This window comes from Phalacrocorax carbo, chromosome 5 (assembly GCF_963921805.1).
Source record: "Phalacrocorax carbo chromosome 5, bPhaCar2.1, whole genome shotgun sequence".
Classification (NCBI taxonomy): Eukaryota; Metazoa; Chordata; class Aves; order Suliformes; family Phalacrocoracidae; genus Phalacrocorax; species Phalacrocorax carbo.
In genome coordinates, this window is record NC_087517.1 from 5,691,525 (window position 1) to 6,844,957 (window position 1,153,433).

Below are 1,153,433 nucleotides of genomic sequence, written 5' to 3' on the forward strand. Positions count from 1 at the left end.
CGGAAATGCAAATACATGTTGCTAACCAGCCACAAGTTCCTTAAGCCCACAATTAAAAATGGTGAGAAATAGCAGAACCCAAGGCTCTAGGTGACAGGAACTTGGACTAAAAGTTGAATGCCTTGGAATTATGAACCAGAAAAACCAATGCACCGAACTGAGGTGCGCTCTGATCTGCAACAAGAAATACCAGTGGCAGAGGAGAGCCTAAAATCGCATTGCTGCCCTGAGCTCAGCTGCCCGGGCTGAGGCTGAGAGCACAGTACCTGTGTTGCCTGGAATGAAGCCTAGAGGCATATTGTAAAGGTAGCTGCCCATTGCTGCCCTTCCAGGTAGGGCCTTCTCCTTTTATAGCCCAGCTGGATGATGAGGCACCACTGACCCATACACAATGTGAGAGCTTCTGTCCAAAAGACCCATTTCTAGACCCACCGTAAGGAGAAGTGATCTCCTCTTCCCTTGTGACAGAGGGTGCCTGGCTGGAGGGACACCCTCTGGGTCTCCTATTTCAACTTGCCAGAGGGTCAGAAGTGGAGAAGAACATGAGTTTAACATTTAGGGCACTCGGGTTGTAGAAAGGAGCTCTGGCTCCGTGTCTTGCCCCCATACATCTTATTCTTCATACTATAAATAGTTACCAGATATACATGGAAATAACTCTGATTAACAGAGCATTATAACAGCGAAGAACACAGCCATGTAGGAAAAAAACCCCAAAACTGAAAGATGGCATTCTGAGACGCCCAAGAGGCTTCTCTTCATGACTCTTTGGGTACTGCAAGGTAAGTCAATTACTTCTTGGTGAACTGGATAACTGACACCTGAGGATATTCTACAGCACAGAATACACTGGATATATTTGCAAGGAATTCAGATTTGAACTAACAGGATTTTTTTCTCTCCTCTCAATATTTTTTTTGCAGGGACAGGGAGGTGTTTTGGGCAGGGGAGAGACAGGGCTGTGGTGACTCTAGTTTTTCACCTGGCATTCCTCAGGTGAGGGACAGGTGCTGGGAATTAATCAGAGATCCTGTGTCAAGGTTGCCATTTTTCTTCAAATAAAGCTGCTTTTGCCAACATGCTCCTAATTCACAATGTTTACCTTGACCACAACCCAGTTTTAGGTCAAATCATCACCTCTTGGCTCATCAGGTCCTAAGAAACCTAGCAAACCAGTTTTGACATACACACAGATGCGCCCCAATGCTGGGGTTTGGATTACAGCCTTATTTGCAGGATCGAAGCTTTGACTGTAGAAGCTGTGAATGGGATGTTCTTGGCATTTCTGGTGGGCAGAGTAGAAACGAGTATTTATGTATAGGTGCTTCCTGACTGTGTTCTCCCACCCAGAGCCTCTTACATAGTTTATTGCTTTTACTGGTATGGGAGTGGAGCAATACGATGCTGGGTTGCTGCCAAGCTGAGGATGCTATTAAAACTGCATTTTAAGGTTTATATTTTGAGTGCTTTTTTATGCAACTTTAGATTTTGGCTGAAAAGTTGTAATGCTGGAGAAATGTCTAAAAATAATACTTTATAACTGCAACGTGTAAATCTTACATAATGCTGCCTTTCAGCTGAGACAGGTACATTTGCTAGGGGAAACTGAAGCACTTGGTGCTTCTGGATACAGCAGAGGTTCAAATGACGAGGTGAAAAAGAAGAAGCCTTGTTCTTTCCTGTAGACTTGTTCATTATTACTTTCAGTATTCGCGTCTATTACTAGGGGCATCTCAAGACCTGAACAAGATGCTAACCGTGGCACAAATGCGGAGTACCTGAATTTACACAAGGACGTGGCAGACAGGGCTGAGTAAGACGGCAGCAAATCTGATAGGGCTGCGACCTTTTTTTCTCCAGGCTTGAGTAAGGCTTGATCTAAGTGAGTAATGGGGGCAGGCTGGGGCAGCGATGGGGAAGTATGAAAATAGGTGCCAAGGTGAAGAGGCTGAAGGAAGTTGGCAGGATCCTTTGGCAGGAGGACAGGATCAACAGAAATTTTGCACGTCTGAACTGTAAGCAATCAGGGCAAAGCATTTAGCAAGCGGCAGGCTCAAATTTGGGACTCGGGACTTCCTTTTTCTCATCCTTCTGTACATACCTTATAGTAATTTCTCTGAAATTTAAAATATGGTTGAAGTAAGGGAATTCTCAGTTAACTTATAATCACTATACCCAAAGTAAATAAGTTTTGTCTGTAAGAAGCACAAAAATAAACCAAGTAGATCTCTGATTATAAAAGAAATTTAAAAACAGAGTATTATTTAAGCATCTTTAGACTTTAAGCAGAGACAAGACTTGTCCTGTTTAATTCGAGTGAGGCGTGAGATCAGTTGTTACTCTTCTGGATCCACTTTTTAGCATAGTTAAGTTTTTGGTTTGGTAAAGAAAAAGCATATAATTGCCATAGCTATGGCTACATTTTTGCAATTTAAGGATCAGAACATGCAAATTCTATCTTGAAATTACTGGATATTTTAATCTTCTCATCTATGGCCTTCCGTATATGATTGTACAGGTGTGTACTGACTGCCTAACAAGGTCCAAGATGCAAATCCCTCTCAGTAAGCCGTTTTGTATTCAGCAAAGAAGTAAAACTAATAATTAAATGAAACTTTTTCTCACCATCGTTAGGTGGGAGACGATAGAATACTGGGCAAGAATAAGACACCTGCTTATTATATTGTATGATATTTTCATATTCCCCTGTTGAGCATGTTATGAATAACGGCTTTTGATAAATTTCTCCAGCCTTATTCAAGGAAAAATTATTGTCTTCATCAGCAGAGGCAAAAGAAATCTTTTTCTCTTTTTCGTTTTGCCCAGATCTCATATTTCTATGATTGCTATAGAAAGCTATTACTGGAACTCATAGTTATTAAGTTTTCTTCTCTGTCACCAAATAACGCTTTAATACTCTCTAATGTTTGTTTTAGATATTGTTCTCCATGATCTTTCTTTTTCTTTTTTTAACATGTAAAAGGGTCAAGGTTTTCTTTTCTCTCCAGACACCTTCTAACTTCAAAATTTCTCAATTTTATGTAATTCCTCCTTTGTCAAACAACAGCCACCGATACATGTAGCAAACCACTCTTACTTCTTTTGCTTTTGCTCTGTTGTGAAGATAGAGTTTCAGTCGGATGCTGAATCTTCATGGGTCCTGCTGTAGCTGACAAGGACCAGCTTTAGTTGCCTGACATTTTCAGGTGGACTGATTTAAGCAGGGTGACGGGTCTTTGCATCTCTCTTCTATAGTAGCAGGGATGCTGTTAGCCTCTGCTGGGCCAGCAGGAGCCCGGATGGGAATGGGAAGTGGGGTGGGCAGGAAGAGGTCTTTAAAAAAAAAAAAAAAAAAAAAAAAAGAAAGAAAGAAAGAAAGAAAAAAGTGGCAAAGCACAGAACTACTGTTTTTTCCATTTTCAGACAAAATAGCCATGGCAGCAGCCTTGCTTCAGAAAAGCAGATGTAACGTGGGTGACAGGAAAAGGGTGAACTTAAAAGTCTTGAGCGTAGTTCTTGCAAAACACCCGGCACCCATTTGTACGGGTGACTGGTGAAGATGGGGTTTTGCCTAGGGCGGCAGAGCCCCTCCAGCCTGACCGTGCGAAGGGATGATTCAGGAACGCTGCTGCTCAGTCAGTGTCAGGTACGTGCAGCAGATGATGCATAACTTGGCGATGCATCATTTATGCTATTGTCCTATGAGGGTTATGAATTCCAAAATGTAAAAAGCACTGTATGACACACATCTGCTTTTTCCACTCCCTTTAATGAAATACAGGAGTAAAGACGTACCAAAAAGAGAAACATTAGATGATCTATACCCCATCACAAGAGTTTTATATATCAAACAAAAAAGATTCGTACTTTTAATTATGCAGAGTGAAATGCAATAGTAAACTCAAAGACTTTTTTTTATCTTAATGCTTAAATGTTAAGCTAGATATAAAAAGGATGCATAAATAAATGATAAATTGTTGATTACTTTGAAAGCTTATTTGGAATTTGTGTGCTGTGTTGCTGACAGTGAGTGTCCTGAATTGGCCCAACGGATGCAACTTAAGGTAGAAAAAACCACAACGGCACGTATATTCACCTGATAACGAGATGGGGGTTGGGATGGGGTTCAAAGTACTAAAGCAATTCTGTCCACATGAAAATAAAGCCATTACATAATCTGCTACACCAAGTTTGTGAGATTTCTAACAGAGGAACAGTGAGGGGAAGAAATAACTCTAAATTCAGCCATTAAATCTGGCCTGGACTTGAAGTATGTACACAAAATATATGACCTTGATTTCCCATGCTGAGTATTTCAGTGTGGCATAAATCTATGTTTAGCTAGTTCCCCACTTGCTGCCTTCATTTCCACTAAACGTTGCATTTGTACAGATGCATGCTCACACTCCACCATATGTACACTCATTCCACAACATCTTTTAAGGTGCTTGAAGTTGGTATAACAAGTGGCAGAGCATGGGTTTAATGGTCTGACTTATATACTTCTTTTTATGCCTTTTCTTCATGCACTGTGCATTCACCCACTTCAAAAAGGGAGCTACTACCCGTAATCAGTCCTTTTCTTCAGGTTGTCATCGTATCGTCTTCAATCTGTCCTGGTGTTCTTGCTCAGGTGCTATCATTTATAGGCTCCTGGCAATTTCACAGATCCTCTCTCTGCCACCCAGCAGGATGAGCGTTGTCTTCATCAGCTGAGGGCAAGGCAGACAGGCAGGCAAACAAGCAAGCAACAGCATGGTCCTTCTTTCTGCAGCCTGTGGACAGATCAGGTGTTACTGAGCGTTAACACACCAAGGAGTGGGATGTGAGGTTGGCATATGAATCTCTGCTTTTACAACTCTCTCTGCTGTTCAATTAGAAAATCAGGGTTAGTCACTTCCCTTGGGAAATGCCACTCCCCTCCAAGGAAATCTCTGTGATCTGGAAGTCTACATGGACATTCTGGGGATATAGATATTTGGTAAAGTGGAAAAGGCTTTTCATGGAAAAGCCGGAGGAACATACTCTCACAGCCCTTTCCCTCCACAGACACTTTATAGAGCCATGCAGGGACTGAAATCAGCTGCTGTTTGAAAAAGCTCAGACAAATGGAGAATATTTAACCCAGCGATGCATACTTTTCACTAGATTAATTTCATATTTAGACCGCTCCTGGAGGAACTGGTAAAGGAGGGGGGCAACCAAAGGCAATGCCTGACAATTTTAGCACAAGGCCAGCATCCAGTGGAAGAGCAGGACCTTGCCCCATAGGTATTGCCCCATCTGCATTTCCCCTTGAATGACCTTATCGCTGGCAGTTCGGCTCCATCTGTGCTACAGCCTTAGCGAGTTGTGTGTTTCCTATCAGAGCTCTGCAAAATTAGGAAGGCAGTTTTCCTTCTGTCTTGCATTGCCATAATTAAGATGCTTTTTGCATCTGATGCCTCTCTGCATGCTGAACACAGATCACGTTTCCTGGATCGTTCCCCTGCTTCTTCCCGTGCCATCCACCACCCACCTCTGCTTGCGCTGGCTGCCTTCTGCACTGCGCAGGGAAGGGCAACATATGCTCCATAATCAGGAGCATCTCCCCTCCAAAATTTGGGATGGATGGGTGGCCAGCCACAGTATGACAGGCAACAGACAGAATGCAGCTCATGCGTAGGACCTAAGGGTAGGGAGAAAAATGCATGCCAAAATCTCCGAGGTCTGGGTGTGCTCCTGGAGGTTTTTGATGCTGGGCCAGACCTGCTGCCCCAGTCCTTGGCTGCTCTGCACGCTCACTCCCTCAGAGGAAAATGTGGTAGGGCTGCATCTTTAGGAAACTCAGATGAGCCCTGAAGCTGGCGATTTCACCTTGCATTGCCTACCTCCTTGGAGAGGAGCACACGCTTCTTCCTGAGGTGGTAATGAGGAGCGCAGGTCCCAGGAAGTGGGCTCACGGTGCCGGATGCCAGGGCTAACATCCCACAGCCCTGGGAAGGAGGCCAGAGCATCTCTTGAATCTGTATTTAAGACCTTGGGCTGCCAGGATTTTGTTAAATAGATCTCATTCTCTATGTGACCGACCAGATCTTGCACTTTGAACGTATCACTCAAGCTGCTGACAAGAGGGTTCAGCGAGCTGAACCTGCAGGATCAGACTCTGCCCAGTATGTAAGGTCTGAGCTCAGGCTGCAGGCTGGGCTTTAAAGGAAGAAAATCTCATATTTATTCATGATTTAATTAAGAGAGATCAGGCTTTTCAGCCTGTTTTGAATATACATGAAAACAAATACATAGATAAGGCTATCATTCCTCATAACAGCCCTATGCTTCTAAACAAAACGTAGAGGTTCCAAATATTCTTGATAGAGTGATTTAATCCATCACTGGGGTCTGACCCTTCTTTTCCCATATAGGGATTTAGAGCATGGTATTACAGGTCTGAATCCTGAACACCAAACAAAAGACACATGAAAAGCAAAAATCCCTCACTGAATTTTGTTCAAGCCTTGTTTGAACACAAACCTCCCTGTGTTCTGGGCTTTATTCATTAAAATAAAGCACACAAAATAACTCTCACCTACTATTATTAATCATAAGGATTTGCTCAGGAAAACAAATATACTTGGGCTTTCAGAACAAATCGATTCAGAGGAAGGGAATATTTTGGCTGCCATGGCAGCTCAGAAGAGGGTAAAAACAAACACCTTTGCCGCTGCTAGTTTGCAGCTGACTCCGAGATGGACTGTTGGTGATGTGTGATGCTATTTTTAAACAGCAATTGTTTAATCACTTCTGTTCCCCTGGGCTGAGACTAAAAATGATGCCTCCAGAGCACTTTGTCTACAAGCAGGTAGAAATAATTTGATCACATCCTTTATGGCTGCAGAGGAGATGGAGCTGTATGAAGTATTGGCAACACGTTTCACCAAGAATCTAAATATTGAGCAGAAGTGAGAGTGTGTTGATCATGACATCTAAGTAGTGTAATGTCACCAAGTGATCTGCTATGAAACATACCATCATCTCCAACAGGAAAGGGAAGAGCTCGCTTAGAGCTGTATATTCTTTTCCGGCTTTCTTTTTTTTTTTGCTGCAGAGTTAACTCTTGGGGCTCACTTACCCACTTTCCATGAAAAGCATAGATTATTCTGAAGGACATATGTAATTGTATGTAAGCATTCAAGCGTGGGTATTTCTGAATTGTTTATTGGACTTGCTGTTTGTTTGTAATAGTTGACAGCTCTATTGCGAACTTCTACCAGGGGAAGCATAATTAAATACGGATGGACTTGCCTGTAAGACAGTGCGACAGGGTCTCACCAACAAGATCTGAACTGTAGACTCCTCGCCATTCTTTAAAAGAAAAAAGTGTTTCTCTATCTGGGCTTTTATAGCATACCTGGATCTTACTTGTAATACAAAACCAATTCCTATTATTAATGTTAGAAGCAGTGACTCCTGCAAAAAAGCATTCATTTCAGCAAACTGGAGATACTTCCTCGGTCAAACTGTGATGTAACTGTGTAAATCAGCAGCGTTATGCAAGTGAGAAACTTGACCTTATAGATAGAAGCACACACTTAAACCTCCAGCACAAAGTAATAGCCCGACTTCACAGATGTCAATGGGAATTTTACTATTGACTTCCATAGGGCCAGGATCTCACCCATATCTGCATAGATGATTAATAGCTCCCCTGCCTTTCAATATCCTCTCTGGCTAACAATAAATTATCTCTGCCAGTGATTACTTTTAAGATGTAGCTCATAAAAATGCTTGCGAAAAGCAAATAGTTTTGCCTTTGGGACAGACTATATTAACGTAAGTGTTGGATATTTTTGAAATCTTTCCCCGATGGATTGCCATAGGGCACTACGAGATCTTCCTGCCTTCATTTCAAATAATCCCAGCCCCTTGTCCTGCTATAGCATTATCCTTGTAGAGTTTTTCAGACAGAAGGAATTAAGCTTTCTAGCAAAGTGCATTTAATATGTTTGTTAAATGGTTTTGCCTCCTTCCTTGTTTATGGGTTTGCAGAGATACTTTTGTTTACTTTGAGAAAAGTCATAAAAACAGTCCCTGGCATCTGGTTTGGTGGTTTGGTTTGTTGTTTGGGTGTTTTTGGTTTGTTTTTGGTTTTTTTTTTTTTGCATGCACACGTACCCCTAAGAAATAGTGCTCAGTACAAACTGATGAGGGCAATCTGTTATTGTAATTTTATTTTCATTGTCTTCAAGTATTGGCCAAGTGCCAGCTTCAGGATATACGTCGCTAGAAAGAAAAAAGCCTTACTGCTAAAGAAGTAAATAAGCTCTGATTCTGAAAGCTGCAGGACCCCTTCATTCAAGAACCTTCCTGTGGGTCACTGGTTATTTAACACCTCTTTCTGTCAGACAATTAATTCCAATTCCTGCCTCTCCTTCCCTTTTTTCTGGATTTGAGTAAGCTTTTAAGATCAGCTGGAGAAGGCTTCCACCAGGACCACTATTCCAAACTGGTCCAGCCGCCAGCGAGTTTCTCTTTACAGTTCATTTCTTGGGTTACCCTTTCTGTCTTTTCTTGCTCCTTGTATCACTGACGCACTCTTCAATTCTTATTCAGAGGAAGGGCACCGAGTGTACACAGAGCTTCTGCATGTATACTGGTATACACAAGGCTTCCGCAACGTAAGTGATGTCTTCTTCGCGTGTATGCGATAGTGCAGAAATATTCAGTCTCCCTGGGGACTTCCACTTCCATCACTGAGAAAATAATAACTTACTGCTACCTATGTTTCTTATCTGTTAGTTATTTACCTATGAAAGAACTTTCTCTCTCATCCTGCTGCGATTTTCTTTTAAGACTTTTTTGATAGTAATCCCCAAAAGCCCTTTGAAAATGAACACGCAGATGCTGAACTGTGTCCCTCCTGCATGGAGAAGAGCAGCTAAGTCCCATTTTTTGACACGTGGGGAGAAGAGTTGTCATGTTGTCATCAAGGAAAAAGAGCCAGAGAAAAATGGGTCCATGTTCATACCCTTGTGATTAGACGTGAAAGTCTCAGTAGCTCAGGCCGGGTCTGTCACAGCCACAGCCACACATGTATGTTTTCATATCACCTGCCCTCTTTTGCTGCTGTTCCAGTGTTGAACAAAACTTTTGAAGCCCTTGAGGTTATTTTGCACACATAACTGGCATGGGATTTTACCTAATATTGAGTGCCCTTTTATTTCTGTATGAGCGCACAGCCTGCTGCTGCTTTCTTTTTAGGTGGGCACGTAGACCATGGCCATGAAAGAGCTTCTCAGGCTGCTGAAGTGAATACCCACCTGTATGAGCCAGGATCACCGGAACAAGGGATCAGTTTATCCCAAAGGTCTTTCGTCTCTCCACTCTTTTTCTTTTCCTCCAGTACCACTGCCTGTATCCTTGTCCCAGGTAAAGAATGAGACAGAATTTGTACTGCCTGAAGGAGGATGATACCTATCCTTTAGATGGGGGACGGAGAAGGGAAGAGGAGCAAATCAGCATTTTGAATTATAATCACCTTTTTTAAGAGGAATCTATCTAAAGCCCTGAGCAGTGCTTGCGAAACTATTAGTAATGAAGACCTACATAGCAGCTTGCTTAAGGAACCTTCCTCCAGATCTGTTTAGGGTTCACTGTAGAGCTTGAGAAGGAAAACAGGCTTCCAAGTGTCCCACTAGATCAGCCATGTGCAAGGGAGCAAAAGTCCTCCCTGTGAGGGAAGGCCAACAGCAAATGAGCTGGACTTCAAACCCAAAAGGGTCAAAGTAATTCTATGGGAAGAGTCATGCTGCAGTTTTAGGGTAGGTTTTACATTTAACGTACAGGGCCATGCTATTCTCATTTGAGTGCTCACACAGAGAGCAGATCTACCTCCTGCTGCTATAAGAAAGAAGGGTTATATCATGATGAATGTGATCTTTGTTTAGAACTGGAATTTGAATTTTCAATACCTTGTTGTTTCACTCAGCATCATTCACTGTATTTTCTCATTTCTAGTTCTCTTTCTCCTCCATGTAGCAATTTCTGAGTTTCATTGTTATTCCATCTACTGACATGAAAGAGTAAATGCTGTGATTCCCTAACAGCATTAGCCGAGCAAGCCCGGGGGTGTTAACCCCTCCGAGCATTTCTGTTCCATTGCAAAGCACGCTGTAACATGTCTCACAATGACTGCACCTCTTGAACTCTTTGTTTTTATGTCACAGTTGAATTTTTTTTCCCCCAGTACTTTCCTTTGCCCCTCCTGCCACCTTTCTTCCTCATGCTCCATCGGTGCATTTGCGCAGACATAAGATGCTCCAAAGGTAGGCAGGTATTTGACAAGGTGTTTGACACCCCCAAGGTCATGTGTGTGACGTTTCAGTAGCTACAAGGTGCAATGTTTACTTTAATATCAACCAGCAGATAAAAGGACAATATATTTTAATGTCCTGCCAAAGATAAGTGGAAGGCAGTTATAAAAAGAAAGAAAATTGACAAAACTTTAATATTCCTACTTTTTAAGTATACATCATAATTAACTCTTTTTTTTTTTTTTTGTCTAATAGGGTATATGATTTTATGTCAATTCTTTTAACTGTATCACTGCAAGTTATAATATCGTTTTGCAGTTTCTGTTCCTATAAACCTTGAATTCTTTGTTAATTCTGTTTGAGAAGTAACTATGCTGCTTTTTAAAATACATTATAACTATGAAGGAAGATAATTTATCAATTTAAATGGCCAGACTTAAGTAAGTTATATTGAGAGTTAACTGAAACCTTCCTTAACCCCCTTCTATGCACACAGTTACCAAAAAATAAAATACAATGTAAAAAGTGATTGGCATTAGTTATGTCAGCCACTGTAATCGTCCTTTGTCGGCAATATCTTGACGGGGGGTGGGTGGTGGGTGTGTTTTGTTTTGTTGGTTTGTTTTTTTTTTAAGGTTTTAGGCTCCTTTTCCCCAAGATTGAAAGATTTTCGGTTTTATGCCTAGTTTAAAACAATTATTTGAGCAGTAGCCTATGGGGGGCACTCAAGTACCGCAAACAGATCCTACTCCTCCCAAACCAGTCAGATTATTCCGCGATGGAATGGGGCAGACCCTGGGGCACATTTTCACATTACCTTTTATAAAGAGAACCAAAGTGAGTAAAATAAACTAAGACTTTTTTTTGTCGCAGCCTTACTATTCCCCGATGAAAGACAAAGTGATATTAAAAGGTGCATTTAAATGACACTCAGAGCCTGATTATGCTAAAAGCGTAAAAGCGTCGCGTAGACTGTGGAGCTTGTCTGCAGTTTTTAAATGCTAAACAAGGTACCTTGTACATTATGTTTCAATGGTAGATACAATTATTATTCGTCTACTGAGTTTTTGGGATTGTTTTAAACTTTAACGACAGTCACATGCTCTGTTCTTGATTTTATGGAGTGAAACAATTATTTATTCAACTTATTTTTGAAAATATATTTTTTTTTTTCCCATGAAGGAAAATTTTGCCGACTGTTGTAGTCGTGGCTGTTTGCCACAGCTGTGATTTGGACTGCTACTGTGAAGCCTTTATCCGATGGCAAAAACCTTGTACCAGATGTTCCTTTATTTGCCCTGTTTGATGATTAATCAGATTTAGCCCAAAACCAGAATGAAAATCCTGCTATGGCACCTGGCTGCCATCACACAATAATTTGCTTTGAAGCGGGGATGGGGGGGAAGGCTCATTTAATCTTTAAAAAGCTGTGGTGCAGACCCGTACATTTGCGTTCCGATAGATTTTGGAGGAAGACTCGGTAAAAGTAAATATAATAGCTGTCGGCAGCATAATTTTACAAACGTCACAAACTGGTAAACACTACTAATTTCTCCTAAAGGAAACATTACCGGAAGTTCGGATAGTAAACAAGGTACACACGCAAGCTTTTGCGCCTGTCAGGCGGCACTAATGCTGCCGCGACGCAACAGGGCTGGGACGGAGGTTGGTACTGGGATGGAGACTGGAACTGGGATGGAGGCTGGTACTGGGAGGGAGGCTGGAAGTGGGATGGAGACTGGTAGCAGGACAGAGGATGGCACGCTGCACCGGTAGCCATAGGGCTAAACCCCGGCTCAGTAATAAAATGCAGTTTCTCTGTAGAGTAAAAAGTTGTGGCAGAAGGAAAGCGTTTGCACCGGCTTCTTCAGTAATGCAGGCGTCCAGCAGTTATCAAGAAAAGTAAATTTTTTGAGTTTGTAACACCGACGACTCAAGCAATGCAGAGGTACGTTTGGGATGGAACGGGAGCACTTCCCTTGGGAAAAGCACCTGTAATATAACCCCACAAAACCAGGAAATGTGAAGTGATATCACTGCTTTGCTCCAAACTGAGATTTTTTTTGTGTGCGGAGCCGATATACAACACATGGTGGCAACTTTACTTTTTAAATTATAAATAAACTTGCTGCAGTTGATTTCATTGTCCTAAGGAGAAGAGATTTATGTATTTCCAGGGCATGTTAGAAAACCAGGAGCTTCCCAGGTTTGTCAGTTTAGGCGCACCTACTTGTGTGGTATACCAGCTTTTCCTTTGCGATAAGCTGCACGATTGTGAATACGTGACTAATATATGTCATAACGGGATCCATTTACAACACTCATTAGGTGGCATGAATCCTCTCTGATTTCAGTACTGCCAGGTGTAAGCCTTAAAAAAATACTTGGTTTTTTTTTTTAACTATTACTTCTAGTTTCTGCACTTCTGGCAAACGGCAAATACATGATCCTGGAGAGCAGTAAAATATGGAAACCTAATAGAAGACTGTGGAAATGGATAACGACTTCTGTCAAATGACATTATGCATTATGTATTATTATTATTTTAATCATTTGCTATCACTGAGAAAGATCCCACTAGGTTATTCCCGATGCCGTGTTTAGCAAATAAAAGAGGTAGACAAAGCTGCACACTTTACTTCACAACACTTACATGATAAAATTGAAAATTTCATAAATTAGTTGCATTGAGATCTAATAAAAAAAAGATGAGTTCTCTCCTTAGGCAATTCTGCTGTAGATTTCTGAACAGGTCCTGCGCGAATGTCATAGACTATGGAATTAATCCAAAGTTACTCTTGGTAGGACTGGTTACCTGTGCTGCCCCTTGGTAGTACTGCAGGGGAGCTTAGGTGTCCAAATCAATTGTTTGAGTAACTGGACCTTCAGGACTAATGATGTAGAATATTTACGTTTGTGTTTAACTTAAAGCATCTGCTCGCGGGTATTTGTGAGATGACCTCACAGAGTCCACTGTCTTGGAAAATTACATTTTGTTAAACAAAGGTAATTTTATTATGGTGCTCGGAGCCGCGGAGTGTATTTCTTTGGGGATAAACTGGAGAAAGAAGTACTCTGAACTGGTTAATACACCACACGGTCTTGACGCAAATTTTACCATGGGAGTTTGTAACATATTTATGCAGATATTTTTCTCTTTTTTTTTCTACTTTTCATATTTTATCTCAGCATCATCCATAAACATTATTTTTTTTTGGACAAGAAGTTTCTAGTCCACTTATTGGAAATAAATTCGATCTCTCCCTGCACGTTGGTGCAGCACCTGTGAGGGCAGCAGGATGCCAGAGAGAGAAAGTTGGCCTGGTTTATGTAAGCTGCTTAATTTATTGAGTAATAAACTAATTTGAAAGTTTCTTTCAAAAGAGATTATTCTTTTTTTTCTTCTCAAAATTGTCCTTTAAAAAGTCTTGAAAAGGTGATGAATTCTCTTCTGTTCTAATAGCTGTTATGAGCCTATTTTTACAAGAAACGAACATTGCAATCAGCATTAAGATCTCACATTTATGTGTTCTTTAAAGCATATCCAGTTAACTGTAAAATGTCCCTTCCCTTGCCCCAGGCAGATGCCTGGGCACCATCAGCTGGTGTTAGGCTGCCTTGTCTTTAGCAGACTTGCAGCAGTTCATTGCATTTCCCCTCAACTGGCGTATGGTCCGGCATCCCTCTCAAACATTTGCGAGGAAAATGATATAACAGAATTTCTTTATGCTAGTCAGAAGACGGAGATTAGGAATAGCTCAGGATCATGGTTTCCAGGTCTAGGGCTTTGGGTTTTTCTCGCCCCATTTATTGTTGCACTTGTGAGGCAGATCTTCAAGCTGATCCATTTTCATGTGTTTTTTAATACCTCCCAATTTCTGTATTAAAGCCATGCCAAAACATCTCGGATGTCAGGCAGCAATTCCCACCCATGGCACTTGGTATGCAAATATACACATTACAGCTCACACATGAAGAACTCTTCCAGCAGCTGTTGAAGATGCACATTCAGAAAGTCTTTAATAATGAAACCACTGTTGCACTGCAGTAATGAAAAATTCCTTTAGGGATGTTTTCTCCAGTAGGGACAGCTTGTAACGAAAAACCTGAATTCAGATAGGGTGGGTTTTTTGTTCTTTTTTTAATCTTTGGTCTTTCTTCCCTTCTCGCTCCCCTCAAATACTTTCTTCCTTCTTTCTGCTCCTGTGTCAGCTGCTGCCTGGCAACTTTTCTCTGGCTGGTGGGACAGGGCAGGGCACCCGACCGCCTTCGGACTGGCTGCCAGCACCATCCCCTAGCAACCCGGCCAGGCGCCCGCGATGCTCTCCAAAGGGCCGCACACATCGCCAGCAACCTTCGGACCTACTGCCCCGCATCCGCAGCATCCTTTAATGCACCCCCTGTCCCACCCGGCAGCAGGGGAATCGTCGATGTCACCGTCCCTACCCACCTATGCACTTACTCGGAGGCCACGGCTGATATGTAATAAATAAGTAATGCCGAAACCCAATTTTTAGCGATGCAATTGAGGTAGTTTCGTTGCAACTGATGTCAGAATTACCTTTGGCTGATAATTAATATTCTTGTGTTGTATTATACAGCGAGGACGAATGATTGGTTCTACTTTGTTTAATTTATCTCAATAAGAGATTTCATAATATTCTATAGCTTGATGAATTCATTTATTTAACCTGTCAGTGTTAATAACTCTGATTAGGAGGAAGAAGTTATAAAGCACACAGGAGCAACCAGATCTCTAACAGCATTTTTAACTTTGAATTTTCTGTCCAGCAGTATTCACTCTAGTCTCCTATATAATCACCTTTTTTTTGCTTTAGCAATGAAAAGGCATTTCTATACGCACAATTCCTTTTTCCCTTTCTCCTTCTTGTCCGCTCTTAGTTCACCTCCCTGGTGCTTCTGGTTCGGTGCTTTCAGATGGGAGTGGCTGGAGGCTTCAGTAAGTATTTGACAAACACATCTGGTTCCTGATCTGTGTTTCTGCCACCAGTCCCGTGTCTCCATGTTCACCCACCGCGCAGAAATCTGAATGAAGTTGCATGCATACAAACAACGGCACAGAGGCTGGAAGCACAGAAACAGTATCCAGCTAAAATCTCCATTTCCTTTCTTTTTTCTCAGGTCTGAGGTAGAGGAAAAGCATGTTATACAGCAGGTGATTGCTTAAAGCATTTGAATTATATTATACATGTAGATAAGGGCTTGGATTCTGTCTCTGGTAGCTTCAGCAAACATTTGTAGGTGTTTCACAGAAGATGTACATTAAAACTTTCACACAGCTCTTGGTGCTGCTTTGTTTTGAGGTGGAAAGGAGATCTGAGAACGCTGGTTACCCATACACATTTCTACTGTGTCGTTGGAGTTGTCCCATCATATAGGGACATCCCATTGCCCCATCACTTCATAATGAGTGATGTTTAATGGAAATGAAGCTAAGGAGAATGATTTATCAAAGGTCAACTTGTATTTGTTCAACAGCCTGTATTTTAAAACCCGGCTTCTATGATAATTATCGCCTCATAGTGCTATGTTAAAGCAAGCTACATTTTTAGGCAGTAATTTGACAAATGATTACTTACAGGTAATTGCATTTTTAATCATAATTCTGACTGCATACTCTGTATTGACACTTTATGTCCTGTAAACAAGGAGGCCATTGACTTTTATTATATACACTATTTAAATATTTTAATAAGTTTATGTGCATATGTGAGCTGCAGTATTGAAAGCAAGATCAATTAATTCTTCAAAGACGCTCATAAATGTTAATGTTTAAAATGGGCAGTAAATTGCACTGTATCATTAAAGGAAATTATTCAAGACGAGTAGTGAGGACTGTTGTTAAATAAGTATGGAGTAAGAATGAAAAGGACCAAATTAGAAATAAAGTATCAGATGGTTGAAAAGAAGGATTTTAGTCAAGGTGTTTCGGTGAGAAGGCACTAAAGGGCAGGACACCAATTAATGGCTAGCGTTTGGGGGAAAATCATGACCACTTGTAACCTTCCAGACCTTGAGACTTTTGCAGAAGGTGCAAGAAGTCAAGATGAAAGGAGAGTGTTCTGTAAAGATAGCTCTGGATCCCGAGAACGCAGGGACAGCATGTTCACTTGCAAATATGTGTTTCTTTATACCATGTGACAACCCTGGCATGTGGGAAATGTCACTGATTTAAGCAGGAGTTCCTCACAACTTGGAATTCCGTGGTTTTTCTTCACACATTTTCTCATTTGGCTCTAGCATCTATATATTTTCATATTTGAGATGTAAAAGGTTGCTCAAATAAAATCATAATTAATGCATAAGAGCCATATAGGTGGCTCTGGTGGTTTACAGAAGGATGCAAGGCAATCTCATCTGTAAATGCGGTAGAATAATGTTTCAGTGTGACATTCAGCATGACTTCATTTTGGTTATAAAAGCAACTGATTTCCAAGACCATGGACACTGCCAGATTTTTTCACTTTAATTCAGATCTGCTCGTTTCTGTATTAGCAAAGGTTTTCTACACTGGGATCTATAATTCTGCTCAGTTATGGCTGTATAAATACTAATTGACTGTAGGGGAATTACATAGGCTTTAAAGACAGTAGATAAATGCAGACTTTGATCCAACTGGATTTTTCCCCTCAGTTGTAAATTATTTGCAGTAATAGTGCTACCCCCGTGAGTCCTGCCAGTCCCTGACCTCACAGGAGTCCCTGGGACCAGGACTGGGCTTTTCCGTTCTTGGGCCACTGTGTTGCAGGGTTCTTCCCTCATTTTGACAGAAATAATGAAATATTTCATACTTCTCCTAGTTTTGCTTTATTCTGTCCTTCAGCATCGCCTGGTCTTTCTGCCCCTAGAAGCCTCTCAGCTGTACCGCTTCATATAAGAGGTGTTTAGGTTCTGTGTTGGGGAACATAAACAAGAAGTTAAAGGACTGAGGCTTTACCCTTGAAATGTAAAGGTCTCAGCAGTCAATTTCAGCACCTTGCTGTCTTTGGAGAAGACTCACATCTGAGGATGAGGTAGAAGCTTTATCACCTTTTCGCCTGTTAAAGAGCCTGTTTTTAAAAAAAAACTGTGAAAATGTGATACACAAACCACATTTGGGTGACAATTTCAAGGTAATACGTTTATGTAACGTGTAAGTTATGATTCAGCCGCACAAAGCGGGGAGCATATACTAAACGTGAGCTCACCGCCTGCTTAGATGTACTTCAAGAACCATCATTAACTCAAGCCAAGTTTGCGAGAGCCGCTTTGGATGTCAACTTTTTGTTTACAGAAAGAAGAAACACGCAGACTTCTCAGGGTGCTTCCATCCCCGCGGCTTAATAATGCACGAGGGTTTGTGGGGTTTTAATGTATTTTTTCTTTTTTTTCCTTTTGCTGACTCACCCACCGTGCCACCCAAGCCTTCCCGAGGTTTGTCTTTGCGATTTTTTAAAAAAATTACATCAAATTTGAAAGGGAAAAAACCCAACCCAAAGCCCAAGGGTGAGGGGGGAGCGCCGGGGAGGCGAGGCGCTTCCCGCCTTCCCCCGCGCGTGCGGCGCGGCTTCGCGCCTGGCGCTCGGCGGGGCGGGGCGGGCCGGGGGGCGGACGGAGGGCGGGCGGGAGGAGGGAAGGAGGGAGCGCGGCGCTGCCGCCGCCGGCGCCCGGCGGTGCCCGATCGCTGCGTGAGGCGAGACCAGCCGCGCTCCGCGTTGAAAAGTGACGGCGAGACGGCGGCGGCAGCTCCCGCAGAGGCTCCGCGCAGACGGCGGCGCTGCCGCTCCGCACCGCCGGCCGGTCGGTCGGTTAGTCAGTCAGCCGGCCGGCTGCCTCCCGCGGCGCGGCTCGCCGCGATGTCCGCGCTCCTCCTGGCCCTGGCGACGCTCTGGGGATTACCGCCCGTCGCCGAGGCGCTGGCAGCCGCAGCCCGCGGAGGTAAGGCGCGTCCGCGGCGGAACGCGGAGCCTGGCGGCTCGCCCCCTTCGACCGCCCAACTTTCCGCCGGTGCCGGCTTCTCCCCGGGAAGTTTATTTTCGCGGCGCGGTGTGCGCGCCTCGCTGCCCCTCCGCCCTGCCCGGAGCCGGCGGGCGCGGCCGCCCAGCGCTCCCCGCCAGCGGGGCCGGGCGAGCCCTGCGCAGGGGAGGGGGGCGGCGGGGCAGGGATGCACGGCTCCGGCCCCAAACCCCCGCACTGATATGGCTTAAACTGCCGCCTCGCCCTAAGCACGCAAGGCGGGAGCTCGTTGCGGGGGCCCGGTGCCCCCCCACCCCTCCCCGGCACTGGAAGTACCTGCGCCGGTGCCTCGGGTAGCTCCTGGGGAGCGGCGCCGGCCGAGGGGCTCCCCGAGCAAGCCCCGGGGCTGGGCGGCCGTGCACCGCCGAAACGGCGAATGCCCTCCGCTTTCCCGAGTATTGCCAAAGTTCCTGCCTTTCATTCTGCTCTGAACTTCTGGCTGCTGAGCTGGGTAGAGGCGGGGAGGCAGAAGGAGCTCAGGACCTCGTAGCCGAGGTGCGGAAAATTTCAGAAGTTGCAACTCTTTTTCTTCTCAGAAGTGTCTGATCAAAGAAGGTAGCGGTCCTCCTGCCGGAGCCAGCCTCAGGGTTTCTTGTCGCATTTTGTACTGTTAGCAGACCTCTCTTATTTTCCTGGGGGATGTTTGAATGAAATATTTTCTAAGTACGGACTGAGCCCCCCTCCTGTTCCGCTCCGGTGCAGGAATGGCAGTGTGCTGCTCTGACTCAGGTTTTCTTACCGCCGTAGAAAACAGTGCCGATCAGAAAATAGTCTGTCGGCTTGTTTGTACAAGCCCTTTAGCTTCAAAACTGCGTGGTCTCATGAAGGAGGCTGCTCTGAATGTTGTTGTACACGGTCTGCGAGGATTCAGCTAGATTTCAGTAGAAATATAACTCTAAACAGCATTGAATTCCCACTGCTAGGCAGCCGGCTCCTCTCCATCACGTACGCACTACCTACTAAATTGTTTACTAACTGCTCACAACTCGTTTGGGTGAGCGCGGATGCCTCTAGATAGTCTGGGGTATAGGTTTCTGCTTCAGTCGAACTACCAGACCTCTCTGGTCCCTTTCCCACCTAGCTATCAAAATTACATGGGTGATTCATGCTGTAAAAATGAGAAATAACTACCTATCAAAGAGAAAAGTATTGCTGCAGCATCACAAACTTGCATGTTTAAAACACTGCATCGTACGGTACAAGGATATTGCAAAGCAATGAGGGTAGCATTCAATATAATGGCACCTGAACAGCCAGATAGGAAAGGTTCTTAGAAAATCTTTCGGTTTTATGAAGGGTACATATGCTTTTACTTTGATACATGAAGATTCCCGGTTGTGATAGTGCTTGTTTGATGAAAAATATTTCAAGAACTTTCCATGGTATTCACAAAATGGTCAGATTACATTTCAGCAGCTGTAGCGTGCGTCTGATCTTGTGAATAAAAATCAAACTTTCAAACATTTTGTGGAATTGTTCTGGAAACTGATTTGTCACTCTGTCTTCCGTGATGGAGATAAGCAGGTGCCAATTATTGATGAATATTAATTTCTGGTGTTTAAATTTTGCTTCATTTTCCCTTTGTTTTCATACCTACCTTGCTCTGATTTACTGTTTCACACACAAAAAAAGTGCTGTCAGCTTACATTAAAATCAATCCCATCTTAAAAGGCAACATCCTTGTAAATCATACCAGCCCGAAAAGTGGGATAAATCAAATTTACTTAGAATCAACTAACTCATCGTATCATAATGTCATGTCTTATCAAAACAGAGTGGAGTACAAATTAGGACTTAAAAGGCATTTTGTTTAAAAAATGTCAAGTGGTCTCAACCTAAAAGGGATTCAGGATGAGGCATCGAGATAGAGAATTACATTTGCACATCAGATAAACTTTATGATACACTGGAAAAATTATTGACCGTACCAAGCTGATTTTCCTTTACAGGAGGAAATTCTGAGTCACTGGAGCATGCTAAGCTTAATGTATGTGAAAGGCACTGAAATCTGGAATGCACTGAGGCTCGCCATTGGTAATAAGAGAATTGGGAAAATGTCATGGGTTGTGTTAATAGCAGTGTTGTGGTAGCCATGGTAATATAAGATATTACTGAGGTGCTGTAGGGAGAGGTAACACCTTCTATTAGAGCAGTGGGTAACAACCCCAGGGAAAAAGAGGTGTGTGGGGGGGAACCCCACTGAAGTTTGAATTATCTAAACCTTTTCTCTGGGTTTGAAATACAGTGAAACTCTTCCAGTCTGTCGGGTCTGTCAGCCAGGTTGCAACTCCTCTAGTTATGTATGTATATAAAAAATTGGGAAGAGAAAAAGATATGGAGAAGGGGAGATGGAAATGAGATGGAAAAAGGAAGTGAGGAGAGAAGGGAATCGAGCCAGGAGGGTGACAGGATAAGGGAGAAGTCCAGCAGTTGAGACTCTGCCATTTAAGCCGCGAAGAAGAGGTCTGATTTCCTTTTCTTACGCTTCAGTTGGTCTCTTCCTGAGGAAGCTCATGGACCTAGATTCCCTTGCAGCTATCTGTGAAGGAGTTGCAACTGTTGCAATAAATGAATTTCAGAAGCCTGAGAAGAACCTTGCTAACAGTTTATGAAGCTGCGAAGACTACATTTGTTACCTGCTCTCCCTAAAGACATGCAAGGGAACTTCACAGGTCCCATCTCCACCTCCTGAGCACTTGAGCTGAAGGTGCTCTGCAGCTCTGGTGCGCATATTTCCTTCCCACAGCTCTCTCCTGCCTTGGAGCTTCACCTTGGCTTCATGCCTAGGTTCCTACACCCCTTTTTTTGGTCATACTTTTTTGGTTTTTGTGTCTCTGCTGTTCTGGAATGGCATTACATGAATTGACTGTACTAATTGGCATGATTACCTCGAGGTTATCCAAATCACATAGATACCCTGGATAACAGGAGCTCGATTTGGATAATCTTCACAAATGTGTGGTGCTGTCAGTGAAATGTGTATCCACGGTACTAATGAGTGCATGGCTTGTTATTAATTGACTTACCCTCTGTGGTGAAGCTGCCGGTTCGTTTGTGTTTGGTTTTGGTGGCAGATCACTTCTGCCGGCAGTGCTGAAGTGGTGTCTTGCTACAGACTTTCATGTGCTATTTCAGTGTTTCAGATCTGCCCTTCAAGCGCTGGTGTGATGAAACAGCTCCTCACCAGAGTCTTGCCAGGGGTCTCCTGTGAAGGTAGACTTTATACTGAATGGGAAAATGCCGTCAGGTAACTTAAAGCTCTAAGTTCCCCGAGCAACGGCATGTCACACATTCAGTTTTTTCTTCTTCTTTGTGATTTTTAAGCTGTTTTAAAGAAGGACAATTTTTTTGAACATTACTCCTCTCTGAAGTCACAAATGCTTCCAGAACTTCTGTCTTTATTCCACTTAGCAGGGAATTTATTGTTTTCACAGTGTCCTTTGACCATATGTAAGTGAAGGCTGGAAACAAATTACTTTGAAATGGAATCTTTGGGTTTAAGGTTCAGCTGATGAGAGTTTGGATTACTCACCCCGTAGCAGAAACACAAACCAGGTGAAATAAATCTGTCTCCTTGTGATGACTGCTGATGGCCCTCATTCCCTGGTAAGGTGTCACAGCAGGCAACAGCGAGTACATCAGGAGGCTTTACAACTATCTCGTTATTAGTAGCTTAATGTTTGAAACCGGGTGTACCAAGCGCTGCTGTACTTCACCAGACTGAGCTCCAGCTTGGCCATCTGTTGGAAAGTATTCTCTCAAAAAAAAAAAAAAAAGGCAAAAGCTGTTTCTGTGCTGTACTACAGAGGTGTATGTTCCCATACTTAAGTTTGTTATGTTTTGAACCTAGATGATAGGTATTAGAAACTTACATGCGAAAGAGATGCTTTCCAAGGTTACAGTGTCATTGCCATTTATTTATTTATTTATTTATTCCAAAGAACAATATTGCTTCAGAACCTGCCTGTCATTGGAGAGGCAAAATTACAGAGAAGGGTGAAAATATATTGAGTAGTTTAGGAGAGCAGTTAGAAGCATTTGTGGTAAGAGGTAATTAAAGACACATTGTGGGAGATGTCCACAAGTGCAATTTCAGTGACTGGTTTTATAGGCAGTCAGTGAAGTATGTATGTCCTCAGTTGAGTCTGTGGCTGCATGCACAAAAACCTGACAATTCTGGAGACTGAGCAAACTGTGTGTGGTTTTCTGTGAACTGACATGCACGTTCTTGCTTACCCGGATTGTTAATGTCAGTGGTTTTGGAGAGCTTTAGTATAATAAAAGGAAGAAGCACAAACTATTTAAAAGGGTAAAATGCATTTTAAAATTCAAAACTCGGTGTTGGATGTGAAAAGGCTGTAAGTAAACTTGATTTGTAGCAAACCTACTAATTTACCATAGTTTCTGCTGATACTCCTGCAGGTTGAAGTAGCTGTCCTTCAGAGACTTAGAGAAAAGCTCTTACTTCACACAGTGGCTCTCTGAAGTGTTATGTGACTGCCTCTATGTAAATTTGAGCATATATCATACCTGTAAGGTTCATATGGACCCCAATCTTTCTCCATTTGAAGAAAGCCCCAAAACTCACATTGACTTCAGCCCGCAGCTTGGAAGTGTGTGTTCCTCCAGCACCTTGTTACAGGTCCTTCCATCTGTTGTTTACAGTTGAAGAAGATAGGGTTCTCTTTTTTTGTATTGACTCTAAAGGACATATGTAACTTTAATTTGTGAATTTAGAATGGTGGCTATCTATAGAAATGCTAGTAATTTAGACAGTAGAACATTGCTTTTGTTACAGTAGTATATTTTGAATCCCAGTATGTTGTTGCTTTTTCCTAGCTTTTATGTATTAATCTGCTCTTTAACAGTCTTGTTACTTCAAATGCAATTAAAAAAATTTTGCTTGGAGAACTCACTTTAATTGCACTTACCCAAAACATTCTTAATGATGAACGCTGAAGACAAAAATACCAGAACTTGGCTATTTTTATGCAAGTCATGCAGACTATTGAGTCTGTATTTAGTGTGAGTTTGGGCTAAGTGTAGACATTGCAGAACTAGGTCCTAAATTTGTAAGTGCAATTAGGAACTAATTGGATTTTTTTAATATAACTACTCAAATAATGACTGTGCACCTTCTGTCCAACCCACTAGTTTGTTTTTTAATTAAACAAGTTGATTTTTTTGCCCTTAAAGTCTATCTATTGAAAAGACAAAAATATTTGTAAATGCAGTTATATTCCAGCTAGCTAGTCAGTTGTTGACCATAATGTGAAAAATTCCCAAGATACAGCAAAACTTCCTAAAGCAGAATCTTCTTTTTCAGGTAGGTGGTAAAGTGAAATAACCAGGACTTGTTACTGTAAAATCAGCCACCTGACCCAGCCGTGATCCCACTGACAGGGTGCCTTTGCTTTGTGCATGAGAGGATGCTCCAGAGCCTCTGCGGGCTGGGGAAGGGCCGTTTCCCGTAGGTGCTGGGCTGTGTGTGAGCAGGATTGGACCTCGGTAATGGAATTCCAATAAAACTCAGTCAGTGCCTTTTAATTCGATTTAATGGGAACTGGGAAGGATCATTAGAGAGACAAACACATGCTTTTGCCAGTAATATGTTCAGTATTTTATTAATCTGATTTAATTTGTAAGATCCTCATAGCAGGAATAAGGTCTTTCTATGTACCTGGAAAGTGTTTTGTGGGTCTGTTACGTATTGTTATTATATGCCATTGCTTCTCAAGCAGTATGTAAACACAGAATCGGAATTGGGCTCTGTGTATGGCGTTTATGAAGCCCACCAGTCTGAGGTTAGAACTGGATGCTGGAGAGAAGGTTGTAGGTCTCTTGAGCAGCTACATGACCATTTTGTAGTAAATTGCAGTTGTGCATTAATAACAAACTACTGCCATATGTAAGTGTGCTACTAAGTAAATAGGGCTTTTTTTAAAGATGAGGTAATGTCAGTCTGGAAGTGAGGCATGCTTTGAGATTTTTATTTCTATTCAGTTAGAAATACAGTGTAATTCTCTGAGGTGGAAAAATAGATATTACGGTATTACAAGTTCTAGATATGGTATGTTGAAGCCTGAAATGAGCTTTCAACACTTGCTGGATGTTCCCAAACATCTCATGTGCTGCTTCCTGCTGAATGGTGTGGCCTTCCAGAAGAGCCAAACTGTTGAAACTCAGCTTTGCTTCAGAAGTAAGAATATACCTTTTTCCTTTTCTTGATAATATCAATGTATTTTGGACTATCTATTGCGTTAGTGCCAGTAGGACATCCCTTGGTAACTCTTGTGCATGACACTATTGAGTGACTTATGCTTCAAGTGTAATAGGATAAGTGCTGTAAGATAAATGTTAAGCTTTGAGAAGAAGAATAATATCTATAATTCCTCAAGGTTTTCACCGCCATGGAGCTCTTTTTTTTAATGGCAGTTCCTAAGCTTCACTGTTGTTTTTCCTTGAATGAACAAAGAAAACAGAATGAAAAGGTGCGGTTCTGTTGTCCATGATATAGACCGTATTTCCATGAAATAGACGACATGCAAGACGAATGCTGATGCAATGCTTTGCAAATGCGGTACTTTCCATGTAGGATGTTCTGTCAAGGAGAAGGACTGTGCTCTTAACATATGCACATGCTCCAACAGAACAAAAAGATACCCGCCCATCTTCCATATAATATTTTGATTTTAATTTACCTACCTGCAAACTAGCAAAAATACTCTTGTCAACAGTTTTTAAAATAAAATTCTGATATTGTCAAATAGATTGTGCTGCTGCTTATTCTCAGAGTCTGTGATATGGTGGACAGCACTTGTGTTCCTACCTGTATGTCCCTTAACATGCAGAGAAGTATTTTTCCTCAAACAGAGCTCTCCTGAGTAGTTCTAAAGCATAGTGCTACCGTTCCTGATCCTTGCCCAAGTGTACCTTTCTGGAGGAGTGCTGTAGTGTGTAGCCATAAGAATACTAATTGAAAAAAGTTAGGTTAATTCAAGATGATGATGAAAAACCACCATAATTTTGTACATGATAGATAGGCTTCCCCAAAACACCTGCCTCTCTGCTTGCAGATACTCTGAAGATAAGAGGAGAGAGCAAAGTAAGATTGTAGCTAGTTGGATGCTCTTTTGCATATGCACCAAACATTATATATACCAAATGTATATTGGTGTTTGTGTAAAACTGTGTTTATGAAATGAAAGTATGTCATTTGCCAATGAAACTCTTCTCTGGAGAAGAACAGTTTGTATTTATGTTTTACTGTGCTAACAACTAGATTACAGACCTGAATCTACACTGAAGTCAATGGATTCTTTGCTTTGTCCTTTGTGGTTATGGGGTCAGGCTGCATAAGTGTAAGGGAACTTTGGACCATTTTAATAAAAGTAAGCCTTAATTAGAAGACAGTTAATTAAATTATAGTCTGTATTGGCCTATGGCTTTTTTTGCAAGAAACGGATATTTCTTGCAATATTTTTATTCCAAACTTTGGTTCGGTTTTGCCAGGGCTCCCTATATTGAACGCAGTTTTATATTTCCCACATGTAATTTTTAAATATATGGATCAAAGTCTTAATTGGCTTTCATTTCTCAGCTTGTAATAATCCTCTAGAAGATGAGTTATTACATAATTTATTTTTAATAAATGATAAATTGATAATTTCACATTTAAAAAACAATATTTTTGTGCAGAGACCACCTTATGAGGTCAGAAAACGAGAGGAAGTTCAAGACAGCTCAATATGCTAAGATGTGTGTGGTCTGCTACCAGGAAGTAATTAGGTTAGTTAAACCTAGTTCTGTGTAATACAGCTGAAGCTGCAGTTCTGTTTAGATTAAGCACTGCACTTCTCATTGTGGAAAATTTGTCTTGCTTTTGGTGAGTTTTTGTTCAGTTCCAAAATGCTGATCTGGGAGGAACGTAAAGGTGGTACCTTCTCATGCAGCATGTCAGTTCTCTAGGAATCTTTGCAGACTTATCTAGGGATGAGCACACTTGACTTTCTTTTGAGTCCTGTCTTAACATAGCTATTTTTTCCAGCAGTATTTCATGAAGCGTAACTAGGGATGGGTCAAGCCTGTGTGTTCTCCAGTACTGACACTCGTGTATTACCCGGAGGGAAACTGGCCTGACTTACAAGTTCATCAGAAATACTTGGTTTAAAATATGCTTATTTTGTGTAACCATATTGAAGTTGTTTTTTGAGGGGTGTTTACAGGCTGTGGGAGTTAAGGACTGGAAGCAAGGCAAGAAGACTGCCAGACTGAACTCACTCCTCGTGGGTCCCATGTTCTAAGCCAAGTGGTTTATTCTTGTATTCGGATTACAGAAGAAATTGCCAACAGCAAATGGTTTCTTCACAGTAGTGTCTTACTATGGTAGTCTGAGATAGAACTCGGGCTGCAGTATTAAATCATATACAAGGGAGATCAAGCAAGGCAAGACTAGAGAAGTGTGTAAACTAAGGCACTATCCCATGCTTACAGCTTGTTGGGTTAAATTGCCTTTATGCTTTTGATAGAAAAAAAGCAAGGCTACATTGGAGCAGGAAGGTATTTTGCAGACATTGTCTTGGAGGCTGACTTGAGCTGCAGCAGCTAACCGGATAGGGCTGCTATAAGCCACTTCAGTGAGAATATATTGCCTGTGTATACATGTGTATATAAAACCTTGGATATACAGGGAGAGCCATGAAAGGTGGTATTGCTAAGCACAGCAAAGTCAGGAGTGCTAGGGGTTTGTGAGCAGACAGAATCTTATGCCCTGACCCAAGTGGCCCATTATCACATTTCTTCAAATTGGAGCAAGCTATTCAGGTCAGCGTGTATGTACAAACCCATCTGAATGAATTCCTTGGCTTGCACTTGCTGTGTTACATTTCTTTCTCTGGGTTTCGAATGGCTGTGACTTGAACAGAGTTGACAGTACACAATATTACCCATTTACTCTGTAGATTATACTCCTCTGGAGAATTGGTGTCAGCTAATCTGCCACTTCTATGTTTTCAGAGACCTGCGAACTGCATCTCCAGTAATATCACAGGAGAGTGTCAGATCTAGGCTTCTATAATTTTCTTATTTATTTCCCCCAGATTTCTAGGCAGGTATGTCCAGGTCTCCAGCCTTTGTCATGTATTTTTTGTCCTGTGAATAGTTCCCTTTCTGTGTAGAAATTCTGTCTGTCAATACCCAATTTAGGCCACTTTTAGGGCTCTAAGAAGTTTGAAGCAGATGGTTGTCAACAGATGATGACGACATTCTGAAATACTGCTCAAATGCAAACTGCGAGGCTCAGTATTTAAAGCACATTCAAGCATACAAAACTTGCTTATATTTCTAATGTCGTTACTACCTTTGCTGTGGAATATTCTGGGTACAATTCATAGGTTTCTGTGATTAAAAAATTGTTTCTTTTACTGAAAACAGCAGAAGTCCCCGTACCAATTAGTGGTATTCAGTAATGAGTAAAACACTATGAACCCTGTTATGATTTTGTGTCAGTTTGAATCGTTAAACGCTCCTCAGTGAAACTGCACTGATTTACATTAATTGGTGGCCTGTCTTCTCACAACAGGATCGCACTGTGTCAAAAATGCCTTGCAAGAAGTTGTAATACAGTTAAACTTGCAGTGATTGCCTGTGATTGCCATTCTGTTGTTGACTGGCGCTCTGAAGGTGACCAGTGAAAGATTCAAAATTCCCGAGAACTTATTATGTCCTTGTGAATCTTAGGAGCATAACTAAAAGCTTTTGCATAAAATAAGTGCTAAAAAGCTAGTAGGTATGGCACAACTTGGATTCTGCATTGCGTTTGCAAATCCAACAACTCAAAGAAATTTAAGTGCATTATAAAAGGCTGTTTATGCGTCTATGAAAAGCATGATGCTTTTCATAGAGAGTGCCTTCTACAAGTTTATATATCTTAATGAAAAATGTCAGAGTGTAATAGATCAACAGCCTGTTTAGCCCCACAGTAGCCAGTTTTTTCTAAAGATAGCACAGCATGTCCTTGGAGGTCCTGGGAGTAAGTTAACACTGTGGCGAGCTTTCTCTTGAAGCCAGCTAATGACTCTTTCTCTGACTCAGGTCTTTCCCCGCCAGTCTGTTGAGGATGGTCGTCTTGAAGTGGTCACCACTGCCTAATTGTGCATGCATACATACAAGTAATTTGCAGTTACTAGTTTTAAAAAATCTCTTAATGTTTTATTCCATTTGCTGTCCTGTTTTATGTTGAGTGGAAAAGTTGTCCCACCTAAGTGAAAATCTTCCCATATTTGTATTTCATGTGACACTTGAAGCATATGCTGGCCTTGGGCTTTGTGCTCGCACCATGGGCAGGCAGAGTGGTAATTCTACTTGTTTGCTTCTCATTTCACATCGGCACCTTGAGTAGGATACCTAATTTTTTTTCTTTTCCTATCAAATTTACAAAATCTCATGCCTGGGAAAATCTCTTAAAACTTCAGGTGACCAGCTGCTGCAGAGCTTATCGGAGAGTAACAGCTTTTGACAATACAGATGCCTGTTGAATGCTGCTTTCATTTGGGATTGTAGCCTCAGGGAAACAGACTAGAAGTAGATAATGGAAACAAAGAGAGGCAGGGAAGGTTACTGGTTAAATTACAGGATTATTTTATTTGGTAAGGAGCAAGAAAAGCCTGTCCAGTACAAAAAACCCCAAACAAACCCAAAAACCAACAACAAAAAACCCCACCCTGACCCAACAGCTTCCACAGTGCTTCTGAACCAAAAAGAGCCTGTGTTTCTGAATAGGTGAGGAGATAAGCAGCAATCTTTGGCACATGCAAGTATTGTCTTTTATAAGCCATAGGGAAATCAAGCTTCCTTCTTTCTTTTCTGAAAATACAGGAGCCTCCTTGAAGCACTTGCTTTTGGGAATGAATGTATTAGTGAAGAAATCGTGGATGATCCAGATATAATTTTATAGAAATGAATGATAATACACTGTGGGACTTCAGGTCTGCATGGGTGTATTTTACATTCACCTGAGTTATTCTAGACTTGAAGATTTTTTTTTTGTGACTGATAAATAACTGAAGGTTTAAAGCAGCTTATTCCAACAGAAATTGCTACCACTGTAAAGACAAAAAAAAGTCAGCAGTAGTGCAGTGATATTTTAATAACACAAAGTAATCCCCCCATTCTTCAATAATAAAGTTGCATGGGTTACAGTTAGATGCTGACAAGAGAGCTTTCTATTGACACCTTTCTGTCAAAAAGATGAAAAGTAGAACCTAACTCTGTTTTCTCTTATGTTAAATGTATTCTGCAAAGCTTTTGCGAAATACAAAGCATATGGACTTTGCAGATAGTGTTTGCATTTGGGACTTGTGGGGAAATTTATGTGAACTTTGTGCTGTGGAAATCATTGCCCTTTAAAGCAACTGGCTGTATTAAAAATGAGCAAATCCCTCAAAACTGTATTTTGTAGGGTAGTCTAATCTTTAGAGCTCTTTTGTTTTTTAGGAGCAGGAGTACATAATTATTGGTATAAACTGAGTTTTCAAATTCGGCCACTTTGAATGCGTAAGTAGACCTACCATTTTTTCCGGAGAAATCTGTTAGTGCTTAAAACCAACAGATAAAACCCAAACCCTGGAAACTAAGCCAGGGTAGTCTGCAGCTGTGGGCTGAAACTGTGTAATAACAGTCCAAAAGCTCATTAATATTGATCATCTTAATTCTTCCAATAACCGGGACATTGTTTCTAATTACAAGAGGACTAAAAAGCAGACTAATATGTTCTTGGATGTCAAAGGCCAATCAACCTCAAAACATCCAAAAGGATATCCTGCAAAAGCGGTAGGGGGTATGTGTATGAATTTCATTAGCTGGTAACAATATGCGTACCCATACTTGGGGGAAAATCACCACTTAAAATATGTACTTTCTGCTAGACCGGTGGGGCTCATATACTTCCCAAGGTTAGACTTCCTGCCTCCCCTTTGCAGGTTTTTCTGTGGAAGTGGCTGGGGCAGGCTCTTGCAAAACTGTTAAATACAATTTTTAAAGGAAAGTACCTAAACATTCGGGACTGGGTAAATCATGGCAGGCAAGATTGGAGTTGGGCTTCAGCCTTGCCCATGCCGGCGGTGGAGCAGGGTTGCTTATGGGCACGTTCTTCAAGTTTATTGTCTGAGTGAGGCAGGCATCTGGAATGGGGCTAGTTGTTTGACCAAAGATAAGTTTGGATTTAAATGCATGCTCCTTAAGAAAAAAAAGGAAGCATTTGCATTTTTCAGGGCAGTAATAAGTGTTATAGAAGGGGAAGAAAGCATCTCTTTTTTTCCTTCCATCTTTGACCTTAGTAACTGTTTGATGGGAGATAATCTCTGGCACGGTCTCTGTGACCTGCCCAACTGGGATCTATCCTGGCTTTTGCCCAGAGGACAGTGCCCATTCCTCAGACTTCTTTCTCTGCCAGGGCTGGGCAACCAACTTCTATTTATGTTGGATTTGAATCAAATAATGAGTAAAACGGGGAGGGGAAACATGAGCAGACCTTGGGCATGGCAGTATTGCCCTTGGGGCTGGGATTGCTGCTCTTTCCACACTCTCATTGGGTGGGTGATGCTAAAGCTTCAGAGTGGCAGAGATTTGGAGAGGACTGGCTAGTAATAGCCTGGGGAGGAGAATCTGTGTCCCAGAAAAGGTAAAGATATTGCTGAAGAAGGAAACCCCGAGGGATTTCCTCCCTGAGCACTTGCAGCTGGGCTCTGCCCCATATGGAAGAACAAAAGGAAGAAGGTTCCATCAATCTCCCTCTTATTAAATTGGCACGGCTAATATATTTTGCTAAAATGTGTTCATCATGCTGTTTAAAACAACCCGGTTAGAAATCTACTGCCAATAAATGAAGATTTATTGGTTTTGTTGTCACTGGGGCACCTAATGCAGGTTTGGAATACTAACTGGAATTTGTGAAAGGGGGGGAGAATGTCCCAGTACCATTTAATTAACTATCTGGCCAGTATTTCTCCCTTTTTATTGAAAAATCTCTAAGTTGCAAGTGGCTTCAAGCACACTCTTGTACAGCTCTGCCAACAGTTAGCAAATAAACACATTAAAGTAGAGAAAGCCTTGTACAGCTCCACGTGTACCAGATTAAATCATACCTTGAACTGTGGAGATGGTTTGTTAGAACAAACCAGAATATAAAAATTACATTTTCTAACTAAAAGAAAGTTGTTAGAGGAAAATCGGTATTTCTTTTATAAGCATAGCAGGAATATCTCTTGGTAAGCGTCTTTGTGGGATAACTAAGAGATCAGTGCAAATGTGAGCAGTGCTTTCTTTTTAACTTAAAACCCAATGTTAAAAACCTGTTTTATGGAAGTAACACTGCACAGGCATTTTTATTCTCTATATTATATTGTTATTCTAAGTGATGCTGCAAGCTTTGATCGAAATGCAGGAGATTCAAGTCTTAAAATTTCTGTAAGAGTTTGAATTAAGTTTGCGGTTAATGCCTTACAGGATTTAATGAAAAAAAGAGTATATTGTCTTTTTGGGGAGCTGATTTAGATGAACTTTCATATAGTTTTTCCAAGCAGCCTTGAGAGGGAGAGAGACCAGTATGAACTGGGAGTCCTGACTCACTCTGGGATGCCCCAGAAGCTTAAACTGTAAGTTCCTGTGCTTTGCTGGTAGTGGTGCTGCCTCTTGACTCATGTCCTGGGCTGGGGGCTTCCCTGGTGAGTGCTGCCCTGTGGTGCCGCTGCAGCTCCCTGACCCTTGTGGAGGTTGCACCCGATGTTGGGGGAACTGCTAGTATAAAAGAAAAATTCAGGATTTGTTACTCAAGGTTAAAGCACTGGCATCAACTGAGTAGTTCAGTTTTTAGCTTAAAATGCTGCAGACAGCATTTTTTGGGCACAGAAGATGTAAAGCTCAGCTTTTCTGTAAAACCTACCAAAGGCGAAAAACTCTAAACCTGTCTGGTGGCACGTTAATGCCACATCAAGTGACTGTTTTGGGGAGGTGGAGACTAGGTTTGGAATAGTGTAAAAGAGAACTAAAAGAAATCTAAAACTACTGAATTAACTTCATTGCATCTCTCACAGCCACTGGAGCTCTTGTAGTCCCTCTGGTCAGGCTTCCAGTGGTAGCTCTCGGGTTGAAAGGTTAACGACTCATTTACTGAGCGGTGTAGTTTTCTTTCATTTCTCATTTACAATTATCTCTACTCATTAAAAATGGAAAGGCCCTTACAAAATCTATTGTACTTATGTGTTATTGCTGTCAATTAGTTATTAAATCATAGGACCTTAAGTGAAACCCAAATATGTATTAACGTATTCAGTCTTTGCATAGACACTCCATTATAGAAGTGACAAGTATCATATTGAGGCAGCTCTGGACGTTGGCACATGTTTCTTTGGAAGGACTGAAATATTAATCTGAGTATTCATTTTGTGGCATTTCTGGGGGAAGGACAGACGCAGAAGGAAGGGCCTTAAGGGTGGCAGAACAGGGGAGCGGAGCAGATCCAGCTGCAGTATTGGCTGTGGGTTTTGTGTTGCTGGGGAGGAGCTCAGCGTGAGAGCTGGCGGAAAATTAGGGTGAGCAGATGAGACGGTGATCCCTTGTATGTAAGGATTATAAAAGATAAGAAAAGAGCCACATACTGAGCCCTGGTCAGAGGGGTGATGAGGAGGAAAGAGGAATTGCCACTAACTTGCAAATCATAGGCCTGAAATACTGGTGGTGGTTTCAGGGAATTGAAGACGATGGGGCAAAAGCCAAATTTTTCACAGCTGTTTCATACGGTATTTGTGTTCATGCTCCTTTGTGAATTCCTTAAATTAGCAATTTCACTTTTCTGCAAGTCTACAGTACTTTGACTCTTAACTGAATTAAGTCCCATTATAAATGACATCTTTCGAACAGTCGGAATACAGGTTCATGCTCCCAAGAGGGGTGCTTTAATGAGGTTGTTGCTATGACAGCTCAGCTTCAGGCAGCACACGTGCCACTTCGAAATACCCTCTCTCCCCTCGAATGTTACAGGAACTTCTGTGAGTGCCTTTTTAAAACTTCCCTTTTAGTGGAATTTATGACGAGCACTTTGTATTTCTATTCTCCCAATAACACAACTGAGGTTTTGACAGTCTGTGTTGTTTATTTCTGAAACATTAATAGCAATGCATGGTCTGACAAGTTAAAGAAACAACAAGGTGTAAACTCTGACAATTTCAAAGGATGGTCTAAGGACTAAGTCAAAAGATTTACGGAAAGAACGAGCACACACACTACAGTGTTTACAGCTGAAATGTGTGGGGCCTGTAGTTCTTAAATTCATGTCTGAGAGCTTCTCAATGGATGGAAATTGTTTATTATATACTATGGCAACTGGTAAGAATACAAGTGTTCCCGTTACAATGCAGCCATGTGGGTGGGTGCAACGTTGTGCCTCTTCAGAGGAGCTGGCTGTGGTCTATGGCCGTGCCATGTGTAACGTCTCTCGATATCTCAAAGATGTTAAATCATGCAGTTATTTTCCTGAAAGACTTTCAGTGTGAGTCTGAGAGGTAAATACTGAGGCAAATGCCAGCAGTCAGGGGCTGCTTCTGCTGCCCACACGCAAAAGAGGCGGGCTGTCAGGATGCCTGGAGAGGCACTGAGGTGGTATTGGCTTTGCTGCTGCTGCCTGCCTGAGTTGTGTTGGCTCCCCGGGTGGGAGAGAAAGAAGCCTGTCCTCTTTGAAATCAGTTCATCCCATCTCTACCATGTTCCACTGGCTCTGTTCTTGTCCATAATCCACTTTTACACAGTTAAATGTGGATAAGGCAGTTCCAAGCCCAAGGCTTTCAACCTCAATATGGTCCAGAATAACACTGATACTAGTATCTTTTTTTTGGGGTGGGGGGTGGGGGGATGGCAAGTAGCAATAGTCTGAACCACTACTGAACAATGTTATTCCATGAAAATGTTGGGCTGGCCTTCAGGAAGGATGGCGGCAGAGTAAGCAGTCAGTATGGTGAATATTTCTCTGTTGTTGCTCACGTATGAAATAGCAAAATGTCACTTTTAAACTCAAATGAGCAGCTCTAAAATGTATTTCTGCTGCCTCAGTGTTTTGCAGTTGCTTTGTAGGCATGGGTAACTTTGTTGTTCTGTCTTCTCTTTCTTCCAAGCTCTGAAAGTGAGTTTTTAAATGTATGACTTTGACATACAGAAAGGAGTCATACTCAAATCTGGCATGACCTATATACATATTGCCTTAAACATTGGCCTGGATGAAAAGGCTTATTCCCTTTCCAGAGGTGCTCAGTTTATTTGTCTGCTTAGCTGTGAATTTTTGCAATTGCTTCTCACCTGACATGTTCCTCTGCCCACTGGTGGGTGCTCTGCCACCTTGCTACCTGTTGGAAACGAACTTCTTTATCACCACTCATCTCGGTGAAATTAAACCCAGGGAGTTGCTCGGGAACTATGTATTCAAAAGGCAAAGCTTTCTGGGGTTGAAGTTAATCAGCTTAAAAGTTCTTTTTTTTTTTTTTTGTTTGCTGCTGCTTTAGAAAAAGTGCACCATAAAGATCTGGATTTATATTTTTTTAGTATTTTATTGTAAGCTAAAATACCTTGGTACTAAAGAATAAAAAGGCTGGCTATATAAATCAATGTTTCATTGTATTTATTATGCTATTTACTAGGCCTCCAAGTATACTAAATTTTTATAAATGCAAAGTCATTCAGCTGTATCCAAATTGGTTCAAAAGATGTGGATGAGAACATTTAAGGTTTTGCAGGTTCTGATAATACTGTTTACCGTAAGTGTGCTTGTCCCAGTTTCTTTCTAGGACTGAACTGAAAGTGCAATTTCTGTATAACTTTAATGACCAGTAAGTAGGTTCAAATTTGTCACACGTTACGTTCTTTTTCCTATTTGCTGTTTGGGCATTAGTGCCACTTATTCCCTGATCATAATTTTGTCCTCTTTGGAAAGAAGGTGGGGTGGAGATTAGCAGGTGTCCCCCCCAAAAAAACCGACAGGAAAAGCAACCCAGCACCCAGGATGCCTCGACAAAAGGAGACCAGATGCAGAGTGAAAGGCACATGGTACAGATTCTGGCTTCTCCCTACAAAGATTGCTACAAGAACAGAAAGCACGCTGTGATTTATTCTCGTGGCAAAAAACTGCAAACGGAACAAGAAGTACAGAAATCTCAATATGTTGTTGGTAATACAATTTACATTTAGAACAGTGTGTCCTCCTTTGCCATTATGCTCTATTTAAACATAGCTAAGTTAAACTAGTCTATAGGCAGAGCTTCTTGAACTGCACTCAGAACTTTCACTAAATGAACATCTAACACTTAATGGTAATTATACAGCTTCTCAAAAAAAAAAAGAATTCCCATGTATTATATTTGTTCAGTAGTTATCTCCATGTATAATAATATCAAATTATTAAGCTGTCTCTCAAAGTTGTAAATCATATCATTTTTACACAGACCAGAAAATGACTTGCGCTTAGTTATGTTTATCTGTATATGTATGTGGTGGATTTCAAATTGAACAGTTCCACACATAATTTTCCCTAATATTGGTTAATCCATCTTTAATTAAAATGTTAATTGCTAATCCAGATACTACATGTAGAAAAATCAGCCTACAGTAAACTGTGCCTTATTTGCACAAGGACGAAAAACGTGCAATTACATGGCAATCTGCTCTGCGGAATTGCAACGCAGCCATCTTTCATCCGCGATAACCAACTGAAAACGTATTTGATTGATTGTACTAATTGTTTACCCCCCCAAAAAAAGGGGGTGGGGGGAGGTTAATTTAGTGCTAGTTAAAAATTCCCACTTGGGTACAAGTATGGACTGAAATAGTCTTTCAGGGGAGTTGTTGCACGAAATGGGTTATGCTGCTGCTACTGCGGCCGAAGTTGCCTCTGACAGTTCCTCAGCTAGCAAACACTGCTGAAATCATGTCTCCTACATAGTCCAGAACAAAACTCCCTCTGTGTCTGAGCAGTGTATTTCAGAGGTCAGACCCAGTCAATCTTGTTTTCCAGCCAAGGGTTACGGAAGGTAAAGTTAGCTAGGTGAAGGTTGTGCTTGTCATGTAAAAAGTCCATTAAGGCTGCTAACTTGCTTTGGAGGGTGGCAGTGGGGAAGATTCACTTTTGTTAAGATACAGTCTGTGTGCAGCTGAGTTTACTGATATTTTTTTTTGTAATACTCCCTACAGAGAGTTAAGCAAGTGGAGTTACAGCATTTCACACTTAGCCAGTAATAATCCTGTGATTCCCTGTGCAAAGTCTCACACATAACTGTTGCCAGTAAGTCTTTGGGGAGGGGCTTGGATTAAATGATCTTGTTAAACAGAAGATAATTACAATCTTAGTGGCTGAAAATTTGTTATTCATGTAAAATATTAGGAAATACTTAATTGCTGAATGGAATGGCATACACTGCTTTGTGTATCTGAAATCAGTGCGTTCAGATCTTTTGGCCTGTACGTATGTTTTGCATCTGTTGTTGACGGCGTTGTTAGGGACAATACAGTGCAGACGTGTTTCACACAACTTTTTTAGGGTAGTCATGTTCAAACTGCAAACTCTTCAAATCACACAAGATTATTTTCAGTCAAAGCCATATATTAAATGAGGAAAATAGAGACTTGCCTATAGAGTGCCATCTGTTGATTTTTATTTAATTAGAAAATCGTTTTCATAAATCTGTCTCACTTATACAAATTGTGTACTAATAGATAGGCTTTTAAAAATATCCTCCTTTTTTTTGTCTAAAATCTGAAAGGAAAAACATTCCCCTAAAATACATGTAAAATATTAACTACCACTAAAGATTATTTAACAAAAATCATGTCTCTTAACTCTAAAAATCTTAACAACATGTTCCTGCTTGGGGTTTGTCTGAATACCATTGGAAAGGCTTGAGCTTTTGGTTTTTGGATGTGCTTTTTTTAATATTTTTTTTAACCTGTTCATTTTTTCATCAAAGGAGGTCACCTCTTCACCTTTCTTTTAATCTTTCCTCCCTTTTATTCCCCTTATTCTAGTGTTCTTTCCAACTTGTGAAAGTCACTTAATCTCTGTTTGAAACTGTACCTGATTTGCTCCAGCAGCGCAGCTTCTCTTAGCAAGTTCATCCAAATGGATAGAGAGGAAGATGCCTTTGACATTTCTGCTGTACCAGGAGGATGCAGCTGCTCCTTGTGAAGTGCTACAAAAGAGAGGTTATTTTAGGAATGGTATGGATTTGTATGTATTGCTTTGGCTTGGTTTACAGTCACTCTGTCTTTGAGACGTGTTTCAGTATCTGCTATTGATGCATGAATAATACTACTATTTATAACTTGTTTTCAGGCAAGAAAACTGGCCGCTGCCACCAGGAGAGGCAGTATGACTGCCTACATGGAAATTGCCTTCGTTTCAGTTCCTTACACGGCCATAATCTAAAAAAGTCCAAGCTCCACCACTTTTCAAAGTGAGGTGGTGTTTTTGACCTGTGTGACATGGCCAGGCAGAGCCCTCTCCGGAATACCTTATGCCAGCTGACCCATCCAGGCAAGCCCAAAGCCAGGCTCTTGGGGGAGCTCTCGTCTTTCCCTTTGAGTCCTTAAACTGTCTCTAGTAGTAAGCGTGAAGTTGTGCTAATGCTGAAAACGTGCCATCCTACCACCTGGTATCCTTATTTCTGCAACGTGCTTGAAAACCAATCTTCTTCCCCATGGTCTCCTGATGCCTAGTCTACTTAACGCAGGTGGGTAGCTGGGGCTCTGGAGCAAGCTCGCTTGTGCCTCAGTTGTGTTATTTCCTTTTCTTCTTAGCTAGACAGAGCGGATTAAGAATGACTTCCTTTTCCTCTGGTGATGTAGGCCGGGACTTGCAAAATCTAAAGGCAAACCTGCTATTACAGCAATTGTCTGCAGAGAACAGATTGAGTGATAAGGTTCAGGATTGGTGAGGCTGTAGAAACTAATAGACACGTAAAACTGATCTTCACAGATATTCCCACAGTCATTATTCAGTGAATAATCTTATAAATGAGAGGTTATATAACAATTGCTTTCTCAGGAATAATACATTTTTCACTTAATTTGCCTTTGCAAGCTGATTTTTCTTGAACTTGTAAAATTCCTAAGTGGAGGATCAGTTGCAAAAATTGAAATGCTTGTTGGTTGTATGTTGAATCAGGGGTTACCTGATGTAGGAAAAGGGATGGGTTTAGGAAGAGAGCATGCAGATAAATCAAAGTTTCTCTTCAAAAAGAGATCAGGACGCCTGCTCCATGAGTCTGAGGAACTGCCAGGCTTCAAATGCTGCCTGTTAACTGGTGATGAAGTGTAAGGGGGATGCAAAGGTGAGCTGACTGGAAAACAGTTTGAAGAGATGTTTTAAAAAAACAAAAGCAAAACAAACAAACCAACAAACACAAATGAAAATCAACAGAGGCTTTGGTTAGTGTGATAAAAGGGAAGGATGGGAGGTCTGACTCGGGTGCTTTTAGAGGATTGGGTGGCCAGAAAAGTCCTTAAGTTTTGAAGCGCAAAAAAAAAAAAAAAAAAGGGTGTGTGTGTGTGAGGTAGGCAGTAAAGTGGAAGAAAAGGACAAGTGAAAAGTAGATGTCCTTAACTTCTCCAGAATGTTTTCGTTTTCCTTCCTTGTTCTACATAAGCAGATTCACTCTGGGTCTATAAAGCTCTCACATTTATCTTGCAATAACTGTCCCCAGAGCTTCAACCTTTTTACTAAACTACCTTTAAAAAAAAGCTCTAAGTGAAAGTTTAACAACCCCTCTCCTCCAATAAAGATTGTTCAATAAAATCATAACTGTGTATTTCTTGGCCCAAATCCATGTATCTGATTCTGTGTAGATGCAGGGCAAAACTAGCTGAAAGACTAGGAGAACATCCACCAGATTTACTCTCCTGGTTTTTAATTTGCTTATTTTTATCTCTGCCTGCACCCTCCCCCTACCCCTGCTTTTCCTTTATTTGCTTTTGGTGCAGCAGAAGTTTCTGAGGCAGTGTTGGTGTGTCTGGTGTAGGAGCCCTAGCTTCACATCTTCTTGCCATATGTATTTTAAACCAGCTTTAAAAAGGATCCCTTTCTAATACGACACCCACAGTTTTATGATTGAAAAGCTCTGTGTGAACAAAGTCCCATTACTTATTTACTGTTGTGCAGTTGCTCCTGGACCGGTCTGCCGTCGGGCTGGGTTAATGCACTTCTATCCCATGTGGTTCTCTTTGTGGTTAGCTGTTTATTTCCCATTATAGCCTTTAAAATCCTACTAGCTTAGTATTTAATATGCTATGCTTGTTGTCATTGATTTAGAATTTCCTTGCAAAGTAAGCACAACCCTTCTTTTGCTCAGGCAACACCTTAAGTCCTAGAACTGTGAGTGCAGTTGTAGAAAATCATATAGGAAAAGTCTCCCTTTAAAAATACATCTAATAACCATGTTCGTATTTCTTCAGTGGTATAGCAATAACTTCGAAGCGCCTTCCCACTGTGGTGATTTCTAGTTCACTTTCAAAAATCCAGCTTATTGAACAATGTCACTATTAATAGCCTTCTGCTAGTACAATAAAAGATAATTCAATAGGATATCCCAGTTAAGCAGGGTACCTTGTTTACATTGGGTTTCTGCCCAGCAGCTGCTTTTGCTAAAGTTCTACGAATAATACAGGAATTAATCAAGGTGTAACCATGGGGACAAGTTTGTATTGATATTCACCCCATGCAAGTGTAGTCGCCATAATGTGACCTGTAAAGATAAATTACATAATTCATCTGCCATTTGGTATGATCATAGGTAATAAGCTACCGATTTCTTGACTGCCTTGGGGATATGGTAATGCTGTTGTTGCTGATGCTTCCCAGAAGAGTTGAAGAAAATGTAAAAACAGTATTTATTGAATTACGGCTCCGTTTTTCTTAAAGGTCTGCCCATAAGTTGTTAAATTAGGTTCCAAATATGTGTATATATACAGTAGCATAACCATGTTTCTGGGTGCAAATTCCATGATAACTCGTGTATGTTTTCTGAGTAAAAAGTGCAAGGAAAACCAACTGGTTGGTATTTGTGAGGAAAAAAGTAATTTAATTGGATTTTTTGTATTTATTTTTAGCTTGTAAGATAACCGCCTCATTATGGGCGGTAGATTCTGATTTTATTACATCAATGTTTATCAGAACTACGTGCAGTTCCCGGAAAGCTGTAGCCAGTCACAAAAACCCTTTGGATGCTCAGAAATGGCTATTAAGAGAAGAATAGTTCAAATAAAGATGGGCTATCTAGTGAAACAGCCCTTTTGCTGGGGGGGCAAGGATGATTATGTTGTTATGTTAAATTAATAGTACTATTTCAGTTAACTTGGTCCTATGTTTAGAGCTCATCAGGACACCCATGAGGATATATGAATTAGTTTGTTTTAATTGCATTATTTAATTTGATTTCTTTAAATTGCTTTTCTATTTTTATATGCAACCATTTTTTAGTTGAAAACACTTTCTGATTTGGATTTGCATGTGTGCTTGTCGTCTATGCTCACTACTTTCGTTTTCCTCCAAAGATCTTTTCTTTTTCCTCAGAAAAATAGTGAGAATTAATGTGTTGACAAAATCTAGCCCTGACTTCAGAGAGAGTTGTGAATAATGAATGCAGGATCTTTCTCTTTCACTGTGATGGCAGTAAAACATTAGCCAGCTTTTTATTAAAAATGCTGCATTTCTAATTATGCCCCAGAAAAGAACAATTCAAGTGCAGAAAACTCTTCGACTCTGATCTGCCAATATATTCTGTGCAAGTGGGCAGACAGGGCCTGATTTGATGTAAACAGAATTTTGCCCTGGTTCAAATAGCTCTATGTACATGCTGCTGGATCTGGGTTTAAATGTTCCTGGAGAAGACACAAAGTTAGCTTTCAGCCAGGGCAAGACTGGTTTGCACAGCTAAGGGAATCCTCCTAAACCATCCTCTTGAAGTCAATGGCAGCTTTGTCATTGACTTAAAGATTAAAGGGTTCAGTAAGGTGAATTGACCTAAATCAAAGTGATATAGTTCTGATTTAAACCAACAAGCAGAAAACTATGATTTAAATAATTGATTTTAATCTTATTGTAAATTTACAGTGTTGGCTGTTTTCTTAGAGACAAATTACTTGGCTGGTCTATCAGTTTAAATGTACTGATTTGTGACCAAAGAGAAATTTAGCAGATGTATTTTTGGCCAATCAGTGAAACATTCCTCTCTCCCCAGTTACATGGGTCTTTTCCTGACCAGGGCTGTGTTCAACTATAACTCTTCATAAATTTTTAGCTTCTGTTTGAAATGTGAATGGATGAGATTGAATCCAGAGTGTATTAATTCTCAAGCCATGTATTAGTATTTATATGCCTTTATTTTAAAACTGGATATGATTTAGCTCCGATTCCTTGTACTTCATCCGCCATTTGGAGTGGATTTTTGTGGACACTAGAGGGAGCACATATCGTTTCAGGAACTTAAAATTTTAGTCCCGTCAAACCAGGATGATCTAATCAGGCAGCTCTATATGATATTAGCAGTCAAGTTTGTATGTCTTAGGTCACTTGTAAAGGGGTAAACGTGCAACAGATAAAGGATGGTTTTTTTTTTTTTTGAAAAACCTCTAAAAAAAGAAGTATTTCTTACATGTTCTAGGATGCAAGAGTGGCACCTTGTGCTCTCAGGCGTAGTTTGGAATACAGATCAGGCACAAAGTAGCAGGGCAATGTAGGCAGATTTTGGGTACATATTGTTTTTCAGTCAATACTATTGCATGGTTGGATGTGAGAGGGAGGTACTGGCAACATCTGCCTGCTCTTCTGCTGAGCCATTGTTTCCCACAGGGCTCGGTGTTTTCCTTGTCCCATCACAGGGAACCCCAAAAAACTATAACATGTGGGCAATACAGACACGAATTAAAAGATTTTAAATGCAATGCCTAAAATAAGTAGGTAAATAAAAAGATAATTAAAAAAAATAGTAGTGCAATGCTTTTCAGACTTCATCCTTTCTGTGTTAAGGAAATGTTGTCTGCCTGAAGTGAGATTGCTACAATCTAAAATACCTTTTGGGCAGGGACATAAAGTTGTTGATACTGCATTGAATTGTACAAGATGAGTTGAGGTCAGAGTTTAGTGATGATGAAATAAAATTTTCATGTTTCTGACAAATAGTGAGGAATTTGGGGTTTTTTTGTCTTTTTTTTTTTCTCCTTCTCTTTAGCCTTTTAACCATTTTTAACTTGGAGTTCCAATGACTCTGGGTTGGTTTCAGTAATGTTACATCCATTCCAGGGGAGATGGATTGGTTATAATAAGAATATTTCATCTCAGACGTAATTTTATTGGCTTGTGTTAAAATGCATGATTTTTTTTCTTTGGCTGAAGTATTTGGGCTTTGGGGTAGATGCATTTTTTCTGCTTAGGAGTGCATTGGAGTCAGTAGAGCTCTTGTGTTTCAGCAACATTTCCATTTAAAAGCAAATGTAACATTTGAAAAGATTAAATGGACATTCATCGTTCAGGCATCGTATTTTCAAACATGCCATTCTTCCCAACATGTAAAACGTTATGACACCTGAAAGAATGCTTTTAAATCTTACTCTATTAATCTTACTTCTAACATAGGTAATTGTAAATCTACTGTGTAATGCAGTGTTTGCCCTACTAAAATATGCTTGTATTGGTGATTTCTGTCCTTCTGTCTTAACTCAGAGATAATAAGGTTGGCTGACTAATGCCTATTTAATTTCTCTTACCTCTGCAATGTAATTGAAGTGAGATGTGAAGGCAAATGTCTTTAACCTATCATCAAACAAGAGCCTTCAAGTTTCTGGTCTGAAGCAGTGCTATCAACATCATCCTTGATAGCAGGTAATCAGTTGCACCTATTGATTTGACACGGATTTCCATCACTTCTGCCAAGTGTGCTGTAACCCCTCCAGAGCCTCTGCTACTCGAAAGTTACTGTCTTCTCTTCTGTGTCTCCTCTTTCTGCACTTATAATGGTGATACTTTCCTATCTTGCATGGTGAAGAAAAAAATAGCAGTATTTTAAAGGCTTTATAAAGTTCTAGAGCCTTCTGGCACTATCAGTAGTCCACAGAGTGAAGTTCACTGGTGCCAGTACTGGAAACAAATACACTTTGCATAAGAGACTACCCACTTTGAACCAGAATTGAGACCTAATATTGAAATTCAAACCAGTGACTGTATGGCGCTTTTCCAGCAAATAACAACTGTACACAAGGAAGAGTAATGCAAGCTGTTTGCTGTGGTCCTGGGCAAAAAAATATATATACATATGCACACCTGTGTATAAAAAAAATGTGTTAAACACATACATAGATCCATATTTTCCCTTCCCATGTTGAAATCCATGGGAAAGGCTTTGACAGAGGTTTAGGGGGAGCCTCTCCCTCCCATTTCTTTTCTTGTAATTCTCCTCCAGTCATGTCCTGTTGGGCACACTGCTCTTGCTCCCTTTTCCACGGTTTGTCACTAGCTCAGATTTTTGACAGGTCTCTGCTAGAGATGAAAAGATGAAAGATCTGTGGAAAGTACGGATGTGATAATTCCAGGATAGCTTTGGCCAAGTTTGTCCATGTCAGCAGATGGAGCTCCGATGGACCCTCAGCTCTGTTGCCAACACTGAAATTGCCTCACTGGCTGGGCAGCGCACTTGTTGCGTGGTGACTGGCAGTCTGGTCCCGGGTGCATAAATGAAATGCATTTGTGGTGTTTTGTGGTGTTCTTTTCCACAAGCAGACAATGGTGGAAGCAGATTATAAAGCCATTACTTCTGTAAAAGGAATACACCAGTGATGTGGCTGCAGGCTGCTGCGGTCTGTGCTGTTTGGCCATGTTAGGGAGGGCAGAGAAGCCCTCCTCTTGCTCTCTTCCTCCTGCCAAGCACCCTTCCCCCTGATAAATGTGTGCCTAGAGTATGAGAAGAATGACATGAGATTCAAAGATTGCTTAAAATCCCCTTGCTTTCTAAACTTCTTTCAGAGAGAATTCTAGGTGCGACTAGGTCCAATTGTAGTCTCAGACTTGGTCAATGATTTATGTGAAGGGGGGTAATATATCTATATACAGTCAAATGGCACACGCACACCCCCACCCCCCAAGGTTAACCTGTGAATACAATTTCCCTTTTCATGAGTTTCATAAATTACTCACTTTTGTGTGCTGGCATTCTTCAGCGCACGGCCAGTGAACTTTGTGAAATCAGGCCTTTCAGTCCTCGCGAAATAGTCAGCAGATGATCCTTCAGTCCTCGCCAAATCTCCCCTGAGAGGTGTCCCAGCCCAGGGGGAGATACGGGGTCACACAGCCCCCTGCGGTCCCGGAGAGCTCAAAGGGTCTCCCTCTTGCATCGCTGGTTGTAGGATTGAGATGCTCGGCTTTGGTCAATTCCGGCCGCAATCCTGGAGCACAGCTCGGGGAGCAGATGGCCCAGGGGTGGACAGAGATTGCCCGTGCCCAAGTTGTTATGGCCAAGGTAACAGCGAGATAGGGCTTATTCTGGGATCCTGGAGTGGCCCAGGGGGCTGCCCCAGCACAGATGTGCAATAAGTACTTGTTAAGGAAATGTTGTTTTACATAGGTGTGTCTTCTTGTGAACTTAACTATTTTTTCCACGTTTGGCTGTTCGGCTATCCCCTAATCTCATGCAATTAGTAGGTTAATATTCAAATTCTGTTAGGGCTGCCTATAGTTCATGTAAGCAGAAGAACATTTTTTTTAAGTACTGAAAGAGTTTAGCTACATACAGAAGTCCTATCAACTTATGGTTGTTATTCGAAGTTAAACAAAGGCAAATACTTTTGTGTTTAAATCCAACTAGTATGGCTATCAACAAATTAATGACTTACAAAACCAAAAGCAATTCTGCTACATTTAATATTCTGCAACTGCGAGCCAAAGTATTATATACGTTAATCAATTTGTCATAAATGAACCCCTGTTTTGTATACAAGCAAATAAAATAGACATGCCACAAATTATTTTATTAATAAACCAATATGTAACAAATGGCCATAGATTTAATCCTAACTTTTTGAATAAAATATGCTTACATCAATCTGCTTGTTATACAAATTTATATAGCCTATATGAATCAATATGTGATATATAAAACCTACTTTTAACTCTGACATGTTTGGTACTTCATAATTACTTCAATTTAATGAAAAGTTCCTAGTTTCAAGACAGTCCTAGAAGCAACTTGGATTTTAATTAAAAGTTTTACCTTGGTTTTAAAAAGGCTATTTTAGCCAAGGGGAGATAATGTTCTCCTATGGTAGCACATCTTGCTTCTGTTCCTAATTGATGTTATTTGCTGGCTGCTGAAGAATAATTTATGCTGCTGTTAAGGAGAGGGGGGAGAAAAAAAAATCAGTAGGGTTGTTATAATTTTTTTTTAGAATAACATTTTTCAGTATCAGAATGTTCATGCTTTTTCTTTGTCCTAGTAGGTAAATAGTGTTTAAAACAGAAATGCATTACAGCGTTTTTGATTAGTGGAAAAATGTGATATTTTACTAACAAAGTGAAAGTGACTGCCAGGATGTGTTTACTGATGAGATGTCAGTGTGTGCTGTGGCCCACTGGAAAATTATATCTTGAAGCATGTACCTGTCCTTTAGCTTCCAACCCAGGCCTGGCATTTCTTACTTCTTTTCATTTTGGTTGGGAAAATATACTGCCTGTGATGTTCACTGTGGAGTATTTGTTCCAGCACTGAGGATGTATGGTTGCAGAAAAAGGCTGCTAGGTACCTTTAAAAAACTGCAGATTATTAAATGTAAAAAGAAACAAAAAACCAACAACAAATAAACCCCCAAAACAATGTAACGTTTCAAAGACAATATGTAAAGCAAGAGCTGAACATCATTCAAAAATCAAAGTAGCCAGTCTTTAAATCCAACAAAATTTTTCTGAAAAAATGTCCCTTCTCTTGCAAATTATTTTCTTTAGAAGACTCAAAGCTATGTGATGGGAGGCGAGTCAAATAAAGGGACGTCAAATAGATTGACAAAGGCAGTCAAGGGAACAGTAAGCAAAATGAGAAAAATAAGGGGAGTATTTAGGCATTTTGATCTTAAGGAAATCTCTTCCTAGTCTTACTCTTGCCTGTAAGAGTGGTCCTGCAATCGTGGTGTGGTGCCTGTTTAACTCAAGGGAGACCCAGGGTAGTGGGTACTTGAAGGCAAAAGCTGATCCTGCTGATACACATCTCCACTAGCCAGATCGTAGCCTAGGAGGGCAAAAAGGAGAACTTTTTGAGAGGTTATTTTTCCTTTGCCATGTGCATGGTAATATGATACCCAGCTCAAAGACACTGAGGAATGTTTCAGTATAATTGAAGAAACTCAAGCATATGGCTGAATTTATTTAATTTATTGCATCCATCATTGCTTAGTTATAAATAACCCTTGTGTTTCAGCCACTTCTTGGACCTAAAATGATACAAAGAAAATTCTTTTCATATTTATCGAAGAAATTGGGTGACTACCTAGCTGTTATTTTCATAAAATTGTAATCGTAAGGATTGATCACTACAGTGGCAGATGTACATGTAACTTTGTTAAATATTCAAAAGATAAATTTGCTAAAAAACAGCTCAGGCACCTTTTGTTAAGGCACTTACAATTTAAGAGACAGATTTACAAATACTTGCTGTCGGCTTGCTCTGAGAATCAAGGATCCTGCTGAGCACTAAGAGTTATTGAAAATCAATGGATTCTTAGTATGCAGAAGGTCAGATGTGTTTCTAAAATACAGAGATGTATAATTAAAGTATTACAGTGCATATGTGCCTTGTTTAAAAGATCTCTTTACGACAGATTGTTATTCCCCTCAATCTATCAAGTAGTTAATTTTAAATCCTAAGGAAACACATATCCATATGTATGTTACTGTGGAAAGCTGTTATGTTGCTTTGAGCATAACAATGCGTATTTGTAATGTTTGTGCTTCTGTTTTCATGTCAAATGGCTTTCAGAGCCATTGTTATCTTTTATGCTAATTGCAGAGGTATCCCCTTTGTTCTATAGTACATCTCATGGAGTTTTATATTTCAACCTTTGTTTCCTCTTTTTTACCCTCTAAGTGCTCTGTCTTTACACCCCGAGCCAGCCTGACTGTTCCTGCATTAACCTAGATTACTTGATCTACTACCTGATCCACTTGGTCTGTAGCCTGGATTTTTAGAAATCTACTCTGAAGCTTACTATAGGAATTCATACTTAGGTACCAGAGTAAGTAATTTTGTCATCAAAGCTGCAAAGTTCCCTTCACTTCCCACAAAATCAGACAATATCTGCTCGTTATTAAGGGGGGGGTTGAATTTCACAGAATCACACAATCACAGGTTGGAAGGGACCTCAGGGATCATCTAGTCCAACCTTTCTAGGAAGAGCCCGCTCTAGACAAGACGGCCCAGCACCCTGTCCAGACGACTCTTGAAGGTGTCCAACATGGCCGAGTCAGCTCCTTCCCTGGGGAGATTATTCCAATGGTGACTGTCCTCACTGTGAAAAATTTCCCTCTCGTGTCCAGTCGGAATCTCCCCAAGAGCAACTTGTGTCCATTCCCCCTTGTTCTCTCCATGGGACTCCTTCTAAAAAAGGAGTCTCCATCTTCATTGTAGCTACCCCTTAAGTACTGGTACATGGTGATGAGATCCCCTCTGAGCCTCCTTTTCTCAAGGCTGAACAAACCCATCTCTCCTAGCCTGTCCTCATATGGCAGCTTCCCAGTCCTCTGATCATCCTGGTGGCCCTTCTGTGGACCCCTTCCAGCCTGTCCACATCCTTTTTGTATAGTGGGGACCAGAACTGTACACAGTTCTCCAGGTGTGGCCTGACAAGCGCTGAGTAGAACGGGATGATGACTTCTTTCTCTCTGCTGGTGATGCTCTTTTTGATGCAACCCAGCATCCTGTTGGCCTTCTTGGCCACAGCAGCCACTGTTCGCTCATGTTGAGCTTCCTGTCCACTAGGACCCCCAGGTCCCTTTCCACAGAGCTGCTCTCCAGCCAGGTGGATCCCAGTCTGTGCTGCACTCCTGGATTATGTTTTCCCAGGTGCATGACCGTACACTTCTCCTTGTTGAACTTCATAAACTTCTTGCTGGCCCACTCCTCCAGCCTATCCAGATCTCCCTGCAGAGCGGCTCTCCCTTCTGGAGTGTCTACTTCCCCGCTTAATTTGGTGCCATCTGCATTTAGCAGGCTGTGCAGGGAAGTTCTAGTTTTAAAATCTTGGTCCAGGTTCTCACTTTTACCAGGCCCATAGAGTCAGGCAGGCAGTCTGTCTGCTTGTCTCAGAAGGTACCTGCAGCATTGGATGATGTTGCAGTGTTTGATTGTGAATTTTCAATGTATGGTGGAACTGACTGCTGGCACTATGTACAAGAAATCCTGCAGTCTGTTCTTATTTTGTGTTGGCAGTATTAACAGTCATTGTACCACTGCGTGTCAGCATCCATTCCGAAGGTCTGAATAATCAGTGTAACAATCAGCAAAAAGCTCATTTAAAAAAGAATTATTAATTGAGCTAAGGGCTTTCCCAGTCTCCCTCACAGGTAGCAGCAGAGCAGATATGGTTCGTCCCAAAGCTGGTATCACCACAGTGTGGTTAGTAACCTGTGCCTGGTTTCCTCAAAAAAACCCAACCCAACCACTAACCAAAAAACCCAACAAAAGGCAATAAGCCTGAGTTAATTCCCCTATATGTGGCGTTCATGTTGATCTGAAAAATGAAGTTGAATGGTTTGAACGCTGCCCCTGAGCAGTTAGGGGCTGGGTAGAGGGAAATAGTGTTGCTATCCAGTGGGTGGGAGAAAGCTTTCTCTGGTTTTGGCGGTGCACAGCAAAATGCCGTTAGGAAATGGTCATGCACTGCAGCAACTAGAGAGGTCAAAATTTTCACGAGATGATGTTTAGCGGTGGTACTGGTGCCCAGAGGGGCTGTGATATCTCCATCCGTAGAAATGCTCAGCAGTATACTTGATGAGCTCCAGCGCAAGCTGATATAGTTCTGAATTTAACTCCCCTTTGAGCAAGGGAGCTGGACAAGAACCTTCAGAGGTCTGTTCCAGCTTACAGTAGTGTGTGAGTTCCACAACAGGAGGGTCCAAACAGTATTACAATCTTAAAAGATTTTGAACCACCTTCCCAGTTAAGTACTTAAAAAAATAAAAGACATAGTTGTCAGCCACTGAGAAATGCAGGGGCTGTGAAAGAAGCCTTTAAAACTTAGTTGAAAATTACACCAAAATAGTAGGCTTCTTGGAGAGGCAGTCCCATAGTTGAGGCCAGATATACACATATTTCCAGTTAACTTAAATCAATGGTTTATTTCAAAAAGATTTGTGAAAGATATGGTATTTGAGCAAACTATTACTGTCAGCACAAAATATTGAAAGTTCAAGAAGGAGCCACTATGTAAATTTGCAAAGGAAATTTTCAGAATATAAAATGCTTTCCTTTAGAAAAGCTGTTTGTCTGTGAAAGTGATTCTAACCAGTGCAGTAACTGCTACGAAGACATACATAGGGTAGCTGATAATACACTGGTGGCATTGTAATGTAATGTCAACCTCAGAGGTGGGTTGTCACTGAAAACCAACTTTTGGGTTGCAAAACCACTTAAGATAGATATGATGAGCAGCTTGATAAAGTGGAGAAATCACGTTTTGCTTTGCACAGTGATATTGATCATACTTGGAAATTTTGCAAAGAACTCTGAGCCTTGCTGACACAAAACAGCTGGGGAAAAAAAAAAAGACTGGCAGTGAAGGTTCAGCTTCAGAAAGTTAGCTTCAACCTGGGCTAGTCAAAAGTGGTGGTGTTCCTCAGGTTTACCTGAGGTAGCCTGACTTTGACTTGTGAAGACTATGAATGTGAAGTGGAGGACATGATGTGCTGGCTATATATTAAAGGCTGTATCGCATAGTTTATCTTGTTGCACTTGGACAACTGTGTAATAGTTGAGCCAACGCAATGGAAATGTTATTTGGACAAGGCACCTAGAGCTTTTTGTCCATAAGGGACCTTCTGAGTTGAAGATAGAGGTCTTTTGACTAATGCTAGCTTGTGCTGGAAAACCATCCTTCAGTGTAAACTGCAAACAGCCACCGCACATATTCAGAAACCGTGCAATGATTTGAAAGTCACTGTTGAATTTGGTGGAGCAGAGCCAGTCCCAGAGGCTTCCCCCACACCAGTGGTCATTCTTTTATGTGTTTGTCTTGCTCTGTGAGGTGCAAACGTTTTGGGGAGAAACCTTTTGAAGTGGTAGTGTGTGTTCATGGAGCTAGCTGGGGCAAAAACAACTTCACTGGTTGTACTGCAGACCATATGTGTCAACAAACTGGTAAAATGGCAAATCTAGAAGTTAGCCATAAGCAGAGCTGAGAGGTATCGTGAGTCTAGATTGACTTTGAGGACTGAAATCTGCAAAAGATGATGTGGTGAGATGGAGAAATTACTGTGCAGATGCACTGAAGAGACTGTGATAAGCCAAGCTACTCATGGCTTACTTCCTACTTTAATTATCAGCCACAGCAACATGGTGGGACAGAGGTAGACTGTGAGGAGGTAAGAGTCCCAGTGACCCCAGAATTAAAGTCCAGTCTCAGAGACACTGAGCTTTTGCAGTGACTAGGAGTGATGGAAGATTGAAAGGAATGAATTATGGCGGTTTAACACAGCGATGAGGCCAAGAGCCATGCGGGGTCGAAAAGGTGCCCTGACCACATCCAAATGACTTGTTACAAAGGGTACTGACAAATTCTGCCTGTTCAGGAGGAAATCTGTTTTACAGGTAAAGGACAAGGCTGTTCTGGTTACTATAGCAGTAATCCGAAATTGGTCAATGTTTTAGAGCTGTACAAGTACACCCAGTCTATATTGCTGGCAGAGCAAATTACAGGAGTAGCATGGAAAAATGCAGAAGAAAGTGAATTGTATATTGAGAAGGTAGGAGTAGGAGGGAAAATTAAAAGGTCTCTCCAACTTTCTAGTTGTACCAGTGGTATTAATTAACTTGAGGTTTCATTGGGGGGAAAAATAGAAAGAAAAATTAAAGAATAAAACCAAACTATTGTGAAACAGCGCTTGGCAGGGTCAACAAATTGCTGTAAGATACTCAAAAGCTGATTGATGATGATTCTGCTTAATTGCAGGGGGTGCTGTAGGGACCACAGGGTTTGAGAGGATGAAATTCTTGTCTGTCAATGGACAGTAATGTGGAAGAATGATAACACTCCTTCCATGGCAAGAGAGCTACTGAGAGGGGCAAATTTTAATATATGTTTCTCTGAAAGTCTGTAGAGGTTAAGAAATACCAGTTTTATGTTCTTCTGGAATAGTCTGGCTTTAGCAGTGACCTTGTTTTCACTTCTTGCTTTCTTCTTATTTTATGTTAAAAAGAAGTGGGAAGTTCATTTATCTCATAATATGTCTAGTTACAGAACTTATCTGTTTGAAAGTGTTTTTCCTCTTATTTAGACATTCCTATCATAGTTCATTATTCTAATAGCCATGGAAAAATATTAAAATATAACCAGAAAAATACGTCTCGGTAATGTCTCCGACGATTCAAAATAATTGTATAAAATGGTGCTGTTTAATGAGCGATGGCCTTATCCCACCCGCATGGAAACTATTGCCTTCCTCAGTTTTCCTTACTTTGGACCTGTAATTTCCTATGAACAGGTTTTATTTTCTTTTTGGCTGCAAATGCAATACAGAAGTTCAGAAGAATGCCACTTCTCATTAAATTGGTGTGTTCATCTAAAAGATTAAAGAAGTTCAGGTTTTAAGCTTTTGACAGCACTTTGGGTCAGTTCCTGTTTTTAGCTAAATTGGTTCAGTCTTCCCAAGCTACACTAATACAAATTCCTGCACGTATAAAAACACTTTGTGAAGCATAACATGTCTATGGACTTGTCTGATTTTCCTTGCTACATTTATAGAAAAGATGGGTACATCAAGGGACAAATCCTGGCTAAGCAGTCAACTAGCAACAAAAATAAGAAAAGTAAAGGCTGTGTAAATTAATTCTGAAGTAGTGCAGTATCCTTTTTGAAGGTGTAGAGAAGTGTGAAGGACAAGAGTGTCTCAGCTGAGATTTTAAAAATCGCAAACTTTAGGCATTCTGTTTCTTTTCAGATTCTGACATATATACTAATCCCAGCCAAACCGCTGTTTGTTCGATACCCATAAATGAAAAGCCATTTTGTTCTTAAGTCTGCTTCAAAGAAAGCATTTGCAGTATTGAGATCGGTCTTTGGAAGTTGAAAATTTTGGATGAAGAGGTGAGTTTTGAGAGAAGGTAAAATAATAGAAAAATGAATAAATGTCAACCCCGAACATAACTGAAGCTGTTTCCATGGGAACACAGATGTGTGGCTCCTGTGCATGACATACTTAGCAATTTGATATCATGTTTGTTCTGACCTTACAGTTGAAAAAGGCCATTCAAGAATTCTAGCGTTTGAGGACCCTAACAAGGGATCGTTATGCTAATGGCTCCTGAATAGGTTGCCATTAGGGTAAATTTACCCTAGTGCTGGTTTTGTGGTAGCCCACCAGCAGCCGCACAAAGCCCTTCTGGGGGTCTGTCTGCAACCTCTCCTGTCTCTGATACTCCTGTCTTTACTGCACTATACATTTTTAAAAAAAGTCTCCCAAGGCAAAAGCTACATTTGTAGAGTTATGTAAGTCCATAGAGACCTTTGGAAATATAATTGATTACCGATAACTTCTTGGTTAGTGTGAAACATTTCGAAGTGTCTGATAATTTAGGTGTTCAGGCTGAGCTTTGTAGAGCTTGCAAAATGAGCCGAGTCTACATGAAACTTTCTAATCTGTGTAAATTTTAGCTTCTACTGATTTGAACATATAGCAATGTGAAAAGCTTTCTGTGCTAACTCATGTGGCTTAGTGTTTTCTTTTTCTGATGTGCAGATTCAAAGTCACAACCTGAGCAGCGGCCCCTCTGTTGTGGCACTGTGCCCCAGCAGGTGCCAGGGACGCTTAATCACCTCAAAGGCACCGTGCCATGACTTACTCTCCGTGAAATTCTCTTATTTCTCCTGTAGTTATAAGGGATATTTAAATTGCAACATAAATTCTCTGGTTAATTATTCCGTTAAATGAGCAATGTGGACCGCTAAGCATTATTATGCCCATTTTACAATTGAAGAAACGAAGTTAGCGATGTCTTAGTGATACGGATGTGAGTATTCAGTTGCATATTTGGACTCTCATGAGTATCATAAATAAGACCAAAATCTGGCATGTTTCAACTGTTCTGGTCATTGAAAACAGACTGATAATGAAGATAAATTTGTGCATGTGCTGTACTTGTTTGGAATGTACAATCGCTACTCATCTCTGCAAGAATCAAATGCGAGGTCTGATCTCTGACTACTGAATGCTCCAGGATAATTAGCAAGCCCCAAAAATTAATCCCAAAATGGGATATAGTAACGCTACTGATCTCGTCGTTGTAGGAAGCTCAGGTACTCTAACAGAGATCTCTACATTTAGATCCTCTCTTTCTTCTGACACGTGATTTTTCTGGAGATAAGGATACACATTACAATCTGGTGGTATTCAAGGAGTTTTGTATGACTTTTTTTCTTTTACCTGCAAAAAAGTGGTTTCGTTGCAAATAATTTCTTTTAGCAAGCTGTACATTATCTTTCAGAGCAGTGGGAGTACGTGACCTGACTGGGTGCTCGTATGGATTTCCTTACATTCCCAGGCATTTTCTTGTTAAGTCTTGAGAATATATGGGTTTTAGCACTTATTGCAGTTATTGCAGTTAATCAGAGATATCTGAATGGAGCATCAAGGACACTTAGCTCTCAGGTGGGTGCTCTTGGAGTACTTGAGTTGTGAAAGAAAGAAATAGATTTCACTGGCTTTAACTTTCATGAGAAGACTTATTAAAATACTTTATTTTGGCTCATCAAATCACCTTGCAGTGCAAAAACAGAATGTAAATCGCCAGTGCAAAATAAGACTGGTATCAGCATTTTTTTTTTCCTCCAGTATGCAATGTTTTTCCAGATTCAGATTTTCCTTTAGGCATGCCAGCCTTAGGTGGAGTGGCAGTGCCAAAATACCTACCTGGGGTCTGCTTATCGTTTCCTCCTCTAGTATGGATAGAGCGAACACAGGGTGTCATAAAGATTAAATCGGCTATTTTCTCTTAAGGGTCGTTGTCCACATAACGTGATATTATTATTCATTGCAACAGATTATTATGTTATTAAAATATTCAAGGAGTAGAGTATTTGCATAGAGCTTTTAGGCACACACATGCTTCAGTGCTGTAATTAGATAGTTGAGGGTTTCTTCTTTGTGTGACCTACCACCGGCGCTGGGGCACTTGGAGGACCTCATAGGCAAATGTAAACGCTGTCGATCTGTGGGGAGCCAAGTTCCTCGGGGAGGTGTATTTGTGAGATCCTGCGGGAGCTGGGGAAATCTGTGTTTCAAATACACTGTGCCCTGCAGAGAGAGCTTTCAATAGGCACTCGCTGCAGATCTCGGAGAAAACGCTGAACTTCTAAGTGCTCACCAGTGTGTGTCTCATCCAGCCCAAGGGAAATAATTGGAAAGTGTTTATAAAATATAGCCTTGCATCAGCAACGGGAGAGGATGGGAGAAAATGGGATCCTGTGTCGCAGCAGCTGTACTTGTTATTGTAATAAAACAAGTAAAGAAAGAGGATTTGTTGTAATTAGAGAGATCAGGAGCTGCCACATCTTCAGGCTTGTTGTGGAATGAATGAAGAATATTTTTATTTCTTATTTTACTATCATTATGCCAGTCCTTTAAAAACATTCCTGAAGGAGGGTGGCTCACCGTTAGGAAGACTTACAACTTTTCTGCAGTCAATTTAATATGAATCTAGATGTTTATTTCACACTGTTGAAATGTTTGTCATTCTGCCTTCAAATCAGACCCACCATGTATACATCTGCATATTAACATATGACTTACAAAATGGCATGTAAAAATGAGATGATTATTTTTAACAGCGAGGGTCACATTTAGTTACAAAAATCTGCCAGTACTTTCTGACCAGCTTTAGATGTTTTTGCTTTAGGGCAGTTGTGTTGCATGGGGCTGATATAAATGAAAGCTCTCATTTAACTGTTATTTCCACACACAGAATAAAGATGCAAGCTCTAACTTTTAGCCTGGAAAGCAGAAGCAGGTAGCTGGAGGGTGTGCAGGGTTTGACCAATGCTGTTTTGTGGGGTGGGCTGTTAGTGCCGGGGGTACTTTGCCTCAGATGTGAGAGCCAAGAAAATTTCTAGAGTCCCTGTGAATCCTGCTTCTTCCTTCAGTTCCCCATATGTAAAGTAGGGGTAGCTCAAGGAAGCTGCAGGGTTTCACTGATGCAGAACAAGTGCTGCTTTCCCTGAAATCTTCAGAGTTCACAACTTTACTAAAATTTTTCATGTAGCAATTTTCACTCCTTTTCACATTCCTGAAATAGAAATGATCACAGTTGGGTGCTCTTAGACCAGCTCTGCTGACCATGCTGAGGGTGGTTGTGTTAATCACCATGGAGGGGTGCATTTCACGAGAGAACAGAAAACATTTTTTTTTTCTAACCATTTTTAGAAAGACTTTCAAGAAAGACTTCTTCCTTTCAGGTGCTTTTCCCATGTAATCTTGGATATTGTTGAATATCAGATGGATGCAAAAAAGGATGCCGGGTGATAGCAAGAGTAGCTGCACCCTCTGAACATCTGGGAGACTTCTGTATCTGAAATGTGTGAATCCCCACCCTGCCAGCCAAGTCTGTTTTGTAGAAGCACATTTTTTAATGTAAAATAAAGCAAACTCGGGAAAAAAAAGAAGTTACACAGCTTTCTTCCTTGCATCATGTTTTTAGCCTAAATAAGACAGCTGTGATTAAGCATATGCAGGTGAATGGTGGGATTTTATACTTCGGGCATTTTCTTAATCTACAGCCTCTGTGGCCCAAGCAAAAAATGCTTGACAATAAAAACGTCCAACTGTGCTAATGCTGCCTCCCACGTATTGAGTTTAGAGGCCGGTTTGGCTAAACCCCATTACCAAAACAGCAGTGGCTTAAGGCAAAGCAAATTAGATGGGAAAAATGCAATTTCTAAATAAATATTTTTCACATCCTCATGCATTTGGAGTTTGCTATACTGACGAAAATTATTTTTTCAAGGAAGCTGATCCTCTTCTCGGCCATGGGACAGTAGGCAGAGGGAGGTGGTGTGGCTGGTTCAGATGACATGAAGCATCTTTGGATTTGCCAAGGCCACAGAGGCTGTCTTGCTTCTTCTTCAGACCTGTTTGCTTCACTGTCAAGCTCTGAGTGAATAATGTTTCAAAGTATTGACATCTAAAGAGAAAGGGTTGTGATGTATAAAAGGCAGCATTTTACAAGCTCAAGAAGATACATCTTCCATGTTACTGTCTAGAAGGGGTGAGGGAATCTTTGGCAGCAGACTGGCCAGCTTGGTGAGGCAGCTTTAAACTGAAGGACTTAGGGGGTGGGGTCCAAAGTGGCAACGCTAATGCCATCATATCCACTGGGGGAATAAGCCAGGCCAAGCAGAGCAGCGGCAAAGGTGCCTTAACTGCCTCATGAGATGACAGTCAGAAGACCAACCACCTCAAGAGTGTGCATGGCTGTAGTGGGTCCTTGTGCGCCCCTCCAGGGACACCTGCGTGCTCAAGTACCTCTCTGAAATGCCTGTACACCAACGCACGCAGTGTGGGGAATGAACAGGAGGAACTAGAGATCTGCGTGCGGCCGCAGGCCCACGATCCGATGGCAATTACAGAGACATGGCATGGGATAGCTCGCATCACTGGGATGCAGCCATGGATGGCTACAGGCTTTTTATGAAAGACAGACCAGCAAGGTGAGGTGGGGGAGTTATTCTTTTTGTGAGGGAGCAACTGGAATGTACCGAGCTCTGCCGAGGGGTGGAGGAAGAATGAGTTGAGAGCATATGGGTAAAAATTAAGGGGTGGGAAAATATGGGTGACACTGTTGTGGGCCTTTGCTACAGGCCACCTGATGAGGAAGAGGAACTTGACGAGGCCTTCTGTAGTCAGCTGGAGGTATCCCCACAATCACAGGCCCTGGTTCTCATGGGGGACTTCAGCCACGCTGGTATGTGCTGGAAAAGCAACACAGCGAGGTGTGCACAATCCAGGAGGGTCCTGCAGAGCATCAAGGACAACTTTTTGACACAGGTGTTTGGAGGAACCAATGAGGCGAGATGTGCTGCTGGGCTTATACTGACAATCAAAGGTCTGGTTGAGGCTGTGAGGGCTGGGGTAGCCTTGGCTGCAGTGACCGTGAGATGGTGGAGTTCAGGATCCTGTCTGGTAGAAGCAGGGCAACAAGTAGGATTACAGCCCTGGACTGCAGGAGAGCCAACTTTGGCCTCTTCAGAGACCTGCTTGGAGGAATCCCATGGGTTAGGGTCCTGAAAGGTAGGGGCGTCCAAGGGAGCTTGACAATATTCAAGTACCACTTCCCCCAAGCTCAGGGTGCATCCCTGTGAGGAAGAAGTCAAGCAAAAGACCCAGGAGACCCGCATGCATGAGCTTCTAGAGCTTCTAGAAAAACTCAAATAGAAAAAGGAGGTTCAAAGTATGTGGAAAAAAGGGACTGGCCACTTGGGAGGAACATAGGAACACTGTCAGGGTATGCAGAGATGCAACGAAGGCAGCCAAGGCCCACTTGGGACTAGATCTGGTGAGGGATGTCAAGGTCACCAAGAAGGGCTTCTACAAATCCATCAGCAGTAAAAGAAAGCCTGGTGAAGCTGTGGGCCCACTGCTGAGTGAGGTGGGTGCCCTGGTGGCACAGGATGCAGAGAAGGCAGAGTTACTTAGTGCCTTCTTCACATCAGTCTTTACTGCTAGGGCTTGGCCCTCAGGCATCCCAGCCCCAGAGCTGAGAGAGAATCCAGAGGAAGGAAGACTTTCCCTTGGTTGAGGACGACTGGGTTAGAGATCATTTAGGCAAACTAGATCGTCACAAATCCATGGGCCCTGATGGGATGCACCCACAAGTGCTGAGGGAGCTGGTGGGTGCTCTTGCTAAGCCACTCTCCATCATGTTTGAAAGGTCATGGAGGACAGGAGAGGTGCCTGAGGACTGGAGGGCAGTCACTGTCAGTCCAGTCTTCAAAAAGGGCAAGAAGGAGGACCTTGGAAACTATCGGCCAGTCAGTTTCACCTCCATCCCCAGAAAGGTGATGGAGCAGTTGATCCTGGAGGTCATCTGTAGACATGTAGAGGACAAGAACATTTTCAGAAGTAGTCAGCATGGATTCACCAAGCGGAGATCCTGCTTGACCAACCTGACAGCCTTCTATGGTGGTGTGACTGGCTGGGTTGATGAAGGGAGAGCAGTGGGTGTTGTTTACCACGACTTCAGCAAGGCTTTTGACACTGTCTCCCATCACATCCTCACAGACAAGCTTAGGAAGAGTGGGTTAGGTGAGAGGACAGTGAGGTGGATTGAGAACTGGCTGAACGGCAGAGCTCAGAGGCTTCTGATCAACGGGGCAGAGTCTGGTTGGAGGCCTATAACTAGTGGTGTTCCCCAGGGTGGCGTCTCTTCTCTGGAAATATTCAAAACCCATCTGGATGTGGTCATGTTCCCCCTGCTCTGGGTGTCCCTGCTTAAGCAGGGGGGTTGGATGAGATGTTCTCCAGAGGTCCTTTCCAACCCCTACCATGCTGTGATTTAATTATAACCTCAAAATCACAGATATAAAAATGTTTATGTTTTTTTTCCTCTTTGCATACAATTATGATAAAACAGAATTTCTTCACAAAGTATTGTATGAATTCCTGAATAGGAGGCAAAGGGGATTGTTCTGTGGCTCCGTCAAAGTGTTCAAAGAACACAAATTTGACTTTGAGGATATTATAAATCATATGCTTATTTTGGAGTTTTTTCCTGTCTTCCAAGTCTAGGTTTGAAGATGAAATCAGAAGGTCAAGATTTCACAGGCAATTCTCTCCATGGAGCTCATCTGTGCATATGGGTTTTTGATTCAAAGATAAATGGCTGGATTTTGAAAACTGTTTAGTACATAGCAACTGCAAATGATGCAAAAGGGAAGATTTTCAAAGCCCCAAATGGGCACAGAGCAGCTATACCCTTTAGCAACTTTAGAAGTTCATTAAGCGAATGGGAATGACTCCACTCAGATAACCTGCTACCCTGGTGAGGTTCCTGGCCGTCAGCTAATGTGTTTTTTAGAGTTGTGGCCAGAATAATACTTTTGAAGTTCATGAGACTCTGCTTTGCGCCTATTTGAAATTACAAGCGTATGATCATTGTAAACATTTACTTGTATAATAGAAAGAAAATTCCACCCTTTTCAAAGAGAGACCAGGGCACGGATTAAAAAAAAACCAACCCTTCTTTTCTCTGACACCTCTTATAGTGCATTGTCATGGTGCTACTCTTTATCCAATGCAGCATTCAGTTAAAAGGAATCTATTTTAGTGGTTTCATTATATTTTATTCTTAATTTTTTTTTAGAATGTCTTTTAGACTATTCATACTTTTGTTACTTCTTCAAGCTCTTGGTAAATGCAGTAGCAGTATTTTTTAAATTAATAGCGTGGCATTAAGTTGGCCTAGTATAAACCAATGCCAAATTACGTACTCTCCTCTTATGCAATATACTGCTTATTCCCAGAGGCTTGGTTTGTACATGTCTTAAAAAAAAGGGGATGTTATGCTACCGCATCAACTGATATTTGGCTTGAAAGTGCGTTCTTTTTGTCTCAAATGATATATCTTCCCTTTTGCAGTACAAAAGGATGATGATCCTTTCCTGCAGTCCCTTCCCATAACACTGGAATGTAAAACTTGCTACCAGCTAACAGAGAAAGCAGCTGGCACTCAACAGAACCGACACAAAAGATTGACCAGAATTCAAGCTACCACAAAATGAAATGAAAATAATCTATCAGAAGCATCTCAGAAGTATAGTTTCCTTTGAACAGTGAACACTGGCATTTAAATTACATAACGGACCTGGACAGAACCACAGAGCATAAGAAGGAAATATATAACACTTAGGTCAGAAGAGCTCCTCTGAGCTTTTCTTGTCTAAAAGCAAAGGCAGTGCCAGATGAATGCACTGAAATATTGTAAAAAATAATAATTCTTTCTGGTATTTAATGCCTTTCGCTGGAGAAGCTCCAGGTCTTTTTCTTTAGATAATAATTATGCATTGCAGCTAATTTTAATATCCCGTTAAGGGAAGCTTGATTATATCCCTTTAGAAGTACTAGAAGCAGGGTTCTGTCCTCATTTATCCCAGGTTAGAAATATGGTGAATGGTAAATCTAGGAATAAAATCAAGGTGTCGTAAGCAAAGCAGTTGAACATTTTCACTCTGGTATGTCAAAACAGGAGAAATTAATTTTCTTTCCCTTTAAGTTCAAACACCACAAATATCACAGGCTGTCTGATCTGAGATTTATCTTGTCGTTTCCCAAAAGGGCTGTTTCCCTTCCTGGTAGGTGAGTGCTTGCAGTGGGCTGCTCTTCTGCCCTTTCCTGCCTGGGAGTGGTCTTCATTTTGTAGAAGCCTAATCTCCCAAAAGAAAAGTCATACTTAAATTCACCTGAATGTATAAATCAATGAGTTTGAAAAATAGCTGTAATTTGGGTATCTGGTACTTTTTAAAATCATTAAACCATATAATAGGCAAAAGGAAATTAGAGCAAAATGAATTAGAAGTGAGGAAACTAGGTATTTTCTTCACCTCTGATTTTTAACAGGTGAATTTTATGGAAGATCAATAGTGCTGGCTAGGGTCTTCTTTGCTTTAGGAAGGTAATATATGCAGTTCTCAACGTGGTCTTCTACAGCATGTCAGCCATGACCATCAATACCCTTTGATTCCAGTAGTGCATCAGTTTGAAGCAAAAGATGCCAATCATGCTGTGCTGTGTACTGATGTATGAGGAAATCAATAATAATGGAACGTAGGCATCAAGTCATGTTACAAGGTAGTGTACAAACATTAATTAACCTTTAAGAATAGGTACGAAAAAAGTAGTATTGTTCCTGTTTCAGGGCTTGTGGTAACTGGAATATACGAATATAACCATGACTCGTTTTTTCAAAAATTGTATGGGTCTTATTGAAGGCGAAGGAAGGGCAAGTCTTCAAATCCTGGGGTGCATTTTTTCATGTAAGACATCACCAGAAAATATCAAATTATCACTCAAATCATCTAGCTTTCCCACCCTCACCTAACACAGTAGTTGCTGTGGAGTAGCACAAGTCGCAGGTGGATGCAGAACCTTTGCAGAACCTGCAGCGCTTTGGCTTTCCCACGTTGATGCAAGACCAGATCTTAGCTAGTGGGCTGTACTTAAGGCAATGCCCTTTGAAGGAGGTTTTGCTGGTGACGAGAGTGGGTTTTAGGTTAATTTATATATGTGTTAACCAGTTAACACTGGCTAGTGCCCAGTGTGAAAACATGGTGACATAAATCCTGCAGTAGAAGCTTTGCATGCCCCATTACAGGGTATTTCTTTAACTTGTGGGTGTGGGTTCCTCTCCGTACCCCTGTGGCAGTGCCTGCTTGGGAACTGTGTGAACTCTTTGCCGTTTTCCTAGTGTATAAAGTAATATGTCCTTGTGACATATTATAGGCTCTTTCATTAGATTTAATTTCTTCTCTTGTTTATTTTATTGCAGTGACTTAAGAAAAATATGATACCATGCTTGTCACTGCCTTAGGGTTTTTTTCGATAGAAATATTATCTTTTTGATGATTCTGAAAATTCTGAGAAAAAAAATATTGATTTCTTTATGTCAAAAGGCTGTTCTGTATCTCATAAATATTCTTTTTGTCAAGATTTAATAATTCGTTGTCCAAGCGGTGCTTAAGTGGAATAGATTTATGTTAATACAAACTTTCTTTGGTATCAAGATGATCAATTTTTCAAGTGAGGAAAAAAGGGAAGGTGTCAGGAACAAGAAACGATCATATGTGCTATGGTTTACTTGTAACCTCAGGTTCAGATCAGATGATTTTGAGGAAGAGTTCATTGGGTATATGTTAAAACACGTACAGGTAAAGAGAGGTACTCTCTGCATAGCTACCTGTAGGAGAAATACTAATGCTTATAGAATTCAACAGGTGTCAAATTAAAATATTTGCAGGATGGTATTCCCCACTCGTCTTGGGTAGCATCCGGGAACATGAAAATTAGAGTCAACATTCAGATTTCAGTTAAGCCTGAAAACCCCAATCCAGTGAGCTTAAAAAGCAGTGGGGCGGTTTTCCATGTTGTTCGCTGGGCTCTTAGCCAGCCTGCAGCCACGCTCCCGCAGAGCAGGGAGAGGCTTTCCGTGGCCTTGGATAGGAGTCCCCGTAACGAGGCCAAAGCATCCCTGCTCCTTACTAGAGGTAAGAGTAATTAGATTTTAAAGTACTTCATGTATCAATGAAACCACAGTGATTCCAGTTACAGTAGATGAAAATGAGACTAGATAGTCGATACACCTCAGTGTGATAAAAGCCAGTTTGGGACTGAGGAGGTAAAGATGACTGTTACAGTATGAATCTATTTGGGCTGTTTGTGCCTATTAAAGAAAAACACTTCATAAATGATGACTGTAAGCCTATTACAGTCAAGATGAACCCTACAACTTGTATAGGATCACCTGTGGTTGAGAAAGTTAACAAAAACAGAAAGCTTGGTCTTCTGCCTGCTTCAACTGACCTGCTTTATTAATGTGTTTTTTCTTATGGGGATTCTCTCTAAATGTAGGCTGAGTTTTGTTGCTGACTTTCTAACCATGAGGAATACAATTTAGAAATAAATCAGTTCTTAATTTAATTTACCTGGGCTTTATTTTTAATTACATGCTTCTACTAATCGAACAACAAATTATGTAAAATTGAGAATGGAAAAATAAATTTGCAGGATATTTTCCTCTGCAGTTCTGGTGAGTCATTATGTTGTGAAATCACACCTCATCCATGAACTGTGGGAACGTAAACTAGAATGTAGGTATTTTGTTACATGTGTATTGACGTTTTGTATTTCAACATGACTAAAAGTTTGACTTGCTGCCTGACAGAAATAAGAGTCATATTTTTTTCTGCAGCAAAGTTTCAGACCGATGAGCCTTCTGGCAGGATGATCACAGCTGAATTTCAGTGATGGCTGTACAGATTGCCAGATTATTTTGTATATAATTAGCATATGTTGTTCAAAATTCTTCTTGGTTATACCAGTGAGAAGCCAGAAGTACTCTCCTGAGATCAATGCATTTTCTCTGCTATTTACACTGCTGAAATCACAGTTCAGCTCTTTGTGTGTTTTTATAATATGTTGTGCACAACTGTGAATACGTATTTGATTATAATAGAAATGTGATTAAATTTCAGCTTTGTTCACTTCACCTGCTTTTGCTCACTATCTCTCTACTGAGATTTATTCCATCGTTCAAAACTCTTCAACTGCTTCAGATGGCTGCCAGAAAAATGAAAACAGCAAACAACAAACAAACAAAATCTCTTCTGCCAAGACCTTGATTCCTTTTCCTCCTACAAACACAGGTTTCATCTCCGCCACTGTAGCAAATTTATACATCTGATATTTCCATTCTGTAACAACAGAAATAAAGGCTCGCAGCCAAACTATAAGAAATGAATAGGCCTTCAAATACTAACTTTAAAAGAGTGGTCATTTTGTGTAACAGATAAGTATGATTTCCTGTATTTCCTGCCCAGTGGCTTGTTTTCCAAGAGGAAAACTTAAAATTATTCTGATAACTTTAACAACATTGCAGTCTCTCAAAAGAGGCTTTCTGTAGCAAATGTAGCGGTGCTGGAGCGCTTTATCGACATGCATGTGGGCTGCCCGGCGTGAGTCTCAGCTTTGTCATTGATGAGGACTTCTGCAATCCCAAACAACAAGTAGGTCTAAACCGATGAATAAAAAAACACTTTGCTGGCGTTATTGGCCTGTCTATATGTGTGAGAGTCAAGCTCTTGGGCTAAATCAGCTCTGTTGCTTTAATGCCTGGCAACAAAAGTCAAACTTTTCTTGCTGCAATTTTTCCTGTAGTATTGCATCCAGTTTCATGAAGTAAGCGTGTGTTTATATAGTCTCTCCCTGTTTGAAGCAGAAAAAATACAAGATATCTTTTCTGAAAAAGAGGGCCAGATGCGGTCATGGAACTTGCTTCTCTGTAGTGCCCTGAATGTGCCTGACACAGTTTTTCTTTTTGTTGGAAACAATGTGCCAGCCACTGACTGGATCAATAAAAATTGATTTTTGAATAGTGAGTAGAAGCAAACAATTGCATAAATGGGGAAATAATCTTATGCTGAAAGCAATTGGATAATACACATTTTACCAGTAACTGATTGGTGCGAGGAGATAAACAATAAAGCAGGGCATTTATGGCCTGGGGAAAGGAGGTTTTAATTCTGATTTGTGATATTTTTTATGACTGATACAGAACAAGGTATCTAATTTTTTTCTAAGCAGGGTGGTTTGGGTTTGTTTTTTTTTTTTTTTTTTAAATCTTTGCTGGCTTATTTCTGTTTAGTTGTGAGAGAAGTGTGCTAAGTAGCCCCAGAAGGGCTTTCAAAGGATAGATTGCTTTTGCTTTTGGTTGTACAAAAAGGTTAATTATGGAGGTTGGGAAAATGTTGCTGCTTTAATGATAAGGGACTACTATACAGAAATGACTAACTGAGCTAGTTTTCACGGTCATCTTAATTTTAAAATAAATGACAAAACATCAGGCACCTTGATCATTCTGAGCATTAAAAATGAAAGGTCTGACATGCATGAGAAACGCCTAATGACCAGAAAATCTGGAATAGGTAACAGAGGAGGAGATCAACCAAAAAATAATTCATTAGAATTTTTATGTAATGCAGTCTTTCTAAAAACTAATTAAAAAATGTGCAAAACCAAAGTTGTAGAATTTTTGCCAGAGTTTATAGACTGTTAAATAAAACAGAATTTGTAATAAATTAAACTGTAATTTAAACTCCTATTTTTATGCTTCTTTTCATGCATCTTATTCTGTGATTCAAGTCAGTTAGGTACTAGAGGATTTCAAAGGAGAACAGAATGTGGATTTTATTGTTGACATACTAAAGGTGACATTATCACCATTTTTGCTTTAGTGCTGGTCCTGTAATACAAGTTTTCAAATACAAAATATATATTTCCCCCCATTTTTGCACTAAGTGACTGAAAAAGGAAAAGGTCTAGTAAAGGTTTGTGCAACAGTTCTTTGCCAGGAATATGAAGACCTGTAAATTGTGGTGTTTATTGGAAAATACAAGACCATATCTGCCAAATTAAAGAATGATTGCTTAAGAGCGCCATCCTTGAAAAGCATTGAGACCAATGGTGGGTAAACCTCCATAGGTACCAGAAATTCACATTCTGCTTAAATAAGTGTTCTTACGTGAATTCATTGAGTCTAGTGAGAGTTGCTCTGGGGTGGCAGACCTCTAAGAAATCTCTCAATAACCAGCTGTCTTCTGAGATTGTCTCAGCCAGGTGCCCTTGAGGATCACCTCTGTGAGCAGCACTAAATATGGCTTGTTGGGATCGGGGGCTCTTCTGTTTTAGCAGTGGTTGGTGCTCTGCTGCCAAGTCAGACCTGGCAGAATTTCACAGCAGAGGCGAATCCTCTAGGGCTTATGTACAATTTATTTTTTAATACCTTCTGTATCTATTGCCTTATGGCTCTTGACTACCGTCATTCTTTTAAGTCATCTGTTACTCTCCAAGTTATGTTTCAGGACCAAGATAATGCAGCCCAGGCATTATTAGGAGTTTGAGTTTGTGTGTTCTGCTCTGCCTTTGGAGTTGCAGGAATTTGCATTGAATTTTGCAAATAGACACGTTTTAGTCCTATTTCACCCTACACTTCACTGACTTGAATTGGAAAGCATCCTCCACCTGCCTACTACGCAAACAGTGTATCTGTAGGAAGTGACCAAGCAACAGTTTCATCAATATTCCTAAGATACTTCATTTGGTTTTAATTCTTCAAAATCCATTACCCCAGTATTTAAAAAATTTATAATCCCAGCCTGTTGCTGTTGCAGGCAATGAAAAATACATTCAAGTAATGCAGAACTGCTAAATACACTAGTAATTAGCAAAGGTAGATGTTCGAGAGTCATTGCATTAATTTATAATTCATGAAATTAATGAGTTTTGTATAAAAGTTAATATCTAGAGATACTTAGGATGAAAACAGTTATTAGAAACATTATTAACATTGAAATGAGGAAATATTTTGCTCATGTATTCTGCAGTTCCGAAATGTGTTTGTCTTCCAAATTGTGACGACCCAGGAAAAATAGTTGTGGAAGTTTAGTAGGATTGGGACGGTGGTGAAATACGGGATCTCAGCAAAGTGTTATCTGTGTGAATTATTAATATTTGCATATTTTACTTCTGTTTGCTCCTTTATTAGCTCTTAAACGTAAGTGAGAAAGAAAGTATTTTTCCAGTGTTTGAGCACAGGACTGGCCCTCTCTTGGGGTGTGTCGGTGGTAGGTTTTAGTTCAGGTCAGAGTGGCACTTGCCCCGTGGCATCACCCTACTTCCCAGTGCAGGCACAGAGTGAGCCTTAAACTATAGCAGATATCAGGAGGTTGTATCTATTCATCAAAATTTCATGTGTATTAAAAAAATAGGTATGTTTGTGAGCTTTTGTGCTTTGGTGGTGTCTTTTCCTGTCTCGTTGGTAAGAGTTACAAGACTTATTCCCAAAATTACATAGAACAGTGGCTATCATAATCTACAACTAACGACCAAAACTGTTGCTTGTTCCAAAGACTCATTGCCGAGATCTTGGCAGAGACAAAATGTTGAGAAGATGTGGAGTTAAAGAAAATGCTGCTGATGAAATAATGTGGGAAGGTTGGTCATAGAAGTGGCTTGCTGTGATGAGAGCAGGAGCCGTAGCTGCAGGAAGGCCATCGCAAACTAAAATAGGTGTCATTGCAAGCTAAGATGGGCAACTGAAAGCAAGCCAGAGACCTGGAGGAGGAAAGCATTTAGTCGGAAAACACTGTGCTGAGCAATGGTTTTAGTAGCTTGTGAGTTTGTAGTTTATCCAAAAGAATCTTGGACGCTGAGAGCAATAAAAATTATAAAGCATAGAAAATTAAAATTGCGAGTGTTGAGAGTCTAGAAAATTATGGGGATGAAAAAACTGAAAGGAGGGACTGGGAGGAGAGGCGGTTTGATGTGACTGTGTGTGCAGCGAACAGATCAACCCATTGGTGGAGACTCCCCAGTGCTTGAGGGTTGCTTGGGGGAGTAAATACAGAATACCTCTGTGCTCCAGAGATCTCTGGGGCATCGGAGACCCCTGGCCCAGACTGGCACTTAGCTCCTTTCTGGTAGACTATAATTTTCTTAATTTTTAAGTTTTTGCACATGTAAAAATGTAGTGTATATATAGTAAGTATATAAAAGCAGCGTGTCTTTTATTGAAATACCTACCCCAGTAAATCTGAAATATAAGCAGTTGGCTCTGTTTATTCTGAAACCTGTAGTTTTGTTATGACAAATAGCTCCATTTGCTTTTGTTTCACATAAATACAGGAAATAAATACTTCTATTTACTGTAGTTATTCCTGACTAGCATATGTTAGTTTGCAGCATAAGCAGCGTATATAGATTTAAGAGTTAAGCAGGACTTAAGCGTAATTCCTTTTGAGCATTTAGCTATTAACTTCATGCGAGTAAAACCATTGAGTTGCTTATTTAATGACTTATTTGTTTATATGGAAAATCAATTAGCACAGCCCCTGTGGTTTCCTTACCTTTTCTCTTCAGGGATTCTCACCAGGAGAGGTACTGACACAGCGTACTCTTGGCACCCACGAGGTCCCATGGTTTGCAGGGGGGCTCCCATGGTGCGGGGACGTGCCAAGACAGTGCGTCAGAGCCAGGTAGGGGCTGGGGAGTGAGACTTCACGGCCTTTAAACTTACTCTTACAACTAGCATTAATAAATACCAGTCTCAGGGGTCGATGGGGAAGATAATGTTAATGCAAAGGGAAACATCATTGCTTTGTTCGAATAACTGGTGGCTCAGAAAGGCTCGGTTCCAGCCTGAGCTTTCTGAGCACTTGAAACTGGTTTTTATAGCTGCTTTTTTTTTTTTTTTTTAATTTCTCCTTTTGTTGAGAGATGGATGTCCTTTAGGACATGAAGTCCTGCATGTGTTGGCAAGGAATGTGCTGGAATAGCACTGTAAACGCACAGGGATGGAGGCAAGAGGCACTGGGCACATCTCTCTTATTTGCTGCCAATTCAGCTGGTTCTGGGCCATGGTGGTTCCAGGTCTGGGTCTCCGTGGAGCAGGAACAGCCAAGAGCCAGTGCTTCCAAGCTGTTTGCTGGGCCTTTCTGTCAATGCTTTGAAGCAGGCGTGTAGCCCCTCAGGAGTCTCTCTTGAAGCCTCCAGCATTTTTTGCACTGACGACTATGCCTAAATTGACCCAGATTTACAAAGAGGTCCGTATATGCTTGTTACACTGAGATAAATCAGTTTGGTGTTGTGTGGTTTTTTTTTTTTTTTAATCGAAAGTCAATTGTATTCCCATTTATCTGCCTGCATATGGTTATTGATAGGAACCTTTCCAGTCCAGGAAGGCACAAAGCAAAAAGCAGGTGATGGGCAGTGAACCCCACACCTTTCTTCTGGCGTTAAGATATTGAATCGGCACCGGCGTGCACCAGGATAGCATTGGAGAATGGGGCTGTTGACAGCAACAATCCGTACTTGTAGCTACTGAATCCCAAATTAAAACAAATGACAGTGACAGCGCGAGCAGGACATGTGCTATTAATAATATTATTTTGATACAGCATGCAAAGGAGTGGCAGCGGAGTTGGGTGGGTAAAACACAGCCAAAGCGCACGCAAGGGCAGCCTTCAGTTGGCACAACGAGCCCTCTCGGCCACATCACTCTATTTATAGTAGACATTCAAGAATACTTGATTTTTATTTCCAGACTTCCCTAAACAATCCCTGCAATTAATAAAGGAAACTCTGGAAATAAACAGCAATACCCGATCTTCTGAATTCTTTTTTATTCATTGGCAACGCAGAGCTTCCTAAAGACCAGGAGATATTTTGATGGTTCTATTTAGCTTATCTGGAGTCTATATCTTAAATTTTTGTATTGTAGAAATGGAGAGAGAGCATTAATTTTTAAGAAGGCAGCTGTTGAAATAGTCTGCTTTAGATAGTTTCTAATAAGTTTGGTGACTTAGAAGGACAGTGAAAAATAAGGAATATTTTAACCTGGTTGTAAATACTACACCTGCAAGTGAATATTGATTTATTTAAATAATTGTGCTCAAATTTGAAACCAAAAATTTTAGAAAGCAAGGAGATTATTATTCATATAAAGGATGCAATGAGTCATTTCACAGTTTATTAACCCATGCTGCTCAGCAGAGGAAAGGCGGAGGAAATATCAGATCCCCGCTGAATAAGATTTGATCATTGTGTTGGGTGTTGATGAACTGAAACAGTGACATTCAGCAAACAGCTTTTAAGGCTTTTGTGGCAGATATGAAATGGAGAGTAAATATTCCTAGTGGACTGTATAAGCTTATACCATCAGAGTTTCCGATTGCCTCAGTCAATCATAACCCCCCCGAGATAGCGCTGGAATTGGCCTTGTGTTACGCAGGCTCATTGACTTTTATTGTGTAATGTATTTCATCCTGTGCAGGAGGAAGACAGAGGGGCAAACGTAGTCTTTGCATTCAAGTTGTTCTTAAATGCAAGGAAGGGAGTTTGTTGGGAAGGAAATTGGCACAGCCACTTGCTCTTGACAGAGGAGGAGATGCTCTATTTTAGGAGACATCATCAACCTGAAATCCAGTTAATTAATTATATTTTCACAATAATCCACACATACTTTCAGGTGTTACATCTGTGCTCGGGGTGTCAGCAATGTCGTTTTTTCTCCTTCTCTCAATTTTCACCTCTACATCTCCCTGAGAGCCTGACACGTACAAAAAGCAGCCAGACTGAGACTTTATTCTGCCGTCTGCCCCAGATGGGAATATGTGCATAGTACCCAGTAGAGTGAAGGGATTTCAGCACAGGAACTGTGTTCTGCTTGGACACAGCTGGAAAAACTGGAGCTTAAAAATATTATTTCAGAACAGCAGCTGTGAAGTTGGTGAGTCACTGCAAAAACTGCTGATAGTATCTTACTATGAACGTATTTTTAACATACACAGTAATACATGTATAAAATGCAGTTAAAAATATAGACTATTGTATTACCATTAAAAGAAGGTGCCATAATAACAGAGCACAGAATTTCTCTAGGAAAGATCAGGTTCTCAGAAGTCCCAGAAGACAAATTAAATAGGCTACATGACTAATTCTTGTGTAAGCTGTGGAGATCTTGGGGCTGGAGATAGCTGCAAAAAGGTGCAAAAATGAGGAATTTTGAATGTACTTGAAAGGGAGAGATTGGAATAAGTGCTCAGATTCAGAACAGACCGTCATTTTGAGTGCGAGTCCGAGTTAATCTGGTGGGTTGGGGTAGGGGAAAATAATTTGAGGGGAAGCCCTTTTTTAAGTGTTCTCTAAGAGTATACTTTCTTTGTTGTGTTTACTACAGAAGAGAGAGGTTATGCTCCTAAATGAGTATGTATCACAATGAAAATACCCAATTCTGTGTTACAAGCCTCTGTGCCGAACAGGAGATGGACCTACGATGCCTGCTGGCAAAAGGATAACACATTTCCCTTTAATGGAAATTAAATGATGTCACATGTAAGAACTTGGGTGCAGTTGGCCAAGAAAGGTAGAAGGAGTAAAAGATTATTTATCATTAAAGGCCATAAATCACCGTGGCCAGATCTCTTTAGCGGGGAATAGTGCCGCAGGTGGTTGGATGTCATCCCTGGTGAGCAATAACAGAGTAATGGCCTTCCTGTTAGGGCAAATTGAACCCAAGGAGAGTTTTGTAAATGTTCCCAGTTAATTAAGATATTACCAATTCAGCAAAAATAATAAAAACATTTAAAATTTGAATGTATGTAGATAAAATTAGCATGTTTTAATGGATTTGTTCTTTGATCGTTTCTCTCCTGGTCAGCATTACTTTTAAATACAGTAAAAACAGAAGATATGTGGAGCGTAACTGGAGTTAGTGTGGTTGTGAACTCCTCTAGGAGTGGTACAGCGCTGATGTGCTTGATCACCACTCACACCTACACGCTGACACTTTAACTGAAAGCATTTGCAATTAAAAAATGAATCCAGGTGTCTGTTGGCATTGAGGAAAAGAGAGCGCGATATTTTCAAAATATCTGTAAAATTTAGTATGACACATCTGGCAGCAGGTGGGAAGACTTGCTACTTGCATTGTGGGAAGAAAATCGTATTTATATTAGCTCTCTTACCTTTTCAGATGCTTTCAGAAAGGCTGAAATGTATAGCTCAAAGGAAAAATATTCTGCCTGAAGATAGTGGAAAAAAAAAGTTGGGCCTGTTCCTCTTTCATCTTGCTACAATTAGAATACAACTGTAAACCGTGTATTTCAAAAATTGTTTATGAACTCACAGATCTGAACTGAATAACCATCTGTAAAATTTTAAAAATTAAAATCCCTTTAGGAAATAGTGACCTTGCAGAGCTTAAATTGCTTATAAAATTCTGAAGGCTGAATTAGTTAGGAATAGAGATGAACTAGATAAAAACTAAGTAAAAAAAAAAAAGTACAAGCTGTTCCTCTCCATCTATCCAAAGGGCTTGATGAAAAACTTGACTTTTCATGAACTGTGTGTACTGTTTCTTCCAGTTTGCTCTTGTATTTATGATCAGACCCCAGCAGCTTTAGCAAACGACTTGCGCAGTAGCTCAGCTTGGAGTGATGAACTAAGTATCTCCTGCGACTGGGATTGATGCTGTCAGCGGGATGGACCGGCACGTGCCAGTGGGGAAGGACGAATGTGAAACAGCGCTTACACAACAGAAGCATTTCTGGCAAACCGTAGGTCGGAGCTGGGTTACAGAGGTGGACCCAACCTGTTGAGCACTAGAGAGATGTTTGTGTTGGGGCTCGTTGGTGTTTCATTGTTTTCTGTGTAGAATTCCAGTCTAGACAAAAGGGGGGATGCTGAATGCCAAGTCTTGCAAACTCGCCTGGGCTCAGGTAGTGTTATACCTACTCATCTGTGCGTTGCAGACCCTATGCTGTTAGTGGTCGTAGAGTGGTTGTCTTGTCTCGGGTGGTGGTGGTCTGCTTCAGTGAGAAATGTCTTGCTCTGCTCTTTCTTCTCCACCTTTGTGTGAAAGGTGATGCTCCTGAGGAAATTTTTGATGAGAGTAGAAAAGTTCCCAGTGGCCTCTGGTTGTCAAACATTATAGACATTTTATTAAATGGTAAATAAAAGATGTTATGGAAGGAAAGCCATAAAGAGAGAGATCTTGGCCAAAATACCATGCTGCAAAATGGTCTATAAATTAACATGCTAGTTAACTCAAACACCAGCAGGAGCAAAGAAACTTATATTGGCCATTATGGGGCACTTAGGGGTTTTTACAGCAGGCTGAACTTTCTGCCAGTTAATTTTTATGCTGTTTTTAAACTTGATCATCTTCACTACTGTTGTCCAAATGCCATTAATTTCAAGAACTGTCAGTCAAAGCTGATTATTAGTATGCAGGGGTTGTGGTGTGCTGCGCGTATAGCAGAATTCATTGAAGGCTGAAATGCTTTAGTCCATTTCGCTTGTGTACAGGATGGAGATCAAATATGACAGTGGCTGTTAACAAAATGATGAAGAATCTCACAAAGCGCACAATGTATTTTGAAGAGTACTTTGAAGTTGGAGTTTTAAAATTCCATTATTTAATGTTTAACTATAAAAAAAGTACTTTCTAAAGACTAGGTAGCAGTGACACGATGTAGTCAGCTTTTAAGAGTTTTTCTTTCAGACACAAACCAGAAGTTGCCAAATTAAGAGTTTAAATCTGGAATGGACAGAATTGTTGTTCCAGTGGTGCAAAAATAACAACTAAATACCTGTAAGAGTGAGCATTACTGTAAATAGGGAATAAAATGCTCTGTAGAAAAGCTCAAGTATAATATTATTCTACTAGTTGAAAACTTTTACTTGCTTTATCAGAGATCTGATAAATGGCTGAGCCATGTTGGTTACAAGTTAGGTCTGTTGACTTTCTGTTCTTCGTTATAGGTAGTGTCAGATTTGTACCTAAAACACAGCAAGAAACAGTAATAAAACTTTGATATAACCAGCACAAAATCTTAATAGTGTACAAAATGTCACTTAGGAAGCTCTTTGATGTTTGTGGAAACAGGGTATTAACATTATTTGTCAGTTCTTTCCATTTGCGTTTCTGTGCTCTTTGCTTCCTGTGGAAACCTTTTTCCATTTAATTAGGAAGAAAAGCTAGGATGCATACTTGTTAACAGGCTTAATTTGCAGTGCTATGCCAAAGATTCTTTGCAAGTCTTTGTAGAGAGTGTGGAAAGGGAAGAGCGTTTCATATTGTTCCCGCTAAGCCCAAACCATAGTGGTTATTGCTGCTTTCGTACCACTGCCTCCATTATATCTGCTGTTGAGTTCCACGCTTCTTTGCTCTCAATCAAATTTTAAAAAGAGCCGATCTCACCTGCCTCACCACCTCATGCACCCGCAGACCTGTATGCAACAACGCCAATTCTAGGTGGTGTTAAGCCTGTTACTTTCAAAATCTCATAACTTTAGTCAGGTACATGTGTTATCAAAGTTTGGGATATTAGCTCATGAAAACAATGCTTTTCAAAATTTTCTAAACTTTTAATTTTGCTTAGGATTATGGTCATCTCTTGCCTTTTGTTGATTTTTAGAACCATGTAATAACCAAGAAGGGTGAAATATTATGACATTAATTTCTCTCGTACACAGAAATACATACCTGTGCAGTTTCACAAACTTTCCTTTGTGTGTGGAGTTCCTGTACCAAATCATACCGTGTTTGCAGCATGATTTTTTTATGCAAAGTAACTTTTTTTTGACAGTTCAGATGTCTTGTTAAAAGGGACTGTCTCTCTTTTTTTATACAGAGAGGTTGCTTACCAATATTTTGTAAATAATGTTTAAAAAAATCATTCCATCCATCAAGAAGGATTAGGGAAGCTAGAGATTAACAATGACAGAGACAAAATTACATTGTCCTTTAAAAAAGAATTTATTACCCAAACTGAGTTCTGGACTTTGATCAGCTTGTTGATTAGTACTCAAAAAGATACCAAATCATTGACTGATGTAGTCTGTTAACACCCACACAGAAATTGCCATCTCGCAATATTTGTGCAGAATGTCTCAGCTTGAGAAAGCTGCCCCGTGTAATTTACAATATTCCACCTAACGAAGGACTAACTCTCAAAACCCCACAAATCCCCACTCTCAGAAACGTGATGGCCTGCAGTAGTTACTCGTAATGCCAAACACTTGCTGCCAAGCACATTCGTTACTTTAAACTAATCACCGTACTAAAACAACAGCCCTGCAATCCCAAAAGGTAACTTCCAAATCATACAGATTTCCAGGTGCCGGCAAAATGCAGCTGGGAATTTACTCGCTTTGGGTGTTCAGTGTTAGCAGGAGACGACCGATTTGTCAGAATGGAAACTTTTAGCAGCAATAATTTGATTTCAACAGAATGGTGATGAAATCGAGGCAGAATTGATTGTCTTCTGCCGGCCTGCTCACAGATTTCCTTGCAGATCAGCGGCAGAGCTGCTGGATAGAGGAGCCTGGGCAGTCCCCCAGCACCACCCTTGCTCTCTCTGGCTGCGTTCTCCTCTGGAGGTGCTATGGGGAGGGAATAATTCTTCAGATTTAGACAACAGGGTGATTAAATGTCATAGTTTGTCTTCCAGCAAAAAATTAATGACTTGCCAACCTGTCTGTGAGTTTTCCTAAAACTTCTTTGTAATTGCCTCACTGAAGGTTTGCAGAACAGCCCCTTACAAGTTTAAGGACCGAGGCAGGCAGCCTGCGGGTGGTTCGCTGTAGCAGCACCCACCCTGGCTCCTCCATACAGCACTTTTAGGTAGAATTAGTGGGCAGATATGAATTAAGATTAACACATTTCTATTTTCTGTAATCCCTGGCATTTTCAACACAGTGGATACATGGCCTGTTTAGACTATATGTACAAGCTTGGAAGCAATTTAACTCTTTAATGACACTTTTTGTGTACTAGCAAGTTACTAGAGTAGACATTAGTAATTTACACATTGAGCAGTATGTGGCCCTCATCCTCTCTTGTTTTTAATTCCCTTCTTAAAAACAACATCTCTGCAAGTAACTTTTTATACGAAAACTCCTCATGTTTTGCAGGTTTTGTTGCAAAATAAAATGTCAGTATTTTCTTCCATTCCTTTAGTTGTTTACCATCTTTTCAAACTCTTAATATAGTGAAGTATACTGTAGTGCTTGAGACTTATTTCACAGCGGTCCACTGTACCCACGTTCTCACTGAAATTCCTTGTGTTTGGTGCTGCTAAGGGGATCTCTGCCCCTGGAAACAGCTGCAAGACAGGGGGTCTGGATTTTCAGTTTCTTTAAAACACCAGATAATGGTTTGTATTTTAAAGCACAATGTTCATTTATAGTACTGTTTGCACGGTAAAGAACTTGGATTATGGAATGTGTTAAATGAGAAAAACTAGTAAGGTGTAAAAAAAATTAAACTCGTATCCCAAATAAATCATATAATTAATTCTATTTAATTTCACTCCACTGCCGAAAGCTACTCCAAAAGCCGGTTTTATAGATACTAGGAATGGAATAGTTGAATTTATTTCTGTAGTGATCCTTGCACTGCGCACTGAAGCAGTTCAGGCTCACATTTTGGAGGCCGGCGATTCAGGCTCGATCCTTGGTCTTCTGCCTGTGCAGCAGCTTGGGTTCAGTATCTCTCCGACTAAACCTGAACACCTGCAAACTTCAACGATTTCACAAGCAAAGTCTGGGAGTTCAGTTCCATGATTGCAGTTTTTTTCCTTGGTTGGTTTTGAATGAAAACCTGTTACTCGTAGGTGCGATTGGCAGACGGCCGTGTGAGGTATTATTAGTTAGATCTGCGGAGACTCGTGATGCTCGATTTGGTCCTCTTGGGTTGCCTCAGCAAGACTTTAGGAAAGATGCTTGCACATCGTTAACACGCTGGTAGCTACAGAGAGAGGTTTAGAAGGCTATTTTGCAGCCTGGAGGAGTTGTCATGTGTTCCACATAAAAAGCTAATGTAGCCTTCTTTTAGAAATAACAGCTGGAAATGACACTGCAGCAGGTAGGACGACAAGCTATACTTGAACTGGTTTTGCAATGCCCAAGGGAAAATAAACAGAGCGTCTGCTGAGACCTGGGGCTACAGCTCCAGGCCAGGCGATTGATGACAGGGCTTGAGTTCATGCGATCCCAAACTGCACAGGGAGAAGCAGAAGTGCCAAGGGACACCCATGGCCCAGTGCACCGGGGACATTGCAGGGAAGCCATGAAATAACCTTCGCTGCATACAATCACCACCATCTCTTTTGGCTCAGTTCGGCTCTGTGAAGTTATCGCATGTTGGGAGACTATCTCAGAGGGAAGTCCTGGCAAGTTTTTCTATGAGGCAATGCTGAATCACCCTGCTTGATAATTTCTTAAAAATATTTCTGGATCTCAATTTTAAATTGTTCTTCTTAAGTGGTTTATTTTGCATTTGCAAGATGATATCATACAACAAAGACAGGCCTGATTTAAAATAAATTAATGGGGCCCAATATTTTTTTTTTTTAATGTTCATTTATGCACATTTTGAAAATTTAGGGCTTATCTAGAATTGGAACAAAAATAAGACTTCAAGTATCGAGGTTATATAGGGTATTAGTTATGTGCTTAATAGCTGATTTGACTAAAATTATACTATGCTGAATCCAAATGGTGCCTCTCCCACCCTGAATTAAGTTAATAAAACACTTTCATTATTATATTTTTGTAACATTGTACTGAATATGCTGTGCAGATTGAGTTCTGATCAAGAAGAAAAAAAATCATTGCTCATGTCTGACTTATATCTACACTTACTGTAGCATTTAGTACTAGGACTGAATTACCACTCAGTTGAAGAAACAGAACTATAAGAGATTGTACATCTGACAACATTTCAGAACCTTCCTGTATTTTAAGTAAGAATCCGTTGTCTGCTTTATCAGGCAATATAGGATCTTAGTTCATACTACCCTTTCAACCTGTACCGTCACAAATTAGTCATGATTTATATGTGAAGCTGCACACGATGAGTCATTAACAGTGGCCATAAATCCTATTATGTGTCATAGGTACACACTGTACATATAAAACACATAAACCGCACTGCATACGTATGTATACAAATGCACCGTTACAATGATGTATACATAAGGAGATACCGAATCCCCTCCATCTGGAAAAGGATGACCTTCTGCAGTACCAAGTGAATTACGAAATCTTTTCTAGCTACTACAGGTGTATAGATCATATTCTTCAAGCACCCATAAAAGTCATAGTTACTGTCAATTTGAGAAATTTTAGCTCAGTGCTCCTGTTTCTCTTTTGCTGTCACGGGAGAACAGAAGTCCTTCTTATTAGAAGGACAAGATGTACTGCTGGATCGTACCTCAACAAATGCCCTTTTCCTGGCTTTAATAGCTCCAGGAAGGGTAGCCTTGAAAGCAAGCGGGTGTTTACATTTGCCATTTGAATGGGGGAGCGTTGCATGTTTTGCTTGGCCTCTTTGGGTAACGTGGGTGAAAACTGCCTTTTGACGTACTTGTCCTGTATGTTTCTCATGTGCTAAGGAGCAGCCTGAAATTTCTCATGCTGCTTTTGTTTTACTAAACTCTTCAGTTTCATAAAAATAGATACTATCTTGAGGAAACAGATCTGCGTGGTATTGCTTGGTGTAATATTGCATTGCTGCATTAAGTGGAAAAAAGGCATTATTGCAACTTTTCACTTGGGAAGGACAAAATACATCCTTCCTTATTCATTAGAGCCTTTCAGGCTGTGACCGTTCTGTCACAGCTGAGATGACAGGAGGCCATCCTTCACAGCGATGAACATGTCAGCCCATCCTCTTCTCAGCTGTCACCGTACCATTATGCATATGGCAGAGGAAAAAAAAAGGTGCAATTTGATCGAAACACGGATTTGTGCAGACATAAGGATCGTGGCTCAACAGATGTGATCCTTACGTTTGAAATAGGAATGAAAATATGAATCAGCCTTTATTAAAGTTTGCACAGCTGCTCCTTATTACTGATGTGCGGGGTGAGAGGGGTTCTTTCTTCAACTTTCTTGCACGAAACGCTTTCTGGTGACATTTACTATTTGGTCACCCACAAAAGAAGCTCCCTTATTTTTAATAAGACTACAGCTATGTCTTGCAGTGTTTGAATAACAGATACAGCTCGTAGTCCTAACCTTCACAAATTAAAGTTGGAATACCTAGTGAAGACTTAACTGAGTAGCTTGTTGCCTGTCTGAACCTTTAGAAAGAAAATCTTTAAGTCAGTAATAGTTGGAGGAAGAGTTGGTCTCTAAGGGGGAAGGCTGTGCTGGAGCTGAACGTACAGCTTATAGCAGGACCTTGAGTATATGGCTGAATCTTAAGAATCTTTTAATAAGCACAGCTCAGATAATGCAATATTTTTTTGTGTGTGTGTAAATAATACAAAGCAGCTATACAAATATCTTAAACTAAAATCACTATTGCAGTTAGAAATCTGTGTTATTCTTACAATTCACTACATACCTCTTTGACCCAGACTATTTATGTAGCTTCTTAGCTTATTAACTCTACAGCTGTCTAGAGGGAATTAAAACATCCCATGCAGATTTCACAACTGCCTGGTGTCAGAAGAAGTGATATTGAAAGCCATTATATGTGAAGTCTGTTTTAGAATGTGTTTTTGATGCAGCAAAATCATACATTGAATATACTGTCATTAAGTTATTTGAAAACATGATGATAATGTGACAGAAGAAATAAACGTGAAAACGTTGACCTGTGTAGAAAATAAACTGTTGAAGGGAAGTAAATCAGTTGTAATGCCTGTGATGACCACATCAAAGTGTTTGACAACGTGATGGGTGAAGAGGAAACAATATCTAGAGGTAGGGCAGAAGAAAGGAAGACCTGGAAGGATTTTAGGAAATACTTATAATTCTGACTTTATGCTTTTATATTAGACTGATTAAGAAAAAACCAAAGCCAAATCCAGACTCATGACTCCTGAAATTCATATAATGCATTTAGTCTGTTTTGAGATTTGTTAGTGATAAAAAAGCCTGCTGGAGGATCCAGGGGCTACCTGAGAAGAAGAAAAAAAAAAGTGGTTCAGTATCCTGGCCTAAACTTGATCTCATTTACTGTAGTTACTGCAAATTAGTGGAAACTAATTTAAGCCTACCTTGCTGCAGAGGTGCTATTCTGATCTACAGAGTCAGGAGGGAAACGTGAATTCCAGTATCAGCCATCTGTAGAGTGCTTTTTGTTCAGGCCCTGAAAAAAACCCGTACTCGGTACTTTTTACACTTACATAATATGTTTCAGTCCCAATTGCTCTATCTATCTATTAACCTATATACATCTATACTGGGAAAAAAGAGTGCAAAACTAAGATGCCATTTGCTATTTCAGTCTGTCCTTGAAACTTTGAATAAATCAGACAGAGTAAGACCACTCTGATTTCCACCAGCGCCACACATAGTAGGGTGTCACAGGGAGTAAGAGCAGGGCTCCCACTGCAGTAACTAGTGCAGCTGCAGTGTTATTTACAGAGGGGTTTTTTATTATTTTCAGGTTAAAATGCAGCATCAGTGATAGCGCACTTCCTTGCAACCACGCTCTAGGCAATAACATCTTTTGAAGTATGATCAGTGCTGTATGCAAAGCTCCTCTTATTTTTTTAAGGCATAGGAACGCTGAATATTTTTAACTATGACATGTTTTTAAAATACTACCGTCTACTGTCACTAGGCTTTAATAAGGGCAAACATCACACAATAAAATAAAAGGTCATTTATGACAAGAATGTAAATATATGGTAAATCCTTAGCAAACATAAACCTCAAAGTTTGTTGGGAGAGTTCATTCCAGTCTAGCTTTTGTAAGGGTGGAGTATCTTAAGCTATTTGTTTATCAACAAATACTACTCTTCATAAATTTCATACTATGCTTAAGTCTTTCTTTGCTGTTTACTTTGTCTGTAGAAACATACACTCTCTGTGGCTTCTTGAAGCTGATCCTGTGCAATCCCTGGCACAAGGGGAGCTGATCCAGCTGGGTGGTGTTTTTTTGGGGGGGGAGGCTGGAGATTTAAAATTTTTAAAATTTTTTTCAGGAGCATGTATTTCACTCAGTGGGCAGTATGAGCTATATTTGGAAAAAAAAGAAAAAATGAATAGAAAAACTAGGATAACTTAAACTGATATTTAGATGCTTTGCTAGCTGAGCTGCCCCACCGTAATTGCTGCTGACAAGACTCCGCAGTGCAAAGCTGGCCCAGCACATTGTAAACCCCTGAAAACTTGCCTGTCATCCCTGCCACCCACCCTGGTCTCAGTTACTCAGTTGTACCCCAGGGATTAATTACATGGATTGACAATTAGCAGGACGAACCGGATTCAGCTGCACTATTCCAGGTTTAAGAATTCCTACCATTACCTTAAAATGATGTATTTCCTCAAAGGCTTGTAAATTGATCTGAGTCTGAGCTAAACAAGAGATGGGACTAAGAAAAGCATAAATCAGAAGCAAGAAAATCCTTGGCCTAAATCTGACCATTCAAAGATTTACTTTGGGCTTGATTTCATTCACTTCCCATGTCCCCCAATAGAGGACTTTGCTTTCTTTCTGCATATTAATAACATCATGCAGGGAGACTAGTAAGATGCAGTGAATGTTTGGGGGAGCAGGCAGTGTTATTCTTTTAATTCATTTCTACAGGAGTTACTGTTTCTCTGCGGTTTTGGTTCTATTCTAGGATCTTCTTTTTTTTAGAAGTACTTACATCCAGGTCTCATTTTTAACTTTTCTGTCTTTCTCTTTAAATGGAGCTGTTTGTTTAAGAACAACTAAGAGGTGCTGGGAGGGGCAGGCATCATGATTGAACTGTAGGTTCCAAATTGAAAAGACTTTTAAAGTTGGGTGTTATTAAGAGCGCATTTAATCAGGGGAAGTGACAAACAATTTGTTGTAAGACACATAAATACTAGTGAGAAACTAATTTCAGTGGCATAAAAAACAATCAACTCTTGCATATAAAGTAAATGGAAAAAGGGTACCCCTGCACGTTGTTGCTTCTGCTGCGTACCACGTTAATTTACAGCTATTATTCTCTTCTCTTGACCAAAACGGCCTTTTTTTTATTCACAGAGTAAAACAAGGACAGAAGACTATTCAGAAAACACAGTAATATGCAAAACCAGCCATGGGATTTTCCTTTTTTTCTTCGTAGTTGGTCATATTTAATAATCATAAACTGCCTTGTTGCTTAAGAGCCTGACCTTCTCTGCTAGCAAGGCTCGCACCTAAAAATCCGCAAAGTTTCAATTTCTAAATGTCACAAAATATCAAATGGGTGCAGAAGACAAGGAGCAAGTCAATAAATGTTTGTATTCTTCTCTTGATACTCCTTTGTATTTCATTTTGTATGGAAGAAAAATTAACCCAAAGTTTAATCTCTCCTCCAAATAAAAGAAAGAGAGCGGAGCCCGGGGTAACAGTCAGTTAAAATATTGATTACAGTGCATAGCAATTTGCTGAAAAATAAATAAATAAACCCAAAATGCCTTCGAACTATTCAGGAGAAAGCATACTGTTTCCTGTGGTGGGAAGAAGTATAATTAAAAAGCTATCAACAGTCTGGGATTGTCAAAAGTACTTTGTCACCTGAAGCACATTCCTTGTAATTATCTTTTGGGCTTTAAGCTAGATCACCATTAACCTCCAAAGAAGAAGGGTTACTATGCTTTCTGGTGTGAGAAATTGTATCGTCATGTAAATTAAACCCTGTTAGGTAGTCAAATTGGATTTGGGAAACGATTGAGTATTAAACCTAGTCATGTATATTATCAAATGACACAAAGCATGAAATGTTAAGAGGGAAAGAAACAGAAAAATATTTCTTCCGTCCTTAAAAATGTCAATGTTCTGCTACACAAGATATTTTTTTTGGTGAAGGTAAAAATAAGGAAAGGAAGAAATATGTATATACATTTTGATTACAGGAATTTTTTTTTTTTTAATTTCCAGAGAATAGAAAATGAGACTACCCGGTGCTGGCTGATAATAATATAGCAGTACTTGAAATCGCACTTATCTGTTACTCAGGATCTCATACCCTGACACGTAATTACCAGGACCGGTAGGCAACAGCTCCTTCTACCCATGGGAATCCAGTTACCCAAATTTCCTGCTGATGCATCTGCAGCAACAGGGGCTGGATAGAAGGCAGCTTTCTTAATCTCTGCAACTTAATGTAACTGGTATTATGGAACACGTGAGAAAGATTTAACGAAATGCTGAAAAATTAATAATATTCTTTAGGACATAGATGGTATTATTTAGGAAAAAAGGAGAGGGAAAAAAATGTCTGAGTTTTCTTTTTACGGTAGTCAGCATATGCCTGAAGAATTCGTGGTTTGAATGCAAGGAGCCTTTAAATATAGATCCTTTTGCTTGTTAGCCTTTCCAGCAGTGTTTACAAAGGTGTGGTATTTCAATGACCAGCATGAATTAAAGGGTGGGTTAACTCTGCTTGATAACAAGTTAGTACTTGGCAGCGCTAGAGGTGAGGCTGCAAAGAAGCCAAGTCTGTGGATGCGGATAGGTTTAATGATTGCATGTTTCTGCAGGTGGTTTAGATGGGCCAAGTTGAGGTGTATTATCAAAGTTTCAGGATATGAAAATCACTTGCAGTGGCAAACTTGTTTGTTGTCCTGTTTCGTGCCATCCCCTGTGTCTGCTGCGTGAAATACCAGAGGCTCTTCCCGAAATCTCAAGCTCATAATAGATGTCTCTGTATTCCAAGCCCAAATGTGGCGATACGGGCTCAACGAGTCCCTCAGCCCTCCCAGCTGACGCTGGTGAGCGGCCGTGCTCGGCTCTGTGGCCAGTGGGATGTTTGCACCCAAGACCCATTCGGCCGTGCTTAACAAGGCTCCGGCTTGACGTAGGCTTTTGAACATGTAAGAGAAAAACCTTTTCCCTTTTGCAAAAAATGGTGTGCAGAAAGGAGAATGCTGAACTTCAGGTAATGGTGAGGGAAGAGCAGGGAATGTATTTTTCTCAGAAACAGGAGTGAAACCCGGAGCTTTGCAAATTGCTAAAACAGTTCCATTATTAAGGAGCACATGCCTCTTTGTAGTTACTAAACATAAAAATAATTTTACAGTAACCTCCAAAGCTTTCCAAGAGTTTAAATATTTTTTTTTTTATTTTGAAGGGAACTTTAAAAAAAATTTTTCTTCCAAATTACCGCATGTTGACAATGGGCCGTATCCACCATTTATAGTCTTTCTGCTTTCAACTTGTGGAAAGTGGGTAATTGAAGTGGTGTGCACAATAAATGAGAACATCCATTGGTTCCATATAAACCTTTTAAAAGCCTCGGAACGGAAAGTAAGGCAGGCTGATATGAATTGCAAAAGGACACAATTAATTTGTACATGAAAGAAGATTTTTAGTATGCCATTAGCCTCTGTAACAGCCAAAAATAAAAAGGCAATCATGTCTAACCTTGCCAAAAGTATGACAAACTGCTTGTCATGAAAAGTTTTGTATTTTAAGCAAATGCATAATGTTTTTATAAAAATTATTCTGTTAACTCTTAGTTGCTGCCAGTGAAATTAGGTTTCAAAAATGGTATTAAAAGGCACAGTCATTTCTGAGTAGTAAAAAACAATCGAGCATCTGCTAAAGCAAGCGTAAGTGCTGTTGCTGTTTGGAAGACTCTCGAGTTTTCAGCAAACCAGTCCTGTTGCATTTCCTCTGGGTCCCCACTCCTTTTCATAAACCTTATTAATGGAAACATCAGTTAAAAAAAAAAAGTCATGAGGAAGTTGGGAATCTCAGTTCTACCTCCCATATTTTAAGAAGCTAGTTTTTCCCATCTTTTTATTTTAAATGAAAATCTCTTCTGTTCCCCTTTCTTCTCCCTAAGTTACTTAATCTTTTTCAGCATATATTATCTACATATTATATAGCATATATTGTATTTTTAGAAAAAGTATGTAAATTCTAACAAATTACTAAGCGGTTTTATTTCTAGATGTAGCTAGCCAAGGTCATAAACTGCTTTTGAAGATTCCTGCTAACAGTGAAAGGTAAATCTCGCTACAGATATTAAAAAGACAAGATTGTGTGACTGATAAATTATTTTCTGCATACTGTGAAAAAAATGCATCATGGGATTTCAGTAGCCTGATTCAATCAATAACTCCATAACTCCTGGTCAATCATAGCTTGCTTTTATCCATCATTACAAGGGTGCCATAATTATTAGCCCTCTGTGGAAGTATCTGACATCATTAAATAATATAGATGGAATAGGAGCACTCTTAGGAAACAACAGGGAGCTGGTGTCTTGTCAGTGATTGTGAGCAGCCATCATTTCTGTTAATAGCACTTAAAATACCACAGTAGCTGGAAGAGAGACCCCTGAATCTTACAGCAATAACAGGGATTACAAATTGTATCTACTGGAAATAAGGTGAGGGATATTTGCTGGAAAAATGTATTTCTCACTACATCGTTTGCAATGTTTAGTATATATTTATTTGAAAAAAATCATTATGATAATTTATGGTACAATAAACTGCAGTATGAGTGAATTTTATAAGCCTTTCTTGTGTGCCTTCTAAGGAAGGGCCTTATCGATTATCAGTCTGATTTTTTCATCGGTGCAGCTCATTTGTAACCTCATTCAAAATCATTTGGTAGAAGGAGAAGGGACAGTTTCTCAATGCCTATGGCAATTGAGACAATTTATCTCCAGACAGAAATCTCCTCTCTGAGTTGCAGTGCGGCAGTGGCAGCTCAGCAGCTTCTGTGCAAAGTCCTGACCGATCCGAATCCAGTTTCCTCCTTGCTATTTACTCACCTTCATATTCTTCCTGTGCAGAGGTTTTCATGTTTCTTTTGATATCTGTTTGGTTGTACATGTCTGCACAAATGACTTCACAAAAAGATACAGTTGTGTCTCTTTGTGTTGGGTAGATTTATGATTGCCTGTGATAGCACTTTAGTCTGGCATGTTTTGCCATATGCATATGTATATTTAGGTTAATCATAGTAATTTTGTCCTGGGCTTCCCTCTGTCTCTTTTCTTCTTTGATGCTGTAAATATGTAGGAAACAGGACTGATGAGAAACTTGTAGTCAGTGCATCTTGTGTAGCAGACAGTCTGTTTCTCACCATTACACCCAGGTTTTTCTTCTTCCTCTGTGATCCTTCTTTGCCATTTCTGACAAATTTCTCCACTCTGCTGTGTTTTATTCTCTCATTTTTCCTTCTTCCTCTGGATAAATTCTGCCTTCTTCAGCCTCTCATATTTTCTGCAGTTGTGTACCATTCAAGGCTGTATTTGGCCCCGGGCAGTATTTCTTCTCTCCTGCTCTCCACGACAGTCCGTTCTCATCACAGCCATGGCACAGACTTCGCGTTTCAGCGTTGCAATAACTCACATTTCCTGCCACTTTTCCAGCTGTGGAAAATACTCCTCTTGATGAGCCAGACGTTGCTATAAAGCGAGTAATGGCAATTACAACCCCATTAAGGATTCCTTCTGTACGTTGGCTATCTATAGTGATAACCCCAGGATGGGATTGAATGGCAGCGACAAAGATCTACAACCTGATCTAACACTGAAGTCAGCCCTTGTATGGGCAGGGCGTTGGGCCTCCTGAGGTCTTTGCAATCTAAATTATTGTATGGTTCCAAATATAGCCCGTTTTCCAAAGAATTATTTAAAAAGACATGTAAGACTCCCAAAGGATCCATGAAGCATCTCCTCTTCTTCCCCATCTGGATTTCTGCGCTTCATTTTGTCTCCCAAAGATTCCACACTTGAAAGCACAGCTGGAGTGTTAGGCTTCTTTCCAAAAGAGTTAAAGAAATACCAAGTTCCAATTGGTCTTAGATTTCTTGAATTTTTTCTGCTTTATATCCTGAGACAGGGGAAATTAATAATGACTGCTCCATGTAGAAAACTGGGAATCATATACAAAAGGATAAGAATAATAATCCTGGGTTTTACTTGAATGATTCCCTCCAGGTCACTTCAATTTTCTTGGCTTATTTATTTAGAAAAGAAAAAAAAACTGGTGAAGGATTGCACCATTTGCACTGTAACTTTTGAGAAGAAATGTGGCAAGGCTAAAAGTCAGACTCACCCTGGCATAATTTGATCAGTTTCGTTGAAGTTACACCAGGGACTAATTTGGCCTGAGAAGTTGGTAATCATGTACCACAGATGTTACAGTATTTGAAGGCAATGGTCCATAATAGCAGAAGCAACAATATTATGCCCCAAAGGACCTATCAAGTGAATGAGATGTTCGAGAGGTTTTTTACACAAACGCTGAATCCATACTGGTTGCAAGATCCAAGTATGCCTAAGAAAATGAAACTTTACTTGATCGTAACGTTTTAGATTAAACCTGCTGATGTCTGCTTTAGAGGGACTAGAGGGCATTTTAGTATCGTCCCCTAACTGCCTCTATAGAAATGGACAGTTCATTATGGAAATGGCATTTCTATTTCTTTACCAACAGTCTTAAAAATTTTGAAGTAATGTCTTCATGTATAGCTCAGAGTCTTGCTAAATTTTTGTCTTAAGAGAAATGTTTAATGCAGGTTCTTAAAATATGTTTTTCAAATATTTGTTGTAAGTAAATGTATGCAAAAGTCTACAGACATTTATGTATTTTGAAAAGCAGTTACATAGTTTATCATCTGGAGGATAGAGGTCAGAGACATATTAGAAGTAGAACAATTATGGTTTGTACTCTGTGATTAAATATCAGAAGCATTAACCAGCCACAGCGTTACAGTCATAATATTAGAATAAAAATGACAGTTACTCTTGTAAAAGGCTAATGAGGTTGTATGTGTATATAGTTCTTCTGTAATTTAAAATCTGGTACAGACCTGCACATACCGAATCATTCCTCCCACTCAAAAAAAGAGGAGACTTCCCAAATCTTCCATATGCCCCAAGGTAAATATTGAGTCCTTTGTTATAACCCAGCCAAACTCTGAATCGCTGGTGGGTCATTGCCAGCCAACCGGCTGGTTAAAACAGGGAGCTCAGTAGCTCGGTCCCTTTGGGTTTCCCTCACCAGGCAAGTCATAAGGGACGAGGATGAGGAACCTCAAAAGAAGCTTTGGTTTCCTCACCAGCTGAAGTGTCTGGTAGAGTCCCTTTACTTCTCCTCGTGACTAAATAACAAGATGCTCTATATTCTGAGAAAATGTCTTACTGCAGTTTCTTGTTTCTTAGCAGTTTGGGTTATTTTGCTGGTTTGCTTGTTTTTCCAGAATTGCTCCTGACAGGTCACGTGAGTCTCAAATTCTGCCTGTCTTGGCATCCGCTGTGGACTTCTCCATTGTTGCTGGTTTGCTATGCATGTATTTTATTTAGATTAAAAGGCAAAGTACATTCATTGAAGGCTTAGGCAGTTTAGCATAATTAATTGTACAATACAAATAATTTAATTAAGTTTAAACATTGCTAAACTAAAGTCCTCAGAAACCACATTTACTGTTTTTATACTGCCAGACATACACTCTCCACCTTCACTGGAGATTATTTTTTCCAGTGCACTCAGCACAAGGAAATGCCAGGGAATAGGAAGGGTCCAAAATAATCCCCAACCCCCAGTGAGGGCCCCTTGCACTTGTAGAAAGAGGGTTGAGTGCTCTTACTGCAAGAGAAGTGATTCCCCTTAGCTGTTGGATGGCCGTTGCATTCAAAAGGCTGAAATGAGTCATGTCTCTCTGTGCCCCTTGAATCCCTCTCCTGGAAATGTTGCCCTTGCCCTCTATAAGAATGTATATTGTAATACTGCGTTGCGTTTGGCGTGTCTCTCCTACAGAAAATGGCTCAAATGTGTCTGTCAGCCCCATGCGGTCTCCAGACAACTGTGATTTCTTCATTACTCTTCCCATGATTGGATGTCAATTAGTGACTTAAAGTCTTCATCAAGTTAGCAATCCCTTGGGCTCATGAGTCTCCCAACACCTCAACTGTTTTATCTAATTTATTATATGTATAGAAGTGAAGTCAGGCTGCACGGGGGAAAGGAAGCAAAGGAGCTCCTGTGTGCTGTGAGGTCTCGGAGATCCAACCTTCGACCAGAGGGACCATGGCGCGTCCTCTGAGAGGCTCAGCCTTAAGCCAGCTCACTCCTTTCGGCTCAGTGACTGTTTCCACATGCATTATACAAATGCTTCTAGATATGCCTAGCACTGCATATTTCTGCCTTTTTGCTACTCAAGGAAAAGGTTAAGAATGAAAATATCTGCCAACTAAGGTCTTTTCAACTGCTTTTTCAAGACACAGTCCAGCCGAAAGATTTTGTATTGACAGCTGGTGAAACGTTCATAGAAATGACATCTGCCCATTAAAAATATCCCTCTTACTTTTCCTTGTCCTTGGGGATTTCAAGACTGCAAATCATTTTCATGAGAGATGTAACCTTAGATCAAGTTAAGTAAAAATATATTACTTCCATCAAGTGAAATAATCACGGGCTGATACAGGAATATTAAACCACTGCCTTCCTGCATGGTATGCACAAGAATTTTTTGAGTTTTCCTCTAAGTGTCTTCAACTGTTATTTCGTATTGTGACACCTGTAATTGTATATAGCAATCTAGATTTTGAAATCCTGACAAGGCTTCTGTGGGTTCCGCAGCATACATAAATACATCACAGCGTACGACATAGATTTTAAATTGATGGTAGCACACCAAGCACTGAAATAAAAGCACTAGCAGCACTTATCCTTGTAGACTAATAGCTGCAAATGATTTTATGAATCATTAGTTCAGATCCTATAGTCCTACCCATTTTAAACCATTTCTAGATTAATGCTTCTTTGTCTGTGATACAATATTAATAGTCTACTCAAAAGCATGTAGTTTCTAGCAGTGTGTCACAGCAGCATTTTAGTGATGGAAAGGAGTTTGTAGTATTGCAATAACTGATTAATTGCTCTGATTCGGGTAGACGGTGCTTTTTCAAGAGACGGTCTCCCAAGAGCTAGTATCCTCTGAACAGATCCAACTTCTGAGCACAGATTACCTGCTACTGAGTCATTTTGTTTGGGTGAAAGCATGGAACAAAAAACCCCTCGGGTTTTATACCCGGAAAGTGCAATCTGGGTGACGTCGCAGAGCAGCAAGCAAACTCGAGCGTCAGTTGTTGCAGTGTGTTTTTCCTCCTCTCCATCCCTAACTTCAGGGCAACACCGACAGCTCACGGAAAACACAGCACCAGCAGAACCGGATTTTCCCTGTAGCTGATGGGTGGGAGCTGGAGAGGAATGGGACACAGGGATGGGTGTCGCTGCCGCAGGTCCCTGTGTTTTGCTCCTGCGCCCTCTCCAGAATGGAGACTTTCCCTTGCTGATCACAATCAGGACTTTCTGTGCGTGCCTCAAGAATGAGAGATGTTTTCTTCTAGAGCAAGTAAAGAAGACAATGACTTCTCGGTTTTGTGGAGGAAGTGTCATCTCAGGCCTCTGCTCTTAAGTATGCAAAAAAGTTCCCATTATATGAAGGTGGATATTTTTTCTGTGTAGTAACTATGCATTTAACCAGTCATTTTCTTGTTCAATTAGTTTTTTTCTCATATTTCTCTAAACACCATGTGGTAAATGTCATCAGCAGTTTGCAGCAGTTAGCTGTGTAGCTCTCGCTAACACGAGCTGTATTGTATTGATTAATCCTGACCCTGCTTTAAGTATTTAGCTGCTATATTCTACAAATTCATCTCTCAAAATGTGGTGAAACGTGCTTACTCTGAGTAGGTTTTTTCACAACTCGTGTTTTCTACTGATGACATAGACACGATCCCTACATGATGCGTAGGGATGTGCTTTAAGGATAAAGTCAGCACGAGGAGGGCTTTGCATTTGGATGCCGGATGTTCGTTGCCCAGCTTTGGAAACTGTGGGTGTGTTTCCTTCTAGGGTGTTAGTTGCAAAATAAAGGGCGGCGATTTAGAAAATCAATCTTTATCACGCTTGTGCTTTGCTTTTTCCTGCAGCTGAAGAGCATGGCTGGGTGCCTTCCAGTACCCCTTCCACTCTCCATATGAATGTCCTTTCCTTGATGAGCGGCTGCGCCTTGGAAATGACTGTCCTGTCCAGAGCTGTATGGATTTATCTGCCTCCCATTATCAGGGACCATGACCACAGGCCTTTAACTTATGGAGTATAGAAAGGCCATGCATCTTGCTGCATGCCTAGGGCTTTGTGTGAGCTTGATAATCACAACAGTTTCAAGTACAACTCCGTAAGAGTAATTAATAATTACCTAGAATGAGCAAAACTATTTAAGAAGTTATTTTAGAGTGAATCAGTCTCAACTCCTACCTTTTGGTTTAATAGGTATCTAATGTTAATGATACTGAAAAGGTGAAATAGAATTGGGTAGAAAAATAAAACCCATTGTCTTTGCTCCTACTCAGGCAGGCAGAACAGGGCTTGTATTTTCCATGTCCCTGTCATCCTCCCTGGAGAAGTTGGGGCAACTGGCCTTTGGAGGAACCTCTCTGCTCTCCATTAAGTGTACAGAGCCGAGGAGATTAGGCTCTTTGTCTTACATATTTAGACAATGACAGTATGATGTCACGTCTTTAACACAATGGCAGAAAATAATCTTTGGATCCGTTGTTACTTAATTGGTTTTCTTTATTGTGCTGTGGAATCCAGGAGGATCAGGGGTTAGTAATAACAGTGTGATATAAGGACCTAGAGTGCTAGAGGGCTGACACTTAAAAGGGATGCACTTTCTGTAATGATAAGTTCTTGGAAACTGTTGCAGTTTTAATGTTATTACTGCTGCATTTAATTTCCTTCTCCTTCTACAGTGGGTAGTAAATGATGTTGAATATATTTTCTCCTCTATCCCAGATGAGAGACTGACATCCATCTATACCCCATTTGAAGTGAAAGTTAGAACCATAACTTTTCTTTTTCCTTTTCTTCTACTCTACTCTAAATTCATAGGCTAAAGAATCTGGTTTACAGTATTAAAAATAATAGAAGTCTCTGCATTTTCCAGTCGTCTGTAAATAAAACATGCAGGCATGCCTACATTGTTAAGATGCAGCTTCTAATGTTATCGTATATTAATAGGTGCAAAAGTCAGATTCTGCTATCGACATGTTAACACTTAACTTTTTAGGTAGATGGATAATAGATAGATAATTTAATATTTAGATCATGTTACCAGACACATTATTCAATCACTGCACCGCAGACCTTGAACGCATACAGGCTGACATTGATAGCTACCGAACGTGCTGCGGAGGTTACAGGAGAGTTATCTCCATCATTACGTGCCTCTGTGTTTTTAAAATAAGCTGAAGGAATAAAAGAGGGAAGAAATATAAGAACAAGATTTCTAGAGGGTGACTGTGTAAACCTGGGAAGGTGGATGGGTGTTACATCCACCACGCACGCTCGTGTAGGAGGCTCCTTCAGACCAAGGTGACCCGCATTCTTGCTGGACGAGAGAACGGCACAAAGTCAGTGTTGCTCCCCCTCTTCCTGAGGTTTTTTGGGTTTTTTCCTATTCAAGGTTACTCACTGAGGGACCACATGCCATATAAATTAGAATAACCCATTAACTTCAGTAGCGCTACTGGGATTTCTACCAGCTGAGGATCAGCCCTCAAGCCCTTCAGAGGTTAGCAGGGGGTATCGCGTACCTGAGTCAGCCTTCTCTGTCTAGTTGCCTTAATCAATTCCTGAACGCTCTGCTCAAACATATCATGATATTCATCAATTCCGCTCTCCAAATAAGCAGGAAAAATTCCAGGAAGGTTTTTCTGTCATTACTGATGTTGATAATGTAGTGAGATTGATGGATTGCACTAAAATCCTCGCTGTGGCAATGGCGCATTTTGAAATGCGTTGGAAAAGAAAACGGCTTTAGTGCAGAGGTATGCAAGAATATTTAAAGGTGTTTTGGTCAAATGTGCTGGATTTCGAAGGGGTATTATTGTATATACACAATATAATATATATACACTAGGAAGACGCGTAAGATTAAACAAATGTGTAAATCATGAGATCAAAGCTTGTTACTGAGCTTTAAAAAGACTGCATTTTTGCAAATGCATCCCTTTTATAGTTTATTTTTTAAATTTATAATAAAAAATGTAGTGTGTTTTGGGCAGTCTTGGAGAAACCCTTAGTGTCTAATGTGCAAAAGCCTTTACAGGAGGTAGTTAAAGGGCTTGTCAGTAAATTTAAAAAATGGGGTTGCTTAGAAGTACTTACAGTGAACGTCGTACATGCAGACATTTTTGTAGAAGAAAAATCAGTTTTCATATATTTGTATCCAAAAATGAGAAAGGAACAAAGCACAGGATCAAAGTAAATGAGCTTTTAGATCATATAATATGTTGGTGGCAAATGTACCGTTCACCAATATTATTTGACCCTGTATATTAATTAACATATTTGTGGAAAATGTGCATGTAACCATAAAAAAATAAAATCCACAAATGACCACTACACAACTGTCCATTTTGCCTTTATTTATCCCTAAAAGCAGGAGAATTTCTTATACAGTAGAGAAAATCGTGTCTTTACAAAGATAGAAGGCACAGATACTAAATCCCAGCAAACACCACTACCAAAACTAAACTGCCACTTTCATCGAGAAACAGCATTTTACCTTGAAAACTATTTCTTGCTCTTGAGCATTTCACACTCACTCCAGCTATCTTGTATGGTCAACAAGATCAAACTAGCAGGGGCTTCCATGCAAAAGGTCACACGAGGTTTTCAAGTCTGCTTTAGCCAAATCTGAACAATCACAGCAAATCAAACTCCTGAATCCTGCATGGAAATCTTTAATTTCTGCCTCCAAGATCACATCTGCTCTACTGTATTTTTTTCCAAGAATGTATCAAGCTTCCTTTCAAATCAATTTGTCTATACCAGCTTCTTTGGGAGGTCTGCAAATTCTCTGAAATCTCCTAAATTCCAGTATAAATTTATTCATGAACAATTTATAGCCCTCGGTCTTGTATGAGTATCAGCCTTTAAAGTTAAATAACTCTTCTCCCTCCCTGCTGTTTACTTTCAAATGTACCTATAAAGAATAGTTGTATCCCCTCTCAGACTTCATTTTGCTAGGCTAAACAGACCAAGCTCTTTTTAATTTCCTCCTCCTTAATCATCGTTCCAGGACTTAGCTGTACTTTTTCAAACCAAAGTATGTAGAATGTTTCACAGTATTCTGCTTTGCATCCTGCTAATGCTTTGTGTGGTGGTCTTGCCTCTGCTTAAAACTTACCTTCATGAGTTAGTACTAAATTCTGCAAATAAGAGAATGTACTCGCAAGTTAGTTTAAAAAACCTTATTTCTTATTGGAGTCAGGAGTTATCCATTTGATGGCAATGCCTGTTACTGCCTAATTGCTTGGGTTGGACTCAAGCCTTTGCATTCCAACACGCAAAAGCTTCTGAGAACTCTGATTTCTCTAACTAGTTTTGTTATTGTTTATTGTTTATTGTTTATTGTTATGTGTTCGAGAAAGAGACATCTTCACTTTAGAATTGCAGTTTTTAAGTTGAATCGTAACTGCTCTAAAGCCATCCTAAGCAAACTTCCACTTGCTATAAACAGAATGAAAACTCTTGTGCTGTCCTCCCTAATTTCATCAGTCGTGGCATAGGACAAGTTCTTCAGCATGTGCTAAGATCCGTAAGCTTCCAGGTTCACCTATATGGTGCTCATTTTGCACTTTAGGCTCCTTTTGACACCTCTCCTCCTTCATCAAGTTAATTTAAATACTGTTTTTCACTAATTGGTTGATTAGCCAACGTTCACTGTAGTCCTCCTTTTCTTCTCTGGCAGTTTGCACCCAGTGCAAGGAAACCCATCGTTTATGTTGTTCCAGATTGTGTAAGTATTTGTGAAGAGTATTAAAATCTCAGCTGTCAAGTACAGTGCATAGTATCAGAAATGCAAAAAACCAGACTCATAAATCTTCCGTGATCTCATTTTGGGATCATTAGGTGACCTGCCAGCCAGCCAGCCATTCAGTGATCTTATAATTTTCTGTCTGCTCCTGAAAGACCAAACGGATAAGAGGCGAGTCTGTCTAACAGCAGCGTGGACTCCCTTCCCAGGTCTGCCTGCCACAACCTGCCCAACCTCTCCGTCACCGTGCCTATACACTTGGTAAATTACAGTTATCTGTCCCCTGGCAGGGACTGGGGACCGTGGTTATTAAGAATTATAAAGAGCAGAGAAATATTACAGGCAGTCAGTAGGAGAGCTGAGACGATAACTCATGGTCTTTTCACCCAAACCTTGGTGCTCCTTGTGCCAAAGCTGAGGTATTGTGGCAAGCGGCTCTTGAGGCAAATGCGTGGCATTTTATCAGTTTCTGCAGGAGTACACTGGAGTGCTACAAAATTCATGACACTACCCCAAGACATGGCAGGTCTATATATAAGTGTCTCTAGAATTCCAGCCCTGCGCTTTAACCTCTGGCCGTGCATCTTCTCAGGTCTCCGTTCTGGCTAAGACAGGGGTTTAAACAAGTGACCTCTGGGACGAAAAGAGTTGGTGCCTCCTGTGTGCCAGGTCAGGTTCAGCGGTGGGGAGGCGTGATTGACTGCCTGCCCCTGTGTGCGGGGCTGGGGTGATGTCGGAGCATGGGGTAGGAGCGAACCTGACTGTGGAGAGCCTCTAGGTCACCCATGGGATGGTGACAATAGGTGGCTGAGTAAAGGGGTGGTACAGAGACACAGCATCGTCCTGCAGAATGCGTGAGATGATTCTTCTTTGTTCAAGATGGACAGAGTTTTTGATAAATGAAGCACTCCTTTGTATTCACGCTCTTACAGATAGAAAAGATTTGTGAAATTGTATTTATTTTTTCAAAGGCTAAATGTTGCTTTGCCAGAAATAAAGTCTAAGCCCATAGCATTTCGTATTGGACCAATACATCTCAATGTCAGTACGTTATTGTACCAGTGGGCACCCACAGAGGATTGTGCTCCCAAACCATCCCCTCTTCAGAGCAGAGACATTTTCATCATCAGTTCAGTGTTCCCCTTCTGCCTGGCTTGGCCACCAGTGGCCACTTCTGTGTCTTCCTCTGTCCTCTCTGCTGTGCCCAGGAGTTCTGCTCTTGAGATGTTCCTTCTGCTCTTAATGACGTGCTGCTGGAGAGGCTGTGGATGGCTGTGGATGTCGACATGGTTTTCCCACCTCTCATCAAACTGCATGTTGGACTTCTTCCCCAGGGTTTGTGAGCAGTTACCTATGCAGGGGTACCTACTTTTCCATAATACACAGAAGACTTTGCATTTGAAGACATTAGATGTCATCCCATTTGATAGAAGTGCAGAGCAGAAGGGTGTTAGAGAAACATGCAGGTGTTGGTTGAGCAAAGGCAGTTAGAAGGTTCCCTGTAAGAACACATACATGAAGTTGAGGTATGTAAGAGATGGAAATCACCACCTTCCAAACTAGCCCAAGAGGCTACCCAACTCGATTGACTTGATGGGTGGTTCTGTTTTCTGCAGTATATGTGACGTCTTTATGTGTGCAGAATAAGAGAATGGCTATTATAGGTAAAGATTATGTAACTTATTTAAAAGCAGCAACATGTAGATTCCACACACACACACCCCCACCCCCACCCACCCAATCATAATTGCAGTCCCTTGCAAAAGGCAAGCTGGAATCATCCCCCCCACAGATGCGTGTAGATAATCGTGTGGTTTATACCTCCGAAGGCTGCATTGTGGAACTACGATTGGAAAAAAATCTACAGAAAAGCATACATGTGTTAAGTGCCAAAGCCTTCAGTCTGAAAGCAGCCTTTGGAAATACTTTTTTGAAAGGCCATATTGACAGCCTGAGTTCTAAGCGCAGTTACACTAATTACACAGAAGTGTAGTCTCCTTTGGTCTAAAATGTGTTGCTATTAGATGGATTTTCAGTCAGGTGTTATGCAAGTCTCAAAGAAGGACAACCAATATTCTGGAGCAGTTAGGTTTTCTTTTCTATTATTAGTGGCAACTTTCTCCTGAATGTTGAAGGAAGCGTGCATTTTCCACTGAAAACCTCATGGATAAAAGACATGAGCTGGCAGGGGCTGGTGTGTCTGGAAGAAGATATCTCAACAGCAGAGGAAAATGGGGTCACCAAATACCAATTAATCATCTTTAAGGGCTTCTCATACTACTCATACGCTGTCATTGTGTGTCTTTTGCCACCACCTATCTCTTTAGTTTATATATCACTTCCTTCAAGGCTTAATTTTTCTTTAAGAAACTCTCCAATTTTTTCTGGGCTGGTCTGTTAGAGCTCCTCTACAGTCAGACCTTCACGCTCAGGTCCTTCCCCCACCTTGCCTCTGGTGTGGTATTTACAGCATCCTCAATAACAGCCATGCATTTGTGTGCTGTAGATGCTGACTGTGGCACTCATCATCATCATTTCGCTGTCATGGTGTGTGGCGTTAACCTTTTGTTGTACCCATCTGTTGCCTCTGCCTCACCTTATGTCTTGGTTATGAAATCGTTGTTCTGGGGATTGTCTGTCTGGGATTGCTGTATGTACAGCACTTAGCGTACTCCAGTCCAAATCCCAAATCAGAGCCTTTAATTGTTGCTGCAACACAAACACATTGACAAGGTCAGGCCAGCTGCTATAAAAATTAAAGCTACCTTTTGACTGTCTTCCTCTATGCCAGTGCCCTTCACTTACAGAGAGGAACACTAGTTATGTGCCCTCCATTGCCCTCGATGTATCTCTGGTGCTTCAGCACCGTGGGCTTTTACCCACTTCTCTCTCCCACTGAGGTTATTCCTGTAGTTTATTTCTGGTACCATGCAGTGTGCAATGATGTCTCCAAGCCAGGGAGCATGGCCGAGATGTGGGGTCGTTCCTGCGTGGCTCCGGAGACTCCTCCGGTACCACTTTGGGGTCCGTGTCCTAACTCTTCCACACCTTTGGGAAGCCCCATGGAGATGTTGTGGACAGCCACAGCTCTGATGATGGATAGTCCTCATGCCAGCGATCGTTAGTAAAGGATTCCTTTCCCTTTGTGCATCTGTGAGTGCCTGGCAACTCCTTTCCCCTGGGTTTTGAAGCATTCTTTGCAGGCCACCATAATGTAAAACGTTAGGTGAAATGGCTGGTGAATTTAAAACTGATAGCATTGTCTCATGTAATTTCTTTATGCTTGTTAATAAGCCTTCATCTCCTTCGGTTCGTATTAGGGTGGTAAAACCAGTAGTGGAAGTTGAAATAGAAAGGCTTTGACAAAAACCAGTCTTCCGTTAAATAGAATCTCAACTTTAAGGAAAAAATGACCCACTAATAAATTACATTCCAAAATGTGTCTTCAAATAATGCATGAGGTCTGATTTACATAAAAACATGTCTGGGAGCCCTTGAGCTCTTGTTGTTCTGCAGCAAGCCAGGATCTCTTTCAGAAAGACAAACGAGAAGTGTCCCCACTTGCAATCTTAGTGTAGAAAACGTATCATTTTCCTGTGTCCTCTGTTCTGATGAAATTGTTTTCCTAAGCTTAGTCTGTTGACAGACCGATGTAGAGGATGCTTGGGAATATTGGAGTCCAGATACACTGTATACATCCCCCAGGACCCTAGCAAATCCCATGCACCTTTTGAGGTGTGTGGTCACTGGTGCAGACCACACAGGCAGGTTTGAGCCCTGAGGGAAAAAACAGGAGACTTTTCCCCAGAGGAATATTGTAGATAGCAGAAGTACGTAATTATGCTGTCTGATGCCAGGTGTGATTAGGGTTTGTAGAAGAGCACCTGTTATGGGATTAATCACCCTTCTCCTCTGTGCTGCAAAGGACTCTGCCTACCTTAAACCTGATGGGTTTTCTTTCAGCATGTGCCTGGGTTTGGGCACACAGGTTAGCTCTGGGGGAGCTCATCAGGCTTCCTACGGGCAAAATAGCTAATTTTTAGAAAAATGTTAGTTTTGAGGACCTACAGGTGATTCTGCTGAAGAGCAGCCTAGCACACAGCATTACAGATGCGGTGAAAGGTCGCCGTGTCCCACTTTCAGAGGGGCTCCTGTTGGGCTCTGTGTTGAGCAGGATTTCTCCCCATGGGCTCTGTAATGTGTAAATGGCACTGATTTGCTCAAAGCTCTTCTCCTAGCCAGGTTTCCATCAAGTGTGTATTTGTTGATGAGGCTCATTCTCTAGAAAACAGCAGTTATGGAAATACTGCACGCTCATCATGTAAGTTAGTTGTGGAAAGATTAAGTAAAGAAATCAACAAAAAGAAATTATTTCCTTTTTTTCCTTCATTATTGTGCTTTGTGGGGGTAAGATGCTTTCAGAAAGAGGAGGGACAGCAGGTGGGAAATTCAGATGAAACCTCATATGAATTAGTATTCAGTCTTGGTATCAGGGATTTTTTAATCCTTCCTTAGCCTCACATCTCCCCAAAACAGTCTTATGAGAAAAGCAGACCAGGAAAAAAGGAGCTTATAACAGCAACTTACAGGTTTTTTCGAAGGTTAATTAATTGCAATTAATTGTGAAGTACTATAGCAATGAACAGTAGCATCGAATTTGATAATAAAAACAAAACAAAACAAAAAAAAACACAAAAGGAAGAAACAAGTAAAAACCCATATGGAACAATCCTGAGCTTGCAGATGTGTTTTTCCCCCCCAGCTCGGTAGGTTTGGTTTGCAGCCCTAACTCAGACAATTTACAAATATAATTACAGCAGAGAATTAATTTAGGGGGTGTGCGGTGTGGTGGAAAGAAGAAAATGTTTTCATTAGGAAAGCTGAGACCAGCAATTCTGTGAAAGGCTTGGTGAGCAAGACCATACCCGTGTGCTTCACAAAAAAAGTGCGATTTTAGGTAAGCTTGTCCCCTGATTTTGGGTTATTTTTGTTTAAATTAAAATAGATATTGAATCAGTGGTAAAATGAATGGAAGGCTCTTTTTTTGCCTTCAGTTACTTTAGGGGAAGAATCTTCTTGGAAAATGAGCTGGCTAGTGTGGGTGGTTCCCCAGAAGGGTGTGCGCTGGGGAGTGCAGAAACAGGCCTGGGATAGTCACTGGGAGGGACTGGGGTCACTGTTTCCATCTTCTCCTTCTCTTTCCCGTTTGGTGCTCTGAGGACACTTGTTTATTAGCATTAAAGGTAGCTCCAAGGAGCTACAACCAAAACTCTCGTGGGCAAAGAGATGGTTTCTAACCCAGACAGCTCACCAGTATACAGGGTAGGGGTTGGAGGTGGTAGAAGATGAAGCGATTTGTTCAAGGCCAATGTCAGTGACAGAACTAAAAACAAACCCAGAACCCACTACCTCCATATTGGTGTGCCATTCCCTGTCTCATCTCTCTCTCTGCCTCTTGCCTACCATGACTGACCGCAGTGTCTGAGCCGGTGGTTCAGCTGAAAGCACCTACCTGGTAGCTTGAAAACGCTTGGCCAGGAGCACCGCGTTGCTGTCACACCTCCGGGGATGCTGCGGAGCCCGCCGTGAGCAAGCTCTGGAGCTGATGAGTGGGAGGAATTCACAGCACAGCCTCCCCACTTACCTTGGCCCGAAACAAGAGTCTCACCGTGCAGGGGAATTAATTTCACTTGCTTTCTCATCTGCTGAACTAATAGGGTCAGATCAGTGGGGAAAGCAAAAATTACTTTGAAGTTTCCCAACTCCCTAAGAAGGCTGCTCTCTGTATGTGATGTGGTTACGGCTCCCAAACCGATATATTTATTTTACAGCTGTAGCTCTGAGTGCACAGAGCAGGGTTACACAACGAAAAAGTTTACGAAAACACATACTTGCCTAGAAAACCTAAAGCTAAAATAACAGGGTGCAGGTACACTTGGAGATAGGTGAGATATCGCTGGTAATGTTTGTTCATAACAGACTCATTCTGTCATAATAAAGGATCCCTTGAGCCATCTCAAAGTCTTATTTCAAAATTTATTATACTATTTAGCATATACAAGGTTAAGAAAATCAGCATCACAGCCAGATGGCTGGGGAGTTGTATCATCCTGTTGCTCTCTTCCCCACTGCCAATAAATTTGGTGGCCAAGGCAGGGCACCAGATGCAGGATGCTGCCAATGGGGCCAGTCGTGGGAGTGAGCGCCTGGAGCTCCTCCGGCCTGCTGCCGGTCCCTGGGCACTGCCCCTGTGGTTTGGCTGGAGAGTCTCAATCGCATACGAAGTTACTGCTGCGAGAGGAGAGCGCAACAGGGGTGGGAGCAGAGGAGTCGACACTTTATCCACCCGTGAAAGAGGAGAAATATTACCAGTGCCACAAGGTTGTTATGAAATGAATTAGATAAAGAAGAAAAGTCATAGTCAATTAAATCATGCCCTTTTTCTCTTCTAGACAATGTGACACTGGGGCTATGCTTCACAGTTTATAGATTTGTATAGGAATTGGTGCTAATAGTTCAATTTTGTGTAATTATCGTGCTAGTAACATTGAAAATGAAGAATCTGGCTAGAGGGAGGAGGAGACAATACTTCTATAAATAGTTCATATCCAGAAGAGGTAGATGGGGTAAAAATATATTTAGGGATGAAACTGTCAGCAAAACCCCTCCATGATCTAATTCCAGCTCCAACCTGGAGTGTCTGTCCATCATGAGATGTCACTAAAGCTCTCTGGTTTGGGTTATTTTTTTAAAAAACCCTTTACATGAAGATAATACCTTGCTGTCTCAGTGGGTCTTTGTGAGAATTCATGTCTGTATAATGCTTTGAAGCAGAGCTTGTAAAGTGCTAAGTATTATTAAGATGAGATGAGGAGAATCTCTTATCTCAAACATCAAGTTCTTCAGGGATGGGGAAGGAGGCAGTGATCTATTATCCATAATTCTTCTCTTCAGACTCAGTTTGATCAGCCTTAGTGTGATTCAACAAAACCCTGTTCAACTGTGGACAAATGGACATCTCTATTATAAGTGATGAAATGGAAACCTGTATAAAGGGAGAAATCGCCTGACGCTGTCTTTGATCATAATCTATCTGTGCCTCAAAGGAGAACATAATAATACAAACATATTTGCAGGAGAAAGCCAAGAATAACTCTTACTGTTGTTCTGCCCGCAGAAAGGCATCAGGAATGTGCACAGACAGTTGTTGTTGTCAGCGTTGTGCGGTGTTGCAGTCCCAGTGAAGAGGCTGCCAAGTAGCTCGCTGTTGGGGCTGTATTCCGGTGATGTGATCCCTCCTTGTGAAGTTTGTAAAGCACTTAAGCGTCTTTCGAAAAGGAAGTGAAGAATTATGGTAATCTGTCACTTGGTAATGATAAACACCCTCTAGACAGTCTCTAGGTTAATTTAAAAAAACAAAGTCATGTTTTCAGGCAAAAGCTTATTGCGGAGAAGACAGGACGGAAGCGGCTGTGCAGCAGGTGGCAGCAGGATGGATGTAGATAAGTTTTAAGCAGTAATACAGATTCCCATCAAGTCTTTGAGGAAGAACAGGAAGGAGCAATTTTGTATGTAAAAATGCTCTTATCTGTCAATAAGCGTGCTATGAAGCAGCCCAGAGACACTCTCTAACATTCAGAGGCTATGCTTTGCTCTTTCAGCAATTTGAGCTTTCTGGACATTATGTCAAGGTCACACATCACTGTCGCCCCTGTTGTCGGTCAAATAAGCAGCATCTCGCTCACTCTTTCTGCCTGATGCTCCATTCTGCATCCTTGTGCACAGGGTCAGCTCTTGCAGCCTTAATGCTTTTTACTTAAAGGATACGTTTTACTTAAAGGACGCAGTGGTTCAAAAAATAAAGAAGACGTTGAATTCTTCTGATTGGCAAATCTTTGAGTATTATGCTTTGCTTTTTAGAAGGAGTTTCCTTTGAGTAAAAGACTGGGGAATAAACGCAGATTCCTAAACTATCTGTTTTTCATTTGTTTTCCTTGTGGATCTGCAGCACCTTTCTGTGAGACATCACACTTGATGAATATTGACACGCAAATAATGATTGCTCATTGCTACAGTGCTGCTTGCGTTATCTGTTGGAGCCTGTGCCTTCATTACTTAATAAAAATAAACCAATAAAATCTATTATATCCATTTGCAAGGTGACCTATAAATTGTACCATAAATTCTTATCTTAAATAATAATGTACTTCAAAGAATGAGTGTGCTGATTGGAATAGAGTTTTTAGACTGTTTGTACTCCCCAAAGGACATATTTCAACCAATTTTCATTAATAATTAATCGTGACATACTGGTTCTAGAAGGTTAACAAGAACACAACAAGCATAATACTCCCAGAATTACAAGCTTTGGGTGAACGTGGCATGATACGTTGGCATCTTCTGCCACTTTGGTCTGCTGTGGCCACTGCTTGGGGTGGGGATGAATAATGGGCAAGTGTTTGTTCTCTGTCCTTTCCTGCTCTGTTTTGTTTTCTTCCCAAAGACATTTTTCCATGTCAGTAATGATGGACTCTGTGATTCTGTGACTTATGTATATGTTCACTTGTGAATCTCTCTATGTAGAAATATATATATGGGAAGTATATATGGGCAGTGCCTGTAGGAACATCTTTATTTGCATTTTTACCTTTAAAGGTTTCATCTACTCTCTTCAGAACCATCCATCTCTATGAGGGATGGCATTTTCGTATTTCCTAACAGCACAATATTCCAGGAGTGTCCTAATTGCATGTGTCAGGTTTTGCCGTGCAGCCAGCGAGCTCCTCCATACGCACTCAGTAATCCTTTCAGGATAGCTAGGATGTTCCGTGTTATTGATGTATTGTTTTTTCACTGTGCACTTTGGAAATTTCAACATACCAGAAGGTAAAATTGCGTACTGTAGAAGCTCTTAAAAGTCAGATTTTGCCAACCACAGACTTGTCAAAGGCAAGTATATAAGGCTAATGAAGGAAGAGTAATGGTATCTCAAATCTCATAGTGCTTTATATTAATTGCTCGCAAATGCTGACTGCTGGCAACTGTTCCACAGTCAAGGCATAATGGACTTGAGAGGCCAAACTTGCATTCCTGCAATGTAGCAATTTTTTATAATGCAGTCAAAATAATTGCAGAGGACATTTAAGTGCCTCTGTCTGCCTGGTGTGGTTTGGGAGGTCTGCTGGAAGAGCAGCCTTCATCCAAAGGCAAGAGAGGAGGAGCAGGGGAGGCGTAGCAGTCACTCTGCAGGTGCCTGTCGGTGGTCTTGAAAACCATCAGTGGGTTACTTGCAGCTGGCGAAGTGACTGGTTCTGTACGAGGTGAAAGGCTTCATTTTTTCCTACTCCTCACCTCGTGGCGGGTATTTTTCAGACCCGTGCAGGGGCATAACACCACCACACCAGGCGTCTCTCTCGTTTGGTACCCAGCAGTCATTAACACCTACATGTGCAGATTTTGAGGGTGTGAATTCCCATGTTGGTGCGTGGTAGGGTGCAAAAGCGCTAAATTATTGGGAAGGTTCTAGTATTTGAAATACCGAGCTGCCAGAGTTCAGGTGAAGGAGAAGAAGATGAACTGGTGCTTTTTGCCAGACAGATAGGCTGGGGAAAACCAGGTCCAGCTGTTACAGTATTGGCTTGCTATTTTGAGGCTTCGAACTGAGTGTTCATACTTATTTTTATACAGCAACTTAAAATAGTTCCAGTGGGTAAAACAAAAATAGTCCGTGTTTTGCATTTTTTGGGGTGGTAAGAGGGTTCATATTAAGAACACTTCTATTAACAATAAAGCCTGTGTTACACATCTACAAACATGAAATCATATAAATGATATATTATCAAATCTAAAAACCAATAAAAACCAAATGCTTTTAACAGTAGTAATAAAATAATTGTATAAAATGTAAATACAACTTACCTAACATGTTATATACACTTAAATTAACTCTTACCAAATTTTCAGATGCACTCTGCAGAGACGCAGGATATGGGAAAAAAGGTCCAATATCCCAGCCCTTCTGTTGGCTGCTAAAATAATTTGTCTCAATTTACCAGCATAGTTTTAGGCGATACTCACACAAAATGCATTAGTTCAAAAACTGGGGCAGAAGAATGGAGTTAAAATTCTAGACTTGAGCTGCTCAAAAAATATTGTCTGTCTTTTTCAGAAGAAAAAGATATATTAAGGACAGGGAAGCATTCCTTATCTAGTCTGATAGATTAAAAAATGTTGGGAGATGAGGCAGGGAAAAGCGTACCTAGCACAAGGAGTCTGTGCGAGCAACAGTTTGGCTTCATTTGCCTCCTTTTTCTAAGATAGTTTCCAAATTTTTGACAGTCTTCATTAAACTGAGGTGTTTTATCTTGCTATGTGCATCACGACCTACTTTTTATTCTTTCTTGCTCTTTCCTTTTACCCTGAAACATATATTGTCCTGCCTATAGAAACAAAGTGAATATACAGAAATGGAAAGGATAAGATGGCACATTATAACATGTCTCTTTTTCCATCTGAAAATGTTTTAACATTTTGTCTGTAGATGCATGTTTGAAGGGGTTTTTTGCTTATGAAGCCTCAGGAGTTTTTAAGAGCTGCTAATGGACAAGGTAAAAATAAAACAGCAACCATTAAGACTTCGGGGAGTATTCTGTTTATGAAACATGTTTCCAGCATTTCCCTTTTTCACTGGGAAGCGTTAGGATATTGCACGTATGTGTGATCCAAAAAGTTGATGTTTACTTGTAGCCCTGTGCTGCGGAAATGATAATGAATGAGCAATCGTCGCTTCTAATTAAAAGACATGGGGAAAAGTATCAGGAACAATGAGGTTTTAAGAAACAAAACTCCATTTTAATGCATGTGTCATTAGCAATGGAAAACAAAGGAGAAATTAATAATTACGATACATTACATCAAAACCTTGTTTCTCCCTTAGGTGTCAGCTCCCCATAACTGGGCCGGTTAGTTCCTAAAATGACTTGCCGCGTGTTTGTGTGCCAGCAGCGGGAGGCTGAGGTGGTCGCCACGGACCCACTGCGAGTTGTCGGGGGATGGGCTGTGGTGTCCTCAGCACAACTCAGTGAAAGTTTTCCAGTTTGACAGGCGACTCATTTGGCTGAAGCCGATCCCCCTTTGACAAATGACCTCTGCTTCCAAATTGCTCTTGTGCAATGTGAGCATTTAATAACACTGCACCAAGACTTTGGGAAGATGTACAGGCTTGGAGGGCGCTTGTGCAGCATTGCTCATGGCAGGCTTTCACCCATAAACATTGCTCTGTTGACATCAGAAGAGGCGTCCGTGTTAATCAGCTTGTGCTCATCTTTATGAACAAGCTCGACACAGCTGCAGGCTCAAGATTCAAGGCATGGTTTCAATCCAAATACAGACCACAGTCATTTTTGTGGCCAGATCTGCTCTCTGTGCTGTGACAGAGGAGCTGTCTCTACCTGTGGCGTGGAACATTCATAAAAGACCTTAAAAACATCCTGCAGACCAAGGCAGGCTGAATTGTGGCTCCTGCAGAACTCGCCAAAAGATGGATTGAGACAGTCTTGTGCTTTTCCCGTGCCCTGTGTACCCAGACCATCGCCCGTAAACAAGCTGGGCGGGGGCCCCACGCTTACCTGAAATTTAAGTGTCCCCATAAATAACAGAAGCCTATTACAATAGTTATTTTTTTAAACATTGGAGATTTGGGGTTTTTTCTCCAAAAACACTTACAGGTTTTCTTAAAAGTTGCTAGAAAATGTATGTAAAGTTATCTTTGCTTATACTAACAGTAAATAAGCTCATACACAAATTAACTTTGAAAAGATCTAAGCGTTCTTATTTTACTAAAATATGTACACAAAACCAAGAGTAAATGTTCCTTCCTTTTGTATTTAGGCAGAAACCAGGTAGGTTTCCATATTAGGCAGCAAAAATTATAACTCTAGCAGAGCGATGGAGATAAGCTCATTCAACCAACTAAAATGTTGTCATTTTCAATGACTTTTCGTATTCTGCATGAAGAAAATTATGTTGAAGTCTCAAAAAATTAAGTGAAATTACAGTTGCATAATGAAGCTAAGCTCTTTATGGCTGGTAATAGAAGAGCAAGAGTTTAGAGTTTAGTAAATTCATAGTAGTTCGGAAATGTTATGACAGAAAGAGGGCAATGCAGATACAATAACAGAAGAACTTTCCATCCTATGACTTCATGCTTCCTATGAGCAGATTGCAAGTTCTGGCACAATCTGTAGCAGAAAACATATCTATTTTTCATTTTGCAATTATCAGAAAGATCAGGGGTTCCTATTTTTGTAGATTTTGCTGGGGGAATTTGGCTAAGTTGTTCAGAAGCTAGTCCCTAAATGTTTTCATAAATCGTGTGCACATACACGCACCTAGTCGTGGCAGCCCTTTGCTCAGTGCGCAGCCTCATCCAGTTTCACAGTGGCGGGAGGACCTTCCCCACCAAGAAGGACGAGCAAAGTGTAGCTCACAGCATGTCCATGGCTCACCCCAAGTTCCTTCGCAAGTCCTGGACTCCTCCCCGCCTCTGCCATCTCACTTGCCTCCTACACGTGCTGCAGCCTAATCCAGCTGCAGGCTGAGGTGCTGTGCAGTGGGACTCATGCAGTCATTTCATCCTTTCTGGTTCAAAATTGGGCTGGAAGGCATAAGGAAAGAGAATACAGTTAACGGAGCTTTTCTGAACAACAGGATATACGTAAGTTTGATTCTGGCAAAGAGCCATGGGCTGTGAGGTACAATTTGCTACGTTCATTTATTTGTTTTGATTTGCTTATGCATAATCTTGTCAAAGTGATTTTTTCCCTCTGTGAGGCTGTTATATGGATGGGAGCTTCAAAGTCACCAGTATAGAAAGTCAAACATGACTTGGTGTTTGCCATCTACAAACAGTAGCTCTTTCACGCACAAAGGAGAAAATAAAAACAAATGAAAACATCCTTCAAAGACGGTGTTTCTTCTGTGTTGAGATCACTGGCTTTGTGTGATGCAGGGGATGATTTCTGAGATATATTCACAGGGAGCAGCGAGAGCTTTGATACCAAATGTACACAGGCTATGGTGATTTTAACCCTGCAAGTGTGAAGGAAACCATGCACTTGGATCGTTCTCTGTTTTTTTCAAATTAAGCATTCGTTATACTAATAAGCAAAAGAGATGCACGGGTAAAGTGTCCTGTAGTGAATGTAGAAGGCTCTGTTATACATAACTTGGCTGTGCATTTGAAATGCTCTTTGACTTCCCTTTGTGGATGCTCAGCTGCTTAACGTCAGGCGTTTTTATACTCACAAAACAAAGCGAGCTCTTCTGTAGTGCCTCCTGCCTTGGCGTTTAAGAGACGTGTAGCATGACGGAAGGCTTCATATTTCTTACTTTTGTCTTAGCCTGTTCCTAGATGAACTGTGATTATCACAACTTGGGGACCACTCTGATTTGCAATTGAGTCCCATCAGTCCCCACTGCTTCTGCTGAGCGGGCACCAGCTACTCCATCCATCACCATCCTTTTTCCAGAAGCTCTACAGACATCAGACAGCAGCTCCTGTATCCTCCCTCCGAGCAGAGAGAACAATGGGTTGCTGTAAGCATAAATAGCACAGACGGTTTAGTTCTTAACATCTCGAGAACTTTTAATTTCATTTAGGTTAATGACAGAAAAAACAGTTAACCTTTCATCATGAAAAGAGTTTCCCGAAATAACTGCAGTACAGATAAAGTTCAGGACAGTAGGAAGAGAAAATCTGCTTCACCTCTTTCAGGCCGAAAAGCATGCACATTTGTGCTGAACACAATTGCAGTGTCTTTTCATGTGCTCAGGCCTCTAGATGGACGTAAGTTGTGGGAAAATGGTGGGGTTTGTAATTATTGCAAGGCACAGAGCATCTGCGTGCAGCCTCTGGTAAGCAGGCGATACCTCCTTCAGTTATGTATCACCCATCCTTGGACTGAAATACCGAAGTGCAACGTCGCTGATAGTCGTTTCTCTTTTACTTCTTTCTTTGTGCAGGTTCAAGCAGTATTTACGGCTTCTCTAAAACAAGGTGCTTGTAGGAAATCAAAACCTCTGCTATGTTTTCTGCAGAGCATAAAACAATATCTGCAACAAACTTCTTCAACGTTACCTGCCTGAAAGCCTGGAAACAAGTTGGCCCTGGGGCTAACAATACAATCTCTCACTGTTCCTCCTGCCTGAAAATTTCTCTGTATCTCTTCCTTCTGACTGGTCCGTGGCAGAGCTGTTCTCAAGGATTGCTTTTTCAGGTTAATTTTCGGCTCATGTTAGCTGGCGGCTCCATAAGAAACAGCGCAGGTGTTCAGGGAACGAAGACTTAACCCCAGACAGGCAGGTAACCAGACAGAGGAAGACAGGAGAAGACAGCACAGCACAAGATTGTATTCTTCACCCAAAGCGTTCAATCACACCACGTCTGACAGTCCTTTGCCTAATTTGCCCCGTCCCAAAGCCAGTGCCTTGTGTTTTGGCATGCAGGACCCGTGGAGCCCTCTGCTCCCGCCCCTGCTGTGGCATGGCGGTGGTACCAACCTCTCTGTTGCCCACCAAAACTAGGTGATACTTAAGCATATGGAAGGGAAAAAGTGGGAATGCTGTTAGAAAGATGAATGCCAAATATGGCGAGATATTTAAGAAATACAATACTTGTGAGTTGACCGTGGTACAGCCCTGCGTGATGCAGAGAACTGGTACTAGTGCCGAGCCCAACTCAGAGCTTGTGACTTGTGAAAAAGTTTTGTCTAATGGGGAAAAAAGCTGAAGTAATCAGTGCTGCAGAGTGCTGACTGGAAGAATAAACATTAAAGAGATAAAGCAGACCAGAAGGCAAAAGCAATCAGATTTGTAAAAGAGAGCAGATTCTGATTTTATCTTATGGAAATAAATGCAATAAAAGCTTTCTAACTGGAGTTGTATAGAGTTGCAAATTTTTTTTATGCAATAGGAGAAAAATTGATGCTGGTGGTTTTTTTAATATTTTATGGAAATGATTCAGCAAATAAATTGAAGTGTTTTTTATTTGCAAACAGAAGGTAAATGGGAGGACCGAAGCTTTTTGCTAAATGTATTTTTTCTGTTAGACAACTTCACCCTACGGTTGGGTAGATTTTGCAAATAGTTTTTAGATACCATTTAAACATCATGAGCCAAGCCATCTCTGAACATCCAGGAGTGGAAGTGTTAGAACTAGAAATGCTCAACTCCATTTTACTGCAGCGTTGGACTTCGTAGCCGTGAAAACCCACACCAGAGGTTCCCAAGAAGAGCAGTGCCGGACAGATGAGGTATTCATTTTGGTGTTCGCTGCCCTGAAGCCACGTTGGCACCCTGGTGATTTCAGAGCCTCTCTGAGCGCGCCGAGCGTGGACCATCAATCTGACCTAATGGCCAGCATTCAGATCCTGTCTTGATGTTGCTAATGTAAAGCCTGTAGTATAATAAAACTGACGGCAAAACTGCAGCACATATAGACATATATGGCTTTTCCTTTGAAAAGTAAGGGAGCCAGCACAATGCATTAAAGCAGTCATTTCCTTTTATCTGATAGGGGGGGAAAAAAATAACCCAACTAAAAATAGTCAGGGCATTTTGCCCTATGATCTTTCTTCATCCTATGGATCAATATGTCCTGAGCTTGCATCCCATACATAAATAGCTTTCATGGGTGAGATGACCTTGCTATGGAATAGATGGATCTTTAATCAACAGACTGGTGGTACAGTAGTGTGAGTAGGGTGGAGGCTAACGGAGTTTATAAATAACTGAATTCAATTAAATTCAAACGAAGATAAATCAGAAAATATTCCCCTAAAACTTCAAGATTTAATGGTCATGGAGAGTCTTAGTGCCATGGGAAAACCTTCTTGATAGTAGCAGCACGTTACCAAAACCTGGCAGTTCTTCTATTTAGTGACTATGGGGGTTTTTGGAGGGGGGGCATAAAAATACACCCTCCTTCCCTGATTTACCTCTGACAGGTGGAAACTGGAGGGGCAGGAGACATGCAGAGCGTGCAGGGTTGGTGATGAAATAGGAAACTTGGGGCTGGCTGTGAAATGAGTCATCATGCTAAATACCTTTGTTATTTTAATGTGCAAGGAAGGTTTGGTTCTCACAGGTTTTATCCCTAAAATTAATAATAATTGATGACATCTCTGTTGTTTTGGAAAGTTGTGGTTCTTTCATCAGTAAAGTGCTGGGCACGGTGTCCCTGATGAGTCATCAGAAGAACATTGAGACTTACCTGCATGATTTTGTACTTTGGTCATTTGGCTGTATGCTAGGAGAATCGTGTTTTTCTTTAAAGTGAAGAATGACTTATTTATTTTGAGATCTTGTTACTAAAATGCAGGCTAGGCCCTCAACAGAAAGAATAACCATTAATTTATTTCATTTGTACTATTTCCTTGTTGTTTTTTCTTCTTCTTACTTCGGAAATAATTTTCTTCAGCAAAGAATATTCAAGAAGTTCATAGGAGCTGTAAAGTTCTCTGTTTAGGAAACACAGAGGGCAGATGGGACCATTGTGCTTGTGCGTGTGTGCAACGTGCGAGGGTACACGTGGGGTACCTGCAGGAAAAAAACACTTTATGCATTTTCCCTTCCTCTCTGCAAGACTGCACCGAGTTAACGCAGCCAGCAGCAAGGCAAGTAAAAAGCATTTGGAGTGGGGGGAACCTGAGTGTAATAAATAAAAAAACTCTGCAGCGAGTAACGTCAGACACGTTCAGTTCTAAATTGCGTCTGGAGGATGCCAGGGCTGCTTTGTGAGAAAATACAACTGGTTGAAAGAGGATAATATACTTCACGCATTCATACTGCACCGAAGTATGCTACAGAAATGGTCCAGGAGTCCGCAATTACATTGGGTCTCTGGCATTCAGCACTGCGTTGGATTTTTATGATTTCCGTGCTGTTTGTGAGTCTCAGGCTCTTTGCGATTCACGGTGCGTGAGTCAGCCTGCCTGGGGAAAGGGGGACCGATAATTAACCCAGGCCATTAGGACAGCCAAATTCAGTCCAGTCTGACGGGTGTGCTGTCACACTTGATTTATTTAATATCTGCCTCGATTAATATAAACTTTTATTAAAACTTCAATTTACAATGTTCATATCAGTTTTAAGCAAAGCTCAAGTAATAGATGTAAAGAATTAGAATCAGGTGAAATGCTTCATGTCCTGATTCAATTTCTGCCAACAGGAGAGTTGCAAAGGGAAGGAAACATGCATGGAAGTACGGAATGCCAATCGTTCAGCATGCAGCAAGTCCTGACACAAGCTGGGTGTTAATTTATTTAAAGCTCATGATATTGTAATGAATTCAGGGTTTGCTTGTCTTTGAGGGAGAAGTTGTGCATGTATCAGTTAGCAGTAGGATATAACGTTTGACCGGTTGGTCTGGCCTCTGCTATTGTGGATAAAGCCCATGCTGCTTCCTCCTTCACTCTTTGAAGGCAGCGGCACAGCTTCTGGGGATTAGGAACAAATCCTTATAAAACTTTGCTCTGGAAGGAAGGAAAGAAGGAGAGAAGTCCTTTATGTTGGTGGAAAAACGTCCTTTCAATATCGGCCATACCGTGTCTTTTTGTTTAGGTGAATCGCAAACTTGGAGGAGGAAAGGCTGAGCGATTTATATTTTATAACCAGATAAATTATAGATAGAAATCACTTCTGGAATAGGGTGAATTACAATTGCCATGTTCAAACTGACCGTTCAAATGGCAGCTGATGGTTGAGTTTTGCGAGATGGTGATTACTAGTGAGATAGTTGCTAGTAATAATTTTATTTAAATTTCAGCAATGTTAAGAGACTTCAGCTGAGCCCTGAGCCACTGTGGAAGTCTTTGCACCTACACCTGACAAGAGACTCTCACGACATTTGAGAGCAGGTGATAAGAATTGTTCTTATATTCTCATTTTAGAGATTTAGAGAGATCAAGCAATTTGGGACACGGCTCCTGGGAAGTCGAAGGCAGAGCATTGCACTGCTGTTGGTGAGCAGAGAAATCCAGTCAATACTTCATTGGCTGCAATTTAAGTGTTGTGCTTTTATAAGCCGTGCCTTTTCTGCGTTTGCTTTTTGGAAATATTTGTTTTTACAGTTCAGCTAATGAAAATTTTCTGTTTAAGTCCCTTGACAATTTTCTTGTGGTTACAAAGTTCCATATATATTAGCCCATAACCACTCTTGAAAGACAACTTTCTCTTGCTTAATATGCCTGCATTACGGCTGTTGCTCTAGCATTGTCTTTCAGCTCAGTACATAAAGTTTGAAGTTTTCCACCCCAAGTCCATATAAGCAGAACAGGAGAATAATAAATATAACATTAATTTATGCCTGGCACAACAGCGTGTTAACCACTTTCATGTTCACCAAGGAAAATGGAGAAAAGCAATTTGTGTCTAAACAAGGGCAACGTTTTTACGTTGTGGAGGTCACTGGAACACATTGTACTCATTAGATACACAGCAACCTCCGTAAGAAGTTGAATCCTAGATAAGCACAAGCAAACCTCTAATGGATAGTCTGAATATATCAGCTGATTTGTAAAATGTAAATGTTTTATGACTAATAGGGTTTTAAAGCTGATTTTGGTTAATGAAATGCAATCTACTTATTCCTTCATCAGTCAGCCTACAAGCATCTAACCAACTAATTAGTCTGTTTAGGTAAAGTATTAAATCTGCCTTTTGTTTAAAAATAGGAAGAAGAAAAACAGCTCAGACTGCTCTGGAAGGTAGGCGCAGTAAGGAAGAAACGTCAGTGGTGTGAATGACCTAATTAGAAAAGTACAATAATGTTATAAAACTTTTCAAGGCTTTGTAGTTCTAAACATAATGACTATTTCAATCTCAGAAGTGAAATTATTAAGTGGAAAAAAAATGGGGTGGAAACAAAAAAATGCGTCCTTATCTTTTGCAGACTCTGCAGACTAAGGCAAAGATGGTTTTGTGAAGTCAGGTGAGGTCACGAATCTTACCATGGGTTTAGTGGTCATTAAGATGGACATGTTCTGAAAGTCTGTGGTGGCATTTCTCATCTATTTTAATCCACATCCACACCCCGGGTGCCTTAGTGCAATCAGTTATGAGTGTTGCAAACTGTGCATTTGTGAATCATGAATTTGTGATCCCTTAGGTGGTGTGCTGGAGAAGATGCTTCCAACGAGAACTTGCTGAAAGCCATTGACACAGTTGTTATCCGTGTGGTACCACTGGTTTTGATGCTCACGATATCCTCAATGGGAAGCATCAAAATGGATTTGGCGGGGTTTTGTTCTGGTCTTACCGTTCTGCCTAGATTTGTTTTAACTTGACTATCCCATTGAAACAAGAAGACTAATTCCAAATAGCTTCAGTTCCAGCATATTCCTCTCACCAGGATAGTCACAAGGCTGAAAATGGCGGGTGATCAGCACTGATGCCTGAATCAACGATCCACCCTGGGGTTATATTGTTTACATGCCCTGATTAATAAAAAAACAGTCCAAGGCAGAAAGGTAATACCATACCTTCATCCTACACCAGTGTCCATCAGATACGGTGCCTGGAGAGCAAAGACGCTTCAAAAGGCAGCGAGATGACACACTCGCAGGGATTAAGGAAGAGAGAGCGGCAGGGACAGTCTGGAGAAGACAAATGGAAGCTCATTCCCAAGAACTCTTTAGTTTTCTGAATCAATATGCTGGTTGGGCTATTCCATTGCAATTCATGACAATGTCCTCTTGACCAGGGCTTGTAATGAAGCCTGACATTAGAGGAGGCCAGATACCTGCACGTTGCTGTTGATATGATCGTTCCCCCCCACTCAAGCAATGTTGGAGCTGTTAAAACACTTCAGAAAGATTTTATTTCATCTCATAGATGTTTGGCCACTGATGATAAGTAATCATTCTCCTACTTCACTCCAGTATCAGTCTTTGCATATTTCTTTTACATTTGTTTACTTACTATACAGACAGCTGCTAGGGAGAGATGGTGGTTTTCACAGGACAGGATCTGGAGTGATAGCAATATTTTGCTAAACCTCAATGAAATTGTGCCTTCCCAACTAACTAAAGTCTTCTTTAGGTACAGCTTGAACCAATGTAAAAGCTCTGGTTTCTCTTTAGTCCGATAAGATCGTGTGTCTGAGTGACAGCTCCACTGCTGCAGAAGGAAGGTTCAGTCCTTCATCAGTGGTAAGGACTTTGCCGAGAAATTTCTCAGATTCCATTTCACATAGTCTTAAAAATAATATATTTTTTAAAGAATATCTAGTTTCTTTGTTAATATTTCCTTTCTTTCAAATATGTTTCAGATACATCTCTTTTCCTCTGCCTTCCTGTTTCTCACAATGGCATGCGTTGATTGTTCTTTACTGGTAGTGCCAAGATCACCCTGGCAGTACATCAGCTATTTCCCTTAGGAAATGCCTTACTTCTTCTTGGAAGAGAGCAAAGTAGGGGAAAAATTTATATTTCCATGATATTTCTAAAATAATCTAAATTATCTGTTTCAGTACATGTGTAGACAGTAGAGCAGAACAGTCAGGGTCAAACTTGTTTTCTCTTGTTTCAGAAATTTTCCTTTGCACTCACTGATCATTTCTTTAAGTGAAGAAACTTCTGCAAAAAAGGTCACATAAAATCCCTCTATTTCTCCATTTTGTGTGATCGGAAAGATTGGATACATAAACACCATTTCATCCTGAAACTGCACTAATCCACATATTATTAATTTCAGTGTTTCCTCAATCCTACTTAGGATGACTTTGGTAAAGATCCTCTGGCTGTTATTCAACACGCTTATCCTGCTAATATTTTCATGATTATCCCATTCTCTCTCTCTTGGATGAGAATTAGGATTTATTCTTCCACTACTCTGGAACCTTCTCACCCTTTCAAATATCCCAAGGGGATCTTTCATAATTCAGTTACTGTTATTCTGCAGCTCTGGCTGTGAACGCTCAGACAAAGCTGCTTAGCAAATAAGTGAGCTCACTTTAGAAAAAAATTGCTGGATTCACCAGGCTTTTATGTTTGACATGTCAGTACCACACGTCATTTTACTGGGTTATCCACTCCTTCGCTTCCTCGTAGCATCTGCGTGAGCAAAAAACGGGTTATCAACCAAAAAGTGACATAAGCTATGTATCTTGCCCTTTGCTTTCTATTGATATATTTGGAAAGTCCTTTAGCGTGTTTCTGTTCTATTTCCTGCGAGATGCTTTTAGCGCTTACCCTGTTTAATACGCTCTAAGCATTCAGAACACAACAACTTTACATCAGAAGAGGTTTATAACTAAGTCCAAGAAGTTAAATGTTGCCATCTTTCCACAGCAGCGTGGCCAATCCTTGGACCAGGAGACAGCCTGGAAGTCATTAGTGAGGATGGAAGTGGGAAAACTGCTGCTTTTATTCCGAGCTTTCTGGCTCAGTGACATTATAAAGCCTCTGACCTTGCCCCAACAACCTACAGCATCTTGGCACTCTCTTTACATTTGAACAGTGCAGCTGATGCCGCCCGCAGAAGCAGTATCCTCCCTTGCAGATGCAGAAGTGAAGGAATCCCAAGTATGTCCATGGAAACACAGAACAATTAAGGTCCATATGAAAACTGAATCCTAGCCAGCGCGCCTGGCTTGGTGGCGAGCCCATCTGAAACGCAGGGATGAAAAAGCACTGAAAGGCCATAGCTAGTTCATGTTGCTGGTTCATCACAGAAATTACTAAACACATTCGTCATCGGGATACATTTATTTTAAAAAATGGACAAATGCTTTTTGCTGCGATGCCGTTAGACCATTTACAAACGTCAGAATGGTTGTACATTCTGCTAATGTGTTACTGGAATAAAATCATGCTGCACATTTAGCGCTGGATTATGTGGAGAGCAGCCAATACTTGTAGCATTGATTACAAGGTCTATGCCTAAGTAGTTCTCTTCCTGATTTATGAGCAATGCATTATCATTCATTGAGTGACAGAGTAAGCTACTAGATTTGTTAATTGGACAGTAAACCACACTTCCATTCTCATGTTACAGCGTTTTTCATTAAAAAAGAGACATATCTAACATTTAATGAAATGCTTAAATAAATAAATGGATACAGAAGTGTTGAATATAGACCCTTAGCTTGTTTCAGCAGAAGGGAGTTGTGTACAGTGTATTTATTAATTAGTCTGGCAAAACGTAATTAAGGGGCTGTAAACTCTGTGAGGAAGTTAACCAGCCTTGTAATAAATACCAATTTATAGATACAGTAGGTCAGCTTGTATTAAGTAAAGAGGTAACCTGCACAGAAGCTAATTTTTAGCATGGAGACAATATAAATAAGTTATCGTCATGAAAAATAGAGCTGACCTTGCAGAATCAAAGGCAGCAGATTGCAATATTTTCACAAGTTCATGTAGTTTTTTATCTCTTAGCAACTGTATGTCATTTACATATTTTACCAGATTGAACATCTTAAAGAGATTTTCTGATGACTGTTGTCGGAAAAAAGTCATTGTAGTGTAGTTCCTGGAACACTTGTTTTTATAACTGTGCTTAATGTCTTTATGGGAAGCTCTGAAGCTACATCAAAGATTTTGGTGTAGGAATTTGATACTACAAGCACTTCCAGTTATTTTGTGGTGTTTACAAAACCACTGGGGTCTGAGTCCAAGAACTGGCGCGGCTCCTGCTCACATCAGTCAGAGATGCACCAGTATAGACTGTACATATATATATAAATATAGTTATGTATACACTTTTAAAATATATATATATGAAGTAGAAGAATTTTCTTAATTAGGGTTTTTCTTCACTAGTTTTTCAGCAGAGGTCTGCTCATTAATTATCTTATGGCTTCTGCAATAGCAGGGCTTCAATGAACACATAGGGCTCCCAGCAATGGCAAGGGAAGGAGGCTGGGGCCATGGTCTGGCACACGCAGTAGTGTTTCTGTCTGAAAGGTTAGACATGAATTAGGCTGTACATTTTTATTTGTGTAGGAAATCTTTTGTTCTTGTACCACAAATGGTAATAGATGGTGAGATTTCACAAGACCACGTAAAAATCTTGTTCTTTTCCACACCGATGCCAGGAAGATACTGGATCTAGATGCAGACTTCATCCAAAATGCATGAGGAGAACTGAAAGTTTGTTGCTATATCATCTGCTCGGTCTCCTCTTTCCTGTAGCTGAGAAGCAGAAAGACTTGAGCTGCTCTGGTGAAATAAGGGCAGGACAGACCCTCTCTTGCTGCAGCATATGGAAACTCATTTGAGCTCATTTGAGCCTCTTCGCCTGAGCTCATGAAATCACAAGCACTCTGCTCAGTTAGAGATAAATCTGACAAGAGCTGAACTCAATGGCTAAAAACCTCATTCGCTCACAGAGAGAAATGTTAGGGAATTTAAAAGCAGATCTTGCGTCTGCAGAGTTTGTCCGATGGCTGAGGGCTGTACCTCCTGAACGAAGTGAACAGGGCAGTAAAGATGCCCATAGCAAAGCTGGTATTGGGCTGGCATCGCTTGCAGAGAGCCAGGGAAGCAACTCGGGATTCAGCTTCACAGAATGAAACACAGGCATCTAAATGCCGAGCTCGGGCTTTTCCCTGCGATACGCACTGGAAAGCTGTGCTGTCCCACTGGAAATTACCCCAGTCCGATCCACTGACACAGTCTACGCAGGATCACTTCTTATGTGATCTGTAACTTGACAGCGAGCTTAAAACGTGAGTGTTGTACCTGTCCCTGCATTAGGAGTTTAGTTGTGGTTGCTATAAATCGTTCTTCAGTCTCACCAATTTTCTATCAATGTAATTGATAGTGTGCTCGTTTCTCTATCCCAGCAATTTCGTGTAATCAATTATAGCACCCCAGTCAGAGCAGTTGCTTTGCTAAATTTGTGCGATGACACAGACCTCATGCAAGCTGTACAAAATTACCAATTATGGAACTACAAAATCTTTTCTAGGATGCCATAAAATGTTGTTATTTACCCTAGAAAGAGAATGTCTAAACAGATCGGTTTCTCATCAGATGCCATTGCTCAGGGATCTAAAGAATATGGAAATGCCTGAGTTTAAATCATCCGTATGCCTGAAACAGCATAAGAAATTAGTTTCTTGAGCTATTTTTATGTTTTTCTAGCTTATAGCTAAATCATGTATTATGGTGAATCATTAACTACTGACTTTTATAGCTAATCCGTACATAGCCCATTTTTAGCTTCGATGATATTTTTGAAATACAAGCTTTTATAGACTACAATTATGCATCAGACAATGTCTTCAAGTTTAGTCTTTCTCTGGAGAAAATACAGAGAGAGGCTGACCTTTATTTATAGTGTGCTTTGTACTGTACTTCGATTCCTTCTACAGCCTCACCTTCATGGGGAGTGATTTTCCCATCGTTTGGGAGAGATGCACAATTCAATTCCTGCTACACATAAAATCCCCACCGATTTGCCGCACGGACCGAAATAGCCTACATCTGCAATACCGAGTGCTCTGCATTCACTCCCTGTCACAAGGGAGAGGACAAATCAGTTCAAACTGATTCCTGTCAGGATAAGATTTGGGGACATGTGTGTTTGCTTGCTACATTTCAATTGAGAACAAGTCAGGCCTTTAAACCTGAATGCAAGTTCTCCTGTAATTTCTTTGTACGGAAACGCAGATAATCAAATCTTTTTCTTGCCAGAGACAATGTAATTTTATGCTTTGATTTATTCTGAAGCATTCGATTTGTAGTTGTCTCTAGTCTCGAAGAGTCCTGCTGGAATTGAATAAAGCAGTGGATGACATCCCAATGAGGGTTTTCTGGAGGGAAATAAATAAAGGAAACTCCACCAGAAAGAGATCCTTGATGAAACCTGGGGTTTGTAGGTGTTTTAGCACACGTAACTCTTGGTGACAGTGACAAAATACAGAAAAAACCGAGGCTGTAAATAGACAAGTAGGTGGGTTAACTCCGTCTGTGTATAAACTCAAATTATGGAGAGGGGCAGGAGCCTCAGCTGGGTCCACATGAGGTCCACGGGGTGTGGGATTTCCCTATGCTGCCAACAGAAAATGCCCGGCATGGCCAAATGTTGAAGGCTGGGTCTCCTGCTGAGAGATGTTCTTTTGCATACCATGCTGAAACAGTAAAATAAAAAAGGAAAGGAGTGAGGCTAACGGTGCAGGTGTCATCTTCATCGCTGGGTGTGTGGAGCAAAGACAGCTGCGGAGCTGCCGGGTCTTGTGCTCCCAGAGCTCAGAGTGCACTGGGACCTGTCTGAGCTGCACGAGACACTTGATAAAATAAGAAAAATAATAAGAAGGTCCTCTGGGGAAAGAGGTTCACACTAGCAATGGACAACATAGCTTGCAGCAGGGCAGGGTAGCAACGAGTCAAGGAGCAAAAGCTGGCAGGGCTACTGGGACTTTGTGGGATACAGACATCAGAGCATCCAAGGGGATTTTATCCAAATCCTGCTTAAATTTCTTTTTTGAATCTACATTCCAGGTAGAAGGGTAAAGGACCAATAAAAGTATGCTGAAAAATACATCTGTGTTTTTGATTGCTCCCTTATCAAGAACCTTTCAGCATTACTCACACCTTACTTCTTTCTCTCCATTATATTTTGAATGCTTCACAATATTTTGTTTTTTAAGGAAAATGAAAAGACCCCTTGGCGGTTCAGACAGCTATACATTAATAGTGAATGATTTAATTTAGATTGACAATGAGATGCTTTGTTTAAGCTTTGGCTATCTGAAATGGAATTATTTGTTTCCATTTCCAAGGACTCGGGGTGGGGTCCCAAGTGGCAACGCTAATGCCATCGTATCCAACGGGGGAATAAGCCAGGCCAAGCAGAGCAGCGGCAAAGGTGCCTTAACTGCCTCATGAGATGACAGTCAGAAGACCAACCACCTCAAGAGTGTGCATGGCTGTAGTGGGTCCTTGTGCGCCCCTCCAGGGACACCTGCGTGCTCAAGTACCTCTCTGAAATGCCTGTACACCAACGCACGCAGTGTGGGGAATGAACAGGAAGAACTAGAGATCTGCGTGCGGCCGCAGGCCCACGATCCGATGGCAATTACAGAGACATGGTCAGACAGCCTTCTACGATGGCATGACTGGCTGGGTCAATGAAGGGAGAGCAGTGGGTGTTGTTTACCACGACTTCAGCAAGGCTTTTGACACTGTCTCCCATCACATCCTCACAGACAAGCTTAGGAAGAGTGGGTTAGGTGAGAGGACAGTGAGGTGGATTGAGAACTGGCTGAACGGCAGAGCTCAGAGGCTTCTGATCAATGGGGCAGAGTCTGGTTGAAGGCCCGTGACTCATGGTGTTCCCAGGGGTCTGTGCTGGCTCCAGTCCTGTTCAACATAGTCATCAATGACCTGGATGAAGGGACAGAACGTCCCCTCAGCAAGTTCGCTGATGATACCAAGCTGGGAGGAGCAGCTGATACACCAGAAGGCTGTGCTGCCATCCAGCGAGAGCTGGCCAGGCTGGAGAGCTGGGCCGAGGGGAACCTCATGAAATTCAGCAGGAGCAAGTGCAGGGTCCTGCCCCTGGGGAGGAACAACCCCACGCACCAGCACAGGCTGGGGGTGACCTGCTGGAAAGCAGCTCTGCTGAGAAGGCCCTGGGGGTGCTGGGGGGCAGCGAGGTGACCCTGAGCCAGCACCGGGCCCTTGTGGCCAAGAAGGCCAACAGTATCCTGGGTTGCATTAAAAGCAGTGGGGCCAGCAGGATGAGGGAGGTTATCATCTCCCTCTGCTCTGCCCTGGTGAGGCCACATCTGGAGTGCTGCGTCTAGTTTTGGGCTCCCCAGTTCAAGAAAGACAGGGAACTGCTGGAGGGAGTCCAGCGGAGAGCTACCAAGCTGTTCCAGGGTATCTCCCATATGAGGAAAGGCTGAGAGACCTGGGTTTGTTCAGCCTGGAGAAGGGAAGACTGAGGGGGGATCTCACCAATGCTTATAAATATTAGAAGGGTGGGTGTCAAGATGGTGGGACTGGACTCTTTTTAGTGGTGCCCAACGACAGGACAAGGGGCGATGGGCACAAGCTGGAACACGGGAAGTTCCCCCTGAACATGAGGACAAACCCCTTCCCTGTGCGGGTGCCAGAGCAGGGGCACAGGCTGCCCAGGGAGGCTGTGGGGTCCCTTCCCTGGAGACATTCACCCCCCGCCTGGACGCGGCCCTGTGCCCCTGCTCTGGGTGTGCCTGCTCAAGCAGGGGGGTTGGACGGGATGATCTCCAGAGGTCCCTTCCAACCCCCACCATTCTGTGATTCTGTGATTTTTCAAGGAAACGATGGCAAAAATTAAACTTTATGTAAACTTCATTTACCTGGAAATTTCACAAGTAGCTCTGCTTTCAGCTGAGGTTCTGGGGTTCACGTCTATGGTTTGTCCAGGATTAATCTAATTCTGTGCATAGATTATAGCTTTGTACCTCATTCTCTGTGCCAACACCACTATGGACTCCTGCGTGGCAATCAGGGAACCAAGGAATTGATCTGTTTGAATCCATAAAAAAAAAAAAAAAAAAAAGGAAAAAAATAAAAAAAAAAGATTTTAGCTGGTAGAGCTGCAGGTTGTGGCTGGTTGCTGGGTGGGAGTCTCCAGCTGGAGGCAGGGTCATGGCAGGATCTCTGCAGCAGCTGCAGGGTTCCAAGTTGATGTGGGATGAAGGTTAAACTGTGTCCTCAGACTGGGAATGGGATGGAGGGCAGAGGGTTGGGCAAGAGGTGCTGGGTTCACATCACTTGGAACATGTGATGGTACGGAGATGCCAGCTTACCTGTGCCAGTTCTGAAAAAGGTGATCAATGGGCCCAGAAAGGAGAAAAATAAAAATTGACTGATGCTGAAGATGAGGTTTTAATCTTTTTCAGGTGGCAGATGTAAAACTAATAAAAAAGGAGAGGTTTGAGCTTAATTTAAAGATAAGCCTTATAATGACCACTTGTCTTGCCTCGTAAAGGTAAGGCAGGCAATTCGTTCTCATATGCAGATGTACCTGCAAGTCTAGAAGTATAATACAGTAGTCGGTGGGTACTGATGCTTTAAGGGAGAGAATATATTTTTGAATTTTTTCACATCTCTCCTTTTTATTTTTTGTGGATAGGAAAACAATTAGACCTACAAAGCTCTCTGATGAGGCACGAGGATGGGCAGCGACATATCAAATGCCTTTTCTCAAGGGGAGGTTAAAGCATTGTGGGTAAAGTTTTAAATAAACAGAAGATTTATTCACAGTAGTTGGGTGCCTTTCTTCCAAACTGAAGGCATCCTTTTAATAAAAATTATCCAGTTCCCCCTTCCCCTGCGGCCTCTGAGGGTGTGCGTCCGCAGGAGCGAGCGCAGGGAGCACGTTCCCGCTGGCTTTGGATGCCTCACAAGTCTTTCTGTGTGTGCCTTAATAGCCTTCTGAGGGAACTGAAGTCTCATTTTGTGCGACTGTGAATTTAAATCCAGGTCACAGAGATGTTAAATAGCAAATGACACATTTACTGTGCCACCCAGCTGCCTTCTGTAATGCAGCAGGAATGCTTTCTGAGCAGGGACAGTATGCCAATATTAACTTACATACAGGTTGTTTTGTTGTGGATGCTAATGTTAAGAAATAAGGGAAAAAAAGAAAGAGATGCTGCTTACATTTAAATAGCTACTTATTCCCTTTGCGCCTCCTCTCCTGAAGTACTAATACTCTTTCCTGTCTGAAGAATTCCTAAAACATTGGTTCTTTTTGGTTCATACCTTTACATTTACGTTTATTATATTAAAAAAAAAATGATTCCAGTTTCCAGGTCACCAGAAATCACGATGATACTGTCAATATGCTATTCTAACTCCTGTGCTTAGTTAAAAACCTGAATTACCTCTTCGGTTTATGACACTGTCTGTAATATTCTCCTTTTGTGAAGACACATACTTTATTTCTCAGGAAGGAAAGTGGTTTGTCAGAGGCTGCTGCTTTATTGCAGCCTTATGAGCAAATAATGAAGTTGGACACCTGCATTCTGTACAAAAAGGCTTTTATCAGGCAGATGGAGAATGTGCTCTGGGGCATCAAAAAGGCTCATCACAAGACAGAAAAGATGGGGATATTGGGGTATTCGCTACACAGATGTCCTTTCTGGAATAGTATTGCAAAATACATACCCAAACAGCAGCTAAATTGACTATTGACCAATAGATGGAGACAAAAAGTGTTTTTCTTCATTAACCTCTCTGGGTCATTCCTACTGAGCGGGTCAATTTACCTGCAGTTCCCTCTCTGGCGGCAAGTCTGTTCAAAGCAGGGGGATTTGTCTCTTTTTTTTCCCAATAAATATTATCAGATGAGGGATTTAGCTCTGCTGAGTGCTTTCTCAGCGCCACTGTTTGTTTCTCTAAGTTCATGATGCTGTGGAACAGCTTTTCAGGTTCAAGGTTTCAGGTTTGCTTCAGTCTTTTTAACCTCATACAGACATTTGCTGAGCTTCAAGTATGGCAGTCTCTATCTTGCTGATGTTAGGAAATTTTCTTTGCAAACCCCAGGACCCAAAGCAACATATCTTGTAGGGAGAGGGGAACCCTTCAGCCCCTGGGACTTGCAGCTGGCCTCCAGAAATGCTCTGGAGTAAACCAGAGTCACCGTCACCCACCCTGGTGGCATGTCCAAGCCTCTGAGCTTGGGGCTCAGGACATGCAGAGAAAGCCATAATGACCTGGTGTGGGCTGCTGGAGCACCTGCCTTCGTCTTTCATCTTGTTAAGTATGTCTGGTTTATAGTGCCACATATTTGCTCTGAATTTCACAGGTGTTTATACTTCTAAATTCAGGCATTGGAACAGGCTGCCCAGAGAGGCGGTGGAGTCACCATCCCTGGAGGTATTTAAAAGACGTGTAGATGTGGCACTTTGGGACATGGTTTAGGAGACATGGAAATGTTGGGTTGGCGGTTGGACTTGATGATCCTAGGGGTCTTTTCCAACCTTAATGATTCTGTGATTCTTTGAAATATGGAACAACCCAGCCAGCAAATCCAAGAATGTGCTTTACTTTATGGCTTAAGGCATTTCCGTTGAGCACAGTGGTATGCTTCGTACGGGCAGCTGAAAGCACAGACGTGTGTATGTGTATGGGTGTGTGCATGTGTATGGGTATGTACTTGGGAGATTTTAGCCAGCTATTTGATGTGACAGGGTTGAAGGTAGAAAACGTACTAGGTGCTAATCCAGCAGTATCATGTGAGAAATGTCGCTTCACAGAGTGGACTGGAGAAGTACTCCCAAGTACACCGGGGAGAGGCATTAGCTGTAGTCTCAGTGTAGAGAGTTCTCTTCCAAAGATCCTTCTGTCATACGCTTCTGCTGTATTTCCCTGGATTAGGGAAATGTGGACAATAATTAGGCTTGGCTTCAGGTTTTTCTCTGGTCATTTGCCAGTGTTTTTAATTGCAAAGTCAATCTCGTATTGCAGCTTAACCTCTTCTGAATCTCTCTGCCTTCTAGGGCTGAGTTACTGCAATATCTAACGTAGAAGTTTCTTCTTCCAGACACCAGGTGCATGGGTTAACCTCTTTCTTCTTTCTTATGTGTTCTAATTGACACTTTTTAAAAACACACATTTATTCCTTCATTCTCATTAAGCTCTGACACTGTTGTCTTATAAATCTAATGTAGGTAAATGTGTGCTAAGAAAAAAAAAACACAAAAAAACCCCAAACCCCAGTAGTGTTCTGCCATCTGTTGATTCTGTTTTGATATGCCGTAGTGAATCAGTATGTATTTCTGATCCATGAATCTAAACATAATATCAGTTTAGCTCTGATTTCCTCCAACCACAAACTACTGTGTTTAATTTATAAATCACTTCTTATATATTCTGCTCACGGCTGGTGAATGTAATTAACATTTTCTTGGGAAAAACCTGTACCTATAAATATCAAGGCCACGACACACATTATTAATAAAAAAAAATGATGGGGGTTGTTGGATTTGCAAGTATATAAATAGCTTTCAAAAAGGTGTTATAAATGCTCACAACCCCTTTCTAATAAGTATAAATATTTTTTATTTTATGTTTATTAGAAAGGCGATGTGAGAATACCGTAGTAGTATTTTAAGTATCACAGCAGGATCAAATTAGTGAGTCCTGGAATCACTGCTCAGTACTGAACACCCTTTCCCACGCATACAGCTGGTTTCGGTCCTGAAGGAGACGTGTAAGAAGTCTGCATTAAAATATAACTCCTATCCTAGCATCAAGGCAGCCTGACATCTGTACCCTTTCACTGTTATTTACTTCTCCTCTGCAAAAAAATACTCCATTGCCCTTGAAATAATGTTTTGGTTTTGGTGCTATTAGAAGGTTAATCAGTTAAAAATTTGTTGGGGGTTTTGAATCTTCAATGACAGTAAAGTGTAAATCCTCAGCGCTGGTCTGTCTTAAACCATCAGAAGATGGACTTTGAATTTCAGTGCAATCTTCTGTCTGTTCAAAGGTTGGAAAATAAACCAACTCACTTTAATAAATGGGAGAAAGTTAAGCCGTAAATCATCTGTCCAAAATGGGTTATAATCGGGACCCTCTGAGTGAATTTGTGAAAAACTCTCTGTGGCTGTGGTGCAAACCACTCGTTAGCGCTGCTCCTGGAGCTGCTCCTGGTTTCCTTTGGTTTTTTTTAGGATTGTCTTCTTGCCCTTTTTTCCCAGAGTTTGGTCCCAATATCTACAGGAATTCCCTGGGCATGTGGTATGGGAAGTTTAGCTCTTACTGCTCTTCTTTTCATAATTAAACAAACACAGGAGATTTAAACAGAGAGACCCAATTTTGACAACTTACATACAAACAAGAAGTCCTTTAAACACAACTATGTTTTTAATTACCCTCTTACTGTTGATCTTCTCAGGCTTTGGTGGTGGTGCAGCAGCAGCAGCGCACTCTTCCGCCAGCTGAGGATGTAAGTTTGGGAGGATGAAGCAGTTTCAGGTGCCTGACTTTTGCTCCTGGGACTGCATTTTCCGCTTTTCCCCCTGGCGAGGAGTTCTGATAGATTTTCTTCTTTTCTTCGCTAGATGGCAGATCCTTGAGACCTTTATTTTCTGGCATGCACAAACACGCCTTTTGTTCAATATGAAATACTCATAGAATAAAGCACTTACAAAGATGTTGAAGGACAAATAGCATTTAGTCCTGGTCCCAACCCTTCTACCAATTCATTTAACCCCATAAAGGTGACATTCTGCTGGGAGTTAACATAGAGCTGTGACTCAGAAATAAGGTAATGAGCTTCAAACCAGGTTGGAATAAGCATGCTGAGCGTGAAGTTACTCATAATTTAGCCCTAAGTACTTAAGGGGTTTATTTAAAAACACATTTTACTGCAGGTAAACGTGATAGGCTGGGCTTGAGCAATGCAAAGTTTTATCTAATTTTCTAATGTACCCTGCACCCAGTTTTCTGCGCATTATTGTGCCAAATGATATTTGGCCATGAACAGGCCCAGATCGACTGGGGATTTGATTAGGACAAGAAAATTAATTTTTACTGGGATTTAGGGTTTATTTGAACCCACTAAAGAGAGCGTAGCCCTATATTTCACCTTGATTAAAGGAAAAAAAAAAAGCCTGGTATTATACAATTACACCAAAAGTGACATTATGATTTATTGTGTCAAACCTTTCCTTCTTCTTACAGCACCACAAAGGTCAGTGACAAAACAAGTCTGCTGCATAAGATCGAGAAGGAGACTGGTAGTGTGAATAAAAGCCAGGAATGTCATTTTTAATTTTCAATGTCCCTGCTTTTGTGGCAGGGAGCCAGACCATAACATTTCACGTGTTTTTAAAAAAGTTATATGCAATGCTTTTGTCAAAGGAGTCCAGTTGAGCTCTCTGGAGCATTGGGGTCAGGGCTAGAAGTGTGGTTAAGGGGATGTTAGAAAAAATGTTTGCAAACATTTTTGGTGACATAACCTGCCCCGATGGGATTCCTAGTGATGAATTTTGTTTTTATGCAGCTTTGTGGGAAGAGGGGGAAGGAGGTTGCTTAGAAAAACTTGCGGTGGTACATGTTGGCTCTGCCCCGTTATGTCATGGAAGTTTTTTCTAATTCTTCCAACTTGTAATGCAATTAGAAAGTAGAAAGGACACCAGCCACCTGAGCTCATAAATTATGTAAATCACAATATTATCTACAAATTAAGAGTATAAATAGCAGAGGAAACAAACAGCAGACATCCAGAGGTCTAAGATATTTGTGCATGCAGTGTATGTTGTTGAGTTTCTTCTGAAGTGAATTGCTCGGCTGTTCTTAAGACTATTAGTAGGATGATTGTAATACAATCTTAGTGACGCTTTACAAAGAATTACAGAAGACCTTCGATAATTAAATAAGTAACTCACTTTGATTACTTTTTTCCGCCTCTAACAGTAAATATGATTATCTTTAATGTGAAGATGCTGTCTTTGGGAAGGAGAGCAGCTCCATTCTCATGCCTCTTTCTTCTAATCTTCCAAAGTGTTTTATAAAGTGACGTCTTTACATGCTGGACTTTGGAGTGCAGTAAGCACATACGCAAGGATCACTGAGGTTAATAGTGATTTTTCAGCTGACTGCAGTGATCTTTGATGTGGTTGGCAATATTTAACTAAGTTTTCAAATGCTGTTGTTCCTGCAGGTTAGGTTCAGAAGCCGCAGTGCAGAAAGACTGAAACTAGTCAAATAAACCGATTGTTCTATAAAAACAAGCAATCAGCAAAGGGCTAGAAAATCCCATTTTGGCAAGAAAACACTCCAGCTTTGTTCTTCTGGTGTTATGATGTTTTGAAGAGCCCTCAACAGAGCTATAAATTTGTGTTACATGCATGTTTATCTCGTGACGTCCATGCACGAAGTGTATAATTTGGAACACTGTCCCTGCTCTTGCGCATTCGTTGCTTCGCCACTGCCGGTCTCTTTTTACAGCAGGTCTCAATTCCATTCAAGCTTGGGTGCTGCAGATACATTAAAACAAGCGCCTCTACAGACAGTGTTATTTCAGTTTATATGACATATTCCACTTTACCGCAGATTGCCTGTGGTGCAGAAATCTGTTACATTAACGAGTTCCTGTGTCCAAGACTTTAATCTGGGTTTTTTGTTTCTCTTTTTTTTATTAAATTGATTTAAACCATGGTAAAAATGGTTTATACAAAGTCTTTTCACTAGTTTAGCTGGATTAATTTAAAATCATGCTAAGTCAAATAACAACTTGGGGTAGATAAGTCCTTATTCTTTTCCTATCTTTCTCTTTCACATGTCCCTTGTTCTCATAATCTCTTATGACTATGTAGATTATGGGACACGTTTTGGTATAATTTAACAAGAACTTTTGAGCCCTTTCCCCAGCAGCTGCGGGAGATGGCCAGGTTTTTGAAAGAAGATATTTGCAGCTTGCTGTTGTAAAAATAGTACTTATTATAGTACCTAAATATCATGGAAACTAACCACATGCCCAGAAGCTGAATGGCTAGGAAACATCTCAGCCTTTAAAACCCAAATCACAGTGCTTTTGTGGTGGGCTGACCCTGTCTGGATGCCGGGTGCCCACCAAAGCCTCTCCATCACTCCCCGCCTCAGCTGGACGGGGAAGAGAAAATATAATGAAAGGCTCCTGGGTAGAGATAGGGACAGGGAGAGATCACTCACCAAATAGACTCGACTTGGGGAAATTAGCTTAATTTATTACCAAGGAAATCAGAGTAGGGTAATGAGAAATAAAACCTTAAGGTCTCTTAAGAGACCTTCCCCGGACCCCTCCCTTCTTCCTGGGCTAAACTTCATTCCCAACTTCCGTATCTCCTCCTCCAAGCAGCGCAGGGGCACGGGGAATGGGGGTTGTCGTCAGTCCATCACACGTCGTCTATGCCGCTGTTTCCTCCTTAGAAGGAGGACTCCTCGCACTCTTCCCCCACTCTAGTGTGGGCTCCCCTCTCCAGGGGCTGCAGGTGGGGAGCAGAGGCTCCAGGGGAGCATTCCATCTGCTCCACCGCTAACCTCTCCTGCGCTGCAGGGGCGCAGCCTGCCTCACCATGGTCTTCTCCATGGGCTTCAGGGGAATCTCTGCTCTGGCATCCAGAGCACCTCCTGCCCCTCCTTCTTTACTGACCTTGGTGTCTGTATGGTTGTTCCTCTCATGTATTCTCACTCCTCTCTTCTGACCACTGCTGCTGTTGCACGGGTTTTTTTTTACCCCCTTTCTTAAATACGCTATCCCAGAGGCGCTACCACCCTCGCTGATGGGCTCGGCCTTGGCCAGCGGCAGGTCCGCCTTGGAGCCGGCTGGCGTTGGCTCTGTCGGACACAGGGGAGCTTCTGGCAGCTTCTCACAGAAGCCACCCCTGTAGCCCCCCGCCACCAAAACCTTGCCATGCAAACCCAATACAGCTCTAAATTTTGTTCTTGTTTTGATAACTGGATGTAACTGGATTGACTTCAGTAAAGCCACATTTGGGAATTAAAATAGGTTGGCTCCATAATAATATTGCTGCACAACTCCATGATCTGTGGACAAAAACTTGACGGACAAGGTTCACATTTCTAGGGTATTTGCACATATATTTTATCAAGTCAGTGCATGTGTGATGGGAAGAATGTGGCTGTGCTACAGATAATTATTGAATTGCTCATGGAGGGAAAATAGACGGAGGGATATGAAATCGTCAATTTGACCTAGCCAGTTTCTAGTTAAGTGTATTAAAAAGAGGCAATTTTGGAAGAAATTTTAAGCTCGGAGGTTTCCATATAGTGGTACCAGTGCTGAAGAGAGCTGATGACACTGTGCTTTCATGTAGCTCGGCCAGAAGTGCCAAGGCGGGGGTCTGCCTCTCAGCTGCACACGAATCCAGCCTGCAGCGCTGCCGTGATGCCCGCCAGCTGGGTTCACATTGCAGGGCATACCCGAGAGGTGCTTCCTGGGTTTGAGATAGGTACTGTGCAGTGTGTGAGAACGGTGGAGTGAAAGTAGGCAATAGCACGGCTTACGTAGGGAAAATTGTCATGGGAGGCTGGATAGGTAAGACTGGTAACCCTGTGTTACATTAATTGTGTGGTACAGGTGAGCAGGATGGATTAGCACGCCCATCTTAGCATCCCTGTCTTCTTCCTTTTGAGCTTCTACAACCAGGCTGTGGTGCCTTTTACAAAAATGAATACAATGGTATTACCCAAACCCTCCTCCTGGATCCAAATACTATTCAAGTTAATATTGAGCAAGTTAATATTGAGCAGAAAGCGTTCAGAAGGATTCAGTGAAATGAGTAGACTCTTTTCCAAGGAAAAAAAACACAAACAAAAACAACACAAAAACCCAACCCAAAAAGCTTCTCAAAACTTCTTAAGTAGTGACTCAACTTGGGCTCTTTTGGTGGCATTCAGTTCGAGGCTAACGTAAATGTCAGTATCTACATGCAGCCAGTGTGTCTCATCTGCTGTGCCAGCGGAGACCTGATCGATAACGCCAATGAACCCTGGGGGGGAGTGGCTGGGCTCTGGTTCCCCATCCCGTTGCTCTGCAAATTCCTCTGCCTGCATGTGCTGGATCTCCAGTGGCGGTGGGGGTTTAGGCATCTGGCTGATATACAGGCATATGCATACTGGCATGGAAATTTAATCTTCTTGTACTGCGGCTTTCTTGCCATGACCTCAGACAGTCATGCTATTTTTGAGCTTATAAACTTTTAACTCCGTCTTAATGAAGTTGAGCTAGTAGAAGGTCCCATATAAATAATTTAATAATATGTCTGAATGAAATGACTGCTATCTAACTAGTAGAAATAACAGAAGTGATTAAATTAAATTCAATATACACATTAGCCACTGAACTACACAGCCATAAAAGAAAGAAGAGTGTGGTCTAAAGAGTTGTCTCTTTTCCTCCCACAGCTTTATAATTATATCTTCAGGGAAATGCCACAGCTCAGCATTTAACGATCTGCCATCAGAGACATTTATAAGGAGATTTTCAGGGAAGGAGAGAGTTGACAGTATCTATTTCACAAAAAAAGCAGTCATTGAATAGTCTGGCAATTGTCTGCTGAGAGGATCATTGATCTATGTATTTACATATCATGTGAAGTTAATAATTCTAAGTTTTTCCCTGAAGAAAATCCACAACAAGGTCATGATCTTCCAGGACGTATTTGGAAAATAGAGCATAAATCTTGGACAGTGTCAGTCTGTCACTGCCCTACAGCAGATTTGTATGGTTCGAAAGAGCACAGCTGGTCAATTCAGTGATTCTGAATGTTTTCCGTGAGGGATGGCTATGGCAAACCCAGCCCCTTTGCAACACTAAACCATGGGGTACTGGAAAAGGGGGAGACATTTGCGATGTAGGAAGCAGTGGAATGAAGTATTCATGCAGAATTAACAGATGGCACACAGTAAACAAATGGAAAAATTAGCAAAATACTTCTCCTATTGCCAGACTGTAAATCAAACTGAAATATCCTTTGTAGCTGTAGCTGGTACATATATGGAGATATTATTGTTACTTTTGAGGTGAAAACTAAAAGCCCGCATGAAGGCTACTTTATTAAATGCTTAGCATGAGTAATTTCCAACTTAATGGAAGTATGTGATTTCCCAAATGGAGAAGAAAAAGTCGAGGTTGTGGCCGTCACGTGTTTCTTAGACATTTTAAATCATGGCTTTCGTAACTGCTCATCTCTCTGAGCAAATCGGATTGTCCAAACAGATTCTGAGATGCAGGAAAAGATCAAGTACCCGTAAGAAGTCGAAGACAAACTTAAACAGATCCTCGAGTGCATTTATTTGACTGATGGAAGCACTCAATAAGAGTTGAAAAAGTCTCTTTAATTAAGTTACACGTGCTCCTAATCTAGTGAGACAGGAATTTCCAAGACGATATTGTCAGATTCCAAGTGAGGTGGTAAAAACATCTACTGCTTTGTCATTTATAATGATGGTTTATCAGTTGCATTTGTCCCAGTGTAGGTGGTCAAATAGGTAAATCACAATCGTTTCTGCTTAAAGCAAAATTCAAAATACTTTATTACGTTTTATCCATTTTTAAAGTGGTACCTCCTACTGACGTCATTCATGGGCTTAATTAAGTGAACCTGGCCGAGCAGCACTGCCATACGTGTGAGACCGACAGGAGTATGGTTTGTTCTTTTGGGCATCCTCTGCTGCAGCCCGTGAACAGGAGAGCCCATCATCACTGCTGGGATTTTGCAAAGCAGGAAGTAACCAAAAAAGCTGGTTTAATTTCAAGCTCCATTAGACTCAGTGTTTGCCAAATGGAAGAAGACCAAATTGGTTGGAAATCTTGTCCTGAGTGCTCTATGTTGGTATTAAAAATCAGAAAGAGTAGGTAGTAATAAACAGAAATCATGTAATACATCATCTGAATCATTTACTTTGAAATCACTTTGAGTCTTTTAATTTTTTTTTTTCTTGTGGAAGTGTAATTATTCTGGGAATATTGATTACAGAACTATAGTATCAACCTGGGTTTTCCAGTACCAGGTTGTTGAGATCAGTATTTGAACGACTGAAAGATAATTAGACCATATATATATATATACACACACACATATATATATGCACACCATAAACACACACATAAACTTTCTTTTACTTTTCTTTATCCTTCTTTTAAAACGTTGCAAATGCATGCATAGCACTATGTGATTAGAACGCTGTAATTAGAGGAAGAAAACAGTATAATGAATAAAGAGTAATGCTGATTTTAATCCAACCTATTATTTTTACCATGACGATTAGTTTGAGTGGCAAGATTTATCCCTCACTCTGCATACTGAAGTGCTTGTTTTCATGTAGAACCTCTCCCCCAGGAAGCTGTATGTTCAAGTCTCATTAGATGCGCTGCAGTTGTGATGTTGACGTGTTATTCCTCCTGCGAATGTTGCGTTATCACAGGTGCTGGGGGTGGTGGGCTCCTGCCCGCGAATTGAGAGCCGGGTCCTGTTGAGTAGGCTGAATGATAATATTTTACAATTTCACATTTATGTTTAAATGGGGAAGTCACACTCCAGTTTTTAGGTCAGAAGGAGTCACCAGAGTACTCTGAAATGACATCCAGGAAAACGCGAGCCACAGAAAGACATCTGCTCATTTTGCGTCCAGCTTAAGTATTTGTAGGGGAAGTTCAGTAATTAATATAAGAAATATCTCACTGACTCTAATAAGTGGGTCGGGCCTCTGCTCTGATGTATCGGTTCAATTGATTTAGCAGCCAGAATGATTGATACGAAGGTATTCAAACCCGGTCCTGCAATTTGGGCTGATAGTCATTAGCTGCGTGCTGGGGCCCTGGCGTGTCATTTGTAGGTCTGCCAAGCCCGGGAGTAGCTGTCGGGCATCTGAACTGTATGGCTCTATTCTCCATTTCTAAAATTTTCCCCTCGAGAGCTATTACCAGAGTTGCCAGCAGAAGGTAGGTAGTGTGAAATATTAAAACTGCCCTTAGTTTGGAAAATAGGGACCCTCGAAAGGTGATAGTGATGCAGAGTCTCAAGTCATGACCCCATGAGGGAGAGGGGGCTCCTGCTGGTGGTGTTGCCACAGGTAAAGCCGAAGAGCCGAGCGGCAGAATTAAATTGATTCGACGGAACTGATTTAAGCTGAATCAAATTTAAAATGGATATATGTTTTTGTGCTTGTTTGTTAGGAAAGATGGAATCAGTTCTCAAAGCCACCCTTGGGGGCTGCGCCTGCCGCCCACGCGCAGTGTTGATATGCAGTGCCAGCAGCAGGCTTCTGCATCCCAGAGTGCTGGAGAGTGAATGTCAGCTCATTTAATCTTTGTCAGTGTGGTCCTCCCTCACTTCATCCTCTGAAAAGAAAGTTTAAAAGGATGCATTTAAAGAAATGTTTTCAAGATTCGCTCGAGGAACTGTGCTTCTCTCTATCTTCTGGCTTTAGTTTAACCCATTCCTTTCCAGGCAAGTGATTTCAGAGTCACGTCCCAATGCCAGAGCTGGAGTATTTAGTTCTTACTGAAGCTCGTAATACAGTTACTGTTCTGTAACTCTAGCGGGAAATAGCCACGTGTGTGCTGGGCGCTGTTTAAAAAGTCAGTGTTCACCAGGAGGTGGGAAATCCTAGGGCTTGCGGTGGTTGGAGCCAGACCCACCCTTGTCCCTCGCTCTGTTTTGTATATATATGTTTGCGTGCATGTATGTGTATATATGTATGCCAGTATCTCTGCCTCTCCATCCCTCTCCATCCCCCCGCCCCCCAGTATATCAAGGGTGGTACTGATATGGTGTCGTATAAAGGACTTTAAAATAAATATAGTCACATCCAAGTTTAGCATGAAACAAGTGGTTCTCAACACTTTAATGCTTAAAATTTTTAAGATCTGACCGGTTGTTTTGAGAACGCGTTGAATATATTGGTGTGTTTGCGGTCATGAAATCCTTTGCATGCTCTTTGTTGCTGTGGGAGGACAGGAGACTTTTACAGCCGGGGAAAAAGCAGCTTGTATAGTCTTTCCTACAGAAGCCTCCTCTCCCATCCCAGAGATTTCTACTTCCCAGGGAGCGGAAGACGGCAGACACTGCTCGGCTTTATTGCAAGGCACTGCACCAGCTGAAGAAATGGATCCACTCATTCAGGACAAGTAAGCAAATTCAGCTGGCTGATGAAAGGAAGCCTAGACAACGGTGTTCAAACACTCTCTCCCATTTCCTCCCCCTGCCCCCCCCAGATGTCTGGTTTCAGTTTTAAAACATAATAACATTTCATTAAGGAGCCATAGCAACCCTTCACTAATTTGTGAAGAGTACATCGTGAGCTACATTCTGTACTTATCAACGTTTGAGCACTTTGGATCTTGTTTCATCTCATTAGTGGATGTTTATGGGACCTGAGGGTTTCAGCACACTCTGACTCATTAGTCGGCCTGTGGTGGTGCAGGTTATATACTACAAGAAACGATTTCCCCAGCCTTTCAATGCTCACACAGCCTTCAAGAGAAGTTCAGCCAGAAATGTTTTCTCACATTAAATCGTCAGTCAAAAAGGAATGTGCAAAGGTGTGTTGGTTTTCTTTAAAGACGTGACTTAGTAGAGCATCGCGTATATCGAAGTCATGTTGTGCTCAGTCGCAGACAGCTGCACCACTGAAGAGATGTAATTTCAAAGGGATGGATATTTAAATTGCTGGCTCTGGAAAATTTAGCCACGGGATGGCATTTACAGGAAACAGCAAATCAGAAGAATGTGTCATGTTGGAAGTTGCTTGCTGTTAACATCGGAAAGAGTAGGAATCCTGTTTTCCTGCTCATTTAGTGGAACGAAGCCTTTTTTTTCCCCAAACGCTACAGTTAACGTAGGTTCATGCATGATCTAATTTGTATGAAAATGAATGTTCTTTGTCCTCTACTAAATTTATTAAGCGGTGCACCATTTAGTAAACTGTCAGTAGCATCTGTTGGAGAAAGGCAAATAAAATACTGACGCAGGAAGAGGTAGTTTGTCCAGATTACCGGCATGTAGTTCCACGTACTGCGAAAAAATTCCCTGGGTCCATCATTTAATAGGAAATAATCCACCAATCTGCTTTTTGTGGCTTTGTTTCTAATATAGCTTTTCTTCCCTATCATGATTTACAGTTTTCTCTCAAATGCACTGACAAATAGGAAAAACTAATACAAGTGTGAATTAACAGTGTGATGTAAATGATGGAGCAGGAACTGGCGTCTTAAATTTGTTTACAATATGCTGCAAGTCAAAGCATAGGAAACTGCTTTATTAATAAGCAGTTGATAGTCATATTAATTAGGAAATCGCAGAAAATAATGTGCCGCTTGCGTGATAATTGCCTTATTAACACTGCATAGACTGTATCCATTTTTTCAAGGATTGATGTGGAAGTCAGATTCACATGTTGTGCTTTTGCAAAGATAGTAGGGATTGGATTCGTTGTAGGTGGAGCTCTGGTACTGTAATTGGGAGAAGATAACTCGTAAGGACCTTAAAAATCTCTGCCAAAATGGAAATGCAATGAAGATCGGTATCAGATCTTATCTGAATAAATATTACTGATTTTACAGTTGCTACATGGCAAACTGTGCTTACGGAATAATAACTTTACAAATTGGAAATCTCTAGCCTCGCTCATCAAGTGTACCTACACAAGCATTGCATGAGTTTGCTACCAATCTTTTATGCATGAGTCAATGTGCACATTGTGGTTTTGATGGGAAATGAAAAACTGAGGGCTCATTGAGGGGACTGGGATTTGAACCAAAAAATTGCAATATTTTATTTCAAAAGGCTGAAGTGCGGATAGAAGCAACACCAATGCTTTTCTTTAATTCTAACGACGCGGCCGAACAGTTTGTAGAACAGCAAGCTATTAAGTTCCAGCACATTGTGCACCGAGAGCCTTGTGCTGCTGAAGTTGCCAGAGGACAGAGCAGCTCGGCCACAAAACCCGCTCATGTGAGGCAGAGGCTGTCAGGGATGCTGCAGGAGGACGTGCTGCAGCTCCGGCATCGGGGCAGGGCGCCGGGGCAGCACCGGCACTCGCCGCACCTGTGGCTTTCCCCTCACGCGTGTGAATCCAAAGTAATTTGCAGGCACTGGATGGTTTACAAGAGGGGGAGGCTGCTGCACTTAGTCCACGTTATACCGTTTTCAGCAATTAGTTCAAGATGATGCTGGTAATTGTGCTGTGAGGACCCTGCTACTTGAAAACAGCCCAATTCAGTACCTGTGCGCCTGCTGGAGTGGCTGTGCTTAAGAACCAGACGGCACTTGAGAACATCTTCAAGCTCTAGTGCTTGCTCCATTTTATCCATATCTCTTGATTCATTTCTTCAGCTGTGGAAGTTTCTGTACTTACACGGAAGGTAAAAGCTGTCTTCGTAGAGCTGTCTGGCAGCACAGCTTTCCAAGGTTTTTGGTTTTTTTTTTTTTAATGTTACTTGAAGCACGGTGTGTGCTTTTCTGCCGTGCAGAACTGATGCCTCTGTAGCAGGATGGCAGCATCTGCACACACCTGGGCTCGTGCTGTTGCTGTGGTGGGCTTCAGAAGAGTTTGAAAGATCCACGAGGATCCTTCTGAAATGGTAGCTGAAGGCAGGAGTCCTCTGTCAGGATTTGGGATAAATGTGATTTTTTTCATGGTCAAGATGTAAGCTTGATAGAAACAATTGTAGCTCTGCCTGGAAGCAAAACGTCCTCTTTCCGTGGTGGACTTGCAGCTCGATGGAGGGTCATGAGGCAAATGAGTCGAGGAAATAATGAGGGAAAGGGCTGTCAGGTGAGGGGAGGTTTTGAACACTGTTCTATCTTTAGACGTTTGCCCAGGGTTGCCACAGATTGTCCTGTAGCATTTTCTTCCGGAACAGGACAATTCTGTCACTCCAACTTCACAGCCTGACGTAAATCTTGCTTAGGTGATCAGCCTTGAAAAACCAAGGCAAGGTGCTCTTCTCTCAAGCATTGAGCAAGAGTGTTTGCTGCAAGAGCGTGGAGGACTTAAAGGGACTAAACATTAAATGCTGTCTTAAACTTGTGCATCTCTTGTTAAGCGGCCTTCTCAGGGTCCTGGTGACACAGTCCTGGCTGTTTGTCAGGTATTTCCAGTAGTCCAGGACAAGTCAATAGAGTTACTTAAGCTCTTTGCTTTCTCTAACTTCTGGGCGACTTGAACAGCTTTAAGGACTGTTTGGAGGACTTTTCTTTGGCCAATACCCTGTGTGAGTGGAATGTTTAGTCCTGGGCAGCAGCCACTGATTTCTGCTCTTCATGTTGATAAGCTCTGTCTCTTGATGACTCAGTGGGGATCTTCCCTCTTCTGCTGGCTTCCTTCTCGCCTCAAAACCATACCTGTCTTCCCCACCATCCCTTTCCTGTGTTGCTCTTCTAGCTCTGTCCCTGGTGTGCACCGTGTGGAGGTCGGGGTGGGTCTGCAGTGCTCTCCAGGGGCCAAGGAGATGTTGCCATCAGATACCTGGAGGATTATGGCAAGAATGTGCAGGGTGTGCTCCAGATCTGTCATGCTGGTGGCTGTTGGGAGGACAGGGGCTATCTTGTCACCTTGAGGTGTGTAGGTGGGAGAAGCCAATGGGCTGTGCTGGGCCATGCAGGTAGTCAGCACCATCTGCCCTCCACAGAGAATCCTGCTGCCGGACTTCTTCTGGGAAAGATTCATAACTCCTTCAAAAATGCTACTAAAAAATATCTTTGTAGGTCAATTTGCCATAGATTTCCACAATGAAAGCATGCCTTCTTATCTAAAATCAAATGTAAATGTGTTTTTGCAAAGCCTACCTTCTTATGAAGCATTTGTCCTTGGCCATGGTCCATCCAATGTAGCATCCTCTCTGTGCCGTCAGATTTGATGAAGGAGATTACTTACATCTTCTTCACTCTATGGCGATACACCTGGACCACAGCTCAGAGACACCGAAGCGTTTTATTAAAGTCAGTGGCATGTAAAAATGTATTGCTGAACTACCGTAGACAGAGTTCTTTGGTGGACTGAGAAGAAGGAGTTGCCGCAGGGGTCTGATTCACCACTCCACTATGATTCAGTTGAAATTACTGGAGTCACAGAGATGTCAGACTGGGGTGGCACAGCGCTGAAACTGGTCCCTTGCCTCGCACTCAGAAACACAGGCTCTGCATTTTCCAGTTGCTTTATGATTTTACCACGTCAATGCTGAGCAAGGGGAACAGGTGCAGATCTCATTTCCTGTTGTTATCAATAACAGTGACAGTTCATAACTCCCCGGTGAGTTAGATAATATTTTTGTTCGTTTTTTACTTTTATATAAATGAACAAAAAGAACTAGCAATAAGCACACAGTAGTCAAGAGCATCCTGAAGCTCACCACGTACAAAATTTATACAGTGATCGCAGTAATAAAAATAAGTGAATATTCCAGTTTAAATCCACTTTTTACTTTGTTCCAGCCCACCTACGTAGCAAAAAATACTTCTCCTAGCTATGAGATAGATGGAACTTTTTAGAAAGATACAGGGAAAACCAGTAATTGTCCCGGTCAACGATGACATTCGTCATATCCTGTTTAGTGAACTCAGTCTCTTTACTGGTTCAAAATGTTGTTTGTGAAGCCCTTGATGTCTGATACATTGATTTGTCCATGTAAAAAGCAGAAATACCTATCATTTACCAAAGAGCAAAGTTTCCCAGCAGGTATCCAAGCTGGAGGTCCTTCTGGGCCACGTGGTGACAGTGCCTTTAGCTGCAACCCAGAGGACGCATGGAGAGGGACAGGGGAGGCTGCATTTTGGCCTCATCCTGCCACAAATCCATCCAAGGGACTGGGAACGGCCACCAGGTTCCCACATCTAAGCAAAACCTTAGAGATTATGCTTGCTTCCTTCAACGTCAGCTCCTGTAGTCCCTTACTTATGGAGAGCATTGTTTATATAAGGAGCTGTCTCTCAGGTTAAAAAAATAGCTTATCTATAAATGTTGTGATTTTGATTTAATAACATAACTGACACATTCGCTGTTTAATATCTTATTCCACACTGAACAAAGTCCCTAGACTCATCATGCGCTGGTTATCTAAAGTAATAGCAAAATACATTATTTTCTGTTTTAAAGGTCTATAAAGCAGATATCAGCTGATTTTAAAGTAAAGAAATCATGGTCTTCCCAGTTCTGTTCGATGGCAATTCTACAGAAAAATTTTTCTCTCTCTCAGATGAATTTTTTTTCCCTGAGAATGTTTATTGTGGGGATGGGGTTTGACTTCTTTCTCTGTTTAGGGCGCTAGTACAAGTCATGCTGTGCAATGTACATTTTGCGTGCTATTCTGCTTTCACAAAAAGCTAATGAACGTGAGCATTTGGGATTCATTGGAAATGGCCTGCTTAATGTGATGCTTCTGTAGCAGATACAGTACTTTCCAAAAGTTACTGCTTCTCCAGTCCTTGCAGCTATTCCTATCGTATACACGGGGGAGCACTGGCAAGGACATGTAGTACACTAGCTTTTTTAGTGCCAAAATGACTATAATTGATCTTAATTCTAATTTATTCTCTGCACTAACATTCAACAGAAAGACAAGCTCCAAATTCTGACTTGTGGCAGCATCTTCATTAAGACATGAGTGAGGAATTTGGAGAACTTCAGTGCTTGGGACACTTCTTAACAGACATTTCTGAGTATTTCCATGTCAGCAGGAATCTAACCTGATCTTACTCTTTCTGAAGCCTACAATGATTTTCGTATTAAATGCACTGGCTCAACATTGGCTGGTAATAAAGGAAAGGGCGATTGTCCTTAACGCTAAACCTTTCAGCCCAGATCATAGTAAAAGTGGTGTTAGCGTGATTAAGAAGAACGAGGCCAAGACTATTTATCTGCTTAATCTTAGAAATGAGATAGCACAGATCGCAGTGCAAATGCTGGGGCTGCAAGATCAGCACAGACATGCTTTTAAAAAAATGTATGTTAAATTGTCTTGTTGTCCGTGAAGAACACTGCATGAATGTATTTGTCCCATCTCTGCTGTGAAGGCAGTGAGAATGAGGGAAGCTCCGCCATCATACCATGCGGAGAGAGACCCAGCCATCCTCGGCTGGGAAGTTTTCTGGGCCCCTCTCAGAGGGGATTTGGGGGACAGAGGTGAAACTCAGCAATTATATCGCTGCTGTGCTTTACAAAGGGAGCAGACCATCGCTATTCCTCTGCCCTCTTGAACCCATCATTTGTGGAACCAGTTCAGTTTTAGGTCGGCAGCTTCATTCACCCGGTCCCAATTTTCATCCACTTCAGATACCAAAGCTGTGTGCTGCCAGCTCCCTGATGAATCCCTCATTCTTTAATGTATCAATCTTGATAATTCCTCTGTGAAGTTAGGAAGAGCACAGAAATTTTAATTGTGGCATTAAAAGCCACCTAGATCCTTGTACTGAAACCCAAAGGTACCTGTGAGATTTCTAAAAAATCTTGTATCGGGAAATCTGACAGGGAACTGAATCGGCATCCTTTTCATTACAGACTATTGCTATAATGATTAAAGCATCTTTTCCTCATTAGGGACAGCATATTTACCGTGCTATCCATTAGGGAGATAATTGCTCCTGGAAGATATGCCAAAATACCACTTTTTTGATGTGTGAATGTTCACAGTCACCTGTATAAATAGCAGTGGGCTGCTAGAGAAAACTGTTTTGATGCTTTTGCCTTTACTTCTGGGATTTAGTTGATTTGCCTTTCATGATCAGTGAGAATTTTGCAGAACTGCTTCCCCAGAGCAGTAGGGCCTGCGAGGAGCAGGGGGACAGTGGGCGAGCGCTGCGGTCCTGGGGAACCGAGCTGTCAGTTGGAGCTGATACCTGTCTGAAACCGTGAGCTTAGATAAAAAATTCTTCAGTGTCTGCAACAGGTTTTATTTCTAGACCCATACTTTGAGGTGGAAGAGGGGCAAGGATCTGAGAAGAGTTATCTGTTATTGTTGCCCCGTATACTGCTGCCCAAAGTAGCGATAGATGCCAATAGGTTTCCAGTAGATAATTCAATGGTAACTTTCTTCTGAGCACTGCAGCGTGGAAGCCTTTGAAAGAAAGAGGTTAAGAGATAAGTAAGTAGGACTGGAGTTGCTATTATTACAGCTATTTTTCTTTACTTCTAATACATGTCATCCTCTTTTATTAGGAGCTGGCTGTTGAACCGGGAAAACTGGTGCCACAGAGTAAAAATGATACATAGGCAAGGAAGTATCATTGATAAGTGATCTGAATGGTACTGACCTTTCAGAAAAATTGGATAAAAATATACATGTCTTGAGTCTTTCAAAAGTAAAAGATCACCTGCATCCTCTCATTATGCACAGAGAGCACAAGTACTTCTAGCAGTGACAAGGAAAACAAAGCTGCTGCGATCCCCACCTTAACCTCCCAGCCATGGAACTGGTACATCAGGCCTTGTGTATCACTAAAATCACAGCTCTCACTGCACCAGGGAGCTGAAAAGAGAACAGAGAATACCAGAGATGTCAAATTTGAGTGAATGCTCCCCAAATCCCACTTGTATCACTGTTATGCTCTCAGTATGCTATTCAAATATCAACTAATTAATGTTTGCTATTGTGTGTGATTTAACCATATATTCAGGGCTTCTTTGTTCACTTAGCAGCAATAAGTTGTCACTGCAAGATCTACTGAGAGGAAAAGTCAATTTTTAAGTGCAGCCTTGTGAGCTTTCTGTGATTTCCTATAAATTTGCACTGGTGCTCTCCCAAATTCACACTCCCATCTTTCCTGGTTCTCCATACCGATTGGCACCCATCCTTCCTGTTTCACATATGAGAACACAGTATTTGTCTTAAACATTATTTTTTTCATATGTTAGATTTTGTAAATACATTGTTTTATCTACCAGTCTGTTTATATGCATTTGGTGTGAAACTTGCCTACTTCCCTTTTCATCTCCGTAAACAAGGTCTGTGCATCCTGCTCTGCAGAGGCTGTTACTCTCAGCCTTCCAGGACTTTGAACAGGGAGTGTTTGGCTGAGATGTCTTTTTGTAAGCTTCTGCTTGGCTGCAGCAAAGAAGTCTGGGGAAAAGACATTAGGCAGCTAATAGCAGCTTGCTACGCCTCAGCTTTCTGGTACCTTAGGAAAGAATTCTGTTTAAACTAGAATTTTCAGCAGTAGATGCATCCTCTATCAGCTGAATATAGGTTGAACAGAGAAGGTTTTAGTCATATGCATCCCATTCTCTAATGTACCCTAAACATGTATCTACAGAAAGAAAATGTAGGCGATGAGGCTGGGGATGAGTACAGCAAAGCTTCTTAAACTTCTTTGTGTGGACATTATGTAAGTAGTGTATACAGGCACATATAGATGCATCTATATACACTTAGATAAGCTTTGTATTAAGGAGTATAGCTAGGGAGATTGGTCAAATATGGCCCTTTAAATGCCCTGTTTGAAGATGACTGGTTGCTTTCTGCCTGCACGCTGGCACAGGGATACCTGCGCACCTGTTCACAGGAGGCACAGAGGAGCCTGTGGCTGGCTGAATGCTGGAGTGGGGCTCCCCGAGGCATGGGAGAAGACTGCTGGTGGAGAAAAATAATTTACACAGGAAATAACATTCCTCAAGAGACATACAGAAATACCAAAAAGATAAAGATCTCTAAATCATCCAAACATGGAGTTTCTTCTTCTAATAGAATCATAGAAACATAGAATCATTTAGGTTGGAAAAGACCTCTAGGATCATCAAGTCCAACCACTAACCTAGCACTGCCAAGTCCACTACAAAACCATGTCCCTAAGCGCTGCATCAACATGTCTTTTAAATACCTCTAGGGATGGTGACTCAACCATTTCCCTGGGCAGCCTGTTCCAATGCTTGACAACTCTTTCAGTGAAGAATTTTTTCCTAATATCCAATGTAAACCTCCCCTGATGCAGCCTGAGACCATTTCCTCTCATCCTATCACTTGTTACTTGGGAGAAGAGACCAACACCCACCTCACTACAGCCTCCTGTCAGGCAGTTGTAGAGAGCGATAAGGTCTCCCCTCAGCCTCCTCTTCTCCAGGCTAAACCCCCCCAGCTCCCCCAGCCGCCCCCCAGCACACTTGTGCTCCAGACCCTGCCCCAGCCCCGCTGCCCTTCTCTGGACACGCTCCAGCACCTCCATGTCCTTCTTGTCCCGAGGGGCCCAAACCTGAGCCCAGCATTCGAGGTGTGGCCTCACCAGTGCCGAGCACAGGGGCCCCATCCCTGCCCGGCTCCTGCTGGCCGCACCAGCGCTGACACAAGCCCGGGGGCTGGTGGCCTCCTTGGCCACCTGGGCACTGCTGGCTCATGCCCAGCCGGCTGTCAGCCAGCATCCCCAGGGCCTTCTCCGCCGGACACTTCCCAGCCCCTCTGCCCCAGGCCTGGAGCGTTGCCTGGGGTTGGTGTGATCCAAGGGCAGGACCTGGCACTCGGCCTTGTTAAACCTCATGCAATTGGCCTCGGCCCATCGATCCAGCCTGTCCAGCTCGAGGCCTCCGCAGAGCCTTCCTTCCCCCAAGCAGATCAATGCTCTTGCCCAGCTTGCTATTCCCTGTGAACTTACCGAGGGTGCACTCGATCCCCTCATCCAGATCGTTCATAAAGACATTAAAGAGAACTGGCCCCACTGCTGAGCCCAGGGGAGCACCACTTGTGACCGGCAGCCAACTGGATTTAGCTCCACTCACCACAACTCTGGGCCTGGCCTTCCAGCCGGATTTTTACCACACAAAGGGTACGCCTGTCCAAACCATGAGCAGCCAGTTTCTCCAGGAGAATGCTGTGGGAGACGGTGTCAAAGGCTTTACTAGAGGCCAGGTAGACAACATCCACAGCCTTTCCCTCATCCACTAAGTGGGCACCTTCCCACAGAGGAGATCAGGTTGGCCAAGCAGGACCTGCCTTTCATGAACCCCTGCAGAGTGGGCCTGATCGCCGGGTTGTCCTGAACGTGCCATGTGATGGCACTCGGGATGATCTGCTCCATAGCCTTCCCCAGCATCAAGGTCAGGCTGACAGACCTGTAGTTCCCCGGATCCTGCTTCTGGCCCTTCTTGTAGATGGGTCGTCACATTTGCTAACCTCCAGTCAACTGGGATGTCCCTGATTAGGCAGGACTAATACTCAGTAACTTTGGAGAACTTAAGAAGAGCTTATTTCCAGAGAGTGCACAGTGTAGTGTTCTGCCAGGTAACTCAGAGCTGTCTAATTTCCCTTTGCTGTTTTGTTCATTTCTTTTTTACACACGTATCCAAACAAATACTGAGAAACTTGGAATGGGGAGAGAATTTGGCTATGCTCTGGGCTTTCCGTTATGCTAATAAAAAAATCAACGAACTGAGGCATTAAAAGATGGATTTTCTTTTAAATGAATTAGGTTGGATTTATGCGAAGTTCCACATCACAGAACTGCCAGGGTTTCTTCTGTGAACCTGGAACCTGTTGTTCATATGGAAGTGAAAGCCATGTGTACGTGAAGGTGGTGGAAATTTTTCCTTTTGGCCTTCAGCAGTTGTCCTCTGGATAGCACAGAACTGCTGAGGTCTTGGGGTTGGCCAAGGTCTTTGTCTCTATTCTATGATTCTGTGATCCTATGATTCTGTATTTCTAATACAGGGAATGGAATGCCAGTTTAGGGGCCTGTCTTTCGCTAAGCAGGGGAGGAATGCTAGCAAGGAGACTGGGAGGTTAAGGGGAGCAGATAAGAGTTAGGGAATGAAAGGACAGCCAAGAGGGCTGCCGTCAGCTGACGCTGGCTGTAGTGTTGGTTTGGGTTGTTGGAGATGGTATGTGAGTCGTGGTCTAGGAATGGCTGGAGATTGCGTTGGAAGTCTGACTTGATGTTTTGGGCTGATGTGTACAGGCCATTCTGTCATTTTCTTGGGGAAAAAAATTCCTCCGCTTCCAGATTGTTAGTGAAAAGAAAAACATTTATTTTCCTACTCAAACCCTCCCTATCAGGATGTTGGGTTGGTGAAAATTAGCAGAGGCAGCAGAGGTCTGGTGTAATGACATTTCGTAAAGGATTGGCTCCTTAATAAAGTGGAATTAAAAGCTGATTTAGGGAATCATCTCCTAAAGAAGCAGCAGCAGGAGGGATTGACACCTACACATGTGATATAAAACGATCCTTTCCCCAGCTCCTCATACAGAGGTCTGAGAGCACCTGAGCAATCACCTTACTCCAGGTGCGAATGCAGGTGTTTCAACAGCACACTAAAAAGTAGAGAGAGAAATAGCAAAAAGCAATTGTGTTTCTGGGAACAGGTGGTATTTTCAGGAAGAGAAAAGTAAGTAAAAATGTACCAGTTCTGTTGGTAAAGGGAAGACTGTGGCAGTTGTGACTGTTGCTCCAAGGCAGTTCAAGGTCTGAGCATCAGGGTTCTCACCTCTCCTCCTGAGTAGGCCACACAAAAATGGAGCCTGTTAATTTACATTAGAGACTATAATGTAAAATGAAGGTACAAATCCAAACTGTTAGGCCAAGTTTTTTAATCTTCAGGTTCAATTTAACTTAAACTACCTACTGAAATAGTGTTATGTGAGTAATTAGCAAATTAATAGTTCAGCGTGTTGTGCAGAAATGTCAGCCCCTAGAAATGTCACTGCTAATTCTTTACTAGCCTAACTTTTCATTTTTAGACCAATAATTTTGTCTCCACTGAGAATGTGCTGTCTTGATGCTGAATAATGGAACAATATTTATAAGAATGCTAGAATTTCAGCATTTTGAAGACAGTTTAATTGTCATTAATTGACATTTCACGTACAAACTTACATTTTTTAGCCAAGGTGATGTTATTCAGCCTGCTGGAGGCAAGGGAGAGGTTTGCATCCCACCTTCAACTGCCACAGCTCCCAGATTAAACAGCAGAGAGGTTTTGATGCTTCAGCCATCCTGAGGATCTGAAGCATCCAGAGACGTGACCAGCACCTTGTGGAACAACCCACTGTTGGCCGTCAGCCACGTCTGGGGCTGCATCAAGAGCAGGCAGCTTGCAGCCGTGGCCCTTATTCAGAGAGCTCACTGATGGCGTGTTCCCCAAGGTGACGAGGGTCCACCCATTCGTTACACGCTGGCAATATTTTTTTTTTCCCTTTAGCCATTCTCAGACAGCCCCTTTAAAAATAAGGCTCAGGACGCGGGAGCACAAATCCGGTGGCATCCGTGAGTAATGCGGCACTTACTTAGTGCTTTAAGTGCCCCAGCGCTGCCAGTCAAGCGGCGCTGGTACGGCCCCGTGGATGGTACGTGATGTATGTGCTGCTGTTCCTGCCGCTCCCGAGGAAGTAATTAGATCACCCGAAGGGCACGTCGCTGGGTGTGTTGACTGCACCGCTTGAAGAAGGAACAAGACATCTTATTCTCCTTTAGGCCATAGTAATGCATGCTACGGTTTGTGCTTTATTGTTACGTACTGCGCTCTGGGATGAAAAAATCAGCTTTGGTTTGCTGTAGGAACCCAGTTGCAGAGCTGGAACAAACTGGTGAGGGGTGAGAGCGTGGATCGTGTCTTCAGTTTCTGTAGAAATCTGTTTTACCCTGATTGCAAAAGACATACCGGGATCTGGTAACTCGGCAAGGAGTTCAATTCTGTTGCAAAGCGTGCAGTGTTATAAAAAAGCAAATGGATAATGAAAATACTGTATTACATTGCATTATACCTACCAGAAAAAAATGCAAAATGAGGCATGCTTTTCCATCCTGGTACCTGCCATTTAAAATTAGTTACTCCCCAGTTAGCATTCCTTTTTGTTTGGCTGGATAATTACTTGGCTATTTTGTCTTGTTAGAGCAAGTACGAACAAATTGATCACATTATTTTCAAAATGCTTTGCTTTCTTAAAAATAATTGAAAAGCTAGGCCCACAAAACCACCATCAATACCCATATTTGTCTAATTTAAAGTTTTATAGGAACTTTTCAGGAGCGGAAATGTATATTAAGATGACTTTTTGATGCTGATGAAAGTAAAACTGGAGTTTTCTTTCGTGTATTTTTTCAAGCTAAGCCTCTTTGTTGCATACTCTCCTGTGAGAAGTATCTGAAGGTTACTATGAGATAAACACAAATGGCTGGTAACTCCTTTTTCAGCTGTTTTATCCTAATTAAAATCCTGAATGTCGTTTACTGCATAGTATTTACTTAACTGAGGTTTGCCAACCCAGAGTAACAATTTCCTTCAACTGTTTCAGCAATTCAGCTTAGTTTCCTTTTGATCACAGAGGAGCTACCCAGTACACAGTTCATCTGCATACCACAGATTATTTTTTTTCTTAACTGGTGGGAACTTCTCCTGGTGGATCGACTCTTTCAATAGCGATTTGGACATTATTGTAATTACACCTCATATATAACCTATCACATCAGTAGGAGGAAAAATTAAGAGAAACAGCCGTTAATTTTGTTCATCCAAATTGTGTTTGCTCGCAAGGAGACAGGCTATTATTTCTTCTTACAAAAGCCATAATGAGAAATTTTCTGAGCTGATTGTTCGGATCAAGCAAAGGGCAACGTGCATTTGATTAAAGTCCACCTGAAGCCTTGATCCCAGGCGTATCAAATGGGAAAACAAACTCTCTTTCTAAATCCTAGAACATTTAGGTAGACACTGAGCCAATGTCAGCTGGGATTTTTTATCAGAAAAAAAAAAATTGTAGGGCTAGATTGGCTGGAAAGGTTAAAGCTAAGTGAGAGAAAAATCCCTCAAACCCAAGAAGATCTGTTGTGAGGACTTCATACCTTGAAAAGCACCACTGAAAAGACCCAGAAAATCTTTTCTTGCCTAGGGTAAATGCCACTTAGTTTTTCTAAGTTCGTTTTATATTCACTTTTTAGAGATTATTTCCCTCCTGCATTGTTAGTAGCTTTGTTTCCCCACACGCAGCACCAGGAAAATAACAAGCAATATGAAATTTGTAAAAATATTAGCCAGTCAGCTGCCCCTTACTTGATTATATCCATAACGTCCCTGGGTAGGCAAGCCATTTCACAGGATCCGATCGCTGAGGTAGCAGCAGCAGTCTGCGAGCTCTGGCAGCGTGTTAATAAATCCCACTTTTCCGGTGAGTTATATATGAGCTCACGTTGAAGTCACTTGGAGTTTTGTGAGCTGATCAATGGCAAGATTGGACTCAAAAGCCGAACGAAGAGGGGAAAAAAATATTCTGCTGCTTCCAGTATCATTGCCATGAGGAATAAGAGAAATTTTATATTGTGTTGTATGACTTGCCGCACGGAGTAAATTATTCTAGTATCAACAGCGGAGTTTTGCTGATGCTGAAGACTGTGTGAAAGTTACAGAGAATACGTGAAGGTGACGTACATCAATCCCAAATATTTACTGCCAGTAACATTTGCAAAGAAAGAGGCAAAATATTTCACGTCACAATGCACTCAGCGGAACTGCTCACCCCCGTTGGGCTGCTGCCCTTTGTCCCTCAGAGATGTTCTCATGTGGATTTTTTCCCCAGGAAGAAGCTATCCACAGAAGTTGAGGGAAAAGGTGAACAAAAAAAGGATTGCTCTTCAAGCCTAACTTAGCAAGCACTCGTGCGGTCTTGCAGTGCTGCAGTTGTGCCCTTGCCTGGTGTTACCCTCCCTGCTCATCGAACGGGGCTGGCGGATAAGATCTGTGACAAGATCTCAAGAGATAAATTGGTGCAACTCTAACAGTGGGATCATGAGCACCATTAGCCATCCTGGTACCCTTTTATTTAATTTACTTTGCTATCTTTACTTTGTCTAATCTACCTAATTAAGTCTATAAAAATCAGCTGATCTCTTGTGAAAAAAACCCGCTGTTGGGGTCAGAGTGTGTTCTATGTGTTTTCTAAAGAAAAAAAAGAAGATAAAAGTAGCAAGCAAGCTGAAGTATCAGGTAAAGGACTGGTAAGATTGCTGTCTCTTGAGTTAGAAACTTTCCCATCTATGAAACGGCTAAGGGGACGGTCCACAATTTGGGTGTCGTAGCTTAAAAGGACTTGACTTCGCCATTCAGTACAGAAGTGGGTCAGTAGAAAAAAGCAGCTACTGCAGCATCTACTTCACCAGAGAGATCTGGTCTACTTCACCAGAGTACTTTTGATATTTCTTGCCCCGGTTCTAGTCGGTGCAGCCTGCGCAGTGGATCTGCATCGGAGCTCTGATGGCGGGGCAGGGTTGTGCAAGGATGCACGCGAGCCCCGTTAGAGGCAAATCAGGAACGTCACCGTATTTTCTCTAATAACCCCTGTTATTAGATCATGCAGTGTTGCAAAGGCTCGGGACTGAGCTACTGTCTTTGAAAAGCAGAGATGGAAATGCTTCCTCTGCAGGACTCCTGTTGCAGAAAGAGATGGGGGTGGAGAAGGGCTCAGCTTGGCGGGCTTGCTTTGCGCTAAGAGCTACGCAACATGATACATCTTGTTTTCTGGCTAGTCTGTATTCTGGCGGAAATGTCTATGCTTTTCAACCTCATCTGCCTGCGACTGTGAGAATTTGCTTGTGGTTAAATGAATGTGGTTTTTTTTTTTTTAAGCTGATACTTTATTTGGTGAAACCCACAGTTTTTACAGATACAAAAATATTTGTGAAGCCAGCTGGATTCTTCCCTTACTTCCATCTATTTCAGCATAAACAATTTTGTGTGCATGAAAGGACGTTTGGGAAATATTAATTAAAAATTGAAAAAGTCAGGTTTCCTGAAAATGTCTCTGGCTCGATAACGAAAAAAGGGGAAGGACACAGTGTGTTGTGTATAGTGTGTGTGTCTCAAAGCTGTTACAGCATTTGTTACTGACTTGGATATTTCCTCGTACACTTACAGGAAAATGAGAATATACATGTGTAACTGCATCATCTTTAATTTCTACCCTTGAGTTTAGTTGTTAGCGTTCATTGCTCTGTAGTCTTTTCCCAGGGATTTTTTGCAAAGGACAGTTAGTGTGTGAGAAATGTTGAGTGTTTTTGTAGTTTGATATTTGAAGTACAAGCGGCTTTACTTGGATGCACTGGATCATGGAGTGTGTTTTGTTCTCTGGTGAGGTGTCTGCTCCCATGCCCAGTGAAGTCTTTGCAAGAACTTCTATTGATCTGACAGACTTTATTATTAGGATGAGATTATGATCAGGAGGACGATGAGTGAAAAATAATATTTTTTTTTTCATAAACATGATTATAAATTTAAAATTCATGTCCCAATGATATTCTATTCATAGTCTGAGATATTAATTTTAAATTCACTGCTTCAGTGATTAATCTTGCCTTAAACAGATTTGCTAGAATATTGAAACCCAGGGAAAACAAAGGGTCAAGAATGGACTCAAAAGAAATTCTTTTAGGAATCTGGATATTTCTAAAATAGTTACTGTTCTGGTTCTTAGCACTATGTTTTTTCTTTCTAAGTGTTTGTTTTGCCTTGTTTTTAAACTTGCTGGTTGATTTGTAAGTGAAGGCAATGGGAGTTTCTCCATTAACTTCACTGAACTATGAAACAGGCACCGCCTGTCGTTGCATACATCAACCCCTCACTTTAGTTGTAGTGTCGTTATTTTTTTGAATGAAACAAAATAATAGCTCTGCAGGGCAGCTGATCACCTTATTATTTTCCATAAATCTACATTACTGTCACACACAAGAACTGCCTTTCTGCCAGAGAAGAGATTCGATTAAGAGGCTGCCAGAACAAATGTACCTACCCTGCATCCGAAAGTCAGACACATTTGGTTCCAGCAAAATACAAGAGCAGCTTTCTCAGATGAAGGCCCTAGGCTTGTTGCCATTTCTACAGAGTTTGCTTCAGGAATCAACAGCTGAAGTGACTTTTTACTGCCCTGATGGATCATAGGTCACTTCTTCTGTGTGTAGACAGGGATCATATTGTCATAGGATAGAGCTTCTCACAACAGATGATAATGTAGTTTTGCTTTGCCGGCTATTTACAAAAAACTATCTAAATGTGTTACCTCTTGTTTGGTGTAAAGGTTTCCTGGTCCCTCATTACAAGATATCTTAGTCCGAGATGGGATCATGGTAGATGATAACCCCAAAAATACGGGAAGTGAGGTATTTTTTTGGGAGCCACATCTGAATAGGGAGGATTTGTTCAGGTGCCCTGTGCTTCCCACAAGGGTCCATTTCAGATGCTTTTCTGTGGTCTTCCTTGGAAATAAAACCAAACAGAACGTCTAAACCAAGAATTCTCCTTAAGAGTTTCCCATATTGGTGACAGGGGAATTATGTTTAAAGAACCCTATACATTGTAATTAGTTACCAGCAGTATATTAAAACTCTATTAGAATCACATCTTTAAAAGTTTGTATTTAAAAAGAATTTCAGCTTTCTATTTATTTATGCATATGAGAGTTATGTTCTCGCACCTAAAGTCAAAACTTAAAAGACTGATCCAGGATCTGATTTTTTCTTATTTATTACTACTTCTACTTGTCAACAAGGTGGGTTCTCCAGGGTAGCAGACATCAGTCACCTCTTTCAGTAGCCTTTTGTTTCTTATGTGCAATGTCTAAAGGCAGCATAAAGGCTCCTTGGAATCTAATACTTAGGTTATCACTTTGGTGTATTTAGTAGGCTTTTCAGAGCTTAACTTTTTTTGTCCCACAGCAGCAAAAATTGGTGCCGTCTGCCATTGACTTTTTCGACACTAAAAGGTCTCGTACTTTTTGAGTCTGTAGCTCTGTAGGTACGTGCATATGCATTTTCTGCTAACATCTCTGTGACACTGTTAGTGACCAGCTTCACTCAGGTGTCACATTGTTCTTCTCTTATTATTTCTTCTGGTGTTAGTTTATTATTGATTCAAGTTTGCTCATTTTGCTCATTTTTAAAGTTGTTTGTGACATTGTCGAAGTAGTCTAGTTACCTTCTGATAAAATTACTTGTATTTCTCATGCTTTCCTGACTTTTTTGGGGGAGGAGAGCCATCGCCTTTTTCCTGTGTGCTGGAAGGTGTGGTTGGTAGGGAAATTAGCCGTGTGCTGCTGTACCCTCAAGGTCATCAAATAAAGCTGCTGTTTAATAAGAAAATCAGCCTTTGCAGGTTCATAGCAGATTCATATCAGTACAGAGCTCATTCTGCACCCATTATTGGTGCAAGTGTCTGAGTGCAAAAAATGACAGGGGTTGGGAGTGGTTGTATAACTGAAATGTAAATAAAAGATGCGGGTAGGTGTAAAAAAAATAATACTTGCATCAGATGTATTAGAATTAGGGTATTTAAAGGGAAAGTGTTCTGTAATGCCCTACCTTAAGGAAAAATTAAGGAAATCCTTCTGCAGCAGTGCGCATCAGCATACAACGGAGTTTAACGGCAGCAGATGCCAGTAATTGTAACATTACCTGCGTGGCGTGACAGGCAATTTAAGGCTAAGCCCAGATATTGATGGTCTTTGCATGTGAGCTTCCCTTCCCTGACTACCCTGGGGAGCGATGAAGATGTGAGAAATACCCTAGCCTCTTCCCCGAAACACTCTCCCTCTTGGGAGTAATTAAGCACAGGGAGGCTTGGGGAAGCGTACGGACCTGTCCATCCCCCTGTCCACCCTGGTGCATCTCTTGCACCAGCCATTTCCCATGCAGAGCATGTATGCACAGTGTAAGAATGATTTTGTGCTAATCAAAATACAGTACCTGAGGAAGCCTTTGAGGGCTGGGGTTTCTAGCAGCGAAGGCGGCTTCAAGCCTTCCAGAAAGCCTTTGGGCACAGCAGGTATTTTATAATGTTTGTCAGCTATCTCATCTCCAAAGCTCCAGCAGAATTGGAGACACAGTTTGGGGAAAATCAGTTTGGTCCCAACAAGCCAATTTAAAATAATTTTAAGGGTAAAAAGCAGCGAAGAGCCTGTGTTGATCTTGTTGTAAAAGGCATATATGTCATACCTGCCACGAGCTCAGCTAAGCTTTCATTTCTCAGAACCTTTGGAAGTAATTGTTATTACAGGTATGGTAGAAGAGCAGAAGAGCTCCCCTCAAGCAATATGTAGATTTTTTTTTGTCCCAGCAAATGCCTATATGAGGTTTTCTTTGGTGAGATGGAAGATTTATTTAAAACTGACTTCTCCTCTGGTAGCTCGTCTAAAGAAAACGATACTGGTAGAGGTAAACCAGTACAGGAGGATACATTTGAAGTATTTTCTTTTGCCTCCTAAAATGCCATTGCAGGGTGTGGGCATGAAGCTGTAGTGCTGCAACGTGGTGTATGTGCTGGACCTCAGTTACACGTAAAGCAGAGGAGGTGGTAGCAACTGGCGTGTACTCCAGGAGTAAGTACTCCAGGTTCTCGACTGTTTTTTGCACCTTCCTAAAACAATACAGAAAAAGGGACAATATTATTTCAGAGTAACAGCACATGGCAAACCTGCAAGAGTGAGTACGCTAGGGCCTCTTTGGAGGATGATCCCCATAACCCCTCTTTCTACAAGAAGATCTTTGTGGAAAAGAAGAGTTCTGCGTGAGCTTTGCCTCCATCTGAAATCTCATCTCCTGCTCTGGGGTTTCTCTGCCAGCGAGCTGAGAATCTGCCAACTGTTACAGAAACAAAAACTCTTTCCAGTTCACTTCACCCAGAAATAGCCTGCTGTCTAAATGCCTTCCTAGCCCAGCTTTTGCCTCTGTAGTTTAATATCCCCCCCCAAATTCTGTGGGGAGGGTCCTGAACCTGCAAGGTATTTTCTCCTGTAGGTCTGGCCTCGAGCACCCCGCTGGGTGGGCTGCAGGATGCTGTGACACGGCCTCCTTTCAAGGCACAGGGCACAGAGGCTGCTGCAGAGAGAGGTCAGAGCACGTCGTGGCAAGAGATCCAAGGGAAATGCAGCTTCATACGCTCTCAAAGACAAAATCTTGCAAAGGCTATCAAGGAAACGGATATGTAATATCTCAATTCTATTTTAAAGCTCTCAGACAATAAAATAACACTGAATCCCTGGCCTGATAATCACATTTCAACCAGAGGGAGACAGAGGAAAAATACTTTGTTTCTCAGGAAAAATTCTGATTATGCTGCTGATATGCTGACATCCAGAAATCCTCAAAAAGCAGGCAATAGACACTAGAGGGCAAAATGTTGGGTTGCCCGTTTAGTTTACAGAAAGCTGGATTTAAAACAAGTAGTTACATGAACTTTTACACGCGGATGTATGCACAATGCAATGTACTGACAGGCTTCCCAAAGTGGATTCTGCAACACATAATTTGTGTGTATTATCTCTGTGTTGAGGACAGAACGGGGTGTCCGGATCATGTGTCACTGCTGGATCTGGCTCAGGGAAATAGGTGCAAGGATTTTATTTGATCAGGCCCAAATTACTGGTGTGATTGCTGTTATCTGCTTAAATGAGAGCTTGCGTAGCAGCTAACGGATTATTGAACGGAAACATAGATGAATGGGTGAAAGTTACTTGAAAGTTTGAAACATTATTGTATTTCAACCTCCTCTGATAAGAAACAGAGCTTTTAGGGGATTTTTAATGCATTTTCAAATACAACTTTAAGTCTTTCCCATTTAGTTTTAGCAACTAAATACATTAGTTCCACCAGAACAGAACATATCTACTAGATATGCTGAACCCCTGAGCTCCCCTCCTCGTACATCACTGGGAAACTTTGTGTTGGGAGCTCAGGGATCACATATGACACTATTCCAGCTACCCACATCAAAATTTCTTGATTGCTTTACAGACTTGGCTTACTTTGCAAATCCTGCAAGTACATTTCAATCAAGCTTGAATTTGACTTAAAAATAAAAATATTTCATCCAAGAAATTGGATTTTTCAATTTATTATAACTTTAAAAAAGATTCAAGCTAGTGTGGATGACCCAATATAGTATGACTATGATGTTTTAAAAATCATCAAAGCAATTCTTTCTTATCATGTGAATTTACTTGCAAGTTTGACCTTACTTGCTACATTTTCTACACGTACTGCACTGCTTTAACCACGTGATTTCCAGTAATCTTTCATGGCTATAGCTCTGCTTAGAAAGTCAGATGGATAATTGCATTTCAGTGATGTCACTTTTCTTTGTATCAACTTAATCTGAAAATGAAACACGTTGAAATTACAGGGAAATTGAGGGTGAAGCAGAAGCTCTTTTTTTCTATGGAAAGTATTTAAGATTTTTATATACATCTCACAAGCCTGTTAAGAGCTGCAGTAGACAGAATGGTGTTTCCCTCTTCATCTGTGAAGTTCAGAAAACTGTAAATGATAGTTCTTATTTGTGTAACCTTAGCGTTGTAAGGAAATGATTACTGTATGTGCTGTGCATGTTACCGCTCTGGCATCCCCATGGCTGATAAATCAAAATATGGCTTTAATCCACATTCAAGTGAGTCTCGGGAAAAGAGATGACTGAACTTATTAAGACTGTGAATGAAGTTAGAAGGACCTGTGATTCCACCACCACATGGAGAAGTGGTTTCTGAGGTTTCTAGGAAGGATTTCTACTTCTTGATCAAAGCTCCAAAAGCAAAGTAGAAAAAAATAATCTCTTCCTTTTTGCAAGTGTTATGACTCTGTCCTGAAATTACTCTTCTTAAGCTCCAGTCGTTGTGTAGGACCCCAACACTAGTGGTGAAAGTCCTCCGCTAATCAAGGATCTTGCTTTTCAAAGCCGTAATAAAGAATGGTAAGGAGTGTGGTATCAGAAATTCAGATAAATACAGCCTTGATCATCTCCTCAGATTCTCTTCACTCTTTTCCTGTGTGTTTCTGGCACCAAGACAGAAAAAAATACCAGTTTTTTTAACAGAAAAAGTCAGATGCAAAGTACAGTGATTAAGTGCTGAATTTTATGTATTAGGAAGCTTAAAACCATAAGCTCTAGCAAACAACCTACTCTCCATACAGATTTTGTACTTGCAGTTTTCACTTACTGCATGGTTTTGGTCCTCTGAATAGTTTTAAGTGTTATAATTACAACTCTGCTAAGTGCATGTGTTTAAAGCCACAGCCCTTGAGCCATGGTACCCATGAACCTGATGTTTGCAGAGGTCTCGACCCCATTAGTTGGGCAAACCTGAGTGCATTTGAGTCACAGCCATGCTTTGGGGAAATCTTGATCTTATTCCAATATAATTAAGGAAATCCAGGCCACAGTGGTTCAATGTAAAGTGATTTATGCTCACTGAAGCAGCATTTCAGGGGCCTGTTGATGAGGTGTATTAAAATCTCTAGGTTTGTAATCTGTGACTTCGATTGCTGAGCAGAACACTGAGAGTGTTGGGGTTGTTCAGCCTGGAGAAGAGAAGGCTCCAGGAAACCTTACTGCGGCCTTTCAGAACCTAAAGAGGGACTATAGAAAGGATGGGGACACTCTCTTTAGCAAGGCCTCTTGTGACAGGACAAGGGGTGATGGTTTTAAACTAGAGGAGAGTAGATTTAGACTGGATATAAGGAAAAATTTTTTACAATGAGGGTGATGAAAGACCGGCACCGGTTGCCCAGAGAGGTGTCTGATTCCCCATCCCTGGAAACATTCAAGGCCAGGCTGGATGGGGCTCTGAGCAACCTGATCTAGTTGGGGATGTCCCTGCTCACTGCAGGGGGGTTGGACTGGATGGCCTGTAACGGTCCCTTCCAACCTTAACCATTCTGTGATTCTAGGATTCTATTCTATTTGTGAAAGTTGCTTTTTTTCCACTTGTAAAGACTATATTGTCAAACCAGATAACGTGTACTTCTTCAAAAACAAGTTCTGCAAATACAGGTTGGATATAATATCTATTTAATGATTCACATCTTCCTATACTGCATTTTCTTGGCAGTGCAGCTGGCGCTGCAGGGACAGGCCAGCCGTGACCCTGCGATGTGACAGGGCAGCCTGTGCATCATGACCAGGAGCACACGTTGGTCACACAGTCCAACTCATGAGCTGGAGCTTTACTCTTTGGATCTTTGTCCAGCAACAGAAGAGTGAAATTTTGCATCATTTGCATGGCTCAAAGGACAGAATTGAAATTCCCACTAGAGCAAGGTCAGAATGATAAAAGTGACATGAAAGAGGGTCTTTTTAGAAGGATGTCATTGAAAAATTTGTGCTTTAGAAGGAAAAAATTTCTCAGGGAGTTGGTAATGGGGCACGGATTGTATTTCCTATAGGTCACTGTCTCTGTTCCTATATAGATCAGTAGTGGTGGCTGAACATCATAACAAGCTAATAGCGGAGTTAGGCAGGCGATGTGAATGTACTGACTGTTTCGGTCTATTTTCTTGTGTGATTATTCACATCTCAAAAATGCCATCTTGCCTCTGAGTAACTGCTGTCCCCATTAGCACTGTAAACAAGGAGGTCAAGGACCGAACTGGAACAAAGGCTGAGCTATTGCCTCTTCTCAAGCTAGATTGAGCCTGGAAGCTCCCAGGGAAGATACAGTCACTCTGTAGTGAGATTTCCATCTGCAGGAGGCTTTTTTTAAAGGGCTAATGATCCAGCTATGTTTATACCCTGACATAAGGACTGATTAGAAATTAAAATAATGTGATGAATTGTTTAGAAAAGAGTAGTTCAAGCTAACAGAGAGAAAAAGCTAGGTAACTTTTTACCTAAGACAGAAAAATTGTGATATTATTTTGAAGGTGATTTTCTGCCTCTGTCTTGTAAGTAGCCTTTAAAAATTGTAATCGTATTTCTAACTTTATACATTTCTAATCCCATACATTTCAGTTAACATTATGCACCGAAACACGTTTAATCCTATTCTCCCCTTCCCAAACACAATCTTGGCTTCAGGGCCTAATGTTTCCCCGATGGAGAACTGACCGGCACTTTTTAAAGTGAGAACATCAAAAACCCACCATGAATCTTCCAGTCTCTAAAGCTGTATTTTATTAGAACACAAACCTAATAATCCAGGCAAAGGCAAACTCTGGTTTCCTGGATGACACAAATTGCATGTTAAAATTAACAACAACAGAAAAAAAAAAAAAAGAAAAAAAAGAAAAAAAGAAGGGAACACCAATTTATTAACACCATTTATTTCCAGCCCAGTGACACTCGTAACCCTCCAGGTTGCTCCAACAGCACATTGTGAGTAAAAAGAATGAGTAAGAAGCAACACATCCTTTCTGACCCCAGTTGTACCCTATTACTGAAACACAGAACAAGTGCTGCTTATCCACTCAGCTCCCTGCAAGCAAATTAAATGCTTCTACCGCCCATCCTCGATGGTAATATTGTTTATCTCACAGGGATGCCGATGAAGACATTGAGCACTGCACAGGACTGACCATTAGGTCTTTGGGAAAGACCTGAGTGCTGTACAGCTCAGCGTGGTGGTAGCAAAGCCCCCCTCCATCTTTTAGCATCCGCAGTCCCAGGGAAGTGCTTGCCGTCCTTATTGATTGCCCGAGGAGAGTTAAGTGCTGGAAATAGAGTCAGCAGCGCTCCCGCCTGCAGCAAGGGGCCATGCTGCTCTCTTGGCCGAGGAATAAATTGGTACATGAAGGCAAAGGTGTCAGCAGGACACTGCCACTTTGCAGATGTTATACAGTTAAACAGGGCTCGGGGACTGAGTGCAGGGATCCCCACCTTGGTCCGTAAAAAACTCGGTGATCACAATTAGCATTTTGTCTTCTTTATTGCAGACAGCACTTCTTTTCTCTGTAGGTTCCAGATGTGCTCTGAAAAGGCATGTCAGGTCTACCTCTGGAGGGAAGAATACCCATGTTTTCAATGCATGTAGCTATTTCTCATGGTTTCTGTACCTGCGCAGCAGTAGATATTTTGGGCAGTTTCATATGGGAACCCTCAAATGTGGTTTTAGGATTTGTTTGGACCTGTTTGTGGATCTCCTTCACAGATGATGTGGTGATGGATGAAGCTGAGGGGTACGTGGGACATGGGAGATCTTCCTGGATCATGGCATGACCACAAAATCACTTTTATTAAATAATCAAACTCAATTTTAAGGTGTTTGGGTTTATGGTGTACTTTCATTTTGCCTCTGCAGTCCTTCCTGGGAGGCTGTCCCAGAAGATGGTATCTTATAAGGAGCTGTCAACTTCTTAACCTTTGCTATTTCTAGACAAAATAGATAGTAGCATACTCCTTGGCAATGTCATCCTTAAACCTGAATACTTCTTTCCTCCTGATGTCTCCTCCGTTTTCTCCCTGTCCCATCTAGCCTTACCTCGGTGTTTAAAGGTCTATGACATAAACCTGATTTTTTGGTTTCAGGTTAATTAGTAATATATTGGACCTATTTTTTTTTTAAAAAGGAAACCTCAGGTAAGAAATGTAACATCAACCTAAAGTCTAATTTTTATGTCAGTGTTATTTTGGAGTGATTCAGTACATGTGTCTGCAATGTGACTAGAAGGTTGATAAAGTAATTACCGTTTTTATGAATCTTGGAGTTATTATTCCCTTAGTACGAGCCCTTGTAACTTGTCAGCTTCAGGGGGAACATTCATCACAATTTTTTTTTATGGTGACATGATATGAAAATGGCTTATGCAAGAAAATTCAGCTTACAGGTTCTAATAACTGCTTTCAATTTGTTCTTCCCATCAGCACCATTAATACGCAAATACGATACAAAATTATGATGTCACATTATAGACCAATTCACTATATTCTACTTTGCATATGATATTTGCTATTTTTCTGGGAAAATACAAAGCATATGGCAAAAAGTAATGATGACCCTAATTATTGTTCATCATAACTATGACAAAAAAAGGTAGAAAAGGAAAAATGAATATTGGAGAAAAGAATTTGGCCTCTGGGTCAGCCACGGGCAGGCGTCCTTTTTAGACAACAGAAAAGTATCAATAATGCCCCTGAAAAGCATTAGTTTATTATGTATTGGTTTTCTGTTACATGAGTCTGAAGATCATATTGACACTCAGATTTTTGATTTTGTCTGATTTGCTCTGCTGTACTATTTTGCAATATATTTACATAAAATTATTTTTTAAAATAATATTCCCCATTTGCCTGCAGCAGTAATACATAAATAGAGTGTTATGATATTTGTATTTGTGTGTAAACTTCAACTTCTCAGTAAGTAAGTACAAAACTTTTAAAGTATTCAGATAAATGCTAATTTAGAATCCATCTTTAATCAGTTAGAAGAAAGTTCAAGGCAGCTGTGCAGGATATGCAGAGTGAGTGCAGCCGGCACAGAATTAGCATTTGAAAAAAAATTAGGAAAATATAAAACAAAGACAAGAGCGTTTCTGACTGCTAATCTGAGATGTCCATCCCTGCTCTCTGTGAACGCGCAGACTGTGCTGTAAAAATAATTTGTTGGAAATATTAATAAGCAGTAAGAAAAAGTGATGTCAAAAACAATTCTGGAAACCCAGTCTGTAACCAGGGGTTCTAGCGACCTGCTGCTTTTTACATTTTCAGAACCACGATACCCCATCCTGGTGAGTTATAACCTTGACATGTTACTTAAAGATGTTTTTCTTGGGATAAGAGGAACAATGCAAGAAAGGCAGTGCAATGGGAAAGTTGCGGGAACTTAGAATCAATTTTGTTTTAAAACCATATATTAATATAATTTCCAGTTCTGTTTGTTTTGTTCTTTAATAGCCCCACTGGCAGGTGAACCGGAACGTATCTATCACCCTCTTCTAAGCTTCATCTGATGGCAGTGATTATAACTTTATAAACTCCATCACTGGATCCTCCCTGCAAGAGCTAGACACTAATGTGAGATTTATGAAGTATTTAAGTACTTGGTCTGGAACTGAGATCCAACAACCACCCTTCATCTGCTGAGTTTTTGGCTAAAGGTTACCCAGACACCTATAGATCTGCAGTAGCTTCGTGTTCTTCTGGAAAGAGGTACCTGCTCAAAGTGGATGTAAGCTTCCCTCAGCATTATGAAACATGCAGGTACTGGGATCACACCATTATAAAACACACAGATACTGGAGTCATACTGGCAACTGGTTTATTTACCCTTTCTCCTGCCAGGAAACCCCAAGGGCTGCTCCTGGCTGGGGTGAGGGAGCAGGGCCAGGAGGCACCGCAGATTGCGAGCAAAGCACTGCAGAAAATAGCGATTTCTTCTAACAGTCCCACAGTCTAGAAACAGGTGCAATTGCAACAGAGCAGCTAGTGTTTTTTTTGTTTTTTTTTTTTTTTTTTAATTTCATGTGTAGTTCTCTTCTCTTATACAGTTTTTAAAAGACCACAGATAAAGTTACATGGCATCTTCCAAGATTTCATATTTTTTTGAGGTGGTAAAAGTTCAGGTCAGGTGCAATTAAAAAGAAGAGTTCAGGTCAGCTGTGATTAATCTGTTGCCTCCTTGTTGGACTTGGTGGAAAACACCTGGACCCTTTGAAGATTCAGGAGGCAAGGATGGCAAAAGAAAAGCAGCAGCTTTTATGGTGCTGTAAGGGCTTCTGGGATTTAATGTGGGAAGAATGAATAATCAGAAATACAGAGCTGCACAGAATGAACAGGGTGAGTGGTGGAAGCTTAATGATACCTGGATAAAAATATACAGTTTTGGGGGTGAAAGGAGAGAGCCATCTTAACTACAGGTAGCTTAGGGTCAGGAAGAAGTGTTGGTTTTTATGCTGAGCGAGGGTGAGGCTGGTAAGGGTCTAGGAAGTGAAATTGGAAAGGACACTTCTTTACAGAAGCCTTGAGGCAGTGATTACACTAAAAGAATAGCAAATTTTGTGAAAGTAAGAAAGGTAAGGCAGGAGAGATGGTCTCTGGGGGAGGTCTCCAGCATTTATGCCCTAGGGCCAAAGCCCAAGGGGGCTCCAGTGATCTCAGGTGCGAGAGCTGTTCTGCTGAGAATTTAATGCACTGATACTGTCCACATTATAAATTATTCTTGAAAATAGGTCACAGGTTGAACTTGGGAGAAGAGGCAAGATTATTTTCAGTGTTCAGGAAAAGTAACTTGGTCAGGTCTATTGGTGCAATAAATTTCCTATTTGCTTACTTGGGGTCTGGGGGAGACAAAGTGGATGTGGGCGGTGAGATGGGATGAGGATACAAAGGGATGATTTATTTTTATGGAAAACCTGTGCAAGCAAGTTTAAATATGAAACAGAAATATTCAAATTGTGTATTATTAGCCGTAATTGAATGGTGACTTCTGAGTGCAGTACAGAAGCAGCAGCGTAACAGCACCGTAACAACTGGAGATGCTGAAGTATGCAAAAGGAAAAAGAAAAAGCTTGCCCAGGTGTCACTGGGGAAACTTGGACTAGAGCTGGTGTTGACCCTGGCTTATGTAAGTGGCTTACAAAGCCTTGCAGAGCTGATTAGGTTTGCATCCTCAGAAATGCTTCTTGGTAGTTTCTTTGAAGTCAGCTGTTAAAGCACAGTGGATTTTGTATGACATGGAACTGGCTCTGAAGTTTACTTGTTTATTGATAAGGCTGCTTATGAAGAAAAATACTGTCTTGCTATCATTTGGAACAAACCGTATCAAACATACATAACTCTTAGAGCAACTTGGATTGAAAAATACCCATGTATGTTGTTCTGCTGTGTCAGAGAGCTTTTGCCAAATCAGCCTGTGTTCCTGGTCAAAGCAGAGGAGAATCATTTAGGTTCTTGGATATAAATGGATAGAGAAATGGAATTGACTGTCTACTTGAAAGTGATTTGTGTGTCTGGGTTATATCAATTCTCTGTTTCCTGAGGTTTGATGCAGCCGCTTTGAAAAGAAAAGAAAAGATAGCGTATTTCTTAGCTTCAGGCACAGTACACTGTATCCATACACCTAGATAATAACTGTACACGTTTCCAGCAAAGATCTTTCTTGTATTTCCTTGTGTTTTGGAGAAGAGGAAAAGGTGGAAGGCAAAGAGGATGCTGAAATCAATAATTCAGTCAATCTGGAACATATATGGGGCCCAATCCTAAATTTGGTTAGATAATGGTAAATCACCTTGACTCCCACGGCTGAATATTTTGGTTAACAGGTTCATTTCCCTGTACTTCTGTCTGTATATGTGGATACTCAGTCTGTCTGTTATGTAATATTTTTCAAGGTCAACCTTATATTTGCCTCGGCTACTTACTCCATTATATTAAAATAGATGTTTCTGGCGATGTCAGCAAAATGCCTCAGTCTAATCAGCATCACATAGTGCGTCTCTTCTTAATATGAATCGAGAAGCACTATCTGGTGTGGGAGGCTGACTGGCAGCTGCAGTGCTACTGTGCAATTTAAAGTCCCAGGGTTACGTCTCGGAGTGTTGTAGTGTTCCCTCGAGGCCCAGAACAATCTAAGTTGCTCTTCTCTTTTTCCTACCTGTGCTATTCAGCACTGAGCTTTGTAGGCTGGGCTAATCAAAAATACGTTTGCCCAAGGGATAAGGTGAGTTTTGTATCAAGCACTTCCTTCCATTTAAAGAAGTTCAACCGACTGAGATATATATGTATATATTCAATATATATACACTATATATAATATAATGTAGTGTATATATTATATATATATAAATTAAAACAGAAGTAATGGGAGAATTTCTTCACCAAAATATCTGAAAACTTCTAAGAGGTTCCCATTCCATGCACTGTTGACAAAGGAACAACCTGCAAATGTAGTCATATCTTTATTTATTTAAAAAACCCTGGAAGTTTATAAAACTTTCAAAACCTGCTTTTCAGTAAATGGAAGCATAAATAGTATTTAATTTTTAGGAAAAAACCCCAACCTTTTCAATATACTTTATTTTGAATTAACTTGATTTTTTTGAGGCCATTTCTGACCTTACTTATCTGTTGCAATTAATGCAAGCGGTATACTCACAAAAGTCAAGGCGGAACATTAAAAGTGCAGGAAGATCACTCCAATTTGGGCAAAACAGTTCTTGTAAAGGACATAACAACATCAGAGGTATCTAGATACTATTGGGAGTCTCCAGGAGAAGGCCTGTGTCTCTAATTAGCTGTTGATGAAAAACCTGATTTATCTGGTCTGTATCCAGTGGCATTTCCACGCAACATGGTAACATATTGTCTGTGTAATTCTGTTAGTTAGAAAACTTTAACTTGGTTTCCTACTAGCCATTGTCACGTAGCTTAACTGCTAAAACCATTTTTAAAATTTTCTAAAAGATAGATATGAAAAGGCCAGGTGGAATATGTTTTAAAAGACCCAAACTGAATGGATGAAATGGGCCCAGATCATTGTAGTGATGGAACTGGTTTCCCCTTGTCTCTGCTTCTCTTGGAGTTGTTTCTTCCTTGCAGGTAGCTCACATTTGAGTCAGGTGAGAGTGAGACATACCAAGAGTTCACATGCAAAATGCCGAGGCTTCAGCTGCAGAGTTAATGTAACGAGGCTGGCAACAGGGAACAGTCCGGACCTCCCTATATATTGGGCTTTGCGATTACACTCTGTTTTAAGATTCCATTTCCCACCTCAAAACCTTTGCCCCTCGGTTGCGGAGCTAATGTAAAGGCTGCTTTAATGCAGCTTGTATAATTCATTGAGCTTTTCTCCTTTCAGCAGCTGCCAGCATCGTTCATTGTCTAGTCCTTGGAGAACATAACATCGTGCGAGGTACTGTGTTTCCGTTTGCTGATTACAGCAGTCCTGATGTTACTACATAATCTGGACGTTGTTCTGAAGTGTTACGTGTTGCACGTGGTTCTCTGTGATCGTAAGCTTTAGGAGACAGGTCAGCAGCGTGCTACCGTAATGCGTGGGAAGATTATTTGCTTACAAAACTTGTTTCCTGAGGGGTTAATTATAAAGGAAAGTGACTTTTAGTAATGAGCAGAATAACTTCATAGAATCGTAGACTCAGTGCTGAGTTACCACCAGCTATTTTTAAGCCTAGGTGATTTGTTGGTGTTTTCAACTTCAGTTTTCTTTATAAAAACTGCCATGAGTGAAAGATTTTTTTTTTAAGAGATCATGCGTGTGCTATATTTGTTGAGTTTTATTTCATTACTGTTAGCTATTGCTTGTGCTTTACTCTTTTTAATGACTGAAAGGGCTAATCAAGTATCTCTTTATGCAAAAAGTCCATTGACGCCATGCCCAAGTGATTTGTTCCCTTTCACCTTCAACAGAAGGTGATTTTCTTTGGAAATTAATTCATGTTGATTTCTCAAGATAGAGGTCACAGGTTTATTAAACTTTTCCACTAACTTTTCTCAGGGAGGTTTGAGCAACCCCCTGGAAAGATGATAAAGAGGCATAATCCAAAAAGAAGTTACACTTTTCAATGTAATCGTTGGGTTGTTTTTATTGTTATTCAGCAGTTGTTCAATGCGAAATTGCCTGAGCCCTCCAAGAAGCAGAGGACAGAGCCCAGTCCTGACTGGTCTGATGGGCTCCTTTGGTGCAAATGCTCTCTGTCATCCAGAGACGCTTGTGTTACCAGCCATGTGGTGATATGGTTTCAGAGGAAGAGCGTAGCCAAAGGCCCTAGTCTGGTTGTTCCCCTGGGAGATGGAAATTTTGGGTGCAGTGTCTTCCTTAGCTGAGATGTTTGAGATATAGGTCAACTGCTTTGATATACACAGCCTAACAGTTTGACTGCTATAGACATGGCCCTCCGGCATGTTTGGAAAGGAAAAAAGTAAGGCATTTTCGGCATTTATCTGACGGATGTTGATACCATCCTCCAGGAGGAGGCTCCAGTCTGTGACTCTTGTGCGGAAGGAGGCATATACCAATGTATTCAGTCAGAAGTACCTGCTCCAGAGGAGCAAGGCTTCAAGCCCATATGGGTAGAATTTTTCATTAACTTTAATCCTAGGCCAATCTTTCTACAGCATGCCTCCCTTTTTAGCACTGGCATTGGAGTTATTCAAGTGTCCCTGTATGCTATGCAGAGACCCGCTCCCTTAGCTGGGGATTTCTGTCTCCACTGCTCTGGACCCTTTCTGCAGCATCCCCGATATCAGTAGAAGAGACTGTAGAGCAGCACCTCATGGCTGTGGGCACGGCGTTGTTACCGGATCACTATGGGTTTGTTTCTCCACAAGAGCGTGAGCAGTTCCGGCAGCATGAATCAGAAGCTAATACACTCGACTGCATGTTCACCCTGCTCGCATTCTTGGTTTCATAAAGCTTATAGTAAATAGTCTGAGTGGGCAGATTATTTTATTTTTTTTTCTTCCCCTTCTGGTGACTGATTTGCCTGAACATTCAAGTACTGTTAATCATCTTAGTCTAGTTTGGAAAGCATGAGGCATTTACTTTTCATCTATTCTCCCTTTTCAAACTTTTCTTTAAAAAAAAAAACCCTTCTAAAATGAAATTAGAGAGTCAGTTTGCTTTTTCACCTAGCTGTAATGATAAAATGTCGTTCCAGTAATGAAGACAGGTGATGTCAGGAGCTCGGCAAGCATAGATGGCAAGGGCCAGATCCATTTGCTCTGTTCTCCGTGGTTTTCTCAGTCACGTTCTAATGCACCTTTACAAATAAACCCACTGGAACACTGCTGTTCTTGTACTGAAAGCTGGCAAGTGTTAATGTCGTCTTGAGCAAAGCTCTGTGCTTATTTTATGCTGATCTTATGAAAGTTTTATAAAAATGACAACTCCATGGTTCTTTTGTGTGTAATTTTGCTAAGGGGAAGATCCCAACCCTTTTGAAGTTGGTGGCAAAATGCCATTGACTCATTCAGCCTTTAAAGCTTCCATGTATCGAGAAGACTGTACAAGTAAATAACCTTTTTCTGGGACTTTGACTAAACCTCACTACACACACACAAGTCCTGCAGAATATTAAAACCAGGCAAAATGCAGCACATGTACGATTTATACGTTGAAGAATTCCAATTTTCTTCAAAGCCAGATCTTCTGCAGTATCATACAATTACTTTCACCTGCATATATGCCATTACTTCCAGGACTTGCCTTAAATGTGTTTAAAAGATAGGAAGGAATTTCTACCAGGAGATAGCATGAAAGATCAAATGTTTTTCCTGTCTTCATTTTCTTTATCTCTCTAGAAAGCTTAGAGACAGCAGCAGGTAATTTGGGGTCTACATTTTTTAAGAACTTCGGCCCCTAGCTGTTCCCATTACCAAAACAGGCCTTCAGAAAACCGTGGTCACTTCACAAGGATGTCTAACAAGACCTGTCTTCTTCTGGGGAGAGAAAAAAGAAAAGCTGTTAATCCTTAGCTTCTATTTAAATAAAAATTGAAATAACCTTAAAAGAAGAAAAGCAAAAAGGGAGTAATATTCAGCAAACATGGAATATATATGATAAGGGCAGTAGTGCCTCCAACAGGATTATAAAAGAGAGAGGAAAACATGGTTTTGCCTGGCTTCGTCCTTGTGTGCACGAGTAATTAAAAGGGGCAGCAGGCTTGGGTTTGGTGACTGGAGGAGTGAGCGCTAGCAGCACTGAGGGGGGCTAATCCTATTTTTGGAGTTGATAAAAGTACTTTCCTGAGTCTAGTTTGAGAAAACTTTACACCATCCCTTTGGTGGCTCTTGATGGATAGCTGCAATCACAAACAGGTCGCTGGCTGTGTAAAAACAAGGCATGAAATTTGTGTGGGGCAAAAATAGTGAGTTTCTGCTGGGTTTTGAAAGTTGGATTTGGAGGAAAGTGAGGTTTTTCACTCTGAATGTGTTCTCACACTGAATGTATCACATACCACGTTCCTCCTCTTCATCCTCCTCTTCATCTTTTCTCTCAATGATACTAAACAAAACACCATCAACATTTCTCGGAACTAAAAATGTTTGCTACCATTCTAGCATTTTACTTAAACAAGAAATATGGTTGTTTCCTTAGATGGTGGACTCATTTCCTTGCATGTGGCTCCTTAAATTTTCCTGTATTATCAAAAACCTTTTAAAAGTTAAGTAGGTCTTTTAAAAAGGCAATCTAGTGTTTCATGGCTCTGTTCCCCAAATTCATCCTCTTTGCTCAGCAGCTCCCAGCCATGCGCTGATGGCATCGGTCACTGCTCAGTGCTGGTGACCCTGACCGCCTGGCTGCCTTGGGAGCCGAGGGATGGGTCAAATGACTCCGCAACTCCCGGGCTGTGTGACTCTGTAAACTCAGAAAAGCAGGATACTAAACAGATTTAATTCTGTGTCTGTTTGTTTGAGCTTCATTTGTGTCCATGTTATTTTCCTATGTTGCTTTGCATAGTATTTGCCCTGTGAAATGTAGTCAATAAAGACATTAAATACACTTATATTCACCACAGGTATTAAACGTGTAAGTTTGAAGCTGGCGGGAGGAAAAGTGAGTGAGGTTGAACTGTTCTCTTTCTGTAATGGCAATGCTCAAAATTTCCAGAAGGCTTAAGGAAGAAGCTAATGGAAGAAGCTAATATTTTAATTGCCTTATATTTCCCCAGCTGAGATGAATAGCACTGTCAGCACATGAGATGACACGAACCTGAAATACACGCAGGAAAATGTGTGGCAGGAAATACAGGGGCTCACTGATCCGCTCCGAAGGGCCAAATCCGGTTCCTTTGGGTATGTCAGTGGCTGGGCGTTGCAGAGATTTGAGGCCAGCTGGTCGTGGCTATGTTATACTGCAGTTGGCCTAGGTGGTGGAGGTAGCTCCCTCCCAGCTGAACTGTTCTGTTCCATGTCGCCTACCCTCAGCTGTAATAGAAATGTGCGTATATACATAAATATAAGAACTTGCTCAGTAATTCCTAGTGGGAAATCCATAAGTTCTGTGGAAGGAAAACAGATTTATAACAGAGTCCCTGTGCCTGAGTCATCTGCTGGGGCACTGAGGAAGGGGGGAACCACTGCTGGAGCTGAGTAGCAGGTGCCTTCTACTCTATGGAGGGGGTTTCAGGCAGGGTTGAAGCGATCTGCTGGTTTCACTTGTAACACTGCTTCTAAATCTGGTGCCTCCATTTCTTATATTGAATGGCTCCCCTGTCTAATTACTGGTCTGCTAGCATGTATATGCATCATTGCTTACATTATAAACCTGAAGGGCATCACAGTTAAGTGGGAAGATGTGTTGCTCTTAGATTTGTGGTTTTTTTTTTCCCCTTCTATTATGGGTACAAATTCTTCATGTTGACTCTTCAGCGTACACTGGGAATAATAATAATAAAAAATTCCTATTTTAAGGGAAGAAATATTAATAACAGAGAAAGCAAACATCACAATTTGCTATTTGGTGTTTGCTCCTCTGAGTGATTTTAAGGTTGTCAGCTGGCAGGGGGTGTTCAGCCCAAACAGATGTCCCTTTTCTCAACTGAGACCTAAAGCAGAGGGACAAACTGGATTTTTCTTTGCTCATATTTCTCATGAGAGAGAAAGTGATGGGAAACTAAGTCCTCTACATTACCAGAGAGAAAACAGCTGTTTCTGCTAGCTTCGGCTACAGATTTCCAGTCCTCCTCCTGCTTAGCACTGCATCTAAGCCTCGCTGCCAGCGAATGCCGGCGGTTGGAACGATGCGTGGTACGTGCAGAAGGACACAGCAGCAGGTGGGGAGAGCTGGCATTTGTGACTGCCTCATAGCCTCGGAACAGGGTGTTGGATTGATTTGTGTAACTAACGGATTTTGTAAATTGAACTTACGCTTGAGGTAATGCTCATCTCAAAGTCTCTAGCAAGTATGTGTAAGAAGGTTGGGGTTTTTAATAATACGTGCAACTAATTTACATCTTTTATCCAGAGGACTAAGTAGGCAAAAGATGTTTTGCAAACATTTCCTGTACTTGCTCTTGGAAATAGAAGTTGTCAAAGATCTCTTGGAACAAAGGAGGAAAAGATAGGCTACTTAGAAACAATAAAATATATCAATGTTTATGTTTTATTTGTCATTTTAGGAGAAGAAGGGATAAATCTGCGGAATAATGCACATTATCATGAAGAAGTCCTAGTTGTAGTCTCCTGTTTTTCTGCAGTAGGAGAGATGGATGTGAGCTTAGTCTCCTGGTTTTATTTACCCTGGTGAATTCCAGTCGTGATTCATTCTCACTAATGAGATCAAAGCACAGAGTTCCTTTTGCACTAACATGCTACCTCTAAGACATTAATTGCTTCACCAGAATGAATGTATGTTGGCAAACACACAGAACTTCATTTTGTTTTTGCAGGTGCTTAACCAACCTTTAGCTTGAAAAAAAAAAAAAATAAAAATATTTATTTCATTTCATGCCAAAGGAATCGATGAGAGGTTACTCTCCAGCTTAGCTGATGTGAAAGCAAACCCTGGCAGGTGGCAGCTCTCCACGAGCGTAGCCAAAGGTCCGTTCTAGGCTGGGCGTGGGAGCTGATGTAGGACATGCTGATAGAGATAAGGGTGAGGAACTCTTATTTTCTTGCCTGACAAATTGATAAGGCAGCAGAACCGATAGGATAGTACTGTAACGCTTTTCTAAATGGGCTTAAATAGGATTGGCACCGAAAAGGTGTTGGCAAATCATGGCATATTCACTTCTACCTTTGTGAAATGTATTCCCATTCATCTAAATTGAGTTTGACTGTTACTGTGAGCCAAAATGGTTGACCTATAAGGCAATTATTTTCTTTAACTTAAACAGTTCAGATTGTGGACAATGTTATGCTTAAAATATTCTTTTTTTTTTTTTTTTCTTAAAAAAAAAAAGGGTAGGCTGGTCAGGTTGTTTCATAATGTGAGTTAAATTCTAGCAGATGTGTATTGCAGGTGTAGATGATCAACACTTTATGACAATCCTGTTTCTAATTTTCCTCTAATTTCCTTGATTGCTTATGAGTTAATTGTGTGTGTAGTGATAGAAAGACTTCAGAATGCTGCTTCATCAGTTAATTAAGAATAAATGAACACATTTTAAAAGGTGGTAAAATAGTTCTAGACCTTTATTTGTGTTTTGTTGAGTGGTAAGTGCTTTTTAAAATTCCTTTTTCTTCTTCTGAACTTAGTGCCCGGCAAACCTGACGTGTAATTGGCGATTGGCTACTGAATTGGAAGTTAACTGATTAAACAACTGATGGCAGGCTAATTAAGAGATACTTTTATATTTCTGAATTTCCTAAACACCTTTGCACTGCTTGTGTAAAGAATGCTGAGGGCAAGTGATGCTTTGGTTTTAGTTCAGTAAGGAGTTTACACGAGTATAAATATAATTGCACCTTTTTTTTGCCAATCGATTTTATTATAGTGCTTAATGGTTTATTGAATAGTTTATAGGATAACGAATGCCATTTCCTTGTATTATACTATAAATAACTTGGCAAATTTTTAATTAGGGTAATCATGGTAGCTTTCTCTACTGCTGTAATCAAGCTTTGCTTTTTGCGTCCAAGAACTAATGTACATCTATATCAACTTAGACCAATTATGTTTTTCTAGGGAGTACAAGTTTTTGTTGATTGTATGTTTGTGTGTTTGGTTTTTTTTTTTTTTTTTTTTTTTTTTAAAAATGGCATTTCCCTTCCTGAATCTTGGCCCTGCTTCTGTTGAAATGATAATTAGCTCCACTGGATGAGTTTTAATTACTTTAATATTCTGATTAGAAGGATGCAGAGGATGGAATTTTTGTTCCATGAAAGATTTTGAAGTTTGGCTTTCTGTAGTGTTTGAAGAAAATCAAGCATTTCCTCATTTAGTGTGTAAAGAACTTTTTAAAAAAAACACTAGTAAAGTTGAATTCTTACTTTGGTTTCAGTTGCGGTCTTATAGCTTAGTACCACGTGGGGTGACCTCCTGTTTGGGGGAACCTGATGTGCGAGCCCATAGCTCCAGCACAGCTCGGAGATGGCCAAGCGTCCCCAGCTCCTAAGGGCTGGCAGGACGGCATGCCGTGCCCACAGACCCACCTGATGCTGCTATTCTGACTTTGGAAAGCATTTCCATGGCCACAGCACTGTATATTGTGAGGGAATAGTTTCCTCTTGCTTCCCTGACGTCCTCCACTTTATTTGTTTGTTGCCTGCATAACGTTTGCTCCTCATGTGGTTAATTATTGTGTGACTGGCCTTTACGAAAAAGGTTTGGTACCAAGGTAGTGCTGTGGATCTTACACTGACAAAAGAGTTGCCCGGATGGGAGTTTTGGCCAAGTAAGTACTTCAAATTTATACAAACACTTCATTTTTCTGTGGAATTGTTCACTGTTAGTTCAGTGGGATTCTTCTTTACGGCCAGGATTTCACCAGTGCGGCACAGGGCGGATCTGAACCATGCTGCTATAGAGGCAGGTGGGCGAAGCGTTGAAGTCTGTGGGAAGCAATGTGCAGGTGCAGTCGAGGTGTTCAGTTGTTATCTCAGTTTCAGTTACTTTCTTCTGCTTTCATAGTTTGGAGATCAACCTGAAAAGGGCAAAATTGTTCAGGGCTTCTTCAGTGCCTTGAAAAGAAAACCTACATTTACATCCTCACCTAAGATTGTCAGTAGCTGAAAGCCTCAGAAAGCTGTGTTGTGATTCAAAGTGAAATATTGTCCTGCATTTGATTTGTTGTTTTTCTGGAGGGATGATCTAATGAGTGGCACATGAGAGACCAGGACTGATACTTGCAGTTATGGTTAAATCCCCCCTGCCCCGTGCCCCTCTCGTGCTGCTGTACCGTGAGCGTGTTCTCCATGGAGTGTTTCAGAAGTTGCTGTTTGGAAATTTTTTCAATTATGTAGACTTAATCAGAAGAAAGCATGTTTGTCAAAAAGTGAAACATCTTGCGTGTACGTGGAAAGCATATCGCTTCTAGTGAAACTTTTAATTAAGAAGAGGGTCCTTGGGTTCCTGAAGGAATTCCTGATGAGAAAAAGATTCTAACTCTAATTTTGCTCTTTTGAGCAAGAAGCAGTTTTCTGCCACCTACAACTTCATAAAACATTCATGAAGTTTCTGTCTTGCCATATTGCTGTATTGTAAATGATGCTAGATTACAGAAAGGCCAACTCCTCTTCTCCACAGAAACTAGCAGCTTGGACAGATTCAAATTTACCGTTTCCTGTATTACTTTTGTACAAGTAACAGAGGGGCCTAGTTCATATTAAGGGTTGCCTGGTTTCATGCTTCTACTATAGACACGTTTTCTTGCTAAGATTTGGGAGTTGCTAATGTGGCTTTCGCTGCACTGCAGAAGGTTTCCTCAGCTCTGCGGCCACAACACAGCTCACATGCAGATCTCTAGCTGCTTGCTCGCTGCCGTTTTGCAATTATGCCGTCAAATACAAATCTCAACATATGGTCATTTCTATAAAATACGGAGCCTGAGAAAACTGGAGAGAGCAATGATGAGTTGGAAAAAAAATCCAGTGGAAATACAGAGTTAAATGTCAATGTCTGCATTGTGCCTAGTTAATATTTCACAGGAACGCCGTCAACTTGTTATAGAGCCCAAAGGATTTATACATTTTTCTGACAGATGATCATGATTCCCATCAGTACACTTAATGCCAACATCTGTAGGGTTCCACCTAATTTGGGAAACAAATATATTCTGTCCTCGTCAAAAACTACTACTTTGTATGTTTCAGGAAATGCTTATTACTTTAGGGTCATTGCAATTAAGTGGAGGACAGAGATTTTTAAAGGGGTATGGCATGGTAACATTATGGTTTTTCCCTTTTGGTTGCTGTTTTTAGATGCAGGTTGGCTGATGCCAGCTTCTGGTCTTCGGAGCGCAGTGGAAAAATGCTATAGATAATAGCTCTGAGTAAACACATTGAAGTCAAAAAATGCTCATTAGTAGAGACTATGGAAAGTTTTGGTCATGCTGGCTGTGCTTTATGGATCAAGAATGTTGGGAATGTATTATATATAACAGCTTTATATCCCATTCATGTCCACTGCAATTTATCTATTTTTATGCCCTTTTCGTTCCTTTGGGAAAGTCTCTCAAACTCTAGCTTTTTTAACCTTCTTAACGTTAAATCATGGCCAGTTTAGATACTAATGCAGAAGGACACCTGGATAAACATTTCTTTTTCCTGTGTCTCTTCTAACATCCTCATATTGGTGAGGATATTCCCGTCAGCCTTTCTTTTGTTCTGCTAAATAAATAAGTTTCACTTGATCTCTCGTCTTGGTGATTTTCATTCCCCAGATCGCATTTCAGCAAGCTGGATTTCTTAATTATTTATGTCAGTGTACTAATACTGAAAGAAAAGTTATACTTCACGTTGTGCATGAATTAGTTTGGTATATACAAGTAGAGTTGTGTGATATCAGTGTAGCTTTACTGCTGGTAGAAATAGAGCTTAGTGCTCTTACGTCGTTCTGTGGAAAGTACACCAGAAAACTGAGGGGAAGACATGTCTGTCTGCATTAACAATGTAATTACATGCCTTGAGGAGGTAAAGCATCACCAAAAATTCTGAAAAATGGTAACAGGATTTCTCATGAACTATTTGAAAAATAATAGAAAGTGGGAAATGTGAACCTGTGTCTGGAAAACCAAAAGAAATGCAACTTGAGTTTATTCAGAGAGGTTGTTAATTTCAGAACACTCATAAAATTACTTTCATGTAATCTGTGTAGTTCTGCAGATTCTTCTGTTACTCATCACTTCTAAGTTATATAAAGTAACTATCTAGGTTAAATTCAGTGTTGCTGAATTTTAATGTAAGCAGTGCTTAAAGCAGTTGCCTTCAGGGTTGGGGGAAAAATAGGAATTTTTCATGAAGTGATCTCTTATATGTTGGTGGTTTTTGACAAAATCACGATAGAAAAACTTGGGAGGATTTTTACCTGCCACAGGATGCTAGTTGGGATATTTTTTAAATAGAATGTTTCCTTTTGAATGATAAATGTACTATTATGTACAGAAGTGTCATCCTTGTGATTGTCTTGGTCATGTGTTCTTTCGACAAGACAAGGAAGCACAACGGTGTCTATCAGTGAATCTGATCAGAATAAAAATGAACTTGTAAGCCAATAAAGCGAGTCTAAACCACTTTATTAGAAGCAGCATTGAGTTAAACAGGAGCGATACTGCATTTCATTTTGAATGATGAATAGGACTTCAGTTTCAAAGGTTATTTTGTCTGTCTACTTGATGCAAACTTAGTGTAGCACTGATAAAAGATTCCTTCTGCCTCACCTGATTCCTCTGTGGATTTTGGCTGTGAAGTGGTCCAGTTTCTAAGTGTATAAAAGAAGTTTCATACAAGCTAGTAACTCCTTGGGCTGCTCTTTCTTTTGCCTCCATCCTGGTAATTTTTCATATTTTTTAGTTTTCTCTCTTTTAATCTCTGTTGACTGTCTTATCTCCAACATAATTTCATCTTGGTTTTGCTTCCTTAACACAGTCATATGGTACTGTGGGCTTTTCCCCTCATCAAATTAAAGATTACTTTCCTCCTTGTGTCTTTTCTGGAGCATCATTATGTAATGTTACATGGTGGAAATGAGAGGGGAGATGGTGTCCAGTGACGTGTTTAGGCCAGCGCAGAAAACCATGAGGACCAAACAATGTCTTTGTTGTCCTTGCTGAGGTCAGGCACGTTACAGGAGTGAAATAATGAAACGCAGTTCCCACAGAAATATCCAATAAAAGTCTTAAAGACTCCATTTTTCTGGCGTAGAATTAGTGGAGTTTGGAAGAATTCTGTGGAAACATGGATTTGTGGCTCGTTCATCTTTGTGAAGCCTGGGAGGTTTTACTTGTCCTCCCTAGTGCTCACAAATACACAAGTATTTCTGCTGCAGAAGGTAAAATTCATTTGGAATGGCAGATAAACCTCCATGGGAGGTTAAACCGGTCACACGTCTGCCCAAAGAAGGAAACTATGGACCTGGCTCTACCTCCTCGCTCCTCAGACTGCATTGTGCCGTGCCCCTATTAGCTAAAATGGGTTCACAGTGTGATATTTCTGATTGAACAAAGGCAAGGGAAAGTGCTGCCTGAGGTCTGGGCTGGGGTAAAGTGCTGCTCTGACGTGGATCTCCATCAACACAGCAGGAGATGGAAAGAGAAAAAGTGATCCGGCTGGCAAATGTAAGCCAATGGCCAAGATGGTTTAAAAATTATTTCCTTTGTTGAAGCGTAACATAGATAGTTTGCATGTTTATGCCTCAGTCCGTGGGGATGACAGGAACAGTGTGCAGAGCTCCGAACAGAGCCGTCAACGTGAAGCTACTCCAGCCATCACATACAACTGACCTGGTGTGTCCTCAGGAGGCCTCCTGTGCCCTTTCCACTGACTGCTTAAAACATGTCAGTGTTCCTGCCTGGAGATTTTGGGAGTGTCATGACCACCTATATTTGACTTGCCATCTTCGCCATCATATTCCGATAATAATGATAAAAAAAGTCCTCAGTCCATTTAGCAAAGCAGTGAACAAAATATTGTGTGACTAGGGCATCTTACCCTATTTTTACTGAGTTGTGTCTTGGGCTTCAAAATCATGAGTGTTTTGATTAACTGTTTGCAATATTACAAAGTTATCTTCCTTCTATTTCCTCCAAAGGCCAGTTTTCAAAATACTTTCAAGTATTCAGTCATTTTAATGCATGTCTCAAGGGATCTTCAAAATATCATTATACAGGTGGTGTGAGTTTAAAAAAAGTCTTCCCATGTGTATTCAGCTGCATTCATCACCTTAGGTCTTCTTCAATATTCATGTCTTTTTACCTGGAATACTATTTTTGTTCTCAGTGATAAGATGTGATTTTCTTCAAAATGAAACATATGGCTTATTTTTCTTGTCAAATTGCCCTTAAAATCTCCTGGATGTTTTTTCCTGGTATTTGTAGCTTCCAGGATTTGAGCACTTGTTGTTGCTTAAACTTTCTTTATATTTATGATAGTGATCATTACTAGGTAGCAAATAACAGAAAAATTATTTTCTTTGTGCAGATGCACAAAGCAGCTTTAAAAACATCCCGTGTATGTTGCTGGATCTTACCTGATGTTTCTGCCTAACTCATCATAAATTACTTCAGTCTCACAAGGTGGTCTTTGGAAACACATCCGGAACCATTGCTGCTTTTTTTTCTTCAATGCCACTGCAGAGAATGAATCTAAAAAAATGTTTTAAAAATTTGTCCTTGAAACATAGAGTGGGATTGGATGGGGAAAAAATGTCCTGTACTGTTATCAGTCAAGTAGAAGGTAAATCATGAAAAATTATTAATTTCTAAGCCTCAGTTTAGTTAGACTTGGTTCAATCAATATCAGTCTTCTGGTATCTGAACTTGTTTGCTTATAGTTTATCACCTGGCACTGAGTTTCTTTAGTTGTTCTTTATACTAATCAGCCCATAATGGCTTCAAGAGAAACATATTTGAATAACTTAAAATAGTCATTGGAACAAACGTCAAAAGCTGTGTGTGGGAATACATGGTTATGGTGAAAAGATTAATTTCTCTGCTGATCTTACAGTTTAGGTAGATGAAGCGCATGGCTGAGATGGCAAGGGAGGAGTTCCTTCCAGCTGTGGTAGTCTGTAAGTGCACTTCATGTTGAGGTCATACAATGTGCTTAATACCAGTTTGACACAACTTCACAGGCTGATTTAATTGCAGTCCGTAAGTGATTGTGTAATAGTATCTCCAATCCAATTAAGGAACAAGGTTTTTACCACACTTCTTAAGGGGAAGTAAATACCCAGGTCTTTGGAGCTATCTTAGGAATTAGTGAGCTTTAGTTACTGGTGCCTGAAAACATTTCAGTGAGCCATATCTATGTGTTTTTAAACTCTTTTTTTTTTTTTTTTTTTTTAGATAAAAAAGAATAGGTGCCACTGTTCTGCTACAGGTGTGCTTTCTGTGAAATGCCACTTAAAATCTACTTGAGCATCATTATTGAAGAGACTCAAAGAGTTTAGATCTTAATTGATACTAATAGGAATAACCCTCAATGACGTGAACTTGGCAAGCCAGGAATTGCAGCTGTTCTCAGCAGTAGTGGCAGTAACAAAGATAATTAATTGTTTTTCCCTGGAAGATATACTTAGACTGTACAATCTAAATATTCTGTTCCCTGAGCCCTAATTCAGGCTTGTATATGTTGTGCAAATACAGTAAGTGAAACTAAAGATAATACTTTTTGACTCTCACACCATAATATAAGCTATTGCAATTATTTTTAAGAAATAAAATATTTTTAATATTTTTTACACAAGCCTTCAAATGATGATTTAATACTGTACATGATTTTATTAGCATAAAATAAGTACTAAATTGATCTGGGAGGGGAGCTTTGTAGACGTTGGCTTATAAAAGCCAGTACTTCATCTGGCCCCAGCAGTAATGTACAAAGGGTATCATACTGAATGTAGCAAAGCATGTGTTCCTGGCGGAGTTTCAGACAAAAAATATTCTTAAGTGAGCACATCTTCATTTGTGAAGAACTTGCAGTCAGCATTATAATCCTCCTGGATTATTCCGTGAATCTTGATGTATTCTTTAATCACAGAATGGCAGGGGTTGGAAGGGCCCTCTGGAGATCATCCCGTCCAACCCCCAGCTTGAGCAGACACACCCAGAGCAGGGGCACAGGGCCGCGTCCAGGCGGGGGGTGAATGTCTCCAGGGAAGGGACCCCACAGCCTCCCTGGGCAGCCTGTGCCCCTGCTCTGGCACCCGCACAGGGAAGGGTTTTTTTCTCATATTGAGGGTGGAACTTCCTGTGTTCTGATTTCTGTCCTCTCACTGAGCACCACTAAAAAGAGTCCAGTCCCATCTTCTTGACACCCACCCTTCTAATATTTATTAGCATTGGTGAGATTCCCCCCTCAGTCTTCCCTTCTCCAGGCTGAACAAACCCAGGTCTCTCAGCCTTTCCTCATATGGGAGATGCTCCAGTCCCCTGAGCATCTTGGTAGCTCTCTGGTGGACTTGCTTCAGCAGTTCCCTGTCTTTCTTGAACTGGGGAGCCCAAAACTAGACGCAGCACTCCAGATGTGGCCTCATCAGGGCAGAGCAGAGGGAGATGATAACCTCCCTCATCCTGCTGATCCCACTGCTTTTAATGCAACCCAGGATACTGTTGGCCGTCTTGGCCACAAGGGCCCGGTGCTGGCTCAGGGTCACCTCACTGCCCCCCAGCACCCCCAGGGCCTTCTCAGCAGAGCTGCTTTCCAGCAGGTCCCCCCCAGCCTGTGCTGGTGCGTGGGGTTGTTCCTCCCCAGGGGCAGGACCCTGCACTTGCTCCTGCTGAATTTCATGAGGTTCCCCTCGGCCCAGCTCTCCAGCCTGGCCAGCTCTCGCTGGATGGCAGCACAGCCTTCTGGTGTATCAGCCGCTCCTCCCAGCTTGGTATCATCAGCGAACTTGCTGAGGGGACACTCTGTCCCTTCATCCAGGTCATTGATGACTATGTTGAACAGGACTGGAGCCAGCAGAGTCACCTGGGGAACACCATGAGTCACGGGCCTTCAACCAGACTCTACCCCGTTGATCAGAAGCCTCTGAGCTCTGCCGTTCAGCCAGTTCTCAATCCACCTCACTGTCCTCTCACCTAACCCACTCTTCCTAAGCTTGTCTGTGAGGATGTGATGGGAGACAGTGTCAAAAGCCTTGCTGAAGTCGTGGTAAACAACACCCACTGCTCTCCTTTCATTGACCCAGCCAGTCACACCACCATAGAAGGCTGTCAGGTTGGTCAAGCAGGATCTCCGCTTGGTGAATCCATGCTGACTACTTCTGATAATGTTCTTGTCCTCTACATGTCTACAGATGACCTCCAGGATCAACTGCTCCATCACCTTTCTGGGGATGGAGGTGAAGCTGACCGGCTGATAGTTTCCAAGGTCCTCCTTCTTGCCCTTTTTGAAGACTGGACTGACAGTGGCTGCCCTCCAGTCCTCAGGCACCTCTCCTGTCCTCCATGACCTTTCAAACATGATGGAGAGTGGCTTAGCAAGAGCACCCATCAGCTCCCTCAGCACTTGTGGGTGCATCCCATCAGGGTCCATGGATTTGTGAGGATCTAGTTTGCCTAAATGATCTCTAACCCTGTCATCCTCAACCAAGGGAAAGTCTTCCTTCCTCTGGATTCTCTCTCAGCTCTGGGGCTGGGATGCCTGAGGGCCAAGCCCTAGCAGTAAAGACTGATGTGAAGAAGGCACTAAGTAACTCTGCCTTCTCTGCATCCTGTGCCACCAGGGCACCCACCTCACTCAGCAGTGGGCCCACAGCTTCACCAGGCTTTCTTTTCCTGCTGATGGATTTGTAGAAGCCCTTCTTGGTGACCTTGACGTCCCTCACCAGATCTAGTCCCAAGTGGGCCTTGGCTGCCTTCGTTGCATCTCTGCATACCCTGACAGTGTTCCTATGTTCCTCCCAAGTGGCCAGTCCCTTTTTTCCACATACTTTGAACCTCCTTTTTCTATTTGAGTTTTTCTAGAAGCTCTAGAAGCTCATGCATGCGGGTCTCCTGGGTCTTCTGCTTGACTTCTTTCTCACAGGATGTCTTGAATTGTTGAAGTGCGCAATGATGCGCTAATGGCACTGTAAAATGTTAAAACCTGTCGTGTGAGAGTCGTCTGATGTGGTTTGCCATTTAAATTCTTTATGTTTCAGTTAAAACTTTGTTCTGAGTGGTAAGGAATCTTCTTGGCTACTTCCCTCAGAGGTAACCCCAAATTGCAGAGATTGTTAAAGTGCTCGGGACCTTGCACACCGCGGCACCTGGGAGGGAGCGCCATAGCAAAGCTGCGCTGCAGCAAACGCCGCCTGCATCCCCTTCTTCATGGGTGTTATATTGTAAGTGGGCTGTGTACTTGGCGAGTATTTACTTCTGGTCGTGGTTCTTGAAGCTGTAATAGGTACACCTACAGGAGCATATATTCATATGCTTTAAGTGGTTTTTATTTACACCTATTTTAATAGGGGTTGTAAAACTCGTGCATTTAAATACTGTTCTATAAAGTGACATCATTCTCGGTGAGGGTTTCTTTCACGAGTTATTTATTTCCATAATATGATGTCGCTAGTGTAGGTATAATTTGCCAATAACATCCACCCTGTAACTGCAACATGCACGGGATGCTCTATTGCTTGCTACAGTAATAATTTCCTATTACAGGTCTACAATCTGTGTATGTTAAAATCCAGATAGCAGCCCTGGGTGGGAGGTGGTGCTAGCTGGGCTGGGCTGGCGATGGAGGCGGCGGTGTGGGCTCTTACTGAGGCAAAGCTGGTGCCCTCCAGCAGCTCTATGACACGTCCCCTCATAGTCAACACACGAGGCTTTATTTCCCTCTAAACTAATATGGCACTAAAGCACCAAACTAAACGTTTACCTTTGTGATGTAAATATTTGCTAAGCTGAGCTTCTATCAAATCATGTGTCTATTTGTGCTGCTTGGTGAGGGACACAGACTTTGCAGCAGGAAAATCTGTCATTTATGAATGGGATGAAGCTCTTTTTTTCACTTGCATCTTAAATGAAATCTAGATTATACATCATGCCTTGCATATAGCGAAAGTAATAGGTATAATGAAAAAATGATTGCATGTGATCAGTAATAGTAGTGATTTGAATGTTTGGTCCTATGTCTTTCCTTCAGCCTACTGCCCAGAAAAACTACTTTGGTAGTGTATTGAAAGAAGTTACTTGAGTTCATCAGCTGAGATATTTCAAAACTCCATTTCTCTGGATCTCCCCATGTTATTTTGACCATGAAATGGCTGGAATATCAGTTGCTGAGGATGCATATTAAAAATGTTGCACAATCTACATTGGCATTTAGGTCTGCATCTTTTCAACAAGAGTGGATTTGAGCAGTAAAACTGCTTTTGCTGGTGTCCTAAAGTACCATGGACTGCTCTTAATGAATCCCCAGCTGGGGGAAACTTAGAAATGTGGTGCCATAAATAAAAATATGTATAAGCACTGAAATGTATTGTTATCACTGTGATTATAGATAAGGCCAAACCAGCCCTTTCTGGAGTGTGTGTACATATGCATATGTTTCCAAGGAATCATAAGGATTGTGTCTGCTTCAGTGGTTTAGCCCAGTTGCTGAGGTTCTGTAGAACAGCTGCAAAGAATAAGTAACGCAGCATCAAAGAAACAGCCTTCTCAGTAATTCCCTGACTCGAAATCACTCGCAAGTGAAATCGTTCTGCTGCGGAGCTCCAAAACTGCGTCTGTCTTTTGGGGAGAATTGGCTGGTCGTCTGGTTCTGCATCTCTTTCTTTCCTGCTGCTAGAATATAATTAAAGTTGCTAAATATACATGCTTCCTAATATTGTTTTTTCTGTGTAGGCATCTGCTACTATTCTGTTCTCAAGGGAGAAGATAGTATAAGGGTGAATGCTACTTAACTCTATTAAGTGGGCCATGCTACGTAGAAATTTGAAACCTCCTTATTTGTGGCCTGATCCAAAGTCCCCTGAAGTCTTTAAATTATGAAAATAATAATTAAAAAAAATACAAACGAACCTCCTGGCTTTGTTAGTTTTACAGATGTATTTTCACCCATCAGATGAGAGGAGACTTCTGAACTGTGAACTACCAGTTTCATGCTAGCCTGTGAGAATTCACGTTGTTAGTGCTAAGGAAATTAGTAGAATTAGTAGGGGGCATAATTACCGCGCTTTTACAATACTGACATCATACCTAATTATGGTTTAATCTACAGAACATACTGTTTGTTTAATAAGTCCCAGCAGAGGTAGTTCAAGCATATGTTTTCACATCACCTGGAGGTAGCTGGGAATGACTGTGGTAACACTGTCAAGAAAGTGATAGTTTACAAGATTTTATGTATTTTACAGTATATGGTATGGCTCACCTTCAATATGCATGAAATCGCTTCAAGATAAGCAGTAATAAGCATTTAGAGCCAAAGTAGCTGAATTCAAAGAGAGTCTTTGTTCCCCTTTATATGTGGTAAAACCAAGGCATTATTTTTTTAGCACAGTCTCGGCAGCTAGCAAAGCTGGTAATGAAATCCTCAGCACCCCTCCTGCTGAAGTGAGATCTGGTTGTTGCTAACAGAGGTTAAACATCGATCATCCTTTTGACCTGCTAAAATGATGATGTCTGCACGTTTTATCCTGAGCTTACTACCCAAGGGTGGCTTTTCTTGATTTTTATTTAAAGCTGGCCAATTTTTTCCGAATATGAAGCTCTTGGTTTCCTCTCCTGTCTCCTCAGCCGTCACTTGAATTTTAATTATTGTTCCCCACATGTGGAAAATCTCGAAAGTAATTTAAAGATTTTTGGAGAGAGGAGAGTGTGGACCTGCGTGTGTATTTGTGGTGGTTGTCCTCCAGGCGGTTTTGTTGCAAGGTGGCACCTTCCTCTGCAAAAGCTGTGGTATGTCATATTTATTCAGGTGCCCACTAACTCCTCACTCAGCACATCAGAGTTATGAGTCTAATTTCCTTGATTGCAGTGGAAACTTTTGAAAGTTAGGATTGCCTTGGCCGGTTTTCAATCCTCAGATACCAGGATAGCTGCAAGAAAGCAGCTACATTAAAAACGAAATGATTTTGTCCTTAGATTCTCTACAGCTAAAGCCTTTAGCACACGTGTGTGGATTCATGCATACCATCATATTGATTCTGGTCTTGAGACTGTCTTTCATTTTCTAATTGACTGTTTCCTTCCTCTTGACCATCCTGTGTGACACAAATAGCCCCAGGGATGGCAGGGGACTGAAAAAGCAATAGCTGATGTAAGCCTTCCCGCAGCAGCACTGCCTTCGAATCCTCCATAAGGGCATGGGTCTCTCTTTGTTTATCTCGTCTCCACCTGTGTTGGCAATAAACTCTTTTTATGATTTCGACAAGGTTGCTTGAATACATTGTACCAGAAGTTGTCTTTATTTTCCCTTATATCTGTCTTGGTATCTGTCTTTTTCCAGTATTTTTGAAAAGTCAAGTTAAGATTCATGAAGGATAATAGAATTTCACCTTAATAAGCCAAAGAAATAATTATCTAAACTGATAATTATTTGGTTTTGATTTGCCTTTGAATCAATCACTACTTAATTTATAAACATGATTTTTAAAAAATATGTTAATGTTTCAAAACATTTAATAAATACACTTTTATAATAATTTTTTGTATAATATTAAATAATTCAGAGCGATAGCAATTGGTTTTCCTTGCATGATGAACCAACGAGGATCCTAGAATGCAACCTAAGACAAGAGCTCTTCCCTGCAAGAAAGCTCTCATCAGAGATGGGTGATTCTTAGCTTGCTTGAAAAAGAAAAGATTTTGTTATCAGTCCATACCTGAGGCCTGTGATGCTCTTCTCATCCTTTTATCAACTCAACTCTTCTCCCTAGTGTCACAGCTTTGACTGTTTCCTTCTTGTTTCCAAGGAGCAAATGGGCATATGTGCTCATTAATCCTGCGCGCCGTTACTCAAGGCTCACATAACTCACCCAGTGCTATTCCCACTGTGCTGTGTGGGATAATAAATCCGAGCAGGGGTAGTTTCAAAACTTGTTTGTAGGTAGCTGGGTGACACTGTGCTGTTCTAGGCGATGCAATGTGCATGTGCAGTGGCTATATTTTTACAAAGCAGAAAGGTAATTCAGATATGAATTCCATCCATTATTTTGACATGATCCATTGTAACGTTGCCTTTTTAGACAGTATACAGGCTGTCCTTGTAAATGCCATTTAAAATTTCCCAGTAGTAACTTTTTACTAAATACTACATATTCTGGCCTCTAAATAATAATTTTTCCTACTCAGATATTCACATTCAAGACATACTGACAGCAGGAGCCAACATCACAATATATTGTTCTCTAGTGGTGTGAAAGTTATTATTCAATGAATATGTTTCTAAATTACATCTTAAATTATCAGTCTTGGATCAGTTTTGGATCACTCTATCAAAAAAGTCAGACCTGAACTTCAGAAGGTCACAGATTTACCTACTTTCCCAACTGTTAAATTGCAGTTAAGCCTATATAAGGTGACCCTTTGGTGTGCCATTGATTTAATTCTTGCAGTTTAACTTAGAACTGTTGATTGGAGTTATTTAAGATAATGGATACGACTTCAGTAGAGCCCAGCATAAATATGAAGCCATTTGTAGGATTGGAGTAAATTTTAAAATGATTTATATGAAAATTAGATATTTTTTTGGTTGTTGTTGTGGCAAGTTTCTAAAGTTGCTACCACATCTTTAATATTTGTTCTGAGCTTTTTTTTTGGGGGGGGAATTAAAGTTATGCAGCATCCAGTTGGAGTGGAATACTTAACCCTGGTAATAAAACTTTCCTTTTAGCTGTGTATGTAGGCTGTATTTAGAAAACAATTTAAAGTTGGTTTTCTGCTAGTTCTTTCATCCTTTTAATCATTGAGTTTAGTATAAGGATATCTTATAGTCTAACTCCATTTCCCTGTGGATTAATTATTCCAAAATAAAACGAACATGTATTAAACATATGTAGTTGCTTACGGTGGCATATTTGGCTGTTTTGTTTCATATAAATGTCTTGCTGCACAACCCCCCCCCCCTTCATATTTAAGACTTCTCTGGTCATTAAAATTGAATTATGTGATAGGCTTCCATCTGCTGTCAAAACCTGTTCATCATTATTTCATGTCATTTTTAAGTGGGATAATTCCGAGCTATGTTTAGTGACAGCAGGCTTGCCACTCCTGGCTATGAGAGTATGGTAGGACTGGGTTCCTTCCTAGCTGCAAATATATCTTAACATTTATTGTCTTCTGGTAAGGTTTTCTCCACGAGTTTGGTTCTCACTTCTCGTACTTTGCCACCCTCCGTGTCATTACGTACTATATTTGTGTACTTCAGTTGTGTGCCAGTCGCAAGATCTTCCATACATCACCTCCAGGCCGTTACATTAATCGCTGCGGGATAAAAACCGGCTTTGCTATCCATCAAACTCGGCCACTATCTCCGTGACACTGATCATGGTTAGCAGAGCAGTTAGTATTAAATGATTGGCAATGGAACGACAAAAGAGCGGGTGGAGAAGATGGATAGCCCCGCGTTACTGCGCTGAAGTGTGAGCTGTAAGTGGCAGTTCAGACCTGGGTAAATATTATCTGATTGCTGTAATGACAGCAAGGCTGCCTGTTATGGCAAATGTTCTCTCTGTAAGAGTAGCCGAGTACTGGAATAGATGAGCTAAGGAGGACAGAAATTTCACTGAGGGATTTAAGAACTGCATTGTTAACGGTGTGCTAGGTAGGTCTTAGGAAACGAGACTGTGCTTTACATTGAAGGAGCTGGACTGGGTAACTTCATGAGGTCACTGTGAGTTCTGCCTCTTCTGAGATTCTCTGAAGTCGCTGATGACCCCCTGTTGCTCCTGAGGCCCAGGGGAGGTTGGGAAGGGAGGAGGTGGGGTGGGAGGGAAGGGAGGAGGTGGGGTGGGAGGGAAGGGAGGAGGGCCCACTGAGTCCAAAAGAAGTAACAGACTATATGAGCTCTTGGGATTTTTCTTGAACAAACCACTTAGTTGCTGGAAAACTGTACAATATCAGGATTAAAGTGTCTGGTACAATATTGAAAATGTAATTTTTGGCAAAAGGAATAAAATTAGTCCTTGAGTCCTAAAGCAAAGCAAACAAGCAAATCAACCACCAGTGATGATAAAGCCTCAACATCCTTCTCTAGGGAAATAAAAGAGAAAGCAAAAAAAAATAGTTCAGTTCAGTTCAGTTACCATACAGGTTCTCTCATACCGCTTTAGGGTTTTGTCTTCCTTTACGATAACTTGCTGGTTATACTTCTTTTATTCGTTTTTTTTAAGTATAACTTTGTTTTCCCATTATACAGTCATCTGAATTACCTACATCTTACCTAGCTGTATCTTTTCTTCATGAAGTTATCTATACTTTAAAAGAAGACTTAAAACTTTACTTTTATTCAAAGTGTTGATAAACAAAGCAGAATTTTTTTTTAAATTCCTACAGTGTTCCTGGTATCTTCAAATATTGCAACAGTTTAGATGTGTTTTATCTTCCTTGCTTGGGCAGATGTCTTTCTGAAAAATTCAAAGGAAATGGTGCTGTTATGTTTTACATAGTAATAAAACTACTGAATTAAAACAATGACATCATTGATTACCTTTTGGTATATAAAATTTATCTAAATTAATTATCTTCCAATATTTGCTAAATGTGTTAGTATGTGAAAATTCACAATGATAGAACATCTGTTCAACAGAAGACTTATCAAAGGTACTGTAATAAGCTATGTAATGAATGTTTTCAGCTTTCAAAAGAGAAAATATTGTGTATGGCATTTATTTAAATAATTTGTCTCAGGTTGGGATGTCCATCTTACTTTATGAAAAAGTAGCCATTTTGCCATGAAAGCATTACAACTAAATTTGGAAACTTTGCAACTCGCAAAGTTAAAAGTGTAACTTGGATATTTCCAAGTGAAAACAGCTACCGCAGATAGCAGATAAAAGGATTCATTTGAAGTCCTGCTGAGAGGCACAGCAAGTGGCGCGCTGCGACAAATTGGGTTTGAAATCGGCTCTGGGTGACTTGTTCTCAGTCCCAATCCTTCTGCTCATTTCTTCTGCTTTTCAGGAGTTTGTCTGTCAGACCTTTTTGAGATTTGATCCTGGGAGTAGCTGAAAGCCTTAGTCTTTTCTCCTCTGAGCTTCCTGAAGAAGCAGCAAGCATGTATGTGTACAAAAAATGTGTTAAGCAAGGCATCTCTCCTAGAATTTCATTTGCATGAGAAAGTTTTTGTTGCTTATCAAGGTATGTACTTGGACTAGGAAGCACATACTGTCCTCATATATGAGCTCTTGGCTGTCCTGTGAGGTGCCTGCCAAGATCCTCACATTTCCTTATAAAGACTAGTTTTTTACTTATGCAAATTTTTAGTTTAAGACTTCTGTTGCAACCGTTTCCTCCTGACAAGGAGGCTCATACCAGAGCAAATGAAATGATAGCAGCATGAACACTTTGTGCTAACAAAGACCAAGATGGAGAGGCTCAGAGGTTTTCACTTTCCATAAAAATGGTTTCTTCAAAGACATTTTTTTCTGGACCATGGGAGAGAAGGCTTGTTTCAGTGGAAACCTTTGAGGCCTTTCCACAAATGAGAGCATTTTTGCTCACGTTCACCCTGGCACTGTCTAGCTGTCAGCACCCGAACGGGCACGTTGTTGACTCTGTTGTGGGGCTTGTCATTCCGCATGGATAGCGGGATAAGTGATGGTCACTTTGACCCTCCATCCTGACAGTAACATCCAGGCTAAGGCTGGCTGGAAAGAAGGACAGCTTCACCCTGAGGAGTGTGTTTGCGTGTTTCCTCTGGTTTTCAAGGAGGTAAAAGGTAACTGTGAACTTGTTGGGACTTCACCTTCGTGTCGATATAGGGCTACTTGGAGTAGGGATTGGCAAATGACAAGATTACAGGTAATGTTTTTCTATTAGTATATCTCTATTGTATTAAAGAAGGCATCGGGCTATTCTGTAGTATTTTTGTGTCATTAGAGAACATCACTATCGTGTCATTTTGTAGTTTGCTGAAATACATATTTTCGTGTGACCCTTTGCTGATTAGGTAAAAATTGTCTCAGGAATATTTGGGTCTTTCTCATTATCTGAATATTTCTTAGATTTCTCTATCTGTAAAGTGTGCCAGATCAAGGCTGAATAATAACCTCCTCTGGTTCAAATCCACGGGAGGGGACTTGGGGTCAACCCCCTTAATGGAAACATGTTTTTGTCAAAGGAAGAGCAAAAATGAGAGGACCAAGGCTTCCCCTTGACTTATCACCTGCCCACCTCCAAAAATACTTCAGGTTTTGTATGAAACAGTGGATATTTCCAGTTGTCTTGTTAATACTGATCTCTAACAGTAGTTCAGACTGATCCGTAAGTTATAGTAGCACTGAGCAAGTCTGAAAAGTACAAAGAATTATTGTAGCTGTGTGATGTAAATAAGGAATTCAAGCATGAGTATTTATGGCCTAGGTTTTGGGCTGAGAAGCTGGATGTCTGATGTCAGTCAAAAGACTGACCAGACTCTAAAGATGTCTGTGACCTTGCTGGGGGGGGAAGATGTGCAGACTGAGAAAAGCTCGCATGTGGCATTTCCAGATATGTAGCATAAACTGAATATATGGTGCTTTTAGTGGCTGGTACCTGTGCATGTGTTTGCTTATGGATAAAGCAATTAGTTGATGGGTGAAGGCTGAGTAAGTGATAACTAATACGCCAGGTACTGAATAAACACATTCCTGTTTAGGAATGCTATATACATATGACCATACCCACAACTGGTTAAGCCCCTTTCCACCACAGAAGCACGAATCAGGGTCTGGTAGATCTTGAGAGAGATTTTTGGAACCAGTGAATAAAATGATACACTCTGACTTTGAACCCAGCATTGTACTGAACTGGGTAGGACAGAAATAAATAACTTCTTTTTATATACTCTGAATGTAAAACTCTGTTTACTGTTTTGCAACACTCAGTACAGGGATTTTGTCTGAAGTTTAGCACAGCCACAACATTAATGTTTTACTGTATGCTGGGCTCTAAAAATGTAGATTTAACTCAAAAGGTATAAAAGGTTGGAAAAATATTGTATAAAAGTCTGTAAAGTCATAAGTAGGAAGTGCTGTGCATGCTCTTTCTTCCCATCTCCCTTTCAGTTACAGTAATTTAGGTTTTAGCATATGATGAATTCCATCATAAATTACTACTGGAATATACTTTTCAACTTTTGAGTAAATTTTGCAGAAATTAATCTGCAAACCCTTCCATGTTTCAGTGAGAGATCAAAGAAAATCCCAAATGGAAAACATGCTTTTGAGAGGGGGAAAAAAAGTTCTGCGTTCTTAAGCTCTTGTAATGAAGATAACTTAATTAAAATCAAAGCAAAACTAATTAAGAACTTAAAAGTGCAAGTTTTTGGTTGCATAATATCCCTGAAACATGGCAGAATGGATTTATTATCATCGGTAGAAGTTCCTGGTCATGCGGACGGGTGATGCAGTCATCAGTGGATCTGAATGAAAATGTACAGCTGGATCACACTTTTCTGATCCCTCTTATTGGCCTTTCCACTGTTTCTCAGTCTTCCTACTCTTTTGCTTCTGAAAAAAAAAATAATGCTGTTTTGGTAGGCAATTCCCGTCTTTCCTGGGAGTTTTTTCTGGGAACGCAGTTGGGGACAAACCAGCTGAGCACTTGTAGGTGTTTACCTTTTTTATTTGTGGTTTTCATGGTTCTTTCCTTGATCTTTCCATTCCCATACTGAAAAGGAAAGCATGTTTACACACACATCCCCCTATTCTGTGTGTGCCTGTCTTGCCCTTTTCCTTTCTTGAAAAAGGAGAGGAAACTGGAAATTCCAAAGTTTTTTGTTTCACTTGAACCATGGTAAAAATATATCTGAGTGCAAAATTTAATTGTATTAATGAAACTGTCTTACTTCAAATTAATCTTAAGCTATTTTTATTAAAGCTCTTAAAGTTCATGTTATGATGATCTCTCATCCCGAAACAATCACTCATATAGTGCTATATCATTCAAAAACTTCTATTTGAGCGTGTTTTTTTGGATTAGTGTGCACATGTGGTTTTTATGAATATTTAGTGAAAGCCTAATGAGCAGACTCCCTGCTATAACAGATCAAGACTTTATTAGGCTGAGTTTTGTTCTTGTTGAAGTGCATTGCCATGTGGGAGATTTGTTTTTTCAGGCTGTCCGGTGCTTTTAGCAGATGGAGACTGAAGTGCTCTGAAGACAGCACACCAAGCAGCAGCCGTCTAAGCGGGGTGGTGGGGTCACCTAGACCATAGCAGAAGCCTGGCAGATCTGTAGAGCCCAAGCGATGGACTTCTGACAGTCGAGACAGTGCTGATGGCTGCAGAGGAAAATGATTCTAGAAATCAACAGCCTCTCTGCGCATCTGGTTCCCTGAGGAGGGCAGATATTAATTAGATTCACAGCAAATCATTTACATTCTCATGATAGAACTGAAGAAACAATTATATACATGTTATCTCCTGTAGAGTTCCTTTCAAGCACCCTGTTGACCTGCTTTTCATTGCTGCATTCCCTCCAATAAGATCCAGATACAGTTGACCTCTTCCACTCAACCTGATCACGGGCAGGGATCTTTATCCCTCATCGTTTGGGAGCTGAATGCATGTTTATGGAGGCAACTGCCTCATTAAAATAGGAGCATTCCTGTTGTAGGCAGACATTGGCCACTGTCTTGTGCTCTGGTTTTCCCCCCGCCTTGTCTATTAACCACATAATGGAAATCTGTTTTTCCAAGTTTAGTGTAATTGCATAAATCATAATTGTAATTGCCTTTCTAATGGAGATTTTAGGCTTTGTCCTCTTGAAAATATGCCCATCCTGGAAAAAAAAAAACCACCACAAAACAAAACATCAACAAAAAAACCCTCCCCAAACCAAACAACTCCTTTCCCCCCAAAAAAAACCCTAAACCCCACATTTTTGGCTCTAGAAACATTGACTTTAAAACTAAGGCATTGGCTTTTTTTACTTTTTGTTTTGTTTTTATTTTTGAACCTTCCCTTCTAAGAGGCCCTGCCAGGTGTTTGCAACATTGGGTAGGAGTACTGTCCTTAGGGAGGCAAAGCTTTCATTTACCCACAGAGAGATGATCTCTAACCATCTGCTCTGTATCTCAAAGAATTGGTATGTTAAAAATGTGAATTTTCTCATCCGCTGGGAGCCTGCCTGCGCAGCTCACATAATACAGAAGGAAACAGTGTGCGGAGAGGTGTCACTGAAAAGAACTGTTTTCTTCACTTATAAGGCCTTCTTAGATGACCAATTTTTAGGAAGTGCTTTTTTTTAAAAAAAGCACCCACTAATTAGTGCTTGTTTACAATTAACTGGTCCAATTAATTTTGTAAAGATAACAGCTGAAAATAAAGATACATCTATAGATATGCAAAAGAAAACAGTTTGAAAAAGCGGTTTCAGAGCCAGTAGAACCCTGAGCTAATATTAGGCTGCTTTATTCTAAACAAGATCTATTTTTCAGTGTTTATAATTTAGTGGATTTTTCACTCTGCTCGTTTTTTCCCAAGGTAGAGAATATAAAAAGCTTAGATCTCCATAATTTTGGTACCGTTGAATAAAATTCAAGCAAGAGTTTAGTTGTATTGAAATAGCAAAATTATTTCAATTTTTTAAAAAATGTAGAAAATAAACCTTTTTTTTTCCAATTACACACTCTCAAAAGTGAGTTATGTAAGAAATAGCTTTTTAAAACTTGTTTGTGTCCAGTTAGGCCTTTTTTTGTAAGCTTTGCCCACAGTAAACGAAAAAGTAAGATTTATTTGTGTAGACATATGTGACCATCTGCAGCTTTAGAAGAACCTGGTGTGTTAAGAGGGAAGGGATTATCACCAACAACAGTGCTTACTGAGTGCTGCATACATGTTCCTCCTCCTCCAAAAAAAAAGCTTAATATCTTATTTCCCATCAACAACCTCCCAGTTTTTTGTGTCAGACTCGAGCATGGTGACAGGATATTTCCCCGTTCCATACAGCTCCTCGTCTGAATGCCATTACTCAGGCGTTTTTGGTGTCATTCAGAGGTTTCTGTCGGATTCCTGTTCATTACAGTTGGCAGTTGCGTGGTTTGGGTGCCTCTCGACTGGCCATTGCCATTGAGTAGTGAAAAGGGGTTTTATTACAGATAAAAGTATAAAACATAAGGACATGTTGCAGAGGAGAATGGTCTTTAAATTAATGGTAGTGTGGCTTTACTGGTTGTCTTTCTCCCTTAAATGTTACATTTCCAAGGGAGTGATATTAAGGACTATGTAGAATGGGGATCTGTTCCTTTCATACCGGCTTCCTCCCTTACTGCTGGGCTTTCCTCGGTGACAGCCACAGGACTTACGGACAGGGTTTGATATAGATATTGCACCAAAAAGCTCCAAAAAAGCGGTTCTGCACATTTCACCATGATTTCATTGGCATCACTGTAAGGTTTGTTTACAAACTGGATTGAAATTCTTCATTGGCTTCAAATGTGGGTTTCTTAACACTGGGCTCTGCTTGCTGCAGTATGTAATTAGACTTGGAGTATTGCATTGGGGTATAAATGACAGCATTGATTTCTCCTTTTAGCCAGTTAGGGAAGAAACAAGATTTCTTTTTCTGTAGGTATTTTGCATGTAGGTAATTGGTTAGGTTCATGGAGAACCAGTCACTTGAGTAAACTTAACCAGTTATATGAGTAAAGTTGACTGTATAAATGTTTTCACAACTTTACATTCTTACAGTTATTAATTAAATTTTTTTTTCACTTAGCTATTAGTTCAGAAATATATAAAAAAATTACATTTAGAAAAATCTAATTTGAAACAATTTGATCATATGATTCTTAATTAATGAAGTTAGCCATTACAACTATTTTTTGCTCTGAGAAATGATTGTTCTTGAGTGGTATAAATAAGTGGACATGGTGGTAGATAACTGGTTTTGTGCTAGTTTTAATATTCCCAGGTTCGTAACAAAGATATATGATTTACACAGAAAATTACAGTTCATGCTGTAGTGCAACGTTTCCATAAAGAAACAGATCTCTATTGCAGATTTCAATATGATAAAAAAAACCCCAAACACTTCTTCATATGGATTTTGCTCATACTTCTGTATATCTTTGACATGCTGAAACATGCCAAACTCTCTCCCTCTTCCTGATTTCCAAGATGGTTTGTCAAGAAGCGCTATCAAAGCAGGACCTTTAATCGTCTCCCTGAAAGATTTAAGAAAGCCACTTCACGTGCATGTAAACTTAAACTTCTAATTACCCAGTCACTCATTTTTTACAGAGATACACAACTGAAATGACTGAGCACTGTTTGCTGTTGTAGTAAATGCAAGGAATTAAAATGAAACGAAAATGCTTTGATTCCTACACCGCTATAGAAGCCGTGTTGTAGCTAGGTTAAGCAATATGAAGCTTATCTACATTAACAGTTGCAACTTTGACTCATTTGAAACTGTAGCCGTCAATAGTTTGAGAGACACCTTGGAAACGAGGTGTGCACGTGTGAAATGACAGGTTAATTTCAACAAATTGTTCCCATTCTTATTTCCTAGAATAATAAAACATAAACATCCCAAAACTTGTGCCGTAAGAGTCTTCCTCTGAAGCTGAGCCAGCTTTAAAAGCGTGTTTAGAAACACATCTTCCAGCGGCTAGACAGCACACTATGATGTATATGGTGTCTGCGTAATAGATGTTTTGTTCAGAGGGCCAGCGGAGATGTTCTGAGGAGCAGTGGTTTCTTGTTATCGTGCTAATTGCTGGTTGACATATCGGACTAAGAAATGAATTATGTAACACTTCTGGAAAAGTCGAGGCACTTACTCACAAGTGGCAGCAATGAAGGTCTTTCAGGAGAGCAGCCCGGTTCAGCAGGCACTGACACTCGCGGTGCTCGGGGCACGGACCTACAGCGGGCTGGAAAAAAGTAACAGTATCCGTTGGGTTCTGGTATGAACTAAACCGATGGATAGATCTACAAGTGGAATGGGGTTAATTGTCTCCTTATTTATACCTGGTTTTATATCTTCCTAACAGGATTGACTCCAGTGAAGTTATTTCTCGCTTGTATCAGTGTAAGAATAATCAAGAAGCCTTTTCCCAGCGATCTGCAATGTAGCCTTGTGGAAGGCACTACTGCAATTTATGTATTGATGAAATGAATATAATATATTGCACAGAGACTTTGTGAGCTTTAATTAATGTTAGAATAGGTTTACATTAATTAATGATGCAGTAGTCTTGAGTTAATTAACTCTAGATCTCAAGGACATCAGACTTTAGTAGTTGAATCCAACAGGTAGTTTGGGTGCACCAGGCTTCCAGAATTGCCCTCTTTTTAAGGCTGTTGTTTTCAAGGTGCCTCAGTGTTGACTGTAAATAACTAAATCCTTTGTCTGTAACTTTGTCGCATGAAATGTAAAATCATTTTTATATAAACCTGAGATAGGATTTGGTCATTAAAATAGGTACCTAAAGAGATATTTTCTAAAAAAAAAAATATTTAAAAGGACCTTTGCCTACAAAAGTACATCCTTGAAAGTATGATTACTTGAAACAACAATTTGAAAATATTTTTGGGACAGGAGAGGAGAATGGGGTACTTCCCTGCTGATAATAGGAAATTAAAGCTTATTGACTTCTTTATAGGGAACAAATCTACTTCATGGTGAAATAGAGAAAAATAGGATTTCTTAAAATTCTATTTCATAGAGGTAGTTCATGCTAATGCTGTTCGTGTCTGGTTGGAATGGTTCTAGGATGCTCCTACTGAAACGGGATGTTAAGGCAGCCTAAGTAGGGGCATTGGATAGCTCATTGAGTTATTACTTCACATTGTTTCTATTGTTTGCTTTGATTTCTGATTTCAGAATCGCTTTATTTTCACTTTTCATTTTCATTGTGCCACTTTATTTTCCTTCATTTTTAATCAGTGCATTCTAAAACATTCTTGTTTTCAGAAGAACATCAGTTATGTGACGTAGGAGAATTTCTGTGTCATGATCGTGTGACTTGTGTCTCCGAGCACTGGCTGTGTGATGGAGAGCCTGATTGTCCTGATGATTCAGATGAGTCTTTAGACACATGTAAGTAAAGAAGGAGTCACTCTTATTTTATCTTCCTTTTAATGGTAACATTTATAGTTGCACTAACTATACAACTGAAAGGACAGGTTCAATTTTTTTTTTTAATAAATCCTGAATAAATCTTCATATCAAGGGCAACAGGTTACATTCACTGTGTAGGTGAGAGACAAAAGAAATGGAAGAGATGGAAGGTGTTTTGTTCACGTGCCGCTTTGTAATGAACACTGTCACCAGAGCATATGTTCCCTGTGCTCTCGGTGAGCTGTAAATGAGCTGTGGAGGGCAGAGGCAAAGTCAGACACAGGAAAAATGTATTCCACTAAAACAGGGGGAGGTGGGGTGGAAATGAATAGTGCAAAATATTTTCAACAAAACTATGAAAAGCATGCAAACATCAAAGGGAGGAATGAAAGAAGATGTAAAAACTGTGAGGGAGAAAAGCAAAGAAAGGAAAATGAGGGAAACCTTAATAGAACATGTTTCATTATGGTAAGAGACCTTGTTCTTTTTAACGTGGCTAAGAGCTTCTGAAGGCCGGAGTAGCAACCTTACAAACTTTTTTTTTTTCTTATCAGCCTTGTAGAATACTGATGAGGTGATATTAAATCTTAATGTTCCCTTGTTTCCTGCGTTCTGAGGAAAACGAGGGAGTTTCCTGATTTTATCCCCAGGATAATCACTTAATGCAAGAGAAGAACCGTGCATTTTGTATCAAAGCAATACCGACAATCAGGAAGGCTAGAAACGTGGCTTAGTGCTAAAAGAAAAGAGAACCTCAAACATCAGACAGTATTGAGGAGTCTAATCTTTAAAACGATGGACAGAAATTCAAGATGTCTGGAAACCATTTCTGTCTGGGCAAACACTGCAGTGATGATTGCAACCTTCCTGCTCTGGCACTTGTTCTCCAGAACAGATAGGAAAATTGCCTCCGGGGCTGTGGTGAGGGTGCTCTGATTAGCCACCTTTGAAACACTTTGGGATTCTCAAAAACCAAATGCTGTAGTTGTAAGCATCAGGTACAGTTAAGGTTTTATTACTGCACTGATGATTGATTACTGTCCTTTATAATATAATATTTTCAAGCATAGTGTTAAAATCTGCAGTTAAATTTTTTTCTGCTAACTAATGCATATTGTGATAAGAGCACAAAAATGGTCACACACACAGTTTTTAATTTACCTCCTGATACTTAACTCATAGTTCCAAATCCAGCAGCCTGCTGGATGCCGTGATATTTTCCTCTCAAGAACTTTGCATCTTTATTATACTGGACCATATGATCTGTGTTCAGTAATGTCATTCAAAGTCATGGCTATTAAAAACTTAACCTTTGAAAGTTATTGATGGCTTGAAGAAAGGGGGATGTGGTGGGAAAGCAAGGCCACACTCTTCCTGTCATCAGCCAGCCTGGTCCTCTTGGAAGCACTTTCCCCTTTGCAAATGCTAGCAGTTTCTGTAGGATGCATTACTTAGGACAGCCTAAGTCAAAGGTAGAAGTTAGCATCATTGCTTTTCTGGTTGTAGAGAAGGAAGGTGTTTGAATCCTTGTGCACATACAGCTTATGTAGCCCTTTGCTGACGAGCTGCTGGTTAATGAGGTGCCTGGGCATCACTTGACTGTACGGGCTGGGATGGCAGTCGTGTCAGCTCTGCTGCCCTGTTTCATCCTTTCTGTTCAACTCGGCCCAGGCCACTGCGGGGAAAAACAAGCGACAGTGCGGGGATGCCAGGTGAAACTTTCCTACCTATCTGCTCACCGTTATATTTTGGTCTCGATGGTTCTGTACTCGTTTAGGCAGCGTAATTTAATGTCAAATGTAGTATTTCTTGAAATATGTTTATGTACTTTAACTTCATCAAGTTGTTTCTCAATAGAGATGAATATAATGTTCCTGAAATTTCGTGCTGGTGCTTTGCACAAAACCAGGTGCTTTGTGTCCCTATGGTATCTGTAAGGAGTTTTAAACCACCTTAAAAATGTTCTTATGAAATATTTGAGGACTGTGTGGTGTTAATGCCAGGGACACGGCACCTTCCAGCTTTAGCGCATCGAGTCATGTGTCTGTTTATAGATGAATGCAGCCTCTATTTGTCAGCTCTTCACTGACTTACATATGATGAATTATTTGGTGTAGCCTGATAGATATTGCTAGTTGTTCCTATAGCCATAAACTGATGGAGTTTGATTGATTTTTTCTGTGGATTTGTGCCTAGTAATAACGTTTTCTGGGTTCTAATAACATGCAAACATTGATCAAAGCTTTTCCTGCAAGTGGAAGTTCTTAACTTCTCTCCCATGGGATTTAAAGGTGTCTAAAAGCAGAGAAATTCTCATACTGCAGCTTTTCCTGTGGTGAGAATATGAAAAGTCGTGCTAGTCTCATCACTCAACCATCTGCTTGCAGAAAACTAGGAAGTAAATGTCTTTGTGGCTTCTCTCCTGGTGGCATTTTAGCCAGGTTTTGCAATAGAACCTGGAAGTTATTAGGCTTTACAAACACATATGGTATGACTGTATCAAGTAATTTCCTCAGGAGTCCACCTGAAATCGTACAATCTAGTCCCTTTATTAGCGTTAGTAAAGAGATCTAGGATTGGATAGAAAGGAGAAAAAGGTAGCATTCTTAGTTGTCGCTGAATTTCAGTCTCTGTGTTGGCAGAGGTTGGGGCAGGGCTTTAGGCAGGCGCAGCTTCCTTGGGCTTTCAGCCAGTGTGCTGGAGGTGTCCTGTCACTGCCCATGCTCTTCTGAGTTGACAGACAGCTTCCGTCACCAGTCTGTTCCTTCTGGTTCCCATCTTCCACTAAATGGTCTCACAAATAGCTCTGTAAAATCAGAAGTGAATTCCTATGGCACCTGTACTTGTGTTCTCTTTCTTAGCAGCTGTAATTCTTTCTGCTCTCAGTGGAGCTGCTGCTTTTTGTACTGCCACAGAACCTGGTTCAGGAATGAATAATTGTAATGAATAATTTAGTGAACGACTTTTGTTGCTTTTCTTTTAGTGAGTTGTTTGTGAGAAAATCAATTTTTTTTTTAAAAAAAGTATTAGCAAAACTCTTGACCAAGTAATTTCTAGCATTTCTTGGGTGGTAAGTCTCTAGCTTGTTCATAAGGTTTTTGCAAATAGTCAGGATTCAAAAATCAATTTACTTAACCTCATCGGATGATGCTAGGTTCTTCAGTAGACTAAATTATCAAGCTCACTTGAAATCAATAGAACTCCATCAGATGCCTCAGAATCTGGCCAGACGTGTTTAACTTTTACAGATAGCTGTTGGTCTGGAGGTTGATGCAAATGTTTAGAGGACTTCCGTACTGTAAAAGTCCAAAAAAAAGCTGTCCATAGACTCATCTGCCAAACTACTTTGGTGGGACAATTACAAGAGTCAAATGTACTGCTGAAAAGCATAGAGTTTAAAACAAGAAAAATAGTGACAATCTTTTGTATCACCTAGTGTCTGTTCACTACTGCCTGCTTTAGGCACTCAGTAGTTGGAAACATCTGTTTAATACTGTTTTTCTTGGAGGTTTTTGTGTGTTTTGTTTTGGTTTTTTTTTCTTTCTTTCTAATTTTACTGTTCTTGTGTCTAGTATTAGGCAAATGCTTACAGTTTAAGATCATCTCAGCAGCTTTTATAGTGGCTTCAGTAGAGAAGGTCACTAATTCTATCTAAAAGATCTAATTTAAAACATTGCCTTTTTAGGGTACCAGTGTGTGTTGCATTCCATAGGGTTGAGATCAACCTCTCTGAATAATATATTCATCTCTAAGTAAGCCATGCAGTTGCCCAAGGAACACCAGTGGCTTCTGAAATCTAGACATTTGAGTTGATGTACTATTACCTGGTTTCCTCTTCAACCTCCCACTCAACTGGGTTGAGATCTAAAAGGTATATTGGCAAATGACTCCATCCATTTAGTACTTAAGGATTTTTTTTTTTAATCTTTGCAGCTTCAGGATGTGTCTTGCTTGCGTATTGTTTTCTAATCTCAGTTCGCAGACTCCTCTGTCAGAATGCATTGTGCTAAGGTAAGGTGAAACAAAGGAGCAGGAAAAGAAATTGCTTCTTCTCTGTAGCTTCTTTCTGGAACCGTATACATTGGTTCAGTTTGGGTTTTGCAGTGCTTGGTGCAGCAGCAGTTCCTTGCTGGTGCACTGGAACTGGTTTATTGTCTCTTAGCCACAAAGTAGAGGAAGGGGCTATAACGATGCCTGGTACTTGCCCTGTGAGGAGAGACTTGAGGTCTGGCACAAGGATAATACCCTCTTTTCATATCAACCTGTGGCACGTTGCAGGCAGCAGTGTTTTGCTATGGCACAGTTACCCATTAGAGCCGTCTGTGACCCTAGGTATTGCTTGAATATCATGTATATCTTATGAGAGGGGAAAAAAACCCCACAGTACAATGTGAGATCTCCAACTGCGAAGACAGGAAAGTACTTGACACTCAGTTATATTAACAGCATCAAAATTCCGAAAACAATTCACTCTGCACCGCCAGACTGCAAATCTGTCTCTCGGGTTGCCCGCAACAGCATTTTCTTTGTTATCCTGGCCCTGTTGTTCTTGTATTTGAGCTTTCTTAAATGGTATCCGAGTGACTGTTTGAATACGTGCCACACACAATTTATTTGTAGCTGACTGGTTCTGAACTGAAAGAACCCCAGTTTCCACTAACGAATCATCAATTTTGAATGGTCCCTGTTTCTAGAATGTTGGGTAGATGTAGGATTATCATAACATGTTGAAATGAACTCTAATAGTAATCTTTCTCTGGGATTTTGAGGGAATATCATCTTCTGTGATTGTGATTAAACTGAAGTTGGAGGTGCAAAAGAAAGGCAGCAACCAGAAATACCTTGTTTAAAAGCTTGAGTCTCACTTTGGTAAATAGCTTCTTTCATTCTTTGGATGCTAATTACATAAGACTAGTTTCACAAGCTTAAATATTGTTAATTGGGTACCTCAGCTGTAGTTCTTTTACCAGCAAAGGGTAAGATAATTGGATGTCATGTTGCTCCTGTGGTATGAAATAATAAAGATAAAATTTCTTAAAGCTCCTAATTCTTTTATGAGTAGATTCATTGAAATTGAATAGAAGCGAGGTTCCCAAATCACTCTTAAGTAGCTTTCAAAAATCCCAGATCAATAAATAATTTGCGTTCATTGAAGATGGGTTGCCATGAAGCTTCTGAAGGGAAATGAAGACGACACTGGACATGAGGGAAAAACGTGGTCTTGTGTTTTCACTCTTTATAATTTTGCTGTTTGCAGTTACTATGGAACAAGGAATCTGCTGCATAAAACAGCTGCTTACATCTATTCTTGAGCAAAATACTTGACCATGTTACTGGTCAAATTAATTTAAACTGCTTTGAGGTGATGAACGTCTACTCTCTTTTTCTCTCTGAATCAGGATCTTGCATATCAGTAGCATAAAACTTAACTTCTAAAGCTTTTCTAAGAAATGAATCACAACAAAATGACAAACGTCAAATTTTATGAAACTGCTGCTAGTTTACATAAAATTAAGTTAAATGCTTAATGCAGCAATACAGTATTGCCATGTTGTATATTATAAACATAAACATTTTATGTTAGCTGGTGAAAGAAGTCCTTCTGACAGAACAAGATGAATGTTTTGAAGTAGGATTAACTTTCCTGTTACCATTTTTACAGACCTGAAAGAGAACACACTTCCCACTGAGGGTCTCTTTGCGGTTTACCCTGGCAAAGCTACCATTGTTGGTAACCACTGGTGAAGGAAAGAGGTATAAAGTTGTATTTATTACGGCTGGTGTTTTTGCCATCCTATTTTCTGGCATATAGCCTCGCAGGTCTGCTGTGCTTGATCCCGTTCAGCTAGTTGTGTACTGCCGTTACCCCATGGTGAACATCTGCGTGGCTGCCACCTGGGCTTCAGCTTCTGACCTCTGCTTTCTCCTTACTCTGTCATTTGGGAAAACTGCCGTTCTCGGCCCCTCCAGGAAAGGTCGTTTTGCTGGTGTGATGGGATTGAGATGTTCTGGTAGTTAACAGATTATTAGAGCAAACAGTCTGGAAAGGACGAATGTCGGTGGGGCTCATACCCTCTAAGCCTTTTGGAAAGGTTATAGAGAAGCACCCCATGGAGACAAATCCTGCATTGCAGTCGGTCTGGAGGCATTCGGGTTGTTCCACTGTGGTGTTGGGGACTGGTGTTGATGAGGCCCAGTTGTCTTCCTGAGGGGATTCCTACTTTGGGGATGTTCTTTCATTTATCACCACTAACCGTGCTCCTTTTCCCTCTGGGCTGCCCTACCTTTGGGCGAGGAGGAGCACTGGTCTTGGGCCAGGGAATAACCTTTATGTTTTTGCACTTACTTTCTGTGACATCCAGCATATGAGCAATGGTATTGAGGCCCTAGAGAACATTTAGAGGCAATTCCTTTTTATAATTTCCCAACAGACGGTAATACTACTTCTGAGACATAAGCACAGTGACAGATTACTGAATACGTGCGTTATCCTTCTCTGAATAAACCGGTTTATTCATTTTCTGTGAGTGTGAGTGACTTTGAATACTTAATGCCATTAAAAACCTGGCTGTGGCCCCCAATATATGAAGCTTCTTCCTAATATCACTGAGGCGCATACCAGGCGTGTGTGTCGGGGTGGTGCCAAAATCACAGAACCTCCAGTCTGTGTGGAAGACAAGAACAACATGGGGAACCACAGTGTCGTTATTGCACAGAAACTCAGCATCCCTGGCAAGGGGTCTGGGTTCAAATAGGTGTAATTTCTGTAGCTTTCTGGCTGCATATATTCTTTTGGAATAAAGTATGCAACAAGAAGTTCAGGACTGAAGGACTTAAAAGTCATTGTATCTTTCAGTGACATGGTCATTAGAAATACTGGGGTGGTTTTTTTCCCCCTTTTTTTTTTTTGTTTTGGTCTATGGCTGATCATCTTGTGCATGGTTTTCCAAAAGTGGTTCATGGGGAATTCAGTTAAATGATTGCTGACAAAATGAGCCTATTTTAAAGTCTGTAGAAACTTGTAGGTATAATACAAGGCCAGGATAGAGCCTTTGAAGGATGATGCCCAATACCTAAAACTCTGAAACAGCTCATTTATGGATTAATTGCTTGCTAAAATTGCACTTCCTACATAGAAGCAGATCTAATGGGATATATACTCATAAGACATGAAAATGAAAAGATCAATCTTTTGAAAAACCTATAAAAGTAATTTATACTTTGACCAAGACTTTGTTTTCAAATTTTTAACCCAAAGCAATTTTACACTCATAGCTAAACTATAAAGTACACCCAGAAAAAGTGCACACGGGGGGAGAGAGAGAAGAGATGGAAAGACTTGGCACAGTTTCTCTTTCATAAGGTTGTGCTGGCTGTTAAGCCTAACCTAATGACGAGGAGTTTTTTTTCAGCACTGACCTTCTTGACAGTATTTGGCCACAAATAATAGATGTTTCAGTTTTAATTACGGTTTGGGCGTGGGCTGCCTTTCAGGTACAGACGCAGTCCTCTCTGGCTTCGCAGCAGGGCTGTGCCTCCTGCACTGTCAGTGCAGGAGACCCCAGACAGGAGCTACACAGTAGCACTGTGGTTGAAAGTGGCTGCACCAGTGAGTCTCTAAGCTACACTGGGGCAAAAAAAGCCCGTCTATCTGAAAAAGTGGGTCAGTAAGTGCTCGTATAGACAAGTGCCGAAGGGGAGAGATGTGCAATTGCTGCATGGTTTTTTGTTTGGTTTTTTTTTTTTCCAGAAGCTCTTTATTTAATTTGATATGTACCTTATTCAGTTTTATGTGTACTGATTTGAACTTTTTTGTCCCTATTTCCATGCATATTTATTTGGAACCCACCTAATTTGCATTCACTTTTACAACTTAAAAATGTTATTACTGTTTTCTGTTCTCCTCTTTTCCTTCATATTTATGTCCTTGCAACTCTTTCAGGGCCTTCTCTACTTGAGTTACCCACTCACTCTGCCTCTTCCCAGAATTTGTTTGTGTAACCCTAATCCTCACTGTTGCTTTATTCACTATTTTCCCACTTTTCTTGCATTTTTTTAGTTCTGCTGACAAAACTAATAAAATTACTGTGAAAAATATTTTTCATCCTCCGTGTTTTCTTTTTCCCCTGTCATCATCCTAAACAGATTCCCTTTCCCCTCTCATAGATCCCATCCTTTGCTCTCCGCTGATGTCCTAATTCTTATTCCTTCATTTTCTGTCTCAGTTTTTATCTTCCCGTTAACAGTCCTTTGTCTCTTGCTGTCTTGTCATGCTGTTCAACAGTCAGCATCAGGAAAAGAGAGTATTTTGGGAAATGAGGAATGCACCTTCAGCAGGATAATTCAGCCAAATATCAAGATGATTGTCAGAGCGCTGATTGTTGGGCTGCCATTGCACCCTCTGCCAGGAATAGCTTTGGTAAAAGGGAGGTAGAAAAATTACTGTATCACAGCATTGTCTATTGATTAGGCATTGATAAAATTTAAAAACACATTTAGAAGAAAACGAAAGTAAGTAGCATCATCAAAAGCCTTTTTGGCTTTGCTGGTATAAAGAAGGTAATTTTTTGGTAATGCAGGGATTTATAAATTACAGCAATCTTATGTATAAAATACCTTGTTGAAAGATTTCTATCTGAGGTGACACTACTTCGCTGTGGGCCCCAGTTGCACCGAGACTCATTACAAATGTTTATAATTACGATGATACATCTGGCCTGGAGATCCTGTACTGGGAGAAATGTAGTATATTTAAATAGTGGGCTGGATGGTATTCTTTATTTGTCACTTAAAAAGTGCTAAAGTGTAATAACCATTTTTCTTCTCAAAATTACTGATGAAAACAACTCTCATTAGCAAGCAGATGGCTTTCTGGAAGAAAAGTAAAATTGCTCTCTTTGAAAATAGGGCTGTGATTTAAAATAAGAGTTTAGATGTATTATTAGTGATGAAATGCACAGTAGTTTTAGTCAGCAAAGAGGGCACTTTGCTATGGACGAAGAAATGATGCAAGACAAAAACCTCTGCTCACAAAGAATAATGCATAAAGGAGTATAACTCATGGTAGCCAGCGGTCTGGGTTCAGCTGTGCTACATTTTAGCCTTTTAATAAAGCAGAAAAGGAAATGATGAAAAAGATTTAATTTTAAAAAGTCTCCTTCAGGATTTAGTGTTACCTTACCGATGTACAGATTTAATCCAGAAAGTTAATGTTTCAGCAGCTCTTACTCATGCCCTAGCACTTCTGGGTGAAACTTCACTGTGCCAAATGAAACATTTTGAAGTGTGCATTGCTTAATGCCTTCATCTTACATTATTCAAAGATGCATCAACATCCATGTGCATCTACTTTGTAGGACTGTGAGCTGTGCCCTCAGAAATAGGTCTCAAATTATGTGTAAGACTTGGATGTGCCCAATATGGAATAATTTTGGGTTAGTTCTACTCATGAGAACAGGTGTTTATGGGATTGGACCCAAGTTTGTGTAAATACTTCCTCACAGAGAATGCTAAATTAATTTTTACCATCTGCCATTTATAACCTCACTAAAGGCACAGCTTCTTAGAAGGGTATAGCTGTTAATGGTGTAATTGCAATAACATGAGTTACTCCAAAGTAAAGATGTGGCAAGCTTAGTTTTCATTATTTAAGTGTTGAAACAAAATCTAGATGGAAAAATAGATTGATTTTTTTTTTCTTTTTAAATTTTCAACTTGTAATAAAATTACCTCTAAAGTGTTTCTTTTCTTTGTTCCACTTCCTAAGCATTCATAAGTTTGCCCAGGCTACAAAGAGCATCTCTTGCTACTTTTATGCTCAGGCTATAGAGAATATTGAGATGGCATTTTCTAACTCATTTTGACTTTTTCTGCTCTACCTCTAAACTAGGCTATTTGATATTTTAGGTATTTTTGTAAACTATTTAAAGTTGTCTAAGGTTGATCTCTAACATGCTGCCAACTTTGGCTTTCTAGCTTCTTGTTGCGAGATGTAATTTAGTTAACAAGCATGCTCCGTAACCTAAAGCCAGGGGTAAGTTCAAGTACAAAAAAAGAGGTAGTAATAATGGATAGTAAAAATAATAGGTATCTGCTCTACTATTAAAAGAGACGTTATGTAGTATAGTACTTGTTCGGTGCAATAATAAAATGAAGATATGTTATTCTTACTGAAATCTGTCTTCTCTGACTGTATTTCCAGTAAAACAAATTGCACCGGTTGTTGCCTTTCAATGACTTTGTCTCCATCTTCCTCACCCCTTCAGTCCAGAGTGGTGGTGGTGGCCAGAGCTGTGCTTTCAGTCCCAGGGAAGTCACGCACAGGAGACCACATGGTGAGCTGGAATTGTAGGGGCAGTGTGCTCTTTGTCCGGCGTATAAAATTAATAAGGGAACTTGCCCAGACGTTGGATTTTCCACAATAACAAATGCTTCATTTCATTGATCTGTAATTCCCTGTTGAAAACAAGACAATTCAGTTTAATAGCAGATGACTTCTCACAGCTGGGTTTTTATTCAGAACTAAGTAGTAAGTTCTCTACCCAAGACGGAGAACAGGCTTCTCTCTCTCCACCTTACCCAAAGCTGGGTTTTCAGTTTTTTCTTTATTCCTGTGACCTGCATGCAGATGTAAGCGTACTGAAGGCGACGGTTTTACTCATTAGGCTGCTGTAACGCCAAATCTCTTTGGCTGCACTGGAGACGTCTCTGAGGTTGGCCAGGTCAGAGACACAGTTGCTGCAAGCAACCGTATAATTTCTTTCCCGCTAACCATCCTGGGCATTTGAATGCGTCTGATGAATAAGGTCAGTTGAACTGAACTATTTTTGTATTTACAAAATTGTTTAATTTGCCTTGTTCTTATCTTCCTTCGTGGTGACTTTGGCCTGGCCTTCCACCCTGGTCACTTCTCAATACGTAGTGGATTTCAGGCATATCCTGACTATGCGACTTCATAGCAGGAGGAGGAAATTACAAGAAGATCATTAAAGTGTGAAATTAAATTCTTAAAGATGAAACATCTGAAATAGCTAAAACATTACCCCAAAAACAAACAGTGCAATTGATCCTACTTAATTACATGCTTAATAATTTTATACCAATGTAAAGCACATTGATGATGTACTAATCCATTTAATATTCACTGCCACCACAGATTTCCTCCTTCTTATTTGCTTTGAATCTCATCATTATCATGCACATAAAACTAGTATTCTTAGAATTTTTATAGTATTATTTCCATATAAAATGAGGGAAAGTAATATATGAATACTAAATAGCTCATTAACATGGCTTGTAATATATCTATTCATGATAAAAGCAGCTGAGAAATGCTGATAGAAAATAGTATTTTGGTCTCAGAGTATAGCTAAGATTAGAAGAATCACGCCTTGGGTAGTAAATACTTCGGGGAAAACAGGAAAGCTTAAGTACAAATAACATCAAATAAAGAGCTTTGTATACTTCATTAAACATATTAACAGATGCATTTATTTCAGTTAAATAATTAATATATTACCAGTACCGGCAGCAAGAAATTTTTTGTGATTAAAAAAAAGAAAACCAAAACCGTGAAAGCATTTTAATTTCAGTAGAAGAAATGCTGCCTTTAAAAGACATCGAGGGCATTTTTATCTGGAACCGGCACAAAGCTTGTTAATGACTGAATTACACAGCAAGCAGAATGCGTGGGAGAAGAGCCTAATCTACCATGTCAAGAACCCTGATCTTTAAATTTGCTCTGTATGGGCAAGGCACTGCCTCCAGCCTAAGAAACAAGATTGGCTTTGAAAGAGTTTAGGTGCTGAACGGTTCATTCTCTACACGTATGTTAAGGTTTGGCCCTTTCAGTTGTCTCTGGCCTTATGGCTGTGCTTCCCGGGTCCAGGCCGTAGGAATGGGCTGCTGTGAATTACCTGTCGAGAGCTGTCGTCGGTGGTGTGACAGAGGAAAATCCTGCGTTCACAGCGAGCGTTTGGTAGAGGTTGGAGCTCAGATTTAGGAACCTATACTGCAGGATGAAATGATGTATTTGGGGTTTATGTTATCATCAGTCTGTACTGGCCTAAACCAGGCTAGCTTCGCTACTCTTTAGTTGCAGTTGTGTCATAACAATTCAGCATAAGTTTCGTATGCACATGCTGACAGCTTTATAAAGAGGTCAGGTGTGGTCCTTAACCTTTGCTCAGATGGCAAATTATACAAAATAAAAATAAGATCAACATATAACAATGTTTGGTCATCTGACATATCAATAAATATTCTGCAAAGCATTTATATTGGAAAAGCATCTGGAATTGTTGACAGAAAATATTGCACAATGCAGTTCCTATACTTCTGAATATTGAGCCCCAAGTGGTAAAACTCCCACTGAGGTTGTTTGGGTTTTGGTTTTTTTGGTGTGTGTTTGTGGTTTGTTTGTTTGTTAATTTTTGTTTTTTAAATGAATGAGAATTTCTCCTGCAGTTTTCAGCTTGGTTTATCAGGGCCAAGTTACTAGAGCAGGAAAAATGGGAGAATGAATTAATGTATAAGCAAAGTCAAATGCATACCTGTGCAGAAGATCAGTACTAGGGCCTTCCGTAATGTCCCTTTTCCCTTGTGAAGGAGAAAGCTCCTTCCTGATGCTGGGCTTGGGCATAGGGCTGCCCTCCAAGCGTCCCTTTCATCATTCATAAGCATTGTTCACAATAATGGTACAGAGAAGAAGAATATTAAAAGAAGCCGTTTCATAGCACTATTCTTTAATCTGCCACAGAAAAGGATGCTGGAAGAAGGGGCTTGGCTAATTTACCATTACAATGAAGTATGGTGATATTTGCTTCAAGTAGGTATATGGATTTAAACATTTTATTTAACATTCCCGTTTCCCTAGAACTACTGGAAAATGTTAAATAGGTAAATGTTGCTTGATAAGCTAGAACAAGGTTAACTTTGACTAAGCTAAACTTGAAGAAAAAGAGGATTTGTGGTTGGGTTTTTTGAGCTGATGATAGGTTGAAATGATGCATATAATATTCCTTAACCTTTAAGACCTGGTCTCTTTGTTTTTTGGCTTGCTGCTGTCAGGAGTTGTACCCAGAAAGATGAGAGCACACAGTACGTAGAGTCAGCACCTATAAAGCAGCCACAGCTTAGTAATGTAGGAAGGCCCAGCTAATGCTGGTGCAATGATCTGCTGCAGCTGCCCATTTGAAAAGCCTCGAAAGGCTGTGCAGGACGAATGGCTGAGGAAGAGCCCTTGGCCTCGCGGGGGAAAGCTGTAGATGGAAGAGCAACAGGATCTAATCAGTTGCCAAGTCTTCCAGCAGCCTACACAGGTCAATGCAAACTGTGCAACCTTTACACCTCAGCCCAGATTACGAACGGCTGCTGCTGAACAGTGACACATGAAGTCTCACATTCATGATTCACCTGCTCCTGCCCGATCTGCCAGACACTTAGTCACAGACTATTGCTGAGTGCTTTTCATCTCATTTTCTTAGAGTCAAACAGCTTTATCTTGTGGCCCTGTCTGCAGTGTACAGTTGTTTTTTGTTTTTTTTTTTTAAAGGAATTCGTTTTCAAAGTAATTGAAATATTGTGCTCTAATTGAGAATGATCCAAGCCTGGGAAGGAAGAGAAAATCGCAGTGATCCAGACAGCTCAGATGCTTTCCTGTGGTAAATTATAAAACTATAAATCATGGTATGTTTATTCAGTTTTTCTATGACTCAGCTGTATTTGTGGCACTATTTTAGCTGCCAGCAGGCATACAATTTTGAAAGCATAAAAAATACTGTGCAATTTTTTTAAAGGGAATTTGACTTTTTTCATTCTGATCTTTCTATGATAATAAGTAGCTGAAAAACTTCATGCACAGTCAAGGGGAATGTTCCTTTTCCATTGCGAGTGGAATGCTGAGGGGTATAAAATTGCAACTGAGGAGCCAATCGTGTAGAAAAGGTTGTGATGCAGCACCCACAATTACCTCAAACTTTCTTTTTTTTTTTAAAATCCAGATTTGAACTCCTTGCATATCTGACCCTCATTGGCAGGGGTTGCTGTCTTCCTAAAAAAACTCTTAGTGCTTGGAAAAGTGATGTGAGAAGTTACTTAAAGCAGAAGGAGGTGTTGGATTTAAGGTGCTTCTCTATGGCTGTCTCTGCTGGGCAGCTGTTTTGTGGCTGAGCTCTGTATGTTTCTGGCTGTGCAGGGGAGCACTACATCAGGTGCACTTTTGTTTATATTTGCATTTAAAGATTTCTTTCTATTCTCAGAGAAGTGCAAAAGAACCTTCTCATAAATGTGTGTCTGTGTATGTTTCTATGACAATCCTACTTTTAACTGTATATTGCGTGAAGGAGCTCTGTACTTGTAAATGCACGGATAAGAGCACGGATTCATTGTAAACCTGAAAGCAGATCACAGAATCACAGAATCATTAAGGCTGGAAAAGACCTCTAGGATCATCAAGTCCAACCAGCAACCCAACACCCCCAGGCCTCCTAAACCGTGCCCTGAAGTGCCACGTCTACATGTCTGTTAAATACGCCCAGGGATGGTGACTCCCCCACCTCTCTGGGCAGCCTGTGCCAGTGCCTGACCACTCCTTCAGTAAAGACATTTTTCCTAATGTCCTGTCTAAACCTCCCCTGGCACAGGTTGAGGCCATTGCCTCTTGTCCTGTCACTTTTAATTGGGAGAAAAGACCGACACCCACCTTGCTACAACCTCCTTTCAGGTAGTTGTAGAGAGTTGTAGAGGTCTTGTGCAATGCTGGACTGAGACTAAATCCCATCTCTCAGGAAGGGTATCTTACTATCTTGATTACAGCTATATATGTGCACGAAGAGTCTGTAGCACCGCAGGTCAGTAGAGTCGTACTAACCTGGTATTACTCTGGTATGGTACTATATATGCTTTTAAAGGCTGAGGTCAGAGGGTTTGCCCAGGGTGACGATCTTTCAGTGCACAGGGGTTGGCAGGACTCCTCAGGCACAGCCTTGTTAGTAGTACAATTTAATGATATTGGGATCTTTGAAGGGATTTTGTCTTGTACCAAATATGTGCATCAAGTTGACAGTAAGATCTCTTTTAGCAACTGAAATTGCCAGAATAAAAAATATATGCAAAAACCTTAACTGTTTTCAGCTTAGAAACATGCCAAGTACCAAAGCTAATTCATACCGCCATGTGATGGCCTTGGTAAATGTATTACACTGTGTGCCCACTTTATTGTCACTTATTTATGACAGATTCATTTTAGCGAGATGCTTTTAGCTTGTTAAAGCTGCATTAGTTAGTCTGCAGCTAGCAGTAATGTTTGGACAGTGATCCCCGCCCGCCCCAATGAACTGCTGCCGAGGCAGCAGTCTTTGGTGTAGGCCTCGGCACGGTTGTGCTGAGCTCATTAAGACGTCTTAGCCTCGTAGAAGGTATCAGCTGTGTTAAGTATGGAGTTCTTGCAATAAAAACAAATGCAGCATGGCATGGAAATACATTAACCACCCCTGGTTCACTGTAGCGTTGTGTTTTCAGGGAAACAAACAAAGGCGATGTAATAAACTCAGCTGGCATCAGCCCAGTTACTCTCAGCAAACTGTAACGGGTGTCACAGGGTTCAGGGTTGGGTCTTCTGTGTCATTACTGTTCCTCTAAAGGCATGCAGGATCTTTGTTGTTGAAATAAGGAGTGAATAAAATGAAATTAGCGATCCTCGAAGGCTGCACAGGATTTTACGCTGCTTTACTACTGAGAGATGTTTAACAAAACAAAAAGCTCGGAAGCAGTGTCGATGTTTCTTTTGGTAGCTGTTAGTGCCTCTTCCAGCCACCCACAGCACAGCCTGTCACTGATGCCACTGCAGTGCTTACCGTGCTGCCACTACTTGTTATTATGGACTATTCAGGCACTAATTAAAACCAGTCTCTTCTTGCGTGTCTGCTTTGTTCAGTGTCTAAGCTCTGAGTGCCCGGTGTGGCTCCCTAATAAATTCTGTAACAGCAGTTGTACGTGGTCAAAACATCTCAAAATAATAGTTCTGTCTCCTATTTTGCCAGACAAATGCAATGGTGTATGGACAAATCAGGAGGATTGTGGCTTGTGCAAACTAATGATTTCTCATTAATCTCAGTGGCACCCTCCATTGTCACCTGGATAGCGGATTTCATCCTCCGCAGCAGCTTTGGCAGTTGTTGGCTGCATTGTAGCTGGTGTTGGAAAAGGTTTTACATGTATGTAGAGTCTGCTTCCAGTTTGGGCTTCATGAATCCTTTGTCTACTGAGCTCAAGTGCTCAGTCAATGTTTTTGAAGTTCAGTTTGTAAGTCCTCTGCTCGTAACTTTTTTTTTTCTTGGGTTTTTTTTTTTTTTTTTTTTCCCCTTCTCTCCTCCTCCAGAGAGGTTTTTGCAAGGCTGCTTTAGCAAGGATGGTATGAGGCTGATTGTGAAGTGCAGCTAAATCTGGCATCTGGTAAATATCAAAACAACACATTTTGTTTTTACAGTAATGTGCTAAGGTCAAAATTGCCTTTCTATTTGAATAGATAAGCATTTCATCTATGTTCATATCTACAACTTAAAAGCTGAAGGACGAAAGCAGATTTTTTAATACTGATATGTTGATGTTTCAGCTTACTCCTCTGAGGGAATCTTCTAAATACAAATGTAAAACGACAGGATAGCATTCTGGTGTATGCCAGCTCATTCTGAATACTACAGATGGAGGGATGTGTGCTGCTTTCAAGCCATGGTACTGTAAAAGAACTGGCCAGTGCTTTTCTTGGAGGTATTCTTAGCTCTGTACTTACTCTCGCATCAGGATTTTTCTCTCCAAACTGTCTATTGAGATTGGAGTCTAATATCCGTTGGACATTTCTGACCAGTAGTTTTTTCATATTGCTGACTCAGTTGGCAGTATTCCCCCAGTATCACTGTATTTTATTTACTTTATGTGTGCATCTGTTTAGATCTCATACTCCCTCAGGGCATACAAGATCACTAATCTAAGTCCTCAGTTTTAGCTCACTACTTTCTTACTCTCGCAGTTTGATGTGCAATATAAATATAATCGTTGCTTAAGCACTAATGTACAATTTAAAAACAATAAATACCCCATTTGCTGAAGGCTAATAGTCTATTCATTTTGTGCTGTAATATCACCTGTTACTTCCATGAAGGATTTGTCTTCTGAAGAGGTGATTCTGTGATCTTTGCTTTGCCTTGCAAAGGGATGTAATTTCAATTCTTTCATCTCTCTTTTGGCCAATGCCAGACACAGCATCACCGGTCTGCCTGTTGGTGGATTTAGTCTGAGCGCCAGAGTGCCCCTGCATGCCAGCGCAACCACTCGCCCCAGGGCAATGCTTTGAGTGGTGGGAAACATGGTAAAAGCAGACTCTGGCTCTGGAGGAATTGGCGCTAGTGCTGCCTGAGTCCCCATTCAAATGGAGGTTGTCTCGAGATGAAGGGCATCTGTATCCCTTGGTTGTAGCCGCAGGTATAAGGCTGGGGTGTGCAGGCTTTTGCCTTTTACTCAGCATAGCTTTATTTAATGTTCTGTTACCTCTAACATGTTAATCAGTGCTGTTCATCTGTTTGAACTGTAGTCCTTAAGTTTGGCTTTTTTGCTTTATGTTTATTTGTTTATTTATTATTTAAGGTCTAATTCGCTCATGAGGAGTGTGGTTCCTCATTTCAGTCTTGCATTACCGTGAATCTCTTCTATGTTTCTACTTTGGTTTTGTACCCTGGAGAAATATAACTCATTATTTTTTCATATTTAAGTGGAATGCAGTGGTCCTTGAGTTTCGTAGTTTACTTTCCTAATGTGAGTCAACTGGAAACTTTTTGCTGTTTTAACGGAATTTTCACCCCATATTTTGAGAGACAGTATAGCCTGTAACGGGCTCTATTTCAGCCATGTCATTAAAAAGAAGTTATACAGTTACAAATGTTATTCTTTAATCACTCAGCCAGGAAGGGGCTGAAGAAAAGTTGGTTGGGTATAACCATAAAATTGTGACCAGAATATTGCAATATTAGCTTTGGCAGAAAATAACAACCACTTTCGTACTCTTCCCAGAGACTTTTAAATACACTGATTCTCACATGCTAAGGCTCCTCTGAGAAGTTCCAGGAATTGTGAGAGAATAAAGAATGGTTTAACCCTATCTTTAAAAAAGATTTTCAGCTTCAGTCTGTGAAGCATGTTGTAACATGAGTAGAAAATAAGAACCGTAAATAGGTGTAATAAAATAACCTTTGCTTGATTTTTAAAATGCAAAGTGGCACATAAAGAATATAGGTCTATCTAGAAGGGAAGTTTTTGAAAGAGAAGTACTTGATATTTTATTACTTCCAGGATTTTCTCCACTCAATAATGAGGAAAAAAGTTTGTGGTTTGTTTTTTTTTTTTTAAAGACAGTACGATGAAATAAAGAATATAATCATCTTTTTTGTGGTGAGTGGTGGTTTATCAGCCTATCAGCACTTGATAAATAACTCTTGGAGAAGATCTACGTATATAAAAAGGACCTTATATTAAATAAAAACTATAGCTGTGTAACCTCTGTGGAGTTCTGTCTGGTAATAGATGTCACATGGTAAATGTTGTAGCTAAAAGGTAAAGCATTTTAGCTTCTTAAAAAGGTAATAGATAAAGATCAACACACACACGCACAGTCATACATGCATGCCTACATACGTACAAAAATATCTCTTGCAGTGGTAGGTTATTCTGAAGGCGGCTTACATTGGTACCACGAGTGAAGTACATAGTGAACATTGGGGGTAGAGGAAGAACAGATGCTTTGAATGGTGTGTTAGCGTAATTCTAACAGAACACCAACAAGACAGCATGGTGTGAAACCTGGGATGTTGCTGTATGGGGGAGTTGGAGAAGCAGAGCTGCCACTGAGCTTAAATCGGGTTCTGAGCTTGGATCAGCAGACTAATTGCTTTGAGAGTGGCTATATCTCTTGGTGATCAGTTATTTTGCAAGTAACTCACAATCACTTAATTGTTTGAACAAATTCAGTAGTTGGGAATTTTTAAAAAAGGCAATCTCTTGTTGCCCTTACCCATAGCCTGAGTCAGCAGCGTAAGTATCCAGAGAGCACTGAAGTCTGTGAACCGAGACAGGGAAGAGCAGCAGTGGGAAAGCGCACTCGGCTAGGCAAGGGGGGGGACTGTTTCCATTCCTTGCGCTGGGTCCCTGTACAAAGGTACTTTGCTCTCATACTGTTGCTGGAAGCAGTACTATTCTTTAAGGCAGGGTTTGGGGTTTTTTGTCTCCCTGAAAACTTAATAAATGGAATTGGTTGGCCAGAGTTTTTCCAGTGAGTATTTTTATTTCACACTTTAATTTAAAAGGTTACAGTGAAACCTTATCAAATGGCCTATAAAACAGCATCCAAAATGTTCTAAACACATATAGGACAAAGACAAAGTATATTGAATGTCAGAAGTAGTGGGCAGAAGTAAAATTTATGGTGACTTCATATTTGGCAGCTATCTATGCCATCTATATTTGTTTATAGATTTACATAAACATGTTGGGTTTCTTTGGATTTCAAATCTGTGTTGATTCTGGTTCAGCAGTTTGTTAGATGATGGCTTTGCAACAACTGCCAGGCTTCTGTCATGTTGATGACAGAACGATATGATAATTAAACTATTGATCATTCTAGGAATTCAGTCACAATTTAGTGAACTTTATTCACTAATATTCCAGTCAACATATTTCTTTCTCCCTTGTAGTCGTTATGTACTTCAAGATTCATGTGACGGTTTTGGGGGTGTGGGGTTGTCAAAACTGTCAGCTAAGGACCGCTGCTTTAATGAGATGGTTGGGAAACAGCTGCAGTTCGTAACAGGTAAGAAGTAAATTTATCTGCGTAGTATCGTGGCCAACTCCTTACTCAGACAAAAGGTGCTTCACGAGGTGACATACGTGATATATTGTGCAAAATATATTGAAAGAGTTGGAAAAACTTTTTTATTTCATGACACTTGGGTGGTTAACACGGCACAGAGGTTGAAGATAAGGACCACTTAATGATAATGATTGATGTAATGATAATGGTTATTACTAGTACACATAAATTGCTAATGAACCAGGAGGCATGCTCATGAGTTTTCCTAAGCATTTGAGAAATTTTACTTACAGGTTAGCAATTATAGGTCCAAGCATTTCTTTCGCTGGTCACTGCAGTGCAAAATTATTAAAAGAAACTGTTGCAATATATGTGGTGGCCTGAAAACTGAAAAGGATGCCAGGCTCACGCTACAGTGATTTGCCAAAAGAGAAAAATCTGAAGATAAATTCTCATTTTGACACCTACACAGGACAAGTACGTGATGGATTTGCGCTTAGGAATGGAAAGAGAAGAGGAAACTGAAGCTTTGATGGTGTCCCTTTAATCTGGCTGTGGGAGTCTCTGTGTTTGAGCATTAGCCGTGTTAGAGCAGTGTTGTGCAGAGCATACTGAATTGGCTTATTGGTACAGTTGTATATTTATCTTAATTTCCTCTTACATATGACAGCAAAGTACTTCTTTCCTCAGCACACCTGACTGAGACAGTACTGTACTTACACATGTGTTTCTCAGGTAGACAGAAACTATAAAAACATATTTCAGAGAGAAAGCAAGATCGCAGTTACTTGTGGCATTGCTCAGTGATCATAACAACATTAAGCTTTCTTTAAAGGCTTTTTTAAAAGCGTAGCTATTTTCAATGTAAAATATAGTTCTGCTGTTTGTTTACTTTTTTAACTGTATTGTTCACATTAAACCTCTTAAGTGCCGTTTTCAGCTTTGTTCAGCAAAGTATCACAAGTTGAAGACTTAATCTACAAATCCTTTTGTCATGTTCTATAATAAAAAGATGAGCAGAAGGTAGTTGAAGCTATTTATCACAGCATACTTGGCAAGTCTGGGATGTGTAAAGTTAGATAAATTGGCAACTACCTGTTCCCCATTCTTTATCTTATAAGACAGAACTAAAACCAAATGGAGCATAGAGCCTTCTTGCTTTGGGAAGATACTGGAGGTTACTACTCTATTTTTGATTTGTTAAACTCAGAAACTGTTAAAGAGAACTTAAGACACTATGCCTTTGATTCTATTAAAAATTATCTTCTGTATAGTATCTTTATTTAACAAGTAAAATTTGCCTTTCAGAGGGATTTTTTTTTTTTAGACTATGTCTGTCAGGAAATTATTACGTATACCTGGTCGTTTCAACCACTTACAGTGCAAGCTAAATACACTCAATAAGCATTTCATTTAGCATTAATGGGGTAATTATTGTATGTGAAATACTGATTTATGATAAAAGACACATTTACTAGGATCTGACACTTGTTCAATTCATTACTCATGTTAGATAGCAATTAAACTTTACAAGGTTATTTTAAATTGATCGGTACAGAATTTCTGTAACAATAGTTACTATAATGCATGTGCAGTGATACATCATCTACAGCTACAGTGCCATGTTAACCAAACATTAATTTTAAGCCATATCTAGACTTTCAACTGCTAATTATAGCTACTCATTGTTTACAATACCTGGAAGCATAGAAGGCAGAGTATTGTTAGTAGGTATAATGGGTATTTCGTCCAAGAATGGTTTTGAACTAAAGTCTATTGAAACCAGTGACATGGTGCTTTTGGATCTCTTAATTATGTAGCAAATTGCACACAAAAGCTATGTAGCAGAATGGAAAATACATCAGAAATTTTGTTTCTCTGAACAACTGTGCAGATGGACATAAAGCCTGCTGGTTTTTGTGAAAGGCACATTTAGCATCTCCAGCTTTAGTGTCCTGTTTCCTTAATCTCCTGTACTTTTCGGAAGAGCCTTCGGGAGTTCCTATTGCATTCTAAAATTCCTCTTAAATAATGTATGAAGTCCCTGCCTGTCCCATGAAAAGTCAGAGAAAGTGAACACTAAGTTTCATTTTAAGAATAAGGGTGTATTAGACAAGAAGCTGACCTTCGTGTCGATCACTGCCTTTGAACAGTGAAAGTTCTCAGCATTCCCGTAGAGAAGGGTAATACTGCACTGGGAGAGGGATATTGAGCTCAGACAAGAGAGGCAAATGAGCAATTGTGCAGTTTGTATGGGACTCCCGAGCTGCCTCTGTAGCTTCTGCCAAGATTTCATGTCGGTGAGGCTCCCTGTGGCTGTTGAACATGTCGAAGGGAACGGGCAGCTTCGGGCTCCCTATCACCACTGACTGCCCCAGCAAATTCTTGCTCTTCCAACCAACAGCGACAGCAGTTGGTTCTGAGAAGCTGGGGAGCCAAATGCTAAAACTCTTTCACTTTTGGCTTGTTGCTTGCTATTTCTTTTCTTTCATGTGCTTAGTAGCTGTTGAAATTCCACTGCTGCATGGCTTTTTTTTTCCTTTCATTTATTTTCTCCAAAAAATAAAAGGGAGGTATAAAAAGAACAGGATGCTGAAATGGGAGTATACTCCAGAGGCTAGAAAAGAGAAAAAAGGGTCCTGGCTTTGGGAGGGAGTTGAAAGAAAAAAATCTTCTGTCCAGCATTAAGTTAGGGCTGTGAATTCAGAAAACTGATAATTTCCAAGCCTTTTAGGTCTGTTTCCTACCAAAGATGCTTCCCTTCTACCAAGATAATGGCTTTTCATTAGAGAGAAAGCACAAGCAGCATTTGCAGTATTTGGTTGAGGAATCAAAAATATGTATTTGTGGGAAATAGTGTGGATAGCATTTAGTTAACTGGCAGCCCTCGGATCTAAAGGAAATCACTTTTACCTACAGATTTTTAAGTTGGTATTATACTGATTAACAGCAATGGTATGAGGCTACAAATTCTTAATAACTGGTGGAAAACATTTAGGAAAGTAATACCAGATACTTAACTAACATTGGCAAGTTTTTTAATGTGTTTTGATTTAAAAAAGGGGGAAAACCCCAAACTTTTTTTTGACTATAAATTGGAGGAAGATGCTCACACATCAGCCCGAAGTATACAGAGAAGAAGAGGAAAGCGCAGCGTATTTCTAAGAAGTGGGTATGGTAGAGCATCTTTCTGTAAAGCACCCAAATTAATTCTGCATGTGAAAAGGGAGGACTGGGAGGGAGAACGGTTGTCATCAGAAAACTTGGACACGTTGCATTTTCAGTTGTCCTATTAGAATAATTTAAAAAAAGTATATGGGGCTAGATTCTTAGGTATGGTATGAACTCTTTACAAGTACTGTGGCGGAGCCTTCACGTTGCTGCAGTGTTTTAGTTACATTTGCCATAACGCTTGATTGTAACTTTGTTGTAATCAGGATGATATCTACTAGATTGATACAAAAACAAACCACAAAAAGGCAAATGTGCTTTTAACTCTATGCACTATACTTACAATGATACTTACAGTGCAAATATTCACAAATTCCAAGCATTTGAAGTTTTGTTTTTTTTAAAAAAATGATCGTGTTCCTGATGCTATGAAAGACTGTATGCCCATGGCTTAGTGTGCTGTGGTATGCTTTCTTACATTAGCAGTTATTTGTCTTCTAAAATCTCCCAGGATTCAAAAAAGAAATAAAATCTTTTGTCAAAGTCAGATGGTTTCTCACAGGTTTATGTATTAGAAAACTCCATCTTTTCAAGCCCTTGCAAATTAGAAAAAATTCTTATAGAGAACAACTCTAATCTCTTACCCTGATTTATGTAACATACAAAATGTTTCCATTCTTTTTAAATTTCCAGTTAAATAGATTCTTATTCATTGTAACACTGTTCCAAGGAGGAAAAAATTGAAATCCTATGGGAAAAGACGACGACCTTTTTTCAGAGAGTCGTCCTAGTGCTGTTAGAATTGGCAAGTTGGACTTTATGTAACAGCCAGTGACTGAAACACAGGTTCAGAAATTAAAACCCCTCTGTAGTTTTGAAATATGTTATCAACTTCCCCATCACTCCGCTTTAATATTCTTGTGATTCCAGAAATAAAATAAAAATCTATCACAAGAACAGCACTGTAAATACTATTGTTTTTCTCTCTTATGCAGACAAGCTAAATTGTGTTGATTAAGGGGGGGAAAAAAACCCCACACACAAATAAAAAAACCCTGAAACCCACTGTCAGCTTTTTTTTTTTAAATATATTTAATGCAGAAAAATGCTTAATGTTACTTGAAAGTAAAAGGACAGAATACTTTGGATACAGCAATATGAAACATCTCAGGTTTTTGGAGTTTTTAGGGGGGCTGCCCGCCTTGAACTTGTGCATCAGATTCTACCTGGTGTTAACTCCAGCCTGTGAGTCGTCTTTTTTCCAAATATTTTTTTTTTTTTTGTCTGAAACTCTTTTCAGTAATCAGAATAGAACTTGTTCTCAGCATTATTTTTATCCCACCAATATGCTTCGCAGAAGACCAAATATTTGCAGGGTTTGTGCTGCTTAAGATTGAAACTAGGTGCCTGCCCTATGCCATAAAAACTAAAAATGAGTGTGTATATGGTCAGTGTCCTTAGGCCGTGTGCTGTTATGGGAGTAAATATTCTTAATATAAAGCCAAAACTAATTTTGACCAGGTTTGATAAAGTAAAATGGAAAAACAGAGCTGAGAAAACAGATTAAAAAATGAACAGGGATGTGCTTTTGCAGTTTTTTCAGGATTCATACCTTGAGTAATATATACAGATATAGCATTTTCAGTGGAATTAAAAGCATCGTTTCCTCCCTTATTTTCATATTTTTAGCTTTCAAATTTTAGCTCATATTTCTGCAGAATATAGTAGCATGAATTTTTGTAGCTATAGCATACTTGATTGCATAGATACTTCTGGAATAATTAGACTCTTTAAGCAATTAAAAAAATTAAGCATTAGTTAAATTAAAAAAGAAGAGCATAATTCTGATTTTTCTATTAGTCAATTCATTTGTTTAACGAAGTGGAGAGAAATAAAATGCCCCAAAGTATGTCTTTTACAGAGGATTACTCCCACAGTGTTATTTAATTTTCTCTGTCTGTATGTATCCTGCTGAAACTGCCTGTGTTCTTTCTTTCTTTAGTCCTGTTAATACATGCTCACCAAGCTGCTTTACATCCTTTATCAGCAGTCCTGGCTAAGTGGTGGGGTGCCCGTTGACTGGAGGTTAGCAAATGTGATGACCCATCTACAAGAAGGGCCAGAAGCAGGATCCGGGGAACTACAGGTCTGTCAGCCTGACCTTGATGCTGGGGAAGGCTATGGAGCAGATCATCCTGAGTGCCATCACATGGCACGTTCAGGACAACCCGGCGATCAGGCCCACTCTGCAGGGGTTCATGAAAGGCAGGTCCTGCTTGGCCAACCTGATCTCCTCTGTGGCAAGGTGCCCACTTAGTGGATGAGGGAAAGGCTGTGGATGTTGTCTACCTGGCCTCTAGTAAAGCCTTTGACACCGTCTCCCACAGCATTCTCCTGGAGAAACTGGCTGCTCATGGTTTGGACAGGCGTACCCTTTGTGCAGTAAAAATCCGGCTGGAAGGCCAGGCCCAGAGTTGTGGTGAGTGGAGCTAAATCCAGTTGGCTGCCGGTCACAAGTGGTGCTCCCCTGGGCTCAGCAGTGGGGCCAGTTCTCTTTAATGTCTTTATGAACGATCTGGATGAGGGGATCGAGTGCACCCTCGGTAAGTTCACCCTCGGCAAGAGCATTGATCTGCTTGGGGGAAGGAAGGCTCTGCGGAGGCCTCGAGCTGGACAGGCTGGATCAATGGGCCGAGGCCAATTGCATGAGGTTTAACAAGGCCAAGTGCCAGGTCCTGCCCTTGGGTCACACCAACCCCAGGCAACGCTCCAGGCCTGGGGCAGAGGGGCTGGGAAGTGCCCGGCGGAGAAGGCCCTGGGGGTGCTGGCTGACAGCCGGCTGGGCATGAGCCAGCAGTGCCCAGGTGGCCAAGGAGGCCACCAGCCCCCGGGCTTGTGTCAGCGCTGGTGTGGCCAGCAGGAGCCGGGCAGGGATGGGGCCCCTGTGCTCGGCACTGGTGAGGCCCCACCTCGAATGCTGGGCTTAAGTTTGGGCCGCCTGGGACAAGAAGGACCTTGAGGTGCTGGAGCGTGTCCAGAGAAGGGCAGCGGTGCTGGGGCAGGGTCTGGAGCACAAGTGTGCTGGGGAGCGGCTGAGGGAGCTGGGGGGGTTTAGCCTGGAGAAGAGGGGGCTGAGGGGAGCCCTTCTCGCTCTCTGCAACTGCCTGACAGGAGGCTGTAGTGAGGTGGGTGTTGGTCTCTTCTCCCGAGAAACAAGTGATAGGATGAGAGGAAATGGTCTCAGGCTGCATCAGGGGAGGTTTACATTGGATATTAGGAAAAAATTCTTCACTGAAAGAGTTGTCAAGCATTGGAACAGGCTGCCCAGGGAAGTGGTGGAGTCACCATCCCTGGAGGTATTTGAAAGATGTATAGGTGTTGGCACTTAGGGACATCGTTTAGTGGTGGAGTTGATCTGAAATGTCTTTTCAAATGTAAATTATGCCATGATTCTGTAAGGAATCTTATTAGCACATCAGTAATTTGCAATCAAAATTCTCTAAATCTCTAAAGAAATTCTCCTTTTCCTGCACTTCTTGTGCAATTCTCCCAGGTGTCAGTGGTCAAAGTACAATGAAGAAACCTCATGTTCACAAAAGAAATTCTCCTCTGTCATCAAGGCACTCATTCTTCTGATATTGAAGAAATGCAAAAGCTAATGTAATTGAAAGGAAAGGTATTGCAGAAATTGCTTTCTCTCTCAAATGGGCACCCTAGCTCCAGAAGTAATAGCCGATCGAAATGGGAAAAGCAAAGTTTTGCTTGCAGCACTAGGCCATAATGTGTCATAGGATCGAAGTGTTTTTATGGGCTTTCATTCTGTGACTTTACCTTCACTTTTTTAGCACCTGTCTTTCTTACGCTGTGTTAAGAAGTTCCTTATCTCTCTGGTTATAAAAGCGGAGCTGTTTGCTTTTTCTTCTACCAGAATTATAACTTGATCCATTCCTCTGCTTCTAGCAGAGACTATCCTGCCTCCTGAGGCAAGGCACTTGCTCACATATCTAGGATTCACTTTTTATGTTGTATACAGGTTAACAATTCAAACTGGCAGTTAAGTTCTCTGACTATTTCATGCTTGGCATGCTGTGCATCACAATGTCATCCATAGCACAGACTCTTCATGTACAGCTTGGTGTTTGTTGGGATTACGCTGTGGTTGAGCAGGACATCTACGTGGCCATTTTCTTGTCCGCTTGGGCTGCCAGACACCGGAACAATTAAAGGCTACATCCACAGAGTTAAGACAGATGCCTGTCACTTAAGAAGTGTAAGTCCAGGCTTTAGATCTTCAACAAGCAGCTCAGCTGCCACTCCGACTGGCAGTTTCCTCCAGCTTCTTATGCTTTCCAAAGAATCATGCTCTGCTATGCAGAGTGTGCATGATCATTGTGTTATGTAGGAACTCCCGGTAGTAGCTGTAGGTTAAGTATTTGGTGTTCATTGGAGCGAGACTGCGAGTGAGGCAGTTGTCATTAGCTGAATGTCCTGACCGGCTGGTCCTTGAATGTGATTTTTGAGTCAGAATGCTCTTTGATGCTGACCCAATGAATATTGTATATGTGAAATGGAGCAGTGTCAGTAAGCAGAATGAGGTTGCCTGCTGCACCTTGCTCAAAGATGCTGTGTAGGGCAGCGGATGGAGTAGGAGAAATGCGAAATGCACGTTTAGACCCTTCTGATGTGGTCTGGGACAGCTGTTTTAAAGACAAGCTACCATGGAGGTGTGGTGTTAGGGCACTGAATTGTCAATTAAAGCACTAACATGCTTTCATCATAATCCCACAAAGTAACGGCCTATATTTAATGCCTAGGGTTTTTTTTGTGTTTTAATTAAAGTTATGGAAAGATGAAAAATACAAGATCTTATTAATCATAAATGGCCTTTCACCTGCTTCAGCACCTCAGTTCACCTCCTGCTATTCTTCTTTTAGGCTACGACAGACTTAGCGTCTTTTAACTTAAACTGAGGTATCTCTTGATCCTGCCTTCCCCATCATCATGCCCTCCCAGGGTAAGGGGATGAGAATGGACGAAAGGGAGATTTGGAAATCAGTTTCCCGAGAATAGCTTGGGCAGTCAAGCTGCTGCTTGGGCCGGCGAGGCAGAGCCCCATGGAGGCTTCTGTGCCACTGCAGACCGAGGCAGCTTCTCTGCTGGCGGCTGTTACTGATGGTCACCATTTCCCAGCAGCTGCCGTGCCTGCAGCCGCTGAGATGGAAAGCCCAAGCCCCGCTCTTCTAATGACTGTGGGTGCTGCAATTTGGTTTTAGGGGGTGGGGGGAAAAAGCAGGTTCCTTGGTGGTTTGGTAAAAAACAGCTTTTTTCAATGTAATATGGGACCAAAAAAAGTTAGGTTGAAAACTGCAAGCTTAATTGTAGTGTTTTCAACCTCTGGCTTTTCTCTTCATGTATCTTTTTAGTGTATTTGCTTCCTGTAATATAGTATCTGTGTCACAGAGATTAAATCATTCAATAGCAATTGTACCTACTAAATGAAAAAATATTAAGATTCCTAGTACACTTCTTAATACTATAGGGTCTCTGTAGTAAAATGTCTTTGTTAAAATCAATAATTACGTTATAATTTTTTGTAGCTATATGAAGGTTAATGGAGTAGGAATGTGGTTTATGGAGGGATTCCTTTCTACAGAATTGCTTTAAAATTTTTTTTGAGTAGAATAATACTCAACTATGTTTTTCTCAGTTCAGGAAGTCTGTTTCAGCGGGAATTGTACTAGATTCAGAGAAAACTTACTATTCCAGTGCAATGAATGTCTTTCATTTTTAAAGTCATGGTTTGAATACCTCATCTGTGGGATAACTATACTCTTAGTGGCTTTGCTATACTCATATCACTTACAGCTGTCATTTAGTAAAAGGGAATGGACATTGATTTAGAATAAGAAAACCCTGCCTGGGAGTTTGTTGATCCTATAGTTTGTTCTAAAACAATAAAAGCCTAATGTCTTTATTCAAGACAGTAGCTTTTCCAAAACAAACCGGTCCTATTTATGTATTACTGTTGCTTGTGGGGAAGAAAACAAAAAGAGCTTTAAAGTTACCCACCAAAATAGAAGTGGCACCCAATAATTTCCTTTAACTAATGGGGTCTGAACAGAGACACTGTTGTGCAAAAGAAATTATAAACTCATGCAGAAGCAAGTTTTGAGAGTCCATCTGGCGTATAAAATCGAAAGAGCTTACCCTCGGGTGAAGAACAGGATGGAGATAAAGTATAGCAGGTTCCACTCCCAGTTCTTTCTTAGCTGCTGTCCACAGAGGCCTGGGAAAGCTTTAGCGCTGCTTGAAAATATAGGCTGCTAAAAGGCAAAGTAAACCAGGGGAAGCTGTGGAATAGCAGTAGGAAGGTTGAGGCTTCTCTCAAATGCATAGATTTGGTACACTGCACATTAGGAACAGCCACGCTAATGAAACATATTCAGTATTTGTGAGGCACTGGGGAGGAAGACCTCGGAGACAGTGGTGGAAATATGAAGAAGGGGGTGAAATCTTAAGCTTTTTCTGGAAACAACAAAATCACTTATGTTTGCGCCTTTGCATGGGGGGTGGGGAAGGGAGATTGGAGTGTACCACCTTAGTGAGGGCTCGTGACGTGCGGGTTTGCTCAAGAGTCTTCCCAACGTGGTGCCAGTTGGCGAACTGGGCTTGCGTTCAAGCATCAGTCAAGAGTTTACAGGATGAAATTGTTTTGCAAACAGTGCCTCTCCGTGTGATTTTAATGATAAGTCTACAACAACTGGCTGTGGTTTTGAAATCAGAGCTCATGCATTTGCATGCTCGGGTCCCTCCAGAAGTGATTACGCTCTTGGAGGGTGAACAGTGGAGTCTGTATAAACACTACATCCCTGATTTGTAACATTGCCGCTTTTGATTGATTCTTAGCAGCCCAGAAAAGATATTTCAAAATCGCTTAGGAACATGTTATTTTTAAGAGTTTGCTGGAAATTTCTTTATTTAAATGTGCCTGAGGTTGGTTATTTTGCTCTTGTTCTTTTCCGACTCCTTCGTAAGTTTCTTACTGTTGTTTCAACCAGTTCTGTTCCACCAGGCATCTCGGGTTTGCCAAGGACAGTCCTATATAGAGCTGACCTCAAACATGGTCACAGAAGTTTGCATCTGCTATATACTGAGCTCCAGAAATACCGATTCTGATGGAATTGGGAGGTTTCTGTCAAAATGACTTAGAATATATATTATCATTTTCGTGTTTAATTAGTAGTGAAATTTGACTTTTTTTTTTAATTGTTACATTTTGGAGGTGATTCCATTATCTCAGTGTCACCATTAAGGTTAATATCTGGAAGATGGGAGTAGAAGTAGTATTAATTTTCCAAAAATAAACAGAGACAGAAAAAAGGAAGCAAATAAAGAAATAAACCGTAGTTTTAGAACCTGAGTAAGCAGCAGTGATACTGAATGCACTCAATGAAATAACTGAAATTTATATGTAGCGTGGGTGCATGTAGTATTTTATTTAGAGGATATTTAAAAATATTTGTGAAGATGTTAAGCTTTTGAAGTTGATGTGGTTAAAGGAATAAAATATGCAGGATCTGCCTTAGGTAATTGATTTGGGATACATTTATACTTACCAACAAAATACTTTTATGTGGACTCCCTTTAACTTTCAGTTATGGTTCTGAGATGTGGATTCCATGTTTCCATGGAAAACCGCAATGCTGTTGCTGATACCTAATGAAATGCAGGGAAACACTACTCTTTGTGCTGGAGCTTTGTTATTAATAGCACATTAGTTTGTGTGGGAATGTAGCATGGGATATCAGAGCCTGCGACTGCTTACCTTCGCTGCTGTCCCGTCCTGCTGCTCCTCTTCTTACCAGGACACTGGCTGTCCAGCCACCAATTATTCTGAACTCATTCCAGTGCCTAACAAACTGCTCCATGAGCAAATTTACCTTGCTGAAATGGGTGTTGGCTGTTGTGCAGTGCTGGGATTTTGTTGGTTGGTTGGTTTTGTTTTGGTTTTTTTTCTCTCTTGAAATTGCATTTTTTCCAGTTCTGAATTTGGATTTGAATAATCTTCATTGCAACTTCTTTTTTGCAGTGACGTTAAATTAGAAACAGTTAAAACACAATTATATAGTAAAAATAATCCCCATCGATAGATGGAGACTAATAGACATAGAACACTCCTTTTACAACCAAAGTGCTTCCAGTGTCACTGTATGCAATGTGAAATTCATTTCTTGTCTAACGCAGTGTTAACTTTATTGTCTGTGGGCAGTTCCTAAAAGTCTGTGCTCAGTTTGTTTCCCTTTGGAGTTTGAAAGCCGGAGGCATTCTTCCTTAGAAGTGTAATGGCTGACAGTCCCGCGGTGACGGCTCAATACACCTCCAGCTGCCCTGCAAATTGTCACCAGGAATGAAGTAAGAGAATAAAGTGGACTCGCTGAGAGAGGCAACAAAAGCAACAAACTCATCCGTACAATGTGACTTCATTTCAGTGGCAACCATGTGTTTAGAAATTTGAGTACTGTCAGATCAACACTTGTTAAAGGAGGAGCAAGAGATGGATCATAGAGTAATTATCCTGGGGAAAGAAGTGTAACAGTTCTGGTAATAGGGATAGGAGTGACTAATGGTTTCTTTGTGAGCATTCCTAAAATAAGTCTTTCAAGAGCATGCCAATGTATGGGAGATCCAGAATAAAAATATATCATTTCAAAGGCACTTCTTGTAATGGCCCATCTTGCATCAAAGATAAGGCTTCTGCATTTTGTGTGTGTATCAGACCAATGGATTGTTCTTTATTTACTGTATCACCTCATTTTCTTTTTGTTTATGGTAACACATATAGTTGGTTGTTTTGTTTATTTATATTCTGTAGATTCTTCATTGAAAACTCCAACATGAATGCCATATCCCAGATTTGACAGGAAGTTTGCAGCTCACAGTTCTGTGAGTTCTACTAAGTCAAACTACCAAGCGTAGAGGGCTACATAGTGAGGTACACGATGAGCGTGTTATTTATGCGTGGCTTCCTGCCACTGCCATCTCTCGCTGCTTCAGCTGTAAGAAGCAACCGTTGCAGGCCTGTGAGGTTTGGTGTGTCCCCGAGAACAGAAGCTACAATGGATGCGTTCTGCAGTTTGCTGTCACTGAAGTCAATGGTAGTCTTCATTGATTCCAGCGGACCGGGATCATTTAATCTTCAATTAGAACATGACCTTCATACTCATTCTCTAATCAGCATTCCCCTATTACGTGAGTGCTGCTTGGCACTGTCCTACATCCAGTCTGAGTAATTTTTATTCTATGGATCTACGTTACTGCTTTTAGATTGAAATAAAGTAAATGGAAGTGAATTTCTTCCTTTGCTTTATGCCTGTACCAACGCGAATCTTTTACTTAATGCAACCCATTAGTTGTCTTTCCCTCTCATCTGTTACCCATAACATTTTTTTCTTTTAGAAGCTATAGATTTGGTTCATTAATCTTTTAGTTTTCCTATAGATCCTATAAAAAAAAAAAAAAAGAAAAAAAAAGGAAAGCGATCATATAAAATGTACACAGGCAAATACACCAGTTGTTAATCACATGAAATTTATTTATTACCTTTTAAGAAACAGAACTGCACATTTCCATAAACTCTTTAAATATGCTAGTTAATTGGTATGTGATCTTTCCTAAATGTGCCAAATCACTTCAGCCTGAGTGCCATTCAGTGCTGTAAATTTTGTTTTCTGACTTTTAATCGTTAGTGGTTATTCCCCTGATGATCTTATTAGCTTTGAGTACAAATACTTCATATATCCCACTGAATAACTGAAAGTCTGTGGAATTCCTTAAATATGCATGGATATCCAAAGGTATTTTTAGTCTTTTTTTTTTTTCCCTTCACGAGGGTAAAATTAAGTGATGCTTTCACTATGTTACATCTTCACTAATTCTACTGTTACAAGACTGAAGACTGTCATATTTTACGGGGATAGGCAATGGCTCTCGTTTGACTGATATAGATGGAAAATACAAACAAGCTATTTGAAAAAGCTCTATATCTTATTTGTTTATTGGGGTTTTTCTCCCCAAACTAGATTAACTAGTCCAGTAAAAGTTGCTGCATTTCTGTACAAATTTTGTCTCTTTCACGTTTTTAGGCTGTAACACGTACTGTACTTTGTCAGTGCTGTTTTAGCAAGGGTCAAGTGTGGTCCAGGGACACTGTCTCTGTTGATCTATGATGACAGATAATAATACATAACTATGTGTTATATAAAAATGACAAATTAGAATGTACAAGTGTTATTTTGATGATGATGCTTCTATATGGAGACTGTCACTCGAAAACCGAGGGGTCTAGCTGAAGTTTTGATAGCACTTTTCCATATTTTTTCTATTTACTCTCAAATATTCATCACTTCTTGACTTGTTGTGTAGTCTGTATGCCAAAGTGGTTTCATCCTCTTCAGTGATGTTTCTCGGCAGGTTTTTAATCCTGGTGTGCTAGACTCTGCATTGACGGGCTCTGTGAATCGCTGGTATCGTGGTGATAATTACAAATGTTACTTCTCCTTAGGGTTTGAGAGGGAGGTTGGAATTTCTTTGGCATTATGTCTTTTTCCTCCTCTGGAGTTAGGATTGTATTACAAGGTGCTTATAAACTTCAGAGGAGCTGCTGACTCTGACTGCTTGCATCATCCTATACAGATTGAATGCTTTTCTGCCTTTGGTTTGGTGGTGTTGATGGTGTGTGTTTTTTGTCTGTCTTTTTTGTCTTTTTTCATGTGGAGTGGTTTTGTGTTTTTTGTTGTGGGGCTTTTTTAGTGTGGGGTTTTTTTTTGTTTTTTTTCCCTTGGTCCCCCAGCCCCAGTTAGACACCCTGGTGTTCTGCCTCACAAGTAAGGGTAAGGTTGGCTTCAGCATAACAAAGTACAATGGCAAATATTCCAGTCACAGACAAGATTATCCTGAGTTTTCACAGGCTAAATATCATTTTGTTTTTTATTGCTCTATAATGGAGCAGAAAAATCACTAAATCTATGACCAATTTGAGCCAGTGTGCTTCTAATGGGACATGGGACAGAACAGAGTTGCTGGGACCTGAGACGAGAAAATAGCAGTAGGGATTTTATTAAAAGATTTAAGTGTAAGGTCACATCAAGGAAGGTGCCGTTTCTTGAGCTGTTTGTTAACTGCCAACCAGTTGCTCTTTCTCTAGGTTTCTGAGGATTTCTAGACACTGAAGTCTTCCAGCATGCTGCAAAGTTTTGTAAACACTTACTATCCTTGCTTTTTTCAGGTGATACACTGAGGCACAAAGGGGTTTCGCTGGTGAAAATTATAATAATGGAACATTGGAATCCTGTTTCTTAGCACTAAATACATGTTCTCCGTGTGTGTATTTATATAGTGCTTACATATATATATGTAGTACTAAAAATATGGATTTTATATCTATTATTTTTCCCAACTGTCTTGTTTTGATTGTGATAGGTTGAAGTAGATTTTTTTTTCTTTAACCTACTTAAAACTTAGCCTTTCCTCAAATATTGCCAAATACTATGAAACATTTGTAGCTGTCCTAATTCTGGCTCATAAGCCATGCTAAAAATTCCTCCTTCAATTGACAGCTTGCTTTGCCAGATTATAATAGTCCCGGCTGATCAGTTATCTTAACCGCAGGGTTTTTTACTGAAAAGTACAGTTAGCAGAATTTTTTTCAAGCTACTACTAGCAGTTTGCCATAGAATGTAATTTCTTTAATGTTTTCTGAGCGATGAATGTTCTTTATGTATTTTTGAAAAATCTGTTGCTAAGAGTATATTTTCCTCCCCTTTCCTCCTCCCCCAATGCCAAAAAATAAGAGTTAAAGTAATGAGTAAATCTGGAACCAAAATCAGCCCTGCCATTTAACTGGGTGGGATTCTGGATATGCAGCAGTGGTTATTGTTAAAATATAATTATTTATGAAAATAGGGCCACGTAGAAAGGTAGCTGGGGGAAAGCAGGAGGATTCGGAGCTTTCAGGAGTGCAGGGTTGGGGGTTTCTGTACCTCTGAGCTGGGCCGATGCGAAAGAGGTTTCACCTCATAGTTGAGACTAGGGAGAGTCAGAAATGAAGGTCGTGCCCTTCGCCAGCATGGCCATTTCACTTTCATTCATTAGGACATTCAGAGACTATAACCTATAAAGCAGAAAGCCATTTTATACTTCTTTATTTATCAGCACTGATTGAAAAGGCAGACAGCAATCTTCATGTAGCTTTTATAGAACTTTATAAAGATAAAAACCCTATAATACATCCTTCACTTCTAATATGGCAGCTGCCGTTTACTGCATGTCTGCTAAAGTGTGATTAAATTCTTGGGGAAAAAAAAAAAAGAAAAGTTACTGCAAGGAGCTGTTAAGAAATGTTAGAGATAAATGCTGAAGACTGGATGTGTCTGGTTTCTGTCGTGGGCACAACAGTGTGGTGGGAGGTAACGCAGCAGATCTGTGTGGACGAGGGAGGATGAAAGAAGAGAAAAGAGCTAGTCCCAGATTTCACACTGTCATGGTCTGACTGTTCTGCAAGGGTTTTCTGGAAGTTGAGCAAAAATTTGAAGACGTGATATAACAAAACCCCTGTCAATTCAATATGTCAATATGTTCAATATGTGTTTATAAATTGGAGCCATGGACTAACTGTGGTGAGAGAGATGTGGATGGGCTTTCTGTGGCTCAGAATTAGGAAGGCATTAACTCTGTCTACTTCTGTTTATACTTAATTGTTCTGACTTCATATTTCATTCAAACAGTGAGAAGGCTGAAATGATACTCAGGTACTTTGGAAAATGCCATAGATTTCTCTGTCAGCTGCATAGAAAATCTAGTGTGGTTTTATTTTTTTTTAATAATTAGTAATAATATTAAAGGATCTGAATCTACTATTATTGTGAACTTTCCATTTTACAAATCTCTTCCGCAGATTTGCTGAATTTAAAGGTACTGCATTAGACATTGCAGAAGACATTAAATGAGAAGCTGGACTGAGTATTTACAAGACATGAGTAAAATTTTCATAGAATAAGGAAATGTCAGTTGTGCACATTAGACCATTAATGATCATTTTCACGTCTGCCAATTAGTGGAAGGCAATATAGCTGTTTAAGCTCAGGATAATATTTATTTTGAGTTGAATGGTTATTCTCAAACTGAAGTCATAGGTGATTGCAGCCCACTTCTCTGTTTCTTTCTTTCTTTTCTTCCTTTTTGTTTGCTTTTAAAAAGAAATGAGAGACTAAAGGGATTTACATTGACCAGAGTTTAATTTGTATTGACATTTATATCTTACCTCTGGGGTTTAGGAAGAAAAAAGAATCAAATTAGGTCAGACACATACAAATGAGAAGATATTGCTTAGAGGTGCGTGAACACTGAAACACCTAAATCCAACTTAAACAAAAGTGAGCTGGAAACTCAGCCCAGTATGTGAGACATGGTCTGAGGGCTGCAGAAATCTGTTTGTTTTGCTGAGTGTTTCTTGAAGGCATGAAACTCTGGGTTGAGGGAAAGAGTTCAGAATACCAAATTTGTTTTAATAATAATCTCATCAGCAGTATTTGTATGGGAGAAAAATATCAGTTTATTTGCCATCCTATAGATGATAAAGAACGTACAAACTGGTGTAGTTTGCAGTAGTAATGCTGCAGGTCTTGGTCATCCCGCACAATTTAGTGCAGCATGTGATCACAGGCTTTTCATATTACAAAATAAACTTGGTTTTAGGGGATTATAGCTTGTATATAGGACAAACATACCATATAAAGAAGTTGCAAGACCATACGTTGCATTGTTTTCCTGTTCTAAATTAGGATTGATTTTTCTTCTCTACGCAATTATTTATATTTTATGAAAAATTAATTGTAATGATTGGTTGTTATTGTGATACATTTTGTAACGCTGCCTTACCTGGTGTTTTGAACAGACCTTTGTGAAACAATTTTTAAGGGAAAAGCAAGATGAATTCTCACTTTGCTTGTTTGTTTCTTTTTTTGGTAAAGTAGATGCATAAATATCCCAAGGTTTCCTTCACTCTCACCATACCATCTACCAGTTTGTGGTTCATGTTCAGTGTTCTCAAAAGCTTTTTTATAAACTTGCTTTGTGATTGCTGTTGTGTATCAAGTACAGAAACTTTTTTTTCCACAACGCGTGCTTAAAGTGGACCAAAAGAAATATCAGTTGAACTTTTAGTTATCGGGTGAAATTTTGGGACTCAGCTTTCTGTTAACTTTACATTTCTACCCAGTGTCTTTTATTCTCAAGAATTTTGTGTTCATATGAAGTGGAATAAATGCTTTGCTATTTACGTTATACTTGGTGTTAAATAACAAAAGCTGCATCTTACGTATCCTATCACAGCGATGCTGCTGATCACGTAATTCTTACTGTTATTTTTGATCAGCCAGCTATTGCAGGGGTGCTGCACGGCGCGGGGAAGTTGTCTGTGGCCGAAGAAGCGCAAGACATTGGTCAGAGGAGGTATTGTTGAAATCACCCTGTACATCCTGTCAATGAAATGGATACTCTGAACATTATCTGCTGACCCTGATGGCTGATGATATTTTAAAAATCTCTAATAAAAAGCTGGTTGTGATGATAGGAGTTCTTGGCCAATGGGGAATTACCTGACCCTTTTAAAGCAAGCTGAGCTGCCTCCATATATCAGGTATCTGTAAAATGCACTGCTGCAAAATCATGAAGTTAGGTATGTTGTCGTGGAGATTTTTGTGAGATGAAAGGGGTGCTTAAAGTCCCTTTAAAGAACTTAGATTTCTTTAATAGGAAGTAGCTTGAATCAAATTCCTTACATTTCACTATTAATGACCCTGAAAGTAAAATAATTTTCTTTTTATGAGCATTTATATAAATATAATTGAGAGCTTATTCAGAACCGCACAGCTGTACCGTTTCCTGCATAACCAGGGAAACAACCTCGATGTAAGGCATCATCATGTGCAAGGATTCGTCTTCTCCCTTCTCTTGCTGATGTTTGAGCATAATAAAACGTGGCAGTATGACAGATACCTTTTGGGAGCACTTAGCGCTTGAAATGGACTCTCTGTATTGCAATACTAAATTGTAGAGTTACTAGCGTAAAACACCCCAAATAGATTTACATTTAAATTGTAACAGAACGAGGGAGATAATGTTACAACAAGGCAACAAAATGGGAAAGCAAATCCCAATATACCTCAGCTCCTTATTTCAGTCTCCAGTTAGTCGGGAAGTTCAGAACTTAGCTTTGAGTCACGCCTTGCCAAGAAATGAATACATTAAATTGTTCCTCTGAAGCTCTTCAGCCTCATGGATGAACCCCTTCCAGTGACAGCATGGGCTGAGGTGAGGGGTGGGACAGATCCTGGTGGCTCACTGCAGCAACAGTCACTGTCCCCAGAGCTCTTTGTTCTCGTGTGTTTTTCTCTCCCCATTGTTTAGAATCTAGTTTTTGTAGTTTTCCATTATACAATTTAAACCTTCTTTTATTTTGTTTTTAATCCTTGGTTGTATGTGTGTCTATATATATTATTTTTCCCCTCTACCTGTTACGTAGACTTTTTCACCTATGGCCTTCACACAATCTCTCTCTCTTGTTCTCTATCCCAGATGTTACTTCATCAGGTTTTAGGAATAATCTAAGTGCAGCCTGACTTCCTTGGTACTGTGGGTGTATTAGCATAAAAGTGGTGTGTAAACAACTGATTCTTGAGACAATGGGGTAGAATATACCTAATTTTTCCTCTGGTCCGTACAACCACAGTATTAAGTCAACTCTTAATAGTGAATGGAGTCACAGTGATTTTTCTGCAGCCTGTCATTGTGACATGGAATAAATATTCAGAAATATCAGTGGAGCTTTATTTTTTGAGTTAACCTCTGCTTAGACAGTTAACACCATAAGTGGGGTGGGGTTTGATCTCGGAAGGTGCTTTGTGGGAATGGGTCTGCTCTTGATCTTTAAACAACTTGTCTGTTAGTCAAACTTGTGCAGATAAATTCTGCTTTAGTGAAAACCCATGGCTTTCCTGCACTCCAAAAATTGACTTTTCCATTGCCTGAATCTGTGGGTTTTCCCAAAGTCTAGTTAGTTCACTTAGAAAGCTTTCCAGGTAGCTTGTGATTTATGAAGGGACTGAATTGTACTTGTAATATAAGGGCTTTTTTAATACTAAGAAAACAAAACACACATTTAAAAAGGTACTAGCCTGGATTAGTATTTTCTGTGACTTACATAAAATATATTTGTCTTAATAATAGCGTTGATTTTTATAGCTCTTATAACTACAAAAATAATTAAGAGCATGTCACTGAATTGAAGAGGGATGTTTCCTATTCACTTGAGAGTCCATTTAAATTACAAATGAAATAAGGAAAAAATGCCCTAAAAACTGATGTGTACATATTCGTACCACAGTGAACAGATAGCAATTAGTGATAAGTGATTTGCCTCCAAGTTGCTTTGAATAACACATGACGCAAAGCTCAATACATAGCAAAGAAGCTTAGACTGGCTGGAGAGAAGACAGAGAAGTTAATCTTTCCTCCAGGGCAATAATGTTCCAGGTGATGTATTCAAAATGGATTTTGTCACATTAGCTTTTAGTGCTCCCAAACAATGGGATTCCACTTCTTTTTACCTTAGGAGATTCTTTCACAAATGATCTATTTAGCAAGGCTCAGACTTCCCTTGGAAGCTTGTGTCTTTTCTTTTCACATGAATCAATAGCATCACTTAGGATTGATTAGTAAGGTCAAACTTGGGATTGCACCGGAAAGAGACGTAACCAGAGAAGGTCATGGCGTGAGCATCCAGTATTGACTCATTACGCTGCCTTAGTGGAGCGTGAGAATTCAAAGCAATCCTGCATCTGGAGCCAACTAAAATACACATTACACAGAAAAGGTGTAAAAAAGCCAGTAACTGACCCAAAATTCAGTCCAACTGAATTGGAGATTCATAAGGAAGAGTGGACTCTTGCCAACTGATTATTGATGAAATAATTTTCTAATTGATGGTTGAAGAACATTGCAATGGCTGTAACGAAGTCTCAGCTTTTTTGCTTCTACCAATATGCACAAATAATTATTCACTGATTATAGACTTTTAAAAATATTGTTCTGTCAAATTCACCACCCTTAATGATGACAACTTTGAAATCATTTAGGGATTCATATAAATGCCTAAACTTACACTGTATTTTACTGAGCAACCTGTCTCAAATGTATTTCATGGCAGAAAATTATTTCATATATAAATTTTTTTATTGATCGGTATAGAATCGATTGTGTTTTATACTCTTCAGCTGTTTCTGAGTCTTGTTTTTGGGTTTGATTATTTGCTTTGCTTCCTGAGAACTGTATTGTATAGTTTGACGTTACCCAGCACAAATATGTTTGAAGGCAGGTTGGTTTTTTTTCCTATTTTGGCAGAAGCAGGAATACTGCATGTCAGTATTTGCCAGAATATGTTTATTCTCCTGATGAACATCTTTTCCGGCTGAACTGGAAAACTTCAGACCAGACGTCCTGTAGTGTTGTCGTAGCTAGAGCTTTGGCTAGACTGGAAAAATCCTGGTCTGCTCTTGAATCACAGCGGGTCAACAGATCAGTTCTTGTGCTCCACAGGAAGCCCAAACAAATAAGATACTCTGAATATGACATATGCAGGGGTGTGTGTGTATTTCTGTCTAGGAAATCCAGGACAGGAATATGTGAGTCTTAATGATACGGTAAAAATAAAAATAGCTGGAGCCTTAAAGGATTGTTTTGCTGTCGCTCCTCAGAAGCAACTTTTATTCACCACATTATTTATATGGCTGATTTCTTTGATGTATCTCTTTCAAGGAGAAGAAGGTAGGGTGGTGGAGACTCTTGGCAAGTCAATTAAAATGTTGTGGGAAATCTGGGTGACTCTGGTGTGTACCCTTAAATTGCTGGATGCCTCCCCGGGAGCAGAGGCTTCCCTGCCCTCCCCTGGCATGGCACCGGCTCAGCAGTCAGCCCTCTGTATTCCAGTCGGCAGCCCACTTTATCGATCCACCTGAGATCAATGGGGAAGCGCTGTGCAAAAAAGTAATGGCAAGGTTAAGCCTTCACACTGAACGGCAAATGTGAAAGAAGCTTAAAAAAGGTGGAAACCCAGAGTTTGGCTTGTTTCCAGCGTACATCTTATTACAGAAGGTCTTACAGGAAGCCGAAGTAGTCACTTATGCGGCCGGCGCCAGCTTACTTGCAAATCAGCATGGCAAGTTTGAGCAACGTATAAGGCCCTTCACCCCCTTCAGAGCCTACCAAGGGTATTTGCTGAATGCCGCGTATGGACTGCCTCATTAAAACAGAAATGGCTGGCGTTGATTGGGATGATGTTGGGCTTCATTTCAAAAGCTGGAGATGTTGCTCTAGCATGGAAGTTGAATAAAAGGGCTTCAAAATTAAAAAATAAAATCCCTGTAAAACTCCAGGAGTAAGCTGGCAATCAGAAGAGTACTGGCACCTTTCCATGATCTGTAGCCTTATTGGAATAAATGCAAATCGTCTTTGGGCTGAAAGTTGCACATGCGAAATCTTTTAATTTTGTTAAAATGAATTACCTATAATTATCTTGTTGTTAATGTGTAGAAGTAGACTACTAAAAGACATTGAATATTCACAGTAATTTGCCATTAATCAAGGAAAAAAAAACTTGAAAGACAGGTTAAAATCACATTAGTGCAAAAACAGCTTCCATCTTACATTGGTAATTCACTGTGTAAAATTCAAACCAGAAATAACAGCAGTGTGAGACTGTTTATTGACAGAGTTTGTATGCAGGTGTTTCTTCAGCAGTAAGAGGTCAGACAGGAACTTCTTAAGCAAAAATGAAGGTAAAAGGAATAGTTGTCCCAAAATGTCTGTAAACCAACAGGTATATGTGAGAAATTGTTTTGCTAAGAGTTGTGCCCCCTTTCTGGGCTGTTCACCGTTCCCAAGGGGTGTGCAGGCTGTCCTTGCAGTAAGTTGATATCAAGTACTTAGAGGTGCTGTGGTAGAAAGTGGGGCCAACCATCCATCTTCTCTCATTTTGATGCCTTTCTTCCAAAGAAAAGGAGAGAAAACATAAATCACTGGTGCACAGCTTAGAGCCAGCACAGACTGTACCTCTCTGTGTGGTCATGCAAAAGCAAAGGAGTGGTAGGTCTTTAGCACGTGTTGCAGTATCGTGGCCGCACTGATCTTTCACTACACATTTAGTTCACGCGTTGTTTTTATTTACATTTCCTCCTTCCTTTACCAACGGATAGTCTGGACTTGGTCCGTACTCTGCCTGGAGCTGCCTACTGGGAGTAATGTGGTGCTGGTACTTAAAATGTTGTGTTTGTCGTACTGTGTATAATCACGTTACCCTTGGGTTTTGAGCTATAATTATTACACAGAAGGGTGAAATTCTGCAAGGAAGGGTGACTATTTTAATGAGCACACCTCTGTAAATATTCTCGCTGTGTTTATTCTCATTCTTGTGATTTATTAACAAACAAGGCAAAGAGCAACCCTAGTAACTCCTAGAGCTAAAATTACAGCAGACTTACCTTAAGTTTCCTTGAAAAGCCAAAACTCAAATTTTCTGTTTCCAAACTGGAAACCTTTCCAATGGATTTCTTGACGATACTCTGTCTGTACCTGCCTCTTTACATCTCTCTTACTACAAATGTTGGTTGATACTTATCATAACAGTAATCCCTTGGGAGTTACTTAGTGAATCCAGATGTGCTTAAAGTTTGTCATGTGCTGAATTTTTAAATTTTTTTTCTGTTTTTTTTTTAATCAGGTTGCAAGTGAGAAAGAGGTGCAAACTCTTTAAAATCTGGTAAGCAGATTTAAACAACATTATGATTATAGTGCCACTGCAAGAATACGAGTGCTTACCATTGAGGGAAGGTGTTCCAAAAGTACCTCCGCATTGAAGACTTAACCACTTGCATCATGGAAGAGCAAAGGTGTAGGCTCCTAAATCATTCTGGTGTGCCTATAGGCATTGCGGGATAAGCTGCTCTAACTTTAGATACCCCCTAAACATTTTTCTCAACTTTATGTGTTGCTGTGAAGCTTTGATCTTGGTACAAAGCTGACAAGGGATGAGAAGGTTTCTGGAGTCATGGTCTGTTACAGTATGGTTTATGTTGTCAAGTTAGCAGCAAAAGAGCAAATACTCAACACGGTCAGATGGATTTTGCAGGTAGGATTTGGTTACTGTAGCAAATGCAGTTCTGTGATTTCGCCTTTGCAGTTCCTCAAGCCCTTCAGTGTTTCCCATTGTAGTGTTTTAAAAAGAAAAGCAGAAACACTTTTTAAAATCTGATAATGTGCAGGAATATTTCATAAATGATATATGAATATCAGTGATATATGAAAGTGCATGCTAAATTGATGGAAGATCTTGAAATACGCTACATGTTAGTGTATATCATTATTCAGGTCTCCTTTTTAGAGTTTCAGATTAGGCAATAACTTAAAATAGTACTTCAAAAATTATTTCAAACTATTGGCTTTAAGGTAACTTATGGTTTTATTCACTGTTAGTATAGGGGAACTGCCATGTACCGTACCCTCATACACATGGGATTTCAGAGGCTGGCCTGCTGCTCTTTCATCTGAAGACTGTAATAAATTCTCTTGTCAAGGTCAGTTAGGTCAACGCTGTGAGTGTATAAAAAAATCCTTAGCTTTTGCTGTGTAACTAAAGGTAGACCATTGAAAAATTAATTGATGGCAGCTCTTTGCAAAGTGTTTTATCACTACTACATGCCACTGAATTAGGGAGGGGCATTATATACCAATTCACATACAGGCAAACGTAGAGGTTACATCTTGAGCGCATGTGTCAAAAAAGCATGGTGATGGAAAGCTTCTTGTTAACTCAATATCGTGCTCAAATTTCTTCTCTCATGCAGCTTTATGTGTTATCTTTTCTGTCCATCAAAATGAAATTGTTTTGAGGCTTGAGGATTTTATATATCAAGTAAGCTCATCCACATTAATTTAATTTACTTGAAAAGCTCTGTCAAGACACATGAATCCATGTGATCTCACTGGTTTTAACCACGAAGGAGAATCTACATGAAAATAAAAACTGCAACTCCTACGACTTGCTAATCCTCTTCTTAAAGATCTTCTTAAAGATCAGAACAGAAACAGTGGCCACTGAAAGGTCTGAAGCCAAAGAGGTAACATGCTTCACAGTCAGAGGACCAGAAGCTTTTTGGTTATTTCTGCTTATTTTCCTTCTGCTTTCACCCTTCCTGATGTAAATTTTTCCCCCAGCTTGGCATATTTCTCTTTATAAAAACAGACTTACTTAGAACATACAGGTTCCTTCTACCACGCACCATGGCCTAGGAAAATTCAAAGGGACATAATTAATTGGCATGCTTGGAAACAGCATTTTCCTGGACAACAGTAAAATTCAAGGTAATAATTTTATCCTAATTTGTTTCAACTGTTTTGAAAGATAAAGTTGATTATGAATGAGAGCAGCTGGACCTTGAACTTTTGTCCTTTAGACATTTTTGAGTATTTATTGTGGAAAATGAAGGAATGAAGATATAAATCAGTTATATAGTTTGGTCTGTAGGAAATATATACGTCAAGACTGAAAGCATTCATGGGTATTGCACTTTATATTCTGACTGCTTTATTGGCAGGCATTGACTTGTCTTGCTTATGCAGCTGACCATTCTAAACAAACACACAGATCAAAATCACTTTAAACAACTTTATAATTATTTTATTATTTATTGGGCCACACGGATGTCTCATTTAAAATTTATGCTCCAATTAGGCTTTATATTTAGCTGGAGGAGAGGCCATACCTGCACGGTAAAGTTTTGTTATAGGTTTTAATATGGATTAGCATGGTGGTATCGGTTTTATGCTAGCATTAAATGTTTAGGGGTATCAGTTCTGTGTATAATTTTGACTTCTTTTGAAGCATTTTCATTTTCTTTTCACAAATACAGTTGATGTTAAACTACTTATTACCTTCTGTTGGACTTTAATAAAGGTGTTTATGTGAATCAGTGAATCAGTTCTACCATTTTATGTACTGTTACTAGACAATAAAAAAACCCAAACAAACCCAAAACCAACAAAACCCAGAAGAAAAAAATCCATGTTTTTAAGAGACTTCTTCCAGGAAAGAATTTCAATCAAACTCCCCATTTTCAGAATGCCTGGAATAATTCCTCCAATATCAGTCCAAATGAGATATACCATAGTAGGGTAGATTTTCCTTTCCCTCAAATACTGTTTTTTTCTCTTGTTTACTGTCCCATCTTCAGTGCCACAATTATCTGATTTAAGGTATGGCCATAAGGGTGGTTTTTTTTTTTTCTTTCTTTCTTTTGACTATTCTTTTTGGTTTTGTTCTTTATTGTTGATGCTGATAAAATTGTATCATTTTGTCCAAGTTACTCTCTTCAAAGCACTGTACCTGCAGATTTGCTTTATTGAAAGGCGTTTTTAGATGTGGACTGTAAAACTTAACAATTCTTTTGTTAGGTTTTTATACGGAATACCATTAAAAAGAAAAGAAAAACAACAACAGAGAGTAAGAAAAGGAGCACAGGAAGAGGTTTTTTTCATAGGCTCTATCCTGCTCTAAAAGACTGACCTGTGTTAAAAGCAGAAAGACACCACATTCTAGATCTTGTACTCTACTTATCACAACATTTTGTTCACAACATTTGATAGCTTGCAGCAAATGGAAAGGAAATCTTTAAAAGGGAGAGTGTTTTAAGTATCAGGAGTGCGTTCCCTGATCACATAGGAATGTATTCAGTATGGGAATGTTTTTGCGTGGTATAAAATAAATTCCTACACCATTCTCACCAAATCTAATGGGAATACAGTTGAATTTCACATTGGATTATGGTGATTCACACAAATTCTTTACTACAGTGGGTCTTCAGCCTTCAGTAACATCAACACTGACTAAATAAAGGGCTGAAGTAAGCTCATACCACTCCTTTATTTCTGTTTTAACTTTTTTTTTCTCAGTTGCAAGCAATGTCAGAAATTTTAAGTGATGTAATATCCATGAGCCATGAACTCTTTCTACCATGCTAATGGTGACTCAGCGAGTTCTTAAAGTTGAGCTCTTAAAAGTGACCTTTAAGTCAGGAACCAGCTAGGATGAGAAAACGTGGCCCTGGGGTGACCAGCTACCAATATTATGGAACTTCAGCTGTCATAACTATATTTATAGTTATTGGTAACTTAATATAGGAAATGATTCAGCTATTAAATCTATTAGGTAATTTCTTTGTGAGCTACTGGCTAGCAAGGTTGTTGGCAGGAAAAAGTGTCTGTTCCCTTTCCTTAGTAATGTAAGTAAAAAGGAGTTTGCCAAAACTCAATTTCTTTCTCTGTCGTTTGTCAGCATCTTTCTTGGGAGCCTTTTTGCATTCCCGGAGTAGATCTTTCCGTAGAACCCTGAGCCCTTCGAGGGCAAAGTCTGTCCCTCTCTCTGATCCTTAGAGCCTTGGGTAGTTTAGGCCTTACGTGTGGTGCAGCGAAATGCACCAAGGAATATTCAGGAGTTTTTGAGTTTTGTAGACACTTTTTTCCACAGGACTGGTTTCTTAACTTTGGCCATGACTCTGCCAAATGGCTTCAGAAATGGTGTTTATCGTGTCAGTAAGTTTTCTATCTCAGTTCAGCACAAATGCTGCCTTTATTGCCTGGGAGGAGCCATGCTATTGAGTAACCACGTGCCTACCTTTCAGAGCTATACAGGACATACCCTTTACTCTGCAGCTCCATAAGCTCCATGTAACTTCACCAGACAGCAGCATTTATTCAAATCCAGACTCTGCTCTGATTCCTTGGGACCAAAAGTCCTTTCTCAAAGCAAAGATTGGCCTACCCAGGATCATTTCTACCTTACCTGTTGTTCCCAGTTCCTACGTTTTCAGTAAAGCTCTGGGATGTAATGACTCAAAGTAGCTGCAGAGACTGCATCTTTTCTTGGAAAAACAACTCTCATCTCTGTTCATTAAAGAGAAGAGTTTGCTGAAAAGAAGGATCATAAAATAAAATGCTTATGCCTGGTACTTTTTATGGTACTCTTTATGAGGCAGTTAGGCATGAGCAAAGGAGAGATGTGTGGGAAAAAAAAAAATCATAGAATCGTTTAGGTTGGAAAAGACCTTTAAGGTCATCAAGTCCAACTGTTAACCTAGCACTGCCAAGTCCACCACTATACCAGCCATTTTTTCACCCTGCGAAGGGTACGCCTGTTGAATCCACGAGCAGCCAGTTTCTCCAGGAGAATGCTGTGGGAGACGGTGTCAAAGGCTTTCCTAGAGGCCAGGTAGACAACATCCACAGCCTTTCCCTCTTCCACTAAGTGGGCACCTTGTCACAGAAGGAGATCAGGTTGGCCAAGCAGGACCTGCCTTTCAGAGTGGGCCTGATCGCCTGGTTGTCCTGTACGTGCCATGTGATGGCACTCGGGTTGATCTGCTCCATAGCCTTCCCCAGCATCAAGGTCAGGCTGACAGACCTGTAGTTCCCCGGATCCTGCTTCTGGCCCTTCTTGTAGATGGGTCATCACATTTGCTAACCTCCAGTCAACGGGGACCTCACCAGTTAGCCGGGACTGCTGATAAAGGATGGAAAGTAGCTTGGTGACCACATCCACCAGCTCCCTCAGTACCCTCAGGTGGATCCCATCCAGTCCCATAGACTTGTACGTGTTTAAGTGGTGAAGCAGGTCGCTAACCATTTCTCTTTGGATTAAGGGGGGTTCATTCTGCTCCCTGTCCCCTTCTACCCAGCCCAGTGGGCTGGGTACCTGGAGAACAACTGGCCTTACTTGTTGGGTAAGTAAAGCAAAGTAAATCACCAGGCATCTCAATTGGTTTTACCTGGACCTTGTCTTCTGGCTATAGGCAGAAGGATGCTGGTTTGTTGGGTTGTTGTAGCCTCCTCTTACAGACTGCCTCCCCCTACTGTTATTCCCCTGAGGAGCTACCCTTGTCTCTGTGATCCACCCCACTGCTGTGTGATTGTGGCTTGGTGTGTGAGGTAGAGTTATCTCGCTTGTTGCCGTACGCTTCTGTGGGAGAACTTATCTTGGGCCGCATATCTCTGGGACACAGGGCTCTACCCACCCTGGGGAGAGTGATGCACAGACATCAATATGATGGATACAAAATGTCCGTTTATTTAGCTGCGTCACACGCTTATATAGCTCTTGCGCTTCCTGTTCCTGCCACTCCTATGGGGAGGAGTCTATCTTTCCGTCACATCCCGTGATCTTCTGGTTGCCGATCCCTGTCTATTCCCCTACACTCGCTGTCCTCAATTAAATAGTTGCTGCAGTCCAGCCTCCTGTTGCTCGTTTGTTGACACTACTTGTAGTCAGCTACAGTGAGGTGGAAGATACAGAACAGATACTGTTTTCTTTTCTCTCCCTGCCTCCTCCAGAGTCAAATGTAAGTAAAGGACTAAGGGGCATTGTCCCTTCATCACCTGATCTGTGATATATGTTTGGGAAGGGTTTGGGATATGCCACCAAATAAAAATCCTGCTCTGGTACCTGCATAACACTTCTTAAAGCAGCACAGTTAGGAATAAATATCAAGGCTTTCTGTATAGATATGATATTTTTCGTAAGGTATGTATTATGACCTGTTAAGTAACAACTGTTGCTGGTAGCTGAGAATTTCAGTTACAGACGCAGTTATTGACTGAGGCACAATACTGGGCTTTGGCAGAAATGAGTGAACCTCCCACTCAAATTTTGTTATACCCATTTGAAATTAAAGGAGAGAGATTCTAATTACCAACACAGATCCAAGGTTAGGAAAATGTCTACCTTTCTGTTAGAGCCTGTGAAGCAGGTTTTTGTAACCATGAACTCTAGATATTATTGATGATTAAGGAGAAGTCTTAGCTGGGTTATGCAAGTGTGAGGTATCTTTCTGGTAATGGCTGACAAGCAGTAGAGGGTTGCGGGGTGAAGGAGGGCTCTGTACATTTAACTTCATGCCAGGGTGCTTAATCATCGGGTTAAGGGCTTAAAGATCATGCCAGGCCCCTTCCAAGGCTGACTGATCTCACTTGGCAGCGGCTTTTCCTGCTTTTTTCTCCTTTCTGCAGAGCACAGGATGTGCAGAAGGTCTTCTGATCTGCTGCTTTATCCATGGAGAGACCTGCTGGTGAAGCGGGTCTGGGGAGCTCAGAGATGTCGGAGTGCTACTGCTTGCTTGCGACTCCTCTCCGCATTTTACTTTTGATGAGTGGGTGTACAAGACTCTGTGAAATAGCTTGTATATGCAAATGAACAATTAGAATTGAGAATTTAAGAGAATTATCAAGAACTATCTGTTGAGGAGGAAAAAAAGTCAAGTGTTTTATCTTTTCTGGTGACATATGCTACCACCAGATAAGCAGTTCATCTTCCCAGGTATGTTCCATTAAGTATATTATCGAATCAGCTAGGATATATAAGACATATTGCAACTCTAATCTCCTCAGGCAAGTAGTATTCAATTATCCTTACCATTTTAAAAAGAGAAATATCCTAAGCATTTAGAGTGCTTGCATTTTTGGCACTCCATCTTGTTATGTGAAGGCTAATAATGTACATTCCAACTAAGAGGGCATAGGACAGGCAGATGAAATATTGAAAAAATAATATTATATAAGTCCTGAAGTGGAAGTGTTCACCATCCCTCAAAATGGTTTCCTGACATCTTATCTAATGTTTTGAAATTAGGTCAAGGATGGAGAATGAGAGAGAATTGCTCTCCATTTCTATGCCTACAGTGTATGTTTTGTATATATAGTTATAATTAAAATAGACATGCTGCTGAATACTCTGTTTGCAAGTGCCCTTTCTGTTTTAAAAGTGCATTCAATGATGTACTTTGTTTTGTTATGTAAATTGCTTTTTGGATTGAATACTGTTCAGACAGACCAATTCTCCTGTTACTATTCTAAGCAAATATTAGAGATGTCAGAAGTCTATCTGTTCCAGTTCCTGCAAGCTCTCTTGAAGAGACGCCTGCTTTACCGCATAAGATGTAGCAAATAAGCAGATAAGTTCAGTCACAGACAGGTTCATAATTGGTAGGAGACTACTACTGCTATTGGTTTGACTTGAAAAGAATCTAACATAATATCTTTGGAGGTTTATGGGAAAAACTCTGCTTCATATCTGTTACTGGAAGAACTTGCAGCAGGTGTTACAGCTGTTCATAGCCTTATCAAACCCTGTTTTCAGTTGTTTGTCTTCTGCTAAGCTTTAAATATATTGGCAGAAATTTCAATGTCTGTTACATGAACTAAGATAAATACTAGGATATTTTAGTCTACAAAATATGCCCAGTATTTAAGAGAAAGAGAAATGGTACAGCCTTTCACTGAGATGCTCTGCAGACTCAATGAAGCAAGGAAGCATTTCCCAAATTCCTTTATCCCTCCACACCTTTCAGAAGTGACCCACAACCTTCTTTATTCAAACTGCACCTAAAAATGTTGACAGTATATTCTATTCTTGCTCTTTCCCATGAAATACCCCAATATCTTTGTTCTTCATATCCATATTTGGCCAAGGTATAAATGTCTAAAGTAATGCATATCTACTAGATATTTTCGTGCATTTTAGCATCTGCTTTCTTTAAAGGTCCTTTGCTATTTGAACAGAGCAGGTTCCATACACCCGTACAAATGACTACATATGCAATGTTATCTTCCCCGCTCTTTCCTTTTTTTGTTCCCCATTGTTCCACCAGCACTGATCAGACATCATCTCTGGACTGTAAAGAATGAGCCAACCCGGCTCTCCTTGTTTCTCCTCTTGCGTGTAGGTGCAGCTCAAAAGGTGAAGCTGCTTGTGGCCAGAGGGATTCTCCCATATGTCCCCTCCTCTAAAGCCTTCCTGTTGTTCCTTTCTGGTGATCTGAGCCAGGGAAAATAGTTGTTTCCTCGTTCACTAGCAGAGATATAAGATCCAATGCAGGCAAGGGAATGGTTAGAAATAAAAGCAATGTCTTATGTGTCGTCCCAGCGATGGTCACCTGGCAGAATGGGATTCTTGATCAAAATTGCTATGCTTTCATCTGCTCATTAGATAGGCAGATTCTGCCTGTAGATATGTAGTCTTCACATATGCCTTTCAGTGTGACTAGTTAGAGCTGAAACCTTGCAAAAGTTAACCAATCTTTAATTAGCCCTATGTGATCTGGAAGCGAGCAATGCACAATATACAGAAAGTTAATTACACAAGAATTTCAATGTTTGCAAGCACAGAGGGAAACTGAGATCTGTGGATATGCTCCAGAGGATGTGTTTGGCCAAATTTATTCTTATATACTCTTTAAGTACCCGGTATCACATCCATTTACAGAAAAACTAAATTTGTTCAGGTAATCAGACAACTTAGTAAAGATATGTACTTATTAATGGGAAGACATATATGTACTTGAGCTGAAGTTGGAAACTGACATCAGAGGAGTGATATCCCCTCCCTACACCTCTCCATACCCTGTAGTTGTTTTTTACTCCATTATTCTCAGAGCAGTTCTAACCTAATCAAGCAGAATACATCTTCCCCTCCACTGTCCCCTGGCTAGAGCACAAGGCTATTTATAAATTAAGGATTTTGGAGACTGGCCTTTTCACTCACTTACAGTTTTTCAACACAAAACCAAAATGAAAGAAAAGCCCTAATGTGGTAAATAGGGCTTATTACTTAGCGACGTTGCCTTCTATTTCCAACCTCAGGTTCCCCGTGGGTCCACACACTTACCTCGCTAGCTAACTTTGCAATGAACTGTTCATCTCTTTCAAAGAGAAATGGCTTTTCAGAAGATAAGCAGTTAAGACAGCATTAATAAAAACCTTCTTTGCAACACTTACCTTCTGGTGGCCACTTGGGAAATGCTGCCTTCTTTTACATTACTTCTTTCCTGTATTATGCAGGGAAGAAAGGTATTTGTCTGGTTGTCCCCGTAGCTCTTGCAGTCTAAATCAGGCCAGTCACAGATACTTAGGTCATGCTACATGTTTCCTCCTGAATTCCAATTTTTCGAAAAGTTCAAGACTCCCAGCAGATCAAACTAATTGGGGAGTGAGCTCTGAATCCTGACCTTCCTTCTCCCTTAGTCTTTGCTTCTGTGGTCCTCATTGAATAAATAGTTTGCAGCAATCCAAATGTCAGGAATTTCAAATCGCCAGTTTATAAATAAGCACCCTACTTGACCAAGAAATATAACACAAAGATTGTTTCACTTTTTGTAGTAGTACGTTAGACTGAGAAAAGTGGCATTCGTGTTAAAATGTCTGATCTCTCTCTGAAGGAGTTTAAGTGGAAGAGTCTCTTGCATTACTTACGACGTGGCTGCTGCTATTCAAACATGAGAACTATGGAAGGACCAGTGAGATTATCTGAAGTGAACAGATCTGAACTGGTTCTGTCGCAAAGGCAAAACTTTAATTAAACTTTCAAAACTAGATTTCATTCTTTGTTCACAGAGTAATAGCTGTAATGATGGATCTGTAAGGTGGAAGCATTATGGAAAATAAAGGAACTTTTCTCACTTTTTCTCCCTACATTTCTATTATATCTTCCGCGTAAATATAGTAGAATAAATACTGTATTGTTTGCCCTATGGCTTTATTGACCAGAAAACATTTCAGATGAACTATATATAGTATCTCCTGCCTAAGTGGCAATTCTTACATTTGGTAAGCAATTCCTGGTACTGAACTAGAAGTCCAGGTATTAATAAGATATTTAAACTTGACAGAATTCACACTTCCTACTAAAATCCGTGTATTCAACAGTTCAGTACATAGTATTGTGGAAGGAATACTACTGTCAGGAAGAGTAAGCCAGAAATAGCTAATAACTGGAGTCCAGTACAAGCTTGCAGCTGAAGCAAACCATACCCTCTGCTGTGAGACCTACTCACTCTATTAAGAATATGTACCTGCCACTGTCTTGGCTAATTACCATTGTCACAACTGAATAAGTGGCTATTTTGCAAATAATAACATCCCTTGATCACCTGCACTACAGGTCTGGGCTTATCTTTTACGGCCTGTGTAAAACCTCAGTGTAATTGGTTGTGACTAAATCTCCATTGACAAAATTTTGAAATGATTTTTCACCTTGGCATGTCAGATGCGTACTGTGTGTGCCAAATTTGCAAGCATTAGTTTAAAAATTGTCTGAAGATAGCTTATAGGGTCACTAATGTCCCTGAATGGCATTATTAGGAATTTCATGAAAGATGAAGAAATATCTGGGCCTAATGAATATTTAACCAGACATACATGAATTCTTTTTATTGTTTATCAGTGATTATTGTTCATCATCAAAGTAGTTTGTAAGATTAAATTTTATGTAAAATGTAGTATGCTAAACTATAGAGGCTTCTTATTTATTTTGGTTGATCATAGAGTTTAGGAAGTATTCACAGGTACTTCTGTAGGAGATTTACTGAGCTTTGTTATCTGTTACTTTAGACCTAAACCTCTGGGCTCTGAGTGTAAGGAAAAGGGGGGATGAATATTTTTCTTAGTTTCCATATTGCCTTAGCTAACTATCATTGATGTATGCCCTCAGCCTACCACGCAGTATTTTAAGGTCATGGAGGAAAATAAAGCATGGTATGGTTTGATTTCACCAGAAGCTGCTTCCTCTGGAAACAAGGTGCTGCTGTTGATAGGTGATACCATGCTTCTGCCAAGCAAACCAGCCTGTAGCACCTTCTTAGGTGTGAAAATGGTGATCGGTTCAAAACAGCAGTTCCCTACAAGTTTCTGCCGCTATTCAGAAGGCAGGTATTTGCCTAATTAAAGTTAATGATAATGAGGATGTGTTACTGCTCAGTATTTTAAAAATAAAGTCATAGTAGAGATAGTCTCATGATGATCACCGCTACCAGCATTTCTGTCATCTTAATGAAATCACCTTTTCAAGGACGGTCGCTCATTTTTATATTCATATCTTACAGACTCCTGAGATGAAGGGAACGATGCTGTAGTTTCTTGCTCTGTATAACTTCATACCAATAGCTTTCTTTTTCAGTTTTTATTGCATAAAAATCAGGTGAATCTAATCCAGAATAAATACATTTAACAGAAAAGGAAGAAAAAGACAGAGATGTCAAAAGTGTAACATATGCAAAGGCATTTAATCTATGTGGATTCTGCATAGATGCTCAGGAATTGGAGGCTTTTTAACTTTCTGATGAGGTTCCTTAGGTTCATGAAATAAATGCTGTTTTAAGAAGTAATGAAGAATAGTGAGGAACAAAATTTGTTCTTGTCTCCTTTCCTCTTTCAACAGCAGTTTTAATGATATATAAAGTCAGCAAGCCTTTATAAAATCTCTTTTTCTTTTTAGAGAAATAGAAAATCTTAACCTAAAAATTCTGTGGAAATATTGCCTGGGGATATCAAATTTATTCTGCATTTTAATGAAATCACAAATGAGTCAATTTAAAACTAGTATACCATAAACTGTGCTTCCTTCCTACATCTGTTCATAAACATGGGAGGATGTATACCTGGGGGAAACTTGGCTCCTCTTACATGCAAAGAGGAAAAGTTCTAACTAGGAATACATATTTTCCGCATTCCCTGTGGGTAAACATCACAGAAGAAAGCCTAGTTAAGTTGCATTTCCAAGACACAGAGCTTCCTGTCAATTATCGTTGTTAGTACGGTTTGGTGGAGTCAGAAGTGTGTCACTATGTATATCCGCGTAGTGTTGCAGTTTGCGTTGAGTCAGTCGAGCGTAACGCTTGCCTAGCAAACCATACAAACCATAATATCCAAACATAATACTAAGGAAAGTCTTATTTACTAACAGATTGTTTTGCAAAAAGTTTCCTGGATTTTTTACTGACCAGCAAATTTCTCTTTAAAGAAATCTTAAAAAGACCAAAACGAATTAAACTTTGAGGACATGCTCAGTAATCCTATATAAATAGATGAAATTTCTACGTCTTCTAAATGGACATTTTTATAAGTTAGAACTGAAATTTGCCGGGGGATTATAAATGAACCCTTGTGTAATTATTGCCTGCTTTTTGTCAAAACTGGATCCCCAAACTGCTGAATTGCATTGTGTAAGTATTTCTAAAATACTATTTATGCTAGTTGATGTAATTAGCCATCAGTGGTTACACCTGACATCTTGGCTGTCATCCGTTAAGTCACACAATGATATACTGCTTAGGTTGACTGTTCATTTTGTTTAAAATGAGTGGAACATGAATAGGGTAATTGTCATTTGCCAAAACTTGGGTCCCAATTCCGTGTCTCTCTTGCTAGCATTGATGGTCATAGCCGTATTTGGTGAATGGAAAGCGTGTTTTGGCCGTTGTTAACACCGTTAACTTTTTTTTTTTTTTGCGACTCTCTAAGTACTATTATTCTTATATTTCTCCAAAATTAACCATTCATATGACTTCAGAGAAGCAGAACTTAAGGCAAGAACTGCAGGTTTTGCATTCAGGTAAGGCAGTCCCACCAGGAGCTCTGTCAGGTGAAATAGAATTGTAGGTGTGCTTCATAGACACATACGGTATTACTGGTGCTCAAAATAGAATTATGCTTTGTAAAATGTTAACATTTATTCTAATTGATTCAAAACTGTTGCCTCATTGTATCATTAGGGGATTTCCTCGCTTTTTGTGCAGTGCAGGTCAGCATAGCTTGTAGTTTATGGATTTCATATGCTCAAATTACATAAAGACCATGAACCCAGTCACAAATAAAATATACAACGGGGTTTACATTGCAATTGCAATCTTGAGTACTTCTTCAATTGGGTAATCAATCTTGAGAAATCCTGAGTAATTCTTGAATTAATTTTTGTTCCCCAAATGCTCGAAGGAGTATAACTGTCTGAAGTGTATAAGGAAGATTCAAACTTAAGAGTACGAAGGTGGGCTTCACTGCTTACCGCATTAATTGTGAAGTTTCTTGTCCCTAACAGTATATATGGGCTTAACTGGCCCCTGAAGATTCTACTGTTTCTCATTGCCATAAGTAGCAGTAAGGAACTCAAGAGATCTGCCCCCTGAAGTGCTGATCCGCCATCGTCACAATATGATCTCCAGAAGGTGTTTTACAAACATTACCGTATAGTGGGGATGCTACAGTGATACATACTCTCCTTAATTCCTGTAATTTGATATTTTCTTAGCAGCACTTAGTTTCTGTACTGAATCAGTTAGAAATGGTCACGATATTTTAACAGCTTCTCTTCTTCTAATATGACAGTTCTGTCTGAGGTGAAAGTTGTGCTCTCCTCCATCTCTAATTAATTGTGCCAGCAGCCATAACATTTTATTATGTGATTCATACAGCTTTTATTTGGCATGAAATAGAAGTGAGCTAGCTTTGGGGTATGAGCTGTTCCAAAGGCAGAGCCTTTTATTTAATTCTCTTTAACATCACCTTAGAAGATATTTAAAGATTCCTTTTAGTCTTGCTCAGGTATTTTTAGGGACCTTGGTTGTTGTTCTCTGCAAAGTTGTTAGCTGACAGTTAAGATCAGCCATCCTGGTGATGTCCCTTTTCTTCGGCATACGCTGTGTGTATCCAGCCCTGCAGTATGGTTTTGCCAGTTGGTATCTGATCTCTGCTCACCACTGCGTGATGACGGCGCCTGCCAAAAGTTAGGGTGAAAGTAAGCTTAATCCGTAAACCAGCCAGTTGTCATTCACTGTTTCTCTTTTCTCAGCTCTAGGTGTATTAACGTGTTGCAGTGACATCGATTGTGGTCAAAATGCTTATCAAGGAAAATAAACAGTGGAATGAGAATAGCAGAACGGGCTCTGTAGATCAGCTCCTTTCTCTCTAGCTTTTGTACAGGGTATTGACTCAAAGCACAGTGTCAGTGGATATACCTCTGCCAGGGCATCAGGGGAGAGGATACGTTCCAATTGCAGAGAGATAAAGGACTTAAGGTTACAGTCTGCTTTCTGTGTATTGGTAGTAGAGTCATCATTACTCATACATTATTGCACAACACCTTAAATATTGGTTTTAATTACAATTCAGTTCATCGTGTTTTGTAATAATCTCATATCTAAGATATCTCTGTCCAAGATTAGAATTAATTTAGTAGAATATTTTCCATGGTAGCAGCCTTTACCTCATCAAGGCAGCTATATTAGATAAACAGGGTGAGGACTTTTTGGTGCTAGTGGTTGATAAGCAAAGGCTGGATCTATTTTGTTTAAACATTATATGAAGCAAGATGAAGGGAAGAAAAAAGATTATTTAATGATGGAATCATTTGACATAGCTTCCTTAAATCTCTGCCTTCTACCTAAGGTCATGTTAGTTCAATATTAAAAAATTAAAAAGGTTCAAAAAGTAGATGGCGTTAGGTCACTGTAGTTGCTGAAACAAATGGACAAAAGTGGAATAGCAGTCCAGCATCTTAACATCCAGTAAAGCTGAGATCTTATTTGTGGTTCATGGCAGGACAATACAAACAATTAGGCAAAACCTGGGAGCCTGTGATGACAGTTTTAAGAACGCATCTACCCTATCCGTGCGCTTCTGTAGCAACCAAAGGGAAAGATTAATCTTTGGCTCCTGTGACATTGACACCTACATACAAAAAATAATTTTATTGGAGAATAGTTACTATTCAACCCTGTGGCCATTACATGAATATTTAGCGTAAGATCAAAATTCTATAACGGTGTTCTTGCCTTAGATTCAAAACACACCATCAGGAGTGATTTGCTGTTAATATCAGAGAGCCTTTAAGTGACAACTGCCTCTCGGAATTCAGCCTTCATAAAATGGCATTCAAATGCTGTCTGATTTGCAAATGCATAATTCTCCAGGGCTTTCTGTACAATAACCGCGGATACTAAGTACAGTCTTGTCTTCCCAGAGGTGGCTTTGGGAGGTTCTGTGCTTGAAGTTAGTTTTATTCGTGTTTTGTAACTTACTGATATAATTCTTCAAAGCAAATTACTTAGACCTTTTTCATTTTTAAGATCTATTGGTTTACCAAGAAACAAGTTCAGAAAAAAAACCCCAAACGAACAGTCCAAAGTATTAAAAACTGGCTGGGGATGGAAGTACAAGTTTGGTCAGCATACTTGGTATTACAGTAACACTTGTAAACTTGAGAGCTTTGAGCCAAGCATAATCTAATTTATGTCTATACAATCAGTTTCTGATTCTTTTCTTTCTAGAAAATTATGTAAAAGAAAACCCCAAACCGAAGTACAGACTTCTCAGAAATCTCTGTCCTTCAGCAGATTCCAAAAGGTCAAAACTGTCATTCTGATATTTACGGGGTACCATTCAAAACTATAAGCTGGGTCTTGTACCCGTTTTCCTCTCCTGTGTATTTTCTCTTAAAGGTTGGTACTTACTGGGAGAATTAAGACTAATAGGATAACATTACATCGATGTCAGTGTCTTTGGTGGAGGGCAGCAAATCTTTTCTTCCAGTCCAAACTAATTACCTCTCTACCGCACACACGAACACCGAAGTAGAGTGCATCGTACAAGTTGCCTATCTATTTCACTCCAGGTTTTGCAGAGCCAAGAGGGTGAGGGGCAAATGCATTTAACCATGTAGCCATTAAATGTTTAACCATATTCCAGGGAGGACTGTGTTGTGGAATGGACTGTAGACAGAGAGGAAAATTGCAACATTCACTGTCAGTACAGAATATCTCATACTTTCTTCTGTGCACTTCCCTATCCGTATAGGTTTGAATATAGCAAAACTATTAACTCCTGAGAGAAGAGTTTATAACATTGAACAGGAAGAAGGATATTTTACAAGCATGGCAATGATTTAAGTATTTTGCAGGCAATTTCCTTGCTTTTAAGCAAAACTGATGGTAATACACATTGCAGTTTCTCAAACGAGTGTGTGCTTTCAGGTTTATGCAGAAATTCCTAAGTGCTTTGCTGAATGGGGGGTCAGTGGCCTGTGCTGAGTAGAGAGGGACTTGGGCACATCATTAAATGTAAGCACACACTTATGTGCTTTGCTGATTTGCCCTAAATACACTACATCGCTAAATATTACTTATTACTAAGGAAAGATTGCTAGGATAATGAACCGTAAATGGTGCCTTTCCCACGGGTATAATGCCCTTTATAAGATCTTTTAATGCATCTGTGTAAAGATATATAGCTTTTTGCTTATTACAGTACACTTACCTTTGCCTCTGACTTGAATGGAACATGTGTCATGCAGTATATTTACACAGAGGTAAAATGGGGGAGAAAGTCTTGTCAAGAAGTACTGTAGACTGTTAGATGAAGAAAAATTGAATGCTAAAGTTTGTGGCGTGTATAGAGGGGCATGTAAACTCAAAAATTATTTAAGTTATCCCATGTCACAAAGTATGAGTTTTTTTATTCCAAATGAATTATTAGATGGTAGAAAAAACTCACGCTAACAGACAGTTTATAAGAAGGTCAAAGAACTAGTTAGAAATGTTGAAGAATATTTACAAAACCTTCAGTTTGGGTTGTCAATCAGGTTCGGTTCAAGCCTTACACTGAATTCTCTTTTCATACTATTATTTTCTCATTTGTAAAAAAAAAATAATGTTTCTAACCACAATAAAAGTGAGGTTCTTCAACTGCCTTTGATAGAAACAAAGTGTTTTTTTTAAAAAAAAGCTAATTCAAAGGTAGAGCAGTCTTCATCAGCTTATTAAACTGGTTACAAAACTTGGCCTCGAGCAGGGACTGGCCACATGACAGAGATTTCCCTTGAAGTTTTGAGTACCTATGTGAGAGCTATTTTGAGACAAATCACCATTTCAAATGTTCTAGAACTTTTCCATGTCCAGCTGTGACACGCAGTCGGCATTACTAGGCTGATGTTTTACCAATAGTCTGAGCAAAGCTTGTCCAGTTCCCCTGTCCTCCGTGCCACCTGGCACCGAGAGCAGCAGAGATGCTCTCTGTTCTCTTCCCGCAGCTGCTTTATGATTTATCTGAAATTCAGAAATATCTTGGCCTTAAAGGTTTCTGGATTCTGCCCGCTTTTGTGTCCTGCTTGCGCCTTCAGAGTGAAGCCCTTGATAGTCCTTTTCTATCCCATTGTAGAAAGTCTCCTAACTATGGGTTTTCTTAGGAACAAAATTCCGAATAATTTAAATCAACTGAGACCGAAACTGCTTTGCCAAATCAGCTCCTGAGCTTTACCATCCCGCCTTGCTACTTCTTTACCCTTTTAAGAACACAAGCAGAGGAGAGGTTGCATCCTCCCCTAACACCCTCCAGCTAGCAGGAACTGTAGAGACTGGGAGCACCAGTATTGGTCTTGCACCTGGATACCAGGAAGGCCGCGCTGTGTATCCTTACACTATGGTCATGCCTCACTTCTCATTCTTATTTCTTAGTAAAAGAAATTCACGATTGAACTTAGTACTTCTCTCCAGAGTGCGATCTCTCATTGTTCTCTCACAGTAGCTGTTGAAATGGAAAAACTGGGTTTGTTTTACAGTTACCATGGAATGCCATTATTTTTGTTATGAAATGATTTTAGAGCTAAATGTGTTAATATTTTAGCTTAATCTTGACCTCTATTCGTAAAGAAAGGGAAAAAGAGAAGACTGGAGTCAAATAATCCTTTTACTTCTAAAAAACCCTCCATTATCTCTGTCCCTGCTTAGTTCTTTTGCTATCACAGTATATGCATACACACATGTAAATATAGATAAAAATATATGATAAATTTTACTAACCTGTGCATGCAGAAGAAAAACAACCCCAAATTTCGGTACTGTTTGCTGTATTGAACCTGCCGTTTTGTTTTGGAACAGAAGGGAAGTTCCAACCACGGGTGTGCAAAGGCAGGATCTAGCATCTCATACCTGATGAGAAACAGGTATGGGAGGCTGTTACCAGTATTGGCTTGCTGAGTTGGCTTAACAGCATTGTTCTTTACTAATACTTGCACTTGTTTAAGGTCATCATGTTCTCATCAAAGCAAATATTCTTCAATACTTCTATTGTAAAACTGAAACCAAGATTTGGGCCTCCATTTTTGTCTCCTTTTTTTCCCTCAATACGAAATATCTCTGTATTTGCTTTTTCTGGGTATCAAGGCCCTTTATGATATATACATGGGCAGATGACCCACAAAAAATGTAACTTAATGTTTTATTGAGAGGGTTTTTTTTTGTTGTTCTAAGCAATAAGTAAATTATATGTAATTAATGTTTTAGTAAGAACACATATTTCTTACTGGCAATTGGAAATAAGATTATTTTCTACTTGTACCTAGTAAATTAATTTTGCTATAATATCCTTTAGTTTTCAAAACAGAACTTGATTACTTCCTCTGGAGAAAATAAAAGGAGGAAGAAGGTTACTCTTTCTTAATTTATTTTGATTAGAAAAGCCAACCCATTTTCATATATATTCATGTACATCTAGGTCCTCCTTAAGCAAAATAGCTTAAAATAGTCCACTATATGTACATTAGGATAGTTTTCAATACTATATTTGTTTTAAATGTGCTTTGAATTCAGCGTGTTTACACGTTAGACTGCATACATGAAATCTCAAAGTAGTATATCATTAAAGCAATTTGCAAATGATGACTAAAAGATTCCTATGGCCATGTGAAGTATGATCAGCTCTAGTAATATTCTTGGCAGGACCTGGATTGTAAGTGAAGCCAGCATAGTGCTAGCACTAGTACGGTGGGACACTTAGGGGTTCGCAGTCAAAATTATGTGTTGAAACATTTTACTAGCAAAAAAAAACAGAACTAGAATTTCAGTGAAATACGAATTTAGGAGTCATATAATAAATATACATGTCAGTATAGGCAAGCTTTATTTATGTACTGGTTCTGGAAATGAGTTCTAACAGAAAATTAACCTTTTTTTCTAGCTAGATTTGAAAGTAAAAATGAGAGGACGCTGGCTTGCGATAGAGCACATTCAGAGGTTGGACCCTTGTCACCTCTGTGTTACACCAACAATTACACTTACCTATTGCCGCTTCATCTCTTATTTTTCAGCAATTCCTGACTAAACAGCAATTACCTTCAGTGCAAGGGGTGTACAGGGAAAGAAGGAGCATTTTATACTTGTGTATTCTATGGATTTGCCTTTTATTTCACTTGACAGAAAGAAGCATAGGAGATAAAACAGACAGCATTAGGTTTTGATTTGGGTTTTTCCTTTTAAATGTCCTGAGCCACTTACATTGTTCAGGCTGTGAGATTCAGATTTTGAACACTTTTATGTCAAGTGTCATAGCTTATCATTATGATAAAAAGACATTGCATCTGAGAGAAGGAAGATAGCCGTCTGTGTATATTTTCAGACCCTCTTTACAGTGGTTATTTTCAAACACAGATCCTGTTGAATTTGAAGTTCAGGGAGGTTGATTGATGCTGTAATTGATTTAAAGCTGATTTCTCTTAGGACTGTTATTGGAAGACCAGAGGTGATAACACAGCTTTCATGATGAGCACTGCATATGCTTTACTGATAAGGACATTGGAGAGGAAATACTATATTTAAAAACTTTCAGGATGGAAGGAAGAGAAGGAGGGAGGAAGGAGATAGCTCTGACAGTGTTATAGTTTCTGCTGGATCCAAACCAGCATCATCCTGCATCAGGGCCAAAAGAATTCAAAACTGAAGAGCTGGAACCCAGATCAAAGCAAAGCAAAAGACGTTTTCAAAACAGCAGCACCTATTTAAGAAAAAAATGCATATTAAAAAAAACAAACCATAGTGGTAAATTAGTGTGACTTGGATATTCCTCAAAATAGTGTGACGAATTCCTCTAATGTTACTGTCTAATTTGCCGTCTGCACTCAGTTTAGCCCAGCTGACTTGAGACCGAGACATACAGATTTATATATACTTGTATGTGATTTTGCATTTTAAAAAGGCATATTATTTTAGACTTTGCTTTCTAGTTTTGATAGCTCTTCAGGTGCCTGAAAATGGCTCTTTTCTCTAATTTTTTAATTCTCATGGTTTTGGAAGTTGCTCAAGTTCATTCACACCTTGAGAACAGCTTGAAAAATTCTTACCAGTCTGTTCCTGAAATGTTTCTGTTACCCAAAATGGGAAAATGAGGTAATAATGGCAGGTACTTTTAGAAATCTTAAGCTGAAAAATCATTCTATGATTTAAGAGCAAACAGTAAACAATTTATACACTGTAATTTGTCAATTTAATTTTATGATCTTTATGTGGAAGATGAATAAACCTCACGAGTTTTGTGCCTTGATTCACGTACGTGTGTTAAAAACTGGGATTTTAGTTGTGACATCTCTCACCAAAGTGCAGTTGGACATGTGTAGTACCAGCAGGGGCTATTCTGCCTCCAGGGTTTTGATTCTTTATAGGTCTGCCAACACTTCGGAACCCATATATAGGAATAGGTGAGGTAAGCAGATGTTATTTATAGTGTTTAATATGTGTGAGGTTTTTTATTACTTTTTTTTCAGTGGTGTTATCTCTTGAACCGTCTTTGGCTTTAAAATGAAAGAACAGTGACGATTAAGTAAATTTTATGCAAATGTAGGTAATGATCCATTAACCCATGATATCAAAGCTATTTTCACATTCATCATTTAGTGACCTTCTAATATGGGGAAAATAAATACAATTCCAGCCTGTTCTGTTGAACTAATTCATTTCTAACAGTGTAATATGCTTGTAGTAAAATAATCAAATTTTGAATTATAGGTGAGAAATGAGGAGCTTAGTGTTGGACACCCATCCCCCACCCCTCAGTTAAAAAAGGAAACAAACCACCAAACCACAGACTTTCAAAGTGCAGTGTTTTGGTTTTGGTTTTGGCACTTGGATGTCAGAGTGTAAAGAGCAACAGTGAATAACAAATAACTGTACCAGTGAGAAGAGAAAAACTGTTGTAACCATAGTACATAGTATTAACAGACAATGAAATCAGGGTCTCTTTTTTTAACATTTTTCTACCCATATGCGTATCTTTGGACTACTTGTGACTGGAAAAGGTACCTGTGTCTTCTGTTTTATCCATATGGTCACATAGTAACAGATGCCTGAAATGGCTTAGGAAAGGTGTGACTCATACTATCTGCTGGATTTTTCCTGGCATTTTTTCCCTTGATTTGTCAAAATATTGCACAAAAGAATGTTCATTTATAGGATTACAGATTAAAACCTACATTTAGAAATGCTGTCATAAATGCCTGCATGCAGTCTGGCTGCCTTTCCTGCCAAGGACTGTTAATGCTTAAATTAGCCATCTGATGGACTGGTGCCTTGTTGTTCACAAATGTCAACTGCTCATGAAAGAAATAACAGGTTTTTTCCATCAATTCACAGAATACCATTCTGAGTGCGCTCATAAACCCTGCTAATTGCTCGCTAAAATTTGCGTGTACTTTCTTTTGCATTGCTTAGTGCTCCATTGTAGGTTAAATGGCAGCACATGGAGCTGCCGCCAGGACAGCGAGTAGGACTCTTCAAACTTTGTCTTTTTGCAAGAAAAAGTGGCTGAGACAAGAAAGCAGAAAACTTGATCTCGCTCTTATTTCTTGTTTCTGGTTATAATTTTATATAATTATTGGGTAAAGAATTCAAATTACAAGCTTTTCCTCTATATTAGGGTTTTTTTTCCAGATAAAAAGCATATTAATTCTCTGTGGTTTTCTTCCACTGAAGTGTACTTAGTGTTTCAGATGATTCATTTCTTTTTTGTCTTCTCCATGTCCTCTTTGCCCTCTCCCCTCCAGCTCTGAATTCTCCAAAATCCAGAGCCTGTATCAAAGTCCAAATGAATTTTAAAAAAGCGCCAAACAACCAAGCAGACAAAAACCTGTTTCTGATTTGTGAAGCAGTATTTAAGAAATTTCATCTTCTAAAATCTTTTTTCCTGTGTTGTGAAAAAAACCCAAAACCAAACTCTGACAGTTCTTATAATGCTATTTAATTTCTAAAATCCTGTTGCCAAAATAGCTATTTAATTTGTACTTTTCAGCAATTTTAGACTAGTCCTCTACCATACTCTTAGGAACTGCTCCTTCAACCATATTTTACTTCAGACATACAGCTAACCCTTGAAGCTCAGGCATCCTCAGTCTGATTGAAAATGTGATTTTTTACAGCTCTCTACCAAACTAATCTGAGAACTAGTTAATCAGTTTGGGTAGCTACAAATATCTGGCATTCCCTTACCTCACTAGAAGCTTATTTGACTGTTAGCAAATAGAAGTATTTTCAAAGGAATAGAGGCTTCAGTGGACAGACTGGGAAAACAGAGTGCCGATTTGGAATATTTTCACCATCAATGTGTTTTTATCAAGCATGAAGATCGGGTTTGCCTGTGTAGGTCTCTAGCAGCACAGCCTCCAGAGATGTTCTTTACATCTCTGCCGCCTCTTGACCTGTTCCAGGAAGACTAGTCAGGATATGAAAAAAATTAATGTTCTTAATATTAATTTAACAGTTTCATATATCCAAATTTTCAAATAATCAGAACGTGGTGAGGATATAGACCTAAAAAAGAGGCAGCTGACTGAGATGGTAGTGCGAGGGGCAGGGTCACCTTGGAGGTCGGAGATGACAGCAATCCTTTGAGACTTGCTTTGTCTGCAGTGAGATTATGTTTCTCAGAGCACCCTGTCACAGGGGAGATAAAAGGGAAATTTTTCTTAAGTATCTACCCTCTTGAACGTTTTTGTTTCCAAAATTCACAGCAAGTAAGACAAGTCGTCTTTCTGCTCCCTCCTCTCATAGCACCGTTCGTAGGCTTGGTTTAGTCCTGTTTTATTTCAAGAAGGATGGGTCACCAGAGAAGGGGAAATGACCAAGTGTGGCTATTCCCAAGGTGCATGATGTACCTGGGACAGGCCGTGAGGATATTTGAATACAGTATGCTATATGAGACAGAAGATACTTCTTTTTCCTAACTGACAGCGAAGGAACGTTTAAAGCAGTTATTTTACTCACCCAAATGAATTTGATGAAAATGGGCCACACTTTTTAAGAAAGCGTAGGGGACCGGTTAGCCCAAGTCAGCGATTAACTATTCCGTTTTATTTCCTGCGTGTTATCTGCACGTGGGATGGTAAAGTATCTTGCTTTCAGAATGTGAGTGTATGTGAGCCAGGATGTCAAAATGAAGACGAGGGCACAAAGAGATCTGGTATTCACAGCAGGAACTTCAAACCTCGCGTCTGGCACGCGCTACTTGCTTTTAATAGCTTGTGCTCTGAAAATCTGTTACAAACTCCTTATGCTAGTTAAAAGCAGGCAATAATGAATCCACAAGTGACTGTTTGCTTTGGACCATAATGGAATATGGCAGTTTCCTGACTAGACTCAAGCTGATGAAAATGTTCAAATATAGATGTTGCGAACACGGTAGGGTAACAGCTAAGGGTTGGCTGAATATAAACTCCTCACCTGATACGAACAGCGTACAAAATGGCTGTATCAAAACATAACTGATTGGTGAGTTTTTCAGCATATTTAATCTGTGTTCAAACTTTTTTTCTTAAGCCATATTGATTCCCTAAGCTTGTTAAATTTGTAACTGATTGTAATTAGCAGTAGGCTTCTAGGCGACTGTTGTAATAACAGAGTACTTTCTTTTTAAAGGGCTACAGGACCTTGTATATAAATTATATATAAGATTAGGATAAGTAGGCTTGGTTGGCTTAAGCTACACCAATGGTTCTAAGAAATGTCTTATACCTTCTTTGTTTTTATATGGATTCGATAAGAGGTTCCCAAGGCGTTTTGGAATAAGTAATTTTCTTCTTTTTTCTCCATCTTTCCTTGCCTGTATTTCTTTGTGGCTTAAAATCAATTGACTAGATGAGTCCTTTTGTTTCATTTATTGCTGTTGTGTTTGGTTGTTTTTTTTTTTTGGTTTTGTTTTTTTTTAAACTCCAGCCCTACTTTGTAATCCACTTAAATGATGTAATTTATTTTTTATAATGATATGAGAGAGGAGTGTGGTCTAGACATGGCTTCAGCTGGTATTTTGGTTTGGCACAAGGGTTGAGGTTTTTTTATGTTTAAAAAGTATTTGTCTGTGGTTTGGTATCACACAAAAAGTAGCTAGTCATCTCCTGTTGGCTTGTGAAAATTGTCCTGCTTCTGCTACAGGACATCACTTTCACTTTATTTAGATGAGCTGCTCTGCTCCAGCAAAGTACTCTGTGAGAAACGAGCCATTTCATTGTACATTAAGAATTAATAGAAAAAACTAGTTAACATGGGCTTTCCGTGGAGATTCTTGATATTGTGATCTTTTGCTATGCATTATTTATGTATATTTCTTATAGTGGTGAGAGAAATGGATAGGCATTTGGCATTTTAACACTGCATGGAGCACACTAATGTAGAAAAGAATTCACGCGTGTTCGGATTGCTTCTGTGCCACATAGTCACTTAAATGCAAACAGCTCATTGTCGTTGTTACATGGGGTGATTGAAAGGGTTGGAGACATGTAAAATTTTCCTTTTCTATAGACTGCAGAAATATTTTAGAAAGCAAACAAAGTTCTCTTACTTTGAGAGACGCATCAGAGAGACGAAATTTCAACTCACCTTATGTTTCTTTGAGATTTTCTGAGGCAGAGTTGGAAAACAAGTACAAGTTTCAAAGAATATTGTATCAGTGCAGTGTATTTGATGTGGTTGAGGGTTATTATACAGTTTTGCTGCTGTTTTCAGTGAACATTCAATAAAGTAAACAATAAAAAATTTAGGCACAGTTTAGCAGTAACTAAGAATATGGTTACTTTTAGTGGTGAAGTTAGAAAGGCAGTGAACACAAACTGCTCCTATGGGTATTGTGTACTCTGGTTTACTAGTATTGCTGCTTCAAAAGCTTTGTAAAGAGAAAATAAGGAAATCTGCTGGGCACTATATAGTAGAATTTCATAAGCATGTGCTATTACATATCTTGAAAAATTAGCTGATAAAGAAAAGATTGTAATTGTGTCACTGATACTAACATTGTAGGGAAAAAGTTGAATAATTTGCACTGATTTGAAATACGGTATTGTTTGTGGAAGATGATTTACCTCTCAGAAAGAAGTGTTTTTTAAAAATTTGTATTAAAAACGATACACAAATAGTGAAGCAGTTAAACCAATTTTCTATGCCATGCTCTCAACCAGAGTATGAACTTTTCTCAAGGTCTAAAACTTTCATTAGCTCCCATCTGTATCACTGCTGTCCTCAGTTACAGCAGGTTTACATAAGCTCCTCATTTTGTTTTGATAGTGTCAAAAGCTTTCATCTTGACATCTGCAACATTTCATTTCTGCTTCATAATTTAGATTCATTTCTCTAGATGTATAAACTATGCTAAATCTATACTGTAACAATATCTTTTTTTTTTTTTTTAGTAAGATATAAGGGTGCTTATTCTACATAACACAGTTATCCAGAAATAGAAGGAAAATAAAATGACATTTTATTTGTTTCAGAACTTGCAATGCAATTCATGTTCTATAGGGATGTCAATATTTATTTCACTGCAGTCTTTATTTTTAAATATATAAATATGTGTGTGTGTATGAATATAGGAATACATGAATATATATATATGTATATATATATGCAAGCATAGTTTAAGGAATTTTAGGAAGAATTTCCTTCTGGATGTTTTCAGTCAGTACCTATCTGTTACTCTCTGCCCTGCAATAATTTTTGGCAATATCTGACACCGTGTTCTTCAGTCAGTTAGCTACATTGTTCCTTAAAAGCCTCTTCTCAACCACTAGCTCACTGGCTAGAGCACCAATATACTGGTGGCAGGAGCAGGGCCCAGAGATGTAGCTCTTCCCTCCACCCACACTGCAGAGTCAGGTTTACTTTCTCCCTCTTTTTAGCTCAGTGACTATGTGCGTAATCCACATACCATGTGATAGCAGAAGCAGATGGAGTTGCATAATACCCGACAGCATAACAGTTGGGAACCCTCCGAGGAGGTGTGAAATAGGGATTAAAGTCTCCTCAGCTGGAGGAGGATATGGACCGGGATCTCTCCTGGGGAATATTTTGTCAGCAGGGTAGGCAGTAGTAGGCAGGGGGGTACTTTTTTCCCGCCTCTTTTTCCTGAAATAATCAGAGCTTATCTACGTGATGAGCCTGACAAGTGAGAGAACTGACTGTAGTCTTGCCCTGATGGGTCTTGACCATAAACTTGAACATTTTCAGACCTCGTTTTTGTGCCTGCTCTGTAATGGGACCTCTGGGTACTCATAAGCGCTAGAAAGTTGGATGTAAGCTCTTAATGTTTATGGATTTAGATGCCTAAGGCTTCTTGAAAATGTATTCTAGAGTTTTATACCAAAAATGTCAAATTAAAGTTACTTCAGCAATGGCATTTTTGTCGTTTGTAGAGAATCGTTCTTTGTAATAACCAAAATAACTCATCTGGGGAAGGTACAGATGCCAGACAGAAGGATAACATTGTGCCAATATTTGAAAGAGTAAAAGCAACGGTGGTGGTGATTGCTGGCCTGCTAGCCTGATATTGATCCGGAGCAAAATAATGCGGTGGTTAATACAAGGCTTGCTTTATGAAAAATTAAGGAAGGTAATGTAATTAATGCCTAACAGCATTGGCTGAGGGAAAATAGATCCTACCAAGCTTCCTTGATATTAGTTTTGATGAGATTACAGGCTTGATTGATAAAACAAAATGTTGACATTAGTCATATGCCTTGGAAAAAGTATCTGTAGCACATGATACCTTAGGAAGAACAGAAAAACAACATGGTGCAGTACATTAGATTAAAAACAAGCAAGTAGTATATTTTAAACCAATTTTGTTTAAAAGAATTTTGGCATCACTGAGTAGATATGTTTTGAGGTTCTTTATTCTGTACTATTTAACACTTCTTATCACACCTAATAAATATAACATGAGTATTGATCAAATTTTCAGATTACACAGGGATTGGGAATGCGGTTAATGACGATGGTAACAGATCAGGTTCTGAGTGGCCAGAATTTCTTGTGTGCAAGCAAGCAGCATGCGAAAAAGCTCATGCCTTTATTAATGTCACAGTTTTGGAATGGAAGGTCTTACCTAGGAAGTCATTACTCTTGCAGGCTGCTATTTTGATGGAAATGAATTAAATATGAGTTCTTAGTGCTCTGTGTGTGTATACAAGATGTACCAGGTAGGAATGGAGAAACCATACCTCTAAATTTTGTTCGTTTATAAACAGTCAGAAAGGCACCTACCTCTGTCCACAGCTCAAGGCATGTGTTGACAATTTAAACAATATTCATAAATGATTTCCTTCCAAGAAAGATGAAAAGTCTGTATGCTTTCCCCGTAATGGAGAGCTGGAAGAAACGGAAAGGTCTTAATTTGTCCACATAGTAAAAGTGAAAGTTAAGGCCTGAATTTGTTTCTGGATGGGAAAGCAGTAATTTGATAGATAATTGAAAGGAAGGGGTACTTTCCCGTCAAACAAATAATTGCTAATGGCTGAAACAATAGGTGTATGGTTTTGGCTGAATTTCTAAGTAATGGAGAATTCAAACCATTTTTTAGCCTTAGTTACAGAGCTGGCTGAGCTGTCTCAGTGCCGTAATCATGAAGGATTATTGCTATTATGGTGATCGTGGTGTGTTTGTGAGGCCAGCTGAGCCACTGTCCAGCAAAACATTCCAAACTTAGGGAACCTGGAGCTTTGCTCGGTGAGGGCATCAACACTTGTTCCAGCGGAAAAATTCCAAGCACTGTTGTATGGGTGAATATGCAACTCTGTCTTATAACATTTCAGTCACAATAGCAATGTAGTAGAAATTGCTGATAGCTAAAGACATAATGAAAAATTCCATGCACGAATTCAAGAACGGGTAAATGCTGGCTGTGCGAGTGCTGTCTGTAAGAGCAGGGAAAACCTCTATGAAGCTAAGGAATCAGCAATTGTCAAGAAAAAGCAATATATACCTTACTGGTATATATTATTTTGAGAAGCTTCAAGACAGAAATGACAGTAAGTGGATTTTTGGAAGGTGAGAAAGAATAGAAGACAGACAGAACAAGCCCCATACCCGAGTTATGCAAGACAAATTCCCAATTTTATTTTTAGCAAGATAGAACAGTCATAGAGACTAAAGCAATATGCTATAAATGAAGAGTGCTGACAAAGCACGTGTTGTTAAAAACTGAGGAAGGATAATTAAATCGGACAGAGAAGGCTGACATTTTGTCAGCATTCCATAATACAATTGAAAAGAAGCCATTGCAGTTGATCTTTCTTGAGGAAGTGGTCTACATATATTAATTTCTTAAACTGAAAAAGAGATTAAATGCTTCAATAGAAAATCTGAATTTTCTACTTCAGTTTATTGTAAATATCCTGACAGAACCAGAGTTCTACAAGTAGAAGAGATGAAATGGAGAATGTTTCTCAAATTGTTTTTAGTTCGTATTATTAGCTTGTGTTAAGTTTTGGTGTAGAATTAAAAGAGGTCCTTTTTGGGAAAGGGAGGAACTATCAGCTGATCATGTAGGGAGAAGAGGAGAAACTGGCATTCGGAGGGTAAGTGCTAATTCTGAATATAGGATTCATTTAGAATTTCTATGCCAAATTAATTTTTGTTTTAAGGGCTTAATTCACTAAAATATGTCTCTGAAAGGATCCTAGACAATGCTCTAAGTAGTTTTTCAGCAAACTTCAAATTGCTTTTCTTCTCTGCTGCTACCTTTGTGAGCACATAAAAATGAGTAGAGTTCACTCACTGTTCGTATGCTTACATAATAAGCGTTGTAAATCTGCGTGCAGGTACGTGCCCCCATGTATAGCGTGCAGCCGCGAGATAGTCATGCTTCTGATATATATGTTTTTAATTATCTTATTGTTTAGTGCACATTACTCTATCAAGCTAGATAAATTCCAATTGTCTCGAGGGCAGACAGGATAATAAAACAAGAACAGCAGTAAACCCCAGACTACAGTTTCAGGTAAGCCTGAAGCGAGTATGGTTAAATGTTCCTAAATACCCACGTGCTTAACATAGTGATAATATATTTTGTTTTTAGAGACCTATGTACTTTTGGTGTGTGACCTGGTTTTGGGGTGAGGGAGAAATTGCTGAAAATAATCTAAGGCAAGATTTTCCTTGTGCTATGTTAGAAGTAAAAGGAATGCTATGAATCTTTCATTGGAGGCAGCCTTCTGAGTTTCCAAATCTTCTGCCTTAATAGGAGATTCTGTCGAACACCTGAAACACCAAGGACCTCCTCATGACTAAGCCTCAGGCTCGGTTAGCTCCATCTCTTACTGGTATTGAACAAGTATTTTGTTGAAAGCAAAGGTATTTTTCAATTTGCCACCGTTCTTACTAAAAGAGATTAAAGAAAGTATGGAAAGTACCTGGTGATATCATATGGTCCCTATGTTAATCTGTTTTTTCCATCCCTGTGGTGTAATTCATCATCATCCATACAGTTTAAAGACAAATGCTTACTCATCCTGCCTGGGCCTGGGATCCCTGTAATCTCCTGACCCAGGCTGGCTAGCTGAACAAAAGGAAGCCCTAATTAAATTATTGCATAAATTCCCTTTGGAGAAGCTGAATAAAATTCACTAGATGTCGGATATCCAGCTCCGAGCAGATGTGAAAGGAAATCTGGAAGCCTAGTGAACTGGCAAAAAAATCCCAAATGTAAGCTATTGAAATGCGATGCTTTGAGAGCTGATTATTTTTGAAAGAATTGCATTCCCTTTTGAAGCATTCTTGTTTTTTCTCAACCTAGTTGGTGTCTGGGAGGTTTGTTTGGATTTGATTAAATACATTGTACTTATGACTGACAGTCTAGCTGGTGCAAAAGAGGGGAGCATCTAGGCTTGCTGCCTCACTGCTGTGCAGTGTACAAACTTGTCAGAAGAGAAGCAGAGAACATATCTGGTTCTCTGCTATGACAGGGTGCTGGAGAACTGCAAATGTTATGTGGAGAGCTTGTTGGTTTTGTGAAGCCAGCAGGGATCTGTCAGTTTGATATTTTGGGTGAAAATGGGAAGGGGAAGAAGGACTTCCCAAAATACTGCGTTAGTGAGAACTGTGCTGAAAGCAGCTAAAATGACTGGCTTTGAGTGCCCTGAACCTGGTGCTGGGAGAGATGGAGAGCAGAACCTTGCGCAGGGTCTGTGATGGGCTGTGCACTCCTCCCAGATACCATCTTATACACAGGTACGGTGCCTGAAACCAAGGAGTACACATGTAAGTTTGAAAGGACATTTCAGCTGCCAGCACTGGGTAACCATTCAGGACTCTTTGTATTTTTCTCCATTTAGAACAACCGTAGATTTTGAAATACTAAGACTGCCACAATAGAGTATTGCCACAGCCTTGCAAGGCTTTAATTGCCTGCCTGTGTTTGTGGCTTTCGGTGTAACAATAACCTTTAAGTGAATGGATTTAGAATGTTATTAACAGTGGTACCCCATGGCTTGTCGAGAGTTTTGATGGAAGAGTTGTCTTTTCCATTTCAGAATGGAGCTCTATAACTCAAACTCCAATTGCTGTCTGCGTCTGAACCCCAGCCCACACAAATGTACCTAAGATGACACGCCTGAGGACCAGCAGTGTTACATATTGTATTACATTTAGCTGCCTGACAGCTGGGATGGTCCTTAACAAGAGGTGGTCTGGTAATAATGCTAACAGTACAAAACCTGACGTGATACCTTAAGAAATACCATGCTCTTTCAGTTCTCCTATGCTCTCTTAATGCCCCTGCACAAGAAGCAGAGACAATTGCTCATTGACCAATTCAATTATTTTTATGTAGTTGGACATGTTGCTAACGCTAATCAATTAGGATCTCCTTGTACTACTGGGAAGTCTTTATTTATCCATGGGACTGAAAGCATTTTAAATCTCTTCAGAAAAATATATTTCTAGATAGAAGTGAATAATTATCTGAAAAGATGAGGAAATCTCCCACTCTTCTTTCCCCTTTAATAAGGACTCTTTTTAAGGGAAATAAGATGTTATGGAAGTTTAGGCTCTTGTTTTACACTGAACAATAATAATAATGATGATGAAAAATACAGTGAATCAGGTAATTTGTATATGGTTCTTCTAGCACCAGTGTTTCTGTTGTTTCCTTCTATGCAGTCACTTAAAATCTGTTCATCTGTACAGTGAGCCATGTCAGGAGCTGATCTGTCTGCAGACTAGTCACTTTTCTGATCAGTAGGGTTAGCTTTTGTACGTTCAAGCTTTCTAAGCAGTCTTGGCTTGTGCGAATGCTGGTGTTGGCACACGGGAGGGGGGCAGCCAAGCCTGGGTTGTAGAGAAGGATCAGGAGCAGAAGATAGTTTAAGCTGCCGTGGGACTGTAATCCTGGTGTATTGTCTGACCAATGCGTGTCCTGGATGGGAGGAATTTAGCAATTTGTTGGGTAAGTTGTTGTTTCAGAGAAAAATACTGGATAATGCTGTCCAATGGCTCAGGCAGAATCTCTTTCTGTTGATTTTAGTTCTTGACCTTTGTCATTAAGTTGTCTTTCACTTTTTGCAGTACTGCAAATTTTTAGCAGATTTTCAGCTCTCAGCTAATAGTTCAGCATGAGTAGGTTCACGTGGGTTTAAATGTTGTCTCACTGCTGACCTTGTGCAGGGTGTTCTCAATCCTCCCTTCCCACAGATAAATATTTTTGAGAGTGGGGCAAGGAAAACATTCCTTCTGTCACATCATGTAAAATGGGTTTTAAATAACTTTTGTTTTTGAAAACTAGGGGAATGCAAAATTGAAAAATAAAGAAAAAGGAAGGAGAGAAAATTATATTGGGAAGTAGCTTTATAATGAACTCTTGCCTCCTAACTATTTCAACTAGATAAGATAACTCTTATCCAATAACAAATAAAATAAAATAGTAGCTAAATCAAAGTTCAGTTGGATCAGCTATAGAGTAATAACAAATAAGCTCGAGGATTCAGAGGCATAAAAACAGCTAAGCTGGGGATACCACGACTCTAACCAATTCAATAAAGTCTTCTGGAAAGTGGCCACTAGGGAAACATAAAAGATACAGGACAAATGGAGACTTACCCAACCTTGGGACACCTCACAGGTTTTAACTGATGACTTAAGGAGAAGAGAAAGGCACTTCTTAGCTGGAATTTGTATCTGTGCCATCTTAACTGATAGGCAATGACAGACTCTGCCCCTGACCTGTTTTTGAACCCATTGACTTCCATCAAATCCTACAGCAGTGTGTTACAAAGCCGTGGCTTTAAATGGTGGCTTTACAACATTCTTTCTTTTTAAATTTATCTGTTTTCTTTTTTTTTTTAACTTCATCATATGATTCATTATTTTATACACTCTGGTCTTGTTCCTGTTTCTTTATCAGGCTAAAATTTTGCTCTAGTTGTGGTTTGTTTGTGGGTTTTTTGTTTATTTGTTTGTTTGTTTTAATTTAGAAACCTCCATACAATGTATCTGGATGTTTTTGTACTTTTCCATAGTTCTGCTCTAAATCCTTCATGAGGTACGACGTCTAGGATTGCATGGAAAATTCCGGACATGGAATCATGAACATACACAATGGTATAATGATGTTTTTGAGATATTCTTAACAGTTTTCTATTTGCCTTTTTGAGTGCTACTGAGCATTAAGCTGACACTTTTAGGGAACTGTCTGACACGACACCAGATGTTCTGTATGTGTGACCGTGTATTATCTAGGGCCTATTATTGTGCTACGTAGGGTTATTTTTGCTTGTGTGCAGCTCATTGCCATTGAGCTATATCTACCGTTTTATCACCAGCCATTCTGTATTGTATGTGCCTTTTCAATCAAACTTATGTACAAACACTCAGACTTGCCACGTGATTTACTTAAATGTAGAATATCACAGATCTGAGCACTGATCCTTGAAATAACCTACAGCTCCTATTATGGAAAAAAAAAGTAATTCTACCATATCCTTTTTATCTTTAATTCCCAAGATGACCCTCTCTTATATCATGACGATATAGCTATTTTAAGATTTTTAGGTAAGGGACACTAGCAAAAAAGGTTATCATATAGACATAGCTTATATTAATTATTCTTTTCAAGAAGCTTCTTGCATTTTCAGTGGGCTGGTATAGACTTGAGAGGCACATAAACACTATTTTAACTCTTTCACTATGTAGCCTATTAATTCTCTTACCTTATAGGTATGTTAGTTCTCTTTTTTTTTTTTATACAATTTCCACCTGTTTTCTAAGATTAGAACTTTCATTTTGTGTCTACCTCTGTTTTATGTGGACAGTAATAACATACTGATTGCAGTAATACTGCACCTACTAGTAATCCTTCAAGGGATGTGATTATGATCTGTCACATGTAGGTTGTTGATCAGACCTAAAAAGGAAAAGAAATGGAGTGAAATACTCTGTTTTCTTGCAGTGTGTTGATTTTGCTTTGGGGGATGGAATTTCTCAGAAGGGATGGAGTAGTTTTAATGTGTGTTTACACAGGCACAGGGCTATACGTTTCTGCTGGAGAGAGCCAAGGCCAACCAAACTACGATACCTCAATGTTTTACAGCCCTTCGTTCTGCTGAAAGGGGCACGGAGATTCCTCTTACCTTAAAGACCCTCCCCACAATTTCTCATCTGGCTTAGACTCAATCTTGCTGTTGAAGATACAAAATGCCAAAAATGGAGGCCACCGGGGATTTTGGAATACAGGCACAGAGGTTTATTAAATGACATTTAAGGGCAGATTAATAGTTGTATAGAATGGGAATATCTGAACAGTTTTATTTGCTCTTTGTCTTTTTCTTTTTTAAGCCATAATGACCATAGTGATAACTCCTTTTAAGCAGGAAACTAAGACAGTTGTCTGTGCCTGATCTGATACTGTAAAATCTATGTACAAACCTCAATTTTTTTTTTTATGATTGTGGTCATTTATTTACATGAAGCGGGGGGGGGGATAATGTTCCCCTAGCAATTTCTTTAATCTGGATTTTTACTAAGCTCACAATTGTGAAAATGACTTCCCTCTGAAGAATTGTTCTATATAAGTTTAGCCTTCATGATTAAATTTAGCAATATAGTGAAACAGAATTTTAATTCAATTTGAAAATCTCAGTCAATCTCTTAATGAAATTTCTATAATCAATTTATATGGGGGGCAAGAAAATTAAGAAAATTCAATATTTAACAGTTAAAATGTGACTCTGTCAGATCCCAAGACACTAGGAAAAAGAAAGTTCTGCTAGGCTTTCCTTTAAAGAACATTTTCCATTGAAGTCTAGGAGCACTAATTTTCAAAGTTCATTTTCATCAATGGAGCAGTACTGTGTTTTGAATGGCAAAATTTTATGTTTTCTTTTATTACTGCTATAAAACACACTCAGTTTAAGCTAAAAAAGATGTTTTGATACATTGTCTTTCTCATAGAAGTTCCCAGCAGTGAGAAATTACAGATTAGTGTCAAATGGTGATTCTCTGTCACTGAAATATGTTCTAAAACAGCAGCTCTCACGACATGGAGCTGTCTGGAATGGTTCTACGTACCGCCTCAAAGGCAGTGCGTATTCTTGAGTTGTTCCTGGGCAGATGTGAGGCGGGGGAATTAATAACCTACACTGCTCTTGAAAAGATGTACTTTTTTCCTCCTCACCCGCCTTATTTTTCCCTGTGTAAGTTCTGCAATAAAGCCAAAAAAAGAGATTTGGTATTAGTAATGTTTCTAACCTTCTGAATGATTAATATTTAGATGATGACTTAGTACAAATAAGATTATTCACTCTTTCTGATTATAAAACTTAATAGTGATAATGACCTCAAGGTTAAATAACGCTTATATGGCACCTTTCAGTGGGGGAGTTCAAATGTTATATACACATAATTAATTATGCTTTAGAAGAGTACTGTTATAAGCATGTAAGTAATATTAAGGGAAAGAAAAAGTTAGCAAAACCAGTATTTTGTCCCAAGTTCACCTTGTGAGCCAGGAAGACAGAGATAAGGGCAGAACCAAGCAATCCTGAGTTTCAGGCCCTCTCAATCACTGGACACAAAAAATTTATTCAAACCAAACCAAACCACATTAAAAACAGAGAAATAGCTAATTCTGCACTCAAATTGCTAGTCTGTTAGCTTTGATTAGCTAAATGTGGCGGACGAGTGAGTAAACATGAGTAAAACCTTGGGGGAGGCAAATTTTCTTTATCAGAATGTCACTTGGGTGGCACTGTGTTGAGGTATGTGTGACGGACACAAAGAGACTCAGCAGCAGAGCACGCCTAAGTGCCAACGGAAGGTGAGGTTACCCCTCAAACAGAAAAGGAGAGCTGTCGAGGAGACAGAACTGGCTGCAACTTGGCTGTTCCAGTACATGAACAGGTCTGTTTGGCTCAGGTTTCCCTGCTGCCTTTGCCATCAGCCAGCCTTTAGATGTGAACAAAGAGGTAGGGTTTGGGTTCTTTATTTTATTTTATTTTATTTTATTTTATTTTATTTTATTTTATTTTATTTTATTTTATTTTATTTTATTTTATTTTATTTTATTTTATTTTATTTTATTTTATTTTATTTTATTTTATTTATTTATTTTATTTTATTTTTTATTCTTATTTTTATTTTATTATTTTTTATTTGGTTTTTATTTGATTTCTTCAGAGCTTTATTTGTGAATAGAATTTTATTTAGTCAAAACTGAAAAAACATAGATGTGCTGTTCACAGCACGGGTGCTTCTTCCCAAAAGCAAAATTAAATCAGAATTATAAAATATTTTTAATTCCTTCACGTCTTTTAGTAGATGTAGAACATTTTGATTTGAAAGTACACAATTGTTTTGTTACGAGAAGTGGAGGGGAGAAGGGGCAGGCATGGAAGCCATTTGTCACTTGGAAGGAGAGTTGTGGCACTGCCCAAAATAACGGAGAATCCAGTCCCTCTAAAGCTGTTTTTTATGAGAGTCAATGCCACAAAACGTTGCTTTTTACCGTGTCCCCCCAGACCAAGCTGTGAGGTGCGAAGTCAGCCAGTGCCCTCCCCGTCCTGTGGCGGGGATCGGGGAGTCCAGCGGGCTGCGCGTTTGACACCTCCGAGCCAGGGGGGCCCCTTGCTCACGTCGCCACGACCGCTGGATCTCGGGGCTGTCCCTGCCAGCGCAGGCCCGAGGGGTGCGGCGTGCCCGTGCGCGCGGGCGCGCCAGGGTGCCTCTGCCGCTGGAGTCCGGAGCCCGTCGGCTCTGGCCCTCGCCTCCCGTGTGTCTCGTGGGTGAAGGAAGGTCTTCTGCCCTCCTTAGTTAGCTGAGGAGCAGAACACATTCAGCTCTGGCAATTCAAAATGAGTGCAAATTAAGGTAAATTAGAAAATCATGAACTATTTAATACTCCTATTTCCACATTATTTATTCAGAAGGAATTTCTATTAACAGTGCATTGGACTCACAGAGCAATTAACTCCGTCCCTTTCACAGATCCCTCTACAGATACACTGACACGCTCCTCAGAACAAAGGATTTGCTCTTTCAGGACTAAGATGCTATTCTTTTTTTCATTTGCTGGTGACTGTGTTAGTGTGAGGGGAGATGGTTAGTTATGGTGCTGCATTTTGTAAAGATGTCGAAGGTCAGGAAGACGTATCTAGATCCACATCCACTTCGGAAATGTTTTTCATTGCTAATATTCAGAGCACCCAAAATGACTGTCTCTTCTTTCCTTCTAGTCTGCTTTGCCCTTGTCTCCCTGAGAAGTAACACTGGGTACGCAGCCCCTGATTTCTACATCTAGTTTGGTGCCTGACGGAGATACAAAGCACAGATAATGGTTCCTCTCGAGGAGCACAAGTGCTGTTAGGTAAACTAAGTATTTCACTGACAGAAAGGTGCATCCTTTCTCAGTTCCATGGGGTTCAGGAGTCAGTTCTGGGATGGTGGATGCCTTTGTGCAATATGGTTTGTTTGCTACATAGCTCTAATAAATACTGTAATGCTGAAGTAAATGCACACTTTAATTATTCTAAAACATAATTTATACATTAGTTTCCATAGTAACTTGTCATTGCTGTGGCATGGTTGAAGCTAGTGACATTTGTGAGTGTAGAAAGTCAATTTATGCGATGATTTACAATGTAGCATTTGATTTTTCAAGTAAATATTTTTTTTGTTGGTTATGGCCAGCTGCATTAGTACTGAAATTGTTATACATTCTATAGGTATAAGCTAGATGGGAAAAGAAGTCAATGAGGTCACAGTATTTTAAGCATTAAGAGCTGTAATTGAAATCTGTTTGTGCGGAAGGCTGTAGTTTCAAAAATATACTGCTTCGACACGTGGGGATATTGTTTCTTCAGGGCTTGCTCCACTGTTAAATAAAGATTTAAGTGTTTAGCTCTGAAGGCATCATCACTTTCAACCAGGGACAATTCACTGTGCCAATAAAAGGGTTGTGTACAATTTGGAAAGAAAAAGAAAACAATGTTCTGGGCTCTAATTAGTTTTCTTGATATATAAGGTAATATATTTCTCAGAAGGATATAAATGATACTAACACTTTTATTTTGACATAATAAGCCTTCTAAAGGATTACCGAGTTTAAATGAAAAATGCATACAGTACTGGCAACCCTGCTTTCCACTGTTGTGCTTGCAACTATTGCTGCATGTATCTCTGCATGGAAGCAACTCTCCCGAGTCAAACAATGAGCTATTGCTGCTGCAAACTTCTTAGTTTTTTAAACAGGCATCTTTAATAGATTATGAAAATCTGCAGCAGTAGAACATCTTGGACAAGAGCGAATTCATCCCAGAATGGGTTTGCTGGTGTGTAAGAGAAGTGACACAAATCTTGTCTTGACTACAGAGTCTGATAGCTGCAAAACCAAAATTTACTTCAGAATGGTTTGAGAAAGACCCCACAGTCGATGCAGATAGAGTCAGAATGCCAAATACCCGTGATTTGGTGCCGATTTATCTGTGATTAGTTGACATTATTGAGAACATACCTTGAGCGTCTCAAGTTGTGGTTAACGAGTTTAATGTTTCAAAGCTTTAAAGGTTTCTTTTAGTAATACGTTCACTAGATTATCTGCTAGTCCAGGGGATAAAACTTGGATATATTGGAACAGTAGTTTTCTGTATGATTTTTTTGTTATAATGTCAGTTTTTAGAGTAGGTGACTAGTTATTCAGTTTGAGGAGGAATTACAGAACAAAGAATAAAGGCAAATCCAACTTACAAATATTTAAGCAAAGATAATACAAGCTAAGGAGGAGGGCAGTACTTGTACTGTGCAGGTACCCTGGTGAAATGGCCTCTGTGGAGTTACCAGCGTCCTGACAGTAATACAGACAGCGATGCCGACATGGACAAACCAGAGATTTTGTGTGGTCCCATAGGTGCCTTCATTGCTGTGTAGCTACAGGCCTTGCGTTTGCAGTTCCCCAGCCTGCCTTCCACTTTTAGCTGCCTAACCTCGGCCGTTACCTCTAGCTGCTGAAGCAATAGCTGTGCACCGTTCTGTTGTTATGCTGTGCGTTCGTGCCATCGCCGCCGTGCAAACCTCATGGGAACCAACTGCTGCTGGGGAGGGAATTGCCCGCTCCTCCCCTCCCTTCACAACTGTTTCCTGCCCCTTATTTTGTGCTTTCTGTTTTTCATTAGGGAAAAACAAAACTTTACACATAATGAAGCAGATCGCGGTCATTTAAATGCCTGGTAAGCGTCACCCAGTAATACCTGTGCACAGAAGTGTGGTCCCTAATCACACCACCACGGTTGTGCCTGATCAGGCACTCTCCAGTCAGCACTAACAGCATCACAACCAGTCGCTGCTGTTTGGGAGCTCAAGCCAGTCCAGTGGAAAGTGTATCATACCGGGGGAAAGCGTAGCAAAAAGTCACTGCTGGCATCACCACCTGCTGCATTGCAGAAGCCTGTCTCAGCATCCTCTCTGCAACAACTTAATGCTTAAACCATCTCATCAGTAAATTACTACCTGAATTACAGATCATAAATACTGGAATTGTAACTGTGCCCAGTTCACAAACAGGTGTTGCATTGTAAACGGACAGGGTGGGAGGTGTGGATGGAGCAGAGCAGATTAACAGAAAACATTCTCCTCTCCAGGAGGAGGAAACATTTCTCTGCTGCCTGCCTGAGAAATGTTCATCATCCGTTGCGTCTATTGTTTTCATTCTCCTTTTCATTCTCATTTGATGATGGAGGAATAAGAAATAGATTTGTTCCTAGGAGGTCAGTCAGAACGCTGATGGAGAAACAGATTGACATTGTGTTTTGGAGGAAATTTTCTAAGATGTTTGAATGTGGGTTTTCTTTTTCGTTCTTTCCTCCCCTGCACCCCCCCACCCCGATTGCCAGAAACAACTGGCCAATGGAAATTATGGCGAGACTGCTGGACTTCCAGCAGCTACAAATTCATTTGTATTTTTATATTTACCATTCTGTGTGTTTCCAGCTCCTGATGGAGATAGTAAAAAGCTGAGCGTAGAATTACAAAAATCTGCCCTGGAAAAGAATTGGGGTTGGGAGGGGTAAAATATATGAATAAGATTGGAAAGCATTAAAAAGTCATATCAGTGAAGCTTCTCTAGTACCTGGAGTGCTTTATTTTAGTAAAGTTTCTTAATAATTTTATTTCCTACAAAAGATCTATGCATACATATATTGCAATTATTGTAATAGTAAAAAGATCGTAAAAATTAACTTGAAAAAGGCGAAGTATGGGAGACTACTGAAGACTGGCTATATTTTGAAGATAGTGTGGAAACAGCAAGGACACATTAGAAATGAAGACTCAGAAGTTTATCTGTCACCATTTTGCTATTTTACTATAATGCCTCAGTTCTTTCATCTGTAAAACGAGGGTAATTGGATGCCTGTTGGGTGGACTGGTCAGAATACAGTCACGCAGACAAATTGCAGTAGTTCAGGAAGTTACTGCTTGTCAGATGAGCAGCAATAAATGCATCAATATTCCATCCTGCTTCAAAGTAAAGTCAGATAGCTTAACCCACGGGCATTGTACTTGGGAAGTGGAGTATATTTTACATACACGCACATATTCACACACCCAGAGTTAATGACTGTGACTTGACAGATAAACTAGAATTTAACTGTCATCACGTGAACGTGACCAGTGATTCCCACGCAGAACCGTAACACTCCTCAGCAGCTTTGTAATTCATGTTTTCTAACCATACAGGCATACAGCATATGCGGATGGTGTTATGCCAGAGGAGAACGTTTCGGCTGGAGTACACAGACGCCGTTGCTAGTTAGGAGGTTTTACGCACATGCTTTTTGGCAGCCTTAGTAATGCTGCTGTTGTAATTGCAGACATTTATCTGAGTAAAATGTGGCTGGTTGCTTTAGATGTTCTGCTCCTTCGCTCCGCTTTTGTTAACAGTGACCCTAAAAGAATCCAAGTATTTTCCTCGCGTTCTATCAGTATTGCGAAAATATTTTGGTGAACGGGTGCAATGTACTTATCCATACAGTGAATTCATACCTGTGGGCCATAACTTTGGGTGGCATGTATCAAAAGTACTAGGAGAAAAATTGCCTTTGTCTGAACAAAAGAGCGGTTCATCATTCCACCAGTAGCTTACCGCTGAGTGTGATCCCGTCGGCCCCCATTCAGCGGCTGGCTGAAGGTGGAGGGTCTTGAAACGTGGTGGATGGTTCTCTTTTTAATAGGAAGGTGCTTTGCTTTTCTGTGCATTCAGAACCTACCTTAGCTAGAAAAATTAGGGATAAACTCTTATCTAAGCTTGGCAGATGTAGTGTATAAGTAAGACACGGTGATAACTAAAACTTCGGGGACACTTTTATTAACTTAGTGCCTGAGGTACAAGGGCTGGGGGCGATCCTGCTGTCCCACTCGGCTTTAATGGCTTAGCAGTCAGAGCGCTCCTGTTCCCTTTTCTTTCTGAAGGATTCATATCCGTGCCTACCCCGCAGGCTATGGATGGGAGGATTCAGGTTTGTTTCACTCTTAGTTTCCAATTAAAAGATGCTTAATATGTAGCCAGTGTTTCCCTGTGCCTCTTTGCTCCATGTGCATGTGTTCAGAAGATGCTTTGTCTCTTTTTGTATGATGGAGAGACTGAAGTGCTTAATCCTTGGTTGTGGATTCCACACTGCTGTTAGATCTAATCATAGAATCATTAGAATCATAAAATCAGTAGTACTGGAATAGGCCTCTAAGATCATCAAGTCCAACCGTTGATTTGGTAGAAGATATATTAGAAGGAAAAAGAAACTAGGGAAAAACCTGAAGCAGTGGTTAAGCACAAGGACTAAGTGCTTTAATGAGGGAGTAACAGCCGGCGTGAGCTGACTGTCAGGGTATTGTCTCCTCTTCATCTCGGGATCAGCAGGGAGAAGGACAATGAGAATTTCTTCTCCAGTTTCTCATCATTTCATATCCACAGTCGCAATATTTTCACTCAGTTCAGGGTTGGATTCTGAATTGTTTAGATTTGGACTTCTGAAACTCTGGGTTAGATTTTCTTTTCCGTGAACTGCGTTGACATCGGTTTCCATTGCTGTACAACTCTGCTCTATACTTTGTCCCCATTCCTGTATAAGCAATATTTTCTTCAATTAATACCTGAAGGGAGTATCAAAAGCATCCATTTGGTGACTGAAAAACTTCTATATTTTAGACTTATTTCTAGAAATTAATGAAATACAGCATGTAAAATGCTTCACTATATAACACTCTGGGCTCACTGGACACGATGCCAAAGTTTGTTAAATATCGCTATTTCAGTTAATTATAGTGTTGTGAGGCTACATAGTTATCTGAAAAAAGATTCAAAACAATGAAAGGATTTTAGTTTAGCAAAGTATTTATTGCACTGTGATCAATAAGATGAAAAAATTTCAATGCATGTTTGGATTTCCATTGCAAAATCGGTGCAGCTTTCGAATGCACGCACAACAGAAATGAGTCGGTCTTCATTCCTTTATGTGGTGTGTATACACATTAAAAACATATGTAGTCATGAAAATATATCAATTTTCAACACATATATCTTTATACCGCCATGCTCTGGTAGTTGCTGCATCTTTTTTTCCCTACAAAAAATGGCATATGTAATTATAGGGGAAGGCACAATTACAAATTGCATGCAATTACATCCAAACAAGTAAACAAAATAAAACTGCATTCAGCAAGCTAAGGAATGGCTGAAAGCCTTTTAATGGAGATGCGAAAGATGAGCTTTTGGAGCTCTACAATTTGCCAGTCAAATTGTTGTCATTTAGGAGAACTTGCCCACAGAAGCTCAGAGTAGAGCAAACGATTGGCAAATTGTCTTTCTAAATTATTATATACCATTCTGATTGGTTTCCCCTATTATTCTTTGACAAGATCTTAATATTTTCAGAGCTGAGAACTTGTGTGCTTTTTTCCAAAACTGAACTTTCCTGTTCTGCATGTCTCATGAAGTGAGACATATTCACTGGGTGAGGAACATCTCAGGAAGTAAATAACATTTTGAAGCTGTGATTGTAATAAAAAAAGCTATATAAGATTTTAAAAAGATCTCACAAAAGAGGATAAACACTGTGTCTACATTGTTCAGAAGTTTACCACTGAAAGACGTTCTATCTTCTGGATCTAAATCAATGGGAGAAGTAAACAAAGCTGCAGAGATAAGGTCATGTTCTCAGGTATAGACAGGTCCTGTTCTAAAGAAATTAAATTTTGTTTGTAAAGGGCTGCTGAGAATTTCTTTGTTGTCTTGTGTACTGTTACTACAGCTGCAGTACAATTAACGGTGGTTCGCGCTGGGGGACAGACACATCAAACGGATGTTTTCTCTTACCTTTTCCACTGTGCTATGCGGCTGCCTTTCACATGGAGCTACAACCGCCCTAATGGAGTATCTGATGCTTTCTCGTGAAAAGGGAGAGATTCCCACGCAGGGCACGTTTTGGTTTATCATTTTTTGAATGATTAAAAGTTATTGAGGGTTTTGGAGAAAAGGGAAAGCTGGCACAGGGATTCTTCCATATCCCTTTAACAAAAAATAGAATAATTAAAAGAAATGATCCTCAGCCTATCCAGACACAGTCAGATTCTCTTACGAACCCATGGAATGCGTTCTGCAGCTGCATCCTCTTGACAAATAATCCTCCCTCTCCACCAACAGCGTACTTCAAGATAATTGGCTGAAATTTTCTTAGCAAATAATTATGTGACCAATTAAAGCTGTTAGTCTGCCGAGTAATGAACTGTGAATAGATTTTTAATTCCTGTGAAATCCTGCGTTTTTACAAATGGTGGGAAGATAAAGAACATCTTAAAGTTGTTGAACCAATAATTTCTTTTGAAAACACTGAAAAGATGAAAAGTTTTTCTTTCTGCAAACGCCTATGGAAACCAAATGCTATTCAGATTGATGCTTAAGGGGAAAAAGCAGTAAAATGAGAAGTGAATACTGACATATCAAATTTATGGAATTTCTTTTAGACAGGGTTTTTGCATCCTTTTTAAGTTTATTCACCCAGAATCATATGGTAAAAGATTATCTGTAAAAGTCAAGACCTGCATATAAGGGCCTTCCCTGTTCTGAGAAGAATTTTTCATTTAACTCTTACTATGTTCAAGCTACTTTGAAACACCATTAAATTAAATTATACATCAAATAGAAACTACTTATGGCATATTTCTCCTGCACCTGTGTAACAAATAATCAAGCAATTTATATCAATATCAGATTAACAGTCTGTGTTCAAGCTATGGAGCCTGTCACCAACTCAGTGCTCAGAAAAAAACAGCAATGGAGGTTCTTTGAGATCTTTCAAAGGACCTTGTAATTGGGCAGTAATAGTCTCATACCTGAAATATTTTCCTTTATGACATTTAAGCTGAGTGAGCAAGCTACTGCAATGACTTGGATTAAAAATGCTGTTAGAAGCTCAGAGAAAAAAATTAAGAAGCAACCAGGAGCTATGGGGACACGCTTATATATTAAAGAGGAAAGCACATAACTAATAAATGTAGGTGGAAAAAACCATCAAATTTAAGAGTAGACGACCAAACCAGGAAATCCTGAAAAATAAATATGACAGTGAGCAAAAAGGGTATTAGCAAAAGCAGCGGGAGCTAAAGATTAAAGCCAAAGTATTTTAAGTGCAAGAGTGGAAAAAGTAGCTGAAAGCACAGCATTTATCAGACTGAAACAATGGCACGTTTGCACCATCATGAAGTAATTTACCTGTAGGACAGAAAAATATCTTGTTTTGAAATCAGACGGAAATTAAAATGCAGCATTGTGTCCCAGGTTCTTGTTTTAGGTAAGTTTTTTGACAGCTACCTATGTCAGGAAAAGCTTCCTACCTTAGTGTCTGTATTTTGGTTAAGAAAAATGAACAAGAAGTAAGACTTTGATGAATCTCGTGTCAGCGTGTACATGGATATAGATTTATCTATTACTTTCTGGATAGTCTGCAGAGGAGTTGCTTAGATTTCAGTAGATGAACTTAATTAAAACTAAAGGTGGTTAAATATTTAAATGTGTGAAAATACAGATTTAAAATCAACATGCAATTTAAAATACCGTCAAAAAATCTCACCTCTCTACCTTTACTCAGTGCCACATTGAACAACTGGGCTTAAAATTTTAAGAAATGGAAAAAACAAGGTTTTGTATTTGATTTCTGTGCAACTTGCTGATGCCTCAAATTGGAAGTGTTGCCCAAATTGTCCCCAAAGACCGTCCAGCTGAATCCCAGCATTAATTCTCCCAGGCTTCAGATTTGCACACTTCTAAAATATTCTGCAGCATTTGCTCTGACTGCCACTGAAATTGTGAAGAAGTGTCACATGGCACATGCGCAAGTTCAGTCAGGATTCCAGCTTATCAGATGTGTTACTGATGTGATTCCTCCCTAAATGCCCCACCATCTCCATCCTTATGCTGGCATCAGCTCTCCCTTGAGCTCTCGGGGAGCTGCCACATCCCGCTGTGGTTAGGAAAGAATTAATATTTACAAATTTTGTTTTCCCTGTATTAGTTTTCTGCCCACTTTGCTCAACAGAGAGAGCAATAGTTCTGCCTCGCTACCAGGCTGTCTCTACAGTCATGTCTTAGTCCAGCTCAGGCCTGTGAACTTCTTAAGTGAATGAAGGAGGTCTTCTAGTCCTCGGAACAAACTTAATTGACTAAATATTAGCAATTTCTCAAGACTAGTTCTTTCTATTCTGGCAAATTATTATCCTTCTCATGTGCATTTGTTTACGTAGAGAGAGACCATGTTGAAACAGTGCAAGTCACCTTAGTTCTTCAAGTTAATGATATTTTGTGATTATCATATGTAACATGTTTTACAAAATTTAGGAAGGAATGGAAGCAGGGATGCAAGGAGGATAGTTTTGGGTTTTTTTTTTTTTTCTTCTTTCATCTGCCCTTGTTAATCTGACCAATAGCATACAGAATCACTCTTCAATCTCACACTCAAGGCTGATGTTGGACTGCTTAACCCTGTTGTGGAACGGCAGGATGAATAACAGCACAGGGAGGTTTGAAAGCCAATTCATCCAGCAGTACAGTCTTTCTTTTGCCCAGTTGGTACTTAGAGGCTGCAGCTTTAATCAGAACTGCCAGTAATCTTGGTTTGATCTTTAGTTTAAGTAAAAATGTCATTATATATCAGCAATTAGACCAAAGCAAATATTGCAAAGTGTTATTTGCCAGTCCTAGTTGCAAGAAAATTCATAAATAGTTTTTTAATTCCTACAGCCTTTTACTTTTCCTTTGCAACATTAATAAAAACATACTTTTATTCACAAAACTGTGCAAAGGAAATGATACATATACATCTGTGACATTATGTTCATATCTGGCTTGGTGGAAGAGAGATCAAAGCAGGGTAGGAATGTCACTGGAATTAAGAAACTAATTGTATAACATCATGAGATACCTAAATAGTCAAATGGTTAGTAAGAAACTTCTGCTGGCAAGCGTATTGCATAAATGAGTAGTCTGATTGTGAATAATGACTAAATATGATCATTCCTATCAGGTTAAGGGTTCTATATCTCTTGGATACTTTGTTCATGGGAAATAGTCCCTCCTCTGGTCAATCAGTTCTTCCTACTTGAAAAGCAGCCATAATGAACCTTCATTCTAATGGGGAAGGTCATCTTATCCTGCATCTATTTTATAGCACTATAATTGCCTTGCTTTCTGTGAACTTACTCTTGATTTATGATGCTATAAATAAATAAAAAATATTAATTAATACAGCCACACAATCTCCATGTAATTACATAGATGTTAGCTATATTAGCCTCTTAGCATCATACTTGAAAGTTTGGAATGAAGAACATCAGGTGCCTTACAGAAGGTTAGGGAATATTAATGGCTCCAAATAGAAGAAAAATTTCAATTACGGGTCTATTAAAGAAATTGCTCGAGAATGTATTGTGCATACACTTGGTATGTAGCCAATTCTGCATGATCTTGCATGCAGTTTTTTGCTTTCCTTGTACATTCAGTTACTTGACTTTAACAATTTACATACTGTCTCTCCATCAACATACCCCTGAGACCCTCATGTGATGTTTTTCAAATTTAAGCTGCATTGGTTATGTTAAATGGAGCTAAATATATAGATCAGAAAAATGAGGAGGACGTATCAATATTGACATCTCTTCCTGGAATTCAGGGACTGGAATAAAAATAATCTTGAAATTTTGATCTGAACATTGTTTGAAGATTTTATTTAAATGAAGCTTTCACATTTTTCCATTAATATTTCTTGATGATTTCTATAAGTATATGCATTTCTGGGGAATTACAGGGTCCCATCGTACAATAACCTTTTTTTATTTAAAGCCAATGGTGACTGTGAAGATCATAATAGTATTAAACCACGTGAATAGTTCTTACTTCATGTGTGAGGTTAGTACAGAGGGGTTACATTACATAAAGATTAAGGCAGATTACCTGTTAGTTGCACTTACATACCATATAATTAGTAACGATATATAATTTAAAGGTAACTGAGCTGTGTTTCTGCTAGTGTTCAGCTCTTGTCTGTGTGTTCCACGTCTGTATGTGAACAATTTGTCCGGTATTTATGTATGTTGCTTCAAACTGGGAATTTGTTATTTTAAAATGTTTTTAAGTAGTCCTGAATAAATAGAATAATTGATGAGACCATCGCACAGGTGGCATGTGCAAGATTCCCAGCCTGGACGTTGCTTTCTGTTGGCCATCTGGTCTTTCTCCCTATATTATGCCTGAGCTTATATATGAAAGCATTTATTTGGTGTGAATATTCAGTGTCATACCTAATACATGTCATGTGCTCTTCTTAACATAGTGGTATTACTGAGAACTGCATGTGAAGCTTCATGCTTCTGCATTTTAGTGAAATAATTGCCTGTCTTGGAAATAGTGTTATCAACATGTACATCATCATCTAGTTTGTGATACCCTAGATACTTGCATCAGACCTGCACCAGATCCTTGTGCAGTTTTTTGCTGTATCTCCTGTGTCTTCTACTTCCTATGACTATGGCTTTTTTTGATGTTTCATCTGATTTTTATTTTTATTGTTGTTTTTGCCATTTGATTACATTATCTGCTTGCTCAGATTAAAGACACCAAATACCCAGATCACAGGTGTCTATATGAAAGGATGAAAAAAATCAGTTACGAATACATGAGGAGTGCCTTTTACTTGTGACTTTAGTAACTGTTTTCTGAAAAGATTTCTCTGACTGGAGGTCGGTAGCACTTCATTCAGGGGTCAGCAACATAAAAGCAATCTTGCTCTTGAAGACGTATCCACTGAAAGACATACCAAACACACTGCTCTCAAAGCTTTTTTCTGTTATAAATGTAATTACTGTTCTTCATCCTTCCTGTTCTTGCTGTTCATCACCCTCTTAAAATGATTTAACGTATATTATTTTGTATCTTTTTACTGACATTTGCCTTTTTCTTTTTGAAGTTTCTGTCACTGTAAAATGGTGTTTCCACCTGTCTTCTGCGTGCCTCATCTAATGCGGAAAGAGACAAACCAACGATGGCTATACTCCTCTATTCAATCCGTGCTCTCCCTTCCTTTCATAAAGTCAGTCCTTCTGATATAAATTCAGATAATGTAACAAATAAGCAAAATAACAAATCTGTCTACCTGTTTGCCTACTGCTCTGCCCACCTATTTATCTGCCTACAAACCAGAGTGGACAAGATTCATTCCATGTCCTGAAGACCAATGCGACATCCTGGCCTTCACTTACACCGTGTAGTTTGCCAGGTTTGACATTTGGCTTCCTCATTTCATAGGGGATGGAGACAGATGTTAACAAAATTATTATAACAAGTCAACCAGAATCAAATCTTGTAGTTCTGGTGAACTGGGGAGAATTTTGACTTACTAAGAAGTTTGATAAAATCCATCTTATCTATAGACTTAAATTGCTGGCTTTTTAGTTTACTTTTATTTGTTTGTTGTTTGGTTGTTTGTTTGTTTGTTCATTGGTGAAAGTGTAGAGAGGAGTACTTTTGTCCCCTTTGCCTTTTCTTTTAAGATTGTTTTTGTATTAAGCACCAAAACAGGGTCAAAGCCTGGTTGTTACGCTGGCCTAAAGAATAAATGTCAGTGAGCTCGTGTGCACTTCGGAACTTGTTCTCCTGAGATGGTATCTTTGTTTGGCAGCTCACTGAAGCTCTACAAAAGACTGTTTACCATCAGATCTGACAGTCATTTGAATCTCTGTGCATGTCAACAACTGTCCACAGATCAGGGGTGATGGAGAGATCTCTAGCTGTATGGAAACAGATGTCAAGTCACTCAAGCAGTCTTCCCTGTTGTTGAACATAGATAAGTTGTAAATCACTTTAGGTCAAGGGAAAAAACACTTGCGAGAAGGCACAGGGAGAGCTAGGTGAAAAAGTGAGATAACAGCTGGAAAAGCAGCTTGAAAAAGCTTCAATTCCTTCAAAGCGTCAATAACTATAAAAGCATTTGGATTTTATACTTTAATTAATGCAGTGCTTGCGACAATGCAGCCTTCAAACAAGCCGACTGGCTTTAGAAATTTTCATCGAAGAGATTGAACTAGTGGTTACAGCATTGCCACCAGAAAAAAGGTATGGGTTTGAAGGATGGCATGCTTGGCTGAATAGGAGACACGAGAATCAAAAGTGATAATCCGTTTCTATAACATGCAGTGCACTGTTGCGTTCCAGGATGAACATGATCAAACTTTGCCACACTCAAGGGATGTCTGAGGCTACGCTGACTTCCCAGCATCCCCACACTACTGGATTTTGGTCCTATCAAGTTTCTGTAAAATAAAACAGAACAGTAGCCATAGTGCCTGTAAAAGTGCATACAGGAGGGAGAAGGGGTTTAATTACCTACAGCTTTCTACTGGGAAGCTCTTCGAAGACCTAACGAGAATTAAGGTATTCGGTTGCCAGCTCCGTGAGTGCATACACGTGACTGTGCCTCTAACTTTCAAAGAGTCTTTGATAGGGAGAACTATCCTTCCATAAAACCTGGAGGGAGATAGCACAGAAAAAAATATGTTTTAAGTCATTTTCAAAACTTGGAAGAAAAAAAAAAAACCCTTTTCTTTATGAGGCAGTTTTGCCAAGTTCAGTGCAGGCATAAAATCAATTTATCCCCATTGAAAGCTGCTTTTCATTTTACTGAATTGTAACACATGCATGACGGGCCGGGAGGTGGAGGTGTCTGTCAAGGCTGAAAAAACTCCTGCTGCATCACTTGTTTTTGGTCGAAAAGTTGCCTACCTGATGACACTACCCACAGTTCATATGAGAAGTGACGGGAGGTAGCAGAAGGTTCCAAGCCCTTATGAAAATTGATTATTTGTTTTCTTCAATCCACAAGCATGCTGTATTTAAAGCAACATCTAAAGTAGTCTGTTAAAGGAGGATGATTTCCTGCAAATGAAGGTAAATATGGCTATAAACCAGGAAAGACTTGCAGTGTAAAAAAAAAAACAGAGCCAAAAGATGAATGTGGCAATAACAACCAAGTTTCCTTCTGTATTTTTCTCTCTATGGCACGTGTCCAGCACAAACCAGATGGTGTTTGAAATGCTGAACAATTTAAACTACAGGCTGAAGAAGTCTCAGCTTGCCCATTACAAACAAAGCACACCGAAATTATTTTACTTACTGATCTTACTGAGGTTGCCTAAGAGCTACAGTAGTGGGCAATGCAGACACTGAGGCTATAGTCTCTAAAACATGAACTGGTGCAAGACAGAGAGTTACGTTGTTATGTTAAGAATTATGTGGTTATCTTGGAATATACGGACTTGGTTGGTGAACAGGAGATGCTGAATGTTGAAGTAGCCACGCTGCATGGACAGTATCAGTTTTAATTAAATGTTATTGAGAAAGTTATGATATCAGAGAGCACAGAATAATCCAGTGGCTAGAGTATCCATCAAAGATGTAGAAAATTTAAGTTCACATGTTTCTTCTGAGAAACCTCAACCAGATTACGACATTCTGGTGACCATATTGCAAAAAACAGAAACGATTTTCTTCTTCCTATTCCATTTTTATTTGGACAGGAAAAAGTAAGCTGTAGCAATACAGCTAATGAAGATTAGCAATAGAAAAATTAGGAAAATTCTCAATAAAAAAAGACAAATTAAGAAAAACATAAACCTCTATAAATGATGAAAGGGGTCATTCAAAAGTCTGCCTGCATTTTGTTACAAAAATCTGCTTTGCTTCTACTGAGATTTGTTAGGAAATCTATAGAAGATGAGAGAAAGTTGGTAGAATGTGCAGTCTCCATGGAATTGCTATGGCACAGGGACTAACTGAGGCTGATGAAAACAAAGATGCAAAGGTGTGCAGATAAATGAAATCTTGGTGGTATATAGAGTTATAGAAGTGAAATGAAATGGGAAGTCTGAAGGAAAAAAAAAATCTCTTAATAGCGTGTGGTTGGTGGACTAAGAAGACTGAGACGCCATTGTGAATACACATGGAGAGGGAAAAAATGTATTTAGTTAACATTTAGATTCCTCTCTTCAGATATAAAGGGACATTAATTGTATAATTTGCAGTTTGAGTTTAGAAAGGGAAGATATTTGCTGTGAACTAAAAGTCGTGCTATGAAATAGCTGTGCAGTAGCGAAATTGGCAGTTCTGCACAACAGGCCAAGCTTGAATTCCATTACGTGTATGGTACGGCTGCTCTGAAAGCAAAGCTCGCTGTGCACTACCCAAATCCTGTGTAAAAGTCAAACTGTGTAACAGGAGAGAGGATGTTCAGTACAGCAATTAGTCATCAAATAATGTAACGCCTCTGAAAAAGAAGCTGAATGATGAACAAAATGGTGTGCCTTTCTCAAAATCCACTTGTTAAAGCAGTTAAAATCCCAGCAGTGGAAGTACAGAATTTCAATAGTCTGATAAACTGATTTTGTGGATGTAAAATTGAAACTTTGGATAATTACTGAGAACAAAGGGTTTTTGGAAACTCACAATGTCCCAGACTTTAAGTATCTAAAAAATAGGTTTCTGCTTTTAGGTACCTAAGTCGATGAACTTTGTTCAGAAACCATGGCAATTTCTCTGAGAGCTTAACTGGGAACCAAGGGAGCTAACTTAAACCTCTGACTGAAAATCTTTCAGGTAGTAGCTGTTCGTGTCTGCACACCAAAATATACAGGGAAACAATGCAAGTACTGACAAGGTTCTGGAACTTTTATGGAGCTCTACAAATCTCCCTCTTGTTTGTCTTTCTATGTATAAATATGCCTCCATTGCAGTGAATAAAGTATCTATCTATCTATTTGTAGATGTTCAAATATACTTACTGAAAATATAAAGAGATAAGTAAGAACTTATTTTTTCAACTCATTTAAATTAAGGAAGAAACAATTTTCTTACTCATCAATCAAAGTATTTCAGCAAACATTCTAGGTCTTTAAGAAAAGAAGTGTGCAAAAACGTTACAGCAAATGTAGATCTTGAGGTGGTTTTTTTTCTTCTTCCATTTGCTGCGTGCATCTGTTACCTATTTTATTGTCTTTCATTCTGGGTTATATTTCCAGTGTTACATTGACTATGCAGATACGTTTGTATTAATGCATTTTATTTTTATTTTATCTCTGATATCTATATTTACTGATAGATTTTGTAGTTACTCTGTAGGCAGTGTGAGGGGGAGGAACTTTTGAAATTGATGTTCACATGGGCCACTGCCTGGAGCAAGGAGCCTCACAACTCGTGTTTTATGAAAGTAAATGGGGAAGAACATTCCTGCTTTAACTGTAGAGTCCTTGAAATTTTTTTGATTTTTGGATACTGGTTCATAGGCTGTGAGGTTTACTTGTTACTGTTCTTCTGAGAAAGAGAATTACCTAGAAGCTAACCTGATAGAAGCAAAGTTGAGGAATAAGATTCCAAAAACGAGATCTGAAAATCAGGCGATATATTTGCAAGGGAAATGGGGCCAATATTTTTACATTGTGATCTTCAATACCTTTCTTTGAATGTGTAGAGTAAATGCACCAGGGTAGAACCAGTGACTGTCAGAGAAAGGAATGTGAACAGCAGAAAATGAGTCAGGACTAAAGAAGCACTTTAAAGTGGTATTTTTTAAAAAATAAAAACTCAAAAAACAAAGACCACCAGGAGGCAGAGATAACAAAAGACGGGAGAAACGTCCCCCAAACAGCATATTGATTTTTTTTTCCCCACCATAAAAGCATCCACAGGACAATAGCAGAGAGAAAGGGAAACATCACTCTTCAAGTATTCGTTGTAGTTAGGAGGTCCAGAGGCTAAGACCGTTCTTCATGGTGTGGGCTTCTCTTTTTTAATCATCTCTAGCATGGGAAAAAGCAAAAAAGCTTCTGTGAGAAAAAGCAAGAATAAAACTTACATTTAAAATACTTCCCTCCAACTCCATTGTTTACTTATACTCTTTATAATTGAGATGTGTAGGTCAAAGATCAGGAAAAAAGAAGTTTCCAACATTCTTTTAAAACTGAAACAAATTTCAATAGCACAAGAATGAAATATCATTTTTGAAACAGCAAAATGGGGATAAAAAGTCATCCCAGCTACTGATCTTCTTAACTGATCTTCTTGGATTTAGAAGGGTATCAAAACGGGCAAGTCAACTGCAACAAATTGTCAGTAAGCCAAACACCCCTGGTTTTGGTCTCTGTTTTCAGTCAAAGAACAAATGCGGGTTTCACTAGGGAGAGGTTCCGATGTTTTTTCTTTTTTACGCAAGAATAAAAAGGCAAAAAAGGGTAGTTTGGCACCACATTGGATCCCTCCAGGCTTTGTACTAAAATATTATGCGTGTTCAAACAGCATACCACTGCGGAGTGTTTGTGCAGCAAACCGACAGCGCTCAGAAAGAAGACTGCAGTAATGTACCTCCCTCCATCTTTTTCCAGTAAAGCACAAAAAAGACAGTACAAATTTTAGAGCTATTAGCAACTGCCATCCTTCTTAACCTGCAATTCAGTTCTCTGGCTAGGAAATAAAAAACAATATTCAGTTTTCTCTTTGCCTTGGGGCTAAAAGAACCAGCATTTGTATAGTTGCAGCAGTGAAAGCCCAGGTTGATCCCAGCTGGAGTTAATGATCAAGGTAAATTAATTTAAATTAATTTAAAGTTTGTCTGTGGCAGCTGAGCTAGCATCTCTACTACAGCGGTTCAGTGTGCTATGCAAACACCTCTGTTGTGAGCTATTTCAGGTGTTTCTACATAGTGCCACTTCGCATTGAAAATGGATGTCACTCACCGAGCTTAGCAGACTTTTCAATCTCAGTATTGAATTTAGTTGTCCAAATTTCACCTATTTTCACTCCATATGCCTTACATGCTTTGGATCTAGACCCAGAGTACATGAAGGTATGGGAGGTAGTGAACAGACACAAAATTAAATGTTTGCAAAATGTTTTTAAAGCGAAATATCTGTGGACACCATTGATTGCTTTACTTTGCAAGGAAATGAGAGACATTGATGTGTAAGAAACTAAATATAAAAAAAAATACGAATGTGTGATAACTAAAATCACATCCTGCTCTTGTGGAAGTTGCTTTAAGGTTAATAGGAGTTGAACATGGATGAAAGCTAAGCAGTGCTAAGAAAAGGAACGCAATTATGGTACTTTTTAGGCCCTAACCCAGAAATATACAGCACAAAGGCAAACTATTGAGATTAATAGGATAACATTGTCAATGCGGCAGTCTGTAAATGAAATCCTTTAAATATATGTCCTAAAAGTCCGTAGGAATGTATTCAGGTAAAATACGAATATTACGATCTTTTCTTTTTGAGCTGCTTTCATCAGAATAAAGTGACTTTTGTGCTTCACCAAATGCCAAAGCAAAGCAGATAGGTTCAGTAACCACAAAAGGAATTTCTTGAAATTATATTCAAGTAAATGAACTACTTCTCCTATAATCTGACTGTAAAGAGTGTGAATAATTCTGACTGCATTCAAACTCACCCATGCATCTTCTATAGTTATCAGATAGATACTTTCTGTCATTATTTAGTCAACCATTGTAGACTGTAAAAAAAAAACCCACCAGTACCCCAACGGTATCTGTCGTGTACTGTCACTTTCCTGGAAAATTTCCACTTTTTGTTTAAAGTGAACAACAAATGCCCCTACTCCAAAGATACTAAAATTGCAGCACTTATTCAGAGCTGCAGCAAGCCTGTCCATCTTATAGGTACTGCTCATTCTCAGCAGGAATTACTGAACTAGTAGTATTTAGGAACCATGTCTTAAAGTTTTGGTGGTAGGGTTTTTTCAATATAACAGAAAGATAATCAGTTTGACATCATTAGTGTCACCACTTCTCTTGAAGGGCAGGATTCTGTACCCATAGATGTACAGCTCAGTACAGAATTGGAGTTGAAAATGTCAAGTTCATACCAGAAAAATAATGCATACCAAAATGGCCTGGGTGTATATTGCTACAGGTAGATCAATGGGAAGGATAATATTTCTCTACTCAGCATTTGGTAAAGGATTTTCTCTTTTTTTTTTTAATCACCATGAAATTACAGGGACAACGGTATGCATTTCCTGTCTAAATCTGAAAATATTTCTTTATAGATCTGTACAAGAACTTAAGATTGCTTGCTAAATATAGATCCACTGATAAATAATGTTTCTTCTATATTGAATTTTCCTCTAGCTGTTGAGTGAAAATGTATTAGGACAAGACGGTAAAAAATTTCTAGACAGAAACTCCACTTCTGTTTTGACAGATTAGCATGTTCTAAAGTTTAGAATATTATATATAAAACCAATATAATGTACATCTTATTTATAAACCATTTTGACACTTTCTTGGGTTTGATGTTTGAAAACATTACAACTATTCACCTGAATATATTTTTAAATCTTGATTCTTGACAGTTAGAGCCCAGTACTGGGGCAAATGGTCATAACAGCTACCATAAGTCCAGCTCAGCACACTCTGTTGTGATTAACTGGAAATCTCTTCACTACTATTGTGAAAGAGATGAAATACTTCCAGTAAACTGTTTTTATGACTGTTAAAAATAGAAACATATCTTCATTTCTCTCTTCAACACACTAATTTTACCTCATCAGTTTATCACCATAAACTTTAGTACAAATACATAAAACCTTTCTACAAATAGTATGCGCAGATGATAAGACAAATTATGTTCTCTGTCCATTTTTCTCTGTAATTTTTTACCATTTCATACAGATTTCTGTGGAACAGGTTAGATTTTATTTCATCATTTCATAGCAAGAAGTTAGTTTGAGGTTTTTTCCCATTCAGAATAGATTGTAAACCTGGGATTTTGATAATGGCTTGGATCCATTTAAATATATTGTTATTTAAAACAACAACAAAAATTCTCATTGTGGAGTATAATTTTTAAAGACTTTCCCATGACACACCACCTCTGCTAGACCTAGATGAGTACCAATAAAGGTTTGATTATTTAGTAAACACTGTCTCAAGCTCCCTTTGAAGGAAGTGATTTTCCTAGTCACCAGTGACAAATCTCATGGCTTCACATCACTACTTTATTGAGGAGAGAAGAGAAAGAAGATTGAGATCATAGAATCGTTTGGGCTGGAAGGGACCTTTAGAGGCCATCCAGTCCAAACCCCTGCAGGGAGCAGGGACATCTCCAACTAGATCAGGTTGCTCAGAGCCCCGTCCAACCTGGCCTTGAAGGTTTCCAGGGGGGATGGGGCATTGACCATTATGAAGTACAAGATTAAGTACAAAACCCAACTACTTCTCTTTCCTCATTTAAGCTCCTTCTTGGGAATAAGTGACTTTCGTCTCTTTCTACAATACCTCCTCACAGCATGCCTTGACAGGTAGGAAAGCCTTGGGCAAGTTGCACCTGACACTTTCACGAGTTGCTCTTACTCATGTTGTGGTGATTCACATTTAGGCACAGCAGGTTTTGGTCAGACTTTTCATGTTGCAACTGTATCATTTCCTCAGTTTCATGGCATTCTTGCTTTTAGAAGTGATGCTGCCAGATATGGTGAAAGATGAAAAGTTGAACATGTTTTGGGTTATTGTCTTCCAGCGTTCAGTAGCTATTGGCATTCAGGGTTTACCAGTCACTTCCCTTTGCCTATACCTGAGTCCTGGGCTTCTGGGCTTTCTTTCCTCTTGAGTCCTCTGAAGCATTCAGCTCTTCTAGGACATGGTGGAAAGCTTAAAAATATATCATAGGCAATGAAAAGTCTAAATGTTCTGCTCTGAAAAACTGTGTTATTGGCTGATGAGGGAGAAAAAGTCTCTGTGGCTCTTCTCGGGGACCAGAACTCAGCATGCAAATAATATTCCCCCACCCCACTGCCCGCTTTTTTCCCCTATATTTCATGTGGCATTGTTCTTGCTTCTTCAGACTGACCAAACTTTAATGCCTCTGTCCCCTTCTCTTGGTGAGGATTCTTTTGCAAGCCAGGCACAGGCTCCTAGAAATCCCAGTGTGCTGGACTATTATTTTAGTGGTGAACTACCAATTTTTCTTTCAAACAACTTTATTATACAGAATTACACTGAAACTGATATTTTAAAGCATTATGTCGGATAAACCATGAGCCCTTCAGCTCTTTGCATTCTTGCCTGTGTGCCAGCGGAAGCCTCCAGGAGTTGCTGAGCAGGTGGATAAGGAGCATATATCCAGGTGTTTGTATTCAGTCACAGCTGAGGGGGCTCAGCTTTGAGTTCAGCAAAATCTTGTTTCGAGGGGAATGGAGCTGAATGAGCTGGAACTTTCCCATGAATTTCATTAGTATATGTCCAATAATGGGGAAGGATCTGGCTTGAAAAGGCTAGAGTGTGTTGGCTTGTTCGCTAAGATTTACTGCATTTGGGTCTAATATGGATTCTTTGTCTGCTTTCACTGTGCTGTTATCTGAAGGCACTCTGGGGTTTGTAATGTGAAAAAGATACAGCCGTGGCTGAATCATGTTAAATAATGCCTAGAATTATTCTAGGAGTACAAAAATGGGGAGGTAGGGTTATTTTATTTGTAGCTGGGAAACATATGAAACTGGTTTTCTCTCTGAATCGTAGTTCCTATCGCACTGCAAAGCCTTTTAGAAGTCTGAGAGGTGCTAATTTAACATTTTCTATAAATAATACAGGACTTTTTACCAGCTGTTCTAATTTTCTGTCCACATGAGTTTTGATTCACCTGTATTTGTTTCCAAGGAAGTAAGGACGTGGATATGTTGTGAGAGATGGAAACTTTACTTTGATATACAGTACAACTTCTGTTACTTTCTGTTTGAAATTAAAGGCATTTTAGGTCAGTTATACTGATAGGCCAATACTAAATCAGGTAGGACCCTTGGTGTCTGTACAATACAAAGCCCTGTGATTTTTACCTTTCTGACATAGCATATACCCCAACCAACCTGATTAAATCTTTTATAGTTTTAAATTTTGTACTTAGAACAATTAAAATAGTTTCTCATCATTTCAGTGTGTGACTGCATAAGAAGAAACAAGTCACACAATTTATTTTAATTAGATGTAATTTACATTTATGTCTGTGTACAAAATAAAAATGAATAACTTCATGATTGCAAACTACCTAGCTCAGTTTAAAAATGCATGAGATGTATTTCTAAGTTACTGCAGTAGAGCTGAATTAAACATATAAGATAATCTTTAAAATGAATAAGTAATGCAGATTTAATAACATATTTTTTTTAAAAAAAGTAGCTCAAATAGGTAGAAAATGTTGGCCCTTTAAGCTAAGTTTTCATGTGGTTATAGAACATGGTTATGCATTTTAATGGTAAATTTCTACCCCAGAATCATAAATAAAACATACATGTTGATAGTAACAGCATCTACTAAAAAGTCGCAGCATATTGCAAACAAGATGGAAACTTCATTTTTTGCTGTTTAAAATAAGAAGTTAAGGTATCAGTGTATGTTCTAGTCCTTTCTTGTTTTCAAAATGCCTGTGTCTTATGTTATAAATGTCACCAACCCCTGTGAAATTTCACATTATTTGGGACTTGAGAACTATTTCTGGGTTTGAATTCCAGTTCCGCTAATGCAAATGTAAACTTAGTCAATTCTGTCTCAATCCAGAGACATTTCTGAGGTTGTGGGTGTGTACGTGTACGTAAATGTCTGTAAGATGTGGGCCATAGAATGGTTTCCATCAGAATTTCCAGAGCTTGTTACAAATATGATCCAGTAAATAACTCCTTTTATTCCTTTATTTTAATAGAATTTCTGCAGTCTAATGAAGAGCTGAGCTGGAACACAATAGAATAGAATATATATAGTTGGATGATGTATGTAAATGTAGTCAAGCACATTTTAATATGTCTAATAGCACTAGTATGCTGCACAGATTCAGCCCTTCTATTACATCACTGTATTGTTCTATAAAGAACATCTGCACACATTTTTCTACTGACATTTATACACATTGGATATGTAAATATCTATAAGTGTTGATGTGTTACAGTGTTGCTGGTATTAGGTACTATAATTGTGTAAGTAATTAACACTTCTTTTGTTCACCTCATTAGAATTTTTCTCAAACTGTGACTCTATTAGCAGCCCATTCTGTATTGCGCAGAGACAGCAAGTCTTTACAATGGTTGACACAAGACAGCCTCGAGATGTGTGACACTAATTAAGTAAAAATCTCCAAATTAAAAATAGGTTCCTTATGACTAATGAAGAATGACCATGTACATGAGACAATATTCATTTTTTACTTCATCGATCATAAAGTATTGCTTTAGTGTGTTGTAGTAAATCACCAAAAATATCCATTAACAAAGCTTTTCTGTCTCTGCAAGTACAAAGAATATTAATTATTTTTGCTTCCTGAAAACTGAGAGCACTTTTTTTTTCTCCTCTTCCTACAGTCTTCCTTGAAAAATGTTTGTGAATCCATTCTCCAAAAATAACCAGGGAATATAAATTTGCAATGGTTTTGCTTATGTATAGGTACATATAAGGATCTTCCTTCATATTCTGATCTCTCCTACATGCAAGAGCTAAAACTGTGTTTTAGCTTTTTAATTTTTAGAGACTGTAGCAAAGAACATAAATTCTCGCTGTCGTCTGTATGGTAAGTTTTACTGCACAAGTTGAAGCTGCGGTCATTGTGCAAGTATATAAAACCACTAAAACTCGTTGCTGTGTGACTATTATTTGGGGCAGTTGTGATGGATGATTATGATGCTGAGAGTTGTTTTACTGTTGTTTTTAATCAAACACTGCTGGCACACTGAATTTTGCAAGACAAAAGACAGACTTGATTTTTAAGAAAAGTTCACGATACATATGTCCCCTTGGGGGTTCTTCATTCTTCTTGCTTCCAAACACCAACATCTTTTCTCTACAGCTATATAATTTTATTAGTATTTTCTGTCTGCAAAGAGGCACTTTTTTTGATACTTTGTGTGAGATAATGCATCCATACTACGTAATTTTGCATGGTTACATTTTTTCATTTATGACAAATTCAAATGAAAAGTTTATGGGTGAAATTCAGTAATAGTTAAGAAAAATCAAAGGTTTAAGAACTATGTGAGACTCACTTCCAATATTTATATTCACAACTCCAGTATAATATAAAATGGGGAATGGGAAAATGTGATTTACTCTATTAATACACTAGTAGGTCATATATGCTCTTTTTAAGGCGGTGTATATATATATGTACATATGCATGTATTTATAGAGTCCATAAAAATGATATTTGTTGCTCTGGGACAATGAAAGTCAGATAATATGTACAGAAAAGATGAGATGCCAACTTCTAATGAAGCAGTGAGAGAACAGAAGGTTTTGATTTAAGCAGTAGGCAAAATTTAAGATATTTACCTTAACTTTAGTAAAGACCAGATTTTTAAAATCTGTCTTAGAAATGTGTGATATGCAACGTATACTCTATTCCCTTATTTTATAAACATACAGCCTTGCTTGTGATATCAATAGAGACATTTTCACTTACACGCAAAGAAATGCAAGTGCAACGAAAAAAGAAATACATTAAAACATACTCTTCTTTTGGACTTTAGGTCCTTTTCAGTTCCTCTGTAAAGTACAGTTACACATCTGCATTACCCTCTCTTCTAAAGTAATTGTCAGTCTGACACAGTGTGGCAGTCTTTAAGCACTATATATTTATTAACTGATTTATTACATTAATCTTCTGACACATTGTGTGAACTCTTTGGAGTGAATACTGGAACACTCCGGGCGACTCCAGTCTCGTTTCCTCTCCCCTTCTCTTTGCCTCTGCCATTGCTTATTCTTTGCTTTCTTTCTATAACTAGAGAGGCTGCAGAAAAGTTGATGGGCAGGTAAGGTTTGGTGGTCCCTTTGTGGCCATTGACTCATTGGGCCACCTTTAACCTTGTTTTAAATAAATAAAAATACAATAAAGCAATCATGTTGTCATGCTATTCAATCCAGAAACGGTTAAATTTAGAGCTGTTCAGTGAAAAATTACTCCACTCTTGTAGAACTGTTATCTTTTAGATGGGTTTTGGCTGAGGGGGTGGTCTTTCTCCCTTTGGCTGGGCAAATTTTCTAGTTGAATAATTTTTGGATGCAAAATGTCCAACTGCATTCAGGAATCTAGGTGGATTTTGCTGTTTTGAGCTGATTTTACTATTTTCAGTCCAATCACCTCCATGGCTTTTACAGCTTTGGTTGGTAGATTTACAGTAGGCAAACCCCATTTTTAGTTCAGGTCCTGATTCTGGTGGCTGCTCTTGACCTGATCACCCAAAGTGCTCTGTTCTGACTCCAGCCTGGCCCGGCCCATATGTGTCCAGAGGGATTTCTGGATAATGATCCAAAGCTGAGCTGTTTTAGAGAGATTTCTTCTACCTCTTTTTCCTTTTCGTCAGCCTTTGTGCAACTTTCAACATAGTTTTTCTACTTCTCTCCAGTGGCTATCAGCTACATTACAGTAGAAAAGATGAGTCCTGTGGCTCCATTAATTATTTACATCTGTGTAGCGAAGACGAGCAAGTGCCTGACACACAGAAAGCAGTGATCAGGAAAAAGATAGCCAAAGGGAAAGTGTTTGCTAGAGATCCATTTCAAATAGAACTCCTGACAGAATCATTATAGTGGCAGTATGCAAACACTGTTCATGTTTTGAAACTAAAAAAAAATATTTAAACCATTAGAGTTATTCTATAATATTAGATTTTGACTGTCTGGTGTTTGGTTTTTTCTGGTACTTTGGAAAAAACACAGACAAAGAGGAAAAACAAGCAACTGTAGAGCATCACAAACCTGATATGCATATGCTGTGAGTTCATTTTTATATATAACCTGTGAGTTCATTTGTATATAATACTAGTGCTAATGCCTGTCAAAGGTATATAGAAATTGGAGTTTTGTGTGCCCTTATGAGGTTTCTTAAACATTACAGATAGATAACCTTTTGAACTATTTTTTCTACACTAAAACAAAATTGGAAACCATTCTTTGGAATTGAGTTTCAATATGGGGTTTTTTTTTGTTATTATATGTTTTTCACTGAATTATATTTCATAGAATCGTAGAATCGTTTAGGTTGGAAAAGACCTTTAAATCATCAAGTCCAACTGCTAACCTAGTACTAACAAATCCACCACTATACCATCCCCCTAAGTGCCACACCTATACATCTTTCAAATACCCCCAGGGATGGTGACTCCACCATTTCCCTGGGCAGCCTGTTCCAATGCCTGACAACCCTTTTGGTGAAGAATTTTTTCCTAATATCCAACCTAAACCTCCCCTGACGCAGCCTGAGACCATTTCCTCTCATCCTATCACTTGTTACTTTGGAGAAGAGACCAACACCCACCTCACTACAGCCTCCTGTCAGGCAGTTGCAGAGAGCGAGAAGGGCTCCCCTCAGCCCCCTCTTCTCCAGGCTAAACCCCCCCAGCTCCCTCAGCCGCTCCCCAGCACACTTGTGCTCCAGACCCTGCCCCAGCCCCGCTGCCCTTCTCTGGACACGCTCCAGCCCCTCCAGGCCCTTCTTGTCCCGAGGGGCCCAAACCTGAGCCCAGCATTCGAGGTGTGGCCTCACCAGTGCCGAGCACAGGGGCCCCATCCCTGCCCGGCTCCTGCTGGCCACACCAGTGCTGACACAAGCCTGGGGGCTGGTGGCCTCCTTGGCCACCTGGGCACTGCTGGCTCATGCCCAGCCGGCTGTCAGCCAGCACCCCCAGGGCCTTCTGTGCCAGGCACTTCCCAGCCCCTCTGCCCCAGGGCTGGAGCGTTGCCTGGGGTTGGTGTGACCCAAGGGCAGGACCTGGCACTTGGCCTTGTTAAACTTCATGCAATTGACCTCGGCCCCTCGATCCAGCCGTTCCAGGTCCCTCTGCAGAGCCTTCCTGCCCTCAAGCAAATCAATGCTCCCGCCCAGCTCGGTGTCATCTGCAGACTTACTGAAGGTGCAACATTCTAAGCACAGGCCTAGATCAACACAAATCCTTGACTGGGTTTGGAAAACTTTGCCTTGGATAGCTGTATTTCTTCTCCCTCTTCACAGTACAATGAGCCAAAGGCTGTTCTTGAAAAGGGAGGTAAATAGAGAGCTCATAGTATCCACATTCTTTTGTTTATAAAGGGAGAGAAGAAATGAGACACTTGGCGCTAGATGCGTGAGGGCTGTGAATCAGCACAGAAGACTGATTTTCAGACTGATTACTCAAAGCCATCTCTTGATTTCCAAAGGTCTTCATTTTCTTTTTTGTTTCTGGTTGTTTCAGTATTGCTTCCTACAGTTTTTAGCTCACGTCTTACGTTTGGTCATAGGTTATGAGGCCGTACTATAAGTATATACATTAATTTGCACGCTCACAAACCTACTGGCTGCCACTGGTTTTATTAGTTCTTGTGAAATATCATTTTGGAAACAATATGCTGTGTCTGTGAGGCCAGAGATTACAGCTATTGTTCTGCTGTAAACAGCACAGTACTTCACCTGCTGTCCTCTCTTTTTCAGTTGTCCACATCCTACCGTAAGTGTTTATTATTCTCATTTTTTCATGGGCAGCTGAATACCTGAATTAATTGAAGGTGACTTCAAATTTATATTAATTATCAGTCCACATGTTGAATAAAGCATATGGATAAAAGTAGAGATGAGTAAGGCGTTACTTATGATACATAAATCCTTATTAAATATTAAATCCTTTCTTTGCATATATATAAGGTACCAATGAGTAAAGATTTCAGGTAATTTCCATAGTTTTATCACAGTGTTTCAAATTCCTGATATTAGAAGTGTGCATCTAGTCTGTGTGAAAAATTACTTTTTTAAGCAATTCTGATACTATCAGATAGCATGTGTGTTTAGTTTACATTTTACACATTAACCTGTGACTACAGAAATTAATACATAGCATTTAACCTCTTGGAAGTTTTCAAACATTTAACATGAAAAGAATGAATCATGGAAGTATAGTCTTCCCATTAAACTCTAATTTTTCTGGAAAAGGCACCTTTTCTAATGGCCATAATTTAGCCATAAACCTTAAACATCGTTTAGTACAGTATGTCTTGTCTTGGCAGGGTCAGAAACATTACTTTGAGATGTTGTGATTTTGAGTTTTAGAAAAGATAAGCACTTATAAAATCCCTGGTTATTGATGATGAACTAGACAAAAAATAAGTTTAAAAAAACATCTGAGAGGATGACTTCTCACACTTTTAATATTATATCCGATATTTTATGTTACTTTGGCTGCATGTGGCAGGTTGTTTCTTGATGCCAAGAGCTATGTTAGAGAATAAATATTAAGTTCTTTAATCAATTCTGCAATCTTAAATGTCCTATACTGCACTCTGAGTCCACAGTAGAAATGAAGTACCAGCGATGCTATGGAGGCCAGTTAACAGGGAGAAACCCATCTCACAACCTTATATGTATATTTGATAAGCCATATACTGTATTGTACCATAGCGGAGTATTTTCATTGAAGCCTTTGTTTATCCAGAGAGATCAAAAAAATTTTGTGGGTTGTCCGTTCTTAAACTTTGGGCTCTTTTTGTTTAAGTACAGGCATTAATCAACTTCATTCGACAGTACCACAGAGAAGACCTGGGTAGTTGCTATACCAAAACTCTAGAGGAATGCAGTCAGAACAGTAAAAGTCATTTTTGAGTACTCTGTTGTTTGCATCAAAATTATCAATTTTGTCTTTGGGTCAGATTCTATCCACTGCTGTGTGGGTGCTTTTGTACCTGGAAGGGTACAAAATAACCTTTCCAGGCTTCCCACCCACATGTGCAAACAGAATTGAATTCAAAGGCCATTGAACCAGTGGGGTAAGGTTTTGTTCAGGATAACTGCTCACTGCTGAGAAGGTTGACTCCATAAAGATGCTTAGGAGAGCAGGATGGATCTGTAAGTCCCTGATGCACAACACAAATGGGAATTTTGAAGGCACCCCACACTTTGGTATAATTGTTTCTTGTGGTTGAGGACAGCCCAGGATTAGAGCTGCTAGAAAATTGCTAGTCTTAAAGTAAATCGGATGCAGTGATGTAAAAGGATATGCCACATTTGGCTGCCTAGTCAAATGCAAGCAAGTCAAAGTGCAAGCTACTCCCTGACTACTTACCTGAAATGCTGAAAGAAAAAACACTTAGTAAAAACAGCTTAACAAGATAAAGGTGAAAAAATAAACTCAGAAGTAGCAGCTTTGATCCTTTCATTGTCAACAGTTGTCAAATATGAGCACCTCTAAATGAATTTGCAAGAAGCTGGGGCATGTGTTTTACTGTAATTTAATAACTTTTTGTGGACCTTGAATTTGTGCTGGGCACCAGAGTATGTCTCTGGCTGTCTGTCTGTCTGTCTCCACAGTCTTTGCAAATACCTTTTATTCATACTTTGCAACTCCTTAGTAAACTTTGCACACAAAATTGTACCTTAATTTACATTAAATTAAGAGGAGTGTTCCTAGAAGGAAACATACATAATGAAATAATGTTCATCCATGATTTTTGCTAATAAACACTTGTATATTACTTATGATAAGAAAAGCTAGTGGAAATAATCAGCTTGTAGATTCTCAGTTGCATTCTCTGGTCAGAAATTTAATATAGTGCAGGCCTGAAGACAGGTACAGTTTTGGTTAAGCACAAACGCAGGACAGATACCGTGCCAAAAGTGCATGGTAAAATATTTCTGACAATTCTGACAGCGGCCTTTAATACTTTCTCATGATGGGTCTTTAGTGGGAAACCAGAGGTTGTGTGTGATTGATCCCATTGTATCCTGCTGGAGGATATCACAAGGACTCTCTTACCCCTTCTCAGCCCCCACTGAAGCAGAGGCACTTCCATTGAAGGGCGTGCAGCTAGATCCGTTTTACACTGCACAGGTATTGCCAAAACATGGTGCGGTTTTCTTCTGTGCTTTCTCACAAGCCTTGACACAGTGTGACCAAATGAGAAATGGCTGTCACAGTCAATTCAAGAGCCAAAGAAATCTGGATCTGAAATGAATCATTGCCCTTCTGCTTTCAGGCTGTCTGCCCCTGGGCACAGCCTGCCTTGTGGAGGATTTGGGGAAGGGAGCAGTAATCAGTCCACTTGGCCCCGCCTGGCCGTCCCAGGGCTGCGTCTAACCTTGGTACCCTCACCAGGCCTTACCTTGACCCCACCCGTGAGTGGACATAGTGGCTTGTCCCTGTGATGGTGCCCAGAACGCCAGGCTGGGGCTGCCCCAGCCACCCGCCAGTTGGGGTGGGATGGCCCCGGCTGACAGTCCCGGGGGGATCCCTGGTGGCTCTGGCTCAGCTTTCTGCAGCTCACCTTTTTACCATTTCTCATTAGCCAGTTGTTAAGAGACAGTTACACCGAGGAGGCAGTTAAATATTCGGCTTCCTGAGCCAGAGTCTCTTGAGCTGCACAGCATTACATGAGCAAAGCTACTTCCATTCTCTTCGCCCTCCAAGCAGTGTCCCGGTACGAGTGTTTGAAACATCGAGATGGTGTATTACCATAATTACAGCCAGTACTTTTGACTATTCTTCCACTAACTGGCAAGGCTAGGAATTATTGTGTCTTGTGAAGGGAAGAAAAGACACCATCCGTCTTTTATATTCTCAGCATTCTTGCACTGATGTAAAATACACTGAGATTATTTTGAAGAGGAACACTTTTAAATTCCTTTTCCCAAAGTTCACTTGATAAGACTGCCAGAAGTGGCTGTCTGTTAAAGGAAGAGGGAAGAGGAGTAAACAAGATAAAAAGCTACTCATCTTTATTTGCATTAGACATTTCAGAAAGTGCAGCAGCTGGGTGAGATTCAGTGGGAAAAGCATGTGCTGCTTCAAAGGCACCGCAACATTCAGCTTTGTTGGGTTTTTGATTCAATGAAGGTGGTCGGAATGGTGGGCAGGGAGGCCCTGGGACATGCTGCTTTGATTGGGACCTGTTACCTTTTAGAGCCATTTTGCAGAGAAATTAGGTCACAAGTCTCCTCTAAAATAGGGCTTTTTTGGACTGACGTTCATCTTCAGTTCTAAGTCAAGTTGCCTTCCATAGCATCATGCTGGTAACGAAACATAAAGTGCATATGACTTTGTCTTAATTGCATGCATAAGTTAATCACTTCTAATACTAACTTTTTTGTTTTCACAAGTGGTGCACAAAATTTCTCTTGAAAACAAAACATTGTGAGTAATACTTCTTGGAGTTAATTTCTGTTTCCCCCCCATATATTGTTTCGCCTCTGAAAAGCCTAATTTGGGAAGCCCCCCTACTACTGATTTCAAGATAAATAATGTATCTGAAATTGCAGTATATTTGTCTCCTGAAGGAACCTTGTATTTTACAAGCAAGAAGCATCAAATCAAAATGAAATCCCAAAATCTTTAGACAGGAGCATATTAGACTAGTCCTACTGATATTTTAAATGTTAATTAAGAGATTCATTCTTTTCACTCATTAAATTTAAAAGATGAATATTTATGCTTATATATTTTTGGTCAGCGATCTCAGATGAAGGCCTAAAGCCCTCTAGCAATCTTGGGGTTTGTATGTAAGTAACGCAAGTACCATGGTTTACATGCTTCACAGATCTAAGTGTTTTTAGTGAATGTTCCCTATTTTAGAAAGGAAGATCTTTTTTAACCCTCACACTCTATTCACAGTTGCTCTAATGCAAGGAATAAGCAAACTATAAATGGCAAATCAGGAAATTAATTTGGTTTTGTTAAATGTTGGGTGGAATCAAATTACACCTTTCAGTTTTATATGACCTACCTGACATTGAGCGCTTGGCTATCCTAAGCTGCTTTTTTAACGTTCTTTGAATGCTCTGCAGAGTGAAACCAGTCCTGGAGGAATGCTGGGCACTGCAGAGGTTGTAGGTACTGTATTGAGTTTTGCATGCATGTGTGCATGGGATGCTTCATGGGTGAAGTGTCCTACCTCCAGTTAACAAAAGAAGAAAGAGTAAAATGCCCCCCAAAACCCCAGTCCCCCTCCCTGAGGCTGTGCCACCCGGGAAAGGTGTGGAGCCGCATTGCCCCCACATCTCATTTTCTTGGAGGGTGCAGGGGTCTCTGCCAGTACCAGGAGGTCACACCTCTCTGAGTCTTTTTACTGCGGTCTTCAAGGCCTGACAACTAGGATAAGTTTTAATCATCTCTTGACTTCTTGTTGTTAATTTCCTCCTATATTTTGCTGGGAAATATAGGAAAAATACATTCTTTGTGAAGTGTTTTAATACCTCTACATTTGCTAAGCACTTATTTAACCTAGAGCACAGTGAGAATAGTTTCATTTCTTTGAGTTCAAAAGGTATTTTGACCCCTTATATGTAGCTTAGGAATGCAGTTTTCTTGAAAAACTGTATGTAGCATGTGGTCATAATAAAAAATATAGGGTTTTTTTCATGCTGGATGCACACAAATTGCTCGAGACGGAGTACCTTCATCCCCATATACATTTCCTTTTTACCCCCAGTACCAGTGTGCTCTGTTTCTGCTGGTCAGTGATACATCAAGGATGTAACTGGTGACGCGCCATCAGTGCAAGGTGTGAAGCTGGGAAGGTCAGAGGAGGAAGCAGGATGCTGTACATCTTGCCCTCCTGCACAGCCCACGTGTGTGTTTTAGGGACGTTTGCTCTGCTTGGGGAAGAGGAGCACCTGCCCTGTGCCGGTGGGAGTTGTGTGAAAGAATATAGTCAAAAGCATTGTAAAGCACTGAAAATTGCTATTTGTTGTGCCTACTCTAAATGGTGGACAGCTTCCTGACATGTAGCATGGCAGTGGGAATTTTTAATTGAAGTTTTCTAAGGGGGACAAGTTTTTTAAGTTAGGATTTTTATTTAATGGGCTGTGCTAAGAGCTGTCTGTTATAGAAATCATAGATTCCCCCCAGAGCTCTCCTTTGCTTTCTCCTGCTGACTTCAAGAGACCAGATATGCGAAAGCCGAGATTTTCCCACTTACAAGGGAGTTTTCAGCTACTGCCTGTGATTTCTGTCCTTCGTCTTGGAGTTAGTGCCTCAAAGAAGGTGAAAGCATATTGCACTTGAGCACAGTGCATCCTAGGGTATATTTCCCTTGAGGACTGTTAGAAGTTGTCAGAGTTTAGCTCAGACCCAAGGCTCCAACACAAGCAATCAAGGAGCTCGATGTTATTTCCTGAAAAATCTCCACACCTTCAGTCTCTCTGTAGCTAATTGTATACTGTGTGCGAATTATGATTCATTCTTGAAGTGGGCTAAACCCTTCAGACTTCTAAATGCTCTTTGCAGTGGTTTAAAAATCGTAAAGTCTTCATCATGTGAAATTACGTTTGTGGGTTTTTTTGTCAGTCAGAACCATCTCTAAGAGATAAACAAAAGAAATCCTGGAAAGTTCCTGAACTTCCTCAAAAATCCCTGTATTTAACAATTCAGAGATGAGGGGACACAGGGTGGTTTCAGCCGGGATGGTATCCCTAAGGGAGCAATCCCAGCATCCTTATCCTCTCCCCTCTGTCCTGCACTATGCAGTTTCAGAGGCAGACCCCAAGCTGGAGGAACGGTTTCTCTGATGTGATGCAGCCATAAATGTTGAACATTTATATGTAATTTCATAAATATCTACAATTATCTGTACAGCACAACAGTGAATGTCAATACGAGTTCCTATGACTCTTGATGTGACTCTTGATACGATATGACGTTCAGAAGGCAATTGAAAATCTTATTATACTTGTAATGTTTGCAAAACTTAGTTTTAACATCTGTAAAACACCTGTATTTTGAGAAATAATATTCTATGACCCATTGATTTCTTTTTAATTGCATTGATAATTTCTTTATGATTTTAAATCTCCTAAAAACAGCAAGATAATGCACTAAAAATCTGCAAAATGGAACAGTACATGGAGCATTGCCCTTAGCTTTAAAATGGAAACGTAATATAGAACTTTCTTTGCCTTGTTGTAGATATAAAAATATGTATAAGAAATTTTCTGTATATTTTTTAGGTCCTGAGGAAGCAGATGCCAAGTGCACCGCGAATTATGTTAGCTGCATCGGTACGAACAAATGCATTCACTTGTCCCAGCTCTGCAATGGTGTTTATGACTGTTCTGATGGGTATGACGAAGGAGTACATTGCCGGGGTAAGTAAATTTGCTAAGGAAAAAATGCTTTAAGTCTTCTGCTATATTTTCTTTTTGAGAACCAGAACTTTCTTCTTCTTGGGAATACATATAAAACAGAAGTGGATTGGTAGAGGCACATTTTAATGCATGTTTCAAGGTCATTTTACAAATACTTTGTTGTGTGAAGCGAATACATGTAAAAAGCACATACAGCTTTTCAGGCTTTTTCTTTAATGATTACTAACCTTGTATGATGGAAATGGTTATACCAAAAGAAGGGTGGGGAAGCCCTTTCTTAGGGAGCGAAGGTTGGGCAGCACACCATTTGCCAGAATATTTTTTTTCCTTATAACTTTTGTTTCCACAAAAAAGCCAAAGAAAGGCACTGAAGAATGCATCAGATTTGCTATGAGCTTTATTTTGCATTGAGGACTTGCTTTTGGGGGGATATTTTATTCTGACAATCTACTGTTTAAGAGCGTAGGTACCAAATTCTGGCAATGAGAAATCTTAAGGAGGTATTGATGGAGGTCAACTTTTTAATATCTCAGCTTTACTACTCGGAAGACTTATTAAGGTCTGCCTTGGGGATAGTTATAAGGCTGCCGTATTAAGCCCAAATCTTGGATACCACGAGTCATTAACATGTCAGTTATTCTCAGGCAGTAGACTTTACTGCTAGGCAAATGGCTGTTGATGATCCTCAACAGATCTCATCTTCAAAACCAGAAACTCAGGAACAGGACCTGGGACTTCTGCTACAATCCAATGTGACAATATACAGTAAAACATGCAATTAATGGCATAGTTCGGAAAGTTAAATTAGAATATAAAAGTTCGTGTGGACAGATTTCCGGAGCTGTCATGGTAAAATCTAAGCCCGCACCAGAAGTGAGCCGTATGGGGGGGAGGGGAAGAAATGCCAGCTGGAATTAATCAATGTAATACTGCTGACTTCACAAAACTGCAAGTAGTTATTTTTATATGACCAGGTGAGGGTACAGGCTGTCATAAAATATATGACAATTCTTATTCACAGTGATAGGAATAATTTCTTTTCATGAATGCTTTCCTTTTATATAGTCCTTGGTCAATAAGCATTGCACAAGTTTGTGTCAGCGTATTGATTTTGGTCCCAGCATCCAAAACCCCCCAAAAATCAAACTGGTCAAAGCAGTGCTTGGCACATACTGAAGCTTCTGAATTCACAGATGAGTGTGTTTCAGAGAACAGAATTGGTCCATGAAGCACTGTTTAAATGTGTATTCCTCAGTAATTCATATATTTGGATAAATAGCTCTGGATTAAATGGCAGAGGATTGAAAATTTGCAGTGCTGAATAATTATTGTACTATAACTTTTGTATTTTTATTGTATTTTAACTCTTTAAATTACGAGATTAATGGAATCAGAAAAAATAAATAAAAATAAAATACTACGTTAGTTTAAATGAAATATGTTTGGTTTTCATAGGTAGCATTTTGTACATGTAGCCTGTACTTTGGAAGGTGATAGCACATAAAATACCTCATCTTTATTCATGCCCTTTTAATTTATGCGCAAATACACCTTGTAAGGTTCATGTTGATTCCCACTCCTTTTTTTATTATCATATATGAATATGAAAATTTCCCAATGCTAAAATTAATGTCTGCTCCAATAAATTACCGTATAATTTAGTAAAATATACTAAACAAACCTTTGGTCTAAACCACACAGACTACATAGATAATGAAGTTCTTTTATATTTCAATTAAGAATTTGAAGCTGTCTCCCAGTACCTCATCTAGTAAATGGTTAACAACTCGTTAATATTGATTTTTGTAGCAATTACATCTTCCAACTTGCTTCTTAGAGGCAGTTGTTGAAATTATTAGTGGACATATTTCTGTCAGCAAAGCCAAAGAATATAGAAAACAATAACTGTACATCATGATCCTGTAGTTTGATACTAACAACGGCAACTAATGTGTCATTAGCATACGTTCCTGTGTATTAGATATTTGGTATCAATGCAGTATAGCTGTAATTATTCTCTCTGTATATCTATACATCAGAACAATGCATGGGTGAACGCTGAGTCATTCTGTTGCAGTACTTTCTGAGTTCTGAATATCCAAGTCCTGTGTTTAGAGCATCTGTGTGGCCAAAAGCTGCAAGGCTGCTTCAGAAACCGATCCAAATAGCTAGCTTTTTCCTGTTACTAGTCACAGAAATGGCATTCTAACTATGTTCCTCTTTAATTAACATTGTTCGTATGAAATTTTTAAATCATCAAGAAGATAATTGCAGTTTTAAATATTTAATTGCAAACAACTCAGTTGGTCACAGAGCCGACTATGTTGAAATAATCTATTGCTCCCAGCACTGACAGTGCTGTGTAAATAAGTCATGGTGTGTGCGCTAGGAAAATAAGTTATGATGTGAAGGAGGGGGTTGTGACCATGGCAAAGACCATTTCAGCGTACAGGTCACAACCCCACAGGGGTGAAAGCTTCTAATAATGCTTAAGAACTAATGGAGTGTAAGCATTCAGTAACTGGAACTATTCTAATTTCTTTCTCTAAATTTAACATTCTTATGTTAATTCTTTATATTATGATCTTTGAGAGGTATATTCAGTCCTGCACCTTTTCCTGGCAAGTAAAAATACGATCATATCTGCAGAGTGAAATGGTAATATATGTGAAATTTCAAGGAAATAGTAGTAAATACAATGACATTCCTGTCTCATCATCTTTTATTTCAGCCACATATGCATTTTTGCTGGTGAATGTAATGCATAAATTCAAGAGGGGTTGTGGCAATATGAAATAAAAAATGTTTTATTATGTATGGTTGTTTCACATTATGTGTTTCAATGTCCTTCAGAGGAGAGGGGGTGCGTAGTTCACTGAAACTGAAACTCACAGCATATAATAGTGATAAGACATCTGTATTTGATAATTTTGGATTCTTTGCTATTTTTTTGATTTAAAAATGCCTTAGAGAGGCTGAATAAGCAGGGGGTCAGGGTATATACTGGCCCGTCCTATAAAACGTAGGCTGGGGCTGAGGCTGGTCAGCTTTCTGAGATTCATCAGATGATTGCACCACAGCCCAGTCCTGCTGAATGGGGCAGTTGGTGCCTGTAGGCTCTTTGGACGCTTGATAAGGCTCAGATAAAATTTACCAATGCCCAAACTATACGCAACCTTGAGTAGTTTTGGCAGAAGACTGATGTGGAGCTGCCCTGGACAATTAAGCTTCTTTCTGTAACGCAGTTCTTCAGGTTTATTTTGAGAGCCAGGTCTTTGTTTCAGTTGGATTTTCAGCCACTTTTAAAGCTCAGCCATGCGATGAGCTGAGAAGTCTTCTGCCACAGGGGACTCGCCGAATTATTCCAGGCTGAACTATTTAGCTCTAAGTCTTTCCTTCCCGCAGTTCATCCCAGCCCCGTATCGGTGAGCCCCAATAAGCTTGCCGGGGGCATTGCCAGTGTGGGACTGGAACTGCCTGTGGTCAGTTAAAGGAGGTGTCATGTGGCTACAGCTTGCTCCAGTCTCTGATTTTGCAGTCTTTTGAAGGTTAAAATACCTCCTTTTTTTTTTTTTTTTTTTTTTTCCCCCCTAAGGTTTTAGGAACAGCTTAGGCAAATACCCATCACGGAATAGATAGAGTAACCTGGCCTTGAGTAGGTAAAGGATTAGATATATCCTCAAGATAATTTCTAAAGAATTACAATCACATTCCCATGAATCTTAGAAAAGCTTTTTTATAGGGCTGCAGAGGCGATCTGCACTCTTTTATAAATCTGTACTTTATATATATACATGGCAAAAAATTGAAGTGGATATGCCAAAGTTAGTTTTAGTTCTGTCTCTGAGTTAGAGCTACAGAAAACTAGAACTTTTACAGAATATAGAAATGTCCTTTTTCACTTAACTAACTCAAGGAATAAGTTTTTATTAATAGCTGCAGGAATAGTTATGATAAAATTCAGGGTATTCCAGCCAGAAAATACTAAAAGAATACTGAAAAAAATTGCTAGTGCAAATACTCTGCATATCTTTGGCTTATGTCAATTTATCATAAAATTGAACATTTTTGGAACAATTACTGAGAAGCAAAACAGACACGGAATTAAAAGAGGCCCAGGCAGGAGCCCAGCGAAGGCACTAATTACACGCTGATGCTCTGGCTTTAAAGTTGAAGTATACTTTGCAGTATACTGCAATGTCTGTTGCATTTCTATGGGCCGTGTTGTATTATGCAGAGGGAATACTGCAGCAAGTTTATCCATCCTAGCTGACAAAACAAAATAATAACAGCATTAATAGTCTGCATGTACTCTTCTCCAGTGGGCACATTAATGATAGAGTACATTGGGATCTCATTAAATAGTCTTCTGTCACAGTGTTGACATGGATTATGTTCCGTACTTCGGTTTGAGGATATAGAAACGCAGTGCTCTGGGAAGGGGAACGCAGGAATGCTGTAGGGATTCCCTGGCAGTCTGTACCCACACTAAACCCCTGAAGTGCAAAGGAGCGAGCAGGCTTCTGAGGACACTTTCTCTCATTCCGGTCACCACTACCATCAGTAGTATCTGGCCAGAATCCCGTCTCTGCGACATGCAGGAGGCGCTGGACCGGGGCTCAGGGGAGCTCAGGACATTGCTCTTCCTGGCTCTCAATCACAGCAGCTCCCCACTGAGGTCAGAGTTGCATGAAAAATGTGACTGTATCTTTTCCCATCTGAAATACTGATTATTCAGATTGTTTATACCATCTCATATTGAAATTAATCATAATAGCAAGACTGCAACATCCATTAAAGTCCCATGCTATTTGGCGAGTCACTGTACATGAGGTAATTGCCTGCATGTCTACCTGTCTGCCTTCCTAGCACCGCCGACGAGAAGTCTGGGTGTACAGGACAATGTGCATTCCCTTCAGAAAACTAAGTATCTTATGGATGTGACCTTAAATTTTTGTTTGATATATTAACTACATGTAACCCAAAATATTTTTAGGTTAATTAAGACTGAAAAAAAATCTAGGAGAGATCACAGAGTTTATTTATACTTTTTTAAAATTAAATTTAATTTTTTAAATTAAGACTGAAAGTTTTACTGAACTTAACAGAACTCATAGAAACTTGCCACGTCTTCAGGTTATTTGGATCTTTGTGAACCATGATCTGAGCCATAATCTCTACTCAGTAAAACATATAAAGGCAAACACACATACAGAAGATTTGGCCGAATAGTTGTTATGTTTGTAGCAGCCGATAATCAGAGTATTATTTTTCTGTTCAGGCTTTTTGAATGAATTGTTATCATAAGATGAAGATAAATGCTGCTATTACTGAATCATGTTTTTGTTCTGGCACTTCTGCAGATGGAACACTGGGAAATTTTAAGTAGTGTTTACCAGAGGGGAAAATATAAATTTCAGAATTATATGGAAACTCCAGGCCTTTCAAGAAAGGCAAAATTATAAAAGTGAAAGTTACGGAGCTGCATTTACATCCTAGTCCTTGTAACACAGTCGTGTAACGCAGTAACAAAGGAAAACTAAAATAGTGTAGGATTATAAATGTTCCCACCTTTTTTGACATGAGGCTGTTTCTGGAAGTAGTGCACACCTGCAAAAGAAATCCTGTAAACTCATTTGGTTTATTGTGACAAGCTTTATTTAAATCAGTCATCCTTTAAGACTGCGATGTACAAAGTGTCACAACAGGTTAGTGAAACCTTGAACCCGCAAGAGTTGTCACAGTTCTCCTGACGTACCAGTGGGGCTGCTGAAACCATCAGGTAACACTGAAAATTATTGCCTGATACGTTCTCCATCAAGCTTTTTACTTGTGGTTATAAGACAGAAAAGAGAAAAAAGTATAGACACTAAAATAAGACTATTGTAGGTATTTTTGCTTTGGAACAGAACTGCTAGTAAATAACTACATTTGTCTGGGCGAAGGCTTATTTTGCTATTTTTTGCTTTTATTGGATCTCTGTCTCATTCCACCATCCAAATATCCAATTTCTTGTATATTACTCTCCTTCCCATCTTTTTACCTTAATAGAGCATGATGTGCCTCATTGAAATTAGCCAAGGTCATTTAGTCTATTCTGCTGTCAAGACAAAGAAGTCGTGGGCTTGGTGATTTAATAACTTTCTATCACAAAATCCTATTGCAGCAAAGCAAATTGAAGGTGGCTGGCAGGGGCAGAAAGCAGTGGAAGACATTGGAGTGATGTGATTTCATCCCACCTTTTCTGGGCTGTTGCTAAGGAGTTTTTTTTAGCCCAGAATACACAAAGAAACACCACTGTTAAGGTATCAGCATTGTCTGTGTGGCAAAATAAGTGTTGAATTCAACTATTTGACCGTATATGATAGTAATATATGGTAACAGATCATTCTGTCATACATAGCTTGTATAGAGTCTTGTGATCCTGTCCAATGAGGGAGCAATGTATGTCTTGTCTGCTCCCAGTCAATATTTCCATTTCAAGTTGCAGTATTAATATTCCAGGCACAAAATGTTGGATACTGTTCCTTACTGGAAAAATCAAGTGTTGGTCAGTTATGGCCTCCCTGAATACAAATACTGATTAGTTTTCCTGTTTAACACACATGTTTTAACTACATATACTTTCTTCAAGGTCATGAAAACCATGTTACCAATAGGAAATGCAGTGCTGAATGGTTACGCCATGGAGTTCTTTTTAATCTTCCTTATGAGAGAGAGGAGTAAAAACATAACTCCAATATTTTAGTTTTTCTATGATCCTGTTGCGTAATAAAACGCACAAAGCGTAGTAGATGTTAATATGTCATATTTTAAACAAGATCACGGTAGTTAAGAGGACCGGTTAGTCGTGGTGGTAGTTAAATGGCTCATGTTCAGGGGTACACAAACCTGATGAAACAGCTACAGTCTGTGTCGTAGGCGGATGCAATGGAATGATCTGAGAAAGCTTTGTTCTACTTTCAAGGATTTAGGTTAAATGGTATTTATTGTTGCCTGCTGTTGTTGTTACTTGCTGTTACTGTTTTGAGGCTGCCCTCTACTGAGGAAAGAAAACAAACATCGAAGCTCTTACTATGGGCTTCCCTTTTTCAGTGTTATTCAACAACTTTTATTATCTTTCTGTTGATTACTGTGTATAGTTACTTGATTATTTTTTCCTGTTATCGCTAATAAAACTCTTTAAGGAATTTTCTTAGGGAAGAAATTAAGATAAATGTTCTGGGCATGTTCTCTGTGCCAGGAGTTCTGATTATATCCATGTGGCAAAAAACCTGACATTCATAAACTCACCCCATAAGCAGGACTTGTAGCTGCTGCCTGGCTCCCATTAGTTCACATCGCAGAGTATATCTTACCTGTATTTTCAATATATAGGTGTTGGAGGCAGCTTTTCAGTGAGGAGAGACTAGGGCCGGACACCAAATGCTTACGAAACGCTAGTAACCTTGAGACAGAGGGAGAATGATAGCACAAGGTTTATCTTCAGCTATTGTCACCAATATTCAGGGGGTGGGGGATAGCTTAGATTTACTGAAATCGTTTTTAGAAGGACTAATGCTTTTTTCAGTTCCATTTTGAGCATTTTTTCCCTTTTCAGACTATACAGGAACTTTTAAATTTAGACCTATAGGGTAGGAATTAAATTAATATTTCTTACATTAATTCATTTTAAAATAGTAAAATTACATCTGATGAGGAAAAATGCATGAGGCACTTGTCTGTCAATAGGACGTGATTGTTTGCTTTCCATGACCTCTTCTGCGAGTGACATTATTTGCATATTCATTGCTCATATCAATAGAGTTTTAAAAGAATTGGGCAACCTGGTTTTGAAGTGAGGAAGAAAATTAAGTGAAGGGCACATATGCTGAAAAACATGGTTTTGGTCGTCCTAAAGCTATTCATGAAGTTGACCTAAATTTACAGGATGGTATGAAATTGAAGACAGAAAAGAAGAAAGAAAAGAGCAAATTCCGGGGCTAGCATCACATAATTTGTCAGAAGTGCAGTTGTCAGTTTGCTGCCCCGGGAGTCCTCAGCCAAGCTAAATTATGAGACTCAGTTTCAAGTTCTTTCACTCCCTGCCTGGAGGGATTTGTCTTCCCGCTCCTTATCTTCCCAAGGTGAATAAACAAACGAGCAAGCTACAACATGTTCTGTGTGGGGGGTGCTTTTGCTCCTGGTGGCCCTCTTCTCTGTGGAGTAAACAGTTAAACGTTTATTAGAGCAAATACTTGAAGCTCCAGGAGTGTTCATTGTAATTCTATGGCAGAGAGTCAATTTGGGTTTCTCACTTGTTCCCCTCTCAACAATTATTGTGTATTTTTAACTAAAGTAGGTAAATTCTGGGAGCTGGGGTAGGTGTAGTGCCACCTGGAATACATATGCCTCTCCACAACATCCACCTGCCTGGCCGTGTATATACAGCATGCTCTCTATTCTTCTTTTTCACACAGTACAATTTATAACTGAAAAAAAGAGAACTCATAAATTTTTCTTCTAGACAGGACGTTAATTTCTTACCGCCTCCCACTTCTTGCATTTTGCAATTTTAAGCTCGTAAAACTGCATGATCAAAAAGTCTAAGTCATTTTCAAATTGTGTAATATAGTTTAAAAATTAAAAGTTACCATCATTTCTTAGACTATGATAAACAAGTCACGAATGTCACCAGCAGTCTTAAGTGAGATTGATAATATTCAGCGGTGTGAAGAAGTTCACTTTGACACTTTGAGAAATAACTCTTGGTCTTCCACTCAGAAGCAAGAACATGCACAGAGCATACAGAAACTGATTTCTAGAATTCATTATATCCTCTCAGGAAGATTTCAGTCGTCTTTTCTCCACAAAAATCTGTGTCAAGAAAGCATAACTTAGTCTTTAAGTCACAGGATTAATGCCTATAATTTGAGTTATCTGTGAAATGAACAGATTAAAATACTGTGAGATGACATGGAAAGAGTTAAAAGTTGTGGGAGAAAGAAAAGAAAAAGATGTAGTACCATGGGAATGCACGGACAATAAATGGCAAGTAAGAAGAATCACTGGAAGCTATCAAGTAAGAATAAAAACTGGGAAAATACAGAGACCAGTCAATAAAAAGGTTCAGTATACTCCGTTATATGAGGGCTAGTAAAGCAGACCTGTTTTAACTCAGTGCTCTCTGTTTGGAAATATCTGTGTCAAAAAGCAGGAACATGTTCCCACTGCTCTGACTCATATAGGAAAACAAGAGTTTGTCAGGAGACTCCATAATCTAAGAGTATTTTCTCTTTTGTGGAAATGGGTGTATTGAAAGCATCATTGCTGCTCATCAGCGTTTCTTTGGGGTAGTTACACCCTCAGCCCTTTGTGTCTCTGACTGGTGGTACTGGTCCTTTAGAACATCACAGATTTTGCTGTAGTTGCTCCACGTATCGCTTGTCTTACCAGTATGCAAGATAATACACAACATATTCTTTAAAGGGTCAAAAGTTATGATTTGAAATCATATTCTTAGAGATTTTGAATTGAAGAGACTGCATCCATCCATACTACATACTACAAACTTCCATTTGCTGAAATTTGAAGGGAGTGAGCCAAAATTCACCTGAAACTGTGAAGTTCAGAAAATTTCCAGATGATATAAAATGATACTGATACATGCTTTGGTACTGTTAGCTGAATAAATGTAATAGAATTGTAATGCATGTGAATCACATATATACTCTTGACATAGAGAAGAACAGACACATTAATAACTTCTACTAATATTGTTTTTTAAACCCAACACATTATGCCAAGGAAATATAGACCTAATTTACTGTTGTCTGTGCAGATAATGCCCTCTCAAGTTAAATTCATTAACAACTTCTTCAAGCGTGAAGACACTTGTTAAAAAAAATTAAAATAAGCAGTGTGCAAGAATAAAATAAAATTAAAAAAAGGTTAGGATGAGACCTGAATCCCACTGGAATTAATGGCAACATTCCTATGACTTCAGGGTTCTGGACAGGGCCTATGCAAACACAAAAATATGCCTAATTTTTTTGAAACACGTGTATTCATGTTCTGTTTAAGCATTTACATATGCAAAAGGACTTGAGTTTTGTTGTTTGTTTTTAAAAGAAACTCTAGGAAAATGCTACATGTAGAGAAGGATAAACCATATTTAAAGTGTAGGATGTGACCATGATCCACTCTGCACAAAACACCAATGTTTTATAGCATGCAACTGTTGGATAAGGCTCTATAGTTGTACTGGCTGCTCTCCGAGCGGCTCTTTTTAGTGGTGGGATATCACGTGGTAGAACATACTTTATGAAAGCAAACTTTCTGAGACTATATTTAGAATCTTTCTAAAATAACTTTTGTCTATCCAGTCATTTTTAAAATCCATTTACCTGTGGCAAAGTATTAAAAATGCTGTTTGGAAGATAAGATATCTTATATGTGGGATGGATTAATGGGACAATGGACCATTGTCAGCCTTCCCATTTTCTCAAAGGAAGCGATGACCATTAAGATTAAAAAAGAGGAGGAATTAGCAGCAGACCAGATTATGATTCCAAAAATAGGTTTATCCGATGCACGGTGACACATTTCTGACCCCTTCATGGTACAGCTTGGTTTCCACACTCGTGTACGGTTCCAGAGAGCTGTCATGTTCCCAGAGCCAGATCAGCCAGAGAGAAAATGTCTGCATTTTAAAACAAAAGGCCCATTTATAGTAATTTAAGCCCCAAACACATCTCTTTGCCCTGCTATAGAAGGTCAGAAACCTCGCTTGTTAAAGACTATATATGGTCTTTTAAACAAATGCACTTTTTAATTGCCAGCAGGCGATTCAGCAATTTGTTGCTGTCTAAGGTACTTTTTATTTTCTAATGGTCTCACATATTTGATAGCCTCTTTCAAAATCATGCATCAGATGTACGATCTACCGCTTGTTTAATTGACTTTTTCATGCTTTTAATGATGTGCATCTCCTAGAATTTTAGCAAATGTGAATCCAGCATATGGGAAAGGCAGCTCCGTGTATTAAGTACGCTTGTAACACAGCTATAAAGGTGATGGGGTCCCAGCCAAAGCCTGCTGACTTCCAGAAGATCTTTTTTTTTTGGAGCAGGAACACTGGAGCTGTGACCTATGCGCTTTTCTCGTAGGGGATATATAAGAGAGAAAATGGCGTCTGCTGATGGGCAGAGCTGTGAGTTGCTTTGCCCCCTTTTTCTAGGAATTGGGAACACACTCCACTTACTCAGAGACTGCTCCTTCCAGGGCTTTTTTTCCTGCCTTTAGGGTAAAGCTCTGGTACTTGAAGGAACAATCTCAACCTGTCTATAAATTTCAAACATGATAATACGGTACTGCCACAGCATGCTGCCTCAGTGATATTCTAAGATGATTCCAGCAGCTGTCCCAAAATAATAGCTTGTGCCCTGGACTGGCTGTGTTATCATTTTCTTCATCATTGGTTTAGTTGCATTGTTTGTTATTGACTCTTATAATTTATTTATTAGAAACAAACATCTTCATTTAATGAGCACTCAGATCTTGATTTGCTTGCTAAACAAAATTATTGAACAAAAAGAAAAGTGATGTGAAGTCACATTTTGTGTTCTCTGTTAAAATATTTATGGCAGAACAGTTCCATCTGGGATCAAGGCAGAAAGTGACATAGACTTAAAGATTATAATGAGATTAGTTCACAATTCTGAAGTAGCAAAACATTTAGTTGTCTTTTAGCAAATCTGAGCTTTTTTACTTCATTGAAAGACACTGAAGTGGTAGAAGAATAGCACAGAACATTTATGTGCAGGTAATTTTTAAGTATAAGAGTCGATTTCTACAGGAAAGCCATTAACGTAGTTTTAAATTCTCAAACTAATGGCACATAGTGGCATCAGGAGGGTAAAACAGTATGGGAGTAAGTTCTGTTCTGCAAATTGTTACATAAAATGTGCACAGTTACACAAAAAAAAGCTGACATCCTGAGTACTCCCATTTAAGGTACATGTAATTAAAAATACGTTTGCGAAGTGCAGCTGTTCTGCTTTCTGCCATGAACGGACACTAATATTTCATGTTAAAACATAATCAGAGAATTACTCACAAATTTAAGTGGGCATAGTGTGGGGCCCATACTTCTGCTTTCTGCTGAACCTGAATGTCTTTGATGCATAAAAATGTAAAGTGCTGTTCTAGCCCTTCAGGAAAAGCTGCGCTCGCCTCCTGCCCTTAACATGGGAGCTGGTTGTTTTCATGTCTAGAGAAGGGAAGAAAACATAAACCCAACCCAAACCTCATATTGGTCATAATGTCTGATATTAGAGGAAATGATAGAACAGTGATCTTCAAACTGTAATTTCCCCCTCTTGAGCTTAATGGAAAAATGCTTTACATAGCAACATACCTTTCAGTGGCGTGTTGTGGATTACTGTTCAGGTGAAGTGAAAAGCGGAGCATGGATGCTTCCTCTTGCCAACAAGGTTACTGGTTTCTACATATGTGTCCTATTTGGGTTTGCAAAGGAGAGCTAGACAAAGGGCAATAAAAAGCTCATATCTGATCCCCACAGAAAATCAAGCTTTCTACTATTGGAAAACTTTTTGTTTTGAAGTCCACCAATATGTGCCAGGTTTTTTTGATATTGTCTTGAAACTGATTTATAGACATGAATCATTCCAGTGCTAAAATGATTACATTTGCGGGATGTAAGAACTAACAAACATTTCCTGTTAAATGCAGAAATTTGCAATCTTATGTTTTACGTGCCTTAAGAAGTCCATACATCACATTTAACAAAAAAGTCATTCTGCCAGTCCAGGAAATTTTTCCTACCTGATGTCAAAGGGGTCTGTAGCTGGGAGGAGCCATCTGCAAAACACCTCAGCTTTTAAGGCTCATCACAAAGTCAGAAAGAACCCTTGCTGCATACCTAAGGATATTCATAGTACGTATGTTACATACCTAAGGATGTACATAAATCACGCACAGGTTCCCAGCATGCAGCAGGAGAGAGAAGCTGGGTCTGATGTAGATTCACATAGAACCGCCCAGTAACTGGCCTGGTTTGCAGCCCAGCTCTATAGATGTCCTGTGTCTACCCCAACATGCTTATAAAAGGAAGCATAGTGCTTTCGAAGTATTGAGCCCTGCAGTACTTGCATAAGGAAGGTCAGTCTGTTGGTCTTAATAAAGCTGCTCTCGGTGCTCACCAAAGGATCCAGGAAGCTCTCTTCAATACATGGACTGTAAATGAAAGTAGAAATTGCTGTTGGCTCATGTTGGCACAAGCTATAAGCATCTTCCAAGTAAAAAGTAATGTGAATGAAATACAATTCTTGTTAACGGATGCATCTGCAGGCCTTTGCTTCTGACTTCAGCTGTGAAAGTGCTTCTCACATCTTTCTTTTTCCCCTAATGAAGGCACAGCTGTGCATTTAGGGACTTGACAAAGAGTGTGATTAGGAGTTCTAGACTTCCAAAATAATTTATCTGCTTTCAAAAACAGTTGTTATTAGCAACAAAATCTTGGTGAGATTTATTATTGTCTCATGTTATGGGCATTTTTGGTGGTAGAGGCATGGGAAAGCTGTAGCAGTTTAGTCAATCTTTGCATCTTCCACAAATTATATGGTGTTTCAATTTGATTCTGAGGTCTGGATGGACACGTCACAGAGACTGTAAAATCTGGAAAAAATTTTAATTAAAATATAAATTACTGTAATTTGCTGCCAGTTTTACTTCTTTGGGATTGCCATTACTGCCTCCTGCGGGACACATTTCTGGGGCTAGCTGGGTGGTTACTGCAAGTGAGACATCTAAACAAGAGAACAAGAGCAGCTTTTAACTACTCTCGTTCTCTCCCACCTTGTACACATTCCAGCTGGAGTTTTCTCATAGTCATACCCTATTCCTGAACATGGGGAAAGGTGAGTAGGCAGCCACAGACCTACTAACGTTCCCTCCCCAGCTCTCATCCTTGGCAGTGGTGTTTCCTGACAGAGAGGTGGACTCTACTCATTCACCCCATGCTGATTATGTGCAGAGAAGGTACTGTGCTGTGATCTTCTTCAGCTGTAATACATGTTCTGTTCTGAATTTCCGTTCAAGAGCTTGTCTCCCTGTGTGAAAGGATTATTAAAGTAGATGAGAAGCCTGTTTGGGCTGTGTAGAATATGTCAGAGGCTTCCAAGGAGCTGACAGTGCTGTGAGTTCTGCTGGCAAGTAGCTTGGAAATGTTGATTGTAGTGCTACACTTACATCAGGAATGTATTTCGTACATTAGGTGTAGCAGAGACTGTTTTCTATTCTAAACTGACCTGTCCTGTAGAAAAAGTAGTTTTAATTTTAAAAAGCTGCTAATTGTTGCTGCTCACTCTGGGAAGCCCTGTCATACCTGAAAGTGTGACTGTAACTAAAGCTTGCGTGTTTGTAATTCCAGTATTTGGGAAACTATAATCAGAACAAACTTCAGCATTAGTAGTAAGGTGAAAATTAGGATTGTGTATATTCTACTGCAGTTATACTAGATGTGTTTCTAAAGAGCTGACCATTTACATGTGTAGTGCAAGTAGATGCTGGGATTCAGCTGTCTGTCTGCGGCACAGCAAGTACTTACTCAGTTTGTACTTAGATTTTTCTCAGGTGAGCTACCAGTGAGCAAGACTCTTACATGCGTAGTTTTGGCACAATAAGTGGCTATTTCTTGAGCATAGCCAAGATGGACATTTTTTATTTGCGGCATTTCATTGCTAACTTTGTGGAGGAAGGTACTTACATCTGAATGTTTGTTTGTTTGTTTGTTTGTTTGTTTGTTCGTTTTTTGCAGGGGTGTGTGTGTGTGGAATAAAACACGTGTGGGAAAACAATAACATGATAATTGATTTTGTTCCATCTTAATGGACATTAGCCAACAACCTGGAGTTTTTAATAAAAACTAATCTAAATGGTTTTAGATTTTGCTGTATACAGAAGACTAAAGTATTTATAAATTAAAAAGTAAAACATTAATTTTTAAAACAAATTTATATGAGTTTTTTAGTAGAACATCACAGATACTCTGCACTTTTAAATACAAAGAATATAGGCTTTGGGTTTTTTTTTTTCCCCATGCTGATGCATTTTAAGAAGAGAGTTGCAGAAACCTCCAATAAATAATAAATCCATGCTCTACATAGAGAGGTTTACTTTAGAGAAAGGTCAGGCATATTATAGAATTAGAATCTAGAATTTTTGAAAAAGAGATTTTATTCCTTGTGATGAAGTTTTAAAATAATCACTGGAAATTGAGATCTCACAAAACATGAAGTACTTTAGAGAATTTGAAGGTTCCCTGCATTCAGATCAGAGGTGACTTGTCTCTGTGGTATTATCATGGTAACCTTTCTGTGCAACTAGGAAAGCCCAGTTAGTTGCTGAAGTTGGGAAAACAAGCCAGTTGATCAGGTACATTCTGGCTGTGGAGGGAGCGGAGGTGGTGCTGAGATGCAGGAGACCTGCGGGTCCAGGCTGGAAAACGCCGAGGGAGGAGGAGAGCACTGTGCTACCTGAAATCAGAGTGTTCAAATGGGGAGTCTTCTTCCCGGTGCCTCGCTATTCTTCCTGGGGCGTCCTCCCCTCGTTTGCTCTGAGCAGACTGTTCCATGGGCAGGAAATAACCACTGATGCTGATATATGAATGTGACTGGGAGGGACCTTTGAAAGCACATCTAATGTTACCTGGAATAAATGGCCTTGCCGTTGTAAAGAAGCTTACTAATTCTTTTTACCTCAATCCATATATGCTATTTTTAGAGAGATGTGTGTCACCAGCTGCAGTGTAATTTACTTTTAGAATATGGTGCTAAAATTTCTCTTCTCTCCTCAGAGAGTCATCTAAAGATGGATGTTTTCAGGGAAAAAAGAGATACATAATATAAAACACTGCAGGATAAAGCTTTTAGCACTGCTTTGAAGTTAATTTGAATTCATAATATTCATTCATATTTCTTGTCAAAAAGGTTTTAAAAAATAAAGTTTGTGTTAAAAATTGTGGGTACTTAATATCTTTAAGAAAACCAAGAGATACATTGACGTTCTGGAAAGGCACAAAAAGGTCTAATTAGTCTGTATGAAATGGAGTCCTTGGCACATTATGCAATTGCCTCTCATACTGGCCATCGTATTTGCTGTTGTTCATTATTTCCCTGCATAGCTGGTTTGTCAAGGACTGGAAGTTTTCTGTCACAGAGAAACCTCTGATGTGATAGAGGGAATCTGGTCTGTGGCTTGAGCTCCTGGGTACTAAGGTAATAATTATTACCTTATAATAATTATAACTAGTCACTCCAGAGACAATTATCACATGCATATGTATGCATAGAAGGGAAAACCAGTTGGTTATTACACGGAGTCAGGATCAATGAGCCTGTAGGGTACTATAGTATAAAATACAAACAACATGACTGCTATATTCAGAACACTCAACAGGCCCTCCGAATTGAAAAAAATACACTAACAAGAGTAGAGAAAACGTTGCCTGCTGTGCTTCAATGAAAAAACAAAGGAGTTTATATCGAATTTGATTGATTTGCAAACTAAAATAAAGTTTGAGGGGAAAAACATAGCATAGACTCCACAAAATCGCTAGCAGTTCTTATCATTTAAGTAAGAAGAATCGGAAGTTAAGGAAGAGATTTAAAGGAATAGTTTAAATGTTTGCTTTTCTCCTTTCTTTAACAGTTTGTGTAATAAGAATCAATGGCTATTTGCCTTTTAAGTTCCTGTAATCTCTTCATGGAATGAGAATTTCAGAATATGTTTCCCTGGTGCAGTCCAATGCTTTGTGGATTTATATTGATGAAGATCTGTAGCCTATTTGCAGCGGTGATATGTGCTTCTTTTAATCCATCCGTCTTCCAACAGTGACAAAAGGTGGCTGTTCTCTTTTTAGTCATAAAGTTACCTTCAAAAAGGAGATGTCAGTAAGCAAGAGAAAGTGATTTTCGTCTTTTAATATCACCACAAACCCATTTTTTATTGATAGGTGCCAAAACAAGTTGCAATCATTTTGCGTGGCTTTAAAGCAGTGATAGCTTTACTTTGAGCACATTAAATCTGCAATGGCAACTTGAAGAAGACAGCAATTACCCCATGGCTGATGTTACAGAGAGAAAATGATGAAGTTTTTAAGTACAAGAGTTAGGTATTTTAATCATTGACAAGAATACTTAAACCTATTAGTCATTTTGTTGTTGTTTGACTAATGTTCTATTGTTGGGCTTGATTTGCCAATGCATTCATTTGCTGCTTGATATTTTGTCACTGAATTATAATTTAATTATTCTCTGACCTTGTTTGTCCTTTGCTCATGCAATTGCAACGTAAGGGTGTTGAAACCCTTTGGTTAACATAAAAACCAATCCAGACTTCTGTTTTTCAGTGAAACTACGTGGAACATAAATCTTAGTGAGGTTCAGCTGATTTTTTTGCTGTGGTTGCAGCCATGACTGCTGGCAAAGGACCAAACCAAGTGAGACAGTCCAAGTGGGAGAGCTGCCCGGGAAGGTCAGGAGCATGGTGAACTAGACATCTCCAAAATGTCTGATGGGCCATGGGCTGTAAACTGCAGTTTGTTTTAAAACTAATAAGCCAAATAGATTGTATGTATATACTTTCTTACATTTCTATTATTGCTTCAGTAGTTATTTAAAGCAAAATTAATTGGCTTTTTGTTTAACTGCAAAATATCTGTAGCACCTTCCCTCTTCTAACTTGGTGCTATAGATAGAAAGTACAAGACTATTTTTATTTTATTTTAGAGTATTCCATGCACTAAAAAACTAATATAGTGGAGTAGTTATTCATGGCGGGAGGGGAACATTTTTATGTCCTAGTTTCCAGTACCTAGGTAAAAGCTGATGTAACATATTGAAACCAAGAATTTGGTGGGCTCCAGAATCTTTGAATTCTAACCTTCCCCAGAGTTCAAGGTTACTCTGGTGCATTGATATAATTTTCACCCTCTGTTAGTATTTTACACTCGTGTGGAGCCAGAAGCACTGGAAAGCCTGCCTCAGAGGGCTTCATCTGAAGTTGGAAATTAAATTTCCTAAGCATTCATATATTAGCATGTGCATCTAAACCCAGACCAAATTAATCAATCTTTCTAACCGTTACTATGATAATGATAATTAATAAGATAATGGATCTAACATTTGTGTGATAGATTTTTCTTTGAGATATTGGGACTGTGTAGAAAAAAGAAATAACAAAACCTTTCACTTCCGAGGGATTTAGTGTCATTTAAATTTGCATCACCTGAGAAATTAGGAGAGGAGAGAGACTTTCCTTCCCTACTCTGACAGCCTCCAAGATAACACATTTTTATGATTACAAAATTCATGTGTTCACCAAGTCTGATAGCTGTTTAAAACAGTGGCTTTTCTTTGGTTTGTGTCCTGTACTGCAGCAGGCATGTTAATAAATGGTTCTGTCTGGTTCCTCTATCTAGGCTTAAAGGCTTAAACAGAAGAGTCCAGCCCCAACTGAAACAGCGAGTTTGTGCCTTTCTTACACTGCGTGCTAGTGTTCTCGCTAGCCATCAGCGCACTGACTCCATGCCTTAACATCTCCCAGTGCTCCTCACCTTAGATTTGGATTCAGCTTTAAGCCTGTCATGGAGGATGATTATTATTGTTGCTAGCTAACTGCCTTCTCCATCTGTGCATCAATTGAGGGGATATCCTCCCAAACGAAAACAAATCTGGCGGCTGCCTGGGAATTTCAAGCAGCTGTGCCCTACATAGGTACGGTTTTATGTGTGCTTCTGCTGAGAGATCTGCAAAATACACCACCATGGAGGCTGTTGCCTTGCTGAGGGTGGGATGCGAATGTGATCTGTTAAAGAGAAAATTAACAGCACAATGAAAGAAGAATGTTTGCTTTTAACAACACTTCTTTTATCTTCTTTTCAGAGTTTGTAGTGTCTTATCTCCTTCATGTTACGGCAGAAGTTATGAATGTTGATTAGCCAATGCAGATCCTTAAGTACTTAGTCTAGGAACCATTTACCTATTCACACAGTGGAAGCTTGAGTCAGATTCAGTCCATTTTTTACACAATTTATTTCCTAAAAGCTGCCTACAGAGTGTTTTGTGTAGCACAGAGGACAATTTGGATTGAACGGGATCATGCGTATTCCAGTTTTAGCCTACGCATAACTCCTGTCAATCTCCTTGGGTGTAGAAAAGGCAACAGAACATACATGTTCCTAAATAGCAATGGGCTAAAGGTAAAAATGCAATACCCTGGGTAGGTGCATAAAAATGGAGAAGAATGGTTATGGCCAAAGGCCTCAAGAGTAACCAAGTGGTGGGCCTGGCACTGCTCCACCTGCCCTGCAAGTACTCTGCATGCATCAAAAACAGAACTAGACCTCCCTGTCTCAGGTTAGGAAAGCATTTGCTTCTTGAGGTATTTCATTCCAAAATCAGGTGTGCTGCGTTCATTGACTTGACTATATTTGTTCTGAGAGGTCCATAGGCGCGGCCTCACCTCGAGTGCTGGGTGCAGTTTTGGGCGCCATAGTACGTTAAGGGTACAGAGCTACTAAAGAGTATCCAGAGGAGGGCCATGAAGTTGGTGAAGGGTTTAAAGGGGAAGCCATATGAAGAGTAGCTAAAGTCACTTGGTTTGTTCAGCCTGGAGAAGAGGAGACTGAGGGCAGCCCTCATGGCGCTCTGCAGCTCCCTCCCAAGGGGAGGAGGAGGGGCAGGCACTGGTCTCTTCTCTCTGGTGACCAACAACAGGACCCGAGGGAATGGCAGGAAGATGTGCCAGGGGAGGGTTAGGTGGGTTATTAGGAAAAGGTTTTTCCCCCAGAGGGTGGTGGAGCACTGGAACAGGCTTCCCAGGGCACCAAGCCTGACGATATTTAAGAAGCACTTGGACAAGGCCCCCAGAGATATGGTGTGAATTTGGGGTTGTCCTGTGCAGGGTCAGGAGTTGGACTCAATGATCCTCGTGGGTCCCTTCCAGCTCAGGACATTCTGTGATTCTATGATATAGAAGTAACTTTCATTAGATGCTGTGTTTTCTTTTATCCTGAGTTATCACTATTAGAAGGGCTAGGGCTGCTGTAACAAATTCCTTGCCTTCCATCCCAGACATAGATGCATTTCAGTCTGAGGATGACTCTTAGGTAGCTTGCAATTACTTTATGATCCTTTTGCATGGAAGATTATTACTGTTCAGCACTGACCTGAATATTTTTCTTATGTGTTGCTAGAAGTGCTTGGCACTTTGAAGCAAAACAGAGGAATAAAAGCATAACCTCCCACACCAAAGATCTGTGGCATGAAGTGGTTATAAGAAACAGTTATGATATCCTAATGTCCTGCCCATACTTTTGTTTTCTGGGAGGCTGATGCATTGCTGCTGTGCCCAGCTGGAGGATTTGTGCAGCATGGAAGCTGCTGTTCTCTGGCAGCCCTTGCATGTGTGGTAGGGGCAAAGGCACAGCATGCAGGTCTCTGAGGTTGCTGCACCTTTCCCTCAATGGCTTTTCAACTTCAATGCTTTTTCCCAAAACGCATTTAAATCTTCTGCATGGAAATCAAATAGAAAAGAAATTACTTTCATTATGTTGGTTTTATTTGTTTTCTGACTTAGTCTAATGCACAGGATTGTTATCACCAAACTAAATTACACATCAGAAGCAGTACAACAAAGGTATGTACTGTTTCAGCGGTAGAAAGTTGACATTGGCAAAAGTGTATAAATATTAGAGAGGTCCAACTGTGCATGTTTAGAAGACAATAAATGAAAGTAGGCTGTTTCTACACAATTTTTAAACAAAATGATTACTCATTACTGCACTGTCTGCTTTCATCCCTTTTTCTGCATTCTCCACCTCCTCCTTGGTATTTACTTCTGGAAGAATAATAATATTCTATGGAAGAGGGGTTCATAATTTGTGATTACAATTCCCATGCTTCCCTAAGAACACCGCGCCCTGCTAGGGTTATGCCGCCCTGGCCTAGAGGTGGAAGCAGACTTTCTTGATCTTGCACCCCACTGAGCTGAGTAATGAAGGTAATGGAAAGCAGCCAAGGCATCAAAAGCAGCCACCATCCACTCTGCTGTCACATTTCTTGATTTTTTTTATTCCTTTTTTAACGCAATACTCAGAAATAATCAAGTGTATTGTTGAAAATATCAGCATGTTATAGCCGTAGATAAGTTGTACTGAAAAATCTATATTTCATGGAGTCTAAATTGTGCTGAATATCCAGAGGTATTCACTAGCTACTTCTACTGTTCCTGCTGGTTTTTTATGCACTTCAGGGAAGTCATTTATGATGCTTGAGTCACCAAAATTTAAGGTGACATGACAACCCGTAAAAGCATTTCAGTCTCCCAGAGCCGCTCAGGTGCCATAAGAAAAGCAGTTAAACAACTGAGAATCTTGATGTTGATTTTGTCAATCTTCCTTACTGTCTACTTTCAGAAAAGGGATTTGCAATTCAATACTTCCCACTGACTAACCCCCCTTTGCCCCTCAATGACCAACACAATTCTGCAGTTCACTCTGGCGCGGTGGAACCAGCAGGCAGCCACCGTCTGTCCTGCGCGGGAGTGTTAACCTTGTGAGTGACCCCTGTAGCACGAAGGCAAGAACAAATGGGGAATGTGCTGCTCTAATATTCCATACTGCACAAAATTAGAATCTATTTTAATGATGTTCCATTTTTCTTGTGTCCACCCCAACACTTACTCATATCAGACGTACTTTCTTTAAGGACAAGCTGCAGGGTCTTTTCTATTGCAAATTCTAAAATTTTTTTTCTACAAAGCTGGAACTCTAGAAGGGAAATTAAAACTGTTTCGCTACTGATTTTCCTTCTACATGGGAAGAATTGCAATCTGCTACTCATGCTAAGGGAGACTCAGGGGGACAAGGGTACAGGATAAAGTACACTATCAGGAGCACTCACTGGAGTATGCCTGTCATCTTGAAGAGAGAACTATTTCATTACTAGGGCATATATGCTGGGTTTATTTAAAAAAAAAAAAAAAAGGGAAAAAGGGTTTTTTCCTGTCCATGATCTCTAGTGTTAAACTGGATGTGATGCTTTCACATTTCCAGGCAGAGCCCGGGTGGCACTTCCAGGCAGGGTGCTAACTGTCCAGCAATTCTGATTTGAAGTGTATTGGCCATCCTGCCAAAGCACGGTGAATAATACATTTCCTCACGGTGAAAACCACATTGTAATACATGGTGTTTTAATTTTTCCAGTTAGTTACAAAGCAGCTTTGTGTACTGAAGTTACAAGCAAATGCCAGTGCCTCTCCTAGCCGTTCCTTTAATCTGTGCATTCTTGTCGTGTTCGGAAGTGACTTGCTTTAACCGGGTAGGGTATATGTGTGGAGAAATACATACAACAACCGACAAAGGGGGCTAGTTTTAACTGGAGGTTTTAGTCATTTCCACAGCACTACCCAGCACCACTTAAGCATGTACACTGCTCTGAAACAGACGACTACTTTCCGGCTAGCTTTAGTGCATAATTTTTATTGTCAGTTAAATCGAAGTCTGCATAACAGACTCCTGATATGCCCCTCAAGCTCTTCAACCATTGAACTCCAAAGTGGATTTGACTAAACAGAGCCCATTTATATATACTCTCACTTAGTCTTGACTGCATCGTAGATAGACAGTCTGCCCTGTCCTCTTTAACATCATCTTCATTGCACTTCTAGACACTCGAAGCATACTTCAGTGCTATAGTCATTGTGCTATAGTCACTTGTTTTGCTGTTAGTCACTATCCTCTTGCTATTATTCCTTTAATATCTCCTTTATCTCCTGGGAGAGTTCCAGTTTCTAAGTTTTCTTTCTATTTTCTAACCCCTTACTCCAGTGCCCTAACTCCTTGAGCGTTTCTTTTGACCTCTCCCAATTACATACATAGGATGGATCAGTTCCTTTATCCAGCGTATTACCTGTGCAATTACTGCTTCTTTAATAAGTCCCATCACAAGTACTTCACCTCACCTTGTTTTTTCTAGTGGTACTCTTTCTATGTATCTTAAGAAAAGTATGTCCCTCTCAGTGTGGTCAAACTAGTACTGAAATTGCATGAGTTCGTGTTTTCTAGTGAATGTCACCAACTGAAATAACCTCAAACCTGGTTTATTTACTCTCCTGTCCTTCAAGTGGATCACCCTCTTCCCTTACCACATTTCAGGTTCTTCTGCCTCTTTCCTGATGGGCTCTCATTTTTCATGGCTCAGAAGCCTCCAAACATTACTCCACTGAAGGCTCTTTAATATACATCTCTCCCTGTTCATTCATCCTTGGAATCTTCCTCCTCCTTAGATCTTTCCCAGTAGTCTCTCATTAGAAACCACCGGTTCCTCTTCTTAGTCTGTGAACTTGAAAAAGTTGTGAAAAGAGCAGAATTCTTCCTTTCAGCTGCCCTTTTCACTTCATGGGAATTTCTAAACCTTTTGCCTTTGTCTTCTCTACCCCGGTCTCTAAAATTGCAAGTGATTATAAGCAGACCTCCGGTCGGGTGAGACTTGCTGAGTGATAGAATAAAGGTGGCACTGAGAGTCTTCTCATGTTTTCTGTCTTTCCTCCAGGTTCTAGCCATTGGTCTCTTTGCAAACAGCTTTTCATTCTAATTAAAACCGAGTTGAGTGAGCTAGGGGGTTGTATACAGATAATCATCAGAGAAGTTCCTGGCAACTGTGTGTTTCTCCTGTTTTTGCCACACACATGACAAGAGGACACCGTGTTAGTTTGTTGTGATAAACATAAACAGAAGGACACATACATGTAGATGCACAGACATAAACCACTCCTCAGCTCTCAAGCTTGTCTCAACCAGTGGGATGTCTGCCGGCTTATGTGAGCACCCATTTTCTGTAGTTCCTCATATCTGTTCAAATAAATTAGTCTTTCTGTTGGGTAGATCAGATGGACCTGAGCAAAAGGCTTTGGCATCTGCTGGGGGGGCGTGTTGTGTCATACAAAAATCGTCAGTCTAATGAAGTTACTGAGTTATTGCTACTGTTATCTCTGGAGCTGGGGGTAGGGGACAGGCATGGTGCTCACTTTCCCACTTGAAATGTGTTACAGTTTCAAACTTGGCATAAAATTTTAAAAGTGTAAGTTATTTTTGCTAATGTTCTTATGTGTGTATATAAAGTCCTGTGTAATGATGCCTTGATTAATAATCACCACGTGGGAGACTTTTTCTGCTGTTATTTTAAATGAAAATTTTTAACGTGAAAAAATGTTTTAAACTTTTCTCTTGAATATTTACCTTTTCCCATACATCATAATACTATTTAATTCCTCTCTGTTTTCCTCCTGATACACGTAGGGTTTTATTTTCGTCAGCTTTGTTTCATTTTCCACATTTTTTTTGGGTCCATAATAATTAATTTCTGACACTGGAAGCTGATGAGAGCCAACAGTAGCAGTAAATTCATTTAAGGGAGGCAGCAAAGATGTGTTTAATATAAATGTTAATGTTAAAAATTGGATTAAGTTTATATACTTTGGTTGTGGAACCAAGGCTGAGACACCTACAAAAGTCTCCATTTAAATTCTGTTTTCATTCCCGTTAGTGTGTAATAAATACCACACGTGACAGTAGGGAAACTCACTGGATAAGGGGAAAAAAAATTACTGCTTAGAAATTTTCTATTTTAGCATCTCAGGTTTTGGGTTGTGTGGGTTGTGGGTTTTTTTGATTTTTCTTGGGGTGGTGATGGTGGTGTAGGTTTTTTTGTCTTCCCTGCCCCCCCCCCCCCCCCCCCCCAAAAATGCTACTTACAGGTATCTAAATTAAATTTAGTTCATTTCCACAGCTTTAACAGATGTTACACTTTTGACAAGTATTCCCCAGCAAAAAGTCTGTGCATTTTAGTTACTTTGATGTCATTTAAGTGACTGAAGACTAAACCCCTTCCCTGTGCGGGTGCCAGAGCAGGGGCACAGGCTGCCCAGGGAGGCTGTGGGGTCCCTTCCCTGGAGACATTCACCCCCCGCCTGGACGCGGCCCTGTGCCCCTGCTCTGGGTGAGCCTGCTCAAGCAGGGGGGTTGGACGGGATGATCTCTAGAGGTCCCTTCCAGCCCCTGCCAGTCTGTGATTCTGTGATTCTGTGGAAGAAATAAAGGAAAATAATAGACACGGTCTTTGAATCAATAGTTTATAAAAGCATTCTGTCTTCCCAAGCTCCTGCTTCTTCCCTTTCCTTAGGTTTTATAGTTCAGCCAGGCATTGATTAAAAGAAATTATACATAGGAAGACTCCAAGGGATAAAAATTAAATCTGTAACGGACTCTGAGATTCTTAAATTTTGTCAGAATTTAAATTCAAATTATTGGAAACTTTGAATCAGTGTAATTCAGTTGTTTTCAGGGAGATTATTTGAATTATCATTGTCAGAACTGGCTTGTGAACCTAATGAAACAAGCCTTTCTTAGATGAGTTTCTGAGTAAAATGCAATCAAATATACAAGACTGTGTCCTTCTTCATGCGAAGAGAGAGAGATGGACAGCCTTTACCATAGGTTCTACAGTATGAAAGATAATAGGTCTAAGTATGTGGAAAATAAATGTATAAAGGTTTCAGCCTGACAGAAGAGCCTCTGAGCAACTGGAATTTTAGTTGGAAGAAGTGGACTTACGTATTCGTCTTTCTGAACGGATTTCTGGAGTTTTATTGCATGGTCAGATGTGCTGTAATATTCAGTTGATTGTATTTGCCATTTTTCTTTAAATTCTTTATAGAATTGCAAATATAGGTTTGTTGTAGCAAATTAAGTTGACTGTCGTGGTTCAGCCCCAGTCGGCAACTAAACACCCCGCAGCCGCTCGCTCACCCCCCCCACCCATGTGGGACGGGGGAGAGAATTGGAGAGCAAAACAAAAAAAAACAAACCAAACTTGTGCGTTGAGATAAGAATAATTTAATAATTAAAATAAAATATTAACAATAATAATATTAATAATAATATTAATAATATAACAAAAAGGGAAAGGGAAAAGGGAAAAAAAACCAGAAACACAAATGATACAACCGCTCACCACCCACTGACCAACGCTGCCCGTCCCCGAGCCGCGATTGCTGCCTCCCTCCCCCGGCCAGCTCCTCCCAGTTAATATACTGGGCATGTCGTTACATGATATGGACTATCCCTTTGGCCAGTTGGGGTCAGCTGTCCTGGCTGTGCCCCCTCCCCTCCCGGCTTCTTGTGCCCCTGGCAGAGCATGGGAAGCTGCAGAAGCCCTGGACTAGAACAAGCACTGCCCAGCAACAACCAAAACATCGGTGTGTTATCAACATTGTTTTCATTCTAAGTCCAAAGCACAGCACTAGGCCAGCTGCAGTGAAGAAAGTTAACTCTATCCCAGCTAAAACCATGACAATGATGAAGGAAATACACTTTTTTCCCCAAAGCACATCTGCATTTAATATGAAAGGAGACAGCAAGTTCCAGAGCACGGAAGGCATTAAGATGTTATTTATTTACTATATGTATAGTCTAGAGAAAAAGGTCTTTACAAAAGGTCATGCAAATATTCTGATGGCACTTTCTGAGATTTTAGAAAGGTTTCTGCTTTATGTTAGAATGGATTAAACACACTCAATTTTTCCTCCCCACAAAGCACAGAAAAATTGTGATACCCTAAAACACCCAAATGCCTGAATTAATCATTCTCACCAGTATTGCCATTGGTTAGAGTGAGATTATAGTCAGACCATAGTTTCAAAAGACAGCTAAAAAGGTGTCAGACAATATAGTTATTTCTATTTTATAGATAAGGAGGAAAACCAGAAGAGTTTCAGTGGCTTCTCAGGAAGTCTGTTGCCTCACCAGGAAATAAAATGAAACTTCAAAGCACCTAAAACATGTGGATATAGGTCATCTCTGTATTATTGTGGCGCTGTAAAAGTAGTGGATTTGCTGATTTTCTTTTCAATTGGTGCCAATGAAATGGATCACTGGGTTAATTCTAAATACAGTTTTGCTGACTTGCCCAAGCTATGCTGTCATATATTACTAGAACAATGTATACATGGTGATGGTTTTATACTCTTGAGGCTGATGTTCAAAAAATACAGTACTATTTATACTAACATGTTAAGTGACAAGAAAATTCACTAAATATAAAATCATGGTCTAAAATTCCTCAGAGCTTTCCCTGCCTGTGTGATCAGCCAGTGAGATTTTGTGTATCATTTCAGGTCCAGATAGAGAACTTGTCTTCATAAATCTTCTCAGCATCTATCCAGGTGATAAAATTCATGTCAAACATGACTGTGCTGTTTATCTTTTTATGTGCAAGTTTGTACACATTTCCACTCCTTCCACTACTATTAGATCTAAGTAGACAAATATGATATATATGTCCTGTGAAAAGGTGCTGATCAATATATCTTCCAGTGCTTGAAAATAAAGATTTCAAGTTAAAAAATTGACAGAACTCTGCTGATCTTTGGGAAGAAGAAATTTTCATTCTTGGGTGGATTGGGAATTTCCCATGAGAACAGATTAATACTGAGAGATTATCAGTATGTTTTTTCCTAGACCATAAAGTACCAATTAGTATAAAGCATTGCCAAGAAGTTTCTATCAAAGTATGTTCTCCTGTTATTACAGAAGATTCCCTGAACACTCCAGAAAAAATATGGAGAGAAATAGAAGGAAATATTTATTAAGGAATGTTGGGAGGACTCTCCCCACCTCCCCTTTCCAAGGTAAATAATAATTTTTCCCTTTTTGACAAGTGATACCAAATATGAAAATTTTGTGGCTTGCTTCCAAATGAAATAAAGGGGAGCACTACACAGTGGAGCTTTACACTCTTTATGTGATGAGTATATTTTACACTACATGTGTTGATCTTCGAAACAAAGAAGCCAGAAGCAGCCCACATGGGCAATTGCCTTTCAATGGAGAACCTAAGGCAGCGATCTCAGGAGGTCACTCCTCCTCTGGTACTGATTCCGGTACAGAGAAATAAAAATGGACGGAAAACTTCCTAATTAATTGTCAGAGCTTCATCAAAGAATCTCTATCCAAAAAGCAACACAACAACATTTTCTTTTAAAGACTAAAACCTTGCTCATTCAAAAAAATAAATCTTTATCAGTTAAATCTTTAAATGTTTAACAGTGCCATCTGGTGACCTTTGTCTTAACAACAGCAGAGTATTTCAGAGCTCTTTCTTTTGAGGATCTGAAAGGACTGCTCAAACACCTGTGTATTGCCAATTGAAAACCCTACTTAGGGAAAACCTGAGACATTTGTTATTTCTCTTGATCTTCATTTACCCTACGGCTTCCAGAACCGAGATAAGATGATTCATAAACTCATATTTTCTTCCTAATTATAACACAATTGAAATAATATCTATGTAGTATTTTATAGCTGTAAAGCTACCTGTAGAAAGACACATGCCATTATTGCTGGGTAACCAGACATCGTCACAACTAATAGTCCGTTATTGAAAGATTGCTATGAACTATGGTGTGATTGCCAGCAGTGTCTAAAGACGAATCACCTAAATCACTGATGAGGACCCCACATCCAGTGATGAATCCTAACTGTGACAGTTTCCCTTCCTTTCTCATCCAAACTGATGTTTTTAATGTTATGTTTGATTGCAAAACTCTAAAACTTTCAATGCATTGTTTCCCCCAGTGTCAAGATAGAGGCAATGTATATTCTTCATCCTTGCTGATTTCATGCATTGAAATTTGAAACATTGCAGGACAAGGACTGTCTAAATATGAGTTGTGGGGATCTCGCTAATGGCCTGTGGAGACTACTAGCAGTAAAACAGGCTGCTAGAAATATATTCTTTTTAATTTAAAAATTAAATTTGCACTTGCATTTACATTTTGAAAATGGTTTAGGAAGAGCAGTAATTTAAAATGCCATTGAATGTTGTTCTTCCTGCATGGTTACAAAACTAGTGCAAGAATACTCCCGCCTTCAGAAGGGGAAAGAAGAAAATTAAGTAGTTTAAATGGGTTAGAGAGTTGTCCTCAAGCATCTGCTAAGCATGACATAAGGAAGCAGTTCATTGACTGTGGAGACGGTGGGAACACCTTTCTCAGACAATCATGGAACACCTGCTGAGCTCTGAGACTTTCAGTATTCATTTGCACGCAGCATGCTTTGACATGTACGATAGATACAGGTAAATGAACAGAAATAGAAAACCTACAAACACCATAAAAGCGATATACATGTCTTCTACCTCATAAAGATGCACTTGTCAGTTTGCTGTTAACCTCATTAGAGGAGTAGTGAAAAATTGAGAACCAGACCCATGCAATGGGAGACATCGCACTGCATGTTCGCCTCGATGCAAACCCGTTTTTTCACATCTCTTTTACGGATAATATTTCTTCATTTTCTTATTTCAATTGACGTGTCACTAAGTAATTATTGCCTATCCTGCTCACTCCATCCATCAGTTCTTTGTCACATATTATTCGAAGCTCAACTTTGACATTTTGTTCCCTTTCTGAATTTCAGATTTAATGTGTTGTTCAGGTCTAGAGATTGTGGGAGTGTGTTTGTTTGCATACTACACTTGGCTGCTGCCTTGCAAAATACATTGTGTGAAAACTTAATGTTCCTGCGCATTAAGAGAAATTCTGCATGTTTCTGAGTTTTGTAAAGTTCTAAAGCAGTGCAGGGAATAAATCTACTGGGTTGATTTCAACAAAGTTTGGTAAGAGGCTAGGACTCCATGAATATTTTCTAATTGAAATTTCAGGTTTTACTGAACAATATGAAAGTGGTGGTGAATTTTAATCACATTTTCATTACACATGATCCTGAGACGCACAGAATTTTGGGGGAAGGACCCTTGCTTTAACTAAAATGTCTGTGCTTAAATCATTTCATCAGGAAGCAAAGGATGATGTTTCAAACCCTGTCTGTTGACCCTGCTTGGGTCAACATGAACGTCTGTCTCCCTGTCTCACTTAACACGGTTCACTAGATCACTGTGCTGCAAAGTATTTTGGATGGGCAGCTCTCAACCTCTGCTGACACTGATTTCTCATTGAATTACTGAGATGACCTTTTGTGAAAAGAAGGAGCCTAGGCATATATTTCTGGAGGATGAGTTCTGAGTTCTAGAGTAATTATCTTTTTATCTTTTTGTTAAAATATATTTTTAACTTCTTAAAGTGGAACATCCTAACCAAGATATTTCCTGGGAAGACAGAATTTCAAATCAGGCAAGTGGGATCTCCATTTCAGTCTCCTATAAACTGGGTATCAATAAGCGTAGTTAGGGAATGAAAGACAGCTTCTTCCTGTCCATTTTGATAATAAATGTCTAAATTTGTCCTTAAGTTTTATTGGCTAACTTTATTAAAAATGCCCAAGAGAGAAATAAAACACTTTGTAGAACTGGGGAGAAATTAGTGAAGGGCAATGCGTTTTGTTAAACAAGGATGACGGAGTAACTTTTTTATTAGGATTATTGGATCAGTATAAGACTCTTCATCCTCAAAAATGACTGTCCATGTTGGAATATTTTAGATGTCTATAAAAGCATGAACGATATGGAGAGGGATTGCTGTTCAGTATCTCTTCTATAATAAAAATTACAGGAAATCAGACAAAACCAATGGGTGGCAGGTTCCAGAACAAGCAGTAGAAGATATTTCTTCAACATGTTCAATAAGAAGCCTATGAAATTCTTCACAAAAGAATGTTGTAAATGGGTTTACGTGGGTGCAAGGGCAAACAGAATAAGTGTATGGAAGAAAATCCAGAGGGTTGTTGAATATATAGCAAATACAGCTTCCTTAGAAAATCACTGACCCGACAGACTGCTAAGGGGGAAGTGTCACATACGTAACCTGTTCTTACTCTTCTGTGGGCAGCAGGTATGGTTGTTGTTAGTAACTGAGCTGGATCCACCACTGGCCAAATGCTTTATTACTTCCGAATTAGAAAATCTCTGGGGGAAAGTTGGTTCTGCCAAAAATAAATAAATCAGTACTTGTGAATGTAGATTTTTGGCTGATTAGACATTTTTTAATTCCTGTTTTTCAGTTTACTCAAGGGATTTGGTGAAGGAAATGGAATTAAAATAACATAGTTGCCTCATTTGAACTTCTATACAGTCTTATTGGTTCCACATGCAGATGTGTATTCATGAATAAATTAGATCTATTGATCATAAGAAAGATACATGATGTGATATCTATTTCCTTTTAAGAGTGGTCAAATCTAGGCCTTATTCCAATTACTATATCTCTGTTTAGTTGTGGGGTTTTTTTTGGTATAATTTTTTCCTTGGATTAGCAACAGATCTCATTTCTAGAAAGAAAATAGAGTATTCTCTACCATATATCATTTCTAAACCTCAAAGTGAAAAGGTCTCTCATCTTTGAAACTCGTAAACCCATGCAGCAGAGGCAGAGTTTGATACGTACCAGTAGGAGCAATTATCTGTGTCCCAGAGGATCCTTCAGTTTGTGCTAACACTGATACCTTATTTTGTACACAGGTCATGAATGCTCTAATGACCACGATTCATGTTGCCCTTTAGAGACCAGGAGAGCACGCTGTGCCCTGCCTTGCTTTTACAAGACTGACACAAGCGATCAGGGCAAAATGACAGGATATATGAAGTTGCTTTTATCATATCAGCACAAGTAACAATGCCACAATTAAACATGTGTAAGCATTTCCATTAGAAATACAATACTTGGCCTTTCAGATCTCATCTGTTAAAAATCCCAGTAAATAAAACACAGTGTTTTATAGCTTGTTTAAAAATAAATAAATAAAAATCAACACCTATTAAAATAAAATACTTCACGTTTGTCAAACTTTCTTTTAAATGGGATAATGAAAAATTTTAAGTGTCCTAGGCCACCTGAGCAATGATTTTAAATGGTGACACTGCTTTATATTGTGTAGTAAGTTACATTCAAACATAAAAGCAAGCCTCAGGAATCAGTTCAGCTGAAGCCGGGAAGGATTAGCAAAGTCCATTGCACATTGTTTTGCCTCCAGAGTTGGTCTGCAAGTGCGTGAATGAAAAGAGGGTGCAAAGGGCAGGATCCTCCTGGAGTGCCTTTCAAGGGCCACTCCACTACCTTGTTGAGGACAGGCTTATTTTGCACACAAGCATGTATCCTCCTTAACAGGAGTGCTTGGGAAATGTAATTTAGAACCAGCTGAGGTGGGCTCATGTCTGCGTGGGCATGTCCAGTCCCACCTGGGCAGCAGCACAGCGTCGCTGGTTGTCTCATCATTCTGGTTCCCGTTCATGGAAGCTCTAAGACATGTATCGAACATGATACTTGGTAGTAGTTTTATGCATCAATCTATGCCTTACTCTCTTCTCTTTTCCATATTTCCTGCAATTACAATGTTATTTACAAAATTAGTGCTGAACGTGATAGTTGTTTTAAATCTTCACTTTATAATATTGTGTATTTTAACCCAAACTAGAACACTCTGACCGTAGTTTTAGCAACTATAGGTTCTTCCTTCTTATTCAGTTAAGCAGGAGCCTATCTTTGCTGAGTGCGTAGCTACGTTAATTGCCAAGTGGATTACATGGAACTCTTGTTAACAAGTTAGAAGACATCAGATATGAAAGAGCCATATGAGCTGGTCATCGTAAAGTGTGTTTTCCAGGCAGTAACGTTGATGTAAATGTAGTTGCCCGATCTTAGCTTTGGAAAGCTTTGATAAAGTATAATGCAAAACACTAATTGGTGAATGTATCAAGAGTAGATCTGGGAGGAGCTTCAGTGGAGAAAGATATTGATGACAGATGGGTCTTCTGAAGAGAGACAATGACTGAAGGAGTGTCTTCAGATAATGCAGTTTTCTTTTCTGCATTGTATTTCTAAAGAGAACAATGCAGTGAGATGCTGGAGTTTGCTAATGACATTAAACAGTTGGGACAAGTCAGTTCAAAGGAAATTATGTTCCAAATTACACAGTGAGATTAAGGGAATACACAGAGATGTAATCAAGACACAGAAGAAAATTAATTCTGAAAAGAAAACAATAGTCAATCTATAGGAAGGGTGTAAAGTCATCCGCTATATAACTACATTCTGTAGCATCAAATCTGTGAGCTTGAGTGACTAGTTGGCCTTGTTCTTCTTCCCCACACTCCTTTAGAAACCTAACAATCTTAGATATTTAAAATACTCGGACAGAGAGAGCAAAGACTGAGGCCTTGCAACTGCTTCTGCAGCTCTGAGAGGTTTACTGTAAAAACGTTCCTTTGAGCCAAGAGTGTTGGGTCTGTTGCTCTTCTGAGCTACTGCTGACGTGTATCAGCCTCAGCCTGAGTATCATCCCCAGGTTAGGTATCAACCTTGCTGGTGGAAATGACAGTGTAGGAACTGGGTCATCAGTGCTAAGGAAACAAAATAAAAATACAAGCTCTGTGGCAAAGCACAAGCCAGGAAGGAGCTGAGATCACATTTTTTCTTCTTTTTAGCTAGTTCTTTATCTCTATGGATGACTTCGGGAATTCTAGAATAGGGTTTTTAAAGCATTAGGAAAAATGGTGAGGAATGCTCAGTTTATAGTACACAGAGAGCTGATGAGACATCTTTCATTTTTTATTTCCTTTGCTTTTGATCATGAAAGGTCTTTAGCAGATATCACGTAATTATTAAATTAAGTCAGATATATTTATTTTTTTATTTTATGGAAATTCAGATATCAGATTAAAACCAGTTCCACTCAAATGCTGTGCCTGTTGCTTTGTCTAAATTGCAATGAAAAACAGTTACTGTTTTTGCATTGTAGATTTGCATCTATGAGGTTGCCTATTTAATAAAGTTATGCAAGACTGGAATTTTAGACCGCTTTATTAATTGCAAAACTCTATATCATTTTATGTGTACACACTCTATACATTCTGTAGGCTGCCAGAGAATCCATACACCATTAAGAGAGAGGTTCAAGGGCTAAACATAAGTGTCTGATAGTTTTTACATACTGTAGGATACCCAGGCTTGAGCTGTTATACCACATAGGCATAAGTGTCCCACAGATCCTTTGTCAGGTGTGCCCGCCCTATGCAAGGGCTGTAATTTGTTCTGGAGATACGTTGTCATTACAGGAATCATTTACCGTAAGGACCTGAAGTGCTTTATCTCTGTTGATCTGGAACAAGTCTCTGTGAGATACTGATGTTCCTTCATCCACAGATTAGTGTGAGTAGCTCATTTATTTGACAAAATACTTTTATATATCTGGTATTACATGATTTATATAAGATTAAACATCCCCATTTAAATACATACATTCTATTTCTTTTCCTAAGAAGGAATGAACCTAAAAAAGTTGAATACCAGGTGCTGGTACAAGCTGTTTGAATGACTGGAACATGTATGCCTAGGCTGGCATCTGGTTTTGGCAGATAAAGATGATTTCTTGTATTGGTAGTCCTTCTTGCTCCACCCTGAAAAATGCAAAAGGTGTAAAACAAAGGAAGCCACACCTAAATATGTCACATCAAGAAAGTTAATTGAGAACAAGTTTTCCTGTATATCTTTTTCCCACATGTTCAATTATTTTTTTGTAAATATTAAAATATGTGAAATATTTTGCTCTGTGGTCTTCCTTGAAACATTTAACAAAAAAATTGGTCTGTTGTGACTGCACCTATTAGTTTTATTGTTCCATCAGTTTTTTGCCACAATACATGACGCACATGCATCATAGATCACACAATTGATATACGCTCCCATTCATCTGATGTGCCACATAAATCACTTCAGATGGTGATATAATATTTTAAAGAATTGACAGAACTGGTTTAGCCAGAATTGTTTGTCTTTTCTGTTGCTGAGATGATTCTGTGGAAAGAAAAGAGTGGAAAGGTTCTTGGTAGGTCAAAATTTTATGGTTCTTAAGAGAAGAAAAAGGTGCAAGTAATCAGTGACCCTACCCATAATTGTCATTGACATTAAAATCATTGTACGTAGATAATCTGTCAATAGAAGCAATACAGAAAGACATGTTCATAGTGCTGGAACAGAGAAACTGTGCTTAACCTAAAACTTATCATGGCAAACAAAATAAGAATGAAATAGATTGCATTCTAGAGAGCATTGTCTGATTATGTTGAACAGTACGTATTACCAGTCTGAAGATATCTGAGATAACCTATGAAATACCCAGCCAAACTTTTGAGGAGACATTGAAAAAGAACGCTTCCGACAGCTCTTCTCTTTAACTCTGAATGCAGAAATTTTCCAGGCTAATGATTTGACCTTTATGTTGTGTAAGAGATGCACATAATTTTTCAGCAGTGCACAATATAAATGAAATGTGATCTTCTTTACAAAGCAGTATTTAGTCACCAGAACTCTTCTTGAGAGCATTGCTACGTTAAATACATATTATAGTCCAGATATAGCTAAATTTTGGGAGGGGGTGTGTATGAGGTTGAACATTTTGTTTCCTTTATGTCAATGGAACATACAACATCTGAGCTTAATGCTTTCAACAGTTAGGACTTTACCTGCTGAATTCAAGATGAATCACAAGTGTTCACTGACCTCCAGTATTAACAGGGTCCACTGTGTCCCCCGAGGGAAAAAAAGTATTGCTTTTGCTAGGAGAAAATTTCCCTCAGCTTTATTTTGAATTAATTTTTCAGTTCTCCTTTTGTTTGTCTTTCAAACATACTACACATCTGCCTATTTTATTTTAAGATCCTAGCCATTCTTAATTGACCTTTTCATTGTGTTTCAATTTGGCAGGTAAGATACTGCTCATCGTCCTTGTAGTGCTGGGAATTTCAGTGCATTCAGCCGTTGCTGTATACTTCTTAAAATTGTCAAATTTGGCCTGTTTGGAAGAAAAAGTTGGCAATTTATAACTTTGCCAAATAACTCATGAAAATAGTTGTAATAAGCACTGCGTATTACTAAGCACATATAAAACGCGTGAAGATGAGCTTTCCTAGCGTTAGGAATCTATACAGCCCTTACAGCTTCTGTACCTGCATTCTCAGCTGGTCCCTACAAAATATTTTGATGTGTCCCAGGATCTCAGCAGAGTTTCCTGACCTGTGCAGGAGCCGCACCGCCCTGCCCGCACCCCCTCAGCAGGTGAGTGGCTCATGACCAGGTCAGAGAACAGCACTGATTCTCAATGCAAGTTTATAACAGATGTTCAAACGGGTGAGATCTACGAGGTGGTAATCAGATCTTAGCTAAAAGTTGTAGTTCAGCTGACTTCATCTTTCCCTTATGGAGGTCCATGGAAGCTGTCTTAACTGTGCAGTTTTAAATATTTTCACTACCATTGTGTTTTACTCCATTGGGAGTTATGATTCTGACAAAAGCTTTGCATATTTTTATGGCAGATTTTATTACAAAGCCAAAGCTTTGCAAATTTTCAAATATAATTAATAGAATTACTTTCAGGACTCATATATTTTATCTTAACCAAGAAAGCAGTAAATTGACAACATTTTCCGTTTTTTTTTTTTAAAGAATGGAGTCCTTAACACTCTGTACATCAGTGTCTGGCCACAGACAGTTCTACAGTGTCTTCTTCTTCATTTAATTATAGGAAATTCTCATTCACGTCTTATGTTCACAGAGTCGGTTAGCTCTCTGCAAAATTATTCACACATCTTTCATACATTTGAAAGGTTTCCGCATGCAACAGAAAATTATCTATTGCCTTAAATAACAAACAAACTGATGAGGCAGGTCATGCACTGTCACCGCCATTAGCCTTTTAAATATGGCCAGGTTCAAAGGCCATGACTTTAAATTAAAACAGGCCTTGGCTTGCTCTGCAAGCAATCTCTCCCTCTCCTTCAGATCCACTTCCAGTTGCCAATACCTTCCTTTTATGTGATGTGGAAAAAACGATTGAACTTTCTGTTGCATCGAGGATGTTAATGAATAAGAATCCTTGAAAATGATTTTATTGAGATTTTTAACTTTGTAGAAATTCGAGCAGAGCAATTTAGGTACTTGAGAAACACGGTTAATTAGAAGTTTTCCTGCCTGCCTGAAGTGGATCGAACTGTGGGAATGCTGATATAAACAAGTTACTGTATAACCCAGGAAGGTGATTTAAATTGTTGGTTGGGAAATAAAACATATGTAAGAAATTATGCATGTAAGTTTATAATACAAGAAACATTGATACTGATTAACGTATATAGAAATGAATCACTCATATACCCAGGAAGAATTAGACAGCATAATACATCAGTAAGTATAGGTAAGAAGTATTTGGATAGATACAATTATTAAGATCAATATGCAATGCGTGCTCCCTTGGGTGTATCCTGAGTGAAATTTGGGGTTTTTTGGAACTGGCTAAAAACTTACAAAATGGCCCAAGGCTCAGTTATACCTTTCACAAATGACCAAATGGCCTGGAAAGATTCTTCCTTCTTTACTTAATTCCTAACTAGAGCCTCATGGAAATATTTCTTTCAGTTCTTTCCAATCTCAGTCCTTGGCTGGACCCGTTAAGTTTGTCTTTATTGAACTGTGCAAGTGCTGTCCAAACTGGAAAGTGTCCTAAAAATGGGCTTGCCCATTTGAAGGGAAGCACCACCTTCTTGTGATTTCTTCTATCCACTACTTACTAAGTAGTTTTCTTCTTTACACCAGTGTTTTCTTCTTTACCATTTCTGCCAGTGAAAACGTTCAGCAGGCAATGGTAGGTGCGGCATTTCTCCTCCAGATCCACAAGGACTTTAGCAGCTAATATTCCCCATGGCTGTCTCAGTGTGTCTGATCTGATAACTATTAAGTTTCAGCAAATATCTACTATTCCTGTATATAATTACATTACTAACATTATTATTCCTTTTCAGTAAGCAAAGAAAAACAGAGATCCAGAGGTAAACCACACTTACAGACCCGTGTCTCCAAGTTGTGTTGCCTCTTTTTCTCACAACAGGAAAGTGACTTTCAACTAATGTTTGTTTTCTGTTTGTTACTTGGTCTGCAGTATAACGGGACTTCTTAATGGTGATGGTGCACTGGGTGTTGCGGCCATTCCCTTCGCAACTTTTTTTTACTCAGGACATAGTTAAATTATCCCTACAATTAAAAAAAAAATGTAGGTGCAGGAAATGGATTAGTCACCTTCCTGGTGGTAATATTGATCAGTAGCTGGTATACCTGATACAACGATCAATTTGAGACGTTCGCTGGCCACTGGCTGTCAGTACTGGGGAAGATAAACCAGAGGAAAGATGACTCTGCACATGTCTTGCTGGTAGTATATTTCCCTAAGCGTTTGCTTCTGGCAATTTTCAGAAACAGGACGCTGAGCTGATGGATTTTGTGACTGAGCCAATACAGTATTACATATCTCTCCCTGAGCTACTCTCCTCAGCTTTTTCACTACTTTTTGTTTTTCTTATTTTACAAACTGATCATATTTGTTCAGGAATGTCGTGGAGCAGATGAGAACCCTCTGTCCCATGGACATCTTAGACATCAGGATGTATTGGGGACTATTGCAAACAGCTTGCTTTTCCTGCCCTGGTAGATGCTTCCTCTCCTGGTTATCACTGCAAGTTCCATGACAAATTTCATAGGAGTCATAAAATGGGTCATTTCTGGTTTATCCTAGAAGCAATTAATCTGTTATGCCAAGAAGGCAAGTCTCCCAGGGTCCTCTGTCATCTTGCATAGAGTTTCTTCTTTATATCTCCTTTTAGCTTTCAGCTGTGCCTTACCCACCTCCGACAAATGGCTGGAATGAAAGTCTGTAAAAAGACCAGGCACTAAACTGGGATGGCCGAGCCACAGTACTGATATAAGTTCTAAGTTCTTTAGCACCTTTGCTTTGCTGCTGGAAAGAGGGTCAGGCTTGTTTTTGTCAATATTCCAAATATTACCAAATAAGCCCTCTGGAGCCTTTCCAGTCCTCTCTCAAGTGCTTAAGTCCTTGCTGTGGTTCTTTTCTATTAAGAAATTGAAAGTTTCCTTTAACTTCTTTACCCTTTTACCATGAAAAATATTTTTGTCAGTAGCAATTGCATTACTAGTCACTTCATCCTGATTTGTCTTACCATTGCAAGACAAATGAATTTCATAATCTGTCTAGACGGTCTGGTTGTTACTTTAACAGATGTTTGATCTCCAAAAGCAAGACATCCCTCAGCTGTTTTCTAGAAACCTTTCAGACACTGCTTTAATTCATTTTTATGTGTCCAACCCTTGTTCTAAATAATATTTTTCATTTTCTGAGACATCAATGAGCTATGAAAGTACCTACGCTCTTTGTTCCATCATGGATCATCAGGAGGACCCATTCCTAGCTACTGCCCTTGGAAACTGAATTCCATATGGAATATTTACATTGCACCTTTCTCTTTAAGCAGTTAAGCAAATTCAGGCTCTTGGAGTTCTTTTCAGGTAGGAAGGAAAAAAAAAAATGATTCTCTAAGTATTTTTTTTTTTTTTTATATATAATCCTATTTACTCACAAAGAAATATCCAAAACTCTTTTCCCTCTGCCAGGAATTGCGACACAGATGATGGCCCTGGCTCTCTGACATTCAGCCCAGGAGCTTTCCTTATTTTTTTTCTTTTCTTAAGGACAGAGCTTACAGAACCTCCTTGGCTGTGCCCCAGGCTTATTTGCAGCTTTTTTCTCTGCTTCACTGGTCTTTCTACTTCTCACTCAATAATAGAAAAACAGGCATAAAATAATACTCAGTGAAAACTCTGGTTCCCAGATGTCCCATGCATCTCCTATCAAGCCGAATAGTGACAAAGGAAGTCTCAAATTGTTTCAGCTACCTGGTTCCACAAAGGAGCTTACCGGCTTCTTACCAGCATCTTTAATGAATTCACACAGAAAGCTATTTCGAAGACCTATCATCCACTCAAGAAGCAGAACATAGCAAGCTTATAATCAAAGCAGCTCGCTTGTGGATTATTGAGTATTTAACTCCACTATAAATAGGCTGCAGACAAAGAATTGTTCAAAGAAATTAGAGAATGATTTTAAACAAGAGATGGTTATTTTTGAATGTTAAGAAGCCAAAAGAATTTTTGAGTTTTATTCTGAATATATATTTACCACAGATTTTTTTCCCCTCTAATTTTAGCTGTAGAAATAGGGGTAAAAAAACTTGTCTTAAAAAAAAAAATATACTTTTTTCCCAAGGCTTCTTTTGATAACACTGTTCATTCTCCAAAAGCATTTAACTGGTTTTTTCTTCCATGTGTTTGTATATCTTTTTATTTCTGGGAATTTTTCCCCTATGAAAAATAAGTATGCCTCTACATTTCTTTAACCGGAGCTGTGCACGTGAGAATTTTTCTAATTCTTTTGATAAATGAATAGTTTTGCACACTTTTAGTTATCCAGAAATATTCATAACATGTTCTGATAGATAAATATTTTTTTAGTAGTATTGGGATAAGTTCAATATTGTGGAATTTTTAATTACACAGTTTGGAAGGAAGCATAGTCTCCATCTCCACTCAGCTATTTTTTATACTGCTATAGCTGTGGTGTTTTAATAATTAAATACAGAGTTAATTAAGTATGGGTTAAATCCAGTCATCGGTAGTTCTGACTTTCCGAGTTGAAAGCTCTCTGAATTTATACATGTGCATATTTCCTAACCTGTACATATCTGCATATCCATACCTTTCTTTCTCTCTTATTTTTCTTGGTTTCTGGACAGATTAAACGCTTGTGAAAAATATTAAAACCAGGAAGAATAATGTCTGAAACAGAGAGGTGCATGTTTTATTCATGTAGAGAGCTGTTTAGGTCCTGGAACAAAACCATTAAATATTCTATACATTGTTAGCAGAGGATGCTTGTTTTCATTCCATGTCAGTTCCACATCTTCTGTTCTTAACATAGTTCCTTGCTCCTCCCTACCGATCCCGGCTCTGGTTACTTGTGTATTGAGATTTTCCCCTTTTTACTTTCATTCAGACTCCAGATCTGAGACTGGTGTTTGACTCTCTTGCCCCTGAGGCTGGAAAAGTACCAGAAGAGAAGCAACTCTCAGCGAATGCAATGAAATATCTATTTCATCTCTTACTCTCCAATGACATTGCAGAAAGATTGCAAACCATTGTTACACACACGATTTTATTAGTTCAAATGAACATGGCTTTTGGTGTATTCATACCGCCTGGTGGTTTTAGTGGCAAAAATGCTTATAGAAACTTAGATTTTAAAATAATATTGCAGGATATCTTGCTCTAGATGCCAAGATTTAATATTCACATCAGAAAATAATTATAGTTATTGCAGCCGTCCCAATACATGACAGACACGTGATCTATGGTTTCAGACAACTATTTCAGCCTGTAAGTACTGAATAACAAATGCCCAAGGGGCTCCCTTATAAAACTAGAAACTACAGACCAAAAATTATTTACAGAAATAGTTCACAGTGTATTTCCAAAGGCAACAGGAAAAATATTTGCAAAAAAAAGGTCAATCTTCTTACGAGTAAAAATTGGATCTTAAATCATCTAGTAAATTGTTAATTATTTATCTGTCTCTGCTTGAAAGTTCAAGTAAGTGTAATTGGTTGGTCCCTAATGAGATGCAGTGAAGATTCACATTTTCCCTGTTGAGTTGATAAAAATCAAATTAGAAGAACCTCTGAATATGTCTGTCAGTGTTGTGTATGCAGATAGGGTAATTTCAGCTGTGCTCGGGAAAGGTCCATAAGGGCAGCGGGAGAGGAAAAGAAGGTTGGGAGCAGGAGGAGGCACTAAATTGGTGGCAGTGTTCTTGTCTTTTTCTGTTTTGATAGAAATGCAAATTGCATACTAACTATCTGAATTAATGGCTGGTCTCCAAACAGACAAAGTGCCGTTGATGTGTGCTATCCAGTTTTCCAAAGTATCATAAGGAAATGAAAAAAAAATAATTAAAAAATCCAACCCCAAACTAGATATAATCATTTGTGGAACTGAGAATTCAAAAGTGCATTTCTACAGAAAAATAAAATGCGACCCTAGATGGGAGCTGTAGTCCAAAGTAATGCATAAGAATTCAGTGTGGTATGAAGGCATACTTTTCCTTAGGTGGCTGTGCTTTGAGGCAGTGCAAATTATCTGCATGCTGTGCTATAGGAAAAAAAAAAAAACAACCCAAACAACCAACAACTAGGATTAGAAGTGCCTCAGATAAATTTGCTTTCTTACTGTGTCTGTATGATTTTCATTGTAATGAAATAGTGCTGTTTTAATGAATTTCAAAAACCTAAACTTGAAGGGTCTCCTGTCATTAACGTTTTGCACTGTGTGCCTCACAAGTGCTATGCAACAGGGGAATGTTACCTGTATATTTTCTTTACTGTCTTTCATTGCTTTCCTCATCTTTAGCTCTTACAGCTCATGCTTCGATGGGCACTACAGCCACAGTGACTACATAGTCTTTAGCGATACTTTCCTATTTCACGTTTGTACAATAAACACGTCTTTATTTCAAATAGGGATTACATTAAGATATTCACGTAACCCAACAAAATTCAGATGCACAGTTCTAAAAAGGCATTGCTGAAATGGATGGTATTCCGGTTGTGCTGTGTCAGATTAATCCCACAGACTGAAGTGAGGAGCAAGGGCTGAACATGCCCTTAAAATGACTTAAAAAAAGACCTTCACAAAACCCAACAGGTGTGATTAATGACTTGTGGTGAACCAAGAGGTGACGTCTTTCTGCTGTTTGGTCCACTTGCTGATTATACAGAGCTGCCCTCCATGCCCTGGCCATCTACCAATAGCCTGGGGTTACCTTCCCACTGACCTGCCCATCTGCTGCCTCTTCACTGCTGACTTTTTAAAACCACCTTTTAAAAGTCCTGGTCTTGGAACAGAGAGTAGTGGCTTCCTGCCCCTTGAACCACGTTGAAAGTAAAGTCAATGGGAGCAGCATGTCTCCTCTTCTGTCCCTCGGCTATAGCTGTCTTCAGCAAATTTTAAAAATACTGATAGCAATAATAATAAAAGCCATCTCTACATTTTTAATGCGATGGTTTAAATTTTAGTGCAAAGAGCATGTTCTAGTGCAGATTCCCTGGTCGAAACACCCAGACACGGCATTTCAAGGGTGCGTACAAATCTCACTCGAGAGGTTTAGATTTCACTTGCCATGGGAGCTGCCAGATGGAAGAAATTAAAAGACTTTTTATGACACAGCCAAGAATCAGACTGTTCCCTATGGAAGGCTTCTGCCCTGAATGCTGCCTGCTTGTGTGTCTCAACACACCTGGTGAACATCTGATGAGGAGAGCTCTGGCAGAGGGTTGAACAATGCCAGATTGTTACAAGCACATTCAGCTAAAAATCTGAGTGTTGCACACAATTGCATAAGGTATTTTTGTTACAGATCCACAAGCTGTACTTAACAATTCCTTTTTCTAAAGACATTTTGAAGCATTGAACGACAAACAACGAGGACCTTGATTTCCTTATTGTGTCATGAAATGTTTTGTTTTGGAGATGTCTGTGGAAATGCTTAGTTTTGTATTAAAAATTATAAATAACACGTAGAAGACTGACATGTACAATGGAGTCCAAATAACTTCATTCAAGAAGCACAGCATCAAAATATGCAGTATAAAACCAAAATCTTTTAATTTTTAATTGTGGTATAAAGTAAAAGAATTAATCTTGATTTATATCAATGTAAATTAATAGAATATGACCCAAAGTCACTGTCTTATTACAGTATTTGTTATTTTGTCCTTGGTAAATATATTAGAAGATATTTATCACTATGAAAGCTCTACTATAATTAGTGTCAAATCCAAGTAAATAAAAGATTATAGTTAACTGACAATAATAAGATTTATTTAGTTTGCTGTGGCCTTAAATTAAAGCTGTATTAGCTACATGGCCTTGTAGAAACACAGCGATCACATCTGCTGCCTCTGAGAAAGATCACAGTCTACCTCACGTTTCTTTTCCCAAATACATAAAAAACATTCCTCAGAGAATCAAATGATTGGTTACGTATGTATGGAGCACTTGTCACTAAATTTTATTCTTTAACACAGATAGTTGTCTACTGAAGGTAAGAACAGAGAGAACAAATGATTGTATTCCCTACTACAGCTTCTCCTATAAGAAGCAATTTTTGTTACCTATTTGTTGAACATAAAAATTACTATCAGTTCCTACTGCTTTGTGCAATTAGGGTAACTATGCTTTTGGCTTGAAAAAAAGGTTATACTTAGGAGTTTGTTAACACATTCAACTCAAATCTGGATATTTATTCAGTGGATCAAAATCCCAATGCAAGTAAGTTTGGTGGGTTGGTTTTTCTTTGCACTTCATGTTTTATAGCATCTTTTCATAAAGTTGTCTGCTGTTGCTCTATTTATTGTAGCGTCAAAACTGATGGAAGTTGAGGCTTCAGAAGCTTTTAGGGAGAAACGTATGGTATTTTCCCCAAGTGTTGCAAGTCAGAGTGGGTCAAATCCTGCACAACGGTAGTGTTAACTTCCAGTGAAAGCAACTGGAAGGGCAAAGGAGAACTTTGATGAATTGTAAGGGGGTGCAGCCAAGGCTTTTCAGAGGATAGAGTAAAGCCATCTGGATGAGGTGATCTTAAATAAGAAAAGGAAATAGTTAGAACATAGATATTTCTCTTCTGGTAGAGTTAGCAGAGGTCCACTTTTTCTCCTTACATTCAAGAGAAAACACTTCATTCTACCAACCAATGAACAGAAGTATATCTACCAAGTCTTTCGATCTGTAACTGCTAACAGTCTAATAAAGTTGGATGGAGGATACCTCTTACTTAGAATTTCCTTTAATTTTTGTAAAACTTTTACCTAACTGTGAAAATGTGGGTTTTTTTGCAAGATGACTGTGCAGTTTTAATAGTCAGTATGTAAGATACCCATTTTTAAATTACTAGTGACAGTATTCAGCTATGTCCAATCTCACCCTGTGACTGCAAGATCCAACTGACCATAACCTTTTTCTTCTTTGTTAGAACCAATCACACATTGATATCTTTATGTCCTACTTTACTTTGGCAGTAAGGCATTTTCATCAGCTACTTTAAAGAGTACCAATAGTAGAGTCAAACTAATTTTCATCGAAATATGGGATTTTGGAAACATTGCTCAATAGTTCCTTCAATAATAGTTCATCCATATGAAAAAAAGAATCTTGACCCTGCTCTGTACCAGAGGTAGTAGATACTTAATGCTCGCATTGTGTAACGGAGAGCTACAGATGGGAACATTATTTCCTCTCTCCTTTAACCCCCAATTAGACGTTCACATATAACCCTTTCAGCTTCAAGAGATACCAGACTACTGTCCATCTGTCAAGGCAGAGATTTATTTAACTAAAAATGTGTAAGATCTGAGCAACCATATCATAATTACCCAAATGACTTCCCTATCAATTAGCTGTTCCTTTGATCAGCTGGCCGCTGCAGACTTGGGTGATCAGCGCTTCCCTCCCTGCAGCAGCCTTTCTACTGCAATGCAGACAAACGCAAAGACCCCGCCTTCATCTTCATGCATAAACCTTCGTGCCTCGTTGGATGCATGGGATGATCTCTTTCAGCTACTTGATTGCTAACTTTGTTTGCTAATTTTGCTAAATATATGCTCATACATAAGCTGTAGCAGTCTGATTGCTAAATTCAAACAAAACAAAAACCTTATTATCCCATTCCTTGATTAACATACTAATGGACATAAGCAGCACCTTGACTGCTTTCCTATTTCCCTTTTTTCTATAAGCTTTTTCAGCCAGAGTTTCCATGGCTAAGATATAAGCCTGCACGTCGGTTAGATAAAGATTCGGGCCTATGTTCAGTGTCTACGTAACATCTCTCGTGTGAATAAAATTCACTCTTTCTTGATTCAGTTCAGCAAGCCTCTGCCGATCTGCATTCTGATATATGGTATGCAGTGAGGCTGAAATCTGTAATTGTTCTATGTGCACCAGAGGGAGATTTATCTTGGTTTTCAGTTGTTTATGAAATATCAGAGATGCATGGAATTGGAGAAGGGAGATTTTGCTGGGCGGTGCCTGTAGTATGTATGTAATATTTTGCTATAGGGAGTTGATTACTCTGCTGTGACATCTTCTTACTCTATGGTTTTTAAACCATCATGAAGATGATACAATTCACACAGACAAATTGAGCAAAATGCTATATTGTGTAGTTTTAGCTGTCATGGCAGGAATTCACTACATTTAAGGCTCTGTAAGTTAATTAAAAATTACTTACCAAATGGGAAAAACACGGCAGAGGCACAACATTAAAACTAAGTGTGACATTGCTAAAGCCTCTGAAATGCCACCATTTAAGCAAGAGTTGGACTAATAATAAACACACTGGTTTAAGAGGTAGGGCGTGGGGATGGTTCTGTTTAGCGATGTCTTTCCATAATGTGGTTTTAGATGCTCAGGATTGATCAGAAATTGTCAGCTCTGAGGAAGAGGTGCTGCATTATGAAAAGCTCCTTGGAGATGAAAGATACTCTTTCTTATGGATGGCAATGCTGAAGCTAGATGGCCACCGAGACAGGTTTTATATATTATCACAGCTAAGTTTAGGAGGTGATGGTACTTTGTCTTAATACATCAGCATTCTAACAAGACCTCACCATACGAAACAACAATGTTCATAGCGCGCTATAAATCATTCTTAGCGGTGCAATAAGTTTTCATAGGGCATCCTGATGGGTGTCAGATCTCAGCAGAACACTTCATACATCTGAGAGAGAGACTTGACTACCAGACTTCTTCTTGTCTGTTTATGTGAAGTGATAAATGAAATGTAATATTGTTTTTGACCAGCTTATGTCACACAGAATTCATGTACTGAGTTTCAGTTTAAAGGCCTAGAATTTACATTTTAATTGTAAACATTATTTGTACTTTGTAGTCATTTCTGTCTTTTTTTCCTTGAAAAATTGATAATGATCTGTTAGCTTTTTTTCTTTTAATTGGGTTTGGATTTGTGCAATACAACATACAAGAGAGATAAGAATTCATATTTTTAAATAGGGAAAACCTGAGCCCTTTACTAACAAGATTTTGTTAAAAAGGAACTGGTAAATGGATAATAGGCTATCACAGACAAGAAGCAGTTGTAACTCTTGTTTAAAAGAGGATCTGTGGGAGAAATTGTGGATAGCTGAAAATAGGGTTTTGGCATAATTCCCGCTGATTTTCGTGATAGCAAGGTTACTTCTTAGCATTCCATTTTCAACCCTTTTACAAATATTAATCGAGCTTCATAACATCCTGTTGCGTATCCGCAAGTTAATAGTTTGTGTGAGCAGATATCGCAGGACTGCAGTTAAATCTCCAACATTCCTGAGCTCATCTTGGACTTGGAAAACAGACTTTCCCCTTCACAGCCTGTATCTTCCTCAGAAGCACAGAGCCATTACCCTTCTACAAACTTTTCCTCACCTGTGCAGTTCGTTCAGTTTGATTTGCAGTTAATCTTTCCGCTCTGCTTCTCATGCTCATCGTAGGCATGGCACACTACTAGAGGCAATCGTGTAAGGTCTGTACAATCCTGAAACCTGACAGTTGTAATGGAAACACAACAAACTGTCACTCTTTAATAGCACCAGGTCTATTACTACAGTTGCAGCAGAGCCTGTTCATAAAACAAGCTGATTTTCTTTATATACTCATAGTTAATACTGAGATACATGTGCTGTCAGTTGAAATACGGCTAATATTTATAATGCTTCTTAGGTTTTTATCATGCCACAACTGTCTACAAGCAGAGACATACAGATCCCTGAACAAAGACAGCCATCAGAGACATCAAATCCACGTTTGCTTTTTGGTATAGAAGAGAAATAACTGATTCCAAGCCATTCAGGGTGAGGGAAATTGTATCACTTTAGCACCCTAAGACATTTGTAAAAGCAGTTGAAAAACAGCTGCAGGCTATTCAATAATTTTGGTGACCGGCAAAGTCCTCGAGGTGGCTATAAACTGTCACCTCTACAAAGAGACTGGGGGCACCACATTGGTCCTGTCTTTCCTTTCATTCTACAGAAAGAAAAATAAGACAGAAGGGAAGAGACAGGAAAACTGGATGTCTGCACGTTGCAGGAGATAGGAATAGGGGTAGGTATTGTAGGAGGGTGTGGGGCTAGGACTCCAAAAACCAGAGAGGAATATGATGTGAATCAAAGCACTGTAGGAGGATCACGGGGATTAAAGGCAGGAGGCAGTGAGAAGAGCTGCTGCTGTTGAGTTCTCAAAGTAAGGCAAGAATGCAGCATGCTCCTGGAAAGGGGGAAACGCAGGGTTCAGCTATTGGAAACGGCGCAAAGACCAAGAAGGTAGTGAGCCAGAAAGGGAAAAGATCCTTTTTCACCAAGGACCAAGAGAAAAAGTTGTTTCATAAGCATAAATTATATTAAAAAATGGAATAGTATATTGCATCTTCATCCCCCAAAAACACGAGGGTGCTGTAATCTTCCCTGAAACCCACAAGCGTACCTTTCCCGGTCCTGTGCTAACCAAGCTTTCCTTGCAGACCTGCCCCTGCTGCCGTCCTTCCCCCAGCCTGCGTTTCCCCACATCCGCTCCCCAGCTCCCTGCCTCCCTCCCTGCACTGCTCCCAAGCCCCGGCTCATCCCCTCGCTGTCGCCCCGCGGGGCAGCCCTCTGTGCCGTGCCTCCTCCGTGCGCTGCCAAGGCAGAGCGTGCCAGGTGATTGCCCAGCTCCCTGGGACAAACCAGGGAGGGAGGTTTTTTCACAGCTTCCCTGTTAGCGGAGGCAGGGAAATAAGTTTCTCACCTGCCAAGCTATTGATTTTCACAAATCTTGTCAGGATTTAATACCTTTAAAACTCCTAACTTTCAGTTTGGTTGAAATAGGCCAACAGCTTCAAAAAATGCAAACTGACTGTTCAAGTAGAAAACGACTTGAAAAATGTAGCTATGTTTTGGAGAGGAATGTTCTTTTTTAAACATTATTCTTAAATTCTTCATTATTGTGAGTACGTAACTGCACATACAATGTGTTCCTTTCAGGTTGAATTCCCACTCTGAATTATGCATGAACAAAAATAGGTGTCCGATGGCTTTGCCGTGAAAAGTTGTCATGTCAAGTCCCAGTTTTTCTCTTCTGTATTTTTCTCTATGCCTTCTGATTTTGAAGATCATGAGACACACAACATTTGCTCTGATAGCTGTGTTATTAGAAGGGACGAGAGCTCCTCTGCGGGACTCAGGGACAGGAGTTTGGCCTGAACACACGGGTGCAGACAAAGCTGACTTTACATCCAGTAGCGATGAGTGCAAGAAATATAGCATGGTTTTATATAATACCTATGTGCACGCACACGTGTATATGAATATAAATTAGTTCAGTACCACATAAAAGCCTGCCCAGCTGAACAGTGCAACCAGAGCAGATAAGCAAATTGAAGTCTGCATAGACTTTCTGTCTATTGACAGATTATTTTTAAACCACCCCTTGTATTCCCACAGTGCAGTTTAGTTTCACGGATACTTGCTGCACCTGCTAACAGACACAGAGGAGCTGGATGCCAGTTGTTTTGCTGCTTCTCCTCTTAAGCACCACATGTAATTATCTGTGTGGCTCCCGCATCCTCTATGAGTGCTGCTGCTGCTTTCTCCAATGTGTCAGTGCCACCTGGTCCCATGGCGAGGTGATAGACAGTAACAGCCTGCCTAAGAGGAAAGGCAGAAGAGAGAAGGTGAATGTGAAAAGATGTGGGGATAAACGCATAGAGAGAGAGAGTGGCTCATATATTTACACTGTTATGGAGCATATTTGCATTACAGCCCAAAAGGATAGGATAACCACTTCCTCTCCTCTGTCACTACTTACTTCTCATGCCATTTCTCCCACGTCTTTCAAACCTGCTAAGAAGGACAAAGAACAAGGTCACTCTTTCCTTGGCCGGGAGAAAAGCTGATGCATGGAGCTTCTGGCTGGCTCTCGCCTGCAGACAGAATACTCTAAATCTGCAGTGCAGGCACTTTCCCTAGGGATGGGAAACTTAACAACTCTTTTGCATTTGCAAACTATGATACAAGGCTTTAGGGAGATACACTGCATGTGACAGTTCCCGAGCCCAGAATTATAGAAAGGGATCTCAAGTCTACGTTCAGATGTATGTGTAAATAGAACTATATACTGAATTATTGCTGCCTACCTGTTTCCTAACAGAATCACAACGAAAAGAAAAAAAAAAAAAAGGTGCTGGAGTACTGCTGCTTTATCTCAGAAAACATTTTAAAACCTATTACTTTAAGTAGTCATTCCCATTCAGCTATTACAGAAAATGGATGGGCCTGGGGTTTCCTACTGAAGGTATTGTTCCCCTGGGTGGAGGTGTTGATACTGTACTCTTTATTTTGTTTGTACTAGAAGAAAATAACCTCCAGCACCCAGATCAATTCTAAATTGTAAATATGCAGAAGAAAAATATTAAATTCTGAATAATCATTGTACTCAAAACGTAAACCTTGTGCTAATAATATCCTTGGGACCCTTCTGATCAGAGAGGCTCAGAGTGGTAAAGGCTTCAGCCGAGGTTCGGGCTGTTTCTTTACTTTTGAAGAGCGTTATCGTTAGTACTCACACAGGACCAAAGCTGAGCAGGAAACTGGAGACTTACGGTGATGTTACTACTCTGGGATGTTTTGGGATGTTTGTATTTCCAGTATCCTTGACACTCTTGTGTTACATTAAAAAAAAAAAAAAAAAAAAAAAGGCACTACTGAAAGGCAAAATGGTTTTAAATGTATGGAACTGGATCTTTCACTGAAGACAGCATAGGTGGTATTTGCTGCACTTGAGCATCTTGGAATAAACAGTAGAAGAGGCTTTTTTTCTCAACTATGCAGTTGTGCAGTTCACGTTACTCTCTCCTATTGCTACACAACTTGGTTTTGTTTATTAAGAATCAAGTGACATGGCTGTTAGGTGCCTACTAATTTCAACCCACAGCTATTTATGTGTTTATGTCCTTTTTGCTTTTATTCAGTCTTTCTAAGAACAAGCTTAATTATTCCTACAAGAGGATAAACATAAAAAGCAGTTTGCAAATACCAAACACATACCTATAGTAATTATTGTCATTCTGTTTTAATCCTCAGCACTGTGAATTTCCAGCAGCACAGTCTGCAGTGCTTTTGCTGCTCTGTTACTCCCTGGATTATTAGCAAAATAGAGTTAGATTAGGCCCATTGAGCTCTACATAGTATAATCTGTGGTAGAATTTAAGAAACCAAAGTTAGGATAATTTTGGCTGGGTGATAAAATAGTTTAAGGGATGATGGTAACACAGTTCAGGTTAGCGTGTTTGTTAGAATCCAAATTGCAGCTTGCTGATGACTTTTTCAGATCTTCAATAAAATAGTGCACTTTCTCTCTGCTTCTCTGTCACACAAATATAAGTTATCTTGGTCTTTATAAGCCGCCTGGGAGAATTGCTTTTAGATGAAAGAATTAAAATATACCTCATTTGTTAAGGTTTATAAGCCACAGTGCTCCTGTTATAAAACATGCTACCATGCAGTGGTAGTTGTATAGCCCTGTGCAGAAAGAACTACTTTTTCAAATCAGGCTGTAAACTTGCACGGAGAGCAGGAGAGGTAACTATTTGCCATTCTTGTGTCATTCCCTTGTCTTCCCCATCGTTTGAATTCAGCCTAAATTCTTCTCGCACATACATTGCAAGGGCACATTAGGGAATTGCATGCACTAACCTGGCCTACTAATGCAAATTATTTGGAGCAGAATAACTATTTTCATATATAGATTGTGACATCTGAAGCTCATTTAGCAGCTTCAATGTAAGAAATATAATAGAAGAATAAGAGGACGATATATTTATTGATAAAGCTAGAGAAGCCTTCCATGTTCGTGATACTCTGAAGAGTCCTGTGCAAATGAGTCAGTGATTTTAGGAGGTTGTTTGTTTGTTGTTGTGTTTTTTTTTTTTTTCACAAATAATTTGATTTTCTTATGAATAAATGCATTTCTTAAGTTGAAAATTTCAGAAGCATTTTAGTACCATGTTCACATATCACAAGTATCCATTTTTGCTGAATGAAGTATTACTCTCACTTTTTTTTAAGCTGGTATGGTTGGCTTCTTTTCATCTAGCTACATCTGTTACTTTTTATAAATAAACCTTTTCTCCCCTAAGAATCAAGCAGAACTTCTTCCAAGCCTTCTATTCTCAAGTGTAACTTCAGAAGTGCAAAAATAATAGCTTTAATACTTGGCCTTTATTGGCTAATTCAATAGCTTTATGTACTGTAACTGAGAAAGGTAAATGTAAGGGGGATTATAAGGTAAAAGGAGAATCTTTTCCTTGTAATTCTGACCTCAAAAGAACTTCTCTGCAAAGGTCCATCTGGCCAAGGATCTGCCCTCTGCCAGGAGCTGGGAGGCTGTGCTTGCGAAAAATATAACAAATAAAGCTGATGCAGAGCCTAGGTGTGTGTGCCCTGTGTTTTGGGAAGATGAGCATCTTCTGGAGTCACGCTGCATCTGGACCACCCTTTTCTGCTTAGTTCTATCAATTTCTTCCATCCATTTTGAAATATTTTATACTTTTTCCTCCATAACTCTATGAGCATGATCTTGTTTATTAGCTGTTAGTGCCTAGTAATGCAACTGGTGCTTCTAACAAGGACAGGTATAGAGGAGATCCGTGTTAAATGTCTTAAACTTCTTCACAGCTCAAGAATCTACAACCTCCATCAGACTTTGTGTGTTAAGACATGAGGCTGCTCAACCTGATAGATGGATTTTGATGAGCAGGATCAAGGCACTGGTGTCATCCCTGAGGTCAGGGAGGATTTGTGGAAGGCCCCAGAGGAGCTGGCAGCAGCTCGCTCTGAGCCAGCGTGAGAATCCTCCTCCTCCTCCATTTGCCTTATTGTTACTTGGTGTCACTTGTGAAGGAGTGGATTTTAGCGGCTCTCGGAAGGATTGGTATCGTAACTTATTACCGCTGTCTAATTCAGGGACTGACACAGGGTAGATCTGATTCTTTCCAATAAAGTAAGCAATAGCTGACAGCTGTTTTGACAAACAGTCATATATTTTGCTATATTCGTTGAGATTGTTAGCAATAATGAAAGTCTTCCTACGGTTAGCTGTAGTTTATCATATGGAAAAGTACATAGTTTATTAATTTTAATTTTCCACTCGCTAATTACTCCTGAAGGCTGTAAATCTCAGCTTATTTAGTGGCGCACATCTGGAGTGTATAATAGATAGCAATGTAAGTTCACTGGGGTTACATGAAAAAAAATTCCTTCAGGAATAAATGGTGGTTATTATCAGTGACCTGAATTCTATTATGATTTCAAAAATTGAAAGTGTAATCTAAGAAACAATGATGTACTGATAAATGCCAATGTATCCACATTAGTTCCTTTCTTCAGCAAGCACAGTTACTCTTGCTGAGGGCTGTTTATGACATCTCCGTAATGTAAAAGGTTTACGGTGAGGTCAGCGAAATTTGTCCATCACATTTAAATCTTAGTAACACAACGTTCTGAAACATGCAAGTTTTATTATTGGTTGTCAAAGCCGTTTTTCTCTGGCTTCAGATAAAGTAGTTTATTGAATTAAAAGAAAAGTAGTTTATTGAATTAAATGGCCTAAGTCAGTTTTGAAAACCTCTCTTTGTTTATGGGGCTGCAGTGCTTACAATCTTTTTTTTGGATTTCAAATTGCATAGAAAATATCTTGCTTTTGAAATATAAAGATATTTCAAAGAAGAGAATATGCTAAGGAAAAGTCAATCTCCTTCTCCCTACAACTCTTCTTCCTCAGCTGCTGTCAAATGTGTCAACCACTCATGTGAGTAATGTAATCTTGGATTTGGGATATGCTGGTGGTTGGACATATGTACGGCACCAGTGGGAGTCCTGCACTGCTCTGACCCCAAGAGTTCATTGTCTCTATCTGGTCTTTGTTATTTTACTTTCCTTTAAGATGGTGTGAGATGGTGCTCGTATCGAATAAGCATGAGTTTTTAGAAGAATAAATGTTTTATTTTTACCCAGTAGAAACTTGTGCTGTCAGGTCTATGAAAGTGGCTGCAAAATGAGAGTGACTGTGACAATTATAGCAAGACAGATACGGCCCTCTTCACTGAACTCTTGTGTCCATAAGAAGCCTCGTATCAATAAAGAAAAATGTAATTCTAACACCTGTGCATGCATTCTAAGGACAAATGCACAGATTGGGAGGATTTTCCGAATCGCACGGTATACAAAGTTAGAGTAAAAATCACATAGGAACAGACTTCAGAGTGCAAATTCACACAATGTTTTGATTTTAGTTAGATCAACCCAAAGATCATCCATCATTAACTGCTAGTGAAAACTGTGCATTATATTTTCTTGTGAATTACTTAGGGGAAGGAAACTGTAAAGTGATATTGCACATTAAAACAGATCTGTAAAGCTTTTACTTTATGATGATATGTATAGTGATCTGAGAAATTTCAAGTACCTATCTATCCTAAGTAAACCACTACTCTGATCTTTATAAGTTCAGAAAAGTCTGGCTTTTTTGAGGTTGTCTTTCATATTCCAAGTGAGTTCAAAAGGTGTCTTTTTTATTAGAAGTAGTAAGTTCTGTGCTTTGAAACTCCGGATGTATACTGAGCAACAGAGATGGTATATATGTTTCGGTTTGTGTTCTTTCTGAGTTGAAGCTTGATGGAATTTCAGAGTGCCAAAATAAAAATAGAGAATTAATATGCATGGAAGTTGTAAATTCAATTAGCTGGTATTATCAATTAGGCACACTCAGTAGAACTCCAGTATGAACTTCGATTTAGTATCTCTGCTGAAGAGTTGGACAAAATGCGAAATGAATATTCAATTAAAAAATGAAATTGATCAAGTATTCATTTTTTTTCTCCAGTAATCTACTGGAACCAGTACAGAGGTAAATATTTATTCAGTGGAACACTCAAAGTGGTAATGACCAGTTTTGAACAAGTAGGATGTGATCCTGTAGTTCTCCCCACTAATTGCTATTAAGCATAAACCAATTTCTAGGTTTTGATCTACAGGTGGGGAATTTTGACTACTATATTATGGGTACAGTGCTGCTGAGCAGTCTATTTCTCATTTATAAAGCACTCTTAACAATTTCTATGATCAACTCACAGACTTATTTATCAATGAATCTAAGAAATTAAAGATGAAATATTTATGTTATATCTCCTGGTCATCCCTCTTTTAGTTCAGAATTGCTCCCTGGAGTATAATTTTGATGAGCCTTCCACCATTTCCCTTTGAAAATTAAGTAACCATTAATGATATATTAAAAAAAGCACTTTTCTTTTAGATTGTAAAATATGGGCAGGAAGTGTAGCAGTTGGGAAAGTGAGCTTGCTGGAGTGGTTTCAGTCTAAAGCCTGATTTCTTCAGCCCACTGCTTATTATAGACCAAAGGAAAAAACAAGATGATAGATACATTTCTATAATCTTTAGCAAGGGTGTTTTTTGGGTTAGTTTGGTTTGGTTTGGTTTTAATATAGGACCCTCCTAAAGAGTGTCATTAGACAGCCCTCTTCCAGTACAATGAGATGAAATTGAAATGCAGTACATTTGCTCATTTGTCCCAACTCTAGATAGTCTCGTTACTCAGAAGTAATGAATACCCTTTTCTTTGTTGGTGTTATTTCTTTTTATGTCACAGTGGGTTTTTGTGTGAATGGGAAGAAAGAAGAAAAGAGGCAAATTATGCACCTTGTCTCCTTTCTTACTAGGTTTTTTTCTGGTTGTTTTTTCTCCCTGTCCTACACATTCATCTTTAGCCCTAACCGTTTGGGGCTTTGGCCAAAGTTCTCAGTTTCCAGGGTCCAAACGCCAAACTAGAAAGGAACTTTTAATGTAAGTAATATTTCAAAGAATATAAGTAGAAGAGGATAAGAAATTACATTTTCTCACTGGACGTAAGCTACTAATTAAGCCAGTATCAGACATCTAGGCAAGTGGAAGGGAAATTTAAAAGTTTAGCTCTAGTCTATGTAGCACTGTCAAGCATAAGCCAAAAGTGATCTGAAAGTAATTTTCTTTATCACTAAGTCACTAGAATATTTATATTTCATTAACATCACCTCTGTTAATTAACACTTGGATACTTTTGGTAGATCCAATATGCATCATCAGGTAGTACCAACTTAAAAAGAGGGTTTGTTTTGAAATCCAAGTCTGTAAAGGTAGAATCTGATTACATGTTAAATCTGCCCCCTACCTGCATCAATACAGTCAAGAAAGAATACCTGCTGCTTTTTTTAATAGAGGCACATCTCTACTCTTTTTTCAGTGTGAGCCAGTGAGAGAAATTGAGCTATTCAGGCATCACCGAGAAAACAGGTAAATTACAGTTTTAGGGAATTCTGCCCCCAGTTACTGGCAAAAAATAATAATTTGTATAATAAGGTTATATTTATGTTGAGTAATCACAGGGTAGCAGACATTACACATTTTAAAATATTTACTCTACAGAATTAATTTTTGAAAGTGTTCATTGGTGTCCAAGTGCAAACTAAAATTTAGAGAATTGTAGGTAACGAGTTATAATAGCCTTTTGTAGGAAAATAAATTTTGTGCAGGTGAGGTTCCAACACTAACCAGCACAGCATCTGATACCTTAATGCGAGGGCCTTTAACTATCTGACCAGCATATCTCAAATTTTATTAATTATTTATTGAATCTCAAAACAAAATACCATCTTTTAATAAAAGGTAGTTGTTTCATTAGAAGATAATCATTCTAGTGACACTAGCAGGGAAAATATTTTACCACAAGGAAGAATGTAGGCAAAATATTTTATAGTAAAATGAGTTCTAACATAATGTAGTCATGTTTTAAAGTATATTTCTGTGGGGTTTTTTTTAAGCTCAAATACTAATTAAACACAGGGCTGTACAATAAAGCTATCAAAATCAAATATAAAATAATAATTAAAGTATCATTAATAGTGTTTAGTGATTTACCCTTTTTGGTTTGGAATCCACTGAGAAGAGCACACTGTAGAGACAGCAGCTTTTCCTGGTAAAAGCCAGGTTCACCACCCATCTCGGCTGCCTGCACTTGAGCTGGTTGTACCTTGTTGTAGCAACTGTGCAGTGAGCAAGCAAATATTGCCTGACCAGGCTGAGCTTTAACGTACCTTGTTATTATTGAGGCTTTTCTGTGTTAATTATAACATTTGGACTAGTGGACTTTTATTCTATCAGCAAGAGTGGATTAGCACTAAATTTTTTGTTCCATGCATATGGCGTGGTCCCTTTTGCTCAGAACACGACTTTGAGTGTGACCTTGCAAGCCCTTACGTCTGATTCCTTCAGAGAAGTCCACAGCACATCTCGGTCCCCTCTCCCAAGGACTCCCGGTAGAAGTAATTTTTGGCTATAATGTTAACAACTGTGTGGCAGACAACATTTTGATTTACTGCTCTTAAATCCGACAAACTTATTTACAGATCCTTGAAATTGTAGAAACAGAGTTAAATAATCTGGGAATATATTTCCCAGTTTTATTCTTCTCAAAATTAGGCTTGAAAGGAACTGTTTTCCCTCTTCCCTGGATCAAAACATACATTTTGAACAACTTAGAAATAGTAGATGGGGTCAACGTACCTGCTGCTTCATGGGTAGGGCAGGTATTTTCATTTGTTCCAGGGTTCCATGTATAAAGTGTGAAATACGAATGTTCATATTTAAAGAAATCTTACTCTGCATAAAAGGCACCTAATGAAAACTAAGCAAGTTGTTAGAGAAACATGGCACGAGTCTAGGCTAGAGCCAAATGCATAAATGAAAAAACAATGAAATGGGCAGAAAAACATAAAGTTAGGATAAGATCCTTAGAACAGTAGCTGCGCAGTAAAAGAGTTGGCATTCAGCATGCCTGAAATACACAGGGAAAAAACAATAACAGCTTGCAACGAGGAGCATAACAGTTCTCATCAAGATGAGTGACAGTCATCACCAAGATACAGAAAAGAGCCACTCTGCAGGAAATGTGGGGTTTAGTTTAATTTGCATTATGCAACTTCTGTAGCTTTGCAGGTGGGCTCAGCACCAGCTTCTGTCCGTGCCAATTTGCTGCTCTCTCAAGGTTTTCCTTTTGCACAGCTCCCAGAGGAACAAAGCTGTCATACCGAACATTTCCACTGACCCAAACCTGAAAATCCTAAGAATGGAGGTTCCTATGAGGATTCTGGATGTTCTTTATGATATGCTTGTGTCATCAAGAGGCCCTCGGGCAGGTGTCAGTACACCGTAGCGTACACAGCCATTGCATGTATGTATAAAACGCATCCTTTGCCAGCTGCATTTTTTCTGAGTATTCAAGTTGTCCTTTCTATCCTCTAAATCTCTTCTCCTTCCAGTCCTAAGCCACCTGTACCTCCACCTCTTACTTCCACACATTTTCCACAGGCTTGTCCACCTTCTCTTTTTTTTTACTAGGGTTCTGACAATATTCCAGCAGACACCTGAAGCTAGGTTGTTGATGCCATTTTCCCATTCCAGCCACGAAGGGTGGGGTGTTCTGAGAGAGAACAAAAAGCATGTTGCAGTCTCAATCTTAACCTCAAAATGTACTATTGAAATTACAGCTGTTTTGGAAAATACATGAGCTGTCTGTCTTGCCTCATGAGACAGTTTGCAATGCAGAACCTTCAAAATCTCTGGTGTTACAGTAACAGCTCAGGAGCCCGCAAACTTCCTAACAGCTGCTGGCTGTGAAATCATATATACTTCTGATTTAAAAACTCAGTTGTACCGAGCTGTAGAGGAGATTTATAGCAATAATAAACACTGATTTAACAATAAATTTGCATGGTAAATGGCTGAAGAGTCCCGAAACAGTAGTTTTTACACTGGAACTCAAATTGTGTACTAGATCTCCCCAGAGAAGAGTCTCTTTATTTCTTCATTTCTATTACTGTGCCAGGACAACTCTTATATCATCAAAAATAATGATTATTCCATGGAATTGGGTAGCTCTTATAATGTGATATTAGATAGATTTCCGTAAATTATGTTTAAACAAGCAAAGGACGATCTAATGAAAAATTTGGAAGATCAAAAAGTGTGAAAGCGGGTGAGCACATGAAGCAGCGTACACACACAGATTGGTATATATGCAGGGAGTGATATTACTTCTAACAGAACAGTTATTCAGTACTTGGCCACAGGCAGAGACGCGGGGGTGAAACAGCTCTGACAGGGTAAGATGCCGTCGCTCAGTACCGGCTGGCTTTGCGCTGAAGTGGAGGAGCGGTGCTGGTGCATGTGATTGACTCCACAGAGAACAGTAATAAATAAGTGAACTAATGATAGCCATCCATTATTTTCTGTGCTAGCTATTTGCTGTGTGAATGTCCCTCACATTCCAGAGAATTTGGAGTTCTCCTCCTGCAGAGTCTTACATATTTAACTGGAGGGCAGTTGGTCAATATTGGCCCTAGTTTCACTTTAATAAGTGAGCTGACAAAATATATTCCATTTACTTAGAAATTTTCTCTGATTTAGGAGCTTTTTTATGAGATTCTCCATCTTTAAAAAGTGTATTCAAACCTAGATATCAGAATTTACATTTTTTTCTGCGAATACTGTTGTTCTGCACATTGGTTTTATGTATATTTTTTACCTTATTTTCTTTCCTACTGTCACAAAATTGTATGTGTATTTTTTGCAGCATGATTCAGATGTAAGAGAATAAAAATTCTTAAGAAGTTAAATATATCATTATGTGCAGAGAGTTTCTTAGAGTTATCCAGTACTCTTAAAGGTTTTTACCAGATATTATATCTAATTTTTAAAAAGAAATTTTAATCTTGCAGCCTGATAGTATATGGTTTTTGGGTTTTTTCTTACACCACCACCACCACCACCACCACCACCACCCCCCACCCCCCGGGTTAAGGAATAAGTTCTTGCAACTACTTTAGACTTGTCAATTAAATATTGAAGCAAAGCATGGAAGAGGTGAGGGGTTTGGGGTTTATTTCTTTAAGGATGAAATACAGATCATGGTGGTTCTGCTATCACAGTGTTGGATGTAGGCAGCAGGTGTCAGCACCTTACCCACGGCCAGGTACCATAACCCCTTTTTAAACATTTCAGCACCAAAGACTCAGGGATTCAATCTAATCATACCATTTTAATATAAAACATTGCTTTTATCAAGAAGAAATATTTTCCAGATAGAGTTTGTGCAATCAGGTAGAAATAGCCATAAAGTAATATCCAACATTCAGTAGATGAAGCAGTAGCTATCAGTGAACTGCAGGACTCCATCAGCCTGGTAATTCAATGGTCTGAGGGCTCTGTTCATTTGGATGCCCTGGAGACTGAAGAATATATTTTAGAAGTATCACCATTTACATAAAAGCAAAGATTTTGAAATAGATGAAAACTGGGTTGGAGCTGAAATAAAATCATATAGATTGCTGCCCACAAAAATTTGTCATGAAAAAGCAGAAGATGTTAAAGGAAAGGGTGTGCACATGGACAGTAGAATATAATTCATGATACTGGAAAGAATAGTAGAGCGTAAAGCCACGTTTGTCCATGTTTTTCTATTGTGAGTCCATAATTTAGAAAGCCTCTAGGCTTTTCCAGCTCTTCATGTGCTCTCTTATGTCTTACTAAGTCTGATATAATTCATTCTTGTTTGTTATCTCTGCTTGCTTTTCTTTTTATAGATATTCAGCGGTGTTTTCCACTCAGTTTCTCATTCTGTTCTAATATCTCGTTTCGTTATTCCTTGGTCTTACTTAAGTGGATTTTATTCATGTAACTCTTTTGTGGAATTCTTTACAACATTAATTCCTCCTTGGTTAAGTTCATATCAAAACTAAAAGTAGATTAATTAAGTAATTATTACAGCTCTTATTTGTTTGGCATGTTGTTTTTTGGCAGCGTTTGCTTTGGGATGCACAAAACACTGAACTGTATATTTGTCAAGTGTAGCATATTCCGTTTAAAAAAAGATTTATGAAAAAGCATAATAGAAATTCTTTAAAAACTCAACTTGAAGAAGTTGAGCAGCCGAAGAAGAGCAGGATATCAAGAGACAAGGCAGAAGATGTTCAGAGCTAGAAAAAAGTACCGCAGAGGGCAGTGAGTGGGAGACGTACTGGCAAGAGATAAAGACTCTGAGATCTGAGACAGAACTTTCCTTGGTGACATTGAAAACACTCTGTTAGGCGTTTGGAAGTAATTCGCTGTATTGATTCTGTGCTCAGTGTGGAAATGATTATTGTGTTTGTGCACCAGCTACTAAACATGCTAAGCTTTTTTGTCAGCATCTTTTACTTTTAATATTCTGAACGATAGCCTTTTGCCACTGTAGTCCCATACAGAGGATGGAATTCTAATCCCCCCCTTGTAACCAATTTGATTTTATTAACACATTTCCCCTCTGACTGACAGGCTCCATTCATTAAATTATGAAATCCAAATTAACCCCGGGCTCTGTGTTCTGTGTCATCCCTTGTCAGGGTCAAGGGAAACTAGTCCAACTTGTGCCATTGGCTTTTTTTTTTTTCCCTCCTTTGGAGAGCTTCTTATTTAAAATGTGGATTGAACTGTATCTCTCATCTGTTCTGAAATACTTCGATGGTTCATTACAAACAGCTTTAAACAGATCAAAATACAGATTTATTAATACTCGCTGTAGAATTAGGAATACTGGCCAGTTTGCGAAGAGTCCATGGATACCCACATGTGTTTGTTTCCCGCAGAAGAGGTATCGAGTTCTCCTCCTTTTGCACAATAACCCCGATATGGCTGCGAAGAGCTTCGGCAGCATTAGCCAGCCAATTTTGCAGCCTTTTCTATTCACGAGGGGGCGAAAAAAAGCATCCAACTTCTCAATTCTCTAAATGAGGTCTACCTCCCTTTCTTTGAAAGAAAATAGAAAGCTTGTTGCCTGGTAGAGCTCAGCTGGGGCCTGTTACCTGAGAGTGATTAGGAGAACATGCTTTCTGCCCACTCTTTTCTCAGTCAGGGAGCACTTCTCTCCTTTGGAAGAAAAGATGGGACAAGCTATTGTTGCTGACCAGCATTTTTCAATCAGGTCATCTTCTCTCTTTTTACAAATCTAAAGAAGAATATTGCAGCTGCTTCCAGTTGTTCTTCTTGAAGGGCTTTTTGAATGTCATTTCATTAAAGAAAAAAAAAAAGATTTTATCTAGAGATATAGTCATTCTTGTAAGAGATGGGAGATCATGAAAATACATTAGCTTTTTATTTTTCAGCCCTAATTGTCATCTTACCAGGTCTTTTGGCTTGGGATTTTTGGTGTTCTACTATTCATATTTTCCCAGTTTTCAGTTTTTATCAATATCCACCTTTTATATTTGCTGTCTCCATATTTCCAGAATGAAATTAAATAATTTCACCTGAACTTAAATTAAATCAGTTAAATATGGAATTAAATGGTAAATGTGGCAAATAAATACTTGGTTATCAATGTACACAGCACATGTCCATGTAATTGTGGAAAGTACAACCAGAGGTGAAGTGCTTGCCAAAATTCTGGGAGACATCGGTATCTTAAATAGGGACTTAATACATTTCTGTGTGTTTTTTTTTCAGTTTTGAATTATGTTTTGGTTATAAATAGCCATATTTTTTTAGTCCATATGGTCTAATAGTCCATTATATTAGTCCATTGACCTGCCTGACCCAGCAATACTTGGAGTGTTGTGCCTCCTGTCTTATTCTTTCTATGGAAACAAGAATATTGGGTTCAGTATAGCGTTTCCCGTGTGATTATGCTTCCTTTGGTTAATTCACTTTGTCCATGCTCTTCACGAGTTAAGTCAGTCATTTGCTGTTTCTGGGAGTCCTGCTTTCTGACACTGAGCACTAATGTGCTAGTGCCACTGAGGAGAAATTTTTTATGTGAGCTGTTTTATATAGAAAGTTGATAGTGAGTTCCTTCAATTTTTCAGAAACGTTTTCAAGAGTGACTATAAATTTTTCATATGTAAAAGATAAAATACACAGCAGACAACCATCCTGTAACAAATGGTATCATCTGAAAATGTGAAGTTATGATTGTCATATTTTAAAGTGCATGATTTTATGCTGAGCTGGAGGCCGCACAAATCGTGTGGATGTGTGCGCGTGCCATATCTCAGGTTGCTCACGGAACGCGGTGACATGCTGCTCTGAAAGCTCCTTTAAGTCATCCTCCCATTACATTGCAATGGCTGTGGGAAGCTGTAATATACTGCAGCTGCAGCTACCTGGATGGAGCACGGGAGCGTGCGGGGTTTTCAACAGCAGCAGTCTCCTATGCTGGAGAAATATTCTGCTAATGAAAAGGACAGGGCATTTGCATACTCACTATTTTCTAAACAATCTTTCTTCTTCTGACCTTGCCAATGTGCCGAACACTACATAGACTTCGTGACCTTCCCGCACTGCCTTCTTGATGTTTGACAATGCAGATCCGAGTTCATCAGACTGCCTGAATTGTGGAGCAGCAGTAGCAAAAGAGCAACTCGACGCAGCGGTATCAGCCTCATTAGCAGCAATAATGGGCTCTTAGTGCAGTCTTGATTCTCGTATGATTTTAATGGCACAGCTTTCTCTCTCATTTTTTTTGTATGGAGAAAGCATGAAGTCAGAGAACTTTTGTAGCCAATAAAATATGGAGGGTTGCAGATACACATTTCTTATTCTCAAGGTGTAGCTCTCTTTGTTCTGAAGAGCAGACCATTGTCAATAAAAAAGTGTTTGATGGGAGATTTTCATTAGGAAACTCTGATTTTGAAATATTCAGGTCAGGAAGAGCACACTGTGATAGTCAGCATTTGGTTTGAACTTCTGAATGTTGGAAGGGTTTTTGGAGGTACTGCTTGAAAGAAAGTAAATCTCTGATCCTGGATGGTCTCTCAATTTATCAAAACTCTGAATGAACTAATAAAGGCACTTCAGAGAGGATTATACATTGTAAAAAAGTCAGTAAAAATAATACTGGTCCATTAAAAGTTCTCCATACAAATTTTTGGAAATAGTTTTGGATGTAGTTGTATTTTTCTGATAGTTAAGCCTGGTAGGCAGCCGGGGTCTGCAGAACAATCGGATTTCTTACTGGTTGACACGTTGCTGGATTTTGCTGGTATAATTTTAATTGGGAATCTTGTTAGTAGTCCTTACATCAGAGTACAAGCCCAGTTTTGTTCTCATTTTTATTGAAAGAAAGATCTGGTTTTGCCGTTAAGAGATGAAGTCTGAATTTTGGCACTGCTCAGCTTGATCCTGTGCCGCATTCTCACAAGGGAATCGCCTTTCCTTTCCATTTTATCCTTACCCCAAGGAGGCAATCTTATTGTAATGGTGAGCAATTTGTTTAAATATATTATAATGAATCCTAGAGACCTGCCAAGGTCTGTTCCCTTATCAACTGTAGTGGGTCAGAATAGCAACAAATAGTACTAGGGGTGAAATTCTTCACAACCCCAGTTCTCATGCCTGTGTAGCGATCATACAACTTGCTATGCTTATTAGAGACAAGAAGAGCTCTACAAAGAGAGAAGAACTCTAGCAATATGTGCCTTTGCACTAAAAATGGTGGGAGCCCTAACCTTACATGTCCTTTACCTATCCTTCAGTAAAGTGATAAAGTGATGTTCCTGTATGTATTTTGGGTCAGAGGGTAAAAAACAACATCGCATCCCCAGGGATACAAAGCACATAAACTGTTGCAATCTAACGTCAGAGGAGGAGACATAATTTTAATACAGTAGCATATCAGCAGAGTATAAAGATATATTCATTTGCTCAGTCAGTGGGATGCTTGTCCCTTCGTCGCTGCGGTGCTTGGGTCCCCTCAGAACAACTCATGCATTTCGGTTTTACACCAAACATGCCAAAAACAAGGAACTTGAGTATCTGTGATTTTAATCAACTTTAACATCAGAGTCAAGAGGATATGTATGAACCCTGCTTCAGTCTGAGGTTGTGAGGTGATTATGTTTTTTGCAAAAGGTAGCCATTATGAACTTCACTATACTTGAATTTGAGCGAACAGTGGCTGCTGCGGCCAAGAAGGCCAACAGGATGCTGGGTTACATCAAAAAGAGCATCACCAGCAGAGAGAAAGAAGTCATTATCCCGCTCTACTCAGCACTTGTCAGGCCACACCTGGAGTGCTGTGTACAGTTCTGGTCCCGGCTATACAAAAAGGATGTGGACAGGCTGGAAGGGTCCAGAGAAGGGCCACCAAGATGATCAAAGGACTGGGAAGCTGCCATATGAGGATAGGCTGGGAGAGCTGGGTTTGTTCAGCCTTGAGAAAAGGAGGCTCAGAGGGGATCTAATCACCATGTACCAGTACTTAAGGGGCAGCTACAAATAAGATGGAGACTTCCATTTTACAAGGAGTCCCATGGAGAGGACAAGGGGGAAGGGACACAAGTTGCTCTTGGGGAGATTCCGACTGGACACAAGAGGAAAACTTGTGAGGACAGTCACCACTGGGATAATCTCCCCAGGGAAGGGGTTGACTCGGCCACGTTGGACACCTTCAAGAGTCATCTGGACAGGGTGCTGGGCCATCTTGTCTAGGCTGGGCTCCACCTAGAAAGGTTGGACTAGATGATCCCTGAGGTCCCTTCCCACCTGGGATTCTGAGATTCTGTGATTCTGTGAAATCAGTGTAGAACAAAAAACCTGCTACATCATACCTTGTATACCTGTCAATACCTTGAGATTTTTATTAAACATCCCCATTATCTAAAAAAAAAAAAAAAGAGACCTTTTTATTTGGGGGATTTCTAGGAGGATCATAGTTGTGTTTTATTGATGCAGCAGATTGTGTTTGAAGGAAAGCTAGAATTTCTGTTTCTTCCGTATTTTCATCAAGCTTCTTTTTAAAATGTAGTTTATCTTTGCTTGTACTAAAAGCTATTAAAAATCGTATTTCCCTCCCTGCATAAAGAGTAGGGGGTGGGATATGCTGATACTACTTAATTTACACAACTTCTTCCTTATTAATTTAACAATTCAGGGTTATTTCATTCCCCATTTTTTATAGTAATGGTCGTGTATGCGAAATGAATCCGAGACATCATACTGAAACCTTGGAAATATTTCTTATACCAATAGCTAACATCCTGCAGCTCATCTGCATCCTGTAGCTGAATTACCTACTGCAGAGACAAGTAGTGATGGCAGTGAAATAAAATATAAAATAAAAGGAGCTCTTCACTACAGTTCAGAATACGACCTAAAATAAGCATTGCTTCTAGGTCCCACAACAACCTTTATGTCACCTGAATAGAAATTGTTATTTTCTATGTAAATATTCCATAGGATTTTTTGTTTTTCACTGATAGCCAGATATGATACACTAAAATCTAAATCAAGAGTGTAGTCCCAGGTGTACTGAGAAATGTACAGGTCAGTGCAGCAACAAATGGTCTTTCTACTGAAAAGCCTGTTTTCAGGAAATGCTACAAAAAAGTCTTGTGGTAGGGTTGAGAGTTTAAAAAATGTTTCTAGGCTGGCGTCAGATTACCTCACTCATATACTGGTGTTTGTGTTCCTGGACCAGAAGAAAGCCTCAGAAGCTGGGACCCGTCACAGCCATGTTTTTCTGGGCAGGTTTTGGTGTCGTCATGAGCTGGCACACCCCACACAGTTGGACGAGCTGCGTTGAGATGAGTGTTGCCTGTGCCAAAATAACCAGCCCAGGCTGAGCACGCTCAGCCTCCAGGGCATTTTTGAACGGATTTGTTCTAGTCTGCCCTCACTGTCTCCCATGTTTCAGTTGGTGCATGAATAGTTTGGGGGAAGGCAGGCAACTGGTGAGAAATCATTTCTACACTGATCATCCAAAGACATATGTGCATAAGGATATGTGCAAATAGTTCTACCTGCTGTTGACTTGTAAAATGTACAGAGGGGAAAGCCTGTGCATCAGTAGATGTGCTAACGTCTGTTTATTACCGGCTTCGTATGACACTAGTGTGAAATGCTTATATTTTTGTTTCTTTTATTAAATTATATTTTCGGTTAGAATATTTGCTTTCCTTGTCTTGTAAATTTTTTTTCTCATAGAATAACAGTGTGGCATACAACACTGGTCTCTTGCTCTTTGATTTTCGGGTTCCTTTTTTGGATCAAAACCACTGTTTTGTAGATATATTTCACATTCCCATAATAATGAGGTTTTTCAAGCAAGCCCCATGCATAACTGCATGTGTTTAAAGATGTTCTCCAAACCAAAAACTTCGTGTAAAAGAGGAAAAGGAACATCAACTAGGAAAAGGAACGCATGAAATAAATGTGCAAATTTTAGTAGCGCTGTAAATATGGCTTATACACTTATGTGGTTTTTGCTGCAACTTGTGACATCTTTCATAGCAGTGTCACCTTTAGGAGGCTATTTTTGGCAATGATGTTTCAGCATGGGATTTTAAGGGAAACAGTGGGTATTGGGTATATTCTCGAGAGATCACCTTCACATTGCCTCAAATATTTCTAGGCGTATTAAAAAAGTAAGCAGTGTATATTGCTGAATAGCTATGCACACTTGTTTTATTCTTTCTCATAAAACCAGATTCAGTAAAATGTTCGCCAATATTATGGTGTATTTTTCAACAGGATTCAAAGCCATTACTTTCTATGGATAAACAGCAGTTAGTACAAATCTTAAATATGCATGTAGAAAAATATTCAGGCTCCATAACATTTGTCACTTACAGAACAGCTAGAGCAACAGAGATGCACAGCCTGAGACAGAAAATGTTAATGTAAACCTTTATTCTCAGAGAGTTGGAATTTACCACCTTTCACTTTGGCCGTGAACAGGAAGAAGAAGAGACATTTATGAAACTTAACTGACTCTTAGATTTTCTTCTTTCTTCAAAGAGTATGAAACTGTTACGTGCTTTAGGAACCTGCAGGTTCCTAAGGGCTTGCTGTGTATGAGCTGTTAACGGAGCTCTGCAACTCTGCTAGCAAAGGCTTTGACATTTTCATGGCTTGTAGAGAAGTCAGTCATTACAGAGAGGCTGCTAAATTATGGAAGCAATTTTTATCTTCCACTTCTTTACTACTATCGCTTCCTATAAACTTCGAGGACATTTGAGGAAAAAGTATTGGCATACTTGGTTGGCTGAGTGGCTCTCTGAGTTGCTCACAGCCTTTCATTTCCAGGCTGGTCACAGATTTCTTGCGTTGGTCTGCACCCTTTTTGGCCACGCTAGCAGGTAGGCTGCTCTCCAGCTCACTTTACTGCCAGTTCTAGGAGGCTGCAGTGAAAAGTAACTTTATTTTGCTTTTCCTCACACCAAAAGCATTCTGAGGATTCCTTACAGAGCTCTGCTTCTGTCATTGCAGTGCCCTCTGTGCACAGCCTCCAGTCATGGAGCAGATGAAAAAAGGTGGAGAGACAGAAATTTTAAAAAGGGGAAGCAAATACTGTGACTTTCTGCTTTGCTGCTTCCTTGGTATGTTCCCTGTCAGAATTTGACTTAGTAAACAACTCTTTGAATCTATATTTAGAATGGGAAGTATTTTAGCAAGAAATAAGACTCAGCACAACCAAATCTATTTAAATGCAGCATAATTGAAATGTCAAAGTAGTCATGAAATGCCTCAAGGTGTTTCTTCGGTGAAGGCTGCGTATGACACAAAGTAGATGTCTGAATGCTGCGGTACAGAATAAAGCCTTTGTGTACTCCTCAAGCCTCATCTCGCAGTCACCTTACTGAACGTTTGAAAATGCTTGGCTGAAGCCTCACTGCTGCCATGGTCCCTGCTTTTCCCTTCTTTCTGGGAATCTGACAGTTTAGAGAAGGTTTTGATCTTGGAGGAGAGGGAAGTTCGACAGCTCTCCATGCTCGCCAGCGGGGAGCCTTTCCTGCAGGGAGACCTGGCGTTTGCTTGGAGCTCCTGCCCTGCTTGGCAGCACACGTCACCTTCTCAGGGAGTGGTATACTTAACTCAGGCACACTTAACTCAGGAAAGGTGTTGGGAGTCTTGTTTTTCTCAAAGTGATGGTTGATTCTTCATTCACCTGCTGATGGAATGGCTTAAAAGAAGACAGCATGGTTTTTACACAAGCTGCTATCATCCCCTTTTGGGAAGGGCCAGTAGTCCACTAAGAATGGAGAGTAGAAAGTACCATTAAAGCATCTTCTCATCTTTCCTACTTTTGAAAATTAAGCAGTTACTGTGCATTACTTTTTTCTCAGGAAAGCCCTCTACTTGGTGACCTCTAACCTTGACGTATGTTGCCCTGTTGGACTTCCAGTGGAAATTAAACCTCCATGATAAATGGTAGTCACTAGGGAAAGTGCTGCCCTTGCCATTCGCCCCCAGCCTCCTGGCTGGTGCTGCAGGAGGAGGATGGGCCACGGTCATGGGGCCTATTGGGGATATAATTATACCTTGTTTCATTTGTACATCTATCCTAGCCAGTGCTCTGGCTCTAGATTTCTGTCTGCCTGTGCGACACATCTTTTTTTAGCAGTTGATAGGCAGAGAAGACTAATCCGTCTGACTCTTCCTTTATAAGGCAATGCAGGTTGTTTTTTTTTTGAAGAGGTTAAGTTCAGCTAGATCTTTATCAGCAAACTGTGATTTCAGAAGGAAAATGAACTTGACAACTGTTTTAACAACCTGAATGTTTATTTATGTCTTTGGTTAATGCCTAAAGTCAATATTTGTTAAGTCTGATTGATAAAAATATGTGCCTTTCATCAAGGTCAAATTCATTTGTGGAGATTTGCTTTTGCTTACCAGGCTGCCTTTGCAGAGAATCCCTGTCAGACTTTGCTAAAACTATGCAGGCATTTTCTCATTTAAATTATGATTATCTTCCCTGTGAACACTACCTCATTTGAATGTGTCTTTCTTTAAAGGGTGCCTCAGATTGGATTCCAATTCAGTCAGGTGATTAACTACCTGACTTGACCTATTTCATTAATTTTAATGGTATTTGAAGTCTTCATTTCATTCAGGGCTCCCCTGATAGACCTATCCTATACATATCTTTACAATAATGCCCATTCATCAGCAACTTAAAGGACATAACTTGAAACTGGTTGTGACTGCGAAGATGCATGCTGTCCACTTGTTTGGGTTGTGTCCTGGCTTAGGTTTTCAATGGACGTTGCAGGTTACATCAGGCAAATATAAGGCTGCCTTTGCATTAGATAGTAAGGCTTGGAAAGGAGTTCTGAAACTGTGTGTGTTAAATATGTATGGCTAAATTTATGTATATTGAAATGTTCATATAATTAAACCGTGTTTAAACTGATGATTTCACACAGTACAACCACACCATGTGTTGTACCATAGTTCTTAAGTTACTCTATGTAGTGTAGAATAGGACTAAGTAAATGGCATAATTTTGTAACTGAGGTCATTAGAAGAGCTTTATGGTATACAGAGCTGGGGGGAATTTTTCCTGGTATTTTAAGTATTGTTACAAATATAAAAGCCATGCTATGCAATAATGAAGTTAATTCTGGAAATAAAAAAACAACCAAAGAGCCTTCTGTTGCTGTCTTCTTAATGCAGGGTCATCTTGCAATCCACTGTATTCTCCTAATGCCTGTGTCTGTGATCAGTTGGTTCCTATCATCTGTTTCTGAAAATGGTACATGCCCGGATTATAAGATACAACTTTATATGTTTTTATACATAACTGACTGTGGGGAAAAAAAACAGGAAGGAAGGATCGGATTAGGGAAGGGGAACACGACAAAGCTGAAAAAGCAAGTTAGCACCAGAACTGGAGCAGGAAACTGGCAGGTTTTTGTTGCCATCCACAGAATAAATTTTCTCATATTAAAAGGAAGGGACATACAACAAATAGTAATTCTACACCAAAGAAATCATCAAAGCTGCTTATGAACTGAAGTTTAACCACTGAAGGCTGCTGGAGTTGCCTTCTCCTTTTGAGTTTGGTTAGAGTTATGGAGAGATGCGTGGATGGACTGTGAAAGAGCTGCCGCAGGAGATGCTCCTCCTCGCTCTGAAATGTTGCTGTTGCTTCCATACAGAAAAATTCTGATAAAATTAATGAAAACTCTGTGCATGTGAATTGCTTCAGATGATGGCAGGATGGAACCGTTTGGTGCTAACCTGCCTTGAGATGGTGTCCGTAGCTGCTAGAGGGAGGCTGGCAGCAGGTACGGTTGGAGGAGGGGAAGTTCACTCACAGTAGTCACTAAGGCATGAAACAAAAAGATACATTATAGACTTAATGTATATTAAATAGCTTCAATTAATAGTACAGTTGTACTCACATAACAGTGAGGAGCTTTCAATAATGAATTTTCTATGCTGACTTGCCCTGCAACCTCATTAACAGAAGCGAGAAAGGAAAAAAGCTGTAAAACAACACATTTTTGCCTTCTGAAACCTCTCTTCTTTTAAATGTGATAGTTGAATTATTTTCCACAATTGTGTAATTATTACATATTATTTTTTAGCTGGAGAGACTGTGTCTGTTAGAGGCATTTGGAAAGAAAAGTGTTTTGTCTCTAGTGTCCTTTGTTCTGTATGCGGAGCTGAGGGCAGTTACGCAGTTTGGGAGAAGTAGAAGATGGTGCTTTTTGGTAAACTATGGAATATGTTCAGGTTGGAGAATTTTTGGTGGAGCACTGGCAAGACAGAAAATGGGGAGCATGCAGCAAAATTGAAAACTTGGGAGAGATCGTAAAGTGAACAAGACTTGCTCACTGCAAGGACTAGACCCAGAAACCTGGAAGAAAAAGGAAAAACTTCCCTTAGAGTGAAATGTCAGAATTTGTTCAACTCAAATGCCATTGCAAGTTGATGGGGCTGCAAAAGAACCCTGAATAAACATGCACTTTGTTTTCCTGTTTCATCAGACCTTATTTTTTTTTTCTTTGTTTGTGGAGACGGCAGTCTAATTAATCACTTAAATTCAGATTTAGATGCACAAATTAAATGTTTTACTGAGATATGGTGAACAGCTATAGCTCCCATTGAGTCAATTCCTTGTAGCAGCTGGAGTTGAAAAATGCTCAGTGCTTCTGAAATTCAACTACTTAATTTAGGAACTAGATCAAATGAAGGAGTTAGTTATAAAAGAAGAAATATTTTCTTTAAAAAAATTCAAACCCGTCAGGCTTATACGTGTGGTTTTGTTACTTGTTCGGCAACTAAAGAATGTTGCTGAAAATAAGTAATAGCTGACTCTGTATTAAAAGTTTTAGATTATAAGTCTATAAGTAATAAGCATTTAGATTCTTATCTCCAATCCTGGAATGAAAACAAGGCCTGTCTATTGAAACATGCAGAAAAAGAGAGGTCCAGGTAATGTTCTCAAAGATTAATATAGAAATAGATAATATGTAACAGGTTACATGCATAATATATAATATTATAATTGTAATATAATATTGTATTATCACATTATATAATGTAAACATATTAATATAATCAAGCCATAATAAATCAGTTACTAGTATGTCTTCAGCAGCTGCCATGGATAGGTGAAGGAAAATCTGATCCTCAGTCATAGGAAACTGTATTATAGAGTTAAGTTGCCCAGAAATAATAAACATCACTTTATCCAAAGAAACTTGTGTGTGTTTTGGGCTTATTTGCTAAGAAAGAAGGCAAGCACAGAAATGCCACTTTGCTATTGACACAGACCATCCCCTTCAGTTACCTGCCAGCAATGATGGACTGATCAATTCTAATACTTTCTATATGGTATCAAGGTGGCCCAGCACTTTGGAACAGGAAAAAAAAAACAATATTTGTTTGTGCTGATAGGCTTTGCAAAGTAAAGCAAGGCTTTTTCTAAATTTAAATAGAATTATTATATCCTGGGTGTTAGAAAAAGTGAAGGTGAACTGTACACACTTAAATTTAGCTACTGCTGAAAATGCTTTACCAATTTAATTTTCAATTTCTGTTTTCTTCATGAAAAATTTAACTATAGTGCAACTATTTTATATCATTCCCCCTTAAACTGCCTTTTTATTTTCACAGTAATTATCTATTTAGATTTTCTACTGCACAGATTGTACTGAAATTCATGTATTTAATGGCTTTTATTAGAAGTTACTAAATAAATACTTTTTTTTTCTTGCTCAGGTACTCTAATCTTATGTTTAACTTTGGGTATACCTAAGCTTTTGCAGTAGGCCTGGTAACAGGGATAGCAAGAAGATAATTAAAAACCAAGTATTAAGTGTGTTTCATGGATGTGTTATAAATACATTTGTACATGTCTCTTCCCATGAATGCATAAGGAAGATGCGTGTATCTTGTTTTCATTTTAATATTAGTTTTCAAGGAAAAAGAAAAGTGATTCCATAACTGTCACTTTCTTGTAATTCCTGCTCAAACTCCTAGCATGATTGAATTCAACAAGAGCAAGTGCCGGGTCCTGCCCCTGGGGAGGAACAACCCCACGCACCAGCACAGGCTGGGGGGGACCTGCTGGAAAGCAGCTCCCCTGAGAAGGCCCTGGGAGAGCTGGGGGGCAGCGAGGTGACCCTGAGCCAGCACCGGGCCCTTGGGGCCAAGAAGGGCAACAGTGTCCTGGGATGCATTAAAATGAATGTGGCCAGCAGGTCGAGGGAGGTTCTCCTCCCCCTCTGCTCTGCCCTGGTGAGGCCACATCTGGAGTGCTGCGTCCAGTTCTGGGCTCCCCAGTTCAGAAAGACAGGGCACTGCTTGAGCAAGCCCAGCAGAGAGCTACCAAGATGATCAGGGGACTGGAGCATCTCCCATATGAGGAAAGGCTGAGAGACCTGGGTTTGTTCAGCCTGGAGAAGAGAAGACTGAGGGGGGATCTCATCAGTGCTTATAAATATCTGAAGGGTGGGTGTCAAGAGGACGGGACTAGGCTCTTTTCAGTGGTGCCCAACGCCAGGACAAGGGGCAACGGGTACAAGTATGAACACGGGAAGTTCCACCTGATTATGAGGACAAACCCCTTCCCTGTGCGGGTGCCAGAGCAGGGGCACAGGCTGCCCAGGGAGGCTGTGGGGTCCCTTCCCTGGAGACATTCACCCCCCGCCTGGACGCGGCCCTGTGCCCCTGCTCTGGGTGTGCCTGCTCCAGCAGGGGTGGGACGGGATGATCTCTAGAGGTCCCTTCCAGCCCCTGCCAGTCTGTGATTCTGGGATTCTGTGGAGAAAAAGTCTCTTTGAAGTCCAAGCATCCTCTAAGAAGTTCTGCTACTAAGGCAAGTGAAAAGGACATCTTATCCCAACTAAAAATGCTTCACAGTTGGAAAAGGCTTCCTGCTTCAGAGTCTTCAGCTAAAAAGTTTGTTGTTATTCTTGACAGTAATAAAAGCTGTTATAGATTTCTTTGACTGCATAACTAGCAACCTATCGACAAACGTACATGGTTCAGGAGACAGGTTTGCTTCTTGCTATTCGATCTGGTGAAGATTACAGAAAATAAATTAACAATGACACTTTTTGTCCAGTTTCAAAACCATGTTTTATGAGGGCAAAACTCAGCTCTTCAAATGACACACAAAATTTACAGGATACTGGAAATAGTGTCCTGTAAGAAGCATTTGCAGAGAAATAAATGAATCTGTTCTTCATTTTTCCAAATGATAAGTACGTTATCTTCTGATGTGTGTAACTCCTGATGATATTACTAGATAGGAGAGTCTTGTAAGTTAGGTCTTCAAAAAATAGTGTTAACTATATATTATACAGTATCTATTCTGTATTTCATATATAATTAGGATGTATACAGAATCATATTTTAACAATATATTTACATTAATAATTTGTTATAGTTACTTAGAACTATTAACTACAAATCTCACTTTTACTTATACACAGTATAAAGGTAACAGTATTGCAGTAATGTTGTTATACTGTTATATTGAATAATTTTCTTCCTGAATAATCTAATCTTGCAAAAATCCAGTCTTGTGATGCTGAGATGCAAAAAAAAGAAGCTACAAATATAAACTAAGGTGATGTGTTTATTTATTAACTTCCTAATTTGGATGGAGGTGGCTCTGCTTACTGAGTTTGATATAGCTGGAACATAATGAGAAAACAGTTCTTTAATGAGAAAATAGTCAGGTTCTCTGCCAAACTTGGAATGAGCTAAGAACAACTAGAATTACATCCATCTCCTGTGTTTCTGCTCAAAGAAGCTGTGAAATGCTATACTTTGTGGAGAGAAAATATTAAAACAGAGTTCAAGAGAAGCAGTGATCCCCACCAAACCTGCACAATAGTAATTGTCTTAAGCCAAGCACATGGCACCGTTAGACTGTTCTCTAAATAAATCAGAAGCTTTAGAAAAGGTAACTGGAGAAAAAAAAAGAGAGATGCTTTTTTTCCGCCTTCTGCTTTTTTCTCCCTTCAGAAGCCAGGGAAGAGCCAGGTTAACTTCTAATATGCCGTAGTGTAGTAGCCAATTATTGAAGTAATAGATGAAACCCTTGAGTAAATACCATGGCAAGTCCTTATTTATTCTCTGTAGCTAGAAATAGGGCTGATCTTTGTGGTACAGTTTAACCTCTAAAGCATATCACCTGAGTCGCTCATTTTTGGTGTTATCCTTTGCAGCTGTGTCTCTAATAATCGCAGGCTCTGGCATGCTGAATTTGGCACTCAGTATTTTTACATCATGTTTTATTAACATACTCATCAGCCTTTTCTGCTTACACCCTGGAGAATGAAGCTAAAGGGGCGGGATATGAGGATGACATTTTTTTACACTTTCCCAACTAATAAAATGTGACAATGACATCTCCTGTGAAAAACTGCATTTTTATTTCCCTTTATATGCAAAGGTACATACAGCTACACAAAAATATAGCCGTTACCTAACCACAAAAACTATACATGGCTAAAAAGATTCGTCACTGGAGTATGCTGCTTACCAGTTTTTTGATTTATAGGATGGGCTAAGGGATGGGTTTTATTTTGTCCTCTAGAGGCTTGGAGTGCTTTGAAAGAAAGTACTGAAAGAACACCTGGGGAACTCATAATGAAAAATAGCAAATGCCATTGTCCTGTGGAAAATACTCAGTAGAAATTAAGCTTTCCTGTGCCCTATTTGTGCCTACAACAACAGCATGTCTGGGCAATAACGCTGCACAGTTCTGAGAGCCGTGGAGCTGCTGCGCTGGGTAGGTCACTGACTGAGAACTAACGGAAGCAATGAATGAAAAGGAATTCTTGTGCTTCTGTTGCTTTCAAAGTCAGCAACACTGAATCAATTACACATTGCCAAAGGCTAAAGTCTTGTTAGTTGGGTGAAATATAAGAATTGCAATGAGGAAAGATGAGTCATGGAAATGTTACCATACTTTACAGTGTTTTGCTGATTTCATGTTTTCAGCTGGTGCTCTAAGTATATTTAGTTCTTCCAGAGAAGTTACCCTTAAACAATCCTCGCTGGATGCAAGGTGGGATGACGACAAACCACCAAACATTAAATAGCCCGTCTCCTCCCAGATATCAGGAAAGTAGGTTTGAATCACAGTGATTTTATAGGCTTTGGGCTTTGAAGGTTCATGTTTTCTAGCTTCTCTGAACATCTGCATTCTGCACACTAATACACACACGAGACGAGACTCAGATCTGTAACACTCTGATAAGTGAGCTGTTAAGAAAACCGCTTGCAACAGTATTTTGAGAATTGGCAGTTGTGAGTCTTTCCAGACACCAGGAGCAATATACAACTCAAGTGGAATTTGTCATGAATTGTGCACCTCCAGTGGGGCAAACACTCTCCAGAAGCCAACTTGCAATTCAACCCTGCTTGCTGCAGAGCAAAATTTGAACGTTCAGTCTCTTTAGCTGGGAGACACTGTAAATGCTGCTTGTGAAAAAATGTATCACTTATTCCAGCCCCTGCCACAGTTCAGAATTATGTACGTCTGTCTCCCAAGAAAAAAAATTAACACTTGAGTAAGAATTTTATTTCTCCAGGATAATTTTTCCTTGCTGCCAGTTTTTAATTCTCTTCTAGCTTAAAGTCCTTTCTCTTATCCTCTGCCGGGTTTAGCTGTGCATGTAAGAAAAGTTCAGTTACTGAATCGCACGTTTGGTTCTCTGGGATCGTTGTTATTCAATCCTTTATGTAATTGATTCCAAGTCCTTGGCTGAGCTTCCAGGAAGGCACTGCCTCGTGAGCCTGAGGTTTCTGCTTGGCAATTTTTTGAGGATTTTATCTGTCAAGTGAAGTTGTATTCATGAAGAGAAGCAATTTCTGAGGTACTACTTCCATGAAGAGGCATGAAATTGGACGTTGGAAAAAGCTATTATAGGTGTCTTTTATGATTGGAAAATGATTTAATTATGTTTTTCCACATAACTGAGAACTGAGCAACGTAAATAAAGATGCTAGCAAATAAAGATGCTAGCTTTTCTTTTTTTCTTTCTTCCCCCATCCCCTGCCCAGTATCAGGAAAAGAAAAGCAATAATCTTTTGTTTTAAAACTCCCACACCCTTCCCAGCCCTATCACACCATTATACCTGCAGCACTATTTGAGGCAACAGAGCAAAGATGGAGGCTAAACTTGCCATTTGTCTCTGCAAATTGTCATTCCAAAAGAGGACCGAGACATCTTGGTGTGCCACGTAAGGGGAAAATGGCATTGATGGCATTGCAACTGCCAGGCTGTATCTGCTTGAGGCACAAAGGAGATTATCAGCTGAACGTACTGGGTCATTGGACTGGACACTTGACATGTATCAGCATATGAAAATACACAAATTCCTTGCTTTACATTGTCAGATGGCCCAGGGGCTTCTACACATGACAGCTCCTACACTGCACAGAACACTTGTGACCATGCACAATCCTCCCCAGCATTATTAAAGCGTGTGTGAAATGTCCTTTGGATCCTCCTTTGCTCATGTAAGAGTCAGTCTGGCGACACTGCCATCCCATTTTCTTGCAGCAGTGAATTAAAGTGCCAGTTAGTAGTCCTCTACCCTTTGCATCCCAAATCTGGGACTCTCAGTGAGCGGCAGCGCTTATAAATACCACCATTTCACAGCAATCTGTGTTCTGTGACAGTCTCACTGATTTTATTTTTAATAGAGGCTTGATATTTTAAAACATTTTGATTCTGATTCATAATGTAATGGCTTAGCAGCAATTTACTATGAAGGCAGAACAGAGATGTAGGAGCCAGGAGCAGAATGTCTCCTCTTATCTGGCTGGATGTAGTGCATGATAAAAAGTGAACTGGACATGTGTTTGTGATACCTGATCCCAGAGCTCTTGGGCTCCACTGTTCAAAGGTACATGTATGCAGAATAACTTGGGTTATCAATCCTGAACAATATTATTTTTTGCATTTCTGAATTATCTTTGAAAAACAACTACGCTGAAGTTTTTTCTAACCTATGCTACTGACTTGCAGGACATCTCATTTCCACAAAGTTTATTTATTAATGAGAGTTGGTCACTTAGAAGCCAGTACACTGTAGTTAGATAATTGGAAAAGTAATTCTTCTTAAAATGTGTTGCTTAATGGATCTTTTCTTAAGCTGAGTGCCCAGCTGAGCAAGCAAACTAAGTGCTCCAGAGCATAAATATATAATAGAGTCTTCAAGACACATCACTGTCATCCATATAGATTACACTGTTGTAAATTGTGTCCCTGCAAAATAATATATGAACTATTTCCACTACTGTCTGCCGGCATCTCACCACAGATGGTGAAAAAGCCATCAGTGACTGCCGAAAAGCTAAAAACATGCCGAGGAGTATCAGGCAATTAACTTTGCCCGATTTGAGGGAATCTGTAGGCATTCATGACTATTAATGATGTTGTTTTTATAATGTGGGCAAAGGTGAGCCAACTGAAAGCTAAGAAGATTTATGTGACTTATAGTGACCTCGAATGTGGCTCCCAAGTTATAGAAAAAATCAAAAATATAACTTTATTTGAACCTGCTGAGTGGTCAATATGTTAATCCTGTAGAGATGGTGTAAGGTCCAAGTCTAGCAGCCAAGAGAACTGGAAGAAACACCTTCTATTGTTTTCATTTGATATAGATAAAGGTACTGAAAATTGAGTGTTAAGAATTTCAGTGGAAGCATTTTTTACAAGAAAATTGACTGAGGTTGGTTAACTGAGAACTCTTGTGATGATCTGGATCTGCAGCTGTAGCACTTAGTATCAGTTGCTGTTATTCAAGTATAGGAGAGGGATTCCTGCTTTCTAGTGTCTTCCCTTGGTCACTGGATCTGAATCAGTGCAAGTGCTGCTCTTTACACAAAGTTGTTGAGAGCTGCTGAGAGGTCACTCCTTTCTGAGACATGTAGCGGCTGCTTTAGGTTCACAAAGCAGGGAGAAAGGTTACTGGCATGGAGGGCCTCCCATTATTTCATTGTAATTAAAACATCAGTTAAAAGCTTTCAGAGTCATATTCTGCTTAATTTTATGGTAAAAATCTGATTAGCGTAAAATGGCAACAGACATTAATTTGGCAACAACGGTGTCAGTCATGAGTCTTCATTGATGAGATATTGGAATGCTTTAGTTTAGAGCATTAACAAAAACATTTTGATCCTATTCTGTGTCTTCTCAATCAATAATAACAAATCAAAACATAAATATTTCCTTTAAGTTTATAGGAAACTCATCATAATTCCTTTCTAGACTATAAAAAGTGTTATGATATGTGGCATGATTTTGGTACTGTCGTACATTTTAACAAAGGAGATTTTCCTTAATTCATATGCTATATGATGCTACACAATAAATTCATATGAGCTTTGTATTGCTTAGTGTAGATGGATTTTAATACAATTGTTTTTGAATGAGAAGATCCGCATGAGGAAGTTAGATGTTTCAGTCATCTAAAAGAGGCTGGTTTAGGAGAGACATTGAACAGTGATGATGACATACTGGGAGGTGGCTTCCCGTTAAATAGAGCTGGGAAACATGTATAAAACTACAGTAACAGTCACACTTCTTCCGCTTAGAAGTCCTTGTTATCCAGTGACTAGATGAGCTAATTGGAATTGTGTACAGGAGTGTGCATCACTGGTGAACTTACACTAATAATGTACTGGTAACTATCACAACAGAACATTGTGGGGCTTTAATTAATAATTAATGATTCCAGAGGACTCTGAGACTCACTCAGTACTTTTTAGTTGGAGGTTGTTTTATTAAAAAACTGCTTAAAATTATTATTTCTGAGATGACTTCTTAAAATGCATTCAGTAAATGTTTGAAATTACCAACGTGTAGGTATGTGTGCTCATGTGTATATATTTTTACAAACGAAAAAGCCAAAAGTATAAAGCATTATTTAAAAATGAATGCTGCAAAGATTCCACAGGGGTATGTTTGAGCACATTAAAAAATATGATCAGCAGCATGTGAAATAAGGCTGAGTATGCTAATATGAGAGTGAAGGAGGTCGTTGAAATACTTGATTGTCAAAGTAAGTGATATTTAAGAAGCTGAAGTGGAAGATGTTGTTTCATCAGAGAGAAAGCTTAGGTATTACCTCTTCTAAAATGTATAACTTCACTTTTTCAGACAGAAGTCTCTGTAACTTATTTTGGTTCATCTCACACCAAAGCACAAGGAACACTTGTACAGCCCATTACGATGTCCAGACTTTCCTATTGCTTTCCATTTTAAAAAATAACCAATGCAAGTACTATATGAGTACACCATGTCAGTCCTCAGTGTCTTATTTCTCCTCCACACCTGCTTGCTGCTTTTCACATCCAAAGGTTAACTGTACAGAGTCTTAGAACAGCACTTGTACGATACCGTAAAACAGCATCATGTGGGAGTTTACATTTGAGTGTCTGTCAATTATGACATTTAAATTCCTTTTTTTTCTTCATTTGGTGACTATAGCATGCATTTCCTATTCCCTACCGTTTGACTTTGCTTTCTGTTGAATTAAGATACAAGAGCTGGCTCTATTTATTGCCTAGGTAGATAGCTGACTAGTGCAAAAGTCTCGAAGGTGACATGCTGTATGCTTTGCCTGTAGAAATGGAGATTTACTGTGCAATGATGAACAGCCTCCTGCGTCCTGCCAACTCTGCGCAGCTGTCACTGCTGGAGGGAAGTCAGGGGTTAGAAAAGATGTTGGAGAAGGTGGCTATAGCAGCTTCCACAGCGAGCAATCACTGCCCGATCTGCCTTCCCACCACCGTCATGCCTGCAGGAGAAGGGAGAGGAAGAGAAAGCTCTTCCCCAGCTCTCTGTCTTGACCTTATTCTCTTCCCATTGCCACCTGCCCTCTGCAGATGAGATTTAATTGTACCCCCTCCTTGTTGCACACTTCAGGCTCCTGCAGGTTGAGGTGATGGCAGCAGGTCTTTGCAAGGAAGGGACAGCCTGTAGGATCCACAGATTCCATGAGGTTGTTAGGGACCTTCAGAGACCATCTAGCTGATTAACTCTCTGCTGAAATCAGGGTCATCTAGATAAAGTTGCCCAGCACCGTTCCAGTCAGGCTTTGAATATCACCAAGGATGGAGGCTCCACAACCTCTCTGGGCAACCTGTTCCTGTGTTCAGCCACCCTCATACTGAAAAAGTGTTTTCTTACGTTCAGATGGAAACCCCAGCAAGGCTTTTGGTGGGAGGGGCATAGGGTTCATACCTCTGGATTGTGAATAATTAAAAGCAGGCCTTAGTGAAAAGATGGCCTAGGAGAAGGGGACCTGCCTCATCAGGGACAGATTCCTCAAATGTATTTGGATTTCCAGAGCTCCCTTGAGAAGCTTTCTAACATCCCTTGCCTCCCCAAAACATGACTGAGTTTTTTTTTAACACCAGACCCTGCTCTGCCCTGCCACCAAGTTACATTTTTTTCTCTGCAAGCCTTCCTCAGGCACTGAAATCAATTTACTTATAAGGCTGAGAAATTGTGAGCCGACTCTGTAAATGCATTTTATATGACTAGGCCCAGCCCAGGTGGGGTGCTCTTGTTGACTGCCAGTCGTCTCTGTAGTTTATCCATTCTGCCAGTCTTTGTCAGCATTCACGAACTTCATTAGTTACTCCTTTCACTTCTGGAACATGGTCAGTATTGCCAGTCTTCATATCTAACTAGACACAGTTTAATGATGATTCTCTGTAACTCAGTGAACCTTCTTCAGTATGTATTCAATACTGTGAAAATATCGAAAACTTTAAACTCATTCATACAAAATTAAACAAATATGTGTGTTCTTCTTGTATGAAGGATATCTATTCTTCTAAATCTATGTCTTTTATTAAGATTAATAACTAGATAAATGTCTCTCTTTAGTTACGGAATCACTCACCGAGTTTAAATTTTCCCATGTGAGCTTCTCTTTAGCTTATGTTTGTGTATGGCAGCCAAGGTTTAACTAAGACAGCAAAAGGTCAAAATAATGAGCCATTTCCACTGGTGAAGCCAATATTTTACTACATGCCTACTGCCTGCTGATCTCATCTTTTCAAGTGTTTTGTGATGCTATGGTTGAAGAACACCACATAAAACAAATTGTTTTGAAGCTCAGCCAAATATTGTAGGTCAAGATTTAAGCAGGAAGAAATTTCAGTGCTGCATCCTTGAAAAATAAATTTATCCATGAATGTGGTAGAGAGATACTGTGTAGGTAATATTTTGAAGATGGATATACTCACATCTGAAAAGGAGTGCTGGCTGGGGTATGGACTTGGAAGACTTGATTTGCTTATTTAAAGTTTCTTGCAACATTCCTTCTTCCTTCTGTCTTCATTAGGTTGCAAATGGGGAGGGGGGGAAGAAAAAGATCTGACTTTTTAAAAATAATATCTTGTTTATCACAACCAGCCTGAACTTAGTCAGCAAGACATGCCCATTTTCACTGAACAGTAGTCATAGTAAGACACTTCTGGATTTGAGCAGACTGACAAGTGCATTAAACAAGATGTGTAATTTTCTTGTAATAATAAAATAGGCAACTACATTGTAATGTCCCTCTAAAATAATATATTAAGTTGTTTAGGAACTGATTGCCAACACATAGACAGTGATGTGTAGAAAGATCCAGTAGAGGGTTGAGATACATCGGGTAGAATTTATGACGTACAATCTGTGTGCCATTGTGCTTACCTTGAGCAGACACCTTCCCTATTTCAAGTAAAACTTTCTGCATCACTTGGTATTACAGACCAAGGTTTCCCAATGCGGTGACACCTTCTCATGGGGATGAGCTCTGATACAGTATTGTTGAGACAACTTTTTCGTATAAATGACAACTAATGTGACAGAAGCTGTGCTCAGCTTTTACACAACAGCTTTGTCTTTGTAACACTTGCTTAGGAGGTGGGACCCAGGATTACCCAGGTGTGCCTTCAGCCTCGGGTATCCACACCTCACACCCCATCAACCATTCCCCCATAGGATGCACCAGTCACTACATCTTGTGCAGTGTAAGCTGTTCTCATTTTGAATCAATATTGTTAGGAGAAAGGGTATTTTGTGGGCAGAGAATGCACATTAGAGTGTGACTCTTTAGCCTGATGATTGTGGTAACGGCAAAGGGTGGAAATACAACAGTCTCTTAACATGTTTTATTCAGTAGCTATTTTATGGAAGAAAATTCAGGAGCAGCCTGGTACCCAGGGCAAAACACCATTCTCAAGCATCAATTCTCTGCTTATGTCCTAGAAATATTGCTGTAACACTCTAGCCTTAGGAAAAGATTCTGCACTCTGGAGTTTAAGCAAATGGAGTTACCTACCAGCAGTCCAGGCTTATACATTTATGCTCTGTGAAGGAGAAGGATTGCAGTTATACCCAGGACTTACAATTTGGTTTAACTTGCTACAGGCAGTTCAGGATACAGGGTTTTTCAGTTCTCATTCTGGGTTATTGTTACCCTGTCTGTGCATTATACAGAAATCCTGCACTGCCTAACAGATCTCTGCAGCTAGGCAGCTGGAGCTGCCTTGCAGACCCTAACCGTAAATGTCTCAGTCTTTGCCACATCTAACTGTTAGCTAATTTTTCTAAACGGATGGTTTATTTTAGTGACTATTAAAAACCAACTGTGGTCCTGGGTTTTCCCAAGCCTCTTAACCCTGAGTGAGGAAGCAGCAGTGACTCAGCTGATGCCCAGATGCAGAAGCTGCAGCTTGACCTGGGCCGGCCATGGGAAACACCAGATAGGTGGAGGAAATGTTCATCTAAGCACTTGTTTAAGGGCAAATAGGAACCTTTTTTCTAGCCTAAGGTGCTGTTTCCCTTCTCTTCCCCCCATTTGAGTGTAATGGGGCGTATATTTTATGCTAGATATTGCATGTCTTTTCTTTTTTTAAATTTGACCCCTTCTGCTTCTCTGCTGAACTTTGACTGAGGTCACCCATAGTGGGAGTATAAGGCTATGAATCTGATCTCTGATTTCCATATCTCTCTTTCAGTGGTATATCTACCATAACACAGTTTGGGCCGAGGTGTGTGACGAAGATCATTACATTTTTGTCATTTCCTTTTACGGTACGATAGTCAAAACTAATAAAATGACCAACAAATGTAAGATAAAAAACATCCTGCGTCATTTCAGTCCAGCAATTGAATTCTATCAATCAAGCTACCCTTTTCTGTCAGAGAAGCAAACCGTAGGGCTTTATATTGCACATATAACATCAACAATAACAAACAAAAAACTTAGGCTAGATTACATTAGAGTGTCTAATCTGTAGAAGAATTGTACTTCATAAACTTGGAAAATTAACTAGAAAAGAAAAATAAGGCTTACAGCATATGTGTGATAGGAATAGTCTAGACATCAGTGTATGAATATTGAATCACAATACCCGAATACATAGCACAGTGATAAGATCAAGTAAATTCATGAAACACAAAGCTGCCAAAAAGAATATGAATATTGAAGAGAAATAAGAATATGTATGGAGTACAATTGGAATACTAGTTCAGTAACAAGCTCCCCGAAGTTTTCCTTTGGGTATGTTCCAGAGACAAAGAAAAAAGGATTAATCTTAGTTCCATAATGAAAAATTATGTTTTAACATAAGATAGTGTTGCTTGAAGAATATAGGAGTAGAAGGAACCTCCTGGGTCGTGAACATAGTTTCTGCTATTTCAGGGGCCTTTCCTTATGCTGTATTTTGTGGATCTATCATGATCCATGTCAAAAGCATTTATTTATTTTCTGTCCTTGCTGTTTCCATTCAAAGAGGAGTTCCAGAACCTGATTATGGTAATAGCTAAGAACCTTCTAATTTTCAGCCAGAATTTATTAATGGGCAATTTATACCCATTTGTACTTCTGCCAATAGCCCTTTAGCTTAAATTATCCCTTTCCTCGCTGTTGTTCCTGTGATATATTCATATACAGTCATAATTCCTCTTCGTTTTTTGTCTCCTGGCACTAATCAACACAGAAACTTGCAGTCTCCCCTCAGATGGCAGCACTCCATTCCCCTGCTCATCCCTGAGGCCATTCTCTGATCCTGCTCAAATGTGAGTTGATCCTCCAGGTATCCACTGGGGTGGGCAGTGCCACAAACCAGCTGCGTCCTGGACAAAAAGGACTCACGAGCATCCTGGCCCTTGATATCAGCACTTTCCCTGTGGGAAATGCTTATCCCAGTGCTCCCAGTGATGCATTTCCCTTTTTCCCAGCAACATTGCGCTGGTTGCCCTTAGTCATTCTCTGATGAACTATTTGACAAGGATCTCTTCTTGTTTTAAATTGTGAAATCCCGAACTGACAGCAGAAGCTTTGCTATTACTCCCTAAGCATATTATCTTGCACTGTGAACTATTAAACTTCAGCCAATTTCTTTTATTTACTTCAACTCTGTATCACTGATTATTATCAGCTTTATGTAATTGGTAATTTTTATTTTACAGAGTACTTAAAAGTTGTCTATATGCTGTAGCATATATTTTAATTACAAAAAAAAGCAGTGCAAGGTTTATCTATTACAGATGCACTTATGAAACATAATTGGGAACCCACTGCAGCCAAAAGGCCTTATTATTGTCCAAGTGGCTCAGAAATAATGGCATCTAAATGCATTTTGTTGGGTGGGAATCTAGTCCTTTCATCCTTTCAGGAAAGGCAAAGCTAACTGAGGTATCTTCATAAAACAACTCCTACTCGACATCCCCAAGAGCCAAAAAAGTTTCCAGTATAAAGAAAACGCAAGCTGAACTACTTTTCTTGTTAATAGAAACAGCCAAAACATCTGAGCTTGAGAACCTGGTGTGAATCTATTGTGAGCCTCATGTCAGCTCAGGAGGAAGTGACAGAAAGGATAGTCAGACCAATTGGTTAATCCTTTCATTAAAGAGCCATTCAAGAGATGATAGTTCCTTATATCATTTGTCTTGGATGAACTATGATAAGCAGTGTATTTCCTTGAACACAGAAGGAAAAAAATGAAGCCAGGATTTTATTAGTATGAAGTCCTGTGGGAGCAGTTTGTCCAAGGAGCTTACAGCTCCTCTGAGTCATTGCCAAAGGTATAGCACTTTAGGAGAGATGAGATCAGCCACATCTTTGCCTGACTGACTGCTCTCCTATGGGACCAGATACCTGGGAGTTTGAGGAATATGAAAGTCAGGAAGTGTAAGATTGACATGGGTGTCTTTGAGAAAGCAGGGGGGCTGTTGTAGAGCTGGAGCACAACTTTAGAGAGGCTCATTCATGGGGATGTAGGGAAGAAAAAAATGCTGCCCTTCATGTCTCCTGTGGGAGAAAGAAAACACTGAACAAAATGACCTAAATCAGAGCTGGATGAATTGTCAGTACTCCCTGAGCTTGGAGAAAATAGATCAACCTAAAGGCACTCACAGCTACTTCTGCTACCCTGTATTTCTGCAAATCTCATGCCTTGCTCTGCAGCTCCAAGTCTTGAATTGTGGGTCTCCTTGCAAGCTATAAAGCTCTGTCCTTTTGCTTTCCCTCAGTGCAGCTTATTCTTTTAAATCTTGCAGCAGAAATACCATGCTTTGACAAATTCCAAGCTTTCTGTAGCTGTGATAAAAGTGGAAAGCTCAGTGATGCTCATTCTTCACGGCCTATGTACTTTGTAAACCAATTCACACTGAGAAAGGGAGACCAAAGTGGGTGCAGAACTTTACACTGATCCGAAAGCAAGGTATGAAAGAACAAGAAATGAGGGTCCCTGGCTCTTATCTCTTTAAATTTCCTACCTGGAGCATTAAATATATCACTGTTCACTGCTTTATAATTTTTTTTTTTGCCTCTCACCTCTTCCCAAGAAGCCTGTTACAAATCTAACCAAACCATACACGTATACACCGTCTTCCATAGCATGTCCTTCAGTACCTCAAACATTGTCAGAGGCAAGCCGACTCAGTTTTCTTCCAAAGGTTTTTGGGATTGGTTACTTAAAATTAAGAAAGCAAAAGAACTATTAAAATAGAAGCTATATTTGCTTACCCTTGATGTTGTTATTCTTTTTTTGGCTTTTCCATTTGTGGATTCCGCTGGCCAGTTTAGCAGATCAGCAACAGAGCAAAAATGTTCCGGTGCACAAAGGTGTCTCTCACACAGGCAATAAGAAAGCTCTTCCCTGGAGCTGCGAATGGAGGCAAATTACTGCTGCAATAATCTGATGGATAATTTAGTGGGGGCAAAATGTTGGTTTGAAGTCAGAAACACATGGTGGTCAACAGTGCTTCTTATATGGATTTGTGGGGAAGTGTGGTGTGTTTGAGGAATTCCCAGCTGCCTGCCTGGCCAGCATCGCCCTCCAGGGAAACCGGTCAAAGTAGTTTCAGTGTAAGATTTGAGGCAAGTGGTAGGTTGCTTCTTTCCCCAGCTGGCTAAAATGAGAGAAGGTATTTTGTTTTTCTCACTGGTCCAGTTTTAACGGTCTCAAACCATTATTGTCAGTGGACCATGAAACATGTCTTTTGAGAAAACGTATTTGAAATTAATTCCTTAACTGATCAATAGCATCAGACAGTATTCACAATGAAGTGAATGTAAGGGCTGGCAGAAGAGAAGGAAGTGTAAGTAGAATACCTCCTCAGAGAAGCCTTTTCTAAAACGTAGCAGGTGGGATGAGGACACCGACAGGGTTGTGAGAGACAGCATGAAAAATAAAAAAGTGCAGAAAGAACGAGGGTTGAGATGTATGACAGAACTTATTTTTGGCAGAAATGGTCTATCCGCAGCACTTCAGTTATGCTTACTGTAAGGAAAATGCAACCTTTTTGTTGTTAAAAGCCACCCACATGATACTACAGTGATTTCAAATCAATGAAATGCAACAGCTTTTTTAAAAAATATGGCCAAATAGTCTGTTTTTATTAATTGTGCCTTCATGGTAAAGGTACTTGCGAATTTGTCGTTGCTGTCCCCCAGCAGCCTTAACTGGCTACGTGCAGGTCCCACTATTCTGGTTTAAGCTGCTGTCTGTCTGCATCCATTATGGAAAGAATGCAAACAAGCCAGGTCCCCTTTGTGCTCAGTTATCATCCGGTGAAAGCTCCTGGCTGTATAGCATAAGGCAAATATTTGAGGAAGAAAATTATAGGTTGTAAAGGATAGTTGATCCATGTTTGCTTAGAAAATGAAATGTATGTGTCGATTTGTTCAGATAGAAATATTAAATAAACAGATAGCACCTAATCAGCCTTGGTTCCAGCTCTGCACCTTGGCGTGCTGTCCCACTTCAGGTTACCTTTAGGGAAGTTTCCTGGTTTGCATTCTGCATGGGAATTGTTCTTGGAAAGGTGTAATAGATTTCAGGACTGGATTAGGGACAAGAAACCAACAAAGCAAGCTATGACCAAAGTATGTATTGTCTTCCTATTCACGAGGGCCCAAAAGGCAGAGAAATAACACACAAAACATTTGGAAAGTGGGCAGATTTAGGCAGTGGATGGTTTATCAGCGTCTAGTCAGTCTGTAGATTATGTGGATTACAGAATTTGAGGGAATGCCCTGTGATAATTGTGTGAAACCTCTTTGTTTTTAGAAGAGCTGCATTACAGTAAGTAGCAGCTTAGGGTGCCAGCCACATCCACTTTTCTCCCAAAATTTCAGCTTTATTTTGACACTGGCAGACGTTCCCGAATTGAAGCTCCAGGGCTCAGATGCTGATGCAGACTCTTCATCGTTTTCATTCTCCTCCCAAGTAGAATCTGATGAATGATCAGATGGATTAAAACTGCCCAAATATTGAACTACAGATTTTGCTTTTTCTTTAGAACATACCCAGTTACTTAAATCCAACCCTGTAATGGAACCTTTCTCTGTCCATTTGCAGGTTATTTTCTGATCCATCTACATATAGGTTTGAAAAATATCTTCAGATCAACTCCTGAAGCTGTTTTCCTCAATCCTTTTCTTATTTTCCTGGAGGGAAACCTGTTGTTGCTCATTAAAATACTAAGGTTTTGATCAGTAAAATTATTGATACATGTCATACAGCTTAGGCCTGGGAAGTGTTTGAGTTTTTTCAGTTTGTTTTTCTGCAGTTTCGTGCCAGAAATCGTTACAGCATATATTTCTACAATATTTCCTCTTGTTGTTAGGATCATGCCTTATGCTGATGGTATGTATTTAAGCAATAGATTCTTTGATGGACCTCAGTAGTAATGATATGCATTATGTCCACTGTTTGTCCAACATTATGTGTCCAATATTAAAATATTGAGCCAGAATGTGTTGCCATTGATTGCTGTGAAGGTTATGTGTGTATCAGTAAATCAAAACAAGCTTTAAAAAGATAGAAAATCAATTGATATGAGGAATAGAAAAGGCATAGACGTTGACACCTGTCTCATAACCTTGGCTGGTTTTTTTAACTACAGCCTAACTCTTTGAGCTTTGGTGGGTTTTCTTCCAAATCATTGCTTTGACTGAAAATGACTGATGTGCAAAAATTGGATGTCTAAGCAGAGCAACAGTACACCTCGATAATAAACTTGTGAGCAACTTTTGATAGAAATAAAATGCTGATTTCTGTTTATTAACATGCTGAAATGCAATTTGCAAAGCAAGCATTTTGCAATGTATTATGTGTCATATTTCCAAAAACAGCTAATATAAATGGTGGTGGTGTTTCCTTCCTGAGACATGCACTTACATATATATATATATATATACGCACACACACACATATATATATGTAAAAGTTTATAAAGTTTGCAGTTTAGGATTTATAAAAATATTTAATAACATTTTGCTCTAAATAATATTATTACAGAATTGCTACCCAAATGCCAGCAGAGGAACTGCCAGTACAAATGTGCCATTACCAGGAATGGCACCAGGTGTTACTGCGGAGATGGATATGAAACAAGCAGTGATGGAAGAAGCTGCACAGGTAAACAAGAAATATGCTGTGAGATTAACACCCAGGTTTCCTAATGGTTCCCTGGAGGCTGTCAGGGGCAGAGAGCCGGCGGTGGGCTGCCAGCTCTGGCCAACGGCAGGCTGGCCAGCGCAGCCGCTTCCTCGCCCGCCTTCAGAGGTGTTCGTCAGGAAGGAGCATGGGCTTGTGGGGCAGGCAGGGGGAAAGAATCCCCCTCCGAAATGAGAGTCAGGGCCTCCCTGCCGAGTCTTTGGTGCTTCCATGCCCCAGCAGTAGCTGTTGTTATGTTACTGGGAGGGAAGCATCCTCAGCCAGGCTGGAGGAGGCGGGGAGTGCTTCCCACTGCTCAGACAAGCTTACAGCTCCTCTGTGCGAGCAGAGCTCCAGACCTCACTACCAGGAGACCCTGTAGAAACTTGTAGCGTTTTGCCTTGTGCCCATAAAATCACACCAAGATTAGAATTTGATAAATGAACACTCCCAGATCATGCAGCTTATCTGGGAATGTTATTTCAGTGTAATTAATTGTAGACTGAAATTGGTGTTCTTTTCCATTTTTTAAATATATGACTTCTTAATTCTCTTATCAAGGTATTTGTTTCTTGTTTTATTTTTTCTCTTTCTATAAGCAGATTGGAGCTCTGTTGCCTTATGTGTGTGCTCATTACTAGTCACTCCTCTCTCCAAGTAATAGTGCTAAGCCAGATTCTTCATAAATAAAATTTATTTTAAGTTCTTTTGCTCTCTGGTTGCCATGTTTTGTGATTGAAAATATATCTGAGGAAATAATTTCAACAGCAGTTTTTTAAAATGTCGATCTATTACTTAAACCCTCAGCCACTGTTAAATAGCATACCTTGATTTTATGGTATTATGCCTATATATGCTAGTTGAGAAAATTGTTCTTTATATCTATTAGAGAAATATATAGTTTTTGATGTAGTGGATGCTGGTTTAATGTAGAAGTCATGACAGTTCATTTAAGGAACTATAAGACATTGCCAGCATAAATAGGTTGAGAAGGATAATCAACTGTTTCCTCTCTTGAAATGTTGCTTCATTCATCGACCCTGATAACTAGTGGTCTTTAGTATGAACAGGAACCCAAATGCCTCCCTAACGTGATGCAGCCTCTCTGTACTACTTGAACAAATGTAGGTTTCATCTTTTAAAAAGTAAAATCTATTAAACTTAAAACTCCTGGCCTTCTCTTTGGTTACTGGAATAATTTCAACATCCAACATCCATGATAAGGTCATGGCTTGAGAAGGGAGAAAACATAAACCATCATACCAAAATGACTTCACGACTTAAATTTTTCTCTATGAATTCTGATTTTTTGTCTGTATTAGTGTTTTTTTTTTTCTAATCATTTAACAAGATCTCATTAATGTCCCATTAGATTTGAATGAATGTAATACGTATGGAAGCTGTAGCCAATTGTGTATAAATACAGATGGATCATACACTTGCAGCTGTGCGGAGGGTTATGTCCTTCAGCCAGATGACAAATCCTGCAAGGCCAAAAATGGTAAGTTTTAACATCTTTTTATCTTAATGAAAATACTCTGTGTTTCGGTCCTATCTAGAGGATACATATGAAAAGATAGACAGATGAACACCGAAGAGATGGGCTTTCTTTCACTCTACTACAAAGAGCCACACAACAGCCCTAGAAAAAGTTCTCGCATATCACAAGAGTACTCCAAGGGAGATGTTAGAACTTATTATATAGTTATTATTAACTAAAGTGAAATACTCAATTCAGCCAAGATGAAAACAGGTCACAGTTTTCCTGTTAATAAATAAATCAAAGGTTTTCCTCACACAAACAAAATAGGGTGTTTACTCTGGGAAGACTAGGGAGATATTGAGAAGACAGAGGAAATGATCATGAGGTAATTGTACCCTTAGGATAAAAAAAATATATGAGATTGCTTTGTCCTTACAATATCCCAAGAGGTGAATTTTGGGATATACATATTCACACTTGGCTTTTCGTTGCTTAGTGCATGTTTTGATTAGTAATAGCCAGTTGGGTATTTGAGGAAATAAGTGAATTGTGTTTAATGAAGAGGGATTGTACACGGTATTTTCTTATTCAGCATATTGAATTAACAATGCTTGTATATAAAAAACCCAGAATGTTCCTTCAGCAATTATTCAACATCCACAATGGTTCAATGCCCAAGTATAAACCCATGTTTGTTACATATTTTTTGAGTCTTCCTTTTTGTAGTTATTTTGCCATCAGAAATAAGGAAGTTCTACTGGGTTTTTTGAGGCTTGCTTACGTAAAAAGCATTGCTAAATATGATGTGACTTAAGCACCAGTATGAGTTACCGAGTTTCTTTTTGCTTGGACTAAGTTTTGTATTGATCCAGACAACATAGATGAGCAACTGTTTTAAACTCCACAGCGAAGTATTGTGAGACAACAAGGTCCAAACAAAGTAAAAGTATTTTAATATTCTTCTTCCTCCACTACATGACAATCAATAACGCAGTTCTAGATCAGGAAATCCTCATGGTGCCACTACTGGGCTTGAGATGAGCCTTTGAGTTTCCCGTCTTAGATCCAGCAGACCGTGTAACAACTGAGCATTGCAGTTAGCTGTCAGTGCCTTGGAGGTCTTGATGCAATAGATGAGATTAACAGAGAAGAACTACTCCTCTGTCTTTCTTAATACTTCATCATGTTTAGTTTATGGTAGTTTTCATCTTTTCTGTTATTTTCAGAAGGGAATCACTGGTCATTACTCCGAGGAGTCACTGCAGAACAGGACAAAACAAGGTCATGGTGCTGCAAAGAAATAAGTGTTGCTCATTACATTGGTTTTTGGTTTTGTGCGTAAACACAACTTTCCCTTGAATTAACACTGTATGAAATTATCAATACGATGGATATTTGGGTCAAATACTTCATAGGGCACAGAGGTCAAAAAGACACCTGGCACAGTAATGAAGGTAGGGTTATTGCAGAGCTCCCCAGAGCTGCAATGACTTGGAATAGCTTATGTTGCTTTACTGCGCCTGACTTATAGTGTGGAAAATAGTGAAGTGGCAGGTTGCTTTCCTACACCCTTACCATTACATTCTTAGCTTCACTGATCATACAAGCTGCGTATCACAGGTTTCTGCCTTGTAGGATGAGGTTTGAGCAGGGGGAAAAGCAAAGTGTGGCCTTGCACAAATAGCCTGGTGAAAAGTGTCTAAAATGTGTAATGGATCACAAGTCAAAAATAGGTTCCTCTCTTCTCACTGGGCAGGGGAAGAGGCACTACCCTGGTATGTATATAAGTAGAATTATTACTTCTGAGACGTATGAAGTAATCCTGGCACTTATGCAGTGCTGGGAAGTCTTCAGCTGGGGTATGACACCCAGGGAGGGGCATCCGACAAGGCAGCTGTGGATCAGTAGAACAAAATCCATGAAAAAAAAATGTCTAAAGAAAAAGAAAAAAGAGCACTTTGAAAAATAGTCAACCTTTTTTTATTTTCACAGAATAGTGGGGGTTGGAAGGGACCTCTGGAGATCATCTTGTCCAACCCCCCTGCTTGAGCAGGCACACCCAGAGCAGGGGCACAGGGCCGCGTCCAGGCGGGGGGTGAATATCTCCAGGGAAGGGACCCCACAGCCTCCCTGGGCAGCCTGTGCCCCTGCTCTGGCACCCGCACAGGGAAGGGGTTTGTCCTCATAATCAGGTGGAACTTCCCATGTTCAAACTTGTGCCCATCGCCCCTTGTCCTGTCGTTGGGCACCACTGAAAAGAGTCCAGTCCCGTCCTCGTGACACCCACCCTTCACATATTTATAAGCACTGATGAGATCCCCCCTCAGTCTTCTCTTCTCCAGGCTGAACAAACCCAGGTCTCTCAGCCTTTCCTCATATGGGAGACGCTCCAGTCCCCTGAGCGTCTTGGTAGCTCTCTGCTGGACTCCCTCCAGTAATTCCCTGTCTTTCTTGAACTGGGGAGCCCAAAACTAGACGCAGCACTCCAGATGTGGCCTCACCAGGGCAGAGCAGAGGGTGATGATAACCTCCCTCGACCTGCTGATCCCACTGCTTTTAATGCTACCCAGGATACTGTTGGCCTTCTTGGCCACAAGGGCCCGGTGCTGGCTCAGGGTCACCTCGCTGCCCCCCAGCTCTCCCAGGGCCTTCTCAGGGGAGCTGCTTTCCAGCAGGTCACCCCCAGCCTGTGCTGGTGCGTGGGGTTGTTCCTCCCCAGGGGCAGGACCCTGCACTTGCTCCTGCTGAATTTCATGAGGTTCCCCTGGGCCCAGCTCTCCAGCCTGTCCAGGTCTTGCTGAATGGCAGCACAGCCTTCTGGTGTATCAGCTGCTCCTCCCAGCTTGGTATCATCAGCGAACTTGCTGAGGGTACTCTCTGTCCCTTCATCCAGGTCATTGATGTCTATGTTGAACAGGACTGGAGCCAGCAGAGTCACCTGGGGAACACCATGAGTTACAGGCCTCCAACCAGAGGATGCTTTTTAAAAGCCTAAAGAAAATAAGAATGGAAAGAGCAAGCTATCCACTTTGTCTATGTTTGACAAAAGTAGCTGTCAAATAGATAAAAGAAAATGAGCTAAGTAATATTCTGCTCTGTGTGTAAAAGCTAGGAAAGCTAAGAAGCAGCAGTAAACATTTAGGTTAGGTTAGGCATTATGTAAAGCTTTCAATGGTTGTAACAGCAGATCTTCTAAGAATATGAATTGCCATCCACGTCGAGATCCACGGCACAATACACAACGCCAAACTATCGGCCCTTTGACACATCTTCTTTGCCTCTCTTAATTGTGTGGGAGGTTTCTGAGTATGTATGAGTAGAGGAGTGGCAGTCGTGGTGGAGGCCACAGTCACCGAGGATGCTGAGCAGGTGACGTGTTTGTGAGCACAGGTCTGGAGGAGCCCTCCCTCGCTGTGGGGGACGTGTGGGGTGGCCACTGGAGGTCACCTGCAGCTCTTGCACAGCCTTGGAGCCCATCCCCGCACAACCTGGCTTCCATATGTGGTATGGTACAATTAGCAAAGAAGTTCACAAAAGCTACTTTTTTATTACCCTTCAGGCAGCCAAATGCTTGGCTGTTAAGGTGCTAAGGTTTATCCCTCATTAAATTCTGCATTTTCTTCCTCAGCTCATTTAAATAACTTTGGAGCTGGAAACTTCTAGCTGCACAGTACCTTTGGGGAGGATGTTAAAATAGGTATCAAAACAGCTAGGGGCACACTGTGGTTTTTTCCAGACTTTTTAACCACACTTTCTTTTATGAATAAAGTAGCAGTTAATGACTTCTTCCGAGGTGAAAATGAAACAAAATATAGCTTTGCTGAACAAAGTTTTAGAACTTCTTTGTTTACCAAGTTTGTATACCTATATCGCAAGGCCTGCATTCGATGAAAAGAATATTTAACGAAACAAAATGACAGAATTGGAAATCTTTAGCTGAGGGAAAAAAGCTCATCTTTCTTCCAAAAGTTCCTGGTATGTTTTATATCTCCATAGTCTACATAGAGAGAAATGCCATGTGATAAGAAACATTTGTCGTTTAAATAAAGCAGGATGAACTGGTAATGATTAAAGCAAAAACACTTTTTATCTGATACGTAGTAAACATTCAGCATTCTTAAATTCCTTTCACAACACAATTTTCTTGTAAAATATCGCATAACTCAGTTTTGAGGTTTTAGATATAAAGCGGCCCATTTGTGGGGCATATTGTGGATAAACATTGAAAATTAATTTCAAAACAAAATTGGACTGCGTTTTATTCAGCACTACTAAGTATGTTTCAGACTTTTATACAATACATGTATTGCTAAGAGCAAAGTACTTATAATTGACAATGCATACCTCAGGAGAAGGGTTTTTAAGCTGCTTGTAAACATTGAATTCTGGTTTTTATCCTTTTCATATGGTTGTAGTGAATTAAAAAAAATTGCTTCCATTTCTGAAGCCTTTTTTCCAGAGGAGAAGTAGGACTGTTGGCAGAGCAAAACACCTGAGTTTCTGATTTGTTGTGACATCACTTATTGATCTGTATTTTAGACAAGATCAGGGAGGGGGGAAATGCAAGTCTTTCATCTTTTCCACCACTCTATCTTAAACATAATTCAAAGGAAGATGCTTTCATTTTAGTCAAGAGGGATGAATCATAAAACTTTCCTGGATTAGAGAGCTGTTCACTTCTTATCTTACCTATAAAATGAAGAAAAAAAAAACAACCTCCTGAAAAAATAACACACATGATGTCCAGTTATTTGAAAAGCTGCTGTCAGCCTACTGTAACTCATCCTAGATCTGTCCACTAAAGTTTCAAGCTTTGTAGATTCTGTTCTTGAGAAACAGACAGGCAGGTTTGGGGAGGGAGAAGGCATGTGCTTTGGTTGTTTTTTCTCTTTTCTGTTTTTCATCTGCATTACACAATACAGTAAGATGCTTTAATATTTTTTTTTTTGGTAGGAACTTTTAATATTTGTTGTATAGTTTTATCATTAAAATAATTTTACCCTTTTTTTAATAAACAGTTATAAAATGAGCCTTTAACTGAGCAATACTGAAATAAGCAGGTTACCTACCCTACTGTGAAGAAACATGATTAACTGACTCAATTCATTTAATTATTTCATGTATGGGCTGCTTGAAAAATATAATGTCAAGCTCAGTAATCTGGTTTCTGGATAAGTTCTGCCAGAACGCAGATGTATTTTTAATGTTTAATAGTGCCTGCTGAGCAGAACCTCTTAGCAGTGCCACAAGTCCTTACCATTCCTTTGTCTGCAGCCAGGTTTGATTAGAACTGTTGCTCAGGAGGTTTGACGCTAATTCTCTTTCAGAATTCCCTTATGTCTTAGACATTTATACAAAAATACAACCTTTCTCCGGAGTTTAGCGAGGTATTAAATCCTCCTTATAGGTTTCAATAGGTCAGTTCAAAACAGTGCAAGAAAGGATACAGTTCCCTATTGCAACCGCAGACAATTGAAGAACCATCCTGGCTGCAAACAGCTCCTGGGTAGCTGCCTCCTCCTGAAGGCTTTATAGATTGCAGAGAGAGGAAATATCTTACTTACCACAAAGTGTAAGAGCAAAAATAATACTAAAAGATTTGTCACGCTGCTGCTGGTTGGGAAAGGAGTGACTGAATCCAGAATTAGTTAGTGGTGTTTTTTTGTGGGAAGGGAGAAGGGGAGCACAGAGCTGTTAGATGGAAAAAGAATCCTGAAACTTAGCAGGATGGAGATGGAAACACACCTTTTGTACCAGTCTGGAAACAATCAGGGGTGAGCGGGTGATAGAGAGAGACGCTCTTAAGCCTGGCTCTCTTCTTTTGATGAGTAGCAGAAGGTTATAAGAAAGGGGAGGAAGAGAGGTTTACAGCCACCTGTTGACTGCAAATGGACCTACCTGGCAGATATCAAATAAAATTGCTTACTAAGAAGACAACTGCCTTCTCTTTTAGAAAAAGACAGACTAGGGAGCCTCACTCGTGGCTTACATCACAAGACGCTGTTTCACAAATAAGTTCAATCCCTTCAGTTGTTAGAGACCTTCTGAAATTTTTAAAAAATTCACATGTGTGGATATGACTGACACATTGGTGGAAGCCAGTTTGAGGCAGAGGAGGACAGTCAGTAAGCTCAGAAAGTAAGCTCCAGAAGTGTGGTTTTGCAGATGTCAGTGTGGGATGTACTGGGTAGGGAAAAAGTATGTTACAAGGGAGAGTATACATTATGGAATGAGAAACAATAGGAAAAGAATACATGAAATCCACCTTAGAAAATAAAAGAAGATAGTTCCAGAGAACAGAACTTAATGCCTACTTCTGTGGATTTGAGTGAGACCACTGAGTACTGCATTCACTGTAGCATTTTTTCCTCTTTAATCAGACTTGCTGATGAAGTATTATTTGTCAAATCCTTTTATTTATGCAATTTTTTTCTCCATTTAGACAGCTGAAATTGCTTAGAAAAATTTTGAAAACTTTATTAAGTAGAATGTTGATTGAAAGTACTCGATTTCAATACAGCATTTAAACATTGATTTATTCCTTTGAATACAAGCAGATTACACCGGGGTGAGAGCTCTTGACTTGGCAACACAAATATTTTTCACATACGCTTGCAACTGCAGTGTGAGTTTCTTCATTTTATGGTAATTTTTTACAAAATACAACATCCAAAAGTTTGCCCACTTGACAACACTATTTAATTTAACAACTGAACGGGACAAGTAGATGTTGTAGTGGTGTTGACCACGTTGCAAAGGACAACTCGCGGTTAAGTAATCACATGAACATACCTCATGCCAAAATTAGGCATCACTGTTATTCCAGTTAAACCTGAAGCAGTTTTTAGGGTCACCATATCTTCCTCTCTCAGAGAAGCTTCTCACAAGGTCCTGCATCAGCTCAGGCTCGGATGGAGCAGGACTCTGAATGCCGAACAACATGTACTAGAAAGGGAATTTTTCAGGAAGTGGTTTCTCTATCCTCTGCCCTAAACATACATCTGCCTGATTTTTTTTTCAAGCCAATTCACATAATATTTTATGTCAACAGCAGTTCTTCATTATAAATTGAATAGAGGCAACGTTACCCTACTGTTTCTAATGAAGGAGTTCTTCCCAGGAAAAATAAAAAAAAACCAAACAAAACCAAACCCTAAACCCAGAAACTGCTGGCGTATGGTATTGATATAGATGTTCCCTGACAGTTCTGGATTAACTGGGACCTTATTTCAGTTTAAAGTACTAGTCTAGATCTAGAACAAGATGTCACTCAATTTCAGCAGTGTATGAAATACGCCACATATAACAGACCCCTCATTATAGGGAGACTAATATTCATTTGCCGTTGACTAAGTCAGATGCATAATCTCAAACCAGCCCTGGATGTTCGAGACACTAATGCAATTACAGATACATCTCAAGCAAGAACAGCTGCTTTTGTGCCCAATAGCACCCATCAAAATGCTAAAAATGTTTTGTCTCAATGACAGGTGTTTGTTCCTCTGTGTGGATAACTTCACTTTTTAAAGTTTTACCTTAAACTGAAACATTCCGTATTTTAAGATACATATTCTTACTATGGGGGTATTATTGTTTCCTTCATTATTCGCACAGTGCTCAAGTATTTCTATAAATTACTAGCAGGACTTCTAGGTGAAATGGTTGCAACTTGAAGTGACAACACTTTAAATTCCATATAGTGCCTTAATATGAATTGCTTCTTCATATTTTTTGTTTGTTTCTTTATGGTGACACTAATGATAGCCCAATGGAAACCAGACATTCTCTGTTCCCTTCTCATTGTCAGGAAACTCCTTTGCATGACGCTTTCTCCTTTATAATGAATGGCATTAAGCCTGTCATCTGTATGACGTAGCCAGGTTTCATTGCTTTGGGTTTTTGTTAGGTTATTTTTTGTGTTGGTTTGTTGTTTTGGTTTTTTTTTTAGCAGCATCTGCTCCTCAGTTTTTGTCTTATTTTACAGACTCTAATATGAAAACTACCCTACTATTTCATGTGTACTCATAAGTTCTACAGATTTTCCTGGCCTTGATCCCTGAGTTCCCTTCCAACCTGTGATTCTGTGATTCATTCTTTTAGAAATGCCAGTAATCTGGATAGAAATAATTTGCATAACTTGTATTTCATTTTATGACTTAGGCATGAAAAATGTTGCAATAATGATACTTGGAATTAAACAGAAGCTGTGGGGCTAGGTTAATTAATTTTCTTTAATGATGTGAACCATTAGAACAGCAGGATAAAATAGACTAATAATTTGGAATATATGATAGTTACGAAAATAAAAACAAAACCAATTTATTATATCTTTTAAAACATGCAGGTAAGAACATTAAAAACTACATTAAAACAGAATAGATAAATATGTTATACGCAGTCTGTTAACTCTTTTAATTCACTTTACTTTGTTTACAGAGCCTGCTGATAGACCTCCTCTTCTTCTGATTGCAAGCTCTGAAACAATTGAGGTATTATATCTTAATGGAAGCAAAGTGTCTGCCCAAACTCCTGTAAAAGGATCTGCAATTTTAACACTAGACTATAGCTACAAAGAGGACAGAATTTGTTGGATTGAATCAAGAGATCTTTCAAGTCAGCTGAAGTGTACCAAAATAACAAAAGCTGGGAAGCTAACAGATGAGTGGATAATCAACATTGCTCAGTATCTTCACAGTAAGTATTTGAAAGTGTTTTAGCAAAACAGTGGTGTCTGTCTTGGCAAACTGTTGCAGGAGCCTTCAAAAGTATTTTGGGGCTCTGTTGAAAACAGTCTTAAGGCATTAAATATTGCAACTCAGACTGAAACACTTTTATGCTTCTCACTCATATATTATTTTTTCAGTATGAGTTGCAATGTTTATATGTATGCGAAGTTTTTAAAGGTGTGCATTTTTATAGACTAAATATAATACGTGGAAGTTACAAAAATAGCAGTGCAGCAGAAAAAATGTAAAATGCTTCCTTTATCTGGCAACGTAGTGCTACATAAACTTTGAAAATGATTCTTTGCTACTGGGGCAATATTAACAATGAATTAGAGAGGCACATGCTTGTCACATTTGCTGTCAACTATCATAGATATGTTAGTTCTTGAAAATAACAAAATATTTCCTGACTTACTGGAAATAAATTGCTGCCCTTTTTTGCAATTAAGAAAAATAGATTTAAAATACCTAAGCTCATCATACTGAATTAGTCTTTGGCATTACAGCCTTATTTCTCAATCAGCTTTTCAACTTGTGGAAACCTGTTATCTTCTGAGGGTGGTGTTCATCTACTTACACATTCTCATGTGAACAGACCGTAAAATAGCATGCAGTCAAAAAAAAAAAAGCAATTTTCTTCATCTTTCACAGAAGGGATGTCCACAGATCAGCTTATAAACCACAGTGCTGAGGAGTGCAATGGTGGCGCTAATAACAGGCTTCTAAAAACTCTAAACGCCTGCAGCGTTGCCTGGGGTTGGTGTGACCCAAGGGCAGGTGACCTGGCAAAGATGTGGTCATTTCTGCAGAATAAGGGGTTGGTTTTTTATGTTTTTAAATCTATTTTACTAATTATATATTTACTAGAATAGAAAATTAAAATAAAAAAAAATAGTGTTTGGCATTTGTTTTTTTTATTCACCACTTATCGTGACTATTGTACTTTCAGAGGACTCTCTTATCCCAAATATAAATTATAGTTTTTTTCTTTGCCTTCTGCCGATTTTATTCAGGGTTTCCTTTAATGTTGTATATTAGAGTGCTTTTCTTACTTTATCTATCTAGAGGTCTAAAAACCTTGGTGATGGTATTTGATTATGTTTTTTTAATCCAGTCTGTTATTGATATTTTATTTTCTTTTCCATTTAGTAAGTACAATCACATTAACTATGGCGCTTATCAAAAATTGTTTTGTATCAAACTGTATGTGTGTCTGTTCTGTCACTTATCTTCATCAGAGTGGACCTTAGTGCTACATTTTGTAGTTCTACACCAGTTCTCTCCTGCGTTCCTCTCTCCCTGTCTCTGCATGTGAAGAGAATTGCTAATGTCAGTGGTGTTCAGATCTGCATTAGTGCATCTGTTTGCAAAATTAAGGCTGTATGATGGGTTTGAAATTAACACAGTGCCTGGAATTAATGAGCTAATCATTTTTCATAGTGCTGGTACACATCAGCCTGTGGTCTCTAATGTTTTTCTGAAACTTCACTGTAATCATTCAGTCTTGTTTAAATGAAGAATAGAAATTCCCACGGACTTGTTCCAACTTGTTTAATTTTGATTCAGAAAATAGAGTTTGGAGACTCAGAGGAACATTGCTTGGAGTCAGGTTTGAAGCTCTGGGTGTCAAAATCTAGCACGTTTAGCTGCGGTGGTGTTTTTCCCAGGCACACACATCCACAGATGCTCTTCTTGGGTTGCTGCAGTGGAGCAGCTTCAGGCCCCGTGGTCAGGGCATGCCTTCTCAGAGGGACAAGCACTGTGAAAGCTGCTTTCATCCCGCTCGTGCTCACAGCTTGCAGTGACCAGTCTCAACTGACTGGGGCACCTGAGGCATAAGACAGCACAGACAACATGCTGCTCCGTATGGGAATAATAACTTCCAGGGATTCAGTCAGAACTCATCTGTTGCAGATTTGTTGGTTGGTTTTGTTCTTTGTTGTTTGTTTTTTTTTTTAACCCAGTACTCAGTGCAGGAATTATCCACCTGTTTAATATCTTCTCTTCCTGATATCTCTGGAGTTATTTCTGCAAGGACATGGCAGGACGCTAGTGTTACTCTATCTGTTATATATGCCTGCAAACATGTATAGGTCATTTTGTGGCTCCTGCAAAACTGAGTTTTAATTTTAAATTCTTCCTTTTCTTCCCTCCACCATCTGTTACCCATCAGGTGACTTCTGCTGTTTCTCTTCATTACATAGCACTAATCTGATGAGGCAAATTAATGTATTTTAACTCTTTGTCAAGAATTTCAGCCTGAGCATTTTCAAGTGAAATTGCATTCTCTGGCAGCTCAGGCCGAATAAATGGTCATGCTCATGGAGTTACTAGCATAGAAATGGAAGGTCTGTTCTTCATAGAAAACTTTTTTGGTTTTTTTTGTGGTTGTGTGTAAATGGAAAGAGGATATTCCTAGAAGTATTAGGGGGGAAGAAAAAAAAGAAAAAGTGTCCTTAGCAGTGTTTGTGGAATTTTATTTTTTTTTTTATCATCCCACTATTCTAATCTGTTCCTTTTGTTACTGGAATAAAAGACTTTATCTATATATGGCACAAAAAGGGGTAGAAAAGTGAGTTATACAAAGTGATTGGGACTGCTTGAAGTGGACTTATTCAAAGTGTGTGTTTTAGTGGAGGCAAGTAAGTAAGTTTTGTAGTTAGGAACTAAGAAAGTAGATCATAGTTTAAGATGAAAGACTACATTTAGGAAAGCAGAGTCTCTGAAAATTACTTCCTTTTCGCAGTAGGTGATACAGAACCAGCTGTAGGTAGTGACCATATGATTTGGATTCACAGAAAAAAATATATTACAGTCCCATAGTATCTAGCACTCTGCCTCAAAAGACAGTCTAATATGACTTCATTTTGGTATGCACCTGTCCCAGGTGGATACAACCACACTCCTTTGAAAAGCTGTGTTATCTTGGTCTGCATCTCTACCTTCTTCTGCATAAGGGTAAAGAAGGTGGAGAGGCTGATCCTGCACGCAGGTGGCACGTGCCGTGGAAGAACAGGGTGCACTGCAGTGATGGCATTCCTTGTGCTTAGCTATTAAGCTGGTTTCAGGCTTTTAAGATTTATTACACCATGGATAGGTTTTGTTAGGTAGGTTTATCCTTTTAAATAAGGATAGGTTTCTATAGGCATGGTAATGTCAGCACAGACATTCTTGTCTTAGCCAAGCCCAGGCATAGGCATATTGTTTCATCTTTGTCTTTTTAAGACCTAGAAGTTTTTGGAAAAGAAGGTGGAAAACTTCCTTTTGGAAAGATTTAGGCAGACAGTGTGGGAGCCAAACAGGCTTTCAGGGAAGATTCTCATGTAAGGCAGGCTTGTGCAACCACTGCCCATAATTACAGGCATGCTCCTTGACACTTTATACTAGCTCACAGTCCACTTCCAGTTAGCAGAGCAAGAATTCCAGGAACAATCACTTATGTAAAATGCTACCACTAGGACCAAACTAGCAAAAATTCTTTTTAATGGCACGAAGGTGGAAAATCTCTCACAGTTTTCTGTCCTTCCAAACTGTGATGTGCAATCCTATACTAATGCTCTTGTGCATTGGAGACAGGGAGCAGCAAGAGCAGCATCTTCTGGATAACAGAGGCATTTTGTGTCTTATTCATTACAAATACCAAGCACTTTACATGCTCTCCAAACAAGCACCAAACAGCAGAGCCTGGGGTTTAGCCACCGTTCTTCTGCAGAATATAACAAAATCTCTTCTGGGATGATGCTTCAGAGCCTGATATTTTCTGCTTGGTTGATATTTGATTCAGGTTTTCTTGCCATTCAGTTATCACAGTACACCAGCACAAATCCTGCAATGCTTGTGTTCAGTTTTGCCACCTTGTGGTGTTTAATCCCTCCAGACAGTTGATCCTACCTTGCCTTGGAAGGCACTCAGGCTTTTCTTTTTGGCAGATGCGCTTGTACAGGACCGATCTGGATGAAAAGAAAGATCTTGTTTCTTCTGTACTCATTCAGTTTTAACCTAGCTGCCTTCCCTAGCCTGCCCCACCACAGCACGTGGGAAGGGTCGCTCCAAGGTTGGAAGCAGGTGATGGCCATGGAGGGTTGGTAGTCTCCGGTGGGGAGAAGTATTTCCCTCTCTGCTTGTGGAACCCAGCACCTTCTCCTTGCCCTCACAAGCACAAGCAAAAGCTGACTTTTTGTCTCTCCCACTTTTTGGGTGTGGTTGTTGTGAAGACCATCAGAGAGCCCAGAGGATTTGACCAGGATCTAACAGTGTCTGGTTATATTCCCGTTTTCTTCCTTGGTTTTGGTCCCCCTAATTGGACCACCCCACCCCCTGATCTAAAACACTTCCTAGCAGTGATAAACTACAACTGCTAGTGCTGTGTTCAGAATAGCTATAATCATTTATCTTGGCATTGATGAGGCTCGATCACTGAAGGAAACACTAAGTGCCAGGGATGGGGCTTTTGTCAGCAACCTTCCTGCGAAGTTCCTGTGAATATTCATGAGAAGTCAAATCAAACTTTGGCTTACTCAGAAGGAGAGCAACTGTGAGGATCTGGGGGAAGGTGTTTATTCCTACATAAAGTCTGCCCTGAGTTTGTCTCCAAGCAGGCGTTATAAGCTGTCATGAAGTTGTAGAATGTGATTTTTCTCTTTCTTCTGTGATAGACAGCCCTTGCTTACAGACTTCCTAGAAGATGAACAGGAAGATTAACAGAGAAGATAAACAGAGAAGGCTTCATGTCAAAGGTCATTTATACATGAAAAGGCACTTTAGTAGTGTTCACAGCATCTGATAGAGTAATGGGGGCCAGAATGGGGTGGGAGAAGAGTATCCTAAAGAAATATCACAGCATTCTTGTCCTGTATATGGCATCCCCTTGGCACTCCTCGAGCCCTGGCATTTCTGTGAGGACTGGACATTTGTCCAGTCATAAGTGGCTCTAGACAGAGCCACCACTGAATATACAAAACTAGGATACTTTTCTCATTAATTCCATGTTTATTCAGCTTGATTTTCCCATCTCCTTTTACTGCCCAGTCAGTCAGTCACCTGAGGTCCTGCAGTTCTTCGGATCTGACCCTCCTTTTTATTATTCTGGAAACCTTATTTTTATTATTGGACTTTATCACCTTGTTATCCATGTCTTCTTCCAGGTGACTTGTGAACGTTATCTCACACAGGTTCCAGCACAGACCACTGCTGCAGAACTCGCTGATGCTTAACAGGGAACCAGGTTTGGCCCCCATCTTAGGTAGTTACATGGGTCCATCACTGTCGTATGTGTACGTTTATAACTTTCCTGAGTCTTCCTTCATGGCTTCTTGAATGTCTCTTGGGATTTTCATATGTTTCCATGTTTACATTTTGTTTTATTTTCCGTATGCTTTTACCTGTTCCCCTTCAGAGCAGTCACAAGTCCAAATCTTTAGCTGGATGTCCATACTCCATGGGCTGATGTGGGAAATATTTTCTTTGCATCATCTTTGCATCTGTCCATACATTCATTCCTTATTCTGGTGTACCTGGATTTACAGAATTGATCCTGTATTTGATACAGCCTTGGTAAGGTGCACTGTGGACTTTTATTTAGTGTAGGAAACAATGCTGAGAGTTGTCCTTTCGTGTACAGTTTTGCTGCCCCTTTGGAGACTCAGGCTTTTACAGAAACTTCCTTTTATCAGTATGCTCATATCTTTAGCTCCTGGCTAGTCTTTTCTGATTATTGGTTATACATTGCCTTTTTGATGATCTTCAGGTTTACTGGAAGAAAAAGGGTAGTTCATATCTTTTCATTCAACCTTTCGATTCCAACAATCACGATCAGTTGGATCTCATCCTTTGGACGTGGTGGGTATTGCAAATGCATTACATTTTTTTATAAATAATATTATTATATTTGTGCGTGTATTTCAATGCTTGATGGTGTATGCACAAAAGTTAAGATATAATCTGTATATTGGAGATCTTAAGAGGGCCTTGCATATATCAGGAACCACTAAATGTTAGCTGTGAAGGATCTATCTGCTTTTCATGCATCTTTTGGATACAGTCCGTTCAATTTGATTTGAGGATTGTGCTACCACCTTGAACACTTCCCTGTAATGTTGCACTATGCCATTTTGAGGCACAAGTTTCCATGGTAGATGCTCTGAATTGGTGGCATTTCCCTCCAAAGTTATGCTACCTGCACATAATCCTTATTGGCACAAGAACTATTTTCAACTGCTTGTTAATTGCCAAGAGTGGATCTTCCAGTCATTCAAAGATATAATACTACTATTTTTTTAAGCTTTGTTACATATCCAGCTTCCGAGATTGATCTTTCATTGCCATCAGTCAAAATCCTTCTTCTGTTCTTAGCAAAGCTGGCATGCTCTCTGTTACCTTTTTACATTCTTTTCAGTAGTCATACCCTGGACAGTTAATTCTCAGACTGAGTACTGAAGATAAAATGTCTTATCTATATGGCATTTCTTAGTGCAAATTTGCGATTGCTTCCCACCCCCCCACCCCCCCCCCGCCCCAAACTCCTAGGCTCTGCCTGGGACAGTCTCCTGAATGCTGTCTCTGCAAAGCCTTGTCTATTCATGTCCTTATTCTCAGAGCTGCATTGTCAGATTCCCTTTTCCCCTGTTTGTCAGCTTCCTAGCTGACCATTTTTGGACTTCCATCTTAATTAGCTTCAGCATTGTCCTATCAGTGGGACATGACTGTATCTTTTGTGCGTCTTCCTTACATCCCAACTCCTCCTTGATAGAAAAGCTCTTGCACCAGGGAGGAATTCCAAGAGCAAGCAGGCTATGTCCCACAGTAGCAATAGGATTTTGTAAATAAAAAATGGACACTTTGTCATAGTATCAGTAACCAGGTAAATTTATCTTTATCAGGCATAATGCTAAGGGACCCTTCTGCTCTATTAACTTGAATTATTAAACTACTTGTGGAACCATAACATTTGTATTTTGTTAACAAGGTTTTGAAGATTGAATAAAATAATGGGGGGCTGTAAAGATATAATGTATCAATAACTATGTTGCAGCAAATATAAAATGCACATTTTTGTAGTGAATATCTTACAAATGCATTTATATTCCCAGATACAAGAATAATGAAATGGCAGGATAATAAAAAAGAAATCAAAACAAAAAAAAAAAACCAAAACCAGATCACAAGTTTTTTTTTTCTGAAATGTGGAATTGAGTAATGTCTATTTTATGGGATTAGACACATTTTCCCAAATGTGTTTGACGTCTGTATGCACTATGTTGGCTTTGTTTTGGTTTTTACTTGGCAGCCACTGGAACTGTTCTTTGTAAGATGATTTTCACCAAAACTGGACTTGTTCTGCTTCTGTAAATTCAGCATGGACTTCAGTAACAGGCAACTGCCCAGGGAGACAGATGTTTGCGTAGCACAGCCTTCTCAGAGATTAGGAAAGATGCTCCTCTCTTCCTGTCATTCCAGTGCTAGTTCAATAGTTTCTGTGCTGTCTGCTGAACCCAATAAGTCCCTTATTTTTTTTTGTAACATGCTGCAAATGAAACAAGAACAGAATGGTGTTGCCTTTTAGAACCACAACTGGTACCCCCTTCCGATCCTATGCAGGATCTGAGCAACTAGCTAGAGCCTAGCTACAGTAACTGTTCAAAGTCCTCTGATCTTTATGCTACAGCTTTCAGGCTCTTGGGATGTCCTCAGCATTCACAGAGGCTTGTCTTCTGCCTTTCTTCTAAGATCTTCTTTCTGTACATAGGAGATACAAAGGAAACATATAGGTGTAACCTGCCCATTTCGGTAAGGTTGGTTATGAACTCAAGGCTTCAGGCACACACTCTTATAAACTGTCTTCACTGGTGATAAAATATTTGACTAATATTTTAGTATTAGATGCCATCAACTAATTATATATGCATAAACTGTTTTGCATTTTCTACTGGTACTTTATTATTTTATTTATAAATTTCACATTTTTAGTCATATAGCTAAGTGGAGATATTTCAGATATTTCTTTTAAATTCATGTCACATGCATTGCTAATCAAGTTTCCCTCAATTAGACTAATTGACAGTGTATTTGCCACTTACTTCCACATATTAATTTATTAATGCAAATATTGCGTTCAGACTTCATCCAGAAAACCCCTCTGAAGTCAACTGAAGAAGGCAAGAAACCTTTCTTTTTACACAACGTACTTTGGATCATGGCATTAAGTTTAGTTCTTCTGCCTCCTGAAGACTTTTCTCTGAGACACAGAGCATAGACCACAAGTGACACCAACAGTGCAATAAAATTAAAAAAGAAAAGTCTGTGGCTTCTTCAAAAGTACCTGTCTCTTTATAGGAAAGAAGGCAACAGAAAAACTATAAACCCAAAGTACTGTTTGCTTATATCCAACATCATTGTAATGATGTTAAACGGTAGTATATTTTCATACTAAAATATGCTACCAGTTATGAAGCTGAGCAACTAAAGAACCAAGTCCATCCCAGACAGAGATTTAGCCAATAGTGAAGCCCATTAGGAAACAGTATGTTTTCAGCAAAAAGCCTGAGAAGTTTTAGGAATGCACTGTGCTGTATCTGTGATATAAAGACTTGAGTCTACAGGACATCAGTGAAGTGAGCGATAGTGAATTGGCAGAACCCCTGTTGGTCAGGGACTTCGTCACATGTACTATGACTTTGCCCTTCTATATCAGATGCATAGCAATGCAAAAATCCTGCCTGCTGCATGTTTTTGGGGAAGCAGCAGGAAAAAAAATTCTGCTTATATATCTTATGCAATGAAAAGAGTATTACAATAAAAACACAAGTATTATGAGTTGTGATATAGCTGGTGGCCTCTACTAATTGTTGTGTTTTGCAACTCATGTTTTGATCTAATGCTTTGTATTGCTACAGGGAAAATTGTAAAGATCATGCTTTTCATAAATGAATATAAAATTGCATTGATCCAAGTGAAGCTGAAATCAGAGACTACGTATCTGATAAAATAAAATACAGTTGCAGCATCTTTGTCATTGCTTTTTGGGAAATTATATAAGCTATATGACTTCATGCTCTGGGTAGCCTGCTTTCAGTACTCCCTACCCTGGGTATTTCTGTGCCGTACTGTAGTTGGTGACGAGGTACTCCAAAGGGCTTGCGCGGGGCAGAATAAAATAAAGGGCTCACTCTTTACTTAGTACTTTATCAGGAGCTCCTACAGAAAGAGGAGCTGGATGTTTGCAAAAGTTGATAAAACTGTGATTATTATTTGCACTGTGGTGGACATGGCAAATTACAACTGCCAGCTGATTTGGGGGTTTAATATATTACTTCTTTTTTCGGTTGTTAACTTCTTTCAACAACAGAAGCAATGGCTAGCTCAAAAAGCATTACCTCCAGTTCACAGAAATATTTTTGTCTTCTGAATCCAGAAAACTTACTTTGTGGATTTCTACTTAGTATGAAAAAAATGTGATTTAAAACTTTCTTTTGAATTCAGCTTTGGAGTAGAACCTGAAATGCTGAAACCTTATGGATCATGCCATTTTTATAAAATAAATAAAATGGAAGAACAAATCATATCTTCCTCACAATTTGTCAGTTAGGTTGAATAAAATAAAATCTTTGGTTGGCTTTACAATTTTTAATGGTGGTTTTACCAAAGCACTTACTCTGAAATTGAAAAATTACATGTAGAAAATATTCTAAGCATCGTAAAGCACTTTTGCTAAAGCCAATCTTAAGCTATATAATTCCTTAGTTCTGGAAAAAAAGTGTTTTAATCATTGTAAGTCATTAAATGAGAAGGACAGAATATGCAAAAGGGTTGGTCTGTTTGCACAAAGCCCGAGCGCTGCATTTTATCAACATGTCACAGAACAGCTGCAGTTTGATGTGTTGGGTTAGGCATTCACCATGACAGTTCTCGAGCTGGTGATAAAGTTTGGATAGTCTTGCATGTGTAATTGCGTAAAATCTCTGTCACACTGTGTAAGCAAAAATAATGAGCTGATTGAGGAGTGTGTGGGATACTTGCCACAATTTGCACTTCCAGAGACTCTCCCTCTTTTTGGCATTTTTGGATTTGCTTGCATGACGTATGTTGCTACTTCACTTAAGTATACGATTCCATTTTTTATTATGGGGAATTATTTTTATATTTATATATTGTGTTTAAAAAGACCAGCGCTGTTTCTCTTCCAGTTATGAATGTACTGAAAATGTGTATTTTCATTTCAAGACTCTGTGGCAGCTGTATTGGTTAGTCACTGAGTCCATTCAGCTGGTTGGAAAATTCAGACTTGTTTTAAATAATCATAACCACTGCATTTGCTTCAGAAACGGACCCATTGGGAAAAGGCGACTTAAGTATGATGAAGTAGTAGAAAAACGTATTGTATAACAGTCTGTGAATGCACCATAATCCATGTTCTGCATCTTCCAAAATAAATGGTCACAGTTTGACTTTGGGGGTGGGGTGGGAGGTGTGTCCTTTTTGCAAACATATACTTGGACAGACAATTATTCTTTCATAAAGTAGACTGAGGAAAAAAATAATATTTGAAGGTAGCTGCTCTGAAAAGAATTGAAATACTCTTCTGCATGAACTGTCAAATTGTCTGGAGAGCCTCGCGCAAGGCAGAGCCGACTGCTGGCCGGAAGGGTGCTGGGTAAGGTGAAGGCAGAGCCTGGGTAGCACCCGCTGCCGTCCTCCTGCTTTGACAGCGTTAACGCTGTGTATCTTGCTGCCAGCGGCATCACTGACCGCACAAGTAATTTGACATTAGGCTAGGCACAAAAAATTACTGCAAGGAAGACGAGGGTGTACGTTGCAGAGGGGGCGTGGAGGAGGGATGCAAGGCGCATTCATTTCCTTGCCAGTGTTGGGACAAATTCTTTTTACTGTTTACATGAAAGGAGCAGTGATTTAGAAAGAAAGGCAATATGGTGGTAGTCAGGAGACCACTGTTTTTCCCAAGACTTACCGGATGACATTTAGCAAGTAATCTTGTCTTTTCCCCTCTAAATGTAAAATGAGAATAACAGTATTTCCATACGGCATAGGGATGCTGTGAGGTTTAAGAACTGAAATGCTAAAATGATAGGGGATACACAAGGTGGAAGGAGTTAGCACAAAGTACACAAGGCTTCTGTAGTGCAGAAGAGGTGGGATTATGGCCTCATATCTTTCTGAAGTGGCTAGTTTTGGAAAGGGCTGGAAGCTTTCTGAAAGCAAAGTTCAAGTTCCGCAAATATAAGAGCATTGAGTTTGAGCCATATTACTGGAAGCAACAGCTATTTAAGTGGTTTAATGGAATCTGTGGTGATATTCCATTTTAAGATAGTACTCAGGTAGACCAATACTTGGGTCCCACCGTTATAGTAATGATAGAAATAAGTAATTTCAAAAAGAAAAAGAATAAAAAAACAGTGCCCTGATGCCTGGTTGAAAATGGATAGAAAACTAATTCACGCATAACTCTTAAACCCATGTCTTGTTCATATTTCTTGCATTATTGGAAATAAGTTAGCAAGGAAAAAAGACCTTTTTTTTCTTTTTTATTTTTTAAGTGCATCAATGATGCCTGTATTTTAAGCCTGGGCCGTTGTCTGCTTTGTTGGTCAGGTCACATATAATAAATAATAGTCGTTTTCTCACGGGTTACCGTGTGAGCCGGCACAGGCAGCACGCAGGAACAACCACAAAACCATGGGTGAAATGCAAAGAGTAAATTTATTTTCATTACCTGGCAAACCGGGGGATCCCCGAAACAGGACCCAGGCAGACACACGCAGGCGGAGGGATGTAGGCACCATGAGCTCGGTCCTGGCTAAAGCATGTTTACAATCCTCCTCGCCAATCTTCCGTTATTTTCCCACAGATACTGTTTTGATATTGAAAAGATGTAATAAATGGATGGGGAAAAAACAAAGGAGAGATAGGAAGCAAGGGAGAATGAGGTGATGATTACCTGAGCATGCATTCGGTATAGTCAGTTGGCAGTCAGGGTTCATAGACATGAAGGGTTTTATTTGTCTTGCCCAAACTCTGATACGAGGCAAGTGACGTTAGTGGGTGCTGTACAGAGGTTTTGAGTGTTTTGTAGGAGTACAAGCACACTGATGGCATCAGCTGGTGACAGTGATTCCTCTTGGAGGGAGGGGAAAGAAGAAGAAAACAGTTTAATGTCCTTTAATATAAGAAGCAAATTCTTTTTCTTTCCTCAGGAACCCTAAAAAAAGAGGCTATCTCATCTGGTAAGGTACCTGCTGTGGTTTTGTTTCAGAGGTATTATGTGGAACAATGAGATATATTTGCTAGCTGTGCAGGTTATATTTTTTTATAATTGAAGATATTTTTAAATTTTCTAGTACTAAGTCATAATTCTCAAGATGGATTTAAATTGGACTCCTTATGCAGATCTTAATTATATTGCAAACAAGTTCTGCAATAAAATTTGTTTTAGCAAAAATTTTTTCAAAACTGTGATGTCTTTTCCTTTTCCCCTAATATGTTTGAGATGAAGATAAAGAATTCTGTGCCCAGTATGAATATATCAATATATCAGAATGAAAGAGTCTATGGTCAGTATTACCTTCTGATTAAAATTGCACGTAATGATCCCCTTTGGGGAAAAGAAACAGAATGATTTATAGCACTAGGTTATGTCATATACTGCATATTCATATTGTCCAGGGCATATATTGCTAATAGAATCATAGAATCATAGAATCGTTAAGGTTGGAAAAGACCCTTAAGATCATTGAGTCCAACCACTAACCTATTACTGCCAAGTATAGGAACTATATCGGGCTCAAATGAAATTATCCTCCAAAATTATGACCTGCATTTTACCTTCAAGTAACCACAGCATACTGCAGGTCCTGTGAACCAATGTTGTCTGACAAATGTTACCTTCTACAAAAAATGTGCATTGTGAGTTTCCTTCGTTCCCATAGCCATTCTTTAAGAGCTGACGAAGGTAATTTACTTCTACATTATCCCCCCAAAAGCATTCCTTAAAGCACCACTGCCTACCTCTGGTACTGAACTGTTCAAACTTTCTCTGGAAGTCGTTTTCCTTAAATACTTTGTATTGCAAAAGTAACTCTATATTTTCTTAACATAACTGTAAAATTGTAATAATGTATTGCGTAGTGTCTTTCTGGGAAGACGTCTAAGTGACCTTATTTTTCTTTGACAATGGCTTATGGAGTTTATAATACGTGCAGCAGGCAGTCCTAGGAAGGTGGAAGGTTGTAGACTTTTGCCTTTGATGGAAGGTGGTTAAACGAAGCAAATGATACAGCCTAATGTAGCCACGCCGTTTTCCCCGCAGCAGTTCTCTTAGTCCACATGCTTGATGGGATGCCTATTGCGGCTGAATTATGCTTTAATTTTAACAGTGGATGACTTACCTGCTTTGAAGTAAATAACTGGGTTTGATTTACAGTCTCAGTAGATTTATAAGAAGCTTTTGAATGTGCAGTAAAAAAAAAAAAAAGAGACTGTTATAGCTATGTACCTCTATAAATCTGTCTTTGTTGTTCAGCATGTATGCAGGCTACTGGGACCCCATTACAAGTTTACAATCACAAGGCAATGTGTTTGAAACTCAGTCATGCAGAAATTAGAAACGTTATGGTTTTCGACTATTCTTACTTGTTTCTGTCATGACATTGATGTTAGAAAATTCACCCCTTATAGGAATCATAATACTCAGAATTAAAAGGTAAGGCCATTCGTAAGTTATTTCACACATTTTCCTTGCTCATTTAGTCTGCTGCATCACAGCCAACTCTGTGACCCAAGACCCAATATCAGAAAAATTCACTCATTTTACTCATTCCAGAAAGTTGATGAATTGTGTGGTAGAATCATTGTATAAACCAAGTAAAAGAAGAAATATATTAAAAAATATAGGACCAGATTTTGCTACCCTGCTTTAAAATTCCTGGCAAAGGCACAGACCCAAGCATACCTGGGTCTGCCATAATCACATTTCCTCTGAATGCTCTGTAACGGGGAGTTTTTAGAAGAGGAAGAGGTGATTTGTTGTTGTTATTGTTCTGTAGGTCCCTGGGCTCCCAATGGGAGGAAGAAGTTTATTGTTAAACCTGCATTTCCCTCAGTACCAACTTAATGTCCAGCTTCAGCCAATGTAGTATAGCATGTCTTAATGACACCCTGTTGCTTGACTTCCATCTGTAGTGACATGCCTTATAGAAGCCTAAGAAACAAAGCCATAAAGAAAACCTGAAAATGTCTAGCTTCTGTAGAACTAGAAGTGTACAACAGGACTATTGCAAGACAAGCTGTAGGTAGGACAGGGCCACCGGGTGGGCTAAGACTATATTTTGAGCTGAGCAGCAAATGTACACAGCTATCTTCTGTATTGCTTCTGAAGCCCCAAAACTGGCTTGTATGACCAATTCTTATCATCAGTGTTCACAAATTAATTTGCAAATATAAGGACTGACAGGGATCTTGTAGGCCAGACCGTGTCACAGTCTTCATAGCATCCTTTGAAAGGTACGGAACTGCTAATTTTAGAAACTCCTAAATCGCTTGAAGTTTCAGGCGTTGGATCTTCTCTTCTTGATAAGTGGGCTGCGTCCAGTAGAAGGATGAAAGTCCGATTTTACACAGAAAGAGAAATGCCCATACGGAATACGTGCCTGAACGTGTTCTCTTCCATACATGGTTGGAAGATGAATGCTTAAATCTCTGAGTGACTGGATAAACTATGTCTCTGAGGGACTAGGTGTCTTCGTGAGCTACCAGGATGCTTTCATTAAGTATTCATAATACTTAGATTAGGCTCATATTTTAAAAAACTCTTCAGCTCAGGAAAACTGCTGTTGTCTAAATGTTTACATTTATAGGCTTTTAAAGCAGTATCTTCTAATATCCTGTAGGGTTGGCAGAAAACCGACTCTATTTTCTACAATAACCCAATTTATTGAAATTTAAATTATGTTACTCAGCAAACAAGAGGAAAAGCTTTCTTTTCTTTGAGGAACTTGAAGTCTGGATGGTTTAAAGTGCTTATTTAAATTTAGTATGTTCTAGGTTTTGCATTATACTCTTTGCAAACAGTATCTCAGAAGGCTGATTTAATTAAAAGGAATTAGATATTTGGGGATGAGTCATTTGAAAAAGATAGATGGATATTTTTCATTTGATTTTTCATTCTTAAACATAGGCAATAATCACTCAGGACATGGCTATTATAAGTTTAGACACCAGTGTGTCTAACTTATTGAATGGTGACATTTTTAATAAAAATCTTATTTTTTAAATGGCATTGCAGACATAATTACAGCAAATTGCTGTCAGTGGAAGGGGCACAGAAAAATCTATGCCAGCTTAACTTTCCGAAGCCACAGTGTCAGTATAAGGTTGTCTGGCCTGCTAATTAGGAACGTTGCTCTCAGAAGAGAAGCGCAGCAAAGGCAGTGTTTCTGCAAGATTTCACAGTCTGTCATTTAACATTTTAACTATTTACCTGGTCTCACCAATACTGGCTATTTTAGAAAAAGAAAGGCTTGCTACTGTTTGTCTTGTTATTCAAAACTTGTCTTTTTACTCAGGTGGAGGCAAAGAACCTATCCTCAAACTGCTGTTTGTCTTTGGAATAAAATTTGTTGGTTCCTTTGCAAATATATAATTTTGTCTGGCTTTTTCTAAATAGATAGTAAATTAAACTAAATGGGTTCGTCCATGCCTGGCACTTTTATAATTCACCTACCTTACACAATTCACAAAGCCTCACCTGCTAAAATCTCAGCTTTCAGTCAAAAAATCAAAGCATCTTTCTAGTGGTGGTGAAGTAAATGCATATATGTGGAAAAAATACACCCTGAAGACTGAGAAATTATAGGTAAAGGCAAAATGTCTCAAATGTGTTGTCCCATTTTTGCTTATTTTTTGTGTTATCTCCTTTTTCATGGTTTTGCCTCCAGATTTTTTTTTAAACCTTTGTTTTTGTCTCACCACTTTTGACTCAGCAGGAAGCAGGAGATGCTGCCTTAGTCAAAATACAATGAAGCAAACTCTTATTTACTTATTTACAAGCTGGTTTATGAAAGCGAGCCCCAGAGGCAAACAGTTACTGACATAACAAGTTGTCGAGTAAGCGGGTGTGAACATGCCCAGGAGATCTGCAGATGTGCCTTTGGGGAAAGAGGGACCAGAAGGTGACTCCTCCTGGCATGAAGCACTTGAGCAGTACCACCCTTGCACTCCTATATTGCACTGCCGTTAGGGACTATGCTGACATCTTCCATGTGTTAGGATGCTCATCACAGAAATGTTAAGCTCTTGAAAGTTTTCTTGCAGCAATCCTCTCTTGCTTCTCCAAAGCGTTTATTCCCCTACAATGTGGCCAACCGTCCAAACAACTGTTGCACTATCCTCATAGAATAAATAAATAGAATAAATTAAGCAAGTGACTCTTAGCAGGCCTGACTACCTGTGACAACGCTCAGCTGCTCTCTGCAGAGGGGAAAGGTTTCTGTAAAATACACACTTGATGTTTTGGTGCGGTGGGAGTAGCAAACACTTCCCTCCCCACAGCTGTGGTTTCGAGGCTGCAATCGTGGGGAGTCAGGGTACCTGCCCACCCATGCTCTTTTATTGTTAAAGACACAACCACCCCTTCCCCTGCTCTCACCTCCCCCAGGCAAGCCCAGAATACTTTGTGTATGGAAGTCTGGATGTTATATTCATTCAGAAGAGATGTATATGGGTTATGGGAGACAAAGTAGTACCTTCATTTTTTAGCTTTTTGGGTAAGTCAGAATAATTCTTCCTTTAAGAACAATTTCTGCAAGATAAAAAAAAAAAAACCAACACCAAAACCCCCAACATTTTGTGTCAAAAAATAAAGAAATAAAGATTATTTTAAAACATTTTCAAATATATACATTAATTTTGGGAAAATGCAAGCAAAAAACAATACTGAATTGCTATATATAGAGAGATAAAGGTCCAAAACCATGCCCAAAGAGAAAAAACAAATCATGGTTCTAATTTCACATAGCAGCTGTCAATGAAATTGTTGCACCTTCAGTCCTGAGTAGACTTCCAAGTCCTTTCAGGCTGTCTTTATTGCAGTGTTGTTCAGAGCAAGTAAAATTTTAAGTATATAAGTTGATAGAAGCCATGTTCTTTCCCTTAAAGTTGAGAGAGGTGGTCCATCTTGAATACAATGCGTTCAACTTGTGTGATAACTGGAGAGCAATTCCAAGCAGCTTAATGCGTAGCTAAACAACCACAGAGAGTAAAAGTTTGGTTCATAAAAACTGTTATCTGCTAGCTAAGTGGATTCTTCATGTAGAATATAATTTTATGGGGAAGTAGACTAGCAGAATTCTTTATAACCTCCTTCTGTTGTGAGAAACTGGATGTGTCCAATTCATGCAAAGCACATGCTACAAAAAAGACAAAACCCAAACCAGATCAATGGTATCTACAATGCACAACATGTTTGTAACTGTTAAATTTGCATAATGCTACTGTGCGTTGAATGTCCAGGTTAATTACTGGATTACAGTGATGTACTGCCCCAGAAGGTCTATTTTTGAGGAAAGTGTTCTTGGCATAGAGGGAGATCTCTCCTCCATTTCATGCAGTAGACTTCTGAAGAAAAAACGTGAATTAATGTGCAGCTTTTTCCGGAAACTCTATGATTAAGTCCTTAAGCATAGCATGCTTTGTAATGAACAGCTTCTCGGGGAATGCAGTTGTAATGAGCCTAAGCCTCTGAAATAGCCTGTTCTGCTGGTACCTCTATGCCCTTCCCAAAGACAACCTGCTGGGGAAGGGAAAACAGGTAAATTGGTGTTAGGAGCTGCCAATGCTTTTTGAAGCCTTTGACACAAAGGTTATGGTGTGACATTTCTTCTGGATGTCTCACTTTTCCCGGATTGCTGAGCCATCTCAGTTTTAACTATTCGATGCAAATGGTCATCCCTAATACAACCTGTAATTAATTATCCTTGTTTTTAATATAAAGAACCTGTTTTATGCCGTTTCTTGAGATATGTTAATGAATAACTAAGGAAAAAATACAGCCAACGTATTTTATAAATGTAGTATTGTTATGTTAACAGATCTAATAATCTGTGTGTGACATGCCTTTCAGGTATATATCATATTTATCTAAAAATAGGTACGTTTCCCACACGTTAAGAAGAAAACAGTACCCTCCTCCAGCGGGCTGCTACTTAAGCGTGTTCCTTTTCATCCACTTCCCAATGTATAGCGATCTTCCAGAGCTCTCACTGCAGGAATTTAATTACTAGTTTTATTTCTACAAATATTTAAAATTGAATCCCTTTTGTAACTTTCATCCTTTATAAATAATGTTTTCAGAATTGCTTCTATTACATGGAAGCCTATGTTCAATTTTCAAAAGTCTCATTGAATCGGTGAGCCATAAACCTTTAATTCCGTGAATTCGACTTCAGAAAATGGAAAGCAGACACATTGAAAATGCTTAAATAATTGCTGATTTCCAGAGGGACGAGAGTTTTTCTGATATTTTAAAAAATGTGTCCTATATTTTGTTTGGACAAGGCAAAAAAAAAAAAAAAAAAAAGCTTTTGCTCCCCATTGTCTACAATATATTAGTGCTCGCATATGCCTCATAGCGCACCTGACATTGGCCGCCTCTGGAGGTTGGATACTGGGCTAAATGGAGCATTTCTTTATTCTGGCGCAGCATATCTTTGTAATAGGAGCTATCAGAAGGGAAGAGTCATAATATTCGCTTTGAATTAAAACGAAAATGAATAGCAGAAGGGAAGAAATCTGAGATAGAAGAGTCAGCAGTGAACTGTGTAATGGGATGCCTGAGATGGAATACAGCTGGAAACTGTTCCTGATGTTTTATTGAGTAAATCTTGTTTACGTTACCTGTACTTTGAAGGACAACACATGAGTCTCCATGTCTACTTTAAGTATTTAGCAAATGCATGACTCATAAGCCCTGCTACTGTCAAAACTTTAATGACTACAATTTCTTTCTGAATCAAGTTTATTTATATTCTCCAGTGCAGCATGTATGTGACAGTAGCAGCAGGTTCTTGCTGGAGTGGGGGAAAACCCCTAAAAATTCAACTTCTGAAGGGCGTTAGAGAAAAACCGAAAGTAACAACAACGAAAAAAGCTACTGTGTGAAGTGATATTTTATAACATCTGGCTTCTGTCGTAATGGAAGACTTGCAACCTCTGTTAGCAGTATTTCAAAACTATTGTAATATTATGAATATACATTTTAAACATAAAAACTATTTAATATTTAACATTGAAAATATTTAAGAGGGAATATTGTTATTGAGTTATTCATTTAAGAATAACAAATTCAGTCTTACAGGGTGGTTTCGGTACAGTACCGTCAATGAGAATAGGAACTAAAGAATTCTTAACGTTATGTTCTTTGTGCTTCTTTTTATGTTTGCTAAGTGTAACAGTAAGATTATGTAGGGACAGGTAGATTGACTTGGAAGAAAGATGCAGGATTTAGAAGACATTTACAGAAAGTGGTTCCAGGACCCCCCAAGAAAAAGAACTGACTGTTTTAAACCACTTGTGTGAGGTAGTTGTGAAGCTGCCCTGGTGTCCTGAGAAGGCAAGCTCCTGGCATCATCGCTAAGAAACTTCTCTGTGTTAAGTATCATGCAGACGGTTACTTTGATGCTGCTTAATGTGGTGGTTGAATCAGACGTCTGGCAGCATCCAGATTTCTCAGAACTACAAAAAAAAAAAAAATTAAATGAAAATGAACGCATGCACATGCATGCCTGCTACTACATACAGTGGGTTTAGGCATGCATATCTGCCTCAGTTTTCTGGAAGTTTTGTGAATTATTTATCATCTGGTTTTAGTTTCCTTTGAACGTAACTAATAAACTTTTCTCAGCTTTGTCGGTGTAGCATCCCCATGGCGTAACAGACATCCTAGAACCGTAACTTCAGAACTTGAGTGGCCTCAGAGGCTGCCTCCCCACTGCGATCTGCTACCGTCGGCATTTCGGACCCCTGTTTCACAGATGCACCATCATTCGGTGATGTTGCTTCTGAACAAACCATAAAAATTTCACAATGACAAAATTTAAAATATTTAAGAGAGCTCTAAAATGTGTACCTTTCATGTCCTTGAAGCTGCAATCAGACTTTTGTACTTAAAAAGGAAAAATTTTCTCTACCAATATTTGTGTATTGAGAATTGGACTTCGTATGAGTTACCGTATAATAAATGTAAAAACAGCTTGAGCTCTTTAATGGAGCAGAGCATCTGCTTGGTGAAGCAGCTAGCAGGTCAGTTATTTGTATTGCAGTTCCACTTCTGAGCTTTTTACCCTTTTTTTTTGTTTCACAGATGTGCAGCAAATAGCAATCGACTGGATCACTGGAAATTTTTACTTTGTGGATCACGTCAGTGACAGGATCTTTGTTTGCAGCCAGAACGGATCAGTGTGCATTACCCTCATCGAGCTGGATCTTAACAACCCTAAGGCCATAGCTGTTGATCCAACATCAGGGTAAGATGATTTATCTTATATGATGTGTGCTCATCTGTGACTGCATATAGTATATCTGTTTCATTCATCAGTTTTAAAAACTATTTTTTCATTACTGTATCGAGCTGCTTGCATAGTTGCCATAACAGAATAGTAACGCATGATGAACCCGTAGCGAAGATTTAACTATATTAATTGCAACGTGTGCCTTGTAACTTCTCAAAATGGAATAGAAAATGCAAAAACAATTTTATCTCCACTTGTCATAAGATTTTTTTTGCCTCTGGTTTTTGGTAAATTGTGCTTCTAGCTACAGTTTGTGGAAAAGGAATTTTTGAGTTTTTTTTTTTAATACTGTATCCCCTCAGTTACAGGAATGTTGGAAATGGCTTTAACAAGTTTACTTACAAACAAAAGTGGAAGAATTTTTACTCTGCTTTAGAGGGTCAGCTGTAACGGTAAAATTACATTGTATTTACTTTTTCTCTTCCTGAAAGTGATGCTTTCCGCATGACTTGGGAGTCAAGCCTTGCTTAAAACACAGAGTACTAAGTGTCTTCCATTCTATAACAGCCACCAGCTGGGAAAAGTTTTCAAGTAAATGACGAAGTAAAAGCATAACTAAATAGGAGTAGGAACAGGATCAAGTTAATTTAAAACCTGAAATTTTGGTGAGGATTTTAGAACAAGGGTTTTATCTTGCTGTTATTAGTCTATAAGTAGTTTAGACTGAAATGCCTGATAGAATATGTCCTAAACTGCCATAAGCCCCTTCTCAATAAATACAAAAATATTTACTGTAGAACAGCTTGTCACCCATATGTGGACTTTTGTCACTCTTTATTTAAAGCCTGATTGAATACTAAGGTACATTATCACAATGACTTTAATTCTGACAAGAACAGCTTGCATGTAAAGTTTACGAAGAAGTTTTATAATGTAATTCTTGAATATAGCTGTATCTCTATCTGCAGCAGATGGCAAGCTTGACTCGATCTGACTGCAGAGTTGTTTTAAAAGAAAAGTAAAAATTCATGTATAAATTGATTTTCTGCAAGTTCTGATCTGAAAGAACTTGAAGCTTTCAAATTTGCCAACACCAGCCTTTTTTCTATACTTTTGCTTGTATATTCATTGCTGGATTTACTAGATGAACCCAGAGCTTGTCATTAGCTAATCTTATCTGTCAGGGACGTAAGAATTGTATCCAACCCTTTGATTCTTTGGGGAGGGGTAAAGAAGGATTATTTTTCCTTTGTTTGTTATCTGCTAGCTACAAACCATTCTTATTCAGCTAGTTGCCTTTTTCAGTGCCATATACCAGAGTAATAGTGTCTATTTTAGTGTAGATGTAAGTGCTGGCCTGTAGGAAGGACCAGAATTGATTATGATATTTCACTGTGTGATTCTTCATGCAGCAATACCAATTTATTTCATGATGGAAACAGTGAGTGAATTTTTTTCTCAGAATACATGTTTTTCATTTCAGCAGTTATTTCTTTCCTGGTTTTATTGGCAATTTTATTAATTATCTGACATACGTTGTTCTGCTAATCGGATGTCTAACATACATTTTAACTGATAAACCCCAGCTTATATATTCGTTCTACTTGTCAGTGACTGGGTTTTGGTGCAGAATAGAAACAGAAAATCAAAGAACATTCTGGCTACTTAAAAATGTTTTTTCCCTTTTTTTTTTGGTCATTTTTGCTTCTTTTTTTTTTGCTTCATTTTTTCTCTTTCATGCTTATAGTTGAGACATATTTCTGTGTCAAAGCATTAGCATGATATTGTTGTCTAGGTAACTTGATGGTTTTATGGGTTTTGTGGTTTGGTTTTTGGTTTTGTGGTTTTTGTTTGGGGTTTTTTGTTGTTTTGTTTTTTGTTTGTTTGTTTTTTAATTTGAATATGAAACCCAGGCAGTTCTGGGAGGTTTTATCTCCTGTAAGCATTACATATTAAGGTATTAAATGTAATTAAATTGTAAAGTATTTGCCCCTGTAACATGTATTGCTGTCGTAGTATGTTCACGCTCCAGCGTTCTACAAGCTGAAGGTACACTCCCACAGAGGAGACCATTTCCTGTGCTAAGGAATTCAGAGCTTGATCACAAGCCTTTATGTCTATGATAAACTTCTTGTAGTAGTACAGGGTCAAGCCCTGCTATTCGTACACGTTCATGTCTCTGCTGTTACGCATTTAGTTGTTTCGTGAACCAGAAATCCTGCATTTATCAATAGGACAACTGAAGCACCAGTGGAAGATTTCTTAATTCCAAATGGTTCCCCTCGTTGCACTCAAGAATATATTTTACGTGTGATTAATTTTGTATCTCTGCCTGCGAGTTTTGTTAGATGTTTAATGGTGATGGCTTTATATAAACTTCTATCAGTTTACAATAGAACTTGAGCTACTAAGCTTATTTCATCGAAGGGCATTCTGGCTACTTAAAAAAGTTTTGTTCCCTTTTTTTGGTAACTTTTTGCTTTATTTTTACTCTTTTATGCTGCTAGTAGTTGAGACGTATTTCTGTTTCAAAGCATTAGCATGATATTGCTGTCTAGGTAGCTTGATGGTTTTATTTTATTTAAAGAATCACAAAAGCATCCACACTAAAAAAAGTTGCAAGTGGAACACTGAATGAGTGAATTGAATGAAAGAACTTATTTTATTTTTCTAAAACTGGACTTTAAACTGAGAGAAGAAAGATTCTGCTATTCAAATACCTCTTGAACAAGCATGTTATGTTTCTAATTGAAGCATGTTCCTTTGGTTTACGATTTCAGTGCTTTCATCAGTGTGAACTCTGTTTCATCTTTTGGTTATTCCAGACTATGCCTAATGGAAGACCACTTTAAAAATTCAGGAAAAAAATGAAACCTCCTCCCCCCCAAACAACTCACTAATAATTTACCTAGTTAGAGGTTTTGCAGTACTAATGCTCATCTGTTACGTCAACTAATTTTCACTTAAGAGTAGCACAGTGTAAGTATCAGGCCTGTGTTAGGGAGGCCATTACCAGAGGGAACGGTTCTGCCTCTGCTGATCCCTGTGAGTACTTCGGAGTCCAGACTTGGCAGTGAAGCATGTATTGAAGGAAAAGCTAGAACAATGCTTTTATATAATAAAGTGGCAAACAGAAAGAGAGAGGGAGGAAAAATTGTTTTGCACTAATGTGTTATCTATCAAATGTCTTTGAAGTGAGATGTTTGGCTCCTTATGCCTACAGTTCATGGTTTTGATAAATTTTAATATGGGACTTCTTTTCTTCAGTGGTCAAGAAGCAGAAGCTATTACTCCTACCGGTCCTTGAAAATGGTGTAAAATTGATGACGGTGCTGAGGACTGTCACATGAAACAAATATGAGCTGAGATAGAAAGATTTTATCTCTAGATGAAGTCTTCAGTATAGGCCTGCTGTACTCATGGGGAATGACTTTTTCAGGGATTCCAGCTAGCTTGGCGATCAGCTTGCATATTCATGAGGCTTTGATCACCCTACATATATGATAGGGAAGGTAATACGTTTAAAACTCACCAGAGGATAGATTAGGTTTAGGTTCTCTCCCAACTCTGCCACCAACCACCTAAATGTCTATAAAAAAGGCGCTTTTTTTTTTTTTTTTTAATGTCTCAGTATCTCCTTGTATTTAATAAGGAGTATAAAGTACATGTTAAGTTATCTGGTATCTGGATGCATTCAGGAGCACTAGGGATGAATATTGTGGAATGCACTGCTAACTGTGTACATCTGTCCATTTATACTGTAAATAAGTATACTTAATTACTGCCAGTGTTTAAGTTATAGTGTTGACTTCCACTGCACCACAATGGCACCAGAGAATGTATAGCGACATTTTACAAAGGCGAGATGCCCTGGAGTAGGAACACGCTGCGGTTCCCTCCCAACGAGAGCACTTAAAATGTTCAGTCCCGATCGTACTGCTTGGACATCTACCATACATGCAGTAATACAAATATCAGAGTGTCTCAATTTATGCTCGGACCCATTTTCTGGTTTCTTTGGGAATGCCAGGAAATGGGGAAAGGCAGGGCTAGCAGATCGGGCTGGTGGCTCAGGGCTACTCCTGGTTCCAATAATGTGTGACTTGTAATGACAGCTCTGATCCTATTTGGGATGCCAATCATCATTTTCTACTATATTTCATGGGCTAATGGAAAATGATGAGTTTTAAGGAGAACGTTTGAAATGCAGAGGGTATTGGTCTAGCACCCTCTTACAAAACTGTTCCAAATGTAAGGAGATGGGCAAAGAAAGGGCGCGTAGGGTGAGATGACAAAGAGGATGTGCAGAGCAACGCTGGCGTGCGGGAGGGTGTGCGGGGCAAAGTCTAGAGAAGCACTGGGAGCGAGGACATGGGTTAGGCACCTTCTGTGTGAATCGCTCTAAGGCAAGGTGAGAAGAGGAGGAGGGAGAGAAGAATCAGAGAGGATGCCCAATTAGAGGCTCAAGTGATCGCAACTTGTAACTGCCATTTAAAAGCTGTATTAGTAACAATGGGGAGAAAAGACTTACTGCTCAAGAGATTTGTAAAAGGAGCAAGCTCACACTTTAATACTGCAACAGTGTGTCATGTAAATATTTGAATAAATCTTTTAATCAGCTTTTCCTTCTGCTATGTTGTAGAAATAATAAAAAAAAAAAACAAAAACCACAAGCTTTGCTTATTTCTTTCACACAGCATTTGTAAATGCATACAGGAAGAGATTGTGATATGAGGATGTTAGAAGAACAGCATCTATTAATGTGTTATGGTGCTATGTACCATTTCTTGGTCATGTTAATAAGTCAGGGAAGAAAAAAACCAACAAGTGCACAACAGGGAGGAAAAAAAAAAAAGTCTGTTGCATTTTAATGGCAATCAGGTGATATCTTTCTGATCCACAAAGGTGAACAAGGCAAACAAGGGAAGAATTAACAGCTTAAGCTTTCCCCTTCCTCACCTCAGAAGTCTGTTCTGAGGAAAAAATATAAAAACATTATTCCATTGACTTCCTCTTTAATTCTAAGGACTCTGAGCACAGATTTTTCTGTGGCTAAAATCAAAGCCACATTATGAAAATAGCAACAACAACAACTACATAATGATATTTTTGAAACATATTAGGGACATTCACCTCAGCCTAACATTCCAGAAAATAGGAGAAAGCAAGGGGTAAGATGACATTTTGAAATGGAGCCTTCTGTGTAAGGACAGGGTTGAGCAGAATCTTTAAAATACTGTATTTGAGAGAAGATCTAGAAAATCATAAGAAACAGTTGTTTCTGCTTTTTAATCTTTTTCTTTTTACTTGTATAGTTATTCTACTTCTGAAACAATTCTGGTAGGCGTAAGAGGAAGAAGCTGGAGGTTGGTCACGAGGACCCTGTTCTCATCCAGAATGATTAGCTGCTGTTGTGTGTATTCTTACTCAAGCTGTGTATGATTATTCTCCGGGGATGTGTGCGTTTATTGGACAGACTGAAATGTAACGTAAGGTCCACTGAGCAGTTCACAATGAAAAGCCAAGGGAATGGGAAAGGTTTTACACATTATGGGATCAAATGTTTTCCTTGCTAGAGAGCTATGTGCAGGAGATAGTGCCTGGGGTACGGAAAAGCCATGCCAGAGGATGGAAAACAACCCTTAAGAGGACAAAGAGGATTTTCTTTTCCTCTTCTTCTTTTGTTTCTCTTTTTGTTTCCATTTTTCTTTTTCTTCCTTTTCTTTTTCTCCCTTTCCTTTTCTCTTTTCTCTTTATTCTTCTTTTCCCCCTGTGAAGATATAAATAGAATGAGTTTGGGCTAAGAATTCAACCTGTTTGGCAGCGTGGGAAGACTTGTAAGCCAGTAAGAGCTATCCTACTTGGTGGGATCTTAGAAAAAAGCTAAGAGGAACTTTTTCATGGGTAAAGTCTTGATGGAGCGTCTGACTAGACAAAGCCTGAGGCCAGCCCTGAAATCCTGTATTGCAAAAACTGTGATAGCCAGAAAAGAGCAAGTCAGCCGATGAGGAGGTGGAGAGAGACCTTTCCGAATCAACTTTACTGGAAGTAATTTCACTTTTCTTCTTTTTTCTTCTTTTCTGTGCTTCTTTCAAAAAAGCCAAATCCTAAATGTGCTTTTAGACACAATTAATAGAGTTTGCATTTACATGTTATTTGCCATGCGTGAGTTAAGCATAATATAAGGTAAATGGATGGGTAACAAAACACACCAGCAGAGTAAAGTGGGGTCCTGGGCTGCACAAGGGGGCACTTCCGCTTCCCCGCAGATCCCCCTCCCCATTCAGGGGAGCAAACTGGGCTGAGCGCTTCAAGGTTTTGGACATTAGAGAAAGTATTACAAATATCTATTTTAAACCTCTACTTTTTGGGGTTCTTTCTTTTCTTTCTTTCTTTCTTTTCTTTCTTTCTTTCTTTTCTTTCTTTCTTTCTTTCTTTCTTTCTTTCTTTCTTTCTTTCTTTCTTTCTTTCTTTCTTTCTTTCTTTCTTTCTTTCTTTCTTTCTTTCTTTCTTTCTTTCTTTCTTTCTTTCTTTCTTTCTTTCTTTCTTTCTTTCTTTCTTTCTTTCTTTCTTTCTTTCTTTCTTTCTTTCTTTCTTTCTTTCTTTCTTTCTTTCTTTCTTTCTTTCTTTCTTTCTCTTTCTCTCTTTCTCTTTCTCTCTTTCTCTCTTTCTCTCTTTCTCTCTTTCTCTCTTTCTCTCTCTCTTTCTTTCTTTCTCTCTTTCTTTTCTTTCTTCTCTTTCTTTCTTTCTTTCTTTGAGTTGAATTATTTCTCCTGTATAGCTGGTCTATTGAAGGGGGTCCCCGTGGCCGGGCTGCAGAGGGGCACGGCCTTTTGCTTCTTGCCTGTTCTTAGACAGTAGCTGGCGACGGTGTGGTACCCAAGGGGTTGTTTAGGTGGGCAGAGAGAAAGAAAAGAGTCATCAGCCTGACCTGGCAGAATGCCCTGACAGGGCAATAAATGGCAATTGGATTTTGAGTGATTTCTTGGAGAAGGAAAAGGGAGAAAGTTGAGGGATTTTTTAGCAATGAGGAGATCATGTTCCTTACAGGGGATGAAGAGAGAAGACATTCAAAAAGCAAGGGAGGTCAAACCAGTATATATTTTTCTTTATTTGCTTCATTGTTATTTAGGCAGGAGAGTCTTTCAGGGCAAAAATAAAACATCTACACTTACTGTCTGCTGCCTTTTTTATTCTCTTTTTACTCTCTTTTCTCTGAGCTTTTATAGCAGTCACATGGTTTGGGAGAGATCTCCAAGACTTAAGACTGTTTTTTCCCCCTCTCAGATTTGTCACCATTTTCTGCTGATCAAAGAGGAGTGTAAAAATCATTAAAGCACACTTCTAAACAGCAAAATCATTAGTATTTTAATAACATGCCATTATTAAAGGAGCTCAGTTCCTTTTCTAGTCACAAAGCAGTTTCAAAGAGCTGTAAGATACATATAACACACACTAACTTCTACAAAGTTTTAAAGGTGACCTGAAAAAGAATCTTTTTCATTAAAAAAGCACCAAAAAAACACCCCCCAAACTGTATAATAACTAATGATAATGTGAAAGTTTTCATTAAAAATACAGATTTTGTTGCTTATCCTCCCCCTCCACAACCCCTGGCAGGCTGCGAACAGTTGGAAATGGTATACTAGTGCTGCTAAAATAACTGAGAGGAGAAGAGATACCTAATCAGACAAAAAAAAAACCACTTTTAAAATTATGTTTGCCTTTGTTGCCAGCTGTTTAGCTCAAATGTTTGCTAAACATTTAGGAAAAAAGTTTGGTTTTTTTTTTGGTCTGTTCTCAGGTTTTCAGAAAATTGCCTCCAGTTCTGTGGTATACTATCTTTTAATTGCTGCTAACTAACTAAACCGAGAGACATAAAACTCTGTCACCTTTACAGTTCCCTCTGGACCTAATGTCCTTTGAAACTGTTCCTTGTGCAGCAGCACAGATCTGCTCACTAGGAGACCGTGCTGCGGCTGCTGCTCTTAATGACAAGAAGGAACTAGGGGTAACTTCTTCTCTTTCCCAAAATAACATACGAGTTTGCATGCATGTGCAACCGGGAAATGGAAGAAATAATGTTTTTTTCTTCAATAAAAAAAAAAAAATTAATGGATTTTTGAACAGAGAAAGAGACAAGCTTGTATGAAAAAGTCAGCTAATAGAGCTGAAAAGTATTCTCAGTCACTGAGGAAACTGAAGGAATCAAATATCAAGCACATTTCTTAACCGCATTAAAAGGGAACTCATTAACAACATCAGGTTATAGAGTTGGGTCAAACTGACTGAGTGACTACTATAACCAAGACAATAACAATAGAATAAGCTTGAACAAGTTTGATTCATGCATGTTTTCAAGTAATTATGTGAGTACATTTGCTATTGTGCATACCCTTTTATTAATCAAATATTACTGAAATTAATGATTGCTGACTGCAGTTAATGTCCACTCTTTTGTATGTATTTGAAGATGTACCGTACTGGGTGCCCAAAACAAGTAGTATTCAAAGAAAAAAAAAAAACAGGTACTAATAGCAATGACAATCTGTGAGTGATAAAAAAGATAGTTTTCCAGTGATCATACGACTTTGTGAAAGAGTTAGCAAAGTGAACCCTGGCAGTGTTGGTAGAACAGCTTACCGATGTTCTGTGCGATGGTATTCTCTAATAATCACTACTACTGGCCGGAGAATAAAAAGCTAGCTGATATAGCACTGATGAAGCATCCATTGCAACATGACCTTGAGTAAGCTTTTTTCTTATGCGCCCTGTGCCTGGTAATGGATTTCGTAGCTACTAGTTGTTGCTACTAGTAGGACCAATATTTGAGTAGTGTCAATAATAATGGAAAGAAATCAGTGGTAATATCAAAACATCAGTGAAATTACAAAATAGCTGTTGTTTGTAAAAAAATGGAAAAAAAATGAGATAGCTTATAAGTCAGGAAAAGTTTTTTTCACTTATCAAAAGTCGCCTTTCGGCTAGTTGGTCCAGAGGACCTTGGATGCGGCATCACACCTCCCTCACCTGGGTCAGGTTGTCCTGAACCCGCCTGAAGAACTCAGCTGTCATCTGAGTACAGCATCTTTGTCAACCAAACCTGCTTTTTTATGGGGTGTCCCTGGTGCTTTTGGTTACTAACGACTGGAACTGTCTCAACAAACCAAGCTGAATACACGAACTGCAACAACGCTAATAAAGCTCCATGAGTTAGTTTGCTTCGGGCATTTCACAGCTGATGCAACACATGTCCTCTCGCTTCTGTTTTAAACTGTCTCTGTGTAATTAGTGTAGTTTCTCTGACGCCTGTCCTCAGATCCCTGTCCTTCAGTCCTCAGCTAATTAAGCTTCTGATCAAAACACTCATCTTTTACTGAAATAGCTATGAATCTATGAATTACAATTTGTTATTTGTGAAGGAGGTGGAAAATGGGCATGTTATTCTGCCTAGTATGGAAATCTTGAAGTACTAATTTATTTATTTTTTTTAATAACTGAAATGTCCAGGCAAAGGCTACATGATTCAAATCACCCTATCAATGATTTTCTTCAAGATGAAAGCAATTAAGCTGGAGAGAATTGAGGCCACTTTTTTTCTGAACAAGAATATAAATGGAAGTTTAAGGCTCTATAATGCATACACATTATGTTCATGTCCATCTGAATTCTCCCTTTATATTTTTTATTAGCTAATTGTCTTATTATCTAACCAGCTTCTGTAAGGTCATTTATTGTGAAGACAGGTTCTGATATGAATTAAAGCACTGCATGAGTAGAAACACAGAAGAAATATCTTTGAAAATAACTGGTTAGGACCCATCTTGTTTTTAAGTTGTACTTGCGTTATTGTGGACTTAGTGAGCGTGTGTGTAAGTGTGTGTCTATATATTTAGAGAGAGAAAGGCTTTTATTTTTTTTTCTACAACATGAAGAAAATTAAATTAATTCAAAAAGTTCATGTGTTTAACACAGCTAATGTATTATGTTATAAAGTTCCCCAAATCTTTTTTTCCTAGTGATGACCACACATTTCTTAGTGTTGTTTTTACACCAGTCTTTGTATTGTAGCAGTTCAAAATTGTGTACAGCAGAGGTTTTCTGATGCGCCATTGTCATGCCATTCATTTCCCTCCTCACTGACAATAAACCACAATACATGCAAGGTTTTGAAGTATAAAACCATTGTCATTTCTCCTCTTCTTTCACCCCAACTTGCAAAAATTATGAAGCCCATTCATTTAATTCATCAGCTGTACGACAATATCGTCCTGATGGAAACTGCTGATCTCTTGGGCTGCTTACAGTTAGTTCCTTGTATTGTTTTTCCAAGTTATTTTCCATGAGGTTTCTTGCATGGCAGCGCCCTCATTGTTATGCTCAGCCGTGTGAACATGCCTCGCTGGAGCTCAGCTGAAATGTGACCAATTTCCTTTTGGTGGAAGATATAGAAAAGCCAGAGGAAATCTGGAGATAATAATAAGAAATAAAAGATGTGGAAAACCATGGCCTGTGCAAAACTTGCAGGAACTGTGGTAGTCTAATCTAGAAAAGAGAAGGTTGAAAAAAACCCATAACTTCTATAAAAGATTGGTTAAATAGAAAGGTGGTTTATTATTCTCCTTGTTAAAGAAAGGACATGAAAAAGATCATTTTAATTAGCAGAGACTTTGATAGATAACAGAGAAATTTACAAGGCTCAGGAGACATTAGCATATGATCCATGTAAAAATTGTAATCTCCATCTTTAGGGGCATTTAGGATGATATCTGTCTGGCAGGGATATCCTTGCCCTATGTTACCCTTCCTCAGTCCAGGAGGCTGAATATGTGCATGTTCCTATGAGCTCATAATGTCAAAGAATGGGATAATGGAAGAATAAATGTGAATAAATATATTTACTGAAATTTCAATGTTGCTATTTTAAAAGTACGGCTGATACTTAACCAGAGCAACACTTTGCTTTGCTTCCCCACTTGAAGGGATTGGAGAGATTTTAAGCACAAAGGGTCAAAAATAAAATTTTAGGGTTTTGCTCTGGTTTTTTTTTTCCTTTTCTTTTAGAGGTGGTAGGATTTACTGCAAGAGAAACTGAAAACTGAGCACGAAAGGATTTTAATTCCAAAATTAAAAATGCACAGTGGAACATCTCTAAAAGTTCCTGTCCACAAGCAGCATCCTTGCCTTGTAAGAATTGCCTTGATTTTAACAAAGACTGCAATTGAATTCTAGGTTTAAAAGTCCCATTTAGTTTTGCATCCATAAAGCTGTATGAGCAGCTTTCTCCTATTGTGGTTGAGAAGGCTAATTACTGCGCTGGGCAGAAGGCTATGAACGCTGTGGGTGAGGAGCAGCTTTTCTGTGAAGTTGAGTCCTTATGAGTTACTGACAAAATTTCTTTTTCTCCTGTTTGATTACATAGTTGTTAAATAAGTCGTTTAAAGGGCCTTCACCTATCATAATACCCAACTATGTCAGCCTTGCCTTGGAAGCAGAGTCAATTACTGCTTTATCGTATTGAAAAATATAGCAAAATAACTGAAAGTGGGGGGGCACTTGCTTTCTTTAGTTTTTTTTAATGAATATGTTCTACTGCAAGAAACGTTATTTTGGCTTTCGGTTTGCTCATTACCAGGTACCTTGAGCAGATTGATTCATTTGCAGCGATAACAAACACACATACACGCACACGCACACAAACACGTGCACACACGCAAAATATTTGGTCCAAGATTGCAGTTGGCCTCAGGCTTAGTGTTTCTAAGCTACAGAATTTGAGTTTGGGAAGTGTCCAGGTGGGCACTTGAAAACACATTTACCTTGAATCAATTGGCAATTAGCTCACTGAAGATGCAAACCTTTGGTGTAGACAAGCCTAGAAGGCGATGAAGAAAAAAGTGGTTTCACTCACTCTGCTTCAGCTTAAAATAATTTTTATTCATTAGTATTTGACAGCAAACCTACAAACCCCAAACCAAAATACTCAGGGATTTATCTTTAACAGATCTAAAATGAAAACATATATATTAGTAGTAGGATATTTGAAACTCACTGGTTTTTTTACCTGCTGAAAAATAACCACTTATAATCTTCAGTTTTGTAAGTTTTATAAATGTACACTTCAGCTTATAGACTTCTTATAGACACAAACATTTTACAGCACCACCTCTTGGCTGATCGTACCCAGCAGAATGGTAATATATGGTACTTTCTGCTGGCATGGCTCATTTTTCTGAGCATAAGGAGAGGAGAATAAGCAAACTGGTTCTCCAACAGGGATTACACTGACTTCAACAGAAAATGAGACCTCTAACCAAAATATTTAAATTGGAACAGAAATTGGTTGACTGCACCAAGCCAAGCTGTTGTTTATATTCCTGAGTGTTTGACATGGTTTACTGATGTGAAAGTGTTACATCTTCTGAAAGTTCAAGGTTGGTTGGTTTGTTTGTCTGGATGTTTTTTTATGTGTTAGGCACCCTGTTAAATGACTGTTTTGTTATTTATCATGTAGACTGTTTTCTGAATGTAGTAATATTTTAGTGTATCATAACGCTTTCATATCAGCAGTTCACATTTCAAAAATTGATGTATATTCTAACATTTTCAAAACTGAAATTTTAATATTGGCACTTAAACACATGTTTAAACATTCGATATACTGGCAGCTTTATTTTGAAAGACATGAATGCCTACAGGTCATAAACAATTCAGTTAACAGCTGAGACTGTTCAGAATTGTTTAAGTTTGACTGCATATATAGTATGAGTGCGTGTCTGTGTATGAGATACACATAAAACACATATGCACGGACCTTCATTTCTCTTCCCACAGCTGGCTTGCACATTGTAGATCATAGTGACCCTCAGAATTAATGACGCTTTCCTCATTTGCTATCTCCATTTGGTAGGAAGGACATGAATGAGGTAGGGTTAGTGTGAAGAGTAAATATTTTTTTTTCTTGTTAAAGAAAACTGAATTCCTCTTAGGATTTTGTCCAAGATTGTAGGAGAGGATTCCTGTCTGTTGCTGGTGAATTATTTTAGCCAAATGTCTACAAGACACTACTGCTTATGTATTTTATATGATTTGAATCGCAAGCATGAGCCACCTGTGTGCTTGGTATGTGATGTTTTGACTGTGTTCAACTGTCTGTGATTTGGAATAAGGTTTTGAAAAGATAATGTCTCAGTGTCAAAGACAAAAGCGGGCCGTGCAATATCAGACTTAACATATTCTAAGTTGAGCAGCCATAATTAGTGGGTAGGTTTGAAATTCTGGGTTTACGTTCTGTGGGAGATTACTTCATTTAGGCTTGGGAGGATTTTGTGAAGAAGAATTCATTAATACATAGGAAGCAGTAGGAGGCAGCGGTGCCAACACTGGTAAAATGCCTGTTTGGAAATGAACAGTTTTGTATTCAGAGCAGGATTTGAACAAAATGCATTTCTGTCAAAGGGCACGAGGCTACACATAATGTAAGAAAGCAATAGTCACTCTTCAGGGCATGAGGTGGAGTTTTCTGAAATAATAATAAGCATGGATGCAATCAAAGAATTCTGATTGATCATATAATGGGATAATTGGAATGGTAGTATTTGCTAACAATTGAATGATTAAATTTGCACTTGTAACATTTTTTATGCAAGATTTTATTTTGTTCGTACTTATCTCTTGGTGTGGAGATAAGTTACAGAAATCCACACCTGCTCTACCTTTTCCTGTTTATATGGAAAAGAGTAGAGATTGCAGTTAGAGGTTGAGAGGGCACCTATTTTATCACCTTGTTTGAAGGCAGAACAAACTGGCCTGCAACGTGCCTCAAGGAAGTTTTGTATAACTGTTTCACGATATTCAGAGAAGAGATTCCATGAACCTGTACATTCCTTGCCTCTTACAACTTAAGATTATTGCCTTTAATTATGCTGCGAGCTGACATAAAGAATAGTTATTTCCCTCCTCTTGTAGTGATTTCTTTTTATACTTCAGGGCAACTCACAGACCTTTTAATCTAGACTAAGAAAACTTACTTCTTGCAACATTTTTCCATATATATTTCACACCACCAGGACTTCCTTCATCCAAACTTCTGATTATTTAGTAGCTGTGCTTCACATAGTCTCTGTTTGGTCTCCATTTTCCCAGGAAGCTAAGGGAAGTAGGAAAGTTTGTTTCCTGTTATAAACACTTCAGTATAATACTTGCTAGTTTTCTGGAGTTTTCCCTTAGCACTGTGATAAACCTGTTTGGGGCTGGATTCTGGGTTAGGTGCTACCTTGGTAAAGGTGCTTCTGATTTCCCTCTTCCAGTTCCATTTTTCTGCTCTTGTTCTTTCTGTGCTCTCACTGAGGGAAGTCAACAGAGGGCAGTTTGTGTTGCCACGCACTGAATCAGACCTGTAAAAGAATCCAAATTAAGCAAAAAACAGTTTTAAAACTGCTTGAACATGGTTGCAGCCGGAAGTGGCTTAGGAAAACAGAGTGAGGAACCATCTGCCAGAGACAATGCCATGGACTCAGCACGAGAGCAAGACCAACTCAAATGGCATCTGCTGCTACCAGGACTGGGACCATTATGTTTCCTTTGGGCTCCTCCCAGCCCTTAGATCCTTTCCTGAAGACTTACTGCTGAGCCAGGTGTTCCCTATCTTGTACCTGTGTAGAAGATTCACTAACCAGTGAAGAGTAGGGTCAGGGGGATTTTGCACAGGGGTGAGCAATTGGGTTGGTTCAACTTCTGTTGAAATCAAAGTGAACACACAGCTTTTCCTGTGCATCCTTACCCAATTATATCCTGTTTCAGTTCAAACGGTATGATGTCTAATTTTCTTCTCCCAATTGCTTGTCATCCCTTATGTTTTGGTGGTTTTTCAAAGCAAGATGTGTTCTATATTCTGTTATCCTTCGTTCATTACTCTTAAAGAGTTTTCTTCTGCCCAGCAGAACTTCAGAAGATTATTTCTACAGTCTTTCCGCTTCCATTTTTGTGAGTAACATTGGAAGGTATGGAGAGGCACAGCTGCCAGAGGGCGGGAAGTGCAAACTCCTGCTTGTCATCTCCTTAATGTTACACTGCTTACAGGAGAGTGAAGTTGGCGGTGGTTGTATGACAGTGTGTGAGCTGGCGTTTGACCCTCCTATAAAAAGGGCAAAAACAAACACATACAGGACAGTGCTGGCTTTAGTGGAGTACAGATGCTGAGAAATGCAATGCAAAGGATTTTTGACAAGAGATTTATTACTGTGAATATCGACACACAAACCATGACACTGGATAAGGGTATTCATATCTTTCACCTAATGTACTCCTTAGAGATATGGCAGTATTATCTGTTTCCCTGTTGCCAGTTAGTAACAGGAAATATTACTCGACTGAATTCTGTTAATAGTTTTCAGAAACATTAACTTCAGAAATATTTCCATTTAGTCTGTAGCTAGTTAATCAAGTCTATGCTCGTCTGTCCATACAAGCTATAAAGTTCTGCAATGAACATCTAATTGTAATTAACATCATTGACCAGCTACAAGGCGTAAGGAGTAACGTAGACACGAGTGAGTGCTCTGTGCTTGCTGACAATACAAGTTACACCAGATGAGGCCCTTTGGTGCCTCCTGTGCCCCACGGCGCTTTCTGGGCTGTCTGCATCAGATGGTGCTTTTGCTTTCTGCGAGATCATTATTACAAAATGTTTTGCGTTTTTTTATTGTCCAAAGACCAACTAGCTATATCACCTTGAAGGCATCAGCTCTACAGATGAAGGCGGCAGGTGATAGTGCATGTGAAATGTTAATATTTTAATATAAAGTTTTGCTTGCATTCTCGGGTAGCAAGAATACAATGAAAAATGGCAGTAACAAAGTGACTGCGTACTCACTGCAGGCATTCAGAGGCAGGCTCCAGTCATCTCCCACAACATACTGCTCTTAAATATGGTCTTCTGTTCATTTCATTTGTAATATGCACAGTTTTTAACATCGCTTTAAACGTGGAGTGCATACATGTTGTGGTATTTGGTGTACGACATATTGTTTAGCCCTAACAAACTCGCTAGTGAACAGGGTTGCAGGAGAGTGAAAGGCCTGAAGGCAGGGGCTAAAGTACCACAGCTGTATTCAAATCACTGATGTCAAGGCAGTGGTCTTGTGGGGCAAACATTGTCATGGAGACCACCAATGTGTCTTGTGGACAAAACAGCGTTGTGTTTCGGCTGCCTGAATTTACACATACATCATACCCCGATAAGCAGTATGACTTCTGCTCCATTTTTGCAGCAGTTGGTCTGACCTTTAGGCTCCTGCAAAGCAGAGCTCTGAATTCCACAAAGTTTAGGTACCCTTAGCACAGGCAAGGTCAAACCAGGATTTCAATAAGCTGACAGTTTTCTTTCTTTCTTGTTAGAGAAATGCAAAACTGATGTGTATATTGACACTTCTTTTCCTTTTGCCTCAGCTGGCTCCAACATCAGCTAGTTAAAAAATTGCACACAAACAAGTTTGGGCATTTGCATTCAAGTAAACGTATGGATAAAGAGGCTGGAGTACTGACTGTAATGCATAATAAGCTACATAAAGCAAAACAGAGAAACAGCTGCAGTCAAAATGTCCAGAAATTTCTGCTCTCAGCTTCTGCAACTGATTGAGAACATTGCAGAATAAACGTTCCTGGATTTCAATGTTCCGAGTAGCACGACTAAACAAACACAACGCAGATTATCCTCTAATACATTAAACGGCAAACGTTGTCGAGCAGAAAGTTTGGGTATCCTACAGAGAAGGATTGGAATCCCAGGCAGAAATACAAACTTACTTGCTTACACATACAGAAGATAATAGAACTGTGCAGCTGTTCAACATCTGTCCCCTGAAGATAATGTTATAAACATATGACAAACAACATGTAAATATCTGGCAATTAATATACCCAGAGGCACAGGTGGTGGTGGTGGAACAGATCTGAAGTCGAGGTACTGGAGCTGGGCCACAGATATCTGACAGTATAAAACTCAAAAAATTACTCCAAAAATGTAAGTATGGTACAACCACAGGTTTATTCTGAGCTGGTACCTGATCTGTGGGTTTTCTCTTTGCTGCACTGGCTTTCAAGCAGCGACCCGCAGAAATTTTTGGGTTGCGTCTGAGGGTTTGTAAAAGGTGGATGAGAAAAGCAGGCTCATACTTAGATTATTGTACCATACATACGTGGGATTTCATAACACAGCTGCCTTAGAGGTCCAGTTTCCCAGTGGGAGAAAAAAAAATGCACCTACAAATAAAATCCTAGAGGTTTCACTATTCGTATCATCCTTGACAATACCCCCCCACCCCCACTATTCTCTTTGTGTTAGGTCTCATTTTAATAATTCCTAGGCCTAGAATAGCAAACAGTTTTATTGCAGTTTGTATAATTCCTTTCCATTTATCATTTGCACATTTAAAGGCACCTTCAATACTCAAATGAATAAACACAATGCAGATTACTACTTAATACATTAAATGCCAAATAGTATCTTGCCAAAAGCCAAATAAGCTATCAATTTCTGTTTTGGCTTACCTCCCTGTTCACACGAACTGGGGCTTAATGATGGGTACTTTATTCTATCATGTTATTTCTTTGCAGAGATGTTTCAGGGGAAAAGAGACTGTAATAAAGATGTGAACTTCACAATTACGGAGTCTTGTCTGTGATCAAGCTTAAATGTATGGTTTTTAGTGTCTCTAGGCCATTGCTTCTTTGGTTTTGAAACAGCACTTTAGAAAGCTCCAATTCCTTTCTCTTATCATGTATTGTAGAAAAGAAAGTACAATTTAGTGCTTAAAATAGTATGGACAGATGTAGAAAAGACAATACGAAATGCTAGGTCGTAGACGGTGCAGTAAAAACTGAGATCAGACAAGCAGATACAAGTGAAAACGCAAAAGGAGCAGATTGGGTGAGATGGGACAAAATTATGTGAGGAAAATGTGGAGAACCCCATTTAGAGAAGAAAATAAGGAGAACGGTCAAGGGGAAGAAGGATGAAAGGGACGAAAACTTAAGGTTGAAGACTTACTACTAGGAAGTTGCAGATGGAGATGACGTGGGTAGAGATTAGGAAAAAGACAAGACGTGATCGCACACATTCATAAAAACTTGTGCAATTTGTGGATTGTTCCCAGGGCAAGTTTGAAGCCAGACTGTCTGCTCTCAGGATAGCCAGCCAGCCGCCTCCCAGGGCATACAATTTCATTTCTCTGTGCTTTTTTTACTTGGATTTTACTTGTTATCAGTAAAGTACCACTATAAATTCAGATAATGAAGTCTTACAGACATCTTAGAATAAAAAAATATGACAGCTAGTAATAACAAGGGGCACCTGGGCTGTATTTTCTCCTCAGCATGTGGTGGGTTTGAGAGCTCGTATTAACAGTTTGCCATGGATGAGAAAGGTAATTTAGCCATTTTCTATCTGCTGAAAGAGAATATGGTAGATAGAAAAGCTCTGACAGTAGCTTTTGTATGTTTATGAAGTTGTTAGCCCTGTCCTAATATCATGTAAATAATTAAATGAAGTTATAAAATGTGCATGAATTAAATAATTCTTGGTAACGTTTTCAGTCTTCCAAGCAGCTAGAAAGCAACTGTGATCTTATGGAAACAACATGTTTACTCAATGTCTTCTTAGATATAGTCACACAGACAGTATGTCTGTTCCTAAATGCATGATTATCCGAACACCCAAAGGAAAATGAAGGGAATATATTTCTTTGGTGGGAAAATATCTTCTCCAGTGCTGTGACACTATTCTCCATTTGTTAATTGTCTTTTGTTGAACTGCAGAACAACGTAAGTAACCTACCTACCTTTTGTTAGGTAGCAAAAGTTCCCTAAACTTTTGTTTAGGTAAAGAGAAAATAAGAGCAATGAATGGGCCACTTCATATAAAACAGAATTTAAAAAACTGTAGAAGCTTTGATTTTCCCTTACCGTTGGATGGGACCCAGAACTTTCTTGATGAGCCAAATCCTACCTTTTTCACATCTGATGTCCTGCTGGTATTTTATTTTGCTGGTATGATGCTGCAGAGAAATGGAGTCCCTAATTTGCAATATGACATCCACAGGTGTCGCTTTTTGCCACTGCAATGTAGTATAGATTTCTAAAAATGGTAAGAAAGCCTCAAGATGAAGATTGCAGAGGTTTCCTTTTCTACACAGAGATCTTAGTAGCTTTGGAGACGATACTGTACTTCAGTATTAAGAGTAATGACTGTCACTGTCAGTGCCAGATGTCTGGGGAACGATGTTTCTATTTGGGCTAGGAAAGATCGGGGAGAAAAGAAAGCGTACATATCACTTCTCAGTCACTACTTGTTTGCAATATTTATTGTAGTCAGTGATGTAAGAATTGATGGGTGGGAGAACCCATGGGGAGTATGTGCATCTTTTTGTTTCATCAAGTGCATGTGTTTGAAAACTGAACTCTGAATCCAGCATGCAAAGAGCAACTGGATCTCAGCAAAAATTAATCTAGGGACCTGGAAGTGTAACACAGCTTAGCTGCAAAATCTCAGTCCCTTGAAATGAATCCTCTGCACAGAAACTTGTCTGGGAAGTGTATCAGAGAAACAAGGGCATTGGAAGAATGTAGGTGCACTGCGTTGATAAGTTTAAGCATCTTGTCTTAATTTCAGCAGCTGCCATTGAGGCTATGCAGCATTGCCTGTGGCACAGGCCTAAAGTCTTTATCAAAAAGGTAGAGAAGGTCTTAATCAACCCTTACCAAAACTGATTTGTGACCACGTTTTGTAGCTGTGTGTTCAGGAGAAGGCAGAACTGAGCACTTAGTTTGTGTTTGTAAATTTTTGGTGTGTGCCACGGCTATGTAGAGTCCTCCTCTTCTTCTGTAGCACATCAAATTAATTTTGCATGAGCCAAATTATACAATTTTGAGGTTTTATACTTAATAGATTTGTAAATTATTTTACGTCAATGCAGGGCTTGGGAAATGAAAGCAAATATTTGCTATACCTAGCAAACAAAGTAGCCAGAATACATCTCTGTCACTTGATGATGTATTTAAGCTTTAGGCATGCTGCCTGACTGGTGTTCAGTAAAGACCCAACTATACACAGATGGATAAAGCACAGGTGTAAGAGCTTAAAAAAAAAAAAAAGGGTTTTTTTCCTGTTTTAATACTTGTCAATTGTGTGAGCTCAGTGCTCTACACCTCAACTTCACCACCTCTAAAAATACCTTACTTCTGCTGAGTGCTTTGAGAATGATGAAAATTAATGAGTATTTGTTATGAATGACTGATTAGTGACAGTATTTTTATTAGGAAAACTTGAAAAGAGGCTTAATAAATATCATCCTTTTCAGTCTTTTTCCCCTGTAATTTTCTTAGCTTTCTTGGATCACTGACTTCATTATGTGGTATGAGAGAATGCATTCTAAAAACAACTGCTAATAAAATACATGTGTGTTCTGCTTTTTCTGCTTCTATTTCTGTACTTCAAACAGAATGCATTCCCATTCAAACTGCAACAATGATTAATGAATATCTCACTAATGTCCAGTGATCTGTTATGAGCATTGAACAGCTTTATGTCCAATTATTTTTTTCTATAAATAGCTAGTGTTTTCATAAATATGTGATGGCGGTGTGCAGTTTAAAAAATACTGAGCAGTGATTTGAAACAGCTTATCTGTTCCTGAATGTGAGAAGAGCTGGATATCCTTAACAGATTAGGGAAAGCACAAAGTATGTCAAACGGCACACCTCACACCTACTGTCCTCCTGAGCTGCTTCCTTCAGCTTAGGCTATATGTACGTGTGATTCAAGGAGAATATTTCTGAATAAAGAATAGCTTAATATCTAGGTTTCCTAGCATCAAAATAGGTTGGACATTTTTTTTTGTTTGTCTGTAAAGAAATAATTTTATATTTTAGTGTTTCAAAAGTAGCGCTGCTGGGGAAAACTTTTTCTGTCCTGCAAAAGACTGTGTGCTCTGTATTGAGGTGAACCTGGGAACTTTCAAAGTTACCATAAAAGAGGAAACATGTTGGGAAAGCCAAGGCCACAGAGGATCCTTGTATAATGTCTGGGACTTTCAGGTTCAGGTATCTCCATTCCTCCGATACACCAGACAAGTGTTTAGCCACCAGATAATCTCTCACTGAAGCTTTTCAGCAATATAAAAATACTTTTAATCAGAGCAGAGATTTTTTTGTCTCTCATGCATGATCTTATTGCTTTGTTCTGTACATTTAATTAGCAACAGAAAGCACAAAAGCTTCAAAAGGAAATGTTAGGTCAGGTTCTCTGATATTGGAGTAGGTGCATACAGGTTTGAAAATCCATCTGGTCAGCAACAGGTTTAACCACCCAGTGGGGGATCTGTTACACTATGCTGCCCTTTTAACAGGAAATTTCATGGGTTGCCAAAATCACTGCTTGATAAAATATTCAACCAAATTTTCTAATGAGGAATAATGTAACCAATAAATGAAGGAAATGCCCTGCCCTCCCCAGTCTACACTTTTGATATATTTTTTCCTCACCTTTGGAATTTTCCTATATTTTCAACTGATACATGGATAGTGAGATGAGTGCTACCTTTCCCAAGACATATTTCGTAGCATGATGCTCAGATGGTAATTTATTTCCTGTTTACAGCTGTCTGATGCTTGCAGATTAGATGCTCCAGCCTGGACTTTGAGGGGCAGAGTTTTGAGAGCATGTTTTGAACATACCCTGACATATTTAATTGAGTTCAGCACATAGGACAGCCTCAATTACTAGTTTAATTAAAAAAAAAAAAAATAACCTACAACAACAGGAAACCCCCCAGTAACAGGAAGGATTTAGTTTTGCATTATAATTGAATAGTGCTGCTGTGAATCCTAGTTCAAAGTGCTTCACTCCCTCTAGTTGCTGTGCAGGGACTCGAGGTTCATAACTTGTGTTGTGAATTCTTGTTTGAATCTGAATTTCCAGGGATGAAGACTAGATTTCAAAGATGTTTAGACATGGGAAGAAAGCAATCAGGATTTTCAGAGGCATCTGCACAACTAATTCCTGGGGGTTTATCCTTTATATTGCCATGGGTTTCACTGGGATTTGGGCACCATATGATCTGCTGTGCTGATTGTCACCGCCGTTCTCTCTCCATTATGCTTTGACAAGTAAGCACATCCCTTGCCAGGTACCATCAAGAAGGCAGCTATATCAAGTAATTACTGGTTGCTGAACACAGGAACACCTTTAAAGAATATAAAGTAGTATCCTTACTGCTCTTTTCCTTCTTTTGGAATAAAAAGTGAAAAGACCATGAACACATCTTTTTATAAGGTACAAAAGGAAATAGCTGTTCTGCAGCAGATGGTATCTTGTATGTCCCAGCCCAGGCTATCTTCCGCCTTGTCATAGAGAGCAGCAAGGAATCTAGTGATTAAAATAGTGCTGGAGATTGTAAGATTATTCACTGGGGTTACATCGGAGGAGGACAATTATGTTGAAAGAACGTGCCGGGGGGGGGGAAGCCTCACGTTAATTTGTGCTCCCTTCACCTCAGGCTGATTACATTAAATTAACATCTATTGCAATTAATATGCAAAGTAGATATTCATTATTTTTCTGATGACAAATAAAATAATGTATAACAAAAGTAGTCTTGAAATATATTTTGTTAATTATGCCTGTAGACAGTTGCTTTCATTTTGTAAAGTAAACAAACAGCCTGCTGTTCCCCCTCTCCAAAACCCACAAGGCTGTATTCTGATCCACTCTCCACTCATGTCAGCATGTATCAATTTTGTTCTAAAATAAAGAAGTTAAACCTTCCTGACACGTAGACACACCATAATATGCTTGCAGACTTGAAGGGTTGTCTGCTGGACAGGGAATCTTATCCTCAAACTGTATCAGTTGCTTTAATAAAAGGTATCTCCATCGATAAGTCTTGGTCTGGTACGTGCAGCTCCCTTCCCTGCACCATGTTGGAAGAAGAGGTGTTCATGTCCTTTTCTGCTCTCTCTGCAGCACATGTGATATTATAACGTCCTCAGCATTACTCTTGGGTTTTATATTGTTCCTTCTTTTCTTAAAATTAAATAATTAGTTAATTAGCTCTGAAATGCAACTGTATGCATCACTGTGTGCCCAGTGACCTGGAGGCTGAGGGGAGCAATAATATTGGAGCAGGGGAGGAGGGAGTCAGTGAGCACTTACACAGGTTCGGTATATGAAAACCTGTGAGGCGAGGTACAGTGCATCACAAATATGCTGGTATCCCGTTTTTCATATATTTCTAATTACATGAGCTATAGCTGTCACTTCTTTGAGTGTGAAAATGGTCTTAGAATTGGTATTAAATTTTGTGAGGTAGCTTGGAGAGCTCAGCTGCCAATGCATCAGTTCATGCTGTCATAATCCAATTACTTGGCACATGAGTATAATCCTATACTTGGTCAGAATTTATTTTTATTTTATTTTTCTCCAATTCTTTCTTCACTTTTTCCAGTTTAGTAATTTTCAGAAATTGTCTTCCTCTCTAATTCCACATAGGGTAGGTTGGTATGTGAAAGATTTATTAGACAAAGGTGTATGTAGGTATCACCAGGGTGTCCCAGCTTCCCGCTCCCATCCAAACCTGCTACCTTCCTCCTCGTTGTGCTCAGGAGCCAGTGCTGCTGATACATCGCTGCATTGTCTGTGTTTCAGAAGAGTAATCAGGAAGTAGATTTGTGCCCTTGCTTCAAAATTGCTTGTGAAATCTCTTACTTGAGTTGCTGATCCAGGAACTGGACCCATTGCAGGTGATGAAGTGAAATGTGGGGTGAGGAGGTGCGGCATGGCCCCGTTCCTCGGTAAGGTGGCAGGATGGTGCAGACCCACTCAGGTGGGTGATTCAGCCAGCGGCTGCATGTCAGAGCCGCTCTGCAGACGGAGCTTTCCTTCCCTGGGGCAGGTCCTCCCTTCTCCACCAGCTGTTCTGGGTGTGGGCAGGCACCGGGCCCATGAACGGACCTAGGCAGGAGGGGAAGGAAAACGCTAAAATGGCCTCTAGTTTTCTGTTTTATTAATTCAGTAATGGTTTGTGCCTTTCTGGAGTTCCTTCTGTGCTGAATGTGCTGTCATGCTTATCCCCCGGAGAACATGCAGGTGTGGAGCAGGAGCTGCAGGCTCATAGTTGAAGGTGTCTGCCAGATATGGATAGAGATAGATAGATAGATAGATAGATAGATAGATAGATAGATAGATAGATAGATAGATAGATAGATAGATAGATAGATAGATAGATAGATAGATGCATACATACATACATACATACATACGTACGTACATACATACATACGTACATACGTACATACGTACATTCATTCATAGGCTTGCCCGGTATTTCCCTGAAATAGTCGTCTTTGTTATTTTTATGTAACTTGGTGGTAGATTCCCATGGCTGGTTGTTTTGTGGGTTCTTTGGGGGACAGAGGGAGGGCTGGGGTTTTTTTTGCTTTGTTTCAGCCAAATCCCTTCAATCATTTCTGTAACTAAAGTAATATATAATTTTGTGCTAATACATTTTACCAACATCTTAAAAAAAACCCAAAAAAAGGTGTGTTTGGAGCAGAAGTGGATGCTGTGCCTCTGGATCGGCTGACAGCCTCTTTAATCCCGCGATTCCCAGGTTGCTTCCTGCAGTCTCTTGTTTAATTCATTACTTATGTTCAAAATTCTGTAACAAGTACGGCAAGTGTATTACAGATACAGCTTTTCTATAAAGTACTTTGTCATGCCAGCACAGGTTTTTCACTGTTCTTGAAATGAGACAAGCTTCATGTGGAAAATAGCGGCAGATGGTTCAGTAAATAAGGATTAGAATGATCCACTCAAATGAAATGGGAAATTTCAAGCCAATAATTCATTTAAATAAATAAATATATATAAGCAAAATTTCAGACATCTTTCAGATCTTTCAAATTTCAAATATGCCATGCACTCAAGCCAATTAACAGCTTCCAAAAAATCTCAAACCAAATTCATTAATTTTCAGTACTAACAGTTTCTTGAGCAAAATTTAGAAGAACAAAGCTAACATTTGTAATCCTTAGGAGAGGTGAGAGAACACAGGATTAGCAGTTGTCTATGAATACTATGTGAATAAAAGTCACCAATTTGCATTGCTGATATTGTAAAATCACAGCATGTATTTCTTAGCAACATCTCAAGGTCGTATGGTTTTGGTTGAGGATAATTTGCAAAATGTATTTTGGAGTGACCGCTAACACTGTATATTGCAAGACTATTTAAACAGGAAATAGTTGCAGCCATTTGTAAAGCTCTCAGCTTTGGAATAGTTGCAAATGTTTTTTAATAAACGGGAGAGAGGAAAGGTGACTAAAAGATGTAAAATCACAGGGTTAGTCCCTCTTTGTCATGAAGAGTAACAATTCTTTATCAGTTTTTAAATTGTTCTAAGAGTACAGTTTGATTGTCTACCTGCCATTGATTAAATAGCTGTGAACACCAACAAAAATTTTTAAAAAATAAGTTTAGGGTGACTGTCAGTTTCTATGCCTGCAGCTTGTAGGTATTGGGTGTTAATCAGTATTGTACTAAGAAAAAATCAGATTTTGTTTTCTTCCAGAGGGAAAATTGCCGTATTAATCTCCTCATATTTTCAGTTGATTATCTAAGTTAATGAAATTTAGCTCTGGCTAGTTGACATTAATACCAGTTCTGTTATAAGGTGTAATTTTGGATAAGGGTTTAATAGCCACTGACCATATTTTATTTATAAATAAATAACATCTTTATAAATGGAGGATAATGAATGTTTGACATTTTTCCTATTAATAAGAATTCCTCAGGACTGAAAGCCATTATACTTTTCCAACACTGAAGTAGCACCATAGCTTAGCGTTTACAAATACGAGACGGAAATGTGAATATTCTGATCTTTGCGTACCAAATCATTGCTGACACATAAAGAACAAAGAGCAGAGCCCCCCGTATGCCCCATTCAGGTAAGGGCTCTGTAGGGAATGAGCCTTGCCCTAGAGTCATTCAATAACTAGTATCAGAATGTAGTTCATCTAATTGGTACCAATATGTTCTCCAAATATGAGGCAACAAATATTAATCAAGAATCAATTAATCTCCACTAAAAATTGTCAGGGAAGACAAGAACGTAAGCTGTTGAAAGCAAACTGTATGTGAATGTAGGCTGTCAGGAAAAAATATTTTTATGGTCATTGTCACAGGCAATAAAGCTGATTTTAATGAGAGGATAATGCAGCTTTCAGAAGTTATGTCTGTTTAGCCATTGCAATGAATTCAAAAGTATCAAAAAGCCTTAGGACCAAAAGATAACCTCTTAAAAATAACCTCTTATCATAGCTTGGCTGAGCAAAAGAAAAGTGACAATACTGCAAATTCCAAGCAGCTGCATGAACTGCTGAGTTATGCCTTAAAATTATGATTATATGATGGTAAGTGTTAGTGAAACAGAAAGAAGGATGTGGAAATGTGCCTGAATTCCTCCTTAGATGTCCTGTAACTGCTCACTTTCTGATCTCCTGAGCAGGGGAATCCACCTTCTTGTCAATGCTCAGCTGGGGGAAGCTATTCTCACCTTGGTAAGAGGCATGAATGTGTTTTGGAAGTACTCCCGAGAAATGAGGGGCTATTTGGTTGGACCATAGGTTGTGGCTTCCAGAAGCGTTTGTTGCCTCTCGTTTTCCTGTTCTGGTGATCTGGAACAGCTCCGACTTGTTCCTGCCTCAGTATCTGAGCTTTTTATCATCTGTATTTCTCAGTGCAAAACAGTGGACAACAGACTGACTCCATATGCAACATTCTTTATTACAGAATGTTTTAAATCTTTTTTCATATCTTGTCACTTGCCATAAAATATCAGAGTAACATGACTGTTCCATCCCTCCACTAATGTAGGTGCCTGAGTTCACCATGTGTGATGTTTCCATGCTCCAGCTCAATTAAAATACACAGCCTCCATTACCTTACCGTTACACTCCCATCAGTATCTGCTATTATTAGATACCAGCATGTAGAGGAACTTTGCGGTCCTTGCATTCTTCACAGCATTCAGCAAAACTTTGAGGAAAAGTTTATGAAAACTCTTGCTAACTAGAGCAGCACACATGAACATTTTTGGATTATTATTCTTATTAGTAGTATTAGTATTAGTATTTGTGTAACTTCTCCGCCACAGTTGAATTATAACAAGTAATGTCACAGGTCATGAGTGGGGTCTCAGTTATGGCAACCTTTCAAAGCTGAAATGGAAATCCTTCTGTTGTTTAGATATTTGTGTTTCAAATCTGCATTCATTGGCTTTACATCCTGCCTATGTACACCAGTCACTTTTCTAGCAGTTTCATATTAGTTCTAGTAATTAGGCACTAATTATTAGTAATATTAGGAATAATTCTGCTTTCCCAATAGGATTAGCTGCTGCAAATTAAAGGTTAAGAAATTGAGAATGGAGTAACAGCAAAACCACTAGAGCCTTCTCCATAGTAAAATACAACCATTTTCATTGCCACTTAACCAAAATTGAGTACTCTTTTGTAACACCTTAAGAAAAAATATCAAGAAGATTTAAAGAATCTGTGATCTCAGAAAAGATAACATAATACGAATAGAATACTTCTAATTTCAAATGTGATTCTGTATAAATCATGCTTTGATTTTTTCTATGAACTTGATAATTCATTGTCTATGATCTTTGTTTCAGACCAGACATTGTGTTTGGTTTTGGTTTTTTGGTTAGGGTTTTTTTCTTTGCAAATTAACTTGCAAATACAGATTGGGGGAGAAAATTGCCTGTTTAGTTGGCAGTTAATGGGGAAGCAGAACTGCCTATTTTCTTTACTTGCTGTCGTATGTGAAGGTAAGGCATGGCATCAAATAATTTGGTTGTTGCTGACATTAAATGATGCTCCAGCTAGGAATCCGAGTGGGAGATTGCAGGCTCTGCACACCCGCATAAAGATGTGCCGTTAACAAACCGTGCATATACTGGCAGTGTCCGAACCAAGCTCTCCGGCAGAAGATATTTGATCAGAAACTCGGGATGTAGGGCAAGTTCTAATATTCACTTCAGAATTTGCTACCTTACAAAAAACACTAAAGGAAGGGGATTTCTAAACAGGAACATGGAAGTGTTGGATGAGAATCTTGTTTTTATTTAATTTCAAACAGCTGTTATAGTTTGGGTAGATTCTTTTTTCCTTGGTGAGCCCTGAGTACCTCCTCGTTGCTGTTCACAACTGGAATCATCAATTAGACTGGAGTAATTCACTAACCTGCAAAGTTTACTGCTTCATCCCAAAGGAGAGCTGCATGTTGAGATAAAGATTAGCTCTGTCCCTTGCTGTCAAATACAGGCTGTCTATTTTCTATTCTACACTGAACTGAATAGCCATATGCACAATTTAAACTAGCTCAAGGATTCATTGTTTTAGCAGCATTTGCTTGTATAGATCAAATACGAAATGTATTTGCTCCCCATTGGCATACGGTGAAATTATTAGCATGTGTAAAGATTGCTTTGAAGTATATTTTTATATAAATTACAACTTTATATGTATATTTAAAATATAAATTTAAGGTGTAATTTTACTCAAATTAGTTATTCTAAAATATAGCCTATGTCTTCATCCAAGATCATCTTCAACATTGAGGTCACTGATTATATTTATCAATTTAAGCTTTGAAAACAGTGCTATTGCAGAACGTACTAACACAGGCCTTAGCACAGCATCCAAGATGGGACTTTTCGTAAGTGTAGCAAAACGACATGTTAGATGAGACAGTAAGAATAAAACAAGCATACAGTAGTAGTCCCCCCAGCAAACCTCTCAGCTTCCAGCAGTGTACAACGTTGTGATTTAGAAACGTCATTGCATTTAACAGCCACTGATGTATTCTTCTTCCATGAATTTGTTGGAAAGAAGAAATCCCCATCCTTGCTGTTGGCTGCAAATTCACCATGACTTTAAATCATCAGTTTTCAAAACCTGGAGGTGAAGCATTTGGGATCTAGAGAGTACACCTCTAAATGGAATCCTAGCCTTTCTTCAGGTCTGCCTGTGAAGCAGGAGCCCTGAGAGTCCTAAAGCTTGCAAACTGTGGATTTTTTATTAATTTAATATAATCCTATATAATGATGATTATTGTAGCATTTTCTGTATAAGATGGATGAGACAGGTTCTCAAATGCCAGCTATTACTGACATTTAATCTGGTATAGGTCATAAAATACCAAGGCGGAAGAACAGTTGTAATTTATTTTCCACATTAATAATATATTTTAAATAAAGTAATATTGCAAAAATCCTGCATTTTTCATTCTCTGTAACTCTAAATAGAAAAAGTTCATTGACAAATCACAAATTTGAAGACAAAGCATTCTTAAAGTAGATGTCTGTATTGTGATAGATGTAGGTGATGTAGAAAACACGATTTTAAAACCGCGACAAACTGAATGGGTACATTTTTTGCATTTCGTAGCGCCAATCGCTATAACTCACGTTTCTCAAACTGGGTAGAAAGGGCTATGTCTCAAATTCTGGGAAAGAAAAGCCACTGGAGAAGTGGAATTGTGTTTGGGAAATAATAGCCTCCCGTGTCTAGACAGTCATTTTGAAAAAGCCAGTTACTGCTAGTGCTGTCCTGATTTGCTCCGTAGCTGAACTTCGCTCTAGGACAAAAGTTAAACCCACCGCGCTCCAGACAGCTTTCCTGTTAGCCTGTGTTTCATCAGGCTGCAAGCCAGACACACTTTCAGGGGTCTTCTTTTTTCCCTACAAGTACTGAACAATTAATAAAAACTTCTTTTCCTCAAAAAAGAATTCCTATTTTTAAAAAGTAATTTTAAAAATTGTCTCCTTTCAACTAAAGGAAAAGGTTGTTTATTAAATGGAAGAAAATACAGGGTCTGACTGCATATAATAACGTATTGTGAAAATTAAATAGCTTCAGGAAAAGTACTGTGTTTATTTCTTCTGTGAAAGAGCTTCAGTACAATTCTAATTAAATCTTTGAAAATAAGTCTTTGGGTATGTGTATTCTGCTGTGTACTTGGGTTCGTGTAAATAGTATGAAAGGTCAAGTGGCACCATTTGCTTGCTCCAGAAATCATTCAGAGCAGAGTAATAAAAAATATGACATTAAAAATACGTATCTCTAGTTGAGTTTGAACGATAGCATATATGTCTGACCCTGAGTTTCCAATGAAGAAACGGAATTTCAATTTTCAATGGCAAAATTATTTCACTATATCTTGTATATCTGATAAAATATACAGCAGATGAAATTAACCATCTAATCCTCAGAAATAATTACTCAGGAGAATCCAAGAACTATATTCATCATCACGTTCTCTCCAGGCTCAGAGTTACAGAATTAAGTATATCTTACAGCACTGTGTGCATGATTTGGATGTAAACACGCATTTTATGAAGATATAAAAGTCTGTTTGTGAAATAGTTTTGGTTTTATATATATTAATTTTAAAATATTCTAAAGACTTGGTACTATTTGTCTGTCACATTAAAAGTCTACTTAAGTGATGATATACAATTATGTTACATGACAGTTTGAGTGTCTTTATAAAATGAATTTTCTCAGGGGAGCAACACAGCAATTTGGCACAGCTGGTTTGTGATAAACTGGGAATAATCAATGTTTCTTCATTCTTATTCTAATTGATGAGCTTGTAGTAACACATGGACAAGTACACGTACAGTCTGAGAGGACTCTGCTTCCATATTTCTGTATCTGATTTAAATCCGAATGCATACATTTTCTGATTAATGGCGATAACTGGACAAATTAAATACTGATGTTCAGGACCCTTAATGAATCCGTGAATACATCTGAAACGTGTCTTTCAATTAAAAAGAACAGTTATTTAACAGTTATTAATAATTTGCATATATTTAGGGTAAAAAAGTGACATAAAAGGTAAAACGTGATTGACTTCCTCTAATTTAATGTTGGGAATAAATTTTCAAAATTCAGACAACATCCTTTTGTTAAGAAGAAAAAGAATGAAAATGCACCATTGCTGCACAAAATTACTCAAGGTAATTACATGGCTTTAATGAAAAGATATTGAACTGTATTTAGACAGAAAGCATATTAAGCGGGTATAAAGTTGATATATGCTAAGGGATGCAGGTTTTCAAGAGTCCGCCTTACAGCTTTAATCTTGTTGATGGGGAAAAAAATAAACCTGGACTTAACTGTTTTGACAAGAATGAGTGTAAGACAAACTTCCTTTTCATTTTTATCCTCTAGCAGAACCTATGAATTGAATTTCATTTCCGTGGGTGTTTGCCTTTGATCTATTGGTATTATATTCCAGGTCTGCATTTTTGTAGCATGTAGAGAAACTCACACCTATTCACAAGTGGAGCAAGAAAGAGAACACCGTATGGTTATTATGGGTTTGCTACATATTTATGCGGAGTGTGAAGAAGTATAAATTGTGAGAGAAATTTGAAACTGTGAAAAGATATCATGAGATAGAAAGTTAGCTGTACAGCCTACTGTCATATCTTATTGCTGCTGCACCCAGAGGTGGTAGATAGGTCCTGCACTGGAGTGCCCTTTGCAGTTACCTTCCTGCAGAGAAAGCATATTTGAGTGGAAAAGGGAGGGGACACAACTTTTCAATGCTCATTACGACCTTTAAAAAAAACGTTTATTTTCTGTCTATTTGGTTGCCATTCTGAAGACAAAAGAAAGTGAAGCCTTTTATCCCCTCAAAAGTGGAAAGGATCAAACTTGAAAAAATCTGTTTAGGATTTTATTTTGATAAGGTAAAACAATAGTAGAGCATAGTTGCAGCAATGTAACAAATGTCAGTCCTGAATTATCGTATTACATTCACTTTATAACATCTCTGAAAATGCATATTTGTGTGTGTCAAAGGAAATTTTATTGGGGGGGTTCCTGGTGGTGGCAAACTAATTCAGCTTTATACTAGGCATATTTCTGTAGGTGGACAGTTTTAGTAGAAAAAAAAAAAAAGAAAAATAGTTGCAGGATTTTTTCTCTTTTCTCCCACATTGTGCTACTCTGTTCAATAAGAACTCCACAGATTATGAAAATTTGTAGCTACTTTAGCAGTGAACTGGATTTGCTCTTTTATTAATCCGTCCCCAAATTCACAGCTATTGACCCTGTGCTGCTCAGATTGCCATCCCTGGTGCTGCAAATAAGAAAACCTTTGTTTGAACTGGTGATTTCTGTGTAAAGAGAAAGGTATTTTATTACAAACGTGCCCCCTAAGGCATTTGGGTTGAGCTTTTGCTGATTTTGCACATGTTCTGTTCTGCAACAAGCGGCGATTCGAGCTTGGCTCTGTGCGGTGAGGACGAGCTGTCCAACTGGGTTTTACTTTTATCTGCATCTCAGCTCTGTGCTGCTTCCTGCGTGGCACTAAATCTGCAGCTCTCTGTGAGAAGACACCATTATTATTTTACTCTTACTCACTCATTGCCAGGATTGCTAAATATTAGGAACATTTGGAATGTATGGCCCCCTTTACATTGCAGAAATCACGGAGGACCTTTAACAGAATTTCGCTCCTCTGTAGCCCAAAATATATCCCCAATATTTCCTTCCAAAACTAGTTGCAGAAACTAAGGCATGTTGCTAGACAGCCTGCTGGTTTCTAACCCCCCTAAAATAGTGTGGATATGCAAGGAGAAATTATGGGTGTCTCACTGGGCTGGAAAGCAGCAGGGCAATGAGGGACCCAAATGCCCAAATTCAATGGCATTTATGTTCCTGCCCTGGGGTAAAAATTGCCTTTGCCCCAAACCTGGCAATTTTTTAAATTGTGGGTACGTAAGTACATGTAAGCACTCTTCAGGTACATGAGATTGGTCTGGTACACTAAGGGCCATGGCTCATTCACTACCAAAAATGGGCTAAATCTGAGTTTGCCTAATTTCTCTTGCTTTAGACACAGATGAAAAAGAAAGCTACTGAATCCAGAAATCAACTGAAATATCAAGAGGGGAAAATGTTCCTGGAACGTGGTACAAAGCATGCTCTTAATTAAATGCAATGTAAATTAAATCCCATTAATTTTTATTAAATGCACTAGAAATCAGATACAGGACTGCATGGCAGTCCCCCTTCTGAGAATCCAGTAAGTAGATCCATTAGTAGATCCATAAGTAAATCCATAAGTAATAAGCAGATCCTGATACCTTAAGCTTTCATTTACAAGCAGAGCATCCCACAGGTGTTTTCACACAGTCTCTTTAAATAGGTGTTTTGGTAACCTTCCCTGAGGAATGTTCCCTGTCCACCACAGTCCCCATCATTTTAGTTATCCTACAGTGTGCCTTTCTGTGTTTACAATTTGTCCTACAGAATATCTGGCTGGTGCCACTCAATGCCGATGGTCTTGTCATTAGGTTTTAAACCGATTAAATTGCAACCCATTTCTGTTACTTGAACTCAGAGTTTTTCCCACACTGTAATCCCTCTTCTAAATTAGAAAAAGGCCTCCAACTTGTTGTCACTTATTCATTTTCCCAAGATCAATGGAATACCTTTAGTAGTTTTCTGTCTTGGTAATGATACCTTCAGTGTAATTTCTGGAAACTAAATACCGCTCTTTTTACTCTTGGCTCCTGTGAGGTATGCTATCAACTGTTTTACTTTAATCTAGATGGGTCTGGTCCATGGCAGTGACTTTGTCTCAGAAAGCAGCCTTCTTTCTGTATCTGCTATGTTAATTTACCTCTGAGATAAATTTGCATTTTAGTTGACTCTTCCCTGTGAACTGCCAAGCTGTCTGTCATTCTTCCCTTCAAAATCTGCCCCAGCAATTCCCACCTTCTTGAGATTAAGCTAATGGACCTGTAATTACTTCAGAACAACATCCTTTCTGGTTCTTCAGCTTAAGTAGAAGGTGCCTTTAAATGCATGTGTATTTGTAATCTCTAGCCTTTTCCTACCAAGTAGTGCTTATGCTAACAATTCTTTATCTCTCATAAGAGAAGACCAGAGGAAGAGGGAGACAGACAGAGAGGCAAAAGATGGTACGTTCCCTGGGATTGCCATCTGACTGCTGTGTGGCAGCTGGCACGCTTGGGTCTCATTGACAGCAGTCTTAACATGAGCTTTAGGTAAATCTAAGGGATACCATGTCTTCCCTCCTGTAGAACAGGGAAGGTGTGTAATGTGGATACATCTGTGAATACAGTGTTTTGGTACGTGACTCCATTTAGCCTCCACTCTTGCATTTGGTCTTAAACTATACCATACTATCAGATGGATGATGGTTTATCTTCTGACCAGAAGTGTTTTGCTTCCTCTCGTGAGGGATTGAGGTTACCACACAATAACATTCCTCTTCCATAGGTCCACTTGAAGGAGCACTTGAGGTTTACAAGCCAGCCTGGGAATTAAAGAAGTGATAAGAGGTGGGAATAGGCTGGCTTGTGAGTCTAAAGGGAACAGTTTATAGTCTGAGGCCCGGCAGCTGAACAGATGAGCTTCTGGACATGGTGACAAGTGTACCTCTTCCCTGTTACAAAGAGTAATGAGAAATTGAGGAGGGAAATAAAGAATAAAAAATAATGGCACATGAATACAGCCAACTATGAAGCACAGTCATAAGCGTCAGGAAAAAATTGAAAATTACTTCATGACACCTGATAATATTGTTCCATATATGGGTGGTGTGGTTCTTTTTCCCCCAAGAATTGCAGAATTGTGAAATTTTGCCCCCAAAACGTCTGATTGTGCTATACAGTATTTGGCTTCTTAGGTGCACCAGAAATAAAGAGTTTTCAGTCATCCAAATGTAGCTTTACAAGAAAACCGTATTTCTTTCTCAGTTAATTAAATGGGTGGATTATGAATGTGGGGACTGATACTTGAAAGACAAAAGGAAGTGACAAGAGAGAAGCTGCTGGACAGAACCAGTGGTGATAAGGGAGGCGTATGATGTTGGCAGCTGAACTAAGACAGTAACTATCTGAGTCTGAAAGGACGCTTCTGTCGAGGACAGATGTCTTCTGTCAGGAAAGAACAACAGGCCTTTTGAGGCCCTTCTTATGTGTTTTCTGGGCCTGATAATGAAGTCAAGATGAATATGTGACCACTGGTATGAGAACAGGGACTGGGAGGTTCACAGCCACTTTTGTCTCATCATGGCATTCTTCTCCTCTGGTACTAGTTTTATTTGGTAACATTACTTTATTGCTATTTGTACTTGGTGTGTTTGTCAGTTGAGTGTATTTTAAAATGTTATAGAGGTTTTGTTGCTTAGATGTGGAGGGAATATTCCCTGTGTTTTCCCAGTTGAAACCAAACTCTTGTTGGAAAACCTCCAACCATAACTTTTTAAGACTAAGTCGTTAGGTTATGAAACGGGTTGTATTTCATAGACTGGAGAAAGTCAGCTAAACCCTGGGAAATCAGCAGAGGAAGGAGGATGTATGTAATAGCTGGTGAGAGGATGACTGTAAATCAGCAGTGTAATAGAGCTGTGAAAATAGCAAATGTCATCCAGTGACGGCTGAATCTCCAGCTGATTCAGAGAAGTTACAGTGCCATTGTACAGGCACCAGTGAACTCCTGTCTGGAACAGCACATCCAGTGCTGACCACGCTTGTTCAATAACATGACCTAAAATTGGAATAACTGCACAGGAGGGCAACATAGACAGTCTTATGAGATGGGAATGATTGACTTCCTTTGGTTATCTCTAGCTGCTAGGTAGAGAGTGAGAGTTTGATCACCTTCTAGAAAAACCTTTAGAGGGGAAGACAGGTGAGAAGGACTGTTTAAGCCAAATAAGCATGCTGCAGAAATCAGTAGGTATAATTTCGCCTTGGAGATACCGTCATTAGTTATTAGATGTAGATTCCTAACTGTTGGAACAAACATAAAACCATTCTGGAGGAGCTTCTGGATGGAACGTTGGTTCAAAGCCACTAAGTACTTTTATGAGTTTAAGAAGTTTGAGAAAAGAGTAGTATAGGATGCCTGCAAAGCACCTGGACTTGATTAAGAAAATGGCCCTTTTTGTTCTTGACTAACAATGGGCAGAACGTGGGGTTTGTACTGTTTCAAAGAGCTAGGAGAATATGCAGAATGTCTATGCATGAAGAAGTCTGTAACTTTCAAAAGATAACATGCTTTAATAAAATTCAATTTAGTGCCAAATTTTTTCACTATTTTATAGCAGCTTCAATTAACGTCCTCATTGGTAGTCTCAAGAAATAAAGGCTGTAATGAACAGAGCTCTCCCTGTCCCTGTTAGACCTGGTGCCTCAAGGTAAGTACTAATGCATAGTGCGTGGGCTGAACGGGGAATGCACATGGTCAGTATTCTTGTTGAAATTGCTCTGCAAATTGATAAAAGATTTCACCACCCCCTGCTGAAAATGGATAGGCAAATCCAGCACCGTTTGTGAGCAGGAAAATTAGTCTTGAGCTGAAATAAATACTACTACAGTGTATCCTTGAGAACCAAGGCGAAGGAAATACAGTATAATTGTGGGTCAGCTTCATGTGGTATAAATGCAATTCTGATTTAACCTTGTTCTAAAATTCTGCATTAGTCTTTAAATACAGAATTGCATTTCAAGATTGTGTGGAAAAACATTTAATTTTCTTAATTTAATTTTCAGTACGCTTTGATCATATGGCAGCAGTTAGGCAACTACTTTCTTGCCCTGTCTTTTGCTTCTACATTAAAAGATAAAGTTTTATTATTGTCAGTCTCCAGGTGAAGAGTAATTATTTTAAAAATGAAAAGTATGTAATTTGCACATGAAGTCATGCTAGCTCCCTTGGCACAAATGGTGTTAATATAAAACTGATATTTAGAAAATAAAAAAAGATCCCACATACCTGCAAGCTGGAGGATCATCTTAGATTAGATAGTCTTTACTGTGTCTGTCGGTTATTGATATACAAACATTTTATTTCTTGTCTGATCTGAGAAGAGATTGTGGTTGTAAAAGCCAAGTAATTATTATTTCTAACTTGTGCATTAGTCTGTTTTGCGGTATCCCGTAGAAATGCTAAGTCTTGTTTAAGAACTCTGTGCACTAAGCAATCAAGTAGAGTCAGGCTGAAGTCAGTCCAGGCCTGTGGCTGCTGCGAGTATGTGTGTGCGTTCATCGGCACGGAGGGGCGGGCGGGCGGGCGCCTGGTCGCAGCACAACCCGTTTTGTTCTGAGAGTGCGAAATGAGCTTTAGTTCGGATTTTGAATCTTGAGATACAAAGTTCCATTAAGAACCTAAATCAAATCCAGAAGCAGAGATTGTAGACTGATCGCATGTAACGTTTTAACAACTTATTTTAAATGTAATAGGTGTTGGCCTTGTTATTGCTGATGAAATACATATACATATATATATGTCCGTGAATGCACATATATACACACACAGAGTTCTTTGGCTGTTTTCATTCCAAGTTAAACATTTGCTTTGCAGACATAATTTTTAATTTGCACATCGTCTGTAGTATGCACAGTTTGATTTCTATGGACCTGAATGTTAAGTATGTGTTTCTTAAAGTGTTCTTAAAGTACAGCTGGGATACAGAATTGCAATGGAGGACAAGACAGGAATTCAAAATTATTTTGATAAATAGCAGTCCCTGTCAGGAATGGAGCTATCCCTCAGGAACGCTATAGGTAAAGTTTATTCTGCCTTATGGCCTGGTGATGGACTACATGACCTTTCAAATTCTCCTCAAGCCCTATTTTATGATTCTGTCATCAATTCATTCTGGCATTTGACAGCTGCTATACAGATACTATAGATAATTCTACCGCCTCCAATACTTGTAATGGTATTTTAATTTACATATTTTGCACATGAAACATTTTAACTACATTTTAACCGTATTCTTATTTATTTGAATATGGTAAATATAAAGGGTATGGGTCTAATTTGGCTATTTAGCAAATGTGTATTCTTTCTAGCCTAAAACATACTATAACGCTGCATTTCTATAAATTACTGCTCTTTAACATAAAGATACCTCAAGGTTTATATGCTGTTGATCCAGTGTAATTCCCATTAGTGGTAATAACAGGGAGATAATTCACTTCATTTGGAAAATGAAATCCTGATTCTCAAAGTAGTTTTAGTAACACTCAGTCTGGAATCAGATTATTCTTTATAGTGTGTTAAAGTCATGGCAAGATGGTCTTCAGATTGCAAGTGTAATTTAGTATCACAAATAGGTAATCTTGTTAAAATATTGTCAGTTTAATCAAAATTGATTTGTGTGTACTAAACCCACTGAATGCTAACCAAGTATCGGGTTAGGAAGCTTTAGCAGCAATTTTTAGTCTTTGATAGTTTCCCATTATTCTTGGATGGAACGACTCTTTGGATTTGTGGAAACATTTTAAAGCTTGAACATCCTTCCAAGACTAGATACAAATCCACTACAGACTAAAGCATCTTCTTTAGAAATATATTGTAAAAAACCTGACAGTGTGCATCGCTGTATTTATTATGCCTTACATGCAATTAATTTTTCTCCAAACCCTGTGTTTTTGCCACTCGTTGTTTTTTGTAAGTATCTTGCCTTTTTTTTATAAATAATGCTAAAGAGATATTTAAGATTGTAATGTAGTCTCTGTACATATGAATGCCACCCATTTAAGACAAGTCTCACATGGTTTATCAGGGGCGTAAAGGAATGCATTTAGAAATTCTGTACATTCCGTTTGAAAGAAAATTCTGTGAAATTGTGAATTTGTTAGAAGGCATGGTGATCTTTTTTTGGTAATTATATGATTATCAGTATGGTTTATATGGGTTATTGATAGATGAACTCCATGAAATGATGAAGAGAGCCGCCGTCAGCAGCTTTGCACTCTGCTGACACCCTTTGAAACTTACAACATCTTATTTTCTTTCAACAGAAAGCTTTTCTTTACAGACTACGGGAATGCTGCCAAGGTTGAGAGATGTGACATGGATGGGATGAACAGGACGTGGATAGTAGACACTAAAATTGAACAGCCAACTGCTCTTGCACTAGACCTCATCAATAAATATGTGTACTGGGTTGACATATATCTGGATAGCGTGGAAGTTGTTGACTATCAAGGGAGAAAGAGGCATACAATAATTAAAGGCAGACAAGTAGGTATTTATTTGCAAATTTGTAAAAAGAAATGTCAATAAATAAACTTACATAATACTAACAGTTACAGTAATTTCAGGTGTTTTTTCTCTTTTTAGTTCAAATGCATTAGGCAGTAAAAGATCCATCTGCATGTTTTGTTTTATTTACAATTTAACCTGTTTTGCAACCTATGGACAAACTTCCATGCAGTGGCTCATTAATAATGCACCATGTAAGTCACACACCTCATTGTAAAGGACTTCAGGAGGGAAAATATGGGGCAATGGAAAGATGCTAAGGGTTAAATTATTAATGACGGGAAGATAAACTTGTCAGTTCAGGAAGGAGAGACTAACAGGCACAAGAATGTGAAAGAAACAGTACAGCGAAAACTATTCACCTGTTCGGACCAATCTGGATGCCTTTAAATCATATTTCGTTGATGGCAATGATGCTTTTCCCAGTTGATCCAGATGTTCAGAGTCATAAATACAAATGCCAAGACTGTATGAGTCTTTCAGCGGGAGTATATCAATCTGTAATTGTTGCTTCAGTCTGGCAAGCAGGGTAGTAGGTAGCTGGGAAAGGAAGGGTTCCCTGGCAGTTGTGAGGCTTATGTAAATCAAGGGAAATTATCAAAGACCAAACTGTTCCTCGTTGCTACTTGGACTCCCAGAGCTGGTGTGGGTACCATGGGTACATCTGCTTCTGCCAGAGGTTAAACAGAGTGTGTAAAAATGTGCAGACAGAATAAGCATTTTACCTGTTCTGCTGTCATTCTTTGCTTGCTTCCAAGTCATCACTGTCTACCAAGAGACAACTGGTTAGCTAACTACCATTTAAAAACAGGCAGAAAATGTGACAAAAACCAGTCTAGGTCACCTGCCTAAATAGGAAACACCTTCCTATTTTCTACCGAATTACTCCCAGTCTTTAGCCAGCTTTTCTGGAATAAAATATCTTGTAATTTTCTTATTTTTTTTTCTTCCCAGGTAACATTTTGGAATAGGTACATAAAAAAAAGAAAGCCATTTTCAGAAACAACCAACAAACACTTTCACAGGCTTGTAACTGAGTTGTACTGGTGTCATAGGAGAGATGCTTTTTCTTTCTCTTCTTTCTGCAATTTAGATGCAGAAGAGGATTCTTTATGAAGTTCAGAGGGATTCTTTCTTCTCTAAACTGTCTAGGAGAGGAGAAGGATGTCTGTTTCTTTCAATATGGGTGAAGGGTATTAAAATCTTTGGTCTTTTAGTTGGTCACTGCTATCACAGAAGGAGAAGCATATTGGTTGTCTTTCCACTCAAATGAAAAATTGTTGATTTCACTACTGTGCTTGTCATTTGCCAGGATTTAGAATGATGGTTACTCCAAGTTACTCCTCATTAGTGCAAGAAAAGAGCAGACCAGAAAATTATTCTCAAGTAATTTTAGGGATTAAACTTCATATTATAAGTAAAAGCTATCAAAAGACATGCTTTCCAAGTGATACGGGCTTTTATGATTGATGGTCTGTGTGGCTTTCAAAAGACTATTCTTTGTAGCAAGGAATATTTCCATTCATGCATAGGATAACTGGAAAGCTTAATGGGAGGTAAAAACCAACAAGTGCATAAATTAGATATATATAATTGAGTCATTATAAAATATATTGTATAAAAACTCACATAGTTTCAATAATGTATAGGAAAGCTCTCATGGGAGTTCAATAAAAAAGCTTTAAACTGAGTGCAAATGGAAATAGGGAAGAAAGGATTCTAATGCACAAGATAATTCAACAATTTGGTACAGATGCATCATTATTTTCAAGGCTATTTTCTTTTCCATCTTACTATAATTAGATTGAATTTCTTTTGGGTCTTAATCAAACATTTCCATTGATCTCAATTATTTCTTCTTTTTTTCTGGGTAAGGGTAGAATACAATAGCAAGATTTGGCAACTGGGGGGCAATTTCCAGAAAGGACTGAAATATTTGATGCACAACAGGGTTTTTTGTTTGGGTTTGGTTTTGGGTTTTTATTGGTGATGTATGTCTGAATTTGTGAGTAAATGAGCTAATAAAGGAGGTAAATAAATGAGCAATAAATGAGGTAAATAATTTGTGGTGAACAAGTTCTTGATTAAGTTAATAGGATATTCAGCCTGTGAAAATCTGAACATCTGCCAACCAATTTTCTTAAATTTGTTAAGCTTTTGAAATTGTCAATGAGATATTTTATGTCTTCTAAATCTATAAATCAAGCACAACTGCTAGATTATCTAACACTTCATGTTCAAGCTGTGATTGGCTAACTAACTAATGTAAGGTAATTTTTAATCAATGTACCCAGACACATCACAGATAAATACAATTTTAGAATTCACTTTTTGAGAAGCAAGGAGTACCTTGTGACCACAGCCATATTCAAAGACACCATCACAAAAGGAACACAAGCATAGCTGAGAGAAATTCTTTTTATTTATTCATTTATTTACTTAGGAAAATATTAAGTGGGTATATCATCCACTATTTGCCTTGCTTTGATTATAACATAATAAAAAGATACTCCAATTCAACCTAGAAACTGTGTTTTAAAATTCTATATTTACTATATTTGTTAATGCTAATTAATATTAGTTAATTTGTCTTAGTTACTGTTAGATAATGTTAGTTAATACTAAAAGAAGCTGTTGCACTTAAACTATGCAGGAGTTTCTAGTTTAAAAGACAGAGAAAGGGGGAAATTCAGAGGATAAATGAATTTGGATTGCTAAACCTTTTGAATGTTCTGCCTTTCTTGTACAAAGCTTTTCTACTTATAAACTTCAGACTCAAAGAATGTGAACTATACTTGTAGCGTAGTTTGTGCTTATTATTTACAAATATTTATCAGCATATTCAGAAATCATTTCGTACAGTTTAGCATGTACAAGTCACAGTAATATTTGATGTTTACAAATCATAGATATGCCTAAAATATATCAGCAAAAATAATGATATCATTTTTTTCTTTTCCAGATTAGGCATCTTTGTGGTTTAGCAGTATTTGAAAGCTATTTATATACAGTTAATTCAGATAACCTCAGCATTTTACGAATAAACAGATACAATGGCACCGATGTTCAGTCTCTTGCTAGACTTGACAATGCTAAGGAGATCCGTGTATACCAGAAAAGAACTCAAACAGCAGGTAAGATCAAAATTCCTTTTTCTAGGAAATGTAAAACCAGATATTAGGTGGATGTGTTGTTAAGAAGGTTCTTCCAGAAAAATGTCTCAGAAGCTGCAGCAAAAATTTGCCACTGTGGCAAAACTCTCTGTTGCTTCTTCATCTGCCCAGTTTTCTACGTGCTTGCTGCCACCTTTCCTGCGTCTCCAAGCTCGTAACACAGCTGCTTCCTGAGCATTCAGCTTGGAGAACCACCAAAGAGCCCTGCTCTGCAAGTTTTCAGGCTCCACGCACTTAACACTTCCAGAATTTAACACCTTCGGAATTGCTGGATGTCCAATACCGTCCACACTCTTGGCCGTCAGGCCTCAGAGATTCCTGGTTTCTCTGGGCCTGCTTTTCAGACAGACTACAGACCTCAGGAGAGCACCCGTCTTCCCGGTTACCAAAAAAGCATGGAGATGTGGGCAGCCAGCCTGCCTAAGTGCCAGCACAGCAGTTGGTGAGACAGGAAATTGCTGTTAAGTTTTCCTTGGTTTGTATAAGTATTGTTTTTGCCTTTTGTGAAAGAAATTTTCAATTTATGTCTAGAATAAAAAACTCTTTATAATCTCAGAATTTTTTTACAAAATAACAATTTCAGAGGTCCATAGTCCCGCATGACTCTAATCGTGGTTCTGATCACATACTTTCTGCATTCAGAACAGCAGTCAGATTTGTGGGGATTTTGTGCAAAGATAGCAAGATCCAAAATGTTTACAGTGATACTGATGAGAATTTTTTTAATATGAGTGATAGCAATAAATCCTTGCCATGACTGCCTGGACAGAAAAGCTAACACATCAATTCTGGTGATCAACATCAATGTTATTAAACAGACTGACTGCTTTTAGAGAAGTTTCTGAAGTGGTAACAAACTCTAAATTGATGTAGACTGGGTGAACTAATTTTCACCCTATAGCTGAAGGCATTGATTTGCAGATGTCAGTGTGTGAAGGAGGTTGCAAAGACTCTGTCTTTGCTGTAACCCCCCCTCTTGTACCCCTGAGGGAGTCAGAGAGGTTGAGTAGAGGAGAGACATGAACACAGTGTAATCTTTTATTACATCCTGTGATTACTCTGTTCCTCTTGCCCTTTGTTTGCTCTGCTACTTCTTTTGTTTTGAATGGACATGTTTGTTGCTTGTCAAGATTCGCTGTAAAGGCTGTCTCAGCTTGGAAGAGTTTCTGTATACCTTTAAAAATATCGACCTTAAACCACTTGATTACTTAAAAAAAAACCAACAAAAACAAACAAAAACTAAAAAGCTTGAAGGAAAGGAGCGGAAAAGGAAAACATTTTTTTGAGCTAAAATACTGCTGGCCTGTTGTAAGTCAGCTTAGTAAATGTAGGATAGCAAGATATATTTTGTTTCCTTATTGGATTAATCTTACAGAGTTTAAAAAAATAATTTGATGTATTAGTCTGCTGATTTAGAACCGTGCATTTGAAAATATGAAGTCAAGGGAAACCTGGATTTATGGCCCAACTGTATAAATGTGGCAAAAAGCTACAAGGCTCGTTCTGTTCTTTACTTTCTGCGCAGGCATCTGCCCCAGAACGGTGCTGTCTAATGGCATTGAATGAATAGCAAACTGCGTTGTCATGGGGTTTGCTCTGTTCCCAGAAAGCCACCCATCAAGTGAGCCAAAGCAACAAATAGAAACGGGAAAAAGTGTCAGCTATCCCAGGGCAGGGCTGCCTGGCAAACGCGTGCAGAAGCTTATTCAAAAAGGGGTGATGGCATACGACACTGTAGGGTGTGGCTTGATATCCACAAGACGACCCTTTGGATTATTTATCTGTTTTGGGTATCGTCTTAAAAAAAACACTTTCTTTTGTACTTATATTCTGAGGAAAGATTTATTTTGACACAAATTCCCATTTTTTTTCCTGCATAAACTTACTAAATGCTGATGCATATAAGTGTCTTGCTTTAAATGGATTTCAATCATGCCGTTTTTCACTCGCCGTAGTCCGAAGCCATGCATGTGAAGTGGACCCATATGGAATGCCGGGGGGATGTTCACATATCTGTCTGCTCAGCAGCAACTACAAAGCACGGACTTGTCGCTGCAGGACTGGCTTCATCTTGGGAAGTGATGGCAGGTCATGCAAAAGTATGTTATTTAAATCAAAGGGTCTGCCAGCCGCTCGTATTTCAGGGTATAGTTCTGGGTGTTATTTAATGTGCTTATCGATAACAATAGAAATCACATGGGCCATTTTGGGGTAAATTTTTTTTGCAACACGTACCTGGCGCTTTGTTCATATACTCATTGTTTCCCTTAAAATTATTTGATTTGGCTTAGTTCATCGAAGTGACAAATTAAACCTCAGATGCCATTAAAAAATTCTAAAAGTTATCACAGGTTTTAAGCTAACCAGTCTTACCCTTTCTTTATATACTTTGCATTCTCACAGCACATAGGTACTGAAATGCTGTTAAATACTTTGTCACACCTAATTTCTACTCATACAATCAGCTTCTAACTCAGGAGCAGGCCATTCATGTGAATAAGTAAAGCAAGATTTTCCTCCCAATACTTCGTGAAAGCGAGTTTGATTTGTGTAACTATGGTTGTACCTAACATGAGGTGTACGTAATGTGTTGGTCACCTACAGCCAACAGAACAATCCTGAATGTTTGGGAGAAAACCTATTTTTGCCTGGTTTCTTGATCAAATGGCATCAATTTAGTTCAGCTGAAAGGCATGCAGTTAGATAGTTTGATGGATGCTGGTAGATGGATGTATTTGACCTCAGTCAAACCTCACATGGTTTTCACTAACAATGCCAACAAAAACCCCTGAGAGGCATTAGGAAAACATTTATATTAGAGAATTTTAAGAGGTATATTGATAGTACTAAGGATCTAAGGATATTTATGAGTATCTTTAAGGAAAGAGAATTACCTTACTAAGCTTCAGTTATTTGTAATTAACCTACTTGATTAAACTGTAAAAATCTCCTCAGAAATAGGAAATACTGGTATCGATGTTTTATATCTTGGTATGACAGAACAGCGTCTATTGATTTGTTGTATTCCTTCCCATTCAAAAGAAATTTACTGTAATCTTTTTGTCTTGTTCATTTCTGAGAAACTTCAGGTGAAAAAGATGGTGTTTTGTGTTTGCTGGAGTTTACAGTCTTGTTAGATTTAATGATTACTTCAGTAATGGTCTGCATTATCCTGATAGATCCTAACGAATTGTAAAATTAAATGTCTACAAACGCGTGTATGTCCATTTCACAGTTATTCTGTGAACTAGCATTGCTTTTTAGTGTGGACTTTTACAGAAAAGTATAATTAGATGTAAGCAGCTCACTGAAGTAATTTGTATTTTAACTAAGGTAATGTAATTAGCTAGATTTCTTGAGTTTAGATACCTTCAGAATATATGAAAGTTTAATTTTTGGTATTGAATAATGCTCCTTCTCCCCTAATAATTGTGCCAGTTAATTAAACAGGGGCATTATGCACTGTAAAGAAGATTAGACACCATCGGTTGTTTATGTTTGTAATCTTTCTTTTGCAGGACCAAAGAATGAATTGTTTCTTTTTTATGGGAAGGGACGCCCAGGAATAATACGGGGAATGGACCTGAATACCAAAGTATCTGATGAATACATGATCCCTATAGAAAACCTGGTTAATCCTCGTGCTCTGGACTTCCATGCTGAAACCAATTATATTTACTTTGCTGATACTACCAGTTTCCTAATTGGACGACAGAAAATTGATGGCACAGAGCGGGAAACTATCCTCAAAGATGGTAGGCAATGCTAACTGATAATGACATTCAGAGAATCTCACTAAGAAGAAGTTGAACTGCTATTTACAGATAATTTAAAGCTTTAAGTCCCCCATGGAAAACAGACAAAAACTAGACCTTGAACAGAGTTGGAGGTATTTATTTGTTACAACTTCATGTTTATTCTTCCTGAGTGCAGAAATGTAAAGATTGGTTAAGTTGGTCAGTTGTAAATTATTACTTTGTCCATTTAAGCTTATACCTGCCAGGGAGTAACTCCTACATCTCTACTGTATTCTTTCAGTAGTTAGATACAATGGATCCATAATGTAGTTCTTTGTAATCATTCACAAAGCCATCCTATATCTTTGTGGACTTTATAAGACTTCTTCACTCCAACCTGTATCACTGTGCAGATTCTGGAGCTTATTCAAGTAGTTTGGCAGAGTGAGACTTCCTGTAGTGCTTGCAAAGTCAACAGAAGATAAAAAGCACTGTCTTCCCTGATGCATTTTCCATTGATTATGTGGAAGCAACAGAAAGACCTAAACATTTTTTAGAACCTTAGTTAAGATGTTTGTACCGTTTATTATAGCAATGACAGAAAATACCTGCAGTTCTCTAGTTTCCACCTCGCCCACCACACTTCACAGAAACTCCCTTGCCTAGAATCATCTCTCATCATACTAAATGTTGTTTCAGTATTAAAACCTCCAGTTTGTCAACCCATATTACTTTTTCTTTTATGGACCTTTTCCACAAAAGACCGCTTCAGCAGGAGGTAACAACTGCCTCAGTTGAAATCCATTTTACAGTAATTATTTTCTAGTACTCAAGAAAATAAGCAGTATGAATATTCATCTTGGCCTTCAGAGAGCTTAAAATCTTTACTTGTAAATTGAAGCTCAAGACAGTGAAAGTAGCTAAAATACCATTGTTTTAGCACAGGGATTTTCATTCCCTGTCATTTATAATCCATGTTTTAATCCACCTGTCTCAGAGAAGTTATCTCCAGTTCACAGTGATAGGGTGCTGTTTTGGTGTAAGGTCTCTGCACAGCCCTCAGACTCTGCATAAAGATCCCTTCAACAGGAGTTGCAAGGAATAGACGGCTCTTTACCGTATTTTGGTGGTTGCTTAATGAAAGGCAGCTGTCTGAGTAGATAATGAATACTCAGCTGTCAATCTGGTAATTCTTCATTTCACTGTGAATATGGAAATGGATAATATATATCACAGAACTTCCATTGCAGACTTTCTTTTACTAAACAGCAGACATTTCATTTTGCCACAGAGTAATCCAAATGTGGAGTAGATGAAGGAGCAGACAGTATGTAGATATAAACGTTTTAAGGCAGCACCAAGGAGCATCCTTGCTGAGAAGTGTCAAATAGGTTGAGGTTACTCTAATCAAACATGCAAACATGAATAAGATTTGTATACTAAACCAGCAAATTCAAAAGACTCTTTTAAATAGTGTCTAACTGGAATTTCTACTCTTTATAAGTAAAACATAGCAAATATACCAATGCAATACCAAAAGAGTTATGGATTATCCAATGATATATTATTGATGGTCCTAATACTTACAAAGACCAGGAAAATATCACTGTTTTTCTCCCCACTTTCCTTCCCCAGGAGCTTACATTGTTAGTTAGAGCTTTGTGTAGTTTCATAACTTTAAAGTATGCTTAAAGAACACTTGTTAATGTATTTTTCATTATTTAAAAAATTAATATGGCCTCCAGCCATACCACCTCAGTTTTCATTCTTGTCAGCTCTCAAGAACTCAGCAGGGACAGATTAAATTGTTCCTTGGTGGAAGGCTACTACAGAAAATCAGGTGTGTCAGGAGGTGGTTTAATATTCGCTCTGAACAGCATGCTGCTAAGGAACTCTATCTGTGGTAGGTGTCACTCCTCAGATTAGAAGTTGTCATTTTTTGTGACTATCAGGTTTTGCAAGAGCAGATATGCTAGCTCAAACAACCCTGTAACTCAGATAATTACAGTTTGCCTACAAGAGAGCCTGATCCTACAAGCTGTTGACTGGGAATTGAGAACGCTGAGCACCTAACACTGCTGGAGTTTGATTTCCCATATAGTTTAAGCTGTGATTTCTTATTCTTCACTTCAGAAGACAAACTGCTGTGTAGTATGGGTAACTATTTGACAGCCCACAGCACGGGCTACCCTAGAGCTGGCGGCACAACTGCCAATAGCGGTGTACTTTCACCAGCAAGAGAAATTGCTATTAATAAGGTTTCAAACTTGCATGTGAAATCACTTTTTTAAATAAAAAAATGGAACAAACCAGACATTTTAAGAGGTATTTAAATATTGCTCAGTTGAAGTAACATAAACACAAACTCTGGGGTTTTTTTACCTGACTTTGTCCCCCTTATGTTGTTTGGGGTTGCTGTGAGCCTTAAAGTGTTATATTACTCGCTTGTAAATATTAGCAAGTGCTAACTTTTTGCTTAAACAAGGTCAAAGTAAGTCTATAAAGATATTTGGAAGATGTTTAGCTGGCTGGTATACAGAAGAATTATTTTTTTCAACAGTTTTCATGTTAATCTAGTGGTTTAGGCATTATTAGTGCACACAATCTAATGGACATTGGTGATCTAAGCCATACTGTGCCACATTACACACTGTGCTTATAATCTTTTGCATATTTAAAATCAATGTGGCAAATTGTTGCCTCTAGAAATATGAGTTTTTCAAAATATATTTGTATTCGGTATATTTGGAACCTACATTCTACTGTTGACTGTATAATTCTGGTAGTATTTCCAGAATTACAAATGTTAATTTTTCAATTATCAAGGGAACAATGCTCAAAATGGTATTTTATTCACCTCATCCTTTTTATGCTGAAAAGGCTTCACTACAGAAAGCCTGACTTGCTGTAGTCAAATTGATTTTGTTTCACCAGAATGGCTGAATGGCCATTATTTTGTTCCTGTTTACCTACTTGATGTGAAGGCCACCTAAAAAGTAATGTATTTAAAGCTTTTAACTAGTTAAATAACAGTGAACTTTAAAGCATAACTTCACAAAACGAGTGTAAACTATCTCTATAGGATTGTGCTGTAGAATTTTCCTTTATTTTTAAATTTTCTGATATATTTAATATCTAATTACCATGAGGTTTTTAAACTTAGATTATATTTGGTCTAGAAATACAGATGCTCCAAAATTACCACAGCAGGCATGGTAGCTCAGATATGGTAGTTATTATATGAGACTGAATAGACTTGGAGCAACATGCTTGTAAATTTTAGGACATATCTAGCATTCTAATCTAACACTTGGCTTTGCTGTTGATACTCATACAGACCATATTTGGACTGTTTTATCTCCCAAAGAAGAAAAAAACCCCATTGTTTTCTTTAAAAAGCTGATCTTACTATTATAAAAACTGTCTTTAACCCAACATGTTTAGGTCAGACAAGATAAAAATAAAATGGGTTTTGAACAAATCACTCCTTGTCCTCAAGCTTGATTTTAGTCATGGCAGAGTTTCCTTGTATTGAGAAAAATCTGCTAAGGCCCCTCTGAGCCCCAAAGGACACTTCTTTCACTCCTGAAGCTCATTTCTGTTGCCTGTTCTGATCAGCAGTAGTTCTCTCTCAGCCTTGGGCTCCCAGGTCCTTGGGGAGATGCTCTCTTCTTTTCCCTACCATACTTTGCAATTCTCTCTTCTCAACCTATTTGATCACTCCAAGACCAAAGGCCACCCTCCCACTTTCAGACAGTTACAGCTGACTCCAACGTTGCCTTTTTAAAAGAATGTAGCAAAGGCACTGACAGCAACAAATAAGACCAAGGGTGTCCATCAGCCAAGGAAACCCGGGTGAGCTGCTGGCACTGATCTCACCCACTCTGACTGATCCACAGTTGTTTGGTCCTTTGACTGGATGATTCTCATCAGATTAGGTGGTTGCTGGGTTAGGTATGTCATCATACTGTTCTTTCATATCCTCCATCTGGAGAGTGAATTTTGACACCATTGCTTCCTTCAAGCTTTTTAGATCACAATGAAAAATAGGTTCCCAAATGTATAGTGATGTTTAGGTGTATCAGAAAGACGGGTAAAAATGTGAAACACATTCTGGAAAAACCCTCAGCATATGCTGCTTTTTATTTTCTATAACTTTCTTATCCAAGTATAATTAAAATCCTTAAAATATCCTAAAAATACTGTAAAATTAAAATTTAAACGTGCTAAAATGTTGTAAAAATACTTAGAGGAGACATCAAGGACTGATGATTTGGAAGTTCACTCTTATTTTATTGATTTCTGCAGCTCGGCATAGCAATGTGAACACAAATTGTGAAGTGGAATTATAATGGAAGAGAAGATAAAATTTCACTAGTCTTCAGCTAAGTAGTTAAAAATCAAAGGAGCGCATGAATACAGAAGTAGTCAGGCTTCAGTTGTTCCCATGTTCAAAGAACTACACTTTTAAAAACGTCTGCTGGAGATGTTGCTTACCCTGAATTTCTGTTACTGTTCAGGTCACTGCAGGTGGTAGGTTGTACTTTGCAGTTTAAGGGTTAAAGGAAAAAACCAGCAAACAAAACCTAGCAAATGTAAAATACATCACACTTTTATATACATACATACATGCGGACATCTCCATGACTGTTTAACATAATCAATATGCATGGAAAAGGATGATTACAGACTTGGAGTTATAGACAGCATTAAAACTAGAAAGAACCTCTGCTTTGAAGCCTGAACTACTCTAGACCTTGTTAACTTCTTCAAGACAATAAAATAATTTCTCAGTTGCTTTCGTATATAATTCTATGTTATTGACAAGAATTTTCTTTCATGTTAAAAAAGGTCATTTGCATATTTATCTTTATGCGTCTGTGCTGTTTGTCCACTGTTGTTGTACCCAGACAGAGGATACTGATAAGGATAAAAACAGTTCAAAAAATTTTGCATGGCTGCCACGCTATGACTTTCAGTAGCCCGCCCTCAGCTTCTTCTAATTTTCTATTTTTAAACATTGAAAGCATACTGACTAAGGTATCTCTCTTAATTAGGGGATCCTTGTTATTTTTACATTTTAGTATACAATGCGAGTTATATAATAATCTTAATATAGTTCAACATATCTAGATGCATGTTGGTTTCTTCTGAAAGGAAATAGTTATAAAATTAACAAAAAATTATACATTTTGCAATGACAAGGTATTTGAAAACATTATAACTCTGCTAACTTGATAGGGAATATGGTGGTATTACAATAACTTAAAAACATTGTTGAACAAAAATGCTGTGAAGTAATTTATCATGTTCTAATGCTATTGAGGTTGTAATGGCACCTTTTAGAGAAGTTATTGCATCCAAGTGCATAAAAAGCCCGGTATTTCACTTATCGGGTGAAGCTGTCATATTTTATCTTAGCGTATGGTTGATGACATACCATGTTATCTATGCATTATATTAAGCAGAAAGTTTTCTCTGTTGCACTAAATAAGTTATGCAGAGTGTGACTTGCTAAAAGAGCTTTGCACTCCTGACCATCGCAATGATTTGTACTGGTTTCTTGTAGGGAATTACATTATTAGAGTCATAGTCAGTAAAGAAGTCTGGGGTAAAAAACATTATAGTTTGTCCCAAGGCAAACAGATCTGATTGGCTGCAAAAAATGTGTAGCTATACTGAAGTTATGAATATTAGCAAATAAGACCTTCCATTAGTACTTACTGATTGTATTACAAGGAGGCGCCTTTGTGGAGAAACCTGAGGGAAGGTTTGGATGATGGCAACATAGCACCACTGCACAATGCTGCACAGTAAAAATTGCTCTGATAACAACTTGAAATGTTCCAAACCACCACTTCAGGAGTTCATGTGAAGTTCTCGTCTGGAAAGCTGACAGTTAAATTACATATGTCTGGCAGCACAGTTCAAATAGTAAACATAGTACAAATAGTTCCCCTACAGTTCTGCAGAGGGGGACTTGAGAGTTCTGGTCAACAGCAAGCTGAACATGAGCCAACAGTGTGCCCTGGCAGCCCAGAGGGCCGACCGTGCCCTGGGGTGCATCAAGCCCTGCATTGCAGCCGGGCGAGGGAGGGGATTGTCCCGCTCTGCTCTGCGCTGGCGCGGCCTCACCTCGAGTGCTGTGGGCAGTGTTGGGCACCACAGTACATTAAGGATATAAAGCTAATAGAGAGTGTCCAGAGGAGGCCACGAAGTTGGTGAAGGGTTTAGAGGAGAAACCATATGAGGCACGGCTAAAGTCACTGGAGGAGGGGCAGGTGCTAAGCTCTTATTTCTGTGACTGATGACAGGACCCGAGGGAATGGCAGGAAGATGTGCCAGGGGAGGGTTAGGTGGGTTATTAGGAAAAGGTTTTTCCCCCAGAGGGTGGTGGAGCACTGGAACAGGCTCCCCAGGGAGGCATCACGGCACAAAGCCTGATGATATTCAGGAAGCACTTGGACAAGGGCCCCAGAGATATGGTGTGAATTTGGGGTTGTCCTGTGCAGGGTCAGGAGTTGGACTCGATGATCCTCACGGGTCCCCTCCAACTCAGGACATTCTATGATTCTAAGAGTTGTCTTCAGTTTAGTAGATTTTCACTTGTATGTCCAGTGTAAATGGGACTTAGGTAGGATCAGTGGTCTTGTCATATAAGCATTTCTTTAAAAATGGTAATGCATTATTTTTAAATTTACATTGTGATAAAAACCTCTCGGCATCATGTTTGTTCTGAGAAAATATTTCAAAAAACTCCAGCACTGATCAGAAAGTGAAGTTGACACTGGTGAGGAAGAATGAATCTGATTAAAGCTTGGGTCTAGATGGCATTACTGGTGTAAAAGTGAACAGAGAAAGCAATTCACATTCCCTTTTTCAAGTCTTGATAATTCCTGTCATGAAATTGTAATGTAGGATTTTATATCCGAGTTTAGCAAATAAGTAATACAATCCATACTGTCAAGAAACATCATAGTAAGGAAGGGTATTTTTAATGTGGTTTCTTGCTTGTTTCTTGGTACATTTTTTAACTTTTCAGCCATACCGAACTTCATTTTTACCACAGCAAAGGGAGGCACCGATTTGGTGCTGGGAATTCTCAGGGTCAATGGAAACACTGGAGTCACAGCGATTTGTTGTTACCCCATTATCTTTTTTTGATCCAGACGCACAGATTGGCTACCTGTGAGAAGATACCAAACAAAATAACAGTAAAATGAGTGTTTCCACCCCAAGTTTGACCTCAGAAAGGATGCTAAAACAAAAAAAAATGCAGCTTCCTCAGCTTTTGGAAGGTGGTGGGAGGCAGCAGCCAGTAACCAGCCCGTCAGTGCTCTGCCAGGTGATGCTGCTGGGTGCCATGTTCTGGTCGCTGACCGCTCTGGGCTGGTCAGGACCAGGCCCGGCCACCTGTGAGGAAACATCCAGTCAAGGGGCTGGTGGTTGTGTCAGGGGTTGCTGCGGGGCCGGGGCTGCCCGGGAAGCAGGGTGGAGAGCTGGAACGGCACCACGCTGTGTGTGCTCCTCAGGCAGGGCTGTGGCCACCGAGCTGAGCCAGGGAGTCACAGCGGAGGGCTCAGCCATGGCAAGGACCTGCTAACAGGGCGGCGAGCTGTGCTCCTAGCTGGGCACAGGCCCTCCCTTGGAGGCAGCAGCCACTGGGGCTGAGCCGGCCCTGCTATGGGGGTGCGAGCCGAGCTGCTGCTGGCACAGCTCTGGGGAGTTTGGGCCTGTGCCACTTGTAAACACTGCCCTGTGGCTCGGGAGGGCTTTGTTGTTGGCTGGTGGAGGGGTACCTGGAGTGGTGTCTCCATCCTGCCCAGAAAAACACCCCTTGGAGGGACTGGGGGAAAGCGGGTAGCAAGTGACAGAGGCCTGGGCTGTGAGGGCACCTTTACAGGCAAGGGAGAGGGACCAGAAAAGGTGGTGGTCACCAATGCTGCAGCCCAAGCTCCATCACTCCCTGTGGTATTAAATCCCCTCTGGTATCGCTTGGCAAATGGTGGGCTCGTCCTGGAGCTGAGGAGTGACCACACTGGGAGGAGCGTGCCAGAGGGGCGGTGTAGGGTCAGCTGCCTGACAAAGGGTGATGGCTGAAGTCGGGTGGTGCCTCAGCCTTCACAACGCTACAAAGGCCAGGAAAGAATGACTGGAAATTCTCCATATGCCACTCCACACTCTTGGACTTAGAGATATTTCTGAAATAAAAGGGGAAAGGTATGATGAAGAGAGGTGGAAAGCCTTTTAAAGACCTTATGCTGTTACGGATCATGTGGGAGGGGACAGAGCTCAGTTAATCTTAGAGGGGCTTGGGTAAACTTGAGGGAAAACTTGTTGCTTGGGGAATTGTTTTACTCCTTTTCAAATGGGAAAACCTCCACCCTGTATGGAATGAACAGTGTCGACTCGTTTTGGTTCTGGACGGAGCCCTGATGTCCCACTCACGAGCCCATTGGTACATCCAGTGGTAGCATTGCTCTTCGCTCATGCATTGCTTATTATGTTAATAGTTTGCTCATATACTTAGCTGTGGAGAATAACTCTGGCTATTGTGATGTTCTTGCTTACATGTTTTGCAAGGTCAAGGGACAATGGAACAAATGTAAATTGCATACCCATTTTGCTTATATGTTAGTATGAATTAAACTTGTATTTTGGGTAGAAGCAAGACAATTTAGAGTACTAGAACTCTACAAATTGACTTGACTGATATTGCTATTTAGGGTTAAAATTCAGTAGGGTGTTGTTAAATAGTGATTTGCCCAGGGCCAGCTATAATTAACATATGAAGGCTTATGGTTTAATACACAAGTTTTATGACCAGTCTTTGTCTTTTTTAGGGTGTTATCAGCAAAGATAGTTCTGACAGACACAGTAAATATAATTCAGATTCCAGGAAATTATCTGATTTAGCTATATGGACCATATATTGTCCATTGTTTATAATAATGCATAATGTTAGAAAGTAAACATATAATATTCTTCTCTTATTACTGTCTTTTCTCAACAGATCTCGATAATGTAGAAGGCATAGCAGTGGACTGGATTGGAAATAATCTTTATTGGACAAACGATGGCCAGAGAAAAACTATTGCTGTAGCCAGACTGGAAAAAGCTGCTCAGAGTAGAAAAACATTGTTGGAGGGTGACATGTCCCACCCTAGAGGAATTGTAGTTGATCCTGTCAATGGGTATGAAGTAGACTAATTTATGTTGTTCAATTATTGTCTTTGTAGTATAAATATGGGATTGAATTTTGCTTAGGATGGGATTTCCGGAGCCATGTAGTAGTCTGTAATTCTGCAGCAGTCTATAATGTCTGCAATTCCTGCCCAGTATTCTTACCTGAAGCCTTCAGAAGAGTGTGCTTGTCCAGACACCATTGAACCTATGTCCAGTTAATCTGAATGTGATTCACCTTGTTCTCAAATTGAGTGTATCAGACCTGTATGTATTTTTAATACTAAGTGAACTTTATAACACTCTCCTTTACTTCTCTCTTTGTAAGTCTAAATTTCAGAAGATAATTATAACCATATCCTTATACACACTGGTTTGCAAAACTAAGTGAGACAGGCACTTTTCATTACTTACTAGCATATTTGTGATGGGCTGCATAAAAACCAGAACATTATATTAGTGTGGTATAGTTGTGGTTTACCTAAAATTCAGTTACATTTATTCAGGGAATTGTCACTGGAGAATGACGTAGGCAGGTAATTCTAGTGTGGCTGGATTGACTACTGTTTTCCTGGTACTAGAATGTATTTACACTACCAGGTTTTCACTTTTGAGCTTGTCCTTTGAGGAATGGAAGTGACTGTGGAAAGGCTACAATTAATTAAGGTCAGATAGTAAGGATGTAAAATCAGAATGCAAACCATAACCATACCTACAATTACTTTGTTAAATTTTCCAGCTCAGTAAATGCATAGCACAGGAAATAGGGTATGAAGATGTATTATCTGAAAAGGGCTATTATATAAAACGCTTTTCTAATAAAATAGCATGCCTTTCATGATTATACTTCTCATGGAATCTTTTCCTGAGGGATAGCATTTAGTATGGCATTTTAATTATGTTTAGAAAATATTAGTCTTGATTTAGCCAATACAGAAGCATTAACTGCATTTTGAGATACAATTAAAGCACATTAATGTAAATGTAGGTTACTGTAAGCATGTTTTAGCTTATGACATGATAACTAGAACAAGTACAGACAAAAAGTTAATGGAGAAAAGCTTGGTAATTGCTGTTGAGCAGTCATGTAAATATTTGTAAAACATATTTTGTCTTCCAATAAAATAAATACCATACTGACCTGCATCTCTGCCCGAGCTTTAGGGCGTATACGGGTTTTATTCTGTGATTAAACCTAGTGTTGTTCGAGTCAAACATGCAAGGAAGGTTATAATCCTCATGGATCAAAACCTGGTTGATGTTCTTAGCATATATTTACAAAAATATTAAAAGAATAAAAAACAGCCTTCTGGTGGGTGACTTGGAAGAGACAGAAAAGAAACAAAAAAGGTATATTTGCATATCAGTAAACCTGTGTAATGATGGTGTAATTTTTTCTTGATCTTTTCCAATTTTTTATATGAAAACCCAGATTGGTCAAATTAATCTTATACATAAAAGTGTGTCTGAATAGAATTTTTGACCAGTAGATTTGGCATCATTTACACAGATTTGATAGCAAAACTGTTTTTCACTTCAGTGTTTCATACTTTTTGTAAATTCAGAATTCAAATTCCTTGAATTTATTCTTCAAAGTATAGATAGGTTAAGTGGGTTAGGATCACACGACTTATTTCAGAAATTTGTAGAATTTCAGAAACATAGATCTGGTGAAATCCAAGGTGAGGCACATAAATACCAATTAAATCATGACAGCTTTGACAGGTAGGATACATTTTAGATCTATATGATGTTTTTCCTCTATTTAATGCTTAACAATTGAAATCCTAGATTTGACTTTAAAAGTAAGCATCTGCTGTCTAGTAAACGTTTTCAGCATATGATGTCTCCTGTGTGTCATATGATACAAAATGCTGTTTAGATGCTTCATAGATTACATACAGGCATCTGTATGTTTTCCTTTGGGCAAAAAAATAAGTAAGAGAAAAGAGAAAAGTGGTGGTTCATAGCATGGTTGCTACCCTCTGCTTTTGTATAAGTTCAGGTTGTGTATTTTAAATTGCTGAAATCAGAGTTGTCACCAGCAAATTCTCTAATAATATCTGATAATCAAATTAATTTAACAGGAGAAAATAAAACCCCAAAACACAGGGTGTGTTCTTTAGTGTCCAGTAGATAATGGCTGAGAGAACTCGTCTGAACTAATATTTTTAGATGATTTACTACAGTGCTTGCTTAATTTTCCCAAGGTAGCAGAGGTACTTATTTTTCAGAGTTGTTTTGGTTATCTGTGTTGCTGCACTATAAACCATAAAACCATGCTAAAATTGCCTACCAGCTATTTTTCAAATAATTTTTATAGCCATCTATCTTTCTAAACATTCTTGTGAGGGACACAGTGCTCATAATGTTTTTTTTGAGTAATTTGGCTGCTTTCATGTGGGATGTGAAGTTCACAGAATGTCAAGGTTATCCCGTAGCTATTAGAGTGCAATGAATTCATATATTGTAGCTTTTTTTGATAGTATCAAGCATAATAAAAAGCAGATTTTCATCATAAAGGCAAATTAGAGTTGACAAAAAAAACCCCAACAACATACCCAAACCCCAAAACAGTAAAACTTTGAACTTTGTGACAAAGTCAATAAAATTGCTGGCTTAAAAAAAAAAAATCATAATTCTGGTGTGATTAAATAAGGTCTTAAACAATTCTTTAACTTCTCATGCCAGTTAACCCATTTGGTATTCACGTAATTCATTACAATATGAGCAAAATACCCCAAGTGTCATTTCAGCAGCATCCAGCACACAAAGAAAGTAAATAGAGCTGTGGAAATAACACGCAAAAGTCAAAATCACTCTGGCTTGTGGATATACTGTTGCGAACTTCTGCTAAAAGTCTACAGTATAATTCAGATGATTAAAGTGGTATCTGAATGTTCGTTTTTATAATTTCGTAGCTGGATGTATTGGACAGACTGGGAAGAAGATGAAATAGATGACAGTGTGGGAAGAATTGAGAAGGCATGGATGGATGGCTACAGTCGGCAGATTTTTGTAACATCAAAGATGCTATGGCCAAATGGTTTAACTCTGGACTATCATGCCAATGTATTATACTGGTGTGACGCCTATTATGATCACATTGAAAGGATATTTTTGAATGGAACTGAGAGAAAGGTAAAAGAAAAATACTGCTGTTTTGCCACAGGCATGCTCTTTCTCTGGATTTTATTGTGTTATGTCAAAAATACTTTCCAAGCTTTTTAAAGTCCGCATAACCCTGTGGCATGTCCAGTGTCATCTCCGTTGAAACAAGCGATGTTGGCAGTCTCCTGTGGGAGACTATAACACAGCTTAAAATTTTCATCTTTAGAAAGTGACACAAAAGTTGATTATTTTTTTTAAATCTATTTTTCTCATGTGACAATGAGTTATATTTTGATTGAGCCACGAAGCTTCAAAGAGCTTTTCAGTAGGAAAAGAAAACTTCTTTTGGCTCTGCCAGAGAGAGGCTTTCATTTAACTTCACTGGATAAGCTGCTTTTGATGAATCTCAGCGCCCTCTTTGAGCATTTGTGCTAATATGCAGAGGGGGAGCCCTCAATAAGTGCAGTCAAAGATGGAGAGAGATTGTTTTAGCTGTTACTAATGGCTATGCTAGCTAGATGCAAGTCAGTTTAGAAGTTCTGTGTTGCTTTGTGGAAGCAAGAAGCACAGAACAAACATCTGGAAAATGGTTAACACTTAGACCGCAGTCTGATAACTTGGGGAAGGTTTAGCATCTGCTTCATAAAATTAGTACCCTGACAACTGAAACTTCATCGTTAGTAGAGAATGGTGGGCATTAAGTCCTTCTGAGGGAGGATTTTGTCACAACATGTATACGTCTTGTGACTTTCATCCTTCACTCACGATTCCCTTGTTATGATGGCCCTGATAGGACCTCTACTACTGAAAGCAGTAACTGTAGGCACAGTCCTCCCTGGAACGCATCCCTGTACAAGCTCATATTGCTGTAATATTGCTTTTAAAATCCTTTATATTGAGTGATCTGTTGCTAAGCCTGTACTAATGCTATAGTGTTGCAGTTTGTCGTAATGGCTAGGTTGGCATTTACATTTAGCTCTTCTACAGTTGCTCCAAATCCATTATGGTCCTCTAATGGAAGGGGGAGGAGGATAAGCGCATTGGCTGAAAAAGATTTTTTAATTAGCGATCCTTGTCTACCAGCAATGCTGGACTTCCTGAAAAGTCCCTCGACAGAACAGGTCTAGGAAGGTTAAATGAAGTTACCATGGATTGCACATCTATTGCTAGTGAGAGCTGCTGTTTTTTGCTGGTTTTGCCTCTCACCAGAATTGGTGAATACTAAGAAGAACCCATCTTCACAGGTTTTATTTTTAAGTCTTACACAGAATGGTTCTGTTTTCATGAAGAGTGTTTTCTCTATAATCCTGTGATTTAAATAAAATGCACAGCCCTTTGAACATAATTTATGTAGCCAAAAATAACTAGAAGACACTTGCTTTTGATGCTGAATAATTTGTTCTTTATTGTAGGATGTTTTGGTCAAAAAATAACTGGGTCAATAGCACTGTGTCAGTATAGTGAAGATTTTAGGGAGTGGGGAAGTCCTGCTAAAATTCCACCAGTAGGTGGTGGATGATTAACAGATTAATTCTGATCAAAATCGGTTAACTGAGGTGAGGAGTTCTGCCCAAAGGAATCCCAAACCCAAAGAGAAAATTTGAAGGGCAAAAAGGGATGATGTTTGTCACCTCACAGCAGTTGTATTTTAGTGGGCTTTATCTCCTTGTTCTCTTGGGCTTGCGTCTCTAAATAGAGACAACGTAGGGCATCTGATGAACTGCTTCCTTCTTTCTAGAGGCAAGACAGAAATACACAGTTGGGCATTAGTTCAAGCAAGGACCCCAGCCAGCAGGAGAAGACTGGAACTTACTCATCCTGAACTGCAGCTACTATGAGGATGTGTAAAGGCAGGGCTCCCAAAAGTAGATGATTTAGAGTTTTCTGCAGTTTTCTGTGTATTTCAAGTAAATAATTCTAATTATTGTAATTTACTTGATAGTAAATTTAGACGTTTTTTAAAATTTTGTTTTCATTCTGTGGGGATTAAATATATTTTTAAACTGTTCGTCTTTATCAGACAGCTCTTGTGTAGTGGTAGTTGGAGTTCATGAGAAGGAGTCCTGAAATGGGGGCTATAGCAAATTACACTGTTTCAGAACATTTCTGCAGACAATAAAATAAAGACAAATTTGGGGTGTAATTTTTAGTTCTATGTATGAGCTAATAAACCAGAAGTAGAAGGTGAATGGAAGAAAGTTTGTTTTATTTTAGGAACAAACTGTGGTGTTCTAGTTTGGAAAAACCCAAACTAGAGAGGAAGTTCACAGAAATGAATAAGGAATCTCTACACTTACTTCACACTTCAACAAAAATAAGCAACTCGTACACACTCATCTTTGATTTAAAAGAAGTAGATATTTTATATACTTGACAGATACCCAAAGTTGTGTAAACAACCGTGCTTCCTAGCTGGACAAGAAGGTAGATATTTACTGAACATAATGATTGTATGGTTACCTGCATTCCTCTACATTATCTGACAGGGGACACTTAAAATGAATTTATATGAAGTTCTGAAGTTAGATATTGATGCTGGCTCACTGGGCGGCTTTACACTTTTTATTTGATTGTATTGCATTAAGTCATCATGTCTGGGCACAGTGCTTATCTCCGTTTTGCTATTCCCATTTTACGTTCTCTGCAGTGCATGCTGAGGAAAATTAATAATTATTTTAACCTTGCTAATACTCACCTACCGCTAATTAATTGCAGGTAGTCTACAATGGAAAAGATTTGAATCATCCTTTTGGACTATCACATCACGGAAATTATATTTACTGGACAGATTATATGAATGGGTCAATTTTCCAGTTGGATCTGGTTACAAGGAATGTGACACTGTTAAGAAGTGAGAGACCACCCTTGTTTGGGCTCCAGATCTATGATCCACGTAAACAGCAAGGTATTTATAACATATGATTTCTCCAAAGGTCTGTTATAAAAAGATGTTTCCCCTTACAGTCTCCTAGTGTTTTGAGGTGACTAGATGAACAACAATAGAAAAAAGAATATGACTCATGGCATGAGCAAGATACTTTCCAATGTCTCAATCCATTGCTGTTAAATCGATCATCCCGTACTTACTGAAAAGTGAATTGTATTATATCCGTCTGAATTTCTTCTGTGTCTTTAGACTGCCTTTATTGCCATTTTCCGTGTGTGTCAGAGAGATGCTGCTAAAGTGTAAAACAGAATTGAGAATATATATACCCATTTGCCCACAGACATAAAATATACTCTTGCATTTACCTTTTCTTAAATAAGATCATAGATACTGTCTGTTGTTTCCTTTTTGTAATTTTCTCCCGCATCTTGGTCTACATCAGCACCGCATGACTTAATCTCCTGAAAGTACGCTGTGCTGTTACACAGGATCAGAGAAAGTGGCCTTTGAGAGTAGTAGAAAATCCATAATTGTTGTTACTTACATCAGTAGAGAAATAAGATAAAGGCTATAGGCTTCCATGAACGGAGTTTAGACATGCAATTGCGGCTATACAGCTAAATTTACAAATATATTTTACTAAAGAAAACTTTGGGACACATTTTCTGCATACAGTGTTCAGGTGAGTCGTTGAATGTTTCCTCTCAATGAAAACAGTTCTAGATAATGTCTGCTACCAAACATAAAACTGAACATCAGGAATTAGTATAAATAAAATACTGGTTAAAAGATGGCCATATTAAATATTAAAGTCTATAGATCTCATTAATCTGTATACATTGTAATTTTTGACATGTAGGACTAGAATGTTTCCAGTTCAACTGTTCCTATAGAAAATCAGAGGCGCTAAGGCGTTGGCAGTCCTGCTGCATTTCATTCTGTACATGAACCACAAAAGTAACAAAATGTAAATGTCACCATTTATCCAAATGCTACATAATACAGGTACAGTGTTAAAGGGTGCATGTTAAAACAGTGAATGTTATTCTTTTTATTAGAAAAAAAAATATTATTTTAAGTTTCCAGAACCTATTGCGAGCACTTCTTCCCTGTGCATAAGGCCCAATTTTCTTTTCACCTTCAGATCTGGATGTGGGTACAGTGTCCTGTTCATGTCCATTCTTACTGCTTGGAAGATTTGGCTGTTGTCTCTGTCCTCTGTAGTCAGTGAATGGCATAGAGAGCAACTGATAAAACTAGTAGAGTGGGTAGAATCAAAACATCAGAGAAAATATTTAGCACTCACAGATACAGAGGATATGTATATTAGCCTTTATATTTGCTGTAGGCATGTATCTGGATGTTTAATGTGTATATATCCGTTTCTCTGTACACAAAAATGATACCTGTATATATGAAAGTAAACTATAGTGAATATTTTCCATGTATATACTGGCTAAATATTTTGCATAGGTTTATTTCAGAGATTTTATATAGCATACAGACTAAATATTTTAAATTACTTTTCTTCTGTCTAGTCTTACCATTTTTTTCCATCCAGGGGAAAAAAAAAAAAAAAGGAGGAAAACGAAGTGATTCACAAAGGGAAGAAATATTTTCGTTTTCAAAATGGTGCTAAAGTGTAAGATGGGAAATGCATATGTGTGTAGGTGAAATACTTGGCATGTAATATCTGCATGTATAGGGTTGTTTAATTTTGTGTTTAATTTTACAGTTTACTATATTTGAAGACTTAGATATGTAGTTAATATTCTTTGGAGAAGACAAAGATTTCTCTGTCTAAAAGTATGTCTTCCAGTTTGTTTTTCCTTCCTATGATGTGTGACTTAACTGTCTGAGGCCCTGCTGAAAAGCTTAGTGATTTTCTTTACAGCAGGTTAATATGAAGTTTTCCCTTTCCTGCTGAATAATGTTTTTATATAGGGAAAGCAATTGAGATTAATACTTGATTATGGAGTGCTGAGGTCCAGACAGCTAACTCGTAATTGGTTTTATGAGTGTGGAGGCAATGATGGAAGTTTCTTCTTTCTGATATTGTAACATCTCAATTTTCAATATTTAAACCAAACTGTAGTACATCAAGGCCATTGTAACAGTGTGTCTCTTATCACAGATGCTTCTCAGGGACTCCTACTTCCAAAGTCGTGTGAAAACATAGTGTGTTTTGGCTTTTTTGTTGGGTTCAGGGTTTTTCTTAAGGCAAAAGAATTTTGCCCCCAAATCTACCCTCAATTTGGCAAAATTTTAGAATATGTTGAACTGTGTCTGCCAAGAGAGGTTGTGGTGATTGCTTTAAATACTTAGTACTTCTGCTGCTTCATTTGGTACTCAGAAAGTTCCTTTATTTTTAGGAAAAAAGGAAACTTAAGAATGAATGAAATTGCTATTAGTTTCCAAATAAGCTAACACCGGAGACAGAAGACTAAAATATTACCTCTTAGACATTTTTAGCTGAATGAGCTTAAATGTTGAGAAAGAGAATTTGGCACATTAATGCATTGTTTGTTTGAAGTTGCGACTGGGATTTTGTAAGTTAACTGCAGCCTCTAGGATCTTCCCTTTTTGTCATGCTTGGTGTGGTAGATCTTTCATTGTTCCCAAAAGGACCATAAGCCTTTATTTTAAAGAAAGTAAAGCTATATTTTTTCCTTTTTTTAATGCTTTTTTGTTTGTTTGTTTGTTTGTTTTTTCTAAAAGAGCAAGATCAAGGCTGAATCATGTGGTACAGAGAAAACCATAGTAGTTCATTTTATGGTATGAGTTACAGTTTATAGTCTATGCACACGAACCTTAGGAACATTTGGCTCTGATACTTTGACGTTACAGTTTTATAGAATAATAGAATTGTTAAGGTTGGAAAAGACCCTTAAGATCATCGAGTCCAACCGCTAACCTATTACTGCCAAGTGTTTTGATGCTGTTATTATTGTCACTGTCTGCACAAGGAGAAACCATGTCAATTCATTTTGGCATAGCTGAATTGAGACTGGCATTTTTAGTAGGAGACCTTCTACAGGATACTTGAATGTGCCAATCCTGCTTTGCTTAGTACTATGGGTACTGACAATTAACTTCTTTTGGTATGTCCTTAAGTAAGAAGAGGTGCTTTTCACTGTCTTTGTATTTCATAAGGCATGATCCTCTTGCAGAGGAACGTTTGGTTTTTTCTTGCTTTCAGAGATTAGAATTCTTCTTACTGTCTTAGGCATAGTCTTTGGCTCTGCATGCATCAGGAATACCTTAAATAATGGGGAGGTGGCGGGAAGCATAGTAACATAGGAGTTGGATTTACAGTCAGCATATGAAACTGCCAAGTCCTGCGAGTATTTCCACTGCTATAAAAGGGAAGATTGCTGTTCATATGTAAGTAATTCTTGTGTAAGTCCATTTACAGCAGTTAAAATGTCCTCTTTTGAAAACAGCTGATATTTTAACTCCTCAGGTTGCAAAAAAGAACTGCTGAGCCCCAGGCTGCAGCACTTCATACATGTAGTACGATCCTAAAAGTAGGCTTACACAACCTCAGCAGTACTTGAGTTTAGGTTTATGGGATGGTCCAAAATAAATCAATACTCATGAAAGCATAGAAGTACAATAATTTCTAAGCGTGATAAATGCTTCTCAATATCTTTTAAATGAGACAATTAAAGAAATGCGCCTGGTTTCCATATTTTTTTTCTGAGAACGATGACTGAGATGCAACTACCTTATTTTAGCTCTGGCCTAATTTTTAGCAAATTAAAATGGAATCAGTCTAACTTAATCATATGCAAGTGGCAGGGCAGCAGTTGTTTTAAAAGCTAGCAAAAACATGAAAACTGTGCTAATAGCTTTGAAAGAAGTTTTAAAATTTTAGGAGTATTTTAGAGAACACACATGTAAAATAGCTGTTATGAATAGCAGTTGAGGAAATTTATTTTCATAAATACTTGGTAGCTAAATGAGTTCCACAGCTTAATTAGTAAAGAGATTTAACCTGTTTGTTGTACTGCATTTCAGGAGACATTTTAGCCTAGGAATCTCTTCAGCAAGACCAACAGGACATTGCACCTTCAGGTTCATGACTTCCTTAAAGCTCACTTTAAAAACCTATTTTTCTAGGATCTTGGTGCTTTAACTCTTGGTATTTTCCTTGTTTTCATCCTCTCTTTTATCACTTACTTAGCAAGTAACATACTCTACAGTAGGTTTTCATCCCAATTATGGGGTTAAGTAAGAACCTTTTATCTTCAAGATGGACCAGTTGACTTTGATCTAGTGTTTTAATTTTATATTATTTATTTTAGGCTTGCATTGGGCTTTAGAATCATGATGGGTCATCAAAGTGTTTTCTGTATTTGTCTTAGTCTTCTATTCTATAGGATTATCCTTTTTCCAGTTACCTGACAAACTCCTGCATATTCTTTAATTAAATAATGGCAAATCTCCATGACTTGTGCTCTATAATTGTGGATTCACTTTTGAAGATCGTATTGTGGTTTTTTTTGTTTTGTTTTGTTTTGGCAGCTTCTGATATCTTCTTAAATCTTTGTGTTACTGGCATCCTTTGATTTGAATAACAGGTGGCCCTGTAAAGATGTAGAGAGTTTCGTGGCTACTTTTTCCTGAGGTGGTTGCTGTAGCTGAGGTTTTCCGAGATTTAGATGCAAATACATCTCTTACTGTTTTGATGTTTTGTTCGTATAATTTGGGTTTTGGTGAGCATAGACGTAATAAAGGAGTTGATTTTTCTGCAGTGTTTTAGGCCATAGTCTAAAACACAAAGTCAAGATCCAATAAAGTATTTCAAGTGCCCAGGCTAAGTTGGAACTGCTCTATCTAAAATTGTGATCCAACCCTCACACTTCATGGAGTATTCCAGTTTTCCCTGTTCATAAAACTATATTCTTGCCATCTCCCTCACACTTTGCCCAATGAAAGTACAAGTATCACAGTGGCTTCCTATGGCATTCTGCATTAATTATTTTACACAAATTTATGTGAACGTTCAGTGGGGTTTTAATGGACTGTAGAACGCGTTCACTTCTCAGAAGTGATGTATGGTGGGTCGGAAAAAAGTCTGGGAATAGATTATTATGAAATGCTCAAGGCTGGTATCGTAAGATGTATTAGGGTACATCTTCAAACTTGAAAATTTTTGAAATCTTCAATTATTTGCTGGCTACCTGATGTTCATCTCATAATTTGAAAATGTTTCCCTGCACGTGCAGGTATGGCTCTGACAGGACAGGTTAATATGCGTGTCCGTAACTACCTCTATGAGAAGTTAATATTATATTATCTATGACAACAGAAGTGTCAGTACTTTGAGGAGAGGGAATTGTGTGGGGTCTCTTTTAACCCAGGAAGCTGATGAATGTTTTCTACACCTAAAAAGGAGGTGCTGAGGCAGGAACACCTACTTTTTACTAGGACAGGACGATGAAAAAAAGTAGTTTTGATTTAAAGTTTCAGCAGACAAGAATTTTTATAGCTTGCCTGATCACAGTCAATTGTCACCAATGCTTGAAATTAACAGAGCTTTGATCATGCGAAGTTGAACGTCCTCAGCAGTGCATATCTAAACAATTAGGTCATGACCAAAGTAACACAAACAGGAATCATAACATTTGCTTCAGTGGGCTTTGGTTTTAAGTCTGCTTGCCTGAGAAATGAGGTAGTGGGGATGCAGCAGTCCTTGGTAGAAGATTTAAACACCTGACAGCTGTCAGTCTCTTCACGTGAACAGAGAACAGCTTTTGGGAATAAACAATAACTCAGAAAAAAAAAGGCAGAGAAAGAGCAGACGTGTTCAGAAAAGAGGAGTGGAATATGTGCCTTGTATTCTATCTTCCCTAGATCTCATTAAACTTTTAATTTGTTTCCTTTCTCTTTTTTCTTAGCCTGCATTTCTGTTCACATTGTTTTAACATGTGCAGATGCTAATATACTTCAGAACATTCCTTTATATACTGTTCCATTTCTTAAAACTACTACGTGCATGTACTCTTGACATACTAAATATTTTGTAATTTCTGTTCCCCTCATAAAAACAAGAAAATAGAATGTTGTGAGCTGATGGTGGTGTTCTTTTTTATTATTATTATCATTATTATTATTCTCACAGGTTATTGCAACCTGTAACTAAAATTGTTTAAATATTATAACCCGTAGTAACCAAACTGTGAGAATAATGTGTCCCTAAAATGAGAGGAAAATAACTGTAAAAAATTCTTCACATGATCACGTTCTGAAAAAAAATCTTCTCATTCTAGCATGGTTGTTAGTTTTAAAGTTGCCTTTTTTTTTTTCCCACAGGTGATAATGCATGTCGTGTTAATAACGGAGGCTGCAGCACTCTTTGTTTAGCCATTCCTGGAGGCAGAGTTTGTGCCTGTGCTGATAATCAGCTTTTGGAGGAAAACAGTACAACCTGCATGAGTAAGATTTTTAAGGAATATCTGAGTTGATACAACTGTAAAGGGATCAAGTCAAATCTGAAAATAAAACAAGAAGGTGCAGTCTCCTAGAGGCTTTTTGCAGTTCTATAAGACAGAGAAATATTCCTTCAATATAGATTCTAATTGAAGGCAGTTTATTAAATATAAAAATAATTTTTCAGAAGAGACAAAATAATAACTACAAAATATTTGAGGATAAAATGCATTGGAAGATATTTCAGAATGTCTGGTATGATAAAGTACTTAAATATTTCACTGACCTCATTTGAAGAATATCAGAAATAGCAGAAAATATTGTGATTAGGTCTGTATAAACTGCTTTTGGTTTATTATATGGACTAGGTACATTAAATTCAGCTCTGGCATAGAAAATTCTAGTTTCATGCTGCAACTGTTCATAAAACATGTCAAGCAGATATATTTGTATATAATAGGTCCTGACACGGACTACACAAGTTTCACTGTCTTTTTGTTGCATCTCTTCCTTGGATATTTTAATTGACATGCCAAAAATAATTTTTAAAAAGTGTTAATAATAAAATGTGGGATTTTCAATTAAAAATAACAACTCATCAGATAATACAGATTTTAAAAAAATATTTGGACTTTCTATTTGTAACTTACTCAAAATTCCCTTTCTTTTAATCTCATTAATCTATTTCTTGAAGCGTAGAGTGTAAAACTTTACATAGGTCTCCAGCAGTAAGCCTAGCAGAGATGAGTAAAGCGTAAGGATTATTTCATAACTTGATGAGCATTACTGAGCTTGCACTTACCTTGACTATGACCCAAATGCATGGCTGGCACAGCCATCACTGTTGCTAAAGAAAACTACTTTTCTTTTTAGCAGAAAATACTGGAAGGTGGACTTCTCACTGGTAAGATGGAATATAAGCATTAGGAAGAGAGGTTAGACACCTTTAGATCTGAATGAAGCAGGTTTCCTGCTTTTTCCCCAACACACTTCATTGCCCAGCTCTTTTCAAGGACTGTGATGTTCCTCATAGGGTCATAGAGTGATGCGTGGTATTTACACATTAAGCATTCTGAACCGTAGGCTGAGAAATGTATCTGCCTGGATTTATCAATAAGCTTGTAGCTTGCTACTTAATTCTACCTCAGTAGAATTTCATCCTTTCTTCTTTGCCGAGCCTGTACCAGTGCATAATGTCGGTGTTTGGGTTGTTGTTTGGATACAAGAATCAGCCCTGCAGTAATCATTTCCAAGCCCTTTAACGTGCACCAGAATTTGGTCAGTGCCTGTAAGAATATTTTCTTTTCACTGTTGATGAGGCATTGCAATATTTGAAACTGATATTTTTACACTATCATCTAAGCACCAATTTAAAAAACAGTTTGAGTGCCATTCTGTTCTGGGTTCTTCCATGTATTAAAAAATGTATTACCTCAACCATACACTCAGATATGCATGCTGCTACAGGCTTCAGGTGGAATTACCTCAAATATGCAAAGTTTACTAAAAAGTGTTCTGAAGAGTGATAACGAGAATTTATATCTATTTATGTAGAGGTAGTATTGCATTCTGTATGTATCAAGCTGATAAAATAGATGTGATTCTTGGATATTTTTCCTAGTTAAACACGGAGAAGTGCTACCACAGTTGTGCAAAGCTGAACAATTTCAGTGTAACAATAAGCGCTGTATCCAGGATCGCTGGCGCTGTGATGGGGATGATGACTGTCTGGATGGCAGTGATGAGCATTCCGAAATTTGCTGTATGTATGTTTTTACATTTTCACCCACAATTCATACTTTATTTTAAAAAATGGAAATAAAATTATGTAAGTCCGAGGGGAGTCAAACAAAAGCAATAATCCTTAATGCATTCATGTAAATCTTTAATTTTCTTTTTTTCCTGCATTCCTTTCAAATGACACTCGTGTACTCATTTCATAGCATAGTACAAGAGCAGTCATCTTTTGTTTTTGGCATTGCCTTTTCTGATTCTGTAAATGTTGGTATTTGTTGCTTTGTTTCCCACTATTGCACTTTTTTATATGGGTCACAGGATAATTCAGGTTGGAAGGAGCCTCAGGATATCTCTAGTCCAACCTTCACAAAGCAGGGCCAGCCTCACCTCAACCATTAGGAAAGTGATGGAGCAATTAGACGTGGAAACCATTTCCAAAGACCTGACGGACAAGGAAGTGACTGGGAGTAGTCAGCATGGATTTATGAGGGGGAAGTCATGCTTAGCCAACCTCATAGCCTTCTACAGTGATGTGACTAGCACAGTAGATGAGGGAAAAGCAGTGGATATTGTTTACCTCAACTTTAGAAAGGCTTTTGGTACTGTCTGCTCTAATATCCTCATTAACAAGCTGACAAAGGATGGGTTACTTAAGTGGACAGTGAGATGGATTGGAAACTGAATGGCCAGGCCTTGGGGCTTGTGATCAGTGGCACAATCTCCAGCTGAAGCTAAGTCACTAGCAGTGTACCCCAGGGATTAATGATGGGGCCAGCAACCTCTTTGTTAATGACTTGGATAGAGTGCATGCTCGGCATGTTGGCAAATGATACGAAGCTGGGAAGAGTGGCTCATGCACCAGATGAGTGCGCTGCCATTCAGAGGAGCCTTGACAGGCTGGAGAATTGGACGGAGAGGAATATGGTGAGATTCAGCAAGGAGAAATGTATCTGGGGAGGAGTAACTCCAGGCATCAGTATGTGCTGAGGGCCACCCATCTAGAAAGCAGCTTTGCAGGCAAGGACCTTGGGGTCCTGGTGGGCAACAAGCTGACCATTAGCCAGCAACGCACCTCATGGCAAAGAAGGCCAGGGGCATCCTAGGCTGCTTTAGGAAGAGCATCGCCAGCAGGTTGAGGGAGGTGATCCTTCCACTCTACACAGCCCTGATGAGGTCGTATCTGAAAGACTCTGTCCAGTTCTGAGCTCCCCAGTATGAAAAATATGGGGAGTTATTGGAGCAAGTCCAGGAAAGGACCACTAAGATGATTAAGAGACTGGCACATCTGTCCCAGAAGCTGAGGGAGCTGGGATTGTTCAGTCCGGGGGGAAGGGAAGGCTCGGTAGGGATCATACCCATGTGTATCAATGCCTGGTGGGAGAAGATGGAATGAAGAACAGGGAGCCAGGTTCTTCTTAGAAGTGCCCACTAGCAGGACAAGAGGTAATGGACAAAACTTGAAATGCATGAAATTTTATCTGAACATAAGAAAACATGTTTTTCTTTTTCTGTGATGATAGTCAAACCCTGGAATAGATTTCCTGGAGAGGTTGTAGAGTTTCTGTCTGTGGAGATATTTGAAACTTATATGGAGATGGTCCTAGTGAACCTGCTTTAGTTGGCCCTGCTTGAGCAAGGGATTAGACTGTGTGCTCTTAACAGGTCCCTTCCACCCTTAAAAATTTCTGTGACTCTGTATTGTATTTCTTGAACCCAAAAAAACCCCAGCCTCCACACCACACACTTCCAGTTTTTAATTAGATGTACATTGTCTTTAAAAATACAGTTTTACTAGAGCTGTGGTTTTTTTGCCATAGAGGAGTCCCATGTTGAAATGAAAAATAATACAAAACATACCAATTACTTCTCTGTGTCATTCCTGGAAGATACTTAGGTAGCCTGCTATAAAATTAAAGGAAAATTCCTTTCCTTACTCAGTTTGTCACAATACTATTTTTACCATTAGATGATTTCTCTAAACCAAATCTCCTTTACTGAAATGAAAATACATTATTTCTTTTTTCCTATCAGTTGTGGACATGAAGAACCGATAGACTCCTCCACTGTGCAGGATTGTTCTATGCATCTGAAAACTCTTATCTTAGCCTCACATTTTTATCTCTTTGAGACAAACCAGGTCTCATCTGTTCTTCTTTTCCAGTATATTATGGGTTTTTGTAGATTTCATTGCTCTTTTCTGAACTTTGCCAAGTGATCCTAGGGGTTGGGTGTCCAAAACTGGATGTCTGTACTTCTGCTGAGGCCCTTCTGAAGCTGGCTAGGCCGCAAGGATGTCTTTGTGGGGGTTGATAGTCCTGTTTACACATCCTTTGGTAAATCTTTCCTGCTTCACACTGGCCTGATGTTGCTGATAAACACTGAGCTTGTGATCCTCTGTAATGCCTAGGTGTTTTTTTTCCGTATGGCTGTTACGTAGCCACTTTGGTTGTTTCCTGCGTTTATATATTTTGGCAGCTCCATGTAGTAGTCATTACTGATTTCAGTCCTAATTCTTTTCAAAACATTCATCCAGTTCTGAATTGTAGAGATTGCTAACATTTTATTTTAATACCAGGGATTCTTACACTTAAATAAGGAGCTCAACCAATAAAGACAGTGAGAAAGAAAATCTTTTGGCAGAGCTGACGTGCTTCTCATTTAAATTAGTGTAATTTCAACCAGTTCATTGATCAAAACTTGTAATTCTCAGAGGATTCGTACAGATATAAATAAAATCATAATCTGGTCCCAAATCTGTATGTGATATATAGTTAAAGTGGCCTGTATGATAACAGTAATCTCTTTCCAGCAGTTGCTATAGTAACTTCAATAGTTCTGTTTCAGTTAGTCTGAAATATTTGCAGTTATGAATAGAATACACACACAACATGTTAGTAAATATATATGAACAAAAACTTAACATTTGAAACAATATCTATGTCTAGTATTGAGGTCAGATTTAAAAAGAAATGCCTTCAATTTTTAATTTTATTACATGGATGATAAGAGTTTTGTTCTCCCGTCACATTGCAAGCTAGGTTGCTTCATAAGTATTATGAGACTTGGGTTATCTTTCTGCTCAGATTATTAATTAATCTTTATTTCCAGTGTTCTTGCACCCTCTATACAAAACACTCATGAAGGGATCTTGTGCTATTGATATCACGCTTGCTCTGTGTTGTTTTCAATAGGAAGAATAGGTAGAAAGGTCAAAGATAAAAGCTACTGAAATGTCAAGGATAAGCCTGCAAGCCGTCCTTTCATTTTAAATACCATTTGTTTCCAGATATATGTTAAACTTTAAAAAAGAGATTGTGGATGGCTGAGGAGGTGGAAAATAGTTTGAGATTGTTTCTAACCCAGCGTTTTAAGCCGTGAATGGTTTACTGCTCTTGTGTATATCAAGATTAGGAAGATCTGCTAAAAATAGATCTTGTTATTAGCATGAAAGAAGCAGATCATATATACTTACTACAGCTGAAAGAGCAGGCCAATAGTATTTACATAATTTCTGTGCTTTCAGTCTTCAGCCTTCCCATGGTATTTGGTAGCTAGCAAAAACATGTTTATGAGATACCTTGTTCTCTCTTGAATACCAGATTTTTTTTTCTGTCAGTTTTACACTGCATTGCATATTTCACTTTTTGACATCTACAGTTTCATGGTAAGTAAACAGCAGATCTATATGTGGCCATTGACAATAATGTGCATCATTTTAGAAGCATTTTCTAACCTGCCCAAACCCCTGCTCACTGCGGTATAATATTTTGCATATGCACTTAGCAACTTGCATCTGTTCCCTTTGGTGTTTTCTTTTGTTTATATGCACTTCATTTTGCAAACCTGATCACATTGATAAAATGTGATCAAGGACATTTTTCTTTAAGGAAATAGCAAGACTGTAAAATGCTGCTACCTTTTATCACCTAGTAGCTAACAGAAGAGGATCACCATATTGACACTAGTATGATAGGAGACTCATCACTATGTATTATTTAATTTATGATGGAAGTACTGCAATTTTTTTTAATTAATTGACTGGTTTGCTGAACAATTTTTATATCATGGTGGTTATATATACAGTATAACCATGCTAACTGCGTCACCAGGGAATACCATTTAATGTATTATTTTCAGCTGTTTTTCTCTGATTATTTTCTTAGGAAAAAACCTCTTTTTTTCTCTCCAGTCAATCATAGTTGTCCCGATGATCAGTTTAAATGCCAAAATAATCGCTGCATTCCCAAGAGGTGGCTTTGTGATGGAGCTAATGATTGTGGTAATAATGAAGATGAATCAAATAAAACCTGTGCAGGTAAAGATTTTACTTGGTTGTGCATACAAGTTCTCTAACTCCAGTTCCCTAAACAGTTCAAGACTGCTCTGAACGGAACTGAACCAGTCTTCTACTAGTAATCTGATTATTGCCATTATAAAGTAATTCAGATTTTGATGCCACTAAGGCTGGAATACAAATTGTATTTTATTTAATCCTTATGCTTGACTGTGCTTTCCAAAGTAATTCAGCACTTAATCTGTCCATATTGGTTGACTGTCAAAGCACCGCTTAGGTACAAGCTTGTCCCTGCTAAATCTTTTTTGTCAGTTAAAATTTTGTTTGTTAACATGCTGTGATGAGTGCCATGTCACTAGTAAATTTTATTTTATGCTGACAAAAGCATAATTAGTTATTCAGTTTCCCCTTGGTAGCTTGAAATTGTTTTCATTTGTAAGTTATTAACTGTATAGTGGATTTTCAAGGAAATACCAAGATGAAGATTGTTTACTTATTCTACTGCAAGAAATCATGGAGTTCCAAATCTGTCCTTTGCTTATATAGAAGTGATCTTTAATGCTTGTTGGTGAAGTGCACTAAACAGTCATTAAGTATCTGATATACAGAATAACAAGCATCAATAAGCCAATGATTATTTGAAACTGAAATGCAGTGATAGACAGTGTACATCATATATTAAAATATTCCCTGAACTAATTTTCTTTTATTTAAATTCTCATATGTATAATAACCTGTTCGCTGTCTTACTTGTGCAGCTTGGCTAAAAGCACTCTAGCACAAATGCAGACCTATAGTGCCCATATCACCTCTATCGTATCCTCACAGATTGTAATACATCTTGAGATCCTTTGATATTCAACTCTTTGCTTGTAGGATAGGGTCTGACTTGAAGATCATATTTTGCATCCCTAAATCAGCTGACTGTGGATTGCGTTTTGTATTCTTGTTTTTCCTTTTGTTCCTGCAGTGGCAAACACTATTTATGTTTAAAAAAATATTTCTTTGAAATATTTCAAACTTCTATTCTTCTACTGTATTTTTGGCTATTTCTATGAAGAAAAAAGAAAATTGTAATTAAGAACAGCAAATGAAGAAATTGATTTTTGGTTTTTCAGATGTATCAGTCTTTTTTTTTTAAAGTGTGGAAGCACATATAGTTGAACTCTAAAAGGATGACTTTGGAATCAAAACCGTTGTCGCTATGACTGGCTTTGTAGCTGTGGGTTCACATTTTGAATAAACAAAATTCTAAGTAACGTCAGCTTTATATGTTAGATGTTTATTTAAGTTTAACTTTTCATCAGCTTTCGAAGTAATTTGTGTAGTTACATAGCATGATATCTTTTAGTAATCTTTATTTCTTCAGAAAAGAGACATACATCATTGCCTTTAATGGATCATTACGGCTGCCTGTTTGCAAAGGCAAAGATTCTAAGAAGAGTGAGGCCAGGCACATCACACATGTGCTCTGTTACCATTGTTCTGTGTAAATATAGATCTCACTAGATCCTTGTTTACGTTATGAAATACAATTTGTTAATCTTCCAATTGTAAGTTGGACATTTTTATGCACTGATTTCTGTTTATTTCAAGTCTAGCATGAGTGTTATTTTATCAAAAAGAATGCTGTTCTACCATCAAGTTTCATATAATTACATGTAAAACTTCATGTTCTCGTATGTTGAAAAAACCACTAGGAATTCTGCGTAACAGAGGTAGAACACAGTCCTGCAGATGACCTCAATTTTCTCTGAAATCAAAGGAGGTGAATGATGTTTAGTGAGATCGGGTAAAATGTGCAGCAGGCCAGGAGATGCCCTCCAGACTTGCAACTTCTACATACAGACATGCACCAAGAGACCTAACAGATGTAGTCCATTTCCCTTGCATTTTTGGAGTGTTTTGTCTTGACAGCAAGAACGTGTCAGGTTGACCAATTTTCTTGTGGGAATGGACGCTGTATTCCGTCATCATGGCTATGTGACAGGGAGGATGACTGTGGAGATGAAACCGATGAAATGACGTCCTGCGGTAAGTAAATTTTCTTTTGGGGAAAAAAGTAAAATTACTCCGTAAAAAGTTAAACATATAAGGATCTCTTTTCACATGAACTGACAGTTAGAAAAAGTATGAGAGGCCTTTTTCTTTTTATATGAACTGATAATATTCTTTCTGAAACGGCAAATATAATTTATTTGGTTAATAAATAAACCCCAAGGAAAGGCTGCATTTTCTATTAATGAATTTTGAACTACAATACCAAATATGCAGATCAGTCAACACTTTTCTAATCACAGACTATTATCAAACACTGTCACCCTCAAAAACTGATATTTATCTCAGCCACATACCTCTTCACATGGGGCCCCACAGCATATTCTAGATGCCAATAAAATCAGACTGTTTCAAGTCTGACCAGAAGGGTATTTTGATGTTACATTTTGCAGAAAAAATTAGTTTTTCTTGGTTATATGGTGAGAGAGTGTCAGCATCTCTGCTGACTGCTGCTTTAGTGAGATATTGCAGAGAGAGGTGCACTGTCTCTAATAGCTGCTTCCAAACAATTAAGTTTTTTTGTAAGTCAGCGTGAGTGCCTTCATCTGTTTGGCATGGCACAGGTAACTGCTGTGAGTCTGAGAGCAAAAGGGTCAATGAGCTGCCTCCAAAATATTTTATCAGGGCGTTCCCTGTTTACAATGTAATATTTGTGATATCCTTTAACTTATTAATATGAATTAGTGAACGTGCCACAAGGTAATAGGATATGTTTTTCAAATGACTTTTTAAGAGTTTTCAAGAAAGAATGCTGATTGATTATTTTAGTAGCATCAACCATGTAAACAGGTTGTGGACAAAAATTCTAAAACCTAAAGTGTACTAGTTAGGATTCTCAGTAGTTAAACCTGTATTTTTCTCAGATATAGCTGTTAATCTAACTTCATTCTCTGCTATAAAAATATATTGTTTCTTAACCAAAATCAAACTATGAAAGTAATGTAGTTGATAAAACATTACTTTTCTTTTGCTTTTTTGAAACTTCTTACTGCTGTAAACCTTTTCAGCAGAGTTATTAGGGTTCAACTACTGATAGCAGTTTTTCTACAAAAATCCCAATACCTGTGAAGCTCTTGCAGTGGAGAGCAAGAAAAAAATAGAAAGTAAATACATAAATGAAAGTCATAGGCTGACACTGTGATACCCTGTGTCCCATAAACATAAATCTCCAGGATTTCAATTACCAGCGAATCTATGGAAGGCAACATGTAGGACCCAATCAGTAAACTCTGTCTATCCATAATTCCTTAAATTTGTTTAATTTTGAATTATTCATGACTGACAAACAGCTCATATCCATATCCATTAGTTGACTTTACATTGTTACTTTTTAAGTCTGTATGTAATTCTCAGCATCTCCTTCTATAACTGCATTCAAATGTCTCATGATTTTTACATGTAAATAGTTATGTTTCCTGGAATATTAACCTGCTTTCTCATGTCTTATTTCTTATTACTTTCTGCCTCTTTCTTCTTTTAATAGTGACATAAACCAGAAAAAAAGAAAGCTAATTTTATATTGGCAGTAATTGATATCTGATCAGTTACTTCAAAACAGATTAAATATTTGATAAAATCTAAATCAAAATAAAATCATTATGTGAGTGAAAATGAGAATATCATTAAGGTAGACTTCTAATTGCCATGCTTCAAATCAGGTAAGTTCTGTTGTGTACAGAGGTAGGAGGGGTGATGCCAGTGGACTCACTGGATTTTGCAGTCTCTGAAATGATGACATTCTATGTAATGGCACAGCACGGCACTGGGTGCCAGAATAGTTCATCTGACTAGCTGTACCTTGTTTCTTAGACAACTTATCAATATACAGATGTTAATGTCGTCTTTTTGATTTCTTCCCGTGTCTTTTGTATGGTATTCTGTCAGCCTATCTGGAACATTTCTGCAGATGATTTAATCAGCATTTAATTCACCTGCTGTTTTTCAGTTTGCAGAGTTTCCGTGTTTTAGAATCTTGTTTATTTATCCTTGAGCACTGTGGTTGTGCAAATGTGTCGAATATTTCATTTTTCATTCTGCCCTATAATTTAATGGCTAATGAGCACACTAATGCCATTTATTTAGCTATTCTATTTATTGGTATATATTTTCTTCTACGCAGCAGTTCAAAATTCTTGTATTTGCAAGTTTCTGTATGAAAAGTAAGATCATGGTTTGCTTTTTGTTACCATTACAAATTGTTGATTTTTAACTGCACCAGTCTTCAGCTATGAATGACTTTTGGCTCCTGTTGATTCAGGACCTTAAGCGTACTTATATTGGTGCAGAGCTGGGGTGACCAGGACTGGAAAGATGATGTCAGTATCACAATGCATACACATTTTCTTAACATACAGTCATATTTTCTAAGAAGCGTGTTATTTCCAAAGACGATTTGAATAGAAACCCTCCTTATTTTTCTACGGCTTTCCTAAAGGAAACAAGACTTGTGGTTATTTTTTGTGTCCCATCTGTTTATCATTTTGTTGTAATAATTTTTGTGTTCAGTAATAAAGGTTAAAAGAAGTATCAAAGAACCAGACCTTTTACAAGGCTGCTGGGTAGGAGAGAGAGATGAGATTGGTGTCTGCACTGTGGAGAGAGTTCACTCTGTGCTCTGGAGGCACATTTCTTCTTTTGTCCGTCTGCGGAGCAATCAGCACAGGGATGGCTGTGAATCGGCTACAGGATGTGCATCTCTTTGATGCAAAATAGGGAAAGGAGAGGAGTACTGGGGTACCATTGTAGTTACACTTCTCCATTTGTCTCCAAAGAGATTTTTGTTGTCACTGTAATGTGTTCCCTAAGAAAAACATTTATTTTTTTTAACTTAACAACAACAACAGAACTTTCTAGGAGTCACTGACAAAGTGGTGTCACCAGTGTTAACTTTTCTTCCCACCCTTTTCTGTGCAGAAGCAGAATAACCACTTCAGTTTTATGATGATCTTGGTGATCTTGAAATTTTACTATTTGATGCAGCTGGTTTGGTTTGGTGCTTCGTGCATGACTTTTTTTTTTAAACTGAAACGTTCCCTGAGCTTTTGTAAACAAAAACAAACAAACAAACGAAAATGGTTTTTGAATTAACTTTAATACATTTTCTACACTAAAGATGGCAAGAGAGAGCAAACCCTAGTCAGCAATTCATTGACTTCAACAACTACTTCTTGCCCTAAGGAAATTTTATGTTTATATAACATGTTTTAAAAGTTTAGAAAAACTCTCCAGTTCTAATTACGTGGCCTATTTCTTGAAATCTCTGTGAAGTTTAGCTTTGTCATCTCAGTTGTAACAAGACTAGAACAACCCAATGCGGTCAGAGCAACCTAATGAGAAATACATTTGGAGAGCTGTCGGGCAGTTTTGCTGTGGGAGACAGGACTATGCACCATTTTGGATGTTTCTTTCTGTTGCACTGAAGATGTACTGCGTAAAAGCTTCCAACCTGAAATCATTCAATACAGCACAAACTTGCCTTTAAGTAGCGGCTCAGGCAGATTGTTCACCTTGTCATCTTTGGTTTGCAATTAGGTATCAGTTACTGAGAGGTGTCTTATTCTCTTGATGGTCTGTATAGAGAATTTATTTTGAATCAAGTTAGACTTCCAGATTGTTTCCTATGAATTGCCAGGTTTTGTATAGTAGATCTCATACTATCCACACTGAATGGGTACAAGCACTGTTTAACATGTTAATAGTATGAATGCACATACCTACCTATGTCATTGGTTTTAGAAGAAAAAGAAGTCTGAAAAAATTCAAGTTGTTTTATGCAAAACATATTAGACAATTATAAAAACCAATCTGTCTGTGTAATATAGAAGAGTCTCTACTGTATGAATGATATTGTCTCAGTTTTCTACTACTTTTACTGGAATGCTTGAAGGAAATAGTTGTAAATGATTGTAAATCATTCAGCTGGCTGGCATGAGCCAGCAGTGCCCAGGTGGCCAAGGAGGCCAACAGCATCCAGACTTGTGTCAGCACTGGTGTGGCCAGCAGGAGCAGGGCAGGGATGGGGCCCCTGTGCTCGGCACTGGTGAGGCCCCACCTCAAATGCTGGGCTCAGGTTTGGGCCCCTCAGGACAAGAAGGCCCTTGAGGTGCTGGAGCGTGTCCAGAGAAGGGCAACGGAGCTGGGGCAGGGTCTGGAGAGCAAGTGTGCTGGGGAGCAGCTGAGGGAGCTGGCGGGGTTTAGCCTGGAGAAGAGGAGGCTGAGGGGAGACCTTATCGCTCTCTGCAACTGCCTGACAGGAGGCTGTAGTGAGGTGGGGGTTGGTCTCTTCTCCCAAGTAACAAGTGATAGAACGAGAGGAAATGGCCTAAAGTTGCACAAGGGGAGGTTTCAACTGGATATTAGGAAAAATTTCTTCACTGAAAAGGTGGTCAGGCATTGGAACAGGCTGCCCAGGGAAGTGGTGGAGTCACCATCCCTGGAGGTATTTAAAAGCCATGCGGATGTGGTACTTGAGGATATGGTATAGTGGTGGACTTGTTAGTGCTAGGTTAGCAGTTGGACTTGATGATCTTAGAGGACTTTTCCAACCTAAAAGTTTCTATGATTCTAAATATTGACATTTTACTTTTGGATTTTTTTTATGTCAGTAACTTCATTTCTTGACTGTTCTTTTGCTTGCTCCTCAACCTTCTCATTTTGTAGTCTTCCATTCTGTCTTTTACTGGCAGTGCTATTATAATTGAAGAACTTTTAAATATAAATAAAAACATTAAAAATATGGTTTGTATCAGTCATTAAGCTATAATTAGTCATAAATACTAGCATGCTTAATGGCAAAGACAGCCCTGGTCTGCTGGGTATATGGTATATAGGACCATGTCATATGACACAGAATGATGCATTTCAGTGGTCCATGTTGAGGAAAGGTAGGGTTTGGACTAGTATTTACAGTTAAAATCTTTTTATCCTCTCTTTTTGGTGTCACTCCTTTTTCTCCTTTCCAAATTAAGTATCTGGCAGGTGCAGGTGTTTGATACAATACACTTGTGTAATTTATGCATACAGGAGGGTGGAAGAATATTGCTAAAAAGGATATAGAATAAATAGTTCTTATTTATTCTTTAATACTTTCACAGAATTCCCAACATGTGAGCCACTAACTCAATTTATATGCAGAAATGGAAGATGCATTAGCAGCAAATGGCTCTGTGATTCAGGCAAGTATCAGATGTTCCATATCTGAAATGAATATGGTAGATATAACATAAATATTGCTTTGATACTCATTCTTTTCTTCTGAGACTGATATTGCCAGTTTGGCTGGTAAGTGGTCAGAATAAATATAATATTTCTAAATTACTGACATGACCTAGAAAGCAGCAATATTGGAGCTTCATATATGGAATGGTGCAGTGGATATAGTAATAGTTACAAATACTTTAGTCTGTAGGACAAAGGGTGATGTAATCTTTCATTATTAAAAAGCTATGCTATCACATGTGAAAGAATTTTCTACTTTTAGAAAACAAAATAGTCCCAGTGGCCAAAAGACCTTATTTTTGGCTGTTTGTGGGCAAGTTCAATTTAATAAACAGCATTGTTCAAGAGGGAAGGCCAGGAAGGCCTTACCATGTAGTTATTTCTTTTCTCTGAAATAATACATATTTGAATGACAGCTGTTCAAATGAATTTTTCTCATAGCTTGTGATGTCATTGCAATCCTAATAAACTGGGTTGGTTCTTCATGCGCCGCAGCATTTGATATTACTATAATTTTGTGAGGCTGACAAGAATTCATTCAAATTATGGGAATTGCCTTAAGATTATTCTAATGACTACGACATTAAAGTAGTGAGAAACTACATTCTACACTTCTTTATGTGCTGCTGTCTTTCTCAGCCTCACACTGTTGCCAAATACATGAAAACAACATTTGCAATACTATTGAAAAGTGATTCTGATATCAGGTTTTCATTTTGGTTTATATGAAGCTCCTTGTGTGTGCTTAACTGTCTAAGTTAGCTTAACGAATCACCAAGAATAAAGTAAAGCCACTGTGTTTGGAAGCCTGTGTAGCTATGCATGACTGAAGAAGTTAAGAAAAGCTACAGCCTTCTCGTGCTTGCTGGTGTCTGTGATTGAATAAATGAATAAGTGTAATGGGTTAGACTATGCAAAATGACAAAGTCAAGTGCTGTTGGTAAATTAGAGTTAATATTACTTTAAATTGAAAGCTAATTTAATTTTTAATTTAATAATAGTTATCTATGCATAGATAGTTATAGTTCTATGGATATATAGTTATAATGATAGATAGTTATCTATAATTAACTATATAACTATTACTAAATATCCTTTTATGGACTCTACTATTTAGTATAATACAGGTTATACTATCTAAACTAAAAATGTATACATTTTTAGTCTTAGTCAAAATAGTTAAGCTTAAATAGTTTTAGTAATCTCACTATAAATTTATCTATACTAAATATAGATATCTACAAATAACATTGGGGGCTGACCTGCTGGAAAGCAGCTGTGCTGAGAAGGTCCTGGGAGTGCTGGGGGGCAGCGAGGTGACCCTGAGCCAGCACCGTGCCCTTGTGGCCAAGAAGGGCAACAGTGTCCTGGGGTGTATTAAAAGGAGTGTGGCCAGCAGGTCGAGGGAGGTTATCCTCCCCCTCTGCTCTGCCCAGGTGAGACCACATCTGGAGTGCTGCGTCCAGTTCTGGGCCCCCCAGTTCAGAAGCACAGGGCACTGCTTGAGCAAGCCCAGCAGAGAGCTACCAAGATGCTCAGGGGACTGGAGCATCTCCCATATGAGGAAAGGCTGAGAGACCTGGGTTTGTTCGGCCTGGAGAAGACTGAGGGGGGGATATCATCAATACCTATAAATATCTGAAGGGCGGGTGTCAGGAGGACGGGACTAGACTCTTTTCAGTGGTGCCCAACAACAGGCCAAGGGGCAACGGGCACAAGTTGGAACACGGGAAGTTCCACCTGAGTATGAGGAAGAACTTCCCTGGGCGGGTGCCAGAGCAGGGGCACAGGCTGCCCAGGGAGGCTGTGGGGTCCCTTCCCTGGAGGCATTCACACCCCGCCTGGACGCGGTCCTGTGCCCCTGCTCTGGGTGTGCCTGCTCAAGCAGGGGGTGGGACGGGATGATCTCCAGAGGTCCCTTCCAGCCCCTGCCAGTCTGTGATTCTGTGATTCTGTAATAGTTATCTATCTATATATCTAATAGAATAATAGCATCTAATGTCTTATGATAAAGTAACCTTAACTGAATAAGTTAAATTAAGAGCTAATATTTACATAGAAGTAGATTTACCATATGCCTGGGGGCAGTAAGCATGCTATTTTATTTACGTTATTTTCTTCCTGCCTTTTTGGAAATATCTTTTTCTCTTCACATCTCTTATTCAGATTTTTTATCTTTTGAAATAATAAAGAAAATCAATATTTGCAGATGATGACTGTGGTGATGGAAGTGATGAACTAGGCTGTGTTCACTCGTGTTCTGCTGATCAGTTCAGATGTTATAATGGTAGATGTATCCCAAGTCACTGGGCGTGTGATGGTGACAATGACTGCGGAGATTTCAGTGACGAAACCAAAACAAACTGCAGCAAGGAAGGTTAGTTTGTTGTTTGGTTTTTTTTTTTCCCCTCCCACATTTTAACACTTATAAACACAGAGAATACTTTATTGTAAATACAGAGGGCCAGTCTTCAGTCAACGAAACAGAGAAAATGCTTTTAACCTTGGTAAATGTTGGAATGGAAAATATGTCAAGTGTAATATAATGCAGGAGTGTATCATAGAAGAAGAATGCATTTGAAAACAGAATGGGTATTATACTGAGATAAATTTTGTAGTTTTACTTCACCGAATTATGCTAAATGTGATGTTTGTCCTTTTACAGAGATGCATGCTGCCTTGATAAAGAGGCAGTAAGCAGCATTTTTTTATGTTACATTTATATATTCTGGAGTTTTTATGCAGTAACACTCATTTTTGTATGATCCAAATTATTAGGTTTTCCTTTCAGTAGTGTTACTGACCCGTAAAAATGTTTTAACAAACTACAGTCCCATTTAAATGCCATACATTGTATTTATTTGGGTGGGGAGAGAAGGGGAGGATGCTTATCGAAAAGGATAAAGAATAATCAGAGAAGAATGAGGAAATATTTTTCCCTCGTATTTTTCTCATAGTGGTTTTTCCACAACAAAGCAATTGTACATTACCTTTTTGGTCTGTTTGCATGAGTTTATGTTCTAAATCTAGTTGCAGACCTCATACAAATAGGTGAGTTAGCAGAATGCTGTGCATGAGTAGTGCGGTCCTTAATTTTTATATATTTACAATAATTATTATTTATCTGTATGAAAATAATTGGTCTGGAACTAAACTACTCACTTTCCCCCCTCTTCAAGTCCATCTCTGAGCTTAAAGTCCTGTTCCATCTTTTCATACAATATCACATTATGTTGGGATTTGCACCACTGTCTCTGAATAAGCACTGTTTTACACAGTTATTGTCAGCTCATATGTCTTCTGTGTCCTGCTCTGCTACGTGATGCACACTTTCCAGCAACTTGTCTTTGCTTTATTAATGAGAGGATGCAAGTATGCTGATTATTTAAAAAAAAAAAAAAAAGGCAACTTTTAATAAAATAAACCGTATATTTATAGACAGTGCTATAAGAATCTGTTCAGATAATACTTTTTGGTACAAACAGAAATGTTTTAAGTTTATCATTACTTTAAAGTACATCTTAATGTCATTACATTATGAAATGCTAGTCATAACAGTTTGGGAAAAGGAGGGCAAGGATAAAATTAAAAAGGCCATAATCTAGAAAATATTAGAGAATTAAGCATGTGATGAATAATTAAAGTCATATAGTTATTGTGTTTTGAAACGTTCAAACTGGTTCCATAGTTGCACTGAACTGAAGTTCATTCCTGTAGAATTCAGAAAGGCTACAACTACTCTGCCAGTGCTGTAATAGGACAAGCCAGGCAGGTGTCAGGGCCAGAACTCTTGTGTCAGTGAGAGCAGAGGTGTGACCTCTCATGTTTTGTGTGCTAGGAGATGTACCTTATCGGAAAAAGGAGAATGAAGAAGGAGGAGGGAATGTAGCTGGAGGGTGAGAGGCAGGGCTTATGAAGCACCAGGAAAACTCCATCACCTTACATCTCCAAATTCGTTCTTGTCTGAGACCTGGGCGGGGGGGGGGGGGGGGGGGGGGGAAGGGGGGGGGAAGATATTTACCTTGAGCCCATGTTGGAGGGGGAAGTGAAGGGAGAGAGCAGGATAAGAAGGAGCTTGTCTGAAGCTTGTGTTGGAGTGATGAGTTAGAAAGGAATAGTGAGTTTTGAGTGTTACACTTGGGGAGTCTGATTTTGGCTTTGGGTAGGAAGGGGGATTCTAAGTCATTGTAGACTTGGCATGGAAAAAACTCACATAAACAAGTTCTTCAATGTAATTCTTTTTTTCCTAAGAAACTCCCTCTCCTGGAAGATGCAATGGGAAGGAATTTCAGTGCAGTCCTGAGGGGAACTGTGTTCCTGAGTTGTGGCGGTGTGATGGAGAAAAGGACTGTGAAGATGGTAGTGATGAAAAAGGCTGCAATGGCACTATACGACTATGTGATGAAAAAACAAAGTTCTCCTGCAAGAGTACAGGTATGTGCTTGCAGATATATTTTGCTCTCATTTATTCACTGTGTGTGTGCATCTGTCTGTTTGCATGATCTGAGCACATACCTACTATTTGAATACTGCTTTTAATGTTTAATACTGCTGAGGTGATGTTACTTATTGTACTCAAACCGGGAAAAGAATAATAATATACTTCCCCCAACCTGTTTTCTGATTTATGATATAAAATGGATGGGTTTTGAGATTACTTAAAACTGAAACTGTTCTGTATGATAGTACAACAAACCAAATAGTTAAATGTAGCATTTAATACTACTTCAGGTATTTTCATCTCCTTTCCATCTTTGACCCTAGAAGTCAGTTGATTGAAATGCTATAAAGTAATTAGCTAGAAGACTTCAAAGAATTAGAACTACAGCACAGGAAATTTGAACCATTATGTTGTAAGAAAAATACATTCTTTAAGAATGTTTAAAATCAGATTTTGGTAAGTATACTTCATTAAAAATGTGAAAAGAATGTGACAATCTTTACATTAGGATATTTTGCAAAATAATCCTTAGATGGAACATTTTCTTAAGGGAGAGTCCAGTTAAGGAAGAAATTAATATATGTTGGCATTGTATTGATCTTTCTACAATATCTTTCAAAGCTTAATGAAATATTGGAGGTAAAATAACTTTTAAAAGCAAAATTTAATTCAGGATATAATAAGTATTAGTACTGTTGCCATGAGGCAACTCTAATTATTACAGGAAAGGAGAACCCATTCTACTGCCTGTGATACAGCTAGGCATGATAAATACTGCAGTCTACTTACATGAGCTCGTCCAAAAGTATTTGTGAACGTGTATAGATACAGTAAGATGTTTATTCAAATCTACAGTGTGAATAGAGTTCATTTTTAATATGTACACTACTTTAGGATGTCTTAGAAATGCTTGGAGGTTTGTTGCTGCTTGGATTTTAGAGGAATCATAATGTCCAGATAAGTAAATGTGGAATACCGAATTTTGTCTAAACAAAACATCTCCCTTTGTGTTCCTACAGTTTCCATGATGGTGTATAGAACAAGTAGCAGTTAAATGAAATAGCTTCAATAAGTAAAAATGGATTATTCACTTTTAATAGAAAGGTCTGTTCCCTGAAATAAACTGACAGAAACCTTGACTCAGGAAATACACTTCTTCCTGATACTATCTTTTTTCTAGTGCTTAAATGGGGAAAAGGATTCAAACTACGCTGCCTCGTTATACGCTTACCGATGTTTACAGCTGTGCACAAAGAAGGCAATATCTCTGTCAGTTTACAGGATGACGGATGAACTGTGACTTCTTTATCTGCCACATACAAATACAGCAAAAAAATATATTGTCATCAAGCATTTGCTCAATTCGAGGGTATACGGCTCTGAAATACTGGAAAATGCAATCATGCTTGTTGACCGTATGGAAACATCACTTTAGGAATCGGTTGTGACAGTTTCATCCATAATTTTTTTTTTTTATTAAGAATATCCAGCAGAGGGTATTCTGTAACTTATATAGATAGTCTTTTAGAAATTTGCCTCTAATAGTTGAACATTTTTTCCTATTATGTCACCTGAATCTTTGCTGCAAACTTAGTTGTCTTCATCTTTTCACCAGTATAAAAATCTTTTGAATATTGAAAGACTTCTGTCATATGTCTCCTTAACCACATTTTTTGCTGAATAAACAAATACTTTCCCCCCCCTCACACATCTTCTATTTTTATTTTATATTTTTAAACCTTTAGTATTTTTGTCGGTCTCACTGGAATTGTCCAACCTGTGCAGTTCTTGAGCTGCAGTACTCAAAGTCAGCCAAAATGCTGCAGGGCACTTGAGTTAACAGATTTCAGAATTACATTTCTATTTTTTTCAGGAACATCACACAGGTTGTTTGTAGTGATGTGTGGTGAAAAATATACCAGAGTTTGCACAGCAGTATGATATGAAATGCAATAACTACCTGATTGAGACTGATGACTGTTGGGCTGCTTCTAGCCAGTTATTTCTTGCCTTTAAATTAGATCAGGATTCTTTTAAATTAGACTAGACTAAATAAGATTAGACTAAGATCCAACTTCCTATTTTAAATTCTGATTCTGTCCTCCAAAAATTATTACAGGCATGTACTTCAACTCAGTTTTATGTACTACATAAATCTATCCTTTTTATTCAGTCTTCCTACTTTGCAGTTAGTAGCACTGGACCAAGAGCAGAATCTATGCAATCTCACTTAAAAAGTCATCTAATTACTTTAATGGTCATAACTGAGTACTTCTGTGAAGGCAAATGCAGAAGAGCCATGAATACTTCAGTTTAGTAAGCAGTAGATCTGAACTGTATTGTGTATTTGTCATACTTACTCCTTTCTATATTTCTTTCAAGCAGCAGTTAATTTTATGTCTTACCATTTTTAATGCTACCCTGTAAGCTATTATTTTGTACTTCTTTTTTTGTCACATGTTAATAAGATACTAGAGCAGAAAAAACGGATACAGGAAGAAGTAGGATTTCTTTGGAATGGAAAATAAGGAATGGACATAGAGAGGAAATAAAGTCAAGCGGAGATCATCACAGTGATACTGGAGAAGGGCAGTAGCTATGGAACCATTTGGATGGGGAGTGTAACTCAAGATACAAGTATGTGACAAGTAGAGAAGAATGGAGAGAAGTTGATACTGAGGAAGGCTGGGAAGGAAGGGTTTTTGAGCAAGAAGGTGATGAGGAAATGGGTAGGGCTGCCCTACAGATTATGTGAGGGTTGATGAGGAGGAAAGGGTCACTGTGGAGAGACATGGCATGAGAGGAGTTTGGAAGAGGAGAAGTTTTAGTAAGAACATAAGAATGGGGAGCATGGAGGAGTTCAAAGGGTGACTGGAAAGGATATCGGTTATAGGGTAGTTTTAGCAGCGTTGCTTCCATTTGTTCCCTGCCTGCTCTGTCTCTCTCACTTTTAGATCTTTAGAGCTGCATATCTTGTACAACTACTATAATGACCCTCTTGAACATAATGATGGCTCAGAGTAATGAAATTTCTGACTGGAGGGGTGGATTCAGTTGATATTAAAAATTTAAATAAAAAGAAACCACCATAGCAAATTGTGCTGGTTTTGGCTGGGATAGAGTTAATTTTCTTCACTGTAGCTGGTGTAGTGCTGATGGCACATCGATGTTTTAGTTGTTGTTAAGCAGTGCGTATAGGAGCTAGGGGCTTTTTCAGCTTCCCATGCTCTGCCACGTGCACAAGAAGCCGGGAGGGGAGGGGGCACAGCCAAGTCGGTTGACCCAAACTGGCCAATGGGATATTCGTATCGTATGACATCATGACCAGTATATTAACTGGGGGAGCTGGCGCAGGGGAGAGCGATCATGGCTCAGGGACTGGTGGCGTTATTGTCTCATTATTTTCCTTTTCATTATATTCTTACTTTTGCTGTTGTTGTTATTAATATTATTGTTTTATTTTAATTACTAAACTGTTCTTATCTCAACCCATGTTTTTTCTCACTTTTACCTGTCTGATTCGCTCCCTCACCCTGCCGGTGGGGGAGTGAGCGAGCAGCTGTGTGGGGCTGAGTTGCCAGCTGGGACTAAACCACAACACAACTAGAAATTATATATGTAGTTCCAATAGTGTTATCATTGTTTTCTGTGGTAACAGCTCTCTTCTTCAGGCCCCCAAATCATTCCTTCTGTCTCATCCAGGAGACATATATAAACATCTGCTTTCCACTAAAAGCTTTTAAATGCCAGAAATGACCAAATAGTTCAGTCTGTCTCAGGTTTGTTCCACAAGGCAAGAAAGATCACTGACCATCACAACATTTTGTTCAATATGTCAGATTAGAGCATCCTTTCATTTTGACAGGAGTGAGACTGTGTCCATTCTATAGGTCAGGAAGGCATTACAGCTTTAGGCAGTAAGAAGTAACTGTAAGAGGAAACAGAATGCAATTAACACTCCACCTGGTCATACCAGGTCAGACCGCTAGTTTTCCTACATTTTAATGAATAAGCAGTTGAAAATCTTCCTGGGCTCAGTATCCCAACAAAAACTGAGCAGTATATAAAAAGTTAATTCTGTTGTATTTGCTAGTATTTGTAGGAAATAAAAAATGTTGGAGCAGCATTTGGATCTGACTTTCCCACATATTTGTTCCTTCAGAACTTCTGATTCACTACTTTACATCTATTTCTTCTGTGTTACACAGAAGAGCTATGGAAAAGAGCAGATACATCCATTGAGGCAATTAATTTGAGATGGAATTTTACTAAAAAGGTTCCTGGAAACCAAAAATATGGATTTCAAAAAGGGGCAATAAAGCAAAAATACTTCTGTGAGTTTTAAGTAATGATTTCAAGGCAGTCATAATACTTCATTACGCCCATCTCTTTAGAATTTTGGCAAAGATTAATTCCTTGTAAGTATATTCCACTTAAGAACATGTCATAGCTATCACAGCAGAAGATGAATCTTTTATTATAAAATATATCTTCATTAAGGTAAGAGAAAGGCAGGAAAACTGATTTGCTCTGTAAATATTTGTATGTACCAAAGATTAAAAAACAGATTAGGAGCTCTAATGGAAGCAACGTCAATTTACTCTGGGATCTGGTTAGCTTGCTGGATGCTGATGTTTTTCATTAGCTTTCTTTCTACTGCTGTGTTATAATAATATATAAAATCAATTATCATTTCAAGATAATAATGAATACAGACACTTTTGAAACACTTCTGATTGCACGTAAGGATAAACTGCATACATATAATGCACGCGACTGTTTTCCTGTGTCTGCGCAATTCTGTCCTTTAGTGTAGGTTATCTGGGACTTCGACCAATCTAGAAAATGTTCAAAGCTTTTCATTCTAATTAACACCACTCCCTGTTTAAGTTTTCCAGGTGATTTTGCACTGGTAAAATTATGTTCTGTTGTCTGAAACCATACGCACTCTAGTATGATCCTGAAGTTTCACTTCTTAATTTTCTTCACCAAAACTGAAAGCGGTCTCAATTTGCCATGAGATGTTACAGAAACATATTTTCTGCATTGTACTTTTTTCACTGTAATTTATCCCATTTTCATTCTGTGAGGATGATGGCACCCTTCCCATTAAAAAAAGAGTAAAAAATAAAATTAAAAGCATTAAGCTAATTTTAAGCAAATATTTCCTTTAAAGGAAATTGAAATCTGCCACTGTATTATGGCAGGCAGCAGAGTTCCAGTTAGGGACAGTTGCTACATTGTCTGCACAGCTGTACAGAATCTATTTTGAGGTGGCTTTATATTGCCCTGTGTCATGGGCCATACAGAGTAAAAGATAGCCCATAGTGAATTGGGCACTGACATGTACTGAAGAACCAAGGAGATCAGAGTTTCACCCTAGTTGATTATTTCACACACTCCCTCACTTGCTTCCCCCACAAAGCCATAATCAGTCTCAATTTCCTACTGGGAAGATTGCTGCTAAACTGGGAAGGTTGGGCAGAGAGTTGTTCATGCTGTGCAACAGCGTGCAGTTACCGGTCTTGGGCAGAACCAGCCAGTCCCTGGGCATCCACTAGCATTGCTATCAATGAATCCACACATCTCCAAGGTCTTCCTTCCCATTCCAGCCTGATTTTCTCTACCTAAATAGTTTATAGGCAGAAACACAATGCACGATCTTCTTCCTAACCCATGGTTCTACCTGTTAGAATTGTGGAATAGAATCGCAGAATCATAGAATCAATTAGTTTAGAAAAGACCTTTAAGATCATTGAGTACAGCCGTAAACCTAACACTGTGAAGTCCACCACTGAACCATGTCCCTGAGTGCCATGTCTACGTGTCTTTTAAATACCTGCAGGGATGATGACTCATCAGGGATGTTGTCTCTTCATTAACTGGAGAATAAAGCACGTGGCACTTCAGTTCAGTCCAGTTGTTATCAAAATTTACAACTAGCAGCTAGTGGTTGTAGCTAGCAAGTCACAAGTTTATGCTTGAGTTGAAGAACAGTTTGAGCCAGGAGCACCCACCCACACACACCTGTAAGTGGTAGCATTCACAATCTCGGTTATTTTTCACCTATTAAAATCTCTGGCTTGGGTGATTCTAATTTAATACCCGTATATTTTTTAAAGATCGTAAACCCTTTCTCAGTCAAGAGGCTGTCTTACATCTCTAAACATTTTTTTTCTCCCTTTTGAGGAGTGAAGGAAATGATCTGAAGCCTGGTTTGGTAAAACTGAAATCATGTAAGAAATTTCATCTGCTGTAGTTATTTTGTCTGGAAGCTGATCATTTATCTGACATAATCTGGGGATTTATTATTGTGTTTACTTCCTAGAAAGACTTTTGTTTCTCAAATCCAGGGTAATAGAGAGTCATATATTGAAACATTGCTCCTATGGAAGGCTGTTGCAGTAGAAGGTAGAGAGATGAAGGAAAGCAGAAATTTAAAAAAAAAAACAAAAACAACATTTAAAACATTTTAGTATAATTTGGTATTTTAACAGATTATGAGGATGTGTCCTGCCTTTATGCAGTTCTGTTCAGTAGAGAAATAATTAGGACTGCTGTCGTTTGGAAAATTAGACTGTCAACGCTGATGTAGATGGTGCTTCAGAGTATAAGTACAAGTTGGTTTCTTTCTGTTCATCTAAGAGGAAAGTACTATTAGTAGAAAAGCGTAACAAAAAATATATATCTGTGTAATGTTACTGAAGGTTTTTTCTAAAATTTGCTTCCAGTCTGATTTCCTGTGTTTATTGTCTCTTTTCTCCAAGGGAGATGCATTAGCAAAGCGTGGCTATGTGATGGCGATATTGATTGTGAGGATCAGTCTGATGAGGATAATTGCGAGGGCTATATGTGTGGACCGCCAAAATACCCTTGTGCTAATGATACCTCCATCTGCCTACAGCCTGAGAAGCTCTGCAATGGGAGAAGAGATTGTCCTGATGGATCTGATGAAGGCGATCTTTGTGGTACTTCTTTTAGACACATTTTCCTGCTTACTCTTGATATTGTCTGTCGCAATACTTCTTGCTGAAAAAACAGTTCTCATGTTAACCTTACTGAAATCTGATCACAGTAGCCTATGTGAAAATATTTATTTAATTTAAATCATACTGGTTTTGTGCTTGAAGTATTTGTTTTCTTCAAATAAGGGAAAACATAGTTCCTTAGGTAGGTCTTTCATTTCCTAACCCCTTAAAATACTCCTGGAGGTACACAATTTAAAAGGCTCTGGTATATGTGAAAGGCTTTAAGCTAATTTGCAGTTCTCTCAAACTGCAAAAGCTTGAGTTGATAGAATCCTGTCAGTAGCTGTGTAGGAGTTTATGAAGAGATGCACTGGGATGACTAGGAGGAGTTAACAGGTCTTCCCGATGGTGATGATGAAAGGATTTCATGGCATGTCAGACAATGTAGGTTATCTCAGCAAAATTGTATTCAGTAAAAAATGTACAAAAATAATTTCATAAATCTGATAGAAGTATTACAGAGAACCTAATTGCATTATTATAAAATATATGCAAAGATAAAATGAATAGATATTAAAAGAATCTATAGCAGTAGTATTGTACTATAGTGATGGTTAAGGGATAAGGAGTAAAACGTTTGGAGGAAAAACTTAAGTAATTTTACAATTCTTTTCTGGTATATCTACAATTTGCCTCTCCCCACTGACCTTGCTTTGCATAAAATGTTTTACAATCTCCAGCATTCTGTTACAAAGCATTTGGAGATGTGTACGAGCATTTTCACCCTCTAGGTTCTATCTTTACTAGGATACCCTGCACTGGGCTGTGCTGGGTCACCTGAATTGCTTGGCATAGGCGGCAGAGCTCACTGGCTGGGCACCAGCTGCTGCAGGGTATGGCAAGGGGATCTTTACGCTGGCCTGCGGACTGTACTGTAAGAGTGGATATTAAATTCAGTGTTCCTCTGGAATATGATAGGATTATTTTGTATATCTAAATCCTCCAAGAGCTACATATGAATCTCATGCTGTCTAGACTTCAGGTGAAAGAAATTATAGCAAAAATTCACTTATATTATTTCTATGATAGTTCTGTGTTTGGACAATCATCTTCCTACTAGTAGTAGCCCGTTATGACACCTGTATCCTGTTGGATACTGTGTAGGGCCAAGCTTGGTTGTTAACACTTGTTACAACTTTTAGATGGTGTGTTATTTAGCCAACAAGTATTTCAGCAGTTGTTAAATATTTAGTTTTGAAATATACCTAAGCATAAACTAAAGGACAAATATGGGATGTTGGGCATCACATTAACACATTAAGGAACTTGATCCTTTTTTGTCGTGATTAAAAAACCACCTACAAAAAACGAAGCTTGAAACCTGAACCAAAAATGGTTGGGGTGTGTTTTTTTTTTTTGTTCGTTTGTTTGTTTTTTGTTTTTTTGTTTGTTCTTTTTTTAAGTGGGAAGGAAATAATTCTTCTGTAGAAAACAGTTATGTTTTATACATCTTAACACAAGCAAGCAAGGCTTTCAGAGACTTGTTAGAATCAAACAAAATAACTAAAAGACACAAAGAGATAAATAATTAAAAGTGAAGCCTAGTTTCCAGTGTAACAATGGATGGTTTAGGCCCTCCCACTGATTTCCTGGATGTCAGTAGTACTATGAGGTAAGAAGTACTTCTATGCTTTTTTGCTTCAAAGGTCACAGAATTTCTCACAGCCACAATTATCACACTTTTAATTCAGATGCTTTAAAGGTTTCAGAAATCACCTTCAATCCATTTAGCAGAGCTTGCAAGTCACCAGTTACCTGCAGAATGTAATGTGGGAGCGCTGCCACAGAGAATGCAGAAGTAGTATCCTCTAGTAGCTATTTTTGGAAAAGGAGAAAAAACTCCTGATTTTTAAATCTTATTTATACATGTTTCTTTGACAAGTTGCTTGGGATATAGATACATAGCACTAAGAGCTGGAGCCTTCTCCCTGCAACCTCAAGGAGCTGGAGGCAAGGGAAATATTTGGGAAAATATGCTTATTTCTTTGTGCATGAACTTTTGATCACCACTGAAGGTGGCTGACCCATAATATTCTTTGAGCTGACTCTGTATGGACATTCTTTAACTTTTAAGTGAATGAAATAATACACATGAAAGTCTGTAAAAAGATATATGTATTTTACATCTACCGTTCTAAAATCCTGAAAGATTGCCATAAAGCTGCCATGCTGAATACTTACAAATTAGATAATTTAAAAAATAAATATAGAAAGCTGATTAACAAATGTAAAATTCAGTTTGCAGTTCTTAGGGGCTTTGTAGGTGTTTTAGTTGATCTGGCGGCTTTAAGAATATGCATTATAACTGACAGCCCTTACTGCCCTTAATGGTTTTGTTTGTTCATTGTTTAGTTTTTTTTTCCATGTTATTTCAGATGAATGTTCACTTAACAATGGTGGATGTAGCCATCAGTGTTCTGTGGTTCCTGGAGGAAGAATTGTATGCTCCTGCCCTGCAGGATTCAGTCTTAGTCTAGACAACAAAACTTGTGAGATTATGGATTACTGTACCAAACACCTGAAATGTAGTCAAGTATGTGAACAGCATAAAAATACTGTCAAGTGCTCATGTTATGAAGGCTGGAAGCTGAGTAAGGATGGAGAAAATTGCATTAGTACAGGTAAGTTGAAATTCAGTGTATTTTCAATATTCCAGATGTTAATAGCTGTTAAATCCATTTAGCAAAAAGTTATTTCCTACTTTTTTTTTTAATAAGAAATACAGCCTTGGATTATCCAAACGTGGGGCTGATAGCAATCTGAAGAACTCATTAAAGCGGTCCCTCTTCTTGGTTCAGGAGGAAAGGGTACTGCAACATTAGTTTGTTGCTTATAAGACTTTCTAAGAATGTTAATACCAAATAATTTCTAAATTGTTTGAAGTTTTATAAAGTTTTAAATTTATATTTAATATGCAGGGGATGTATTTATGTATATGTAAGTGTGTGTGTATATATATTGGAATATAGGGGATTTACTATGTACTTTGAAGAAATGGATCAGTCTATGACATCATGATAATGATCAGTGTTACTTGAGGGTTCAGAAGTTTAATTCTGAACGTGCACGCACACACATATGGTCACTTATCTGCTGCCTCTTAGTGTTCACAATTTAACCTGTTTTTTCCACCTACGAAAATCTGATACTTGTTTTTTGATATCAGTAAGCCCTGCCAGCTCACTAATTAAGAATAAAAGCAATATAAGCCACAATGGGAGAGGGGAATGCATTCCCCTCATTGTTCACTGTTGATAGGTACTGAAACATGATTTAGAAACTGTGTTAGGGGTGTCTTTTTCAAGTACAGTGTGAATGTGTGTGTGAAATACAGACATCTATGTGCAATATGAACTGTCACCACATTTTTACCCTCACATACGGAGTTAAAAATAGCATTGATTTTGCTGTCTAGATTTTAAAAATTTCAGTTTAGGATTCTTTGATATTTATATTCTTTATTATCTTTATTCTTTGATAGTATCATATAAATTCTGAGTAGAAATAGCTCCCAAACTGTCTATTATTTATTTGGATATTTCAGAATTCAATAGATATCGTGATTAACACGTTCTTGATTTATTCCAGATACTTAGAATTTCCCCTGATTAATCATATGAAAAAAAATCTGAATCAGTAAGCTAGAAATAAAAGCCAAATTTTCCTATTGCTAGTCACGTGAAATAATTTTGTAGCTAGCAGCCAACTTAATGGACCATATTTCAGAAAAGGCAAATTCTAATCCTTCTGCTTTGACAACATCTGAGCTAATTTACAAATCATTTCGGAACTTCATTACAGTAGTAGCGAAGCCCTTAATTTACTTATGGCCAAAACATCTATTGCATGTAATAAAAATGTTTCTTTTTGCCAAAACAACCAATAATTAAAATTTGGTTTTATGTCATGGATGTTCTCTTAAATTGCATGTCTTGTCTTTGAACTATTTTTTTAATTCATTAAGAATGTGGTTTACATTTTTCTGGCCAGAATAACTGTTGTTATAGTTTCAAGAATTATGTTCAAATTGAATATTTGTGTCTCCACAGTTGTTGTTATTGTATGTAAATAATTATTACTGCAGTATGAGATCAGGAACATGTGTTCTTCAGACATTACTGAGCTATGCTGATAGCTCAAATCGTGCTTCACCAGCATAGTACTGTGGTTCTGTATATCTGAACTATATTTTATTGCTGTTAAAATTCTCATTTTATGACGCTGCTTCAGTCTTATTCTCATTGACTTTTCATCGATCTAATTTGTTTTATTATGGACCTTTCCAATAATTCAAAAAGTGCATTCTTACTGGGTAACAAATGAAAGGAATAAAAGCATTTAAGACAGTGCTAGTAACTTGGTAGAGGAAAGCTTGAGACAAACTTTAAATTAAAACAAATAAAACTCACCACTATTTGGAAGCTAAAGATAAAAATCCCAAAGTGAAATATACTCACTTGTGGTGAAAAATAAGAAAAGTGAGACTACGGTTTCTCAGTTTTTCTTAAGCCCATGAGATATTTCTTCTTAATGTTTACTGATATTGGTGAGAATCTGAAGTTAAAAACTGATTTTTACAGATTTTCTCAAAGAATGAAATACTAAATATATTATCTGAGACCAGTGATGTCAGCTGGTGTAAAGAAAAATGATACCCTTCGCTACAAACAGTAAGGATACTATCCTAAAGCTGCAACAGAATTATTCCATATTAAATATGACATGTTTTTACAGTCATTAATAATCTTGGGCCCTTTGAGTTTATTTCAATTGAAAGACATGATGAATACTCTGAAGGTCAGATCCTCTGATACTTTAGTTGTTGACTGTGTGAACAGCATTTTAGTAAATTGAGCACAATTTTAGTCTCATTTGTGAATCTGTTAGCCTCAAAATGTCCATACCATTTATGTCTCTGTGCATGAGATCTTATAAAATGAAGAAAAAAGCTTTCATATAATACTATTACAAGTAGAGTTCAAAGTGATCTTGCAAAGATAAATAGTCCCAAATGCCAAACTACTTCTTCAATAATACCAGTTGGTATAAAGTAATTCTTAGAATAGCCATAGTGATTTAAAATGCCTTGAACCAGGAGTAGATATGTATTATATTAGAGCAGTAACTAATAATCCTTTTTCCAGGAGAAAAAAATTACTCAGAGGAAAATTATTACCTTTCCCTTAGCTGCATTTTTTTTACAATCTAAAATAGCACTTTCCTATGTACAGTCAAATATTTCACTAGTACAGAGCAATAACATGTAAAGTTAGTATGCAGCACTTCACTTTTTCAAAATATTGCAAAAACATTTATTTGAGTGTCCATCAGAAATCTAATGGGAGGATGAATGCTGAAAATCCAGTAATGTATGGAGTTTTTTAATGTCAGTTGAGAATCAAATAGTCTGTCTGTCAGAGGAATCTAATGAATTACCAGAGAAATATAATGTGTTATGGAGTAATAACTATATAAAAATAAATTGCTTGAATTGAGCAGTCCTTTTTTTTTTTTAATTTTCTCTCTCAATGTCTCTTTCAATGTCTTGATCTTAGTTCCCCTGTTTTTCCTTATTTCTGCTTATGTTCTTTTCCTTTATTGTGTTTTTCTCCTTCAGAGTTTCTTCACTTTCCGTATCTCTTGTTTTCATCTGTTTTGCTTTTTGCTGTTCTGGCGTGTGTACTGTGACATTACTGACTTCCCAAAAACTAAATGTTTCATTCACGTTTAAATTTGTATTGATTGAACTGAAAGTATGCTACAGAGCTCCATTATTCAGATAGAAAGTCAATATAAATTTTATATTTTCATACCCGTCTTCCTGGTTTCTCTTGGAACACATTTCAAAATAAGTTGTGCTGATATATTGCGTTTGAACTCTTTTAGACGATAATAAGGATACCGAAAAACATGTTATTGAAAGATACTTAAATTTCATGTTTATGTTCATCTTTTCAGAATTTGGTATAATAAAAGTTCGATGAACTCAGAAACACTAAGCTTAGTATAGATTTAATTAAAAAATTACTGTCATCCTTTTCTAAGCTGTGGGAACTCCATTATATCACCAGAGATATATATTTGGAAAAGAGGACGATGTGTGTGTGTATTTGATCTATTTTAACTGGGTTTAAATTCAATTCTGTGATAATTTCCAGATAGCTTTCAATACTAAAATGCAGGGGGGTGATGGGGGGAAGGGATGGTTCAGTCATCTCTGAGCAATGTCAAATTTTTAAGGAAGTTTTTTTCAGACTCTTTACAAAGGTATCATTTTCCTTCGAGTAAGTTTCATAAAAGCACAATGTAGGTTGCTTGCTCTGCTACTGTTGTTACAGTAAGCTTCAGTTAGCATTTTTTCCGAGAAAGAATTTTAAATGAAAACCACCGGAAAAGGTGAAGCATCATTCTTTCTATACAGTCTTTTTTGAGTGTGTTGTGCAGGCATTTTTCTTCTATCAGAACTTTTTCTTACAACTTAAAGCAGTTCATGCTTTATGTTTGCATCATATATTTTATACACTTACCTATATGGTAAAAAAGCTTTGTGCAGTCATGAAGTCAGAAGGTACAGAAATGTGTGATTTTTCTGTAATAAATTGTATCACTTTTCTTATAAAAAACCTTTAAAAAATGGAATCAATAACCCTGACATTGGACTGAGTTAATGTGAGATTTTATGAAAATACTCATAATCAATTGGTAAAATAAAAAGTATTTGCTCTCAATTTCCAGAAGAGAAATGAAGTGGGAAAATTACATCAAATTTTTTATTTACACAGTGGTGGAAGCATAACCTTAATTAAATTTGATGCAGTTCAGTCTGAAAATTCTAATTCACTATAATATACCTCATTTTATGTAGTCATTGAATGATAAGGTTGGAGGGACAATCAAAGGCTATCTAATACTGCTGTTGTTTATCTGCTTTCAAAGACCTTCAAGACACCTTCAGTGGTGAACTCCAAGTTTCCCAGGGGTGAGAAGTTTCAGTGCCTCACTCTTCTTAAGAATTTTTTCTAGTCTTTTGGAGTCCTCCTGCTCCAGTTTAAGCCTTTAATCCTTGGCCTACTTGTTATTTATATAGAAAACAAGATTTTTCCCATTTTCAATTCAACAGCCTTTCATGTCTTTGGAGAATTTAATGTGCTTCCACTCATCATCTTATTCCATTGTTTTCTAAACTAAGCCATTCCAGTTAGTTCATTCTTTGCTTGCAGGCCATACTTCTTAGATGTCTTACAACAGTTGCTGATTTCCTCTTGCATTCCTGTAGCTGATTTACATTCTTCTTTGAGTCATGTTTAGAACAAGTTACAGTATTTTAGATGGTCTTCTGCAACGCTTAGGAGGAGGGAGTGGGTTATGTCATTTTTATTTCAAGTGCAAACATTGAATTGACCTTATTTACAGAACCATGCCAGTGTTGATCTAATATTCTAGATTCTTTCCTACAGATCTGGTATCCCATCAGTTACAGACTCATTTTTATGCAGTTTATCCTTGAAATGTGGTATTTACTACACATACAATAATAACAGGGGTCAGGCAGTAATAAGTAATATTCAAGACTATTCCAGTGCACTGGGTTTGCATGGCAAGGTTTTGGTGGCGGGGGGCTACAGGGGCAGCTTCTGTAAGAAGCTGCCAGAAGCTTCCCCTGTGTCCGACAGAGCCAACGCCAGCCAGCTCCAAGACCACCGCTGGCCAAGGCTGAGCCCATCAGCGATGGTGGTAGTGCCTAGGGATGACATATTTAAGAAAGGGGGAAAAAACTGTGCAACTGCAACCAAAGAGAGGGGTGAGAATACTCCTCTCATGAAGAGAAGAACAGCCCTGCAAACACAAAATCAGTGAAGGAGGAGGAGGTGCTCCTCTGCAGATTCCACTGCAGCCCATGGTAAAGACCATGGTGAGGCAGGCTGTCCACCTACAGCCCATGGAGGTTAATGGTGGAGCAGATATCCACCTACAGCACCTGGAGCACCCCACACCAGAGCAGGTGGATGCCTGAAGGAGTCTTTGACCCCATAGGAAGCCCACACTACAGCAGGCTCCTGGCAGGACCTGGGGCCTTGTGGAGAGAGGAGCCTGCGCTGGAGCAGGTTTGCTCACAGGACTTGTGACCCTGTGGGGGACCCGTGCCGGAACAATCTGCTCCTGAAGGACTGCACCCCATGGAAGGGACCCACACTGGAGCAGTTCGTGAAGAACTGCAGCCTACGAGAAGAACCTATGTTGGAAAAGTTTGTGGAGGACTGTCTACCCTGGGAGGGACCCCAGGCTAGAGCAGGGGAAGAGTGTGAGGAGTCCTCCCCTGAGGAGGAAGGAGCAGTAGAGACGATGTGTGATGAACTGGCCACAACTCCCATTCCCCATCCCCCTGCACTGCTCAGGGGGAGGAGGGAGAGAAACTGGGAGGGAAGTTAAGCCTGGGAAGAAGGGAGGAGTGAGGGGAAGGTGGTTTTAAGGTTTGTTTTTTATTTCTCATGATCCTACTCTGATTTGATTAGTAATTAATTAAACTAATTTCCCCAGGTTCAGTCTGTTTTGCCCATGACAGTAATTGGTGAGTGATCTCTCCCTGTCTTCATCTCGACCCAGGAGCCTTTCATTAAATTTTCTCTCCCCTGTCCAGCTGAGGAGGGGAGGGATAGAGTGGATTTGGTGGTCACCTGGTGTTCAGCCAGGCTCAACCCACCACAGTCATCCAGGCTATGGTGATGGATTGCTAGATTATGTAAAGCAGAGTGGTGGCTGGACTCTGGCTCACAACTCACCAGCTGGCACTAATTACTGCTATCCATTTGGCTGTATTTAAATAGCCTTATCATAGAGGAACCTGTTAAACTGGTTTCTGTCTGCTTTCTGAATTCTTTCCAGAAAAATTTTGCACTGAGATGCAGTTCCTTTTGTTTGTCGCCATATCAGTCATTCTTTTGTTTTATGTAGTATCACATCAGTGACTTGGCTGTATATCAGCCACAATAACCAAGGATCTCAATTTACATCTTTGCATTTCTACAGGAGGGGTAAGAAAGAGGGGAAAGACAGCAGCACTTGACCTTCTCATTTAAACCAAATGTCCAAATAAACAAAATGGTGTTACTTTGCCTACACGTATCCTCTTACCAATTTCTCATTGTTGCTTGCATTCTTAAGTATTGTAACTTAAATTTGTCAAGATCCCATTGAACTCTGATTGTTGTCATTGGTGTACTTGATGATTTGTACCGTAGGTTATCTAGCTTAAGCTAGACTTCCTCTACTTTGAATGAAAAAGCCCCATCCAATGTAGCACACATTTATTAGGTTTCTTTTTTTTCCATTGTGGTGTTAATTACTGAGAAATATAAAAGAATCTACTGGTGATGTCCATCAAGTGTGTTCTTAGGCACTGGAGTTGCCTAAAAAGCAGTACATCAGTCGTCTCCTGTATAATAGCTGCCAATTTATCAGAAATTGGAAAGTGCCATTAAAGTGTTTCTCAGGTTCAGATAACTGGTATTTGTGAAGTCGCTACTAATGTCAGTGATCCTGTTCTTCATTAAATTATTTAACTACTGCAGGGCTTTGAAAAGTTGCCTTTGCAGGAAGTAATTCATTGCTTTAACAAATAGGAGGATCATTTGGAAAGTTGAGCCAGAGTATGAACGAGTACTTCAAGAGCAGAAACATACCTCTGCTGAGGTACCTTATGAACTTCAAACATCATAGATAATCTAACCTGTATGTGCAATGGTTATCAAGAGAGAACATGAAATTAATCTTTTTCAAAATGAGGTATAGAAACATCTTTCTGTTTGGTGATAATTTGTGCAACATTTTCTTTGAATATTTTAGAAGAATAATGCAATATTACCTATTGCTATAAACTGCCAATAATATGTCTTATATATAAAATAGGGATTTAATTGTATGGAAAACAGAAAGAACAGGATTAATAAAAAAAAAAAGTTTCCCACAGAAAAGGATTGGTGTGAAAAACTTTATTTACTAAAGTGGATAAACTGATTTGATTCAACAGTTTACAGAATCCAATTTTTGTCTTTCTTGTTTGTTTTATTAACACGGCTACTTGTTTGAAAAACCTTCCTAATCTAAAACATGTAAGAACTATAATAAAAAATCCATTTTGTAGTATGGTCAACCTATGCAAAGAGCACTTGCAGGTGTTTATATATAATTTGATATAAGCTCAAATGCACAAATAATCTAGTATTAATTAGATAACAAAGAAATGAGAATTTTAGTGGTAGTTAGATTTGTGATGGGGTGCATAAATAAGCATACAAAATAATCATTTCCTTGCTTGCTACTCTGGGGTGAGGTGGTTTTTTTTAAGAATTACAATTTAAAACACAAGGTATATTATATATATTCAAGAGATACATTATATATATTTTAGTAAATTGTTTCAACTATCTGGCATTTGAAGCAATGTATAATGTAATGGATTATTTTTTTCTGAAACTTTTGAGAAAGCAGATTTTCATTTTGATGACATGCAACTTTTTTTACAGCTCTAACTATGGACTCCTTGTGGTAAAGCTACAAAACATGGTTCAATATTTGAGTTTGATATTCCCAAATTTAATGTTTAATATCTCTAGTTGTGATCAAAGATAATGCTAGAAGGGAGAGGTCTGTGGGACTAAAAATGTATCTGAAAGACTCCTTATCAGAAGATGAATTGTTTTAATCATCTGTTTCTCCTGATAAAGTATTCTGTTGTTCTTATTCCACTTCTCGTTTATATCAATATGTAACAGTACCTTCTTTACTATTCTTTTGAAATGTATAATCTTCTCCTTCCAGATCCATTTGAGGCTTTCATAATTTTTTCTATTCGACATGAGATCAGAAAAATTGATCTTCACAAACGTGACTACAGCCTCTTAGTTCCTGGTTTAAGAAATACAATAGCACTTGATTTTCATTTCAGTCAGAGTTTACTGTACTGGACAGATGTGGTAGAGGACAAAATTTACAGAGGCAAGCTCTCTGATACTGGAGGTATGAATTTAATCTTTAATTTCTTAACAGTAAGAACAACTGCAGTTACAGGGTGTCAGACCTGATAAATTGTAACTGAGCTACCATTCACAGAAACAGAATTTATGATGGCATTTTGCCTTAAAAAAAGGAATATATCTAGATTGTACTTGATATAGAGCTCGAAAAAGACTTTTTGTTATAAATTTCTTTTGCAATAGGCTATAGGAGGAAGAAAATGGCAAATGCAAAGGGATGATATTTCTTCCTGGTCCAATGAGTGCAATACTGATTTTTTTCATTTTTTGTAGTTTACCTTCACCTTAATAAAAAAGTATAAGAATTTATCAGACATCTGATAAACTATCTGCTCTCACTAGGTGAAAGATTTTGCTTCATAATTTTATAGCATTCAGAAAGACTTGTTCTTTGCCCTGGTGACATAATTATGGCCTATAACTCAATATGATCTCATAATATATGCAAAAGTGTTTCTACAGAATGTACTTTGTTAAAATGTATATTCAGGTGCTTTCATTCCTGCATGAGCTAACAGGCGTAAGCATGTTTAACTTGCTTTTGTAAAAGTTCATGTATGCATTCGTACCGATGTTCTCCAACATATTTGTGTTTTGGTTTGGGGGATTTTTTCATTTTCCATAATAGATGGTATTTGTGGGTATTTTTATATCCTCAGATCCAGACTAGGAAAGGAATATCCTACACTGCTAAGTATGCAAAGACTTGCTACTTTTCATTAATGGTTGTGTTTGTATGAAACCAGTAAGGTAGTCTGTTGTCATCATGCTTTATTATAATCACACTATACCAAAACCCATGTGACTTCTGTGCTCTATTAAAAAGAAAAATAATTTACTCCCTCAGTCTTGCAGCTGTCAACAAATGACTGGCATCTGCAAAAAGCACTGTGCCTTACTGGAAGTCCTGAGGGCTAACAGAGTCCTTCTGTAGTTGCCGTTCGCGTGAAAAATTTTGAGACCCTCCAGAGGAAGTATTTGGTAGGGAAGAGCTGTCAGTAGGCAGTGACAGTATGAATAATGCATGTGAATTTGAAGGAATAAAGTAAGGCTATTTATTGTAGAGCTTTTCAAAATGTGTAGCCCAAATGTCTCCCTGCCATTTCTTCCTCACAAAGTTTCAGTTTTCCCCTTTTCCTGATTGAGAAAGAACTGAAATAGAGCTGCATGCGTTTTGTCTAGTATGTCTAGTCACTGGGAGGCAAAGCATGAGCGTGTCCTCACAGATGCTGCAAAAGAGGTCACTGGTAATAGGGCACATGTACGTCTCCTGTGTAACTCTGCATGTGATCTCTGACCTTTTTTGAAAGTTTCAGAGCTTTACTTACTAGAGCATCAGAGAACTAAAAATTTCTATTACTGTGGAATGGCGTTTATTTGTATATTGCCAGAGGTGTACTTACTTACAGCAGTCTGCCGCGTTTGTAAAGAAAAGATGTCGTGTGGAACAAAGTATTATTGTCCATCAGTTTAATCAAGGATGCTCTCCAAGAGCATATGATAGACTTGTAGGTCCGTGTTCACTATGTCAGACTCTATATTAGTTCTTTAAGACTCTGTCTTTCTTCCCCCACCCCTGCTTCTTTTTGTTTTTTAAGGTGTTAGTGCCATTGAGGTGGTAGTACAGCATGGCCTGGCCACGCCTGAAGGTCTTACTGTAGATTGGATTGCAGGAAACATATACTGGATAGACAGCAATTTGGACCAAATTGAAGTAGCAAAACTAGATGGCACTTTGAGAACAACGCTGATAGCAGGAGCTATGGAACATCCAAGGGCTATTGCTTTGGATCCCAGATATGGGTAAATAGAAAAAAAGATTACTTTTTTTGTGCTGCAAAGTATTTTAAAGGTAGAGGTTTAAGCATGAGATTATTTGTTTTCCATTTTTTGTTGAGTTATAGTTCCTAATTTGTCTTTAATAGTTCTTGAAAGTATATTTTGAGTGAAATACAATACATTATTAATGTGTTTTACGCCAATGAAAAGTGTTAAGTAAAGGTAAGTCGGGAGATACAGGGCTCTATTTGTTGGCAAATTAATTCCCTTGCTGTGTGATTGTTTCATGTAAATTTTTTTTTAATGTGGATGGTAGTAACTGAAGGCTTCGGTCTAACCTTCCTGTGTGGTTAATGGGCAGATTTAGGTATTGCCAAGGTGGTTCATCTCACTTAGAGATTGATTGGTTGTGGGGTTTTCTTTTTTTTTCTTTTTTTTTTTTTTCCTTTTTTTTTTTTTCCTTTTTTTTTTTTTGTGGGACTATAAAAGTATAGCTTAGATGTTACTGGAAGACTAAAAGTTAGTGAGGTAAATCCCATCTTCTGTGTTTTGTTCTCCATCTTTAAAGTGGAGATAATGTTTGCCAACTTATCTTGGTATTTTTTCTACCTATTCACAAAGGATACCCTATAAACAGGAATATTATTAATCATAAGCAACTGAGTAGTAGATTCAGCCTACTACCATAAATATGTACTTTATCTAATGCCTGTCATATGAGAAAGTTTTCATAATATCAAACAAAATATAAGTTAAAACAGGCCAAAATTGGGTGTTGAAAAAAAGTACACTTAAATTAAAGTATTGCCAGATTTTGGTAATATTCTAACACAATAAAAACTGTTTTCCCCTAGAGTGTAGTTTTAGCAATGATCAAACACATCAATGTAGTTCACAATTCCATTTTAAAATCTTCACAGTAAAAAACCTAACATTAAAACTTTGCTTAGGATATTTTTGATTCCTTTTAAAATTTGCCTCTCATTTTTTGGGGCAGAGCAAAAATGACCCATACAAGCCATTTATATTAAAAATTAAGTCAACAGGCTTAAGTAGTGAAAGGGAAGTAAACCTGCTCATGGAACCCTTAACTCCCTGTTAAGCTAGGTGTCGTTTCTGATTCTGTGTTGAAATTCAGTCTGCTGCAACAAAAAAACATTGACTATTCTTGGAGTTAGAGCAGTACTTTGAGGCTGTATGAAATTGCAAACTCATCACGAAATTTCATTACCCAGTGTTGTGTGTAGCTAGATCATTTTAGAGAGGCCAAAAGGTAATGGTCAATAGCTACATCTTCATATTAATTGTTCTTTTGGGCTGGGGGGGAACCACCACCACCAAATTAGATGTGGCCAAAAATAATATAAATTACCAAGGGTTTGCAGAATCATTATATTTAATTTTCCTTAGGAACCTGCTATGGTATATCATGTGTCTTCACTGAATATTTAGTTGAGTAACACTGCTGTGGACATAAAAATAAAAACAGAGAAAGGTCCAGATTCAGGAAATTGGGGTCCTTCTGGGTCCTAAAATTCTGCATTAGGAAGTACACACCTTAATGAGTAAGGACTCTGCCCTCTCAGTTCAGATGCTAGAAAGCTTATTTAGGGACTGCATCGCTTATCTATAGAGATCTTTAAAAAGAGGCATCTTCTTGGCGGAAGAATTGGCAGATAAGTTGTTCAAATTGAATGGTTGGGAGGAAGAAAAAAATCAAATCACTATTATTTCTGAAACTGAAGGCTTAATCTGCCTTTAGAAAAGCTAGAAACAATTGTGTGTTACATTTTCTTAGAAGTGAGGAAAGAATAAAATCTCTGAACGCAGACAGGAACAGCTCTTCAGTCTTCTCACAAATAAATATGGATAAACGAACACTGATGTTTCAAAGTAGATGGTTCTGTTAGGGTTCAACAAATCCTGTATCCCAATGGAGGCAAGGCTGCCGTAGCTCCATGCCTTTGATTCCAACCTGCAGTGAGTCTGAGCGGGTCTTCCCAGTCCACGCACAAACTGATGCACACATACTACATACATAAATGTATATACATGACGGGCCACAGAGATCTACACAGGCAGAAACTCTCAGCACTGAGACGAACAAACAGCACTAATGGTCTCAACCTCTCTGGCTGTTAAGGCTGAAGGTCTCTTAGTGGGAAATACATATATATGCGTGATGTGGATTCCTGCAGTAGCTGTGTTTAGGCGGTCAGTGTAGCCAGGGGCTGGCCCTGGGATGGCTGAGCTGCCAGCTCCAGGATGTGTGAGCCCCTGAGGCTGCAGCCCCACACCAGCTGCTGGTGAGGATCCCACCACACACTGCTGTAACTGGGCGTAGAAACCTAGTCCTACCCAGCAGCTAGCCCTGGCTCCTTGCTGTCTCCAGCTGCCACACACACCTAAATGTCTCTCAGTCAGGCCCCAGAGCTCATGGTCTCTCTGCCAGTTAGCCTGACCCTGCTAGTAGCCAGCACTCCCAGGTGCCTTGCTCCCAGACATGCTAGCGCACATCTGGCTCCCATCTGTTTAACCCACTCACCGGTCTGCCTTCACCTTTGCCAGCGGTCAAGTGCCCATGTCCGTACCCTCGCTCTCGCCAGTTGCTGGCACCCCAGATGTACAGGCCCTGCGAGCTGCCACCTGGGCTGGCAAGAAGCTGTCTATATGCGCAGCGCACACACGGAGCAGAGACCCTCACCCAGGGAGGGAGTTAGAATTGGAGTTTGGTAGCAAGACAGGCCTTTTTATACCCTTATCTCTTATTATTTAAATGTAGTTCACAGGCACTGTTGTTCACAGGCACTAAATGGAGAGGCCTTATTAGGATATATGTTCAGGACTGAAGCTGTCTGATGTTACTTGTCAAAAGTTTTGTTACAGTCTGACTCTCTGCAATTAGCTTTTTAGAATTTATTAAAAGTTTTCATATTAAAGGTATTCTTTTCCTTTAACAAATTAAAAAAAAGTGTGTTGTTGAAAACTTTGTAAGTTAAGAGCAGTTAAGTGTATTTTTGGCCTTTTGGTGACACTACTTCTGCTACATAACAGGAAACTTCTTTGGTTATACAGGTGAAAGCTCGCCTTATTAGAAAAAAATCGGAGATAGTACGTAACTGAGAGAGCTTACCGTACAACACATCTTTTCGGTTTTTTTAAGCAAGACTAATCTGTATAAAATCCATTAATGGCATACCAAAACCTAAGGGTCTTCATTGGAACACTCTAAATAATAAATGCAGATCTCTAGTTTATCATGTTCCTTAATCCCTGCTACCTCAAATCAGCTTTCTTCCCTTTCTCCCCTCCCCATCCTCCTCATCTATGGATTGCTCTCAAAGGCTCTCATTATATTTTTTTTTTAATGAGCTGGGTTTCTAATTATAGAAGAAAGACAAACCAAGCTATTACTTGTATTAATGGACATGAAAAAGGCAATGCTATTGAACTTCTAGTTTTTAAAAAACTTCTTGAGTTTCATGATTTTTCTAACACTAATAATGAAATATTACCTCCCAGTTACCCCGTTACTACAAGGGATTTATATAGTTGTCCAAAGTAATGTATGCTTATTCCTTTTATTTAAAACATGGGAATGTTTCAACTTTTTATTCAACTACTGTCTTATTTGAACCATTTGAAATTATTCTGCATGCTTTAATATTTTCTTGTATCTCTTTTCCTCTCAACAGAATCCTGTTTTGGACAGACTGGGATGCAAATTTTCCTCGCATTGAATCCGCTTCCATGAGCGGAGCAGAAAGAAAGATCATATATAAAGATATGGATACTGGAGCCTGGCCTAACGGCCTTACTGTAGATCACTTTGAAAAAAGAATAGTATGGACAGATGCCAGGTAAAGTGATAAGAGTATTCTTATCTGTTTATAAATCCTTATTGTCGCATACAAAAATATAACTACGTTGTAAGTGGAATATAGTTATGTACATTATCTATGTAAAGAGTCTCCTGAGCAAATGTACAGTATGTACATGACTTCAATTGCATTGCTGTTATACATAATTTCTTCACGGCACCAGCAGAACTGAATGGCCCTTACCAGGCTTCTCAGGGAGCTTCCTCCACACATGCTGCCCATGGCCTCAGGAGCCCATTTCAGCAGAGCCCTGGAGCTCGCCTCCTGCCTGAGAGTCACCAGTGGAGCACCAGTGTCCAGCCCAGGCACACCACTGCCTGGCAATGCGTTCTGTTGTTTGAGACCCCAGCCCACAGGGTGGCTTCCTGGTGTGACCTGTCTCTCCACGACAAACTTTTGTGGTGATTTGGGCTCTTGGTTGAACCTGGCTGCCATCCCTTGGGCCTGCCCTGTTCAGTTTGCTCAGGGTCAGTGGGATGTGGCCTTGGAGAGTGAAGCCTCTGCCTTGCCAGCCGTGGTATCATCCATTGCTCCTGGCTCCCTGTGCCTTAGAGAGCAGTCCACCATTTGTCCTCCCTGACACTTACACACAGAAGATGCAAGCTATTCTACTGTTTTTTCCGTAAGTTCATCTGAATGGAAACCCAGTTCTCCTGCTGTATTTTCACAGCATGGAGGTAAATTTGAATTTAAAAATAGTATACAAGCAAACCGGTATTTCATAGCCCTAGTTAAATTAATAATGTGAACTAAATCATCTCTGAAGTTAATGACTGCACTATAAACATTCTTTGGTCTTACCAGTATGTAAGAGTAAAGTCCTTATACATTTTGCACCAATGTCATAATGGTTGTGTGATTTTTATTTTATTTCTATGTAATCTTAAATTTGGGATTATCTTGTAGATCGGATGCCATTTATTCTGCATTATATGATGGATCCAGCATGATAGAGATTATACGGGGTCATGAATATCTTTCCCACCCTTTTGCTGTTTCTTTATATGGGAGTGAAGTATATTGGACAGATTGGCGGACCAATACACTTGCAAAAGCCAATAAATGGACTGGCCAAAATGTCAGTGTAATACAAAAAACAAGTGCTCAGCCATTTGATCTTCAGATATATCATCCAAGTCGTCAACCACAAGGTGACTATTTATAGAAAAGTAATTATTAATCCTATGAGGGGAAAAAAGTATTCTTTTTATATACAATTATCTGCTTATGAATTTGCCTTGAACTGACAATTCCTAATTGAATGTATTCAGCACTGGTGTTCCTTAGGTGGTAACAGAATCTTTATTCAAACCAGAAGCTTCATGGGATCAGTGTCTGTGAATATTGCCCATTTGGACTCCTGTTCTTGATCTGTTACAAATATGGTGCAGGACCAACATTTATTTAAAAGGTTTCAAATTTACTTATTTTTTTAACTCAAGTAACTAGTCTGACAGAAGTAAACATAACCATGTTTGCTGTCTTTCTCTTGCTTCTCTCCAGAGGAAGATTAACTTTTCTGTGAAATAAACTGTGTATACAATTGTTAGCTGTAAATATTCACTTTGAACTATAATTTGCCTTAAATTACTCATTCATTTGTCTGTCTCTATTTGCTTCTCAGTCTTTTTGTTCACTCTTAGGACTGCATAATTTAGATTCCACCACTACGGACCACTACTTTTCTACCTAAATAGCCTCAGTTGGATGTTGTCCAAAACCTGACACTTTTCCAAAGCATACTCTACTCACTTAAGAGCATTTATTTTAAAATAACATTCACAATTTTCAATTTCAAAGTAACACAATATGTCTTTCATGGGAGAATGAACTCAATCTGCTGGAGGCATGAGTTTTGAGTTTAAAACTTGAAGAAGCATCAAAATTTATGTTTGGTGTGGATAACGATCAAAACTGAAAGGAAGTTCACAGTGTATGCGTTAATTAAATAATAGGAAATTCTTTATTTCTTGATACATTATTTTGTAACTTTAACTCCCCATTTTCATCTCTATAAAGCTTACGTCTTCATCCATATATATGTCTATTTCAATTTTCTACCAGCTTTTATAGTATAACATCTATTTATACGAGACCACTGCTGTACAATTATAGGAAGTGCGTAGGCTTTGTCATTAGATAGATAGTCCATCAGTAGTTGTATATTTAGTAATCTTCAGCTACTACAACTTAAGATAAGACTGTATTAATCTTGAAAATGAAAACTGACCAGATTTTATATATATGGTTTAATGAAATGGTCTATTTAATTCCTAATGAAAAATGCAGGAACCTGCTAAAACTTAGCTCCCTGAGACAGATTTACAATGCCTGTCACATAGGTAAAGAGACTAATGATTTCCTTATAATTTCAGCTGAAGCTTCAAATGATGTTATCACTGAGTAGTGAATCTCTCATTCAGATGGTAAATATTTAGTCAAGAATTTTAGGTTATTGACTTCAGTGGCCATACGTGTGAAGGTTCATGAGGACCAAGAAAGAAATCACAGAATAGCCCATTACTTGCACATCTAGTATTTTTCTAGAGTATAACTGTATTTATTACTTTTCTGAGGATTATGAGGATTACAAATACAGAGATTTTCTTTAACTGGTGTAAAATTATTTTCCACTCAAAATTTTCTGCCTTCAGTTATAGCAATATATAGACTGTACCTAAGCATGTTGCTAATAACATAAGGAATGATCAAATCCAAATTAATTATAGAGGGACATGGCACATTTTGCTGTAATTTCATCCTGATACCTACCTGTTGGTAGCACTATGTGCTACTGTCCAAACACATCTTCCTGCCTTCCCTCATACTTCCTTTTACTTCCCTTCCCCAACTGCTGTTGAGTTGAGGATAGGTGAATCCAAGACACTTAGTACCTTGCTGACAACTGGCAATATTATTCTTCTTCCTAACAGTTATGTCTACTTCTGCCATCATAAAAAAGATAATTTTAATTCGGCTTTATAGTTCCTCCTTCTCTGACTTTTCAGCCGTTGAGCTCTTCAAAATACCTCTATCCCTGAGTTAGGAATCATAAATGTTAATGGAAAGAGTTGGATAGTGTTGTTACATAGTAATTTACTAGGAGTCTTTGGACTTCTGGATCAGATGCTGGACTTTATTCAATGGGAAATAATGTGGATGAGGTGGTTAGCTGAAGTAGTAATGAAAGAATATGATGGGATGCTGAGCAGATGAAAACAGTCCCGATTAAACTCTCTGAGTTATTTTGTTGGAAGGGTATACTTGGAGATCACTTCTCTCAGTGGTTCCCCATGTAAAATGAAGAACTAAATAAAGTGATATTTTTTGATACGACTCTAGCTACATTGATGTTTAAAATAAATCTAAAGTTACAAAACCAAATATAGGACAGGAAGACATTACTATGATATTGCTGAGAATTTCAAAACCCGTTCTTGTAAAGAGATACATTAGAGTATCGATCAAAAAGAGACAGAGCTCAGAACCTCTCAGCCTTTCAAAAAGCTGAAATGCCAGCTTTTTCAAGATAATCCAGCTCTTCAACATAGCTTTCCTATACATGTGTAGCAAATCTTTTATTAGCTGTATCAGCCATCAGAGGGAAGAATTGAGTCTCTGTAGCTTTTTTTATAAGCAATAACTCATGGCTTATTTGTAAACCACAAAACAGATCATCCATAACAGAACAAGTCATGATTAATGAATGAGGTGAGCTGCCCTCATATTGATTATAAATGCGTTTAAGTTTACTCCAGCAACTATTCTTCTGCAGTGGTCTTGCTGTCTCCTGGCTCCCATAAATTGTTCATTCCTCCCTTGTAACTTCACTGTCTCTAATTCTCCATCACCTGTCTTTGACTTTCTGTAGGTTATTTAGTGTAAGTGAAATTAAGGATACAGATTACCTAGGGTGTAGGTAATGCATATTTTATAGATATCACGTCTGTAATAATGCATAGTTAGTATGTGGATATATACTTAAACATATGCATTTGTACATACATGTTCTTCAGATATGCAAATGGATATGTACATTTTCCCCCTTATTTTTATAGGTTTGAGTTCAACATTACATTCTGACATGGTTGAGATACCACCAGGTGCATCCTATCTATTGTTACAGGACACATCTGGGCTGTGTGTAGCTATAGAAGCTCTTGGGATGTGCCCTGGAAAACACCAATGCTGAAAAAAGACTTGCTGGAGGATGACCACCAATTAGTTAAAGAATGTTCCATGATCTCTGCATAAATTTCAACAGTTTTCCCAAAATGTTAGTAGTAGTAGAAACTACTTTAAAATTTGTATCACAAATACTTGGTTTTTTTAATACTGGGAAACAATTTTTTTTTTCTTCTCACCCAAAGTTTCTAATGCTCAGTAAGCTATTCAAGCTTTTATGTTAGTAGGTTCTAAGCAATCTTTATCTGTAAACATGAAATCCTTACAGTTTTGTATGGCTTTGTAAATGTCTTAGAAGCCAGTTCTGCATTAGTTACACATAGAGGACTATGGATAGAGCTATCTAATGTAAATGAGCACCAGCAAGTAAAATTCTCCCTGCACACTAGTTGTCAAAAGATTTGAAGAATGCTCTCTACTAGCATGCACTGAAGAAAAGGAGAGCAATGAATACAGCTCACTGTTCGTTTGTGAGTCTAAGCATGATGACAACTGTGATAAGGACTCACAGTAAACAGCTCCTAATCTACCTTGCAATATGTGACATATGCATGAGGATACATTTTTTCTGATGGCTTTAATTTAAAATAGTAATGGACTTTCATTAAAGAAGAATGTTACTGTTTTTCAGTGGATTTCAAGTTGCTTGGGCTTTATTACTCCTTGAAATAAGCCTCTTATGAGAGTTTACTTTTTAGGCCAGGGTGCTGTTCTAACAAAACTTTTGGACTTATGGACAAAAGAGTAGGTATGCCCAGGATCTTAAAATATGGGTGGAGTAAATATATATCTCTGCACACCCCGTTCAGGTGATGTTTTTTGCTATTTTTTATAATTAGTCACTTCCTGAACTTTGGGATTTGAGGAACTGTGTTCTTTATTTTCACAGTAGCAGTAGAGCTCCCATTAGCCATTTCTTTTTGTTAGGAAAAAAACCCCAAGTATTTTCTGTTTAGACTGGGGCCAGGCAACATCTTTAGAGAGAGACTATAGCCTAGGGAGACATCAGTCAGTATTCCATAGTCACAGATACCTTGGCCTCAAGGCAAGGTATAAGCTGTAGAAGAGTTTTCAGCAGTTATTTGCTGGAATCAAGAAGTTCAAATATCACATTGTGTAATTGCAGCTTTTATTTTGTGATGTAGAAAACACCAGATTCTGATTTATGATTTGCCTTCTGGGTTTGCTCTAAATTATTCTCTTTCAATAAAAGCAATTTATTCCTACAAATCTCCAGTACCTAGCTTTATTGGAGCTAGAGAAAAATGGTGATACTATGCAATTACTTCTTAATTTTTCTTTTGAATTTGTAGCAATTTTGCAATAAATGAAACCAGATAGCATGCAGTTTAGAATCCCCAGATAAAATTAACAGTAGATTTACACTGCAAAATGTCAGTATAAACATATCACTGAAGGCCAAACATTTTGTAGTCTCGGCTCCATAGGTATACATCTGGGTCAACTATATAGGTGAAAGGTTATTAGCTTTTAAAATATTTCAAGCAACTTATTTTGATTGAAATAAAGTAGAGCAGAGCTAAAGAAATTCCTGTAGCCTAAAGCAACATTATTTCAGTTAATCTAGGACAGATGCTAATATCAGGTAGTGAAATTATAGTGAGATATATGTATGGATGATAGGTTCATCTGTTAGGAAACCACAGGGGATTATGGAAGGCTTCATGATCTAATGCAGAATGATGTCACATCTCAGCAATATGTGTTTGAGACCTATTCATCTTCACCAAATCAAAGCTGGGTATCAGGAATGCTATTAACATAGCAAACACTGGTTTTCTAGGAAGAATATTTTTCTCAAATAACATTGTATTTTAAAAATCTACTTGCTGCAAGGAAAAGGGTCATTTATTTTAGGCGCAAGAAGTTGTACTTGTACCATGAGGTGTACTACTGAGGACAGTGTTGAGAGGAGTAAATATAGTGCATTGGAAGGATCACAGCTTGAAAACAGAACGCTGTGAAATCCTCACACATTCCCCAGTTTTTTGCATTTCTCAAGGATATTACTTTGAACTTAAGAAAAAAACCATAGCCATGACATTATTTTTCTTTTTGCAGATTGAATTTTTATAGACTGAAAATCAGGACAAGCAGTACAGTAACTGCTGAATATAAAGTATGTTGGTACCACTGGGCTCTTCTGTAATTAAAGCATGAAAAACATTTAACATCATGCTACTGTTGTGTTACAATATTTTGTTGAGGCCTGGATTGCCAGCAGTTTAAAATAAATAACTTTTTACAGAAATGTAGCTTAAGATGCATGAGCAAAATTTTGGCTCTTTTATTTTGGGGGAATTTAAAAATTTTGTTAGTCTGAGATTTCATCGCAACCTTCTTGTATACATTCTTTTTACTTCAAAACCAGCAACAAGATTAGTATATGTGTTGTGCAAAATATATACAGTCCTTCTGAACTTTAAGTTGGATTCCTTTGTGCCTTGTGAAAGTTCCATTTTTGTTTTAGGAATTATAAAAGCAGTCTTTCCTACCTTTGTCTTAACTCGGCATTCTGTCTTTGACAACGGCTGATCATTGCCTACAGACAGGAACGGACCTGGGGGAAGGTAACAGCCATGGTCCTCCCCTATAGCCTGTCACCTTCCAGTAACCTGTAACCCAGTGATTTTTGAGCCTAAAATGGTATCTACTTGACTTTTGAACTTACACAAACTCTTGATGTCTACAACTTTTTGGGCAGATGGCTCTGGTGCGTAACTATGCACTCGGTGAGAGAGGACCTCATCTTGCTTGTTTTGACCCTAATACTTTATTTTATTAAGTATTAGCGTCAGCATGTCCTAGATCTTGTAATAAGAGGGGTATTAGACAGCCATTCCATAAGTGTAAATATAATCTGTTTCTTCAGAAAAGGATCTTTTAGGTATGGATGCTATTTCAGTGCTCATCCTCATGTATGTAACTTGAGATTGTTTTTTTCCTTGTATATTACTGTATATGTATTGAATTTTATCAGAAGTTTTATTTCTCAGTCACTCGTCATGTAACTCTTGTGTTACATGCGTTCTGTTTTCACACTTAGATTTAATTTAAGCCTTTGTTGTTACTTTAACACTAAATTTCCAATTTTTCAAAGTTTTCTATAAAATATAGCACCCACTTCTAAAAATACTATCGGCTTTGGCCTTCCCACATGGTAATAGCATAGCATTACATTTGTTATTCTTTTACATATACATTTTTTATCTGCCCTGTATGTCAGTGAGGTCAATCATTCCGGGCACTCTCTTCTTAGTTTTGGACTTTTATCTTTAATTACATTTTTCTTTGTTTGTTTTTTTGCAGTACCTCTTCATCTCTCATGTACACTGGGGGGGGGTAGGAAACAGAGAGATTCATTAATAAGAGATTCAGAATCACCATAAAGCTATCATACTGTATACAATAGCATATGATGAGGAATTGTGCTAACTTTGAGCTAATAATATTCTTTTTATTTTGTTTCATGGTGAATATGTAAATTTTCGTTAGATGGTACGCTGACTAATTCTTCAAGTAAACGATTAAAAACTGAAGTAGAAATAGTGAATATAGGAAATAAATAGTATTTTAGAATTAATGCATTCTCTGAACAGTCCTAAGTTGAAAATTCCAAAGGTTAATGCTAAAATAATCAGATATAATCAGGTAATATAAAGATTTTAACTGATTGTGTACAGCAGAAGGATCTTTGGCCCTATGAAAAGCTATATAATATGGAAAGTATTGACAGTGAGCAGAGGATTATATCTATAACTGGTTTTAAATATGAGTGGGAATAGATTGTCAGCAATTTAAAAGTATCCTTTTGATGTAACTGTAGTGCATATATTTGAAGATGTAGGCGGAATTTAATCATGTCACGCACCATTATAGTGTAAGATTAAAATTTTGCCTAGCTAAATTTTGATGCCAAGGAGGGACAGGTTCAATATCAAGTTAATATGGAGGATAAGTTGGTCCGTAGTGAATGTGTCTTCAGAGGTTGTCAGGGTAACTGTTCACTTGCCAACTGGTGATAGAATGTCTGAGGGTTTTTTAAGGGTTACTGGTCAAGAAAAACAAATATTTTGTTTAAATAATGTCTTAGAGAGCAGTCGAGAAGAAATACGATGACAGAGACTGACCTATGTATATCTGTGTGCAGTACTGCAAGAGAAGTAGATTGGCAAGCAGTCAGCAGTGGAAATCAATTAAATAATGCAAAAGGCTGGCCAGTTGGTGAAAATGCCAGTTCTGTGGGTTGCTGTTATCAAAAGGAAAATAGATTGGTGGAAATGTTTAGGAAAGGAATAAAGAACCACAGATAGTGAGTGAACTGCAATGTGGTATAAATCCATATCACTCCCATATCATGAATACCGTATACAGATCATATGAAAGGTACCGGGAAAGCTTGACAGGCTGATTAAGGGTATGGGAAAGGTTTCTGTATGAGGACAGGTAGGCTGATGCTTCTTGAAATACAGCTTATAGACAGGTTTGTATATGATGGCCTTCTGTGAAATCATTAATGGCGTGGTGAAAGTGAATAGGGAATGGCTATGTGGTTATTCACAATAGAAACAGGAGGAATTATTGGAACTAGCACAAGGCAGTAAAATAGCCGATTTTTTGAGTCAAAGCAATAGCATACCTATTTGCCTTCAAGAGAATTATTTTTTATTAGAAAGTAAAGAATGGGCTTAGCTGTTATTCAGTGAAAGCAGTATGAATATGAAAGGAATATATACATATGTACTGGAATATGTAATTTTTAGATTACGATAGATTAATCCTCCAGTTGTGCATGCATGTGGAAACAAACACGTCTGCTCTATAACACTTCTTTTTCCACCACTTTTGTATTCCCTGATATATGAAGGGAAATGTGACGTGGACAGATAGTACACAAATTGTACTGTCTCCTTGTTGTTGATGCTCGTAGCACGCTTCAACCACAACTCTTTCTTTAACATGGTCATTAGACAGCATGCCTTTCAGTTTTTCTTCTGTATGTTCTTCTATTTGAATTCCATACTCAAATAGCAACTTCGGTAGAGAAGAACATAATGGACTACTTGTATTGAAAGACAAGATGGGGATTATTATTCTTAGGCCCTAAATAGATCCTTGCCACAGACAGTTGTATGCATAATAAGGGGTTGAGGTTCCGCTGAAATTACTGCTCTGTATTTGCAAGTACATTAAAGGTAATGCTGTTTTACAAAATGTATGACTAAATTTCAAATCTCACTTCAGCAGTGTTAAAAATGCCAAAGAATGCAGGAGGTTGAATCACTAGATGATCTCCTGAGATCGCTTTCAACCTAAACAATCCTATGATGTCCCTCACAATGTTGTCAAAAGCCTAAATAATGTTTCATCTTTGATGGGTAGTTCATAGGGACAGATGACTCTATATTTACTAATATTAGTTATCCATTAAGAATTTATACTTATCCTGAAGGGCTCCTGGAACCTTTTTAACTTCAGTCTCTTTTCCTCAGCTTCACTTTTTTTTTATCTTCCACACAATGTTGTGTACTTCTTAAAAGAGATCACCGCAGATTTTTTCACATTGTTATTACAGGTACAAGAAAAGTGATGATGTTAAATAAACATTTCTCTATTTTAATTTTTGGGAAAGACATAATCAAATATAGTCATCCTGTAAGGATAATAAGGTATTTACAGTCTGTTAGCAGTCAAAGTAGTTACTAATTCATTTACCAGCAATAAATATATTTAAACTTACTGGCCCAGCTGACTTTTTGTTAGAGGTTTGGAAGAGCTGACAGAGGGAATATGGGATGCTTCTTTTGAAAAAACCTTGGAATAGCAGGAGAAACTGCGAAGGCTGGCAGGGTGCTGAGTGGCTCCCAGGGCTGCCAGTGTTTGAAAGGGGCAAATGGGATGACTTTCCAGAAAACTGTAAAAGCCCGTGATTTTTGGATAGAATGGTGGCAGATGCTGGTAGAATTTCAGTAACTGGTTTATCCAAGTTTTTGAACCTGGATAGACAAGTAGGTAGTTAAAGGATTCAGGAACTGGTGGGTAAATTTAAGGATGCATTGATGAAAAAGAAATTATTCCATGAAGCAAACCTTGAGTTTGTCTTCAAATTTTAATGCTTCAGTAGAGCCAAATTTATTTTGCAAAGACATTCATATATCTGATTTCTCTAGTTATCTAAGTACTTACATTGCAGGCTAGCATAGTGTTGGAGGAATATGTTATAAACTAATTGATTTTGTTAATTATAAGTTTGTCTTTATGAGTCAGTCATTCCCACGGTTAATTTTCTAAGGTTTTTTTAGTAAATGGAAAATTCAGCATTACTTTTTCTGTTTATGCTTGGAATGTCTCTTCAGGAGTGCTCTGGAACTGTGTGTGTATAATAATGAATGAAGGTAGTAAGAAGAGTTTCTAGTTTTTGTAAGCCTAAGAAGTCTTCTCTGGGTCAGATTTCCTTCCGCTCTTTAAAGCAATTTTAGCACATCTTGTTCTATGGGTAAACTGTAGGAAGCCACTTGAAAAAAGCTACACTTGGGAGAGGTTTTTGTCTGAGAAACGAAGAAATACTTTGGCATGTTTTTTTTTCAAATTATCTTTGCATGTTAGATTTCCAACTGATATTCAAGTAGGTAGATCAAACTGAGAGGGAACATTGAATTTGCCAAAATTAACCGCACAATCTAAGCTTTGACTCTACACAAAATGAAACTTGTTGTTCAGGTCCTCATCACATTAACACTTTTTTATGCCATGTGTCCTGGTTAGGAGTGTATAATTCTTTACATTAAAATGTTATAAATTGACTGCAAAATTAATATCTCATTAGGAAAATATTATCCAGTGACTTCATGAAGTTAGAATGATAAATGTTGTGGCTGTCCTAACAAAAAAAATATAAAACATATGTGCTTGAATATTATCCTACTAAAAGTGATTAGAGCACAAGCTCAGTGAAGCAATGAGGCCAGGTTTGTCTTCAAACAGAATTTTCACCACTTTCTCACCAGTGTAGCTTATGGTAGTCTGACAAACCTTCGTTACAAAAGGTGTTTTTATATTTTAACCACTCCATTATTCAATTTTAGCTTCCAATCCGTGCGCTGCTAACGAGGGTAGAGGTCCATGTTCTCACATGTGCCTGATCAATCACAACAGAAGTGCTGCATGTGCCTGTCCGCATCTGATGAAACTGTCTTTAGACAAGAAAACATGTTACGGTAAGTTTTCCTCCCAAAGCTTGACAATTGTATTGATTTTAGAATTTTGAACTGTACAAATTAAAATACATAATGTTAAAAACAATCTCTACAGCGTATTTTAATGATATATTTTTAAGGGACATCCACTTTGGGGGAATTGGTAACTTATTCTAATATATGAGGTGTGTGGAGCTTTGATATTTATGACCACAACCATTTTTTCTGTTGCTTATGTGTATGATATGTTAGCTTATCTCTGCAAAACAGAAAGAATTTTACTCTAAAGTGCGTCATCAGAAAATGATAAGTCAGGTAAGCTTAATAACACAAAGGTACTTAATAATTTAAATCTCTACCTGTTCTTCTAAAGTTGTCTTAGTTTCATTTTCAAGGATTAAGAAAATAAAATGAAGAGCAAGTATTACACGTGCAGCCTTGCAGGGGAGTTTTATAAAAAATACAATAAACATTTTTAAGCTATAAAACCCCTCAAAATGTCAAATAATTGCCTACTATCTGTAAAACCTTGAAGTGCATTACTCTTTTCAGTGTTGATTAATAATGTTTAGGAAATACACAAAAAGTATTTTGTCATATAAAGGGTATTGTGGGGGGAAAAGTTGCCTTTACAGTTCATTCACAGACACTTGCCCCAATAATTTAGACTTTTGAGTACTGTTTCGCCTTTAATGTATCACCCTTTTTCATTGGCGAATGTCTAAATTAGGACAATCAATGTGTTCTTTTTCTTCCACCTTTTTGCCTTCCACTGCTTACACACACATTGTGGAATTCCTCCCGAGTTTTGTTGTTTGCAAAACTTCCCTGTTATGGTGACACTATGTTCCCCTCAGATACCAAATGTTAATGTCTGTTATGACGTGCAAAGAAACAATATATTTTTGATTGGGATAAGTGGGTAAAATCTTTAAATATCACTGAACTTTTTTTCCTTAGACTTAAACAAGACCATATTGATTTAGTGGCATAGTAACTTCTTGTCCAGTGTCCAGAATTAATATATTTTTCCTGTGATTTTCATGGTCTGTAACATACTTTATTTCTCAAGTGTCACTAGGCTGCAGGTTTTCTGGAGATGTTAAATCATTTCATATAAACTTCATTTACACGTTTGTAAGGTGATCTCAAATTAATGACTTTGACTTCTCTTACCAATGTTGTGAAGAGGATGAGGAGTGATGTTTTTCTTTTCTTTAATAGAAAGGAAGAAATTTCTTCTTTATGCAAGGCGTTCAGAAATAAGAGGGGTCGACATAGAAAACCCATACTTCAACTTCATCACAGCCTTCACTGTTCCTGACATTGATGATGTGACGGTCATAGATTTTGATGCTGTTGAGGAACGCTTATACTGGACTGATGTGAAAACACAGACCATCAAGCGTGCCTTCATTAATGGGACTGGCTTAGAAACCATTATTTCAAGAGGTAAATAGCATAACATTGAAATAAAAATAATTCATTGTAGGTAAATAAGTATGCTAAAGTATGAGTGTGCAAGTTCTTGTTATGTATACCTTTCACTGGTATTGGATAATTGATCTAAACAATAAGAAAGCACAATTTTGATTAGGATTCTAGTTTATTTTATTGATTCATAATTCATTTTTATTTAAATAAATTGGGATGCAATTGTAACATTGATTTTATACAAGATTGAAATGTCTAGTAAACCATGGAAATAATGTATTCTGGGGAAGATAGAAAGAATAAAGAGGAAAAGGAAAAAAAATAACAGCATCCTGACAGAGCTCTGCATTGAAGAATTTCATGTGGATTTCCTATGGCCTTTAGCTATCTGTGCTGACCTAGTGAAGAAATTAACTCCATCAGCATTGCTTTTTCTTTCCAGTTCGTGTAGAACTTCCAGCTTTGGCACTCTCCATGAAATACAGGATATGGCAGCTTTGTAATTTTGGTGACGCTGGCATTATACGTTTACCTGTTGGCTTCCTGCAACTTGTCATGTTCAAACTGATTGCCACCAGGCTGTTTGCAGTACTTGAATGCCATGAGGAAGTGGAGTCTTTTGATTCTGCGTCTTTGAATCCTGTATACGTTTCTTCCATCATTGCTGCTTCGGTTACTTAAAATACTACAATTCAGGTTTTCTTATTTACTAAGCTTTTTCATTATAGATAGGTAATTTACAGCAATAAAAGGGAACTTAAACTATTACAAATGGAAAATCATGATTGGCAGTGTTTTCTGCAGTTAACACCACCGTTGTTCTGACAATTTTGCTCTGTACTTTGAATACAGAAACTTAATGGACTGTAAAGTCTGTACCTGATGGCTTCAACCCGAGTCGGTGGCTCCAGTATTAAAGTGATACCATTTGTTGTCCTTGCTAGAGGTCTGTGTTTGTTTGTTTCCAGCCGCTGTCAGTTCTTCTTCTGGCATCACATGGTGGTCTATTTTTTAATATACTTACCTGCTTGAAAGTAGGAAAACTGCCTGACGGACTATCTGGAGGCAAATTTTGAAAGGTCCAGTTACTCAACTGCTAAATATATGTTTGAAGGGAAAGAGGAGAAAAGAAAGAACTCAATTCTGCAAGATCGGACCTTCTTTGATTTTGAAAACAAATTTTTAAAAACAGAAAAGAAAATACTTCTTTAGCTGATTATTTTGGGACTTTAAAAAAACTAATTAAAGGTCTGCCCCTGGTGTTGCTTTAGAAGATATTTGTTCTGTATGAGCATATTTTGGAAAATCATTGGACAAATACGGCAGTATCCCCACTTGACTATGTAGATTGATGAATTTATTTATTTTGTGTGGGTATCCTTATTTTCCCCTGCTGTCTCAGAGACAGCATTATTAACAATTGGAGATGTTTTTCAGTACCTGTAATAAGAACAAGGTTTAGAGTGCCTCTTAGAGCTCTTCTTTACTTCATGATTTAAGGTCTCCAAAAGAGAAAGAGTTCTTGTTGTTTTTTTAAATACTAGTAGAATAAAAATGCTCTTTACTACAAAAACATATAGTGAAAAATCACAAAACTTGTCAAGAAACTTAAAGAAACATACTATGTGTGAGTATTTCTGTTTATCAGCATCCTTTCATATTCTTTTTATTATGGTAGTTTCTGTGGTGGAGTTTTTTGGGGGGGGGGAGGTTTTGTGGGTTTTTTTTTGTTTTTTTTTTTTTTTGTGCCAGATGTAACTCATTGTATATAAAATTTGCAAAATTACAATGTTCTGGTACATCAAAACAATATAAAGACTACTTATTATGTGTAAATGATCTCATTTACTTAGAGTTATATTTTTATACTTACAAGAACATAAGAAGCTTTGTAAGCACATACTAGTGGGATTTTTGTTGGATGAAAACTTATGCCAACGTCACAAAGATTCAACAGTCATACTTCAATCTTTTTAAGGGTACGAAATGCTTGTTTTCTAGTTCCTCCAACCAAAAAAAAAACCAAACCCACCAAAAACCCAAAGGAAGAGGATCAGTTTAATATGGGTTTAAAATGGGTCAAGGCTATGTATTTGGTGTCCTTTGTGGCATTCTCTGAAGTTGGAAAACTTCCTAATGCCCAGTCATCGTTTGACTTTATGTATATGCCTGCATGCATGTATGTATGTATGTATATGTATGTCATGGTTTTAGCTGGGATAGAGTTAATTTTCTTCACTGTGTCTGGCCTAGTGCTGTGCTTTGGACTTAGAATGAAAACAATGTTGATAACACACCGATGTTTTAGTTGTTGCTGGGCAGTGCTTGTATTAGTCAAGGGCTTTTCCAGCCTCCCATGCTCTGCCAGGGGCACAAGAAGGCGGGAGGGGAGGGGGCACAGCCAGGACAGCTGACCCCAACTGGCCAAAGGGATATTCCATACCATGTAACGACATGCCCAGTATGCTAACTGGGAGGAGCTGGCCGGGGCAGGCAGGCAGCAGGCACAGCTCGGGGACCGGCAGCATTGGTTGGCAGGTGGTGAGCGGTTGTATCGCTTGTGTTTTTGGTTTTTTCCTCTTTTCCCCTTTTCCTTTTTATTATATTGTTATTGTTATTGCTATAATAATAATCATCATTATTATTATTTTATTGTAATTATTAAACTGTTCTTATCTCAACCCACAAGTTTGTTTTTGCTTTTGCTCTTCTGATTCTCTCCCTCATCCCCTAGTGTTGAGGGGGGTGAGCGAGCGGCTGCGGGGTGTTTAGTTGGCTGAATGGGGCTGAACCATGACAGTGGGTATATGTATGTCCAGAGCCACATCCAGGTTAGTTTTTCAGTGACAATTACGCTGTCAGTGGAAGTAACCACATTAAGTTGACAAAGAGACAGTGTACAAACCATGAACTATAATGAAATCATTAAATGGCCTGTTTCCTTGTCTACAGAGATGCTGCCCTATATGAACCACGGTTAGCCAAGGCAGAGCAGCATGTTGGTATCCAGATCTTAAGCAGCATTTAATGCAGATATTAACATATAGTAATGTATTTTTTAATTGATGTCTTGCTAAGGAAGACTATCGCATACAAAGACACTTGTGAAGCTACCAGATTAATCATATCTTACCTATATTTTGCTACCTCAGGTAATACTGGTGGTGTAGGTTAATCCCAGAAGGCAGCTAAGCCCCACACAGCTGTTCGCTCACTCCCCACAGTGGGATGGGGGAGAGAGTCAGAAGGGCAAACATGAGAAAACTCGTGGGTTGAGATAAAGACAGTTTAATAGGAGAAGCCAAAGCTGCATGCACAAGCAAAGTGAAATAAAGAATTCATTCACTGCTTCCCATCCGCTGACGGATGGTTCGCCATTTCCAGGAAAGCAGAGGAGTAAGTTGGGGTCTTCAAACTTGTCAGAAATAAAACCAAAAAACTTCTTCAGTGCTGTAGCTACTTACCTACTGACATGCTATAGAACTATGCTATAGACTAGTGGTTTTAATTCGGATATTTTGTACTGAGCTTTCCTTGTGCTAAAGGAAGAAGCAGGCTTTTAAACTTCAGCATGGTTTTGTTTTAGAAAGCCACTTAGTGTTCTATACATAAAGTACAACTCACACGTATGGAAATATGAACCTTCTTATTACATCATGAGGAATGTTTATGTTTATTAAATATGATTGTTGAACTTTCTAGTAGAGGCTAACTCATTCTACATCATCACCTCTTAAAAAAAAAAAGAAACCACACTTTCTTTGTGTGCCCTGAGTGCACTGAGTAATAAATGCTTTCTTAAGTAGAAAAATGCTTTACAAAAATTCAGCATCTGTCTGATTATTACAATAGGTTTTATGCTAATTTTTAAAGAAGTATTTATGGAGTATTTCCCGAATCTTCAGTGCAATTTCCATCTTCTTACTGCAAGTGTATCAGGCCCGAGAAGAAAAAAAATAATTGTTAATTCTTGGCAACTAGTTTATAAATGCATCTAAATAGAATATTGTACATTATTGTTAACAATCTGTAGAATAAATTGGGGGTTTTTTTCCTCCAAGACTGAGAATAATCCAGAAAAAAAAAATCAAAAGAACAACTGCTTTCACTTCTTGCAGATATTCAGAGTATCAGAGGTCTTGCAGTGGATTGGATATCACGTAATTTATATTGGATTAGCTCAGAATTTGATGAAACACAAATTAATGTGGCACATTTAGATGGCTCCTTGAAAACCTCAATCATCCATGGAATCGATAAACCTCAGTGTCTTGCAGTTCACCCAGTAAAAGGGTAAGATATCCATAGCTTTAATAAATTAACTACAGTAAAGCTCATCAAAAGATATCATCTTAGTTCAGATTTTGAGTTTGCTTATTCTGTTTTCTTTCAAACTTAAAGTAAATGCATGCATTTGAAAGATCTTGTGGAGAGTTTCTTACTGCCTCCCTACCAAAGCTTACTGTTGATTAAATGATATAATCATTAGTTGTATATTTTGCCTGCTTCTAAACTTATGAATGTTTTCACTACGGATGCATTAAAAATACTGTGTACACAGAGCAATATTATAAATATGTTCATTTTCTTCTTCAGTAAGCTCTACTGGACGGATGGTAACACAATTAACATGGCAAACATGGATGGCAGCAACAACAAAATACTCTTTCAGAATCAAAAAGATCCTGTTGGTAAATACATTTTTTCCTGTTTCTTTTTTATTTGACAGTGCTTTATTATGGACACTATTTTGAAATGCTATTTAAGTATACCATGGTGATTTTCATATACTATATAACGGGGATAAGAACAGGCATAAAGACGTATAAAGCACTGGTGTACTTTTGTGTTTCATAATTTAAGATATTTTTGGCCCATTCTAATTGAAATCTACTATAGTGGCTTAAATATAGTATTATTAACTTCTAGGACTGCAGTAGCTGTGTAGACTGAAGGTGAAGGAGAACCTGTCTGTATCTCTTAATCTTTACATCACTGGTAAAAAAATGTAGTGAGCAGGGTTTTATTAAGTTATAGATGTATGTGAGAGCATACTGTGACTGGAAAAGTAGAACCTTCCTCACCAGAATCCCAGCTGCAAGATCAAAAGATAATTAAGCTCCTAACTTTTTACATACAGAAAAGAGCAACAGTTGAAGCATATATTTTATATCATCATGACTTAACCTCAGTTTTAGTATTTGCGAATTAATATAGTTGATGTAAATTATGGCACTTTCTGGGGGAAAAAAAGCTCTCTCTATGTACTATTTAATCACAGACTCGTTAAGGTTGGAAAAGACCTCTAAGATCACCAAGTCCGACTGTCAAACCAACATTTATTTTCGGTTCAGGTCTCTTTCTTTTTGTAATTTAACTTTCTAGACAGTTAAAGTGGTTACGTCAATTGTTGTTGCCTTATTAATGGTCCATCAATAAAGTGATTACATTTTAAAGCATTTATGGGTTTTCATAACTGAATGCATTCAGCAAGCAGAAGCAAAAATGACTTAGTTAAATAATTCAATAAATTTGACACTAGAGCAACACAACATGCATTTTAGACCGTAAATTATTTGGTAACTGTTTTATTCTTGATTTGATTTTCTATCTATCCATTTGAAGACACAGTTATCTATTCATCTGGAGAAAATGAGTGGTAAACCCACTAATTTCAAGGTGAAACAAACACATTTAATAATACTAAAACAATATTAAGAAATAAGGCTGCGTGCAACATTTTGCACTGAATATCCTGTGGTCATAGGTCACAAGGTCCTAAATTGCAGTCCTTATGGTTTCTGTCATTGAGTTTGTTCTGAGTAGCAGTAAAGCCACTGAACCAAATACATGGTAGAACGGTAAGTACTCCTTTTTTTATTATTATTCCTGTGCTGTCAAAGGCTGCATGTGCAAATCCATGTGGGTTTTGTGACATTTTTCTTCACAGGCATGTACAGTCTCACTGGCATCAGATGGACTGTTCATGCTGTTAAACATTCCTGTAAGCTTTGTAGGAATGACAATTGTGACGTAAGTTTTTTACTTCACCACAGAGTTGCAAGTGAGACAATTTGTTTTCTTTATGTAGCGTTGGATTAGTTTTTAACACCTTTGAGATCTGACAATAATTACTTGATATAGGTTATATTCCAGATTGAAGGTTCTTATTGCATAATAATGAGACCTATCGCATAATAAGGAGACCATAGGGATTTAATTGTTTTTTCCCTTTTTGGCAGTCTGAAAGTGTGCTAAATTGAAAAGTATGTCAAGTGTAGAATATGTAGTATGTAAAGAGTGTACGTATATTTATATCTATGTAAAGGGAAAATAAAGCTTGCACCTGTCTATTCCTGAAAAACATCTCAATTGGCAGGCATCTTGGCTCGGTTTTATTGTCAGTTAGGACAGACATGAAAACAGATTCTGTTTGCATGTCTGAGGAAAAATGATAAGCTACACTAAAAATGAAAAAAGTAATAAATTTCCAATATCAAACTCTGAATTCAAATATATGCAAAATGCCTGGTTTAATGGTGTAAATTATTCTTACCATTAGCATAACATTCCTATGATAAGAAGAAAACACTGCTAAAGAGCCAGAGAGCAGCAGTCTTAAAACCTTAATTTAATATTTCATTCCTGGCTGAGAAACTCTCTTTCTCCAGAAGTGAAACTCTAGTTCATGCAGTGCTAATTTTGAGTATTTGGAGAGCAATGGGAATGATCTAATAAGTGAGTTCACAGGTGGATTACTGAAAAAGAAATATATGCCTTATTAGAGTTAATTGTCCTGGTAAATCACAGGGTTTTTAGTTTTCTCAAGATATAATTTCAGAATTTGAAGAATGAGGGAAAGTTTTCCAATCTGTTACCTGAACTATGCTGATGGAATTTTTCCTCAGTTTGGGTTCTGTCAAAAGAAAGAGATAATTCCAATTAAAATATTTTGTATTAACACCAAGAGTATGTAGTTTGGAGATTTTTGAAACTGATAATCTTAGGACGACAGATTGTGTTGCTTAGTTTTACCTTAGCTAGCAGCTACTAGATATGACTTGCTTGTCCATTCTGCAGTTCTGAAAAGCTCAAATACCGACACATATAGAACGGTTGAAAAAGGAACTAGTCACTGGAGTTCCATGAAACTGCATTCCCAGGGATTCAGAACTAGTCCTTAATTTTATAGTTTGTGAGGCAGGTCATTCAATGATTGGTGTCTTAAACCTATTTTCAGTTAAGGAGTTTTTTGTTATAAAACTCTAAAACTATGAACCATGCATCCAGTGGATTGTCTTTAAGGAAATGGTTATTATTAAATTGTATAGTATTCTTAGTAAGTTTTAAAATGGTTTTAAAAAAATTTAAATAATTTTTTAAAACATACTGATCACTCTTTCAGCAATATTCAAAGGACTCCGTAATTACAGTTTGGGGGGAGGGTCGGGTGGTGGGGTTTTTGTGTTTCTTGGTTGTTGTTCTTTTTAGGGTTTTTTTGGTGTGGGTTTTTTTGGTTGGTTGTTTGGGGGGGGGGGGTTGGTTTGGATTTTTTGTGTGGTGTGGTGGTTTGTTGGTTTTTTTTAATACAGTTCAATCCTTTCTTCTGGACAAACTTACAGTTTCTGTTTTGCTCATGATTTTAATACAACCCTGTTTGCTGTTTTAGCTGTTCTTGTTTCATTTTCTTGGCTGACTGTCTACTTGAATATCCCTTCCTACTTCATTCGTCCTTTTGAATATATAGCATAGTCCACAAATTATATTGTTGCCTATGTGAACCAAAAACCTTCTTGAGACTGGCTTTTGAAATTTTAATCTTAAATTCATTGTGTTTTCTAAAGCAAGTTATTTCTTAATTATGTATGTGCATTTAGCACAGAAATAAACCTAGGGATTTCCTAATTTTAAGCACTGTTTTTTCACCTAAAATGTAATCAGCCATAAACAGTTAAAAAACCCTTTCTTTACTCACTAAGGTGGGAAATGTGAGAAAAAAAAATTCCAAATACTGTTAATGTAATTCATCTAAGCTGTAGTTGCAGAGCCCAACTTTTAATTAATTTAGGTAGTAAGAATGGATCCTGTCTTTAATGTTCTTGGAACATGCTGTTTCCTTAAGCTTCTACTGGTTTTTAGAGAACATTTCCACAGGTAAAAGTAAGGTTAGAGGAACATACATCACTTAAACAATAAGTTTGTAAAGACTGCTATCAAGAGTAATTTCTTTGAACTTCAGAGATGCACCAAATTAAAATATCAAACAATTTTCTGGTAGTGGAAGCTAAGATCTCATTATATTTTACAATTGGAGCCTCTGTGTATGAATTGCTGGAATAACCTTTGTAATATGCTTTTTAAATAGTAGCATATTTCTGGAAATTTGAGTAAGGAAATTGGAAAATGCTTGTGAAAACAGTAGTGGCATGATGCCAGCTGTAAGTACTGCAGCACATGGCACTGCTTTCTCCTCTTTAGGATTTTGAGTATAGATCTGGCTTTCCACAGAGAATCATAGAATCATTAAGGCTGGAAAAGACCTCTAGGATCATCAAGTCCAACTGTCAACTCAACACCCCCAGGCCTCCTAAACCATGCCCTGAGGTGCCATGTCTACACATTTTTTTAACACCTCTGGGGATGGTGACTCCCCCACCTCTCTGGGCAGCCTGTTCCAATGCCTGACCACTCTTGCAGTAAAGACATTTTTCCTAATATCCAGTCGAAACCTCCCCTGATGCATTTCTTCTCATCCTATCACTAGTAACTTGGGAGAAGAGACCAACACCCACCTCACTACAGCCCCTCTCAGGCAGTTGTAGAGAGCGAGAAGGGCTCCCCTCAGCCTCCTCTTCTCCAGGCTAACCCCCCCCAGCTCCCTCAGCCGCTCCCCAGCACACTTGTGCTCCAGACCTTTCCCCAGATCTATTGCCGTTCTCTGGACACACTCCAGTAACTCGATGTCCTTCTTGTAGTGAGGGGCCCAAACCTGAAGCCAGTATTAGTAGCTGAACACAGAAGCAGTTTCCAGGATGGAAGAAGAGTACTGTACAATATCTAGAGGTCAACCTATGGAGTGAAATACAGTATTTTTTGGTAACTTCCTGCTGGATACCTTACATGAGTTCTGGGAAAAGTCTAGTACCAAAGCAAATTAATATGGCATGCATTGTCACCATGCCAAGTGTATTTCACTGTGGAAGATGTCCTGCTACAATTACTTAAATATTTTTGAAGGATGATAGAAGTCTGAAATACATCATCTCTTAGTTCTTTGCTCTTACTTCCAGAAAATTATATGCTTTGTTCGTTTAACAGGTTATTTTGCAAGTATTTTTATTTCTACAGCTCTCTTGCTTCTAGCTCCAAAGAACTGATCACGAGGTCAGTTCACTATGAATTTATTGAGAATTAGTATCAGGTTTTGGTATTTCAGAATTCTAAGCAGAGGGCTGTGCATGTAGGGAGAGAAGAATTCCTGTAGTTCTGAATCACAAAAAGTAGCTTGTTTTCTAAGTCTTTATGTGTTCAAAATTTTAGAATATAAATGAATGACGGCTTCTGGTTTGCATTTACTAGTAGTTAATGGACTCGCTTAGGACCTCAGTTCATTACAGTAATTGTTCATTGCCAGAAAATGCTCTTTCACCGGTCAGTCACCGTTTGATTTCTGTAGATGTTGGGAGAAATAAAAGGCAGAAATCTTTTTAAAGCATGGGGTTTTTCACTATAAGTGGCCAAATTTGTTTAGTTTTCTTGATTGTTTTTTAAAGTTTGAGTGGATGACATAATTGCGTGTGTATATATATATTTCTTAAATGCACTTTTATTATGAAAACAGCTTAACACTAAATGTATATTATCCATTCAAGCCACAGTTAAAGTTGTATACATTAATTACAGGTTTATCAATAGATTATGGGGAGAACAAACTCTACTGGATCAGTTCAGGAAATGGAACCATAAATAGATGCAACTTGGATGGTGGTAATCTTGAAATAATAGAATCAATGAAAGAAGATTTAACAAAAGCCACAGCTTTAACCATTATGGGTAAGTCCAGCGGTAATAACTTAGTTTTTAAATAATTGGAAGCTAATTAATAATGAAATCTCAAAGGTTGGAGAAGCTTTTGTTGTTTTCATGTAAATAATACAGATAGTGTGTGAAAAAAGTTTTTTATATTTCATTTAACATACCGTTTACCATCTGTGTGACGCACAGGATGAAGGTAACAGACTGGGGTTTATATTTACTATAGTTACTTATAAAGCGTGTCGGAAGGAGGTGTGTTATGCTCTTTATTATAGAGAATTACCTATGATTTCTTTCTTCAGCTGCTCACTTCTTTCTGCTGTCTTAGTTCAGAATATCCCTAGTTTGTTGGATTTGCTTGCACTTCGTGAAGACTTCTTTGAGTTATGCATTAATGATTTGGATAAATTGATGATTTGGATTTTCAGATGTCTGCTAATACTTGTGTATTAAAATGGTTGAAATAAAAGCTCTGTTTGTTATACTTTGCACATTAGAAATGTTTAGAATGTTCAAAAATATCTAAATTATAAAAAAAAATCAAAAAAAGAATGGTAACATAAGGAAAAATTCCTAAAATATTCAATAAGCCTTTAAGCTGCAGATTGCTGAATATTATGAGAATATTGCTTTGAATTGACTGTTTCTCATATGCATCTTCAGCTCTTGGCCCTTGCTAGAGCTAGGATACCGTGTGTTAAGAAATTTCAGTCTGGCTCAGAACTAGTATTTACATTATTCTAGAGATAACTTTAGAGTTTTCCATATTTCCTCCAAATGCTTTGCTGATCTCTGTTCTGGTTCAGTTAAAAATTAGTTATATTTATCTTGAATGTTCCAAGAAAAGAGTTTGGTTGATAAATAGACTTTTTGTGGGATAGTTGACTCATCAGCTGCCAGAGCCTTTATAGAAAGTATTTTATTTGATTGATTAATTATATAATATACATATAGATGGTGTGCTTGTGGACATCCAAAGACTTTATGCACACGGTGTAAACTAAGTGATAATTTAAAGTAGTAACTGCTAAAATAGTTTTATTATACACATATTTGGCCAGTATTGCACGCTAAATGCTGTCAACATCTGTTGGAGAGGGGATGCTTTTATATATGCATTCATAAACAAAAGCGAGTTTTGTGTCAGGAGGAGTTATGAATGTTACTGTAGACAAATTGTCTTTCATTGATTTGATTGTGACTAGAAATAGAACGAACAGATGACCTTTACTTTAGGGAGCTACTGGAAGTCTTTAATATGAGATGTTATAAAGAGTACTTGTTCATACTGTCTTTGAGATGTCTGTGGTGTCAAGTCCCCATCTGTGATTCACAAGAAGGTACCACAGCGATGATCCATCTACGATATTGAATAAAGAGATCATAACCATCATTTAAAGAAGAGTGTTTCATGCTGCTTTGCAGGAAAGTAGTTGAATTTTTGCAGGCGTGGAGATGCAACAGTTTCTGCTGAATAGTTTTTAAACTTATATCTATCTAATATTCCTAGTTTGGGATGCTTTGTTTTAATAGGTGATGACAATTCTTCCTAATCAGAATTGGTAAACAAAGCTTACAATGTGTTTGGGTTTCACTGTTTGTTGTGCTTTGGGGTTTTGTCTTTGTCTTGGAGCCATAGTTATGATAAAATGCAATATGGCATTGCGGCAAGATTCCGTATATAAATCTGTTGGAGAAAAGTGCGAACAAATACAGTTTTTGAACGGTACTGTATGTGCAGATTGAAAAACATGAAAAGTGTCTGTATTCATTTCTCCTGTATGATTTTATATTGTGGAACATACTGGAGCAACACAAATGCCATCTATTTTCCTGAAGTGCTGGTGGCTTTACATCAGCTTCTTATAGTCAGGCTTTTGTACATGCGAAACAGACAAACCAATGCGATCCAAAGCAAGGTAAGAGATCTGTAATGGATAAATGATCATAACTAAGAATATATGAATAAAAAGAATGAATAATTTGTTCTAATGTAAAATTTAACATGATAGTGCATGAAAACTTAGTACTTCTGTTGATCTGTTTGCCTACAAGTTTAACAGGAAATTTTAGCAGGTAAATCGCAGTAATTATTGTATTTATTGCATCATTTTTTTGTGCATTTCATAAACTTTCTTGACTGCTTTTATCTAAAAACACAGTACAGAAATAAAAACCAACATGAGCTGGAATGTTTTTTCTCTGTGTATATATTAAGCTACCTTTTTTTACCATTTGAATTGCCATCAGTGACTGAAAATAAGACAGACATGATATCTGTGTCCAAACTTCTGTTTTGTGACATTTAGGTTCCACTCAGTGCTACAGAGTCCTGTAGGCTGCCACTGTCTTTTGCATTTGTCTGACTTTTGCATTTACTGTCTTTAGGTAAAAGCAGTATTTTGGACAGCTTAGATTTCTTGTTTCTTTTTTAAGTATATGGCCATGTCGTACTGTTGGGTTATGTTTCCACTGGGGCAGAAAGAGGAGGTAGAGTTGGGTATTTTGAGACTCCCTTTGTACAGCAGTCTCACCAGGTCATAGACTGCTAAGTTGTTGTTGATCATCAATGCTTTTATTTGTCTGAAGAGCTAAAGTAAGCAAACAGTGGAGGGAACCACAGTGGGTTGAGAGGACATGGTAATGTGATCTGAGACAGCCCTGGTTCCCATGCTCCCCTCTGCCCCACCAAGGGTAGGTGCACTGGGGGAGAAAGGATTGTCAGAAAAATTGCTAAATTTCTAATAAAAATTACTATACTGGTGAATTCTTTCAGCACCTCAGGTCCTTCTTGCTTCTGAATTTTTTTTTTACCTGTTTGTGAAGCATCTCCTTATTAGCATCTTTCCTAGCCATCAGAATCTCCTTGTCAGAAAGCGTGAGCTCCCAGAGGCACCCGAGGATAATCCAATAGTCTGCGTGAAGAGCTAGTGTCGTCCATTCTTTGTCTGGACAGCCTTTTGCACAGAAAACTAACGGATCTTTTGACAGTTTCCAGGAGCTTTTGCTATATCTTAAATGTATGTATGTTCCAGAAGATTTTTCAGAACTCTAAGATACTAATGAATGACAGAGGCTTGGCCCAAGACTGACTTCTTGCTTTGGTACTCTCTGTGCTTTTCTGATATCTGTGTTATCTTAATCTTTGATTCTGTTAATTTCAAAATGGGAAAAGAAATGAGAAGCAGTTAGGCTCTCTGTGGTTATGTACTGTGATATGAACTCAATAAATAACACTAGCTAAGGCAGTAAAGTTTTGTTTTGCTTTTTAATATAGCTTACGGAGTAGTTCAGAGCTTCACCAGGCAATGACAAATGCCGCTCCACTTTAGTACTACTTCTCAGTCTCCTCATTGTTTATGCTTAATTGCTTTCAATCCCTGTATTTTAGTGTTGCAGTTTAGCCGTTGTAAACTGAAAGTTACCACTACTGTTTCAGATGAGGACTGTTGTTTAGTCCTTTCCAGGCTCTGTTTAACATTTTCCTACTGTTATATCCTTTAGAGGGATCATACAGAAGGTAATGGTAAGACATGAAAAAATAATGTTAGCAAAAAAGTTAGTGCCAAAATGACTCTCAGGTTTATCCTTGAGGGAAATGGAAAGAAGTTATATGATTCACATCTTTCTGAATTTTGGTTCTTTCCTTTACTGATTTTCTACTCCATAGTGTCAGTCATCTTTCTTTTTCAATATGCCAAGCTCCAAAATTCCTAGTCTTTTGGTGCCTGCTTTTGTTACATCTTTTTGAGCATAATATAGATGGATTGAAAATTATATTCCATTTGAAAGCAAAACATTTGAATATATACAAAATTACTATGTTTTCATGCCCTTAAGCATACAAAAATTATTTTTGCTGTTGCCATTCTCTATTAGAAAGATGTTGCTATAAATCCATGATGAAGTCATATTTGCTTTTCTACTCTCCCCACTTTTTCTTCAAATACATATTCACTGGGTGAAATGTCAGTGCATGCAACATCAGCCATTTTTAGTTAATTTACCATTCCAAAATGCATGTCAATGTCTTGTCTAGTACCTCCCACTGTTTATTGTCTTGCATTTGGTCAACAGTAATTTTCTTCTGCTACTATGTTAACCGTTCATTTTATTTTGTTCAAAAACCTCTGAAGTTTCTTCTGGTCTATAAGAAGCTTATCTAATTCACAGCACCCTATGTCCCACATAATTTTCAACGCCTACTGCTGACACCATTTATAAGTTGATAACAAATATATCCACTGTTTTGGAAACTCAGGATGTTCCTTGTGAGAAAATCTCTGATTTTCCTATATGGTGCAGTGATACTCTTTTCATCATTAAGAAGATGCTTCCTATACTTGTGTTAAGGTTTGAGTTTAATATATCCTATTAAGTATCTGATTCTAGCCGTTTTTCTATAGCCAATGTCTGAGTGTGATCAAATTAAATAGGTGTGTTTGGCATTCTGCACGAGGTCTCATTTCCTGCCTTCCAAATTACTTACTTAAAACGGTTCCTTGGCTGTAACTGAAACTGGTTGGAAATTTACCTTTGTGGTGAGAACTATATGTATTTCTGCTTTGGTGAGCAGAGTCGTTGTGTTACAAGATTTGAATTACAAAGGAACTTGCAGTAATATCTGATGTATTTCCATACTGGCATATTCTTTCTTGATTGATATATGGCTCTGAACCATAAACTGAGTATTGCTAGAAAAGTATTGATTAGTTACTGTAAGTTTGTCACTGAGAAGAAAGATATTGAAGGCTTCTGTCAGCAGTTTTGGTGGAGGTATTTGATTGGATTTTGTATCAGTTCCTTACAGAAATACAGTTTAGACAAAATCACAAAATTCATCTCATTCCACTACAAAATAGTAATATGATGTAGACTGTATAATGAGAATATAATTTATTGCGCATTGGTGATTTCTTTTTAAAATACTTGTGCTAGAAACCTCACAGGAAATATCCATGATGCTAAGTAGTAGCTTTTTTCTAGTTGTTGCTTACTAGTATAAAATAGGGTAGCTTCATGTGGTTAATGATTCTATGTCTAAAGTGCTATTTCTGTTGAAATTCGTGTAAAAAAATTCAATCAGCAATACAACATCATCAGACATATATAATAGCTTTTCAATGGGAGTGCAGGTATCAGAACAATGTCTTTTGAACACAATCTGTATATAATACAAACCATCAAGGTGTATTATCAAACAATCAAAACAGGCAGTAACAATTACAGTATTTCATTTTAGACAGAAAATGTGGGTTCATATTACCAAAATATATTGATGCTGCCATTTACTTTCATCATGTGGTTAAATGATGTATTGGTTATTTGATTTTTTGCTTTATCCTCAATAAAATTTCAAAAATAACACCAGAATGCATTTGTAGTAACCCAAATGGTGGGAGCTGTGACTTTGCTGCATGTAATTGCAGAGTGGAAGGGGCTGCTTAGATCAGAAAACTTCAAATGCCTACACCTTAATTTTCCAAGTCATCAGTCTTCTAATTGCCGTAACACCATTCGTTACATTAGCATTAATATACGAAATATATCTAGGCAATTTGCCCAGTTCTAAGTACAGTACATAGTTGTCTTCCATAAATACTCAAACCACCATTAATGAAAACTAATAGCCCATCAAAATTTGCATTGAGAGTACTGCTTGAAATCTCCAAAGGACTGTCCACAATGCTAGTGTAGCAATTTTTGGCATTTGAAATTGCTGTTTCCCAACATGTTGCTGTGCTTAATGCTAATTACCCAACAAAATGGATGAATACAACAATTTTAATGTATATTATAACCCAGTTTCAGCAACAAGATTGTAATTAGTGATCGAACAACACTCTTGTTAGCATAATCAAGCAAATAAATCATTTAACTTCAGTTTGATATTTAAAGGTTTTGTATAGCATTATTTCTTCCCTAGTTTCTGAAAACAAGTTGTATTTACTCTACAGTCAAGTGGTTTGTAAAATCATGCGGTGTATTTTAAAATGAATATAGAAATAGATTAATTCATTGTAATACTGGAAATCACAGGTTAATTATCTGCTGAGGTAATACATTAATAATGTAGAGAGAAATAGTCAAAAATTCTGCTTAAAATTATGGTAAAAAATAGTTGTGTAACATTTGAGGGGGAGGGTGTCAGTATATGAGACTGTGTTGTATATTGGCCACCCAGCAGCTTCTGAACAATTTAAACCTCTGCTCTTTAGGACTTGGGACATAACTGGCCAGCTGTGACCAGTTTGTGGTTTTTGGCAGGTACTCATAGGAGCTTCGACCTCAAGATGTCTGTACTTCAGAATTTGTGGGTTGTTTTTTTGGATTTGTTTTCGGAGGTGTTTTGTTTTGTTTTGTTTTATGTTTGGGGTTGGTTTTGGTTTGGTCTTTTTTGTTGTTGTTTATACCTAAAACATCAGTTTTGCATGAGCTTCACCTTACTTAAATTTTCAGGTTGTCTTTCTCATTTAACTCCCCATACTGTAACTATATCTTCCTAAAACTCGTAGTGCCTCCATCTAAGGGACGAATAAATACTAGTTCAGTAAGATTTTTAAGTTAAATTTTTAATGAAATGTTTATCCAGGTGTCTTGTTAACAAGGATGGAAGAAGATAAAAGAATCATTATGAAGTATATTTTGACTATCCACTTGTCATAATTTGTCCTTTATAATGGTATAGGTAGTGTAGGAGTGTACTCCTCCTCTGTGTTCACAGTCAGGTACTTCAAGGCCTAATATTGAATCTATGCTGTGGTTATTTCTGTTTCTTGTGTCATGAAGGGAGGGAAAGAACTCCTCTATTATCTGACATGTCTGACACCAATGATGGAAATTTTCTAGATACTGTTAACTGTATATGAAAGCAGCAATAGTCTCCTTTAGTAGCTCAGCAAGCAGAAGAGGCACGCGGTGGAACGTTCCCTTGGTGATGTAGAAATGCTTTGGCTCTGTACTAATACTAAAAGGGAGAAAGTAAACTATTTGTGGAGTAGGTAATTACTGGTAATCGAACTTCTTGATTAAGCATATGCCATGCCTTCATCTCTCAGCAAAAGAATATGCAAAGTTGCTTATCTGGGGGTTTTGTTTGTTTCCTTTCCCTAAAGAGACAGGGAAGTCAGCAAATTGCAGGTTTGGGAGGCTGTCGAAACCATAGCCAAGCATGAGGTTTTACGCAAAATACTGAAGAAATGCCTGGAAGTGTTTGATCACTTCTTTGAAGTAAATGATGCAAAACACCAAAACTGTATGTGTTTTGCTTCCTTCCTGTACTCCAGTCTTTAAAAACAATATTTCATGGATAGGTCTGGATATGTAAAAAAGTAGGTTCTAGTGTACTATGTGCAAGACAGCAGTCATTACCAAAATTGTTTAATGGGCCATGTTGATTTGTGGTCAAATAGAGGGTTTGAAGACTGAAATTACTTATTCACATACAATCTATCCATCTAAAAAGCCTAAACCTTTAGGATAGATAATTCATTATTGTGAGGCATAATCTCACAGGAAAAAAAATTAATATTCCCATGATTTCCCTTATGGATTATATCACACAGTTGCTTTTATATTCTTATCTCACATCTGTCTTTTTGCCATAATTCACACCATCAAAATTGAACACAGGAATTTCTTATTCTAAGGATTGTCTGATGAAAGAATCATCAGCTGCAAGCTGCTATTAATTTAACAGATTGATATTGCAGGAAGATCTTTTCACTCAGCCAATTCTAGCACCTGTGGATAGATAGCATGATAGGTTTCCTTTAGCTTTTACAGAGGTTTCACTGGAGAGTTTCATTTGTGTCTCCAAGTCTTCATATTCAGAATATTTTCATTCTGTAGATTGTTGTGTCGTCATATACCTGTGAAGACTATTCAGTAAATGCTTTTTTCCCCGTGATATTTTCAGAGTTTATTTTCTTTTGTGCACGAACTTTTTAGTTACTGCAATGGAAATCATATTTCAGATCTTCAGCTTTCATCTTTGAGCACTCACCTGTCCGGCTCTATAAATTAGTTATTTAAATATTAAAACTGCAACATAGGCAACAATTCATTTAATTGAAAAGAAATGAATTAGAATTAAGTTAATACACAGTATTTGTTGGAAAGTCAGTGTTCCCGAAGCTTAAAAGTTTTTTCAACCTACAATTTTACTTTTGGTTCATCTACAGTAATAACTTTTTCTGTCTGAAATGAAAATGCTGATGATGTTAAACTCGAAATTATACAGACTTGCCCCATTTAATTATTTCATTTGAGATGTTTAAAAGATACATAACTACTTGGAGAAAAAAAAGGAAGTGTTCGTACTTTTTTCTTCATGTAGAACATTGCTGTGAGATTGTATTTCACTGTAATTAATACTTTGAATGTGGTCACGAGTGAAACGTTAACTTGCTGCCAAGCAGTAATTTGTTAGTAACCTAAACATGTGGTACTGTCCGTATGCTGCCATTTACATTGTTCCAGTTTAAAAATACACATGAGAAACTGAAGATAAAGTTGAATTCAAATTGCTACTATAATTTCTTTTCCTTTTTGTTATTTTCCCTTTCATGGTTAAATTTAACATTCACACAAAAACTACATTGTGTTGCCCTTGAGACTATGCGTCAAATCTAGGTCTGAGGTAATATGGTATTAAAATGTTAGCTTGTTCAGTTTGTTCAAAATAGTTACTTTTCCAAAAGGCCGAGAGAGGAGGGGAGTTGCTTGCACTTATTTTTTTATCATTTTGTTAAGTCAGAAAATAGAACAGAGAAGGGCCAAGGAAACCTCTTCTTTACTGAGACTTCCTAGAAGGCCAGTACGAACTACATTATATTTGATTGATTACACTATACTAACAAAATAACTTAAATTTCTTTATAATATAGGAATATAGGGAAAACCAGGTTGTGGATCCTCAGAAGTATAATTTGAAATTCATAACATAAAAATAAGTAACCTCTTTCTGAAGTGATGAGCTACAGAGTGTTAGCCAGTCATTAAGGGGAATGACTTGACTAAGTCAAGAGAAACTGATATCCCACAGTGACTCAGAAGGTGGTCATCGTACTGTTTAGGTCTTGTGAAGGGAGTAAGGACTCAGGCAGGGTGTTCTGGCATTCAGAGAAAATGAGAAACAGGCACTGTGAAATGTATTATGGACTGTGAAACTTGTCAGCCTGGATGACCGAGGCCATCTCATCAGGCATCTGTGTGTGCTCTGGAGACAGGGAGGACTAATGTGTTAAGGACTGGAAACTAGAAGATTGACTGTGGTCACTGTGTCAGTGTCTGGCCGTTAGTTCGGTGAAGTTTGAGTTTGATGTCAAAGCTGTTTAAAATTATCTTCTGATGCATTGAGAGGTAGAGCCTGTTTTTCCTTTTTTTTTTAATGATTTCTTACTTATTGATTGTAATTTGTTTTTAATGAAAAATGTGGTTTAGCATTACAAACAATTTTGTTCATTTGTGAAAATTCATTTCTTCCCTAGGGTAAAGTAAGTAGAATTTCCATATATAAACAGGCATTTTAATTTAGGATTTTCTATGGAAGTAGCCTCAAATCAGCATTTGTTGCAGCAAAAGTGGAACTGGTGAAGACTGCTTTCATGTCCCCTGAATCTTAATAACACAGTACCTTAAGCTTCTCTCTGTAACGTACTCTCCATAATACCTCCAGTGCAATACCCCACATCTCTCAGCCAAAGACCTCACCCGAGTTTCTCTCCTTCTGCACAACAGATGTCTCCACTGCAAGCACTTGCAGAGCCTTCCCCCATTCACAATGCCACAATTTGCTATCACAATACCCCATTTTTCTCAAGCATTCCTTACATTTCCCTTTTTTGTCTCTGCTCCGTTCCCCATCTTTTCTGTGTCAAAACAAAGCGCAGGCTGTTGCTGTTCTGGAGCTGCACAATAAGTGATACCGCTGGCCAGCACGTGTGCTGCGTGGCCATCTGGCTGCCAGCAAACTGAAGGGATTCAACCAGTCAATCATTCCACTATTTTGCAGCATTACTGGGGCTCAGTCAGACATGATTTCGTATGGGCTGGCTTTTGAGTTCGTCACGGAAGTATGGCATATGTGTGTTCTTGGTTTCGCTTCAAAAAGAAATCTGTATTTTGACGAAGGTTGTGTGAGCTCTGTGCACTGATTTTTCCTAAGGTTTTAAATAGGTATCTAAAACTAGCAGGAGTGTCTCATGCCTCTGCTGCGAAAAGTAGAATACAGGATGTTGTTGTTCCCATTACATTTGATAGAAATAGCTGGCAGTGCTTTGCATTTGGATTTGTTTGTCTACAGCTAGGAAAATCAGGAAGTTCTTCACTGAAATAACACTTTTATGCAATGTCTGAAGGATGACATTAAGAGTTAGCATTGGCTAAGTGTTTTCTGTATGTTCGGTATGCTCTGTGTTTCAGTCTCACCCAGACAGGAAAGGACTGATTTGCTTTGCTTCCAGCAACCATTGAGATTGATGAATAATGGGAACAAGCTGGCTGAAATTAATTATGATAAAAAAGAAAAGATTATTTTATAAGGGAAACAGCTGGAGGACTTGGCATTGGTTAGGTAAGGAGCTCTTCACTGTGAACATTCAGTCACTATGAGCTGAGTTTTTGTTTTGGAAGCAAGTTTAAGTTCTGAAGTGTTTAGTCTATTAAAATTAGACTGCAAGCATAATTAGACAGTAAACATCATTACTACACTTATTATTCTTTTGGATCTGACAAAAGTTTGCTTGCCTTTTGCAATTTCAGTCTGTTCTTTAGTTTCCTCTGGACTGAAGTGTCACCATATGCCTCATGGAAGATATTTATGTAGACTATGTTAGTTTGCATTAAACAAAGGATCCCACCTTGAGTGTGTAATGCTGGCACCTGCTTATGTAAGGTTTAAAGGTTGGGATTTTTTCTCTCTTGGCACGTGGCAAGTCACAAGAGCATGTCATGGCTGAATTCAGTACTCTGCTTCTCTATTTGTGATAGTCTCAGGTGTGCTGAAAGGGTGGGCAGTTCTTGAGCACCCCTGATTCATGGCACTTGACTGCAGTCCCTGGCAGCATGGCCATTACGAGTAGCAGTGCTGTACTACAGAGCTTTTCCACGCTCACCCGAGCATCTTCACTGAAACACGGACAAGGCGTAGCTGTTGTAGGAAGCAGTTCTATGATCTTGATGTCATCCTTCAGAGCTACAGTAAACCTATTGTCTGTGGCCTTCTGTATGCACAGAGGTGTAAAGAAATGCCAAGAGAGTGAAGGGAATTTCTGGCATTCTTCTGATCTCCCCTCATTTTAGCCTATTCTGTCTTCCGAGTCTTAGCAGTAGCAAATACAAATTTTCTGTGAGAGCTGCTGTGAAGGTTTTCAAAAGGGTCTATCTAATGTTCTTTTCTTCTCTTTGCATTATTTCTTCTTGCTCTGCTTCTGGATAGGTCTTTGCTCTTTTGCTTTTTGCTTTGTGGTTGTTGTGACTTATTTTATACACCATTTGTGCAATATCAAGTGGTGGCACAAAACATGAAATATTCAAAACTTGGTAGGAATTCCACCCCAATACCGGTTTGAGGAAAAATAGTAGAATGATTATTGCCTTAAGGAGTTTATAAACCATCAACACTGAGGCATCTTACTAGCTTTCAATAGGTGAATAAAAGACTAACAAGCTCTTTAACTGAAGAGGCTCTTTCGTTAATTCCAGCAGGTAATGAGTCAAAGTCTCAAAACAACAAACAGATGACACTGATAAATGTTGTATATTTCTCAACCAAAATGAAAGCAATCCCTAATGATGATATTTAAGTTATGTTAATGAGGCTTCAAAAATAACATTTTCCTGAAGTGATGTGACATGAAGTAGAGAATATATATCTCATATATATCTTTCAGTTTCTTGAAATTTCTTTAAGTTGTTTGTCTTCATACACTGTTGTTTAAATTGTTTTGAAGATTATCTTGACATCAGTATTGACATTTGTATCATAATTTCTTTTCTAATGAAAATTTACATTCCACAGTAACCAGTATGGCCACAGCAAGATGATCAAACTCAGTGTTTCTATCTTCATGTCACTTAGAATCCCATCTGAATTTAAGTGCAATCTTTATGACTAAAGTCACCTGAAATCCAGTCCTTGAAAAGTACATTGCATGTACTGCAATTGTGCTTCAAGTGAGAATTCTCTGTCATAAATATTTGACAAGTCCTACATACTATAATTCAAGTATTCTGCACATGCAGGTTGACAAGGATGGTTTGAAATTTTATACTAGTATGTGCGTAGCATGTCTCATTTTTCTGTTATTTTAAAATCTTGTGTAAATTATGATGAAGAAGTTACTAACAATTTAGGTTGGTAATTTTAATGATTTCTTTAAGACAGTAACAAGATGCTTAATTATTTTTATGGTAATTGTCATACTTACTAATTTGAACACTCAAGTAATGAAAACCTGGAGCCAGGGTTCCTGTCATGTCTACATACATAATGAATGGATATAGCAAAGTTAGAGAACAAACCTTGTGTTGTGGTAGTATATGATCTATGAATAAGGTTTTGTAACTTCCAGTTACAAATTGGGCATAATTCAGTTTTTCCACTTAATTATGTGTGAAAGCCGATCACCTAAAGAAAAAAAATCAATTTATAAATTCAAAGTTTCTGTTTCTAAAATAACAAAATCCAACATTATTTATTCTTCGAGCAATTCTCTTTAAAATTGATCTGAGAATTAATCTCAAAAGCTTTTTCCCACCTTAGGTATCAAACATATGTTATTTTATAGTGATCCTTTTAATTTTTAAAACTTGACAATTTTACAGATAAAAAGCTTTGGTGGGCAGACCAGAACTTAGCTCAGATTGGTACCTGTAATAAAAAAGATGGAAGAAACCCAACTGTCCTGCGAAACAAAACTTCAGGTGTTGTGCACATGAAAGTGTATGACAAAGCAGCACAGCAAGGTATGTTAAATTTTAAGCATGTTTAACCAACTTTTAGACTGTGTAGTATCTTTTCCCATGTTATTCTCCAAATGTGCCTAGAACAAAATAATATGTATTTCATTGTAATTCAGTGATAATATACTATAAAATATTTAATACATTAATGAATAAAATAGGATAATTGATTTAGAATAGCTGCCTGATACATTTTAATTTATCACGTTTTCCAAAGTTTACACTACAGCAAAGTCTGAAGTTCTTTTAGAGAATCTAAGTTTAAATTTCTGAGTCAAAAAAATAATCAGTGTTTGAACCTCATATCAAGTTATTGACATTTTAAATAAATGAAGTATTATGAGAGAATTCATTACTATTCTTAATTATCTATTTTTTTTAAGACAGTTTAATTAATCTAGATTGACAGAAGTGACAGTGGTATAAATTACAAGTGAGACAGCAGAAAACTGAGGGAATATTTGGCAGTATTCTGCCAAAGCTTAGTTGGCAAAGTAGGAGCTAAGATAATATGAAAAAGAGTAATCTGGGGCCATGCACACAGTTCTATGAATTTGGAGATCAAAGATGAAGGCATTTGGGGGAGTCTTTAGAAAGAATCTCCCAATTGTGCACCGAGAGTGTTGAGGATTCATCTACATGAATCAGTCTCTTACTTTGTGGAGAAGCTTCCAAAAGAACACAGGATGGAGCTAAGCTGTCTGCTATCTGACGCACAATAAGTAGTCTATGTACAGAGTACATTAATTCAGCTCCATATTAAGCACTTCTGGGAGCATTTGCCATTTATTCGTAATCTAGGAAACACCAAAGGTGCTTTGTCAGTCTTGCCCTTAGTTTAAAATGTGGTCGAAGAGTAAGTAATGGAAATTTAGGCATTCAGCAATGTTTTTATCATTTTCAAATGCTTTAGCTCCTTACCATGGAGACATACAGATTGCCTCCTGAGTGCTCAAATGTTAGCAATATCTGCTGTCTGTGGCATTAATATGCGTCTTCCATTGTACAAAAGTCAAGAAAAGAAACAGTTCAGTCCTGTATTACTGAATCTTAACTGTAATGAGAGCCCTGAAGTTCTGTAGTGAAATGTCACCTTGCTGATCTATATTTTGACAGGGCAATGCCAAGGTTCTGGATATAAGAATTAAACAGTGTAGATGGGATTCAGCTTTACACTTGCATGTTGTTTTTGGTTTCTTTTAAGAATCTTTACATATTTTGTATGTATCTTGCATTTCATTAAATCAAAGTGACGTGAGAGCAAATGTGATGTGAGGGCCCTTACAGATTTCTCTGTATACAAATACAACCTTTGTCTGAGGATACCAGAGACCTTGAAACCTCACCTGTCTATTCCATTTGTATGGTTGGATCATTAGAAAACATCTATGGTTTTAGATGAAGAAATGCTTTCTACTTCAAAACTAGGAATGGAAAAATAATTATGACAAGTAGCGCTCTGATACATATGGGCTTGGTAACTTGTAATCAACTAATTCGTTGAATGTCTTTGTAGACTTAAATGTTTCTTCATAAAGCTTTAAATTTCTGAGATGTGTTTATTGTACTGTGTATAATGTTTATTGTAAATATCATTAAAAAGTGTTCATCTATTACTTAAAAGTAAATATTGTTTAAATTAGGTAAGAGCATGGATCTGTGAGATCACACTGGAGCATATCTTAAATATACTAAACAAATGGTGGTTCATGAAGGTACGAGGTTAATGTAACATTTGATGAATGAATACGATATAATCAATTATTTACTCCTGGTCTAGAATCAGATACACCTTCTATACTCTTCTTCAGAAAAATGAGTTATTTAAAAAAATATTCTAAGGAAAAAAACCACTATTTTAGGTTGCTGATGAAATACTGTAACAGTGAAGCATAGAAGGGTATATGAATAGCAGCATAGCCTTAAATATTTTGTGCATATCTCAATTTTTCAAAGAAGTTAGCGGAACAAAATTTGGTTTTAGTAATGTTAATAAATCGATGCCAACAGTAATTTTCAGTCAGGATCACACAGTTCAAATTCTGTTTCCTCTTGTCTCTTCTCCTGTCACATTATAGGCAGCAATTCCTGTCAGTTAAACAATGGTGGATGTTCCCAGCTTTGTTTACCAACATCAGAAACCACCAGGACCTGTGTGTGTACAGTAGGCTACAACCTTCAGAAAAACCGCATGGCATGCAAAGGTAAAATTGCTTTCAACATTTATTTTCACTAACTTCATCTTTATGGGAACACTGTAATGAGTAAATAAACTCCCTTTATTAATTTTAAGTTACATAACCATACTTAATATCTTGATTAAAGCAGTAACAGAGAAATGTCTATTGTGGTTGGAGAGAATTTCAATGTAGCTTTTAATTTCTTTATTTAGTTCTGCATAGCTTTTTGTGGAAACTCTCAGGAATATTTCTTAGGTTTCCTTTAAATAAAGGGAAAAAAGCAGACCATTTGAGCCATCATTAACCGCAGTACGTATTTGTTCAAGGTCATATACATTAACTTTAAACTAAATTATTGGCTACAGTGTCTGGAAGGCTGGGTGTCTCATCTTATTGCATTTCCCTTAATATAAAGTAAAGCCTCTTTTTTTTTAATCTTTTTTTCCTCTTTTTTTAATTTTTAAAAATTTTAAATCTTTTGGCTATTTGAGCAGGAAGAAATCAAAGCATATCTTACATCCAAAGTCTTACTTTTTGCCTGAATAATACCAAACAGCATTATGGTCAAGGTGCCTTGTAGTTGTATAAATTTAATATTATTTTTTCCCATGAGCGCTTGCTACCTCATCTAGTTAATAACGGAGTATAAAGGAAGCAGAATGAAGCAACATAAGCGTGGCTTTTCTACTTCTTCCATGGTTTTCATATCTGACAACAATATGTCCTTAACAATTTTTATTTTTTTAACATAGTCATTTTTACTTTTACAGTTACTTCAGATATTTATAGCTTTCAGTTGTGGGTTAAAGTAAAACTGGTAGATGTTGTGTATTTGAAAGGTATTCTTCCTTTATGTCTAGATAAGCTGCTTTCTAGATTATAACAGCTTTTTATGATTAAATTTTCTTTAAATTAAAAGGAGATTATGAGTCAAAACCATTTTTATTCTGTCTTGAATATTTATTGAGCAAATCTGACAAGTACTATTCTGTACATAAATAATTGGTTAGCATGGATCTTTTCACTTGCTTAGAAGAAAATCTTGTAATGCTCCACCTGGAACTTTCTAGTCCACATTCTTAGGGTCCTCTACAAGCTAGCTCTTTACAAAGAAAGAAATTTTCAAGAACTGATGTGAAGAAAAAGGAATTTTTTTTGTGTACAGTAGTTCTTCCTACTTAATAGAAATAGATGCATCTGGAATGTGATTAATCTAACGCGAAAGTAGACATTTAAAACGCATCAGTTGCATTATTCACTAAAACTATGTATTTCTCTCTATTGTCGAAAGGAAGTGTGCATGATTAAATGAGGTGAGATGAATCCCATGCCTCAAATTACAATTTTCAGTCTTGAGTCCTGCTTTTCACAAGTTATTTAAAATTGTCTCTTGCTGAGTGTGTACAGAAAGTGCAGATGTGCACTGAAAATATTCCTAAATTTCTCATAATTCAAAAACATTTTCTCCTTCTTAAGTTTTAATTTTCATTACTGCTAATTACTTAATTCTAAGGTGATGCTTGAAATGGTCAGTGATTCCCCTCTCTTTATAAGACTGCATTTGTCACTTAACTAGAAATACACTATTATAATTCATGGGTGTTTTTTCCAAAGAGATGGAGTTATCATTCTGAAAAACTATGGAGCAGTATTGGAAGACTATATTAATTCGCCAAGTCTTGTTATTTGGGAAGGTCTCCACTTTGCTCTCATTAGCTGTTTTATTTTTACCATAGGTATTGAATCATTTCTTATGTATTCTGTTCATGAAGGAATTAGAGGAATTCCTCTTGATCCAAATGATAAAATGGATGCTTTAATGCCTATATCTGGAACTTCATTTGCTGTGGGCATAGATTTCCATGCAGGTAAATATTATGTATACTTTATTGTAAGTATGGTAAATATCGTATAGTAGTATTGTAAGTGAAATAAAACCCCAGTTTTCAAACCTTCTAAGTAATTACAGCTATATTTGAAGCAATTGGAAGTTGATTTTGTGTCACAGGGTTAACCTCTAGCTATTTACTATTTATTGTAAATAGAAAAACATCTTATGTACATGGAGATTGCACTAGCAACACTATCTGCTATTTTTCAGTAGAGATATCACTGAGAACTTGAGTAGGAAACTGGTGGCTTTAGAGAAAGTGGTCATAAATCTGTAGGAGAACAGGTTTTGTTAGTTCATTTTTTCACAGAAGAATGCTTGTTCCTGTCATTACATTTTTTCCACGGAATTTTCTTAGTCCTATGTGTTCCACCTAGCAGGTGTTTTTGACAGCTGAGTGGGATAGTTTTCTTTCTGTCCAGTAAAGTTCTGCCACTTCACTGCAGTGTACAAGCCAAGTCCACACTGGTTTCTTCCGTTTAGAAGCAGATGCTCTAACAGCCTGAAGAACAGGCATTTCTGTCTTAAGTACACTACCTAACGTTCCACTGCAGTGTATAAACAGGAAACAGCTTTTAGTTTAGATAGCCTCACAGATTTCCTATGAAATTAGAGGTTTCTGTTTTACATACACATGAAAGAAGGTAGAAAGAAATTAAGGATCAGATCCTGAAAAGTAGTTGGGTACATCTCCCACTGGTACTAAAAGGTGTCTGAATATCTTCAAAGGCATGGGGAATTTATGGTTAGTTTATAGACAATAAGAAAGCTGTGGCCAAGTAATGACTTCAAAACGCCTTGTATCTCTTTATTTTCAACACATCAGCTCTTTGACCAGCCTTCCTTCTAAACTGATTTTCTAATGAGCTGGTTTTGTTACCCATTGAGTTTACAAAACAGCAGTTTAGAAACAAGATTTTAAGTTACCTATGTTATATACGTATGGGCCACGGCTTCCTGAAACATACAAGTATTATGTCATACTCCATTGTTTTTAGTTTTGAGATAAATTCTGCTGGGAATTCAGCATTGACAGATCCAAAGTTTTTGCTTAAGTATATGTTAATATACACCTTCATATTAAAACCAGACCTTTTTCTGCTTGTTCTGTTTGACTACTTCATCACACAAATATCACTAATCTTTTGTTAGCAGGGTGGGAGTTAAATTAATTAAAGAATTCTATTCTTTTGGCCTGCCATCTTCACTGATGGTCTTCTACCTCTACTCTGCCGAGTAACATTCCAAGTTCCCTTAACGTTTTACAGTGCCCTTATAATTTTATATTTTGCTTTCAAATCACTGACAGCTAATGTTCAGAGCTTTCATTATATCATAGGTATAGTTCAGTCAAAGTCTACTGAGGCATAAAAATCACTTAAAAGCCAGTGCCTTTGTGCACATCTCTTAGATGGGAAAGAATATGATACATCTGATTTCATGTCTTTCTGGAAAGATACAGAATTATAGAGAAGTGGTAGCTATGCATGTTCTTGACAGTGAGTACTAGGACAATGCAATTGGGTTTTCAAGGGATTGCATTTTTTATTACAGTATATTTACCTTAATACCATTTTTTAAATTCAAGTCCTGCAAGCTATACAAAATTTTGATGTGTAATACAGAACGCTGAAATTTGACCTTTTTGTTCTAAAATACTGTTGCTAGGATTTTATTGGTGATTCTGCATCTTGTGTTTTCTTTGTTTTGAGGATATTTTTTTTTAGCATAGTCTGCTTATAGGACATGCTAGCTCCTCTTCAGAGAGCTTTGTTTGGACTTCACCAGTCAATATCAAATTAATATTTTAGAAGAATAAGATGCATGTACTAATTTTTAGCTTTTTGGAAAAATGAGGTTTGAGGAAGGGTGAAATTGAGTGAGGTTCGCCAACTTACATGATGATCAGTTGCAGCACAGGGGACATGAATACGATTGACAGTGACAAATGCATTGCTAAACATGAATGTAAATCTTCTGCAGCAGTGAAATCACAAGGGGATACGGTGTCACAAAATGTTACGGTACAGCTTTCAACTGCTTTTCAGCTTAAAAAGCAATTGTTTTTCTCATTTTGATACCTTACCTTGAATTTTCTGAATTCATTCCTAGAGCTTTGTTCATCAACTATGATTCAGAAGGCAAGTGGAGGTACTTTCAGATTTCATCTTGATTTTTTTTCACTTAGTGACTATTGCTTGCATTTCATCCATGATCGTGAAACATTCCCAAATTTGGATCTACTCTTGGTAATGTTTAGCTATGCAAAGTGGCTAAAATACATTAACATATGCTAGTAGTATAGCATATCATAGTTAAAAGACTTATGGCAATATTTTTTGCAGACATGAAGGGGCTAGGAGATAAAAGCACCTTTTTTCTCCCTATGTCTTGATACTTCTTACTGAAGAACTACAAGAGTAGTTTTGACCTTTGGACTTTTTTAAAGGTTGTTGGGGAGTGGGGTTGCCAGTGTTATTTCAGGCATATGTTTATGAAATGGAGTGTGAGCTTAATAATCTTTAATTTCTGTATTGTTAAAGATAATGGCATTGATTCTTCCCTGCTGCCAAAGACCTCTTCACATTATGTCAGACAAGTGCCCATTGTTTTTTCCTCTTGCCATTATGCGAGGAAGCTCACCATACTTTTTACCCTAGTATCTGGTTTGCATTTGTTAAAATCATTATTTCACATGGTGGGAGGCACTCTGTCCTTAAGCTTGGTCTGGTTGGAGGAGAATCTGCATGGCAGAGAAACACTACTGTGTTTGAGACATCAAGGACATTCTAAGTATTGAAGAAATGAGAACATCATGGTTATTTGCAGAATTATGGTCTTCAAATTGCTGGGTAGAACTGTGTCTCCAAGAAACTGATCCTATTCATCAGGAGACATTATCTTAAGTCCTACTGACTCAGAGGGCGCAAACTAATGAGTAATAGTATTTCTGTCTTTTTAAAGTACAACAACACAGAGCGGTTACATGTTTTCATTAGTGCCGAAAAGCCTTCATAAAGGCGCAAGAATAGTAAAAATTGCTGATAGTTCTGAAAGAAAACAGTGTTGTTGCTGAGTCCCTCTCAGTTCTGCAGCAGTTCATCTCAGAAACAGCTTAAGATTTGCAAGATTTTGCCTCTGTGAAAAGTGGAGTCTTCCCAATCCCTCACTGGATTTGCTGCACTTAGTGAGAGCTGGGAGCCCAGAGGTGTTCTGTCACACATTTTTGTCCACTTTTGTCTCCCTCTTACTCTTGCTATCATTGTGCCTCCAGGCATTTGTATCTGTGGTGTACGTACAGGTGTGTACGTGTGGGAGGAGAATAGATTTTACAGTCTTTGGTGAATTAAGCTTTTTGAACATTTACAGACTAAGCTCAGAAGGCCTGGCAAAAGGGTTAATATTGAATTGTATGTTGATTTTTGAGTTACAGGATTTTATTTGCAAAATACTAATGCATTAAATGGAATTAATTTTCAGTGTCTGCTGACAAGCTGCCTGTGGACTGTAAGATTCAATGTAAAGCCATGGTTACTAATGCTCACCACTTAGCAGAATTCTTATAGAAGCTGCATAAAGTTGCAGACAGTTGCCTTCCATTTTGTGGCAATTGTCATTTCCAGGTAGTAATTCTCTTCTCTTCAGATTCCAGCAACAGCATATGTAAATAGATGTTGAAGGCTCCAGATTGAGTATAGGCCTTCATTACATATGTCTGAAGCCAGAACTGACTTCAGGAACCAGATGCTGAAGGGAGTTTTCATCTCTCTCTCTGTTATTTTTCTGAAGTAATTGGGAAAATAAAGCAGGTTTGTGTGATTGTAATGTTAATAGTGCTACCTGGCAGAGACAGCATTGACACACAGATCTGTGAAAACGTCATCCACTTTTGTAAGTGAAGAGATGACAACAAAATTAAGGCCGATTGCTTAATTTGAATTCTGATTAGCTTGTTCTGCATGGCATGGGTCTTCGGTGGTTGAGTCCTACTGAGAATTTTATGTTTTATTGAGATACGGACAACTTTGTTTATTAGCAGAAAGGAACCCGTAAAAATTGCTGTCTCCATAAAATGAGAGGGGTTTGGCTTTTCGATGATACCATCTGTTTCCAAGTGCAAACTGAAACTCAGCAAGTATTGTAATATTATCTGTATTTGAAGCTCACAGGAATGTTTGTTAGTTTCATGAAAATTAATTCTGTGGATATTTTCACACCATAGAGTAGAAATGTATAGGTTTGGTGTTGGGTTTTTTGTTAAGGTTTTTTGGTTTTTTGTTTAAGGTACCTAAAAATTAAAAAATATTCTCCACTGTAATGTAGAGAACATAGTGGTTGTAAAGTTTTGCATTGCTGTGAATAAATAACCTTTATTAGTACTTCAGAAAAAAATAGGTCTTTTCTTTTGCCCTGGAACATTATTTAACAATTATATCAAAATGTCATCGTCAGTGCACTTTACAGCTATGTTTAATGAGGATTTAATTCAGGATACAAAATATAGGCGAGTAAGGTGTAGGACCATAAAAGAATATGAGAATTTTAAGGAAATTATGTGTTAGCTGAGGTTTAATATCAGTGTATGGTTGGGTAATTATTATCTTTGCATACTCAAGCTCTTAGCATTTATTTTTAAGGATACTTTCTAGAAGCAGTGACTGCATGTGCCTTATGAACTTCCTCCAGCACAGCCAGTATCACTTGAGTTTCCCTGCTTAGTTCCAGTCCCAAAAATAATTCTGTAATTTTTTGTAGAACAGATTCATTCTGCTCAAAAATTCTGATAATTTTACAGGAACACTACCAAGTAAATGAAAAACTAATTTGACTGATGTTAAAATAGTACTCTCTGCAATATTTGCCTTGAAAATGTGTTTTCCTTTATTATTGGGAAGTATTTTTGTATCTCTAAAGTTACATCTGCATCTCTCAATGATTTTGTATGTCCTCACCACCCTTTTTTATGCGTGTACATAACCATTAGTTGCTTTCTTAGTTTATACCCTTGTCAGGTATAGTATGTATTAAGGAAAAATGTTGATCAGTAACAAAACAAAGCTGTGTCACAAAACACTGCATTTTACTGAAAATAAATTAGTCATTTAGATAGACTTTTAATGGATGTTGTGTGTCATGATATATTTTGAAGAGAATTATGATTTTTTAAACGGGTTTTATCACTTTAGTATGTTATTCTCTGGAAGAAAATCCAGGTAATTCAGGTGTTTGAATTTTTGGATTACTGAAAAATACTGTTTTAATAAATAATAATTCAAGTCTTTAATGTGGGAAAACAGCACTACAAAGTCAGTTGTGCTATATACATTAAGATTCAGTCATGGAAGTGAAACCACAGAGATCCCTGTGTTCTTACAACTGAGTTTCTAAGCTGTTATGTGGATTGTTGTTCACGTGGCTGACTTTAAATGGTCATAGTATGAACACAAAGTGGTTTATTTTATGGAGATGAATTAAACTGGAGTATGAAATACATAAATCCCAGTGGTAGAATGTTTTATTTGGTTGGTAAACATAATGGATAGATGTTTATGTTTTGGGGTTTTTTTTTTAATTAACAATGTACTTTCAGATAAGACTTTATAGTAATTCTGTATATCTCATATTCAGCTAAAGGGTACTCGGTATACACCCGCACACAGTCATAGATTGGTATCTTATTGTTGAATATATGTGCAGCTGGTATTAAGACCTGTGTAATTTTCATACTTATTTGAAATAAGTAGCAAAATACATGGCTCCAGTGTGTGATAATCAAACTATATGTCTGGGATACTTGAAGACAGAATTTGTCACTTGGTTTATTGTATGCCAGTTCTTCCAAAAATAATTTGCTGAAATGAGAGGTGGTATGGGTGGGGTTCTTGAGCATACCACACTGTTTTGCTTTTGTAATTGACTTTTATCTGTGTTATTTTTTGTGTGTGTTTTATATAGATATATGTAATATTTCTACATTTAAATATAGAAATATATTTTATAAATGGGTATATATATATACATGCACACACACTCTTATGGAATTAAAAGCAAATATATGAAGTATGAAAAAAGAAAGAAGGAAAAAATCTCTAAGCAAAGTCTTTCCCAGAGAAAATAGCTTGCTCAGGAGGTTCCCAACTGAGAACTTTGAAACCAAAATGTGGGTTGCAGCATGGCTGCATTGTTAACTCAGAGCTCTGTCAATGGAAATACTGAGAATTCTGCTTGAGAAACATCATCACTTCATTTGCCCCATCTCTTTACCAAGGGAACTTTTTGGCAATAGAGGGGAGTGCACCTTTGTGCTTTGGCCACTCCAAATTCTGAGTCTGGCTTGACAAGATTAAATGGTCAATGAGAATAGGTTTGCACTCTAAGACCACATAGTGGTGCCTCTCTCCTGCCTTATGGACAGCCCCCTGCAGCAGAATGGCACAGAAGACAGCTGAAATGCCTTAAAACACCAGAAACGACTCTTAGTGAAAGCTTGGCAGGATATTTAAAATAAAAGATGAACTGTGGATAGAGTAAATTTTTTCTTCTTTTATCGGTGTATTACTCTAAAATGTCACTTTTTTTTACTCGTTAGATTTTTTTATACTGCTGAGTTTCAATCCTTATGATTACTGAAGGAAAAGACTATATAAGCAGTTTTACAGTGTAGTTTTTCAGACCTCTAAATATTTTGTAGCAGTGATTACTAAACAAAATAAAATACCTGTTTTCCAAAAGGTATCCCAATAGGGAAAAGAAAAACAAAGCCAGACAGCATATTTATTGTCTGATTTTTGACAGGGGTAGTGGCTTCCATCTGTTGTCATGGCTTTATTATGTTATGTGTGCAGTGCTAAACAACCAGTAGAAAACCTAGAGTTCTGCCTTAATTATTAAAAAAAAAATGCAAAAAGGAATTAAAGATGATAGTGTTGATACCATTCTTCTATTTACTCTGAGACTTAATAAATTTGGCAATTTAAAATAATTGGCAGTTTTTACAGTTATTGATGCAGAAACTTGAACTGAAGGAACTGAATTAATCCCAGAATCCTTGCCATGTATTTCATAGGAAATGATACAATCTATTGGACAGACATGGGTTTCAACAAGATTAGCAGATCTAAACGAGACCAAACATGGAAAGAAGACATTGTTACAAATGGTTTGGGAAGAGTTGAAGGCATTGCAGTGGACTGGATAGCAGGTAGGTCTCAACCTGCTTCACGAATTGTCATGATCTCTGACAGTACGCTCTTGCAACTTCATCTCAAGGCTAAATCACTTGGTTTGCTTTCAGCTCTAATTTGTAATATTCCAAATGTCTAGATATTTTTCTCTGAAGATAACCACCACTGTTTTTTTCAGTTTTACCAGAGACAGAAAAATTATCTAAATATCTTGGACACTGTTTCTTAGATGGACAGTCTCGATGGTGACAACCACGAACACAAGTTTATACGTTAAAATGGAAGGCTGAATAGGACTAGAAATTACAAATATAAGATACATATAAGTTAAAAGAAGGCAGTTAGTTTCTGGTCCTAACTTATGCACTTAATATTTTAACCACTTTTCAAGTAGTCTTTTATTTTTCCAGTAACTTCAAGCTATTTTTCCTAGGTAACATATATTGGACGGATCATGGCTTCAACTTAATTGAAGTTGCCAGGCTCAACGGCTCATTCCGATATGTAATTATATCCCAGGGTTTGGACCAGCCAAGATCTATTGCGGTACACCCAGAAAAAGGGTAACATTTCCACGGCTGCTTGTATTTCTTTTAAAGTTTGCATGCTAGCACTGAATCTCTTGGATAAATAAATCGAGGCCTTCATTCTGCTAGATAAGCATTTAATAAAACCCAAAAGGATTGCATTGGAAACTATTGTACTGTAACTAAGCACAGGTGGAAGGAAGTGTTATTCTTCAGTGCATGCTGAGGTTTTTCATTGGTCTCTGTATTGGTCTGTATACATGACATACTGTACTTTCTTTGCAAAACAGTGTTCTTCTTCAAAGACAATCATTTCAACTGAAGTTTGGATGTTGCTTGGAAGCATGCTTAAATCTGTTCTTAAGTTTCTAGCAAATCCAAGGAAGTCATATAATCTAATGAAGACCTTGATATCATGGTGAAATCGTAGAACAGCATGATCCTTGGTAGTTACAAATTCTCGTATCATTAACATCCCACTACAACAACCAAGGAGATTGCCCAGGGTAGCTGAAAGTAATGTGAGGTGAAGCGTGGGCGCAAGAGAGCAAAGGTTGTCAAAAATGACATCTGTATTCATCCAACTGTTTGCTGAGAGTAGGGACTACACTGCAACACTAATAGAAATAGAGAACTTTCTGTCCCCTTCAAGCTCCAAAACTATTGTTAGCAGAGCTGCAAGTAAAACAGAAGCAGTAAATTCTGCAGAGAGTTCCCATCTTTTCTTCATGGGAATATGAAATGTACTTTCTGAGGAAAAGGCATATAAGCAAGACTCAGTGGATTTAACTTATTCTGCTAAAACGGAGGCTCTAAATGGTGTGTATCCAAAATCTTCAAGAAGTATCTGAGCAACTCCCTGCCCCCAAAACCAGAGATGACACTGTGTAGCTCATTTTCCTCAGACTAAATCAAATCAGTATTTCACTACTTTCAGGAAAGTGGTCTCTGTACTCAGAGGAATTTGCGCTGTAGTAATGAAGAATCCTGACTTCTGAGTGAGGCCAGATTGATACCAGTGATGCAAAATGCTCTTTGGATCTTCGCCATGATTTCCTTTATGAGAATTTAGACATAGTGATCTGTGTATTTTGCAGACTAGAACATTACAATTGAATGTATTTAAGAATGAAGATGAAAGCAATAACAGGTTTTATTTTCTGCAAAATATAATAGCTTTTGCCACAAATCATTTCAGCTGTGTTCATATAGTGCCACTGGTTGCTTGGCAGTATCTGCTAACAGTTCAGGATTAAACCTGTTCTTCAGAGAAGGATCTTCTCCAGATCCTACTCATGATCTGGCTGAATTAATTATTGTATTTTTGTCTTTAATGTACCAGAATAGCTGTGCACTTCTGTTAGAGGGGAAAAAAAAAAAGAGGAAAAACAAACCAACCCCCCCCCCCAAAAAAAAAAGCAACAAACAAGCAAACACCCAAGACTTTCAAAGTACACAGAAGCCTGATAAAATTCTTCTGACCAGAAGGGTAGACCGAACTTCTTCAAAACAATAATTAATTTACAGTGTAGTTGTCCTCAGCATGTATATAATGTATTTGCTGTACACAGATACAGGTAGGGTTTAACACCTTACTTATACCAAAGGAGAAGGAAAGCTCCCATAAAATCTAGGAGGACAAAGAGCAGCAGATGCAGTTTCTCTGGATACTAAAATAATATTATTTATGTAAATAAAATACATTATTTTCAACTAGAAATTGTAAAAAGTGTAATCACTTCTGCAGTATTTGAAGAGGGAAGATGGGTTGTAGCTGAGGTACAGCATTTAACAATTGTCATAGGGAAGAGTAAATGCAGAACCCTTGGCAGAATACAATTTAATATTGCCATTGATAGAAAGGTTGCTTTTTTATTAAATGTGGATTTTTTTATTTTAAGTACAATATTTTCACATGATGCTTTCTGACTCAGCAGCTCCTGGTTTTATTTTACAAAAATAATAAAGGTGCACATAAGCAGATGAAATAATAGTCAACAGTATTAAAAAGAGTCTTTGGAAATAAACAGTTCCGGCTTTTAAGTTATATTAGGGCTATAGATATTTAGAGATGCCGCTGAACCATCCTCTTAGGTCTTAAAATAGTATAGTTGAATGCCACCTAAAAGCAGATATTAATAAAATGTGGTTAAAATATAATTTGGAGGAGTTTGAATTATTGCACTTGAAACAAAACAAAACAAAAACAGTAAAGAAGAGAAATTCTAAATGTAGAAATTAATTCAGTTGTGAAACATTCCTTAGATATTTTGATCGTTTTATGTTTTACAGTTAGTTTTTGGATGTGTTTTGAATGCTTAAGAAAACATAGGAGAATGAAAGGACCACAGATTAGTCTGTACAGGTTGTTTTACTTGTCTGGTAGAACAGTGTATCTTCTGTGAAAGTAGGTGAGCTCCATCTCTCTTTTTTTAATATTATGCCACAAAATGATATCTTGAGATGTCTCCAGTCAATGTTCCTTCATGAGAAGGATAGCAATGTTTTGCTAGGGAAGTACAGGTCTACCTTTCTGTGGGAAGCTGAAGGCCTTTATCCCCTCTGCGTTATGATCACATCTCTTTCCCTTTGCGAGGCAAAACTTTCAAAGGTGTTCTTCCTTCCCCTTGCCCTGACTTCACGTTCTTCATTTCTGTTGAAGCTTGAGGTGACAGCTGTAAGAATGGAGAGGAAAATAGCAGTTATTAGATCTCGTTGCATCTGCCAGTTACACCAAGATAAGAAGCAGCCAGAGTTCAGCTGGTTGGTAGCAGTATTTATTGTTACTAAGGAAAAGGTTAAGAATGTGTAGGCCTACAAAGGAGTGTCTTAGTCCCTCATCAGGTACACTTATTCATATAACATACACCTGGCTGGCTTTTTTTTCCCAATTAAATAATAGATTCCGATCAAGCCCAGAATTGTGACTGAAATATGGAGTTAAGCTAATACTGCAATAATTCTTAGATTTTGAAGAGAAGATACTCTTTCAAAAAACTTTTCAGGAACTTCATTTGTGTTTAGGGTTTGAGGTGGGGCGGAGTTTAAACTCTGATTTAATTTTTTCCAAATAAGATTTTTGGATAGTTGATCAAATAGCCAGCATCAAATTTCGTCCACCTGCATCTGGAGATGTGAGGTCTGTAAATTATATATGGGATAATTCCAAAATAAGTTGAGTCACAGTTTTTCTGGCATTGCAATATATACACCAAATGTGTCGGTACCGTATTGCTGCATACCAAGGTCCAGGAAACAGATGGTACTTCCCAGACTTTTTGGAAAGATATGGGAAGATCAAGTTTTTCCATACTAGTTAATAGTTTATGTAAGTTTACATATAAATATATTTATAATCATTAATGCTCTAAGAGACTATTAAGTAACTTGCCTCACATTTTTGGCAGCTATTCAGGATTGTCTCTGGAGGATTCTGGATTCATTTAACCTGCTAATTACAGTTTTATTTTTTATTTGTGGTTTGGGTTTTTTTGTTTGTTTTCTCAGACTAACTATTCTAAGGAAAGAGCACGGAATGTTTAATCCAAGCATACTGAATGCCTGCTTTTCTGTAGTTGACATTTAGTTGATATCTTGTGTTAAGAAAGTACCTCTGAATAGATGCCTGAAAGCAAGTTCAGTTCTGTTTAGAGGTGCTGTTAGTAACCTGGTTAAAGCTGTACTAAACTTAAGCAGTGATTGCTGATATCCAGCTGGTTGATACATTTCTAAAATGTATTTTTAATTTTGCTAATATAGTAGTTGAACTTCCTAATGTAGTATAAGTTTTATAGTTAGTATTCATATTATTGTTTGCTATGTCAAGAAGTATGAGAACAAATTCATTTTTACTATAGCCAGAAAAGACCTACAATTAGAGCCAAAGGTGGACATTATTTCAGAAGCTAAAGGTGATGAGCTAATTATAGAATCCATATTTATTCTCCCCTGGCCCATTTTTATCCCTCTTTATTTCATCTTATCTGCAGTCATCAAATCAAATATAGATATTTAACAACAGGTTGGTATAAAGATTCACCAAACATAGGGGCAGAACTGGTCAGTAATGCACAGAAGATTTTTGTAATTTTAAAAACAGGCTAATGCATACATTCCACACAGAGAAAAACAATGGAGGATGGTTTTACATATTCTGTTCACTTTGTGTGCAGCATATTACCAAACAATGTTTTAGTGTTTTCTTATGAATATTTGCTATGAAAGTGCTTCTCTTCAGGCAGTTAGTAATACGCTAGATCTCATTTGTGTTATCTTAGAAAGGGATTTCTTGCTCAGAATATATATATATTTGGGGGGTTTATAACATATTTTAACACAAACATATACACATACATGTATATATTTGTAGACACATAGACATTTACTTAAAGCTATTCTGTAGGTTAGTCTTCAGTAGAGGAAGGGCTCTGTGTAGATTAACTGGCCTCATTTTGCTATACCTAAAGCAACAGATTGAGCAGAAGGAGGCCAAAGCAGAAGTTTGGCGATAGTGATACCAGTAAGTACACAATAGTATAAAATTATATAAGTAAGGTGCAGGTTCTTCCCATGAGCATTAAGAAGAATAGGAAAAATATTTTCTTCCCAAATAAACTCCCTTTGATCTACCATTTCCCACAGTGCTCCTCACTGCTTCATATTTAAAACATTAAGTCAGACATACATCTCTTGTATTATCACAACATTTTTAATAATTAGACGCAAGAGCTTCTGTTCCAGTATTTTTTTCTAATTTGCTTTTATTTTTCCAAGCACAAAGCTGAATTCTTTAAGAATAGAATTGCATATTGACTGATTGAATACAGTTTTAAGAATTACCTCTTATATATAATTTGCAAAAAAGCACTCAAGAAAGAGTTCTATGAAACAAGGATTATGATACATTTAATCTCTTAAGATTATTTAGAGGCATGAGCCTTATGTTTTTTAAACACCTATTTAGTAGTAACAGTGCCTTGTGTTTGCAATGGAAGTACAGTATTACATATTTTCAACTCTTATTTTGATGCTAAATTTTAACTGGTAATTTCTACAACATTTTAGGTATTTATTTTGGACAGAGTGGGGGCAGACTCCTTGCATAGGCAAGGCACACTTAGATGGGTCTGAGAAGGTTGTGCTCGTGAGCCTGGGGATTTCATGGCCTAATGGGATTTCCATCGACTATGAGGTTAGTTCCTCTGTTTCCAGTATATGTTACCATGTACAGTATTAGTTATGATTCATTAGAGCTGGCTGGTCTTCCACTTTGACATTATCTTAATAACTCGTAATTAAATACTTGAACAAGACTGTTGATGTTTCCTTTAAAATTAATCTTTAGGAAAATAAATTATATTGGTGTGATGCTCGTACCGACAAGATAGAAAGAATTGACCTTGAGAGTGGAGGGAATCGGGAGATTGTGCTGTCAGGGAGCAATGTGGATATGTTTTCAGTCGCGGTGTTTGGAGCTTACATCTACTGGTCTGACAGGTAATTTATTTTTCATAAGTATTTGAGTCTCAAAATGTTATTTCAGTGCCAGGTGCTTCACCTTTGTAGGATTAGCCATTCCTTAGCAAGGTCACAGAAAGGATCGCAGAAAGCTTTGCAGTTTCCAAAGAAAGGGCATTTCTGATGCTGAGAGCTAAAGCAGATCAGCGTCATACGGACAAGAACAGGTTTCTTCACCTTCTGTCAGGTGAACTCTCCACTGCCCTTCAGTCATTTGTTTGGTGTGAATTAGTTGAGGATTGTTGATGAGACATCTTCAACTTTTTTGGCAGAGCACATGCAAATGGCTCTATTAGAAGAGGCCACAAGAATGAGGCCACGGATGCTGTGACCATGAGGACTGGCCTTGGAATAAACCTGAAGGAAGTGAAAGTCTTTAATAGAGCACGAGAGAAAGGTTGGCTGTTCTTAAGGATGCTATTAATTGTTTTAATATCACCTGCTACTTTTTATGTATATTAAAGCATAGAAAAAGTTGAGTAAGCACTAATTTTATCTCTACCTTTGAAGTATTTTTTAAGCTACAATTAATGTACTAAAGAAAACATATAGTACAAATTCTACTAAAATTCTTCTGAGTGTTTTAGGGAGAAAATCTAAAACCAAAACACTTCCTATCATTCCAGGTTTGGTGGGTTTTGGTTGTGGTATTTTTCTTTTTTCTTTTTTTAAAATAAAGTCTTAATCTTAAAAAAAGCAGTTTTAGGATTGAGAAGGACCTTGAACTGTGCTTTAAAGAGCAGTAATCTCAGGCAGTCTCAGATTTCTACTGGAAAACAAACCACAATTTTTTTTGCACAGCTAGAAATTCCCGGTCTCTGTGTCTCAAATGTTTATTTCCTGAAAATTACTTGGGTTTGAGCCCTGCTCTTTTTGTGTGGGAAGAGATCTTGTAAATAATCGGACTTCCGCTATATTCAATTCATCTATCAAATTCAAGAGGCAAAAGTTCTTATATACCCTTGGTGATTTATGGTATCAGTGGTTAAATTTTATTCTCTACTACCTGATTAAGAATAATCTTCCTTTTAACTATCTTTTTCCTCCTAAAATTCTGGTCTTGAAGATACCTTGACAAATATGTTTCCGTGAGCAAAGGCAGTTACAAGTCTACGAAAAATGTTGATGATTTCTTCAGAACAAACTGCTACCAGGCAATCCAGACAAAATTTTCTACAAATGTATTCACAAAGAGAGAGAAAAAATGTTACTGCAACACAAGATAAACTTTTTAATACAAATATATCTCTGCTGTTGGTAGCTCTCAAAAGTTCCTTTAATCACAGTATTACATACCCGAAGATCCGGTTTCTTTTATATATATCTTTCCTAAATAACTGCATTAAATATGACATGTAAAATAAGTCTGCATTTTGAAAGAAAGCATATTTAACAATCAATATGAAAAACTGTCTTTTCATTTTTTCTTCCAATGGAATTTTAAATAGTTTTGAAAAAAAATTACTTTGCAAACATATGCATATTAGTTTTACTAAGAATTTCTGCATGTAATTTCAGAGTACTGTGGGCATCATATTTTGTGGATAAAATAAAATCCACACCAAAAATTATTGTTTCTTTTAACTAGGCTAGAAATAGTTAATGTCTGCTTGCTTGGAAGGGCTGCTTTTTATTATAGTCTTAGAAAAATAGAACAATTGGATTAAAAAAATGCTTCTTTACATGTAATGATTTTTACTGATAGCTTTAAAGACTTGATCACATTAGGAATAAGAGAAACTGTTATTGAGGCTAAAAATCTTTTGATGTTAGTTTGAAAAACATAACTGAATGATTTTTTTTAATACATTTTTCAAATTTTACTAGGGTACAAATGGTTAATGTCTTTGGGAGGGGCTGTCAGTGAGCCAGGAGGACAAAAGGGAAAAAAACAGGTGACAAATGTTTTTGGAATGTTTTTCTGTATCACACTATATTTTTTTTTTTTTAGTTCATTTAACTAGAAGTAGTTAACGCTGTTAAAAAAAAAAAAAAGTAATTAGCTAGCTTCCTGACCGTCCATTATTAAAACAAACAAACAAAAAAACCAGAAACAAAACGGATGAGAAACACCCCCCGAAAAAAAAAAACCCTACAACCTGTGCTGACTGTAATTAATGCCTTTTTTTCAAACACCTGTTTTACCCTTTCTGAGGAGCCAGTCCTGCAGTGCTATTCGCAAGCGGATTCCTGTCCTTTAGTGCTATTTTACATGTGTGCAAGGATATCCCCTAACTGCGCTGATTCCAGAACTGGCCATTTTAAAAGATATTTACAGCTGGTGAACTGTGGAAGCATTGACGTTTTCAAAGAGAGATTTTAGAAGCTTTTTCATATATTTTCTTTTCTCTTCTCAACCTCTCATCCTTCCAAACAGATATTAACTTTTCTAGCCTAATAAAACTTTAGAAGAATCTATAAAACAAACCAAATGTAAAAATGCATACAGCTACATCTCCAAATGTTTTTGCATGACTGTAGAGGAATATGTCTCCTGTAACTTTGCCTAGGAACACAAAATTCAGCGTTTCTAATTTGAAGAGCAAGTTAACTCTCATACCCCATTGTTTTTTCTTAAAAGCATCTTCAGCTTGAAATGTAGCAATTAGACAATGCAATCAACAGTACTTTCAGACACTAGATATTCCCCGACAATTATTATGGTTTTCTACCTGAAAACAGTCTACTTAAAATGTTTTCTTTTCCTTCACTATGTGGAAAACTTTCAGAAATGGGAAAATGACTATATTGAAAGAGCTGAGTTGTTACATGGAAAGTGCTGTCAGAAACAGAAACTAAATTATCTGAACTAACTATAATAGTAATTCGTACATAGTCCAAAAAAAGACAAAGGAAAATAGCTCCTAATTATTGACAATTACTGTAATTTTAAATATTGCTTGCAACAAGTATAGTTTACGTCACTGAAGTTACTAATTTGACAATGATTTCTTAACGGTATTCATTTTTCAGGGAGTAAGTTTTCAAAGTCAGGTTTTAAAGAAAATTAGAACAAAATCTTAGGAAATTATTGAAAATAGGGGACTAGACTGACACAGTTTTGTACCTGTCAATATATATGTTTTAATTTTGACAGAACTTGTCTAAAGAGAGTACTGTATTCTGGTGGTATCTAAGCTTGACTTTCTGCCAGTAACAGGTCGTTTTTTTTAAAAAAAAAAATCTTTCAAAGCACTTGAAACAGTCTCTAAGTCTTCAGCTGATTATGGAGGAATAACCCATTTTATCATTTTCTATTAATAAAATATATACTCTTGTGTATTGGAAAGAACATTACTTATATTTGCTCATTAATTGTATTATTTAAAAATGTCTTTAGGTTGTGGTAAAAGTTACATTCTTTACTGTTTCGGCCTTTGTTTTACTTGTGAATATTGTAGAAACAATTTTAAGAGAAGAATTCTTAGAATACATAAAATTACATTTTGATTTAAGTCAGGTAAGTGTAATATTATAAAAGATAGACTTTTTTTTTTCAGGTACGAATGTTTGTGCCAAGAATAATGGTGGATGTCATCAACTTTGCCTTTATCGGGGAAATGCACGGAGAACATGTGCTTGTGCACATGGCTATCTTGCAGAAGATGGAATTACTTGCCTGAGGCATGAAGGTTACCTGTTGTACTCAGGAAGGACAATATTAAAAAGTATACATCTTTCAGATGAAACCAACTTAAATTCACCAGTAAGGCCATATGAAAATCCAGAGTACTTCAAAAATGTGATAGCCCTTGCTTTTGACTACAGTCTGAAAGGAAGAGGTACGAATCGCATATTCTTCAGTGATGCACACTTTGGAAATATACAAGTTATTAAAGACAACTGGGCTGGCAGAAAAGTGCTGATTGAAAGTAAGTGAAAAAATTATTTACCAAAATACATATTTTATTTCAATAAACTTTAAAGCGCAAAGTTGAGAATCAACTTCATAGAGTGAAAAAGTCAAACTTTTACCATACTTTTATGTAACGTATATATGTGTGTATATATATGTTTATACTGTATATATGTATATAACACAATTACTGTAAATTATCCCTATAAGATACAAAGAAACATTATCTTTATAATTAGAACTTTAAAATCATTCATTTTAATGCAATGTAATGATGCGTGAAGCATATTTCTAGCAAACAGAATTGATGATGATGGTGCTTAATATGTATTCCTGTGATTTTAAGGAGCTTTGCTGTTGAAACCAAACCTCACTGTGCAATGCCTGGAAATTAAAGAAGTCCCCTTACCCTGTGAACCTATTAGTTTTTTTTTTTCTAGTTAGTGGGGGTGAAGTACTGTAAGATATCTCTGCTGATATAACTGTTCCTCAGTACAAAACACAAAGACCCTGATCAGTGTTTCCAGTTGACTCACCTTTCGTGTAGTGAGCCCAAGAAGAGCTACTTGTGCAACCTACAAAATTGTCCTTTTTTAGTAGAGGCTTACTCGGTAGCTTTGATTGTCTACTCTGCCTCCATTCACCACACTAGTAAGAGGACTTGTATATAACTTGACATTTTTTTAGCCTCTGAATACTTTAAACCTGACACTGCTGTCAAGGAATTGATGCCAATATCATCACCAACATCTCCAGGACAAGACACAAAACATATTTTGCAGCTGAGGCCTCAGTAAAATCTTCTGAAGATCTGGCACTGAAATCTTCATCAACAAAGTCTAACATAACTTTAACACAAGGTGTACATAAGAAGTTACCGTGGTTTGTCATGGCAAAATTAGAATTCAAGGAAAATGGGAACGTGGATGTGTATGAAGTATATCCTTAATGCTAAACATCCAAAAATCCCTGCTACAGAAATCTAAATTCTAAAAACATCTACTGCCTTTCATTTCTGTTCCAATTTAATTGTTCTAAAATATACAGTAAACCTCATTCATCTGTAGTCCATTATCAGATGCATATATTTACTGTGTTTCTTATCTTCCTATTGTTTTTGAGTAGTCTCTGGGTTTTTTGGAGGCTGCAGTTCATTTTGGTAACCATTTTCCAAAATGTAGGAAGTGTTGTATAGTTTTTGCTACTTCTGTTGTGGATAATTCTCATCTGAATGTCCTACTTCATGTTGCCTACAGCGTTGCTTCATTTAGCTATTTGTTTGGGTCATACAGTTTAATAACAAGACCAAAGAAAGTATTTAGGAAAAATGGGAGTACGTTCAATGTGGAATATATCGCCCTTTGCTGTTGGGTATTAATGGAAATATTTTTAGAAAAGAAAGAAGTTAAACAGCTGCTAACTGACAAAATATTGTTCTATAACTGATACTGGATAGTTGTATCATTATGTCCCTCTGCACTGTGGTTCTGGGAAGGTATTCGTGGTCAGGAAAACTATTGACATAAATGAGTGGAAAAACATCTCTCAAATAGAATACAAGGCCTTTTTTTACCTTGAGTTTATGTGTTCATCTTTTAGAGGAATTAATGATATCTGTATTAAGATATGGTAAAGAGAAACTAAGAGATTTTGTCAAGAAGCTCTCCCAGAAAGCATTAAAACCTAGGGATTCAGAGTTGATGGTAGCCATACCAGAGAGAGAAACAACTCACAGAAATGTGCAGTGGTGACATACAAGCACTATTTCAACTCTGGTGTTATAGGAAAGATTAAAAGTATTACATGAAAAGCCACTGGAAATATTTACATTTAAAACAAAGAGGAGAAAGAAGTACTGGTAAAGCACCAATACAGATACAAATTGGGTTTTTAAAGGAACAATAGAGTATTCCTCATTACTTTATAATAGGTTGTTGTACAAGAGCTAAAGACATTCCATAAAGCATAGTTGAGAATTATACTTTTAAGAAATTGTTAGGAAGTGTTTCTACTTGTAATCTTAATATGCCCGATTTCATTTTTCATTAGCAGAGTCAGCACTCTGAATAATTGAATGTCAGATGACATTTTGTATCCATGCAAAAAATTTACTGTATATGCATAGGATGTGTTTGTGAACAGTAGTGTTTGTTTTCTAGAAGTGCTTCAGTTGATTTTTTTCTTTGTAAATGAGAAGCGATATCACATCTCAGTATATGTTATTTTATTGTTCTCCTTCACGTGTTTTAAACTCCTTTTCTTTATGTTGAGTCATTCATTTTAAAGTGGTGGTTTTGTACTACATATCCTTCCTTTCCACAGTCTGCATGTGATTTTCTCTCACTGTAAACAGGAAAGAGTTCATGAGGCTGCTTGATATGGTGGAAGTATTTGACCAACAGTGATACCTATAAAGGAAAAAACAGTGGTAAGACTGGTTGACAGCAGTGATTCCATTCACTGGAAGACACAAAATTCTAAAATTTTCTGATTTCCATGGTAACTATATGTGGTTACACAGAAGTTATTAAATGAAATCCAGTTGAGAGATTTTAGTAATAATATTTCATTTCAGGATTAAAACATAGCATCTTTAACATTCATTTTGCTTAACTTCTTCCTTCACAATTACCTGTGGCAAGTTTTACTTTATTAGGAAGAGACTGAAAACCGCATCGGTAATATTAGTGTGGCTCTAACAACTCTACAACCTCTTTCTACATCATTAAGTTGAAGTCTACGAATCATGCAAACCTTTACCCACTATTTGACTGAAATAGTGGGAACACAGTACATTACAAAATACAGTACAATACATATACAAGATACTATTGTCCCAGATTTTTAGCTCACTGAATGTAGATCTGCTCAAAGGGACCCATTAGCTGATGGATTTCTACCTCACTGAAATCAGATATGCCACTCAAATCTAACACATTATTGAACTTTTCTGCACACTAAAAACAGAGTTAAGATATATAAAGAGCCCTTTATTAAACAGGTTTCCAGTTCACTAAAAACAGATTTACAACTCTGGAGCAACCCATTAACTAATATGTTTTTAGCTCACTGAGAACAGATTTACTACCCAGAAAGAACCCATTATCTAACATGTTTCCAGTCCTCTGAAAACAGATTTACAACCCATACGCAAGCTATTATCTAACATAGTTCCGACTCACTGAATATTGATTTAGAATTCATAAACAACCCATTATCTGACAAATTTTCACCTCACTGAACAGATTTGCAACTCATAAACAACCCATTAGCTAACACATTTTCGGCTCAGGGAAAGTAGATTTACAGGATATAAACAACTTTATCTAACTTGTTCCAGTTCACTAAAAACAGATTCAAAGCTCACCAAGAACCCAGTACCTGATAGGGTTCTGTCTTCAGCAGGAAGGAAAAATGATAACAACAACAAAACCATGTAGCATGTGCATAGGATGCCATACCCTAACACCTTTATTTTTTGTGTGGTGTAGGTTTTTGGAGTGGATTCTTTCTTATCTCTGAACTCTACTGATGAAATGAGCATTATTTCCTTTGGTCAGTCAGTCAGGACTTTTTCTTTCGTATTTTTATAAGTAACTTCATGGGGTTAATCTTTCTTTTAAAATTTACCTTGTTCCTGGCTGTGATTTCCCACAAATATTCTTTTGAGTGATTAATTATCTAACCATTCAGTATCACTCATTATTTTATTGCTATAGCATCACGTACAGTTTAATCCAGTCTGCAGACTTATCAGTGCAGCAATATCTATTTTAAATGTGTTGTGGCATGACTACCATCTATATCATGTGTTTTGAGCTCAGTCTTTCCTTCCAAAAAGAGTGTAGGAGGTTATATTGTATTGTCTGCATTGCTTCAAGTACACACTTTGAGAAGTGTCAGACTACGAAGCAATGGGTAGGTACGTACTGTGTGGTCCCACCCACTCACTACTTTATTTTTAACTTTCCACTTTTTATTTGTAAGGCCAGCCTTGCAGTTCACTTTACACAGGTTAGACTGCTGCTTCTTCTGACCTGTAACATAAACGAGCTATGCATATGTGTACTTTTGTACACTGTTGTGTTGGAAACGCTTCATGAACCTGTTAAGGCAAAATGTTTGAGAAACTTGATGACGTTCCTATTTTTCATTGTCAGTAGTAGTCCTTTGTAAAACAAAACACAGTCATAGGGATTATATTTGGAAGTATCATGCTCTATATATACTTCCTCTCTTCCAGTTTGAGGAATCGTGCAGCATTCACTCTGCAAAGGAGTGTTTTTTCATGTCACATAAGGCTTCTGGGTCTTTAGATTGTGAGAACCAGTGCCTCGATAAATCAAATTCTAACTCAGAATTCTAGAGAAGATCCAGAGAGATTACATACTCTTTGGATGTTGTTTTTAATGTAATTTAGCCCCTCATGGACTGTAGGCTTTGTAGACAATTGAAAGGTGGCATTGAATACATAAGGAGGTAGAAAAGGTAACAAATGTATATAGAAGCGACACTATGTTTAAATCAATATGTTGGGGTGGCCATCTCTGAATAATCTTTACGATTTCTGTTCAGCCCTACCAGAACTAGACCTTCTAACGGTTGCCAGTCTCTCTGGGAAAATTTGTTGCTGAAAACCTAGGTTAAATGAGGCAATGGAGCAGTACACAGAAAGAAAGGACAGAAATCAGTAGTGGTTAAAGGCACAGAGTTGCATAAGGAGGTATTTGGAAACTTGACTTGTTCAAAATTGCTATAGGTTATCAGTTTCATTTGGAACAAAAGGGTCGATTCTCCTCTCAGAAAGAGCCCAGGGGAGAATTTTATTTTCTTTGTTGTTATTCACTTCTAGATGGAACAACACTATTATTTCAAACTGCTGAACCAGTTTCTGTAGTATTCAAACTGGAAGCCATTTCAAAGGCGCTCTGATAAACATATTTGAAGTACTATAAATCTTTATAGATCTAAAAAAACCTATCTTCCATCTGCAAATAATTTTAAAGTAGATTGAAACAACAACTGAAAATGAAAATGTTCCAACAGAAGCAAGCGTCTTTTTGATATGTGAGATTTTTAATATCATGTGCTTATCCCCTCTCATACCACATCTCCCATTGACTGCTGTTCGTTTTGTCAACAGATAAAGGGTGAGTTGACTTTATTTTTAATGATGTGATCATCTGAATAGAGATTTCTTCTACATAGAATTAGAGATCTTGGTTTGACCCAGAGAAAGTCAGTGAAAGACAATATATTATTCACAAGGTAGATTCTTTGTGGTTTTAGTGGAGCAAACAAGTAATGGGAGCCTTAATTAAATTAAAATCACAAAGACCATTATGCTAAACTTTGTGTTTCTTATTATGCATAAAATTATTACCACTGTGGATTGACCCATTAAGCAAAAAATACATTATAATGGATGGGATAAACGTATGTTTTCTCTTTTATAATATCCAAGATTAAGCCTGAATTCACAAACTATCTGCTAAACTTCTCTTGTGTACCTCGACATCGTTCCTTCTCCGCCTGCCTAGAAGCAGAGTGCCAGAGGGACGTCTGTTTTCTTTCTTCCTTCCCTGGTGAACATGAGCAGCTCTGAAAGAGTCTAAAATTTCTGTCAGCTGAGAATGGAAAGAAGACCATGTTAAACCATCTCTCTGATAAACCATCCATGTGAGCTACCTTCTGTCCCAGTAAAAATGCAAACTAAGGTTAGCTTTAGGCAGTGGATGGCATGCTAGTCGATGACTTATTTGCAGTCGGAAACAAGAAGCTGCCTCATAGCATTTCTGAAGACAGCTTTTGGTTTTCCTAACTTGTTTCAAAGTTTAGGCTTATGCAAGGAAGACTTTTTTTTTTTTAACCTAAGTCTCAGTTTCTAAGCCAATAGAGCAGTCTCCTTTTTTTCTTCTCATAGGTAGAAGTTTGAGGTAATATATTCATTAACCAAAGCCTGCCTCAGTGTATTTATTGAAAAACAGTGCAGTGTGAAAGTAAGTTCAGTGCAGTGGTACAATGCTAGAAGGAAGGGCAATGAAGTTAGAAACTAAAGAAGAGAGAGGAGAAGAAAGGGGGAGGAAAGGCAAAAGAAAGCAAACAAGAAAAAGGAAAAAGTATTAAGACGAGATACTCTAAATGAGCCCTTTTTTTCCTAACTCTGTAAACAATGGCACTGAGCCATTTTGCCAGCGTAACGTCTTTCACAGCACAAAAGGAAGTGTTATGTGAAAAAACGCTGCTTCTGTTTTGAACTTTAGGTGCTAGTGTCTATAGAAGGCAAAAATCTTTTCACTGCGAACATAAAGTGTCAGATCCTGTGATGTATTGTAAGGCTTTTTACAGTCTGAATCTTTTAAAGGTGTTCCAATGTGTGCTACTATTCTTTCTAACTAAATGGGTCCAATTTAACTGTCAAAAAGGCATTTATATTCCCATTTCTCTTACAGAGCATTAGATTTGGTACATTGTATGAGGTCCTCTTGGTTTTGGAGCTTTCTTCTCCAGGAAAGAAATTTCTAATCTGTTAAAAATAAATACTTCAATATTGTTGCTTTTCATTTCATAAATGAATTGGATTCATTATATTGTATATGTAGGAATATAAGTCCAGTGATACTAATTTTTTAAAGGAGGGAAAGTGAGGGGCTGTTGTTAAGTCTAGGATATTTAAGTAGTAAAACCAAAAATTTATTATTACAACTGCTGCCTTGTGAGTGAAAAACAGAGTGTCTGCTTCATTACTACATTTTGTTTCTGGATGTGGCTGCATATTATGATTAACGGGTAAAGTTTACGAGCTCTTCAGTAAATAACTGTTACTACAGGTGAATAAAGTTTACTAATTTTAAGCAGTTGCTATTCTAGAAATATGTATTTCTGCACACTTCATGCTTTGTTTTGCAGTTCCTGGTTTGAAACTCCGAAATGTATTCAGGACAGAAGCTGACAGACACTGATCTTTCAGTTCAGTACGTCCCAAACATTCCCAACCTCAGTATTCAGGAAAGGTGCTTCTGCCCAATAAACCTGAGATTCTTCATGAAGGATTAATATTGTTTGTGACTGCTTCAACTTTCCGAGTTGCCCTTAAATTTTTATTGATGTAAATATTTGCTGATGTACATTTTTACGTCAGCAGCTGTGGCTTAGTTGCATAAAATGCAGAACTATATGTGATGAATAGTCAGGAAAAACCTATACAGAACATCTCTTGACATTTTTCCTTTGTTTTAATTTTATTCTAAAGATCAATGTGATCCAGGAAATATTAATAGGTTATTAAGATATTCTGCCATTAATGTTTCTAATATCTCTGTACTCTTTTGTTTTACTTCAACAATAACAAGAAAAATGTGTGATTATTAGACTTATTTAGTCTTAGGCTAGGCACTGAAATGGTAAAGGTAAGTTTTATTGATTTAAAGGTGGTGAGGCCGAGTAGTAATTCTTCTGAGAGTCTACATGTAAGGCATGAAAAACAAAATGTGGGCTCTTGTAATTAGGAAAAATATTTTCTAAATCTTCTAAAGCCTCTTTTACATGGATTCTTTTAAGTATTTTGATCTTACAGCGCTTGTTTAGTAATGAACGATACTGGGAGGGTTACAGTTTACAGTTATTAAAAATACTGTTGTTTTTCTAATTAGTTGAGTTCCCTATATTACCTTAAGTATACAGTGTATCATTATTCCTTTGTTACGTTATTCCACTGATTCCAAGACAGTCCCTAAACCTAATCAAGGAGTAAGTTATATTTGGGATAACAGAGGACGGAATATTGCAGGCTTGCATCGACAGAGTCGATGTGGTTTTCTTCAGTGAGCTGTCAGGGAGCAACTCTGGAGGGGCTGTATCCGTCGTTGGGGAAAAAAGTAATTGGAGGTCGATACAGATTTCCTCATAAAAAGTTGTTGGTTACTTTTTCCCACATGATAAAAGGGCTAAATCAATCTTTGAAGAATATTATGGTCCAGAAGAATGTAGATGTAGAATTAAATACATAGTTGTTGTATTTAGTAACATAAACCAGACTTGATTTTTAAAAGCTGATTATCATGGCAAATTATGGTGATACCACCTACTGCGGCTTGACTAGTGTGTTTTTTAAATGCTGCTAACGGGGAGCCAAAAACAAACCCAGCATTTATGAATATAAAAGCATAGTTCTGAAACAAGCTTACTGTTTTCAATGTCACTTTTTTCCTCGTTTTAAAGAGTTGATTACTTGTTCCATGTATGTTCAAGTAAAAACAACCAAAAAGTTAGTGGCATTGTTTCTGTTCTCTCATTGTGAGTTTCTGAGCTCATATGTTTGATCAAGAAGTAAGCTAAATTATATAGCGAAATGTAGAAAAACCTCCAGTGCCAGGTAGGGGACAAACAGAAAGAATTCAAATAACCTGGAATTTGAAAAGCTGCTGTTAATTTTCTATTTCTTGGTGTAAAACTTTCACAGAGCTCTGCCTGCATAACTGAAAAGGTTTGCAAGAGTGAATAACATATTTCTGTCACTCTCCATAATGAAATTAAAAACAAACAAAGCAAAATGTTCCAGAAACACTGCATGACTTACTGGTTGATCCTTTCAGGATCAGTGTTTCCTTCTGGTATCTGTCTTATTTACTTCATCAGCACTCAGTAAGTTGTAAACTCGTATCGGTGAGCGTGCAGGTGTTCACCAAGTGTTGATAGGTCACCTGCTCTCAAAGGTCCAGCTTTGCCCAAAGGCTCAGATGTGCCTTGTCTAGCGCCAAATGGGGCTTTACTGATGTTGTACCACTAGTATGTTGAATCAATCCCTAATGCACTTCATGGCACAGAAATATCACCCATCTATCATAGACTATTCGGTTGGTTAGTTCATATAAGTGTGGTTAAAGTCATGAACTGTAGGTTGGGTTCGTGGTCATTTTCATGCTAAGATTTGATGTTTCCTACTCTAAATAGTCTCATCATGTTCTGTGTACACTCTCATAAGTTCACAGGTAGACTATAGATATCCTATTGCTTCGTTATCTGCCTGCCTTTCCTTTACACTGCACTTATTTCACAGACACAGTAATTACATATTTTATACATCTTAATTGACATAGAGTAAAGCAGTATTATAAATCCAGAAAGATGTTTACCTGGTAGTTTCTTTTTGCTGAATGTATTAGAATTTTCTTTTGAGCAATTATCCAGTATTTGTATTTTAATTTTTATGTGCACATCAACTGAATTGTTAGTTGTTATTAGGAAGACACTAAACATTTTAGAAGATGTGAGATTTCAGTATTATACTTTCTACAAAAACAAAGGTTGTGGTTTTTTTAAAATTCTAAAATTATTTTATTTCCCCTTTAGATTATTCCCCGAAAATGTGCATTCTTTCCAGTACTGGCTACCACAGTAAATCTGAAGGAATAATAAAGTTTACACCCATGGAGATATTTACGGTGTCTGGAACTTGAGCTAGTTGTTGCCTCAAAGAACCCAAAGCCTTTGTTTATACTATCTTATTACATTTTATAATCTTTAATATGCAATAGCGTGGTTTTATATTTTACAGGTACAGAAAAATTATACAGAGGTTTGATGATTTATGGTATAATTTTAGCAAATTTACACGTGCTGTAAAATAAAATAATACTCTTAGGCTAAATAGGGCAATGAAGTAATTGGTTATTACAGTTCAGGGTTGTTTATGCAATATTTGATATTTAATATTTCTTTTAGAATATATGATGGCCTTGTTTTACATGTGACTGTCAGAAGCAATTAAGAAATTAAGTCACCCTCTAATTTTCAAGACAAATAGAACCCACCTTGCTATTTTTTGTTACACCTTATTATTGTCTTAGAATTTTTGTTTAGCAGAAGGACTTCCTGCTTTATGGCTGCTTGAAGAGCGAAGTAGAAGGGTACAGAATTATTTAGAGTTCTAATTGTGCAGTCAGTTAGATATGTGAACTCTCAGCCCTTTTCTTCAGGTACTTTATTGCTTGTGAGGCAGTCTTTTCAACTCAGATCAAATGGTGACTGCCTGTTATCTATCACCATAAACTTGTACAAATAGATTGACAGAAAGCAGCATCATCTCCTGTGACCAGTCTGGTATTACAGTTGACAGGCTGTGTCCTGAAAGGTAAATTGTGAAAGCCAATTCAGGGAATGAATAAAGATCAAGCAGGTGTTTAATGTTAAGTACTGAACATTAAAGCCTTCTCCAAAGTCCAGATATTGAAGTGCTGTTTATGTTCAATTTTATTACTTTGATGGCTTTTCAGTATTAAAAAAATGATGATGTTGACAGCTGTTCTTGCTTTACAGCTTTGGTAAAGAAAAAGAGTTGGTAAGAATATGAAATTAAAGGGAAAAGGTAGTTGAACTGATGCAACTGGAAGAGTTTTGACTGACTGTAAACTTTCTAGAGAATTTTAAAAGTAGAAGATAGGAGATAAACATCTAGGAAACTGAGAAATAGTGTATATATATTACCAGAAGTCAGTGGCGACAACTAATGGATAATTTAAACTTTAGGCCCTTTAGTATTTTTATTTTGTGTTTGCAATAATGAGGGAGCTCTAATCTGAGTTCTTCAGTTATTGATTTGTTGCTTGTCTGTTCACTGGGAAAGTCAGATGAAGATCAGCATGACAGTATTTATAGGCTGCATCTCATCTGTGGGATGCAATCCATCTTCGTTAAGTTCAGTAAAAGTGATAGATAGCATTTGGCAACGTAATGATGTGATCATTCTACCATTGCCTTTGTAAATCATAAGCTGTTGCATTCTCTTGTGTAGATATTTAATCAGTTATACACCCCGTTACTGATTTAATTCAGAATGTCAGTGGCAGGTGAATAATGTGAGTATTTGTATATTAATATCATATTGTATTAATGTTCCTTTCATTTAAGTATGCTATTCATGTGAAAATCATAAACTGTTGCTTCATGGCTAGAATAAATTTAATCAGCGCTGTAGGCATCTAATGCCATCAGTGTTTTAATTCAATATGTCAGTGAAACAAATGTGTTTCTTTTCATTTCTAGTTTCTTTATGCTTTACTAATTCAGAATATTATATGATGCGGTGAAAATATGAAGCTGAGAGTAAACAAATTACTAATTTTCATCCTGTCAGTAGATTTTGGGACTGAATCCCCCACTTTGAGCGCCAGATAGGATGAGTATATATTTCTGATGGATTTCAAAGCAACTGAATATCTAATGATAAATTAAATTTAAAAAAAAAAAAAGTGGTCTAGAATATTCCTTAAGGAAATGTAAAATAAGTAAATATAAAATAGTATCAATGGAAGCCAGTAATGATATAACACTAGAACGCAGGTGCTGTGGAATCTTCTCCAGTGTCCTGTCTTTGGCAATATAAAAGTGCTAGAAGGTTTTAGTTTTAAGGAACCACCTGGAAGTGTCTAGAGGACCATTTCTAAGTCCATTTCTGTCCTCAGTTGGCACCTGCTTTATCACTGATAAAAGGATTTATATGAATTTGGGGTTCTTGACTAACCTCTAAACCAAAAAGTTTATTTTAACCTAGAAACAATATAAACTAACAAAAAACACCATTGTATTAGCACTGGTTATTTATTATACTGAAGATTTGCTTGAGTAGTGTACTGGTGGTACTTCATCCAGCTCACACTACATGCTAATAAGAACAAAGTAGGTTGGGTTTTTTTCAATTGTAAGAACTTCTCTAAATCTTGGATTGCTTTAGCACCTACTGTCTAGGTGTTATGCCATTGACTTTAAAACCACCTTGCTTACAGATTTCTAAAAGTATTAAATTATTTTTTTCTGTATTGATGGAGTCTCAATTCCCTAAGTAAGGAACATGATAAAACTAAAGGTTTATTGGCAAATAAAAGACAGTGCTTGGTATAAATCCTTCAGAATTTATACTTTTGGTGGAGCCAAGCGAATGCACTTGGTATGTGTTTGCAGCAGACAATGTTATTTTTAACTAGTGTTTTTTTCTTGTCTTACATCAAGGCAATCGAAATCCTCTGATTTACTTTTTTTTTTTTTAAAGAAAAGCATCTTTTTTTACTGGGATTTTTGTGTTTGTGGTGTTTATGAAACCATTATCATCCACAGGCTTGTAGCCTGGACCTTTTGATAGTTTCAGATTTAATTTGCTCGAAGATGTGATCATCTAATAAGGACCCCTCTCTTCTTTAAAAAGCATGTACACATCAAGCAGTTCCTGAAGTTTTATTTGTGATAAAATATTTCCTTAATTTGATATCAGGTATTTGATTTCAGGCAGCTTTCACAGCCTGCTTCTGTTTCTGGGTTGTTTACAGGTTTTATTTTTTATTTTTTTTCAGTCACAGTGTTAATCTTTGGAATTCCCATTAAGAGAGAGATTTCTTGATTTTTTTTTTTTTTTCCTAACTGAGCTTCTTTATTTTCTTTTAAAGTTGTTGCTGCTGTTGTATTTTCAATAAAAATTTTATTGATTGCTGTGGTTTAGTTCTGCTCCACACAGAACATATGCATATATGGCAAGGTTTTTCAACACAGCACATTTTAGGTATTTTATTAAAATGAGAGGAAGATACATTTTTCATCTGTATGCTAAATGTTTGCTTGTTGCTACATATGGCATAAATTTCCATGACTCTGTTTTCTAAAAATTTAGAAATTACTGGTTTATAATAGTAATGTTGAATTACACCTTCCTCTATCACCATTTACAGACCTTGATGTGGAGATGCAGTATGAGTTTAAGAATGTGAATCTATACTTTCTGATTCCTGTAGAAAACCAAGTCCTTCTCTTAAGTATAGAAATGACAAGTAAACCTACACATCTTGTAGCACCTTCACCATTCTCGTTGTGTTCTAGTTCATCACATCTAGCTGTGGCAGGAACGACATCATTATCTTTTTTTCTGCTACACAAGAGTTTTAGGCTTGTGTAAGCAGTTTGCTTTCAAATTTCTTGACAGATTCAGACAAAGAACAAAGCTAAAGGTGTTAGAATTTCAAGAGTTTACATGAGGGAAATTTTTTTTAAATTTTTTTTTTCTGATAGTCATCTTTCAAATGAAGAGCGTGATTTGCAGCAAATCTTGGTTAAAACTTCACCTCCTAAGGGCTTTATCTTTAACCATAAAACAAAGACTTGATTTCATTTTTCTAAAAACTTCCTTAATAAAGATGAGGAAACAATCAATATTGACAGATACGAAAGGTAAAAATAGTGCAGTAAATGCTCTGGTGGTTTGTTCATTAAAAATCAAGTGCAGAATTGATAGGAAAATGTCAATACATCTTCTGTCATTTTTAATAGAATATCCTGAGTTGGAAGGGACCTGTGCAGATCATGGAGACCAACTCCTGAACTCCACACAGGGAAACCTAAGTATTAAACCATATTTCTAAGAGTGTTACCCAAATTATATCTAAGAGCGTTTGTTTTAGTTTAGAGAATTGTAAGTAGTGGTAAATTGGGATTCAGCATGTAATTTTCATGGAAATTAGTAGATTAAGTTAGAATTGTATTCCTATCTCTCTATTTTAATAGTTATCACACTTATGAAGTTTTCTTTTAATTTCAGTTAGTGGAAGACTTGCAATAAATGACCAAGAAGTATCTCAGAGCCCATATCCAAACTGTACAGATTGCTGCCCCTGGGAAGCGATCCCTGGGCCCAGACCAGGGAGCAGAGTGGTTCATGTATGCAGTGCTTGGTCTGGTGCCTCTAGGATGATTTGGGCAGTCCAGGTTTCCTTTGAATCCTATGTTGTGTTTCTCTGGCTCTGAGGTATTATTGTTATTTTTAGGATTTTTTTCTGGCTCGCGGTGGCTAAAATTGTGTGCTGGCTGTATGTCAGTCCTAAGAGTGATATTTTGATGTTATGATCACGGCTATTTTTTGCATGTCCTGAACATGGTGTGAGAAAGGTAAGGTGTGTTTGAGGTGTAGAGGTTTCGTGGTTGTGAGGTCTCTCTAGACAAAAGGAAAAATCAAATGATGTGGTCTTGTTTATACTCCCAAAACAACATTTCTTTGTAGAGAGTAGCAGGTTTTTTTCCAGAAGAATACCTGGGTTACATCTCAGAAGGAATTAGTTTTGTTCCAGAAGGTTGCCCTGGTATAAAGTTACATGCCTGTGGTCTGGGTGGTCAGGGGTGCAGGACCCAAGAATAAAGCAACTGACTTTCTCGGCTCATAGTATAGACAGACATACCCAGAAACTGCATAAACCATAGTGGATAACAAGCCTGCATTCAGGCATGTTCTCACTGGTTTAAAAATACGTCAGTAGGTGTTTGCACATCTGTTGTGGTGTTTGAAAGAACTGCTTATCTTTGATTTCAGGTGGAGATTTCTGAAACAAAAAATAAAACCTTCACTATATCTCAATATGTTTTTGATGCTAAAATACAAAAATACATTAATAAGGCAACTAAATATTGCATTTAAAGGAAGGATACTTTTAACACATTCGTCTATTTGAAAAGTAGAATTCTTGTCTAAAGGGTCATGTTTGTAATGGTGTCATGGTTTTAGCTGGGATAGAGTTAACTTTCTTCACTGTGTCTGGCCTAGTGCTGTGCTTTGGACTTAGAATGAAAACAATGTTGATAACACACCGATGTTTTAGTTGTTGCTGGGCAGTGCTTGTTCTAGTCAAGGTCTTTTCCAGCCTCCCATGCTCTGCCAGGGGCACAAGAAGCCGGGAGGGGAGGGGGCACAGCCAGGACAGCTGACCCCAACTGGCCAAAGGGATATTCCATACCATGTAACGACATGCCCAGTATGTTAACTGGGAGGAGCTGGCCGGGGCAGGCAGGCAGCAGGCACGGCTCGGGGACCGGCAGCGTTGGTTGGCAGGTGGTGAGCGGTTGTATCGCTTGTGGTTTGGGGTTTTTTTTAATTTTTTTTTTTTTTTCTGAGCTTCATTTCTCTCTCATTTTCCTTTTTATCTCTCATTTTCCTTACTATTATTACCTTTATCATCATCATTATTATTATCATTACTATTTTATTTAAATTATTAAACTGTTCTTATCTCAACCCATGAGTTTTCTTGCTTTTGCTCTTCCAATTCTCTCCCCCATCCCACAGGGGTGGGGAGTGAGCGAGCAGCCGCAGGGTGTTTAGTTCCCAACTGTGGCTGAACCATGAAAAATGGTCAGAAGAATTTTTTGTAATTTTCAAGTTGCCTCCAATGTCATTGTTAAAGTTAAATTCCGGCAGTTTTTTGAGTTACTTGTAAGTGAGCTGTATATATCTTTTTTCATAAATTCTCCTTCTTAAGTAGGAAATCCCGTTTTACATATATTCACCTCCATTTAAGGGGTGTCACCTAATTTATGTTTTCTGTTCTTTCTTCTTTAAGACAAGTCACTGTCACTTCTCTATAGATATGTCATGAAAATGAAGTTAGAAGATCTTGAAATGCTTTAGAAGAAAAAATATTGCCTCATAGTTTTGATTTACTATTAGCACTCTCAGTGTGATCAAACTTATTCTGGGACTTTCTGTTCTGTGTGTATGAATTGCATGGTAAAAATTACACCTTCCAGCAAGCTGAATGTAAACTGTAATAATCAGTGTAATGTAATTTTTATATTTCTAGGTTCTTGCCTTCTGTAGCTCATTAATAAGCTGTGTGAACCTCCTGGTCTAAAATTATTTGTTTCTAACAAAATAATAAGTGAAGTAATCAACGTACATTTCTGTTGTAATTCAAAAATAATGGTAGGAAATAATTACTCCTATTTCTCACAGTCTGTCACTTTTATGTATTGGAATCAGATACAATTTATCTTTTCTGGATGTTAAATATATGCTTTAGCTGCTTATTAATATTTGCTTTTGTTTCTAGCTCACTTTTTTTTTTACGTAGAATGGAAGAGAGGTGGTATTGTAGCTTATTAAAACAATGTATTGATGGTGAGACCTTCAGAGTTGGTCTTTTTCAGTATTTTTGAGGTCTTTAAAAAAAGCCTTTACAATTAGTAACAACAGGACACTTTGATCCCTATTAATGTAATGTGTATCCGTGTTAGGAAATACATCAAAAGATAATGCTAAATAATACAAGTAATTAATGAAAACATGCCCAAGATTTGGCTTTAAATTATGTTTGAAGTTGTGACTAAATTATTGCTGTCTTGAATAAATGCTTATTATTTCTATCTTATTATCTTGGGGCACTGTAGTAAAAATATTAATGAGTGTTAGAATTGACAAATACAGTACAGGGATATTAATAGTGATCTTGCTTTTTATGGTTTTTTATTTAAATTTATTAAGAAAATAATCAGACTTTGTTTCCAATAAAAAAAATAAACAGGAGAAATAACAGAAGAATTGGCTGAAATAGCTGAACTCTGTGATTCTGCAGGATCAACCTCAAGGGAAAAAAAACACAAACATCATGTTGGAAGGAGTTTTATTTGCTGTGTCTGTAACCATGTCTTCCAGATGTTGGGTCAGTAGAAGGACTTGCCTATCATAGAGCTTGGGACACTCTCTATTGGACCAGTTCAACCACATCCTCAATCACGAGACACACTGTTGACCAGAGACGTCGAGGAGCTTTCAATCGGGAGGCAGTAATAACAATGTCTGAAGATGATCATCCGCACGTGTTGGCTCTAGATGAATGTCAAAAGTATGTATTATATTCTCCTTACCAGAACTTGTTTTTTTGCCTACTGTCAAGGATACAGCGGCTCTTCTTTATTTCACAGGCAACTAATGCTGCTGAACCTTACGAAGGTTAAATAGGTTTCTTGGTTTAGGAGACAAATGTTAGTTTGTTTTTTTAAAGCAATTGCAGAATTAACGTACAACATTTTATATCTTTTCATGTTTCAGATCAAATGATCATTATATTTTCATGGAATGTTAAAAAACTCAAGCTGGTTTTAAGAAAAGTGAGAAGGCTAATTATCAAGAGTGATCATTTACTGATTTATTTTGTCAGACATGTTACCCTCATTGCTTAAATAAGAACAAAATTAACGTAAGCATTTACGAAAAGGAATCTGATTTTCTTGTGTGGCAAACTGATAGGCCCATATATTTATCACAAAGATCAGTGTTGTATAAATTCATATAACAAGAGATCTACATTTCCGGTGCTTGTGGACATCATCCTGGATAGAAGGCTAAATTAGTTCCCTTCCTGCCACTTTCAAGGAGGTTGCGTTTCCTAGTAAGCTAATAGGAGGGTTTCTATTTCTACTTCAACCTCTTGCTAATAAGTGCGTTACAAATTTGAGTTGCTTTAACCTTCTCTGTTAATGCTGGAAGAAAGGCAAACAGCTTTTTCTGCTTCTTGTAACAGTCACCCCCTCTGGGGAGGCTAGGCTACATTTCTGCCTTATTATGTTATATTTTTGGTTTGTGATAGCTGAGTGTACAGTATTGCATGGGTAGTCAAGGAGCTTATGTCCATGTGTGACTTCACGTACCCTTTATGCAAATTAAGAGTTTATGCTGTATTGTAAAATACAAATTATCTAGGTATCATAAAAAACCCCACCTAAATACTGATGAAGGTTGCAATAAGAGGATGGGCAGGTTCTGATCAGTGTATAAATTACACCCGCAGCTCATTCCATAACATTTTTCCCACCATTGTTTAACATAGTGAGAAGCTGATTGTGCCTCCTATAGAGCATATTAAGGTCACTTGATTCCCCATTATCAACCTCCTGCATACCAGGTCTAATACGGGAAAAGCTGCAGATTAATTTCACTGTTAGAAATTGCTAATATATGCGTTAGCAGAATTAAGTTTATATTGTAATGGTATATTAGTATAAAGACATGATCAGAATTGAACAGACACATGAAGAGAAAAAAATCTGTACTCGTGTCTAGGTTAATGAACTAGGAAACGGCTATAATTTACAGGAAGTAAGCTATCACATTTTCTTATTCACCATTGATTATCACAATGTTTTACTGACATTCATAATTGTCTCTCAAGGCATTTTTTTTTTTTCTGTTGCTCATTTCATAGAGAATTAAATTATAAAATGTATCTTATGGTTTTGTTTGTTATTTTGATTTTAATACAGCTTAATGTTTTGGACTAACTGGAACGAGCAGCTCCCGAGCATCATGAGATCTACCCTCTCAGGCAAAAATGCACAGGTTATCATTAGTGCAGATATTCTGACACCAAATGGACTTACCATTGATCACAGGGCGGAGAAACTTTACTTTTCAGATGGCAGCTTGGGAAAAATTGAGAGGTGCGAATATGATGGATCACAAAGATACGTAAGTAAAACAAAAATCCCAAACATATTCATTGTAAATCTGCTTCTCTGCATTTGTTAGCATCTTTAAAATGAAAATGTTACTGGAAGATCTTTAATTGCCTAAGTTTCTCCTACTATTAGTTGTATATTAGATTTAAAACTGAAAACACTTCTGAACTACAGGTAATGCTCTGTTTACTCAATGCATTCCAGTTTCTGGATGACCTTCTGGAGATGCAGACCTTCACCACAAAATCTGTTTGTGTTAGTACTGAGCCTGAAGCATCATTGTCCTAGATGATCTGTATCAGCTTGAAAAAAATGTAGAACTAACTTCAGTAAAAGAGGTAGAGAAATGTTCTGCTTTACACAGGATGATTATAATTTTCCTTCCACTGCCAAGTTTTTCTGAGCACACTAGAATTTCTTTTGTGTAATGCTTGTGTTACTCTGCAAATCTATTTTTTTTTCTTTTCTAGCTGTCCATTTTCAGATATATTCAACAGCACTCCATTACTCTTTTATCATAATACATTTTGGTCCCTGACTGCTCTATTAGTTTCAGCTCAAGTAGTCCTTTTGCTTGGAATATGCTGAAGGCAGTTGATCTGTGCTCACAATTTTGTTGCATGTTTAACTCTACGGTTCTCGTATTTCATGAATCCTTTCTTTCAGGGATTGTGTACCTCCCAAAGTGCATGATAAAGTAAATGAAGGGCATGTTCTGGCTTGTATTTTCAATTCCCAGCTCTACAAGATAATGTTTGGTACATCAGTGCATTTTCATATCTATTTATGTAAAAAAAAAATCCTTCATATACTATAGAAAAGCATTGAAATCTTTTTGCATCTTAAACAAGAATTACATGTTTTTTCTGGAATCTTATCCAGGAGATGTTATTCCATCACATCGTGTGTTCATCTACATTTTTATAATTGTAAATTACAAACTCCTGTCTTGAAGTAAGGTTCATTGGTCAATTAGAAATACCTATTTAAAAGACACCTGCAACTTTTATTTCTTTCACAAGTAGGAACTTGTGGTAATACCTCATTGTGTTCGCCTGTAAGCTTATTGCAAATTCAGACATTACTCTTAAGTTCCTGGAGCTTAAGGATGTACTAAATGCTTATATACATTGATTTGTTTTGTGTAAGTACATTACCATCTCTATCTACTAAGTCATTTGTCTATGTCACTGCTACTTTTGTCACATTTATTAGGGAAAAGGGAAAAATATCCCATTTAGATCATCAATAGTAAATAATTAAAAAAATAATTTATCATCTATGCTTTCTTCTGTTGTCTTCTTAGGGAATACCTCTTTCTAGACTGGATATTCTTTTGTTCCTCTTCTAGTTCAACAGGGAGTCTTAAATTATTTTCTTACACTTTTTTTTCAGTTAGAATTAATGTTTTTTCTCTTCATTTTGGCTGCATTCCCACATTCTGACGTGTACGTCTGTCGTGTACTGCTGTTTCTTTTCCATTGTGCTATCATGTTTAGTTTTACCTTCCTGATCCAGTTTTTATTTAAGGTTTTGCATATGCTGTCAGTTAAGTAAGAGGTAATTAGTAGGTTATATGGAAACAGTTTAACTTCATCTACACACAGGGTATAATGAAATACGCATCACAAACTTGAAATGGATGATGATGCAACTTCGTTGCAGAATCTATTACTAAAATCCCACCTCTTTGTCAGACCTCTGGCTTTCAGTTTTCATCAGCAAAATAAACTAGTCGTTCAATTTTCTCAGCCATTGAACACTGAAATTTCTAACTTTCCTAGTATTTCATCTCTTTGTTTGGCTTTCTGTCATTTTTCTCATTCCCCATTACAGTAAACAAAAAAAAAAGCTCCTGAAAGCAATAGACTGAATCCAGTGTGCTCTTCTGAAGTCTTTTTGGGAGCTCTAGTGCATTACCTATACGAAGCTGCACCTCTATTGGTTGTCCTACACCAATACCTGGCTCGGGAGAAGCAACTAACTCGGTAATCGAAAATTCTCATCGGAGTTCTCACATGCTGTGAGCTTTGAAAGGGAGTTGTGTGTGTTTCCTGGTTTCTGAAGGCGCTTCTCCTGCAGTAGGTAGACGGGGATTGTCATACCAGGAAAAAAAAACCCACAGGCTGCTTCGTTCAAGTCTGCACTTAAACTGTACTGGCCTCATTAGCAGTGCTTCAGCAGAGTTGCCCATCACCGCGTAGGTGCATTCTTACTGATACAAGAATGCCAGAATCCAACCATGAAATTGTATTATTGATCAGGTGAAATAATATTTCCAGGGCGGTTGTTTTAATTTGTTCATATGCTGTCCAGCTCGATGACATCTCTGGTTTCTGTAACATTAGGATAATACAAGTAATAATCATTCTGACGTTCTGGTGATCTGAGATTCTTTAGGGTGTTTCAGCAAGGTCTTTCCATCAGCCACCCCTCAAAAACAGTTTAAACAGATTACCCTTTTCCTCACTATCTCTGCTTCATTGCTTTCTAGTTTCTGTTAGGTTAACAAAGATAGAAATCTTATAGCAGAACATGGAATGCTAATGTAATGTAATGAATTTTCTTCCAGGGTAGCAGCTTCTTTCTTCATTCCGCTCAGCACAATAATCTAGTACAACGAATGGCTAGAAAATAATTTAGCAGTATTGAATTGACTCTTTTAAGTGGATTGTAAGAGTGTATTGATTTTGTGTTAAGCTGATATTTTAATATGAGTATTTGGTTGCTGGAGTTCTCTTTCAAGATTGGAAGAATTTTGTTGTTGCTTTTGTTCCTTTTTATTGCATAGAAGATATGCAGGGGTTTGTTAAACATTTATTTTTCTGCTGTGTCAGACCTTCCTGTTTAAAAACCAAAAATGACAATTGTTGTTTTCAGAATCACTTCCCCTTTTTCTTCTGTTTTATCTCCTGCCCTTAGTTGGATTTAATATTGTGGCTGCAGCTGGTTTTAGCTTCTTAGTGCTTTAATTTTGTTCATGAATGCAGAGACTGAGCCAAAAGCAGATAAAGCTGATTTTACATTTTGGACTTCCTTTTCCAATTTTGATTTTTTCCTTTTCTACTTCAGTGTTGAGTATTCTGTAATATTTTATGTATCAAGAACCTAGAAATATAGTCATTTTCCTGTAAACAGAAGTCTGGTAATTTTCTAACATCCAGGTTGGAATGTTTTGGTCTCAGTTACAGTTTTGTGGGCCTACAGGTGTGATTGTTAAAACCAGTATGGTTTTAGAGGTGTCTCCAGTATTTATAACCTTTGTGTAACTGCAACCTTCCAGTAATTATAACCTTCAATTTCTAGAATATATGTTTTTTCCTTCTGTTGGAATTCTGTATTTAAGTAATTAAACAAGTTCTGAAGTCGGTGTTCAACTTCTGTTATCTTCGGTAACATTTGACCAGATCTGTTTTTCAAACTCCTAAATGCAGAAATGGAAGTTAAAGGTTTGGCTGTGCATTTATGAAAAACTTGACTTTATGACTGACATCTAAAATTGCTTTTCAGACACGTCATTTTATTTACTTGTAGTACAAGTGAGATTGAGGACAGCAGAGTAATTTTGGTCAGTTCTTGGAAGGTATTCATGATGACATCAGTGTTACCTTGAGAAGCGGCTGAATAACTCACTAAGGCAGGAAAGAAATGAGATCAGCCAAGGTAGCCAGATCAGAGGTAAATCTTGCAAAATATTAACAATTAGAAATGTAGAATATCTAACCCCATTAAAATCAGAAGTCTTAGAAAAGATTTTCACTAAGGTCTGCACATGAGCAGTTACAAAAAGTTGCAGGTCCTGAACATGATACTGAGTTGAAGAATCACATTGCTGTATTCCCTAATAAATAATCAGATGTGAAAACAAACCTGAAGGAAAATGATGTCAGCTAGAAGGTAGATATTTTAGTAAGTTTGGACAGTTGTCTAGAAATAAAATATAATTGAGCCTACTCTCCATAGAGAAATTATTTCATCAGTTTATAGTGCTGCCTTCTGATTTTCTTAAACAACACTAGAAGCAATAATAGTAGAGAAACAACAACTGCTAGTAAAATTTGATGCTGTTAGCCCAATATGCACAGTTTACCACCTAGACATTTCAGTTCATCATGTTTTGCCACTACTGTTCCCCCTATCATGATAGTTTATTGTAAGGTTCTGGGCCTTTTAATGAATTTATTCTTTCTGAGTTTGAAAGGCAGCTAGAATAGCATGGACAGTCTTGCAAATTAATGGTACTAGAAGTGAAGTTGTGGTGGATTTTTAAATTTTCTCTGTTCAGCAGTATAAATACGTTAGTTGTAGCAGGAATGTTCTGTTCTTGATTCTTTTCTCTTGCAAATCTGATCAAAAAGAATCTTTTTTTCTCAACTTCACAGATATCCATGTTTCCCATTAATATTTGTCTGAAAAAGTCCAGAACCAATATGAAGAGTGAAATATCCCCCTTGCTTAATTAGTTGTTTTTCTAGGGAGTTAATTGACATTTATGAGTTGCTTTCTTTAAGTAGTTCTGCAAAGTATTGCTAAGATCAAAGCTAATGAAAGTGATTCCCTGACCAATGGCAATAAAATCCTCTAATTCGTGTGACCTAAGTAGCTGGTTGACACAAATCCAACACTGTTGGTTTGAGACTGTTTGCTGAAATATCTTGATGTCCAGTGTTGGCAGCCTGGTGGAAATTAACTCAGAGAAGGAATTAATGAAAAGGTAAAAATAATCTCTAAGACTATGGGGAATAAGATTATTTATAACACCTCAGGATGCCACAAAATTCTAGGAGGTTGAAATAAATGTAACATTAGATGAAGTTTGTCATTGTCATTTATAATGTTGAAAAATAAGTATTGTGTAATTAATATGCATGTAGTTGCAAAGAACCTGGTTAATATAGACATAATTTACAGAGATGTATGCTTTCCATATGAATGGCACTGAAAAGTACAGGCCTGTTATAAACAGCTGCTTAATCTATCATTCAGTTGAACCGCAAATCTAAGTAACAGCTGGAATGCAGCAAATTTAGCATTGCGGTTTGGATTTCAGTGTCTTAAATGTTCATTTCTAGCATGGAGAAACAAAAATTAATTCTTGAAGAGGAAGCACTTCTGGTTTTGTCACATCTCACTTGGACAATTCTGTGGAAACAAGACCTTACTGTTCTTGGTAAATGTGCTGTTCTAATATGTCCTTTGTATTCTTTGCTATGGGATTGCAATTCAAGGTCTTATGAAGGTAATTTTGAAAGATACAATAAATGAAAAGAAAATCCATGCATTAAAGATGTGACAATGATGAAAATACAGTCTCTGTTGAGACCAATCAGGAAAAAGCGTGATTATTTTTCGTAGAGTATAGCAGTGATTGGCACTGTTCTTCCACAAAACCCAACTTAAAATTAGACTAGAAATTCTTTTAAAATTTTTTATGGCAACAGGAATGAGGAATTGATAAACTCACAAGTGCTCTCATCAGAACTACTCTGTCTTTAAGTTCCCCCCCACCTCACCCCCAGCAATTGCTTTTTTCTGGTTAACATAATCTTTTTGTCCTAATAACACCGCAGTGTTGGAAGGGCAGAATTTGGATACTCTGGATCAAGGCTGATAGATTTGTTTACCCAGCAAGAGACAGCATTTTTGCTTTTTGTTAAAGCAACCACATCAATAACAAGCAAAACAAGGATCCGACCTAAGTGCATCTTTTTTAGGTGGCTAAATCACATACACAAAAGTTAAAACTTAGATTATTTTTTTTCCCCTGGCTGTGCAACTGGTTTCTTTCTATGTCAGCCTCATGTAATTTTTTTTTCATAGGTTCCTTGTTTATACGCTTTAAAAGAGTATTCATAACTGAATAATAAATATGCCGTACTATTTTGTCTTCCATTTGAAAGAATGAAATAAATCAGCTAACTTTAGATTAATGCATTCTGTATAAGTCAATTCTGTCAGATTGAGTTTTCCGATATGCATCTAAAATGTTATTTATTTTTAGATTATTGATGTTGCTTTATACTTGTATGATGATTTTATTATTCAATTGACTTTCAATTGTCATTAATTTTAATCTTTTTAAGTGTAGTTTTCTATACTAGCTTTGTCATTCTCTTATAGACTTCTAAGTAGATTTGGGTATCTTTAGAAGAGTAAAGAGCCCTTAAAAAAATTTTCAAGGCTTTATTAGATAGCACTGCCCATTTATTAAGCATTTTGAAAGAGAACTATTATCAATAAGGCTTAAAAGCAACTCATATTAAGCTGATGCATTAAATTTATGTACTCATCTTTGAAAAAATCATCTTTCTATAAAAGTTAAGCATTGTTATGGTAAGAATTGTGAATAATCTAATTCTTAATGACTATCTAATAAGAGTTTTGTATAAATCATTCAAATTTTAGTGTTCTGGTACAAATTCTTGTCTACCTGATTTGCCTACCTGACTGGCTCCTCCCCTTTTTCAATCATGTTTTTGTAGAGAAACTGCTACACACATACCTCAAATTTAGAGCAGCTATATGTTAAGCTGCCTGGAGAACTTAAAAATCAGAACTAAAAATGAAAAGGGTCATACTTACAATTAAATTGCCCTGCTACTTGAGATGTTCCTCCCCCAGCCTCAGTCTCCTTATGTCTTCACAGGAAGCAGAGAAAATTTTTAAGCTGTTATTCAGAGCTTGAAGTACATATGGTAACTGAATGTTGGGATCATTCGGTATTAAAACACGTGACGTACTGTTGGATGTGTCTGATTTTGCTGGTTCAGGCGAAGGGATGGCAGGGGTGTCTTGTTCAGGTTTCCTGAAACTTTACTGTTAATTATTTTAATTTTGTTTTGAAGTTTCGAATTTTTGTTTTGAGTTTTAAAGTCGTACATATGTTGTACATGTGTTGTTGCAATTTTTGGTATCAATTTAGACTTATGATAAAATATGTCAGGACAGGGTCTTTATATGATTGATTTTGTTTCATACTGTTAAAAACCCTGTTTAAAAACTTGTTACTGTAAAAAAATAAATCTGTTCAGTTCAGACCTTGTAATGCAGAATGGCAACGCGTTGCTTTTTTCAATATGTGCACACTCATTCAGTACCTCCATTCCCTCTTCTGTGATTGAATACATTGCTGATGACCATAATTATTCTTACCTTTTCCTGTGGCACAGGATGCTTTTTGGCAGTTTCTGTCCTTCATAGAACATGTCTTAAGCATTTCTAGAGTACTGCAATAGTTTGTGGCAGTGCATGGATGTGGCCTTTATGAATTAAATTTCTGTGACATTGTGATCTATATCATGCTTGACTAAATTTGATGGTTGAGGTTGTACCTTCTAGTTCTCTCTACCTGTATATTGCCTGCAGATGATAAAAAGTTGTTCCATGTATGGTACTCAGTATAACATAAATGCTCAGTTTCTGATGGAACTGTGTCCTTTTTCCCTCTGACTCACCATACACAATGGCTCTCCGATTCCAGTACAGTTCATCCAACTGTAGTTGGACAACAGGCAGCATATGCTGTGGTTTAACGATTGTGGATTAACTGGGCATTGTTTGTGTTGATATTGTGCTTCCAGACAGGATACATAAAAGAGTTTTTTGCCTGTATTCTCATAAGTGGGAGAGTTGCTTTGGGTCATTTGCTGCTACCCAGCCACCAGTTTATATAAAACTTGCTATAAGTTGGTTATCTTGGAGGTTTTACAGTATGAAAACATGATTTTTTCTTATGGTTGAATGGTGATCACCAATTCTGCATGGGCTTTCTCCTCTGTGCTATGTATTTGGGTATGTCCATTCCCTGAAAGACTGGGTCAGTTTTCTTGCGTCTTGATCCAAAATTTATCAGATTACTATCACTAACTCAGAGGAATAGCTTGTACTGGCTTCCATCATTCTTTTTGTTAGAGACAAGCAGCAGCAAGAAAAAAGGAAGCAGGAAGTAGTGGGCAGACCCTTTAGTGCTTTCTACCCATCCTGGGCCAGCCACATGGGGCCATGCAAGGGGGATTTCAGTAGGGTCACAGAGTAAGAACCTGAATTTTTGTTACATGATCCTGCTGGTGTTTCTGCAGGTACCTCTGTCCAGAGCTGCAGACACTGCCAGGAAAATGGACATGCAAGCTGTACAGAATACAAGACTTAGAAACATAGATGACTTACAACAGGTTTGATACACAGCAAATTTTGTTGAGGCTGAATCCTCAGGACTTAAAGATGGTAACCAAAGGATGAACAGACTTTTAAAGACTTTCATTTTCAGTTACTTCTGATCATCCAGGAGTGCTATCAACCACAAAAAAAGTCAATCATTTTCATTGTAAATCTATAAACTAGAATGTTAAAAAGGCTGTTAAGTTCTCCAAAAGGTGGCAGAAATAGGACCTCTTTCTTTTGCATGCTAAAATAAAACCAGTGTGCTTGGATAGTGCTGTGACATAGTAGAGGAGACCCTGGTGAATGAAATGCTATGAGCATTAGCGAACAAACATTCCTGGATGTAAGCTTTTGTGACCCTTTATTTGGATCTCAAATCTCCCACAGCTGAAAAATGATGATCAGTTCTGTAATGAATTTACATTCCTTTCTTACAATTTGAGGAAATTATGGCAGTGCTACAGAACACAGAACACTGAACAGAGTAGTGCCTTCCTTGGCATTGGTTGGGACGATGAAATCCTTCGAATTGGCAGTTTCACATTATCATGGAGAACAAACACGGGGCTGCAAAATCCACATGGCCAGATTTCATACAGATCTTTCAGAAACATCCATGATTGATTTTTTTTTTGCTGAAATGAGTCTGAATTTGAATAGCATAGGCTTTTAAGAGTGTATTATGAAAAGTGTCTTACAGTAAATGTGCACAATTGCAGAAAAGGTCTTTCTGCCATTAATAAATTCCCATCTATCTTTTAATACTTTTAATCTTGAAATAAGGTTGGTTAGAGAAAAGTTGTCCTCCTGGGGCATTTATCACAGTCTTTGCTGGAAAAAAGTATTTGCTGGTCAAACCTTCTTATAAATGTGCAGAAATATGTAATGTGCATAGTGCTGCAGAATTTGTTATAATTATCTGATTAATAAGTAACTTGTCAACTATAGCTGTATAAGTGAACTTAGACATGGCCAGGAATGATGCTGTGCACTGGAATACAACTATTTATGTTACCGAACTGTTGAAACATTCCCATGTCTCAACTTTGCCCGTGCTAGCTAACGGTCTTTCCAGAAAGTTCTTGGGAGTAGTTTGGTGCTGAGTCAGTCTGAGGACATTCCCAAAGGCATTTTGCAAGCCACTGTTTTGGAGGCTGTTCACTGCCTAGCACTGGGCAGGAATCTTGCAGAGGTGTGAACAAAGTACCCCTGAAGCATTGCTTGATATTGAATACTGCAGAGTTAGGGCACCTTCTTAATCTCCAAGGCATAGCTGTAGTGGGAGAAATGGGGGGTTTATTCCACTAAAATTATATTTGGATGTCTCATATATTCAGTGAATTCCTTATATGATGAAAATGCAATGCAATGAATATGTTCAGAATATTATTTATTTCCATTATAGCTCAAAAATTCTAATGGAGAAATAATAACCCCCTTACAATAGTTTTGCTACCCAGCCAAAATTAAGTATTCAGCTAGAGAACTGATTAAAAATACGTTATATTCTTCAGAACAGAACCTGTAGGTGTTTTTAATTCTCATACACAGAAAGAAAGAACATATATGAAAATATATGTTCTGTGATTTAGACTGGGATTAAATTAATTGTATTTCTCCAGTTTTCATTCAAACCCTACCGTACTGTGAACTGCAATTCATATTTTCTTTCTCGGTTTTAAACTGATAATTAGTATGGTGACTGAGGACAGTTTTTTTTAATTGGAGCACACAAAACATTTATTGTCTTGGGTTCAAGTTTCTAATGTGATCATAGTGGTGAACGCTCTTCAGTTCTGAAACATGCTTCTGGCTTTGATTCTTAAAGACATTAAAGAAATTTTAGACTCTCAGCCATGCTACAGTACCTCTTTTTCCTCTGTTCTCTTTGGGCTATTAAGCAGGTAGTGTGCTGAGTAGGTATTTTTACAAGCATGTTTAGATAAACTGTGATTTTTTTTTACTTAAGGAACAGATTCCTGGACTTCTGAAGGATGCATGTATCAAGAAATAATAAGTTAACCCTTGTAGCATCCTTTTAACCCATTTTAAGGGCTGTCATCTCATTTTTCCAGGTTCTGTTAGTATAGAAGAATTAAGTGTTTTGTCGAAAATTATAAAGTGATGTGAGTCACAGTTTGCACTTTTAAAACATATTGTTCAGAGACAACATTCCTTCTCATGCTTCTCTTCTGTCCTTGTGTTCTCTAGGTAATTGTCAAATCTGGCCCAGGTACCTTTCTCAGCCTGGCTGTATATGATGATTATATCTTCTGGTCAGATGGAGTGAGGAGAGCTATTCTGCGTTCCAGCAAATATACAGGAGGAGACACAAAAGTTCTTCGTTCTGATATCCCACATCAACCAATGGGCATTATTGCTGTTGCCAATGATACTAACAGTTGTAAGTTACAAAGCAAAAGGCGCTATTTTGTTAATTCCAGTATCATTCATTTCAAGAATTGTACTTAGTTTCAACTAAGTTAAAACATTTCAAGTTGTTTCATAAATTCTTTTTGTTGTCGGAACTGTTAACAAAAGACGGGATATAACCTCTTCCCCAAGTAAATAAATATTATTGAATGACCATTTTCTGCTATGGACATTGTGCTCATTTGTTAGTAGTTAAATCATTTCCTGTCAAATATCAGCAGTTTTGAATGTTGTGGAGTTTTTAAATTATTATATTCAAGGTAACTCCGTTTATCTTTAGTATGCTAGCATCTGAGGCATGCTGACATTTTCATCTGACTGATAAAACTTGAATCAATTGCCCATGAATCTGAGATATGGTGATCTTTGCGCTTTCAAAGACATTGGCCATTGAAGCAAATTTATAAAACAGAGTCCATCTTTTATCATTTGTTTTTCAGGTGAGTTATCTCCTTGTGCACAAATGAATGGAGGTTGTCATGATTTATGCCTTCTGACTCCTGATGGACGAGTGAACTGTTCATGTCGAGGGGATAGAATACTGATAGATGATAACAGATGTGTGAGTAAGTAATACTAGCTGACACAATGCTTTGCTCTGCTGTAATGCTGTTGGCTATCATAAGCAAAGGTAGTTGGCCCAAGCCATTAATTTTATTGCTTCTGTATACTGTAAAAATTGATCTGACCATTCAGCACATACCGCCTTTTAAATATTTGATGTCTTATAAGGCTTTTGGTGGTTTAAAAAGCACTAATACTTATACCTTCTGTAAATTCCAGTTTGGGTAGTTGTATTTTACTGAACATTTCCTATTTGCAGTTTGTTTTTGTTGAGTACAAATATTTTCTTTTCATATCTTAGACATATAAAATAATTGTAACTTATTAACCAGCTGTTGTATTTAATCATGTAGAATTGGTGTTTCAGTAATTTGGGAATGTATCACTTTAAATTGGCAGACTCCTTGGAGACTGGTTTGGTTGGAGAGTATTCTTGTTTACACTGTTCTAAGTTCTCCTTGTCTTGTATCTTCCCATGCTTTCTGTGAACCAGTGCGTCTCAGCATATATAATGATAGAATCATAGAATAGTTTGCGTTGGAAGGGACGGAAAAGACCTTTAAAGGCCATCCAGTCCACCCCCCCTGCAGTGAGCAGGGACATCTCCAACTAGATCAGGTTTCTCAGAGCCCCGTCCAACCTGGCCTTGAATGATTCCAGGGACGGGGCATTGGCCACCTCTGTGGGCAACTGGGCCAGTGTTTCACCACCCTCATTGTAAAAAATTTCTTCCTTATATCCAGTCTGAATCTATCTTTTTTTAGTTTAAAGCCATTAACCTTTGTCCTGTCACAACAGGCCTTGTTAAAAAGATTGTCCCCATCTTTCTTATAGTCCCCCTTTAACTACTGAAAGGCCACAGTAAGGTCTCCCACAGCCTTCTCTTCTCCAGGCTGAACAACCCCAGCTCTCCCAGCCCGGCCTCACAGCAGGAGGGGCTGCAGCCCTCGGAGCATTTTTGTGGCCCCCTCTGGCCCTGCTCCAACAGCCCCGTGTCCCTCCTGCGCTGAGGAGCCCAGAGCTGGCCGCAGCGCTGCGGGGGGTCTCCCCAGAGTGGGGCAGAGGGGCAGGATCCCCTCCCTCGCCCTGCTGCCCACGCTGCCTTTGGTGCAGCCCAGGACACAGTTGGCTTCAGGGCTGTGAGCGCACGTTGCTGGCTCATGTCTGGCCTTTCGTTCACCAGCACCCCAAGTCCTTCTCCGCGGGGCTGCTCTCAGTCCCTTCATCCCCCAACCTGTATTGATACCGGGGGTTGCCCCGACCCAGGTGCAGGGCCTTGCCCTTGGCCTTGTTGAACCGCATGAGGTTTACACGGGCCCACTTCTCGAGCTTCTTCAGTACATGATAAAGAAAATATGAGAAAACTATTTTTTCATAGTTCAGAAGTGGTTCAGAATATGTGGTCACCCGTTGCAGCTTCTTTAGATCACACTGTCCCTCCATGTTTCTGAACATGGAGGAATGTGCTGGTAATTTGGAAGGATGTGATTTATATACACACTCTGCACTCTTCCAGCTTTTCTAATATTTTGGAGAAAATCTCTGTCACTTTGCTAATTCTGTGCCTTAGCAGGAGTGCATTAACTAGAAAACTTCGGGCTGTTTCCCAAGATTGACCCACATTCATAATGTGAGATGTGACTTTGTGTTTCTCCCCTCAGCAAGGGTAGCTGGCTGGATTTAGAATGGAAGGAAAGCTGGCGGGGGCGGGGCGGAAACCGTGTTGTTCCTTATGTCATTGTTAATGTCACTGGACTGCAGCTCTCTGTCACAGTTAGAGACCCCTTCCAAATTCTGGTGGTTTATTGGACCTTTACCTCTGTGGGGCAGAAGTCCCAACACCTAGATCAAGTTCTCCACTTCCATATCTATCTGCCAAGCATGTCTGTTCTGCTGCTTCAGTTTCATAGCCTTAGCCCACCTGCTTTCTCTAAATTAAATTTTTTTATCATAACAGTAGAAAGTCACTATAACATTCAAGAAAAACTATACTTCTGTATACGATTTAGCAAGATTTACCATCCTGCTGGAAGTTTAGGCAGTTTGCCTGTTTCAGACTCTACTGTGGCAGTCTGTTACTCCTGAATAGCCTAACAAGTGGCTTCTCTTCTACTGATACAGAGTCACCTTTAAAATGCTGCTCTGTATGTGCAGAGCTGTGTTGGTGTGAGATATGAAGAGATGTAGTCCTTCGCTGACATACCTCTACTGGTATAGATATACTGGTATATATTGATATATACTTTACAAACATACTCCTTTGCTAATAGAGCTTATTTTGATCATGCAACTGGATTTTTCATGCTAGAATGATATTAGGCTTTTCTGGTACGTCTGAGAACAGTATTTTCATATCAGTATTTTCATATCAATATTTTCATAACAGGAAAGAATACTGTTGTTAAATGATCAGCTTAAGAAGAAGTGTGCTTCTGCTAAGGGTGGTCTTATTCTCCCTTCCACCATATGCCTTTTATCAGTAATAACAGTTGTGTAACTGAATGACGACTTAACTAACTTGCTTGGCTGGGAATCAGGATTTTTTTGTTGTAGACCTAGTTTTGGTGGAATCAGTGAGCAGAGCTCTTTCAGCTTGACACTGCAAGATCACTAGAGCCAGTTAAGGAGAAGTAGTGAGAACAGAAGACTGTGATGAGGGAAAGGGTAGTGTGATTTTAAGTTGGGTTAAGGCATCCTTAGGGTTGGAGCCCAGTCCTTTAGAATCAGATTCTTAGGCTTGGCAGCTGAGCTACAGAGCTTTGTGAGGAGCCTGTAATTAGTTTTATACCATACCAAGCTAATGCCTTCATTATTGTATCCAAGATTTTAATCCTAGAATTTCTTTTGCCAGGTTTATTTTGGATTCACAGCTTTGCCTTTTGCTTAATTTCCTAAAATATTGCTATTAAATGAAATGAAATGTATATATTAATTATGCATAGAACCAGAATAATCATACAGTAGCTACCAACATGTCCCAAACAAATATGTGAATTGCTACAGTTTTAATCTGCACTTTCACATGCTTCATATTTCACCTTCGACGTTTACCTTTGGCTCACACATACATGTTGTTTGTTAGTTGTTAACTAAATCTTTACATAGCGCATTATAAGGTCACTGAGATTTCACAGGAAGACCTGGTTCTGTAATTAAATATATGGACGTATGAGGGTTAAAAAGCCTGTTGTTCACAACAGGGGATACACAGCTGATCCAGAGTCAAGATGCAATAGTAAAGTAGTGTACATCTAACCTGTATTACATTTATAGCTCTTACTCAAAGACCTCTTTGTCTAGCTGTATAATTGAGATACAATGAATTTTACAGATGATTTGAAGTGATAAAGATTTCAATTTCAACTATAACACTGTTTCAGAGTAGCAGACCTTTAGTCTAGTAACAGAATCCAGTGATAATTGAGATTGTATGGACAGGTATCTGATTCTTAATGGTTCAAAGATATTAATTAAGACTTTACTACTTTATGAAAAGATATTTTCCACTAGAGCCAAATGTTTCTGCTTCCTACATACGGAATATTTCCACCAGTCTTATTACCTTCTTTCACCCTCCCACACTGTCAGATTTTATTGATTTTTATCATTGAAGAGACCTCTTGAAGCTGGAAAATTTCCTGAAGTTCCATTGCCGACCAGTCTGTGCTTGGCCTTGTGGGTCAGGTCTGTTGCTTGCTCAGCTAGCATCCTCCCATCCCTTTACCCAGGAGATAGAGTATGATAAAGTATGGGAATTGCTAAGGATTTGGAATTAACTGCTGCCACCTGCTTAGAATCTGGCAAGGAACCTTTCCTTCATTGCTAGGCTGGCAAGAGCCTGGTGTTTTCTTTTTTACTTCATCACAGCAGGGCAGAAACCTCAGTGGCTGATAAAGAAGACAGGATCAAATTGAGCAGGTTAAAGTTTTTCAATGCTTGGTTAAGTTATTTATATCATAACCATTTCAGTTTCCTAGATGAATTAGAATCAGAAAATATACAAAGAAGCGTTGGAATTCTTAATGCCTGGAGCAGTGAGGAGGCAAATCTTACACTGATCCTCATTTAACCTTCATTAAATATCAAGAACTTATTTATTTCATGTAACAATTTAAACTCATTGCTTGAATGCAATAAAAGTTCCAGTTGGTTTGGAGGTGGGAGAGGAAGATGGCTGCTGGCATCACAAACACGTTGAAAAAAAACCACAACCAAGATGAAAAACATAACTGCTATAATGGTAGTAAGATACTACTTTCTTAGTAATAATTATGATTTTGAAATATCGATCGTAGTTACTACTGAGATAGATAAAAGTATCTACATGCATCCATTGGGTCTGTCTAGGGCTCTATCAGATGAGTTACTGAAGTTGAACCTTAATTAAAGCACTTTTTCTCACCTCTTTCTTCACCTTGTTGAGGCAGTGATCAGCAGTGGAAATGAAAGAGGTTCAGCAGATAAATTCATAGGTCCGATAATTATAAATAATTATAAAGTTACATGGCATTTATAGTTTCCAAAAGCATTACAAATCTTAATATTACTATTAGCTAAAAGAGGGTTTAAATCCTCATCTAGACCTTGATGTAAATTCCGTCTTCTAAATTATTTTCTAGAATATTTGCAGGAAATGTTGATCTGAGTTATTAGTTACAACAAAACAAAAAAAAAAAACTAAGACAGACATAGACTTTAAACATTGGGATTGATTAGCACGGGAAGGGTTGAGGCAAGATAGACTTTAGGGTTTAGCTGTGAGATCAAAAGTTTCTGTCTTTGTAACACAGTTGAAAGGGATATTCAATAAAATTGAAAGTTAGCAATTCCAACTGATAAAAGGAAATAACTGCCCTTTCAAAGGGTAATTTGACTATATAACTTACTGCCAGTCAAGATTCTTGAGACAAAGCTTCACTAAAATTCAAAGAGGGATTGGGTGATTATATGGGTAATAAGACTACCCAGACTACTTGTTCCTAATCAAACAAACTGTTAATGCTTTGTTTCTAAAAGTTGGGCTTTGAAGCAATCTCTACAAGCGTTTTCAGCTTGACTTTTTAACTGAGGGCAGATTATACTATACATATATTTTGATTTTTTCCTCCCATCTTTCTCTAAGGTTTGCCATCCAATATGCTGAATAGATGAACTAGAAATGTAATTGAGAATGACTTTTCAGAAGATCTAAGTTTTTAAAATGGTAAGAAGTCAGGAGAAAAATAAAGAAAAATAAATGTTGCCATAAACTTGATTAACATTTAAAGGACTGGTAATCATATACAAGATCAGATCTCACCATGTCCAGAATCTATATTTTCAGTACTTCTTTTTATATTTTTATTTCTGTTTGAATCAAATCAAGAAATGTTTTCAATTTATATTGGCTTGGCTTTTACATATAGCAGACATCAGTTATTCCTGAATTTGTGCTGAAGTAATTATAATGGAAACAAGAAAAAAAAGCATAAGAGGGATCATTTCTCTATTCTTCATCTTGAATTGTCCTATATGCTCCTCCTTTCTCTCAAGTTTGATATTATGTTTAGGACCATACACATGATAAATGTACTTATCAGGAAGTTCATGATGGAATTGTTCTGTGTAAGTTTTGCGATACTTTTTTCGTTTCTAACTGAAGTAATAGAAAATCTATATGCAGGAGAAAGCAGGATTCAAAATTTTAAATGTACATCTTGTTCACTTCTAAAATAATAGATAAAAGAACAAATCTGAGAAGGCAAGAACACAAAAACTGTACGTGTCTGCCAATGATTTTTTGCAAATAGGTAATGTACAAACAGCAGGCTTTCTTCATTGGGTGTTAGGATACGTCTTCGACATTGGATGTAGGTACCTGTGTAAGCGCTGAGCAGCTGCACAGTGCCACAAAACAGAGTTGAGAGTTCAGATTAACTGCTAGGTAATGGTAAGCGTTTACTTCTTGCTCTTGGATGTCCTATGCTGAAGAGGTTCTTTTAAACATCTGTTGAGAAAGGGTGGCATACAAGCTGGGGGTTGTGGAGAGGCATGTGTGGGCAGAGGAGAGCTGAGCACAGTAGCTACAATTTCATCATCAGCATCACTGCCTTTAGGTTGCCTCACTCCGTGTTCTTTCATGGCTATGTATTCTTCTTTTACAGACTCTTACCTTGGTTTGGAATTCACCCCAACATTACATTTCTGTTTGCTATTTAGATATCTGTCCTCAGTCCTGCATAATATCAACAAATTTAGAGAGAAGTATAGCAGTCTTGCAAGCCACCACTCTGTAGAAGCTTTTAAGTTTTGATGCCATGGTGGGTTTTTTTGTACTTAGGTTTTCAAAAACTGCTTAGGCGAGATTTTAAATGCAGCCAACGTTTTTCTAATTTTCTAAGTATAAAAGCTATTAAAAATTACCTGTTAATATGTTTTATTTTTAGCTAAAAATTCTACTTGCAACATTTATTCTGAGTTTGAATGTGGAAATGGTGAATGCATTGATTATCAGCTGACTTGTGATGGCATTGCTCATTGTAAGGACAAGTCTGATGAGAAACTTTTCTACTGTGGTAAGTATTTCCATACATTCACTTTCACACTTATTTTGGTTATACATGCTTATATTGGTTCCTCTGTGACTTTTCTAATTCATACCAACTGCTTGCCAAAATGCACAAGAGGAAAATGCCAACTCATACATTAAAAAAAACCCCTGACATTATGTGGATAGAATTACTTCTACCTGAATGTATTTTTTCTTGCAAACTTTGTGTATTAGCTGACCTATATTTTTTAAAATCATCTCAAATGTTCTCACATTTCTTCTCTAAAACAAAAATAATGAAAACCACAGCTAGCCGCTTCCTCAAAGATAAAAATTAGAATATTTTCAGCTTTCATTTAGCAATTTTGATTTAGTTTTCCATATTTAATAAGATTTTCTCTTATTGTGAATAGAAAAGACCAAAATAGAAGCGTTATAAAATACAAAAATGGCTGTGTAACAGAAATCTTTCCACTCAATTTTCTGTTTAAGTTTGTAATATCATTATTCTTCCCACCACTCAGTCTGCATCTTGCAACAAGTTAGACGCTAGGGAGTCTATTCTTTACTTTCAGATTTTTCCCAAGGGATCCTATCCTTCTCTCTTTTCTTATTTTTTTATTCCCCTAACAATCACTAACTGAATCACTTCCGGCGTTTCCGTGTCCAGCTGAGTTTGCCTGCTGCAGTGTCTAAAACTCTACTGTTCAAATAATTTTCTTAAATCACTGTCACCTTAGTGAATTCATGAAGCCTGCATGTTAAGTGAAATCTCCTTTGTACCTGTGTGCCTGTAACTCTTGACCTTTATCTTGTTCTGTATATTCGTATCGCAGCCTTGGTGTCTCTTCTGTTTCCCATATGAACAATTTCATGTCATTTCAAACCCACCCACTATGTTCATACCTGCCACCTCTATTGTTTTATGAAAATGTCTGCTTTAATTCCTGGAGTTCACCTCTGCCACTTTAATAGAATCATAGAATATCTCAAGTTGGAAGGGACCCATAAGGATCACTGAGTCTAACTCCGAGGCTGATACTGGAATAATAGTCAAGGTTGATACTGGAAAAAAGAAATGGAATAGCTTTCTTCCTTTTTCCTTACAAAAATTAATACCAACCGTCTCAGTATAGCAACTGATACTGTGTGTTTTGTTTCCTTCTTTCATCTTCAATTTGTGCTCCGCTAGCTTTCAGACTTCTATGTGATAATTGCTTTGATCGTGTCATGTAAAACTAATCGCAACATTCCGTCAGATCATCTACATGTACATAACTAAGAAGGCTTGATTGTTTGAATCAGAAAAAAATAAAACACATGAGACAAGGAAATAAGAATCTGGAAAATACAAAACATTTCTAGTTACTGGCGGGAAAGGCCCTTGAATTACAAGTGACAGCTTCAAATCACTGAAAAGTAAATTACTTATGTCTGTGAATTCCTTCCTAGGTTTCCTTAATGTGTTGACATACCTGTATTTATGTATACATCTTGCTTAAGACATAAGAAGTAATTAAAAAAAAACAAAAACAACAAAGAAACCAAAGCCACCACCACCACAAAACCTCAGTCAGCTATAATTTTATATGGTTTAAACCTCTTTGTCTCTACTATTAATTTTAGTCATTTATTTCATTCACATGGAAGAAAAATTAAGTTTTCATATAGTTTCAGGAGTGGAGAGTAGGTTGAAGGAATTAAGAGAAAGTCATCTGGGAATAAATAAGAAAGTTGTAGCTGGTGAGGAATCTAAAAATACTCTTTCTTGTCATTCAAGAGAAGTTGCTTATATGTCACTACAGGTTTGAGGATTACTGAGCTGCTAAAATGATTTTATATTTTATTCTACAATCCAACAATTTGTCTTTCCATGGATTTCCCACATAATTTTATGAAGGACATTATATAAACTTGTAACATAACAGTGTACATTTTGCCTGACTTAAATCAATCATACTGAAATTTTTGCTACGCATTGCAAAAAGCAGGAAGAACTGTGGTTCTGTCATGCACTAGGTTATATACAGTATGTTCTTTTGTGAACCTGATACGTACACGATGCTGCACTCAATATTATTGATTAACTATTCCAATTAACATTATTTATATATTATTGTGGCATGACCTCTACAATCGTTAGAGCTTTAGTAAATAATTCCCGAATTTTTAAACATATCAACAGATGTAAAATTCATACATTCTTCAACAGTGTACCTACTTGAGCAGAACACTTGCAGTATTAGTGTTCAGAAATCCAGGAACTTTTCTGCTAATATCTTTTGTTATAGTATCATTAAGGTTGGAAAAGACCTCTAGGATCATCAAGTCCAACTGTCAACCCAACACTACCATGTCTCCTAAACCATGCCCTGAAGTGCCATGTCTACATGTTTTTTGAATGCCCCCAGGGATGGTGACTCCCCCACCTCTCTGGGCAGCCTGTGCCAGTGCCCGGCCACTCTTGCAGTGAAGAAATTTTCCTAATATCCAATCTAAACCTCCCCGGCACACCTTGAGGCCATTGCCTCTCATCCTATCACTTCAGCCAGCTGTTGACTAACACCCTGAGGTCCTTTGATGCCGGGCAGCTTTCCAGCCACCCTTCCTGAAGCCTGTAGGGTTGCATGGGAACTCTTATTTTGTTCTCCATTTATTCTAATTAGTTTAGGGAAAATTTGTTATGTTTCAGTCTATATGATAGAATTACTGATGCTATATGCAAACATATGTTTGCTATATGCAAACATTGTCACGTGCCTGATAAAAGTGTGTCTAAACAAATGCATTTAAAGCACATGGGCTTTTTATACCATGAGATAACAAAAATTGGGAATTTGGCTTTCCTTTTAAATTTTTTGTCATTCTTTTGTTCTTTCTCATCATGCTTTCATTTATTTTTCTTTATCTGTTTATCAGTCCAAGTTCTTCTGCTGGACAATAAATTAAAACTGTCTGAAGTTTTTCGTGTAGCTTCAAATGCATTTTTCCTTTAAAATGTTTTTCTGGAATGTTTGTATGGTTTTAATGTAAGGCTATTTTTGTTATACAGCAAGTGTCTAAATGAAAATATGTGCTTCTACCTAACCTTCCAGAAAACAGAGGCTGTCGGAAGGGTTTCAAGCCGTGTTCCAATCGTCGCTGTGTTTCACATAACAAAGTATGTGATGGTGCAAATGACTGTGGTGACAACTCTGATGAATTTGATTGTAAAGGTAAATGATAGTTACTTCCACGGTGGCTTCGGAATATTGTTCTGTAACTACTTAGTATGTCAACAGAAGGAGCTAGAAAACGCATATAACTTTATTGGAGTTACAGGTGCTGGGATTTGTTTTGTTCAAATTCAAAAACAAGCAGACACGCACTGGTATGTTTGGATTGATATGAAGACCAATTTTGGTTTACACTTACAGTTTTCTAGGAGAAGGGTGGTTTTGGTTACGGAAAACTCAAAATATAGTTGCTGTTTCTTCTGTGAAGTAATAAATGAGAGAGTATCTTTACCACAGATGGAAAGGTTGAAAGATGGATGATTTATTCTCTGCATCTGCTGCACTGTTTCTGCTTTGAAGCAGCTAGTGTTCTATTTCTTTGCTTCTCAGATGCATGGCAATGTCTGTGTCTTTTGCAAAACTTACCAGAATTGTTGTCCTTTTTATATCAGAATTGTTTCTCTTTTTATGTCTTAAAACATGAATATTTATATTTGTGCATCATGTCAATGGATAAAGACTAACTAGCAGACAACACAAATCCTTAGTTACAATTCAGAAAGATTGGAGGGGAAATTATTCCACAATAAATAGCTAAAACCTATGTAGCCGTAGTAACTAACATTTCCTGAAAGCACTGCATGGTTTTTAATCATTTAGCTGAATATGAGTAGAGAGAAAAGCATACAGGCAAAAAGCCCAACCTGGTGTTACATGAAAGAAGTCTGAGAGATTCATAGATGGTCCTGAAAGTGCTTCTTCCTTCCTTGCATGGTGATTATTCAGATTGAGTTGAATTATCTAGAAAGAGAATTTTAGGCTCAAAGAATAAATTTAAAAATTAGATCCTTACACTTTCAAGTTAATTAGACCTTATATTTCTACTGAATTTTTAGCTATGGAAGGTACAGTGTGTTCTGAATGCCTTTTCCTAAAAGGTAGAAGGTTTAAACACAATACTTATAATATGCATATGAAGAGTCTGTTTAGTACACAAATTTACATCTTTAATAACCATATGTTACAGATTCAACGTGTGCTTCAACAGAATTCCATTGTGCAGATGGGATTTGCATTGGAAAATCAGCACAGTGCAACCAGATCATTGATTGTGCAGATGCTTCAGATGAAAAGAACTGTAGTAAGTTCCTGTTTGTCTGTGCTTCATCGTAGCATCTGTTCCATGAATATCCCTTCTTATCTAGCAGTTAATTCATAGTCATTACTAGTTGGATACCAGCAGCTGCATGGTCTGCGCAAACTCAAGGTAAACCTGAAAACCAAACTGTAAGGATCTCAATCTGTATTAGGTGTGATATAGTCATTTACTGTCTCTTTCCAGATAATACAAACTGTGCTTACTTCTATAAACTTGGAATAAAATCTTCAGGATTTATTAGCTGTAATTCGACTTCACTTTGTATACTGCCAGAGTGGATATGTGATGGATCTAATGACTGTGGAGATTATACAGATGAAGTAAAATGCCCAGGTAACTCTGAAAAAGAAAAAAGAAAAAATTAATTTACTTTTTTGGAAGAATATATTCCTATATTTCTAGTTCTTTTTTCTAATTGCGATGCAAAATGTTTATTCAGTCATTACTGTTTCATTTAATACAGAGATTAATATAATGTTGAATGCAGTTTTTTTCACTGGTCTTTATTTTCTGTTTCATTAGATTATGCAAATTATTACAAATTACTAATGCATTTCTCTGAAGAAAACTGTAATGTCTGGTTTTCTAGTTCCTCAAGGTTAGGTCTGTCATTAATCATTTTTATTTAAGTAAAACATCAGTCATTAAAGTGTCAAGCTCACCAAGCTTCAGCACAATCACTCGGGAACTTTTATTGCCTACTACTTTAGTGGATGATATTTCTTTTCTTGTTTACTTTTTTGACTTTCTTTTTTATTTTGTTGAGGCACTTGGGTTATGCTGCCAGGGCAGAATTCAGGGTTATTGCTTTTGTGATTGTTCTGGTCTTCAGCCAGTACAAAGGGATCATGGTACACTTGAGTCCTGGTCCCAGCAGAGATTGTAGGCTGCCAGAAAAGGAAGAGGTATTTACAGCTGGAGATTGTGTTACTTTTCTAGGTTTTCCCTCTCTTTTTCTGCTCTCCTATGGGAAAGTCATTACACCCTTATGGCATGCAGAAAAAAAAAATCATAAACTTAGTGTCTTGGAAAATGAATCATATGAAAAATTTATTAAAATAGAGATGGGCAAACACCAATAACAAGAACTGAGGTAAATATCTGATGTGGAAGAAACAAGAAGCAAACTTACTTGACATTTTAAAGCCTTATTTTTTTGACTTCTCATCTGACAGTTTTTCATGAGAAGGCAGAACATGAATGCATTAGAAACCTACATTTTCAAGACACGTGCAAGTTTAAATTTGAAGGAAAGCTTCTACTTTCATGAGACTTTATGACACAATTTTTATCAGAATGACTAAAGTAAGCGTTAATGAACTTCAGCTGTTAACATAAAGTTTTTCACACTTAAATAGTTTTGCCCTCTGAGCCTGTCTAGTAGCAAAGGAGGGAAAGATCCCTCATGCAGACATATAGTGCTTTTGTGTCAGTCTCTTCTGCAGTCTTGAGAAATGCTCGTTATCTCATAGTCACTGTTTTAACATCTGCCTATTTCATAGGTTATTTAGGTTACCCTAAATTCTGAAGTGTTGTACAAAATCAAGTTCTTAATGATGCATAAATATCTAGCTGAATTTGGAATAAATATGTTAACCAATGAATTATTCACAAGATAAAATTCTTACCTAACGAAGAATAGCATTTATGTGCCTGCTGCTTTATTATTCAGAATCCCTCATTTAAGTTTGGGAATATTAAGTAGAATATATAAATGTAGCTATGAATAAATAAGTGATAAACTGTATTTAGAATGAGAATACTTAAGTGAACACAGATTTATTGATACGTATTTGTAGGATTGGGCCTACCCTATGAAATTGTGATCAAACTGAAGACCGTGCCCTAGCAACAAAACTCTGGGGATGTCAAGCCTGTATCTCCTCTCTTGCACCTTCAGCTTTTATACAGAAATCTATAGAATTAAAAATTAGCAGTATTTTTTGCTCATAGTACTCCTATTGCTGTCATCTTCCAGAACTTCATTAATTCCTTTAATTTCTAGTCTACGTGTAGTCCAGTTTGTAGCTGTTCTTACACTGAGAAGCACCTTGTAGTCACTCTGTAATCATATTCTTACTCTTGCAATGGCAAATAAACCAATGCGTTTTAGAATTCCTGCTTTCAAGATAGGGATATCTGTCTGTGTCATGCAGATTCAACCTTGAATATACCAGACCAGTATCCCGTATATCAGATGAAGTCTTAGTTTCGCCTTGTATCAATGAAAATACATTTTAAAATTTTGTTTAAGTTTCTTTTCATAATTGACTTGTGCTAGATTGTAATTGTCTTCCTGTGGCCAATACCTCTCTCTCTTTTCTAAGAATTATTATTTAGTAAAAATATTTACTAATTGATAAACATTTTTAATAAGTAAAATTAAACTTATGCTTTTATGTTAATTGCCATCCAATTTTTGCTAGAATAGTAATTAACATAATCTGATTATTCCCAGTTAATATTCTGTTTTTCTGTGTGATGAGCCCATTGTGTCACTAAAAGCTTCTATTAGAATTCTCATCTATTTTATGTCAACTTTATTGATGAAAATGTACCAGGATCCAGAAGGAACCTAGAACTTCAGAACTAATGTCAGTCAACCTGACATTAAGAACTTTAACCCCCTATAAGACAGGTGCATATTAAGTTATAGTTTTCATTCTGATCTCCATATTCTCCAGATTATCTAATAATTCGTTAGAATTTGTTGTATATAATGCCTCAGTGAGCTCAAAATAGCTTAGATTTACTCTATTTCCTTTGTCTATAGGGTTTTTTTTCCATACCAAAGAAGATTTTGAGGGCAGTGTGCTATAGCTTCAGTAAACTAATGTTGCATAAGTAAACTAATGTTGCATTTTATTCCATCATCCATTTATTTGTATTACTTTGTTCTGTCTTTCAAATGTGTGCCAAAAAGTTCCATCATTTTAATGTGTGACTAATTGCCTGGATCATTCCTCCCTTTACTTGGAAGCAATATCATTCCAGTTCAACCTGCGTGTCTTTTGCTTTTTTTTTTTTTTGCCAATTCATTAAAAACTGACCAACTTTAGAATATTAAGTTTTTGAGTATTGTTTCTATTATGAATATGATAATTCCCATTAACAGTTTTTGTTCAGTGTCATTGTTCTTACAGAAACTTAAGGCAAAAATGTTCATTTAAGGGTGGCTACACTTAGGCAATCTGTAATATCTACCTAGTCATCATAGACATCCCACTTCTTTCTGTGTTCTTTTTTTCTATTCATACAACTGCAGAAGCCATGAATGTGTTAACTTTAACTCCTCTTTTTAAGAGCGGGGGGGAGTGGACAAAAATGTCGACAGCCTCAGTACATTAACAGAGGAATAGAAGCCCTGGCAGAGAGCTTCAGTGATCTCCAGTGCTGGAAACTTGTTTACATCACCAGGGTTTTCCCAGGGAAAGACCTTGCTTGAGATTATGAAAATAACCTGTGCCACTCATTAGACAAATGTTTGTGCCTATGTCATGAAACTAAATACATGGTATATTTTCTATCCTCACGTCTGTTTTCTAAGCATTTGTAAAAGTAAAATCTTAAATGACTTTCACGCTCTACAAAGAAAAAAGGCAAAGAAGAACTTTTTCATTTGTGACAAAGTCTAAATCTCTGGCTCCAACATCATTGTATAACTCCAGTTAGTGCAAGCATCAGACTTGTAGCTTATCCCAGTGAATGTGACAAAAATACTGCCACAGTTAGGTTGTCTTGTAGATGCTGGCAGAGAGATCAGAAGGGCCATGCCTTCAGCTGGTGTAAAACAATGAGCAATGTTGGTCTATCTGAGCTCAAACCCCATAAACTGAAGTACTTTCCTCTATAGGTCCTTTTAATTTAGGTTGAAGCCATGCTCTGATTCTTCTCTAAATAAATGAAGTATTTCAACTTCCTAAACTCCTTAGCTGTCACTATTTTTTAATTTGTATGAACACAAATAATATAAATAGGGGTGGGTTTTAATGCATTTTTAGACATAAGCACTTTGTCCATTAGAATTCAGAAATTTAGCAGATATGTATTAGGCTCCTGATCATACTAGTAGAGACCATTTTACATTACATTCTTTATTTTATCACAGTTCAAAACAAACCCACATGTGAAGAAAATTATTTTGGTTGTCCTAGTGGAAGATGTATTCTGACCACCTGGCTTTGTGATGGGCAGAAAGACTGTGAGGATGGAGTAGATGAATTGCACTGTGGTGAGCATTTTATCTTATTTGTATTTCTGTAATCGCTAATGCACTTTAAAAACAGAAAAAAGTGCCCATTTGTATCTGAGATTGAATCTAGAGCTATAGAAAAAAATCTTTACTACTTTTTATATATTCAGCTCCCTAATACTTCATGCTGCCAATATTTTAAACCCTATCTCATGCCAGAATGAAAGCCCTGTCAACAGTTTTTTTCTTCTAAAGATATATTTGTATAGAGACAATTTGTATACAGATTGCTTTAATATATAAGAACTTCACTATTTACCAAAGTAGACCTTTATGACATAAAAACAGGTATTTCTTTGCATCAGAGGCTATACAAGTATAATTATTTAAAGTAACAACAAAAGTGATGTGAATAAAATACAGTATAAACTGTGAACCAGGTTAAGGGTCTGTTCTGTCTCAGATCTTTTAAGATTCTTAGAGACTATCTAACTGAGGAGCAATGCAGGTTGGTTTTGCACATAGTGAGAGCTGGGCTTGTAACTTAAATTTGTATGGATTACCTGGACGAATTATTTCTGTAACTAAATTGTAGCAAAACAGCAAAAGCAGTATCAAATGTTCCTATTCCTCATTTAAATAACAACTCAAATTTGTCTATTACTTTTTTAATTATTATTTACCACTTAACATGACTGAAAATTACATTACGCTCTTCATGACCCAGGTCCATTAAAATGCTTCCATGTTTGGTTTGTAGTTTATATTGCTAATCACTATGAAAATCAGAAGGTTTTGTGTTGACTCAAAGTTTACATTTCCTGGTTTTATTACACAGACATACTTATATGCAGCATTGTAAAACCTATTAGCCGATTTTTGTGGGAGAATTTGTACTTATTGCTCTTACCCATTTGAAGGTAGTTGTTATAAAACTCTGCTTTCAAATTCAGATTCTATTACCTGAAATTCTTTTTATTGTTAATATTAAAATTTCTTGTCATCATTTAAAACAAAATAAATTTTATTCTTAAAGAATGAAGCCTTGGAAGAGCAGATGATTTTAAGTTTTCAGGAAACATCATAATAGTAGCACTTATTTAGAACAGTTGTGCAGATTTTGAAATGCAGAAGCGTGCCATTAGTTTCAATGTATACAGAATTGTAACTGGGACAGCAGAATGCAAATTCACAACAATATTTCCTGTGAGAGAAAAGAACATGAAAACTTTTAAAGATGCAGTTAAATACTGCAATAGCAAGAGGAAGGCTATGCTGGCAAGTTTGATCTGTGCCATCCCTGCCCTACTACCAAAATAAAGCAATTTGCTATAGTTATAACGTCCCTGTGAAATACACAAACCAGACTTATGCTTTTTCAGTGTTTGTCCTCATCCAACTAGCAAAATGTTTAAAGATATTAGAATGTGTTTTGAATGCTTTACTATTTATTCATTCATTTTTGTAAATTTATTGGTGAATACAAACTCTTAGACAAACTGGTAACAGCCCAAATACCAAGATTAGGATTATACTGTGTTTGAGTCTTTAATACACTAAAACTGGGAGGACAGGAAGGACCAGTGTGGAGATTCCGAAACTGTGCTAGAAACTACAGGCAACACAGTGCTGTTGTGAACCTAACAAACGCAGTGGCTGGTGTCGTTCCTAGATTCGTCCTGTTCCTGGAATCAATTTGCTTGCTCCACAAACAAATGCATCTCTAAGCAATGGACTTGTGATGGTGAGGATGACTGTGGAGATGGTTTAGATGAAAGTGATGCTATTTGTGGTAAGTAGAATGATTGTAGTTCTGCATTGTGTCAGATCATACATACTGAAAGAGACCAAGTGATCCAAGAAGGTGGTGGAAAAGGAACAAGTACAGCATCTCCAAAGAGCATGCGCTTTAAGGATAGGTTATTAAAGGAGTATATCCTTTCCTAGGCCCCTCCAACCTGCAACTAGATACTTTTTTATGGGGACTATATGATTTGTGTGTAGTCTGTCAGTGAAGATATGAATGGCACACCAATGTGGGTAAAAGGAGAACCAAACTTCTCTCCAATACAGAGGTAAAACCCTGTATTGCTGTTTGAGTTTTACATCTCAGTGATAGGTGCTTGAAGACTCTAAAGTTGGGGTTTTTTTTCCTCCAAGCTCTTTCTCCTATTCCCTTTAAATTTTTATATATACAGTCAGAAGCATTACTGCATAATATTTCCAAACCCTTCAAATTGCATAAAGAATTGAAAATTTTACTTTCATTCTGGGGCTCAGTTGACTGGAAATTTGTTAGTGAATTCTTTTCAAAAGAAAATCACATTGTGTCAAGTCATATTGTCACAATTTAATGATATTTTATACATAGGTTCCCTCCTTATGTAGGCTGTATTTTAAGATTTTCTTTTCAAAATTTCAACTTTTAAATATTTGTTCCTTTTCAAAAATCCTCTGACTTAAAGCCTATTCAACAAAGAGTATTTTATTCCATATTTCATGTGTGATATCAGAGTAAAAATATTGTTGATAGCTTTACTGGAAGCGTTAAGTAGAGAGAAAATCTCTTCAGCTCATGTTCAGAGTTGTTGTTTGTTAAAACAGTTTCTTAATCAAACACAGATGTAGAAATGCCAACAAACGGAAAGGATGAAGGGAGAAATTATACTGTTCTAATATGGCAAATTATGAATGATTGCTACATTAACTTGAAGCTGACATCCATCTACAATACATTTTTTCATGGTGTTCAGGTGCACTGGGATTGAGGAGTTGGAGGCAATGGCTGTTTCAAAGGGAAGGAAAGGGAGAAGGTGTGAAATGGGAAGACAAGTACCTCATCTGGGACTACTATAGAACAGTGTGAAACCCTAAGAAACAGCAAGGCCTGAAGCTTAATAGGAAACTTAGAGCAGAAAATAGAAAAAGGGAGGGGAAAACAAAGGCCAGCAAATTGCAAAGTGTCACTACAACATAGCTTTTTTTTTTTTTTTTTTCTTTTAAGGTTGTTCAGAATTACTGCTTTTCATATCTTGACTTGCAATACATTGTAGATCTCTTACTGGAAGAAAGGTCACCAATAAAGTTGTAGGCCATCTCTTGAAGAGGGAGAAATCCACACCAGTTATGAAGAGGGGAGAGTTAAGGCTCTATTTCTCCTTAGGAACAGGAGGCAGATCTGAATTACAAGAAGAAAGGAGAGATCAAGATGAATTCAGATTTTTCATTCTTAAAAAATCAGTATTTACTTATATAAAAATTAACTTCAGAAATATTAAAAAAAGTCAAATGAGTATAAGTAAGCAAAAGTTGTTTCTCTTGCATAAATAGTACAAAAAATAAAATTTTAAATTTGTTTGTTTTGTTCATTTCTAATTAAAATGAGCAGAAAATAGAGTCTCCTTTTTAGTGAAGTATATTTAACTTATCTAAGAGAATACATTAAGTGATGGATTGTGCAAAAGCTTACTTCCAAGCAGAGTAAAATTTATACTAGGATATAATATTCTTATCTGGACAGAAGCCTGTTTAAAAAAAAAAAATAGTCAAACAATATGTTGAGTTACTTGCATTAGAGTTGTCAGACATTTCCATACTCCCACTACTGTCGTAGCTGGCGCACACTGTTCTCTTCTACATCGGGGCTGACTCATACAAGTTTTGAATACCTTTAAGCCTCCTGGCATATAGTATAGTGATGAGAGGATTGTGCAGTTTACAAGATGAGTTCCTTTGTTCTGTCAGTCCAAACATGCAGTCAAACATAAAGACCAAGATTGGTTTGAAAAGTTATTCTGTTGGATATTTTTCATGAAGTATGATAAATTAATTTTCCTTGCAGAAGGTTAAAAGACTGAATAAATGGAAAGAATGGAAGAAATGTTAGATTGTCAAAATTTTTCTGTAAAATACAGTCTTAGCCAACATGTTAATCATATTGTGCAGAACAAAATCTTATTTCCACTTTATTATAAAATAAAAAACCCTTATCCAGTCATTACCCGTTAAAAAAATCAGTTAGAAGATGTTCAGCCCTCACATGTAATGTTTTTTCAGGGTCAGTGACCTGTGCAGCAGATACGTTCAGTTGCACAGGCTCCCATGCCTGTGTTCCCCAACACTGGCTTTGTGACGGTGAAAGGGACTGTCCTAACGGAAGCGATGAACTGTCGACAGCAGGCTGTGGTATGTTTGAATGTTAAAAATGGATGATAGTTCTTTTCATGGTACTTTTGCCTTTATAATATCCAGATGCTGTTTATGTCTGTAGTATCATACCCTTATAGTGTCAAGATTGTTAGTAAAGATTGATGGACCACCTGTGAGCTTACATACCATCATCCTTCAATCTTTTAATCAGCCTAACATCTTCAGGTTTTGTTAATATATACTGGGGCACACCAGCTGCGAAGATCAGTATGTGGGTCACGTCATAGACATTATATAGCATGTTTACTAATGAAAAGCCGCTCATTATTGACGATGCATTTTTATTCTTCTTCCTGAAGATAATGCTGCTGCATGTCAGGGAGGCTGTGCATCAAAAAGGGAGATACAGCTCTGTCTCCAATTTATTCTGGCTAATTGTTCAGATCTTGACATCTCTTGCCCAATAAACTATTACTTCCAGTCTTCTGAGATACATTTCTGTTAAAAGAGTCAGGAGTTCAGTAGCAGTTTCGTTAGGGATTTTTGTTTTATTAATGGATATAAAAATGGTATAGGTTAAAAATATGGAAATATGTTCTCTACACTGAATGTATATTCTATCACTTACTTTTTCCAGGCTGAGTTATATTTTGAGTATTTATGTATCTTCAAGAGCTTTTGTTCAGGAGCAGAGTAACATAGGAAGGACATATCTTCTTCCCAAATGTTCTTTTCCTCAGAGGCAGACCTTAGGTTAGTTGTAGACATCATCAACTTCTGAAGCCTTTCTGACTTGGATTACGTGAGACTTTAGCTATCCTTACTACTTTAGCAATCTTTGTGGTGATGATTTTTCTGCTATTGAATTCTGTGATGCTTTTTATATGACTCAAAAGTTATTGTTATTTCCATTGAATCTACTCAGACTAACTACTTCTCATTTCATCCTTCTGTAAGGAAATGGCTGTATATCTTACCGTTCTCAATTTCATTTATTCTTATGTACTGTGTTTTCCTTAGCTCCTAATAACACTTGCGACGAGAATGCTTTCATGTGCCGTAACAAAGTCTGCATTCCCAAACAGTTTGTGTGTGACCATGATGATGACTGTGGAGATGGATCAGATGAATCTCTGGAATGTGGCAAGTATAACAAAAGTAGAGTAAACAGAAAAATTTCAGATAGTTAACTCTAAGGCCTTCTGCAAGGTCCGTTACTTGGAAAAAAAAAAGCTCTTAGCTTTTTAAAATTGTTTTAATGTTAGCTTTTAAGTTATGCATTAGTGAATACAGCTTGGTATTAACTTGGAGCTGGAGCTACAATGACAAGTTATTTACTATAGTCATGACTTGCAGCTGATTGCTAGTAATGTTTAATAGAATTTAAAAATGTACAGTCTATAATTTCTTGTTCATAATGTATATCCTTTTTTGTATATCATTATGTATGTCTTTGTCTCTATACACATTTTTTTCTATCAAATAATGAAACATCTCTGCCATGATTATTGCTGCAGTTGAATGATATCAACTAAAGCCATATGTGAATGTTTAATTTTCACCATTCATATGAATTTAGGGTTTCTTATATTATGTGAATGTCTGTACAGTATATCTACGCCATACTCAGAAATATCCATCTAAATAGTATTTATGGAAAATACAGAAAATATTCTGTCCAAAAAGTCAAGTTATTGATTATCATGCCTGGTTTTGTGCAGTTAAAATCTATATTGCTTATTTACTCTACTAAATGAGCTGGAGACAAAAACCATGGCAGAAGATAGCTAGCTATGTCTTTTAGGCATTTCTATTGTACACACCACCTGAAGAGTGTATGTGCATAAATGATGCAAGTAGACATCCAGAGATTGTAAGCAAAAGCATGTTTTGTATTTGCATTTAGTAACACATTTCATGTAAAGTTTGAGCCAAACATGTAGTGGAACATTGTAGGAAAGGAATATAATGTAGCGAATAAGAACTTACTTGTTTGCTGGCCATATAAAGAACAGATTTCATCAACATCACTTAGAACTGTACATGACATGGAAAAAAAAAAATCTGTTCCTGTGGTGGATTGGGCAGTCATCAAATTGTCCTTATTCTCTCTCTGCTCACCAGAAGTAGGATGGTAATTAAGAGGCAACGGCCATTCCTGCCACGTCAGCATTAGATAGGTCAGACCAGGAGAGCACCTTTGAAGCGAATCTCCCACTCAGGCCCACATACTGTGTTTTGCTTCACATGGAGCAGTGTCGAAGCAAGTGAACTGATAAGACAAAACCCACAAAAAACCTGTGGAGCTGAGCCAGCTAATATACTTCAGCCAGTAGTGGGCATGAAGGCCGCGAGAGCAGGAAAGCTAGTGGGAAGTAAAATCCTGAAATGCATCTAGTGTGGATATTGGATTCTCCCTACCACCTGTTTCATTCCATTGCTTCTCCCTCACTGCGCCACACCACTTACCAGTGTAGGCTTCTAGATCCTTGAAGAAAGAAGGGAACAAACACACCTTTCCTAGCAAACTCCATTTGCTTTTCACTTACGTACATTACTTGGTGTTTTGAAAGGAGCAGTTTGCAACAATAAGTTGTTGTAGGGGAAAACTGCTTAGCTCATGTAGTTTAAACCAAATCAGGATTGAAGCAAGTTATTGATTTATTAATGACAGGTAACTGATTGGAAATTAGTGAACTATACATTCAATATCAATATCAGCAATGCAATGGGTAAATCACACCTACAAAATTGTGATATATCTTATGCATTTTTAAATGCCATTTTATAACTCATCCCAAAAAGTTCTGAACACACAGACGCACACAGAGCTGAGGTACGTGCACCTTCTGCCCCAGCCCAGGACACAGGGTTACAGGCACACGTGCCCACTAATCCACAGAGGGCTGTAGCTCTCCGTGGGGTCGGGTATGCAACTCCGCTTGGTGCGCCCATCCTGCTAGGGTCAAAGCACACGCTGTTACAACTTGCGCTGCTATCTTACCAGCTGTGGTTATCCAGGCCGTTTTGCCAAAAGGAGGCTGAGAGAGTTGACCCACACAATAAAGAAACTGTAAAGTATTTCCTCTGTTAGCAACAGTCTGTGTATGCCAGAAGCCTTTATGGACAGTGACTCACTCTGGGTTTGTCCCTCTGTTTAGCACTGTATGATCAAGTTGGATGGTAGGGGGAGTAGGAGAATCTTTCTGATCAGACTTTACTTGGAAGCAGTCTTCAATTCCTAAATACAAGTATTTAGAACTAAACAGCCACAAAGTTTGGAAATAGCTGCATTTTTCTACACACTTATAATTTCTTGCTGGTGTATTTCATTTGTTTTCCATAGCATCATATACATGCTGGTCCCTTGAAATACTGAAAAATAAATAGTGACGGTTTGACAGACTTTTGGAAAGAGACAGAAGGAGGAAGCAGCAACAGAAGCAGAGGATGTACAAACTCCTGATCTAATTGTACTATGGACCTGCCTTCAGGCACTGGCTCTATTTAATTTCTACTGAGTAAACTGAAACCTACAGCAACATTTGTTATGTGTTGCACTGCTCCAATGCAATTCTCTGTTAGCTGGTAATCAAATACACACGTTAGTGTGTGACCAGTAGGGTAAACTCGTTATAGTGTAATTTTAGGAAAGGGTTACATTCTTTTATGAGAAAGGGAACTACTCTTAGAGAGTAGGAATCAAATTCCAAAACAAACTTTTCAAGGTGTTAGCAGGATGTAAAAGTAAACCGCCTACTTCACCAATATTTTAAATATGTGATTTCTGATTTGACTGCAAACTAGGTAGCTGAATCATAGCTCTATTCTAGAGCTAGATCTTTGCATCTTGATATCCAAATAAAAAAGCTACTCTTCAGCAGCCAGTCTACTGAATGGGATGAAATTTGATTAGAAATATAGTCCTGAAAGCTGAATTAAGGGGAACTGTTTAAAAATCTAGACTTCCCCCCCCCCACCCCCCGTTTCATTTAAAGCTATGTTTTCATGGTTTTTTCTAGATTATTTTTCAAATGTAATATAAAAATGGGACTGTTGATTGGAGTAACCATTTTTTTACTTCTATCAGGATTTGCATCTAAACAGATTCACAGTTATTCTAATTCCTGAAAATTTCTTTGATACAGATTTTGATTCCATTGTATAATCCTGTCTTTTTAAATGAAATCTTAATTATTAATTACTAGTAAACTAAAAACAAAAGGGCAATAAACCAAGCTGGGGAGAGCATGTGAACAAAATACATTCTCCCTAACCTGCATCTCCTATTGCTGCTGTCAGAGGCAGAATGCTGAGCTAGACAAGTCACTCTCTCATCCTGTAAGGTATCTCTTATGTTCTTGAACATTAAAAACTATTTTAGGAATTCTATTCAAGAATGTGAAATTTTATCGTGAAGATAAATAATTTATGTGGCTAATCAAGACACATACAGGAGTGGGAGGATCTGGTTTCAGATTCCATTTTCTTTATGTCCTGTCACCAGAGCAGAGGCAATACTTAGGAGAGGCCCTTGTTCTGCACATTTGTAATGACCTTTCTGACGATGACATGCTTGTGAAATGCTGCAGACATGAGGTAAAACTGTTGGTCTATAAAAACTTCCACTCAAAGCCATCTCAGCCAACCAAAAATCTTCACCTTTTTTCCATATCAAGCCAGACTATCTTCTTTGAAGCACGATCTATGTAAAAAAGAGGGGAAAAAAAACCAACCCCAAACCTTCAGGAGACCACAGAATTATTTTAATTCCAAGTAATGTTTGTGATTGTTGTAATAACATATTGCATTTTGAAAATACTACATCAACACATTTCTAACTGACTACTAAAGCCATACAAGAGGTTTAAAGCTCTTGATGGAGAGGGATATCTCACTGTCAAATGTTATGTCTCCATCTGCTATCAGCAGGAAATACAATAATTAGGAAAAAAGAACAAATATTAACTTTGAACAAATATTAACTTTCTATTTCTAGAGAGTAGAAAGTTATGAGTGCTCATTTCAGATGTTCACAGCTTTAGTAGTTCAATCAAAAGCATCAGTGCTTACTATAACTTGGATTTATTTCTTGGAAGAATAAAATATTTGGGTCTTAAAATCTGCATTTTTTTCAAGAGGAAAGAATGTTAAACATAATTCAGTATAATTTTTAAAAAATATTGCAAAATCATTCTTTATAATCAGAACCAGTATTGTTACAGAACTCTTAGTTTATAACCATATTTATTTTATATTTGTTTTCTTGAATTTTAAACTAAATAAAGACTTGCTTTCAAGGCTCTTTTAAAGGAATACAGAGTATTTGAAGCAGAATTTATACACAGTGAATACAGGAAAAGTTATACTTTTCTTTCCCAAACAAGAACATAAGTTTTGTAGCAGTTCGTTTAGTGTAATGAAGCTTAAAAGTAAATATCTTACAAATAGAAGGTGATTTTCCCTCTGGGAATTTTTCAGCTTTCATGTTTCAAAATTGAATGGCAAAAACTAACTTTGTGCTGTGTGTGTTGGTTTTGAACTCTAGGTTAAACACTCTAGGTGTTCTAAGAAGCGAATGCCTGGCTGTGGTTTCTTTATTTCATTATATATTATAATTTTCTGTTAGAAATCCTCTCTAGCTTTGAAAATGTATACAGTTTATATATAGCGATTTTGTGGCCATCTTAGAAAATGCATGTTTAGTGTGGTTAAAATGATTAGTATTCTGCGTATTTTAAAGGGAAAGCATATAGTAGAAAGCATATTGCAAAAATATTTGTTGGGTATAGTAATTTCTAAAATGTCTGTTAGAAAGCTATTTCCTAATAATAGCAAAAAGCTAAATTACACCTAAAAGCAAATGTACTTATGATTGAGAGCTGCATATTGTTTTGCATAACATTATCTTTAATGATAATTAATCATATTATTAGTTATAATCATATTAAATAAATTACATGTCATGTAGTATATAATAATTATATAATTATCGTATTAAATTAATAATTGTTATATAATTACTACTAATAACATGTTTTATATATGTGGGAATGGTTTCGTGACTCTACTGTGCTGCATGAGACATTTGATTTCTCTCTTTGTTGGTAGACACTCCTGTATATAAGCATACAATGCTTTGTATGTCTTTACAGGACAAAAGACACTTTCACTTCCATTGCCTTGTATCTGCAGAATTTTATGTTGAAACCCTGAAGCAAAGTATGAAGTCACTGATTGCTGTATTTCTAGGGTATCGTCACTGTCATCCTGGCGAGTTCACTTGTGCTGACGGAAGATGCCTGTTAAATTCCCAGTGGCAATGTGATGGCGATTTTGACTGCCCGGACCATTCTGATGAAGCACCTATAAACATAAAATGCAAAAGTTCAGGTTTGTATTTTATTTTTTGAATAATACGTGTGACCTTTCCTTTTAGAAGGCAATGGTTTAGGATTGTAGATAGGCAGATGTAAAACCTCGTAGCTTAAATCTCCAGTGCTTCCATGGTCATGTTTCTTATGTCTTCCAAGGAAAATGTATTGTCAGTCCTCAGCATCCAAAACCTCAGCTCACAAAGTTCAAGCCATCAGTTCCTATGGCATAAGACAGCTGCTACTTCACTAATGCATAATTATTGTAATAAGTAATTGTTCTCAAAATCTTTAGCTTGTCCTGAAAATATTTAATATATTTAATACACTCATCACACAGAAGTAGATCTTACCAAATGGGATGCTGGGTGGTTCTTCCCATATTAAACACTGGTCTATTTTTAATAGTAAATTACTGACCAAATGAGATTTGTTTTATTGACATTTTCTACTGGCGTAGGTTTGCTGAGGTCTGACTGGTTTTTGAGTGGAAAATGAATCCTGGTGTGCACATCACACCCTGTTCTGTGGCTTTTTGAAAGACCATTCTTCTGTTTAGCTATTATGACTTTATGATACAGTAGCCCAGTCCTTTATACCAACTTTGATGGAAATCACTCATTTGCTTTGAGGTAAGGCAACTTATCTGCTTTAAACATAAGTGTTCTGATTCTGATTTGAAGAACCTGAATGTAGCTGAGCCAAAGTATTCTAAGTTTTGCAGGGAAAAAAACAACTTATGCATGTCCTCAGACAAGGAATGCATCAGAATTCAGTCAGTTGTGTTACTAAACACCTGAGCACCCAGAGGAGAGAAGCCATGGTTTTTAAGTTTTGTAAACTATAGAACTATATTTTGTGCAGGGATAATGTAGAGGATTCTCAATTAAATGAAAACAAATGTGTAGGAGGGAATAATGAGTTGAAGTATTCGCACATTTTCTGGGAGAGGAATAAACCTTTAAAAACACCAAGATGTAAAAAGGTAGAATAATACTATCAATAAGAAATTAATATTAAATTTTTACACAATTGTTTCACCTCATGTGCACACTCCACAAGAAAATTCATTCCAATTACCAATAGACTACCCAAAGCTGTGTTCTCTTTTTTTGTTTTCCAGAGCAGTCATGTAACAGCTCTTTTTTTATGTGCAAAAATGGCAAGTGTATTCCTCAAAGTGATGTTTGTGATAACAAAGAAGATTGTAGCGATGGATCTGATGAGAAAAGCTGCCACATTAATGAATGCCTCAGCAAGAAAGTTAGTGGCTGTTCTCAGGATTGTCAGGATCTTCCAGTTGGGTACAAGGTGAATAATTACAAAATGTGGTGTAATATAATGCAAATTCTTCATTCTTAACTGTTTTTTAACTGCTGCGTGATTATAATAAAACTCTGGTGTGTTGTACTTCCTTGTAATGAAGTGGCTTACCTACCGCAGTAAGAACATTCAAATTTTTATTTCCAATACGCAAACAGTTGCCAATTGTATGAAAAAACTGGTACAATATGTATTTTAAACCTATGGAAAAGAACATGCAATTCTTTAAATACAACAAGTCATACTGATGTATGCAGAGCACTGAAAATCAATTGTGAAAAAGGGAAGTGAATAGCAGGAATGCCTGTTTTCTTCAAATCTTTTTTTCTAAGCCAAAGACATTTACAGAAATATTTAAACCAAGTATGAGTGCCTTAGCTGCGGAATAAAATATTTAGTTGTCTGCATATGGTGGTGTTTTCTGAATCACCTGAACCTGCTCTCTGGCCTTGAGACGTAGAGAGGAATACTCCTTGGGTTTAGGTAAACCCTAGCCACTGACTGCGCTAACCTGTAATAGGAGCTAAGAACAGAAGAAAGGTTTTTTCAGGGTTCTAACTGCACCCCCAAATGTTTCATCTTTTTAATAGAATATTGGCACACTGGGAAGTAAATAAAATCTGTCCAACATGGCTTAGCTCTAACGGTGTTCAAACATCTGAAACCATGTCCTAGTTGGGAGGCCGTAGATAGGGAGCTGGAGACTAGGCTGGGTACAGCAAAAACCTTGCTGAAGTAGCATCATTGTGGAGAAAGCATGTCATGGGTCTCTGCAGAGAGTAATACAGAGAATACAGGAGGGAACATCATACAAAGTTTTCCATTGATGAACCTATACCTCTGTTTCAAAACTGCTCTACCCAGTTGTATTTTGCATCACTCACATTGCATGTGATAAGCTTGCCACGGTTATCATCAGACCCCAATAAAAATTAGCGTCAGAATTCTCATTCACGGCACTGTATTTGTTACACAGAATGCTAGAGGTTATCCATGCTTCAAGAAAAAAATATTAAAAACTGCATACCTGTACCAAAAAGCACATAAAGAAAATAAAGGACTCCAAAGGGTCCATCCGTCGTCATTTCAATGGATGAATCCTTTCCATATTTTGGAAAAGGTGTGTTTTACTTTTTCTTCAGTTGAAGAAAGAATAATTACTCATTCTACAGGGTTATTTGGGAGGGAATGGTGCTTAGAATCACACCAGCAATAGCTGAAAAGAAATGTAGGTATGTCTGCCTGTAAACAGTATAAATGGCAAAGTAATTAAGATGTTACTTGAAAAACTGAGGCTACATGAGAAAGCATATACGTGTGTGTGTGTGTGTGTGTGTGTATTCAGAGGAGAGTACAAAGTACATAAATAACAAACAGAACCAATGAGTAAATAAAAATTAATGTATTTGGCTTTCTTTCCCAGTGCAAATGCTGGCCTGGATTCCTGCTGAAGGATGATGGGAAAACATGTATGGATATTGATGAATGTTCATCTGGGTTTCCCTGTAGCCAGCAGTGCATCAATACATATGGAACCTACAAATGCTTGTGTGCAGATGGGTATGAAATACAGCCCGATAACCTGAACGGCTGCAAATCCCTTTCAGGTATCACCTTTTTTTTTTTTTTTAAATCCACAGCTGTATCCGAATTTATCTGTGAAATACCTTAGTCCCAAGGTCTGTGTTACCCTTTTGTGTACGATAAACAGAGTTACTTTGAAGCACACTGCTTCTTCAATAAAAAAAGGAATGTGATTCAATGTCTGAATGTAATAAAAAGTTTTATTTTTAGTATGTATTGTGCTCATATCATTCGTAGTGAACAGTTACATAGGATTATGAATGTTTGAATTAGGAACTTTATTAGAAAAAGGATTAGGAAAGCATGTGACTTCTGAGTCACATGCTACTAGTATGTTTATGATAAGTGTTTGAAAGACTTCTGCTGTTTTATTTCATCAACTTCAGAATATTAGAATGTTCTCCAAACTTCCTGATATGAAAAGGAGGAACAGGAAAAAATAATAGACATTGCAAAATCCATTATTCCTATAGCACATGAAATCCACCAGTCTTATATGTAATACACAGCAAAGTTCAAGATATATAAGAACACTGGTCATTGCCTCACCCCTCTGTCTATGCCACGGATGTTATCTTTATGTACTTCAGTGAGCAGGATTCCCTAGATCAGTGAAAAAAAGGAGCAAAATGTCAACAGGAAAGAAACAAAAAACCCAGTTCTGGTTCTGCAGGATTTCCTTCATAGTGCAGGCAACCTTCAGCTTGAGCAGACTCCTCCTTACTCCGGTCTTGCACAAAGTTGTTGTTTGTGCTTCATTTTTAAATATCAAAAACCTTCTATTTTCTTTCTAAATTACAAGAAGACTGGAACCTCTGTCTGCCTCATATTCCTGTCTGAGGAACTTCCCTGAGTAATCAAAAGAAACACAGGAGAGGGCAGAAACACAGTGTCTGTTTTCTCCTTCACCCCTGTCTCACGCTCTGCGAGCCACTCTAGTGTTTAGAAGCCATAGATCACTCGAATGAGAAGGGGAGCTGGAACGCATCATAGTACAGTTTATTGGAGTTGTAATATATCAAACTTCAAAAGTGATCATGACAAAGCTGGTTGTGCTGTGGCAAGGATGGTTGTGCTGCGAGGGCTGCCGATGTGAGCGTTTGGCCTAACGCTGATTTCTTGCATAAATTGCCTTGAACTCTTTACAACAGAGCAGAGCATTACAGCCATTCTCCACAGAGCACTGGGTCAGTGTGAAGGATGATGCCTCGGATCATTTAAGAACTGGAAAATGTCTTGGGATGAACATAAAATGCAAGCAAGGTGGTACAATGTACTCAGGACAAGAGCAGAGTAGGGTAGACAACATATTACATTCCAGAATGTATGAGCAGTAGATAGAAGTCTTAAATACATTTTTAATTATTGGTAGTAATTTTTTTTTATTTTATTTTAGCTGACATCTCTGTTAACAGAGATAAAATAAAGACAGCCTTTTAAAAAAAAAATAAATATATATTTACTATTATGTATGTCAGTGTCAGAGATGTTTCAAAGTAAGTAATGGCATGAAGGAATATTTTTTTGTAAACTAGGAAATCAGGGGTAAAAAAGCCAAATCTGGCTTCAGTTCAGAATTAGAGAATAAAGGTTTGTCCAAATAGCTGTTTCTTTTTATCTATACTGTTCAGAGTACTGAAAACTCAAAAAGTAATGTTCAAAACGTGCTTTGTTTGCAACCATAATAAATAACAGTCTTAGTGATAATTTGAAAGTGAATGTTGACATTAAAACCAGTGGTATGAAATATATTTCAAAAATAATCTCTGACATTAAATTAGCATAACATACAGTATGCTTCCCATATTACAAAGGCAAAAAAATTAAATTACATTGAAAGATATACTAATTGATTGCTTTGTTCATTTTTATACTGCATCATTGATCTTTCTTGGAACATTTGAATGTTTTAAATATTTCTTTCATCCATAACATTGATCAGAGCATGTAACATTTATTTTTCAAACCATCTGTATTTCAGCATTGTATTCCTGATTTTCCATAAATTAACGTAAAAGCTAGTCTAATATATTCTTTCTCCCGGGGTTTAGATGAGGAACCTTTCTTAATTCTGGCTGATCATCATGAAATAAGAAAAATTAGCACTGATGGATCCAACTACACTTTGTTGAAACAGGTATAATCATAGTACCATGCTCTAAGTTTAATTCAATACTTTTATTCTTTTCTAAAGCGTGCAACTGACAGAAACATCATCCTACAATTGGCATTGTATGCACCGTAGAACAACTGCAGTTTCTTCAGAGTTCTTATAATATTTTAAATTGACTCTTTTATCTGAATTTGACATGATTAAAGCTCAGGCAGTTGTTTCGTCAGTCATTCTGATGTACTAAAAAAATTATGTTATTTGTGATCCTCTTCCATCACAACATGTTTTGCGCAATTTGCATATATCAGTTTAAAAAAAAAAAACAAAAAACAAAAAAATCTATTTGGCCATTTATTATTTGGGCTACTTACTGTCATAATCCAAATCTATTTTTGTAATTTAGACAGACAATTCCAGACTTACAATATTACAGTACATGAGCATATATCTTTGGCTAAATCTAATTTTTTAAATATTACTCTAAATTATTATAACAGGAAAAAATTATTGGAAAAAACTACAAAAATAGAAAGTCATCCAGTAAGTACAGAGCTGTCATATTTTAGCAGTTTCTGCTCTGCTTCTATGCTTCACCTAAGTGTAGTTACTTACCATAGATTAGAGTTCCAAAATATGTTTTGATAAAAACATCTATTTCCTTGAGTACTAATTAATGAATTGTAGAAAGACTAGAAAATCAGTTATTGTCAATCAATAGCTTTAGGCTTTTTGTGGCTTCTTGTGTCAGTAAGCTGTGCATCTTAATGTCACCAGAGAGGTGCTCAGGTCTTCACAACAGTAATTACAAAATTAACCATCTTGCATTAAACATTGACTTTATTTAAGCACAGCAAGCATTATGTTAATGTCTGTTCTTCTGAAATCCTTCTGACTACCTCTCATTTACATCTCACTGCCCTCTCCTCTTTTGCTGGTATATCTATTAATAGAAGCCTGTGAAAAGAGGGGAGCAACAATAAATTTTCTTTATGGCTGGTGCTGATAGATTGGCTCAGAGGTTCACGAGTCTTGAATTTAACGGACTCCTCTTCAGTATGTTAGAGACCGTGTAGCTCCAGCCATTGAAGAGAATCTGTGTTTTCCATATCACGGTAATTCACTAGTCTAATAAAGACCTCTGCTATTGAACCTAACGGCCTTTGATCCAAAAAATGCAACATTTATAAAAGCAGCCAGGTTTGAAAGCAAAAGAGGGAGCTATACCAGCAGAACAGGTGGGCTGTCTTCCTCATAAGGACATCTTTTGTCCTTGTAATGTTATGATGGATCGTCTCTTTCTTAGACATCGACCAGATGAAGGCAAATACCAGAGCTGCTCTGGCAAAGGAGCAAAACCACCCTTCTCTGTGTATTTGATCTGTGCTTTGCCATTCTAACAGTTGTTCATATAAGCTCAGTGTAAAGGAGCTGAAAACAGGAATTCATTCAGCCTTCTCTGAGTTGTTACGTGCCAACTTTTTCCTCTTTTTTTTTCCCCTGAAATATACATAAACAGTGCAACAGTTTGAATTGCATCTCATGTATGTTCTCTGCCTTCCATTTCCTTCACTCCTAGTCATCAAAATCCTTAGGGTTTCCATAGACAGAGTAGTCAGAGAGAATCTTCCTCCTCATTATTTGTGATTTTTACCTGCATTTTTTTTAATCAGGGCACCAAGGCAAGGCAAATCACAGCCTAGGATACCATGGGCTGCGTGTACAGAAACAAACAAACCACAGGTTCAAGATGAGAGTCTAATGCAGCTGATGACATTTGAAAGAGTCCCTGTTCCTTCTAAAAGCAGATTACATGAGCAATGACAAAGAATTATGCTAGAATGACTTAAAAGTGACATGTAGGTCAAAAAGAGGAGATGTTGTTTGGACAGAGAATTCTTTCGTAGATGTACAGGAATAATTTTACCTGCAGTTGATGTTCTGATGAAGTTGGAACTAAACTGACCCAAAATAAAACACTTGAAACCAAAGACTTGCAGGCAGCCAATTCTCTTTGTTAGCCTGTATTGTAGAATATGTAGATATATGTAGATATAAGGCTAATTTTTCAGAAATTACTGACTTTGATTTCCAGAATGTTATAGATTTTTGATAGTCTTTTGCATTTGTCAGCCTGTTGTCTCCTTTGTCAAGAATTTGGGGTGGGGGTTTACCTGTAGATGCATTTATACTAATAGTGAAAGAAGAGACAGGAGCAGTGGCAGCACAGTTACGACTGACAGAACTGCAGTTGGTTTTGTTAAGACACTGTGTGCATGGATATGTGATTTTTGAAAATGAGAGCGGTCCTTCAACACTGTGTTGGTTCGGGCTTTCTTTAATGATGGTTTGCGCAGCTTAACCACTCCTTTCCTCTACGTTTTGATCAAAGGATAGATTGACTGTATTACACTCTAGTAGTTGGCAGATAAGCCATCTATCGCTTTCTGTACGATTAAATACTGTTATTCTCAGTTATTTATTTGAGAGCTGGCTAGTCCAGCACATCCCCTCTACAATTAGGGATCACATTAGCAAGGGAAGTTGCTGATCTACCTGAGAGTAGAATGTCATGGGGCTGATAAGGGAATTGATTAACTGGTCTTGCAGTGTTAAAAGGAGTGCAGACTGCATTCGTTCTTTTTACCACTGCTGCTCCATCTTTGTTTGAAACATCTTTGTATATTAAGAATAATTAAGATTTCACTACATATCAGGATGTTAAGCAGATTATGGGGCAAGGCTTTCCTATTCTCAGATAAGGAAATAAAAGCCATCATCTGAATGCAATGCCTCTCTTGTCTGCCGTTTGGGATGAAAAGCCATCATTATAGGACTGCTCTTTCCAACCTGTAGGAGTACCTCAAATATGATCACCACTCTTTCTTACAATGTAGTGGCTTGGTAATTGGAGCCATAATAGACTTCCTGGATGCCTGCTGGATCTCTGACTTTCACTCTTCATGTATATACTACCTCTGTTTGTGTGTGTGTGTGTGTGTGTATGCACATAATACGGCATTTAAGAATTGAAAACCTCCTGATTTAAGAATTAAAATGAATGTTTTTTTGAACATCACAGTTTTGAATTCCTGATTAATTTATGTTAATAATTAAATGCTTTCATTAAGTAAACATAATATATTTTATGGGTTTGGTTTTATAAAATTAATGTCATCTAGTTTGCCAAAGTGATGCTAAAGGGAGTAATTAACAGAGACATTGAGCAAAAGTTAGTAATAATAGGAAGGAAAACCACAGAAGCTTAATGTAGTTTCATAGGTCATCTGCATTTTTTGAAGTGAGATAATTCTTTGTCACCATATTTATATCTGTTACAATTTTCTTCTTACTCTGTTTACAAGTAGTGTATAGAAAAATGAGAGGTACTTCAAAAATATGCAGTCAGTAAAATAAAGCATTTTGAATATTACATGCAATGTTTTTTATGTTCTGAATGCTAACCAGCAATTTGTACTCAAACATTTGAATAAGTGGACTTTTTTTTTCTTTTTGTAGGGACTGAACAATGTGATTGCAATAGACTTCGACTATAGAGAAGAGTTCATCTATTGGATTGATTCCAGCAGACCAAATGGCAGTCGCATAAACAGAATGTGTTTAAATGGAAGTGACATCAAGGTAATTGGGGATTAATAATGTCACTGCTAGGATTAAATTTTTTGAGTATTTTGGGAAATGATCCTTCATGGATTTAGCCCAGATTGTGAGGTTTTGACATGTGCATACAAATACAGCATGAGATAGCAAATCCTAGTAAAATTTAATTGCATTTTTATCTTATTTGAAATGGAGATAGGGACTAAGTGGACTCTATTTATGAGCTAAATTCTTTATTTCTTAATTGGCAGTTGACTGAATTGGCAGTTCAGTGTGGTTTACGAACACCAAAGTAAAAAGAGGTATAATTAGGTGTAAGATTTGTGAACACACTGATGTATTATCTCTTCATGTACAATTTTCCATGGTCTTCAGTTTGTTTTTGTCTCACCTCTGCCTCGCTGGTAATGAAAATAACTCAATGTCTTTGCTGTAAATAATCCAAAGTAGAACTGCACTCCCATTTCTGCACAGTCTGTCTGTCTCGCTTCAGTAGTGGAATAAGTTCACAAATCCACCATTAAGCACATTTGTTGATTTACATGAACAGTCTTCCAGAATTTGTGATAAACTGTAGGGAATTCTTTGCTTATTCTCTTACATCTGACCTTCTTGAACAAGGAACAAATGAGCAGTAACAAATCCTATGAGTTTTGTTCCCTCATTGTACACCAGTATATTATGTAGAGAGAAAAGATTTCTGTTTTTCATTTGCAGCTTAGTATATGGTCTTGACACATCCTCAGAGCACACTGACTTTAGTCTTTTTGAGGGTTAAGGTTTGAAACTGGTTGGCATCACTGAACCTTGTTTCCATCCTTCACATGGAAATAATTGTTCTTAGAACTTAAAAGACATGCGGATGAGCGTAAGTTATGGGACTCTGATTCCATTGGGGTAAAACTAAAATTCAGCAAGCACTCAGAAGTCCTAGTGAGTCCCTGCAAAAATTCTTCCTACAAAAATATTGGAGACAGGCAAGTGCGGCGTTCAAAATTCATTAAATCCTTGAATCATGTTTATTGCCTTTAAGCATTTATAAAGCATCCTATTCAGCTTCTTGTTAATTCTGAACGAATCTGTATGTTGTTATTTTAGGGAATCTTTTCAGGACTGGGGATGACCCCAGACTTTTTCTTTCTGATCCTAACTATTTCAAGAAGAACAAATAATTTTTCCCACTCAAAAAGTTGTAATTGCCAGGTGGGAGAGTACAGACAAAATTCCCATTGCTTTCTAATGATGTAATAAGGAAAGGTTTCAGAAATTTGGACAAACATCAGAAGATGTGCAAACATTTATCAAGAATTATATACTGTAGCTGACTGACATTCTGTCAGTAAGCTTTTATCCGGTGACAAATGATAACTTGATGTCTCTTTGACTTAGATTTTAATAGGTTGCTAAAGCATATATTCAAAAATTGGTGCTACATTGATGCTACAAATAATTAGTTTCCAGGAAACATGTTTTTTGACTTTGTGTTTTGGGTTGTTTTTTTTTTTCATGAAAGAGAGGATTTATGGTTGGCAACCTTTCCCCTCAAAGTATGAATTTCTGATTTTATTTCTGTCACACTTTTTGGTTTACTATTTACTAAAAATAAATTTACTATTGGTTAATTACTGTTTGATATACTAACTAGGATTTCCATTTTAGAAGATAGCATCTTTTCAGCACACCAGCTCTAGCTTTCTTGGTCTGGGAAACCTGATGGCATCTCATTTTTCTTCTGCAGCTGATCATGGAGGAGATATTTAAACAATTGAAGCAATAACTTTTTCACATAAATGTGTTCAAGCATTAACACAGTGGTTAATGTATCGTATTGTAGATTCAAATGAAATCTGTTGTGGGGAAATGCTGTAGTAAGCTGTGGATATTCAGTGTACACAGTCTTAGCGACTGGATCTTAGTGACTGGAATAGACTTAAAGTGACCCTCCAAGGGAAAAGTCCTCAGAAAAGAGACACTAATTGCTTGGTTGACGCTTCTGGATGGTGTAGCTAAACCACTGTCTGATAGTTCGCAGAGCTGTCCATTTCTGCATGAAATGTCCCATGTTACAGTGTAACAGTTGCTGCAATTACACATTTATAAAACAGTGACGCTGGTAGGGCTAAGGTATTAGAAAACAAAATATTTTATTCGTATTAAAAAATTGGTGCATGCCTGGATTTAATTTTAAAAAGATTTTATAAGGTGGTAAATAACTTAATAATCTGAAAGGGTGCTTCTACATATTCATAACTATAAAATTGGTTTAAAATATCTCAGTGTCCCTTCTTATCTTGAAGGGATTTTCAGTATCTTCAAATAATAAATAAAATTTAAAATAATACATTCAGTTATACATAATCAGGCTTATGTGTAAAGTTAATGCCCTGTTGTATGTGCTTTTAGTGGTAAAGATGATGATAAATTAGAATGTACACTACAGTAATAAACCCATTATTAGTACTTAAGAAATCTCAAATGTTTTCAAGTATTGCTTGCTCTCATTTTTTTCCTTAAGTTCTACTTGCACAGACCTAATCAGGACCTAATCAGGAATAGAATATGTCAGAATAGACCTTATCAGGAATAGAATTTTTAAGCCTAGAAGAAGTTGGACTGTAATGATTGGGAATATTCAAATGTCACTCAACAGTTAACACGAAGTACTCCCAGCCAAGCAAGATTGAGTCATACAATCATGATGAGATTTGTAATCATGTAGATCTGGAGGCATTAGTTCAGGTCTCAGAATTATTCAGGTCATCAAAGACCTTGAGAATAACACATCCTTGTCAGTAGACTGTAGGCTTTCCAGTAGGTCACCAAACTGCTTCTGTCTCTTAGCTTATTCCATAATAATGTAGTCCCTTTGAAATGTAAGTAATTCTTAGAAAGTTCCTCTTCATTCTGCCATATGAATACTGGAAACAAAAGCACAGTATTTACTTTCCAACTAGGTAATCTTCTTCTATTTGCTTGAGTTGAGTGCCCTTATGGTCTGTCTGTCATGATGACATACGGCACCACGGGGATATTAAAATTAAATATATGCCGATGTAGACTGGTGAGAGACCTGGTGAGCTAGTAAGCAGGCACGTTTTAGGGCACACTACCGGGAGAGAAGCCTCATCTCCATTCTGTTCAGTGAAAAATAAACAGAATAGTAAAGGGAAAAGGTCTTTTTACATATATATAAATTATGACAAAAGGAAAATTAGAAACTTAAGATGAAAAATGAAAAATACAAAATACTTAAAATTTAGTGTATAATGCAGGGAAGTTGGAAATTTTATATTTACTACATCACGGTATTCTCAGTTCTCCCTTACTGTAAAGAGTCACGTTGTCATAGTTACTTAAGTGTCATTACTTCAGAAGTGTCATTGTTTAACAGGGAATAATACCTATTTTTCGCATGTTGTGCATCACTATGTCATATATTCAACTTCTCAATATTCTGGTAATATTAATTCTTGAATTGTTCCTCCTTTTCCCAATATTTAGATGAATAATTTATGTAAATTCTGCTTTTCTAGGTAGTCCACAATACAGCTGTTCCCAATGCACTGGCTGTCGATTGGATTGGGAAGAATCTCTATTGGTCTGACACCGAAAAGAGAATTATTGAGGTGTCTAAACTCAGTGGTTTATACCCTACCGTCCTTGTGAGCAAAAGAGTGAAGTTTCCTAGAGATCTGTCCTTAGATCCTCAAGCTGGGTATGAAGCAGCCATTTTGCAGTAATTCATAATTAATCCTAATTTTGTATTCAAATATTTTTTAATAACAACAGAAGATAGGAAATACTATGTAGGTTTTTATCATCTAACGTTCAGTTACTCTGGATATCAGTAGTCTAAAATGCATTACCAATGCTTACTATATCATCATTACATATAAACTTGGTGTAATAGAAGGATGAATGCAGGTACTAAACCACGTTTTGTTATATTTACTGTTGTGTAAATGTTTTCTTTTGGTAGGAGGAAAGCCAATATTTCAAAAAATATCCCTGTCTTTTTTAAGAAGTGTATTACTACATAACAAAAAGTTCGTATTACATGGAAGACAACCTTATATTCTGTTTCATTTATTCACTGAAGTGACCTGCCTTGTTAGCACTCTCGTCTGTGTTTACTAGTTTCCAAAATAATTAGGCCATTCAACTACCACATATTTGAAGACTTTTTCTCTGATAGTTTTTGTATGTTAATCAAAGACTGAAAATGTTTAATCCTGCATAATTTGAAGATATCTTTTGCCATTTTTAATCTATAAAATTAAAGTTCTGATTTTCACAGAAGTCTAATAACGACTGATTATTTATTAGGCTACAAGGGGTTTATTTTAGGAGCCTTAGTTTCTAACTTTAGTTTTCAGAAATTTGAAATTATCAATATGCTTAAAGAATGTATTGTAACAACAATGATAAGAAGTGAGAACTGCCTAGTTAATTGAAGTAGTTTGTTAACTGGTACCTTTAATTGCTAATTTTATTAATTATTGCATTAATTATAATTTATTTATTAATATAAATCTGTGATGGTATTCTGAGTGCAGTTTTGAGCACCACCACCATTTTTGATTTCTTGACTGGTGTGAGAGCTGTAGGAACCACAGACATTTCTTTTTCCACAGTTATAATTTTTTTAAAATTATATTTTTTTCCCATAAAATCGATGTCCTTGAGAAAATTAACCTAATACTATGATTTTTAAAAAGAAAGAAAGAAAAGAAATCATCTTTCCATTTAAAAAATTATTTAATATTTGATTTTCACAGAATCACATAATAGTTGAGGTTGGAATGGACCATTGAAGGTTATCTTGTCCAATCCCAAGAGATACAAGCCGTTTTTACTTTTTATGTTTGGTTGGTTGTTTTGTTTTTGTTTTGTTTTGTTTTTAAATAGAAACTTTCTAGCCTTTTCTATTTGAACAAAACCAAATCAGCATTGGAGAGGCTCAGATAAGCTATCTAAACATTTCATGCCAGCATCTAATCCAGATGATAGAAGAAGAAGGATTTTATACTCTTGAAACAGAAAATGCATAAAAGCATAGAGGTATTTCCTGTTTATGTGGCAATACGAGTAATGCCACAGCCATGGGTCTCCGGGTCTGTATGGATCAAAGTGCAGTTACTGCCTCATAAACAGAGGCCTCTCAATTCACCAGTAAACTGTCATCTGTGTTTAAACTATCCACTAAAACACCAGTGTCTATTTAATTGAAAGTCATTAAAACCTGGTGAATTGCTAACCAAATTTATTCTCTTAAATAAATGTTTATGCTGCATATAATCTTTAAGAAAAATAATACTTCTGAATAGTAATACTTAAATTATTGTCTAGTCCCTGAATAAATAAAACATAGGCTATGGAAAGTTTGCCCTGTGTCTTTCAGATCTGAATTCCATATGTAATGCTTTCTGTGCTGTGGAACATTGGGATACATCTGTGAAAAGGGATGAATAAAGCTATTGTAGCATCTTATAACACTCTTATAGTATCATGGCATATGAATTATTCTTTTCCATCTCTAAATCCTAAGGCTCAAGTAATCACCTCAAGTGTCAGTGACAGGAGAAAGTTGTTGAGTTGATCTGGACTCTACATAAACAAAGAAAACCAGTGTATTTCCTAGCTAAGAAATGCAACCTATCTATTTGACTATTTTTAAGAGAAGAGCCATTTTCTACCTGTTCTTAGATCTAGCATTGAATTATCTTGTAACTGTAAACTTTCTTCCCATAAAATTTAGCATTTTACATTTGTTAAATGTATTCAAGACACCGATACACGGTATCTCTCTGTGGTTGCCTCGATATTGAGGATACTTTCCCGGTGAAAGCAAAAATCAACTCTACCGAGTTTGTACAGACAGTCCCAGTCTTCCAGGAAGGTTTAGATGTACACAGGCGTAATAAACTTATTGTGCTCCTGCTCAGTGCATAGTATGTGTGCAACCTTAGCTTCCTGAGGCCAAGCTAATTTTTTTTAATAAATATATGTATTTGTTCATTTATTTTAATATGGAAAGCTGCTGAAAGTAAAAACTGTGTTTGCATTTCAAATTCCGTTTTTTTTTTTAAATAGTGTAAATTGTATCTTAATTTTTTTTCTCACAAATGAGAAATGCTAGATCAGCTGTATTGCTCGTGCCATGCAATAGTAATGATACATTTCCAAAGAAAAAGATTTCTGTCATAGTCAGTGGAGAAGGTTTCCTTTCTCCACTGCTTACGTGAAGCAGCTCGGTGCCAACATATTGCCACCTGTGTTTTGTAGGATACCTGTAGCTGTTCTTAGGGCCACCGTTTTCTTCACACAAATAGTATTCCAGGTGGCTGTTAAGAACATGAGCTGCATCTGGGTTTTCAAGAGCCTGTCCAAAACCTGAAGAGTAGAAGCATATCAGCTCCCCACCGGGAAAGATCTCTCCTGAGGTTTTAAGTAATGGCATAGAGCGGCAGCAACGTGCATCCATGTACCAAATAATAGGACTTTTGCTCTGTACTGTGGCTAAATAGCATATTAAAGAGAAAATTGCTACGCAGCTTTCCAACAGTCTTTCTCAGTGCTTTACCCATTTTTAAGCCCTTTATGTCAGAAACCGTTCAAATCTTTTGGAAGTAGTACTTCTTGAAGTAATATAGTTTGCATCATACTACTATTTACAACAAAACAAGGTTTTGTAATATGTGTTTAAAAAAGTAACTGTAATACAGTATTTGTCATAAGCTTAGCAGTGATGCCATTTTCACAGGATACGAGATTCACAAAGTCCGATCTGGGCAGTACATCAAATCCTAAGGTATCAAGACTAAGCAATTTAAATGCACTCTTTCACTAGTCCATAATGAATTTGATGAAATCACATCTAACATGAGGACTCTGCTATTCAAACCCCTTACATTTAGCACAGTCATTTACAGACAGGTCTAGAAAAACCCCAAAATCTCTCTTGAAAATGGAAACATTACAGAAAAGTTACTGATTTATTCTTGAGATCACCTAGCTAAGTAAATTCTCTATTGTTATTATTTTTGCATCTCTAAATAAAGCAGCTACTGTATTTTGTTTTATAGGTACTTATACTGGATTGATTGCTGTGAGTATCCTCACATTGGCCGTGTTGGTATGGATGGCTCCAGTCAAACAGTTGTCATAGAAACACAGATATCTAGACCTATGGCTCTTACAATAGATTATGTCAACCACAGACTGTATTGGGCTGATGAAAATCATATTGAGTTCTCTGACATGGATGGATCTCATAGACATAAAGGTTGGTCAACAGCTTTTTTTGTTGTTTTTTGTTTGCTTAAATTTTTTAATAATTTTTAAATTGAAGATGCTTCACGTGTTATATATAATTATGTAACAACTGTACCTTAAAACATTTTTGCAACTGTTATTAATACATTTTTCCAGTTAATCAATATTTTAAAAGTTGCTTTTCATATTCCTTCTCTGCTATGAATTTTTAAATATGCACCAACACATGTCCGTTGAAAATATGACAAATGAAAACAGAAACTCTAGGAACAGACTCAACAGTCAGATTCTGCCCTGTCAGTTCTGTACTCCAGTGTATATTTGCAACACATGTTCTTGACCAAGTTACAAAGCCATCATTACTTGGCTGTTAAAAGCAGAAGGGATATGTAATGTGGCCAAATGTCAGAATGTGGCTAAAAGCAGCCCTTTCTCCAGCCCAAAAAAGCCTGGAAATGCCCATTAGTCTGCTCAGCACGAGTCAATAAGGAGACCAGAATTGCAAATGCAATTTGGGGCTTTCCTAGTAGAAGGGTAAAATAATAACTTTTGAAATACTTATGTAATGAAGTAATCTTTATCCCTCTGTTTGGCTTCTCACCTGACAGGTAATTAAAAAGCTAGTATCTTTTATCTATAATGTGTTTAAAAATTGGTTTTCCACTGTGATTAATAGTTCTCATATTCCAATGGTATAATTAAAGATCTTTCACTTTAATTAAAATATATTAAATGCTCAGTATCGGTTGGTTTTGGTTATTTTTGTTGGTTGGTTGGTTGGGGTTTTTTTGAGATGAAATTGTTACTTGAGGTCCCTTCCACAAGCTTTACCCAAACCTCAGAACTGCTGCTATCCTGGTAAAATTTCATCCATTTGGACTTTTTTAGGCTTTTATTTCATGCTGGGTGCCTCCAGCCGTTCTCCAAACCTGACTTCATGAAATAACTACGTTATTTTCAGATTGAAGCTTCACTGTGAAATAAAGCAAACAAACAAACAAATTTTCTAGCCCTTGTATTTGTGAATAATAAGTTATAAATAGATAATGAACAATTCAAAGACAGTTATTTGAGATAGTAGATGGGAGAGACTACAGCAATAGCTATGAGAGCTGTAAACATTCCCATTAATCTCAGCATTAACTTCCATGGCTTTGTAGCGAACACAGGGCAGTCGTAACCTGCTCACCTAAGCAGTACTTGCCCAGACATACCCAGGAGTTCCAGGCGGATTCCTGCTGACAGTCTGTTTTTCTGACAGATGAAACAAAGCTCCATACTTCTCTTGATGTTATTCCCTGTGCTGCTATCCTGCTCTTTTATTCTCATACAGTTTTCCTCTCACTCTTCTTTCTGGACCTCTCAAAGGAAAGAAGTAAATAAGAGCCAATGTTTCTCTCTTAGGACTAACCTGACGGCAGTGGCCAAACCTTTGTCAATTTTCTCTTTCAAACTGAAAGTTTCAGAATTTTTCTTTCTCAGAAAATGCTCTTCTATCACTAAATTTCAGAAGATACCTGCAAAATTCCATTCTGTCTTTGGTGTCCATTGCCTTGGTCTCCAGCCTGTGGATTTCTGTGGCCCAAGTGGGTAAAATGAGCTTCAACTGTTTCTGTATTCACGGAGTTAATGTCTTCCCCTGAGGATACGTGAGCCTAGAGAAGGAGGACCAGTGAAGATCAGTGTTTCATAAAAAAAATTCTCTTTCTTGTTCAACAGAGCACCACCACTAGTTTTAGACAGCTGAATGCATTCATGACTGCCTAAGGAGCATGTCTGACTCCTTAGGAATCACAGTGGAAGTGTTAGAAGTCAAGTCTTACCGAACATCCTGTAGGCTCTCATGCCTGATTTACCATTTCCCTTTGTGAACGAAAATTTCTAAATATTTGGTACCAGTTAAATATCTAAAGCAAGCTCCATAAGTGACAGTGACTCTGTGTAAACCTGTTCTCATACTACTTTTGAAAGTACAGATGCTATATAAAACATTCAAGCAACAAGAAACTTTTGCTTTGGGAAAAAGATTCTGAGGTATTTAAATTATGTGGGAGGAAGATTTTCTGCTTAGCTAATACTGATTGTCAATTTCTGTTGTCAGGAGCTTCACTCAGAATGCGATTATCAAACCAAAATCAAGTTGTAGAAAAGTTTCTGTGGATTTAAGAAAGAAGAGATAGAATTATTGGTGTCTGAAACGGATCAAATGTGCCTGTAGGTGCTCCATAGGATGCTTTGAGAATTTTGCAAATCTCGTACATAACGATCAGTTTGTCTCTAATCAGAATCTTTTCCCTGCCTCCACCCTTCTACTGGAACAAACCGCCAAATAAATTTTGCATGTCTTCATGTTTCAGCACAGTGCTAGAAATATTTCTGGAAGATGAAATTTAACCATTGCAAATTAATTGTCTTTTTATAAAGGAAACTTGGGGACATTCACTGGTTGGGGTTTAGAGGACGTGTAACACTGATCCCTTCTATCTTTCTAATATGAGAAACTATAACCTGTGTTGATAAGCACTTAAATGAGAAAGATCAGTTTCATAACTTGTGATAACTGTGTTTCTTGACGTATTGTTCACCTGGATTTCATGGTCTATTTTCCTTTGTCATTTTGAGATACCTTGTATTGTCCAAGTTAACTAAGGGGTGGTTGAGTTTATTCTACCCTTTGTGTTTTCAAATAGAAAAGGATAGAGAATAGAGAAGGATAAAGGCACAGATATAATGACCATAACATACATACTCAGGGAGCAGAGAAAGGAGTCGAAGAGAAGAGAGTCCTACGAGTGATGCAATCTAAAGTGCTAGTTACCATAAGCCAAGCATTTTTTCACCTGTTTCTGTGACCTTTGAGGATAAGGCTAGCTTGCTGTGAGTTTTTTCTGAGAATATGTTTTTTGGATCTTAAATTACCTGTTACAAAATGTATCAGAAAATGCCATGGAGATTTCACAAGACCTGGCAAATATCTTCTCAGAATGGGTGGATCTTATATCATAGAGAGATATTATGGTATGAGACAGACCGCAGTGTTTTGTGCTCTGCACTAGATACTTCTGGAGGACAAACAGAACAATCTTAGGCTAATTATTGACATGCCATGTGTTAAACCAAGGACTATTTATTCCGTGCAATGGGAGTTTACATGTATTTAGATCTTAATGTTAACACTTTTTGCAACAAGTACTTTTTTTTCCTTCTTTCTTATGAATCTTAAAGGTTTTTCAGGAAAATAGAATATGTGCTGCTTTTCCGTTGTAAAGTTCCTCTGCATTCAGTAGAGAAATGGGCTTTTATAATTATCAAGAGAGTCCTAGTAAGAACTTTGAAAACATGCTAACTAGGCCAGAAATCTTACAGTACTTGGGAGCTCTTCTTGGCACTAGGGGCAGCAATGACCTTGCTTATCTATTTGAAGTTTAATGCTTGATTATGTAAACTGTCTTTAGAGCTTAGCCAATTTAGCACTGCAGCATTCACAAATGTTATGCACAGTAAATGATAAAGCAAGCATTGAAGCACTAATCTGGCTAAGCACTAAGCTGGCTTACTTCTGTGAGCTTTAAAAAAAAAAAAGTTTAAGAATTTGTCAGACTTAACAGCTGCTTTTGGTTCCCGCTACCCAGAGGAGATGCAAGCTTCGCAGTTCCCTAGATATCTGATTGCTTCATGCATGTTTTCCTATCCTTCAGAGCTCTTAAAACCCAGAGGTGCCTACCATTTTCCCATTTCAGTCTTTGAAGATGAAAATTTCAGTATAATGAAACCATGAAAGTGGAATCTGATAGTCTAGTTTAGGAAGTACAGAAGTTTCTCTGAGCTGAGCTTAGTCCTTAAGTGTGTTCAGTTATTTGATGCTTTATACTGTAAAAATAAAAGTTGAGCACTGTGTTACTTCATCTTACAGGGGCATGAAGATTAAGCAGTAAAAAAAGGTGTTGAACCTTAAATGGAGTATTCATAAATTACTTCTTTAGCTGTAATATAGTCTAATAGAGAGAAACTTTCCTATAGTATTTCAATTTTAAAAACTTCTTCAGAATTGGCTTCTGCCTGAGTGTTTACAAACTTCAGAATTGCTGTACATATATGCTAGTTTTAAAGTATAGAGGTTTTTGGAGATTGTAACCTTTTTTTTCAGTTTTAGCACCTGTAATTTCAAAAATTGCTAATTCTAAGGGCTTTATAGGTAGAAAGTATTTGTGTCTAATTCTGAACTCTGCCACCAGCGTTTTATAAGAGAGTAAATCCAGTTATTTAAGTTTTCCTAATGTAAAAGCAATTGAATAGATTACAGAAATCAATTCCTTCCAGATTTATACTGCAGTTTTCATAGCTCAAAAATTAGAGGAGTCTAAAAAGAAGGTTTCTCACAGCAGATAAGAAAGAAACAGTAGTTCTGGTGTTGCAACATTTTTTTCCCAAGTTTTGAGGGTTCTATAGATTTACTCATGATAGAAACATCTGATAACACCAACTGATAATTGCTTCCCCTCCACTATTGCCTTCTAGATTCAGTTTTCATAATTGTTCAGATAAAATTCTCCAATCCATGTGTCTTCCTAAATCTGATTATTTTATTATATTGTATTCTATGTCTTTTAAAGGATAACATTCAGGAAGAATACAGATACACCTACATTAAAGGCAATTCATACAGTCACATTACTCTAAGGTTCCACAGCCTCCTGTTTATGGAGCCCAATTTATGAAGATTTCCAACCGGCTGGTTTCTGTATCTTCCACTGTTCCTGTGATGTCAAAATTTGATTAGATTATAAGCTTCTGAAAATAATTTTTTTACATGGATATTAAGAACTTGGTAGATATTCCTTGGTAAAGTCTATGAAGTTTCTGTATGAGCCAGACATGCTCCATCACACAGTTTAAGGGACGCACATTACTTTCCATGCAGTTGTTCCTGTCAGAAAGCAACCAGAACAGAGAACATAAAATACAGTTTTTCTTGTGACACAGTGTCTCCCCCATTCAAATAAAAGCCATCAAAAATGGGAGGCGAGCAGCAGCCTCCCATTTTTGATGAGGTTGCAGCGTGTTGAACAGCTCCTGTAGTTGCAGTAGAAGGTAAATGAGATAAACCAAGGACCGTAGCAGTTTCTGTGCTCACAGCGGGATGGTGGCAGGAGATAATCTGGGCAGGAGCATGGAGAGGCAAAGATGAAGGAGGGAATAGCTTGTGAGGCAGAGTGGAGAAGAACATTGAAACCAGCAGCAAGACACAGGTCTAAGGTGTAGGGGCTGGTGGGCACCTAAATAGTCTCTATACATTTGAAAATGAATAAAGAATCTTTGAAACTCATTAGCACACGATGACTAATTCTACTCAGTGACTTGTATATATTTGAGAATAACTTAATCACTGCTGTGACAGCATGCTACTCGGTACCGCTACGGGGTAACTGACATATGAACAACTACTTGCAGTGAAATTAAAAAGGTAATAAGACATTTTAAAGTGGGACAATAATATATTTCAGTCCTAGATTTGATCAACTGATTTTATAGGCAGATCTTTGAAAATTTACTCATCTTTTCTCATGGTATTGTGTAAGTCATATGTAATTGTCAGCTTTAATACCATAGATATTGTGCCTTAAGATGTTTAGGTTTAATTTTAAGTCCAAACTTTCTGCTTCTATTGTGATAGGAGTTTTGGGACATATAACAATTCTTGTGTGAGTTTACTATACTGAGATATTCTCAGTTTTGAATATTTCAATTACATTTTTTGATTGGCAGAATATCCTACCACTTAATGCTGGGAATTGTACCTTCCATATTTACCCCATATGGATGTGCAATGTCTATATTGTATTTGCAGAAAGAAATAAGTATGCATGCACATGTTGTTAATAAAAATACCAGTAATATAATTCTAAAAGTATATCTATTTTTTTTCTGTGAAATATGGCTTCAATGACTGGAAATAATGTATATAGTCTACAAATCATATTTTTTTTCTGTTCATTGAGTTTGACAGGTTTAGATTTTTTTTAAACAAAGTGTCAATTTAGTAAAAGTAATAATGATTATAAAATGTCTCATCTTTAGAAAAAAATTGTGTTTTAATGTAACATACTTAAATTTAATTACATCTGTCAAAATCATATACTTTTTCACAAGCTTAATAGACATTAGCTTATTGTCATCATTCATTATTAATTTCATTGTCTAAGCACTTGGAATTCTTTATCAAAAGGAGTAAGTACCAGGAGTAAGTAGCATACAGAAATAAAAAATATTGACTATGTCTTGAAGGGGTTACAAGCTGAATATAAAATGAGACAAAAATGGTTACAAGGGGAGTTCAAATGAAAAAGAGGATGTAAGGACCAGTAATTTCAGCACAAGAGAGGATCAGCTTTTTTAGGTATAATGACTATTTTCTTATTAACTGTTGTTCTACCTTGATGCAGTTTGTCTTTGGAGGCTTCTTAACTCTTCGTAAGTGTTTATCACTGGTTCCATTTGGCTCAAGATGTCAGTAGGGTTTTTTTTTTTTTAATTTTATTTTATTTTATTGCAGTTCAGGAACTCCGGAGTTTCAGAGAGTGGAATGCAAAATAATGTGGCCTCTTTTTTTAAGGTTTTATCGCCAGTGTAAATTTTCTGTCCTTGGGTGCCAAAATTCTTAAACAGAAACTGCCTTAATGCCATGGTGGGGGAAAAAAGGTCATTTAAAATGTTCCTTAGCACCAATTAATTACCTTTAGCAGTTACTTACCAGCACTGGAACTCTGCCTGGGTGCCTTTCTGGAGGAGCAAGGTAGGAATCTTTCACCCCTTCTCTTCTTGTAGACTGTGCACAAGGGTGTGGCAAGGTTGCAGTCCCTCCTTTTTGAAAGCAAAGGGACTGATGTCTTTCTAGCTCAGAAGTGAAGTGATGAGCCAGCTTCAGCTTGAACAGGAGCCGAACGCTAAAGAAAATCTAACCTTGGCGCACATGATAGCGTATGGATATTTTTGTACTGTTAATTGGTTAGAAGAAGTAAACACTTGTCATTTTTAAGGACACTTTTTCTTGGCACGTGGATTTTACCAACTGACAATGAGACTTGTTGTTGTTCATTTTAGTTAGAGTATTTGCTTTTACTTTTGGAAATATTTGTTCATCCATAAGAGCTGAGTGATACTGGGCCTCACTTCTTCTGCATGGCTTCTTCAGTATGCATATTTTGTAGTTAAGAAATCCTAGATGGCGTGATTTTCACCCCTGAAATCAAAGGAATATTTTTTATGCTTAAGTAGAGGTACTCAGAAAATATAAGGGAAACACAGTTCCCACAAGAGAAAAGTAGACATTTTTATCACAGATATGACTTACAGCATAGGAATTTATATTCTTGGATCAAAATTAGCACAAAATGCAGGAGGGAGAGAGATGTACATTTTAAGTCTGTGTATATCTCATATGTCTACAGAATAGTGTTGCCTCTTACGGAATTATGTGGCTCTTCTTCCCATAAGTTCGTGCAACACTTTATCTCTCTTTAGTATGTTATCTATTGTTATTTTTATTTGTGTTCAAGTATCTAATAATTTTTATTTTCCACTACTTCTGATCTGTTGCAAGCTGCCCTTTTTTTCCCTTTTACTATGCACCTGTATTTCTTCCTCCTATTTTCCACAGCTTTCTCATAGGCCTGTGCATTCCTTCTTTTTTCTGCCTTCTCTTTCTTATCACATTTCCCATCTTGTTTGGTCAAGCACTGTTTGGGATTAGCATTCAGTGTAAGAGAAAACCATGATTTATGTATAAAATGAAACCCTATTAGGGAACTAGAGGTGGCAGTAGAAGGCCTGCTAGGAAAAGAAGGGTTGCAAGGGCCTCGCCCATCTCTGGTAGGAGGTGGCTGTGGTACGAAAAAGAATCACAAAAGCAAACTTCAGGTGCAGTTTTTCTTCAGAAATTACATTTCCCCAGAAAAAAAATTTCCATATTTTTTGCCCCTTATAATTATTAAGTTGTTGAATATTCCCCCATAATGCATTTTATTACACAAAGAAGAAAAGCAGGGTCTTGAAAATGAAAGTATCAGTTTGAATGAATAAGATTCCATTGTTGGCACAAAGTAGAGCATTTTTTACTCGTATATGATACATAGCGTATGTTTCAGTAGATGAAAACTGGTGTATATGTTCTGAGACATACTGTATCGTAAGCTGTAAGAAACTTGAGTCACTGAAATAACTATTTGGGACTCAGTGGAAGCAGTCAGCTGAGTAATACCCTTCAGGCAAGATTTATGAAAGGGCCTAAATGCACTTCTTGCCTCCTCCCTTATGCCGTAGCAGCTGCCCAGCGTGCCTGTCCGCGACGATGGAGTCAGAGTCCTACGGCAGTTGGGCAGTTACCCCTTTCTGGTTGAGCTGCACTTCTGTTATACTTGTTGAGATTTCTTCATCCGAGAGAAAAGTAATATGCATGGGTTTCAAGGGGTTATTTAAGAATTTGATGCTTTAACGAGGGGATAAAAGCACATGTATGTACTGGTCTAGTAAAATGCTTACGGACTGCTAGAGCTATATTCAGTGGATTATAGGTCTGCAGGTGGGGTGTTTTGTTAGTTATTTTTGCTGAGTGTTTTAGGATATGGATTGGGCTTCAGCTTACTTAACCTCATAGAGGCCGTAGGCTGACATTGTTTTGAGAAACCTTAACAGAAAACTGAATACATAGTTAACTCTAGAAAGTAATTGAAATTAAGTGAGTGCAATTCTCATGGCTCTGTGTTAAAATATGACTATTTAAATTCTCCATAAATTTGCTGGTCAAGATCTGACCCTTATGTTGGTGTAGTTTAATTTTAATATTTAACAGAATATATTACTTTCTTAATAATGGATTGTCAGGTAGACATCTTGATTAAATGTTTCAAACGGGTGATGCAGCAGAAGCAGAGCTACTTACCAGTTATGACTAACCTGGCTTTACTTTGAATTTGCAGGCCGTTTCCCAGTGCTTGCCAAAGGAGAGCACTTAGTCTTGTTTTCCTGTTTAAAACTGTGATTCACACCATAATGTATGCTGTGAGGCTAGTAATTAGTCTTGCAACATGTAACTAATGTATGTCATTTATGAATAGGTAGATCGGTAATGCGGCTGAGGTTCTCTTGAAGTTAAGGAAAAGACTGAAGGAAAAAAGTGGGTGTTTCTTCTGCTTTATGATAAATCAATAGCTGTCACTGCCTGAAATTTTGGAAAGCTTGAAACACTGATGTCCTCAAAGGCAAAGAATAAAGAGCATGAGAGACTATTTTACTATTCCAATAAGATGTAAAAATTCCCTCAGTTTTGTGTTCTTTTCTTTTAGCCATTCATAGTTGATGTGAACTGCAGATTTTATGGCCTATTACATGACAACTGTTCTGATGTTCCATTGTTTATAATATACTAAAGTTAAAGAAAAATAATATTCAGCTATGATAGAACTATTCCTTAAACAGTAAAGTATATCAGAATTATCTGCCATCAAATGCCTGTTTTCAGAAACTTCTCTCAGTCTTTAGAGATATATCAACCGCAAGAAAATATATTGAGTTTTGTGGTCAGCTGAGATGATTTTTTATAAAAGTATCTATATTATGTCATTGTTATTAATTCTTATTTTATAAGAATTTTTATATTGTTATGGTCAGCTTGGAATTTTTGTAAGAAATATTTATAAGAAATATTTGTATCCAGCAATACTATTTGCTTTTTGGTTTACTTTATGTAGATTTTTATTTATAGTTGTTTATTTGTACTGTTTTATTTAACACAGTCCATTCATTGCTTACTTGATTTTTTTTTTTTAATAACTTTTCTAAGTTACATAGTCACAACATAACACATATAGCTTTGATGGCCATAAACAGTGCAAGCTTCTGAAAGAATTTTGATTGAGTTTGTGTTGAACGTTACTTCATGAAAAGTTGACTTTAATGCAGAAGCCCATTAAAGTTATAAAGTTACTCAGAAATAAAAAATAGTGGCAGGAAAAACTGCAGCCCTCGTCTGTGAGTGTTTAAACCACTGACAGTTTCAACTTTTGGCCAATATGTGGCAATAATTGAAAATCCAGTTTATAGAAACAGATACAGTGTTTATATTATAAATATATAAATACATAAATGATATAGTCTTCTTTTAAAGAACATAAAAAAGAGACTATAATATTTGTTACATTGTGTTTGATATTGTGGTTTTGTTTTTAAGATAATTAGAAGATTTAAGCTTCTAAATCTGGCGCTTACAGAATTGGATTTAAAAAAAAAAATCAAAGGAAAATGTACTTGGGTCAATGAACAGTTTTCTGAAATGCAGTGCTTTAACTGTAGTATTTAACTTTCTACGCCACACGTTTTACTTGGCTTCCCTATTCATAAGGTGTGATGAGACAATTCAGACAATATGTGTTACTCTCCTGAATCTTCTTTAGTTAATGAATGTAAAGTTTCATCTGGGTTCTGATGTATGCATAATCCATTGAAGCTAGGGTAAATCGTGTGTCAACCCACAAACATATACAGAAATGAAAGTAAAGATTTTTAAATCCAAATAATTTTCCTATGTTAATCCTCTTCATGTGCATTAAGGCTTTCACATACCAATTTATTCTGATTTTAATGTTAACTGATCAGAATAAGAGAAGACGGACAAAGAAAAAAGCATATTTGTTTTATTTAGAAAGACTGGAGTGGTACCTATGGCATCTTTGATGTCAAAAGTAGCAGTAAGGGTCATAATTTATACCAAGAAATATTTTTTCCAGAACTCAAGCAAAAATAAATAGCTTTATGGATAGCTTCAGGGTTTCACTCAGAGTTGCAGTTTCTCTTTCTGCTGTTCCTTCCTGCTTCTTCTGTCAGCCTGGTTTGTATTTCTCATTAGAAACTGCCCTTTAATATCAGTATTTCCTGCAGTTTTGCAGATAGACCTAAATTCCTACTTGTCTTTTAATTTTTGTGCTGTGGCACAATCATATGACTTAGAAGTTACAAGAAAACTTTCAATAGCAATTGTTTATAATCTACCTTAAATAAAAAGTGCTGAGTTTAATATACCCAAGTCTCCGTATATAAAGATAGCACAATGGATTGTGCCCTGATGCACTCAAAGTCCCATGGTAAATATAACAGCACAATAAAGCAACTGAATGACTTAAATTCAATGAAGTAACTAACTGGGGAGAGTGGCAACAGAGAAACTCTGAGAGAGTCCAGTTTTTCAGGAATCTGCTGAAATACTGGGTAGTCACTGAAACCAAAAGGAGTTTATTTTATAGAGCATGCATGTACACAGATTTTGATTAACTAATAATTCTAAAATAATTCAGAATTATAATTTCCTTTTTCCAAATGAGACAAATGTGTAAATTCTATGCTTCCTTAATTAACTGCAGTAATCTGGTAGTAAGCGTATGATATGCTAATTACTATTCCCAGTTAATAATTATGCTAAAGCATTTTAAAGATTATTCATTTTTTAAAATTAAGATTAGAGATGCATGTCTTTTCTGGAACAGAATGAAATTGAATTCATCATTATCAAAGATGTATGTAGAGGAATCTCTCAAGAAGGTTCAAGGAAAACCACCTACATTAAGCAAAAGAATGTAAACCAAACAGGTAACAACTGGGATTGGACTGCTTAGGCTTAGGACTGCTTAGGAGCAGGGCTCATTTCACTGTTCGCAGTACTAGCGATCCCCCCACACTCCATACCACATCTCGGTTGAAGCTGGGCACTACTGGCTAGTCTACAGCTTATTTTCCCCACCAAGGGAATTATTTAGTTCACTCCAGAGCAGAGTGGGGATAAAATGCATACAAGCAGTTGATCTAATTAGGTGATAATATATATAGGTGTTCCAGCGGACTGACCCTGCTGGAGCCTTCAGGTGTTTTCCTGAATCTGGGAGGTTTTTCCTGCAATTTATTCTGATAAATCCAGAGGTAAGAAAATGAGGAAAAAAAAGAGGAAAGAGGAAAAAGAATCAGTATAATGGAAATACCTGTACTTATAGTTTCTGTGTTCTTGTTTTGTTGTACTTGATTCGTTACTTTGGCAGCAAAACTAAAAGTCATGGTACTTCGAGAACTCTTCCTTTCCTTCCTGAGAGGAACAGGATAGCAACAATCACCATGGGGAGTGAGTCACTTCCAGTAGCTCCTCTTTTCACAATGTGATTCAACAAATGAGGGAAATTATAAGAGCTTTTCTTGGCGGTACTACGTTATGTAAGGAACCGTGCCAAAGTTGCCTATATAAGTGCCAAAATTAACATTTCTTTCCCCTTTGGCTAATTTCTTAGAAATGTTATGAAACTCTTTAAATGAAAATCATACTGTTATTTCAGTATGGTGTCTATGCTGTATGTAAACATACCAGAAGGGAAAATAAGTCCAGGTCAAAGAAGCAAGGTTTCCTTGACCAGACGGCAACATACCCTAGACTGGAGTTCACTATCGGCAAGACTATTGTATATGAAATTGAATTTGCTAAGTTGTCATTCCATATACTCAGTATCGGTCGTCAGTTGTCGGTGAAATATGAAATGGTCCAGCTGGAATTTTAGATTCCCCAACTCTCTTTAAGCACATTCCAGATAAAAAGATGAAGCTATTTTCATCTAAGAAAACAAGGTAAATGTGTTAAGGATATACTGGTTAAAAATGGCAGACTCAGCTGCCCTGATCCGCCTTTTCAGCTCTGTCAGTAATTAGAGTGGTTCGGTGTCAAAAGATTATAATTTACAAATTAACCGCTGTGGTCAGATATTCTCCTGTGACACTTATGATTACAGCTATATCGGTTAAAAAAAAAAAAAAAAAAGTGGAGTTCAGTTTATGTTTACCAAGAACAAATAGTTCAAGACTAAGGAGTATACAGGAGGATAAAGACTGCCCCAAGGCTTTTTCTTCCTTTTGTCCTCCCATCCTTTTTAAAATGATGTTGGCTCATAATTTTGTGATATTGTAACGATGGGGTATTATCATCACTTTGTTTAGTTTTTTTTTGATTGTATGGTTGGTTATGCAAGGAATAAGCCCTCTTACTGCTATCTTTAATTTAATGCAAAACGGGTTTTCTTCCCCCATCTCTCTTGTCAGTATATTTTGCCGAAACAAAATACTAGTAATTGCCTTAAGGGTTGTTAAACACAGCGCACCTGGAGACAGATACCTTTCATTTTGGATGTTTTCTAATTACCTTTTTTCCTCTAAACCCACAAATGAACATTGGCCTTCTGTAAAGAGCAGGTTAAGTTATATTTATGTTATGTTCTAGTTTAAAGCTTAACATGTCTTTGGTTTAGAATCTGGAGGTGAATTTTGTTAACTGAAGTTCTTTCATTTCCTAACACTGATTGGGCCAACTAACACTAAGCAAGCAGAACTCATACCCCATCCATCTTTATTGTACCTGGTAATAAAGAACCCTCTAGGCTTGACATATTGTCATGACAATTATTCTCAACACATTATATAGCAGTTGTATCTGTCAGCACATGCACTATGGAATATCTTAACTGGCAGTCTTCCAAGAGTGAACATTAATCTTAGCATCTCTTTTTACAGTCCCTAATCAAGATATTCCAGGGGTGATTGCACTAACATTGTTTGAAGACTACATCTACTGGACAGATGGGAAAACCAAATCGCTCAGCCGTGCCCACAAAACCTCTGGATCAGACAGACTATCACTGATTAACTCATGGCATACGATAACAGACATCCAGGTGTATCATTCTTATAGGCAACCGGATGGTAATTATTCTGTCTATGCTTTCTGTGCAAAACATTCACGTATTTCACTTAGTAGCCAGTTGCTGAGTTAAGGGAAGCTCATTTATCTGCAGAGATTTATTTTTATTTCTTTTTTGTTTCAAATTGTGGAAGTTTACAATTTAGCTTTCTTAAACATAAATCTGCAACTAATGTTGTACGTATATCTGGTATTAAATAAATGAGATATATCTTATTCAGTGGCAATATACCAATTTGGGTGCTAAAAAATTAACCCAGATACCGACTGGAAGTACAGAACTGTTAAGCTGCATTACAGTCCAGATTACCAGTTATCAAGATGAGAAGAGTGTGTTATGAAAATATTTAACATTATTATTTGAAAATCAAGAGAGTGTTAATAATGCAGAATAATACTGTTATTTAGAAACTTTTTGGACAGAGGGGAATGTCAGGGAATGTAGGCGCTACGATTATGCCTGATCTGATGTCCCTGTGTTTGAATTGTAACTGAATACAATTTGGCACTTGACCTAGATAAGCTGACCTTTTGTCTCATTATTAAAAAAAAAAAAAGTAGTGCTTTTTTCTTCCTCTCATGCTTTCAGTATTGAAGCTACATCCATAGTAATAAGTAATTTTTGCATACAACGGAGAATAGCTGAAAGGCAAAAGGAAAAGGTGCCTCTTACAAGTTTTTGATTTGAGACATTCAGTTGTAAAAATAGTAGGTGTAATACATTTTTCTTCCTCTATAAAGCAGATACCCTGAAGTATACTGAAATAGTAGCCATTGATATTCTTTTCCTATTGTGTCCACAGTATCTAAACATCTGTGTACACTAAACAATGGTGGTTGCAGTCATTTATGCCTTCTAGCCCCTAACAAGACGTACACTTGTGCCTGTCCCACTAACTTTTACCTTGCTGCGGACAACAAGACATGCTTATCAAACTGCACTGCCAGTCAGGTAAGTGCGTGCATATGGGGGAATGGCGAGCGGGGATTCTATTTTACTGTATTTCCACTTGCTTTTAAATAAAGAATGCTGGTGCCCATGAAATGTGGAAGCATCAGTCAAAGGAGTTGAAGACTAGGTAACTCACAGGTGCATTAATGCGTTTCATCCTCAAGGCTATTAGTTGAAAATAGATTTGCAAATGCCTTTTTTCCAGAGAATGCAGAACTTGTTCTCTCTCAAATGCGGATGTTTCTGCCAGCCACCAGAACAAATACAGTTACTAAACCCATAAAAATTGCTTTAAAAAAACATTTGTATAAAATATGAAACATAAAAATACAAAGTGTATATAAAAGTGATACAAAGTGTATATAACAATGATTTAGGAGTATTCATGCGTGAACAAACTTCACATTAATATAAGAAAACAAGCTCAGTCCAGTTAGCTCTGTAGGTAAATGATAGGGTTATATTAAAAACAATCCAGTAGCTGAAATGGAAATGGTAGAATATGCAATTAATTAACAATTGGATCAATTAAAGCATTGAATTCTTTATGGGAGGTGGATTCCCTAGTACTTCAAATAAATATTTTATGATTTTTTCTTAAAATATAAAGTAAATTAAGTAAAGCATAATGATTTCTTATAAGAGAACCACTTTGATAAAAGTTTCTGGACTGTCCTACCCAGACAATTAATTGGTTTATTTTAATACTATATATGGCCTTTAAAAGCTTTCTAGTAGTCCACTTTTATTATACATATGCAAATGACCTCTTACAACGTTCTACATCATGTTGCATTCTGTCTGTACTCATTAAGGAAAGGGTTTTACTTTTAATTTTTAGGGAACAGTGGTCATCTTAATAAATGATGTAGTTTCATTCAAGTAATATTGTTATTTAAGAAACCTTCCCACTGTCTTCCTCTGTTCCCTTAAGGTACTATTTGGTATGATTTTATTATGTTCATCATCTCTTTTCCATTTCAGTTGTCTGCTTGTTACTTTCCGTTAAGTGATGAACAAAAAGAAAGCATAAAACACTTGTAAAATGAGGAATTTCTTACCTATTCCCTCATATCTAGCTTTTCAAAATTTTTTGGTTAAAAAAAGGAGCACTTTTTTTTTTTTTAATTTTCTGTTACTGGCACTGGAAGCTTATTCCTCAGTGAATTTATATGCTAACTGTTGATTGAATGGCTCTATTCCTTTCTAAATAATTCAGTGGTAGTCTGAATTGAAGGATAGCATCACATCTTGGATCCTCCAGGAGCAATATTTTATCACTTGTGAATTCCATAGGAGGGACATCAGAGTTAAATAGAAGGAGCTGCTTCAGACAGACAGTTACAAGTTGACATTGCCTATTAGTCATTTTATTCCAATTTTGAAATCTGTTTGATAATTCATCAATCTGGTGGCATGAGATGCAGAGATCAGTGGCAAAAATATACTTTGCTACTTAAAATTTTTGGGTGATGCTGTAAAATCAGTAGCCGTTCCTATGAAGTAATCGCTCTTGACAACACACCCCGTTAGCTGTTTCTGATGAAGAGGAGTTGGATGGCTGATATGCTGGGCTTGCACATCTACAGACTTTTGGTTATCTTTTGATGGCTAATTTGATGTGAAAAATTGTTTACTATAAAATGCATCAGACTCTAGAACACTAAAACTCAGGCCATTCCAGGCACACCTGTATGACTCTGACCCCTGATTCTGCAAAGTGCCTGGCTCCCCAGTTTAGAAGGGACTGCAAGCATTTTCATGCAGAGCATAACAGCATCTCAGAGTTAGTACCCATTTCCTGGAATTAAATACATAATGTCATTTTAACAGCCTGACGTCCCTTGTGGTGAACAGAGCGAGGCTGGCACCTTAGAAGAGTTAAGTGGCAGGAAGGCTACACTAGCAAGTAGAAAATACTAAGAATGAGAATTGTCTGAGTTTCTGTTTGTCTCCTATGTTTGGAGGCCTTCTGCTGAGCTGCTTGGAGATGCATATCTTTGTGGAACAGCTTAACAGTTTAGAAGAGCTGCCTTGCAAACCCAACCTGTTATACAGCATCTCCCTCAGCATGGTACATGAACGATGTAGCTCCAACTCTAGGTCCTACTACACAAATGGCCACGAAACCCTGAATTTTCTTGTCAAAAAAAATAAAACTGGGATAATCCACCGAATTTAATATACATTTTAAACCCAGCTTATTGAATAATCAATTATTTAAAAAAAAAGTGAAGAAATGAAAAAATTATGCCTAGTCACAGAAAAGAAAATGTCTTGCACTTCTAAACCTGTTGGTTTCCTTCCTTTCTGTGCTCATACAGACACCAGGTAGGAAACACAACATATCTTAAAAGATGCTGACAATCTGTCCAGATTTTTCTCTCTAGCATTAGCCATATAATGACCTCCAATTTTAGGTTTAGCCCTAGAAGATTGCAGCAATTAATTCTCTACTCCTTGTTTTGTTTGCGTTCCTCTTTCAGTCAGAACAAAGGTACAGTGTTGCCTGACCTCAGAGTAAAGGCACTCCCAAGGTTTTACAAAGGATTTTTTCTTTTTTTTGTACAAATATTTTATCCTTTTGAAAGGTTGGAAGGCCTTGCCTTCTGGTTTTCTCATTTAATTCAAACAATATAAGCAATACCATATGCAAGTACAACGCTGCATATTAAGGCCCTTTTCTGTAATTGTGGGTGTTCTAGTTTATCTGGAAAAATGATATTAAGTCTGCTTCAACAGCCTACAAAGACTGTTTAAGAATTGAAGTGGTTGTTTTGAATAAGATCTTAAAGAATCAAATCACAGGGTGCAGCAAAATGCAAGGAGTGGTTTGTATCAGGGCACTATAAGCCAAGCGTGGCAGTGTCATTGAAACTGCAATGATTTGTATCAGTGGAAGTCTCAGTGCAAAACATCTCCAAAAAAAAGAATATTTAAAAAATAAGTGTTATAAAATTAACAGCCAGAGTTAGTTAATGGAACAATGATTTAAGCAGTGAACTTAATTTTTCATAAACCATGCTATTTCTGTTTAAAAACATATAAATAAAGATTCACATCAAAGCTTTTCTTCCTTCTTTCCTTCCTTTTACAGTTCCGTTGCAAAACTGACAAATGTATTCCGTTTTGGTGGAAATGTGACACTGTCGATGACTGCGGAGATGGCTCTGACGAGCCTGAGGAATGCCGTAAGTGCATTCTGAATTTGCAACCCAGTTTGTCAGCAGGGTCCCAATCAAATCTCATGCTTTGTGGATGTTAGGAAGATTTTTTTTTTAAAATGCTTTTGTTTGCAGCACTGTTTTCTTTTCCTTGGTCTCCAAATTTACAAAGGGTGCAGGCTCTTGTTTGTCAGCCTGTAAAAGATTTTCATTAACTCATATCTGCTAAGGGTCTTTTAAGGTCTTTGGAAAATTATAAGAACATGTGTTTCATGTTTTAAACCTTTACTTATCCCAGTTACATTTTTGCTAAACATTTTTATTTCAAAGCTGTGTTCTGAAGTTGCTGATTTTTATGTATTGATACAAAATTCCGTCACGTTTATTTGGTTTCTTTCTGTATATAATAGATATGTGGAATTCTAGTCTCATTTGCTTATGTTTCATTGCAATTATACCAGTTTAGTACACATTATTATTTAGTGCAATTTCCTGAACAGCAATGTTCTCCATGCGATTCCTACAATGTGAGTCTGTGTTTTTAACAATGTGTTTTATATTAATATTTTCATTTTATAGTTTTATATCATCAAAGGAAAGTTTGGAGAGCTAAATCTCACCCCTCCAGTGTGAACAACTTTATGCAATGAACATTTTTCATGCATCCTGTGTTACTTTGACACACTATCCTGAAGGTGGTGCAGATACAGCATATTTCTTGATAGCCTCCCATAGTCCAAAGAGTAGGTTACTGTAGTATTCCCTCACTGAATTGTAGACAACTGGAAGTCAATTATGATGACTTTTTCAGCATCCCCAAGGATGGTTGCTGTGATGGTAGCTGACTGCAAGTTTATTTGTTAGAAAAGTGCCTTTCTGGTGTACTGGATTCTTAAACAGTAATATCTGTGGATGATGCTATTTTTCAGTCACTCACTGACCTGTCACCAGTCACTGACTACTTTAATACTGTTATATTCATCTAGATAAATAAAAAGATTCTTGCCTTCTTCCCTTAAGCTTATATGCTCTACTGTGTGTTCTACAGTCTTCAAGTTAAGTAACAGTTATTTTGACTTTTTGTACTGAAAACTCTCACCCATATTTTTACAATTTTGTTATTAGTTCTTTTTTTCTGTGGCAGAGGCCTTTGAAGCAAGCTTTAACATATGTAATCACTCCACATAAGATTACATTTTAAGCTACACTATGTTTATGTAAAATATTGCTATAGAGGTGCAAAATTGCTCCTTCACTCAAATGACAGTGACCGTGAGAAGGAGCAATGTTAGGCCTTTCATGAGAAATAGAATTAGAGTTTCTAATAGTGAGTTTCTTAAATGCAGTCTTGGACGTAAGTGTTTAGATCCTAACTTGGAAGTCTCTGTTGAGCTAATAGTAAGCTTCAGCCTGTACAGGGTTGCACTCTGTATCATTAGTAAGGTACAGATAAGGTTATGCAAATTTAAATTCTCAGACTTTGAAATTAATTTTGCAATAGTATGCCTACATTTTAGTTATTAATGTATGCTCAGATTGAGATTATATAGGCAAATACAAGGGTTTATAAGTTCTTTTGATTAGACCATAGTGGAAGAACAACAGCGTTGATACTTTAAACATTCCTCTGACAGTATTCATAAGCAGTTTTCCTTTTTTTCAGCTGAATTCAGATGTCAGCCAGGACGGTTTCAGTGTGGAACTGGACTTTGTGCTCTTCCAGCCTTTATCTGTGATGGAGAGAATGATTGTGGGGACAATTCTGATGAACTGAACTGTGGTAGGTGGTTATATACATTGTAGGCTTCAGAAGCGTGCTACATTGATGTAAAAGCCATCTTTTAAATTCTGTCATTCTTGACATTTTTATCTGTCAAGAAACTGTTTCTATTCTTTTACCTTTTAATTTTAAAATCTTTTAATCTTTAACTTTTAATCTTTTTGACTTGATATTTTTATTCTTTTAACTTACAGACACACATGTGTGCCTGTCAGGTCAGTTCAAGTGTACGAAGAATCAGAAGTGTATTCCAATAAATCTGAGATGCAATGGGCAGGATGACTGTGGTGATGAAGAAGATGAAAGAGACTGTCGTAAGTTATATTTAGAGAATTTTGCTCTGACAGCTGTAGCTGGTTTTAAACTAGGAACTGAAGTAAAATATGTAAACTACTGTAAATGTCCTCTATGTAAAATAATTTGAGGAACGTGGAAAACAGTTAATTCACAGGGCTGATTGATGTACAATGCTTCATATACAAGAGAACAAACTAAAATGTCATTTATTAACTTGGTTTTTTTAAAGTCATTGCAAAGAAGAGGGTTGTGTAAACAATTAATTTCAAGCATTTAATTTCTGACTTAGGCTAAAACAGCATTTTACTCTTAAGCACCTCACAAATGACTCATCTTCTTGAGGCTTTCATCTGCCATGCCTTGCAGCCACTCTTCTCAATGGAAAAAGATATTTTTTTGCATCTTTTATTGCAAAAGATGTAGCTCCATAGCTGCTTCTACATGGAGTGTAATGGAGTTTTCTACCTTTTCTATTCCCTTTCCTCTGGGGAATTCTTCATTAATTTGCCTGTGTAACTTGATTTCCTTCTACTCAACTTTTAATATATCTTACTTTTCATAAATTCATTTTCACTCCATATTTCTTAGAGATAAATAGATAAAATATTTTCAGATTTAGAATGGAAATGTATTGAATAGTTTGATCATTTTGTAATTAAAAAGATGGTGCTCTCTTGAAATACATCTGTGTCCTTCGCTCAGTTCGTTATTCAGATCTACTGCTGATCTAAGGTGCTTATTCCCATTTTCCGAATTAGGTTTCTCAAGGTTTGCATATGCTGCATTTCTGCAAAGAACATGGGCTTCTCCAAGGGAAGGGTTGCTAAGGATACAAAGGCTTTGTTGATGGTCGTGTTTAATGGCCATCTTCCAAACAGCTCAGCAGAGCTGTAGCCTCTGACAGACAGTATTATATGTTGGTTTGCATGTTATGTTTCTTTAAAAACTGATTAAGTGAGGTCAGGTGAACTCTTGTGGAGGATAGGGGAGATTGCTTTTTTTGTTATAAAAAACTGCACATGGTATATGGAAGGTTCCCAAAACCTTGAGGTGTAGCTGACAGAAATTAAATCAGAGCAGCAGAGTCTGCAGCACGCAGCGCTGAGGGACTGTGGGAGAGATAGGGTCAGGACCAGCGGTGATTGAGTTGAAAACTTCCTAGGGATTACTGGGGATGTAGGACAGTCTGCTGTGACATAAAGCAAGCTTTTGAATTGTCTGAAACTCAGCCATCAGCCCACCTGCAAAGGCACAGTGGGGAGTGGGGGAGGTTAATTATATACATTTTTTATTTCTGCTCTGTCTTACCTAGCCTTTATTAGCTTCTCTCTTAAGAAAGTTAGGTGTGCTTGTTCGTATCTTAATAAAACCTTCCTTGTGGCTTCTGAAAACTTTTCAGAAGCTTTTGGGGAGATTGCAATAAGGGGAGGTTTTAAGTACGTCTACCACAAAGTTCATATTGGCTTAGGCTCCTGTCACAAGACAGACAGCAGATGAGATTATCTATTTAATTCTAATGTCGCTGGACTAGGATTCATAAGATACAGACCTTTTTTTCAGCTTTACCACTGTTTCATTTTATCTATCAAGTGACCTTGAAAAAGTCACATTTCATACTTAAGGCTTTCCATATGTAAAATGGAGGTAATTATGATGGTCTTCCTTGTAAAACACTTTGAAATTCCCTGGTGAGGTGTCCTAGCTGAGAATCAATATTATTTTTCAGAAGTATAGTTAGCAGCATAGACAAGTCTAAATGCTTTTTACTTCCAGCATTGTAAATTTATGTATGAAAAAGTGACACCGAAAGAAATAATACACCAACTGTTAACAAACCTAAGATTTTTCATCTTGCCAAACCCAAGAAACAAGAATGATCGTAACAAGAGCAAATTGCTTTTCAACAGGGATAGTAAAGTTTGTTAAAAACCTTATGGAGTTCCCAAGGTAGAAGTGGGACAAACATTAATGTGGGAAAACATTATCAGGGAATAGATCATACTGTTTTCCACACACATTCAATTCAGTTTAGAACAATTTGTAGGTTCTAATACATATGCTTATCTCTAAAGTAATCCATATGCATCTGGTCACAAATAGCTTGCTCACAGTCCCATCCAGATATATGTCCTTTATTTGTCTTGCCTCTATACTCTTAGTTGTAAGAGTTTAAGAAATGGTAAGATGTGGTATATATGCTTGCATGGGAGTCGATCTAGAATCTTGTAAGTGCATTGAAGATCTTCGTTGTTGTCAAGTGGCTGTTCTAAAGTTAAAGCAGTTAAGCTTTAACTTAAAGCATCCTGAAATAGGATGAAGGTTAGCTGCATCTTTGCATCGTTATCTTGCCATAGGATTCATTAAAAAAATTGTTCTGCTAAATTTATAAAAAGAAATAATTGTCCAACTTTTCTCACCATTGAACCATGGCCTCTTTTAACAGAGAGCAGAGAATGTCACCAAAATTGTATATCATTCTGATTACCTTTTCAATCAAAGCATTGAGAGATGCCGTGGTCCTTCAAACAGACTTTCAGAATTGGCATCTGGTGTTTTAGGAATTTAGGGGAAAAAAAAAATCTGACTGCTCTTAGCTAAAGTGGTTTGACTGTATCAATGTTAAGTCTATTTGTTGTTAAAAGAATATCACAATAGACTCTTTGTTCATTAGATTTGTTTGACCTTACTGTTACATATATAAATAATATATTAAAAAAAAGATAAAATTATTAACACTATAAACTTGAATGCTGTTTTCTTACAGATGTTATGTAAGTGATGCTAGAGATACCCGATTTCTGAATTTTTAATCCTTAATATTTTTTCTTTAAAAGAAATATTTTGAGTAGCTTTAATTTGGAATCCTTTTTCTTAAAGCTGAAAACAGTTGCTCTCCAGACCATTTCCAGTGTAAAACAACAAAACACTGCATTTCTAAACTGTGGGTATGTGATGAAGACCCAGATTGTGCTGATGGATCAGATGAAGCTAACTGTGGTGAGTATGCCAGTGGTTTTGAATACATTACTGTAGCATGACGTTTTTGAAAACAGTAGCAAAAGGAAATAATCATTCCACTTAATATGTCCTCTTTCAATGCATGATAATGCCTGTCGGATATGATAGCTGTATCTGGCTCATACAGTTCTTGTTGAATGGTAATCTTCATATGAGTAGTCTATAAACTTCATATTATACTACTGCTCTGTTGGCAGGAGCTATAAATTAGTCTCTCATTTGGAATATAGTGATGTTCTTGATTTTTCTCACAGTATTTTCCAGTTTCTGTCAATTTATTCTGCCTACTTTGTTGCTCCTGGAGTTCATAAATAGTGAAAAATTTAATAATTTGCAGCTTGTGTTAGTTAAGACTGGCTGTGCAGAAGACTCCAGAGCAGATTCCAACTTGACATGACCAACTTTTGCTTCACTCTGTGGGCTCCAGGGCGTTACAAGCCCTAACACACCACTCCACAAACTTTGCATCCCCATAGGACCTCTCCAAGAACCCCTGATACTTATGAAACTTCTGTGCTAAAATTTGATAGTTTGAGGAGGCAGATCCTCCACAGAGATGATCAAGGGTAGAATTGCACCATTACCAAGCCAAACTCTATTTTCTGACAGATTTTACACAATATCCAGAACCAGAGTGTTCCACCCCACTGAGACACACTTTTTTAGAACATAAATACTAGCTTTGAATCCAATAATTTCTTTCATTGCTCTTTTGAGGATTATTGTTGGATTACAATTATAACTACAGTTTTCTCATTGACAGAACGGATGGATTGATAATATTTCTGCAGAAACAGTTAAATTATTTTCTTAAGACAACAGTCCTAGAAAGTTGAAATCTGAGCAGTTTTCACATTGGTCTGTACGTGATATTTTATTGTAAAAACCTAGTATGCTATTCATCATAACATGGAAAAAACAGATCACGCTGTATATTAGTAGTAATAGTAGTGGTTCTCAGTCATTGCTTGCATTGTTGGAAAGTACTGAGTCAGCTCTTCTGTTGCAAATGAAAGAAAATAATAAATAGAAATATTCCACCTAGAATGGATTACAAATAATCAGTCAGAATAAGTGGATCGGTATTGTTGGAAAATCACTGAACATGGATGTCAATGCAAGACACTCACTCAAAAGTGCAGAAAAACTTGTGGAAATTTCAAGACAGGGCTATAAAGGAAAAGGTGGGAAAATGTTTTTAGATGGAAGAGAACAAGAAAAATAGTTGTACAGAACATCCAGAGTTCTCACCATTATTCAGCCACGTATCAATATATGGTTTGATAAAACACATTAGTCTGGACAAGTTTATGCTACCTCTGGGACAACAGATTAACAAAATTCCAGGCTGTGATCAAGAACAAAGCACTGAGAGACAGCCAAATTTCCATAGATGTGTTTCAAGCAATTGACAGAAGCACGGATACGAAAATGTTGGAGCTGGTAAATATGCCTAGGAAATTGAACTCTTCCTCAATACTGAAAATCCAAGACCATCATTTGAATTGTCAAGGGGAAAGTAATCATATCAGCTGGAGAGAAGTTGCAGTCCAATAAATCATTTGGCTTGAAGAAACAGTGAAGGCAAAGGAGATGAATCTTTTTTCGTAGCAACTCTTTATATTCTCTTCTCAAATATTATAGAACTACCCCGCACTGCTCACCTTCAGATCCGCTTCATAGGTGCTTTCTCCTGAACTGTCCCCCATCACCTTGATCTCCAACATGCCGTTTCTTTCCAATTTGGATGGTACTCCAAGCTTCCAAACTGTGCATTAATATTTTGAGTGACCCAAGCAAGCCCAATTGATATGACACAAAGGGTCTTAAAATAATTCTTCTAATAATATCATCAAGACACAAAATTTAAAAGCAAAGAGGAAACAAACCCAAAGCTAGTGCTGAACAGGAGGAATTGTATTTATAATAGGTACTTCACTGTGATTCATCATTTTAGCCAGTAAAAAGAATAATGTCCAAATTACTTGAACAATTTAATAATAGAGAGGTGCAATGTGTGCAATCCCAAGTTAAGCAGGTCTTTCAGTCACAATATATGCAACTGGTTATGCTGGTTCATATCTAAGACTCATCTTGCCTTTCATTCTGTCTCTGGCAGTGACTGAAAGCTAGTATCTAGGCAAGAATATGCGAGCAAAGGAGGCCTGTAATGAAACTTCTCTGGTATACACTTCTAGCCTTTAACAATTTGAGAATCAGAGATACTGTGAGTCAAATATGTCTCTATGCAATAACCTTGATGGATTTCAGTCTCTTTTAACCTTTGTAAAAGTCTCACAACATGCTGCAACAGAGAGTTCCATAGCTTAATTACACACCTCCCTGAGGAACCACCTCCATTTTAATGTTAAATCTGCTAGCTGCATAGAATGCTCTCAGCTTTTGTGTTGGAGGCGACAGAACAATTTATCCATACTCACAGGCTCTATGCCACACATGGCTATGTCCACATAGAACAATTAAGCGTTGACAAGAACAGGGTGGGTTTAATCACATTTTAGAGTTTTTCATAATTTTAGCATTTGAAATATCTTTAAATGACCTTATTATAGCAGTAGTTTTAATACAGTTTGCTCTTCTGTGGTTTTTTATTTTCTTATTTAAAGATGGTTATTTTTATGATCAAAGTTTGATAGAATTAAATTCTAAGCTGCAAGCTGAGTATAATAAAGATCTGCATATGTTGATGCTAATACTAACTTGTTATCGTTTATAGTTCATTTCTAAAATGCTTACAATGCAAAACTTGTGAAAAGGGTAATCTCTTTTTTGCTTAAGTGCCTGCATAGTCATATATATTTTGCTTAGTCAACATCTGCTACAGGGTGCTATTGGAGATATTATATTTAGTAAATTTGTTAGAAGTAGTCTGAATGTATTTAGTCTTCTGCGGTTACTTTCGGACTCAGAAAATTGAATTAGAATTAGGAAATGTATGTTTCTTCATGAGTAGATGGTATTTTTCAAAGAACAGTAGATAGAGTTAATTCATGCAATTAACTCTAGGCAATTAAAAGAAGCCAATAGATTATGGTAATCCTTGCTCGCAGCTTTAATACTTCACATCAAAAAAGGCCCTATTTGAGTTAGAATCTGAAGAAAGCTGTGTGTGGTCTTGGAAAGTGATTGTAGTCTGCTTGAAAGGTTATATGTATTTCAGGTCTTTATTAGCATAACATGTCAATGTTAGTGTGAATGCTTTCAGCTTCCTCACTTCTCTAATATTAATTTTACTTTTAGCCTAAAGAGTCAAAATAGGCTGGGTTTTTTTTTTTCCTGATGATGAAGAATATGTTCTTTGAAACATTTGAAAGATGCATTATATAAAATTAAAGTTCCTTCAACAGGCTTACAATTTCCTGTATCTAACATCAGTGACAGCCTGCCGAGCTCTAGAACAGCTAGTGATCAAAAGTGAGCTTCTTTTAATTTTGGATTTTATCCCTCTCAGGCACACACACATGTACACACAAATGCACAAATGTGCACACATAGGGAATTAAAACCCCCGAATAGCAAGGTAGCATGATTAGTGACAAAATAGTGATTTAAATTCATAGGGATTGGTATTTGAATCAAATACTTTTAGGGTGCATATGTAATATTTTGGGTTTTGTTTTGTTTTCCATTTAGGCCTTCATCCTATTTGCTTTGTGTTCATTTAGAATTATTTCTAAAATAAAATCCTAGTGTGTAATGCACACAAGACGAACTCCAAGCAACCAGCAGCTACCTCAGGTGGTCGCACAAATTTCTGAGGAGGGGCCTTTGCCTGTTACAGTAGATCAATGAGTCTCTCTTTAGTAATTTGAAGAGAGAAATATGAAAATTGAGTTATCAGCACTTCTTTTCAGATATGAATGGTACAAAGGAAATTTCACATTTTAAGGTGTTCTTATTTTGAGAGAAAGGGGAAGCAATTCAGTGTTGAAGACAGCAATGACAAAATGTGCATGGGCCCGTGTGGGCTTTTCAGGGTTTCGCAATTCAAAAAAATAAGGTCTTGTACTATTTACTTTGAGTTGAGTAAATCAGTCTGTCCCAAAGATCAGATATTTATTAGACAACTTTCCTAAATCTTCATCTTTGTTACGTCTTACCTCTAGTATCCTAGTGTTTTTCTTGGCTGTGAAGAAGGAAAAAAAAGACAAGCAAATCTGGTTTATAAGATATTGTCAAGCGTAAGCTGCTACAACACATCAGTCAACCCAAAAGAAGAATAAAGATTTCAGATTTGTGAACAGAGAGCCTTACAAACATGCAAAATATTTTATATAAAAAAATTACTATTACTTTGTGTTTGGTAAAAATAGAGTAAGAATAGAAAGATTAATATTCAAGTGGTAATCATAAGGTTAGACTACACTTGGATAAATTAAAAAAAAAATAATCTAGCCATTCTTCACAAGTGTAGAGAAGCAATGCTAGAAAATGGATTTAACGTCCTTGAGAATTCTTTATGAAGAATAACAAAAGATATATTGCATGTTCTCTTCAACCTAGCAGGTAACTGAAATGCAGGGATGTCATCTCTGGCTTCTGTGTATTACTGATTAGATCTTCGTATTTCTGTTGAGTGTGGAAGGATAAATAAAATATAAACTGTTGTTGGTCTTTAGGACTCATTTTGGGGGCCGATATCTTAATGGGAGATTGTAGACTTTACTAGAAGTACTTCAATAAATATAGGATGGATTTCTGTTTTGAAACTTGATCTTTGGCAAAGGTACGGATACAAAATACAAGAGTTCCTTATTTTCAGGGGTGCGGGTGTGGGTGTATTTTTAGTTTTGTAATGTTAAATATTTTTTAAGTGCTTGCCAGTGCAAGTATTTGAAATGTCATGATTGAAATGTCATAGACTGTAATCTTGAGAAACATTGTAGGAAAAAGTATTTTGGGAGAAAACTACTTACAGTCATGATATTGGCAGAGAATAAGGAACGAATGCTAAAGTCAGTATTGTAATCACCAAATTTTTGAGTGTACACAACTCAGCTGTGACACCACTTACCTCCACGTCCTTGATATTCAAATGTAGTTTTGATTTATCACTATAATTCCAGAACCATACCTAAAACAAAGCACAAAAAGCAGCAGTTTGCACTGTAGCCTCAAATCTAATATCTCTAATTTGTGGCCCTTTCCATTTCACAGGCAGAGAAAGCAGGTTGATTTAAGCTAGTGTTTCAGTCCTCCTTCATTGTGTCAGTTATTAGAATTCATCGAGTTGTCATGATAGCGGTATGAAGTTTGAACTGACATGCTATGAAATAACCCAATGGAATTTTAAAAAATTTCTATTGAAATATCATCACAGTGACATGTAATTTTAAATATGCCATTGAGGCTTTTAGAAAGCAAACTTTTTTTTCAAAGAAAATGTCACTGATAACTTTTTAATTTACTTCATTTCATCTCAGTCCTTAAAACCTGAAAGAGTTACTCAAGAAATAAAAAAATATAAATAAAACATAGAGGCAGCTCCTTCCTGCTGGAGGAGTTCAGGATGTTCATGCGTCTCCAAGAGGCTTTGCCTACAGTGCTACTCTGTAAACAGAAAAGCTCATTGAAAATTTACTGCACGAAGAAAATTAATCTCAGTTTAGCATTATATCCTTTAAAATGTTTTACTTCGTTTAAGTAGACTTCCTATCCAAGACATCAGAAGGTGAAAATGTAAATCAAAATGCAAAGTTTTCTGTCAGGTATGATTAGTCTTAAATTATTGTATGCAAATATAACTTTTGAGAAATATATATTTAATACCTTTTCAAATAAATATTCTTGTAGTTTACTGTGACCTGATCTTTTGTAAAGCAATGTTACAGATAAATTCAAGGAAAAGCCAATGCAGTTTTTGAGATTCAGTGCAATAATATCATCTCCTCAAACTACTTTGTGATCACTTTTGAATTCCATATTTTTTACTTTAAATGACAGTGTATACGGTCCATACTTTAATTTTATAATCAGAGTTATGAGCATCTCTCTTTTGGTATGAATGAATGAATAGAATCCTAAAGAACATGATATGTGAAATAAATTATTTCTGAAAGTAACATTTCAAGTATTATGGTTGCTCCTTCTTAAATGTATCTAGCAATATTGTCATGTCACTGTTTAGGAGCACTCTTTCCATTTTGACTCTTTGTTGGCAATGATATAAATGATATTCATCTTAATTACAGATAAAAAAACTTGTGGGCCTCATGAATTCCAGTGCAAAAACAACAACTGTATTCCAGATCATTGGAGATGTGATAGCCAAAACGATTGTGGTGATAATTCTGATGAAGAACACTGTAGTAAGTAACTCTTAACTCTGTACATGTTATAAGGAGTAGAGTCAGTTTGGCAACATGTAAGAGGAAACTTTTCAATTTTGATAAACTGCACTTGTATATTTTTATACAAAGCCATCTGATAAATTGAAAATCAGTTGACCAGAATCAAAAATGTCCCTAGCTGAAATCCTCCAATTTTATTTATTCTTGTAAAGAGCTGTAATTCTCTATCAGCTATGCAAAAATACCTGACCTATGACTTCTCAATAATCTGATTGATTAAAAATAAAAATTACAATTAGTTTACCTTTATCAGTAAGTTACATATCACATCTCCTATCTCTAGATAAGGGTCATGAAAACTGCACAGTGATGAAGTGATAAACATTTGTTAACAATAAAGTTTGATCAAACACTACCTAACCATTACGTTCATTATATACCTGAGATTATTTGCCTTGTTTTTTATCATGAGAAGTCCATTTCTGTAATACTTAATCACATTAAGAAGTGGATGTTGTTATTCAAAGTAGCTCAGTTAGCCTAGTTCTCTCCTACCTATGTGGAACCTGAATGCCTAATAAATCTCTGTAATACCACTTTCACTGAGTTAATTTAGATTTGCTTCTCAGGAAGAAATGAGAAATTCTTAATGGTTTTATCTCATAATCATTGTCTTTATAAAATATTTCAAGAGGGACATTACACAGAGTTCTGAAGTGCTTTCTCTTCAGTTGAGAATTTCTGTTCTTTCTTTTGTACTTAGAAACCCAAGAAATTAATATCTTGTTGTGTACATAATGTTGAATGCATATTCCTGATTGTATATCATGAAGGTATATTTAGTATCTTCAAGGTAACCTGGAGAGCTGAATAAATTAGGCATTCTAATGCTGAGTACATGCTGTCTGCTCCTTTCTGCAATTGGAGACACGGTGCCCATAGGTACAGCATGTCTGAAGATGAGCTCATTCTGCTTGAACGGTTAAAGTGGATTTGCTGACTTTTAATTACTATCTATATTTGAAAATGTTGTGAGTTACTGCGAGCAATAGTGCTGTAGTTTTCATATGCAAGTGTTTCATCTTGTGGGGAAAATGTCATGTGGCTCAGTAATCACTCAGAGCCATTTATTATTATACACCAGGGGGGTTGGCACAGAAAAGCTTTCTTAACTTTGTGGGAGATTTTACTTAGGAATTGATTATTAATGCCAGTGAGATTTTTCCATTTTCACTTATATTATAAATACCAAAGAATTATTTTATGTTCTTTTATTCTCATGTAAAAATTAAATAGAGACATAGTTTTGCTATAGGGGTCTTAATCTACATGACTAGATAATCTTTGGAAAATTTGAAAATTAAAAAAACCCACAACTTCCACAAAACTTTATTGCTGTTTGCAAAGTAAGTGTCAAGCATCTTATCTGAAATTTTCCATGTGTGAAGTAGGATTTATTCATCACCCAGTATTAATAATTTTCTTCCTTAAAATTTAGATTATTATAGTATAAAGTGAATTAAAACCAAAAAAAAGCCCAAATAAGGATGGTGCACTCATCTATAAGGTTTTTTAAAAATATTTATTAGGTTTGCCATCTTTGTGTTCACATCAATAATTACGTTATATATTCAGTTCTTGGTTGTTCTCTAGACTTGTGAATAAAGCAAGCTGTAGTTAATTGTAATGGATGGAATGAGTGAGTTGAGAGTACCCCAGCGCAGCTGGTGCTATCAGACTACAGGCTGGGGTGCTGAACTGGAGTTTGTCCTAGCTTTTCTTTTTTTTTTTTTTTTTTTTCATTTTCTTTTGCTTGTCAAATGCATACTTAACCTCTAACTGTTGAATCCCATATTCTGCTGTTTAAATACAGTAGGCTGACACAGTTGTAAAATTCAAATTCTTGGAAGCATTATTGGGAAAATACATAATACCGTTCAGTTGTGTGAAAGAGATGTATAAAATTCTTTATAGGCTGTCAAGCCACTTTATTCTATAAGTGTAATGAAAAAATTATGTACGAAATTAGAACTTCAAAAACATTTGACAAAGTACATTACATTGCACATTACGATAAGTTGCTCATAGCTTACATGAATATCAAAGGGCTTGTCAGGCAACTATATCAGAAAATGAGTTGTTTCTCAAGAATGCAGAATGAATTCAGTGAATTATAGAAATTCAGTTCAAGTATTTACATTTCTCTATATAGTCTCTTCGCATGCACACAGCATCCTGGTGAAGTTGTCAGAAGGGAAACAATGCATCTTAAAGAATGTCATGTGTGTGAAAAATTAATAGAGTTATAATGCAAATAGTTGTGCCCAATATGACTTTGTTCTTTAACTGTATTTGTCTTACAGTCTGTTGTTCTTTAACCCTCCCAAATAAGTAAGCGTTATTAGGAAGGTTATAAGTCCATACTGAGCACTAAGCAACTGAGAAAGTAAAATGCCTTTTTTAACTCTTCTGAGTTAATATCTTTTTGGAGGGGGAGATTTGTTTTCAGAGTTTATTTGGATTTTTTAAAACAAATTTGAGCAAAAATAGTATTTGCTCTTCCAGTGACCTTCAAAAAAGGAAAATTCCATAGTACTGACTATCTTATTCCTGCTGAAAAGAAGGCACCAATCATGTTTTATTAAATGTAATTAAAGGAAATATGATACACTGTAAACACTGAAGCAAAGCAAATGTAATAATGCTGTAGAAAGACATTAATTCAATCAGTGTAAAAATATTACTGTTGCCAGAGAATCTTCTCAATTCTGTTTTGTTGCTCCTACAAGTTGTCAAGAAAACAAATTAGTTAATTTTGTCCTGGGATAAGATTGTATTCCGAATTCAGTGAGAACTCGCAATTATTTAATGTTTAAGTGAAAAAAAATTAAACCAGGAAGGAACTAAGCTGGAATGTCTCATGTCAACTTGAGTAAATTTTGAGTGGATAGTGCTCTAAATTCACATTCTTTATGTTGCTTAAGGCTCAGCTGACTTGATGCAAGTCAGACAACAGCTACTGTCAGTTTTCTAAAAGCAGCTAGGTGTCAATACTAGCCAAAGGCAAGTATGCTACTTTAGTATGATAAAATGATGTGTACCAAAGGTTTTTTCTTCTGTGTGCACCTCTTATAACTAGTCTTATACCTAGATCAACAAAGAACAAGTGTCGTCTTTGTTTTGATGAAATACAATGCTAAGTAAAGTTATTGAAAAATAAATAAGTAAAGAAAATCTACATTTAATGCCACATTAAAGATATGAAAAAAGGCCACCTGTGACCACTTTAATTATCTTGTGTTTACAGGCATTCATTCTGCTGGATGGGCCATGTTACTGCTTCTAGCAATATTGTAATGGAAAATTATAAGGAAGTGTGGTTTTGGTTTTCCTCTTCTCCCATTTTGTTGTGTACTATTTTTGACTGGGACAGATTTAATTTTCTTCATGGTAGCTCCTATGGTGCTGTGTTTTGGATCTGTGACAAAAGCAGTGTTGGTGACACACTGATGTTTTAGTTGTTGCTGAGCAGTGCATGTGCAGCATCAAGGCCTTTTCTGTTTGTCATGCTGTCCCACCAGCGAGTAGGCTGGGGGTGCACAAGGAGCTGGAAGGGGACACTACTGCAACAGTTGACCCTCAACCGACCAAAGGGATATGCCATACCATGTGACATCACGTTCAGTAATAAAAAGCTGGGGGAAAGAAGAAGGAAGGGGGAACCTGGGGGATGGGGTCCAAAGTGGCAACGCTAATGCCATCACATCCAACCGGGGAATAAGTCCAGGCCAAGCAGAGCAGCAACAAAGGTGCCTTAGCTGCCTCATGAGATGACAGTCAGAAGACCAACCACCTCAAGAGTGTGCATGGCTGTAGTGGGTCCTTGTGCGCCCCTTCAGGGACACCTGCGTGCTCAAGTACCTCTCTGAAATGCCTGTACACCAACGCACGCAGTGTGGGGAATGAACAGGAGGAACTAGAGATCTGTGTGCGGCCGCAGGCCCACGATCCGATGGCAATTACAGAGACATGGCATGGGATAGCTCGCATCACTGGGATGCAGCCATGGATGGCTACAGGCTTTTTATGAAAGACAGACCAGCAAGGTGAAGTGGGGGAGTTATTCTTTTTGTGAGGGAGCAACTGGAATGTACCGAGCTCTGCCGAGGGGTGGAGGAAGAATGAGTTGAGAGCATATGGGTAAAAATTAAGGGGTGGGAAAATATGGGTGACACTGTTGTGGGCCTTTGCTGCAGGCCACCTGATGAGGATGAGGAGCCTGACGAGGCCTTCTGTAGTCAGCTGGAGGTATCCCCACAATCACAGGCCCTGGTTCTCATGGGGGACTTCAGCCACGCTGATATGTGCTGGAAAAGCAACACGGCGAGGTGTGCACAATCCAGGAGGTTCCTGCAGAGCATCGAGGACAACTTTTTGACACAGGTGGTGGAGGAGCCAATGAGGCGAATTGTGCTGCTGGGCCTTATACTGACAATCAAAGGTCTGGTTGAGGCTGTGAGGGCTGGGGTAGCCTTGGCTGCAGTGACCATGAGATGGTGGAGTTCAGGATCCTGTCTGGTAGAAGCAGGGCAACAAGTAGGATTACAGCCCTGGACTGCAGGAGAGCCAACTGTGGCCTCTTCAGAGACCTGCTTGGAGGAATCCCATGGGTTAGGGTCCTGAAAGGTAGGGGCGTCCAAGGGAGCTTGACAATATTCAAGTACCACTTCCCCCAAGCTCAGGGTGCATCCCTGTGAGGAAGAAGTCAAGCAAAGGAGCCGGGAGGCCTGCATGGATGAGACCCACAGGTTTGCTGATGATATAGAACTGGGAGGAGTGGCTGATACACCTGAAGGCTGTATTCAGCAAGACCTGGACAGGCTGGGGAGCTGGGCCAAGGGGAACCTAATGAAATTCAACAACAGCAAGTGCAAGGTCCTGCACCTGTGAAGGAACAGCCCCATGCACCAGTACAGGTGCTGACAGTACGGGGGTGACCTGCTGGAACGCAGCTGTGCTGAGAAGGCTCTGGGAGTGCTGGGGGGCAGTGAGGTGACCCTGAGCCAGCACCGTACCCTTGTGGCCAAGAAGGCCAACAGTATCCTGAGGTGCATTCAAAGCAGTGTGGCCAGCAGGTCCAGGGAGGTTATCCTCCCCCTATGCTCTGCCCTGGTGAGGCCATATCTGGAGTGCTGCGTCCAGTTCTGGGCTCCCGAATTCAAGAAAGACAGAGAACTACTGCAGAGTGTCCAGCGGAGAGCTACCAAGATGCTCAGGGGACTGGAGCATCTCCCATATGAGGAAAGGCTGAGAGACCTGGGTTTGTTCAGCCTGGAGAAGACTGAAGGGGGATGTCATCAATATCTATAAATATCTAAAGGGAGGGCGTCAGGACGATGTGACTAGACTCTCTTCATTAGTGCCCAACAACAGGACAAGAGGCAATGGGCACAAGTTTGAACATGGGAAGTTCCACCTCAATATGAGAAAAAACCCCTTCCCTGTGCGGGTGCCAGAGCAGGGGCACAGGCTGCCCAGGGAGGCTGTGGGGTCCCTTCCCTGGAGACATTCAAACCCCGCCTGGACGTGGCCCTATGCCCCCTGCTCTGGGTGTGCCTGCTCAAGCAGGGGGGTTGGACAAGATGATCTCCAGAGGTCCCTTCCAACCCCTGCCATTCTGTGATTCCGTGTTCAGAGTTATGGCTTCCAAAGTCTTCCAAAGACTGTTACATGTGATGAAGCCCTGCTTTCCTGGAAGCAGCTAAACACCAGGCTGCTGATGGGAAGTAGTGAATGAATTATTATTTTGCTTTGCTGTGCATGCAGCTTTTGCTTTACCTAGTAAACTGTCTTTATCTCAACCCACAAGTTTTTGAACTTTTACCCTTCTGAGTGGCTGTGTGTGACTTAGCTGCCCTCTGGGGTTAACTCACGACATCATGATAATACTGTTTCATTGATGTGATGTGGATGCATCATACTGGACACTCTGGCTTGGCTTATTGAAAAATTTCAACTCCCAGTCAACCATCTAGTAGTAGATCTGATGAATACTCATTCATCACAAGAAAGCGTGGCCTAAGTATGTTCTCGAATTCCTCTAAATCTTGACAATGTACTGCCAAATGCCAGGATGAATCAAGTGGACAGTGTGCACCTAACTCACTTTGGTTGAGGTGTTCCTATCCCATATTTGTATTGCTGTCACTTCTTTTTCTATGTACAAGTTCACCTTTCCTATTATACAAATTAGCTTATCTAAAAGATTGCTTTGTGACAGCTGTTACAAGATATAGAACTCTCACAAAGAGCAAATGTACTTATCCTGTACAGATACAGGTAAAAAGTACAATATAAGTTTGAACTTGATATCCTATTTTAAGAAAAAAAGTTATGTTTTTTTCCTTCAGACTTGTATATCAGAACATCAGTCTCCAAAAAAATCCTTTCAATTCTTGACTTGGTGAGATATCTACACCTATTAAATTCAAACTGAACCCTAAATATGAAGTAATTTTAAATGTCTCTTATGAGTTCCTTTTCTTGCTACCATTTAAGTTGATGACAAATGCCTGTTGGCTCTACAGATTATTTTCAGACTTTAAAATGTGAAACAAGTAGATTATCTTATGTGCTGTGTTTCAAATAAAATTGTTCCTAATAATTCAAAAATGCTTTTCTCAGGAAGGAGTGTCAGTATTTTATAAAGCAGAAGCTGAAAGATGCTGCCTTTCATTGGTTTCACACAAGTCTACTAATACTTATTCTTTTCACTAACATTCTGAGCACTGATGGGAAGGTGCTCTTCTGTGTTCATATGTAAATCGCAGAGATGTATTCAGCAGCAGAAGAAATATTTCTTGCAAACAAGAATTGAAAAGTTAGCTCATTGTGTACATTTTTCCAGAATCAAATCTCTGTTTATAAATAATTCATTAGCAGTATAGAAAATATATTTGCTGATATTTTGCAAATCAATACAGAAACATGACAAATGTTTATTTGCATGTGAATTACCTTTTCCACAAATTATTTCTTTTACATAATTTATTGTCTCATGAATTTCCTCTTCCTCGCCTGTTGACAACAAAAAGAATCATATGTCAGTGATTTGCTAACTTTTATGCAATGAGCTTTTGCTTTGAAAAAATTAGTAGTAGAAGTAGTATCTGGATAATTTAAGAATCAATATAAATGCTAACCTTTGATTTGCTTAAATATAACATTGCTGGAGAACTGATGCAATTGCTGTAGATCTGCGTTTATTATTACTTTCTTACAACTTCAAAAGAAAAAGAGCCTATCTGAAAAATGAAATTTCTCTTAAAAACTTTTAAACAGGGTCATTTTGACTTTTTTTATGAAGTGAAGAAAAATGGTAGCTGAAAGGTTCATTAAAACTATTCATTTCTTGATACAGCTTTTGATTTTTATAAATCCAGAAAAAAATCCAAAGTTCAACTTTACCTTAGATCTGCGCAATTCATGTCTAGTATATTCTCATGCTGGTATTTACCAAATTCTGCTCAACTGCAATTTGTGTTTGCTTTCCTTGATCACTATGGTGCGGTGTTCAAAAGCATTCATGCTTCAACCTTCCATAACTAGCTAAAGGACTCTTTAGCAATACATTACTGTCCATTGCTACTGTCTGCTCTCAGTCTCTCCTCTCTCTTTTTTACCCTTCCTCTATTGATTTAGTCATTGTCGTTTACCATTTGCCTGAACTCTTTTTCCATCTCTCTGTTGAAAATGTCTTACTAATTAATCCTTATGCTTGATTTTACATTATTTATATAGTACAGTGTTTACTGTGGTGGAAGTACTCCCACAAATAATCCTCGTTTGCTTGTTCAGTTCTGCTTTCTCAAAGCTCTCTGACTACAATGTCTAAATTACATGTAGAGACTTGCTTAAATTATCCTTAAGCCCCACTACTTCTCTACCTTTGTTTAATGTAGTGGTCCAAAGTCCAGACATTAACTTTGTTTTTTCCAACATCTTTTGTAATGGTCCTCATTTTCACGAGGAAAGCACATAGTATTCTGCTGGGGGAATCTTCCACACTGGTCCCCTTGCTAGTGGGTTTTTTTGGCAGCAGTAGTGAAAACACATAGCGGTGCAGACAGTGAAGTAAATAGGCTGAAACAGCAAATCTCACCTTCTCAGGATTACTCCATCGCTCCCTGCAGCCTGCCTCTCCTGTTTGCTTTGCCTGTACGTTGAAATAATTTTATGTTTACTCTTACCCTTTATTGTGTCCACCTTCTGTAATGCCTTCAGTCCTCCCTGTGTTTTGTTTCTTCCCAGGGAGTAGAACACCACCCATTTGTCACAAAATATCCCACTTACCTTCTAACCTTTACTGTCTCCTATCCATCTATAAGCTCCTTAGCTTTTTATCTAACAGCTTGCTTCTGTTTCCCTAAAATTGCTTGAAAATTTCATCCTATCCATACCTTTTTTCCTTTTCTGTGTTTTCTAACAAATTGACAGTAGTGTTTTTTTATGAAAGCGTACTCTCCTTTGATTTTTGCAACTCACTGTGTTCTCATTCTGTTAAACCTCTCTATCAATTTGGTCAGTATTTAAGTCAGTGGATTATTGCCATGCTACCTCCCATACTTAATTTCTGGAAAACAGATTGTAGTTGAAACTCCAAACCTTTCCTCTGAGGCATTCCATTTGCCCTCTCAATAACTGAATGCTTAGCACAGGGGGGGCTGACTTTTGACACACACAAATATGTTAGAAGTGTTGTGATGAATGGTATGCTATTGCATGGTGGTAAGTCAAAGATCTGTTTAGTTATATTGGGTATTAACAGGTGCAAAATGAATGTCTAGTCTGTGGTATGTATCTCACAAAACCTATAATAACATACATGCATGTTTATATAGTCAGCATCACATAATTTGGAAAGAAATTTGGTAAAACTGAAATGAAAGTATTTTCATTACTTTTACTATATGAATTGAGATTTAGTTATAAAATGTTATGAAACAAAATCCTACAGAAAAAAAAAATCCTCAGTGGCTTTCGTACCATATATAGTCATTTATTGATTGATTGGGGGGGGTTATGTATAAAATATTTTACAGAAATGCTAATAAACCTAGGGTCGTTACTTTTCTTTATTCAGAGCCTCAAACATGCACTTTGAAAGACTTTCTCTGTGCAAATGGAGACTGTGTTTCAGCAAGATTCTGGTGTGATGGAGACTATGACTGTGCAGACGGCTCAGATGAGGTAGGCTACACATGAATCCATGTATGCAAATGTCTTTACTAAATTAAAACTAAACCTATTGAAATAGTTATCCTAAAAAGAGAACATGCAGATGGCATCAAGTCATGATTAACAGCAGCCTACATTTTTTTGCCCTAGCAATGACCTGGACTTCCTCCCATCCAGGAAATATTTTGTGTCCTGGTTGGTGAACCAGTCTTTCTACAGTGGTTTGGTTTGGTTTGTGAGGGTGGGGTTTTTTTGTGAAAACAAGATGTAGACTGTATCTTGTGTAGCAGAAGCTTTCTGGGTATTTGCTTTGCTGTTTTTCTGTTCTTTCCTGTCCCTTTTGTCCCTTCACCTTTCCTGCCAGTGCTTCCCACTGGCTTAGATGGTACAAGCTACCTTTCATGAATCATATCCACAAACATTTTGTATTTCACAAGGCATTACTGTATTTCATAATGTGGAAGAGCATAGGCTATAACTTCTCTGATCAGCTGTATGTTTACCAACATTTATATTAAACTCTTGATCTCGTATATATGTTGTTTTTATTGTACCAGAGGTATTGTGAAACAGGCTGCTCAAGAGATCAGTTCCAGTGTTCCAATGGTCAGTGCATCTCAGCAAAATGGAAATGCGATGGTCATGAAGACTGCAAACTTGGGGATGATGAGAAAAATTGTGAACCAGGTATCGTTTTAAATAATGCTCAGAAATAAAATGAAGCAAGGCATAAATTGGAATGAACAAGGAGAAAATAAATCAACAAATCAAGATTCCTTGTATACTAGGAGTAGGGAAGAGGGTGAAGAAACCTAAAATTCTTTATCTTTTGAATGTGTATCATTGTGATGTCCTACTTATATTTTGAAAACCCCACTTATGTACAGCTATGCAATATGAAGCTTGTTGGGAGAAATGGTATTTAATTTAATTATATTGAAATGTAATTTTCATACTCAGCTTATAAAATTCTGCTTTGAAAAGAGCAATATTTCTTGGCATCTTACTAAAGTATCTCTGGTGTTTTTTTGCTTTGTAGTGTTTATTCAGTTTTTACTAGTTCTTATGCAAACATTTTCTCTAGCAAGTTATTATTTTTGTTGTGATTGTTTTATTTCCTTATTACTGTCTTGGAAAATGCAGTTGTTTATTTTTGCAGGAGTTTTCCTAGATTTTTTGTAGGCTTCGTCTAGATAGGTACAACTATAAATATGTATATGTGCGCAGTAACCACTGTTACCAAGCACAAGGAAAACGCAAAAGGAAATTTCTTAATAATAGAACACAAATATCCATTCACTATCACTATGCATTTTACTTAGGATGCAACAATTAAATTTTGTCAAATATTTCATTGTACTTTATGAATGTTTGGAAAAGCTCTGGTCAGCTACAAATACATGTTTGCTCATTATATCAACCAGATGAAAACATTAAATTATAAAGCAACTTATTTATTAATTCTCTTTTTCTTAATGCTAAAATATGTGTTTGTAACCAGCATCTCCAACCTGCTCTCCAAGTGAGTACGTGTGTGCAAGTGGAGGCTGTATTTCAGCATCTTTGAAATGTAATGGAGCGTATGACTGTGCTGATGGATCTGATGAGGTAGCTGACAAATTTGTGTTTATTTATTTTTCCTACCATCTGACATGAAATTTGCTAACAGTTTTAGAACTGAAAATAATTAAAAGGGCAAATGGGGTTTTTTTGCATCCATTGAACACTGTCAGATAACTTAGCCCCGTGATTTTGGTTCCCTGATAGTTCCTCTGTGGCCACCTTTTGGAATAGACACATTTGTTTCCCCTAAGTCAAAACCTAAGTGTGGTCCTGGGGGAGTTTTCTTCAGGGGCTGCTCCGTACTGGCAGTGTAGACAAGCTTATAACACATTTGGCTCCTTCTGTCCTCTAGATTCACCTAATATGATCCTAGCAGACACCGCAGCCTCGGTGGGCCTTCATGCCATTCTCTTCCGATGTGCTGCATTGTTGGTATCTTTTTAAAAAATTACCACTTTCATTAACAACTTCAAGAAAAAAGACCCCAAATAGTTGTTATTTCTCAGAGCCATTAAGGTGGCTGTTAGAGCCTGAAGAATGCCTGAGCAAAGTGCTACACGGTGCGGGTGAAAATAATCCACTCCAGAGGTCTCTAGTTCCGATCACTGTGGCTGTGAGGCAGCCTCATGTCCAGGGTTGGTTCTCTCAGGGCAGTTGACTTCAGAAATGTGAATGTAGCCATTGTTTCCATTCCTAATACTGAGCAACACAAAGAAGGAATACCAGACGCATATAATGTGTGGTTACAATTTAATTTGGACTTCAGTAATTATTAAAACTGCACATTCCTTTGTCGGGGACAACTTTATTGTATTAAATACGTAGGGCAATAAAAAACAGCAGTGGTAAATTTTGTTAGGTTTGTCTTTAAGTATGTTTTTCTCATCCATTAATACTAATTTCCTATCTGTATTCACACAGATGGATTGTGTAACAGAATGTAAAGAAGATCAGTTTCGATGCAAAAATAAGGCCTACTGTATCCCTGTCAGATGGCTTTGTGATGGGATCCATGACTGTGTGGATGGCAGTGACGAAGAAAACTGTGACCAAGGCAAGAGACACTTTTCTTTAGAAAGCTTACTTTTTTGTTTTTTGTATTAACATGCATTGTAAGATAGTGGTAGCCTGGCCATTCTGAGTGATGAAATTAAAGCTCTGTGACCTCTTCTGAAAAAGACAGTATAGCAGCTTCACAAGCGATTTGCAGGACAAAGCAAAACTTACCTTGTTTATAACTCACGGCTCATTGTTCCTTCTTTGTGTTTCCTTCCCCAAGGACCAAAAGGTTGTGTTATTACTGGAAGCATATACTGTCTCATCAGAGAAATCGGCAATAAGTCCAGTTAATTTACAGTTTTATAGGCAACAATAAATTACAAAGCCATGCAATATAAGAAAAAATTGCTAAATAAGTAATCTTAAGACCCAAGATTTTTGTTTATTTCCATGGAGATGAAATGCTGCAACTAACCAGAACCCATAAAACCACATTTTGAATTCTCACTTACCTTTGAGAGCAGAACTGAGCACTTAAGTTGATTTACATGAAGCTAAACACTACGCGCAGACTTTCACGCTTATGATTAAGCTTCCAAATAAGTTTTTGAGAAATACGTCTGTTGGTCTCATTCTCATAGTTGCTGCAAATTCACAAATCTTGTTCTAATATGTCTTTTCAATTGAGCATTCATATATATTTACATACATATCTATATATACATGCACACACACAGATGTATGCAATTAAACATTATTAAATGAGTTCCCCATATTATTCCTTCTGAAGGTAAGACCATGCAAGTCTCTGTTTTTGATTTTTTTTTCTTTTTTAACTGAACCTTGCTTCAGCTACCAGGCACTAGCAAAGTAACACACTCAGTGCACCAAAGCTTAGTAAGTGTAATAATTCAATAACTGTGACAAACACAGAACTTAGTCAAAATAAAGATTTAAAAACAAACAAACAAACAAACAAACAAACAAAATTTTACTCAGCATTTTGTCAGCTTCTTGTTTTTTCCAGAGTTTTCTTTTCTTTAGAGAGGAACAATTAAAGAAGACAATCTAAAAAAAGAAAAACTTCTCTTTAAAGTGAGTAGTTTTGTGTGTTGGTCATCTACAGTCATATTTGTATGTAACTTCAGAAGCTAAATGCAGTACAATAACAAGTAATAATAATCAGAGATGAAGCAAGCAATTGCAGAGTAAGATATCCTTCCCTTATTTTATTGTAAGTCTATTAACCAACACTTACTACTAGGAAAAAAAAAATTATATGGGATGATTAAGTTTGAAAGAGAGACCAGAAAATGAAGATAACAGGAATAATGTTCCCAAGAAGTTTAGATGCAAAAGGAAAAACATCATATTTGGAAGTGTTGAAGAATGAATTGTTCTGAGAAGACTGAAATCAACAAAGTTTTAAAAAACTTCTAGTCCATTTTAAAACTGCTTTTAAAATATCTGGACTGTATCTCTTTAAAAACCAATGAAGTGTAAGTAGTAAAGTGGTTATTTTATCTGAAGCCCACATTATTCTTTGGATAGCATAATGGAGCTTCTGTGAACTGCAAATTGCTTATAATGTAATAAGAAGCCTTTTGCCTAGTTGGTTATTGCTATAATACTTTGTATTTATGTCACAGTTATGATTTCTGTTATAGAAATCTATTCTATGAAGGAATTATGACAGGCAGAGCAATCACATGAAACAAATGCCAGTTTATCTCACTGATAACTGATTTTTTCCTCTTTGGAAATACAGCAAAAAGATTGGAGTTTTAGTCTAAGGCATTCTAAAACAACCTCTGTAATATTTATCTGTAGCCCACTGTGCATATTTATAAACATAGCTCTTTTCAATCTTATTATACAACTAGAATTATGGTTTTATTGTGATTACACACACAATTATTTATATTCATGTCTTTCATCATGAAGAATACTTGAATTTTATATATTTTCCCTTGGATGATAATAAAGAATATTTCTGTTAATGTTCATGAATTATATTTGCAATGAGAGTGAATTATATTTGGTAACATAGTGTGAGAGTTTCCAACATCCTCTTACACAGTGGGTATTTCATGCAAATTAATTTTCTGGAAAAAAATCTAAACCATTCTGAACCCTTTATAGCGAAAGAAAGCCTTCTGTTGATTTTAATGGGGTGTGAACAGGGCACTGAATGAATAAGCAAAAAGCCACTGGAGCCTGATCTAACTATTAAGACGGGTGTAATGCAATGAGGTAAGCCACAGCGAGAGTTTTGGTGTTATCATATAAAATTTCATTGTCTCCTCCTCTGCAGGTGCACAGCTTTATTTCTTTTAAGCTCAGTTCCTCTCAGGAAACTGAGAATCCAGTTACCATAAAAAAGTGCTTTGTAGAAAATTAATTTCAAGAAGTTTCCATAACTTCATTGAGTGGTAGTGGTAAAATTTAGTTACAATTTTGAAACACAGTGCCTTCTTACTGCTACACGTGTTAACACTGAATCCAACTTGAACCAATTTTTAAAGCTTGAGCACTCCAGCTTAACACATTTTCTCTCACCCTCTGTTCCAGATTCAGAGTTCAAACAATACTAAAGTTACATGGAAGAAATTATTCTTGCTGCATCTGTGTTCAGTAAATATACTAATGAGATATTTCAGAAGTTACAAAAAGGAAGAAACTGTTAGAGGTCACCTAGTCTTATCTACTCTGTGCCTACATGGCTAGATCTTCCCTAATTGCAGAGTTTATAGTTGATGGGAACGTTACAAGCCTGGCCAAGCCTATGACTCCTCAGGAAAAGAAAACGATGCTACCGCATGGCTAAGGGACTGCAGTCACTTTGTCTCTTCTGAACACAACGTGTGTCTCAGAGACTGGGAGTAGGAGTAGGCGGAGGATCAGACATTAATGTGAAACCAACCTGGACCAAAGTGGCCTTTCACAAGTTGGACTGTATTTCTGTCTTCTGGTTTGTACCATTCTCTGACAGCACAAATTACTGGCGCCCCCAGCCAGGTCTTTTCTGAAAGGCAGCATCACTGAAGGAAGTTACAGCCAGAAAGGTAGTTTAAGCATCTCCTGGCTAAATGCAAGGGGAACATACCTAGCTGGTGACTTGTCAGTGTCTGTCTTTGATAACTGTCCTTTCTGGGCGCGCCAGATAAGTAATTCCTAGTTAACAGTCGTGAAAAGAGAAAGAAGAGTATGGTCAAGGAAGAGATTTTTAAAAGAATATTTCTCTCTGCTTCTCCAATCCTTTCATTTGGGGATTGTTAATTTAGTTCTGCTATGTGTGTCATTCTCTACAGATGGTATGTGATAAGTGGTTGTACTGGTTTTATAAAAAATTGACATTTCTTTCTTTTGTCTTTCTGTTTTCCTGTTTTTTTTCTTGTCTTCTTTTCATCCTCCCAGGGGGAAATATATGTAGAGCTGATGAATTTTTGTGCAACAATTCCCTCTGCAAACTACATTTTTGGGTTTGTGATGGCGAGGATGACTGTGGAGATAACTCTGATGAAGTTGCTGAAATGTGTGGTATGCCATTACTTTTTTCAGTGCTTTTCATGTAGTAAAACAAGAAATTACATGTAACGTACATAAATATATAAGGACATATATGTCTAATTTTTCTTTAATTTTAGAAGAGTAGCTTTAAATGTGGAATATAGTTTTCTGTTGTTATTGCTACTCATGTGATGACAGAGAAGATATTTGTGAGAAATTAATCTTTTTGTAGGAAATGCACAGATGGGAAAAAGTCACTTCTATGTTGAAATAGTTATTATCATTAAATTTCCTACTTCCTTTGTTTTATTTCTGTCATATTTACTGATTCTCAAAAAGAAGTTTAATTACCCTAGTCACACATAATAATTTCATTCCCTAAATGAAGAACTTACGCTGTAAACACTGTTGAAGTGTTATTCCATTAGGTACCAGAAGTTAAAATCAAGTACCATTCATATGTCAAGTACAACTGTGTTCCCATGCCTGCTCATTGCTTTCATAAGGAGACATTGAAGAAGGTTCAAGGATACTAGCTGGGTAATAGCTGATTCTTTTTTTAATATGCAGTAAAGTTTCCATGCCCTCCAACAAGGCCATACAGATGTAGAAACAACAGGGTTTGTCTGCGACCTGAGCAGATTTGCAATGAGGTTGATGACTGTGGTGATAACTCGGATGAAGATCACTGCGGTAGGTGATATTACCTTTCAAGGCATTCAAATCAAAGAAAATAACTTGAAGGCAAACTTTATTACAGAGATCTGCTTGTCCTTCAGTAAAGCTTAAATGGAGGTTAGTAGACCAGAATTTGAAATTGAAATAAATTAAGCTTGAAATAATTTCCAGTTGCTTAATGCTTACTGGTCATTCCCATTTGTATGTGTCTAAAATAAAATAAGAATCTTAAATACTGATTTATTTTTCTCTTATTAATTTGTAATTATATAGATAAAATCACATACAAAGCAAGACCATGTAAAAAAGATGAGTTTGCTTGTAACGATAAGAAGTGTATTCCAATGGAGCTACAGTGCGATTGGTTTGATGACTGTGGAGATGGTTCAGATGAACAAGACTGCAAAATAAGTGAGTTTGGCTGACAAGATTGTTTTCATGATTGTAGCAGAAAAGAAATAATTAACTGAAACTGTCATCCATGCAAAACCTACTCAACAACATAGAAGTTAATTAAACTTAAAGTTATTTTTTTAGTTAAAAAATGAGTTAATTCTATTTGACGTACCACAAGAGGAACGCAAATTTTATAGCAGTTCAGGTTATAGTAGTTTTTAGACTAGTTCTTGTGGTTTTTTTCAGTAGTTTAGCTGTAAGTTGACTGCATTTTATTTCGTATCTGCAGCAAGATAAATTCTAGTATTAAATTCTTGATGTGAAATGAAGTATCTCAATTAAATACTGTCAATTTATATGCACATGTCGGTAAAAACTGTAATGTCATATATTTGTTTAAAATTTACCTGATACTCTTTTAACAGAAAGATAAATTTGTTTCTTCTTGTTATTTTAGAAATCATTTTAAATAAATCTATCAGTGGTTTTTTAGACTTTTTTTTTTTGCTTAGGTGTCACTGAATATACATGTGAAGATAATGTGAATCCTTGTGGAGATGATGCATACTGTAATCAAACAAAAACATCCTTACTGTGTCAGTGTAAACCTGGGTTTCAGAGAAACAAGAGGAATAGGCAATGTGAAGGTAGATATCTTTTCCATCGTCTCCTGCTGTAAAGTATTAAAAGTCAACTACGTAGTCAATTTTCAATGCCAGAGAAGGAGAAACATATCACATACTTTTTTCCGCAGAGTAAAAACTGTTTCATAGCTATGGGATTAAGAAATCAAGAAAAGAAACTGAAAGGATTTACAGGATGTAGATTTATGCATTCTACCTGGAGAGGTTATCAAAGATTAACATTGGTTGTGAATATCGAGAGGTTCAGGTCAGACCATTAAATGATTTTATAATTTAAGGGGTGAATGGGTGATTTAAGGTCTAGTAGATTACTTAAGTCGGCAGTTGGGACCGGTGTTTAAGTCGGTATATGTGAATATTTTGAGGTGCTTAAAATAATGAAGATGTATGAAACTGAAAATTGAAATTAAAATAAACAGATTGAAAGTAAAATACCTCAGAAAAGTAGTCTTAATATATATAATGCCATACTGTCAGAAAAAAAGACATAGTTGTTATAGTGAAAGGGTTGAGCAAAGAGATGAGGTAAATCTACCTTCTCAAAGAATGGCTTGTGAATTAATCTCCTTCCTGGTAACTTACAGAAAAAGTGGAGATCACCTCAGGGGGACTATCAGAGTGAATAGATAAGGGCATACAAAAATTTTGTTGTTAGGCTCTTAAGAAAAAGGTATACACAGGAGATTTTTCAGTAAGGGGTGATTACGTAGTCTTGACTGTAACAGGGATAGGGATGTTGGAGATAACTGTAACAGACATTTTCATTCTCAAAGTTGCTTTCAAGCTCTAATGATAATAGGTTGATATAAGAAGGATGGAGAAATAATACAGAATATCCTTCTGAGATACGTTGATTGCAGTGGAAATAACATTAGTGATGACTGCAGAAGGCTTCCTTTTACTGTTGCAAGATATACAATGCTTACGAGTTCCTTTCGTTCATCTGCATTGTTCCATGATGTTCCAAACATGTCACATAATAGTGTATTAAACTAGGTATATAAATTACAATTCTTTTCCTCATAGATATCAATGAGTGTATGGTATTTGGTGCCTGCTCCCAACGCTGCAGTAATATCAAGGGGTCATACAAATGTGCTTGCGAGAAAAATTATAAGGAGAGGAACAACAGTTGCACAGCAAAAGGTAAGGCTATAAAAGTCAAAGTAGATTGACAATACTGAATCATTTGTTATGTACGTGGTTGGTAACACTAATGTGTTGCATATACAATTTATTTTTAGATAAATATTTCTTGAGTAGTGCACAGAAATAATTCTCAAACCCACTCAGATTTACCTTTGATTTTGGTAAGCAATAAATTCTTATCACTTCCATGTAAATGAAGATACTTAATATGAAAGTCCATTTCCAGCTCCAGCTTTCTTTGTTTACAAAAAGATACACACAAATAAGAAGAGCAGAGATTATATATTAGCAAGCATGTAAGCATGGTGAAGCTTGAGAGAAGAATCAACTCTTCCATAGAAACATATTTTTATACTTTAGAAATCAATTAAACAGTATTTGGGGCTAACATGTTTTGATTTGTCTTGTTGAGAAATCTTATATAAGTCCTTTAAGTGGAGTTTTTCTGAGTATAGTCACCCAAGAATATACGGCTCATGTAAATCAATTGCCTAAGTCATGGCCCAGTGAAGGTAAAGCAGTATGCACACACAGCTGTTATTTCAGTCTGTCACAAGGCAGAGGTGTTGCACAACATGGAGGCAGTGGTTAAGTCTGGGTATTATGTAACTTCTAAATAATTTCAGAAATGAAACAAGCAATAATCCAGCTGCCTGAGTAAAGTTCACATAATCTTTATGGATCTGTATCTGAATAACTGAAGGTATGATCCTAGCATCTCACCTGCAATTTAATGAGATTTTAGTGTGAATTTGACTCATACCAACACTTGGAGACTTCAGTGCAGCACCAGCATTGAAGTTACAAGGTGTGGCTCCTTATACGCCTCTGCATATCTGGTGCACAGCTAAGAGCAATACCCAACCTGAACCTTACGGCCAGTAAGCACGTGGTGGGGACATACATCCTAGAACCATAACAGATAGTATACCACATTAATTCCAGTTCTTCCTTCTCTGTAGCACGCCAGTCAGTAAGGTAGGTACACCAGTGCGGGGTAGCTAGGTGGTGATAGTCAGGTATCTTACATGCTTCATTCACATTCTCTTGAAGCAAACTTGTCATGGGAAGATCACATTAATGAGTCACTAGACATTTCCTCTATACATAATACGGACTCTATCAGGATTTAGCATCATTACCTATTACTGAAGAATCAGTCAGATTATGGCATGGGAGCAAACAAGGTTGCTAATTGTGGATAGTGGCATGTTATTATAGAAACACAGACACAATTCTGATGGCTTATAATTTGAATATCTGGGAATCATCATCCTACATCTGAATTTTTTGCAAGGTTCATTTCCATTGTAATACAGTTAATGGTTCCCGCTTTCCCTCATTGATGCTTGCTTTGATGGAAGTCCTCTTGTATTTAGCATGATTGAGGGAACAAATGATTTTTGGTATTTCATACTCATTAGGAGGAAATGTATTGGACAGACATTATTATAAGTTGATTCTCTATGGATAAATGTGATACAAATTGGAAATCTAAAAACTTGCACGTGCATTCTAGTGCATCCAGCAGATTTGAAACTTTCTCAGACTTAATGAATAGATACCAGAGAGCCTTTTCTTATGAATAACATATTTTACAACTTCTGAATCAAGATGGTACCTGGGTATCCATAAATACCACCCATTTGCAGGTATCCATAAATGGTAACTGTCTGAAAGGAAGAGATATAAGGTACAACTGCATATGTTCTGTAGCAGCTTTGGTCCAGTTTGCTCTTGTTACAGTCAATTTCAAAACTTCCCTGCCTTCACTGAAGCTAAGGTCATTCCACTTCTAATTTCCAATTCAGCAATTTAAAATAATGCTTATTGGCAAGTTTGTGTTCATTTGATACATACAAGGACCCTCTAGACACAATATGCATATAAAAATATGTACTGATTCATATGGGCTTAATGTATAACATCCCCTATTTCTGTACACTGCTTGAAGTGGTCAAATTCTTGTATTACATACGCCTTAAAATATAGCCTTAGGTGTCACAATGTGAGCTTGGATATATTGGTATCAGAGTATGAGAGTTGCATTTATTGTGCAGAGTGTGAGTGGTTTTGCAGTCTTCAACAATCAGAAAATAATTTTAACACAAGAAATTATATCGCATAAACACCAAAAAGCTACTTGAGTGAAAACTACTGATTTTGCATTAGTTGACGTTTACCTTATTTTTGTTTCATTACAATAACCCCTAGGCTCTGAAGATCAAGTTCTCTATGTTGCTAATGACACTGACATCCTGGGTTTTGCATATCCATTCAACTACAGTGATGTTCACCAGCAAATATCACATATTGAACACAATTCAAGGATAACTGGAATGGATGCATATTTTCAAGGGGACATGATTGTCTGGAGTACTCAGTTTAATCCAGGAGGGATTTTCTACAGAAAACTTCACGACAGAGAGAGAAGGCAAAGTAACAGTGGCTTGATAGTAAGTGATCAAAATCAAAGATTACATAATACAAATTTCTTTGATATACTTTTCCATTCTGATTGTGTATAGTGTGCTGTTTTAGCAAATTAAAACTTCTATCTGATGATGATTTTACTCAAATGATATGTCTACTAATGTCTTTCCATTCAAGACTCTGACAGACTTGGTTGAGTCTCTGAGAGATCAAAATTATAGTATTTTAAAAAGTTTTCTACAGAAATAACGAGTGTGTTAGCAGCATCAAAAGCCTGTATACCATGAAGATCATTTATTTTGAGAGAGAAAAGAAGAGAGGATATAGTAGTCATATAGAAGCAACACATGGTTTAAAGAAAGGCATGAACTTCAAATACTTGGAAAACAGGAAACATAGATAGGCCAGAGACAGGCCTGATTTCCCTAATGACCAGGTAAACAACAATACAAGTTTTAAAAATTAGAACAATGAGTTGACAATGAGAACAATTAATTCCTTTATATGTTGAACTGCATAGTATCTTCTTTTGAATAAGCATAAACGTAATTTTGCACTTAGAACAGAACTGTGGACTTTTATAACCTAGGGTAATTTCAGGTGGTCTTTGCTTGCAAATAAAATAGACACACATTGATACTCACTTTGCCCAATATATTTCTACAGAATTCTCAGGGAAGTGTTAGTGCTGCGCTGAAGATAACAATGTGATCTTTACATCGGTATTTCTATAATGCTGTAAATTTAGGTATTTTTTTTCTGTTATACTTTTTATTAAATGTGATGGCTGAAGTGTTTTTAGATTTTTTTCTTGGCCAGTTACAAACTGAGTTAAAAATAACACCTGTCTGGCCGTTTCCTTAAACTTAGGAGAGGTAACAGGGATGACCTTACATCACATGAATGCTTTTATATACCCAGTAGAATAAACAGTGGCAGCAACAGTAGACTAATCTTTCATCTGTCATTCAACTCTTACACATCTGAAACCACTTCTACATACCTTTCATCAAGGATACTTCCTTTGTAAATGAATGACATTCCTGACCTTTGAAGCTAGCAGGGCAAAAAGCCTGGGGATGTATTCACCAATGGATGTGAAGATACCTCGTGTCTGTCACGGCATATATGGGAAAAGTGGTTAAAAACCAACGTTTCAATCTGCCCAGCAGAAGAGGGTCTAGATTTTGTTGACAGAAAGTGTATGTAAAGTAGATCTAAAGTAGAAAATTATCCCTAGTATTTCTAGTAGGTCATGTATGTCATCTGAGTTTTGGGGAAGGATAGTTTGAGAACCTAAGTCTGTATTTGAGGTGTGGAGTAATTCTACTGTGGCATTTTTCTCATTTAAATGTGGCAGATACCTGTGCTTAAGAAATCCTGATAGACACATCTCTGTATCAGGTTCGTTATTGTAAAATAACGAACTTTTAAAATCTTGTGAAATTAAAGTGTTGTGGCTTTTTGTTGTTATTTATCTTATTTCTCTTTGGTTAATATGCAGATGCCTTCTGCAAGGATTAAGTGTATTCTGCTGATCCACAACCTCCCTAATGGATCTACGCTTTCTTACAGGTCCATAAACTTAAACATAAGCTTCCTTGAGACTTCTTCATAGTCCAGGGGTTGAAATTTTCAGGGCTGATTTGACACTGTCTCCTTGTTTAAAATAAAAAAGATAAAATATTGTTAGAATTACTGTTATTTTTCTGAAGTACTGCTATACTTTTTGCTTCTCATATCTCTCTTTCACCATTATGCCAGAATACTTTCTGGTCACTTCCCCTTAATTCAAAATTATTGAAAAAATTATATTTTTCTTTATACACCATTTTCCCCTAACTCTTCAGTGCAGGTGGGTGCTTGTGAAGATGCTTGATCAAAGCCATACAAAGCTTTTTCACAAATCTGTATATGGAAAATGCACACACTGTATCTGAATATATCTTGGACACAATTGATTTGTATTTGTGAAGCATTTACTTCTAATTGTGCTAAACTATTCAGAATATTTTCCCAGTATTATCTCATTAATACTCAAATATTATTGCCCTATATATAACTGATCAGTAGGTTAATTGGTTTTATAGTGTTGCTTTAATATTGTTACTTAAATTTGGTTTTGTAAAGCCTGAGAATTCCTTAATTTTAACCCAAGGTTTTTAATGGGTAAGTTTTTAAAGGTTACATTATAACTTTTATATCTAGACTTTGATATGTAAATCAGGACAGTAAACTTGAACAAAGTCACCTGCATTTTCAGGTAATTACATTAATGCAAAAACTCCATCTTGACTGAAATTACTCCATGGAATTAGCATATCAAGAGCCTTTCTCAGAGAATAGCTTTAAGTATCTCTTGTATTTTACTGTGAAAAGGGATTTAAGCTTGGTACAAATTGAAGCATTAAAGGAAACAGTAAATATCAACTCTTCAGAGTTTATTGACAGATGCAGAAGAGGATTGCATTCCAATCAAGTTAAGACAGTGTCAGTGAATTGTTGATAACTGGTGCAGCTGTTTACTGGCAGAACCCTCGGAGAGAGCTGTATAAGTTATCTGAGGTGAATTTTCAACAGTGTGACTTGCAAGTTAAACTCAAGTGCTCTTTTTTATGGAAGAAGGCACAATTAAAATAATTGTACCATATAAGAGGAAGAAAAACATAGGTTTTTTTATGTATCCAGTTGGTATATTAGCAGCTTGCTCCAGCCCCACTGTTCTGAGAGCTTAACAAGGACCCATAACCACTCTTGTGATATATCCACGTATATACTGCCAGTGTTTGCCCCAGGACCCAGTGAAATTCAGTGAGTCACTGGGAGTGGAAACAATTTCTAGACTGTTTACTCTAAATAGCAGTAATATATGGTTTTACCTTAAAGCTATAGCTCTGAATGGATAAAGTTTATGTACTCAGCAGACCCTCTCTTTCTGGAATCAGCTGGTTGGGATTTTGAAATGATCCTACTTACATAATACAAATGGTGGTTTGGTGAACCTTTGTACCTACTGGGGTCCTCACCTGTCAAGGAAAATTTTCTGTTTCAGCAAGCAAAAGTCTAAAAGTGTTCTAGTATTGTTTCTCATTTATTTTTAGTGTTCTAATATTATACCATTAGATAATGTGTTATTTTTAATGAAGGTATTTTAAGCAACAATAAATCATTGGTTTACTTTATTCCACAGCAATGCCATAGCAAAACCATCTGTAAAGTAATTAGAGAAAATATTGTTTCACATGTGCTTATGATACAAATTAGATTTGTAATTTAGTCTTCCTGTGTTAAAATGCTAAGCATTGCAAGGCGATGGGTTCCCGCTGCATGTGTAACGTATTTTCTCCCATCAAACTCAACTTCAGGGCTTGAAATTTTTTTTCTGTAATCTACCATTATATCAAAGTGGTTTCCAAATCCAAGCTGTTACTGCAGCTTCTTCTCTTTTTTTTTTTTTTTTTCCTTTGCTTTTCTTTTCAGGGTTTTGGTTTGGTTTTGTTTTTTTAATTCTTTACCTTTAAAACATTTTATGATAGGCAGCAGTTCTGATCAAAAGTCATCAAGCTGAAACAGTCTGTAGTTGTACAGAGACTGCCATACTATAAAAGGTGATTAAGCGTCAAACCCCAATTTTTCTAATAAGTTGTAGTATGTTATATTTAGCATCAAATTGGGCTAAAATAACTGTAGAAAATATTAATGTGATTCTGTTCCTGTATTTTCATCCCTATTCTGTATGCAAAATCATTCTTTAAAATTAACATAATCCAAATAAGCTATTAGGTAAAAGCTCATTTACAGTAAGTAGTTTTCCTAGACAGTATGAGGAGACTCATAAGACATCAGTAATATGATGTAGCTAGGCTGAAACTTAATGAACACAACTGAGAATTACACGGCCGTAGCATCAGCTAGTGTTTTTTATTCTCTTTTTTTAATCTCTTACACCAGATGGCTGCTTTCCATTTCTTCTGGTTATCCCCTTGTTCATTTTATCTTTAATATGCTCCGCAGCAATACTGCAATTTCACTTCTGTAGAGCAGAGAAGAATGAGAAAGGGTCAGTGATAATAAGCAACCCAACCTTGTTCCAGAATCTTTTCAGGATGTGCCTTTGTCTCACCTGCTTCTACTACCAGCTTTTTGGGAACCATCTCTCTCTGCATGGTAACTCCCATCATGTGCTTGCCAGGTTCCAAAAAAAGCAGTCTTACTGTAAGCAGTGGTTCTTGAACCGTCCAGGAAAGGCAAGGGACTGTGCGGTCCATGATAGCAGTTCTACTTTTAAAACAACATTTGGTTCCAGCCTTGCAGGCCAGTACCATTGTCCCTTGCAGTCTCCAAAGTAATAACTGGAGATCTCCAGGTATGAGAGGCTTCTTGACACATGTGCCTGAATGTAACCCAGAATTAAAAGGAGTTTGGATTAAAAATACAATGACGCTTATCTGCAAATACCTACAGTTTTGAGTATCTTGTCCTCTTCGTGGATGTTGCTTGGATAATGTAACAAAGACAAAATGAGATTGTTGCATGCAAATGCTACATTTCTTGAAAAAATAATAGTTTATTTTTGTGGTATTTCTGGAAGCATAGGCTGCCAGTATCATAATTTCGTACCAAATTATTATGATACCTTATTTTGTTTAACTTTAAAAAAATGACTGTGACCCAGTTTTTAAAGAAACACTGATTTGTAAATGCAGTGATTGATTTTGCTGCTTTAATATTAATCTAAGTAGAAAGTCAGGATTCTCTATATCTTTATAACATGCATTATATGACATTTTTGCAGAATTAAAGGCTTATGAACAATGAACTATCTAAATTCACCATTGCAGTCCTATTATTTCACCTAGAGAATTAAATTACCTTTATTTTATGATGAAAATAGTCTATAAGTGCTTGTGGTATTAAGGAACTCTGACACCTGAGGAAAATAAGTTATTTTAGGATTTTCTTGCCTGATTTTCAGTAATATAGCTTAGTAACATTCCAGTACTGCATTTGTCAAGGAATAGACATTTTTTGTTCTTAATTTAATTTGATGTCAGTATAGGTAAACAAGCAAACAATTGCATATGTATTTAGCTCATGCGGGTCTTGAATTTTTTATGATTTGCTGCATTCATGTTAGAAATATTTGCATAGTCCTATTTTACAGATTTTACTCCTCTCTGCAGGAATTCTGGTAAACTTTAGAGAAGCTTGTTCATATGTACCTCCTATTTGCAATATGAACGTCTATCCTTAGGACCATTTTTTAGGATCTAGGCCTTAATGATAACTGTGAAATCATGATAGAGATACTACAGTTTATAATTTTAAAGTTATGATCAGTCAAGTCTCTTTTACATGTGAAGCTGAATATTGCACTAATTCTAGTTTTAATGGGTGGCGGAACCCAGGAACAGTTAACAGCAAGGGAAGAGAAACATTTTAAGAATTTCCTTAAAATTGCATACAAGTATTGGTCAGAAGACAGAGGTAATTTTATGCCGTTTTCTAAATGCAGTGGTTTTATTTATCTTTGGCAAACTGCTGAGCAGCCATGCCTCAGGATGGTCTCAAGCAACATTTTCACTGAGGACTTTGGGATAGGACATCATGCTAATAGTTCTGCATGGTGTATGTATAGTAGATGTATAATCTGAATTCTTCTTTTTCCTTTCCTTTTGAATTACAGTGTGTAACACTTGTTTGCTTCAGTATCAATAGTTCAAGTAGTTCATGTCTAAGTGCCTTTTTCTGAACATAAGTAGTCTTAGACTTGAGAAAACAGTTTTGAACCATTGACTTGTTCTTCTGCATTGAACAGAACTGTCAACAGATCACTTAGAGCTTATCTCCTACAGGTGGAATTGATGTCTTTCCAATGCAGCATTTTTAAATATTTCACTGTATTAAAGGTAAAAGTTACTTAATTGTAGAGTTACATAAATCTGTGACTATACAGCTGCTGTGAAAGATCATTTCCACAACTCTGACTTTAATATCTATTCCTTTTAGTGTCCAGAATTCAAAAGGCCTAGGGGCATTGCTGTTGACTGGGTTGCTGGAAATATTTACTGGACTGATCATTCCAGAATGCATTGGTTCAGCTACTATACAACTCATTGGACTAGTCTGAGATACTCCATCAATGTAGGTCAACTGAATGGACCTAACTGTACAAGACTCCTTACAAGCATGGCGGGAGAACCATATGCAATTGCTGTAAATCCTAAAAAGGGGTATGTATGTTTCAACATTACTCTGTTTTCATAATTCAAACAAAATTGGAAAGTAGCGTGAGAGAAATAAAATGATGTCTACAAATATCTAAACTTTTCCACGTCATTTGCCTAACTTTCCTGCTCAGTTTACCTGTATGTAAATCAGGATCAGTTATCTCCCATCTTTCAGGTATGTTGAAAGGCTCATAATAATTTTATATCAGTGAAGTGTTTTGATGGTCTATTAAGTCATCCAGGATATTTTTATGTTTAATACTTTTAGGATGATGTACTGGACAGTTATTGGGGATCGCTCTCACATAGAGGAGTCATCAATGGATGGTACTCTGAGAAGGATATTGGTTCAAAAGAACTTGCAAAGACCTACAGGTATACAGCTTATCCATTTTTCCTAATTGCATGGCACTTGCTAACTCAGTGCAGAGTTGCTGGCTGAATTCCAGTTTCTCAGTTTACAAAAAAAACCCAACTTCTAAAAATATGTATTCTAGTTATTAATATACAGTTACTAATCAATTTCTCAGTTCTGTTTTCAAGTGATACATCTTAATATGACTTAAAATTTTGTAACAAAGCTTAACATGGTGATTTTACAAAGCAGTACCAAAGGATTATATATAATCAGTTAAAATATGAGTTGTTCAATAACAAGCACTATCAAATAAAGGAACACCAGTTAGTGGTGAGACATATTTTTTAGGAAAGCATATGAAATCTCACAGCCTACTCTAGTTATTTTCCTGAATACACTGCAAAGTAGTATAAAACAAGGCTTAGGTATTCCAAGAAGCAACAACTTAATTATCTCAGTATTTTACAGAACTATTTTGAAGCTTGACAGTACATGTTGAGATCTTGTGAATTACCATTAAGACTTCATTGGCAGGATAAAAGTAATTTTTATGACAAAGGAAATGATAAATTCAGAATGAAATGTGTGTCTCTTAAATAGCAGCATCCTGTCTTGAAACCACAAATGATTTGTTCATGACCCATTTTCTCGTGCAATATTTGATGTTTCTCCAGGCTTACAATGATAATTTGTTATTATTGCATTGCAAATTAGGGGCTGTCCAACTTTGGTACACATACATGTTGAAACGTAGGCTTCTTTCAAGAGGATGCTAGCTGAATATCGAAGCGTCTCAGAAGCTACCGCTAGCACAACAAGAAGTAATACTATTTTAGCAGACTGTTAAGTCCCATGCTAAGGTGGGCTTATGGTGTTGTGTATGCAAAGGACATTCATCCCTTAAAAGGAACGCTCTTTCTTTATTGACATGATTAGATGGAAATACAGCAACTTAAGAAATTACATACGTGATAAGGAAAGCTTTGAGGAGAGGAAGCTTATGCTCCTTAGATAAGTAAGAATCGCAATAGTAATAATAATAAAAAATATATAGTCAGTAGTAATTCAGAAAGAAGCATCTGATTTTTCAGACCGAAAGACAACAGAGTTTTATGTTTATCAGAGTTGTTACATATTCTTTGCTGAGCTTCTTACATAAAACCTTGTGAACACATCAGATATATAAATCATTAGATTTAGTTCTAATTGCTGGAATTGTGCATTTTTGTCTCTTATTATCAGCTTGGCTGATTGCGAAGGTTATGTCCTGTGGAGCCAGTCATCCCTTCCTTGGTCATTAAAGGGCATTTAACACCCCTTTTTTCTTTTTTTGGCCATCAGTATGGGATTAGTGAATTTATGGAATTTTGTAGGTAGTAATGGTATCAAAATTATCTGAAAAACACGTATTTACTTCTTCCCTGACTGGCAGCAGAATTGCAAGAGCTTTTTTTCATAAAATTTTCCTTGATATATTTTATATAGAAAAGTTTCATATAAACATTTAACCAGACCTCTGTCTCTTTAAAGGATGAATAAAATGGAAATTAAGAAAATTGGCAGAATTACCAAAAATAAGCAGACTTTCACAAATGCCTTGCCACAGTATTGAATTTTCCTGTACCCACTGCCTGAAAACACTTTTGTGAATCCTTCTGTGCTTGTTTTCCTTTACTTCATGGTAGAAAGAGGATGTTTGTGGAGCCTAGTAATTTTTTGTCAGATATTTCCCATCTAACCATGTCTTTGTAGAGGCAATGCAAAGAAAAGAGTCCAGGCCTTTAATATTTCCTCCCAAATGAGACTTTACTACTGTTGTTTAGATAAAGTTTAAGATTGTACTAAACATCTGTGTTCCACTGCCTTAAACTTATTACTAAATATGCCTCGCCTATTTCAAGTCAGAGAGAGTGAGAGTTTGAGCATTTGGGCTTGACTTCACAGCATTTACATAAAAATTACTATCACAAGTGTGTTATATGTATAAAACAAAAATAAGTATATTTTTACACTGGGTTATCTCTGATACTGTAAAAGATACATTGAAAAGGTTATTTATTATTTTATATTTAAATATTCTTATTAAAATGCAAAGAATAATTTAAAGCTGGAGAGTGGGGACTGCTTCTAAAATATTCCCCCTTGCAGGTACCATGTATCACACAGAGTTGACACATTGTGATTATCTTTTACGAGAAATGATTCTCTTTAGCTGTGTGCCTGAATGCCAGTGTTTCTTTTAAAGAGGTTTTTTTAATGGAGTTGCAAATGTAAACATATTTCACCGGTCTATGCATCAGACTTCCTCCACTTCCTCTCATCTATCTGTAGCTGATTAATTTATGACCTTAAGAGGAGAATTTTTGCTGTTATGTATAATTTCTTTTGATGTATTTTTTCTGACTTACCTACTTACATAAATAGGAAGAAAAATACTTTTTCCCATTCTTATTAAAAATACACTAGGACTTCAAAAGCTCAGAATTAAATTATTTCATGGTTCAAATATTTTTTTCAGGCTGAAGCTTTTGACATGACCTAAAATGGCATACTAATCATTAAATCATCCTCTGTGAAACAAACACTGCTTGATTTAACTATTTAGTTGTTGCCTAGAGGCTGGGTAGGCACAATCTTATCTGCCTTTTCTTCTCATTTGTGCTCTCAGTCACTCACTTTTGTGCTTTCTCTTCACATATATGCGAATACATGCATATGATATCGCTGTTTAAGTCTTGCCAGCACTAATGTAATTAAAATAATCTGATTTTTAACACTGTAATAATTACTACATCTGAAGCACTGGTGAAAAAAAGAACACAGTTATATACTTGTGAAAACAAGCCAGGTTAGGAAGACTCTATGAAATCTGAATGCCTGCCTTTGAATGCATGGTCACACTGGTGCTACTGCTTAGAAATCTATTGACATAATAGATTTTTTGTTGGTAGAGCAAATTACAGGATTAGATTCTATATTTCATTCCCACCTGGTATATATCACTACCTGCTGAGGATAATGGGTTTCAAAAGGTATTGACCTTGGAAGAGTGAGTTAAAGAAAGTGAAAAACCGTGGTTGCCTCAAGGGGAAGGTTTAAGCAGAAGGTGTTGTATTTTATTCTGCTTAGTTTCCAGTCATGTTTTTTCATTGTTACCGTATTTTGTGTTCAAAAGAATATGAACAATATAAATGTGTACAGTTACATGAAAATATTAATTTTTATATAGTTTTATATAGCTATGTGTACTTTATTTTCTTTATAGGTCTTGTAGTTGATCAGTTCAGTCAGCGTTTGTTCTGGGCTGATTTTGAATTGTCTGTTATTGGCAGTGTTCTTTTCGATGGTTCCGATTCAGTTGTGTCTGTGAGTGCTAAACAAGGTATGGAGAGATTTTATATAACGTGTTTTCTATTTTGTATTACTTGGCTGAAGTTTCACTATTCAGAGAAACTATGTAAACAAAAAGCAGTGTTTATTCAGTCATATTAATTCCTTTTGTTACATAATACCTCAGATATTATCTAAAGAAATAGATATTTAAGATAAGATAATTTCAGCTTTAAGATAAACTAATAAAGTTACTTTAGGGGAACAAAGATTCAGTGATACGTGCAAATCTCCAAGGTTGTTATCTAATCATTAGCTTAGGTATTATCAAAAAACATTGTGATTAATGTTTATGCTTGGCCTCATTTGGACTTACATAGCAACGGGAACACCTTGACTAGTTAGAAATTAGAGCTGTCTGCATTGCACAGGAATTTTATAGTTTATAGAACCTGACCTGAGTCAGTTCTGGGAAAAATAATGGGTTTGGCTTTCAGGTCAGTAAGTAATCACAGAATTCTGCGAACAGAATGTGAATGAGGGAAGTTCCTTTTGTATGAAAAGAGATTCTGGTTAAACAAACTTTGTTTTTATAGAATTGCATGTTGGCTTTTTAACAATTTGGTAATACATGTTACACTTTATGAAATTTGAGTAGAAAAGAGGGGAAACATTTTAAAAATTTAAAAGCAGGATTTTTGGGAGGATTGCTTAGTGGGCAGATGATAGAGGAGTTTCATGAGGATGATGTTACATCTAGTGCTACTGAGTGTTTTATCCAATGATCTGGAAGTCACCAGGAGATTCTAGAAGACAGTAGAAAAAATTTCCCATATTCCAAATTGAGCATGACAAGATTTTAATCTTATTCTGGTTTAATAGCATTTTATTTCACAACTTGGATCAATATTACATGGAAGTAGTCATCCATCTCACAAAGGGTAACTTCGAGTGTAGGGATCTGACTGCAACCTCCTGTAACACTGAACTGTACTGTGCAGATGCCTGACAAGAGATGTTAGAAGACAGTAACTCCTCCTCATAAGTTGCACCTCCTTTGGTTATAGTATTTCATGGTGGCTAGGATGTAATCTATCACAAAATACATACTTAGTGCTTGTGCTTAGTGCCTGTGGCTGCTGTGAGGACTGACAGAGTATCCTAGATTGAATTTTAGTGTCTTTCAATGGTCATTTGTATTTTAAGAATAAATGGGAGGTTATTCTTCAAGGGGAAAAAAAATCACAACAGTGCTACAAAATAGATGGCATGTAAGTTGGTGACTTTCAAAATATTTTATAGCGTGGAAGGGCTGTTTCAAACACAGCAAATTTGGCATTTATAAAGGGAAAGTGGAATGTAGAGACTTTGTTGCTTCCATTGTAGCATTTAATAGTGAAATATCAGATCACTAACACAATGTCACCTTTTGTCTCCTGTTGACGTTTGTAGTAACTATGGAAAAATTAAAGAAATAGGACCAAAGCAAAATTGGGGGAGTTTAGAAATTGCTTTGCAATGAGACTAAAAACTTCAACCCATTAAATGAAACAAGCATAAGATAATGAATTAGAATTCATAAATATTTTTATTGAAACAAATTACCGAGAACCAAGTATTGAAAGAGTGGCAAAACAGTAAGAACAAATAAAGGCTGATAATTGAAAGTAGATAAATGGTAGTGAAGTATAAAACCATTTTTACAATAAATGAGGATAATAGTAGGAACAAGGTATCACAAGGAATTATGTTTCTTTATAGCTTCAAATCAAGAAGAGATGCATCTCTGGCAAAGAAGTTTTACTCAAAAGCTATTGCCTTGTTACATGGGTAAATGTGTGAAATTCTACAGCCCGTTGTGCATAGGAAATCCAACTATGATCTAATTGACACTTGTAGCTCTTAAAAATGAGGAATTGGTGGTGTCTTAACATTTTATTTTGCATTAATGTAATACGATTATGAGTTAAAATGAGTGTAGTAGGAAAGCTAGCATTTCAAATATGTTAAGAAGGAGCCGAAGAAATCTTTTGTCAGAATAGTTTCTTTTATGTACAGCAAAATAATCTGTAGAAGTATCCTCGTCAGATACTTCTAGTTAAAGTGCTATACCTAAGTACGTGCTAATTAGTTAGTCCTTACTGTAAGGTTTCCCTGCTTTTCAATAATCAACCAGTTTCTGAGGCTGAATTGTCTGGAAAGCTAATACAAAGCTTGAGATTTTAGTTGCTTGTCGTATGGGAAGAGTTCCTTTTAAGATTGCTTTTTTAAAGGCAATCTCTGTGAGTACAAAACAAGCTGTCTGAATAATAATGTCTTTAGGTGGTAATTGCAATAATGCCACTGAAGTCATTAATAAAACGAAGTTGTTTATTATTGGAATATGAATATGTATTTGTATTGCTTATTCATTTTTATTTAAGGTTTACTGCATCCACATAGAATTGATGTTTTTGAGGATTACATATATGGAGCAGGTCCTAAAAATGGTGCATTTAGAGTACACAAATTTGGCAGGAGCCTTGTAGAATATCTAAGTGTGGATGTTGATAAAGCAAAAAGTGCCTTGATTTTTCATCGCTACAAACAAATGGACTGTGAGTAAGCATAATTACTTTAAACTCAAGATTGAGCAAGTTCACATCGGGCGGGGGGGAGGAACAAAGTTGTATAAATATAAACCAAAGCCTGATTGTACAAATGTAAGTTTGATTCAGATTTTTTGATGCATTTTCTCTCATTTGAGAGGACATTGGACAAATGCTTGCCTTGTGTACCCACACGGTAAATGAGGTATAAAAAGATTAGAAACAAGCTGAATACAAATACCTCTAGCCACCACCAGAAGAGGTTTTTTACTGCTTATTACCGATACATTTATACATTTTTTGTTACTGGAATAAATTCTACCCTGGTGTGAGTCTTGCACTACCATTTGAGTGAGTGTGTTCACTGACTTCGGGCTCTTCATATCCTGAAAACTGGAAGTCTATCAGAATTTTTATATCTGATTATTTATTTATTCCTAGTTCTAGAGCACAGTGTAATTCTAAAACAAAAAAAAAAAAAAAAAAAACATTTTTAATATTTTGTCTTTTTAAACAGTGCCTAATCCATGCTTGGACCTGACATGTGAATTCATTTGTTTACTCAACCCTTCTGGTGCAACATGTGCTTGTCCAGAAGGAAAATCGTTGGTGAATGGAACATGCATTGATCAGAGCCTCTTAGGTAAGTACTGAGAACTGGATGGGAAAGAGTAGATAAAAAAGTGGTCAGTTTCTGTCATTAGAAAAGGCTAGGCTGTCTGCGAGTCAAGAGTTTTGTGATGTTGTTCAATATACATATTACTTATCTGAAATGGAAATGAAATACGACGAAGCAAAATCCCTGATTCAAAAGAACTGTTTGTATTCATCCAAAGGGAAAATGACCCCTCAGCTGAACTGATACAAGATGATATTTAAAAGTGAAGGTATATATATATTGACCAAAAATAGTTTGAAGAGCTCTGAAGCATTTTGGATTCCAAATTAAATGTTAGCCAGAAAATAACCTTAAAGACCATTAAGAAACACCACTGCTTAGACTGCAGCAATAGTCCAAAGGCAGTAAGAGCAACACAGCAAATAATAATGACTTTGAAGTAACAGGCAAAAAAGAAGAAAACTGCTGAAATATTTTTATCTGAAATTATTTCTTTCAGTAACATCTATAATGACTAATATCAAGACACAGGAAACCAGACTTCATGGTAAAAGAGCTACTAAGTTCTTGCTATATTTTAGGGGGAAAAAAAATCTTTTCCATAGGAGGATATTATTAAGTACTCTAACACTATTCCCACTTTAACTGAGGCCAGACTTAAGGAGGTCAGACTTCTGGAAGGAGTGCTTAGCCAGCTTGAATTTTAAAAGGTTCTAGAAATCATAGAATATTATTTCTAATGTGTATGAGAAGTCAGAATGTATTAGGATGTTTTTCTAATGTTTAATTCCAGGCTCAGAAGTATGAGTGATACATAATTTGGTGAGATCCTCAGTACTTAAAATGCTCAATTTAGCAATTAAATTAATTTACCTGAAATGCCATCGTTCTGTGGAGAAAATCTCATGTATTTATACTGCCTAGTCTTTAAATATTGAATTAACACAACTGTGTTTTAGTGATTTATGATGTGGCATTAATAAAGCTATCCTATCTAGCAGCATTTCTCTTTCTGCATCAAGTAATTTAAGAATAATTTAGAGAGTAAAACAACATTAGAAAACTTGTCCTAGATAACAACGCCATTCATGTTTTTTGCTTATGTAGGATTACATTGTATGCAATGCATTTACAGTACCATCTTTTCTACATACTGCACCATGCTCTAGCAAAAAAAACAATAATTGAAAGCTTGATTACTGTACGCCTTTGGATACCTATTAATGTGTGTTTATAGACATCATACAACTATAAAATAGTTTACAGCTGTTTTACAACAATTACCCGTTAGGGGAGGAGTGGTGTCACTGAATTAGATGTAATAGAAGACATTAGTATGCTGTACAAGGTTTCTTACTCTTGAGACAAATCAGTCTAAACACCCTTTGCCTTCAGAAAGCATCCACCCTCCCTGCCCCTCCAAGTGTCAGCTCTTTTTTCATCTGAGATGGATGCTTGTCAAGATTTTCTGCTGACACAGTACCACCTAAAAATTATTCCAGATGACCCATAGTTACTACTTAGGTGTTGAAGAGAGGACGAATAAAAGTATATTGTTTTTCACCAGAGATTGGTAGTAATTTGAACCCATATTTTCAGTCATGCTACTAGTGGGTCAAAGGATTATGCCACAGTAGAGTTTTCAGGAAGGTATAATTTTATTAGAGAAAGTTCTGAAGAGGCTTTTAAATTATTTCACTGCTGGTTGTAGATTTTTATGGATAGACAGAAAATGCCCAGGGAAGCATTTTTAATATCTTGGTAATTTTCAGTATCTTCCCACAACTGCAATATCTGTTATGCCTTTTTAAAGGGCTGTTGAATAAGTGTTTCTTAGTTTTCTGATTACAGTTATATTTCAAGTAATGTCTAGCACAGGCTCTTTTGTACATTTTTTTTTTCTTCTATGTTATCTTTGTGATAGGAGATTGCTGGTTTTGTAGCCTCACAGATTATAAGTTATGATTTGAAACAACCCTTGGTATCATAGCACACTAACAAGTGTTAGTGTGTTAAGTGTTTGGCATTTTTAAAAGAAGTATGAAGTGGATGTTAAATGTTTGTCTCATGTTGACACTCTGCTTAGGCTTCCAGGGATCAGCAATGATTCCTGGAAAGATCAGAGTTGACCTCAAGATAAGCATCTTGAATTAATACAGGTTTATAATTAACGGCTGTCTGGCACCCACTTGCTGTTCATAGGTCTCTAAAAGCCTGCAAACAAAAGACAAGTCAAGTTCTAAACCAGGTTCTTTTCCTTTGGGAAGTTTTACAGTATGGGACAAGAAAATAGGAGCCATAGTCTTCCTTTCCTATTCTGATGAAGAGCTAGAAGACGTATATGAAATATTCCAAATCGCATACATTCAGCTTGTTTAGCATTATATTGTCTTCATTGTCTCAGAGCACTTTTGGCATAGTTATGGATGTCAGTAGCCCAGAACACCAATTCCTGCCTTATGTAGCTGTCAAAACCTGCCTTATGTAGCTGTGTATTGTTGAAAAGTGACCGGACATTGATCCAAAGGGAGGTTATATAGTCATATTTTTTTGTTGGTCTGCAATGAAATCCTGAGTCAAAGTCGGCTGAAATATTCCTGTTTATTTTGGTGGTCTTCTGGTTTGTCCCTAAAAGAATGAAAACCAGAAGATTTTACTTTCAGACATGAGTATCTATGAAATGCTTTTTAACTGATGTATTCTTTTGGGTTTGTTACTGGTTTGATCACAGTGCAACAGTTGTATAGGAGGTAGGTTACGATGATCTATGTACATTATATTTTATGTGTTTAAAAATACCTACCACTAATTTACAGATCTGAAAATTCAACTCTCTAAGCCTTTTAGCTGATGTCATTCATGTAGCAATAGAAGTGAGGTGTACAAGTTGTTTTGTACTTGCACAAAGCTATTTCAAGTCATGTAAGAAGCCTTTTAGTTTCACAAATTAGTAGTAATTGTGGATATCACGAACTAGTGTGACTAAACTGTACTTTTAAAAGAATATATAATTAAAGTTACAATAATAAACAGTAGTATATTGAACATTCATAACACTATTTCGTGTCTTTAAGTGTTTTGGGTCTTCTGAAATGGAAGGAAGCTAATAGTATACTCAGATGACCTGACAGAGTCCAGATGGGACAGCCATCTCCAGTGCCCATCAACCTTGAGTAGTGTCCCCAGGAGAGTCTGTGCTTGAAGATTCTGTTTTGACAATGCATATGTCTCTATCCTTGTGAAAAATTCCGTCCAACAAATAATGATTATTTTCAACATTATTATGCCATTATTCATTTTGGTAGTTTTTGGCATGACTATTGTAAAGATGCCTTGCACGCTTTGTACAATTTCTTATTAGTCTTAAGGTTGGTGACTGGGAGGTAATCTCAGTCTCGCTCTGTTTCTTGTGACTATATCTCAAAAACTGACTCAGATTCTTGTTCATTGGACTGTTGGGTTTTTTCTGTTAACAAAATAAAATTGAGCAAAGTCTTGAAATTCTGCATAATATTACTACTGGATTGATCCATGGGGTTGATTTTTCTTCATAAGTCCTGTGTGAGGAATTCTAAATATCAAATCCTCAGAGGCTTTCTGTAAGACTGAATCCAGATTGCTTCAGACGGCTGTTTCACATCATCTTGAAAAACTGCTGAGAAAACAGCTTTTGGGTTTGATTTGGCTTTTTCAGGCCAGAGTTATTACAACATGTGTGTGTTGTATCATTCAGAATGTTTTTATAACAAAATGAAAGCGAGTTCCTGTGTGTTCTTAGATAAGCTTCCATCTCATTTCTCCCTAGATGATTATGACTGGCAGAGCACAGTTCTTTTTGTGGTTTATTTATTGACTATAGAAAGCCTGGTGTTTTTAGTTTAGAAGCTACCCTTTAGTTTTCAAACGGTTAGAGTACCACTTCATTTTCCTAAAAGAGACCACTGGATTTGCGTCCATTAGGTTTATTGTGTCTAATTGTCTGTAGCACAATGAAGCTAAAAGTGTACCAAGAGGATGAAAATACAGAGACTTGCACTGGAGGAAGGCAGTGTGTACTGCAGCTGAGTGAGCAAGAGTAATGAACACTTCCAAGAGTTCCGTATTCTGAAGCTGCACATTTATCACTTTCATTTTAAGGAGAGAATATTAGTGCTCTCTTGGCTGCATGAAAAGCCTGAGAAAAATTACAAAGACTCAGATCTGATGGTGCTTCTGAACAGAGATGAAACATTTAATTTATCATGGTGTTTCTTTCAGCACATTTCTGTGGGGGCTTGCCCACTGCACACAACGATTGCAGGCAGACCAAGTGTTTGGCTGGGGTTGTAGAGGTTAATCCCTATATACCTTCTTTTTCACCCACAAAGTCTGCCTCAGGGAGCTGTACTAGCAAAAGCTATGGCAGTTCAATCCATGCTATCTTCTTGGTTTTGTCCTGCTTTCAGTCTTTTCATATATCAAATAGAATAGGGGTCACACAGAAATCTGCTTCTGGTTTGAAAAAAATCTTTTGTTTACAGCAGTATCTTCTGTATTTACAAAGGGTTACTACTGGGACTAGTATTTCCCAGAACAGAAGAAAATGGGTTACATTACAGCAGGTGTCAGTTAGTTTCTTCTTACTGTGCATCCTTTCCTTAGCCCTTCTTTTCCATTTAAAAATGTAAAACAATCAGATTTCTAAAAGAAAAAAAGTGTGAAGGGAAAACAAAGAGGAGGACCTGTCTTACAGCATTCAGACAAAATTTGGGGATTACGTCTTGTTCTGATAAATTTCGGCATATGGAAAACTGGCAGGTAGTAAGATGCTTATCTGGAGGGACAGGAAGATTTATACAACCTTACCGTAACACTAGAACTCTGCACTCTGTCTTTAATAGGTGCATTCAGCTCAGTGAAGGATGAGCTACACCTTTGTCTGAAGGATAGGCAAGAATAAATACTTTTCTGCCCTGTGAGATGAGTATTTTCCACTGTTGGGAGGGAAATTGTTCTTGTCCCAAAGCATGTAGTTCATTAACCTTGTGCTCCATAGAGTCATCTCTCCATTTAACTGCCTAGTCTGGAAATCAGTGGATATTTCAAAGGGAAAGAAATAACAGAAAGTAAGATGCATTTTTCTCAAGAAAGAAAGGGTTGTTATAGAAATGCCACTAAAATATATATGTGTGTGTGTGTGAGAGAAAGTGATTGGGGAAAGGGGTGGAATATCAAGAAATTAAACAAGTGAAGGAAAAAATACCAGTAGAGTTCACAAAGCTTTGTTTTGCTGCTTTATCAGGATTTCTTCTGTGTAAGATTTTCCTTTTACTTTCGGTTTTCCTTTTACTTTCAGTTAAAGGAAAGAATCAAAGAGGGAGCAAATAACCCCTAAGTCCATAAATGTTTGTGTCAAAGAGTCATATCAGGAAGAAAAACATAAGAAGAACTGCAGATCAAAGTTATTTGATTCTTCATTAAAGATATATTAAGATTGAAAAAGGCAAATCAAGGCAGCGGAAGACTAAATAACCAGGCTAGGAGAGAATACATAAAATTACATGACCTGTAACCCTTTCCTTTCTTTCACTTTAGAGACATCCAGTAGCTAGGCTAGGAGTAGTATAACAAGTGAAATTATTTACTTCTGTCATTTCAGAAATGACAGAAATGAAGAGAGCAGCTGAGAACTCCTTGAGTCCAAGTTCCAGCAAGCTCAGACCAGTATTGAATTGATTCCGGATAGAAAGTTGTCTGATTATTTTTTTTTAACTTTATTCCAATAGCAGGTACTGTTCCCAGCTCTTCTTTCAGAGGTCTTTTTTCAGTAATTTAAATTAAGACCATTCACCTTTTTATAACATTTTTCTGTGTTTCTCTCCTGTATTCTTTTTCTCCCTGGTTCTCCTATGGGACTGTTCTGCTCCTGTCTCGCACACAAAGGCATCTGGTCCCCTTTTGTACGCCGGTGATGTGAATAGCAAGAGTAATTTGATTCTTGTATTTACCTTCAGACAAAAAAGCAGCAGCATTAAACCCCTATATTGTTGAAGTCTAACACAGTATTTTAAACTGGCTCATCCACTGCATCCTTCAATCCTATTTCTGAGCGTATTTAATGTCCAAAGTTGTTGTAGTAACTTTCCTCTGTTTCATATTAGATTTGTGTTGAAACACTTGAATTTAAAATGTTTTATAGAGAACAAAATCGGTAGTGAATTGTAATAATCCTATGATGATACGAAATATTACAAACTTTTAGGATTTTTTCAGGAACCTTCTCAGTTCACCACTGCATAAAGTTATAGCATTTTATTGCATTATTTATAAAATGCATATATTACATTTTAAAGGTATAAGACATGAGTGTCCCAGTCTTTGAAAGCCAATTGGATTAGAAAATCTTTACTGTGGGCAATTTTTAGTTCAGCATATTTTCCTGAAAATATGAAGGCACGTATTTCTTGGTGTGGTTGGGGTAACTTTCAAGTTTGTAGTTCATGCTTTATAGTTCTAAATATGCCTTTTGATACTCTGTTTTTCTCTTGAGTTCATAGTCTGTCTTAATTTCCTTTTTTTTTTTCAAATTTTATATCTTAATTCTGCAGAATTGCTCTGGAAGATATATATAACATTTCTAATGTGCTATCAAAAAGGTTCATAAAAATGAGCATGTCTGTACCTCAGTGTTATTTATTCCGTTTTTACCAAGTTTTGCTCTATAAACTCATGACTAATGATAAGTAAAACAGATAAGATAAGCAAAACAAAAATAGACCTTCTCTCCAATAAGACATGCTACATTATCCATTTAAACAACTTCTATAATGAGTAACTGAAGGCTGGTTCATGGAACATCAAAGGATTTAATGAACCACCCAAATAAATAAAACACTGAGGTATCCACAAACTCCCAAATACAAAATAGCTTTGTTAGAGCAGATGTTTATACCCAGGGTGGATACCAAAAAATGAAAAGCATGTGGTATTTCATATTTTTATTTTAAACACCTGAAATAATGATGCGCCAGTCAGTCCCCCACAATAACTTTGAGATTTGTTGTCTACTTACAGCCTAATTTGAGATAGGTGCAATTTTCTGAGAGACAATCGGTTCCAAGAAGTTTTGTTTAAGTAGGTGTGAGCATAGGTTACGTGTCTGCCCCTTCTCAGCACTGGCTGTGAGCGGAGGCAGCCAGACCCTGCCTAAGAGGAGAGTACATGGGCAGGAAAGAGAGACTTGGGTGCATCCAAAGAAAAGGCTGATGCATAATTCTGCACTTACAATAGAGTGTATTTCTTTAAACATCAAAAAAAGTAGTTGGTGTGTCTGTGTCAGTCAATGTTAGACCTCAATAGGAAAAATGGGAACCTTGACTCTTTTTCATTAGTTAGCTAAACAGATTAATTCAGCAAAACATCTGCAGCTGGTGGGTACATTGCTGTAGCGTTCTCAGTGTTTGTGGTATCCCTCTTATTAAAAGCCATGTAAGTTCAAATGCTGGATTAGTTAGGCAGCAGTCTGGCTTCACAGGATTTGTTTTGCTATGTGAGAAATGAAAGGTCTTATTGCTGAAAACATCCTTTGGGCTGGAAAGGTGCTTGTCTGTTTCTTTAGGATTACAATTATTTGGATGTTCGAGCATTGTATGCATGCTAGTCTATAATTAATTTCTATTTGGTGTCATTGAATGATTTTATATCTTGTTCACTGAATGAATAGAGATTTATTTGTCAAAGTGTTTCCTAGACAGGCACGACTCTAATTGCAAAACAGCTTTAAAGAAAGATTGAATCTGTCCTCATCAGGAGTTGTGTTACCTCGTACCTCACCACTAGGATGGTGGCAGTGCTGCCATCAGCACTCGGTGGATGTAGAGCAGCAGGCAGTATCTCTTCTCAGTGATTTTACAGATGGAGCAGATGAGAAAAAAAAATTAAAATCAGAAAATATGGCCTAGGAGTAACAAGTTAGTATGCAAACATCAATTTTTGATGACGATTTAAAGGCTGAATAATTTTCTTTTAAATAATTTGGGCAGGGTTTAGCTAAGAAGGTGGTTAGTTAATAGAGGGAGTGGAAGAGAGATACAAGAACTGAAACAGGAAAAAGCTGAGGTCACCAGAAAATGGCTGGGAAGTTTTCTGAGATCCCCCACGTGAAAACAACTTTCTTTTTTTCATTTTATAAACTAGCTAGGAATGACAGTTTCAAGCAAGAACCCATACTGTTATTGCTAACTTACAATCTAAGGAGGTCAACTTTCCTGTGGCATCATCTGGACGAAGCATAACTGCCAAGCACAGGCCCCCAGCTCGGTACGGTACAAGCTCCCAGCAGTGCTGTGCAGGCTAGTGCAGCTTCCACCAGATCTGCAGCTCTCAGTGAGGGCTTAGGTGTCTTTTGTCTAAGTGTGTATTTTTTCCTAGCACTGTGGAAAAAGAAACGATAGTTCACTTTCTCTATTTTGAAAAGTGATTTTTTCCTCCTCGTTGACAGGGATCTGTCATTGCCATCTATTTAAGATGCAAGGTTCTGTTTTGCCAGTTACATGAAATGGGATTGTTGAAAACAGCTCTGTGTGTGTGCTCTTGCTGCAGACGATACCTGTAAATTAACTTGTGAAAATGGAGGAAAGTGCATTATAAACGAGAAAGGAGATCCCCGATGTCACTGCTGGCCAAGTTACTCCGGTGAAAGGTGTGAAACTAACCACTGCTACAATTACTGCCAGAATGGAGGAACCTGTGGAGCCTCTCTCCTTGGTAAATATTTCTGAGCAGCTGTATCTTACTGTTATACCTGCCTGAATTTAAATGTTTGGATCTATTCCTTGTATGTGATATTTTTTCGCTTTGTAACTTATTTGCTTTGTCCATACTTAAACCGTATGCAATAAAGCAGTATATACCGTACAGGTACTTTAGAGTCAGTAGCGCTTTTCACTCACATATCTCAGTGTTTTAGCAGAATTAAGCTGCATCCCACAAAAGGGAGCATGGAAGTAAGTATACAGAATAAAGATGCACATGTTGAGGTGTAGAAATGGAATTTTAAAGTGTAAGGTCCAGTCAAATGACATCTAGAAGAACCCTAGACATCCCGCTCTCTCTTTATCTCAATTCTCCCTCTAAATTTTTAGGTGCGTACACAGATATTTTCTTAAATACAGAGTTTTGTGACTTCAGTCTTTTACCATTGTCTTACTGGAATTCACAAAGTAGGCATTTTACTCATCCAATTCTCAGGAAGATTCGGTTGATCAGGATTCAGATCCTTTGTTTTCCTGAAGGAATTTGAAATCACATCTCTTCTCTTCAGGAAGATTATCCTGTGTGTCAAAACGCGTGTATTTGGCAGTTGTTCTTTGACCCTAACACATAGGCTGTTGTAGCTTGTATAGTGCAGTTAGTGTTCGGGCAAGAGCTGGAAAGTGTGGTACAAACTAATCTGAAATTTAGTAATTATGTGAGAAAGGAGAACTCAAATTCTGTTTTCTGTTCTGAAGAACATTTAAATATCTGATTCAAAGTAGAACAGCTGGAGGAGAGGTTGCTGTCTTGTCTCTTCTCAGAAGCCAACCAGCTGCTGAAGGTGGTGTCAATCATTTTCATCTGTGACGAAATGACCAACACCCTGGTCTCTGTAAGAAAAGTACAGTATCTGCTTTAGAAGAGGAGTTTGTGACTGTTTAGCACAGAGAGAGTTCCCTGTAATGCAGAATTTTGTATCTTAGTCTCTGTGAAAGAGGGGGCTTAGCTCTCCTTACTAATTAACTTCAGTTTATATAGTTTAGTAATGTAGCTTCACTTACTATGCTGGCTTCTCTGGAGCCTTCTCTTATTTACTGAGATGTGGTGGCAAAAATCCAAGCGAATGCAAATCTAGCAATCTGCTTTTGGTTCTGAATACTTGAGGGTTAATAATGTTCTTCATAGTTAACATCACTAGTAATAACTAAATATTAGAAAATGAGAATACCTGAACTTGAAGTTGATTCGTTATACTTGAAACTGCTTCTAACAGCTGATGGAACTACTGACACAGATGATAAGCAGCGGTTTTTCTCAATGCAATGCGATCAATAACATGTTTAGTGAGGACATGCAAGTGAATTAAAGTAAGTCACGGGTGATTTAAATGACGTGCAGAACTTCCTTGTCATCTGAAGAGAGGATGTTTACTCCCACGTCTTTACATGTCTGTCATTTAATTGATACTTTTGTGGGGATAAAAGGCTCTATAAAATTAATAACTCATCTCCTCGAGCTCGGCTCAGTTCTGAATCCTGCGGAGACCCCAGGGTTTTATTTAATCCTGTTCTTTTGGCAGTAGCCATAGGGCTCACTCACCCCCAGCAGCTCTTGTTTTCTTTACCAGGCAGCTAACACTTGCTGTGCTCACACTGCTATGCTATCACCTGGATATTTTTTTTTTTCCCCCTGCTAAATCCATCCTCTGAAATCTCTCATCCTTGCTGAAATAATTAGTGTAGTAGGTTTGGTCACCAGTGAGTAAAGGAATGATATGAGCAGATTCTACAATATACTTCTGCTAAATTGTTAATCATGTTCCCACTGCTTTAGAGGGCCTGCACCAAAAATGCCTCAGGAGAGCCAGCAAGGATGTCACCACAGTCCACATTTCATTGTTCAGTTGCCTGATTTTGGGGAATACGGACCTTTAACTGCAACCAAAGTTTACTGTACCACACATGGCTGAAATGTGCCAAGCCTTTATGAGCCAAGAGAAACACAGAGCTAGTTCTGGTGACTCTTACTGGGCATACCTGCTAATAGGAATATTCTTCTGCTGTGCTGTGCCCACTTTCCCAGTTTAAACAAATTTTTAAAAATCATATTTCAAGTTAACCAGATTTCCCATCTGCCATTTACAATTCATGAGGGTAGCCATGCCTTGAAGCCTGTGCCATAACTTTCATGTGCTGGAGATGTGGAAAAATGACCGTATATCTTTCTAAATCAAAGTGACTCCATCCAGCATTCAAGATAAAATTTTTGAATTGATCCGCATCTCATCTTCCTTGCATGCCTAGCCCCTGGACCCTGTAAATCTCTATTTCTTATCAGACTGTATTTCTTATCTATATCAGGCCATAAATCGTGTGTCACTGAAACAAACTAGCATGCCAGTGAGATGTCCCCTTATCCTAGTTCAATCTAATCCATGATATGCTAAAGCCGTTATGTGTTTTACAGAGGGAAGCTAAATTGGACACCCCAAAAGCATTGACCTAATGCTGTAACTGTAATTAGGTCAACAAAGCTTAATTCCTCAAGTGTTTTTGCAACAACCGTGTCCTCTTTCTAGTCAAATATACCACTGTGCAAAGCATGTCATTCAGTGATTGCATCGGTGAGTGCACATTTAGCTCCAGGGGCTGCACACACCATTCCCAGTTTGGACTGAGGGTGTGAAATCCAGACCAGAGCAGCGTTCACTCACTTCCTTCTCGTTGTCTCAGCCTTCAAGGCAGTTGATCTGCTTTGTCAGGTTCATATGGGAGTCGTTGGTGTATATGTTACTTTATTCTTGCATGCCACGACATGTAGGAATGTAAAGGTTCTTTATTACCAGGAATTGCTCTGGTTTTCCTTAATGCTTGTAAAACTTAAGCATTATATTGTGTCTACATTTAAAATGGTACATCCTACCAGCTTGACTTGTCCGCTAGCAATAGGTACATTGCACACTTTTTTTGTTTTGATAGAGAATGCTCTCACAGTTCTGGAAAGTTCAAAATAACTATTTAAAAAGAAAGTCAGCTCAATATTAACTTAATTTCTTCTACTGTGCTCTTGCTATCTGTGCATACCTCCTCCTCTACTACAGTGCTCACCAGCACTTCCTCAAAAAGCAGCATTTATACTTTCGATCCATTGCACAACTGGCTCATCAAACTGCCCTGGTAAACTGATGCAATCAAGTTGCACATATTTTCCCAATTTCCTCTTTTAAAAAAAAAAATATATTTTTCTTCAAAACAATGAGGCTTTTTATGCTGGAAGCTGCAGAAGCCATATGTGTGCGAATGCCAATCCAAATCCTATCCACAAAATGTAACTGACCTGTGATAATTTCACCCTGTGTGGCTCTGTCTTTCTTAGAAGCTCTGATTGCCATTATCGATTCTCGTATATTATCCATCTCAAACAGCTTTGATGCAGTTGATCTAACGAGTGTCATTCTACACGCATGCCCTTTGGAAAGCTTAGGGACAGCCACTAAATTTAGCCTCACAGGGGGTGAGCTTCTGCAGGGTCCCCGGGGCTGGGAGGCTTCCTTAGGAGTCAGGGGATTTCCTTACTGTTGGTGTCTGGCTCAAAAAACGAGGAAGAGAGATCCTGAAAACAAACCTTTCTTCATATTCTGATATAAATAAGATGACGCAGCATATGAAACACTCTTCTAGTGAATGTGTGTGTTCTAGTGAATGTGTAAATCCTGATCCCTTTCACCACCTAATATATAATAGTAATGTGATAACTAATTAAGTAAATTGCAGAGTATTACTCATTTTTTACAACATGATTGTGCTAATCTTTGCCGGGCGTGTTAAGTTGTAGAATCTCATTATCTGCACACAAATGTTAATTTGTTAAACAAATCCCACTGGCAATTCAGGGATTATTCGCTGTTGGTTTACTCACTGCTAAGCCTTTTGGCAAATTCCTATGTGAACATTATATAGCTAGAGATGGGGGCAGCTTTAATTAAAATTTATAAGTTTATGACAGTTGTATTGAACTACAATAATTGAACAAAGAAAATGTCATCAGTTAATTAAAAGTACACATCTGAGACGTGTAATTAAAAGTTTGGTGTAATAAGGAACACTTTCCAGTAAGCCCAAATTAATGGGAATTTGGAAAAAAAAATTAAATGTTACCATAAAAATGCACTTCCTTTCTCCTTACAGTTTAAAGTAAAAATGTTGGAGCAATAGTTTACTAAAAGTCTTCAACACATTAACTGGATCTAACTAGGTCACTAAATTAGATAAGTACATATTTGTACTATACTTACAGTACAAAGAGCGTATTTAACCATACAGAATTGTGATGTTTATATCAAAATGACTAAAAAATTGTTATATCTTTCCACTAGATGAAAATGGATGAAATATTCTCCAAGAGATAATTTGTATATAAAATAGGTATTATTTTATATTTTATTTTATAAGCAAAACAAGTCGATTTAGGACACAAAGGTGTATACTGAACACACTGTCAGTGAAGAACCTGTTTACTTTGCTAATGTCATACCACCCCCAGTGGTCTCAAAGGGAGATGCTACATCATCTTGTCACCAGGGCAGGGACTGGGGCAGGGGGATGGTATTTAGCCAGATGTCGAGGCTGTCTGGGCTGGTGCACGGCTGATCTAAGAGTCCCGACAGAACTGCCACAGCCAGCCTTGGTAAGAGCAGCCTTTGAGACTACTCTAATACATTTAGAGATTGTTCTTTTCTCCCTTTCTTTCACAACATGGAGAGAAGGTATATCTGTTGGGACTGATCCCAATCAGCTCACCTGCTAATTACGTCAGTAATACAACTTCCATCCACTACTCTTGGTTCACTAAAGCTAAGGATGGTTCATCGGCCACACAGAAATGAACTATTGTGATTCCCGCAGACTGCCGGTAACTACTCCAGAAGACATGATGTGACTTACAGTAGGCTTGTGGAGTGCCACATTGGTTTTTTTTAATAGTGACAGCAAGCGAAATATGCAAATTAAACGTGCATATTCACACCTAACAACTTAAAAGCACACGTTGCTGGCAGTGAGTTTACCATTGACTGGAAGAAATAAATAATCTATGTCGTGGTGCAGGCATTCATCCGGATGATCTTGGTTTTTGAAACTTTAATAAAGCTTACAAAAATAGTGCTATTTCCCTAAATTTTTTTTAATTCCAAAATACCTTATGTGGTCCTACAAAATGCATAATATTTCCCTGTTGTTTAGGCAATAGCAGGAATCAAAGCTGATCTCCTTAGAGTTCTGTTCGTTACAGAATAAATGTAAATAGGAGTTTAAGACAGATTAATGGATTCCCAGAAGAAATCACCTAGATATTAGAGAGGCATTGCATTTATTAGCTATTTTTGAAGATTATTTGAAAACTTATTTGCTATTGTACAGCAAAATAAATTGGCAATCTAGGAGTAACTACTGTCTCTGTCATCAAAACCTAATTGAACATTGTAGGATTTTGATCCCTATCATCTTCTTACAGGTGATTTTTCTTTGTAAGAAATGGGGAAATTGCATTTCATCTTTATGCCAAAAACTTCACATACTTTGTTCATGTACTACTGCCAAAAATAACCTTGTATGTCCTAGGATCACCACAAATTATTCTCCTTTAGTTTACTAAATTCTGTGCAAAACATTTGAAAAAATATGTGAGAATTTTTAAAGTTTGTTTCAGGTTCTATCACTTCCAGAATTAAGATAAATAATTCTGTAAGTTATTTTTCTTTTTTTTTTTTTTTTAAGAGAGGTTACATAGATAATCTTCAGGGAACAGTGACTTTCAAGTACATTGTTTCCCCAGAATTTTCATTATTATTTTTGTTACTTTTTCATATGTCTTACCAGGCACGCTTTAATGTATCTCTGCAATTCATTTCAGAATTTTTATTTAAAATGATTTTAAATTCAAAATATTCTCATCAATGTAGGGACTGCATGCATTGTGTTTCCACTTACATATACATGTAGTGAGGAACTCAGTGCATCCAAGAATTGGATTAGAGACAGAAAATAGCAAAGTGCATGCACATTCATTGTAAATCACTGAGAGTGGAGAAATCCTAAAAAAAAAAAGTGAGCTTCTTTCTCTCTAGATATTATTATTGTGGTTTTAAAATTGGAACATTTACACATGAGATGCTGAGAATGTGCTGCCTCCTCGTCCTCCTTGACAAACACCACTTTTCAGCATAGGGAATTGAAACAGGAAAGTTTTCTTGGGATTACTATGGTTGGGAAGAGACTAAAGAAGATGCTAGGCAAAAGCTAGGATCCTAATCTGTAATAGGTGGAGGAAAAGAAGATGGTGTTCTCCTACAGTAAATCCAGCAGAGGATTGCACTGAAGAAGGAAGAGCTCAAAACAGGGAAATATTTTTTGTGTGTTTCTTTCAGAATTTTTTTTTTTGCTCATTTTTGCATCAAATACACCAAAAGACAGTTATCTGGATTTGAAGCAGTTAGCATTCCATAAACCACTTTCCTTCTTAATATTTTTCTATACAGTAACGTGTTGTGAACATTTCTGTGGCGGTCAAGGTTGGGAGTTAAGAGACTTCACAATCAGTGTAAATGCTGAAGTTCTCTGCGCAGGAGATTACCATGCGACGTTTGTTAGTTAGGATATGTGACATCTTGGTTATCATGATTATTTCGTTTGCAAACATAAATCAATATCCAGATTCTGTGATACAAAACCTTACGGTATTGTTTGGCATTGTTTAATACTGTAGTTTTATTAAACTGTCCTTGGAACCATTTTATATCAGAAATAATTTATGAGAATAAGGCAGATTGGAATGTCATTATTAGTATTATTTTAGATGCCAACAGTCTATGTATAAATAGGCAGTGAACTATCAATGTTACTAAAAGTCATGTTAAATTGAGTGACAAAAATGGGGTTTAGGCTATACTGTATTAAATTTTCATATAACTGTCAGCAGTTTGGCACATTTATCAGCCTACATTAGCAAAGAATAGAATAATCTTTCCTACAAACTAGGAAAATATCATTGCCCCATCATTTAAAAAAATAGAGGAGTATTAATAATAAAAACTCATTTCAGACCTCCAGATCTATGTTCTATCATTGTTTTCTTTTAATGTTTTTATTGGGACACTGATTCAGATGAAGGATTATGAGAAACCCCCAGCTTTGGAGGAGAAATTTAAATACAGGTGTATACACGGGGAAAAACAAAAAGAGGCTGTGCTAACATCTGAGTTCAACGTCTTTGATTTAATGTTTAGATCACAGGGGACAGATATGAATAACCAGACTGATGCATATTAAACTAGTTGGAGCTATTTTTAAGTCAATGGTTTTGTTCCTGCTGTACTCATTAGAGGAAGAGACTAACTGATCTCATGGCCTTTACGATGATTTGCAAAACACTTTAAATTAGCATAGCTTAAAATAGAAGAATATAGAAAAGTATTATGTGAAGGGTTTCATGTAAGAAGAGTAAGAAGTAAGCAAAGGAAAAAGAATAAATAAATCATTCTGCATGAATCAGAAAAAATGAGGGCACTGCTCTTGCACTGAAAAATTCTCCAGCAAATATGATATTAAGTGATTACACAGTATTAGAATAAAGGCAGACCAGAAGAAAATCAGAACTGTGGGGTTTGTGGAATATTTAGTTTAATCTAAATTACTTTAATGAGACAGCCAAATGAATAGAGGGGGAAAAAAAAAGATGGTAAGAAGGGTTGCACATTTCAGAGCTTTAGATGCAGCTGTGGTACGAGACAGGAGGCAAACGTGAAAGTAGTTGTGGATACCTACACCAGACATCGTATTAAAATGAGGAAACAATGAATGAGACAAAAGGCCGCAAAGAAGGGACCTACTGATGCAGATTTACTGCATCAGTAAATCAGGCAGTGGTAAGGATTTCCTGGTAGATCAGTATGAAGATGAGCGATTATTGCTATGGAAATTTAACCCTTAAATGTTATTTCATTTGACTACTGAGTATTTTGGCTCTTCTGTATGTTTTAAATCAAGTCAGGCCCAAGTCAAGCATAGCTTCTTTTGTGTGCTCGCTAACCCACCCCTCCATGAAGTAGGATTTTTTATACGTAAGAAGTTTGTTTCTGCCCGATGGTGTGTGAAGCTTTTCAAATGTAAATGCAGGGATAACTGGAGTTTCTCATCACTAACTTATTCCCTGACTTTCTCTGATCGCTTTTGGATTCCACAGTCATATTATTATCTTGATTGGGACGTCAATAATAAAATCTAATAGCTTGTTTTTCCTGTTTATGCCTGCAATTCCAGTCCAAAGGGCTTCTGCATCACACATACAGTACATTAAGTAGTTAACTTGCTAATCTGATTGACTTTAATACTTCTTAACATGTAGCTCTATTCCATCACTGACAAAGACTAGATATCAAGGAAATGTGTATTAATTTTACAGCAGCCTGTTAGTTGCCTTCATTTTCCAAATTTGCCATAAACAATTATATTGATGTGCCCATTCAAGACTGGACATTTCAGTTCTCCTGTCTCAATTCTTAGACTTTTACCATTTATGTAAAGCACATGTGTTACTGTTTTGGTTTTCTGTAGTCTACTTACGAGGTATTCCTTTTGTTCTGCCTGATACCTAGTCACTCTGACTATTGCTAGTCTATGCATGATCCTTTACTCAGAGATACAGTATTTCTGTGACTTTACTGGAAGGGCTGAGTCTTTGCCTGCCAGCTATCCCTTACTCTGCAGTGACCCTGTTAAGCTCTTGACTGTACTTGCAGCAGGCTGGATTCCTGTTGAAGCAAATGAAGACCATCCAGCCCACCCCTTTATTTGAGAAGTATCCTCAGGTCCTGATTAATCTTCATCTCTTTCTTTACCCATCTTTGAAGCCAGGAAGAAGAAAAGTGTTAAACTCTGTCTGTTTTCCCTAAGTTTAAGAAAACCCTAAAGGCTGAATGAAAGCAAAGGGCAGGAGGATGGGGGGAAAACAATGTTTTGTAAGAGATAAACAAGGATGAAAATAGATTTCTAGGAAGTAAGAAGGGAGATGGCTAGTAGGCCACATCAGGTTGTTTACTTGAAGAGAAGATTACAAATGAGATAAAAAAGCAAAGTCAGGAGACGGAAAAACATGTATGGGATCTAGAAGTTTGTTTTAAAGAAGTTAAGCCTTAAGAAAAAAGTCAGGGAAAAGTAAAAGAATTTAATAGAACAGTGGAGTTGTAACAAAATTATAAATCCTTTAGACATGAGATTTAGATAAAGAAAAAAAAAAGGAAAATTACAATAGGGAAGAGTCATAGGAGGAAAATGCATCAGGTTTTAAACACTCTTTTAAAACCCTTTAAAAAGAAGGACCAGCTGGATCGCCAGGCCAAGGCCAATTGTATGAGGTTTAACAAGGCCAAGGGCCGGGTCCTGCCCTTGGGTCACACCAACCCCAGGCAACGCTCCAGGCCTGGGGCAGAGGGGCTGGGAAGTGCCCGGCGGAGAAGGCCCTGGGGGTGCTGGCTGACAGCCGGCTGGGCATGAGCCAGCAGTGCCCGGGTGGCCAAGGAGGCCACCAGCACCCGGGCTTGTGTCAGCACTGGTGTGGCCAGCAGGAGCTGGGCAGGGATGGGGCCCCTGTGCTCGGCACTGGTGAGGCCCCACCTCGAATGCTGGGCTCAGGTTTGGGCCCCTCGGGACAAGAAGGGCCTGGAGGGGGTGGAGCGTGTCCAGAGAAGGGCAGCGGGGCTGGGGCAGGGTCTGGAGCACAAGTGTGCTGGGGAGCAGCTGAGGGAGCTGGGGGGGTTTAGCCTGGAGAAGAGGAGGCTGAGGGGAGACCTTATCGCTCTCTGCAACTGCCTGACAGGAGGCTGTAGTGAAGCGGGTGTTGGTCTCTTCTCCCGAGTAACATGCAACAGGACAAGAGGAAATGGCCCCAGGTTGCACAAGGGGAGGTTTCAATTGGACATTAGGAAGAATTTCTCTACTGAGAGAGCAGTCAGGCATTGGAACAGGCTGCCCAGAGAGGTGGTGGAGTCGCCATCCCTGGAGGTATTGAAGACATGTAGATGTGGCACTTCAAGGCACGGTTTAGGAGACATGGTAGTTTCAGTTGACAGTTGGACTTGATGAGCCTAGAGGTCTTTTCCAACCTTAATGATTCTATGATTTTATGAAGCTATAGACTAGGAGTTTATTTTGTGCGAATATACATCCTTTGGCGTTCACTACTTTTCAGACATTGGATATTGACCTTACAGGCATCTTTGGTCTATTTATATTCCAAGATTTATTATATGAGAGGGACAGGGTAACAAAACAGGCACAGATATTTGTATTTTAGCAAAAATTGTTATGTTGAGTTGGCTATTAGTGCATTAGTAAATATTAGTATATTCGTGTGATTATATATAAAGGTTTGTAGATTTAAGGATAATGCAATGTATTCTGAAGAGGCATCGACGTTGATTTTACAAACATTTATCCTCTGCAACTGGAGGAACCCAGCCTGCCAGGATTTGAAGAGCTATCATATCTTGAATTCCTACTTAAAACAGTCTTCTAAAATAATTCCCAAATAAGGAGTCAATGACCATACATGCACAAGCGTAAAATGCACAGATGCAGTTTTTGAGGTGTCCATATCTTAAAGAAGTCCTGAATTCAAGCAACATTTGCAAAGGCTTGTCTAGAGTCTTCTCTTGAGTCTAGAGAAACGTACTTGGGCTCATAGATTAAACTCACTACCGTTACGAGAAATGCGTCTGTCTTTGAAGTGCTATCTATAATTTTAATGTTTATTTATTTTTATCATAAAATAGTTTTCTTTGTTTTGGATAGGGAGGCCTACCTGCAACTGTGCGCTGGGTTTTACAGGACCAAACTGCAATCAGACAGTCTGCGACCATTTTTGCCAAAACGGAGGAACCTGCAGTGTCACTGCTGGGAATCAGCCCTTTTGCAACTGCTTGCCTGAGTATACAGGAGACAGATGTCAGTATTGTAAGTAATCTCCACAAACTCTCAGATCTGGAGTTATGATACTCTAAAGCTGGATTTATAATAAAAGTTCTACAGAATGGAGGTTTAACATGATTTGAATTATTTTTCCATAACACACGTTGGTAAACTTAGCTCCAAAATGATTCCTACTGCTAAGGGAGTGGAATCTGATGTATTCAAGTGACCTTTGAACATATTTCCACAATATCCATCTACATGTGTAGGAGAAGTAAAAGCTTTTTTAGGGATTATTTATTTTAGTATTTTTGTGAATGAATACGTACAATTGAGCTGTACAAGACAGCTGACTTTGTCAATAGAAATGAGATAATTGTGTTAATATTTTCTACTTCAACTTCTCATATTTTTTATCTTATGCTAGTGGAATACCTAAATACAGTGAATCAACATAGTTGGGTAAAGAATTTCTCTGATATCCTTTATCTTCGCAGACCATCACTTGTGTCTCCAACTGGTACCTTACTCTTAATTTTTATTTCTATCTGCTGTCAGCAGCATATTGACTTTAGAGGTTCACAGCTCTATATCCTGTCATCTTGCTCGGTCTAAGATCACCTTCAGAATGGTTTGTGCCCTGTCCTAGTATTGAAAATCAGGATTTCTAAGTATCACTTTTGTTTAATTCTCAGGACTTAGGTTGTATCCTCTGCATCTGAAGTTCTCCATAATTTGCCTTTCCACTGACCCATCAGTCTCTTCTCATCGAGATACTGTTTGCCAAAGGTCTCCATGCCTTTAGAAAGGCTCTTCTCGCTTTTTAGAACTTTTTCTAAATATTTACTTCTTTTACAGAGGGGAGGGGAAAGAAGATTATCAACCAGTAGGCCTTCTGTTCTTCCTCCATGTATGTTTCTTTTCTCTCCATGCTTTCTCGTAGCATGGATCACCATTATCTGGCTTCCAGTGACTCAAGGCATTTGAACGTAATCTTGAATTTCTTCTTTTCATCACTCATTTCAAAATTACAGTTTGTATTCCTCATGTCTCTTCAACATGATGACTCACTAGGAGCCCTAACCTAAAAATGATTGTTTTTCTGCGGTCAGAAGTATTTTTTTTTTAATCTCCTTTTTTCTACCCCGGTTTGCTTTGAGTATAACACTGTAAAATAGAGGACTATCATAGTACCTGTTACAGAATAGAACAGTACATGTGAAAGCCATCCTCTGTTTTGTACACAATTAAGTGAATTTGCTGAAGAAGGCTAGATTTAAACTAGACGGAAGGGAAATTAGCTCTTGTAAAGGTCTGATTTAGAATTATCTACAAGATACAAAAAGTATTTAGTTTTAATAAAAGGTCTGTCAAATAAGGAAAGGGTTAGTGTGTCTCTTAAATAGGATTTGTACTAAAGTAAACTGAATGTATTTCCAGTTGGGAGACTATGAAATAAACTGAAACCTTTGAATGGAAAACCAGCAGTAATTGTGATTCTCTCCCACTTGGTATTAAACAAACTGCATGGATCCACAAATAACTATCTGCAAACACAATTGGGTATTTGAAAACAGTATAGTACATAAATCATGCACAGACAGGCACACAGATTAAGACAAAATATTTACTTTAGGCTTACCCAAAACCAAACAAATTGTTTCTAGTTGAATGCTTCTGCAAACACCTTTTTTTATTATTATTTTTTTTTAAGAATTAATTTAAATGTAAATTTAGGGGTACTTTTTAAACAGTGGTTATTATCAGATTTGGACTGTCTGCTGACACTTTGGAAAAAGGCCACAACACTGGAACTTGAAAACATTTTAAAATATGAAATAAAATTAAGGTTTTATTTATTTAAACCTTAATACTTTTAGGAAGAAAAGAGTCTTACAATCTTTTAGACATTTTTGTGGCCAGTAACAGTTCTGTGAAATTGTACAGGTTTACTGTTAATAATGTGTATATAAATACACATCAATGATTTTTTGCTTTATTCGCACATATGTATGATTTTTTGCTTTATTAATCACATTCATTTTGTAAGCATGTAGGAATATATTAATACATCATTGTTGCAAAGATTGGTTGCCTCTAAGATTTTTTTTTTTCAGTCTTTCTATGATGTGATTGAAACTAGTTCATATGCAAAGGATGATACATGAATGTGCATAGGTATTTTACTCATGCTCCCAAGCTGAAAATATTATTAGGGTTTTTTTTTTTATGGCAGGGAGAAGACATTTCCTTGCAGTATTGCCAGATTGCAAAGACCTTATTTCCCTCATACTTATCATCTCCAATTACCCAATGCAGAGTTTCTCCTGTGATTAGTTCACATAAGGGCTAATAACCAAAATGTGTGCTCCGTGTCAAGGCACTGGCACTGCTGAAATAAATTTAAGTGAATGAATTTACATAGAATTCTACTAACATTGTGCATGTTATTATATACACATGAATTTGATGTATTTGAATATAACTCCCTATTTTAAATTCCTGAAATAAGACATACAGACTAGTTAAAGTTCATTTATTGTATCATTTAAGGCCCAAACAACCTAAAACATAGAAAACGTTTTCATGCAGTTACAGTCATTCGAAGTGGATATAGTGATCTCACAAGCTGTTACTTTCCCTGAAACAGAAATTCTTTTCTCGAGGAGAAGAAAAAACAAAACTGGAAAAAAAGGAAGAAAGAATTATTTCTGTGTCATTTTAGCCCAAATGTAGCATACACATTTTAGATAAAGCAGAAGATTAAAGGTGTTTGTGACTACAATCAATAAGAAAAAACAATAATTGTTTTAGAGTATGAACTTCCTAGGTTTAGTCCGTTTTTTTTCTTGTTGATGTACATGGAAACATTACCCCCTTGCAATGCTTTTTTCATAAATTCTCTCAATGTTAGCTTTCAAACTGTGGTAGTTTTTGTTGAAAAAACAGCCCCCCTGCTGCAAATTACCATTCTGTACCTCAGACTGGGGAATGGCAAACAATAAACTACTTCATTTAGCATCTTTTAAGCCTCTCTGGTTGCTCAGTAGTGATTCCAAAGGCAGGTGAGTCTACAGCCTGCATAGATAGGCGTAGGCACACAACGAATAATCAAATGGAAATAACTCCTCCAACAGCCAGGCTTGGCCCTTTAGCAGAACTCTTCCAGCTTGGTGAGCGCCAACGGCACGGCTGTCAGTACATACTTCTCTGAGAGGGGGAAAAACTGAGCACAGGGAAGCATAAGCAAAATCTTTCCCACTTGATGAGGTACCCTCACAAATCATTCGTCCTGAATATATTCAGTACAATATATCAATTCTAGTAGTCTCCAGTTTGCTGTTTGAAATGTGCCCCCAGTCAAATGGCAGCTTCAGAGTTTATACTTCCCGACTCAAGGCTGGGGTTGCCATTTGGCCAAGGTTTTGTTCTCTAGTGAACAGCTTGATAATACCCTACTTCTAGCTGCTGCTGACTCACCCTTAGCCATATCCTGAGCTTCAAGGGCTTGAATTTTTTGGTTTTGTCAGAAAGGTAATATTTTATTTATATGGAGCAGGGTAACTCTAAGCTAATACAGATCAATACTGCAGAATTGATACATCTTATGTATCAATTACTTCATCTGTCCATCCGGAACACCACCAAAAGCTCAACACAACATGTTAACTACACAGTACTGGAGGAAGTATTAGAAACAGAGAGAAATAGAAACTTTGAATGATTTGGCCCCAATAAGGAGCTTAAATGGCAACTTAAAAAAAAAAAGTTGTCACTACTACATAAATAAAAATGAACAGAAATGTTAAGATACCAGTATATTGTAGCTCTGGAAGCTTCTTCAGTTAGGCAACTTGATTTTTTTTAAAGGGATATGAAAAAAAATGAGACAGTTACTGGCACTTCTAAAGAGTTAAAGAATTCACTACTTGAAATCTTAGTCTTGCTGGCATTTAAGCAGTTAAATAAGATAATGGGATCTTGCACAGTCTATAAAGATAAGGATGTATGTAGTTTTTTGTAGAACTTATGGATTATGTCTTTATACATTATTATTAGAACTTCATGAAATTTTAATATGTGGATAAATGAAAATAAAACTTAATTATTTCAAAATACTGCTTCCATTTCAGTTTAGCATAATCCTGTTAATGGTAATGTGAATGTATCAGAAGATTTTTATTCAGCCAATGTCCCATTAAATACATTAACATTGCTCTGCTTTTCTCATCAGTAGTCTTTATATTATGTGGGATGATGCCATAAATGGTTAGACATCTAGAAGGGAAAAAAATATCTCTTAGGAATTTATCCTTCTTTTTCGCTTCTCAGGACTACATCATTAATACACTGTGTGTCTGTTCATGGGATATTCTTGATTCTTGTAGCTGCCGGTGAGCCACTAGCTTCATTCATCGTTTTGTTTTTATTATAGTACCTTTTAAAACACAGAAAAGTAAGGTATTACTTTTTCTATGATACTCTTTAATGTCTTGTAGTAATTAGCTTTCATGTTGCTTGCAGACGTTTGCCACCATTATTGTGTGAATTCTGAATCATGTACTATTTCTGATGATGGAAGTGTAGAATGTGTCTGTCCAGTACGATTTGAAGGTCCAAAATGTGAAGTGGACAAATGTATCAGATGTCATGGGGGACACTGCATAATAAACAAGGACAGTAATGACATAGTATGCAAGTAAGTGTGTGTGTGAGGGGGTGGTTATGGTCAAAATAATGTGTTTTGTAACGATTATATTGCAGTATCCTTCAAATCTCTTTCCCAGTGGCTAGCTCCTGAACCAGCCACATCACAGCAGTTCCTTTGTGCGGCTCCTGCCCACGCAAATCCCACTGGCTTTTTTAAACCAGCTTTTGGAGCACTCCTCACTGAGGAGAGCATAATGTAGGAGGAGACTGAATGGGTCTTTACTTGGAAAAACTGGAATATTTAATAAAGTTAACAGTCAAGTTTTACCACACTGTTGGAATTTGTTCTTTCTGCAGTATCTGTGACAGTGATAGAGGCATACTGTATACTGGTGAAAGCGTCCGCAGTAAGATGTGCCTCTGTACTGCTGAGTGATTATCTTGTATAATGATAGTTTATTTTCATTAAAGGAAAGACTGAAAATATTTTGTGTAAAAAGCTCACTGCCTGTGAGCTTTTCAAGGTGGGAACATAGAACTCTTACAATCAGTAGATCTTATACATATTATAAAACCAATATTTTAACATATAATTATAAGGGAAATCACCAGATTTCATAAAATACTGATTGCTATTTGTATTTTTTCTTAACCATGACAGTTGCACTAATGGAAAGATTGCCTCTACCTGTCAGTTATGTGATGGCTACTGTTACAACGGTGGTACATGTCAGCTGGACCCAGAGACAAATATACCTGTCTGTCTGTGAGTATCCTGCATTCCCAGATCTGTAAAATGTCTGTGTGCCAATAAACAATAAAACTGTGATGCATGTGTCTATTTTTGATCTCGCTAGGATGTACAACTGCCAGTTGCAGTCGTAACTTACAGTACTTTTTCTAGCTATTCCTGTAACCCAATACTTGGTCTACCTTTTTGCAGTATGTGTATTGAAAGATACAACTAAGGTATATATTGTGAATGCATATATGTATGAAGATGTATCTTTTGAGACTTCTCATAATTTCAGGCCAGATCTAAAGCCCATTTAGGCATTTGTTCAGGAATGGCATCAGGAGGTACAGCATGTTTGACCTCCCCTGCTTCTCAAAGGTGGATTAAGTCTTTTCTCCTACAAAGATGGTCAGAGGTGGGGGCAATACACTCCTGATGTCTGGAGAATAGGAAGAATAATGTCAGTGTTTCTTTCCTTCATGGGTCTGAAGATATGCTCACGCATCCTTTGTTTCTGCCCTAACCTTCACACTGCCCACAGTAGCTTGGCTGTTCTGTGGTAAGTTTGCTCTCTCCCTCCTGCACCACAATCGAGAGAATAATTTAGGATGCTTTTCTTAAGCCCAGACATGAGATACCAAAGGAAATGTGATTCTGTAGTTGAGATGGTGACGTACTGTCTTGAGATGTAGAAAAGCCTACATTCTGGTCCTTTCTTGAGAGCTATGGTGTATCTTCCTTTTCAGCTGCTAAATGTAAAATACAGAAGTAGTCACTGTAGCAAGAAATTAATTTCTTTCCTGCTCTCAGTTACACTGAGCTACCTAGTTATACTCCTGGTTTTTTTTTACTTTTGCCTAATAAATGAACCGATCTTTTCTGCACTGCTGAAAAGCTTCATTGTGGAATAGCCTTCCACTTCTCAGAACAACCTGGAGGTCAAAGCATCCTCCAGGAACATACGAGGTGTTGGAAGAGATAACTGGACTCGAGTGTCTCATTTCCAGGGTGACATAAGTTGTTGTCCAAAGGGAGCTGGCATTACAATTTTGTAAATACAGATCCAGCCATCCCTTCATTTTGTTGATGTGTGTGAGGCAGGTGATCTTAAAAGAGAGTGTCTGTTGTATTCAGACTCTCAAGGAAGTTACATAGAGAAATGGCTAGATTTTGTAGTGTGGCCAGTGTAAGAGATGGACCAGCTGTTCCTCCCTGTGAGAGCTCAAGCGCTTCTGAATGTGCAAAGGGGCAAAACTGTAGTTGCTGTGCTATTGAAAAGAAGGTGTTTGCAGCTTTGGGGTTAGAGCCAGTGGAACGCAGTTCTGCATGGTAGTCTGTATTCAGCTGAAAATGCTTGAAGTGCCTACATCTCTTTTTCATTATTATTTTGATCCAGCCCTTTTTACGTGATATTCGTGTCTCCTTAAATGTCTCTGAGGACTAGAGAAGACTCATAAATCTCAGTAAAAGGAGAGTATCAGAGCTATAATATGTAAGGCCCAAATACGATGATGAAGTCTGGTGATTCATGTGCTTAAACACCTAGAATGGCTATTTTGGAAGCTTGTGATTCTTCCTTTCTTTTTCTGTATAAAACTGGCCTATTCTTTATCAAATTCAGATGGAACACCATAGCATCTCAAGGAAAACAAGTTTTATACATTAATTTGTGTATGGATTTACAATACATAAATGCTGCAGCATATGCCAACACTGTTAGCAATGCTAAGAAAACAGTCATGAACTTTTTTAAGGCCATTGCACTCTGTATCGATCAATACAAATGTATAGGACGTTTGACAATAATACTTTGTTAAGAATGTTAGATCCCCGAACCCGTCAGTTAGTATAGGCCCATTGTTTTAAAAGTGTTTGAGGAATGCTGATGAGCAAACTTTTCAGTATATTCAGATTTGGACCTTCCATGAAAAACAGAGTATTAATTTTGCTATCTCTGTGTGTGTGCCTGTGTACGTGTGTGTGTCTTGCCATCATTATATATAATGCGTTTAAAATCTGTTCAGCAAAAGGTAGAATATTTATATAGGTCTATTTTACTGAAATTCTGCAGATGCTCTGTGGGGTTTAAAAGTCAGCGCTGTGACCAGAAAGTGAACCCTTGTGATTACTACTGTCAGAATGAGGGAATTTGCACTTTAACTGCGTTTAATGAACCGAGATGCAAGTAGGTTTAACCTTCCACTTAATGCTGCACATTCTGTGACATCATTTCAGGCCACAGTTCATTGGTTCAAGTCATGCACATTCACATACATTTCACAATATATACTTAATCTGGGGGCTTGTTTCTAGAATACACACGTTCCCTTTGATAAGTGTACTGATGAGTATATTTAAACATACCTTTGGAGTATCTGTCTCATTGGAGGAAGAAATAAAAAGTTTTATTTTTAGTAAGTGAATTCAAAATACAGAAAATGCCACTTGGCTTTTATTGTTCGCATTTTGGGATATTTTACCAAGTTAATCCTACACAGCATGAAGTTTAGCAAACAGTGATGTTGTACATGTTTCATAGTCCAAAACTGACTTCCTATTATCTGTACAGCAAAAGGAACAGAAATGCTACTTAGGTACCACTTCAGGAGTTAATCTTGTATTCATAAGTCTCATTGTTCACTTTATAGAAATAATGCTGTAAAACAGAAATTGTTAAACAAAACTATGTGAGTTACATCATAACTTTGACTTCTCTGATAAAAAAGATGTGTAAAATAGATGCATTTGTATGCTGTATTTCTCTGAAGGATTTTAGGTCTATTCCTTAAAGAGAAAATTTTAATCCTCATCAGGGTGAGAGACAACCTTAGTCTTTGAAAATGCTGTAAGGCAGACATACAAAGAGATATGAAATACCAGGCAGATGAAATAGCTTTACTCAACAATTGTGATGCAAAAGTCAGAATTGAAATCACGACCCAAAGACCTAGGCTTGGGGTAAAATATGAAACTCCAACATCTTTAAACTTATCGAAATGCATGGTTTATGAAAACATAAAATGCTGTGGGCATGTGCTGTGGTTGTCTGTTGGGTAGCAATGACAGTGACTAAGTATGGTGAATAATCTAATTTTTTTAAAAAATATCACAATTCCTTTGTCAGTGTTCTCAAGCAATGAAAGTCTATGATTGAGCTATCATGAATCCATTGGAAAGTAGATTAGTCTTCTAACTACCACTTCTTAAACTTTGAAGAGCATGGAGTGGGTCTGTTTATCAGTATTTGTGTGGGACATGGTTACTTGGAACAGCTTGTTTCTCCATGTGTCGTACAAATACATAATTCACTTCTTCACATTTGGAATATAAATATAGATAGAACTAGTGTTCCTGTTGTCTCTTCAGACTGATTGTTGGGGAGCACGGCCACCACTGCCTGTGTCTAGGAACTGTTAAGAGAATTTTCTAAATTGTTCTTTTTTGACAAAGCCAAGGTGACTTAGGGGAAAGGGAAGAGAAGCAAACAGAAGTCGTCTGATGGAGTCGAATACAGTTACAGTGATAGAGGGGAAAAGTGTAACTCCATATGTCTCGGTTCTTCTTGCCAACCTCAGTTCAAGCTCCACTTGTTCCCAATATTTTGTGTTTTTCTGGCACCAAATCAGTTCTTAACTGGAGCTTCTTCATAGTTTTACCAACCTGATACTGGCAAGTAGAACACCTCTGGAAGGAATGAAGCGATCCCATGTTTCACAACAGTCACTGTGTCAGTGAAGAGGAGTTGCAAAGATTTTCTCTGTAACTTCTGCTCTGATGTTAGAGAAAATGGTTTATCCCTCCAACCTGCATGTCTGGCCACACTCTGTATGACGTCTGTCTCTGGTCTCTGAGAGACACTTATCTAAGGGCTAACGTTTTTCATAACCAGTCTCCAATTCATGGGTGGGTGATTTTTAGAAGAAATAGGAGATGGCTGGGTTTATTGTCTCTCTCACACAGCCAGATCAGTTGAGAATGCAAACTTTATACATAACCAAGCTCTATTATTATTCAGTAAAGACAGTGGAGAATAAGATGTGTATATTCTAAAGGGCAATCTTAAAGGCATAAGTATACAGAGGAACTATACGCATATAATAACATACTCTCCTTTTACCAACCTGTACTGTTAGGGTACATTTTTATTTTATCATCCTACCTCAAGGGCTTTTTTTTCTCAACCTGAATGCAGTAAATATTACGGACACATTGGAAAGAGAAGCTGTGCTTTTCACCTAACCAGTCTAGGAATGAATTAAGGCCTCACTATGGCTGCATATAAGCCACCAAAAAAGGAAGGTTTTGTGAAGGTGGTATTCAGTTTCAGTGAATACTATGTCAGGGTCTAAAAGATACAGAATATACCATGATATCTTTTTGGATATAAAGTTCTATGCAATCCAGATTATTAATTCTTAGCTTTATTTTTAGGAATATAAAGAACATTCTTCCCTCCCTCCCCCCATTTTTGTGCTTCTTGCTCAATAACAAAGGTTGCAAGAGAATTTAATATCAGAATGTTAAAATATGACATTTTCTAAAAAATGTACCACTGCAGGTGTCTTTTAAAGAAGTATTATCTTACATATAGTTACTGTCTTTTTATTATTCACATAGTAAGTTTTTTAAGGATATTTTTAGTACTACTCACTAATGGGTTGGGTTGTGTGGTATAACACGAGAAGCATACGAGATATGTCTGAATTGTGCCAGCAACTTCACAAATCCATTGAAGGCAGAAGGAATAGGAGATCAGATTCAGATGGGAAATAATCAAGAAATGCTTTTTCTATTTATTTCACAAACTGTCAGTTCCATCTGTTCTGTCAGTCTGTCTTTTGTTTTAATAACTACCTTTATTTGCTTCTCTGTTTCCTTTCCGCTACTTTCCACTAATTACCTAACCGCATACATTAATGCAAGAGAAGCAAGGTTTAGGGAGAGATTATATGTTGTTATTATGCTAATGAAGACAGTTGGAAAAAAATTAAAACTTTCAAGTACACAGGATCGTTATTGGTTGTTACATAGGCAATGCTCTCTCAATTTCTTTATACAGAATATTACCCTCTCTCACCTTTGTTTCTTTTATAGTTCACTGTTACTGTAGGCTGCTGTAATTCCATCTCTGTATTGCTATTATTATTTGGATCTGGACATCGATGAGGTCTATTTAGTATTATTATTATTATTATGAAGGGGTCCAGAGAAGGGCCACCAAGATCATCAAAGGACTGGGAAGCTGCCATACGAGGACAGGCTGGGAGAGCTGGGATTGTTCAGCCTTGAGAAAAGGAGGCTCAGAGGGGATCTCATCACCATGTACCAGTACTTAAGGGGCAGATGAAAAGAAGACGAGACTCCCTTTTTACACAGAGTGACATGGAGAGGACAAGGGGGAATGGACACTAGGCATTATAGAAATATAATGAAGGATAGTTTCCGTTATAAGTTTACAATCAAAACCTGTAGAAAGTTAAATCATATTGATCCTTAACTAAAGCCAACTAAATTTAAAGAGAGTTTTTAAAAGCTCTAACAAGCTTTTGAGCAACCCTGCATGCCTGTGGCTGAGGACTTTAAGGTGAAACAAGTAAGATTATATTATTATGGCTAATTAAGAGAATAGTAATTTATTCCTTCTTAGGTCACTTTCTGTATAGAGGTGTGTGTGCAATTCTGTGTATCTGCGGTTTGGAGCCTCTGTTTCCTATGTGTCATCAGAAACAGAGAGAGAAATTCAGAGGACAATGTACAGCATTAAATTAGCTGCCCGTGGCTAGATATGTTGACTGTTCAGTGGGCTTCAGGTTGTTTGTGTTATATTTCTACTTTAGAACGAACATCAGTCTGTCTGTAATGAAGACTGAATCTTCCTGGATAGTTTAATTCCTTGCAGTAAGCAGATGCATGACTTCTGGAGCAAATTAAATAGAGAAATCAGTGGTCTTTCAGATTAATTAAAAGGTCCATACCATACAGGAGCTTGAAAGAGAGCATAACTTTGGTAGCAGAAGAAACTGAAAAATAAAGGGTGGAGAAAGAATAAATTACTTCATTTCTGAACTGAGAATTTTGGTGGAGTAATATGTTGAAAACAATAGTGAACAAATGGGGAGAGAACAAGTCGTGAAAGTTCTTAAAAGTGATAACAAGAAGCTTGAACTTGGAGGTGGAGATGTGGCTAAATAAGAAAAAACTAATTCCTGCAGGAGTGAAATGAATAAGAGAGGTGTTCTGTCCAGCTTTATTTGTAGTCGGCTGGAGCGAGACACTGTGTGTGTGTCTGTGTGTGTACATGCGTGTGTGCACATGTGTGTGTGTGTGTTTATGTCACAGAAATGAGAAAGAAAAGAGTGCATTCCCTCTTGACGGAGGAACTTCCCTCCAGCTCATATTCCTGTGATGCTATACGTCCCTCATGACATTCCTTTTGTGTTGAGAAATCCTCAAATGTGAACAGTTTTTATGTAAGTATACGGATGACTTGTACAAATACTGTAAGTATGTGCAAGTTCATAAGTAAATGTAAAACTCATAACTATGGCAGACCTCTGTTCAAAAATGGGTTAAGATACACCCATAGTCCCATTGCAGGCAAGAACGAGACTGCACCGTGCAATCCCCTGACTGGCGTTTTCTGAAGGTTGAGTGGAAAAAGCTACTGCAGCATTGAACAATTGCAGCATTGGGAAGACCGCCCAAGCGCAGAAGGCAGCTGTAACTATGACAGGCAGTATAAGTCAGAGAACAGAAAATTTTATTAAGTATCTTTCAATAAATGTTTTCCATATGATTTCCTAGGGTATATTTAACATGCTACCCAATTACAATTACAACAGGAAGTTCACAGTATTACACTAGTGCTTTGAGAGCTTTCTTTCTCAACTAAAACACCTTTGTTATAAATGTCTTTAATTTGAACATAATCAGCAGGATATGACTTTATATTATAGAAGATCTTTCATTCAGTCTATATCGCAAACTAATATTAGTTGAAGAATTAAATGCAAACAGATGTTGGAAGGGTGGTTGTCAGAGGAGAAATGACAAGACCTTGGAAAAGAGGAGTATGTGTATTTTTCATTGAACACTTACTAGCTAGGCTGTAATGCAGACATCCTTTGTCCCTGAGTTTAAAATTGTTTGGGGAAAACTTGCATAGTAGCTACTGCTGTACGGCACTGCTTACTTTGCCTCTATGAGAAGGAGAGAAAAATGTGGTTTGTCCTATAGCTATTGATCCAATCATTTCTCATTTTTTCCCCATTTTTACCACCTCAGGCTATTCTTTTCTTTTTGCTTTGTTGCTCAGTGTAATTTCAGCTACAGTAGTAGTCATCTAGACATGCTTAATTGTTATATATTTACTCTATGTTAATAATATTAATACTTGTATAGCATATCTGCTGTACACATATTACAAAGAGTGTGAAGTTTAATGACCCTCAGTTACTTCTTTTTCTTACCTTGGGATGATAGGAGCTGAGTTGTGTCTGAAGACTTGTTCCTTTGCAGCGAACTCCATGCAGCAAGTGTGGATGATGATTTGTATATAATACTGTCATGCACAAATTAAATTCATGTTTGAAGTCATATTTTATTTTGTCTTTTATGTTATTACTAATTTTAAAATTCTTTGGGTTCCTCAAAATAATATTCGATGGTTTTCACTGATATTTGGATTATACAATTTTCCTATTCTTAATTTCTTGGATTGCAAGGCAATCTGTATTTCATTTTAAGGTAACATAGAGTTTCTCTCCCTTAGCTTCTGCACAAATTCTTTCACTTTGTTTTCCTTACAAAGATGCCAAGTATTGCTCATTAGACAGAAGTACTAAAATGTGATATTTTCTTGTATAAAATATTAAGGAAAAAGTAATACTTGAAAATAATTAAACCCTACAGTGTAGGAGAAGGTAAAAAATGTGCTATTGATCAAAGCTGGGGTGGGTTTTGGGGGCTTTTGTTCTTACAAATTCTTTGTATCCTTGAAGTTTTATTTGTGGGTATAACTCTCTCTCTCTCTCTCTCTATATATATATATATATATATAGGTATAACAGCTAAATTTATTATAAGAAATGGTTTAGTGATTTAGTTTTGTGTAAGGATTTTGTCAACCTAGAGTTGTAGGGAAAAGAGATTATTTTGACTTCTGTCTTTCAATGCAATTTAATACAGATAGTAAATAACTATAATCCAGATGTCTTCTTCTCTCGTCTTACACGTAGTTTTAATATTAATGAAAAAGCATGTTCCAGTGGAATTTTAATGTAAGTGTTCTTAAAATAGTGTGGCTGGATACTTTCATTAGGATGTTTTACTATATGATACTGTCTATGCCATGACTAAATAGAAAAGCAAAGTTAGAAAATTACTTTGTATAATGAAGAAATATCATTTATAGTTAAGGAACATTTTCAATTCCCCTTACACCTCTGTTTTGTAATGACTCTTCCACAGATTCTGTTATATTTTCTAGACTAATCTTTCAATGCTGCTTTCTGTCATTTTTTTGATACACACTTGTATATTGAGTTGGAAAGCAGTTGTCTACAAAAGGATTTTTAACCGCATATTATGCCTGCTATATGATGTTTTTATGACAAGACCTGTGGCACCAAAAAAAAAGGGAAAAAAAGAAAACAGAAATGAAAAAAAAATTGCATACTGACACCAAATTAGCCTTTTTACTAGTTTTTTCTATTTATTCAGACATTTCATAGTCAAACGGTTCCTTTTGGTCAAGTGCCCGTATAATTGAGTTTAGAGTGTTTCAGTGCACTGACCTGTAAGGGTTATACAAAAAGAGAGAAGAGAGACATTCTCTCCCATGAATAGATTCTGTAACAACAGCATGACCAGTGTCTGAAATGTAAATACCTTAATTCTAAATATCCCTCATTACAGGTGGGACACCTTTATAATTTCAGTTTAAAGTTTTTAAAACATCTCTCTGCTGTAATACTATTTCCTCAAAATAAGTAATTCCAGTCACGTAGGCCTTCTGTATCTCAGAACGTGTTTCCCAAGCAGCCACCTCTTTCTAAATGTAGAACTAAGTTGTAGCATATTTTTATTAATGACCTTGGCAGCAGACTATGTACAACCTCTGTTTATTACGTTCACTTTCAGTTTTTATGTTGGCATTCTCTATGACGTTGCTGCTCTTTGATCTGTTCCTGTTCACCAATTCTGTGGCAACTGGAGATTTGCACCTTAAGATGTTCACTGTAGCACCTCGCACCACTCAGCTGACTCCAACCCGTCCTTCACTGTCAAACTCCCCATCTGTTTCCATTTGTTTTTATGTGTAGCTCAGATCAGGCATTATCACTGTTCTTTTTTCACAGTTTTTGATAATATGAATGTCTTCAGTGAAACCAGTGGCTTTATGCAGTTCTGCTTCGTTAATGCCTTTTGGTTGCCCACACTGCAAATGTCCTGTCTCCGACTATACAAGTATTGGCAATGCTACAGAACAAAAGGTCCTGGGACCAAATGCTTTAAAAGGTACAAAATACTGCACAACAAGTTGAACCAGAAGTCAGTTCCCATGCTAGGTACTGAGCAGTCTCAGCTTAAATGTCCTAATATCAGAAAATGTTATTATTAAAAACAATTTTGGTCTACAGTATCAGAAGACAACTGAAACTGGTTAAGACCTGCTCATTTCCCATGTTCCTACATGAACAGTTGTCGATGTCCCAACCCCATCATTATTCATGTGCCTGCTCATGGCTAATTTGCTGTGTCAAATTCCCTTGCAGACAACATACCTTTCCCCTGGGTTTTACTTCCTTTTCTATTCTGTCTGCCCAAGACAAGTCTTTGCTAGCTTGCTGGACCATAAAAGGGCAATCATTCTACCTCTAAGCGTAGAAGGAAATAACTGCCATCCTGTCAGTGCCAGTCCCTTTGAAGTTTATTGGAGACAGCAAGCATTTGGAAAAAATGAAAATGGAGTGGCAAGCAGCTATCATATTTTTATGAGACTTTCATCAAATGCCTGAGAAGTGTTTCAGTATTGCTGACTTTTACACTTTTACAATTAAAATGTCAAGATAGTTAAAGAACTGCCAATATTCTTACTTTAATTTCTTCCTGGTTGCTACATGTATATCTGTAGGATTTCTGTCTTCACCAGCTGTGGTGTCATATCTGCTGTAAGATTTTGAAGAACACAACTGTGCATTATACACAATTTTCTCATAAGCTTACACTTGCATGCTTCATAGTGATTCTTATGCTAGTCTCACTGTCTTGTATTCTTTAAAGTGTTTTAAGACAGATTCACAGTAATGATTCTCTTATACAGCGGATGCATTTGAACCTTCAATATAAGAATTTAGGTACAAAGATAAGATATTTCTAACTCTCAGAGAATTCTTTCCCTTTCAATAGTGTAGTATTAAATGAAAATTGCCTCTCATAACAAGCTTTAATCACGTGAGCTAAATCCCCATCAGCAATGATACAAAACTTCCCATAAGAAATATTAAGACTTTATTTCATGGTTGTCACATGCCAACAGTTTGGAACCCAGCAGAATATTCTAGGTATAAAGATTTATGGTGTTTCTCTACAAGAATGGAGATACTTATTTTGCTGCCGTATGCTGAATAGCAATCTTTCGAAAAAGCAAGTTCCTTGAATAGTATCTTAGTAAGGTAGGCTGTCCGTGTAATCATTTCCATTTGATATAATTGCAAAAAAGAGATCTGTAAAGAAATGAAACAGATTTATCTTTCAAAAGATTCAAATAATGTGTTCCATGTGACTTGGAATGTGCTAAAATGGTGGTATGCAGGACTGCCAATGTTGGTTGGGTTCAGTTTTAAAATACATCATTGTGAACCATAATGTGTGTAATTAATTAGTAATTGGGGGGTTCCTTTGCAGTGAGGAAATTTAAGTGTGTATTTACCATGTTTATTTAAGTAAACAAACTTATTTCAATAAACATGAAGAGCTGCTAAATTTTAAATGCAATCAACCATTTGAAATTTTTTTAATCAACTATTAATTAATAAACATGTTTTTAAAGAGCATCTGTGCCTTACCTCTGTAGAGTTTGAGTTGAGCACCTTTATAACATATTCTACCAAAAATGAAATTAGTTCCCTCCAAAAAAGTTCAAACTTAATATGAAACCCAGTAAAGAGATTTATCTGAATGTTGGGTTGTGCTAGAATAGGCTTAGGAGCAAAGAGAGAAACAAGCCATTCCTCTGCAGTGATGTGCAAAGACAAAAGAGAGTCAAAACCATCACCAGCAGAGTACCAGGGCCTTCCTGTAGGAATTACACAATTTTTGCCTGGAATATTTTGTAACTTTCCAAACCTTTTTGTATTATAGAACAATGTGAGTTGTTAAGCATGTCTGCCTCTAGCTTCTGCAATTTTTTAAATTCTTAGAAAGGCATCAGATAACAATCGTTCTTAGAACTGCAGGCAAGGTAATGCTCTATTGCATTTTCCTAAAGATAACCCATGTTGAAATTCATACATAGTTCAAAAATACATGATTTATTGCGCTATATGCAACAGAGGCAGATGAAAAGTGACTACTTCCTGCCATTTCCACAAGAAGAGTTTGAGATTCTGTAGTAAACTTAATCATATTTACAGCTGGGTGAATAAGCACTTGAATTTCATTCGGGCATTTGTTTCTATTTTTTGATGGATTTGCTGAGTCTGCATACATGGACTCCTACTGTTTGCTTGTATGCATGGAGGGCATTCCAAATCCCGATTGAAGAAATATTTGCATATTGTTATTTACACAAGGAAATGATAGCAGAGTAACTATGCACTCATCCAGGCGCCTGGCTCGTGAAACATGTATTCTGAACATAAACAGTATTCCGGGTCCTCTGAAGCCAGCAGATGCTCCTGCCCCTTCAGGACAGCTCTTTTTGCTTTAACTCTCACACCTGTTTACACACACATATATATTTCTGCAAACACATATCTAGCTATATAGTTCAAAATTTAAAAAGATAAGCCCATTAAATTCTAGAATTTTCGGGCAAACCTTTACATCTGAAAGCAAAGAAAAGGGGAACTTCAGTTAATTTGTGAATATTAGTCAAGGATAGGTCTTAGTTGTTAAAGTAAATTATTACAACCAGGTCCGTAAAAACTATTCTGCGGTAAAGTTTGCATTTTCCAGAGCAATGGGGGACACCAAGAAGTGTGAAAGGAGCCAACTGGTATGGATACTGTGAGTTAAAGGATGTGTGCAGCGGTTTATGTCCAGTCAGATATGCTTTGTGCAATACAGACGTGGCTGTTAGAGCTTCTAGATCAACGCTGACTCTAAAACTATATGGCACAAATAAAGTGCCTTAGCAAATAAGCCTTGCTGGACTAAGTTGGCTATGCATGGATCCAGCTCAAGTGTTGCTTCATTATTGCATTGTAGGTGGTAGTTGGTCTAATAGGATGTTAATATACTGTTGATTATGCCTGTTGGTTTATTATTCAAGAATTTTAGTAGCGGACTCTGGAATTAAGATTGCAGTGATAATAACAGGAACTGACGATACAAAGCTGTAGTGTTAAACTAAAAATGTACTCAGAGTGTTGTAAGTGCCGTGGCAGAGCACTGCTGACTCTTCCCATGAAGCTTATTGTTTATTTTGTAGAATCACTGTTGTCATTCGTGTAGCTCTTGAGAAGATGCTGGTGGTCTCTTTAATAGGTTAGTGTGTTAATGGCTGTCATCTATTAACTTTGCCATCTTAATTGGATCCTTTTAGATGTTCAGCCAACTGGTCAGGCACACAGTGTGAGAGGCCAGCTCCCAAAAGCAGCAAGTCTGACAATATCAGTACAAGTAAGTACTTCAAATAACTGCTATCGCTTGTCAAATTTGGCTCAGTTTAGAAATTTTAATCTGGTGATATTTTAGAATGTGAGTTTGTGTTATGAAATGTGCTGATTACCTGCATTTAAAGAAGAAATTAAGAAATGTAGATCAATTTTTCAATTGACATTTGGTGTTTCATGAGGTGGTTTGGATGCAAGCCATATGCTATGCACTCACTGCTTCAAAAGGGCTAGCCTGCACTTTTCTTAAAGAAAGTGTATCAAGTGGCAAGTGCTTGGTGATATCACTGCTGTGCAGAGAACTAGTACCAGACCTCTGACCATTTAAGTCCTACTGAAAGCATCAAAAATAGTGTTGTAAGTAGTTCATAACTTTTGCATTGGCTGTCTGCGGAGGTTTGGATTTTACCTACTGTGAAAATCATCCTGAAAGTAAGAATAGCTCCTGTCGTATTTTTTTAAACATGTCTGTAAGCATAAAAGGATGGTATTGCTACACTATTGGCAGTTTAAACTAGACAAGGTTCCCTGCAGTGCATTGAGTATGCTGATGGTTCCCTGCTGTACGTCTCTTGGTCACATTTAACCCAACTGGAGCAATAAAATGAATCATTCAGGTCAGCTTGATGCTTTAGATGAAATATTCCTAGTGATCCAGACAAGTGAAATAACACTTACAAGCTGGAAACAGGCAAAGAAGCAGCCAGAGCCTCGATCAGTATTTCACGTTGAGGGAATAGCTGCTGCCATTTGGGAAACGGGTGTTCGTCTTGTGCCTGCTCCTAGACCCCAGGCTGCACCACGGTCACCAGAAGGCAATTCATGCCTGGTGGCCTGTTTTTCCGGGCTTTTTCTCTTCAGTGTTTACCTGCCAAGAAAAAAAGAACCTTTTCTTTTTTTTTTTCCTCCTAAGTAGAACTTCATCCAGTTATTTATCAAACATTTTCTTAAAATAGCATGTAATGTCCTTCACATGCTGAATCTTCATAAGCTGAAGTGAACTCAGGATGCCTCAAGTTTTTATTCAGCAGGACTTCATTTTAGGCCTCTGACAACCTGACTTGGCTTTCAGTAAGCCTTCAGGCAGAATTCGAGGCAACTTTTTCAATTCGTTATTTATACTGTGTTTAATGTAGAGCAGAGACTACCAACAGCTTATATTTTTAATAAATCAATAAATGTAACCAATGAAACAACCAGCAGTATTTTTGTTTTCCACCGGTCAAGGATTGTTATGTTAAAGGAAACGCATGTCATTCTACATTGGCTTTATACCGGCGTTCTGTAGTTTTTACAGGCCAATTTTTTATAACATAAAATTATTTGTTGCATCTATTTCTTTATTGCCAGGTGCTTACATTAAAGCCGAGAAATTCTTAGAAGGGTGCAATTGCTGACCTTATTTTTGCAGGTAGTCTCATTTCAGTGAAGTTATCTGCCAAAATAATGCTAAGCCATTTTCTTCTTCCCTGTTCCCTCCTCTCCTTTAACATTGCTGTCTGATCTGCGCACTGTTTTTCTGCTACATTAAGCATTATTGTAGTTTCCTTGATTGCCTATATCAACATAACAAAATTATTGGCTCCTGAGTACAATACAGTAAAATGCAGGAATGCACAAACCATCTAGAAATGAATATTGCTTACTCCTTTTCATTTTCCCACAAATAGGAGTAATAAATACATATAAATACTGATAATGGAATTCTCCAATCAGAGCCATGCCTACTGAATATTTTAAATTAATAGTTGCGTGACTTAAATAGACTACTGAAGATGATAGTGGCAGTTAAAGTCAGGCACCATGCCACTCCAATCCCAATTTTTCAGCAATTCCACATACCTTCATACAGTATCGCTGCAAACAAGGGCAGGGAATTAGTCCAAAGTATACTGGTATCCAGAAAGAGGAAGCTCCTGATTTGTTGATAAAAGTACTTGTGTGTACACCATTATATGTAATGATTATTTTTTTGATTGATCAACGTTAAAATCTCAAATCAGTGAAGCTCATCGCATGAAATTGCGTTGTTGGTGAGGGGAATTAGTCTTTTTAAATTAATTTAACTGTTTTACAGCTGTGAAGAAATTACTAGATGTAGCTGTAAGTATTCAATGATATTTCCTTTTCCTGTTTTAGGAAGCATTGCAATCATTGTCCCTCTTGTTTTACTGGTGACTTTGATCACTACTCTGGTAATTGGACTATTTCTTTGCAAAAGGAAACGAAGGTATGTAATTTTATATTGATGTATGAAAAAACAAAGGTGAATCTTTGAAGTACATGCATTTTTTGGTATAAAAAAGTTCTCTTCCAATAAGTTGAGCAGATATTAAAAAAACACCACAACAAACAACCCAAAACTTGTTAGTGGATGCAGTTAGTTATGTTTTGGTTCTTGCTGGAACAATCACGTCTATTACTGATATTCCACATACACTAGATAAGAAAATGTAGTTCTTTTCTTATCCAGTTTGCTCAATCCTGCCATGGCTGTATAAGTGTTAATAATTTTATCCAGAGACTTAGTGAACTTAGTAAACAAAATTAATGTGTTTCATTGGAACCACATAATTAATATTGTTCATGTCTAAAAATACTGTCGGATAGAGCCTGAGCAGAATTTCCATTTTCTAGTTATAGTTCACTTCAATATATTTACTTCGATTAGTTCTTTTCAATATTATATAAGTTTTAGTGAAGATGTAAACAATGTTTAAAGTATCTACTGTAGAGTCCCAAGCCTTGTCATCATTACTGTATTTCTTTAGTGTCTTGCATAGGAAGCCAAATTCCAGCACTGAACAGTGATCTTTTGTTCTCTTGAATTTAGCTGCCTTAGAGCTGGTGATGAACGTAGGGAATGTAGTAGACATTTTGACTTTGGCCATTTCTTCAAAGGCCATCTTGGGTGGCAGGGGAAGCAAGAGTGTTTCTACTGTATGCAGACACCTGAGAGAGCTGCTTTCTTGTTTTCAGAGAAACAAGAAAGTGTTGTTAGTGGCGGTGCAGAATTAACAAGGAAAGTTTCCTAGTAGTAAATAAGTGTCCACTAGGGAAGGCATGGAGTGGGAATCAGACAGCAAACCATTTACTTCAGGCCTGAAGTTGGCTTGCTGGTTGGTCTTGAGCAGCTGTCTTCCTTTCTCCTGGGGCTTGTTACCCCACCTCGGAAACCAAGATAAAGTCTTTTGTAAAGTCCTTTAGAAATATGTGATGAATCTACTGTTCCTGCAAATGTGACCATTTATGAGACTATTTCAGGCCTCCAGACTAGAAGAATCTTTTAAGTTACTATCATCTAGCATCATGCATAGCATCTCCCCTGCAGACTCTGGTGCTAACTAGTAAGCATTAATTTTTAAATACTTTTTGAAAAGCCAACAAGATAAACACAATCCCTGCCATACTGTTAGTAACGCTGCCCCTGCCAGGCTCCATGGATGTCATTACATGCTGCTGTACCTAAAAAACCAAGTTTAGTTATAGCCAAATACTGAAAAATGGTCTGTAAATTGTTTAAATTACTGAGAATAACTTGTTAAATAATAGATCTTCAGTAGAGAAGTAGAAGTAACCTCAATAAATAACTTTTTTTTTCCTTAAAATTATGTATGAAGATGTATTTCAGGATTTTTTTAATCTCTTCAGAGAAGGCTGTTGAGTATTAAACTAGGTATAGGTGTTCAACACTTGTACGCTACAGGTAAGTGCTTATTTTAGGAAATATTTTTTCTATGCCATTTCTGAAAAATACAGATCCTTTAGTATATTGGATTTCAGACAATGACTGTATCTTTCTCAACCAAACAAGAGGACTTGACTATTATCATCCTGACTGTGACCTCCCTGTTAGTCCCTTGTAATTCTAGAGAATATATTGCATTGCGAAAAATTGCCCTCTTGAGGTTATTTCAATTGCTCAGACTAAAATCACCTCCTTAGCTGAAAGAAATGAATTCAGCAACTAAAACAATTCAACTCAATCACTTATCTTTACTGATATCTAATTCAAGGTTAAAAATAAGAGTCTATCTTTTATTAAAGTTTGAAAAAAATTCAAATTGAACTTCAGCTTTCCAATAACCACTGGCAGGGAATACGAACTGGAACTCTGTGAAGTTCATACATTTTTAATGCATCATAATGAAACCATTTGCTTGTCCTCAGATTACAACTGACTTTGGGCAACTGATTTCAGATGGAAGTGAAATGAATGAGCAAGGGAACATGACTCATGTTCACTCCATCTTCATTACTGCAGGGAAACTGCAATGAATTTGCAAGGCTTTACTTGGGAAGTGAGTGAAATCTGGAAATAATAGGAGGAAGTCAGGGTTATAGACGAGTGAGCACTTTGTACGAAATCATACCACCACAGCCAAACTGAGAAAAACAATAAAAACCTACTTCCAGCTTTTGTGAGATCTACACGAAGGCACAGATTGTTGCATTTTTTGAAAAATGAAAGGATTTTCTGATTGTTTCTGCAGGAAATACTTTTTCATTCTGTTGGTCTTAATGATTAAAGAGAAATAAAATAAAAGTTGTACTATTTTAGGATGAAGCATCCAAGAAAGGACTTGAAAAGACACTAGCTTCTCTTTTTGTGTGTGTTTATGCATTATAGGACAAAAACTATCAGAAGACAACCCATTATAAATGGAGGAATCAACGTAGAAATTGGCAATCCATCATATAACATGTATGAGGTGGGCCATGATCACAGTGAAGGTGGTCTTCTAGCCTCAGATTTTACTGTAAATGCAGAAAAGGTAATTTTTTTTTTTACTAGTAGCAAAACCACTACTTATTTTACTTACAAAGCTTTTGACTTTAAATGTAATTAATAGAAACATAAAACAATGGCATTTAGATTTAGTTAATGAATATAAAGGCAAGTTAGATTCCATTAGAATAAATGTCATGTATGTATTAACAGCTGTTCTGCAGTCTGATGCTTGCTGATGGGCATTTTTCCGAGTGCTTGCATTTTACCAAAATAGAGTTAGAACTAAACTATGAAATGAGTTTTTTTGTCATAGACACATCTGCCTTGCGTTGCCGAATCGCGACCTATCTTTTTAGTCTAGTCTCAGATACTGAACGGAAATACGTTATTGTACTGTCTACCATCTGAAGCGTGATGGAGTGTATGCATACATACAAGAACTAACTTATTTCATATATGAAAGCTTCCAAAGGCATAAAGAATTCAGGGTTCTGGCTGGATAGATAGATTAAATGTTTACACAAAGCTAGTAAGTATTATCATTTTCTTGTAAAAGATGCTGTCACTTCTGCAGCACCGCTCTTCAGTGATTGAACTCCCTGAGTGATGTGACATGGGATGAATGGGGTAATGCTGCGATATCTTTCCTAGAGCTCCGTAATCAGACATACACCAAAGGGCAGCCATCATTCTGTGGCATTTCTGACAAAGCAATAACCGGATTACCGTTAGCTCTAGGAATGTCATCGCTGAATCACATAGTCAGTGTGCTGAATGCAAGAGGTAAGCTGAAAATGGAGTTAGTCACTGGAGGAAGAGTAACTGAGCCAATGTCTATTGTGAAATCTGGCTCTAATCCTTAACGGAAAATTATTTTAAAATGCTGAATTTTATTCTCCTATTGAACGCAAGAATTTTTAATGCTGAAGAATACCTGTAAGTAGTTTTTTTTAAATTGTAGATGACTCTGAAATAATGGTTTTAATCAGTGCACTGTTTGTTTAACAGTGTTGATAAGTACACATGGACAATGGTCTATTAGCGCAGAAACTAAAATTTTCTGTTTATACAGGCCAGATACATAGGGGGAGGGCCCACTGCATTCAAGCTTCCACACACAGCTCCATCAATCTACCTAAACTCTGACTTGAAAGGACCACTATCAACAGGGGTGAGAAATGACGATTCAAATCCATTTCATTCCACCACAGGCCCTTTCTAAAGAAAGTTTGTCTGTCATTTTTAAGTAGAGGCATTTTCTCTTTGTTTTCAATTTTGTTTTTCCTCTTTTAATGGGAAGAAGAATGACAGTAAATAATACATTTTCTATTTGAAATAAAGCGTTCCTTTCTGCATACAAAATTTCATCTGTAACCATCATTGTAACATGATATAAAACTGCAAATGTGTCTTTGCAAAGGAATGCAAAACCAGTGTGCAATATGATGCTTTTCCATAGTATTATATAAATGTAGCATAGCATTTGCAGCCATGTATCTTGATATATTTGCAATTTATATGTAATTACAGGCATTTAGTGAAGTTTATCCAACTGAAAGTAGTTCCCAAAGAAACGAAAACAAGTCCTTGCATTATAGAGGAATGTGATACACACTAAAATGAACAATTTCCTTTAATGTTTGCAATTCATTTTTTGACTGTTCAGCTTTCAATCGATTTTTATCATAAAATACTTTTAAAAAATCAGATTTTTACTACAGTTTAGCATGACGTTTGCAAACAATGAAATTTAGAATATTAAAAAGGGACATCAATACGACATTCATGTTCATGTTCCTCAGTATATTGGTTCATCCTCTGTGCCACTTGCGTTCTTGCATGATTGTAATATGTTGTATCTGGAGGTTTAACAATTTGTAGAGGGGATGATATTTCTGATGGAGCACAAAACCATGGATGATGACAGCTGGAATATATGCCCATCTCTAACATTTGCTATTATTCAAGTTACTCCAGTTACTTTCGGTACCTCACTGTACTACATTATGCTATCAGTACCCACTCAGAGAGATATCATGGGACAGGCCCTACTGTTATATATAATTTTAATAACTCCATAAGGCACTATATAGATGCCAAGTGTCTCCATTCTGTTGTGGTTATCATCCTTAATGAAGGTTGTCAACGAAACAAAAAGTCCTGTCAATTGAAATAAAACTAAATTTCTGTTTTCCTAAATTTCTGATTATAGTCATTACGACAAATGTAAAGACAGGCATAACTGAGTGTTTGCTCTCATAAATTACTGCAGCAGTTGATTACATATTTATGTTCCGTTAGTATAGAAGAGTATAGAAGAGTAGCATCTTTTTTTTTTTTTTTTAAAATAAATGTGACTCAACTTTTTCTGCCTCCATTCCAAGAAAGTGTGAAACACCAGGCAATTGCTTTGTCATCTGTAATAAATTGAACAGGCAGGTTTTAACTCACTAAATGATTAGCTGCTGTAGCAAGACAGCCTAAGGAATATCTTAATCCTGGGCTCGGAGACATTAACTATCAACAAGGAAAGGAAGAACTAAGATTCTAGACATTTTTCATTCCTTGTTCCCCAGGGTGTACTCGGGATATTTGCAAGACAAGAAAACCTACCCACTTCTGTCTTGGGTAATTTAAAGTTTAGCCACTTCTGTGTGCACCAAACAAGTTAATTTACCTATTTTATAGCTTACTGCTCTTCCACTCAGTATTTGTGTAAGCAAAGCTGTGCAGTTTCGTTAGTTATAAGAAAGAGGAAGATTTTGACCACAAGGCACCCTGTCCAGTTATTATAGGTAAAAGCTGAACATCTAGTTGGATAGCAAGGGTCTTCTAGGAGACAATAAAGGCACAAAGTATGAAGGAACTAGTGGAGAAGTTTACATGATAAACCTTGGATAGTGCTTTCTCCTTAACATGAGTGACAGGAGAGTAAGTTTTCATCCATGTTATGCAACCTTCTGTGTTGTCAGACTCAGGAGATTTCTCATATACTGAAGTGCTTTGCAGAATTAAAAATGGACTTGTCCTATACTGAAGTGCCACTCGTTTCAAGAGATTTTTTTCATTACAGTCCAAACTACCAAAATTCCTGAGAAAATCCTTCTCATTCTTTAACTACTATGATATATTAACAGTTATGCTGGTTTATTATTAAAGTTTAATTTACATTACAAAAGTATTGAATTTTTGGTCAAATCATGTTGTATATTTGGGCCACAGAATTCGAAAACATGGTCAGCTATTGATGGGATGCTGATGTCTTAGAACAGGTAATATATGGAAACTGTTGGTTGCAGTTTTCTACTGTTAAACTTGTCACATGGTCTCACAGTGCACCTTCTCTATAAACTTCCTCATATCTATTCTGAAACCTTCCAGTGTAATAAGGTGGACAAGTCAACTTCAGAAACATTCTTCAAGGTTTTCGTTTTATTTTTTGTCATTTTTAATGGTTTTAATATCATAATATGCTGCATGTCATGTCATTGATTATTTTAATAGCATGTCTCACCATGAATTTAATTTGCAACTAAATAATTAACTCATTATCAGGTTTGCAGAAGTCCAGGTATCTATTAAATATGTCCGATTATATTTTATGTGTACTCGTTCTTGCTTTAACAAAACCATTTCCATTTCCATAAAAATTTATTTTGGTTTAATCCGACTGATCTAACGTATGCTTAATTTCTCTGCAGCCAACAAATTACGCCAATCCAGTGTATGCAAAGTTATACATGGATGGACAAAACTGTCGAAACTCCTTAGCAAGTGTCGATGAAAGAAGAGAACTCCTTCCAAAGAAAATAGATATTGGGATAAGGGAGACTGTGGCATAATCTGCTGTTACCTTTTATACTCTGTATAAATGTATAAAATATAAGGATTACTTTTCTATGTACCAACAGTATTATAATTGTTTTGGCATCAGCATTACCTCTGTTTTTTGTTTGGTTGATTGTTTTCTGGGTTTTTCTTTTGCTGATGACTTTTGACTGACCATTTGTAAGGTATTTTTATGAAAAAGAAACTGCACTACGGTACAATTTACAACAATGCTGCTGAAATAACACACCTTTAAATTTGTTAAAATTGCAAACAACATATTCGTTTGTAGCGTGAAAATGAGCAATCTATTTTCTATGAACTTTTTTGGTTCTACTTAATCGAAGAAGATGGTATCTGCACTTTTTCATTATGTAGTCTGGAAGCTGTAGTACAGTGTGTAATTTTGTTTATTTTAAATGGTGAAAGAATGATTGAATGGTCTACTCTCTTCTTTGTGCCCATTAGAATTTCTCTTCAGATCCTGATAAAGCTAGATAACTTTTCACAAACAAACATAACTTGCTTTTAAATTAGCTTTAGGTTGCCAAGAAGTAAACAAGACTATAGAAATGAAACATCTAATGATCTGCATGAACACAATGATTATGTTTCAGAAATTCAGTGACTGTACATGATATACTAAACATATATACCATGTAAACAAGCTTTGTATTTATTAAAACCTTATAGAACATAGTAAAGATATATCTTGGAAGCTGAAACCTTACTTGCTGTGGGACAAAGCATATGAACTCCAACAGTCCTGTAGGACAGTAGCCACCCTAGAGCACAAGAGGGCATTGCCTACACATGCATTATATATTTACTCACTTAATCACTTGCATTACTTATGGATTAATAATTCCCCAACACATACCAAGCAGTAGGGAAAAACCCAAACCCCCAACCTTAAGCACACACAGATGATCACAGCATTCAGTTTTGACAATCACAAAAATCTTATACCTGTTTAGAGATATCAAAGAGTACAAAACACAGCAGTTTCTTTAAATGAAGATAAACTGTGGTATTTCAGAGGTAAAACACAACTAAATTGCATATTAGTGACGCCTTACCTAAGCCCGAGTTTCAGTAGTCTGGGTTAAATATCAAAATCCAAGTATCAAAAGTGAAAAGCATCAGTATCAGTTTCCAGCACTTGCTCTGACCTGGTCTGCTTTCTGTTGTTATAAGAGGGAAAATCTGACTCACCTTTTTTAATTTTGATGGAAATAAAGAGTACAATTTCTTTCAGGTTTGAACTGAATCGAAATATTTTATACATAACTTTAAAGGCACAAAAGACTTATTCACACATATACTGTGGAGGACCCTTCCTTCCTCTGCTAGACATGACTGACTTTTAGCTATCATCATATATTAACCTAACAGATTAAATATGTTTGTGGTTGCTCTTTATTCCCTTTGTACAAGCATTACAAAAATAACTGCTGTTTTATAAAAGATTTTTGTTGTACTATTGTGCATGCATACTACCTATTTCTAAACTTTGCCATATTGGGGCCTTTATAAAACTCTTGATTTATGTAATACTAGTGCAATTTTGCTTGAACAATGTTATGCATATCATAAACTTTTTCAGGTTCTTGTTTAAGTACATTTTTTTAAATTGAACAGTATTTTTCATTTTGGTTATAATAGTCATTTTGCCTATGTTTCTACAATGAAGTGTTAAATACTTTATAAAAAAATTGTTGACTGATTTACTTAAATGAAAATCTACGTACTTAATTCAGTGTGTTGACTAATTTTTAAATTTAACTTATAAAATGAAAACTAAAGAAGAGCAAAGTGAAGGGAAAGAACATTGTACAATGGCTAAATTCCTTTTCTTAATGACAATTTTTGCTTTTTATACAACTTCTCTTTCGATGTTTTTGCAGCTCTGCACATGTTTGGATAACCTAGGTGTATAGCTGTATATTATGTCAATAGAATTTAAAAATGATTTTATTTTCTATAAAAATACTGTATTAAATAGTTTCATACCATATGGCTATGATTCCACAGGTTCTGCCTTTGTTCCACTGACATCATCAGAGATGGATTTAGCGCTCAATTTTTGCATAATTACAGTTGTTATGAGGCAGAAATAGTTGGTCTTTTCAGAAACTTTATTGTTTATTTTCTGGCAGAGATTCTTATATCTTTAATGCTCAGGTAGAATTAAATTTTGACTAGTGGGTATATAAGTAACATGAGTCTGAAACCATGAACTCTTATATGGACCTAATGAAATTTATTTGTTATGATGTCTCAAGTTTCCTTTCAGTGAGACACTTTTATTTACTTTACACTTGCTTACGTGTAAATTACTTTTTTAAAAAACAACTTTATTTATTTTCTTAGAAATACACAGTTGATGTCAGTGGAGCTATTAGATATTGGATATTAGATCAGAATCTGGTCTTAAGTTTATAGGCAGAATTTTGATGGCGATATTGAGCTCTACCGCTGCCATGCCTTTAAGATCTTTAAATTACACAACAGTGTAATAATCCCCGGTGGATTTTTTTTGTTTGTTTTTCACTGTACCGAGGTTTTCCATAGGAGCCATTTCTCACAGTCCTTTAATAGCCCCAGAATCCCCAGGCTCTGTAGCTGTGCAAAATGCACAAGTAGCTGGAGGGTGGAAGATTGAGAACCTGATCAATAACCTATATGTGCATCCTCATAAGTTCGATAAAATAATTTTGGGCAGGAAATTCTATAAACTTTTACAAGCAACAACAAAAATGCTTAACTTTCTACGTTTCCACAGCCGCCTTGCAGTTATTAATGCAACAGATTCGTGTGTGGCTTAAGTTGACATAAGCTTAGAGGAAAAAAACTTGGATAAATGTGCCTGTATCACTGATTAAAACATCTGTCTCTTCAGGGTACAGTTACATAGCTTTTTGTGGTTGCTTTCCTGAAGATACTAATGACATTTCATGTGAAATGCTAGTACTGTACTATTTCACTGAATTCATCAGGGTAGAGTTTTTCTTCCACAGTACTAATAATTTTTCTTAGCAATGCGAAGCAGTTTGTGGGTTCCATAAATATCAGGTATTAAAATTATTCAGGGAAATGGAACTTCTGATAAATCTAACCCTGAAATACACTGTTCATTTACTTTTTACTCTTAGGCTAAGGAATGGTTCCAGGTTCTTGGTAGACCACGATATAGCTCTATGTCTCTTTTTACTTTCATTACCCACATTTTCATTCAACAGAAAAAAAATCCAAACACGTAAGCTTGACGGGTGACACGAAGTGCTCCATCACAAACTAGGTTCTTAAATTCTTTGCTGAATGGAGAAGCTCTATGCAAAATGTGAAAAAAAGCATTTGTGCCAAACTTTATGTAATTGTGTCTAATGGATCTTTTTTTTTTCTTCCACAGAGGTTATACTAGTATATTTACTTGTAACAACAGCGCAGTGGAGTCTCTGCCTTGTGATGGGCCTCATGTTCTATGCAAGAGTTTGCATAAACACTGAATTTTGACAGCAAAAGTTCAAAATGACAAATTGAGATGGATGATGCTCTTGCTACTTTGATTAGTCATTCACACAACTAAGATTGCCAACATGAATACAGGCCTGTTGATAAACACACTAGGAAGCTCATTTGAGAATATTTATTTTGATGTGCATTTTTTAGCCAGTCTTTCATTTCCAAGACAGTCATGGGGTTTGATGTTTGCAGAAGGAAAGCTCCATGGTGGAATGCCTTTAAAACGTCTACCTAAGTTTGTTATCTATCAGTGACATTGTGGAGAAGGTCCTAATATAACAGTAATTCTTTTTATTTTTATCAGGCTCTTACTGACCAGAATCAATGAGGTCACAGATGTAATAAAGTCTTGTGTAAACACATTTTAGAAAATGTCTTTCACATAAAAGTGCCGAATGTATCAGAATAAAACCAAGTATCTTCTTGCGTATCCCCCTTTTTGGAGGATGAGAGGATAATAAAGTAAAGAAATGTCAGTGATAATAAAAGGTCCTTGAGGTAATCAGCCTTAAAAATAAAGACATTTTTCATGTGGAACAGGCAGAACGACAGTGAATCTTGTCTGTCTAGCCCTGGGCATCTCTGCAACGATACTGAGGCACTTGGAATTTTTCAAGTCTTAGATGGGCAGAAGTATGGCTGACAGAGGGAATGATAATTTATCATCCTAGTTCTCTAATTTATCATTCTTACCATCTCCACATGTTTGAAATACAGATCTAATGAAAATAAGGGTTTCTAATTTAGTGCCTGTACTGTAAGGTGACAAAAAGGGGCAAAGAAGCATAGAGCATCTTTTTGCTTCCCTATGCCAGCTGCACATCACTTAGTACATATTGTGACTCTAATGACCTCTGACAGTGGTCTTCAAAGTAGTACTTGAATAGAGGGAACTCTGCTGGCCTCAAGAGGATGCTGAATGAGTTTTCCCTGGAAAGAAGAGAATAATACTAACACCTCCACTACTGCTACTCAACCTAATAATGATGCATTTTTGTCAAAAAAAAAAAAAAAAGAAGTAAATTTTAAATATCAGGATATGTACATTTACACAGTATGTATAGTATCAGAACTGACGTGTAGTTACTCTGAGTAAAAACTCATTTTCGCAGGTGAGTAGAAAGGAAGGTCTGAAACTGCCATGGAAACTCAAGGGTTACATTAGTTTAGGATTACTGTTGAGCTCTTTTAAAGTGAGTGTTCAACCTGGATTAAAAAAAAATAGGCTTATACAAGCTCATCACTGAATTTTTTTGAATCTTAAATAAACAATTTTTAACGTTACAAGAGTTGGCACCTCTAAAGATTTCAGAAAAAAAAAAGCTGTGTAGTCAAATGGTTTCTCACTTGCATTTGATGTCGGTAATGGACAAGCAGCAATCTTGTGTCACGTAAGTAGGTGTTTGATGATTCATTAGAGATAAACAGAATAAGATAAGCACACATAGACTCACGACAGCACTAGCTGGAGAGATGGTCTGCTCAACAGATCAGCGTTCAGCCACCTGAATAGCTCAAGAGCTTGGGAAGGGATTGCACTTGAGCCTTGGGGAATGGGTTTCCGCCTGCATCGACACGTCTGGATGTGCTCACATCTAAATCCAGTGACCTGTGTGTGCGCGCCGCTCACTGAGCTCTGTAACAGGCAACACCTAAATCAGGCCAGATGCCTCAACGGTCTTGCTCTGTCCAAAAAGCAGGAGACTATGTTAAGACACAAAATTTTAATTCATTAATGACTCTAAGGTTTTGGCATGACCTGCATGGCTAATAGGGTATCCCAGTCTAAAGGTGGTGGAGTCCTGGTCCATTAGAAAGGCAGGAATGAACCTTTGAAGAGCACATGATTGCTGGATGTGAGAGCATTCACATCTGATAGGAAAGCTGTAGCAGAGAGCATGTCAGATGGAGCTTTCTATCTTCTGTCCCAGACCTCGTGCCCTTCTGGAGGCCGTTATCATGCACTGCCTTTCTTTCATGGTGTTCAGAAAGTATAACCAAGTATCCATACTTCTGACTGAGAGGTTATGGAGTTCACTGTCAGCTCAGAGACTGTTCCCCTGGATAACTGTCCGTACCTGAGCTTGTGTGTCAGACTCGAGCAAAATGCATTGGCTCCTCTGATGGTTGTAGCAGCTGCTTGGCGCTCCATTCACCCTTGTAACAGGCCTTACTCCAACCAGGAGGCTGCCTCTCCCCTTCATTTAGGTGAGCAGCCTGCACCTTCTCCTGAGATAGATACAGATATGGATAAACTCTGGATTCCCTCTGGGGCATGTTGTCTATATGTAATTCACAGCCCCATCCTCCTATTTTTCACTGCCAAGAAACAGAGCATGGAAAACATCGTGACTTGATCTCAGAGTAAAAGAGGAGAAGGTTTATTCTCCTTTTCCTTTCATGAAATCATAAAAAGTACAGTGAAAGCTTACAGATGTCCTTATGGATACTGTGCCTGCAGTGTTTGTGTACAGACATGCTTCCAGTGTGTGTGTACATATAGGCAAGACATCTTAAGGAAGAGCCGCGCCAGGTAAGTGACCTTTCTTTCCAGAGCAGAATTATGTTGTTGTTCAGAGGCAATAAGTGTGTCCCACACTGTGTTTTGCTGGAGCAAGTCTCTAAAATGGTTTTCTGCCTGTGTATCAGAGGGGGTCATGATAATTTAATGGAGAGAGGTTTCCCTGAGATACCACGGTGATCACTGTTGTACGGTGTCTGACAGCAGCATGCTGATAACTCAGTTTAGGTATCCTCTAAGGTTGGCAAATGGCATTACATAGGTTGTAGGTGGCCCTGGGATACGTGCTTCCCAGTGACTCGCACGAGTCCTGATTTCAAACAGTAGTTTCCAATGTTGGCAATGTGAAGCACAGCAAACAGACCTTTGCTGGCATTATATGCTGCCACTGTAGCTTACAATAAAAAAAAAAAAGACAAAAAACCCCAAGATTTTTTTCTGTTGATGCTGAAGCCCAGATCTTGCTAACAGCTTTGGTGTAGTTGCATAGCTGGCATCCTTGTCCAGAACTTGCTGCTGTTAGCAAACCTCATGTCCTGTGGGAGCTAGCTCCCATAGCCTACGGGAATTTGATAAATATTCTGGAAGCCTTGAAAGAGGTTGGAGGGAGGAGCTCAGGGTCAGTTTGGGAGTTGCCCAACAGAAATTCTGCACACTTGCTGAAATATGATGTGAAAATAAAGATTTTGTAAATCAGGAACCTCAGACGTACAGAAGTATAAGTATCACAACTAGAGTAATGTTATTATTTTGAGCTGATAGAGGTCCATAACCAATTTTCTTTTTAAAAGGAAAAGGAAGCAATATTTAAGTAATGTTCCCACATACTAGGAGGGGGGTCTTCCACAGCTTATAACAATATGTCAGAAGAGGTGTCCTTAAGGAACTATAGACTACTGAGAGTGAGATAGGATGGGAGATCTGTCTTGTGTATTAGGTTAAGGCTGCCCTTCTCCAGGCATGTCTGTACATCCTAACATCTCTTTTCTCCTACCCTACTCAAAAATGTAACGTGTGCATATCCTGCATTTGTAAGTAAGTACGCTTGCAAATGCTCTGCTTTATAAGTCTGATCATATTTGCTGCTTTTCATAGAAGGATGTATTGGATTTGCATGGCAAGGTTTTGGTAGCAGGGGGGCTACAGGGGCGGCTTCTGTGAGAAGCTGCCAGAAGCTCCCCCCATGTCCGACAGAGCCAACGCCAGCCAGCTCCAAGATGGACCTGCCGCTGGCCAAGGCCAAGCCCAACAGTGATGGTGATAGCGGCTCTGGGATAATGGCTCTAGGGGGGGAAATACCCTGCACAACTGCAGCTGAAGAGAAGAGTGAGACCATGTGAGAGGAACAACCCTGCAGACACCAAGGTCAGTGAAGGAGGGGGAGGAGGTGCTCTAGGCACTAGAGCAGATATTCCCTTGCAGCCCATGGTGAAGACCATGGTGAGGCAGGCTGTGTCTCTGCAGCCCAGGGATGTCCACGGTGGAGCAGATATCCACCTGCAGCCCATGGAGGACCCCACGCCAGAGCAGATGGATGCCCAAAGGAGGCTGTGACCCTGTGGGAAGCCCACACTGGAGCAGGCTCCTGGCAGGACCTATGGGCCCAGAGGGGACCCAGTCTGGAGCAGTTCCTGAAGGAAGGACCCACGTTGGAGAAGTTCATGGAGGACTGTCTCCCATTGGAGGGACCCCATGCTGGAGCAGGGGAAGAGTGTGAGGTGTCCTCCCCGAGGAGGAAGGAGCAGCAGAGACAGTGTGCGATGAACTGACCACAGCCCCCATTCCCTGTCCCCTGTGCTGCTTGAGGAGGGGGAGGTAGAGAGAATAGGGAGTGAAGTTAAGTCTGTGAAGAATGGAGAAGTGAGGGGAAGGTAGATTTTTAAGATTTGGTTTTATTTCTCATTACCCTACTCTGATTTGATCGGTAAAAAACTAATTTCCCCAAGTCAAGTCTGTTTTTCCCGTGACAGTAATCGGTGAATGATCTCAACCAAAGAGCCTTTCGTTATATTTTCTCTCCCCTGTCCAGTTGAGGAGGGGCGTGATGGAGAGTCTTTGGTGGGCACCTGGCATCCAGCCAGGACCAGCCCACCACAGAGGCGTGTAGCATCCAGGCAGTTTTAAGGTGGCCAATGCCTATTCCACTGATCAGAACCCACTTATTGAAATAAGGTAGGAAACTATGCACCGCTGCACTGCTGGCCTTACTGCAGGAGGCACAATATTTCAATTATAGATCCTTGATAGTCATTTGGGCTTCTTTTATGTAATAAAACGATACCAGGATGCTTTGTACAGCAGAACCAGAGTTGCTGTGCAGTAAAGCCGTGCTGCATGTGAACTCCCCAAGGCTGGTGTGCAGCACATGCTTCCCCAGGCTGGAGAGCCTGTGGGCTTTTGGTGGCCTTTCAACTGGCTGTGGTGAACTACGGAAGTTCAATACCCCATATCTACCCCGTAGGGTTTTGTAGTTCAATAGGCAGTCTGAAAATAGGTCTGTCATAAAAAGACAGTGACCTTCTTCAGGTGGTGCCTCTGTGTGTGTGATTGGGTTCATACATTGCACTGCCCTGATGTGTCTTATCTGATGCTTTTCAGAAGCTGTTAAGCCTTTGTGAAAGATGTGTGATGATTTTCTGCATATATTTAGGTATTCTAATCATCCTGATATTCCTGAAGTGCTAATAGTTCATTGCCTTGGACAGTATTTTAATGTAAATTATTCTATAATTGTAGCTTTAATTATTTTTTAAAGTTTATTTCCTATATGGCAGATTCAGATATCTTTTTCCCCTATTCTTAATGAACATGAGTAAAATAAAACATAATAAAATGGCTAATTCAAGATTGCTATTATCTATACTACCAAAGTTGTGTCTGATATTATTAGGTTGTCTTTTTTTTTCTGCTTAAAATTAAAACATTAATGTAGCTTTCAGTGATAGGTACTAAAAAATCTGTATAAATATTTGAAAAGATGCTGTTCAATGAACTGTGCAAGACAGGAGGCTGACCTCGCACAACTAACTAATTATCACAATCAGAGGAACTCCAGACAAAGTACCCTCTCCAGCAATTTGAAAGCTAATTAACATTCATGTCTCGTAAAAGTCACTTGACTTCCAATTATGAATAAATATGCAAGGTCACTGGGAGACAGCAAGTGGAAGAGCTGAAAGTAATCCCCTAGTACTGTGGTGACAGTTAAAAAGTAATGTCGTGCACTGAAGGACTGTGCAAGAAACATGGATTACACATCACCGTGTCCCACTGTGCCGTGTGGCGGACTGACAGGGACACCACCACCATCAATGTTCTTGGCCCCGCTTCTGTAGACCAGCAAAATACTTAACACTTTACTTCCAAAACTGAACCACACTGGACAGTTACCATTGTCCGTAGGCCTAATCAAAGTATTGTCTACCCAGTTTTAAAAATATCTGTCAAAGTAGATGACCGCTCTCATCATGCCTTTCACTATAAAATTAGTAAATGTTAAAGGATTGAACAGCATCTCTTGTCACAGATAAGTCCTAATTAATCACATCTGACAGGACCATAGTGCCCTTTGTTAAGGAATATCAAAATTGAAACAAACAGTGTTACATTGCTTTTAAGGGACTATGGTCAGTAGGGCAAACACCTTTTTTTCATACGAAGAAGTTCATACAAGCATTAACATTTGTGCCTACTGCTGTAAGTACTTTAAAATGTGAATAACATATTTCAATATTTGAAAAGAAAAGATATTTCGTTTCATATCTCATAAAATAGACTTTTAAAATCTATTTTTTAAAAAACTAATATTTTAATGAAGGAATAAAAAAATTTAGGTTAACAAGCACATTAACACTAAATGAAACCACAAAGCATTGACCATAATGACAATGTCATCAAAAAGCAGCAATTATATTGTCTGCTTAAATAGCCATATCCAATAAATACAGTATGACAGCCTGAATCTTGTCACATATTGCTATATCATATCCTATTTTCATGGACATCATTATTATCAGAACAATTGTTACAGTCTACCAAAGAGAAAAATGTTGAGGTCAGTCACCCCACACTCATTGTCGCTCCAGTGTGGTTAATTGCTGTCGCGTCAGCCAGGAACAAGCAATAACCTGTGACCATTGAAACTCCATTTAGATGCTGCATCAAGTGTATTTATTTGTACAGTGTGATGTAAAAAAATGAAGGTTCGCTGAAGAGCGCACTTCACACTGAGATGTGCTTGGTGACTCTCCAAAGGGGCGGGAGCAGGAAGCGTTACCCTTCACTGGGACAAGGAGCAGTTAATTAGTCCATCAGGAAAGGAGACTGCTCTTGACCTAATAAAGCAACAGTTGTGTCTCAGAGGAAGTGAAACGATGCACTTCTTAATTAAGAACACTACCTACACAATCTTAGAACAGCAAGTTTCAGAGGGCAAGATTAAATCTGGGACGAGCCTTTGGGGGACTTGTGAAATATGAGCGTGTTGTGCACTGACAAGGGGCTGCCTCCAAAGGTGCTGCCTCAGAGGTGTGCAGGAGGATAGGGCCTCCAGAGGTGCATGGAAGGCTGCATGCAAGTTACTTAAATTTAAAAAGGAAAAAGAATGAGACTATGATTTGGGGTTTGTTTGGGTTTTTTTTTTCATTTGCAACTACATGGTCTACTTTGAATGTTGATATTATGAAGAAATAGTTCTGTTTATGATTTTCCTTAGCTGGCTGGAATTTTGAGGGAGGTCAGTGTACAAGATAACTGGGCACTCCACACAGGAAGGTATGGCAAAACTGTAAATCAGACAATATCTCTTAGTAGTTGCCTTGGTTTCACAGAGCATCCTCGAGAGGCTGCACAGCGCATCCAAAGGAGCCTCCACTGGTGGCTCATGAGCCCTGTGAAGAGACTCACCACATACATCAGGAGAGGATGAAGTCTCCTGCCCTTCATTGGCAATCCAGAAGGTTCCACCAGCAGAATGAAAAATACTGGGGACCACACTTGAACCCTAAAGACACCCTTGTTACAATGATTTTGTGATGTGTCACCTTCTGTGTAAGGGTTACCGTCAGATGTAATAGTGGTGTGCCACACAAGGGAGGCTGACTCCAGAATTAGGTGTCCCAGATTCTGCCACGTGCAGATGAAAAATACCAAGTGTGTTCCAGTGGAGCAAGTGGAAGAGTGTTATACCCCAGTACTTGTCTATTTACTAATCAGTTGTGGCTAACTGGGTATTCTGTTTCAAGCTGCTTGGGCTATTTAAACAAGAAAAGGAGTCTAGCCAGTAGATCACATTATATATTACATAGCTTAAAAGAATCAAATGGGATTCTTTTAATTCTTGTTTTCAGCTATTTTAGAGAGTATCTATGTTCATCCAAAGGCTGTAGGACTCAGTGACCAGCAGCATCTTATTTGCTAAATTATTTTCAACCATTTCTGATTCATACTCCAAAGTACTCAGATGCCTTTCTATTTCTTTATGTTTTCTTAGGTTTTTTACTTCCTACTCTCTATGAAGCAGTTCACTGGCAGGTTGAAAAATATCAGGGAAATTAACTGGATTTCCATGGATACAGATAATATGAAATAGAGTTCTTTGTACTGAACTTTTTTTTATTTGTACTTATTATATTTTTAGAATTCAAATTGCAATTTGAAAACTTGTGATATTTTTGCAAGACTTGAATGACAGAAAAACAGAGTCATACTCATTCCAGATGACAGAAACCCTGTAGACAGCACTGAGGGAGGGAATTATTTAATTGAGAATAACAAATACAGAATCACAGGGCTTGACAGGACCTCGGGGAGCCATCTTGCCCTCTCCATGTTTCCCAAACAGAATCAGCTACAGCTAAGCCAGCCTCTCTAGGCATTCCTCCAGCATTTTTGAAGAGTGACAATGATGCCCTTAAACAACTAATTCCAGCACTTGCTGTCCTTTGTCTTTTTTTTTTTTTTTTTTTTTTTTTGGTAATGCATATGTCTCAATTTCCGTTGCTGAAGTGTAAACCTGCTTGTCCCATCCACCATGGATGAACCATATGTCCTCCTACAGCCTTTAAGAAAATAAAGAGTTAAAATGAAGCAGAGGAGGTGGCCCCATTGGGTTGTGCACATCTCAGTCCTGCTCCACATTGCATGAGCTCAGAGGAGCCTCTGGAATAGCACCAGACTATGGGTGGTAGCACGAAGACCAAGTGTCATGTTGTCCTCTTTCACTGCAGCTCTGGACCATGCTTGCTCTCTCAAAATGTCCATGAGCGACAAGGGACTCATGGAGGCACTTTCCTTCCTGCCTCCTTCTTACTGCCATTCCAGTGAACGCAGAACTCTAAATTCTCTCTCCTTTGATTATAAATCTTACTCTGTAAATTAAGACATACATTGATCCCTTGCTGGTGCTGGGCACAATCAGTAAGAAACTAATCCTCAAACTGAAGTGGCACTGTAAGCAAATACCTTCATATTTCAGGAGAAAAAAAACAAGGCTATGATCCATATCTAAAAGAGGCAAAAAGACAATTTCTCTGCAAAGCTCTGGTCATCAGAGACTCACGTAGACAGTATCTAATGTATTTAATACAGCCAATGTATCTAATTTCATTATATCTATACCTATAAAACAAGACTTGGTCCTACAAAGACTTCCTAATCATTTCTGCCAGAGAAACCTCTGAGCTTCATTAGCTTGAAGGAAGGTCTCTGCTGACTCCCCTGCCCTGCCTTGTTTCACAGCAGCAGGCTGAATCTATTGAAGCTTCTGGTTAGTAACGCAGATAATGAATCAGTAATGCCAATAGTGCAACAAAGCCCCTAAGTGTAATAAATTGAAATACTAACTCTATGAAATTCAAGAGCATCTTGAACAAGGCTGCTGGAGGAAGGGCATAGCTAAGCTATGGGGCTGGAATGGGTCATTGATTAAAATACCCGCAGCTTTGCAAACTTCCTGCCACAAAGAACAACTTAAGGGGTCATTTGATCAGATTCTACAGAGCCCTCCATGAGACAAGGCAGAGGAGTATAGACGAGTCTGGAATCCATGGGGTTAATTTAGAATCAGATGAGTGAAACTTGATGATGTTTGGGATGGAAGTGTATTTTTGTTTAGTTCCAAATCTTTTGTTTTCAGTCAGTGAGGATATTTACCACGCGATCAAATTACAAAGGGTCATTGTTGCAATCTCCATCACTGGAAATTTATAAATCAAAACTAAATTATTTTTTTTTCTGCACAGATAATGCTGTAATTCAGCCGGGATTTAATTCAAGTAGTTCTCATGTTATACAAGGGGTCACTTCTAGAAGTCTTGGTCCTTCAGGACAAGGGGACTATGATTCTGTGGGCTTGTTACAAAAGCAGTTCCTAAGTGGGTGAAAACTTCCTGAGGGGCTGCAACATTCATTGCAAAACCCACCCACCAAACACCAGTAACATTTGTTTTCATGTTTTATTTCAAAACAGTACCATTTCATTTCTAGGATAAAAATTACAGCGATAAGCTGCAAGTCACATATTTTACAGACTTAACAGGCTGCACTTAATGGGCACAACATTATTCAACTGTATTTTAAATGCAAAGCCACAGGTACGTGCGTGATTAAGTTGTCTGATGATACTTATAGCATCAGCAAGAAAGCAATGATGTGCTCCATTTGTAGTTCCCCGAGATGAGTGAGTCCATTAACAGGTAGCTGTAACAACAGACTGTAAGAAGTACAACTGCAACTCAGCTGGCTGCAGAAAACATTTGGGTAGTGAACTGAGGGGAACAACTGCCAAATAAGGTAGGGATCCAAGTCCCACCTAGCTCCCTCTACATGCATTTTGGTTCAAAATTCACAGGTTTTCCCTTCAGCTGCCACCTCCCCTCTCCTGCCATTAAGCCAAAAGGGCGAAGGCTGAGGAAGAGCAATCCACGGTATTTACTGAGCACACCGAGGCTGCTGGCTGTAAGAAGCCAACAAATACCCCAGGAGTCTGGTGCACCACTGAACTGCTCTTGGGGGTGTTATATTTAGGAATCGGCTGAATATTGTTAAAGTTCAGGGGGAAAAAACCAGCACTGTGTTTGTACCATAACAAAAAAATAACATTTGTATTACTCCTCCTACACAACTGATAAAGACTAATTTTCCAGTGGGTTCAGAGACTTACGCCATAAGGCAGCTGGAAGAAAGCTCTGTTTTCTTTAACAGGCAAGGGCTTTCTCTGGGATGATGGTTCTGATGATAGCTGGCGTCTTGTCAAGTTCCCAGGTCTTCTAGTGAGGTCTTTTGGGATTTCTGTTGTGTTTTTTTTGGGGGGGTTGTTCCTCAATCCCCCTCAGCATTTAAGCATGCTTACTCCCTGCTCAGAAGAGGATTTCAGAAGTCATTAAGCAGGGAAGAGAAGTGAATGTGGGTATGCAGCGCAACCCCAGGAATGCCCCGACCACACATTTCCTTCATGAATGAAGAAAAAAAATGCTTCTGTGTAAATGTTATAGTTATATAAAGCATTAGGTCCGTTTTGTGTAACTGCAACGACCACATCCTTTTTCTCTCCAGCTGGTTTTGGGGACCCTTAACTTGCACTCTGGTCCCCATCCCTCCGTCCACCCTCACCACCACTCTCGCTGTTTCCTGGCCCCGAGGAATTAAAATTCTGCCATTTCTCCTCCTGAAGGCTTTTGCATTTGCTCCTGCTTCCATTTCATGCTGACCTCCTCTGGGGATCAGACAGACGGGCTGCAAAGGATGGCTTGCTCGGCTGGCTCGCTTCCCTCGTGAGGAACGGGCTGCCTGTGTGTTTTGTACAAAGATAGCTATTTGCTTTGAGGCAATCAGGGGATCACGATAACCTCATGAAGTGCTGTAGTTCCTGAAGGGTTATGTTTCTAAAGAACACATAGGGAAATGAAGTTTATGATAATAAAGGCATCTTGCACTTTAGTTTTCATTGCTATGACTTCATAGAAAAGTTTGTTTCCAATTTAAAATGTTGTCTGACTTAACCTACAGCAGCTTTGCAAAGCCAAGTGCTCCATTATCCTACATTTTCTCCTGTAATTTCAGTTTTGAATGCTTTTAAGTAGTCTTTGCACCCATTCTACACACCAAGCTGGGGGAACTTGGGAGCGACCACCACAGAGATAGACCTGCTTTACTTGATACTGCTTGTGGTGCTGCTTAGCTTCATACTTGAGTATCAAAATGCACGCCTGCAAGTGTTTCTTCTGTCAGTACCAGATGTGGTGACACTCAATTTTTAAGAGTATTTAGCAATATTTGGGGCTATTGTGCCACAGAAACACATGGATGACTTCTAACGTCCAGGCACATGGGCAAGAAACAAAACTTCTGGTTTTCATAGCCTGGCCTCACATAATTAAATTTCTAATAGGAAATGGATATGTACATAACCTGCTTTTTATGAGTACGCTGAATTCCAAGTTTGCCAGGAACTGAGCAGTTACAATGGTATAAGTAACATGTATTCAGTGTTCATAACACAGCTGTTCATGGTGCTTTCCTTAGACTATGGCAAAGAAAAATGCCACCCATAGGACTAAATAGCTTATAACTGTTCATAAAATATTGCAAGTGTGGAATTTTAATCTAATCTACTTAACTATTTTATCAACATGCTTTGAGCTGATTAAATTGGTTTCTTTATGCTCTAGGATTTAAAATCCTGTCTCTGGATGTTTTGTGTGTGAGCTTGGAGTTCACCATCCAGTGTGTGTGAGAATGTACAGTGGAAATTAAAGACTGCTCAAAATTCAGTGTAGCAAACCTACTTCTTAACGATAGATTTTTTTTCTAGGTTCACTGTGCAGTCAGGGCAGATGAGATTTTTTTTTTCCTGAACCAAGTTCACTGCTGAAGGTAGCAGTGTAGTTCGCACTAAAACATAAATCTGCAGTCTGAAACCCTTGTAAGAACACACAATATTGCTATTGAGAGTACTCAAGTGAAAAAAATGAAAAATTATGTGTTTTAAAGTGCTTGTAAAACCCTGTTGCCCTATGGTTTGCTGATACGTACATGCATCTTGTTTACTTTCATTTTTCAACAACAATAATAATGCCACTGTAATGAACATTGTTTGGACACTGTTGATGGGCATCTGAATGTGAAATGATACTCATAGACCAAAGGCCTAAAAGACAGCAGGTCTTCTATCACTCTGCCAGAGTGGCACCGTCTTCTCCACAGAGCCTGGAGAAAAACTTATTTTTCCCATATATACCTTGGGACTCTCCAGGATTTAATGCTGCAAGTAACATTTTGGCCACTTTCTTGTCCCATGGGCTGTTTTGTACATTGATGGAGCTTTTTGCTGTCCCATAATTAATATTACTCGAAGGGGAGAGACTGGCAATACCCCCCTCCCAGAGCACAGGCTGCTTTTGGCAAGAAGCACTCCTACACATGTACTAAAATTTCCCAGAAAAGAATTTCAAACTGATTCACACCATCTCTACTTTCCCATGTTCTTAATTTCAAATAGCTTTTTGCTCAGGAGAATATTTTATAAATTTGAAGTGTATTCAGAAGAGTTTCCCTAGGAAAACGTGTTGATCCAGAGTGGGTGCTTAGTTTTAACCAAGACCACAATATATATCATATATTTGCTGGAAGAAGGAAAAATCTTGTTCTTGGGAGCCAGAGAGAATTTAATTAACTTGAGTTACACCACTTACTGCCATATTCATGGATCCAAATTCAATTCTCTTTGACATACCTTTTAAAAAATCCATTGTTATGAAATGTAAAGTGCAGATTCATTACTAAAACTCATTTTGAGTTGCTGCTTTTCTCTGCTACTTTTAAGTTCAGTACAGACTTGATAGGGAGCCCTGCTCAGTTCCTGAGCCTGGCGAAGTTGAGCTGTTAGCTGAAAGCAGCACAAGGTCATTAAAAATGTGTCTCCCTTTCCACCCATCCTACCTCCTCACTCCTCCTGGCACAACTAGATGGTTTTTATCCTCTCTCACAAATCCAGATCCTGTACAAATAATAATGTTTTATATGTATTATCTATTCATGAGGTATAATTAGCTTTGTTGGAGAGCCCCTGTATCCAGCAACTTCTGTGGTCTTTGCTGTCAATCCTCTGACACCAGCATACAGCTTGTATTGCATTGCGTTGCATTGCATTGCTTTATATTATATTAAATTGCATTACGTTATTTGCAGTTCTCAGCTGATATTTTGAGTAGAATTCCTCTGATTTCGTTTCCTACGCTGTTTACCATGTAGATAAAGCTGGAAAACATGGTGTTGTCGCTTAACAGAGAAAGAAAATGTATAAACAAAAATTTTGCCTTACCACTTTACCCGTTTTTGTCTGAGCCGTACATGTCTTATCCATGCAGATATTCTGTAAGTGTGGGACTCTCCAATGAGCGTTACGAGCTGTGCTCACAAATCCTGGGCTAGCAGTGTCACCGCTGGCTGTGGCATAGCAGACGATAGAGGAGTGAAAGGCACAACTGGTGGCACTCTCATGTAGAGGGTTGATCATTCTTAATGAACCCAGCGAGATGGATATCAAAAATTCACCCACACCTAGCTTTAGTTCTTTGTGGCCCTGGTAAATTGTTCAGTAAAACTATTTGCTGAGGACTAAAGGCTGCAGGAGGCTGTTGTTAATGGCAGGGCATTGTGAAATGCATATAATGCTCCTCTTGCTTTCCTAGTGTTCTTTCTTTGTCTATAAAAGTAAGCTGGGGTAAGGCACTGACTGTGCTATTGTGTGTTTCTATCCTGAATGTCATACGGCACATCTGGCTGTTGCTGAGGGCGATGGCTGAAAGCTATGAACTACGAAAGCCAGGCGCTCTAAGAATGAGCCTCCGCGCTCCCAAAGTCATTTTTCAGCTCTGGCACGTTTTTTCTGTCTCGAAACCAACGGGAGCTTTTGTGGAATGGGAAAGGAAAAGCCAAACAACTGCGATGAAATGAGTGCCTGTTTCCAAACACTTCTACCTGCTTTCAGAGGCCTGGCTTGTCTCCACTCCACACACCAGCCACTTCCCAAACTCGCTCATGACCACATCCACCCTCGCTGAGGCCTCGCCGTCGCAGGGCTGTCATGATAATTTCTTTGCCTGTGCCCGGGCACTCACTGCTCCTGGTTTGGGGAAGGTAAGCTGAACAAACCTTCCTGATTGGAGCAATAAGGCCTGTGACTCTGAGGTGTACTTACAGCAAATATCTCCTGTGCCAATTTAAAAGCCCCAGCCTTTGCTGTTCAATCAACTGCAAAAGCTGTTTATTGCTTTCTATATATGAGTGTCTCAATGCTGCGCTTTAATTAACTGTGTCGGTCTTGCCTGTCATTCGACACAGGTTTTATTGAAATAGATGTTAAATCCTGTCTTTCATAACTGTCTTAAACACATCTGTACCGAACTCTTTTAAGTAATAATTAGTTTCCATCAGCTGTCTTTTATTTGTTTCACAGTTGCTCATGGGCAGCCTCATTAAAGTCTAGCACAGATTTCTTACACAGCAATTTCTCCCACCTCCTTGGGCAGCGAATCTCTGGCCCAAACTTGTTCACTCCTCTCCTGGGGAGCATGCCTGGGGCTGGTCTGCACAAAAACAACCTTCTTCCGGGGTTTCTGCAGCTCCCTAAAAGTCGTCTTGTGCTGAGGAGCCCTCCCCAGTGATTCCCATGGCGGCAGCGCAATGTCTGCTCTGGGTGCGCCTGAGAGCTTGCAAGTATTTGCAAGTCTGTCTTGGCCTTGCAAAGCCAATTCTTCCTCCTCACCTTGCCTGGAGGTCCATAGTTGTGTCCTCCGCGCCTCTCTCTCTTCTCTCCATGCATGACCAACGCATGGGTGCATTGCCCAAGCATGCAGGCTGTCGCAGCATCCTGGGCAGGCAGTGGTTTTTCCCTCCTGTCCACTTCAGGGCTTTGTGTGAGCCCCAGCACTCCTCCCTCCCGCTAGTATGTCCTCCCAGATGCATTTTGTCACGAGATGTCATTTTTCTGGCTTTTCATCCTGATTTAACCAACTACTTACCCACCACCACAATATTCTATATTTCTCTTTATAAATGTCAGATTAGAGCTTTCTAATTTTACTGTTGTGGATCCTTGGAGAGTTTTTAGAAGGGAAAATGACATATTTTTTCTTGCTTTAGCCAGGGTTTTCAGAACCAGCTAGCAAACCAGAAGTGACATACCTGAGCTGCTCCTCTCTCCCCCAGCCTTGCCCTGCTCTCCGAGGAGTCCCCAAAAGTGCTTTTGCTCTTCACAGCCCATGGTGCAATCCCCTGGAGGGCTCCAGTCCCACCTTCCACACAGAGCAAGGCTGCTGGTTTATCTGCTAGCAAAGGTGCTCTTGTGCTTCCATTACTTCAGTGTTTGTTTTTCTTTATTTTTCCCTTCCTGTAAGCGTTTTAAACGCTCTATTTTTCAGCTAGTACAGCCTGGCTGTTTGTAAGTTAAGCAAGGTGGCCAATTTCCTCCTTGTTTAACATTTAAGAGCACTTAGATACTAGCCCAAAGCTTTCCCATATATGCACTAGATCACTTCTAAATACATGTTGTCTTCTGCAGTGCATGAACCCAAAACCATCTCCTTCTGACACCTGAGCCACCAGCCCCACCACTGCCTGCTCTCTGGTAGGAAGGCGCTTCGTGGCATGGGGTAGGAAGAAACCAAAATCAACAAAAAAGGGCACATTCTGTCTGACCTCAAACTGCTGCAGATTCTGGGGTTTTGTGTTCGAGTGGTGAGGCTGGGTCAACGCACACACCTAGAAATGTCCTCCAGGGCTTTCGTCTCAGTGTGAATTCGTGGTTTACAGGTTCAGGCTAGCTTGACATTACAGATCTCTAAACAGAGGATTGGAAATTATCAGAATAAATTTGCCCTCACAAGAGAGACCCAGATGGTAGGTTGTAAGGGGAATATTTATTGTGCAGAAATGTATGTTCCTATGCACCGCGATACTTTCGTTTTTGTAATTGTACTCAAAGGTTTCTTATTATTTGTAAGCTCTTTCAGGAGAAGCTATGAGATTCATCCTTCTGTATAAGGATGTTTATTGATGAAGCTGTTTTGAACTACCTTGAAAGTGTCATGCATTTATATTTAACATTTAATTTTTGCTACTTTCTCAGGCCTTTGGGGAATGATTTCTTTTAGTATTCCTATGACATCTACTGTGAATTTAGCTACTATTGCTCGTAATAGGAAAAAACAACAAAAAAATCTGTCTTTCCTTTTTGTCTTTATTATTCTAGAAGTGACCAAAACCACACAACTGGCGGCTGTTTATGCTGAGGAGCCATAATACCAAACTGCACCTAAGAGCTTACCTAGAAAGATGGTCAAGAAGCTGTCAAAATGGCTCATTTAGTGAGGAGACAAACTACTTGTGGGAGAACCTTGCCACTAAATGGTTTTCTGTAAAATCCTAACAGCAGAAGTGTGGATGCTTGGCCTTATTCCAAGGGGTACACCTCCTAGAGTCAGGATCGTGCCTATTTTGAGACAGCACATTATTGCCAATAGGAGAGTAGGGATGATATATTTTATATCCTTTCTGAAAAACAAATTCTCTACCCTAGGTGCAGGCTACTATTAAGAAAGAAGAAATTATTTTTCTTCTTCTTTTTGCTTGTGTAGGATGTCTGTCCCCTGTTCCAGTGAACGCAGAGCAAAGTCTGCAGGTACGAGCTGTAGCATCCTTGCGGAGGTGCAGCCATCACTGCTGTCTGCCATTGCATCTTGTGGTGTTTGCTAGACAGTTGCATACTGGGGAAAAGTAATAGCTCTGAACACTGTCCTCTCGCTCACAGCTGAAATACATTGGTTTTGTGAGCTTTTCCTCCCTTGCCAGCATACATCATGTTTTCTTCCCCACACCCGCTTACACTTCACCAATGCTATCAATAATGTCCTCCTTCTTCAATATATTTCTTTTTTTCATTTCTTCTGCTGCATTCCTGGTATTTTATCAGCACTTTCTCCATATTCACCTCCCTCCACCTCCAGCTTCCCTCTCCAGCACAAGCACACTGCAAAACCTTTATACCCAGTAGTTACCCCACACATTCCCAAATGCATCTGGGACCTAAGGGTGACAGGTAGTGTTGCTCTGGACAGTGACCCTTCCCCAAATGCTGCCTTTGCCCTGCTCCCTCAGCAGCCCTGTCTCAAGAGCAGCTGCCCCCAGCCCTACCTTGCACCTGCCATAGTGATTGTGCAGGGGAAAAAAGCACAGAGAAGGTGGGGAATCCTCTCCTCCTCCAGCCATGGCATCCCTTCACTTGTCCATGCTGGTCTCTACCCAACAGCAGGAAGCTCCTAAAGGACAGAAGAGAAATGCCTCAATTGAAAAAAGGGCAGAGTTTGGTTGTTAACAGAATGCGTTCATCTCCTCATTGGCTGAACACTACCTGGAGAGATGTAGTGAGTCATTGTGAAGATGAAGGTGGGAGAAGAGCATTGCTTCTCTTCCACAACATCGTGCCTATATCCCAGCTGCATGAGAAGGGGTTTGTCCTACACGTATCCCAGCAGTGGTCACTGGCGTACAAACTGCCCTGCCATTAAAGCTGCACGTGTGCCAGCTGCGTGGTGCTTCAAAGTGACCTTTGCCTTCCTGCCTGGGCTCTTACCTTCATTCCTATCTGCCTTGCAAATCCTAGCCCAGGTGGAAATAGCCAGCTGCAAGGCCAACGCTGAACATTTTGATCTATTTTCAGCAACTTGTGTAAGATGTAAACGCCCTTTAGTTGTACAACACAGTGTATTAAGCAGCACTGAGCACTGCAAAGGCTCAAAATTCACTTTGATCTAATCCCTCAACAAAAGCACAAAAATAGGTCCCTGCCTGTGTGCATAACCACATGAGCCAGAGACGAGGTGCCGCACACCAAACCTCCCTGCCTGCCTTGGGCAAACCAAGCCACCGAGTAGGTTATTAATTTTTCAAAACAGGAGCTGGTGGATGGAGCCCAGAGCTCTCAGGAAACCGTTTGCTGCTGTCTGGGGCTGAGCCCATTTCTCCTCTTCCAGCAGCCACTGCAGCGCTGGCCCACGCCTCGGCTCAGCCTCTCCCTGCTGCTGCTGCACTGCTATTTTGGGGGTGCGGGGGGGGGGGGGTTTGTGGTTATTTGATTTCTGCAGCAACCCAGCTGGAGACATAAGATAATATCCAAAATAATTAAGCACTGCTCACAATACAACTCCTGCTCCAAGACATCTTCAAGGGGAGGTGTGTGAACGAGAGACCCAAGTGTCAGAAAGCTGACAGCCGAGGAGGACACGAGAAGAATTATAGGCATTCAACAAACATTAAAAGGACAATAACACACTGGCTTATGGCTATTTATTTTTTATGAGCGACTTTGGCAGTATTTTGTTTGAAGTTTTGATGGCCATATGTTTTCCAGGGAGGCACAGCGCTGTTTGTAAACTGTGCTATAATTGAAATTGAATTTTTATGAAATCTATGTGAAATATGATAACACATTAAAATACTCTCCTTTGGAGAGTTTCCTCATTGATTTTTGTTGCATTAAATCTGTTTACACATCAAAGGAAAATATTGCATTCTGCCTGTCTTCATTTCAGTCACACCCTTCCTTTTGTTTCCTGGAGACTACACATGGCAAGGCAAAATCCCCTCTGTTCAGAGCTCTTCCAGCACTCACACTTCTTTTAGTGAAGTGATGCTTTACGCTATAATTGGCCTTCTTTCTCCCATCTGCTTTGCAAACCAGAAACTTTACGATGCCTTTTTCTTCCTTCATCTTTTTTGGCAATTCAACTATATTGATACACTGGGGCCAATCCTGCCCTACTGAAAATATATGGGATTTGATGGCTGACTTTGCTAGGATCAGGATCAGCCTGCAGAGGTATCTGCTGTGGACAAAATCTGTAGCTCGAGTACACAGAGTCATGGCTCAGTTCACTTCAGAGGAGCTGCGCTGATTTATCTGAGCATCTGTCTCTGGAAAAGTTTTTTGTTATGGCAGAAAACATTTTAAATTCAACCAGCATATTTTATCTTGGGCTTCTCAGATGTTGCTGTGAAGAACTAAGCTTTCTTTAAATTTTTGTGTGTGAAAATGCCGTTTTGTATATATGTGTGTGTGTCAAACTGTTTTGTATGCTATTGAAAAGTGTATGCAAAGAACAGAAATGGTGCGAGTGAAGGAAAAGCATTAGCTTATTTTCAGCCTGGCACTAAGGAAATACTTGCAGAGTGAATCCATCTTAATGACCAAATGAAAATGGAAAGTATTCTTAGGACCGATAACTAGATCTATGATGATAAACCTTCTCTTGCTTTACTCACAAAGCTCCTTGTCGGAGCATCAGCGCCACGATAAGGCTGGTTGTATTATCCAGTCCAGGTTGTGTGTGTGTGGAGCTAGGACAAAAGCCTATTCCAGACACAAAGGAAATGGTCTATTTTGATGTTTTGCTCTGCCACTGTAAGGGATAATAGCTAAATGCTATCACTAGCGCCTGTTGGATTTGCCTCTGAGTTAAAACTGATCTCTAGCCAAATCTTATTTTCGTTTCTCCTCTGCTAGTTACAGAATTGTCCTGGTTTTAATTCTCCTCCTTGCACTTGCCTGACTTGCATTTACTTCAGTTTTCAGAACATAAAATGTGCTGTACTTGGTTAGACCCTGTGCCCGCCAAAGCTGACCCTGTGCCCTACCCATAGAGCCTCCCACCACGTTCAGGCATCCTCCCTGGCAGAGGTCCATGGGGCAGTGGGAGGCACATGTAGCTGTCTGCACTGCCCAGAGCATGGGATTGCATTGATTTTCTTATCTATTCTTCCACGGTTTGGTTACAGAAGCTTTTACTGATGACAAAATTAACTGCTTTTAAAATCCAGCAGAAGCATATAACATCATGGCCTTCTGGACTGATACGCTCCATGCTGTCAGCAAGCTACTTGATATGTTTTCTCACTGCTTTTATTTGCCGTGTCTTTGCTTTGTTTAATTTTTCAGGTGTAAACAAATAAATTGGTTACAATGAAGAGCATAGAGGGAAGAGGTAACTGAGACCTACATATGGGACTACCCTGTCCATCTGAGGTGGAGGAGTTGGAGATGGACTCAGATGTTGAGGTCACCTCTCAAATTTCTGTCCGGACACTGAGTGAATAGTTCCCATCTTAAGTACAAGGTCTATTTGCAATGAGAATAATCCCTCAAAATGTTAGCGGCATTTACTGTTGTGAAAGCTCCTTTAAGGAACAGTGAAGTTAACACAGACACTTGTTTAATTGATTTATTTATATAATAAATTAGTGTTCTAGAAAAAGCTTGTAAGTTGGCAAGGTAAATTGATATTTATTTTCAATTCACTATGCCTTCAAAGCCTAAATTTACCCTAGTGCTCTCCATAATACCATGGAGCACAAGCCCCAGCAGTTTCTTCTTCCTCTCTTCTCCTGTGTGCATGTCAATATGTCTGAGGTATGAAAATTTGAGATTTTAGGGTGCCAAACACTATAAAACTTGCTGGAAAATGGATGATGGAGACTGTGCAGCAGCAGCCAACCACGGACTTTTCTACCCACAGGCTGCTGGTCCAAAGGGGGTAACTTGGCTGCACACTGATGGGGAGGGATGCATGGGTGCTTGTCCCACACCTTATAAAGTAAAGGTGAGGTGTGCCCAGTTTACTGCTTTGAAGAGTGGAAATGGAAAGGGGGAGTGTGTTTTAGAGCTAAGCCATAGCTTTCACTAAATGAATGAGGAATTTATACACCTAACTCTTATAGGCATTAAAAAAAAAAAAACCAAAACAGAGAAATTTTAAATTATTTTCTGATCTGAAGGAACTGGATCTCTTCCACTGCCCTGTGGGCTAACCGGGGGACCAGCTCTGCCCGTGCCTGTCTCTGTCTCCCAGGGCAGATGTGGTGGGACCCCAAACCAACTATATCTGAGATGGGTCTCTCTTGCCTTTTCCTGATTGTGAGCTTCCAAGAAAGAGCAGAGTGCTTTAAATTTTTTTTAAAGAAAAAAGTGTTTTTCTAAAGTTCAAATCTGTCTGGTTACCTTCTAAACAAAAAAAAAGAACCCACAACAGCAACCAAAAAAACCCCAACAAACCACCACCAACCCTCCCAGAAACAGACCTCAGAGAAATGAGCTGAGACAGAACAGCAAAAAAGGGTTTCTGAGCATCTCCTCTTCCCTTCCCTGCCACGCACATGCAGGTCTGTGCTGGTCTGTGGGATTTGCTTTGGTTATTTCAGAGTTTCTGAGCTGCAGCACACTGTGCAGTCCTCTGTCTCATCCCTGGGCAGGTTTATTTGCTTGTCTCCTCCGAGGCGAGGCTGTTGGGTCCCCATGCTTTACTGCAGCTTCTCTCCCGGAGCTACAGGCTCCCCGTCTGCAATTTGTCTCTTACATGCCCCTCCGCCACGCGCTGTGTGGGGCAGGAGGCTCCAACATGCCAGCCCTTGTGCTGCCTCTCTGCACGCAGGTCCGTTTGCTTCCCTCCCTCCTTTATTGACCTCCAAATAAAACGGAAAATAAACAAATCAAAACTGCAGCCCATTGGAGTAGGTAGAAGGAAATACAGTGAGTTAAAACTGCCAAGGTATTATAGACAAAAGGAAAAGAGATAAAAATGAGATAATTTAAAAGAAAAAAAAAAAGGCAGAGGAAAGTGGTAGAAAGAAAAGGCAGAGAAAATCTGTAAAGGGGAATAGAAAGATAAATTTATGTGGTGGTGCCCAAGCTGTTGTGAGAGCAGGTGGACAGGCTGGTTGTGACGAGTGGGAAATCACTATTTGTGTGTGCTGTGAGCAGAACTTTTAAACAGCTTACTGTAGTGAAACGGCATGCACATTTTGTATTAAAAATTAATAATAGTGCCTCTGCCTGTGACAAATTATTAAATAAAAGATTAAGAATTACTGGGACTGCATATACAGAGTACCACTTCCCCCTTCCATATGTCAAGGCCCATCGGTGCAGGGGAACAGGCTGCAAACCCTGTGCCGTTAAGTCTCCAGCGCCCTCGACACGGAGATGCCTGCGGAAGGCAGAGATCGTCTTAGCACCGACACCCTCCGCGCCAGGCAGCGGTGCAGGCTCCTCTCCTCTTCCACAAATTGTGATCGTGCCCTGCAGAAATAAGAATAATCTGTATTTCTAGTGTGGGAAGAGATGGGGGAGCAGAAGTTCGACGCTTGCTTCTGTACAGATTGTGTGTGTGCATGTACACAAATATAGATAGGTGTATGCGCATATGCAGATATATGTTATGCATATACATATTAAAAATTTGCATAGCTATGAGTCAAAACCTGGATTAACTGCAGTAAATGTAAATTAGACTGGGTATAAGGAAGAAATTGTTTACACTGAGGGTGGTGAAACGCTGGCCCAGTTGCCCAGTGGGGTGGTCGATGCCCCATCCCTGGAATCATTCAAGGCCAGGTTGGACGGGGCTCTGAGCAACCTGATCTAGTTGGGGATGTCCCTGCTCACTGCAGGGGGGTTGGGCTGGATGGCCTCTAACGGTCCCTTCCAACCCAAATTATTCTGTGATTCTATAATTCTATTATTCCATTAGTCTGAAGATAGACCTCCCATTTACAAAAAATGATGCCTTTTTTTTCAGGGTAGCTTCCACAGCACTGATTCCCAGTCAGGAGGAGATGCCAGCCCTGGGAAGGACTTCTATGCCATTTTATGGGGCCCCCAGTGGCGTCTAGCACACTGCCCTGGATGCTCTACCTGCCCTACGCTCACCTGGAAGCCACGTAAACCCTTGGAGTCCCTTCCTGAGTACTGAACATTGGCCATATTAGACACATAAAGTATTTTTTTTCATGATTAGGGTGAAAAACCTCACTTGGAGTTCTGGCACCTAATTCTTATGAACCTCAGTGAGATCAGTGGGTCTGAACCACAGCTGTGTCGTAGAGTACTTCAGATACTACAGGGGAGACTGCCATGGCATTAGAAATGCTCATTTTAAAGAATATACAGCTTGCTTATCCAGTTACTGCTGTTCTAGGGGTATTCCACTGCTTTTGCTAATATGCCTCAATTACAGTTTGGAGTCCCAGCACGTGCGGGCAGGCACGTGGGCGACTGGGGCAGGCGTGTGGGTGGGAACCAGAGCCCAGCCTGTGGGTCACTATGGACATAGCCTACACTGAAGCAGGATCAGTGCTGAGGACTAGGATGAACAGAAACCAGTGCATTTCCTGCAGGAAACTTGGCAACCATTAATTATGAGGTAGTGTTAGGCTGAAGAGCCATATAACAAAAATAGCAACAGCATACAATTTAGGAAATAGCATTTTGCAAGTGGATTAATTAACTGGTCACATTGTGGATGATAGTAAACATATGGCTGGTTAGTTCTGGTATAATATAAGGTAGGTGTAGAGACTAATAAATTGTTATGCATTTCTGCCAAAACTTTGATGTTAATTGTAGATTATGTGATATACTTGTTAAAATGAAATCTATAATACATGAGCTGTTTTTCTATGAATTAAACATACTGCACAAAGCATTTATTGTGTTATATCTCTATTTATAAAGAGAATATAATGCAATAGCTGACCAAAATATTTCCATTTTTTTAAGTAAAGATGGAAACACTCATCTATACTATGAATACATCATCAAAATAATTATTTTTAAAACTTGTTCCTGTTCTGTTTCTAGATATCTCTTAAGCTTTCAAATCTTTCTAGAACTATGTTCAGAAGAATATTTAGCATAGAGGAAAAACACTAAATATTTCATGATATAATTAAATCTTATTAATGTAATTGTCTGTATAGTTTATATTAAAAATTTACAAGGATGCTTTTCCTTTTCATTAGAAGTTATAATTTCTTATGGATTTCTATAAATGTTTTCAGCTTAATCCTCAGCTGTGGGAAGCATCGGAAGTCTTCTCATGATTTAATGGTGAATCTAAGTTGCTTTACTCATATTTTTCTCTTATGTCAGCCAGAGACACTTTGTCATGGAATTAGTACTCATGTAATTAAGGTACAAAAGTTTAAGCATTTACTTCAGCAGTTGTGGATCTAGACTGGCATTTAATGTTTTCTGATTTTTACCATTCTATTTATTGTTTTTCTTGAGCAGACTTTTTTAAGGACTGCGCACAATTTCTTACATTTTTTTCACTGTGCTACGTGCAAAGCATGTACAGAACTATATACGATTTTAACTTTAAAACATATCTCTCTATACAAACAACTGTGTTTTATAATCTGAGTAATCCCATGCAATTCCTCGTTACTGTTCACTTGTAACACCAAAGTAATTGCATGGTAGTCTATGTATGCAGGGGAATAACATGTTGTTACCATTCATCACAATGCATTGCTTTCCCTGCTAATATTTTGGAAAACTTCCTTCTCTACCTCAAGCCCCCTGCCCCAAATGTCCCTTCTGCTGCAGTCAGAATCAATATTTCAGTTCTTCCCTGAAGACTGACATTTCTATAGATAGAGACTGCAGACTATTTCTCATCTTAAAAAATTTCATATTGTTAGCTTGAAAAAAACCCACCACAATTCCCTTTAAGCAGCATGAAGAGAACACTTTTCTGCCTTTCTCTGATTTCCAAGACCTCTCTAATGAAGTTGAAATCCTGATGAAGTTGTCCTGAATCCATCAAATATTCATCTGAATGGTTCTGTTTATTGGCATCTCCACATTAGCATATTGGTCTGTTAAAATTCATGTAACCATCCATCTGCCTAGTGGCTCCGCATCTAAGCAGACTTCTACTCGGCTGCTAGTACCATTAAAATCAGCTTTTTCACTTGAACTTGCTTTCATTTAAGCCACTGCTAACGTAGGAAGGAGCTCATTTAGTGATGCTTTTTCACCTTTTAGGTTAACTCTGAACGCATCATTAACAGAAAGATGTTGACTAATTTGGAGGGAGTTTAGAGAAAAGCCATAAAAATGGTTAGCAGGTCGGCAAAGCATGCACTGTGTGGAAAGATAAAATGAGCTATCTATGTCTAGACTGGCTGGAAAATAATGATTAGAAATTTTTAAAGGATAGAAGCATGGGTAGCAGAAGAATTCAGTGTGTTAAAACTATAATGAAGAGCCGACGCAGGTTATGTGGGGACAAAGTAGAAAACCCCTCTTTAGATGTTTATGGTGGCCAGCTGGGGGTTGGGTTGGGCACCACAGTGCTGGGGGACAGACCAAAGGGTCTCCGGAGCTCTTGCCTAGTGCATATGTTTGTGTTTTAGTAGTTAAACAAGGAAAAATGTCACCAAAAAGCAAGAGAAAAAGCATTAATACAAGGAGGGGAGAATCAGTATTTATTAGAGGCAACATTTTTTCTGGCAGGACGTGTATTTAGTGGTGGAAGTCTCCCTTCTGAACTTCAGAGGGGGTTTAGTACACAGGGCTTTTGAAAGCACAAAACAGTAATATGAAATAGGGAACACGCATTTCCAGAAATTTTTGACACAATTCCCTACAGTGGGGCAGCTCTAATAATAACTGCCACCACTTGACAGCATTACTCAATCAGAAGGACTCTGGGTGGTCGGACATAATATCCACTGGCAATTTTTTGCCTATTTTATTTTGATTTGACTCACAGCTGTGCAAGTCGGGGACTCTGAATTTGCAATTTCAGTCTTGCTGCAGAGTGACGCACGACTTATCCTTGCACATCAGGCAGACTTTGGGTTATGGCCACTTTGCTTCATCTGGCCTTCATCCTCACAGAGAGCAGGTTATAAAGCAGGGCCGAAATTATGTGGCAGAAGCCCATACAGGAAGTGCTTTGCACAGTCACAAAATACTATTTAATTTGTGGGTAGACTGCATGAACACTGGATGATGGAGTTTAAAAAAGAAGTTAAGTTGGGAATAATTCAAATGAAACGTCTTCTTCAGAGAGTAAACTTATTTGTATTCCAAAATGCAATTATAAACTGGCCTCAGGAAACTCAGTACTCCTTCTGGTCAGCAGCACAGGCAATTCTTTGCACAAGATCATGGATAGGTTTAATTTCCAAAGAGGAAATCCACTGAGAGGAAAAGGAAAAACCACTGTAAAGGTAGACATTTTAAAAGCCAACTGACAACCACCCTAGAAATATTAAAAAAGCTTAGAAAATGTTACTGAGTTCCCCTACAAATTGTAATGTGCTTGGAAAGAAAAATGTTAGCTGACTGCATCGCAGGATCCAGTGATTAGGAACTGAATGAGACCTAAAGACCATATATTTCAGTAATCTGTCTCTGTCAGTGGTGAGACGCCTGAAAAAAGCTAATGAAACTCTTTCCCTAAACTCAGGATACAAAGATATAAAATGCAATCCAGACCACTAATATCTGAAACATAAACATTTAAATTCCCTTCCAGCTACTAATTATGCCTCTGGATGCCTTGAATGACCATAGGATTTTCTACTCCCATTGAAAATTCTTATCCTGTGGCAAATGTAATCTACAGGTAAGGCTATAATGTAGGGACCACTTCTGCAAAGGGATTACGTTCTTGTTTTACTTCAAGTAGGGATGTATTTTAAACACTGCTGCTCATTTGTTTGTAACTAAGTTTCTGTGTGAGCTTACACAACTGAGGCGGTTGGACAAAACGTCTAATAACCTTTATAAAACAAAAAAAAGAAAACAAAAAACAAACCCCAAAAGCAGAGAGAAGAAACTTTGTTGTGCTGTCCTTACAGCCTTGGAAGTTGGACACCCCTCCCTCCTTGCTCCATGGGAAGGAGGAGTGGAGGAGAGGGGTGGCTCACTGCCCTGACTACATGATGGATCAGGAAAGTAAATTATAGCGGTTACTTATAGCAGATGTTCATGCAACATGTACTGCCAAGAGTAGTCTTTGGCTGCAGCTTTCCATCGCCAATACGTTACATGACAGAGGAAAGAAGCTGTTGAGTCTGGCTTGACATCGGTGTCCAGCCTTCCCAAGCCAAAACCAGGCACCTTCGTTCAGGTGCCTATTTAAAAATGAATAAAGTGAAGTAGCTTTGTCCGCTCCAGTGGTTGTCTATGTGTCTGTCTGTGGTTTATTGCTTTTTTTCTGGAACCACTGACCACCGTATTCCTAAAGGAAAATTTCCATAATATAGTGGATTTTGCAGCAAATCCATAATACACACTACTGTTCCAACATGTATTGCAAGTGACATTTGATCCAAAGGCCAAAGCTTCCCTCATTAAACAGCAGAAAAGAGCATATACTTTCAAGGGGGTGGTGTGTGCAGGGTAGAAATCATAATGCAATATCCTCTCCTGCAAGCCGGATTGACTCTGCTGTGAGATGGCAACCCTGAGTTTGCTGCTTGTGCTTAAAAAACTGGTGAAACATGAGTTTAGCTTGAGGGAAACGATGATGCAAAGGACACTCCAAGAGAAAAATGGTGGGTAGAAAATGTAGTCTATCTTTACCTTCCAACCTAATAGTTGCAATGCAATTGCAATGCACCAAAAAAACAAAACAACAAACAAACCCAAAAACCCACCCACCAAAACAAAACAGAACAGAAGTAAAAATGTAAAAGAAAAAGGAAAGACCTACTAAATGGCAGTAAGTAGCTCCTTGGGTTTATATACTAACAGCAAAACCAGAAAAATTTCAAGAGTAATTTTTTAAATTGCATTAAAAAGTTGTTGATATTTTGTAGCAATATTCTCAAGAAAAAATCTTGTTTTAGATACGGTCTTGATGAAAACTAGGATTTTTTTCTAATACCCCCTTTTTTTTTCAAATTTTAATTTGGAAATAATGCACTCTGGAGTCAAAACATTGCATAACATGGTCTGTCTATAAAAAACTTCAGCATTTTCTGGAAGATGGGTGGTATAGATTTACCAAAAATTACTGAAAATGAGGTCGTCTGCCTTCATTATACCAAAGTTCAGTGAAATCCAGTGAATGAATAAGCTATGCCAAAGGTAAAAAATGTTATTTCTCTATTAAAATCCTGAAATATTATCACTTACAAAGGTGAGAAGATAAGACATGTTTATTCCTTCCAGTGCTTGTAGCTCTCTGCATTCAGCAACACGTATCAGCATAATTAGTTTTTATATAAAGTGCAATGTAAGTGTGCTCTTGCAAGCAAATTTAGGCACATGTGTTAAAATCTGCTTGATATTTCTTGGCTGGAAATCAACAGAAATAGGTTGCAAACGTTTGATCTACACCTGCATAAGATCAATCTGGAATCAAGTGAATCACAAAACAGCATCCTCCATTTCAGCGCATGATCCACTCGTATCCTCATCCCTGTGCCTTCTTTGCCTTTCAGATAACACCAGTGATGAGCAATTTCACAGCCCCAATTAGCGAATTTACTGACAGCTCGCGGTAAGAGAGGGAATACAAGCTCTTTCTCTTAGCAGGCTTTTTAAACTTGATAGTGCTGGTACCTAAACACATCCTGTAGCTTCCCTGAGCGCTTCAGAAATGAGACATTCTGTGCATAGCTTTGTTTCATCTTTACATCCAAAGTGCTTTGTAGGAGGAGATCACATCATCTCCTATTGATATGTATCCAGGTATCTAACAGTAATAACACAGTTCATGGAAAATAAAAGAGAAAAAACAACCTTATTTTTCTGAAAGCGGTGAGTGATTTAGATTATGTCTACTCGGTGGGAATTGCCTGTGCAAGCTATAAGTGGAAAGCTTTATTTCAGAGCTCTGCTTGGATTAGCGTGCCTGAGAAATGGGAAAGTTGGGAGGAGCTGAGTGCTGCCATGCCATGACCACAGCACTCCCACTCTCCAACGTAGCTCATATTATAATGCTACTATAATATTCAAGAGGATGCTATTATGAGCAGGGCTTTTTTTTTTCGTCCAGGGAAGATGGCTTTATTTAGGTGCTCCCGTATTACAGTACTGCTAATACAAACATCTAAATTAGATGGGATTAGCATCTGTTCTTCAAGATTACCAGCATATTCTTTAGGAACAGAATGATTAAGATTTGAGATGAAAAATTTGGTTAAAAGACAGAGATGCAAAATCGTTTCTTCAAGTACCATGCCTTACGCTGAAGTGGTGGAGACTTGGAGGAAGAGCACCTCACTTCTCCAGGACCATGTGTCACTGCTGCTCCCAGAGTAACTTTGCTAGAGTTAAGAACTCAGTACAGTATCATGTAGGCAACACTTAGAGCTGCCAACACTATTTATAAGGATATTGTAACTTTTAGGAAACCTAAAACAAAATACCAATGAACCAAACTGGTGTTTGAAACTAAATATAGTTCATGTTAAATTTTAAAGCTTTGAATTACGTGAAGAGCTTCACAAGTTCTAGTTCAATCGACAGTAATTGCAATTTGCCTTCAGCTACTGTGTCGCTGCGTTATTTTTCCTTGTTGGTGTGGGAGCTAACAAATGTGTGAATGACATTTCAGCCTGGTAATTGGGCCATTTATAGTTCCTTGTTAGTTCTTGCTGGATAAGGGCTGTGGTGTTGGTTTTACATAAGGATCAAGCACCTCATTAAAACCCCAGCGCTGAAAGCATGCCTGCGATACCTGACTGCAAGATAAGTGTTGCCATGTAATACATGAAAAATAAGTGACTTTGTGCTTGCCATTTTCATTAAAAGATGGCATTTTTGACAACTAAGGCAATCTCATTCTTCTTCTGTGTTGACCTCGCCTTTAGGGAAGGCTTTATCACTTTAAGTGGTGTTAGCTCTCCTTGTTCTGGCTTTGTTTTTGCAGGAGCTGAGCCAGGGTGGCCAGCCCTGCTTCTTGCTGTGTGCTGGGGATGAGGCTGGTGCAAGGAGCCCAGAGATGTCGACAATTCCTCTGTGCAAAGCCCGGACTGCCAATAGCTCAGCCTGGGTCTTTGCACTGGCACAGAGACGGCGCAGCGCATTGTCTTGCTTGGGTTTTTTCCAGCATCTCCTATGATATAGTTTATTCTGTTTTATGTGTGACCTACCTCCATGGGTAGGTAAGCCAGGACAGAAAACTGCAGTCCTGTTTTCATCCCCATCTTTTTTGAACAATTTTCACCCCAAAAGCTGCAGAGAAGCTCTGGATGTTGCTTTAGAGTGAGATTTTTTTATTGTCTGTGTGTGGTCTGTGGTGCCAGATAGCGAGGGTTAGAGGATTCCCCAGCATAGCTGGTGTGAATTAATTATAAGTAGTTGTAGGAAGAAGACCAATTGCTATCAGTAAAGGAAAAAAAATCAAACCAACAGATATTTTCAGACCCAAAGCTTTTACCAGGGGCACAGAGTCATTGTTTTTCCAGCTGCATCAACTGGTTTAATAAAAGGTATTACCTCTCCCCTGAAAACCTTGTTTGTCTTATATTGTAAGACCATCACAGCTATTACAATGCTACTATCATAATATTAGCAGGAAAATGTTAGCAGTGTCTATTCAGCTGCAAGCTATTCCCTGATACCATCAAGGAATATGAATTTTTTACTTGGATATATAAAAGCAAGATGCTTAACTTATAAATACATTTATTTTTTGTAGAAAAGGATATTTCCCTACAACTATCCACTCAAGGTTTGTAGCACAGTTTTATGTTTGGTTTTGGCTGTATTCTTTCACTGCGGCGGCTGCTGGAATTTTCAGTGGCAAAATGGGAGGAATTCAGTGAATGTGTTAGAGAAAAAGTCTGTCTAGACTTGTCGAGGTTGTCACTTGGGAAAAAACCCATGAGAAATACAGGTTGCATTTAGCACTACACCAGCAGTGGCTTAGAACCCTTTTTATTATTAAATTCATGGTGTTCACAGTGCTCAAAAGTGTGTGCAAAATGTGCCTGACTTCTCTAATGGGTTTTAGAATCAGAAAAATATGTAAATGCCTGAAGATCTTTCCTGTGATGTTGTCATCACCCATCTGCATTGCATTTTTGCCTTAAACTAGAAGATTCCTTCACGGTGGAATTAATACCATGTTTAAAAATAAGGAAGTCCTTAAAGGGGAGGCTTCTAGTACCTTTTTTATTGATTTTATTAATGAAATCACAGTGCTCTCAATCTGTTAAAGTTGCAGCCTTAAAATAAGGCTTGTCAGTGATAATTGTTTCGCTTAAATCAAGAATTAAGAATTAAATTAAGAATTAAGAGAGGGAGGTTTTCTGGAATATTTTATAATTTGTGAAAATTGTATAGTAATTGTTACCTGATCTGCTGTCAATTTGGAGAAATATTTGAAGTTTCTTAGGAGAATCAAACGTATTTTATGTTCCTTGAATTTCCAGGCATTGAGTTAGGAGGAGTGGCTGAAAAAAGGCAACAGATAATAATGAAAAATGTGAGTACACTGAAGACTCTTAACAAAAGGATACTATAGAAAGCCATTGCCTGGCTTAGTAGCTAAGAAAGCAGAGAGCAGGTGATTATGAAGAAATCATGCATGTGTTTTTACTGTTTTTCAAAGAGCGGTGATATGCTGAATAGCAAATAATTTGGCACGTGAAACATGAAGGCACATTGCCATAAGAAATACATGCCTAGTTGGTGAAAGTGCAGGGGGACACAGCCCCTACTGCTGTCCTCCCATGTGTCCTCAGAGCTGAAGAGCATCCTCTGCACAGCTGTGCTAAAGCACAATGTGTGCAATGGGTACCTTCATCTCTGCAAATTTTAGTAACAAATGTTCACGTACAGATCGCCTGCTACTACCGTTGGGTTTCTCCCCTTTCACACCCCAGGCAACATTTTGTATCCTGGACCAGGAGAAGTCCCTGGCTTGCACGAAGCTCAGTTGTAGCTGTGGGCTCGTCCTGCAGATGTGCTCTGCAGAGCCTCTTCTGTGGCTGCAGGGCATGTTCCCGTGCCAAATCCCCTGCACGGGCCAACGCTGCAAAGCCTGAGACGTTTACGGTGGTTTCTATATGAAATATGAAATGGTACCCATGGCCTTTTCATTACTTTGGTCAACTCATGACAGTGGTCACTCCACTGCATTGGAGCAATGTACAAGCAGTGTGGTAGATCTATTCCTAATGCTCACTTCAGGAATGAGCCTTAGTTGCATGCCTTTCTTTGCTCTGTCTTAGCATAAGGCATCTATTCATATCGATATTCTCTTTCAATAGAGAAGAAAAAAGAAAGATAGAGAACATTACATCAGTTACCACCTCTTTTGTAAGAGTCTTAGTACAGAGCTTTTGACAAAGGTTGCAAATTTCCTAGTGGATCTGTGCTTGACCAGGCATGTGTCCTTAGATAGACAAGGCAAAACGTCTTATGCCTCAGACTGTCTTGTCCTGATGCTACAAAGGAAAATGAAGTTGTTTATAAAGTGGTAGAATCATTTCATGTAAAGACACATAAACTATGCTTGATAGAGTAAAACATTTTAGAAATGGTCAAAGCTTAATATTCTTGGTATCAAAGAAAATAATGGAAACAGTTATTTAAAAGGTATTGGAGGAAGTGCTTCATAACAGCCAAATAAGTTAAAATTTTAAATTTTAAATTGCAAATAGCATGGCATTGTTTCTTAAGATTTATCAAGATTAACTGTCACCTCCTTTCTGGCCATGTAATCCTCACCTAAATGAACAGGAGAAGTTTATGGTACAGAAGCTGATGATATTTTGTCTTACATATTACAATAATCATCTAATTATTCTGTAAAAGCATTACAAGACACATTTGAACGTAACTCTTTGTCAGAGTTTTGGTCCACTCAATCTCTTCCAAAGCAATGGAAAAAAGCAACTATAAGAGCAGGGTGGTTTGGGCAAGGCTGTGTCCCAGCATCTCTGCTACTGCAGAGCTGGGGCTGGGAGGGGACCAGCCGCACTCCTCCCATATCCTCAGGGGCTTGCGCTCACCTGGCATCACCTCATATCACACAGCATGAGACACCACCTCTGCCAAGCACTGGTTGATAAAAATCCCCATTCCCTTCATTTTTTTATCATTTCCCCAGTGTTTCCATGGAATTACCATGCCAGCAGGATCAGGTCATGACTAGTTAATATGCTGCAACACGTGCAGTTGAGTTATAATTTTTACTGAACTTGATGGCTCTGCGCCCTTTGTCTGGCAGAAATTACTGAATGTTGTAAAAGTTTCCTTTTTTTGTTTCTTTCATGCAGGACATTTCTTGTGCTATACCTTTAAGTTTTTGAGGGTTTGAAAAGGAGCTGAAATGCTGTTTCAGGTCAGTTCATTCTTATTTGAACAAAGACAGACTTCTAGCTTCAAGCATGTCTTCTTAAATTCAGTTCTCACAAAGGCTTTGCATGGAGTGATCGCCAAAGCAGGTATTGTCTCTTTTTAAGTATCTTTGTAGGGATATTTCTTTTGAGTTTTGGCAAGGATATTGTTTAAGAATTGCCAGATAATGACTGCCTAAAGAATCTTCATGGTGTTTAGCTTTTTGACTCTGTAGTCAGCTGAAGGAAGATCAAAATGACACAAAAATATAATTTTCGGATCTATCATTTTAAAATTTTTGTAATTTTGATTGCAGCAAAACATAGGACATTTCGCAGCTGTGCATGGTCTTAACATTTGAGGAGTTAAGGTTTAGAATGCTTATTAGTAAGAATTTTTCAAGCTCATACAAAGGCTTCTAGATAGGAGATCTTTTCCAGAAAATGGGGATGAGAAAAGAGCCATGGATGTGCCAGTTTGGGTGTTTGCTGTTTTCCCGCTGTTGGAGCATGAAGGGCATCTCAAGCTCCCTGCCATAGGCTCCTGGTGGCCATGCCATGGGGGTGGGAAGACACTGAGATCAGGCCAGGTTGCTGAGGAGCTGCTAAAGGACTTCTGCTTTGTACAGCATAGAGAAGACTTCCAGAGTCTGATTTTTCATGATACACAGTGGAAGAACAAAATATATGAATCAGAGACTCACCTCACTATGCAACTATGCAACATCTTCTCTGAGCCAGCAACGTCATCATTAGTGTACTCAGGCAGGGGTAGAAGCTCAGCATATCTCACATATTTCTATTTAGGTTTTACGCTCAAGAACATCTTAAGCAGGTTTTGCTTGTGACATTTTTGGGTTTTGCAGGGTTTTTTGTGGGATATTTTGCAAACCATCTCTGAAAGCTTTCACTATTCCCACCCAGGAGATCAAGTCTGTCAAATGAAAAATGATTTTACAGATCCATTTTACATCCAAACCCAGTGGAAAGGCTATGTGCCTTCTTCATTGAGCAGGTTCAAATAAAAGCAAACCAGAACCAGTCCCCAAAGCCATAACTAGTTATTGTTCTCTCTTTGACTTTTGGATGAAGAGCTCCACCTGTGTGTCTCCTGCCAGATCTCACAGACATCATCTTCATCTTCTCCAATCTCCTCCGCCTCAAAACCACCTCACAGAACTCCTGGCTATGCCCATGCTATATTAGAAGTCCCAGATTGACAGAGAGTAGTTCCCCAGGCCAAGCTTTGGTCTTTTCCCACCTTTCCTGTCCTCTCCTTTCCCTATTCACATCACTACTGCTGAATGGGTCTAATCACGCCCTGATCTCCTCCAGTCTCCTTCTGCCCCAGCTGTCCCAGGCCAGGGGACCTCTGATGGCCCTCCAGGGTAAAGAGGAGAGAAAACAGAAGGAAATGTAGGTGCTTAAAGCCCATATCACACTACAAGGACAGAGGTAAAGGGCCCACCCTGTCGCTTTATTTTTACAGTTCTCATCTTTAAAGGTCACCTTGAGCTTTGGTTAATTGTGACCCTTTCCAGAGAGCAGGGTAGAATTTTACTTATGAACTGTTAAAGATTTATGGCTTTGCTGTGTTTGCACAGTCTTTTTAACTTGGAGTTTGTTAACTTACAATTGAATGTGATATTCCAAGAGTATCATGTTGCAATATTTGTTTTGCCTGTGTAATGCATATAATGCCTCTTTTAATGGATTTTTTACAAAGATATGTAGAGTTAAATATGTTTATAGATAACCACAATCTCCTTGTGTGTTTGTTAAAGATTGCCATCATTTAATTTAGCTACAAAAGGTTGTTTTTCTAAAGCAAAACAGGATTTTCTAATTGATAAAAGGGATATATATATCTGTGTATTCCCTGTATTTTACAGTATCTTTCAGCAATAGCCTTTGAACTTAATACAGACTGCAATTTAACAAGTACTAAGTTATTCAGGTTTCCAACTCTACTAGTTTTCTGAAAGCCAAATCCTTCAGGTTCCCTTGAAAATTTCTGGCCTTAAAACTTAGAATGAGTTTTTGTCAGCACGAAGTTAATGCTTCATCTTTTCTAGGTTATTAAGTTTTAGTCTTACACTACGAGTAAGAGCAGCGATAGGTACATAGAGAGGGCAATTGACTGTCTCAAAAGGTTAACCGTCTTCTGCCTGAAAATGAGTACAATTACTCACCAAAAAGCAAATGACTAAAACCTTCATCTGAGGAGTTTTCAAATGCAACTTGAATGGACACTGTGCAGCCAAGGAAGGATGGAATTTATAGAAAGAAATAAAAAATATCTCAAGAAAGGAAAGATTAAAGTGATTCATGGTAGTGTTCCAACACAAATGTAGATTATTTTGGCTTTGGGAAGAGAGTACATTTACTGTCCTTTCTGAACTTGATTGCCTTGAAGTTGTATTCATTTGTTAAGCTGCGTGGCAGAAGGTAGGGGAATGAGGGAAGGACATAGGTCACTGCATGGATCAGTTCATCCCTGTTTGCGGTATTACAAGAAGAGATTGTTTACCAAATTGAACAGAGCATTAGATATTGTTCTTTTCGGGCCAGGCCTGGCTCTGTTAAAACCCTTGAAAGGTTTTCTATGTAGTTCCGTGAAAGCAAGATCAGGACATAACTGCATGGGGCTGTGTGGGAGGAAGAGATGCAGAAACTGCCAACGCACTCCAGCGAGCTGTGAGCTTCGGTGCGTTGGAACTAGTGCTGCAGAGAGCCTCCTGCATCGCTAGAAGCACTGGAGCACTGAGAGGTTTTAAAACAGTGGGAAAAAATATAAATGAAGGAGAAAAAATAGTGGTGCACTGTTAAGAGGGTTTGATTTTTTCTCCTTTTTCTCTCTTTCATTTCTTTCTTCCTGTTAAAGAGAAGTTCAGCATTTCATCCTGCTCTAATAGGCCAGCCCAACCCTGCCTGAACACAAGTGATGATAATTTCAGAAGTGGATGAGTTTTCTGGCTTTCTGGGTGATCCAGAAAATAGTAAGAAGACGGAAACACAATGTAATTTGGACAATCAAGAGAGTTTAATTCAACATAACGAGGTAAGCCTTGTAGCATTTCCAAGTTATGATTTTTTGTACCTTTTGGTCACTTTTTCATTAGAAGAAAAAATGGATATTTGTTCACAACAAAACTTTGCTTTCTAAAGTATTGGAATGAAATAGTTTCAACATGTTCCACCAGATTTAAAAAAAACCAACCCTGAAACCAGCTAATTAAATTTGAGTAAAAATTACAGAGGACTTTCCTCCCCCAAAGTCTGTGACCCCTGTGACCCAAAATTTCCAAAACCACCGTGTGCAAGAGCCTATTTCTTTTCCCTTTCTTTTCGTTACACCCATGATTTCTTTACAGACATCTCACGTTCATAATTGTGGGGAAGTTGCATGACACTGAAGCTTGTCCTACAGCAAAGAAAGTGGGGAAAATCATTCAGATAGCTTTTGTGTCTTTTTGCCACATAAATGCAGAAGACAACCAAAAAACATTTGTAAGCCATTGTAGTGGCTGGCCCAACTCAGTAGCAACATTTTCTGGGTATCGAATGCAACAAGCGCATGTGTGATCTCTAGAAATTCAGCGCTTGCAGATGCAGCTGTCGGCAATAGGAGAGGTGCACTGCACATTCCCAATGTCACATAATGCTGAGCACTCTAAAAAATTCACATCCCAGAGGTCCTAGTCTGGGCATCCAAAATTAGCAAAATGTTTTGACCTTCATCTGTTTGGGTTTCAGTTTCCTACAATAAAATTAGCAGGCTACCATGCCGTCATTGTGGCATCGATGTGAAGGTCAAATTGTTGTTCCCCACAAATCTGGGGAAAAAATGAATGTCGTCTGAAAGTCAGTGAGGAATTTAGCATGTCTGTCCTCAGCACCATGTTTAAACAGTGCTAGTAAATATGATACAACCACAAAATTAACAGTGGGGTTGAAATAAAATATTGACTATCTGTACTCATTAAAGGAGCCCTGGTTGATCCATGCACCAAATGAGTCAAGGGTCCTACGGAAATAATAGCATGTCACAGTGTAATTACAGATTGCATTAATGTAGTGCATGAGAGAGCAAAAATGAAGGTTGCCCAGACAACCTGGTTTATGAATGCTTGACTTTGCAATATTAATGACAAATGTTAATAAATTATTAACATTTATATTTTGTGTGTGGTGAGTATGAAATGTAAAAAAAAGCTTATCTAACCTTTCTGTCAGGTGTAGTCTGGCAAGAAACAGACCCAGTTCAATAGCTAAGACACATGCAAGTAGCATTCACCCAGGCTTTCTTGGGACCCTAATCCCCCTCACCTGAGCTCCTGCTAGGAACCATTTTTCTCTAACTACAGAAAGCAGGCTGAGGCATTTAAACGAAAGGAAACTTTGCTAGGGAGGCAAGGAAATCCAGAGAAGTGGTAAGTTTGGAAAACCACTTGAATAATAAGTTGATAGCAGATAAACTTACCCTGCTCTCAGGGACCTGGGTACCAATCCCGAATGCTACATTCCTCCTCCTAGGGGCTGTGCAAGCAGCCCCTTTATAAGTTACCGCCTCTTGTTCCCTCGGTTTTGTAGTTAATAAAATTGCTAGTATTGGTTTATAGAAAGTCAAGAAAATGAAATATTAACATCATTTTAAAATGGAAGATTATATCAGGATATCGAAAGACAATAGGATGTGTGGCTTCATCTCATTAAAGTGTGCTACCACTCTGTGGACTGTGGTCCAGAAGTGCACTTTGCAGGGTTAGACCATTTCCTAACTTAGCAGAGAAGTTTTCTTAAAATTCCCCATAAACACAAGTGCAATGGACAACAATGAGTTTTGTAGTGACATAGATCTCGTGGCTTGGAGGCCAGATAGCTGCATTGCTTGCGATGCTCCACACCCTGTCAGAGGGGACGCATCGTGGCAGCAGTGGGTAAAATCAGCAATTTGGACAAACCACTGTATAGCAAGTTACTGTGCTTCAAGAGGTAGGGAACTGCTCATCCAGCTGGCTAGCATGAAATTAAAAGGGCCTAAGATCCGTTTTCATACTGAAAACTGTGTTTTCCAGTGAGCAGTACCTAACTGAGGTTAAACATATTCCAGTACTTCACTGGCAGCCGATGAAGTTTGTGGGTTTTTCTCCATGGAAAATAAGCTTCAAAGGTTGCACTGGGAAAAGAAAAAGGCTAATTTCTCTTTTCGTTTTCAGACAAAATTCTGAATTTTTAGTGTTGTTTGCTTAATCAACAATTGACTGCTGGTACAATATGCATAGGTTTTTGCTATATTTAATTCATTTCACTTATTTAGGCATAAACCATGGCAGTTAGCTCTGGTATAGACCTGTTAGCTTCAGTTCCCTTCCTGAGACATATGCAGCCTATTCTGTCCACCAGAGCTAGCAGGGGGTACCATCTGGATGAACGAAAGTTGCAGCTGATTTGGAGCTACGTCTTTGTATCTTCTGGCTTTTAATAACAAAAAAGTTAATGACTTTTTCCTTTCTTTTTCCTTTCTACTTTTGATTGATCTTAACTGACCCACAGCATTTCATTCGAAATGCAAGCTTTTTCCAAAAGCTCTTCTGAGCATATGTCATGTTGTTTCCTAAACTCGTTAACAGCTCCATCTGTTTCGCAATCTTCATTTTCAAACATTATAAGATATTCAGGAATAGTAAAAAGTCATTTAGGCCTTGCAGCTTTGTTCTTTCTATCTCCGAGAGTTTCATACCCAGCCATTTTACATTCTGTCTGGTCTCTTGGGCAATATATTTTAATAAGCTTCTAATGCAGAACTTAATTATCTGAATCTGAAAATCCAAGCTCCTAAGCATCCTTTTCCTCCTCTTCTTCAGAGAGCCTCAAAAATACAGAGAAGTACATAATTTTCTTAATTACAGTTTTTTTTTTCTTTCAGCCATTAACTGAACTTTAGTAATGTGTTTAGAAGCAAGTAATTTTATAGTTTACGTGACCAGTATTAATTATTGTTATATGGTTGCCGCCTGCTCAGCGCTGCTGGTGGGATGTGACTGCCCTCTCCTGCTAGGGGCTCCGGAGCCACCAGGTCAGAGCTACCTGCTGAGAGGCCTCTGTGTACAAGGAAATCTCAGAATATAAAACATAGAACTGACTGTGCTGGACTTGGCTATAAATCCATCCCGTTCAGTATTTCATCTCTGGCAGTGGCTATCAGCAAATGCCTGAGGAATAAGAGTACACCTGTAGTTTGGCACTTCTGCTCTCGCCCTTGCAGCTTAGCGGGGTCTGAACCGAAGGTTGTATCTGCTGCTTATGTAGATTAGCCCCAGAAGTACATTTCTTCCCTGTACCAGTTTAATTGCTTTTGAACCTTTTTATGATTTTAGCACCTGTAATATCCTATAATAATCAGTTTCACAGTTTAATCGTGAATGCCTGAAAAAAAACCGCTGACCTTTGCCTGTTCTTAAATTACATAAATTAATTTAGTGCACCCTCCCAAACTCTTCTGTAGCAAGAAATACCAAGTAATTGCTCCCTATTAACTTTTTTGTTGTTCATAACTTTCCCCTGTGACATCACACCTCAGCTTCTCTTTCCCAAACAAATGACATCCCAACCTATTTAATCTCTCCCCATATGCAGGAGGATATCCCTGTATCTAATAGTCTTTACCTTTCTTCTATATGCCTTTCCTAGAACTACTATGTATCTCACATTAAATAACTACTTACTGGTTTCTAGTCTGAGTCGTATCAGTTGAATTGTATAAAGTCAACTCTATGTAACACATGTGAGAAAAACTTCTAAAATCATGCTTTGATGTTACTTCAGCTATAACTTTAGACTGGAGATCAAACTAAAACACTAAATAGGATCCCAGTGTGAATACATACATTTCCATGGAGCAGTACTTAGGTTTCTTTTACAGAAGACATTTCCACAATTCCTGTTTCCAATAAATCTCAGACACGCAAGGTGTGAGTGAAATGAGAGCAGGACCCTCGAATTTGGTATTTGTTCCCTTTACATGAACAAATACAGTCCTTTCCCTCCCTCACTGCTCATTACTGTGATTAGGCAACAGGCCTTGCTGTTGCAAGAGCAGAAACCCCAATCTGCATAACCAGGAGCAAGTTACAGGACTGTCCATGGAGCAGGAAGGGGAGTGACTCCTAAACTGCTTTTACAGAAACTAATTTCTGAGGAAGGCTTCTGAGGATTTGTATTAATTGTATTTGAAACATTTACTTACGCTTAAAGATAGTTCAGAATCTGATCTTATAAACCAGTCATCCCTTGGCAGCCAGATTTTAATTTCGGATGGGTTATACCTCTTACACAGTCCACTGAGAGGATGGTCTCAGGCTGTTCCCCTGGTACACTGGCAGCTGGTGGAGCAATGCCGCAAGGAATGCTGCTCACAGGCACGAGTGGTGTGCTTGCAGACTGACCTCAGAAAATCAGCAGGTTTTGTTAAGTTGTGTAGTTAAAGGCTCAGCCCCACAGAGACTTGAAGGGGCCCAGGGCACAGAACATATTGGGGGATGTTGAGGGATGAAACAAAAGGTGAGGAAAATCATAAGTCAGGGCTGGCTCTGGATACCAGTGGGTCTGTGGGATCGCTGCTGAAGGGATGGGGGTCCACATTGGCTACAGGGAAGATCATAAGGTCTGGAGGTTTGCTGTGACACCTGCTTTTATGTGTGTGTGTCTGTGTCTGTGTGCAAGGCAGAGCAAGATAGGAGCATCCAGGACTAGCTACTGGGTGGACTATGTGTCTAAGTCCACCTGGTAGAGGGATCCACACCACATATGTACGTCCTTCATCCAGATCAGCCAGAAAGGGAGATCGGATGAGGCCTGTGGTACCACTTGTATTTGCATGAGTGTTACTGTCTGTGCTGACCTGTGTATGTGTGTTGTATATGTGTGTTTGTGGTGGGCCTGTCAAGAATACATGCTCAGCCTCACTGCTGGTTGGCTCTCAGGGCATGGAGCTGCAGCAGCCTCACCTCCACAGGACTAATGGGTAGGCAAACTTGTAAGATTTCTACAGGGGATTTAGGTAAAATAGCTTGTAAATAGAAAATTGCTAATTGGCGCAATGAGTGTTCCTTTCTTCTGTGTGTGTATTCTGCTTTTAGCTGTCGGAACTTGCTTGGTTAAATCAAAGCATCTAGCTAATGCAGGTTCTTCAAGAGTGTGCTGATGGCTCAGGATTCAGGTTTCTGGTACATTTATTCAAGATTAAAGAAAATTCAGTGATTTACTGAAGATGCATTAGAAGTTACATCAGGTCTACTGACTTCATACAGCTTTGATGGAATTGTCTATGATGCATCATTTGGCCTAGATACCAAAAATATTTTTAAAATGCAACCAAGGAGCTTTTCTTTGGCTTTGTTTCTTATAGTCTACAGCTGTATGTTTAAATGGACAAGCCCGTATCTCCCCTAACCTCTCTCTGCATGTTCTCAGCTAACCTGCTTTAGGAGAATGATCAGGCTTGCTGTGATTATGTCAGAGATATGATAAGTAAATTACAGGCTGCATGTTACCTTTTATTTTTACCAGATAAGAAACCTGCAACTGAGTGGTAATTACCACACTGACTATCTCTGTGTTTTTGAAGTCTTAAAGGTAGTTAAATAATATGTTGTGAATTATTCTTGTGAATAATAATAACATACTGAACAATTTTGGTTCTGTCTCATGGGAATCAGTAGCCGAGGTTGTAATTTATGGTGAGGGTCTGGCTGGGTAGGACATCAACCACCAGTGCTAATAGTTGTCTGCTGAGAAAATTACTCTGAAAATGTAAATGCGAAAGACAACGCATTTCAGATAATCTTAGAAAATGGAGGAACAAACAAGCCAGCTGGGACTCAGTGGCATTTTCTGATTTGTGTAGGTCCTGTTCCCCTCTTGCTACCAGCATGTGTGCAAACAGTGCCCATGCATTTTGTACTGATTAGCCTGACGGTTTGAAAGATTAGCTTGGTTTGACGTGTAACAGTGAATGCAATTAGGAAAATAGGACCATATGTTATAAGGACCTTAGCTGGATAATGAGAATGGAAGGAGATGAAAAGTGTGTTCCAAAGTCTCAGTGAAGTGATACGTTTAGCAAACAGAGGCTGTCAAATCTCAGCTGACTAGACAGAAGGGCTGCTGCATGTAGTTATTACTGCAGAGGATTTACAGAACATGATGAGTTAATGGCAGATAATTTCACAAAGCAAAGACAAATAAGTTAACAAAGACAAAGTCATCAAGAGTCTACTTGAACTGAAAATAACATTGTCACGGGCATTAATTCTCTTTAGCTACAACATTTAAAGTTACAAACAACACATTTAAAAAGAGAGACAACCCGCAAGATGATGGTAATTTATAAGTTGCTTTGAAAATGAGCATCAAACATCAAAAAAAATCTGAATTTTGCACAGTAATTTTTCTATGGTGGGTTCAGTTTTTCTTATTCAGGATATGTGGCTCCTGCTTGTCAGACACATTGTGAAAGCTTCTTCTTTTTCCCTTTTCTTGACCCTTTTTTTGAGAAGAGCAAAAGCTGCAAAGAAACCCAAGAGTAATCTGGTCAGGTATGGTTAGAAAAACTTGTTCTCAGAATCAGCCTGATCTCAAACATTCTTGCCCTTGTCTTTACCTATGAAATCACTGTCTGCACCACCTTGTCATTTAGTACCATGTCTCTTCTATACCCAAAATCAAGGATGGTAGCTGTGTGCATGTGCCTCTGTGAGTTGCATGTTTTGAAAACTTCTGGTCTTAATTTCTGGTCTTCTCAGCCACTGTTGGTTGAGCTCCACATCTTCTGATTTACAGCACCCCTAACTAGGTGCTTTTCACCATCCTGTATTTGTGTAGCTGCTTGTTCCTGTTTAAACTTGACATTTGTTCCTATTGAATAGCACTTTTTTTTCTTTCTTCCCCCAGATGAGCTCCACAATTCATCAAGACCATTTTGAATTTTGTTTGTTTGGTTGGTTTTTTATCTTATTTTCACGTTCCAGGGTGCTTGCAGTTTGCTTCTGCTTCATGTTAAGTGTAAATTTTATGAGTCTGTGCTCTGGCCTTCACCAGTTACCGATGAAACGTGGATCTTCTGACACTCAGCCCCCTCCTGCCTTTCTTCTCAGTGTGGGTTTTCCGACAGTTTTTCACTACCTACCCTAGCAAGCTCATCTAAGCCATGTTAGCATAAGAAAATTTCATGGAGGTAGCACAAGTCTCTTGCCTTGTGATAGAAGAAAATAGTTGACACCATTCTCAGTGAAGAATCTTGTCACAAAAGTGACAAAATTCTTGATAACTTGTGTTGGCTGTTGCCCATTTCCCTATTATCTTCTGGGTATTTGCAATTAGTTAATTTAACTATTTGTTGCAATATTTTCTGGTAAGAGGGGTTATAATGACTGGTTTGTTAATCTCTGGCCCTTAGTTTCGTTTTGGGTGTTTTTTCCCAAGGGAGGGTTTCTTTTATAATTTAAAGATCTTTGACATTTTCCAGTCTCCCTTTTCCTCACCCATTTTCAATGTATTCTAGTTGACAGACTCAAAGTCAGACAGAGCCACCCATCATAAAAGATTGTGCTGTAAAACATTTTCTAGAAGTGCACAATATATTTACAAATGTTTCTCAAAATCTACATGCTTCATTTTTCAAAACATCAACAAAAAAACCCTCTGGGAGTAGAGAAATGCAAACACTGAGAGAACAGATGAAACACACAGAAAATACTGGTGTGTTACAGTATTAACCTGGTGATCTTACCAAAGGTTGTTGAACATATTAAAGAGATCTTTTCCCTACTCTGAGTGATTGTATTTTTTTTCTTCTGTGATGCTGTCATTCCTCTTATACACAGAGAAGACAGGATTTTTTTTTCCTAATCTTTGCCTAATTAAAAACAAAAACAAAACCAAGATCTCTAATAAAATAATGACTACTACTTGGGGCCATCAGCTCTCCCAGCTAGTCATTAATCCCAAGGAAATGAGCCAGGCTTAGTTGTTATTACTAAAATATATTGCTAATGTAATTTAGAGCTTCCTAGAAACAGATTTCTTGAATGTATTCTAGTCCTCCTGCTCCGCCTAAGAAAGTGAATTTATCCATATACAAATTAAAATATGTTTGCAATAAAGAATTTTAGAGTGTTACTCAGAAAAATAAGGCAGGTAGAATTTAAAACAGCAATGGAAATGGCAAATTTAATTTTAACATCTTTATATCAAGGTTGAGTGTCTTTCTAGAAGACAGGTGTTCAGTACACATTAGGGAAGGTCATATACATCGATCCAGAGTCCCTTTTGGTCTCAAAGAAAGAAAGAAAAAAAAGAAAATAGTCTTTAGGGAGTAGTGGTGTGTGCAAAAAGAGGCGGCAACACAATCAGTGTGAAGGGTGCAATTATTCTGGCAACATATGAAGGAGAAGAAGGAAACCAGAGAAAACAAGTGTGAGATGATTTAGAGATGACTGAGAGGTGACTAACATGGAAATATTATCCCAGGGATTGAAAAGGCACATTTTTATAAATGCTTCCTTGTACAAGGAATTTTGCTTCACTCTGGGGGACAAGGTGTGCAATCAGGTGCAATCAGGGTGTTTCCTCGGGTGACGACCTTGCTGGGATGAGCATGCCTTGGGCGACACGACCCCTCACACCAGCACAGCACTTGGGTACAGTCCATGCACAAACCTTCCCACAAACACGAGCGGAGCTGCTGCTTCCTCCTGCTCGTTTGGTCTTGCAGGTTAACCAGCATCGCTGGCTCTGCTTGAGGGGTGGTCAGGGCCATAACGAAGGGGTCGTTCCGACCAGAATGGATCTCCTGAGGAGGGGACACGTTGTATATGACACCAGAAAACACCGTGCCAAAGCCCTCTGTCTGTGCTACCCCCAGCTCCCAGCCATGTTTTCTTCATGTGTCTGAAAGTTTGTGAGCAGTTCCTCTCTTTTTTTTTCCTTATGTGGATCTTAATTGCTAAATCACATTAATGTAGATGGGTAAGGGAAATCTAGTTATATAATGATACTGAGGATAGCTAATTACATAATTAATTTGAACCATTTATCCATTATTACTAAGAGATGCAGAAAGAAGTCCATCAAAATCAGTGAGACTTCCTATATGTGAATGACTATTGAACTTGGAGAGTTTAGTCTAAGGTTAAATAAGAAAAATTTAAAAAAATCATATATGCCAACAAATCCACTCAGAAATTTTTTCAATGCTTTAGTGCAGGCTTCTAACTATTTCCCCATTTGCAAAGGATAGTGTGAATAGTGTTCTGGAAAGACAAGAACACCAAAACTGTTTCTTTGTAATAATAAGAACACAGATTCAACATTGAAGTATTTGAGACCTGATAAGTTCTTTAGTTTGAAACCCTGTAAAGAGACTGGCAGCCAACACCTGCTCCAGCCTCAGTTTACATAGTGTAAGTGCAAAACCCAACGAGTAACTGAGACTGTAATATGCTGTAATGGCAAAAAGGTACAGCAAACCATGATGTGAAAGTGTTTTATTTTAGTCTTCCGAGTGATTAAAAGATGCCTTTGTCTTCTTAGAGTTTTATTTTGTCAAGCTGGATATTGCTCTAAAGAGATCAGGATTTAACAGATGGGTTGTGAAATTGATAACGTATGCATTGTACCTCTGGTGGACTCTTATGCCCTTTCTTTCATGATTGTCACCTCCTAACTATGTATGACAGCAGTAACCCTGAGTTTGGCCTGTGTTTTGCAGCTGGAATTGCTGTGTTAAGAACAAGCTTCACAGCTTGGTGGAAAACCTGACCTCGCTGTCATCCATGGTTATGTGCTCAGATGAAAAAAAAACCCAAAGGCAAATGACCGAAAACCCCTCAAAACCCTTTTTGGTCTCTGATCACTAATTTCCAATGCACGGTGTGTGTACAGATGTAGCTATAGTGCCCCTGTGTACTTCTTGTACTGGCACCCCAGTACTGGGGGGGGGTCTGCTCACCTCAACCCCAGCCCCACCAGGTGCGATACTGAGGTTTCAGTGGGACCCGCAGCTGCCTGTGCTGGGCCAGCAACATGGCCCGACTGTCCCGCAGGGCTCCCCAGCTGCCTATGCTGTCCAGGTTTACCAGGGTAAAGGTATGTCCTCCATCTGGTTATCTTCTAAAGTTGCACTTTTGTATCAGCAATATATTTATACCGGCGTAATTGCCTCCATAAACAACCGTGCTGTGCCGCCAGGGTCCAAAGACTCCCACAGAAATTGGTTTTGCTGGATCGTTGATGCATTTCATATGCTGTAGTTCTCTTATTATTTTTCCTCTCTTCAAAATGATAGCTTTTGTGTTATTATGATACATATTTGATGATGCTGGCTGATTGGTTTGAACTTCTGTCACTGATGTTCCCATGGATGCGCGATGGAGCTGATGCCTCCCCTGTGCTCTCCCTCCGGCAAACAGCAAGGTTATTTGACTACCAAGTCACCAAATGATGAATGTAAAGTGTCAGCCAGGAAAAGCTTGATATTACAACAGGAAGGCTGTGAATATAAGATCACATCACAGTTACCTTAGGTTGAATGGAACAGACTGACTGGTGATTAGCAGTCAGGAAATCAGGAAAATACCTGTTTCTGTGCTAAACCCAACTGCCTCCAAGTCATTGTCTACAAGCAATGCACAAATTTTCCTTGCTATGCTGTCTTAAATCAGTGTTTCATGTATATTTTACAGAAGTAACTTTAAAAAGTGCCGCTGTAACTATGTTCCCAATGCATATGTGCATAGGGAGGAAGGTGGCTTGCAGGGTGGAGGGGAGGACAAGCAGCCACCCTCCACTTAACTCCTGTTTTTTGTGAGACCCACTGCAAACCTCTGACCCAAAATGTACTTCACTTAAAGGAAACTATTCTATGGGCTTCACTCTACTTTGTCTCTGACCCTAACAGAAAAATGAAAAAGTTTGCTGTAGAGGAAGAATGCAGTTTAGTTGTCGCACTAAAGCATGCTTCATTACATTCGGTTTATTTATTGTGTGGTTTTGAATATAAAGTTAGAAATTGGTTAAGTCACATTGTCTGCAGGGACCCAATGAAAACAAAACACCTTAGAGAAATTTTGATTTAATGGACGGAGTAATTGCTGGACGCTTCAGGCTACTGATGTACCCAGCACCTAGATCACATGTGAGGTGGGGGATCGTTATACAGCACAAGCTCAGCTGTCATTAGTTAGTGACGCGGTGTTGTTTTCTGCCTTTCTGGTATGTACAGAGTGATTTCTGCCTTGCTGATGACTGTAAACATTGTTCTAAGTACTATTTTATGAACCCTGTAGGAATAGCAAAGTAAACAGCGTAATTGTGTTCACCTTTGAGGCACATCTAGAAACTTTGTTCTTCCAGAAGAGTGATAACAGAAGTGAATGCTGATAACAAGGTAAACAGAGAGACACCACAACCTGCTTGTTAGAGACAGCTAATGCTTGAGGGAACAAACAACATAAAAAATAGTATTATATATTTATCTTGTGCACATTGTTGAGATTTATTCATACATGTATTACTAAGTTGGAAAAATGTTAAACCCAATACTTTTTGAGATGTTTCTTCTTCTGAAGAAAGCATGAAGACTTACTGTTAGTAAACCATATTTCTCTATATAGTTATTATGGGTACCATAGATCACATGCATACTGGTGTCTATTTTCACCAACAGTTTTACAGCACTGGCAGGGTTCCTCCAGGGTGGGTCTGTGTTTGCCTAAACAGAGCACAGCAAAGCCTCCTGCTTTAGACGCTTGGGTTGCTAGCTTTTCACAGCAAGGAAACCTCAGCAGAATTTCATATTCTTTGGACTCCTCGGTGTAACATAAAGAGATCCTTTTTCACAACTGCAGGTATTTTCAAGGGGTTTCCATAATAAAGATAAACACATAGATATGGTTAGGGGTCACAGGACATAATTTAAGCAATTGCTTTAGATTTAATACCATAAAATAGTAAAGGTCGGGGGGGGGGGGGGGGGAGCGGGGAGGAGGAGGAGGAGGAATAAAAATGTCTATATATAATTCTGAGAAAATTCTCTACAGCTTTCTCAGTTTCTATACCAAGACTGACCATTTTTTACATTCAGACTGGAGTCACCAAAAGGTTCTTGGGTCCCTGCACATAATTTTTATTCCACTGCTCACAGTTTCCCTCCTCCGCAGCTTAGAGCTCAGCTGAACAGCAGAGACCGGACTGCAAAAGCAAGCTCCTTCCTCCAGCTCAAGCCTCCTGCAAGCTGGTTTTCTCTGTGTGGTGTTTTTTGTTTGTTTGTTTGTTTGTTTTATCTTTAAGCTATCCTTTTCTTCTCCGGCTTTTGGGAGAAGGGCTAACATGGGTCTTCTTTTTTACATGTGAGTCTGTTCCACTCTGCAGACCCGACTGCCTTCAAAAATAAATTGGAATGGATCAATTTCTCAACTTCATACCACAGTATCGTCCTGATTTGAATGGGATTCCTAATATTTTCATGACCCTCCATTATGGTATTAATTTGGGTTAACTGCATTTGGGTGATGTGTTGTTGTTGACAGACCTGAGAACAAATGCTGGATGTAAATTCACGGAGGCATTCATGATACAGTAGTTTCACAGCACTGAAGACAGTTTCATAACACAAGACAAATTCTACAAATAGATGCACCTGCTTATCTGCAGATGGAGAATATAAAGGGTGTTATTACTGTGGAACTTCTGAATGCAATTTATGCATTTGGCTTATTCATAAATTATATTCACAGTTTTAGAATAAACATCCTCAGCTCCCCACTGCAGAGAGAATTATCCTCAGCTTTTAAATACTGCTTTTCAGCAGATTAGTCCTGGTTGTAAGATACCGTAAGGTAACAAAGGTACATTTTCTACCTAACTGAGTTTGGGGATGGAAAATGCCTAATGATAACAATAACAACAATTCTTGGCATTACTATAGCAACTTTCATCCAAATATCTCCAAATGCTTTCCAACCAGTAATTAATTAGGCCTCACAGCACCCTGGAGAGTTAATTACAAATTATCAAGCATAATCTCAAACTGTTTCCATTGAAACTATTCTTGTACTCTTTCCAGAGGAAAACAAAATATGCTGGCTATAATAGTATGACCTTTCTCTCCCCTGCTTCATTTTGAAAACGTAATTAGATGAGAATTTGAATATATCCAGTTTTAGGGAAAGCTAATATAATTACTGCCTGACCACAAAACTCATTACAATTTTCAGTTTCTTCCATGAGATGATACTTTTTAATCTAGCTCTGTTTAATAAAACAGCAACAACCACAACAACAAAAGGAAAACTGCTAAGTATTCCAGGGGAATTCCAGAGAGATTTTAAATTGTGGACGTCCATCTGCTCTTCCGTCACAAGGGTGTTTGGCTTTGAGGATGTTTGATCCAGGCTTTCATTCTGATACAGCAAGAAGAGGAGGACATGTCTGTGCTGCCTCCAGACTGAGTGCTCCTCCTTGGATGCAGCAAGCTCTGCTAATCCCGATAGCAGGGTTTGGGCTTGAGAAGGTATTTGTCAGAAAGCATTGTGTCCCAGGGAATATCAGAAGAGAACAATAGTATTTCATCTCATGTTTTCAAAGTGGCCCAGAGTATATGAACTCAAACACATATATAGAGTGAGATGCTGTAAGCTGGCCTTCTAAAGAAATTAAATTCTGGCTCTTAGTGAAATAGAAATAGAAAGTGGGAGGAAGCAGAGAAAAAGAATGAAAATACTGAAATCTGAAACAATACCCTGAAATAGCATATTTGGAAAAATCCTGGATTTCCACAAATGAGAAGTAGAAGGCAAGACATAACTCCTGCCCATCTGAGACCCGAAGCTCTAATTTTACCTTCATCTCATATGATCATAGGAGTAATTAAAAGCCCTTTTGTTTATGCTATGTTATGTCTTTTGTTGCAACATAGTTATTGGCTTGCTTTTGATATAAGATTAAACTAGTTTACTTGGGTAACTATGCGAGGACAGAGATTTCATATACTAATTTTTGAAAATTAAAAAAAATAAATATGCTTTTGTTTGCAAGGATAAACTTGTGGGCAATTTTCTATCTGGAAAAGTTCCCGTATCTTAGCAGTAAAAATACAGTACACATTCATGCTCATAGCAAATATGTACAAAAATTGTACAGACATTTCAAAGGCTATTCTGCTTAATATGTGAAATTAACAGTGAAGACCCTTTTTTTTCTTCTAGCATAGTAGTGCAAAAGCAACGATGAGAGAAAACCTGGTGCAGTGGAACCTAACTGAAAGGTTTGCTTCCCTATCAGCTATAAGCAGTGAGATACATATGTGTAAGCAGTAGGTATTTAAACATGCATATGACATACCAAAGTAGTACAAAGTTCACAAGGTACCTTCCCTTTTTTGAAAATTTTAGGTGGAAGTCACTAATAAGCAAATAAAAGGTTTACAAATTTTCATAAGAGCTTCCAGAGGGATTTACCCTCCTACTAAATTTACAGACAAATAAAGATGACCTTTGGGAAAATAACAGAGGGCTCTGAATTGTAAATATGTGTTTACAGTTTATTTTGTGCCGCTGCCTTATCCCAGCAGAAAGGAAAGCTAATTTTCTGAAAACATTATTTTATTGCACATCCAGTGATCTCATCATAGTCTATTTTCATACCTGCATGTGTAATCCCAGCAAAGTCAACAACTTCATCCAGGTGTGAAAGATAATTTGATCCTAGAAGCAATTCCAAAGTATAATAGAAATGAATGTTATTTGTCTCTACAGTTTTTTTAAGTGTAACCAAACTAATGAGAAAGGATGCGGAGTCTAAATTCAGTTTGGTTAAAGCTCTAAACATTGATCGGGCCAAGAAGATAATTTAGAGGCACACACAGAGAAGTTTAGCGCTGGTGAAGGCATAATGAGAAGGAGAAAGCCCTAGGAAAAAGCTGAACTGACATAATTACATAAGGGAACAGGGTTGTTGGAGTGTGCTGTAAAATGCCCATATATGCAAATAAGCATATTAACTGTCTAGGCATTCTGTTTTTCAAACAAAAGAAGATGTATAGTAAGAAACAAGAATTTGTAATTTCACTGTGGGACAGAATTGAGCTGAAGAATCTTCTTATAAACACTTACAAGGAACCATGGCTCTTAAGCAACTCTTGCAAGCACAGATTCATCCATCTCCTGGAAATGAATGCTTGATTGGCAGTCCTTCCTGTTGAAATATTGAGCGAATAAAATCTATCTGCTCAGCTGTAGGTACAAGTCAGCAAAAGCTGCACAGGGAGAACATGGGTGATTTTATCTGCTGCCCTGGGAGACAGCAGTTCTATGTTTGTTTTCAATGGATCAAGCCAATTAGAGCATCTTGAACAAAGTTTTCTCTGGTTTATGTCTACCATTACTTTTAATAAGAGTAGCAATATTTTTCTATATAAGAGATGGGCTAATGCTTGATATTTCGGGGAAGCTTAGATGATGAATTCTCCTTTAATGTTAGTCTTGAAAAGACCACTAAAGTGGGTCAATACAGTGTTAATCTTTTGCCAGCAAAGCTCTTAATTTCTTTATAGAATTTAAGCCACTCTTCTTCCCTTTCCTGGAATTTATCAGATAAAAAGGGGCAATTATTACTAATACAATGCAGAGTCAATACAAAGCAAAATATCTACTATGGGAGCTCAAAAAGGAAGCTAAAATCTTATATGTGCACTTTCATTCAATCTAATAAAACCAAAAAGTTAAACATCCTGTCAAGATGAAATTAAAATAATAGTCACCAAGTAACACTTCCAGTTTATTTTAAAAATATACATGAGCGGGATAAATTTATGTGAAGATATTTAGGCCCTGCTCATCATTAAAAGGCTGAACTGTGGCTGTATCTCATTTTCAAATTAACAAGCATGTAAGTCCAAACAGGGCCCACATCTCTTTTAGGTGCTCCAGAAATAAATCTCTATGTCTCATTCCGAGCACACAGGCAGCTGCCCACAGGGAAGCAGCGGGCTCTGGGCAGCTCCCCAAGGTGGGAACACCAGAAAGCCAGAGGGAACTTCAGGCAGGCTGGAAGAAAAGGACCCATCCCCAACGGAGGGTCCCGAACCAGCTTTCTTGGGGCTATGGATACACAGCAAAACGATATCTGGATAAGGTAAAAAAATCAGAGCCCCAATGACCCAGAGTAATAAGGAGTAAAAGTCAGTGACTTGTTGCACCTTGGATCATGGTAATTTTGGATCTTTTAATAATTTAACAATGAAAATAAAGTTTCATAGAAAACAGGTTTCTGCAACCAAATCGATCTAGGCTTCTTCTGCACTTTTTTTTTTTTTTTTTTTTGGGGGGGGTGTGTGGGGCTGGGGAGGAATCAAGGGGAGACCAAGGAAGCATTTCCAGGTACACTGTGAATGTTAGAGCATTAGGGTACACTGTGATGTTACGGCTTTATTTGCTTCTGGACTGATGTTATCAAGGAAAGAGGTTGGACTAATGACATTGGCCAGAGTGTGACTCTTCCTGGGAAAGGTGGTGGTGATGTTCAGCCAAGTTTTACTCTGTGTAAACCCCTTTGCATCACTGAAAAGGCTAAATAGATCAGTCTAGGTGTGTTTCTGGGTTCATGTCAGTACTATATTTTCTCCCTGCGCCCTCATGTGAACCCCAAACTGCATTAATCCAGCTTTCCAGAGAGTTCTGTTTAAAAATAATAAAATAAGCTTTTTAAAAAGTTAACCTAGAGAACATAGGCTATGAACTATTTTTAAATGGAGAAAAATTGAATGATAGTAGCTTTAAGAGAAAAAGGTGCTTCACGTAACAGCCGTGGCAGAGTCTTTCCTTGAGCATGACCATGACCATGAGGAATCATAAGCATGAAACTAAGCAGAATTTAGCTCCACTGGACTTGAGTGACAGCAGATGGGATTTCTTTCTTTTATTTCTGCTTTCTGTGGGTCATGGGAATACTGGAAATTTCTAAACATACAGTGTTTGAAAGCGGTAACTGAAACCTGGATAATGTGAAATATTGCTCATTTTTTTCCTGCTGTGTCTTTCCTGAAACGTTTCATATGGTCAAAGATACATGGAGGAAGGAAGTTGGCTTTTCTGTTAATGTAATTATATGAGAAGAAAGGTAATCAGCTGTTTTCATGCAATCTGATAACAAACTACAAGCTGTGCAAAACCTGCTTGCATAATAATAAGAAAGATGCACAATAAGCACTGAGTGTGATTAATTATCTGAGTACATTTGTATTCAATTTAGCATCAAAGAGTGACATGATCTGAATATTCGGTCGGTCTGGAGACCAGAACAGAAGTATGAATGAAAGAAACTCAAGTGCATTCTGGCAAATGCTGCACTTGAATATATTCAGTTTAGAATATAAAGCCTTGGAGGTAATTAGTAAATGTAGCCCTGATGGCAGTATATGCATGGCTCCTGTTATCATTAATGGTGAACATGTGGTTAACACCCTGAGCGCTCTACCAAAACTTTATTGAAATAGTTTCAAAAGATGTCCAAAATGCTGCAGAGCCTGAAGTAAAACAGACTGCTAATGCCAACTAATGTATGCAATAAAATCCATGGCAAGAGAGCACACTGATTAGGTGATGTTTTTCAGAATCTTATCTTTGGAGCATAGTTACTAATCTTGAAAATCCAGTGAGCAAACACTACACTCTATAGAGCGCGTCCTGCTCTATGATACAATTAAATACATCTAAAATATTTTCATACAAGTCAGACTCCTACAGCTGTGAGAGAATAGACTTCAGTAATTTCTTAGAACAGTAACATATTGATCCATTTTTGTCTCTCTCATTTGCATGCAAAGTTTAAAATTTATCATCCTATAATTTCTGCTTAGTGCTATAGGAAAATCGTTTTAAAATCCAATGCGTACTGTTGAAGAGGGGAAAAATTAAGCAATGGCAGAGCTGCAAGTGAAAATTCTGAGATTTTGGGGAAATGAGGTCAAAGGTTTTGCAGTAATAACTACCACCAACAGTGGGATGAGGCATGTTACATACCCACCTTGTGTTAATTTGCCTGGCTTCCCAACGATGGGTTTTGGTTTTGAAGCTTCTGATGTCATATCTTTTTGAAATAGAAATCATGATTGCCACTGCTTATACAGTGGCGATTACCATCTGATTTATTCTGTTACCTTAGGAGACCCCAAGCTCCTCCCCTGCCCTGGTAGGGTCTCACTCCTTCAGCACATGTTTGTGCAGTCTGAAGCTCAGTCAACGAGCAGCTCTCAGAAACGTGACGTGGTAACCATGGTGAACAGGCACCCAAGGGAAGTCACAACCATTATTCTGTATCTTTGAAAGGAAAACCTCACAGAAACTATTTATTAAATTTTACTGAAAATAGCAAGCAGCAGAAAGAAGTTAGGATAAGAGGAATTATAACCAGAGTGGCTTTCATAATGGAGCATTCGATACTTGGAAACATGGGTGAAAATAACCTCTCTGCTGTTCCTATTTATTTGCCCAGAACCCTACTATTTCAGAGTTATTCCTGGTGATCAATACCAGCTTAAAGACCCGCAGAGTAAATCCAGATGACTGGTGCTCAAAGTCTTGTTAAATGGTTGGTAATTTTTTTTCTGAAACTGGCTCTTCCTCAGCTTGCAAGCCAGGCTTTGCAGAAGCTGTGGTAGGAAGAGGAGTGATATATGCAGGGAATGACTGGGGCTCTGCACACTATTGAACAGGAGAAGAATGAGCGGAAAGCACAAAGAGAGGAAATTGGTTGTGCATGGGTGTAATGAATATGTGGCACAAAGAGGTAATTAAATGAAGAATGGTTTAGCAAATGAATAAAGGTATAGTATATATCTTCACAGAATAAACAGGCAGGCAATTTGTGTGAAGTTCTCATCCCTGTGCACATCTACTTGCTACTTCTATGTAAAAATATGCACTAGAGTAAAATACAAAACACTAGAAGGGTGGTTTGTGAACGCTTTCATGTCTGGCCTCTATGTTTTTGAAAATAGATACTGTCATGGAATAGCCTGCATGTTCACCTCATATGAGACTACCTAAAAGCTGCCTTACATACATAACGTGACCAAATAAAAATGTTTCCAGGTTATAAAGCTCAAGTTTGTTCTAAATGCTGAAACACAGTTTGTTAAGAAAGAGCAGTCTGTTTATGTGCAAGAGGAAAGAAGCAGTTGGGAGTAAAGACAAAGCTCTGCAAGACGCTTAACAGTTGTTCCTTGTCATTACAGGGGAGGTGCATATAGAAATGTAAATACTGCTAGAAAACCTTCACGTGAAGTATTCCCACACCCACACACATAAACCAGGGTCACAAAGGAAAATATTTACCAGAAGTGCAAAGAGACTTTATAACTCAGATGAGTTTCAGCATATTAACATTTGAAGAAAAGGTGTTTATTTTAGTTGGAGGGCTGAGTATTTTAATAAAGGTGCTTTATCCAATATAATGCCACACTTCTGTGCATGGGTCTTATTATGAATGGTTTATTAAACTGGTTCAAGTGGTCAACAGGCACTGCAAATGCATTTACTTTAACTTTAATGTTGCATGTTACATTAGAAATGGCTGGATAAACATATCTAAGACATTTAGCAGTGTGAAGTGTAGCCCTAAAATTCAAGTAAATGTGTTTTTAATAGGGGTTGATGTGTTATGACTATCCTGCGCCATAAACGTTATGCATACTATTTTTGAGATATTTACACATTGCTAGATTCCATCTATAGTTCTCCTGTGTTTGTTGAATTATATAAACAAACGTTAAAATAAGTGTAATGGTCAAGTGTAAAGTTCCCTCTCAGACCTCCACTGCAGACACCAGTTTGGGTATTCCAGCGCTGTTAAGCATTCAGGACTCTCACTGAAAGCAGTAAGATCAAAACTACAGTTCAAACGAGTAGTCGAAGTGTTGGCACGTTTATCTGAGTTTTCTTGATATGGAAATCAAAAATGGCAGATTTGCCTGTTTCCATACATTCTCAGTGAAATCAGATAAGATAGAACTTAACATGTTAAGGCCAGTTCATGAGGACCACAAAACAGCTTATGCTGGAGCATTTCATTACATCTAGACTTCTTTATAACTGGTATGGGAACCATATCTATAGTGAGAAATAAAATAAGTTAAGGTTGCCTGCAGTTCCTGTGATCAACCTCTAATTTTCAGTTGCTTATAACTATCTCCACACTTATGTTTGCTTTTGGCAACATAATTCAAGCCACGTTATTTTGGATTTCATCTCCAGCTATACCTATGAGAACATGTTATTTGACAGCAGAGTCCTCTTGTGTCAAAGAAGTGATTTTTGCTGACTTTGAAATAAAAAATTCCCCAAAGAAGAAATCTTTGCAAACCTCCGTCCCCCCCCAGCTTGCCAGAGAGTTGTTGCAGAGCTTTGCACTTGGCTCCTACTGAGGGGTGACTCAGCCTGCTTATGTTGGGTCTCCAGCTGCTGGAAGGGTCATATCATTTTGCATTTTGGGGTTTCTGTCACAACCAGGCTCAAACTGACAACAAAAGCCTGTCCTGCCTTTGCTTTTTGCTGTGCTGGTGGCAGAGGCAGCTCGGGATAAGAAACCTTATGTGACTGAAATGATGAAGGGTAAGGACTCAGAGAGGAAAGCAGGGAAATGAAGGAGCAGGGCCAAATGAGGTCATAGGAAATGGATGAGATATGAGGTGCAAGTAAAAATAAGAAAGCCGAGGAGGATATTAGGAGCCATAAAGAAGAAGGGACAGGAGCGATGATGATGGTAAAGGGGGGACTTGAATGAATGCAAGGGCGCTACTCAGAGAAGCGGGGCAGGAGACAGGAAAAATAGCAGCAAGCAGAAGGAGATAGGGGAAAGGAAATTGAAAATGTGAAGCGAGTTAGACCCGCATAAGAACATAAGCCAGCTGACCACTGACGTACCTGGCTCAGCTGTGTTTGTCGAATGGACCATTTACTACCTGGTGCAGTGCTAGTAAGGGCCCTTCTGGTAAAATGTGGTCCTGTGTCTCTATATTGCGTACAGCTATGCAGCGTGTTGTGAAGCAAGTGCACGAAGAGGACACTGCAGTTCATAACTCCTTTAGTGTTTGACAGTCAATCTAAACATGCTCTTGAGACACAGAAGCAAACACACTTATGAAGAAGGTCGGTCACAAGATGTCCCTCTTAGATGTGTCCCAGCGGCTGTATGCCTATGCTTTTATGTGTCTGCAATGAAAAAGATGAATCTGGGTAATTCAGTTCTGGAATGGGTAAGTGTCAGAAAAAGGTCTTTGTCTGTGCGAGGCAAAGAAGCCTGCAGTGAGCCCTGAAAAGATGCCACGTGGGCAAGCAGGCTGGGATGAAGGAAAGGCCCAACCAGGTATTACCTGTGGGGAAACAAGATCTATTTCCCTTCCTGGGTTTTACTGGTGGGGAGGGAGGACTGTTCAGGAACAGGTAGTGTTTGGAAGCTCCACACTTTCTCGTTTCCATCTTGCCAGGGATTGGGAAATGCTGAAATCACCAAAATCGCCAGTCTGTAAGCGCACACACTAAGTACATCAGCGCATCAGATGGCTGAGATGGGGAGGTTTTATGCCTGTAATTGGGAGTGTCCACAATTCTCCATTTCATAAACGGGATAACAGACCTCCTTATCTGGACAAAACGTAATCATTTTCGTGACTTTACATGTTTTACACACCCATAAAAGCTCTTGCCTCATTGTCTGACTTCCTTACATGAAACTTTTACCTAAACAGCTTGTATTATTTGCAGCCTGGGAGGAGACACACTGAAAAAGGAATATTAGAGCATTTCAACACTGTCCACAGCTCTGTTTAGCTCTAAATTATACAATTCTTGAATTAGCTACTGTCTGTTTTCAGTAGTTTTCCATTACAAGGGGTCAGGCACCAGAGGAAATAGTTTTCTAAATCAGAAAGGAATATTAAATGACACAGCTGATAAGTATGAACAGTGGTGCAGAAGATTTATTGAGTAATGTGTTAGGTTGATAAATGATAACATTTATTTGCAATTTGAGGATGTGACCCAAATGACACTCATTAGCTCAGCTTGTGTAGAACCGATTAGTTTTGTAAATTTATTATTTGTCTGGTGCTATTGGAAGAAGAGTCTGTTTTAATTGATTGGAAATCTGTTTTATTTCAGCGAATATTACATATTCTGTTCTTAATTGTATTCTGTTGTTTCCTCCTGAATGTCAGGGATATTATAGTCTATTACTTGAGCAGGGGAGTGCTTGGCATCTTGCTAAAAGGCTGTAGTGAACGCATTAATCCATACATACAGAGGTGGTAATAAAGCAAGATTTCTATTACCCACTGGGCTTCTTAGGAGTACACTGGGAGTGAAATGAGGAAGCAGCTGGCTCACGGACAAGTTGCTCTCCTTCTGTTGGTGGAGGTTGAATGACACATGTTCAGTTTCCCAAAAAGGTTCATGATTTAAGAGCACGATTCCAATTACACAGAGCTTTTTGTCTGTGCCCATCACCAGTGCCAGGTGAGGACACTGAGGAAATGTCTCTGGCTCTCTTCTGGACCCCCAGTAGTAAAGTGTAGGGCTTTGGAGAACCCAAGAAGAAACTGTTGTTTTGGGGGCTTTGCAGCAAAAGTCCAGTGAATGTTAAACAATTACAATTTTCTATAGGTCTCTCTACTCCAGAAAATTGAATAGAAAATGGTACCTTTGATTTAGGAGAGTTCAAAAAGCCTAAAGAAAGGAAAAGGTTTTCTGGGAGCTGGGGTCTGTGCAATAGTCTGAATTAGGCAAGAACCTTCAAAAGCTTTTTTAAGGACAAACACTGGCCTGTTGAAATCAGGAAAATATTTGTTTCCACAAAAATATTGATGTAAAACTCTTCAGAGAGGAAGGCTTGCATGTTATTGAAGTGTTCCATTGCAACCTTTTCTAAACCCATTTAGGTGTTTTCTGAAGGCTGGAAATGAGTTTTGTTTTGATACTATGTTATCCCTTACTGAAGTGTAAACATTGGAAGATGAAAACTGAAATGAAACCTGAGAAAAACTAAAATTTTGGCTGGACCCATGAGAACTCCCTCAGCCTCACAGCCCTTTTGTAATGGGGAGTGAGATGTCAGCGCCTCACCCACACCTGGCAGCCACAAAAGTCCATGGCAGAAAAAATTCTGGTGCAACCAAGAAACTATTTCTTGGCTCTTTGTCACAAAGGTTGAGGTGATAATTTAGTTTCACCAATTCCTGCTTCCTTCAAATAAGCTGTAACATATTTAAAAGAAGAGACCCCCCCCCCCAAAAAAAAAGGAAGCTGTCCCTTTGTTTCAATAGGTTCTTTGTTTATTATATCATCAGAAAAGATGGCAATATGTCATAAATCTCAAAAAAAACCCACACTGGAATATTTTTCCTCTGTGTCCATTTTTTAGGACACCTTTTAGAGTAAGGAAAGCCTGCAAACGCACGTGGTGAAAGAAGTAAATCCACAGATTCAACGGTTCTCGAGAAGAAATCTCTGCCTGTTCACATTCAACTAAAATTGAAAGAGCTTCTACAACCCCGGATACATCTATTTCTTTCTTTCTGATTTCCTCTGACTCTTCCTGTGATTACAAACTAGGGCTAAAAGAGTTCTGCTGAAAGGCAGTAGCGTAACACTGGATGGTGCTGTTCAACGAAAACACAAAGGAACAACAAGCACTTCCTTCCTAAAAAGAAGCATTTCCCTCATTTGAAGGATTCGCACTTCCTAGTAAATACTGAGATTTAAATAATTTTCCTTGGGAAAGTTGAGGTCTAGTGTTTGGAGGCAAAGGACACCCCCCCATGTCTTTGCACTGCCATTCCCCCATCTTCCAAGAGCAAGCCCTTATCATGGGGTTATTGACCATTACGCAGGGAAAGGGCTTGTGACTTCTTTTGTTTGAGCCATACTTATTTGCAGGAGTAAAGGTGCACTCACCAGAAAAGGGACCTTTCCTTGCACACCCCTGTTGCCTGACTTGGGTATCAGTTTGCTAGTTACTTCAGGGGAAGCATTTTTCATCCTGAACAGAACTTGCAGCTAAAAAGTATTTCCTGACAAAAGGATCTGCTCAGCCAGTGTTTCCTACCAAAAAAGGTTCAGCTATGATAAATTATTGTTCACTGATGGCAATTCATTTTGTCGAAAAAATTCCCAGATGTGGCCGTTACTGACACGGCCTCCTTGTTTGTTTGTGCAGTCAGTGCTCAAGGCTGGGTGACGGCAACCCGCTCTGTCTCAAGGCAGGACAGCACAGCTCCCGCTGTATTGCTGAGGGAACCTGTGCATGCACAGGGCACAGACTTTGTGTAACAAATACACAAGCATCCTGCTTTTTCACACAAATACCTACATAAAACTGTATTGTCATTTTCTTTGGTTGCATTTCCTTCCTTCAAAACGGATTTCAGACACATCTTTGGGAGAGATACTAACATCTTCCTGTCTCTTCATATTCTTACATTTTTCTCAGAGCCATTTTATATCTTCTTTTCCTGGGTGTGATTTTTATTTACTTTAAAAATCACATCTTTCTTCATGTAGTTATGAGCTACTAAAACCATGGAGCTCGCTGAGAGACCAGTGCTGTTGCATGTGCTGCAAAAGGCAGCTGCATGGAGCCCTGAGGGCTTTCCATACTTATTGATATAAATCCCGGCATTGGGGTTTGTGCCAAAGTTTTGCTCAAGTAAAGCACGCAAAGTCAAAACACACACCATCTCAGGAAAACTGGCCAGCGCTGCCATCTGCAGGGTGGGCTGCTTAAATTATCTCTCTTGCTGTTTTGGCTCCTGAAGCAGAGATAAATAAGGCTTAAAGTCCATCTCTGCCCTAGCTATTTTCTTGGGTGTGGGAGATCTGTATTAAAAGCACAGCACAAGATGATCCTTAAATGATGTTTATTAATTAGCATAGAAATGTGTTTAATCGAGATTTAAATTTCCTGAAACAAATTTTTCATCTGCTATTTTAAGCAAACGCATCAGTTACTGCAGTCAAATCTTTGGAGCAGAAAATGCTGTATGGCTTTGTATGAAAACATAAACTTGCTCATAATTACAGAGCTGCTACTTGCACCTCCGTAATGACATTATCCCTTTTGTTGTTCACACATTATCATTTGCCGTGCAAAATAAGTATGCATGGTAAAACTGTTAATGAATAGTACCTGGATGCATTTTCAGGAATGGATCTTAGATATGCTTTGGTGGATGCGAGAAAGTGTAGCTCTGTGCTCATACGATCAGCCAGACTTGAGCAAATCAAGCCAATAACAGCATTTTTTTCCTGATAACCATCAGGTTTGGCTAGTTCCAGTCTGTCGGTATTTAAAAAATTGCTTGCAGTTCTTTATCTATTGCAAGGTCATTTTCTACATAGGGTTTTCTCCCATTTTTCTACAAACACTGAAGAAGGACATACATCAGCCAAGCAAAGCAGCTGCAGCTCATACATGAAATTACAGCTAGGAACAAATATTTTGAAGGGCTACACGGTGCATGTCTGTTGTGCTAGCCTTGCAGCAAATGACAGCAATACAGACATTAGCCCACTATCTTTCTTGCACTTGCATGACCTTGTCCTGGGTGCGGCCGCTGTCTGTCCTAGCAACTGAGCATCAGCTCCAGCACTCTTTTATGTGTCTGACAATTCCTATCACATCTACCTCCAAAGTCAACACTAATATGTTCTTATTTATGCAACTATGGTAAATACCCCCTGTCCCCCCCCCCCCCGTCCCCCCCCCCCAATTATTTTTTCATTCCTTGCAAGTAGAAATAATTATTATTTTTCCTTGGTACAAACTATGCCAGCTCCATGAGACTGTAGACAGTACTGAAAAATAAATGCAGCTTTACCTCTGGGTTCTCTACTTATGCTTTCCACATAACTCCAGGACAGAGGAATTAATATTGCTAAACACTGAGAGGAAGGACATAGTCATTCCACTACTAGCCCACAGATAACACAAGAGCTGGTTATTATTATTTAATGCTGCAGCACTATCCATGGGCTCTGTGCTTCAGTTTCCTCTCACTAATAAGTGTATAACAGAAAACCATACCTTTATAGGAGAGCACTCTGCATGTGCCAGACTGGACTTTGGGTTGTTTTGCTGAGGATTTATGCCGCTTCCTACCAAAGCTCTGTGGTCTGCATGGTTTGTAACAAAGGAGCAGGAATGCCTTAAGCCTTTATCTTTTCCTTTATCTGGTGGGCCGAATGCTGGTAAGGATAACCATCAGACCCCAGTATAACCATCAGGAATAACCAACATGTAGGAATTCGCAGTCACCTCTTGGCTTTTTTTGTGTTTCTCTTTTTTTTTTTTTTTTTTCTTTTACTTGTGCTCCCGAATGGCAGCTTCTGTAACATTCAGCGGTGTCCTGGAGGCAGACTTGTCTGCTTAAGAAAGGTGTAAGAACTGTACCTAAGCTGGACCCAACATATTTTTAAAATCATGTATTAACTCAAAGGTACAAAGATTGAAATATCACCTACATCTTTGACACTTTAGTCAGTTTTTAGAATAGCGCAGGGAAGGTAAGGAGTTAAATTCATGCCATAGATGAGAAAAAGACTCAAAAAGTGTTGCATATTTAGCCTGAAAGAAAAAGCAGACTGGATGACGATCTCATTACTGTGTCTAAATATATAAAAAGATTAGTCCAAATATATAAAAAGATTACAGAGGAATCTGGTCGTGACCTACCTGGTTGGACTCTGTGAAAATCAAGGGAAGATATATTGACCATGACGGACAGTGAAATCTACACAGAAATGTAACAGGGAAATTCGTAATAATGCCCTCTGAGCTGGACTACAGCACGAAGTCTCGAAATAGAAAATGCATGTAAGAGAGTTTTACAAATAACCCAAGCTGAGGTGTGAGGAGTAGAGGTATACGTGGAACACAGTATTCTTATTGCTGCTCCTTAAAGTTTATTAATACACTAAGCATTGTGAAAATTATCAAGACAGCCTGGACGAATGTTTTTGTAGAAGCTGTGTTCGCATTTGTTGATGGTTGACATAGTAGATGAGGACGGTTTAAAATATACAATCCATAGAAAATGGGGAAAGGCTAGAATGTTGGGAAGAAGCTTGCCAAAGCTAGCTGCTCGACTCAGGGCTGTGTTTATCTGGCCCACACCCAACCCTGGTAATGAGTCCCTGCTATATGCATAGTATAGGGATGTATGGTGTAAAAGTAAGGTTTCTTAAAACTTTTTCCAAACTTAGAGCTGGCTTAAAAAATGTGAAAAAGGCTGCCAACAGGTGTTTTAGTAAATGAACTGCCACTTAAGAAAAAAAATAATCTTTTTAGCTAGTGAGAAAAAATAAACATCCATAAAAATAACACTCATATTGGTGAGGAATTGCATAACCAGGGCAGACAGCCCCACAACCTCAAAATTAGGAAATTAAGAACAATGAGGGAATTCACTCAGGCAGGGCTTTTTACTCAGGGTGGAAAACACAAAGAGTAAGTTATCAAGGAAGGTCATAAAAGGCGATGGCATAAATGAATTTAAGAGACAGCTAGACATTTTTATGGAGAGAAGGGATTGAAGAATTCAGAGCCAGTGACAAATCAGGGAGATGGGGTTGAGATAAAATTAACGAGGACAGGCTTTCTTGTGGCCAGAGGCATTTTACTGTCCAGCAATACCTTATGTCCTCTGTCATCACATCCTAATCTGACGCTGACATCTGAAGGTAGCATAAAATCTTTTACACCTCTTAGTATATTAAAGAGAAAAAAGTGCTTTCAGAGTTTTCCCCCAAAGGGAAAAAAATAATGTTGCTTATTCACTTTTCAACACATGCACATAGTTGCACCAGATGCTGAAAGGATTCAGCCTCAGCAACTACACAGTTGCCTGGTTATAAACTCAGACTATTGTCCCTTGGTTGCTTTAAAATTCCCTGTAGCGAGGTTTCAATCATATCTCCTTCAAGTTTTAAGCAAGGTTGTGTTTATTTTTCCGGTACTACTTCTTTAGATCCTGGAGAGCAACCAGAGGTTCCCATGGAAGTGTCCTGCTTCTCCAGTGCTGGATTAACGCATCTTGCTCTTGCATCACCTTTGCTTGTTGGTACATTGCCATATGCTGACAAGGCTTGGCAGACTTTGACAAGGTCCCTGCATCACCAGCAGCCGGGCAGGGCATCCAGAGGTCTCTGATGACTTTTTTAAGACTATAAGCTCTTGGTGCAAAAATCCGACCTTGAATAAAGGGAAGAGCAGCTCATGCTGTTAATTTTATCCAAAACTGGAAGACAGCTGTGTGCCAGTCAGGAAACCGATGTGTCCCACACTGTTTAGGAGTTAATGCTCGTGAAAGGAAGATTGAAGGAAATGGGCCTTGACGTTTTGGAGAATGTAGATTTACATTAGTTCAGGCTTAGAAGTACAGAGGACAAGTATAAGGCATGGACAAGGACATCTGGGATAATAGGACATCTTCACAGACAAACATGAACAGCAGTGCTATTGCCAGCAGGACATGGGATAGAAGGACTTTTCTAGGTGTTAGACAAACCTCAGGTAACTCAGAAACCTTTGTGAGAGCCTGTTGGCCACCTCTGGGACACCAAGTCCACCTGCCAGGCCAAACCTTTCCCTGGGTCCAGAAGAGCTTTCCAAGACCAAAGAGATCAAGCACCAAATAATGTATATGCTTTCCTCAGAAATTCATGCAGGTGTCTTGTAGCTGTGATTTGTGGGAAATGTGTGTCTGTGTTCCCAGTGTCTTCTCTCAGCTTCTTCCTTGCAGGAAGGGCAGGAGAATGAGCCTGGCTCCTCCGGGATGACCATGCTGAGAGGAGCATGTAGCAGTAAGGGACAAGTGTCCTCAGCTTCTCACTGCATGTGAGAGGAACTGAGCCCAGACTCTAGGTCAGCATCAGGGGTGGTGAGCTTTGCAGTATGCATATTCTAAAGAAAATACTCAGCTACAAAACATTCCCATCATACTGACAAAACGCAGTGATGCTGTCTTATTTGCAGAATCTTTTTTCCTTCTTGCTAATAGCTTCATCTTATTCATATATATTAAATTCACACAAAAGCATGTGTGTTTTCCCTTTTTAATCCTTTTCATGGATCTCTATAAATATATATCCCTTACACCCCTTTGTAGAGAAGCTTAAGAGGTTTTTATGGTATGGCATTTAAAACAAAGCACGTCCTGGTTTGTGTAGCGTTTACTGTAACCGACTGCTTAATCTAAACCATGCTAATGAAAGCTAAACACAAATAATGCTAATTTGCAAAAAAATGCTTGATGTGATTAGACTTCCATTGAACACAACAGCAAGACTAGAATGTATTTTCCTTCCTTTTTAGCTGCTGTAATCTGAATATCAAGAGCTTAAATCCATCAGGAGCCCAGCAGGCAGCCCACCTTTATGAAGAACTTTACCCTTAAAAATAGAATGAAAACGGCTATTATGAGCCATCAGGGGATGGGCAGCCCTGCAGGCTCAGTGCGTTTAGCTAATATGGAACAGGAGGAGGTGGAAGTTCTCAGATTTGTTTTTGTTTTAAACGGCCCCTCTGCTTCCCAAGGAGCTGTGTTGATGGACTCTGAAAGAAAGCTGAGGTCAACTCTTTGTCTTGATGAGTTAGTGGAGAAATATTTAACTGGGGCCTTATGAAAACTACTTAGCTGTAATAATAACATCAAATCACTGTTAAATGTGTTTCAGGAACTGTCATTAGCAGCATAGCTATACAGCCTAATTCTATTTGTTTAAATAAAGATCTCCCAGGCTCACATTATTCTAGTATATATTTGAAAAGCTCAGCTGCTGAAAACAGAAAACTGGAAACAGAAAGCAGGGTTTGGATGATATCCAAGCTTTATCACATCCATTCTTTAGTGTGGGCATGTAGGGACAGAGATAGGGCTTTATGAGCTCTATAAGCAGTAACACAGTACGATTCCTTTTTGCCATTCTGTGATGCAGCTGAAAAATGAAATCACCAGCTCCACCTTATCATGGGGGTCCTGGCAGGAAATATTTATGATGGCTCAGAAGGAACTGTCCATTTCTCTCTTCTTTCCTGGTGATCAGAGAATCACTCTGCAGCGAAGACAGGGAACTTAAAAAAGCGGTTGCCCAAAGACAGGATGGGGAGCTACTAGTGCAAATGATGCTTAAGACTGAACACATGAAAAAGAATAGAGTAGAAAATAGAGTATTTTCACTCGGAAGGGACCTACAACGATCATCTAGACCAACTGAAAGAAAAAATGAAAAGTAAGAAAAAGTAGATTTCAGTTATTTGTGTCCTAGTCTTTCTCTAAAGTATCTGGGATATGAGATCCAAAACTGTATAATGAGGAGACATCCTCAATTATTAGGAACCCCAACCGTACAGTTAGAGAGACATCCACTTAAAAGAAGTAAGTGGAAGGCATAAAAAGAGGAGAGCCCTTACATGCTGTCCCCACTGCAGCACAGGTCTCTCACTTGGGACTTCGGAGATGCGCTATCATCCGCTTGCATCTCACTTGAAAGAGGCGAATTAAGAGAGGTATCTGTGTGCTTTCTGTTGAAGAACTGAACACTCACTTAAGAACACTTTAGCATCCTGGCTAAATGTGGAACAGGACTTTTAGAAAAGAAGTAGTTTTACCCTCTTTATTAGTAGACTGAGGTTATACCTGTAGCCTTGGGGTGGGGCTGAAAGGTGTCCTCAGCCAGAGGTGGGATCAAATTTGTGTCCCTTTCTCAGTAGTTTTTGGCAAGGATGCAGTCACCATCCCTCTCTCTAACTGTTTTCCACATTTCAGAAGTGATATAAGGTTCATTAGTCCAGAAAAATTGAATGTGCAGCCCAAAAAGCAAGGCCAGCTGCAAAGGAATCATTGTAAAAAGGATGCAGGAGAGAGACTTTATAAAGAAATGCAATTAAGAATAGTGTTGATGGGCTAATTTTAAAGTGAGTATACAAAAGTATAGTGGATAACAGGTGAAAAACAGGTCAAGAATGTCTTAAGCACCCACTTCCAGCCAACACTGGCTGGAGTGCCCCTCAGTGCACTCAGAAGCCCTGCAAGAAACACTTTAGACCAATATATGCAAAAAGGACTTTTATAAAACCACTGAGAGCAGGGGATAAAAATAGTAAATACTGTAGCTATTATTTGGAATAATGTCGTGGTTTAGCCCCAGTCAACAGCCAAGCACCACGCAGCCACTCGCTCACTCCCCCCTGGTGGGACGGGGGAGAGAATCGGAAGAGTAAAAGTGAGGTAACTCATGGTTTGAGATAAAGGCAGTTTAACAGGTAAAGTAAAAGCTGTGCGTGGAAGCAAAGCAAAACAAGGAATTTATTCGCCACTTCCCGTGGGCAGGCAGGTGTTCAGCCACCTCCAGGAAAGCAGGGCTCCATCACACGTAACAGTTACTTGCGAAGACAAATGCCGTTACTCCAAATGTCCCCCCCTTCCTCCTTCTTCCCCCAGCTTTATATACTGAGCGTGACGCCATATGGTATGGAATATCCCGTTGGTCAGATGGGGTCAGCTGCCCTGGCTGTGCCCCCTCCCAGCTCCTTGTGCACCTGGCAGAGCACGGGGAGCTGAAAAAGTCCTTCACCTGTGTAAGCGCTACTTAGCAACAACTGAAACATCTCTGCATTTTCACCACTGTTTCCAGCAAAAGTCCAAAACACAGCCCCCATGCTGGCTACTACAAAGAAGTTTAACTCTATCCCAGCTGAAACCAGGACAATATGCAAAAAGCACTTTTATAGAACCACTGAGAGCAGGGGATAAAAATGGTAAATACTGTAGCTATTATTTGGAATAATATACTTGAAGTGGAGAGATGAAAACCCAGAGGGTCTTGAATGAGCTGTCAGGATCCAAATGAAATGCTTAGCTAGGAAAATATTTCTTTTCAGTCTGGAAATTATATTAGCCAGCTATGCCTCTCCTTCTGTGGGTGAAACTGAAAAAGGGCATTCTTAGGACCAGTTAAAAACATTGTCATTTGTGGGTTACTGCTTTGAGTAAAATTCTTTAGCTAACTCATATTACATTTCTTTATCCGGTTTCCAAATTCCTTCACTCTGCACTCGGAATGAGAACATATTGCAGATGACTGATGGTACCTGAGCCTCCATTCAGAGCAGGACTGACCCATATGAACAGTTCTCTGAGCTGGGAAGGAGACATTGCCCCAAACCTGCCGGAGCAGGACATGGTCAAGATCTGCTTTTAGTCAAACCAGTCCTGTAGTCAAAGATATTACTGTGGCTTTATCTGAAAGCAGAATTTGATCTAAAATCTTCATTACGTGCAAATTTCACCAGGAGATTGCATAGTTAAGGTCTCTGAACACATTTAAAATAATCCTCTTTTGCTTTATGTAATGAATAGAATAGATGGAATTGCTTTCCCAGACTTTCTAAGGAAATTGAAGTGATGTGTTAAAGATTTAACAGCTTTTATTTCTCTTTTCAGATCTTAACCCAATATCAAATATTAAAGTACTAATATATTTAAGGAAACCAGAAGTTGCTGTTATAATTAATTTCCTTTCTGAGAAAAAGTATTGCCAACTTCTTTTAGAAAGAATGTGAGTAATCCTTTAAAAGAAAACCAGAGCAATTGTGTGTGCATGTATGAAAGCCTTTTTCTTCTTTTTCCCTAAATCTCAACTATAAAGGCACATTGTTTTTGTTGTATATAAAGGCAAAGACACATAATCTGAAATGAGCATATCATGTCACGCGAGTAAAACAAAAGTAAAAAATGCATTTAAAATATAAAAAATTCAAATCCTGCAAGACACATGGCCTCTAACTCTGGTGAGAAACAGGCAGAGGAGTAAAAACTGAGCAACCCTGAGCCCACTGAATTTTCTACCAGATCTTCACCTTCCTAAAGAGGCATGTAATTGCAGCACGGGTAACTGAGGGTTATAAAATGAGCTTAATCTGAGCAACGGATTGGGAAGTATAGAGAAAGGGAGAGAAGGCTGGCACCAAAATATCCAAACAACGATTTCATTGTTCTTTCAAATGCACTGTTAAAGTTACAGGCTTGTATTAATCACCTGGGAGGGCATGCAATGGCTTCATGAAGCAGTGCTAGTCATAGTTCATGTGTACGTCTTCATTACCCTCGCAGATGTGCCAAATGGTTTCTGTTTTCTTTCTGGCTGGAGACAAAGGAGAATGAGCCTTGCCAAGTACCTAAAATAGCTTTTTTTTGTTGTTCTAACTTCAACAATGTAAACAGCCACTTGTTTATCTTTTAAGTTTATTTACAGATTACTCAATAAAAGATTAATCATGAATTTAAAATTTCTGGTAGCTGATGATAATAGAACTGTGCAAATACATTTCACAGTTCACAAACCTGTGAACAAAGAAGGAAGAGGAAAGGCAAAATTTCAAAGGTGGGCCATAGAAATATATTTAAACAACTATTTTTCCGTACTGTTCTTCTTATCACCAGAAGGGTTGCCATTTGAAAGCAGGCAGTGATACCTGGAAAAATACACATCACATTTGACACATGGCTTACCATCCCGCTGGAGAAAGGGTGAAGCAGGGTGGGCTCTGTGCATCTGTTCAGGCTCTTTGGAGCAATGCTTTCTTCTCTGAAATATGGGCTGGAGAAATCCCTTGTGTGGTGTTAACAGCAAAAACGCAGTGTGTGAGGTCCTGGGGGAAGATCATGGCTTGGGGTGGGCTGATGGCCCCACTTCTGTGCCCACATTGCCTTGCTTTCCTTGGCAGAGGCAGACACCCAACAGGATGGAGAGGGAGCACGATGGCATCACTGCTTTTGCATATGTAATCATCAGTTCAGTGGCTCTGCACTTGTCGTCAGCTGCATGAAGGTATTGCTTTGGGGTGTTGTTTTGTTTTGGTGGGTTGGAGTGTTGTTTATTTTTTATTTTTTGCAGTATAACATTTTAGAGTAAAAAACAAATCCTAAAGAATAGGACCACCATTTATTTGCGCACTATATAAAGGGGTTTAAAATATAATAATAATAGTTATTATCATTATTATTATTATTATTTCTAGCTTGTTTGTTCATTCAAAAAGTCAATGGAGATGTCTGGTGCTTGTGCAACTAGATGAGCATGCCAAAAATACAGTAATATTTAAAAAAAATCCAGTAATATTAAAAAAAATCCTCAACAAAACTTCCTCAGGGCCACAGCTGGAAGCAAAATGATGGCTGACACAAAAGTGACTGATCATGTCACCTATCTTCATTTACCCTTTGGTAAAGTATATGATGAGGTAAACCCATCTAGTAAATACAATGTATCTGGAATATACCGGTTAACTTATTTTTTTCCTCTCTTTTGTTCAACTTCATCAAAGATTCATTTAAAATACTAATGTTCTGCAGTCTATTATCTGAAGTTAAAAGAAGCATATGGTGCTTTGTGAAAAAAGATAATTAGATTTCTTGTGTGCCTTCAGTATTATAGTTTGTTAATGCACTTTAATGGAGTTTACAAACAGAATAGGCAGAATAAATGATAGAAGAGATTAAGGGGTTTAAAATTATGAGTTTTGGTTTTCTGGGTTTGTTTCTTGGAATATCATGACTGTCCCATGAGCTGTCTACTGCAGCATGCTTTGTTCCTTTAGGCATTGCTAGATGTTTCAGAAGAAAGTACAATAATCCTGGTGGTAATGGAAAGACCTGGTCATAACCGTATTTTCCTCCTAAGCACTGCAGTTAACTCTTATGGCCTGAAGCACAAGGGCTCATAGCCCCTTCATTATGTCCTTATTCGGTGTTCTGTCAATGTTCACTCCATCCATACCAATGGCTAGTCATTCATTTGCATCCTTCTAAACTCCCTCCCCGTATTTTATCTGACAGCAATGAATTAAACAAACTGCATACGCATGGTCTAAAAACCAGTCCTTTCATTAGCCTGATTTTATTTTGTAATTTCATGCTCAAAGTGATGCCAACCATGTAACTAAGTAACAAGTTGAAGTCTTAAGAATCTTAAATAATCTTATCTATTGATATGCAACTTCGCACAAACATTGTCTAGACATTTTGATGTATCCTTTTCAACTCCTGGAAGGAGGCTTTGAGAAAAAAAGGTTTGAGGCAAGACATGAAACCACTGCTGTACATCTGCTAGGCTCACTTCTGTCTGCATTTGGAATGAAAAAAATGCATATGAGGAAATAAAGTAAAATGCTCCATAAATTTACTATACCTAAATCACCATGATTTTTTTTTTCTTAGACATTATAAATTTTTCAAAAAAAGGAGAAGGAAAAGCAAGTGGATATGTTGGGTTTTGGCTTTTAGCAAAACATCTGATTTGGTACAATATGGAAAATTATTAGTTCAGGTAGAGAAGGTGGTGATGAAGTCATCAGTTTAACACATGTAGAAATATAACATACAGTATTCGGCTTCATGCCATATATGAGCCGCTCTGTAGGGCACTAGAAAAGAGCAACTGCAGCCTTTTTCCAATTAAGATAATGAAATATTTAAGTTACTGAATAAGTATATGAAGTGACTTGCTGCATACATTGCATGTTGTCCCTCTTCAGATGATCTCTAGAATCCAGGCTTGATTTGGTACACAGAAGGTGTAAAGCATCAGCAGGTGAGGAGAGCTTGTTTACAAAATCAGATTTGTTTCTGCTAAACCACTGAATGGGGGAGATATGATTGCCCTTGATAATTTCATTTGCTGAGGTGACTAGTGGTACTGCCTTTTGAAATAACCCAAACTCAAGAATACATGGGTCACAGTAGCAAGGTTTGCATCCAAGAGGAACAGCTTTCATTTCCCGCTAAAATGACAGTGAAAAATAACATTCCCCTTGTCACATGTATTGCCAAGGTGTGGGAGTCAAATAAACTTCAGTCCTCTCTAATGGAAGGGAAAATGTAGTCCTGCCTATATAATGTCTTCCCTTAATGCAGCGTGTCCCCAGCCCAAACTGATTTACTCATTCAAATAGTATTGTATCATTTCCCTTATTTCTTGTCTAATTTCATTTTGTGCTAAGGTTTTTACATGTAATCGCTATTTTTGCATAGCCTTACTTTTCAAAGACAGTTTGTTTTATTTCTTAAAATATATTTATAAGATAAAACATTAGACCTCTGGCCTCGTTGGCTAACAGGACATAGGCAAAGTAATTTTTTATACTTATGTGGTAATTTAGAATATTAAAAAGACATTGGCTATAAAGTTTTATGTGTCTTCTTATTTTTATGCAGACCCACAGCTGATATATTTATACTGCAGCATACTCTGGGTTGTTTGATATTATTATTCTCCTATACCATAATATGAAAGATGCATATGACTCTTTTTTTACTCACTAAGGTTTACATAAATGCTTCCTACAGGGTCTTTGATTTTTTAGTCATTAATGAATCCCAAGGTCTAGTTATGAGGCAGTATAAGTAAACAGCCACTCATAAATGATAAAACTGCAGGATTTCATTGCTTCCTTGGAGAATACAGTGTAATTTCAAGGCTCTCTGTGACCCATCTTGTCCATCTGGTTTAGTCATTTCAGATGGAAAATAACAAGATTGGTCCAAAAAGCTTCAGAAATAGGTAAAGTGAGAAGCAAACTGAGAAGCAACTAATAATAACATTGCAGTTAAGCTTTCAACTAGTACAAGCATCTACAGAAGAAGTTGCTGCATTCAGTGAGTCCTGCTCTATGCATATAAGATGAGCTCTTCACAACAGACGTAGGGATACATCTATTCAATATTATTGTTCTCCTGTACATTAGTATTAACAATACACAGGATTTTCATTTCCTAACATTTACACAAATACTTGCGTTGAGTACTTTGCCAGCCACTACTGACCCCCAAGTTTTGAGTCCTTTGCAGACAGACACACTGACCCTCCAGTACAAGGAGAGAAATGAGCACAAGGGAAGTGACTGTCCCATCTCCTGCAGAGCAAAGCTCTCAAATTCCCCCTCAGAAAACAAAGAAGGAAGCAGAAGTTGGCCGGAAAAAAACGCCAGGGCTTAAAATGGCTGTTGTTGAAACCTGGCAACAAGGACCTTTTAAAACTTGATTAAAAAAAAAAGGAGAAAAGAAATGTAACCGTCTCTTGCCAGCTCAGCAGCATGGAGGCCAGGTTTGTTTAAGCTGAGAAATGGGCATGTTTGCCTTCAACTGTTTTGAAACAGGTGACAGATATTGTGCCAGAATTAATTTACTGGCACAATTATTGTTTCTTCGAGTCAATGTTTGACCTAGACCTAGGGCTAAGTGTGTTTACTCTCCTAACATAATCTCAAGCCATTTTTTCTCCAAAGGTGAGGAAGTTTACAGTGAGAAAAAGAATTAAGGTGCACAGGCACACAGAAAGTTTACAAGTTGGTAGCAATCCAAAGCTAAAAATATTTGAAACACTGTGCAAGCACATACACATACCTACTTGAGAGTCAGAACCTGTTTGCACAGCCAACAACTTGTGTCCTAGCAGTCTAGTCTAGAAAAATCCTTCCTTCTGCTTCAGCTCCTTTCCAGCTGAGAGGCTGCATATAAATGTACCATGACTGTAGAAACAGAACAGGATCATTGACAACAATTAACATTAAGACAACAGATAGTGAGGATATTTTTTTTAAATATCTTTTGAAATTGTGGAAGGAAGACATGTAGATCTATAGAAAAGCACAGGTTGATTTCAGGATCTGACCAAACTGTAAATACACATTTCCTGTGAAAAAACCTTTTACGTAAGGTCTTTTAAGTTTTTTTGTTGGTTGGTTTTTGTTTTTTTTTCCAAATTATTTCTGTATTTGCAGGACAATCTACTAAATATCCCAGTCTTTTTACTAGTTTAACATCTTTCTCACTGTCTGTTCCTTTCATTTGCTAACTGTCCCTTCTTTTCCTATGTACTTATTAAACCTCTGACCTCCTTTCATCCACCCTTTTGGGAAAAGTGTAGTTAGAAAAGTATATGGAATCCTTTAAATTTGAGTAACAATTATGACTTATACATACTCTCCAGGGGAAAGGACAGTGTAGTCCTTGACACATTTTCTACTTAACTGAGTAATGCTGCATTTTCTTGACTTACATCTTGTGTGATTTCAGTTTGTACTAATAATTTCCTATATAACTTGCAGCTCTGTTTCTGTTAGTTTACTTCTTATTAAACTATTTGAAGATTTTCATCCCAATGACCTGATTCTCCTTTGTACTAAAACCATTACTCTCTCTTCCACTTTCCCCCCTCTCCTTTGGTGGCTCTTTTCCCTCTCTTGTATATCAAAAAGGACAGACTTAAGTATCCTCTTAGAAGGCACTCTTTATGCTGAAAATAAATATTCATTAGACACCTTTGTGATGTCAAAGATAAACTATAGTATATTTTACTGTAATTGGTTTTGGCCTCTGTAAATAATCTTTCTTCCTATAATATAAGTAGTAGCTTCAGTTCAGTTAGATCAAAATTTACTCCAACAATTTCCCCATGCCTGCTTCTTTCTTTCCAACAGTGCTCTTGAGAGAATTACAGGAGTCTGCTGAATAACTGGAGAGGCTGAAGATTATATGCACCCCTCTGGATACTCTGAAGTGTGCTGGAATAGCCAGACCTTTGGTCAGAAACACATTTACATTATGACTCAGCCTTCTGACAATTGCTCCTTCAGTAGGTATTTAAAAAGAAAGAATAAAGATTCCCAGCAGACCCACCCGTTTATATTCCTCCGAACAAGTGAGGCAAAAATGTGCAGTGCTTTTGCACTCAGAAAGTATTTATTTCATGCACTAGTCAAATTGTTACATTCTCGTCCATGCAAGGATTCCTCTACAACCCAGAGATGTCCACCCTCACTGAAATTGTTGCAGTGAACTACACACACACACACAGAAAAAAATAAAATTTAGAGTTTTCTTTCAAGGTAGTCCGGAAAACCTGAGTCCATAATACCTACGAGGGGTAATTAAAACTTAGTGAGGAGCACTATGACTGACAGATTTTCTGACAAGATGCAATGGACGATGCAATGAAACTTTCTGCTGTAGCTGTTTATCACAATTAGGTAGGAAACAACTTTCTTGGGAGAAAGCACTGTGCCAAGCCCAAAACAGGAATAAAGTCCATAGGAGCTAAGAACATTAATTAACTAAATAACTGCTTTGCAAGGGAAATATGAACGGTTTCAACCTGGTTGTCTCAAATACAAATGCAGGCTAACAAGAAAAATGTGTGATTTAATGCAATTATTTGAAGCCTATACAGAACAAACAGACAAGTCCATGCAATAGTTGAGGTCACTGATGATTAGTGGAGGAGAATAAGAGAAAAAATATGAAGGTGTTTAGAAGTCTATATAATCCTTTATAAGACCTTCTAGCAAGAGATATATGGCACCAAGGATTCATAATCACTTACAGAACACTTCTTGTGCTATCTGAATTGATCAGTCATAGTGATGGGATGGTTTGTTTTGTGTTTCATTTTCTGAAAACACCCTTACTGAGCACCATGACATTGCTGCGTGTGCAGGACTGGACTCTGCTGTATTGCAGATGGATCAAGAGCCTGGGTAACATTTAATGAGTATATGAAACAAATCTGTGAAACTTTTTGAAAATGTGCCTGTCAAGGGTAGCCAGCTGATCTTGCAGGGGGAAGATCTGAATAGCAAAACCCAACTTGTCTCAGAAGAGCAATTATGATTCATCAATATCAGCATTTAAATGAAGCTCAGTCATAAATCCTAGCCGTAGTCAATGATAGTGAGCCTAGATTTAAAGCTTGACTTCTCGGTTGTCAGGGTGAATAATCTGAGGGCCTGAGTTCATGGCAGCAAACTCAACTGGACCATCTTAACGTGATCAAGAACCAAACAAGACATGCATATATTTGGTGTTTTCCACAAGGTAAGGACGGTCAGTATTTTATGGGTTCAGGCTGCAGATTTGTGAATACAAGAGCTGTGGCACAGGGAAACTTTCAGAAAACACAGCAAAATAGGAGATGTAGTCTTACACTTGTGAGGCCTGTCAGAATCAGAGGTAAGGCAAAAAGATGCAGAGAGGATGTTTTGAAGACCTGGATGGAATGGGGACTTTTTTTTTTTCTGTTAAAATGTCTGATGTTAAACAGGAAACAAAAGAGGCGATTCAGATTATAATAAGGCATATTGTGCCTGTGCCAAAATGGGATCAAAGGAAGCAGTATATTATCTTGGAAAGCCTTAGGTCTGGCAGTTGAATAAAGTGGACATTCTTCAAATCATTTCTTGGAAAAAATAAAAATGCAGAATTTGGGCTTTGTCTCATCTGTGACCCAGGAATGTAGGTCTTTTACTTTCTATTCTAGATTAAATCCTGTTATATGGCTGCCTTTTGAAGGATTTAATTGCTCCAAGGGTTCATGTGTATACAGCATTCTTCACCTTTTAAAACCAGCCCAAGTCTTCATTTAGCAGTGTTACCCCTTGATGGGAATATCTCATGACCTGTGTAAAGTGGGTTAGGACTTTGCTCATTCCCTTGTCAACATACATGAATCCTAGCCAAAATAAATGTCCTGTCTTATTGGCAGGAACCACTTAAAAAATCTTACTCTTATTGAGGGGATTGCCAATGAAGGGATTTTCCAGCCCCATCAATGTTTTTATTCCAAAGACTAGAATATTTTAGAGCGAAATACGGAGATCATGACAACAGTTATTGACTGCTGCTATCTATATTATGCCTGTTTTGCAGATAAATAATAGCTCCAAAGCTTTGCTTTGCAAATAAGAAGATAAATGTTGTCTTCTGCATTGGAGGGCAGTTAAGAGAATAGAGCCAGAAATGTGTTCATAATTTCCATGAAAAATAAGCTGAAGATTTCTGAAGGCTCACAGAGGTAATAATAAGAAAACAGGACAAAAGAAAGAGTATTTTCAGTTTTCAAGGTCTTAATTTTCAAAGTGCCACATTTTTCACAAAGTGCTTGATTTTACTCCATTGAGGGATTTTTGGTGTTTACTATGGACTTCAGAGGAGCTAAGATCACACTGCATAAGTTGACAATGGAGTGGAAAACAGAAAAGCAGGAATTGACACGGATTTTTCCTACTATTATTAAATGCTTCTAAGTGAAAAAAATGTTTTTTTTTCTTAGGTTTGCTCTAAGTATTTCAGAAAATTTATTATTTCTCTGTTCTGCTTTCGTTAACAAGTGATTCCACTTGCAGCTCAGTCTGAGATGCATGAAATAAACGTGAGCATCCAATTTTCTAAATTAACATTTTGAAAACATTCCATATTTCTTCTCAGTAAAGTTTGAATCCATTATTTATTTTATTTTCTAAGACAAAGGTAATTTGTTATTTACTGTGAATTTATTTTCTGTTGAGCAGATTCAGATAGCTCCATCTCAAACTGTCATTGAAACAAAAATTCAGTCATTACAATTTCCATATTCTGAATATAATCATCCATGAAGTAAATGAAGAATAAACAATATTGGAGAGATACAGTGAATTCTTTCTCTGAAAATCAAACACTACTGAAAAGGTCCATTTTTTTCCCACAAAAAAAAGAGATGTATTTGTGGTTCCATAGAAGTAACTGCATGAATAATAGAAATACATTTCTATACTGTTATTTTGATACTCTCAGGGTGCAATGACAGAGCTTTTGTAATATTTATGAGTCAGTGACTGTACAGACCAACACTTCCTGTTGATTAATTGTATTAGACAATGATGTGAGCAAAGGTGAGGAAGCTGCTGCCAAGGAAAACACAAGATAGCAATGAGAAGTACAAAAATAATAAATACCTAAGGATGCACTGATGCACCTAAAATCATGTAGATGCCAATATGTTTAATATCACTGATGCCAACTTCAGTGAGAAAACATCAGAGAAGAGAATGTGGGTTTATGTACAACAATTTGTGTAGGTGAGAAAATCAGAATATTTTGTTGATTTACAGTCACTGAAATTAAAATCTCTCCCTGTAAAAATAATACAAAGATCATAAAGAAAATATAAAATTTGGCTAGATTTAAATTTTCAAAGGATATGTCCTTCAAATCCAAAATAAAGTACACAGTAAGAGATTTCTTTCAGTAGAATTTTTAATCTTGTAACTGATTCAAATTAGGTCCAAAACCCTCTCAAAGTCAAGTTCATTGCACAGCAGGGCCTGAAGTTTTCAGTGTGGCTAGTGGGCTCCTGCAAATAGGGAAATTAAATATTTTGCTACTGTGCATTGTAAATATGCTGAAATGTTTTTAGAGATCTTAGGCCAAATTCTGTCTTCAGATAAGTGTGTACTAAACCCAATTTTTACTTTTAAGATTTATTTTAGTGCTACTAAATGTATAATGTCATCTGTTACTTTATTTGTTTATTTTACTTACATAAGCACTTACACTTACCCACATATATTCACAGCTGACTTAGCAGTGATGGTTCAGGGAATCTGTTTATGCAGAATCTATGCTGGGTAGAGATCTGAAATTGTTCCTTAATTAGATGCTTTGATATATACTGAGTCTTGTGCAGTCTGTCATTGGCACCATTTTCTCTAGAAATAATAGAAAGTTATTAAAGCTTGATGACCATTCAGACACAGAGCTCATCATCAGACCTGAAACATAGCCACTGTTTTGGGACAAAATCACAGTGGAACACTTAATTTACCTCCTGAGGGTGGGCTGGGCTGGGAGTAATTTTAAATGCACCTTGAAATTATAAAAGGGAAGATCCCTGTGCTAGGCATTTTAAAAAACCTTGAGATAAGAAAAAAAAAAAAAGAAAAAAGCATATTTTAATAATAGATAGCTCCCACTCAACTATGAGACCAGTAAGGAAACTTATAGGTCAGGTGAGATAGCAGATCCTTGCTTAGAAGAGAAACAGGAGAGGAAGGACTGTTATGGTCAAGGTCTATGTGTAAAATTAATAAAGTAAATGAAGAAAAGAAATAACTACAAGGTTTTATTATTAGATCTTGATCAATGTCTTCATTTCCCCAGCCAAAGCAAAGAGTGACTAATAAGCATCTAAACCCAGACGTCTGCTTCTTTTGAAGTGCTGTGTGTCTGTCTGCAGCCATTCATTTTAGAGGAGCTGCCTTTGAAAAAATGTAATTTAAGCATTCATCTTAAAGAAAGATATTAATGCAAAGAGGGTTCCCAGTCTTGGGCCCTAGGTGCTTTTATGGGGAGCCCTGCAACAGCCATGCTGCATCCTGGTTTCCACGGAAGGGAGGCCATCAGCAAGTGTCCAGCAAGGAAATCTGGTTCAGAACAAAGAGAAGATGCTCACCAACCTCATTTTGATATAGAGAAGCTTGAAAACATTCATATACGATGCAGTGAGACCCATATGCTGAAACTTAATAACTGTCTATGAGGCTGAGGCCTAGTGGTGCAATTTGAGACCCAAAATTGCAAGGAGGGTTTATTCTAGGCAAGACAAGAAGGGGAATGGTCTTCACAAGCCTCCTGCTAATGCTTTTTCCATTATTGCTATTATCACCATTGTTGGTATTATTAAACAGAGCTTTAAACTACATAGAATCTCATAACAATAAATGACATTTTTGGTATATTACCTGTTTAATACTACAGTAATTGCTTGTGATTACATATAACTAATAAAAAGACTTCTTTCCAACATGATCTTTTTAATTAAGTATTTTATAGCTTCCAGTAAAAGTAAAATATGTCTAGGCTGGTGTTATATTAACTTGGGACACCAGCCCTGATGGTGTATTTTTTCCTACTTTTCTCAAAAGTTACCTTTTCATTTTTTTCCTCACAAGAACTAAAGGCTACTGATGTCACTTTCTTCAAATAATTGTCCTCACTCTGCTTTACTTTAGATATAACCATTCAGATTTTTATGCTTTGCATGTTCCCCTTCCTGTTCCTTCTAAGGTTGTTCCCAGAGGAGTTTAGGATTCAACCAAGTGACTTCTACCAATTTCATAAGCAATAGCATCAGATTGCTTTTCTTCTAAATTCTTCAGGAAATGAGCTTGAAAGCTTGAAGAGTTTTTGAAAAATAGTGTCTTCTTCCACCTCTGAATTGCGTTCTACAATTGCTAACATACACATTTGATATTAAACAGATTACCAGACACAAGGGCTCTGACTGGATTATAGGCTTGTTTAGAGGTTAAGGACATAGGCAAAAAGTCCAACCTTTCTGCACAACCTCCATAGTTCTCTGATACATGTGAGCTCTTACAGGAACTGTCATAATTTGTTTATCACAGATTTCCATTCTGTTCACCCCAAATCAAATCCTGAGGTTCTGATCTTTATCAAATATTAATAACTACTTGATTAAGGTTTTATTTAATGACCTTCCCAACATTTATGAGGGGGATTTTCAAGAGCAGTGGTTCCCATTTCTGTTTCATTTCAGTGCTGTCAGCTTTTCTTCCCTCCCACTGTGTCTACATTCATTGCTGATGGTTTTTAGGGCCTAAACAACCAAAAACTTTCTGCTAATGCCAGTTTGGAGTCTCCTATCTCCTAGCATAGCCCACCCTAATCCAGCGATGCGATCCTGCCTACAGCAAAACCACCTCTAAGCAACATAACCCAAGCAGCGCTTCTAAGGCTCTAAGTATTAATTCCTTGTATCTATTAGAGTGTCCCAGAGCTGGGATGAGGAATTATGATTTCTTTTTTTTTAAGGAAAAGGGTTGAAGATGGCAGCCTACCAACCATACACTGAAAATGCTCAAGAAGATATCGGCAGCAGGAGATGCTACCTAGCTACCTCGTTAGAGAACCTGGTCTAATCAATCACTGAAATTCATCCATAGCTTGTGTGCTTGATCAAAATTTACAGATGTTCAATGGTTGCAAAGGAACTGCAGGTTGAGTTTCAGCCCATTTCTTATATTTATTTTGATTGTGCTGATTTTTCCAAGCTAAGATGAAAGAAATGAGCAAATCTTTCCCCATCTGTAGCAGTAGGAAGAAAACGCTTCAAGTACACACATATCTTCTGAAAACTGTTTTTTTCACAGTTCTTAGACCACAGCTTTCAGTTCCCCAAATGATTCATTTCAAAGTTATGTTGACACGGAAAACTGAGCTGATATTGTTTGCAGGAGGGAAAAAACAATCTTAATAGAAATGCTCGATTTTTTCAGGGTCACTTTATACACTTTTACAGTAGGGTTTCAGCCTCATGCTGGCCAGCAGAGACTCCTTCAGGGAGATATTTAGGATATTTGTAGATTATTAGAGAAAAAGGAAGCAAAATATGTAATAGAAATACTCTTGCAATTAGACTATTTATTATTTTTAGCTGTAGATTGGTAGTAAATATGGTTTTTCTGGAATTGCTCCTGGCAAACAAACTAACTATAGAAATGCAAAGTTGTGGAATTTCCATTTCATTTCTTGCCTCATTAATTTCATTAACTTACAAATAGATGAATACATAAAATTAAAAAGTAATTTCCTTTTAATATTTTTAAATTACTCTCTCCAAGTATTCAAACCTTTTAATCTGTTCTTTTAAGGTCTCCATCTAATTGCTTTTACAGAGGCATAATTGAGCTTTTGTGAATCAGATATCAGTGTGATTGATTACAAGAAAGCTAATCAGAGGGTGCCATTCACAAGACAAATGCAATTGTTTCTAAAATATTTGCTTGCAGCCTGTGACATTTCGCTAGCTTGGCAGCATGTATGAAATGATGTGTGGGTGGGGTGTGTGAAGGTGTGGATTTATGTGGGGAAATCAAATCTGGCCATGGAGGAAAGGCTATTTCTTCTTTTTTTGTTACACAAGGACAGATTGCATGGGAATTATAGTGTTTCCCATTTAATAGAAGTAGCCTTCATTTTGATGTTTTTCACAACAGTGACAAATGGCAGCTAAAAAGAAAGGGGGAGAATGTAATCAATCTTTATACCTTTAAAAATAGTTGAAAACTACAATGAAAACTAATCCATTTCAGAAAAAAAATAGTTTGAAACAAACAAGTGTCTGGAAGATAAGGAAAGTGCAGAAGATGATTTGGGGCTAAGTGCTGGGTCTTGGAAGAGACAAGAACTGCTGTTCTGTTTTTCTTGTCTGTTTGGAACTCCAGTTTCCATGGACACAGCACCGTAATACACATGTCCAGAAAGGACAATATTCCCCCAAAAGGCCACAGAGTAAGTCTGAGAGCAGAAAACTTGTAAGGGAGAAATTAGGAAGAAAAATTGAACTCTCTTCCAAGAATTCCCAGGTATCGATGACTGTTACATAGCAACGGTGCCAAAGGCTGCAGGTGTAGTTCAGACTAGAAATCATCTAGCTATTTAACATTTATTTAATGTTAATATTTTAATTATGCATTGGCATAATGTTAATATTTATTACTATTACTGGAAAAGGAATAAAAATAAAATTTCATCTGCGGATATTTTATTGAGATTTCATAGATATTAGAATAAGCTACAAAAACGCATAATGCAAAAACTTCTGCTGTGTCCTCAGGTATCCATTCTAAAACCTCATATTATAAAGGAAAGATGAAAATAGGGAGTCTTGAACATTTTGCTGTACTCAATGGAAATTAACTCCTAGGAGGATTAGATCAGACTCTGCTAGGTACCCTTTTGGTGATGGAAGACTTGGAAGGGAAAACTTGGCACTTCTCAAATTATGTGAGATAAGAAATGAACAGGTCAGAGCTGGAAAATGGTCACTTATTTATTTTGTTATTCAAATGACCCTCATACAGTTGTGGGCCTCAGCTGGGTTTGCAGACTTTGCGCTAAGGCATTCTTTATCAGGCTTGTTTTTGTGCCTGTAGAAAATGCCAACCAAATGTTTTCTCAGTGACACAGCTGAGGGTAGAAATTCTGTTATTGCAATGCATTGTTATTGAAAAGCAGACATGTACAGATGCTGACACCTCTAGAGTTTTACAAAACTCACCATTCTTCCTTTTTAAATCAAGTATTGATTTGGCCTGGGTTCAATGTGTGCTTTAAACTAATGCACCATAATGAAAAGTCATGGCAAGATTCCTTAGGAATAAGTTTTTCAGACTTCACTGAACTGCATTGTTCTCATAATCTTAATGAAGACACTTAGGAGCATATTTTTCATGTAATACTTGGCAGTAGTCCAATGTGATTCCAATTAAAATAACCTGGTCTGAAATTTAAGGCCCTGGTGCTTGAAAACTTTAATTTTCAAGTAACAAATTGTTTTTTCTTAAGTGAAATTTAAAATCCCCAAAATAGTATTTATATATTTTGTATTTCTTGTATCAGAATTTAATATCATTCTTTAAACACATGGTAGAAGAGGACAGCACAAGATTATTGTTAATTTTTACTGCAGGCACAAAAGACAAGTTGGAACTGAAATTTTTTAATAACTGCACAAAAAAAGATATGATAGTTGAAATATACATCGATCTTAAAGAACTACTTTTCATAATACGGTAAATACTGGTTTCCTTTGGATTTTTTGCAGCCAAGGTTTTCTGCACATCCAGACAATTATTGATTATATATACCTCACTTTTCATAATAATCTCGTAATATAACTTTTATTCATTTCCTAAGAACCTTTCATGATGGTATCTTGATATACCTGTCTGACTGGTTAAGCTTCTGACATCTTAATTTACTGCTCCATCTCTTTGGTCCACTTTTCACACTACACTTTTTCTGTGCTCTTGTACAGACTATTCAAAAGGAGATAAAACCTAGAGTTGCTGATGTTGGTGGTGTTTCTTCTACTGGTCCTTTCTCTGGCAGACCCTTCATAAGTTGTTTCCCTCAAAGCACTATTTTGTACCTGCCAGTCCCTGAACAGAGGGTAAGGTGGTCAGTAATGGTGGTCCAAATTTCCAGGGACCATCACTTTGAAACAGAGTGGAAATACCTTCAAAAATCTGGCTTGGTCCTGGAGGAGTTAGAACTTCAGGCGAGTCATGAGAAAATATGAGCAGACACCCAATGTCCAAAGCAAAATTTAAAGGATGGGTGTTTCCCTCTCTGCAACTTGATCCGCCACTTTAAGATAAGAAAGGCAGCAAGCAACACGCACTTGGAGTGCGCAAGGTGATGCTGGCAGCCAGAAAACATCTGCAAGCAAGATGAAAATTCATTTTGCTGGAACACCTTTGTCAACACAGAGACTCTCAAGATAAAGCTAACCTTCAGTGAGGGTCAGGGAGAAAAAGCAGTAAAATGCCAGCAAAACTGGGAAATGTTGTCAAGGCATCTGACAAGTTCAGCAAATACTAGAATTGCCTCCCCAGTGAAGTTTAATTTAAAAGTCTATTGTTTCCATTATTGCTTAATGATTCCTCCAAACGTGGAGTAAAAGTTTGTTTTAGAGGTTAATTATTCCTCGATATTTTAAAGGGATATGAGTGTATTTTCCTCTATCTCATTTGGTAACTGAACCATTAAGGAGAGTGAGGCAAATAGTAGTGTAAGAATTGGTAAAAACAATTTAAGTCACAGAAGAAAGCATACTGTGTCAGATGTCGTGGTGCTTTTGCATGAAAACCAGTCTACTAGCAAATTAAATTAACTTTCTGTGCTGGAAGAAACTTGTCAATGACTTTTCTACTTTTGCTCCTGAATTCTAACTGAGACTCAGCGTGAGGAAATGGTGCAGTTGTTTTTGCAAGCGAATGAGAAAATGCATCCATCAGGACACAGCACTCACTGCACTGCCCAAAAAGCTTGATTCTGCTCCTTTATACTCATGTATGCTAATTACCATGCTGGGTTTTGTCATCTATCCAATAAGCCATACATCAAAACTCAAGATTCAACGTTAAAACCTCATGCTAATGGAAGAAAGAGGTATAAATTAATAATTTTTCAACAAAGTAAATGGTAGAATAGATTATTGCATGTGGGGAACACATATTTTTTAACATTAGGAAGAGAAAATAAGTATTTTTACTCACCTTAATTTTCTACCAACTGCATGTCTTCCAGAAGTACATTAGTCAGTATACTAACATGTGTCACATCAAGTTTATTCTTTGTCAGTCCTCTCCCAAACAATTAAGTCGCAACAATTATAAATGTCATAAAAGGCAGAATTTCCAAAAACACTGAAGTGAAAGTCGGTAGGACTCCTGCTTCCCAGTCATGTAGTCCTAGATATTCAACTATAACTAGGCATCTTCTTTGCTTCTTAAGCAATGTGCCTTGATGTGCGCTGCCCAAACTGATGCAGGTTATAGACATTACCCAGCTAATGCGAGTCTAGGATACACTGAAAATTTCTCTCCGATAACAGCAATGCTTCAGTAATAATTTTACTAAGAGGCAGTCACAGCAGTAGAGAAAATGTAACAATTCCAGTCACTTGAAAAGATGACATTATAACCTACTCCACAATTAAAGATATTTTGAATTTTGGAGATGGTGTAAACCTTGAATGAGTAGAAGAGAAAGAACCAGAAAAAGTACCTTATTTTAACTTCCTGGGATTTCCTGCAAAGCAAGCATTTTAAGCGGGTACCTCTGCAGGTTTTTGATGTGTATGCTCAGTGGCATTTCTGAAAAAGTTTAACATTTCTTAGGCTAATATTTTTGGTAGACAGTCTCTCATTGTCATCTCTACTCCAGTCTAAGTGCCATGTTTGGCAAGTGTGTGCTCAAGTGTGAGGTGCAATTGATGCGCTGGCTGGATGACCTTGCAGTTTATTTTTATTCTGTATATATCACTAATGTTTATTTGATTTACTTCTACCATTCCCCTATCTATTCACTTCTCAGATCATCTTCTGGAGAGCGCATCAGTATAACTTCTTACTTTTGTTTAGTATCATCACCACTTTCTACATAGGATTGCTGCTTTGAGCAGTGTTCATTTTCCCACTCAACTTTTATCTCCCTCACTTCCAGTGATAATGTGGCCATATTTATCATTAAAAGTAGGTTACCTGAGCGCACAAGAAATGTATTGACTTTATTTTTCTGTCATTTAAAAGGCCATTCTTCATGTTTCATTGAAATTTTTGCCAGGTAATTTTATGTATTGCTGTTTATTTATCTCCTTTTAGGTACACAGAGAGGACAGAGAAACTCTCTTAAAGCCTTGGGCTCTACCTAACTTCAATCCTTTAACCTTTCTTATTCTTGCAGTTTTTGAATGGGTTTGAACCAACGACCTGGTGGTGAAAGATCATTTTCCATCAAGAACATCTGTCTTTCTGATATTGCCTTTATGGCTTTGCTCTACATGGCATTTTCTTCTGCTCGGGCCCGCCTGTGTATTTGTGAAGGTTAACTGTAGGAATCACTCACTAGCTTCTTTCCTCTTGTTAGTGCGAACTACCAGCATCCAGCAATGATTTCTGACACAGTGGTGTCTTCATTCGTTCATTTACTGGCATCAAGGAAATTGATCTCCTCAGGAGAAGACGATGGCATCTGACCTGCTAGAAAAGCGGAGGTTTAATGTTCTGGGATGGGAATCAGAGCAGAGATCCTGGGGGCTGAACACAATTTGGTGCAGCCTTCGCAATGACCTGTCAAAACCAATCATGTCTTTTCTAAACGAGTAATATTGGCAGTATTGATAACTGAGTAAAAATGATTCCTGGGTGAAAAATAGAGGCAACTCTTACTGAAAGCGTAGTCCACAGAAGCTGAAAGAAAATGGCTTCTAATTTTTTCTGCTTTTCTGTTGTGAGCAGTTCTCTTCTGGGGATTTCAGGTATCATAAAAGAACTGGAAAAGAGGAGGCCTCCTGAGGAAACACTAAAGCAATAAATTTTATTTTTTTTAAGTCTTCCCAAGTGGAGGAAGATACAGAACAATGCTTTTGTAGTAAAAATGCATTATACGAAGCATCTTGCCTTAAAAGCCCATTTAAGCTCTATTTTAAATTAATTCTACAGGAAGGTTTTTCAAGGAATGGATTTTTTTTCTCCAGTTAAATCTTTAATTGCTAGAAGTGGTAGAACTATTAACAAAAGAAACACTCTTGTAGGTGAGCCTGAAAATCCCAATAATTTAGTTTATTCAGGCATTCACATCTGGTTCATTATTTGTAATCTAACAATCTTCACACTTAGTCTAAAACCTTTTATTTTCTCTCTAATGTATATCTCCATGAAAATGAGCAGCTCAGAAGACAATACAAAAGAGGACATTTAGTCTTCAGCAGTGCCCTTTAAAAGCTCAATGTGCCTTTTAAAATATTTTTAAGGTTTCACTTGAAAAGGAAATTATGTCAATAGGCATTAATCATTTTGGAGGCTTCATATTACCTCACAGGTATTTATAGTACTAACGAGATCAGCAACGCTGTTAGGAACTCGTGTGTGTATCAAAAAGCTCATCTGCCCTGATAATAGCAGAAAACGGAAATGGTTTTCATGTAAGGACATTGCATCATTCAAGGTTGTCTTCTACAGAAAATCTTCTGGGTGTCATGACATTCAGATATGTCTAGCACGAAGTGTTATTTCACGAAGTATGGTATTCATTGGAAAAGAGAGAAAGGTGAGATGTGCATGTGTTTCTTTACATTGTAAATTATACAACAGCAGTTTTTCTCCTTCCATCCACAGTATTTTTGTTTGTGCTTTGCTTAACCAAAGTGGGCAATGATAAAGATTTTAAAGTTCCTTGTGTTTTTATGATTTTGGTGTTTTGGTAAGTTCTAGGGGTAAAACAAACTAATGATTTCTGTGTTACTTTTTTTTTTTTTTTAATTTTTTTCATTCCCAAGTGTTTATAAGGATAAATCACGTAAACCTTAAAAAAAGAGAAATATAATGACAGAGGGAGTGATAAACTAAAACACATTAAAAAATAACGATTTAAAGGTACCCGTACTTTTTGCTGTAGGGTTATATGCTCTGTGTGTGATGTTCAAATGATTGGTTGTGATTGCTGTTGGCAAGTGGTTGAATATGGGCTTATTTATATTGATAGACATCTCCTGTGTAATGCCACTGCTGTTGAGGATGATACAAACGTAGACGCTGTTTCAGAGTCTGCAGGCCCAGCTACAAATGGAGCCCAGCTACAAATAGCTGATTTTTACCGACATAATTTCCTATTTTATCTTGTTGCTAGAACCCTGATGCCAAAACTCTTTGGTACGTAAGCCCTCTGGGAGACAGCCTTGTCATGTTACCTAATCGGGCCCTAAATACAGTTATTCACAGTCAAAACTCAAACAGACTTTTAGCAAGTGGTTGTGTTACAGACTTTAAGAAATCAACAAAAGGAGTGCTTTTTGCATATATTTTCAGTATGTCATCACTCATTTCAAATATTTCCAGAAGTTTTCCAGAAGTAACTTACTCAAAAAAAAGAACAAGCACTGAAAAATTTATGAGACAGGGATATAGCATGTGTGTAAAAGGGAAGAAAGTGAGTAAGAGAGAAAAAGAAAGAAATGGAGAAACAGAGAAAGAACAAAAAGAAAGAATAGAAAAAAAAAAAGCAAAGAAAGAAAGTTATATACCATATTTGATAGCTGTAATTGCTGTGCTGTGTATAAAGGCTTCATTTTTTGATTGGAGGCTTTAAGATAGTTACTACTAAAACCAGTATTTAAATTTCATTCTTTTTCTCCTTTTTCTTTGAATTCTTCATTATGTAAAATGTGTAATCCAGTGCTCTTGAAATGTTTTGTTCTCTTCATTAAATTGCTCCATTTTTATTTTAATGCCCTTGTAGCCTGGATATTCTCTAAGAATGCCTATCTGCTAAGAACAAATGTTCTTTCAGAGCCTGTTTCCCGTTTCCTTTTTTTAATTCCTTTTCTAAGTGAAAATGTAGTTTTATTTGCCTGCTTGTTTCTTTTAAATACCTGCTTGCCTTTGTTTCTTAAAGAGATTTCTTATACCAGCACAGTGCCCGATAGTCAGGTCCACACTAATTTTACATGTTCAGATCTGGCTGAAGACAAGGGCAGCATGTGATTACTAGATATAATAGATGCAAAATTAAGTAATCGTGATTTTTCTTTCATAAATATTAGTTTTTATGGCCTTGGTTAAAGATCTAAAAATGTGCATTTACAAGTACGCGACTAAAATAAACTTCACTCCTCCAGGCATTTTTGAAAAACCAGTTTTCTTAACCAGGATAATAAAAAGGTACAAGTTCCTGTGTCAGTTTATCAAGTGTTGCCAGCCTTTGGGCTTATGTTCTGTAGGACAGCAGAGGAAAGAAAGCCAGAGAAGCATCTCAGACCACAGAAACCTGTCTTTCTGCTCCTTAACGTGTGTTGAGCAAATGGCTATTCAGTTAGACAAGTTCTTTTGATATAGGCTTATAGGTCTTCACTTAAGGAAACATTTTTATTGAGGGAGAAAAGCCTCATAATGGTACTTGTTTTTACTGTGGGTTTCAGCATTGCAAGAGCTATGGCACCGTCTAACCAGTGCTAATGTGCAGAAGCAGTATCAGGCTGATATACTGAGCATCATTACTTACTGTGGACTTTTTAAGAAGTTAGAAATCGAAGGCTGAAATCTCAAGACAGTCCTCTCAGCAGTCCAAGGACTTGGGTTTAAAGTTATCCATAAATTTTGTTTATGTTTATCCAATAAGAACTTAGTGAATGCTGTGAAGAATCATTTACTTAAACATAAATGGGAATTAATTAGTTTATCAAATGAAAGTAAAGGAAATACTGAGCCAAGGATGCACTAATAGTCATAGTAGCACATCATCTCTTTGCTTGATGTGCCTGAAATTTCTTTTAAGGGTGGCTGCCAAATACTCTTGTTTCTTTTGTTTATTAGCCAATTTATACAAACATGTCACCTGAAATAGGAAAACTTCCAGCCTTTTCTACATTACCTATGGCAGCCATTTTAGTGGTTGATTCCTTATTGGAAAATATTCCTCTGAAAAATACATTTTGCTCTTTATTGATGAATGATAATTTTTACTGGAGCTTTTTTGTAAAGATTCAGAATCAGGTGCATTTCTAACCTCCCAGCCCCCAGTTCAGCACATCAGCTGGCACACCGATCAGTTTGCCAGTCCTGCACTAAAAGAAATTAATGGACTATCCTACTTCATTTCATGGCATCCAGTTGATGGAGTACAGAAACTGCTATAAACTCTGGGGTTCGGTGGAACTGCTGGGATGAGCAAGTTGTACAGCATTTGGCCCGCTTTTTGCATCATCATTGGCCAGGCAGAGTTGAAAGTATCACAGCAGGCTGTCTTGAGTGAAGCAGAAAGGCTGGTGCAGGCTGTTCAACCTCCTGACTATTAAAAAGACCCATTCTCTCTTTTATTTTTTCCTTAACTTAATTTTGTGCCATACTGAAATAAAGGATACTACTTATATTGTAAGAGGAAGGACTGGCTAATCTGGCCAATATAGCATATGAAAATTATATGTATTCCACAGTTTATAATCAAATATGATGCTTTTCCTGAAATAAGCACTATCTGGCTGTACTGATAATCACTAATGGGTCAACTGGGTACCAGAGCACTGTAAATTCAGATGATGACTACATGGGGATGCTGTAGCTGTTTCTTTTTTTTTCAACTTTTGTGTTATTTCAATAGAGAGAAGAGTCAGGCAAATAAGGGAAAATTTCCTCTAAGGTATACCAATAAAATCTCATTTAATTGTATCTTATGAATCTCATGCTAGTTAATGTTCTCTTAAAGCTTCAACACTTAGAATCACATTCTTTACAAATGGATTTCCCTGAATGGGAAAAATGGCATTCTTCATGGACAGGAGCAAAATATTGAAAATTACACTTGAAGCTGAAAAAGCAGGTGGAAAACACAAGTAAAAGGAAAATGTTTTGCTGCTGAAGCCTGGCTCATGAATTCAGAACACAAAGGTCAGCACTGTTGTTATATAGTCCCTATACCTTGACAAGGCTCCTCAGGATCCTCATAGCCACGAGGAACTGGAGGACAGGTTGGAAACAAGTATTCTCTGAATAACAGCTATATTTTTAGAGATACTGGGTGCTCACAAGGTACTCAGTTACAAGCCTAAGGATAGATGTAAATACTTTTCTCTGCCCTTTCAGATGAAGCAAATGCAGCAGATCGGAGAATTTTGCACTGCAGAAAGAGTGATTCAGCATTATGACTTATTTATAGTCCACACCTTGTAAGAAAGAAAAACAGAGGGACAGGTGAAATCACAGCCTGAGTGAGGTCAATAGAATAACGTCCTCAGAGCAGCACTTGATGCCAAAATTCAGCAGCAGACAGATTTCCAAGATTTCCTGACTAGCTTCTGTTAATTCAGTGGAAATTACAGGTGGGTGCTGGATATTTTGAAACTCCATTTGTACACTCAGTACTTTGAAACTCCCTTGGCATGTTTTCCTGCCTGTTCTATTTCTGTCTGGTTTTTATTCCTCTATTGATTTTAATGGACTTCAATTAAGGTCTCTTGTCTCTGAATGTTTAGAGCTTTATTTATACAGAGCACAAGCTGCTAGATCACTAGTCTCATTCCCCCCCTCCCCCGACGTCTTAAAGCACTATTCTTTTTACACTAGTCTATTATTTTAATTGGGCTAAATTTAGAAAGCTTTAGATACCTTTCAAACCATCTGCAGTTTCACTGCTGTTTAATGACTTTGTCTTTATGGATATATTGCGATAATTGACAATTACATCTTACTGCGTGCCATCCAACTCCGATGTTCTAAAATTGGTTAAATCTGAATTTTAGTCACAAACTAAATTCACAAACCATTCCATCATTAGCTACAGCAAATGGTAAGAGAGTTTTAGAGTGGGAGAACATTATTCCCTATTCATAAATTCAAACTTCGTCATCCTCATATTTCATGTTTATGGGAATGTATCTTGAATTTTAAGTTTAGCAGCTCTGACTATTAAAGTGTGAACGGCTGGCTCCTCCCCTCATCTTTCCAACCACTGTAAATCTTCTGTACCCACTGCCAATGAGACACAATATCACAAACAAAACCATGCAAACCCACTGCACATTTTCCCTCTTGGGGTATGATAAATCAAGAGCGATCACAGTCAGTGTCAGTAACCAAAAATCTTCAGAAGTGGACATTTTAATTCAGATTTATGCACTCACTAATTGGTCAGACTTTCAATGTCATTCTAATGTTATGTACATTTGGGGGCTGGAATTACACTTCAAGGCTCTGAGAGTAGCACTCAGGGAGGAGAATTCAGTGAAGCAGAGTCTGGCTGTAGTCTGAGTTTAACTTACCTTGTACATATATGCATCAATCTCGTAATAGGAAAAAGTCATATGCAGGCAATCCATAATCCATTCTTCTGAAAACTTTAACCTGTGTACCACACTTCAGTTTCCAGAAAGCTACCTGTCCTGGGAACTGCCTTGAAAAATGGAGAATAAAATGAAAGAACAACTTCTCAACTGTCTGACGATTTCTCTCGAAGGACCCCTCTTTAGCAGAACAAAGAACAATACTGTGGGGTTTTTTTCCAGACAAAAATTCTACTTTCCCTTCTCTCAGGAAAAAAACCCAGAACAAAACTTTGAGACTGTCGTTAACAAAATTGCCTGCTGACTCCTGCCACAACGTGATTAATCAGTGGTGCTTTTCACAAAAATGACAGTAAGAACCCTGATTTCTATAACCAAATTCCTGCTTAGGAGTTAAAAACTAATCTTTAACATGCAAGTCCAGTTAAAACTGGATAAACTGTTCTTCACTATACCCTAAATGACTGAAGTGGTTTAACATACACAGAAAATTCCCCTTCCTCTATCACAGAAGCAAATTTCCTTTCGGTGAGCTTACTGTGTATGGAAATGCCCCAAATAAGTTTTAACTGTGGGCTACTCGGTTTGGAAACCAACCCAGCAAGTCCAGTTTTGAAGTGCAGTGTCGACCTGTGATTAACTTTCAGTTTCATTAATCTCTCCCTATCTAGTGGCTGGGAAAAACTTTAACCTGAGGCTCAGGTATGCTATAAAAGAACTTAAAGAAAAAAATTTCTAGTCTAAGGCAATACCCCATATTTCTTAGCCTGTGCCATTCAGTGCTGGCAGTGCTGCAGAGAGGGTGAGGAGTAAGACTGCCTTCAGCTCCAATTTTGTATTCTTAATCATGATCATTCATCCTCTACTCCACATTGAGCAAAGCATGCCTTGCCGAAGTGACCTCCCCACCAGCAAAGCAAGGGACACCGTTGGACATGATCCATCGGTGCAGGTTGGGCACCAGAACTGGCTCATGCACCTCTCAGAGCGGTTGTTTGCTTTTTGGAGCTTACTGTAGAGGCTCACCTTGGAAACAGAAGCTTTTCAAGACAGCCTGCCTCAACACCAGCTCTTCCTTCCCAGCAAGGCAAAGGCAGCTTTAAACAACAGTCTTATAGAGCATAATGTATTTCCAGGAGCAATACCCCACATCTTTATTCATGATGTGAATGATGATCCAAGTAGTAATAATGAAACAGGGTCATAAAGGTTTTCCATTGTGAACTAGTATTAATCTAATTTCCTACAGGTTGTTTATCTAAGTCAGAAAAAAGCAAGTAGTTCAAAATACTTTGGCAAGTCTCTGATGAAAAGAAGCCTGGGAAGTGCTAAGGATTGCTGGAGAATGCTAAATTGCATTCTCTCAACTCTGCTGAGAAAGCTAAGCTGGTTCTGGCAGGGCTTTGCTAGGATTTATCCAGTGCAAACTGACTTCTTATTTTTATGAATGTTAAGAAACATCAATATTTTTTAAAAAATAAAATAAAAATCCAACAATGAGCATTCAGGACTTTCATCCATGAATAATGACAATTTTACCATAATTTTGCATACATATTGCAATTCTATGGGGCTTTTAAAAATTAAATAATAAAGTGTAGCATTAATGTAGGCATTTTGCAACTTTGTAAGTGCAGCAAAGTTCTGTGCTTATTTTTAACCACAAACCATTCCCAACATACAAAAAAGCATGGGTTACCCACTCTCCTATTAAGAAACTTTTAGGCTGTCAGCAGAGCAGTTTTTTCTGCAACTCGGTTTCCATTTGAATGCAATTTCCCTGCCTTGCCAATATAAGACACAAGGGCTGCTGGGCACAGGTTGTCTTTAAAGATTTGGAAACTTTTAAAAACAGGGGTGTTCAGCATTTGACTGGTGCCACTCCCATATAGGCAGACTTGAGCCCTTCCAAGAGAAAGAGAACCCCGTCCACCTCTCATTTCTGCCCCTAGCAATTCTTTGGCTATCTTTCCTGCTGAGATTGCTTACCTTCCTGGGATGCGATCCAATGCTAATTAAGTTATTTTAAGGTTTTTAACGCCAATGGTAGATCAGACACCTGCCTGGGCTTGCCTCCCTGACCCTGTACACATGCCAACGTGTTCTGGGCTCATTCGGCCGCCCCGGCTCCTGCCTACAGCCCAGGCAGATGAGGTGTCGATGCCTCAGTTGCACCTCTCTTCCCAGGAGCCACTCCCCAAGGGCAGGCTAAAAGGAAGGATGCTTTGCTGTCCCAAGAGCAGGACTTTTGCTTTGTGTTTGGCGCAGCCTTGGCTGGTGCTGGCACTGGCAGGTCTGCAGGACTGTCCTGGAAAGGCAGGGTGGTACAGCCACGTCTACACCATGCCTGGGCACAGGATTCCTGAGCAAAGTCCTTTTTTCCATTCTTAGAAGTTAAAAGCAGAGGTGACAACCTCCCGGTGAGCAGTGCCACGTTTTGCTGTACCAGCATAGATGTGGCTGGAGAGTCTCTGGGAACTGGACCTTCCATTTGAGAAGCAATTCCCTAAATCACAGCATGGGAATGTCTTTCAAGATGTGTAAAATGGCCTGAATGAATTAGCATATCTGACAGGCAAGGAATTTAACTAGCATTCAACCTCGTACTTAATGAATAGTCCATATGTCCAGAGAAGCAGGTAATTTATAGTCTAACATTTTCTTTTGATCTGTCATTTGCTCTTTCTCTTTAGAATTAAATCACTTCAAAATGCACAAGGGAAGAAGGCAAAGGGAAGAAGTCTTTTTATGTTTAATTAGAATGTGCTAAATGGTAATAAAGTAATGTGAATACAGTGGAGACCTCTCAAATCCATAGCAGTAAATCTATTGCTGCAACAGGTCCATCCTTTATCTGGTGTTCATTTAAGAAGGTTTCACCTGAAGTGTAACAGTGGCATGAACTGATGCTAATAGAGTAATATATTTAAAGAATTCAATAAAGCATCTGTTGTAGATTGTGATATGCCTTGTAATTTTATTGACAGAGTTTTGTTTTGTCCTGAGACATATAAAATGCTTCGTTAAATGGTTTGATTATACAGTACTTTTAAAAAATATACACTCAACTCATTCCTTGCACTGTGCAGCTTGTCAGTGATTAACCAAGATGATTTTTAAAATACAAATAATTGCATAGGCTCTTAAAAATTGGGATTTCACTCACTTGGGAAGGAATCCTAATGTGTGTGGCAGAAGCAGTAATTTGAAAATTCCATTTATTTGTACGTAAGTGTTAAGTACTAAGTAAAACAACACTGAAGGATGTTTTAAAACCATATGTGTAGAACAGGAGAGAGATAATTTCTGAAACATAAATGCAACCAAAAAGTTATGCTTTTTTCCTTTTTTAGTTAAGGAAAATACCCAAGATTTTAGACATATTTTTTTTTCCCCCCATATAGATAGATGGATTGTTTCTACTTGAGTAAAAGTGGATTTTGGATATGACTGTAAGCTTCTTTCACCTGAAAGCAATTATCCCCACACTGTGTATGCAACAGCCTATTCACTCAATCTCCTCTAGGCCTGAGAAGCCGAAAAAGGCCCTGGCAACGTTAGGCATTATCTGTACCCTTTGCGCCTTTGGCAGAGGGGACATGTGTGGTGTTTGGACATGATACAGATTAATATGGGAAGATTACTTTATTTCCAGGTTAGCAGGAAGCTTGTTTTTGGAAGTACTACTAATTTGTGTTAGATACGATGGCTCCTTGGTTTGAAAGGGGGCTATTTTCCTAAAACAACTATCTTCTCTGCTTCTTTTCTGATCACTTGATCTCGGGCCAGCAACGCTGGCAGCAATCCTCTGCCCAGACTTGACACTACGTAATGTCGTGGGTTTTGACAACCATTCCTGTTCCCTGTTTCTCTCACTTTTAGAGCAGGTATGTTTTCCTCTTGTCAGAAGGAGAATTTATGACTTCATGTTTCAGCATGCTTTGTGAAAAAGAAAGTAAATGATTTCTTGGAGGGATTATTGGTCCTTGAGGACAGGGCTTTGAGGTGCTTATAGGATGCATGTGTGGACATATTGTGGAGCTTTTTTACTCAGTGCCTTGATTTATTTATTGTTGGTGCACTTTGTTCTTTTATTCTTAAGTGAAATATTTTAAGAAATGTTGTTACTTTTGCTTTGGTAGAAACAAGCGTGATTGCACACATCGTAAGGTTTTGTACCGCCAGCTTTTTGCTTTAATCTTAAATGACAGCTACATCTGTTGGAAGTTTGTTCCTATCTCCTGTTTTGTTTTTTAAACTTGACAGGTTGAAGGAGCCCTTTTAACCACAGTCTTGCTAGTGGCAGATAGTTTTTGAGATGCTCTTCCCAGGCTGTAGCCTGCCCAACACCAGTTTTGCTCTCTGGTAGAAGTTTCAGGTGACTCCAGAGCTTTTATACCAGCAGCCCCTGGAGGTAAAAGCAGAAGCAGACACTTATTTAACTTGCCTTAGTTGTTCTTTTGGATTCTGCAGGCTGGGTTTTGTATCTTGTCACTCTGGGGTTAAACTCAGTGGACACACATACAGGTTTAGGGGGTGGATTATGGCCAAAGACTGTCACAAGTTATAGCAGCAGTTTCAGCCAACATTGTTTGATTTTCCTTCTTCTGGAGCCAGGTTTTGTTTCACTGTTTTAATCTGATGTCAGATTTTAATTGATTCTTCACTCATGGTCACAGGATCATAGGCCATGGTACCACAGATGTTACAGACGTCGTAGTTAAAGGTCATCGATATGATTAATTCTGTACATAATATTTTTGTAAGGATATGCCATTGTTATCAGGTTAGAAAGCATAAAAAGATGCTTGAAGTGTTTCGTTTTTTTTTTTGCTTTGAAGTCCTTGAGCATTATAGTGATGGATAAAACATCCCATAGAAAATAGAAAAAAACTGTTGGAAAGTGTGCTTTCCTTGAAAAAACAGACCATAGGTGCCTTCGCTGACAAGGCAGTGCCAAAGGTTCATGGGATACAAACCAACCTTCTTAACATCTGCAGATTTTTTCAAAGATGTTGCTAGTCATATTTTACTTAGAGTACTAATTTCTTAAACATGAAATGTTTTTACAAATATCCATATATATATGTCTATATCAATATCAATGTTGATATCTATTTATGTCTACCAATATAGATATCTATCTATTACATATATAGATGTATGCATACATATGTAGTATATAAAAGTATAATAATAATAATAAGATATTTTATAATAAAAAGAAATATGTACCATTGTTTTGTTTGCAGTCTTTCTTTACAAAATATTCTATGAACTAAAGCAAGCAAAGAAAGGCATCACAATATTAAAAATAAGCCATAGCTGTAGACTACTGCTAAATAACATTAGATCAGCATGCTGATCTTCAAGTTAATATACTTTTTCTCTTCAAGTGAAAAAGCAGCTTAAACCCATCTGCATCCACCTACACCCATCCCAGAGCACATGGCTGTGTACACCATGGGAAGAATTATAGTAGTTCCTAATCTGGATTCTGGGAAAGAGGTTGGACTTGTGGCTGAAAACACATGAAAGGCAACCAATTTTATTTATGTTCCTTGACCTGTCCCAAGACTCCCGTTCTCATGCCACTTCAGCTGCTCATATATAATTTGTACAGTGCAAAAGGCATTGTTTCTAATCCAGCTGAGGGCAGCTAAAAGAGCATTGGCAGTGGTGCTTCTCCCAGCTCCTTCTCCAGCTTTTCTCCCTCCTGTATTTTTTTTTATTTCCTGCTCAGGCCATTTCAAGCTTCTCTGCTCTTTCAAGGAGTTCAACATGCAAATATATTGGAAATGAGATCTGCTTTCACAGTTGTATTATGCTGATTTCCTAACTACTTTACAAAGCAGAAAAAGGCTCTCCTGCCTGTGTGTGGCCATTAAATTATGCAACATTCAAGCCACAAGAACTTAACCAACATTTCCTGCTGAGCTTTATTTTGGCAAGGTGTCCCAGCTGTAGTGCAAAAGCAATGTCTCTGTGTGTGGCACACTTGAGTGCAGGTGGAATAGGGAATTGTAACACCAAGAGATGTACCATAAACAAGGTAAAAGGGTGGAAGTAAAAGATTTTATGACAGCGGTTTGGTGTGGGGGTTTCATTTTATCTCTATTTATAGAGCTTAAATCAGTCTTGTCTTTCTTTAAGTATAGGCAGCTGCTGAACACAGGAGACAGTCAGGGTCAGCAAAACATTCTCTGTTGGGATCCTGTACATGCAGATGCACCCAAGTGTTGCCTCCACCTCAGTATCTGTTCTCTTCTATGCTGGGGAGGAGGCGAGAGCAGAGCAAAGCTGGCCTTGCATCACCACTGCACAATACTGGAGCCTACCCTTGAATGCTGAGCTGGGGAGTGAGGAAGAAGTCATAGCTTCTGACTTTCCAAGCCATGACATGGGTGCTAACTGACCAGACAATCAGGAGAAGATGAAATACAAAGTAGGAAGGATGGAGGGTTTTTACTTGTTCCTGATGAAGAGCCCTGCTAGATATGGTCAGAGAGAAGATGTAGGAAAATGTCAAGATTACTCTTTTAAATGGACAAAAAAAATAGATTTACAATTAATTTATCAAAGGCAATTTACACAGAGGTACCTAGGCTTGGTTAGGTAAATTTTTAAAAAAGCTGTTTTATTTGGCTAGGTGCTTAACAGCACTAAGCCATTTCATCAAATCGCTGCGGCAGTGAACTTGGAAGTGCCAACATGGGATCCTTGAATATAAGAGAAGTAACAATAACCGGACTATTTTCACAAGATGTTTTGGACAATCAGATGTCCAGATGGAGGAGCGGCAAACAATTCACTGCTGGCAGGCACCCAAAGCTTCTTGAACCTCATGTACTCTTCCCTAATAAATATGTCATTTCATACCAGCCATGGTAATGTAGTGATAACAGCAGGAGAATAACTCTCCTTATAATTGTGTGAGACATCCAGATATATTCCCCTGTCTCCCTGACTAATGTTTCCAACATGACTTGTTAGCTTCTGCAATGATCAAGCAGCTATTAAAGATAAAACTGTGTTAACCTTTTCAAAAATTAGAAGAGCATGACTCTAACTGGAACTGCAATGGCTTCCCGGAGACTAGAGCAAAAGGGTGAAAGATCATCCTGCTGAGACATTAGTAATGAATGTATTATTTATTTAGTATGTCTGCAATTCATATGAAGGAGGTGGCCCCAACCAAATGCCTCCTCTTCACTCTGTGATTGCTCTAAGCAATGTAAGTAGATGAGGAGAAAGAACCTGGATCAGTTTTTATAAGAGAGGTAAATTATCTCTTTGTTTAGTTTCCCTCCCTGACACAGAGTCTAGCAGACTGGTCATAGAAAAAGAACTCCTGAAACTGAAATCAACCACATTTTTCTCAATTTTAAGTTTAAATTGGACCCCAAATCATCTTAATCATAAGTAACTTGTGAGAACCAATCCACCCATCACAGTTTGTTCACATTTGTACCTTCAGTCACAGATCCATGAATTACACACTAGCATAATACTTGATATAGCTAGAACCTCAACAATGACAACAGGGGTGTCATGTCATCCCATGAACTGACAAACTAGAGGTGCAGAATATACAGAAATTGGCTTGTGTGATGTCAAAGGTAAGTAAAAAGTCACCCTTGACATGTATAAGCTATAGTAAAAGACAGGTCTTTGTTTACTGATAAGTATAATCCGTAGACTACAAGTGACAAATAGGTACTAAATCCCAACTAGAAATAAGATGACTGGCAGTCAAAAAAAAAAACCCTCTTAGTCTACAATGAAAACCTTTTCAGATTTGCTTTCTTAAATAAAGTTTTTACTGAAGTTATCAGAGCTGCTGATAAAATAAAGCTCATAGTAAAGATATATAATAGCAGTATGAAAATTGCAGGAATGCAATTTTCCCAGGCACACAGAATATTTATAAGTTCTGACTTCTATGAAATTAGCGTCTCAGTCGCGTTTTTGAGATTTTAATATCTGCAAGTAATTCATTGTCTTCCCGCAAGGTCTGGTAAGAAGATCATCTAAACAAGCATACCCAAATTAGTTGTTCCCTCCTTCAGGTCAGGCTAGAAAACACAGAGACTGACCCCTTATGGAAACTGGGTCTGTTGCTTGCTTTCATAGAAGAAATGGAAAAAGTAAACTCCATAGGGAAATACATGAAGGGCTAAGCTGCCCTGTGTGAAAATGTTTTATAATGTAGGATCTTCTGTTCTCTCAACAGAGCTAAAATACAGCCCATAAAAATTCAAGCAAGGGAAGACTGAGGTAGGCAATGATGAGAAGTGCCTGATTTAGAGATAAAAGAGAGATTTCTCCCTGAACTTGGATGTTGCTCCTAATATCCATTAACAGAAATTTGCCCCAGAAGGGCAGTTGAGCAATTGTTAACCTCCTCACCCCAATGCCTACCAGCAAAGAACAATAAACCCCAGAAGTCACAGAAAATTGGAATAATCTCCCCAGGGAAGGGGTTGACTCGGCCACGTTGGACACCTTCAAGAGTCATCTGGACAGGGTGCTGGGCCATCTTGTCTAGACTGGGATCTTCCTAGAAAGGTTGGACTAGATGATCCCTGAGGTCCCTTCCACCCTGGGATTCTGTGATTCTGTGATTCTGTGATTCTGTGGTTCTGTGAAAATTCAGGCAGTCCCCAGGAAGGATAGGACCTTGTGGAGGCTCCCCCAGTGACCGTGCAGCAAAGAATAAGCAGAGCAAGTAATTTGTCATAATTTCTCAGTTTTTTTCTTTTTATTTATTAAGAAACTTAAAGACAGAACAAGCCCAAACTGTTAAGCAAGAGCATTTTGATCTCTAGGCAAGAGTATAGTTTTCTTATAGAATCTCTTCTTACTTCACCTGCTCTTCCCATGTCTAGTCATGAGACGAACAAACGTGCATCTGGCATGTTACACACCCTTCTCATCTTGCACTTCATGCAAGACTTCAAAATATCAGGACAAAGTAGGTTTCTCTCATATCAGTTTGAGCAAGACAGCCTGGGTTATTATATTTTACATATCCTGTATGATACTGGAGTATCAGAGTTCCAACTGCTCAGTAAAATATTTGCCTATGAAAAGAAATGGAGGAAGAATAATCTCCAATTTTTTGTCACGGAGAAGAAGTATTAATGTGGTATTATCAAGTTAATATTTATCCTGAACTCCACTAACACAGAATGATGCTGTTTGCCCAAAGGAGGACACGTACTAGGTCATTCTCTTCCTTCAGTCAATTGGTGCAGCTGAGAGGGATGATCACATAGGCATGCATGAAAACTCAGTAACACCCAGCCCTTCTCTAGGAGATTTGATACCAGAAAGAGATGGAAAGGCAGATTTTTCTGTAAAAGGAATCTGAATCTAACAGTAAAAAACACTAGAAAGCTAAAAGAAGTATTAGAGCATCTTTTCTCAGTAGGGCATCTGGTTCCATCTCTAATCTGAGCAGAGCTGTGAGAAGTTGGTGCAGTACCTGGGAAACTCTGACCTCATTCCCAGCACTGTGCTTCAGCTGAGGGGTGAAATATTGCAGGCATAAAATTTCTATTGAACTGGGACAAAAATGGAGTACCGTAATACTTGTATGTAAATTATTAGAGAATAAGAAGGCAATACTAAAGCTATCAACTAGAAAATTACTTCAGTACTTAGCATATCTTTTTTTGTCAAACATAAACTTTGTGAAGTCAGAGATATTAAGAAAAAAAATTCTATAAATCCCTCTGGTAATAAGCAGTGGAATTAAAATCTGGGCAAAATTAAATTCGAGAAGATTAATGTTCCTTTTTACATTTTGATGACAACTATAAACATAATGCAATTTTGTGAATTTACAGCTTTAAAATGCAAGCCGATACCCCACAATGGTGCAATTTAAGTCACAAAGCAAATAAGTACTTTTTATTCTAATCTCCCCACAGATAAATTTCACAGTAGTAATGAAATGGCTTTGAACTTCTTAACTACCATTAAAAATAATACAGAAACAAGTAATTTATAATTGAAGCCCTGGCTTATTGAAAATATACGTAGCAGCACATTGATAATAGTTGCATATCGTCAGGGTAGATGTCCCAGGTGCCTTAAATACAAAGTCCGGAGGATTCTCCTCTAAAAAGGTTTTGCGAGGTTCTGTGGCTTATACTGCATATTTCTTTTTCTCAGTCCTCTGAGATATAAGCACTTTAGTGGTAATAACCTTGTTAAGTCTTTTGAAAAAATCTTAAATAACCTACAAGGGCTCTGAGTTCACTGGAGGGTGGAAGAAAATGGGAATCCCGGTGGACCAGTTGGGGACAATATGATGTCCTGGAGTAAACAGGGGGAAACTGGAGGGATCCTTCACAGAAATAAGGAATATCTTGCGTTATCTGGTTTGTATACTGCACACACCCCAACAGTGCAAACGCATGCATAAACACAATAAAAAAAGAAAGTCGGGGGAGGGGGGAATTCCAAAAGGAGTGAGGGAAAGACCAGAGAACATAACCAGAAGACAATCTGAAGAGAAGGTACAATGTGAAGGAGGTGCTCGGATACTTTAAGGAACCTCAAGTGGAAGTCAAGTGGCAGGGGACAATCATGATGGTTTCCTCAGTGCCGTGCCTGTAGTCACAGTACCACGGTTTTTCCCAGTAAGATTAAGTTGTACCCCTGTTTAGTGAAAACGAGAGTTCTGTACAAATGACAAAAAAGATGTCCCTACCTGTTTTCACACTTCGGAATTGTGTTAAATTTGCCCTAGCTGAAATTTTCTCTTTGGATTTCCTCTATAGAACATTTTGGGAAAATGGACACCTTATCTCCACTGTGTCTCTAATTCTTTTTAAAATTCTAATTATGCTTTAAAAGGAACCTTAACGATCAGATCTCCCCATTTCTGAAGGCAGAATTCTTCTGCTATTATTAGATAAATGCAAACAAAAAAAGATCATCTAACTTTTTTCCATATGTATTCAGTCTACTTGCAGAATGTAATCCTGAAAGGACATTTAAAATGTATTTTCCTCACCAGTATTTTTTCAGAAGTCAGTTCTTGCAAAGCACAAATGTGCATAATAATCCACTCGGATGAATAAGCAGTCAAAACAATTAGGAATGAACAATGTCATGTCGTTGCCATAGAAGTGACATAGTCACGCTGCAGACTAACAGGTTTTAGAAAACTCTTTAGGGGATTTCACAATTTAAGGTCCTATTCCACTGAATTTACAGCAAAACCTCCATTAACTTTGCAGAAACAGGTCTGGCCCTATGCCAGCTGCAGAGTCGGTATGACAAGGAGAAGGGAGGAGACCAGGACAGCGTTGGCTACCAAGGACGGGGAGGAGAAAGAGCCTTGGTGCCTGCCACTTGCTTTCAGTTAAATCCATAGAGCCTTGCTAGCAAAGGAGAGCTTTTGCCACATCTTGTAAACAGAGATAATGGATTGGAAAAGGAGAGGCTTTGAGTGGCGGCTCAGACATCCCCAGGTCCCTAAGGCCTGCCTCAAGGACAGGGATCAGCCATGGGGTGATGTAGAAGACACTGGCCCAACCCAAAAGCACCGGGTGTCGGCACTGCTGGGGCTTGCTCACGCCTGAGTTGGTTCCCCCTTGCTTTGGCCATTGCCTCGCAGACAGCCTTGGCTGGTTTTTGTCCAGTGCTCACTCACTGTTACTCTGGTTTCCAAACTAATGAATGCATTGCTAGTCCTATCAAGAAGAAATATGTGCAGTACCCACCACTGACAACCCTGCAAAAATATTTTTAAATGCAGAATTATAACAGCCATTAAAATTTAATATTAAGTAACCTGTGGGAATTTTAATGTATTCTGCTTGAAAAGACTATGTAATGTAATAATAAAAAGGTGAAAAGAAATGCAATAGCTGGTTCATCTGAAAGCATGTAGCAATTTTAACTTGTGTTTTATATATGAACCCATAAAATTTATATGGAAGAAATTAAATGTATGAAATGATTTATAGGTGGATTAAAATGGCTTGCAACTTTTTTAGTTTCATACATCTTCATGAAAACATTTATAAATTTCTGTAACTTAAATTGCTTATCCAAGTTCTACAGAAACAGCATAAACAGAGCAAGCAATTATCTGTAATAAACTTTTTCTTTAATACTGTGGCATTCACCCTTTTGTAAAACTATATATTACAATTTCTCTTGTGCTGTATTAGAAAATCAGATTTTATTTTCTAGGCTGACATATTTTTTCAATTGTGCAGAAACTGTCATCTTTCTGGTAGGGTGATCCAGTCATTAAGTGTTAATAAAATAATAATGCAATATAATCTGTACTTCTGGAAATTAATTTTTATATATAAAGTGATGTTGTCTCCCTCATACACCACAGAATTCTCAAAACTCTAGAAAAACCCCTTTGTAAGTGTGCTTCCAGGAGTAGTTGAAAGTTCAGTTTTCATTATAGCCAGTGCTGACATTTTAAATGCTAATTAAAGCAACATTTCTGGGCATCCAGGCATTGACTTGCACACTCAACAGAAGAGTTTGATGGTTTTTGTGGCAGCCAACTAAAAATGTTCAATCTGAATTGGTGTCAGCTATGTTGAAGAAAAGCTTCCACAACAGTGGAAGAGGTGGGATATTTCAGAAAAGCAATATTAGCCCTCAATCTATGTCCTAAAATACAAGTAAAGTGTTTTCATTTGCTTGGAGTAATGTCTGGGATGGGGAATCAGGGCTCTGTGAAGCACAGATCCAAACTCAGAGTAGAGGCAATCCAGGAGCAGAATGAGATCAATGCTTACCTGGTTTGGAAAGCAAAAACCCTCAGATTAATTGCAATAGATGCAGAGTATATTGCTTGCATATTGTGAGATTACAAAAAAAAAACAACACACCAACCAAAAAACAAAAGTCTGCTTTGAATTAAAAAAAAAAAAAAAAGACAAGCTACAGAGATTTATTGCAGTATAGAAAGAGTTGTACTTGGGCCATATGAGGGTTTCAGAAGAGAGGACACTTTTAAGTGGGATGGAGATGTGCCAGCACTGTGGGTCAAGCCATGAGGTGGGCAACCCTGATTTTCACCTAAGGAGATTACAGGCAGAAATATAATTTCAATTCAGCATAACGCTTTCCTGGCATATTAATATATGCCGTGGCGTTTCTATGCAGTGCTTACCCGTTGTCATATTCCAGGGCCTGAACTCTGTGTGTTACACTTCAGGCAAATTGCTCAGATTTTGAGGTCATGGTAGACAGTTTTGCCTTGGGTAACTGAAGCTTTGAGTCAGCTGCTTCATGGAAACACACCAAGTCGCTGCTGGCATGGATGGTATCAGAGACAGAACCTAGAGTCTGCAGGCTCCAAAAGGCAGCTCGTAAATGAGGATGTCTGACACCGTTATTGGTAGCAGTAGACAGCTTTTAATCTCTGCGGGCCTTCAGTAGCTTGGACATATACATCCTGATTGCAACCCACACAATGCTTCACCTTAGCATGAAATCAATGTTAGCTCTTGACATGAAGACGTTGGCATAACTGATGGCATAAATCTGTACGTCTAATACCCTGCATACTGGATAAATCAGAACAAACCGCATGTCTATTCAGTGTAGTGTTCTGCTTCGCAAACAGGGAAATCAAGATTATAGTAACAGCTATAATAACATGCTGGCTGCAGTTTGCACATTTAGGCAATCCATGCACCTAAACTGCACAGGCTGGCCGTGGAGTCCAGGTTCATTTGCAGCTAAACCTCAGACAGCAGTTCGTTAGACTTAGTGCAGTCATTCTTGTGCTTCACCCTGAGACCGTGGCTTTCTAAAACGCACTGCAAGAGGCTGATGTTCCCAGGAGCCCTGGGGCTCTGCCTTCATTGTTCATGGCACAGGAATGTCTGTCACCATCCCAGTTTACGTGTTCAGTAAAGAAAACAAGACAAAATATCTCTAGTTGATATTAAAAGAGAAGTCTCTCATATTTAAGAGATCCTGTTGCTTCACCGCTCATTCTGCCTTCTACCCAGGTCAAGAAACGTGAGAGTTCCCACCATGTTTCCTGAAAGCAGCAGGATCAGTTGAACACTCGGTCCTATTCACTTTCATCCTTCTAATACAAAAAAGTACATAATTTTTATTGCAAACATCTTCCACACCTACATGCCTTTAGATTTAACCTTTCAAATCCTACTGTTAGTAGCAGAGGTCAGATTTAAATAAGAAGCTGATTTCTTGAAAAGAAAACTACTTCTGGCTTGAGCAGCTTCTGGGAATTCCTAGGATTAACAATATTTTGCTAAGCTTTATTTACAAACAGTGAAATAATTTTACTGAACTTGGGATGGCTACACAGGTAAGGTAGCTGGTTAAAGCTTCTTACCTTGAAGCCCTCTGTTTCTCCACCTGTAAAGACTGATCCAACCCATCTTAAAATATATCTGAGGCATCAGAGGCAGTTTAGGCTGGGTAACCTCGGTGGTTTCTGTCCCCAGCTGGGGCTTCCCTGGGTCATCGTCCCTTTGTAGGATTCTGTAGATGATGTAACAGCTATTGAATTACCAGTATTTTCTGTCAAATACATTAAGTTAAGCCAATATCAGCCTCCCCTGAAGGTAAATGATGTGATTTTTTCCTCTGGAGGAGTGCTTTTGCCTAAACAGATTGTGTGATGGCTATCTCATACAAGGCAGCCAAATTTCAGTGATATAAATCCCACTCTGAGTCTGTGTACAAAACAAGAGAAACTTTTAAGGGTAAAAAAGATTTAACAGTTCTATTAGGAAGACAGCAATGCCATATGAACCACAATTCCTATTTTTCCAGTGGAAAAACATTTCCTCCAAACAGGTGCTCCATCTTTAATCTGTCAGAGCTGATCCTCACAGAAGACCCAGGAAAAATATCTTCAAAAGACAAGCCAGGAACAAAAAGCTTAGAAGTTAACTGGTTAATACAAATCTGTAAAAGCAAAGCTTTTTACAGTCTTCCTCTCATCTACTCTACAACACTGAGCACCTTCATATTTCACCCAAACTAAGATGCCCCCTCTTAACAGCCCTCGCTGCACTGACGTGCCATCCCCCTTCTCTGCCACGAAGTGATTAACACAATTAGATTAAATTATGAGCTGTTGGTCTGACCTACATTAGGTTGAATTTTGTTCTTCTTGTCAGACTGAGAAAGGGATTCTGGCTTGAAAGTCTGTTTTCTAATGATATTAGTTACTTTAATAAGGGATATTACCTTTCCTTATAAAAGTTATTTCTCTTGATGTTAAGTAATGCATTCACTCACAGAAACATTGCCAGTATTTCATTAACTCAATTCCCCCAAACCAAGTGAACAGCACGTGGAAAAGTGTCACTTTGGATATCATTCCCCCCCTCTTCTTCCTCAGCTAAGCAACGTCCCTGCTTTGGTGCCACGGAGTATTATAATATCAGACTCTGGGCACAACCAGCCTGACCTGTCTTCCAGTCCATTTGCTGAGCCTGGCCGTCTCTTGAGGCACCTTAATCCAGCTCTAATGATCTGAATCACGTTCAGCAGCTGAGTTGGTGAGATCTCGCCAGCGTTGGATCATCTCCACTAACCCCTCCTGCAGAAGGGCTTTACAGTGCGTCTCAGTGAGATGCAGGCTTTCCCTGCTTCCCATCAAAGCATCTTCCCACCAACACAGAGGGGCCAGGAGCAGAGAAAAAGCTCCTTGATATAAAATAGCCGAAGCTCTTTTTGCTCCACTCCTCAGTCTGTCCTGCACTTCTTTTAGGCAGGGTGAGTCCTGCCGTTTCACTGCAAATGCTCTGTATAGAAAGTATATGTACATTAAACCATCTCTGTGACCATGTTTGACTTCCACTCTACAAATAAATGGGAATAGATAGCTCCCTTCCCTTAGGAACTTCTGTCTGCCAAAAACTGAGGATCGCTGGGATATGCAGATGAAACGGCTCTTTCTCTCCACCAAGATATGAAAGCAGAGAGCTCCTTACCCTTTTGAGTTTCAGGCCAAGGGGCTTCGACACACACAGAGCAAATGGGAAGATGTGTGATCAGGTAACTTCCAAACTTCAGAAACATTCTCATTTCAAATTCTGACTTCCTGCCATGCACATATTCTTCTGTAACCAGACTCCGAGGCAATTTATTAACAACTCCAGAGGAGTCATACCTGCAGAATCTGTTTTTCAGCTTTTGACAGCTGAGCAGGGCTAATGTTACTGTTTCAGAGTGCTATCACTCGAGTAATGTATATCCTGTATATTCAATGAAGAAGTGTCCTTTGAAGGTGCAAATGAAATACCTTATCTGAGGCAAAAAGCTAAAAAACCCATTTGAATATTTTATATCATTTAACAGCACATAGGAAAAAAATTGGAGGAAATAAAAGCCAGACCATATTTTCCAATGATTTTCAACTACAAACTACTGGAAGTTTTAAGCTGTGTCTCTTTTTTACTCTATTTAAGTAAATATTTTAGTAGAATGTACTGCATTTCAACAAAAAAATCTAAGCTAAACATTTAGTCTTAATTAATGTTAATTAAGTGTTAACTTAATACACCAGTATTTTAATTTTCTAAAATAAAAAAGACCTGTGAAGACACTTCTACAGCCTTGAAGTCTAAAAAAAACTATTCAGACCTGCGATCTGAAATGAGAAGTTTTAAAAAATACTCTGAGTATTGTATAAAGAAAAGTTACAGAGGTGTTCAGGGAAGGAATAAAGGGAATTTTGATCCCATTAGGGAATTAAAAAGAATGTGAAATCATGGAAGTCTTAACATTGTTCTTGAACTTCCCCAGAACAGAGGTCTTCCTTGGATGAATGTTACAAGGAGGGTGGTAGGAAGAAGGAGTTAGACTAAAGCAGGATTGACATGCGTGATGAATTACAGTTCATTAATCCAATTAATGAGTAATTCCAGAAACCTTAATCCCAGATAAAGCTCTTTATCATAGCTCTGTTGGCTAGTGGTGCACTAAGAGCCCATCAGCAAATCCATTGTAAACCTCTATTATATAAAGCCTGCTATGCACTGCCATAGCTTTTTTGGTAACATTTTGTCAAAAAATTAATGAGAAAAACAGAGAAGGGAGTGCTCTTTATACTTATTTGGCCAGACTCATATTACAAAAGAAGTCAATATACATTTAAAAAGACACAGGCCAGCTGAATGTAACTGCAAATATTTACAAGCATTCTTGGTTTAGAAGTCAAAGATATGTTCCCATTTCTGATGTGTATATACTGATTTCTACGCATGATTTCTTCGTGCACATCCTGTTGACCCATGGAAGCCAGTAAAGTACACCGAGCTGGTTTTGAAAATAATTTCGGTTCCATTTTTATTCTATTTAAGTTTTGGTAGCACTACCTACAAGTGTGATACTTTCTGAACACTTCAGAAATACAATCCTGCCTCTGTAAATCTCACAAAGAGGGATAAAGGGAGGGAATAACATGAGTTTAGATCCCAGTTGCCTTCATTCACTGCAGAGAGCACAGCAAAATAGAACACATAAGGGGGAGGTAAGTGTGAGACAAGCATCTGAACTTCTGTGTGTGCCTAAGAATGTCAAATCATGAATTAAAATCTATATAGCAGAAAGGACTGCATTTCAGGACTTCTCAGAAAACCAGAAAGACTCCCCTTCCAAGAAACCAGTTCAAATCACCACCTAATATCCCTGTCACAGCAGCCCTCTTCCTTCCCAGCAGCTGATCAGCTCAAATATTTGTTTACCCACTGTGATGGGACTAACAACAGCTGAGCCTTCACTGTGACCCTTCTGAAAACTGTAAGATTGACAGCTCTGGATACTGTTGTGCAGTGATTTTGATTTGGTGAGTACTTGGCTACTCAACACTACGACTATAAATTCATCTATTTTAATAATGGAGAAGGCTTGCAGTACCATGAGAGCCTGTGCGATGCACTCAAAGGTTGCTTCTAACTTCTCTGAGCAGCTATGCCAAATCATATTCTGCATTCTCAGTTAGTTAAAGCTGTATTACCGAGAGACAAGATCCTGCTGTGATGACTATTTAAGTAGAAGTGCATCATTTCTGATGTTGCCAAAGAGCCTGTTGTGGGATGATGACAGTTCACACCCAATTACACACTGATGGATTCATATTTCTTGATCAATGACTCTGAAGCCTTCTGGAATAACACTGCACAATGACCCTTCATTTTAAAGACCAAATAAGATGATTAGTGACATGCAAAAAAAAAAAGAGTCAGAATTTCAGGCATGTCAGAACTAGTTTTAACCAGTCTCTGTCTGTAGCAGCACTCCTGAATTGGAAGAAACTTCAATCACTCCATCACAGAGAAAGCTGTTCGACGGAAACAAGCAACTGCAGAGGTTATTGGAGCAGGAACACAATTTTCTCAAAAGGACTTCCATTTAGCAAAAGCAACATCACAATTTGAAATCAAAGGCTAAATACTTGTGTGCCTATTGATAGAACTTCAGATTTCTGGATCTTGAAAATACAATGGAAAACATGAACCCTGATGAAGACTCAGTGTACTTCAGTGTGGCAAGGCATATTATTACATCTGACAGGTTTTTACTTAAGTGTTTGAATCAGGGTCACAAAAAAGTGTGGTATTTAAAATGGTCTTTTATACTACTAGAGCTATAGAGGTCTCTTGGCTAAACCCCTAAAAGTTTGTCTTATACCATCCAAAGGGAACATTATATCCTTCAGAAAACACAACAGCTTGTAGGATGGAAATGGACCCGATCCACATATCTTGGTCCCATTGTATAAATGTAATCATGACTCTATGATGTCTATCCAGGAGAAATAGCATGTGAATCAATATTTGACTAATATGAACAATAACTCCTGTATTTATTTTAATAACAACCACGGTTGTGAGCATTCAGAAGCACCAGACAGGTCATGTTGAAAATTGTTCAGCAGATTGGAAAACAAATTAAAATTAAAGTCATCATGAACTTCAGGGCCACTCACTCCAGCGCTGGCTGCATGCTGCTGCTAATGGGCTTCACACCAGACCCTCAGTGCATGTACACATGGTCGGTTCAACTCTCCTGGCCAGATCTGCCAGGTCATTTGGTTTTGCAAAATCCATAGGTCGAGCTGTGAACTGGGGCACTGGTGATGGCTCAATTTGTTGGGAAAGGGAAGAGGAAGAGGAGGCTCACTCCTCTGCAAATCTATGAGGAAAAGCAGACGTTCCCTGGGAGCATTTCTGTGGGGGAGGAGCGGCTGTTGGTGCCAGGGGATTTGCTGGGTCCCACCTTTTGCCCTCTTTCTGGGGGTGCCTGGGACACTCCTGCTGCCATCAGAAGCTTTCACACCCACAGCTCACGGCCTCCCAGTGCAGCAGCAGCATTAGCATTTTCAGGGACACAAGAGGAATTACAAAACATGGTAAGTCACAGGAACTTCAAGACTTTGACCTTGAGCGATATAAGCCATAGCACTGGACAGCCGCAGCGCATTTCATACCTCGGGAGGGAGCAGGGAAGTGAGAGATGGTAAGTGTGTGAAGAAATTGAAAAGAAGGTGAAAAACTAAAACCGATAAAAGTGTAACATTAAGACAGAAATGGAAAGAAGGAAAGTCACCAAAAATGATCAGGCTCTTGAATGTGGGGAGAAGATGATCATGCTACAGTCTTCCAAATGTTTTTAAAGCTGAATAGCCATTTATATTTCTTTTCTTGCATTTTTGAAATGTCAGTTGTAAAAGCTGTAAACAGTTAATTCGAAAGCAGCAAAACAAATCCAGCCTGTTTAGACCTTCTGATATGTTACTGCTCTTAACTTCCTTAAAAAACATCTTTTGTAACTAAGAAACTTGCCACATGTACGCTGGTTTGTGAATGGGAAATTAGAGACAAGAAAGCCTGAATAAAATAAGACTGCTTGATATTTGCATTCAAAGCACTTTGCAAGTATCAGTCAGTTACCTTGACGTGCTTTCTTACGGTCCCGAATCTGGCTGAAAAATGCAAGCTCACAACTACCCTGCAAGATAGGTGTTATTAAACCATTTTTCATAGGTGGAAACAGAAACACAAGAGAGATGGGTGGTTCACCCTGGGTCATGGTGGTGCTAGTGGCAAAGCTGGAAATAGACCTTTGGTCTAGATTATAAGGCAGGACACAGGGCAGTTCATTTCAACAGATGTTTCCACGTCAGAATTTTGTAAACCTCCATCATACAGATGAATTGAAATTTCAATATCTCCAGTCACAAAGAGCCTCCTGCTACTTACATAATTCATTTTTCTTCTTATGCTTATTATAATAAAAATATTTCTCCTTCATGAAATCCACTTTCAGCTCAGTGTTTCCCTCCATCACTGACTCTCCATTGTTTCAGGACAACAATCTCTGTGTTCCTATAACTAGACCCTCATTTTTTTAGGCAAGATTAAGATGAGCAGTGGGAGGACAGAGGTATGGTCTGATGGTATTTATCAGTATCAGTTGTCAGCTTACGAAGCATTATGTGATGTACGTGTCCAGCTTTCACTGTTTGCACTGCTGGCAGATTGTATGATTCCTCTTTATTGCCTTTTGGCTTTTTCCCTTAAAAACAAACAATCTACTGTTCCCCAGAGAAGGACAGGTAGTGTTTTTTACATCCAATAGCAAACCAAAAAGGAATCCATTCTGGGACACTCATTTTTGCTCTGATGCTGACCATAACAACAGTACTTCTCTTCTTCAAGCAGTCATTCAGTCTGTTGTTGCTACTAAAGGATTATATATGCTATTTGCTGTGCACAGTTAAACCATATTTTATTTATGATATTTCTCCTGATGACAGCTCACTTTGTGCCCAGGCAAAAGTGTTTTGGTGTCAGACAAAGATTAGCTGTTTTGCATTCACTATCAAAGGGAACTAGACACTTTTTTCTCCCCACCTATGCAGGGAACAACATCCAAGGAATATTTGTATTCCCCTGCCCAAATTCCAGGCAAATCTATTCTAATGAGAGGTGTTAAATAGTTAAATAAAATGGATTTAGATTTTTCAGTCATTAAGGTAGTTTCTAATACATGGCACATCATTTTTTCTTAAATACCGTGGGGAAGTGAGTCTCCTGTTAAAGACTAATGATGAAATAATTAAAAATGGCTAAGAGACCTTGAAAGTCATGTCTTTCTGAGAGTCAATAGGTGCTGTGCACATTAATTAGTGTTTTTCAAATACTGCTCTTAATATTTACCAAAGCAGAAAAGCTTTCCCTCAGCCAGTCAAAGGCAGGACTGGCTAGCCTGTGACTTTTGACATATTTACCTTTATCATGATTTTCTTTATACATGATTTAATTTGCAAAAATACATTTAATACTTTGTTAAAGAAAGCTCGGGTTGAAAATATTTTTTATTACTGCTTCATTTGAAAACATACTTATGAATAACAAATTTGATTGCCAGCATTGTAGGCTATCAATAATAGAAATGGCAGATAAAGGACACAAAAATATGATTTATTAGAAAGGGCATTAGCTCAAAGGTTGCAAATGTAACTAGTTTAAAAATATATTTGTTTTCATTGTATTTAATAAAAACACCCTCCGAAGAAGAGATTGGTTAAGCTTTACATTTGGTCACTTCTTGTTAACAAGAGAAGAGTGAAATTTCTGGCAAATACCAATACAAAGCAAAGAGAAAATTTTAACAGTAGTACCTATTTTGTTGCTAAATTATTTCAGAAGGCTCATAGTCAGGAACTCTGGAGACAGAAGTAGGCAAGACACTGAGGAAATAAAAGGCAAAACAGTCTTGTGCTAATGGAAGACTGGACAAGATGAATGTTTTCCATTCTCTTCAGTGTGTTTATGCTAGGCCGGTAAGTTATTGTAATCGAAGTACAGAGAAAATCTCCTGTCGAGTTTTTGCTTTTACATTTTACCTACCTGCCATGGCTCTTTATACTGTTACTATTTTATAAGATTAAATGATGGCATGATTAGACTTCTGTGAATGATAAACAAAGTAAATAATTTTAAGGAATTTTAATATATTTGTTCTTTACCTAAACAAAGGTAATAATAATTTGTTGTCTCTGAAGACAAATAACCTTGTCAGGGCATGCCTAATTGCCAACCAATACCATATGTGCTTGTGGAGTTTGAAATATGCACTTGTATTCATAAAGCTAACTCAAGGCCAGAGTCAACTCACCATGCACAGCCAAATTTCGATTCTCTGGTAGAATTTGCCTGGCTCTTTTGGGGGCTTGAATTACTGCCTGAATGAAATGAACTGCTTCAGTTCCACCAGATGAAATAGAAATTCCAGCTGTGAAGGACTTCTGAAACGTAACGATCTTCCAGCACAGCTGACTCCAAGTGCTGGTTCAGATTCTTTCCCCTCATGGGGCGGTAAGCTTTTATGAGCCACTGATTGTGCTCCAGTAGAGGCTAAGCAAAGAATGACATTTTTCTGCTTCCAACATACAGATGTTGAGTAGAATGTGCTAAAGCAGATGGTCCATAGCCAGAGTAGCGTGTTGCAATGCCTGGCAAGGGCTGGTAATGCATCCAAGACAGGTATAAATTGTTCATATATTTACTTTAGCTTGGGACACTACTTTCTGCTGCTTCCCTTGATCATCACTGGGTTTCAACATGTTATCACCAGCAATCCAAGTTGAAGAGTAATAGGTAACATAGTGTGAGTAAAAGTATTTTTAGTAAATATTTTTAAAACACTAATAAAATTATTTTTAATTATACATTCCACCACATCGCAAGAGTTCCAGCACAAAGCTGGCCCAACGACCAGGGTCCAAAGACTAGCTAGATGAAAATGATATTTCCTCATCTCATTATCTAAGGTAGCTAATAGTTTCTGAAGATTTTAAATGGGCAACAGTCAAGTCAAGATCTTGCTTAATTTTGTGGACAAAAGGAGCAGTTACACTGGAACTGCATGAAGACAAGCATGTAAATTCAGGCACATGCATTTTCTTACCCTTTCATGTGCATAAGTTTACTTTAATCTTGACAGTTCCTAACAGTATTAAATTAAGGGTCACCAGCCTGTATGGGGGCTGGTTCTCAAAATGCCATCAGGAAGTAAAGATACTCATCTTTGCTTTGTAATATCTTTGCAGTGTAATATAAGGGCACTGATTTCCCAGTACAGCAGTAGTGTTTCAGCCATGCCTTGTAATTACTTATTTCTTTGGTGACACACATATACACCTGGTATTATTGATATTTTCATACATTATTTTAGTTATTGCCAGTCACTCTGACATATTCTTTTGCTGTACTTGATTTTTTAAAAATGTATATTTATATAGTTATGAATGGAGTAGCTACACATAGACTTTAAATCAAATCATATTGATCTGATAAAGGTATATCTCAGCGCTAATATTATCCTACTGCTGTATTTGTGACAACTGAAAGAGTTTTACCAAAAAGGAAGAACAAAAATGCTCTCAAGCTGCTACTTTTGCATCGGTAGCAGCTCAGGAGCAGTTATCTGAGACAGAAAAGTTTATTATAAGTCAACTATCATCTTAGATTGAAAATATATTTTATAGTATCCACAATTCTTTTCATAAACATGTTCCACCATCTCCCGTTTACATCAGCTGCAGATTTAGGATCAAACGCAATTGGAGAGGAGCTATGAGTAGGACCCAAGTCCAGACTTGCACACTCAGAAGAGTTCACATGCAAATGCAAATCGAAGTGAACTCTTGAGGATTTCCAGGTGCCCAAGATAGCTGGGCACTTACGGCCCAGCTTTTGCCCATGCTCAGAGATGATGCCGTAATGCCTAAGCAGGACCAGGGGAGCTTAGAAATGCCAGTTGAAGGAACATATGAAAATCATCAACTCCAGCCTGCTTGAAACAGGATGATCACCAAGTTCAAATCAGGTCAGCAGGGCCAAGTCTTGGAAAACCTCTGGAAGAGGTTCTGCTGCAGAGGCAGGCAAGAAGGCTGGACAGCCACAGCCCTGCGCTGTCTGGCAGGGAAATGAGGGTAAACAGAAATGTATTTCAGAGCACTCCTAAGCCTCCTCAGAGGAGGCAGACAGAGCTGGTCACCAGAGGCCATCAGCCACATTAATGCAAGAACATGTGTGAAGTGCCCAAAGAGCTCCAGGTTTGCCAAGGAAATGTGAAGAAATGGGTTTAATGCCTGCTTCAGGCCAAAACTGTTTACACCTCCCAGTCGGGATCTCTCAGCGTAGCCTCAGTTACCTGACCAGTTTATTACCTGTGGTCTAACGGGAATGACTCTATCCCCTCCTGGCGAGACTGTGGAGTCAACACCAGATTAATGAGACCATGCATACAGATGGGAGAAAAAAACCCAGGTTTCCTTCGCTGTTATGTTACAGCTGACAGTTTAAGCCTCTTGCTATGAACTAACTGCTGCCTTTATATAAATCATGTCTTTTTCCCACTAGCCAGCTACATTAAAATTAATAACAATGTTAAGAGAAGGCGTTAGATTAATTAGCAACTGAGTATGGACTACACTTTTATTATCTGTAGATTTTAGGCAGTTGCAAGAAGATTACTTCAGTGCATAACACACAGCCAAAAACTGAAGGGGTGTATTTATAAATCTGATAACTTATATTCCACTCTGTGTATATATAGAATTGTTGTTTGCATGTACCACACACATTACAGCACTGAACAAAAGTGGTAGTACAAAATTGTGGTTTTGCAATTTGCCTTTCTAGAAAATAACGCTACAACCAATGTCCAGTTTTCAGTCAGGCTCTATGTTACCTCTAATTTTCCAGCTGCCTTCAGTGAAACAAAAGAAGGTGAAGTGACTGGTCCAAAATTAGACAACCACTCCAAGGCTCAGCTGGCTACCAAGGCTCGCTTCATCGATTTACACCACAATCTCCTTACACCGCAGAGCCTCCCACAGGGCACTGATAGTGAGACTGCCAGTTATTCTTCTCTGTTAAGCCTTATGATATAGTATTTCTTATATTCTAGTTTTAATTTAGAAACCTTCTAGGCTGATGCTTCTACACAGACTTGAGAGACAAAATACCATAGAAGTACTTGAAGTAATATAAAGTACCTAACTCTTTATTATGACCTGCTTGTTACAGCTGTATTTGTTTTGTAGTCTTCCTGGTCTGAATTTGTTAAATTGAGTTCTTGACTTGGATGAAACACTGCAGAAGGGACTTTGAAAGCACACTGACAAAGAGTTGGAGGGCTGGAGTCTGTTCCCACAAAATCAGCAAAAAAAAGGTAGGGAATGACTTGATGCAGCAGCACACCACCGGTTGTAGTGACCCTTCTTCAGTGGGTTTGAAAGCCATTTTTTTTTGAGGAAGACAGGCTCTATCCTGGTTTTGCCATCAAACTGAGGTCAGTCAGAGGCAGTGGAGACTAGAGGATCTAACACTGAGAACATCTAAATTTTTTGTAGGCTGATCACATTTTTCAAGTGCAAATGTTGAGGCACTTTGATAGTGAATTGCATATAAGTAATTTGAATAAATTAAGATCTGTAGCTGATTCGTATCCCAGTATTTTTAATGTAATTAATAGCATATCAAATGGATTGCTCTTCTAAGACAGGTGAATTACCAGAGAGATGGCTGTTATCTACTACAAATACATTTTTTGTAACATGCTAGGTTTTCTGAAGGTCAGCCATGCTGTGATGTGAGTGACTGGTGCAAATATTAGATATTTCTATCCTGTACTATTACTGTTATTATTATAAGAATTGTATAAATACTCAACCTTTGACTCTCAGTTTTGACAGAAAGTACTGTGTGTCCCCTACACTGATACAGCAACTGTTGCATGTGGGAAACCAGAGAAGTGGGGTTTTTTTCATTCATTGAAACTACAGGGTGAAATGACTGTTTAAGAGGTTAAATCCCAGTTTGAGCTGCAAGTCAAGTGAAACAAGGAAAAATTTTGCTTTGATGAGTCAGATTTAAGAATGTTGCTGTAATGAAGGATAATTATGGTGACGGAAATTAAGGACAGAATTATTATAATTGAAAACTCTGTTGTGGCAGATATTAAAAGACCCTGGAGTTCTGGGGCTGTTAAACGTTACCATTAAAATCCTGGTAATTAGAAATACTTGACAAAGGATGGGTGAACATTTAGTAGAACAAAACCTTAACTATTACTTTCTGATAATCCTGTTAAATTGCACACTGTATTACATGTTTAAGTCTTCTGTGACTGGGGTTGCTTGATGGCACAGTTGGTTTCCAGCATCTAAACCTTCCATATTATTGCCTTAGAAATAGATTTAACTAAATAAAAAAAAAAAGAAGAAAATATTAGAAAACCTCTTTCACTTCAGACCACTACTCTAAACAAGAACAGACCAGATATTTCAAGGTCTAATTCCCTTGACAGCTAGCTCGTGAGCCTGTTCTTTGCATTGTATGAGTGAAATTTCCCAGTTCCTATATAGTTGTCTAACGTTCATTTCAGGCTGAGCTTGTGGCTGGGTGGTATGCCCTAATTCCACTCTTCAGTGAATTTTTTGGGTGCCGTTTTTCTAAGCAATGGAACCGCTTATGTTTTCTACTTTGAGAGATCTCCTTAGTTTCTTTTTCCTTGGGTTACATGCAAATCTGCTTTCTGATCATCCATGTAGAAATCAAGCGCAGCAGAAGGTCATCCAAAAGACCAGGGACATGCATGATCCAAAGGCAATTTTCATACTGGGGAACACCAAAGTAATTAGGTAAGACTTGTTTAGGTTATGAATTATTTTAGACAATTTGAAAATGAAGTGGTTTGTGTCCTGGAACACAAAGAAGAAAGAAATGGCTAGAGTATTCCTATTAAAGCCAATTTAACAGAATTTATCACTTGACCAGCAAGTAGCTCCCATAATTTTAGGAGCCGTCTGGGGTCCAACCCTGTAAACATGCTATCCTGGCAGTCCCAGTGAAGAATTCATTGTGTCCATAGCAACATGCTGCAGCATGAAGTATTTCTGCACCTCCTCAGCTCCCATCTTGGCATTGCTGGGGACACAGACCAGCTGTGCATGACTGATCCTGTTTATGTCACAACTATTTTAACTCCACATTACAAACCTTGTTTCCCCTGCAAAGAGCATCTGTTCTCTGAGTGACATGTTTTTAATGTGCTGATTTATCATTGTCAGATGCAGGATTTTTATTGCTAAAATCTGAATATTGTATTTAAGGCACTTTTGTGATTACAGATGTTTTACATATAAATTGCCTTATATTAAAAAAAATATATTCTGTACTTCTGAAGCAGTCTCATTCTCATGTGTTTTACATTTTTATACCTTACTCTGCATGGCTAAGTGGATGTGAATGCCCGTCTGCTTGGGATAACTGCAACCCAGGCTACAGAGCCGCATTACCGACTTCCCCTTGATCGTGCACGGGCCGCGGTGCTTGAGGAAACATGCTGAAAACAGAAGTGTGGATCCTGCCCACAGATTTCCACTGTATCTGCACTGTGGGTGCCTCAAAACTTCGGGACTTCTGGGAGCTCCCTCTAGGGCCAGAAAAGCCAGAGGCTGCAAGTGCACTGCCATCTCCGCGCAGCATGGCTCGGAGGTAACTAATGCAGCCTCAGGCGAAGCCCGCTGCAAGTGAGCTGCTGACTTGGAGCCATCCCTGCGCATGGGTTTGCCTGGGCTGGTGTCCGCTGTGGGTGTGAAAAGTCCAACAGCTCAATTCATGAACAAAGAGTGGAAGAAATACTATTATCAAAAGTATGTTGACAAAGATATATGCCTGTGTTGAACTCTATTTTACTGTCGGTCATTAAGGACATCATGTCAAAAGTAGCTTGGACTTCTAGGTCATGTTAAAGGTTTTGCCATATCCAAGAAACAAGTTTGGTCCTAATCTTAGTTATTACATGATATTTATAAACATTTATTTCTTTCTTAGCATTATAATACAGACACACAGACCTAAACAGGTAGTACAAATTTCTACTCTTCCTGGCATCAAATAAATTGCTTGCATCATGTTCAGATTTCGAGTTCATATAAAGTGATCATGAAGATACAAGCCAGCTAACTAAGCACATGGAGCAACTCAAAAAGTATGTACTGAAACATGTCACACCTCAAATATAAGCTAGTCTCCAGATACTGTATTAAACTGTAATTGTTTTAACATCATTAATTGAGCAAACAAATTTCATAAACTGCCTTTGGTTGACCATTTCCAGCTGGTGACTGACCATGTCATGCTGCAATGGATGTAATAGTTTTTAAAGTAAGGAAAAAGATTAAGTACAGCTTGATTTAGTGCTTGTAGAGGCAGACTGCACCCTAAAAATGATATTTCCCCCAGTCTAGTTCCCATCCAAAGGGGGAAACACCATCAGATCTGTGATGGGGTTTACTACTGCTCTGTGGGATCTTACTCCATGACAGCCAGACAACCAGGAGCTGAGCTGCTGTGTTTCTAGATCTGGCCAGTAGCTTGAGAAGGAAAAGGATACAGACTGCAAAAATGAGATGCAAGAGTCAGCAAATCTAATGAAGTATCTGCTCAGGAGGGGACAGGAACAAAGAAGAAAAAAATGTAACAAGAACTGAAAAAGAAAGGAACAGGGTATTGCTGGTAAAGAGCATGAGTAATTAGGCTGTCCCACATGAGCTGCAGAGAAGAGTGGAAATCCCAGAAGGAGGTAATTACACTACCAGACCAGGGCTGGAGCACAGCTTGTAGCAGACTGAAATTTCTGGAAAAGAGATCCTTCAAAGAAATATTTCTTCCTGCTTGTGAGAAGGGGCCCTTCCTCCTGTCACCAGCATTCTCATCAAGACCATTGTAAGAATGTTTAGTTTAATGTATATATCAGTAACATTTATTTCTACAAGAAGGAATAGCAGGAAGCTGCAGGAAATAACCTGTAAGTGTTCTTATTCCAGGGGCTGTGAAATCCTAAAGCAACTTTTCCCATAGTTGTTCTGTGCAGCCTGGCTGCTTCCCAGGGAGCACACAGCAAAGTACTTGAAATAACACCACCATCTACTGGGCAGCCGGTTAATACAGCAAACGGAGAGGTCATACAGAAATTAACGTGTGTGCAACTCCCAGCCGCAGCTTCTTTGGTACATACCAGAACATGCCTGGCAAGCTCTCATCACGTAATTCTTCATTATTTTTATTATTAATGTTGACTGATGCTTTTATGTGAGACATAGCTAAATAGATACATAATTAAAAATGACTGCCTTGCATGGGTGTACATGAATAGGAAAAAGGGGAACATTTTTCATAGAATTTCTGTGCAGGGAGCAACACTACTACAGCAGCTGTGCCCCGTAACAGATATATTAATTTGATTCCTATCAGGATTGATATGATTTGCTTGTACAGATCTGTTGCTAGGTCACATGCAGCTGCACACATCCAGCCTGCAAAGCAGAAGCCTAGAAATAGCAACATCCACTGACAAGTTGAGATGCATGCCATGGCCAGATGTGGGAAACAGCATGTGACAAAGACCCAGAAATTATTCTTGCAAGAAGTGTAAATGCTGCAGGATTTCTTGCTGTTGGGTGTATTAAACTTACTGTAGCTTCCTTCCACGCTTATTTCTGATACAAATAATTTTCAGTAGCAATGTGGGGTATCTGTGATACATAGGTGGCATTCTACAAAAACGGGCTGAGAAGCCACAAGCCTATCAGCTCAGCTAACATGGTTAAGGCACATTATTTTCTATAGCCTAAGGCACAAACAAGGATGATGTCGCTGGTATCACATGGAGCATTTCCCACCACCACCCCTGCGCAAAAGACCAGAGATGTACTAACAGTTGGATCAGTACAGAATAGTTTTCACAGGAGTCAGAAACAAGGCTAAAACACGTGTCCATTAATGTGGGGAGACAATCTGTTACTGTCCCTTAAATTAAGATGAGTAACAGCCCTCACATAAAAGGCAGTGAAATTTCCTTCTTCTCCAGAGGAAGAATTGCTGGAGCTACACAAGACAACCCCACTTCATCAGCCCTTTGAGTTTTTACAAAGTTATAAAAGCTCTTAGTGCCTCTAGCTATTTCAGGCCCCCATGGGGTAAAAGAAAAAAAGGATGAAGTCATTAGACCTCCTTGTACTCCTGCTAGGTGCTACCGAAATTTAAAATGCTTTCCCTTTCAGGAAGAAATGTCCAGAGGAGATGCAATCTGTTACCTGAGCTGCAAAGGTTTTGCTGGAGGCAGGACAGGGCCACACGCAATGAAAGGCTGGTGGGTGGGGATCGTGAGGCTGGATGAAGAACTTGGCCACTTTCTTACGGGATATGTGGAGACCAGGGGAATGGTTATTAATGCAAGGCTGAGGATAGGTACAAGCTTAGGCCAGGACCTACAGCGGTATGGGCATGGGTATGGCTGCAGCACCCCTGCTGAGGGCATTGCCAGGGATTTCTCCCACAAAGATCAGTGCAACCACAGCTGAAAAGACTCAATGGGGATATTCAAGGTCTTATTCTGGCTGGATATTAGACTAGTTTGTTTAATATTAATTATATTTATATTTTACAGCTGAATTGTGGTAAAACCCTAGCCTCAGAAACCTGCTATACCTCTCAGAAAAAAAAATATCCTTCCTTCTAATATATTTATTCACTTAAATTTACATATAAATGAAAATTAATAGCATCAGATAGCCAAGGTGCATTTTCTCCATCAGTAGCAGAAGCAACAGTCGATCCTGTGCATTTATTATGATTAAATGTTATTGGTGTCTGTCACACATGAATGAAGCCGTACGGGCAGCTAATTGTCTGTCTTATACAGAAAGAACTTGGAAGACAATATTTTATGTGTTTTTTTAAACCCGTTACCTATCCCCAAGCTATCCATTGGTTAGCTCTATTGTCCCTCAGATGTATCTGCCTCAGCACAGTTTTTAATACTATGTAGACAATGTACCCAGGAAGCTTGCATGAAATTTGTAAGTTCAGCAGAACTATGTAGAAATTATTTTCAATAGGAGAACTGAGAGCAATCACATTACTTAATATCATAATGTCGAACAAGACATTCTTGTAATATTGCCAAAATATTTACGAAATAATGTTGGGAGAGTGTATTTTCAGGTCAGTTGTGAAATGACTGCGTCTGAACACCTGGGACCCTGTAAGTATTTTTGACCCGACTTACCTTCAAGCTGTGATGGCTCTGCATATTCTATATGTGTAAGTAAAGGAAGGGTATTGCTTCTCCTCATGATGCTGCTTCAAAGAACATCACGTGGAGGAAGAAGACATGCTTTAATGCAGTATTACAATTGGATCATCTTAAATAGTCCTGTGTGCTTTGCAATTGCTTTCTTGCAAATACCAAGTGCCAGGCTATTTTTTGCATATTTTCCTTTGACCTTTTTTTTTGTATTCGAAGTGTGCTGTGTATTTTGAAGCATCAATTTAGATCTGCCGTCCTGTGTATAACATGAAGGCACGTTGCTTTAGTTAACCCAGGAAAATATTTTATTGGGAATACAAATACTAATACAGTTATTGGTGCAACAAACTATTTTCTTTTGTATGGAGATCAAGTAATTCAGTGCTTACTTCAGAAAAGACAATACAGCCTACCTTGTGAGACCATTAGCAGCAACAACAAATCTTTTCTGGCTCTAGAGGAAGAATTAATTATTTACATGTTTCTCATTAACTTTTTACCTACTGTTAACAGTAGGCTTTTAAAAGAATTCCTTTCTGTGATCAAAGTTTTCAACAAGCCCATTTACAAGCAGTATATTTAGCCATTTTTAATTATTTGCAGTCTATCACAAAATGACATTTGCAATTTGTAAGCATTGCTGAAAAGCTGCAGGTATTCCAGAAATTCCTGAGAAGTCTTTTTGAGCGGCCAATACCTTTACACACTGCCCTTGATGTGCTGTTGGATCTTGTTCTAATGTATTAGTGACCGTGTATATCTTGCCTTCACCTTACAAAATAATACCAGATGTCATGAAAGACTTGAAGCTGTCTGTAACTCATCCATGGAGCTGACAGTCCTGTATTTCTCTGGAGTTGTATCTCTGCACATCCTGGTAGCACCGTTAGTGGGGTTTAGAGCAACAGAACATGGATCCATAGTGCCATTTTAGGACAAAATCCCAAGTGTTTCCAGCCTAACCTGGACTCAGTTCTGTCAAGAGAGTCTCAGAGAAACTTGTGATAAAATGGACTTCGTATTTCATCTGAAAATCATACAGAATCAGGAAAATTCTCAATATTTTCAACAAAAAATAGGCAAAGTATGACTGTCTTTTGGTACTATTTTGGCTCACTTGTATCTTAAAACCTAGAGAAAACCATAACATATCCTAAGGTATTTCCATTTATTGTTGGACTTATTGAACCATTTAGACTGTCATGTCTCTGTGGTCTTGTGAAACTGAATCCTTTACTAATCGATTCATCTTTGGAAAAAAATTAAATAAATAAATAAATTAGTTAGAGGTAGTATGATATGAATTAGGTCCTTAGATTTATCAAGCCATGCTATAAAATGGCCCTTGCTTTCCCAAAACGGCTGTTGAGTTTTCTTTGCATGACTGATGTGCCTTATTCCCCATTTGTTCATCCCTAGCACCTAGTGCATGGCTCTCTTTAAGGCCAGGATCCTTACCCAGGGGGAGTAATGTGGTTTTTATCCAAAGGCTGAATATACAGCTAATGCAACGGTTCCTGCTCCATGAAACAACCAATTTCTGTTCTGTGACCCACTCCGAACCTGAGAGTCCTATTTTGCAACGCGACGAGCCAGACTGTTGTTCATCTTGTCGAGCACGGCTCAGCACCAGCTGCTTCTGAGAAAAGTTCAGCAAACTTGATGATGAGCACTCGGGGAATAACAGAAGTTTCTTCTTCAGCTGAACAGTAGTTGGCTTATGTCTTAAATATTTGATGTCCATTATACACTAAAAAATGCTGTAAAAGGGCTTTGTAAGCTCTTGGTTTTCATATAGGTATTTAGTTTGCATTTAAACACTTATAGTAAATTCAGTGTTGTGTAATGCTATGAAATATCACAGATTTAAGATTTATTAGCAAAATAAATTGCACTGAAACAATTTATTGGAAACAAAACAAAACCTGTGACTTGATGATGGATGACTTTGTTCTCTAGTCTTAGACCAATTATTTAACAAAGCATTTGTTACATTTGACTTTAGGCCAAGCAATGATGTAAGTTGAAATATTCTAGAATAATTTAAAAAGTGGACAATTTTTAATACATTAGAGACCCTACCAAAAAGAAAAACACATTTAGATAGAGTTATAAAATCAGCTACCTTGATACCTTAGCCAGTGGTATTTAGTCATAATTTTGCCACTGATATTTAGTCAGTTCTACTAAGTGTATAAAAAATGCTGTAACAAAATGAATCATAAGTTTCAGGTCCCTTAATGCTACTTACTGAGTTAACTCTTCAGCGAGATGTCATTACCTGCAATGATTACAGGTTCACAGCGTGGAAGTCAAAAGCAAATTTGGCAGGTGCAAATGCCTGCTTCTTTTTTACAGCTGAAGAGGAAAAGTGTCCTGTAACTAAGTCTGTTTCAACTTGGTCCAGAGTTTTATAAAGTTCAGTGTGTGCTGGGGTAAAAAAAGCTTTCCTTCCTCCTGTGCAATTTTATGAGAACTTATTTAGCTTCATCCAGTCTACCCAGCTGGGTAGGCGAAGGGTTTGGCCCAAGTTTTGGTCATTTTGAATGCTGAAAGAGATGTGCAGACTAATATTTTAAGCTAATAAATAACATTAGACTAATCATATGTGCTAACAGGAAACAGTTAGAGGAGTGTTTCATGGTGGATAATGTACACAGAGCAAGTCTGTCTTGTTCTTATACTTCAAAAAAAGTTCTTTGCACTGCTCTAGCACCAAACTTGAATGGGAAGAACCTGGGCAGCCCCACCAGACTGCTCAGCCAGACGATGAGGAGAAGACTCAGTCAGGATGAAACAACAACAAACAAACATCACCTTTTCTACACAGCTATTAGGGAAATAGCTGCTTTAATGGGCTTTCAACCATTAAAAGGCAGAATTAGAGGCTGAATTAAAGTATTCAATTAAGAGGCAGTCAGCTGTGTAAAACCTATCATGTGACACTGATGCTCTAAAATCCAAACAGGTAAATGTGATTTAAGTCCCTAATAAAGCAAAAATGTTTTCATTTGTTTTGTATAAATAGATACCATAATGCTTGTATGAAATTTGCTGTGATAGACTACTAATTTCAAGGACCTGGATTGTATCAGTTTGAGCCAAGATAAAACATAAGACTGGAAAATGAAATATTTTCTCTGCTGCATTTGTGTTGTTTACATGAACCTTCAGAAGCCCTGATTGCGGAATTGTTGGGTGGTTAATAGCAAATCTCATGTTGCCAGTAAAACTAAAAGGATAACAAAGCAACCGTAGAAGGGAACAATGGGAAAAACAGACTGTAGGTAAGATCTGAATTTTATGAATATTAGAAGCCAAGGGCTGTTGTACTCAAGGTGAAATGTCCCTTAAAAAAAGTGGCTAAGAACTCCTAATCCAAAATGAGGTCATAAAAATGTCCATGCTTTTTGAAATGGATGACAACAGAAAAGTTGGGCCAAAAGAAAGGAAACATTCAAAAAATAGCCTGAGAACTCTATGTATAGTGTGAGACAACAACACAGTTATTTAAGAACAACCTATTATCTCTGCTCAGAAAGCCAAACAGGCTTGTAGAGTTATGATTCCAATGTATGTGATATTTGGAATGAAATCTTACCTTAGTGAAAAAAGCCCCCACCCTATTCTAGAACCTTCATTCTCTTTAAAATTTTACTGGTCTATAACAATAAATATTATTCTATTAATTTTATATAACTGGGTTTTCAAAGGTAGGTGAATTAGATTAAATCTCTTCAGAAGAGATGAATTTATGAGACATCTGTTATTTATAAGAGCTGAAATAATGTGGTTGGAGTGCTTCTGCTTTTCTTTAACACCTGCTTTTCCATCCACACAATTTTCTCCAGAAAAACTCAGTAATGAATTGATTTTTATCTGTCTCAGAAGATGAAAACCTGGAATTTGCAAAATGTCTGTTTAAGAATACCAAATGGAGGAAGCCTTGTAGAAAGTAAATTATCGGGCTAGATATAAATTGGCCTGTAGCCCCTGTGAGGTCTTCCTGAGCCCTGTTGGAAACTTGCTTTTCCCATGGAGTGATGTGTATAAATCAGATTAAGTCCACTGAGAGCAATGGAGTAAATACGTCTGAAAAAATCCATTCCTGTATTTCCAACATTTCTCTAGTTTCAGTTATTTCAAGGTGGGCTAAAGCCCCTGCCCACTTAGAGGTTTATGACAATATTAGCAGTAAAAAAGCTGTGATTTTGACATAACAGTTTCTTTAAGAGGTGGAGGAGAGTCTCCCATCCACGGCTGGAAGTGTGCTGTTTGTGACCTGTATTTCAGCAACTCCTGTTCCACCTTCCGAGGTACCACTAACCACCAACACGGGATATTCCCCACATACATTTTCTAATATAAAAAAATTATAATTAATGTTTAATACAGAACAGGGAAGCTCATCAGATGTACCACCACCCTTTTGTTCTTGAAATTGATGTATTCTGTAAAATCCCTGGAGGAAGAAGTTTTAGGGAAAAAAGCCAAAAGAGAAAAGCAGGGAGCAGCAGGTCCCTGTGGATGATAGTTGAGGTGCCATGGCTGATTTATAGGTCTGGAAAATATTTGCAATGCCCATATTATACTTGTTCTGGGGATAAAGAGAGGATTTAATTCACTAGTACTATCAATCTGTTACCTTTCAAGGCAGTAAATTCACTAAATTCACTAAAAAAAAGCAATTCAGTTTCATGGAGTTGTTGTTGTAAAGTATCATTTATCATTTACTGTATGTAAGTACCAATAGCACAAACATTTAAAATCATCAACAGAACTATAAAGAGATGAAAGAAAAATGTTTCAGAATAAATCTGTGTCTTTTCTAAAGCAGCCTACTCTGCGATAAGGTGGCAGAGCGAAACATGTGCTGCTGGGAGCTTGGAATAAAATTCTTATTTGTTCCATTGCAAATGTTTTCAAGCAATTTTTAAAACTAATTTCCTATTTGTGTATGATACTGATGGCAGGAAGAAGAGGGGGAAATTTAAAAGTAGGCTGATATGCCTTGGTTTCTTCTAGAGTGATGCAGTGAGGTTTCTCTAGGGGACTCTAAAACTGTATACTATGGAGAGGATCCTATGGAGGAATCTAACTGTCCTTATTAAATCTGATGGGATGCCTGCCTCAAACCTAATCTTTTCAGAGTTAAGCTGATAGAGATGAATATCCCCATTAATACTTAGATTAACCTATCATCTCTGAAAAGAAAAATATTTGCAATATTTTTCTTTCTTGAATGAATGTAAAAAGGCAATTGAATCAAATTAAAGGAGCGATCTATGCTGTAATACTCCCATTTCTCTGCCGCTTATTTTCATTCATCCACTAGTTAGCCATATTTTACATTTTGATACCATTTATATTGTATTTTCGGTACAGATAGAATTTAATTTTTTTATTTATTCCTAGCATTCCTTCCTCATTTAGCAGTCTGAAAGCCTCGAAGAGGCAACATCTGTGTTGAAGAAGTCGAAATAACCACCAGGTCCGCTCGAGAGGAGCCCTGCCAAGGCCACTTGCAGTAATTGAGCTTTCTTTGAACACAACATCTGCTTACACAGACTCTCTTACAAGGTGAAATTGTAATGACTAAGATGGAAAAGGAGGATGAAGGAAGAGATGACAGATATATGGATAGACAGTTTAATACCGGTTTTATGCTGTTTTTTACCTGAGCCAAATTCCCACCTTTTGTTATTAAACCTGGTGGTTCTGCTCTGATTCTCATTATTACTCCTGGCTGGAAGATCTGGAGGGGGATTGGCCCTTTATGATTTTGATTTCCTCAAAAAGAAAAGTTCCAGAAAAAGGCTGAATGAAATGCCTCAAGGTAGGAGCAACACCTTTCCACTTCGTGCCTTTCCACTGCTAACACTGATGAAAAACTCCTGTGAAATGCCTTTCTGCTGTCATTTCAAAGGAAACTGTTTCCTAAACGGGAAGTTCACTCAATGAGAAAATTCAGTCTGCAATTTTTCTGAGTAACAGTGATTTTTGCATTGGTGTTATCTGTCCATAATCGAGGCTATGAGTAGCCATTTTTCTTAAACTTTCTTTTTACTATCCAGTCAAGATAAATCAAGACTAAGGGTGAACAGGCAAAGAAGTTTTCCAGAAGTCCAATTCCTTTTCCCTACTATGTCCTGTGTTATTGGACTAATCCACCAATGTAAAAGTATTTTGAGACTTTCCACTCCGTGAGAGTGTTGAGATACTTCCATACTTATTAATATTACATTTGCAAAAGAACATTCAAAATGAAGGTTGGTTGTTTTTTTTTTTAATCAAGTAATCTATTTCGCCTAAGTTGCACAAAAAATGATGTTCGCAGAAGCTGAAGCAGTTCCTTGTGGAAGACAACCATGACCGATTCAGGCACCAGAGCAGCTCACAAAAAATGAAATATTGAGCTGAACTAAGAAGAAAAAAGACTTCTAAAAATTTATCTCCATCCTACTGATCTTGTGGAAATAAAATACTTTTCTGAAAATGGATTCTGGTGAGAAATCCACAGCCAGTTCCAATATACACAGTTTGGACATTGGTGTCCTCTTTTTATTAGTATTTGCTGGTTGCCAATCTCTTCACATAGAAAAATCAGTTTTGGTTTTAAGCTGCTGAACAATGGCAACCATTCTCTTAGAAATGTCTTAGGGCACTCTGGAGCAGAGGTGAATTGCAGATGTGATTTATATTGGCATCTCTGCAATAGTTTGGTGTTTTCCAGTAAAGTAATGATTGCGTATGAAGAATGCATGCCTCAGTCATGACTGTGCCCTAGCACACCCAAGTTCACAGGGTGCTTGGCTCATGTATAACTCACTTGCCCTGGCAGAGGAGTCTGTCTGAGAAGGGTGTTGATGGTGCAAGCTGCAAATTAGTAAGGGCATGCTGCCCCAGCTAAAGTTCAGATGGCTGGGGCAACACGCATGGCAAACAGTGAAAAGAGCAATGCAGATGTTCATCACCCTGCACACCCAGAGCTGTGGGTGCACCACATCAGGTAAGGGATCACATCCAACTATGAGCCACACCAAGGGGCAGTGTATTTACAAGGAACTGATTTAATTCCTCTAATAGGTTCACTTATGTTGTCTCAGAGCCCAAGCGCTCATGCTCTGTATACCCTTAAAAAACCTGGACATAATGAACAGGTTTCTTTATCTCTGCTTTAGAGTTTGAACTCCCATAGTTTGGACCAGTGGCTAATGAGGAGTGATGCACTGAAAGCCATCAGAGTTCTCCCACAGGGGATTTAGAAGCTGAAATATAAACACACCAAATGATCGAAAGTACAAATCACTCTTTATACTCCCAGAGCTGTGCAAAGGGGATTATACTTTTGTATAATGAATTATTACTGTAAAAATCACTAGTCCTCACTTAAATGAAGAGCTTGGTCCTGCAAATTACATGTACTAGTTATTATATTATTTTCTGAAGAACCAGAAATGTTGTGTTCTATACAAAACAGGAAAACACAAGCTCTAATCACTCTGTGACAACTGTTTATTTACCCAAACTAGGCATAAGCTGAGATGAAGTTGTTCCCATTTAATGTCCCTTCCTGTGCCGTCTTGAAATAAGACTGGTGAGATAAGGAGTATTTGTTCGGGCTAACGAGGTGTGTGAATACTGTACTTTGGTTATTATAAGTGTTCTTGGCATTCCTCTAAAATATATGGACAGAGATGACTAAAAGAAATAGGAGCCAACAGCAGAGAGGGAGGATCCCAGGCCTGAACCCCTTCTCATCCCTTTTAGGAAAATCCTTTGCGGGGGGATGCTTCCTAAAGACTGCTGGGACTCCGTTAATGACCGTTATGCCAAGCTTTCCACCTGCTTGGAAGCTGCAGAAAACATTGCAAGAGTCAGTGGACATAGCTAGGCCATATCGACGTGGAAGGGATTGCCCTGGGAGCACAGTGAGTTTATTCCTTGTCACTGGACTTGGCAGGTATTTTCGATCAGATAAAACAAGCAAACAAAAATGCACAGAGGAGGGTTTTGGCACACGTAAATGTGTAAATTCAGACTTGCAGAATAATAGATTCTGTTTAATGAAGACAATTTTTCCCTCTGAAGGACTCTGTCCTACTAGGAAAGTGTGTGTACAGGCAGGGTCATGCTCTCTTTGTCACCCGTGGATAACAAATCTTTTCTATGCCTAGGAAGCCACCCCAGGGGACAGCCTCATAGTGAGGGCTTTCCTCATAGGAAGCAGAGAGAAATAAACCTGAACTGTCATTTTTAGATCAGTTTCTAATGAGTGTGTCGGTGCTTAAAAGGACTGTACAACCATCTGGTGGCTCAAGTGAAAAAGGAAAGTGCTAGCCACGCTCAATTTTTGAGAAGAGGAACATGGTATCACCCTCTCTTCTCCTTCCTGGGGGATCCAGGTAGACAGACACTTCCACGTGACCTTCAGAAGTCACATGAGTAATGGGATTCATCCCTTAAGACTTCACTATAGCCCAGGACTTCCACATGCAACTCTTAAACCTCCTACACTGACTAGAGAGCCTGAGCATTTCATACTTGGAACAAAGTGTCAAAAAGTCACATCTTTGGAGGCCTTCAAGGTATTTGCATTTGTATCATCATGTTATCATTCAGTCCCATCCTGAGGTTTCGTTCTGCATCTGAAGAAAGAAGCAAAAATTGTTATTCTTAATACTCTTCCCACAGCCTTCCTCCTACCTCTGCTACCTCCCCGTGGGCTGCCCAGTCCTCTCCACCCCAGGTCAGCACAGTTCCTCCGGCCCAACCCAGCACTGCAGCACTAACTTGCTGAGTGAGATGTTTCAGGCAAACACTGTCTCTTTATTATACAGTGAAGAGATCTGAATATCTAACATGCGTATCCATCAAACAATTTTTGGCCAAGTCTGAAATGCTGCTGCCAGCTTCCAGCTGTGACTTTTGGCTTGTTTTAACTCCCCATATCCACCCCTACCATTGGAAATTAATTTAATACAAGAAGGACTGGTGTCAGGCCTTCAGTGTTGTGTTGTCTTCTTGAACAGGCGGTGAAGCTAATTGTTTCAAGTCTTCACTGGCCACACTTGACAACACCAACTTTCTGGGGACTTCCAGTTTCTCCTCTTACTGAGGTTAATGGTGTGGAGACTGTGAGAGTATTTTGCAATATTTTTATGCAGGTTCTCCATGGGTTTAGTTTCGCATAATTTTTTAGATTAATGTTTGAGGGGAGGGAGAAGGTGCTGTTTGCTATTTTTCTGACTTCTGTGAGGTCATTTCTTAGTCTGGGAGAATGGGAAATGTGGAATATTTGCATTTCATTGCCTGACCTGGAGTTGGTTTTCCCCCCAAATTGAAGGGAGCCATATCCAACCAAGAGAAACAACTTGGCTAAGACAATGGTAAACTTCATTTCTTTACCAGGAGTAATCACCTTCAGAGGCTTCCCTTGATTAAAACCTGCTTAGAGAGACAACAGGTAAGAGGGTAAGCAAATCTACAAAACTACCCATTTCCCCCTGTTGTAGGAGGTCCTGAATACCTTCCACTTATGCTTTTTGCCTGATTACTTCTGATTTCAGTATCCAAACGACCAACAAAGGATGGATTTTTTGTGGAAAGCTCTGTTGCTTCTTTGTAGGTTATTTTTGGTTGCTAATACTTTGGCAAGGATAAATCTGAACCCACAACAGATTGCAGTCTTTCTTAGGCTAAAAGTTAAACATTAGAACTATGCCTTTTAGGCCAAAACTTAGAGTCAAAGAAGATTAGCCCCCCATTATTGTGTAGAAACTACCACAAATAAATTCAAGAATTGTTTATTGAAGAGTAAATTGTGGCCTGTTTAAAATAAAGTGGAAACTTAGTCATTTGTCATACATTTGTACTCAAGAAATGGATGGGGATCTCTTAGGAAAACATCAGAAATATTGGGTTTGGAGTCTTAATTCTTAATGAGCTTGAAGGAATAAAATTTAAACGTCAATAAACTCAATGGAAAGACTCACAAAGACTCCCAATGGGCTACAAATCGGGCCTATGAGACAGACAATCCAATGGGACTGTTGAAAGCAGATTTTGCAACATTGAAATCCAAAATCCAAATTAAGAAAAAAGTTTTGGAGTTTCTTCTTAAATAGCCTATATTTCCTTCAATGAATCCAGTAGTAAAACAACTCAAGGAATGTAGTTAAGCCACATGAACAAGATTTGAAACTCCTTAGCTGTACTGAAAAATATTTTTAATGTCTTTGTTGATGCTTTTACACTAAATGCTCCTCACAGAGATTTGCATGGAATGTTTACAGACTTGTGCATTACTTTGTTATCAGATAATTCACAATATCCTCACTTAAACAAGCAGACACAAAATAATCAAACTTGACAACTCAAAGAAAAGCAGTGCTGTCAAGTATGGAAAACATGGAACAGTGGGTGGACATACAATATTTTCTAAATAAAATGCCATGAATATCAGAGTATAGCATGTGATTTAATAGCAAATCCTTCATATCACACATTAAGCTGGCAATATGCATTGTCATACAATCAACGTTGTTCACACTGACTAGAATTAGCACAGAAAACCCATGCGGGAGCAACAGGGCACTTTCCGATGAGACAAAACTTTACAAAAATGTGATTGAGTAACATGAAGGATTGAATTCTCTCACTGCCATTTACTTCTGTTTTCTATTTCTGCTATTATTGCTGGTGAGCTGACCTTCGGAAACCTACATCTCATTTTTCAGGACGGGTTGGCAGAGCAAACACTGCTGCACTTTATTTCAGCAGCAAAGGACTATTCTCTAAAACACCAAATGATGATACATTGACCCAAGACACAAACTTTCGGGATCGCTCTTTGTGCTGCACAGACCAGTTCTGTAACAGTTTTGCATAAATGTAACCTCCAGTGATCTGAAGTGAAAAGCAAACCCTTTGCAAGCTTATATTTTAGCATTCTTTAATGCCCTCTCATATGAACGCAGCATCAGATATGACTTCAATAATCTGAAGTTAGTGTCATCTGCTTTAAAATCCTCAGAAGCAGGCAAGTTCTGTTTACAACCCTAATTTCTCCAGGATCACCTCCTACCACCGACACTGACGGTACATGCTGTTCTCACCCTCCGTGTGTGCGCGGGTGTGTTACCGGGTGTGTAAATCAGAGCAGCTGCAGCCTGAGCAGCTGCAGGGACACATGCTCTCCGCTGATCTGTTTGTGTGTGGGTGGGTGGGTGAGTGTGGTTTGTGTTTAGCTGGAGGGCTTCCCTACTGGAAATTCTGGGATTAATGACATTTTAAGCCCTGTCCAAGAGAGTGGATTGAAAAGAACGAAAGAAAGAAAAAAAAAATTGATGCAGGCAGGCAGGCTGATGGCTTTTCCTGCAAAGTTTAGTACTTCAAAAGTTAACTTCTAAGCAACTGCAGATGCATGGATAAAACCTATCTTGGACAACATGCAGCAGCCCTTTCCTTTCCATCAGCATCTCCAACTTGTTGCCTACCTCTGTTGGATTCCCTTGTTGGCCATTAGCACTGAGTCAGCTCCATTAGGTAAGGATTTTGTACTTTTTAATTATTTGATAGTCATTTGGGGGATAGAGTTCATGTGTATTTTAAACCGAGATGATCTTGTTTACATTTGCTTTTGAATGTGGGTTACAGTGATAGAGGGCTATTATTAGAAAGAGTCTCCAAAATAGAATGGAAGTAAGGTTAAAATAAACAACTTCTAAGGTAATGAAGGTCACAGTGCTAACCAAGCGTGCTTACAGCACACTGGGTTTATTGTCCATAGGAGGATTTTCACTTTCCTTTTTTTTTCTTTTTTTTTTTCTTTAATAGAGAAATTATAAACCTGGGAAGATTCTTACTTCCTACTAGAAAAAAATCAAGTAATTTAAAGAATATTCATAACATTTTCCCATAAATGAAATATATGAAATAAACCATAAAAGAAGAAAAATCTTTAAAACAAAAATCTCTTCCTCTAACGAAAGATGTATATACACCATATATCAGAGCAACATTCTGGATTAGCAATTACACATATAATAATACACAGCTATACAGTCTCTGGCAATAAAAAGTTCATGAGTAATTTTTCTACTACTGTACACATTAAATGTAAGGCTTGTTTCACTCTAGCATAGAGTTCGAAGAGGACATAGATTTTGCATATGTAACTTGTTTATACAGCTTTATTAATCTACTGCAGGAATACATCGAAAATCATGTTAGATGTTATTTAACTAGTAAAACCAGAGTTAATAAAAAAAACTGAGAAAAGCAGTAGGACCAGAGCGTAGTGCTGTGATTACAGATACAGCTCTGGCAAACTCTGGAGGCACTCCCCCCTCAATGGAAATGCATTGCAATATTTTACAAAATTTAATTCCAGTAGATTTCAACTAGTCTTAAAAGTGATTGTCAGCCAGGACTCATTAGCTCTATGAAGATAAAACAATTTAAAACACTCTTCATTTGAATATCAAAGGGTCACCCAGAAAGGTTTGCAGGACTAAACACAAAGCAAATGACCTTATCGCCTTTATCTTCAAACAATGCCTTTAATTCCTGAAACCTTTTGAAGGGTTGCCAGTTTTATGGAGTGTAGCAGCTACTTACCTGATAGAACAAGCTTTTCATCAAGGGAAATGACCTTTTAACTGCTAGTAACTAAGTAACTGTATTTTCCACTGTATTTTTGTTACTGAAGGTAGTAAGTATAGACATAGTTATTAAACTGGGAACACAAAACACAAATTAAGTAGTAACTTGCTGTCACTTAGGTGATGTGGAAGGATTCATTAGACTTGCTGGTTCTTTTTTTCATAGAGTGAATTTGAAGTAAATGAAACCGCTCAAAAAAGTTTACATCCTGACAGATTGTCTTGTGACATTATAAGGATATTAACAGAGCCATATGCTGTTTACTTTTGTACTCTGAGTATAACAAACCTACTAATCCCATAAGAATTTAACTATGAATAAGGAACTTCTGACCAAACACCTTTTTGCAGATGTCTCAATATGAAAAAGAAGATAAGACAGACTTTTAAAGACCAAGGAAGAACTTTATCATCCTCTGCACCCTTATTTTAGGGAACGAAGCTCCCAGTGATCCCATTCTTTGGGGTTTTTACATCATTTCTTGTGTTTGATAAAAGAAAGGTTTACCAATAATGTCTGTAGCTGCTCTCTGGTAGAAGATTAAGTAAAGCATCAGGGACAAAAGCAACTCAGTGAATCATAGATGTGGGAGGGCTGACAAAACAGAGCTTGTCAGACTTTTCTCGGATGAAATTCTGTAAATAAGTCAATCAAAAGAAAAAGACAATTGATTTTTTTATAGAGGTATTTTAGACAAAGTATTTATCTTAAAATAGATAGTTTCTCATAACATTACCGTCGAGATGGAATTGCTCCCTGTCCCCTCTGGAGCCTTTTCATAACATACCATTGAAAAAGTTTTTAATTTGGATATGAGCTTCCTCCAAAGACGCCAGCCTTCCTTGAAGCTCATGAAACCCACTGGAACTTCACTGCAAGGTGTTGCGTATACAGTAAAATCAGACACAATTAATTGTTTGCAAGTTCACTCCTGTGAATTTTCCTCAAATCTGAAACACATAATAAAAAATGTGAGCATATCCTGAGGTGAAGAAAGAGAAGAGAGACGATGATGTTGGGGAAAGGCTATGTGCCTATGGCCAGTGGGAAAAGACAGTGCATTCTCAAAAGGTCTAATTTGATTTAAGAAAGTAAATGGGAATAGTCTAGCATGGCAAAAGTTGTTCAGCATGCCTTGCAATTTTCGAAACCCTGGTCTTACTTCCACTAGAGGAATGAAATGAAAATCAGGGTATGTAATCTGTTTTGGGTACTACCCACAAGCAACCCATAGTCTCACTTGTGGGCTTCGGCTGTAAAATCTGAGTGACACAGACTTTCCATGCTTTAAGCAAAAATTTACTGGAGCTGAGAAAACTTTTTCCCATGAGTATTTCAGAAGGAATAATTAATATCTTTCAAGAGCTTTCTCACTTGCTTCATGTACCTACTGCAGGTGACAAACCCTGCCCCACCTTGGTCAGACCTCAAGCATGCCACCCAGGTCCCCAGCGACCCCCTGGAGCTCCAGGGCTCCTGCCACCCCCGGGGTCCCCAAGCACAGGAGGGGTGCAGACACCCCCAGGGAAGCCCCAGGGTATCTGGCCTGGGAACAGCTTGCAGGGATCAAGCTCTCGGGCCATGAGTGGGTTTGGTCAGGGGCATTCCTGTGACTTTAGAAATTATACTGGGATTATTCTGGCTCTGTCTTCACTCTGTGGAAAGCACAACAGACAACTATAGCACTATGCAAACAAAAAATACCCTGCTAAATGCTCTCCTACAGAAGCAGAACCAAGACTCCCTGGCCACGGCAAATAAGCAGTAACAGCTGCCAAAAGGAGAGGAACAACCTTCACAGAATGTTTCTCTCCCAATATTATTTTTAGTTTTCAAAAGCTGTTTACAGGTTAATATTTTATTTTCCTCTTATTTAAGTTTTTGTTAACATCAAGTAACCCATTGGCCTCATTGTCTGGAATGAATCCAGTTTGTATTGTTTGAACTAAGAGTGAAATCTGATCTTATCTGATTATGTGCCGTCAAAGCGAAGCTAGTAGCAGGGGTTGTACAATGATTTCTGTTTGGTGATAACTTTTTCATTCTTCTTTTTATCTGAAAGACAACAGAGTTTTCCTTACTGCAGGAACCGTTCTTTCACAAGGAAGGCAAAATCAGGTGGCTCTTACAGTCTGGGGGCGAAGAAACCTCTTTCCCCATGTAATGAATGTGTTTGTGACTCTCTTGAGCAGCATCAGTATGTCAGTACTGGACTTTAGGACTTCGAAATCACAGAATCACAGACTGGCAGGGGCTGGAAGGGACCTCTGGAGATCATCCCGTCCAACCCCCTGCTTGAGCAGGCACACCCAGAGCAGAGGGCACAGGACCGTGTCCAGGCGGGGTGTGAATGTCTCCAGGGAAGGGACTCCACAGCCTCCCTGGGCAGCCTGTGCCCCTGCTCTGGCACCCGCACACAAAAGAAGCTTTTTTCCCATCTTGAGGTGGAACTTCCTGTGTTCCAGCTTGAGCTCATCGCCCCTTGTCCTGTCATTGGGCACCACCGAAAAGAGCGTAGTCCCATCATCCTGACACCCACCCTTTAGAAATAATAGTTATTTATGAAATCCCCCCTCAGTCTTCTATTCTCCAGGCTGAACAAACCCAGGTCTCTCAGCCTTTCCTCATATGGGAGATGCTCCAGTCCCCTGAGCATCTTGGCAGCTCTCTGTTGGACTTGCTCAAGCAGTTCCATGTCCTTCTTCAACTGGGGAGCCCAGAACTGGACATGGCACTCCAGATGTGGTCTCACCTGGGCAGAGCAGAGGGGGAAGAATAACCTCTTTCGATCTGCTGGCCACAGTCCTTTTAATGCACCCCAGGACACCGCTGGCCTTCTTGGCCACAAGGGCACGGTGCTGGCTCAGGGTCACCTCGCTGCCCCCCAGCACTGCCAGGGCCTTCTCAGCAGAGCCGCTTTCCAGCAGGTCACCCCCAGCCCGTGCTGGTGCGTGGGGTTGTTCCTCCCCAGGGGCAGGACCTTGTACTTGCTTTTGTTGAATTCCCTGAGGTTCCCCTGGGCCCAGCTCTCCAGCCTGGCCAGCTCTCGCTGGATGGCAGCACAGCCTGCTGGTGTATCAGCCGCTCCTCCCAGCTCGGTATCACCAGCGAACTTGCTGAGGTTACGCTCTGTCCCATCGTCCAGGCCACTGATGAATATGTTGAACAGGACAGGACCCAGCACAGACCCCTGGGGAACACCACTAGTGACAGGCCTCCAGCCAGACTCTGCTCCATTGATCACGACCCTCTGAGTTCTGTTGTTTAGCGAGATATCAATCCACCTCACTGTCCACTCATGCAACCCACACTTCCTTAGCTTGCCTGTGAAATTTGGTAGGGAAATAATTTTTAGCTCACGTTTGCCTTCCGGTCTTCTGATGAAAACTAACAGTTGTTTTCCAAGTTATACAGGCTTACAAAATATATTTGGTGTGAGAGGGCTGCCTTCTTACTGCATGTCTCAAGGATATGGCTATTTCACATTGACCTGCCAAGTAACTATGCTGTTTAAACTCCTTAACAGCTATTTATTACTCTATGTTGTACTAAAATTGAGGATCATTTTATTAGACACTCTTTGTAACTGTATAAGACATTCATGGCCAAAATGTTTACTTTAATGGTCCAGTTCCTTAAAGTTATTTTGTCTCCAAATGCCAAATCCAGAGAAGTATTGTATACATCTAACTTCCTCTGCAATCGATAGGAGCTGCAGGTAGTCAAGACAAATCAGTGTTTGTTCCTAAATTGACAAGACAAATTGCTGCAGAGAGAAAGCATCATCATTCTGTTTTACAGATGGGATGGAGACGTGAAGTGGCTCAAGGTCATGAAGAAAAAGCCTTTGGTGGAGCCGAGATCTGTACTGAGGCATCATGAGTCACAACTCAGCCCTGTTAACTGCAGCACAACTCATAATTGAAAGCCAATATAGTAAATAGGAGTGTAATAAAAATGTTAAACCTTTCTCCATCTTCCTTGTAAACTCTGAAGTCAAATGGCTACACACACAAGCTCAAGGGGACACAAAGTATTGTTGGTGGGTTTTAGATTACTTAATGTATTTTAGATTACGAAGACCTGAAATATCCCCCAAATCATCTTCGTTTTTAATGAGGAAAGGATCCATGTATTTCCAAAATCATGTATCTACATTATCATACAAATTGATAATTTGAAGAAAAGAAGGAAAAGCCATTCCTGCATTAATTTCATTAGAGAGAGAATTTCTTTTCTGTTTTTTCTTACTTCTTCCTAGACCACTTCTGTACCCTAATAAAACATTTCTAGCTTTGGAAATGGCTTTTTCTTTCCAATATATTTCCTCTAAATTTTTTTTGTGATCTAGGCTTGCTGCTTCAAAATGCTGAGAATATTGTGAGAAGTACCATTTTCCTTATTTTTATCTGGGTTTGTGCAGTCAACAGTTTGCTGAGAAATGTTCTCAAGGCAGACAGATTACTTATTTGTCTGATTCTACCAGTTTGTTTCCTTGACTATTTGTGGGTGTGTTCTGAGTTTTTGGCTACTTTCTTCCTGGATGAAGCATCTGTCTTGTCACTTCACAGGTAGAGGTTTATTGTTAGACATAGCCGAAGCCCAATCTGCTACAAAAATGGATATTGTCTTTAACTCTTGGTGGGCAGCGTACATTGCTTGTTTAATGATTTTTAAGTTTTCTTCAAAGTGGTGCATTTTACCTTCACTTATGACCTTTATTAATTTAATTGTGGCAGCTACACTATGTGCTTTCCCCTAAGTAGAGATTTTTAATGGTGTAATCTGAAAAAAACTGGATTAGCTTGAAGAATATTTTTCATCTGACTTTGAAACACCAGTAAAACCATGTGTTAGTGCATGCAGCTGTTTGTACAGCTTTTCTGGAAAGAGTTTTGTGTGTTAAGCTCTTAGGAGATTTACTTAATGAATGTATGTACTCATTTGCTTCTTTCTGAGACATATTATTTTGATTATTCTGACGTCTATTACTTTGATTGCTGTGTTCACACTCCATGGCATCCACAGGGTGCCACAAGGGAATATTCTACATATTGAAAGGAAAAAAATTGATTGCCTAATATAGATGAGGGATTGCAGTAGTCTGCTCTGCTCCTTTTGCTGGTTTTATATTAATTCATCGATTGAGAGCAAGTTTATCTTATTCCCCTATTTTGTTCGCAAAGCAGCTTCCACAAGCTGGATAGCAATTTATCTGCATACCACAATAATGTAATGCATCTCCCATGGTTGCAGGAGCATTTTACAACTCAACTGTCCCTTGACAGCTTTGTGTGTTGACAGTTTCAGTAAATGGTCCCTCATGTAGCATGTAGTATCTTGCTAATGCCTCATCAGCTCAGTAGCTCTTGCACTTCCCATGAACTGGTGGATACCCCAAATATTCCTCCTTCTTATGCTAATAAGAAAAGGCATAACATTTCCCATCCTGGACTCACAGTCTAACTTTCTTTTCATTTTTTAAATGACTGATCAAGTTGCATTTAACTTATATTCACTACCTCTCAGAAGGCAAAAGTCTACAGAAAAAAAATCTAGAAGATGACACAGAGATGAGAGGGTTCTTGGAAGTTCCTGAATTAATAGCTCTATAACGAGTTTAGTCATAAATGTGGAGAATGACTTGGGATCTGAACTGGACCGTTCCTTTTCAGAAAGGAGCCTGTGTTATGCCAGCTCCTGCTTGCTTCTCTTCTCCGGTTAAAACTGTATTTTGCTGATGTTTGACTGTCATGAAAATTTTTCATGGAATTTATCTCATTGATATTCTACAGACCTATATGAGGAGCAAAGGGGGGTAAAACTCAGTCACTAGTTTATTAAATAACTAAGCTAATGTTTTGTTTTTCGTAACAATATTACAACTTTCCTTAGGATTAACACTATTAGACCTCACTGCATTAGTGAGATATGTTATTTGTTGATCTGGTCCAGCTACCAGAACAGGCAGATTGGCAAACATCTTTCAGAGATTATTTTTAATAGTCTTTTTTGTCCCTTTCCTCCAATTATTTGCTTTATAATCAACTATGGTTATGCTATAAAATTAGTTGACTGTGACTTAGCCTCCCTCAATAACACAGCATAGATACTTTGATTCACTCAGGCTACCTTATCATCAGCTCTGTTCTGTTCTTAATGGGCTAGAGAAAAAAAATATATAAAAATTCAAAGAGCCATTTGCTCTGTTCTTTTATTAGATGTTACGATTAGAGCTAGCAACAAAGACATAAACAGGGCGAAATCTAATTCATTCCTTGTTTCTCTTTTGCAAGAAATACTAGGAAAATGAAGAGGAGGTTATTTCCTACCCCAATGTACCTGCAACTCATTCTTCAAGTACTAAAATATGTGGACATTTCATTTTCTGAATGTGTATAAAGCAGGACAAAAATACAGGTAAAAGAAAGCTATCTTTCTCCCTTAGCCAGCCCATAACCACCCCAGAAGTTGGTTTTTGCTCCAACAGAAAGTTTTGTAAATGCCAGTGGGACTCAGCCACCCACACCCCGTAACATCCTAAAGCATTTGGGCTCCTTTTCTGCTATAACATCCTTCAGAAGTCTCACTCATAACTGTTGAAAATAGAAATCCCCCAGTTTTAAATAATTTTTCATCCTTTGCCTGGACTAGTTATTTCAGTTGATCCTGTAATGGAAATCCCTAATAAACCACTGTGACCAGTGACATTGGGAAAGCTGGAGTGGCTTGTAGCATACCTGGTCTGTAGCAAAGATGCATTTTGTTCATCCTCCAGTCCCTGCATGGGGGTACCTGTGCAGGGACAGGACCTGTCCTTCCCAGTGGGTCAGCATCTGCTGAAACAGCGGCAGGTAGGACTTGCTTGTACCTCCCAGCACAGCACCAGTACAGCCCTGTCCACTGCAACACACCTCACAGGGGAAAAGGTTTGATATTTCCTTAAGATATCATAGTCAAAGACTACGGCCATGTGGAAGCACTCGGGCTCAGACGCAGAGGGCTGAAGTTTGATTTAATCCCTGTCCCTAGCATGTGCTTGTGTGAGGGCTTTAGGCTTAAAGATACTGATGTACTTCAGGATAGCTGGATTTGAGTTGCCGTCTATGATCCCAGCAGCACAAGCTGTATATCTCCCAGAGGAACTTTACAACTATTTTCTCCTCTTGACATGATTGCTGCCTTGTGGTACAAATAGCTTTGACAATAAATCATAGATCTACTACCCACCCCTGTTCCTTCACCTCTTCTTCCTTTTTCATGTTTCCTCAATAACTGATATTTTAGTCATGAAAATCACTCTGCTGCTTCATAATATCTGTTATCCACTAACACTTCTTGTTCTGTTTGCTATTACCTAAACTTCTTGCATGGGTGTGTAGACACTTTCTCTCATTAATACACTCCTGACGATATTTTTCATCTGCTGTTTCAAAACAGCTTCATCTTCTGTCTTAGGTCTGAGCTTGCAGCTTGCCTCCCGAGAATACCAAGCATCCTCATTAAGTGCCAACGGGATGCGAGGGGACCTGGTGAGCTGTGCCTGGTCAGCCCCGTGCAGCTCCCAAGGACCCCAGCACAGAAGCACTCACAAGGTCAAAATACTGTGCTGGAAGGAGCTGCTTCACCACTCAGAAAGGTTGGCAGCAGCGACTCTGAACAGTACTTGTATATACAGTGACTAGCTGGAAAACAAGCTGTCTTCCAAAGTCTGTTTTTTATGGTGGTGTTGGATTTGACTTTTTTTAAAACCTTTGAAGCAGACAACTTTATTCTGGCTGCTTTTAATCAGATTTGCTGAGAAAGTCTTCCCTGGTAGTGAAGGACAGGTTTTCTGAAAGACCATTCGGTGAGGTTCTCAGATTTAAAACCTTGCAGCTGGTCAGCACACGGGGATAAGGTACGCCTTTGACAACCTTAACTTATATTAATACTTACGTTGCTTTAAATGGAGCTAAACTGAATATAAAAATAAAATGTTGCAATCCTGTAAAGGGTAGCACAGATGGCCACATGCACACATAAGCATAGGAAACACCATTTTGGCCACCACTGTTATCACTGCTTCAGGTAATTTTCAGTAAAATCAGTGCTGCGGAAATGCTGCAAGAAAAATTATGAGGGTCACAAAGAATACACAATACAAATCCACCCATTAAGTGGGATTTTTGCCTTTGAATTTCATCAGAGGCTCACCACTGTTATAGCCCAACTCTGCACTGTGATTATCTGCATAAGAGTTTATAGACTATACAACTTCCCAAAGATAATTTACTTCAGGTTGAGTAAGTGCTGTTGATCTACACAGGAAGGCTTTTTCTGTCTGATTGCTTTAACAATTGAAAACAATTGAAAATTTACTTTCCCACTGAGGCAAACCTGGAAAAATCCCAAAGTGCTAACTGATAGTCTGATATTTTGTTAATCACTTCCGACAGGAAAGATGTTGTGTTTTAGGATACAGGAGCTGGATCAATCTCTTCTGTCACAGACAAGTGCCCTCAGAACTGGTCTATCGATTATGCCAGAGAGAATATCTTTAGATCTCTTATTTGAACTGCTTCACTTTCTATTAGTAATTAAATACATCTTGGAATCAGGGCTTTGGTGTCAGTGTCCCATGTGTTTGTCTACTGTAAAGGTGTAAATAACTGTGATGGACAGTAGGTTCATTCATTCTATGGGATAATATATATTTGCTATTTTATAAAAAATAAAAAATAAAGCAATTCCAGTACAGAGTTAGTAGATAGACTGACCAATTAGTTGATAAATACATGGGTTTTGGCCAAAACCATACACCCAAATCCATGAGCCTCCAAATGCCCCCCTTCCTGTACCAAAGAAAAGCACAGTCATCTCAAAACTTACACATTTCCACAAAAATTTCATTAACAGCATATAAAATAATCAACATTTAAAATTACTGACCAGCTCTAACCATCATACATTTTTTAGAAGAATGAACAAACTAAAAAAGAGGGACAGTAAATTTCAGTATTAGTAATGATACTTGTTTGCAAGTTCCCAACAGTGCACAAAGTGATTTATGTTCATTTGTGCTTATGAAGCAATGTTCTAACACACTAAATTTCAACCATTTATTTAATCAAAAGTCCTTTCCTGCAAAAAAGAAAGTATGGAGTATCCTGTATCCCATATTGTTTTGTGCTTAAGAGAGGGCATAAGGGAGATGGATATTTTGCATAAAGAAAACAAGATAAAGTGAACTTAACTTATGCTATACAAAAATCATACTGCAGGCAAAAGGGTCCTTAATTTGGGAGGCTCCGACGCCGGCCCTGGAGCTGGGGGCAGCAGGTACCCGCTGGCACACAGCAGACAGCTGGACAGGGATACATCAGAGTAAATTCTGTGTATGAAGGGCTGGGGGTTGTTTCGCTATTTGTTACATGAACTGCAGTCTGAGGTCTTAAGAGCCCTCATAGCTTAAATAATATTTCTCCTTATAAGGAATGCCTGGGAACACTTGTTCTTTAGTATGAGAGGGTTTGAGCAAGGGGCTGGCAAGGCATTCCGCAGCACCCCAACCAGTGCAGGCAGTGGGGGGTGAGAAAGGCTGCACTGGGTCTTGCCCCGTACCCATATCTAATAACTTCTTCAAAGCCATGAGATTATTCCTGCTCTTCAAAGCCACCTTCATTTCCTAAAGTGTTGTCTAGCACTAAAGTGCACTGCTAAGCTGCTGCCATGTTTTTCCATTCTGGTAGAAATTATTGTTCTATATAGTTTGATTTTAAGAGTGCATTCTGGCATCCATTTGGGGAAAAGGCACTATATAAAAGCAAAATCAATATGAGGGACAGTTATATTTCCTGAGCTTTTTCATTAGCTATAAAATATATATATTCAAGAAGGGAGGGGGAAACAATGTCAGTTTTACCTAGACTGAAGGAGGATAAGAAAAAGCACAGGAAAATATGCACTTATGTACACTGGCAAGAGTACGAACTATGCAGCTTTGCTGAGCGCAGGCAGATCTCTGCTCTCACTACATCCAAACACTCCTGCAGGAACACGGGTCTCTCCTGTGGCAGGCATCAAGCTACTGGAAAAATACAGAAATACATGTATTTTGGTATAGGAGGTGTTTGTTGACTTGTTCTCAGTTTTCATTAAAGACAAACTGACCGTTGGCTGAATATTTACCAGGAAACTTTGCCTTTGCTCAGCACTAAGAATGAATAGAAGAGCAATAAAATACTGCTGAGCCAAATTCTTCCTCAAATCCCCACTGAACTCCAGCCATGCTATCTTTGCTCTTTCCCTACCAAGTATACCAAAATATTCTTTCTCTCTGAGTAGGCTGTTCTTTCAAACATCCTTGGATAAACCTCTCATTGCCGCGTGCAATATATTTTCTAAGATTTGCGAGCATAGAGCTGCAACAAATGCTGAAAAACTGAAATCTATATTTCTACAAATTTAAATGTAAAGATATTGCAGTGACTTTTTACCAAAAACAAATTATTACTGTTTTGTTTAACCCCAGCTGAAAAATTAACGTTCATACTGCCATATTAGCCAGCATTTTAACACAGGTTACTAAACCACAAGAGGAAACATCTTATTTTAGCTTGGAGTAAAATTTCAAATCACGGTGTCCTTTCAGTATCAGCACGCACTTAAGTGAGTGAGAAATTGCACACAAGCCTTTTTTTCTCTTTTTAACATGGGCCTTCTGTAATGTCATTTTCTTTAGTAGGAAATACCTGTCATCTGTAGAAAAATAATTTGTCTTGGTTTTTGAAAACTAAATTATCCCCTATAAAAGATTAGCTGAAAAGCACCGTATAAATTTATAAGCATTCCAGATTACATACAAAGTTTTGCTTCTTTCTGGTGACCCCTAGTGATCTATTTTGTGAGAGAGTTCAAGAGTGAACCCAACAGGTTATTTACCTCTGAGACTCAGATAAGGCATCTGGAAGATTTTATCAGTGTGATTTTGCCACTGACACATCATTCAGGGAACTTGGGAAATAAAGGGCCAGAAAACTTATCAGCATGTGGCTGTTCATTTGAAACCCAAGCAAAGCTGAGATGGAACATGCAAGCTGACAATAACAGACAGCACCAAATAGCAAAAGAGCATTCGTAGGACAGCCACTGCGTAATATTGGTCTCTCGCATTTAACATACCACTGACACTACGTGATTACCTTCGAGAAGCTTTACATGTATCTTTCCATGTTTTTCTTTTTGCCTCAAACTCTCAGATCTGTTATTCACCGAAGCTCCCATCCTGGTTTCTCTTAGGGCTCTCAGTGAGGTAAGATAGAGAAGCAGATCAGAATTGGGCTGCAAAACTAGGGAAGAAGTAGACATTAAGTGGAATTTCATTTTTATTATCACAGATATCTGGCATACAGGTCAAGACTTATTTCAGACCCATTTCATGAAGGTGCATCAGAAAGATCTCTCTCTCTCTGCAAAACCATTATATTATATGGCTGTGAGGCGTAGCTTGTTGAACATGTAGTTCATCATGAGAGAGTGCTCCTTGCTGTGTGTACACTGCTGCGTTACAGGAAAGCTTTGGATTAAAAAGAACAAGCTTCCAGCTAGCACTGCCCTGCTTCTGTAATTGTACAGTGCGTCTTGTACAAATAAGAGATATTTGTCCACCAGTTTCATTCCTCTCGAGTTCATGATTGCAAGATGAGCTATAGCAAGATGTTTTGGTGCCATTGTGCCAATCGTCACTGTCCCAAGACTCTGCCTTCCTCCCACCCTGCCCAGAGCCCTCCTCGTCCCAACACCTGCTATTTCCAGTCTTCAGCTCCTGCTCAGTCTTTTCCTGGGCAGTGGTTGGAGCTTGGACATTTTGTCTCCTCCAGCACCCTTCTTCCAGGAGGAAGGGATAGGAAAGGATTTCTTGCTTTATCTCTAATTGTAGCAACAAGGTAGAACTCTACATTTTTAGCAGACTTTTTGAAATCTCAGTATCCTGCTCAAACAACTGAGTTTTGGTTTGATACCAAATAAAATGGAAGAGTAAGTCTAATATCTTACACAGGGATCTCATGTTATGAACCTTGTAATACCATGTTAAATTTAAAGCTGTTGGTCCTGTCCAACTCCATTGATTTTCACTGGGAATAGACCAGTCATGCGGAGAGCAGAGTTTGGCTCATTTTTGCATCATAACAGCTGCCTTCAAACCCATTTTCATTAAAAAAACATTGAGACCAGCCTTACATGTCACAGATTCCCGTTGCGTATTTTTTCATTGCTTCTCTCAGAACAAGCTATTGTAAAAACAATATTCACCACCTGAACATTTCGATTGCTAATGTGAGGAAAGGCAAGAAAATTTCCCTTCTGTTTTTATAGCAGAAAGATTTATCACAGCTTGCTAAATTCTGGAGTGATTAAGTCATATTAAAGACAAAACTAAAACAAGTGTCTGATTTCTGGCTTCTGAAGTTTTATACTTGGTTCAAGAATACATTTTGGTTTTGAATGTGATAATATTTCTTCACTACAATACAAATATTTCTCTTCTTCCACAACTGGTCACACTGAAGTCAATAAAATATGCACAGAAGAAATGCAAGCAGCATTTGGCTCAATATAAAGATTGATAATGTAACCACCTAAAAAACCCGCTTTTTATCATCATAAGTCTCTCCTGGTTTTTTATAGTTTTCATTGAGCAAAACAATCCATCATACCTGAACTTCATGCATGTTCCTGAAGCCAACAGTTAGTACAAGTCAATTTTTAATTATGATATTTTTTATAAAACCTACAATTTATTTCCTGATTTTGTAGAACACTTTAAACAGCAAGTCATCGATATAAATTATGTAAATCTCAAGTGACCCCAAACTCATTAATCTGTCTGGATTTCACAGTGAAACATAATATAGCAGTAACCCACTAGCTCTCCATCTGACACCACAGAGCAGCAAAGATGGCTACAACAGTGATGAACAATAGGAAATCACAGTTTTCTTCTAGATTAGTGTGATTTTTAACCTTTAAATAAAATGCCCGCTGTTTTTAGAATACCTGTGTAGCACTCTCACATTTAAGGCCAAAGGAAAATGGGTCTGTTAGCTCTGAAAAAGAGAATAAAAGGTTATAATCTCTATCACTGTGCAAAAAGCAATGAAGCCCTACTGCAAAATATTGAGCTTTCCAGTCAGCCTGGCTGCGAACTTGTCCTCATCGTATTCCTACAGAAAACCACAGCAACTTCTGTTGTCAGCAGCAGAAGGAGACCTGCCTAGGAAGACTGAGAGCAACAGTTGCCCTTCAGTAGCAGTAGCACCCTCCTGCTGGTTTCCAGCCGTCTTTTCTGCTTTGAAGGAAATCCAGAAAAGTCTATTGTACCAAACCCCTTCCCCACGGCTTCTTACTGCCATAGGCCAAAGGCTGCAGAGCTGCTAGAAAGATATTTTCCCCAACAAGCATGAAGCACAAAACCCCCCTTCTCCTTTCCGTCTCCCATTACTGCTCCTTCCCTGGGGTCATCCCCCGGCGAGGGCTCCGGCAGCCTGCAAGGCAATCTCGCCTCTCCAGACCCAACACCTGCTTCTCTCAGTTAAGCCTGTTTGTGTGTGTCTCCTTTAAAACCTCTTTTTTGGTTTTCCAGCTGTTCTCCCTTTTGGTGGCCATCTCAGTCCTTTCCAGCTGCTATCTCTTTAGGCACAGCTGTGCTGGCTCCATCCTCATCTGCTGGCATCCTCTTCTGCCTTCCCTTCATTTGTGTGCACGGACATCACCAGCCCATCCTTGTGGGCTTCATGCTATTAAAATACTGCTGAAGTATGTAAAGGATAAGAAGACGTCACAGGGGTGAATGAGGATTATTTTTGCTCATGCACAGGAGAGAGAGTCACAGGATTCTGCTTGAATTCTTCACTAAAATGAGTGCTTCATGTGTCTTGACTATTTTTTCTTTTAAAAGTAAAATGTGGTTATTGTCTGGGTCTCAGTCTGCATGAACTAACACCAGCCACGTTCATGTAGATGAAAAAGAAGAGGAACTATTAGAAGGCAATTAGACCTTTCCAGCTTCGCTTGCTTTCTATGCCCTTTCTTTCACTGTGTGAAAGTTTGTGCAGGAGAGCAGCAGGTGAGAGGAAACAGCTGCAGCATTTTAAGATATTTGCTAAAATGTAGTTGCAGACTAGAGCAAGATGACTTTAAAAAATCCGATTGCTTTTTTACCTTTCTTAGGGGACAATTCCCACATACTCCATTCTTTCTTCAGCACTTGAAATGGTTTCTCTTCCTATTTACAGGGTAAGATATACGGTCTGCCCTTCCATTCATATTTTTTGAACTTCAGATGCTCCTCTTGGTATTAAAACATCTCACAGGCAAATGCATATCCCTATTTATACTTTTATATTAACCCAGTTACACAGTGGTAATAAAATTCCATAATAAGAAATAAGAGCTCTCATTGCACATTCGCAAAGCCCTCCAAAGAACAGAGGAAGAACAGACAGTAAGTCTCATAAATCCAGCTTAATTTATTCATAGTAAGAGTCTACAAATCACACATTTTTATATTCCAGGATATTTATGATAAGATGGTGAATGTATAACACCCCCAACAATAATTCAATAATTGATGATAAAATAACAAAATAGATCACAGTTTTCAAAACATTTTTATCAAAAATTGAAATACTATAAACAATAATGTGGCCTGTAGGCATTAAATCAGTTCTGCGGTGGGTGAGGGTAAGAATAACATTTTGAAACTTTCAGAGCTCTCTGATCCCTTGAACCCGAAGTTTCCAGCTTTGCTGCTTCAGTAGCTACCGTAATGTATAGATTTTTTCTCCTTATCAAATATACCCAAGTAACCTGTGGGGGAGATTCTATGCATCATACTCATTTTCAGAGTCCAGAAGGTTTTTCAGGTGTTACATTCACAGGAGAAAGGGCACAGACTGCTAGAGCTGTCAGTCCAGCCAGTGTGGTTGGGGTATCTTTGACTTTTTTCAGGCTACATGGAGGAGGACTCGTTCTGGTCATACCCAGGTTCTGAGAAGATATACTAGAAAGAGGATCTGGCAAATGCCACCATGCAGAGCTCCTTCAGTTCTATTATAAAAGCCCCTCCTGTATGAACTATGTCATTGCTTTTGCTCAGTCCAAGTCCCTTGCTATAAAGGCAGCTATCAAACGCACCTTAGAAATAGATATTTTGCTCAAGTCACCTGGATCTTTACCTTTCAGTAGGTAGAAATTCCCTGTTTTCCACCCCAGATATTTCCATAGATATCACTTCTATAGTGGATGTTCTCACAATGTTCTCCCTTAGCCTGCAGAGTTCCCTTCCCCTCTATGTACGTGTCAGCAACATGAAATGCATCCTCAGCCTCCCTTTTGCTAGGCTAAGCAAATTAATTTTAATCTCTACTTACAAAGCAAGCTCTTCATTCCCCTGATTATCCTAATAGCCGTTCCCTCTGCTTGCACAAATCTGAACATGTACACAGGGATCCAAATGAGGTCTATACTGTGGCATTAATTTAACTGTTTTCAGCACAGAACGTAGCTTTTCACATTACAGTGGAAACAGTCACCTTGTGATCAGATAGTATATGCTTCTTTTATTGACCCAATTCTATTGTTAATTCTTAGGCTTGCTAATGTACTGCTCTGCCCTGGAAGTATTCAAGTCTCATTTGTGTGTGAACAGGACTTAAAAGGGTTTTTGGAGATAATTCTAGATAACAGTATATGTGTGCATACTGAATTCAATGGTATTTGTTAGAGAAAGGAGGAAAACGAATATACTGCAACAAAAGAAATTCTGTGACTCAGCTAGAAAGGTAAAAAGCAGGAATCCAGTAAATATCAGTCTTCTGAGATAATAGCTTTCACTGTTCAGCTCTTCTTCACCAGTTCCTTATCTAAAGCCTGTGGCACACTCTGATGAGAGAGGATTCAACCTGCAGAGCCTCGCAGGAGAAAACGATGTACGCTCCAGGCCCACTTTTCAGCTGCTTAACAGTTATGAATGCTTTTTGTTGATCGCATATATTAGAAATCAAGCGAACAGGACTTTCCTACCTGGAAGGAAGGTTCTGATATACAGTATTTCTGCTTATGGAACCTGCTTTTCCTGTTTAAAATTGTTCAAGTGTGTGTCAAGGTCAATTTTCTGTGAGGACAGAGTGGCTGGCCAACAATGTAAAATTTGTGCTCGCATGATTTTGTGTGATTATAAAATTCTCTTGCTGCTCTCAGGAATTCCCACACAACCGATCGTTTCTGCCTTGCTTTTTCCCATTGAAGCCATTGTGAAACACTCAAAAAAATGTAAATGCAAATGCAGGCCAGTCTGCTTCCGCCTGACAGCGGCTTACAAAACTGGTGGTGAGTTTCCTCACAGCTCTGACATTTTTATTTCCCAGACATCCCGGTGAGCCTACCTTTCTCTAGGAAAGATAAGGCATCCAGCCTGGTTTAATAAAAGTTAGCAAGCAACACACAGCACCACCAAAGTCCACGCGTTTTTCCTGCCCCCATCTCCCAGAAGAACATGCCATCTACACATCGAGGAGGGAGCAATCATACCTCATTCTTCATAGTCACAGAGGGCCTTTTTAAAATCAGGAGGTGCTGCATGGGGCCTACAGAAGCAGGACAGCAACCCCATAGTCCAGATGGCCTCAGCAGCCACCACGGTCCCCTACGCCTTGCTGTGCATGAAATATGGGCAAAATATCGACGGGTTGGAATCAAATGGCCTTTTTGTAGAGCGAAAGGAACAAGTACTTAGATACCAACTTTATCCAAGACCTGTAGGGGAAGATTCCTTATTGCTGTCTGGTGTCTGCCAAGAGCCACAGTCTCGCTCTCGCTCAGCCTAATGACACACTGGCGTTCCCGTTGCATTTCAGTCTTCAGCAAGCATTCGGAATTAAGTTAAGGAGGGTAATACTTATGTATTAGTTTCTGTATTTGACTTGAAGAGGCAGATGAATAAAACTAAATAAATGTCAACTGTTAGACCATGGGACTTAATGTGGTTTTGGAAACAGGTGATGGAAGTTTTAATTGCATACAGAAAGATTTCAAGACCATTGAGATCACTTCCATCTGATGCTAATGACTGTGGTTTCCCAAATCAAACCCCAGAATTTACACCTAGGCTCAGCACCCATTTTGCTTAGATCACTTCTTATGAGCAGTAATGACCAGTAATGAAACAGCCAAAAACCCAGGTGGCTCTCCTGCAAATGTACATTTTAGAGCCTTGAGACATGATCCTGCAGCTGCCCGCTTCACCCTGTGAAAACCATTAGCAGCTGGCTTCACGTCTAGAAAAAGAAAATGAAATATGCTGCATTTTCATGGCCATCAATCAGCAGATGCAGTGCCAGAAAAGCTTCATAATGATGTAGATATTGCCAATTGACTTTGCAAAAAAAATGTTCTTTTCAGGAGAGAAACGTAGGCAAAAAGCAACAGATGATCTCAGCGTACCCTTGTGTGCATGCGGTAGGGGTGCCTTTCTTATTCAGACATGAGGGGACTGAGACCAGAAAGCACCTCCCCTGCCAGAGGTACCAGCGCTCACCCTTGTACCTAAGGGCGGCAGCGGAGCAGGAGAGTGCATTTCTCAGCACCCTTCTGCACAACCTCCCTGGAGTCGCGGCAGCAGGCTCGTCCCCAACCCTACGTGATTAGATGAGTGACTTTGCTTGCCTTGCTGAGCTTTCTGTTATTCTTACAGAGAAAGTTCTGAAAGCAGAAGACCTTAAAATGAAAAATAAAGTTGGAAACCTCTGAGTTACCTAAAAGATGCTGGTAAACACAGTCTGGAGCAATACAGAAGTATTAAATGAACAAAATGTTACCTTTTGGCTTTGGTTGCTTTGGTTTTTCTTAAAGTTCTGCAAAATGACTGAAAGCTATCAGCAGCATCATGGCTCTTAAATGTTGTATTTCCAAAGATCTGTCTGCATGTACCCTTTTTTATTATCTTTACTGACTTCCTGACAGAAATACTGAAATGTCTGGCATGACTCACGCTGTGAGCAATCCTTTTGTGAGAACTGAATGAAAATAGGCTGATAACAACGTCAATTTCATTAAAAAAAAAATGCCAGGTGACTGGTTACATGGGATGTTATTGAAATTATGCATGCAGAACTCTAACACTATCCTATTGTTTTAGATCATGTTTTCCATGGCACAGGAGAAAGTATCTTTGTCAGCTCAGTGGAGAAAGGTTGGAGATGATTGAAGTAAAACAGCAGGAGGAGGCTGACATGATTAAGTCACATAGTCAACTGCCCATGTATAACACAGTAATGGAGGTGAAAGTAGAGGGCAAACTAAAATTAAGTCGAAAGGACACAGGAGACAAAAGGCTACCCGGATAGGACAAGGAGAGGATGTACAATGAGCTGATTTGTACAGCAGGCAGAGTGCACAATTTTCATGCCCCGTATTTAGGTATTTCCTGTTAATATTGATGCAAATGCTGTACTAACTAGTGCTGGAATGGACAGCCTGGTTAGCGAGCATGCATGGAGAGAGGCATGTTTAATTAATTTTACAGTCATGGGCAGAGAGGTCAAATGACAGACTGTGAGTAAAATCCCCAGCAGCCAGACTGGACGACAGGAGAAGAAAAAGACTATTTGGGAGAAAACCAGGGTCAGCTCTGGACCCACTCTGGTGATTGTTCACACCTCTTCAGCAGAAAATAAGGTCTTCATTTTGTTACAAGCCGCCAGGTAAGAATAGAATTATTGTAGGAAATCTTGGTTGCTACAAAGACAACAGAGTCTACTTTAAATTGTTCCCTCTGGGTAAAACGATGCTAGATAAAAGTCACAAAACAGCTGGCCATATGAGCCAGCTGAGGTTGCCATAGGGCAACCAGGGCATCAGCACCATAGTGCTCTCCAAGGAAGAAATGATCCATAAAAAGCCATTAGAACTTCTGCAGTTTGGTGCAGAGGCTACTGTGGGTCAGGTTGTCATTTGGTCCCAGGTACTCTCAAGCAAATATGTTGGGGGAGCAGAAAGCTTGAAAAGATCACTTTTGCTAGTAATCTTCATGGTGCTATTTCAGTTTTTCATGGCACTGTTTTGGCTTGAGGCCCGAGTTCACTTCAGAATAGTTTCCATTCACAATTTACATCATTGCATACACTCACAAAGAGTTGTGCAAGTCACTATAGAAGAAGGTGCTAGAAATTCCTACAAATTTATGTAATCACTAAGAGCATGTTATTCTCTACATCTATAGATAAGGAACTACAAAACCAGAGACCAGTTGCAGGGTGCTAGTTACAATCCCAGGCAGCAGTGAAAGATCTACCTTCTTCCAAGGTGAGGGACCACTCAGTGCCTTGAAAAAGCGATAAGACCCTATCCAGCACTTGGGGTAGAGCAAATATTTCACCCTCCATCTATCGACACACAAAGTTGTGATGGGAGGCGTTCACAATACAGGAAACAACAGAGCTAACTTTTTTTGTGCTGCCGTAATTTGTTCCTTTGCTTGCACATTCTAATCCAGTTTTGTGGCATAACCACACACTGGACTGGACCATGCCCAAGGACTGGTGCTTCCCTTGGTGCCCAGGATAGATGGCACTCCATTACTGAGCAGTGAGCCAGTATTTCATGTCATTCTTATTTGTGAGCAGGTGGCTTTAATGCATGTATGCCACAAAGTAGCAAAAAACATTTTGGAAGTGCCATTCATTTCCTGATAGGCTTTTTCCTTCTTTATTATAGCAACTGGGTGCTTAACACACGGTGATTAATTTACTTTCACAGCCTTTGTGGGGTGAAGGGCAAATATTATTAATGTTACCAAGGCAAAGGAAAGTAGTGCAGGTCCATTAACAGGGAAGGAGAGCAGGTAAAATGACATAGGGAATACAGATGTATTCGAAGTCTTTGGTGCCTCAGTCTTCTTAGAGAAATTTAATTATGATCAGATATTTAGCACAGTTAATTTCAAGATGGTAATAGGACCACAAGGCACAAAAAGAAGAGAGATAGCTACAAATGGGTCTATCCAGGTTGTCAGTAACTGCTGAATCCACCTTGAGTAATAGCCAAATCATTATTTGAATCATTAAAAATTATCTTCAAAAACTTATGGAGAACCTCTGAGAACCAAAGAAGGTCAAAGACTGAAGCACAAATTCAGTACTTAACATCAAAAAGTGAAGAAAGGATGATTTGAGAACCTACAAACCACCCAGACTACCTTCAATGCAGGTTCCTAATGACTTGCAACTTGCAGAGTTATTAGGAAAAATTAACAAGAATAAAATTTGTTACTGAGGGTAGTGCACATAAGCACAGCAGCTCATTAGACCTGTGCACTTGGACTCGAGAGGCCACAGCTGGAGTACTATGTCTAATTTTGATCATCATACTTAAATAAAGCTGGACAAATTAGAGACAGTTGAAAAAGGGAACAGCAAAGCTAACAAGGGGCCTGGAAATGTGACCTGCAAGGAAAGTTAAAAGAAATAGGCTTATCCTAGAGAAGAGAGCACTGAAAGGGGGTTGCATTTAGTTTTCTAACATGGGGAGTTGAGAAGGCAGCAGTTGGTTATTCCCCTATGCATGGACGGCAGAGGAAGACAGAGACCAGTCTGATCTCAGTACAGGTGAAGGAAGGGCACTTTCTAACCACGAGAGCGTGATGGGACACCTTGTCTGGGGAGATCAGTGTCCACAAAACTCTCTTCACCTGAAGCTGAGAAGGGAATAGGCAAACCCACAGGTTAGTAATATCAAATCCTGTCTCAGGAAAGGGGAACATAAGGTGATGGGAAAAGATGGCGTGGATTATTAAGAACAAATTGCACCATATGAACCAATTTCCTTCTCTGATACTGTTGCTTGTCTAATGAATAAAAGGCAAGCGTGAGGTGCGATGTATTCTGACTTCACCAGCATCTCCAGGCCAACAAGTTAATGGTTTCAGACACAGGGAAATGGGACTAAAAGTTGTCTGACCCCTGAACCCAGAGCTGCCCAAAGGGGATCCAGGCACAGAGCTGCTCTCCCCTTCCACGAAAAGTACAGAAACTTTTTTTTTCCGCTCTTTCACACTGGAATGAAACAAACCCCCTTTGAAATGTTTAGTAAAAACACTTAGAAAGAGAAGGAAAGGGAGAAAAATCCTCTTCTCCTTCCCCTCTACTCCATCGCTGCTTCTGTAATAGCTGTCTGCCCAGGAGATAACAGCATTAATTTGGGACATTTTGGTATGGCAGAACTAAAGCAGTGCCGAAGCCTCTCATTTTGTGGTTTCTCATGTGCTTTGATTATTCCAAAATGCAAAGGTCGCTCCCTTTTCTTTTCTCCAGCAATGCTGTACTAAAAATCACGTAATGATAGCTTCAATAGAAAAACACACTTCTATGAAAATCTCAGCTGTGGCAAGTCAACATTTTCCAACAGAAAAATTTTTCATCAGCAAGCTCGCAGCCAGCTCCGACATTGAGATTTTAGTAGCAGCTAAGCTTTAAGTGCCTCATATTTCTGCATATCAGGGTCGTCAGTCAGGCACCCAGAAAACGAGGAGCATAAAAGTAATGATCACCTCTGACATGGCTGGAGTGACTTATCCGGCGTGACACAGGCCCCCGTGGCAGCCATATCAATCACCTCCTCGGGGCAGCATTCTGGGAGAAGTTTTTTTTTTTCCAAAACATCAATACTAGCTAACATTTTTTAAACACTGCCATCCATTTCAGTCAATCTTATTCTTCATAATTTCAGTCTCTTTCTATTGAGAAATTTGGAGCGTATTTCACAGTATGAAGTGTCAAGAGAACAACTGCATCAAGGAACAACATCTTTTTCCTTGCCACTTACATTTGTTTGCCTGAGAAATATGTGCAGTAGCAAAATATACACATCCATCCAAACAAGAGAGTAAGTAATGGTTCTGATGTACCACCACATACTAAGCATCTCTTAGGCATACTAAAAAGTTTAACATTCAAAATCCCTGCATGACCAGAGAACAGATTTTTAGGTAGTTTGATCTTGCTACTCAGCCTTCTTATATTTTTCCTCCTTCATAACATTTGGATTATTTAGATAAAATCTTAATGGGTAAAGCTACTGCTTTTCCAGTTTATCTATGCAATTGCCTTAACTTGTTTTTATGCAATAATCTCACAAAGAGCTTATACTTTTCACTTTTATCAGCCAAAAACCATACTGGAATTAACATATGGTATCTCAGTCCATTCACTTTATACTGCTTCCAAATACTCAGGGGCAAGTTGTTAGCAGACAGAGAGTAAAACAAGCATGTAAAATCCATGCCAAGCCCTAAATAGACAAGGGTGTGAGCAAGCCCCAACTTGCTGTAGAGCAACAGGGGACTGCTCAGAGCCACCTCCTCAGAGGGACCCTGCAGATATTCCCCTGGGGCAGCACCCAAGGCCCTGAGCAAAAGAATTTGCAACGTTTTTAGGGAATTTCTGGGAGCTGCTCAGAAAGATAAGTTTTGCTTCAAACCAATATACTCTTCTAAGAGCACAGACGAAGCAATGGTAACATCTCTGAAGTTCACAAATGTTATCCTAGGCATGGAAAATGGGATTGTGTCTAATCCATGGTGTATGTTATTGAATGTGGGTGGATTACATGACCTTCCCCCATCCTTTCCTGCCCTATTTGCTTTGACCTTCTATTGTATTGCCCAAGTGTCTCATAGTTCCTTGCTCTTGGCCCAGGCTAGACCTCAAGACAACAGAGACAGGCATGTATTTCTCTCTTTCTCCTTCTAGCAAGATTTTGCATCATAGGCAGGGATTTTTTCCCGTCAGTGTAAGAGGGGCTAATTTAGCTGTGCTGTTCATTTTACTTGGGCCAGATAAAATGATTAATTGTTTTGTTTATTCTCTTTAATCTTAATGTTGTTTGTTAACAGCTCCAACTCCTACTTGGCCTGGTAGAAAAAAAATCAACCCTTATTTTAGCTATTATACATATATACGCCTATCTTATAAAAAAGCTGAAAAGCAGACTCTTCCAGTGTCTCCACATATACCATATGCACACACAAATATATTCACATCTCAGTTCTTTATATCCTGTTCTCTTGGGAAAGGAGACTTAGCTTAATGACTATTTGCAGAGCATTTTGCAAAGAGATGGTCTGCCATTTCTCATGAAATCACAGCCAAAATAACCCACTGCTGTAAGAAATCTTTGAAAGGATTCTGGCTATGCAAAATTACTCCAAATTATTTTTATAAATAAGATTCATTTTGTATAAAAATCTATGTCATTCTTGGCATATACCCATGAAGTCCATGGACAATCCTAAGAAAAGGTTTACCTTGAAAGAGAAAAGGTCATTTTTCCTACCTTAGAAGAGGATTTTAAATGATGGGACACATTCCAAGAATAGGTCTGAGAAGAAAATATGAAAGCTGTAATTCTGTGATCAGAGTGATAATGGTTTTGGTCCCTGATTAAAGAGATGTATTCAGCTTTGATGTATTCTTTGTAGTCAAGGAGTCATAATGAATAAGTAACAAATATAAAGAAATTAGTTTGAAGAAATATGGAAATTAACTGGTTCAGATGGCCACTTCAAGTCAGACCTACACTGTATTATCCACATCAGCGATTGAGACCCTAATGGCAGATCAGACTTGCTGGCAACATGAACAAATTTGCCTCATGACTAAGAAGAATTTCAACCTCAAAGGATGTAAAGTTTAAGAAGGACAGTTGTCTCTCAGGACAGATGAAGATGAAGACTGTGTCTTGCTGTTGAAGAAATATGTACAAATATTGCAAATGATGTGAATCCAGAGTGTTTTGGATGTGTAGCTAGAGGAGTCAGCCATTTATGTTGCTGATCACTACAGTGTGGGAGATAAATCAGCATTAGACATCCTTGCTTGAGGTAGAGGACAGGGAAATACATCTGTTGTCAAGAGACCAAAGTGGTCTCCCCGCCTCATGTTCCCGTACAGATGCTGTAGCAATAGTTTAGAGATAAGAAGGATTATCATAAAAAGCAGTAGGCTGACCCTCTTTTCAGCACCGCTCATGCCAAAACGCCTCTGTGCTCTTTACACTGGGTAATCAGGGTTGGGATATGTGCCATACCAAGACACACTTCATTCTTCTATATAGTTATACTCGGTGCACGCATTGCTTTTGTGATGCCAGAGCAATAGGAGCTTGTAATGCGATGGGGGTTTTGCAGGAGACCTGTGTTTTGGATCGGCTGTCCCACAGTCAGGATAAAAAGAATAAAAAATAAGGGGTCATCATACAGAGTAGTTCATGTGAATGAAGGCAGCTGAGACAGAGAAAACAAAAGCACAGAGACTGCGCTCCTTGGAGCAAACCCAGTGATACGAGTGCCCTCAGGAGCGCGCTTCGAGTGAACAGAGCATCGGTGGCACTTTTCTCTACATCAGCAAGATCTACCATAGTTTCATTTTGAACATGAGAAACTATTTGGCCTAGAGAAAAAGAGGCATATTTTTCTAAAAGTTGAAATATTTCCTTTCAACCTCTTTGCAAGTGAAATGTCTCAATGCCTCCTGTTTCCAAGATATTAATTTCAGGTTGAAGAGGAGTTTAGTCTGACTGTCAATTACTATCAGTCTTTCTTTGTGATGTTAGAGATTCTATTTCGCTGGAAAAACTGAAAGGTTTCATTTTAGATTGAAATAAGTCACTTTTCCTTCACTGGACCGGTGAATTGCAAATCATCTAATGACTAAATTTTCCATGTGCTGGTAACATCTGTTCAACAGTTGCCTTTTTCCAAATTTACTACAGCACGGTATTATAGCTGTGTCTTTCTGTCCCTCCTACATGCAATCCTTTCCTTTCTGCTCTGCTCTGGCTGCGGTCTGTACTTATTGCAGCAGAAAAATGTAGAACATTAGCATCTGTTAATCCTTTTATACCTCAAGTCTTCACATGTTTGGCCAACTCTGCTTTTCATTATGCTTGTCTGTCTCTGGAATAGCCTCAAAAATCCAGACACAGCAAAATAACCCAAAGTGTAGCCTGGCCCTGTGGTACTGCTGGTAGGCTATTTTAGAATTAAGATAATTCAATGGTTTAAGTGTGTTTGCTGGATCCCTAGGAGCAAACTTTTATCCCAGTTTGCAGGGATTTAGCCATTCAGTTGTTATTAATATTGAGCCATGCTTCTGAATCTACATGTTCTGTAAGGAAATAACCTAGATTTCAGTACTTTCCTTTACGCTAGATGCTTATTTTAACAAATAATAGAAAGTATGAAATGAAACTTGACCTTAGCCTACAATTTTACAGTGGCATGACAGAGAAGGAATGAGAGGCTAAAAAATAGCTAGCAAAGATCTTCACAGTAAATTTGGACCCTGAATTTTCTTTCACACCACATTTGAAAGTAATATGTGGGGCAAAATAGAGAGTTGTAGTTCTTGCCAAAAGGGTAAGTTGGAGGCAGGTGGGTAAACGGGACTGAAGTGAAAAAGAGAAAAATAGCTGCATCTCAGTCCTATAGTCCCAGTGGGATTCACCTTGGCAGGCCTGAATGTTGGGTCTTCTGGTGTTCGTCAAACAGAAACACAGACCTGTCCACAATGTGCTTTGAATGAGACACCATAATCCTTGTGCTGCATAATTCTGTTGATGAAAAGCTGATTTTGAGACTGCTGAGACCGAAAGATGCCAAACATGATCAGCTGCAGAATTAGTCTAACCAATGCAAAAAACTCCAAAAAACTCAACCCAAACTGTAACCTAAAACCAAAACAAAACCAAGGCAATTCAGCATCAATTTTTCAAAAGAAACAAAATTAATTAAGAATCAGGCAGGTAGGGAAATTCTTTGAGAGGCCCGATGATGCTATTTTTGACAACCCTTTGTCTCTGAACTTTATTCACAAAAAAATGTGATTTTAAGTGTAAAGGTTGTTTAAATAATATGGGGTGAGAGTGAGAGTCCAATAAAGTTGTTTACTCATACTGCGGTGCAGAATAAAGTGCCTGGCCCACCTCTAAAACAAGTGAATGCACTTATCCAAAGCAGTTCAGCTTTGATAGTCCACAAGGAGCAATTTTCCTTGCTGCACAGCATGTGGACCAGAAAGGCAGGAGAGCAGGAGCCATGACAACCCAGAGGCTGAGCAGGGAGATGCCTAAATTCCCACAGTGAGACTGGAGCAAGTGACAGCAGGTAAACCTTGTCCTTCAGCGTGTTTGCATCTATCTCACCCAATTCAGAAGGCTCATCTGTGAAACCCTCTCCCACAGCTAACTGCTTCTGTCAGAAACTCTCTTGCCTAGAAAAACAGGATACATTTTCCATCTCATTATAGCCAATAAGGAGAGGTTGGGGCAAAGAATCTGCTTTTAATATTCTGCTCCCTGGTTTCTCCTCCGCAGGGCTATCACAAGACAGCAGAATATTTTGGTATCCAACCTGTAGACTTTCTTGATTACATTATGCATTTTATAAACATAATTAAATATGCATTGGTGTAAAGAAAAATAAAAGGAAAGGAAACAGCATTGGAAGCTGGCAAAGCTGGCATGTTCTTATTTATAGTTAACAATATATAGTTAACAGGACTACACAAAAAAGGGCAGTTTCTGTGGGAGGGGGACCTGCCATGGAATACCCAAGTGCTCAGGCCATTGCCCCAGCACATGGCAGACCCAGTTTCAAGTCAGGGAAAACCAGCCAGCTCCAAATCTGCCTGTGGAGCCCAAACACAGCAGAAGATGTCCCCAAGTCACTCCCCATCCCCACACCTCACTGTTTGCCTTTCATTGCTCTTCTGCCAGGTCTATTCTGTAGATTGTTCTCTGAGCACATCCAGTGCCTCCCTGAGCAAATCCACTGCTTGCAAACAATATTTATACAATTCTATTTGACATGAAGGCTGAAAAAGGTTAATGGGATCCTCATTTCCTAATGGAGAAGGATGAATATTGTGGAGGATAAAAAATAGAAAGCCTTCTTGAAGTCACCTATGAATAAATGTGAACAGGTGTAAGGTCTGCACAGCAGCATGTGGCACCACCGCTTCTCTGTCTATCACAGGCAAACTCTGTATTATTAATGGGCTGACAGGCATGATATTCAAGCTGCGAGGTTAAAAACATCATTACATTTCTGTAATATTCCACCCACATGGTGGATACCGTAGGAGACACAACAGTCAGCCTTGCACACGGGACCACCACTGGCTCATGCACTTGTTTGGAGATGTAGGTCCACAGTGTGTCTTTTGAAGTGGTATATACCTGCTTTAGTGGGAGCTAAACCTTCTCTGAACTGGGTTAACACTAGAAAACAACAGAAGTAGAGCTGCCAGGGCTTCCATGCTGTTTTAGCTACGCGTGCTTGTGCAGGGTATTAGCAGATGCCAGACAGATCTACCCATACAAAGTTTTTATTCTCTGAACATCTCATAAAACACAACACAGAAATGACCAAAGCCTGACATTCACTAGGCTTCACATAATCAAATTTTACAAGTTTCAAAAGCAACTCAACAATGACTGCAAATTGCTAAAGAATATAGTAGCAAATGATAAATTGATTGCCTGCTGTTTCTTTGTGTACTAATTTGTGTTATGGCTTACCAATCTGAAATTGCTTGAGTAGACTTTTGCTGTTTGTTTTTTTAGCTCAAATTGCAAATGAAATGACTGTGGTAAACTGAATGCATCAAGTGTAATGAAGAATTGATCAATTGTTATGTTGTAGGGCTTTTCTGAACAGTGGTTTCTAGCCTATCTTCTTAAGATGAAAATTACAGTTATTAGCCAATTACCAAGCAAGAATGCAAAATTTAGTCTGTTTTTGATAACATAAAGATGGAAGAATACCTGAAATAGAGTATGTCTGCCTATAATCGCTCTGTTTTACCTATGGATGATGCTACACATACAACAATTTTTGTTGTATTATTCCCTAGCAAAAGAATTAAGTTCTGGCTATTTCCTCCTTCAGGAATGCTGGTTTTTTAAACCATCTTTTTCAATAAAATGTATCATTCTATTTTATAAGCTAAAAGCCTACTCTCACTGTTATCAGGCAAGAAGGAGGTGGAGGAGTAGAAATGAAAGCCTAGCATGGAAATGGCTCCAAGAAAATAAAAAAATGACTAGGATTTATCTTGTCTGGTGAGAAGAATGGTGAAACTCTGCATTATTGGTGTCTAAGAAAGAAGGAGAGTGGTTCCCATCGAGAACACTCCATCCTGCAATCTGATTTTCTTTTATTTATTTTCCAAAAATCTAGAAAGTGCCAGCGCTGCACCTCCTGTACAAAGCACTGGCACCACATAAGCTGTGGTGGAGGAAATCCCCATCCCATCCCAACCCATCCCTGTGTGTGAAATGCCCACACACAGCCTGTCCAGCCACTGAGCAACAGAGCTCATTTTCTGGCTCAGAAGACTTTCTGAGGACACAAATGTCCCCAGCGCATTTGGAGTCACTTTTAAGTGAGCATAAATTTTAAAACACAGAAACTTACACTGTGATCAAAGGTAGTTCAGTGTAAACAAGAAAAAATTGGTCGGTTTACCTTCTGCATGGCTGATCCTGATCAAAACACATCTGCCTATAATATGCACCATATGGGGCAACAATTGTGTTGTGTTTATTCCTATGCTTCCTTAATCCCCTGTGTCTTCTGTGAGCGTGCGTATCTGTACCTGCAGCTCTAGCTGGATGGCCAGAGAAAGGCATATTTCTTTACACACATATAATTATGGAGATGTTTTTTATTATTGCGGTAATTACATCCTAAAAGATTGCGCAGGTAGCAGCTGTAAATGATACCAGCTGAACTGGCTTTTCTTTTATATCAAAAACCAGCTTATAGCTGAAGTCCTTATAGATTCCTGAAACCCTGCTATTTTTATGAATGTATCTACTACTCCTGATAAATAAGCAGAGATCCGTGGAGCAACCAAAGCAGAGATGACCCTAAACAAAAAGGAAAATTAGTACCTGTTAGAACGGTGAATGGGGACTAAATTCCTCTGAATAAAAATAGTAAATGCATTTATCTGGAGGTTTTCATGTATAGGAACTGAAAGCCTTGCTCTTTCATGACCTGAATAGGCATCAACGGATCTCATTCAAGTGATCGACACACAATGGGAAGCATTTTCCACAACCAGAGGTATGATATTCCCCTGAAATGCCATCATGGCTGAGGGAAACTGCTGGCTGGAACTGTGACCATCCTGTTTCTGTAGGAGGAAGGCACTAACACATTTTAATTTTGAAGATAATTATGACTGTATGTACAGAAACTGTATCTTTCGAATGCTGAAGAAACAAACAGTGAGGACTGCTGATAAACTTGGTTTCTGGAAATCTATTAGACTTAATGTCGCACTTCCACGGTTGGGAGTACACAGCTTTATCTTATCACGCTGGCCAGGCAGGCTGCTGACTATTTCTAGCTCATGACCTTTTATTTTAATATTTTTAAATCCATCCAAAGTGCTATAATGCATGAGAAGGGTGTTTGCATCTGCAGCGGGAGCTGCTATGTGCCTGAGACCGTTTTGCGTCAACTCTTTCCAAGTTTCTGAGAGTGGGCAGCCTATGAGAGGATGAAGGGACAAGGTCAAAGACCTGAATTTTGGTAGGAAGGTGGTGAGATCCTTCCAGGTTTGTGCTTTAGTTGGGAAGAGGAGTGCGTCCATGTACGTTGCTGCAGAACAGTAACAAGTAAAGCCTTACACCAAAGGCAAGAGCAAACCAAACTATTCTTCCTAAATGTCAAAACCCTGACAGAAAAGCCCGTTATAAACATGTGAGTAGTGTGTGGCTGCTGAAACCGCTATTGTGCCAGTGAATGGAGTGAATAATAGCGATGACTAATAGCAAAACAATACCAGGAAAAATTGCCTCGTCACTCTGCATACGTTAGGAACTAAATCACACCCAGGACACATACACGAAACTAGCATTTGGCAGCACTAAGCTGCCTTCAGTTGGAGTCCCCTTATCTTTCTGCCAGTCTCTGCTGCATCCTGGATGCACTGAAAATAAGTTAGTGGTGACACTTTCCCCAGTGCTATATCATCCATATACAGAATAAAATTGAAGAAGAGGGGGGAAATGTGGCCAAAATTCTCTATTTGCCATGGGAGCAGTCTGGAAAAATGTGTGGCTCGCAAATTGTAATTACCCTGTGTCGCAGTTGAGGCATGGAAACAGTTCCAGCTCTCAGAGGGGTAAACCATGGAAATCAAATTTCCATCTGAATAGAGCCCAGTGGGTTCTAAAATCAAAACATGTGAGTCCATTTTTGCTACTGCTATTTAGGAAAGCTACATCTGCAAGTGTGTGTTCAGCTGAGATTAGGAGGTAAGAAAAAATATTTTCATTTTGTTTCACTTTTTCATTCTGAGGGATGAGAGCAAAATAGACCAATCAATAACAATAATTATAATTTTCTTTTTATTGATTGCTCAGAAGTCCTTAAAGGCATCATCATTAACTTAGAGATATCTTGAGGAAATTTATGAGGTTTTTAATTCTCTTCTGACACAGCAATAGTAAGTGATTTCTATATTCAGATGCTCAGCCTTCCTGGCTCTGAAGCTGAGCCAGAATTAGTGAGGATGAGACTTGGTAAAATTTAATAGAGTAGTTGACACAACTTGGCTTCGCTGCTTTTTCTAACAACTGGCACATTCAATAGATGAGCCTATATTTCGCAAAGCAGGGGAGCTACAGACTTCGCCTCTCCTGTCCAGCTGCCCATTGTTTTTTATCCATGTGATCAGGTGTCACCCCCTTTTGTGCCCACCACGTATTCATGAGCAATTTTCACACTGATGAGAGATGCCAGATAGCAAGTCCTGGAGACCAGAACATTTTAAAGGACAACATTTCTGCTGGAAACTTCTTGGCTCATCCAGGTTAGTTGGCCATGCATGCGTTGCTGTCCCTGAAAATAAATATTTGGTTCCTTCATCCTCTCTATTTCTGGAGCACTGAAGAAAGCTCTTTTCAGCACAACTCCTGTGACAGTGCTCCAAACTCCACATTAAACTGCCCAGAAGTTCATCAGACATTGCTCACGTTTCTTGCAGGGAACCCTTGTCACCTACTTTGTTGGCCCCTCTTGACACCTCTTCTGGCCCTGTGCAAAATGCCTCTATCTGTGTCCTCCTGTGCGAGCTGTATGTTGTGCGCTATTCTGCAAAGCATTCAGGGGAAACACAGGCTAGAAGAGAAGCTTCATGTAATAAATTCCTCCTTTCTAAACTGCAAGTTAAAAATAGAAATGCAAGCCAGGATAGGAGATACTAACATGAATAAATAATTGTTTTCTCTGGAACTGAACGTTGGCACTTGGTTTGCCATTAGTATATTGCTTCACTTCATAGAAGTCTGGGATGATAAGTGACCTTGTTCCCAGGCAAACGAAACTCAGATGCATCATACGGATGACATCTTGAGATTGTAGGAGGATTTTTTCAGCTGCACTTTCTCTCAGGGCCTTGTGCTATCACCTTTGCATAGAAAAAAAGAGCTCCCTAAGAATTAGGCAGTAAACTCACTAATCCCACCTGGTGGGAGAAATCCATAGTAAGAGTTTCAGTTACATATACTGTAAGTAAAAAATATCAAGGGTATCATACAGAGCATCCGTGGGACTGAGGAAAGAAGGAAAGGGATCTCTTCCCACATGGCTGCCTCTGTCTTTGGTGCTTGGACCACACTCAGGCACTGCAGGAGCCTGTATTGCATGCTACATTTTGTTTCCAACATGGCAGATCCCTAGAGCTGAAAAGTCTTTAACTGTATGCTGAGTTCCCTGGGTTACAAGAAGATGGTGTGTTTTCAAAACAGTGTAAAATCTACAGGGAAGAGTTAAGCTGCAGACTCCTAAAAAACCATGTTCCTGCTTGGCCTGATTTTCCTCCTTCTTAATTCTGTCTGTTATTCAGTACAAATTATATGTATGAAAGATGTCTCATTCTTTTCAGTGGGTGCTCAGCCTCTTCCTAGGTCAAATTCTCTATAATTACATTCATTTTACACAATAGTTCATTTATCTCAACCAATTTCATCTTATGAACGCATTATGACTTGTTCAAGACCTGGACATTATGAGTGTGTGGTGTTTATACAATGTGCTTTCTTATCATTTCAGTTCAGCAGAAGGTTCTTCTGCTTCTCAATTATCTGAAAATAGCTTTATTTAACAGCTATCAAGTTTTTTTTATAAAATTAATATGTTTTACCTACCATAGAAGCACGCATGGTTCAAGCATTTTTATGTAGTGATCACATTCACATTCACAAGTTTCTGCCTCTTAATATTTTTAGGAATAAAATTTTTGTCATCAGCATGCAGACTAATTGCATTAAATTCTTAGCAATATTGGTGAAATAAGGCAGCAACGTTCATCTGCAATAAACTGACAGATGTTTTTTAGCTACAAATGCCTTATCTATTAATAGATTACTGTTCATCTGGAACTTACATGCACCAAAAGAAATTTTAAAATGTCAGATTCAAAGTCTTCTACTGTTTTTGTGAACACATCCAGCAAGAGCTTGGATAGAATTTCCCTTTCTCTATACCTGCCTTCCTTTTCTGCCCAAAGTCTCTTTCAATGTATGGTAAATGAAAATATGGGGAAGTGGATGGCACAGACACACTGAAATCTTCAGAAGCTTTCACGTGAGCTTTGCTATGTCAGTGAAATTCAGCCACCTGGCATGGGAGCGGCTGGCAATGAAAAGGTTTCCTTCTGTCTCTAAAACAGAAAGAGAAGAAAGCTAACACATCCTTTGTCTGCAACTAATTTGGAGTTATGGTTTAATAGCCTAGACAATTCAGACTGGTTTTTCCAAATGATAACCTTTCATAATTTTTCTGCAAAGAGAAATTCTAACACTCTGGAAAACGTTTTGTTCCACTGTGGATTTTAGAGTGAGAAACAAAAAGCAGAAATCTGAAAATCTGCCAGTGAGGGATTTCAAAAATTTACCGTAAATCATATAAATTGTGAAAATACAAGTATTTCCATGTATAATTCAAAAAAATAAATATATATATACACACATATTCATATACGTGTATGCATACTTACACATACTTATGTGTGCATGTTTTCAAGCGTCATACTTCAAAAGCTCCCTATCTACCCCCTCTCTCTGCCTTTAAGCGAAGCCCTGTGAAAGCCAGTGGGCAGCCCTGCTTCCCCAGCCCCAGGGCTCACTGTGGTTTGGGGGGAAGGCTCCAGCTGGGCTCCCACGATGTGGGAGATGACAGTGAGAAAGAAATCTGCACCTGGGAATATCTCTTTCCTGGTCACAGATCAATTGCAGCACGTTGCCAAATGGTGCTGTTGGTTAGTATTACCTGGATCAGTCACTGGGTTTTCATTCACCCTCCACACAAAAATTATTTTGCGATCTGCCAACTATTTCCCAGAGCTTTAGAATGCCCTTTAAATATATTGTGTGGCTGGCACTGCTTTGCCCAAAACAAACATGCATCTCAGGCTTGTGGACTATATTTCTTTCAGGGTTTTCTAGCTGCCATCACCTATTGATATTATTTGATTTGCAGCCGCTAGTCAAAGCAAACAAACAGAATCTCACAGCTTCTTAAACCTTCCTCCACATAAGCCACTGATATTTACTGGGAGCAAGAGCGACAGATAGAGCTCTGCGACACCCGTGCTCACCTGCCTTTAGAAATAAACCAAATGTTTAGCAAATTATTTCCTTTCAAGTTTTCAGCCTGCCACTCCAATTTTCCTGGCATCCCTGCCTGAAGCATCTGATGCTTCACCCCATGTCTAGGGGCACCAGCCAGGATGGACAGACCCTTTGTGGGTGCCTGGCGGTCCCCACAGGAGCGTCTCTCCCACTAAATCCTCTACCCAAGAAGTGCACTGGTGGCTTGGCTGCTTGCAGACCACCCAGTTCCCAACCTGCTTGAAATAAGCTCCAGCCAGCGGACGTTTAAGGTGTTAAATATGTGGGCCTGTGCTGGGGGCATCCCAGAGCAACGCCCTAAAAACACCTTTCCAAACTCTTGTTTGTCTGGGCCCTGTTATAGCCCTGTGGAACCTCTGTCCTCCCCAGTGCAATACTGAGCAATCCACCAGGACCGGGCTTCTGGGCAGCTGCCCCCAGGGTCTACTGACACACACATCCAGCCGTGGTCACACCAGTGTTTTCTTTAGCTGAGAGCCAAACCCCAAATCCACAACTGTATTTCAGCATGAAACGCTGTTTCAGATATTCACTTTCTGCTCATTTTCCACTGGGTATTTCTGGGTGTTTCTGCCTTCTGCACAAGGCTCTCCTCTTCCCAGTGAGCCCACAGGCCTCCCTTCGTTTCATTTGCACATAAGAACTTCCTGCACATTAACACCGGGTGAATCTCGACCTCCAGGCATTAACAGCAATTTTCCTTATGGCTTCAACAGAGAGAAATTTTCCCCACAGGACTTGCCTTATCGTGCCACCAGAGTTATTCAAATGCTGCTTTCACTGAGCAGCTGCAACAGGTATCGCTATTTGTTTGCTTTTTGTGTCAAAAAGGAGCTACTCAGTGTCTCTTTGCAGCAAGTTGATGCCACAAAATTGTTGGGTTTAAAAAAACAAAAGCTTTAAGTCTAGTGAAGTGAACAAATGCTTATGTCTTAGTAACAGCTCCTTGCCTATATCGAGGGTGATGGTGGTTCATAAGAAGCTCTTTGCAGGAGACTAAAGCACCAGCTACAGCACCACATTTAATTCCAACACCACTCTGGACCGAGAGCAACAAAATCTCACTGCATGGTTTAATTTCTTCCTTAAGGAAATCTGAATGGTCACAACGACGATGAGCACTCAGCTCCCTGAAAAGCGAGCATTTTTTTCATAAGCCCTTTTAATGCAGTTATAGGAATAGAGCTGGGTGATCACATTAAATGTGTAAGTTTCTGGTACATAAAGAAATAAATATTTCCTTTTAAAGGGAATCTAGCCGGCAAACCAGAGAGTAACAGCAACTCTGTACAAGACATGGATGTGGACTTTTATTGTTCCCCACAACAGGGGGGACAACTGTGATATTGAGCACTTCATCACTGTACACAAACTTGACATCTGCATCTGACTTTGTCATGAATTAAAAATGGAGCAGAAGGCTTCATCTGATTAGAGTGTAGCTGCAGTCACCATAAGGTACAGGCAGGCATCCGTCTGGTGAAAAACCAACAGGGCTTAACTGTAACTTCCTGGGGTTTTTTTAAATAATATTTTTGTAATAGAGTCTGATTACAAAGATGCTTTTATTTATTTATTTCTGCGGGAAAGGCAGTAGTAATTAACTTGTACCACGGCCTGCAATTTACATGTTAAAGTTTACAATGATCCTGTCATAAGGCCGTAATAAGCACCATTTTACAAGGGAAACTCAATAACTGAGGGATTGTTTTGCTCACGGCTTGCTACAAAACCCGGGCGATCTTTTGCTCGTGCTCCCTCCTGCTCCGCCGTCAGCTCCGGTGCGGTTCGGTCTGATCCGCATCAGGGTGAGAACAAAATCCGTCAGCCTGGCTCCAGGGGAGCTGACAGCAGATCAGTTCGCCTTACCGCCTCCTCGATGACAGCCTGCAAACACAACTGAACCCAGTCACAGGTATATAATCATACTCTGACATTTAATACAGAATAAAATACACCTTTAGAGGTGGTGGCTGCTTGGGCCAGGGCTTCACATGTATGCTCTTTAGGGAGCGGAGACACGCCATTTGCCCCTCTCCTTACTGACCTTGCATGCCTCCCCCTTGTGCTCCTCCAGGTCCCTCCCTGCCCTCGGCAAGTCCCATCTGCAGCATTCAGCTCCTCTAATGTTAATATGCAAAACAGCATTTTCTAAACTACTGCAAACAAAACTATGTGAAGGATGAAAAATAATTAGCCATTTCTCAGTGTCTGATATATTTGCATTGTTTAGACAGAGTAGTTAATCATTGGAAGACCACAACATGTTGTGTGAATTTGGATTATAACTAATATGTATTGAGCAGAAAGTTATTAATTACATTTAAATGGAGTATTTGATATTATTATTATTGAGAAACTGAATGCTATTAATTATATTACAGTGCTCTGGCAGGACCCTTGTGGCAATACTGTGCAAAGAGCCGCTTACTTTTAGACTCCTTTGTTCAGAAAGAAGGAACTTAGGGCAAGCAAAAACCACCACGAGCAGAAGTCCTCCTCCCATTACCTCTCGTGAAGCACTGAGCAATATTGAAGGGGCCAGCAAGGGTCTGCAATTTTTTTAATGGTTTTTAAATACAGTGTAAACTTTTCATTTGCTTAAAATTGTTGGTCTGCTGAAATGTCACTTATTCCCTTGGGCTGAGAACTGGCAAAGGACAGCCTCCATGTGGTTCCCACTGCTGGGCCCAGATCCCCAGAAAAGACATCTGAGGGATGGAATCGGTCCCCAGATTTAATTAGAGGTGCAGTATTTCCAAGTGTTTCCTCTCTAAAATGGCTCTTACCTGTGCAAAAGAAACATTTAGGGCACACCTGTTTTATTTAAAAAGGCAATTATATTAATCCAGATGAATTTTGCGTTGGAATTACACTATCACTTTGACAATTTAGTCCCTGCAAATTGCAATAAAGGCTCTGTTATGCTACATTTTGTCTCCATTTGTCTTGTATACCATTGCCTTGCCTTTGGCACAATAAAAATAATCTTTAAAAATAGTACCATAAATGGATTGACTTTGACCTTCTGAGTATCTTGTCAATAAAATAAAAATGATAAATGTGTTTCAGAGTGCCGCTGGCATAATATTAAAGCAGAGTTATAATCTGAAAAGTGACATTTGAAAAATGATATTATGGGGAGGGGTCTTATTCTCTCTCAGCGGTGTCACGTAAATGCGCTCTATTTACAGTGCAAAGAGGTGGTGCTGCTAACGGCCAGGCTGGCTCTGAAACCAGGTTGTGCGATGTGCTCTCTGCCTCTTACATCATCATTAGCTAAAGATTACTGCAGCAGGAAATTAGCTGAGCCTTCTGTAGCCGATGCGTAAAGCAGAGCAACTCTACCTCGGTCGGCCCACTCTGCAGTGCTAACACGGCAAAAATGGACTTTGCCTCATAGAGAAATAGCTAAGAGAACCAAGGAAAGGCCCTTTTTTCTACATGATCAAGCTTTCTGAAAATAAACAACTTCTAAAAGAATCACTGCAAGACTTCCTTTTGTTAGGGGAAAAGAAACTACTGAATATTCTGTAAAAAAATCAAGAGATCTATGAAAATAAACAGGGCTGGCACGTAAACAAACACACTTTGAGGGGCAGCAGTTTTGATTCAAACTTTGTGATGGATGCACAGTAGCTCTGCTGCATTTGGTTTTATGGGTACATACTTCAGGCGAGTCTGACCTGTGGCGTGAATATTTGCAAGCTTAACTCGGGCTTATTTCTGAAAACCCATGGGGGTGTTGGTTTTTCACCATTTCTTTTTCTCTTTTTGACATTTCTTGCTGTCATGATTCTAAATATGTATTTAAAAGTATGTGAAGTGCACATTATACTTGAACATCAATTTATATTGTAATTAAAATGCTCATGCATATAGTAAACTAACTTTAAAAAACCATATATTTTCAAAGATCACAAGGCTTTGGAACCTCCAAACATTACTTGACTTCTGAGAAGAGATTCAGATGTTAATCTAAAACTAGTCTGAGGTCAGGGACAAAGGGTTAAGGTTTCTGGTTCTGATTCAGATACCATGAAAGTCTAGATAACTAAAATCTTTATGCTACCAATCATCCAATTTTATGTATTTAATTCCAATTTTGATCTTTTCCCAGTGTTTGCCTTGAAAATTAGCCCAATTCTAAACTGAATCTGAACATAAGAGGATAAACCCCCCTTTAAGTGGTTATTAGCAGTATCCAATTGAATTAACTTGAATTAACTTATTTAATCATTGTCCTTTTTCACCCTTTCCAGCTCCCGAGTGCTCCCCGGAGGGACACCGCGTCCTCCGCAATCCCTACCGCAGCACCAGGTTTGACTCGCTGGAGCTGCAGCGCACGGCGATTCAGGACCTGGTTTGTGACCACTCCTTGCCACCAGCATGGTACCGTTTCATGATCGACAACAGGCCCGCGGAAATGCCGACGAGATGTGTTGAAGTCAGTAAAACTTAAGCACTAACCCTGGTGAACTTGAATAAACCCTTTGATGTAATTTTCCTTTCCAGCCACCTCTATACTCTCGTAGCCACTAGGCTGCAATGGGGATAGGTGAGATGTCATGGGAAAACCACTTTTCCCATAATAATAGTACCATCATATCCAAGGACAGTAGCCAGAGACCAGGATCCCTCTGGACTGGGCATTATTCAAATATAAACCAAGGTGTTTTCCAACTCTAAAGAGAGATCCTTAGCCATCCGTACATGTAACTGTAAGTTATACTTTTTTCAAGCAATTCTATAGCTTTAAGAATGGATTCTGGAACCTGACTCTTTCCCCATATAATTTATTGTGAATTAGGAGTACGTCCTTATTATGAAATCAGAATGGAAAAATCAGAAAAATGAATATGAAAAGAGATTCTTTAGTGATACAGAAGGAAAGGCTAAATTTGAGTCTTTTTCCACTATTACCATTTCTTGTATTATTTCATTTCGTAAGTATGCTAATGGATTTCTAGAGCAAAACTGCTCCAGCACATAAGACTACTCTCTTAAAAAGACAAAACAATAATTATCTGTTTTTATGTGTGTTTAATATGTATGACAATAACGTTTAACTTGCCATCATTGCTACCACAGCAACTTGAGACCCTCACTAAAGTCACTGCCATCTCAAATAGCCCAGCTGCAAGGGTTAGCATAATTTCAAATGCACTGTTAAACAAAATTATTCAGAAAATAATAAACTAATTACCATAAACTACTTTAAAGATGAAATATTCAACCTAGAGTGCCAGGAAGTTTAATATTTGGCGATGCTACCCTAGCTGGAGAACTTTCTCGATATTAGCAAACAACATTTCATATCCATTCAGAACGGACCTGTGAACTCTTCACAATAGAAGTGTATCTTAATAATCTGATGTTAAATGAAATGTTAAGAGATAATTGTTACTTCTGTGGGTTTTCTAACTCTCTGCATACACAAACCATAAATCCTATTAACGTGAACAAATTGGCATGATTATTATTGAAATATTAATTTCATGGCAGGTCATTCCTCAATATCCCAATGCATTATGAAGTTTATTTTTACAGGTTACTCTATAAGTGTCTCTATATGCTATAAAATTATTTAATTCACAATTGCATTTCAGCAATTTCGAGTATGTAGTACTGCTTGACTGTATGAGACTTCTTTCCAACCATACATGCTTTATTTTTATTCAGGTTTGTAGAGCTATATTCATTACCTTAGTTTCGTATCTTGTAACATAATTTTTGCTGTTGGTTTCTCCATTATCCTCTGGATAACAGTAAATCTCTGCTTTGCCATGCTGATGAAGGATTACATCTGTTAGATGTCACAACTGGAAGAATGCGTTTCTTTTAGATCTTCACCTTCTAAATCTGCCTCTGTGTTCTATCTCTTCCACTTAATTAAATCATTGTTTAATTTGGTTTTCCATTTAATTTCAGCAAAACCTCTGGAACAAAATAATTTAAATTAATAACTGCACAGCTTCAACTCCTTAATAAGCAGTTATTATTGAACATTACAGCCTGGCTGGAGTGAGCTGATTTTAATTAAACAAGTCAAAGACAAAATCCTGAACAGACAGAAGAGAAAAGAGACTAAATAAAGCCTGACAATACAGCTGGAGTGTTAAAAAGTACATTACTCCAGCACCTTGTAAAATGGATGCCTGGTGATAACCTGTTGATACCGGCCAGATACAATTAGCTGCTTATCGATGGATAAGATTAACTTCTTAATTCAAAGTAATAGTAGGTAAGGACTCCTGTCATCCAATTGAGCTCAAAGGGATTTAAACCATAATGGAGATTTAGAGGTCCTGCCCAGCTCGGGAGAGAATGGCGGCAGGACGAAGGGCACGTGCTGGGTGGGCACGAGGGAGGTGAGCGCCCTGACCCGTCCGCGGTGCCAGGGCAGGGGTAGCTGTCTCCTTCAGACACACTCTCAAAGCCTCTATTCTGAATCTTGCCACAAAAAAAAAAAGCTCCACAGTAAAAATGTGGCCCTGTCTGAATATTGTTTCATAACCACAGAAAGTATTATATTTGACCGAGAGCAGAACCAAGTCACATAGAGAAGTTATGAGAGCCTCAGCCTGCAACCATGTCACATCTAGGAGGCACATTTTTGTCATGAAAAACAAATAACAACTCTTTAAAAGCTGCTGCCCATCCATTAATAAAAAAAAAAAGAGAAACAAAGGGAAAAAAGGCAGAACAAAAACTTAAAAGCTTTTATGTCAAAAAAGACTGAAAATATGAATTGTATTCCTGAGCTCTCCATCCCCTGAATCCAACTGCTGTCCGTAAACTTATTCCTCCAGTGACAAAATATTTTTGATTGAAACAACTTTCCAGTTTAGGCATTGCCTGCTGAATTTCTCCAGGGGGTAACGAATGATCCTGACCTTCCTCCCTCTATTTCTTCCTCGCCTCTCCCCCTGTGCTCCCAAAGGAGGCCCAGCAATTACTGGATCCTGGGCATGCACTTTTGGCCACAGCCACCTCCCCATCCAACAGCAAATTCTAGCAGAAAAGCAACACAAACTTGCAAATTTTATATTCCAAGGTATTGAGGCTGCTGCCTACAGATCACAAACGATAGTTTGTTCTTCCAGAACTGCCAGATTCACTGTGAAAGGAAAAAAACACTAAAGGAAGAAAGCATAGGGAGGCTTTTACTAAGATTAAGGCACTGTACTAAGAGCAAGAAACAATGCACAGACATGGCCAGACCCAGTAGTAAAATGACCTTCAGAGGAAGAACAAAAGTGACATAAAAATTAAAGCTCAACAGAATAATCTATTAAAAATACAGAGAAGTATTTAACAGTCAATATAGGAAAAACATACATCAGTTACAGAAATAACTGTTATTTTAATTCAGGCTTCTGAATTAAAATAATATAGGATATACACATACATCTGTATATATGTACATATGGGCAAGCCCCAGGAAAAGAATGACTACTAAAAAGAAGTGAGAGAAAACACAACCTGCTAATGCTATCGAAGGTCTGCTCTACAGTCAGATAAAAGATCAATCCGTGGATTACAGAAAAGCAGTGCATGCTGCTAAGCACAATGCAAATCCAGATGCTAAGGACAGGCAGGCCTTGCAACGCTGGCTCACAGCTCACCATGAAGCCAGAAAAATGGCTGGAAATGCTCTTCTTCCCTTCATTTACATGGGAGTGAAAAAGCATAGATTATACGCCGCAACCTTAAGGAAAAACAACAATTAAGAATTTGATTATGCAAATAGTAATTGGTTCTGGAGCCAGCAGTAATACTTGTGATAACACATGCATGAGTCAAATTCATTACTTCTCAAAGCAATGCTAATATTTCCACCTTCGCGTAGTCAATTGCAAACAGCAAAAACAGCTAAAAAGAAAGGTATTTAAACCAGAATCACTACTAGAACCACTGTCACTATCAAACACACGTCCTCTGAAACGGAGGATTTGTGGTACCGTATTCTTTGAGCAGAGAGATTAATACAGATGTTACCGCACTGACCACAAAAGTCTCTGCACACCCACTGCCAAGGTGAGACACTGGTGTCACTGGTCTCCAGATCTTCTGAAATGTCACAGCGCCTCATTGGCCAGCAGTCCTGCCACAACACCCATCAGTTCAAACGGCCCAGATGTATGGGTCAGCATTTATATATGTATGCATACAAAAATATGCGTACTACCCGGACGGATAGGCACGTACCAGGTGTGCACATGGACACACACATGCACACACAGGCATATACGTGCACAGCACCGCAGCCCGTCAGCTCAAGATCAGCCTCTCAGAGCAGCCACTGCATCACTCTTGGTTTCCTCCCAGTCTTAAAGCAACTCCTCTTCAAAGTTCACCTTCTGCATTCCGGTTGGCATGCACGGCAGGAGCCTCCAAGTGACCTTCGCACCACAGCAGCGGTCCCCCTGCCCCAGGCGCTCATCCTTGCCAGCAGCTGGTTGTGGTCATCTGGAGGGAAGGGCAGGAGCAGGGCAATAGTTTCCGCTTTGCACATTACCAATCCCCAGCAACCCCTGGTTCAGGGGCTTCTGGATTCAGACATGGGTTGTATGAGACTTGAAAGGGGTTTCTCTCCCACGAGCCAGTGCAGTCACTGTAACCTTTTAGCATCCAGACTCCTGCAGCAAGGATTTCTACAGCAGCAAGGTTAGTTATGGACATGACACTCTGTTTTGGAAATGCCCAGTAACAATACCTGTCTGTGATGGTATATATCAAGATTACTTCCTATATCCTTCTTCAGGAATTTCATTCTCTAAATGAGCAAAAACATCTCCAAATTTCTATGCAAATGTGGTGTAAGAAGGACATGTTATGCACTCGGGGCTGGTGTTTTCTCAACGGTTGCATTTTTAAGAATATAAATTTACTTTTATATATATACTAGGCTCAAACAGAGGATTAAATGCTAATCTTTGGTGTGTAAAACAAGGTCATGTTAAAGCGTGTCAGATCTAACCTGCCTATGATGCTGAATATTGTAGCCCCTGGAGAAGATTATTTACTTTTTCCCACACTCAGTTTAATTTCCTCCTCTACTTAACCTGTTGTAGAACATTTTATTCTCACAGTCAAAATACAATAGCTCAAGTGCATACTATTAATTTTTTATTTTGTTTCAATTTTTATTTTCCTCTGAATCCAATCCTTCTTTGATTGCAATTGTTTTAAGAACTTAAAAGCAAGTGGCACTTTCAAGGTATTATTTCATGTTTTCATCTGCAATTCTCTTTGTCGCATGTATGCGTGAATACTCCAAGATCATAATGGTAGGTATGAAGAGGTTTTGTTTTTCTTGTTTGTTTTTCACGTATACAAAAAGCCTTCTGTAGAAATTACAATTACAGCCTTTACCGTTCATAAGCACGTACTTAAAAGAAACACAAGACAGGCACCGGTTTAATTGCTACTACAGATATTCCTGACGTAAACTGATTTCTGTGGAGTTTGGCCCTAGATTGAAATAAAAAAATCTTATTTACTTTACCTTACTAGAAAGAAATTCAGAAAAACTAAGACAAAGTAAAGCTTTGACTGGTTAACAGATGTAAAATCACAATGCTTTAACTGCCAACCACCAGTATACCAAAAAGCATTCCATCTCCATCTAACTAAAACAATGCACTTCTCACATATGGTGCTACTTATTTTTAACAGCATAATTTCAGTGCAATACCCAAGTGACAAGAACAATCAAGCTTGATTTCTTTGTGCAATTATAAAGAACCTTACAGTGTTCAATCAAACTAGTTCATTCTCCAAACCCCAACTAAATGGAAGGAGACATCATTGGATTAAATAACAATGGCTTGTCCCATTGTTTTGGCAAAGGGGGAAGAAATTTGATTTTTTTTCATTTAGGTTTTATGAACTGAATTATTTAAACGATTAGTTGGTGTCTAATTATGAATCAAAAATACTTAATGAATGCTTACCTGCCACATAGCGGTGTTGTGAAAATTAATTAGGTAAGGTTTATAAAATGCTTTGAAGATTAAAAACACCAGTTAATTATAACTGGATAAAGTATGAAAGGATACTGAGCACTAAAGAAGCCAGGCAACAGCCTAAAAACTCCCTTTTGTGTTAGGTAAGTTCTCCTTTGTGCAAGCTGTGTCCTTGGATACCTAATGTAGATGCACTAAATGACCTAAATTTGAGGTTTACAACGATATAGTTTACTTCACTCACTTGCCATTACATTGACCAGTTGCAGGTCCAAGTAAACATGTCAACTGAAGTGACCAAATGCTTGTGATCTCTTATATGGAGTGTTAATCAGACATCCACTGCCGCTCACCATCAAGGGCACTGCTTAAAGACGTGTGGGTGAGACAGGATTTGTAGGGAGAGAAACTAGTTCTCATTAGGCCTACCAATATACTCAGGAATAAATGGATGGTCTGTGGGCACACATGTGTTTCCCAGTGTCGCTGGTATTGTAGCTTACTTTTCTTCCTGCTGTCTAGCTTTCATTTCGAGTGAGAAACGCAGATATTTTGCACGCCACAGCAATAGTGATGCCATCCAGCCTACATTACGCAGATCACCGGGAGAACCCCAGCAAAGCCATGGTCTGATCCTCACCGCTGGCTTCCCAGCAGACGAGCTCCTGCCTGCAAGAGACTTGCAGAGTTTGCTCTTCTGTGGAGGCAGCTGTATAATTCCTCTTCTTCGTTTTGGAAATGCTGCTGAATTATGGTGTAAGATTCCCACAGCTTTATGCTATTCTTAGGGCAGCAATGACTGCAGTTAGTGCAGGTAAATGCTATATCCTAAATGCCGATCATTTACTACTCCTGACTTCAATTTTCGGGTTGCTCTCCCAAATGACTGCTACAAAATTTAATGCTAATTATGCCACAGCTGGGATTTGAAAATTTTGGGTCTTTGAAGTCTCTTCCCCTAGACTATTTTGGTTTTAAGATTTTTTTTTCTTCGGGTTTTTTTTCTGTTCTTAGCTGTACCACTGGTTGAAAACATGAGTATACATTTGCCCTTGCCTTCCCAGGTCTGTTTTCTGATTCACAGAGGCCTCATGCAGCAAATCCTTTTGGCTAGCATGGGGCAACTTGCCTGACTCAGACAGCATGGAGCTCAAAGCAGAAAATAAATGCATGTATGCAATAAGGCTGCCAGGAGAACTGAAATATTTGATTTATAACAAAATTCTTCCTCGACCAGCCTGTAATACTGGATCACAGTTTGTTACAATAACTTGCTTTCTCACAGTCTGACTTTTCCTGGGTGCAAAGTCAGACAAAAGGGTTCATTACTGCTTGTAATTTGTGCACATTACATAATAAACTATTTTGCTCAAACTGTTTCAGTGCAAGATTTGCCAGAACAAATCCGGGGTGTTGCAGATCACAGCGGGGGGTTATCAGAAAGCCTGCACACAACGCTGGTGGCTGACGTCAGTGGTGCTAATCCGTACTTTCTCGAGCACTGAAATGGCTCACAGAGTTGTGGCGAGGGTAAATACAAAGAGGGAGAAAATCACCGTCGTCTTATTTCAGCATTTCATTTTTTTCCTCTATGTATTAACAGGGGATACAGACCCACTTTTACGTACAGATCACATTTTGACTTTTTTCACAGCCAGGCTGCACTTGCATCTGTCTTTTTATCTACATGGCCCATAGCACAGCAGATAGATGGATGTCTCATTAATGAATTTATCTTTTCAGCACTACTGCAAGGCAGAGAAGTACTATTACCACCACAGCCACATCTACCTCTGGTTTAGAGATAAGCAAGCAAGGTGCACAAAGAGTGGCAGATTTGCCCAAGGTCGGACAGCAGCCAGGGAAACTGAGGCACTGCGTGTGCTGATGTACTGGGGCCAGTTACACTAGTATAAGGCAGAAGCAAATGGATACAAGAGCTTATTCTGAGCAGCAAAGGGTCTTCTACAGAAAACTGTAAGAGCATTTTTTTTCAGTTTACTCATCCATGGGTGCAAATGTTCCACGAGACACGGGAGCTTACATGAGATTGTGTTGCCTCAGAGTAATGAAGGTCACTTTTCCACAGCTCAGTGTCAGGAAGCAGCGGCAACAGCCCTCTGCAGTGGGTGTTAGCAGCACTGAGAATGCTTCCCACGGCATGAGCGGTGCCGGCATCCCTCCTCCTTCTGGTGCCAGCCGTGGGGTCAGCTTTGCAGGGGAGCGCCCCGCGAGGGATGGGTAGGCTGTGCTGTGTTTCCTTACCAAAACGTTTTGCTTCAAGGCTTTCTGTGAGCTTGCGCACACCCATTGAGCTCCAGTGCTCATTCATCTCTTCTGCTCTGTGCCCCCTGCTCTAATTCTTCCCAGCTTGTTGGGGCTCAAAACACCTGCTAGGTACGCTCACAAATATCTGTATTTTACACTAATTTAAAAAATAATGATTCATTGCACCAATCTATACTCACACATACAGAGGCACTGAAGTCAGCAGTTACCTGGAGTAAGAGGAAATTCAAGGTGCAAGTATCTCATCAAGAACATACCATGAGTATGAAGCAGAGACCACTGAGCTCCAGTTGCCGTCCTCCTCTCTGCCCGCATCCTTCTTCCTCTGCCTACAGTACTTCTCCTCTGGATGATGTTTGCTCCACTCTTCTGTGTCATTACAAGTGTATGCTCACAAACGTGCTTTGGAAGCACATTACTTCAGATCAGATCTTGCTCTCTAGGTCAGAAGTTCACCAAGATACAAGAACTTCCTGACATCTGCATTTTTGTCCAGCACAGAAAGCACTGGTGTCCCTTAAAGCTGTAAATAAATAAACAGAACAAATCCCTTAAGAAGTTACACACAACAGGGCTTTTAAATAAAGGAAGGGAAAGGATCATCTAACGTTCTACGTAAAAGCATTTCCATGTTGATCTCCTCTTCTCCTTCGCTAGCACACTGCCAGCACACTGCACCTCCCCGGGGACCTGCTGCGCTGGGCGAGCTCCAGTGCCGCCCACAAGGACACCGGGGGCACGGGCACCCGAACGGGAGGGCAGGGTCACCCCTCTGCTCAGCCACCGCTGCATTTCTGGGGGAAAAAAGACTCTGGACAATTTTAGTGTTGTCTCTCTGGAATCCTTGGTTTCAGAAGCCTGACAATTACTAGCTCCAAATGGAAATCATGCTTTATTTTCTTCAAACAACTCTCTCTTTCTGGCTGTGCAGCCCCCACTCCCCTGTCCCCACTTTCTGGCTTGTATAGCTCCCAGGTAAAATTCAGACTACAGGAGGGCACTGATGCGTGACTTAATAAATTTATCCTTTGACTTTCACCGCTTCTCCTGCTGTCACAAACAACTTTTGATCTTAAAAAGTGAAGCAGCAAATCTGAGCCAATGGGAAAAAATGGTGAGGTTTTTTTCAACACGTATGTAGCACCAGCAGGAAACGTGTCCCCAGAGTGGGACTATTAGAGATAGTTTATTATTGCTGGCTGAAGAAATGCAAAGCAAAGGCAGCAGTCACGCTCTGCGGAATACGACACCTATCTCAGAGTAAATTATTGTCAGTATTTCATAATAATTTTCAAACCTTAGCTCAAATATCTGTATGCTTTGCGTATTGGCAAATGATAGGTAACAGCACAGAGTAAGAAGTTACCACTGTAATTGGCTATGTATATTTTATTAGGCTTATATTATGCTTAACCTCATCACTGAGGTGCTTAAATTAAAAACAGCTTTGGATAATCATGTCCCTTTAGTCAGCAGGAAAAGTCTGGCAGGTAGGACGGGCAATTCGGTTCTGAGATGCCTGAACATCCATCTGTAAGTTGGGAAAGGTAAATCTGGTGCAGCCTCTCCCAGACATGACGCAAAATGCTGTAGTTTAAGTCATTTACGACCAACCCCCTCTGCTTTGAGATTTCCTGTGTTCAGGGGATTCAGGGATTTAGTGGAAGCTGTTAATAGATGGAAACCTGAAAGTCAATAACCCCAGAGAATTTGATCAAATAATGTATAACCTGCATATGTATTTCCCTTTAAGAATGAGGGAGAAGGTCAAGCCCCAAAGAAGTGTCCAGTACGTGCGGGAGGGGTAGGCCAGAAGCTCTCAGGACAAAGAGAGCTGAAGCTGTAGCTGTTTTGGAGGAACATACTGGTGTGTGGTGCTCTGAGCAGAGCGGTGTCTTGCTTCAAGGTGGACCTAACATCTTCTTGTCCCTTGTGCTCTGACAGCCTTTGCTTTCTTCTGCCAGAGATGAAGCATGGGTGGGAATGGCCAGCTGAAGTGGCCCAAAGTGTGCTTTCCAATGAAGGGATCTAGCCTGTTTACATGCTTTCATCTTTTTCATACAAACCAACCAAAAGTAGTGAAAAACACTTTGGAATCCAGTTGTTGTGCTCTTTAGGAATTTTATCTGTGTAAAGCAACCTCTCGAAATGGAGCAAGACATTTTCATGCCCACCTACACAGCTTTTTCACCGACCCTCCAAATTCACCACACTCAAAATCTTGGGTTTTAGTGATTCTCCGCAGAACCCTACTGCATTTGCTGTAAACAGTTTCTTTTGTGTGCATCCTCAGATGAATAAATGCGGGACACAAGCTCCGGTGTGGCTGTCGCTGAAGTCCGAATCTCTGCCAGTTCCTGGCGAGAGCAAGCGGCTCACGGCCTGCGCTACCTGGCAGGTCTTCTTCGGCGGCGCCAAGGACTGCTGCTTGTTTCGGATACCTGTTGCCGTCAGGAACTGCGGCGAATTCTTTGTGTATCTCCTGCAGCCTACTCAAGGATGCATGGGCTACTGCGCGGAAGGTGAGGCTCAGTAAAGTATTTATCAATAAGATTGCATATCACACAAAATGGCTGCGTGTTCAAGGGTCCTGGTATTGCAAAACAAATCTCGGTGACCTTGCGAGTCAAGCGTCACTCCCAGTAAGATGCAGACCATGGAGAAAATAAATCAGCGGCAGTCCAAGGTGTTCCTGAGGAATAGCTATTATTACCAGTGCAAATGTAATCTGGTGTGTGTTACTGAAGTGTTCTTTGCTTGGTTACAATTAACGTGTAACCTTTCCTACTGCCTTTGGCTCCAATTTGGCTCGAAGCTGCACAGCTAGTGAGCAGAGGCATCTTGGTTTTACTGAGGCACTGTATCCAGGATACTACATCTAAGCTCTCTTCTTATCTTCAGTAATACAGTATCCCCAAAAAAAGATAATTCTGAAACTGTAGAAGGAAAATAAACCCAAACTGATAACATATTTTTCATGACATTTATATAATTACTCTCATCAGAAATAATTTTCAGCTTACTACAAGACATCTAACCTCTGTTCAGTAGCTAGGAAACAAAGGAATAGCGGAAAGCAATTGCTCAGTCAGTTAAACCTTCTGAACTTCGGAGCAGGTTCAGGTGCATATAGATTTAGTCAGAGAAGACAATCCTTTCTCAAACAGAAAAAATTACCTTTATACTTTCATTTCAGTATTTTTGGACAGCGACGTGACACACAGAAACTAGGGTTATCACCCTTCAATCAGGTGAAATTCTAGCTTAAATAAATTTTAAAGAGATATCTATTATCTTATCTTTATCAATATTTTAACATTTCCACATGAAGAAGACAGAGGAAAAAATGCTCAAAGAAAGTGAGATTAATTCACTATTTGAAATAAAAATATTATCCATTAAAATAAATGAAGCTGCTCTTTAATTTCCATGATTCTTTCTCAGAAATGACTTTATAACTGAATACAGTCTTTTTTTTTCAGTTTAAGATTGGCTTTTTTTTAAACTGTAAGATTTCCACTTTTCCTATTTGAAGAACTTTTTACCAATACCTTTTGGGTGATTAGGTTTGCCCTTTCTGTTGATCCGTACCTGTTTAGCAATGTAAATCTGCCTGCAGTTTTTCATAAAAGAAAGTTTATCCCTCCCCATCTATCCCAAACCTGACCTTCTGCATTTTTCGTACCACTACTGTTGAAGCTTTCACCTTTTTTCTGGGCTTTTTAGTGAGGTCCAGCTCTCCCGAGTCTTTAACTTCTTGTTTTTAGGACGTTTTTGCAATATCATGCATCAGATTGAAAACACCCAAAGCTGAAGGGTTTTATTAGGGATTGTTATCTCATTGTCTTAAATTCAGCTGTGAACGTCGCACCACGGGAGCCTCCACGCAGCCCCAGAGCCGGGTCCGGCTGGCACCATCACAGCTTCTTGCCGGGGTTGATCCCCGAGCCCCATCCGCTGGAGGCTCGGGAACAGGACACTGATCAGCACTTCTGAGCCGCTAAACAAAATGAATTTAAAGCTTCATAGCTTGGCAGAAAGGACGCGGCTGGGAAAAGCAGCGTACATGCTTGCAATTCTGCTCACATCCTCCCGTGAGCTGATCTCCTAACTTTGTCCTTCTGGAATAATTTCTTGCAGGAAGTCATGATGCGAGCCACAGTTTGAGGCAGCTTCTCTTAGAAAAAAAAGAGAAAAGCATATAAGCAACTGGCCCTTATTAATATTTTAAGTAACTTGCTTCATTTTCTTACCTCTTGTTATTTGCCCTGGACAGATGTTAACATATCAGTTCTTTATTCTGCTATAACAGCCTCATACCTTTTTCCCTTGGGCTTCCACAGTATTTTCTACACTCCTCCAAAAAAGTTCCTTAATTTATCCTTTCAAAGCATCTGAACCAGCTTCATGTTCCGTTTGAGGCTGGGTCTCTAGAGATGAAAGAACATCACCCTACAGTATTATACATCTTTTTGTTTCTACTTTCTAGGTGATTTTAACAGGAAGAAAAGTTTCAGACTTCATTACTTGTTGAAGCCTATAGAAAGCGGGCTGTATTTTTAGAGCAGCGGCATTATTCTGGGCAGAGGCAGACTATATTGAGCAGACTCAACCTAGGTATGTCCCAGAACAGCCTGGAAAGGATCTTCACAGCACGGCAATATGGCCTGGGTGCTCTCTGAGAGTCAGTTTACCTCTGCAACATAATTATTTCTCATATCTCTTCTGTACTTATGGCAAAAACTTGGATCAAAAGGCTGTGCTTCAGGGGAATGCAAAGCTGATGGCCTTTGCCAGAGCAATTAATTTCTATTACTCTGAATGCTTCATTTCAATAACATTTCTCTTACTGCAAAATAATAATTAAAAAAAAAAACGTCAACTATTATAACAAAAATAGGTAGTCGGTACACAATTAACAATTTTTACATTTCGTATGCAATACATTTTCTTACATAGTTAATAAGCAAATCACAAGAATATCAAATAGCATTTCTCCCATGTTTAGTTATATTGAAATCTTCTTGAGTGAGCAATTGCAGTATTAAAATAACATTTTGTGTTACATCCTTCTTTTGTTTTCTTCTTCCAGACAAACTCACAAGCTTGGCTTTGCAGCCAGTGATAACTCCCGAGCTTGTGCGAGGTCGTGTCCACCTGAAGTGCACTTTCAGCCACCCCTCCTCCAAGCTGCCTCTGCAATACACGGTGGTCTGGTCGCGCCTGTCCACCCACGGCAAGAAAGAGCAGATTCAGCGTGACACCACCCTGCAGGCATTTGCCTACGTCGAGATGAACGGTGCAAATCTCAAATTGGGAGACACGGTAATGCTGCCCTGCCTTCAGCAAAAAAGGTCAAACACTCAGGGGGATCAAATTTTTCTCTTAAACCTTTGTTGTGTTTTTATTAGTGCTGGTCCTCATTCATTATACTCACAACTGTTTCACATCTGGATTATTAAATAGCATTTACCAGATTCAGGATCTGTAACATTTCTTTGAATTGCAGTGAGTTCACGGAAGCTATCCATTTTACTATTTTCTAAAGGTAACTTGAATACTTGCACTTACATTACAGCTCGAATGCCACAAAGTTGGCATGTAGATACATGTGCCTGAGCCAATTTTTGCTTAGTATTTCTTTGTACCTTGCAGCAGGAAGAATTTGCAGCAGAGGCAGATTCAGCTATATGCACTCAGTAATTTTTATACTCATGGACCAGAGACACAATAACATCTTTTCACAGACAAGAAAGACTGTACATTTTAAAATAGAGGGAGGTTTATTTTATGGTCTTTTTCATGGTGTTCTGCCTCTCAGATTCCAAATTCTTGGTTCAATAGCATACTGAAAGATAGAGTTCATTACAAAACAATCTTTAAGAAGTATATTTGATGGCTTACATAGCAACACAGATCTAATTTCAACAACAACAAACAGAAGCCAATACAAGATGTGAAAAAAATTGACTTGTGTATGAATTCATGGCCTTTCATGGTACAGAAACAAGACTTTTAAAGTTAAATTAGGTTCATAACTTTTATAGGCAGAGAGCCATTAGTGATGCTACAACGAACTGAAAGAATAAACAGGAATAATGGCCTTGTGTTAAAAGTAGGTTGGAAATAGCCTTGGCATTTTGCAGCTCTTCTTTGAGATATTTAAGATATTTAAGAAATGTGAATAAGCTTTTTCCAGTTCTTGAAGGGGTGAGTCATTTATAACAGTAGCACAATCTAGATAGTTTTTCTCATTTCTCCTCATAATTATGCCTCCTGAGTTCAGAATCTGACTGATGCTGCCCTCATATTATAACGTGAGGCAGACAATTCTGCCAGCTTAAGACAAGTTTGTGTTACAAAGATATTTTCATCAAAATAATTTCGCTTGCAATCACTTCAAATCTAGTTTTAACAATCCTGAGGGATTCAGAGAAAATATACTTCTGTTAACTAATAGCGTCACCAAATCTTTATAAGACCATTTTTATTATATTAAGTTTTCAGTAAGCCCTTCTTTGTCCTCTGCTGAAACCCACATGTTTAATTTAGCTGGTTTAGTGAGACTAAAATGTTCTCTTCCTTGCTAGATTTTTTTTGAATGTCTTCATGGCCTATTTGACTAATTATAATTATCCATAAATCATTACTGGTGAAAAGCAAGCAATGAAGCCTCACCTGTACCCAGGAATTCAGTTTTACATAATAAAGATTAAAAAAATCATTTCACCATGTTTGCCATCCCTCTCTGGGTGTCTAATAAGAGTCACAAAGGAGCAGACTCTCCTTCAGCATCCAGGGGCGTAAATCTCAAGCAACTTAGAGAGCATTGGTACCACGCTACCGCAAAGGAAAGGTGATGACACTAAAGGTAGAGTCAAGCCGTGGGGACCAAACTCAGCTGCACAGAGGCAGTTTGTAACCTTCCACCCACCCAGGAAAGATACAGGTGGAAGGCTTTTTTCTCAGGCAGCTTTAAAGGAAGGCCAGATCCCCACTAATAAAAGCCATATTAGAGAGGAGACAATGAATTGGGGCCACTTTCCAGTTCTCTTTCCCTTTCTCCGTGCACAGCCCAGTGGTAGCATCCCCATCGCTGCGCACTGCTAGGGCACATGGATGACATTCAGGTCAGAATTTGTCCCCCAGGATGCAGAATTTGCAGCATTTTGAAAACTGCTTGCTTTTTTAAACCTACTCTTTGTCTATCTGCACATAGCCATTTGGTCTCAATGCTTTTATAGCCTGAAATCAGCATCTTCTCTGTTCATTTCCCGATAAAAAAACTACACCCAAGTGAGAAGATTTTTTTTTTTTAATCACCTTTTAGGTGATTGATATCTATGGGTTTTTTTTTTCATCTGTCAAAAAGTCTCCAGGTAATAGGTTAGTCAGATAATAAAATATCTATTGATACATTTTAATACACAGTCAAACCTTAGAGAAGTGTTGAGATTTACCGGCCAACATTTCTGAACTTGTATTGACTAAACAGCCAGTTATTTTTTAATAGCTACCATGTGTGCTTTTCTCCCCCATCTTTGGGCTCCAATTTTGTTATTTCAGACAGTAATGGTGGCAGCATAATGTTCACGAAAATATTGCAGCCTTAAATAAATCTATAACATACCATTATTTCTATATAAATGCTGAAAGAAGCCTACTCCATCTGATATGAAAATCCTGGCATTCCTAAGCCTTATTTATGCGATAGTGACAGAGGTCATTTCATTCCTCGAGGCGCAGCCATCTATAAATTATAGCGGCACACTGTGAGTAATGAGTTATGCTAAGAAAGAAAGGTGTTTAGAAGAAAACCGTGCAGATTTTGCTAAGCACAGCAATCCAGAAGTTCATACAGCGAGGAGCAATTGTCACCATACATAAACAATGATGCGTATTGTAAAATAAAAATGTGTAAGTAAAACCGGCCTTTCCGGGCTCTGTGCTAGAAGTGGCTGTTTCACACGGCACTCTGAAACAGCAGAATAATATCCCCAGCCAAAAAGACTGTAAATTAGTGACTCAGTATAGAAAATAACTAATTTTCACTCACAAGGAAAGAGGAGTGAAATTTCCCCCGGCTGAAATACTAATCCCATCCCAACCACTGGACTTGACAAAACAACAGAAATAGGAAGACTTATTTGTAGGTCACACCTGGGTTTACAATTTCTCAACCTTCAGGTAGAAAATGAGGAGCATTCCCACAGAAGCAGGGCTCTGGATGGACTTGGACAGAGATTTTAAAGCAGAAAGGGTCAGAGTAATGATGAGCAAAACTCTGCAGCTGATAAGACACCTCGCTACTACCCTGGGAAAGTGTCTCTCCTTAGCAGATCAAAGACCTACAGTCAGCATCCACGTTCTCTTTGGCCAATTGGCAACTGGAAAGAGCTGCCTTCTTTATATATAGCCAGTAGCAGAGTGACTAGAGCTAGACATCCCGCAGTGTCAGGTCACACTGTTGTTCCCTCCCTTCTGCAGCCAACAGCCCACCACAGGGAGTGATTTGTGTTCAAGAACTTTAAGGTCTATTTTATTAATTCACTCAAAGTCAGATTCTCCCTGCTTTCCCCTTCCTGCTAACCATCTGGAAAGCCATTCCAGAGGCTTTGTTCCTACCCCTTTCTGCAAACACCTACAGCCAGATCATTTCTTTGAGCTAATGAGAACTATTTTTTTCCTCTGGCTTCCCTAGAAATGCCATCCTTCAGCTCTGCTCATCCTTTGCTCTTTTCATCAAGGCTGTAAACCACAGCTGCCTCCTGCACACACTCCCCAGCTCCCAGCAGAGTCACTCCTCAAGGCTTGTCTAACCCCATGCCATTAGCATTTAATAGAGCAGACAACGGCAGCTCAGAGGCCTCAATAACCATTGCAAGACACCCTCTCCCCTGGTATGATCGAGTTCCTGCTCAACCCTTCACCTGCAAGCCATGAGCGTGGCTGCGTGACTCTTGCCCTTGCAGCCCCAGCCTGCCTTTTGACATGGGTGACATAGCTAGGAGGGTAGATCCCATCCTGGAGTTAATAGTTAATCACCTTATGAGCAGCAAACAGCCTTCCCTGCCCAGTGAGTGGGAAGAAGTGGGGTATTGGGTTTGCGTGGCAAGGTTTTCATAGCGGGGGGGTTACAGTTGTGGCTTCTGTGAGAAGCTGCCAGAAGCTCCCTCATGTCCGACAGAGCCAACGCCAGCCAGCTCCAAGATGGATCCGCCGCTGGCCAAGGCCAAGCCCAACAGCAACGGCGGTAGCACCTCTGGGATGATGTATCACAACTGCAGCTGAAGAGAGGAGTGAGAACACGTGAGAGGAACAACCCTGCAGACACCAAGGCCAGTGAAGAAGGAGGGGGAGGAGGTGCTCCAGGTGCTGGAGCAGAGATTCCCCTGTAGCCTGTGATGAAGGTCATGGTGAGGCAGGCTGTGCCCCTGAAGCCCATGGATGTCCACGGTGGAGCAGATATCCACCTGCAGCCCATGGAGGGCCCCACGCCAGAGCAGGTGGATGCCCGAATGAGCTGTGACCCCATGGGAAGCCTGTGCTGCAGCAGGCTCCTGGCAGGACCTGTGGCCCCTGGAGAGAGGAGCCTGCGCTGGAGCAGGTTTGGCAGCAGGACTTGTGACCCCACAGGGGACCCACGATGGAGCAGCCTGTTCCTGAAGGACTGCACCCCATGGAAGGGACCCACGCTGGAGCAGTTCATGAAGAACTGCAGCCTGTGGAAGGACCCACGTTGGAGAAGTTCATCGAGGACTCTCTCCCATTGGAGGGACTGGAGGGACTGGACTCCCCACTGGAGCAGGGGAAGAGTGTGAGGAGTCCTGCCCGTGAGGAGGAAGGGGCAGCAGAAAGAGCATGTGATAAACTGACCACAGCCCTCATTCCCCATCCCCATCCCCCTGCACTGCTCAGGGGAAGGAGGGAGAGAAATTGGGAGTGAAATTAAGCCTGGGAAGAAGGGAGGGGCTGGGGGAAGGTGTTTTATTTTCTCATTACCCTACTTTGGTAATTAATCAAACTAATTTCCCCAAGTTGAGCCTGTTTTGCCTGTGACAGTAATTCCTTAGTGATCTCCCTGCCCTTATCTTGACCAACGAGCTGTTCGTTATATTTTCTCTCCCCCGTCCAGTTGGGGAGGAGCGTGATGGAGAGGCTTTGGTGGGCACCTGGCATCCAGCCAAGGCCAGTCCACCACAAGTGGGTATCCCTAAACAGTACTTTATGTTGAGAAGAGAGCTTCCCACAGGTGGCCAACATACATTACTGATTGGAGCGGCATCCCTGAATTCCCACACCTCTCATGAGATTGGATGTCCAGGTCAGGAAAGCACCTCCATCTACTTTTTAATCCAGACTTCAGGTCCTACTCAGATGTACCTGGCTGTATGTAGTCTTTGAAAAATCACTACCAGTAAAAGTAAATATTTCAACTTTAAACCATTACTTCTGTCACAGTGGAGTTTCTGGCACTACAATACAGCTCCAGGGCTTGCTGCAGAGATGGGAAATGGGTAGCTGGCCCTCCTAGCTGTGAGTTTGTTGCCCTTCCCAAGGGAGCATCCTACTGCCAGGGCATAAGCTGCAGTAGGAGAGGAAGCAGGGACCACAGCCAGGGACCAGCCCATGCATTTGCTTATTTTCTTTAATGACTGTTTAGGTAAAACACATGAGCGGACCCTGACGGGCAGTACTCCCTTCTGCCAGCTCTCCCTGTTTTGAGGACAAGTGCCGTTGCCCCTGGGATGCTGTTGGGATGGGTGGTAACACCATTTCTGCCAGTGCTTTGAGAAGCATGCAGCTGAGGTTGGCCTTTCTCAGAGCTCCTGAAATTATCTGGCAAACCTAGGAGCCCTCAGATGCCTACCTGAAGAACAGGGAAGGGTTTTGATCACAAAACAAGTATCTCCTGTTTTGCCTTAGGGAACCCAACTCCTTATCTGAGCACAGCTGGGAGTGGCTGATGAAACATGAGGCATGGCCATGCTGGATGCACCAGAAAGCATCCCACTCCGTGCCCCCACCTCTGCACGCATCACCTTTGAGACGGCAACAAACGTGAATGTGACTTTCTTTGAGCTTTTCTGTCTCTGCCCTAGGCCCCATGGCTCTCACTACATGCTCGAGCTGCCACAGATGATCCCTGCACTACATTCAGAAGTAATTAGGGGCGCAGAAAAGGGTGAAACTGGAGGCAGGTTTGTGTTCAAAATTAGTACAAACAACTGATTTGGGGGAGATTTGGATTCTGAGAGCTCTGAAAAAACTGCACATTTTGATGTGGAGTTCATCAGAGGTGAATTTGCCAGAGATGGTGGCAGGTCCTAGGATTAAAATACTCTGCCAAATTGTTTCCCAAAGCTACCCAACCCCCACCAAATTAATGACTGAATTCTGCTTTTAGCTAAATATGCTTCTCATCGAATTCACGGAAAAAGGAGGGAGGAATCTGATTGATTCCACATAAGGGTGGAAATCTGCTCCAACACACAGGAAAGGAGAAACTTTTTAGCTACCAGGGCCTTTTTCTATCAGAATTTTGTGCCTAAAAGTAGTTTTGCACCCTATGGGAAGATCTGCTGTGCACAGGGGAAAGGGAGCAGTTTGTGCCCAGAAGCAACCAGGTCGCCCTGTCTGAGGGCACCCTTACATTTCTGTCCCTTTAGAAGGGACAAAGAGAAATTGTAATTTGTTTTTTTTTTAACAGATCCAATGAGTTTGTGGAAAAATACTGTCTAACCTGTCACGGCCATCAGCATACTGCTGTCAGTGATGCTTTTATCTCTTTTCTTTAAAAAGGCTGCATCCTAAGAGAGGAGGTGGAGGGGAAGAAGAGAAAGAAAAAATTGATTACTGAACTGGAGAAAAAGAGTTAGTATTTAGCTGAAGGCAAAAAAACCTCCTCAGAGTGACTATCATAATAATTATGTGACAAACTGTCAACCTGTAGCTCAGTAGCCAATGAACGTATCTGCTGATTGTGAAGTGAAGTGTGCACCAACAAGGTAAAGGCACTACAAGGGGAGGGATGATATAAAAGACAGAAATAAAATGTAACTCATGACGGCTGTCTGTACATTTTGAATTTGTGAAGTTTATGCTAATCTCCAAAAGTGCTGAAGATAGAACTGGAACGGACCGATAGTCTAAGAATATCTCAGTGTATCGTTACAGAGTAATTTTCTATTTTAGTGTTCAGTGCTTTATCAATAAAATATATCTCTGAAATATATATCTGAGAAAATGCAATGCTTGCAGGGAATGAGGCTGGGTTCTGACATTTCCCAGGATGTCACTTTGGGGAAGATCACCGGGAGATGCCTCCATCGGCGCCAGGCAGCCTCGTGCGCGACCCTGCTGCCTCTCATTACAGCTCCCTCCTTGGCAGCAACGCTCCAGTGGCATGCTCACAGGGTCGTCTCCCTGTGAAGGTTTTTGGCAAAAAGCACCAAAACCAAAAGCGCAGACAGCCTGGCAAGTGCAAATATAGTGTCTGCAACGCCGGTGCCTTGGGTTTGCTCAATGAGCTCTGCAAGCGGATCATTGGTTTGGGTTTTTCTCACTAGGGGAAACATACATTATCTGAACTCCTTCTCTGTTGTCACTGCCTTGTCAGATCCTGATTTCGCAGGGTCTCCCCGTGGCAGCTGTAGGAGAAGCAGCAGGAGGAAGATCAATGCTTGACTTCTGCCTTCCCAGCAGAAGAACTTTTCTGAAAACTTTGTAAGCTGAACACGAGCCTTTAGGGAATGCTCGGAGATAATAAATATCTAATGATAACAGGGGCTTATTAGCTTGAGGAGACAACGACTTTTCCTCCTTCGGAGGAAAACTGGCTAACTATGAAGTATCTGAGGAATTTTAACTGTAATGTATCTCTGGGAGACCTGTGTCTTTTTTCCCCCCAGTACCCCCAGTACGACCTCAAGGCTTCCATCTAGTCAATGGAACAAATAACACCGTTTTCACTGGGCCAAAGTGGCTGGAGCTGTCAGCAAAAGAGTGAGAAATTTTATGAAGGTAACAACAGCCCAGAAGGCACATAAACCTGGGACTGAGCTGGACTGGAAATGATCATCCACCTAAAGAGCACAGAAAACACTTGATTTTTTCCCGTAGCTGTACAAATGGTGCTCTATTGCTGGTGGGGCGTTTTCGTCGTGCACAAATGAGTTAGGAAAGAGGATTCTTCAGTTTGGAGGAAACTCATGACTTGATGGTAATGAAGAGGCATTTTTAGGGTAGTAAATGAAATATCGCAGACTGCTATGCCACTCATGCCCACACGACCATATGAATCTGGGAATATCCTGGGTTTGAACCTGTTTTGCTGATGAGGGTCCTCTGCCTGAGCTGGCAGGTTACAGCTACCAAGAGCAGCACGGCTGGTGGGTGGTGCTGGAAAATCCGTCCAAAGGAGTTTAACACAATGGAAAATAAATTAGATTGGTCCAATTCCTCCTCATGGGTTACTCGCAGCTTAAAAAAGGCAGTAGCTATAAATATGCCACCTGACTATTTGGAATTGATTTAGTATGTCACAATCTGTTACTCCATTTCCGAGAAGAGGTTAAAAAAAAAAAAAGTAAAATCAGAACTACAGTTTCAGAGCCTATTGTCATTTGCTTTAAGGAAAAATTCTGTAGTTTAATCTTATGATCCTAGAAATGATGTTAGCAGTTTGGGTTTTCTGAAACCAATGAAATATTAAGATGGCAGATGGTGTGCGGGCTCAGCAGAGATAAAGGTTGCATGACTGTGCTAGGAATAAAACATAAATGGCCTGGTACGTTGTGTTTGGTGGAGTCTTTTGTTTTGGGGGAAGTTTTTATTTATATTTTTTTTTTACAATATAAAATCTGTAGGCACATCTGCATCATCTTTTAGAATGCAATAAGAAATAAAAGGAACTTCTTATATCGCTGACACAGTTTCTGAGAACGGATGACTATCAAACCAATTTAAATGAAAAATGCTGCTTACAAATACAGTACAGAGAGAGGCTATTTGATCCAGTGGACAGACTGAAGTTTGAGACCCCAAGGGCTAATGTCCTAATCCTGACAGTTACGTCTATGAACAATGTAATCCTTCCTAATTAAAATGAGATAATATCACTAACAAAGGTGCTTGAAAATTGCAGAAGAATAAAACATTGTAAGCATTCAGTGTTATTAATTGTTTAGACAGAAGCCAAGTTTCTTTGCTTATTAACTGCATCAAAAATTCTTCCAAATCTCAGGATTTATGCATAAACATTTTAAAGCCTAAACCCCCAAAATAGGTTTCAAGAATAGAAAAAAAGCTTCACTACTCTGATCAACAGGAAGATGCGTAATTATATGAATTTTCTTCAAGAAAAGCTATAGCATATGCTGTTTATTTATTACAGGTCTTTTGCACTGTCACCGCTTTTACGAGGGACCCTCCTGAACAGCAGTCGTTGCCTGAAGAGAGCAAAGGTTTCTATGCTGGGCTTAAGGTAATGGCGATGGCCCTGATTTACTGACTTGGCATACCCCGAGGGAATATTTATACATTATCTGACATGCTCTGAAAAACCAGACACAGAAACATAAGCCTTGATCATCATAACCAGTGCTGCTTTTATGTTCACTTTGAGAAAATGTCTTAATAAATTATACGGCTTTCAGTCTGTTTGTAAAATGCCCTAGAGCACCCATCAGCACCGTGTGCAGGTGTTGACACTAATGCACCATAAAGAATGTGCAAAACTACATCTTCTAGTAAATACACCCCAAAGTACTCTGGTGGTTATGTGTTATGGGAAGACAAGGATGCAGAACTTCATTGTACCTAAACCAGAAGCGAAGGGAAAAAATAATTTTTATCCATCACCTTCTTATGGTCAGGCACTACAAAAACCAAATTGCTGAAGATAAATTCACACTGAGTGGAAAAAACAGGTCTAATCCCACTCAAGGATTAGACTATCAGTCTGGCAGTCCAGGAGAATTTGAGATATTCTGAGCGTCTAAGCTTCATGCCTCCATGAATGCTGTTTGAAAAATCTGGCAACCCATTCTGTGTGGTGTTTGAAGAACAGTTTTGGGATTTTTTTTGGAAATACGAGAATTTCCCATTTCTGAATAGCCCCGAGTGCTTTTTCTGCTCTTACCCCAGGAGAACAGACGTGTGCCATTTCTGGCACAACTTGAGCTTTTTCCCTGGCACACAAGCCACCAAAGCTGTAATATATTATGTACGGAGAAATCCTTCTTCCTGCCATAGCAGGGAAGAGGAATCGGGCAAAAGTTGCGCTCAGTTTGCACCTGGGGCAGAGTACCAACACAGAGTCCACGACCGTGAAGTAATGCTGTACTTTAGGCGATGAATAGCGCTGGTATTTCTCCTAGTGCGTTGGAATAGGAGCTCCTTTTAACCAGGGATTTTAAAAATGAGAAAATTCCATGGTATCACACTATTTTCAGGCTGTTTTGAGATTAGGAGATGAGAAATGATTAGACACTATATATGACAGCTGCAAACCTTTTCTTAATTGCCAAGAATGTTAAAGTATTTTAACAACGATTTCACCTTATAAAGTTGAAAATCATTATTATGATTATTATTATTATGAGGACTATTATGAAGATTGGTATTATTTTACAAGCAATTAGATCATTTCATAATTGATTAAAACCACTCAAAATTTCATAAATATCAGTATTGCCAAATTAACCTGTCAAAATGATCTAAAAATGGTTTTCTTATTTCCAGTTTTTGCCAGAATCATTAGAAATTGCAGAGGATGGCAAAGAGCATGTTTTGACCATTCTAAGCACTGTACCCATTGCCTGTCCTGAGCATGATGATTCCTGCAAAATTACTTTACAGCTAAGTACCGAGGATTTGGGTAAGAGTTTTACATATCATTGTCAAATCATTGTGACTTCTTTCTCCTGTATTTATGTTAAAATGAATTCCAATAGAAATTATAAGACTTAAATAACAGCAAAGGGCAGAAACCATAAAATCAATGAACTAGGGCATGTATTTGTTTGCAAAATAAAATAGATTATAATATCACTCAGGTTTTTGAGGAAAAAAACCTCTTACTAGCAATAACCTGAATGGTAGTCCATTGAGATTTATGGATGAAATAACTATGAGCAGAAAAACCTATTTTAAATTCCAGAAGTATGAAATTCCATTTTAACTTTTTGTAGCAGCAATGGTCTTAGCTAGAATAATTTCATTAATTATCAATAAGAAACTCACCTGCAGATTTATTATTCAGTAAATGTGTATTGAAGCCTTTTTTCTTTCTTTTGCTGGCTTACAGTTTTTGTCTAACTTAATATTGAAGAAAAAAAAAACATTCTTATGCTTATATATTATTCTCTTTCTAAAGGTATTTTCTTTTAACTTGAAAACTTTGACAATGTCACTTAGAAAATTCTCTTGCCCTTTTAATCAGTAAATGCTTTCCCCAGGTTAATCTGGTGGAATGCCATGCCTAACCAAGGGGGGCACATCTCCTATATTTACTTTCCATTTGCACTAAATAAAACACCCAACCCTTTTCCTAACAAGACATTTATTTCTCTTCCATAGATGACTCAGGGAGAAAAATGTTTAGAGATAGCATTACAGCCACAGTTTCTCTACCCACAGAAAGGTAGCTCAGAAAAAAATATTAGCAAACCCCAGATAGTTCCTGATATTCTTGCCTTTTAAAATCCCTCTCCTTTCTCTCCCCACCATCAGCCAAGTGCTTAGAATGAAGAAAAAAAAAATAATTTAAATGGTATCATAACACAATGATCTTAAACTGAACGGCACCTTATGGTTCCAGCAGCTGTCTTGGCTCTTGTATGTGGAGTACTTTGCATTTCTCCATGGCTCAGTGCTGCTCTGTTCCACATATTGCTCTTGGCTTAGAGTCTCTGCTGGTCCACCAGGGAAACATCCCCTGAGCTCATGGGAACAGATTTTCTTACACGTTGAGGTAGCTAAGAACGCAGGCTGGTGTGTGGTGGGATGTCCCCACAGCCTCCAAGCAACATAAGACACCTACCATTTAGGAGGATCAAATGAGAATTAGTCACAGAAGTCATCAAAGTAATATTTTTTAAACTCTCATTTTCTTAGACATTGATAAAGCCTTTCAAAACCTCACTGACAATGAATGCATGGGCCAGAAGCTCTCAAGTGGGGGAGGCTGAGTTCGGTAGATCAGACTGGGGCTGACCCCTTGCCAGGGTCTTCTCCGGTCCCACAAAATGCATTTGACTGGAAGAAAGAGGGGACGTAAGATTCACAGAGGCAGCTTCATTTTCAAGCTCTCAATGGGCTTGACATGCTGGTTCCAAGAGGCCCCAGGATGGAAGCACAACTTGACCAATTAACTAATCTTTGAGGGAACTTGTCACTGAAGTGGAAAATTTCAGTTACTTTTAATCAACTCATTCCTGCAGTTTAAACGAATAACCAGCTCTAGCCCTTGATTGCTCCATCCTGAGGCTATTTCCTTGGATGATACTTGGCCATTTATGATCAATTGAGATATCTATATATACTTAAGGTTGACTCTCTGATGCTGTGGGTTTCAAAACTGCATGTCTGTTTTGTGCCTTTATTTTCTGTAGTGAAGGAACACTGTGGGATTCTGAAAAACATAATATCGACCACAGTGCTATAAATTGAAAACAAAACCAACTTTAGCTGAGATTCGTTTATACCAAATACCAAATAAATTAACTGACAAGCTCCTTGTCTGACTGAATCCATGTAACAACACTGTTGTGCTAATTATGTAGGGAATAAGTGATAAGAAAGCTAATTACAAGCACAGAAATATCTCTCTAAGTTCAGACAATATCATAATGAATGCCACGGCACAGCAGAGCCACTGGAGTCCGGCTTCTGTTAAGTTTATCATTACTATTTTGACAAGATGGTTTTCTTTGATTTTAAACTTTTGTTCTGGGCTGTGAGCACAGCTCATGGGCCTGTAATGGCAATAACTATTCCTCATGGAGACCTCCGATTTAATTGAATCAAGAACCTTGAAAATGAGCCAGGACTTTTCTATAAGACGTGAGGCAGCCTTTAAGGATTTGGTGTGAGAGATAATATGCTATTAATATTTGTAGGTTTTTAGTTCAGTTCCTATAGAACTCTACAGGGTTAATTTAAGTTACATTTTATGTGTCTTTTCCATAAGGAATAAAACGTTATTTATTTGATCATGTTAGAAATACCATCTTAAAATACTTGAATGATATATCCAATAAATTATTAAGCAATAATGATATGAAAAATTGATATTTTCATATTAGATTAACTCAACACAATTTCTAGAACTTTTTTCTTTTCAGATTATTATTATTGGTTTGGGACAGAAAACTAAACACTCAGCACAAACAAGAGGAGCGGACAGTACTAATCTTGCGCCTAGAAGAGGTCCCTCTAGGAAAGCTATGATGTGCAGAGGCAAAGCTGAATAAATGACTTGGCTTGCCATTGCCATATTGATTTTATCACCACCCATCACTTCCTTACCCATCACAGATACTTACATAGCCAATACTACCATAGCTTATTACTTTTCCACATTCTTTTAGTGAATTTATCCTCACAATGCCTCTGTAAAAGATAGAAGTAAAACTACCATCATTTTACAGGTTGGGAAGTAAAGCAACATAACCTAGCTAAGCCAAAACCACAAACACAAATCTGCTGCATTCACCTTCCTGTCATGGATCTGAAGTTCACTAAAAACTGACTCGAGAACCCTCCCTTTCCAGATCAAAAATTCTGTTTCTTTTAAATTAAATAACTCCCAGAAAATACCTCCTTATAATAAAGCTACTGAAAGATAAATGGTTTCCAGAAACACAGTCTCATCTCTTTCTTTGTCATGAGAACTACTCATCTTCATTCCCTGGGCATGGACCCATAAAGATAAGACTGTCATTCCAGAAATATTAGCACCTGTGGAAAGAAAAGCACCACTGAGTTTTAGTAAACTGCCTTCTGCAGGCGAAAAATAAAAAAGCACGGTAATATGTGCAGAGGGATGCCAGCCTGAGTCAGTCACACCTGCCTTCATGCAAACCCCATCTGGTTTCAAGGCATGTGTGTCCTGGACTTTGCGACGTTTGTGTTGGACGGTAAACAGGGTACAGGCAACTGTTTGGATAACTCTTGTCAGACTTGGTCTTCGTGTTCATTTTAGATAGCCAGTTACTGGGCCCCCCAAACATCGCCCTGTCTGCATGCCAGGTGGATCTGCTGCGGGCGCCCTGCTCGGAAAGCAGCTGTGCAGCAGCCGCGCTGACAGTGACAGCCGTGACAGACTTTGCTCAGGACGGGAACCGCATCAGCCGCATCCGAGCTGAGCCCGTTGGACGGAGGGATTTGCTTTGGAGGGCTTACACACCAAAGGATGTGAAGGTCAGGTCCGAAAATTATTTGGAAAACATGTCAAATTTAAATGGGAGGTTTAGTATTGCAGAAAACAATGATAATCCTTAACCACATAAACATCGGGGACTGCTCTCAGCAGAGTAAACCGAAACACTCTCTTTATGCGCCAAGAAAATTAACATGTAAAGCCTTTTGCTTTAACAAATTTAGGTTTGGTTATTAGTCAGCACATCAGTAAGGCCAACAGCTGGATTATAGATGTAACCAGGACTGCTTGTGTATGATGGAAGAGGAGAAAGGGAGAAGCCAGGTTAGGGAATTAGCACCTTTTTGAGGAGGGAGAGGGAAAGCCAAGGATCTGGAGAACAATTTCTGAAAAAGCAGAGGAAAGGCAGTGCTTCGGTAATGAGAACGGAGGACTGGGGCGCAGCAATGCCGTGTTTAGTTTCTGACAGTGCCAGAAATCACCAGGACACCTCCAACAACACACGTGGCTGCTCCCTCTCTTCATTTATACCAGTACAAAGCATCCAAAATAAAAATAAGAAGAATCTATCAGGGAGGCAAGCCACGCTTTCCCTGCCTAGAAAGGAGTGTGGTGATGAGGGACTGGCCAGTTGTCTGTTGAGTTGTTTCAGGGCCTCAGCTGGGAGGTCTGAGAGCTGTAATCCTACCGCCCGAGAGAATAAACCAGGACACGGATTTGACTCAGCTAAATTTCTCAGAGCAGTGGCACATCCAAGCTGGTATATTTTAAGTAACCAAAAACAAGCCCCCAATATAATTCCACTGCCCTAATTTTTGTGGATTTGCTCATGAGAGAATAAGATTAAACTGGACCAAAAGAATTTTTGTCTTCAAAGGCAAAATGCCTAGCACAAGACTATATCCTTTCCTTTCCAGCACAGGCTTCTTTTAAACTTTTTAACATTCTTAAATCAGACATTGCAGCTAATTCCATGTGGTACACTCACATACCCATATTTTTTCTTGAAGTTACAAATGCTTCCATTAAAACATGAAAATATAGCAAGTGTGAAATGGAATGAATCAATTTTAATAATAAATTCTATCTATCTCAGTTAACACTTGATCTATGGAAACATAATAAACATTACACTCCCTCCCCCTCGTTTCCCCATTGCTGCTTTGCAGTTAATTAGAGGTGTTAATGTAACACAGTTCCTGCAACATATCAAGGAAAAATCCATATATTAAAATCCACATAATATTTAGGCCTTCAGATTTGTTCAAATATTTTTGATTTATCTGAAAATTGAATGGAAATAGTGGATAGAACCTCCTGACACATTCAGACAGCCAATAAAGTGGATTTCTTCAGAAATCCATCCTCTGCTAGTATCATGCAAGAAAAGAGCAGAGGAAAAAGGGCCACATGGATTTGTCTGTGCAAAGGTTTTACTTAGGAAGGTTGCGGCCATGGAGAAAATTCTCAGACACTTCTTTATATCACACTGTAGACACAAATGATACAATTGACCTCAGATCAAAACGCTGTTCAAAGAGGTGTGCAGTTTTTCATTCCTCAAGGCCATTACTCTAACGTTTTGGGATGCCAGACACCGGTGGGTGTCTAAGCAGTGTCTCTGTGCAATAGTTAAGCGGCATTTTGAAATACAGCTTATGTATTGCCACAGGTGAAGAATTTTGTCAGGGAGTGTGGTTCTATCTTCACCCTCTTATTAATTTATTTAATTTCACCACTGTTCCTAAAAGCTAAGTTCTCCTTTGTCACTGAGAGACTGCACAAGGATATAGCGGCCATTCTTCTTCCCTGCTCCGCGGATCGTGGCAGAACTAACTGGATTTCTCATGGGCAAAGAGCAAGCAAAGAATGAACAGCCCTGGCCAAGAAATCAGCCTGTCAGGCTGGATATGGGAAGACCATAATACTTCATCAGGCCCACCAGTATGACTGGGAGCTCTTCATATTGCAAATCACTACCCGACCCAGTCTTGCATTTTTGAGAACTTGATGGCAGAGTATGAAAAAACACCATCCTGAGCAATCGTGGCAGTGTGGGCCCAGCACTGCCCGAGATTCAGGTACTGCACCTTCGAAGGGAGTTGCTCTACCTCTGGCTTTCGCAGGCATATCTGCTCCTTCCAGGGAGCCAGGACTCTCAGGCCTTGTCTGCAACCCAGCTCATGCCCAAATAACCAAGAACTGATGCAGCTGAAGATCTCTGTTGCTACAGTAGATCCTTTCCTCTTTTATTCACATGCTGAAAGCAGACAGCTCCAGCAGCCCGATTTGGGCCCTTGTCACCAGTACCCGATCAATAACCTGCACATCAAATATATAAATCTGACATTCATATGCAGTATCAGGAAATTTAAGTACAAACTGGGGGACAGGCAGTGACTGCTACTAAAATATGCTAATGCTACTTAATTACAGCATACCTTACACCATAGTTCAGGCATTAAAATTAGTACAATTTAATGAGCACTCTACTCTCTTGATAATTTCAGCGAACGATCTACTTCTTAGCAAAAAAGTTTAATAAAAAAGCTTTACTTTTTACCAGATAAAGAAAGACAGTGCATTACATCAGGTGGAATAAGAACACTTTGAACTCCCTTATTGCATGTGATTAAACTCCGTTGTTTGAAAGCGAAGCCTGTTTTGTACCCATTCGCAATCATGTTTTAGAAGTCAGGTTTTAGTTTGCACTTGACACATGAATCCTGCCCCTAATGTTTTGTGAGGAACAGTAATGAAGAAAAACTGCTGTGTAGACTGTATTCATTACACATTTCATTTTAACTAGGTCACAGTTCAAGACCTCCCGACAGGGAACTGCTACTCTTTCACTGATCCACACATTATCACATTTGATGGATGGTGAGTATTCTACTTTGAAATAATTTGGCTCAATTACTGCAGTTTTCAGTTTCTGGATGTAGCATGCATTTGGTTTTACATTAGAATATCAAAAGAGCGCTGCACTAGTTTGCTTAGCATGATTAATATAGTGCTTCAATAACATACATGGTTTCCTTCCAGCTGTTTATGCTCATTTTAACAAAAGGACTAGAAATGGATTAATCTTGAAGCAGCAATGGTTTTGAGTTTGAATAATTTTTACAAGACAAAGGTCAGTTTCCAAAATGTTCTTCAAACAGAACCATCATTATTGACTTGGAGGGGGTGGCACATGTGGCATCGTGCCAGCGACACCCCAGTTCCACGCAAGCGAGCTGTTACGTCCCAGTAGCAGCACAGCACGCAGGGACAGCCTGGTCCTTCCCAGCAGTGTAGTAACACCTGATGCAAAGTCACTTGGCCCATGGATGCTCTTGCATTCTCTTACTTCCAGAGCTGGTTTATGCACAGCGACATCTCTGCATGGAGTTGACAGTCATAATCACAACCAGAAAACCATAAAGATGGCTGTACTGTCTCCGATGAAAGGAGTCCAGGAATGATAAGTGGAAAACATCAGGGAAAGAGTGCAAAAAATAAAGTTGTGCATCCTCCTGTACTGTCCAGATGTCCTCCTATATCATCGAGCAATAAGTTGCTTGAAGGCTTACTGAGCCAAAGGTGGTATCTTTGTGTTTGACAACCTGTACTGTACAGACTTTTCTTCAGTTAACCTCCCTAATCATTCATGAATCTATTTACTCCACCTATTTAACATAACAGAAAGTTTTAAAAGTTTGCATCTAGCACACTTGATCCAAAGCTGCTAATATTTCAGATCACATTCCAGGTTTGTCATTCCACCGTTAACCTCCTAATGGCACAGATAATTACTTTAGATGCGGATCATCCACAGGGGCTCGGCAGGCATGATATTCTAATTTTTATATCCTAATATCCCAATTTCAGTCCAGCATGCTCCGGAGGTAGCATCTGAAATGACGTCAAAGCTGGAGAAATCTGTTGATTAAATAAGAGGAAGAAAGGCATCTGCCTCAAATAAAGATATCACCTAAACTGGGTAGTCCCAGGTAGAAGATTAGCACTGCACATCTAGGGCTCTCCAGTTTCCCTCCTGCTTTGCTGAATACCTTTTAAAATGTACTCAGGCACTTATTTCATGCAAGTTTGGTTGCTCAACATGTAGAAGCTATGGAAGAACTATAAGAGGTGCAAAGACATTTCCATGTCCCATGGTGTCTGCAAGTATTTCATCCCTGGGATATTAAACTAGGTTAGAATATTATTTCAAAACTCTCTATACATTTATATTCTAAAATATTCCCTTCTGATTTAGGGCTAAGAAAGGACAGTGATCTGGCAGGTTGTTGTGTCTAGGAGGTCATAAATTACTGAAAAGTGCCTCTTGGAACAGAGGAACATGCTCAGCCACATAGCACATTTTTACATAGCTTCCATGGGAAAAAGGTCTAAAATAAAACAAAGCAATTTTATTTGAATAACTCATTTTGCAACTCTGTTATGGGTAGCACACATAAATGCTTCTAAGCAATTTATGAATATATTTGAGCATAGGGAGTTTGAAAAAGCCTGTCCTGTGACATCCTGCCTCAGAGTCACACAGTCTTTGCTTGGAAAAACCCCAGGATTAGCTCTGCCCCTCGACAACTGCATGCTTCTTCCCTGTGGATGGACGTTCATTACTGCTTTGTCCAGGGTAGCTTTAAATGAGCCAAGTTGATGGGGCCTCTGCCATCTCAATAAGTAGGTTATTTCACTAAGATATATCACTTCTTGATATTCAGCCAAGTTTCTTACCCATCATTTCACAGTCCCATTACTCCTACTTATATGCCCATTTATTATTGTAAATAATTTCTCTTTCAATTATTGTAATGATTATGCCACCCTATTGAACATCAGTTAAGCAACTTCTTTGTCTGCCTATCCAAAAAACGTTAACACATTAGCAAATTATTTTAAAGCTCCTTATCTAAGGAGCGGAGAATGCAATTCCTGTTTCTGTCCTGATACAAACCTATAACCTAAAGACAAAGGTATGGAACTGAAGCGCTCCCCTTTGGTTGTGAAAGGTACATGGTAGGAAACTGTCAAGTGAGGTGTGTGTTAGGTATTGCGAATGGAAGAATTGTACAAAAAGCTTGTGGGCTCAAGTGAGAAACTATATGAGTGTCCCTCAGTAATAAAAAAGTATCAGAAAGAGCGTGATCTGCAGATTGTAAACAGCAAAGTAAGAGAGGAGAAAAAACTAAGAGAAAATTCTCCTGGGGACTATGAAGTAATAGGCTGAGAGAATGAGTGAAGCATCAGCTCTTGGGCATCAGGAGCTACATCGACAGTAAATTACCAGTAGATGCAGGCTCAGGTAAGAACATTACACAGGAAAGAAAAGAAACATCTAAAATTAGTCAAGGGAATTGAAGGAAATAGCAGCCTTTACCACCTCCGTAAGGCTACAAAGATGGCAGCAAACAAAACTTAATAACGAAACTATCAAAACTGATTCTGAGATCAACAGCGGAGCATCCATCAGACAATATAACCCAAGGAAAAACATTCGTTCCACCACAAAGCCTGTAGGTCAGCTTACCAGGAGATACAGCAGGCTCTAAGATCCAAATGCTGTAGGCAGAGCTGCTGGGGATGGGTGGCGATCCGTTGTCTCTTTGGCTCCCTTTCTACCCACTCGAGTCCTGGGGGTGGCTCGCTGAAGGACTGTCACATGAAAAGCCAGGGGATGTCTGAAGATGGGGAACATTGCCAACAGCAAAACCGTAGGAGTGTTTTCTGTGCAGGTGGACATGCACACAAGCATACTCCTGCCTTTCACAGAGTTGCTTACCTTTTTGGACTTTCCCATTAAAAATGGCAAAGAGAAGGAAAAATGCACAATAGAGAAAAGCAAGGATTAAAGCAGACATGAAAATGGAAATTGCAACCCTCTTGAATTCCAAAATTTAAATAAAAAGCAAGGCTTATCAAAATTTAACTTAATTTAAAAACATTGATGCTAATAATTTCTTTAGCAGATATGTTGGAAAATTGAAAAATGGTATGAAGATCAAAAGACTGGAAGATATTCCCTTTTCGGTAGTAAAGCTTTCCTACAGAAATGGCCACTTCGAATGTATAGGTTTATTTGTAAGATTTCACAGTAATACTTCATTTTGTAACATCTACAGTGATGTTTGCAATGATTTTTAATCTGACGTATGGAGCACACGTTACATCCGAGGTAGTTAGCTATTTATTAAACAACTGAAATACCTAACTCCCACTTCTAATGACAACACTCCCTTTTGGTATGCCTCTTGCTAACAGATTTCTGTAGAAATATATATCTCACAATCTTTTCGTTCTTTTGACCAAAGTAGCTGACTGAAAATTAAGGAAGAATGTCTCATATTTTAGAGCGTAAGCACAATCAATTTGTGTATATTGGAGCATAGATGCGAAATAGCGTTAATTAAACTAGCTAAAATCCAGAGAGAGCACTTCCTTTTATGGCAAAGCACCTTCTAAATTAAACAAATGTGAAAGCCTGGTAAAGCAAAAGTATAGCCTTCATTACTAGTTATGGCACATTATAAATATAAAAGCTTTTCATGCCATAAATTGTAGATTCTTAAATATGAAGTACTAGCTTAAAACTAAGTATGCAGAAAATCCTTTTAAGGAGAAAAAAAAAAAAAGAAATATTTCTTGATTAGTGACCTCTATATATCATTCATATTATTTTGCATTTTAACTTAGGAAAAAAGAAAAAAGATTGTTGAGATTTCTCAAACACATACGCTAATCTCTCCATCAATATTATCACCAGGGCAGCGGCACCATTTTCTGCACAATGACAAAATCCTTCAGCTTTCACAGCTTCACGCTTGTGGATAGTTTTAACGGCATCCAGCACAGTAGCCCACAACTGAGCCCTGGGCGTGCGTAGCCCTCCAGAGCTGCTGTTCTTTTTGATGGTCTGTAGAGGTTTGTTCATCTCTAAGCGTCCAGTGACTGCTGAACGTAACCCAACAGCGTCGCTCCCTGAGAACATCACAGCCAGTCCCTGGTGATGAGCTCTCTAAAACCAGAGGACATCCTCCAGCATCACCCAGCACTTCCTAGAGTCACAACTAGCACAAAATAGCTCTCGCTAGCAAGGAAAGAGGGAGCCTGGAGGGACATGTCAGCAAATCAAAACTGTGGTGGAAAACGTTTAGGAGCAGCCACAAGAATAACTGAATTAATAAAAAGATGAACTGCAGCTTGGTGAATAGTAAGTGTATTGTGTTAGTTAATCTAACTGTCATACCCAAAGACTTATGAGCATTTTATAATTCATGGATTAAGAGCACAACTTGATCCATGAGTTCCTGCTGGGACAAGAACTTGCTGTGCTCCTTTGAAAACAACCCAAACGCATTGATGGCGAGGGAGGGACCGACTTTCCACCCAGTACATCCATTGCTACAGACTATCAGAGCAGGAGGATGTGGAAGTACCCTGTGGAGGGCAATTTAGACACAAGCACTGGTGCTTGGTTCACGAACGACACACAGACCTCCCTCACGCAAGAGCTCCAGTAACTCTACTTCATGCTTTTAGCGCCACACGGCTACAATTTGATTTCTCAAATGTTGTCCAAAGAATCATTATCACAATTACAGTTGTATAAACATCAGAAAAGTTTACCTGACTACATTCAATTATCTATTCAAGCAATTCAAAGGCAGCTGAAAGTTTCAATTCAGACATGTTGCAGATTTGTTATGTGCTATGCAAACTATGCCATGACTTAATTGAAGGACTCTAAGTGACTTCCAGGAGAGTTGGATTGGGTCCACTGTCAACCCTTATTAAGCAGTAAATAGCTCCCAGAACTGGAATGATATTTATATGAACATGCTAACACAGGCTTATTTACCAGATACAGCTGATTAGTCCTGGTACAGCCATTCTGATGCATTATTTTCCATCAAGCTCTCTAAACACCTTTCCTTCTAAGCTCCCCCTGCTGTGGAATATGATTCTCATACAATATCCTTTCTTTCTCCTCTGTCTTTCCTGTGAAGATGTCCAAATGGAGCTAGTACTTGATGTTGAAAGATTATCTATTTTTTATGTTGTCCTTAGTTCTAATCAATCTTAGTAACAGTTTCGGCGCAGTGTACTTAGGATTTATGTACCTGATTAGAAAATAAGATGAGACAGAACCATTCAAAATCTTATCGGTTTATGGCCCACTTCATGAAGTTTTCCAAGATGAAAGATAAAGTCAAATGTGTTTTCTAGCAGAGAAAAGCGGTTGGAGTTTAAATTCTTACTGTGTTTTTAGCTACATAGTTTCCTACGGTTTTTATTCTGAAGCCAAATAAAATGCAGATATATACATGCTAAAAAATCTTGGTTCTTTAGCCATTTGTTCCTCTGTATAGAAAACATAAACAGACTGAAAAAAATATTTATATTTGTCTGACGGTGCTTTAAAATAATCCTGTTATTTAGTTTAGTTATATATTCTTTTTTACATTTTGTTTTTTTATCGTAGAAAACAATAATGCTTATTATTATAAGCTTATAGCTTAGTTTCTATTGTACTTAATTGCCTAAAAATCGTGTTTAAACCTAAATGCGGTGCCTTAAAAGGAAGTAGAATAATCCATCATCTTTAAAGACGGAAGCTGTTCACTTGTGAGGAGAAAACTCCAGCAACATATGTAAAGTATAAAGCTACTGTTTTCTTTACTTTTTATACCTCTCGTTAAAATAAAACAGAGTAAGAATAAGGCAAGTTTATGGAATGAGAAAACAAAGAACAAGCAGAGGAGGATCCTCTCGCACGTTCCGGATGTGGAAACCCAAGGGGCTGCAGCCTGAAGGAGTTTTCCCTGGCTCATGCAGAGAGAAAACACCTGCAAAATTACTCCAGTTATTCTGTTGGTGGCCTCACTCGGATGGAGCGCACAGAGAAGAATGAAAGTCCCAAACTGTTCCGCACGCTGCACTGTGCGGATTGCCAATCCTTTTAGAGCAAGAGCTGTGCTTGTAGTGAAGTTGTTGAGGGGGGGAACCAACTTCATTTTAACGCGTTTTCAGTAGAATCCCAGGTTTTCACATGAAATATTCACCTAGCCACAGCCAGTCTTGTAAAAGTTAGTGATTAGTCACAGAAGAGGTTATTTGAGCACTGATTTTGCTTTGAAGAATATCACGCTGTAAAGCATCCAGTTAGAACCAAAACATATTTATTAAGGCCTGGAGGCAGGGACTTTTTCCCATTTGCTTTTTATCAAATGTTTATCCTTTTTATCCGTGCCCGTTGCCATAGCAGCAGCTGGGAGACAGCTACCCGCTTTCACATGAATGCTTATGCACTTGCAGCTAATATCTGCGACGGCGTTCCCTTGCTTACGACGCTGGAGAAACGCTTCCCCACGTGTTGATTTTTCCCTCCTTCAAGGCCAGCCATCACGCTGGCCTAATCAAGGAGCCCTGTTGTACCGGTGCCAAGAAACAGCCGTCACAGGCGGGTGCTCTGGGTCTCTAAATCCTCTTTTCTGTTTGTTGCTGTTTAGGCGCTACGATAACTATAAAATCGGCACCTTCCTTTTGTGCCGGAGCGTGTCGCGGGCCTTTGAGGTGCACGTTCGGCAGTGGGACTGCGGAGGTCAGCGCTCCGCCACCGCCTGCAATTGCGGCGTAGCTGCGCGAGAGGGGGGTGACACCGTGGTGCTGGACACCTGCGATGGCCATTTTCGGGAGAGCAGACCCCACCTAGCCATCAAAAGCACTGAGGCATCGCCACATGTCAAAATCCTTAAGTCTTATGGAGGGAGAAAAATAACAGTACGTGGATATTTGAGTACTCTTCCTGTTGTTATCCTTCAAAAATGTGAGTTTAATAGTTCTGAATTATTAATGAATTTGCTACAAAAATATCTATCTGAAACCATAAGAGAGCCTGCAGCAAAATATACCAAAAAACGAGATGCAGGGAAGATAGTTAAAGTGTTAGTTTAACAAACTGTAAAACAAAATAAAACAAATATCTCTGGAAATTTCTCGGAGACATAGTGGAGTGCCAACATTGTCACTTACTCTCCACAGTACTGCAGTCCACCCTCGGTTTGTTTATGCTAGGCGCTATCCAACTGCTTCACATAAAGCAAATTTCTTTGCAGAGCTTACGATATAAATATTCAAGGAAAGATCACAGGTAGCAGAATAATGTAGATTTAGCGCGGAACAGTAAGGCAGTATTAGTCAGATCCAGATAGCCCCCAAAAGCCATGAAAATGGGCTGCAAATGTGCAACATTTGGTGTAATTTAAAGTATTTGCCTAAAAGATATACGGCCACAACATAGTTCGCATGAATATCAGATATCTACACTAATCCAGTGACAACACTGGAAGAATAAGAGCAGGCTGCACCAGGGGCTTTGGTGAGGAGAAGAGCCACAAATTACGGCCAAGAACATAACTTTATCCTAGAGTTGTATCATCAAGATTTATTGCCAGGAAATGTTTTGGGTGAAGATAGGTTCACAAAAGAGCCAGAATGATGCAAGGAGCGCCTGTGTTTGGCTCTCCTTGTGATCTCACTTGGAATAGATCTTGGTAAGGTAGTAATTGAAAGTCAGTTAATTATAGAACAGGGAAGAAGCAGGAAGCAAGCTGTCATTTCATTTTGCAACTGAATGCAATATAATTACTGTTTTATTGCTAGAATAATCTTAGCAAGGAATCCCTATTCCCATTTACACTTCATGCAAGTCTCAGTGAAACAAATCAGGACACCCCCGGGACACGAACATGAATTCTGCCCTGATCTGAATCGGTAGGAACTGTGCGCCAACGAAACTGTCCCTGATCAGGCTGCTGTGCACGGTGCGTCCCAACTCGTTCCCCAGTTGCCTGTCGCCAGCCTCGCACAGCGCGGGAGCCGTCTCCCCCACCGATCCCGTGCCGTTCAAGGCTGGTGTTTTGACTAGGTCTAAGTCACTCTCTTTTCTGTGCATGGTAGCAGCTTCCAGCAGCCAGTCACTATATACCTCTGCGAACTGAGGTCTCGAGAAAGCTCCTCCAAAGCCTCAGTCGGCAGTGTTAAATCCAGGTGGGTTACAGACGACCTGGACAGTTGTTAGGTCCTTAGTGGCAGAGGGGCCACCTCACCCGGCAGCAGGAAAAGAAAGAGTCACAGCCCTTGGAAATCCTGAAATAAAGCCACGCCTGGAAATATTAACCCAGATGGCATACAAGACTGAAGCAGCTCATGCAGTCCTGACTGCAGGGATTTTATACACAGCCTTGTAGGAAATGATCCTCCCGATAGTAAAACATGTAATTAAAAGGCACATGTTTATCTGAAGAAGGAAATCAAATCCTACCCAGCACTGCATCAACTGCAGTTCTCCTGCTCTACCTATTAAACCACTAAGAAAAAATTAACTCATCAGGCCATTTGAGCTTTACGTTGGGGAATCTTTTGTTTTTTAAACTTACCCTGGGAAGTGAAACATCCAGCCAAGGTGGAGATACAGCCAAGGTGGAGGTAGAGCCAAGGTGGAGGTATAGCCAAGGCCTTCTGAAGTATTCAAAGAACTGGTTTTATATGATGATTTCTATTACTCACCAAGGCCAATATTTTTTGAAAAACAACAACAACAACAAAAAAGATGCTTTAAATGCCCTGATTAAAACACAGAGGGTCTGAGTTCAAAACATACTGTCCCTGGCTGTTATTGCAAGCGGTGGCACTTCGCTGCTCCGCTCAGCCGGGTGAGGAGATCGCTCACAGGGAGCTCCTCAGAAAGTCTTCTCATGCCTGAAATGATGACCGGGAAACTAAAATGGGCAAGATTATTATTTAGTGCAGCCAAAATGTAAACTCTGCATGCCAGCACAGAAATACAAATATAAGCTAGTTGCTTCTTCACAGATATGGATAGGTTTGGTGGGGAGGAACTTATAAGGGACCAAAAAATCCCCACTGAAAGAAAGAAAAGCAATGGATATTATTTGGCTGAATAAAATATACTTAGGCAGGGATGACTTAAAAAAAGGAAAATAAATGTTTTGAGGCTATTGTAATGACATGTTTCCAACCATTTAAAGTACTTTTTAAGATTAACTGGAAACATTTAATTTGGGATAAAAAAACCCAAAAAAACTAAGGACAGAGAGCTCCTGCTCCCACTCCCAGCACAGATCAGTTTCAAAATAATTTTCTTTTTACCTGTAAAAATAAAGCAAACAAACAAAAATACATTTCAGTTGAACAGATTTTTTTATTATTATTATTTGGTTGGGACACCAATCTGAAAAATCCATTATCCACACAGTTACTTCTTTGTCTTAACTTCAAGATTTTTTTTTTCTTTCAAAGGTCAGTGTAAGCCTACCAGAAGTTCTTTAATGAGAAAATTGCTTTATCCACTTTAAAACACAATCATTTTCTGTGTAATCTGGCCTTGGAAAATGAAACGATTTTTCAGAGGGAAGAAAGCTGTTTTTCAGACTTGGCAGTTTATCTAAAAGAAGTTATTTCCCAGGCAAAGACGCATGGGTGGCCTTATTGTCATGGAAGTCACTTCAAAAATTAGCTGGTAACTTATCAGTGGGAGAACTTCAATGGATGTAAATATTAATTTTAAAAGAAAGTACTTGTGTGGTTTTATATTTATGTAATGCTATCAGATATTAGTACCATAGAATCTGAAAGAAAGCTAAATAATAGCATGAATAAATATTTATAGTATATCTGAGTGATCTTAAATTACCTCCTCCATCACCAACGTCCTACTTCGATATTTTAGTTTATAGAAAGGGACAATTTTATTGCATAAGAAGCTTGGTAACAGCCTCAGTCCACTGGGTTTTTTCTGCCTCTTCAGATCCTGTTCCCTTCGGGAGCGTTCGTGCGAGCCGACGTGAGCGAGTGGGGAATGGGTTTGACGGTGAGGACGCCGGGCAGCGACTTCAACAGCACCAGAGGTTTGTGTGGCCTCTTTGACGGCATCGGTCACAACGACCTGCGCAATGTACCCGAGGAAGACTTCATAGAGGAGTGGAGGTACAAAGCCAGAGGGGATCCCAGGCCGGGAGACGTTCCGTAGCACTGTTTCACGGGGTGTCGATAGGTTCATTTCAGTAGGTACTCCCCTCATGACTTGACAGAGTGATCTGCTTAATCTAGCGAGGGAAGCCTGGAGACCCATCACCATCTGAACAGCACCCAGGCTGAATTTTCAGCCAGCACGATACACATAAGCAGTTACTGAGAGAGGAGTTTTATATTTCCAAGTGATGCCATGTTAACAGCTGTGCTAAGATCCCACTCAGCTGCTAAAAAAATGCGATTCTCACCCACACTAGAAAATGTAGATAACTGACAATAGGGATTAATTAAGGGTTTCGTATTTCCCTTGTTCTTTTATTCCCGAACGCTAATTACAATATGTGAGTATAGATTAAATGTTACATTTTGACAAAGTGTGGCAGTATATGTACCATGTTAAAACTTAATATCTACTCTACTAATTATGACAGTGAGCTCTAAAAAACTTGCACTTTCTGAGACGGATGGTCTGGAACCAGAGCCAGGAGTCTGGTGCTCTGACATATCCCTGTCTGTCTCCCTCCCCCTATCTTTCTCCCTTTCCCTTTCCCTATCATTATCCCTATCCCACATTTTAGTTCCTGTTGTTGAGCTCTAAACATGTCTAACAGGTGTTCCGAAAAACAAAATCGCTTTGGTTGACTGTGTAGTTTTGTTTGTGACGTATGTTTTGCAAATAAGAAAGAATAAGGCGAAGACCCTTAACATACCACTTCGTCTGTACATGGGAACTTAGCGCGATCCTATAGGAACAAGAAATTTTTGACCTATTGCATTTCAGAAAAAAACCCAAACATCTCTACCACATTGTAGTTATATTCAATTAGCCTACATAACGGCTATTTAATGGCAATTTTGACCTGTCATTACAAATTGCACTATTTAGAAGTCAACAGCCATCTTTAACATCTTAATAATGTGATAATCAGCCAGAGCTTGCTCCTGGGAAGGCAAATGGAGGAATAGTTTGGTGCAAGAACAAACAACTGTTGACTATATGAAGAGGAACTAATAAGATGCTTAGGAGGACCTGTTCAAAGCAAGTTTGCTGAAAGATCCGAAGCCAAAGCACAATACATAAGTATTTACTATAAAACAGTGAGGAGTTTCCTAGCGCTTGGCCCATAGGATGGAGGTACTTCAGGAGAAGCTTCTACGATGTGAGAAGAGGGGTGATGAGTTTCACCTTGCAGTAATCCCAAGGATGGCTTCTCAATGACCCTTCAGAACCTGGTTAAAAAACCAGCCAAGCCAATGGAAATGTTAAGGCCACCTCCGGAGGGGGCTGGATCGGTCTCTGATCTACCCATGCAGAAACAGCACAGGAATAAAACAGAACTTGGAGAGTATTTTTTTTTGCTGCTGTTTTTAATTTCATTTTAAATAACACTGAAAGTATGTTAGGTTCTCTCCACTACCTGAAGCTACTCTGAGTGCTCACCATCTGGCAGTTCGGCTCTTTCCCTTTCTCCCACCTCTCTCAAGCAGCTGCAGGGCTCTGAACAGCACAGCTCTGTTTTAAACATCAGCTTTCCAATGAAACTTTTAAACAATAAAACATCAGAGCCTCCCAGCCCTTAAATAGCATCCGGACAAGGAAGAGCTGAATTTTAAAACAGGTATTTTAAGTAGGTAAAATACATTTTTCAAACCGTTTTTCAAATCTTTTGAGAAACCAGCAGAAATGCTATTAATTTTGAGCTCTCGCTCTGTGATAGCATCCAACCCAGTTTGAAAACTTCTTCCTCGATTATAATGGACAGCTAAGAGGAATGACAGTCTAGTCATCTTGTGCAGGGGACAGAAGGGACACCCTAGCTTACTGAGGTGCTGTCAGTATGTGCACACCTGTGAGGAAGGATGGGGTTTCAGTGGCTCCACCCTTTCCACACCATATACCCTCATCCTGTTGACCAGAGCAGATCAACGTAAGATATTTGGCTTCCCATAGGAAAAATGAAGTAATTTGTTTCAATAAAATACCAAGGCAAAAGATTTTAATTTTGCTGAAATTTTCAGTTCTAAGTTTCTGTCCTGATTGTAGGACCAGTTTACGTGGTTTCTATTTATTTATTAAATAGACCTTCTAGTTTTTGTAGTGTTCCCTCAAAGAGAGGGCTAGTTCTGCTGCCTTAATTTAGTTAGTTCATGATGTGAGTCTGTGCAGCTTCAGCTGGAGGTAACACCACCATGCAGAGCTGGAGGAGCAGCACGTGCAGGATGCCCACTCAGACGCTAAAATGCATTGCCCAAAGGACTAGAGGGCATTTCAGTACTCCCTCAGTCACCAGGTATGTTTTACTGTCCTAGACTGTAGGAAAGTGCAGAAAAGCTTGTGCATTCCTGCAAGCACAGAAGCCCTCCTGTCATGCCACATTGTATTCTGCTGTGCCCACACGTTGGGTAAAATGGTTTCATAACTGTCTGGGCTCCTGTTTCAGAAAGAGAAATTGGTTCATTTTGCCTGTGTCACCGTGATGTTCTATTTAAAAGTAGTATTGTATCAGTGATCAAAATAATGTCATATATGCCTTTTTCAATATATATTTTTATAAATTGGATAAAGGCAGTTATGCTTCCTCCTACAACAGAATCCAGTGCCTGGCTCCAAAATATTGGTAAATGCTTTCACTTTCCTGAAATCTCTATATTCTGGCTGCAAGCCAAAATCAATGCCAAAATTATTTATATTTTTGGTGATATTTCAAATTTGTCTGGAAATAAAGCGCTGCCAACTCTTTGGACAAGAAGCATATCTTTTTCTGTGAAGCTCCATGATTCCTCTTGTGCTGCACAAATAAGATCAGTAAGAGATCTTGTGTTCATGAAATTTCCAAGGAAACATAAGCATGGCTGCTTATTCAAACTGAACTCCCTAGAAGTTCATCCATCATTAATGGACTAAATTAAAAAGGGGGAAAAAAATCACCTTACCTTATGTGATAGCCTAGCTCTATGATCAACAAAAAACTGCTTTGTGTCAAAAGAAAAACTCAAAGAAAGCTCCATTAGAAGACAAGAATAAAATGAAATATGCATAAAAGATTTTAAAGAAAAAAAAGATTTGAAAGGAAAAACATAGTGATCTGAGTCTTAGAGGAAACACCAGGTGAGGGAAGCACAGGCAAATAGATAAAGATGATTTTCATAATAAAGCATTTGAAAAAAATACATCTTTTTTGTCATTCTCCAAGCTGTATTGGAGTCACACCAGGGACGAGTCCAAGGCCTTATTTCATGTGCAATATGCAAAGGGTAACCTGCACCTCAGAGAAAGTTGTACAAAGAGAAGTCAAGCAGTTAGGCAACGCTCCAGCAAAGCACTTAAACATCTGTTGCTAAAAAGTCCCAATGTAGTGCTAAAAAATGTACAGGACAACTCAAGAAGGGCAGTGCAAAAGTGACTAAAGAAAACAGAGATTAAACTCAAGAATTTTCTTAAGTACTTTGGTGGATTGGGACTTTATACATTCCCGAGCCTCACGGAAAGAAAGTTTACTTGGTATTGCAGACTAATTTGTTGAAAGGTTCCTCCCTCTAATCTTTTTCTATTTTTAAATCAGAATACCTCCAGGGAAGAGTTTATTTGACAAGACTCCCGCACCTTCTGAGGGGAAGCAACGGAAAAATTACTGCAGATGTCAGAAGGAGAGCACTCAGTCTGTGCCCATGGTAAAGAGGCTGAATGCCTTTCAGACTCCTGTCCCTCAGTCCTCTGGTTGTAGTTATGATTACGTGTATCACACCTCTGCAATCCCGTATCTAGATGTTACGTCAGAGTTTGTCACTCACTCAGAAATAGACTCTACTTTAAGAAAAGATGAGAAACTGTCAACCAAGTCTTTTGATCAAAGCTATCAGCCTAAATCAGTCCAAAAGCGAGGTAGCCCCGAGGACCAATTAAAACCCCTCACACGCAACGTTTCCATGAAAAAAAACAGTTCCATTAACTCTCCCAAACAAACAGAAGACCCACGGAGAGCAAAAAGGCAAGAAGGCTATTATGAGTACTCATACTTTCACCCGTTGCATGGCCCAAACAAGAGAGATTCAGAGAGCTTTGCATATTTTTTCCCAGAGGATTACTTTGAAGGGATTCGGACGAAACTTCCACTTTCATGGCCCACTCCCAATGGCCTAACCGCTGCCAAAGCTCAGGAGATTTGCCTCCAAATACTTGCAAATTCCACCATTGGCTTAGTGTGTAAAGGTCTCCTTGGAAAACAGATGGATGAGGCAATTGATATATGCCTTTTAGATCTGCAGCTCAAAGATGACGTGGCTTGGGTGAGGGCACTGATAGCCCTTTTGGAAAATGAATGTGAAAGAAAAGTGCTAGGAAACAGAGTGTTTCAAGTAGGAAACCAGCCATCTGCTACCCAGGAGGAAATCCTTACCGTCCTCCGGTGTCCTGCTTTCTGTAACGGCAATGGACAATGTACTGAACTGGGCTGCCAGTGCTTTGAAGACCACAGCTCCTACGACTGTAGCGTTGCCAAAAGTAAGTAAAAAATTCTGTTTGTTCCTACCTTACCCATCTTTCCATGGTATTAGAGTTATTAGGTAGAACATCTGCACAGAGTTGTTTGCTCTTCAAACAGTGCTACCAGTAAGATATTTGATGAATTAGTAATCAGGTTTTGACCTTGAAGAGCCGATCAAAATATCTGGTTGGCTGGTCCTTCACTTTTTCGCCTGAGTAACTTTTTAAAAATGGATTTTACAAGCCCCTTAGCAAATTGGTTTTGCAGAAGTGATTTTCTTTACATCTGATCTATCACCGGCATGCTGACAAGCAAGCTTCTGACAAAAAAAGAGGGTCCTGTTCACCTTGTGGTCAATATTCATGTTAACACTGTATAGATACTTTTTTTTTCCCCTGATCAACAGAGAATAAAATTTGAAAATTAACTTCAAAACTGTACTAGTAACAAAAAAAAATTAAAAGTGACACAATGAACAGGTAACATTGTCAAAGCCATAAAATAGCTAAAGGACATATTCGAGCCTGCAGACCTGATTCTGCAAATATTTATGAATTACATTTACACAGGAGACTATCCCACTAGGTTTGTTTCTTCTTTACAGTTCAGCCCCTCAATGGATAACTCCAAGCCCAGTGTGAGTACTGACAGTGCTTGAAACTAAGCACATGCATAAACGTTAGCATTAATTTCAAAATGTAAGCCCTGCCTCAGCAAACCACATAAGCTTATGCTTGAAGTTACAAAAAGGTACTTAAGGCTCAGCTGTACAGCTGAGTTCCTGCAGCTTAAGAAGTAACAGTATTTCAGCTAAGCTGAAATGACAAGGTTTGCTCTCTTAACCCATACCAAATGTGGGGGAAAGACTTTTTCTGCAATATTTAGGACATTATTCTGCATTTAGGACAGGTAAAGCTCATATCTAGGCTCAGTCACTGTGGCTTAGCCAAGACATCCAAATCTCCATCCAGCCCCAGGAGGTCAGCAGCACGTCTGATACCCCAACGCATTTACTAGCCAGGATGAGATTACCCACATGCTTCACAATAAACATGTCTTCAGTGCACTGATTTACAAAGTTGTAAAATACATCCTGACATTTGGTTTTGGTTAATGGCAGGCTAAAATTTGCAGGATCATTCCCTAAATTAGGAGGAATTCACTCTCTTTCACACAGAACAACTGATACCAGTAGCTGAAAAGCAAGCTGAGCCACCTTGCAGTGATTGTCCAATATACAAATCAATGTTTAACTTCAGTTCTCTGTGATGTGGTCAGGTTAGGGGGGGTTGCTTAGACCAGATTTTTAAATTTTATTTTACTTTGCTATGGTTGAAATCCCTCAGATTAGAGGAAAATAACTTCAATATGACCTTTCAAGTAAAAACTAATGGCACCTTGTCTTCTTGCGGCAACATCAAATATAAACAAGGACAGAGTACAGTGCACGGCCTGAGACTGCACAGGGAGGTGAGAAGCGGAAAACAAACATGCATCAGCTGTGGCAAACACACCGTCAGCCATCACTGCTCCCCGGTCTGGCTGCTTTGTCCGCCCCTCACTGCTTTTGCTTCACTTTACTCCAGTTGAGGAAAATGAGGTAGTTGGTCTTTGCTTCAAATCATTTCTCTTTTGGAAGCCTGGTTTATTAGAGTTCAAAGTACATCAGATTATTCCCTCCAGTTTTCCAGAGAGTCACTAGTGTCCTGACTCCCCCCAGCAGATTCCTCCAGCACCACTCACCTGGAAACCGGTGCCATCATCCCAGGGCTCCCAGGGGTCTCCACTGAGTGAGAGACGCTCCACAGAGGCTGAGGTTTTCGCACGAGCATCCTCATACTTACCCTGGTCCCTGGGGGACACGAGCTTCATGTCGGACCCACAAAAGAGCTGCACTGTTGCAATTAGGAAAGCAGAAATTTCCCATACTGTTTATACTGCTCCCTTTGCTGGGGGTGAGTTCGTTAATGTCATGACAAGATTAACATTGACAGCTTCAGCAGTTTTCCTAAAACAAGGCGGAAGGCCCTTTTCCAAAATTCCCATGCAGTTTTCCCAATATTTCAAGGGCAACATTTCATTTAAAAAGTGAATGGCCCTTGTTCTCTCTGTCACACTGTATACACCCACATAACCTTAGCTGCAGCTAAGGACTTACATTTTTTTCACTAATACCTGTAAAATATTTTCTGTGGGTACAAATATTATTTTTTTATTTACAAAAACCTACAGAACACATTAATAATTACTACTGGAGGAGAAGAATGCTTTCTAGCTAAGTAAAGCAAGCTCAGAAGAGAAAGCATTAAATAAAAATGAGGTAGATATTCCCATTTTAGCCACCAGTATTTATTTTTCCCTTGAGGAAAAGGTAGTGGCATAACTCTGTGATGTGCAGTGTGTACCTTCCCTAGGGTGCACTTGACCTAGGGAACATTTACCATTCATTTTTCTTTTCTCCACCATACTAGTTAGATTATATGCTGCCCTCTCATCAAGAGCTGCCCATCTCTAGAGTTGTAAGACATCAGTCACTCATGGTACGTTCCACCCACAAACATACACTGGGAACTTACACGTTTGTAGAGAAAGGAAAAAAATCAAAATGCCATGACAGACAAGATAGATAAGGCTAGTGGAATTAATTTAATTACTAAAATCTTCTCTGCAAAATATAGAATTTTTTTTTTTTCCATTTGTAATCTGTCTACCAGCTTGTGCAAGGTAAAACCCTGAACATGCAGCATGGTTCACAGGGATAGACCCCTCAGCCCATGGAAACCTCTGAGCTGTTTTATGCATAACAATTACTATCTTAAACAGGAACTGCTCTTCCTGAAATATCCTTGTAGACAATAAAACTACTTAGCAATTCGTTGTCTGTTCCACACCCTAAACAAAATATTTATTCAAAATCCTCTGCAATCTATTTTTCATTAAAATGGAAAAATAAAAGCAGCTGCTTAAGAAAATATAACTTAAAAAAATTTGCCCACAGACCAATGAAAAAAAAAAAATAATATTTTTGAAAGTTTTTTTTGCTAAAGAAGGGATCCTCCCTCTTACATAAACCTGCGGTGTGTTTAGTTGGATTTGGTTTGTATTATTGGTCTTTTTTCCCCTAAAATGAAGACACTACAAATAAAGAGGATCCATTTCCTGACCAAATTTACCTACACATCACAGCATTTACAAATGGGAACAGCAGTGATCAGGAGAGTTGCGAATACCTTCTGTAGCACAGGCTCCACAAATGCGAAGCACTTCAGAAAACATACGTTTGAATCTGTAAATCGCTATTACTTGGTTCTTCCTAAAGCATGTTGCCAGAAGAGTCCTCAGCTTCTCCGTGTGGTGGGTGAGTGGGAGGCAGTATGAATTTCCCCTGGTGTCAGTGGTACGGGTTTGAAGGTTGTCATCGTATCAGTCCCTTTAAAGAGAAGGGCCTCCTTTAGTCTGGGGAACATAACACTGAAAATTAACTTCTCAGCACGTTCAGTGGATGCTCACCAGTTTTTTAGTGGGGATCAGTGATGTTTTCTCATATCTAATTTCTGAGTATTTGACCTTATGCCTGTGCAACACTCTTTGCATGCTACTTCTGTGTACATAATATGCAAACCTCAATGTCAGAAAACACCTCTTCACCTAAATACTGACAGGTGTCCATGATCATTAAAACCAACGTAGTCCAAACTCAACCACAGCTTCTCGTTCACTTCAGGAGGTTTATGCTTGTCTTACGACAGCCCGAAGTCAGAGCTTTAGACCCTAGAAACTAGGGTGACTGTAGTGCTTTCAGAAAGCAGTGGTCTGCAGGGCAATCAAAAACATGAGAGTCTGAATCCAGCCCCCTGGAGTAACCTCCAGTTTTAGGACCCTTTCAACAGGCCTTTGAAATGGTATAATGTCCTTGCAGGAGGGTCAGTAATTTAACCTGGATAATTTGGTTTTAATTCCTGATACCAGAGATAAAAGCATACTTGATAAAGAGAAGAACAGGATGCTGCTTCTGGTACTCATTCTTCCTCCTCTCCCAGATATCCTGGTACCAACTACCACTAGACTGGTAAAACACCAGTACATGCTGGGAGAGTGAGGGCTCAGCCAGCCACACCAGAGCCCAGCAGCAAGCGGGACCTGGCCACTGGGTTAATCCATCCCTTGTACTACTGGTACAGGTATAGTGGGAAGGAGAAGCCTTTCAAGTTCAAGCTGACTTTAGCAAAACTGGGGAAAAAAATCCAGAAAAGTTAAAAAAATTAAAACCCAGGGTAACAACCAGCACACTTTATTCGCAGAACCTTCTCCTTTGACATAACTGTAAAGAAGCTAAGAGAAGACTTTGCACAAGAAGTTGTTACAGCTTTAACTATGGAGAGGGAAAAGTACGGTCACAGTCTAAACAGAAACGATGTGATGAACTGCAATGACCTCCATGTATTACAGAATGTTTTTAATTAATTTATGAGTGATCTAGAATTTTCTTTCTCTATATACAAAAATACAGAAACCTTATATCATAAAAGTGCCTGATCTTGGGAATGCAATGTAAAGCAGATCTATACATCCAGCAAGAGGTCAGATCCCCTACAAGGAGAAATGAAATCTTAGGTCTGGCACGCCAATCACTCTGACATTATAATACTTAGAAAAGGTCAGCTACTTAATTTGGTACAGACAAGGAAGATAAGTATTAGCGTGAGCTTCACCTTTAGCTGCTCTTGATTTTTGAGTTTTATTCACAACATTTTTTAAAGATATTTGCATGTTTTTACATTTCATAAGCAGAAACATTCTACATAGTCAGCGTGTGATGTAACACCTATTTGCAGGGAAAAGTATTACAGTATCACACAATAATGATGTGCTGCTTAAACAGCAGCTCGAAAGACTGGAAGTCCTCAGAACTGAAATCCTGTTGACGTCACTAAAGCCAGGATTTTGCACTAGAAAAGGCTATTAGAGATGAAGAATTAAGATCAGTCTCAGAAATAAAGCTGCATGTTCCAACAGGAACAGCTTGAGCCCCCTAACTGGCAGCTCAGGCATCCTGATCTGGCGGGCAGCATGCAGTCAATCAGCTCTGGGCAGGCACAGGTGGGATAAGCCTCTGGGCTTTTGTACTAATAAGCAGAGGTTCTGTAGGAAGGGAGGAAAAGGAGAAGTTAAGAACTCAATTAGGTTTCTGCAGGACATATAAAACTGCTGCCTCTTTCACTTTCTTTTAAAAAGACAGGTCCAAAGAAACAGAAGAATGTATGTTGGTCTTGGAAATGCTAACTCTTAAATGCCATTGTTTAAGAAAAAGTTACTTTCCAGGAGAAGTTATATGAGTAATGGAGGAGAAGGCAACTCCTTTTGCTGGCCGTATATTTTCCCATTAGCTCCAAAACAAATCTCCGTCTAATTTTCTCAGGCTGGAATTATAGAGGTGAATTAAAACTCCCCCAAGATCAAGAAGGCCATCAACATAATTCAAATATCTTTTCCAAGGTCACCCAATCTCGGCTACACTGCCAATACATAATAAGGTATTCTTCCACTGGTTTTGACCAGCACACACACATAAGAAGAAGGCTGTGCAGTGTTTTTAGGGACCAGAATACAACTCATAACATATTTGGAATAATTTTAAATGAAAGCATGTAGAAAGAGAGAAGATGCAAAGTGTGACTTGCAGAAAGGCTTACTCCTCTGCTCTGCCTGACTCCAACAGGAGCAGTCCAGGTGGCCAGAGCTATAATTATCCTCACATGAAAACTGCAATTTGGAGTTGAAAGGCACCTCTGAAATTTGGCAATGCTCCAGAAGCTTAGACTTTCTTAATGTTGCTTAACGTTTCATAACCACCCCCCCAACACCTGTATAAGGTGCTTAAAATGTCATTACCACCTGTAATTAAATGCAGAATCCAATTACTGCAGATAGCAAATCAGGTTGATGCTTACCGTTTGTATATATTGACCATGTTGCTTATAAAAAAAAAAATCAGGACTAGTAAAGCACACATAGAGGGATGTAATATGCAGCTCTGAAGAGCAATTACAAGATAAAAGGTAATGAGGAATAATAAGGACAAATTAGTTTCAGTGAAGTAATGACACTTGAAGTTTAAGTTTCTATGTGGAAAGTTATAGGAAAAAAAATAGCCAGCAAAGAAATCAAAGAGAGCAAAAATCATGGCGAAAAGGTGAGAAGTTAACACTTACCTAACACACTTACAGATATCCCATTTTCATATCAGTAAATTTCAGTAGTGTTGTTAAGAAGCTCTGTGAACCCAAGTGCATTTTCAGAGCTGTGAACCACAACCACACAGGTCCCTCAGACCCACCTGCAAGAGCCGTTACACAAATTACACTCAGTTATTTCCAGGATGATCAGACAGACCTTTCTGAATTTATCACAGTGCTTTGGGCTGAGTCTTGTTCATGTGCTCTAATTAAATAATCTTAATTAAAGCATCATGTATTTAAAACAATAAATTATATTGAGCAAAAGTATGGGGTCAGCTATTACTGTTCCTCAGGTGGGGTCTTCCATCTTCCCTATGGAAGAATAAGCTTAGAGCTTTAATTAGGCCAGTCACAGAATCACAGAATCCCAGAATCCCAGGCTGGAAGGGGCCTCAGGGATCATCTAGTCCAACCTTTCTAGGAGGAGCCCAGCCTAGACAAGATGGCCCAGCACCCTGTCCAGATGACTCTTGAAGGTGTCCAACGTGGCCAAGTCAACCCCTTCCCTGGGGAGATTATCCCAACGGTGACTGTCCTCACTGTGAAAAATTTCCCTCTCGTGTCCAATTGGAATCTCTCCAAGAGCAACTTGTGTCCATTCCCCCTTGTCATCTCCATGGGAATCCGTGTAAAAAGGGAGTCTCCATCTTCTTTGTAGCTACCAGTCATGCAAGTCGAGGATGAAATATGTATTCTAGAAAACCCATAATTTATATAATTCTGCTTTATTTTTAAGCTTAATTCCTGTTTTCAAGGACAAAACATGAGGGAGACATTTAAAGAAAAGATTTAAGCTGTTTCAAGATCCACAGGTGAAGGGGGACAGGGCATTTCAGTTCTCTACATTGAACATCTGCTTTGGAGATTTTGGATGGGAACATAGTGACTTTGTAACAAATATGCTTCTCCCACTTCTATCAGTTCAGTGGTCTTTAAATTCCAGATCATGGCGCCATAATGATTCTTTAAGGGCTGTTAGTCTGTCAAGTAAATGGATACTTTTTGGCACGTGCAATACGTGTTTTGCCGACATGATACATCACAACAGCACAGACGGAGCTGTTGGGGGGTGCTGGGTCAATAGAAGCTCTCCATGCACAAATTAGACTATACAAGTAAAAAATGTGTACTAGACTTTCCAAAGAAAAACAATTAATTTCTTAATTCACCAGGATATCTACAAAGAAACATACTACTCACTGTGTGGAAAGGTGGTAGCCTCCGTCTCTGCGACCAGCCTGTGGTGTGACCAGACCTTTGAGGGAGAATTATATGTTAGGTCACCATAAGGACTCAGAAATAGAGTTGCCTGGAATTCTGGAATTTCTGTCTGATCCTCTCCATAGGAACTGGCCAGGTTTTAAAATGTGTTTAGATTAGTAAACAAAGAAAAAACACAACCGAGCTTTGGGCAAAACACTATGTGGTAGTGAGGATATAATATACCTCAGCAATTAAATGTATCAATTTTTCAAAAATGGATTTCAAAAGAAGAGTCAAACACGCTTGTGAGAACAGCAAAAAACCATCCTTACTACTATTAAACTTTTCTTGCCAAAACAGAGTGCTATTACTATTTTAAAAAGAAATTATTAAATGGCATTATTCTTCAAAAACCTTTTTTTCTTTTCAAATAATAAGTTATTGGTCTTAACTCTCCTCTTCATTAGAATAATTCCACTCCTTTGGTGGACATAGTGTTAGCACAGTCACAGTTACTATTACTTTGATGAAGTTTAAATTATCAAGAAAAAATTAGGTCTTTTTAAAAATGGTCTTTTCTTTTTTCTCATATTAATTATTGCCTTTTCCTTCCACAATGCTGAGTTTTCTTATCTAGCCAACTGAGGGAGGCTTGAAAATTTTCTATGCCTCCACCCACCATGTTCGCTCAAATATGTACTTGTTCACTTGACAACTGATGGCCAGTAAGTGAGGTACTGTTATTACATTATAGTTTAGAAGGTAACTCAACTGTTTTTATCAAATACATTTTTCCCCAGTAATAATTTCTGCAAAGCAGGGAACACTTCATGCAGATCTCTATATACTGTTGCAACATAAAACACACTTTAATATGCTGCTTCCATTCCACTGGGATTGAGTTCTTTACATACAGCTTAAAGATATTAGTAATATATTCTTACTTCCTTCAAGCTGACATCCAGCTTAGTGGATAATATTGGAAAATAAAGAAAGAATAAATATGAAAATACATATTAAGAATTGAAGATATTATTGGTTTCAGTTATTCAGCTTTCTGTTAGTTAAACCAAATTATGATTTAATACTGAATGTAAACTGAGGAAAAAAACCCCTAAGTGTTTATTTGCAAAATACACTCGTTCTGTCTCCCAGACCTCTACAGAAGAGTAGTCCTCATCTGAGTGAGCGATGAATCCTAACAATAACGGCATCTTATATGAATAAAATTCTTCTACAGTATCTAGAGAACTGGGCCATAAAAATTTACACCTATATATTCTTTTCAGTCTAAAAACAAAGGTAGTACTTGCGGTCATAATTACAAAAGGCATAATGAATAGGCATAGTGAATAAATATCAAGGCTTTGAGATTATTCGTCCAAACACAATTTTTTTAACATAGGGATTACCTGCTTTTGAAAATATCACTTTCATGCTTTTAGAATGAATGAACACCTCCAACCACAAAAATTTTCGTAAGAAATTGAAAATTTTAAAAAGAAACATAGCTAGGAATCAAAAGGGAAAAAAAAATTGTTCACCATTGATGTATCCTGACTGACACCTGTGTACTCTGTTTTATATTGATGGAGACAGAATTTTCCCAGTCACATAGAACATATTTGTGGGTAATTCTCAAGGACTGCTAAGCTTCATGGTACTTTGGAAGCTTTTCTTCCTTTCATAGAATTTTAGTTTACTTTTCAATGGTGCAGATGCAATAAACATGTATCTGAAAAAGCAGATACGGAATCCTAGAATCATAGAATGGTTTAGGTTTCAAGGGACCGTTAGAGGCCATCTAGTCCAACCCCCCTGCAGGGAGCAGGGACATCTCCAACTAGATCAGGTTGCTCAGAGCCCCGTCCAGCCTGGCCTTGAATTATTCCAGGGATGGGGCATCGACCACCTCTCTGGGCAACTGGGCCAGGGTTTCACCACCCTCAGTGTAAACAATTTCTTCCTTATATCCAGTCTAAATCTCCCCTCCTTTAGTTTAAAACCATCACCCCTTGTCCTGTCACAACAGGCCTTGTTAAAAAGATTGTCCCCATCTTTCCTACAGCCCCCCTTTAAGCACTAAAAGGCCACAATAAGGTCTCCCACAGCCTTCTCTTCTCCAGGCTGAACAACCCCAGCTCTCCCAGCCTGCCCTCACAGGAGGGGTGCTCTAGCCCTCAGATCATTTTTGTGGCCTCCTCTGGCCCCGCTCCAACAGCCCCGTGTCCCTCCTGCGCTGAGGAGCCCAGAGCTGGCCGCAGCGCTGCGGGGGGTCTCCCCAGAGCGGGGCAGAGGGGCAGGATCCCCTCCCTCGCCCTGCTGCCCACGCTGCCTTTGGTGCAGCCCAGGACACGGTTGGCTTCAGGGCTGCGAGCGCACGTTGCAGGCTCATGTCCGGCCTTTCGTTCACCAGCACCCCAAGTCCTTCTCCGCAGGGCTGCTCTCAGTCCCTTCATCCCCCAGCCTGTATTGATAGCGGGGGTTGCCCCGACCCAGGTGCAGGGCCTTGCCCTTGGCCTTGTTGAACCTCATGGGGTTCACATGCACCCAGTTCTCGAGCTTGTCCAGGTCCCTCTGGATGACAACTTGTCCTTCTTGTGTGTCAACTGCAGCACTCAGCTTGGGGTCATCTGCAAATCTGCTGAGGGTGCACTTGATCCCACTATGTCATTGATGATGATATTAAATAGTACTGGTCCCAGTATGGACATCTGAGGGACACCACTTGTCACTGATCTCCATCTGGACATTGAGCTGTTGACCACTACCCTCTGGATGCGACCATCCCACCTATTCCTCATCCATCAAACAGCCCACTCATCGAATCCATATCTCTCCAATTTTGAAAGAAGGAGGATGCTGAGGAGGACTGTATCAAAGGCAGTACAGAAGTCCAGAGAGATGACATCCGTAGCTCTTTCCATGTCCACTGATGTAGTCACTCCATCATAGAAGGCTGCTAAGCTGGTCAGGCAGGACTTGCCCTTGGTGACACCATGCTGGCTGTCTCGAATTACCTCCCTGTCCACCATGTGCCTTAAGCAGCTTCTAGGAGGAGCTGTTCCATGGTCTTCCCAGACACAGAGGTGAGGTCAGTAGTTCCAGATTCCTCCTTTCTACACTTTTTAAAAATGGGTGCAGTGTCCCCTTTTCCAGTCCCCAGGGACTTCACCTGATTGCAGTGAGTTTTCAAAAATCATGGAGCATGGCTTGGCAACTACATCAGCCAATTCCCTCAGGAATTTGCCATGATAAAAAGCTTCTTTCCTGTGCAGGTGCCAGAGCAGTGGCACAGGCTGCCCAGGGAGGTTGTGGAGTCCCTTCCCTGGAGACATTCACACCCCGCCTGGACGCGGCCCTGTGCCCCCTGCTCTGGGTGTGCCTGCTCAAGCAGGGGGGTTGGATCTCCAGAGATCCCTTCCAACCCCCGCCATTCTGTGATTCGGTGATTCTCTTACAGCGGGAGGGGCTTTGCTCCCCCAGTCCCCAACTTACAGTCCATCCACTCAAGAGGTGTGGGAAGAGAGGTTGCCAGTTAAGACTGAGGCAAAGAAGCTGTTGAGTACCTCAGCCTCCTCCTCGTCCATTGTTACCAGTTTGCCAGTCAATACATCTATACCAGCCTTAATCTACTGTTTTAACTCCCTGTTCTTTCCACTCAAAGCACAGACCTGGCTGTGCGGGAAGAGGGCTATTAGCTTGATAGTTACAAAGTCAATAGAAACTGAATTTTCAAAGGATATCAAATCCTCATGATAAGGGACATGGAAGGTTGCATGCTCAGTGATCCATATTATTCCCTGCAAATCAGATCAGGGAGATTAGTCCTTTCTGGTGATTAGTTTATTTGCTTTAATGCAAAGCAGTGAAAGCAGTTCAGTGAAACATGTAGCTAAACAAAACCATTTTCTGAAGTATATAGAATTAAATGCTGGAAAAATTTACAAAATTATAGGTCTGATTTAAACTGACCAAAGCCAGACACTCCAGATGCATGCCTATAACTTCTTTACATCATGCTGTTTGCAGGCACCATGGGAAATTTCAGCCTTAAATCTTGTTAAATTCAAAGAAAACAAAAAGCCCTGAACAAACAACCTCCTTCCCCAAACACTCACACACACGCACACATGATAAATAACAAATTCGTGACAGTTTATGAGCTATAGAATTAAAAGTGCAAAACATTAAAAGGTCTGATTTAAACTGTCCAAAGCCAAAAATTCAGAACAAACTTCTAACGCCTTTATAGCGTGTTTTATGTTGTGTAAAGAACCCACAATCTACCAGTACAGCATGTTCAAGCAATTGTGAATAAAGACCCAAGTGTAATAACCAGACCTTATTCTAATTCAGTAACTATAACAATGAGAAAATTACTAAAAACAACAAAGTGTATACGTGTCGGCATAAAGACCATGACGACACCCACGAGCACCCTGGTGCCCAATTCCCTTTGAGTGGCACCATGGCAGTCACTTGTGGGGAGCTGCAAGATGCTGCCAGGGGTTCTGCCCCGAAGTGCCCTTGAGGGCCTGAAACTGAGACCTGCTTTGGTATGCCAGCAAGTGCCATGAACGTGCAACTAGATCTTACATTTTACCACCTACCCAGGCCATCTAGAAAAAAGCAAATATTTTATAGCTAGCAGGGTACTTCCCTTCTATTGCTGAAGTAAATTGCTAGCAAGCCTTTTAAAAACAGAAGGATCAAATAGACATAAAACGTCATAGCGAGTTTTCTACAGCAAAAATAATCGCCTGTATCGTTGCAGCACATGGATGCTTTCAGTGTGAAATTGAGACAGTGCATTTCTCGCATGCAGTGAGTACTTACAAAATGCCTTTTCCATACTCTCCCGGGGCAGATCCTACAATCCATCCCGGTTACTAGAGACCCTCAAATCAGAAAACCAGATTCATTCCATGTCAGCTAAAGATCACAGGTCTGTAGTTCAGTACTGTGACAAACTCTGGTTCTTTGAGAACTGGTTTTGGAAGCAGAGACAAACATAGTCTTCATGAAGTATCCAGGGAGGTCAGTGATGTGCTAAACCCCAGCAAACAGCATATAGCTGCTACTACTTTTCCTTAGGGAAGACTTTCAAAGGAGCTTTGGGTTACAGATACCATGAGTTCCAGAATAATGCATTTAATAATTGTGAATATGACTGCTGAAATAACCCTACATAGAAAAGAGAGAAATATGATGTTTTTGCATGTATTTAAATGGAGGCAGATTCAGACTTGCCCTGTCCAAGCTGTGAGATAACTAAGCATCAGTCTGTCCTGATCCAGAACCCCCATAGCTGCAATAGCCAGCTGTCCACAACCATGCCAGCAAGCTCTGGCACAGCATCTGGCTCAACCAGCTAAATGATTTCAACAATAGGGCAACTGGACAACATGGAAAATTTTCTTTTGCACTTCAGCAAAGCTGTGACCATACCCCGTGCTTATGATCTGGTTCTTGTTTTGTTTTTCATGACTTAGGTTACTTATTTATCATCCTGATCAAGAAAAGCAGAGCAGACCGTTTCTTTCTATTTATTTGAACAAAACTCTTGCCAGTTTTAATTTCAGGTCTGCTACTCCAGCCTGAAGTTCAATGCGTAGCTTTCAAACACTGCAGAAGAATATTTATTTGTGCTAGGATATTTTTCTAATCAAAAGTGGAAACCCAACACAAACCATATCTACCTGTCAGTAAGACTTCAATAAGTGCAGTTTTGCAAGATTCTTGATTTTATGTCAACTGTCTCCGTTTTACTTCTACATCTGTACATACTCATTATTTACATAATACACTACAACAAATACCTATAAAACCAATCGTGTATTTATGCGGGGCTTTTAAAAGTCTATTATGGAGCCTGTGCTCCTTGTCAGGCCTGACTCATGTAAATGCTTACAGAAAGAAACTGCACTGTCAGCACTGCCAGTGCGGTGCATTTACTGTTCTTTCCTGCTTATTCCTACTGGGGGTAAAGCAGAGGGACCAGGATGGTCCCTGCCTGTCAAGAGAGGGACAATACAAGGACTGCAAACCAAACAGGACAGACCCCTTGCCTCTATCTTGTCGCCTGAGGGCTGGAGGCCTTTTAGATGCAACCTTCAAGCCCAGATTCCTCTCTACTTTTTATTCTGAGACAGTTTTAATAAAACTCAACATGTTTTTTTCTTTTTTCCCCAACACCTCCTGCTGTTCATCAGTGTCCAAGTGCGATGCTCTACCAGGTGACAGACGCATTTCAGGTGTGTTTACTTGGTGTGTGTGCAGACCAGGCACTAGAAATTCATCAAGATACCCATGTCTGAGCCAGTGGATATGAACACACAGATCCTTAAGTCCTCCTCCATAATGTGACTGCACCCTGCCACCCACCTGAGCCCCAGGTGCTACCCTGGGCTTCAGTTTTTAATCTAACAGTAAAACTCAATGTACATTTTTGACCTATAGGCCATACAGAAAAAAGGAGAATGTTCTGTCCCAGATTGTGTTATATTTTGGCATTCATGCTCCTAAACATAAATTATTAATGTTCCAACAGATCATACTTTTCACTAGCTTGTTCCATGCATTGTCTGGTTTCCCACAGATTTCTCTCCTGCCTCTTTAACTTGCCCCTCCACAGACATCAGACATCCATCCCAGGTCTCCATGACCTTCAGTTTCTCTGGATATCTGCACTTTAGCCCTTACTCTCACCTTTGTGATATTTCTCAGGTCTTTCCTTTGTCCTGCCTTTCTCACCTCTAGTCTCCCGCTGAACTACTTGCAGCTCTTTTGCTAAGGTTTTTCAGGCTCTCCAATATTTCCGTCTCACGTCTCCACCTCTTTGGCTGCGACCGTGTGCCGTGCACAGGCTTATCAACTACCTATGCACTAACATGGAGAGCGATGAACTGCAGCCGAACCTTGACTGTGTTTCCCCCAGCGAGAGCAGGATCTGTATGGCTGAGTACCCAGCTACCGACTGTCATGAGACTTTTCCAAAGCTAATGTCACTGAGATTTCACCTTCCATGTTTGGCTGAAACTGGCTAGTGTATGCCAAAACTAGAAAGCAAAGACAGACAGAAAACAACATTAAAAACAAATGCCTAAAACTCCTGCACCCATTAATTGTGGTATCTCATTTTAAAAGCCAGTTAGATAAAAATAATAACCATTTTCAAAAGGACTGCACTGCCTATACTGAGGTCTAGGGTCTGAACACTAGCATCCATTTGTTTAAAAATGAGTCATCGTAATTACTTTCATTTTCCATCTGACTTTCTCCATCTTCTTCCTCTCCTCCAAATACCCCCTGCAAAAGGCCTCGGTAAAAAACTACATGGGGACTCCACCACGTCCTCGGTACCACATTTCAGAAATAAAGGAATAGAGCATTAAATTAAATATGGTCTCCCACAGAACCATGCTGTGTATTCCTCCCTCCAGAGCACTCCCAGCTGAATCGGGCAGTGCATGACGGGGCCAGCTGAGCTAACAGAAAAAAGTCCACCTGAACAATAACTCAGTCCTGTCCTTCTTCCCCACCTTCATCAAACTACAGAAAATACAAGGTGCATTTTTCTTCCATGAACCTTCCTCCTATTTCACCAGAAGAAAAAACCAAAAACATTTTCATCCCAATTAACCCATGACATGGAAAGTCTTGAGAGAAGACAGCCAAAGCATATATGGGAACAAATTTCCTCTAGATATAGAACAATTTAAAGATGCTGTACAAAAGTGTGTACAGAATGGTTTAAGAGAAACAAATAGAAAATACCGTTTTGATACTGTAAGTCATTTCAACAGACATTGAGGCTGGATAATCTTGTCCTGGCCCTGACACAGTGGTGCTGCAGTAGCGTCAGGTTGCTCATAAAAATGTAAAGAAACCCTTGGGGAAGCACACAGGGCTCATCAACAAGCAACCAACCTGAGAGTGCCTTCCTGGAAGAGGAACAGCGGTAGGAGCACACTCTTGCGTCTCACTCCTTCCCAGGCTATGAGATTTTACATCACCCACAGAAGCCTGCAATGATAATGAAAATGTTAATGCAATCCCAGCTACCTCAGCACTAGTGGGGCTAACTATTAAAAACCCATGAAGAACATAATGAAGCATTTTTTTTTATTTTTACGCACTAACCACAGAAGAAGGCAATTTATCAAAACCATTCACTACATCTAATAGTTTTGTACATTACAGGAATCCACAACTAACTGATGAATGCTGATAAGCTGTAAACCATTCCTCCTCTTGTAAATATTGCAAAGTGTCCAACAGTGCTGCTAATACTGCTGCAATAAAATCAATAAAAAAAAAAAAAAAGGAAAGAAAAGCTAAAAGCATTTCAGACATACAGAAAAAGTCTTTCCCCTATTCTTCACATTTATATTGCTTCCCTTCCTCTCTCTGGAAAAACAAAACTCATGCAGCTATGTTGTTATGGGCTGCAATCTGGTGGGATTGCAGCATTTAAACTGCATCCATCCTAGTTACAGCTTAAATGGCAGAGCCCTAAAGGAACAGCAAGGTACTGGGGAAGGTTATCAACTCAGCTTAGGGCGTTTTGCCCCTTGAATCAGAGGTGAACCAATGTACCATTAAAATATTAGATGACACAGAGCTTCTGTTTTAGATAAGCTACAGCTCAGAAAACTGATGGGTATATTGCTTTGCCAGAGCAGCAGCGATGGGGCAGGGAAGAGGAAAAGCTAAGCAGCCTCTCCCCACCATGTAACAGGGAAACCAGCTTGCACTACACCGTGCTGATGCAAATATCTGCCCAATTATATATTTTCCAAAGTAAAGATGTGAATTCTGCCATCCAAGGAACTTGCATTTTGAGTCTGTAAAAATAACTCCAATATGAAAGCAATAAGCAATTTTAAAAGGTGAGTACCTACAGTACAAGAGAACACAAATAAACCTTTACCTGAGAATAATAAAACATTTTGAAAAGAGTAATGGGTGAAACTCAACCTCGTAGGGGGGCAGCACAGGCGGTACATCACCTAAGCCCTACTTAAGGCCTCAAAATAAGATTTAAGTGAAACTTAGCTGGTGCATGACATTTGTGCTGACACTGTGTAGAGCTGAGTGCCACCCATTAATGACTTAACCCTAGCAAGCAACCATTCCTTTGAGGATCATTACTTTTATTGCATCCATAGCTTTTTTTTTTTTTTAAAAAAAAAGGACTGCCTTTTGTACTGCTGTTCCACATTGTGAGGAGCCTGGTGGCATGGTCACCTTCAGATATTTCCACTTCTCATTCTCGTGTTTCTCTATGCTATGGCATGACTCCCTGTCCTCTCAGCTGTGCTCCCGCCCTGTTACCTGGGTCAGCAGAAGTATTACCACTGGAGACCTTTTAACATGAAGCCGCAGCTTCAGTTAATTGATTCCATGAGCTGTATAATGCTCGCTGATAGATCTTGCAGTACTGGGTGCACAGGGCAATTATTCAGTGGAGGTTTGCTGCTTCCCATTTTGACAACTGCTGCTCCTCTTTTCAAGAGAAATTCACAGGGGAGCAAGGAAGGTCCCAAGGAAAATAATTAAACCAAAACAACCAGGAACAACAACAACAACATCTCCAATAAACCAGAACAGCATGTAAGTGCTACTCTCTAAAACTTTATATCTATCTTACCCTTTCAGAGCAAGGTTTGGAAATCACAGGCTTAGAGAACGGGGGCCTCTGTGATGTCCGAGCCTCCGACTGCACCAGGATCCGGGTGTTCGGCCTTGGCTTCGAAGAGTCGCCCAACCTGCACTGCGAGGTCACCAGGTTAATTGTAAGCAACTTCCCATGGGCTTGTAAAGTACCGGTGATACAGTCAAACTTTGTCGTGTTTATATTAAAGTCTTTTACCCTGAACTGTGCCGAGTGTCATCATCTCTTACTGCCACAGTGGGGAGCAAATACCTTCAAAACCCATTGCTAATATTTTTGTTATGAGCAAGAGAAGCTGAAGAGGCTCAGCCCCTTCCAGGAGTGGTTCCTTGGAAATGCACGGCTATGAGGCCTTGCTAATTTTCTCTGTGGGGTTTTGTTTAACTCTTGTTTGGTTCCGCTGCGCTATAGTCTGGTGAAGCCTGAAATCACAATATTATTTCTCATTTCGTGCATCTGGAATCAGTACACTTGGTTGTTTTCCTAAACACATTTGAATGCCAAGTTTTGTGGTTAAATATAAGGTTTTCTCAACATAATTACAGAGGCTCTTATGTGAATTTTCTTAGTCATAGTTTGATACCAAATCAGAAGTTTTAATGAGTATTAAATCCACCTCTCCTCCTAACACTATAATTTTATTATAAACAACTATACACAGGCCACGCTAGGACTGAATGATTTGGTGTGTCACCATACTCAGATATGAAGTGTTTGATTCATCTCATAAATCCACCTCATAAAAGACATTCAGCCTGATTCCCATTCAGTGCTAACATGCTAATGAGGCACAGCTGAGGTTTCCTTACCGTGCCTGCTTAGGGCTCCGTAGGCTCTTAACAAGCAGTGATGCCTTGTGCAGCTGATCTAGATAAGTAGCTGACATCGCCTTCAAGGAGCAATGAGCTGGCTGCTGAGCTCCAGGAGCAAACACAAAGTTGCTCCACCACATTACCCTGTCTCATCCCAACCGCTTATCCCAAGAGCAGACAACAGCACTTCCTAAATCAGTAGACCACTTGCATGCATAGATGAGCATGGCTTGCTTTTTACTGTGGCTATAGTAACAGCATCATTTCTTTTAAATAAACCATCTGGAAATAAATGCCTTATATTATTAATTAGAAATATGAACATATGTTGACAACTGGAATTTCTTTCTATGAGCCTTCAGTTTCTGCGCTCTCCTTCTGTTTTACTGTAGCATCTCAATGGCAAATGGATATCAAGAGAACAAGAAACCACAAAAGCAGATTTTCTCAGCTCTGAGGCTGTTGACTGCCAGATTCCTCTCCTGAACGTCACAGAGGCGGAGGCTGTGCACTTTGTGGCCGGTGATGAGCCATTCGCAAGATGGCAAGTGAAAGTAGGAATTTCTTATGTTTCTAAGAAATTATTTAGAAGGAGATAATCAGTTGTCATGGTAAATTAAAATGCAAAGCACAATTTAATCCCTTCAGAAATGAACGTATCTGTAGAAATACTTACATTAATATCATGTAAGTAAAAAAAAACCCACCAACCAAAACAATATGAATTAAAACCAGGTGTCTTTGTAGGCAATCCGAAAGTGGACATTACAATCACTTGTCCAGGTAATCACCTGAGATTGATGCAGTTGTACTAATCAATTGTTAATCATTAGTATTTTATTTCTGGAAGCCCCAGCTCAAACTCCTGATTAGGCAGCAAGTATAAGATAGCTTTGACTCCCTGGTTGCAAGGCTGATGTTTGCACAGTGCAGGAGTAGAGCACTGTCTGGCTCCTGGGAAGCAGGTGAGGGCTGGCATAGCATGAGCAGAGATGTCACGGTCATGGTCATGGTCTTGAATGACTACAGAAAGAAGCATGTGCAGTACCTGCTCATGCTGGGTTCTCTGCTGCAGTTTTACCCCCTTTTGTTCACAAAATGATACCTACTTTCTAAATATTTCCAAGAAATTAGTGCCTTGCTGACACTACACCTGCTATCCTTGGTCTTACTCTCAGCCTGCATGGTTATTTTCTGCAGATTGGTTGGGTTTTTAAGACTGGGATCATTTAAAGGCTCCAAAGCTGAGAAAAATATATTGCCATAGTAGAAAGACTGCAGATGTGCTTTGAAAATTGCAGCATGTAAAAATGAAAAGTGTAAAACACTGACTGCTGCGGTGTTACTGCCTGTCCTGCACCCCACAGCTGTCTGTACCCCAGACTGGGGACATGTGCTGCCATGTGGCTTAGGGGAAACAAAAAGATGTTTGGTGGTACACATTTTCTATCTAGTAATTTATTTTAAATAGATAAGGATTTATTTTTTAAGAGATTGGTGTAAGATGTCTGTGGGAGAAAAGCGTGACCACTGTTGTGGGGGTGGACTTTGAACCTTCCTTCTGGAGAAGGAGCCATCAGAGTGGGCTGACACTGGGGCTGAACCACAGGGCAGTTCCTCTGCTTAGGGCTCCAAAATTTCTCTAAGGAGATACTGAACTGTGCCAACTGCGAGATGAAATGCCACCTCGTGATGGAAGGATCTGAGAGGGAGACACATTTCAGTCTGGCCCAAGAGGACAGCTAATATTTTTGCATGTGCGCAGAGCCGTTTCTGCAGCGTAGCCAGCATAGCTTCCTTGCAGCTCAGGTGCATTATGATACAGTTTGCTTTCATGTGCTGCCTTTCAGCCCTGAGGAGGTCTGTGCCTCTCTTATTTCCTCTCAAAACACATGTAGAATGTCTCTTTCCTTGCACTCAAGTTCAAGAAAACCTCTGCACCTGCAAGTCTTCTGCCCCTTCCCACTCCTTCAAACCCTGCAGGAAAAACAGGTTCAGGGATATGCGGTGAACAGACAATTAAATCGTCTCAGTCCAGCCCGACCGGCTGCATGTGAATCCTAGTTCTCCTGTGGATCTTTTTGCTGAACGAATTGGGAAGGCAGAGCTCAGCGCTCAGTTTCAAAGGCAGGTGGCCTTTCACGGCAGCACAGAGAACAAAATGATGGAGCTTTTCAACATGAAAAATGATTGGAAACGAATTCCACAGATGTTCAAAAATTTGTGCTCCAGAAAATTCCTGATAAGACTTAGTGCAACATTGATCTTCTGGGTTACGTTCATAGATATCTTTAAAAATATAGGTTAAAGGTTTTTCAGAACCAAAAATCAAAACAATTTTTTCTGGAAATATCTGGAAATTCGATATTTTCAGAATCTCTCCCTGCTCCCAAATCAAATTTCAGAGGAGTCAGCGAAGTTTCACACAAGCATTTTTCACTACTAACACTGGGGGAACAGGGGCTCAACAGGCTCTTCTCAGTGCTCTTTCACTTTATCTGCTCTTGTATTCATGTTTCAGATTCTGCTCATTCTTTCCATGACATGCTGCTGAATGTAGATAAGAAAGTACAGGGGGCTACACCAGAGTGTTTGGTATAATTAGTTTAGATATCAAAATAAAAACTCCTACTTGGGCAGCAGATGACTTGGGCTGTCCACACAGATGCCTGGGTGAAGAGGTGAAAGAGCTTGGCAGGCACTTATCTAATTTGGGAAGCAGGTCTCCTGCTTATCCTCAATTCATTATCATTGCCTGTATTTGTCAAGAACAGAAAAAGTATTTGTTAAAAAGTCAGGGAGGCAGAAACCGGATTTGAATTCAGCAAGTTTTTACAGCCTTCCTTTTTCATTTACAAACATTTGTATGAGTCAAATTGTACGTAGATTATCAGTGATACAAAGAGCCAAGACTGTTTCATGATGAATGAAATACTTCAGGCAGGAGTGACAGATTTCCTGACTGTCCTGCTTATCCAGGAGTGGATCTTTCTTTCCAGGTGATACGTATGTTCAAGCAATCAAGGCACAGCTCTGAGCGTGTCCTTGGTTTTTAAGGGCCAACTGAATTTGAAGAGAGGTTTGCTCGGCTTAGGTCTCATTGAAGTATTTGTTCCACATCACTAAGGTGACTAATGGAAAAGCAATTAAAATAGCTATAAAACAACCTAATTCTAAAAGAAACCAGCGAAATGGATGTTTATAATAGAATGTAGGAAAAAATACAGATTAAAAAAAATCAAATTGGCAAGAGTTACATTTAACCCACAATGCTCACTTCAGACAGAAAAATTAGTGCAATTTTATAGCTTTTTATATTTTTCCCTGTCTACCCGTTTCTTTATCCATTATTAGGGCACTGGTATTGAGACAACATTGGATGCTCTGGCAAAAGAATGAAATTAAATGTAAATTGCATTAGGAATAATATATTCTTAATGGAAGTCTTGCTGCCAATAAACACTGTCTTTCAGTGAAGAGCAGGTCTTGAGGGGGGTTGCCTTTTTAATTTTTTCGCTTCTCAAACTGCAGCCTAAGTTCTTTAATTCTTTTAAAGGAGTTTTTACCATTAGCAAAAGTCACAATATCTAACATCTCGACTGAGTATGTTGCACAGCAATTTTGTTTTTCCTTATACCAATAAATTTTACCTCAATTTAAATTCGTCCAAAGAAGTTGGCTCTCTTCCACAATTTCAAATTGTGAATACCCATGAACTCTGCCTGTTCACCTCCTTGTGTTGGTTTCTGCAGAAACAAACACCCTTAGTTCACTGTGCTTTTTGAGCAGAGAACCATCACATGTGGAATTGTGGGAGTATCTACTGTATCATGTTCCATGTGCTCTCAGAGCATTCTTAGAGAACTTATGATAATTGATGCTTTTTATGAAACTTATTACAGTAATTTTTACTCTGTGCACTTCCAGTTATCTTTGTTCAATTTAGCATACATTCTTTTTGTGAGCTGAAATAGTTCATTAAGTGATTAAAAAAACCCCTTCATACTCTTGGCCTTATAAAGGTCCTTTGTGAAGGAACCGAGGATGTTCCAGCTTCAGGCGCATAGGAGAGATGGAGGAGGGCTTGGGGGTTGTTTCTAGAGCACGAGGACAGAAGCGGTACCTGACCGATCCAAAGTAAAGACCTTGCTAGATCTGCTGATCAGTGGCTCTAATTTGACTGTGAGAAGCTGAAACCTAAAAAATACCTGACAGAAAGGGCTTTGCTTCCCTGCTGGTGTTCGTCAGTGTTTACATCATGGCTTTCAGCAGTATTTTGGGATGCTTCTTAATGTTTACACGTCTCAAGAGGAGTCACAACGGTTTCCTAAAAGTTAACCCTTTCTACACTAGTCTGGTATTTTTTCATTCTTATTGTACAAAAATTGAAATATAAACTCACTTAACCCTTTCTTATTGTATAAGCATTCATATATGAAAAATGCCATGATTTCTAAATTACCTACATATATAGAACACTGTGAGCTGGGACAGGAGGTGACTGTTCTTCTAATGTACCTTTGTATGGAAATGGATCTGTTGCCATCTGCTATTATCCATTCCAGCACTTTTTAGTACGGTTAATTTAATATCACCTAAATAATATGCATGCTTTCTTTTTTTTCTTTTTCACCCCAAGGAGTTTACTTACTTATTTGCCATTAGTAAGAAAGTGGTCCTGAATTTCAGCCAAAAATCTTAATTTCATTTCACAACTCCTTGAAAGACACCCTTGTAGTACTTGAGTCACCATGCAGTTTCCATAAGGGTATTGAAAAAACCCTCAGAAAAAAAACTTAATAGCAATCAGAAAAGTTGAATGCCAGCTGAGCCAAAAGATCTTTTGATTATTAATGAATAGTTTCCAGTTTGGAGCATTAAGCAATTTGTTAACTTGCAGTAGGACCACTCACAAGTGGTTTAATTTATCTTTCTGGCAAGCATCCAGTTCAAGGGGGCAATGGTATATGCTCCAAAATGAGCAGACACTCTCCATATGGAACATTATTACTTATAAGGATGATTTTCGTATCATTTAGATCACTAACGATGGCTTCCAGTACAGTAATTCCAGAGTGCTGACCCTGTACGATGCAGTCTGCCAGGCCTGCCAATTCCATCCAACTGGACTTTGTAAATTAAAGGTAATTTAAAGAGCATAAAGGTTTAATACGGATCGTTCATCTCTTCCTTATCCCTCTCCCTCCCTTTGATGTAGTGTGTAATAACTGCTTTAGAAGAGGAAAATCTATTTCATAGGTCAGCTGCACAGCCTAACACTTTTTTTTGTCTCTTTCACAATCTCCTATCTGTGATTTTTTTTTTCATACTTACACGGGATATGAATACCTGATGGAGCACACTTTATGATGGACCTTTCTCAGACAGACACTTCCAGACAGATCATGGCTGATGATATTTATACTTTGCAGCTGTTAATGGAAGTAAATAAGACTGAGGAGTCTCCCCTGAAAGGCAGCTCAACTTCACTTTTGAAGTGTTTCTGCTAGTAAGCTATTATACCTCTCCTAGCCTGTTTGGCGAGGGCACTGTAACTGTAAGGTATATCATTTCTATACCCATTTTCTGCCTTGGCAAGACGTATACTAAGATGCATGTTATACAGTTTTTGTCATGTGAAAACACCCTAGAGAGAACATAAAACATTCTTGCTTACATTAAACACTGCTAAGTACAAACATATAGTACTTTGACAGTTTCAAAACCGTAATCAAAAGTCTAGTGCTACATTTTAGACTGCCAACATGCTGGGAACTGCCTGGAGAGCACTATAACCCTCTGCTTTCCTGTGGACTTATTAGTGTAACACCCCCCATCCCTTAAAAAAGAGTTTCCCTGCTATTATTTTCTAGACAGCTGTGTCAGGCAACTTTTCTGTTTTACAGCTTCAAAAGGAACTTTTGGAGGTTATTGGGTGGGATATTTGAATGTGCTGATCCAGCTTTCCTACTGTGAGGCAAGTATAAATGAATAGAAGACCACCGGTCTGCATTTTTATAAAATGAAGATTAATCAGGCATATCTTAACTCATTTGCCTCATTGTTCTCATTAACACTAATGGGAAAATACAGTTTTCAAACTTGCACTGATTGCAAGAACATGCCACTTACCAAAATAAAACAAAAGTTCAGATTTTTTTCAAATAAATCAGTGAATAGAAATTACTTTATAGGTCCAAATGAGGGTAAAACCACTTAAATTTCAGATTAAAATAATTGTGTCAAACCATTTCAATTAAATCTAGGGCAGGATTTTTTTCGTCAAAGGCTTTCTGTATTCTTACACTTTTGAAACGCAGAAATATATACATTTCTTCAATACGTTGGTGTTCCCTAGGGATTATAGTAATTTCTATCGTAAGATGCTTCAAGGGACTATCTAAACTAGGCTTCCAATTGCATCAGACCACAATTCTAATTACCCCTCTTATAACATTACTTTGTAAATTGCTTTCAGAAAAGGTGTTTCAATTAAGGGACATTTTATATCAGGCCATTTCACATTCTGTGCTCTTCTATTATGGAGCCCATTCAGTACAACACTATCACAACAGGAGAAAAACAAAAGCATCTTTTCCATCAGAACATCAAGCCTTTGAAAGCAACAATGTAATAAAATCTAATTAACATCCAGATTTTAATGTTGAAGATCTGTCACATTCTATCATGTCGGAATAATTATGAGAGTCCTTTTTGTTTCTCTATACCTTACCCATTACTCTTATAGCGGTATTATTTAAAATATTGACTAATATGCTTTGCAAAAGAAGTTTGAGAAACTAATAAAGCAGTAGGTAGAAACCACAAGGCCAGTAACAGGACACACATCAGTCTCAGAAGAGCAATGTGTATTGAAAGGAAGGGAAAGGAAAACTGTCTTTGGTCATGGTAGCTTCTCCCTCCTGCTGTCCCACTGCAGCAGTGACATCCCCCATGTTCACAACAGCACCCTGTGTTTTGCTGGGAATCTGCAATGTCACATACAGTCCCGTCTGCAGGTGTGCCCCAACACAGGCTACAAGCAAAAGGCCTAACTCTGCCATAGGACCTTCCTGTGGTGTAGACGTTTAACTACATCTGCTCATTATGTCCCGGGGTTCTCTTGAGCCCATGTAGAAGCCACAGGGCCTCCCTGGCCCTAGTGGCCACCCTGACTGGCAGAGGACCAGGTCAGCCTCAAGGGCTGCTGTGCACACAGTGAACTTCTGCTGGGACATTCTGCCCGGCCTAGGTACCATCGATGTGTTTAGCTGTTGTTTACAGCTACCTCATGGAGGCCTAAAGTCTAATGCACTTCTTTATTCTGCTTTTATGTGAGTGCTTTTTCATATTTTTATGAAGAACATCCAGAAATAATTAAGTTAGCAGAACAGGATCCCAAGCTTTCAAACAGAACTTTTATCTGGTCCCAGTTTTTGTTTAGCCTCATGGAGCTCACTTTTGAGCGTTACCTAATAATCATGTATGAGTAGTCACAGCTGGGGATAATGATCACATACACTACATAAGTGTGGAAATGAAAACAAAAAAACCCACATTCAGTTGCATTAATCTATGACAAGTAACCTCACCTGTTGCCTGAGCTGAGCTAAAACATTCAAAGCTACAAGGGTCCCAAACTGAAACTGGAAAACTTACATGTCTTGTTTTCTCCCTGTTGCTAGAAAATACCAGCATTTAAATTCCTACTGTTTTACTGTGTCAAAAGGCAAGTGAGTTTCTGCTTATCTCCAGAAATTATTAACTGCTAATTTTTTATCTTTCTTATTTCTTTTTTCCTCACCTCCACCTCCCACCCATTTTTATTTCCTTTTTTTTGGCAGGAAAATACTTGTAATATAGATGGACTTTGCTATGGTGAAGGAGAGTCAAGCCCTACCAGTCCTTGTCTTCTCTGTGAACCTGACATTTCTAAGTTCACCTGGTCTATTAATGAAAGTAAGACAGTTTCTTTCTAAGATTTAGAAGCACTTAGCTGGGAATTTATGACTTGATCTGTGAAATACATGGTTCCTTTGTTTGGCTGCCGTGACTCTGTCCTGCACAATAGTGTGGGCTGTTTGCAACGGGAATTATTGGGTGCACCACAAATGCAGACTGACCAGAAGCAGACAGTACTCACTGAGTGCACTATGCTTCTGAGTGTGTATCTTATTCTGGTCGAAACCTGACAAATATTAGATTAATAAAACGAAAATAACACCTGAAAATGAAATTGTTGATATGCCGGTGTGTCCCATGCAGCGCCCAAGTCTGTCAGATAAATGCGATGGACCCTAAATACATCTGTAATCATCTTGCAGGTATGAATCTTTAAGGGAACAATTTGGGGAAAACACTGCTTTTGAAACACTAATGTATATTTTTAGTATCTCAAAGAATTGTTTTCTTTCCCTGAGCCGAACCCTATGAAATGCCACACAAAAGACCTTGGCTTGGCAGGGAGTCTAAGTGATAGGGACCAGGCACTCATTACCTTCACTGCGACGGAACCTAAAGGCTCATTCTGCAGCCTGTCATGGCAGGGGTCATGGAGAAGGGCTGCCTTTTGAAGCACCTCCTGAATGCTAAGGACTTAATAATAGGTTTTTCATGGCTACCTCCCCAGTGTAAGCAACAACCATTGCTTACCACATGCTTTACAGATAATCCATGTTTCTAGCAGCATTATCCTCACAGCACATCTCCCCACTTACAGGAGCACATTGGCACCTGGTCAATATAAAGATTACATTACCACTTTTATGTAGATTCATGTATTGGTTCTAGAAAGAGTTCCTCTGCACTTTTAGGTTCTGTAAACAGAAACAAATTACAGAGACGTATGTGAGTGACATGACCACTTTGCTTTGTTTGCTTGCAGTTTTATATTCCTTTAGGGTGACTAAAGGAAGCAGTGGCACAGGCTGCCCAGGGAGGCTGTGGAGCCCCTTCCCTGGAGACATTCACACCCCGCCTGGACGCGGTCCTGTGCCCCTGCTCTGGGTGAGCCTGCTCAAGCAGGGGGTGGGACAGGATGATCTCTAGAGGTCCCTTCCAACCCCTGCCCGTCTGCGATTCGGTGATTCTGTGACTAGGTCAGCAGGACTCTTCTGGAAGGAGACAAAAATTACTCTTGCCCTTGGGGAACTGCTGGGGATACTCAGGGTGCGAGGATCCTAGACGGTATAGCAGCAGAAACAGCAAGAGCTGTAACACAATGGCTGGAGTCCACAGTTCCAGTGGACACACTGCCAAGGAGAGAAGTGAGCAGACACACTTTTCTCAAAGGTGATAGAAATGCCTTTGAGAAGGACCAGAAAGGACCCAACAGTTTCCAGTAATACAAGAAGTCATAAATTGTCTGAAATCAATTTTGGAAGCAAGAACACAACAGGAAGGGAGAGAATTGTTTGTGAGTCATTTTAATTCCTGTTCCAGGCTATCCACTTTGAATTTTCTCTGTTTAAAAACATAGACCTCTAGTTTATGTCTTAAAAAATCCAGCCTTTGGAATTTAACACTCCCTGTCCAGAAAAGGTCTAGACAGATCCATCCCAAGTTTTGACCAACTAAAAATCTCATTGGATGTTACTTGCATGAGTCATTAAAATGCCTACAGGTAAGCCAGACCTGAAGAAGAGCTTGTACACCTGAAAGTGTGTGTTTTTTTTCCCCAAGGATATAGTTTAGTCTAATGAGAGCTATTATCTGTGACTCAAAACCCTTGCCTCCTTTCTGTCCTTCCACTGTATTGGCCACAGCAGTAGCATCTCTAGGGATGGGCTGATCCTGATTGTTGTATAGACAGACTCATTACTAATACTGAGACAGGTTGATTTTAAAATTCAGAAAATGGCTTAAAAGAGAAAAAACCTGCATTTGTTTTGGAATTTATAAAGCTAGAATTGATTTGGGAAATCTGAAACAGATCATGGTTCACTTTTTAATAATTTTGGAACTTAAAAATATTGAGAAGAAACGGTTCGTCAGACTTGTTTTCAAAATTGTGAAAACCTTTTTTAAAAGTTCTGCAATAATTGGGACTGTATATTCACTCAACAGCAAGGAGATCTCTGTGGAATCAGAAACACTCTTTTCACAGTCTACTTTCAGAACATCTGATTTTATGTTATTTTGTGCCTACAACTTCTCGTTACCCTCCATCCACTTAACACCTTTGTGTTTATCTGTAAATGCACACCCAGCATCAATATTTCATTGATTACTTTGGATACAACCTTTATGGGCTCCATGGTTTAAGTGTTTGGGAAATAAAAGGTAAATTAATAGATGGAAGCTTTCAACAGTTATGCCAGGACAATCTGCTGGACAAGCAGTTTAGAAAGCTCTGACAGCATAGCAGCAATGAGTGGAGAGACACATCTAAATAATTCCATAATATGAGGCATGCTATAGAAAGTGAAGCTTGATAAAAGGATATGCACCTCAAAAAAAACCCCCTAATGATGGCTTCCCACAAGCATAATGCAAAGATACACTCAGGCCTTATGAGAACACATATATACTTCATAGTTTTAGAGTGTGACTTGAAATGAATCCTCAGTATTGGAAATGTTCTTTAAGTTAAACATAGCTATGGTCAAATTACATTGTGAGAAGATTCCTTTAAATATCGATACATGTCAATTTGTACTTCTGGTTAAAGAGGAAAGACGGCTTCAGACAGAGGAGGCTTAGGACATGGACATGAAACTCCCTGCACAGAGCTGCTGTCACCTCAGGGTACTCATCTGATCCTACTTTTCCTTGGCCTCTAATTATAAAATGTAGTACTTTCCACTACCGTGTCCTCCTTAAGTATTTATATTATATATCTTCAGGTAGCATTTGTCTTCCACGGTACAATAGCCCTGTACAATTAGGTTTTTATCTTCACTAAGGAAATATTAAATGTAAATAACAACACTAGAAATAACAGTGCCAATGGTGACATGATATGCACTACTGTCACCGGGGATAGACAATCTCAGCATCACTGATGTACCTCGGCTGGCACTGAGAAGACCTGTATTCCTGATGAAATGGCCAACTGAATTCAGTCAGAATGCTCAGGCTTAATTACTTCTCATGTGGAAAGGCAGAAGAGTCTACTCAATGGAAGACTTACACAATCTTTTTTTTCCCCGAGTTGCTGACCCAACTGATTTGTCATTCATCATTTTGAGATATAGTTTACTTATATTTAAATGGGGGGTGGGTGGGGGTGGGGGGGGTGGATAGGTAGGTAGGTAGGTAGGTAGGTAGGTAGATAGATAGATAGATAGATAGATAGATAGATAGATAGATAGATAGATAGATAGATAGATAGATAGATAGATAGATAGATAGATAGATAGAGTAGCAGATAGAATATATATCTGTAAGTATTAGAAATACAATTAATTAAAGTTTTAGTAAGAATTGGAGGATTAGTGGGTGGTTATAGAAGTCCTGTCTGATCTCCTCCCATGTATCTGATAACACATCAAAAGTAATCAAAGTTCCGTATGGGAGAGAAGTTCAGTATGGGGCATGAAACAAATAGGAGGAAAAAGGTACACTTTTGGTAAAGCCATTTGCTGCCTCTAACATCTAAATTGCTTCCTCCATCAGTCTCAGGGAACGTTCTGTACCTTTTTCTTTAAAAGAACCCCTACAAAGACCTGCGCTGTGAATTTTACATGGGAGAAACTGGAATTTATGTAATCATGGTTTCATTTTTGCTGTTTAGACAACCTGCCTCCTGTGTTCCAGGCCCCCTCCAGCCAGCTGCTGACATTTATTGGTGAGAATTTTGTTTACCAGTTAATAGCAGTGGATCCGGAAGGGTCAGCTGTGCTATTCATCTTAGAGGCTGGGCCACAGGATGCCAGGCTCTCTCCTGCTGGCCTTCTTATCTGGAAAGTTGATTCCGAAGAAACGCAGACCTTTGAATTCACTGTGTCGGATGAGTGCAATGCACAGAGCAGATATTCTGTTGAGGTAAGGAAAGGAGCGCTTTAAAGAAAAAACAAAACAAACCTGTTTATCATGTCAGTGCTTTGGTGCAATTGTCATTATAGCTAATAATTTGTTACTGTCTTGAAAACCAAGACTTCAGCTATTTCCTCATAAGTGTATATTATCCAGCACAGCAATAATGATCAATTAATGGAATAAATATCTCCAAGAACAGAGAAACTATATATACAAGGAACAAGAGAGAGTACTATTGATTGCTGTTTGAAAGAACACTCTTGCAGAGCCTTTTAATGGTTCATTAATCTGCTTTAAAATTCACATTCTGCATTTGGATTGCAGAAAAAAGCATATAACATAAAAGACCAAGTTTTAGCTATAAAAGGGAGATTATAACTCATTCTCAATGATATTTTTAGAGTGTGTCTTGCTCTTATGTCATTACCCTGTGCTTTAAGTTTCTTGGCAGAGCTTCTGCATTGCATTGTCTTTATTGAATAGCTTAACATTAATCCTGTGATAGGGTGAGCTAATAAAGTGGGATCCAGACTCTTGACATAAGAACAGTTTTGTAAAGAAAAAAAATATTTTTTTTCCCCTGAAGATTCCAATTTTTACTCATTCAAACCACTATCATCAAAAATACCAATCTGCTGAGCCCACACAGCAAAGGGAAAACTCGAGTCTAGGTACAGTTTTTAATGGAAACATTTCAAACTAGACCTGTGTTTAACTAGGTGAGATAATGCAGAGGTTTTAATCTGTTGAAATGCTGTTCTTCTACATACATAAAATAAAACCATGAACCTCTCTTCCCTGAAGAGAGAGACCAGCTAAGGAGTTCCACAATCATGTTCCTGCCTGGGAGCCATTTGTAATGTGAAACAGTAAGGAGGGCAGGCAGGCAAAGAGAAAAGATATTTTATTTCTTCTTTGAAGAATAAGGAACAAATTCTGCCCTCAGATACTGTGTAAAAACTGCTGTCATAGCAAATAGGATTTTTTTTCCCTTATAAGAAGTTAGAATGTGCCCCTAAATGATGAAAAGAAAAAAATCCCTTTAAAGTCAAGTTTTAGTCAAATAAATAAGTATGCTGAGTGTGAGATCATCTAGCTAGACAAAGAAAATTGGTTAGAAATAAGTTTTACTAATACTAGATAACATGTTTGCTCTGCAAATCTGTCCCTTCCTAAAGGGTAACAACATACCTCTCAGCTGTGATTGTTTGCAGGAATTTTACAACTCCCTTTTGCCTTCCTCAGGTTGGAGTGAAGCCCTGCAGCTGCCTCAATGGTGGAACATGTGTTACCAATATTAAATTCCCTCCAGGCCTCGGTGAATACCTGTGCTTATGTCCAAATGGATTGGATGGAGAATTTTGCCAGGAAGATATTAATGACTGCAAATCAAACCCCTGTGGCAGCGGAACATGCGTGGACAGCGTGGATAGCTACTTCTGTAAATGTCCCCCTGGTTTGGGAGGTAACACCTCACTGTTTCCATCTCTGATTTAACTAGATACATAGTGCTACAGGGTTTTCTGAGTGCAGCATGACCACAAGCGTCAAATGGGCTACACAAGCCTGCTCTTCTGCTCCCATGACTTAGCTTTAGACAGAAAATATGCAAAACCAGCTATCTAATTATCCATGCTCAAGGAAGGAAAAATGACCTAAAGCTCTGTGGTCCTGAAATGATCACTCAAGGAGGCTTTGAACCTCCCTGATCTCAGTTTCCACCTGCTTATTTCCCATGGATTTGTCCATCCATGAGATGAGCTAGGAGAAGACTTAGCGGAAGAGAGAAAAGGCAAAGATCCAGGACCCTTTTGCACTCCACGGGATTTTACTAAATTAAGCCAATGAAAGAACTTGGAATGAATTATTTTTCTAGGTCTAGGAAGAAGAAGTAGATATGGAAAACATGCAAAAATAAATTGTCCTTTAGTCGCAGTTGAAACTTCATTGAATTTAAGCATTAGAAAACCACAAACCCATTTTGTTCTCAGATATGCTGATGGAAAAAATCTAACCTTTTGAACTGTTCAGGGCTGGCCATAATGTGATTCTAAGAGACACAGGGAAGAGGAATGATCACTGCACCAAAAAAATGTTCTTTGAGAAAAGCAGAATGAAAAGTGTGAAGAGGAGGAGTTGGAGAACAAAATGCAGTGAGGCCAAAGAGGTAGATGCAAGACTTAGAGTGCAAACAGGAAAACCTGAAAAATGAGGAAAAGAAGATGAAGAAAGAACATGTTGGTACCTATCATGCAAGTTATAGTCAGCTTCACTGAATTCAGGACATCTGTGATGATTCACACAGGTGAAAAAGCACTTGTGAGCATGCAGACAACGACTCCCCGGTGCTCGGCACACTGGAACTGGCAGAGCCAGTTAATGCAGACTCTCTTCTGCATTAAGCTTCTGGAGTTTGGCTGAGCTGTTGGGTCTCAGAGTGCCTGCCACCTCCTCCAAGCTGGGACCCACTCTCCAGCTGTGCGTAACCTCACTTCCAACGTAAGAGTTTCATGTTGGCCTACACATGCCTTCTCCTGGAGTTTCATGAAAGTTGGGGTCTTTTCATTTGCAGTTCAGCTCTTCAGGAGGTACAAGGCAAATCTGAACATACAGGACTTCAACAGGATTTCTAAACCTGGTTCTTGCTTAGCTTCGCAGACAAGGGGCCAGTTAAAATAACAATCATAGGAAAATAAAGACATTGTGTTGCTATCCGTCCTTGTCAAATTAGTCTCCCGCAAGTGAAAGGTGCTAACTGAAACTGTGTTAGACTGTCTCTTGGATCAGAACCATTTCAAAAGCAGAGTAAGAAAAAAACCACTTCAGATTTCAGTCCATGACCCTGTCAAAAACCCTAGTCTGTTCATATATGAAAGCATGAATGAATTCATGAGACCCATATTGGCTGCTGTGCAGTGCTATAGGTTTGAAAAAAACAGTAGAAATAACATCAAATGCACATGATTCTTACTGCTTATAGTGTGTATATATAGAAGAAAATTCTAAACAAAAGCAATGAACAGATTTTACTCAATGGGCTCACACAGGGAGAAAGGTACCCTTTCTGCCCCTCAGCAGTTCATGAAACTGTCTTTGTTTGGTCATGTGAGACTGCAAGTCCAGATTTCATTAACTACAAAATTCCAGCAGAAAAGAAAAATAAAAAACATTCAGAAGTGGAAGTTCAGAAAAATGGTCTAAAAGATTTATGACACCTAGGCGGTATCGACTTCAGGTAATGTTATCAAATAGCCAAAGCCTGCTACTATCCAAAGTGTTTGTTCCACCAAAGACTCTACTGATGCAAGAATGCACAAGCCAAAGCATGGAGAATAAAGCTAGAAAATGAAAGTTTGATCAAAATATAAAAATCTCCAAACTAAACAAACATAGCCAGAATGTCTTGAATCCCCCTGGAAAAACAGGAAAATTTGGGAACCTTTTTGGCTGTATTTGGTTAAATACTTGGAAATTTCCAATGAGAAAAATTATTCATTGCCTGTAAGGAGGTGGATTAAATGAATAAAAAGCAATATAATTCCATTATTTAATAACTTCAGTGGATCTGCTCCTGTTGTTTGATCATCACCAGTTTCACACTGCTGCCCTCCTTACTTTATGCGGTATTGCACATAGACGGAGAGGAATCAAGCTCTATTATTCCACATTAAAAAATCTGCCATAATTACAATGCATTGTTTATAAATTCACATGGAGCATATTCTGAAATGTGGTTCTCATTCTTACACAAACAGTAAAGAATGAAATATCCAACACTTCAAAATCACATGCTTGAAAGCAACATACAGCTGACTCTAGAGACAAGGGCACCTTGATGGTCAGAGAAACACTGGGCTTTCCTGAACCCTTAACACTTGCCAGGTTAAATAAATGACCATTATTTTTGCTGTACTTCCTTTGCCAAAAAATGCTAAAACACAAGCAATGACAGAAAAAAAAAAGATATGATTGAGTGAAACAGGAATATATCCCAAAGTTTTAATAGCAGGTGAAAAATTATGGGCAAGTGGAGCTGGAAGCCAGCTGGGAAGTAGATGATTTTACTTCAGGGCAGGTTCTGTGACAACAATAAAAGCTCATCCATGATGCTGTGTTTATGTCTCAATTCCCCAGAAAACCATCAATAATCTAATGAGAAGGCAATGCTATACTGCTCAAGTGACAGCACCACTTCACCATCAAATCTTTACAAATGATAGTGAACAGGTAGTAGAAACAAAAAGTTAACTCTTTTGAGAGCTTCCCAAACACCATTACAAGAGAAGCAGCGGCACAGGGAACGCAGTGTGTTGCTAAGCAGTAGCAACTCAAGTGCACCTGTGTATCTCAGGCAATGTAAAGGTACAATATAGGAATGGAAAAAAAGGCAGGGAGAAAAGCCACTGGAAAATCTGACAGGAGGATGACTCCAGAATTATTACCATCTTCAAATTTCTGCAGAGACTTATACGCATTTATCTCATTGAGTGTTCAAAGCTCTTTCATTTTTCTTCGACTTTGTTAACAAGACAACAAAAATCCCTCTTGTTTCTTCTTTTGGCCACTGACAGCAAGAACATCAGCCGCCTGAGAACAGAACTCATCCTTGAAAACTGTATCTCAACCACAACTATTCTTTCTTTCCCCATGTACCACTGTTTAATATTAAACTGGGGGCCAGGGGGCAAGATGGCACTATATAATTTCATTTTACTTTTCAGGAAACTGAAGAAAACCCCAAGACTTGTTCATGGTTTGTAATAACCATAGAGTCCCTAAATGAGATTGCCCGTTCCTTTAGAGTCAACTTAATGTGAACACAGTCAAAAAGTCTTTCTCTGCATCTGTAGGTGGCCAGCTCCTCTCAAGGCATAAAAGGACTTTATCTTCTCAGCCAATTTCCCATGCAGGGATGGAGAAATAGAGCTGGCACAGAAACAGATGTTCCAACCTTGCAACCTGAAGATCTTTTATTCCTATTATTTTTATTTGTACTGTAGCAGTGCCAAGAGGATTGAGACTCCCTTGTGTTGCAGTGCACTGGAGGTCATGCAAACAGAATAATTGGCACTTCTTGCGGCAGACAGTTTTCTGTCCATTTCTGCTGTTTCTTCACCAACCTTCAGCCAAATTTCAGACTTTGCAAACATTTGTCCTTGGACTCAGCTGGATTATCATTACGCCCAAGTTGATGAGATACTGTGTAAAATCAAATCTCTCTGAAGGAAAAGAAATGCTTGCATATCCACCTTTACGTTACAAAACTCAGTCAAGTGACTGAATTTTAAAGTTTAGCTTACTTATGGTGATCCTTTGCTTTCTGTAATTCTCTCACCTTTGAGATTTTAAAGCCAGCCCTCTGCAGCAAAAACTGAGTATGTAGGAGGGAGGAGGGGGGACTGGGGGCGAAGTGGCGGTTGTTACTGAAACTGGGAACTTCATTCCTACTTTCATTTTCTATGGTATCATGTTTAGTCTTTATATAATACTCAGAGAAAGAAAATAACTACTAACCTAATCAGAGGGTAGCTCATTCAGTATTTTCCAGAATGTGATGTCTAATAACTTCCCAACGCATCATCAGAAAGCAGTATCAGAAAAAAGCAGCCTGATGCTACGAATGTGCTAATTAAATTATGCAATAGAAACAGTAATCCAAAATGTAACAAGGGAGGGAAAAAAGTTAAGCCCTGCAATACTATGTGATGTCCAACTTACATGAATGAAGCAAGAAGCATGTAAAACCAGAACGACTTAGCTTGAGATGGCACCAGAAAAGGAACATGGCTTTTGTGTTCTTTTTTCTTCCACAAGACAAAGCAGGCACAAGAAGGTGATGTCACTAACTCTTTTAGGCAGCTCAATCAAGAGAGACTTCAGTTTGAGTTTTTTACATGGAGATGCTATTTTAACTTGCAAGGAGTCATGGAAGCTATCTAAAATGCTGAGGCAATGAGAGATGATATTGTAGGAGATGAATAATAATGTTCTGGTTTTATCATCCTGTAATTCATTCTGCTGTGACAAATTTCTTTTCTGAAGAGAAAAAAAAAATATTCTTTTATCCTTAAATCTTCTTTCATGATAAAGCTGGATATCTGATAGGGAACAAGCCTTTCTGTACCTTGTCAAATGTCTTGAAGCAGGCACCCAGACTCTCGAGAAGGCGTCCCAATCTCCTTGGGTGTTCCTACAAGGCACAAAGGGTATGCCTTAATAGAAGTGATACGGGCTAGTTTACAGGCTATCAGGGCTGCATATTTTGGTAACCAGCAATAGCCTAGCAAGTATTCTCAAGTGCACAGAGACAGCAGCACGCATACCTGAAGCCTGAGGGAGTTTTTAACAACATTGTATGTGATTACTCTGCATAATTTGCTTTTCAGACAGCAATTTTAACTTTTGGGTCACCTTCCCCTATAGGTATCTGTTAAATCATCCAGAGCTGTGAATTTGAATATCAGTTGCTTTAAGGGATTTTTAAAACCTTATTTCCAAAATCAGTGCCAACAAAACATTGTTTGGGGTTCAAATCCTATAGCAGCTTATCTTCTGTACACCAGCACTGTGGCTCAGGGACATTTCAGAATGTTTCTTCAAATATTAATTTTAAATAGAAAAAAATTGCTTTTTAAAAAATCTGATCATTCTTTCAGGTTAACCTTCAGCCAGACTCTATCAGGCTGGTTCACAATAAGCTATTAATTATGTGAGGTTCACATAGAAAAGAAAAGCACAACAGGTCAATGCACGGGTCCTCATATCCTAAAGCCAAAATGGTGACACTCAGTATATGACAAAGATCTCACATAAACAAGACAACAAAAGCAGCAACAAAGAAGTAAAATGCAGGGAAATAATTTATTTAACATGCACAGTTATCTACAAGTGGTATTCTCAAGTTCAGCACTTCTGGTGCCAGTAATGACAGTAATAAACAGTGTGATAAAAGCAGGTTTAAGTGAGACAGTGGGGAATTTGGCTCTAACGTGAGTGACGCACCCTGTAATGAGTTTACAGCTGAGAAGTAAGCCTTAGTCTGCTTCAACATTTGAGATGAGGAATAAACAGGGAATCTTTCCTGATTATTAACATCCTCTTTGTTTTGCCACAGGGCTTACTTGTCAGGAAGATAGGAATGAATGTGAGGAGAGCCTTTGTTTTCCTGGAGTGTCTTGTATGAATACCTTTGGATCATATGTATGTGGAATTTGCCCCAGTGGAATGGAAGGAAATGGTAAAACTTGCAAATGTAAGTGTTTTGCATGATTTATTTTACTAGATGGGGGAAAATGGGTTTGGTTCTACTACTATTATCCTTAATTGAGTGCTTTGCCACTCACTTCCAGTATGGACCTTTATATACACAAAGCAGAATATTATCATTTTATATTAATATGGATAATTGCAAATTGGTCTGTTTGCTATTTTTTGCTGCAGTTTATTTTCATTTTGATTGGAATGAACACCATAGCATACAAAAAAGTATTTTCCAGAATCAAGCTAGGTAATTTGCCAAGGATGTTCCCCATTTCTCCACTGTTTCACTCCAAAATATACCTTCCAATAACAAGTACTTGGAGAGCACCCCCAGGATTACTTTTGTACTGGGTGAATGCTATGTAAGCAGGATGTAGGGTAAGAGGAACGAGGTTCATGTGCAAATCCTTCACATCCTTTCACCTGTTTCCAAGGTGTGCTTTCATTAGAGGATACAGTCCACAGCTACTGAGCTCATGTTTGGCTTAAAGTCAAGCCACAGGTCCCAGCTGGTGAGGGAAATGGCAAGGAACAATTTTACACCTGCTCAGTATTTGCTTTTGAGGCAACAGACTTTAGCAGGGAGGCTAAAGTGGCTTCGTACTCTGCTGAGACCTTCCCAGTGCACGAGATGCGACCTACTCACATGCTGCTTGTTTGTCACATACACACAAATCTTCTTGAAAAATAACATTTGGTTGGCCAGAAGGAGAGAAATCAACACTTGAAGTGTTTCACATTTGTTTGTTTGTTGGTGTTTCCAAAGAAATCTGAAAAGCAAAAGATACAGATATTAACTGCGAAGATATTAACTTTTTGTCATATTGACTATCAAAAAAGAAAAAAAATCTGATGTAGAAAGTCTCAGTTGTAACTGCAGGATTCTGGCACCAGCAGGACTGCCTTTGCCAGGTTTACAATATCCCTTCAATCATATTGCCAAACGTCTGTACAGAATGTTTTTTTCCCCTGTATTATTTGGCCACATGCGTTATTTCAAAGCAATTTTATATCTGTTTCACTAATGCATATACTTATGGGTAATTTGACCAATGAAGGGAGGATATACAAAATAATGCCCTTTTTTTGAAATATATCAGAAAAGTCATTTCTTCCTTTGTATGTTTTTAATTACAGAAGGATTTCTCTATTTCCGAAATGCACATTTATTAGAAGGAATAAAACTGAGGCCTTCCTTGTCCACCTAAAATAGGATAGAAATCAATCTTTGTGGTTCTGATATCCAGACTTAACAGGCCTACTCATAATTCCCTTGCTGAAGCAAGTATGATTTCCTTGCAGAAGCAAGGCTTCTGGGAGGAAAGAGGAGAAAACTGAAGTAACTTTATAGCTGTTAGAGTGGGCTATAGCTCATTGCATTATTTAATATATATAAAGAGTCATAGTCTCGGGATTTATTAAGAGTACAGAATATCCAAGAGATCCAAGAGTTGTTTAGCTTGCAGCAGGTATCCACGTAGACTTTACAATCTCTATTTCATTCAAGAAATTATATTAAAATTATGCAGAAATCAATATTTTTTAGAGACTCCACCAGGCATTTTGACACGTCCAAAGTATGCAGCTGAACTAACCAAAGGCAACAAACATGCACAACATAGTTTCAGAAAGAAGCTTTCAGGGAGAGGCACGAATCGGGCAGAGCACAGGTCCCAGTGTGTTGTGGAGCATCGTCATTCAAGTAACAATGCTAATACATGGGGACCTGAGGCCTTCGTGCTGCCCTTAGCTCAGTAAAAGATCACTGTGCATATTATGTCTCCCAGATAAGCAAAGTTCAGTGAGTTTGGGCATAGTAATTTTTTCTGTATTTGTGTTGAAGCTTTGCTGCATGTCAGCAGCTGACTCACCTGATTTGCCTTTATTTGCTTGGTGGTTGGCTTCCAGAATAAACTTATGTCAGGTTATTTGATTTGCTGTTACCGTTGCTTTTGTCATCAATCACAGGTAAGCGCTGACACCCTGTTTCCTTGTCTCCATACTTTCTTTTCACAGCTCTGCTTGCTGCTGACATTACAAAAGCTTTAAGCACGGAAAAAGGCAATGACAAAGGTGATTTGAACAAGACCGAGGTTAAGCAGCTACCGCAACCCTTAGAGAAGGATTCTCCTGTAATTAAGAATTTCAGTATAAGTGATGGACTTGGTAGGTATACAAGGATATGCAATCTTTTTCAGTTGCTGCAGTTTACATATTTGAAAGTCATACATTTTACAGTCTTAACAGTAAACATAAACTAGCTGTTTGTAATATATCAGAGAAAGACAGGGTTAAAACTCAGAAACCCCCTCAATACATCAGACTGGAGTGCTGCTAAACAATTTTATACAGGAAGAGAGCCATTACAGCAATAGCAATCAGAATGGTCAGGCTTAACTAGAAATCACATCCCTTCTGAGGTAGAACAAAATCACTCCAAATCTTACTGATCAACGGAAAGCAAGACGATAAGAATGACACCTTATGCCAACGTGCCATTGCCAAGTGACGCTGACATTTTATTTCAGCGTTTGACAGGCAGTCGCTGAATTAAGACTGAGTTTTGAGCATAAGCGAAGACCGTCTCTTGAAGTATGAACTTGACTGTGGCAGCTGCTTTTCCCACGCAGAGCACTATAGCACTCTCTATCAGGGGTGTGCACCTGCACGACACTTACCGTGTCCCTGTTGCAGTAAGCGTTGCATGTTTAGTTGTTTTTCTAGTGAAAGCAGGGAGAATTGAGACTGGGCATATCTGTTGTGTAGGGGCATATGTAAAAGAAAAGATTTTTTTGTTCTCTCACCTTCTCTTTTTTGTATCTGTACCAGGCCAGCCAACGCCTAGCCAGAACTTGCCTCTTACAGGTATCCATCATAATGCTGTAGGCAAGGTGCAAGAATGATGCTGAGAATACTTGAGAATCATGATGGAGACCTCACTGGGGGCAATTAAAAAAGATCTACAACCATCATTAAGATTTTATTCATCATCTGTTCTCTGTCTTGACACTATTAAATACTTCACAGGCAGTTCATATACACTTGCTATTCAGTGACATCATAAGTGATAAAATATTACATACTAGCAGAGTGTTAAATTTTGCACATAGTTCTAAGATCGTTAAAGCAGTCTCCTGTCATACAAAGTTTGACACATTAAAGATGATCTCTAGATCAGAAATATATATATTTGACGGTGTATTTTTAAAGGTAAGGTATATTTGCTGCAAGGTTTGATGATTACCTTCCAATTACAAAAGGCCAAATGGATGACTGAATAATACAGTTTCTCACTTAGTTAATCTTTCAGTTATGCTGAAAATTACAGTTTCTATATTATCCATGATAAATGCCAAACAACTTTGAGTAATAAACTTGAAAACATGTAATTAGCAGACTAATAAATCTTGCTTTAATGAGAAACAGCTGTTCTGTTGCACTGTGCCTACAGGACATTCTCATGTTTGGCTCAAGGTTTGGGAACATTCTGCATTAATTAGACTTTAAAAGAATAAAGGCAGTTATATAGCCTTAGCTGGGCTCAGGCAGTCCCTGCTTAATTCTATATATGCATTTGATTTGAGAAATTATAAACGAACGTGCTTGAACTTCCTTCTTTTTTAGGCCACGCAGCACCACTGTCACATATTACTACCTGTGCCAACAGGCCATGTTTTCCTGGAGCATTATGTTTTGATCGGAAACCACCTTACATCGGATACGTCTGCGGCCGATGTCCAGTAGGGTTTTTTGGAAATGGCCGAAACTGTACTAAAGTCCCCAGACCAGGTACTTTCTAATTTTTAGAATTTTAAAAAGGTTTTACATCCAAAGGCTGTAAGAAAATATGAACCAGTATGGCATTACAATACAATGTACTTTATAATCAAACGCTGAAGGCTTTTTTTTCCTTCACTCTTACCTGATGAGCGGCTAGCAGGTCCTATTTCAGGAATACCTGGCTCTGGGAGTCAAAAATCAGTGGATTAACCACCTCATTTACCACTAGGGAGAATTCTTCACAGCAGGACTTACTAGGTGGTATGAGTCACCACATCTGTGTTTCTGCCACAGCACTGGCATTGGATTTCAAAACATGTTTCCTCCTCAGTAAGATCAGAACATGACACATGCCAGTATTACTCTGCTTTCCTTCTTCCTCATTCTTTAGCTGCAAGACATCTCTTCTCCAAGGTGACCTGTGAAGATGATGATAAACAAAGTGTCATGTAAGGACAACTGTACGAACAACTAATAGCAACAGATAATTAAAGCATTTCAATAGTATCATTCGTAGCCTGAGCAATAATATTCCTTAGGGAGCTCTGAAACTCAGCTGGTCCCATTAATCCTGAGGACTGATCATTAGAAGAGGTCTTCTGCTGTGATAAAAGAAAAGCTGGGTCCTGACCTCAGGCAGAATGTGGCAATAGCATAGCAATGACTCATCATTCATCTGATCCTGCAGTCTCTCAATGAAATTCTCATAATTCAATGTGTGGCTCCCCAGGGACAGCCTGGATGGTTGTCCCCTTTGTACTGCACGGGATGATTTGCCGAGAGAACTCATGTTTAATCCTTAATAATGATAGCTACTATGTCAGATTCCTTGGTTTTCTTCTAAATCTTTTTCTTAAGTATTCAAGACAGACTAGTTTGAAACCTGTCAAATTGTTCCCACACCTCCTCCACTTGACAAACCCACCTTCACTCTCCATTCTGGATCCAAATCAATGACTGTTACCTTAGCGTTATATTTTAATGCACACTATCAAAGCGGAAGCAATTTTACTGCTTAGTGTAGGTATCATCCAATCTCTTTGAACTATAAATTGATTTTAGCCAGTTCTCTGCATCTAAAGGTCACAAAAATAAACCCAACATTTTTCTTTCTCAAGCAATGAGTACGTACAATGTATTACTTAGTTTGTCAGAGTCACTAAGTCAGCTATTGACTCTTCTATAACTTGGGGAAGCTGTAAAAGTAGTTGAGCAAAATAAATAAATCATTGTGCATATAAATAAACTAACAGTGCTGTTATTGCCCAAAGCTGCACCTTGTTGTTAATGGGATAATGGGATATGCTTTGTACACCCCAAAGGTCATTTAAATGCTGTTGAGTAGAACAGATAGTATACAGCTGTAGATAGTGGTACAGTAAATCAGACACACTTACATTGTGCTTATATAAACATTAACAAGTAAATTTGCATATGTTCTAAAAAGGGAAGCGTAGACAGTAGTTGCCATTTACTGTGATTCATACCTGCCATACACAGCTCCAGGAAAGATTTAAGAAATATCCCAAGTATCAGGATCTGAAACTAATAAATGCTTCTTTCAAAAGCCAGTTGTTTGTCAGAGGCCAGTGGTTTGTTTTTCTTTTTCCACTCAAATACACAAACTGAGCCTGGGACTTCACGCTGCAAACATGGCCATGCAACCAGCTTGAGTGCTCTGGGGAGGCAACAAAGAGGAAATATTTTTTGTTCCATCAGAACCTTATATTCACTCATGTGAATTATATCACAATATAAACGATGAGAATCTTGTGCCTCAAGGTTAGACGAGAATAGTAATTTGTTTTAATATTTAGAAATGAAAGCAATTGCTGCAGCTGTATGAGTGTCCTAATTTATGACCAAAATGATCGGTTTAACTTCCTTTCTCATGTGCTTTGCTAGTTCAAGCAGAAGTATTGTATAGCATTGAAGATTAAAAGATATCAGACAAAAAAGAATGAACTTTCAATTAAATTTATGTACAGTTACGGATTTCGATTACTGTGAAATCCTCCCTGTTAGAATAATAGCTTCTCTCCCTTGTAACTTACGCTATCAGTCTTCAAATTAAACAGAACCGATCCTCTTCAGCTTGCTACAGTGCTTGTGAAGGTACTGAGATTATGTGCCACTTCTTTCCAACTCCTGCAATTTTAATCTAAAAATACTCCTGCTAATCCCTATTTTGTACTTTTATTGGCTGCTTTTGACATGAAGTTTTATTCAATTGTTGTGATTTAAGGATAAGAATTTTTTCATACTGAAAACACGAGAATTACCAACTGCCTTTGTAGACTACTGACGAGAAAAAATATGCCAGAAGAAAATTGTTTCCTAAGTCAGTGTTTGATGAGCTGCACCCAAAAGTCCTTCAGTTTTGATTTATAATAAACAAAGCACCATTTCCTCAGCATTGATATGGAATAGGTATTAATCTTTTGATGTACCTGACTTACTGCAAACTATGTAACTCCACAAATAAGTTTCTGAGCTATGTTTACCTGCTCTGCCAACAATGCAGGGCCTCAATCTACTCTCACTTACGTGTTTTACCTGGTTTATATCAGTAGTTTGTACCAGTTTAAATAAACCAGACTTAGTTACAACTGTTTTTGAAGTACATCAGATTAGTCTTAAGAAAAAAACATCGCCAATATCGAAGTTGGTATGAAGTTTCACATACAAAGGGAAATTATTATTTTTAAAAATACATTCTCATATCAGAAACAAAAAACTATTTCTCTCCCTTCAAAATCCATAGAGCAGGTATCCTACATTTTTTAAAAAAAATTTACTAGTAGCATCAAAAGTCCCTTAATTTTGCTGGCATTGTAATAAAGAGGAAAGTCGAAGGAATTTAAATCTGTCCAGGCTTCCCTGGGCACGTTTCACATTTGTATAAAATATCTGTTACCTTTTTGTTAGAAGAAGCAGATCCATTAAATCAAACCGTGCAGTATCATTAGTCATATTCTTGGCACAAAGAAAATTAATATATCCTAATGGGGGATGTTGGTGATGTTACAGCCTGTTGCAATATTAGTTCTCTTCGGACGTTACTGGTATTTCTCTGGACTGGTTTCATCACTCACAGTCACAGAGATACCCACCTGTTTGCACCTTCTTTAGCAGGTTAGAGAGGTTGGCGTCATCAGAAAAGATTTATTTTTTTCCTATTAGTAAATCAGCAATTTTACTGGACAAAGCAGTGCCACATCCATCACTGACAAAAAATTGTTCAAAGCCTGCACTTTATGCCCCTCCTGGTTTAGGGAACAGAAGATCAAGGGAGAGGATTATTTTATGATCTCTGTCATCGAGTTCTGTTTTTCCATTCTGAACACCACTGCTAGCTCTCCTGCCATTGCGGTTAATTTGCAGTATTGTAGACATTTGGCACTTGATATACTTTTGTATGTGCCAGCTACTCGTTATGTTTATGCACTCTATATTTTACACTATTCCAGTATCTGCATGATTCTTCTGAATTCACTTTGATTTTACTTCAGAGAGACCTCTGTGACCTTCTCATTTGCACCACTGTCAGATCAACATCAAGGTGTGGATTTAAAAGGAGAAGAAAATGTTTTGAATTAAAAGAATGTGTGTGTTTAAACACATAGTGCTCAGTCTAACACCAGAGGAAATTATTAGACTTAAGTTTTACATTCTTAACTTTCAACCTTGAAATCAGTGCTGTCATTTTTAGCACTCCTCATTGATCACTGTCCATGAAAAATAAATAACTCCAGTAAGAGCTTTGGTCACCAACCCAAGGTTTCATCTCTGAAGCTAACTGCAGGAATAGGGACCTCTTACTGCCTGGAACCAATCAAATGATTTTGCTTCAAGAGATGACTGAAGAACATAACAGACTCCCTTCATCTCTTATCTAACAGAATTGATGAATTTGCATTAAAAAGATCAAGGGCCAGATTCCAGTCTAGTTACACCAGTGTAAATCATAAGTGATTCCATTAAACGAATAGCATTACCCTAATGGAGTGAGCCAAGCGCTGTTCCTGGAAGACAAATCTTAAAACCTGTTAAGGCAGGCACATCACACACAGAACTTTTAAATACAAAATCTGTATGTACCAACACGTGTAGATAAAATGCACACAATTTTCAGCATTCCGAGGGCGCTTCGCAATGAACAACTAACCAGTCTTGACTTGGTTTATTCAATGAGTTACAAGGCTCACCTAAAGGCAGGAATATTTTGATGCTGCAGTCCTTAGCTGTGAAGTTGTCTGAAATCCTTGCAAAGAAGGCATAACAGAAATACAAAATAAATAGCAAATAATACTCTGATTTGCCTCTGTGTGGTAATAGCTCTCAGCTATTCTTGTGGGCTCCAAAACCAGGAAGCATTTGCATCTCAGTCCTGTGGCTTCCAGCTTCTAGCTCTGACTCAGGTCATTTAAACTCTGTCCACAATTCATCTTTGGAATTTCTGGTGGAAGTTGCCTGTCCCTTTTTAATATTGTTTCAGTGTTTCTAGTTGGTGTATTTCAGGAAAAAATGTACATTTTTTCAGACTGACCAGTTGTGATATGATGATACCTTCTTCAAGGGGTACATGATGAAATGGGAGCTGAAGTGGGGTTAGAAATGCCACAGTAAAGACATTCCATATAAATTTGGACTCATGAAAGACACAGTTTTGCAAATGGTATACCAGTAATCTTCACATGAGGCCAGGCTCAGCCTGGCATTTTGGACATAAGCGGTGACCCTTTCCTGCCCTCTGAGTATGTAATTGCCACTGAAAATCCACTCCTGTGCTTGTCAAGGTAGAAAGGGAATCTGAGAGTCTGATGGCTTTCTCCTCCTTAGGGATACCTAATAGAATATTAAGTATTTTCAGAAAGATATCAACAGAGGCCTGTACGGTATATGCTAAGACCCAAACATAACAACTAAAGTAGGCATGGAGGGAAGAATATGTTTAGATAATTTAAAAGATAAACGGTTTCCAGCTTCACTGATCCATATACTCTGTCAATCCAGAATTTGTTAAGTGCTTCCAATGCAGATAATATATTTAGGAAATGATGTAGCTCAGCAATAGAAGACCAATGAAGCCCAAGCCATAAAACCACTAGGGAAGAAGACTCAGCTATATGCCATGAATAATATTTACATTCAATCAGAACATCAAGTACAGATTACATTTCCCTCCTACCAAGAATGTGCCACCTTTTGCTTAAGCAATCACTGTGCCATCACGACTTTTAAGTGACAATAACAACTCAGTTTCCAACAAGTAGTTTTTTACATTGACAGAACAGAGAGCAATATTATCTCCTCTTAAAATTTCCAAGCTCATTTAATCATCTAGCTATAATAGCACACAGCTTTTAAAGCAAGCCAACCCTGTTTCTACAAATTTGATAAGATTGCTGTTTTGTTAAAGGCACTTAGAAGCCTTTTAAAACTGTAAGTAACTCATGCTGGACCAATATCCTGGCCCCATTATATCAACACAAGAGTTTTGCCACTAACTGCAAAAGCAAAGCAGGAGTTGAAGAAAAAGGATTCATAAGCAATACAGAGCACAGTACAGCACAGGGTGGGTAAAAACAGGCGTGCAATATACAGACCCATAATTGCACAGGCCAAAGTCTCACAATCGCTAGCCCTTGTTCTTGTGGGAGACTTCAACTTACCAGGTATCTCCTGGAAATACAACACAGCAGACAGAAAGCAGTCTTGGAGGTTCCTGGAGCGTGTGGGAGATAACTTCCTGATGCAGCTGGTAAGCAAGCCAACCAGGGGAGATGCCCTGCTGGACCTGCTGTTTACGAACAGAGAAGGCCTGGTGGGTGATGTGGTGGTCGGAGGCTGCCTTGGCCTCAGCGACCATGACATGGTAGAGTTCTCGATTCTTGGAGAAGTAAGAAAAAGAGTCAGCAAAACCGCTACCCTGAACTTCAGAAGGGCAGACTTTGGATTGTTAAGGAGTCTGGTTAACAGAGTCCCTTGGGAGGCAGTCCTGAAGGGCAAAGGAGTCCAGGAAGGCTGGATGTTATTAAAGAAGGAAGTCTCAAAGGCACAGGAGCAGGCCATCCCCATGTGCCATAAATCGAGCCGGTGGGGGAAAAGACTGGCTTGGGTGAATAGTGAGCTTTGGCTGGAACTCAAGAAAAAAAGGAGAGCTTACTGCCTTTGGAAGAAGGGGCAGGTGACTCAGGAGGACTACAAGGATGTTGTGAGGTTATGCAGGGAAAAGATTAGGAAGGCGAAGGCCCAGCTGGAACTTAAACTGGCCGCCAACGTTAAAGATAAGAAAAAATGTTTTTATAAATACATCAGTGACAAAAGGAGGGCCAGGGAGAATCTCCCTCTGTTGTTGGATGCGGAAGGTAACCTTGCCACGAAAGATGAGGAGAAGGCTGAGGTACTTAATGTTTCCTTGCCTCAGTCTTTAATAGTCAGACTGGTCATCCTCGGGGTTGTCAGGCCCCTGTGCTGAGAGATGGAGATAGCATGCAGAATGAAGTCCCAGTTGTTGAAGAGGTGGCAGTCACCGACCTGCTCCTCCACCTGGATGTTCACAAGTCCATGGGGCCAGATGCGATCCACCAGAGGATACTGAGGGAGCTGGCAGAGGAGCTCGCCAAGCCACTCTCCATCATTTATCAGCTGTCCTGGTCAACCGGGGAGGTCCCAGATGACTGGAAACTAGCAAATGTGACACCCCTCTACATAAAGGGTCAGAAGGAGGATCCAGGGAACTACAGGCCTGTCAGCCTGACCTTGGTGCCGGGAAAGGTCATGGAGCAGATCATCTGGAATGCCATTACATGGCACATGCGGGACACCCAGGGGATCGGGCTCAGCCAGCATGGGTTTATGAAAGGGACGTCCTGCCTCACTAACCTGGTCTCCTTCTATAATGAGGTGACCTGCTTAGTGGATGAGGGGAAGGCTGTGGACATCGTCTACTTGGACTTTAGTAAGGCCTTTGATGCTGTCTCCCACAGCATTCTCCTGGAGAAGCTGGCTGCTCACGGCTTGGACAAGTGCAATCTGCGCTGGGTTAAAAACTGGCTGGACGGCCGAGCCCAGAGAGTGGTGGTGAATGGAGTCAAATCCAGTTGGTGGCTGGTCACGAGTGGTGTTCCCCAGGGCTCAGTGTTGGGGCTGGTCCTGCTCAATATCTTCGCTGATGATCTGGATGAGGGGATTGAGTGCACCCTCAGTAAGTTTGCAGATGACACCAAGCTGGGTGGAAGTGTCGATCTGCCGGAGGGCAGGAAGGCTCTGCAGAGGGACCTGGACAGGCTGGATCGTTGGGCCGGAGCCAACAGTATGAGATTGAACAAGGGCAAGTGCCGGGTCCTGCATTTGGGTCACAACAACCCCAGGCAACACTCCAGGCTTAGAGAAAAATGACTGGAAAGCTGCCTGGCAGAGAAGGCCCTGGGGGTGCTGGCTGACAGCTGGCCAAGGAGGCCACCAGCACCTGGGCTTGTGTCAGCACTGGTGTGGCCAGCAGGAGCACGGCAGGGATGGGGCCCCTGTGCTCGGCACTGGTGAGGCTACACCTCGAATGCTGGGCTCAGTTTTGGGCCCCTCAGTACAAGGAGGACATTGAGGTGCTGAAGTGTGTCCAGAGAAGGGCAACAGAGCTGGGGAAGGGTCTGGAGAACAAGTCTGATGAGTAGTGGCTGAGGGAGCTCGGGTTGTTTAGCCTGGAGAAGAGGAGGCTGAGGGGAGACCTTATTGCTCTCTACAACTACCTGACAGGAGGCTGTAGTGAGGCGGGGTTCAGTCTCTTCTCCCTAGTAACAAGTGATAGGATGAGAGGAAATGGCCTCAAGCTGCACCAGGGGAAGTTTAGGTTGGACATTAGAAAAAACTTCTTCACGGAAAGGGTTGTCAGGCATTGGCACAGGCTGCCCAGGGAGGTGGTTGAGTCTCCGTCCCTGGAGGTCTTTAAAAGAAGGGTAGACGTGGTGCTTGAGGATATGGTTTAGTGGCAGACTTGGCAGTAATAGGTTAGTGGTTGGACTCGATGATCTTAAGGGTCTTTTCCAACCTTAACGATTCTATGATTCTACGAATCTATGAAATTTAGGGCTAATTCCTTAACATCTTGCTGGTGTTGATGAACAAGTACCTACAGATGTAGTGGCACTCACTTCACTGGACTTGCTTGCAGAATCAGGTGACTTTCACTGCCAAACCATGTGAATTCTGCCCCCAAAATTACATGCCACATGTATAGAGGTGGTTCATTTCTGAAGGGACACAACAACAGCCTATAGCTAACATAATAAAACTGATCCTCTGGGATGTAGAAAATTATCTCTCATGCTGATAATTTATTAGATTAAGAATTTCACAGAATCATAGAATAGCCCAGGTTGGAAGGGATGTCAAAAGATCATCTGGTTCAACCTTTGATTTCTGAAAGAGAATTTATCTCCTGTATTATGATAAAAATACAAAAGACTTCTGTTTTGTTTTGTTTTAATTCCTATAGGACACAGGTGGGGTAGAACTGCACACCAGAGAGCATCACCAGAGCTCTCTGGTCTATAAGTGGTGGAACAGCTGATAAATCTTTCATATTACTAAAAAATAACAGTTCTCACTGAGTTTCTCCATACTAACACACGTTGCTTATGATACTTACAGAATACTGTCTTAAAAATCTTAGATATGAATCAAGCTATTGGTTTATGAAATCTTAAATTCTTTTAAGTTAATGTAATACCTCACAGGACAGGTAATCCTTAAGCCTTCTTGCTTCCTTCTTTTCCAAATGCCTCTGGTCAGTTCATAACTTCCCTTTATCTTTGTCTGAATGCAAAAAAAAGGGACCTGTTATCTTCTTCATAGCTATTTATGTCACAGTGTTGAATCCCTGAGTGACCTCTGCTCGCTTCAAAATTCTAGCTCCATTAAAAACAATAATTTCCATAGCGTGTCCTCAGAGCCTAAGAGAGGAAAATATTAAACCCAACACTGTTGCTAGCTGAAGTGCCACTTTCACTCATCTGAATACTCTTTCCCAGAGAAAAACTACAAACGTTATAAAGGCAAGTCTGTCTGTCACCAACACGCCGCCATAGAATTCAAAGGGAAGAAGTAAGTTCTGTCAAGAGCTGATGACACCTAAGTTAGCAGTGAGCTATAGCTAAACAACCATACTTCAGGAACAGTTGCGTTAACAGCATGTTCTGTTCAGATGGAAGATAAGCTTCGAATTCTGCCCTAACGCTGCTTGCTTAGCTTGGATTTAGGGGTGACAATACCTCTTCTAAACTGCAACCTGAATTTGATGCCTATTGTTCACAGCCTTTATGCACCACTAAGTGGACATACCATTCATCATCACTAACCTGCTGGCAACAGCGAAAAACCCATTTGGTTAAACTAGATACAAATTAGCAGAACTGACTAAGAACTTTTGTGACTTACCATCTGAAAACTTTTTATTGAAATTCCTTGCTTTTTGTTTTCTATATTAGAAAGAAACTATAGATAGTTGTCAACCTAATCAGTTGAAATTGTGGAGAACTCCATAAAAGCATGATTTCACTAAGGGTATTTATACATGCTTATATGGTATTAAAATAGTTTCATTACCGGTCTCCAGCAAGGCATAGTTCAGATTGTTTCTTGGCTTTCATATGTAAAGTAACTCATTTTTTTATGGGTTTACAGCCCAAAACAACATAATTATAGTTTTAGACCATTTACTTCTTGAATTGAATAAAAGGAGAATTTCAGTAAAATATTCAAATTTAAGCGATTTTTTTCTTTGAAGAAATATTATGGATTTTCTTTTGAAGAAATGTTATGAACTTTTCTTTCTAATCTATTATTACAATTCTAAAGGATTCTACACAGATGTTTCATAGAATTAGATAGGAATGCTTCTGAGACAATCTGTCTTGATTTAGCCTATTTTGTATATATCTCTCAACCTGTTCAAGCCATGAGAGAGTCCGAAGGCCCATGAGGTATCATCAGATAAGAACACAGTTTTTATTAATTTTTCCATCTCTTGCAGCACTGAGAAGGAGTAAAATATACTGCCAATTCCTGAATAGAAAATATAATTTAGTTTTATGAACTCTATCTTTTGCTGTCTTTGTAGCTGCTGAAATAATACAGTTGCAGACTCAAATAATTGCAGAAGGTAGAACAAAAGAGGAGAGGTAAAAGTTCAGACCTGAAAGATGGACAAGGGATAATGAAAGAAAGGACAATGAAACAGTTATGAGGGGGTTAAGTGGGTGATCCACGGTGTTTTGAAACACAACCATACTTGCCCTTTGCTTCCTGTTTTGATAGCTGCATATTCAGGGAAAAGCACAAGAAAAGCACTTCTAAAAACTGCAGCAAAGAATGGGTTAGACCCAGGAATGTAAAGAGCACAGAAAGATCTCGTAAAAAAGGAGCAAGAGGAGCAAGGCTCCTGTGCAAGGGGTGAGAGCACATCAAGTGTGCTGAGTTTTTCCAACTCCTAGAAGACAAGTTTTCAATTAAATCCTCAAATAAACTGGAAGGTAGGAGAGGTGTTTCAGAAAACATTGTTTGTTTGTAAAAACATAGCTGGTTTATAATCTCCATACACAATCCAAAAAAGATACTGATAAAGAAAAATATTGATATGGGGGGAAAAATCCCTTTCGGGAGCATACTCATATCTTTGCAATCAGTAATTCCTACACCATTTTTAAAAAAACTGTCTCTGGTGACCCTGACATTAAAATTTCTATTGAAAACTTAGAGAAAACATCAGGGAAATAAAAAAAAAAAAATTAAAAATACAACAAAACCCAACAAACAGAGTCCGCAAACAAAGTTCACAAAATACTTCCTTTACCACAGATACCCATTTTTCTGTACAGCTATCATTGTGTTCACTGCCTTCTTGCAACATTCTTGCACTTTGCCTGTGCATGATGCCTTGTCCCAAGAATCTTGCTAACCAAAAGCTGATGGATACCTCCTTGGAGCACCGAGACACATACTCGGCACTGGTGAGGCCACACTACAAATACTGTCTTCAGTTTTGGGCCCCTCAGTAGAAGAAGGATATCGAGTTACTGGAGTGTGTCGAATGGGCAACGAAGATGGTGAAGGGTCTGGAGGACAAGTCTGATGAGGAGTGGCTGAGGGAACTGGGGTTGTTTAGCCTGAAGAAGAGGAGGCTGAGGGAAGACCTTATCACTCTCTACAACTACCTGACAGGAGGCTGTAGTGAGGTGGGTTTTGGTCTCTTCTCCCAGGTCACTAGCAATAGAACGAGAGTAAATGGCCTCAAGCTGCACCAGGGGAGGTTTAGATTGGATATTAGGAAAAATTTCTTCACTGAAAGATTGGCCAGGCACTGGAACAGGCTGCCCAGAGAGGTGGTGGAGTCACCATCCCTGGAAGTATTTAAAAGACATGTAGACGTGGCACTTCAGGGCATGGTTTAAGAGTCATGGGGGTGTTGCGTTAGTGGTTGGACTTGATGATCCTAGAGGTCTTTTCCAACTTTAATGATTCTATAATTCTGTATTATGTGAAAGTGTCATGAATTATGATAAGTTTCAAATTTAAAGCTGTTTTGATACTTTCTGACTTGAGTGTTGTTCTAGAAATCCAGCTTATAGCCTGATACTACTATTATCTACTCAGGACACCTATAAAGGAGCTGATCATTTAAAGTTTATGGAGAAATCTGGCTTAAATGAATACAAACTAAGGCAATATTAGTGCCCCAATTCTTTAAGATTTTTCTTCTCTTAATCTCTAAATTATAACCCTTTCTATTGAAGCAGTTTTACGAATAGAAAAATATTTTGTATAAGGAAAGGGCTATACCTAAGCAACATCTTTCTAAGGCATTGTTTTTGTATTTGTTGAGTGTGAAAGGGATTATCTTCATGTATTCCTTGACATATCTTAGAAAAGACTGAAAATATTCTCCAACATGTAGTCAGTAATATAATTTCTATGTTCATGAACCATTTGCTTCCTGACCGAGCATGTCAGAACCCCCATTTTCTATAAATACCTCAGTTAATGAATTGAGATGTCAATTATATTGTTCGGAAAACCTAGAGGCAAATGAACTATATGGTGATGCAAATAAATACAAAAGACCTTTAATGCGACATAAGCAAACACACTATCTCTTCTTGAGGTAATATTTTCTTGTATACTCGCACAGGCTTTCAACATCCCAGAACTGGAAAAGTACATCCTTGATGGCAGAGTCTGGATTCCATTCCATCTGTGGGAATCATTTACTCTGAATACAGGGAGATTTGTAAACAGAGTTTAGTGGGTGAGCTGGCTGAAGATCCTAGGTTTACTCCTCCTCAAAAAGCATTGTGTTAGAGCAGAATGATTTTGTATTTCATACACACAAAACAAATTTGCGTTGCAGATTATGAATGGTATTACAGAACTGCCTATGTGCAACTGCAGCTGCCTTCGACAAACAAAAGAGCCTGAAGCAGAGGAATAGTTATAATCAGAAGTGACTGAGTGATGCAGACTCCATAGAATATTCCTTATTGCTCATGATTTTGTTAGGTGAAGGGCAAGAAAATGGCTCACCAGGTAGCAACATCAGCAACACATTTTCTATCAGGCTGAAACATAGCTCAGGGACAGTGAACTAGATGTTTCCCTTTTAATTTTGTCATTAAAGCAACAAGTGAGTAAATGTACCCATCACAGAAGTGGTAGTTTGAGAGCAAAGATTTTATTAAGACTGAATGCACTGAACGCAGATGGATAGAGAGTGGTGTGACGGCTTTGCTCATGTGCTGACCTGTCTGGATGTAAGGCACACTAGGTCCACAAGCTGTCTCGCTCTGTTACCCCAGCACAAGCTAAATAGCCTGGCTGGTTCGTTCTGTCTGCCTATGCACAGCTGGTGTTTTATTTCTACAAAAATAATCTTGGAACTACACCCGTTGTAAAATTTGGGAGGTTGAAGCTGTACCTCGCTTAAAGGAGCTGAGGAATTTATTCTGGGAGTTATTGCTTGTGATTGTAAGAGAAGGGACATCGGTGACTGGGAAGTTCCACCAGCTTCTGGCGGGGAGATTCTGGGTGCTAGAGGGGAAGGAAGGGAGAATCAAAGCTATATTTCTGAGTATTTGGGAGAGGGAAGATATTAGGCTATGCTTGGATGGCTAAACAGAAGATTTAGGAATTAAACACACTCTGACTAGAGAAGAAAGTTACGCCAGACCTTAATCAAATAAAATGGCAGATTAAGAATTGATGGGAAACTAGAATTTCCCCAGGGCTTCCTATTGACAGCTGTTCTGTTTCCCCTTTCTCACCAAGTAAACACAACAAAAGAAAAATTAATGTGGAAAAGTAGAGAGAGAAATGGGATGATCCTTAATACTCTGGTAACAAGACTTCTTAGACCAGTGTAATTTTTCTATTCTCTCTTGACATTTTAAATAAGAATTATGTGCTGGTAGATATTTCAAATTTTAAATGATGACCCACATAGTGTAATATGTCAGAAGACCATTTCTCTGTTGACATTCTTCTGAATGAGAAATGTGCTACACAGCATGTACTAGTAAATGTTAATAGCTCTAAAACTACACAAATTGTAAATTTATTGAATTGTGTTAATAATGAGATGAATTCTTAAACTGTTCACAGAATTCTGAAGTCTTTGCAACCTGATCAAAATTAAAGGTGACATCAATTAAATGACAAGAATTAAACTGACATGCAGAAGAGACCACGGCCAGATGGTCTTGCTAAGGAGAAGGAGCCAGCCTCCACCTGAAAAGTAGACTGGTTTGGGGCATTTTATTAGATTAAAAGAGAGATCAGCACTTGAGATTACATGGCAATGCTTATAGTGTGTCCCTCATGTCATTACCTAAAAATGTTACACTTACACATGAAAAACAAAACTTAAGCTTCTAACTCTAATAGCTGCAAAGAGAATCATGGCAATGAAAAGGTAATAAATATTCATGTCTGCAAAAAGCTTAAGCAAGTGTTTGACGTGTTGGTTGGTAGTTGTAGGTCAGATGGGCTGTCTCCGAGGCACATGGCATGCGAAGAAATGTGTGGAGGTGCGTAAGTCTAAGACCAGCAAAGGCTTAGGTGAACAGCACAGAGGAATAAGGTAATCAACCTGGTCCACCCTGTCACAGGAAGAGTATGAAATGTGTGTACCTTCTGTAGGAACAGAAATGGTTGTGGTCAGAAAGGGATGTGATTTCTCTTAATTCAAGACTGGATAGGCCTTTTTCTGAAAGCTTGTAAATGCAAAAAAGTAACCAGAAACTCAGAAGAGAGAAAATCTATTAGACTTCTTTTCTGTGTTTCAGAGTGTTGATATCTCATACTGGGTTTAAGAGACTGTCAAGTGTCTTCTCTGTTTGTGAACTGCTTTCACTACCTTATAAGTCATTTTATTACCCTCAGAATGAACATGATCCTCTTCAACTACAGATATCCAGTAGTTCACTATAAAATGCAATTCAAGTGAGAGAAGAAATCAGAATTTGCTGTGCCTTAACCACGCCTTGATGGCATTGGCAAGCATGAACCAGAGACCGGTTATGACAATTCTGATTTATAAGCTTAGTGAGAGTGACACAAAGTATCTGAAACACTGGGCTGAACCAGAGGCTGGGGGTTTCTCATGTGGGGGAACTCCTGCACCACACAGATGGAGAGTGTCGTGGTGTTGAGTTGGATGAGGACTGTTAAACTTCCATCTTGGGAATTTGCCCTGTGTCACCCTTGCTCTAATCTTCCCCAGACAGGGGACAACAGAGGAATCCATCTTCTCAGGGCCTGATCCATCCCAGCATTATGCTGTGCTTACAGTGGTGTAACGCCATCAATATGAATGGAGCTCCTGCCATGCACAGCTGGAGCAAAGCAGCAGGTCCTTGGTCTCTTATCTACGTCTGTGAAAAATAAACTCAGTCGTTCCACTGCTGCACATTTCCCCGTTAGTATAAGCAGAAATACTGACAGGTAGTGAAAATGTATTTTTGTACCGTCATATAACCTTGAGCAGTTTGCCTTGTCATTTTTTTTGTTATTTTCATCCAGTCCAATATGTAATCGTACAGTGGCATCACAGAGAAAACCAGATTCACGCAGCCACACTTCTGCATTTATAATGGGTTATACATTTGAACATATTGATCGACTGCAAGGAAAATAAATTGAAGTAATACAGGATTTGAGAAAGCCGCTGACTACAGCCAACTGAGTCTGCAATCTTTGGTACACTTCTTTGTTTTAACTTATTTAGATATCTGGAAGACCGCAGAAAGAAATTTTCAGGTATTCCAGAAAAAATCTATCGTATCCTAATCCTAACTAAATGGCACTATAAGTAAAACACTGAAATAATGGAAGCTGAGAGGACACTTTAGTCGCCACATTTGAATGATGCCAACATCTTATGAAATTTAGTGGCCTCTACAGAGTGGATGAGAGACCTTGATCAGTACATATCATAAGGAACCACCAACCAAAATGTATCAGTAGTATTATTTGAGATGAAAAAATTGCATTATAATAATACACTCCAACAATATGCTTCCCCTTACAGGGAAGGCTGAAGCTTGTTTGCAGGATGGTTATATCACTATATCTTTTGATAAAAAAATAAAAGATTTCCCTTTCTTGGGCAGTCTGATTTCCTTACTAGTTACTAAAATTTAGTTAGGAGGAAAACATTTAATTATGACACAGTGGAAGGAGCTCAAAGCTATAATCAGGGCTTATTTTGGAAATTTGTCAAAGAGGTCATTCAGTCCTTCATTGTCATTCCTGTTGATTTCTGGTCCCTGAACTGAATTTTCTAAAGGCAGTAATAATCATCTATTACTGATAATTTTCTATGGGGATATTTCTTTCATCTTCTCTCATTCATTTTTTAAAATCCTTTGACTTCTATGCTCTCATGCTTTTTTTGCTGATTAATTCCCTGCTTTACCATCTCTTTTCTTCCATTCTGTGTACCTCACCATTCATCAGCCTTACTTTGGACAGCAAAATCCATGTATTTACCTACTGCTCTACTAAATACCACGTATTTACCTACTGATGTCCATAACTTGATCCTGTACCATTGTAAAACTCCAAAACATTATGCTTCAGGGCAATAAATACTCATCAGCCACTAGTAGAATGACACAGTTTATCAGCCAAATAAATACAACTTTGGATGCCAAGATTTGCTTTGAAGTAGTCAATGCTCTAACTTTCATTTTGACCTTTGCCAAGCATCTTAATCTCTCTCCTTGCTAACTATGGCTAATTTCTACATCAACGGGAGTTTTAAGAAAGTGATTAATATTTATATTTGAAAGGAAGAGGTATATCCCACATGGGGTTAACCCTAGAACCAAGTGAGGTTTTTTGTTCAGGATCCAATATATTCCGTTTCCTATGGAGTGAGTATGCCAGAACTGGTTAAAAATAGCTTCTTCCATTCATTAAAGTCAGCAGATGGCCATTAATCTTCCTGAAAGTATTGATTCAAACTACTCGTCTCCACTTTCAAGGCCCTTCACAGACTACCCTCTCCCCATCTATCATCCCTCCTTACACAACTGAAAAGGTGGCTGGCTCTGTAACAAGTGGGTGACAGTTACAAACCAGCAGTCTCTCTTACATGCTGCCCCTCACGTCTGGAGGGAGCTGTACACAGCATTAACAAAGCTTTTCCATTTGTCTCCTTTAAATGCTTTCCTAAAACTTTCCTTTGCCATAAGGACTACAAAAGTGTTACATGGTTATACACTGGTGTGATGGGACTAGAGTGTCTTTAGGACACGATCTTGCCAAGGACCATTTTAACATTGTTTATTTCTCCATCTTCAATATCTATCTGTCCCAAACTGCAACATCTCGTCTTACTCCTAGACTGCAAGAGCTTGAATGCAAAGTCTCTGCATTATGTGCTGTCTAGCAGAACATTTCCCAGCCCACTATTGTGATACAGACAGTTAATAAGAAACAAATATTAGCTCAGGTGGTCAAGAACTACAGGGTGCACCACAGAAAGGTGCACAGTGCCAAAACCTCATGGACTAGTGTAAGCCAAAATGAGTAAACCAGCATGGCAAGTGCTTTTGCCTGGCTGCAGTTTAACCTCTGTAAACACAGTGCTGCACCTCAAAGGATAATGTCTGACTTTAACTGAGGCTTACTACCTTAGGCTCAATGTTAAACCAGCATAAATATGCTTAATCTAGTTCATGAACTGCCACCATGTAAGTTTCCGTATTGCAATTCCCTGTGCATCCAGTGCTGGTGTTACCTGTAGCAGATAACACCATGTCATTTCTATGCCAGCCAGCAGAAATGTGCCCTTAGCATATATCAAAGATTAACTCTTTTACTTCTAGAATTGATGTTCTGTTGTTTGCTCATAAGCTAAATGTTCACTGTGGTTCCCTTAAACTCTAGACCAGCAAATTTGGCTAATATGTATCTTCCTTTCTGCCCTAGTTTCAAGATCTTCCCAAAGCCACGTGGATTTTGCCAGAAGAAATATTGAAGATGCTAGAGGCTCTCTTCAGGAAGACATTTTAAAGAAATCAAGAAACATATATTCCTTTTCCATTTTCCAAACCCAAATTCCAAGACAAGAAACTACATATTTTGTGGAAAGAACCCCCACAGTCATTAACAGTCCATCCCTTACAATGAAAAGGAAGATTTCCCAAGCTCAGATATCATCAGTAAAAAAAACTGATATGGAGTCCACAGCACCTGAGCAACAATCTTTTCTTGAAAAAAGAAGCGATACACACATTTTCCTCCTGCACGAGGAGCCAGACCCCAGAGCCACAACTGTCAGTATGACAACCCATACCCCTCTCCATTTTAAACAATACAAACCAGGTGCAACGCAGACTGTTCCTTCTCATCGCAACACAAATGCAAGTTCCTTCTTTGCAAGGCCACGTGCTGTTCAGCAATCTCGTTCCAAGTACATCTATTCTCCCAGGAAATGGCCCAGCCGAGTTGCAGTCTCCAAGACTAAACCATCCCAAAATTTCCCAGCAGAGCAGCAGAGACCACCTCCTTTGACAACACGCCTCACCTCCCCTTTCCATTTAATAGGTTATTCCCTTGATAGAGCTCCCCAGAGTGCTAGCGTCCCACCAGGGTCTGCTCCCCAAGCAAGGCTTCCAGCACAGACCACAGCAGCCAGAAATGCGTACAACAGAGCGATGGGTCAGGTTGAACTGCCAAAAACCAGTGGTGGGATGCATCAGAAAGCTGTCTGCACTAATATGCCATGCTTTACTGGTGTGCAGTGCGAGCCGGCCGAAGATGGAGGATTTAAATGTGGGCCTTGTCCCACTGGATACAGCGGTGATGGAATTACATGTGAAGGTAAGGGGGAAAATCCTCTTTCAAGTTATTTTATAGCTTCAAATCTAATAACTCTCCAAAGTAAAAATTAATTTTTGTTTTAAATTTGGAGATTTTTCTAGCTGGGATGATTCTGGTTTTCAAAGCCAATTATATTTCAAAATAATAGACAGACATCCTATAACTTTGAAAAAGCTCTTTCCACTTACAAAAAAGACTTTTATTTGATAATATCTAATCTACTGAAACCAGGGAGATTGCGATCTTGCTTACCCTTGCTTAAGGCCAGATTCATTCTGCTGAAGTCATTATATTTGAAAACATATAAAACTTCTGTGGGAAAGAGTAAAATTTACGCAATTTCTCTATACAATAAATATTATAGAAAAAACTAATTGTTTTACTACCTTAAAAATTACTTTTAAATATCTAATCCCTTAAATACAAAACTGAACTTGTCATCTGAAATGTATAGCAACAGAAGGGTTTTCACAATATATTGACTTATTTATTAGACAGCTTAGAATACCTCCATAAAACAACAGCATTATGCGCATGGTTGAAACAATGAATTCCCTGTCTTAGCTATCATTAATTACACCTTTTGTTGAAATCCCTCTGATAAGTTGATATCTTAATTGGCCTTTCACTACACAAAGTAAAAGTGCTTGCATCATTTATTTCATTCTCTTTCACGAATGGTTTCTCATGCTCTGCACATGGAGCAGACAGGCGTAAGTGGGTCTCAGCTGCGCTGCACGGTCTAGTGGTGGACCTCCCGGGGATAACCTGCTGTGAGCAAGGATTCACGGGGGGGGGTATGAAGCCCCCAGCAATACTGCAGCCCTGGAGATATGTTACAAAATACGTAAGAAAAAGTTACTATAATCTTGGGTGCTATAATTTTGCCTGTTTGAACATTTCTGAAATGCCCTTTCTAAAGGACTTAAGGTTACTTGGCATGAAAGACCCAGTCTTTGACCCCTGTTTTATACCTAGAGCTGGAAAAGTACCAAGGAGCTTCTAGTACTGGGAAGCCCAAAGCAAGTTTTGATTGCAGAATGGCCTCCCCTCAAAGACCAGGCCCGTGTACGTATGAATATTTACAAATGGGGGCATACAGCTGCTTTGTGTATAAGTACATTTAGTATGCCCATCAGTATAGTCCTTGAAACATAAATCTACCTCTGCCTTTTACTGTCTCTCAAGATGAGATCTTTTCTTCAATTACTGATATTACTGAAAATCTCTCTGGAGAGTCCTTAGGATGAAATACTTTATTACCAACATCATTCTCTGTCTCGGGGCTTGATGACACGATACACAAACATCCTTTATTTGTCTCTTGTCACTGACTGTGTCACCTGACTCAAGAATAAGCCTGTCTGATCCCTGCTTCTGCTTCATCCTGAGCCCCTCTGCACACCTGCCAGCACCCTCCTGGAGCATGGCCAGAAGGGTGAAGGGCACCCATTGTACCTCCTGCCGTTGATGCCTCTTCCTTTGTCAGATGCAGCTGATTCATCATGACAGATGAAGTTGAAAGATGAGGATAATTCCTTGGATTAAGGCCTGTGGTAACCTCTGCTATCAGCACCTTACAATGCCACCACAACTGTACCAGCTTCCCTCAAAATAGTAGTACTCTCTAAGATCAGGAGGCAGCAAAATTGAACAAGTGATCAAAGCTTAGATGAGACCAGCATTTGTGAAATCTTCAGGCTTTGATGCAACATCCGTGGCAAGTGAGCAAAAATTTCAACAGTCTCAGACACTACTGAGTTTTCACCATCCTATTTAATATCAAAATTCATCAAGATAAAAGAAACAGCCCATCAGTAGCAAGTTTTAATATCTGTGGAGCTTGAGGGGATGTGACCTTTGTTTAATAAGAGTGTCTGAAAATACACAAAGATAATAAATACTTTACCGAGTTATATTTATCTTGTGACAGAATGTAATTTTTTTTTCTAGTTGTGCAGTTCAAAAACAGGTTTTGAGGACTGGTAGGGGAAAAAAATAAGCAGCACCCTGAAAATTAATTTATCTTCTAAAATAAATTGTATCAGATTTTATTTCTGTAGTATTCTGATCCATTTGGACAAGCCCTTCTGTCTCCCCATATGATTTAGTTGGAAGTCCCCTCCCTCTGCTCCGTCTTCCTGTCTTGAGAATCACAGACTCACAGGAGTCCAGGCTGGAAGAGACCTCTGGGGATCATCAGGTCCAATCTCCTATCCTCTTTTGGAAGAACATAGCTAGATGTCAGCGTGTTTGGCTTATATTCAGGCATCTAAACTGAGATATGTTCAGATGCTCTTAGCAATTGCCATTTAGATCACTTCCTTCACTACCAACAACTTTGTCATCTGTAAACCTTGCTTTTACCCACCTTGCTTTGGCATAATAAACATTACAGATTCTTAATGCTTAATTCTGGCTAATTACTCTGCAGATGAGCTGAGATAAAGTTGTTCCTCAAGGCCCTACTCATCATTCCCATGCCCTTTCCTACAGCTGGCCAGGTTCTCAGCTTGTAGAGCTCTCACCTTCCTGCACAAAGGCAGTATTACCATTTATTAGTAGCCTAATGTCAAGACTAGTCTGCTAAACAGGCAAGGCCATGAAAAACAATTTTGGAGTAGCATTTTGGAGACAGCCAACACCACCTACACAATAATAAAAAATAAGCAGGAGGAATAAGGCCTGCTGCAGTCCACTGGATTCTCCTACATATTCTCTGGCAGAAGACATGAGCTGACCTTTATGGAGTCAGCTTAGCCAAGAGTTCCTCTGGTGATGAGGGAGGTTACCAGCTACATGATTTCCACTCTGAGTGTCCTTTTCAAATATATATACCATAAAACCAATGCATTAATATGGTACATTCCTAGCAGTTTTAAGGGACAGCACCTATCACCTGCCAAAGCGCACTGCAGAAGTGCCATAACACTTACAGAGCTTTAAATATTTCAGCTCAGTATGCCAATAGACTAAAAAACCTAGCACTTTGATAATGTATAACTAGTCCAAACAGGGTTGTTTTCAGAATGTTTCTGATATTTTGCCTGGCATATTACAAGTGGCACATGTAACACAGCACTTTGTAACATTTGAGGCTAACGCTCTGAAATATTCATTAGTGTTGTTAGTCACCTTAAAGCAGTTGCTCTTCGTCCTCCCTCTATAACAGGGACATAAGCCTGTACTTTCAAAGATGCTGTATCCACTGGACAAGGAAACAAATGCTGTCTTTTCCCTGGGCTCAGTTTGTTCACCAGGGTCTGTGCATATGGCACTGTCTGAGAGCAGCTGTTGTGTTTCTTGAGCTCCTTAGGGTGCCCTAAGGTGGAACATGTCCTTTCCATTCGATAACAGGGTTGAAGTTAACAAAAAAAACTGCTCTGGGCATCATTGCTGTGCTTCTTACCGAGCGACCTAAACCTGAAGCCTGAAGAAAAGTAAGAATTTAAGCCAAATTCCCAGTGACCCTTGTTCTTCTCTAGCCCCAAGTTCACTCGATAAGGAGTGCCTGGTTACTAAAATTGTACAATTAAAGAGTCAGAGACTCAGTGCCATAGAATACAGACCGTTATTCAAAGCTATTTTGGATTAGGTGGCAGTTAAGGGCTATTATCTTTCTAGCTTTTTAGTAGTCATAAAAGTTCCTTAGAATTCATATAGAAGATAAAGTCATGCTACTTCAGAAACATTCTCTTAAAAATGTTAAGTCAGTAAAACTCTGGGATATTTTATAGGTTTTGCCTGGTATTTTCTGAAGGAAGGGGAAGACTAGAACAGTAGTAGACATGCTTTCTGCTCAAGAGTTAAAAACACAGCATTGCCTTGACATTACAAAACCACCGTTCAAACCAAATAATTTTCAAAATAACAGGGAAGATGGAGTAGTTGGGAAAGTATTATGACCTCAGGATACTCAGCTGGATGAAACAAGGCAATAAAAATCAGGTAGCTGACATTCGTCTGTTCTGACATTTCTACACCCAAAATGCTCTATCATACCAGACCAGAAGCCCTTCCCCTATTTCCAATAGCTACCAATAGCAGATGTCTGGCAGTACATGGGAAACATATACTGTTCAGAATAGTCTCTCAGCAAGTTATGGATCATGTACTTCAAAAAACAAAGGTGATGCATTTGAACAACCTGTTCAACCTTTCCCAGCCACATCTGATTTTGCAGTTTTCTATCCTATCCCCCCACGTCATGTCTTTCCTGAAGATCTAATGTATTTACTTGTTCTTCGTACAAAAGCTCTTCTATAACTTTGGTTATCCCTGTCACCATTTTTTGCCTCTTATCCACTTTTACGAGATCTTGTCTGAGCTGGGGGATCAGATCTGAACGTGGTATTTAAGATGCAGCTCACAATGGATACAGACCATAATAAAGTCTGGTATTTCGTGCTCTGCTCATTCCTTAACAATTCCTAACAATTTATTTCCTTTTTTTGACTGCAGATGAGCACTCAGCTGACATTTCACAAAACAAAATCCATTAGTACAACCTAACCAGAACCTTTGTCTGCATTTTTATTCCCAATTTATTCAGTCAAGTTAATCTTGTTAATTTTCTATCTGTAATGATGGGTATTTATTTCATAACTGGGCTCTGGACTGCTGGACTATTTAACTATGCATACGGGTTATTTTAATTGCACTGATATTTGCTTTAACCCTATCCTTTATTTCCTTTATCTGTGTATCTTACATGAAAAAGAAAGGCATATCTGTTCAAAAGGAAAACCAATAATCTGGTTAGCCTGCAACATAAATTTCTTTTCCTTTTTTCCCCTCCTTTGTGCTGCACTTATTCAAACTTCATCTGTACCTTCAAGAAAATAGATCAATGCATCTTTGAAAGAAATAATGTACAGTGATTGCATGAAACAAGGTAGACTACGCTCCTTCCAGTGAATTTCCAAATTTTTAAATGGAACTGCAGGTACGGCTCTCACACCTCCGAGCCTGGCTTTAATGGTGCACGCCCAGGACCTCACGTGCCGACTGCACAAGGAGTTTACTCGGTGCTCAGATGTTAAGCAATAATTCTGCCTTGGATGCCATTTGCTGATTAGATTATCGAAAATGGAGGAAACAACACAGCACCTGGTATTCCTGAGTACCCCCAAAGTTATCGTAGAGAAACTTATAAAACGTACATGATCTCATTTTAATGGAAAAAAGTAGTTTCAGGATATTTCCCAAAAAGCCCTTTCAGAGCAAACAGTAATGGACTTCTCCATTTTCACCTCCAGCTTTTAAATTATAAACATAAACATACGTACTTTTGACAGCCAGATTGACCATTTGCAGCAATATTTTCCTCTTTACTGTCATTTTATATCATCCAAAACCGCTTAGTATAAAAACACTGCAATACCTTTGTACAATTTAGCAAATGCTTATGGAAAAATATATTCATTCCAGAAGATGAAAGATTGAAGTTTCGGAAAAGAATTTGACACAAACAGTATATTTCTATTACGGAGGGAAATGTCTTTTAGGTGAATATTACTGCAGCCAGTGTTCAGTTTCTATCTTTTGCTCTTCACCAGTAATAGAATAGTTTTAAACATTTTACTATTAAATGTCACCATAAGAGCTAAATGTTTTAATATCCAAAATACCATGTTCTTTTCTGACAGTTCAGATGCATCTCAAAATGTGTAAAGGCCAGATGGAAAGGACTCTATTCAAATGGACACATTCGCTTTAAGTGCTACATACAAAACACAGGGAAATAAAGCAGAATATGTTTGAATGTCTCTGTGCTTGGCATAGCACTGAGGCACCTGGAGGCTTTATGCAACCATCGTCCTACAGGAAAGGCAATCACTTTTCACATACTTCAAAAAGAGTGGTACATTTTTCCCAGATTTTGTGTTTCCCTGTCTCCATGCAGAGAATATTACCTAATTCTTCCTACTGTTAATTTCTAATTGCAAAGAAACTCCTTTGTAAGCACATCCTGTGCTCACCCAAGCCCAGAAGAATGGAGAGGCTTCAGATGGACGTGCGTGCAGCCAACAGGTCGGCATCCACCTTTCAAAGCCCTGAAGTCACTGACTTCAGTGTGATACAGCATAAGCCCCCAAACGCGAGCGGTGGCTTACAAATATAGTCCTGTAATTTTAAAGGAATAACAAATGTCTTTGAAAACAGCTCCAATTTCTTTCCCTTTCTTCCACTTTCCATTTCATGGACTACTACCTGCTGTTCACCCTAATAGCATGAGACCCCGAGGTGCCTGAGCCTCTGACCTGCTCCAACAGCTGCTAACGGTGGCTGAATTAGAAGAACCTTGGGAAAGTTTAACACTAACTGCTTAAATGGGTCTAAATCAAATCTATTTAGTTGTCCAGACAATGTCAATTTTTTTTAGTCTTTTTTTCCTCCCAGATGTACTCTTCAAATTTCAGCTAAAGACATGCTGAATTGCAAAAGTCTAAACCTTATAGCCCATCAAATCAAAGCTAAATTTAGCTTAATGACATTCTCAGCATGTATAATATGGATCTAAACTATATCTAGCAAGTTTTCTGTTCTCAGGCATGTCAAATCCTAAATTTATTTTAATGCAGCATTGAAAATTTCACAGTTAAAAGTATATGGTAACAGGAAATGTAAATACTGACATACCTGAAGAGCAGACCTAATACCAAATACATTCTTTAATGTTACTTTTGTCAAAACAGTTTATTTAAAGGTACCTTCTGGGAGCATATCTTCTAAACTGCAATTGGAAAATTTGTGGTGGCTTTCATATTTTTTTGGATGGCAAAGTTCATAGGCAATGGCCTTATCTGAAGGGTTGGTGATATCACAAGAGGTGAGGGGGCCTTCAATGCGTGAGCTTTGTTGAAATTGTGTAGTGCCACAAGCGTTTGTCCTTCATTTAGCTTTCTAGTTACATGGTCCATTTTCCAGTTTTAAGAGCAAAATGTGGTACATTTGGGCATTTTTTTCTCCTTGTAACAACACCTAAAATGAAAGATGCTTTGTTTCATATCTCTAACTTCATTTTGCATTTTCCTTGGAATAACCTTTCTTAGCTTCATATCCATTAGAAAAGACAAACCCCTGCCAGTAAAATGGGCCAAAGTACAACATTTTTCTTTGTATTCACTTCCCAAGCATATGGAAAGATATTTTTCATTCTGTTATGTGAGGTGGCTTTTTTTTTGGTGAAGCCACGAGCAAGAGCCAGCTGACACACACGCTTTGCTCCCCTGCACACAGCGCTGCTTACAGGGAGTGTCAGTGGTGCCTCTACCTTCGGTGGCCTCCTCTCCTCCACGCCTGTGCTTGGCATACAAAGCTACCTCTTATTAGAGGGCTACTAATAGAAGTGTTCATGCCATCAGATGTTACATTTAAGAGGCTAAACCTTCCAGGCTCCCTGCACTATAAAGCCACCAGGTTCATAATGACCAACACAGAAAAAAACAAACAAGTGCCTTCAGCAAAGAGCGTGTTTCAGGAGCTGCAGTACTTCCCAGCTTTATGCAATACACCTGCTCATCCTCTTTCTTCCACAGAACTACACTGCATATTGCAATATGTTGTAGCGGTTCAGCCGGCAGCTCAGCCCCACACGGCCGCTCGCTCACTCCCCCAACCGTAGATGGGGGAGAGAATCAGAAGGGTAACGCTTGTGGGTTGGGATAAGAACAGTTTAATAATTAAAATTAAAAAAAAACCCAACAGAAATGCAATGTAAAGGAGAACAACGAGAGGCGCAAAGCCCCGGGGGAGGGGGGAACGAACCGCACGCACCACAGTCGCCCGCCGCCGCGCCGCTCCCGAGCCACCAACTGGCTTCCCCCCCCCTTCATATACTGGTCGTGGTGTCACGTGGTACGGAATGAACCTGCCATTGGCCAGTCGGGGTCAGCCGCCCCCGCCGTGGCCCCGCCCCTCCCAGCCCCCCCCACCCCCGCCACGCAGCAGAGCGGCAGAGCGCGGGAAGCTGGAAAGGCAGCCGCCCCCCCACGGTGAGGAGAATTAACCCCTTCTCAGCCAAAACCAGCACATATGTCAAGAAATCATAATCCAACTTGCTCGTTTGCCTGAAGACCTCACACTACTGATTAAACATTTAAACTCTTGCTTAAATGTTTGTCAGTTTGCTGACAAATTTCCTTGCCACTCTTTTCTAGGCAAAAGAAACAATCTCTGCTTTAGTGTAACTTCTGACACCTGTTAAGGCTTACTGAACATCCACAGGCAAATTTGTGGAGAGGGATGGGCAAGGTCTTCAGTATTAACTACATTTGTACATGATCCATCCTTAGACTGCAAAAATACATACTTAAAAATGTGCATGATCAGAAGTTAAAAATTATTTTGATAAAATCAATCCCTTGCAGACATTCTATAGCTACTCATTAGTTAGTGCTACATTCCTAATGTGATACCTACTTTCATCCTGCAGTGTTTCCCTCAGTAGCCAAAATACTTGTTGGATTAATAAAATGGTATGGGAGAAGTATAGCAAGTGCTGTGTTCCTAACCACACAGAAAGTAATCTTTGAACCCTATTTTTTTCTGATATTTTATTCTTGCAGTGCAGTGTGATCCACCCTGTGAGCATGGAGGAACTTGTCTATCCCAAAATACTTGTTCTTGTGTTTATGGATTTGTTGGTCCTCGATGTGAAACAAGTATGTATGAACTCATCCAGGCTTTTTTCCTCATTACATGTTTGAATGTGCAGAAAATTAGAAGACAGAAAAAAGCATTTTTATTTTTCTATATTTCCCCTTAAAATGATGATTGAATAGAGCAAGGAAATCAAAGTATAATATATTGAAGTAATACGGTAGCTAAACTATTTCAGAGCATATATTTACCAGCAGCATAACTGTATTATGTAAAAATATGCACATCTATATCAACATTTTCTACATAAAAGTGCTTCCGGAAAAACAAACAAACAAGCAAAAACCTTCATGTTATTTACAGTAACATTTATGAAATTCAAGGTTGTGTGAGCGAATGCAGTAATGCTAATTTCAAGAACACAAAAAGACAACCATACCTCTTAGGAGTCACGTTATTGCACAATACAAGTTACAAAAGAGGTTCAAAGTATAGAATATCTGGGACAAACAATCAGCCTTCAAACCCTTCTATATCAGCTGAATGGTGAAACATACGCAGTTGCATTATTACAGTCCTCACTGCTTATTGAAATATCAGGTTTACCTTGACAGGAATATAATTTTATCTCTGAACCAGAGTAGCTGGAATACTTAAAAAGCAAAGACTTTTAAATGCAGGACTTCTAATAAAGAAAGAAAACCAAGGGACAGATTCATTCCTCAGTTTACCTCTTGCATTAGTTATTTGCTGTAATACAGCAACTTTAGGATCTACGTTGGTGTTACCGACAAGAGATTTTGATCCTTTGCATATTTTCCAGTGGTGTGTAACAGGCACTGTCACAACGGTGGGGTCTGCGTGTCACCGGATGAGTGCAAATGCAGAAATGGATGGAGCAGCCCTTCTTGTGAAACAGGTAAATGGTTAGAAGTGACTGGACTCTCCTGTCTTTTGTTGCCTGAAATCCATGTGGTTCCCACAGTTCAGTGGTCACACTGGGAATTTCTTGAAGAATTAAAACATAAGAACAGGAGACCTAGGAAAGGGCAAAACCTCGGAAGGCTTTGAGTTTATGTAGGTATTCATAAGTTTAGATGTTCATCTAAATCTCAGGGTCACAATCAAAGCATTTTTGCAGCTTTTTAAGGTTGTGTGATTCTAGAGTTTATTCTTAGTGTGAACAAAGATTAAAACAAAACTATTCACCATTTCAGAAGTTACAACCTTATTAGGTAGCTTCTGCAAATGAGAATAATTCTCACTGAGGCTTTGGAGATTTGTTGATTTACAGTCTCAGCTGCCATGGACATAACCTCACTCTTTGTTGGCCTTATTCATGGAGAGCTCAAAGAATGAGTCCTGCCCCACGCCTGCAGCGGCAGAGGTGCGGGCCGTGCAGCCATCCGCACTGCTCACGAGCGGAGCAACTTCCAGTTTTCATTGCTTTTAACCCTACACATTTCTCTCAAGGTATGACAGCGGGGCAGAAAGAAGAAGGGTTTGGCTTTTGGTGATTTTTAATCGTATGCAGTTAAGTCTGAACTTATAAGTACAGTTTATGGCGAAAGGAATCAAAGGAGGCCAATTTAAGTACGGACGAGAACATAAGTAAGAAACTGTGGCTTCTGGTGCTAAGTTAGCAACTACATGCACACTTCTAATACTGCATAGTCTAAGGAAGAAAAGAGAACACAGAAGGATAAAGTATCAGAAACTGAGATTGGCTCCTCAGATTTTTGTGGTCCAGTTCTTGGATTCAGTTTCACCATTCCAAAAGTTGGCTTCTGGCTGTACGAGAAAAAACAAAAGCCAGTTTGCACAGAGAACGTAACCATTCACCCCCTAATGTTAGACATCTGGCTGCTGCCAAGATTCACACTCCTCCTCCCGCGTTTCATACTTGCAGAGTACCTACAAAGGCATCCACAGAAGTGTGCACGCTCAGGGAAAAAACACCTCCACCCATCAGTACAAAATGACAAGGTGAGGATTGGAAATAGGTACCTATTTCTGGTCAGGACTCATAGTTGTGAACCCTGTTTTGAATAGATACAACTCAGACCTTCCTCTCAGGGCCTAAGCGCTAAAAGCTGGAGTACATATTTTTCCTCCAAAGGCACAGCAACTACAGCACTCACCTGGGACAAGGTATGCAAAATAGTGAAATATTAAAAGGAGCAAGAACGAGGAGTTCCTTAATCAGTGCCAAACCTCAAGGCTACAGAGACAGTCTGCCTCTGCCATAGTGAATATTAAATGACTAAGACACCTTCAGCCTACATTACCTTTCCTGGAAGGTGAGAAATGTCATTTTAACCTCCATCTCCCAGAGACTGCTCTTCCTGTAAGTGTTGAAATGATAGACCTACTGAGGACACATAAATTAACCCAGCTCAGATCCACAGTAAATGGCTGGGATTGCCACTAGCTATTCTGGTTCCCACTATCTCCTCTTTTTCCTGCCGGAGATTATTCTTGAGATCTGCAAATTTATTTTGGGGCGGCTTTAAACAGGATTATTCCAAGAGGAGGACAAGCAACAGCAGCAGAAGCAGTGACTGCCAACCCAGAATAACAGCAGCAGGAATTCTTTGTCTGCCAGTACTTTAGGTGAAAGACTGTCAGGCTCACCTCTCTGGCACCGTTCTGTGTACACTACACAGGGTATTTTGTGGATGCTCTTGGGGTTTCCTGACTCAAGAGGTACGATAGGAGTCTCTGGATGAACACAGATATAGAAACAAAAAAAAAAAAGGGGGGGCTTAGGGCACTTTACCAATTGAAATATAAACACTGACAGAGTGTGGACATCTGTGAACTAACTAGGGCAATGAGGCAACTAATCCAGATTTGCCATTAACAATGAATGAAGTCCATTTTGACTTCATAAGTGATTGCTGCGTAGTCAGAATAGCCTGCCATCTAGACTGCAATTTCACTTCTTTTCTCTTTCCAAATAGACATTTTATTTCTCCTTTAGATCATCTGAAACATTTTAGTGACCCTTGGTTTATTTAAGCTTAAATGTATCTAATTTATTTCATGGGCTATTCTGTAAAATGCGGAAAGACAAAGGGAACAGAAGGAAAAAGGCTGTTTTAATGTGTCACTCTGCTTTGCAACGAAAACTTTATCGGGTTCCTTATTCTTCACTCAGTGACTTCCCAACTAAACTAATTTGCAATTCTAATACCTTTTTTCAACAGTCAGGTACTTGCCGCATAGAAAAATGCAAGACAGCTTTTAATTCCTAATGCCTGTTATATCATCTACAGTAATAACAGATAAATGAAGAGGCAAAGGGAGCTCAGCCAGTGGCTTTGTTGGTGCTGCATGAGCCAATATGTTGTGGGAACTGGCATTTAAATGAGGCAGAACAAATGGAGGTTTTGTGGTGCATACCTATTCAACTGCACAGAAATGCCACGGTGCTCTGCTGAGCTCAGACAAAGCAGCAAATGGTTAATATCTTATCTCCAGGTTACCCAGGCTGTATGCAATGTGACCACATTTTACTACCTTGGGATTGTGTTTGGTGAGGACACAAGAGTGGAAGGAAATGAACTATGCAAATCAAAAGAAGATGTCAGAAATAAACTATTAAATTATGTTTTATTTCATCCCCCAAGCTATGCTAAAACACCACTGAAATGCTCCCACTGTGTCGACAATGAATAAGTGCCACAGCACAGCTGACCAGCAAGGACTGTGTGAAATTTATCACAATATTACTAGAAATGTTTATTCTAATGACACAGGCAGCAGCAAAAGCATGTCTACTTGAAAAAATTCAAAACTGTAAGAGATTCATACAGTTATCTTATATTCACATACAGCTGTGTGCAATCCTGTGTGCTTGAATGGAGGAATCTGTGTACGGCCAAATATGTGTGCGTGTCCTTATGGTTTCTATGGGCCACGGTGCCAGAGAGGTAAGAAAGTTCTATTTATCATCTTGATAAAGGATCCAGGCTTAAAATATAAAGAGCAACCTATATCATTACCTGCCCCCACATGAAGTATATCCAGAGACTTTCCTTGTCATAACTCCCTGGGTGCTCCTTTGATGTTATGGTCTGTTGTAAATCCACATTATATTGTTCTTAATGGTACTGTGAAGGAGTAAGCACTTATTTATGATGGCATTAATGGTAACTAAATGATTAATCTAAATATATCTGAAGTCAGTGATATCACTAATTAGCAACTATTCAATTAAATGTTAAAGCATGGCTCTACTTTGTTCATTTTGTGTAGTGTGTACTATACTGGGTTTCAGAGCCAGATGACAATTTATCTTCAAATGAGGCTCACAGTACCACCTATTTGACCAGCCTAGAGCATAGCGGATGGGAGACTCGTGTAGGACTTCTTCAGATCCCTGCTCAAAGATCTGATCAAATATCACCCTGCCTGACATAAGGCAGGACCTCATTTTGCATCCCTGTCCTAAAGAGGAGAGCTCTAAACTGAGGCTAACAGTATCTCGGGCTTCTTGCTCACTTCACTCATGCTGCAGAAGTCAAATTAATAAATACTTTACCCCTTAGCACAGGCAGAACAGACATGAGAGAAATTCACGTTTAGGGCTCAAATAGCTGGAAGACCTCTGTGTTTATACCACTTGCTTTTCATTTTTTTGAGCATGTCTCTAATAACCCTTCCTGAATCTGGGAATATACATGCACTCTCATTACCAAACCTGAACTATTTCAATATTAAAAGTTCTTTTCTCTTTCTCTCTCTCTTTTGTTTCCCTGGAGTTTCTAGGCGAACACAATCCCAATGCATATTTTTGCAAGTGAATGATTCACACAGAAAAGTCTAATTGCAAATGGAGCTTGCTGGTAGCTCTTTGTTTTTGTGATGCTGGGGGTGAAGGAGAGAGTGAAAATGATACAGACTCTGTAATTAGATGATCTCTCTCTTGAGGTTCAACATGGAAGGTGATTTTCAACATCTAGGTGATTTGGAATTTTTATCCTTAAGTGTTATGGTTTAGACAGAACAAAAAACTTGAAAATAATTATCCACGTTTGTGGGATACAGAAGTGATACGGGGAGCTAGTGGATGGATGCTGAAGAAAAGCAACGCCTTTCCTTCTACTTCATTGAGAAGGGGGAAAGAAAAAGCGCCAAAACCAAATTAGCAAATATCAAACACTGATGTATATTTCAAGGGCAGAAGCCCTTTAGCTAGAGAGTTAAAAACCTAGGAGATACCAGGAATATTCTGACCACTTAACTGCAGTATCTAAAAGAGACCCTTAGGTGCTAGGAACCATGTCTGACATTCTTTCCACAAACAAGAGAGAATCAGGATCTCCAGCTAGGCATCTGCCTGAATCACCCTTTGGAGAGACACCTGCTCTACCCCGATGAAAGAAAAAAGCCTCTGCAGACTGGTCGCCTGACACAGATACCTAAATAAGGAGCTTATATTTAGGCAGCACTGATTCCCCGTCTGATTTCTGTGCTCAAAACTTTTGCTTTCCTTTCACTAGCCGTTTGCATTCCCCCTTGTAAGAACGGTGGTCACTGTGTTCGAACCAATGTGTGCTCCTGTACCGAGGGCTACACTGGGAGAAGGTGTCAGAAAAGTAAGTCACAAACTCCCCTTTGCTTTCCAGTGTTCTCTGACTCATAAACAGTTTTTATCCCTTTTGTGCATGTTCAGCCGAATATTTAGTCTGGATTTATGCCATGATCTCCTGTATTTCTATGAGAGCACATGTAGCACTACATTATGTCTAAAACCAACCTGTTAATTAGAATAGCATTAAGTCAAGTCAATGTTGGGAGTAGAACATTTTGCTAGAATCCTTTCTAAATATTTCATGCATTCAGAATGTGTAACACTTGTATTTTGAGATTAATTAATCATTTTGCGTTAAAGATTTTTTTTGGGGAAAAAATTAAAGCCAAAGGCAGAGCAGCAGACTGAGATCCTTAAAAATATTAGAACTTCATACTTCTAGCTTAATTATGATAGTTGGTTAATAATACTTCAGCCTTCCCTTTGCTCTTTTCACTGAAAACTCCCTCTTCATCTTGGCATCAGTATTCATGTTCAATTCTGTTGTTCTTCTGGGGAAATAGGTTATTTTGGCACTTTTACAGAATGTATTGCTCAACAGTGTCTGTCACCCAGGGAGTTTAGGATATGTATGTGAAAAGTTTGAGGTTTGTTTTTTTTTTAATTTGTTTATTTATTATTTCTTTACCAGTTTGAAATTGGCAAAAGGGGAGCTGTGAAAACAACCATTCTTGGCAAGAAGAATCTGTACATTTCAGGAGCACTTTATGTCTCTCACACACAGAGGAAAAAAGCTAGTAAAAAGTTCCTTCCAGCAACAAAAGCCCTCTCAATTCCCTTACTACAGCTCTCCCCTCCTTCCGCAGGGAGAATCACAATGCACAGCTCTGCCTGGCTGCAAAGTACACAATTGAATAGTCTGTTCTGGCAGGAACAAGCTGGGGGAAGAAAGGAGGAAACCTTATGTTTGGCATCTTGTTTCTGAGGTTAGAGAACCTTAGAAAAGTGCTGTTTCCAGCTTTAAACATACTACCGCATCTCCAGACAGATCAAAGGAAAAAGGGGTGCTGATGATTGCAGTCTAGCAAAGCGCTCCCCTAAATGCTCCAACTGCTACTACCCACCCACAGCATGTTTCTTTCCACTTTTAAAAAGTTTATGAGGTTTTATTGCCCATCTTGGTATAATCTTTCACAAAAAAGCTTTCTGATATGATGAAAGTATTTCTGTTCTGTCCAATCTCAGCCTCCATTCTACTTCAATAACCAGCATATAGTCTGTTTTATTTAGCCTAGTGTTATAAAAACTTAAAGAAAGGACCAGTGTCTGTGATGAATGAAGAGAAACAGAATTAAGTAGAAGGCAAATGCTACTATTTTCTTACTCTTACTGGCCACTGAATGATAATAGGTAAAAAAAGTTGACTAATGGTTCCTTTTTCTTGCTTACAGTCAATGGCACGTGGGACAGGTATCACGATCCATAGAAAGAAATAGTTTATTCACAAGCCTTTCATAGCAAGCTGTTGCTATTAGAGCTGTATATTGTTGTTGTCACATGAAATAGCTTCTCTCTCCTCTGCCAGAGGATGCAGACTTCTCCACTCCTCGGGAGAAAAGGACTGCAGGGCACATGGCAGAAGTAAGTCTCAGCTGACCTCCGCAAACCTGTCCCCACAAACAAAATGGAGAACACTAGTGCTCCCATCAGCTGGAGGCTGCTCTCAGTTTAAAGACATCTTGGAATTCAAATGCCAAAGTCATTTCACACCTTTTTTTTGGGTATGATTTTATATCATTTTCCATCAGACATTGACCTGATTAGCGGATCAGCTGACATAGTTCGCATACAGTTAAAGGCTAGGAGTATATACATGGATGTGTGTTCCTAACTTATTTACACACAGACAAATGAAGAAGAGGAAAATTCCACTACCCAACCACTTTTTCTTAAATAAAGTGTATAAAAAATACCACAATGTCCATTTTACATTCCAGAAAGGGCTAATATGTCATGTAGCTCATTCTGCCTCATCTGCAGTATCACTAGCTGTGTATATATACACTTATACAGTGATCAAATAGATTTTGATCATCCTGCAGCCACTTGGGCCACTGACTCTGCAGAGGTGAGACCAGCCCCATGGGCAACAAGCCTGAATGCTCAGAAACCCGGCTGGGAGGCAATCCATGCAGTGCTTACGCTAACCTTCCTGGGAAGGGTATGGCAAGGAAGGAATCAGGAAAAAAACCAGTAGATTTCTACATTACAGAGAGCGTTTTCTCTGGTTTTAAGCATTTTTTTCTGTTTGCCTTTAAGGACCTCATGTAACTCAGCTGTGCCCTGGATGAGACTTAGGATTTTATTCTGGATGTATTACTTGCCATGGTAATTACACAGAGCTGTAATATCCTTACACAAAGAGTGAGGAAAAGAAATACATGTCTGAGAATAGCAAAACTGTAATTAGAAAGAAAGTTCACTGGGCATTTAATACTGCAGCAGCTCCCATTTGCAAACCACCAGGCCCATGTACCATATATGCAGAGGAACTGCCAGAGGTGAACCTGTCACCCAAATCTCAGCTCAGTGACATCTAACCCATCGCTGCCAGGTTACTTCACACTGACAAATGCACAGCTGGCTTAGCCAAAATGAGAAAAACAATTCCTTGTGAGGGATTTTATTACTATTTTACTCGTTCCTTGCTCTCTGAATATGAGTTTCTTAAGTCCTTTTACACCTCTAGTACAGTTTCAAAAACTTCTGACAGCAAATCAGCTTTACTATGTACTTACAGTGAGCCACTAATCTTAGAAATTTTGGGTGGATTTATTACCTGCCCAATAAAACCTATCAAGATAGAGTGAGTAAACTTAAGACTTAGAAAGACAAGTCCGAAGAAGTTTCTCACCCATGTATTACATGCAAAGCAGCCGCGTATTCTTGATCTTTAGTTTTGGAAAATATTTGTGCATTTGGGAAATTTCCCATGAACCATGAACACTGAGCATAGCCTTTTAAGAAACAGTGATCTGAACAAAATTATTACCATTAATATACCTTTAATTACCTTTAGTATTACCTGCAGTGAATGCTTGAAATTGGCAGTCTTTTGAATTTTGTCATTGTTTATATACAGCAGTACACAGTTTGTGCACACTTGCTTCTGAAACCTACTGATAATGGTACGAATTGCATCAGTAAACCCTTAGATTTCAGCTTTAATTTGCTCTGACACAGAGTTAGAGCAAGGGGAAAATTCCCTGCCATGCACAGCCCTGATTATATTAGGGATGCTACAGTTTCTAGGCTCATGGTACCGTAACACACTTCTGGATGACCCCTTTTGATGTAAGCCAGAAGGACCTGGATGCCACTCCTGGAGGTAATTCACATGTTAGGGTTCTTCCTAATGTGTGAACCCAAGTGTTTTGCAACTCAGAAACTTTGTGTCAGCACTGGTGTGGCCAGCAGGAGCAGGGCAGGGATGGGGCCCCTGTGCTCGGCACTGGTGAGGCCCCACCTCGAATGCTGGGCTCAGGTTTGGGCCCCTCAGGAAAAGAAGGACATGGAGGGGCTGGAGCGTGTCCAGAGAAGGGCAGCGGGGCTGGGGCAGGGTCTGGAGCACAAGTGTGCTGGGGAGCGGCTGAGGGAGCTGGGGGGGTTTAGCCTGGAGAAGAGGGGGCTGAGGGGAGCCCTTCTCGCTCTCTACAACTGCCTGAGAGGGGCTGTAGTGAGGTGGGTGCTGGTCTCTTCTCCCTAGTAACAAGCGATAGGATGAGAGGAAACAGCCTCAAGTTGTGCCAGGGGAGGTTTACATTGGATATTAGAAAAAATTTCTTCACCAAAAGGGTTGTCAAGCACTGGCACAGGCTGCCCAGGGAAGCGGTGGAGTCACCATCCCTGGGGGTATTTAAAAGCCATGTAGACATGGCGCTTAGGTTTAGTGGTGGACTTAGTGCTAGGTTAGCAGTTGGACTCGATGATCCTAATGGTCTTTTCCTCCCCACGTGATGCTATGATTCTATTATTCAGATGTAAGTAGCAGTCAGCCAATGGGACAGACATTTGTCCGTGTGGTAAGTCAACAAAATAAGAATAATAATAGTTGTGGGTGTCTGTTACTCCAGTAATTAATGCTCATAAGTAGTTCTTTCATCTTAACGAATATCATAAAAAGGCACCTTAATATATGTAATTGAAATAACAGAATAAAGAACTCACATTCTCTAAACAAATTGCATATCTCCCATAATACCTGTTTTATGAAGTTTGTTTTAGGTAGGAACAGTGTTTAGAGGCAAAGATAAAAATAAGTCCGATCAGTTTTTGGTCACTTACCCCTTGGATAATTGGCATTGTTTCCACCATTTTTAGACATTTCTCTTTCCTTCTTAATATCTCACCTGCATGGACACAGAAACAAAAGGTTCTGTTTGCTTTTGGCAACTTCAGATTCTCAATTGAAAGAAAAAATTAAAACTAAAAGCCATGGCAGCCAATCAAAGGCAGGTTATTTCTAAATTGAGCCCAAATACGCTACTGATTTATTTTAAATATGTGGAATTTCTTTTAAATATGTGACCTATGTGGCCTTAGGATTTTCACTTCCATCCCTGCCTGTACAGTGTGGCATTTCTAATACTCCCTACCTGACAGCTAAAAACGTCAGGTAGTGGACGGAGTTGCAGCACCATGCGTTTGCCATTTGGGCTTACTCTTCTTTGCTTCTTTAGTATAAGGAGAAAGGCAGTCAGACTGAAAGTTTGTGTTTGTTATGTATGTAAATAAACATAATCTCAAAAAAATGTGTAAGCCAACGAGGTCTGATTGGCTGCCAGCTGAAATATAAGTCTTTGCCTGGTGTGTTTGCTGATAAATAACTGCCTGGTGATTATGCAAACCAGACACCCACACCCAGGACGAGCGGGTGTCAGAGCTGACAGTGAAATGTATGGTTATGCCTCAGCAATTGTACAACCTTGTATCTTCCCTCGCTACGCATTGTTTTCAGTATAATCAGTCTTGCTGAGTGGAAAGAGGCAAATGCTGGCAGTACCTCAAAATAAAACATATTTCTGGATCGACTTTGCATCAAACGAATATACTCAGTGTTAATACTAGAGAAAAGCTGTTCATGTGTGGGTTTAAATTGCCTTTTGAAAAAATGCACAGCTGTAACAATCCTGGGATACCGCTCCTGTTCACGAGGCTTTAAAGCCGTGTTCATACTGATTTCTACTATATCTCTATAAAAATTATAAAAATAGAAATTATATTAGATACCATTTATTTACTAGCTGTATTTCCATAGGACTGTTTTAGAAACAACTCTTCAAAACAGAAAGCTAATAAAAGCTGAGTTTTCTTGTGAAGGGTTGGAGTGAAGAGAAGGGGAGAAAAAGAGGAACTCATGGGACCACACATTTATCCCTTCTCCATTGCTATCTGCTTCTAGTGAGTTCATCTCTGAGCAAAAAGGCAAGCCACAGCTCCCTCTGGAGCTCATCAGCAAGCAAAGGTCACAGGAGAACAGTGCTGAACATCCACCTCCTCCCTTCTCCAGAATACCAAGCACATCTGCAGCCTGACCTCGGCCTCTCTTATGGCAGCGTACCGTCTCGCCACTCGTCTCGCAGCCAGCTAGCTTGAGTTTACATACAGTTTAAAATAGAAAGACCGTGTTTCTGCATGCATCTATTTTATCATGTCAGGCCAAATCCTGCCAACTTTGTATCACATAAATCATCGCACTGACATTGGGACTTTGCAGATTGGATCTCTCAGTTAGTAGATAACTATTTCTCCATTTCAGTAATTCCTATAGGCAGGATTTATAGCCAATACACAGTGCACAATATAACTCACACTCATTCTTGCAGCTCTGCTTGCTCCTTTCCCCCCCCGCCTCTTTTTGCTTCCCAGTACCATGAAGACTTTACTTGCATGAGTGCTAGAGGCAAACTAATTGGAAATGTGAACACTGGGCTTCAAAGGCAGCTTTTTTGCTAAGCAATGTCATGTTGTGAAAGTCACCGATTTCCCATATTCCAGCCTTCCCATGTAATGTTTCTTTAGATTACTGCCTTGCCAGCTGCATAAGCAGGAAGTTTTACTGCTCAACAAATTAGACTTCCACCAAGTTATCATCTTGACAACGGTTGATATATTCTCTGGAATATCTTCACCAAGTAGGCAGATTGACTCAAGCCACCTGAAATCAGGCAGTCTGCAAACCAGAGGTCCAGCAAACCCTCCCACACAACTGCGCAGGGAATAATCCACAAATCTCATCTAAATGGATGGAGCAATCATTTGCGTTAGACTTGCTTTTCATATGTCAAGGATGTGCTCACAAGCAACAACTATCTGTCTGAGAATTCTGGATGGTCAATATCCTCAGGCAGTGAGTGTCTGGAAATAAACAGCTGCTCATACCAGAGGGACTTGTAACTTACTGCTAAAAGGATTAGTTTTGCAACAGAAGTAGAAAGATTGGTAGGTTGGCTTGTTGACTGGTTGGTGCACAGTCTGGAGACACAGGAAAAGGAAGCACTGGTTTCAGTTTTTACTTGATTTCCAGCCCATGTAAGAGAATAGGTTCATATTAGATGTCATCTTCCTTCCTTGGGCAGGAAAAACAACAGAATACAAAGGAAAAAAAAGTCAGGGCTGCTACTGTCTTTCCCATTCAGCTGAACGCAACATGATCCATGCATCTTGCCTGGGGGAACAGAGAGAGCTCCGACTTCCAGGAGAAAGGGAGAGAGCCAAACTGTGACCCAAGGTACAACTGGGTTTGTGGTCTGCTCTCAGAGCGGTGCCCCTCTCTGCTCTCTCTTAGTAAAGATTTGTGACAAAACCATTAGCTGACCTTTCTTAAAAGCTACATTTGGTTCATATAAAGGTAGCTGATGCATTTGTTTTAATAGGGTTTTTTGAGCACACACAAAATTTAGTTTGCAAGAAGAGAACAAGAATATATCTGGGTAAGAACTGAATGTATATCCTAAATAAGCCCAAAAGCCTTATTAAATTTTTATTCATTCCATAAGCGAAACGTTCACAAACTACAGCGTGAATTTTCCTAGAGCAGAAAAATCTAGGAAAAGTAGAAAATCTAGGGTTTGAGCCAGTATTTCTTTACTTGTATCATAAAGGCACTAAAGAAATGTGTCAGATCTGCTGCTGTACGTAAAAGCATACTTAAAGTAAAGGAGCAGGGATCCCTGAATTATGGCATTTTTCTTTGCAGTGGGCTTCTGTGCAAGGCTAAGTGCTTTTGTCCACTAATTTATTTAAGAAGCAATAATTTTTGCGCTCTATTTTTAATTTAAATATTTTTAAAATGTCTCTTGAAAAAGGGGCATGGGTTCTACCACTGGAAAAGCCCAGAGGATGGACAATTCAGGAGATTAATGTTGTCTGTTTATCCACAAATGACACTGGCAAGACAATCCTCCCCAGCATCGATTCTCCAGTAAGCCTTAGCTTACTTTCTAAGACAGATAGCAGCAGGATTACTAACAGATTACTGCCATGCCAACGCAGACAGCAGTCCTCTTCTGAGCCCGCTGACCAGGCTCCCTTCTGAGGTCCTTGCTTTTCAGCGGGGTTATCAGCTGGACCACAGTGGCCTGCAGTGGGTCTTCTTTGTGGCTTGAGACAGCATCTCCCACCACGCCACTGCAGTCCTATTCAGTCACTCTCTCTGAATCTCCCTTTTCCTTTGTACAGATAAAAATAAACCAAATTGCATCAAGCATAAGCAACAGCTTAGCCCGCTCAGCACAATGAAAACGTGCCTAAATGACAGGTCATACTGCAAGCGCAGAAGCTTCAAAAACAATCAACAGAGGAAAACAATGTATATGAGAATCCTCTTTCACTTCTTATTCAGGCATGACAAGAAAGCCGCTCAACAGAACAATTTCTACACGCGCTGCAATGGTTCACTGACCTAATAAAACACAGAGCATTCTTCAATGAAGAGAAAATGTTACCATACCCAAGATCCTAACAAGATGGGAATATAAGCTGTGCTGAGAGTATACTTTACAATTCCCCACATTAATTATAGACCAACAGTTGCAAAGATGAGAATAAAGTATAGCTATAGTCTCTTTATAGTGTTGCAGACTAAATCCAATCAGTAAATAAGAAAAAGGTTTTGCTAATGATCTCAAAATGTGACAGATCCAAGCAGAACATTCCTCCAATATAATCATGTGCACCTGCCCATGCTTGTTTTGTTTATAGTGGCTTTCATTCTGACAGACGCTGAAATATTTTGCAGCTATCCCAACACCATACCATTGTATCTCTTGAAAGAGTTTCACCTGGCAAGAGACAATAGGCAAAATGACGATCAGGAGGCCCAGAGAGAGAACATTCAGTCCAAGGAGGGTGGAGAGTCCCCTCTTGGTACTGGAGTGACAATCCCTCACTGGTTTCCACAGCTTCCTGAGGTTTCAGAGTCTTGCCCACCACATACTACCAGGGAATCTTTTGGAGGTACAGACGGAGAGATCAGGATCCTCTTTAACTGATGGAAAGTGTTACTGTCTGGTGGGAGTGACATGACAGAGCAAACAGGACCGCAGTACATTACACACACACACTCGGAGTTTAGTCTAGCATCTCAGTAGTTTTGCTGCCCAATATTCATTAGTTTTCCCATTTTTTTCCTGATCTAATACCTAAATTAGATTTATTTCCTGCTTTAATAACTCCAAAAGGCCCCATAGCTGTAGCAGAGTACGCATCATAAAAAACCCCAGACACAGTTAGGCAAAGCACTGGCATTGTACTGCTGTCTATATGGTCTACAATTTTTCAGACTGTTTTTTCGTCTGAAATGTGTGCTACATCACGCAAACTAACTGATATTGCTAGAGCCGTGTGGTAAAGTGAATATATTATAAATGCAAACTGTCACCACACCCATCACAATTACATTTACAACTCCCTCTGTGTCTTTTAGTAATTTGTTCTCCCGCACTGTATCCCTCAGAGGTTTCTACCAGATTATTTTTACTACTCAGAAAGGTAATTTATTGAAGAAGTGCTTTGCATCTCTGTCAGAGATACATGAAGCAAGAAATAGGGATGAGCAAACCTCAAAATGATTGGTAGCTTGATATGGATAAGGATCCAAATTTTAGAAGAGCCTTGCACAAAAATTGCAAACAATTTTATTACATGACAAATATTCCTTCTTAAAATTTAATCTGTGGCTATAATTACCGACATTCAGTGGATTGCACATCTGAGGTTACTCTGATAGAGCTTGGAGAGAAAGTTATTTCTTTATTTACACGTCCAAATCAACAGAGATGAGGAATTTCAGAGAAAAACAAGCTGTGGAACAACATACATGCCTAAAACTCAGCACAGGCAAAACTAGTTCCTTACTGCCCTTGGAAGTAGAAAAAAGGGGACTAGAAATTGCCAGCGTCCCGAATCCATAACATGTTTTTCAGAGCTATGTGCATTTGGGACCTTCACAGCAGCAGATATATTGGTACATCCATCTCGCTAATGATCTGTTGAGCATCAGTTATACCCTCTAAAGGGGAGAATGACATTTTTTACCTCTACTAGTTTCTGCTAGTGCCAGGGCAGTAGAATCCGAACAACGGTGTCCTTTTTGGCCAGAACACACCCATTTCGTGATTCATTTTTTCAAAGGATTAAAGATCATTCAGCAAGATCAAATGTTTATTTGGAGCCTAGAAGCATCCCACCAATTGTTTCCTTACTGCAGGCAGGAGAACGTTTCACTCGAGCAGTGCTGCTGGGATGCATAATGCATCCGGAGAGATGGGGAACCTTCTCTCTGAGAATTGAATCGAGTCGATCAATTGAGCCGTGCTATTTTGTGAAACTGCTGACCTGACCTTCCAGTTCTTGTCCTCTGAAAAGGAACAGCAATATCCCTACATTTTCAGGCTGCAGTCTTAATAAAATAAAATACCTCCGCTCTGTGTAGTTTGGCGTTTTGCACACCGCTTTTTGGGACAACAGTCTCATGATGGTGCCATTCCTGGCACAGAGCCTCTCCTGGGTTTCGTGTTTTATCAATACGTGATGTATATTACCTATAAACATTGGAAAAGGACTAGAAGTGCCAGTTTTAACACAATACCCACTGCTTTCACATCTATTGGTTTCATTTTTGTTCTCAGCTTGAGTTCTGTCATCTGTATTTTCCTGACGAGAGCAGTTGGTGTTATTTTTAAATCTGTTCCATGCTCTGTGTCCTTACTTTGTGTCGTAGCTCCCCAGCTACAGCTCTTTGTTTTTGAGAATGTCACACCAAATCAGGGCAACCACTAAGCAGAAAGGAGAAAAAGATCGTTAAAACAACATGTACACATACAAAAGCCAAAACGGCAACTGATCAAGCTTCCTGCTCCTCAAAAGAGCAATAGAGAGAGCAAGTCGAAATATGCACTAGATCCACAGAGAAGTCAGTGCAAAACCAACCCCAGCCAGAAATAAAAGCAGCGCCTGTGAATCACATATAAATGACAGCACGGGGATGGTGACTTAAAGGATACATTGAAGTATGTATCTACCAGTAGGTGTTCTTTTGGCTGTATTTCTGTGTTCTTTGTCAGTAAACTATAGCCTGATGCATTACCTTAGCTGGCCCACACAGATGTTACTGCCTGAGGCTATTTTCTCTCTTCCATCCAAAGGCAGAATGCATCCAGAAGCAGGTCAATTTTCTCAGCTTCTACAGGGCATATTAAAAAAAAAAAAAAAAAAAAAAAAAAGAAAGAAAAGTTGTCTGGAAAACTACATCTCCTAACCAGCGCTGCAGCGTGACGCACCGTCTCCTCATCAGCAGCATGGCTCAGGATACGTGATGACAGGTAATTTTTGATTTAGAAAGAAATAGTCTGTGCAGGCTCATTGTCAGGAAAGGACTTGGATGCTCATCTGCAGCAAGGTGTATTCCTGAAATATTGCAGAGGATCCCTTCCTGCCAAGATTTTAGGAGCCTGATTTAATATTCCTTCTGTTTTGACTTTATGAGGGCGGTGATGAAGCCTGTCTTATTACAACAAAATTACAAGCTTTTCACTACTTATTATTATCTACTTCTAGCAAGAAAAAGTGTGATGGGGTACTTGTATCAAAAGGTGGCTTAGGTTCAACTTGAAAAGTTTTTGTCTACTAATCCACAGAAGCAGTGAGAGTCTGAGGGAAATGTCTGTCTTCTTTTAATCACTAATCAGCAAATACTGCTGGCTAATATTGCAACTGTTAGAATAAGTGATTACTCTCAGTTTCTTCTAGTATGTGTAGTCCAGCAAAGCAAGCCCAGTGTTTATCTTTGGCCCCAGGCAATTTTGGCATTGTGTAACAGGGATATTTTCCTAAATACTGTGCATGTTTTAGGGGAGCTGTTACTGTAAACAATGGCAAGAAGGGCAGGCAAAAGAAGACACCGGAATTGCAGGTGTCCATTCGCTGGTGCTACTTGCTCCAGGAGGACCTACTTGACTTTACACACAACATTTAAGGTGTTGGTTGGGTTTTTTCTTAGCGTTTTAGTGATCTCTGGAAATACATATTTGCAGGAAAATTCTTCCCTTTGCCTGACAAAGCAGGAGGTCTGACTACCTTAAAGATGTTAGGGTTGAACTGTGGAGCACCGTGGAGGCTGATAAAAAGAGTTGCAAGAAGCACTTCACTGGGTCAAGTCAGCCTAGAGGGGATAAGCTATGAAAAGGGTCACAGGAGATTTGAAGTGATTGTGAGGTCAAAATGCATTAAAGCCATCAAAGAGAAATAGCTGCTGCATAAAGCAGAAAACTTAGTGACTTGTGAATGTCTTTCAGTGCACAGAAGTATCGTGTACATTTTGTATGATGTTCTGTGCAACACCTATGCTTTATCCTAACACCTGCAGCTGCTTGCTACCTTATCAAAATCACCCCTCACCTGAAATACAACACATAATCATGCTTACTCTTTAACGTACATTATCACCTTCAACATAGGCTTACCTTATCTAACTTACCAGTTTTAGAAAACATAAGATCATGGAAGTCCTTTCTAGCTAACAATGACCTTACAGAATTGTGGCACATTATAGAACTGAATAACTCCATTGCATATGAAATTCTGTGCTTCTGTCCTTAGTGAAGAGCATGGAAATGACGACGCTGACAGCCAGGGGAAGGGGATTAAGGCTTTACTGACACTTACTGATTGCCAACAAATTTGTACCCAAATTTGTGTTGACAGTACCGGACTCTCCCTACTGCCAGTGATATAACCTACCAAAGTGCAACAAGGCAAGACAGGAATGTGGTTATATCTGTGTCATTAGGGTGAGTCCCAAAGGTAGATGGAAAACCTATCGAACCACTGTTTCTTTGGATCAAGCTGCCAGGCCTTTTTTAAGGGGAGGGGTGTTGTGGTTTAACCCCAGCCAGCAACTCAGCCCCACACAGACGCTCAGTCACTCCCCCCTGGTGAGTCGGGGTAGAGAATCAGAAGAGTAAAAGTGAGAAAATTGGTGGGTTATAAAGACAGTTTAATAGGTAAAGCAAAAGCCATGCATGGAAGCAAAGCAAAACGAGGAAATCATTCACTGCTTCCCACAGGCAGGCAGGTGTTCAGCCATCCCCAGGACAGCAGGGCTCCATCACACATGACAGTGACTGGGGAAGGCAAACACCATCACTCCGAACATTCCCCCCTCCCTCCTCTGCTGACCATGATGCCATACAGTGTGGGCACAACCCTGGGGTCAGCTGGGGTCACTGTCACAGCCGTGTCCCCTCCCGGCTCCTTGTGCCCCCCCAGCCCCTTGCTGGTGGGGTGGGGTGAGGGGCAGGAAAGGCCTTGGCTCGGTGCAAGCCCTGCTCAGCAGGAACTGAAACATCCCTGGGTTATCAGTGCTGTTGCCAGCACAGATCCAAAGCACAGCCCCGTACTAGCTACTATGGAGAAAGTTAACTCTACCCCAGCCAAAACCAGCAGAAGGGAAAAAAGAGCAACGTGAGTCTTTTCAAAGTCATGCCAGTGCCTGGGAGGATTACAATAACTCGATTTGCTCTCCTAGTGTCTGATAATTTATTTAGTTTTCCTGTGAGAGGCTGTAACATTTTTGTTTGCTATTTTGAAATTGGAGCTCCTCCACAGAGGCCAAGGAGTGGGACTAGAAAGGATCCAAACTAGTTAACATCAACAAATGTTGAAGTCTGCTTGATGGGTATTGAGATGGGATTGTATTTAAGTCAAAGGAAGGGAGAACAAGTGGAGATGTCAGACAGGAAAAGGGGAGAGATAACACTGCATTCATTTACATAAAGGTGTTTGTGAATTCCCTAGCAATAAGAGAAAGCATCTGCCCCCGAGGGCAGGCAGGCGGAAGGGCCCCTTCAGTTCAGAACAGATTTGGTACTTCCTTTAGTTCACTTCGAATTAAACTCCTTTGCATTTATCACCAAAATGAGAGATGCCATAAGCAAATAAATAATGTACAGGAAGTTCATGCTGTATTTTCGTAGTTACTTGTCCATTTGTAAGGCAGCTGAACAAAGAGAGAAATAGTTCCCAAGTTGACAGTCAGTTTGAACGGTTGCGTCTTACTCATACCTAGACTGGACCTCACATGTTGCTTAAAGTGTAGCTGAATTACAATGCAAATTGAGCTGGAACAAGTTCAGTTATACACAAACTGAAAACTAGAAGTTAATGAAAAAGCACACTGGTTTGGCTCCCTGTAATTGAACGAAGAATCTGTTCTGCAATTTTAAAAATCTGCTATCAGTGCAAAGCAACCAGGGATATCTTAAAATGTAATTGCTTCTATAAGGTTTAAAATACACAGAAAATGTGAGGGACAAAAAATAAAAGGAGGAATGCCCATTTGAGCAAGTGTTACTATGTTTCTAGATACTTTTTCTCGGCTTTGCTCTTTAAGGGGTAGGGGGGAAGACATTGTCCAAGTTTCATATGATCAATTGATTTTGGGACAGCAGGTTAGCATTTGGGACACTATGGTCCATGAATATCACAACGCATAAGGTCATTTGAAACCTAGAACCGAATTTTATGGTTTATGGTCATCTCTTCTAAATTCTGAACATCTGAGCTGTTTTATAATTGAAACGGGAAGTCAAATACAACACAACATAAGATTGTAGGTCAGAAGTCATTTATTGGAGATGTGAGATCAAAAGGGAGAGAAAAAGGAAGAGGGAAAATAAAAGATTAAATTATTTCAGAGTTAGGTTGCCATGACACTTTGAACTCATCTAGGTTTTAGCTAGTGGTTGCAGCACTTTTTGACAGTTCAGCAAGAACTGTAGATCCCTGTTAGCCTTAGTAAGCAGAGGCCAAGATTATAGCATGGATCAGGAGAGGCAGAGAAAGAAGGAAAACGAGGATGACAGTTTAAGGGCTTGAATCCAAGCAGCCCTTATAAGCACGGGTAAGTCTGACCTGCCTGAGGGCAGGTCAATATGCTGAGGGATCCAGGAGGCTTGTCACAGAACAAAATGCAGATGTAGCAGCCAACCAAGAGCAGCAATATAGCGTTAAAAGCCGCTAGTGCAGCAGCATCTGCACTGACGGAATAGACCAGGACACAAAAAAACCACAAATTCAGTATTTCAATACCTCAGGGGAATAATTAGGGAATCTAAATCTACCTATCTAAAAATGCCTGATTATGCCTAAGAGAGGAACAGGTGGTTATTCTCCCATCACATAACAGTTGCTGTGTTTTTGCATTCTATTTTTTAATAATCATTCCTCTTTTGAGATTCTTTGCAGGATTACACCTTCTGCAGTAAAGGTCTGAGGGGGTGTTGTGGTAGTTTCAGAGCCCTGTATGCGGTGATGACTTGAAAATCAGAATTGCTACAGCATTAGTATTCAAGTTCTGTTCTGCCGATGTGCCAAGAGACATCACAACCTTAAGGCTAATAAAGGCACCGTAATGCTACATTTTAGCTGTCGGCCCCCTCGGTGCCTGCAGAGGCGAGTAGCCCGCTCCCTGCTGAGGAAGAGCCGGGTGTTCAACAGCCACCCAGCTCTGCGAGCAGGGGGGACTGGCGCTGGTTACCGCTGTCCGTAATGAGTCACCGGGAAGTCCCATTGCGCCAGTAAAGCTTTAAACATGGCAGGAGCCATTCGACACAAACCCGTTCTTGACTCTGGTACTCCAGTCCAACCACTGGCTGTGTAACATGGCTTCGTTGTCTTCCATCCAGTTGTCAAATGCCTTCTTCCGTGCAAAAGGCAAATCACTCCCACTCCCATCATACCAGCACTGCCACGTTTCTAAACTACACCGCCTCTCATGCGTCCTTCCTGCACTTACAGGCAAGCTAAACCGGGAGATGAGAACTTTGGGAATCTACCTATATCAAAGCAGGTTGGAAATGCTGATGTGTGACTTGCCAGAACAGTGAGATTTTACTGTTTGTTGTTGTAAAACAACAATTTTGGTAAATATGCACCTTAAGCTGAGACACAAAAAATAGCAATTAGATTTCTAATGAAATCTAACAAATAAAAATAATCTGTTTTCCTGTGGTTGAAAGAACAACTTAGCTTTCACATCTTATTTATATGAAAGAATAAAGTAAAAAGGTAAGTACTTTAACAAATAATGGTACAAAAAGGAGATGGAGGAATAAATCTACTTAGTCTTTAAGCTTGGCTGGACGAAAAACACTCTCAAAATTGTGTCAAACCAATCCGTCCTCATCAAGCCTTGTCTTATCCAAATGAGCATCTGAGAACACGTTTTCCAATCAGGAAGTGGAAGCTCCAACAAGGATGCGGTCTGTCCACAGCTGCCACGGAAAATTTCTTACTTGTTTTTCTGAGAATGATTGTAATTAATGCCTCTCTTGATCTTCTGATGAGGCAGCTCTTACTGGAGCTTCCCCGAAAGAGCTTCTACACGAGGCGCAATGTTTTCCAGAAGGATTTATGGGAGCTATCAAGCCTCTGTGTTTCAGATTCACAAATCCAAATTACTTTTCTGGTTTTTAATTACAAGCGATCGAACCTTCTGAAGGGAAGCGAATAAGTCTCTAGCACAGTCTTCCCTCATTTCCCAGCTACCATATTCTTCCTTTGATATGTATCTGCAGGTGTCTGTGATCCCATGTGCATGAACGGAGGGAAATGCGTACGCCCAAATGTCTGCGACTGCCCGTCTGGTTGGAGGGGAAAGCACTGTAACAAACGTAAGCACCTCTGCTGCTCATCAAAGAGATCATTATTACTTAGGCCAATCAACACCAATTGTAATCTTCTTTTAATATTAAAAAACAGTGTAGTGGATAGAATCTGTTCTGCTACTTCAGCAGTTTGAAGAAAGACAGTTTTAGGTACAGGAAATACAAAATGCTATAAACATGTGATGCTTGCAAAGGACAAAAGCTGTGTAGGGGAACCCTGGTTCTGCTTCATGCAGCTCTCTGTTATACATCTTGTTAAGGAAATTCAGTTTTAGATTTTTAAACTTGAATCATTGATTTACTTTTTAACAGCTTCACATATTTTGTTGTATCTTACAGAAAATTGCCATCTATTTCAAAATACAAACCTATTTAAAGCCCGCTATAAAGCCTTCCAAGCTGATATACTCTCAAGGTCACCAGATACATTTTGCTGTATAATTTGGAGAATGATGTGTTCTTACTCTGTAACTCTACCAGATCTGACTACAGTTACATAAAAATGTAATTAAAAAAGGCCTCTCACCCTAAAATATTCTCAAGGAATATTTTTCCTTACGTGGCTATTCATTACCATGATGTTGACAGATAAACTAAATAAATTTATAATCAAGATGACATACTGTATGTAAACCACATTAAAATATTGGCTTTTTACCCTTCGGTCCTGATAATAAATATGATTTTGGAACCAGTGCTTTGAAATTGCAATATTAATAATGTATTCAGAAATTCTGAAGGAAGTCTGTGTCTCTCACACATATACACCAAAACAAGCGTTCAATCTTTCAGGATGTCTGAAGAAATAATATACGCAGTAAACGTATCAAAGTTTACTATAAGAATCGATTTATTTATAATAATATGTTACACATAATATGCATATAACAGTTATGAATATATCCTATTATATGAATATATCATATATTTAGTGGTTGACTTGGCAGTGTTACATTAACAGTTAACTTGATGATCTTAAAGGTCTTTTCCAACCTAAATGATTCTATGATTCGCTGATTCTATATGGAGAGTATTCTTAGCTGACAGTGAGCCGAGCATTAGAAATAGCAAAGCTACCAGTAGTCAGTGATCAAAGATAAATTTCTTAAGAAGCAAATATCAAAGAATCCTGAACACTGATTATCTGATGAATATAACAGATTCACGTATTTAGAAATCAGCCATATGGAATAAAACCTAGCAGGTCACTCTTTCAGATCTTGAACATCCAGATATATCGTGTACATCTTCTCACTTTCATGTCAATCTGTTCAGCTGTTTGCCTGCAGAAATGTCTGAACGGTGGAGAATGTATAGGTCCAAACATCTGCGAGTGCTCTGGAGGATGGGCAGGAATGCTGTGCCAGACTCGTAAGTGCTGCTTGAATTACTACAGCTTTGTAGCCACGCATGTTGCACCGGAGATCTTGATGCATGAAATTTTCTGCTAAGCGTATATTACATGTAAAAGTCAGCCATGACATGATTAGCACCTACTTTATGCCTCATAAAGTTGTCAGTTGTCAGAACTGTCTTATGTTGCCAGTAAAACTATTACTTTCAAAGACATTTCTGGACTCAACATCAGCATGAGAAAGAACCTGACTCACCTTTTGCTTATGTGGATGCTGAGCTCGATCTGTCAGACAAAATTAGTAGTCTTCAAATTAAATAATTTTAAATACAAGGTAAAAAAAGAGGGGTCGGGGCAAAAGGAAATGGAGTAGCCTATTCTGCATACCCAGATGGCATTAAGCACAGAAAGAAATTCTGTGTATCTGCTAACCTACGAGCCCGATCCTGTAAATAGTACGTGTTTAGACTGACCAGCGGGATAGCTGGAAGTATTTGCATGTGGAGGGACTGGAAGACCTGGAATATCCATTATTGCCTGTGACATACAGGGTCGCTTCAGTTTGTGTATGCTATTAGCTTTACAGTAAAAGGGCACGAAGAAAATATCAAGGCATTATCCCCTTTAAAGGGCAATCGTCTTTCCTCTCACACTCGCAGAGCATAATTACATATGGAAATCTTTTGTAAGTTAAATCCCAATGGCTATATACTTGTTTCTTTGTGCCAGCTGTCTCCTAGTTCAAACATGGTAATGTTTAAAGTTATTTATTAGTTGATGACATATTCTTGACTCAGTTTATTAAATAAATAAACAAATCCTGCTTGTTCCTGTAAGAGGCAAGCAAGGCTTACTATAATTAACAATTTCTGCTGGCCTATGCAGGCACACAAACCTAGGCAACTTTTCATATTTCTATCTAACCTTTGAAACTTTGCTCCAAATCCATTCACTTGCTAGTCTCTCTGCTTTTACTATTTATTCCCATGTTTTCACTGCAGTGGGGAATTAAATCAGCTTTTTGTCCAAAAGGAGCTGGCTGAAACTCTTAGGTCCCACAGCAAACCCAAATAATCGCCAAGTGGTTGGTATTTCTGTTTTTTTCAATAGAAAGAGAGAAGACTATTGTCAGAGAGCAGATGGTGAGGTCTTATAATGATGCTCCAGGGTATTCACAGTGAGGCAGGGAGGAAGCAAGGGAACAAGAAAGTCTTCATCCTCACAGATGTTAAGTATAAAGTTTTGCATATAAGTGTAACCCCTGAAAGCAGGTCTGGTTTTTGTTTTACTGGGAGTCTATTCGCCCAGATCCAGAACCCAGTGCAAAACATGCATTTATCTGCCTAAACATAAAAAGCCTTCTGAGTGCTTCCCTTGCTCAAAGAAGCGCTCACCTTCGCCTCAGCTCCGGCACCGATGAGCAGGCTGCTAGCAGCAGCAAAGAGGACTGTAACCAACATCTGGTTACATCTTTTTGTTGCTCTTGTATTACTTTGGCCTCTTTCCCATCTCCCAGCAGCACACGAACAGTGGGCCAAATCCACACAGTCAGCCATAACCAGCGCATTTCTGGCAAGGAGGCATTTGGTTCATCACATCACTCCCCTGTGCAAAACTGCTTTGTCAGATTTAAGCTCCCAAGGTTTCCCTGCGCCTGGCATCCCCTTTCCTGCTTGGATTCGTATGCCCAAATTCTGTGCTTTGCTATGGTATCAACAACAAGGCTGAATATGGCTTTGATTTGCACCACTTTAACTACAGACTTTGGCTGTTAAACTCAACAACAGAGCAAAATATTCAGGTTATAATATAAGAAAGCAGCAGCAATGTATTATTCATGATATTCAAATATTATTTCATATTGTATATCAATGTGTTTTATTACATATTATAAAACACATTATATATTGCTTATTATATTGTGTGTGAATTTATTAATTTATATTTTCTAATAATTATTACATTTTTTATATAATTAATCTAAATTGTTTCCATTTCATAATGTAAAACTTCCATCTCACAAGAAACAATCCAGATGATAACTTTTCTCAGCAATCACTGTACCTTCTACACTACCCAAAAGGAATTAAGGCTGTATTGTTTCTCTGGGCCTTTTTCAAGGGTAGGAGGAGGTTCAGTGACCCCAGCTTCATTCCTTTCAGCCTGTGAATTCATGCAGCTGTCCTTATCGAGATGGCAGAGATGGAAATGGAGATACAGGTTGCATCTACACAGTGAGCACCATTTTTCCCTCATTGACTTCCTAACACACATCCAGTAGGGTGACCAAACCAAAGGACCTACAGAGACTTCCACTATTTTCTGGACATTTCTTAGAAGTAGAAAAATTGTTTTAGTCTATACTCTACTGGTAGCCAGAGTAGGCTGTTAAACCAACAAAAAAGACAATGGACAAATACTGACAATTCATCCTGGACATTTACTTTTGATTTATCTCTAGTAAGGAGTCACAGATCACCTTCATCAGTGCAGTTTCTACCTCACAAAAGCCTAAGCCTATATGGACAGGATAAGAAGATGTTTGGAGGCAGCGGTAGATATAGCTGCCACAATAAAATCTGTTCTATATCTTCTGTTCTCAGTCTTGTATAAACTCAGGAAAACCAAAACATGATGTTCTCTACTTTTAGGTCCCTAATAATTAGAATAATACTTACAAGTGCAATACTGATGTCTCAGATTTACGTGCTAACTTTCACCAGGACAGAAGGGCATAGATTTCTATCACAAGTGATAGTCCAAAACGTTTCCACCTTTCAGTGGACACAGTAAGGTTTCTGTTCTGCTGCAATGAAGATTGGCACTGTCTAAATCAGAATAATTTTATATCTGAAGTATTTTGAAAATGCTTCAGAGCAAGACCAGTCTCTGGCTACCGCTACATGGCAGAACTTTGCAAGAGTAAAAGCAGAGACTTCTAGGAGACACTGGTAACGGATAAAACACAATAGTCCTTTTTTATCAGACTGTAAATAAAGAGGTCAGTCAAGAGAATAGTTTTGTTCCTCATTCATCTGTAACTGAACAGAATAGCTTCTGAAAGAGGATCAATAAAATAGGTCATTTGTCACAACAAATAAGGTGTACAGTGGAATACACACATTACCCTTGCTAAAGACCTATGACTTTGATGATCATAGTTTAAGGAATAATGGCCAAGTTTCAGACTGTATTGCAAATGCAGGGAAATTACCTTTTGGGAGGACAGGTTAAAAAATGTCATTTGAAATACTCATCATGTCTCAACTATAGAAACCAGCAGCTTCATAGCTTAGGCTCCCTCCATTAGAATGTATTTTCTGTCTGACCCCGTTTCTAGCCTTCATTGCAGAAGCACAAATATTCCAAAAATTCCCTCTCTGAAAACACATAAACTGTATCCCAGGACCACCATGTTTTCATCAGTGATTTCCTCCCCATTCCATATTAGACACCTAGTCTAAAGCTGCATGCTTGTGGCTTCCCCCCACCTTCTGCAGTGTTAACTCTCATCTCTCTTTTCCTTGAGCTAGAAAAGGAATACTGGACCAAAGCAGTGAAGACTTGACAGTGCAATCTGATTACTCTGACAGATATAGCCAAAACACAACCCAGTAAAGTCAAAAGGCTTCTGGCCAGGGATATAAGTCTGTTGTTTAAGGCTCTGAATGCAGGATCAAGGTATAATTCCAATAATTAATTATAAAGTATAAGAAGGTTATAGTTGTGAAGGATCTTCATCATTAAAATTCATGCTGCTATCTTCTGTTCTAATATTATTGAACCCATACTAGCTCCTCATTGCCCTTCAGAATATCTTCTCTTTATTTGCATGTTATAAGTGTCAAGCTTATAGCCTTATAATTTCCTCAACATTCTTCCTTGTTCTCTCTCTCTGCCTTGAACAACATCTCAGACAGGCTTTCTCCTAGCTTTCCTATGTAACCCTTTCAAACCTTAAAAAAAGAAAAATCTTTAAAAAGAATGCAGTTCGCATGCAAATTATAGCTCTGCTCTTTTATCACCCAGGGATAAATCTCTTTTTGTAATGGGCATTTATTGATTATAATTTTAACATAAGCTTAGCTTATTAAATGACTTTCTTTGCTGAATCTGTACAGGATAATGCATACGTAGCCTGTGTCATTTTTAGTGTTTAGTGGCTTAGCATCCCTTGTAAATACATTTATGAAATATTCATTTGAACTTCAGCTATGTTATTATCCTCTGTGATTTCAATTCCAATTTTCCTCCAAAATGTTTTTAACTTTTATCCTAACTGAGGTGGTGTTTTTCTGAGCACTACAGCAGGAAGCAGTGGGTGGAGAGGGAGAGACAGGTAGGTAGCAAAGGATAAAAAAGGAGGCATTTTTCCCCTTTTTTTTCTTTGTTTGCATCAACTGAAGCTCAAAGCAACCACAGAGAGAAAAAAGCCTGGTACGTTTTCTACTGCCTGTTCTTCTGCCTGTGCATACCAGAACACACCCAGCTGCTATAGGGGTCTCCAGAAGAGTCCACCTCTCTTTGCCTTACCTGTCCTTAGTTTATCCACTACAAAGCTGAAAGGAGACTCAGCTTCCATTTTTCCCCAGCCTAAGTTCATATCAAATGAAAAATAGTAATATCACACACAGTTCTCCCTCTTCTAGCTTACAGTACAGTGGAACAAAACTGGTGTGGGCACAAGAAGCCCCTTCTGCTGACAATGCACTCCCTATTGGGAAACGTTTTTGTTCCAGTGAATGAAACTCTCAGAATATCCCAGACGTATATATATGAGTTCTTTCAAAGTTCACGGAGAAGCTGAACTAGTAGTCGGCAGATGACAAGCACACTGGTCTAGCTTGAACGTGATTTCATTCCTCCTCTGACCCATCCACACCCAGGATTCAAACTTGGGCGTCCCACTCTTAGAAGAAGGAAAAATTCAGAAATTTGCAGCTGCCCATTCTGGGTCTTAAGAAGCATTTTGCAAAGGACACCTAACAAAACCCATTTTGCTTCTTAAAATCTTATTTCAACAAAAGAGCACTTTTTCCTTTTCAGAATAGTAGAAATAGACCAACTAGCTCATATACTACGAAGGCAAGTCACTAGCTCCAGGTCACTGGAGTCCCACAGCAGATAACCACCCAACACAGCTGGTTTCTTAAAAAGAAGCACCTGAAGGTCACCAGCATGCCCAGGTCTCTGCCTGTTCCTGTTCTGGACATGGTACGGGTCAGTAGTTTTGACTCAGCAAGAACCCTCGCTACCTGACTACTCTTAAGAGTTGCAATCTGCCAAGCTCTTTACAGCCTCTCCTTTTCAAGAGAGGCAGTAATTCTGGTTCTTCGATCCTCTGTCCCGTAGCTGTCAGGCCTGAAGTTCAGCATACATATTTAGATTTTAATATTCCCTACTCTTGCAAAATCTTAACCTCCTCACTGAGCATTAGCTGTCATGAAATCCTGATAAAACAAAACCAATACAAATTCCAGATGCTAAACATCTTGTCACTGGCCTTCCAAGATCACTATAACAATTCCTACAACTCTGAGAATCACATTTGCATGGCTTAGGATCCCACTATGTGTTTTCTAAAGAAATTTCACTTGGCCTGGTTGATCTCTGAGACTTCAGATTGTAACACACAGAATTTGCATGAGCTTAAATTTGCGCGAAAATGAGAACCTAATTCTGGAATTTGTTCCTTCAGCCCCTGAATTTGTTGATTTTCCCTCATAGAGATACATTAAACCCTTTCAAATCTGATGGAACACTTTGCTCCATGATGAAGGAGATGGTATTGGATCATAGACATGCATCTACTTTATTTTCAGATCTGTCTTCATGCGGCATGGTTTGCACCTTCCACACAAGAAAATATAAGAAGCCACTTGTTGATTTGCATCTGAGCAGTTCTGAAGGCATTTAGTTTGACTGCCTGTAACTAGGATACAATATTCTGGCAATATTTATAGACGGTTTAACTCCCGAGATCTAATTAAAATACTATGACATGTGGGTTCTTGAATTAGTGCCCTATGAATTGGCCGTTCTCTATACTCAATGCCAAAATAATGTCATAACAATATAAACTGCTAATGAGGATGAAGAACTAGCTGAAATATGACTATTTCAATTGATTATCTTTTTCTCTCTTAAAAAAATAAAAGAACACTGATTCTTTTACTAACAGAATATCTTCAAATGCATGGACCTCTATAAGTACACTGGTACTCAAGATAAAAGGATTTTTCTGATTTCTTTTTACTTGGAATAAGTAGCTCATTACTGATTCTGAGGGACAATGAAATTACATGTTCTTATGCGCTGGTTTCCAGAGGTGTAAAATGTGCAGTTCACCAAATTCTGCCCTTCGTTTGTTGTGATAGCATCACCTTTGGGAGCACATATTTAACATATCTTTTCATGAACAAGGAAGGGCTGGTTGAAGATGGGAGAGTTGGGGGTAGACTTGGCTGCAGTGACCAAGACATGGTAAGAGTTCAGGATTCTGCATGGTAGAGGCAGGGCAACAAGTCGGATTACAGCCCTGGACTTCAGGAGAGCCAACTGTGGCCTCTTCAAAGACCTGCTTGGAGGAATCCCATGGGCTAGGGCTCTAGAAGGCAGCGGGGTCCAAGACAGCTGGGCAATATTCAAGGACAACCTCCTCCAAGCTCAAGATCAGTGCCCGAGGACTGGAGGGTAGCCAGGGCAAGAAGGAGGACCTGGGGAACTGTCGGCCAGCCGACCTCACCTCCATCCCCGGAAAGGTGATGGAACAGTTCACATGGATTCACCAAGGGGAGATCATGCTTGACCAACCTGACAGCCTTCTATGGTGGTGTGACTGGCTGAGTTGATGAAGGGAGAGCAGTGGGTGTTGTTTACCACGACTTCAGCAAGGCTTTTGACACTATCTGCCATCATATCCTCACAGACAAGCTTAGGAAGCATGGTTTAGGTGAGCGGACAGTGAGGTGGGTTGAGAACTGGCTGAACGGCAGAGCTCAGAGGGTCGTGATCAATGGGGCAGAGTCTGGTTGGACGTCTGTAACTCACGGTGTTCTCCAGGTGACTGTGCTGGGCCCAGTTCTGTTCAATATATTAATGAATGGCCTGGATGAAGAGTGATGGAACAAGGCACAAGGCACAAGTTGGAACACAGGATGTTCCAGATAAACATGAGAAAAAAACCCTTCCCTGTGCGGGTGCCAGAGCAGGGGCACAGGCTGCCCAGAGAGGCTGTGGGGTCCCTTCCCTGGAGACATTCAAAACCTGCCTGAACGTGGTCCTGTGCACCCACTTTAGGTGTCGCTGCAGAGGGGTTGGACAAGGTGATCTCCAGAGGACCCTTCCAACCCCTGCCATTCTGTGATTCTGTGATTCATCTCAAGTCAGGAACGGATCTCTTAATAGCTGTTATTTTATTTGAATTGGAACAAAAGCAAATCAACTTTGGCACAAATCTGGCCCAACCATTAATGCCCAGAACGTGTACAGCTTCTCAAAAATCGGCCCTGCACTGACCAATTTCTGACTGAGCTGAGGCGATTACTTTGGCACAGTCTTCTATTTCTCCTCTTTCATTGGGTACAAAAGGAAAAAATAAGGAAAATTGTAAACATAACTGACGCATAGGCATGAAAAAGCCTATGATAAACTGTCTTTAATGCCTTAATATTTTTGTATTTATTGTCCTTTCCTTCATCATATGAAACCACAGAACCATAATATATTTTGTCACATTTTCAAAAGCAGCTAAATATTTCCTTTCTAATTCCAAGACTTGGAATATGTGTATTTCTAAACAATTTTATCTTTCATTCGTAGCACTTTGTGAGCAAAAATGTTTATTTGGAAGCAGATGCATAAAACCAAATGTCTGTGCTTGCAGAGGTGGCTATACTGGTTCAGCATGTGAAAAGAAGGTAAGGTCCCAAACCACTGATTCTTATGGAAAGGACAAAAAATGTTTCAAATGTAACTGAAATAGTTTACAGGAAAATGGATTAAAGTCTTGTTAACCTTATGAAAGATGTAAACAAGGTTATAAAATAGTTTAAAAGAATTTTAATGAGTGCTCAGCTGCCAAACTAACCGTGTATCCAAGTTCTATACAAAATTTTCCCATAAGGAACAGTTTAATACTTCAAATATAAAACCCACAAAAGCTGTGTCTATGCTGGTAGTTAGGGTCATCCCTTATACAGTGCTCCTGTCCAAACCCACTAATCATGTGCACAGCAAACCCTGGAGAAAAATACCTGGTTGCAGCCCAGCCCAAGCCTGGGGAGCTTTTCTGAATTGCAAGGGCAACCTGCTCCTCCCCACCAGATGCCCCTCCGCTTGCTTTTCACCCCCTGCCTTCCTAACTTTGCCTCTTGTTCACAACATGAAACAGCAAGCCTTGCACCCAGAAGGTCTGCGAGCAGCAATTACTCTTGATCATTCCTTCTCCATTCCAGTTCCTGATGTCCACAGACAGCCTGCTTCATCTTGCTGAGTTTGACCTCAAACTACACATTAAACATCACTATAGACCTATCTAAAAGTGGTGAAACACCAAAGCAATTCTCCTGGTGAGAGAGACCCACTTCGTTCCTCCAAGTAACTTTGTTAGAGGGTCTTTTCCAAGATGAACTCTCCTAGTACCTGTTAACACTTGCTACTCCACTACCAAACAAGTGTTCCTGCCTGTGCTCAGACAGAGCTGATGGGACTAAATCTTCTGGGCCCTTCCAAAGTGAACGACAGCCAAAATAGGTGGCACCTTTCTTGCCCTGTGTCTTCTTGCTGTGATCGCTATTCCGATTGCCTTATGAAGAAACAATGATTTCTTTCTTCCTGGCATTGACCAAAGCAAACTGAAGTCCAGTTCATGCAAATCCTATTTTTCATGAATATGAGAACCATTGAGTTGGGCAAATACTATCCTCAACCCCCCAAAAAAACTCCAGTAAGCCATGTGCAACTACCAGAATGGTTTGAAAGGTAATAGCACATCCAATAGCTGGGTTTAACCTGACCATCACATCACTGTATCTTTTTGGGTCCAGTTTCTCCCCAATTTCACCACTAAGACAAAATTTCTTCTGTCTTGCCTGCTGTGCCTAAACACTGTATATATCAACTTGAATTTCCTCTTCTATTTTGAGTGCTGCTTTATGTCATATCCTGCACCCCGTGTTTCTCAGAGAGTCTTCTCCTTTCCAGAGTCACAAACACCAAAAACCATTTTACATCCTTGCCATTGTTAAGGGCCACATTTTTAAGCCATGGTCATTTCCCATAACTCAAACAGTATTACACTCAATGTCTGGACTGGCTCGATCTCCAGCTTTCAGAAAGGCAGGCTGCCCTGTCATTTATCTATACTGAAAGGCTAGGGGCAAAAATTAACATATTTTCATTTCATTTACATAAGGTATTAAGAGAAAGCATGAAAATATATTCAGATAGTCACTTTATTCTGCTAATTATAATTAGATTTTAATATCAGAATTAAAGTTCTGTATGGATTTCCTTAAAAAGTACATTCTTATACTAAATTGCAGCTCCTACATCAATACTGAAACAGAGCTGATGTAGATAAGATGAGTAAGTCTTGTAATTTTTGATATATAAAAAATCTATTAAACAGGTGGCTGTAGCCTAGGAATTCCTAGGCTAGGAAATTCCTAGGACCTAGGAAAATATGGTGCACATTTTCTCAAATAATTAGCAGAAGTCATCCAGATGGAAGCAGGAATATGCCAAGATAAACTGGAGTTATTGTCTGCAGGTGTTTATATCCAGGAGACTTTCTCGTGATTGTTCAAGAGTTGCTCTTTTTGATACAGCAGACCAAGATTACCAGGATTGCTTTAGAGCACTATTCTAGTTGTGAAAGTGATATTTGTCATTTCACAAATGAAGTGGAACTTTGTTGCACTTAACATAAAATATGAAATCCAAAAAACAGGCTTCCTTTTTCACATGAATAAACTATTGCACAGTAAAGCAGTGTTGAAAGAAAAAGAAAGTAGAAAAAGACTTTGCATATTACGTATGTCCAAAATGCCATGCCGTCAATGATATATGTAATGACATGGTGATGCATGGGCCCCAGTGGGATGCACCCATGAGTGCTGAGGGAGCTGGCAGATGCTCTCGCTAAGCCACTCTCCATCATCTTTGAAAGGTCATGGAGGACAGGAGAGGTGCCTGAGGACTGGAAGGCAGCCACTGTCAGTCCAGTCTTCAAAGAGGGGTAAAAAGAGGACCAGGGAAACTATCGGCCGGCCAGCCTCACCTCCATTACTGGAAAGGTGATGGAACAGTTCACATGGATTCACCAAGGGGAGATCATGCTTGACCAACCTGACAGCCTTCTGTGGTGGCGTGACTGGCTGGGTCGATGAAGGGAGAGCAGTGGGTGTTGTTTACCACGACTTCAGCAAGGCTTTTGACACTGTCTGCCATCACATCCTCACAGACAAGCTTAGGAAGCATGGTTTAGGTGAGTGGACAGTGAGGTGGGTTGAGAACTGGCTGAACGGCAGAGTTCAGAGGGTCGTGATCAATGGGGCAGAGTCTGGTTGGATGTCTGTAACTCACGGTGTTCTCCAGGTGACTGTGCTGGGCCGAGTTCTGTTCAATATATTAATGAATGACCTGGATGAAGGGACAGAGTGTCCCCTCAGCAAGTTCGCTGGTGATACCAAGCTGGGAGGAGCGGCTGATACACCAGAAGGCTGTGCTGCCATCCAGCGAGAGCTGGCCAGGCTGGAGAGCTGGGCCCAGGGGAACCTCATGAAACTCACCAAAAGCAAGTGCAGGGTCCTGCCCCTGGGGAGGAACAACCCCACGCACCAGCACAGGCTGGGGGTGACCTGCTGGAAAGCAGCTCCGCTGAGAAGGCCCTGGCAGTGCTGGGGGGCAGCGAGGTGACCCTGAGCCAGCACCGGGCCCTTGTGGCCAAGAAGGCCAATGGTGTCCTGGGATGCATTAAAAGGAGTGTGGCCAGCAGGTTGAGGGAAGTTATCCTCCCCCTCTGCTCTGCCCTGGTGAGGCCACATTTGGAGTGCTGCGTCCAGTTCTGGGCTCCCCAGTTCAAGAAAGACAGGGAACTACTGGAGGGAGTCCAGCGGAGAGCTACCAAGATGCTCAGGGGACTGGAGCATCTCCCTTATGAGGAAAGGCTGAGAGATCTGGGTTTGTTCAGCCTGGAGAAGACTGAGGGGGGATTTCATCAATATCTCTAAATATCTAAAGGGATCTCTAAATATCTATATGTCAGGATGGTGGGACTAGGCTCTTTTCAGTGGTACCCAACGACAGGCCAAGGGGCCACGGGCACAAGCTGGAACACGGGAAGTTCCCCCTGAACATGAGGACAAACCCCTTCCCTGTGCGGGTGCCAGAGCAGGGACACAGGCTGCCCAGGGAGGCTGTGGGGTCCCTTCCCTGGAGACATTCACACCCCGTCTGGACGTGGTCCTGTGCCCCTGCTCTGGGTGTGCCTGCTCAAGCAGGGGGTGGGATGGGGTGATCTCCAGAGGTCCCTTCCAACTCCCACCATTCTGTGACTCTATAAACGCATGGGTCTCTCTAGCAATGAATCATCTCACATTTTTTAAGACCGTTTGAAGCACTCTTCAGTTTTACGGCTTATTCCACAGAAATACCGATTGGCTGCACTGATACGAACATGCATTGCTTTGATGTGAAGAAGGAGATGTTCTGAATAAAAGGGAATTAACAGGTTTCCTTCAATCTGTGATCCTTGCTGAAAGCTAGAATCAAAGTAGGTAATAAAAATTATGGATATAATGGTGTTTATTATAAATTACATGGCTTATATTATATGAAAGCAAATGAGCTAGCCCTCCAAAAAATCAAAATTACAAGAGATATTACAATACAAAGCTTGTTTACTAGCATATGTTAGAGTAAATTGTAAACATAGGAATTCATACCCATATTACTGTAGAAAGGTTGGTATGATAGGTCTCCCAAGAGCTAATTTATCAGGCTGGGTCAGGTAGAAGTGAATAATCTGAAGAGGCTTTTATCAGCTTCTTCTACAAACCTGTCAGCTGTGGAAAACTCACAATTTATCAAAGTAATTTTTTCAAGTATTTAACTACATTATTAGAGCATAGTTTTGTTTTTCCAAACACTGAACACAAACCCAATCTGTTGCAAGTATAACTGATACTTCTTGGGGTAACCGTGGTGGGCAGAGAAAAGTTATCGCAGTTCTTTTAGTAACAACATTTACATGTTCTAAGACCATTAGTCTCTCCTGTCTGACTTTCTCCCATTTTTCTAAGACAAACCAATCAAGTTTCAAACTGTGTTCTCTGTTCCTCTTGTCTAAACTCTCTCCAGTTTCTCGACATCCTTCCTGACGTGCTGTAGCTGAGTGCCAGCATGAGCTAGTGCTAAAGAACTGCCTCCCTGAGTCTCTGGTTAAGACATTTACATGAAAAGATTTACATTTTTCTGTGACAGTACTGCAGCCTGCTTAGTCTTTTCCAATGTGCTGATACCTTATTTCCCATTTGGCATTTGTGCAGTTGACTTTTCCTGTGTAAGCACCATCCTTATTGTCTTTACTTAATTTTGTCTTATGGATTTCAAACTGTTTCACCCATTTATCAAAAAGATTTTTAATTCTAAGCCTGCTTGCACTGCCTCCAAGTGCAACATTGTTCAAAACTGTGACATCTCATTGTCCAAGACATTAATGAGAGTGGCAAATCGCAGAAAAATCAGAGCCTATGAGTACCTACCTTGACAACAGACTATCAGTAAAAGTATTCTTTGATGTTACTTTCTGTCATGGTTCAGCCTCAGTTGGCAACTGAACACCCCGCAGCCGCTCACTCACTCCCCCACCCCTGTGGGACGGGGGAGAGAATCGGAAGAGCAAAAGAACTTGTGGGTTGAGATAAGCACAGTTTAATAATTGCAATTAAAATAATAATTATAATAATAATGATTATGATAATAATGACATTAATGATAATATAATAAAATGGAAAAGGGAAAAAAAAAAGAAAAAAACCCAGAAACACAAGCGATACAACCGCTCACCACCTGCTGACTGAGGCTGCCTGTCCCCGAGCCGCGATTCCTCCCTCCTCCCCTGGCCAGCCCCTCCCAGTTAACATACTGGGCATGACGTTACATGGTATGGAATATCCCTTTGGTCAGTTTGGATCTACTCTCTTAGCTGTGCCCCCTCCCCTCCCAGCTTCTTGTGCCCCCGGCAGAGCATGGGAGGCTGGAAAAGTCCTTCACTAGTACAAGCACTGCCCAGCAATAAAGAAAACATTGCTGTGTCATCAACCGTGTTTCCATACTAAGTCCAAAGCACAGCACTAGGCCAGCCCCAGTGAAGGAAATTAACTCTGTCCCAGCTAAAACCGTGACACTTTCTCAAACAGGCAGAGCTAAATCCAGCTGGTGGCCAGTCACAAGCTGTGTTCCCCAGGGCTCAATACTGGGGACAGTCATCTTTAATATATCTATCAATGATCTGGATGAGGGGATTGAGTGCACCCTCAGTAAGTCTGCAGATGACACCAGATTGGGCAGGAGCGTTGATCTGCTTGAGGGCAGGAAGGCTCTGCAGAGGGACCTGGACAGGCTGGATCGATGGGCCGAGGCCAATTGCATGAGGTTTAACAAGGCTGAGTGCCGGGTCCTGCCCTTGGGTCACACCAACCCCAGGCAACGCTCCAGGCCTGGGGCAGAGGGGCTGGGAAGTGCCCGGCGGAGAAGGCCCTGGGGGTGCTGGCTGACAGCCGCTGGGCATGAGCCAGCAGTGCCCAGGTGGCCAAGGAGGCCACCAGCCCCCGGGCTTGTGTCAGCACTAGTGTGGCCAGCAGGAGCCGGGCAGGGATGGGGCCCCTGTGCTCGGCCCTGGTGTGAAGTTCTCCATTGCTCTGGAGCACAAGTGTGCTGGGGAGCGGCTGAGGGAGCTGGGGGGGGTTTAGCCTGGAGAAGAGGAGGCTGAGGGGAGACCTTATCACTCTCTGCAACTGCCTGACAGGAGGCTGTAGCGAGGTGGGTGTTGGTCAAGTCACTAGTGATAGGACGAGAGGAAATGGCCTCAAGTTGTGCCAGGGGAGGTTTAGATTGGATATTAGAAAAAATTTCTTCACTGCAAGAGTGGTCAGGCACTGGCACAGGCTGCCCAGAGAGGTGGGGGAGTCACCATCCCTGGGGCATTCAAAAAACATGTAGATGTGGCACTTAAGGGCATGATTTAGGAAGCATAGTAGTGTTGGGCTGATGGTTGGACTTGATGATCCAAGGGGTGTTTTCCAACCTCAACGATTGTATAATTCTGTGATTATTTCATCTGATTCATACTTACTGGCATGACTGTCTGAGTCATGTCAGAAGTCTCCCTAGGGTGAAAAACATATCTGCTCCTGGTGCCTACTTACCTTACTATGCTTGAGGGGCTTATAAATTGTTTGCTTAATAATTTGTGCTAGTATCTTTCCATATACCAACTTAGTCCATATACCAACTTTTTTTTTCTTATTTGAAGATATGTACCATGTTTATTGGGACTATTTATATCCTCTGGGAGTTCTCAAAGTAAATCACTGCCGGTCTAGAAACTGCATCTTTAAATGGGCTGGGGTAAACTCTGTGAGGCCCTGTTGACCTGGATAAGCTGCTTCATGTAAAGCTCTGTTACACACTAAGACTTTCCATATGGTGAGTTAACGCACAGTAGATAGCATACCATAAATTTAAATCCCAGTTTATCGGCTGATTATTTAACCTTGTAAACAGGCCTTAAGTCTCACTTTTCTGAATCTAAATACTCAGTTCCTTCCCTACTCTCCTTTGCATTCCTGTACCTTCGTTAATTCTCATCATGTTAAACTTTTAGTCACATTTAGCCTTTCTGTGAAGACTGAAGAAAATGCATTGAGCACGTTAGCCTTGCCTGTGTTATCTGCAATCTTCTCTCCTTCTTGTTAGATTTACCACTATGTTTTGTTATGGGAGTTAAAACTCATGCTTTGCTCTGTTTCTGTTATGAATCTTCAAATAATGGTAACAATACCATAGCAGTGGCATGTAAAATTTGTCAAAAAACCTGGATTAAACGGAGTGGAGCAGCCTCTTCAGCAGCAGCTGACAAGGGATGCTCTAGGTGACTGCACCTGCAGCTAACTGAATCTTGCCAACCTCCCTTTCCCAGGGAAGGAGATCCAAGGTAATTGCCACTTATCCAGGTTAGGAGACTGATTTCCTCCTTTGAACTTGATGTCTGGTCCCACAAAATTAGAGTGAAAAATTCATTGGCATTGCCTTTTTTTTTTTAAGAGTAGAGACCGAAAACACTAAGGAGATGGATACAGGGAGCTGGAACAAAAAGGCCTCACTGCAGAACTTGTTTTTCCACAAACTAAATAGTGTCTGGAGTCTGGGTTTGCCAGTGCGTTTGGAAAAGCAGGGCAGCCCATATTCACTTAATCAAGTTATTCCCCTTTCTCTGCTGTAATCTTTGGTATGGTTCCCCTTCGTGCAGTTAAGATTCCTGGAGGAACAATATACATTTTCCCAAATTTTTCATCATCAGCAGCCTAGTTCTCACATTTATATTACCAAGTGATTTGCAATTCATTTTCTGACACTTTTGGTTTACTTTGTTTTGGACTTCTGCTAAACAAAGCCTGCCAACAGCATTCCTCAGCAGGCTAATGAACTTGCTAGAATAGCAATCACTCTCTTAGAAACCTTTTGTGTATTTTTAATTTGTATTGACTCTTTGAGAGATCCAGATAATTTAGCAAGTTTCATGTCAGACATGAAGACAAATACTCCTGATGACTTTTACATTCAAAACAGCCATTAGAGCACATTTGTTCAGGGCTGGAAGGAGTGACCCAAATAAAACAGACTAAACCGACCTCGTTTCCAGTGGAACCACAGTTTAAAACTTTGACATGAGTCTGTAAAGAGACTATGACAATCACTGCATCATTTGTACAACAGGGAGTTTTTCAGAAAGTTGAAATTCATATTACATCTCTCGTCCTATCTGATATCACCATGCTTTCCTTGGTTATTTTTTCCTTTCTAAATGGATTAAAGTAAGAGCATTAATTAAGCCAACAGAATTAATTTAAGCTAAACAATGTTATCTAGTTAGATATAAATGGTACAAAATATTACACAACAAGGTATCATGATGGTGTATTTTCCCAATAACAGTTTAAATATTAATGTGCTAAACTTGCCTGTCTCTTAAATATTTATTCTAAGGCATAAAGGTACTGAGAAGTGTAGTCTGTTACAGAAAATAATAATTAAGAAAAGGTAAACCTTACAGCAGATATATTTAACACTAGAATTTACTAGTATATCAAACAGCAACAGGCTATTCATTTACTATGAATAAACCCAGTGACTGCCTTCCAAAGATTAAACATACTATTGATTTCAGTACAGTCTGAAAATGCAAGATGTTTTTAATAAACAATTTCTCATATTAGGCAACCCTTTGCTGCAGTTAGTGACCTTAACATCGCTATTACTTTGTTCATATATACATCAAGAGACATTAAACCACAAATCACGGTGCTCAAGTTATAGAAGCTGTATTCAGCATCTGTGAATACACATGCTAGTCATCTGTGGAGTAGGAAAAAAATGGCATGCCTATTCATAAATTATTTGACAAATGAATGGAATTAATATCAGATTAAAAAGAAAAAGTCAAATACAAGCAGTGTCGAGCTATACGTGTATGTCAGTCAGATTATTTGCTTGCTTATTACAAAGGAATATAAGAGTAGTTAATGTGATTTAAGCAAGAAAAACGCTGTGACTTCCTCATCATATCGCTGAATACCTTCAACACATACACTTGTTTGTGTATTCAGATTCTATTCAGAGGCATCCTGATACACTTTCGTTAGTTTAGACCTTGAAGCACCCAAGACCTGAGGCTTCCAGGCATGCCCAGATAAATCCACACAGAGATGTGCCCTATGAGGTGAACTCGCCAGCTCAGGTCCCTCCTAGCCTGGAGGCGTATGCTTCATCCTATTGATAACAAAAGCCTGCAATTGGTCCTTAAAGGATTTAAAGAACCATGACAGTGCACAGTAAAATGAAAATCTACAGTGTGTATGAATACTTGAACACACTTTTAAACTCAGAGAAGCTTATGAAGAAATAAAAATTTTAAAAGTGTTCATTCTGGACTTCTACTGATTAATTCCCACAACAAAAATATATCTTTTCTTTAAAGCTAAATGGGACAGAAGAGCATTACTGATTTGGAAATTACAATGTTTTTCTTTAGCTGTCATTAGAGTTTTGTGAACACAGGAGAAACCAGTCTACGGAAAGTCTTCCCTGATATGTTTTGACTTCAGTTGACACGATCCTTCAGAATGGGGCTCTGAGGTGACTGCAGACAGGTCTCTGTAACATGAATACCTAGAAGTTTCTGCCCTGCTTGGTCCTAAACATATACTCCAACTTCCTTCACACGTTTCTACCAAAAGAAAGCAGGGCAGGGCCTTTGCAGCAGTATAAAAAACCTCATGGTTTTTATATCAACATACATATATATGTATCTGCGTCCAAAGAAGAGCAACGAAGCTGGTGAAGGGTCTGGAGAGCAAGTGTGCTGGGGAGCGGCTGAGGGAGCTGGGGGGGTTTAACCTGGAGAAGAGGGGGCTGAGGGAAGACCTTATCGCTCTCTGCAACTGCCTGACAGGAGGCTGTAGTGAGGTGGGTGTTGGTCTCTTCTCCCAAGTAACAAGCGATAGGATGAGAGGAAATGGTCTCAGGCTGCATCAGGGAAGGTTTACATCGGATATTAGAAAAAATTTCTTCACTGAAAGGGTTGTCAGGCACTGGCACAGGCTGCCCAGGGAAGCGGTGGAGTCACCATCCCTGGGGGTATTTAAAAGCCATGTAGACATGGCGCTTAGGGACATGGTTTAGTGGTGGACTTGGCAGTGCTAGGTTGGTGGTCAGACTCGATAACCTTAGAGGTCTTTTCCAACCGGAATGATTCTATGATTCAGTGATTATATAAATACACACACACATATACAAATATATACATATCAAAAGTCCAGATATATGTTTTAGTATAAATGTGTATATAGATATAAGGAAATGTGGAATATGACACAGACATGCACATACATTTTTATTTGACCTCAGTAAATATGTATCACTCTTCCAGATACTTCACGTATTTTTTTTCCATGTAAAATCAAATCCTTACTCTAACTAAACCTGTCTAAATCCCAGCAGGCACTTGTAGAAGTACACTCTCTTTTCATATAAAATAAATGTGCCATGTACTATTCACATATAAACAACTGCTACCTGGAAACACCACTATCAGAAACTAAGGTAAGGTATTTCAGAGTCAAAGAGGGAAGTAAAATTTGGATACATGATGCTAATATCAAGGTTAACCTGTCATATCAAATACAGATATTTCAAGGTTAGGGAGCACCGTTCTTCTTGTCCTGAATAATAAATTAGTATCAACATCTTTATGTGCTTTGTAATATAGATTTCTATAAAACTGCCCTTCAAAATGGGTTCTTAAGTCTATGTTCTAGCATAAAATAAAGCTTTTCATATCACCTATTATCTTGTTTTGGGATAAAGAAAATTCACTCATGTATTTAAACCAAGATGATATTCATGGACAACTTCTGCTGTATCAGAATGGGATAAGTGCACTGAAATGCTTTCAGGCAAGAAGCCAACTATCTCCATGCGTTATACAGAAGTGGCAGAGTGATATTTTTTTTAAGGCACACCTGCTTTAGATGAAAGAAATTGAATTCCAACTCCATAACTGTCAAGTGCCACCGCAAATAATAGAGCCTAAGCCGAATCATTTCAGCAATATAGCTATTTTCCTGTTGAAGCGATGGAGCAGAAATCAGCCATAGCTAGATGATATCACTTTATGTGCATGCTTTGGAAACAGTTCCATTCATCATTTCACTGCTTAAGCCCTTCCAAAAACATGTTCTTCATTCCCTGGTTAGTAAAAACTTTGGTTACCTAAGTCAAAATTGTGAAAAAAATGTGGATTGTGATTTTGCCATAATTACATAAAAATTCCAAAGAAAATACTGTAACTACAGTAAATCATTTGAACACTTGCACATAATATTTCTTACATGACACCGCATGCATGAGGCCGTTTCTTCTGTAGTCCCTTAAGTGGCTGAATCCTCATTTCTTTTTTGCAGCTCCCAATAGGATGAAGATAACAGGAGGACAATGAAGACAATCATTTGGGTATTGATAATTTGGCACTGAGCACGTTTTTCATTTGGGAAAATATAGTGTGAAGAAATTGATAGTTCTCTCTCTTTTTCCCTCATATAATCACACAGAAGAATAATAAAAAACCCCACCTTCTCATACATCAATAAACCTACCTTTACTTTATAACCTGTCTATGGCAAGGCTCAAATTCATGATCCGTGCCTGTAGTGACACCATCACAGTGACTGCTCCTGACAACACGATTTTAAAATGGTACAGACCATTTCATAAAGATTTTTAGTGCCATTAAAATTTGAAGGCACCGATAAATTTCCTCATTTCTTCCCGTTTTTTTTAACAGGTATGTTTACCCACAGTCTAGAGAAAAGGGAGTAAATAAGATCCTGCTTTTACTGGGAAATTTCAGTGATTACCAAGGGAAAGGTCTCAGTAATGTTTAACTAACACTAGCTCCAGCCTGTAGTGTCTTTCTGCTGAGTAACTGCTAAAGCCAAATGCTTTAGTTTTCTAAGTTGTTAATGTGTCAGCATTTATTTGTGGAGGTATCAACACAGTACCTGGTGAAATGCTGGCTTTTAGTTGCCTCTACACCTGCGTTCTCCTTTGACCTCTGTAACGGTTATACATTGCTCCTGGGTGAGTCAATGGTTGACATGTTAAGGTCACACAAGGCCCCATGTAGCCATACAGCCTTAATCCCTGGAAGCATTTTATAAAATTAGCTTTCTAATCATACAATAAGAGGTTAATGAAATACTGGAAAATCTAGGTGCTCTCAGAAATTTGGATCTTTATCTGAAAATTCAGATTTACAGAAATCTACCATTGGCTCACCTACCAGTGGCCAAAGGATGAGCCACGTGTTTTGCCACAAGCAGCGGTACTGGCGTAGGATGGGACAGAGCAGTGGCAGGAAACCTAGGGGGAGGAGGAAGGAGTGCAAGGAAGGGAATACGGAAACCAGTTATAAATTCACTTGGAAAAAATAGAGTTTTAAACTGTCACCTTGGACAACTCAGGTTCAGCACGTTAAATCCCAGACCACGTCCTGGGCATTCATGCTCTCCTTTCGTTTGTCTCATTGGAAGATTCAGAGCAACTATAGATCAAAATCTCGGGGCCTTGATGGAGGAAGACAGAAGTTTTGACATTCCCTCACTCTTCTAGAAGCAACTTAGGGGAACAATGATACAAGTAAGGATTTTTTTATTTCAGGGCTGCAAGAGTAACTAGATGTAAGATTTGATCTGACCCTTAATGTCAATTTATAAGAATAAAAAATACTGACTGTGAGACCTTTGAATACTGCAAATTAAGTGTTTAAAAAAGCTTTGAAGAACTGTCAGTACCACAATTCACAGAAACTCCTTTTCACCCAGCTCCCAATAGTAGCATTTTTCCCCACATCTAATGTAGCAAAATGCTTTTAAATGTATACATTTTGTTTTCCAATAAAAGAGTCTCTATTCTTTTTTTCTAAGTTTCGCCTTTCATTTTATGTTATGAACTGCTCCAATGCAAATAGTTTCCCAAACGCAAAAGAGTAAAAAAGCAAATTACACTTGCCACTCCTTGCAAGTTTCCTACAAACACTTAGACAAAGGACCAGACTTCAAAAATACTTGCTATATATTACTAATACATACTGATCCAGATCACAGTTAGCAATGTTAATATGAAGTTAAGTTTTTAGCGTTCGCTTTAACAGTTCCAGGAAGACATTAATACTAAAACAGAACATTGGCACCAGATGAGTATCTACACGATTAAATTTAGGGTGGCAATTATGCCTTTCTTGAAGTACAGCCCCAATCAATAAAAAAGATTTCTATTACCTTGCCTCCATCATGTCTACAAGAGGCAGTGCTAATGAACAAAACCCCTTGCCAAAATTGGATTTGAAAAACTAGAACAGCTTTCAACGCCTCGCAGCTTCTCACTGTATTTCTAGAAGTGACTATTTGAGACAATATTCATCCCCATCTATTTTTAGACAATAGGAAAGTTATTTAGCATCCTTGAGGGTAGCTCATGTGTGGTTACAGAACAGACACAATTGCTAATAAATAGCAACGCTCAGGTTTCAGTACCTGATATCAACTCTAGGTAACCCCCAGTTACTGTAGTTTCACAGATCACGTCAGTGTAACACTTTTCTTGAGGATGAATTTGACACTGTTCCTTTTCACCCAGCCACTTCAGCGCTTAACTGATTTTCCTCCCTTGATTGTTCAATATACTTGGCTGAGAAGCCACTAGATCTGGTACTGACTATATGGTCAGCTTCTGTTTTAAACAAGATTTAGAATAATGTAAGAGAAAAATTGTTCTCTAGAAATTCATGGGTGTTTTACATCTTGTTGAAAAATACCCAATTGGGAATTTTTCTTGCAAATCTAAGGTTTTATTTTTCTATATCTTGTCTTACACTTATAAGCCACTTCTACATGTTATTTGTCAAAAAAAAAAACTGCAGGGAGCTTAAGGCAGGATTCAGTCTTACTAACTGCACTCTACCAAAAAAATGTACCAGCTCTGCATAGTTACTTGAAGTTATAAGTTATTTAGTTCTAACTTCTAATTGTCATTACGACTTCCAAACCCCTTTGTTTGCTGAAGACTTATTTCAGAATCCTATTAAAACCCCAGATAAATTGGGCACAGTATATCACAATCTCTTGTTACGGAAATAGCAAACAGGACCGTTAGGCAGAGGGGGGAGCGTTTGGGTTTTTTGCTTCATGTCACCCTTTTTAAGAGCGCAATCATTGCCAAATTTAACTCATCCATGGCTCATGGAATTCATTCATGTGTATGCTTAAACATTAAATTCTTGGCTGTATTAATTTTGAATTGTCATTGGTTTTGTGTTGCTTTCAAGAGAAAAGATGACACCAACACTTTTTCTGCCTAGAAAGCTGGAGACTGCAGTAAGTAGGAAGGAGTTAATTTTTATGCCTACCATTATTAACCTTTGCCAAAAAGATGGGGCAGGTTATATGCTTCATTGCACATATTTATATATGCAGTATACGTGTATCTCCATAGTACATTAGCAGAAAGCCTCCTAGAAATTGATATGAAGCAAAGAAAATGCTTTTAATGGAAAAGCAGCCATGCTATTTGGTATTCCAGCAGGAAAAATACCGTTTTCTTTTCATTTAAAAAGGGCTTTTTTTCTCTCATGTTAGGAAGTGCAATGTAAGTGAAAGAAGTGCCTGTTCTCCCTGCAGAATTGGTGGTTAGACACAACATCTTAACTCTTTTTAGAATGAGGAGAGTTTTGCTCCAGGAATGTGCTGCTTCAAGGGCCTGCAGACATCACTCCTTAGTGTATCCATAAACAAGTACAGCAGCAGCACAACAGCAGAAGCCACTAATCCTGTCCTAAGGAGACCACCCATAGGGGAGAGAAGCGTGATCTGGTCTCTATGTGTATTTAATGCTCAGCCTTTTTGCCAGAAAACCCTGTTCTGCACAGGTCACTGAAAAAACAGCAGATGATGGATTGAAATGAGCACATTTTGGGGCTCGATTCAAGTTGATGACACACTGAGAGGGTCTGCCAACTCATATATCACATCCCAGATGAAAAAGACTTTGCAATATTCCATATACATAAATAAACACACATAGAATTACGCATAAAATTATTTTCACTTGAAATTATTTAACTACAGAAGCTGTAGAGCATGACATGCTCTGTGGGCCTAATACTCTTTATGCTCAATTAATTTTTTAGCGATAATATCAGTTGGAGAAGGAGCAGGACATACCAGTGTATATGTGGTATGCATAATAATATGTACTTCCAAAATTACCTTTTATACCTCAGCAAACTAATTCATACTCAGGAGCTCTGGGTAGGAGTTGTCATATCCAAAATTAACATTCATTATTCAGAACAAGTTCTCATTGTGCTTGAGAACAGGAGCTCTGGGTCGATCCCTTGGGCACCCACAAGGCAGGTGTAGAAAGGAGGAAGGTCTCAGCCTTACAGGACACAGACAGACATTATTCTCTTCTATATTCCTTCTCATTTGTATCACCTGAGATTTGGGAGACTTGACATTAGCCAGTTTCCCATAGGAAGGGGAACACGTGGGTGTACTGTGCAATTTATTTATATGAACTCCAAGCCCTGCACTGTGGGCAGAGGCGGGTAAGCGGCCGCGCAGGAACTCCTCCTGCAGGGGTGAAGTCAGGCTCCTGTGGCACAGCCCACGCCTGTCTTTTCTTGGTGCCTGCCTCTCTGATCCAAGAGGATGTGTTCTGCCTCTGTGCTCCTAGACTAAGACACGAATCCTCCAGAGGTGCCTTTCTTTTCTGCCGCTGCCTGAGTCACAGGCAGCTCAGTTCCAAATTAGACGCGTTAGCTGAGCTCTTCACAGTTCAAAGAATCACTTCCTTCTCTCTCTCTCTTCTGTGCCAGAGCCAGTTCTGTTATTACCTTCCCATTTGATAGAAAACTCAACACCTCCCCAAACTCTGCAGCTAATTTGGCTTGGAGAATCCCCTCTATTAAAACCGATCAAAAAATGGAAAGTGCTTCCAAGGAAAAGCCCTGACTAGACAAATTCTCAGTCTGAACCAGAAAGAATTTTTATCCTAATGATCATAATTTTGTCAAAATTTTTGTACTAAGTTGACTCTCAAAATTTTACTCTTCCATCATGATAGTGTTCCTGAGGGGATCAGCCAATTTCCCAGCTGATTTCTTTGACACCTGGTTAAGACTTCTTTTCCCTCTACTTAGAAGTAATTTCGATCTAAATGTGTAACTTTCTGGCATCTGTACTGTAACAGGAAGATGGCAATAAGCTGTGATAAGTTTACTGAGAGAATACAGAGGCTTTTAATCAGTTTGCCTTAGAGCCATGGGAAGAAAGAAACATACTCCTGGTCTGCTCTGAAGTCCCCCCTTTTTCCTTTCGTTTTTCCCCCAAAGCGGCTTTCGGCATGCATTACCCGTGACTGATTTATTGGATTGTTAGTGCTGTCAGAGTCCATGTCAGGTATAAGATAGATTTTTCACAAGAGTGTAGCAAAACTAGATTACCCTATTCAAAAGCTGCATGCCTTCCCTATACTCTGCGCCAAGCTTCTGATAGTCAACAGAGAGTTTGTTACTAACATGGATGTCTCAGAGAAAAAAGATCCAAGCCTTTGTGCTGTTTATTTCACATTTTAACTAAGTCTGAGGTACCAAAAAAAAAAAAACATCAATGGGCACAAAATGAAGCAGTCTATCTGTTTAGTACCACAAGCCACTATCAACCTAATATGTTCATTTGCCCTTTAATACAGAGACAATTGCAAAATCTTTCTCCTGCTATGAAAACACTTTTAAAAGCTTATGCCCTCATAAACCAAGCAATCATTTTCCCTTTGACAGCTATGACCTGCCATCACTTTACAAGACCAAATTACTGAAGAAGACTGGAGGTTCATGAAGGCAAGTAACGTGAAGAAGCGGCAGAGATTTCCTGCAGGAGACAGAAATGACCAAAGCACGGTCCACACACAAAATGAAGTTCAAACCTGGCTTTATTTGCTCTTTCTTGATGCACAAGAACTATTCTTGCAACTTCTACTTGGAAACATCTGAGAATAAAGATACAAGTCAAGACACAAGCAATGAGCTAAGCAGAATTGTTTTAAAGACCTTATTTAGGAAGAGCAAGATGGAAAACCATCAGTTACTGAAATTTTGTATGGTTCAGGCTGTTCTAAAATAAAACAGTGTAATAAATAGAGCGGTATCTGAACAAGGCAAAAGCACAGAGATTAATACTGACATAAGGTTATATAGATATTACAAAGTAAGCCCAGAACATTGATTTCCCTTTCCTTAAAAAAACAGAATAGGAGGCGAGGAATGAATCCAAGACAAACAAAAGAAAGCCAGGCTCAGTCTCAAGGTAGCAAAAGCTGGGAGTGAATTTTTGAGTCACAAGGTCTAAAAAAATCAGAAATGAACCTGAGCAAGGTTACAGCGGCAGTAGAAAGGAGCTGGGGGAGGGAGGCGGATAGGATCTAAATTAGTAGCTATTACACTAGAGACTGCCTGGATTAAAAAAGAAAGATAAAGAAAGTTTACATAAATAATAGGAAATTATTGTAGACCTATAAAGTGGATTACAGTCTAAACCAAAATGTTTACACGTGAACAGAAATCTCTTTAAAGGTTAAAGCATTGATCATGAACGGGGCGTGTATATGCTGATCTTAAACTGAGGGAATCTATCAGTGGAAATGCTTATAAAATCTGTATACTCATGGTACCTGTTGTGTTTATAAATAATTGAGAGAACAGAATTCAAACACAAGTGAACTTGATATAATTGATCTTGCTAAACACATGGTTTTGCAGGAAGTACACAAATCTACAGTTTATGCCTTTACTTTTGGAAATGTTACTGGTTAGGCAGAAGAGAACTATATTTGTATAAACCAAGATCTCAACACAAAAATAAACTACTACTGAAAAGGGTCTTGAGGGGACATTAAATTGTTGTTCCACCTCAAACATTCTGGGAACTATTCACAGAGCAGAACATCCTGAAATAAGGAAAATGGATTTTCCACTGAGCTGTGACAGGCCAGTTATCACAACAGAAGGTGATGGGATTTAAACAGGGACTTGAACCCAAGTTTTCAAAGTCCAAGTCCTAATCTGCATATTATATGAATAAAAAATTTCTTACAATCTATATGCAAGTACTGGACAAATGAAAGGCACCTGTGAAATAAAGGAATCAGATTAAACAAGGCAAGGGTCCTTCCACAGGTTCTGCAAGATCCAGCCATACCTCCACTGCCAATGGCCATGAGTCAGCTGAGATCCTCCAAGAGACCAGGGAGGAGGCAGACGCGGAGGCCTCCATGGCCTGACTGGGCAGATGGAAGAGAAGCAGTTTCCAGTGAGGTCAGGAGGAGAGCAGAGGCAGCAGCAGCCATGCTTACACAGCTTCTGGGGCCTGTGGTCTGCTATCCGGCAGTTCTACCACGTCAGACCAAGCCTACCCCAGCACAACCTTAGAGCCAAGAGCTGAATACAAAATCCTGAAGTCTTACAGCAAGGCCATCTTTCTTTTCTAAAGACACAGACTTTAATTTGGTCTTGCTATATCAAAAAAAGAGAGCCTATTATATCAAATAAGTTATATTTGAGAGTCTTAACTCTTTCAAAAGCTGCATGACTGTGTTACGGTCACAGGGCACCACAAGGGCAAGCTAAAACTCAGATGAACCAAACTTCAAGGCAATTGTTTCTAAGGCCACGCTGCACTTTAGTCCACAGTTCAGCTGAAACAAACTTCAGAAAGCAAAGTTCAAGCTATTTTAAACCTATTTTAATACTTTAGTTATAAGAAACTAAACACACTTGTCCACTCATGGCAGTTAATAAGCAAACTGAGAACTATTAAATATTCCATAGATGTGTGAGAAACTGTCCCCGTGCTTAAAGGGAAAAGTTTTGTGCCAGCAGCGGGGTGCTGCCAACCACTTCAAATGTTTGTGGGGTGTTTTGTGTCCATGAAAAGAAATCTTAATCTGCAATTTTAAAACTGAACTGACAACTACAGTACTGCAATCTGTTACTGCCTGAGAGCACTGGAGGGTGTTTTGCCTAGATGCTCTAGGCTAAGCCCTGTCCTTGGGTGCAGGGGTACAGCAAGGTGCATCTGTATACTTGAGGACTAAATTTAGATGAAGGAGAAAAGGCCACATGAGATACAGAGTTCCACTTCGGATCATTTCATGCCTGGATTTGTAGTCAGTAGCTTTCAATTTTCCTAGTTAAGAAAGGGCACCTGCAATACACTCAATTTTATGCAAGTTAGGTGTGCTCACAGATTTGTAGTATGCTGCTGAAGCAGCTCCAATCTGAGAGAAGTTTGTACAAAATTAATAACAGAAATGTGGGGGGAAAATACTTAAAAGAGCAGCAAAACAAATTAAGCAGGAGTTCAGAAGTTTTTCTGGCTAATTTTGAGCTCAAACTTTCTCAAGATCAAATGGTCTCACAGCCCTTATACGCACAAAGGAGGACGCTCGAAGGAAAGCAGAATCCCCTCTGACTCCCCAGCTGTACGGAGAAGTGTACGCTTTGCCTGCCCTACTGAAGCCAGGCCAAGTACTTCCAGCTCCTCGCTTTCCTGCAGCTCCCTGTAGCCCCTCCACATGCTTTTTGACACCACCTTGTCTAGGCTGGAGTTTCAGTTACAGATGCTCTTGCCCATACGTGCCGTAGCCAAGGTGTATCACATCGAGCACAAGTTCAGTGCGCATCAGTTGACCTACCTAAAAACCATCTGCATTTCTTCCTTGGGCTCCCTAGAGAGCAAGCGTGCAGGTAACTGACTATTCAGTACACCAACTCAAGAGCTTAAGTGAACTAATAAGCAAGTGAACCCTCACAAAAAAAGATAATTTCTTTGATTTCAAAAGATTATAGTTTTTTTATAAAGCCACAGAATTTAAGTTTGGAGACATGAAGAGCTTGTAACTATGTTCTAGGCCATGAATTTATCAGTCCGTAATAGCAAAACAAAAACCCTTAAATCATTTGCAGACTAGAAAGATGTCTACTAGGCACTGGGATTTGAGGCCAGCACTTAGTGTATTTTCATTGAAGAGCATAGTGTCATTATTGAATAGCCATACAAACTAAGCAGAGATTACTTTCGTTAACAAAATTACAGTAAGATTTATTGAAGCCAAAAGCTAAAACATTATTAAATAATACATGTCCATTAAAAATTATAAAATGATTGTTTACTTCTCTTTGATAGAAGTAACTACTAGAGAACACAAACCCAACTGGACATTTATTGGGCACAATGCACTTACTTTTTAATAAGTAGTTTATAGGTAAAATAATGTATAACTCAGAGACACAATCAGGTCAAGCTTGGCTTTTAGATTTTCCAAAAATTATTTTAATATTATTGTATGTCTTATCATTATTTTATAAAACTACCACCAAGACAATGGAAATATTTACATTTTATTTTTCTAATCATCTAAAGAATTTCTAGTGAAGAAAACATGCCGGCTCAGAGCACCAAAACTTGGAATGGACTTGGATCAAAATTTATAAGGAAAAGGAAAGAAGAATTATTTTATTATACAATCCATCTTCAAAATGAGATAAAATAAATAAATTTTCCAGCCAATATGAGATTTCAAAATGTAAAGCCTTACACTGTTTATGCATTAAATGACTCATTTCTCATTTTTGTAATTTTTTTATTATCACTAAATACACCTCGATTCCCATCACCTCCCTTTTATACACTGTTCATATCAGCAGAGAATAGGTAAAAGTCTGATCTTGACCTGAAGAAGGGATTGACAGTTAAGACTGGAGTTTACCAACCCTTCATAACCAAGGGAGGCATTACACAGAAAAGCCCGTCAGCGTGCACCAGCCTTTCTTGGTCATTTTAAGACTGACCATATCTTCTCCTCTTTAGACTCTTCTCCTCTTTAGACTCTGTTCCTTGCCATTTTTACTCCCCTGTCTTGTCCCCTCATTGCTGATCACTCTCGCTGCTCCGCTCTGCACTTCTGTAATGGTCAAGACCTATCCTGATGGCCACTACTTAAGCTGAGGCCTTTTGGTGCCAGGCAACATTAATACTAATGCACCACTTTTCTTCATATATCCCTGAATGCTTTTTTAGTTCTTCACTGTAGAATGACACTATTGACTCATATTTTCTCTGTGATCCACTATAACCCTCTATATGCTTTTTTACAGAAATACCGTCTACCCATCTGGTACTCAGGCTGCTAATTATTCCTGCTGAGTGTGGTATGTTGTACTTTCCACAGTGGCCCAGCATCCTATTTTTTCAGACAACTGCTCCAATTTATTAAACTCATTTTGAATCCTCACCCTATGTCATGCTCTAGCCCCAGTCAGCAACTGAGCACCCCGCAGCCGCTCGCTCACTGCCCCCACCCAGTGGGACGGGGGAGAGAATCGGAAGAGCAAAAGCAAGAAAACTTGTGGGTTGAAATAAGAACAGTTTAAAAATTAAAATAAAATAGTAATAGTAATAATGGTAATGATAATAATGATGATGATGATTATGATGGTGGTAGTAATAATAATAGTAGTAGTAGTAGTAGTAAAATGAAAAGGAACCATGGGGGAAGAGGGAAAAAAACCACAAGCGATGGCAACCGCTCACCACCCACTGACCAACACTGCCCATCCCCGAGCCGCGCCTGCTGCCTCCCTCCCCCAGCCAGCTCCTCCCAGTTAACATACTGGGCATGTCGTTACATGGTATGGAATATCCCCCTGGCCAGTTGGGGTCAGCTGTCCTGGCTGTGCCCCCTCCCCTCCCGGCTTCTTGTGCCCCCGGCAGAGCATGGGAGGCTGGAAAAGCCCTTGACTAGAACAAGCACTGCCCAGCAACAACTAAAACATCGGTGTGTTATCAACATTGTTTTCATTCTAAGTCCAAAGCACAGCACTAGGCCAGACACAGTGAAGAAAGTTAACTCTACCCCAGATAAAACCATGACACCCTACCTTCCAGTTTGCTTGCAGGCCATTGCAGCTGTGTATTGCCTGCACGTTTTGTAGGCAGGGTCTCTGTTTGCTCTCCCAGTCACTAGCAAAAACAGACTGTCACCAAACACAGGGCAGACCCAGCGGAGCCTCATGAGCAAAACGTGTCCGCACAGACACTGATTTGCTCCCTCCTCTTCCCACAGCAAATGCATCTGGACCAGGTTTCCTCAACTTACTTATGAAAAAAGTTCTGAAACAATTGCAACAGAAAATGAAGTTAAGACACATACTGCTTTCCACAGAAAATGATTGGTTTGACCTGATTTTTTCTTAATAAAGTCATATTAACTATTATTCATTTCCTTGTTAGTAACCAGGCTACAGACGTACAGAGACAAAATCCTCTATCATCCACCTGCTTCTCCTTCTTCTCTTCTATTCTTTAAGCAGATCCCATTGCAAATGAAAGCCCTAGAGTCAGATGATATTCTTTCTCCTTATCTTTGATTTCAAAATGGAAGTATGATGGCTATTCTGATAGAAATGAGAATAGACGCATTAGTCCATAATAATCTTGTGTTCTCAAATAACTTAAAGCACTGGTTCAGCTTCACTCATTCAGGAACACAAAACATTATTTATTGGCTGTTAAAGAAAAATATGGCTGTTCTCCACGGCAAATTCATCCTTTTTTTGAAACATATGTTATCAGTGCTCAGAAGAGAACTGTAAGTATAGATTTTAAAAATAGTCTTTCAAAAACATTATCTCTGAAAAACTGAAAGCGAAGCTGCCGGAATGCAGTTTGATACCGTATTGCTGATAATGTCTGGAGATGTCACAGTAGCACATTTTCCATATTTCCAACGTAATTTCTAAAACACAGCTGAAAGCACAGAGAAGTGCAGGGCTCACCACGCTGATGGCAGGGGCTGGAGGACGGGCAGTGCCGCCCTCCTTCCAGGCATCCCCGGCCACAGGCTCAAACTGCAAACACACAGCACAGGCTTGGGGCATGTGGGACAGCACGCCGCTTGAAATTGGAGCATTTTTAATCCTCCAGACACCGTAATAGAGGTCAAATACCATTTACAGTGTTTAATATTTTATTTTTAGGATGACTGATGACATTATAGCTCATCGGATATTTATGAAGAGACTGAGTAGGCTCATTTTCATGGGTAGCGGGCGCTGTGGACAGGAATGTTCACACGACACCCAGCTGTTGATGAGCTGCATTGGGAATTTTTTGCTATCCTACCCAACAGCGACATTTTTAAAACTGTCAAGCCTCATTCTGAGCAAAGCAGCCCGTTCTGTTGGTGTTTCCATACAGCAGAAGGCATACCGAGGGAACAGACACAGGCAGGGAGCATTCAGTAACACAGGTTCGTTAAGTTATTGCATCACAATTGAATTTGGCTGTAGGACATTATTTTCCATGGAAAGTCTGGTCTGGGCTAACGTGACTGTACAGGAGGTCTAATCGGAAATGTCTGATACCCGTAGGGGGAGCAGACAGAGGAGTGCCTCGCGGCACCCTGCGGGCCCTCGGCTGCTGGGACTGGGGCTGGCGGGAGCAGGAATGTCTGCGCGTTTGTCTCCAGCTCCCCAAAATGCTGGAACCCCTCAAGATCCTGGGACACAACCGCAGAAGCCGGAAGGGCAAAACGTGCTTGCCAAGGGCTGGGACACGGGACGGCCAATAGCGCCGTGCAATAGCATCGCTCAGACCCCTCTTCGTAGCAGGAATAACCTGATGAGTTCTTTTGTCCCAGGCTCGCCCAGACTGGCCAAAGCCATGTCCTCAAAGCCGCTCCGGATGCCAGGGAAGAGCCCTGCGGGCAGCAGGTCCCTCAAGCCCTTCCTCCCCACCGTGGGCACCAACGCCACGGGGCTGCCAGACAACATAACCGCTTCTGCTTCTGCAATGCCACCAGGAGAACCAGGACTGCAAGTGCAATGGTTTGTAACAACATCTACTGAGACGATGCTTACAGTTCATTTTTCTCCTAAAAACAGGCCATTTATCTTTTAAAATTTCTATGTCAGGCTGTCAGTGTTAGATAATGCCAGACATCCTTATCCTTTAAACCTTAACAATAGCCTCATAAATGGACTGATATGGGCTTTAATTACAAGAACACACACTTTTCCATAGGATCCCTGCTTCAGCTGGTGCGCTGTATGGGCATAGGAAGGGGCCAGAGTCAGACTGCACGCAGTCTGCCATAAATCTGGCATTTCCTACCTCTGAGCACAGAGCAGATTTCCTTTTCTTCACTCAGGCGTCTTCCCTGATTAAAATCTGATAGCTAAAAAAAAATGGTACTAACTCTGCCTGCAAGATGAGAAAAGATTGTGGAAATAACCTCTGCTGGAGATACTAGGGGATGAGAGGGAGATGTAGATAAAGAAGTAAATTAGGAAGAGGTGAGGAACATCACAAATTTCAGTGCCTCCAGGCTTCACTTAAAAATATATAAATAAAACGTAGAGTTACGATAATCAGAACAGAGTAATAAAGTATTATCTGCTAATCTTCTGAATTTTAAGTGCAGCTGTCGGCTCCACACAAGCAGGGCTTGTTACCTTTTAAAGTCCCTTAGAGACCTTCCGCTGTCTTGACTACTTTCTATCATATTATATCACAAGTACAGTTTTCCAATTAGTTGGGATACTTGATATAAGTTTTTCCCCTTTAAAAAGCCAATTTTACAAGCAAGAAAAGCTTTAAAAGTGAGGTGGCATTTTACCAGATTAGTACATCTTTTTCATTAACTGAACTTCATCTATTATGTTACGTGGAAGAAAACAGTTAAACATAGATAGACAGATCGCAAATTTATTGAATTTAATTTCTAGAGCTGTGCTACTTAAAATCTGATTATTTTCTAGTAGTTGAACAACCTTATTATTTTAAAAGTAAAAGATGATATTGAAGGTAAACACTATTGTCACTGAAAAAGGGTAGAATAACATTCAGTATCCATCTCGCACGACATGCACGTCACAATAATGAATAATTGTTCAATTTACTGATTAGATTCACATTAAAATACTTCCTCTTACTTCTGAATTGTTTAATCTAGGTTGTACAATCTTTTTTACAGGTTTTATCATTAATAAATGCAAAGTTGATCTGTAACAAAACATTGTTTTCAAGTTTAAAAGCAAGAATTTAATGTTAAGGGAAGTGGTCTAAATACCTGATATTTCAGGTGGTGAGCTACCAAAAAGTATTATTGTTTCATTTTTGCCATAATTTTACTTTGTTTCAAATGAATGAAAGACAGTTATGGCATTTTTAATTCTACTTTAGGTGGCATTTACAAAGATAATGAGACAATACATCTTTTAACTTATTACAGTGGTTAGCTCACTTGCTTTCTACCTGAGCTGAAGGAAAGAGGTATCATTAAACCTTGAGTTCATTTTAGCTTAGTGTGGTTTTATGTCTAATACACCCTATTAACAGAAGAAGATACCACTGAGGTGTAAAATTCACTACCTCTTCAGAACTTCTTCACCTGGAAGTCGGCATCTCTCATCAACGCTAAAATACAACAGCATAATGCAGTACTAGGCTGAAATACTGCAAAATCTCTGTCATAAAGCTTACTGTTAGCACAAAGTTTTATAGAGTTTTAACCTCTAAGACAGCAAGAGGTAGGAGAAAAAAAATCTATAGGTTTATTTCTCTAAACTTTCCCATCTTTGTGAACGTTGGTTTAGCTCCACTGGTTTGTAGCAAATCGAAGTCTGCAACTTCACAAAGCTCCTATAAAAAGCAAAATGTTCAACTCCTCCCATTCTGAAATTTTCTGTCCATTATCATACAGGACGTACATATATCTCTCAGCTCTGAAACTACGTATTTAACATACAGAACAGACAGACACTGAACACAGGTACGGGCTTACGACAAACAATTTTGATCTGAATTTGAGTTTTGCTATGAGTGAAAATTCATCCCTGGCACATGATAATCCAGTCTGGCAACAGTTCTCTTCCCTGCTATTTCTGATAGTCTTCCAGCAAAACAACTAACATCTGTAGCTTGGAACAAACTTTTTGAGATTGTCCAAATTATTGTTTACCGATATGTGAGCTGCCATGAGATAACTGGCAAACAAAAGCTCTGGCGTGGATATAACGTGTTCAAGAAGAACCCAGGAAAAAGGAGGTCCTTCCTTATTGCTTCAGCCCATCTCCCTGTCACCTGCAGTGATAAGGACAAAGGAGGTGGGAAGGGAAGGGAAGGGAAGGGAAGGGAAGGGAAGGGAAGGGAAGGGAAGGGAAGGGAAGGGAAGGGAAGGGAAGGGAAGGGAAGGGAAGGGAAGGGAAGGGAAGGGAAGGGAAGGGAAGGGAAGGGAAGGGAAGGGAAGGGAAGGGAAGGGAAGGGAAGGGAAGGGAAGGGAAGGGAAGGGAAGGGAAGGGAAGGGAAGGGAAGGGAAGGGAAGGGAAGGGAAGGGAAGGGAAGGGGCAAGAAAGTGGGTAAGGACAAGTTGATTCTGGTGACGTCAGGATGAGGAGGAAAGAATGAAAAAAACAAGGAAAAGCAGCAGCTGCAAAGATCATCTATGAGGCAGGTAATTATTTCTATATAATTGCAGCTTCCCTCCTCTGATAAGCAGGGTCCTTGGATGAGCTTCCTCAAAAGCTCACACCCAGTTGGTACACATCAAATTAGCACATCATTACCCATGCTTTTTTTTTTGAAATTAGCTCAGTAGAACTAAAATTCAGGTCTGACTGAGACTAAATTCACACTGAATTTTGACTCATTTCAAACAACTGGCATGAGTTGCAGGGAGATCAGCTGCGATTTGGGCCTTGCTGCAATATTCACTGAGGTGATGTGAATTTTGGTGAATATTTCCACAGCATGTGCCAAGCCTCAGAGGAGCCTAAGCTTCAAGGGAGGAAGAAGAAAGCTTAATTAAAAGCAAACTAAAATCATTGCACTGAATCCTTTGAGAGATTTTCACCTAGTTCTCTGTTTTTAAATACTGCTGTAGCGGGACTCGCTCCAAGCAAAGTAACTATAAAACTTTTTGAAAAACTTCTTTTGTATAGAACTAAGACAGAATGTTTCACAGCCAATTATAGACAAAATGCATCACACAAGAAAGAGAGTATCAGGCAGGAATCACACCGCTTACCAATATCAAGTTCAAAAAACAATAAATTCAATATGGTTAAATTGTCAGGGAGGATTCCAAGACTTAAGAATTTAACTGGACTTCATAAAGGCCCAAAGAAACATTGAGGGAAGTAAAAACAAGACAATTTTTTTCCTCCTCTTTTTATAGATTCTGTAAAAACATTGGATAAGACAGGCTGACATCTTCCAAAAATAACTGGTCTGTATCGTGCAAGCATTCTCCAGTCGCTATTTCAGACTTCTGCCCACAATGGTACAAGAAATCCCGCCTGAAAGCAGCAGCCTAAAGCCTGAAGCTAAAAACTGATTAATCAGTCAAAGAGGTCTTTTTCTTCTCTATCTAGACAATGGATTCAGCTCCCAGCCTTATATTCCGCTTCACAGTGGAGTCTTATAAACTCATGCTCTGGGGAAGGGGAGTGGCGAGGGAACAGGATTGACAATTGCCTGGCCCCAAGGAACCACAGACTCCATGCTGCGTGGTCCTGCCTCAGCTTGGTATTGATTTCTCTGCTTACTGATCAGTCAGAAAATCAGTTAAGTCTCATAAACATGCCTTTCATACTACTGGCACAGATGTTCCTCCACTACAGAATGCAGTTGTAAACTCTGTTTAATACATTAAAGTTTCAAGCTAAATTGCATTGGTAATTTTATCTCCTTACTTTCCTGACCTTCATAGGTTTAAAAATCAGATCCTTAACCTTGCATTAATGGCAGGGGTTTTATTGCACAAGTTTACACATTTAAAGCCATTATTATAACCTCTACTCCTAGGTATAAAAGACTGAGAGGTATTTGGATACATGCCAGGAAAATGACTGGTAAGGAAGAAGAGGAAACCTTTCTGGCACCTTCTTTTCCTTTTCCTTTTTTTTAAAAAAAAAAAAAACCAAAACAAACTCTGTTATTAAACTTAGCTCTCCCAGTTACTCCACTGAAAGCTCTCAACCCTTACAAAATTATATGGGTATTCTTAACGTTTTTAAGAGTGACTGGTGCAATCTTAATTGTGGGATTGGAGTTCAAGAGTTAGTCCTTGTCTTCAAAAGGAAAAGATTTGGCGTTTGCAAAATTACACGTAAAATTCTAGTAAAGGCAAAATTAGTGTCATCCTAAATGAGTTTGGAAACTGAGTTAAAGAATAACCCAATCATAAAACCTCATTTTCCAGGTATTATCTTCAACTGTCCACATGCTCACAAAAAATCCTCTCACTCAAGTTTTGTACTATTTAAAATCCAGGTTGCTGGAGGCGTAGGGTATAGCTTGCAAACTCTTCCCAGGCTGCATTTGTTACAGGTGCAATGAAAACACACTCATGCTCAGCCTGCTATCCCATGCCTGTTTTCAGTAGGATTTCATTTTGCATTAAACCCATGGAGATGCTCATGGTGAACCACCACTGCCATGCTGCTGTGTAGGTCTAGCTTGCAGGCCAGGCCTAGCAGCCAGTCATACATCTCAGGAATTGAATCTATTTTTGCATAAACAGCCCCTTAATTTTTTTTTTTTAATCTCGGATAAGCACTTTGGTTGCGAAGTTTCAATTTCCAAGCCTTTGGAGCAAAGTGGACTGACTAACTGGAGAGGCCATGTGCCCGGTAAAGTTATTCTTCTGATGCATTAACTCCCACTTGCGATTCCGCACTACCCACTACGTCTGTAATTTTGCATTCAGGTGGAGCAACCCAGTAGTTACCAGACCTTATCAATATGCACTAAAAGGTGGCAGCTCTTGTTCGTGCTGTCACTGGGAATGCCAGATGGCCTTTTCTGGCTCATGACCCAAATAGATTGCTGGTTCTGTTGTTAGTTTACTTCAAATGTCTATTTGCTTTAATTGTCACCGTGTTAAGTTTTCTAATGATATTTCTTGAAAAAAACATGAAATTATTCTTTTTGCTAGCCATTTGTCTCTTAAAATATGATATTAAGTATAAACTAGGGTTATATTAGCAGGATGAAAGTTATATATTTTTAAAAGGAAAAAAAAAACAACCAAAAAAAAAAACTTGGAAAAACAAAAACTTTAAATTTCATTGTATCCATAGGCCTTTATGGTTCATCTTAGATTTACTAGTATCCTGTGGAGACCTTTTAAATGCAGTAAAACGTCTGCCCCAGGTAAAATCGCAAGCACTTCAGAACAAAGGTTTTCTAAGTGGTGGTTTATAATGCATGTGAGATTCGAAAAGTACATTTTTTCTTGTCTTGAAGATAAGTCTTATTAAGATGGCATACCACCTTGGAGGAAATAATGGGCTTTTTCCATACTTCAAGTTTGCAATAATACTATTTCTTGTAAGAAAGGCAAAAAGGGCGTTTTTTTTAATCCTAGATTAGGTGGATGCTTTCTGACCCAATATTGTTAAGGTAAGATACAGATTTAAAAGAATTCTTCATCTTCTAAGCACAGAAATCACCACTGCCAATATAAATCGCCAATATTCAGTCTATAGCTAGACTTGAATCTTCCATTTTCCATCCTGTGTTTCCTTCACATCTTCACAAGTAAAGCTATTTGGGGCATATAGTGCAATTTTAAAACAAAATATATTTTAGAGATGACAAAAACCTATTATGTCAGCTAATCTAAATCAGGATTTTAAGTATACTTCTAAGTAGGTATATTTTCTAAATGTTTTCAGGAATCAGACTTCAGGACTCGCCTTGCACCTCTGAACCTTGCTAGTGTCCCCAGGCCACAGCTGGGCTATCACCCCACCACCCCACCAACAAACCGGGCTCCAGAACGGTGTTTTACAGCCATCAGGCTTTGAAAGTACACGCACTGTCATTCTGTTAGCCCATACTTTGTTTTAGTTGACTTGCCAAACTGAATTACAGCATTTTAAATATGCAGATTGTTCTGAAATGTTCTATTGTATGACACTGGGTATTAAAGTAAATCTTGCTGAATGCATGCAAAGGCAGGTGAATCACTTTAAACAGCATAACAGGCACGCACACTTCAATTATTCTAGTGTTTCACCTGTAAAGTATTGTTTCAAGCAAACTAGATTTAACAGAACATTGGCTTTATAGTAGCATCAATTTGTCAACTAAATTAGAATAATAAATATAAAAAAACTCTTGCAATAGACTTGCATTTTAAATCTGGTTTAAACAATTACCAACACAAAATCTCTCATAAATGGCTTCTGATCACAAGGCGGGATGGGATCATACGGCTCTCCCCTGCCCAGAGAGAGCCCTGGGTTCCTCGTGGGGGCATCCTGGTAGCTGCAAGCTTCCCATGGAGTCCCCAAAACCTCTGTTTGGCTACACTGGAATTTGACTGCAATACGTGCAATCTTTGACCACAAGGTTCTTCTCAACTCCACTCAGAAATCCTCCTTATATATGATTAGTTCACTGGATTGTTCCCCCCTTCCCCGCTCACCCAGCCTCTCTGAACACCCTCCTGTAGCAGAGGCCCAGCTGTAATCAGATATTCAGGCCATTGCATAAAACCACAGAAAAACGCAGGCTGGAGGTCACCCAGACCAGCCTCCTGCTGGAAGCAGGGCCAACTTCCCAGTGAGGTCAGGGTGCCCAGGGACGTATCCAGCTGAGTTTAGAAAATCTCCACAGCCTCTCTGGGCTCCTGCTCACCATGTTCATGGTGCCAATTTTTTTTCTGTATGTCCGCTTTGAATCTCCCTTGTTGCCACGTATGGTTTTTGCCTCTTGTCCTTCCTCTGTGCCTCTCTGAGAAGAGCTGGGGAAGTCCAGCCCATTCCACCCTTCTCTTCTCCAGGCTAGGCAAAGCCAGCACCCCAGCCTCACAGGTGAGGAGGTGCTCCTGTCCATCTTAGCAGCCCTCCACAGAAAAATCCTTTTTGTGTACATCTCCTGAAGCCAGGCTAGCATGGCAGATGCAGCCTCCCCAGTGTCATCCCCAGGAGGGAATAACCTCGTCCCTTCTGCTGGCTGCAGTCCTGCTAACGCAGACCAGCCTGCAGTTAGCCTGCATTGCTATAAAAACACGCTGTTGACTCGTGTCAACCTGTTGCCCACCAGCACCTCGGGTACTTCTCAGCTGCTACCCATGGAGCAAATCCCCACGGAGTCACCCCGTGGTCACCCCATCCCAGGTGCTGGACTTCAGACTGGTCTCCACTGGGCTCTGTGAGGTTCCCGATGGCCAACCTCTCCAGTCTGAGATCGCTCTGAATTCCTCTCCTCCTGAGCCACCCCCTAGCCCCTGCTGCCTCACTTTGGCTGTTGGGATTTGGTGGGCTTTGCCTTGTTATCTATGCTAATACTGAGCCAAACTGCACTCGTGGCTGTCACCCAGCTCAGAGGGAGCCCTCCCATCGGGGTGACAGTCACATTAGCCAAGCACGACTTGCTCTTTGCAAACCAGTGCTGGCTTCCCATGACTTCCTTGTCCTTTGGGTTTCTGGACACAGCATCACATCCACGGAGACTTGCTCCACGATTTCCTCAGGCACTGGGGTGAGGCTGACAGCCCTGTAACTCCCTAGGTCCCCTTCTCACATTTTTTAATAATTTCAGATGCAGAAAGTGTCATTTAAAACTGATATTTTGGCCAGGGCCTTGATTTGTTGTTTTTTTTTTTCAATCTTATCCTATTATCCTGACATTTCCTTCTCATTTTTCTTTCCAGTATTGCCTATTGCATTAGAGCTTAAGAGAAAGTTTAATAAGCAAAAAGACCACAACTTTACTGAGTGTTATTTCATTAGTTCCAGAACCAACCTCACTAATTCCTCTGCCCCTTCTATTTACGTTCTGTATTTGCAGGCAACTACTGTGTCCTTTGCTTTAATAGTTGTTAAGCCATGCCATGCATATTTAACTCTTAATCATTTCTCATTAGTTCATCTTTCCAATTCCTGGCTCACTTTTGTGAATATTAATTAGTTTGTTAAGAGCTTTGTGCGTCTATGGGCCTTGGTCCTGCCATTATGGAAACGGAGAGAAAATTCCAATTCAAGGGACGCCAGCCCCTAGTCCGACCGTGACACCTAAGAATAGGAAGGAGAATAATACCATCCTTTCTCCTCTTTGCTCAGGGCATTTCTGTCACTTCTCCGAGCCCCAACTGCTACCCACTCCCCAAAGATTTTCAGTTTTGGGGACTGACTTTTATTACTGAAGAAATAAAGTGACTTATTCTCTCAATAAACAGGAGATGCAAAGGACCAATTTATAGAAAGAAGAAAGAAATACTTTAGTTAGGTATTGGAACAGACAGGTTGTTATACAATGCCTGGTTAATAGCATAAATATTGAACGATAGCACAGAGCAATATTAAAATAAATGATCTTTCTCATAGAGAGGTACAGCTAAGCAAAGAAATTTACACCAAACTTTTAAATAAAATTTTAAAAAATCAGTGATATCTAACATAGAATTAAGAAATAGAATAAAAATCACAAGAACCAGGAGAAACAGGCACACTTCTTCCCTTTTAAATAAAATCTCTTGATTCTGTTCTCAGTTTAAATTATTTAATACTTCCTTTACTGTGCTTTTCTTTAACAGGATGGAAACATAAACATCTTTTTTGACATAACCAAATATTTTACCAGCTTTTGATTTAGAAAAATATTTGCTTTCATTCTCAAATTTAAAAATTCAAATGAGGAAATAAATTTTTATCCCAGTTCAATTTCATTTTCTCCCTAAGTAAATCAGTAAACAATACTTGATAGATAAAAGAAGTCCATTAAGAGGCTCAATTATCTATTTACCGTTTAAACGCTGTACGCTTTAAATACTATGCAGTACCTAAATCATGAGAGGAAATGCTAGCTAGAACAAATAAAACCTAGGGAGGAATGTTTTCAGCTTAAAAAAAGTTTGTATCAGTTATTACCATAGGTCACCTTCAACTTCTGTATTACAGAAAGCACTTATTTTTATGCAGAGTCCTATCTGACAGAGGGGTTTGTATTTTCCTTTAGGATAAAAAACAAATGGTACTGAAACTCCTGCAAGTCCCTAAGCTCATTCATTATGTTGAGAGAACTAGAAAATTAGTGCAGGAAACAAAGCATCTGAAGAAGAAAATGGAGGTTGTTACGGTAGAAAAATAATATTAGTGTGTTCCTCATCCTCCCAGTGCTCCCCAGGCAGGAGGGGGACACGGATCCTTGAGCATAATTCTAGGCCTGCTGCTCTCTCATGGATTAAATCTTTATTTAAAAAAAAAAAAAGAAGCAAATATGAGAAACACTGATCTACTGTTGCAAATAAATTAAACAGCATGCTCACATCTTTCACAGTGTTGTTACACGTTTAAAACAGTGGCATTAGCCTGAGGACTATTTAAAATAATTTGAATAGTTCTATATGAATGGCTTTAAAAAAGAAACAGAGGGAGGGAGAAAACAGGGATGACTTGCAGGTGTTATTTTTCAAGCCTAGCTGTAGGACATCTTCATTGCCATGCCTTAAAAATGCATTTTCCATTTGCAATAAGAAAGATGTGGGCTCCAATCTCTGAGGCTGCCTTAGACTTCAAAAGATGTGAACCCTTCAGAGGAGATTTACATCTGACCAGTTGTCCTTTGGAACACCATCATCTTCAGAGAAGACGAGGGCTTCCCAAAGAGCTGAATAACTTTTGCAATCATTGAAAAACATGTTCGTTTTAGTTATTTTTTTAATACACTTCAGAATGTTAACATTTTTTATCTTGTGATATGTACAAATACGCACCCTTCTGATTACTTTGAGCTTAAGAAACGCATAAGAAAAAATAACTGATGCAACTTGGAGAAACTCCACTGAAACCAGTAAAACTTTTCCAAATTTACCAGTATATTGGTAGAGGAACAGTGGCACAGGCTGCCCAGGGAGGCTGTGGGGTCCCTTCCCTGGAGACATTCACACCCCGCCTGGACACGGCCCTGTGCCCCTGCTCTGGGTGTGCCTGCTCCAGCAGGGGGGGGTTGGACGGGATGAGCTCCAGAGGTCCCTTCCAACCCCCACCATTCTGTGATATTGTGATTCTGTGACCATCATCATAAGGTCACATTGAAGAATTTAGTTCACCTTGCTTAGTTGCTTGGAAACTCCCACAATCAGTCGGCAACACAACGGGGAGTAGTTGTCGCAACATTTCATGCATGGTCCAAGACCTGGAGAAAGCTGCTGCCAGTTGGTAAAAAAATTCCCCTGGTTCTTCTGGATTTGTGCATTCTTGAGTAATTGGGTATCTAAATAAACTAAAAGCCTCAATAGCGTTGCTACCACAGTTACTGTTAAGTGCTGGGAGATGGTACCGATGTAAATAAGACTCAAACCCTACCAAAAATTCAAATCAGGCAATTCCGACATCCTGAGCAAACAACTGGTTTGTATACCTTTGTGTTTCTGCATCAATCTAAGAGAGAAAGAAAAAGGCTAATAAATAGAAAATAGATCTATCCGAGGATTTCAAAGAGCTTTTTAAATATCAGTTCACTTAGTTTCACAACAACTTGTAAGGCAAATAACCTATTATCCCTATTTGACACATGGCTGAACTGATCAGGGTTTTGGAGCAGCTCCCATACGAGAAGGGACTAAATAGACAAGGACTCATCAGGTTGGGAAAGACGGCAGCTATAAAAACATGAATAACACAGAGGAGAATAATTATACATTATTTTCCAAAATACAAGGACTAGGAGAAAGTCAAAAATATAAGCAAGGAACAAGTTTTAAAAGCAAGGGGAAATAGTACAGTTTGAGGCACATAACCTAAGACATTGGTACCCTTTTAAAAGGTCAGCAGTTTGGAAAATAAGTCTTTGTTTAACCCACACCTTGGAAAACAGCAGAAGAAGCATGGGGATCAGAGGCAGGGAGAACGGCTATTAAGGGAGAAGAAGCTGTGGGACAGCCTTCCTTATAGACACACATAATTTTATTATAGGGGAATAAGACAATTTCTTTATAACAGGGATGACCTGCAGTCTATACAGTGATGCATATGGTGGTTTTTTATCTAATGCATTTTAACCATGATGCTCATTGCCAAAGACTTTTGCAGAAACCAAAAGAATAAATTTATTTGAAAAGGTATTAAGCAGATTAATCGGGGCTGCCAGGCATGGTGCAAACGTATCCATCGCTCAGTAAGGCCCAAAACTGCCTCTTGCGTGGGCTGAATGAAAATGGCAAGAGTGTGTTTAACTTACACTCCTATTTCTTTTACTAAGTATTAGTCACTGGAAATTGCTGGAGACAGTGGTCCAGTTCAGTCCAGCAGTTTTTATGTTGTTAGCCAAGGAGGACAAGTGCAATCTGCCCCTCTGAAGACAGCAGTGCCATTGCCATTGCCGTGACCGGCACACCATCCCAAACGCTTACCGCATATATTACAGTAACAGCCGTGCAAGAGCTACAAAACAATCTCATCTCCTGCAAAAGACCGCATTACCTAGACCTTCCAGACTCTGTATTTCAACACTCCTCGCCTCCCAAGACAGCAATAAAAAAAATACCTTAGCATACTTCTGCCCCTTTCCAAGATTTAAATGTTTCTGATAATTTGCATAAGAAACCAAACCTTACTAGCCACAACCCACTGTGATATCCTTTGTGAAAAGGTTACTTTTCATAGCAAACCAATATTCAAAGCCCACCGATACCTGTCCCTGGTTTAGATGGCCCAAACGATCGTGCTGTTAGCAGAACAGTCATGAACGAATGAAGTCCATCGGGCTGTGTGAGCGAGCTGTAGAGTGGCTGGAGCTGCACTGGGTAACAACACACCATCGTTCATAGAGCAATGACAAACTTGCCAAAACAATGAACAGGATGTAATCCCCATTCACCCTTCGTGCCAGACCTGAACCGATTGCTCCTCGCAACCGTATTTTTCAAAAATAGCCTCTTAATACAACCAGTTATTGTTCCATCCCCACGTGCTGAGGGATGTGATGTAGGTAATGTACAGGTAATAAAATGCTTGCTCTGCAAACAAGAAGACCCTGCATTCAGCAATGAATGACGTTTCCACATTGGATTTAATTATTTCTACTTTAAAATATTATCTCTCCTTGCAGACTATAACTTCTATTTGTGTAAATCACCATGTCAGGCAACATGCATCATAATCATTCAGGTTTCAGTAGAATAATTGAATGTGGGGGTTTTCATCATGCTCATGTAAGAGATCTAGAAGATATTTCTCAACAGCAGTAAAGTAACTCCAGGGAGTGTAGTTATCATGATTATCATCAGGCAATTACTGTCTAGCTACTGAAGGATAAGAGACCTTGACTTGCATTACTTGCATCATAACACTGACATTAAGAGTTCAATTATCACATAATACCTGCTTGTTTATTCTGTTTTCCTATTTAACTTTCTATTACGCATAAAGGGAGAGAAGCAACAATCAACACACACAAAGGGCAAAGAGCGACAACAATACGCATGGAAAGAATGCATAATCGTTAGGAGGTTTTAAAAATTAAAATAAGAAAAAAATAACAAATCTTTACAGAAGACTATCCAGAGCTCTTTTTGGAGAGCTTCTGCAATATTCTCCCTGGGTTCTAACTTATTAAACACTTAGAACACAAAAAGCTACTTGTAATCACACAACTAATCCCACCGTGAATCCGTAAGGCCTTGATCCAGCAAAGTGCTGTTCATTCTGACTCACTCCAGTGAAGCACTTAACTCGTGCTTAGTTTTAAGCATTTGAGAATCCCTCTTTGACCTCAGAAAGACTTAAGCCCGATTAAAACGAAGCATACCTTTAACCAGCCGTGGGATTTGGGGTTCGAACAATGAGGAGTTTAATTTTATATTTTGTCTACAAAGAAGGAAAAATATTTCTGTAATATATAATGGTAATAAAGGTAATCTAAAATCTTCTGAGGAAGCTAAAATCCTCTAAGAAACTTATCACTCCATGCATATATTGCCATGTGCTGTCAATTAAATGCACATTTGGTGTATTTAATACACATAAAATGCATTGTCTATGCCTATTGCCATGTCTATGAACTTCTGCTTTTCAGACTTTTTACCTGTAATTATGCTTTACCCTATTATGAGCAGTACTAAGTACTGAAACTCCAGTACTTAGCTGAGCGGTCTAGGTCATTTTTTGAATGCTGGGCTTGCAATTTTTTCCCAGGAAGACCTCCAATTAATTTTAAGGCATTTCATTCAGTTTCAATGAAAGGTTTTCCTCAGAAAAAAGGATTTTTGTGGTTGGAACTGAAACAGATTTTGAGACGGTTCAGAGGAAGCACAGGTTCATACAAACATGAAGGTATGGGCAATTTATTACATTTCTTGAGTCTTTATGAAATGTGAGGGTTTCATTGTCTTCCCCACTTTCTTACACAAAGATGCAAAGAAATAACCAAAAATAACAGGGAAGGCATACGTCTTAGGCAAAGGTACACACAGCATAGGATACGTGTACCTACATTTAACCTCACAGATTTCAATTTCTTAGCTGTTAATCAAGTCTTTTATTATCCTGCAGCAGTATATGTCACCCAACACTTCAGCTGTGTATATAACTACACATTAATAGCAATTGCTATTTATAACAATCGTAACTGAGTTCAGTACAATGTTCTAAGTCTAACAGATCGTCATCTCCAGGAAATGCGTTTTGCACTGGTTAACCTCACCACAATAAAGGCAAGAAGAACTGGGGTTGAAAGGGAAGAAAACCATTGGTGAAGCAAATCTGGAAGCAAGAAAGGTAGGAAAGTAAACAGTCAGGACACTGAGAGCCCTGCTATTCCTCTTTCCTCGGTCGCTGTGGCAGCCATGTGGATAGTTTGTATTGCAGTTTCCTACTGCTAATGAAACCATCACACCGGGTTCAAAGGATTCACAGGGGGTTTTTTCAAAGCCGGCTAATTTGCTGTGGACTGGGCTTCATTCCTAGCAGAAGTACAAAGTTGTTCCTGGGCTGATCGGTAGCAGCAGGCTAGGGAGGTGTTTACACAGCCTTTAAAACTGAAAGGCAGCCTTGCCACATTCAGTGACCTCCAAAGTGAGGAGAATTGCAAATGGCAAAGGCAGAATTTAATTCGGTACCCAGGATGCCACTAATGTTTTACATGCATGATCAATGAGCAGAACTGGGATGTGAAAAGTGCTGAATATTCAGGGCAATGAAATTCTCTAACCCTAATTTCAAAGATAAAATACCATTTTCACTTTGACAAGACTGTTTTGGATGTTTTCCAAGAATAGTGATGTACAAAGAGCTCATTAGGAACTTTAAACTGAATGAACAACCACGGTCCTTTGTCAGGCGCAGAATTACTTAGGATGTAATTGGTTATGTTCATAGGATTTATTGGCTGTGGTGTGTATAACACAATGAGCTACCTGTGCCAAATCATCCTGGATAGCTTGCCACACTGTTATTGTAACCTTCATACTTCTTCTCCCACCCCTATCGTTTGTTGCTGCCGTTCGAGGTTCTCAGCTGCATTTAGGCTTATTGGTTTTGTCTGATTTAGTCTTATGGAAACAGACCTCGTAGTTTGAATGCTTGTGACACAAAAGCATCAGGCACAGACACGTCCTTACCATTGCTGTGGGAACACTTCAAATATAGACCAGACACTCTCTCCAGAAGGGATCATTACAACCAGGCAATTAGATGGACCCTATGTGATACCACCTGTCTGAGTTATGGCAGGGAAGATCAATTTCAGTCCTTCCTTTACCTATCCTTCACCAGTAATTCATCACACGCTCACTTCAGGTCGCTGGCCCTTAAGACAAGAGCTGTAGAGCAGGTGATAAAGCGGGGTGTCATTACCTGTGAAATTTGCACCGTTCTGTCTTAAAACCAGCATGAGGTCTCGGTGGCCTGTACTCAGGCTCAGTGTATGCACTGACCTATTAAATCTACTTGTAGTGTATCCATTCATTGTGATAAAATCAAACCATATTTGACCTAAGATCAAAATTCTAAGCTTCTGGAGAGAAATCCAAAAACTTACTGGCCTCTAGAGCAGCTATGTCCAGACAGACGATCCTTTCTCAATAATCAAGAAGAACAATTCATCCAGGACAGCCATTGATTCATTTGGGCAGATCAGGAGCAAAATGTTGCATCCCACCACCAGGGAAGAAATTATATCACTGGTGGCACTGGGTCACATCTTGCATAATTTCTTCCACTAATTTTTACTTTGAGCCAAATCACTTTAAGAAATCTCACATTAGTTTAATTTTCCCTCTGTCTTTATGCAAATTTTTATTGTTCTAAATTTACAGTAGAAGTTTTTCTAGGAGATTATCTAGTTGTAGTCAGGGTGTTTTTCAAAACATTTTCAATTTTCCTTTAAAAGCCTTTAAATTCTGTTTTTATTACTGAAATTCCATTGAATGCTAACAGTGCGTTGGCAGTTGTAGGCATGTAGCTTTCTAATATTACCTTTCAAGCAAAATGCCCTTTTGCTATTCAGGTAAAAGCCTCTTCCCTATTGGCATTATCCTTCTTCTGCATCACAATATCCTGCAACATAGAAGAAGATGCAACACATGCTGTTTTCTTAGAGATCTGTTACCACGACTACATATTAATAAAAGCTTTCTGGAGCAGTATTCCTTCCTTAGAAATCTCACCCTCTGCAAATGTAGAGGTTTAAGCTCTTGACTGGAAGGATGGAAGCACGTGTCTCTGGGAGGACTGACAATGCAGAAAGGAGATTTGAGAAATTACAAAGCAAGAGCAGATGTTCTGGTGACTCACATTTTGGAAAAGCGAACGGTGCTGTATTTTTAGGAGGTTTTTTCTGGTTTCACTATGCACTTTCTCTGGCCTGCACATCTTCCCTTTGGCTCAGATGAGGGAATTTAAAGTATTTGAACTCCAGACAGGAAAAATATGAGATAGATTTATTGGAATTCATGGTATTTTCGCACGTGTCAGGCAGTGCAATAATTATCTCCTGAACTCAGGATATCATTATGATAAAACTGGAAATGGAGCTACTTGTTTCTTCTGAAAATTGCCTTCTACAAACAGAAACGGAAGTTTAGACCACAAAGACAGGTGGTAAATTAATCCAAATCATAACCAGAGAATTAGGGCGAGGCTCCTCAGCAAGAATAAGTCAAACCAGACCAAGAGCCATTCAGATGTTTGTGAGCGGTGACAAAAGTTTGGTTGCCAAGTACTAGACCAGCAGAAGTGACTGCAAGCTTGCATCATGCTGTGCCGCAAAATTTTGTGAGCTTTTCACCTGTTAACCAGAGCTCCCCATTACTGAGAAGCAGCATCCTCAAAACCTGCTCTGATACACTACAATATTGTTGCAGGGAATCAGGTGTATTTGGGACGTGCTGCAAGGATTACATTTGCATGTACGCAAAGATGTCCGGCAAAGCTCAGATCCTGAATGAGATCCAAGAGCCGCAAGTTTTAATTTATTCCTCAGTTCTCATTTGCTTTTAAGCACAAGTCGCAACGTACGTGACAAGATCCATATCGTGCTTGTTTTAATGTCTGTGGTAGAGTGCTGGCAATGGAGTTTGTAAACCCTGTCCTCATGCAAGCTGTCATATCTTATCTAAAATGTATCCATGCTGATTAAACACCCAGGCTTATTTTCTGTTGTTGTTCATAATACTAAAACTCAGTTGCTCAGATGTTTTCAGGATATAAAAGTCTAAGAAGGGGAAGTATTTTCAAAGTGAAAATTCATTTGCAAATTCAAGATGACATTCATGGCAAAAAAAAGATCAGTTATGTTCACCCAGCTATTTCTCTAATGAGTTTTACTGCCTCCTGAATTCCTAATTAGGAAGACATATCTGATAGTTAAATACTGCAGGACATTATATATGAATTATTGTCTTCTAGTACTTTGTCAAAAGTATAATTGGAAGTACATTATGTGGGAGAAAAGCTAGTTTTTCAGATATTTATGCCTGTGGATATATTTACCTTATGTCTCTGATGAAATTTGTAAATGCAGGTGTGGTTTGATTATCAAGAACATTTTACATAATTCACATTGACTTGCAGACTGGTTGAAAAGTAATTTTTCTCTTTTTTCTTAGTCTATTTCTGCGTCCCTTCAAAAAGTTCGCTCCATATTTGTTCTGTCTTTGGCACGGCTGGATGACATGAGGCATCAACACATCTGAACTGTCCTTTCCCTCCCCATATGCCAAGATCCTCAAGACAGTGAGTAATGGGAACAGCGTTGTGGCTAAATTGCTCCAGGGATGGCTATTCAGCAAAGAGGATTATCTAGAGGCGCGTAACTCAGGCAAGACAAAGTTCATTGCATCAATAAACTGTCTTTTTGTCTAATTAACACGTGCTGAACATGTCCCTGGGCTGATTTACCATTCCAGCCACTGGGGTTTAGGCTGGAGCCCAGATTACGCAAGGCCCAGCTCTACCCTTTCAAGAAGGCCAGTGGCCCTTTGCTGGAAGCCCCCCGCTCCCTGTGCAGTGGAAACAATGCATTTCTGCTGTATTTAAGAGTGGCTATTCATAAATAACATGCAAGTCATCGTTAAAACATTTCTCACAGAGATGAGAGTTGAATGGAGACTTGTTTTTTATGGTGGTCCTTAAGCAAGTTTATATTTCATATAAATATATTAAAGCATGACTTTCTTTGATCTTAATGGTGTATGATGGCAGCTGCAGGTCAGGTGTCTGTCCTGACTCCACTACAACATCTCAAGTCATATGGTGTTTCAAAACCATATATTTTTGCTGAGGCCTTTTTGACATTTTAGTATTGGGTAAGGAAATAAAACGTGATGAGATTCAAACTTGGCTCCTTTGTTATACATAAAGCTCAGGGTTCACAGTAGCATGAGCTGGCTTTGCTCCAGCTGAGGAAAAAGAAAATGTAATAAAAAGTAGGTAAGATCCTTTTTTTGCTACAGTTGCACAAGCAGTTGAATACATTTCAAGTTCATGTCAGTGAAGATGGATAAAAGTCATAAAGATCATGTTATTATTATCACATGCACCCTTACGATTCAGACGAGTAATAGACATACCAAAAAGCTGAAGGTGTAGGAATTTGTGGAGGGACAGATTATTTACAGCCAAGTACATGCCACCTCACGCAATCACATCTTAATCCTCAGTGGAGCATACAGGTACAGTTGTACACTCACACTTCACGATAATTTGACATGATTTTTCATAAATGATAGAGAAAAAAGTATCGGACAGAGTTTGAACTGTTTGTGATATGTGAAAAAGAGCTTTTAAGGGAGGAGCAAGGATTTATTACCATGCCCTGTTGATCTATGCAAGTGAAAACTGAAGAGCAAGAGTCAAAGGGCAGATGTTGCCACTGGCCAGTGAACATCAAAAGGGATGCATTTTACTAAAAGGTGCTGTGGGAAGGGTGAAGAACCCTGAGAAATATGGTTCATAAAGAGGAACACAGTAATAGAAATTAGGAAAAAAAGATATCATTTGAAGAAACATTTGGGTCTCTAAGAGGTTTGCAATTTTGCTAGAGTCCTGTTCTTAAACAATGATGCATAAATTCTAGGACACTCGCCAAAGCAAATCTAAGGACAGCATTTAAAATAATTTTCACTCAGGTATTTATCTCCACAGGAAAGGCTCTAGGCAAAAAGCTTAACCTATAGTTAAATAAGTGATTATTCTCTGGTGGACTAGGGTGACCTGACATATTGTGTACCACAACCAGAAACAAAACATTAGTTGGAAAAAACCACATTATTTGGATTCAGAGAGAGCAGAAAAGGAAGAAGGTTTAAAAAAAAAGAAAGAAAAAAAAAACCAAGCCACAACAAAAACAAAGAGAAGGAAAAAATAAGCAAGGAGAAAAGATAAAAGATGAAGGCTCTTGACTGTTGGTCCTCTCTGACTCCAGAGCCCCAGTTTTAGAGACCCCAGTTGAACAAATCCTTTCATGTCTGAAATAATGAAAAAAGGCTTCTCTTTAAATACCTGCTTAAGTTTTGAAAATAACAAAAGGTCAGAATATATACATGGGGGTGAAGGAGAGAGAAACAATACTACCCACCACCACCGTGTGCAAATTAGTATCTCCTGTACAGCAGAAGAGAAAGTAACAAGCACAGGAACCGCCACAGTGACATTTCTTTCAGTCGTGTATGTGCCATATCAAAAAACTCTCACTGCAGGCAAAGCCCCAGCAGGGTCGTCCCCAGAAGCCTAGTACTGGACTCCTGGTATTCAAAAGCAGAGGGAAGGATGCAGGACTGGGCAGTAAACTGGTTTTGCCAAACACCTGCCACTGAGTGAGGAAGGAACTGGAGAATAAATGCAGCACAAGGGGGGCTGGGGTCCTGCAGAGAGAGAACATGATGCCATTTCTTATGCCAAAGGCTCGTGGGATTCAGGGTGTGATGATTTCTGTTACACTGAGCCAAACTCGTTCCTGCTGCAACTGCACCAATGACAACAGACTTCAATCACAGATTAGTTTGGACCACTGCCTTTCCAGAAATACAGGACAGCTGGAAAGCTGGGGGAAGGAAGCAATCTTCCTCCTGTTGCCGCAGGCAGGCTGGAGCTTGTTGCTCTCAGTTCCGTTAATGTATGCGCTTAACTGTAGAAGGCTTACTTAGTAGGACACGCTACTAAAAACAAACAAATTGTGAAGATTAAATAAAAATATGAAAAGTTTTGTTCCATAGTTTCCAACGTTTCAAAATACTTTTGCAGGACAGTATTCACAACGGGTCCGACTACAAAAGTATTCCTGTGAAGAGGCAGCGCTCCGTTCCTGGTGGATTTCTCCAGCAAGATCTTTTCCAACTGGTGGGTTTCTTCTTTAATACATAAACTATTCACACTAAGGGATTTAAAACTAATAGTTTCGCAAGCTGAACATCTGCACTCCTATGACGCTAAAAATAATGTTCAACCATGCATTCTCTATCTACATTGCATCATCCTCTTCCTACATTTTACCACACAGGCATAAAAAAGCATGACTTCCTACCTTTAACACTGCAAAGATGGGCCAAACTCTGTCGTCTCAGTACTCAGGATCACTTAGTGTTAAATTTCATCCTGTTCTGACGGTTATTTTCACTTGCATGGGCCTCCATGCCAGCATGTGCGCATTTCCTCCATGCTTCAGCCCAAAACCTTTCTACCAGTTACTTTTCCAATTTTTCAAAAAAATATTATTTTGAAAAAAAAAACCCACTTCCTAAAAAAAGAACCAAACAAATGAGGGATGAAAATTTTCATATATTTGCAACTATTATATCTGTGGCTTGAGAAAAATCCAGCTTTTGTGGGGGAGATTTAAAAAGAAGAAAAATTAAAATCTCCATTTGTCTGTTTTAAAGAAGAGAAGCACCAAACCGAAACTTACCTCCTATTAGGAGGCAGCCATTCCCTCCTTTCTCAGGAAAGCCAGGGTGCAAACAGAGAAATAATAAAAATCAAATGTGTTTAACTGATTGCACTGCTTGCTTTGGGCTTGTGCTCCCAGTCTGCTGCATTTGTACAGAACTAGATGTGGATCCAGGATGTAAATCGGCATGCAGTCATCTCCTGGTCCCATTCACCCAGAACAAAGGGTCAGAATTTGAGCAATAGGATCATGAGGTTGATCTCATTCACGCGCTCTGTCCTTTTCCAGCTAAGGGACCCAAATTTCCTCTTTGACATGGGTTAGAGCAGAGATCTTCCATAACCCATCACTTTAATCAAACTATTCCAGTGCCTTCAGTGCCCCTTGCACCAGTTTGCCCAGTGGAAAGCCACAGCTCCTTGGGCGTGACAAGCCCCCTGGGGAAGCAGGCTCCTGCCGAACAGTGGTGGGAGCAGCTTGCCTGGGTGGGGACTTTGGATGCTCACAACAACGGCAAATCCAAGTGGCTCTGAGGGAAGTACGGCCTGGGGATCACCCGTACCACATTCATTCAGTACTTCTGCAAAGACTTCAGCTGGCAAATGGCTGAGAAAGGGCATCACAAATAAAGCAGCTCAGGAGAGAGCTATCAGCAGGAAAACACAGTGATTTATCAGTAAAAGTACAATCACATTGTCTGTTTAAAATACTTGAGTAAAGTGTCTAAACGGTCAGCATCTATTGATTATTTATAAACAATACAGTCTGAGTATACAAATACACGCAAATACATACCTATGTATATACGCACACATACACACACACACATATAGGTACGCCCCTGTGTCTATACACGTATATACTATACATACAAGTACATATGAAACAGACTTTCTGTTAAAGCTACATGAAACTTCTTTGTGTGTCTGAAAAAGCACTCGTCCAAACAAAAAATGTGTGTGCTGAGTAAGTAGGATAAAATCTAGCTTTGCGAAACAGGTCAGGTGAATACAGGTCAATATATGCATGTGTATATATATATATATGCTACGTTTCTGAGATAAGAAGCCTATAACATCTGAGATGGGTACTCACCACAGACTGTTCCCAAAGGACATGCAAGTGGTAATCATTAAAAAGGATTTCTTTTATGACGAGGTCACATACTTAAAAGTTGAAAGTGAACAACACAGGTACGATCTCAGCGCCTGTGTTTGTACCAGGGAGCACTGTGGCTCACCCCTAAAAAACCCTAACTGTACAAGTCATGGCTAGGCTCCGTTATAATAATTCTTCTCACTAGGATCATAATTTGTTATTCTCTAGTCAGAATATAGGTCATTAGACAGAGGCAATTCATTCACACTAAACAGTTTATTCCAAGGGGGCCCAGCCCATCACTTCCCCTCTGTATATACCAATTGAAAACATTGATCAATAAAGAAAAATGTTTCTGTGTGCTTTAATAGAAAAATAGCACATTAATGCAGGAGGAAAGTAGTTTTCCTTTCCAGACACAAGGCAATACCGTAAAATTTCCCAGAGAAGGTTTCTGGCCTCTGAAGTCATTTAAACCTCATGGAGGGGAAAAACCCCACCACCTATCTCTGATTTAAAGAATTGGCTCACATTCCCCCTGCTTCTGCCTTTCCACGCCCCTGTCCTTCCAGTCATTCGGAGAGGTTAGATTTGTGATCAGAGGCACTCCTTTGCAATCGGCATAAATGCTCACATTTACAGCGACTCTCTAAAACAGCACATGGCCTTGAGGCTCAGATTTGAAAAGCAAGGGGAAGTGTGTTAAAAGACTTCATAGCCCAGCACAAAAGAGATCACATTGACGCTATGTAAATCTACATTGACCCCGTTTATAAGCAACTCCGGAAGGATTTTCAACACCGGCTGTTACACTTACCAAAGCTTTTACAAGTGCCTTCATAATATTCCACTACCAATTTGGATTCCCTACATGAGCTGAGATATTTAGAAATGAACAATATTTATTCTGCTATGATTAAAGTACACAACAGTTCCCAAACAAAAACAATATTTTTACATTTTTCCTGAGTTTCAAATACGTATTTTTAGATTCCTATATTTCAAATTATGATTTCCTAGAAGATGATTAGTATTTTTTTCCCCTGGCTAAGCACAAAACGTCTCTAGCAGAAAGCCACGGTAATTGGCTTGACAATTAAAAACACAAATATCAAACCGCTGAGGGAAGACTACCCAGGTCCAGTAATTTGCAGTTTTGTTTAGCAGGACAGGCTGCTTAAGGGCATTAAACAAACAGCATAAAATGTACTATGTAATGGCAGTGACATTTTCAGCTATCATTATTGTAAAAGGCAACAAAATACATATTGCCAGCTTACATACCTGTAATGGCCTGCGTGCCCAGAGCATTTGTTCAAAGAAACCGTTTTTAGAATCGTCCCAGATATTTGGGGCACAAGTTCCTTTACCCGAGGAAATTCAAAACCATGCCCGAGTCCTGACTTTCTGACAGACAACTGTCTCTACTGTTTTGATCACAACCGTACTCTAAAATAAGTAAATGGCAACTCCAGGGGCTGAAGACCCATGGCCTGCACTACCCGCTCCAGCTTCTCCGCCAGGAAACACCAGCACACCAAAATACACGGGTGCAAATGGTGCCTGTTTCTCCCTTGCCAGCACCCATACTGACACACCCATATAAAACAGTCCAAAAGTGGTGTTCTTTGGGCATCTAGTTATTGAGGACTTCAGTACCTGCAATATCTTTGCAACTGTTCCATCAGTTCTCTAGGAGGAAGTCACTCGAATTAATAAAAGGAAAGAGGTGAGACGCAGTCGGTACCATCCAGAATCCTACCTGCGGATAGCTAATCTACAAAGACAGCCTAACCAACTGCTCCATCACATCTTCCTCATGAAGAAATAATTTGCAAATAGCAGTAGCAGAAGAGGCAAGATTACAATTCCACAGGGAAAAAATCCAAGGAATTCAGCTAAGAACACTGCACGTAAATGACAAAATATTTTCTTTGTTTTCTCCATTTAGACAGAACCCGACAGAAAAAAGCACTCAATTCAGTCTCCAAAGAAAGTAAAGCAGGTCTAGCTTTCCAGGTGATATTTCTACCCAGTCCAAAAAGGAACAGAAATAAAATATTTCTTGTCTCTTATATGTGCTACAGGAATGTAGCAATTGGCTGTAACTAACATTAGGGATCAAAAATGCTTTTACAATTACTGTTTGGGGTACAGACGTTCATTTCTTGACTCAGTCCCTCTTTTCATTGGTATATCATTGGCAATCTTTTGGCGGCACTTTTGCTCTGCTGCTCATTTTTTTTACACTGGCTTTATACACTTGATTTTCAGTGTGGCGGTAGGGTTTTTTATATTCTTTGCTAGTGTTCTCTCTGTAAGTAATAAAACACTGGCATTGCTCAGTGCCTGGAAAGGTAACAGCCACAACTGAACAGAGACCATAGCAGTCCACATCTGCTGCGGCGAATCAGTGCATCTCCCTTCCAGTCATCAGAGCAGCATTTTGTTTTTCTCCACCTAAGGATCTGGTCCTCAATTCATATCTGATATAGAGTAAGTCTCGCCACTGAGGTCTTCCTAGGTTAATGAAAACAATAATCTCATTTGGTTTGTGCTGTGAGATTCAGTTTCTTAAATATCAGCTCAGCCTGAAGACAGGGTGCGGGGGGAATACAGAGCATCCTCTGCATGGCCTGTGGGTCTGGGTCTGCACTACAGACCCCCATGCCTCTGCAGCACAGGGCAGGACACAGCACACGGCTAGTGCATCACGGCTGATTAAGGATCCTGGCTGCCAGCCTTCTGAGAAACAGTTAAGGAAGGAATTGGGGAAAAGATGTCAGAAGCTCAAGGGAAAAAAAAGGAATGAAAGAATAGACAATGAAGTGTGAAAATAGCACAGACAAAGATATAAAGAGGCAAAGACAGTGATGAGTCAGGTGAGCTAGAAGAGAAAATTATCTTGAAAAGAATTAGAGGGCATTAGAGATTGGAAAAGGAGCACATTTTAAAGGTCACATTCTCACTTTTGGGTTGGGAAATTTTTGTTCTGAGAAGAGAGAAAGAGATTAAGAGTAAGAAGAGGTAAATAATGAGCCCATGTCTAATTTATTAATAAACTAAAGCCAATCACTAGCCCAACTAACCAGCTCGTAGTTCAGTTGGGGTCCTTTATAAGACTACTGTAAAATTAATAAGGGACCTTCAGGACTTATATTTCAGTTACCTAATTCTTAATTACCCTTGCCTTGACTATCTATCTATGCAGCAGACCACTTTGACATGAACACGTATACTGCCCTCCACCTTGGAGGCTGTACAGCAGCTGACGCTAAGGCCAGGAGGACACCCCTCTTTCTGCGGGGCACATGTGGTCTGTATGCTTTTCATCCACCATTAACAGTAGCCTATTTAGACATCAGCAAGGTGGTTAAAGATTTGAGGTCAGCTCGTCAAGATATAGATTCAAAGGCCCAGCTTGCGAAGATCATGACCTTTCTGAATGTGATGTTCTGCACACACAGAAGTTGTACCAGAAAATTTAAGGTTGGCTAATAATAATTACAATAGCTTAATAAAAATTATGCAAGGCATATGTAAAATTGTGCCTTTCTAACCCATCCTTTATCTCCAGCTCATACTCTCAGTAATCTGCTCCTTGAGGGTACTGAAATTTTTGTAGGATGAGAACCACAACATGCCAGCCAGGAGGCCAAAGGTGAGAAAAAAGAAATGGTAATGGATTACAGAGCGAGGATGACAAGAACTCTCCGGGGACCTGTTACACCACTGCTGGCTGGCCTACAAGGAGGCTTGCTCTGCTGCTACATCCAAGGGCAGCCAAGTCATGTCAAGTCCAGCAGCTCCTGCCAGCTCACCTCCTTCCTCCACTGATGCACCAGGCTGCCCAGGAGCCATGAAGCCATCACTTTCCTGCAGGTACCATCCTTGCCAGACAGCTCCCATGAAGAACACACATCAGTCTTCAGGGCACCTGTACCACCACGTGTACGTATGTACTTCATAAGTATGCATCTGCCCAACCTCACTTGTAAAACAGACTATTATTTTTAAGAAGGAACTCTGAGGCACAAGTATAATAGGAAGGTGGTAGAGGCAGGGTTTGAACAGGGATTCCTCCAGCTCCTGATAGGACTTAAACCATAGTAACACACTTGCTCAAAGGTAATAAACTCTCCAAAGCAGGCAGTCTGTCTTTCTTTGTTAAGAATAATACTCTGAATTTCTCAGGGATTATCTAGTACTAAGAAAACACTTATTAACAATCTATATTAAATCATGCAGGCATTAGACTTTGTCCATTTTATAAGGAAAATTACATTTTTTGAATGAAAATGAAAGGATTTTAGCCTCCCTAGACCAAGGTTTCAGTTGGGTATCTCCATCATAAATAACAGTTCAAAATTAAAAGCCTTTGCTTTTAGGCCAAATGAGGTATTGGCCTAAAAAGCAATTATTAAGACTCCATCAAAATCACAGACTTTGGTGCTGGGAACCCAAGGAAAGAGTAATTCTTTACCTTGTGCGTGTAAAAGTTTGTGTTCATAATTTCTTAAGAAAAAAGAGAGGGTTTGAGTGATTTACACATTTCCTCCCTTTATTTACAAGCGGTACAGCCTTCATTCAGCTTTTTAAAATTCAGAGAGATTGTGAATATTCTCTTGAGCCCTAGGTCCCTGCTGTTCATGATCAAGCGAGAGAATTCCAGCCCTCCTTCTAAGTTCTTCCAAGACTGAAGATGCTCCCTACTTACTACAAAGGAGGACGAGAAGCTGCCCTACCACTAAAACTTTCCCACACTGAAATGAGAGTTGCAGCACATTTGCAAAATGCTTATTTGCTATTACAATTTGTCCTCATAAGCAAGCTTGTTAGCTTGGTGTGTCACATCAAAACACATCCAAATCTAACTAGGCAAAGTGGTACAAAATCTGCGATAAAGCACAACCACATCAGGTAGCAGGCCCTGTTAAGCAGCATTCACCCACAGTGGTTTCCTCTGTCTTTACTCTCCTACAGAAGGCACAGAAAGGATTTTTAAATAAATTATCAGGACAGATAAGTGTTTCCCTCTGTTCTCTTCCCAAGTCCCTGTAATCATGTCTGGTGAAGTTCAATTTCCAATAGGCCAAATCCCTATTGATAGCTTCTTCTGCTACCCTGTTGCCTTGTTTGTTTGTCCTTCACCTTGCTCCTAGCACATAATTTCAGTGCTGACTTTCTGCAGCCTGCAGAACACTCATCCTCTTTTCTAAACCCTGGAGCAATTTGACATTTTCAGCTGCGAAGGCAGCCTTCAGATTCTTCTGCTTTTGAAACTGATTTTTAGTAGTCACATATCCTTTTTTTACCTCCTGATTTATTTTTCTCCTTGATTTCATTCCTCCTCCCACTTCCATAGGACCTGCTTTTATGGATTACATCTGTGGATCTAAGAAATTCTCGGTCACTTCTGGTGCTTGGAAAGACAGTCACCTATTTGTCAGGATCACAGGCCATTAGAAGTACAAACCCACATTTCAGACAAACAAAAGTCTTCTCTCCCTTCAAGGCAGGCAACAGACACACCATATCATGTAGCGGCCACAATAACTGATCATTCTTTCTCCTTTCTTATCGTTGACACAAAAAATGTACTTACTGGAACTAAAACTCCCGATAAGAATATTCCTATTAACTACTCTATATTTATTACTCAAATGTTTGCCATTGCGGTATTTAAACCTGATCAGACTCTTCCTTCAGTAACTCAGCAAACTCACCAAAGTAAAACTCAAATATTAGATCAAGGCCTCATATCTCAAACAAAACTTTCACAGATCCAAGCTGAACTCCTAATTTGGTCATAAGAGACCTGCTATCTTACTGACACAAAATGAAACCCATCTCCAAAACAAAAGGTCAACATTTTAATCTGCAAAAGTCTTATCGTTACCATCAAGAGTTGTGATTTTGGATGTGATGCATGTTCCTTTGAAAGATTCATAATTGATTTTATCATGAAATTTGCTTTTATCAAGGCTAGAACATGCTCTAAGAACTGTCTGCGATGGCTCAGATCAGAAATTCAATGACTTAATGTAAAAATTGGATGTAAGAATTAAAAAAACTAATATTACAGTTAAACTCCGAAGAGAATTCAGACAGGCAGAATGTAACTGTACCAGATGGAACTTGAGTTGAATTCATTTGGGCTGACACCTCCTCTCTTGCAAAAATAATTTTTAAAAGCAGTCTGTCCTCTGAGTTCAACACTGGTCATGTACCTTGCAAATCTCTATCAATTACAATCTACTTTAAATCACAGCAGTTTTGAGCCACTCAATTATCATTTTACCTCCTCACTATTAAAATGTGCTACCTGTATCTTAATTTATTATTCACATACATGCTCCAAAACCTTGCTTATTCCCTTTGGAAATCATTGCCTTCACTGGGATAAACTCATCCATGATAGATAACAGCTCTGTTAGCACTTAGTAATCCCGAACAGATTATTAGATTAGGACTGAACGTGCATTAGTATAATAAGACAGAAATCTATTCCAAATAGAGTGCAAACAAGCCCTACTTTAGAAAATAAATGAATGCAACTCATCTTTGAGTACACCATTCAGTAGAAAACAAAGATGTTCTGCTAGGAAAGCCTGGAGGAAAATGTGATTTGTGAAATGGGCAGAGGTCCAGAAAGCATTACATCTTGCTCTTCCTTTCCTCCTTTCATTATAGTAAGATCATCCCTAAAAGGCAGCACTCACATATATACTAATTATAAATGAAAACAAACCATCTGAATTTTTGCTGTCATGCTGTAATAAGATACTGCTCTGCTTTGGATATAAACAGTGGTCCAACTTTTTCAGTTTCCTGAAGTCATTCTTTCAGAAATTTATGGAACAAAAAGGCATGGGTCTTACTCTAAGCCTTCCCCCATAACTGTTTCTAGGGTGTTTTTGCTCTGAGATCTTTCTGTTCTGTTCTATAATATCTTCTGCCCCAAAGGGACTCTTCAACTCTTTATCCTTGCTCAAGTTAATAGGGCTCAGAGGATTTACCAGAATGATTCGTCATCTCCAGGAAAGGATCAGTAGTTTCAAAATGTGATGACTTAACAATACACGAGACAAATTTCTTGCTCTTTTCCCTCTCATGCCAAAATGCAAAATTCAGCTCAATCCATTTTAACTCCTAGATCCATTTTTCAGTTTTCCAAACGATCAAGAAAGACTTCAGAGCTGCAGTGTCTTTGGCTAGGATGTAAGACAGGGAATGCTTCCAGCTCTTCAACCCACCTTTTCAGTTCAGCACTAGGGTTAGAACTCTCCTCTTCCTGTGTCTTGGTTTCTCTGGGCAGGACAGCCAGGCGCACATGCTGGAGGAGAGCCACGGCATGCTCTTGCAAGCCTTCGAGAAGAGAGCACGCCTGTGAAATGTCTGTCCTGTGGTCTAAGCGTACCCGCTGACCACATAAACCAGATATAACACCAAGTATTCCTTGAATTAATACCTCAATTTCATGATAGATGACGACTGAAGATAGCAAGAGAAATGGAAGTTTTACCCTGAATTTTTGCTATGTGTCACTTCTCCCAGTTAGAGGTTAAGGAACTGGTCTGTAAGCACCCGCTATTTGAGCAGCTTCCCTCAGGTAACCAGTTTGACCGAATCGATCAGAACCACCTTCAGGAGCCGGAAGAAATAAACACTGCAGAACCGGACGCCAGCATTCAAACTGCGATGTTTCCCATCATTCTGCACTTTGTGTCTCACCGTGCTGACCTCGGATATAGATCTGAAGGAAAGTGGAAGAGCTTGAACACCTCAGACTTTGATCAGGCAACTATATATGTTTGAACACCAGGCAACTGTTTATATAAACAGGAGCCGATGGCATGTCTACCTTGCAGCCAAGGCACACAAGCTAGCTTTCATCTATCTGTCTTGTAAACACTTGCTGGCTACGCCAGTAGCAGGGAGCTCAGTACAGACCGCAAAATCCACCAAAGAGCAAGATGAACTAGCCTGCATGGAACTGCATTTTCTCTTGAACCCATCAATAAGGCCTTGTTAGGACCTCTAGGCTGCCTTCCCTGGTGAGCTTCCATCATTCAGACTCATTCACAGAGCTTATTCTGTCCTGAAAAGAGGAGGCTTGCAGAGCAATGTGACTTCAGTGCAGACCTATTCTTAATTGTCTCGGAAGCCCTGCTAACCAACCAGACTGCTTTTCTAATTTTAACGCATTTTATAAAACTGTGCTTTGCAGCTTCATTCGGATGGATCCGAATCTTCTACTGCTCTCCTTGCAGTTCTGCTAGAATCTTACAAGGACA

The 1,153,433-nt window shown here is 38.9% G+C and overlaps 2 protein-coding genes across 2 annotated transcripts; both read left to right on the top strand.

The window, feature by feature from the left end:
• The first annotated feature begins 17,922 nt into the window (after nt 1–17,922).
• LRP1B (LDL receptor related protein 1B) lies at nt 17,923–779,666 on the top strand. The gene is made up of 91 exons (XM_064451033.1): nt 17,923–18,227; nt 196,455–196,580; nt 309,651–309,788; nt 399,984–400,103; nt 401,494–401,622; nt 410,041–410,298; nt 430,696–430,858; nt 469,774–469,996; nt 472,980–473,151; nt 475,146–475,289; nt 476,709–476,945; nt 485,941–486,121; nt 489,032–489,251; nt 491,937–492,126; nt 498,427–498,549; nt 500,165–500,305; nt 504,470–504,595; nt 506,492–506,608; nt 511,726–511,806; nt 514,059–514,226; nt 516,101–516,283; nt 523,058–523,258; nt 525,694–525,939; nt 534,137–534,334; nt 535,950–536,154; nt 539,826–539,990; nt 540,918–541,162; nt 551,303–551,434; nt 552,638–552,865; nt 556,966–557,140; nt 557,444–557,538; nt 562,751–562,900; nt 575,711–575,851; nt 577,927–578,052; nt 579,765–579,896; nt 586,986–587,120; nt 587,537–587,666; nt 592,695–592,821; nt 592,975–593,126; nt 593,420–593,544; nt 596,648–597,019; nt 613,463–613,652; nt 615,070–615,274; nt 625,636–625,828; nt 626,298–626,423; nt 632,847–632,975; nt 636,046–636,165; nt 637,193–637,306; nt 637,508–637,657; nt 641,433–641,555; nt 643,189–643,308; nt 645,573–645,701; nt 646,686–646,808; nt 651,918–652,058; nt 653,163–653,350; nt 654,786–654,969; nt 656,998–657,083; nt 660,576–660,698; nt 664,211–664,392; nt 667,763–667,962; nt 681,543–681,731; nt 682,533–682,681; nt 685,779–685,872; nt 687,509–687,625; nt 687,820–687,939; nt 690,800–690,919; nt 697,153–697,269; nt 706,394–706,500; nt 707,046–707,175; nt 707,990–708,096; nt 708,973–709,105; nt 712,468–712,590; nt 713,131–713,253; nt 713,512–713,649; nt 714,147–714,281; nt 715,305–715,424; nt 717,642–717,883; nt 723,870–724,093; nt 724,359–724,465; nt 727,714–727,830; nt 730,202–730,375; nt 730,884–731,009; nt 739,566–739,730; nt 750,563–750,724; nt 755,204–755,378; nt 755,991–756,095; nt 768,835–768,911; nt 771,044–771,134; nt 773,535–773,679; nt 774,709–774,807; nt 777,338–779,666. The coding sequence occupies exons 1-91, from the start codon at nt 18,146–18,148 to the stop codon at nt 777,476–777,478; spliced, it is 13,800 nt and encodes a 4,599-aa protein (XP_064307103.1). The 5' UTR covers nt 17,923–18,145; the 3' UTR covers nt 777,479–779,666.
• A 136,621-nt stretch (nt 779,667–916,287) lies between these two features.
• LOC104051226 (von Willebrand factor D and EGF domain-containing protein) lies at nt 916,288–1,100,283 on the top strand. The gene is made up of 29 exons (XM_064453234.1): nt 916,288–916,637; nt 955,763–955,947; nt 966,054–966,282; nt 968,853–969,085; nt 978,156–978,245; nt 979,505–979,640; nt 982,968–983,185; nt 985,954–986,027; nt 992,660–992,930; nt 995,980–996,158; nt 999,767–1,000,704; nt 1,017,793–1,017,929; nt 1,019,013–1,019,174; nt 1,023,660–1,023,764; nt 1,026,465–1,026,579; nt 1,030,355–1,030,605; nt 1,031,845–1,032,064; nt 1,037,714–1,037,851; nt 1,039,876–1,040,025; nt 1,041,484–1,041,648; nt 1,059,127–1,060,020; nt 1,068,591–1,068,686; nt 1,069,448–1,069,543; nt 1,072,464–1,072,559; nt 1,074,132–1,074,227; nt 1,090,300–1,090,395; nt 1,091,665–1,091,760; nt 1,099,565–1,099,662; nt 1,100,200–1,100,283. The coding sequence occupies exons 1-29, from the start codon at nt 916,541–916,543 to the stop codon at nt 1,100,281–1,100,283; spliced, it is 5,745 nt and encodes a 1,914-aa protein (XP_064309304.1). The 5' UTR covers nt 916,288–916,540.
• The last annotated feature ends 53,150 nt before the right edge of the window (nt 1,100,284–1,153,433 follow it).

What these genes read in the sequence shown, in the direction of transcription:
- LRP1B (XM_064451033.1), top strand. Translation starts at nt 18,146, where the DNA reads ATGTCCGCGCTCCTCCTGGCCCTGGCGACGCTCTGGGGATTACCGCCC. An exon ending in GAAAAGAACTCAAACAGCAG is followed by an intron (nt 473,152 to 475,145) that starts GTAAGATCAAAA and finishes CACTCGCCGTAG; the next exon opens with TCCGAAGCCATGCATGTGAA. An exon ending in TAAATGGAAGTGACATCAAG is followed by an intron (nt 660,699 to 664,210) that starts GTAATTGGGGAT and finishes CTGCTTTTCTAG; the next exon opens with GTAGTCCACAATACAGCTGT.
- LOC104051226 (XM_064453234.1), top strand. Translation starts at nt 916,541, where the DNA reads ATGCAGCAGCCCTTTCCTTTCCATCAGCATCTCCAACTTGTTGCCTAC. An exon ending in GCTAAGTACCGAGGATTTGG is followed by an intron (nt 979,641 to 982,967) that starts GTAAGAGTTTTA and finishes TGTTCATTTTAG; the next exon opens with ATAGCCAGTTACTGGGCCCC. An exon ending in ATGGAGGGAGAAAAATAACA is followed by an intron (nt 992,931 to 995,979) that starts GTACGTGGATAT and finishes CTGCCTCTTCAG; the next exon opens with ATCCTGTTCCCTTCGGGAGC.